The sequence below is a fragment of the Cavia porcellus genome, unplaced genomic scaffold, assembly GCF_034190915.1.
Source record: "Cavia porcellus strain 051 isolate PalLab524CR breed Dunkin Hartley unplaced genomic scaffold, mCavPor4.1 scaffold_3, whole genome shotgun sequence".
NCBI classification, from domain to species: Eukaryota; Metazoa; Chordata; class Mammalia; order Rodentia; family Caviidae; genus Cavia; species Cavia porcellus.
Genome location: NW_026947486.1, coordinates 104220020 through 105363811, shown reverse-complemented (window position 1 = coordinate 105363811; position 1143792 = coordinate 104220020). Strand labels below are relative to the sequence as shown.

The following is a 1143792-nucleotide window of genomic DNA, read 5'->3' as shown; positions in this document are numbered from 1 at the left end:
TATTTCAAGTATAGCACATATTTCCCTGAAACTTATAGTTTAGATATAATATAAATGAGTAGGAATACAGGGGATTTATTTGAATGATGTTATGGATTAAGAACTGGTGGTCAACTTAACACCAGCTGGATTATATCAGCATGGCATTGAGTGAAGATGCTCCACCTGAGGAAAGTTGCCAGGATAAATAGATGGAGAAGAAGGGCGGTGTTAGTGGTTGAGGCGTTAAGGAGGCATTGAGGCGTTGTAGCCTTGTGGGTTCTCCTACGAGTTGCTGTCTGAGCCATTGGTTCTCCTGGAGAAGCTTTGGTCCTCACATCGAGCATTGCTTCCTCGCTCCAGAAGGGAAGACATGTGCCACATGATCTCCAGGATGAACTCCCCACGCTGCTTCCTGGCATGTTCAGGACTGTGCTTGTCATCAGAGGAGCCCGGAGCCTCTGTATTGCTGAGGATGGATGTGGTACCTTTCAGGACAGCCCTGGTCTTTGTTGTGAGTGTGACTTCTCAGCTCCAGTGTAGAACCCTCATCCCACCAGCCCAGCTACTTCATCCTGCTGGCATAGACTTTCTGGCTTCCACCGCTGACCCTTGGGCCTTCCCAGCATGGATCAGTAAAAGAGCCTAGCGTGAGTCCTTTTTGTGGGCTCTGGACCTCCAGTTAGACTCGTGGGAGGCATTGTCCTGAGCTCTGGGTTTTTATCTGGACTCATGTGGGACACTGCTATGGGATTTAGGCTCTTCACTAAATAATCTATGTCTTTGGTATTGTGGATAGATTTCCTGCATTTTCCTGTGTTAACTCCCTGTGACCATTATAAAAACAATATTATAAACTCCATGTCTTGATCCTAATTGTTCTCTGTGTACAACCCCTGACTACAACAAATGACATGACTAATTTGCATTATTATTATTTCTGAGATTTTCCCGCAGTGAAGAGTTTCCACAGTTTCTTGAACATAGACAGAACCTGGCAAATATTTGTTGATTGCAAGCAATAGCATTTCCATTCTAGTAATCTTTCTGGAGCCCGGAATAGGGCAATGAAAAGCTACCCAAATTATAAGAAAATTAAATGGACGCAGAATAGCCAGATATATATTGGAAGAAAATCCCCGAAGAACACAAACAGTTGGAAGCCACATCACTTCACCCTCACTAGGATGGCTAGAAGAAGAGGTAAAGCAAATGACAAGTATTGGTAAGGATGGGGAGGAATTAAAACATTTCCTTGTTGCTGAGTCAACTTTGAAAAAAGTTACTCTAAAAGATACCTGTGATAAAAGATCACATGTTGTATGATACTATTTATATTGCATGTCTAGAATGGAAAAAAATCTGTAAAGATAGAATGCAGACAAGTGTTTCCCAGGGATTTGGGGAGCATGTTGGATATGCTATGGTTAATAAGCAATGGCGCAGCGATTGTTCTTGGATGATGAAAATATTCCATAACTGTGTTAATATTGACACAACTCTAAATACACTAAAAGCTATTCAGTTACATACACTTTAGGAGACAGGGTTTTGCTGTGTAGTTCAGGCTGGCCTTACATCCAATATGCAGCCTAGGCTTGACTCAAACTTATGGTGATCCTCCTGCCTCAGCCTCCAGAGTGCTAGGATTACAGGTGTGTTCCAGCATTCTGGCTTTGAGTTATGTATTTTAAATGTGTGGTTGGTGTACTGTGTAAACTATATGTCACTAAAGCTGTCTGAAAAAAAAAGAACTTCACTGTCAGAACTAGTAAACTGAGAAAGTTGTAAAGTAAAAATCAACATGTAAAAAACAATAGTATTTCTATATGCTTGTGAACTGTGTGTATTAGCTTTCCCATTACTGCGACAAAAATACCCTGACCCTCACAGTTAGAGGAGAGGTTGATTTTAGCTCGTGGTTTGGCGGATTCACTCCATAGATGTTTGACTCCAAAGTAGAAGAAGTTACTGAAAGGGCGTGATGAAGGAACAGCTGCTTGCTTTATGCCAGTGAGAAAGCAACAAGAGATAAGGGAAGAGCCTTGGAGAAGAACAGCCCCTTCGAGATCATGCCATGTTACCCACCTCCAATAGGTAAATCCATGAATGAATATGTGATCACAAATGCGTGATCCAAGCAACTTCCAAAAACATGAAACTTTGGGGGGGCATTTTAGATCTAAACTGTAAGATGATTTGAAAAAGAAACCATGAAAACAGTCTTAGTACAATAACTACAAGTAAAATACTTAGGAGTGAATTTAACTGGAGATATGAAAGTCTGGCACACTCAAAGCTATCAAATATTGATGAAAGAAATTTAAGAATAAGTGGAAAGATATTCTGTGTACCTGGATTGAAAGAATTAACATTGTTAAAATGTGCATGCTGCCCTAAGAAAACTACAGATTTAATAGTCTCAAGATTCCAGTGTCACTTTTCACAAAACCAGAAAGAACAATCCACGTATTACTCACCATGAATGCTACATTTCTAAATATGACTATGAAAATTAAAATGTTAATGTCAATAATTGTTAAAGTCTAAATTTTTTCATTGTATGATGACAAATGAAGAGTTTGTCCTGAGATACACCCTTCCTCTTAGGAATCACTTCCTGTGGACTATACTTTGCTCAGGGATGTAGTCAAACGTGCCATCCATAAAAATGAGTTTCTGATCTCTCCCAAGGAACCACTATGGTTCAGATAAGCCACAGTGGTTCTGAACTGAGGCAAAAGCTCTGGCCTCTCATTGTCATTTCATTTGACTTTGATTTGAAAGAGAATTTTGTTGCCACGTGAACAATTCCGCCATAACCAATTACTTGAAGGAGACATTATTCAAGTGCTGTGGGGTTGCTTCACCCCTATCCCTTCCTCCAGGCTTATTTTAAGACAACAAAGTATTTGAAGTAGAATACATGAGTGAAAATACCTGGCCTTGAAGCTTGGAAAATGATCATCTGTATAGCAATTCTCCTTGTGACTTGTTTTATGAACTTGAAACTATCAGTCTCTTTGGTAATATGTGGTATATGAATTTAGCTTCCAAATTGGTAAAATGAGAATAATGTCATTCTTTGTGTCTACCACAAAAAATTGTTATAAAAATCTCTTAAGTATTAGGGAAATGTGTGCTTTTGACCTATAGTATGCTTTGAAAACATAAGATGTTGCTGTATCAGTATGCATGTATTCACTCATTAATAGTTTGATACACTTTTTAAAAATATTGACTATATAGTAGATGCTTTTCTAGGTCCACAGATACATCGGTGTAAACTAATCTCCTTCCAAAATGGAGCTTCTATCCCACTGGGCTAGAACAAAGACCAGTGCTTATGATATTTCAGGTAGTGATAAATGATATGAAGAAAAATAAAGGAGGATGAGAAAACAAAGAAAATGGATGATAAAGCATGAAAATATTTTAGGTAGGGTGCGTAGGATTCAAGGTACTTCTGTATTACCAGCTGAGATATTGCAAAGTGATAATAAATCATATGGAAGGTCAAAGATAAGGGGAACAACAGTCTTTCACAAACTGACACCCAAAGCACAGTTTTATCTTAGTAGCAGATTAGGAAGAACTATTACGCATAGACATGCACACACATGCACACACATGCACACACACTCTTTTTGCATGAAAATTAGTTTACTGTATTGGGTAAATTTTCTACATGTATTCCCAAACACAAAGAGTAGTTTCAGAGTTAATAAATTACACAAAGAATAAATTCAGGGTTTATATACTGTGATGATCCTGTGAGGGTTCTGAGATGTCAGAAAGAATTTGGAGATGTTCATTTGGAATTTGGATAAAATAATCCAGTGAGTAAACAAACTTGCAGCAATGTATTGTAGTGCAGTGCCTGTGACATAAAATATTTTGGCACCTAATGCTCTAGAATTGCCAACTAGCAGGCTCTGCTTCCCTAATCAGGTGAAAAAGTAAGAAACCCAAATGGCAATAAATCACTTTATCTCTGGCCAAACAAAAGAAGAAAGGAGATGAATCTCTAGTAAAGGATAGCGAGACTGGTAGGATGTGTTATAACTAGAAATTTAGGCAGTTTCTCTTTGGAGAGTTATTTGTACCTTCAGAGCCAAAGTGGTATAGAGTATTACACAGAGGCTACACTCAGGAAATATTTGAAGAAAGAATGGAGTCCAGGATCTCTGCCAGCAGTTCATTCATCAAAAGTTCAGCTCTAGAAAAGCTGGATTATGGCACCAAAGCTCAGACTGTAAATATAAAAGTCAGTCTATTAATTTACAATGAAAAGGCCACCATCAGATGATCAATAATATTCACACAAATGGATGTCCAACATTACTTTCCCAAGAGAGAACACCATAGTAAGAACATTTTTATCCAGTCATTGTGGATGTGTCGTTACCTATTTAAGTTTTCATTTTGAAAATATTTAAAAATCAAGTGGCAAGAACAGTGGAGTCACACCAGGAATAACTGTGCCCTTCATGTGTGTATGTGTATCGTTTTACAATGTTAGAGACATGGTACCTTTCAAATACTTTCTGTGTGTTTGCTTGGAATAAAGACATTACCTTACGGAAATGCAGCATAATTATCAAAACTGGAAATCTTAACACAATTCTAGTATCTAATTCACGATCCACTTTCAAGTTCAGCCAGTTATCCAACCAATGACCTGTGTAGCTAATATTTTTCTTGATCCAAGATACAATTCATGACTTAATATCTTGTATTCTGAGACAGGATCTCTGTCTTCCTTTATTTTTTTGATCTTAGTATTATTAAATATCACAGACTAATTTCTAGATTGTTCTTAAATATGAATTCATCTGATGTTTCTTTATAATTAGATTCAAGATATACATTTTTGGCAGAGATACCACAAAAGTAATATTATATCTTTCTCAGTACATCACACCTTTTGATGCTAATATAAATGGAATTGTCTTTTTAAGTTTAATTTTATAATTGTTTACTCTAGATATATAAAATACAATAGATTTTTTATATATTGATGTCATATTCTGATGCTTTACTGAATTACTTATTCTAGTAATTGTTTTGGAATTCTTTATGAATTTCTACACAAACAATGATGAAACCTTCAAATAAAGATTAAGTTCTTCCTGTCTTTGTACTTTTCTTTATCATATTAGATCTTCTAGTACACTGTTGAATGAAAATGGCGAAAACAAACATCTTTGCCTAGTAACGAAAACAGGGTGGACTATCAGTATTTCAGCATTTTGTATATTATTAGCTGTAGTTTTTTTGAAACACATTTTGTAAACTTTAGAAAATTCCCTTAAGTTCCTTGTTTCCTGGAAGTTGCTCTCGTGAAAATGTGTTTAATTTTGACAAGATATATTCTACATCTATTGAAACAAGTATAGTGGTCTTATTTTTAGTCAATAAACACATATATTAACACTGATTGGAAGTTCAAAATATTAATACAACCTTTCACTCATACAATAAACCCCTCCTGGTCCTGGTGTATTAGTCTTCTGTATCTAGACTGAATTATCTTTGATAATAGGGCAAAACCTTGAATTGTGAGTAACTTGTTTTGTTAGTGGCCCACAAGATGAGCATTTATAACAACTTTAACTTAATAAAGGAGCACTGTCTTGAAACATGAGTAGTACATGATGAAAAACATCACATGACCACAACTCAGCCAATGGATTTTGTCTCTGTCTTTTGCTTTAGGATTGTGAGTGATTGTCTCCCAACAACAAGGGTTTATGGAGGAGATATGGGTAGAGGATGAGGAGAAAAAGATGGAGGGTCGCCTCACTTCAAGTGAAATCAGGGAGATTTGTCAAATTTGGGAAACAGCAGAAAATTTTGTTGAAAAGCACCACCCAAATAAGGCTGTAGCAGTGCGAGCAATTAATCCGTTTAATGACAATGCAACGTCACAGTTCCATAGAATCCTCCAAAAGAGGCAAAAGAAAGTGTCAGTGACAGACTTCTTGTTAAATTACACGGAAAGAAAAGCATTCCAATGAGCCAATAGATAGTAGTAATTCCACTAGTGATAGTGGTAATTGGGGTGGTGTGGGAAGGAGGAGACGTTGCCCAAAGGACATGAAAGTTCAGCTACATAGAATGAATAAATTCTGGAATTGTAATGAACAATTTTTTGACTGTATTTTACGGTTCTATATTATATGCTTGAAATTGGTTGATTGAGTTAATCTAAGTATCTCAACATCAGCTTAGCTATATAAGGTGATAGACATATTAATGAAGATATTTGCGGTCATCACTTTACAATGTAGACATATATCAATACATCCTGTTGCACATTTTAAATATATTCAGTTCCTATTGTTTTCAAATATACCTCAGTAAAACTGTACAAAGCTCATGGCATCTGAAAACATGGCAATTTTGCTTCTTAATTTCCATTTTGGATGCTTTTTAATGCAGTTTTTCTGCCTTAATTGCTTGGCTAGTGCTTCCAGATGTTTACTAAACAGAAGTGGAAAGAATGGGAACCTTGAACTTTTTTCTTCTCATAGAGAAAAAGCTTTCATTGTACACTGTTAAACATATTATCTGTGAGTTTTTAACGTGTGACCTTAATTATGTTGGAGATATTTTTCTTTTCCTAGCACATTGAGAAATTTTTAATCATGAGAGTATATTAATGTATCTATTCATAAAACAGTCTGTGTCTATCAAGGTGATTATGTAATTTCTATTCTTCACTCAGTTAATTTGATGTATCACATTAATTAATTGTCATATGTTGAATCATCCTTGCATCTTAACAATCAGTTCTACTTGGTCATGGTGTATTGTCCTTTTAATGTGCAGTTGAGTTTGATTTTCTAGTATTTTGTTGGGGATATTTTGCACGTATGTTGGCTCATGGTTTTCTTTTCTTGTGTTCTTGTCTGGCTTTGGTGTCAGAATAACTCTTGAATCATAAAATGCTCTGGATTGTTCACCTTTCTGCAATTTTTGGAAGATGGGGATTCATATTAATTATTCTATAAACATTTGATTGAGTTTACTGTTTAAATAATCTGGTACTGGAATTTCTTTGGTTGAGATTCTCATTCAGTCTCCTTACTAGTTATAGGTTTTAGTTTTTCTTTCTGTTTCTTCATGATGTAGGTTTGGTAGGTTGTGTTTTTTCAGAAATGTATTTATTCCAAATTATTCAGTTCATTATATATTCACAAAATTGTTTACAGTAGTCTCATCATCTTTTTTATTTCTGAGGCATCAATTTCAATGCCTATTCTTTCATTTCTGATTTTATTTATTTAACCTCCCTTTTTCCTTCATCTAGTGAATTGTTTCAATGTTTATCCTTTCAAAAATGTCTTAGTTTTTCCAATTTTGTTTCTCTTTAAAAAAAAACTTAGGTTTATTGATTGTTCTAGTCCAGTGATGGTGAACTTCTCAGAGCTTTCAGTGATGCAAACAGCCCACTGAGGCTTGCATGCCACAGGTTTGCCACCACTGTAGTAGTCTCTATTTTACTTATTTCAGTGTAACCTTTACTACTTATGTTCTCTCACTACCTTTGAACTCAAGTTGTTCTTTTTTCTACTTACTTGAGGAGCAAATTAAGGGTATCTGAGATCTTTGTTTTTCATATAAGCATAATTCGCTTTAAACTTGCTTCTTGGGACTACTTTTGCTGCATCCTATAGGTTTTGACATGTTGTGCTTTGTTTTTATTTGTCTCAAGATGCTTTCTAATTTCCTTTGGATTTCTTCCTTGATCAGTAGTTGTTTAAGAGTTTGTTTGATTTCCACGCATTTGTGAATTTTCCCATAACCTGTACTGATATTTCAACCTGCTACAGTCTGAAAAGAAACTTCAGATAACTTCAGTCTTTCTAAAATTTTTATGCATAAAAAGTATGCTTAAATTGGTTTTCATGAGGATCATCAATAAGTTCTGTCACCTTTATCCATTATTCAATTGATAATTTAATTGTTCTTTGGTAATGTCAAATTGACTTACTTCAAGTTCATCAATTGTTTTTATCCACAAGTGTGTTGTTAAACCCCTCTTTTAAATTTTCACTTCAGTTACTTCATTCTTCATGATCAAGAGTTCCATTTGGATCTATTTTGTATTTGATATCTCCATCAATAATTTCACTTTGTGCATCCATTGTTCTTTTGAGCTCACTAGTACTTGTTTTTATTTTGCCTTATTTCTCATAAAGTTTATGTAGATTATTTTGTTCAAATTTTATCTTATTACGTGTTTGGATCATGTTTCCCTATTTTTCCTTAACTCTTTGTTTATGCATTAGAAAAACTAGCCTTTTCTCCAGTCTTCATGCACTGCCATTATATAGGACAAAATACTTCACCAAACAACCTGGCTAGAGCTTCTGGGAGCCACTCAAATCTTGCTAGTTGAAATCACAATCTTTGTTTAATGTGACCCTCAGGCAATGCCTAGAAAATCTGGAATGTTTGATGCACAGTTCAACTCTTTTTATCCCTAGGTGAAGGTGTCAGCTCATTTTTTTTCTTATGCTTGCTTTACATTGATGCTAGTTCAGTAGCTGTGATCAGTGCAGACATGTTAGTTCAAACAGCTACCTTTGTTCTCGCTAACCCTAAGCATCTCATGTTCATTCGGATTTATAAATACTTTGAGATAGATGGGATAGAAGTCAGTTCCTTAGGCACCACCTGAAAAATATGAGGCACTGGATGTGTGGCCCAGCTCTCCTGGTCCTTAGGGAGAAACTGAGGGCTAGGAATTTACTCCTGATCATAGTGATTCTTTGGATGGATAGAGATTATGTAAATAGCATCTCCAATTTTCCCACAAGCTGATGTTGGTGGCTTAAAATCGTTGTGTATCAATGCCTTCCAATTAGTTTCTAGAGTTCTCATAAAAGGGATTGATTGCCATATTAATGCTGCTTTTATTTATCCTTGAGAGAAAGAAATTTCAGGGGTTACTATCACCATCATGTTGACATCACATGTTATGATGTATATTTTTGAAGTATATTTTTGGATATAGAATTTTTAAAGGAATTATTTTTTATTCATCACTTTAATTTCATTTTTTGCATTATTTGACCTTCATAGTTTCTTTTGAGAATCCAGATATCATGTGTACTGCTACTCTCCTGTGTATTACATTTCATTTTCCTCTTCCAGCCTTAAAGATCTTCTTCTTTTTGGTTTTCATCAGTTTGACTGTAGTGCATTTAGGTGTATGTTTTTATTAGTTAAGTTTTGAATAGCATTGCTGGTCACGTGTCCCAGGGGCTGAGTACCTGCCTTGCATGTGTGGAATCCTAAGTTTAGTCCTCATAAGGAAAAGGAAAATATAATATTCTATACTCTAAAATTTGTATTAAAGTAATTTTATAAATATTTCAATTTAAAATGAAGTAATGTGTTCTGTTTATCAGTATTTAACATAAGGTTGAGATTCCCCCCTTGTATTAATCACACCTTCTCTAACATATACAGTTTCTGTTTCTTTAAAATAGATAATGAATTTAATTATGACACTACAGTGCAATTTACTGATAATCTTTCTAGGGTTTTACTATTCTTCTGATTATTCCACAGATGTCTTCTCCATATCTAATTTATCAGTGATTTGCATTTATAAAGAATTTTTGGAGCATAATTTAACTTTTCTACAAAAACAACTCACCTTTTCCCCTGAACTTTTAATTGGCTTAATGAGCATTTTAATTAAATCTACATATTCTAATAACAATTAATATTTGAATAAACAGATCTGTACATGAATTGAACTTTAGACTCCATATGCACAAAATGTAACTGTGGAAATAGAGTACAGTGGACATAGCACAGCCCATGTATTATTCCTAAGCACTTAACACACCATGACTATTCCACAGGATGAAGGATTTGGCTAATTTCAAGTAATTTAAATGGAAATAATTTAAAAGATCCTATTTTGCTTTTGTATCTTTGCAAAAGCAGAAGGATGTATGATTAAAACAGAGTTATAACAAATAGATTTGAAAAACTCTAAAGTGTATTTTTAACCAGCTGTTGTAACCTGATAAATTACCCTGTTATGTTGTAGGCATATTTACACCTGCTAAGCCATATGGATACCTAAGTCAAGATATTGGAATGATTCGATCCTACTGATCAGATTAAGAAGTTTTTTGACTGAAAACGGAAGACAAGAGAGAAAATTCCATGAATAACTGTGGGGTTGCTGGAAAGGATAAAAGAGAAAGAAAACTGTGTCATGTGGAGCTCTGTGAGTTTGAGGAAATACCTCTGAGACTAACACAGATGGTGGAGATGGAGTGGGAGGGGAAGGATATAGGTGAGGATGCAGAGCTCCTGCACCTGCTAGACCAGATCAACTATGACTTTATCTATCTGTCTTTTGGGGATGCTAAAACTCATTTCAAAAAAGAAGTATCAGTTTAAAATGTTTAAAAACCTGACATGGAAGAGTAGAAATGGAAGAAGGAGCCTACTAATTCACAAGTATAGCATTCACTAAAGGAAAGGAAAGCGAGGGGCAAGCAGTGGTGCTCAAAAGACTGTGATCACTACCATAGACTGTGATCACAAGACAGCCAATAAGAAAAGCAAGTATGAATCCACGGCCCAACATACTAAAAAGGAAGGTAGCCCTAGAAAGATGGAAATCTCTCAAAAGTAAAACTGACCATTCCTGAGTGATTCCACTAAGCAAGTTAAAGGAGAAATATAAAAAATGTGGGTGCGTTCAACAAATGGTGTTGAAAACACTGGCTGTTTTCATGCAAAAGTATGAATCTGGACCTTTAACTTGTACCACATATACAGTATTGACTTAAAAAGGAACCAAAGTCTTACATGAAAGGCCTAAAAATAAAGTCTCAGAAGAAAACATAGGGCGAACTTCATGACACTGGATTTGGCAATGACTTGGTTGTAGCATTAAAAGCACAGGTAATAAGAATAGAAATAGATATGTTGTCCTACATCAAAATTAAAGCCTGTGCAGTGAGGCACACAATTGACAGAGTGAAAAGGCAACTTACAGAATAAGAGAAAATATTTGCCAATCATATATCTGGTAAGGGATTAATAGTCAGAATATATATTTTATACAACAATTCAGCTTGACAGTACTAACAAAAATAATCTGAATAAAAATGGGTAAAGGACTTAAACAGACCCTTGTCTAAAGATATATGAATGGACAATATGAAAATGTGCTAAATATTATCAGTCATTATGGAAAGGCAAATCAAAAGCATGAGGTATTATCTCACACACGTCAGAATAGCTGCTATCCAATGAGAAAAAATAAAACAAAGGCAGAAAATTATACGTGCTTATGAGGAGGCGGAGAAATTATAACCCTTATTTGGTTTTGATGAGACTGTAACATGGTATGCCATTGAAAATAGTATCAGAATTTCTTACAATTAATAATAGAAATATCATATATCCAATATTGTTACTTCTGGCTATCTAACTAAAAGAATTAAAAACAGGAACTTGAACAGATATGTACATGCTTATGTTCATATTAATATTGTTCATAATAGAATAAGGATGGAAAATATTAAAAAAAAGTTGATATATACATACAATGGAATAACATTCAGCCTTTACAAGGAAGGAAATTACCACCCATGCTACAACTGGAATGAACCTGGAGGACATTATACTAAATGAAATAAGTCAGTCACAAACAGAAATACTGCATGGTTCTATTTGTATAAGATATCTAATGTAGTCAAACTCCAGTGCATAAAACTTTGAATGGTGTTTGCCAGGTAATACAGGGGTGGGGACATGGAAAATTGTTGCTTAGTGGATCTAGAGTTCAATTTTGCCAAATAAAAACCTTCTGAATGTCTTTTTTACAACTATATGAATATACCTTTCTATACAACATGATTAAAATGATAAATTTTATTGTATGTATTATACCTCCGTTAAAAATTTCAAAGAAAAACATCTAATATGACCATAAAACAAACTTCCTGGTTACCTCTATTAAAAGAAGGTGTTATGTAAAAGATGAAATTACCTAACTGGGTGTGATAAATGTCAGTGAGGAGCTGAGGAAGTATTGTGAGTAGATTAAAGCTCAGATTGAGTCAAAAGTGTCAAAAGAAGACAGAGAATGACTAAAGTCCTTCTCTTAAGGATGTAGTGAGAAAATGTAACAGATGGCCTTAGATTCCAGGGCAAATGGCAAATGGTAAGAAGTGGCCCTAAAAGGGCAATGTACTTAGTTTCTATTTCATTCTTTTCCTTTGTCTCAAAAGAAATGGACTTCACTGATTCAACAACAATTGGTAGTGGGATCCTTATTTCAAGTCCCTGTAGATGGGAGGAAAAGCATACATATGGGCTGTGACTGCTGTCTGTTTTGCTGCATGTATTTTTGACCAACCACAAACACGATTCCACTGCTGCTGGTAAATAGCAGGGTAACAAGATTGAACGGCATTATCCCTACAACCAAGTCTGGTCCCATTAGCTGGTGATTCTTTGTTCTAAATTTACATAGCTGACACTGTTGCTTAAATTTCTTGTGCTTACACTGACACTTAATGGTTTAAAGCAGAGCTTTGAGTCAGAAAGACACAGGTCTCAGTCTTAGTTTCACTGCTGATTACTTACATGAATCTAGACAGTTTCTAAAAGAATCCAAGCCTCAGTTTCCTGGTGTGTCAACATATTTCTTATATCCCAAGATTTTTGTGAAACTTAACCAGAATGTTTTAAAACCACTAAGGCAGTGTCTCACTCACGGTAGGAATTTAGTAAGCATAGACCTTTTTGATGGAAACATCAGTGGATAGTTGGTCCTTAAGGTAAGGTACTGTCTTCACACAGATACTGTTTGTTTTAATTGCCAGTCAACATGTAATGGGAAATTATGTCTCTTGAGTCCGGCTTGGATATTCAAACCTTAAAATTTGTCTCAGAACCATTTTTTGGATCGTTTGCCACCTAAACTCGTAAGTATGCCAGTTTAAACTACAGAGCAAGAATTGCCAAATGCACAAAACTTTCTTGTGGAAATGTATTTTTGAAGACTTAATTTAAATATTACTGATGACCCTCTTCATCGTGATCTCTGTCTATATTCTTTAGCACACCAGAGGGGCTGCCTAAGTGTGAACTGCACAGATGGTCTCTACTTTAAGAAAATCTAACAAAGGAAAAAGTCTGAACTTATAAAACAATCACTGTACTTTGCATCAAGGGTTTTTGTGTGGGAAGTTGAGGGAAGGTCTAACTTTATCTTGTGGAGTTTCATAAAACTTTATAAAACTTTTAAAAAGTTTTATAAAAAATATTTAAAATATGCTTGTATATTCCTACTTCCTCCTTTCCCAGTTTACTTTCTAAAGACATATTACAGGCGCTAAAGCATGAGGGTCCTCAGAATGCACCATAAAGAGGTAAAAATTTTTTAAAACTCACAGGTGATTCTTTAACATGCCTAATATTATATTTACTTTAGTAAAATTTTAGTTTACAGAATTACTTACCAATGACACCATTCAGAACACATTTAGTTTGACTATTCGTTGGGAAGAAGCAGCTAAATTAACAGTGACTTAAATCACACTTCAGAAACGTATTTATTGCTGAATGTAAGGAGTGTATTGAAGTATGATTGTCACCCCCAGCCCTCCAAAGCATTCTCTCTTTCAATCAGTGCCTATTCCTTACTTCTGTTATAGAAGAGTTGAGCCCTAAAGAATAAGGAAGGCACAAAGAAGATTATAGGAAAAATCTATGGGTGCAAATAGTGGATCTGCCAATCGCCTACCAATTTTCCATCCATGAAGCATACAAGGACCAGAGGATTTTCTTAGGCTGGCACCTTGTCATCATGTCTGTTGTGAAAAAAATGCACCAGGATGTGAATGGTGCTTTTTTAAGCATTTTCTCAGAGACAGTCACTATTTGGCCTCTAAATGAAGCAGCACTAACATTGCCTTTGTTTTTTTTAAAAAGGAGCCCAATTATTAGCCTGCTTGAATCTTGTTAGATGCTCTCTAAAAATGACATTTTGAGCTTTAATCAACATGCATTAGAGCTCAACACATGTCCAATTGGATGTAACAAGGTCACAACAAAGGAGTTCATTTCCAAATAATGATATTGAAATAATTTGACATTACTGCATAGAAAATTAATGGAAACCTACATTTTACGCAATATATAACACAATAAGACAGAAGTTAGTGTCAAATATTTTAAAAACATAATTTCAAGATAAATATCCAAGAGAAAATAGAGCACTTATTCAATATAAAGGAGGTAATGTTTGATGAAAGGAGAAAAAAAAATAAAATTACAAAGAAAAAGATAAGTGATGTGTGATTATCCAAAAAACAACAAAAATGTGACAAAATCAATAAAAATGACAAAATAAAAAATTACATTGTGCATATATTTTTGATAGATGCATTTCTGAAATATACTAAGAAGATTTATAAGTTTACATGAAATTCCCTGTGGGTAGTGGTCAAAGAAATTGAAGAATGATTGCATAAGATGAAAAACCATTAGTATGTTAACAATAGAAACAGTGTGCATTCTGGCAGACAATCAATGACGTGAAAATTAAAGCAATGATGCCATGTCACTCTGCACCACTAAAATTAGTTACAACAAAGGAACATTACTAAAGCAGTGATGGGACCATAATGAAAATCGAAACATTTGTATATTACTAATGGCATTATAAATGATCTCAGTCAATTTGATGACTAATCTGGCAGTTTTTAACAAGAACTAACTATAAAAATGTTCATACTTTTTCCTAAGTAATCTCACTATTGGGTATATTTTTTTCAGGATAAAAGCAGTATGTGTTATTTATTGTTATGAAGAACAGGACATAACCCAAAGAGCCATTAATGGGGATATGCTTAAAAAATTATAGCATTTTAAAGTTAACAGAATTGACTATAACTAAAGGAATTTGCAAATATAAAAAGTATTGGGATACACAGAAAAGTATATATAAGCTATCATATTAAGTAACTGAATTTAAAATAAAATAAATTATAAGGAGCCACTGTTAAACAACCCATAGAGTAAAAAGACAGCCTATAGAATGGGAAAAATTATTTTGCCTGTGATTCCTCAGGGGAATCATACCTAAAATGTGTAAAGAATTCAAAAACTTTAGACACCCTTAAAATACAAGACCTGATCAAAAATGGGCAAGTGAAATGAACAGACACTTCATAGAAGAAATACAAATGCCAATAAATATAGGAAGCAATGCTCAATAGTGCAGGCCAGTAGAGAAATGCAAGTTAAAAGAACACTGAGATTCCATTTTACCCCAGAAATAATGACCACCATCAAGAAATTAAATAATATTAAGTATTGGAGAGGCTATAGGGAAAAAAAGATACTGGACAAGGTTGTTGGGGGATACAAACTAGTACAACCACTATAGAAATGAGTGTACAGATTCCTGAAAACTCTAAAATTAGGAATTCCATTTGATCAATTTTGAAAAATCATTCACTTTTATATCTAAGTATATTAACTCTGAATTCAAATATGAAGAATGTATTTTAATAATTCCTCAGCTTTTTTTTTTTTTTTAATCAGTACCGGGGATCGAACTCACGACCACCTGCTTGCAAGGCAGGTGCTTATGCCACTGAGCTAAATCCTCAGCTCAATTCCTGAGCTTTAAAAGGAAAAGAATGTTTTCAGAAACATGAGTACAAAGAATATGGTTAGTAAAGACAAGTAAAATCAGACTATCAAAATTTTCAATAACAACGCTTATACCACAAGAAAATTGACTAATAATTCTTTAAAAATATTCAGAGAAATATATTAGCCCAAAATTTTATATTTAACATATGCTTGTATATAAAGTCACATATTCTTATTAATTAAAAGAGTATTATTTCCATAATTCTTAGTAAGAAAAAAGTGGAAAATGAGTTATAGGCAAAAAAATTCTGTCATACTTCTCCAGACAGATATCAACATGTGGATTTGTGGTGAGCATTAAAGATGAAGTTATTCCTTTTACTTCTAAAATGAAAGTTATAACAGAGGCAATATGTTATAATTTTGTGGACATGCATTTTAGATACAGTACAATCAAGACAGAAATAAGCAAGTATTACCACAAGTGAAATGTTTAAACTTTTTTCAGTGATCATATTAGTAGGGGCATAATAGTTTTATCGTGTGTGTCAAGTATAAGTGTCACATAGTTTCTCTTACATGAGAAACCAAATTATAAAAAAAGCAAAATAAAACATAAATAATAGGAAACAAGGAGATAGATGTTTTGCAAATGTGAAGGGGATCAAGAAATGAAAGGACAGAGAGAAGGGAGAGGGGAGAAAGAAAAAGAATTAAAGTGTGTTAAGTACATGTACCAGCTCCCCATGATGAATATCATCATTATCTACCACAAACGTACTCATAAGAGTAAAAATTGAAAGAAAATTATGTGAATCATATGGAAAAAACAAATGAATGACCATAGGATATTCTAAATTTTGTATTGTATATGAGACTACAATCGCCAAGAGGATGATAAAATGATTCTTGGCAAGTAAATGTTTCTTGCAGCTCCTCATGTGCAAATATATATGAAACAGACACATATGTGTAGTATTAAACTTTTATGGTGGGAGCCATTAGTAAAAATATGCACAAATCCAACTGAGAGGGAGTAGCAATGATTAAAATGCTGAGAAACACTATTTAAAGTCTTATATTTCCTGTGCAAATGAGAAAACCAAAAGTCTCAGTGTGGAAGAAAGGAAAACAATAATGATATGCAAAAGACGTTAGATTCTGTTATCCTGTAGTTTGTCTTTAAATGCATTCTTCTTTGATTGGTCTATTTAAAAGGTCTAGAAACAATGACTGATCTACTACTAGTAGTGAACATCCTTTTTATCCAGATATGAGCTTTGTAATATCTTGGGAAAAAAGATAGATTTCTGGTCTAAAGCAGAAAATGAACAAGATGAATCTGAAATACTCAAGCATTCTAGATAGGAGATTTTTAACTAAAATTAGGATCATGCCAAAATGACTCAGGAATGAATTTGAAGAAATTCTTACTTGAGTTTCTAGTTACAGTTTGAAATATGATAATTTTTAAAAGTTTCGGTGCATAAACCATCATTAACTAGGATTAACAATTTCATAATGGTTTTCTAAAAATAATTGATAGCCTCCTAAATATGATAATGTATGGGCAAATACAAGGAAAAAAATCCAGCATTTCTTTATATTTTCTGTGTAGCAAGAGAGAAAGTATTTTTAAAATAAAATCATTTCTATTGTCAAACATCAGGAAGAAGGGTGGGGTAAGGGCCTCTAAAATTTTTCCCTCCAAAAAAGGCAACAAGAAAACTGGTAAAAGAAATCTAAATCAAGAATTATGACTGGAAATTAATGGCAGGCTAGCAGAGTTTTAGAAAACTTTTATTCAAGAAAATGGGTTTACCCATTAATTACAGTGAGCTTTGTGACATTTGACCATCCTTAGCCCCATTCCATATATATATAAACAACCTCTAATTCCAGTCAAAGCCAGCATTTTGGCAGCCACTAACTGGGACTGTGGGGAGCCCTGTAATTGGCTGTCACCTTAACAACTGCAGGCTGCATCACCTTAATGCCCTCTAGGAGTCAAGTTTGGTAATTAAGCAGCACCTTGCATAATTTGTTTAGCCTGTCCCATTATTCAGGGATTACACTTATTGAAATTTGAACTGACCTATAAAACGTCGGTCTTGCCACTGTTGCTAAGTTACCTGCTGATGTCTCAAGCACCCAAATCCCTCCTCCCCAATAACCTACATATTTGTTACTCCTTCCGTGAATAAACGAGACTTGATTGGAATTCCTCAACTTGTCTCCACTCTTTGTGTCTCTTGTTCCCTTCTTCATCCCCACTCCCTCTCTAGAGTCTCCATGGATTTACCCGCAGGCCAGGTCAGGGACAGAGTGCCTTTGGAGCTCCACTTAACTGTGGTCATTTGGTATTTCTGATGGTTCCCTGAATTTCAGTTTCTCTTTAGTAGGTCTGGCACAATTATCATATAATGAAAACAAATTTCTCCCTGGGAAACTTGATTGCAAATATTTGGGCACAATTGCTGATCTTTGATTTGGCCTGAGGCAGTGGGTAACAAATGGGATAAACAGTTCACCAGCTGAAAATCTTAGGAGGAAAAGTTAGTGAATGAGCTGTCTCTAGGGATTTTGAAAAAGTCCAATATATTTCTGACAATCTGACAATATGACAGACACATACATTTGTAGGGTTGTGCACAAACTCAGTAAAGACATGAGAAGGCCGAACACTCTTACTGCTGGCTGATATTCTTTATACCCGGAGGAAGTGAAGTTAAAGCACAGTTGAAAACTGGCTGGCTGAATGTTGAAAGCTTGCACCAGCACATGCACAGAAAAAGCGACTAGGTATAAAGACCAAATGTCTTAAGTACATTTTACTCATTGCTGAGACAAACTACCTGATGACCAAAGTTGGGAAAGGAAAGGTTTATTTCTTACAGGTTTTGGAGGTTTCTGTCCATAATCTGTTGGCTCCAAGTGGGTGGCATGGCAGGGCTGCAGTTCATGGCCGCTGCAAACAGCAAGGCAGAAACCCACAAGAGAGCGGGACACACCTTCTTCCTGCCATTACATTGTATGCTGGCTCCACCCCTAGGAGGGTGTAGCAATGACATCATCAATCTAAGTGCTAGACAATGAACCAATCACAAATGCACAATGCAAAGGCATGCGGCCTGGGGGCCACTGACATAATCCATGACACTAAAGATTTATTAATTCCAGATATTTAAAGACATTTTCTGTCTACATTAGGTAAGCCATGAACTAACCCAGAAGAAACATCAATGACCATTGAACCATACACAACAAAAATATATCTTTGACATTATTTGTTCAGAAAAGTCTATAAACAAAGTTATAACAAAAACAAACAGTGATAATAGCTCTATGTTTGCGTAGCTGTGCTTTGTTTTAAATTAAGAAGGCAAATAGTGATATAAATAAGCTAAATGTTGGAAGAGATTAAAAGAAAAAAAATGGTTGTGAGGATATTTCATCAAGTAAAATTAATCGTATTGCAAATAATAATGCAGTGGTAAATAGGCTAATAATTAGGAACTGGATTTCCATTTCATCCAAATATTCTAATGTAAGAATTGCAAAGGAAAATCGCACTGTGGTTAGAAAGGCTATGTGCTAATGGTGCTTTAAATGGAACCTGGTTAAGTGGGCCACAGTACACAAAGGAGCATCTATCTCATAGCTATGAATTGCCTGAGATGTTTATTTTAGTCAGCCTCCATAGTCATTTTTCAAAAACTGCAGACAATGGGCTCTTTATCTGAGGACGACGTGTTGATTCAGGACCCTTGACACATAATTTCAATTTTGTTAATACTCAAGGGATCTCCTGACCTCAGTTATTTTAGACTTCTCTCTCCAGTGACCCTCTGTCTTAGCAGATGGCCCCTATTTCTTTGCTGACACTGAGTTTCCTGTGGATCTTCTTCTTGCCTCAATTCATACTTCTGTGCATATTGACTCATGTTCTAAGAGGATGAACAGGAATCTGCCCCTTCTCTACAGAGAGCCCTTCTACATTTGTCTCAGTTTTGAAATATCTATTGAAATTTTAATTTTCAATTTATTGCTACAAAATCTTATTTTCGTTACAGACCCCTAATGTATCCAGTCTGGAAGATTCTTTTATGCCAAAGACCAATATAAGGAAGAGGGCAATGGAGTTAGTTATAGAAAATAATGAATTAATTCCATTTGAGATACAATCTTTTTGAAGGAATGGAAAACTTACATAAATGAAGGTCCATGGCCTATGAATTAACTTAACATTGTTATTATGGTTTATTTTAGAAGTATTTATTTGTGATCTAGAATGTGCAAAGTAGTATACTGGGTGCTTGAAGGAGTATAAATATAGATCATTGAGACATAATCATTGCTTTCAAGGAACTAACAATATCCAACTTTTTCAACATAAGTATTATTCAAGGCAGTGGATGTAAGAATGGGGAGAATATGTGATGAGTGGGAACAAGCAAAATGCCAATTTTGAAATATGTATGGAAATAAACTCTTCTAAATTTTTCAATGGGCAAGTTCTCAGGAGCATCAAGTATTTTTCAACCAATGAAAATGTGTTCTGAATTGCATGGTGACTATCATAAAGTTCATAATTGGTACTGATGACCTTAACAGAAAATTATTTCTATTTGCTGTCTTCATAATAAAATTGACTTGGAAGAGATAATAGTTTTTGGAAATTTCATGGTGAAAAAGAATGGAAAGGTCTTGTAGTCCATGGATTGTTGAGAGGATGTGGTAAATAAAGGGACAACTGGGAATGGATCAGTGACTGACATGAAATCCTCTGGACTCTTAACAACAGGAGAGCACTGATTTTTTTGTTCCTAGTGCAAATGACCCTCACGTGTACATTGATGCTCAAGCAAGTAGTTTCTAGCTAGTCAGGAAGGAGCCTTTCTAGAAGCATCCAGAGACAGATCTGCCTTTCTCCCACCTAGCATTGCGCCAAGCACACTGTTGCTCCTCAGTCAGTTCTGACGGTGTGAATGAAACCGAGCCAGGGTGCTCCTCCAAATTTACTGCTGAACTGAGAGTAGGATTCTTGGCTTTGAGTCTTGATCTGTCACTGTATCCTATCAGAAAAATGATTTTCAGCGTTCTTGAGTTCTCAAGCTCTGCATCTTGTGGCATGAAGCGTGGTTCTTTATAATTAGTGGACATAAAGTCTCTCTGATTCAAATGAACTCACATTTGACCAAAGAAATGGAGACAGAGAAGCAATAATTAAATCCAAAGAAATATATTCTGGTTGCACAAAAATAATATAGTGCCTCTATGTGAACACTTAACAGTCAAACAGTAGTATATATATTTATATACATCTCCCTTGGACCAAAAGGCCACTATAACTAGTGTAGTGTTATGACTACAAAAGTCTTTGTGATTAGAATGTTGAATCACGCGATCCCTTATTTGAATAGTGGCTATTTCCTTATTAAATTAAAAACATGCCCTTCTGCAAACCCTTATTACAACACAAAATCACCAACTACAAGCCATCCAATCATTTATTCATGAGGCCATGGCATCAAGACATTCCCCCAATGAAGTGCTCTCTCCTTAGCATAAAGCTTATTCAAAGTATTAATTAGAATAGAGGATCCTGAATGCTAAAACCATTCAATGTCAGCCTCAGGGGCTACTAACTCATGTTTGGAATGTTCTTGTTGCTTTTAATCAACAATTAAGTTACACAGACTTTTTTGTTTCAGTTGTTACTCAGTACAGAAACAACAATGTAAACATTGGCACTTTAATATGACCTTCAGTTTCAAAAAGCATGGTAGAAACTTAGCCCCCAAAGATCCTGAGAAGGCCCTGAAAAACAATTTATTATTGGGCTTGTATATCTTTAAATCTTATCTAATTGGTGTTCAAATTTGTAGCTGCCTCTTTTTTGTTATCCCTCAGGATTCCCAGCAGAAAGGAGAGTGCTTCCATTAATCACTTCTCCCCTGTCCCTACACACACACACACACACACACACACACACACACACACACACACACTTGTAGAGACTTACACACACACCCTTTTCTCATTCCATCCAACTCAACTTGTGCAATATTCCAGGCCTTAGGATAGAATTGCTTAAGATTTGGAATAGATCAGAAACATCGTCTGCACTTACTCATTTTATTAATAAGGAAGCTGAGACTCAAAGAGAGGTGGTCATAAAAATACTAGGACTAAAATCAGTTCTGATTTTGTCAATACTGTCACTCTTTCTCCACCAGGAGCTCAAGATTTCAAAGTGAAAAACTCCTTAATCCAACTCAGCATATGCAACCTTCACTCTCTTTGTATGTGGAACATATTGCTAAACCCCGTAAGTGCTTCGTGGGGCAATGAAATATTATCCTGCCCCAGTGGGAGCAAATTGAGATGCATATAAATATATTTAATACAATAAGATTGCTAAGTGTTCTCGTAGAGGCACCACATTATTTGTATAAAACCAGAATAGATTTGTTTGTATTGAATTATTGCTTTGAGGCGTCTCATCTAGGTTTTATGAGAAAGGTTTCTTCATGATGCTTTGAAAAATCTGAAGATTATGTTAACGCATTAACATTGGCATTGTTCTCCTTTCATTTCCTTAGAGAAGTCACAAAATATTTCTGATTTGAATACTATATTTTCGCCTCTGAAAACATGACAATATATGAAAAAAAGAATATGTAGTTTAGGCAAATGTGTGAGGAAATGGGAATAAGTATACATTACAGATGGAAGTTATGCCAGCATATCTCTTCTGAACAAATATAATATCTATGGAGAGCTCAAAATGTGCATACTTTTTAACTTAATATATTTGAAATCTAGAAATATTTCTTAAGAGAAGGAAGGAGGGATGGAGAGAGAGAGAGGTATGAATGATGAACACGAGAAATGTTTTTGTATTACTAAGTGATAGAAAACATGTATCTGAAAATGCAAGCCTGTAACCAGAAAATCATGAGATTTAGTGAAAATTGCATGAAAAAAAACAAAAGGGATGACATTATTTCATATATCAAACAATGAAACTTTCAGAAATATCCTTCAATCATTTTTCTTTACCATTTTGATACCTTTTGCAGCTGATTTTTTCCCTTATCTTTCAAGCTCCTTTCTTTTTTCTTTCCTTCCTTCCTTCCTTCTTTGCTTCCTTTCTTTCTTTCCTTTTTGCTTTTCTTTGGTACTGGGGAACAAACTCAGAACCTTGCACTTCCTAGGCCGGCACTTTGTCACTGAGCTAAATCACGCTCAAGCCCCTTTCCATGGTCATTATCTCCTTCCTTTCTTTCTTCATCACTACCGCCAACACCATCATACACTCTTCTGTGCTTTGTTTTTCTGCCATGATGATGTCATTCTTTAAACTGATTTGTTCACTGTGGCAACCACTAGCCACTGTGGGTATTGGAGCACTTAAAGTGTAGCAAGTACAATTGAAAATGTATGTTTTTCATTTTGTTTGAGTGATTAAATACTCACATGTGCCTATTGAATAGTTGAAATATGGCTAGTATAACTCAGGAAATATATCTTTTAACTTTATCTCATTTTATGGATGCTAAATTACATTTTCCACATGTGGCTTGTGGCCCCTATATTGGAAAGCGTAGCTCCGACTCATTCTTAGGCACAATGAATTAGGTCTTCCCTGGGGCATCAATTCTGCTTTGTTGCGTACAAGAGATGCGGGCAGTGACTCTGACATTTTTCAACATGCTCCTTGCTTAGAAAATACTGCAAAGAATGAGTGGAATTGTACATACCTGATAATTTCACTTATTTTCTCAGGTATACAGGGGAAAATCCAGAAAGCCATAAACAAAAATCATCAATATGGTTAATTTATGGTAGTAGGATTATGAAACCCTTGATTTTATTTTACTTTTTCAGTTTCCCAGTTGATCTGGAGCAGGTATTTATTCCTTTGCATTTAGAAAGAATACACAACAAGTATGAATAAAGTGCCTCTCATGATTGATTTTTCTAAAAAACAAAAACAGGGAGGGCATCTCTTCTAAGGTTCTCTAACCAGCTTCCAGAACAGGCTCTCACTTGGCAAATGGGGAAAAGCCCAGTGGCAGGCCCCCTTGGAATACGGCCCAGGAATGGCATGTGTATATGTTCTCCCAGCTGCTTCCTCACATCAAATAGCTAACAAACCAGAGCTCCAAAGCCAAGCCAATTCCCGCTGTCATCATTGATGAAGCCTGTACACAGATGGAGAAATAAATAAAAGAGAGAGGTGGTGAGTTTTCTATATTTGACCCAGTTACTATTTTTGCCAAATACTGAGAGAAAAGCTTAGGATTTCAAGCATGAGGAACTATATACTGATATTGTGAACAAAATCTTGCTGCTCTTTTTTTAGCCTTTATGGATGTGCCTTTCCTTCTTAGAGTTAAGGCCAAATTTGGCACACTATATTTAGACTCAAAGTTGTAACCTTACAGTCAGCCCCCAGTGGAGGGACTATTTGAAATAAGCACAGAGGAACCACAGAGAGGGTCTGACAACAAGTAGGGACGGGACCAAAATGTCAAGTTGTCATTACCCACCCTTCAAATTTGGACTGCAAGCAAACTTAGCACAAGGGTTTTGTTTTGGTTATGTTTTCTTGTTGCTGAGACAAAATACTCAACACTCAAAAGAAGAAAGGTTTGTTTTACTCACAGTTTGTAGAAGTTTCAGTCTGTAGGTGGCTAGTTCCAAGGCAAGGAGACATGATGGAGGGGCAGCGTGAAGTTCAAGGTGGGCAGAAGGCAACAAAGCAGTTAAGTAGCAAGCATCAACTGACAACAGCAGCCCTCTTTTTGTTCCTTATATTCTATCTACCTATATTCTTCCCTCGGGGTGGGTAGCACTCACACTCAGAGTGGTGCACCCTTAATCCTAGAGTCCCAACATGAACCAATTGCAGCATCACATCCTTAATCTCAGCCTCATATCCTTGATCCAGTCACCTCTGAAGAACCCCACCTATGAGCACATGAGGTTTGGAGGGCACATCTAAGCACAAGCCATAACAGCGTTCTACCTGAAAACAGTAAACTCCAGGGTGAATGATGAGGTATTGTATTCAGTGTGACATCTGGTTTAGCCACACTCAGTTAACCCTATGATCAGGTCTTTGGCAGTATCTTGCTTTTCTTATCAACTCTTCTCCACTAGGGGAGGAGATAGAAGATCTTTGTATTTACCGTCTTCCTGATATTTAACTGTCAATGTTAAAGCTTTAATGCCTTCCAGAGTTTCTCATGTTTATTTCATAGAGGGCTATGGAAGGCTAAAAAGCTTTATGAAACTCCTACCATGAAGCTACAATTGAAGACCCTAAGCCATGGTAAATGAAGGTTTAGCTAGGGGCAGAAGAAAATTGGAGTCCTTCCAAATTCTTCCTGTCTTCAAACAAAGAAGCAAATATTTCTCGTTGCATTTACTTGCTGAGTGAGTCTCCAGAAACTAATGCTTACTTCAGTAATGCAGGAGGGAGGTGAGCTGCTGCAATCTGGGCCTAGTTGTGTAGGAACAGAAGGTAAACCTTGTTTTGACTTGCAATTTTGTGTTTATTTTCATTGGGTTTTTTTTAGTTACTGAAGTCTAGCAATATTTTCAAATCATTCCTTCCTGAAATAACATTTTTCTCCGAAATTAGAAAACTAAAATGCTTTCAAATCACAAATGATTGAGTTGAATATTATAAGACTTTTTAAAAATTAAACAGTCAGTTATTAAGAGAGCAGGAAATAAAGCTTTGGAGTCCTGAGGTGTTTAGTGCTTCTACTCAACTTGACTATGTTGGTCTTGAACACTTTCTGTTAGTCTTCTTTCCATCACTAAAATAAATATCCCAAACGGCCAATTTTTAAAGAGATAAAGTTTATTTTGGTTCACAGTTTTGGAAAATTCAGTCCATGATTAACTGGTCCCATATAGCACATTATAGTTTAAGTGTGTAGCAGAGCAAGCCTGCTTACTTCATGGCCAAGGAAAGAGAAAAAAAGAAAAACCCATAGTCCAATCCATGGCATGCCCTCAATAACATAAAGACCCCCCACTAGACCCCACCTCTATAAAGCATTCACTACCTCCCTGGGTCCAATCCTCTAACATATGGCCCTAAGAGGAAACATTTAATACTTTAACTATGGCATTCTGTCACTCACCCACAGAGACTCATGTCCATCTTACTATGTAAACTGCATTCATTGAATCCCCAAAATTGTCTTAATACAGCCTCCTTTGAGACTCAAGACAAATAGAGCTGTAAGCCCCTATAAAAATAAACATCTATGCTTCTAAGGTACAATGGTAAGGCAGATACAGAATAAACATTTGTATTCCAAAAAGAATAAAAAGGAAAATAATAATGAATTAGCCCAAAGGAAGATGAGAACCCAACAGGGCAAATGTTACATCATAAATCTCCGTGTCGAGCGGCTGGGATACACTTTGGTGGGATGTAAACTCCCTTGGGCTGACCCACCACTATGTCTTTCTGGTTGCAGCCCAAATGGACACTCCTTCAAGTGGGCTCTGCTCACTGCCTGCAGCCTCCTGCAGCAGGGTTTACTCCTTGCAGGGACTCATTACCTCTTCATGGTCTCCAGCATGGCTTCAGTGTCATTCTAAGGGCTCTGTGCCTCACCCTGTCACAGAGATGCTTGCAGGGACACTGGCCCTGTAACTTACTGTTTACCCTTTCAGAATTTTCTTTGAAGTTTTGGTGAAAGCCTCTGTGATCTCAAAACTCTTGCATTCTGCATGTCAACACAGCCAGAGTGACATAAATGATGCCAAAGCCTGCTGCAATTATGAGTGGTAACAGGACTTGATTCACGGTTGCAGTGGGCTGAGTGCCTCTCCAACCTGCAAATTTTTCAAATGTTTCTGTTCTTTTCTTCTTTGTTCCTGATCCTCATAGTGTATTTGGCTAAAAGGATCCACAATACTCATTCCTGAATGATTTCCTGCCCTGAATTTTTTTGCTGCCAAGTGAAATAGTTCATTAGCTTTAAACTAAGTCCTCTGAAGTATCGGGGCATGGACAAACATATAACCAAATTCCTTCCCCTATTGTAGCAATTTGGCCCTCTAGTCCACGTCACACAGTATTCCTCTTTCCTTCTGATTACTATCCACATTTTGAATCAGCATTCAAGTCTTTTGAGCCACCATCAGAATTGCCCATTAAGCTTACAGTATTCCAGGCTTTTTCTGTCAAGTATAGAGTAATAGCAAAGGTTCCATTTCTTGGCACCAAATTTCTGTTAGTTTTCTATTACATAGCAAATGCATGAGAAAATTAAGAGAAAAGATTTATTTTTCTCACAAGCTTCCAGGTTCCTTTGCTTTTCTGCTTTTAGTGGATTTACATACTGATAGCAATTTACTTACTAAATGTCAGTGGTGAGGATTACACGGTAGAACCAAAGTGGACCTCATGGTCCAGAAGCGAAAAGCAGAATGAGAAAGATACAGAGTGATAAAGAGTCTTATAGTCCTCTTTGAGGTACATTGTTACTGACCTGAAGTCCCTTCACTGGCTCCCTCCCCTTCTTAGTGCCTTGCTGGGACTAGGGTCCAACACATGGACATTTGAGCAATATTTCAGATCTGAATTATTGTACCACTCATGAAATAGTTTCTAAAATTTTCCTTCTGACAGATTTCAAGTGGCTCTAGAGAGTCAAATCTCCTATTCCATACAGCATGGCTACCAGCAACTCTTGACATCATCCATTTTCCAAAAGATTGTCTTCTAATATACAAGTGCTTTGAGGAAATTATTTATAGCAAGCCCACACTGGGCTAATCATCTCTCATTTGGCCGTGGCCCAACATCAATGAGGCCAAGGTCATAGATAGAATCCCAAATGGGCCATTCAGCTTTAAACAGAAGATGGAAGCTTTTTCTGTCATACCTCCAGATTGCAGCTCCCCACTGCCTGCCGCGTTACAAGCACCATATGCTCCTGAAAAGGACTGTATCTTGGTGTCCAGCCTGTCTGGGGTTCTACAAGAGCTTGTTTTCCAGTAGGAAAACAAGTACATATTCTGTAATTCAGAATTTTAGGCCACAGTAAGAAAGCCAAATTAGGAAAATGGTGGAACTAGATACCAGGGGTGCACCACAGAGCATTTGAGGTGCTTGGAGGAGCAAACTCAGGTCCCAAAGTAGGAGATGCTTCACTAGATGGATTAAGGATGATATTCAGTAACTAGTGATCAGGTAATGGCAGGATTAGTGATTTTAGTTGAGGGGACCAAACTGTATATGGAAGATCTGGGAGAACTTTCTGATCCTTTGATTATTTCCTTTTGTGTTTCAGGATTATGTTGGTGTCATCTTTGTGAGGCTGGTGTCACCCAGAGCACTACTCTCCCCACATACAGCAGAGTTTGGGATGCATTTCTAACAGACTTGTTTCTAAGGTGACATTAATACTGCTGACACAAAATAGAGTTTGAAAATTTCTGCTCTTAGCTTTGGGGTTCAGATCATAAGGAAAGGAGTCAAGGCTAGTTCAGGCCTAAAAAATGTGGTATAAAGTAGGAGCTAATCACAGAAGTCTGTTCATTCATTCATATATTTAGTCAACAAATATTTAATAATCACCAACTATGTACTTGGTTGGCACAGATATCTTGGTGCTGCTGATACCAAGGCAAACAAAGAATTGATAAGAATGTGGTCAGGGTGAGTTCAGATGTAAATTTGACTTATGTCTGTGTCACCAAAGGGGAAAAGCTATGTTTTCTTAAATGTCACCTCCCTTAGGTCAGGCTTAGTTCCAGATTCTGAATCTCCCAGTTGGGGGCCACAGGCATTTAGCTATTATGAGATGCAGCAAGGAGACTTATACTCTTTGGAAGCATGTAAAACAGACTACTATGGCATGCTAGTAAAGGAAAGCAGTGATACACTGCTTTTCATAGAATTCTAGTTTTTCAAGACTATCCAGATGCAAATGATATTGATTTAGCCTCAGGGAGGCTTCCATGTCTGAGGGCCTTGGTATTGCTTTAAAGCAGTGGTTCTCACTCTGGCTGTGCATTAGACTAATTGGAGGAGACATTTCATAAAATCCCAGGTTCTGAGCCATTTCTTAGCGGAATGAATTCAGAATTCTAGGATAAGACTTAACCCAGGTATTTTGACAAGTTCCCCAAGTGATTCTGAATTGCAGCCAGGGCTAAAATCCTCTGCTATAAGATAATTTGAATTCCCCAAAGCTTTGCCTTATGTACTTGTGACCATCAGAAATCCCCAGAGGTCATCGCTGCCAGAAATGGATACCCAAGGGAAGGGGTGGCAGAAATTCTAGGTGACTTCCTTGAGACTGTGAGTCACTGGAATGTGGATGTCTTTTGATTCATGGCTGATTTTGTATGGCTACTGGTAATCTGAAAAGTTTAGAAACTTTAGGCCTTTACTAAGATATAGCTGTCATGCATATATTTCTTTATCTGTGTGTCCCACCTCCATCTGATCTCCAGAAATACAGTGTCATAGTTGAGAACCCAGAGTCAGAGTCTTATAGAGTTGGTTTTGACTCCTGGTTTTGTCACCATCAATGTCCTAATCATGTGACATTTTCTGAACCTCAGTTTCATCATCTGTAAAACAGGGTTACTAATGCCTACTCCACAAGACCGTTGAGTTTGGGCGGTCGGTCAGTCATCAAATAAAGTACAGCACAGTGCTTGAAACAGTAGGTGATCTGACGGATGTCTAGAAGTTGCAAGTGAAATAACTCTCACTGCTTCTAGGAAGTGGAATAAAATAGTTGAGGAATAGGAGATTTGATGTTGTACTTTATACTCTTATTTGTTGTTTTATAGATGTAGTTTAACTTTGTAATATTTTCAAGTGGCAAATGGCAAAATAAAAAATGAGAGACGGAGAAGAAGCTGATTGCTGTGTCGTAGCTCTGGAAATACTGCCAGTGGGCAAAAAACTCACAAGTTATTTAGCCCATGCCCCTCCTATGTGCAAGAAACTCTGCAGTTTTTAAACCGTGGTGGTTCATTCAAATTCCACTCCACATTTTCCAAAGCAGGAGGTTGTGTTTGGGCCATTTCATTTTTCATACAATTCAACTTTTTTGAAAGTTCTTTTTGATTGAGCCCATACCTGTCTGCCCGTGGTGCCCTCCCTTTAGGCGTACCAATTTTGCTTCATGGAGTGCAGAGGAAGCTTAGTGGATTTACCATATCTGATACTTCATGAAAAGCCTTGATGTATTTAAAAAGAGCTCTCACCTCATTTGAAACTAGCTCTTTTCAGAGAATCTCCAGATATATCAGTGGCTCATCACAGAACATAGTTTTCCCACACTGTCACATCTTGAGTTCTGTAGACATTAAAACAGATTTCAAGGTGCAAAACGTTTATTATTGATCAATGCTTGTAAGATGAATGGGAAGAAGTAATACTGGGGAAAGGAAGAAGTTCTAAGTTTAACTCAGTTTCAACAAAAATCTCAGCTAATTAGGTGAGCTGCTCCAAAGAATTTATTATCTGTGAAAGTTGCCCACTGGCAGGCTGAAATGGCCAGCCATGATGCCTACTTTCCCTCAATCCCCAGGGGCAGGAAAGGGGTCACCTCATTGCAGCTATCTGCAGCTGAGCATTTCCTTGGAGAGTGATTCGGGGTGGCATATTTCCATGCCTGTTAGTCTAACAGCTTCACACAAACTAGGGAACGTGCCTTCCAGGAACCAATGGAATCAGTGGGCCCCTCTTTATGAGAAGAAATTTAGAAAAGTCTGGTGAGAGGTTAGTGAGACAAATTTTAGCCCTGCTGCTGCAACAGGTTTCAGGGCCACAACTGATACCATCTCTTTCTTAGCTACTCTTCTCTTGTTGCTGAGACACCTAAAATTAAAGAAGGAAAGGTTTACTTAACTCACAGTTTGTAGAGATTTCAGACCATAATCAGCTGGCCCTGAGGAGAGGTGGCATGGTAGAGTTCAAGGCAGCAGAGGACAGAAAAAGCATTAAGAGCACAAGAAGGAGAAAAGCAAGCCTGGTTTCCTGTTTTATATTGGTAGCAGGCTACCCTCCCTGCCAGAGCCGGTGTAGCACTCACACCATCTCCCTCCCCTCCTCTTTCACAAGATAAGGATGTTTGCTAAGTGAGGACCCCAGCTCCCTGCTGAGTCCCTTAGTTAAACTTCTGAATTTCTCAATTTGACACAATGTATCAACCACTACAATGTACTTTCTCCACCATCCAGTCTACAATCTCCCTACCCTTAGTTTCCACTTCTGTAACCCATATTGATGAGGGGCTTAGCATTTCCACGGGGCAGCTTTGCCCAGCTTGCTCATTTATAGCCACGATTGGACAAGGGAGTACCAGAAAGTTCCCCAGTAGAGTATCTGGACTCTATAGCATTATTTGAAAACAATCCTTTTCTTCTTGGTGACCAGACAATCGCTTCTGTCAAGACAGTGACTCTTTGTCTCCTTGTCATTGTTAATAAGGACTATAAAATGCCCAAAGAGCAACTGTAGCTTGTAATTCAGTGCAACAGTTGTGGCCAGATAGCCTTTAACCCAGTGAGATTGGGAACCCAGACCTTCAGGGATTAAAAGGACAAAATAATGTGAGTAATGCTAAGTAGTATATTCATTTGCTAGAATTTCTGTGAGATGAAATATTGGCTTCAACAGCAGAAACCTATATTTACACAATTCTGGGGACTAGGAGATTTAGACCAAAGTGTTAGTGTTGTGGGGTCCTTCTAAGGGCAGAAAGGAAGGATCTTGCCATGGTTTGGATAAATGCTTCCCAAAGGCTCAGATGTTGAAGTCTGGATCTTCAATGTAGCAGCTCTCAAAGATGAATTCTTTGGTAAATGATTGAATGGTGAGGGCTCTACCCTTATGAATGGAGTAATCCAGTTAAGGACTAATGGTTTGGGGAGGTGGGGCTTTGTAATCAAAGTGAAGTCTCTCTTTGCTTTCTGGTTGCTGTAATGAGAGTAGTTTGCTTTACTACACTACACCACCATGATGCTCTCTGTCTTAACTACAGTCTTAGAAACCGTGGATTCTTTTAAGATCAAGAATTTGGAGGAAAAAAATAAAAGAAACTGTGGATTCAAGGGACCATGTACTAAAAAGTCCTCTGAAAATGTAAGCCAAAATAAATCTTTCCTCCTTTAAACTGCTTTCTCTCAGGTATTCTGTCACAGTAGCAGAAAGCTGGCAGGTCTTCCCATGGCTTGTAGGTGAACATCATTTCTTTGTGTCTCCCTCTGTACCTGTGTCTAAGTTTATTCTTTTTATAAGGATACTAGCTCTAATGGGTTAGGGCCTGCACTGAGAGACTCATCTCAATTATTACTTTTATGAAGAGTTTGTCTCCAAATAGAGTCACAGTTTTAGGTACTGGAGATTAGGAATGCATCCCATGAATTGTGAGAGAGACAAAATTCAGCTCCTACCAAGTGGGACATAATTGCTTTCATGCGTTGGTGTCCAGACCTCTGTTCTTTCTGTTGAAGTCACAACTGGAAATGGAAGACTTTGATATAATTCAATATATACAGCATCCTGGAGTATATTTTTCCATCCTCACCAATTGTTGCTTCTGAGATGTTGGTTTAGCTGTGCCTACAGTAGGTCATTCCAATGCTAGCAGGTGAGCAATTTCTTAAGGCAACAATCCTATTTCTTACAATCACGGTCCTGCTCTCATACATATTGTGCTGTAAATTGGGTCCTCTGATCTGAGGTAATGTGTGTGGTCCTTTGGTAATAGGTCAAATACTTCATATGATCTCAGAGAGTAGCACTAATTGTGGCTCTGTATCAGTCTTCTCATTGATAGGACAAAATACCTGTCATCCATAAGGAGGAGAAGTTTAATTGGGCTTGTGGTTTCAGAGGCTTGAGTCCGTGGTCAGTTGGCTTCAAGGAAGAAACATCATGGTAGAAGGTCACAGTAGAGCAAAGTTGCTCATGTCATAGCACAGGCAAAAGCACCAGGGAGAAATATACCCTGCAGCAGTACGCTGTTAGTGAGTCTCCTCCTCTAACTGGGCTCCATCTCCTAAGAGCACATGCAGCCATGCAGCTATGAGCCTTGATGGATTCATCCACCGTTGAATATGGCATCCCTCTAACCCAATAACCTCTCCAAAATCTCATAATCCAGTGAAATTGATAATAAGAGGAGTCGGCATAAGTCCTGCCTACCATGAACTGTTTCCCCCCTGCCATGCTTTGTGGAGACTCCGACCCTGTAATATACTGTTTATTCTCTCAGAATTTTCTTTGAACTCTTGCATTCTGCCTTGGAGCAAACCGACTCTGCACTGAAATCTCTGCAAAAAAAGCAAATCTTTCCTCCTATAACTTTAGGATATCAGATATTTTGTCCCAGCAAGGAGAAAGTAACTAAGACAGTACCATAGTGGACCTGAGTGTTAGTCTCTCTTGCTAACAAATTGGATATTCAGAGGCAACAATACTGAGATCATCATTCTTAGATAAGAGTCCATGTTGTTGGACTTAAGTGCAACCTTCCATTGTGTCTCCATGGTTGCACCATTCATGTGTTTATGACAATTTAGAGATGCTTGATGATGAAAACTAAGGTCAATTGCTGAGCCTTTTTGCCACCCCAGTTCTTCATTGTCTCCTCATGGTAGTTTTCTGTTGGATGCTGATGTGTGATACAGACATCATACTTTATCCCCACCCCACATGCCCATTGACATACTGCTATCTCCTGAACTCTTTGCCCCCTATACTTCAGTCTTTCTTTTTTTCCAAATCCCTAACTCAGCTTGCCTATCAACCACTTTCTACAGGAGGAGGCTGGCGAGTTCCATTGCTCCAAACTACCCATTAAAGGTTTTCCCTTGTCCCTGTTTTCCAAGGTCATCGCTGATTGATATCGTATTGCAGGTGCTGTCCATTTTTGTGTAGCATTCACATGCACCTACATATGGGTGTCTAAACATCCATAAACCAGCCTCGGGCTTTTTCCTCCTAGTAACATAGTCATAAATGTCAGCTGAGTGATATCCTGGAACAACAGTGGTGGATGCCATGGAGATCTGGCATACTAGCTCTATTCATGCTTAAGCTAAAATGTGCTACTTTCATTTTGTGGTGAATTGTTAACAGGTCCATTTAATCTCATGACTTTGAGCATCTGACAGAATCTATCCCATAAAAGAGATCCTAGACTCTTGTTCTCTTGGTGTCTAATATTCAGATGTGTTTTTTTCCAGGATCCAGTAGCATACCATGAGGTTTTCCTTTGTTTATTTCTGTTTATAGTTCTTTAGTGCTGTTGTGACTATCTTGTTCCAGAATCCAAGTGGCTTGTTTTGAAGTTTTCCATTGCAGCTTGCCAAAACCTGTATATACTATTGTTCTCACTATTGATAACTTCAGCAAAGACCATATGGTCTACTGTCATATGGATCAAGAGGCAGGATTGAATGCACTAAAATGTGGATCTGACACAAAACCCTTTCCTAATGAGTGCCTCCCCCTCAAAGCTAGCAGCCTTTCATATCCCGTGTTTTAAGAGCCGTAGATTCCTACATGTGGAATGTGGATCCTTAGAGACTGAAGAAGAACATTATTTGTTTTCTTCTTTGTGGAAGAAATACTAATTTTTATTTTGCTTTGGAAGGGCTATTGTGTCATAGTGTTGACAGGAATCTTACACGTTTTTATAGAGTAGCAGGTCATGCAGCCTCAAAGAGTTTGATATGCACTTTCTGGAGCACCAATTCTACTAACTTAGTACCTCTCCCTTGTCCACCTAGATTGCCATAATGTCACCAATATAGTAGATCAGCGTGATGTTCTGCAATACATCTGAGTAGTCCAGGCTTCTTTTAATTATATTATAACAAATGGTGGGAGAGTTAACTAGCTCTGTTTACATTTTTGTTATTGAACATAAAAATATGTTCAATTATTTTTGAATTATCTTAGTTTTAACTTTTCTAACTTGCCGATATTGATTATACATACTAAATGTTTCCTTTAACGTTTCTTTTATTAAACTATGTATCATTATCCTCAAAGAAGTTACTCTGAGTACAAGACATAAACCAAAAGACTCTTACAAACAAAGAACAAACAGATAATAACACAGAAGTTTTCAAAGAACTGAGATAAACTGGTAGCACAAAAGAAACAAATTAGCATATATATCAAAAAAATTTTAGAGTTGATTAGGTAATTTGCGGCAGTATTTGAATTTCTCCCTACTTCTTATTTATCTCTCTTCTATTTCTTTTTGTCTGCCTTTGTCTGTATCTCTATGTGTGTGTTTGTATATATATATATGTACATGTATATACACATATATATCTATAGTGTTTCTCATATAAGAGAAACTATGTGATGCAATATTTGTGCTTATGACTGCCTTATTTCACTTAATATTATGTTCTCAAGTTGCAATTATTTCCTTTGAGTGCCTCAAGTTTATCTTCCTAAAAGGCAGTGTAGAGCTTCATTGTATATAAATACTGCATTGTCCTTATCCATTGATTTGTTGATGAACATATACACGTTTCCAAGATGTAACTATTATAAATTGTGCTTCAATAAACATGTATCACTATAATATGATGATTTTAACTCTTAAGAGAAGATACCTAGATGGGAGAAATCTAGGTCCAATGGTATTTCTAGTTTTAGTTTTTTGAGGAGTCTACACTGATCCACGGTGATTGTAATAATTTACGTTCCCACCAACATTATAATAGAATTCTTTCTTCCCCCACAACCTTGGCAACATTTTTTATTTTATTAGACTTTTTTTGATGACAGGCATTCTTTCTGGGGTAAGGTTGTATCTTAGTGTAGTTTTAATTTTCATTTCTTTTCTCCAGTGTATGTTTTTACTCTCCTTGTTTCAAAACTATAAATATTTGTTGGTGTCTTTTCAATGTGAGTTCCACCTAATTATGTTATTTTTTATTGGGAAATAATGTATTCATCAAGTGAATGATCATAAATCAAGTGTTAAGGCCACATAAATTCAATACAGAAAAGAGCCACACTACTAACCTATCAATGAGTGATTCAGCCCTAAAGACCAATTATCTTGTCACCTGTCCCATGTGGGCCACACCTAATGCCAATTTGACACGCTGAGTTTTCTAGAAGCAGCAAAATAGAGTTTAGAGTACAGGATATATATTTAGGGATCAACCTCTGTGAAAAGAAACATGATTAATTAAAAGAAGTAGTCAAAGTGTAATGTAAGTGTGATAAAGCCTTAGCCAACCTAGCAAGGAGCTCAGAAACAAATTTTACCCTTCACAGTTGCCTCAAGGCTGGCTGAAATGGTTACATCTTTGAAACCCATCACCCCTCACAAACTTTTACTGAGCCACCAGATTATGGTAGGCTCCAACAGACATTAGCAAGCATCAGACATTAGCATGCATCTCTTCAACCTTGGTAGGTGTCATCTCCTGTGAACAGCTCATCACAGCTGAAGAATACTGCTGCATACCTAGCAACAAGAATACTACTGGCTGGCACTCAGATATTTGAATGAATAAATCCATGAATGAATCAATACATTTCCTGCTCTTTTTAATCAAAAGACATTGGATACTTTTTATGTATTAACTCATGCAATCTTTGTAACAAACCCATGATCATTTTATCTTCATCATTTCATAAATGAGGAAAAGTTAAGTTCATCTATAAGAACCAGAATTGGAGCTAAGATGTATTTGTTTGTTTATTTACTTTTTGGGTACTGACTATTAAGCCCAGAGCCTCTTGCATGCTAGACAAGTGCTCTACCACTGAACTATATTTCTATGCCTTTTTCTTTTTTATTTTGAAACAAGATCTGGGTAACTTGCCCAGTTGGGCTTGAGGAAATTCTGATCTTTTTGCCTTGAAAATATATGCCATTTTTCCTATATAACGTGCTGTTTGCTGTCATTTGTTCCATAATACTGAGTATCAACCAGGCAGTAGATTTTCTGCTAGGTCAGCAGCTTTAGAGTAAGGTATTCTCATTTTCAGTGGCATGAGGATGCTGGCAATTTGATAATTATTTAAACTCTGTTAACAATATGTATTTTTACCTTAAAGAATAAAGCCACTCTTCCATCTTTTCAAATATATATATATCCAACCAAAAACATTAATATGGTCAGCTATTTAACACCCCTAAACACACTTGCTGTTGTATCCTTTACAACACTTTTTTCCCTCTCTTTTTTTACAATAAAATTTACACATTTTGGGTTTTATTATTCCTTAGTTCTTATTAATTGTTTTGGGAGAGAATAAAGTCAAATATGACAAAATATATATATATATATATATATATATATATATATAATATATATTTGAAATTATATATATATATATATATATATATATATATATATATATATATATATAGAGAGAGAGAGAGAGAGAGAGAGAGACATTTGACAATGCAGCAAGCCTTGGAAGCCCGAGGAAGATTCATTCATTAGTGAAGACTTAATCTTAGTTATGAGGTAATGTTCAAATAAGTACGATGGTACCTCGGTTCATGAACTCAATTCTTTCCACAATTCTGGTTGCAAACCAAATTGGACAAGAATTAAATCAGATTTCCCATAAGGTCAATGTTGAAACTAATCACCATACAACATAATTTACACACTTCATAAAGCACATTTTCTGTTGCTGTAAGTTTTCCTTTCACTCTTCCTTAGCCTCCTATGAATACTTGCTGGTATTTTGATGAATGAAATGTGCTCGTGAACGTAAGCATGGCCCCTCGAAAAAGCAATTGCCCCAATTTCATCAGTACATTTTGATTACCAAGCTCAAGTCCATTAAGTACCTATTGAGAAAAATATTGATTTGAAGGTACTTAAAGACCTGGTTTGGAGCTCTTAGTTTCTTTTGTCTTCTGTGTTCTTAGAAGGATGAACTCTACCAAAAAGTTTCTTTTCCTGGACAGGTGAAATTAGGCCATAATTGGCCTTACCCATCTTCCCTGAATGTGCAGTCAGCCCTGGACCATCATCTTTAATCTTGGGACCAGGATCTTATGTGATTTTTAAGGTGGGTAAAGCGTGTTATGTAATACAATATTCATTTTTAATTTTATTTAAAAGGAAAAAGAGAAAAAACAAAACAAAACAAAGCGGTGTAAGGGTACAAGTAATACAGAACTACAAAAGAAAAGACAGTAAGAAATCACCAGTTAATAGATTACATATTATCATCTTAGAGATAGTTGCTCAAGTCACAGTATCAAAGCATACAAAGTGGACATTCAAACAGTGAGACTGCAAACAGTTGTGTTCAATGATCCAACCAAAAACATTAATATGGTCAGCTATTTAACACCCCTAAACACACTTGCTGTTGTATCCTTTACAACACTTTTTTCCCTCTCTTTTTTTACAATAAAATTTACACATTTTGGGTTTTATTATTCCTTAGTTCTTATTAATTATTTTGGGAGAGAATAAAGTCAAATATGACAAAACAAAGCTGTCAGTCAAAACCAAGGATAGACATAGCACATGATGTAAAAACAGAGTACAAGGTTATCAGCAATGGTTACCATAATGTCTCTTGTTTCCTTAAAAAGAATTGTCTATCTCATTAGGTATTATAAAGTTGAACAAAACAGTAGAGAACAAGACCAATAAAACTTAAGCATTGTAAACATTACAGGACTTCCAAAGGAGACAATAGTCAAATCAGAATGTTGGCTCATAGCAGAGATTAAACCTTGACTGATGATTGAATGACTCTTTTGAATCTAAAAGCAATGGCCAAGTATCAGAAACCTTGAATTGCAGTAGTAAGATAGGACACATAATAGAAAAGCATAAGAAGCTTTTAAAACAGGAATTTTCTGTCCATTGTAAATTTCCTACCCTGTAAAAAGGCCCATCATCTCTATGGCTCCATACTTAAGGAATAAGAAAACAGATGGAATCTTGTAAGTGTAAGTAGTTAAGGATTGCAAGTACTCACCATATTCCTTATCTTTCTCATGTTTTTATTTGAAAGCTGTGTTTTTCCATCTAGCCAGTGGTGGATATAGATCATTTCTTAAGTATATAAAAACTAAATTTGTTACTAGCACCCTCCCATCATCATCATCATCATCATCACTCACTCCTACATGAATACTTTCTAAAACCTCTTTTATTTAGGACACCTAAACCACGTGGTAGTTGTTCACTCTGACAGTTAACTGCTACCATTCATTCAACATGGACGGATAATATACTGTTTTGGTGTTGCATAAGCTTCCTTTCCTTAATTCTGACTCTGCGAAGAAATCCGCATGTGTATGGGTGTGGACCATTTTGGTCTCCAGACATTCCAGCTCTGGTCCCAACCAATCTAGCTGCCTTTCATCTTAGTCACTTCCTTGATAGCTAGCTAAGACACCATACATGAAATGTACAACTTGAATGAGGAAAGGTTTATTTTGGCTCGTGTTTCAGTCCATGATCGGTTGGCCCCAAGGAATAAAAGCATGGCAGAGAGGCATGATGGAGGAAAAGCTGCACACATTTTGGCAACAAAGAAACAGAGAGGGAAGAGAGGAGCCAGGGAAGGAGGTACACCCTTCCAGGTCACGGTCCAGGTGACCTGTCTTTTGGACTAGACCCCACTTCCTGTAGTCAACTACACTGTAAGTCATCTACACTGACCCCATAGTCAGTCACCTTCCAAAACCTCCACCTTGAGAGCACGAGGCTCTTGAGGGACATCTAGATATAAATCATAATTCCTTTATCTTGAAAATCTATCGTAAATATTATTATGTGTATAAATATATATATGTATACATTTTGTACATGTAATCCCTTACCTGGACCACAGCCTTAGTCTCCTAAATTGTCTCTGTGGTCACTCTGTGTCATCTCTCTTCCTCCATACAATTGTTTTTTCTCCAATAGCAGCCTACATGACCCTTTGTAGATTGTGTCACTATCTATCTACTATTTACTATTTACAGTCACTATCTACTATAAAGTAGATTGTGTCACTATCCTGCTGCAACCACATCTGACCACATTCAAAATAAAACCTACAATCTTTACCATGTCCCAGGAGGCTCTGCATAATCTGTGCCCTTCTGCCCTTTAAGCTTCATCTCCTTTCACTTTTCCTTTCTCACCCTGCTCCAGTCATGACGGATGAAATGAGATAAGGAGAGGGCTAGAGAATGAGTGTTAGAATTTTGTGTAGTTTTGCAACCCTGACTAGAGCTCAGAACTGGAGGCAATGGGGTATTAAGTAAATTAACGATAATGAATTGTTTCAATTGTTCAGTACCAGAGATTTTTTCTAAGTGCTTTTAACATATTTTGACTTATTTAGCTAGACCAACAAATGGGTATAATTTTAATTCTCATTTTATAGGGAAGGAAACCAAAGTACAAAAATGGTAAGTAAGTTTCTGAAGTGCAGAGACCATGAGTTGAATCCAGGTTTTCTTATTTCAGAGTTAATTCTCTTCACAGCCACATTCAGCTATCTGTTAGACTCCGAGGATCAGGAGTTACCTAATGCCCCTTTCAGTGCTTGATAAGAGGTGGATAAAATATTCTTTTACACCAGTGCTGGCGACTCTATGGCACACATACTTCAGCAGGCTATTTATTTTCAATAAGAGCTTTAAAAGTTTCACCATCACTGTTTTAGATTCTTGCTCCCAAGTTGCATCCAGCCCAGATAAACAGAAGAATGTGACTTTTCAAGGTAAGAGTGTCTTTGAAGAAAGAGAATTTGTACTAGTGAGAAATTATTGAAAGGGAAAGGGGGCATTTTCTTTCTTTTGCCATGGGGTAAAGTACTTGTCTCAAATTCAAGCCAAATGAGACTAAGATGGTAGTGTGTCCAAATACACCAGTTGTGCTGAGTTCCTGAAGGTGGAGACTCTGTGCATCTGCATCTGTGGTTCTTAGCACAACGTTGGTACAGGCTAAGAGTCCAGTGCATGAGTCAGTGAAGCACAGCTGGCTTAGAGTATTTGTATGCAGAGTGCTTCCCTCAACCGACTAGGGAACACCCAGGAAATTAAATGGAGGACTTGGGCCTTCAGTTGCTTAGGATCTAAGCAGGGTATTGAAAGCAGAGAGGAATTGCAACAATACAAGGACAAGCACAAAAAGACAGAAAAATCCAGTTGTCATGTGTGACAGCAAATATAGCTTTAAAAAGTCACAGTCATAGAGGAGATGCCAATATAAGACACACAGAGATTATGTGGTAGTATGATTTGTCCCCTAAAAGCCTCATATTCAGAGGTGTGACCTGGTCAGTAGGGGTGAGTCACTGGGGGAATGACTTGGAAGGGTGTATTCTCATCTCTGGGTTCTCCCTGTTCTCTCTGTTTCTTGGTCACCATAGGGAGAACACTTTATTTCACCATGTATTTCTCCTATGATTGTTTGTTTGTTTGTTTGTTTTGCCTTGGAGCCAGCCAACTATGGGCAAACTCTACAGAAACTGTGACTCAAAATAAACATTTTTGTCCTTCAAGTTGTTTCTGTAGGTAGGGTATTTTGTCCCAGTGATGGAAAAGTGACTAATAGAAAAAATTGGTATTAGGTGTAGGATCAGTGCTGGGACTGTAGCTGATGAAAAGACTCAGAAGTCTTGAGAACTGCTTTGCAGAAAGCATTTGGAAAGTTTTGGAGAGTGGAATAGAAAAGCCCTAGACGGTGTTTTGATCAGTGTTTGATGAGCAATGCTGATCAGAATTAATTCAGAAGACTAAAATGCAGATAGGAACACAGACAGTAAGGGCAGACTCAGTAAGATTTGACTGGGAGCAAGAACTCCATTAGCAGTTGGACTAGAGGCAGTGGGTGTTATGCTATGGCATAAAATTTGTATATATTTCTATATATTTTGCCCATGCCCTAGGACTTTCCAGGAGACTCACTTGCCATAGCCCACAAACTAATCTGGCAGAAGAAATTTTGGGACAGTCCAGCACTCAGGCTATGGTATGAGTAATCCTGGCTACTTTTAGACAGGTCTAAAGTAATCAAGAGCAAATTTCATAGTTGAATAATTTGAAATGTTTGTATAGGTAAAAGAAATGCTTGAAATTCTCTCAAAAATTACCTAAATGCCACCAATCCCAGCCTCCAAAATGTAAAAAAAAAAAAGTAATGGTTCATTTGAGAAATGTTTCAAGGACACCTGTACATTCAGTGTCACCTGGGGTGGCATGTCTCTGAATTTGGCCATCTAGACACTCAGAGGCCATTGTGGCCACAGTCCAGAGGGGCCCAACTACTGTGTTAATCTGTCAACCAACTTTGGTGTCATTAACATGTTGGTGCTTTTTCAGGCATACAGAATATAGGAATTACAGTATCTTGGAGACTTCTACTCCAATTTCAGAACAAGACTTACAGGCAGGACAAAAGTGTGTTACAGGTCACAGTTGCTGTCAAGAGTGCATAAGAGGAACGGATTAGTGAAGCTGTAAGAGTGGAGCTAAGAGCTTCTGGGAGAACATGGCAGACAGATAACAGCAGCTACGGAGGCTCTCTGAGATTGCCAGCTTAGAATCCAGGAATGGTGCAGTATGAGGAGTTCTAAGCAAGGGGAGATATACCCTGCCGACCCAAGAACAAACTAAGCTGAAAGAAACCAACTGGAAATGAAATCCCAGTATTATAACAGGAATAGATAAAATCTCAGCGCTGAAGCTGGAACCTGCGCCACTGGAAGCCGTGATTTGAATTTCCTGCCGCCTCTGCTGTGTCTGAATCGTCACAGCAGGGAGAGAGACGTGAAACCTCTGAGAGCAGGAATTGGCGAATGGAGTTGAGAGTGGGACTGGTGGGGAACCCTGCATTGACCTGCAGTAAGTGAGAGGAATGGGGACTCTTCCATAGAGTAGGAGGCTCCAACAGAGGACATTCTGGGACCAGGCAGACTAGCTGGAACAGGGCCCTGCAGTGACTTTAGTCACATATTTCCCTCTCAAGCGGGAGTAGTGGGGAGCGTTTGGCCTGGGTGACACCATGGACTAAGATCCAATAGGCTAGCCCAAACCAGGTCCCAGTGCCTGGCGGTGCACCCTAGCAGTGAAGCCTTCAGTAGGTTGACCTGGAGGGGCGGGCCCAGCAGAGGCTGCCCAGGTCTGTGTCTCCCTAGTACACTGCAGTGGGCGGGAACACCTAGCTGGTGGATTCAAACAAACTGTACCCCACAAAGAAAGAAACTGGGCCTCCTATATAAGCTTGTATGGAAGGAACAAAAAAATATGAGAAGAGGAGGCAACAAGAAAGGGTCCTCGGTCCCCAATCCTGAGAACACTGATCCAGGAAAGGTAAATGCAAAGGAGAATGAGGACAGAAAACATGCAATATCAGACATGGCACCAATAGACATAAAGTGATATCTCCGGAGCCTCATAGACGAGTTCAAAAGTGAAGTATTTAATGAAATAAAGCAAGATATAAGTAGAACAGTTAGAGAAATGCTAAGCACCACCCAAGAAAAAACAGATGGTGGAAAGGAATAGCAGAAAAAAAGAGGAGAATTGTTTGAAGGAGAAAACAGAGAAAACAGAATATGTGAAGCAGATTCAAAGACATTACCTGGAAACTAAAAACTCTATTGAAAGCTGGCATAACAGCTTGAAATAAACTAAGGTTAGATTATCTGAACTGGAGGACAGATTTTTAAGGTGGGAGCATGGAATGAAAAACTTAAAAATAACAAAGAAACAAACAGCAATAATACAAAGGCTAGAAGATGATAAGAGGATCTATAACTTAAGAATTAAGAACATAAAAGAAGAAGTAGGGACACAAACAAATGAACTACAAAGGCTATTCACAGAAATAATTCAGGAGAATTTCCCTAATTTAGCAAAAGGTAAAGATACTCAAATATATGAGGCATACAGGACCCCAACCACCTACAACCCAAACAGAGCTACACCGAGGCATATAATAATCAAAATTCCAGAAATCCAATATAAGAGCAGAATACTAAAAGTCGTCAGAGACAAGAAACAGATCACTTACAAGGGAACACCCATCAGAATTACAGCAGACTTCTCGGCACAAACCATCAAATCACGAAGAGCGTGGGGGGAAATAATTGAAGCTTTGAAAGATAATAACCTCCAGCCAAGATTGATATATCGTACACAACTGTCCCTAGAAATTGATGGAAAAAACAAGGTCTTCCAGGATAAAGAGGAACTAGGGGAATTTGCAACCACCAATTCAACTCTACAGAGAATACTGCAAGATATTCTAAGAAAGAAAAATACCAAGATTCCAGAAACTGTGGCAGAGAGGCCACAATGAATGGAGCAGAATGTGAAATGAAGAAGACAAACTGACAACTAATGACAGAAAAAGAGCTCAACAGAAATGATGCAGAGAAGGCTGGATGGTAGGAACAGCTATTTTGGAAAAACAAGACATCATAATAGCTAGTGTTGATTTAATATCATCTTGTTTTGAAGTCCCATCAAGCTTTTGTTCTTCTGTCTCCATCGGTCTTAACATGTTGTATCTTACTGGATTTATTATATATGATAATATAAACAAAAACTTTTATAGACAAGGAGATTATACAGAAACCATTGTTCATTTTCTGTTAGTTGATTCTAAATACCCTGTAATACTGTCATTCTCTTGAATGGTTTTACATTGTCTTGATATGTTTGGTGCTACAGTATACGAAGTTATACTCAAAGATTTCAAGGAAAGAGACACTATGGTAACTACTTTTATGTCAGGCTTATCTTGTGGTGAAACACTATTTTGCTTAAATGGTTATGTTTTGACTTGCACTGTTTTGTTGTTATGCCCTCTTTTATCTTAATCTCCTTTTTTATTATTTACCTTTTTATTTTTATTCTTTTAATTAAGGGAAAAATAAAAAATAGCAGGATATATAATATAGTAACCCACTTTGATTTCCTATTAACTTGATTTGAAACCCTGTATTGCTTTCACCATCTTATTTGGACTGATTTTCCTCTATTCTGTTTTGCTTGATAGTACAAGTTCTACAGTATAGGCAACAACTGTGAAGACAATAAGATTCATTATGATGCCCATTCTGGTTGAATATTATCTTCTTTTGAAGACCTGTAATGTCTCCAGTGTTTTGGTTCTATTGGTTTTGTTCTTTACTGTTTTGTTCAATTTTATTATAACTGATGATATAGGCAATTCTTTTTAAAATTACAAGAGGCATTATGGTAACCATTGTTGATCACCTTGTATTATGTTTTTACATTATGAATTGTGTCCATCCTTTTCATTTGACTGACTCTGTTCTGTTATGTCACATTTGGTTTTACTCTCTTCAAAAAAAAGTAATAAGAACTGTGGGAGTAATAAAACCCAAAATGTGTAATTGTCATTGTACAAAAGAAAGGAAAAGAAAGTGCTCTAAAGGATATAACTGCCTATATATTTAAGTGTATAAGATAGATAATCGTATTACTGAGTTTTGTTGGATCATTGAACAAAATTGCAGTCTCACTGTTTGAAAGTCCCCTCAATATGCTTTAATTTTGTAACTTGAACAACTTTTTCTAAGATAACAATATGTAGTTAACTAGTGATTTCCTACAGTTCATTTTTTCTGAAAATCTGTATAACTTGTACAGAACTTTTTTTGCCTTTTTTTCTTTTTCTCCTTAAATAAAATTTTTAAAAAAGAGTGGAACTAAGGGTGCAGTAAATATTCTAGGAAGTTAGAGATTCCAATAAAATGGGATGTCAGTGGAAGAGGGCCATAGGTGGTCAAAAGTTCTGGACCAAAGAAGAAGGCATGTAGAATGCAATGAGTAAGTCCACAGGGATGGAACTGGCCAAGCCACTGGAGGAGCTCACACCTCACCACAGTCTGCTCTGGACACTAAACATACAGCTACAGGATTTAATGTTTGCAATCTGGGTTTTGGTCTTGCTTTGGTCCAAATTCTGTCTATTTCCCTATTCTTCCCTTTTAGAGTGGGAATTGAATGTGATTAACTTTCTTTTTGATCTTTATAAGGACCCACAGATAAGAGTTTGCCTTGAGTCTTGTGGAAGCTTTGGACTTGGACTTTTCAACAATGCTGGAGCTGTTAAGACTTTAATGGCTCTTAGAAATGGACTGGATATACTTTACATTATAAAATATATATGAGCCTTTTGGGCTCCAGGAGCAGAATGTTATGGTTTAGATCTAAAATATCTCCTGAAAGATCAAAGTTCAGAGAAAAGGCCTGGTCAAAAGAGGTAGGTCACTGGGCAATGAATTTGGGAAGGTGTGTTTTTGTTCTTGGCTCCTCCCTCCGAAAGATGCCATGTGGTGAACAGCTTTCTTCCACCATGCTGTCCTCCCTTGCTCTCTTAGCCTTGGAGCCAGCCTACTATGCCAAAACTGGGCCGAAATAAACCTCTCCTTTAAGTTTTGAATGTTGTATATTTTGTCCCAGCTACAGAAAGGTAACAACCATGAATTTATGACCATAGTGCAATCAGACAGGCCAGGGCGACTCAGTCACTTTGATTTTCTGGTGTCTTTCTTCCAATTCCCATGATTGACTAGAATCCAAAGACTTGGAAACATTATTACTAGAGAAAATTGTGATAATGAAACTTTCTGGGAAATGATGGCTACATCTCACGGCTGCATCTGATTCCACTAAGTCTATGCTCATCAATTTTAGTGCCAGATTCTCTTGAGAAATTGTAGACAAATTTAGGAAGGCTGGCAGCTACTGCCCCGCCACAGAAGATGGAGGCAGCAAAATAGAATAAGGGAGAGATATATTTTAAACAACAGCCATAGCCAAGGGGGTTAGAGAAAGGCCTCTTTACAAATAAGTGGCTTTGTAGTGTAGGTTACAGACTATGAGATAACTAGGGCATTCAAGCCAGTCTGTCTGACTTTGAATTCTGGTTTTGATTAGTAACAGTGTTTCGTTTTTTGTTTTTAATACCAGGCAAGCGCTTGGGCCACTGAGCTAAATCCCCAGCCTAGTAACAGTGTTTAATTTATTAAATCTGGCCCTAGAATATGGTATGTCATTTAACCCTTTTATGACTCCATGTTGTCATCCCTAAAATGGAGCTAATAATGTGCCTAAATCATGAGATTGTTATGAATATTAAATGAAACAATTTGTGTAAAGTGCTTTGCATGAAGCTATTTGACAAATATTTGCTATGATTATCTCCTACCAATATTTTTCACACTGTGCTTACAATCCATTAATAGATAATAGAGACCATTTAGGTAGTGATGACCTGCATATTTCATTAATGAGAAAGCAATGAGTGAAAAATGAACATTGAATGTTACAAACATAAATAACGTTTCCTTATTTATGTATGTTCATGTATTATGGTTTGTGTCTGGATGCCCCCCCAAAGCCTCATACAATCATAGGGGGGTGGCTTTTCAGAGGCGGCTCTATCTAGAGTTTGTAACAAATTCGAAGAGGCAGCTGTATCTACAGTTTGTGATCGATTCATGGTTACGGGTGTGGGTGGTACCCATGCCCTAGGGTAGGTAAATTGCATACTGTATATGGGACAGAAAGAGCCTTTTCCCTTCCCTCTCTCTTGTTGCTTTTGCTAACTTTCACCACCTTGAACTGTTGCCCTATGCCATGTCACCTTGCCTTGGAGCCAGCCAGTTATGTACTGAAACATCTGCAAACTGTGAGCTATATAAACTTTTCCTCCTTTAACTTTAGGTGTGACACATTTTCTCTGAGCAATGAAAGAAAAATAACTAAGATAGCATGGATGTATATTCCAGTAAATACACATAACACATGCATGGACACGCATGCATGGCTACCCATGAAAATATGTATATGCATTCATATAAACAAGCACAAACCTATGAGAATGCACATATTCACAGCATATACACAGGTACTTATACTCTTACACACTAATCCATAGGTGCATAAGTGCTTATATAAATGAAGAAAAGAATAACACAGAAGCATAAGGATCCATATATACATGTACACATGAACATATGTATATACATACATAAACAAGCAGTGAGATGATAAAACACACACACACACACACATATATATTTATATATACACATAAATACAAAAGTGCAAACACACTTATGAAAGCATATACATCTGTAACATACATATATTCACAGATGCACAGATATCCGTTAGCATACAAGGGGTGATTGCAAACTATGGCAAATATTTAAATTTAAATAATTTTATTATAGTCAGAGACATTGCTGTTAACCTCCCTCAGGGTACCCACCCCCCCACACTTTGAACAGACTTATCCCACCATTCTTACCACTTTTAGAAGCAATACTGCAAGTCCTCATTGATGAGTGTCTTTATGAGGTATAATAAAAATATAGTAAATGCTGCTGCTGAGTGCCATCCAGTGGAAAGGCAGGCTTGTAAAAATAGTTCAGTGTGTACTCACCTACCTAATTCACTGGACCTGGAACTTTGGGATTCTGGTTCTTCCCAAAAGTTAAAATGATCATGACAGGTAAATATTGTAATCAATTCCAGACATTGAGGCAACCACAGCAGTATAGTTAAAGACACTCACAAGAGCAAATTTCCAGAAATGCTTTAGAAAGTAGCAACAATGATGGGATACATGTATTTAAATTGACAGGGAGTATTCTGAGAAAAATTAATGCTAATGTATCTTTTACTGTAAAAATAATTTTAAAAAACAAGTAACCACTGAGTTTTGATCCTGCCTCATATGTATCTGTATGTAATAACATGCACATAAAAAAATAAATTCTCACAAGATGAAAGAATTTGGGACTGTACTAGTACACTGTTCACATTGCTTCTTTATTTTCCAGAAAGAAGTAGTCCCTGTGCAGGATTCTGAGAATTTCAAGAACTAAAGCTCCTGTTTTCAGAACAGTTAGAGTAACCCCATCATCATTTTGCCAATTCCAAGCTTGTTACCTTCAAGTTTCTGGAAGAGATAGTTATCTTTCCTGCCAAACTCTAGTTTCCTTTCCACGGTATAAAGTGGGTACTGGGACAGGACTGTCCAGTCAGGGACTTTCATTTCCAGAGTTTGCAATAGTTTGAGGGAGTCATGTGACTACACCTCGCCAGTGGCTTATGAACAAAAGAGATACATGTCACTTTCAGGCCAGTCATGTACATTTTCTCCATCTTATTTTTCTTTTTGACTGGTCTGATGCAGTGACCCGGCCCGTGGGTAAATCCACGGAGACCCTATAAGGGTAGTGGGGATGAAGAAGGGAACAAGAGACACAAAGACGAGAGACAAGTTGAGGAATTCCAATCAAGTCTCCTGTATTCACGGAAAGAGTAGCAAATATACAGGATATTGGGGAGGAGGGATTTTGGGTGCTGAGACATCAGCAGGTAACTTAGCAACAGTGGCAAGACTGAGATTCATAGGACAGTTTGAATTTCCCGCGCCAGGCTCAGGCTCAATATGCATAGTCCCTGAATAATGGGACAGGCTAAACAAGTTATGCAAGATGCTGCTTAATTACCAAACCGAACTTCTAAAGGGCATTAAGGTGGTGCAGCCTGAAGATGTTAAGGTGGCAACCAATTACAGGGCTCCCCACAATGCAGAGCTGTGGAGTATCCTGGGAAGCTATCTGTGGAAGATGATGAAGATGTACGGTAGATGAAGACCAACTCCCTGTCTTGCAGTTTGGTAGAAAGCTGTCTGCCTAACAGGAACACCCAGTTAAGCTTTTAAATGAGTGAGAATTTTCTACTGTGTTATATATTTGGGTCAGTTTGTTCAAGATGTTAGTCTATTGCAATTGTCCTGTGTGAGATGCATCTTTCTGGATTTTTTAACTTGGATCAGAACATTCTCTAAGCTTGATCATAGATTTCAAAGTGATATGAAGCTATTTATGGATTATGCCCATTAATCCCCACACTTTGCATGTGTGCTGGAGATTTTTAATAAATGAAAAAAAGAAACAGCAGAATTACTATTGACCTCAAGATAATTTAGGCAGTGCCAAACATATAAAAATTATTTATTTTGCTTAATAAATGCCTATACAAGCACTTGCTCTGCTAAGTACTGTTATAACTACTTTATACATATTAACTCATTCAATTTTTTAATAATCCTATGAATTAGGCTTTATTATTACTTCCACTTTATATATGAAGAAGCTGAACAATAGAAATATTAAGCAGTTTGCCGCAGGTCACAGAGCTAATAAATAGCAAAGTCCAGAAGAAAACACACACCATTGCCACCAGAGCCTGCATTCATCCATACTAGGTTCCCTTCCATTACTAGAAGAGCTGAGACTTTTTCCTTACAGTGAATAAGGAGCAGATCTGATTCTTTCCATTGACCTCAAGGTGTGTTCAGGACCAGGGCTTTACACCCCATACAAAACAGCCTCCAGTACCCAAATTCTTCCTGAGTAAGGGAGGAGAGGACTGCTACCGGCCGCTTCCGTGATACCATTTTGAGTGTACATAAAGGTGCATGTGTGTGCACACATGATGAAGGCAGAAAGCCCTGTAGAGCTTCTTTGCCTGTGAGAATTAATAGGATCACAGCACACAGTGGTATGATTGCAAATAGAAAGACTGCTCTGTTAAAACAAATCTGTTTCTTGCTTCATGCCAAGAGCTAGAGTGGGTAAACTTGCATTCAAATTGGCCTTGGTGCATAGAGCTTTGCTTCTTACATTACAAAGCCTCAGCTTTGGCCAGATCTTGTTAGTCCATCATCACAGTCTGACAAGGGGTCCATCTATCTGTGGGTGAGAGGAGTGGGAGAGATAAATACCCCACCATCAGCAGTCATCTCTCCTCTCCTCCGGGTTACTTTGGGTTGTTGATGTTCATATCGTGCTTGTGTCTTCCTTCCTGAGAAGTTCCTATGAAAATTCTGTAGCGCTTTTCTCTCCCACTTTTTTATTCCTATGGCTTGAACTGATCACTGTCTCTACTAACTCCATTATTTAGGCATTCCCTCTCCCATTTATGTCTCCTTCATTTCTTTAAAAATATCTAGAAATGAGATTTCTACATGTTTATATTCCAGATATAAAGTCACAGGAACTTGGAATATCAGCACTTCAGGGCCCTTAGGAATGTCTTCTCTTCTAAGCTCTTCATTACACAAATGAGAGGACTGAGGCCCAGAGGAGGGTGATTCTCTAAAAATCCCCAAAACAGACAGACAGACAGACATTTGTCTTGAAATTTCATTTTATTTATTCCAGGGAGAGAGGGAGATGAAAGCAGAGGAGAGGGAGGGAGGGAGACAAGCAGGGAGGGAGACGTAGAATGAATGAGAAGATGGCTTGGGTCATTAATGGTGCAACCTGCAATGTGTATGGAGAATGGGCAGAGGCAAGGAAAAGAGAGAAGAGTAGAGCTTTTCATGCTGGGATGAAGCTCCACCTGCTTAAAGCATGTATTCCTGTCAATACTATTCAGGATTCATCCCTTTCTAAATTTCTTTAACCAAGGAGTGGAGAAGAGAGATGGGCAGTAAGTTTACGTCTCATCTGAGCATAGTTCTAAATGAAGCCATGTGTTTTGGGACTTAGAGAACCAGTCAAAATCTAGTACTAACAGCTAACGTCTATAATACACGTGATATATGTCAGGCTGTATTTTAAGTGTCCTGTATATTGATTGTTTTACTTAATCATCACAACTGCCTTCAGAGGTAGGTATACTTTTATTATCAGCAGCATATTACACATTTGGAAACAGAGGCACAGAGAGATAATGGAACCTTTTCAGAATTCTGTAGTTAGGAATTGGAGAATTGCTAAATTTTGATCAGTTTGACGTTAGGGTGTGTGTACATAACCACTGTATCATTCCATATCAGGGAGACATCAGGTGGCAAAATGTGATCCCAAGTTAAAAGACGGAAGGTTTATTTAGCTCTCAGTTTGTAGAAGTTTCAGTCCATAGTCATCTGGCTCCAAGGTAGGGTGGCACAGCAGAGGGGCATCACAGAAGAGAAACAGTTCATGGCAAAGTAGGGCAGGCAAAAGATAACCAATAGTGAAGTAGTAGGCAGCAAAGAACAAGTGATGCCTATCAGCACTTAGAATGGCACACCTTCATTCTAGCATTGCATCATTAACCCCAGCATCACACACCCGCGATCCAATCACCTCCCAAAAGCCTTACCTGTGATCACATGAGGTTTTAGGGGAACATCTAGATACAAGCCATAATACGCTGTATGTTAAGAATAAGAATGGCCAGCATCCAGGAAATAAATACTCTGCATTTATGATCTTTTTCCTGTGAAATGTAAAATTGAGCCATTTTCTTTAGTCAAATGGTTTTTTTCGTATTAATTCTGTTGTGGGCTAAATCAATCTTTTGTTCAAACTAACAAAGGCATAGCCCTGTTGTGTGATATCTCTGGGGGAAAATGAGCAGATACATTTAGCAGTAGCGTAGTCAAATTATCCCTGAATCAATTCCAAGGTAACTTTTTCTGTAGAACTATATGATTCTATAAGATTGGGAATTCAATGTATTTACACCAATTGCTATAACAAATTTATGTTTAAATATCAGAGACCCTTTCCACAGTGCCAATTATCAGGCACCCTTGCAGTGAGTCCCCAGTCTCCTGCCTGGAATTACAGTGCACAGCAAGAAAGCAAAAGAGCAAGGACAATAATTTCAAGAAAATAGGACACTGGGATGATCCGTTTTCTCTGGGAACAAAGACCAGGCATCTCCAGCTAGCCACTATTTTATTAGCCTGGGTAGTTGGAAGGGTGGGGAGCTCTTCCTAAAACAGTGTAGAAGTAGTAGTTGAATGGGCAAGTTTAACATCCTAAAGAAAACAAGTTAAATTTTATCCCCACACATGGGTACCTGCTTTCCCTGTATTGTACTCAGCAGACCTCATCCCGCCCTGTGAGAGTCACAGCCTCATTGATCATGATGGTCTCACCAGTGACCAAAAGGAAGCAGAATTTCCACATTCCAAAGCCAGCCCACAGGGCAGGGCAAGGGGAGCCTTGGACAGATTCTATGTCAATTTATAATTTGTGGTCCCCAACACGTAAGAACTTCACAGGACTGAAATCACTGCTTCACTGCAGAGAAGCAGGTGGCAAGGAAAATTTGGTATTTGTTGCCCTACATTCAGAAAAACACAAGTGGTTTTAAATGTTACAAATCTGTTATTTATAGAAGCCGCCAAACTCTCACTCATTCTTGGTTTAGAAGGCTGATCAAAATTAATTAATCAAATAAATAAATAGCAGTGGTTTCTGCTTAAATAAGGTCTTTCTCAGTTTCCATGGCATCCAATCTGTTAGCACCAATGTGCTTGCCAGGATCTGTGCTCAGCCTTGAGGATAGCGATGTTTGCTTTTAAGGTTTATAGGGCATATCACATCTCGGTGGATTTATTATTCCTGAGGAAAGACAATTGGTGGAATCTAATTCCCTGGGCTCAGTCGTTAGTTCTAGCCTTTACATGACTCTGTGAGTAACTGGAATTGGTACAGGTGATGGATTTATAGGTAGTGCTTAGTCTCTAGCTTTTCTAGCTACATTGTTCTACAACAGTCACTGTAGGTAACACTCGGGCTGAGCCTAACAAAAGATCACCCAGGAAACTATTTTAATGTAGGGCATATGGAATCAACCAGAGTTTGTGTGATATAAAAATTTTCAGTTTGTACTCCAAGAAGCTCAGCTCTAAGACTCACGAGAACCTTTTCATGTAGAAATGAATGCACGCTGAATTATCACCATGAACAGACAGATGACCAAGCAATATCTTTGTAGGCCTTCCTTAGAATGAGAAGAAATTATGATTCAATCAATACGCAGTTTTCAAAGATACTAACAAAGTGGTAGATATGGATTTGTTTAATTATATATAACTACGTGAAGTAAAGAATTATAATACATTTGACAAGCAAAACGCCCTTCATTCCTCCCTGGATATATTGCTTAATATTTTATTTACATATGCAAGTCTGACATGTTAGTAATGGCTCCAAATTCACAATGTTTATTCACAGAGGGCTTTTTAATTTTTATATCAGGTAATATCTTCACGTAAACTTTATGTCTTCAATTTCAGTTGCTCTTTAAGTGATACTTGTCATGATAAGATAGCATTTAGAGCACGAATTTTGGAGAGATCAATTTAGATAGATCCTTCATGTCTTTAAATGGCAAACACTGGATGACAGCACAACTACTTAAACTGAGCACCATAGATCAGCGTCATGAAGGAGAGCCAGTAAAAAATTCCAGGAAATTGCAAGGTGTGTGTGTGTGTGTGTGTGTGTGTGTGTGTGTGTGTATGTTTAAATATAAATGTGCATTGTTCTGAGGGTAAAATCTTTGACTGTCATTAGATTCTCAGATGTTCACGTAACCCCTGAAAATTAAGACTATCTGATGCAGCCTAAGTTCCTGTAACTCTGAAGTTCAAAGAGATTTGCTGAGCAATTTTATTATAGCTCTTTCTTAGAAGAGCGGGAGTAATAGGAACTCAACATCTACCCAGTGAAATTGTATACTAGTTGCCACTGTCAAGCATATTTGAAAATGCGATGATAGGATGAGATGAGCAAATGAATGATTTTACATCAGGGACAATGAAATGAGTGAGGACAAATTCTCTGCAAATCCCAAGAATTTTAAATCAAGTTGATAATACTGAAATCTTTCTTCAAGGCCACTTCATTTTTTCAGTAGTTTATTATTATGCTAACTGTCCACTTTCCATTATTTTTGCACATCCACAGACATCTCATGAGTTTTCAGCAGAAGCTACCCAAATAGAGAACAAACATGTGCAAGAGACTAGATACAAGTGAAGCTGACTATGATTGCAACTAGGTCAAATCTATTAATATGTGATATTTATGTCTCTACATGGTTGAAACTGCAAATCCTTTTGCTTAACATTTCCTCTTGCTTTGATAGAAAATTCATCACTCAAATACTTCAAAACCTTCCTTTTAATTTTTATCACCTCAAACATTTAAGTTTTAAACAGAGCTCATTGTTATTACGCTGAAATAGATGTTATCGAATTACATCACTATGCATGGTGTGAAACTTCTCTCTAGAGTTAATTTTATTGCTGCGTGTTAGAAGTGTGCCTGTGAACTGGGAAATAAAGGACAGAGATAATGCAGACAAGGTCAGGGGAACAGTCTGTGTAAGGGTGTTAATTCGATTATGTTCTCTGGTCATAGGCTGTACCCCAACCCTAGCCAGAAGATTCCTGGGGTAGGGGAAATTCAGGGAAGAGAGTAGATGACTCAGTGTAAATTCTTCCCCCCAACTAAAGAAAAAGCTAAAAGAATACACATTTTAAAATCTCACAATATCCATATTAGACAGAACTTCAGAGCTCAAGTTGACGTACACTGATTTTGTCAAGGGGTTATCTAGTCTTCTCTTAAATACCTCCAATATCAGAGAATTCACGGCCTCCAAGTACCACCAATGAGTCTTGAAATAGCTCTTATAAATTCTTTTTCACATAAATTAAAAGTTTCTGTCATTTTATAAGTTGGTCCTAGATCTGCCCTGTGATATCAACAAAATAAATCTCCAAGACAACTCTTAACACATCAGAAAATAGTAACAAGTTTGAAATAGGAGCCTCCAGTTTTACTTCCACATGATTATGCTTTATGGTTTTGTTGACAGAGAAAATCTTTGCTTACAGATCTGGGAAGCAAATTTTTTAAGCAGAAGCTTTAATGCCGTTATATAAAGACTCGGATTATAGTATTTGGGGAAAGGATTTAAATTCCCCTCCAGCTTGTGAGGTTTGTTTCACACATAGAACAGTGGGGGCATAAAAATAGGGCCACTGGGAATATATGTGTCAATAACTAGCTTGCAAAGAATATTGCATTTGGGTTCTGCCTTGGGCTGGAGGGCTGGAGATGTGAGTCTATTAACAGACGATCCAGACCAACTTTTTGTTGCTTTTCCAAAGGAAATAAGGGAACAAAAACTGGATGACAGGATTGACATTTAACCTCCCCAAAAGACATCCATTCACCCATTGAGAAGGTAGTTTTGGTATATGTATATGGTAGATGTATTGATTAGTTTTCTTCTTACTGGGACAAAATATCTCACTCTCACAAATTAGAGGAGAAGAGGTTTTCATTGGCTCACAGTTTCAGACAGTTCAGCCCAAGATAGGCTGGCTTCAAGCAGACACCATGGTAGAAGTGTGTGTTGAGGGAAAGTTGCTCAACTCATGGCAGCCAGAAAGTACAACAGGTTGAAAAGAACCAGAGAGAAAGGCCCAAAGACTGGATATAGTCCTTAAGGTCACAGGCCCAAGACCCACTTCCTCCAACTAGGTCCTTCCTCCTAGTAGCTTATGAAGCTATTAATCCACCTGTGGGTTAACTGTTGATCAGGTTAGTGCCCTCACAATCCAATTATCTCTCCAGGAATCCCTTAACCCAGTCAAATCGACTATTAAGATTAGCTGGCACACTAGGTATAAGAAATACAATGATGAGCAAAAGAAATGAGCTTAATTTGGATGATGCAAACAGTAAATCCTACCAATTAATGTAGTCATTGAAATAAAAAAAAAATCCAGATCACTTTCAGAGCATGTCACATGTCTGATCTCAAGGAAGACTTGTTAAAGACAAGGAGAATAGCAAACACAAGGATTCATTGGGAGAGAGATGTAGAGAGAAGTGTGAAACATTCAAGGACCCAAGAGAGCCGTTGTGGGGGAAACTTAGAGATGAGCAGCGCTGTGGTAGCAGATTGACCTGGAGAGGGCATGGGGTAAGTTTAGGAAGGATCTGGCAGTGTACAGAAAAACCTGGCAACGTAACCTGCTGCGCTTCCCCTTATAAAATCTCTTTTCAGCAAATGCCACAGCTTCAGTTTGTTACTTGTATTGTTCTTGTACTCAGGAATATTCCCCTTCTTATTATCCATATCCTACACACAGTCCTACTCATTTCTGTCTCTGAAATTTTGCATCCAGGAAGTGAAGGTGAAAAGAAAAGGCTGTAATGTATATTAAGCAACCATTTTGCAACAAAATCAATACTAAGTACTTCATATTTGTGATCTCTAATCCATCATAACACTGTGAGGTAATGCTGCCTCCTTCATCATATAGGAGACAGAATTTACACTCAAAATCTTGAACAACTGTTGTGAACATTTCTGAAACCACTTACTTGTGTACAAAATGTTTAATTGTGATGGTGTGTGATTTGAGTCTCTAATAAACGAACATTTAGAAAATAATCTTTATCTCGCTCATTTTAAGAACATAGTTGTATTCTGAAATGGTTTTTCTCAGCGATGGATTCTTTTATTAGTCTAAGATTGCTTTTTAAAGAAAATTAATTTTTCTTTATTAATATATGTTTGCCATACATAATGATCAAATTCATCATGGAGAATTTGTGCCTGTATGTAATATAATACATAATATGATTTTCCCACCTCCCTCATCTCCCTTAAACTACTTTTCCACATTTACAAAGAGAAAATAAGACAAAAAGAGAATAGATGATAGATAAAATCATTTTATTTGAATAAGTTTAATTCACACATAATTTCACAACATTCATTTGCATAATCTATGTGAATAGAAATAGAAAAGATGCATTTATTAACAATATTAAAATAGGAGTTCTTTTCAATTGTGTCAGTGAAGTTCCCTTAATTTCTACCTAATTTTAATTGATTTTTGAAAATGCAGTGACTCAGAAGGAGTTACTGGTATTGCCACTTGATTTGTGATATGTATGTAACATATAACTCTTACTTTTGAAGGCAGTATAAAATAAAGTGTGCTACAAAATACCTTCTTGATAAATTTACTTAATATATTGGAATAGTATTTCATGCATTTTTATTATAAAATATTTTAAAATTAATTTGTCATTTCTTAAATGTTGCTACCAGAAATTTCCATTTATGATGTGATGCAATGTAATTTTATTGATCATGACTGGTTAGGAGGCCATTTTCCCACACAATCATTTTCAGCACCTGAGATGCCTGAACATGATTCTTAAATGAATTTATTAAATCCATCGCTTCTCATATGTTAGACAGGCACTCTATCACTGAGCTGCACCCCAAACCTTTTAAAGTACCATGCGAAATACAGTAAAATCCCCTACATATGATCATTCTGGTTGTAAACTTTCTCAGATACTAACATTCGTACGGGCAAACAAATGACAGAGTAGCTCATGTGTCTGCCGAACGCTGTCACAGTTGTGCTGCCATGTGCTTACTGTACAGTACAATAGTGTACATGAATACAGTGCTCAATCAGAGCCCAGGATTACAGAAGCAAAAGAAAAGCGGCGGTGATGTGGAGGGGACTGCTAGGAAGCTCAAAGCAATGTACATTGTGTATTTGGGTCATAGGTGTATTAGACTCGCTTTGTCAGACTTATGAATGAATTCCACTTACAAACGTTCTCCTGGAATGGCACTCATTCATAATTCCAGGACTTACTGCATAGCAATTGAACAACATCCAGTGGGAAGTCTAGAGTCCTAGATACAGGAACTGTATTTATATTCTCAACACCCTTACATTGAAAAGGAGCTGCGTGCAGTCATTCTTTGAGAAATTTGTGCACACAGTAGCTAATTTGCTATGGTTCTTTTGAAATTGAACACTCTATGCAAGCGTTTATTAGCATTTTCTGAGAACTGTAAGCTCTATAAAGTTAATAAAGATCCAGTCTTAGCACAAGGAAATCACATTCAAAGAAATATTGTTCTGACTATGAAAAACAACAGTGATTAGCATTATAATTATTTTCTCAGAAAGCAAAAAATAAAACAAAGGATTCCAATCTCAAGGTATCCATGACGTTTTCTTTTTTCTAAAACTTCCCCTTCGTGTTCTTTCTCAGAAGCTTACCCACTGAGCACATACCTAGCACTTTTTTTATTTTTCTGTTCCAGTCTTTCCCAAATCCTTCCCAAATCTAGCAGGTGCTGCTGGCCCTTGTCATCTTTGCTTTTTCCTCTCATCTTTCTTGAGGATTTAGACATCTCTTTCCAGCCACAGCTTTGTCCATTGTAACTCCTTCAGTGGTCTCAGGAGTCTGGCCTGCCAAATAGTCTGTATAACATAAGCTGGAGCAAAGGATACTCTGATTATCTAAACTTTCTTTCATTCGCATTTATTTTTGGTGGGTGTTATTTCAAATGCTTTCATCTTAAGTAATAATGGTGTTCAAAAGGACTGGTTCTAGTATAGTATTTGAGTGGCAGTGTCATGTGTCACTTCTACATGGAGACAGTTTAGTATTTAGTTTTCCTTTTTTAAACTGTCTAAGTATGTTTGGGCTACTATAACAAAATACTATAAACTGGGTTGCTTATAAACAACAGCATTTTATTTAAGATCTGGAAGTTGAGAAATCCAAAATCAAAGTGTCATCATGTTCATTATCTGTTGAAGGCCCCTATTCTGATTCATAAGTTGTGTCTTCTTGCTGTGTCCTCCTATTTGGAAAGGGCTTGTGCTTTATCTTTCCTAAGGCCCCACCTCCTGATATTGTCACCTTGGGTATTGGAATTTCAACATACGGATTTTAGGGGGACATCAGCATTCAGATCTTAGCATTTTTTTTCCTCTGTCTGCTGCCCAGATGGTACTGGGGTGATCTTACAGCCACTAGCTGGAAGCAGCCTAAGTCCCCAGTCACTGCTTAGAAAAGAGTTAATCTAACTTTTACTATAATGTGAATGAGAAATAGACCATTCTTACATTGTTTCAGCTGCTAGAACCAACTAACTTGTATGTCTTAATCAAAACTCATTAATAAATTCAAAATTGTAGTGAAGTCTACCTTATCTTTTTACATATAGTTAGCATCTTTTATGCTCTACTGGAAAAACTTTTGCCTAATACAGTGTTGTGAATATATTTTCTTCTAGAATTGTTATTGTTTTATCTTCAACATTTAAATTTATACTCTATCTCTGAAATCAAATTTTGTGTACTGCTTGAGAGTTGTGGCTAATTTCCCATATAGATATGAAATTGACCCATTACCCTACAGTGAAATGTCCATCCATTTGTCACTAGATTGTGTGGTCTTTGCCCTTGATAGCAAATGTAGTGGACAGTTTCTAAGAGAACCTGAATTTTATTTACTCTTGCTTTATATTGTGCTTTAGTAATTTTATATCCTTATAATATGTATATGAGTTTATGCTTCTGAAGTATTGGTGATGTTGGAGAGAAAAAATGGTCATAGGTCTGTAAATTACACAGTGTGTGCTGATATTGGTCACAGTATAATGACCTTGGAAGGGCATCCACTGCCAACAGGATTATTAATGATTAATGATTATCAAAGATATCTCAAAAGAGCTCTAAGATGCAAGAGGAATTCAAATTGAACCCCTTAGTGCTGCTTAGATGCCTTTTAAACCAAAAAGGAAAGCCTCTAACATATTTAGGTTACACAGCAGGAAGCCAAATTTGTTCATATTTGGTGATCTGAATTTAACTTATCAACAATATCATTATTTAACAAATACATCTCCTTTTTCTATTTTTATAAGATTCTAGTTAAGAAAATATGAGAAATAAAATTTCATTTTCAAGTAGAATCAGCTTTCTGTAAGATACATATGGAGCTCATAAATATGCCTGTACAGGATCAGTGGGTGTTTGGTGTTACGGTTTAGATCTAAAATGTTCCCTAGATGTGTCATGTTCAGAGGTAGGACCTGTTGAGAATGGAAAGGTCACTGGGGCATGATTTGAAAGGGAGTATTCCCATCCTATATTCTTTGCTCCACTCTAATTCCTGGCTGCCATAGTGCGATCAGCTTTCCTCTACTCTTCCCTTTCATCATGCACTTTCTCCATTCCCTTTCTGCTTTGGAAGCAGATGACCATGAACTGAACTCACTGAATCTGTAAGCCAAAAGAAACCTCTCCTCCTTTAACATGATATTGTTGGATACTGAGTTCCATCAACAGAAAAGTGACTAATGCACATGGTAAGGATTGGTGGGAGAATGAGCTGAGAGAGTGATCACAGAAGACAACTTTTTAAAAATCAAATGTGAAGATGGTGCATGTGTTCCCTATCCTGATTTTGATCATCGATTTAGGAGCGCATCCCTATGTCAATATTTATAAAATTATACACTTTAAATATCTATAATATATCAGTTATATTTGAACAAGATTGTTTTTAAAAATCCCTCCCCATGTACTCACAAGATGCATATATTTGGAATAGGCTTGCAGTGGTTATTAAATCTTTCTTTTCTTCAAGTGTACGTATTTTTTTTCCTCATGGTAAGTGTTGCTTCAGAATTTTCATGATACAAAATTAAGTTTCCAAACACCAGATTTATCAGAAGTAGTGGTGGTTGGAATATGACAGACTTTATACATGGAAAAATTTTAATCAAATGAGTTTGTTTCAGTTGATTGAGCAGTTTCCTGGGGTTTCTCGAATTCCTTAATCCTCTGGTCCTGGCAAAAAGAGCAAAAGGTGTTCAGTTTCTATTTGTAACTCAATTTATGCGATTTTGAAATACTGTCTTATCCTTACTCCTATTTTCTTTGCTGGTCATATATCATTAACCAAAATTGGAATTCAGGGTTCCCAAATTTAATCAGAGTCTGTGCAAAGGGGAGGTCCTGGGGTAAAAAGAGAGAGGGTAGTTAGTTCATTAAAGCTAGTTGTGCTCTTTTGCAGAATTGTCAGGGAAGGGGAAGCACTAGGAAGCAACTATGCCACTTCAGACAAAAACAAAGCAAAACAATTTAATTTCCATTTTCTGAGACTTTGGCACAATACTGAACTCTTTATGCTACATTATTTAAAACTACAACCCTGCAAGTCAGGGACTCTCATTACAAAAAGAAGACTGAGGCAGACCTTGAATGCCCAGCAGAGGGAGCAGGTCATGCCGCCCTGAGGAGCAGGCTCTGTAAGGTGGGACACTGTTTCCCCAAGAGGCCCATGGAACCAGCATTTGGAGCCTGAGGCCTTACCGGCACCATGAGAGTCTTATGCAGTTGGAGGCAGCAGTGAGGACATGAGACAACTGTCCCGAGCAGCTCACCCTATGCTGTGAGGAACCAAAAGTGTAATTAACCAGAATGCGTAATAGATACTGTGAAATAGGAAGTAATTGTTCAAAGAGAAAGGGAAATTGGTGGCAGGGGAGAGGGAATGCGAAAATCAAAAGATAAAAAAAGGATAAAATGGCAACAAAGCTTGGTGAATAAGGAAGAGAAGGGTTGAGGGGAAGGAGATGGGAAAAAGAGGAACTAAGATATACCACGTACAGGTGCAAGTTCTCTATGACAACTATCATCATTATGAACATCTAAACTGTGCCAATAAGCTTAATTATTACAAAAAAGAACCTGAATCAGACACAGAGGGATTGAGAACTGATGTGAAACTGTATGAATTGTAAAAGATTAATTCAGGGTTTGAAGTCGAATATTTCTGATTCCAAACATCACTCCCATAATTCTCATGTAATGTTGAACCATTTTAGTAATAAGATGTTTAAGCAAATGAATGATAGTGTATCTTACAGTGAGAAAACATGTGCCTATTATAAAGAATGGCAGAAGTATGGTAAGACATCCAATCCACATTTTTTTTGGTTAATTTCTGCATGCAAAAGTGCCCAATGGTTACCTACTCCAGCGCTGTATCCGGTATGAGATCACGGAGTACAAACTGGCCTCAAAGAGCTATATCAGGAGGGCTCAACTCAGGCAGTGAACTAACATATATATTATAATTTCCAACTATAGTTAGTGTTATAAAGAAAATTAAATGGGGCAGTGGGCTGGAGGTAGTGTTTTAGCTTGGGTGGTGAAGGAACGCTTCTCTGAGAAGAGGAAAGGTAAGTTCTGATAAGAAGGTAGACATTCTATCTCTCAGGCGAAAGGAACAACAATTTGTAAGAGCACAGAGGAGGGAAGACTGGACATGTTGTCAGATCAGGAAGAAAGGTACCGAGTTGGGTGCAGAGGGGGTGGACCAGGAGGAAGCAGTGGAGGGAAGAGGAGGTACAGTGTGAGAGACCAGCTGTAGCCTGGTCATGTGGAACTCTTAGGTCATACTAGCGAGTGTGCATGCTATTTTTTAGTGCTATGGAATACCAGTGCTGCGCTCTCAGTGAGGAAGAATATGATCTGGCCTCCCTAAGGAGCAAACTGTAGCAGAGCAAGAGAGGCATCAAGGGGAACAATTGCATGCTATTACGGATTATGACCAAAAAGAAAATTAACAAACACTCTTCCCTAAAAGCAGTTATAAAACTGGCCAAAATTGACCAAAATCATCTCTGGACTCTGGAAAGCAAGGAAATGTAATAACTTGAGAACTGGTAATGTATTGAATAGCCCTTCCACACACAGTCACACAGTCACACAAAAAAGGGGTAGAGAAATTTTGAATTTTGAATGTTTTTACTCTAGTTTTGAATGTTTCCACCACAAAGAAATGATAAATGTTTGAGAGAGAGAAATACTTATCCTCATATGAGCATTTTGCATTGAATATGAATCAAAACATCATAGGGTGTCCCATAGTTATGTCAAATTTTATGTCAATTAAAAATAGCCAATGCACCTTACAAACACAGCAAGAACCTGATGTGTTTTTGTCGTAGTGGTTCATACTCCCTCTACATCCATCAGTGCAGCAGTTCTAGTGGGGTAAGGAGCTGTGAAGCCAACAACTTTGCTGTTGGAGGTGGCTGAATTGATTTGAAGTGCAGCAGACACAATGTCATACTCCTGATAATAATAGGAAACAGGTGAACTTGGTGAGTAATCAATGAGGAGGGATAACATCACCGTGTGTTTGATGTTTTGGTGCTTGTGTGCTAGTGACAGACTGGCAAACTAGCCTTGAAGTAAACAGGAAAATACAGAGAAGAAAGCTTGGTGGGATTTGAGTAACTTGCATGTCTCTGGAAGCCTAGAAGCTTGTGTACATACTCAAGTCTGCATGTGTGTGTGTGTGTGTGTGTGTGTGTGTGTGTGTGTGTGTTAGAGAGAGAAAGGGAGGGAGGGAGAGGGGGAGAGAGAGAGGGAGGGAGAGAGAAAAACAGATAGAGAGAGAGACAGAGACAGGGAGAGAGAGAGAGAGAGAGAGAGAGAGAGAGAGAGAGAGAGAGAGAGAGAGAGAGAGAGAGACCTATTCTGATCAATAGGTCCCTGGTCAGATATGAGGTCTTGCACATTATGAGACATGGTGGACCCAGGAGAAAGTAAAAGGTGGGACATATCTGTAATCGCCCGAATTTTGAATGCAGTCTTCAAGCCTCCATCATATCCTTGTCTGTTTACAAAGGCAGGGATAATTAAAAACCTGAGCAAAAGATATTAGTAGCTGCATACTTCAGTGGCAACAGACTCAAAACACTGGCTACAGAAAGTCCTCTAACTAAGTAACACACACACACACACACACACACACACACACTCACAACAAACCCCTGGTGCATTAATGCAGAGTTGCTACAATTCTGTTGAAAATGTCCAGCTTTTAAAAATAAATCAGACATTCAAAGAAACAGGGAAGTGTGACCTGTATTCAGGGGTTAAAAGACAAAATCAAAGAAAAAACCTATCCCCGAGCGGGTTAAGAATGTTGGATTTAGCACGAAAGACTTCAAAGCCAAGAATATATATTTGTTCAAACATTTAAGAGAAATGTTTAATAATGAAAATATATAAAAATAATATTTCATTGAATACAGAAATTACAACTCTCATACCTTGACGTCAAATATATAAAATGATAAAATCAATTTGCAATTGTTTCATCAATTTCTTAAGATACAACTCAACAATTTTACTCCTACAAATCTACCTAAAACCAATGAAAGCTTGTGCCTATGAAACACACGAATTAAAATATTCATAACCACTTTATACTTCATGTCCTTATACCAAAAATAATCCAAAAGATCACCAATTGATAAATTAATAAAAATGGTATACGTATACACAATTTTACTCTGAATAACTACTATTCACAAATAAAAGGAATATATTACTAATATAGGAAAAAACATAGGTGAATCTGGAAAACATTGCGATAAGTAGAAGACACAAAGCAGAAATTCCTCCTATATTTCATATGATTCCTGTTATAATGTGGCCATGAAAAGCAAATTTGTAGAGACCTGAAGCATAACAGCGGTTTTCTAGGGTTACAGGTGGAAACAAGGGTTAACTGTAAAAGGGTATCAGCAAACTGAAGTGATAGAATTCCTGGAAGGCCAGATTATAGTTCTGGTTGCACAAGTTTTGGATTTTATTAAAAGTCATTGCTTTTAATGCTTACAATGTGTGGATCTTGTATTACATAAATTATACTTCAGTAAAGGCATTAAAAATAAAATGTCAAATTTTATAAAGATTTCCAAAGCTCTGATTAGGAAGCATCTTCATACTCCTAAACCAAAGACTCTCCTCACCTCCTGAAAGATGTTAGGACGGGCAAGAAGATGTGGGAAAAGGGAGCTGGTCCATAGTAAGTGGCCAGATATGTAAATTCCTTATTTCCACAGGTAAGCCATTTTCTATCACAACCTGAAACACCACAACAATATAAGACCCCGTTACACCCCTTCTTCCCACTCTGGAGCACCTGGCACTTGCCTTTATCATATCCAGGTGACTCCTTCAGTCAGCACTAGCAAGAAGCACAAGTACAACAATGACAGCTGATAAAATAAGCAGACTAAAGTAACACTGTAATGTCTCTAAAAACAAACTGCTATTGGAACCACAGCACATAAAATTAGGTCAGAACCTGCATGGTAAATTAAAGCAGGATAGCTGCCTGCTGAATAAAGAAAAATAGCTCTCAAAATGTCCTAGCAAAGTGTCCGAGGCAAACCTCAAAACTACCCATCATTATGAGAATAAGAGAATCACAATTTGAATGAGAGAAAGATGATTAACTGATGCCAGCACCAAAATAAATCTGATGTTGTAACTACTTGACAAGAATTTCAAAGCAGTCATCATAAAGACGTTTCTGCAATCAATTATATATTCTTTCGAAAAAAATGAACAAATAGGAAAGAGCAAAAATATAAGTCACAGAAAGGAAGCAAATGTAATTATAGAATTGAAAAATACAATGACCAAAATAAATAACTTGCTGAATAGGCTTAGCAGTACAGTGGAGATGACACAGGATGTAAACATGAAGACAGAACAATCTGTAATAATAAAAGAGGCCACTCATTTTGAACAACAGAGAAAATTAGCTGAAAAGAAACAGAGGCTAGGGGGCCTATGAGATAACAAGAAAATATTTTAACATTTGTGCAAGCACAATGTTCAGAAAGGATAGGAGAAAGCGACTGAGACATAAATAGTATTTGAAGAAATAATGGCTGAAAAATTCTAGATAAGATACAAACCTATGCATCAAAGAAGTTGCATGACCCATTAACAGAATAAGTCAAAGAAAGACCATTAAAAATATATCATAATCATATTAAAAATAGAGACAGATGATCATGGTACTATACACCTGTAATTAAAGCTACTCTGTACATTAATGGCAGGAGGGCTGTAAGTTCAAGAGTAGCCTGGGGAAACTTAATGACATTCTGTCTCAATAAAATATAAGCAAATAGAAAGAGCACTCTCTGAGCTCAATAACCAGTACTACAAAAGAATAAGGAAACAGAAAAATTAGTAAAAGCACCCTAGAAGAAATGACACACTATCTATAGGAAACAGCATCTCAAGAGTGGATTTCTTGTAGAGATAAAAAAAAAGAAATGGCACAGTTTTCTAGTTCTTAAAGAGCTCTACCAACATAAAACAACATATCCAGAGAAACTATACATTAGGAATGACGGGAAAATACAAACATTTACTAACACAGAAAAATTATAAGATTTTCTCAGTAGCAGAATTACTGTTTAGTACTGACTAAGACAGTTTCTTCCAATAGAAAGGCAATGATAAAACAATGAATTTTTAAACATTAGGAAGAAAGAAAAATGGAAAGCAGAAATGTGGATACATACCTTACACTATGTATTTCCTCATGAATTGAAAAAATAACATTTGATGACTAAAATAAAATTATAACATCATCTAATAATGAGTCCAATATATTTAAAATCTGGAAAGGTAAAGTGATTTAAGTGGAAATGAGGTTTCTATATTTGAACTTTTAAGAAGTTTATAGAAGGTACTATGTTTTCTCATTCAAAATTATTTGAAGAGCTACAATAATCTAAAGAACATGGTACCAGCAACAAAACAGAAACATAGAGAAACTGAACAGAATAGAGCCCTGAAATGTATGCATAATATACAATCAACTAATTTTTGAAAAGGGCACCAAAAGCATATAATAGATAAAGAAAGTCTCTTCAGTGAATGGTGCTGGGAAAACTATTTCTGCACATCAAAGAATTAAATTGGAAGAACTGAAAATTATCTTACACCATACACAAAAATAAGCTGAATGTAGGTGGAAAACTTAAACACAAGACATAATAATATAAAACTCGCAGAAGAAAGCATAGGGGAGCAAAGACTTTTTAAGATATTGTACTATAAACTCAGATTACTAAAGTAAAAGCAAACAAATTACATTAGATTAAAAAGCTTATCCACTGCAAATGAAATGTCTAAAGTGCAAAGGCTACCTATGTACTGGGAAAAATACTTGCAAGCTATATCTCTGGTAAGGGGTTAATATCAATAATTTATTTTAAAACAGTTGCAACACTGTAGTGATAGTAAACAATCTGAATTGGACATAGAAAAATGGACAAAGGACTTAAAGAAATATTTCTCCAATGATAATACAAAAGTGATTGTTGTGGTTTGTATCTAAATTTTTCCCCAAAGCCTCCTGTGCTCATAGGTGGGACACTTGAGAGGTGACTGCGTTATGGTGGTATGATACCGGGTCATGAGTATATGACACTGTATTAGTCCAATGAGAGGTTTATCCCTGGCTGTAATGTTGGGTGGGGAGACCTGGTGAGAAGAGCTGGATCACTGTGAGTGGGACCTGGGATAACATACATCTCTTCTCATCCCTTGATTTTGGCACTGCTTTCCACTGCCATGCTACAAGAAAGCCTCCTGTCACACCTCTGTCATCCTGCTCTGCCATGCTGAATCAGCCTGCTGAAATCTCTACAAACCGTGAGCCAAAATAAACTTTTTCTCTTTTAACTTGTGGGTGTCAGGTATTTTGTTGCAGCAACAAGAAAGGAACTAAGACAATAAGCAATACATATATGAAAAAATTGTCAAAGCACTTCTGAAAGACCCAGAGCCCGGCCTCTCTCAAAGGGGCTGCCTGAATTCAGGTGGACATCTAAGGAAGGCCCAGCGACCAGTGGGGACACTAGCCACACTGCAGGGCCTCCAGTCACGGTGTACAGAATGGACAGGAAGGACTAACAGCCTGACATTATTAGAAGTAACAGCGACAATACGAGCCAACAGGTGGTAAGTAAACCAGCACTGTGCTTGGGAACAAAGACACACAGAATAGAAGCAGGAAGGTGAGGCTTCACCCTACTTTTTTTCCTTTTACTTTTTCTTATCTGTTTTTCTCTTTTCTAAATATCTGTGGAGAAATCCAGCGTCAGAAAACAAATCTCATCCTGAAAATCCAAAGACTAAATCGGATACTCTCTTGCTTACTCTTTCATTTTTTCTCTTTTGCCCTTTTCTTAACTTTCCTAAAGCTTGCATGATCATCCTTTGTCCTTCTGCTGGCTTCTAATTTCTTTGTTATCTTTCTTAAATTTTCCCATCACAAGGTAAGCTCCTAATTTATGATCGGCTCTGTAATATAATTGAAGATTCTGCTCCTACAGTAAACAGTACAAAATTAACAGTTACCACAGTTTGTTAGTTTCTGAACTGTGCTTGATGCTACTGTTATTGCTACTTATACTACTTTAGCTAGGATTTCATATCTATTTTAGTCAATTCTTCTCACGTCTATAACAATACTGGTGAATTTTGGGGGTAACAACCTCATCACACCCAACCACCAAAGGCCTAGGGACTCAGCCAAACAGATAACAACATCACACTTTTAATTAATTAGAAAGGTAAGATCTTTGGACAGACACAAAACAAGAACTTTCTACGCACAGAAGTCATCCCCAAAGAGCAACCCTTATTTAGAGAGGCCTGGACATTGGTGATAAAGTTACTACTACAAAAAAAATTAGAAGAATCAACATAGTAAAAAAATGAAGAACTAAACAAGCCTTTTGAAATAGAAAATGACAAGATGCAGTAAAAAAAAAATGCAAGCTCACAACCTCCGACTCCCAAGAACAAGTCCAGGAGATAATGAGATAGAGGAAAAGGGAAGACACACACCTGCAATTTCTGAAATGATAGTAACCAAAATAAAGAAACAAATCCATAACATATTCTAAATTTAAATGGAAAAGCATAGGCACCAGGATAGTAAAACAATCCCAAGAAAGACTATTGAAGTAGGAAAAATCAATCTACCCAGTGCTATGGCTTACTAGACAGTTTCAATACCTGAGAAAGAGTGGCATTTGTAGAAGGATACATATATTGCTCTAATTTAATAGAATGAAGGATCTAGTAACAGATTTTTCCAAATATGCTGACTATGTTTGACAAATGTGCAAAATGAATCCAGTTGAAGAGCAATAGTCTTCTCAAATCATGCTGAAACAATTGGATATTTATAGACCAAAAACTCCTAAATTTCATACTTATGCAAAAATTAGGTCAAAATCGATCACCAATTTAACGGTAAAATGTAAAATCAAAAAACGTTTAGAAAAAGTCATAGGAAACAATCTTCAAGATCTAGAGTTAAGCAAAGTTTCTTAGATTTGATGCCAAAATTATGGCCCATAAAAGGATAAATAAAATTATGAGCCACATCAAAATTTTAAAAAAATTTCTTGGAAATCTTGTGTGAAGAGGGAGATAGGTAAACTATGAGAGAAAATATTTGCAAATTATGGATTTTTTTAATGGCCAGAGATGTCGAAATTTTTTTGTGTGTATTTATTAGCCATATTTACTTCTTCTAAAATGTGTCTATTCATTTCAATTACCCACTTTTTGATTGGGTCTTTTATTTTGGCTGGTCCAATTTTTTTGAGACCTTTATATCTTAAACATTTGTTCTCTGTCCAAAGAATAGCAGGCAAATATTTTTCTCATTCTATAGATTGTCTTTTCACTCTCTTGATTGGTTCCATTGCTGTGCAGTGATTTCTTATTTGAAATAATTCCATTTATTGATTTTTAATATTATTTCTTGTGCAACTGGGATGCTGTTCAGTTCCATCATTCATAACGACCAAATCTTGGAAGAGATATATATGTCCATCAATAGATGAATGCATAAAGAAAATGTGGTATTTCATACAGTGGAGTACTACTCTGCCATAGAGCATGATTAACTTGAGGCATTTGTAGGAAAATATATGCACTTTGAGCCCATAATGTGAGTGACATAAATCATATACACAAGCTTAAAATTAAATGGATTCTCTCATATGAGAAACTCAAAATATAAATTAAGAGTAAAATAAAAGTTAGATAATAGGAAATAGGGAGCTAGAACTCTTGGAAAAGGGAAAGGAACCAAAAGAAGCAGAGATGTGACGAGAAGGGGAAGAAAAATTAATTAAGATGTGTTATGTACATGTGCTGACTCCCCACAAGGGATGTAATCATTACATATTGCAACATATACTAATAAAGATAATCATTGGAAGAAAAAGAAATAAGTTGAAAAGTACTAACATCAAGAATAAAGTGCCCTTAAGACTCAGGGCACAATTGAAAAACAATTCAAGTACAAAATCATCAAAAGACATGATGAAGATACATTTCACCAAAGTAGATATACATGTTGCAAATAAACACATGACAAAATATTAACATCTCTAGTTACCAGAGAAATGCAAATTAAGACCACAATTAATTAAATATCACTACACATTGATTAGGATGACTGAAATTAAATGACAGTGATGAATGAAATATTGATGAGGACTCAAAAAACAGGATCACTCATAAATTGTTTTGAAGAAATGAAATAATACAGGCACTTTTTTCACAAGTCTAGCAAATTTAATGTGCTATTACCATATAACCCAGGGAGAACCCACACGGTTTTGGTTACTTACCCCAGAGACATTGATATTTACGTCACACAAAGACCTATACTTAAATGTCCATACCTGCCTTATTCTTAGTAGGCAAAAACTGAAAGTAATTTAGATATTCTTCGACAAATGAATGGTTTATAAAAGACCAGATACCTCCATACCATAGAATGCTACTACTCAGCAATAACAAAGAATAAACTATTGATACACACTCTTGGCTGAATGCCCAGAAAATTATGCTGTTTTAGAAAAAAAGAAAATCACAAAAGGTTAAACACGAGTGATTTCATTTATATAACATTTATGAAATGTCAAAATTTCAGAAATGGAAGACTGGCTTAGTGATTGCCAGGGATCAGAGCCACAGGCAGGGGAAGCAGGAGGCAAGTTTGTGGTTATAAAGGGGCAGCAGGAGGGGTCTTTGTATGGTAGGAATCACTTTGTGTTTTGACCTTATGAAAACGTAAGCCTATATGGTCCAAAAACTATAATTGGTGGAAACTAAATAAGGTTGGTGGATTGAATTTATGTCTGTATCCAGGTTTTGATATTGTATTACAGTTTTATAAAATATTACCATTTGAGTAAAGTGGGCAAAATGAACAAGTGATATTTCTTATAATTGCATGCAAATCCTCAGTTATGTCAATGGCTTTGGTAATAATAATAGAGTTCTCGGCAGTCTATTATTCAATAGTAAAAGCTACGGAAGGGTCAGTGCAGTATAGCCCCATCTATGATTTGAAAGTGTGCACACATGCATACCACATACTCATGTACGTGATTGTGTATTGGCATGCGAAATTGCTGGAAACAGGCATAAAAAGGTGTTGAAGTATTAACCTTTGGGAAGTCAGTGATAGAGGAGACACATTTAAAATATGCTTTTTGTGGTATTTAAATTTTAATCATGTTCAGGTATTGCTTGTATTAACTTATATTAAAATTCATAGAAATGTATCTTAGTAAAATATAAACCCTGATGCTTTAAAATCCAACTTTATTGCAGTGTTACTATAATTTAGAACAAGAAGTCAAAGTATCTGTAAGAAGTACTTCACAGAATGCAAAAAAGTTTGCTGGAGAAAGTTTGCATAGAAAAATGTTTCCCATTGCTTTGACACTCCTGATCCCCTAGACTTCAGGCCACAGCTTATATTTGTATGCTAAAATATAGTTTCTAGGGACCTGTATTTTGATGCCAATCTTTGTGCTAGAAATTAATCCTTTTTGTCATTCATATTGTCTTACTAATCACATTTTTAATCTGTTCATGAAAATTGCATGTATAATTTAAATGCTAGATTCTTCTAAGTTTGGATTGTTAATATCAATATTATTGACCACAGTTGGTAATGTTTCCTACAGTTAGCATCAGGGAAAACAGGAATTGATGCTCCGATTAATGAAGATGACTGGAGCTAATTTGGGGTGCAACAGAACTCCTAGAAATACTTGATCCATTCTGAATAAATGACAAACATCTGGGAACAAGTCTGCTATTGATACCTTACAAATAAACTCTGTGAGACCTTTTGAGCTAAATGTAGGCCTCAACCACCTACAGAGGGAAGACCGCACAAATAAAAGAGTCTGAGTAAACTACAAGTGTGGCAGGTCACACTTAGGTTACATAAGGCAAGTGTGTTTTTGGAAATGCTTGAATTTTACACTGCTGAGAAATCTCTCATAAATTTCTATTCCACAGCAGTATTTCCCCATAAAACCTACCTGTTTATCCCTTTAGTTTTATTTTCACACCCTGTGTCATATCCCAGGAATTGACAAGCAGCTCCCTTGCTTTCAAAGCTTTACAAACAACCCAAAGGCAAGAAAATATTTAATGAATTTGAAAATGAGCAAAAGACCCAAAAAGACATTTCTCAAATGAAGACATACAAAATGTCAACTGGTATTGAAAAAAATGCTAAACACAACTCTTTATCAGAGAAATGCAAATCAAAACCTGAAAAACATATTGCCTCACACCTATTAGGATGGTCAGTATCAAAATGACAAGATGCAGCAAGTGTGCCAACCATGTGGTCAAAAAGGAATCTCTGCACACTGTTGGTAAGATTGCAAATTAGCTACAAGAAAAATGGAAAATTGTGAGTAATTCTCCCAAAATTAAAAGTACAACTGCCATGTCATCATGCTATCTCACTACTGTACTTGGTATATGTTCGAAGGAAATGAAATCAATATATTGAAGAGATATCCGCACTACCATGTTCACTGCAGCAATTTCCAAGACATGGAGACAACAGAAGTGTCTTTTATGGATAGATGGATAAAGAAAATTTGATAATTATGTACAATGGAATAGTATTGTCTTAGTTACTTTAAACTCGTCGCTGAGACAAAAATATCTGATAACCAAAGTTTGGAAAGGAAAGGTTTATTTCTTACAGTTTTTTGAGGTTTCAGTCCATACTCAGTTGGCTCCAAGGCAGGGTGGCAGGGTGGGGCTACAGTTCACACCTTCTTCCTGCCATTACATCACATCCTGGCTCCACCCCTAAGTGGGTGTAGCACTGACACCATCAATCCAAGCACTAGACAATGAACCAATCACAGATGCATAATGTAAATACATGAGGCCTGGGGGCCACAGACACAAACCATGACAAGTATTCAGCCTTAAGAAAGAAGGAAATCTTTTTGTCATTTGTGACAACATGGATAAACCTAGAGGACATTATGTTGAACGATATAAGCCAGGGACAGAAAGACAAATACCTTACTATCTTACGAAATATGGAATCTATGAAGTAGAATTTATAAAATATAATAGTGATTTCCAGGAGCTGGGGTAAGATATTAGAAGGCATTGGTCAAAAGGTACACAGTTTCAGTTAGAAGAAATAAATTTTAGAGATTTATGATGCAGCATAGTGACTATACTAAATGATAGTGTATATTTGAAAATTGCTGATCTAGTAGATTTCGATGTTCTCAATTAGCTTGATTGAAGAATATCTAAATAGATTGGAGGGATTGGAGACAACAATTACCTTAGGTCTATGATTCTCTCTTCCATAGACTTCAAGGGACAGAAAACTTAACTTTGAAGTACCTGTCCCCTGCCATGGTTTTGTTGAGTGTTAAATATACATGAAAAAAGTTTGATCTTGGTTCAATTCAGCTTTACAGTATTTGATGTGAGCAGTCCATTTCTTATGAATTGGATTCTAATTGCAAGTACTCTGTAGATATGCCCCAAGGATGTATGAAGGACACATACCCTATTCCAGTGATGGCAAACCTTTTGTAGCTATCTGTGATAATAATCAGCTGGATGCAGCACGCGTGCCTTGGGTTCATCACACCTGCAGGCCTGGACCCTCTGACGTCCAGGCTGTGGAGCAATTCCTAATCAGGCTGGTGACTGTCTGGTGAGGGACTTGGGGATACAGTTGTGTTTTGACTGAGGAAGTCTTGGAAACCACACGTTTGATGTTTTTCTCTCCTCTGCAGAGTATTGCCTTACCTATCAGGACATTTCCACTTGGAAGACTTGTAGGCATTTAAAACTCATCATTTTCCAAAATGAACTCGAGAGTTTTCTTCCATAACTTATATTTTCTGCCTCACTTCCTCTAATTTAAATTCTAAACTCTCATTATCCCCACCTTGCACAGTGAGCAAGGCCTGTGGATAGTTCTTCCAAAATCTTTCAACTCTGACCTTTTCTCTATTATCACTGCCTGTGCCTAAAGTCAGGCCCATCTTATCACTAACTCAGATGATTGCAAAAGACTTGTCTAGTCCTACTCTCACTTCTCCAAGAAGTGCTAGGGATTTTCAGAGAGCTTTATATTCATTAACTTGTTTAATTCTCACAACAACTCGATATGTTAACTGATATTATTATTACCATATTATAGGTAATTAAACTGAGGTAGAGAGAGGTGAAGAAATGTGTCCAGGTATACACACATACATTTCGTTTCCCCAAATCATCCATGCTGCAATGATTCTCCACTTTAGAGAATATAAGAATCAGTGAAGAGTGAATATGTTAAAATGAAAATTCCAAGACCCTTTGATACTGTAATGCAATAGGTCTGGAGTTTGACTGGTTACCTCATTTCATCTACACTACAGATTCTAAAGCAAGTGATCCAAGGAATATATTTTGAAGAACACTGGTCTTCAGCTCTCAGAATGAACTCACTAAAACACCAATCCGTAATTTCATTTTCTACTTCAAAATCTGTTGATCAGTTCCTATTGATTTTAGGATAAAGTCCAAATTCCTTTATAAAGCATATGAAACCCTCCGTAAAGTAACTCTTTGTAATTCCTCCAGCTCTATCTCCTCCTTTTCTTCCCTGTATTCAATTTCATGTAATTTCTTAGCTACTTATTAATTTGTTCACTTATCCAGTCACAAGTCACAGAGTTTGTATTCCTATTTGGAAGTATATTAAATTTAGAGCTACAGCCCAAATGATTGAGTATCTCCCCCTTAAGAAATTTAGTCTAGTCAAGATTAATTTTTAAACAAGGAAAGCAAGAGAACAGATGCTCTTAAATTCACCTGGGATTCAAGGAAGGCATCAGTGTGGAGCCAGCACTTAAACTGAGACTCAGAGTATGAAAAGAAGGTTTCCAGGCAGACAAATAGAAGGAAGAGCATTCCAAGCCAAGAGATACAGCATGCACAGAAATAGGGGAGTATATATTCCAGAATCTGTACATAATTTTATAATTCTAGAATGAAACTGTGAGAGAGTGTAAAAATAGTTGTCAGAGTTGAAGCTGGACAGATAAGGAAAGGCTAGGCACTCACACACTGAAGTATGCAGAAATCCACAGTGACCGCCAGCCACACAAGGGCCCCAGGGTGAACTATTTTGATTTTTCCCTGCAAATTTCCCTGTTCATTAAATACATGCAAAACCTGGGAAAATTATAGATGATTATCCTAGTGTTTCTGTTACAATTCTGTTCTCCCCCACTTCATCAAAAACAGAGATTGTAGTCTGTGGGTTCTTAAATGGGGATTAAGAACTCAAAGATACGTACTCCTGCTGGCCAGGAAGAAAGCAAATAGCCCCGCTGTGAAATGCCTATGGGGAGCACGTGGCAAGAAACAGTAGGTAGTCTCTGTATGCCAAGAATGGTTTCCAGCAAACAGCTAGCGATGAAATGAAGCCATCAGTCCTCCGAACACGAGGAAATGAGGACTGCCAACATGAATGAGCTTGGAAGAGAACTTCAAGCTCACCTTGAGAATTGTAGGTCTACTTCACACTTTGATTTTGGCCTGATAAAACCCAGAACAGAAGACTCAGACCCTGTTTGAACTCATAAATAAGTTCATGTTGTTTTAAAGTGCTACATGGGTTACATGATGATAGAAAGCTAGCACACGTACCACACAAAAAGGTTTAATTTTTTTCCCATAGGTGACAGGGAAACAGAAAATGATACACAGCAGGGCAATGACATCATGTATATGCTGGAAATAGAAATTGGACAGAAGTACATAAGTGGTAGTGTGTAAAGGAAGGACAGTGCTCCCTTTTTCACTCTACCTTGGGCAGGATGGTTTGCAGTGGTTGTGTCCCGTCCAGGATTCCTAATAGCCCTTGTCTCCCTGATCTCAGCTCCTAATAAGAAGTCCCCAGCATGGTCCTAGCTTTCACTACAATGATACAAATCTAGGACTCTGATAATGCTATGCACTTATTCCTTAGTCCCTGGTAGGCAGGTAGCAGCAAATCACTGTGTTACCGATGGTTGCTGTTTGGCTTCCCAGTAACTTTATCTCACCTGTTTAGCTAACTCACTTCTTTAATACCCTGGGTTTGAAATTTATGGAATGATGTCTGTCCCCTAATCAGATCCTCACGGACACATGTGGTGAACTGACAAGTGCAGGCGAGTGATTTTACATTAAGAAGCAGGAGACAGTGAAGGCTCAGGTGACAAGTGAGCTTCAGCAACCTATAGGATAATGATGACGTTCTTCCCCAAGAAAGGCAACAGAAAGGGAAAGAAATCCGGTGGGAGGAGGCTTGATCTGTCTTGAGCATCCTGAATTCAATGTGTCTGAGGGACATGCAAAATTGATGAGTCCAGTAAGTGAGGAGGCCAGGCGCTTCCTGAAACTAAAAACTGTAATTAGCTTATTCCTACTTGTTATCTTCACGACGCCATGCTTTCCTACTGCCCTTTTTCACACTCCGCTATAGCCGCATTGGCTTCTTGGTTATTCTTCAAACTCACCATGTCAGATCTCATCACATGGTCCTTGCACTTGTTGCTCCCTCTGCCTGGAGCACTCATCCCTTAGATATCTGCTTGGAGCACTTCGTATCTGCTTTAAGTCCTTGAGAACTATGCTCATCCATTTAGCTTCTCCATGACTCTGTTGAGCACATTATTTTAAATTAATCCTCCCTGGAGAACTATACCTAACCACAGCATAATTTTTTCTATAGAACTTACCATCTGGCCAACTGTGCTTTTATTTGTCTTCCCCATGTCTCCCCTACCTGAATGTTAACTCCAGGGGGAAGGATTATTCTGTAGACTGCTTGGTGTCTAGAAGTGTACTTGGTACATAATATGAACTCAGTATGAATTAGTTTGAATAGTCACAAATGTCCATCAGTCTCAAAGCAGATATGGACCGGAGAAAGGGACTCAGATATTATCAGTCTATAGCCATAGACATGGATAGAATTGCCTGGGTAATCTATGGGTGGATTGAAAAGAGAGGAGCACTGGAGATAGATTCCTGAGAAGTTTTAAGAGTGAATAACTGGGTAAGGAACAGAGGAAGAGTCATAGAGAGAAAAAGGACACTTGAAGAGGGTAGTGCATCAGAAACCTAAGAGGCAAATTTCTAAAAGGAGAAACTGGTCAATAATGACAAATGATGCAATCAGGTTAGTAATAGTAACTGAACAGTATTTCTGGAAACTGGAAGGTCATTGGAGACTTGGGTGAGAACAGTGTTCTCTGACTTGGGTCTTTGGTGACTTGGGTGAGAGAAGTGTTCTTTGAACACCAGGGCAGAAAGCACATTGCTGCGACTTCAGTGGGAAATTTTAAAGGAAGAAAGATCCTGTATATGGATCCTGTATATGGACAATTCTCTCAAGAAGACTGATTGTGAAGGAATCACAGTGGTTTTGTAGGGGGTTATGGGAGGAGCAGAGAGTCTTACCTCAACATCATCCAGCCATGTGATTAGTGGGGAAGAAGTTAGACTTCAGTTTGTCACAATCGACCTCAGATGTGTACTGCTTTCTGCTGTACAGTTGCTTAGGGGGCTCCTAAAATCACCTTGTGTTTTCTAAGGCCTCTTGCTTTGTTCCTGGAGCCCTCCGTGTCTCTGCTACACCGTGAGAAACTCCAAAGAGCTGCTTGTCAGTTTTATTGGCTGCATTTCTGCTCAGCTTCCGCCATTCTCAGGAAGCGGACCTGGTACTGAATACTGCTGTGGGGGAAAATGTCACTGAGTAATGAGTTCAGATTTTTCTGTCTAAGGCCTGTCTGCCTTGGCATTACTGTGCTGCCCACAGGCAGGTTTTTTTTAAAAATGTATTTATCCAACTTTCTCAGTTGTTTTTAGAAAACGTTTAACTTACTACAGTTCAATGGAAAATAGTCTGAAGTAGCTATTCTCACTTATAGGGCTTTATGAAACACCTTTGATGAAGTTAATAAACTTCCATTCTTGATTTGCTAAGAGGGTTATGACCACAAATGAATATTAAATATTACAAATTAAAATGTTTCTTGGGGCAATCGTTTTTCCTTTTGAACTCATAATATGAAGGATTATGATAGATTTTCCAGTGCATCACTATATTAGTATGTCCTGAGTGAAACTCTCTTGGCCATACTATGTTTTTCTTTTATCATAGTGGTGGATTTGTTTTCTTTCATTTGGTTTGGTATTTTTGAACCTGTTTTTACTTATAAAACCTGTTTTTACTTATGCTTGATTTTTAATTGCTGTGCTGTATTTTCCTGGTAAAATAAATGATCAGTTTTGTAACTTTCTCTATGATCACAAACAATACAAACTAGATATCACCTATGCTTTGAAGACTTGCTTGAACCCACACATAAAGCCATCTGACTCGTTGAGGAAATAGATCTTTTGTCTAAATCACAATTAATTTTGTTGCTTATTCACTATGCTGGTACTCTGTTCTAGATAATTTTACGGTATTAAATCATTAGATATATTAATTACCTATTTAGTATAGACTTCAATATTTTTGTCAGTTCTTTTTTAATCGGTACTGGGGATTGAACTCACAACCCACCTGCTTGCAAGGCAGGTGCTTATGCCGTTGAGCTAAATCCCCAGCCCAAGACTTCAATATTTTTTTGAAGGTAAACTTAGTAACGCATTTGCATGTTTAAAAAATTCCTGTATCTACAGTCCATTTTCCTTTTAAGTGTTGCGATTTTGTCTTTTACTCCTTAATTATAATTATAAATGTCTGCAAGATTTCTTTAATTTTCAAAATCTGTTCTTTTAAAAAGTGCGCCTTCAGCACTTTTTTTTTTACCAATAAGATATTTTTTGTATCTAATCACATTACATCATCTTCACTACTGAAACCTTAAACAAAATATTGTAACACCTGGCCTAATGTATTCCTGTGCCTCTGAAGTGGTCTCCTGGCTGCTAATATTCGTAGCAATGCCCAGTCTATTCTCTCTGTTGCCCCTGATTTATCATATTAAAATAGAAATCATATCCTATTAATGTTTATCATTAAACTCTTGGATGAAAATAGGGTCAGTCTAAGTGTCTGTCAACAAGAAACTGGTATAATAACTTGTGTTAGGTGCCATAGATATTATGTAGCTATTAAAATTGATGATGGGAAATTACATTAATGAGTAAGAGTTATATTGTTGAGTGAAATAATTCAGTTACATCATAGCATAACATCTATTGTGAAAGCATGCAGGCTTTTATTATCAAGATAGGTAGTGAGGATTTTATTTTCATTGCCATAGGAAACTATTAAATCACATTATTAATTTGTAATAATAATAATAATACATTTTCACTGTAAACAAGTAAAACAAAGTACAAAGAAATTAATATTGCATAGTGTTTCCACAAATCTTGACATGATATTAATTCCTTTGTATCTCTTTCTGGTTTGTTTAAATGCCCTCCTAAAGCCTCATGTGGTCATGGAACGTGGACCCTTCCAGGGCAGCTGAGTCTCGCTTTGTGATGGGTTTGTTGTCTAGCACCGGGATTGGCGGTGTGAGTGCTGCACCCTCTCAGGTGTGGGTAACCGGCATACAATATCAGGGAGGGAAGAAGACGTGCTTTCCCCTTTTTCCCCCTCTTTGCCCTTGTTGCTTGTGGCCACCATGAATGGTTGCATATAATCCACACTACTTATCTTGCTTTGCAAGCCTGCATGCTCTCACAACCCCCACTTCTGATGCCATTCCCTGCTCTCCAGTTACACTGGCTTTTGTTGATTTTCCTGAAGAGGCCTTGCTTATTCCTAATTCAAATCCTTTGCAATTGCTATTTTCAGAATGCCATTTTTCCCATTTTTCACTTGGCTGGCTACCTCTCATCATTCAGTACTGAGCAACATGGTTAACTACTTTTATTTAAATGAATTAGATATAAATAAAATACAAAATTCAGTTCCTCAATTGAACTTTAATAGACCAACAGCCACCTGTAAACAGTGTTTGCGAAACTGGATGCTGTATATTACAGTACAAATTTCCATCATCACAGAAAGTTCTGTTGAGCACTGTCACTCTAGGGCACTGCAAGAGTTTGTCTATTGAGGCTTAAAATATATATTGAAAGAATTCTGAGTTATATAGGATTGTTTATTTTTTAAAATTAGTATTTAATGATTTTGTCATTAACCTCTGACATGCTTTCTTTGGGTTTATTTATTTTAATTCGTTTCATTGTTTCCTGAGTTTAAAGAAAGACTACTTTTTATTACCAGCCTTTTGATTTTCTAGTTAAATCACTTTATTGTAGAACTTTTACTTTGGATAAGTGTTGCCTGCTTCTTACAGAAATATACAGTTTTCAATTATTTGCTTAATGGAAGTTTATACTTTCCAGGATGAATTGGTCTATAAATCAGGAATAATCTAGGAGAATTTCCAGAATGGTGTAAAGATTGCCAAAACCAAATTCATTTGTAGAAGTATTAACAATTTAGCAAAAATTGTCAAAATCAAAATTTCAGAATTCTGGAAATTAGCCAAAAATGACTGGTGATGATCTCAAAAATGTCTCTTCAAGAAAAGTGACTAAACTTTGGTAAGAACCACAAAACCACAGAATAAGAGCTCTAGAAGTAACCCCAATCTTCTTAAATCAATTGAAATTTGGCACAGGTGCCCAAGTAGTTCAGTTGGGAAAGCAAAGTCTTTTGAACAAATGGCATTGAAGTCACTGGAAAGCCACATAGGAAAAAAAAATTAATTTTCATCACGTCACACTATACTAAGGATATAATTCAAAATGGATCATACATATGTTTGTATTATCAATTTCTGTTAGAAACATCTGTGCAATATGAAAGCACCCTGCTTTTTATCTTAATCATTGTCATGGTTTACGTTGGTGGCTCCCAGTCCTCATGCATTTGCATTATGCATTTGTGATTGGTTCATTGTCTAGCACTTGGATTGGGGGTGTGAGTGCTACACCCACCTAGGGGTGGAGCCAGGATGTGATGTAATGGCAGGAAGTAGGTGTGTCTATCTCTCTTGCTGATTTCCATCTTGCTGTTTGTAGCTGCCATGAACTGCAATCCCGCCATGCCACCCTGCCTTGGAGCCAAGTGAGTATGGACTGAAACCTCCAAAAACTGTAAGAAATAAACCTTTCCTTTCCCAACTTTGGGCGTCGGGTATTTTGTCTCAGCAACGAGTAAAAAGTAACTAAAACAATCATATTTTTAAAATTGCTGTATTTTATGATATTTTGCCATCTCTATCTTATATGTTTATGCTTGCAATACAAAATAGTGATATTTGTTTTGGGAAACTGTTACATGTATGTAGCATATCTTGATTATTTTCAATCACTTTTCTCACTCCCTCTCTTATTTTATAGAATGAGCTCCCAAAAAATAAACAGAAGAAAAGAATAATCCCTGTTATCTAAAAGTACTATTTAGGAAAAATGTATATACCAGCCAAATGTTGGGAGAAAATATTCTCAGAAATATATTCTGAATAGCAAAAGGTTAGAAACGACTATGCTTTTCCCAACTCCACTATTTTGTATTATAGCGCCTCACTTTTTTCTGTTATGCTATTTATCATAAAATTTAATCATCTGTTTGTTTGATGTTACTTGAAATCCCCATTAGGGCATAGTCCATTATCAGTTTCTAGGTCAATGTAACCTGTATGTGATAAATGAATATTTATTGAAAAAAAAAACCAACAGTATTTATCTATTGATCAGTAACACATGGGAATAAGCATTTATTCACCAAGTGTGGACAGGCATCTCCCAATGAGCCAACTCAGATGGGAGACTAAATCTTTATGTTTTGCACCACATGCTCTATGTACTTTAGAATTACCTCTTTTCTGGCAACTGGAGATACTATATCTCTGACTAAGAAAGTAGAATTTGATGTTTGTTTTACCATAAAATTCAATCAGTCTTTAGGCTTATATTGTTCCTTGAGCTATTCTTATGCTTATCTAGAAACTCAACTGGAATTGTCCTAAATTTCATGGTGAAACCTTTGGTTCAGAGTATGGCAAGCCCAGCACTTTATCATGGATTCTCATGTATTGATGAGAACATGAAAGTGTTGTAAGATCAAGGTGGAAATGCTTAAGTGAACTTCCCATTATCTTTGTGTAGGAAACTTTGACTTTTGTGCTCACTGTGTGTGGGAGCTGTCCTAAAATGCCAACAATGATAGTGATCACTGAGAACAACTTGGCTATTGATTGTTTATATAGTAGCTAGTGTTAAAATTTTGTCTTCAATTTCTCAAAATACATTTCCATTTATTTGCACACAAGTAACAGAGGGCAGAGTTTTGAACCCAAATTGGCACCTAATTAAATGCACCCAATAAATGCCTGCATTTGGCCAGCTTTGCTAACCACCATCTGGAAGGGGTGAAGTGGGTAATTTGCAAAGCTGTGTTTACTCTGAATGAATTTTAGAAATTATATTTCAGTCCAATATATACTTAATAATAATAAAACATTACATTGGACAAAGTGAAGATTACTGCTAGCAATGGTTGTTACAGATTAACCAGCTTCAGCCATGGCTTCAATGGGCAAAGTTAGAAGGGATAATAGCATATTGTGGAATATAAGAAGACAGCCACTGGTTGCCTTTGAAGAAAGGATTCAGTTGTGCAATTCTGTAGCTGTTCTTGGTTTTGGCTACACATCACTGGATTACTCCCTAATTCACATGTCATTACAAATACTGGCCATGGTGGCACATAACTATAATCCCAGGACTCAGGAGGCTGAGGCAGGAGGATCATAGTGAGTTCAAGAACAGCCTCAGCTACTTTCTCTCAAAAAGCAAAAAAAAAAAAAAAACACACACACACACACACACACACACACACACAAACAAAAAAAACAACCCACACACACAGAAACAACTATGTTTTAGTACTCTATCTCCAGGCACTAGGATGCCTCTACTCCATTTTACAATCACAAAGAGTTTTTATATGGATTTCCTCATATAGCCCCCACAGCTGCTCATAAAAATAAGCATCAGTGGCCTCTATTTCATAGATTAGGACACTGATGTCCTGTTTTAGCCACTTTCTCACCACTAGGACAAATTACCCAATATCTACAACTTAAAGCAGGAGAGGTTTAATTAGGTTAAGATTTTCAGTCCATGGTGACCTGGCTCCAAGGCAGACACAGCATGGTGGAAGGGCCAGGGTGGAGGACAGCTGCTTATTCTAGGAAACAGACAGCAAAGACAGGTCCCTTCCAGGTCTTGTCCCCAGGTTGGTCATGACCAACGTTTAATGTGGACCTACCTCCTAACAGCACATTCAGTCCCTGAACTCATTAGTGAGTGGAACCTCTGATGAGCGTAACGTCCCCTTGCCAGTCACCTTTCAAAAGCCCTACCTCCAAACACATGAGCCTTCTAGGAACATTCTGTGTTTAAACCATAACATGTCCAGAGAAGGTCACGTGATACCACACTACTAATTGGCACTAAAGCAAATGCTGACTCCTCTCTGTGTCACTTCTGGTACCAAATTACATTTTTTCTTCTCCCTCACAGATGCAATAGTATTAATTAAATATGTGTCATAAGGCACTTAGAGGCTAGGGTAGCAAGAGAGGTGCCAACGTCAAGCAGGATGACTCTTCTATGGCTCGGAACGCAGATGCTTGTATTTCTGGAACCATTATTGAAGAACATTCCCTCGGAGAGCCCATTAATTTCTAAGGGAGCCATACAGGTGATCACTGAATTGTCCCTGCATATATTCCTACCTGTAGAAATATTTCTAAGCCTCTGTTTCAAGAGTCTTCAGAGATGAGAGATTAGTCAAATTGCTTCTCTGAGTACTTTCTTTCCTCGTTGGAGCCCAGGGTGTGATTTGGGCTTCTTGGCAGAGGGAAAGGAACCCATAGGAGGTTTCTGATTGAGTGAGAGCAGAAGCTGATTTTCAGAGTCCTTTCTAATCTCTAAAGGCTTAGCTCAAGACTTGGCTCCTCTAGCTTCAAATAGGACAATAGCATGCCACACTCACACACATCAGAAAGACCGGCTGCAGTTTGAATATGTGCACTGGGATTCTGAATCCAAAATTGGTGTCTAGAGATCAGAACTCCCTGAAGCTTTTTCCTAGAACACTGCTAAAAACCCAGAGGAATAAGCCTGGGAACCTGTAGCCCAGAGTTTTTAGAAATAGGAGGTCTTGCTACAAAGGCAAGTGACACTCCACAACAAGAAGGCCTTGCCAGTCACGTGGACATGGCTTACATAAAGCTCAGCTCTGCCACCTCCTATCTGTGTGACTTTGGAACATCAATCTAACTTCTCTGATTTTATTTCCTCATCTTAAAATTAGGGCAATAATTATAATCACAAGTTAGAACCCACCTGAACCTTGGGCAGAGTAAAGGACTGTTTCAGGATTAGGGGCATATAGAGTTCTTCGCCTACTACCTGACACATGGTAAGCATTTGACAAATGGTGGTCAAGTTTCTATCATTCTTGTGACATTAGAGAATTCTATAAAATGTTTGAGCTCTAAAATTCTACCATTGTAGATGTTTGGTCTTGATCCCCAGATCCGGATATGAGTACCACTTTCTGGGTTTACTTCTATCAAAGCACTTATCATGCTGTGTCACAAGCAGCAGTTTCTTTTCTTATATCCTCTTCGAATCATGAAGTCCACAGGAGCAGGAACTAAGTTTTAGCTACCATTGTATCTATTGCCTAGTAACCAGTTAGCGCTCAGTGAATGTTTGATTTTTGAGGCATTATTGGCAATTGATTCCAAAACACTGGGTTACTTCTCCAGGCTTTTTGTTTTAAGACAGTCTTTCTGGACTTTTTGGACAAGGTTCAGGTGGGTTCTAACTTGTGATCCTCTTGGCTCAGCCTCTCAATTAATTTGGGTTACAACCCTGAACCACCGTACCTGGCTAAATGTCTGAATATTTAAATTAATGTATCAATCAATGAATTATCTTGAATACTTTTTTCTTGGTGCCTACTTAGTGATACTAGCTCCTTTTTCTCAAATATCCTTAAAAGGATAACTTAATTAGGATATAGATTTTGGAAAAAGGAATACAATATTTATTCCAATTCACTCAATTATCAGTCATTAAAGAGTCTTGAGAAAGTCAGGCTCCTGTGTGCAGTCTTTTGACATCTGCTCTGTTGCACAAAAATGAGCCTTGGGGTTGTATCATTTTTCACCAAGAGATGAGAAGTTCCTTCATAGCCTGTACTAGGCTTACTGCTTTGTGTAGGAATATCTTTCCCTCTTTAGACTAAACGTACTCTCCTTTGCTCTGCGTCAGTGTGTGGCATATAACAGCTGACCAACAACACTGCTATATATGCCCTTGATCGGAAGAGACCAGGATCCTTTGCTTGCAGCATGAAAGATGTAAGTGCAGAGCATTTCCAAGGCTGACCGCCCACTCCCAATTGAAACTAATTGTTCTCTGTCTCTTCTCTATATGAATAAAAAAAATTCCACTTAGTGCCCATGTGAGTTGTATCTTTTTTGGTGATCCTAACCCATGGAGTAGAGTTGACATCCTGGGTTGACTGTTGCTCCTGGTGGCACACATCATTATTTGCTATCCCTCATGCAGTGAGATACCTCTCTTTGGGGTGGTAATGGGTGTTGCTTGCTCAACAGCCTTGTAACCATGTAATATTTTCCAAGCATCATGTAAATGAGATACTGGGTAAACATAAAAGTATTTAAAGTTGGTGTGTCCACTTCAAGAGGCTAACAGTTTATTGGGTAATACAAGTGCATGCAAATAATATGAATCCTTTGCTAAATACCTTCTCTGTACAGGAATTATCAGAGATCACAGCTGGTGGAGCTGGGCTCATCTAAATTTAAGCTTCACATTCCATTAAGCAAAGAGTCACAGGTCTTCGTTTCTCTAAAACAAAGTACAGGTTTATTACTGTTGTCCCAGTAAAATGATTAATAATACCACTTTTCATTCACAGAAGTGTCTCAATTTGAGCAATAGATTATACGGCCAGCCTAGCTAAGTCAAATGGGCTCACAAATATGCTTCAATAGAAGTATAACCAAGTTCTGTTGAAATTCTATATAAAAATCAATTAGGTTTCCCTCAGGATAGGTTAAGGAAAAGGTTCAGAAAGTAGGAAGAATTTGAAGAAAACCAAAGACAATTTTCAAATCTAGGATCCATGTGGTCTGATTAAAGCAAAGCAAAACAAAGCACGAGATCTACATTTAAGTACACAAAATATATGAGGAAAAATAATATATCATTTATTTATCACTTAATAAATATGTGCTAAGCACTTGGTAAAGAAGTCACACATATGATCTCATTGAATCTCCACAAAACCATCGGTATACCATATCTCCTTTCTACCGGGAGGAAATGAAAGCCACGAGGGATTAAATGACTTCTCCAGGATCATATAGATAGGAAGGCATGGAGTTGGGTTTCAGACAAAAGTGGATCCTCCAGAGTTCATATTCCTAAATATTTCACTTCAGTGTCCATAAATTTCTATAATCTGGAATCAGAATCCCACTGTTGCCTATGAAAATTTTAGTTTCATTTGATCATGATAATGGTGCTAGAAACTACCATTTGCTGAGCATCTGTGGTATGTGATGCACCTGGCAATTTATAGAATTTAGTTTTAATCTTTAGAACAGTCCTGCTACAAAGGTGCTTTCCATTTTATGGATAAGGAATCTAGAATGCACAGAAATTAAGCACTGTTATGGCTTATAGCTAGATGTCTCCCCTAAGCCTCATGTGCACTGGGTATGAATAATGAGAAGGCCCACTCTGAGTGTGGGTGGCACCAATCAATAGGCTTGCACCTGGGATAGAATAAAAGGGAAAGGGAGGGTCAATGTGGTGGCTTGCCACTTGCTGCCTCCTGACTGCCCTGTTAGGAACCGTTTCTGTCTGCTGTGCCTCTCTTCCACATGCCCTGCCTTGGGGCCAGCCAGTTATAGACTGAAACCTCTACAGACGGTGAAGCAAAATGACCCTTTCCTCCTTTGCCTTGTGGGTATCTGGTATTTTGTCCTAGCAATGAGAAAAGTAACTAGGCACTGTCACTTTTTAGGACATGTTTGCAGCACATAACAATCATATTAATCATGGGGAAATTGTACCTGTACTTAACATTTTATTTTTTCCCATCCTCCTCCCCTTCCTCCAGCCCTCGTTCCTTCCTCACCTGCAAAAAGTTCTATTTCCATTTATTTCTTTCAATCCTTTTCTTTCTTTAAATCCTTCCCTCATCTCTTGCTCTCATACCCATTTGAAAAAACTTCTCCCTACTTCCTAATGTCTATCCTCTGTTTTGCTCCTTCGGATGTCTCTTAGTTTTAAATACCATGTCTGAACATAAGGTATGCATGGCCCTGGATTTCATTAGACAATTGCTGAGGTGTAAGAAAGGCAAAAGCTCTTGCTCCTCTCAATCAACAGGCCTCTGAGGAACAGCACAAAAGATGAATTGTTATCTCTTGGCTTTCTCAGTTACCAGCTATGTCATCTTGGGCAAATGCATTCCTCTCTCTGAGTTTTTTTTTTTTTTTTTCTTTATTTGCCTGGTGGAGCTAACTCCTGTGTCACACATTTACCATGAAGATTAAACGAGAAAGTACATGCCAATTGTGCAATCCAACAATGCTCTACTCATCACCTATACTTTTTCTTACTTAAAAGTATAGATCTTGCCTTTCTTTGGACAGTTGGCAGGTTTCAGCTTCATCTTCACAGTTGTCATGGCCGAAAGACTGAATTTGCCACATTGTGGATATGTAATTTTTTGGTTAGAATTTGGATATACTGGGAAACTAAGGTGGAGCAGTTTTGTACTACACATTATATATTCTGTTCTCTGGGTGCTAACTTGGAAACTGAAACTTTGCAAAGAATTTATACATCACAGAGAATTCAAAAATTTGACCTTTTTTCTTACTTTATATTTTAATAATACGTACCCGTTAAGGAAAATGCAAAAGCTACTGAAGGTTATAAAATGAAGAATAAATTGTTCTTTTCTGTCACCCTTAACCCCCAAGTCACCCTTCTTAAAAGTAATCACTGCAATTATGTCTTGAGTATTTCAAAAAATGTTTTGCTCGTACACAAGAATGCTTGCATATTTTTATCTCACTGCTGCTTTTCACTTACGTGATTGCATATTCTACAAGCTGTTCTGAACCTTGATTTTATCATTTAGCAATGTGTCTTGGCAATCTTTCCATTTCATTATGAATAGCTTTTTCTCATTATTTTTAATGACTGCATGGTATTCAGATATATGAATAACCCATAATTTGTGGAAATAATCTCAAAGTTGTTTGTAGTCTTTTTACATTAAAAATAATTTCGATGGCATTATCTTCATATTCGCATCATTGCTCACATGCACAGAGAGTTAGAAGACAAATGGCTATTAGGGGAATCACTGAATCGCATCTACATACATTTATAACTTTGATAAACATTGCCAAATTATTCCCCAAAGAGGCTGTCCTGATTTAATTACTGCTAACAATAAACAAGGTTTCTCTTTATATCCTGAACTAACACATTGCAGTTGTACTATTTTCGGCCATAGTTGGAAAAAGATCATTTGCTTTAGTTTAATATTTTTTTTCTTTTTGCTTTTTATCGGTACCGGGGATCAAACTCACGAATACCTGCTTGCAAGGCAGGTGCTTATGCCGCTGAGCTAAATTCCCCAGCCCCTTTAGTTTAATTTTGTATCTCTGTCTATAAGCCAATTGATCATATTTTCATGTATTTAAAAGTAGTTTTCATTTATTTTTCCATATATATGTCATTGCCCATCTATCGTATGGATTTATTCAAACTATTTTACACGTGTGTTAAACTTCTATGTATGAGTATATAGATTCTTTCTGTATATGTTCAAAGTATTTTACCTGCCACATATTTTTTACTCCATTCATGGTATTTATGGTATTTTGGTACTTGAAAATTTTTATGTTTTTATTTAGCTACTTTTAGCTGTGTCATACTAATGAATGTGGAGATTTGTATGAATAAAAAAGCAAAAAAAATCAGTTTTCCCTATTTTCTTTCGTTACTTTTATGGTATCACTCATTTTTATCTGTCAGTATTTAGTTTGGTACAGGAAGTGAGGCAGGTATCCAAACATTTTTTTTCTGAAATATAGCTAGTTGTTGCAATACCATTAATGAAAAAATTCATTCCCCCTGTTGATTTGAAATGCCTCCTTCATAATCAACCTATTTATTAATGTAACTTGGGCTTGTTTTTAAGCTTTCTGTTCTGTTTCACTGATTTTTCTACTCATATAATAGAATCATACCATGTTAATTATACAAACTACAATATTTTAATAGATGTTACTGAAATTACCCTCTACTACTCTTCCTTTTTTAGAAATTTCCTTGGATTTGTTACTATCTATGTTTCTAATTTAAGTGGAGAATGGGTGTGGATAATTCAAAATGAAACACCATCATTTTATTTAGATTGTTGACCTTTATAAACATGCATGATACATTTATTTTAGCAAAAATAATTTCAGTTGCTCTTGTAAATTACTTTTTCTTTGATTATATTTCTAACTGGCAATTTGTTTTATTTATAGGGAAGTTAATGTTACTTTTTTCTTTTTTGAGCCAGGGTTCCACTGGGTAGTCCAGTCTGGTCTTGAACTCAGTACGTGGCCCAGGCTGGCCTTTAACTCGCAACAATTCTTCTGCCTCAGCCTCTTAAGTGTTGGGATTACAAGCATGTTTCACTATGCCTAGCCTTCTTGTTCTATTATTTTGAATGTTATTTTTATTATTTCCTGGGAAGCTATAGATAAATGAAAAGGAAACATATATATTGAATGTACATGATATGTTCTCTGGTTTCAGTTTTAAAACATCTTCATATATAAACATTCACAAAATATGTTGATAGGAATTAAATTCAAGGGTCAACTTGATTTTCTCTAAATGGTGGATGATAATTATGAATGGTTTTTATTTTATGCATTGCCCAGTATTTATCATATTTTTTGTATTAAATATATATTATTGTTACATGAAGGGGAGCAAATATTCTGAAAAGGGAATAGAATTGACAGAATATTCAAAAGAAGGAATCTTTGGGTAAAATTGTTCATAAAGAAAGGGAGGAAACAATGGGCAGCTGCAAAATCAGAGTAGACCAACTTCACTCCCCAAAGATTCAGCAGCCAAATATCGTGAGTTTATTCCCATTTTACAATCTAGGGCAATTAATTGTAACAGGTTCAGAGAGCTGTTGCATGAAGTAGGTTTTAGGGTATCACCTAGAAGAACGCAGTCATTTACACTCAGCTTCTGATGACCATTACTCGGTCACATGACCATATCGATCTGTAAAGTGGCTGGGAATCATAATCCAGCTGTGTACTGAGAAGCAATGAATACAGATACTGATGAGCATTGAATCTATAATGAGTCTCAGGAGCACTGTCCATTCCACTAGTGTCTTTACATTATTTCCCAGGGTAGTTTTGCCTTTACAAGTTTTTTCTCCCTTAGGGAGCTTTCTTGAAGTTTGTAATAATATTCAGATTGTACACAGAATGTCCGGCAGAAATGTACCATCACCACTTAATGATTTCCTCCCAAACGCATTGGTCTCTTGTTTGCTCCAGTTAGTCTTGTGAGCTGAGTCAGTCAGTGGCAATCTCAGGTTAAATCCTCACACTCTGAGTTTTCTCATTACACCTGCTCTGGTTTGTGACCTTCAGTCATTTAGCTCAGTATGATCGTAATCTATGTGTGATGCTGTTTTCTCTAGCTACAAGTTTATAATAGTAAACAGTGGTATCAGTTTGAGTATGAAGCATCCAGCTGATTGGCTCAGCCAAGTTCTGGGTGTTACTGCATAATCTGAAGAGGGAAACCCACTGTGTGTGTAGGTGGCACCAATCACCAGGCTTTTAGCTTGTGGAGAATAAAAAAGGAAAGAAGAAGAAGGATCACTTTCTCTTTCTTTGGAGGAGTGCCACTCTTTGCCCTTGCCTTGAATGTTTAATCTCCTGGTTTCCACCAAAAAGCCTTCAGCCTTGCCATACAGACTCTTCAGCATCCTAATACAGACTCGAATACAGATTACCATTTGGGCATGACAGTAGAGAAACAGAATTGTAAAGTGGCATTACAGCCCCTTTTTAGGACATCTCTAAAGGACAGTGGTGAGGTAAATCTTCACAGTGGGCCGAAATCTTTAAGTCAAGCATTGTACCCGGCTGTACATTTTGCCTGGAAGAAAAAAAATGCCATGTATCTGACTATATACTGATGCAGCCAGTGGTCTTGCCGGATGGCCGAGGATTTGGAAGGAACATGACTGGAAAATTGGTGACAAAGATATTTACAGATGAGGTATGTGGATGACCCTTTCCATATAGACAAAAGATGTAAAGGTATTTGTGTCCCCTGTGAACACTCAACAAAAAGTGGCATCAGTAGAAGAGAATTTTAACAATCAAGTGTATAGGATGACCCATTCTGTAGATGTTAGTCAGTCTTTTACTTAAGCAAGCCATGTCGTTGCCCAATGGACTCATGAACAGTGTAGCCAGGGTGGCAGGACTGGGGGTTACACACAGGTTCAGCAACTTGGACTACTGCTCACCAAGGCTGATTTGACTACAGCCACTGCTGAATGCCCAATATGCCAGCAGCAGAGACAAATGCTAAATCCCTGCTATGACACCATTGTCCAGGGTGATCACCCTGGAACCTGGTAGCAGGTTGATTACACTGGACCACTTCCACAATGCAAAGAGCAACATTTTATCCTTACTGGCATAAACACTTACTGGGTATGGATTTGCCTTCGTTTCATGCAATACTTCTGCCAAATTCAGAAGATGCAGTTAGAATGCCAGCTAGGTAGTAGTACCTTGAATGGCTACATCAAGCTTCTTATAAAGGTTGTATGTTCTTTGAAACATTATTCACTGTATACTGTGTCTCTAAAGACCAGGATTTATAGGTCTCAGAATAAAGGAGTGGAAGCAGGACTGTTAGCACTGACGATTATGCCTAGTGCTTTTTGCTTCCTGTCGCCATGAAATTATGTTCTGATGGCCAAAAAGTCTTAGTTTTAGACGATGGAAGGCTTACAACAGGAAGCAAAAGAGTGATTCCATTGAACTGATAGCTAAGACTTCCCCATGGTCATGTTGGGTCCCTGAAACCTCTGAGTAATCAACTTAAAAAGGGAGTTAGAGGTTGGCAACGATAATTGAGTCAGACTACTAAGGGGAAATTGTACTGTTACTCTACAGCAGAGAAAAAGAAAAATATACTTGGAGTGCAAGAGATCCCTTAGGGGACCTACTAGTATGGACATGCCATTATGGAAGTCAATGGGAAACTACAACAAGCTAGTCCAGGCAGGATGACAAATGGCCCATAACCTTGAGGAATAAAAGTTAGGGTCATCCCATCAGAGACAAAAAAAAAAAAAAAAAAAAGTCCTTCTGGTGTGCTTGCTGAAGGCCAAAGGAATACAGAATGAGTAGTAGATGAATGTAATTATAAATACCAGCTACAATCCTGTAACCAATTACAGAAACAAGGGCTCTAATTGTCATCATTCTTTCCTATTCAGTTATTGTGCTCCTTATGTAGCATAATGTCAATAGGTTTAATGTTGGTCCTTAAGTTTTGTTAAACCTGTGTTATAATAATTAAGTGACGAACTATTAGGAATAAGCATCACCCAAAGAAAAAACTTGCCTTCCATTTTGGGGAAAGAATCAGTGCATTTCTGTTGGTGTGCAGATAGCTTTAATTATTGAAAGGCATAATTATGAACTTGTCTGTATCTGGAAACTAAGTATGGTTTAAGAAATGATATCTGGATATCCAGTTAACAAGGGGTGGATGGTGATAGGTACTCATGTAAATTTGAGTACAAAATGCCCAGCTGATTGGTTTAACAGAGTTCTGGGTGTGACTGAATGATGGACTTACTGAAGAGAGAGGACCCACCCTGGATGTGGGTGGCATCGGCCAATAGGCTTGTAGCCAGAGAAGAATAAAAATGGGAAAGTAGGAAGAAGGGCTCACTTCTGTTTATTTGCAGGAGTTCAGGCCTTTGCCATTCTCTTGGACGTCCATCTCCCAGCTTCTAGGGCAGAGTGTGCAGCTTTCCAGCACCCTTTGGCTTCCTGATAAGCACAGTGGGATCCAGGCTTCTGACTTTTTGACTAGATCCTTGGAATCTCCAGTGTGCAGCCCTTTTGCACTCTTCCACACCTGACTCTGCAAGTGGCCATCATAAGCAAATTCACATATCTTATATTAAACCTGTTTCCCTAGACAGTGCTAACTGATACGAAGTTTTTGGTGAGTTATCTACGTTTCCTCAAATATGCAAAGTCAATCTGTTTTCTTTTTTCTGATGTGACACTGGGTTGTAAGGTTGGCTTCTTAAAAGAACTCTGAGCTATCTTACCAGGACTGATTAATTTATGCAGAAGAAGGGAAAAAATGTACCTGCCCAGATTTTTGAGGAGTAATCAGTGAACTACTTAGAGTCCTGTATGTGCTGACACTTGCCCAGTATCTTTAGTACTTTGAGTTTATATATAAAGAAAAAAGTTGATTGACTTGTACAGTGCAGCCTGCCACAGCTTGTCTGGAAAGGACCACTGATGAGAGATGGTGAGTACATCTGGCACAGTACTGAAACAACTCACATCTTCCCCACTTCATAAAATGCCAAAAAGAAAAATATAGGGAGAAATACACTGTCTATAGACTGTATTTGTGCACCTTCATAGTTATCCTTTAATAACTATCCTAATTGGCTATATGCTCAAACAGAAAGACACTCTCTTTTTTAATATGGGCATCAGAGCACAACTTCCTTTTTGTCCAGGACAAATTTTATGTCATGTGTTTTTTTTTTTTTTCAATTGGTACCAGGGATCGAACTTACAACTGCCTGCCTGCAAGACAGGGGCTTATGCCACTGAGCTAAATCCCCAGCCCCTATGTGATGTGTTTTAGATGTGCTCTTTATTTAATCATTTTCTTTCTTCTGCTGATATTTTGCTGTCCAATGAGCTTCCAGGAAAACAAAAAACCTGGGGCTTATGATCAACTTTAATTATCGAAGCCCAGAGCTGTTTTTTTTTAAAAGCATCTATTTCTGATTATAAAAGTATTGCATAATAGTTACATACTTTCAAGTTCATACTAAGAGCTAGTACTGAGCTCAGTGTTTTGCAGGTATTGACTTATCTTCACAACTTTCTGAGTTAAATATTATTTCTATTCAACCAAAGAGGAAAAAAGAGCCAAAATGTTCCATGTCATATTCAAGGACACAGAGCTAGAAAGTGATCGTACTAGAGTCAGAACCTGAATCTCCTGACTCTGGAGCCTGCACATTTTGCTGTCACCAAATTCTGCCTCTGTATGTGACCATTAGGGTAAACTTGAAATGATAAATTATAATGAGGAAAACCAGAAAAATAACTTTAAAAATACTTAATTTACAGGTATCCATTCAATTTGGTATATTTTCTCCATGTCTTTGTGCCTGGTAGATAGATAGTTTTTCTAATAAGCAGGTTTTATTCATGACATGGTTCACTGCATTTTAACATTTAATCTCTTATTGTAAGCATATTTTGAAGTAATTTAATTTTGTTGAAAACATTTTCATGACAGCAATGTCATTCACTTGTATCATAATTCATTTAACCAGTCCTTTATTACTGGATATTTTTCTTTTATTTTTTAATTCTTACAAAAACGGATTGCTAATAATCCTATGAATGTATTTGGCTATATTTTGTCCAATAATAAAACAGTAATAGGATTGCATTTTTATACACATACACATGGCTAAGGCCTTTAACACACATTTTCAAATAGAGCATGTTCTCGATAGTATATATTTCAGTCAGCCATAATTGAATTTAATATACTTCCTAGTTGATTTTGATCAATATAAATCAACCCCAGAGACAACTTTTTTAATATGGCTATTTAATATAAAATAGATTTGGGGTGGAAGCGCTGCAGCACCAGGCCATCACCCATGAAACAACCATCCACCAACTCCAAGTTGGCTCTATGTTTTGTTTTTCCTTGGCTGAGGGCAGCAGAGGCATGGATTAACTGACTGACCTGGTCCTGGATAAAGATAATGCCCAGGGAGAAAAAATTAGGATCTGGGGCCAGGAGTACAGACCTGCCCTGCAGCTTCATGGATTCCAGCATTATTCTCCCACAGTGATTGGGTGAGAGACAACCATGGGAGGCCAGCCTGGAAAAGGTGCAGGGCATCCATAGAGCCCAGGAAATGTTTAAACTCAGACTGGGAATGACACAGGCACTATACTCCAGAGAGAGAAACCAGGATTGGTGAATGTTGATATTAAATCCAATAGTCTGCTTGTACCATTTCCACATAGCCTATATCTAGAATACATGGGAGGGCTAATTGTTTTTCTTATCCACAAATTTGCGCAGGGGCATTCCTTGGCTTGAACAGTTGACACAGTCTGAGGTGAACAAAGGGGTCTCTGGTGAAGAAAGAGAACCTCAAAATGCACAGCTGAAAAACTAGACAAAAATATGAATACAGACTTTTTTACATAGTTCAGAATCATATATTATTGTTTGCTAGGATTTGTCCATACACAGTTTGTATTTGATGGTATTATTATTGCTAATTTTTTAAATTGTAATCAAAGTGACATAGTTGTTGCTATTAATTGGTTTTCCTGAGATACAAATATCTGGATTACTTTGATGTCATTAACAATAATTCAATGCAACACAGAGAACTGGATCCTGGGACAAACCTCTCCTCCCAAATAAGTGTAGGTGGAAAGGTGCTGGAACGGAGGCAAAGGCCAATAGCTAGCCATGCTCAGGGGGAGTCACTGAAAAGTAGACATTAACTAAAAAGTTCCCCACACTAGCAACAAAGCTTCCCAGTATAAACAATCTGCAAGTGTCAGCACATACACACACCAAATCCCACAAACAAATAAAAATTAGAAATATGGAAAGACCAAGCAACAAAAGCCTCCAGAACTCTCAACTCCCCCAAAGCTGGTCTGTGGGACACCAAAGGAAATGAAATCAAGAGAAAAATAACCAAATCATTTGAAATAATAACAAAAGAAAAAACAAAATAGATCAATAGGGCTCTTGAAAAGCTCTTAGAAGATATAACTAAACAGATAACAAGCCTAATAAACAAAACAATAAGCAAGTTGATCGAATATCCCAGATAAAAGCTAGCTGTTATAAAAGGAATGGAACTATACATGAGTTTCCAGCACAAAAAAATAGAGTTCATAAAATGGTACCAAATAGAAATGCAAGAGATTAAAAATTCTGTCAGAAGTATGAACAGCAGAAAGTGCCCATTGTGAAGTCAGAGTGCCAGAGACAGATTGGGCTGTTGTTGGTGCCCAACTAATAAAGATATTATAAAAACAAATGAAAAATATGAAAAGTGGATCAGATATCTGCTAGATGACACAAAGAAGACTAAACTGAGATTAATTAGAATTAGTTAAATTAAGAAAACAAAAAAATGTCATGCAAACTTCTTTATTGAAATAAGGACTGAAAACTTTTCAAATAAGGGAAAAGAACTGAGGTATGTAGAACCCCAAGCAGGCTTGGTCAGAAATGAACCTCTTTATGGCACACTGTAGTCAAAATCCTTGAAGTCCAACATAAGAACAAAATTTCTAAAGCTGATAGACAAAAACAAGCAATCACTTATAAAAGTAAATTCATTAGGATTACATGAAGATTCTTCACATAAAAAATAAAGGCCAGCATAGCTTGTAGTGATTTGTTTCTGGTCCAAAAAGAAAACAGTTTCCAACACATACTGATATATTCCTCAAAATTATCTTTCAAAATTTTTGAAAAAATAAGGTATTTCTATGATAAAGAGTACCTAAAAAATTATGGCTACCAAACCAGTACTCCAAACATTTCTCAAAGAAATCCTAGAGAGAGAAAATAAAGGTAAAAAAAGACAAAGGATCTAATAGAATGAATACACTAAGTAAGGTCAGAAGTTAAGTAGAAGGCAAAGAAAGGGAATTAGCAACAGGAAAATAGTGCAATAAGAAAAATAAGAAGTAGAATCTGAGGTGAAGCAAACAGAAAATTGTGGAGGTTTTGTTGTGCTTCCAGAGGAGGAAACAGTGTTGCCTGAGAAGATGAGTTCCTGAGAAACATTCCAAGCCCCCAAAGAGTTTAAGATCATTGCTCCCAGTGGTCAAGGATGTGCCCAGCTACCAGCCACACTAGACTAAGCTTGGGAGATTTTGAGGCCTGACTAGATTACACCAAGTGACCTTGTGCAATCAGGGAACTTGGAGAGCACATGAAGTGTGTTCCAGCACATTGGTCCTTGCCCGGGGAGAGCTCTGGACCCTCATCCACAGTGGTTAGGTGCACACCCAACTTCCTGGAACACTGGAGGTGACACAGGAGGTTCTGTGGGCCTGATTGGACCACACTAAACAACCTTCATTCAGTTCTAGGAGCTGAGGGTATAGGAGAGGATTTCCAACACATCCAGGGGAAGCTGTGGAACAACACTTGAAACATGGAAATATAGGAAAATGACAAAAGACCAAAATGTTATCTCAAACCTCCAGACCATCCCAAGAAAACCTAGGAGCCATGTACATGGAAGAAAATATATGCCTTATACCTGAAATACCTGACTAATAGCAACTGAAATAAAGAAGCAACTCCAGGAAGCTTTAAAGGAATTCAAACTAGAAATAATCTCCCAGGTAGAATAAGAAATGATAAAAATAATGAAAGAGATGCTGAACACATCTAAAGAAGGCGCAGTTAAAAATTAGAGGAACAAAATAAAAATATAGAATCCCTAGGTGAACAATATAAGAAATAAACAGAATACATGAAGCAGATTCATGTATTCAGGTATACAGGAAATCAAAAATTCCACTGAAGGTTGTCAAAACCACCTCAACAAAAGTGAAGATAGAATTTCAGACATCAAAGACAAGATTGCAGCTAGTGAACAAGAAAGGAAAGATCTTTTAAAAATGACAATGAATCATGAAATAACAATTCGACAGCTGAAGATGATGCAAAGAAAAACAACATAAGATTGATAGGGATACATTAAAAAAGGTAATAATATAAATGATATTGATAGGCTATTTACAGAAGTAATCGCTGAAAATTTCCTAAACATGAGAATGGAAACTGACATATGGATTAGTGAAGCATATAGAACTCCTAATAGCCATAACCAAGATAAAAGTACACCCAAGCATATAATAATCACCATCCCAGAAATCTGACATAAGAAGAAAATATTAAAAGCTGTTGGAGAGAAAAGACAGATCATCTATAGAGGAAAACTTATCAGAATCACAGCAGACTTCTCAACACATACAATGAAGTCAAGAAGAGCATGAAGTGAAGTATTTCAGATCCTAAAGGAAAATGATTTCCAACCTAGACTGATGTGCCCTGAAAAACTGGCCTTCAAAATCGATGGAGAAATAAGATACTTCCATGACAAAGAACAGCTGAAGAACTTCATGATCACCAAGCCAACCCGACAAAGAATACTGAAAGACAGTTTAGATACAAATAGGAAAAACCACTAAGCAAGGCAGACAAACAGAATGGAAGGATAAAGATGCAATAGCAGAAAGATGTCAACAATAAACCAATATATAACAGTTATAACCATTAATGTAAGTGGTCTCAATTCACCAATTAAAAGAACCAGACTGGCGGAATGGATCAATAAACAACATCCAACCATATGCTGTCTACAAGAAACCCATGTAACCCAAAAGGAAACACACAGACTGAAAGTTAAAGGATGGGAAACAAAACTTTATGCAACAGGAACTGAAAAAAAGTGGTGGTAGCTATTGTTTTGAGACAATGTGAACTTCAATCCAAGAATAATCCAAAGAGATAAAGAAAGTTACTTCATACTAGTTAGGGGAAAACTTCAAGAGGAAGAGATAACAATCTTAAATATGTATGTAGCAAATTCCAGAGCACTCAGTTACACAAAGCAAGTATTAATAGAAATGAAAAATAAAATTAACAGTAACACAACTATAACAGGAGACCTTAACACACCATTGATACCAAGGGACAGATAAACTAGACAGGAAATCAGCAAAGAAATAACAGAACTGAATCACACCTGTGAACAAATGGACTTGATTGACATACGCAGAGTGTTCCATCCAACAACATCAGAATACAAATTCTTCTCAGCAGTACATGGGACATTCTCTAAAATTGACCATATACTAGTCCACATAACATTTAAATAAATGCAAAAGAATTGAAATTATCCCATACTTGTTATCAGATCATAGCACCATGAAACTAGAATTAATGGTAAAAGAAACTGCAAAAGCCCCACAAACACATGGAAACTGAATAATACACTCTTGAGCAATCAGTGGGTCATAGGGGAAATTAAAGAAATTAAACACTAACTACAAGCAAATGAAAATACAAATACAATTTATCAGAATCTGTGGGATGCAATGAAAGCAGTCTTCAAAAGAAAATTTATTACACTGAGTTCCCACATCAGGAAAACAGAATGAATACAAATAAACAACCTGATCCTACACCTCAAACATCTAGAAACAGAACGGCAAGTCAAGGCCAAAACAAAAGAAGGGAGGAAATTATAAAAATCAGAGCAGAAATCAATGCAATAGAGACTAACAAAACAATCCAAAGAATCAATGAATCAAAGAGTTGGTTCTTTGAAAGAATAAATACAATTGATAAGCCCCTAGCCAAACTAATTTTAAAAAGGAAAGAAAAAGCTCAAATTCATGCAATAAGGAATGAAAAAGGTGAAATCACTATAGATTCTGGAAATACAGAAGATCATCAATACCTATTTCAAAAACCTCTACTCTCATATGCTCGATAACACAGAAGAAATGGACAGATTCCTAGAAGAAACATATGAAATACCAAAGGTGAGTCAAGAAGATGTAAAACTTCTGAATAACCCAATTTCTATTAATGAAACTGAAAATGTAATTAAGTCCTTACCTACAAAGAAGAGTCCAGGCCCAAACGGATTCACAGAAGAATTCTACAAGAAATACAAAGAACACTTAATGCCGACATTCTGCAAACTCTTCAATGAAATCAAAAGGGAAGCAATTCTTCATGCATCATTCCTGGAAGCAAATATTACTAAAAAAGAGAGCTACAGGCCAATCTCCCTAATGAACACAGATGCAAAAATCCTGAATAAAATACTGGGAAACAGGATGCAGCAAATCATCTAGAAGACCAAGTGTGATTCATCCCAGGCATGCAGGGATGGTTCAACATACGTAAATCAATAAATGGAATCCACCATATCAATAAAGCCAAAAGTAAGAATCACAGGATCATTTTTGTAGATGCAGAAAAACTTTTTATATGGTCCATTACTCATTCATAATAAACTTACAGAAAATTGGAATATATGGTCTTTACCTCAATATGATAAAGGTTATCTATGACAAACCAACAGCCAGTATCATATTAAATGGCCAAAAATGGAAGGCCTTTACCTTAAAATCAGGCACAAGAAAGGATGTCCCTTATCACCACTCCTATTCAACATAGTAGTGGAAATACTAGCCAGAGCAATTAGACATGAGAGAGAATTAAAAAGAAGAAGTTAAATTATCATTATTTTCAGATGACATGATACTCCATAGAGAAGATCCCCAAAACTCCATTGAAAGACTCCTTGTTATAATAAATAAATTCAGCAATGTATCTGGATACAAAATCAATACTCAAAAATCAATAGCATTCCTATACAATAACAACAAAATCACAGAGAGATAAGTAAGAGAAGCCACACCCTTCAAACTAGCAACCAAAAAATGAAATGCATAAGAATTAATCCCATGAAAGAAGTAAAAGATCCTTACAGGGAAAATTATAATATCCTGAAAAAAGAAATTGAAGATGATCTCAGAAAATAGAAAGACATCCCTTATTCACGGATAGAATGAATAAATATTGTGAAAATTGCCATTCTCCCAAAACTGCTATACAGATTCAATGCAATCCCAATGAAAATACCATCAATATACCTCATAGATCTCGAGAAATCACTCCTAAAATTCATTGCAATCAGAAGAGACTTAGAATAGCAAAGGCAATTCTAAGCAGCAAAGGCAAGGCAGGAGGCATCACAATTCCTGACTGGAAGTTATACTACAAAGTTATTGTAATAAAATCAACATGGTACTGGAATAAAAACAGACCTGAAAATCAATGGAATACATTAGAAGATACAACCACAACTACAAACACACTCAACTACCGTATCTTTGATAAAGGGGCTAAACATGTTCACTGGAAGAACGACGGTCTCTTTAATAAATAGTGCTAGAAAAACTGGCTCTCTATATGCTGAAAACTAAAACTAGACCCATGCTTATCACCATGTACTAAATTAAAATCTAAATGGATCAAAGATCTGAATATTAAAACAGAAACACTAAATTTTTCAGAAGACAAATTGGGCAAAAACCTTGAAAACATAGGGGTAGATAGAGAATTCATGAACAAGAATCAAACTGCACAGGAAATACTTCCCAGAATCAATAACTGAGATCACATCTTATTAAAACATTTCTGCATCTCAAAAGGATTCTCCAGCATAATGAAAAGAAAACCCACAACTGGGAAAAAAAAAATCTTAGTGAACTGCCCCTCAGACAAAGGACTTCTATATAAAACATATAAAAATTTAAAAAAATCAGATCCCCGAAATTCAAAGGCCTAATCCAAAAATGGGCATCTGACATGAATACACAGTTCTCAGATGAAGAAATACAAATGACAAATACATGAAAAAATGTTCATCACTTTTGGTCATTCCACAAATGCAAATTAAAACAACACTGAGATTCCATCTCACTTTAGAAAGAATAGCCATGATCAAGAAAACCATCAACAACAAATGCTGGAGAGGCTGTGGGGAAAAAGGAACTCTCCTGCACTGTTGGTGGGAATGTAGACTGGTGCAACCACTGTGGAGGTCAGCCTGGAGATTCCTCAAAAAGCTGGGATTGGAAGTCCCATTTGACCCAGCTATTCTGCTTCTAGGCATATTCCCAGAAGAACTAAAAGCATCATACCACAGTGATATATGTGCACCTATGTTTATAGCAGCACAATTTGTAATCGCCAGATCTTGGAAACACCCCAAGTGTCCATCAACTGAGGAATGGATAAAAATGTTGTGATATTTTTATACAATGGAGTGCTACTCAGCTATACAGAATGATTACATTGAGATATTTATAAATAAGTGGACACAACCAGAAACCATACTCATAAGCGAAATTAATCCAATTCACATGTATAAATACCATATAGGCTCCCTAGTGTAAGAAATGGTAAGAGTTTATGGTAATCATGATACCCCATTACATTGCTTTGAAGACTTATAATGTTTGCATTTATTAGGTGGAATAGTTTTATCCTGGTTTGTTTGATTTTATTATCTGTGATGATATGAACAGCTATTCTGAAGAAAACAAGACAGTATAATAGCCAGTGCTGATTTAATATCATCTTACTCTGAAGTCCTACCATGCTTTTGTTCTTTTATTTCCATTGGTTCTATCATATTGTATCTTACTGAATTTTATTATATGTGATAGTATAAACAAATTTTCTATGGAAAATGAGATAATATATTAGCCATTGTGCATTCTCTGTTATTTGGTTCTGAATGCCCTGTAATACTTTCATTCATTGAATGGTTTTATACTATTTTGCTATGTTTGATACTATTGTATATGAAGTTATGCTCAACTATTTCAAAGAAAGAGACATTATGGTAGTTACTGTTAATTATGGTTTTTTGTGGTTAAATACTGTGTTGCTTACATTGTTCTGTTCTGATCTGCTTTGTTGTGTCCTCTATTGTCTTAATCTCTTTAAAATAAAAAAATGCAAAAAAAGAAAAATAAGAAGTCAATACCTATCAATGTTAACTATCAATGTGAATGACCTCAATTCTTCAATCAAAAGACACAGACCGGGAGAATGGATGAAGAAACAAAATCCAGTGGTATACTGTATAGAGGAAATACAGTTAACATAGATAATTATTAGCAACTATTTTGCAATTCTGTATGCCAATAACTAGAGAATTCTAAAGTAATGGATAGGTTCCTAAATATATATGGATTAATAGAACTGATCCAAGAAACTGTAAGAAGCTCTGCAAATCCAGTGAAAGGCAATGAAAAAGAAGCAGTACTTGAAAATCTCTCGACTAAGAAAAGTCCACATCCAGATGAGTCTACTGCTTAATTCTGCACAAATTCAGGGGAAACCTTTGTACCAATACTCCTCAGTCTCTTTAATGAAAATGAAAGAGAAGGAGAAGCCCCAAATTCATTTCTGGAAATCTAATATTCTTATCCCAAAACCCAAAAAGGAGCCAATCAATAAAGAGAATGAGAGATCAGTCTCTAATAACTATAGATGCAGAAACCTTCAACAAGATACTGGCAAACAGAAGGGAACAAATCATTAAAAAGATCATATATTAAGACTAAGTAGGCTTCATCCCAGGGATGCAAGGATAGTTCAACATTCGCAAATCAATAAATATAATACATCACATAAATAGAAGTGAGGAGAAAAATCACACAATCATCTCAGTAGATGCAGAAAAACCATTTGACAAAATCCAGCATTCATTCAAGATAAAACCTGAAGAAAAATAGATATTAAAAATCTCTTATCTGAGTCTATTAAAAGCCATTGATGACAAACTTTCTGCCATATTAAATGAGGTACATTGAAACTTTTCCCCCTAAAACAGGAACAAGACAAGAATATATATTATCATCACAGTTGTTCAATATAGTATTTGAAATATTACCAGGAGTAATTAGGCAATAAAAAGAAATAAAAGAGATACTTGTGGGACAAAAAGAAGTAAATGAGTGGATCCTCTATAAAGATCTCCAAAATCTCCCAAAAGACTCATAGAATGAAGAAATAATAATGTAGCAGGAAATAAAATTACACAAAATTCAATAGCATTCCTGTACACCATTAATGAACTCACTAAGAATGAAATTAAGAAATTTCAAGAAATCAGTTAGAAAATGGCAAAATACTCCCAGTTCCCATATCAGCAGAACCAATATTGTCAAAATGGTCATGCCTCCAAACTTGATACACAGATTACCACAAATGTGGAGCCTAAAGAAAACCAGGAGAGCAAAAGTAATCCTGAGTAATAAGCGTAAAGTGAGCCATGCGTGGTGGTGTACTTGTGTAATCCCAGCACTCAGGAGGATGAGGGAGGAGGATCACTGTGATGTTGATGTCAGTCTGTGTTACATAATTAATTCAAGGCAGGCTGAGCTACATAGTGAGTCCCTATCTCAAAATAACAAAAAGGAAAAAAGTATAAAGCAGAAGGCATCACCATCTTGTATTTGAAGCTGTATTACGAATCTATTGTGATAAATAAACAACATGGTACTGGCACAAAAAGAGACATGAAAATCAATGCGAAAAAATAGAGGATGTAGAGACAACCCTAAACACACTCAGCTGTTTGGTCTTTGACAAAGGGACCAAAACCTGACATTAGAAGAATAATAATTTGTTTAACAAATGGTGCTGAGAAAATTGGCTATCCATATGCAGAAGATTGAATCCAGACTCATCTCTCACCATGTACTAAAGTAAAGTAAAGTAAAATAAGCTGAACTAAAGTAAACTAAACTAAACCAAACATTGATGAAAGATCTAGAGGTTGAAGCAGAAACAATCTCCTGTAAGATAAAATAGGTAAAACTATTGATGTCATAGTAGTTGGCAAAGAACTCTGAACAGAAGCCAGAAGTTGCAGAGGTAATAGTATCAATTATCAGCAAATGGGATAACATCAAATTTTAAAACTTCTGGGTAAAAAAGAAACAACCAGCAGAGTGAAGAAACAAGCAACAGACTGGGGAAAAAGATTTTGCCAGCTGTTCCTCAGATAGAGAATTAATATCTAGAATACATGAACAACCGAATGTTTGATCAGTTTTTCATGCCTAAATCTTATAATCAAAATGACTACTTTTAAGATAATAATATGAAATGTCTTAACCAGGATTAATTTCATATTATTTTTTAAAATTCTGTATCATTTTTATTCTTTTTTGCATTTAAAAATAAAAAAATAAATTAGACCCAACAAATAAAAGATCCAATTAAAAATCGGCAAGTAAAGCGAATAAATACTTCTCAGAAGAAACAATGACAAATAAATACATGAGAAATGTTCAACATTGTTTGCCATTATAGAAATGCAAAGTAAAACAACACTGAGGTTCTGTTTTAACCCAGAAAGAATGCTATTATCAGGAAATCAATTAATAACAAATGTTCACAAGGCTTTAGAAGAAAAGTAACCTTTCTACATTGTTGGTGGAATGTAAGCTAGTACATCCCCAATGGGATCAGTATGAACATTCCTCAAAAGCTGTATAAATAGAAATTTTATTCATTCCAGCTATTCCCTTGTTATATATCTTCCCCAAAGAGTTAAAGAAATCATGTTACAGTAGTACATGCATACCCATGTTTCTAGCAGCTCGCTCTAGGCAACTTACAGAGACCCTGTGTCAAAATAAAAAAATAAGAAATTCTGGGAATGTAACTAAATGTGAAGGTCATTCATTCAGTCACCTGTACAATAAAACAAAGCAAAACAAAAGTCTTCAGAAGCTCTCAGGAAGTGGCTGATATGGTTGGAAATGCTGCCCTAACTGTGCCACTCTGAGATTTGTACCAAAAGTTTAGAGGCAGTGTTTTCAATGTGCAAATCTCGCACATATTTTTAATGAGCAAGGAAATATCTACTTTTATGTACTATATTCAGATACAAACCTGCTTCAGCATGATAGGAAGCAACGTTTCCCAAATTCTTGCTATTTTAGGTATTTAATAGCAAAACCCCATGGCAGTCTAGGAAAAATATCTCTGCAGAATATGCTGATACAGTAGAATAGAATCAAATGGGACTTCATGCCTAGTATATTTTACTACAAGCGTGTTTTATTCATCCTTGCTCAGCTTTATGAATGGGCAATTTTCATTCTAGGCACTCTAGGCACTCTAGGAACAGAATTATAATTTTCCAAGGAGCAATATTGAGTCCCTGTTTTGAAGTAGGTGGTGATTTTGGCCAGAAGAAATTAATAGTTTCCTGATATGGTATTCCTTTTACAATAAAATAACTTATCTATCTATCTATCTATCTATCTATCTATCTATCTATCTATCATCTATCTATCTATATCATATATCATATATAAAATATGTGTATGCAGATTCTGGCTTGATTGTTCTATGAACAGTGAAAGCAGATAGTCACTTTCTAGCAGTCCAGCATCAAGACCATATATTCCAGTGAAGTTAGAGTCACTCATAAGTCTGCAGTGAAGTTCTGTATATAATAGCACTGTGCTAGGCATTGCATCACTACTACATACATTACTCTCACTGGGAAACAGAAAAACAGGGCAATCCATGTCTTGCAAAGAGGCATTGTAGTAGAAAGTAGGTCGGTGTTACCATCCCTCTCATTGCTAAGTATTCTTTACTAAAATATTAAGGGCTAGTCATTTTCCTTGCAAGCCAGCAAGAGAGTATGTGAGACACTATACACTCATTTCTACTACAACTACACACACACACACACACACACACACACACACACACACACTCAGCTGTATGATTTTACTGAGCATCAATTATATGAAAGGATCAAGAAACTAAAATGTGCTGGAATATCATAGTAGCTGATTTGCTAACAGTAGTATCAAACCTCAAAACCATCATGTGGAGAAAAGGGGTAATCATTCCTATCATGGCTAATGTCATGACTATTTTACAGATATGAGAACTGCAACTTAGAGAAATTAATTTTCCCTGAACAGGCCATAAGAGGCAAAGCTAAGATTTAACACAAGTAGTTTAATTCCAGAGTCTATCTTCCTTCTTAAATGAAGATGTTTTTTTCTTTGCTGGTATTTTTGTAGCATTGGAGCGTTAAAATGTTTTTTATACTTTTTAATTATTATTGAGATAATATTTACACATCATTAGGTGGTAGAGTGTGATAACCTGACACATGTATGTAATGTGTAATGATGAAATCATGGCAGTAAGATTTGCCATCTCTTCAGACATTAATCATTTCTGTGTGTTAGAAATTTTTGTACCCTGAGTTATTTTGAACTATGTCACAATTTTTAACCAATAGTTATATTTTGCTAAAGAAAACCACAGCTATTTTTGCCTATTTAATAATGTTTTGCTGTCCCTTTATCTAACTTCTGACCCCCTCTTCCGTTTGCCTTTGAAGTCCCTGGTAACCATTACTCCACTCCATCTATCTATGGGACCAGTCTCACAAATGAGCGAGAACGTGTGGTACTTGTCTTGAAGTGTCTGGCCTATTTACTTAACACCCAAGAGATGATCAAAATATACGGTGACTGTTTAAATTGAAATAAGTTTATTACAGTAAAAGACCCACTGCAATGAATCCTTTCAAAGTACTTCTTGCTTTGAACATACATATCCTATAATTCTTGCCACTTTCTGAAACAATTTTGGAAGTCCTCTTCCATGAGTATCTTTGCAAGGTGTAACCAAAAATGCAGTGAATGTTGCTGCCTGTGCCAGCCAATGGCAAGGCAGGCTTATAAAACTATTGCCTTGTATCCTCATCTACTTCGTTCACTGGATTTGGCACTCTATAACTTCTTGGTTTTCTCCAAATTCAAATGACCGAGAAAGGTAAATATTTTGAATTCAGGATATTGCGGCAGTGACTAAAGTCATTCATACAAGATGACTTTCAGCACTGCTTCAGAAAGTGTCAATATTGGTGGGGTAATTGTATTCAGAGTAAGGGAGAATATTTTGAAAGGAATGAATGGCAATATACTCCTTACTGTAATCAATTTATTTTAAATAAATGTTCACAGTATTTTTTGATCACACTTTGTAATGACTTACAGTTCCATCTGTGTTGTGGCAAATGACAGGATTTCATTCTTTTTTATGCATGGATGAATAATATTCCATTGTATATGTATATCACGATTTCCATACTCTTTATCCATTGTTGGATACCATCGTTGATTCCATATGTTGGCTGTAATAAATATGAGCGTGTATTTGTCTCTTTAATACATTGATTTCATTTCCTTTGGAACTATACCCAGTACCAGGATTACTGGATCATATGGTATTCCATTTTCAATTATTTAGGGAATCTTTATTACTGCTTTTTTCCATAATGGTCCTAATAACTTACACTTTCATCAACAATGTATCTCTGCGTCTTTACTAGAATTCATTATTTTTGAAGTTTTTATAATAGATATTCGAGCTGAGATGAGATAATGTCACACTGTGATTTTGATTTGTTTTCTCCGTTAGTTAATGATTCTGGGCATCTTTGCATACACCTGTTGGCCACTTGCACATTTTCTCTTGAGAGGTATCTATTCAGATCTTCATCTACGTTTGAAATGCACTTTTGGTTTTGTGGTGTTTTTTGAGTTCTTTATATATTCTGGGTAACATTCTCTTGTAGATAAATAGCTTAAAGTATAATCTATTTTATAGCTTTCCCTTGTCCCTTCTCTCTATTTCTGGCCCCCTTTGCTCTACAGGAGTTTTGCAGTTTGATATAATCCCATCTATTTATTTTTAAATTTTGTTGCTTATAGAGTCTTACTGCAAAAGAAAAAAGTGTTTGCTTATAGTAAAGTTTTGATTATTTCCTTATTTTTTACAGAACTTTCATTGCTTTAAGGTTTTTCATTTAGGTCTTTGATCCATTTCCAACTGATTTTTATGTACAGTAAGAACAAGGGATCTGGATTCATTCTTCTGTGTATATATATCCAGTTTTGCCAGTGTTATTTCTTTAATGGACTGCTCTTTCTCTGATATATGCTATTGACATTTTAGGCAAAAAATAAGTTGACTGCATGTACATTGATTAATTCTGAGGTTTTCTATTCCGCATCTTTTGTCTATATATTGGTTTTTAATGCAAGAATTACACTTTCAGTTACCATAGCTTTATACTAAGTCTTGGCCGGATATTATGATATCTCTAGCTTACTTCTTTTTTCTTAGGATTGCTTTGGTTATTCTGGGTCTTTTGTGTGTCCGCCTGAATTTTACCATTTTCTTCTTTTTCCATCATTGATTAGATATATGATCTTAAGGAAAGCATTTTCCTTTATCCACACTATTTTTTATTAGTGCATGTTGGCTATACAAATTAATAAGGTTCGTTTTGGCAGTTTCATACTCAAGCATAACATACATTTATCTTTTTCTCTCTCCATCACACTCTTGTCACATGCTTGTCCCTCATTTCACTTCTTGAAGAGTTTCAGAGCATATAATACAGAGTCTTCCACACTTTGAAAAGAAAAACATATAAATGTTTTAATATTCAATTTAGTGGGCATCATGAGATTAATACATGTTACTTTCGGTCTCTGAAATTACAAGAGGTGCCCAAAGGGGTGGCTATTAGCTTCTAGACATCATTCCCCTGAAGTTCATGTGTGGCAGGTAATACGGATTTGTGTAGCACGTCTAGGTATGCTTGGCCTGCAACAGTGCCTTCAAGAAAAATGGTCCTATAAAATAATCCTCTTACTGACACTCCAGACAGACACTGTCTTCCAGTAAACCGACTGCTTTGCTCGCATGCATGATAGGATATTCTGGTGCCCAGTAAATAAAATTATGTTGGTTTATTGTTCCATTTAGCTTAAATTGTGCTTCACCAGACCATACACTTCCTCACAAACTCCTCATCCTCGCCTACCATGTATTGAAACCACTCATAAAATGTATTCTTCAATCAAGATCTTATTTTTTAAATTTTAGTTTAAAGGGGAAAAAGCAATAAAAATAAATTACAGAATTTCAAAAACAGGATGATAGGAAATTGACAATGCCTAATACATCACATATTATTATCCTCAAAAAATTAGTGGCTCATATTATAAGACATAGACTTGCATAATTGATCAAACAGCATAATCACAAACCATTTTTTTCAATGAACTAAGATAAATAAGTAATATAATTTGTCAGGTCTCTGAATAAGATCTCCGCCAACTAGGAGAGAAAAATCTCCCCAAAACAGATCTGTTATTTGCACCTTATGGGGTCGTGGCATTCAACAGGAAGCAGGCAGCTGTCTCCACATGATCAACCCAAAAAGAGCTGGTTCCACTAAAAACCAGAAGAGACACACTGTGCCTGCTAGCATTCCCTGCACCCTGTCTATCACTTAGTCTTAGAGCCCTTACTCAGACCCCAAATTTTGGACCCCACTCAGCAATAACTCCCTCCTCTACCTAAACTCCCCTATAACAACATGCCCTCACCCCTTGCTCAGGGACAATGGTCTGTTTGCCTTTGGCCCAACCACACCTGGTTGACAATAAAGCCCTCGCATGTTGCTTCAACTTTGCCTGCCTCAGTGGTCTCAGTTGTGCTTTGGTTTAGCCTAACATAATTACCTTAGCTATCTTTCGTACACATAAGTATATCTTGGTTAATTTTTTTTTTTTGTCGTTGCTGGGACAAAATACCTGACACCCTAAATTAAGGAAGGAAAGGTTTATTTAGCTCACAGTTTATGGAGGTTTCAGTCCATAATCAGTTGGCAACAAGGCAGGGTGGCATGGTGACGGGCAACAATTCAAAGCAGCAGAAGACAGCAAAGCAACAAGAGCAAAAGGGGGAAGGGCAAGTCTCTTTTCCCTCCTCTTGCACAGGATGAGGAAGTTTACAATGTAAGTACCCTGATTCCTTGCTGAGTGTCTTAGTTAAACTTCTGAACTTCTCAGGTTAACATAGTGTATCAACTATAATATTGTACTTTTTTCCTTCTTTCTTTTACCTTTTCACCCATCTCAGTTATTCTTTACCTTTGAACTATTTCATTCTCCTTTACAATATCTATTGTAGGTTTTGGCTATTTTTTTATTTTTCAGTTTGTCACACTAGGGAATCAACATGATGTAGACGTGGGTCTGGTTTATTTCACTTACTAGCATGGATTCAAGTTGTATCCATTTACCTAAAAAGCCTCACGTTTATCCCTCTTTATAGCTCAGTAATACTCCTACTCTATTGCATAAAAATACCAGATATTTTTAATTCATTTCTCATTGACGGACATTTGAATTGTTTCCTAGATTTCGCTACTACAAATTGTGCCGCTATAAACATGGATGCACATATATCACTGTGGTATGACATTCTTAATTCACCTGGAAAAATACTAAGATAACAATATGTAATATATCAACTAGCATTGATTTCTTACTGGTTTTTTGAAATTTTGTATCATTTCTGCTCTTCTTTATGTTTTGCTTTAAAAAATAAAAAAAGAATGATAACATCACCAACAAAAAAAATAAAAGTATTTAGAAATGGAAGCTGGGTGGACTCTAGTGTTAGTTTTTTGAGGAATCTCCACACTGATTTCCACTATGGCTGTACCAGTCTATAGTCCCATCAACAGCAGAGAAAGGTATCTTCCTCACAGCCCTGCTAGCATTTGTTATGGGTTGATTTCTTGATGATAACCATTCTTTTAGGGGTGACATGAACTCTCAGGTGTGTTTTAATTTACATTTTACAAATGGTTAATGATATTGAATATTTTTTCATATATCTATCTTCCACTTATGTTTCTTCATCTGAGAAGTGTGTATTAGTCTTGAATACTCATTTTTTGGAATTCTTTGAATTTGAGGAGGATCTGAATTTTTTCAGTTCTTTGTATGTTCTAGATACAAGTCCTTTGTCTGAAGGATAGTTGGCTAAATTTTTTCCTAACCTGGATTTTCTTCTCAATCTACTCATGATTTCTTTGGGGTGTAAAAGCTTTTTAATAAGATGAGATTACAGTTGTTGATTCTTTGAGGTGTTTCCCGTGTTGTTTAGATTCTGCTCATGAATTCTCTTCTGACACCTACATTTTCAAGATTTCTACCTAATTTCTCTTCCATTAGATTTACTATTTCTGTTTCAATATTTAGATGCTTGATCCATTTTGACTTTTGTTTAGTGCATGGTGACAGACAAAGGTCTAGTTTTAGTCTTAGGCACATGGAAAGCCAGTTTTTTCAGCTCTATTTATTAAAGAGGTTGTCTTTCTTCCAATGAACATGTTTTGTCCTTTTGTCAAAGATAAGGTGACTGAATGTGTTTGTACTTCTGTCTACTTCTAATGTATTCATTGATCCTTATGTCTGCTTTTTGCCTATACTATGCTGATTTTGCCATAGTAGTTTTATAGTATAGTTTCAAGTCAATGATTACAATGTTTCCTGCCTTGCCTTTGTTGCCCAGGGTTGCTCTAGCTTTTCTAGGTGTCTTCCAGTTCCAGATGAACTTTAAGAATATTTACTCTAGTTCTGTGAGGTATGCTAATGGTATTTTGATCAGGATTGCATTAAATCTGTATACCAATTTGAGAGTATGTTCATTTTCACTATGTTGATTCTCTCTATCCATGAGCAATGGATATCTTTCTTTTTTCTGATATCTTTTTGGATGTCCTTTTTCTAAGTCCTGCAATTTTCAATAAATACAGCAATTACTTACTTTGTTAGATTGATGCTAAGTATTTCCTTTGTTGGATGGTACTGTGAAAGATGTGGTTTCTCTAATTTCTCTATCTGTGGGTTTGTTGTTTGTGTACAGGAATGCTATTGATTTTTAAGTGTTGACTTTGTATTTACCTATGCTAATGCATTTGGAAAGTAAATCTAGAAGTCTTTTGGTGTTTTGGGGATTTTCTACATAAAGTATCATGTCATCTGAAAATAATAACAGTTTAACTTCTTTCGTTCCTCTCAATCTTTTTCCTCTCCCTTGTCTAATTTCTCTGGCTAGAATGTTCAGAACTATATTCAATAGGGGTGGTGATATTGAATATCCTTTTCTTGTTCCTGATCTTAGAGTGAAATCTTTCAATTTTTGCCCATTTAGTATGATTTTGGCTATTGGTTTGTCACAGATGGCTTTTCTCAGGTTGAGATAAAAACAATCTATTCTGATTTTCTGTAGTGTTATTTTTATGAATGAGTTTTGGAGTTTGTCAAAAGCTTTTTTGTATCCGTTGAAATATGTCATTTTTTTCTTTGGCTCTGATGGTCTTGTGTATGGCAATTATTGATTTGTATATATTGAATTATCCCTACATTCGGGGTGTAAACCTATTTGGTCATTTGGTCATGGTGTATCATCTTGATGATTTGCTGCGTTCTGTTTGCTAGTTTCTTAGTAAGGATTTTTGCATCTGTGTTCAGTAGGAACATTGGCCTGTAGTTTTCCTTTTTGTTTCGGTCTTTGGTTTTGCTTTTAGGGTAATACTTGTCTCCAAAAATCAATTAGGGAATATTGCTTCCCTTTCAACTTATTTAAAGAGTTTGAGGAGTATGAATATTAAATCTTCCCGAAATTTCTTGTAGAATTCAGCAGTGACTCCATCAGGACCTGGGATTTTCTTTGTTGGTAAATTTTAAATTACATTTTCAGTTTCATTAACTGACGTTGGGTTATTCAGAATTTTTATATCTTCTTGATTCAGCTTTGGTAATTCCTACATATCTAGGAATCTGTCCATTTGTTCCATGTTTTCCATCCTATGAGCTTAAAGATTTTCAAAGTAGGTGCTGGTGAACTTCTGCATCTCCACAATATCTGTAGTAATTGTACCCTTTTCATTCCTCATTGCATGAATTTGAGTCTTTATTTTTAATAAGATTGACTAATGGTTTATCAACTTTATTCTTTCAAAGAACAGACTCTTTAATTCATTAATTCTTTGTATTGTTTTCTTAGTCTGAATTGTGTTAATTTCTGCTGTGATATTTACAATATATTTCCTTCTATGTGCTTCAGGCTTGATTTGTTCTTCTTTTTCCAGAAGTTTGAGATATAATATTAGGTTATTTTTATGTGTTCATTCTGTTTTCCTGATATGAGAATTCACGTCTATAAATTACCCTCAGAGGACAGCTTTCATTGTGTCCCACATGTTTTGGTATGTTATATCTACATATTTTTAATTGTTTCTTTGATTTTATCCGTGACTCATTGGATGTTCAGGAGGTTGTTATTTAAATTTGATGTGTTTATGGAATGCTTGTGGTTTCTTTGTCTTTTTTCTTTCTTTTTTTTTTTTTCCTTATTTCTTTGTGGACTGTGAATTGAACTTAGGGCCTTGCACTTGCCGAGCAGGTACTTATGCTGCTGAGCTATATTCTCAGCTATTTTTGTGTTTTCTTTTGCCATTGATTTCCAATTTTATTGCAATATGCTCAGAAACAAACATGGAATAATTTCAACTCCTTTGCATTTACTTAAGCATTTTCTGTGGGCTAGCATATTGTCTATTTTAGAGAATGTCCAATAGGCCCCTGAGAAGAATGTGGATTATGATGTTGTTGGGTGGAACACTATGTAAATATCTACTAACTCTACATGTTCACAGGTTCATTTCTGCTATTTCTTTGCAGATTTTTTTTATCTCATTGATTTATTTGTTTTTTGTTGTTGTTTGCTTCGTTAGTTTTTTGTTTTAGTTTTTGTTTTAAAGAGGATATGACCAAAGAAAATAAAACTGAATAAAGCCAATAAAAAACACTATAAGTGTTACAAGACTTCAAAACCTTACAGAATCAGCAATACTTACCATAATGCATGTTGTTGTCTTCAAGATAGTTGTAGATACCTTCAGACATAGTAAAAACTGAACACAACAAAATAGAATAGGAACAATAAATCAAAACAATGCATGCAATAAAGAACTTCAAAATAAGCTAATAGTAAATCCAAAGTGGTTACCATAATATGTTTTGCTATCTTTCAAATAGCTGCTCATGCTATCAGACTTAACATACTCAAGCAAAACAAAAAAGAATAAAACCCAATCTAAGAAAACAATGTAAATGATATAGTTTCTCGGCGGGCATCACTTCCTGGTGAGGTCTGATTCACCCTGAAGTCCATTAATGGTGCTGACTCATGGAGAGAGGCTTGAGAGTCGCTATCCCCACTCTGGCAGCAGGCCACACATGGTGCTAGTTTCCAGGGGGTATCATCTTGTGAGGCTTAGTTCTCTCCCACTGCGTGCTGACTCATGGTGGTTGATATATTTGTGACAGTAGGGTATTAATGTCTCTCATTACAATTCTGTTATTGCAAAACTTTTGATTTTTCATGTCTATTAATAATTTTCTTATAGAATTGAGTGCTCCCATATTTGGTGCATACATATTTATGATTGCTATGCTTTCTTCTTAAAGTTTTCCCCTAACAAGTATGGAGAGATCTCTTTTATCTCTTTTGATCACTCTTGGTTTGAAGTTCACGTTGTCTGTAAGCAGAATAGCTACCCCAGCTTTTTTTGGGTTCCTGTCACATGGAGGATTGTTTTTCATACTTTGACTTTCAGTCTATGAATTTCTTTTTTAGTTAAATGTGTTATACAGGATATTGTTGATTTTTTATTCATTCTGCCAGTCTGGTTCTTTTGATTGATGATCTGAGGCCATTTATACTGATGATCATAACTGATATTTATTGGCTTAAATTCTTCATATTATTTTCCTGCTGTTGGTTCCCTAATTTTCTCCTGTGTTTTATTGCTTGCCCTGGTTGGAGTTTTCTTTCTGTTGTTCTTCTGGGAGGTGTGATCATTTTTATCTCTGTCTGGAATATCTTTCCTGCCCTTTGTATTGTTTGTTTGGTAGTCATGAATTTTATCAGTTTTCTTTGTCATGGTGCATATATATTTACGATTGTTAACACTTCTTAAATTTTTACCCCAATAAGTATGTAGTGACTTTCTTTAATCTCTTATGATCATTCTTGGTTTGAAATTCACACTGTCTGCAGACAATAGCTACCCCTGCTTTTTCTGGGTTACAGTCGCATGAAGTATTGTATTTAATCCTTTGACTTTTAACTTATGAATTTATTTTTGTGTTAAAAATATTTCTTGTATGCAGAATGTTGTTTGATCTTGTTTCTTGATTCATTCTGCCAGTCTGTTTCTTTTGATTGTTGAATTAATGCTGTTTACATTTGTGATAATAACTGATATGTATTGGTTTGTCTGTGTCGTGTTATTTTTCTGCTGTTGGTTACCTACTTTTCCTCTCTGCTTAATTGCCTGCCCTTCTTAGTGGTTTCTTTCTGTTGTTGTTCTTGGAATTGTGGTTATTTTGTCTCTGTCTAGAATATCTTTCAGTACCCTTTGTAGTGTTGGTTTGGCAGTCATGAATTTCTTTATGTTTTGTTGTGAAAGTATTTTATTTCTCCATTAATTTTGAAAGATAGTTTTGCAGATTACATCAGTCTTAGTTGGAAGTTTTTTTTTTTTTTTTTTTTTCAGGACTTAAAATACTTCACTTCAAGCTCTGCTTGACTTGAGAGTTTGTCCTGAGAAATCTGCTGTGATTCTGATGGCTTTTTATTTATAGATGATCCATTTGTTTTTTCTCTAGCAGATTTTAGTGTTCTGTTGTTTTGCAGAATTTCTGGAATCTTAATTATTATACGTGTGGATGGAGATTTATTTTGGTTATGTTTAGTTGGTGTCCATATGCCTCACTTATCTGTATGTCAGGTACTTTTCTCATGCTTGGAAAATTTTCTGCTATTATTTCTGCAAATAGATTTTTTTAAAGTTTTTTTTTTTTTTTTTTTTTTTTTTTTTTTTTTAAATCAGTACCAGGGATCGAACTCACGACTGCCTGCTTGCAAGGCAGGCGCTTATGCCGCTGAGCTAAATTCCCAGGCCCTGCAAATAGATTTTTTTAATGACATTTGTGTTGGCTTCTACTTTTCTATTGACACTAACTATTCTTATGTTATTTTCCTTTGCATCATCTTATAGCTTTTGAATTGTTGCTTCCTGATATTTCATTATATTCATGTGATCTTTTCTTTGGTGATGTCTAGCCATGATCCTTTCTTCAAGTTCAGAAAATGTGTCTTTAGGTTTCATTCAAATGGTTTTGCCAGTTTTTGATGGACTTTTTGATTTCCTGGATATTTTTTAAATCTGTCTCATGCATTCTCTTTCTTTCCTATATTGATCATTTACAATTTCCATCTCTTCCTGTCATCATCTATTTTTTATCTATCTCTCCCTCCAGAGTTTCATGGATTTATTTCTTTACTTTATTTGTTAATGTTTCAGAAAATGCAGGTGCATATCTTCCATTGTCTTCTCTGTTGATGTTTCCTGGACTTGTTCTGCATGGACTGGAGGCCTGAGATTACATTTTTCTTCTTCATTGTGTCATTTTCTATTGAAAAATTGTTTTATTTTGTTTTCTGTGATAATCCTTGTGAGCTTTTGTGGTACTTACCTATATCACAATTAGCAAGGCCTCTGTATGAAAAGTCTGTTCTTCAGAGTTACCTTCTGTTGAGTTCTGGATTCTTCCTGAGCTAGTCATTATTCCTCGGAAAGACTCAGTCACCTGTTGGTTTATATTGTTGCTGTTATTTCAGAGTTTTCACATGACTACTCTCCCCTGTATATCCCATATGAGTTAGTTGGAACCATGTTGACTACTGTGTCACTGCCATTCCTTCTGCTTTCTAAGCTTTTCCATGCCATTCACCTCACTCCTGGCGGTAGCAAGGGAAGGGTCTGTTCTCCTCAGGCACTGTGTACCTGGGTTCCCTTGATGGTAGAGCAGCGATGGGTGCGGCCTTGGTGCCATTCACTTGGGTCTTATTGAATGCATGTAACAGTCTTGGGATGCAAGCTTTCCACTTAGCTCTTTAAAGAATGCTCTATGTACTTGTACTGCTTTTTGCAGTCTCATGTGCATATTGTATAGCAGTCTTCTGCAGTGAACATGTGAACTGTTCCAGTACCATCACCGAGGATGCATCACTTGCTTTATGAGATCTGCTAGATTGCCCTTTATGCATATCATGCATTATATTTTGTTTTTTCAAGTTATCAAAAGTCCATGAAATGGTCAGGAGCACTGGAGACTGTATTCCAAACTCATTTCTCCATCTTGAAAGTACTTCACCAATATTCTGACATTTGAAATACCACAGGAAAGTTGTCCAAAATTCCTAAAATAAATAACTGCACCTCTGTCATTTTGTTACTATTGGTTAGGTCACTAGTTGATACTACAACCATGAGGTTAACACTATCTGTTGAGAAAACATCGTAGCATTTCTGTTTTCCTGAATGTGCATACTTTTTTGGTGGATTCTGTATACTTTGATCACACTCATTCTTCTGTCTTTCTTGACGCACAGTTGTTTCTACTATGGAATGAACATGATAAATAGAAATCATATCTTTCTCAGGGTTTCTATGAGAAGCAAAAAAGGCATAACAATCGAAATATTCTGTCCAGTGCCAGGCTCATAATAATAACATAGTGAGTAAGAACATGCCTTAGCTTGAGCTTCTCTAATAAAATACCTTAGACTGGCTCATTTATAAACAGCAGAAATCTATTGATCATAGTTCTTAAAGCTGGTAAGTCCAAGACGTGGGTATCAGCAGTTTTGCTCTCTGTTTCTGTTTCAAATGTTGTTTCATCTTTCTGCATCTTCATATTGTGTAAAGGATAAAAAGAATGGATTGGTTCCCTCAAGCTCTTTTATGTAGGCACTGATTCCATTTGTGAGGCCAAAACCCTTACGATTCATTAGTTCTCAAAGGCCCCATCTCTTAATGTTATTACACTGATGTTTTAAACATGATTTTTGAAATGAATAAATATTTTAACTATAGTAAAGCCTCTATTTTGTCATGAAAGACAGCAAAAATAGATTGTAAGCTATTACATAATCTTGATATGAAAGAGCATGTTCCTAGCTTAACAAAAGAGAATGACAAAAGGAGAAGTAATGAAGTAAAATATGTATCAAATAGCTAGGTTTTTGAGGCAAAAAGAATCTTTAGCCAATGTATTTTGTCATTAAATACAAAACAGATTTGAAAATGTACTGCATTTACCATGTGCAGTGTAATATTCATAGGTCTTTTGTTAGACTACAAAGACATTAACTTTAATTTTGCAGTATCTATATTTGTCACTTTTAAGCATTCAGTGTGTTGATTTCATATTTTCCAAAGCCTTTCCACTCTGTAACTATTGAAAGTTTTTGAGATAAAGCAAAGGATTTCAGAATATATGAAAATGAATCATAAAGTGAGTTTAAAATATCTACAATCTTTTTTTCTGTGATTCTCAAAGATTTACTTTTTCATCATTTCCATTATATTTTCTGAACTGACATCATATACACACACACACACACATACATACATATAGTCTGATTAGGTCTCATATTTAGTTGAAGGGAGATTGTATATTCATGTAATTGCTATTTGGGGTAATTAATGACCTGTCATGAGTAACTGAAACTGCATGTTTTCTCTACAAATCCATGTCAGCTATTTGAGACATAAATCAAGCTCTGGAGATAATGAGTTTAGAAATTCAAAGTGTTGAACTTGTCTTTGATTTCAAATTCAGTCCATAATAAAAAATCCTGGCGGACTCAAATACCAATATCCAGTTTTTACTTAAAATGGTATTATTATTTCAACATTAAATTTACTATACATGTCATATAATTAATTTTATAGAAAATTTGATCACATCTTGGATAGATGAACAAATAACTTTTAATTTTAAGCCAAAGGTATTATCATAATTTTGGAAGAAAACAAAACCTATATGCATATATATGAAAAATATAAGACCTTCCTCTCCTTTACGTATTTATTATAGAATCTAAAAGCTCAGTTACAAATGTCTACCTGAACTAATTCATTTTTTTATTCTTCATTGTACAACAGCAATCAATTGCTTCCCTACCTTGTTTTCATTTAACTCTCCAGCTTCTCTTATTTGAAATATAAATCTTCTGATTAACATTGGAATATATTATTAGCTAGACTTCAAGTATCTAAATAAAATAGAGAATGTGAACTTAGCCTGGAATGTTGAAAATCATAATTAAAATAATAGATCAATCATTATTCTGTGTCTTCTATAAACTCCTTGTTTAATATCTCTGATGAAAAGAGAAGCAACACATCCTTCGAATGACAAGTACCTTGACAACTCCTCCACTACAGACAGTAGTGTTGATAGGAAAAATAAACAAAATGTCACTGCTAGTCTTGGATCTCTGCAGATCAAGCATATCTGCAGATCAGACCCAGAAGGGAAAGGCCCGAGAGAGAAGGGCCAGCATTGCTGAGCTCCTATCCAGTAATAGGTAACAATGGCAAGGATTAAGTCCTTTCTGGTAAAATGACCAAAGTGTTGCACATATGAAGGAGGACCAGGGCTAAATAAAGGCTTAATATCAAGAACTGAAAATGCGGGACAGAACATATCACCTTGATATGTGGAAGCTGCCACATGGTACTTAAGATAAGCTATGAGCATAAAGGAACATGGAAGATATAGAAATAGCCTCACTTCTTTGGAATAAGCCAAATTATTTGCTAGGGTTTGGATCTGAAATGTTCCCCAAGAGCATGTGCTGATGGCCTGGTTCTTAATGCAGTAGTGTTCGGAAGTGGGACCTCTAGAAGATGATTTTTCCATGAGGGTTGTAACCTCATCTACTCTTTCATGGATTGTTTCACTTACAGATTCATGACTTAATGTATTTGGGGCCTTGAGGGACTTTGCTATAGAAGTGATATATCTCTCTCTCTCTCTCTCTCTCTCTCTCTCTCTCTCTCTCTGGCTCTCCCTCTCCTGCTTCTCTCTTTCTCCATAACCTTCATGAAGTCAGCAGCTTCCCTTGCCATAACCTTTCACCATGATATTTGCCACAGACCTAAAATCCAGTGGAATAATTGACCTTGAACTAAAACTGTTGAACTATAATCCAAAATAAAACTTCTCTTCTATTAAATTGGTAATCTCAGGTATGTTGTCATAGTGATGGAAACCTAACACACTGTCCAGTTGTTCTGTCAATTGATATACCATATACTCAATATTATCATTACGCAGAAATTCCAAACAGACCTTTTAAAACCTGGATCTGGAGTACAGATGTTTAAGTTGAAGTGGAGACAAAAACAAGATTACTAAGTAAGGAAATCTGAGAAAAAAAATGTTCCCTAAGCATATCAGTTTGTGTACTTTTAATTTCTGTTAATATGTATTAATTGTACATACATAGAGAAATTCAGTGTGAAATTTACACACATATGTACATCACAAATTGATCAAATCCTATAATCTTTTCCCCATTCACACTCCTCCTCAATTTGTTATCTTTACTAATCAGTATTCTAATTTCAATTGACTTCTTTTTGCTTTTATATAAGAGACAACATGTAGTATCCATCTTTCTGTATATGATTTATGTAATGTGACATAATTCCCTCTAGTTCAATCTATTTTGCTGCAACTGACAGATTTTTTCAATTTTTATGGTTTAATAATATTCCATTTTGTATATGTACAATATTTCTTTATCTGTTCATCTATTGAAAGGTATCTAGGTTGACTCCTTATTTTGGTTGGTTGAATAGCATTTACATGGGCAATCAGGCATTGCTTTGTTATACTGACTTTAATTCTTTTGAATATTTACCCAGAAGAGTGATTGTTGGATCATATGATACATCCATTTTTAGATATTTGAGGAAACTAGTGTATACTTCCTAACAAAAACCTTGCACACCATGAAATTTGAAGGTTTGCTTACATTTTGTACCCTCAACTTCCTAATTCTCCCTATTAAGTCCTGCAAAGTACCTGTAAGTCCATAAAACATATGACAGATTACTGTTAAAGTAGTCATTCTACTGTGCTCTGGAACATTTAAATTTATTACACTTACCCACCTGTGCTTTTGGATCCCAGAGAGAAAGTCAAAGATTCCATTACAAGGAAATGATAAGGACATGGAAATGATAATTACTCTAATTTTATTGTATGATTGTATGCATGTATTGAAATATCACACTATATCACATAAATGTGTACAATTATTTTTGATTAATAACATTATATTTAAGGAGACTGCAAAATTTTGAATAAACATGTCCCAAATAGCATGTGTCCTAAGCTTGATCACTGGACCATGGTGCTATTGGGAAGGGGTGGAACCTTTTAGAGACAGGGCTTAGCATGCTCTAGTCACTGGGGTCATGTCGTTGAAGAGGATAATGGGACTTCATCCTCTTTTTTGGTCTCTCATATCAGGCATGAAGCAAGCAGCCTTGCTTTCCAGATATTCTCTATCATGAGAGATTGCTTATCCACAGCTCCAAAAGCAATGAGGTCAACCAATCATGGTTTGAAATCTCCAGAGCCATGAGATAAAATGAACCTGTCCTTCTTAAAATTTGATTATAAACTCTGAAGAAAATAGGTACATAAGAATCTTTCCTCAAAATAATAAAATCTGTATATGACAAACACATAGCTAACAGTATATTCAATGAAAGAAAATGAAGCATTTCCTCTAAAATCATGAACAAGTCAAGGGTATGTATACATTCGTGACCATTTCTGTTCAATATAGTACTCAAAAGTATAGCCAGGACATTAGGCAAGAAAAAGAAATAAAGAGATACAAATAGGAAAGAAAAACCGTTAAATTATCCCTTTCTACACATATGATAATCTATACACAAGACCCTCAAATACCTATCGGAAGACTTTTAGATCTGATAAACAAATTCAACAATGTAGCAGAATATAAAATCATCACAAAATATCAATAGTTTTCCTACACACTAATAATGAATCCATTGAAAAATAAATAAGTAAAATAATATCATTCACAATAGCTTCAAAACTACCTAGGAATAAATCTAACAAAGGAAGTGAAGACTTTTACAGTGAAAATTATAGATTACTAAAGAAAGAAATTAGAGAAGACTTTTAGGAACTGGAAAGATCTCTCTTGTTCATCAATCAGCAGAACTATGTTGTTAAAATGACTATATTACCAAAAGTGACCCACAGATTCAATGCAGTCCCTACCAAAATGCCAACATTTTTCACAGAAATAGGAATAAATCCGAAAACTCCTATGGTAACACCAGGAGACCCTGAAGGAACAAAACACTTTCAAGCAAAAAGAGTAGTATTGAATCCCAAATTACTTGATCCCAAAATATATTACCAAATCATACTAACAAAATAGCATGGTACTAGGAAAAAACCAGACATCTAGTCAAATAGAATAGGAAAAAAAAACATAGAAGCAGTGCCACACAACACCACCTATCTGATTTCTGACAATGGGGTCAAAAAAATTAGAGAAAAGATAGTCTCTGTAAGAAATCATGCTGAACAAACTGGGTATCCAAATGCAGAAGATGAAAACTGTATCCTTACTTCCTACTTTGTAGAAAATCAATTCAAGATAGATCAAAGACCTAAGTATAAGACCTGACTAAAACTGACATAAGAAAATACATGGGGAACACTTAAAGCCATAAACACAGACAAAGGCTTCCTGAGTTAAGACTAATAATATCAAAACCAGCAAATGGAATTACATCAAATTTAAAAACTTTTGCACAACAAATCAACATAATCAAAGATAGTCTACAAAATGGAAGGAAATCTTTGTAAGCTATGTTTCAACAAAAAATTTATATGTAAAATATATAAGGAATTCAAAAAGCATACCATAAAATCCCAAAAAAAATCACAAAGATAAGTGGGCAAAATAATAGACACACTTTTCAAAAGAAATAAATATGGCCAATAAGTATATGAAAATGTATTCAACATCTTTAGCCATTATGAGAACACACATAAGAACTATACTGGGACTTCATCTCACCTCTGTCAGAATGGCTACCATTAAGAATATTCTTGAAACATTTTTATTTATATGTAAGTTTATAACATAAAAGAAAGCATAATATCTAGTTTTAATGATCTGGCACATTTTTCTTAACATAATGGTCTCCAGTTTCATCCATTTTCCTGAAAATGCTGCAATTTCTTTTTTCTATATGGCTATATTTCACTGTGTATGCATACCACATTTTCTTTATCCTTTTATCTGTTGATAAGCATCTTGGTTATTTCATTAGCTTCCTTAGCTATTGTGAATTGTGAATACTGTGAACTATAAACATGGCTATGTATGTATCAATACATAATGTTGTGTTTGAATATAAATTAATAAAATAAAAGTAAGATGATGCGATTCTACAAGGCAGACTCTTGGAAATGTGGAAAGGAACCAGGGGGTTAGAGTTAGAAAGGAACCAGGAAGGTAACAGTTAGGAAGTAAAGGGATTGAAAATAATCACGATATGTTAGTCAAGCAGATTCCCACGATGGAAACAGTAGATGCTGGTGAGAACATAAAGAGAAAAGGATCCCTTCTTCATTGCTGGTAGGAACGTAAACTAGTACAACTACTATGGAATTCATATGGAGACTTTTCAAAAAAACTAAAAATAGAAATAGCATATGACCTAGTTATACCACTCTGTAGCACACTCCCAAATGAACTAATGATAATGTATTTTAGTGATACCTTCATGCCTGTGTTTATTGTGACATAATTCACAATAGCCATGATTTGAAAGCAGGGTGTCTATCAACAGATAAATGGATAAAGAAAAGGTGGTGTGTATTTATACACTATGGAATTTTCTTCAGTCACTAAAGAAGAACAAAATTTCATCATTTGCAGGAAAAAAAAGTGGTACTAGACACTATCATGTTAAGCAAAATAAAGACAGACTCTCGGATCTAAAATAAGGAAAGATGATAGCAAAGTAAAAGGTAGACTAGCAGTATAGACAAGGAAGGGGGTCAGGAGTAGAGGAGAAACGGGAAAGGGGAGAATGGGAGTGAATATAAACAAGGTATGTTATATGCATACCCAAGAGAAAGTCCAAAAATCATTTGAAATACAAAGCTAAAAGTCATTTTACATAATAGTAAGACTTTGCCTGTTGCCTGCTTCCCTGTTTGATTTTCTTACCTTCTAGAGTCAGACTTTGCTTCATTTCCAGGTCTGTCTTGTATCAGTTGTGTGTTCTCCCGCAGATTATTTATCACTTTGTATTTCAGTGTCATTGCATGTAACAGAGGATCACAATGATCTGTATATCAGGTGGCCACTGTGTGGATTAAATATATGAATATCTATGAACATTAGTGCTTCATAGTAAGTGTAGAGTCTGGTGTTAGCTACTCTTATCTCATTTCCACTTAATGTTCTTAAATTTTCCAATTTTTAATTCAAAAATTTTAAATAGATATGTAGAAATTGTATATGCATATGAGTACCATGTGAGATCTTGATATATGCATACATTGTATAATGTTCAAATCAGGGTAGAAATAACCATTTTCCTATTTATTATTTCTTTGTGATAAAAACATCCAAACCCTTTCTCCTAGCTTTTATTGAAACTACACATCTGTGGTCACTGCATTATGCCTTAGGACTCAACAAATATATTTCATATTTATAAAAAGCTGATTGTCTCAGATATTTTGTTAGACTAGTGGGAAGTTGACTGTGAGATGGAAGTTCTAACTACTCTGATTTGATCATCGCACATTGTATATGTGTATTGAATTATCACTATATTCACATAACTATACAATTATCATATAATTACATTCTTTTCATTAGGACACAACAGGCACAACTAGAAGGAGTTTAGTTTGGCTTATCTTTTAAGAGAATTCAGTCTACAACTGGCAGGCTCCAATGCAGGAACTTCATGGCAGAACACGGTGGAGTAAAACTGCTTCTTTCATGGGGGTGAAAGCAGAGCAGGCAAACTGTGCTGTGAAATACAGTAAAGCTTCTATTCTTTGTTCAAAGTGGTTTTAGTCTGTTTTGTATTGTTTAATTTTAACATACGTGAAGGTACGGACAGCTATTTTGAAGAGAACAAGAGACATTATGGTAGGCATCATTGATTTTCCTATCGTCTGGTTTTGAAGGCCTGTAATGCCTTCATCACTCTGTTCTGATCAGTTTTATGCTATTTTGTTTTGTATGAATTCCTTGTGTGTGAATAAATGGATAACTATTTAGAAGAAAACAAACAGACATTATGGTAGCCAGTGATGATCTCCTGCTGTGCTGCTTTGAAATCTGTGTCACTTACATTGTTTTCTTCTGCATCAGCTTTGTTCTGTTTTGCTATGTTTTGTTTTACCCTCTTTTCAACATACAATTTAAAAAATACTTTTACTGTAGGAAAATACAAAAAATAGTATCATGCCAACATGATCAAAACTAACATCACCAGCAGATGGGACAAAAGATACCATGCATCTCCTAATATTAGAAGAAAACATAATTTCTGTGATATATCTGTGAAGATTGTATAACCCTGATTGAATTTAAGCAGGATGAAACATCACACAAACTCAGATGGATGGGTTTTGTGCAAAATAAATGGCCTGCGCTAACATTTCAAGAGCATAAAAACTGAAGAAATGCCCAAAGATTGCTCCAAATTAAAGAAGAATAAAAAAACATGACAGTTAAATGTAGTAAATGATTCTGGATGGATCGTTTTCATACAAGGGATATTAGTGGGACAATTGTTGAATATAAATAAAATAGGTTATAACGTCTCACCACTAGTTTCTGATATTTGATAATTATATCATAATTATATAAAAAGGTCATGTTTCAGGAAACATTTTATAAGTAATGAGGGTTTATGTTAGCAAGTTTTCTTCAATAGAACAGTTTAAAATGTATGCAGCTGTGTGTGTTTGTGTGTATATGAAGGAGGAGAAAGAAAGGAATGCTAAAATTAAATAAGGTAAAATGTTAACATTTGTGCAATTTGACATGTGGTACACAAGAATTATTTTATTATTTTTGCAAATTTTCTGTCAGTCTTATATTATTTAAAAAGAAAACAGATCTACATGACACTAAAAGTACTATACTACAATATCCGGTGTTATCCTCCTAAGCTATGATTTAAAAAAACTTTAATTTTAACTGTATTTAATTAAAATAATTAAGGAATATTGAAAATAAGTGACATAAGTGTTGAACTCCAGAAATCAGAATAAAAACAACGCAGTAAATTAGAAAAAGAAAATTGTGAAAATAATGGATTAGGAGGAAAACAAGAAACCACAGAGAAAGTTAGTGAAATCAAAAGGCAGTTTGGAGGTGGAGGAGAATGAGTATAATGAGAAAATTTTAACAAGGCCAAGAAGAAGACAAACAATTTTAAAAAGCAAGCAAGCAAGCAAAGAAACAAACTTACTAAGCTCAAGAAGTTTTACAGAAGATTTTTCCAAAAATAAAGGATGAAACAATTCCTATCTTTAACAAACCATATCAGGGAATAGAAAAGTAGAAGATAAATAATGTAAGACACTTTGGAAGAATTAAGCAATTTACCCTGTTCAACCTAAAATCAAAATTTTCTATAAAGATACAATAATAAAAATACTGGGTCATGGTACAGGGAGGAAAAAATGCTATTAGACTGGAACAGAGAGTCCAAAAATATGTACATATGTGTATGGAGCCTGGTTATATGTAAAATGTGGCATTTCAGATCAGTGAGCTAAAGAAGTATTATTCAATATATGGTTCTAGCAGAATGGTTATGTATATAAGGAAAACTAAAATTAAATCTCCATTACATATAATACAAAGGAATGGCACAGAAGGTACTATTTATGATCATAGTAGAGTTTCCTTAAACAAGATAATACAAATTAAAAACAAACAAAACCCAAAATTTAAAGGCTACAATTGATAAATTTAATGCTGTGATTAAAAAATGATTCCATAGAGTCATCACAAAGGTCATCTTGGAAATTTTGTTGAATAAAAAATAACAAGTCTTATAATACAGAGTAAGCTTATTTGTTAAATGTTGAGCAACACAGAAATAAATATTTATGTAATATATAATTTATAGTTTTATGCATAATATAGTGAAATACTATTTAAAGTATACATGGATACTTTAATACAGATGTATTAATTAACAGGAAAATGCAAGGAACAGGAAGTGGAGTTTGGGAATGTACAATTGGGTTCTCATCTAAACAGTTCTTTAAAAACATCAAGTCTGAAACAAATATGAGCTAAATTTAAAATGTAATAACTCTGACTAGAATAAATGAATATTCATTGAATAATTATCTATGTACATCTATATGCTTGAAATATTGATGTTACCCAAGCACTAAGCTATCAGTGGCCAGACACTAGATCAGTGTTCAAGTTCAGGTTCTATTGTTAGTGAGCGAGAAAAGGTTACTTAACTTCTCAATATCTCAATTTCTTCAACTGTAAATTGGATATTATTGTGGCTCTTTCTGTAAGAATCATATGAAATAACACACGTAGTGTTTTACATATTGCCTGACACATAATAACACTGAATGCACTTTCGTCTCTGTGATCATTTTCAATTAATAGACTTACCAGATTTGATTTTTCAGTCTTTATTTTTCATAATATTTCAGTATGAAATAATTTCCATTATACAAGCAGTTGAAAAGAACTCCTTTTTACACTTCATCCATGTTTTACCACAATTGCTTTATCATTCTCATTCTATTATTTATTGTTGAATGGGATACCAAACCATCATACAGCCTATGCCACAGTAGAAATAGACTGTTAGGAAGGCGGTACATCACTGTGATTAAGAATGTAGGCAGTATATTGCCACAGTCATTGATGGCACCTCAGCTTTTCCACCTGCCAACCCATGACTTTAGGCAAGTTGCATAACTTTTCTGAACCTGTGAGAGAAGTCAGTACAGTGTAACAACAGCAGCCAGGGATCCATCCTCTGAACCAATAAGCAGCCCCCATATGTCTGAGCTATGACCATTTCAGGGCCATTTGCTAAAAAAATTTAAAGAGACCTGACTTTAAAATAGTTTTCCAGCCTGCCCTGATGAGTAGAGAGACCCAGGCCATGGCATTTTTCACTATGAACCAGACCCAGATTTAGCTGCTGGAGGCAAAACTTCTGATTTCTTAGATCATTCTTTTCGATTGAACTCATGACTACACCTTGCAAGGCAGGCGCTTATGCCGCTGAGCTAAATCTCTGGCCCCTTAAAACATGTATTCTTTTAATTTGATTTTTCCAAGTCATCAAACTCAATTTTCTTTGCCAATATTTTGTCTTTGTTTTCCTCTGCTAAAGCTTTTAGGCAACGCTGTTTTTTGTTTGTTTGTTTGTTTGTTTGTTTCTTTCAGGGTAATAAAAGGGCCAAAGGTATCTCCTTCGATGAGGATCTGAAGAGAGCAGCAGTGAGCAGACGTGGTGGAGGCTGCAATCACCCAGCGCAATTAAAGGCTTTAGAGAAGAAACATGTGGTGCTGTAGAACATGAATTCAGAAGGCAGATAGGAGGACATTTTCCAGTTTTTGACCATATTTCTGATCACTTTATCTAAATGAGAAAATGTTAAAACAAGATAGCAAGTTTTTCATAAAACTAAAAGGATCTAGCATAAAGAACTATTTTGAGATTACATGCTTTTAATTTTATTTTCATGATAAAGTGTCTTTAGTTTTACAAAATTATGGTGAAAGCTTTTAAAATTAGCTTCACTTGGCATTCAAATTTGGTAAATTCTACATATATAGTATGCATATACAGATATATATGCATACATATACTGTATATTTCTAAATCTAATATAGAGTTATACACATGATTCATATATATATATATTGTATAAGTATATATTTTATATGTATACAGTATATACATAAATATATTTTATGTGTATATATGTCTATAAGGTTTATAGATTTACATTCATATGCATTTATAAATATGTAGGTCACATAAATATATGAACATACTATACTAATATATAGGATTGATATCTGTTTATATGATATTATATATAAATATATACAAAAGTTTTAAAAGAAATATTGTTTGTTCACAAAATCCAACTTTAGATTCAGATTTCAAAGATGAAAGTATTTTTTGACACTAAGCTCTTCATCTGTATTTTACAAATGTGTAAAGGACTTTTGAAAGAAGAGTGAGAACTTGACTCACTTGGGCTGACTGAGCTTCATCTTCCCTGCCATTCCAAATGGAAAGAAGCACAGAAGAAAACCTCCCCTGACCTCACTACGTAACAAATTTTAATAATGTACTGTTTATTTCCTGTTTGGTTTTAAATTCAGGAACACAAGTATACTCAAATCCCAGTGGGAAATGTCAACTAAGCTCCCCACCTCATGAAGGTTAACCCTGCTAGAGTGGAGATGGTCAGTATAGTGTTCACTGAAATATTTTGCTGACTTGTTCCCTCTTGAGTCAGAAGAAGCTCCAGTTTAGAGCATTAACTTCTAATTAGTTGTTAATGCAACCAGTAGAAAAAGAAGCATATATGTATCCTTTTCTGATCGTTAATTTCCTAGCAATGGCTTGCAGAGGTGGGTCAGCACACTGAAAGAGGAAGGAACTGGAGCTACACTTGAATCAAGAGATAGCTTGCAGCCTGGAGCAGCTGCTGCCGGTGGAACTTGTTCCCTTGGGTGGCTTGCACCTAAGATTCTACCTGCAGTGGCAGGACTAAAGGGGCCCCAGATACAACTGGTGGCAGCACTGCTCTGAGAAAACCTCTGTGTACTTCTAGGATTAAAGGAAGTCTAGCTCTGATTAGAGATGCCTCTGAACATGATGTCTTATACTAGTGTATTAATTTCCTGTTGTTGCTGTAACAAACCACCCCAAAATAACCCAAATTTACAAGCTTGGAGTTCTTGTTGTCAGAAGTTCAAAGTGGGTCTCACTGGACTAAAATCAAGGTGTTTTTTTCTGGAGGTTCTAGAAGAGAGTCCATTCCTTGTTCAGTCTCTAGAGGCCACTCACATTCCTTGGCTAGTGATTATTTTATTCAGACTTATGCTTCTGTTTTTATGTTGCCTCCTGTCTGATTCTCCTGTCTCCCTCTCATGAGAATCGTTTGATTAAATGGTGCCATTCATAGAGCCCAGGATTATCTGAAAATTTTAAGATATCTAAGTATATCTGCCAAATCTCTATTGCTTTATAAAAGTAACATAGTAACAGATTTCCAAATAAGGTTGTGTACATCTTTGAGGAATAAGGTTATAATTTATCTTACTCAACTAGTAAAACAATATTTTCAAATAAAATCAGGTAAGGAGTCTCGATATTTGGATTGCATAGGAGCAGTGCGGCTGTACTTAACATTTTACCAATTCAACCTCCACTGTGCCCTCCTGAGACAGTCCCAGAAGCACATAAAGTAGAAACCCATGGCTCTGAAGTCAGTTTTAGTATAATTTATCATACCTGAAAGGACACCATTTGGAAATACCTCAGCCACCACATCCCTGCGGCTATATTCTTCAGTGAAACTCACGCCTCTTAATGGTTGTCAATGAACTCTAAGACATGAGTCCATCTTAATTTACCCTGCCATTCCCAGAAGCTGGAATCCTCACTATTTGTTGAGTGAAGGAAGTGACTAATCAACTGACGGTGAGCCAAACTGCTTAGCCAGTATCCATTTGGTTATGGTGCTTTAAAGGTCAACTAGCTCATGCAACTTAAAGATGAGGAAACAAAGTCATTCTAAAGATCTAATGTGCAGTGTAGGGAACGTAGTTACTAACAGTATATTGTATACTTGAAATTCGACCAGAGAGTAGACCTTGGGTCCTTACCCCACACACTACGTAAAGGGAGAGTTACGTTAATGATTATAATAATTTGTCCACTATATGTATTTTGTTAACAAATCACAGCATACACCTTAAACATGTAAAAATTCAGTTAAAATTTCAAAAGAAAGAAAGGGAACTGCTCAATACTGTAGAGCGCAATTTTAAAAGATCTAAACTAGAACCCAGACCTTTTACTCTTAAATGTAACATTGTTCTATGATTGAATAAAGTTGAATGCTTTATCCAGCACATTACTTCTATATATTAAAAAAAAACACACTTGAAGTCTTGAGAATGATACAATCATCTCTTACCTTTGTGAAGCAAGTTTTTGCAAATCGGTGACTCTTACCATAAATGAAACTCACAAAACTGCTTACTTTCTCCTGTAGTTTGTTTTAGTTGAAAGGCTAAGTCTTTAAATAGAGCAGACATGCTCCATTTCACTTACTTCCACATCACTCCATACTGTTTTTAAATTTAGCCTATTTCAATCACTTATACTATACATCTGGAATTGTAGACATTTGAAATTTTAACCTCTGCCATAAGCAATCAAATGAAAATCAAACTGTCAATGTTTGGGGTGAAATGCTATTTTTGAGTATCTTTCACACTGTAAGCAGTGTAACATTTGTTTCACCAACCATGTATCTTGCAGTCTTATGGCTCACAAAATAATCACCATTGTTAACCCATCTTTTGGTCAGTGAGAGAGAAGGGAGAGACTATATCTCCTTCACCCTCTCCAAGGATTCATTACTAATTTCTTTGAGTCTTTCACTGCCAACTTCTTTGGGATCCTTACTTCTGACTCTAATTGAGATTTGTCTTAGGTCACATAGGACTGTGACTTTGGTAGTATAACTATAGATCATGTGAAAAATATTATTGCAAAGCTCGATTTCATTTAAATTCTTGAGTATGAGATAAATGTGAATAGTGGGAGCAGGCCAGAGATCCAGTATCAATAAGGAGCTGGACTGGTGAGAAGAAATTATAACTGGGCATAGACAATAAGCATTGTAGGGAAACTGTGTTTCAATTGATATGTGAGTGCCTGAGGTCTCATTTTATATATACGAGAGAGCAAGCTAAAGGCAACAAGAATGAGATGAAGCCTACTCCTGGTGGAGATTGATTCTAGTATCTTGCTCTGCATATACAGGGCTTTTCATTTAAATTTGGCCACAGCTGGGACAAGTAAAGTTTAACAGTTACCACCTTTCTGAGCATGATGTTAGCACTTAGTCAATGCATGTTGCTTGAAATTGCTTATTAGAGGCAGTCCCAATATACTGGCAGGTTTTGTTCCAGACCAGTGCAATGAAGTACACATTGCAATAAAGTGAGTTACATTAATTTCTTGTTCCCCAGTGCACATAGAGTTTATATTTACATAGTTTATTGAGTGTGCAGTAGCATTATATCTAAAGAAACAATGTACATAACAGTTCAAAATATTTTATTGCTAAAAACGCTAACCATCATCTAAGCTATTGGAAAAATGGTGCCAGTAGACTTGCTTGATTCAGGGTTACCACATGCCTTCAGTTTACAAAACACACAATATCTGCAAAATACAATAAAGAAAGGCCCACTACAATGAAGTACTCCTGTAATTGGCTCTGAGTTGCAGTTCTGAACAGGCACACCTAAAATAATGAATGACTTCAAAACTTTAATCAGGGTGCACTGCATAGAACATTTTTGGGAACTCTGAGTTTATTTGGAAATTTATATCTGATATTTGGTCAAGTCTTAAAGTTTCCAGGACTTTGAAGTAATATTGAATCCTACAAACAGTGAACCTTCAAAACCTTTGACTCAGCCACCAGGCATCTATGTGATCTATAGACAAGAGTACAGATTTGCATGTGAGGGGATCTGTAGCTTATAGTACCATAGAAATATATTTTGGATCCAAGATACTCTTTACACAAGGTACCACATCTCAATGTTAGACCTAATATGCAGGATTCAATTTCTCCTCCAGCACCAGTGTCATCCATTAGGAACACAACTCTAAGCAAAGTCAACTTAGGGAAAGCAATGTGCAAGAAAACAGGGCAGAATACCTCGCTTTGCAACTAAGGTCACATAGCTGGTATGCCCCATGGAGATAATGTGCTGCACAAGGGGTGGTGAGAGATATGTGCTTCACACTAGAAATATATCCTGGGAGACTTAAACATGTAACGCCCATTAATACAAGAACTGTGTTTATGATACTCACTATTCTCTCCCTACAGTTTGGACTGGCAAATAGTTCATAATTTATAGGGGCCTCTTACTGGCCCCAATTAAAAGCAATCAATTTTATCATGAAGGTTCTGGACAATTTGAGAAATACATGTGACAGTAAAGTATAGATTTTTAAAATACCGATGGAGACCATGCTAGAGGACCCCCGATCGAGAAGAAATCAGAGTGTCTGTTAAGTGAATTTCAAAAGCACGTAAAACTTTTCCACTTAAATATAGAGAGCACAAGAGGAAGGCTTCTCACCTGCAGAAGTAGAGAACACACACTCTCATCAGTGTGATTGCACCCAAGAGAAACAAGGACTGAACTGAGTTGAAAAAAATGCAGGGAGTCCTCCTAAATTTGTCAGTCACAAAAAGGTGGCTCACTTGTATTCAATAAATGCTTCATGAATCCTAATGTGTGTGGAGCCTATGACAGGTGGAAGGTAAACTGCAGAAAGTCAAATATGCTACCTTTTGTAGTCAGGGGTTGTGCAGAGAACAATTTGAATCAGGACATGGAGTTTATAATATTATTTTTATAATGGTCGCCGGGAGTTAACACAAGAAACTGCAGGAAATCTATCTGCATCACCAAAGACATAGAATATTTATAGTCAAGGGCCTAAATCCCACAATAATGTCCTACATGAGTCCAGATGAAAACCCAGAGCTCATGACAATGCCCCCCCCAATTCCAACTGGAGGTCCAGAGCCCACAAGAAGGAGTCATGCCAGTCTCTTTATGGATCCATGCTGGGAAGGCCCAAAGGTCAGCGGTGGAAACCAGAAAGTTCATGCCAGCAGGGTGAAGGAGCTGTACCGGTGGGATGGGGTTCTATGCTGGAGCCGAGAAGTCACACTCACAACAAAGACCAGGGCTGTCCTGAAAGGCACCACAGCCATCCTCAGCGACACGGAAGCCCCGAGCTCCGACGATGACAAGCACAGTTGGGTATGTGCCAGTAAGCCAGCATGATGAGTTTATCCTGGAAACCAAGCAGCACATGTCTTCCCCTTCAGAGCCAGGAAGCTATGCTCCATATGAAGATCAGAGCTTCTCCAGTAGAACCAACGGCTCCAACAGCAACTCATAGGAGAACCCACAATGCCTCAATGCAACAACGCATTAATGCCTTCCTTCTTCTCCACCTCTCTATTTATCCTGGCAACTTTCCTCAGGTGGAGCATCTTCGCTCAGTGCCATGCTGATGTAATCCAGCTGGCGTTAAGTTGACCACCAGTTCCTAATCCGTAACACTACCTGTGGCGATTAGTATAGGCCAAAGACAAATGCAGCCTAATCTTCATGTTTGTTTGAAAAGGTCCAAGATAGCCAGAACGGGGTCCTTATGTAAGGCATATCATGGATCCAACAATATGTTTCTATGGCACTAAGCTATAGATCCCCTCACAAGCAAATAAGGGAAGAGAAAGGCTGCCCTGATTTCAGGGGAAGCAGTTGCAGGAAAGAAAGATGCTCACCCTGAGGTAAGGTGAATTGTATTGTGGAGCAGGGCAGAAGGCTGCTGGCGCAGCTTGAATATGAGAAATCAGCTAATCATTTTTCCAATATAAATGTATGATGAAAAAGAGATTCATTACCCAAAGCAAGTTTCATGCTCTGTTTTGCTTTGTGCAACACCTGTTAATGTCAACCTATTTCTAGCCACATTTCTCACTGAACTAATCTAAAACAACAAGAAGAACAAAGAACTTAGTGTTATAAGAAGGGGAACCTCTCAGAAGGTGGTTACTTTGAGCCTGGAACCCATGTGACTTGGGAAGGAGTCACAGTTTAAAAAGGGAGAACATTTGAGGCTTCTTCGTTCCCTTAGGGAACAAAATTCAGTAATTGACAGTGACTGGAAAGGACTGTTTTCCTGGGTAGCATGCCTTTGAGGTATAAGAAAAGCAGGTTCTTCAGGGACACTATTTTTTCTCTAGGTATCCTGTATGTAAAGAAGTCGCACTGTCACTGTTGCAAAAGCAACAGTCTTACATCAAATAATAGCAATTATCCACATTTAATCTAACTATGTTTGGGTATATAGGCTTGATTATCCCTCCTAGGTAATTTAATATAAATGCTCTCTGAGAAACCACTCCACCCTCCATCTAAGATTTGCATCAAAAGCCTGATGACATGTTTGGTGTTTACTATGTGCCAGCCATTTGTGTTTCTTGATATTGCTTAAGTTTTAGAAACAAATAAAGGGATACTCTTAGTTTGGATATTCATATGCAATCATTCATCAATTCAACATTTATTCTGCACCAAGTACTATATATGCCAGGCTCTGTGATCTTTAAACCTTTTACACAAACCAACTTATTTAAGACTTACAGCAATACTGCAAGATTAATGGTATTCTTCCAGTTACCCAGATGAGGAATTGTCTCATTAGAGGAATGAAGTTGCTTGCCTAAATTCTACAAAGAATAAATGGTAGAGCTCGGATTCACACCCAGTTCTACTAAGCTGCCAAGTTCCATGGGCTCTTTCTATTAATACGCTCAACTGTTTCCAGCTTCCCTTCTAGCTCATCTCCTGATCTGGGGAACCGGTTCATGTTTATGTGATGGTCACTTGGGATTTTTTCTTGTCTTTTCCCCTCACTTGAATGGAAAGAGATCCTATCTTGTCACAATAGGATGAGTTCCTGAATGATAAAATCTGCTAATTTTTTTTCTTTGCAGAATTGCAGAACATCCCTCCTATATTTTTTTTTTTTTGCTTCTTTCGCTGGAAACTATCCAGTGGAAAGAAATGTAGCATCATTAAAATACATCTTTCATCTTCCCTAAATACGTATTTAGGCTAACAAATCAATTTGCTTGAAGAAGTTTCCAGTCACAAATTGAGGCTTACACTGGAAAATAACTTCTTGGATGTTTTAAGGCAATCATTAAAGAATATTTTAAATGGATACTTACAGTGATGTAATCCAATCCCAAATGAGCAGGAAGCCCCAGTCCTGACTCTAAAAATAGGCATAAAAATCAAGCCCCATGGATCTGGGGGTCCCGGCCACCAAAGTCACCAATTTTGTATGGTTAATGAGCTAGAAAATAAGAGAGTAAGTGTGGTATGATTCCTTAAATTCAATGTGATATTAACGTTAGATTTTATCTTCAAACTGAAATACCACAAACAATTGTTTTCTTAGGATTCTCTTCCACACAGGTGCAATCAGATAAGAAGAGTGGACGTTTGAGAAATATGAGCTCAGATTTACTCAGTGGATTCTGGGGTCCTGGCGAAGTCAGCCAACACATGCACCAGTGTGGCCTTCCACTCCAGCTGACCTAAAATAAATCATCTAACAGAGGGTGGCTCTCATATTACCCACTGGGGAGTTCTTAAAACTATGGTGCAAATTGATGTTTTATTTTGGTAAATAGCAACCTTATACAAATACTCTTAAAGAAGCTGCTTGGTGAGGTGGTAAATCCCTAGGTAAATCGAAGAATCCTTTTTTAATGCAAAATAAACTTTCTATAATCAATCTGTACTGTTTCTGAGTTTTGTGGGTAAGATTTTCTTAAGGTACATTAGTAATGTCACAAATCTGAAGTACATCGTTGATAAGCTACTTAATTTAGTACACAACCCACCTGGAAATTCGTAACCCATTGTTTCATTTCATTGCTAGTGTTAGGAATTAATTGACTTTAGAGTTAGTTACTCAACCTTGCAGCATCAAATTTTGAAACTTTTGCAGGAGATTTTCTAAACTAACAATCAAGCAGATGTTGAAATTAAAGGAAAGCCAAGTTTCAACGTCAAGATGACACCACAGACTTTTTTTTTCCTTTACAATATAGAATATTGGCTTCATGCATGTCAAAAAATTAAGGAACAATTTTCTCTTTTTCATTTATTAAACTATAGTTAGGCCCTGAAATACTTTTTAAAAAGATTCTAGTTGCAATCAGAAGATTGTGACATTAAAAAGAATCTGAATATCTGATGGGTGGTGGAAGTTCTTTGATTCTTAGTTGGCTAATTTTTTACTGAATTTCTGTGGTTACTTTTTGATAAGTGAGACATAAATGAGGGCTGTGGACGCCTGTGGAGATTTAGGGTATAGGCTTCTGAAAAAAGCATGTGCCAAGTTTTAAGTGCAATTGGAATTCCATTTGGGCCAAAGTCATTGCCACTTTAACTGAATCAAGGCCTATTTCACTGATCAACAGCCTTAACAGAATATGGATATAATGATTAAGCTTAATTGTCAACTTGTTCAGTCTTGTAGTTGCCTAGAGGATTCCTAAAGTACATTTCTAGGTGCCTCTGGATGGGTCATGGAAGTGTGATCTTGGGTAGTAAATATTTCTGGTCTGTGGTCCCTTCTTCTCTGGCACTGTCCCCCTGCTCTTCCCAACCACCAAGAACCAAGTACTTTTGATATGCCATACCCTTTTGCCATGATAATTCTACCTTGGAGCCAGGTAAATGTGAATTGAGAGTCTTGAAACTGTGAGCTAAATTAAACCCCATTTATTATTGAGTGCCAGATAGTATGCCTCAGAAATAGGAAAACTGACTAATACTGTACAGAAAACTGATACTAGGAGTGGAGCCCATTATCTGATCATGCCTGGGCATGGGTGTCCAAAGACTTTGGAATGGGTGTATGGAAAGAATTTTGGAGAATTAAACAGATCCTAGGATACTGTAAGCAGAGCCTGTTAGATTATTCGGGTCAGAATTCATATGTCAACCTTCAGGCTGTGTCATGGATACTGCTTACTGCTTTAGCCAGATTTATACTGAGAATTGAAAGCAAAGAACAGAGCATTAAAATTTTTGAAACTTTAATTTTGGTCCAAAAGGAACCATATATAATGTTGGGGCCAAGGGGATAGTGGTTGCTGAAGAAGTTAGTGCTGTTAGAAAAGCAATAAAGTACTTTGCAAAAGAACAAGAAAGAAGATGCCTTGACAGTATCTCAGAAATTAGCAAGACCCCATCAATTGAGTGTTCAAAGGTGCAAAAGTGTCAACCTTTCTCTAGAGGAGAGATTCCCTGGGACCCCTGTTTGAGCAGGGCCTCCCAAGAAATAGCTTCTATAAGATTCATTTCACTACACTCAATCATCCAGGCACCTCAAGGCTGATTCAGGCATGGTACAAGGTGACCTGACTACTGTTTACACTGACAACAGCAGACTTTGATATTGTCCATGTGATGCTGGTCTTACCAGGATGCAGAATGCAAGAGTTATAGGGTCATAAAAGCTGCTCCCCAGACTTCAAAGGAAATCCTGAGAGATCATGCAAGGAACCCATGACAAGGCAGTGTTTGAAGCTGTGGGTATGAAGCCAAAAGTGCAATAGGGACCCCAGGAGACATCAGGATGTATCTGCTGAGGAAAGCTTCAGGACACGGATGGAGCCAGAGCAAGAGAGAAGCTCTGTGGACTGCAGCCAGCAAGCTTATAGCATTGGGGCCGTTCAAGACCTCTGGAATACAGATCTAATCATCATGTGACTTAGATGCTAGATACGGGTCTTAAGGACAACATTTATCCTGATTGGCTTTCATATTCCTTTGATCCTATTATTTTCTGTCCCCATATTCCCTCCTCTTTGATATGGGAATTTTTGCCATTATGCCTTTGGTTATGTAACATTTTTCTACATTTTATAGAGATTCACAATGCTATGGCTTGTATCTAGGTGCACCCCCAAGTTGATTGACTTGGGAGTCAGCCAGAGAACTAATAAAGCATATTTATGGTTATGTCTGGGTTGGTGTGGAGGTAGGACCTTGGTCCCTGTATATGGTCTTTGGCACCTTCCTCTAGCATGCTGTTCCACTGCTCTCCTTCTCGATCACCACAGACTAAGCATCTTTGTTCCACCATGCACTTCCACCATGATATTCCTGCATTGGAGCAGCTGATTACAGATTTTATCTCCTGATACCATGATCCAAGTGAAACCTCTCCATTGCTGAGCTGTGGGTGCCAGGTATTGTATCTCAGCAACTAGAAAGCTGACTAATACAAAAGAGAACTTTATACCAAAAGCAATTTTTCTCTTCATAAGCAGACATTACAAGTTAGGGGTTGGTTGGGCATTTATAAGTGACCAGATTTTCCATAGGACAACTAGAAGTAACAAGGATACAAACTAGTGAACCTCAGCAGAACCATGGAGGCCAGCCAAGGAGAAGGCTGACTTATAGAACAAATCTTTATCTAAATAACAGATTAGATCCCAGAAAAGGGAGTGTGCACCAGATAGATCATAGTGAGGGTACAGTGTTACACTGTAATTGTTTTTTTTTAAAGTTATTTGAAAATTGAGTTAAAGAATTATGGGTATGAAATGCCTAGCTTGCTGCAAAGGTATATTCTTCAAGTTTCTAAGTAAAGGCTGTAGCCCAGAAAAACAGGCAAAATTCCCTGAGGCTGCTCAGGATTGAAGACCGCTAGTCTCTATGCTACAAAGTACACAATGTAGAATACACACACACACACACACACACACACACACACACACACACACAAAACACAGTTGCTGTTATGTTCTATACCCATAGTTATATGGTGTTTTTTTGTTTTTGTTTTTTTATTTTTGGGGATTTGTTTGATTGTTTGTGAGTTTTTGTACCAAGGATTGAATTCATGACCTTGTGTCTTCCAGGCAGGCACTGTCCTGAGCTATATTCCTGGCCCTATATAGTGTTTTTGAGATGCCAACCTGGATAGGGTAGATAGTACTCAATTTATTCCTAATAGATCCAAACACAGCTAGAGAGTAAGAGTAAATCACCGTGTCCAAATGTTTAGTAGCCAGTAATGACATCTTTTAAACCAAATTTAGTGACAGTCCTCAAAGTAATAAACTTCTACAAAGAGATAAATCCATTCTCAATATATTTCATCTTTTTATATCAGAAAACTCACTTTGAAATTAAAACTGAATTGTCCTACATTTGACTAAATTTATCATGATTTTCTGTGGTTTTAAATAACTGTCCATTTTTAAATGATTTCCACACCATCAAATTTCCTACGTAAGATTAACCTGAATTTTCACATCTACTGCCTTGGTAATCTAGCCCTGTGTTTTAAATTTTTGTATCCATATAGAAATGGTAAAGGTTATTGGCAACTTCTTAAAAAGAAAGATACCTGGAATATTAAAGAATAAGAATTTCTCTCACATCTAACATCATTTTGCTTTAGATTTCTATTGATTTGCTTTTTTTTATAATTATGTGATCATAATAGCCTTGAAAACTACTATCATCACTGAGCGCTTCAAAAGTAAGAGTACAAATAAATTGTACCTAATGCATAACTATTAATCCTTAAAAGGACAAATACATGAGTCCACAATTATGACCTCATTAACAGTAAACACTAGTTATAAACAATGCCTGGGAAGCCAGGTGTGGTGACACATGCCTGTAATCTTAGGATTTAGGAGACTGAGGAAAGAGGACTCCTTCAAGTTCAAGGCTATGTAGCTATGTAGTGAGTTCAAGACCAACCTGAACTACATAATAAGAACCTTCTCAAAACAAAAAAGAAATGCCTGTAATGTCATTCATTTGGGAGCAACCCAGAGATCCGAAGGAACAGATCAACAGTGTTGAGGGTGGTTTTGCTTACTGGAATTTTCTTCAGTCCATGGGTGAGCTTGAGAAAAGGTCAAAGGAATACAAACAGCTTGAAGTTGGATTCTACAATTTAAGATCAGTCACCAAAAGAGGACCTCTCAATTAGAGAGAACAGCAAGAGGTGGACCAATTTTTCAGTCATTCTCATGATAACTCTCCCACTCCCACTTTTAAGGTTTAGAATAAAAATGTCCCCCAAAAGTCACATATGTTCAGAGATAGGGTTTGGAATGTTGATTGGAACATTTGTGTGTTGTCATCTTCAGTGGATTAATTTGTTGATGAGTTTATAGCTAAATTCACTGTTAGAAAATGGGGTCACAAGAGACTTAACCTGGAATGCTTGTCCCCAGGTCCTCCTCTTCCTCCTATCTTTCTGCTTTCTGGGTGTCATAGGATGAGAAGCTTTCCTCTACCAAGTTCTTTTACCATGCTCCTGCCTTGAAGCCAACCAACATGGACAGACTCCTCTAAAACCTTAAAACAAAATAAATCCTTGCTTAACTCATTTCCTGCTTAGAAAAAAAAAAAAAAAAAAAAAAAACACGGCTTGCTGCCAGCATTCATTTAATTTTACATGAAAGTGTTCTTTGTGGCTAAAAGAAATCTGACTGGTTTTCAGTGTGAAAATAAAATATAAAAACTGTTCTTTGAGTTATTTCTAAACACAACTTGTCTCTAATCCTAATATAAATATATGATGAACTTTAGGGGTAAGATTAACATTGTAATCCACAAGTAATCTTAGGGTAAGCACTATAGCTTCAAGTGCTGCTGAGGAGTTTCTTCAGATAAATAGGCAATTGGGTTGTGCGTACTGGGTATTTTGTCCCAGTAATGGAAAAGAGATCCATACACCCTCTTTAAAGTACTCCTCCAGCTCCATTTCTAGCTGCTTCTTCTCAATCTCTTAAATTTATCTTCCTCTACTTGACTTTTAATTGTTGGAGATGATCGGAGTTCTGTTTTTAGAGAGAGAGTTTTACCCTCTTTTTTGATGCCTTCATACGCTCCATAGGTGAGTTCAGTCACTCCCTGGCTTCAATGATCACGTCTGTGCTGCACTGACAGCACACATGCTTCTCTTACCAGGTGGCACTTTTCCCCTGATTTCCAGATCTGTATATGGAATTACCTACTTCCATGTCTCCATGTGAATTCGCTATTTCTCATTACACTCTAAACTTGCTCTTCCTCCTGGGTTTCCCACTCCAGTGAATGACTCTATCATCCACCCAGTGTGTAATTCTGAAAGTGAGGAGGAATCCTTGACACCGTTGTCTCCCTCACACTTGACATCCAATTTATAACCATTTCTTTGCAGTTACATTTCCAATAATCTATCTCAAGTCAACTCACTTCTCTCATTCCTCCTTACTATCTATTCCGCCAGTGTGAGCTACTGTCATTTCTCATTAGATAACAACACCACAAATGGTCTCTCCACTTCCCCTCTGGTTTCCTTTTCCACAGCTATTCTAAGCATGCTGGCCACATCTTCAGAAACCATAAATCAAATTGTGTCATTTCCTGGCTTAAAATTGACCAGCAGCTCTCCACTGCCAGTAAAAGTCTAAACTCCTTATCATGGATGCAAGAGTTTGTGTGATCTAGGTCCTCCAAATCCATCACTGCATTTCATATTTTCTCTTTGGTGGTTACTCTCAGACACATTGGCCATCGCTCAACTCCTTCAGCTTGGTGTATGCTTTCCTTTCCTGGACACTTCTCTGATCTTTCATCTCCCTCTAATATTTTCTCCCACCTTATACCCTACATCCAACTACTTTTGCCTAGCACTATAGTTTAAGTGTAGTTTGTCCTCAAAGGTTCATATGCTGAAAGCGTAGTTCTCAATGAAATGGTATGGAAGTGGTAGGGCTTTCAATAGATAATTAGGGACACAACCATCAGAAAAGAGAAGGGATAATTTAGCTCTCACAGGATCACACTGCTTCCTACTACATCAGGTAGTTATGAAACAGCAAGCCTTGCCCCCTTCTACTCTCTCATGTCTTTGTTCACACACATGGCCCCTCTGTGCTGGGTCAGTTCCCCTTCTGTTTCTCTGCAACACTGTGATGCAGCCAGAGCAATCTCATGAAATGCAATATGATGCTGCTTGGACTTTATGGCCACATGAATCATAAGCCCAAATAAACCTCTTTTCTTTTTAAAGTACTTAGCCTTAGATATTTTATAATAGCAATGCAAAATTAAGACACCTAGATAACTGCATACTTCAGAATCCAAGCTAAATATTATTTTCTTAGGGCAACTCACTTGATCCTCCAGCCTAGGTCAGGGCCTCTGTTATGTGTTCTCTCAATAACCCATATCCTTTCTCCCCATCACATAAACATCAAGCAAGTAGTTACAATGAAAAGTACACAATTATGATTATGTAGCCCCCTTTGCTAGACTGTTAAGTACCATATCACCAGAGATAGTGTCTTCTTCTGAATCATTAGCTTATTTCTAACACCTAACTGAGGACTTGATGCACAGTATGAGCTAAATCCATACTGATTAAATAAGCAAATAAATAGATCTAATGACTTTGTACTGATTTTTATTCAATTGAGTGCCATTTCAGATTCCTGATAGTCAAGACTGTGTATCTTGTTAATCACTGCATTCTCAGTACCCAGCTTCATGCCAAGAGAAGGGGTGAGTGAGTCTGGTTCAACACTAGGCACAAGTATCACATCTGGGAAAATGAACAGGTGGCTGTAGGAGCCTGTTAGAGAGTATTAAGCTTGAGGAGGGTGTACTCCACATTCTCAACACATTATCACTGTTATGGCTTATATCTAGATGTCCCCCCTAAAGCCTCATGCATTCATAGGTGGGGCTTTTTGGAAGTGGCTGGATCTAGGGCATGTGACGCTGAGATCAAGGATCTGATGCTGAGATTAATTCATGGTGAGATGCTAGGATTAAGTCTGCCCCACCCTAGGTATGACTACTATCCACCCTAATATGTAGGTAGACTGAATAGGATATGAAGTACAGAAAGAGGGCTTTTGTTTGTTGTTTGCCGCTTCTTTGCTTCTGGCCGCCTTTTGCCTGCCATGCCATAAACCATTTTCCTCTGCCCTGTGCCATGCCTCCCTGCCTTGGAACCAACTAGCTTTGGACTGAAAGCCCCACAAACTGTGAACTAAAATAAACATTTTCTTCTTTAACTTTGGGTGTTCGGTACTTTATCTCAGCAACAAGAAAAGCAATCAAGGAAGAAGTTTTAGCTGATAAGATAAGTCTGTGCTGAGAAGCCTCTTAGAGCTAATCCTTCTGGGGCTCAGTTGTTCCAGAGGTATTTCCAAAGCAGGGACACTGAGGCAGGCTCTCCATTTGGCAGAGTTTCAGAGAATGACACTTCACCAATGTGTGCACTAATAGTGAGGGTCTAACTGACAAAGTTTATAGGGCACCTAAAGCTTTGAAGGCTGACTTTTAGGAGATATCAGAGGTGGAGACAACATATAAGATGATTATGATGGGATAAATTCCATAGAATTTAGGAAAGTTAGAAACTTCTACACACTGAATACATATTGGATGTCAAGCACCACGTTAAGGGTTTTACAGACATTTTTTCATTTACGCTTTGACAAAAGCCTGTGAAGTAGGTGCTTTATTATAGATGAGGAAACTGAGGCATAAAGGGATTTGGTAATTATGTTGAGTTCATGTGGTTAGCAAGGTGGCAGAACCATCTTGAACTCCAATGTTGACATTTGTTCTCTAGACATTAAAGAAAATGGAATGTACTTAAAACATGGTGACTTACAACTGTGAGGCCTTAGTATCTCCATGTGGAAATTGAGGAGGCTGAATAAGGTTGCAACTGAGGATGTTTCTTAGTCTTTCTATGTGGCCATGCCAGCTACTTTTCCTTGGAGACATGGTTGAGGGCCCATTTAGAGCAGGCCTGGAGAAACCGTGGCCTCCTGGGTCTCATTGTTCTGTGCACCAGCCTGCACTGAGGATGCCTGCCTCCTGCTTCTAGGAAATCACTGCTCCACTTGCTTTGTGAGACAAGGCCATAATCTGTGCCATGGCCTCACCAACCGTAATGTTCTTCTGCAAGCCCCACACAAGCCCACTTAAAGTCCCATCTCTTTGCAGCGTGCCACTTGAGCCTCCCTTTTTTGTCTCTGAGATATGGTTGATAGGGGCATAGTGGGACACAGGGATGCTGCTTCTCTGGTAGCACTGGGGTGCCTAGATTTACATGTCAGTTTTATGTTAAGAATTGCTAGCTCGTCCTGTGCATGTGCCAGGCTCTGTGGCTCATGTGTGCAAAGGGACTACAAGGGGATTGCAAGGCCAATCTATCTCCTCCTACTTATTCTCTTGTTGCTTCATCACTATCTGAATTTTGGCAAAGTGACCTAGCCTCTCTGAACCTCATCTAAGATATGAGGATGACAACATGCTCACGTCTTAGGATTCCTATGAGGCTCCAAAACATAATGTGTGTACCAAACAATGTTCTACACACTGTGCTGACAACAATCACCATGGTAATAGGAATGGGTATCGTTATTGCATTGTTGATGTTTCTCAGCAGCCCCTCTGAGTTCTTCCAACCATTCCTCCTCCTGACATAGACAGGAATTGAGAGTATAAGAGCAAAAGCTCTTTCTGGTAAGGGAATACATGATGTTTTTCTCTCAATAGTCGACTACCCCTTTCTATCTCCTCTTCCTCAGGAGAGCCAGGGCCACGCTGAGTCACAACTCTGCCCAGGTAACAATGATAATGAGGTGATCTACATAATAGGCAACTGAGCTCTTCATGCCTCATAAAAAAGCAAAGTTCCTGAGGCTAGTCACTGCTTTTAAATAAAACTGAAATCCAATGAAAGAAGCCAGTGTTGCAATTGTTTAAATCATTGCACCTGTAGAAGAAAATCTGTGGCACACACACACATTGAAAACTAATATGCGGGCTCCTACTCGCTTAGAACTGATTACTTTAATGAATTTTAAAGGTAGAGCTTTAATTAAAACAGGTCTCTGTGGACAGAAAACATGCTATTTTGTGAGCTTTGTAAATATTGTCTTTTAAACTAATAAGTTTGGTTTCCAGAAATAGTACTGTGTATAAACAGTTGGCTTTTTTCTTTCTGTGCTATGAAAACATAACTAGATATTGCAGAGAGGCAGGCTACATTTCAAAGGTTGGTATTTGACCTTCAGAATAATAGTAACTTAAATTTGCAGGACATCTTTCTCTTGTGGAACACAAAGAATTTTACAGGCATGATCTCATCCTGTATTCAGCCATTCCCCTGTGAGGTTTGACGGAGGAAGACAGCATTTTTTACAGCAGCATCTCCAGGTCTCCAAGTCCCCACAGACCCTCCATTGTACCCTCCTCACCCTCTGCATGACTGACAACACAGGAGCCAGACGGAGGGACCCCACAGCTTCTTTCTCTTTCTCCTTAACCAGCCAGTTCCGCTTTTATCTCTTTGAGCGAGAGTAACAAATAATAATAGGACTCTTTATGATACTGGCTTAGTTGTATGTCAGTTACTGCACTAAGCATTGATACAGGTCTTTTTTTTTAATCTTTGAAACAAGTCTAGGAGGTGGATATAACTACTAACCTAAAAGATTCCCCTGCTTCACTCAGAACACTAGACGAGGCCCTTCAATGACATTCAGAGCTCTGTTAGCTTTCTGCCTTCTCCCTTCCCCTTTACCTGGTTGAGTATCTGAGAAATGTGGAAGCAGGCCCCTCATCTAGAAATTAGCCTCCTAGCATTTTTAAAGTAAGGTCCCCTTGTGGGAATCTTCTCTACATCAAGTTTTGTCTTGATCACTATTACACAGAGTATTAGTCCTTTTATACAGTAACTCTGTGATAAACATATCATTGCTGCATCCATCTTACTGATGAGAAAAGCAAGACTTGGACAGTCATTTTCTTAAGACCGTACTTCTGTGTCAACAAGACTGAGATTTCAAAATGAACTGTTCATTGCTAGACACTGCTGTCTTTCCTTTACACCCACTGTCTCCCAAAGCCTTGGAATCTGTCTGCAGACAAAGGGTCGAGGCTACAATCTCTCGTGTTGCACATTTCCTGAGAGATTCATTCTATTAAAATTCCCCCAAGTAGCGGGATGGTTGTATAGGCTGAGAGGCGGTGTGCATGGCTTGTACCACCTGTCATTCACCTTTAATTATGTGACTCAACTACTGAGGGTTTTCTTGTCAGAAAGCAGCTCCTTTCTGTCAGTAGTAAGTTCTGACTTCATTCAAATCTCTAATTTGAGGGCTGAATATTCATTTGGGATTATTTAGAGGAAGTATTTGTTATTCTGTTGTCAGTTTCAGGATCCCCGTTTGTTCTCCTTAGGCTTTCCTCATCTTCCAATTTATTACAATAATTCAATGGTTTGCATTCCTCATAAAAAGATCAAAGCATGAGGGAGGACTTTGGCCTTGGAGGATGTGATGGAAGTCCCTGGTCCTCACCAATGCTTGTGTTCTATCTTTTTAGGCCAGTCACTCAACTCTAGCTCTAAGGCTTCCCTTAAATAAGGTATGGCTATATAATCAAGCCATACAAAACATGCATGAAAATGATATACCCTCTGTCTAGACTTAGTCTATAACACCTTGAGATGATCCTCACTCCCTTTTCCAACATGTGAGATTAATGGAAAGAATTGAAGATTTAAAAAAAAGGTTAGGTCCTGGATGACAATGTGGGCAGTGCCCAAATGGGAATACTTGCATTGGATGAAACATGCATTAGAAATTTTTTTTCCTGTTAAGCCAATGAAACTCGAGTTATAGGGGTGAGGTTTATTGACTCTAACTAAGATGGAAGAAAACAATAATTTTCAGATGTCATAATATAGATGGAAAGGAAATAGGTAGAAAAATCTAAGAAAAGCAGAATTGCTAAGGAGGACTGAGCAGCATGGCAGGACAAATAACTTCTTTGATCCTTTTTCTTAAATCCTTCTTGTTTTTCTTATCTTCTTTCTTCTGAAAAAGAATCAACCGAACATTGAAAGAGACCATTTCCTCCCGAGGTACAGCTGATTAAACAGTAGACACCAATAGATTAATGCATTTCATGTAAGTGCAAGTGCACTGATAAATGCCCAGAGGTCACTCCAGTTGGTGAAACATAGCGGAGAGATATTTTTGAACAGAAGTCTCAGGGGCTGGGGATTTAGCTCAGCAGCACAAGCACCTGCCTGGCAAGCAAGCAGTCATGAGTTCAATCCCCGGTACCGATAAAAAAGAAAAAAAGAAAAAAGAAAAACGAAGAGAAGTCTCAAGTGTGTTGGTCCCTACTGGACAAAAAGAAAGTCTTTGTTCCCTATCACTGTACTGGCAGGTATATGGTAAGATGAACTTGACTTCCCAACCTGTCAGCAATGACTTTGACCTATGAGGGTCAATACAAGCAGCATCAACCCATTGGGAGAAATTACATATTTAATATCAGAAACCTCAGTTGAGACAAGAAACAAATACACAAGGTACTCTATATTTATAACAGATAACACATTGGCTTATTGTAGGCATTTGTGGAGTCATTTATCTTAGTTAGGAAGATTTTTGTAGAGGTAGAGGCTTCAGAGGCTAAGGTGGGCATGAAATCATTGACATCCCATAGCCGGCTGCTACCAGAGTGAGAATGAGTAGCCTGCTCAGCCACTTTCAAAGCAAACTTGGATTTTATCATTCATGAAGATGAAAAATAATTTCAATGTGATATTTTTTAAATGTACTGGGCTGGGAGGCATATTTTCTCCCAAACTCAAGGGAAGTTGTGGAAATACAGCCAACTGAGTAATCTCTTTGTGTATGTATTTATTTACAGACATCAGAACGTTGTAAATGAAGTGTTTCCTTCTGAAATATTAATTTGGAGACTTGCCTGAAATCATGCAGTTTTTGCTTCTGCTGTGTTAAATAAAAAACTGTTTCTTAATGAGTGACTAATAGCTGTATGTATATTTATCACTATGCAGTCATTAAACGTTTATAGAGCGCTCAGAGGGGGCACCTTGCTGGATGTTGCTTGGGGAACTGTATGGACGTTTGAGTGTAAGACAGCCGTGGGGCGCTAAAGCTATAAAGACCTTCCGCATATTCCTGCACAGAGATTCTCAGAAAGCCTGAGAAGCTTTCTCCATGAAGTGACATCCTATCTTCTCCTGGGCAGCGTCACTCTACTTATCCTGGATCCATTGCTACTCAGCAGCTTCCATTTTAAATGGGACATCTTGTTTTTTACTAAACATTAAATGCTTTAATTAGGAGAAATTACATAGTCTTTGTAGGAGACAAAGCAAGAAAAACCATTCATAGTTGACATTTGGTGACCATAAATATTTCATTTTCCTATTTACATAAAGATAAATATATATTCTGAATTTAAAAACATGGCATTCTAATTCACACTTTATTTTATAAACTGCTTTCTGGTCAATTGTAAAAATGTTTCCGTTATGTTTAAAGTCTGAAACGGCCTCTTAAAGCCTCATGCGATTAGAGGTGGGACTTTAGGCAAGTAATTGGATCATGATTAATGCACTGATGAATTCAGAGCTATCTGTCTTGTTAGGAGGTAGGGCCTGAAAGACTACATATCCCTTCTGTCTCCTCCCTTCCCAGGTTCCATGCTGTAATGACGTGATCAGCTGTCTTCCAGGCCAGACTCTTGCACAGCACTATTTCTGTCTTGGAGCTGGCCTATTATGGACCAAAATTTCTGAAACTGCGAGCCAAGGTAAATGATCCCTCCTTTAAATTGTGTCTCAATGATACTTAATTATTTCCTCAACTTCAATGAATTAAGAAACAACTAGAAAATTAGTGAAGGATAGTTCTTCTTGTCTGTAGATATACACGGATTGAGAAGACAACACCCACCTAAATAATGAGTGGCACCAACCAATAGGTTCGTAGCAGGCATTTAAAAAAGGGAGGAGTACCAGTCTGTGCTATTGCTTTTAGATAGCTGTCTCCAGTTCTTCAGCTTCTAGGGCAGAATTTCCCACAAGGACTCTTGGGCTTTCTGATATGGATTCCCACCAGATTCCGCAATAAACTCTGGACCTTTGACTTTCCACTGGATCCTCTTGTTCTTCAGCATGCAGAGAACATTTTTTCATTCTTCCACATCTGATTCCACAGGTGGTTGTTATAAGTCCACTTAGTAAATCCTTTATATGTCATATATATGTGTGTGTGTGTGTGTGTGTGTTTATTTTCATTAAATCTTTTCCTCTAGTGAGTCCTAACTGATGCAGTCTTAGAGATGAGTAAAGTAATTAAGATCATTCCCATCACTGTAAATTCATACTTATATTTTTAATGGCTGTATAAAGAGGAATTATTTACTTAACTGTGTTGAATATTTTCCATTTTCATTATAACAAGTATTATCTATATTCATATATGTATGTGTGTCTATTATGTTCCAAAAATAAGTTCCTATAAAGTAAAATTTTATGTAGTTTTTCCAAGGATCTTAATCCTTCTGTTCGTCATTTGATCTAGCTTGTCCATATAACATCGACTCCTGGATGGCTTCATTTTTATCTCTGGAATACCAATCCACATGTTATCCTACCAACCAAGACTTCATGTCACACAGCCATTGTTAGGGCTGAAATTATTTTTCCTTACCCAATGGTTTTCAAACATTATATTTGCCATTAAGGGTTAACAAAGACTGCTGTCCACCTGCCCCTTCCTGCCAGCAGTGGTTTGGCTGGAGATTGGAAGGAGGAGAATTTAGTCTGCCCCCAAGAGTGTTTTGGCTTATCTCGGCACTTTTACTCATTTCCAAATACGAACCACATTATTTGGGATACAAATAATATTTGATAATTTTAAAATATATTGTTGTCTCCATTTTAACTTCGCATTAAGGTGAGGATAATGCCTTTAATATTGTTTGGAAAATGACAGAAAGTTATGTGTGAAATTGTGAGGGATGGAATAAAAGAGAAGTCTAATAGAAACAGCAACAGAGCAGTCTAATTGTACTGTGCCACGAAGTCTGAATCACCTTGAGAAGTATTCTTGCCAAGCTGGGCTTCAGTGTCCAAGTGTACACAAAGAAGCTGGGCATTCGGTTCAGGATTCCTGCCAGTTTTAATAATCTAAGATTACAAGCCAACAGATTGAGGCTGTAATCAATCTATCAATCTGCACCTCTTTTCTAAGCTGTGTTTGTAGAAAAAGAGGCAATTTGGACAGTTTAATAATACTTCAGGCTGAGTCCAGGGTTTGCAAAGAAGAAATAAGATAATTAAGCTTAGCACAGTTCTTCTGGAAGCAGAGATCCTATTTCCATTTATCTTACTCTGCTTTATCTTGGCTTGAAGAAAAAAGAGAGAAACGGAATTTTTTTCTGAATTTTTCAGTCTTTCTACTCAGGCCACTTGTGTCCTGGCTGCCTCCACCATTGTTATTCTGAAGGGTTCTGGCACTCAAGTGTAGGTGTTTTGACCAGTTTCTCTACACTGTGGTTAATAGGCAAATCCGCCCAGGACACACTTAGTCCTGTTAGAGTCATTGCTCACTTTGGAAAACAGTGCCTTGGACTGCAATCAGGAGTACTGGAGGCAAATGATATAGTTCCTTTGAACTCTACCTTGAGTTAAATAAGTTAGAGTATCTCTATCGGAAGTCTGCAGAAGTGATCATAATCAAGACAGCAAGGTTGACTATTATACTTAGTTTGCACCTGAGCGCATTACTTGAAGTAGAAATAAGATATGATGATTTTAAAAATACATCATTGTCTCCATTCTAACTGCCCATTAAGGTGAGGAGAATGCCTCACCTTAGAAAATGTAGGCTACCAAAGAAACAAATGCAATGACTGACCACATGAGAGGACACTGAGGACTTTTGGAAGAAACCAAGGTCACAGTGGAGGATTTCTTGAAAGCACAAGGAACTCTGCCTATGATGGGATTCTGAGGCACAGTAGGGGCAAGAGTGAGGCAGAATTGTAAATGAGCCATCTTCAAACTATGACGTGGGTAGGAAATACTTGAGCATTGTAATAAACTGAAGATTGTGATGCAGTAGGTGTAAGTATAGGAGTGGGACACAGAAAAATATAAAGAATATAGAGAATGGTAAAACAGTCCATACACCCGCTTCCTTAAGCAGTAAGTTGTGATATTTTGCCTCAGATTTTTCATAAACTGTATCAGAAACTTTCAGTTATAAGACAATAGAGTACAATAGTGATTTTCAAATCAGGATAAACATATTCCTGTGAATACAGTACCTAGACACACTGGGTCCATGTTAACATCCTCTATTTAAGTGCTTTCTCCTAAAATTGACCACCAGAGAAGTTCAGAATGACTCCCTAGTTCCCTACTGATAAACCATTAACAAAATTTTAATTACATTTAATAATTTTAATTACATATAATTGACAAGGTTGTACTTATCATTTATAATATGTCATTTTGAAATGTGTACAAGGTGTAATTAAAACATGTCATGAATGTTTTAATATTTTTGTCTTTATGAGACAGAGTCTCACTGTGCGGTTCAGGCTGACCTTGAGCTCACTTTCTAGCTCCAGCTGGTCTTGAACTCATAGTGATCCTCCTGCCTCAGCCTCCTGAGTGCTGGATTACAGGGGTGTGCCACCACGGCCAGTGAATGTTTTAATTTTTTTTTAAATTGATTATAGTAAAAGTCATATTGCCATTATCTTCCTTAAAATAGTCTCCTCTATCATTTTGGCTATACTAACCCATCCCCCTTGCCACTTTCTGCAGCAGTTCTGGAAGTCTTTTGTGAGCGCTTCTATGAGGCGTGATAAGGAGCACAGTGAATACTGCTGCTGATGGCTCTTGATATACTGATCTCGTTTCCCTTAGGTATAAGTGACACTGTTTGATTTTACAACACTTCAATCTAGTTTTTTTTTTTTTTAGAAACCTATGTATTATCTTCCATAATTACTGTACTAATTTACATTCCCATCAATCGTGTGCAAAACAATTACTTTATGATCTAACTCAGGAGGATTTCAAGGAATTGAGTAGAGTTGTCATATACAACTCTAGTACTTATGTGAACAAAACTTCTTATCAATCGTGACACTGTTTTTGGAGATATGTATTCCTAGGATAAAGGAATTCTCTTTTATATTCATTTTGCTGAGAATTTTACATTTTCCAATTTGTACAGAGAGTTTTATTGGATTGTTTTATGCACAGAATAAAGGGTTTTGTTTCTTTGCTTTTAATTCCTGAAACTAATTCAGTTAGGTCCTAAAGCAGCTTTTAAATGACTTCATCAAATTCAGCTTGCAAATATTTAGGTCTTTTGCATTTATATCTCTAAGTTAAATTCACCTATAAATTTACTTATTATTTTTACTATGACTTCTTGGTTTATTGCAAGACTGATGTTTACCTGTGATGACAAAAGAGCTAAAGACTTGCTTCATTTTCAATTCTCTCATACTGTGTTTAGAGAACAAGAGTTACCTGTTCCTGGAGACTTTACCCTAGGAAATTTTCTAGAAAATTCTTTGGTCTACTGCTTCTATTGATATTTCTCTCTCTCTCTCTGTCTCTCTCTGTCTCTCTCTGTCTCTGTCTCTCTCTCTCTCTCTCTCTCTCTCTCTCTCTCTCTCTCTCTCTCTCTGACTGCTAAGCAAATTTATCTGTTGTTTTTGCTTCATGTTACTTTTAGTTATTTTTTGGTGGTACTGGAAGTCAAGTAGAGAACCTTGTACATGTTAGAGGCTACTTGACTACTGAGCTATGCCACTAACTCCTCTACTGCTTTTAGGTCTGTATATTTTTTAAAATCCATTTAATAAAACTCAGGAAATTAGTCATTTCATCAACATTTTTCAAACTTACTAGGATACATTGTTAATAGTATCATTTTATTATTTTTACATTTTAGTAATATATGTAGTGGTGGCTTCTTTTTTTATTTTATTTAAAAAAGGATAGAAATGATACAGAAAATCAAAACATAATAAATAAGAAATTGGGGCTGGGGATTTAGCTCAGCGGCATAAGTGCCTGCCTTGCAAGCAGGCAGTCGTGAGTTCGATCCCCGGTACCGAGAAAAAGGAAAAAGATAAATAAATAAATAAATAAATAAATAAGAAATTAATGCTAGTTAATATATTGCATATTGTTATGTTAGAAGTACTTGCTCAGGTTGTAAGATTTAGGCATGAAAAATTGTCAAATAAATAATGAAAGCACAGACTGTTCTTTTTGATAAACTGAGATTACTAGTAGTATCTATCATACACCACACACACACACACAGACACAGACACACACACACACACACACACACACATATATATTATATATATATATATTTATATATATACATATATACAGATGAACTTTTCCCTTCTGCCTTCTCTGTCCTCCACCAAGTTTCCTTCTTTTGACCATTTTCTTTCTCTTTCATTATCACAGTATCTACTTTACATTTTGAATCCTGTTATTTTTTCAGTCTTTTCCTAGGGATAGAATATAATATTTAGAAATTTAAGTTTCATTTATTTCACTTAAGAGTATGATCCCAAGTTGCCTCCATTTACCCATAAAAGCCTCAAAATTAACTTTCTTTATAGCTGAGTAATAATCCATTGTATAAAAATATCACATCTTTTGTATCCATTCAATGTTGGATGGACACTTGGATTATTTCCAAGATTTAGCTGTTACAAATTGTGCTACTATAAACATGGCTGCACATATATTACTGTGTTATGACATTTTCAATTGTTCTGGAAAAATACCCAAAAGAAAAATAGTTGGATTGAATGGGACCTCTAATCCAAGTTTTTTGAGCAATCTCCACACTGATTTCCATAATGGTTATACCAGCCTACATTCCCACCAACACTGAAGAAGGGTTCTTTTTTCCTCACAGCCCCCCTGGCATTTGTTATTGACTGATTTCTTGATGACAGCCCTTCTTTCTGGAGTGACATTGAATCTCATTGTTGTTTTAATTTGTATTTCTTGAATGACCAGTGATGTTGAACATATATATCTTCCTGTATTAATTTCCCATTTGTATTTCTTCATCTGAGAAATGCATATTCAACTCAGATGCCCATTTTGGGATGGGGTCTTTGAATTTGTTAGGCCTGATGTTTTTTAATTCTTTATATGTTCTAGATATAAGTCCTTTGAGGGACAGCTGGATAAAATTCTTTCCCATTCTATGGGTTTTCTTTTTCCTCTGTTGGTGATTTCTTTTAAAGTGCAAAAACTTTTTAATAAGATGATATCCCACTTATTGATTCTTTGAAGTATTTCCCGTGCAGTTTGTGTTTTGTTTATGAACTCTTTGCCTGCCTTTATGTCTCCAAGATTTTACCTCCTTTGTCTTTCAGTAGACTTAGTGTTTCTATTTTGATTCATGTTTTCTACAATATAGTGTATGGTGACAGATAGACATGGGTCTAGTTTCAATCTTAAGCATGTGGAAAGCCAATTTTTCCAGCAGCATTTATTTAAGAGGTTGTCTTTCTTCCAGTGAACATGTTTAGCCCCTTTTTCAAAGATAAGTAGCTGAGTTTCTTTGTAGTTTACATCTTCTAATCTGTTATGTTGATCCTCAAGCCTGTTTTTGGCCACTATAATGCTGATTTTATCACAGTAGCTTTGTAGTATAATTTCAAGTCTAGGATTGTGATGTCTCCTGCCTTGCCTTTTTTCCCCAGGATTTCCTTTAATATTCTAGGTCTCTTTTTTCCAAATGAACATTAGGAATGTTTTCTTTAGATCTGTGAAGTATGTTAATTGTATTTTGATCATAATTGCATTAAAACTGTGGAACGGTTTTGGGAGTATGGCTATTTTTACTATGTTGGTTCTTCCTATCCAAGAGAAAGGGATGTCTTTCCAGTTTCTGACATGCTTTTCAATTTCCTTTTTTAGAGTACTATAGTTTTCAATGTATAGGCGTTTTAAATCTTTTGTTAGGTTGATTCCTAAGTATTTCACTTTTTGGATTCTATTGTGAATGTTGTAATTTCCATAATTTCTCTCTCAGTGAGTTTTTTGTTTTTTTTTTTTTTTGTTTTTTTTTTTTTTTTTTTTTTTTTTTTTTTGTTTCTGGATACGAATGCTATTCATTTTTGAGTGCTGACTTTGTATCCAGCTACACTGCTGAATTTGCTTATTAACTCTAGAAGTCTTTCAATGGAGTTTTTGTGATCTTCTCTATAGAGTATCATGTCATCTGCAAATAGTGATAATTTAATAATTTAACATCTTCCTTTCCTATTCCTTTCATTTCTTTCCCTTGTCTAATTGTTCTGACTAAAGTTTCCAGAACTATATTGAATAGGATTAGTGATAGTGGACATCCTCGTCTCATTCCTGATTTTAGAGTGAAAGCTTTCAGTTTTTGTCCATTTAGTATGATGTTAGCTTTTGGTTTGTCATAGGTGAGGTTTTATCATGAATGAATGTTGGGCTTTATCAAAAGGATTCTCTTAACACTTTTTCTTAAGCTTTCTATTAACATGATCATGTGATTTTTGTCTTTGACTCTGTTGATGTAGTGTATTGCATTTATTGTTTTGTGTATATTGAACCATCCCTGCATTCCAGGGATAAAGCCCTCTTGGTCATGATGTATTATGCCTTGATGATTTGTTGCATTCTATTTGCCTGTATTTTCCTGAGAATTTTTACATTGATGTTCATTAGTGAGCTTGGCCTATAGTTTTCCTTTTTGGTTGGATCTTACCCTGGTTTTAGTAATAGGAGTTCATATTTGCCTCCAGGAATGAATCAGGGAGAACTGATTCACTTTCAATTTAATTAAATATTTTGAGCAGCATTTGCATTAAATCTTCTCTAAATTTCTTGTAGAATTCAACTGTGAATTCACCAGAACCTGGGTTTTTCTTTGTTGGTAAGTTTTTAACTACATTTTCAATTTGAGTAACTGATATTGGGTTATTCAAAATTTTTATATCTTCTTGATTCAGCTTTGATTATTCATAAATTTCTAGGAATCTGTCCATTTCCTCTGTGGTTTTCAGCCTATATGAGTAAAGGTTTTCAAAGTAAGTATTCATGATTTTCTGAATTTCCACAAGAACTGTAGTAAATTCACCCTTTCGAATCCTCCTTCATGAATTTGAGTGTTTTTTTTTTATTTTAAAAAGTGCTTTGCTTTTGTGTTGATAGCTGTGATCCTGTCTTCAAGGTCTGAAAATCTATTTTCAGTTTTATTCAAACTGTGTTACCAGCTTTTAATGGAATTTTCGATTTCCTGGATATCTCTTTGAATTTCATGTGTTCTATTTTTTTCAATATTGTTCATTCGGTAATTCCATCCTTTACTCATGCTGCTGTACTTTTTTAAATCTATGTCTTCTCTTGAACAATTCCTTTATTAAGGTTTTCATTTCTTTCTTTACCTGAGAGACTATTTCTAATCTGACTTCCTTCATACCCTTAATGTATTTCTTTCTTTATTTTACTTGCTATCTTTTCAAAATTTCAGACATGTGACTTCCAGTGTCCTCTATTTTTATATCTCCTGTACTTGTTTCTGGTGAGCTGGGGGTTTGAGATTGCATTTTGCATTTTTGTTTTGTCATTTTTTCCTCTTGGGTTAGTACTTTGGACTTTTCAAACCCATTAGTCTCAGCATTCTGTTGTGTGTGTCTTAGGGTCCTACTGTGTGGCTGATGTTCATCCAGTCAATGGTCCCTACAATGCAAGGGACAGGCCAGTCACCTAAATTTCTCCTGAAGGGCCTGTTGGGTGAGTCCTATATTCACCTTTGGTTGAGTCCTATATTCTCCCTAGGCTGACGAGCCTAGAAGTATTGATATAAACCAACCCTTAGGTTCCTATGTCACCATGGCTTCAGGTTGTTTCTGGCTGTCAGACCCATCCATCTATAGTATGTGGCCCAAGTGGTACCCTATTGTGTCACTGGGGGTCTCATAGGCCCTTTTGAGTTTCTCCAAGTAGAGGGAAGCCTCACTGGCACTCTTGCCAATCCACCTGGGTTTCTCTGTATGCCCACACTGTTTCTGGCTTGCCAAGATCCTACATATAGGTGGAGGATTCACTGAGGCTCCTGTTGACGCGCTGAGGTCCTCTATTTGAGAAAGAAGCTCACCACAGTGGTGCCAGCCCGCTGAGGTTCTCTGTGTAGGGGGAGGGTTTACTGAGGCTCCCAACAGACCACCAAGGTACTGCAGCTGGTAGAAGGGGTCACTGATGGTCTTTGGGCTTCTGATGTCTTTCAGCTGTGGGGGAAGAGCAGTGGAGGATTACCTAGACTGCTGTGGTCATTTGGATGTAGAGGGAAGCGCAGCAGACCATCGCATTGGCTGATGAGATCTTTCGGATAAAGGGGGAGGGCAGCTGAGGCTCCCATTGATGCTGAGGCCCACTGGGTGTGGGGAAGGGGTGGCCGATTCTTGTTGGCTGCTGAGGTCTTTCAGGTGCAAGGGGAAAAGGAGTGGCTTCTTTTTCATTTCCAACACTGTTTTTGCAAAGAAGCACCTTCTGATGTTACTGACCATTTCTGTTGAAATTTCATTTGACTTTTGTTATAATTCCATTCTTTCTGTTTTAAATAATTTATTGACAGTTTTTATGTCTTGATTTCAAGTTTTATATTATTAAATCTCAATCTTTTATGTTCACTAATTATATATATATATATATATATATATATATATATATAACTATGAATTTTCCCCTAGATTGTTCCCTTTAACCACATCCTACAAATTTCAACATGCAGCCCTGTTATTTATAGAAAATATATAACTACAATAGTTATGATATCTTCTTTAATCCAGTCCCCATTTCTATGTGTATTTTTGTTTGTACTATGCTTTTATTATTGACTTCTAACCCTACTGAGTATGTTTAAAGAAAAAAATCTATATGGCTTTAATTTCTTAGAACTTACTAAACTGCTGTGTGGCATTCTATATGTGTACTTGTTAAGTACACATTTTGTTAAGAATATGCCTTTAGTATTAGTTGATCCCAGAGTCCTATGTGAGTTTAGCACTGAGTACTTGTTAGGGGGGGTTGGGGATTGAGCTCAGCAACATAAGCAACTGCCTTGCAAGCACATGGTCGTGAGTTCGATCCCTTTAGGGATTTTACTTGATATCCTCTTCAAGTTTACTGTCTTGGTTTACTTAAACCATCAATTTTTTAGACATGTATGTTAAGAACTATCTACTCTAACTGTGAACACATCAAATTTGTCATTCAGAATATATATATATATATGTACATATATATATATATATATATATAGAGAGAGAGAGAGAGAGAGAGAATTTCAAATTTGTCATTCAGAATATATATATGTATGTATATATATATATATATATATATATAGAGAGAGAGAGAGAGAGAGAGAGAGAGAGAGCATGCCTATAGGTATATCATTGCAATTATTCTTGGTAGAGTTTTCTTTTAATATTGCTGTTTATTTATTTATGCTTTTCAGCTTATATTTTGCCTGATACTAATATAATGAACTTTTTTTTAATTTTCATTAAGATTTAGTTATAATACCTTTTTCAATTACCTTATTTTTCTATATCTTTGATCTCTAGATGTATCTCTTATAAATAGCTTGTGGCTGGCTGACTGTAATCCATTGTGAGGCTCTTTCTTTCAATAGGTATGCCAACATTTAGCATTTAAATACTGTGATTTATTTATTTTCTTTTAGTTTATGTTTTTTCACTAGGCTCTTTCTTTACTATTTTCCCTCTTTCTTTGTCTATCAAAGTAATAATTCTTTATTTCTTTTTCAGTATCTTGACTTGTTAGACACATTATTTCTAGTCTTTTAGTGATGATTTTTAAATTTTTCATTTATGAGATAGGATTACATCAGTAAATGTCTCATAAGTGTATTGTAAATTGCTTATGAGAGTATCTGGCCTATAGCAAGTGCTGTATAAGTATTAAATGTTAGTAGTGGAAATAATATTTAAACTTATCAGAGTGTTTAGCAATTTATTTATTTAGAGTGCTTTTTACATCTAAAACATTTCCTGCAGTTCCTATTTTCTTCTTGTGGTAACATTGTCTGTGAGTAATAAACTCAAGATTTATATATCTATAATTTTTTTTTTATTTTATACTCCCTCTAGGATGATAGTTTAGCTCTAAACAGCTTACTAGATTGTAGTTTTGCCTTACGACTATGAATATATTATTCCACTCTTTTTTAGTATATTTTACTGGTGATACAATATCTATAGTCAACCTGACTTTCTTTCTATTTTAGTGAATGTGTTTTATCTCTATAGGTGTGAATTGTTCTGCAACTTTACTGCAGTGTGTCTGGTGGTGATTTGTTGTAATTTAACTCACTAGGGACACAGGATACTGCTTCCTATTTGAATTTGGTGACACTAGCCTTTCAATTTTGAAAAAAAAATGTTGACAGTTATTGCTTTGCAGAAAGTTTCTATATTCTAGATTGTAAAACTCCTGATTGTTATATGCTGATGCTTCTCATTCAATATTTCATTTTTCTCAGCTTTTTTTCATATTTTCCATCTTTTATCTCTTTGTGTTGAATTTTATATTTCCTCAAATTAATCTTACAGTTCATTTCACTCTCTTTAGGGTATCTTTAACGTGTTGTTTAACAAATACATTAAGTTCTTAAATTTAAGAATCACATTTTTCAACTTCTGAAGTACTTATTTAGATATTCTTCAACCCGACTAATTCTTACTATGTTGTTTTTACTCTTTCCTTCAGTGTTATTGCTTTGTTTTGTATGGGGGATCCAACTCATGACCTTGTGCTTACCAGGCAGGTGCTTACACTGCTAAGATAATTCCCAGCTCCTCCTTTAATATTTTTTAAAATAATTTCAAAGAGATGTGAAACACATTTTAAGTGATGAACTATTTGTAGTCCTGGGGGGGTCTAAATTATCACTTGTGGTGTTTTACTTTCTTGTGATTCTTGAAAATTATTCAGCATTTAAGAGGCGTTATTTTCAGTAGGCATCCTAGATTCTTGATTTGTAGATACATGTCAGAAATCAATTTGTCTGTATTTTTGGCAACCTTATAAAATTCATTGACTTCAAATTTATTCTTACATTTATTTGAGCATCCTATGTTCCTGAAATATGCAAGTATTGTGGCGTGAGGTCTTATAACTTTGAGTGGGACAGATTTGTGGTCACATTCTTGTAGTTGACTGTTTTTTGCTGTTATTAATCACAGCACCCAGAAGATGATAATTCCACTTTGCTACTTCTTTGGGCTGGTAGGCAGAGATTTTCATTATCTTTTTCATATAAAAGCCATGTTTCTATGGAGTGTGGCTTTATGCAGGAACCTCAGTAATAGCTGTACACAAGGCCCAAGTCCTTATTTACTATTCCTGAGTAGATAGTAAAATCCAAACTGCCAGACCTATCTCTATTGTCTCTGTTGGCTGCTCAATTTCATTAACCATTTGTCCTTCTGACTTTGAGAACTTTCTTGGGTTTTGATACAAGAGAACTTTCTCTTCTTACTTTTAACCACGACTACACATTGGAAAAAAGCTTTGTCACATTTTATGTAATATTTTCTTATGTTTGGACCAAGAAGTTTGCTTTCTTTTTACTTTTATCTCAGCATATCTTTACTAGAAGTTCCTTTGACTTGATATTTATAGAAACCAAAATGTTGATAAGGCGGTTTTATGACACAGCTGATCTCAGATCAGTGGTGTAATGTGCTTTTTGTTTTATAGCAGTGGATATTACCTATTTGAAGTTCTATTCTTGATGTAGAATTTTCTTCAAAGAAATTTCCCCAAACACAAATATAGCCTAATTATGGTGCATCCTTTTTTAGTGTTGAAAGTTTAATATAGCCTCCTCAGAAAGTGAAGTATAGTATTGTTTGTCATGTTCAGAATAAGGTAAACATGGATTAGAGCTTCACGACCTCCGCTTGTGTTGTTTCCTGGAATGTTTCACAAAATTCAGTATTCTTGCTCAGATAGCTCTTGTGACTTTTGGGCTTCTGAATTGGAGTCTTTAAAGTTTTCAGAAAAGATCATTTATTCATATTTTTTGCATGTAACAAAAGGTAAAGTCAGTTTGTGTTGTGGTTTATATTTAGACGTCCCCCCAAAACCTCACATGCTGCTAGGTGGAGCTTTGGAGAAGTGATTGGATCATTAGCTCACTGATGAGTGTACAGCTAAATGTGACCTGTGGGGGTACAACCTGGTCTGGGGAGGTAGGTCACCGAAGCATCGCGTGGAAGATTCTAGCTTCCATCATCTTCACTTGATTGTGCTCTGTTTCATATCAGCATGCCCAGGGCACTTTCTTTGGTGTCAGTCAACTATAGACTGAAATCTCTACAAACTGTGAGCCAAAATAAACCTTTCCTTTTTAGAGTTGTATTGGGAATTGCATCTCAGAAATGAGCAAGTACGTAAGATGTTTTTGTATTATTTTCCTGCAAAAGCTGTGAAATCTAAGGATTCAAATGAACTTTATATTTAACAAAGAAAGCAAAATTGATTTTATTGTCAAAATTCGATGATATATTTTACCAGAAGAATTTAAGGGTGTCTAGAAGAGTTAATTGCCTGGAGCTTCTTAGTTGCCTACATAGAAAGATTTCAACATTAGTGTAGATTTTGGTGCTGTTTCCCCTTTAATTTTTTTTTTTTTTTTTGGTACCAGGGATCAAACTCATGACCTCACGCTTGCCAGGCAGGTACATACGACACTGAGCTAAATCTCCAGGCCTCTTGCTGCCCCTTTAAATGTAACACAGATGAAGGCCAACAACCAAGTTTATGTCACCTTTGAGTTGAACAAAATCACATTACCATGTACTAAACTTCTCAGGATATGCCAGAGCATTGGAATATGTATATTCTGTACTGACAACCATTTTAAAAAGAAAATTAAAAATCATACCACTATCTTTACTGGATATGATAGAATTATCATTCCTGGACTCTACCTATCCAACCTATGTCTGTGCTGATATGTTATGTGCTACTCAGAAAAAAAATACACTCTTATGATTTGTTCAACTTTGAATTTAGACTATTTAAATTCACCTTGGAAACACCGTCTTTTAGAAGAGCCAGAAAACCTTACAATACAACCAGAGATCATGTTTATTTTGAAGATAAGACTTTTCACTGACACTAACAAAGGAGCACTAAATTGCTAACATAAGGAGCACAGAACCATGCCAAAAAAATGAAACGGAAAACGAGGGAGCTTTGTAATGTGGGACAAGAAACTATCACCTGTTACAGTAACAATGACAGCTCAAAGTTCTCAATCACTCCTGTGTCAAGAACTATGAGGCCCTTAAGAGGCATTAGCTAATGTAATCCTCATGGTTAACCAGTGTAGTGGATCCTTTGCTGAAAGTGTTTACTTCTTTACAGTTGGAGAAACTGAAGGTTGAGTATTTAAGTGATCTGTCTCAGGTCACACCGTTAATAAGTGGGAGAGCAAGGATTCACACACTGGAAGATTGATTTAGGCATGAATTCTGAACCACTCTGTTATGCCAATTAATGCTAATACTTACGTAAGATTATTCAAGGATCTGAGTGTGATGGCACACACCTCTAACCTCAGCATTCTGGGAGGCTGAGGTATGAGGTTTGCAAATTTGAGTCCAGCCTGGCCAATTTACAAACTTAGTGAGACCACATCTCAAAACTAGGTTGTAGCTCAGTGTGGAGACCCTGGGTTCAATTCTCAGTATTAGGAAACAAGAAGATTTCTTGAATTAACTTTTCAATTGCTGTATACAGTACCTGATACCCACAACTCAACAGAGGCAAAGCTTAACTGGCTCATGTTTTTGGTCAGCTGGCTTCAATATAGAAACAGCATGGGGAAAGAAAATGAAGAGTAAGTCTGCTCAGTTCATGGTGGCAGGGAAGCAGAACAGAGAAACAGCACCAATGAAGAACAAGCAAAGGGGCCAGCCATAGACCTCAAGACTGTGCCTCCATGACACACCCAGACATGCCCAGGAGCTTGCTTTACTGCTCTGCTTGGCATTTCTTTCTTTCTTTGGTCTTTTTGAGACAGAGTCTCTCTATGCAGTTCAACGTGCTCTTGAGCTCACTTTGTAGCTCAGGCTGGTCTCGAACTCACAAAAATTCTCCTGCCTTAGCCTTCTGAGTGGTGGGATTACAGGTGTGCACCCCCATGCCTGGTAGGCATTTTTTAATTCAGTCAAGTTGACATCGTAGAATTAATAGTCACGTTTCTCCAGGATTTTATGAAAGCAGATGATGCTATGCAGTAGCACCTAGTGCAGGTATTGGAGAGTATCCAGCATAAGCAAGTAAATGTTAATATACTCTGCCAGCCGTATAACCATGATTATATTGATTAGACTCCCTTAACCAAATGTTTATTCCACTGTGTCTAGAAAATTCCACCCAAAACGCCAGTTTATCAAACAATAATAGATAATGTTTATTTAATCCTAAAGAAATGCCTAATCTGGGTGATTCTCAAATAGTGATTCAATCTTCGCAGCATCCTTCTGTGGAAAGTACTGGCATCATCCCTATTTTGCAGAGGAGAAAATGGAGGCTAAGAGAGATTAAATAAGTTTTCCAATGTTTCCTGACCAAGGAGTCTAACTCTGGAGCCTGTTTAGCTAAATGCTGCAAATGTGTCTTGATTAGCTCGAGCATTGTGTGTTTCACTTAATTCCATCATATGCTAGAGCCTTGCATCAGTTTTCTGTCAAATTCAAAGACTGAGCAGTGTGTAAGAATTCCCATAATCCCTTAAAGAGGAGGAAAGAAAGTGACTTTTAGAAAAAGTATCAGGCAAAAGATTGTCAGGATCTGATTTCTTCTCAGAAAGATTTTAGCATAGTAATTTAAGATATAAATTAATGATATTTTTTACAAAACAGACAATACAAATGGAATGGAAATTATGTTCCCGAGAAATATCTGGTTAATATATATGCTTGAGATGAATACTTAGACATAGTTTAAAATGCAACTTGAAATATGATTGTTTATACTATTGTTTGATTAAAACCACTGTTGAAATTAGTGAGGTATCATATTACCACACCAAATTAAATAGGGGTAAAGAAAACAAAACTAAATTCAAAACAGCCAAAATTGTATGTGAAGGTCAAAATATAATTGATCTTAATGTGTTTGGGGGAGATAGTAAGTGCAATAAAAATTCTAAAGTTTTGGAAATATTAATGCAGAATGGAAGCATGCAAATTTCAAAATAGTTGTATGGTAAAGCTGGGGCAAATTTATCTTAGTACTTGCTCAGATGAACATAAGAAAGATGAAGAGAAATTTGGAAAGATCATATGTAATATACATATATTCATGTATGTGTATAATCATTTCTGTCACTCTGTGACATTCCTTCTCAGCCATATGAGAAAGCCAAACAAATGTATAAAAGAATTATTTATTATATGAGATGAACTGAACATATTTATGTATAACACTGAAGAAAATCAGACTAGCAAGTAGATACAAAATTAATATACCTGTCACTTTACAGTTAGAGGTAATTGTGATTTAAACCTTGATCTGTGTCTATCACACCTCATTAGTATGTATACAGGTGTATAGGTAGTTTTAAAAAATTTAACAACACAAACTTTCTCTAAAAGTTTGTGTTTTAGTCATCAAAAACATATTTTGATAAATAATAATTAACAATGTACTTTTAAATCAGTGAATAGACTTTTGTTTTCTAAAAAGCCATATGTTACTCATCCTTTTATTCCTTTTGTCTTACTTTTTTCTTTTCCCTTCCATTCCCCAGCTCCCCTTTCTCTTTGGAAAATTACTTCCTATTCCACACTATCTATTATATATTTTGCTTCTTGTTTACAGTTTCAGTCCCTCACACCAGAGAGAAAATGTGATATTTACACATATGTGCCCAATTTATTTCATTTTAGGAGCATTATCTCAAAGTCCATCTATTTAGCTATAAAAGTCTCAAGTTTATCCTTCTTTTGGCCAACTAGTACTCCGTTATGTACAAAAAAAAACACTTCATTACATTTGTCAATTTGTCAGTTGATGGACTTTTGGGTTGTTTACAAGATTTGGGTGTTATAAACTATAGTGTTATAAACATTGGTGCATGTGATTTATACTTATTAAAGCCAATATTACAATACAAATATATTTTCAACATACAGATCACCCATCTATTTTATTAGATTTATAATTAAATAATTTATGTTTTGGTGCTCTTTAAATGACATCGCTTCTCTATGAATTTCAATTTCCAATTGTTCATTGCTGTCATATAGGAATCAAACCAATTTTTGTATATCAACCCTATACTCTGCAACTTTGCTAAACTGAATTATTCTTCAAAAGTTTGTGTGAAGAATCTTTTCAATAGATTATGAAAAATTTTTCTCAGGGGTAATCATGTTTTCTATGAACAAAGGCAGCTTGTTTCTTCTTTAAAATCTGTAGTATTTTACTTCTATTATATTTGTAGCTAACATGTCTAATACAATGTTGACTAAGAAAGGTGCGAATTGACATCCTTGTATTATTCTTATTTTTTTGTACATGTCAATCTTTAATGAGTTATAAGTGTGTACGACAATGGCACTAACAACTTGTGTAGCTGTTTAGTAAACTAAAGTTTTAACCCAAGCCATTTAATACTCCAGCTGTGTTTTCTGGCACAAGCTGTTTGGTGACAAATCCTCATTTGACTTCCCCATCAGCAGCTCCAGATGATGTGTCTTTTAAAAAATGTTTTTAAAATGTGCTAATATGTGTCCCTTTCAAATTTATTATTTACAGGTGACCACTGGTGGCAAGTAGGACTCACATTTCTTTTCATTAGATTTTGAGCTCCAAACTTTATTTCAGGAAAGAAGAACAAAGGATCCTCCAGTGATCATCAATGACTCATGATCTTCTGTCACTGATTTGGAGAGAAAAGTGAACCTTCCCTTTTAAATTAGCAGCAGGATTTCAAAGAGGTATACCCCGTTTTGATTAAGGAAGAGCAAAAAAAGTATCTCACACTGTGTTGTTAATGCAAATTTAGATAATTTTTGCTGTATTTTTTAAAAGGCCAGGGTCACGTGATATACAAGAGATTCCAAGTACTTATACAATCTTAAGAAGAGTAAAAAATGCAGGTGTCTGCTATTTAGCAATATGAGATGCTACACATGTATCCCAGTTGCCAATCTTGAGCAGTTACCTTCTCGGCCTATGAAGATTTTTTCTTCAAGGCTTTTTTATTCCTTTGACCTAATAAGCTATACAAAGCTTTAAGAGATACAGTGTTATCAAGGATATAGAATGAGCTCGTATCCAAGATAAGACCTAAAACATGATACATTGCTTTGGCAAATTCAAATAAATCCCAGCTATCCTTTTATTTTCATATCCATAGTTACAAAGTTCACCTAAAAATACATTCGTAAATCTGCCATTTTCATTTAGATATGGTTAGACTACACCAAATGAAGAAAACTTTAAAAAAAAAAACATTTTGTTTGTGTTTTGAGACGAGGTCTTATTATGCAGTTCAGGCTGGCCTTGAACTCACTATGAAGCCCAGGCTGTCTTCAAACTGATGGTGATCCTCCTGCCTCAGCCTCCAACAACTGTTAAAATTTTAAACCAAATTCCATTAACCAAGTTAAAGTGCCTTCTGATCCCTGTTGTGCGCAGAGCCTGGGGAACGTCACTGAGTGTGACTGTTGAGTGTGCTGCCTTGACATTCGGCTTTCAGTGCTTTAGCTCAGCTCCTTTCACAGGTGACTTCAGTAAACAAATTGCCTGCAAGAAAAGTCCGTTTCCTTTTTTTTTTTTTTTTTTTTTTTTTTTGGTTAAGACTATTTGTGAAGAAATTGTCCAACTTTTCATCTATTTAAAATTTGTATAGAAAACAATTACAAAAGATAAATAACAAATGTTTATAAAATGCCTCTCTGCATTTCTTCAATAGATTGTACAAATTCATGATGTGAATTAATTAAGACTTCCAGTGTAAGAAGTAAGATGAGCCTAAGCCTCAGGCAAGCAGTTTAAAACAACCAAGCAATCATAAAACACGTATTTATGTTTCATCTCTGCAAAAAAAGTTTTGTTAAATACAAAATATATAAATGTAGTGTGCACTGATTCATAAGTAAAGGAAAAAAAGCTTAAAATTTCAAGTAACTCAGTCCTTTAAACAAGTCTGTATACAAATTTCAAGAAGCAAACCGCCATCATGGGTCAGGCAAGGCTTTTGCTAGAAGGGGTGTCCATGCATTCCTTGGGATGCTGGCGGTGACCTAGGAGCTCTGATGTTGCCTCTGAGAGTCACATCTGGTGCAGAACAGGATGCAAGCCTGGGCCTATGCAGTGCACATGCTCAGCTTGGAATCGTTGCAGTGCACCCAGAATGTTCCTTCAGAATCATAGCAGGAGACAGTGTAGTGTCTCTTGCCTAACCCTTTTCCATGATGCATCATTATAGAAGACAGACCAGCCATAGAGAAAGCATTCGGGTCTGAGAAATTTTAAGCTCTCCTTGAAGTAATAGGGCTCCATTTTAAGACTTTCTTAAAGCCAAGCTGAGCACCGACCTTCTCTCTGTTATTATGTCCTGACCACCTGAACTTCTTGAGGTACAGGCTGAGAACCTGAGACGGTCAGCAGCAGTACAAGAGCTGTTGCTAGGCTTTGAGGGGAAGCTTCTATGCTTTGAGTTACACTGGTCACATGTCTATATCTTTCCTTCTAACACTTCAGTTTCTATGAATTTGGCCAACATTTCACTAACCAAACATGGCTGCGAGGTAGCATCTTTTCCACTGCACTGGTATCTTTCTGGAAATTCCAGTGACAAGTTCCGGAAAGTTTTTATGGTCTTTGATTTGTTGTCACATGCAAGACATGTAACCTGCCCAAAAATTTTCCATGAAAAATATTATTTACAACATTCAGAAATGGCTTGACCAGTTTCCTTTGAGAATTATGAAGGAGTGCAGGCAACATTCTAGTCTCTAGTTCATATTCTATTTTATCCAAAATTTCACAAAGAAATTCCTGAGTATCCCAATGGGCATAACCCTGAAAAGCAAGAATGACCCTCCATATTGAGTGGAGCATAGCAAAGGATGAGACCAGAGTCCACTTGCCAGACCTCATGACCTGGAATAAGGTATTCAATTCACAAAAGAAAAATACTGTGTGAACTTAGCTCTCTAGGTGAATAAGTTCTGTATTTCTACTTTTTGATGCTCCACTATTGAGTCCCGATGAGATATATTTGGATGTCTGGAGCAAAGAAAGCCTGGTTCTTTTTCCTGGCAATCATTCATTTGATACACCACGGTATCTGTCCCGGAAGGATGGTATTGTGAGATCTTATCACCAGCAATCACAACCAGCCATGGTTCAGATCAAACTCAAAAAATACTGCCAAAAATAAGTAAGTTACTGCACACTTTAAGAATAGAACTCATATTGCAAATATTTCCCAAATTTCTCAATCCTGTTGCACCAAGAGTCACTACCTTGTTTAACTGAGGCAGTACCAATGTTTTTCAATCATTCATCTTCTGAGGTAGACACTATTTTCTCCCTTGCTGGTGATGCTGGGTTTTGTGGGGGGATCTGAGCAGGAACCATTTCGATCATGGCAGATTGAGCTGCACCTTGCAAATGTAAACTCTTTCTGGGAGGCGTGCTTCGTTTCCAGTTCTGCTTTCACTTGATACTCTAACAATTCTCGTGTCCTCTTCCATTTTTCTTGTTGCTTCTATTTTTTCTTGAAATTGTTCTTCTTGCTTTTTTCTTCCAGTGCGTGAGTATTCAAATCAAGTCCAAAAGATTTTCCCAAGGACCATCCTTCTCCTGTGCCGAGCAGCAGTCCACATTTGATCTTCACTCTGAAGTGGGCACTGGGCATCATCATGTAAGAAGTAAGAATCATCACTTGCATCGACATGTGAAACCCTTCCTCAATGAGTTGTACAGTAATTCTGGCTTTGGATTGCAGGTAATTAACTTCATAACAATTTCCTATGTTTGACTGCACTGTCATTTGGGACATAACCATCATAAGGATAACTGAAAACGTATTTTATTCACATGCAATGCAGTGAAAATGCTTTCTTGAAAGTACTTGAGTGCATGCTTTTCAGGATAGCATCCACAGGCAACATGGGGTCATATGAGGACGGTCCAGATGAACACAGCTGTACTGAATCCACACAATGCAATTTCTGAGGGCTGAGAATGAAATGACTTTGAGCAAGCTGCAAATGCCCAATGTGTTTGCACTAATTCACCGATAAAACTTATTTAACCCATCTGAGAAAAACATAATCCAAATATGCTTGTGTTCACAACACCTGAGGCATCTGAAAACTGCCCTAGCCCGAGCGCTCATTTTAGTGCCAGCTACAGGCCCTGCTCCCCTCTTCACTGATTACTGTTGATCGTGAAGGAACATTAATTCTTTAATCATTTAATATGGTAAATATTTTTTCTAAAGTTCTGATGACTATAGGGTTTTTAATCAATGCTCTTTATCAGTTTTTACAATGTCTTGCTCTTCCTGTTTCTGAGATTTTTTTTTAAGTGAATGTATGCTCTCACTAAATATGAGTGCTGGATCTTGTCAATGATTTAGGTACATCTAGTGAGAAGATTGATTTATAAAAATAGAACTAATGTATTACTATGATGAATTATTTTATTGGTTTTTGAACTTTTTATTTTGTTTTAAAGTAACCAAATTTTAATATTAAACTATGGTGAAAAATATAAGTTCATTTCATTGAAATGTATTATGAGAACAATTACAAGATGTTCTTTTATTTATTTATTTTGTCTTTTTGAGACACGGTTTCCCTAATGCAGCTCAGGCTGTCCTTGAACTCAAAGAAATCTTCCTACCTTAGCCTCTGGAGTGCTGAGATTTCAAGCATGAGCCACCATGTGTAGTTGTAAGTGTTCTTTCATTGAAAGGTGTTTATCTGTCTTTTTAGCCTGGATCATTTTAATTAAAAAATGTATTTTCCCTTGATATAAACAATAGTTTTATTTACCAAATTACTCTATGGTTTCCAAAGATGAAGTTTCAATGTAGATTTATATTGTTATCTATACTGAATCATATACACTAAAAAGAGTTCAAAAAATTTCATTAGTCTTGAGAACAGAGTGTTCTGTCACAAGTGTTTCCTCTTTTCCCCAAAAAAGACATTTTCCAGCACACTAGATAGTTCTCTCCAGGCCATGGCACACAGCTTGTCATGATCGTGGGTGCACCGTGAACTCTGCCCTGTCTGCTAATTCACTACTTTACACTTTCCATACACTCGTCTCTTGCTTAGAAGAATAGAAGTTTTGTTCTCTTTCACCCCATTTATAAACAGTAAGACGGCAATAATAAACCTTGGGCTGGGAATTGTTAGTAAAAATGAAGAGAGCTATCCTGCCTTAGCAAGGTAGAACACTGCTACTGATTATGATTTGAGGAACCCTAATGTTTTGCACCAGTATCCTACCATCGTTGAAATGTGAACCAATCTCATATTCCTGGGTTAAACTGAGGACAAACCATTCGTTCATTTCATCTCTGGTTTTATCATTTCCTTAAAGAGCGACTCATGAAAATCAATTGCATTTCATACAAAAACAATGAAAATGAAAAAAATCAGAAATTAAAAGTACAATAACATTTATAATTACTCCAAAAAATGGAGTACTGAGGTATATATTTACTCAGACATATACCGGTCTAGTAAACTCAAAACTACAAAATGCTGATGAAAGGAATTAAATGCATTCTGAGACATTCTGTCGCTTATTGTTTAGGCTAGTCATAATAAATAGCATTACAGACATGATTGGATTTATGGATACCATTTCATCTTTAATTTCTGTTATTATTTGTTTGCTCCTCTGCTGGCTTCTTTTGGGAGTTACATGAATATTTTTAGTCTATGTTTGAGAATACATATCTCTATTATTTTAGTTAGTGCTGTAGGCATTACTATATATAGTAATTATGCCCTAATTATCTTTCCATTGTCTAACTTGAATAAATATTTAATCATGTTAGTGAAGTTTAGAGACCTTTTCATTACATAGGTCTTCACTCTATGTTATCGGTTTTACTTTACAACGTTAGAAAATTTCATCAGACAATATTATAATTTTTGTTTCACTCATCAAACATATTTTAAAGTATTCAAAGTGGTAAGAATTTATCTGTTCACCCACGTATGTACCAAATTTGTTTTTTCTTTATTCTTGATTTGCAAGTATCCTTTGGGAAACATTTCCTTTCTTTATGAAGAACTCTCTTTAGTAGTTATTTTAGAGCCAATCTTGAGAAAAGTTCTGTTAGTTGGCCATAATTTAAGAATGTCTTTATTTGACTTTTATTCTTTTTTAAAATTTTATTTTAAAGAGGGTAAAATTAAATAGAACAAAACAGATCATAAGAAAGCAATGTAAGAGACACAGATTTCAAAGCACAACTGGAGATCTTCACTGTATAACACTGTTTCTTGTTTTATGCCAAATAGTTGTCCATGTCTTCACATACAATGAATTCATACAAAAAATAGTATAAAACTGATCAGAACAGGATGATGAAGGCATTTTAGGTCTTCAAGAGCAGACAACAGGGAAGTCAACAATGGCTGCCATAATGTTTCTCGTTCTCTTCAAAATAGCTGTTTATACTTTCCTTTATGTTGAAATTAAACAACACAAAACAGACTAAAATCACTCTGAACAAAGAATAATAGTATTGCTGGATTTCACATCATGATGCTATGGGATCAGCACTGGGTACCTTAGTGTCTCTTTTTCTTCAAAGTAGCTGTTCATTTCATCACACATTATATAATCAACTCTCATAAACCTTTTAGAAGTTTGACGCATGCATGAGTCTTTAAATGTATACCTATTATTATTTCTGTATTAGAGGGAAAAACAAAGCAAAACAAGACAAAACAAAACAAATTCCTAGAAAAGGATGAAACAAAAAAGACATATAAACAACAAAGATCACAGAATACTGACAATGTAGGCTTTCGAAAGAAGATGGTTTGAGTACAATTAGGGTTGTTATTTTACATAATGATCTTCAAGGCTTCCTCAAATGCACAATTGTTCCAATCCAATGATTGTTAACTATTTTGTTCCAAGAACTTATAGAATTTGTGATACAATCATCTTAACTATCCTGTGTGTTTATATAATTTTAGACATTTTTTTCTTCCTTTTTCATTTTCCTCATTTTCCCTGAGATATTATTTTCCCCTTTAAGTAGATTCTTGTCCTTTCAATGTGTTGTTTGAGTTTTTTGTATCTTATGTACTCTTACCATTTCTTACACTAGAGAGACGGTATTTACACATGTGAGTTTGATTTATTTCACTTATGAATATGGTCTCAAGTTGCATCCATTATATATATATATATATATATATATATATATATATATATATCAATGTGATCATTATTTACAGCAGAATAATACTCTATTGTATAAAAGTACCACAACTTTTTTTAACCATTCCTCAGTTGATGGACACTTAGGTTGTTTCCAAGATCTGGCTATTACAAATTGTGCTGCTATAAACATGGGTGCACATATATCACTGTGGTGTGATGCTTTTAGTTCTTCTGGGAATATGCCCAGAAGTGGAATAGTTGGATCAAATGGGATCTCCAATCCCAGCTTTTTGAGCAATTTGCAAACTGATCTCTACAGTGCTTGCACCAGGCTACACTCCCTCCACAGAGCAGGAGATTTCCTTTTTCCCCACAGCCTTTCCAGCATTTGTTGTTGGTAGTTTTCTTGATCCTGGCCATTCTTTCTGGAGTGAGATAAAACCTCAGTGCTATTTTAATTTGCATTTCTCTGATGACCAATGATGCTGAACATTTTTAAATTTATTTATTTGTCATTTGTATTTTTCATCTGAGAACTGAGTATTCATGTCAGATGCCCATTTTTGAACACATCTTTGAATTTTGGGGGTCTGATTTTTTAATTCTTTGTATGTTTTAGACAGAAATCCTTTGTCTGAGGAATGGTTCACTAAGATTTTTCCCAATTTGTGGGTTTTCTTTTCACTGTGCAGAAGATTTCTTTTGACATGCAAAAACTCTTTAATAGGACACAATCCAGGTTATTGATACTGTGAAGTATTTTGTGTGCAGCTTGAATCTTGTTCATGAATTCTCTATCTACCCCTATGTCTTCAAGTTTTCTATCTACTTTGTCTTCGAACAAATTCAGTGTTTCTGTTTTAATATTCAGATCTTTGATCCATTTAGATTTTAGTTTAGTACATGGTGATAGGCATGGGTCTAGTTTTAGTTTTCGGCATATGGAGAGCCAGTTTTTCCAACACCATTTATTAAAGAGACTGTCGTTCTTCCAATGAACTTGTTTGGCCCCTTTATCAAAGATAAGGTGGTTAAGTGTGCTAGTATTTGTGGTTGTATCTTCTAATTTATTCCATTGATCTTCATATCTGTTTTTATTCCAGTACCATCTTGATTTTATTATAGTAGCTTTGTGGTATAACTTCAAGTCAGGGATTGTGATGCCTCCTGCCTTGCCTTTGTTGCTTAGAATTGCCTTTGCTATTGTAGGTCTCTTTTGGTTCCAGATGAATTTTAGGAGTGATTTCTCTAGATCTGTGAGGTATGCTAAGTGGTATTTTGATTGGGATTGCATTAAATCTGCATAACAATTTTGGGAGAATGGCCAATGTCTATTCTTCCTACCCATGAACAAGGATATCTTTCCATTTTCTGAGTTCCTCTTTGATTTCCTTTTCATGGTATTATAATATTCCATGTATGGGTCTTTCACTTCTTTTGTGAGATTAATTCCTAAGTATTTCATTTTGTTACTATTGTGACAGGTGTGGCTTCTCTTATTTCTCTCTCAGTGTTTTTTTTATCATGAATAAGTATTGGACCTTATCAAAAGCTTTTTCTGTATCTATAGAAATGATCATATGGCTCTTATTTTTGGCTCTATTGATATGGTGGATTACATTTATTGATTTGCATATGTTGAACCATCCCTGCATTCCTGGGATGAATCCCACTTGATCATGGTGTATAATCTTCTTGATAATTTGCTGCATTCTGTTTGCCAATATTTTATTGAGAATTTTTGCATCTATATTCATTAGGGAGATTGGCCTATAGTTCTCTTTTTTAGTTGAATCTTTCTCAGGTTTTGGTATTAGAGTAATGTTTACTTCCAGGAATGAGTTAGGGAGAACTGTTTCCCTTTCAGTTTCATTGAAGAGTTTGAGGAGTGTGGGCATTAAATCTTCTTTGAATTTCTTGTAGAATTCTTCAGTGATTTCATCTTGACTTGGGCTTTTCTTTGTTAGTAGAGATTCAATTACATTTTCAACTTCATTAATTGAAACTGGGTTATTCTGCAGTTTTACATCTTCTTGTCCCAGCTAATTCATATGTTTCTAGGAATTTGTCCATTTCTTCTGTGTCATCAAGCCTATGAGAATAGAGGTTCTCAAAATAGGTATTCATAATCTTATACATTTCCATAAGGTCTATAATGATTTCACCCTTTTCATTCCTTATTGCATGAATTAGAGTTTTTTCTTTCCTTTTTTAAAATAAGGTTAGCTAGAGGCCTGTCAATTTTATTTATTCTTTCAAAAAACCAACTTTTTGATTTATTGATTCTTTGTATTGTTTTCTTAGTCTCTATTGCATTGATTTCTGCTCTGACCTTTATAATTTCCTCCCTTCTTTTGGCTTTGGTCTTGACTTGCTCTTCTTTTCTAGATGTTTGCAGTGTAGCATCACTGTTTATTTGAGTTTGTTATGCTTTCCTGATGTCAGAGCTCACTACAATAAATTTTCCTCTGAGGACTGCTTTCATTGCATCCCACAGATTCCAGTCAAAGTATTTGTATTTTTGTTTGCATGTAAATATTGTTTAATTGCTTCTTTAATTTCCTCTGTGACCCTCTGATTACTCAGGAGTGTATTATTCAATTTCCATGTGTTTGTGGAGTTTTTGCAGTTTCTTTTGCCATTAATTTCTAGTTTCATGGCGTTATGATCCAATAACAAGCATGGGATAATTTCAATTTTTTGCATTTATTTAAGCATGTTCTGTGGGCTAGTATATGGTCTATTTTAGAGAACATTCCATGTACTGCTGAGAAGAGTGTATATTTTGATATTGTTGGGTAGAACCCTCTGTATACATTTACTAAGTCCATTTGTTCACAAGTGTAATTCAGATCTGCTATTTCTTTGCTGACTTTTTTGTCTTATTTATCTTTCCATTTGTGTCAATGGTGTATTAAGGTCTCCTGTTATAATTGTTTTATTGCTTATTTGATTTTTCATTTCTGTTAATATTTGTTTTCTATAGCTGTGTGCTCCCAAATTTGGTGCATATATATATATATATATATATATATATATATATATAAGATTTTTATCTCTTCCTCTTGAAGTTTATCCCTAACTATTGTGTAGTGGCCTTCTTTATCTCTCTGGATCATTTTTGGTTTGAAGTTAACATTGTCTGCAAACAGAATAACTACCCCTGCTCTTTAGGGGAATCCTATTGCATGGAATATTGTTTTTCATCCTTTGACTTTTAGTCTATGAGTTTGCTTTTGGGTTAGATGGGTTTCCTATATACAGCATTTTATTGGATATGGTTTTTTGATCCATTCTGCCAGTCTGTTTCTTTTAATTGGTGAATTGATGCCATTTACATTAATGGTTATAACTGATATATATTGGTTTATTTTTGACATGTTACCTTTCTGCCATTGCATCTTTACCTTTCCACTCTGTTTTATTGTCTGCCTTGCTTAGTGTTTTTTTCCTATATCTATGTAGAATGTCTTTCAGTATTATTTGTGGGGTTGGTTTGGTGGTCATGAAGTTCTTCACCTGTTCTTTGTCATGGAAGTATCTTGTTTCTCTATCCATTTTAAAGGACAGTTTTTCAGGGTACATCACTCTGGATTGGAAATCATTTTCCTTTGGGATCTGAAATAATTCACTCTATGCTCTTCTTGACTTTATTGTTTGTGTTGAGAAGTCTGCTGAGATCTGATAGGCTTTCCTTTATAGGTGATCTGTCTCATCTCTCTAGAGTTTCCATTCTCATGTTTGGGAAATTTTCAGCTATTCATTCTGTAAATAGTCTCTTGACTATTTTGTGTTGTCATCTTCCTTTTCATTTATACCTATCAATCTTACGTTGTTTTTTTTTTTTTTTGCATCATCTTGCAGTCGTTGAATTGTTATTTCCAGGCTCCTTGTTATTTTTAAAAAATCTTTTCTTTCCTGTTCACTAGCTGTAATCTTGTCTTTGAGGTCTGAAATTCTATCTTCACTTTCATTGAGTGATTATGCCAACTTTCAGTGGATTTTTTTTTTAAATCAGAACCAGTGATCAAACTCATGATAGCACACTTGCAAGGCAGGTGCTTATGCTGCTGAGCAAAATCCCCAGCTCCCATCGATGGAATTTTTTATTTTCTGTATCTTTGAATCTGCTTCATGAATTCTATTTATTTTTTATATTGTTCATTTCATAGTTTACATCTTTTTGCATTGTTCCTCTAATTTTTTAACTATGTCTTCTTTAGATGTAGTTAGCATTTCTTTCATTGTATTTATGTACTTATCATTCCTTCTTTTACCTGGGAGATTATTTCTGATTTGAGTTCTTTCATAGATTCCTGGAGTTGTTTTTTTAACTTCAATTGATATCATTTCAGGAATTTCAGGTGTATGGCTTACATTTTCTTCTGTGTCCATGTCTGCTAGTCTTGCTTGGGTTGGGCTGGAAGTTTGAGATTGCATTTTGTTTTTTTCATTTTGTCATTTTCCTATATTTTTGGGTTTTGAGCAATGTTTCAATACTTCCCCCATGCACTGGGAATCACCTAGCCCACTTTTGGCTACCAGGGCAGACTGCAGGCAATTGCTAGCCCTTTGGAGCTTGCTGGGCTTGGGCCAGTTGGGCCCACGGGGATTCCCCTGCATCCCAGGTTGATTTCAGATGTGCAGCATGGTCTTACTGGCTGGGAGCAATGTTCCAAGTTTTCCCCATGCGCTGAGATTCAACTTGCATGCATTCAGAGACTAGGACTGGATTTTGGCCCCTGCTAGCTGCTTGGAGTTTTCTGGGTGTGGCCTTGACTTGTATTGTTGAAGAATACTTATGTTAGATATAGATTCTGGCTGATAGGTTTTTTCAGCCCTTTAAAATGCTGTACCCGTTTCTTCTGAGATTCATAGTTATTTGTGAGAAATCCAGTTATTCACATCATCATTCCTTAAAGGTGATTCTGCTTAATTTAGAATGCATTTCATTGTTTCAGATTTTATTTATTTAATTATTATGGGCGTGAATTTCTTTGGGGTGATCTTTATGGGGTTACTGAGCTTGCTGAAACTGTGATTTTTGCCTTTCATAAAATTAGAGGAATTTTTAGCCAAAAGTTATTCAAATACTTTTTCAGCTTAAAGCCTTCTTGTTGACCTTCAGTGATATAACTTCTAGGTATTTTGACGGTCTCCATACAACTGAGACTCTGTTTTTGAATTAAAATTTTTCCTTTTATTTTCATTGTCAGTCATTTCTATTGGTCTTTTTTCAAGTTTATTATTTCTTTATCATCTCCATTCTGACACTGAGTCCATCAATTTGTGTTCATTGCATTTCTCGGTTCTAAGTTTTATACTGGGCACACACAGACACAAACACATACATATATACAGATAAACATATATGTATATATACTTACATACACACACATCTATTGACCAATCTATCTATATCTTTTTATTTTGCTGAGGTTTATAGCTTTCTATCCTCTATCCTTGCTTTGAGAGCCTTTTAGAGAAGCTTGCTAGACAGGTAATTTTGTATTTTATCTGTGCATATTTGTAGTTCATGTAGTTTACAATCATCTTGGGCATTGGTTGTATGTACATATTTCAGCATGTTTCTTTCTTTTTAGAAATTCTCTTCCCTGCCCCTCCCTTTCTCCTACTCTGATTTCTTTCTCCTGTTTTTCATTTCATTTTCATTCTCCTGTTGATTTTATTGGTCTTATCTCACATTAACGTGTACAATGTTCACATTATTTGGGGTTATTAGGTTCTTGTACATGGCACATCTTTACTCTTAGTTCCTCTTACCCTCATTTGCACCCCTCACCTTGTTCCCTGACACCACTTCCGTATGACAAGAGGTCTATCCCCTTGTCCCCTTCTATTCATCTTTTATCATTTTCCTTGTTTGTACTTTGCCTCACTCAAATAAGAAATACTATACTATACTTAAATATGTATGTCTGTTTTTTTCTCTCAACATTATATTTTCCAGGTGCATTCCTTTTTATGCAAATGCTTAAAATGTATCATTCTTTATAGTTGAGTAGTGCTCCATTATATACAGATACCATATTTTCTTTATTCAGTCATCTGCTGATGAGTGTACAGGCTGCCTCCAGGATTTAGCTATTATGAATTGTGCTACTGTAAACACTGGCATGCATGTGTCACTGTAGTACGATGACTTAAGCTCTCTGGGGAAGATACTTAGAAGGGAGAAAACTGGATCATACGGAATTTCTAATTTCAGTTCTTTGAAAATCTCCATAGTGATTTCCTAATTGTTGTACTAGTTTGTATACCTGCCAGCAATGAGGGGTTCCTTTTCCACCACAGCCATGCCAACATTTGTCATTGTTAAATAGATAACTTTTTAAAATTACTTTGTCAGGTGATTCCAGAATCTGTATTACCGTGGCATTCGCATCAAATGATTATTTTTCCCCCCATGGAAACCTATTTTTTCATTCTTTGTATGTTGAGTAGTGTGGGATTATACATTTGGACATTGAAAATATTATATTATGAAGCTATAAATCTTGTTTATGGAGAATGTTGATATTTTAACTTGCATAATCAGTCAAGTCTGTCAGATTCAGGCCACAAGCTCCAATCTTTTATGGTTTATGGTTTGTGGTTCCAATTTTTGTTCTATTTCCAAAGCCTTTTAAATTCAGTTGGTGTCTATCCCAAATGTGCACCACCCAGTGGCCAGTTTGTGACCTGAGTGACAAACTACTGTAACTTGGTTCTCAAGTCTGCCTTATACTTTTTAATGTCTCATTCACACACACACATTACATTATAAACAGCCTTATGGATGTGTATCCAGATATGTGTTCCCTGCCTGTGTTTCTGTGTTTCTATCTCTATCTATCTAAGTCTCTCTCTTTCTCTTTCTGATCTCACAAATACTCTCTCTGAGCCTCTAGTGTTTGGTCCTCTGGCTTAGTAGCCTTAGTACCTGAGGTTATTTACTCTATGCTGCTATGTACTTCTCAAGGCTAAGCCCACAACTAGCCCTGGGTTGTGGGAAGACCAAAGAAAAACTGCAATGCAAGTTTAAGCCATCATTTAGAAACACAGATCTTCAGGTCTGAGAGACAAGTTCCCTTCCTTGACAGTTTTTGGCTCCCTCCAGTTCTTATTGCTACCTCTGCTGCTTTGCTATGGATACAGAATTTCTTTGGAGCTGAAATGTGAGAGAATGGAGAAAAGTTTTAAATGTCAATTTCCCTCACTTGGTCTGAGCATTAGGAAGTTATTTTCCTGCTTCTTGAGCAATAAATAGGAATTTGAATGGGAATCCTTATCTATACCAATTTCTCCATCGAGGTTTCAGGCTATGAAGTCTAGGCTGAAGGATAGCAAAGGGAGTACAAAATAGTAAACTCATTAATTATTTGGGGATACTTTGAATTATGGTCCATTGCTTCAACCTGTATGCCACTATCTGCTTTTCAGAATCCTCAAGTAAGAGTTCACATATGCAATCATGGCTTTATAATTGCATTCAGTGAAGAGAGTATGGAGTGTGATTCCACAGCTACTTAGAATTTGAATTTATCAATTTCTTTTAAAGAAACCAAAAAAGTAAATATAAATATATTTCATGTTTATCTTAATTTTTGCCATTTTCATCACTCTTCATTTTATTTGCATTCATCTATATTTCCACCTAGTGTTATCCTCCTTTGCCCTAAACATATTAAGATTTATTTTAAAGTCTTTGTCTAAAAATTCCAATAAATGTACTACTTCTCAATTTTTTTCTGTTAAAGTTATCTGTTTGCAATATTTTAAACTTCCTTTTTGGTGTTTACTTTTCAGAAATATATTTTTGAGGTATACAACTACATTTATTTTGGAAAATTAGTATATACTTGTCATATCTCTATCATTTTTGATCCTCTTCTCTCCCCTGCCTTTATCTCTCCCTTTCTTTTCCAAATCTCCTTCCCAATTTTAATATTCGATCTCCCTGTTTCCTACCACCTCTTTTTTATTATACATTTTATTTATACTCATATGAGAGAAATAATGATATATTAAACCTTTTTCTGAGTTATTTCACTTAATGCTGTGTTCTTAAGGTGCATTTATTTTCTTACAAGTGAACCAAATTTATCTTTCTTAATGGCTGAGTAGTATTCCATTGTGTATGTATACCACATTTTCTTATTTATTCATCCGTTGATGGACATCTAAACTGTTTTCATAGTTTAGCTTCTGTGACTTTGGTTCTATAAGCATGGGTTTGTGTGTATCACTGTAATATGTTGATTTTAACTTTTTCATGGAAGATACCTAGGGGGGAGGTATAGGTGGGTCAAATGGAATTTCTATTTTTAGTTTTATGAAGAGTTTTCACACTTCTTTCCAGAGTAACAGTATTCGTTTACATTTTCACAAAAAATAGAGAAGAGTTCCTTTTCCTTCACACCATTGCCGGCACATTTTTTTGGAGCCTTTGATGACAGCCATTCTTACTGTAGTAAAGGAAATCTTAATATTGTTTCGACTTAAATTTTCCTAAGCCAAAGACAGAAGATTTTTTTTTCATGCACTTGTTGAGCATAAGTAAGTCTTGTTTCGAGAAGTGTGTATATTAATTTCCCATTTTTATTTGGTATTTTATTATGGGGAAGGTCTGCTTTTTGGAGTGGGGTTTCTTTATATAGTAGTCCTCTATCAGTAGAGTAGTTTGCCAAAAACTTTCCTCTTTTGTACGTTGTCTCTTCATTCTGTTGGCTGTTTCATTTCTTGTTGCAGAACCTTTTTAATTGTTGTGATTCCAATTGTTGATTCTTCCAGAAGATTCAAATTTCTGTTTTTATTTCTAAGCTTTTGGTTCATTTCTATTTGATATTACTACAGCCAGAGAGATCCACATTCTTCTGCATGTGACAACCAGTTTTCCAAGCACCTTTGTTAAAAAAAAGGCTTTGTTTTTCCCCAGCAATTGTTTTTAGTCCCATTGTCAGAGATCAGATAACCAAAACTGTGTGAGGCTGTTTCTTTGTCATCTATCCCATTAGTCTACATGGCTATTTTTGTGCCAGTCCCATGACGTTTTAATTACTGTTAGCTTTGTAGTATAATTTGAAATCTGGGATTGTAAGGTCTCCTAACTTTGCACCTTTTATTCAGAATTTCTTTGGCTCTTCTGTTTTCATATAAATCTCAGATTTGTTTTCTTGTTCTGTGAGGAATGATGCTAGTATTTTGATTGGGCCTGTGTTAACTCTACATACCAGTTTTGACCATATGGCCATCTTGACAATATTGGTTCTGCCTAATCAGAAATGGGAGGTTTTCCATTTTTCACTGTCCTCTTCAGTCTCTTTCTTCAGAGATACATAGTTTTCATTATAAAACTCTTTCACCTCCTTGGTTAGATTAATTCTTAGATATTTAATTATTTAAAAGATACCTTGAATAGAATGTTTTTCCTGATTTATTTCTCAGTAGGTTCGTTATTACAGGAACACTAGTATTTCTTGTAATACTTTATTGAATGCTAGGAACCATGGCTAGACAATATTAAAAACAGAGAAAATAGTATGTAGCCTGGCAATGACTGTCCCTCTTCTGCCAGGCCATTACTGTTAGTCATTGAGTCAGTTTAGTCAGGAGTTGAATGAAGTTTGAGTTGGATTGTTGCTTTTCACCTCAAGTATGAAGTGTTCTTCTAATTCTTGCAAATATTGGCTGCTCTTACCTTGTGCTTTGAAGGAGACCAGGGTGCCAATGATTTTTTTATATTTCCATCACCCCCTTCAGCTTGCACTGGTCCTTATGTATCTGTGCTAGTGATATTCCTTTCCACACATACTCACTAAACTACGATTGCTTATCGCGTGATACAAGGCTCACGGTGTGGGATAGAAGGGTTTTTGTGTGTGGGTGTGTGTTCCCTGATTCAGCCTGCCTCTTAGGCAAGTCCTGTGTACCTGGGAGTCAAGTGTAGAGCCTGCTCAGTGTTCAAACCTCCTCTTCCCATGACACCCAAACTCTGCCTTGTTTTGTAGTTGATGTTGTGTAGTATTTCCTTTGCCCTCTTAGGTGATGTCTGTCTTTTGCTTGATATACATTGTAGAATCCTGAACCTGAGATAGAGTCCTGCCTATCTCTCCAGAACACAGAGTTTTTGCTTCAATCTCTGTTCCCGAGCAATATTCTTTTCCTGGTGGCTAGAAACAATGATAGCAACAATAAAATAATGTTGTCCTTTCCCCATTGACATAAAGCTTTTGTTCAGAGATGGGAGAGCTGCAGGAAACCGGGTTGGACTTTGTGCCGGTCCCCAACAGCAGTTATTCACTTCCTGCCTAACAATGCCATCTGGGTGTTCTTCCCTTACCCTCTAATTTTCCTTGTGTTTCTAGTAAATACCCAGTGGAGGTCTCCGAGGTGAGTGTGTGCTCTCCTTATGTCTGTGGTTCTTAGCTATTGTGTCCTGATATGTTAACCCACACTTAGCCTTCTATTGTAGCCCACATATTCTCTTCTGTTTCCAAAGATGAAACAAGTCATGTATATCTCTCCTTTCAGGCTTTGGTCATTTCAGAACTCATTTTACTTTGTGACTTGTGTTTTTAGATTTTTGATACGCTCATGTAATGCTCTTATAGATTTTCCATTGTTTCCATTGTCTCATTGTTACAGTGGGTGTAACAGTCTTTTGCATCTTTCTACATCTTAAATAGAAGCACATGCCTCTTTAACTATAGCATACCATACATTCCTAGAAATGCTGTTAAAATGCAGAATATACATAAGCGCATTTCTATTGTTTACCAGTATAATCTAGATGAACTTAATGTTGCCATTCATCATAGGGAATTTATACTTGTACCTGATATATCTTGTTTCCCCTTTTTTTTCCCAATACCTTCCCCTCCCTTCAACTCCACTTCTCCTCCTTATTTACAATGTTTTGTTTCCATTTTATCCTCCTTTTCTCATCTTTTCTTTCCCTTCCTTTTCCTCTCCCTCCTCTCTAGTTCCCCTTTCCTTTTGAACCATTTGTTCCCATTTCACAATACATTTCTCACACGAGGGAGCCAATATGATGTTTAAACATGTGTGTTCAATTTATTTCACTTAAAAATATGATCTCAGGGTCCATCCATTTAGCTATTAAATGCCACAAGTTTATCTTTTGTGGCTGAATGGTATTCCATTGTTTTAAAAAGACTATTTCGTGCATATAGCCAAATTGCTCTCAGAATAATTTTGCCCATAAACTTTTTTCAGTTTTTGCTATAGGTGTCCAGCATTGATTCTCATATCAAATAAAACTATCTTTCTACTAAGGTATATATGTGTTTGATTTCAAAGCTTTGTTTGTTGACCTAAAATGAAATACATCATTATTTTAAATAGGTCCATAGTTCTAAACTAAGGGAAAAGATCACATTAAGTGGTCTGTTAAACTGTTAAAAGTAACTGTTAAAACATTTGGTAATGAGATTCTTTGAAGAAATCAATAATCAAGCCTCCTGAGAGAATAAAGATTACCTTACATCGACTTCTATCTTACAGGGAAACACTTTCCCTGAAATGTGAACATAACTAATCTGCATTAATGCACAAGTATTAAAGAATGGGGATAATAAAAGAGATAACTGTAACTGAGAGGGCAAAAAGAAAGCTCAGTGGGCTTCTGGATGTTACATAGAGTTGGTCAGATTCCCAAATCTGCTAACTTGCAAGCAATTTCTTTCTCCTACTATAGATTCTGGAAGGTCAAACTCTCCATAAACATCAGGTGGCTAGAAGTTCGACCCTGGATCTGTGTGTGATGACTCTGATGCTCAGCTCTTCAGGGTATGGCCCATACTCCTTTTGCTCACAGTAGAGTCAGCTACTAAAAAGGCTATGTTGTAGTCAGGGGTTGTACACAGAGAACAACTAGGATCAGGACATGGAGTTTGTAATATTTTTATAATGGTCACTGGAAGTTAACACAGGAGAATGCAGGAAATCTATCCACAACACCAAAGACATAGACTATTTAGTCAAGAGCCTAAACCCCACAGCAAGTCCCACATGAGTCCAGATAAAAACCCAGAGCTCATGACAATGCCTCCCATGAATCCAACTGGAGGTCCAGAGCCCACAGGAAGGACTCACACCAGTCTCTTTTATGGATCCGTGCCGGGAAGACCCAAGGGTCAGTGGTGGAAACCAGAAAGTCTATGCCAGCAGGGGGAAGGAGCTGTGCTGGTGGGATGAGGGTTCTACACTGGAGCCGAGAAGTCACACTCACAACAAAGAGCAGGGCTATCCTGAAAGGCACCAGAGCCGTCCTCAGGGACACAGAGGCCCCAAGCTCCTCCGACAACAAGCACAGTCGGGTACATGCCAGGAAGCAGCATGACAAGTTCATCCTGGAGACCAAGCAGCACGTGTCTTCCCCTCGGGAGCCAGGAAGCAATGCTCGATGTGAGGACCAAAGCTTCTCGAGGAGAACCAACAGCTCAGACAGCAACTCGTAGGAGAACCCTCAACACCTCCCTTCTGCTCCACCTATTTATCCTGGCAACTTTCCTCAGGTGGAGCATCTTCTTTCAGTGCATGCTGATGTAATCCAGCTGGCGTTAAGTTGACCACCAGTTCTCAACCCATAACAGGATACTCGTGTGCTCTTTTCCCACATAGATACTCTGGTTATTTTTTATTTATTTTTACTTTCTGAGTCTAGAGGTATCCCTGGATCACAAGATCTTCTGGGGCCAAGAGAGACGATTTCTACTCCACAATATCTTTCCAACACCAATGGTGGCATGGAATGAATAGAAAGACACACAAGACACAACCTCTTGGCACCAGTGCCTCTGAATGGTGCTAAGAAGCGGGCCAGTGGGCTTGGGGGAGGCTTTCCAGTCAGAGAAAAGGAAACAAAACCTTTTTCAGGGTCCAGGAGAATAAAGTGTAAAGGGGAACTAGCCCATCAGCAGTGGAGGCCGAAACATAACAAAAAACAGACAGGATGAATTACATGGGCAGAAGATGCCAGCTTAGCACTCATACTGATTAAAGGCAGGCAGTAGGTTACAGATATCCAGACCCTTTGTAAATCCCTCAGAATGAACAAGGAAAGAGGAAAGGAGTGAAGAAATATCTTGGCTTTTCTAAGCATTTACTTAAAAGACACTGAAAAACCCACAAATGGAAATTGACTTTGACTTAGTAAGGTTGAGTTTTCTTTTTTCAGTGAAACTAAGAAGCCTCAGATCCAAATTAAGTATTAGAGAAATGAAGTTTAATTTCTGACCAGTGGGGCCCTAAAAGACACATCCATGTTCTAATCCCCAGAACCTGTGAACGTGACCTTATTTAAAAATTCCCTCTTTGCAGATATAATTAAGGATCTCCAGATGAAATCATCCTGGATTATCTGGATATGCCCTAAATCCCATGATAAGGGTCCTTATTAAAAAAAATAGAGGGTGATCTGACAGGGAGGGGCATGGAGAAGGGGATGTAACGATGGCTTCAGAGATTGGAACGTCACATCAGTGAGGCAATGAATGCCAAGGGCTACCAGCAATCACCAAAAGCTGAGAGTTGCATCGCTGAGGGTACCAATTAGCTTGAGATACTTTGTTATGGCAGTTTTGGAAGCTAATATAGACCCTTGAAGTATTCTAAAAATAGGTGGGGAGAGTTAGTATTTTCCTCAAAGTCTGACGGGGCATCTCCAAGCCACTGCCATTGCTCTGTTAGAGTTAAGGATTGGCATATGGATAAGTATCTTACAAGTACAGGTGTTGAAGTTTTTCAGGGAAGAGGACTACTTCCCCAAGGGGAAGAAGTGCTTCTGGCCCTGAACAGGGACCAGATCTCTTTGGGTACCCTATGGGGCTCCAAGTAATCCAAGGGCTTAGCCACAAAAAGTCACTGGGAAATGAGGCCAGACAGACTAACCAGTGTGCTAGAGGAGGCAGAAAAAATAGACTCCATATGAAACATGAAAAGTTCAGTGTACCCTCTTGGCTACATTGCCATTTCATTGCTTTTAAAAATTAAATTTCACTTAGGAAAAAACTTTGACTTATTGATTGCCAGGTGTCTGCTGCGCTTAATATGCAATTTGCATTTGATCATCACAACTACCCTAGAAGGAAGATAAGTGGTACTGTTATTCCCATTTTGCCAATTAGGTAAAAATGTCTCACAATTAGTGAGTGATAAAGTTTGATTTTAAACTCGCTTCTAGAAAGGCAAAATGTTTACCAAAGTACATGTGCACATTTATTTAGAGAGATACAATTTTTTTTCTCAGTATTTCCAAAGGTATTATGGCTTCAGAAGTGAAGGAATTGCTTCTCGGGTCTCCTACTTCTGTTGTCCTAGTGTCCATTGAGAAACCACTATTGTGACTTGTGACTAGTCATAGCCTGACCTCCAAAGCCTCATACTGTCACAGATGGGGCTTTTCAGAGGTGGCTGAATCTAGAGTGTGGGAAGGTGAGATTAAGTACATGATGCTGAGATTAAAAATATATGATTACGAAATTAGTCCGCTGATTGGTTTAGCACAGTTCTGGGAACGGATGATGGGAAAGCCCATGCTGTATGTGAGTGCTAGCTTCCCTAAGGGTGTGCAGCCTTGGTAGAATATACGGGATAGAAAGTGGGCTGGGCTGGTTGCTTTCTGTTTGCTGCTTTTGCTGACTTCTGCCTGCCATGGACAGTTTTTCCCTTGTGGTATCCTTCTGGCAGGTCAGCCTACATTGGAACCAGTCAGTTGTGGACTAAAAGCTCTATAAACTGTGAGCTATCATAAACTTTTCCTCCTTTAACTTCTGAATGTTGGGTGTTTTGTTTTAGCAATGAGAAAAATAACCAAGACAAATTGGGAAATGAGGAAAACTGTTCTCAAGACTTTTTTTCCAAAACAATCAAGTTATTCCCTTTTCCTTGCCTCTAAGACACTAGTCAACCATCTCTTAATTTCTTATTCCTCTCCTATCAAACTTTGAACAAGTCAAGCTCAGGTACTGTGTCCTCACCATGTCTGCAACAGTAGTGTGAACCACAAGGCCTGCTGTCTGAGAGAAACATATATAAAATTTTAAAATACACTTGAAATATCACTTTAGTATAACCTTGTTTAGATGAAATGAGTTATTGTTACCTAAAAAACTCCCACTATCTTGTTTTGACTGATTAGACTCTGTTCCGTTCTGTATGACAGTATCAAGTTTGAGGGTATAGGCAACTACTTTGAAGTCAGTAAGATTCACTATGATGCCCATTCTGGTTTGACTATTATCTTCTTTGGAAGTCCTGTAGTGTTTACAAGGTTTAGGTTTTATTGGTTTGTTCTCTACTGTTTTGTTCAACTTTATAATACCTAATGAGATAGACAATTCTTTTTAAGGAAACAAGAGGCATTATGGTAACCATTGTTGATAACCTTGTACTCTGTTTTTACACCATGTGCTATGATGTATCCTTGGATTTGACTGACAGCTTTGTTTTGCCATATTTGACTTTATTCTCTTCCAAACAAAGTAATAAGAACTACGGAGTAATAAAACCCAAAATGTGTAAATTTTGTTGTAAAAAAGAAAGGAAAAAAGTGCTCTAAAGGATATAAATGCAAGTGTGTTTAGGGGTGTTAAATAGAAGACCATATTAATGTTTTTGGTTGAATCATTGAATGCAACTGTTTGCAGTCTCGTTGTTTGAAGGTCCACTTTGTATGCTTTGATATTGTGACCTGAACCACTGTCTCTAAGATGATAATGTGTAATCTATTAACTGGTGATTTCTTTTATTTTTATGTAGTTCTGTATTACTTGTAACCTTACACCACTTTGTTTTGTTTTGTTTTTTCTCTTTTTTCATTTTAAATAAAATAACAAACAAAACAAAACAAAAAAAGACCTGGTACATAGTGAGCACTGGGCATTGGCTGTCATTTTTGTCATCCATTGATGTACACCTAAAGCTTACTTTTGAGATCTGCTCTGAAGATGTGGCTCAGGCCCAGGGGCCTAGTTCCCCCTAAATTTCTATTATAGTAACCACCACTGATTGAATGAACAGAAGGACAATTATTTTCTTTGAGCTGTACTCATTTAAACCCTTTGTCTCATATCTGAAAAGCTCTTTTTGTAGAAGTATACTGAAAGAATTTGGATTCACTAATATATATATATATATATATATATATATATATATATAATATTTGGTAAAAACAACAAAAAAAAAACAACAAAAAAGATTTTCAAGCAGTTGTGAGTTGTGTAGCCATACAAAGAGCAATGTTTTCAGTCCTGATGTCTGTCTACACCTGACTCTGTTCCCAAGGTATTATGTGACATTGCACCAACTCTTCTTTCTTTAAGGCCTCAGTCTTATCTGTAAAGTAGGGAGATAAGAGGAAAACAGTGCCATAAAAGAAAGAGTAAGAGACCAGCTGCAGATCCCTAGATCAATCCTCCATAAACCACCATGACACACCCAGAATGTACTTTACTAATTGCTTGGGAAGATCTCAAGTCAGTGGAGTTGATAATCCATCTTAACTGTCACAACTGTGAATCTCTCAAATTCCTGGTAGCACAAGATGATCAGAATGAGCACAAACTATGACTGCTTTGTTGTTTACAAAGTTAGAGGAAACAATCCATCAGGCAGTTTTAAAGAACTCCAAAGAATGAGGAGAGGCAGAGGGACAGGAAGTTTTGCTTCTAGTCTCAGAATTTCAGTCTATGGTGCAGCTTTTTGGAAAAGGCATGGCTGATTTCCATGTCACTTTGGGACTTTTATGGGGGTAGGGGTGGAGCAGATGAGGAGCCACCATTTTTCTACTTTATTTTTAATTTTATTTTTCAGGCTGGCCTTTAACTCACCTCATAGCCCAGGCTGGTCTCGAACTCGTAAGTGATTCTCCTTCTTCACCTCCACCTGAGTGACTAGATTACAGGAGTGTACCACCACACCCAACTGAAGCTACCCTTTTTGAGGATCTAAAGCCAGATAGCATCTTGCCTTAACATTATTATGGTAATCTTTAATTTACAGACATTATTATTTTCTGCATTTTACAGGTTTAAAAAACAGGAGCTCAACTACAGTGAGCCAAATAAACTGATAGATAGTTTTACACTTTCTTGTTCACATTGTTTCTCTGACTCCCTTTACAATCAGGTGAGCCAGACTATGGCTGGTGTTGGTGATCGAGTCCTGTCCAGGCCAGGACCTCTGCTTTGTAGTATGAATTATATTAGCTTCATTAGTAGCTAAAAATTATGAAGGACATTTGAGCAGCATGATACAATAGTAGAACCCAAGCAAACAGCCTATGAGAACACTTGTTTAGCCCCTGCCACCTGTGGTTGCGTGTCTGCCAGATATGATTAGCTAGAGGCACTTGTATTTTTGCTAAACCTGCAAAGTAGCATTTTTCTTATCATTCCTGTGAAAATTTCTGTTGGTGCCAAAAGCACAAGGAAAAATCCTTGTCAGTCATTTCAATAGCTTCAAGATACCCCCTTTTAACCACCACCACTCCTTCCCCATTCAAGTATAGTGCTGCTTCCTTGTCTCTTGCCTTGGCTCCTACCCCTTTGTGGCTTTCAGGTGTGTTGTTTTCTAGTCTGTCCTCCAGTGTAGTGGACTTGTTTTGTCTCTGCCTACCCAGCTTTCAGGTCAATATCATCTGATGGCAGTCATTCTTCAGTGAGGAACCATGTGATCCCTATCCTCAGCCTGCTTGATTTGGGTAAAGTGACCCCCATCTAGCCCTCCAAGGTACACATGTAGCCTAGCTTGGACTACTGACAAGTTCCTGCCTTGACCACAGTGATGGTTTGTGTCCCACTTACTGCCTTGCTGCTGGAACAATAAATATATTCTGTACTCAAAAGTTAAAGGAGGAAAGGTTTAATTTGGCTCACAGTTTGTAAACATTTCAATCCATATTCAGTGGGCTCCAAGGAAAAAAAGACATCCTTCCCATTAGCTATACCCAGAATGAGGCTAACCAATCAGGTAGTTATTACACACCTTTAATACACATCCATACAGCCTAGATCCAGCCACCTCTGAGAAGTCCTACCTATGAGTGCATGAGGCTTTAGGTGGACATCAAGATGCAAGCCAGAACATTTTGGGATTTGACATGTGACTCAAACCAGTCCAATGACACTCAATTCTGGAACTTTGGCTGTAATTATTGGAAAAGAGATTTATTTACAATAGACTTGGATTTCTTAGTTTATCAAACCTAAAACCAGCCTGACAGAGCAACATACTGACAGAGGATGCCTGTTTAAGTTGATTTCTGTCATTAGCAACCAAAAGAATTAACTAATACACTCAAAGAAGCTCCTCTGTACTTTTTCCCCATTTCCCTTCAAGTTACAAATCTACTGGCCTCTTTCTGAGTTTACCTTCAGCATGAGCAGAAACTGTCCCGAAGGACAGATCAGCTCCAAAGCTGGGCTAGTCTTTTCTAGGCATTTTGCCTATGTCTCTGCCTCTAAAGATTTTTCTCACCAAAATATCTGCCTTCCTCTTTTACCATACCCACCTAACTTGGCTTCCCCACCTCCAGCCTTGCCAATTCTATTGCTGATCCCAGGCTTCTAGAGTGAAGGTCTATTGCTTCCCTTGCAAATTTCATTTTCCCAGATGACAATCTCTGTGCTATTGAAGGCACTTTCCTTGATTAAATTATTTTGAACTAAAGATTATATGGTTTCTGGAAGACCAGACCACACCATTTACTATACTTGGCACTTTGAAATGCTTTCTATATACAAAAACTAACAGCAATAAGGGAAAGTATGTAGATAGCTTTGGATAGGAACTTCAGTGTGTAGAGTGCTTTAGGAAGGAGCTGTTGTTTCCTGTGCTTAATTACAACAAAGAAGACCATTTTATCTTTCACTAACGTTTTGATGCGTCGTTTTTCTGTGCCCTGCTAGGTGCTAGGGAGACAGGAGAGACAAAGATGGACAAAAAAGACATGTTCCCCAAAGAACCCAGGTTGTCACTTGCTGAGTGACTTTCTGAATACTTCTCTGACCTCAGCCTGCCTACGTATTAACTATTTCATTTCCTGTCTTCATTTCAGCCCCTAAGAGCGAGCCCCAGCATTGTGTTTCTGTGACCAAATGCTGTAGGAATCATGCGTGTGTCTCCCTATTCCTTCCTGCCTGTTTCCAAATAGGCACCCAATTCTGTTTGTTCTGTTTCCTGAATTCATGTGAAAGCTGTCTCCTTCTCTTCATCTTCAGTCTGTCTCCCTATTCCAGGCCACTGTTGGCTTTTTCCTGATTCTCTGTCAAGTCAGCCAGTTGGGCCCCTGCTTCTATTCTTATCTCTATCAGTCAAGTTTTCACCATGTTGCCAGTGAGATATTTCAAAAATGCAAATCTGAGCATGTCAACCTCAGGCTTAGAACACTAAGTTTCCCACTGCTTTCAGGCTGAAGTCCTCACTCCTTATCCTGACTCATTCAACTATCAACTATGTGTGATCTCTTCCATGGCAGGCTGAGCCCGCTCTAGCTCCATCTGCTCCAACTACACTGAGCTGGATTTCCAAGTACTTTTCCCCAATTTGGAGCCTTTCTTTCACCTGAGAAGCATCTCTCCTAACCCCTACCCTTCCACCACCAGCTTTCTTTACTTTCAGTGTATGCGTAATTTCATTTTAGAAGCTTTGTTTCACTCACACTGAGATGATCTCCCTGCTCCTCCTCTTATTCCTCCTCCTCCTGCTCTGCTTCTTCTCAGAGTTGAATGAAATGAATATACATAACTGGCCCCATCCCCCCACCTCCCATTTCACAAGGGTGGTGACCACAGTTTAGTGCACCGCTGAGTCTGCAGGCCTGGCTAGGCCCAAGTGTTGTTGGCTTGGCACAGAGAAGGGACACTGGCTCATCTACAACTTACTAATCTACTAACCAAGTGACTTTTAAGTGTCTGTTCACTATAGCCCTGACCTTTGGGGAAAGAATCACTCGGTCCATTCTGAGCCACTTTCTCTTCCTGAAACCTTCTACCTATCTATATCCTGCTTTAAGTCACCACTGTCTTTCAACTCTAAACTGCCACAACTGCCTTTTGACCAGTGTCTTGTACACCATTGGGCTTTTTGTCCTCAGGATCCTTGTCGGCCACTTTAGACTCTGATGTAAAGCTCACTGTTCCCATGAGAAGTGCCTCATTATGTCACTGCCATGCCTGTGCTTATGCTGCTTCTCCCACTGGGGGTTTCCTTTGCTTACCGAGTATTCCAATGTTACCTGATTTTTAAGACAGGTAAACTGATGCACTTTTAGTCTTCTCAAAAGTTCTCCTTCTCCTAGCAGAAAGAGATGCTTCTCATGATGAGCACTCCACCGGCACTTTAGCAGTATTTCTGCCATTTCTCAGTAGTCCCACCCTACATTACAGTTGGGAGTGAATGTGTCATATCTGACTATCACTTATCATAGCACTGGGAACAAAAGGCCAGCTTTATAGCCTGCATGAGGCTTTGCACAATGCAGGGCAGATCAAAGGTGCACAACATATGTTTGTGGAATGAATCCTTTCTCCATCAACTCTCCTTCAACTGTTTCCTCCCACCCCTGCCTGCCTACTCAGACATGCTGGGCTAGTTTTCTGGGGTTTCCATGACAAAGTACCACAAATCAGGTGGATATATGGCAGAAAGTTAGTGTGCCACTAGACTTCAGTCTCACTGACCGAAGTCAAGTTAAGTCCAACATCAAGGTGATGGCCAGCAAGCTTGGTTCCTTACGGGGGACTGTGAGGGGAGGCTCCATTCTCAGCCTCCATCTCTGGTTTGTAGTTGGCCCTTTCTTACTTATATTTCCTTGCACTGCCTGGGTCAGGGTTCTAATTTCCCCTTTTTATAAAAATGCCATGTTAGATAAAATCTTATCTCTTCATCTTAATTGATTACATCTGCAAAGATTCTGTTTCCAAATATGGTAGCATCATGTCATCCTGTAGGTTAGAATTTCAACAGAAGAATTCTTTAGGAGGTGGGAAGAAAGGGCACAATGGGTTCCCACAACACCTTCCAAATGAAGAAAAGGAAAGATTTTCTTCAGGATCGCAACCCTAATTAAATCCAACTCAATTCGCACGCTTACTTTAAGAGCGATTGGACTAAGGGCAGTAATGTGGAAGAAAGGAGGTGAATATCTCTGTCCATGTGGAGACTGGATGGACTATGTCACTGTGCGTAGCATGGTTCCTGGCTCACAGGAAACATCCTGTAAGTGTTTGAACAATGCAATCCTGCTATGAGAGCCAAAAGTCTTGAGTTTTAGGCAGCTGGTTTTGTCACTTGTTTGCTACACAGCATTGTAAGGCCACTTCCAATCTCTCAGACTCAATTTCTCCCTGTCAAGGCCCTTCTGGCTCAAACATCACCCGGTGAACTCTGACGGTGAGAGCAGGGCCATCAGGATGCACACCAGTGAGGGCTGCTCCCGCCCTCCGCTGCGAGTGCTCCAGTCACCCTTTTTCCAAATGCACCGCCATATACTCTGGCCTCGTGTTCCTTGATCTTGACTGTTGTAGCTCAGGAGAGCTTGAGCCCATCACAAAAAGCTGTCGGTAAAGCTCTCCAGGGAAAGTGAATTCTGGTTGTCCTTGAAGACAAGTACCATGACTTCTTCTATTTTAATTGATTTCTCTATTGTAGAAACTTTTAAGCATATCCAAAACTAAAGACAAAAATACACTGAACTACCTTGCATTTCTTTTCTTTTTTTAAAGACAAAACAAAACAAAGCAGTAAAAAGGTACAAGTAATACAGAATTTCAAGAAAAAAATATACAGTTAAGAAATCACTAGTTAATAGATTACATATTGTCATCTTAGAAACAGTTGTCCATATTACAAAATTAAAGCATAGAAAGTGGACATTCATACAATAAGATTGCAGACACTTCTGTTCAATGATCCAACAAAAACTCAGTAATATGGTTTTCTATCCTACACACTTAAATATACATGCAGTTATATCCTTTAGATCACTTTCTTTTCCTCTCTTTTTTACAATAACAATTACACTTTTGGAGTTTTATTACTCCCGTAGTTCTTATTACTTTTTTTGAAGAGAAAACAACAACAAAACCAAGTGTGACAAAGCAACACAGAGTCAGAACAGAAGGAGGGACGTAGTACATGAGGCAAAAACAGAATGCCAGGTGATCAACAATGGTTACCATTATGCCTCTTGCTATCTTAAAAAGATTTGCCTAGATCATCAGGTAGAATAAAATTGAACAAAACAGTACAGAACAAGACCAATAAAACCTATATTGGAGACCTTACAGGACTTCAAAAGAAGATAATAGTCAAACCATAATGGGCATCATAGTAAATCTTATTGTCTTCACAGTAGTTGCCCATACCCTCAAACTTGATACTGTCAAACAAAACATAGTAGAGTAAAATCAGTCAGAACAAGATGGGGAGAGCAATACAGGGGTTCAAGTCAGGTTAATAGGAAAACAAAAAAGTTACTATAATATATCCCGCTATTTTTTAATCTGGTCTTCCCTTAATTAAAAAATAAAAAATAAATTATTTTTTTAAAAACAGGGAGATTGAGATAAAAGAGAACATAGCAACAGAACAACACAGATCAGAACTGAATAATTTAAGCATCATTGTGTTTCACTACCAGATAACCTGACATAATAGTAGTCACCATAGTGTCTCTTTCCTTGAAATATTTGAGTATAAGTTCATATACTATAGCATCAAACATATCAAGACAGTGTGAAGCCATTCAGGAGAATGAAAGTATTACAGGGTATTTAGAACTAGCTAACAGAAAACAAACAATGGTTTCTATATTGTCTCTTTGCCTATAAAGAATTTTGTTTAGACTATCGCATATAGTAAAGTTTAATAAGATAGAACATGTTAAAACCAATGGAAACAGACAGACAACAGTTTGATGGGACTTCAAAACAAGATAATATTAAATCAGCACTAGCTATTATGATGTCTTGTTTTCTTCAAAATAGCTATTGGTACTATCACAGACAATAAAATTGGACAACCCAGATTGAAACCATTCCAATTAATGAGTGAAAACATTATATGGCTTCAAACCAATATGATTGGGAATCATGATTACCACATACTTTTATGTATACTACTCAGCTATAAAGAATGATCACATTGAGATATTTATAAATAAAGGGACGCAGCTTGAGACCATACTCATAAGTGAAATAAATCAAACGCACATGTATAAATACTGAATAGTTTCCCTAGTGTAAGAAATGATACCTTGCATTTCTTAACGAGCCACAGCAACCATCAACTCAAGGACATTCTTGTTGCATCTAAATCTCTTACTTACTACTTCCAATCTCAGTCTCCACACCATTTCATCTCTGAATGCTTTGATGTATATTTCTAAATGCTAAGATAGTTTTAACCCAGTAATTGTATTACAGATGAAATAATAATTATAATTAATTAAGATATTAGTAATTGTTTAACAATTAAATATCCATTTTTATCAAATTGTCTCTGTTGTCTCATCTATGTGTTCTTCCATTTGGTTTGTTTGATTTGGGGTTCCAATAGGCTCCATAAATTACATCCAGTTGATAAATCTCTCAAATCTTTCAATCAGAAAGTTCTCTTTTGCTCTTTTACTTGCTTGAAACTTAGTTTTTGGAGACACAAGATATCATCTGACCATCTCAGAAGCTCTGATGCTTAATGCACTGGCTAGAAGATTCCAAAATTCCTGCTGGGAAAACAAAGATGTAAATAAAGTACCATAACCTCATCCATGGAGAGTACAAATGGACTGTGAATGTCTCAGCTGCCTTTTCTTTTAGTCCATCTTTGAAAAAGTCTTTCTTCACTGATCCCTCAATCTCCTGGGCCACAAGTGGAGCTTCTGGGACTGCCTTCTGCTCCATTTCTTCAGGAGGTTGTGGCAAAGGCTGAGATTTTAAAAATAAAGCCCCAAAAAACTTCAAGCAAATGCTGCTATAAATACCCAAGGAAGAATTCTATTATTAAATGTCCTTTGTTCCTAGAAGCTTCAGGCAGATTGGTAAGGTTGAGAAGTGGAACCCCTTTTTTTGTTCTTGCCAGTCTGCTTTCATGAGGGTGATGGCTAGAACTGGCAGGACCAGGTATGTGCTCTGGGCAGGGCAGCCCTGTGCCCCAGAGTCCTAGGTTCCCTTTAGACCTGTCAGCCCAACTCTTGCCAGAAGAGGCCTGCAATATCCTATTCCAGGCTGGCAAAAATAGAATAGCCAGAGAATGTAAGGACTGAGACAACTGTTCCTGTTTTGAAAAGTATCGGAAGGATGTGGCCACAGGTGGGAGTAAAGGTCTGTTCCTAAGAGTGAAGCCCAAGCCAGGAAGCTGCTGAATCCAATGATGGGGACCTGAGATTGGAGCTGGACCATTGACAGCTCCCACGGCCCCAGCACCACAGGACACCATGGTCAGTACGCTGCTAACAGTGTGTGCTTTGCCTGGAAATGTTGCACGTGTTTATGAGTCAGTTAATTTTCATTCCAAACAGAGATCAGAGAGGCTCTGATGAGTGGCCAGGAGTTGGTACAGGGAAGTTAGGTCAAATTTCAGTCTTCCCCAGTCTGGAGGGAATTCCATTCTGAAGCCACATGGCATTGTTCTGCCCTGTGTAAATGACCAGGAAACAAAAGGGGGCCTTTCCTTTTGAGCATCTTTTACCTAACATGTACTGCTGCTGGGCTTCTGCAGGGAGCCACATTCATCACTTCCCCTCCTCTTTAGTCCCCCAACACATGCACTATACTTTTTCCACATGGTGGCATTTGTTGAGATAAGTATCTCTTGTCTATGACATACTAGGCATTCACACAGGCTGTGTGTCATGGGAATTATAAAAATAACAGAACATGGGAGTTTACAAAAAGAGCAAATCACTAGGATTCTTAAATGTAAATTTAAAAGTAATCAGGACCTAGAAGTCCCCATATGTGAAGTGGGAAGTTTGAAAGTTTCAGCCTTTTCTGAGCTTTCTGTATACCCAAAAGAGGAGGTTATTTTGGAAGTGGAATAAGTATGATTTTTCCCTCATCAACTCAAAAGTGCTTGAACTGATTTAGCTCAAACTATAAAAAGATAAAAACCAAATGCGCCCTGGGACAAGATTTCTGTGTGGAATAGAATGGAAGCAACCAGAGGGATAAGGCCATGGAAAGATGGTCCCTTGAAGTCGCTTACCTCCGGCTGATCTTTCAGCTGTCCCTTACAGTGTCTTGAGGCTGCGTTTTGGGGCGTGAGGTTGTGAGTCAAATAGACAACCGATTCAAAGTTAAATTCTGTATTTAATAAGACATTAGTGGAAGTTTCTGGGAATCTGAAATTGTTTTCTAAACATTTTCATCTTATTTTATATAAGATGGGCCAAGATACCCGTATCCATTTTACTAATGAATTTAAGCCTACCTTGATCCGTTGAAGAGAGAAGTCGTCTTGAGTTGTTAACCATACAAATTTTGACAGAGACCTGAGTTCCTATGCCAGCCCTTCCCCTTACTAGTAGCTATTTGAGCTTGATACTGAGCCTCAGCTGCTTCTCTTGTAAAACTAAGATAAGCCTACCACAGGAGATTGTGATAAAGATGAATTAAAGTGGTGATCATGAAATACTTAGGACAGTTCCCGATGCATAAAGAACTTCCCAAAACTAGTGGTTACAGTAATTGTAGCATTTATAAAACTGAGGGTGACCCCAGGAATTATCTTTATGCTCTTCTCCACTATATCATCCAGATCAGTGTTTGCCAAAAGCATGAAATTTTGTGACCAAAATTAAGATATACATTATATCGGTGGTTGAGTCCATATATACATAGAAGAAACGAAAGTTTCATATGATTCACCTTACTGTGAGCAAAGCACTGTATTCTACCCAATTCCATTCTATTCTATCCATTTCTTTTCATTTTAAAAATGCTGATGACAACACTAAATAGATTTCATTACTATCTAGTGACGTCTAGTCTACAGTTTGTAAAACACTTACCTAGATGAATTTGGAGAAAGCAATTAGCACTCTCATGGGCCCAGAGAGCTGTCTTTTTCCGAATTAACACCTCTGGTCAAGGTCTGAAGCCAAAAAAAAAAAAAATCCTCCCTGAATTTTCCTCTCCATCAAAACCACTCCTCAGAACAATGAATGACAGCTGCAAAGTGACGAGACACAAATCCTCCCCATACTTTTATCCCTGGCTTGGCCCATGGATGATGACATTGTCCTCTATACCCTTCTAGCAAGTCTGGCTAAGATCTAGGTTTGGTCTGCAAAATGTGATATGCATGTACGTGTGTGCATGCATGTGTGTGTGTGTGTGTGTGTGTGTGTGTGTGTGTGTGTGTTTGTGTGTGTGTGTTTGTGTGTAGCAATTGGGAAAGAGAGGGGAATGATTGCCAATTTCTCAATTTTTTTCTCCTCATGTCATCAACCTATCAAGTTTCTGCCAGAATGGAGGGGAATGCCCATTACCCCAGGCAATAATACTTTCCTTTCCAAAAGGATCCTCCTGCTCTGGAGGTGCCAGAGACGGTGAGAGTGGGCCAAGGCACCAAGAGTCACAAGTTCTCTGCTTCACCTCCCTGGATTGGTCTCTTCGCCTTGACAGAGCCTTGGTCCAGTAAGATGATCTGACCACAGCTGGTCTCCTACACTTAGAACAAGTTGGAAGCAAGAGAACTTGGGGAAAGAATTTGGTTTCACTAAAAATAGCTGCAATTTAGACCCTGTGACTTACCACTCCTCGCAACAGTCTGATATGAACTGAACAGGGTCCACGGTCACTCTGGACTATTTGCTTTACTTGCCTGGAGCCCTTGGAACCAGGAGGGGCTTAGGGAATTGGGGCTGTTTGGGCTCAGATGCAGACCATTGCAAACTTCAGAATCGTACAGTGATGATATGACCAAGGAGCTTCCTACCCCCAGGAGTGAGTGACCATTGGGACTAATAACAACAGGGCCCTTTAAGTTTTTGGTCCATGGTGGGATCTTTCTTGTTCCGTACCTCCTGGCCCACTGCATCGCCACTTCTAAGGTAGGTGAAACTAAACTCACTGGGGGAAATGCTATGGGAATAGGGATCCTTTTGGGTAATCCAAGCCAAGTTTCTTTGGCCTAGGGCAGGGAGATGTGTCAGGGTAGGGCAGGGCAGAGTCTACAAATAAAAATATAACTCCACGCTCCCAGTACACTGATCAAATCACAATACTATGAGAATTGATAATCTTTCCTTGTGCCTTTCCACCCTAAAGCCAAGAAATTAGTCAAGAGAAAAAAAAAAAAAGAATTCTAATGTTAAGTTTAACTCTCTCTTAACATCTCTGCCTAAGTTTGCTTTATTCAAGCTAAGTGCCTTGTCTTTCCCGTCCCATTACTGTGTGAATGTGAATTTGGTTCAGGGCAGTAATTGTTTGTATTTGTCTTTTTTGCTGAGTAGAGGTAGAGAGTATTAGACGGCTGCCTAGAAAGGGACTTCTGTAGTTCAGTGTCTAAGAAAGAGGGACTCCAGCCCAGGGGCTCAAAAGACTTGCTTAAATTACATTGCCTTACTGCAAAACCAGTGTCCAGACTCATTTCTAATTTCTGCCTTGCTAACATCATGAACCTTAGAGGAGGCACTGGAAGTGAAGGGAAGCTGGCGAGTTCTGGGGTGAGGTTAGGAGCCTTCGGAAAGCAATGCTGCAGGTTTGGCTATTGGGAGGTTAAACGACAGGAAGTTCTTTGCTCCAAGTTGAATTTTGAGCATTGTGTTAATCAAACTACCGTGCCAACATCCAAGCCTGCCAAACCAAGGTGCTCTCATGGAAGTGAAAATAGGCTTCAGTAAAAGATACGGTTTCTTCAGATGAAAATGACAATCTTAAAATATCGTATAGCTAGAGGAAACAACCTTCTGACTCAGAATCATCCGGGTCTGGGGAATTCTTTATAAAATAGACTGATGCTTGAATATTACATCCCTTCCATGCATCTTTTCCTTTCACCTATTTCCAAGCTATACAGTCATGCAAATAACATAAGCTTAAAGATCTTAAAGCTACAAAACACTTGAAAATTCTAGTCCCCAGTCTTTACTGGAACATGAGCTATATAAAGAGTGACTATCTTGTCTCTAGCTAGATTGTTGCCTCAACTTCCACTTTAGCCTCAAAATGCACAGCTAGCAGACAGTCACTTTCGAGTCTGTAGCATTAAATTCTCTCAGCATCACATCCTACAAGGGTTTTCTCCTTTCCAGTATCACTTTAAGGTGTATTCATTTTGTTGCAAAAATCTTCCCATGTTGTATTTAATGCAACCCTATGACATCACTGATGCTATGCACTGAAATGTGTGGCTACATTTATTGAAATTTGTCAGGTTTGTATTTAACTTGGGCATCATTTTATCATAACACTCTAGAGAAACCAATTTCTTTTGAAACAAGGATATTTGCCAGAGTTTGCCTCCAAATAGCACACTTACTTACTTACCTAGTAATTTGAAAACAATGACTCCCATAATAAAAACTCTGTACAAACAACTTTTGAGGAATGCATTTATCTATGAAGCACTGGTCCCCAAACTCTTATGTCATGAACTAATGCCAGGCTTGATTCCCTGTGAATCAATCAAAATGATCATTTAAAAATGTAATTTCTGGGCTGAGTACAGTGGCACATGTCCATAATCCTAGTACTCTGGGAGGTTGAGGCAGGAGGGTTGCAATTCTAAGCTAAGTCTGGTCAACTCAGTGATTTAGTGAGATACTGTCTCAAAATAAAACAGGGGGCTGGAGATATAGCTCAGTGGAAAAGAGCAGGGTTCAGTATTCAGTACTGCCAAATTTGAGAGGGATGGGGGTGGGGAGGAGAGAGAGAGAGAGAGAGAGAGAGAGAGAGAGAGAGAGAGAGAGAGCCTGTGGCATATCCCTGGGAATTCCCTTTCAGAATGTCTGGAATGGAGCCTTAGCGGGCTGCACTTTGAACAAGCAACTGGTAATTCTGGTGTATGGCTCAGTTTGGAAAGCAGTGGGAAAGTCAAGATCAAATATCTTAAAGAGTTTCCTTTGATTTCAGAAGGAAAATGCAAACACTAACTTAACACTCTCTGGGCTCTCCAAGCTGCTCTAGTCCTAACTGGCCCTTCCATTGTTACTCCTCTCCACCACCCCCAGCTTCACTGAACTGGCCTCTGTCTTCCATTTTGCTTTCATGCCTGGACACTTCACTCATGCAGAGGCCTGTGAATTTGTGTTTTTCCTACCTCTATGCATACTCAAATCTATCTCATTTCTTATGGTCAACTTCAGAGTGTGCATAAGAATGATGCAGAGGACTCCTTTAAATTATCACTTCCTAGATTGCACTTCTGGGAACTCTGATTCAGAGGACCTGGAGTTTTTAATTATCTCAGGGATTTGACACTGACCATATGTTCAAAAACGCTGCATCTCTGTATAAGGGCGATTCTGGGAACATTCTTCCTTCCCTCATCCAACACCTTGGCAATTTGTTTGTGGTTACACAATTTAGCACTCATGCGTTCATTACTCATGTTAGAATTATGTGTATATGTTATCCTTTCCTGGACTCATCAAACACTCATTGAATACTTGATATAAAAGAAATGTCTTTCCTTCAAGAACCTGAGCTTCGTGAGAGCATACATTCATGCCTCTGTCTCTGTCAACTCCTTGGTCACCAGTGTAGAGTGTGTCATTGGGGTGATAAAGTTAGAAGGAATGGAGGATAGAGCGTGTTCCAAGCTGTGTTCTTTTCCTTACGAGATGTGAATTTGAGACAGTTCCATTCTGTGTCACTGTGTCCCAGTGGAAGATTTGTGAACAAGAGTGGGATTTTAGAAGCTTTCTGAGGCTGGGCAATCTCAGAGCATAGTGATGCCTGGATTCCAGGGAGTCTCTTGGCTTCAGTAGGATGGGAAGCACCTGGCTTTTCTAAATACAGTAGTTGTGCCATACGGGAGGGATGAGCACAGTGCCAAGGGGAGTAGAGGACGAGAAGAGATACTGGATGATGGGGATCTGGCTGGGCTATGCTTGGGGCAGGCTTTGTTTCCTTGCCACACCTGCAGCAGCAACTGTGTCTCCTCTGGAACTGTCCATTGTTCAAATGCTGTGGCTTCATAATTGTTTTTAATTTGTGTATGTAATATAAAATATAATTATAGGATATATAATTCATGTTGTTGGCTTTGTTCATATTCTGTTTCCATTGTCATTATATTAAGCATATATAATAGGTACATACGGGCACATGCACAGGTCTGTCTGTTATAGAAATCTATATCAAGTCAATTATGGTTCTCTATACCTGACTCTCCTATCACTAGCTGTACAACTTCAGGTACTCTGGGTTTTGATTTCTTCATCTAAAAAATGAGGATCACAGTGCTATCCACCTCCTATTTTAAGGATTGAATTAGTTAAAACATACAAAGGACTTAAGATTGCATATATGAATATTTGCTACTATCATTGTTAGTCTCATTCAACCAAACACAAAAATTAAGAGCAATTTTCCTCTTTATATTGGTTACATAGCATTTTGTGGTATTGATGGAGAAAATTTTATCCAACTATCCCACTTTTAATAGATGTTCATTTTTTTGTCTTTTTCTAATAGAAAGCAATATAGCAATAAACACCTTTGAATATATAGCCTTATGTACTGTTATTTTTATTACTCTGGAGCAGATTCCCAAGAACAGAATAGCTGGGTTGAAAGTTATATGTGTATTGCTTTCAATTTCATTAAACGTTGCCATATTGCTTTCTAAAAATCATGTAAGAAATTCCCAAATCTACCCACAACACATGACAGTGCAGATTTTCCTGCTATCCCACTACATTGATCTTACTGCTATTTTTAAATTTTGCCACCCCTGTGAGCAAAGCAGTTTGTCCTACTACTTCAGTGTAAATTTCTCTGCTTATTAGCAGCCTGAATATCTTTGTTAAAAAATATTGGCTATTTGAATTTGCTTTGTCGTGATGTAGTCTTTCATATGTTTTGCTTATTTTTGAATAAGTTGTTTTTCCTTGTTAATGTGAAAGAGTTTCTTATATATTATCCCTCAGTGCTTTTTGGGTTTCAATTTCTGGTTCATTTTAATTATTCTGTCTTATGTCAAAAATTTTAAACAATGTATTATAATAGGAAATTTCTTTTATAACTTCTGGGTTCTGAGAATTCATTAAGATCTCCCCACTTTGAGGTTACCGAGGTTATTAATAGCCAGTTACATCTTTACTCTTCATTAATAATCCACTTTTTCCTCACTTAAATCAAATGTCACTTGTGTTATGCATTAAACGATTATATCTGGGATTTAATTCTGCATTGTTTGTTTTATTACTTTATCTGTTATTACTGTACCGCTACCATGTTTTGATGTGATTACAGTGACTGCAGAGCACACAGTACACAGTGACTGATATCTGGACGTTTCTCTCTCTCTCTCTCTCTCTCTCTCTCTCTCTCTCTCTCTCTCTCTCTCTCTCTGTCTCTGTCTCTCTCTCTTTTTCTTTCTTCACATATAGGTATCCAAAACACAGGATATTACACAAATACCCTACTTTCCCCTGAAAAATAACATTTACATTAGTGTTCTAAAACCATAATGTGGACTTTGGGAAAATTGAAATTTTATGATGTGAAGTCTTTATTCCAGGTTCTGTTTTAAGCCCTTCACAATGGTATTGCAGTTTTCTTCAGAGTGGTCTGATGTTTTTCTTGTTAAATTCAGCTCCGTTTTTTATGTTTTTTTTTTCATTGTGGATATAAGCTTTCCCATTTTTATTTCTTCTTGTTTACTGTTTGACTAGAAAGGTACTTTGTTTTGTATAGTAACTTTATATCCCTTCATGGTACCAAATTCTCTAAATAAGATTTTACTAGAGTGTTCTGGTATTTTAGCTGTACGAATATAACATGAACCAACAAGAAAACAGATATCTTTTCTGATGTTTATAGTATTTCTTTTTTGGTCTTTTTTTATTAGCTAGAACCTCCCAGGCAATGTCGGATAATAAGGGGATAAGAGTCATTCTTGTCTAGTTCTGAATTTTATTTGAACAGGTCAGTGCTTTGCCATTTGGGATTATATCTGCCATCCGTTTTTGGTAAACAGTCTGTACTATTTTAAGAGATTTTCTTCTAATCCTATTTAACTTACAATTGTATTAAGAATGCAGCTGAAATTTATCAAATGACTTTTAAGCCTTTATTGATAGGATCATTCATACGGTTTCCCTCTTTAATTTATTGATGTCATGAATTATGTTGATAGATTTGTTAATATAGGACCTCCTTTGCATTTCCCAACTTAATTCTATATGTGGGTTAGTAGTTTCTCTGCAACAAAGCAGCCAAACTCTCAGTGGCTTAAAAAACAGTGAGCATTTGTTATTGTTCATGTCTCTTCCGGTTAGCTAGGATCTGACTGATCCGATGCAGGCTCAGTTCAACTGCTCCAGCTGTCACTGTTGGCTCTTTTGCTTCAGGTGGCAGTAGCTGGCGCCATACGGCCCCAGGTAGCTCTTACCCTCCTGCCAGGGCAAACAGGCTAGCCAGGCCAGTCTCATGGTTCAGCGGAGGGACATGAGAGAGGGAAAACCTGCAAAGTACATCTCCCCCTCTGTTACTCACCACAGTAAATCACATGACTGACCTCAAAATTAAGGGACGGGGAAATACATACCGTGAATAAAATTCCTGGACACAGGAGTGGGTGAAGACTTGGTTATAATTTTACTTTACTGAAAGACTGTTGGATTATATTTGGTAATGTTTTATTCAGAATATCAGCTTACATATCCAAAACGGAGAATGTGTATATATTTCTTTATTTGTAGCCTTCTTTGTAGGGCTGGAGATTAAATTTAGGTTGGTCACATTAGAAAGAATTAAAGAACTTTCCCTTTTGGATGGCCTACAATAGTTTAAGTGACATTGAAATAGTTGGTTTTTAAAATATTTACAATTAAATTAGGACCAATGAACCTCTCTGCTATGGTTTTTTCAATGATGAATATTTATTCATTATCTCATTCGCTTATTTAATAATGTGCCTATTTAATTTTTCTGCTTCCTGTTGGATTAATTTGAACTTTAAAAAAATTATCCTTTTCCTTTTGAGTTTCAACTGTGCTGCTATGGCATTTACAAGTTTTGTCTATTAATTCCAGCTTTTTTATTAGTCATCCATTCTCCTAGTTCTTTTTAGTTTAATTTGTGACTCATTTCCAGATATCTTAAGATGAATGCTAAGTTCATTTATTTTACCTTTGTTCATTAATGCTGAAGTCACTTAAGAATATAAATTTGTGGAGAGGGGGCTGACAGCAAAATATTTTAATGCTTCGTAAATATCTCTGTGGGTTCCTCAACCAGACTATGTTTGACCCAGTAATGTAGAAATATGTTTTTAAAGTTCCAGAGTCATTTATTGCCTTTAAATCATTTATGTAAATTATATACCTGTTATATTCAGAAAAATTCTTTTCCATTACTTAAAAAAAATACTGCACCTCCTATTTTCATTCCTCTTCTCATTCGGGGAATCATATGATTTTTCTTGAAGATCTATCCAACTCTCTTACATTCCCCTTCACGACTTTCTTTTCTGGGGGTTTTGGACTTTGTGCTTGATTATTCTATTTCTACTCATTTTGAGTCTCAGGAAGTATTCCTATCCTCTTCTCCAATCCATCAACTGAACTATGCATTTTGGGAAATCACACTTTTGCAGTTCCTAAAAGTCTATTTCTATGTTACGCTTGAGTCTCTACATGCTCTTATTTTGTCATCATTATTATTGTTGGTGATGATTTTCAAGGTGATACTTGTCTGTCCACCCACCATTTTATTTTTTAGGTATGTTTTGCTTAAACACCCTTTCTCTGGTTGCTGGTTTCTGGAGCCAAAGAGATACATAGTTATAAAGTATTTGCAGCCCACTGAGGTCAAGCTGTGGGGAAAGGAGAGCTAGGCAAGTTGCAACAACTTTGGAATGGTAGGAAACTAAGAAGCTATAGGAAGCTTCTCTCTTTCTATTTCTACACTGACCCCATCTGTTACCTTAGTTGGTTGTTTCATGGCCTCTTGAAGGCCCAGGAGAGCAGAAACACAGATGTGATATCATTGTCTCCCGTGTTCCTACTCTCCTTTGTAGTTCTGGATGTAAGATTTGCTTGGCACTCAAGGGAGAAAATTCTCAACACTTTCTGCTGAGAGTCTCAGGGCATCCAGGTCTTCACTCACCACTCTTCTTCATAGGCTTAGGAGAGAGAAGTATGTTGGTGTTGGGAATGGAAGACAACCCGTAATTAGCACAACATCTTCTAGGAGCTTTCTGTGATTGCTAAAGAAATTAAAGTTTTTTGTGTGAATGGGCTTTAGTCACATAACTTCCCAGGCAGTCACTTTATAATAACACAAGGCTGAGGTGAAGTTCAAGGCAGGTGCCTGTATTCATCCATTTTAACTTGTGAAAATAAACTCACAGAGATAATGCAATGCTAAGGTGTTGCATATATTTTAAAAATTAGGTTCATACAAAGTAGGAACTAGGGCAGTGAAGGTCCTGAAGATTTATGCTGAAGATCAGAAAAAAATATATCTAATGACTACAACTTGAAGCACTAGAAGAGGCAAGGAAATCAACATTCAGGAATTCTGAAAAGTTCCCAGGTAGAGCTGCACAAGATTAGGAAGAACTGGGAACTCTTCGACTCATGAAGCTTCACTCTCTGTCTCTGTTGAGAATGGTGGCTTCTGTTTCTTTACTTCTTTGGGCATCTTGAGAGAGTTTGTTTCAACTGCAAATTCTGATTTGAAATCACAGCAGAAAGGGCTTTGAAGCAATTTAGTTGCTAGGCTTAACCACAAATAACAGTGATAGCCAAGTTGACAGCAGTGTAATGGGTGGTCACTTTGACCATGTGCCAGTCAAACATCCATTCTGGACCAATACAGAACATCAGCGGAAAGAACAAACAAAAGCAGTGAGTAGAGGATTCTGGCTGTGAATGAGAAAGCCTCTGGAGAGGGCTTCCCTGCTTTTAATCACAGTGCCACCGCCCTCTCCGCTGGCATGCTTTGATGTGGTTCTCATAAATGTCCCTTCCACTTACACTAAAACTAGAGCATCACTCATTAGTCACAGATTCTTCTGAAATCTTCTCACCCATGCCAACCAATGCCTTCTTGAAGATTTCAGCACAAGTTTTGACAGCAGAAAGATCTGGGTTCAAACCCCTCCACTGTGAGGAGATAAATTGCCCTTCCTTTGAGCTCTTTTCATTATTTAAAATCAAGTCTAACAAGAGCCAATTTTAAAAACAGCTATGGGGATGAAATGACTGTTTATATAAAGCATAATATATTAATTACCTCCTCTGTTTTTAGTCATTAGTTTCACTGCCTGGAGTAAACTTCTGGTGCTGTCTGCAGGAAAGCAAAATGATACTGTTGCTTCTTTCTTTCCATAGCAAGTGGGCACTCTCAAAGGAACTCCTCTTTTGCTGTCCTAGCAGCAGTGAGGCAAATCCCCTACCACTGAGCTGAGTCGTTTTCTCCAAAGTACACAACAGGAATTCTTTATTTTGCAGGTGAAAGGATGGAGGGAGGGAGGCATTGTTTACATATAAAGTAGACTAAATCTAGGAAAAGTGTACTAGCAAACAGTCTTGCTAGGCCCTCTTAGTGGGAGAAAGGATGTGAACATGAAAAAGGAGATGTTATCAGAGGTTGCACGGAGGAAACTGGAATGGGGCAGATAAAGAATTCCAGAAGTGGAACACTAAAAAAAGTACAAGAGTAGAGAGGATCCTTACAAAAGACTACAATAAGCCACATATGGCAGGAATATGACAAATATGTAATGTGTAAAGGCAGTTCAATCATGTGCCAGGTACATATCCATTTTGAGCCAGGTTAAACCACACTGTAATGGTTTGGATAGGTGTCTCACGAGGCCCATGTGTAAATGCTTAGTCATTAGCCTGTGCTGCTATTGAGAGGTGGTGAAATCCTTAAGAGGTGGGGAATTAGAAGGGGAAGTTAGATCACCGGTGGCATGCCCTTTAAGGGGATACTAGGACCCTAATGCTTCCTTCACTCTCACTTCTCAATCAGCATGAGGTTAAAAGCTTTGTCCTCTATATCCTCTGTCCATGATTTACTTACTGAGGCATTGTACCCCATGATGAGCCTCAGCACCAGCTCAAAAGAAATAGGGGCCAATCTGCCATGAACTTAAACTTCCAGACTTCTGAACAAGAGTAAACCTTTCCTCATTAAAATTTGATTACTTCAGGTATTTTGTTACAGTAACAGAAAGCTGACTAACACACATATCAGTGCGGTCACAGTTTCAGATGCAGGAAAGGGTAGATACAAGACATTAGAAACCTAACTTGTTATTTCTTGATCATCTATACATAGCTCTCCTTTCCCTAAAATATAACACCTGATAGAGTCACTTGATTTTGTGCCAGGCATAAATCTAAGCCCCAATCCTCTATACTACAAAAAGCTTCAAAGAACTACTAAAGAAGGCAGAGAAATAAATCAGAAGCAAAAGGGATGGGCAACATCAGAGGTAGAGGAAGAAAATGATTTTTACACTGTCTTTAACAAAAGAAAGATGTTCATCAGAGAATAAGAATTGTGAAAGATGGATATACAATAGAATAGTATTCAGCCACAAAGAAGAATGAAATCACGTCATTTGCAGACAAATGAATGGAGCTTAAGCTTGTAATGCTAAAGTAAAGAAGTCAGAAACACAAAGTCAAATGTTGCATGGTTTCTCTTGTATGAGAAACCTAATAACTAAGTTATTAGTTTTTGTTTTTGTTTGGTACCGGGGATTGAACTCATGACTTTGCACTTGCCACGCAGTCACTTATGCTGCAGAGCTAAATCCATGGCCCCTAAATTATAAATAAATGAATGTAATAAAGGAGAGATAATGGAAAACAAAAAAGGAGATGGGAGATGTGGAAGGAGAGATGGGGCAGAGAGAAAGTAAAAGATAAAGGGGTAACGGAAATTGAAAATTATCAAGACCTGTTGCATGCATTTGCCAGCCCCTCAAAATGAACGTCATTGGTATCTGTTGCAAACAGAGTGAAGAAGAAGACAAAGAGAAATGGCAACACCAGTTCTGAAAGGAAGGGGAAGGGTGAAAAGGCAGGACTGGCACACAGAGCAGCTGAGGGTTAAGGGAGCCTGAGCCAACTGACCAGACAGCTCTGGAGTCTGGGAGAAGGCCTACGGATTCACCATGGCCGTGCCTCTCTTAGTTGCTGCATGTGGGCTACTGTAGGAAGGGAGTGACCTCAGGTGAAGCAGTCTTTCAGCTGAGGCTGACCCTGATGGAGCTGTGGCAAACGTTTCCTGGAAGGGGACTCTGGATAGCACAGCTCCAAGTCAAACCCATCAGGAAAGAGTGGGGAGAGATTTAGGCATTGTCTTAGTTAATTTTTACTCATCGCTGAGACAAAATACCTGATACACAAAGTGGGAAAGAAAGGTTTATTTCTTACAGTTTTTGGAGGTTTCAGTCCATACTCAGTTGGCTCCAAGGCAGGGTGACATGGCAGAGCCACAGTTCATGGCGGCTGCAAACAGCAAGGCAGAAACCAGCAAAAGAGCAAGACACACCTTCTTCCTGCCAATACATTACATCCTGGCTCCACCCCTAGGTGGGTGTAGCACTGACACCATCAATCCAAGCACTAGGCAATGAACCAATCACAAATGCACAATGTAAATTCATGAGGCCTAGGGGCACAGACAAACCATGACAGGCATTGATAAAATTGAAATCAAAGCCCAGTGAGCCCTGAGATCTTCACTCTTGCTCTGATGCTTGGTTTTCTCTTTGGAGAACTTTTAGAGGTATTTGTTATTCCATAATATTTGTAAAACACATTGTGTCATATGGAAGAAGGAGTAAGGACTTTCAAAGCAGAAGGACCTACTGGAGTTACCATTTTGAGTATACCGCGTTTCACTAGCTGTGTGATCTAGGCTAAGTTGTTTCACATTTCTGAAATAAGCCATAATCTAGATAAATAGTATAGACAAGGAATTCAGTAAATTAAATAAACATCATTATCATGATGCAGCTATTCATTGTGGTTTTTTTATGGCAGGCACTGTTATTTATACCTTAGGGTGGATACAGAGGTAACAAGAGTCTTTGTCACCTAGCAACATCTCATTGAGTGAAGTCAAGATATAGGCAAACACAAATATGCTAACAACTAACTACTACATCCAAGAATTTTTCAAGAAAAAAACACTGGCTTGCCAAACTGTTTCCCTTTACCACTGTGTTACTCAGCTCTCCCATTTCTGGACCCAATACCCAGCTCCCACCATTTCTAGGAGGATAATCTGGCTCATGTTCGAAGGAGATTCCTTCCAGAGCCCGCAGGTTCCAAGACAGACTCACCACAGCATAAGGTCACAGGGGAGCAAAGCAGTTTTGTCCATGGCAACTGAGAAGCAGAGCTAGAGAAAAAGGGGCCATGGACTAGATATAGTTGCCAAGATCACACCATTCCAACCCAGGCCCACTCAGAAATGGGCCCCACCAACTTCCAAGTTGGAGGCTTCCAAGTCAATGAAGCTGACACAATGAAGCTTAATCTCCACAGTTGCTGTCAGTGTGAGCACTAGAATAAAGGGATGAGAAAGATGTAAAAGTCTTCCAAAACTGACCTAAGCCAAAGTCTTTTGGCTAGCAGAGACAATAGATAATCTTCTGTTTTGAATGTAGAGAAAGGCCCACTCCTCTATGACACAGGAGACTCCACTGCAGAATGGTGGGACTTCTGGATGGACAGCCCACATTTCCTAGTGATATTCATCACTTCAAAGGGAAACTGATTCTTTCAATAAGCGTGAGCTCATTGTTCCCTCCATCACTGGACAAGAAAGTGAGAAAACACTGGACAATGCTTATTCTTAACCTGCACTCCAATGTCACATTACGATGTCCAAATGCTCAAGTGTATAGGAGGCAGAAAATCACATTTCCACTTGCTGTACACTGAGAAGGTTCTAGTGTTAAGCTGTTGTTGGAAAATCATTAACATTTCTCTGTCTTGCAACTTTTCCTCATTTTACAAACCCATTTTAATGGCTAGCATGGAAATTTAAGGAACAAAGAAGAAGAGTCCAAAAATGATTCTAGGATCCTCATTTCAATTATCTACTGCTTCAATAACAAATAAGTCCAAAATGAAGTGTATTGAGACAATAATTTTGATTCTGCAGGTCAGGAATTTGGACTGAATATAGCAGCAAGGATCCCTGCTCTCTGCCCATAAAATTTGAAGTCTTGTGGGAATTGGCCAGGGTAGTCTCTATGGAATCACCTGTCGGGAGCCTTTATTCATGCCATCATCTATGTTCCTTAGTTCCTTTACATGGCCCTTTCTTTGACTAGCTTGGGATTCCTCCCAGCATGGATCTCAGGGGTTCTGATTTCTGACACCATGGATGGCTTTTCCCAGAGAAAATGGAGAGTTGCCAAGCCTCTTCAAGCCTAGGGATGGAACTGGCACAGAATCACTTCTGCCATACAGCACTGGTAAAAAGCAAGTTAGAAGGCCAGGATGTATTCAAGTGGAAGGGAAACAGACATTAGTGTTGCAGGATGGAGAGGCACATACATATAGTATTATGAGAACTTCATTGGTTATTACTTTTACAGACCTACTTTCCTAAAACTTAGCACCCACATTAGTCAGTTTTGCATTGCTGCAATGAAATACCTGAGGCAGATAACTCCCTAAAGAGAAAATGTTTATTTTTCTCAGGTTTAGAGAATAAAAGAACAAACAGCACGATGTAAGCTTAGGTTCTGCTGAGGGGCCCGCAATGGATGGCAGATAGTAATGACAAGGCATGTGTCAGGGAAAGCAGTCACATCATCAGAAGTCAACCCTTTCGGAGGTGCAGTATATACACAATGAGGTAAGGCCCCACTAGTTCCACCACTTCCCAACAGCTGCACCCCCTGAAGTAAGGCTTTAATCTTAAGGGACATTTGGGAGAACTGAGATTACAGCCTACCTTTAACTGCAGCTACAAAAATTATTTAACTTGTATCATGGGTTAGGAGATCAGGAGTTTGAGCAGGGCTCCAATGAGTAGATCTCCACGGAGGAGCCTTTTGTGAGGCTGCAGTCTTCTAGTTATTTGATTGATTGCATATTCAAGATGGCTGCTTTATTTGGATGGCATACGGTGCTGGCCTGTTGCCTGGATGCTTGTCTAGAACTGTCAACTGATGACCCTGGAATTGAACTCTCCAATAATGGTGATTTCAGTGTGGACAAATTTTAAAATGGCAACTGTCTTTTCCCAGAGCCAGCAGGAAATTTGTCCCCAAGAAGGCCAGGCAGCTTTATCACAGCTTTTCCCAAGCTACTGTAAAAGTAACAGAGCATCCCTTCTATCTTACACTGAAGGCTTAAGGAGTTATAAGCCCGGCCAGGACCAAGGGGAGAGAACATAGTAGACCCCTCTCCATGGTCATCTTTGGAGATGATCCTCCCCAGTTTGCACATTTCTATAATCCACCAAGTCACCTGAAGTTTTGATAGAAAGCAATTCGCATCAGGAGGCTGATAAACATTGCAAGGTTTGAAGCAGAAATGAATGCCTTTCATAGCTCTAGCATTTGAATCTGAAGGTTCAAACTGTTGAAAATGGAGTTTAAGGATTCTGTGACTTCCAACTCCAAATCTTGGCCCAGTGGACTTTCTTTATCTCAAGTGCCTCAGGTGGAAGCGTGGCTGGTGCTAGTCTGCTTCATTTTGAACCAACTTTCTGTTCTGAAGTGTTTTCACAAATGAGAAACAGATTTTGTCCAGTAAGAAGCAGCTTTGTTAATAAAACATCTAATTTGTTGGTGCCTGGTAGCAGGGTCTCTACACTCAGACAGCCGAACACTGCCTGGAAAAAGGTCCAAGTGCATGTGCCCTTCATGCCAACATTCACCCCAACCTCACCTTCTGGCACAGACAATGAAACCCTGTGGCCTCTTGCCCAGAAACATTGCTCAGAGCTACTGGAGGATAAACAGACCTGGAATCCAGAGACTGGTGTCCTGAGCTATTTGGACACGCTCATGAAACACCAGGTTGATGATAGGGGCAAGAGACTTGAGATTTTCAGGACGTTTTGCATTTTAGTACCAAAGGCTCAAGCTTCTGTCAGCTCAACCCTCTTTAGAGGAGTGACCATGCCACATCTTGTTTCAGAATATTGCTTTGTTCCAGAATTAAGTTACTTCCTTTGTGTTTTATCAGGTCTATGGGTTCTCTCTCATAGGAAGGACAAAGACAGGACGGTGCACATTTTACTATAGTGACAAGGCAGAGAAGTGAAGTGACAAGATACTGTTCATCACTAGACTGAAAACTGAGAATCCTTTCTTACCAGTGGGACAGGGGAGATGATTCTGGATGGAGCAGAGGAAATGCTATAAGCTAAGCCAGGGCTTCAGTGAGATGATTCCAAAATGAGTCCAGGTGGTAGGGAAAATACCACCCCCTAAACACCTTCACCCAGACTTAGGGTCCCCTTCCAGCTGACCATTCCACTTTACCAACTAGCTTGAAGCCTGGACACTGGAGCAGGTCTTTCTTGGAACCAGTGTGAACAATACTTACTGTTCATACTAAACACTTTATGGGGCTCTGAAGAGGAAAAGATCCCCATGGCTTTCTTGGATAGGATTGTTTGTCATTGCAGTCGAATAGTCAAAATTCTTGGTCTCCGGCATAAATGCACAAATGATATCACCAATTTGATTCCACATGGGAGCAAGCCACTGTAGAGTTCTTGTAGGAGAGGTCCATTTCCTCTGTGTGTGTTTGCCTTGCATACATGTGAGCATGTATGAGCATGCATGCCCGTGTGTGTGTGTGTGTGTGTGTGTGTGTGTGTGTGTGTGTGTACTATATGCACTTTGGAAAGACTTAGGAGTTTAGGACTGGCAGGTAGTTCCAGTGAAAATGTGTGTCCTATTCCTTTTAAGAGGCTGATATGATTGCTGAAAATGGTGTGGAATAATAGAAGCACACTGGTTTTCGCGGCAGATCTACCTGGTTTCCTACCATGGCTCACCTACTTTTTATTTAGCCTCTACCAGTTGCCAGCTCTAGGATCTCTTTGAAGGCTAACCTCTCCAAGCCTTGGTTTTTCTCCTTTGAAAATTGGAAATAACAGAACCAACATTTACTAGGGCTGTTGTGAAGATGAAATAATATAATGGTTTAGAATGTTTAGCACGCTGCTTGGCACAGATTAGCTCCTAAGTGGATGCTAACCCTGACGGGATATAAATTATTTAGGACTTCTATTTCTTTCCCTCTTGCCTTTTCCTCTGAATCCGTCCAGGTCCCCACCCCTGTTGAATTCCCATCATTGGAAGAGAAATTCCTTCCTTCCCAGTCTACTAATATTAATTAATGGTCTAACCTTGGGTTGGATAATTACATTGTATCATCAAGCTCCAGCTTATTAGATATTATTTGCAAGAAAAACAGGCCTCCAGTTCCTCCCAGACTGAGGGTGGAGGCTGTAAATTGAGTTTAGAGGGTTGCTGACCTTTAGACCCTGGCTGGAGGCAGGGGCAGCCCACACTCCTGGTCCTGAAAGCCACAGCAGGCTCTTCTAATTGAGTTACTGCCTGAGACTCAGTAGGCCTAATCCATCCGAATGATTTCCTCGCCTGGTTTAGTGCCATTAATGAAACTGAGTTAAGGAGCCCCTCAGGTTGAGTAGGGCAGAAGGGAAAGGATTTTTCTGCATGGGACTCACTAGGACATCCCTGTGGCAAGGCTGATTCATAGACTGCTTTGCTGACCAAGTCCTGCTAGGAGTCACCCCAGTCCCTCAGCAGAGCACGGGACCCTTGCTGGCCACTGCCTACAGGAAGGGCCATCAGGGAATAGTTTTCCTAGGATACCTCAGGTTCGGATTCCTAACTACCAAGTCACCCACTACCTTGCCCCCTTGCACAAATTCAGAGCAGCTTTCCTTCCAGTTTTAATCTTCTGGGATGTTCCTTAGGTTTTGTCCCAAGTGACAGGCGACTTGTGGATCATACTTATTCCTCTTGGGCACTTTAATACCCTGTCCCACCTCACTCCATTTGCCTGGAGCTGAATAATCTGGGCTGTAGGGTATCTTAGCTTCCAGTTTGTCAATGACAAGAGCCAACTCTGGTGGGGGGGGGATCAGCGTGGGGGGCTGGGGTGGCAGTTAGTACCCTCAGTCAGTTTCACTCTCTGTGGAACAGAAGCTCAGATGCTTGTGCGCCCTTTCTTCCAGATTCAGCCTTGTCAAGTTGAGTGGCTGGCGTCTGGCATGGTCACCGACTTGGGGGTCGAGATTCCACTGTTCCACTGTTCGGGCACTCAGCTTGCAAACAGCGAGGTCTCCAAAGTGTAGGTGGTGATCACCGCAGTCCGGGGTAGCGAAGCCAGGAAGCAGTGATGCAAACGGAGGGCGTGTAGGAGCCGAATAAGAGCGCGGGGCTTTGATGCCCGCAGCCCTTGGAGCGATCCCGCTCCCACGTCGCCCCGGGCCAGGCCTGTCCCAAGGGATCCAGGGGAGAAGGCTGACAGGCTCACACACAGTCCAAGTACTCGCCAAGCTTTTGCCAACCGGCGACTGACGTCGGCGCGCCCCTGCCGAGCTCTCTTTTTACTACAGCCGGCAGGCGGCTTTGTGGGGCCCCGCCCTCGCCGGCCCCCGCCCCCCGCCTGCCCACACCTTGTGGTTTATATAGAAGGCGCCGCGGCGCTGATCGCGCGGCACCCCGGGACCGAGTGGAGAGTTCTTTGGACGGAGAGCGCGAGCGAGGGAGCAGGCGAGCTCCGAGGGGGTGTGGGTGTAGGGAGAGAGAGCAGGTAAGGGTCGCCGGTTCCTGCTCTCCCCCGCTACGCGAGCAACTCAGAGGGCCCTCCTGGCAAAATAATAGGAACCTGAAAATGAATTGGGCAGAGGAGAGAAAGAGGCGACCCTCCCCTCCCCTCCCCTTCCCTTTCCCACTGGCGGGCCGGGCGAGGAGCTGCGCGGCTCTGCGGTGTAACAGGCTCACACGTTGCTCATCACATGTTCAAACAGTTCCCTTTCGGGGAGGATCGTTATTTTTAAGTGAATATTTTCGTCTTTGTTTTGATTTAAAAAAAAAAAAAAACACAAAAACCTTCCTTGGGGTTTTATTTGGATTGAGTTGGCAGCCCGCAGCCGATTGGGAGAGGCGGGGAGAGCGGCCCGCCAGCGCGCGGCCAGCCCACCCAGGCAACTCCCGGCGCGGTCCGCTCAGAGCCCGGCGAGGTCGGCAGCGAAGCCGGGGAGTCCCGGCCGCGCCTCTCTGGCGCCCCGAGGGCTCTGAGCGCGGCTCTCCGCGGACAGGCAGGAGCGGCGGGCGCGGAGGCAGCGCCGCACCGCTTTGTCTCTTGCACTTCGGGAGCGCAGCGAGCGGCTCCTCCCGCGGCCGGCCGCTCGGGCTTGCGGCGGCGGCGGCGGCTCCTCCTTCACCCCTCTCCTTTCCTCCCCACTCTCCAGCAGGCAGCGGCGGCGGCGGCGGCAGCGGTGTGGAAAAGCGGATTCCGCCCCTAGCCACACCGAGGAGAGCTCGCCATCGCGACCTGCCGCCCTAAGCACTCTCCCAAGTCCAGCCCACTCGGCGAGGACTTCCGTCTCCTGGGCGAACCTTGTCAAGCAAGCTGGGATCTATGAGTGGAAAGGTGACCAAACCCAAAGAGGAGAAAGATGCTTCCAAGGGTAAGCCCGCTCGCCGAGTCCGCCCGCTTCCCCTCGCTCGGTTTCCCCGTCCCCTTGCGTGCGCGCCGCCCTCCGGTGCCTCCCTGCCTTCCCCGGGAACCTAAGCTGCCCACGACCTCTGCGACCCCAGGCAAGAGAGGGAGAGGGTCAGGGGCCGCTGGGGAACTCTGGGTTTGCAACACTTTCCTTCCTGCCTCGTGGGATTGTTGCCCCTCGTGTGCCTCCAGCCTCCTCCACTACCCCTCTGCACGCAAGGTGGTGGCGCTGCCGGCAGACGAAGCTGCTGCAGCCCGGAGCGCCAGGAACCGCTCTGCCTGCTAGCCGCCGTCCGCCTGTCAGTGCGAATACATGTGTGTGCGTGTGCTCGAGTGTGCATATGCGTGCAGCGAGAGTGCAACATGGTGACATACTCAGGAACCTGCCCCACTCTCAGAACCCGAACTCGAACCCACCTTCAACCCCTTCTCCCCACCCCCAATGCAAACAAAGAGCCTGGCCGAGACGCAGAACCCCTCCCCCCACACTCCTTTTCCTCTCACGCCCCTACTCCCCAACTCCCCACATCCCACACCCCCCCTCTGGAAAGGCTGGAGCTTGCACCCTTGCACACACTGCGTGCAAAAGTGAGCAGTTAGGGTGCCCAGGTGCTGCCTGTGCTGCGCCTCAGCAGCGCAGCCTTGCCAAGCCCCCAAGAGAACAAAGGCTGTTGTCCCCCTGTCACAAGTGCCCAGCGAGAGTGGGCCTCCGCAGAGGGGAGTCATTCACCTTCCTCAGCTTGCTGGGGTTCAACCACCTGGCCCAGGGCGACCGGCTGTGGGTCTCCCAGAGCTTGCATCTCGGCCTGGGACCTCCCACCGGCGAGTTGTGGATGCGCAGCTGAGCCGGGCTCTGGCTTTGGAGAACTCAGGCAAAGGAAGGAGCACCCCCCACACCCGTGCTAGCCACTGTCTTGCGAGGGCCAGGCTTAACTCCGGAATGTGAACCGGAGACCGCAGCCTTGCAGATGGGGTGGGGGAGAGGAACAGGAGGAGTAGGAAAGAGCAGGCAGTTGCCTTAGACGCTAGTGTCCGGAATGGGCACAGAGCAGTCGCTGGGGTGGTTTGGACTGGCCCAGAGGGCCCCATGCGCACCGAACCGCATCAACCCATGCGGAGTCAATGCTGCAGAAGTGGTTTGCAGCGGGGGTGGGTGGGGTGTTCCAAGTTTCCTTCTCGGGGAATCATCATGTCCCCTAAACCCTCAGCCTCCCTTCCTTCTTACTCCTTTCCCTATTCTTTTTTTCCCCATCCATCCTGCTTCTCGCCTCTCCTCATCTCCCAGAGCTTTCTTCCTGGGAGATTCTAGGGCAGCACCAACCCTCCCCCGCGGAAAGTTGTCAAAGTCTTCAGCTCGGGCCTTTATCCTTGTTTCTAAATGGAGCCATTTCTCTTCTAACTAGGCAAAGGGGCTGAGGAAAGGCTCAGGAACTTTGTGGAGGTATAGAGCCCTCCTCCTAAAGATCAGCTCTGTTTCCAGGCTTTGCTGCTGGCTAGAGTTTAGTGCCCTCTAACCTACCCAAAGTTGCTAGCTGTTTGAGGAGCACAAACAATTGGAGCAGTAACTTTGGAAAGTGGAAAGGCTGTTAAAAGTCTCCTGATTGTGGAGAGCTTCAAAGGCCTTCATATGACAAAAGCAAATGACTTCAGGGTATTAAGAGCTTTTTGTCTGTCTGTTGTTGTTTTGTGGTTCTGGGAATGGAACCCAAGGCCTCAAGCTATTAGGTAAGCTGTACCACTGATGCCTTGGTGAGTGGTTTTGTGTTCCACTGAGGGGCCAGAGAAAAGAATGCAGTTGAAGAGTGTAGCACCTAATTGATCTAAGCAAGTCCTTTCCTTTCTAAACCTGAGAGTGTTTCAAGTTTGTTTCTGAAACTTCCTTTCCTGATTTCTATCAAGTGATTATCTAAGATAATCTTATCTTTGAGGTGTCCTGAGGCCAGATTCATTCATGGAAAAGTGATTTACTGTTTCAGGAATACAATTTTCAGTTGTCCAGGATGGATTAACAAGTCTGGAAACGTTGGGACAGGTTTCTGTAACTCAATAATGAAAATTTTGACTAGGCTTATGTCATGGCACTTTCTTACACTGACTTGGCACATTTGAAATCAATACCTGTCTGTAGAAATTGTGTTATTAGCACTGGGAACTGTGGTTGTATTAGAATAATTTAATTTCTTGAGGCAACTTTTAAAGAGTTTACGGAAGAGTGAGATTGCCATTTCTGCCTCTGTTGTTGCATCTGGGGCGTTTTGTAAATAATGAATGGATAATAATTGTTAGTGTTTTCTATTTCCAAGTATGTGAAAAGGGGATTAGGTTTGAAGACCACTTTTTATGTAGAGTTAAGAGATACACCAGTTCTACCAGTCATTTTGTCTGGCAAATTTACTTACATTGACTATATTTATGAACAAATATGATTATTTATAAATTTCCTGGATATGGGTCATATTTAAGGGTTCTTTTCGCCTAAGGTACTTACTAGTATATTTTTTGGATATAAGATCAAGTATATACTACTGTGAAGTAGTACCCACTAAATTTTAAACAATACTGTGACAAATGAATGAATCAAATCAAATAATTTCATAACAGTTTGATTGAATTTCATAATGTTTTGGAGTCCCCTGCTCATTTGAATTCAGCCACCCACCCTGTTCATTAGGGCTGTGCCCACATCCAATCATCACTAAGTAGAAGATTTCACAGACTGTCAGGTTTCAAGTTTCTAACGCACAGGTAGTAGCAGGTAATCAGTAAGTTCATTTTCTCCCAGTAAATGATACATGAGTTTTGAACATATGAATTGTTGATTGTTGACATTTTCTTCAATTAAGCGAGGTCAAGAGTAGTAGCAGCTGATGATTTCATTGATAACCTTTGTGAATGTGTAGTTGGCATCAGTTAGACTGTTCTCTTTGGAAGGGGAGCAGGGATTCTGATTCTGTTTGAAACTATTAGAATGTACTCTAGCACAGTTTGTCAGCTTTTGTGAATTAATTTATGTTTTGTATAAACTTGAAAATTGTTAGATATATATATATATATATATATATATATATATATATATAGTTGGGGTGACATAGATCTTGAACCGGAAGTTCCATTTCTGTTTCAGGGAAGAAGAAAGGATAGCATTTGTTTGTTCAAGCATTCACTTAGCTTTGACTCACTCTTTTCTACCTTGTCACATAAGATCTTTTCAGCAGTTTTCTGTTGGAAAAGCACTCAGTTAAGGCTGTATGTGGTTTATTGCAATTGTTGGGTGAGCAAACATGCGCACGGGCCTGTGTGTGTGTGTGTGTGTGTGTGTGTGTGTGTGTGTTTGTGTGTGCGCGCGCGCATGTGCGTGCATTGCATGGGGGAGAGGAACATTAGAAATATTGTTAGCCTACTGCAAGATAAAACCATATCTTTTATAGATCTTGGAAGAGTCTAGGCAGTTCTTGGTTTCCAGTCTGTCATTTGGCTCGTATCTACATGTTTGGAGTTGGATGTGTTTCTTTGGCAATACTTTCTTTGTGCTTAACATCAGAGCCACCACATCCAGGCAGGTGTTGAGGCCATGTGGGCTGAGGGTGGCCTTGATGAGACAGTGTTAGCGTCAGAGCTGGGCTCATGCTGGCTGCTAGATGATGGAATACAATTTCACGCATAGTCCAAGAAGCCGGCTACTCTCACAGCTGTTGCTGTAATAGGTTGTGGTGCCTGCATGCACTTATGTCGACAGCTCATTTTCTCTTCATTTCCTGGCCTCCTCTAGTAGCCTCTTTGCCTTACCCAAGGACAGGGTATTATGGTCAAGTAGCTGACATATCCAGATTTGAGTCCTGAACGTCATGCCCAAAGATCATCTTGTTTTGGCGGTTTACAACAATAGACTTCATCAAGCATCTTTGTCAGCCTTGGACTAGGCAGACCAGGTATTTAGAGGTACTTTTCTGCACAGAAATCTTGATATTGGTAATCTCTCATTAAAAAGTAACAATCGTAACCTATTACTCACATAGGGACTGATTTTCTCATCTTGTCAGCATGGACCTGGGATTTTATAGTTAGCTGTCCTAAGTCACATCTTTTCTTCTGTTTGTCATAAGCCACATTTTCTGTTCTGTGTAGAGGTGGTGGTCACAGTCGTGGCCTGGGGGTGTGACTGGAAGCTTGCTAATCAGAAACATTACTGTATTCTAGGGGAAGATGAGTGCACCCTGTCCCGAGGTCTTTGTCATTATGATTTCTGGATGTGTTGAGCTTCTTTATTAATAGAGACTGAAGCTAAAAAGGGGAGCAAGTTTGAAGCATGGGATAAAGATAAAGGATCTTTTGTGCTTAGCCCTGCTTCCTTTAGGTTTCTTTGCAGTGCGGTCACTAACACGTTCATGATGGAACTTTTTAATGAATTTTAGTAGTAGAAAGACAGACAAAGTGACTAGATCCATTTGTACCACTAAGTGGTACAAGCTGCACCAAGGGACACTCATGCATGTACCTCCATGAGGGGGTCAAGCCAGTGGGAAAGTGTCAGAAGGAATTAGGCTGACAAGAGTTGGCAAGGTGGAGGAGGCTGGAATGGGAGTGGATGTTGGTTTGGGGCCTAAGTAAAAAGTGGAAAGTGAACCTTAGGAGTTAGTTGACATTCACGTCTAAGGCAGGGAGGTAGAGATATTGTGGCCTTGAAGTTAGTGGAATGACTTAGGAGAGAATTGGAATCAGAGTTTGGTGAGTGGAGAGATGAAACTATTATGATTTCGGGTCTCTCTGCAGCTGTGCTATTTCATGTCCAAATCAACTCTTCATTCTGGGAATTACACTCAACACAGAACAACTGTAATGTGTTGTAGCTCTTCAAATATATTCAATAAAAAGGCTTTCTAGTATCTGCTGCATTATAGCTTGTATTTTTGGAGGTGAGAAATTTGAAAAGAATAGAAAATAATTGCCAAGATTAAACAACACGAGCCAGAAGAACATCACATTAAAAGTATATGGTGAATGGACTCCTACATACCTATAACTAAGCTTAATATTACTTTTGAAATGTCAATACAGTTAGTATAGTTTAAACTAGTACAGAATAATATAGTTTTAACATAATGTAGTTTTAGCCTGATATAGTATTAACAACCAATATAGAATATAAACATCTGTATATCTCACTTTCTATGGTACTTTATTTAGATTTTCTAATCCAGAAGACACATCATAATCACCAGAGTTATCAATACAGGTCAAAGAGTAGATTTCAGGCACATTTTCAGTTATATCGTAGTTCATTTTGAGTTTTTGTCAACCTGAAATGTATCTATCTGTCATATACCAGTTCATCAAATTGCATTGAATTTTATTTCTGACATTTTTTCCACAGCATTGTATCACTTTGTTGAATGTCACATGGTGCTGGTGAAACATTTCTTAGGTATGTAGATTTCCATGAAGACAGTGAAATAATATATAGTAGTCATTGTTACCACCATCTCAGCCTTCTGGCTCAATTTCGCTTTCAATTGGATGGCCAAGTTTTTCTTTGACGCAGTGTTTTTCAGGGTATTAAGTTTGACCACAGGGAATTTGAGAAATTCTTGATTCTTAGGTAAAAATACCTCTGTTCTTTGAAACTACTTTCGGTATTAATTTCCAAATAAAAATGGTTTCAGTATCACTGGTTGATGACCTTGCTTACAGGCAAAGGGCAGAGGGTAATAATTGTTCTTGCTTATTCATATAAATCTAGCAGTATTCCTGGCCTTTGTTGGTATACAGTTTTGGTTGGCATTCTAGGAAGATATAAGGGTCATCTTAAGTTGGGTCACTTGTTTGGCCTGATGGCAAAGACGACAGTTTTGGTCTCTATGGAGTCACTATTTAGCCCAAAGAAATTCTCAATTGTGATTGTCCTTGATTTTAGAGCCCATCAGCAGGACTGCGAGGGGAAAAAACATCTGGTGAAAAGTAAACCTGGTCAGAGGCCAAATTAGAAAACAATTAATTAAAAATAGTGTAGCCTCCAATTACTTTTTTGTGGTTAAAATTTACTTGCAGAAAAATACACAACTCTGAAGTATGCATCTTGATGAATTCTGACAAATGTTTACACTCGTGTGATTAGCACCGATGTCAAGATGTAGAATACTGTCATCTTAGCTCCCTCATGCCCCTTTCTAGTTATTTCTATTATCATGTATTTGTTTTGCCTGCTATTGAATTCCACATAAATAAAATCACACAGTGTGCACTCTTTGGTTTACAAAAGGTAGCCACCCTTCACTTCAGCATGCTTCCCTCCCTGATTGGTACTCTTTCTCCCTGTCTTGACTTTGGTTTCTGAGTGGACACCCTCCCTGTCCCATATTATTTAACAGAGTTTTGTACCTTTTTAGACTACAAGGGATAGTTCTTGAATTACCTAAGAAAGGCAAGGGATTTCTTTAGGCATCATTATGTTTTATTCATTATTTCATAATTTAAATTGCTATTGTTATTACAGTTGCTAAATTACAGAGCACTTCCTATTTATTAGACATAAATTATTTTTACCTATATCTCATTTACTCCTCATGACAGCCAAATGAAATGGTTATTTGTACACTGTACATGGAGCCCAGGGAGATTGTGTAGTTTGTGAATTGCAAATTATTACCAGGGTGCTTGTGTTGTAAATCAATAATTGCTGAATGCATGTGCCATATTTCTATCAGAAGACATTGGTTCTTTGCTGTACTAACTTCTTGTTTGTTGTCATATAGGAAAACAGGTTGGTGGAGAAAGGCTTGCTTCTTAGTGGATGCATCAGATAGATATTTATATTGTAACAAAGGATTACCAGAAGCAGTGCTTTAGGGCAAATGAAATAATCATTAATGGTTGACTTTCTAACAACTGGAGAAATTGGTGACGTAATTCTGGATGAAGTTCTAAGGTCTTCCATGAAATCTTTATAACAATTAATGGAAGAAAGATACACTGACAGATGAAAAAAATCACTCTCTGAGGTGTTGATCATTCTAAGATCACTGAGCTAGCAAGAGAGTAGAATGAAGATTTGAGCCAGGCTTAATTGACTACAAATTCACCTCCTAACCATTCTATCATACTGTGTCCCTAGACAACACAATTGGTTCTTTTCAAAGCCAAGTTTGCTCAAGACCAAATTCTTTCTGTTTGACAATCTGGAGATAATTAGGAAGAGTGTAGCCGTATATGCATGCTTTCTCTAGGGCCATGATCTTTGCTCAGTTGATCAAATCTCTGAATATTTCTTAAGTGACTTCTCTGTGAGTCACTGTGCTAGGTCTTGGGACATTGGGAAGAAAGAAAACCAGTCCTCCCTTAAGGGTGCCCTTTCTTTACCCTTTGGCCTTGGGCATTTTAACTTAGCACTCACTAATAGGAATTTCGCCTCACTGGGCCATTCCTTTGAGCCCTAGCTAGAAGGCATTATCCATTATGCCCCTCAAGATTTCAGCTTTGCTAGCCTGAAGGCAGTGATAATTTCTTCCAGAACTCTCTCTGGAAGCTTATTTCACCTGTGTTCTCAAGATTACACTTCCTCTCAATTCATTGTTGAATACAACTTCACTTGTTTATTTTATTTTTCATTACATGGCGTATGCTTTCAGTCTGTCTTGCATCAAAATCCTGTTTCATCTCCTTTCTCATCCCTACTGGCTTCTCCTTCCCTGTCTCTCCCTCTTTTTTTCTCTTCCTCCTTGTCAACAGATGCCAGTGGTTTTTATTAAATTAATGGGGTTCCTTTGGGTGTGCTGAGCTAGTTGGAGGATTCTCATTTTTGCGTTTTCTCCCTTGATAGTTTGCTATATTAACTGCAATGAAAGAAATCTCCCCCACCTCCTTAAAGTGTGGCTCCACAGAAGGAGCTTTTCACTACTTATTATATAACTCATTTAAATGGAAAAATAAAAAAGCACAAGCTTTATTTTTTATACTATTTATGCTGCCTTCAGTTAGATAATATTTCCCAAAATATATCTTGTTAACTGAGACGCTTTGAACGAGCATATATTAATTATAGTTCTCAAAGTTGGGAATCATGTAGTGTTTCTCTGTGCTGCACGAACCTATGTTTAACAGCAGTAATTAACAATGACAGGTCTATTGCATCGTTATAGGTAAGTTTAATAACAAACACGAAACCCAGATCTCTAAAATCCCTCCAAATAATGTAACATTTCTGCTACTCTAAAACTGACGTTTAGTAAACAGCTCAAGTTCTTAAAATATTTATCTTGCTTTTAAAAGTAGAAGTAAACAACCTAAGGAAGGCAGGCTGGGTGCAGATCTTGAATATGCCCATAGATATTTTCAGAATCTTCTTTCAACCATGACTTGGAAAGTATTGAGAATTGACCTGCTCACTTTGCCTCTGATTCTGTGTGTGTGCTGTCCTCTTTCCCTGGTGGGGTTTACTGACCATTAAGGCTTCCAAAAGCCCTTGTATTTGTGTGTGGTTTTCCGCACTCTGGGAACAATGCTAGCCATTCTCCTGGGAACAGTGCGGGGCGCTCCTCAGATGCTCTAATTCCAGAGAGCATTTGTTTTCCAACTATCTGGGAACCAGATGGTGGCTGTGAACGATCTGGTCAACCAGCGACTCTTAGTCGCCATGTATCTGGCCGGCGGGTTTATTACAAACCTCAATGTGCTCATTAACCTCGTGATGTGGCAGCTGCCTAAAAAAGAAACACGGAAAAGTTGTGTCACGAAGGTGAAAGTTAGGAGGAGCTGCACAGCGCCTGGCATGACAAAGCTCCTTCCGGGTGGCGGCAGCGGCCAAGGCAGCGGTGGGCAACCGAGGACTTTGCCCACTTGCCCCGGGTGCCTGTGGCACGGCTGGGTCTTGTGGAGTCACCGCAGAAAGGCGTCTCCAGCTGGTGCTGTGGTGGCTCCTTGCGCGGGGCGGAGGGGGGCGGGGTCCAGGCATCCAGTGCCGATGCAGCCAGCACCCTCTCTGCCTAGCCTCTGGCTCTTTGCAGCTGGTGGGAGGCGATGTTAAGCCTTAAGATGGTGGCTGCCAGAGCAGTGTGGAGGTGGCTGGGGTACCCCCTCCTTGTCCTTGCTCTAAACAACCGACACCCCCCCCCCCCCGCGCATTGCATGCTCAAAGGCAGACACAAAAGACCAAAACTCCAATCAGAACCTTGAAGTCATGGCTTGGCCAACAAAAGAGCTTTGCTTTCTCTGTCTTCTGGTTAATGCTAATTTAATTTTAGCTGTGCCAAAACTACAGAGGATGGATGCATCTTGAGTAGAACACTCACGACTGTTTTGAATTTATTTGTGGGCTGTTATGTTGGTTATGTTTCATTGCACTGCTTTTTGAGATTACAGAGTAATGCATATTTACTGGGGTCAGTTTGGAACAACATAAAAGCATAGAGAGGGAAATATCACCAAATAATTCATTCCCAGATTAACTTTCTGAAATTTACCTTCCAGTCTTTTTGCTTTGCATGTGGTACACCAGTAGGTACAGATAATTGTCTTTCAGCGTGTGCGTGTATGTGTGTACTCAACTGGATTATGCTACAAATCATCTACTGTTACATACATACACACACACACACACACACACACACACACACACATATATATATATATATATATATATATATATATATATATATATTTGGTACTGGGGATCAAACTCACAACTTCACACTTGCCAGGCAGATGCTTATGCCACGGAGCTAAATCCCCAGCCTTTCTTAGGACTATATTAAGATCTTTTTGTGTGTCATTAATCTGTGCTATCATCTTTTGTGCATGTGTTGAGGGAGGACTTGTGTATGACAATATATAGAGGGTGATTTTGTGCCTGTGAATGTGCAAGGTTTTTCTGCACCTCCTTGAGATCCTTCTCACTGGCCATCACAGAAGCTATTATTAGTATTTTATAAAAAATACATATATGAAAATGTGCATATATAGGATACATACATGCATGTATATATTTGTATATTTAAAATTAAGTGCAAGTAGACAACTCTGTATATGCCTAAATAAATACAGATATGCTTAAAATAAATCCTGTAAGAATATACCAAGGTCCAAAGATGTAGCTTAGTAGTAGAGTGGTTGCCTAGAATATGCTTCAATACCTGGATTCCAGCCCAAGCACTATATATATATATTTGATATTTTATATATGTATATATATACATGCATGCATGCATACACTAAAAAGAATCTTTGGTGGTTAGCTTAGAGAAGACAGATTTTTTATTTATATTTCCTTTACAAGAGGACATATACTGTATAATTTTATTAATGATACATTGAAAATAATATAAAAATAATGCTTACTGAGTGTCTTCAAACTGAGTTTTTGCTCTAGCTCCTTGCGTTCTTCAATCTATTTTGCCCTGCTTATTATTTCTACACTTACAAGACTTCAAGTCAAATTGTAACCTACGTCCTTCAATAAGGCTTTCTCCGACCTCCCCAATGGAAACTTTGTGTTCCTTTTACTTGAACTCTGGCTCATGCATTTGGATGCTGTTTGTGTCCACGGACTACTTAGGGATATCACATGGTTAACTTTTCACTTGTGTTTTATCTTTTCTACTTGTTTAGATTGTAATCTCCTTGAGTTTTTTTTTCAGAGAACAGGTAATCAATGCATGTGTTTTTGAATCATAATGATCCACAGCTTTCCTAGGTTTTGTTATAAATACTTTGAAGTGGTATACCCAAAACTCTTAGGATGTTTGCAGCAATCAAACTGGATTAAATATTGCTAATTTACTGTGGGATATAATTGCTAATTGACAATGGAACCTCTTCCCTGTAAAGATGGTTAAAGCATAGATTTTAGGCAGCCAAATTCACATCTAATTTCCTGTATTTGTTGAGTGATTTTGGGTAAATAACCTAAGTCTCACTTACTCTAAAATGGGACTATTTCTATCATGTGAATATTTTAAGGACATAAAGGCATAATATATGAAAAATCATTGAAGAAAACTGCTACATAGAATTTGGTCATTGATGGGGGCTGAGGATTTAGCTCAGCGGCATAAGCGCCTGCATTGCAAGCAGTCATGAGTTCGATCCCTGGTACTGATAAAAAGGAAAAAGACACACACACACACACACACACACACACACACACACACACACAAAGAATTCAGTCATTGATGGCATTGATATTATCAAACAGTGGTGCTTTTCATACTGATTTTTCAAGTTAGAGAAGTCTTGCTGGAGGGCTTATTGAAAATAGTACCAGATCTGCAAATTTGTGCTTCTGTCTGACAAACTCCAATTTAGAGGATTTCAATCATACTACTTCATGTATTAACTCATCCATTGATTTTTCTCAATATGTATTAAACATCCTGTGAGCCAGCTGACACTCTAGACACTGAGAATACAGCAGTGAGCAGAGCAGACAACCCATTCCTTGTCTTCATGAAGGTCATATTCTCCAAATTTATGTCTGGAAACCACAATTCTGGCATTGGAGCAGTGAGTGACCAAGGAGGTACCTTTTGGAGTCAGATGCAGGTCATTAATCTGGGATCTAGGAAGCAACACGTGCGTGTCTGATCTCAGAGAGGTCTTAGGAAGCGCAACTGTTTTTATGAAGTTCCACAGATAGTTCTAATCTGCAACTGGTTTAGGGATCAATGCCCTTGAGCAGTGTTTCTCCAGGTTGTCTGAAGTTAAAAATCACCTGTACAGTTAATTTATAAATTAAACACCCCCACACTGACCTGTGAATCTGAACTTTAAAAGCAAAATTATCTGAATTGTAAACGAAGGCCTGGGTGATTCTTATCATTAGGCAAGTTGGGGAAATATATTGCTAGACAACCCTACGTCCTCTAGGAATTTCATAGAAAAATGCATTTTTCTCAGCAACAGCGGTCTCCAGATTTCAACAGATTCCAAGGGGAGGGGGAGGTGATTCCAAATGTGTTTCTTGGCTAGATGTTGTCAGTTGTGTGATTTGGGTCCTATGTTTCCTCATGAATTAACTGCTTAGAAGCCTCTTTTCCCCCTTACTGCTTCACTCCCCTTGTTAGCCCTCTTGCTTGTCCAAGAAAATGGGGATGCAAGAGAATTTAAAAAGCTGGAGCCTTCCAGAGAGGGCAGGGCTGGGATGCCTCACACATCCCCTCACAGTGGAGGAGGGCCATATCTAGATATCATATTCCAAGCTTCTGGTTGCTTCAACTTCAACAGATCTTAACTGAGATACAGGGGTAGGGATGAGACTTCTTCCAAGTGATCCTTCTGCCACTCTGGTGCAGGAGAAGTTGGGGTGGTCAAGAAAATTTACCCTCTTGGGTCACTTTCCTGCCTATATCTGGCAGATGGTGAGAGTTGAGAGCAGGAGAGTGAGGACCAGGCCAGGCATTTGTACCTGCCTCTTCTCTCCTCCAGACATCAGCCAGTGTCTGCTGTAATTAGTTCATGGCCAATCAAGTGCACTGACCTATTACTGCTAGTTACTTTGAGTTATAAATGGTTTTTATCTCCCTTATAGAATTGGGGGTTCGGGCTGCATAGGATGACCTGATTTGTACCACAAGAGCCTCTGGAACTTTGACAGATTTCACCATTTAAAAAACACTCGGCTTCCTCCCTCTACCTCACTGGACATAAAAGCAACCTTTGAATTTATGACATAAAGAGCATACCTTTAAAGGGCAGCACGCACAGAGAAGGGAGGAAAGGGAAGTAAGGCGGCTCATCTTCTTTGTGAGGCCATTGTCTCCAGACAAGTGACAAAACTGAATAGCTTGAAAAATCTTCTATTGATTTTAGTGCAGAGGCATCTCCCCAGGATTTGAAAAACCCAGTGAAAGATAATAAACTTGTTCCCGTGCCTTGGAGCTTGAGTGGAGTTGTTTAGTTTACATGGCTGGGAGAAAAGAAAGTTGGGGATCTGCTGAGAGTGACATTTTGTCCTGGAAACAAGTCTCCTGACTATACTGGGTGAAAGGGAAGATTAGTTTAAGGGAATCTTTTGGCCATTGTTGTTGTATTTGTATTTCTGTCCGGCTCAAGTTTATGGAAATCTTCTATGTACAAATAAATTAGACTCACATGGAGAACGGGGGCGAAGTTGTAATACTTTAAAGACTTCTTGTTTGGTGCAAAGTGTTTTCTTTTAATTACATCATCTCTAGGGTACCTGAACATATCCTTAGGGATCTAGCACTACTTGATTAAAATTAAGAAATAAAAGCCAAGCCCAGATGCTGCATGTGGAAGTATTTGAGTTTCTTGAATTTCTAATTCTAAACTGTTGTTTCAAGTATTTGTTTGTGGTTCCCAGGTCCTTTTTGAAAGTTTCAATTGCTTTTGACTTTGTATAGGGGTAAAACATACAGCATGGCATGTGTTATTTCCAGTTGACTGTTCTGCAGCGTTAAATGCATTTTCACCCTTCTGCAGCTGTCATCTGCATCTTCCAAGTTCTTCATCCTCCATTTTGGAAGGGAGCTTAGGAATCATGTGGCCCAAGCTTCCTGTTTCGGGAAAGAACATTCAGAGGTGGTGAGCTCTACAAGGTCCCATAAAGGCATGTAGTAGCAGGAACCTGGCCCTGGTTCCACACTGACACACTGACTGATTCAGGCAGGTGGCCTGTGGGACTGATCATGAATCTAGAATTGGTATAAATATTTAAGGTACTTTTCTGATTTTGTGTTCTTTTCAATCAACTGTTATGATTTATAGACAGAAATCTTTCACACATCACCTAGTCCAAATTCCTTATTGAAAACAATGGCTCTGTGTGTTCTTTCTAAATCCAAATTAAAATCTAAGAGGTTACTCAAGGAGACTTACCCCCGCCCAACCTTTCACTGACTTTGTTACAGTCCTTGGTTGAAATCAGGTCCATTGTGGGTGGCTGTTATTAATACGCTTTCCTTGGGATGTTTACAGTAACTGCTGTGACCTAAATAAGCTGCTTGTATTGTTTTCTCTCACAAAAGAACAGATTTTAAAAGTATGCTCATCCATTCTCATACCTTAGTCTTTACCTGTGACTAAAAGAACTGATGCATTGCGCTTTTCTTTTATTCGTTAGGTGAGAAAATTGTCACTAAATGTAGTACCCTGTTTCTGTGCAAGGTACACATTGTACTCCAAGGTACAATCGCGTTTTCTTGGAGTAGAGCTTCATGACAGTGTAACTGCACTGAGCACCACTGTGGCATGACATCTTTCTAAAATTGCATTTTAGCTAGACACACTGGTACATAGCTGAGATCCTGAGGCAGAGGCAGGAGGATCACAAGATGAAAGCAGCCTAGGAAATTTAGGGACTTAGCAAAATTTTATCTGAAAGTAAAAAAATAAAAAAAGTAAACATTTAGAAACATTATTTTAATTATGTTGAAGTGCATGTAACAAAATTCATCACCTTAATTTTTAAGTGTACACATTGGTAGCATTGAGTATATTCACATTATTGTATAACTTGTTTTCAGAAATTTCTAATCTTGTCAATAAGAAATGTAGACCTATTAAACAACTACTGCCCTTCCCTTAGTCTCTGGAAACCATTATACTCTTTTATTTTTATTTTTTTATTTTTTGCTGGGTATATTTTAGATACTTGATGTAAGTGGAACAATATAGTACTTGTTTTTGTGACTGGCTTTTTAAATTAATATAACATCCTTGAGGTTCATCTATGTCATATCTCATATGTCAGAATTTCCCTCTTTTTAAGGGCTGAATAATATTCCACTCTGTGTAAATGCCAGTTGTTTTTCTGTTCACTTATTGATGCACACTTGGGTAGCTTCCTCCTTTGGGCCATTGTGAACATACTGCGATACATGTTAATATAGGTCTTTTTTAATTGATGGTGAAAGCTGCTTTAACATATTCTATTTGTTTCCTTATTTTTTAGTCTTGGGTTATTGAAATAACATGAATTAAGTGAAGAAAGAGCTCAAGCTGTCTAAGACCTGGAGTATATAGTGCTGGTCTAAATGACTTAAAAGTCTGAGAATGTAAGGAGAGAGAGTAGTACTTTTACGGGTCCTCTTACGCCTATTTACTATTCATTTGTTTTTATATTATTTTTGCCATCTTTTCTGTCATTGCTGATGTCCTGCTTGGACGTCGACCATGCTTTTTGGTGCCACCGGCTGTCTGCTTGTGTTTCTCTTTTGCTCTGTGTGTTTCTTTCGCTGTATTATAAAGTCGGTAGCTTCAAGGTCCCAGCCATTCGCCTCTAGATCCCATGAAGTAAGCAAAACACATGAGTTCTTATTTGAACGGAAACTTGACCCACTCTGTTATTTGGGAAAAATTAACTTCTTGGAACAATTTACCTTTTTTGTTTTTATCTGCTTCTTTCATGTGTGACTCGTGGCTTATGTGCAGGAGCACAAATTGGGTTTAAGTAGGAGACAGATCACATTTTTTTCTTAACCCTTTTTAGTGAGTGGGGAAAATATTCATTAAATTCCTGGCATCAAATATGGGATGTGTGCAAGTCTGGAGTTTAGGTTTCATTTGGGCAGGCTCCTCTGATATATTCGCTGTGGTTCTCTCTGCCTGCAGCCACCTCGGAAGGTGACGTGTGTACATATTTTATGTGGCTGTGGTTTGGGCAGCTAGTGCTGCGTGTGCTGTCTTTGCTTTAGGGCACAGATTTCCCGCTGCATGTATTGGCGCCTAAGCCTTGTTTATCGTGCCCCCTGCTTTCTTCTCATCCTACTTCAGCATCTTTATAAGCTTCTATAAATAGAAGCCTCCTAACGTGGACTCTGGTTTCTAATAAAAGTCCTGGCAATGTTGAGTACATTCTCTTTCCCATTGGTGGACAGAAAACATGCAGATACATTTATTTTCCGGTGATAGATAAGACTTTAGAAACACGTGCCAGAGAATCTGGACCCCATTCATTCAAAGAACATCAACCAGATGGCAGAGTCTGCCGGGCACTGGGAAGCACCGGTAATGAAGAAAGTCCTTGCTCATGAGCCAGTGATGGGGGAAATAGACAAGGAAGCAGCCTCCTGACCAGAGAGGACAGAAGGTTAGTGAAACTCCAGGAAAGCTACTGAAGGAGATGACGTAGTCTGCTGGTGTTAGGAGTGGGATCATTAATCTGACAGCGGAAGAATCAGTTGATGAGGAGGAAGAAGAGTGGCCTGGACGGTGGAAATAGCACATCAAAAGGCTGGGAGATGAGCAGGAACATGGCTTACTTAAAGAACTGGAGGGAGTTCAGCCAGTACTCCTGGAGGAGTGAGTCACCTCACTTCCACAGACAGTCCCTGCATGGGCCGAATTGTGCGACTTTCGCTTAAGTGACAGTCTCATTGATTCAGATTTTTCAACTGGAATATAAAACTGTCATTTTCTGTGCATTAATAAGGAAGTCCCCCGTTAGGGAGAAAAATAGGAAGAGACAGCCATAACGATAACTTAATGCATTGGTCTGAATGATGATTTTGAATAAAACTTGGAATACTTTTTAAGATGAATAAAACTCATTAGATTTTAAGTAAAAGCTGTTTTTCTTGCTGTGAAGATCAGAGGCATGGGGGTATTGCCAGTTGTAGTGTCCATGATCAGAAGTCCATGTATGTGTCTGTATGTATGAGTTTTTGTATTGGTGACAGGAGTGAGGAATAAACTCTTTGATATTTGGAATATGGATTGTTTAACTATAAGACACAACCAGTCCCAAAAGCATAGTAATCTGTTATTCATACAAAGGCACACAGTTATATGGGTAGTATTACTGGGTCATGAATTTTTAGTAAGTCAAAAAGACTCATTGATATTTAACAGATAATACTGTTCTTGAAAGCTCAGGGTGTAATCAGGCAAAACACAGCTCATATCTGGCTTCCCGTTAATCCCTTGGTTTCTTTTTGGCCTTGACTTCAATACTTGAATGACAAGCAGTGTGCTCTTGCAGTCTTTGCCCAGATGGTGCCACACAGAATTTTCCAGATAGTTCCATTCATAGTTTATTCGGCGAACATGTATTAGGTGCAAACTGTGTCAGGCTTGATTCTAGGTGTTGGCAAATGGTGATCAAACTATAGATGATTACTGCCTTGGAAGAGTGAACAGCCCAGTGGAGAAGAGAGATAAGGACGCAGTGGGCAGGGATAAAGGATATGAGCAGGCAAGTCTGGAGCATACTAACTGGGCCCTGAAGGGTGAAGGGGGCCTCACTGAGGAAAGGGTCAGCTGGACTCTGAAGGAGGAGTTGGGGGCTGGCTTGGCATCTTTGTAAACGAAAACAGTTTGAAGCAGAGGGCACAGAACCTCTGAAGATAACGGGAGAGGAATGGAGAGAAGGAGGGGAGGGAAGAGAAGTCGGGAGTGTAAAGGTGGACGTGAATAACTGTGTGCCCAGCTTTGTGGCTGGAGAGACCTGAGGTGCACAAGGAGAGGTAGGCCCCTGGCCGCCTCGGGGCCTTTCAGGGTCAAGGCCTTTGTCTGTCATTAGCAGGACCTTTAATTTCATGTTGAAAGATTTGAGAAGCCTCTGAGGAGTTTCATGATGGGGAGTCAAGGCATTTGATGTACATTAAAAAAATGTTTTTTGGCTTGGCATGCCTGCAATCCCAGCGTGTGTTCTGAGGGAAAAAGGCAAGAGGACTTTGAATTTGAGCCCAATTTGGGCAACTTGATGATTCAGCAAGATCCTTCGTCAAAAGAAACAGGCTGGGGTTGTACCCCAGTGCCACTCCCGCAGTAAAACAGGAAACTGATAAATGAACATTGTATATATGCATTATCAAATGATAGAACCAGGCTCTAGATCAAATATATTTCAAAATATCTGACAGACACGACTGAACATGCCCTGGGTAGGTGTGCGAAGGCTCGTCTGGCTGGGGAAGCAGCGAGGAGCTGGGGCAGTAGTCTGGACTGAGGCTGAGACTCTAGGATGCCAAGGAAGAAGGATGACTTGTGAAGACTTGACAGCACTCTTCAATGGTTGAGGGAGGTTGGGCGCACTGCTGGGAATCCCAGGGATGTTACAAGGGTGTCTCCTGTAATTAATGGTGAGCGAAGAGCCAAGAATCATGACTTTTGTGTTTCTGGAATCGAGACCCATTCATAGCACTTAGCATTGTGCGATTGGGCACGTCAGTTTCTCTCTGCTTGTCTCCTCTTCTTTGTGTGTTTGCTTACCCGCTGGGATTGCAGACTGATTTTCAGAAGGGGTTCTTAATGATTCTTACTTGTAAGTTTTGTAGCAGATCTTTGCTAAATACTGGTCCAGTGAGTGGACTACTATTATGCAGGCACATTCTTATGCAACAGGTACATTTTCTAGTTAGACAGGGATTAGCAGCTCTCATCTGCAGTTTACTGCTGGGAATGTATTTTAAAATGAGGATGGAACAAATTAAAGTGGATATTAAACCCTAGAGTGAAGGAATATCGTGGTCCCCCATATTGGACTGAGCTTTAAAAAGTCCGATTTTCTCTCTTGCTTTCTGTTGAAAATGGTTGTTACTGGGGGGGGGGGGATGGGACCCCCCCCAAAGAGCTCTTCAGAGATATGTCCTGACTTTATTCCACGCTTAACTGCAAGGTGGCCTGGTCTCCATGTGTACAGTGGGTCATCTCTGTCCAGCGCCCATCTCTGCTCAACCTGGGAGAAGGACTCCACCCTGCATGTTCTCATGGAGCAGAGTTTACTCTTGTTTTCAGAATGACAGAATGTAGCAGTCATAACTGTAACTCACAAAGAAGCAAAACCTAGGAAATGGGAACCGTATGTATGGGTGGTTGGTGCTACTGTTGATGAAGGCTAGGTTTTCAGGCCAACAGTGACAAGACACCTTGATTTGGAATCATTGCACCGAGGGATGAGTTATCCGGATAGGAAAACCAAAAAGCCCGTATTATATAATGGTGTTAAAAAGAAATTTTCAGTATGTACAGAGATACAAAGGAGCAGGAACCTCTAACTAGTGAGATTTTATGGATATCACAATTGGCCATAATGAAGACATAACCAATCTTTAAAAATGTCCTTAGTGTTTTTGAAAGAAGTTATTGTGAGTGTGGCTGGCAAGTGTTGCGGTGCACACAGCACACACTGTTCCCATAATTAGCTAAAGGTTGGTTTCGTGCAGTTTATGAATTCTGAGTTATTGGGATGGATTTAAGAAGTTTTCTCTAGTGCAAAATAAAGTTAATGTACATACTGCCCAGGGCCACTTCCATCTGTGCATGTGCTAGAACTAAGTGGTTTACATTTAAGGCTATCAGAATGAGCATGCTCCCAATAAAGTGCCCTGGCATATGTTTTCTCTGAAAATGAAGACAGTCCTGTTAAGTCAGAAATGTGTAAGCAAACGGGAAGTGAAAAGGGCTGTTCATTCAGAAATAACACTTTTGTTCTGTATGAAAAAATTTCTGCCCGTTTTGAAAACAAGGATTTTTCATTCATCATTCATCATTCATTCAACAAATACAGTATTTACTGAGCATCTACTATGTGCCAGGCAATGATCTAAATGTAATGACTTATCAGGAAATAAAATACAGCCTTCTAGCTCTTGGGCTTATATCTCTGTGTGTGTTTAAAGGGACATACAATAAGCAAAATATATGAGTCTAAAGAGTGTTATATGTTGGCAAGTGCTTTAGAGAGGAAAGTCAATCCCTGAAGATGAGAGAGAGAGAGAGAGAGAGAGAGAGAGAGAGAGCGAGAGACAGAGAGAGAGACAGAGGAGACAGAGAGAGACAGAGACAGAAAGATAGAGATAGAGAGAGACCTGGTAAATGAATTTGCTTTTAGTCTGGAGTCAGGGACTGACTCACTGAAAAGATGATACTGAATAAAACTCTGAGAGACAGCCATGCAGATACCCGAGGGAATAGGATTGCCAAATTTTGCATGCTACCGGAGGAAATGTGACCCCCAGTTAAAAAAAAAAAAAAAAAAAAAGAATATCCCAGAAGTCAGGCGGTTCGATTTTTCTTTTTGATTGAACAGGAGTGAATTCCGTCCTTCTACATCTCTGTATAAATTTTGCAAGGCAGAATTTCAAAAGTAGTCCTAAGTTATTTGAATCTTAAAAAGACATGAACAGCTTTTTTTTTTTTTTTTTCATTGCTTCTTCTGAAATTTCTGAATATGAATCCTGGTAACATTTTCAAGTACTAAAATGGTATATACCCATGGATATACCTGCTTTCACACTGAAACCACTTGCCAATTTGCAAATGCAAGTGTGCAGATTTTCATTCATGCAAGAGAAAGCATGAAGTATCCGATATCTTGGAAGGGTGATCATCTCCCTAGTACAGAGGTTCAGCTTGAGCTACTTTAAACCATTGGACTCCTGAAGCCAGGAGGAAGTATCCAATTGATTGGTTGGCCTCTCCTGAGCACTTACAAGATGCAGGTGGTGACATATTGAACCGTTAAGTGTGCGAATAAAAGTTATGGAAAAAAATGAAAGTTATGGCGGAGGAATGGTTCTTCTTCAGTATTTGTTGGAGATTCATGTTGGGACTAGTCGGTGCATCTTTTTTCTATCTCCCTAAGCAGTGCTCTGCATAAACCTCACTTCTTCCAGATAGATACGGCGGAGTAAAGCTAATAGTCCTGGAAGGGCAGATCTGGTTCTTTGGTGAGAAGGTTACAAACTCTAAGCAAAGCCTTACTGCTTCAGCCTCCTTTAGACAAGGCCTGGGCATGTGACACATAGTCTTTGGCTTGTTTGCTTGCTGATTGTGTGCAAATAGAGCACAGGTGTGGATCCCTGCTGGGACAACTAGCTGTTGAAGTGGAGAAAGGTCTGCAGATTTGCCCTTGTGCCTTTTGTCTTCAGTTAAATGATTGAGTCTTGCATGAAGATTTGGATGGGCTTATGTGGGGGGAGGAGGGAACTCTATGTATTTGTGGGAAATGCACAGGAACTAGGAGCTCTTCAATGAGTTTCTAATCTCCTTGGCTCTCAGCTTCTTGGATCTTTACAACGAAAACAATATTAGAGACCCACTATGGTTGTTGGAGGATAACACACCATGATAGTGAAAGTGTTTGGTGTACTGCCTTCGAGGTGCATGTACTTGGATTAATGAACAGACTTTCCCCTGGAAAGCTTTTACTGGTGAAAAACTGTTCAGCCATCCAGAGAAAATATAGCTCTTTATCAGAAAATTTCCCCAAATTAGAATTAAACACATTACAAACAATGTTCTTGGTCTCTAAACTCCTGTAGCCCAGATGATTTTCATTTTGATACTTTCCCCGCCCCACCCTGAGGACACAGGTGGGTGGTTGATTGTTGACAAATAAAAGATAATGTACTGTGAAAGTGAAAGGCCCAGATCAGCAGGGGAGCTTGCATTTTTCCTGCCCTGCTGTCACTCAGTGATAGAAATATTACTGAATATTTAATAGTATACTATATGGTATAGAAGGGTGTGCAATTTCAAAAGAAGCAAGCTTATGACACTTCAATTTATTTAACATAAAACTGATGGTCCTACTGAAGTTCAGAGATTGAAAGTGTTTCAGGAAAGACAGTTGAAACTATTCAAGAAATGCCTTCTACTGTCCCCAATACTTAAATTTCACCCTCTATTACGTAAGGCAGAGTATCCCTGAGACTTTTCACTGAGGTTTCTTTTCCTATGAGTATCTTCAGTATCTGTAATAAAGAGGAAGCATGTGTAGTGAGGTTGTTAAGAACACCCCCATTAGAGCTGGGGATTTAGCTCAGTAGCATAAGCGCCTGCTTGGCAAGTACAAGGTCCAAGGTCGTGAGTTTGATCCCTGGTACAAAAAAAAAAAAAAAAAAATCCCAATGGGCTGGAGATTTAGCTCAGCGGCATAAGCGCCTGCCTTGCAAGCAGGCAGTCGTGAGTTTGATCCCTGGTACCGATAAAAAGGAAAAAGACAAAAATAAATAAAAATAAAATAAAATAAAGAACACCCCCATAGGTAAAATGGAAATATCAATAGTACCCACCCCATTGGGTTGCTGTATTGATTAAATCAGTTAACATATATGATACGTGGAATGACAGGTGCATAATAATCACTATATAAATGCTTACTAATTATGGTTACTAATGTCACTGTTATTATTATATTACATAATCCCTTATTGTGGAAATTATTGGCCTGGAGTATCTGTTTCTCAAGTAGTAGTCTACATAAAGTCTGGGTTCTGTTAGAAAGGAAAAAGGCTGTGTCTTCCAGAAAGATTGTTCCTTGCCCATTCCCCTGAAATTGCCCCACCAGCCCTTTTGTGGTTCAGTTCGATTATCAATACTTCCCATCTTTCTTATCCTTCCTCCCAAGCCCAGTGGACAAGTTCCATTGCTATGTTAGCACCTTATTTGTAAGTTTCTGCAATTGCTATACTGCATTCTGTTGTCCATGTGTGGGTCTGTCCTTCACTGAACTGTGGATTCCTTGAGCATGGCATGTGTGTGATTCCAGCTCAGTACCTAGGTATCCAGGAGGCTGCTGGTGTTTGTGAAATGACCAATGGTAATTGGGTAGGACATTGCTTCTTCAGGTTATCCTCCTGTGTGTTATTATCTTCTCCCCATGGCTAAACTACAATCAGTCCCCAGTGTCCTCAATTCACCCCCAAGCCAGAGGCCGAGACCCTCTACACCAAGGAGCCAGAGAGCTGAAGGAAGTGATTGTCAGACATTGCTAGGACTGAATAGAAGAGGGGAGACAACTGAAAAGACAGTATATGTCTGTCTTCCTAAGGAGGTAGGGCACACTTGAGGTAAGAGTATGGCTGGTTCCTCTGTGCCTCACATTCCCCTTTCATAAGGTCATCTCAGATGTCCCCACATAGGCCTAGCTGTGGATCCTACAACTTAAGCATCTCTGATAAAATAGTAGTAATTTGATCACATATATGGGCATAATGAGACTGTGATCCTCATGAGGACAAGGACTCGTAAGATTTTTGGATCTGTAGCGCTCCTTTTGGGTAAATGGTTGTTGAATTAGCAAATGAATCAGTTTATTTTTCTGCTATTCCTTTAGCTATCTGTCTAAAATGCTGCTAAAAAAGCATTTTATTACTTATCAGCCATCTGTTCTGCTGGTTCCAATCTTCAGTAAACTATGAAAATCATTTTCTTTCATGTGGAACCTGGCACGTAGGGATAGTTTGGTGAATAGTTGTTGAATTGTGCCTGAAAGCAGAACAGACACAAGTGCTTCTATTTGAGAGGGGCATTTAGAGGTGAGAATACAGGTCAGCAGTCTACAGCCCAGTAGTCTCTGTGTAAGGAGGTCAGTGTGCCAACTTTTGTAGTTTAGAAATGATGGTAGGTGGTGATCCTCACACACAGCTACCCAGTCACCAGCTAACCCAGACACCTCCCTTGTACCACTATTTATCTGCATTGTAAGGTGGATGTATGGCCTGTTACAATTACTGATGCACATTATGTAGGCAAATTCTCCACTTGGAAAGTTAAACATCTGGTAAATATTAGAAGATGATGACTTCTAGTATTTCAGAAGACTCAGGTTGCAAGGATTCTACATAACAGAATTCTTGTTATAGCTGCTGAGTTTAGAATAATTTGGATATGAAATACACTTATGGAATGTAAGTTCCAGAAGATTCTCATCTAGCTTAGTGCCCAGCAGGCTGACAGGCTTTGTAAAGGATCTGACAGATTGATAAGGCGTGGTATTTGCACCCAAAGAGTTTGCATGCAAGTTGGTGATCTCACACGGTTATATCTGAAATGTTGGTGGGCAATTTGAGAGGATATATAATATAAAGCTGAGCTTGTGCATTTTGTACAAATGAAAAGTGTTGCATGCTAAAGGTAAGGTAAGTCAGGGCAAACCCTCTGATGAGAGTAGTAGGTGAGAGGAAAGTAAAATCCATGTGGTGGAAAGGCTGGGACAGGAATGGAAGAAAAAAAAAACCACAAAAACATGGGAACATGGGGTCAGACAGGTCTATCTGACAAAATAACTCATTAATTTATCAGTTGACATTTATTTGACCACCTGCTTTGGGCTAGAGCCAGTGCTGGATACTATGGACATGGAGATACATAGGACATGGACTCTGCTCTTGGCATACTGTGGGGACCCGCAGGGAATGCATTTCATTCCTCATTCTCATTGGTGCCTCTATAAAATATCTTTTAAGTGTCTAGTTTGGTCTGTACTCTATGTTGGATGCTTTCCATATGGAGATAAATCAGATCAGTGCAAACCACTTTTAAAATTCAGGCAAATGTGTACATTAAAACATATAATGAGCCAGTTGCTATTTGCAAAGTGCCTTTTGTTTGAGGCTGATTTCAGTTTTCTTGAAAGTCCTTTGAGGTTGTTTATATTATTCCATCTCATGTAATTGGTGGTATTATGAACTAAGAGCTATGAATGTGAGATTATGTATTTAGGTTACAAACTAAGGCACAGAAGAGTTAAGCAATTTGTCTTTGATCACACTGCTAAGAAGTGGCTAAGCTGAGACATGAACCCAGTTATTCTGTATGTTTTTCTTTATATTCTTAAATCATATGACTGCTTGACTCAATAGTAAATGACCATTGAAAACTGATTTTATTTGGAGAGAGATGCATTTTTCTACTAAGAAATCAAAGAATGAATTCTCCGAATGAGAAAATTGCCATAAACCCAGGAAAGGTTAAGAAAACTTTGAAGACACGTAGCAGAAGGTGAACAAAGTATAAAAAGTAAGGAAGGGCCACATCTGGGTGTGTGGCCCTAGTCCACTGTCTACTAGTCCACTGTGAGCCACTCAAGTTAAATCTTTGGAACATTCCAAGTTATTTATTATCTCTGGTGCACTTGTGGAATAAATCCTTCCCCAACTGACTCTTGAGCACCGAGGCAGTTTTAATATTTGGAGAGGACTTTGATTAAAAATGAGAACTTATCTAGTGATAAGAGCCTTCCCTGTTGAAACTCTTTCTCTTCATGACATGCTTGTGGTGGTTGGAATCCATTTCCTTCTCTAATAACCCATGACAGGCAGCATCATAGAATATTGACCGTAAGTAAATGTTCTACAAAGTAAAGCTATTGTTTAAAAGTCACTGTTGTGTTTGATCACATACATGTGTCAGTTCTTGATCTTGTTGATTTGCAATATGTAAATGGCTTTTAATAAGTCTTTTAGGCAGTTTGAGAGGTTGACTTCCTTTTCTTTTTTTCTTTCTCTTGCTGAGTCAATAATTTTCAGATAATAAAAGATATACAGAGGATCTGGAATACTGTGCAGTTTAATCCCTTATTCATGTCTACAATCAGAGGCTAAAGTAGGGAGACAAATGGAATGAGTTTCTGACAAAGAATGAAAGGAAGAAATTGACTTTGATTACAGACCTCACACCAAAATTGTGATTATAGACCTGGCACCCAAATTATGCAGACTGAAACCACATGAAACACATGTTGTGATATTTTTCTGGGCATGGTTCACTTGATTTTTGTTTAAAGCTCTTAGATTTTGTCTTATTTTTCTTATTGCTGAGACAATATACTCAACACCCACAAGTTAAGGAAGAAAAGGTTTATTTTGCTTATAGTATGTAGAGATTTTAGTCCATAATTGGTAGTGCCAAGGCAGGGTGGCATGGGTAGACAGGCATAGCAGAGGAGAAATAGTTCATGGCTGGCAGAAGGGGCACAGCAACAAAGGATGAGCACAGTTCTTTCTATCCCTCATATCTTATCCAGACTGCTTAGGAAGGGTAGCATAACCCTAGTGCCCTTGATCTTAGTATTTCGCCATGAGTCAACTTTAGCATTACAAAATCTGGATCGAGCCACCTGTGAAATATTCTCACCTATGGCCACATGAGGCCTTTTTGGAGAATCTAAACACAAGCCATAAAATTCTGCCCCTGGCACCTCAAAGACTCATGCATATCGCTTTATAGAAAAGGAATTTAGTCTATCTCAAAGAGTTACAAAATTTTTAACTATTTTAACATATTTAAAAGTTTTAAGTCTAAAGTCTCTTCTGAGATTTCAGGCAAATTTTTAGTTACAAGCCCCTGTATAAATGAAAAGAAAGTTAACATTTAATGGCACAAGATAGACAAAATAGACTATTCTATCTTGTGTCTTCTAAAAGTTAAAAAACAGAAGGATAACAAGGAATGGGATTGAAGCAAGACTAAAATCTAGCAGGGCAAATGTTAAATCTCACAGTTTCACTTTTAGTATCTCTGTCAATCTGTGGAAATTTGTGAATTCCAAAGGGCTTGGGTGGCTCTGCCCTCATGGCACTTTCAGTGGTGATATCTTCCGTAACTTCTCTCTGTGGTCAGCTCTACTCTGTCTTTGCAGTTTTCCTAGATGATCTACATCCTTGGCTTCTCTAAACTTCTGGCATCTCCATAGCACTTTAGGCTTCACACTCATAACTTCATACACTGCCCTCCCAGGAACGCACTGCTGGCCTCTCAGGCCTTCTTCTGAAATCTGAGTGGAAGCCTTCTTGATCCCACGACTCTTGCATTCTGCATAAGCCTAAAACCAGAAACACCTGGATTATTCCAGGGTTCACTATCAGTTGGAGCAGGAGTCAGGGTTCTATTTTTATCTTTCTGATCTCTTATATCTTGTCCTGGCTATTTAAAGCTGATAACACATTGCAAGCAGGCAGTCATGAGTTCGATCCCTGGTACTAATAAAAAGGAAAAAGACAAATAATAATAATAATAATAATAATAATAATAATAATAGTAATAATAATAATAAAAAGCTGATAACACATCCTTAATCCTAGTGGCCTTGATCTTAATATTATACCATAAATCAATTTCAACTTTACACACAGTAGGTCCAGCCACTAAAAACCCCACCTACGACCACATGAGGCTTTGGGGAGACAGCTAAACACAAGCCATACAGATTTAGAACTTTCTGTTGAGGTTTTCCATCTCTCATAATCACATTCTTAGTGTGCTGCTGCCCTCCTTTGAATTTTTCATAGGATTTTAAACTTCTAATTGCACAAAAATTCCTTATGTGATTTGGTATTTTGGAATGCAGGCTTTGGCACTATGTTTGTGATGCAATTTTTGGGGTATTTGCATGAAAATACTTGGTATCATATTTATGATATTTTTTGACTTGAGTGGTGGTTAAAACTCCCTACAATAGTATGGAGTAAGTGATACCTCTCATCCTTTCCTTCCATTTTCTATCATTATTCTAAACTTAGTGACTTCAAAGAGTGGCTCAATATTCTGCCTACCTATTGTTCAAAGAACTGAGACCTGGAGAGGGTTAGAGGGGGTAGTACCACAGTATTGCTTCTAAACATGCTTTCCATATCAATCATATTGCTTGTTCTTTAGAACAATCTAATGAAGTAGTTGAGTCAGTCTGTTTTGTTCAAATGTGTTGAAGAGACAGTCAGCAGTCAAGGGCATTGGAATGTTGTTTCATGGCACAAAAGATAATGACATAGCTGAGATTAAAACCCAAGTCTTTTCAGTTTCTAGTTGGACATTATGATGCCTCAGAAAAACCATTTCTGTTGTGTTGGGTCTGTCACAGAAGTACCTCTTACATCATTTTTTGATACCACTATTCATTGGCACTTGCAAATTTCCTTAGACTGGTAATTGACTTTTAAAATTTGTGGGTATTTTGTTTATCTGTCTCTCTCACGATTGGGCCCAGCCAGGTTGTAAACTGCTTTTGAATCTCTCTTATTGCTTACTCTGAAATATACGCTTGGTAAATATTTGTTGATTGTCTGATAGTGGAAGTCAGTGCGGGAATGACATATATTTAATCTGGAAATTAAAATATCTTTGGTTTTTGGCTCAGGGTAAAAAAGTCACAGGTAATAAAATTTGCAAGTCTCCTAGCCTAATCGGATGTTATGTAAAATTTGTATCTTGATTTGAGAAAATCTCTATCTGCCAGCAGATTCTGACTGTTGGAACATGATATAAAGATGAATTTCAGTTTGCAGAATTCTGGCATAGGGTTTGTGGAATGCTATTTAAACTGTCTCTAGAGCACTATGGTGTCTGCCAATTGTGAAAAAGTTGGTCTTGTTTCTCCTTTGAAGATTTTTGTCCTTAGGAGTCTGTGCAAAGGTTCATTGAGTAATATTTTCTGCTTAAAACCAGAACCTTGGAAGTCAAGGATAGATCAAATTCCTTACTTATGGTAGTAGCCAAATAAATGGAAGCCATATTAGGCATGAGCGGAAAGGAAGAGAGAGCAAGAGGAAGGAAGAAATAGAAAGTGCAAGCAATGTGAGTAGGAGACTGGACACCAACCTCTTGTTTGAATCAGGACATGAGGCTCCTATTGGCCGGGCACATTGTCATTTCCTCAGATGACTTGCTGTCCAGAAAGAATTATTGTGTCCCTTTCATCACAATGGCCTTTTAACCTGCAACAGCACACTGAAGTGTCATCAAATCAGTCTCATATAACTTTGTACTCAACTTGGGTTTAGGTGTTGATATTAAAGAGTTTAAAAATAATTTCAAAGTTTTGTGAAAGTGTATGGATTTTTATGAAACAGTGGGGGGTTTAACACAAGTAAAATAGAAATACAGAGCCATATCTGAATTTTTATGTCAAAATGAGATCTTGATGGAGTACTTTTAAACAACTATATTTACTGAGGACCCACTGGGGTTGTTTTGTTTTATTTTGTTTTTTGGTAAGAAAGAAAAGAAAGCCAGTCACATTGCAGTGACTTGAATGTTTATGAAGGAAAATAATAGAACAGTATACATTATTCACTCTTGAAAAGTTCATGAATCAGCTGTATGTCGAAGCAATATCATAATCACAATGTTGAGAAGATAAGCCATTGTTTTCCTGTATAGTCATTAGCATTCTAACTTATCCATTCATTTGTAAATCACACATTGAAGAGAAAAGAGTTAGCATACTCTTTCACATGACTGTGATAAGTCCTCAGGCCTACTCAAGAAACCACTGAAGATGGGCATGCTGATTTGTTATTAGTGTCTTATGTATTTTAGGAAAAGCATCAGATTTATGTATGAAATCGATATGTTTTTTCTTACTTTCAAATGAAAATTATTACTGGAGGGATAGAGAGACAAGCTGGCATATAAAGGACAAGGGTAGAGCCTGCATTGGGGTGCAGGGTCTATTGGCAGCCCTGTTTCTGACAAAGGAGAGGGCATTTACAAAGCCCGTAGTTGAAGCCTGGGTTATAGTCTTCCATCAGAAGCCATTTAGAGGCATTCTATTGTTCTTGCTCTTGTTTCTTTCACAACCCTTTTCAATATACTTTGAATAGTCTGTTGTACAACCTAGGAGAAATTATGCATCTAATAATAGTTTTCTTAAGGAGGCAAAAGGAGCACAATCTAGAATTTGCATTTCACATGTTCCTAATAAGGATTCTTCTTTTAAAAATAGCCCTGAGAATTCATCTTTATTCTTTCAGCAAACTGTGTTGGACACCACTGTGGACTCTGGGAACACAAAGATGAATGGGACATACTCTGCTTGCCAGAAGCTCACAATCTAGTTGCCACGTGGCATAAGACAAACATAAAGACACCAGTAAAGGCCTGTGGGAACTCAGGGGAAGAGGAAATTGTGACTCCTGCCAGGGGACTCTGGGAAAGCTTCATGATGAGGGCAGTTGGAGCTGGACTGTGACAGATAGGTAGGGTCTGAGCTTGAAGAGATGAGGGAGGCTGAAGGAGTAGTCACAGGGTTGAGAAAGCATGAGGCATGTTGCCTAACAGAAGAAGATAGTTCTTTGGAGTCCAAGGCTTGGGGAGGGAAATGATGGAGGTCAAGTTAACAATGCAAACTGATACTGGATTGGCAAGGGTAGCCTTGAATGTCAGGCCAGTGCCTTTTTGACTATTTATAGGCAGTGCTAAGATATATCCAGAGAAATAACCAGGCAGCCTCACAGCAGACATTCACAGCATATTGTGAAAAGAATATGAGAGAAATAAATGCAAAATTGTTGGAATCACGGAGGATGGGAGCCACTAAACTGCCCAAATTAGAAACTGGAGGAGGGTCAAGGAAAGTCTCATGAACAGAAGGGGATTTCTCTGAGTCTTAAAGATTGCATATGAGGTCTCAGAGGGCGAGTTGGAGAGGGGTATTCCATGTTGAAGGACTAGCAAAGTCCCACAGGTCTGTAAGACCCTGTCACGTTGCAGTGGTGATGACTTAGTATAAAGAAGGCGTGTATGTGGGAACTGGATAGAAACAGATGAAACTAAAGAGAGGTGGGAATTAGGTATCAGCAGAGTTAGGAGGTTTAGCTAATGGACTTGGGAGTTCAGAGGCCACAAGCAGGGAAGAGGTTGATGCGTGCTTTGGAAACATCACTCTAGTGACCTGGGGGTAAAAATGCATGAACAAAACAATGCTTAGGACTTAGGAGTCTGGGAATGATGGTGGAGGTTGAAAAGATTTAGGGGAATGGTTTTGATACTTTTGAGTGATGCTATCTGTAAGGTTTTTTTTTTTTTTCTTTCAAGTGAAACCTTACACAGACACCAGTGGAGATAAGACACAAATTGTTGGGATACACAAATTGTGGAATTGTGACCTGGATGCATGTGTGCCTATTCAGTCAAAATTCTTTTATTTGGTGATGTTTCCTAAGATGCTGCTTGGACCACCATGATGCTCAGAAAATGCAGTTTAAAAGCCATCAATCTGAAGGGGATCCATGTGCTCCACTTAGAGCCTAGGCCACTGTCCCGCACATTGCCCACATGTGGAAACTGGTCCCATTAGCTTGGTACACCAATTCCTTGGGCACCAAGGAAGCAGGCTTGCTGGGACCAGTCAACTGGCCTCCATTATAGGCTTTCACTGATCCAGGAAAGGGTTCACTGGCAAGGGAATCTTCTTTGAAACATAGGGACACTGTAGTTCCCCCAGGCATTCGGGACCGATTATGACAGGCATTTTAGGCATTCTAGGAGGAATGTAGGACATAGAAGCAGTACTACAGGCAGAGGCAGGTAAAAATGAGGGCAGCACCACAGTATCCAGTTATGCAGGGACCCTGTACAAAGACATCTGGGCCTAGGGGTAAGCAGGCCTAAATTTTCATAGTCCATGAAGGGCTGTAACTTCCAGAAAGGGTGCCTTTGCTAATTTCCCCAAAGACAGCTCATGTTGTAGCTTTGGTTATTTAGTGAGATGGTCTGAAAAGGAGGTGAGACTCAGGAAAGAACTGGAGGATTGGAGTTGGAGTTAAGGCCCTACCCACCCTCTCCAGGGGACGTGACCTTCCACAATTTCCCTAACCTCTTAGAGTACCAACTTCATTATCTGTCAAGCATAAATCATATTAGTGCTTCCTTCAGTGGATTTCTATGAAGATTAAAGAAGATAATTTGTATAAAGTGCTTAACACAGTGCCTGTCACATAGTAAGTGTTTGATACATTTGGCTATTAATATTCTTCATTTATAACTCCAAGACTGTCTATGCAATTAGAGTGGTAGGTAGCTTCCAACTTCACATCTTGGTAAGTTTCTCTTTACTAAGAAACAACGCCTCTCCTTTCAGCAACACGAGCATCGTTTATTTTTAGTTATGTCTAATGAAAGGAATTCATGGGATTAACCTGAGTACTGGCTTTTAATAATCGCTAGGAAGTGTTTCAGATATCAAAACAGTATGAAGAATAATCCAGTGAGAGCTCATGGAATCAACAGTTAAATGTAACAAAACATTTATTGATGCGGTTGAAGCCTTTGTGCATTCCCTGCTAATCTTATTCCCTGCCTGCATATGTGGAAGTTACCAGGATTCTGAATTTGGTGTAAATAATTTCCATGAATGTTATAGTGTTGCAGTTACATTTGGAGCTAGCTAGAGAGGTTACACTTGTCCCTAAATATCTGTAGGATATTTGTCTCTGGACCTTCTTTCCCTTCCAGGAACCAAAAGCCACAGATGCTCAATTTCCTCATAAAAACAGCATAATACTTGTATAGAACTTGTACATATCCTCCCATGTCCTGTAAGTCATCTTAGATTGCTGGTAATGTCTAATGCAATGTAAACTCTCTGTGGATATTTGTTGTTTTGTGTAGGGCATGATGACAAGAAGACGCCTGTATATGTTCAGTGCAGATGCACCTTTATTTTCTCCCCAGTATTTTCCTTCTGTGCTTGGCCAACTGTGTATCATTTGTTGTTCCTTATTTCACCTTCAAGTAGAAGGAATTTCTCTCACTATATTTATGCTTTCACAGCTTCTTTTTCTACTCAACCCAATATATATTTTAATATACCTTTATTTCTGTATGTAAGGTGGACAAGTAAAAAAATCATTATTTATTATGGTGAATACCATTAGCTTTTTGGACAGTAGTAAAGTCTATATTTTAAATAGCAAGTGCATTTGAAATTGACTATTCTGAAGGTTCTAGGCAGCTTTTGGAATTTTATCTGCTATATATGTACAGGCCATTTAGAAATATAGGGTAACAAAGCCTGCACCTCAGTAAAATGTGATTGGGTGATCTTATTGATAAACTTTCAAAATTCTGTTTACATAACGCTTCCTTGGATTTAGAAACTTGGCATCTTGCCTAGTTTGAAGTGATCATAAAAATAGGATGAAAAATAGTTGAGTTCATAAAAGATCTTTGATGAAAGAAACAGCATGGGTCTGGTAAACATTAATTTATGTGTAAAATACTATCTCAGTTTGCATTTTGAACTCCAGAGCTCTATACTTATAAACTATGAAATCTTTTCTGTAAGTAAAATTATGAGTCTTGAAAGGATAAGTATTCCTAGTGTATATTTTAGTGAATTTGCATTGTTAGAGTTTGCAAATTATCACTCCACAGCGTTTATGCTTCAGTGTTTGGGAGGAGTCCTGTGCTATTCTTTTAAAAGCATGTTGTAGCATTGTCCCAGAATTTTGCTAAGTGGAATTTGTCTAACTTTGTGGGCTGATAAATGAGGCCATATTTATCTTCTGGATCAAGCTTATGGCTTATCATTGTGAATATCATTTATGGGCTTTGTGATTCCCACCTGGAATCCCAGAGACTGTGATTCAAATTATTCTCATTATTGTTATGGATCACCAATGAGAGATCAAGGTTACTTGAAGTTTTGACACCTAGGCACGTATCTGGTGTATTTGCATTGTTGGATATAATTCATTTGACACAGTGTTATTACCACGTTCCTCAGTCAGATGTGTCCTCATTGGCAAGTACTGCCAACATTCATATCTCTGATATTGGTAAGTTACCCAGGATGAATGGAAATGATTGACATTGACTGAGTCTCTGTTTTGCTATAATTAATTCAGTGTTGACATTTTAGTTTGGGATGTGTGTGCACAAGCATGTGATTGCTGACTTGACTTTTGCCTACCTTTACCTCTGTAATTAGAATATATTTTGCCTTGGTGTTTAGATTAAACTTGCCATTTTCCTATAAATGTTTATTAAATGTTCTTATATAGTAGCTGTTATATGAGAGTACAGAGTATGTTGAGATTACCTTATCCTTGAAAAGCCCAAACTCCAGTAAGGGATACAGAATACTTTGGATGCATGCTTCATTTGACTTATATGTAGTATATTAGAGGAACACAAAAGGAAGGAGATGCTAATTTATGTACTTGCCTTTTATAGGGAGGCTTCTCTGAGGAAGCAATATATAACCTGAGCCTTGAGTGGAGTGGAGGTGAATGGGAGTTTGACAAATTAAATTGCAGAAAGAATATTGTTTGCAAAGATGCTTACGTAAGAGAGAGGATGATGATTTTGGGAAGCATGTGTAATGGTAGGAGGGAGGCTGGAAATAGAGACTGGGCCAGGTCATAAAGTATCTCACATCACATGGTAAGATGCTTGGACATTTCTTTCTTAGCTAATGGAAAATTGATGAAGGTCTTGGGAAAGTGGAGTATTTGGAATGGGTTTTATAGAAAGGTTCTCTGGTGGCATCTTGGGGAAACCATAGCTGAACTTGTAGTGGAAGATGGGAACCAATTAGGATTTTGTCTAGTGAAGAATCTGGGGCTGAATCAGGAAGACCACACACTAATTGTGCGATTTTGGGAAAATGGCGTGACTTATCTGGGCTTCAGTGTGTCAATCTGTGACATGAGGATGCCAGTTCTTAAGTTGGACTAAATAATAACGGTACCAACAGATACGTGGTACGTGCTACCATAGTGTGAATTTGGTTGCACACTCAGCAGATGTTGCATTTCTTCCCATTCTCTTCTCTTATTGGCACTCCTGCCCTTTGAATACTGCTTGAAATAGTGCATTGTTCTCTTGGATTTTCCCAGCAGCCTCTGTCCAGGTCCTGTTTTCCTCAGATGGCTTTGTGGTGTTCACAGTACTCAGGTGCTTCAGTATTTGACTCTTCAATCCAATTTGACATAAAGCAGTGCCACACAGACCTGGAACTTTTTCCCTACCATATTTTATAAAGCCTGCGTTGGCTGGTGGGTTGAAGCACACCTTGTACTACTTTAGATGTTAAGTATGTTCCTTTGGATGATGCTGGGATATTTGTTTGATGTCTATATTTTTTTTTCTCTCAATGTATGGATTTGATGCCTCATTGGATCCAAACCCTATTTAGCCATTTTGCAAAAGATGCAGCCATTTAGTTGATATTTATAACCTATTTGTTTCTTTGTATTGAGCACTCCTTTCACGAGTGTCTGTAATATCAAGTCCCTTGCACCCGGTGAGGGGTTGATTTAAACATAACCTCTGCCTTCTCAGTGCTTACTCTCAGGTAGGCAGGCTTAAAAATGCTATGAGATTGAAAGTGGAATTGAGTGAATGATAAATAAATGAGCAAATGGTTCGCAGCTGAGGAAGAGTGAGCTGTTCACTGTGGCTGGAGGGTAGATGCATTTGGAATGAGGATGAATAAAGTAACTGGGACCCTGAATGGGCTTTCCTCCAGGCTTAGCAGAATTTACTTGACTCTGAGGAGTCATAGACATTTACAGGCACTTTCACTGTGATTTTCCTCACTATTTGCTCATTGTAGGAAACCTGGAAAAAATATATATGTGTTCAAAATAAGCAATTTCATTCACCCCAGGGAAAAACCGTTAACATTTTTGGCGAATTTCTTTTCAGCATTTATTCTGTTCAGTGAGGATCATGCATGTTTACAGCCATGTTTATCTCACCGGGGAAATTTTTGATGTAATTAAATTGTCCTGAAATCATGAACTGTAATGACTGCGTAGTGTTCCATTATATGAATCTATTTTTATTATCATTGACAGTTTCCTGAATGTATGTTCTTTATATGGGGTCTATGATGAATGAACTTGTCCAAAGTTTGTCTTCATTATCACTGAGAATTTTTGAGGAAAGGAAGTGATACGCTTCCAATTCGGGTTTAGGATGATGAGGCTTGGGTAATTATGAGATATGCATTAAAGAGATGAGACGTTTGAGACATGGAGAGATGGTGGGTAGGAGTATATTCCATTACTGTGGGTAAGAGTACATGAGAGATAAACTAGGGAGGCGGTAAAGAGAATGGGGAAGTGACAAATTAAAAGGACTGCAAGCAAGAAAGTGAACAGGACTTAGGGTCCATTATTTGGAAAAGTGTAGCATTAAAATCAGCATTTTGTAAAAAATATTAGACTTTCGACTGACTCCTCATGCTAGAGTCCTTTGGAGGAACTGTGCTTCCCAATAAACTCCCCTGGTTAGTCTCGTGCATAACAAAGTTTGAGAAAAGCTGTGCACTTTAGGATTGAGGGCCTCAGTTTCTTATGTTAGGGGTACTGGGAAATAAGCTTAGGATCTTTTACATTTAGGTGAGGGCTTTATCAGTGAGGCACATCCCCAGCAATTTAAAAAAAAAAAATTAGATACAGGATCTTGCTAGTTGCTCAGGCTTGCCTCAAACTTAAGATCATTTGCCTCAGATTCTTAAGTAACTGGGCTTACAGGCATGTCCTTCTGTGCTCTATAGGCTTTGGTTTCATACTGGCTGTTGACCAGAGTCCACCCTCAGTATCTTGCTGCATGGGACTCCCTATCATGACAGCTTGCTTCCTGCAAGCCAGTAAAAAACCTTTCAGCCAGACAGATGTTATATACTGATGCAGTGTGATTAAAGGCACATAATCACATGTGTTCTATCACTTTTGTAATATTCTACAGATCAGAAGCAAATCACACTCAAAAGGGACATGATTTTATGGGAGCATTAATATCAGGAAGTCAGGTTCAGGGTGTCACATAAGAGTCTGTCTATCCAGAATGTCAGGATGGATGGGAGACAGTACACTCACTTTTCCACATATGACATTCAAGGCACTTGTGCACAAAGGTTGGTTTATTATGAATCTAAAGAAGTTTCAGCTTCAGGCCCTTGAACTTGTGTGGCTTCTTCTAAGACCATATGCTTAATTGTATATTCATAGCTTCATATTGTATTCCTAAAAGGTAGTTCTTGAACTGTATACAATTCAGGTTGCAGCAAACTTTAATATGCTCTGGGTGTCGGGAAGCTAAGTGGGGGTGTCAGGAAGGCAGTTAGCATCTTAGGTCTGGAAGTCAACAGAAAGGTTAGCCATTGCCCAGTGAATAGGTAACCAATTGTAGTCAAGGAGAAAAAAAAACCATTACTAACAAGCAGAATAGCTCCTCAGAGCCCCATTTCTGGTGATTTTTTTTGTTTTTTGCCAGGGAAGGCTCTGCTGCTCAGGGTTCACCCCGAGAAATAGCTCCCAGCTGTAGCTTGCCTATTCATTGCTACTAGAAGGTGGTGTTTAGCATGGGGAATCCCCTTAAATCATGATTTTTCTCCAGTTGGTTTTGAAAAAGTGGGAAGGATGAGTTCTAGAAGACTGTTTTTGTCTTTTTTCTTTTTATCGGTACTGGGGATTGAACTCAGGACTGCCTGCTTGCAAGGCAGGCGCTTATGCTGCTGAGCTAAATTTCCAGCCCCTAGAAGACTGTTTTTGTATGTGGTCCAGCATCCTCTGGGAACTCTTGCTAAGCAAAGAGTATAAAATAGATTTCTCAGGCAGGCATTTGCATGCTCTTCTTTACCCATCTGCTGTCCACCTGGCATCTACATCTCCAGTGCAAACATGTGTCTGAAGACTGCTGTGGCCAGGCTCCTGTGTTTTGGTCAGTAAGAGCTTTTGAACATTTCTGCTTCTCTTTCTGTCTCCAGTGTATTAAAAGCTCCTCTCACATCATGGTGAGTCAGGGAGTCCACAGCTGTAGACTGCTGAAGATAACTCATCCGTACAACCTTAGGGATCAATTTTTACCTCTACACTTTCCATCATCTGAAGCTGGGATATGTCCTTCTAGGCAATTGTTGATGGGCATCACTGTCCAGGAAAGGCCTTTTGGAGAGAGAGAGAGAGAGAGAGAGAGAGAGAGAGAGAGAGAGAGAGAGAGGTGCATTAGTCTGTGAACCCTCTTTTGCATTTGGCTCCCAATCTGTGGGCCCAAGAGCCTTAGGATATGAGGGTGCCCTTAAGGCTTCACATGGTAAATATGTTTGCCCACCTTTAACTTCAGATTAAATGATTGACCTGTGCATGTGCTCCTGCTTTGTACATGTGTGTGTACTGTTCCTTTTCTCAATAAAAATAAGTTTATTCAAGTATTGAAAACATTCCACGATGGAAACATTAGATGCTGTTTGTCCTGTGCTGTGGACCACATGCATACTGCCATACCATTTTCAGAAGACTTCAAATGCCATTGATAGTTTAAAAATTGTACACCAGATAGAAAACCGAATAAGACAGTTTAATGTTTCATCCAGATTCACAGGTGCATCAAATTCAATGACAGCTCCACTTGGCAAATGGCTGTCACATGATGGTATCCAAGAAACAACCGGTGATGGACAAATTCAAAAATACTTTCTTTTTCCAAAGCAAATGGTGCATCAGAAGATTTCAGGTGACAGCCCTTGCAGAAAACACTGGCACCCAACGTTTCTAATTCTTGGTCCAGGAAACATGGGTCTTCCAAGTTCCGTGTGGCTGGGGTGCCCCAACAATGACTTTTCTGTGCTGTAATTAAGTGGGTCCTTTGGACTGGACAAGAAAGAGGTGGGAGCTGTCCATTATGAATCATAGTGGGTGGCAGTATAAAAAATGATCCAAATGACCACAAATAAACAAAAGATGTCATAAATTCTTCTTTTGTGAATTCCTGTGTGCTGCCATATTCTTCCTCATCAATCTGTAGGCAGTTGACTGAAGTAAAGGTATAGGACTTCTGCATTGAGCAAGCAGAATCCTGGAATTCCCAAGAAACCTCGCAATGGATAAACTCTCCAGATGACACTGACGACCACAGCAGTGATCTGTTGAAACCAGTAGATCACATCTAAAATTCATCCTTGTCCTCCCAGGCCACATCACTCTGCAGCACCTTGCTCCAAACTGAGATTTGAGGGCCCTGATGGCCAGCTGTGGTTGACAGGGCTCCTCCTTCTACCCACCACTGCTCATACTTCCTGTTGCCCTACCCAGGCCTGGCCTGGGATATGCAGGCCAAGCCGAAGCGAGTCGGAGTCTGGAGTGGCTGGTCACAGGGCACGTGGCAGTATGGGGGAAGGGACAGCAGCGCCAGGGATCACCACACCATAGTTCCAGTTGCTGGCCTAAGCCGCCATGCTAGGCTCACGCTCCCAGTGAGTCCACAGAGAAAGGTCAGCACCACACTGTGCATTCTCCATTCTTCCACCCATGTCCACATACATGTACTGTTATATGGAAAGGTAAGAGAATAGGTTTCCACCTGCCTGGCAAGTGGGGATCCTCAGTTCAATTCCCAGTACCCCAAAAAATCGTCTCAAAGAGTGCAAGTTCTTCAAGAGTTCAGCCTATTCTGTTTTCCAGTAGATTTAATATTTCCATCTTAATATTTCAATCTGTGATCCATTTTGACTTTAATTGAGTGCATGGTAAAAGACATGGGTCTATTTTTAGTCTTTGGCATGTGGAAAGTCAGGCTTTCCATCACCAATTATTAAGGAGCCTGTCTTTCTCCAGTGAAGGTATTTGGCCCCTTTTTCAAAGATAAAGTGGTGGCTGTATATGTTTGGAGTTGCTTCTGCAGCTTCTAATCTGTTTTTTTGATCTCCAGTCAGTGCTACATTTTTTTTTTGCCAATACCATGTTGTTTTTATCACAACACAGTAGCTTTGTACTATAATTTCAAGTCAAGGATTGTGATGCCTCTTGCTTTGTCTTTGTTGCTGAGAACTGCTTTTGGTATTTTAGGTCTCTTCTGGTTTCAAATGAATTTTAGGAATATTTTCTCTAGGTATGTGAGGTAATATTTTAGATTGTTATTGGATTAAATGTGTGTAAGGATTTTGGGGTAGTGGACATTTTTACTATGTTGGTTTTCCTATCCATGAACAAGGGATATCTTTCCATTTTCTGATATCTTTTTCGATCTCCTTTTTCAGAGTACTGTAATTTTCAATATAGAGACTTTTTACTTCCTTTGTTGGATTGACTCATTTCATTTTTCTGGATGCCATTGTAAAATGTATAGTTTACCTAATTTCTCTTCTAGTTTTTTGTTTATGTATAAGAATTCTATTGATTTTTGAGTGTGGATTTTGTATCCAGCTACACTACTGAATTTGGTTATTAAATCTGCAAGACTTTTAGTGTAGGCAATGATATGAGCAAAACTCTGATCACATGGGAAACAGTACAAAGAATAACCATCTAGAATCTTGTCTTACTAAAAAGTTTATGCACAGCAAAAGAAATCACCAGCAGAATGAAAAGACAACCTGCAGAGTGGAAAAAAATTTTAGTCAGTTGTTCCTCAAAGGACTTCTATCTAGAACATACAATGAATTAAAAATAAACACCCCCCAAATTAAAAGACTCAGTCCAAAAATGAATATCTGAAATGAATACATATTTCTCAGAAGAAGGAATAAAAATGGCAAATAAATATATGAAAAATGTTCAACATCACTGGTTACCTGGGAGATACAAATTAAAACAACACTGAGATTCCATGTCACTCCAGAAAGAATGGCTATTATTAATAAAGTAACCAATAACCAATGCTAGTGGGGCTGTGGGGAAAAAGGAAACCTCCACTGTTGTTGGTAATATAAATTACTGCAACCACTTGGTGGAAATCGATGTGGAGAGTACTCAAAGTCTAGGAGTACAGGTGCTATCTGAGTCAGCTATATCCTTTCTGGGTATCTTTCTGGAGGAATTAAAAGCCTACAGTGATATATGTGCACTCAGGTTTTTAGAAGCTGGGTTTGTAATAGCTAAGTATTAGAAACAACCCAAATGTCCATCAACTAAGAACTGGATGAAAAACTTTTTTTTTGTACAATGGAGTACTAATCTGTCACAAAGAAGGACAAACATGAGACATTTCTAGATAAATGCATCTAATTTGAGACCATACTCTTAAGTAAAATAAGTTGGGCTCATGTAAATATTGCGTCTTCCTGGTGTGAGAAAGTGAAAGAGTAAATAAGGACCAAAATGTACAACAGATAATGTGAAATGGGAAGAAATTGTTCAAGGGAAAGAGGAGCTAGGGAAGGGAAAGGGGGAAGGGAAAAGAACAAAAATATTTAAAAATGGTAAAATAACAGGAGAAGACATTGGGAATTGAAGAGGGGTTGAAGGGAAGACAGGAGATTGGGAAAAAAGGAATAATCAAATTATGTTATGTACAGGTACAAACTCCCTATGATGATATGTGATAATTTATGTCTAAAATGTACCAATAAATGTAATTAATTGGAAAAAAATACAGGTTCTGAAACTGGACTGCGTGGCTTTAGACTCCATTTAGAATACATCTGCTGTGTATTACATGATGGTGCTAGAGAAATCACTTTACTTCTCTTCCTCTTTTCCTTTATCTGGAAAATAAACATGATGATAGCATGTACCCCAGAAGGTTGTTGTTCAGCTTATGTCAATTATTCCAGAAAAATGTTTCAAGTTGTACCCTGTACAAAGTCAGTACTATATGTGTTAACTTTTATTATTACTAACATCCAAAATTAAAAGAACTAAATGCATGATAGATATTTGTGATTCAGTGTTTTCTCCATCTAAAGATACTGAAAATACAACTACAGTTATGTTCCTTGTATGAGTGCAGAGCTGTGCGGAAGGCAGAGCACAAGGCTCCTGACTACATTGTGGAATACAATTTTTGGAACTGTATTGTAGACTATACTTTGTGACTCTTGAAGCCTTTGTTTAATGAAAGACCATGGAGCCTTCACTTTTGACATTGTTGTTCTTGTTAAGCAGGCCCCTGTTGTCACATAGTAGCTACATTTTGATATTGGGGACCTTGGTAATTAAAACACAGTGGTGGTCTGGGTATCTTTCTTTCAGTTGATTTGCCCAGAGGAGCCCTTGTTCATAACTGTTTGTCTTCATGATTGTGATATATAATCATCCAGCCCTTCCTTAAAACAACTGATATATTGTCCTAGATAACTCTCCATTGCTGATTGAAGGTAGGTAAATACATTGCGTCACTGATGTCCTTAAAGTAATGAGTTGTAGCATGCTTTGTTGTCAACATAAAATTTTCTGAATAGCAAAATCTCATGGTGACTCTAAGTAGCGCTATTTTTGGGCCCACGTCCTCTCCTGCCATGCCCTTGCTTTCTGCCTTGCCAGGCCCTATCTTGCTTGTCCTCGGAAGCCCTCCCACTGCCAAGATCCAATGACCTGCCTACAATGGGCAGTCAGTGGATGCTAGATCTTAGCTAAAATGAGAAGACCTTTTGTATTTGATCTTTTCTGATGATGGTGCCTCCGTTACTTTTCTAGGGGTACTGTATGAGCACAAATTTCCTCCCTTAAAACAACCGAAGTTTATCATTTCCATTTCTGGAGACCAGAAGTGTGACATCAAGCTACGGACAGATCCATATTACCTCTGAAGATTGGGAAGAATGCTTCCTTGATTCTTCTAGCTGGTCGTAATTGCTAGCAGCCCTTGGCACCCCAATCTTTGCTTCTATCCAGCTAGGGAAGCCTTCCACATGTCTGTGTTGAAGCTCCTCTTTGTCTATGACCATATTTCTCATCACTTAAAAGGATACCCAATTATTGGGTAGCCCCAGTGCACTATGATCTCATTGTACTTTGATTACAACCATAAAGACCTTATTTAAAAACAAAGGTATGTTCGTCGGTGTTGAAGGTTAGATTTTGAGCATATTGAATTTGTCTGGAGTGCACAATCGAACCCGTTTCTCTTACGGGCTGAGGGGGGTGCTTGGCTCAGTTCTGAAGTCTCGTAACAGAGCAAGTCACCAGCCTCTTCAGGTTCCTTCACTTTCTTTTTTACATTTTCTCTTGATAAAGATGTTGGCTGCTGTTATTGGAAAGCTTCCGTGGCAACAGACATTGAGGCAAATTCCTATAAAACCAGAAATAGCTGGTTGGACCTGCCAATAACTGGGGTTGTTGGCTGTCTGGAGAGGGTGGATTGACAGCCAAAAGCTCTGCCAGGCATCATTTCTCTTTCACGCATCTCAGTTCAATATGATCGATATTTTTAATGAGCTATTAACCTGAAGTAGACCCTAGAGAGTCACTGATAAAAGGATAAGGACTCTTCTTGCCCTCACAGAGCTCACAGTCCAGTGAACACTTAGTTCTGCACTTGAGTGTCTGTTGGTCTTTCTGAGGGCTGTGGATGGAGGACACGCCAGGTGCATCCCGTGAGACCTCTGCTGGATGGTGGGAAGGGTTCTCAAAGATAGGTAGGGGTTCGTTATCCAGGAAAGGAGCAGTACGAGGGGTAGAAGGTGCAGCAGTGTTCCTTAACTGAAAGAAACACCTGTGTGAGGGCTTCCTTGTGAGCAAGCAAGAGAGGCAAGTAGAAGGAAAGAGAAATTGGTTTGGGTAGAGAGGACTTGAGAAAGTGCTCTATGAACCGTCAGAGATTTACTTCCTGCCCCCAGGGCCATGAGCAATCATTGTAAGTACCTGGACATGGACTAGGTGTTCAGGCTGGGGACTCCACCTCCCAAAGGAGAATGAGCAGAGCTCTGCAAGCAAAAAAGGCTTCTGGGTATCTCTGTTATGGATAGAGCCATCTTTCCAGCCTATACTCTGATATAGATAATTGGTTCAGACTCAGCCTCACCATAAAACTCAGGCCCTGGAGCTACAGGGTTCCCATCTGTAGAGTGTGTGGCCAGTGCCTCTGTCCTTTCATTCATTCACATTCTCTGTGTGCGCGCTCACACCGGCCCAGTACCTTGGCCTTGTGTTTTAAACTTAATCACCCTGGGAACTGCAGCAGCGCCTCCTCCATCTTTTGGTGATAGTTTACTTGGGACTTGATGCTCCTTCTGCTCTTCTTCTTTAACTATTCTGCATGTGATTTGAGGTGTAATTTTCTCTTCTCTTCATCTGACCCTGTGTCCTTCAGTTTTCAGGGAATTTCTCAAGTGCTAGCAGAGAGAAGTGCCATCTTTTTATCCAGACTCTGTTCATGGTGCAGTTAGTTCCTCTGCCAGGCAACAGGAGACTTTGTGTGTTTTCATTTTTCACTATTGCCTCCTTAAAGAGAATTTTTAGATATTTTTCCTTAATTGCCTTTCTGTGAATTTTAATACTAGAGATACATTGTACAGCTATTTTTGTACTATATATATATATATATATATATATATATATATATATAGTAAAGATCAATACGAAACTTTCCTTAGATTATGTAACAGGAAGGATGACTAACATCTTTAAGTTAAAATTGAAATTGAAATTTGATTAAAAATTGAAAAATCATTAAAGTAAACTTGTGCAACTAGTGAATTTTTGAATAATTTATTCATATAAAATTGTAATGCCTAAAATTACCTGCACAAATTATCAAATTCATAGAAATATGTAATTTGAGTAGTAACATGATCAGATTTTCTTGAAAATCACCCAAAATTGCTGTTTTTCTATAAAAGTAAATTGCTTAAAATAGCAAATTAACTTCTGGAAAATACTTTTTGCTGAATTTAACTTTCTTTTGTCTTTTTCCTTTTTATCGGTACTGGGGATCGAACTCATGACTGCCTGCAAGGCAGGTGCTTATGCTGCTGAGCTAAATCCCCAGCCCCTGAATTTAACTTTTAACAATTGATTGATAAAGGAAAAAATAACTTCTAACTTAACCTGTTGCCAGATATCTATTCAAGTTTTATTGACAGTTGTTCTTTTCACTTGACATAATTAATGATAGATTGAATAATGTTTTTAGAATTAAATAATAAATTCATAAACTGAAGATCATATATATATACAAATCTAGAAAGCAGTCATATAATTTTTGTTGGATGGAGTTGAGCTTTAGCAGGTCCCAAGCTGCAGTAACATGTAACTTTTTTTACCTCCCTAAGATCCACTTTTCTCTGCCTTAGAGAATGTTTGACTTGTATGACTGTGTCCTCTTAGAAGTCTTAATGCTGTAACACACAGGGTGCAGGGCAGCTGAGTATTAAAGAGTATGATCAAAGGATCAGGAGAGATCCAGGACACTAGTCATCGGCATGACGAAGAACCCAAGTAGAACATTGAAACCAAATGGCCTGGCCTTTTATGTGAGAGTACTGCAGCAGGGGAGTCAAAGAAGGGGTAGGGAATGCTCCTTTGAATTCTTGTATTTCTTGGCTGCTTCTGTCAAACATACATGCACAGATGTCTTCATTCACCTTATTCACCAGATCTAGCACTCTCAAAGTCAACAGGATCATGAAAGGTAAACATTTTGAATCAAGCTAAGATGTAAAGTAGCCACAACAGTGCAACTAGAGCTACTTAGAGAATTTCCAGAACTGCTTCAAAAAGTGGCATGAATGATGGGAAAATTGTGTTAAAAGCAAGGGGGGAGTATCTTGGAAGAGATTATTGATGATCTATCTTTTGTTGTAATAAAATGTTATTTAAACATTATCGTGTGTTTTGATCATGTTTCTATGCACATGATGGTGTCTTTGTCTAAATGGGCTATCCATATCTTTAGTGGAGGCTCACCCTTGAATGAGGGACTACTACATATTTCCAATTCAGAAATAAGTAATCTATGGAAGATCAGGTTTGTTTTAAACCTGTGGCCTTGTACCTGCTCAAATAATCTTATCAAGTAGCATTTATCCAACAGTGTTTTAAAGAAGTGCTAATTAGTGTTTGATTGGGGAAATGTAATTATTTAAAGGGAACTTTGACCCAGATACTGAGGTGTTATTCTTAGGACATTTTAAAGTTAATCACACACTTCTTTTATTTCACTAACTAGCCAAGTATTAGTAGCCCTTATATTTGTGTGCACTATCAACTTCCACCATCTGTGAATATTGAGTCCTATGTCCATTTAACAAACTATTCTGTATATGACGTGGCGTGTGATGTCCATTTTGATGTCACAACGTTTCTTATTTAAATTTATACTCTTAATCTAAAATATTCCAGTAGTACTCCAGTATGTATTATATAGATCTAGAAATGGAAAACCTTTGAAACGATGTAAATTAAAGATGTGCTAAGCATCACAATTTGAAAAAAAAAGTGTATTAGCTTTCTGAAAGAATAGAGGGAGAATAAAAAGGGGAGGGGAGAACAATAGTGTTTTTTAAAAAAACATATCACCAAATCACCAGGACTGACAGAAGGAAAGGTCAGGCTATTTTAACATTGCAGGTGACTAAGTCTAAGTTGCATTTGAGAAGTGATGATGTTATGAATGACTCAGGATTGGGTATTGGGGATGGAAGGGAATCACAGCTGGACTCTTTTCTGCCTCATTGTCTGCCAGAGCTTTGTGTCCTGGGCAGAGATTCAGTACCCTGCTAGACCCGACTTCCCAGGCACCCAGGCCTCTAGTGGTGCAGGACCTGTTAGGCACTGACCTTAAGGGCAGTCTCAGTACAGCTAATAGGTCAAGTGTAGCATCCCAGATGGGGGTCTGGTTGGCCTTCCCTGACCTTTCAGTGTTAAAGATGGGCTTACAATACTTACTTGTTTCTGTTTTCAAGGGCTTTTGATGATTTACCATAATATTTTTAAACCAATGACCACCAACTTTAAAAAGGCCAGTTATAACGCAGCACTGTGTCGAAGCTCTGGAAGGCATCTATTGAGTAATTTCCTTCAGAGTCATTTTCGCTTTTATTCATTGGAAAAAGCTGGTCTTTATAATTTATTGTGTAGACTGCACACACCAAACATGTTCTTTCTCTGAGAAATAGTATCCCTGGTACTGAGGAATTTTGCCATTAAATTATAGTGCCCAAGTATAAAGAGGCGATTCCTGGATAGTAAGTGAAGTTCTACACCGAACAGGAAGGGGTGCATTCTCTGTAGGACTGACCTGACCACGTGGAGGGAGGTAGAGGGAATGAGGTAAAGGGAGGGGCGTAGCAGTCATGCAACAGCAGGCCCTGTGAAGGGAAACTGTTATCATCTGGCGCTGGCTTCTGCTCCCCTTCCGGTCGCCCCCACTTGGATGGTAAGTACAAAGCCTTCTCCTGCCCAGCTCATCCCTCTGTGCAGGGGCCTCTGCTGCACATCGGTTTCTGCAGGAGGAAGGGAGGGTGTACACATGAGCTGGATCTCTGCTCTGTGCCAGATACTTTCACAGTGTACCATGGACTCCACTCAGTAGTGTCTCCCTATCTTGCCACTCTGCCCCAAATTCTTGTCCTCCAAGAACTCCATAATGTGGCCTTCTTTGGAAGAGAATTTTTGTAAATGCCATCAAGTGAAGATGAAGTCACACTAACTTAGAGTGCAAGAAAGAAATTGAGAGGCACAAATGTGCAGGCTGATGTGTGATGGAGGCAGGCCTTGGAGTTATGACACTATAAACTGAGGAAAGCCAAGCACTGCTGGTGTCCCAAAGCTACAGAACCTGCAGGGGAGGCATGGTTCTGCTGACAACTAGATTTTGATGAACTTCGGAGTTGTGAGAGTACATTTCTGTTGTTTCAAGTCACGCAATTTGTGGTTCTCTTGAGGTCACCTCTGGAAATCAATATGCTCTCTTAAGGACTTGTGTAAACACTAGTAGGCAGACATTCTTAGGTGACATTTACAATCTGAGACATTCCTGGGGAAGCTGAGTCTTACTGAGGAAGATCTGCGTTTACTGCACACAGACATTTTATGAGCACCTGCAATGGGTCTGGTAACTTGAGAATTATAGATGGCTAAATGTGACCCTTGCCCTTAGGGAAGCACTTCCAGTATGTGGCTCTGGCCACTTCCTTTGTGATACTGGTGTGTAGGGGATGGGGGATCTGGATATGGAGGCGGTGGATTTTTCTAACAGGCACCTTAATGATTCACTGTTTGTCCTAGGTGGCACCCTTTGTATCTTCATAGGGCACTTTGTTCCTTTTCTGTGTCTTTCTGTGATTCAAAGAACATTAATGGGATAAACCAACATGTGGAAATTCGGATTGAGTTGTGTCTGGCTGCTCTCTAGTGAGTCCTATCTGATTTTGTGATAGTTTCATTTATCTTGGACAGGCCATTGGGATCTATGACAGCTTCTTAGGGACAATTACGTTCAGTGTGGAGTTTGAAGAATTTTCTAAGGGAAGAAGGAAGGGAGGCAGAGAGTGGTGGCATAGGAGGACAAAGACCTCTCAGGCAGAAAGAGGGGACAGGGGAAAGGTACACAGGGGTGGGTCAGAGGCCCCAGTGTTAGTAATACAGTGCGGGGAACGTGACTTTTGGGGCCGTAGACGCAGAGGTGAAAGAGAGGTTGAGGCCATCATAGCCTGCCTGCTGGCCTTCCCTTCCCTTCCCATCCTTTCCCTTCCTTCTTGCTCTCCTCTTCCTCCTCCCCTTCCTCCCTCCTTGTCTTCCTTCCTTTCCTTTCTTGATATTCATTCCTACTTTTTAACCACTCTTTTGAAGTATAATCGATATGTAGCCAATAATTTGTATTTAAATATATAATTTGGTAAGTTTTGATGCATGTGTATGCCATGAAACTATTAACAAAGGCAAGATAATGAACATAGCCACCTCTTTCAAGGTTCTTGGTGTCCTTTTGCAGCCCTTCTTTCCCGTCTCCCCCGCATATGATTCCCATGGCTTGATTTATAAGAAGCTACTCACATCCCTTGGATGGGGTCTGTAAGTCTTTGCCTTCTGGGTTATATATTCTGTGCCATATTGAGCCACCCAGACTGAGGTTCTCTTGTGGTCACCTCAGGAAATCAATATACTCTGTTATAGGTTTATTCATGTAACTCATCTAAAACAAGAAGTACGACACGTTGACTGCTGAAGCAGGTATCAGTGAAAATCCAACTGTCTTCCATTAAGCCAGATGCCAAGATATTTTCAAAAAATGTAAAGCAGTGTAAAATGCATTATTGTTTTGAAAAGCAGTATGGTTACCTGTAGTAAAACATGTTATTTATGTTGCCATGTAATTACATTATTTATATGACATGGTAGATGTATTTTTAGTATTAAATGAAGTTATACCTGAATATCTTAAAAATTCAGTTTTAATTTCCAAAGTCATAAATATTCACAAGTAAAATCCACATCAATAAAAGTCCTTTGGTATACTCAGTTTTTTTTTTTCCCTAGAAGTACCCCTTTCTACTGGCACCTCTGTTATTTTTAAGATTCTGAGAGCAAAATGGTCGAGGATCATTGCAGATTTGATGCTATTCTAACATTTGTAGAGCTTTTCTCTTTAAAATCTGGAGGTTTGTTGAAGATCTTTTCAACAGAGGAGTGACAGGTTCTGACTTGGTGTTAAGAGGCGGCTCTGGAGGTGTGAGGATTGGGAAGACTGGGCAGGAATCCAGGTAAGGGCTAATCACCTGTCCCTTTCAGTCTGGTTGGAAGTGTTCTGAATCAAGGGGCCATCAGGACAGGAGATAACTTCTCAAGACTGTTTCTCATAGAATGGATGTGAACAGCTTCCCAGGAAGGGGGTCTTTAGGGAGTGGTTAAGAGCGAGGAAGCTTCCAGTATCCAGAGCCTCTCACTGGGCTGTTGAAGAACACCATCCCCACCACTCCCATGGAGGGGATGGATTGGACACCGCAAGGCTGGAGTGCAAGCCATAGACTTTTTCACTTAGCTGAGGTGCTTGAGGCTTACTTACCCAATGGGGAATGGGTGCATAGAGATTGGTGAAACCACAGTTGCTGGTGAGAACCAGAAGGGAGGGACCTCTACATTCTGCCAAGTTTGGGTCTGAGTGAGCTTCACTTGGGGGTTTGGCACTCAAAAGAACTGACTACTGGGAATGAAAGTATGGGGGCAGGCAGGGGCTAACAGAAATTTCATGATAGAAGGTATGTAACTGGGAAGGAAGAGAGAGGCTGCTCACTGAACCTGAGAGCATACTACAAGACATTTTAGAAGGCTGGATGGACTGATATTATCAGCTAGCATTGAAGCCACTGAGAGCTGATGTGGCACTGTACACCTATGACCCTAGTAATAACCATGTGGAGGGAGGAGGATCTCGAGTTGGAAACCATCCTAGCCATTTAGGCAGACCTTTTTTTCAAGTTGAAAAACTTTTTTAAATGGCTGGGTAATTTAGCCAAACTGGGACAATGCTTTCCTAGCATGTGCAAGGCTTTTGTTTCAGTCCCCAGTACTGCAAACAAAACAACAAAAACAAAATAAAACAAAAATCCTCTGAGACTGATACATCTCTAATCTGAGATCAGAGCGTCCACCTTGGTAGGGAAGCAGCCTCCAAGCAGCCACAAGAACAGTCCCTCTCTTAGGTTAGTTCATCTTCAAGTGCAGAGGAAGTTCGGAAACAAACCGGTCCAAACAAGAGTATATGGGGGCTATATTCCTTCACTGAGCTGTCAGTTCTTCCACAGAGAACCCTTCTTGTGGTGAGGGTTCCTTCACAGTCTGTGGAAGTCAGAAAAACATGGGATGCATGGGACTATTCTTTTGGACTACATTAATCCCCCTGCTAGTGTGAATACCTCTTGTCCAAAATTAATCTCCATTCAGATCGAGGCAGGACAATAACGCTACAGTTTAAAATTCAGCAATGATTCGGGACTATGTGCGGGTTATTGTATGGAATGCTGCCCCTCTTCACTCCTGCAGATGACCTAGGACTCCGTGGGTCACTGCAGAAGCATGGGGCCTCTTCCAAACTACCTGGCCTGTTAACGTGGACGTGAAGGAAGCAGAATCAGTTGCCCAGGTTACTAAGTACACATCCAAGTAGCAATGAATTTAGAGATTTCTGTCTTCCTTTCCAAGACTGTTCTAACATGGTTCTCAGAGGTGTGTTCCCATGGCCCTTTTAATCTTATGGATTCCTTGTACTATTTATACTGCTTATCAAATTTAGAGAGGAGGTAATGCTGATATTGCTAGACTTCATCTTTGGCATTGTGTTGATACACTATGTGCTGAATGTCCTTTCATAATTTCTCCAAGACATCCATTCTTCTTTTATTTAAGAATATCAAGACCTCTTCTTGCCAATATTTCTTAGCCTTCAGTTCATATTACAGGTGGATGATCACAGCTGTCACCATTATGAAAATAAGTCACACTTGGTGAGTGTTCATTTGGTTCTTTTCACATACTAATGCATGTGGTCTTTACATCAACCTTTGAGAGAAGCATGACTCTTTACTCTTTTACACATGAAAAAGAAACCAAGGCCCAGAGAAATAATGATGCCCGTTGCCCCACGTCACATTGCTTAAACATCACAGAACCAGGAGTTGGCCCCAGGCAGGCTAGTGCTCAAGTCGTTATTCTTATATACACATCTAAAAATCAAACTCATTTATTCTCCTAAACTTCCAAGAATTAGAGAGATATACTATTTACCGGTGGAATTTGAAGAGCCATGTACTTCAAATTTTCTTGGAGAGAATACTTTCTTATTCTCGGAATGTTTTCACCTTATTTTTATTGTCTGTGATGCCATTTCTGCTTTTATATGGTGATACTTTCATCTTTTTTTCTTCCTGTGGGCTGTCATTTTTATCTACAGAACCTGTAGCTGATTATCTGTGCTATTTTCTCACTTGACAGCTAAAATATTGACAATAAACATCTCACTCATTGTTTGCAGCTTAGAAAAAATGTGGCGAAACACATTTATCGTAACTCAGGTTTACAGGCTATCTGTCTTCATATTCAGGTGACAGATGCTCTTGCAAAGAACTGCTGTTCTCTTAGAAGGCATGGGGCGGTCTCACAGCCTATGGTCCTCAGGCAAGCCATGCACTTTGAGTGCCTGAGCCTCGACATGACTCCAGTCTACATGAGCTGCCAGACCTCTTTTTCAGGGATCTCTTTTCCAGGTCTTGAGCTTACCCGTTGTGTGAGTTTCAGGGCACATCCAACCCATGGGCTTACATATGGAGACCTTACTATAGTTTGAGTTGTATTATCAGATGATTGTTCTGAGAAATCAGTACAATATTTATTGAGTACTTAACCATGTTCCTACAAGGAAGCAGAGTACTGAATGGGATAGATATGGTCCCTAGTTTTTTGGCTTTTAGGGAAACAGAATATTGAAGGGTAAGTATGAAAAGGCTAATAAAAGTGGGAAAGGCTAAGGAAGACACAAACAAACCCCAGAGGATTTGCCTTGGTCTTGGGATTACAACAAGTCTTCCCCAGCAAAAGTGACTTTTGTTCTGGGATAGAAGGGTGTGAAGATGTTACTCTGTGATGAAAGGCAAAGAGAACCTTAGAGATAGAGGGCCCAGAATGTGAAGGCCAATGAGGGGAAGAAATGATAGTGGAGCAGAGGAGTCCAGCAGACCTGGAGCAGAGAGAGGAATCCGGGGATGGCATACAAGATGCTGCCTTTGTATTTCTATAATGGCAATGAGAATTCAGTAAATGTTTTTAGGCTGGGGTTACATGGACCAATTTACATGTGTATTTTGTAAAGGTCAATGTACTTATTGTTCATTCCACCAGGAATTGAATATTTACCACATTCTAGGTGCTGTACTGGACTCTGGGGAGAAGTCAGGGAATAAAACAGACAAAAATGACTTCCCCTGATGGAATTTAATTTCTAAACTGGATGTGAGAAATTAGAGTAGGACACATAAGATAGTGACTGTTTGGTAAAGCTGCAGACCCAGCTGAGGTCGGAGAGCTTGACTATGTGGCCGCACCAGCCCATGTGGTTGCATGACATATGAGGGCTGATTAAAAACATACCGTGTATGTTTAAAGTTTAAAACAGTATTAAAGTAAGAGACACACTGATACGAGCCTCTAACAATTCCCCTTGCTTCGAATGTGTTCATCCCACAATTCTTACCAGTTTTGGACCCAGTTATGGCGGTCATCTCTTGTGTCTTTATGAGATGTGGTGAAAAAGAAATCAAGCAAATGCTCCTGCCAAGTACTATTCAATGGAAAGGCAGGCTTGTAAAAACATAGGCTGTCCTCCCTCACCTCGTTCACAGGATCTGACACCCTGGCAATGGGCAGCTTCTAGCTCTTCCCCACAGTCAAAGTGACCTTGAAAATTAAATGTTTTGAATCAGTTCTGGACGTGGTAGCCACGATAATGCAATAAAGATACTCATGAAAGAGGACTTCCAGAACTGCTTTGGAAAGTGGAAAGAAAAATGGGATAAATGTGTATGAAAGAAGGAGAGGGTATTTTGAGAGAGGTTAATGGCAATGTGTCTTACTGTCCTAACTAAAAAAAAATGTAAAAATCAATCATGTAATTCCATCACATGTTGTATGTTCTACAGTGGTGATCTGGGAATCGGGGCTTTCCAAATGAAATATAAGAACACCATGATAGAATTCATGGGCACATCATAGCCCCCTACTCTTCTACTTTCTGTCCAAATCCTGAAAGGGTGAGAATAAAAGACTGTGGAAATTAGGAATCATAAAGTAGGTTGATTGAATTTAAGATTTTAGCATTGAACCATTTCAGATGAGTATAAATTATGACTCAGTGTCTGTATGTGAAGGTAAAAGCATTTGGAGTTGGAGAAAGCAAATAACCTAAAGGCCAGATGCTGAGTATGTTCTCCAGAAGTACACTGAAATCATGAGTGTCAGTGTGTGTGTGGGGGGGCTTGCCATGGAGAAAAATCCGAGTAGCCACATGCTTAAGCTCCCAGTGGATGTGGAAAAGTGCCCATGAGGCCTGAGGTGACAGAATAGGGAGAGAGCACTGTGGTTACAGGGTTATGAACCTCAAAGGAGTTGGGACACGTTTCATATAATATGATATTGTTTTTCCTCTGTTATTGAAGGCTATTTGATCTATGACAGTATTTGATTTGGCTTGTAGAGGGACGGATACCCTTTGAAATCTGTGCAACCGGCCCCTAGGGCATTCCTTTCACCATTTGGCCCTATCTTGTACATTTGCTCTGCCCCATCCCCCTGGGGAGAAGATTCTTTTTCTCTCAAGAGTCTTACAAAATTACCCCTAACTTGACTTTCCCAAGCCTCCTGCTATGGAAGAAATGTTCTTGTCTAGGGAATCTGCTTCCAAAGTCCAGACAGCCCTACCTTTGGAGAGCTGCTTTGGTTATTTTCAAGTAGTATTTTCTACTGTGTCTTCCAATAAAATACTTACTTTTCAATATGTTTAAAAATGAAGTGTTCCTTGGTCTCATAGTGGGACCTTATAGCCTTCTTTTAGAGATTTATAACCTGTATCAGTATATAAAGAATCCAAGAAATTTTACAGCAAGAAAATCTTTGTGTAGGCTAGTGTTTTCCAAATGTCTTTTACCACTGAACGTTTTTCAACTAAGTAGTGTATATATATTTTCATTGACAAACGGTCATTTATCTAGAAGAGGTCCATATTGCAATGCTTATACATTTTAATTCTACTAAAACAAGATCCCATTATCTTCCCCATATTAAATTATGAATTAGGACATTTTGGTTAGAGTTTGCAGATTAAAATATTTTGTTTAGACTGTCTTTTTTTATGTTAAGTGACAACATTAGGAAATTAACAGCATTTCATTTTCTGTTGAAAGAATTTCCATAATGAGGATTAGAATCTCGAAATAAAAACACACATTTTCAGAGTCCTTTTTCTCTTAATATAATTAAAAGTGACAGCATAAATTTCAAACTAAATCACATTATTTACTCTTCAGATGGTGATAAAATTTATTTGCAAATGTATGTACGTCATTCATCAGAATTAATGATATGCTCAGACGTAGGTATATCTTTTGTGACTATAAAAAGACAAAAGTAATAGGAATATATTTTATGAAGTCATAATGAAATGAGAATAAGGAAAAGTAACCACATACTCTATTAAATAGCACTTTGATTTTAAAAAATGTGCATAATCTAATAGTTTTTCCTCTAGGAAAATTTATAACCAGAAAAACAAACATAAATACAAACAGAATATTGTGGGATGTTGCTAGAGTGGTACTTTTAGAAAGATGCATTACACTATCTGTTTGCATAGATTAGAAGAAAAATGAATGGACCTTGCATCATCTATATATCTTCAAATAAGAGCAATATCAAAAACCAGCAATAGTGGGTAGAACATAATAAACCCAGAAGCAGAAATTAAACCCTGGAGAAAAAGCTGATTAAACTCTATAGCTGATTTCTCAAAAAATTTGCAACTGTTTGTCTAACTAAAAAAGAAAGAGAAACACAGACTCATTAAATTAGGAATGAGACAGGAGATCTAACAAAAAATGTAAAAGATTTAGAAATTTGATGAGAAGCAGTACTCTCCACTGAGTAATAATAAATCAGATAAATCATAGTGGGAATTAACGACTCCCTGAAAAATTACAAGACACAAAAACTCATGCAAGATTAAATAGGAAACGTGAATAGACCAATATCAGAATAAGAAATTAGAAAAGTCATTAAAGTCTTACTATGCTATCTATGCAAACCATGAGTGTTTAGCTCCCACAAATTGATAGAAAGACCACAGAATTTTAGAATACTGATTGTAATTTTTACTGCCTATTCTAGAAGTACACACATGCACACACACACACACACACACACACACACACACACACACATGCATCCACCTAAGCAAGCACACACGGCTGTATCTTTAAATTCTAAACCATCCCTCAATCATAGATTGGAACTATGAATAAAATCAGTTTACAGCTGATATAACGGACTCATAAAAGTTAGAAGATTTTCCTGAATCACAGAGCAAATAAATGATAGAGCTGGGATTTGAATGCAGATCTCTCTGGTTATAAAGTTCATAATCTTTCGCCGTGCAGTACTTTCTACCAGAGTAAAAGATTCTCTTACAAATAAATAGATTTTACACACTGAGTTGACACTACTTTACCTAAGTACTGCTGTGTATTTTGAAGAAATATATCAGTGTTCACACTGGGAAAAAGTGCAAATAAACAAAATTATAGGCCAAACTTATAGAGTCTCATTATTTACTAAACAACTATAAATAAAATAAATCCATTTAAAATTTTTATCTAACTGAATGTAATCTAGGAGCACATGAAAAAATGATAATGATTATGATAGTCAATCATGTTAATATGAAAATATTGTTGAAATAATATTTGCCTCAATAGATATTTAAAAAGGATCCAGTGAGTGGAACTTTCATTCCTGGGCATTTTTGGAAAAACTTGAAAATAAGTATGTCATATAAATATTTAAAGGACTTGGAATTTAGCTCAAAGGCACAACGCTTGCTTGGCAAGCTCGAGGTTCTGAGTTCAATTCCCGGTACATCTCACCCTACAGACACACACACACACACACACACACACACACACACAGAGAGAGAGAGAGAGAGAGAGAGAGAGAGAGAGAGAGAGAGAGAGAGAGAGAGAAACAAAACCTAGATGTTTAAATATAGTAATCAGTATTGTTTCAAGAAGAAAATCTCCATAAAAATAGGAAAAATTGCAAATAACAAAGGTGGGTCTCCAAAAGCACACACTTTACTAGAAATGCAAGTCATAGTCATTAGTAAGGAAAAAGAAATTAGGTGTTTGCCATCAACAAAGAAAGCTAAAGTTTTCCTCAACAGCCCTAGCATCTTTTGTAGTTGAGGTGCTGTGAAAGGTACTAGGAATATACCATAGAAGGATTGCATAAATCTAGGGCACATGAGATAATCATATGCTAGTTAGTATAAATGAGTTTAGCAATAGCCTGAGATCCAAGGAAAATACAGATTCCTAGTTGCTAACAATTGAAGAATATAATGAGGAAGACAATTTATTTGCAATGGAGGCAGAATATATTGAATAATTGGACATTAATTTCATTGGAGATATGAGATTATTTAAAATTATACAGACCTCATAAGAGGAGTAAAAGGAATTAAATAAATGAAGGGAAAAATATGTTGACTCAGTTGGAAAGATGCAATATGGGAAAGATTATCCTATCCCCCGGGTTAATGCATAGTGTTAGTGCATGAAAATTAAAGACCCAGTGAGATCCTTTATAAATTATGATGAATTTGCAGCAAAATTCATCAAGAAAGGTAAGCAGGGAGAAACATCAGTTTTTAAATTGGTCATTGAAAGTCATACATTCTGTCGTATGTTGGCTCCACCTTGAGTTAGTGGGTTGTTTCTAGATTAGTCCAGTTTCTAGTACTTGTGCTATCTTATATTTGGTGGGAAAGAGAAAGATATACTTATTAAAAGGTTTCAAAAATGGCCTGGAGACCAAATAGTGGCTTTCTCCAGAGTAGTGGACAATTGAAATGGAAAATTAGGTATCTATCCTTATTTTTAAACAAGCAAGGCGGCAATGAACATAAAGAGATTTCATGGGTGTAGGAATGTGATTTCTCACATTTTTAAGCAACAGAGGAATCTGTCTGGACTTTTCCTTGGTGTATGACGGATTTGGGTAGTGCCACCATGAATGGCACATAAGACTGCTCACTAATCACCATCTTGTCAAATAAGTGTGAAAAATATAAAAAAGGATACAAGTCTGCTCTCTACATGCTTCATGGTTTGTCTTTGAGTCTGGACCTTCCCACTCTTCAGAGGCAAGATACCCTCCTTCAAGTTTTTGGGTCAATTTGTGGGGCTGGTGATTTACCTCAGCCGCATAAGCACCTGCCTTACAAGCAGGTGGTTGTGAGTTTGATCCCCGGTACTGATAAAAAAGAAAAAAAAAAAAAAAAAAGAGAATATGTTAAGTTCCCTGTACAAAAATCTAAGTGCTAAAAACAAAATGCTTCTCCCTGCACTGCATTTATGCAATAATTTACATTTTCTATTCGGAATCTCAAGTAGTTTTGCTAACTCTTCTTCAGGCTTGCCTGGCCCAGCAGAATCCTTGAGGGGCTTTTCGCCCCATTTCTCACAGAATCAGTTGTCAACCTGGGCTGTTTATGCAGAGGTACCTTTAAAAAGGCAGATACTCTTGACCTTAGTCATTAGATTCAGTGGATAAGGAGGTGAATATATACATGATATTGCTTATTACATTATGTTAAATATTTCATTATATGTATTTATCTATTTCCCTATTTTGCTGAAAAACTAGATTTGGGAAGAATGGCCCCATAATGTCAGGGTGCTTGTCCAGAGGAGGCACCTGCTAAGGTCTTGTTGAACAAAGGGATAAAATGAAGTGTAATATTCAGGCTCACCGTAACTTTGCCATGCTCACACAGCTGATGGAAGTAGGAGAATAAATAGCAGAGATTCTAGTTCACACTTCAAGTAAAATAGTGTCTTGGTTATTTTTCTTTTGTTGCTGGGACAAAATACCTAACACCCAAAGTTAAAGAGGGAAAGGTTTTATTTAATTTACAGTTTGTGGAGTTTTCAGTCCATAATAAGATGACTCCAAAGAAGGGTGGCATTGCACAGGGGCAACACTTCAAGGCAGCAGAAGACAGCAAAAGAGGCAGAGTAAAAGGAGAGGAAGAGTAAAAGGAGAGGAAGAGCAAGTCTCCTTCTTCCTTCTTTATATTGTAAGCAGGCTACATCCCTTGGGTGGGTGTAGCACTCAAAACCATCGCAAGAGTCCTCTTTCACAGGCTAAGGATATTCACAAAGTAAGGACCTTGTCCCCCTGCTGAATCATTTAGTGTTTTGGGATTTGGTGGCATCATGATTACAGGTATGGTCGAGATACCCCTCCCTTACACAGAAGATGGATCTAGCTGCCTCCTTTGCTCCTGAAACTTGGTCACATGTCTTGAAACTTCCAGCTCCTTATAAGAGTACATCTTCGCAGTGATGTACTGCAAACTGAGTTAAGGGGTGGTTGGCACATTGTTGGGAAAGGTTGGGGAACATCTTGCTACCTCTTCTTAAGCACTGTACAATGTCTCCTCCTTCAGCACTGTACCATGTATCCTCCAGAGTGATAGCTTCTACTCTCTTCTTGCCCCAGAGCTTTGAGAGCAAAATATAGTGTCCTGGGAAAAAAGTGTCTCATCCAGTACTGATCCTTGGGTTTCAGATCTTCCCTGGGTAGTATAAGGTCTGAAAAAGCATTCAAGGTGACTCTGAAAGGCTTTCTTCAGGAAGAGGGCCTTACTTCTATCGCTTTGGAATTACTGCTTCTGGGTAGGGAGTGCTTTCATTCCTGTTAACTGCTTGTTTCCTCTGATAAGGTAGCAGTGACATGTTCAAATTATGAAGAAGGAGGTTGTGGTCTGAGCTGCTCAAAGTTCTCACAGTTAGCACAAGAGCTAGCAATAATACCTGGGTCTTCTGACTCCAAGTCCAGTGCTTTTTTTGTGGCACTGTGCCCCACTCCTGATCCTTAGATGAGTACCTACAAACAAAATGATCGAGTCAATAATCAGGCCCGTGGACGTGAGTGTAGTTGTGCTTACAGCACGGTGGTATGGTGGGCATGTGTGTCGTGAGCTGAAAAAAGGAGGTATGAACCTAAAAGGATGGGTTGTGACTCAGCCAGCAGACCTCTGGCTGCACTTTACTCAAAGCTGATATTTGAGTGGAGAAAGATTCAGAAATAGCTTTTAGGGCTCAAGATCTGGTGATTGAATCTGACCAGGAAGTGGCAGAGCTAGGTTGGACTACCTTCCTGATACCTCTGTTGGCTCACCTGTCTACTGGAGAACACATCCCTCCAGAGATCATTATTCTTGCTAAAGGGCCATGGCTGTAACTTCAAGCAAGTGACAAGGCAAATCTCATGTATCTTTATGTGACACTAAAAGTACAGGCCAGCCAAACCCATTTATTCAAGCCAGACTTATTTAGTATCACTTCCAGACCAAGTTTTGTATGATGGGTATTCAAGATTCATAGGAAAGTATGCCTTCTCTCAGAGAAATCACTTTCTTGGATTTCAAACAGATACTTCCAACCCAATGTGATTAAAGATTTGTTAGGGGCATGAATTGAGTGTAAATGAGGGTAGGGTGCATATTAGAGGAAATTTAAGATTCTTTGGAGTATTTCCTTGGCAGGATAGAGGGTTCTCTTGAGTGGAATCTAGAATATCAGTAGGATGTACTCAAGTAGGAAAGAAAGGTGAGGGAATTGTAGGGAAAACTTACAAACCTTTAAAATAGAGGACTGGATAGTAAATATTTTGGACTTTGTGGACCAAAATAGTCTTTGTTCCAACAACTCAACTCTATCTTTGTTATGATTGATATATTGTGTCAACTTGAGAAATTTAGAGGTTTAACTAACAGACTCAGGAAGCCAGGGTCCTTACTTTGTAAACATCTTCATCCTGTGCAAGAAGAGAGCACAGAGATTTTGTGAGTGCTACATCTGGACAGGTGGGTGGGTGGGTGGGGTGGATGTAGGAGAGGTGGCCTGCATATAATATAAGGGAGAAAAAGTGGCTTGCTTTTCCACCCTTTTGCTCTTGTTGCTTTGCTGGCTGCTCTGTTGAAGTGTTGCCCTAGTGATATGCCACCCTGCCTTGGAGCCCGCCGGTTATGGACTGAAACCTCCACAAACAGTGAGCTAAACAAACCTTTCCTTTCTTCATTTTGAGTGTTGGGTATTTTGTTCCAGCAACAGAGAAAAATAACCAAGAAAATCTTCAAGCCCAAAAGCCACCATAGACTACATATAAAAAAATGAACTTGACTTCATTCCAGTCATGACACATGGCTGAAGTGTATCCTTCCATTTGGAAGTATAGACATACTTCTCAAGCCCATTTGACTGGGAGAAAGTAGAGGATCCTAGGGGTGAAGTGACTTACTTGCTCAAAGTCAGTTAATTACCTGTGTATAAAGTGCCTCAGGTGAAGAGATGAGAAAGTCCATGCACACAGAGATCCAGACATTAGAAGTAAGGGCCAGAGATAAGTGTAGTATATGCCATATGGTTGATGTAGAAGAGTTGGGCATGATCTGCACCATGAGAACCAGGACTGGTCTTAGCATTCTGGTCCTGTGATTACCCTATCCTGTTCTTTCTTGCTAACAGCCTACACATTTCCAAGGTCTTGGCCCTGCAGCTAGGCCTGCCAGCCATGCATTTTCACTCATCCTTCTTCCTTTCATACAGAGCCTGGCACAGAACAGGTATCCAGCCAACATTTCCTTAATCAATTTACCTAGCATTCAGTGAAAGGCCATGGAGCTGCATCATAAACATAGGAACTATTCCAGCTTACATTGGCACTTCCTCAAAGAGAAAAGATAGTTTTCATCCTTTACTAATTATTTTTTAAATGAATGGTAAGCAGGATACTACAAAATCCATAATTTTGCCAGCTGTAAAAAGAGTGGAACATGTTTTTTATTGCCAAGAAAAATTGCTGTTTGTTAGGGAGAACAGTTATTTTTTTCTGGATCAGATTAAAGACATTTATGAAACAATCAGTCCTAACAATGAATATTCCCATAGGGAGACTCTTTCCAGGGAGACTTAAACATACCTCCTGAAGTCAGACGTGTAACAATTCCTTCCCTTCCTTCCTTCCTTCCTTCCTTCCTTCCTTCCTTCCTTCCTTCCTTCCTTCCTTCTTTCCTTCCTTCCTTCCTTCCTTCCTTCCTTCCTTCCTTCCTTCCTTCCTTCCTCCCTCCCTCTCTCCCTCCCTTCCTTCCTTCCTTTTTTATTTTTCTTTTAAGTACTTGGGATTTAAATCAGAGCCTTCACACTGAGCTACATTACCAACCCCTTAAACTGTTTTAAAAAAATTGACACAGGATTTTGCTAAGTTACCCAGACTAGGCTCAATGTGAGCTCCTCCTACCTCAGTCTCCAAGATTTCTGGGATTACAGGGATGCCCCATCGTGCCTGGTAGCAATTCCTAGTTTTATGACTTCTCCCATTGTTTCCACAATGGATTTTAGTTGATTGGGCCCTTGTTCCATGCCATGAACATTTTATTCTCATAATTAAAAAAAATTACAATTTTTTTGTGTGTGTCTTAGGGATGCCAGTATAAAACTTGTGCTGTGTGATCTTGGTAATTAGATACATTTTTAGAGACTGCAAACACATTTGCTGTCTATGCAGCTGGGATGGGACTTACCAGTCTCACTCTGTTCCCAGAGGAAGTATTTAAGAGAGTTACCATTTGGAAACAAACTGATTGTGCTCTGCTGCTATGTACTCTCAACTTGCCCCTGGCCCAGTTTTACTCCTGGATAGCATTTCTTTTTTTGACTTGATTGTTAGAAAAATAAATAGTAGGTGCTGCTTATTGAATACCAGTTCTTCACTGGTCTCCGTAGAGATGCGCTTTTGACTGAGTGTCAGGGAAACAGTAAGTTCTGAGGAATTTAATGTTATATTCCAGATGAGGAAGCTGATTCCAAAAGGGGAGATAATCTGGCTAGGGTGACTCAAGGGAAACTGCAGAATTCTAGCAGGATGCAAAGGTTGGCCGGCTCTGTAGCCTGTACTGTTTTCCTATGAGTAGTCAGCCCACTTACAGAAACGGGTTCCTGGGCTCACTCCTGGGCTCAGTGTTGCAAGGCAAGTAGGACCTACGCCTTGGGAGTAGTATAGTAGGATGGACAGCTGGAGGCACTGAGGCCTGTGAACGTGTCAAAGGGACTGAATGATGTTTATCCTGGAGAAGAAAAGACCAGAGGAAAATAATAGCTATTGCTGTAGCTCATGGGCTTTAACTATGAAAAGATTTCTATTTATATATGATTTTACCTGTGTCCTATTCATTTCATTGCGGAGAGAAAGAGTTGGGTCACGGGGTTATTAGGATGGCCCAGAATGGTAGCTGACACAGGACAGATGAGATTGACAGCAGTTTCTTAGTCACATATACTCCCTGGCCAGGGATCAAGGTATCACATGCCAGGCAGAGACAAGTGGGAGTGGCAGATGTGAACAGAGTGAACCAGCAGGGGCTGCAAGAGGCAGGCTTTGTTGTGGCAAGAAGGTGGGTCTCCCAGGTTCCCTAGAGGACTGTGATTGACTTGTTTGAACACTTCCGCAAGCTGGTAGGGAACTGACTTCTCTTGTGCAATTAAGAACTGTGCCTGGTCCCTTGGAGTACTGTTTGTCTAAGGATCTTTATCTGCAGGATCAGAATGTATGATTCGGGTATCAAAGACCCTCCTGATTTTGCTGCCTACTTAGCGCATAATGTTGGGAATTATTTCAGGCTTAGAGCACATATAAACCCATATTTATGGAAAACCTGCCATGTGTTGTGTATTGTTTTTGGTGCTGGCATCGCGGTGGTAAAGAAGACAATCTCTCCCCTCATGGAGTTAATGTTTTAGTGAACACAGATGGAAAACAAGTGTATAGTGAATAAGACTGTGAAAAGCACCTTGCAGGAAACACTGAATAGGAGGACCAGTGCCTCGAGTCCTGGTGTAGCTAAGAATGGCCTCTTTGAGGAGATGACACTCGAACTGAGATCTCATTGTATGGCAGTGGACCAGTGAGTAAGAGCATTCCCTGCAAAGAGTAGAGTTGTGTAGAAGGATCTGTGCTGAGGGCCTGCAATGCTTGAGGAGGCATCACGGGGACAGCCAGGGGAAAAGGGTAGCGGATAAAGTTGCAGACACAGACAGAGATTAGGTCATGTAGGGCCTTCTAAGCAATAAGAAGAATACTCGGATTTTTAAGAACTGCAATAAGGAGCCTTTAGAAGAAGGTTTTGAACAGGAAAATGACATGATTTTGACTTTTGAAAGAGCCAGTAGAGGGCTGAGAATCAACTTTAGGAAGGCAGAGGAGAGAGTAGGGTTGTTACCCTTCTCCAGGGAAAGGCTGGTGGTGGCTAAGACTTGTCTGGAGGTGGTAAGAAGTGACTAGATTATGCTAGGGGTTCTCATCCAGGAGTAATATCCCCCTCCCTGGAGCATTGGGCAATGTCTGGAGATACTTTTTATTTCTACAACTTGGGTTTGGGTAGGAGAAAATGTTACTGGCATTTAGTGTGTAGAAACCAGGGATGCTACTAAAAATCTTACAGTGTACAGAAGAACCCCCCCCCCAAGAATTATGTGGCTCAAAATTTTAACAGTAGCAAGATTTGAAAACCCTGTCCTAGAGATATATTTTTAAAGATAGAGCTTAAAAGATTTGCAGAGGGGATGGATATAGGGGGGAGAGAGACAGACAGACAGACAGACAAACAGCTAATGGTGGAATGATGCCAAGGGTTTTGAAGGATTCTGAATGCTTGAGGGAATGGCAGTCTCCATTATTAAGGTAAGAGAGTGAGGGGAAATTTTGAGATGGAAGTAATTAAGAATTCAGCTTTTAGCATGACAATTCTGAGACATGTGTGATATATCTAATGATTCTCTAGAGGAGACCAAAAAGTGACCAAAGATCAAGAATGGGAATCAAGAGAGTACCAATCGTGCACATCATGCCCAGAAAGCATTTTAAGTGTCAGATGCCACAGAATGGTTAAATGGAATGGGTTTGGAGAATTGTATGTTGGATTTGACAGTGGGGAGGTCGCTGGTAATGAAGACCTACACAGTGCCAGTAGGGTGGTAGGAATGCAAACCTGCTTGGAGATAATTCTTGAATCTAAATCTGCCTCCCTGTGATTTGTAACTAACACCTTCATTTCTGTGTGGTTATTGCATATATGGTGACTATTCCTCCAATAATTCCATACCATCACTGCTATTTCCTGTTACACACAGTAGCTCTGTATTAACCAAGATGGCTGTTTTCTGATGCCTTGGAATTTGAGGGCTTTGATGATCCTAGAGTGCTAATGTCTCCCAGTGTTAGCCACTTGCTAGAAGTAGTAAGCAAGTCATGCCATCATCTGCTTACTTCCGCAGCCACTTCCCTTATCAGACTCTGAGGCTCAAGCTACCACCCTCTTCTCTGATCACCCCTCCTTTGGTCAATCTAGGGTTAGGTATCCCACAACCAGGCATGACAGACCCTTGTACCTAAGAGCGCTGAAACTGTAGACACTAGCCAATGTAAGATGCTCACACCACTTCACTTCGTTCTCTCCACAATAAAACCCTGATGTGTTCTCCTCATTCCTTCTGCTTTCCCATGTGGCCCAGCATGGTGTGGAGTGTCTCCTGCTTCTAGGGTACTGTGAGAAGCATAAGAAGTCCATTAGTTAATGATAGTCATTCCATGATTTTATGTCTTGCCATAGCTGATTACAACAAATTCAAGATACCATTAAAATATGCTTGGAATATGGTGACTGTCATGGTTAATGTTGGTGGCCCCCAGGCCTCATGCATTTACATTGTGCATTTGTGATTGTTCATTGTCTAAAGCTTGGATTGATGGTGTCACTGCTACACCCACCTAGGGGTGGAGCCAGGATGGAATGTAAGGGCAGGAAGAAGGTGTGTCTCTCTCTTTTGCTGGTTTCTGCCTTGCTGTTTGCAGCCACCATGAACTGCGACTGAGCCATGCCAGCCTGCCTTGGAGCCAACTGAATACGGATTGAAACCTCCAAAAACTGTAAGAAATAAACCTTTCCTTTCCCAGCTTTGGGCTTTAGGTATTTTGTCTCAACAACGAGTAAAAAGTAGCTAAGACAGTGAATGTCTTGCTTGCTGCATGATCACACAGAGAGTGTCAGTCACTTCTGGGATGCAAATTTTCCAAATCTGGACAGGAGGTCTTTGTTTTACCTTGTATTCTTCCTTATTTTATAGATGGTGTAAGAACAAACAGTTAAATCCTATTCAATCTTTTCATGGAGGATGAGAGTTTGTAATTCGTTCTTTGACAGGCTCTATTGACAAGAAATGGAAGGAAATACAATAAATTATAGTGATGTCAGAATCACAACATCAGAAGCCTTTAGGGGAAATAAAAACAACAATAAATGATTATATGTTTCTTCCCATACCACTAGTTACTATAAAACGGTCCTATTGCACGCAGAGAGTCAGCCTTACTTGTCAGGAGAGTGCCACCTGAAATTATTAGTGAGTAAGGTTATAATTGCACGTTTGGGGTTTAAAAATGAGTAATACGGTTGTCATTTTCCCCTGCCTCCTCTGCCTTCATTAGTTATCTGCACTTCAGCAGTGAGTCTGGTTGTCAGTTTAGACCTGACTTTAGTCTAAGGCTGAGGTGGCAGGCGTTCAGCCCTTCTGGCTGGCCCCCAGCTCGCAGGGATGCACAGCTGCCTGTGGGTGTATCCCAAACTAACCGAGCTCAGGGCCCGGGAGACCTCCTGTAGGGAGGCCTCTTGGGGCCTCCTGGCAGTGTAGCTTGAAAATGCTTTTTCTTTAGCTAGAACGTATTGGTTCTGCTTATAGTTTAATAAAGGTAACTAGAGAGACCCAAGGGAGCTCATAGTTCTGTAGGGCCATAGTGTAGTGGTCAAAAGCTTCAGCTCTAGAGCCAGACTAGATTCCAATCCCAGAGTTACTTCTTATTGCCTTTGGGACCTTGGGCAAGTTGTTTGATGTCTTTGAATCTCAGTTTCCTCATCCATAAAAATAGAGGTGATTGTACCTGCCTCTTAGGGTTGCTGTACAGATGAAGTGAAATAGTATACAAGAGGTAGCAAAATCCAATGAATTACAAAGAAGCTGGCAAGCAACGCTGTCTAAACCTGGCTTGGCTTGACTTTAGCAAGTGCCTTTGTATCTTCGTGCTTCATTTATTTTATCTGTAATATGGGGGTGCTAATGATCGCATTGATAGACTTGTTGCCAAGATTAAATGAGTGAACTTATGTCAAATAATTTAGTAACCTGCCACAAGAGAGGGTTACTAAAATGTTGGAAATTATTCCTATTGCTAATTGATAGCAGTAGTTAAAGGCAACATGGAGAGCAGCAATGGCAGGCACTGCAGGCTTCCACGTTCAGAGGAACGAAGAACCTGTGAGAACTGGGGACTCCATAAGCATCCCAGAGCAGGTAGGCCCCTGGGACACTGTAAAAAGCAGCTCATCTGTGGGCTTCCTGGAACTAAGTCTGAATTCCCGCTCAAGCTGCTTGCTAGCTAAGTGGTTTGGGGAAACTTACCTCATTTTTCTGTGCCTCAGTTTCTCCAACTACAAAATGGGAATGATGGTATATCCTCGGGAGAATTAAGTGACATGAATGAAGTACCTGGAACAGTGCCTGGCAGTACTCAGCACCCAGTGAATGAAGATACTGTGTACCAGTTGCTGATTATCTTAGTTATGGCAGTGAATACAAGGAGTAACTCTTCTCAACACTGAGAGTGGGGTCATGGGGTGCCAGTGTGAAGGTACATAAGGCCTTGGATGTCTGAGAAGGAGGGGTTTGGATACTAGCAAAGGCAGGAAGGTGAGGAACTCCCAGGGAGCTCTGATGGTGATGGACACAGCAGTGTGGATCCCTCTACAGACTTCTGTAGAGGGGGTGTGTTTTAAATGGAGAGAGTCAAGGACACTGAATGCCGAGGTGAGGAATTTGATTTTTACTTTGCTGGTCATAAAGGCTGTAAATCATTGATTGGAGAACAGGTAAAAGTGGTCAGTGCTAAAATCTATAAAAACTAGAGTGAGTCGAGGTTGTTCCTTTGTGAATTCTCTCAATGTTCGAGTATATACATTTCTCTACAGAGATGGTCTGGTGCCTGCCTCTGGCCTGCAGGGTGCTCCTTCCCTCCTCCACAAGGCCTCCGCCTACTCCCAGCTGTCACATGTATTCTTGTCTTCCTGTGCCCCTGCAGGACCCTGTAACCCCCAAGACTTCTCCTAGCTCATCTGGTGGAAGATCATTCATTGCCCTCTACATCTACTGCCAGCCTAGGGAGAACCTAGAGGACCTAGACGGAGCTTTCTTTTCCTCTGGACCTCCTTGTCCCTTACTATGTGCTAGCTCAGCGCCTTGTACCAAGTACGTGCTTTGAAGAAGACAGATAAGTGAGGCAGGATTGAGTAAAGGAGTGGGGTATTACAAAGGGCTGCGAGCTCATTGTCTGCTGCTGAACGGCAGGGCAGTATCACCACTGACATGAGTGGGATGCGCTAGATATGGAAGAAGGTGGTCGGCCCTCCTGCTGGTCAACCTGCGCTCCTTATCTAAAAATTAATGATGATGACAGGACTTAACTGACAGGGCTGTTTGTCTTTCTTGATTGTAATAGGTTCCTTGGAAAAGGGAAGAATCACCTGCTTCAGAAGATACATGCATGAATGAGTGGGTGGAAACATAGGTATGTAGAGGATAGATAGATGGACAAGATTAACTCTGGACAATACCTGCTCCTCCTGCACCTTGATCTCCTCCTCTATGCCGCAAAGCATAGAGCTTAATTAGTACTTTTCAACCATTGACATTTTGGACTGGATAATTCTGTGCAGTTTAGGACTGTCCTATGTATGCATTTTAAGGTCATTAGCCACGTCCCTGGCCTCTGAACTATATGCTAGCCGCATCCCCTCCCAGGTTATGACAATCAAACATTTCCCCAGATGTCACTAGAGGAAGGTCAAACTTACTTCCCTTTGAGTACCATCGGGCTAAATAATCTCTGGTGCTTTCTCCTGCTGAGTCCTAAGAGGTCTTTAGCAGTGTTAGGTACATCTTAAGTTTTCATTTAATGGTAGCTGTTTTCCTTTAAAAGTCCTTATAGTTTGGCTGTTTATCATCTAGCACTGTGACTAATACTTTAATATCCGTGTTGGTAGAATAACTCATCTTGGTAAGCAAAAGTGTTTGCTCTTTCCCATCGGTAATCAGGTGGTTGCCACCGCGGACCCAGTAACATGCTCATTCCATTCTGTTATCCCTCCTGCGGTAGTTCTTCAATTTGGCCTTTCCCTTTCTCAGTAACATTCCCCCTGGTTAATGAGACACAATGCAAAACCTCTTTTCCTTTCTTCACCAACGTAAAGAAACAGGATTCGACCTCTGGAAAAACTTGCAACATTATCTTAGGTTACTTTCACAAAAATCAGCTTTTAGGTTTGCAGGGAGAAGAGACACTTGCTGTTTGCATATAAATATTCATATTCTTTTTCAAGACTCAGAAAAATGCCAAAACAATATTCATGGGAGGAATTCAACTACCAGAATAGACAAAGCTACAATACAGTTATTATAGCCTGGCATATATTAATTATCCCAAACAAGTTGGTCTTTGGGGACAATTTAGAAATACTTGTTTCTGCATTTTCTTCATCTAGGAGGAAAAATACTGGTGGAAGAAAACTATGCTAGGAACGAGCAAAATAAATTAAGGATATTAATCCTAGTGCCATAATATGAGCATCCCACTATTTTGGAACTTGTACATTTTTAATGAAAATTGGTAATGATCACTCATCCTGGGTTCCATACTGAGATTTCAAAGTAGCCCTTGATCATAGCCTGGTTGCTTTTGCTAATTTGCAAGTGATGTAAAGAGGGTTTTTACGTGAAGTGCTATGAAATGAACATTTGAGACCACTTTCATCTCCAAACACGGTGCTTCACACCTAGTAGGTGATCAATAAACTTCTGATGAATTGTTTTAACAGAACTGGTCCTGGAAAGCTGTACATTTACTCATTGAGGTAAAGTACTCTCGTGTTATTTTTTAAATATGATAGTACCTAGTGTACTCATTATATATAATGCCGTATTGAAGCATAAACATTCTTTTGAAAAATATTAAGCTCCTATTACATACTAGGCACATGCTCTATGATGGTGAACTGAGTAGATGCAGTCTCTGGAGTCATGGAGCTGCTAGTTCTAGTTGAAAAAATAAAATAGCAAAAAAAGGAATTTAATAATAATTATTAAACTCAAGGAAGGTGATAAATATTTGAGCTGAAGACTCGTATCAGAAAAGTCAGCTCAAAATAACAGAAACCTTTCAAAAATAGCATCTTAAATATATCTTTCTCACATAAAAGAAATCTAGAAGTGAGGAGGCTAGGGTAGCAGTGGTTCCATGATGTCACCAAGACACAGGTACCTTCTAGTTCTCTGCTCTTCTGGCTCTTCCAAAATTAGAATGAGATTTCCTCTTTTTCTTCTCCTCCTCCTCCTCTCCTTTCTTCTTCCAGTTGTTGTTGTTTTCCTTCTCTTCTTCCTTCTTCTTCCTCCAGTACTAGGGATTGAACCCAGTGGCTCACACACACGCAAGGCAAGTACCATATTCCTGAGATACTTCCCTTGCTTGCTTCTATCTATCTATCTGTCTGTCTGTCTGTCTATTTATCTATCCATCTAAACTATGCATTCATTCATACATCTATCTGTCATCTATCCATCAATCTTTTGTGACCTTCTGCCTCAGCCTCCCATGAAGCTGGAATTATAGGTGTATTCCCATCCTTAAATTTACTTCTTGGTCCAAGATGCTTGCCAGCCTTCCATCAGGAAGAGGGAAGAAAGGGATGGAAGAGGCAAAAGACTCACACATCTTCCAGCTAAGTCAATACAGTTGAAGAGCAGTCCTCAAAATTTTCATCCAGTGACTGTCATTTATGTGCTAGGTACAAAGGCTGGAATTTGCTGTCATTTTGCTGGACACATGACCACCCTGAGGAAAACAGGAGCTTGGTAATAATAAAGAAGTCAAGAACACATGCCGGGTAGTTCCCTAGAAGATCCGAAACAGACTGGAAGGATGTGAGGTGTAAGAATGGATGATAGTGTTTAATCAGACAAGAGGGTGTGGGACAGGTTTTGGGAAATAGCAAGAGTTCTGTTTTGGGGCGTGTGACATTTGAGACGGCTGTGAGGCTTCTAGTGGAGTTTTCTGGTTGACTTATGTCGCTACTTATTACTTTACTTCGTATACCAACAATAGGACTTCATAAAGTAGCTTGTTTGATAAGAGAAGCTCAAGAGATTTAATGTGAAGATGTATTTGTATACTACACACACTTTTAGTTTAGATTATTTTATTGTTGACCTACTGGAGATTGAACCAAGGGCCTATGGTTAACTTTTAAGGCAGGGTCTCATTAAGTTGCTAAGTTGCCTAGGCTGAGCTTGAACTTGTGGTCTTCCTGCCTTGGCCTCCAGGAATGCTGGGATTATAGACATGTATCACCACATCTGGTTTAGATTGTATCTTATGAATAAGTAAGAATAGCCAAGTATTCTAGACTAGCCTCTTCTTTCTTCCCTCCCTTCTACATTCTAGAATTGTCTACAGAACACTAAGTGTGAATAGACCACTGCTGTAGGTTATGAGGATATGTAGTTAAAGTCTCTATCTTCATGTAGGACATTTTACTGGGCATAGACAGATAAATAATAATTGAGATAGAAAAATAATTATGTCATATTTTATGTAATATTGAGGAAACATCATAGTTACTGTCAGTATGGATTTTTCAGTGTTTAGATTCTCCACTGATGACTTCATCAAACTCTCAAGTCAATCCTGTAAGGCAGATTTCATTTTCACCATTGAACAGATGAGGAAACAGAGCCACAGAGGTTGGACAAATAAATTCAAATCCTTATTCAGGTGTCACCTCCCCCAGGAAAGCTGCCTGTTTAAGTGTCTGTCCCACACGTGAGACAATGAGATCCTCATAGGTAAGGACTGATGATACTGGGGCCAGTTGCACTGTCCCCTGACTCAGGGCCTGGACTGCATCAGTGTCCAGTAAATATCCAGCTAGTTCCCATTCCTAGCATTTAATTGTCAGAGCCAGGATGTGAATCCATCCAGGTTACACACTCATCTTTTGTACTGTGAAGAGCTGCCCCCAATTCACCTATTTTTTCTTACAAGATCTCTCTGTCTCTGTCTTTGACTGTCTCTGTCTATTTCTCTCTTTCTCTGGACTTTGCTTACTTCAAGGAAAAACAACTCAGACCATCTACCACAAATCATCTATATATACAGAAGACAATTTTTTTCATGAGCAGGAATTTTCCTTCATTCCCTTCAGTAAGCCAGTTTCCAGTTACCCAGGCCCTGAGGCCTTAGAAGGAGACCTGAGCTCTGCTCTTCTCAGAGTAGCTCATGATTAAGTCACTTGATGACTTGCCACCGAAGGCTGTAAGGGCATTAATTATTTAAATTTAGTGGGTGTTAAGAGAATCTAAAGTCAGGTTTGCTTTGGCCAGAGACTCCAGAGAATCTGAAAATATTAGAACTGGAAGGGCCCTTAGTCATCCCCAGATCAGCCCTCCTAAATTACCAGAAGAGGAAATGGAGATTCAGAGCCACACAGGTATTTAGTTCAGTCAAGTAGTTAGTGGCCCTGTCACCAGTCTCCCACTCCAGTGCTCTTTCCACTTTTTTCATGAATAATCGCTTTTATTATTCATGAAAGCCACTTTTCATGAATATAAGGAATTGTGAATGGACTTTTACTGAAGAGTAATGAAGTGATTAGTTAAAAGTTAACCTTATATTTCAAATAACAGACCAAACACAGTCAACTCCCCGCCTAATTTGAGATAGAAATATCTGATATTGGATATTGCATGTATAGTTTCTCCACCTCTGCATTTCCTGGTACCATCAGAGAATGCATAAAGAGCGCAGCGGAATTTTCATTTTAATTCCTGAAAAAAAAAAACACTAATGATTCTAACAAGTTGGGAATGTGATGGAACTAAGCACATGGGCTTTGGTGTCAGTTGGTCTGTTTTTCTAAATCATGGCTTCCCAGTCTTTGGTAGCATCCTTCTCAGAGCTCCAAGAGAACCTTTCAGATGCAAGTTCACACACTGGAAGGGACAGAGAATGGTTGGTGGAGAGTGAGGTGGCAGCCTGATGTGCCACTCTGGAGCATGACTGAATTCTGCTAGATCTCTGCTGAAAAATCTGGATTGTGATTTTGATATTTTGGGCCAAAGTTAACAGACACAGCCCTTAGATAAAATTGCTTCTGGTTGGCATTACATGTGAACATTTCTCATTCTGTTTCCAAAATTTCCCACCACTCTTTAAGAAACCACTATAACTTAATTTTCTGGAATAAGATCTGATCTAAATGAAAAGAAATGCAGACCTTAGTACACGTGTCCACATAATTAATGCATAAGATGCATATTGTGCTCACTGTGTGTGAGGCACTGTTGTAGGTTGTGCGCATGAATTCTAGGGTAATAATGTGAAAAACAGGTGAAAAAAAAAACAATCAGAATGAAAAGGAAGACGATGACGATCCAGATACTGTGTATACCTTATCTTACCGCATCCTTCCTGTCTACTTATAGGTAGGTACCATTAGCACCTCCTCCTTACAGTGCACAGGTGACTGAGGCCCAGTAAGGAGAAACGTGTTGAGGGTCATGTAGGCAGTAGATAGCAGGGCTTGGATTTGAAGTCAGTCATGACTGGCTCCACAGACTAAGGATTTAGCAACTTTTTAAATGATTTTGCAGTCTGTACGAGGTCCATTTCAAGAGGAGACTATGGTGATGATTCATGCTAATTTTTAAAACATATTTTAAGTTGGTAAATTGCAAGGGAATGTGAATTATATCTCAAGCCAGTATGATACAAAAGTAGGGTAGCCTGAGGGCTTACTCTATGATGTATATTGCGCTTAACTATGTAAATATCATTTTAGTTAATCTCACCCCAGCCCTCTGACGTAAGTGTATCATAATTCCCATTTTACAGATGAAAAAATCAAGACTCAAAAATATTGAGAAACACATATAAGGCACTAGAGCCAGGACTCAAACCCATGTCTGTTTAACTCAAAGCTTGTGCTTTTTACATCTTTCTAAAATGAGGAAGTAATTGGTTTTCTCTTTGGTAAGAAAAGAAAAAAAGAAATATGGTCTTTTTTATTGGCCTTAGAATTTATGATAGTTTCTATTACCAACTAGTCACAGAATGAATCTGTGCAGTGTCTCTGCCACATCATACTCACGTGTTTTACTTTTCTATGTGAAGCTAGGGGAAGGGGTCATTCGTCTAATAGTTTAATGATTGCATTTTAATAGGTAAAAATTGGAGGTTGAATATGCTTCATGTGTAAAGAATTTAGAATGGGGAAAATGTCTGAGCTATTTGTTGTGCTCATTTTTGGCAGTACTGAAGCATTTTATTTTAAATGTACTGTTCATTTTGGGTGTTCTGTTTTGTTTCTCTTATGTAAACTTTCCCCATTTATGACAAGCGGCAGTGTGTGTTTTTTCTAGAAATAGATAGCATTCATAAACTGAAACAGTTTCACTGGGGACATTTTCTGTAGCACTGCAACAGAACTGCCTTGGCAGAAAGACTGGAATTCTATAAAATAGAGTTAATATTGATATACTTTAATCAAAATTTCTGTTTAGAAGCAATAAAGTCATTCAGTGTTAGGCAGATTCACTTCTGTCCTTATCCATCCTGCTAAAAACGTCTTTCATCTTTGGAGTCTGATGCCATAGCTTTATAACTGCAGATTTTCCTTCTCTACTTCTAAAGAGAGCTCTGGAGGCCTCTAATGGTGCCAGGATCTCCCAGTCTTGCCTCACCAGGGCGGCTTGAAATGATTTTCAAGTCTTCTCTGATGCCCAGTAACTTGATCCCGGGGTACATTGTGGTGCTTCTGTTCTCGTAGCAAACTTTTGCCAGGCTTGCTGTGATTGTCCTCTCTGGCAGGAGGACCCCTCCTTCAGGGTCTCCAGAAAGTATACTGCGTCTTACTACTGTGCTACAGCTTTGCATAGGCTGCTCCCGGCAGCTGGGGTACATTTGCACGCTCTCCACTCCATCTCTGTCTGTAGCAGTCAACGTTCCTCTGTAGGCAGCAGAACAGAAGACAGGTATTTGAATGGTGTTAATTAGGTCTTCAGAAATGCACTGTGGTGTGTGGAGGCAGAGCACTAGTCTGGGTCTTCAGGAGAGACTTCAAGGCCACCACCACAGGTCTGGCCCACCAAAGGGAGCTGCTGTGGTTTTCCCATCCAGAGAGGTGGGAATTGGGAGACCTCAGTTCCGAAGGTGGATTTCAGGACACACAGCTAATGCTGCAGTCCCTGGGGAGGAAGGTACCAAGTATCACCGCCATTGGTTCTCAGTGTCCATAAAGCTGGTGACTAGCTGTGGACAGCCAGATACTGTCTCTGTAGCTTTGCTTGCCTTGAATGAAAAGCCAACTAGCTGGAGATTTATGAAGATGACCTTTCCCTTGCTCTATTCTTCCAGATATGTAAGTATATAATACAAAGAAGTGGAGATGCATATAACACACACAGACATCAATTCCAAATACGTAAATATACCAAATATAAATATATGTCCTCAATGTATATAAAAATACAAACATGCATAGCTTTATCTGTTTCAGGTAATGTCCTAAGCTCTTTACATATATTCACTCTATGAGCTAGGAACATTTATTGTGCATACTTTTTTAGGAGCAGAAACTAAGGCACGGGGAGATTAAGGGCTTTCACAAATTATGGACCTCTTCACTTAATATGTTTTATTTCCTCCCAAGACAGTGTTTTGCCAGATGTTCAATAAACAGGTACAGACTTAACTGAAAATAGGTGTGTGTCCTTGGTAAACTGCCACCCTTCTTCGAGTCTTAGTGGCCTTCCTTGAGGAAGGAAGGCCTAGACTCAGTGATCTCTAAGCATCTTTCAGCTTAAGTACTGGAGGGCCCTTTTGGTGCAACTCACATGGGGCAGCCTCTTCTCTAACTATGCGTGAGTTCTGTGCTAATCTCTTACCACACATTGTTTCTCTGAGCCTCCCAAAATAGCTCCATGAGGAGGTTTCCATCATTACTTACTCCTGGTCACTTTGTGAGGAAATCAGTGTTCAGAAGGCAGCGTCTGGGTACTGGTCACATTGCTAGTGAGTGGCAAAGCTTAAAAGCCAAATTGTGTCTGCCTGATTTCGAAGCTCACACTCTCAGTCACTAAGAAGGCCTCTCAGTATAAGGAGTAACAGCTGGGGCATGGATCTGTTGTTTCCTTTTCATTCTCTAGTCCATGTATTCTTTTCCATCTTCCATTTTTGTCTAAATATATGCTGCATGGACCCTGGTCTACAGGTTATGATTCTCAGCCTCTGCGTTCATATTGAAGAGTTTCACATGTGGCATATGTTGACAGCTGGGAGCATGTTACATTGCTCCGTTAGCTGTGAAATCAACATTAATGAGCAGTTTCCATTTCTCAGAGCAGGGACAGACACCTCAGGACTAGGATCTAATAACTATCAAGAGAATAAAAAGTAGAAAATGTTACTGTGGTTCTCAGACCATATTGTCCAATTTCTTTCTTGCATTCATTATTTATTATTTTTCTTTTTTACAGGACTCAGTTATATTTTAAGGAATACCAAACAAAGAAATAATCTCTTTTAACAAAAAGATCCCCGTGTGTCATTGTTGTTTTAAAAACTTTTCTACATGTACATAAAATTGGATCTTCAAATGCACAGTAAAGGATGTGAGCCATGGCTGACTCTGCCAGTGAAGTTATGACACTTTCTTGTTGATTCTTGTTGTTTCTATAATGAGTTTGTGGGGCTTTTGTTAACAACAAAAGAACGATAAAGCAAAATTGTGTCCACGGCCTGAATTGGTAGTCCCCAGGAAACCTGAGTCTACCACATGTCTTTCCTTGTGCCCCTACCTTGCAGTCAATTGGATAGAACATACTTCTGTGACAGCTGCCCAGGCAGAGCAGGGGTCATGAGACATTAGAGTCTTACCAGATTCCTGACTAGAGCAGTATCCATAGCTTATATCTTTTAGTGATCATGACTGTAGGTCAGTAACCTTTGATCTCCAGAATGTATTTTTTGTATAGAGTTCTTTTGCATGCCTCATCTGATGTGCAAACAATAAGAAACGTGTGCATCGCTCAGATCCATTACTCACAAAGAACTTTAATATAGTGTATTATTTTGTGGCACAGTCAAACACTGTTCCATCATGGGAAATCAGAATATGGAAAATGATAACATTTGTACAGCACAGAGTGCATTGTACAGAGTTTACATGGTCTATTTACTTCTGTTATCTCCTTTGATGTTAACAGCCTTCTTGATGGTTAGGATAGGCATTGTTATTTCATTGCACAGATGAGAAAACCGAAATTTAATGTGGCCAGCTACGAAATAGCAAAGCCAGGAACTGAATGCAGATTCTTCAACTCTTACTACTTCACTGCAGGGTTTTTGTTAACTAAATAAGGTAGTGCTAGATATTCCACAAAATGGCTGCCACTGCCTCTTCTTCCTCACCCACTCTCCTTCTTTCTCATCACTGTTGTCAGTGTCTTCTGCTTCTCCTTCTATTCAGTATCCTTTCCATCAGTTAATAGGCTACACTTTTGTGAGCTAAATACCTGCTCATGAATGTGTTCTCATCACACTCATGTGGTAGAACACTCAAGAGATGAAGAGGGACATCAGAGGTACAGAATCATCCCTGACACACTGCCTTCTCCCTTTTGCTTTCTACCTTCTCCATTTTCTCCTCTTCCTTCCTTTCATTCTTTAGTCATTTTTATACACATTTATTTTAAACTCTCCTTCCAAAGATTCGCAGGAGATTCAGACTTAGCCCTGGCAGATGGCCTGAGAGGCCAGATTTCATAACCTGATCCTTCTCTTGTGGTAGTCAAGGATACATATTTCAGGATCAGCATATTTTACCAGTGACCTAAGCTTTTTGATTACTTTCCATCTGTGGGGCCCAATTTATTCTATTGCCTTGGCTTTTAGAGAGGCTTCTTGTGTGTAGTATTCTTGATAAACAACCACTTGTTTATGCTTCTTCCCTCCTAACTGTGATTTTACATGTTTACTTGCTCTACAATCATTACTCTAAGGGGCCAGGTGCCCCTGTGGTGGCGCCTAGCATGTGCCTCTGTTCATCACAATTTAATGTGCTTGTCAAATTTCGTGTCCACATCCCAGTCCTCATTTTACTGGGTACTTCTTATGAGTAGGACTGTGGTCTTAATTGCTTTTATGTGCTCAGAGATTGATGCATATTAAAAGTGGAATAACAATGAAGAATAGCGGGGCCTGTGCCCAAAGGCTAATTTACAAGCTTCTGAAGCCTTCTGGAAATGTCACAAGGCAGTTGTGGTGAACTGTTTGTATCATGGAATGCTCCAAAATGTTCACCATCACTGTCTTGAAGATCATTTTCTTCATATGCTCAGCAGATGTAGTAGCCTTACAAAATTGCTGGTCAGGAACTCTTGCATCCTTTCCTTTTGTTTTTTCTTAGGGAATTTTGGTCTTCTCCTTGGCCTTTGTGGCATTGATTATATCAGCAAATTTGGCCCCCTTTGCACTTGGCAGTGAAGCGTTTAAAACCCATCTGTGAAGAATTGTGGAAGCCCTGTTTGAACTTTGTCGTATCTTGTACATGTCTCATCAGTAAAATCCTAACTGGATCTTAGATGCTGCTTTCTTGTTTACATACTCCGTGTCTAAGCCCAGTGAAGTTGTTCATGAAGATTTTAAATCAGCTACCAGAAGCAATAAGGTGAATAAATATCTCAGAGGCCCAAATTGATCATTTCCTGCTTCCATCCCAGCAGGGAAGACTGGTTTTGTATGGAGCCTTGAAAGTTCCTAAGTGCAGGATCAATAAGATCATAGTCAGTAGGAAATCACAAAACTCTACACTCCTTCAATCAAACCCGATCTTCCTCCTAAAGTGTATGGCAAGGGAATTTCACAAAGCCATGACACAGGTGTAGGGAAAAGTAGCACTGGGCATAGAACCACCACCTCTGTGGCTGACCAGCTGGGTGTTCCTAGGTAAGTCACCAAGGTTCTCTGTGGCTCTGTTGAGTCATGTGACAGTTGAAGACAGTTGATCTTCACAATTCCTGGAAAGTTCCCATGAGGCTGAAGACAGCGCTGCATGTGAAATGTGTGCTGTCCACTGGAGGACACTGTCATGAAATTGGGAAGGGAGGGGTTTGTCTTGATACGGACACTCAGTCACAGGTCTTGTGTTGGAAGCATAGACCCACTTTAGCTCAGTTTTGAGGATGTGCAAAGGCTTTGTGTTCCCAGGAAAAGTTAGTTGAATTCTTTCTGCCATGCTGCTATTCCCAACAGAAGAGAGCTGAGTGCTTTTTTCCATGATGTGTACCCAGCATACCATGGGGTGTTTTTTTTTTTTTTTTTTTTTTTTTTTTTTACATAATGGACAGAATCTTAAAGAATTGAAAATCATATGATCATACAAGAAATCATACTTGAGGGAAGTTTGCTTCCATTCCCATTTGAACATTTTCTTCCTGTTTCACAATATGTATTATATATTCTGTTCTTTATTTATCCTTTTGGGATCTCACACAAAGAGAAACAACACAATATTTAAATGTATGTCGGATTTATTTCATATAAGAGTATGGTCTTAAGGTGCATCCATTTACCTACAAATGTCTCAAGTTTATCCTTCTTTAGGTAGAGTTGTATTTCATTTTAATATGCTATCTTAAATTTTTATTTTTTGGTACTGGGGATTGAACCCAGGGATGTACTTCCACTAAATGACATCCCAGACCTTTTTATATTTTTATTTTGAGACAAAATCTCAAGATACCTAAGCTGGCCTTAAGCGAGCAATCCTCCTGCATTAGCTCCCCAAGTAGCTGGGATTACAGGCATGCACCATCATGTCCAGCCTGCCTTTATTTTTAAAGTGCCCCCAAAGCCCTGCATTCTATTACTTTTTGTATGTGAGGCCTTTGCAGTACAGTGTTAGCTAGATAATGAATCATGTATGTCTTACTGAAAAGCAACGCTGATATTAATCACAGTCCTGAACTATATAGTAAAAAGAACTAAACAGTGTAAAATGGACACAAATGAAAGAACTAGGTTATAGAAGTACTTGATGTGCTGGCATGCATCCATAGCCTCAGATACTTGGGAGGGTGAGGGAGAGGATCGCTTGACTGAAGAAGTTCCGTATCAGCTGGGGCAATGCTTGGACAGCCTATCTCGAAAAAAAAGTTCTAAAAGGCATGGTACTGCTAAGAATAATTGAAATTAGGGTTTGGCAAGCTTTTTTCTCTAAATGACCAGATAGTAAATACTGGAGACTTTTCCAGTCAATGAGTCCCTGTTGTCACTATTCAACTCTGCTTTTATAGTACAAAGAAATCAAAAGCCATGTGCAAACAAGTGACTACTACAGTTGTCTTCCTGTGGTACTTTATGTACAAAAACAGGTGCAAGCAGTAGCTTCCAGCTTCTGACTTAACCCTGATCCAACAGCGGAGCATGAGTTAGTGTGCGATATGGCCTGTGCTCTCTTCAAATCCATGCTTCAATCCAGCCCCTAATTTGGTGGCATTTGGTGGTGGGGCCTTTGTAGGATGATTTGGTCATGAAAGAGGAGCCTTCATGAATGGGACCAGCGCTCTTACAAGTGTCCAGAGATCTAGCTCCCTCTCTCTCCTCCATGTGATGATACAAGGAAACGTTCGCAGTCTGCAACCAGGAAGAGGATCCTCAGCAAAACCTGATCAGGCGGTCACTTGGATTCAGTTTTCCAACCTCTAGAACTGGAAGAAAGATCTCTTGTTTATAAGCCGCCTGATCTGTGGTACTTTGTTGTAGCACCCCAGAGGGACTAAGACAGTGTGTCTATGACTACTTCGGATTGTGTGTTATCCCTTCCTCAGACAGGAAATGGCTAAGCCAAGTTAGGGCACACTGGTCCAAGGTGCCCAGTGTCCCTGCTTACTGATAGGTGTGCTAAACGCCACATTTCTCTGAGGTCACTAGTTACTGCTAGAATGGCTATTGAGTTTTCTATTTGGAAACCTAGTTTAAGTGGTACTTTAGGCAGCGCAGTCAAGTAAACTACAGACTGCTGCTCTGAATGTAACCCTGCTCCTCATTGTTCTCGCATTTTAGTCAAAAGTATTTATGAATAGTGCTAATGATGATTATGGAGACCAGTATTTCTCAAGGACATTCTGTGTACTAGGAAATTCACCCAGTATTAATACAGTTTCATCGTGAAGCCTGTACAACGATAGTTCACGACAGATCCTACTGTACTTTTCCATTTTACTGATGAGGAAATTGAGCCTCAAAGGAGTTGATGTCGAATTGCCAATAAATGGCTGAAGCAGTTCTAAAGCCAGGCCATGTGATGACCGAGCCTGTGCCCTTCAGCAATTTCCCACACTCCGTCTCTGTTCAGAGTCCAGCAGGGTACAGGGACGGCAGGGGAGATTTGGAATTGTGCTCTTCTTCTTCCTCTCCTGTCTCCTGGATTGTTGGGCTCAAACTGGGGGGATTGCACACTGCCCTTCTTCAGTATCTTCTAACTGCCCCCTTTAATACTTCTGCTGTGCACACTCCATCCAGTTCACCCAACTGAGATGAGCAATTTGGTGCGTTTTAGTATATTCCCATTTCTGCGGTCATCACTACCGTCAATTTTAGAATGGTTTCGTGGTCTTCAAAAGAATTTCTAAATGCTAGGGCACTGTCCTGTTGCTGTGTTTTTCCTCCCATTCCTAAGCAGCTGTGATCTGGTTTGAGTTTGTACGGATTTGCCTATTGTGGATTTTTACTAAGTGGACAACATAATATGTAGCTTTTGGTGTCTGACTTTTTTCACTTAGTTTCTTTTTTCCATTTCTTTTTTGGATTCTTTGCTCATGTTTTTATTTGATGAGAAAATTTCATAACAAAATAAAAAGAGAATAACAATAGTGTATATACTGTGTACCATTATCTTCAAAGTAGCTACTCAGGACAAAACATAAACCAAAAAGATTCTTTAAAAAAGAAAAACAAAAAACACACCAAATTTCTTTTTCAACAGTCTTTTCTGCCAGGGCTTTAGCTTAATGGTAAAAGCACCTGCCTGACAAGTGTGAGCTTATGAGTTTATCCCTGGTACCAAAAAAAAAAAAAAAAGTATTCAAAAAAAAGAAAAATATCATTGCATTTTTCAAAAAAAAAAAAAAAAGAGAGAAAGAAAGAAAAAGAAAAAATCAAACTCTAGGGCTAGGGATTTAGCTCAGCTGCACAAGCACCTGTCTGGCAAATCCAAGGTCATGAGTTCAATCCCCAGTACCGGAAAAAAAAAAAAAAGAAAGAAAAATCAACAATCTTTTCTGCGATGTTTAGCTTATACTACTAGGTAAGTTAGTAGCATAAATGAAAGAAATTAGCATACATATGAAACCATGAAATATGTAATTTAGGGGAATATTTGAGTTTCTACTTCCTATTTGTTTCTTTTCTATTTTGCTCTTTATTTGTATATGTATGTATATATATATATATATATATATATATATATATATATTATATAGTATTTTTCATACAAGAGAAACCATGTGATATTTTCTTTACAGTTTGAATGTGGCATGTGTCATACTTCATTCTTTGATAACATTCTTTGAATAACATTAAGTTCCTGAGGGTTTTTTTTTGTTTGTTTGTTTTTTTTTTTTTTTTTTTTTTTTTTTTTTTTGCAGGAAAGTGCAAGGCATGGAGTGGCATTTCTGCTTGGGGTGGGGTGGCTAGAGGACTGTGCTTTCTTAGACCCTTGTCCTTACCCTGCCTTGGTCTCCCCTCCATTCCCAACACCCATTCTCTCTCACTTTTATGTAGAAGCAGGCATTGTTCTGCATTTCTGTGTAACACTGTCTGGCCTTTATTCCGTCTCCCCTTTTTCCCCTACCGTCTGGCTGTCTGGCTCGCTAACTCAGACCTTTTGAAGTTTTGCTTGTACAGAGAGCAGCCCTGCTTCACTGCAGCTGTTTGCAGACTCTCTTTTCCCTCTCATCCTCTGCGCTGCCTATTTGGCCCTCAGCATGTGCCGCTGCTCATGGGTAGCAACATGCTAATCTATCTCATTTCCTTCCCTGGGCTGCTAACCCCTTGAGGTAAAAGATCAAATATGACTTATAATTAGGATCTTGATCATAATAATAACCTCTCTCTTATTTGTGTCAAGCATTGTTAGTTATGTCAGACCTCGTACCAAGTCCCTTCATTAGTAGCAAGAAATCAGAGTAGGAACTACTGTCTCAATTCCTTAGCGGGGTATATGTAACTTATAGTAAGTGTCCCAGTAAGTTAAGTGACAAAACTGAGGTCTATCTGACATCAAAGTTCACTACCATTCCCACTTTACAGATGGAGAAATTAAGGATCACTCATTTCTTTTATATAGTCACGTGCTTAGTAAGATTTAAGCATGGACTTTAAAATTAGAACGTTTGTCTCTAAGCACACTTTTATTTTCCTCTCTGTACCATGGCATTAGTGTATGTTGGGGCCTCAGTGTGCTGTTTGATTATGATAATTATCATGTTATGAAACAGGGAGAGGAGGAGGTGCACATATAGAAGCAGCTACAGCAGCTATAAGACATTATATGGTGGTAAAGATTACACATGTCAGAGAAACTTTGGGCAAAGTCGTCACAGCTTCCTACATGAGGGAAACCTGGTTCTGAAGTGAGGAGAGTTTGTCCAAGCGGGGCGGGAGGGCGGCAACAAGAGGCGATGTGATGAAGAGCTTCAAATCTTCCTGTGCCGCGATTCTCCCAGTGCCGTCCTCCACACTGACCCAGATTCTCTTGAGAGCCTTGGCATTGGTCTTACCACCGCTGGGACAACAGAAAGAAACAAACAGTTGCATAATATACAAGTGAGCATGTGGCTTTGTAATAGGCTTCTTTTTTTCAAAGGTACAGGTCAGTGCATTGTACAATTGGATGCTGTCTAGTAGAATTATTTCTCCTTATAAGTTCTATTTTAAATAAATGTTTTTGGTGACTGTGTCTCCACTGTAAGTTTGGGAGAGAATCCGGAAAGTGATCATCTCTGCATAGACTATGAATCATACACAGACGTAGCTGCAGCCCGCTCATGGCTAGAGCGAGTCAGCCCTTCTCACCGGGGCAGGAGCCCTAAGAGAGGCTGCCGCCTGTGACATTCCCTTCTCTCTCTGTTTTCAGTCTGGCTGTGAAATATGAAAGCGGGCAGCACAAGCCTGAGCTCCTGAATGAACCTGAGTTTGGTAAAGCCCAATGTGATAAGCAAGCCGAAGTCCTATAGCAGGAGTTGGCAGCTTTCTCCCAGGAAGCCCCCGAAGGCAACAGCAAACAGGCAGGCTAGACCTCCACCTTGAGCGGGGCTGGGTGGGCAGTTTGACACTGCTTCCGGCTCTCCCTGCAGTAACCTTTGTCTGTCCTCAGACCAATCTGGTTCAAAATCCTATCTTGAAATTCTAAAGAATCGGCCATGTACTCTAACCTGTCTTTCCAGAGCTTTGTCACTTCCTCACCCCTGAAAATGTTCTCTAGTGCAGTGTAATAGGGTGACGTGAAATGGCACATCTGGTGGTCTACTGTGTATGAAACTTGATTTTAAAACCTGCCCTTCATTTTCACTTACTACAAAACATTGGAACCTTAATTTATTTCTGTTTTATTTCAGACATATTTCTTATGTATTCTGAAGACTTTTTATTTCACCACATTCTATTTTTTTATTCCTCAGGCTCTCTCAGGTTTCTTGAAAGGCAGAATAATATCCAATGCATAGAACATTTTTTTGAAGTTGTAAAACTGTTTCTTACTTGACTACATGATGCCATGTCTGACTATAAACCACAGATCACAGTGTGTATTCAAAACAAATGCTAGAGTCTGGGTAGCAGAAAAATAAATTACACAGGTTTTTAGGTATTTGAAGCAGAGTATTCGATAGTTTTTGGTTTGAAGGGTGATTAAAAAGTACATTTATTGATTTCTAACCAAACCACAATATTAATAATCTCTAGCGGTAGAGTGGGTTATTGGATTTTTGTCACAATCCATTTGAGGCGAGTGTGGTCTTTCATATAGAAAGCAGCTCTTCAGGTGAGAGTCACAGCTGGGGCTCTGAGCCCAGGACATGTAAGATTTAGCAGCGCACTGTCTCCAGCCATGATGTACTTTTTCAGTTTGAACAATATGAACCATATTTGCAGACTGAAGAAACTGAGCATCTTAAATTTATAAGCAATTGCTTGTCTTGCTTGATGTTTTCCAAGTATCCAGCCTGCATGCTAAGGCATAGCAACCACCACTCAACATACTCTTGGAAAAGACAACAGATGGATGGTGGCTCGCATGTGGACCGAGGAACATAGTCCACATGTAAAGTTAGTGGGCTCTCATTTGCTGTCAGTGTATGAGAGGTCACGTTACTGAACCAAACCCCAAGGAATGCTGTGATGTCTTCTGGAGTGTAGAGCTTGGTAACTTGGCCTCTGAGCTTGTGTGTTTCAAAAAAGTGGTGCTTATTATGATGGTCTTCAAATTTCCTGCCTAATAGACGAATCTTGTTATTTTTCACTATTCACATTCTTTTCATAAAGCATAGGCTTCTCTTTCTCTTTCTTGCATTACAGCTCTAGCAAAGAATCCTGAGCTTGGACATCGGGCAGTGAGTTTTTAGGTGATAGCGTGCCTTCCCCTGAGTGGACCCTAGAGTTTGGGCTTCAAATCAATTTCCTGGTGTTGTTTATTGTTGGTGCTGCTCTGGACCTCCCGGTGTTGACTGTTCCAGCCTGATATCCTCCCTTTCCAGTTCTTCCCTGTCTTCCACCCCTCTTCTCTCTCTTTCCTTTTGTTTCTCCTTCTGCCTTCTTCCTGCTACCTCTCCATTTCTGTCTTTTCTAAGCGGTGTTAGCGCGTCCTTCCTGAGGGTGCTATTGGACAGCCTTTCCTCCTCACTTAACCACTAACTTAACCTTAATGTGTGGTCTGCTGCCCCTGGGAAAGCGGTCTACCTGCTTTGCAAGCTCCAGCTCTCAGCCAGTCTCTGTAATGCCATGCTGTGATTGGTTCCAGCCCCAAAGAAACCATTTGCCTCCGTAGTGCTCTCTGTCTGTCTGTCTGCCTGCTTGTCTGCCTGCCTGCCTGCCTCTGTATCTCTGTTGCTCCTGCTGGTAAATGAACCCAGAGACACACTCATCAGGCAGTGTACCACCACTGAACTATACCCATACTCCTTTGGACTTTTTAAAAAATCCTCTCTGAACTCTTATACAAAGTCCAGTATTTCAAACAGGTCAATTTCTAGTGTTGTGCTTGAAACATAGGAGAAATCATGTTTTTGATGCTCCCCCCAACCTCAGCCTTAGCCTCAGCTCTGCTTCCTGGGCTCATCCTCTTCTCTTTCGACTCATAGGAGAGATCCAGAGTCAGGGGAAGGGAGCAGACTGGAGCAGAAAGGCTCAAGGGCACCAAGTGGAGTACTTTATGGCCAGCAGCCCAGTGATAGGTCCTGGCGGAACTAAACGAACAACCCTAGGTTCTACATGTCTGTCGGTGTTCTAACAGCTGTCTGGCCCTTAGAGAGGCTCCTGATGTAAAATCCTTGTTGTTTCTAAGAAAGAAGAGATCCTTTCCACTACTAGCCCCTGCAGTTAAAAGCCCCAGGCAGAACCAGACTTAGAGAACAGCTTGACAGGTTATGATGCCTTTAATCGAGATTATTTAAGTGAGTAAGACCTGTTCTTATCATATAATGAGGTTATTTCCAATTTTTATTCTAAAACATGAAGCTAGGTCAGCCAGACCCAGCAAATCCATATTTGCCTCATCTGCTTGGCCACTCCAAGGCCAGAGCTAAGGTGATCCCTGCATGCAGTCCGGAAGTGGCCAGAGAAACAATCTAGGAGCTGGAATGAAATTGCCATCGTAGCCTGAAGGGTTTCCAGGAAAGGGACTGGGGCAAGGGCTGCCAAGGGAGAGGAGTAAAGACTAAAGGTGAGAAGTGGCCCTGGGGTGGCCTCCTCAGATTCTCTCCCTCTCCCCATGCCTGATGAGCCCTGGGACAGTGGGAGTGGGCTTGCTCTGAAAGCCATCAGTTGCCCTACCCTCAGTGTCACTGCCCTGTGTCAAGCCCTCGCCTCGCTAAATTTGGATTTCGGGATGATGTGGCACTGATCTTTTGGCCTCTAAACTTTCTGTTCCTCTGTTTTAAATTTTTGCGGTGAAATATGCATACAGTGAGTGCTTATAACATATGCATGGAGATTTAACAACAGATATCAATAAATAAAAAATTGAACTGCCACACAGCATGGAGTTTGAGAAATATATTGTTTACTGTATTTTGAAGACTATGTCTGGGAACCTTAAATTAAATTCCAATAGTTTCTGAGATTCTTTTATTCTATGTAGCCAATCATACTATTGTCAAATAATGACACTTGCTTCTTCTTTGTCAATACTTCTGCCATCTATTCCACAGTTTCATTTTATTGTGCTAGTTAATACCTGTAGTGCAGTGTTGAATCTCAGTGGTGTTAGTAGGCAGTCTTCTTTTAGTCTTGATTGTCAAATGGAATACTTACAATATTTTGGTGCTGAGTTATGATGGTCTCCAACTATTAAGTATGGATAGCCCTTTTTCAGGTTGGGGCAATTACTACCCACAATTAGGTAATGATTTTTACTGCAAATGTGTGTTAAATTTTATTGAATGCATTTTCTGTATTCTTTAAGGTAACCATTTGGCACAGTTTCTATATTTTTCCTTTTAAAAAAAAAAAAAAACTTTTAAACCAGTGCAGTACTTTAGCCTCAGAATTTTAATGCTAAATCAAATTTAAATTCTTGTATTGAAGCTGGGTGTAGTTGTGCATGTCCTTAATCCTAATAATCGGGAAAAAGAGGCAGGAGAATCATGGTGAGCTGGAGCCCAGCCTGAGCTACATAGTAAGACCCTGCCTCAAAACTAACAAACAAAATTCTTGCACTGAACCCAATTTGGTCATTATTTGTACTCTGTTTTATACATGGCTGGATTTTACTTGGTGATATTTTGTTAATCAGTTTTACATTTATGTTCATGAATTACATCAGTATGTCTCTGTTTGTAATACCGTTCTCATCTATTTTGGTGCCAGGGTGAGAGTATCCTCATTAATATTTAAGCTGGAAAACAGTTTTCCCTTTTTTTCTCTAGAAGTGTTTATGTAAGATTGAAATGATCTGTTTCTATGATATTGCTTAGAATTTGCCTCACGGTTGCAGAATGGAAATTTTTAAAACGAAATTGTTATGGGACTATCCTTGAACCAATTTTCAAATTTATATTTTTCCAGTAATTTGGATATTTAAACGAAATTTCTCAATTCCATACCACATACAGCATTATCCGATCATTTTTATTCTCCACTGCATCTATTAACATTGCTGTTTGAGCCTCTCTTCTTGATATTACTCCCTGTTATTTCCAAATCCACATAATTGTCAAAACAGTGCTGTTAAAACACAGAACTAATTATATAATTACCTTCCACACTTACAAATCATCAGCGGACTCTCAATAAGGCCTTTTATAATCGATTTCTACCCACCTTTACTTTTTTTTTTTCAAAATGATCTTCCTACTCATTACTTTGAGTTCCAGCCACATTAAACTAATGTACTTTAACTTTCATAACCCACTACCTTTATTGCCCTTCGTACCATTTTGACTGCCTTTCTCCGAAGGCCACTGAAATACTCACTGTTTTTTAAGACTCTTCTCAAATTCTAGCTGTTCCATGAATTTCTCTCGTTTTTTCTCACACAGAATAGAAATCTTTCTCTTTCCAGTGCATTTCCCCGAAACTTCTCTGTTGCAAGTATCGTGTTGTTTTATACTGAATGAGTTGCTGTATGCCTGCAAACTCCTACAGGCTGTAAGCTTGGGCAAGGCAAGATTCCGTCCTATCCATGCCTACATTCTAATCACGTAGCAGGGACCACTCAGAGTCCACAATTGTAAATGAAATTGAGTTTAACTGATTGGAATTTACCAGGCATTCACTCTGGAGTGCTGTGAATATGTACTTACCTCAAAAATCCTTCTTAAACAACTGGCTACCATCTAGAAGTCCATCATTTGCATTGACACACAACTCTACACAGATTTCCCTGCCCTCTAAGTAAGTGAATTTGCTAAATGTTTTTGAGAACAGATATACTGATGAAACAAAACAAGGAGCATCCTTGGGGAGATGAGGGACAAAATAACTCTGATATTGATAGCTGGCTCTAGTTATTCTTTATGTAGTATCTACTGTACCCAAAGTATGATACCAAGTTGTATGTAATCTTCATAAAATGCCAAGAGTTTGGTACTATTATTACCTTCAACGTTTTATGTAAGAAAACAGATTCAGAGGGGTTAGGCAGTGCAGCTGTCATTCATGGCATAGTTAAAACGCAAAGCAAGATCTTGTGGTGGACTGATTTTCTAGTACCTAAGCCATACCTAAGCTGTCTCTCCCTTATTGTCTCATCTCAATTTATTTCACGATCTATTTTTGAGTAGCTTTTCCCTGGCTCCACACTATGCTATGATCAGTTTTACTTTCATGGCTAAAAGTGACCTTATTTGCTGATTGATTGTGGAAGCTGTTGGAATGGGACAATAATATATGCAAGTTCTTAAGCTACTTCGGTTCCCCACAGCACTTCTGTGTACTCTCTGAGTGAAGACTTCTGGGGTTTGGAAGGTTCTTGGAAATTCTACACAAACAGAAGTCTCACTTTGCAGTAATATTTCATTCCCATTTAAAGATTGCCCCTGAGACCTGCTCGCATCAGCATCTAGCTTTTGAAAATAGTAGCTTCATTGATTAAAGAGGAGGAACATTGCAGTCTCCAAGGAAGTTGGAAATAAGGATGTCCTCAGGAAGCAACTCACAGAGCCAACCAGAGAGCTTGAGTGTTTGGAGATTGCATATATTTATGGGCATTTTGTAGTTGTTTCCTAGACAATATTCTGTTGGCCCCTAGGAAAAGGACATTTTTCTTCTCACTCCACCAATCCACAGAGCTGCTTTAGAGCCACCAGGTAGTTGGACAGGCATCTGAAGCGAACACCTCATTGTATTGACGAGGAACTGACAGTCCAGAAAGTGTCACTCAGGGTCACATGGCAGATAGTGGTCAAACCTGAATTAAGAGTTGGATGGAATGTCCCAGATTGGAAACTTTGTTTGGTCCTCAATGAAGACTATACTTTCTATCATTTAACCTTTCCTAGGGAACATGTTCTTTATTTTCAGCTAGAGTAGTTCCTTGATGACTGCAAGCACATTTTATAATTAATTTTGGGCTCTTAGTCATGCACTGCCACATAACTGACCCTCAATGAGTGTGGGTTGGCTTAGTTAGATGAGCCCTCTCTTTTGACTCTTATTCAGCAGGACTCTCAGCGACTCTGTATGGCCTTGCCCTTGGTGTAGTGTGACGATCCACAGTATGCAATTCCTTTGACCTGGAGTTGGTCCTGAAGCGTGCTGGAACTCAACTTGCACAGGCAGTCCCTCCGCTAGTTGTACTTACTTGAAATCCATTCCAAACTGTTTCTAAGTCATACAAGTTTTTAGTAATGGTAGCACATCACATGCACATGGTCTAGAGTATTTTCCAGCTTCACTTTAAAGCTATAAAGTAACTAATTCTTCGTGTAGTGCCATTAAGAAAGATCTAGGCATGGTGTTGCATACCTGTAATCCCAGCACTCTGAGAGACTGAAGTAGGAGGGTCATAAGTTGGAGCCTAGCCTGGAAAGTTCAACAGATTAGTGAGAATCTGGCTCAAAATAAAACAAAAAGGGCTGAGGACATAGTTTAGTGCAAAGGTACTGATTTCAATCCTCAACACCACAAATAATATAATTAATAACAATGATAATAATGATAATGATAATGGTAGATCTATTGCTATGTATATTATATAGGCAACATGCAGAGAATTCAGTTATGAGTCATGTGTTTCTGAGCATATATAAACTTTATGTATGGAAGTAATATTTGAGACATAAACTGTAACCAAGCAGCAGAAATGAGAGAAGACCTCTATGAAGGGCAAATGCTATCTGAACAGTATGCCAGGTTTGCTTCTCTTTTCTTCATTTAAATCTATGCTAGGCTGAGGTGCTACCCCTAGCATCTTCTATCAAAGAAAATGAGCTTGGTTAAGTCAGTCCATCTTTCTTAGTCTCATTCTCTTTCGCTGTTGATGCAAACTAAAATCCTTATCATAGTCTGCTGGAATAACCCAGGGAAGACAGACATTAGTCAATTACAGCAGTTGGATATAGAGTATGTAGTTCTGTGTGACGGTTCTGTATGTAGTTCAGTGTGATAATTCATTGTTGGAAAGCTAAGTGAATAATGCAATGCCTATGTGTGGCACTAGTGTGCTTTGCCCATGTCCCCTAAGCCCATTGCCCTGACTGCTGCCTAGCAGGTGCATCTTGGCTCCACAGAAAGTCTGCAGGCTGGGGCCACTGGCATCTCAGCAGTCTGAGGGAATTAGTTGTCCTGTCTTAGAAGAGCAATTTGTAAAGGTAACTTTAATGCCTCCAGTGTGGATTCTGCATCACATCTTCCTTTAATAGGTAAAACAGTAGCTCCGCAGGTGCTGCAGTAAATCCTGAAGCTCTTCAATCTTTCTGAAAGACCTTCAGTCTCCAGGGATAGATTGAGGACTCATCTTTTTCTTGAGTCAGTTCCAGCTGCCACTTGCATCTTTGGTGTCCCCTGGTTGCCCTAGCAATAGCAGATGTTTAATAGCGCATATGAGCAGCTCTGAAGGCAGCTTCCAAGGAGAATCTGTCTGAAAAGTTGTATGGATAGGTGGCGTAGTAAGTTACAATGACTAAGGGACAACTTTGAAGGTGAGCAATCAGACAGCCATAAGAGCTGAGGTGTAATTGTCTAATAGCCATCCCGAGTCTACTGGACCCAAACCTTTTACCTGATACTTTTCAGAGAATTGATTGGCCAATTCATTTTACATTTCCTTTCGTAGAGATGACTGCATGCAGTTGGTTCTGGTAAATAGTGCTCCACGGGTGTCACAGCCTGCCCTAGTGCTCAGCCTTGGAAGACTGATGCCTGTACTTTATTACCCTTGTCCCTACTCCATTCTTGTGGTGGTTTCATTTTTAACTTCTACAAAAACCATGCAATAGATTTTATTATAGGGAGATTTGAAATGTATTGTACTGGTTCAGATTTGGCTTTATCACACATTATCCTGAGATCAGTATTTCATCTTGGGGGACAAACCCAAATCCACTACATTAATTTTCAGCACGTATTTTCCCTAAATATTAGGAAAACTGTGCAAAGTTCTCTGAGTAGGTTAAGCATAAAGACACCATACTAAAGATTAGTTTTTCTGGTGCAGCTTTTGGGTTTCATGGGATGTTTTCAAATGTGGTGGAGAATTAACTAGTTATCACCCTCTGCTGTATGTCTCCCAACCACTTTTGATGAATTTCAATGGCTAAGTACTAGCTTCTGAATGGTGCTATGTCATTGTCATACAGTTTTTTTTTTTTTTTTTTTTAATGTTGTTGTTGTTAGCTCCAATCCTGGGAGGCTGGTGTCTTTGTTGTTTGATCATTGGTACAGTGAAAAGCTACAGCTAGGAACCAAGATCCAGAGAAACAGTGGTCATAGACAAAGAAATGCAGCTATGACCCTGTAATGATTTTGTTCAAACTACCTGGCTTCTGCCTGCACATCCCACTCTAATACTCTTTCTCCCCCAAAAACAGCCATCAGGAGAAAGATGTTAATGAGGTCCTAAAACTTAAGATTTGAGAATGTAAAGAGGCTCATGTATACCAGACTTTGACCAAGTGCAGCTCAGAGAGCTGAGTAATCACATGCAATTTAGTTAGTCATACCCTTTCAGGGAGCAGAGACTTCTAAAGAGTAAGAGAAATGTGAGTTGGAAGTATTTACCACCTGGGTACCATTCAGTGATTAAGTACAGACTTGGTGGAAGGGAAGGAAAAGTGTATCTAATAGCCATACCACCTCTTCACTTCTGGGGCTTTTCCTGTCTTTCAGGCAGGCTTTCCACACCTTTTGTCTGTGGGTTGTAACAAATAGCCTCCTGTCTGTTCTCCACCTTCCTACACTTCCCTTCTCTGGCCTCTTTTCTTTCCATCATTTACCATAAAACAATTGAAGGCGCATCTTTCTACGGACCAGTTCCAACATCTTAGTCTGGTACTTGGGCTCTCGTAGCAAAGGAGCAGTCTCCCAGTCTCAGCTTCTTGTCCATGGGCTTTTCAAAACTAAACAGCCTATTGTCCCTCTGTTCAACTTGATCTAGGCTCAATTCCAACCAAACATGCTGAATGTACCCTGAAGTTTTCTGCTTCTGCTGCAATAGTTCACAACACTTTCCAGTACTTATAACCTCAGGTTATTTTTCAATCATCTACTTTATCAAACTTTCCTTAGCACCTTACCCCTGATTGGAAAAGCTGTTCTACCTCTGAACTCATGCAGCTGCATTGAACTTTCTTCTTGGCTTCAATGCAACTGTTTTGTGACTTGTCTGTCTCCGTTAGCAGATAGTGAGCTTCATGTGGACCTGGGCCTGTTCCAGATTTATCATCATATTCTTCTTTGGAACCTTATCAGTGCCTCTTTTAGTTACTTTTCTCTTGTTGCTGAAGAAAAGTACCCGACACAACCAAAGTTAAAGGGGTAATGCTTTATTTAGCTCACAATGTGAAAAGGTTTCCGTTCATAGTTCGCTGGTTCCAAGGTAGGGTGGTGTAGCAGAGGGACAATCATTTATAGCAGTGGAAGATAGAAAAAACAACTAGAGAAGGAGTTAGTAGCGAGTCCTTTTCCTCTCTTACACTGCATGCAGACTACCTACCCTAGGGTGAGTATAGAACTCACACCCCCAACCCCAGCACTAGACAATGAACCGATCACAAATTGTGGATTCAGCTGCATCTGAAAAGCCTGTCCTCCATGACAGCATGAGGCTTTGGGGGAACATCCAGATACAAACCAAAGCAGTGCCCATGGTAAATGTTGGCATGACCCTATCTGCCAGAGTGCATAAAAAGTTGCAAAAGCTCTGAGATTCTATAGCACCAAATGAAAATGCATTGGTGTTCTTAGGATATAAGGTTGCTGCTTTAGTAATAAGGAAGGGGAGAGTTGCAGTTTGCTTGTCTAGATCCTGTTTAGCTATGGGATTCTGTGATCTGACTTTACAAGAAGGGATTGTGTGATTGGGATAGTTGCTTAGAGTCCGTTTTTTTTTTTTTTTTTTTCCCTCCACAGCATGGGATTTTACTGGTGCTATCTTTGCTGTGATTGTGAACAAGGACAGAGACCAAAATATAACCTCTAACTCTGACACCAGTACTCCCATTTTTCTAGTGCCCCTAAATTCATGATCCTGGGAAACAAAGTGTTTTATAATCATGTAGAATCTTCTTGACACAATTGTGATGCAGGTTTAACATCGGTTACAATGCCTGGTACATAATAATTTAATGAAGCTTGAGTATTTTTGATGTTATTATTAATAATCACTTTTAAGTAAGGCAAACCTGAGTTCAAATCCTAGTTTTGTCGCTTACTACTGTTGTGACTAGTGATGTCAGTTTTTCTTTAATGGAAGCCTTGGTTAGAGACTTCTCTTTTTTTTTTTTTCTGATACAGGCTATCACTATGCAGTTTAGGTTGGTCTTGGACTCACTATATAGCCCAGGCTGGTCTCAAACTCATGGTCAGTGTTTCTCCTGCTTCAGTCTTTGGAGTTCTTGAATTACACACACACACCACCACCATGTACAGCTATATTGTTAATATTATATCAGTTATTTCATGCTAAGGTGCCTACTATGATCATGGTGCTTGACATTTCGTACCTCAACAGTGTAGCTACTGTGATTATTAGTATCAGTCTTAAGTATATTATTATAATATAGGAAGTTAAGTAGTCCATTAAACACCAATTTAAAGTACTTACTGCACTTGAAAGCCATAAAAAGCATCTTAATAATAATAACAAAAGGTGATGTTTCTATTTGTTATCGCTAACATTTTTTGAGCACTTTCTCTGCTGTAGGCAACTTGAAGAGCTCTACAAGTATCATTTCCTGAAGTCATTAACAACAGGCCTAGGGGATAAACATTATTATTATCCTCAGTTTACAAATGTAGAGAGCAAACCATAGAGAATCTGAGGAATTACAGAATGGTGATTCTGGCTTTGAGTTAGTGTGAAGAAACTGAGTCATATAAAGTTAGTTAGTAGCAAAGGCAAAAATTGGAATCAAGGTTTTTTGGTTTCTATCCCACAACTATCACATGGGAATAATGATATGAAGGTTTACATGCAATGTATATGGCATCTGAGCACTGATTTCATGCCTTCTCAAGAATTCAATTAGGGGTTACATAGACTTGTCCAAGGCAGTCCTTACATTTAAATGTCTTACAGCAGTGTTACTATTTTTGACTCAATTCAGTTATTTTAAAGAACTCAAAGGATCTTGGTATTTATGTAGTCCAGGACTTTTCAATATCGCTTTACCTTTTGAAATCAATTAGAATGAATTACCACTACCCATAACCCAACTGCTGCCATACAGGGCAGGACTTCCCTTTGGCACTTCAGCTGTTTGTGTTTAGCTGTTCCACTGTTCTCCTGCTTCCTCAGCAACATACACACACACACACACACACACACACACACACGCACAATTAAAAAAAAACTAATAAAAATGGACATTTAAAATGAACACACACTTCTCAGAAAAGGTACAAATCGCTAATAAATACATGAAAAAAAGTTTGACATCTCTCACCATAAGAGAAATGCAAATTAAAACAATACTGAGGTTCCATCTTACCCTACAAAGAATGAGTATCATTGGGAGATCAAATAATAACAAAGGCTGTCAAGGCTCCTGAGAATAAGGAACCCATCTACATTTTTGGTAGGAATGTAAAGCAATAAAACCACAATGAAAATTAGGAAGACAATTTCTCAGAAAACTAAAACTAGAAATTCTCCTTGACCCAGCTTCTAGATATCTTCTTCAAAGAGTTAAAGGCATCATATCATAGTGATACATGCATGCTCATGTTTATAAAGGTCAGTTCATCATAATGAAGTGTTGAAAGTGATCTACATGTTCACAAACAAATATATAGGAAATCTGTTATGTATAAGTATGAATTCCATATAACAAATATGATCATTATATATATCTAAAATGTACTAATAAACTTAATTAAAGAAAAAAAGAAAATGTGCTATTTATATGCAATGGAATACAGCTTATCCATAAAGAAGCATGAATTTGAGTCATCTGTAGAAAAATGGAAGCACTTTGAGACCATGTTAGGTGAAATAAATTAGGCTCACAGACTTACATAGTGTATCTTACAGTTTCTCTTATATGAAAAAATCCAAAATATAAGAGCAAGAAAGCAGGCACATCGCAAAACAAGGTAGATAATAGGAAAAAGGCAGATAGATATTTTGCAAAAGGAAAGGGAACCAGAGGTTCAGGGAAAAAGTGGGGAAGAGAAAGGAGTTGAAAAAAGAATTAAAATGTGTAATATGCATGTACCATCTCCACACGAGGAATGCAATAAAAATGCAGTAATAAAAAGTCAAGCTTAAGAACAAATCAAAATGAAAAGACTTCTTTTAATATTGTAATCTAGATGTGCAGAGGTTTTCTATGCTTGGCATACAGAGTGAAATTCCCTGCACTCAGTGGTCGTGGCTTAATTTTAATTTTTTTCCCCTGGTATGAAATTCACACAATATGTCACTAACCATTTTAATGTGTCCCTCATTATATTTAGAACATTCAGAATGCTGTGCAACTCCTAGTTCCAAAATACTTTGATCTTGCCAAAAGAAAATCCCATGCCCATTTAAACAGTCCCTCCTTACCCTGCCCCAGTGATATAATTTTTAAAACACAATTCTTCCTTTATCTGTACTATGAAGTAAATTTTGGAGGCAGCAGTCGGGTGACTGTCTCTGCTTTCTGGGTGACTCAGTGCTCCCTGAACCATCATATCAGGTTCTAAAAACAATTTTTGGCTATTTTGGTACACCTAGGGACTCAGGGTAGGCCCTCTATATGTTATGGCATTGAACAAACATAAATTCATTGTTCAAAATAAGTTGCCAAAAACCAAAATCCAGAAAGTTCCAAAGAAAAAATAAAAATAATCTATATTCCCATTATTCAGAGAGAATTACCATTTAGTGTAACATGTTTTGGATTTTTTGTTTGCATATTAACATATATACAATATTGCTTCAAAAATGATATTATGTGGTACATGCTTGTAAATCATGTCTGGTAAAATTAGTATAAGACAGATTTATAAAGTATAAAATACAGTATTCCTTGCCAAGTCTTTTTTTTTTCATTTAACAGTATGTTTTGAATCTATTTTTGTGTCAATAAATATAATTTCAGAGTCTCATTTGAATTGCTGCCTATCAGTCTGTCGTACAATTATGTTTCAGTTTCCTCAACCAGGCTCCTCCTTTGGACATTTAAGTGGTTTTAACTGTCATCTGTTGAAATAGATCTACAGCATGTGCCTGAATCTGTGACCACAACTGATTCATTCCTTTGGAAAAATTTGAATATTTCCCTTGCTTACGATTATAATGATACTGTGTGGTGGAACTAAGGTAAAAATAAAACTACACTGGAGTGAGATATTTTTCAAAAACTCTTTGGCAATTTTTATTTTGCACAGCATAGTGTAAAGTTATCTGATACTATCAGTGGCTAATAGCTAGTATTTATTGTACATCTGTCTACCATGCACTGTGCTGTGTTTTAGATGAAAGTATCTTCTGCAAGTAACTTAATTATTATGGGTTCTTACTATCTTTATTTTAGTCATGAGGTAACCACGAGCCTGAGAGAGTTTATGTACATCACTTAAAGTGTAATCAGTATATGAGCCAAATTTTTCTTGTCTATCAAGTTCAAGATGCATTACACTTTCCAGTATCCCACAAATACTATTTGAATTACAAGATATTCCAAGGTTATACACGGATAAGAGATTGAGATTCCACACTAGTAATCTTGGGGAGGTTTAACAGTGGTAAAGCCACAGTAAGCTGTCCCCCCTCCTTTGCCAGGCCAGGCTGGCTTTTTGTGAAAATGTCCACCTGTGACTATCTCCCGTGGAACTGTAACAGTACTGCCTAACATGCTGGATTATTTCCCAAAGTAGGACTAGAGGGGCTGTGCCCTGTGTAGCCAGGTATGATTTATGAAAGTTCCAAGAGGTGGTGGTGGGGGAGATGGAGAGAAGTCTCATACACATTGAGTCACTGTGAATTAAGTTCTGCGGTCAAGTGCTCAAATGAATTCATCATTAAAGTGCCAAAATTTTGTATTAAAGGACAGATTGGCTGAACTTCATTGTACTGTTTCCGAGGAACAAATGATAGTGCTTTTTTTTTAAAGGAAAAGAAGCTGTTAATGAGACAGACAAGGAGTGTTCAAACACTATAGTGAATGTTTAAATTAAATAAATATTATACTAAGAGACACATTGCTGTTAAATACCTCAGAGTACTTTTCCTTATTTTAACACACTATTCTATGGTTCTTGTCACCGTTAGAAGCAATTGTGGAAGTCATCTTTTGTATCTTTACTTACACTGTCCTGGTTCCCTTGATGTCCTCGGTCCATTCAAAACATTTACCTTTATAGTCATTTGGACTTTGGGGAAGAGCCAGAAGTCACACAGTGCCGGTGAAAAATGTGGATGAGGACACACCATAATATTTGTATTTGACAGAATTGCCACACGGAAGTGATGTGTGACGTGGAGCATTGTCATGATGGAGGAGAAAACCGTGTGCCCATTTCCCAGGTGGTTTTCCATGCATGTCACTTCTTAATGGCTAACTGAAGCCCTTGTAGTGCTAAACACATTACAGCTCTACTGTTCCAGATCAGAATCAACCTGGCGACTGCAAAGATTATATTCTGTACTTACCGAAGTCAGAGTTGCAGAGGTATCAGGAGACCACGTAAGGTATCAGTAGCCTTCTTTGATAGGGAAGCCAAAACCCAGCCAGGGAAAGGAACTTGTCCAAAATGCCCAATATAGGGACTGAGAAAGTAGCAAGAGTTTAGTGATCACTTGCAATCTGCACTGTAAGTTAGTCACTTTTGCAATGTAGAACTAAATTATTTCTGCCCTTCATTTTCTCTTCTCATCCATGTCTTCTTCCTTACCCACCAGTCCTCCCATGACCTCCTGTTTCCATGGTCTTCCTCCTCCTACTCTTTCATTTTTCTCTCCTCCATTTTCATATTCATAATAACTTGCCTAATGTGGAACATATGTGCTACCTTATTAACCAGCTATTATTACATCAGTGATCTCATTTGACTGCTTATCCTGGCTGCAGTGCCCAGGAACTGACCCTTACCCTCAACAGAAAGTGCTAGCCAATGGCCCCCATTAGTGAGGTTGATCTGTTTCTAGAGGGCTGTGTGAATGGTGTATATGAGCTTTGGACTTGCTCCCTGTGATCTTTCTGTAGGTCCTTGAAGGTTGGGACTTTCTTTGGCACACACTCAGGCTTCATGGCTGGAAAGGAAGGAAGTCAAGAAGCTTTCCTGTCATTGGATCCACATCTTAATAGACTTTTGCTTCATAAGCATACTAGCCATATTTCCTGGCTGGCCCAGATCTCTGGATGAGACCTGTGTCAGTAGTATTCGTGAGCCAGGCTGAGGTTCTTTGCAAGAATCACCACTCCTAGATACCCTGGGAATGCCTCCCTGCAAAGCAAGCATCTCCTTTTAATACTGTGGTCTTCTGGCACGTATGTTAGGTTTCTGATGAAAAAGAAAGAGAGAAGCAGGGAGGTATAAGCACATAAATGAGAATTTCACATGCGATGAGTGATTTTTCTTCCCTTCGTTCTTTTTGTTTTCATGCATTCTGCTGATATTCATTGAGTACCTTATAAGTATGTAGCAGTACTTCAGGCTTCAGGATACAACATAATTCTGAAAGGGTTTATGTTCTAATGAGAGAGACAGGCAGCAACAAAACAAATAGACTTCTATTATATTATCAGATAATTGCTCTGTCATGATGCTGTGAAGACAAAGAAACTATATTAATTTTCTAGGGTTGCCATGCAAACTACCACAAACTGAGTAGCTTAAAACTATGGAAATGTGTTCTTTCACACTCCTGCAGGCTAAAAATCTGAAACCAAGGTGTCTTTAGGGGAGCTTCCTCTCAAGGCAATAGGGATGCCTTATTTGACTCTTTGATCTTCTGGTGGTGAGTGGCAGTCCTGCAGGTTCCTTTGCTTATCTGTGGATCACTCCAATCTCTGCCTCTGTGTATGTGTGTATTATCTTCTTATTAGGACACTACACACTGGATTTAGGGCTCACTCTTCTCCAGGATGACTTATTTAATTTGATCATATCTGCAAAGACTATTTTAAAAATAAAATCACATTCTGAAATTCTAGGTGGACGTATACTTTGGGTTGAGGCGTGATATTCAGCATCTAAGGGAAGAGAAAGAATCATTAAGACTGCTCTTCTAGATAGACTGGTCTGTATAGGCCTCTCGGAGGATGGAACATTTAAGGAGAGAATTAAGGGAGGGGAGGGAGACAGCTGTGAAGATATCTGAGGGAAGAACATACCACACAGAGAGGAGGCCCTGGCTATGAGGCTGAAGCATTTGTGGTGTGCTAATGGAAGAACAAAAGCCTCAGCGCCTTGGGGTGCAGTGTAAAGACTTACAGGTGAGTGGCTGGGGATTTAGCTCAGTGGCATAAGCACCTGCCTGGCAAGTATGAGGTCATCAGTTAGATCTCAGGTACAAAAAGAAAAAAAAAAAGACTTACAGGAGAGTGATAGGGCATGGTCAGAAGACCTTGAAGGACGTGAAGGATCATAGGAAAGAAGCAGATTATTTCCCAAAGACATAGGAAGCCCCAATTGAAATTTTTGTTAAGAATATGAGCGTAATCTGACTTGAATTTGAAAATGATCATTCCAATACTGTATGGAAAATAGGAAGCAAGAGAAGTGTTGTGAACAAAGTTTAAGGATGATGGCAGCTTGCAAAGAGATGACATTAGTGGAGATTATAAAAATAATTGGATTAGTGATCCTATTTGAAAATGGAGATGAAAGGATTTAATGGGAGATTTTATATATATATATATATATATATATATATATATATATATATAGAGAGAGAGAGAGAGAGAGAGAGGGAGAGAGCAAGGATTGGATCTTGGGGCAGATGGGGATAGAGAATATAAATTTGGAAGTCACCAGCAATGGGATGGGAATGAAAGAATTCTTAACAGAGTTACATGGAGCCTTGGGTTCTGGGATACTCCATCATTAAAAGTCAGGTGATACAAAGGTGCCAGCACTGAAGTGTGTAGTGACTAAAGTTGTACACAGAAAATTAAGAGTGAGATATCCCAGAATCAAAGAAATTTTCTTGTGAAAGACTAATCAACTGTATGAATGCTGGAGAATGCTGCGTCATATACTCTGCCATAGAGAGAGATAAACTTGACTCATTTGTAGGAAAATGGATGCACATCGAGACCACAATTTTAAGTGAAATAAATAAAACACACCAGCTTAAATATTGCATGGCTTCTCTTATGTGAGAAATCCAAATTATAAATAAAGATCAAAATAAAAGATAGATAATACGAAGTATGGAGATAGATCTTTCTCAGAGGGGAAGGTAGAGATGGGGGGGAAGGGAGGGAGAGAAAAGGCCTGAGAAAAAGAATTAAGATGTGTTATGTGTATGTAGCAACACTATACAATAAATGTAAGCATTGTGTAATGCAAATATGTATTAAAAATATAGAAAAAATTTCTGCTAACACAACAGTGTTAACAGTTGATTAAAACATTTCTGATGAATTAGGGATGAAAGGCTGCTTGGTGGAACATAGTGGGCACTTCAAAAGAGATGGGGTAGAGGTGAATTGGAATAGTAAATCTGATGGATAGCTATTTCGAGGAGACATCTTTGAACATGGAAAGGGAAGGTAGGGTGGCACCTGGAGGATTAGAAATGCGAGAATAGCTTTATTGTTTTGCAGATGGGAGTTATTATGCTATGATGAAGATGATATAGTGGAATAGACATAAGTAGGAGTAATTATAGGAACAAAGTCATTGAGTAGTCAGGAAAGAATAGGAGCCAGTGTATTGTTCAGATGCTGGTAGGTGGGTAGATGTGGTAGGTGGGTGGATGCGGAGCTTCTCTTCCAATGTGTTCCATGTTTTCTTTGAAATTAGAAGCTTGGGCATCATCCGAGAATGAGGCAAGGGAAAAGAAAAGCTGAGTGAGAAGTATGAGTGGAGAGAAGCTATGAACTAGTTCTCTAAGACGGTGGAGGGCACATAGCACTCAAAGCTTCCGTTTGAGTCTTGAAGCCAGCAGTTTAAATGAGCACAGAAAGGTTGACTCAGTTTTCCAACTCCAACAAACTGATTGGGAGTAGGCATGGAATGATAATTGTTATATTTAATCCAAGTTGGGGTTTTACCAAGCATATGTAAGAGGAAGAGAGGAGCGTGGAATTGGGGTTATATGCAAACCTCTGCTAGGGTTCATCTCACTGAGCCTCTTTAGTATTTCTTCCTTATTTTTTGTGCCCTCTCATTGTGTAACTTGGCATTTAACACTTCTACACATAGAGTATGTTCTTCTCAGCTACAAACATGTATGCAGGAAAGAGTGAAGGAGTGGCAAAATCCACAAGAAGCATGTGTATGCTAGCAAGAGGACTGACACTGAGCTTACAGAGTAATTTTTAGAAACAACACTTTTGGGAGACAACATTCAGTAAGATTCTGCTTTTCTATAATTTGTTTTGCACATGCACCATCTCTATTTCATTTAATGGAAGAAGCTTTTGGGTGATTTGGCATTGATGGTGATGATGATAATAGCACCAACTAACATTTATTAAGTAGTTAGCATAGTGAAGGTACTTCAGTAAGTACTTTCGCTGGTAAGTTAACCTTCATGACAATCGAATGAATTCTGTACTGTTGCCCTTATTTGTAGTGAGGTAATTTGTTCAACGTTATATAGCTAACAAACCATATAGCTAGGTCTTAAATCCAGAACCATATGTTGCATTATCCACATGCTTATCTATTTCTGCCCTGCCTTTAAGTTCTCAAGACTTTGCACATTGAAGTTGATACATTCATCCATCTCTCTATCCACTCACTGGAACTCCTCCATTGCCACTCTGAGCTAAGTCAACATGTTGGTTGCTGGTTGGCATGAAAGTGTGAGTGCATTCAGCTCCAAATGTTTCACTCCTTTTGTGCACAGACATTCTAAGAGAGGCTAGAGAGACACTGGTCTTTGTCCTTGCAAGCTGTTCTGTAAATTTGTGTTTTGGCTGCATAGTGTGTATTCTGATGACTCTGGCTGTTGGACTGTCACTCTGCCTCCTTCGTGTCTGAGACCTGGGTATATGTTATAGTTTTTCTGGATCCATAGATGCTAATCTACCATCTTGTTCTCCTCCATGTTATCCTGACCCATTTCTATTCCTTTCTGTGAGCTTTCAACTCAGTGACTCCCACTTCATCAGGCTTTGCATGACAGATTGCCTTTTTATCATATGTAATGCCTGCATATAAAATAGGGTATGTTTTCTACCCATATCCTGCCACTATCTCCTATATCCATCCTGATCCAATAAGTCTATTTTATCAGCATAAAACCCATAGAAGCAATGCATGCTGGGAATTGGCCCTCTGTATAAAAGCTGATCAGGATGGATTGGTGGATTCTGTAGATTGCATCTGTCCTAAGTAGCAAATTAGCTATGCTTGACTTCAGCTACCACATTTTGCTGTGAGTTTGCTGTACCCTTCTATGAAACTTATTTTGAAGCAGTGTGGAAGAAATACACAAAATTGATTAGAGTTGGCACAATTTCTGCATACTTCTGCAGTTATTAATGTGGTTGCTGCATTAGAAAGACCAAAAATATCTTTTAGCCAATTTTGTTCCTCTATAAAGTCTCAATTCAACTTTAGTTGGTATATTTATGGGTAAAGCTGATCAACTTCCAGTAATAATTCCTTATTATTTTCATGTTGATGTTCTGTTTGTCTGAGCAGATTGACTTGCCATTATAGAAAAATGTTTGAACTGAAAAAGTCCTATGAACTTTGTTCACTAATCTTAGCAAAGAAAATGGAAGCAGAACATGTAGACAGAAAGCTACAAATTAAATTTACTTTTCCAATTCCAGTATATTTGATCTGCACTCATTATGGAACTGGGACAGTCGTTGGTACTTGATTCTGCAACAACATTGATGCTTAGACTATTTTTTCTGAAGTCTTTATATATTCAATAGGAAAGAGAGTTGGGCATGCTAACTATGAATATCTATTCTTTAATATTAGGTTAAGATATTACATAGTGTCATTGTCCTTAAGTCTCATTTACAGTTCAGTGGTGCTATCTCTAGCTGGGCCAAAGTTACGGTTTTCAGGGAAAACCAGTGGGAGAGAATGTTGGCACACTTTCAAAGATGATTGGCAGCTGTATGACGATCCATCTATTTTTCCTGCTTGACTAACATGGATGGGTTCTTTCAAATTCAAATTTGATTTACTTTGCTAATGGCCTGAGCATTTTGCTTGTGCATTTTGTATCTCTGTCTTTCTCCCTCATTTTAATTATTCTCTAGATTATTATTAACTAGGAACATTGAATTGGCATCACCTGGAAACTATACAAACAAATAAGCAAGCAAACAAACAAATACTCCCACGGGTTTAAGTCCTGGATATTCGAGAAGCTGTTTGAGTAGCTCAGGTAGGTGAAAGACAATAGGAAAGGGAAGGTAAGATGGACATTGGTCTGAATCCTGATTCCATCACTCAGTAATCATGTGTCCAAGGACAAGTCATTTAATTTCTCCCTGTTTCCTCTCGCCTTCATTTGTGCAACAGGAAAACACTGATTTCACAGGGTTTTGCAGCAGAGTGATAGAGATAATGCATAGTGGCCTGTACATAGCTAACAAATACTTAATATTTGAGTGCTTCTTATGATTAGTTCTTAAGTGGTAATCAGGCTTCTGCATTTTAAGAATTTTTATGCTGTTTTTGGAGGTTCATTTTCACTAATATTATAAAGCTCTTATTACCCTTTATAATTTTATTTTTATTACATATAAGTGTATCCAGTGTGATATTTCAGCACATGCACACAGCATATACTGATCAATCGATATAATTAGCATTTCCCTTTCTCCATCATTATTTTATTTTATTTTTGTCTTTTTCCTTTTTATCAGTACCGGGGATCGAGTTCACGACTGCCTGCTTGCAAGGCAGGTGCTTATGCCGCTGAGCTAAATCCCCAGCCCCTTCCATCATTATTTTGTATTTGGCGTCTTAGAATTTCTCTTTTCTGGATTTGCAAAGAATATATGATAGTTTAATTTGAACTATTGTCACCTCAATCATGCTGCAGAATGTCAGAATTTATTCTTTCATCTAGCTCTGTTTGGGTACCCATTATCCAACCTCCCAATCTTCAGCCTCATTTTTACCCTCGCAAACCTCTAGTAATGAGTGTGCTGCAATCATGTCAACATTTTTGCAGCTTCTACGTATGAGAGGTAACCTGTGGCATTTGTCTTTGTGTTGAAAGATGACCACATTTGGCACCTGAAATACGTCTGTATTCAGGGACGGCTCAGATTCCATGCTCAAAGGCCATCTCATAAAAATGTACAATGGATATTGTGAAACAATATCCAAGAAATTGTTTAAAAGGGAAAGCAAAATAGGACGGGGGAAAAGGAAAAGGAATGAAGGGAAAAGGGAGAAAAATGTAAATTAGTTATACTATTAGTGTCTCTTAGTTCACAGAAAAGAAAGGTTTGTGCTAATATCAATTACAAGAATTTTATGACCAGATCTTGTACTCTGAGTAACTACTTTAAAGATAACAATATGCAAGGTATTAACTCTTGTGATTCTCCTATTATCTTGTTCTGAAATGTTGTTTTACCTTTTTTCCCATAAAATAAAAAATAATAAGTGTGCGTGCACACGCGTGTGTGTGTACTGAGTGTTCATGGTGTACCAGTACTCTATTAGAGGCCAGGGACATAGAGACAGTGAAATCTGGTCCCTAACCCTTAGAACGAAGTTGCCTAATATTCTGCTCTATGATGAAGCGACATAGTATTTCAGAACATACAATACGAAAGTTTCCATATGGCACTGAAAGGTAGGTTTAAGGTTAATAAATCTAAGCTTTTTCAAACAAATTTTTGTAAGCTGATCAGTAACAAGTTACTCCACTGGTAATCATTAGTTGCGTTCAGTGGGTTGTTAAATAGAGCTGCCTATTTTAAGACAATACCAACATTTATTGAATACTGCTAAGGTGTGTGGTGAGCATGCACTAGAGCCCACTAGAAAGCATTGACATCAGTGCTGAATCAACACAATCTAAATCTGTGTCCTTCATGCCAGTAAGCATCGTGCTTTCCTGTCATTTTCCAGAACAACGAATGAACTCCAAAGGCAGTAGTTCAGAAAAATTGCCCTTTAGTTTCACTAAGTCCACTTCTTCACATCTGAATATTTCAAGAAAAACATTTTCTCTTCTGTGTCATCAAGTATATGCATTGATGCTGGTGCTGATTTCTCTGTGGACTGTCATGGATTGAAATACCTCTGGTACTTCTGGGCAAACCTCAGAAGCGATAGCTTTCTCACATGTGCCAAGTGCTGTTACCACTGTCAAGGCTTTGAATTCCCACACTGAGTTCCTAGAAGATTAAGAATTATAAGATCAGGAACTGAGAAAAAAATAGAACTTTCACCATCCCTGGTTCCCAGGTGAGAGTTACAGTCCAAGCTAAATTAACTTACTCTTTTTCCCTTTTTAGTACTGCTTTGTACATCATCATAACTTTCTAGAACTGTTATGCCAGCGTAGAGTTGCATTTTATTCATGTTTTTATTTAATACGCTTTTTCTACTATCAGTGAATTGACAGAGGAGAAAACATCAGGCCGTTAAAATTAAAAATACTACAAATGTTGATTGCCTTGAAATAATTTCTGTACATGCAGAAGATGCTGTGGTTTCACTCTTGTAGATTTTTCTCTTTAGGATCTGGCGGACTTGAAAGCCAGAAGCTGCTAAAGTAAATAGTTCGGTTTCCAAATGAGTGCAAATTCATTTCCGTACCAGTTTATTCATTCCAGTGACTACCCTGATTGTATTTGACCATGTGATAATTAGGCCACATTCAGGTCACAAATTTCCATTTTACACCTTCTGGGTTTTCTAATCCAGAATGCAGTAATGGCCTACAGAGTGCTTCAGTGTTAGGTGGCCAGAGAAGCCATTACGTGATGCTCTGGTTAATGGGGAGCTGTAAATGTAGGGAAACTTACATGCGCGCACGGAACTCGTAAGTGGCCAGCAAAGGGCACTGACATCATGATCAGAGAGCGCTTTTTCTTATGGCAAATGTTGGGTGCTTGTTAGAGATGCAAGCTATATAGATGAAGGTACTTGGAGAAATGTACACACATATAATTTGCTACTGGTATTGTTCTGATACAGGTAATTTAATATACAGGTGTATACAGGCTTGACAAACTGCACATTACAAAGTAATGGCCAGTGTGAAAATAGGTAAGGGAAGGGAAGCAGCTTTGCCCTGTGCAGAAATTTCAGTACTTTCTCTTTTGCTTCCGTTTCTTTTGATTGCAGTTCTTTCTTCCATCCAGTTATTTGTGTGCCTTCCCACGTCAGCCAGGTAAAGAGTGCAGAATCAAAATGCTGATTCGTAGGTGTTACTAAGGCACACATTGTTACCATCTTACAGTGGGCTTGTGGAAATTCTGAAAGAGGGCTCCATGGGAATATGCATCCCTATGGGAAGGAATAATACCCTGATGGTAGCAGTTTAGATACTTGCAGCTAAGTGCTTCTTTTGCCTGTAAGAAACTCTCCCTGGACAAAAGGCCACTGCCAATGTGTGTCTAGATGGACGTGAGAATAACTCTGTATGCCACCAGTGGCATCACACGGTGTTGCTTTGAAGAGCATGTTGGACAGACAAATGGGAAACAGAGGAACAGAAAAGGAGAGAAAGGCAGAGCAGGAAAACAGTCTAGGAAAGAAGTGGGGAAAAATGAATTCTTGGATTCAAATCCTATAGCTCCTGTTTAATTATCTTTATAGAGCGTATCATGTAAAGAGCTGTTAACTGAACTACATGTTTGCCAGATAGCTATTTGACTTACTATATTACAGACATGGTAGGTGTCAGGAAGAAAGGAAAATCAAACAGGTTATGAGAGACTTGGTCTAATCTGGGTCACCAGTGAACTTCACTGATAGAACGTGACATGCTGAGGAAGGAAACTTGAATTGACATGTGAAGAAGGAATATGAATAAAGAGTGATTTAGGCAAGGGCATGTAAGAGGATCGAGGATCGTTCCTGAAACACTGAAGGGCAGGCTCAAAAATGCTAAGGCATAAGAAGAGCGTAGGATATGTCATCCTAAGGTACTGCATGAAAGCCAGCATGTCCATAGCAGAGCAGTGAGGGACCAAGGGTCAAAATCTGGGGCTGAAAAGATAGGGAGTAAGTGGGCACTCCAGGTCTGCCTGTTCAGGGGACCGCGTGTGAACACCAGTGGAAGAACATTGGGAAGCCATTGGTGGACTGCACATGAGGGGATTTTTAAAATAGGTGATTCTGAAATGAAGATGGAGACGGGAAAAAAGCAGGGTGGCCTGTTGGCAGTGATCTGCACTATGTGTGGTGACTTGGTCTAGGGTGGGAGTTACATACCATGTGGGTGTGCCATGGCCTTGGGCAAGTGACTTCAGCTCCCCAAGACTGAATAGGCCTATTTTATTTCTGATTTGGCCTAATGAAACCCCTTAATTAAGAGTCACTATGCACTTATTTAAGAGTCATTCTGCAGATTATGTGCTATGTGTAACCCTTCTTTAGATGTCAACTGTTCAGCAAACATTTGATGCCACAAGTGGTTTATGGAGAGAAGACAAAACTAAATTGAAATCTTTAGAATATCTTCTGAATGGTATTAAGTATGATAGCTTGAACCTGGTTGTCTAGATGAACTATAAATTTTTGTGATTAAAAATTGACTTTGAAATGAATAAAAAATCATTAATATGATATCACACATGCTTTCTGTCTCATCTAGAGGACTGAGCAAGGTAACTAACAGAAGTCTTACCAGCATTCAGGGGTAATTAAATATCAATGCACTCATTCAAGAAACTGATACAGTAAAGACAATCCAAGGACTAGATTTTGTTCTAAGAGTTACAATGACTTTTAAAAAGAATTTTTAAAAAATGGCTTTCAGGATTTTAGCATAGTTTCCCAAACCTTTGAACCTTGACAAATATTTCTTGCCATCTCAACATGTTGAACTCTGCACAGTGTCCGATTAGGACAGGAAAGAAATAGCTCTGTGCATGAAGATTTGGATTCTGGATGCCCTCACAACATTCTCAATGGGGAAGAGCAAAGCATTACAAGTGGGTATCCACATATTTTAAATGATTCCAACCTATGTGATTTCAGCCTGTTGTGGTATGTTCTCTGGTCAAAGTCTTGTGACTGACATCTTCAGTGAAGGTGCTGATGGGGTTACCTAAACGCTTCCTTCTTCCATTCCACTAAGCATGAATCCTTTTGTCTGACAGGTAGCTTAAAGTCAGAAACCAAGGATCTGTAACATAAGGATACCTTATGAATACTTATAAGAAAGGGAAAGAGTGAATGGGATAGAAGTGGACAGGAAGTGAGTGTTTTATTAAAATCGTCCTGGGTGTCAGCTGCCTTAAACTTATTTTCCTCTTTGGGCTTCATAATTGCTCTTGTAAGACGCTTACTTCTGAACCGATTAAAGTGAGACTGAGAAATCTTAAATGACTTGTCCCCAATTGTGCCCCAGTCTGTCTCCTCCAGGAACATGTATTTTTGTACTGTGTTGGGCTCCCTCGGCCAAATATCGCTTAGTTTTTTTGGAGAAAAAAATAGAAATTCAATTACAAACTTCACTGAGAAATGAAAGGAAAAACACGAGACACACGAAAAGGCTAGCAAGCAGTCCCAAACAAAACAAAACAGCCTCAACAGAAAACCAATAAAATAACCTTAACATAAGAATTTTGGAGCAACAGCATTGGGCCTATAACACTATTGTTGAAGGAGAGAAAAATAAAGACATTTTGAGATGGAAAAGCTGGAAGAATTTTGATTCACAAGCCATTGATAAAAGCACTGGTAAAAGCCGGGCGTGGTGGCCACTCCTGTAATCCCAGCCCTGGGGAGGCTGAGTGGTTTGTGAGAAGTTTGAGACCACCCTGGATTACAAAGTGAGCCTAACGTCAGCCTGAACTGCATAGTGAGACCCCTCTCCAAAAAAAAAAAAAAAAAAAAAAAAAAAGCATTGTTAAACATGTACTATAATGGAAAATGAAAGCATCAAAGAATTCATGAGATATAACATGAGATGGACACCAGTGATACTAATAAACCAGCATTATGCTAAATAAACAAGGCTACATAAAACCTTTCAGAAGGTTAAAGTAAGGTAGAACTGAAAAACCAGACAAAATACCATAAATGATGGAGAAGAGCAGTAAGATTTAAAACAGTCATAGCCCTAGCATTATGCAGGAAGAGGATAGAGACACTGATTAACTTTATGCTTTCTAAAGTCAAGTATTATTTAAGAAGTTTATGTATTATTAAATGAATGGCAATGAAATGTGCAATTTCCAAACCAATAGACACATAGAGAAAAAATGAAAATCCTGTCAAAAACGATAGCAGAGAAATAGAAGAAACACCATGCTAAATGCAAAACTCAGAATTGTATGTTACATTAGTTATAAAAAAATACAGAATAAATTACCTGATTACAGAGTCCCAGATAGCATTTCTTAAGGAATCTAGATATATGCTTTTTTATTAGACACTACAAAAACATGAGAGAGAAAACACAATAAATACTAAAATTAAATAAGTGGAATATTAAACACCAGACAAACACTAATTTTAAAAACCTGGTTTGACAATGACAAGATGCACATTAATGACAAAGGTATCATGAATCACAAAGGACATTAATAATAAATGAAATAGTTCCACATGTAAAATAATCATATTGAGATTGATCTAACAACATAGCTTCAAATATGTGAGACAGAAATTGACAGAATTATGAGAAATTGATAAGTATACAATTATAAGAGGAGATTTTAATGTACTTCATTATAAACTGATAGATGAAACAAGGACACTTTTTAGAATGTGGAAGTTTTCATAACAGCATGATTTAACCAGATTCAAAGGGCAATTATAGGGCTCTGAATTTAATAAGGAAAGAATATAATTTTTTGATAGAGAACATGTGCCAAGATTTAAGTGGAAAGGGGAAATCTCTAGTATCAAAAAGCCAGCATCATATAGACCAGGTTGTTTGACAATTTCACGCAGTGCAAAATCAACAACTATAAACTATATTAAAGGAGAAAACAGACGGTGAGTAAATCATTCAAAAATACTTGATTACAAACAAAGAATAATTTATCTAATAACATGAAATAGATCGTTCACTGGCAAACTACTACCAAAGCCTTACAGCAAATATTCTGTTTGGTACTGATATATTAGATGTTCAGATGATCTCCCAAAATAGGAAGACAACTGACTAAAAGACTTGTAATTACTCTTTTTAGGTTGTATTATCAAGACAGATGTCCAGGCCAGTCATAGAGGTGTATGTCTGTAGTCCCAGCTACTCAGGCGGCTAAGAGAGGAGGATCTCTTAAGCTTAGGAGTTCCAGACCAACTAGGGCAGCATAATGAAAATATTTCTCAAAAGAAAGTGTTTAAATTTTTGTAACAATTTAGTAAATGAAAGGAAACTATCACTGTAAGAGAAAAATTTAACCTCTGTGCAATTCAATGTAAGAGCAGCTTAAAACTGTTTTGTAAAACCAAAGGATGATATCACCTCAGAACACTATGAAATTTATACATGTTTTGGATGACATAGAAGAAGATTGTGGATGATTGTAATTATAAATATTTAGACATGGGTCCATTTCATGTTTTGGAGTGTTCATTACAGAGGACACAGTTATTCGGAATAAGCTGATAAATGTTGAAGAGAATTATTTGACACTGAATGCTACAGAAACAATATTAACCTATATCTAAAACAAGGAAAATGCCAGTGAAACTAACTGCCCTGTTTGTAAGAGGAGATATTCAAAGATGAAAAATTTAATGAACAAAATAATAACAACATGACTAAAATAGAAAACAGTTAAAAAGGAATGTGAATGTAAAACAAGGTAAATAGTATCAGGAGGAAGCATTTTTTAACAGAAAAAAACACAGAATTAAACCAATATTTTGTGTATGTATGTGTATGAACATGTATACAAATGGTATGTTATTTAAACATGGAAGTTTCCAAGGAGGTAGAAGCCATGACCTTGAGTAAGTATTAATATGTATTAAATGAAAATTAAGCACCAGCAGTTACTTTAAAAAGTAAGCAGAAAAACACTGCATTTCAGGCTATCAGGCTGGAGAAAATTTCCTTGTAGGGAGATAGAATTTTTATAAGAAAAATCGATTCTGAAATATACATTGAGAAAAGCTGAAAAGCAGTCTTTGCAGTAACAAGAATTGCCCTACTTTGTTTAACGACAAGACAAAATTGACTAATATTTGGTGAGCTCTGGATGTCATCTGCTTTCAAAAGCATAGATCTATCTCCTTAGGTATTCATTTAATTTGTGGAGTTATACCATAAGTAGGTTATTTGCAAGCAAAATTATCAAATTAGAATGGAAAAAAATTTCCCATTCCTAATAGCAGCAAAACCCAAATAAATCTGGAAATATTTTTCACAAGACATGTACAAGACCTTCACTTTTAAGGAACTGTTATGAAATTTTATTCATAAGATAAAATTAAATAAATAAAATGATAAGAAGGCTCATTGTCACAAAGAAGTCAACTCTCCTCAGAGTAACTTAACAGTTCAGTATAATACCAACCAAATTATTTCCATGGAACTTGACAGATTCACCCTAAAGTTCACATGAAAATTGAAAATAGAAATCTTACCCAAGGATCTTTTGGATAAAATCAATAATATGAGTAGATAAGGTTTGTGAAAAACTATTAATTATTATTAATTTACTTAATAGAAAGTTTGATTTTAGCATAGGAGTACACAAATGGAACACAAGTGAAATTCTGGAAACAAATTCATAGGTTTATGAGAATTTGGTGTACAGCAGAGACAGTTTTAAAAATTAATGGAAAAGAATAAATTAGTCAATTAGTGATCCTGAGATAATTGACTATCCTTGTGAAACAGTGAAATTCATCACTCTGCCTGCTATACACAGAAGTTAACTTCAAGTTGGATTAGAGACTTACAGATGAAAAGTGAAAATTTTCTTTTTGAAGAAAACACTTAAAATTTAACTTCATTTCAAATTGAAAACTCTTACATAAAGAAAGTTCAGGGCCAGGGATTTGGCTCAGCGACATAAGCATCTGCCTGGCAAGTGCAAGATCATGAGTTTGATCCCAGGTACAAAAAAAAAAAAAAAAAGTTCAGAATAATGAACCTCAGGCTGGCAGAATATAATTTTATCTCCTATAAATGATGAAGAGTTACTATCCAGAAGTTATGCAGTACTTGAAAAATAATTATGGAAACGAAAACAAAAGAAAGCAATTCATTAAAAACGTGTAAAAATGTGACCAGGCAATTTGCAGGAGAGAAAACCTTATTCTTTTATGAATATATCAAATAAAGGTGCCTAACCTCACTAGTAATGAGGGGAAGAAGGTGAATTAAATTCAAAGGAATTCATAATCATCAAATTATCAAACATTACTAAGTGGAATAATACCACGTTGTTGTATACTGGAAAGATGTGGGGAGCCAGAACTTTTGAAAGAGTATAAATGTATACACTTGCTTCAGAGAACGTTGTGGGGAAGTAAGGATACACATACCTTATTGTTTGCTTCAGGCCACTCTTCCAGGTATTTTTCATGGAGAAATACTTATGTGTATATACAAGTAACATAAATAAGAATGTTGACTTGACCACCATATTAAAAATTAATGTCTGTCAATATGGGAATAAGATTCATACGATAAATAGCAGTTTAATTAAAGAATAGATTATAAGACAGTTGATATGGATGGACTATATTCACATGCTCCATGAAAGATGCATGCAGAAAATAGAATTGAGTGTTAAAAAAAAGCATTTAGAAAAGAATGAGTAGAGTACATTTGTGCAAGTGGGCAGAAAATTTGGTCACGCCCAGAGGATCACTCTGGGCTGTTGTGTATTGGGCCACAAAACCAACGTAGTTCCCTGAGGAGATTGGAAAAACTTCAGTTCTTTCTCCTTAAGCCTGACATCCTTTAAGTAGGAAAGTAAAGACACCTTCTTTGAATTTTTTTTTTTTTATGTTGAAAATAATCTTGTGCTTATTCTTGAAGAAGACTAGAAAAACGCCATCTATTATTGTGCCGTGACTCAGGTACACTATGTGTAGCTTTCATCCTCGACAGCAGAGAGGTCAAAAGACTCAGAATTTTAGATTAAGAGTCTGAATTTAAAGATTGAACCAGAAATACTTAAATTCTGTGGGTTTCTCTTTATACAAAACTAAAAGCTTCGAGAGAAAAAGGCCCAGTGGTTATTTTTTAATCACTTAGCTGTTCGCTGTTTTTTATTTTTTAATTGCTTTTGGATTTTTGTTTTACGTTATTGTTAAAAATTAGAAAGTCATTTCTCAAACTTCAGCAGAAAACGTAGACTTTTGCTCATACTAAATAATGGAAGTAATACTCAAACTGTTTTCTCTCTCCTCCTACTTCTCTTTCTTTCAATCTCAGAACAAGAAAGATGAAGACATATCTGCAGAATAACTTCTTGAGTCCCCTTGAACTCAGGGTACTTTCAGAGATCAAATCAGGACCATCTCCTGCACCCATCCAGGCTTCCACCATCGCACTTCCGTGGTAGTGTTCATTGGTCCATGTGTTTGGCCTGAAGTTTTTTCTCCATTGATGAAATATTAGACCTGTACTATATACTCGTTTGGAACTATTCACTCTGAAAGTTTGTAGTTCTATAAACTAGTTGATGTCAGCTTTGCTCCATAAACAACTCTAATATAATTTATGGATTTCTGCCTTTTTTTGCTATGCTTCTCACATTATTTTGGGAATCAGCATGTATGAAAACTATTAATATCATTGAATAAATGGTCAGTTTAGCAACTAATACAGGCAATTGGATCCAGTTCACTGTCACAAAAGGTGCAATTTAGTCATCTGTATAACTAGATCTGTGGGTGTGGAGGCTTCAAAGTTATCATTTTTTAAATAAATGGATTTATGGATGGATGAAAGGAGAGAAGGAAGGAAGGAAAGGACAGACAGAAGGGAGAAATCTGCCTGAAAGATGCTTTCATGAAGAAGGTTTTCATTTTACAAGAAAATTGCCTTTTATATTTAAAATGTTTCTCCTCTTACTTTGGAAACCTAGAGTGCCAGCCACAGGATACTTGCTATTTATGATCTCAAAAATGTTTGAAGTCCTTCCAGGGAGTAAGGGAAGAAAATCACATCAAAGCCACATGGTTCCTTTCTGGTTTTGTGTTCAAACACAGCATTCAAGATGATGCAGGTATTTGATTGTGCAGAGTTAATATTCCCCCAGAAGATAGAAACAGCTGAATTATAAATAGATTTTAAAAATGTTTTTAGTAATGTTACTTGGAAGACTGACATTCATGCGGAAAAGTGCACAAATCCTAAGTGTATACCTCATTAAATGTTTACAGATTGAACAAATTAATCAACCCTCAAATTAGGAAAGATAACATTACCAGCACCCAGAAGTCCTTCTCCTTCTCTTTCAAATCTTACTTCTCACCAGCAGGGAAACTACTATCGCTTTTCATACGACAGATTGTAGTTTTTCCTATTCTGAACATTTCATTTAAATGGGATCGTACATAGTGTTTGTGAGTGTCTTCTTTCACTTATAGTATTTTCAAGGTTTTTCTATATTGTAGCATGTATGAGTACTCATTCATTCTTGTTGGCAAATAATTCATTGTCTGAATATACCAAGTATTTGTTCATCCATTCATGAATTGATGGATAGGTACTTAGGTTGTTTCTCTTTGCATTTATTATGAGTAATTGTGCTATAAACATTTTATGTAGATACATATTTTCAGTTCTCTTCGGTATATACCCACTAGTAGACTTGCTTGGCTACAGGTGCAACTGATTTCTAAAGAGGATGGAACATGTTATATTTATACTGGTAGAGTATAAGAGTTTCATTTGCTCCACATCCTTGACAATACTTGGTATGGTCAGTGTCTTTAATTTTAGCTAATCTGGTGGGAAGTTTATGTTGTTGTTCTCTATAAGTTCTTATATTTTATTGTGATATACTCAAGAAATAAATCCAAAGCTAACATCTGCCAGTGAACTAATTTTAGGAAACTTCCATTGCTAGGCCTTAATTACAGTAAGTATTTCCCTATCTTTTCTAAGACAAGGACAAAGCTTTCAAGACTCTGGTCAGATGTCCCTTTTCAGGGGAAGCCTTCTTGAAAATTTCTTTAACTGCTATACATTGGGAAGGTTTACACAGGTTTGAAAAAGAGTAGGTTCCCAAAGAACTTTGACTGATTGATGGTGTGTTACCAGTAGACTATCTTGGACATTATAGCCTTATAGGATCTTTGAATCAAAGTACTGACAGAGTCTTGGAGGTATACACCCAATTATATAACATTAGAGCTATGGAAAAGTTGAAGCTCAGCATAGGACATGGGTATAACTGATCAACCTGTGCCAAATTTTCTCTCTGATTTCAGAGTTCTCTTTTTCCTAGACAACTGCTTCACTGATGATATTTTTCAGAGATTTAAATTAACCTCTGACAGGAAGTAAAAACTGTTTTTAGGACTTAAATTGGAAGTTAAAGAAGCAACGATCCTATCATTGAAAGTTTGCATGTTCCGTCACTGAGAACTACTATCGTTTAAGCCAGAGAAAGAAAATTTAAAGTGACTTGTCAACAATTACAGTTTTTAAAGACACTCATATAATATCTTGTTCTGTTTTATACTCTGATCATGATTAAGAATTTCAAATAGCTCAGGAAGAATTAAGAAGATTTACACCCACATTATTACTCATAACCACTTAGAGCAAAGAAAGAAATCTTTTAAAAAGATGTTTATTGCTTTCATACCAAATGAGAATCGGAATTAAAATGATTCCCAGTACAGTCTTCTGAGTCGAAAGTATATTCAGCAGTTTTCAAAATCCCTTGTAATAACAACAATGCTCTGTAATTTCATGGAGTTTGTATTTTTCAGAGGAGATTAGGAAAAATGCTATAAACATGAACTTTCTAATCCTCTTCGTGTGGTGACTGTCTCAGACCAATCTTGTTATCCTTGCTTCTCACATAGAAACAATGATACTCAAAATGGCTATCTAGATTTCAAGTTTCAACCTCCTGGTTTCCTGGGAATTTACTCCAAATGGAAAACTCTTTGTTCTTCAATTATTATGTGACCCTCCTTTTCCAGATTGTAAAATAAAATGATCATACACGCATTTTACCTAGCAGGTCTTTATATGTTAGTTATTTTAAAATTTTGCTGGAGAAGGCTCTATAATGGAAATAAAAAGTGGTGGGCTTTGCTGATTCCTCACGCTCCAAATCTAAAACTTTTTTCATTCATTTGTCTGTTGAAAAAATAGACTAAGTGACTCCTAACCTTGTATTTGTGTGATTGTTCTACGTGTGTGTGTGTGTGTGTGTGTGTGTACGTGTACGTGTGTGGTACGAAAACAAAGTTTCCACACTTAAGCATGTCGCATAATTAAGAGTATTTTGCAAGTAACAGTTATTACCAATGTTAAGATCAAATATACAAAATCAAGGCTAACAGTGTTGAAAAAAACGTTTCAATAGAATAACCAGTATATCACATATCTTATGAACATATGAACAGATGAAGCAAGTCATGGTATCCATGTAAATGAGAGAAATAAAACTGCAGAATGTTTTATAAATATTTTGTCCCACTTTACAAGCTGTCTTTTCACTCTATTATTTCCTTCGCTGTGCAAAAATATCATAGTTTTGTGCAATACTGTTTGCCTGTTTTTGTGTGTTACCTGCTTTATTGGGGTATTATTAAAAAATCACTGCCTCTCTTGATATCTTGATATATGTCTCCTATATTTTCTTCTACTCATTTCAAAGTTTCAGTCTTATGTTTAGGTGTTTCATGAATTAGATTTGATCTTCATGAATGGTGAGATGCAGGGATCTGGTTTCATTCTTCTTTGTCTAATTCTCTTTCCCACTACCAGTTTTTCCAGCACAATTTATTTAAGAGATTGGCTTTTCTCCAGTCTATATTCTTGTAAACTTTGATGGAAATCGTTTAACTGTATTACATGGGTTAATTTCTAGGTTCTCTCTTCTGTTCTCCTTGTCTATGTGTCAATCTTTATACCAGTACCAATTTATTTTGATTACTATAGCTTTGTAGTATGTCATAAAGTCAGGAAGTGTGTTCCATATTGCTTTGTTCTTTTTGCTCTTGCTTGCTTTGACTATTTGAAATATTTGTTGAAAAAAAGAAGCAAACCATCAGAGACTTGTACTTTATACCATCCCCTGGATCTTAGGAAACTACTGTTGGTTTAATTTCGTAGAACAAGAAAAAGATCTACTTTTGACAGAAGAGTTTTCAGAACATGGCTGAAAGTCATATGTTTAACATAGTTGCATCTCTTGTAAAAACAGTGCTGTCTCTTACTTTCTATGGCAGCAAAAGAGCAAGAGAATCTGCAAAGCCTGAAGAATGCTACGGATTGAAGATGCCCTTTGGGAGTCAGGAGATGTGGCTTTTAGTTCTACATCAATCACTGTTTCACAGTCCAACTTGAGCAAATCACTTTGATTTGATGGGCTTAACTTTCCATGTATGAAAATTCTTAGTTTAATAAGAAGGCTTAAAGCTTTAAAAAAAAAAAAAAAGCAGTCATAGATATCCACACAAGTGTTAGAGATCCTAAAGAAAGAACTCTGAGATCTTAACAGCCAAGTCCAATTCAAGCAGTTCCATCTTCAACAGGTTTATGCACAGGGACCTTTCTCAAGGTTTTATCTGAATAATGAGTTCTAAGGCAAGTAAAGTAGAAAATCACTAGGGTAACAAATTTTCAGGATTTTTCAGATTTTAGGATTTGTGACATCTGAATAGCCAAATCAAGCATCTCTGATACATTCTCTGATGTAGCTGCCTATGTTATCACATTAGCCATCCCCAGGGCTGTACTGATCATGGTGCGAGATATGCTCAGTAATGAATGACCTACCATGTTGCCTAGGTACAACTGGTACCTAGATTGTAAGAATCAGCAATTTCTGATTCTTTGGAAAAAAGTTGAAATTTAATTTATTGTCCTTTTACTATTGCATTTTTCTATGTGTAACCTATTTGATGGGTCTTTGCACATATTTGATGGATTTCTAATGGATAGAATTTTTATTATTTCTTATATGTCATTTCCAATATAGGCTGGGATTGAAAGTTTGTTGAATTAGACAGTTCAGGATTTGGATTTGGAGTGGTGCGTCTTATACTTATTCAAAAAATATCATGAGAAAGAGCCAGAAAGAAAGTTGTGTAAAGTATTGGCCAACTTTACACAAGTATAGAATAATGAAGTATTTGAGGTATGGAGCTGTTTCTCAGGCCATCTAAATTGACTATGACTGAAAATGGTTCTTCTGAGCTATTATGATTCTAACTGGTTAAAAAACATATTCATGAAAAGAAAAATCTCGATTTTGTCAGGATATATATCCAATATGGCCAAGAAAACTGACTGGAGGCATATACACATTCTATTTTAGAAGGTAGTGGCCTCCCTCTAAGAGACAGTGGTGCTATTAATGTCATTTTACTTGAGGGAGAGAACTGTATGGCTTTGGTGGTGCTTTTATGTGCATTTTCCTACTTTTCAGCCTCTTTATCTCTTTACCTAGTCATTTACCCATTTTTGCTTTGCTCTCTAACTCTACAGGCTCTAATGCTTTGGATATTTGACTGCACTCACTCGTTGATGTAATCCAAAACACAGACAAGGCATGCACCAATCCAGAGTAAGGCTCTATTAAGTGCTGCTGGGGATACAGAGATAATGAGCTTCCCCTCTTATTATGTCATTTTATTTTAGAAGATAGTATCTTTACTGAGGTCTCTGATTAAGACTATATTGTAGAGGCGTGTCATAGTTTATGTCTGTGGCCCCCAGGCCTCATGAGTTTGCATTGCGCATTTGTGATGGTACATTGTCTAATGCTTGCATTGATGGTGTCAGTGCTTCACCCACAAAGGGGTGGAGCCAGGATGTGATGTAATGGCAGGAAGAAGGTATGTCTTGCTCTTTGCTGTTCCTGCTAGCTGTTTGCAGCCGCCATGAACTGTGGCCCAGCCCTGCCTGCCTGCCTTGGAGCAAACTGAGTGTGGACTGAAACCTCCAAAAACTGTAAGAAATAAACCTTTCCTTTCCCGACTTGGGCTTCAGGTATTTTGTCTCAGTGACAAGTAAAAAGTAACTAAGACAAGGCTGAATGGGGAAAGACTTGAAAGTCTTTGGTTTTGTGCTTCTTTCTTTTTTTACACCTTATTTCATTGTGTCACATTCATCTTTTAACACATATCTCTTCCCCTTTAAATAGAGGGCCTTCACAGCATGCTTTTGACCATGTGGAACAGCACACTGTCTACAGAGTTGACTATGGAACCTGATGGGTGAATGACACCAATGAGCTGAGCTATAGCTCGTGAGAAACTATTTCCCAAAATGAAGCATGGTGAACACATGCCACTATGCATTTTAAACTTCTATTCACATCCAGGAAGATTATTTTAATCAATTGGAGTTCTAACTATGGCAAAAAATATATTCAGATCCTGCTGGATGTCTATGCCAGTTTTATCCTCGAGGCAGCCCTGATTGTCCTCCTGACTGCCCATTATACGAATGTATTCATCCCAGAAATCAGAAGAAATGCCAGGGGATTCCGAAACCCATTGCCATCTGTGCCAGATATGGCTGAACTATGAAAAGCCATTCAGTCAGCAAGATAGAAACAACATCTGCACAGTCAGACAACTTAGCAAAATCAGACCAGCTTCTCACTGAAGCCCAGCTGCCATTGTGACTCATGGCAAGTTCTCAGCTTGCAAAAGCCAAGAATTGCAGAGCACAGGCATCCTACCGAGGATGGAGACCAGAAAAGGAGGGGCAGCATAGAAGCCAATTTTTTTTTTTTTTTTACATTACTGAGCAAGTTGATTTACATTAACTCATTCATCCCCACGAACTCAGGTTGGCAATTGGGCAGAGAAGAAAGGAGAGTTAGAGAAAAAGAATACCAGGAAAATGTAATTATAAACTTGGGTCTATTCTAGGAATGCAAGGCTAGTCCAACAATTAGTAACTTATCGGTGTTATGGCGCACTCAGTTTGATAGGTTTGAAGGAGAAAAATAATTTTGTCAGCAGATGCCAAAAAAGTGAAACATAGAGTTTGAAAATCTACAAATTAATTATTCACTAAGTAAAATATGGATCTATCCTCTTTGAGGAAATAAAACTATAGATTTAATTATGTAAAATCAATAGGGAAAAAGAATTTGCATATATTTGAAAGAAAATGGCTGAAGTTATTGATACACAACATAGTCATACAAATGCAGAAAAAATAATTCCCTAGTTGATAAATGAAAAAATAATTGGAACAGACAGTTTAAAGGAGGCAGTGCATATTTTTAGGCATTTACCTGGACTATTGAAAAAATGAAAGAAACCTAAGTAATCACTTCTAGGGAAAATACAACAATGAAAACATTTTAAGTTCCACTAATCATCAAGCAACAGCAGCAGATCAAAATGCGACATCATCACACTGGCTGAAATAGAACAGACTAACAGCATTTGTATTTGTAAAGAGTACGGAGCAAAAGTGGTCTCTAACACGAATGTTGGGTGGCCATGATTATAATGATTAATGTAATAGTACTTATTAGCTTCTATATGCCAATATGCTTTGATCAAATTGCTCTACTTCTAGAAATTTATTATTCTTAGAATTTTACTACCCCCCAGAAAAGATATATTTGCAGAAAAATGGAATGAAGTACTGTATTTATTTGGAATACTTAAAACTGGAGGGAATCAATGGGCTTTGAAAGGGAAATAGTTGAGCAACTTGTGATAATTTCACTAGAGTAACACACAGCTAGTAAAAAAATGTTGTAGCTCCATGTAACTATAACATTAAAAGTCTATCCACTATATACAGTTAAACTACACAAGCAAATTTCACAATTGCATATATGCTAGGACTTCATTTTGTGAAAAAGCAAGCCCAGATACGGATACAAATGTTTTTGTTTGTTTATATTGAAATATTAGACATACTTGTTTATGGCAGTTGCATAATGGTTTGATACTGGATAAGGGAGGGGAATACTGGCACTTCTACTTAATTCCTTCTGTATCATAAGAAAGATCACTATGAACCAAAAAGTTAAAGACTATTTTACTCTTATTGAAATGATAAAAGGCCTTGTGATACAACTGACAGTCACCCAAGAAATAAAGGGAGGAATCTCAGAACAGAGTAAGTAAATTAACACTCAGTAAACATGAATTTATGCCAGGTTCAATATAGCAACATGGGCTACATTTATGCATTCAAGCCTCTCACTAATCTTCCAGATACTTAAGGCTGGTTTCTTCATTTTGCAGGTGAGGAAGTTGAGGTTCAGTAGCTTTGATGTAATGTTTCTGGGCCCAAGCAGCTCACAAGTTGCAAAGCTGCCCTCTGCTCTGGAGATCTGTTGTACAGTGTAGTGACTGTAGTTATCATTTTGTGGTATACTTGACAATTGCTAAGAGAGTAGATTTTTAAATCTTCTCACTAAAGACTGCATGAGGTGACAGATATGTTAATTAGCTTGACTTAGTCATTCCACAGTGTATCCATGTATGAACACATGTTGTATATCAGAAAAATGTATTTTTACATTTTTTGATTAAAATTGATTTGTTACAAGTTTTAGAGGATCATATATATTGATTCTAGAGTTTTGAATTTTCTAGACAAGAAAGTTATCAGTAAAATAAATCATATAATTCATAAATATCATTATTCATAAAACAATCAGTGTTGAATGTGCACTATCAGAACCTAAGTAGGTAGGTTAGATGGCAGCGTAGTTAGATGGGTGCTGAAATCATTAAAAAAATTTATGTAGAGACACTGTCCTCATGTGCATTATAGTTCAAAGAGGACTTCAAGTAGCCAAGGAATTTAGTCTACTGATTGTCTCCTGACCACTGACTCACAGGCATACCGTGGGTATATGCATTTCTCAGATCCCATGATGTGTCATATGCAAGAGGCTTCAACATAGAAGTAGAATGGGGAATAAGGTCTTTGTTTCTACCTTGTCTCTCTCTCTTGAGGATGGGAAACTTGTTTTCTTCACTGTTACATTCTCAAAGCAGATACACAAGTCTGATTTTGTAGACCTATGGATGTTGGGCTGTAGTAGAGGGGGTTCTTCAGGTCCTGCTATATCTTTAACACTTTACTGTTCAAACCTCAAGTTTGAGAATTGAATAAATCTACAGGAAACATGCTTATCAGGCTTTTCAGTTTTGTTGATGGAAAGAGGGGATGCCAAAGAATATTGTTCCATTGTTTTTCAAGTTCATAGTTGAGAAGTAAGATTCAAGAGGTAGATGGAGACAGATGTTATCATCACTATGAATGAGACTGACAAGGGGCTTTGGGTCTGTAGTGACAGGGGTTTGCTAGTGCTGCACTTTCCTGGATTTCCCCACTGCTCTGAGTCCAGAAACTAGGACAGCTAAACCAAGGGAAAGGTTGAGCCCAGAAAACCAGGTACATTTACCCAGGATGCTGTCACTCATAGCAAGAAAGGGACAGAAAGTAAGTTTTATATACCTATGGCCTTTCACAAGCATGTTAACATATAGGTGGCATAAATTTTCTTTGTTTAACTATTAAAGCCAACAATTCAGTGTCACTTAATGTATTTGCAGTGTTGTGTAATTACCACCAGTCTCTGGCTCTAAAACATCTTCATTACCCCAAGAGGAAAATTAAATCCTTTTCCTTAAATCTCCGGCTACCATTAGTCTGTTCTTTCTCTATGGATTTGCCTATCTGAAACTTTCATATCAATAGAATCACAATGTATTGCTTTCTGTGTCTGACTTTTTTCACTAAGCATAAGGTTTTCAATGGTTCACTCATGCTATAGCATGTATTAAGATTTTCTTCCTTTTTATAACTGGATAATATTCCTGGTGTATAGATATGTCACGTTTTTTATGCATCCCACTGTTTGGTTATTATGGTTAACATGCTTGTAACTTTTATATCCAAGTATTTGCTTAAATACCTACTTGGCAGTATTTTGTGTAGATGTCTAGGAATGCAATTCATGGATTGTATAATAACTACTTTTAACTGTTCAAAAAAAACACCAGACTATTTGCCATACTTGTGGCCTTTTAATGTTCATTAGCTCTGTCTAGCTGAGAAGCACGGTCCTGTGGTTGTGTCCCAACACCTGGACTACATCCTCTTTGAAATAAGTCACAGGCTGGTAAAAAGACAGTCCTGTCGCTGGAGCTGAAGAGCCTTCACATGTGTACCTGGGGCAGGGAAATAGAGCATGCCACCCTCGACAGATGACACATGTCTTGGAGGAACAACGATGCCCATGCATGATAGAAGAAAAATTACTTAGGACATATGATGTGCATGGAGTGTGAGAACTATTATGAATACAGAAAAACAAGGAACATTTTATTTCCTTTATAGGCTCACGCTCTAAAAGCTGAGTGTCAATTTTTAAAATGCAATAATGCAGTAGTCAGAATCCATGATATATATAAAAATCCAGCTGTTTGAAACAAAAATTTGGCATTATACAGTGATTATCTTTCAATGATAAGTGACCTCACTTTTGCATTATGTCAGTTCATAAAATATTTAAAGGGCCATGTCTAAAAAATTATGCGTAACTCAGTTGAGGCGAACATTGCACGAAATTGAATAAATTACAGTGGCTCATCTGTCTTTTAAAATAATATTTAAATTAAGAAGCCAATGGAATCATTAGCTGTACTTTATTATTAAAATGATGTATTTTTATATAAATGGATGTTAATAGGTAGGCACCATATGCTGTAGTAATGACATTTTGTCAGTTTCAATTTATAGCTAAGGAAATTTGCCCTCATCATGAAATACGTAGAACTGTCCCAACTCATGAGTGTAGGCACTACTAATGAACTTATTGTAGTTCCACTTACTTCCCGTAACCATTGCCAGGGACTGCTTGGGCTAGTATGCCAGCAACGCACACCCTTCTTGAGATAATTCTAGTCCAAATGACTCATTGCTCATGGATCTGCCTCCACATATCCTGCACCCATCTTCATCATGGTTGGGTTACCCCATTAGTGTGGGCCCCAGACAACACCCATTCTTTGCTAATAATAATTGCACTATTCTACAAACAGAACATGGATTGGGCTTTGGAAATGGAAGCAGACACTTGTTAACAACACCTGTATTTCTGTGTAAATTTCGTTTCAAACCTTAGATGATTTAGACATGCCCATTCTTCTAACCAATGACTAAATGCCTTGTATGGTCAAATAGCATGATGGAGTATTCTAATGAGTTTTTCCTCTCATGATTGAATGTTCAGTCTATTTCTTCTTTAGGCAGGCTAGCACTGGAAGAAATTTTGGAGTGTTTTGCACATCAAGTTAGACATGTTTTTCTTTTGAGAAAGTATATGCTTTTGTGGCCTAATTCTGTTAGAAGAACATAGATTTCCTATGTTCTTCCACCCACAGTCATTAAGGGTTGAGATGTATTCAAATGTCCTCTTCTACATTCAATTAAAATTCAAGATGGTGTGATTAATGCAATTGAAAAATATCTGTTAAGGTTACCTGAATACAATAAGGAATTATAATTGCAATTAGGATGAAGAGTCACATTTATGCAAGTAACTGAACTCTACTGAAGTATGTGGATTTACATGGAAGTGCAAAGCTAAAATGTGACCACTCACTGTAACAAATACACACTAACTGCTCAGTACATGTCAATTAAATGGGTAAATACATCTAGTAATTAATAAGCAGGAAAACTCATCTCAAATATAATAAACTTCAGGTGTCAGCAGAAGGAATCTATTCTGCAGGAGACTTGAGACAGAAATTCTAGCTTTGCATAGCTAATTGTATATAGTTATGTACTGTGTGATGGTGTTTGTGTCAATGAGAGACTGCACGTACAATACTGACGGCATAAAATTATATCTCTGTGTGACATAGTAATTTTCTTAGTTGAAGTACACTTTATTGTATAATGTTTGTACACTAACATGAGCCTAACATGAGCAGTAAGACTACAGGAGCATCAGTGATTTTGAATGAATATTATAATCCTAGCTAATCTTCTTGAGATTTCTCATTCATGAGAATGTTTTATAATAGAAAATGAATTTGGTAATATTATTATACATGATAAGAGATTTAAGAACCCTTTCATTAGGATATATATCATATTGGTCAACTGAAGGGTGTTTGAGCTTCTGATTTCTTAGACACGTCTTGAACTTCCTTTGACTCTAAGGCTTTGGATTCTTGTCTTTTGATGTCACATTTAGTCACTACAGAGATGACATAGGCATGTAGTTTGGCAGACTTTCGAGTCAGACCAGGGCAAGTTACTGAACTTTTCTGAGAACATTAATAATGATATTCTTAATAATAATGATAATTCTTATTTTTAGAGTCTGATGAAGATTAAAAGGGACAAAATATTTCCTCAAAAATCTAGGGTTAGAGATTCCATTCAACCTAGCTATACGTCTTCTAGGAGTTTTCCCAGAAGAATTACAGAACATCATACCACAATGATATATGTGCCCCCATGTTTATAGCTGCAAAATTTGTAATAGTTAAATCTTAGAAACAACTGAAATGCCCATCACCCGAGAAATGGCAAAAAAGTGCATTTTTGTACATTGGAGTACTACTCAGCTATAAAAAAGATGGTCTTGAGACTTTTACAAGTGAATGGATGCAACTTGAGACCATACACATAAGTGAAAGAAAAGAGATTCACATGTGTAAACATCATATTGTCTTCCTGGTGTAAGAAACTGAAAGGGTAAATAAGATCCAAAATGTGCAGTAGATATTGTGAAAGGGAAAGGGGGAGAAACTATTCAAAATGGAAGAAGAACTGCAGTGGGTGAAAGGAGAAAAGCTGGAAGGGAAAAGACTACACACAAACACACACACAAACAAAATAGCTAAGATAGTTACATTGCCAGGTTCTTTTGGTTCATTGAAGAGAATAGTTTGTGCTTACATTGTTCAATTTTGCATGCCTATATCTTGTAATCTGAGCAACTATTTTTAAGAGAAGAATACGCAATATATTAGGTATTGCTAATTTCCTATTATGTTATGAAATTCTGAAAAAAGAAAGGAATACTAAAACAGTACCTCATACAGTCCCTGGATACATTAAATGCTCAATGAATGTAACAAAAGAGGGTGAAAATGTCTGCTTTTCCCTCTCTGTTGGTTACAGCATGCTATTGTTCCCAAGAACAACACTAGTACTTCCTATTCATCCTTTCTTTTCAAAAAGAATGTTTTACTTTCACTTTCTCCTTTATTAGTACATGTTTATAGTACATAATGTTTCCATTTCTTGTAGAGAACTGGTGCATGCACATAACATACCTTACTTTTTTCATCCCCTTTCCTCTTTCCAATTCATCTCTTGTTTCCATCCCTATTTTTTGTACATTCTAGGATTATATAATATTTACATTCCTTGTTGGGAGTCCGTACATGTACATAATAATTTTTTTCTTTTTTTCGTTTTTGTAGTTTTAAAGAGAATAAAACAAAACAGAACAAAGCAGATCAAAACAAAACAATGCAGGCAACACAGGTTTTCTAACCAAAACAACAGGAAATCAACAGTGGCTATCATTATGTCTCTTACGGTTGTCCATATCTTCACACACAATAAATTCAAACAAACAAAATAGTAAGCACAACATATCTTAATTCCTTTTTATCTCCTTCCTTCTCTCCGTCTCTTGATTACTTTCCCCATTGAGAAAGATCTCCTCACTTTCTATTATTCATCTTCTTTCTTGTGTTTGCACGTTATTGTATTTGGGTTTCTTTCTGAAAATATGGTACACATTCTTTTAAAGAAAGCATCTTATTCTGGACTTCAATATTTCTGATGCTGTCCTAAGGCCTCTAGCATTTCTTAATGCAAAGTAAATGGATTTGGAGTCAGACTCCACTGCACTTGAATTTCATCTTGACTACTTTTTAGCTGTGTAACCCTTAGGAAGTCATTTTACCTCTCTGAGCCTGACTTCCCTCACTGGTAAATAAGGATAATGATGGGCAATTTGTAGGATTGTTGAGAACATTACAATGCAAGAATGTCTAGGAAGCACTTAGTACAAGCCTAGCACAGATACTATTCAATAAACAAGAATCGGAGTAACAGATGCTTGCTTTTAGGTCTCTGTTCCAAGCTTGTGAAGTGAGTACCTTTCAGTAAACTGCTTATCATCACTGAATATTGGCTTCCTTTTCTGTAAAGAGAAATTGAACAACCACTCGTTCACATAATTTTTCTAAGGATGAAATAATGTTTAATAATTAATGACACTGAAGAACACAGTATTTCTACTGTTGTGTCTTACATTCCGTACCAAATATTTTTCAAGGCTTTGTGCACAGCCCTGGGGGACAATGGAGAATAAGATAGACATAATCCCTGGCCCTTGTGAAGGCAGAAAATCAAACATTAATAAAGTGATTGTAAATACAGAGAATATGTTTGGAGGGAAATAAGCAAGGTAGAGAAAATTAGCAGTCTAATTCGAATCAGAGGTTCAGTGAAGGGCTTTGTTAAGAGATGAACTCCAAAGAGAGATGGAAAGGATAAAGAGCCAGCAATGGGAAGAGCGTTTAAGCCTGAGTGAACAACATCCAAAAAGTTGTAAATGAAACAGGTACGACTTCTTCAAAGCCATGAACGAGTCCTGGTGTTCCACTTATTTTGCAAGAACATTCCTGTCCTTTATTTAGAAAATAACTAAGGACTGATGACATTTTCACATAATGTAAGGAGGTCAGTGGAGCAAGAACAGGTGACAGCTAGGTGGGCATGGTAAGCTTTTCAAAATGATTTTCAGTGATTTTATCTGTTGGGCGTCCCAGTAGGAAATTGGTACACATCAAAGGGCAATTAGGGTATAATATGTTAAAAGGGCTACTTGCAAAGTGATGGTCAAGGTTTCAAGATAAGGGAGAGAGGAAACCAACAAGGAAGGAGGAAGCATCCCCCGGCCAGCAACTGCAGGACAGATGATTACCTGGTCCTAATGAAGCTAGGGGAGGGAGTCCACAGATTTGGAGAGGGCAGAAGTTGCATAGGGGAGGCCTGTTGATGGCAGAGGCCTTTGGTAGAGGAACACAGCTATTACCAACCCGTAGCCACTATCACAGAATCTTTTGGTGGGGACACAGAGCCCAGCCTTCCTTTACTCCCTTGCCAGAGCCATCTACTGGCCAAAGCTAACTGAAGCCAGAGTAGAAAAGAGTTGGGCTGATGCAGGCTGTGAAAACCAGCCTTGTGGAGCACAGAGCTTGTGGGGAACAACGCAGAACCACAGGGAAAAGTCGAGATGAGTCAGCATCATGTTGCATGGACAACTGTGCTAGACTGGTGCCCCTCCCTGCAAGGATACCTCTTCTTATCCCTGAAACATGTGAATAAGTTAGCTTCCATAACAAAATAGATTTCACAGATGTGGTTAAGTCTTTTGAGTTAGGGAGATAATCTGAATATTGTGGCTGCCCTGATGTGATTATAAGGGCCTTTGTAAGGAACACGAGGACCCTTAGGAATCACATGTGTCTTTGTAAAGGAGAAGCAGGACAGTTAAGAGGTGACATGATCGCTGATGCAACAGTCAAAATGACCAGGAGGGTGAGCCAGGAAGGGTAAGTTCTAGTAGCTAAAAAAAGGCAAGAAATGCACTGTCTTCTAGAACTTTCAGAAGGAACACAAACCTTCTGGCAGCCCAGTGAAACCCAGTTTGCACTTTCCACATTCAGAACTGTGATGTAATAAATTCGTGTTGTTTTCAGGCACAAAATCTGTGGTAATTTTCTACAGCGGCAATAGGAGAATGACAAAATACCTTTGTGTTCCTCTACTGTTTTCCAGGCCTACAAAGCAGGCTCATGAACACTGCTCCTTTAATATCCACAGCAACTCTGTGCAGGAGAAATTCTCTTCTTCAGTGTTTAGAGAGTGAAAGTGAGGTTGGGGGGGGAATGGAAGCGTTGCTCTTCTTGCACATGGAGATGGAACCCAGCTTTACTGATTGAGTTCCGTGTTCTTCCTCAACAGCACACTTTCTGCTATTGAGAAATAGCAGAATAAAGGCAGGTTTCAGGGGGTTACAGGACAGCAGCTGGTGATGCAGCCGGTGGAAAGTCTGTCCAAAGATGCTGGAAGAGCTTCATCAGGTGAGCCCCACACATTCTGGCGTGTGATTCGAGCCTCCCTTCAGTTTCAGGGAATGAACCTTTACTGGAAACTGTGTTTCCTATGAGGTAGTGATTATCAGTCTGAGAACCCCAGAGACCTGGGGCTTTTGGGGGATGGATGTGAGAGGATGTGTTCCTTCTATTAGGGAAGCTCTGTGTGTGTGTGTGTGTGTGTGTGTGTGTGTGTGACATATTTGCCCTCTGGATCAGACACACTTTTTCAAAAAGGTCCTGAGGCTACAAAGAAGCTTAGTAGTGCTAGACATCCTGCATCATCCCCCTGTAGATGATAAGAAGAACAACATATCCAGTGATGGTACCTCAGAGAAAGTAGAAGGGGACAGACCAGACATGTTGGAGACCCAAAGAGGCCTCGATTTCAAGCTTCCAAGCAGAGAGTGGCTCTGAGAAGCAGACGATGTCACGCACACTGTATGTCTGGACTGTTACTTGATTTTTAAACTGGATTATAAAAATTGGAGCTCCATAACCTATGAGGCTTAAACACATTTGTTTCTGTTGCATTGGCAAACATCAAAATCAATAGAATTCTCAAATCATCCCCGATTTCATAGGTCAGGTGTTCTTGTATTCCATTCATCACTACTCACTGTCTCTGTGATCCTTAAGCATTTACTCGACATTAAAATGACTTTTTAAGGTTTATGTACTACCCCTGGCAAACTAAGGACATTTCAAATCTCTAATGACTTAAAAATATCAATTGCAGTTATAACGCACTGAGATGTTCTTTGCCTATATGCTGCAAAATATACCTGATTTTTTTTGTCTTTTTCCTTTTTATCGGTACCAGGGATTGAACTCACGACTGCTTGCTTGCAAGGCAGGTGCTTATGCCGCTGAGCTAAATCCCCAGCCCCTATGTACCTGATTTTTAAAGGGTTCTCTTTTGCTGGTTAGTAGATGAAAAAACTACTTTTCTCTCTTTTCCTCCAGAAAAGGCTCATTCTGAATGAAATGAATACATCAGAGAACTGTGTCCCTGAAATATATCTCATCCTTCCTAAAACCACCTTCTCTTTATTGTGTTTCATTACTGCATGCTCGATTTACAATGGAACACTTTCCAAGACCAGATTCAGAGAATTTCTGTAATATTCATGGCAGGCATGGTACCAGGGGTCTGTCCTACACATTGAGTTCTACCTAACCATTTTAGAAGAACCATGGGAGCGAGCAAATTCTCTTAAGTCTCATTGCCAGGCAAAGCTGTGTTTCTTGAGTAATTAGCGTGGATTTAAACATACAGGCATTTGGAATTTTTGTTATTAACTGGTCAGATGAACCAAATATCAGAACCATAGCTGCATATTAGAAGCATTAATGCATGACCTCGCTCTCAAAATTTTTTCTTCAGTGAGGATGATTTTTCAAAATTTGTTTTTCCTACTCTCCAGTGATTCTTAATAAGCAGTCAAAGTTGAAGATCACTGTTTGAACTGATCTGACTATAATTTGCCTACTGGAAAACTTAAAGTAAATTTTGCAGTACTTTTAACAATTTTAGAGGACTTTCACTATGCATATCTGAATGTAGTTCTGTTCTGCATTTGATTATAGTGATATAGCACGGATCACTTTTCCTTCTGTATTCTTTACCTGTTTCATTGTGTATTTATTGGAGCTATTTCAGGTGACCTTTGAAATGAGGCAAAAGATGGGTTGATAGGAAGAGAGATTATATGTCCTTGGCATAGAGTTAAAAATGAGTCTGTTAACTGCTGTGGGGTATTCCACTCATTAGATGCTGAAAATGGCACTATATTGGGCAGTTCTGCTGCAGAAATAATATATACCACATTGCCCTTTATAATGTTACCATGAAAATATCACTATTTTTTTTCATTTCTTAATCAAAAAGAATACTAGTAATATTTTAACAAAGGAAATTTTTAAATGCACTAATTCCAGCCTCCAACATGACAAAATTTTATTTTTTAACACTAATTTGTCTTCAGATGGCTTCTTTTTAAGCAAAATGAACAAGAGTAAAATCAAGAAAGAAAACATTTAACAAATACGAACCCAGCCTTCAAGATACTTGGAATTTACATTTGCCACCTATGAATCATAGAAGACAAGCAAGTGAGTCATTGGAGTGGCTCTCTACGGACTTCCAGATACCACAGACTGTGAGGCCCTCTCCGAATGAGCTCCTGTTTGCCTCTTTAGCTTTCATCCATTCACCTCTTCTCTCCCCCTGGGCCCACGCGTACAGCTCTAGTCACATTGTACTCTTTTGGTTACTGGGACATGCTTTCTCATGCCGCCAGGCTTCATAACACTGTCCCTCTAGAGCACAGACTCTCTCTGCTTCCGCCATTCCCTTAGTCTACTCCTGTTCATTCGTTCTGTTTTGTAAAATTCAGTTTAATGGTGCATTTTACCTTTACATGATGATGGCATTCATCATAAGGAATTTGTACCCATACATGACACACCTTGATTCTTTTTTCCCACATTACCCTCCTGTCCTTTCAATGCCTCTTCCCCTACTTACTTATAAGAGCTTTGTTTCCATTTTTCCTTTCCTGTCCTTTCCTTCCTTCCCTCCCTAGTACCCCTTCCCATTTAAACGTTTTCTTAGTATGTCACAATATTTATTACACATTTTGGTCCTGATTTACACGTTCCATTTATCACACCAGAGAAACAATACAGTATTTACACATGTGTGTACAACTTGTTTCACTTAAGAATATGGCCTCAAGGTGCATCCATTTACATAGAAATGCTCCAAATTGATCCTTCTTCGTAGCTGAATAGTACTCCATTATAAAAAAGACACATCTTTATCCATTCATTGATTGATTAGCATTTGGGCTGTTTCCAAAATTTGGTTGTTACAAAATGTGTTGCTGTAAACATGGGTATGCATATATCACTGCACTATGATGTCTTTAATTCTTTTAGAATTATATCAAGAAGGGGAATAGCTGGGTCAAATACAATCTCTAGTTTTAGTGTTTTTGAGAATCTCCACACTGGTTTTTGACAGTGTTGTACCAGTCTTCACTCTCCCCAAAAATGAAGCAAGATTCCATTTTCCCCACAGCACAGCTAGCATTTGTCATTGGCTGACTTCTTGATGATGGACATTCTTTATTAAGTGAGATGGAACCTCGGCATTGTTTTAATCTATATCTCTCGAAAAACCAATGATATTGAACATTTTTTCCTCTATTTATTTGCCATTCCAACTTCTTCATCTGAGAAGTGTCTGTTCAATTTCAGATGCCTATTTTTGGACTGGGTCTTTAAATTTGCACTGGGGATCTGAAATTTTTGAATTCTTTATGTATCCTCGATAGTAGTCTATTTTTCTGATGAACAGCTGCCAAAGTATTTTTCCCCACACTGTGGCTTCTTCTTTCTATGCTTTGGTTTAAATGCCATTTCTTTCTGTAGCGTCTCTCTTGTTAGACTTAATTCCTGTTCGGTAACTTGTCCCATTGATGGTGATTATTTTGTGGACACCTTTCCTCTGCTAGACTGTAGTCTGTAAGACATTGGCTTTAACGCATATTCCCTGTGCCTAGCACAGTACCTGGTGCAGACTAAGTATTCAGTAAATGGATTTTGCTTGTGCTTGCAAATCGTATTTTCTGTGTGAAAAGCACTCTGCAAATGTCTGTAATGCTGATAGAAGTCATTTTGGGAGTTGGACAGACATAGTCACTCATTTAGGGAAGAATGAATGCTTCAGCAGCATGCGGAAGGTGTTACTAAACGTTAGGATGGCTCCGTACTGTTTTTTTCCCCAGAGGGCATGTTAGAGTTCTTAATAAGATATGTAGCAGTGGAGAAAAAAATGGACAACTTCAAATAATTTTTTTTTGCTTTAAATTCTTACTCTATACAAGAAGATACTTTTTAGGTTGACAGCTTGAGTGCTTCTAATTTAATTGCTTATTTTAGAAATTGAAAGGGGCTTCTGGGGCTTTGTCTTTTGCTGTTAGGCATTTTGGACAGGAAGAGGAGTGTGTCAAAATATAACAGTTGGAGTTCAAGCACATAGAGGGGTGTTATGAAATACCACATGCATTTACATAGCTTTTTTCTTAATGAGATTTTTACTCTCCATATGAAACAGAACCTATGGTACATTGAAATAATTTTGCACTTAGAATAAAAAAAAACTTTCTTATCTTCCAAACAGTGTTACTTCTGGAAAACCAATAGATCACTGGGAGCCTTGATTTTTTAGTGTCTAAAATAGGCATGGTAGTGTCAGCCTTGTTGCCACCTGATGAATATTCTCTTAGCCACATAGCTCACAGATAAAGGTTGTTAATCCAAATGTCAAGGGAAGATAGATGTCTGACATGAATAATAAGTGTGCACTTTCTGGCTTTTCTCTTTCCTAAAGTTTGTGACTGAATTTCGTCATCTGTACTGTTACTATTAACAATGTCCCTCTGCAAATCAGATGTGGAAAGAAAAGTGTCAAATGCAACTTAACTTTTCAAATAAAATTGTTTTGTTTTAATAAAGCAATTGCTACCAGAGAAAATCCAATTTTACTCTACTTTGAAGTAATCCAAGGGCAAACTGGGAGTTTCCCCATAGAGCTGAGAAGAAAGACAAGACCCACAGATCTTTCCAATTAGACCCTGAGTCCTTCTTTTTGAGTATTATCGGATATTCTGAATCTGGACTTCTAATTATTTTACTAGGCCGGGAAAGGAGAGCTGGCAAATAAGCTCAAGTTTTTCTTGGTACCAGAAAATTCAAAGAACAGAAGGACCATTGAAGTCTTCCTTGGTGCCTTTGAAATGTTTGCAATATGCCTCCTGAGACTGCAAGGTTATTCCGTGCAGAGGGAAAGTGGCAGACAGCTGAGTAAAGAAACATCCATCCATCTCAGTTGTCATGGTTTCTCTGTCATTCAGACCCCAGCAGAACAGAAAGCTGCTGGCTCCAAAGTGCATACCTGAGCTCCCCTCAGCTTCTGCTAACTCCACAGGCTACCCAGTGCCTTGGCTCAATGTCTAAGCCAAGTCCTCCTTTGCCTGTGGCTCCGAGAGTCCTTCCATTTCCTTCCTGGAAGTGTGCTATCCTCTACGTGCATCCTCAAGCAATTTGTTAATGTAGCCTAGCTAAAAACAATTTATGTGCTCATTTGCTATGTAGGTACAATAAGAAGCATAGTTCTACAGCGAAGCAGAGAAATAAATGGGATCTCAGCCACCATTCCAACAGATGTAGTTGCTGGTTTTCAAACTACTTCAAAGAGCCCTAGAGGTATACTTTGAGGGAGTCTCAAGGGCTTCTTAAGGAGGAAGCTGATAGATGAGTGGATTGGTGCCCAAGAAAGACTGAACCTGTCTTTGTTTCCACCAAGAGTTTCATTTTAATCTGTATCTCAGATTTTTTCATTAGTATGAGATTTAGTTTAGAGCTTGTCGGGAAAGCATCTGCTCAACCCCGTTACCTGTCCATTGAGGAGTGGGGGTTTGCTCGCTGCCCATTAGATTCATGTATCCCTGTTGTGGTTGGATAGGTGCCTTTTGTCTCTGCTCAGGTGAAAGGTGAACTCATGAATGGCATGGTCCCTCTTCACTATTTTTATGAATAGATGCTTGGTTACTGTCCATTGGGCATAACTGTGCTCTCTTTGCAGTTGCCTGTCTTGAGAATCTTACCACATTTCTAGGCACACTGATGTATATTAAGCCTGCGAACATCATGATTTACACATTCTTGCAAGGATCTATAGTGCCACTAAAACTCAGCCATGCACTCTGAGGAAAAGACTATTTGATTGACCATACTAACTGCTGGAACAATCCACTAAGGAAGCATTTTTTTCATAATCACTGGAAATTTCTAATATTTACATGCACTATTTCATGAGGGAATCAACACTTTATGATTCTCATGTACAGATGTTGGCTGACCAAGGTGCAGGGTAGCATATAGAAAAAAAATCACTGGATTTGACATACATCAGCCAGAACAGGCTTTAGAACTTACTGTGGCTAAATCCTACACGAATGTCCTTGGGCCAATCACTTATCTGACCCTGGCTTGTGAAATGGGAACAATGATATTGCCTACATTATAATGAGCTTCTAGATTGGTTATGAGGAATTAATGAAACATTATGCAAATAATTTAGCATGGTATAAGGGATAGAATACTCACTAAAAATGCCAGTACCCTAAAATTTATTACAGAAAGCCTACCTACCTTGTGTAGGAAGTTCAATTAGATGTTCTCTTGAGTTTCTTACAATTCTGAAACTCCTTTTTGGTTTATCCTTTCTGCCATGTTTTGTTGAATAATGCAGAACTGTTGTCTTTGGTTTTACTTTTAAATAGATCTCCTGGATAAAATTTTACACAATTATTGTCTTTTCTTTCTCCTGATAGGTCAGCTTTAAAAATGCTGTGAAATATATTCAATTTCTTTGAAGTGATTCTGCATCGTTACTATATAAAGTGGCTCTGCATGGCTCTTTGAAAGGGGAGGGGACTTTGACCAAACCATCTGACAAGTTGTACTCTGTAACCAAGTAGTCTAGGGAAATACATATTTATAGCAGACTGGGTAATCTTAGAGTTTGACATATGATTTGGCTTTAAGCTTCTAAATAAGTTGACCAAATGCTGTTTCAGAAACTTTGAGATGAATGCCTTTTGACATGCTTTTGGTGAACCATACTTCCCTGTATTAAGGCTCTTTGTTTTATCTTGGCTGGCTTTTGGCCAACAGAGTGTGGGGGACACACAGCACCAGTGAGTCTTTGCCAGCTGCCCTCTGACTGCGGTTGCAGGAGGGAGCCAAGCACTTATTAGCTTAGCCAAGTTAACCCACAGAATTGTAAAATAACATAGCAGATTGTTGTTAGGATCACTAGTTTCAGGGTTTTTTCTTTTCATCGAGCAATGGATAGCAGAAGCAGCTGTCTAAATCACACACGAGTGTCGCCATACACAGATATAGCTCTGGTGAAATATTTGCTCGAGCTGGAAAAGTATCAGATAGGACTAAAGGACATGGGGCTTCCTTGTAACAGGGCCCACTTTTGTTGCCATTGACTGAAGGTGCTGAAGCTTAGCTGTTGAATCAAGGAAATAATTTGTTATTGGCTTAAAGCCTCTGGAACAAGAATATAGCTTATTTTCTCTCCTAGTGGACTTTTTGATATCTAACTACATACCTGCTTTCTTAGTCTTAAGCTAAGTTGTGCAGACCATTCTATATGATGATTTTCCCCAGATTACTTGGCAGACTGACCCCATGCAAAGATCAAAATCAAACAGAGTAGAGCTGCAGGCAGCCCATGTTTTTGTAAGTAAACTTCTTAATGGAATAGTGTTTTCCTAAGTATGACTAGTTCACTAGTCCTGTTTCTACACTATAATCACTGAGTTGAATAGTTGTGAAAGAGGTAGTATGATACACAAAGCCAAAAATATTTGCTATCTGACCTTTACTGAAAAAGTTTGCCATATCTCCATCTGAATCATTGAATTAACTAATGGACAGGTTTTGGAGTAGTGTGTAGTAGTATGCTTAGATTGAATCTAAAGTTCAACTCCATCATGGCATTCTAAACTCATATTCTCTGCAGACCGCTATACAGACAAATTTAATCTGACCTAACACGTATACTCTCTATGCCCTATGTAGTGTGATATGTGATTTTTTCCATAGTTTTCATTATAAGTAATCCTGGGTGAGGAATACTTTTGCATCTTCTTTATAGTAGAAAATTTGAGACTTGAAGAGATAAAAGTATATCCTTAAAATTACATAGCTCCTGAATTGATTGAGCTAGAATGGGAGCCCAATCCATGGGTTGTAAGTACTGGATTCTTTATCTTAAAGTATAGAGGTATCTACATATGCCTTTATGGAGTCCCATATGTATAAAATACATTGAAAATGAAACCTGGGTCAGAGTGTTCCTGTAATTACACCCTCTTTCTTACAACTCAACATGCACACATGCATGCACACATGCATGCACACCCGCAGGCACACCAGCCAATACGGGGTAAACCTTCTCACGACCTATAGAAAATGGTGAAATAGCATGTGATAAGTTTGTGTCATCATCATGAAGTCTTGGTTTATTCCATAACACAGATGCCTGATTGTTTATTTTGTGTATGTGTGTGTGTCAGTGCCAGAGATTGCAAGTGTTCTATGCTATGAAGAAAATAGCCAAAGATTATTATCATATAATTGTCATATAATTGTATTATCAACATGCAAACTCCAAATTTCCTTTTCAAACACAAGAAAATCTGACAAATACTTTTTCAGGGTTCTTTTGAAACTTTTTTTTTAACTTGTTAATTCCATACAAATGAAGTTTTATATTTAAAATTATGTTTATAAAGAGATTTAGTGGTGAGAGAAAATAATTGTGATACATATTAATAAAAGTAACTCTTTGTACATTGTGATCTGGGATTTGCACGCATACCTACAAACAGAGTTAGAGGGACCTGTGCTTCAATGTTGTTAGTGATCACCAGATAGATAGGTTCTTTGTGATTGATATTGTTTGCCATAGATATTTCAGTATTGTCTGTTCTTTTGAAACCATGTAGAAGGAGCTGGTTTGCCAAAATTTAAGAAGTGACTGTCCTGAGAGAATTCATGCATTTTGGTCTTGGAATCCCTCTTCTATGAGTCTAACATTGTCCTTTTATTTTTTTGTCTGCTTGCATTTTTATGCAACTTTATTTATAGTGACATTAAAGAAAGGGTAAAAAAGGCCCTTGGCTTTTTATTTTCCATATTTAAAAATATATCTCTATTTATGGCCGATTCATGTTGAATGAAAGTTTGGCTTTAAACAAATCTGTTTTAAATAAATGCAGCACAGGTGTTAATTGATGTTGCATGTTTTAAATGTCATCATCAGTGTGTACATTGAGATATAAATTGAATCCACGCTGTAATGAAAAAAATATGAATGAGACATTTAGGAAGATAAATGGCTTGAGAAATTTAAACATTTACAAGTAAGTCTTTTTAGACTGAGGCAAGGTAATGTGTGACACATTGTATTACTTTGCACTAAAATTTTCCTGCATCATAAAGTTTTATTAGACATGTAGGTAAGTCTGTAAACATTTTATAGTTTAGGGAAATGTAGGTAAGTTTCTAAATATTTAGAATTTTAGGAAAATGTAGTGGGGGAAGTTGTGTCTCATTATGGAAAAAGGTTAGGCATTAATGCCACTCCCAAATCTAAAAGATCAGTGTCACATTATGTAAACATCCCTGCATCAGATAGATTGCAAGTGACAGTACATTTTATAAGGTCTCAGGAAGCTTACATAAGAACAAATATTTTCCCAAACAATCAAATGCCACTTTGAATAAGGGGCACAGTAGAAGAGATGCAATGGATATGTGTAATGTGTGCTAAATTCGTGATTGCCTTGGGCACTACTAAAGCCACACTGGGTAATTTCACTTGACAGCCAAAAAAGAGGAGCTAAAGAAATGTGGCAGTTTCACCTCCTGTGTCTATTCACAAACTCCCATGGTGACCTCATTAATCTCGGGGAGGAGAAACACTCAAAGACTGGCTGCATAATGCCAAAATGACTGCTTGCAAAAATCAAGATCCAGTCCATCTGCCGCTGGTTTTCTTTTTGCTCTTGTTTGGAGACTTTATAAAGGAGCATGCTGGAGTGGGCTGGGTTAGGGCTGGGGGAGAAGGATGTGGAGTGCCTGCTGGTTAAAGCAGCAGCAAATTTTGCCTTCTGAACTGGGTCTCTGAGTGGTGGCAGTGCAGGCCCCAGCTCTCCCACCTCTTTAAGGCAGCTGGTTCTCACTATGGTGCTGGCGGAATAGGGAAGGGGAACAAGGCAGAGCCACAGGGTCTCCCATCAAGGACATGGACCATCCTGTTGACATTTGCATCATTTGGTGCCTACACAGGGAGAGGCACTGACCTTTGGCCTTGATCTGAGTATACCAGACCATTTTTTTGGACTGAAACACTTTACATGTCTTTGCTAATTTTGTGTTTTTCCAGTTGACTATTTAATGGCCAAGGAGACCCCATGATACTGTATTTGGATTCAAAAAACATTTATGATATGACTTATTTTCATGCTAGGCAGTGTTCTGGTAACTGTGACACTTCTAGATCTTTTGAATTCGCATACTATTTTGAATAAAGTTGATATATTCATTTTCTGAACAATAAAATCCAGACCATTTCCTGTATCTTCTTGCTGTGACTTTCTTAATTTTAAGGGGGTATATATTATTAGTTTTACAAACAAAATTATATCTTAGAATGTGACACAAAGGTGATTAAGGGTGCCATCATTTTAAAAGCTATGTGTAACTGTTAAGATCTTAGGAGGCCATGGGAAATTATAAGAAGGGCTTTTCGCTGATGAAGCCATATGAGTGCAAGGAAGGTGGGGCACTAGGAATTTGAACATGCTGAGCGACATCAGGCAGATACATGCCGAGACTTGTACTTCATCCATGATGGGCATTGCATGAATAGCTATGGGCCAGACTAGTGCAGACAGAACCAGGGGTGTGCATTGTCATGGGTGCTGAAAGGGGGGAAAGTTCTAGGAGAGAGCAGGTGCTCAGTGCCATCAGATGTAAGTGAGATGCCCCAAAATTTTAAAACCTGGAAATAGCTATAGAATTTTGGAGGCCAATGCTGACCTTACAAAGGCCTCCTTATATTAAAATTGAAAGGGCAAGAAACAGATATATAGGAGGCGTGTCAAGCAGGAAGAGAGGGAAGAAAAAAGACACTGGGTATTCTCCAAAGATTTCACTAGGGCGAAGAGTGTGATTTCTAGAGAGAAGACGTCCTTAAAGAAGGGGTATTTTTTAAAGAATTTATGACAGTGAAGAGACTCCACAGTAACTGTAGTTTGATGAGAAAAGGAGAGAATGATTTGAGGCATAAGAAGAGACTAGAGGACCTGTGTTCCAGAGGCACCAAAAAACCATTCAGGCCAGGGCACAGGGAAAAAGATTGAGCTTGAATTAGATGAGATACCCCTCATTACTCAGTTTTGGGTGCTTGCAGTGATTGGCTGTGGTTGAGTATGTTTTATTTCCTCTGCAAAGTTACCATCAGCAGTACATGGCTTACAACTGCTCATGCAAGCAAAAATTTTGGTGGAAGAAATCACAAGAACTGGGTTGGATAACGAATATCCAAAGAAAGGGCAGAGGGATTTGCTGGAGAAGAGGAGAGCAATCAGAAAAGAAGACAATGGTAGGCCAGGTGTGCTTAAAGTAGATATGTCATGTTTGTTGCATGCCTGAAAATGATACGGAAAACACAGGCTTTTAAGTCCTCTAGTAGCAATGCCTTGAGTACCAAAGGTTGCCATGCAAAGTTTGGAGTTATTGCCCTTTTGGTATAACTTGTTCTGTTATTTGCGTGCTCTTTCATTTTCTGCCGTTTTAAAAGACAGTAGGTCCTCCGTTTCTGCTAACACCAATCCATTAATTCCGTTCCCTCTTTCTGTACTTGCTTATGCCCATCACTACCTGGAAAATCTCTCCTTTTGCTCCATTAATTACTCCTTCTATTTCCCTAAATCTTCAGACATTCCAAATGGTCGTTTCTCTGGAAGTTTTATCACCAGTTTCTTCTTGGTATTTGGCAGAACACAGAGCAGAAAGTCTAATTTGGATTTTTAAAGTTACTTATGTCAATTCTCTGTCATCTAGATTGCTGGAATGCAAAGTTGACATGGTGGTTATTTGAAGCATACTCAAGATGCTTACTTTGTTCTAAATATTTGAAAATCTACTACTGCTTTTTTTCAATCTATGAATTTTTTATAGGATTTTTTTTTTTCTTTTTGAAACAGGGTCTTGCTATACAGTTCTGGCTGGCCTTGAGCTCACTTTGTAGCCCAGGCTGGTCTCGAATTTGCAAGGATTCTACTGCCTCAGCCTGCTGAGTGCTGGGATTACAGACATGCACCACCCACACTCGAATCTATGATCTTTACATTGCGTTTTTAGTTTATAAAAACTCAGGCTATTAGTTCTTTTCCCCTCTCTTTTCTCCTCTCTCTCTCTCTGCCTTGTTACCATTTGCTATTGAATGCTGGGATACTGCAAGAAGCTTGTACCTTTTATTAAAGCATTCATTATTGGAATTTAGAAGTTTCTTTATGGCTAATAATGACCGTACTTCAAAATGCCTTAGATGTACTTGAAAAGCACTCTTATTGTGTGTACTCTTCATTATTGAGTGTAGGGTTCTGTACAGCTCAGTAAGATCAAGCCTGCTGATTACATAGTTCAAAACTCCTGTGATTATGTTCATGTTTTGGTTGATTGATCTGTTACTTTCTGAGAGACACGTGTTAAAACTCCTTTGCTGTAATTTTAGCTTTAGCAAATTTTTCTTTCTGTGTGTATCATTTTGATGTCAATTATTTTTAGGCTATATAGCTACCATGCTGGTATAGTCTACACTTCATTATTATGTAACGTATCAGTCACTGTTTACTAGAGAAACAGATATAATACAAGATATACAAATATATAAAAATTTACAGGTTGGCTTATGATGGGCACCCACAGAGGGTGTGGAAGAGTGTTAGAGATCTGTCCCCACACCGGCGAAACAAAGAATCAAGTTGAAGGCTGGAGAGCTATGTAGTGTCCCGTGAGAGTGTGTGCCAGGAGGCCAGAAGACCAGAGGGTCTGTGCCAGAAGCCAGGAGGGGCTGTCTAAGGTGAAAGCACAGACTGGAGGTCCTCCGAAGAAGAAGACATAAGTAACCCATCCTTCTTGGTTTCCCTTTCATAACATTCTGGCTACAATTCTCCCTGGACTGGGTCTTCTACACCCAGAAGTAGGCTGAGCAAATTTAGTTGAGCGTTACTCAAATTGACGCAATCAATCACCTGTAACATGTAGCGAGAATTTTTATTCTTTATAAAATTAGCACAAGATAAAATTTTAGATGAGTAGTTACTTTTTAGAAGTATTATAATTGAGGATCAGGACTCTGATATTTACCTCCTGAAATTCATATTTTAAGCTTTTCAATTTGTAAAAGTATCACATGGTCATTGTGGAAATTTAAATTATTACTGGTTTGTTTAATCTCCACATGTATTTATAGTTTTTTGATATATAATTATACACATTAATGGAGAACAGGGCACAGTTTTAATACATATATATTATATAATGATGAAGTAGGGCAATTGACATATTTGTCATAATCTCAAACATTCATCATTTCTTTATAGTGATAACATTCAAAATCTTGTCATATGCTTATCTTGAAATGAATAATACATTATTTTTATCTATAGCCACCATACTATGTAATAGAACACCAAAATTTCTCTTCTAAACTATGACTACCCAATGGCGAACTTCTCCCTAAATCTTCTTTTTCTCCCCTCCCCAGTCTTTATGAAAAGACAAATACTATATGATCTCACTCATATATAGAATCTATACATATATTTTAATCACTTGTAATCATATCAGTTGGTCATAATTCCCAATATTTTATGATACAATCTTTCATTCTTCCCTTTGTACCTTATATCAAGTGCAATATTATGCTTTGCTTTGTTTACACTGTCATCGTGCCACAAACACTATGTCATTACAAACTCTCTCTAATACTCATATGTTTCTACCCCTAACAACCAAGGAAGTTACAATGAACTTTGAGATACAGTCAAATATAATTAGAGAAATATTGAAGAATCAAATTGTCAATTACAGAAAGTAAAGACTGTGACTTGAACATCAAGTACATTTTTTGTAGTGTAGTTTACAAAAATTGAAGACAGAATTTCAACAGTGTTTGCAGTACTTTAGGGTAAACTTTATAGCAATGGTGGAATCTAAACTGATCTCTTTGTAAATGTTAAGCCAACTAACTCCATTTAGCAGAAGTACTAGAGTAGGCATGGACCAGGTTCCACAGTACAAAGTGGGTGATAGAATGTGGGTCAGGCATCAGTTATATGAAGGAAGACCCATCAGCTTCATTCACGAGGACAGCAGGCATAGGACTCACAGGGTGGGACCGCATTCTGGAGGATCAAGACTGTAAACAAGTCACTGCTCTCTGTGTAAAATACAGATGCTTACAGATGTGTTGTCATCACATTGAGAGATGGTAGCTTGAGAAGAAGAAAGGAGAATTTTTATCTCCTCATGTGTTACTTTGGGGGTACCCACCTCTAATACCTATCTATGGAGAAGAGATGATAGAATAGAACTACTTTAAAAAGTGAAAAATATCGGACTCATTCCTGGGTGCATTTGTAATCCTCATTAAGTATAAATCATTACTTTTATCCATCTGACAAAGCTATAAGAACATACAAGTATCTTGATACTGAATAAGAAGGAACCAGATCTCAAGGAGGTTGAGTGATGTCATATGATCCACACCACTAGTTGGATTGTAGGGTAACTTGTTTGCTGGTTTTCCCAATATTCCACACTCACCCTTGGGCTCAACATGAGTTTTGAATGGTGGTAACAGTGGTTTTTAGTCTTTTTATTCCACACATACACTAATGTACACCTACCATATTTACCTATAGAATCACTTCACTGATTTTGCCTGTAAATTGAGCAACTCATTTTATCAGTATTTTCAGTTCTTTCTTCAGCCCAGAAAAGTTATCTTCAGTTATACTTTTCAATCACTGTTTTCCAATTAGCTTCTTTCTCAGGAAAGTCTGTAATGCCTCACTTCCGTCCTTCTAATCTGTTTTTTGTTTGTCTTTTTCTTCTATGCTTTACTTTTTGACTTTGGGCCTCTGGAGATTTTCAGACAGTGTCAATTTGGTTTTATTTTCTGTAGTATTAGTTTGACTCTTTATTGATTGTGTTTCTTTTGACCTATCTTTCCACTTCCCCATCTCAAATTAATGGCTCCTTCATCTACATAATTTCCCAAGGCACAAGCTCTCTGTGTTTCAAAACCTTATAGGCAAATATCCACTAAGACCTTTCTATCATTCACCCAAAGTATGTATGGAATCATTGCATTTCACAAGGGAAAAGATTGACTCGGGTAGGGCTGGTACTCAGGTCTGCTGGAAGCCATAGGGTGGAATGGTAAAAGTGACATTGGCTTTGGATCCAGGGACACCCGCTGTTTTCCTACTTTCCTCTTTTCTACATTTGTGTCCATAAGGAAATTATTTACTAATCTCTCTCTCTCTCTCTCTCTCTCTCTCTCTCTCTCTCTCTCTCTTACTCTACCTTTGGCTTCCCTTTCTTCCTCTGGAGGTTCTGGGGATTGAACTCATGGACTTGAACATGCTAAATGCTCTACCACTGAGCTATATTCCCAGCTTTCATTTCCTTATTGTAGAACTGAAAACAGTTACTGTTGTAGTCAGAGTTTACAAGGAGAACAAGACAATAGCAAGACACATAATTTACAGAATTATTTTATAATGGTCACCCAAAGAGTTAAATACAAGAAGTGCAGGAAATATGTCCACATATTAAGACCCAAGGAATCCAGCTGAATGGCCAGACCCCATAGCAATGTCCCGCATGAGTCCATCTGAAGATCTAGAGCCCATGACAGTGACTCCTGCAAGTCTGTTTCATGGAGCTGCGTTGGGAAGAAGGCCCAAAGTCTGTGGTTGAAGCTAGTAAGTCTATGCCAGCACGATGGGGGATAAGTACCTGTAGGTTGAGGGTTCTGCACTGCATTGCAATGCTCAAAGTAAGGACCAGGACTCCCCTGAAAAGTATGACAGCCATCCTCAGCAACAAGTGCCTGAGCTCCTCCAAAGATGAGAACAGGTGAGATCATATCAGGATGCCAGCATGACAAACTTCTCCAAGAGACTGAAAAGCACACATCTTCCCCTCTGGAGTCAGGAAGCGATGCTCAGAATAAGGACCAGGGCTCCCCCAAAGTGAATCGCAGCCATTCTCAGTGACAACAAGGTCCTGAGCTCTGACAAAATGAACAGCCATGTTCATATCAGGAAAGAAGCTTGAAAAGCTCCTCCAGGAGAGTCAACAGCACCACGGAGAACCAACAACCTCACCTTTTCCTCACAGTTCTCCTTTATCCCTCAGCAACAATCCTCAGTGAGCCATGCATGCTCGGCACCATACCGATTCAGTTCAGCTGGTGTTACAAGTTGACCACCAGTTATCAATCCACCATAGTCACATTTAAGAGTTACCATCTAGAAAATTAAGATTCTATTTACATGACAATTCTAGAGTGGGCAAATCCATAGAGAGAGAAAAAAAATCAGTGGTTGTGCAATGATACATGGAGAATATGTGTAGGGCAGATAGGATGTTGACTGCTACAGAGTATTCTGCAATGATTTTGGCAATGATTAGATAGATAACTTTTTGCTTTAAAAGTGTGTGTTATATGGTACATGAATTATACCATATTTCAAAGCTATTAAAGACTTACAATAAACAAAGAAGGTGAAATGCTTGATATGACAGACAATGAAATCTCTTTGGCCTCAGAAAGCACAATATTTTTGCTGCCTGACAGACGCTGACTATTGAGGTCCATAATCCAGTCAAACTCCCACTAGTACATGGTTTTAAGCCTGGACAAAGTCTCCTCAGGAGTGGAAACTCTAGCAAGGCTGCCTCCTTTTGGGAACCACAACAGGAGAATTTCTAGTCCTTTATGGATTTTAGGAATTACTTTTTGCAGTTGCCAAAGCTAAATACAATGCAAAAATAAAAATTTACCACTTGAGCTCTGTGGCAGCTGAGAGCAGGTGGCCTTCTATGGTCCCCAGCTGAAGAGTTGAGACATAGCTCAGATTTTTTTCCTGAAGGGTTTGATGTACTTCTTTTAAAAGGAAACTGTCCTAGCCTGTTAATCATGGTGTTTCCAATGCCAAAGTAAGAAACTGAATAGAACTGAGGCTATAACTTTTAAAGAGTTTGATTACCATCTCCAGTAAGAAAGATCCTCCAAGGTCAATGGCAGGCTTATTAGACACATTGAATACAACCTGGAAGATCTAACAGTTCAGTCAAGCCTTTGACATTTCTTACACTCCATTGTTTAAGGAGGTTGACCCTCATTACATCACCGCTAGCCATCTCCACAGTTGGCTATTCTGGCCTGTTACCCTCCACTGAGCCATGATACATGATCTAGTAGGATGAAAAGGAATGGCATACCCCAGGCCTTGATTTTGTAAGGAGCCAGATCTACCCATCTTCATTGGTACCAGTCAGAATTACTCCCATGGAGAGTAATTCCAACATTTGATGGAGTCAGTGCAACAGTTTTTCCAGTCCAATTTTATAAGAAGTTTGATTCTTTAATCTCTATATGAACCCCCTTGCCCTATCTCTTCCTCATGTTGAATCATTCCTGTTGTTTAGAATCAATTGGAGAATATGGAAGCTGATGAAACACATTGGCTTGCAAATTTTAAGTGTTACATCTATTCATCTCTATTGTGAGCCATCCTCACTAACACTGCCCAATGTGGAGTCATCTGATATGTATTTACTGGAGATATTCTATATGATAAGGGAAACCAAAGTGTTAATATGACCAGTAAGTCTAAGAGACCAGACCAGCACCAGCTTGTCTCATTATAAGGATTATTTTGAAGATCAAGTGAGACAATAGAGTGTAGTGCTTGGCACATAGTAACCTTTTAATGAATGCTAGTTCTTATTCCCTACTCTGGACCCATAGCTAGTGTTTTCATTCACTCAAACAAATGGATACTTATATTTATACCTGCTTATATATATGTATACGTATGCATTTTAGGGGGAAAATTAGTTAAGGTTAAATTGAAAGAATGCTGCTTTCTATCACAAAGGTTTGTTTTGAGTATTTGGTGTGAGTGAAGCACGTGGATATTTTGGAAAGGCAAACAGTTAAATGTGACTTTGACTGGAAGGAACTAGTGTATTTGCATCTTTCTTTCACAACGCTGAAACTAAAATTGGGAAATGAACATATTTGTATGTTGATGGGGAAAGCAACTGTCCTTTGAGTGGCCCATTTCTTCTTGGATCTCCATGAAAAAGGCAAACTAGAGACACACTGGGATCAGGGGTCAGCGCAACCTAGATAGGACATCGGTAGGGAGGCCATGTGATTGCCCCTGAGGCACCTCGCAGACTGTCATCTCCAGCACTGTTCTGGAGCCAAATGCTGAAGCAAATAAAATATGTTCTGGTTATGCTTGGGAGACCTCCCGAGCCCAGCTGCCTCACTTTCCTTCTTCTTTTACTTTCTTTTGCCAAAATAAAACTAGAATGGGAAGGAGAGAGGAGAGGAGAGGAGAGGGCTGAGCCGACTCAGCTCCATCGCTGACTTCTATATGTCACATTTCTATTTGCACATGGAAAACCTTAGATTGCCTTCCAGCTCTGTGTTTACTTAGCAACTTCAGGTGGGGAAGGAACTAGGAGGAGTCTAGAAGGTCTGATCTTTCACTGACTTCTGAAAATCGCTTTGACTTTCTGAGCATCAACTTCCTTATTTGCAAAAGTAGGGATAGAGATGATACTTTCCCTGCCCTTTGCACATATTGCCCGCCATCATAATATAAAACTTGAAGCATGATTTTGTAAACACTGTCACAGACTCCAGTTACTCATTTTAAATTCAACCAAATGTTGAGCTCAAATAAAAGGAGAAAAATGACACATGTGAAATATTTTCTACATAGATCTACATGCCAATGATGTAAAAATGCACAGTGACACATATTGATAAGAGCATAGAGAAATGGACACTTCGATAACCTTCTAGAGAGTATTAAAATTATATACTGTTTTATGTGTAGAACTCAGCAGGAAACAGCAAAGTCTTGAAAAGTTGTGAACCTACTTATGGCAGCAATTCTATTTTGAGGAATTCATTTGAAACAAAGAAGTGCATAGAGCAGGGTTTTATTTTTTAAACAAGGAAATTTGTTGTAGTTTATTTCTTATAGTAAAACATTAGAAAGAGCCTCAGGAATAATAGGAAGTTAAGCAAATGAGACATACGGTGATGAACAACTCAATAGTCAAAAAAGCATGTTGTAAAAGCATATTTACTAAAGTAGAATAATACTCCCAAAAGTGAAGATTCCTGTTATTCAGCATATCATATTATTATTTGTAAGAATAGTACTGACTGAAACAAATTGTAAGATATTGAATAATAGGGAATTAATTAATTCCCTATAACTAATTAGTATCAAACTATAATTAGTATCAAAACTATGACTAATTAGTATCAAAATTTATGCTCTGATTTCCTGTCTTTACTAATCAGTGCACACGCTAAGTGGGAAACCACACTATGTATCCAGTATAACTCATAATAACTATAATATGTGCTGTATGTATAGGAAACTATGAAAAGGTAACATGAAATATAGTAAGCCAAATTTTATCGGAGGAGAATTATATACTTAAATTGTTGTTATTCCTTAATTTGAAATCAAAATTGGCAAGTAAAATGGCATTTGAAATTTTAAAACATACCAACAATACTGCTATGGATTTAAAGTTCACGTTCCCCAGTATTTTTATGTTGAAGTCCTAACCTGTAACATCAGGGTATTTGGCTTTGGGATCTTTAGGGGTTGATTAACTCTAGCTGAGGTAATGAGAATAGGGTTACTGTCATAATTAGAAGGGGAAGAGCAGAGTGTCCCTTTTCTAACATGTGAGGACTCAATAAGAAAATAACCATGTGAAACTAAGAAAGCAAGCTGTCATCAGAGCCTTCACTTTGGGCTGTGAGAAATAAAGGTCTATTGTTCAAATTCTCCTGACTTTGATATTTTGTTATAGCAGCCTGACCAGATTACAACACATGGCAATCATAAATTTGGAGGGGCTCATTCCTTCTTCAGATACTCCGTAGTCTCTAGTCTGACAGAAAAGGCAAATGACAGTATCTTTAGTCACCGGAAATAGTATCAAGAATTTTAAATGCTTTGATCCCAAGAGAAAAGTCTGGGTCCATTGTTATGATAAAAATTTAAAAGTATTGATCCTAAAAGGAAAATGTGGGTCAATGGTCATGGTGTTAAAAAGCCTAATGGCATAGTTATGACATCTTAGCTTCTGTTGAGTAACTGACACTGTGAAAGCCACTTGGCATCTTACTTTATTGTTATAGCAATACAATATATCATTTAATCTTTATTACAGTTTATGACAGAGTGAAGAGTACCTGAATTTGACAGGTGTAGAAAATATGGCTCTGAGAAACTAAGAGACTTAAAGTCATATAGTTGTAACATTGAAAAAAGGGAGAATTTGGTTTATTTGTCTCTGTTCTTTGCTTATAAATTATCATGCCAACAGGGAATAGTGACAGCATCTTTTCTGGAAGGGGTAGTATTCTGTATTTGTGAATTTCTCTAAAATTTTGTTTAGGGAAGAACTTTCCAACCAGTATTCACATTCCAAGGTGCAAGAAAATATGTACAAGAATAATACATTTTGCTGCATGAAACTAGAAATATTTGCACTATGAAACACTGTAAACAAAAGTTAAAAACAACTAAAAAATTGGAAGAAGTTATTTGCACTATGTCACCAAAGACTAGTATCTGTACTGTATGAAGAAAGCTTAATACATATGTCACAAACATAGGCTAGAGAGTAACTACATTTAAATTCAGACATAATTAGGGAAATATAAATTAGACCAATAACAAATGGCATTTAACTGGCGAAAATTTTAAATGATGACAACATATTATTTTTGGAAAGTCTGTGGGGGAAATAGGTGCTCTCATTATAGAAGGAAATGCAAAGTAATACATGAGGGAACTTTTAAAACTATGTGACATAGAGGTTGCACAATAGTTGAAGCAGAAATGTTTTTTTTAATGGTGGCATTTGGGAGAAGGCTGCTTTCCAGCGTTCCTGAAGGTCACTGACAATATAAGTTGTGTTATATAAGATTATGCACCTGCCATTTCTAGGTACTTGAAATGCTTTACCAAATCTTCCCTCCTTTCATGTTTTATCTTTGAAAAATATTGCTGATTGAAATGCCTCAAACTATGAGCCATTTCATCGTTACCGATGGTGCCATCTCTGTTCCCCTCCTACTCCAAAATGAATATGACCTCACTGCAAAAGGAAAGTAAGTTATAGATGTATCAAGGTCAAAGCCAGAAAGAATTTGAAGAAGATTAATCACACTGCTGATTAACTTAGAGCATAAAGGATGTCCCATAAGGGTTCAGTAGTGTGGGAAGTGCTGTAAAGTCAGGCAGGACTAGAAGAATGTTGACCAGACTGCTCCAAGTCCTTTGCAAGGTTCATACATCAGACACACGGTGGTTACACAATGCATGCCTGAGAGCAGTAATCCACTTCTGAAGAATATAATTCTCAGTTTCATTCCACAATATAACCTCTAAGTACCAAAGTAGATGGAAAGCTTATTTCCCCAGCATCCTTATGTAACCCTTTTATCTGTCGCATGTAAGTGTGTGTCCTAAGTTCTGGGCCAGCCCCACTATCCCTTACTTCTGTTTCTTTGTTAATATACCCATGGGCTGCACTGGGACTGTAGGCTTGGTTTTAAAAGCGACTTGGGGTTTTTACAGTGCACAGACACCGAGATTAGGAGCTGATGGCTAGAGTCCAGCTTACACCTTCATAACACCTTCATTGCTTGGGGCTGTTTACTTCTAAGGAAGGAGACACTGTGTTCTCACAAAGGCTCAGTCTTTGGATGGCTGCAGGATTGTGTCTACTTTGATGTGACAGCTTCACTGATTCAGGAAAAGATGGTTTATAGACTACCAGAGGACCTTGGTGAGGGTTTGGAACCAAGTGTATCTGATGTAAAACTTGTTTCTGTATCATTACTAAAAAAGCTTTTGAAGGTTTCTTGATAAAGCTAGAAGAGACTACAGAGAATGTATATTCCAAATAACATCCTTTATGAGCATAATTTGGGCTCCTGAGGGCTAAGTGCCCTGCGCATAGTTACAAAAAGGCTCACTGAACAGATAACATGGAGTACCTTTCTAGAAAAACATGAAATATGTAATTTCTCAAATATTACGGTACCTGCAAACCCAAAATGTACTATCTGGGCAAATTATTACAGTATGCCAAAATTTACTCAATATTACTCTACTTTTGAAAAATTTTAAAACATCTACTCTGAAATCTATGAGAAGGCTTTAGTGATTCAAGGCTGGTAGTTATTGTGGTTTATTTGGGGTCTCTAACCTTATATAGGGGTTTAAATGTAACAGAGAGGCATGTTTTGGAGTTGGATGATCTTGTTTCTTCCTCCCATTTGTTATGCAACTGGATATGTCCTTTAGCCCTAGTGAGATGAATAACCTGCTTTTTTCCACTTAGCAGTAAATCATGAATATTTTCCCATGTCATTATCCTTTTACATCATTATTTTATGTCTGCATAGCATTCATTGTGTGGCTCGGCTCTCAAATTTAATCAGTCTCCTATTATGCTTAGATGTCTGTGCTATTTCCCATAACTATGATGATTTCCCTTGTAGCTCTATCTCTGCCAGACCTCTAATTATAAATGTTATTTTCAGATGGGATTTGTCTACCCCAGCTATTGGTGATAATTCCGGGAAGTTTCTTTAGCTCGGGAATTTCTCAATATGAAAAATGAATAGCAACAGTTACTGTTTATTGAATATCTACTATGTGTCAAGTCCTTTTTAAAGAAATAGTCTGGGTTATAAAATTTTGAAGGTCGTTGTCACCAGCTATCTACACAACTGTGAGAGCCCAGTGAAACTGTTTTGGCCAACTCGTTTCTAGGGAAGGCAACTTTTATTTTGATATAGCTAATAAGGTATATTTACTTCTGGTAGTTTAACATAACTACCATATACCTCTTAATTTCCTGTAATCCTTATTCTTGGTTGAAGATATTAAAAACACATCATCAGCATAAAGGAAAAACCTTATTTTCCAACATTCTGTGGCACCCAAGAAAAGATTTGTTCACCTCCATGTGAGAGCAGATGGCCAAGGCTATATGTTAAGGAAAGAGTGTAAAAACCTTAGTTCTCATCTCTAAAACTTTTACTTAGTCATTATTAACTTCTAGGCCCCTAACCCGTCAATGGGATGTTAGCATACATTTCTAAGTGTGCGTCTTCAGTTGGGCTGTTGTGGATGCCTCAGTGTCCTGAATCAATTCAAAACATTTATCCATCATGGTCATTCTGACTTCAGGAAAGAGCCAGAAGTCACACAGTACCTGATCCAATGAATGAGGTAGGTGAGGAGACACTAAGGTTTTAGGCGTCTGCCTTTTTGTTGGCCTGGAACTTGGCAGTGACATTCACCAATATTTTTTTTTATTAAGCCTTGTAAAGACATGAAAGAGACTTCCAGATCCACTTCGGAAAGCCCCAAGAATAATAGGACAAGTGTGCTCAAAGTAAGGGGCATATATGAGGGGATTATTAGCAATGTGTCCTTTGTGTAATACATTTTTTTTAAATTTAAAAGCACACTATATTTTTGATTATCTCTTGCATACTTATGTTTACAAACTCCTTCAGGCATACTTCTGTGTGCTCAGAGCAGAGGAGAGTTATTTGGAATGATAATATTTGCATTCAAAGCCTGGAGCATTTTAGAAAAATAAGAACACATTTTGATAGAGTTTTTATCTGCGTGCTTTCCAATTTTTTTTTTAATATTTGGAGATCCAAGCTGAGGAGCCTATGATAATAGCTTATCCTTATCTAGTGTAGGTCTATTCGATTATTTATTCTGTGATTCAGTAAATATTTATCAGTACTTCTTTTTCACCTATAATGACAATCAGAAACTTGATTTTCTTGATTTCATTACCAAGTTGGTCTACTACAAAAAATAAGGCCATTTGAGAGGTGTTGGCATATGGATGGTCAAAACCAAAATAGTATTTCACAGGTGATATTCACAGCAGGAGAGAGTCTAAGGTAGAATCAAAGGAGTTAATAAACAAACAGAAAACCAAGATTTAAGCTAGACTGTATGGGTAAAAGAGCTCACAAAGAGACTACAAAGGAACACATTGTGAGTTAGATAAAAATTGATTCTGCTTGTTGTTGGTAACTAGGGAACAAAGGAAAATCAGAGATAGCACTGATCGAGCTTTAGAAATTAAACTATCATATTATGTATAATATTAAACAACAGATAATTTGCATTATTATGAGAGAAGTATTTTCTATTTTCCAAGGTATTATAGGTTATAAATAACATCTCACAGATTGTGTTTTGGTACCCTCATCCACATTGAATGAACCAATAAATCAATAGCATCTTTATAAGTATTTAGATTATCACCAAGATGTTGAGCATGTATTTTATACCCAGAGACTGAAAAGTAGCTGTTAAGAAAACAAATGCTAACTATACTAGGACCCCTGTGAAAAGGTCAATGCAATTTCAACAATTCAGTAATTTTTCTCAATATTTCCAACTATTATTGTGAACTAATTTGCTGATGTCCCATTCTTTAGAAATCATTTGGGCCTGCATTTTATTTATTCTCCAAGCCAATAGGAAGTATTTTGGTCAAATATTAAGATTAGCCTAGGAATTGAACATCTATCAAATCTTTAACTGAAAATTACCCAATTTGCAATTAAAAATAGTTAATCAATTGCTTAATTAATTAATTAGACTTTCAACATTCAGTTGAACAACTTTAAGCCATGTATTTTCTCTGTGGAGTTACACATCTGGAGATAATTGCACGATATGTACCTTCCATTTCGCTGCTGATTCTGGTTCCAGTAAAAGAGGGAGTATATTCAGCATAAGCCAGATGATTCTGAGTGGATTAGGAGCTGAGTATGGAAGCTAGCACTCTAACTGGAGGGGAAGGGCTGGAGGTATAGCTCAGTGTTAGAGTGCTTACATAATTGGAAAATGCATTAGCCAAATTTCTGCTGCTGGGATAGAATACCTGATGTGCACAATTTAGGGAGGAAATGGTTTATTTTAGCTCTCAGTTTCAGTCCATGGTAATTTGGCTCCTCAGCAGAAACTTCATGGTAGCTAGATAGCACAGTGCAGGGGAAGAGGCAGAGAAAGGGCCAGGGAGGAGGTGGAGTCTCCAGTATTACGCCCCTTTAGCCGCCCGGACATGCTCACAAGTGTGCTTCATTAATGTCTGAGGGTTTTTTGCAGCCAAGCAATTTCACAATCAAGATTATCTCTGACAGAGGGGAAAGATGGGGCTGAGAAAGCAGTAACTGAGAAAAATCTGAGTATTTCAACTGATTAGATCCCTAGATAACCCAAAAATGCTTGGCTTATGTTCACTCTTTTCAAAAGAGTTGCTGCCTTTCATAGTATTATGCCATATTGCATAGAAATCTCAGCTTTCCCTTTTCTGTCTCCTGCTTGTATTTCTAGTTCCTCAGTGTGTTGGGGTCAAATTATCTCGGATATTAAATACTTGGACCCTTTAATTCAGTATGTGCTTCTGAACATTTAAAGAACTCACTGATTTCTTTCTCACAGACTTTTGAAGTTTTGCTTGTTTAAAATGCTTGTTTCATAAACAACATTTTCGCAGTATTGAATATTTGGTTGGCAGGATAATGAGTGAGTTTTTAAAAATGTTCTATTTCTGTTAATTTTTCCGCTTCTTTGCTTAAACTATTTACTTTGGTATACTTTCATAACACAATGTGACAAGAAAATGGGAAATATCACATTTTCATTTAAAAATGGATCAAATAACAAAATTGTGTACTTCATAGAAATTTACTCTAGAGCCGATATACTTGTTATTTCAGCCTTCACTTTAGTGATGACTCCGTTATGTGAGGGAGTGACCCTTCTCTCATCTCAGTGGGGCAGTACACGCTTCTGATATTGAAGTGTTAGGTATATATGCTAAGTCAGTGGAGGATGTGCTCAGATTTGAGGATATAGTACCAGCTGGGGACTGGGGAGGGTTATGGTATATAGTTTCAATTTCTAGTTATTCTGTGCATTCTTTGTGCGGTCTTGAACCCAGCATGCACCTCAATCATGAGTAAAGTGATAGAAATTGAGCTTGATGAGCTCAATTACTAATTTGCTTGTAATTACCATGACTAGTTAGGGAGGTAGTCACCTTTGCTTTTATAGAGCAGATGAAAATGAAAAGCAAAAGAACAACAGCAAAGAAACAACCCCACCATTGGTAAGTTTCCAGGAAGAGAGGCAGGGACACTTAGCATTTAAAGGTATGAGTGCTGGGCTAGTCTGTTTGGCTTTAAATCTTCTCTTTCATGTGTAAACTAAATGATCTTAGGCGATTTTCTCACCTTCCTGGTGCTTCAGTCTTCTCTATCAAATGGGTATAATAACCATGCCTAGTTATCTGATCATTATAAGGATAAAAATGAGTTAATATATATAAAGCCTTCATATTGTAGATTTTCTTATAAACAGGGAAATTTAATTGGTAGAAACCTGAATGGTTGGCTGGGGGTTTAGCTCAGTGGCTCAAGCACTTGCCTGGTAAGTGCAAGGTCATGAGTTCAATTCCTGGTGCAAAAATAATCTGAATTGTTTTCAAGTAGTCAAGCTATACAGTATCTATACAGATTTCATAACTCCAGCAGTCTTTTTTAGATCTCTCAGGGCTTCTTATAGAAAGAAAAAGACATATTTAATTTTACGACCAGAAGGCTATAACCAGTAAGATTATCTTAAAGTTAAAAATGAGTGATATTTTAGTTTATGGTTTTACTTTCTCATAGTTTGTGCAGTAATTAAACCGTTTCATTAAGGTTAGCATTTGGCGAGTTGTGGTCCCATTCAGTAATAACCATCTTCCTGGACTCTGATCATAACATATCCCTTTTCCCCAAGATCTTTGGATTGCCCTTATTCAGAATCCAGTCTGCTTCTCCTTCACTGGAATTTCAGCTGGAGTGAAACACATACGGGGTGTCAGTAGCTCCACACATGTCTTGCTTGATACTCCCCACTTGTCCAGAGTAAAATTGGGCAGACCTTAGAAACATTTGTAAGGCTTATTTTAGCCAGTTTGGCTACATTTCTCAACTTCTGAATTGTACTCACGAAGGCCTGGTAGAGATTCTGGGTTAAGGATCACTTTTCTTTTTAATGTCTGTAATACCCAAGAATGATAGGGAAGGAGTGGCAGAAGACTGTTCTGTTTACCAGAACTGTTCAGCAGGAGAAGGCCGGTCGAACGCCATTGAGGAAGAGGCAGCCCAACTCAATCCCATCCTACTCCCGCCACTATCCTCTGTCCTTTTCTCTCTGCATTTTTCTAAAACCCCGTGATTCTCTGAATTTTGTCAACTTGGTTAGTTACAGACCAAAAACAAACAACAAACAAAAAACCAGGATGTTAGTTCCAATCTGCAAATCTATGACACATTTAGTTTCTTATCATACCATGGTGCCCCAAACTAGACAAAGCCTGCCCTATCTCTTCCACAGAAGTCTAATGAAGGGCACTATTTCCATTTTTCCTGTACAAAGGTGTCATGAAACCAAAGTGCTAAAAGCAGGAGTACAGCACTTCAGCTGTTTGGGAGGAAACATCTATCTAACTAATAGGCATTAGTACAATTAGACATGATGCTTTTAATGTTTCCCCAAACTGTGTTTATTCTATTCATGCTGTAAGTGATTTTTTGTGGCTGGAAAACATCTCCAATTGTGCTTTCCTTTTTAATGATAACTGATGAAATTACTGCTTCATTGCTCATAAACAAAAACGAAAATAATTTTTAAAGGCCACATGGTGAATTGAGAGCCCCAGTATAGTGTTACCTTGCTTCTGTACAACCAAACCAGAAAAGAAGCTCATGGTCTTTATCACTCAGCAGTTAAAAGTCTTCATTTAATTTTATCCTATGAAGAATTCTTAACATAAGATAAATCTTCCTAGGAACCTTGTCAGTGGGTAATATCGTATCGGTAACACTGAGTATAATATTGTACTGCTTTCATAACTGAAACTTCATGACAAATGAATGGAACAGCAACTTCTCATTGCTCTGTAACCACAGATCTTGGCAGCCACCATTCTAGCCTCTTCTTTTATGTCACTATTATATGTGTATGTGTGTGTGCACACATATGCATCCAGTTATCATGGAGTGCATGTCTTTGACTGGTTTATTTCACTTAGCACAATGCCCCAAAGTTCAGTAACATGCATAGGATTTCCATCTTTTTAAACACTGAATACTATTGTACTATATAAACAGACTACATTTTCTTTATCCTTCCAACCAGTGATTGACATTTGTCCTGACTCTTTACCTTGGCTATTGTGAATAATGCTGCAATGAATGTGACAGTGCAAAAATCTCTTCAAGGTGTTTCTTTAAATTCCATTATGTCAATCCGCAGAAGTGGTATTCCTTGGTCATATGGTGGTTTTATTCAGAATTTTAAGAAGGATCTCCATGTGTGGGAATTCTTACTCCTTCTCATACCTCACCAGCACTGTTTATCTTTTGTCTTTTTGATAGTAGCCATATTTCATTGTGTCTATCATTTTAATTTCCCTAGAAATAAACCCAAGTATCAAAAGAGCAAGCAAAAAAGCAGTGAAGGTTTGGATGGTTAAAACCTTTAATACAGTAAAGACACATTGCTACTAATGATGAGGTAAGTGTGTTTCAAATGAGGAGAATTCTTCTGAGTGCTTAGAAGAGGATCAAATGTAATATGTGACCAACTGATCTGATAAGGTACTGAGAATACACAATAGGGAAACAACAGTTTCTTTAATGGGTGATACTGGGGAACACCAGACATTTGTATACAAAATAATGAACTTGAACCCTTATTTAGCACAATTCACAAAAATCAACTTAAACTGAATTGAAGATTTAAACATGAGAAATTGTGAAAGTTCTAGGAAAAAAAAAAACTAGGGAAAAAAACCTCTTGACGCAATGACTTCTTAGATATGACACCAAACATATAGGGAACAGAAGCAAAAATGAACTAGGAGGCTATATCCAACTGAAAAGCTTCTAAACTGCAAAGGATTCAGTCAATAGAATGAAAAGGCAATCCATGGAATGGGAGAAAATACTTGCAAACTGTATATCTGATAAGGGATTTATAACCAAACTATGTAAGTATCTCCTACACTTAATGACAACAGATCAAATATTCCAATTCAGAAATGATCTGAATACTTAAGTACACTTTTTTGCAAAAAAGATACAGAAAATAGCCAAATGATATATGGAAAGATGCTCAGAATCACCAATCAGGGACATATAAATTAAAACCCCTTTTTTTATAGGTGGATAATTTGAAGGCAGAGAGGAATGCAGATTTTCCAGAGACTCTTAACTACCTTAGCTAATGGCAGAGCTGAGATGAAAACCTCAGGTGGTTGATTCCTGGGCCATGATTTTCCCACTCCAGCTTGTGCTGTTTTGTGCTGGAATACTGGATCTTACTTATTAGAGTTTCTCTTCCATCTGTCTATGAAAGCATGGATTCAGTCAGGTTCAGTCTGCCTCCCTTTTGTATCTCCTTCAATGATGTTTTGTGTTTCCACAGAAGTCTGCTACATGTTGAGAATCCCTAAATCAAAACCTCCTAAATCTGAAATCTCCCCAAATCTGAAACCTTTTGTGTGTCAACATGTTCCAACAGGTGTAAGATTCCATAAAACAAAACTGTTTCATGCACAAAACTATTGACAATATGCTTTTGTATTTTAAAGAAAAAATAAATATAACAATAAATCAGTGTTTCAAAATAGGTTATTAGAGTTACAATTATTAATACATTGCATAGTAGTTATTCAGAGTACAAAGTATAGGCATGGTGTCTTGTCCAAATTATATTGGCACAAACCTTTCTCTTCAATAAACTAAGACAAAACAGTTGTTTGTCTTAAATACCATGTTTATAAAGATTATTTCTTTTCCCCTTCCTTCCTTTCCTCTTTTCTCACCACAGTTTATCTTTTCTTTTGAAGAGTTTCTACCCAATTCACAATATCTATTGTATAGTTTGGGTTTTATACATATTCAATTTCTCACACTAGTGAGACAATATGTTATTTACACACATATGGGTCTGATTTATTTCATTTATGAGTATGGTCTGTAGTGGTATCCATTTACCTATAAAAGTCTCCATTTTATTATTCTTTATGGCTGAGTAGTACTCCATTATAAAATAAAACATATCCTTTTTATCCATTTGCTGTTAATGGGCATTTGGGTTGTTTCTAAGATCTAGATATTACAAATTGTGCTGCATAAACATAGGTACACACACACACACACACACACACACACACACACACACATACACACAGAGGTCCACATGTATCACTGTGGTATGCTGTTTTTAAGACTTCGGGGAAGGTACCCAGAAGAGGAATAGCTGGATCAAATGAGACCTCTAATTTTAATTTTGTAAGGAATCACCACACTGATTTTCACAGAGTGGTTGCACCAGTCTATACTCGCACCAACAGTGAAGAATGGTTCCTTTTCCCCCACAGCCCCACCAGCATTTGTTATCAGTTGATTTTTTATAGTAACCATTGTTTCTGGGATAAGATGGAATGTCAGTGTTGTTTTAATTGATATCTCTCAAATGCACCAGTGATGTTGAACATTTTTTCATATATTTCAACAAACTCACAGAAAGAATACTCTTCACAATAGCATCTAAAAAAATGAAGTACTTAGGAATCAATATAACAAAGGTTGTAAAAGATCTGTCTAGTGAAAGTTAAAATACCCTAAAAAAGATCAAAGAGGATATCAGAAAATGGAAAGACACCCCTTGCTCTGGGATAGGAAGAACCAACATAGTGAAAATAGCCATATTCCCCAAACTGCCATGCAGATTTAATGCAATCACAATCAAAGTACCATTAGCATGCCTCATAGATCTAAAGAAAATATTCCTAAAATTCATTTGTAAGTAGAAGAGATCTAGAATAGCAAAAACATCTCTGGGCAACAAAGACAAAGCAGTGGACATCAGGACCCCAGACCTGAAATTATACTGTTAAGCTACTGTGATAAAATCAGTGTGGTATTGGCAAAAAGCTGGCCTGAGCATGAGTGGAACAAGATAGATGGTGTAGACACAACCCTAAACGCACTGTTACATTATCTTTGATAAAGGAGCCACACATGTTCCCTAGAAGAAATATAGTCTCTATAATAAATGATGCTGGGGGCTGGGGATTTAGCTCAGTGGCATAAGTGCCTGCTTGGCAAGCACAAGGTCCTGAGTTCAATCCCGGTACCGGAAAAATCAATCATTCAATCAATGATGCTGGAAAAACTGGCCTTCTACACACTGAAGACTAAATCTAGACCCATATCTATCACCATGCACTAAACTAAAGTCAAAATGGATTAAATATCTAACTATTAAAATGGAAGCATTAGATTTACCTAAGAGAAAATAGGTAGAAATCTCAGACATGGTTTGTAGGCAGAGACTTAATGAGCAAAACCCAGATCTCAAGGAAAATATTACAACAAATGGGATCTCACCTTAATGAAAAAAAATTTTGAGTAACAAAAGGAATCACCAAAAGAGTGAAAAGACAACCTTTAGAATGGGAAAAAAGTGTAGGCCTTCAGGCAAAGCACTTCCATCTGGAAATTATAAAGAATTGATAAAAAAAAATCAGACCCCCAAATTCAAAGACCCAATCCAGAAATGGATATCTGGGTTGAATACACAGTTCTCAGATGAAGAAACACAAATGACAAATTAAAAATATTCTACAACAGTACCGTCATTCTATATGCATAATGTGTATATGAAACATTAATACATTTTGTGTTTAGGCTTGGGTTCCATCTCTAATATAACTCATTACATGTAGACAATATTCCAAAATCCCAAGAATTCTAAAATCCAAAATGCATTTGGTCCCAAGCACTTGGGATGACGGATGTTTTTTTTCTACTGAAATGCAGAAGCCACTTTGCCCCAATGCCAATAACTTGAGCATCATTTGTAAGCATAAAAAACGGGCTCAGATTTTGTCCACTTTGGTTTACATTAACATAGATGCTTCCAGACCATGTGGAGGGGCTGGACAGATAATAAGGCATTCCTTAGGTAAAGGGATATGGATATTGGTAAGTAAAGAAATGGTGGGGCTTGAAGTCAAAGAACCAGCAAATATAATGTCTCTTTGTCTTTTACAGCATTACATTTCCCAGCCCTCACTATATTCCAAGCATAACTATATCCCTTAACTCAAGCTATGTCCCTGAATTCTGACAATGTCCTACTAGTCAGATGATTTTGCAAGACCTATCTCCACCCTTTCTCTACTCATACTTGTATTCCTAATCTTAAAGACTGTCATTCAACCCTGATTAAATTAATCAGCCCCAAAGGGCCCCTTCAGTTGAGAACATTCTACCACATTAGTCAAGTACTCCTGAACACACTCCTGCCTGTGGCCAAACCCTGCTAATACTGAACACACTCTTGTTGGCTCTTCTTCTAAGCCTTACCAATCTTTTGAGCTTGGAAGGGATGCTCAGTCTGATTCGTGATCCTGAACATGTATTGTCAATTGTTTATGGAAGGCAGATCTAAGACAGGGATGGGATCAGAGGAATTAAATATAACAGGAGATATTTGGGAAGAAAGGGAAAAATAAAAGGTGAGAAGAAAAATAAAGGCACTGATTAATGAGAGTAGATTCATAGCATGGCTCCTGAGCATAGAACTAATGCCATGGGCTTGTGAATGAATATGGGCATGAGCCGAACAAAGTAGGAAGTGCCTAGATTTTCACCACTCTGTGGACTGTGGTCTAAATGGACTATGGAACTGTATTGCATGAACATGAAGTGAAGGACTGGTTGAATATTCTCTGGAACCCTGTGTGGGTGAATAATAAAGTATTGGCTTGTGGTCCTTCAAAGGAATATATCTTCCCCTTCACTGTTTGGATATTGACGTACAGGTGATATTTACCAGTTACTCAATGACATGAAAACAAAAAGGGGATCATTATAGAAGAAGGTGAGACAAAGAGGGAAGGCAGCCGGGTGGGCAAGTGGGATAATGAGGGGTGAAAGAAAATATTCAAGTTATGTTGTGTGCATGTGCAATATCCATACTGAAATCCATTAATCTGGAAATTGATGTATTGCAATAACAAAGCAAATAAAAAACAGGGTCATTTAGTCAGGATAATTCTTGCATTCCTTAGCATGCCTGGTGTATAAAATGCTATTATCTGCTGCCTTGTTTCTTCCCACAATGCTACACCCCTCCCTAATATTTATGTGTGTATAAGTGTTCACACACACACACACACACACACACACACACACACTCAACATGTGCTGATACATGCACACACGCCTCTGTTCAAACTGTGATTTTCTGAGTACACCCTTTCACATCATCTGGCCATTGTACCTGGTAATTGTATGTCATTTCCCTCTAAATCTTGCTCAATTTTTCAGTTTCAGCACAAGTATTATCTTGTCCAAAGAGATTTTCTTGGTGACCCTAGGCATCACTTTTTTGTATTCACAAAACATTCTACGTGAAGGCGTCACTGTCATAAAAATGCAACCTATGTCATCTCCTAGTGCACTGTGAGCTTGTGCAAGGCAGAGGCTGTAACTTTTTCATCTTTTTCTGTCTTTGGTGCTTATTCCAAAGCCTAGTGCTTACTAGGCTTTCAATGTCTTTTTCCTGGATATATGAAAGAAGTGTTTTTTACTTGGCTTCTGTGCTCCATTTGACCCTTATTTGACTCTTTTGTTTATCTGTATCCAAAGATCAAAAAATCCCCCAAAGAACAGCACTGACAAGTAAACCCTACTTGCTCTTATCTAGGAAACAACCTGGATCTTTTACAATATGAATTTATTTTATTCTTTCCCCAACATTAATGCTAAGAAATGCTTCTGGAAGCATCCATGATGCTATCATTATTCTCTAGAGATTATCAGCATTTATCAACCAGCTGCTTCATGGGAAGAGTTTTAGCAATTGTTTCACATTTTGTAGCTAATTGCAAGAACAAAGTGGTAACTAATGCAAGATGTGTTTTATTTTTCAAAGGAAACACTCTATGTCTCATCAAGTCCACATGGTAAAGACAACATGAAATTATTTTGATCAGCATTCATGATCCAGGAGAGAGATGAAGTGGCAGATTCCATTTGATAGCTAGTTAAGAATTTGAAGGGCATGATATTATATGTTTCAAAAGTAATTGCAGCACACAATGGTGTAAATGATGTATGGTTAGGTAACCTTTGGTTCAGTTCATAAAAGGAATAAGTAAGTGCTTTGGAACATAAGAGAAGCCCAGATTGCTGGAAAAAGTTTTTAGAGTTATATACCTCAGTGTTGTTGTTGGTGTTTTTTTTTTTTTGTTGTATTTCTCTTTTTAAGATAAGGTATTTCAACACACACTAGTTATAAGCCTTCCCAATGACACATGTGTGCCATGACCCATGTGGCTCCTGAGGTTCTTGGGGCTAAGGATCTTGAAAGGATGAAAAACTACAAAGGAGACAAACCTGGGGTCAGGTGGAGCCCGTATCCTCCTGATGGGAAGAAAGGTACTGGTCCCTCACTGCAGAGGCGTTTTTATAAAATATCTTTTAGCAACTTAATGTCACATGACATCCTGTTGTCCCAGCAACCCACTGTTCAGATTATCTTGGGGGTAGGTGTTCTCTGGTCTGAGACAGCTTCTTCAGGTGGCCTGCCCCAGGCACTCTTTGTTCTTGGGATGGTCATGCTCTAGCCTTGCACATGTGGTCAATTTCCAACTTCAATGGCTCCTAACACGTGTATGTATATATTCTAATTATGAGTTTAAATGGTTACAGAGGGTATAATTTTCATACTAGTATACTTATTATACCTTTTAAGTATATTTTCAGTAAGATCTTGGCATTGGTCAGTGAGCTCATTCAGGTTATGGGCTCTATGTTTACCATGGCAGCCTCGTAGTGAAGTCAATTCAGTTGGTCAAACCCATTTCACTAATTCAGTGTGGCTTTCTGTGTAAAAGAGTCCGATTTTGTTGTGTCCCCGTTTGCCTCAAGCATGCCGGCCCTGAATTCCAAACATGAAGATAGGTAGATAAGGCCTGAGGTTGGCTAATGGTGACACCTGGATTAATGAAGTTATACTTCTTAACTAAATCCTACGCACTCTCCCTTGGGAGGCCTTATGTTCTTGACTCTTTTCTTTGTTGTTTGGTACTGAAGAGGGAGGATTTAGTCCCTGGGACAGTGTTTCATGCTCAAATTTAGGACGGTCAAGAGGTATTATCCCCCTTTTGTCAAATGGAGAAAAGGACATTAGAAAAAGCAGTGGCAAAGATGGGCTGGTATTCCAAGCTACTCACTCTCTGGAAATTCTAATACCTAGATTTGAATATCTCTGGTCTTGTACACCACACCCCACCCCTAAACAGATGGATCAATTGAAATCTAAAAAAGAAAAAGGTACTCCCTTAGGTGGGAATGCTTGCTAATTAGTGGCAGTTGATTTCGTGTTTTCCTGCCCCATGATAGTTTATGAATCTGTCTTATATTTAAGTGACTGTAATCACTCTAGCCTGTCACAGTGGGGTTTTTTACTGGAGGATAAGAGTTCTGACCTTGGCATTTCTTTACATGGAAGCAAATGTATGCAAGACGATTGAATGGTAGGTATTTGTTTCACCTTCTGTGGCGTTACTTGCAAGTCTTCATTGAAAACCAGTAATTTAAGAACCCTGTCCCATCCTAGCAAAATAAAGTTTACTGTGGAGCCAAGATCTCTTAGATACTAATCCATTTTGGAGAGTTTTTAATTTACCTCTTTTCACTACTTTCTTGGATTTAGTTATAAGGTTTCAAAGTACATAAACTCTATCTTTTACTTCTTGAGTTCAGAATCATCTAAAACACTAAATAATCTAATAGATTATAGCTCTGGAGTCAAAATGCTTTGGTTTGTCTCCTACTTGTAGTATGACTTTGATCACAGCACTATCTTCTCAATAGCTTAATTTCTACTTCTGTAAAGTGTGTTGTGAGAGTTGAATATAAAATATAAGTCAAGTGCTTAGAAGTACCTGGTATTACCATAAATCTTCAATAAAGGCCAGCTAGTTCATTATCATTGTTAACTGAATCAATGTGTAACATACCCTTGTAATGGGCAGACACCAGGGTAACCAGCCAATAAGCAGATCCAAAAGTATATCAAATTCACACGGAGGTGTTCTTCAAAAGAGAGCACAGAAGAAAGGGCCTGCCAAGTGCTATGGAAGGTTCACCAAGCCATATATAAGATACTGGTTTAATACAATGCCATCCAGGGGCACTTTCTATGGTAACTGAAATGTTCTATATCTGTTTTGTCTTGCATGGTAGCCACTCATTACATGTGTCTCTTTTGCATTTGAAATGGGGCTAATCGAAAGAAAACACTGAATTCTTCTTTGTAATTAATATTAATTCACTGATAGGTTAATTTACAAAGCTGCATGTCACTAATGACTAACTTTTTGACTGGTACAGGTTCAAGCCTTCAGTTTTGTTTTTGTCAGTTTCCTGACATCGTTTAGCCAATTTAAACAGATCACAGGGACAGTGATGACAAGACTGACTCAAGGGCAGTAAGTGCCGTATGGTTGGTAGCAGTGTTTTGAAATTAGAGGCCAGTTCCTAGCCTCTGTGTCTCTCCTCCAACTCTACCTCTCTTTTTGTGACTTCTGTTATCTCTGTCTCTCTAGCTATGGTCTTTCTCATCTTTCATCTCTATTCTCCAGCTTCATTATTCATATTTTCTTATACCCGGCTATTTAGTTAAGTGTATTTTGAGATATGCACTCATATAATAGGTAAATTCCTACCAATTGAGATCTCCTTGAAGATGCCTACATGAAAATAACCACAGTGCACAGGTCAGTTGCTTAGGAATGAAAGGATATTGTGAGAAATTCAAGAGTGTTGCACAAAGGAAGCTTTTGCAGTACTATTTTCGTAGGAAGACTTTCCATCTTTCAATTTACCGTTGATATTGTTCATGTATTAAACCTTTGGCAAGATCATTTAAGATTCTGGGCACTGTTACAAAAGCTACTGCTGTTTGTCAGAGCTACGTGCAATAACCTCTTCATCTTATACTATTTTTGAGATCTTCACTACTAGTTTTTAAAATATTTAGTTTTTTAGTACATATTTTCAATACAGGCATTTCATAGTCACCTTGGAGAACTGGTGCATTGTACATGCCACATTTATTTCTTTTTTTTTTTTTTTTTTTAATATCTTCCCCTCTTCTTCCCTCCCTTTTCCTCCGGTTCCATTTTCCCTCTTTCCATTCTTGTTGATATTATTAATCTTAGTTCTGTTTATGGCGTATAATATCTCAGTTCATAGAGGATATTAGGACCCTCGTCCCTGGGATACTTCATTCTACCAACTTTTTTATTCCCTCCATCTAATCCCTCACCCTTAGTCCCCTGGATTGAGATATGTCAGACACACAAGCTTATATCAGGTGGTCTCTCTCAATTGAGTAAGGCAAAGTGCAAACTAAGAGAAAACTTAGCTATTTCTCTAAGGGAAGGAGAAACCCTGAATGTAAATCAAGAATATGGATTGCAATAAGTATGTTTGGCAGGTAAAGAGGTAGTGGCTGGTCCATGTGAACTGGACAGCACTGACATCACAGTCCAGGCATTATTTGTCACATGAACAAAGGTACAGACCTTGTAAAACAAACCTTTCCTGCATTTGCAACATCCAGGTTAACAGTAGTCATTATAAGTATTTTGAATATTTTAAATGTGCACTGACTCATGGTTAATATCTCAAATGACTGCACTTTTGCTATTGTAAAAGAAACTGTTTTGTAAAGCACTGTAAAACCTCTTTTTATTTGTGGAATCCGTCCATATTAAAATTATAACTTCAGCAGCTTTCAGTAGATAAAATGGTGATGCTGACCTTTAATTCCACTTGGCCATGGAGAAGAGGACTATAATTTTAACAATCAAATCTCAAATGTGTTATTTTGCCTATTTTTAATATAGAATGTCATTTTGTCTATCTGCTAATAATCTACCTTAATCCATTTGCAGTGGCCTTTTCTTCTTTCCTGGAAATTCTCACAAATACTTTCGTCTTATGTAAAATAAAAGATTTTTTAAAAAACTGTGGAATATCTTTCACATGTTCACAGAGTAAATATACTTTTAAAACAAATTCACTCAGGAAGTCACAAGAATACAGACCTCACTTTGGGGTGATTTCTAGATCCAGTGTATTTTTTTTTCCCTGAGCACATAAAACGGACACCATAGTGTCCAAAGACCAGACTGGAACCAACCGTTTCCAGTGAGTGGCAAGGAATGCAAGCAAGACTTTAAAACTTTTTTTTTGAGAGTTAGAAGTATTCCATGTGAAAAATGGCACGAAATCTGACAACGCGTTCCCAGACAGCCCTCCCAAAACCTAGTTCCTCTGCTCTTCATGCTGCTTCAAGCTTAAGCTCCCTGGAACACAGCACAGTGACCTTAACTTCTATTCTCAAACTTCCTGGAGCTGCTTTCCCCTGAGCAAATGCAGTGTTTGCTGGCCTAACTGTCAAAGTTCTTCCTGAATTTGCTATCCTGTCATTCTCAACCTTTATTGTCATTATCGTGGTCCTCTTGCTCACACCCTTCTTCCCCAGGTTGTTTTCTCTCCTTTGGGTCTACTGGCCAAGAGCTGTCTGTTCTTCTAATGGCAGTTAAACTCCTATCCCTACCAAGGAACTTTCCTGGAGCCCCAGTCATGGTGTAGGCTTTTATCAAGCTGTAGGCTTTTAGCGTTTTATCACTAGATAAATATTGTAGGGTAGTAAGGGTGTTTTGAAGCAGAAACCTTAGCACTGAATCCCAGTTCTCCTATTTTCATTTTTTTAAATTTATTTTTATCTTATCAGTCCATGTATACAGTGCATACTGATTACATTCCTTGTGGAGAGTTGGTACATGGACTTAACACATTTCACTTCTTTTTATTCATCTTCTTCCCTTCCCTTCTTTCCCTCTCTCCAGCCCTTGATCCCCTTTTCATTCATCATTTTCCCCTGCAGTACCCTCTTTTTAAAATTCCCTTTCTTTCCCCTCTGTCTTCTCCTATCCATCTCTTAACCTCCTTCCCTATTGCAAATGATCTCTCCCTATTTTGTTTTATCTACCTTTGATTTTGTTCTTTGTAGTTTTGGTAGATGTCTGATCTTGGACAAGACCTTTAGCCTCATTCTGAGACTGTCCTTTCATCTGGAAAATGGACATACCAATGCCTTCTCTGCACTTGTCACAGTCTCTGTGAACTTCAAAGGAGCTAATGCCCATAAAAGCTCTCTGTGTAGAGTGCAATGCCATCCATATAGCCAGAATTCCTCTTTTCAATATTACTTTTCCATTGTAAAAGCAGACACTACAGCTTTGAAGCAGTCAGTCTGAAAGTGCTGAAGTGTCAACCAATCCTTGAGCATAATCATCAAAATTTCTCAGAAACTATGGCACTTCTGCCTTCAAATTCTACTTTCCAGATTGCCACTGGCCCCAGAAAAAGCATAGAAATCTTCAGTCACACTGCATCTTCTGATTTATGGGTTAGAAACCAGGGCACCTGTAGCTACACCTCTTGCATGCATGATGCTTAGCACCACGACAGTGCAGATCCACAAAATGTGATAATTTTATTCTTGCTCTCTGAACTGGGATGACTGTAAGGGCACACTGCTGTAATACATGCAGCTGTTAGGTACCAAAATACATATTGCAGCAGTGTGCTATGCTGCTAGACTTCTTCCTTAGTTTTCCTATGGAGTTGAGGAGTTCTGCTAATCCTTACTAAACCTTCAAGAGTAGAAGAGGTAGAAGAACAGAGAGGAGGCAGTAGCCCAGCAAAGAGGTTGTTGAGAGGTAGGAATGAAGGTGCACAATGGCAAGATGGCAAAACTGTAGAAAAGGGGCTTCTGAGAGTGGCTGACTGGCCCGAGCCCTTGTTCCCAGGGTCAGGAGTTTTTCACAGGCTGCATTATACCACGAATAAAACAGCACCATCCAGAAAGCTCCGCTGTATATCTCACTCACTTTTTTTTTTAAACAAACCATCACGTGGTCAGTATCCAATAGTAAAGTGTTATAGGCAGCTCAGTTCTGTTAATTTTAAATTTTCTATTAGTATGTGTTTGCATTACTCAGCTATAAAGGCAAATTTGAGGTATTTGTAGGAAGACGGATGCAACTGGAAAATATAGTATTGAGTGAAGCAAACCAGACACACAAGCTTAAATATCTTACGGTATCGCTCATTGGAGTGAGACAAAGTACAATGAGCATAATAAAGGATGGGTAGGAGACAAGAGGATGGATCTCTAGCATCATAGTCTTACAGCTCCTATTCTTCCCAGTTTCGCTCTGTCTCATCTTCTTTCATTTTTCATTCACCCTGACCTTTAGCCTCTGACCCCATTCCTCTTTATAACCCTGAGCTCCCCTGTTGACCTGGTTTTCCTATAGAGAAAGGTTTAGGTTGAGCCTTCATATTTTCTTCAGGCTCAATGCAATTTATATTGGTCTAGCACTGACCTCTAGCAGTGACCTTCATTCCATGCCCTTCGGGTCACGGAGGCTGGGCTAGCCCTGAAAGGAAATTAGTGTCCACTGTATCTGGTTACCATTTTGGTTTGGAGGTGGTAAACAGTTCTGATCCTTGGGCTTGTAGTAAGACCTGATTTGGAATCCCTCTGGCCTACTGTGCTAGTGTGAGGCAGGAATTGTTTTCTTAGTGAGTTCTACTGGTCATATTCTACAAGATTTAATGCTTGTGTTGTTTTTTACTTCTTATACGGAAGCTTCGTTTATTTATTCGCAGAAGAAACATTTACTGAACATGTATTCTTCAAGTAGCAACTCAGGTATTTGTGTTATCTGCATGGTCAAAACATAAACTCCTTGAGGGAAGAAGTTTTGAAGTAACAACATGACACCCTTTGATTCATACGATCAAGTATTATGTACATATGATCATATGATTCATAGGATCAACTAGTAATGTGCTGAAGATAATATAAAACATGTCTAGCATTTATTCATTGAACATTTACTATGTCTTTGCACTAGCTTAACTGCTTTAATGTAATATTACATTTAATTATGACAGTAATCCTACAAGTTAAGTATTGCTGTTCCCACAGAGGAAACAGGTCTTGAAAGAATAAGTAACTTACCTACCTACCAAAATCCACACAGCTATTACGTACTACAGGCAGGAATTAAATGTATCTCTGTTTTATATGAGGCCCTTCATGATACTCTGTTCAATTTTTCACCTGAGAATACCCTGTCTAGGGGGTAAAACAAGATCCGTGGTGTCCAAATTTGTTTGTTTCTTCCCTCTTTCAGAAACACGCGGCTTCCTAGAGTCTAGAAAAATAGACTTCATCATGAATTCCATTAATATTTGTTAACTCTGAGGTCAAGACTTTTGAGTTCTACTCTTGAACAAATTATCAATAAGTTTGCTGAAAGATTAAAGGACTTAGTGCTACTGGTTAGCTGAATTACTTAAGCATCTAAATGTAGCATTTATCTATAATTTCTCAACTGTAATGTCTAAAAGCATTTTATTTCTCATCATGTTTAAAATAGGATCTGATTGCTTCAAAAAATATGGATGATGGGTGGAATCTTTAGGGAACCTAAAAAGCTTGATGAAAATTCAAGTTGACAAAGGCCAGCTTAGAAGCCATCTATTAACCTCCAAGTGCACTTTTCTTAGTCATTAGCCAATTATTGTCTGTCCCCTTGGTGCTCTGTGAGAACAGAAATGTCTTCTGAAGATATGTCAGGAAGAACCGGAAACACTTCTGAGCTGGAAAGATCATGGTGTGCTCTGGTTCACAGGCTTTTGGAAGAAGGTCACTTTTGGGAGCATCTAAATAATGCTATTTCCGTAGCCCACCAATCTGCAGACAAAGGAACATATTGTTCCTCTTTTCCTCCTCTGGTGTCTTTGTGGAGAACAGTGTGGCAGAGTAGACATGGCATGTTTTATGGGAGCAGAGAGCATATAAATCCCTGCTGTGCTATGTCCCTTACTAACTCCATGACTCACTGTAAAATTCAGCTTGATGTCTGCCCTCTTTCCCTCCCTCTGCTAAATTATTTTTAAAAATACTTACTAAGTGCCAACCATATGCCAGACCCTGGGCTAGGTACTAGAAATACAATGGTGAATAAAGCACACTCTGTCTTGTTCTCAGGAAATTTAAAATTTAACAGTTTATACGTACCCTTTAGTCAGTCAGCCTGCTGTGGGGATTAAATTGGAATGGTAGGGTTAAAGTGACCCAAACTTATTTAATTCTCACAAAGTGTGCATTTTTTTTCTCTACTTTGGCATCACAGTGTAAAGCATACTTGATGTACATGCAGTATGGCTTCAACTGTGTGCATGTACACAGGCATACACACACACACACACACACACACACACACACACACACACACACAGACATATCTGTGATTATCAATTGTTTTACCCCAAGATTCTTTTCATTTTCATGCACAGCCTTTATGGTGGCTAAATTACTCAGTCAAAAGCAGGCTTGTTATTTGGAATGATTTGCCTGCCACCAAAGCAGGATGGATGTATAGATTTAGTCACTGAGCCAGGTGCATTCAGAGGTCTCCATTGAGTTAGAATATCAAACTTAGTTTTCTAGTACTGGTTGTTCATGAGAGCTAATAACATGCTATCAGTTCTCTAATTTGATGCTAATTAAAAGACATCTCTAATATGTTGCATTTTGGGTTCAGATGTGAGGGCTCTCATAAGAAAACACTGCTAGTATTAAAAAAATGCTGTCTTGGTTACTTTTCTCATATTTCTCAGGCAAAATACTTGATGTCCAAAATGCAGGAAGGAAAAGTTTACTTAGCTCATATTTTGTACAGGTTTCATTCAGTTATCAGCTGGCTCCAAGGCAGAGTGGCACATGGCAACAGTTCATGGCAGTGGAAAGGAGCACAAGCTACAAGTGCAAAAAGGAAGGAGCACAGAGTGAAAAAAGTCTCTGTCTATCCCCTGTATTGTATGTGGGCCACACCCACTTGGGTGTAGCACTCAAACCAGTAATCCTAGCGTTGGACCAAGAGTCATTTACAAACTCTAGAAGCCTGCCTCCATGACTGCATGAAGTTTTGGGGAGACATCCAGACTCAAACCATAACAAATGCATCATGCTATCTTGTGGCAAGTTTCATATATAATATATGGCATCCTAGAAACCTGTTTTATTTTTCTGGCATTATACAGGCTATATTGCAACCGTGTGTTCTATATAGTGCTCCTCCTCCACAAACAGTACTGTGTAATCTGTATGACTTTGGATTATTTTACTTCTAGATTGTTGACATTTTCATGCACACTCCTTATGGCAGGCATTTCAGATCTTTCTGTGTGATACCAACGACACCAGAAACCTGGAAGTCAGTCTGTAGGATTCATTTACTGTCACCCAGTTCTCAAATCAGTCCTATCACAAAGTTTTTTTAAGTTTCCAACTTCCATGTGCCTCTACTCAATGGCTACCACCTGTTGTGGCTACCACAGCAGTTTATGCTGTTGTAATCTCAGTCACACTTTCTACCAGTGGCCTAGCTGTCTTTGCTGTTTCCTGTCAGTCCTTTGGTTCAACATTCTCCACCACCTTTATGGCAGCATCAATTTTCTGGCACACATTTGGCTTTGCCACTTTCCTCTTCAGGTTTTCATCAGTTCCTTATTGTCTGTAGAAAATAAAGTACAAACTCCTTAGCATGACAAAGTTCTGCCTGACTTATTCTATCAAGCCTTAATTCTCATCATCCTTGTTCATTGTCTTGCACTTAAATACTTACAGCTTCAAAGTACATAACACTTATCTGTTGAGTGCATAGCTGTGTGCCAGGTACTTGTCCCTGAGTATATTGCAGCAAACAATACAGACAAATGATCCTTGCTTCATGGAATTGCATTCTAGTGGCAAAAACAAACAAGAAGCATATACATGCTTTCATTATTAGACCTTTCACGTTTTTCCATATGCCATTTCCTCTGCCTGAAGTAATTTCTTCACTCTGTTTGTCTAGAAATTGCCTACTCTTCTTTCAAGAATCAGCTTCATCTAAGGTCCATTTGCATCTGAGCTAGATTGCAGCCTGGTTTTTTCTTTTCTCTTTGCCTTTTCCCAGTTTCAGGGGATTGTATCTCATTTTTTGCATGTCAAAGTCGGATAAACCCTCATTACTTTCTTGAATGGGACAATATCTTCTTCAGCTCTGTCTTCATAGTACTCAGCACTATGCCAACACTTGGTCAGGACTCAGAAATATGTGTTAGAGCTTGTGGAAGAAGGAAAGGGGGAGGGGAAAACAGAAGGAAGTGAAGGCGGGAAAGAGGAAAGGAAAAGACAGAAAAGAAGGTGATTAAGAAAAAGAATGAAGAGAAGAAGGAAAGGGAAGAAGAGACTAAAGGAAAGTAGGAATAAGGGAAAGCAAGGAGGGCGGAAGAAAATTTAATTCCACTTCTCTTTGGTCTGAAAAAGTTTTAACTAGTTTTGTGCTAAGACCCAGGAGGATTGCATAGTTAAAAATGTCACTGAATTTTGCAGCTTATATTTCACCAAAATATGGAAAGAATGAATATTTCCTCCTGTGATTTGGTTTATACATTATTATCTCCACAGCTTAATATTAAACTAAGAAATTAAATGAAATCTCCCTCACACACAGGTGAATCAATCTTTGCCTTCATATCCTCTTGCTAGGTAATTATTGCCAGAGTACAGATTTATTTTATTTTAATCATTTCCCTAAGGGGCATCAAGAAGCAATAGAACAGAGACAAGAGAGATAAAATGTAGTTTCGGTTATGGATCTTAGTAGCTAGCTGTACTGGGACGAGCCCCTTTGATGAGTGGCAGCAGGAGCTTAGTTTTCTCAGCTGAAAAAGTAGGAGCTGGGCTGACTGCTCATAGTTCTGCTTCTAGTTTGCTAATTCTCAGCCTGCTTTCCAGCTTCTAGGCAATCTTCTGGGTATAGTAATTGAATGGTGATCAGTTGTTGACTGCCGTCGTTTCCATTTCATCTCTAAAACATACAAACTTGTGTTTCACTGTGTGAGTCGGAGTGAATCCCATGATAGCGCTATATTCTATTTCCCATGTTTAATCCTGGATTTTATCAAAGGGTAGATCCTGAAGGTATCATGCAGTTGGATAGAATGATTTGTATCCACAATTGTGTTTGGAGTCTGTCTACCTGGACATCACTGATATGCATTGCTTATGCATCTTGACATCATCCCCAGGATTTTCCATCTCCCTTAGACCTCTTTCTTTTTTTATTTTAAAGAGAAAAAATATAAAACAATTTCAAAGTAAAATAATAGGAGAGTAACAATAATTAATACATTGCATATTATCTTCAAAGTAGTTACTCAGAGTACAAGATTATAGGCATGAAATGATGTTGAAATAGTATTGGCAAAAACCTTTCTTTTTTAATGAATTAAGAGAAACTAGTCTTTTCTTGTCAACCTCTGTGTTTCTTTCTGTTAGGGCTCCCTGCCTAGTTATGCTTCACTCTCTCAGGGTTTCAGTAAAGATGGAAGGCCTAAAACTGAGAGTCTAGCATCACTGAAGTTTCTTTTTTTCTCAAAAGTTCTCCGTTGTAGAGAATTTAAAATTTCTCTCCAGGTTGTACACATTAAGCTGAGTATATGATAATTCTTTAAGCCACAAAAATACGGAAGAACCAACAGAGTATAAGGGATGCAATGTTCAACAAATGATATTGGGTAGTTTTTTGGCTATGGAGAAACAAAGCCAAAATGGGTTCTTATCCCTCAAAAACAGACAGTATGAATTCCAGCTATGTCGAAGGGTTCAAAGTAAAGAAAATGAAACAATAAAGTTAGAATAGCCTGGTATGCTGACATATTCCTAAAATCCCAGGTACTTAGAAGCTGAGGCAGGAGGATCACAATTTCAAGGCCAACCTATAAAATAAAAGGGGGTGGGTATGCAGTTTGGTGCAGAAGCTCTGGATTCATTCCCCCAGCATCCTACATGAATGAACAAATACATGAATAAAAAAATTAATTATTTTAATGTGTGTAACAATTTGGGAGAGTGTAGGGCTACTTTTAGGATGAAGGTAAAAAGCAGAAATCACGAAGGAAAACTTGACTAACTTGACCCATCAAATTTACAAACAAAATGAAATCAAAAGCTTTCATCCATCAAAATGGCAAAAAGCAGAAAGAATTTTTCTTTCTGCTCCCTCCCACTGGCTATGGTAAGAGGACTTCTAGATTTCACATGTCACATCAGAGTTAAGAGTCTTGGTTGTTCACTGAGTGTTCACACAGGTCTTCAGATTGATTAAAAGCCCCGGGCCTCTTAAAATGCTCTGCTGCTACCATTTTGAAATTCTTTATTTTTGACCAAGGCATCCCATATGTTGTCAGTTTGTGCTGAGCGCATAACTTATGTGGCTAACCCTTAGTCTCTTGAATCATGTAGAACCTCCCGCCTGCCAGTGAGTGTTTTTCGCACTCAGCCTGCTTATATGATACTTGGCAAAAGAATTTAGGAAACCACCAGGTCAGTGAAATCAGACTGCAAGAGGATTTAGAGGGGCCACTGTGCCCTCCATATCCCGGCAGCATGCCGTATACTCTGGCGCTCCTCCACTAATTTCACTAGTATATTTTAATCATCCTTTGTTCTGAACACAGTGCTCAGTCTGCAAATACAGTGACGAGCAAGATAGATGATAGTGATGCCCGAGGGGAGTTGGTACAGCTAAATAGATTACAGTACTGTGTGGTGGAAGCACAGAGGGCAGCACAGGCACAGAGCAAAAGCCCCTCATTGGGCCAGAGAGAGGGTGTACGGAGTGCTTCACAGGGAGCGGCCATCCAAACTAAGACCTGAAGAAAGAAAGGAAGTCGAGGTTAGAGGCACAGGCTGAGCAGGGCATTCAGCAAAGAAAATGGAGTGTACTCTTTCTGTTCTTTCATGAGTAGGACAAAGAACTTGACCTGCCATGGGAGTTCATCAGGTTTTAGGGCTCAGGGACAGCTGGTGGACCTGTGCTTGGGACGCCCACACCCACTTCAAGCAGTGCATGGTTGTATTTTCTTTCTTGGATTCCTGGAATTACATCTTATTTGGTTCTCAAAATAGCTTATAGCCAGAAAAGAGAAATGTTCAGTGCATCTCTTTCCTCTAAGACACCTGGTGTCTCTTTAGTGTAGTTAGAAGTTAACAAATTTCAAGTAGACTCTGATTCCACTGAAATTGATGTGGGCCCTTGAAAGTATCATTCTTAGCTTGCCAGCCGTAGGAAAACAGCAGTGGGCCAGACTTGCCCAAAGGCCATAGATTGATGATGCCCGATCTAGAGTTAAGCTCCTCAGACCCCCAGATCCTTTGCTTGTATTGGTTTTATCTGCCTAGAAAACTCTTCCTCAATACCTTTCTGTCATAGGTCCTTGCTCACCCTTAGGAAAACATTCTTGTTCATAAAAGTTAGAGCCATCTGCAAAGCACTCGGGCTCTTCATCAGCAAGTCGTTCATCACACTTTACAGGCATTATTTGCTTAACATTAAGCATCCTTCTATACTGCAGACAGTGCAGGTAGAATCCACAGCTACCATTTAAAAACCTGTTCAGGCCAAACTCTCAGGCCACTTCCTGGTTGAGAGATGATGAAAGTGAGATGTGGTGAGTTGACCCTGCCCACAAAGAGCTGTTAGGTGGTAAAATAGAAATAACTTTCCGGTTAATTATGCTACTTTATATACATTCAAAGGTGGTGTTTAGAAGCGAGACAAATAAATTTCATAAGACTTTTTTTTTTTTTTTTTTTTTTTGTCTTTTTCCTTTTTATCGGTACCGGGGATCAAACTCAGGACTACCTGCTTTACAAGGCAGGCACTTATGCCGCTGAGCTAAATCCCCAGCCCCTCATAAGACCTTTTATAACCAAGTCACAAACAATAAAGCATATATATGGTTTGTTTTTACTTTGTTCTCATGGCTACTGATGTAATAGAGAAGGTCAGCTAACTGCGTAGGAAAGAAATGCAATAATCCAGGGGAGGACGCTAGAGATCCTGAGAGGGTTTGGGAGGACTCACAGGCTTCTATGGATGCATGAGGCAGAGAGGATAGAGGGATATGCTAAGCCAAACTAGGGAGTCAACTTGGCTTTGTGACTCAAGGTGTGCTACCTAGAGATTGGTCAGCCAATGGGAGGACAGGCAAACACTCGCCTCTAAGGCAGGTGTACTGGGACTCTCAGGAATGCTTCTCCAGTTTTCTCACCTGTCACACGCCAAGTCTGTGCCTTCAGAAAGGCTGCCCAGCTATGGAGTGGTCATGAAGCCCTGCAAGGAGGAAGATTCTAGAAGATGCCCAGAAAGTTAGAAAGGAAATTTCATGATTTACCGAAAAGGATTGCAGGGGCCGAAAGAGTTCAATTTTCCGACCGTGGCGTGAGTTGGGACAGGCTCTTAAGCCCATCAGTAAGCATTTATTGAGTTCCTACTATGTGCCAAGAAAATCAGATGGGAATTCTATTTCGGGCAGCTAAACTTTGAACTCTTGTCTGTTTTCTTTGTCTTGAATTGAACATAAATCTGATTTGGAGGTGAAAAGTATATTTATTACTGTGCCAGTTCATTTTTTATCCACCTTCTAAATAGCACCCAGCAGCTGTGCCAAGCCTTTCTGAATGCCATGAAATCATTTAAACTTTTTGATACTGTGTTATGGATGTATTAATTGTTTCTCATCACTACAATGCATCCTAATTAGCTTGGACAATGCCCATAGAGTCTTCTTTGAATAAGCTCTGTGTGGCTTGTGGTGATTTCTCTATTTCTGATGTGATAGATTAGATGGGAGCTGATTTGCTTCTCTCTGTGTCTGTCTCTTTCTCTCTGTTTCTGTCTCTGTCTCTGTCTGTTTTTCTCTCTGTGCCTATCTCTCCATCTCTATCTCTCTGTGTCTGTCTCTCCTTTCCTTTTTATTTCTTTTCTTCTAGTAGACATAAATCAATATCCCAGTTTATACCTAAACTTGCTTTATAGTTTAATGGCTTTATACGATACAGGGTATTTTTTAACATTCTACTTTCCTTTTTAGCAGGGGTTATGGACTCCACGAAAACTATTAAATCCTCCCCCCAAGAAAAACAATTTCCCTGCTATACATATAATTGAGCATACAGTAACACGAGTCTCAAGGATTTAGCCCACCCATGAATTCTTGCCTGCAGTACTTGCGGACTAGAGAATTTCAGTAGTGGGACAGTCTTCCAGTTCATCAGGTTCACTGAGTTTCAAAATTATTTTAGTCACAAAACTTCTTGGTTGAAGGAGGTTAAAAGAAAAGAGAGGCTGAATCATGCCCATGCCTACTGTTATGGTTAGGTCTAAAACGCTTTCCCCAAATCTCACCTGTTCAGAGGTAAGGCTTCTGGAAGGAGACTGGATCTTTGGGATGTTGTATTCATCAGTGGATTAACCTACTGATGAATCCTTGCCGAAATGCCCTTTTAAGAAGTGGCGCCTGAATGGAGTAACAGATTCCTGGAGGCATGGCCCACAGAGATGTTTTCTTCTCCCCAGCAGCTTCCTGTGTCACTGGCTGTCTTGGTTTCTGTTTGCTTCTTGCTGCCCTGATGGGGGTACAGTTTTCCTTTGCCATGCTTCCCACCATTATGGTTTTCTTTGGATCCAGCCAACCATTTACTGAATTTCCTAATAGCGAGACCTGAAATTAGGCTCTTTTCCATTAACTGTGTGTAATAATTCTTTTTAAGTACTGGGGATCAAACTCAAAACCTTGCACTTGTCAGGTAGGTGCTTTGCACTGAGCTACATCCCTGGCCCTATGTGAAAAATTTTGTCCCAGCAATAGAAAAGCCAACTAACACTTTTCTCCTCCTCCAGAGTGGTTCCTGAGGAGGTTCTGAGGAGCCTATTTTGAAAGCTGGTGATATAGACCAATCCATTTACTCCTTCATATGAAAAAAAACTGATTAAAAGAGAGCAGAGTTGACCAGTTCAAAGTCATGGATTCAGTCACTTCCAGAACTGAGACTACGACTCATGTCCTTGACCCCAAATGCCAGCGCCTCAGCCATCTTGTCATTTCCGTTCAAATTGCAAATATGCTATACCTGTATATCACATCAGCCTCACAAAGACCCTGGGATCAGTGTATTTTAAACCCACAGTTTTATATTATTTCCATCTGCACAGAAGAAAATAGAAATCCATCTGCGTTGTATGTAGTGGTTCAAGCAAGGCCTTTCTTCTCTCTCATTGCTGCCATTTCCCTGTCTTCGGGGCCTGCTCTCATTTTGCTCCATGAATTTTATTTGAATATCACAGTCAAAAGCAACCTCTTTCTTGTCAACAACGTCTCATCCTGTTGGCTATCCACAAACACTCTCTGGCAATAATGCTTAAAGAAACGGCAGCCATCCATGACCCTGGCAAGGTGCCTGCTTGGACTAAAGTCCACTGGCTGACAACCCAGACTATTACTGAGCTGGTGTCCACCCCAGTCTTCTAACCTACTTTGTCTCTGTCAAGAAACCCAACTGATCACCAGCTGCAGTGGCTTCCTGTTACAGACCTGACCATTGGCAAGCCAAGCCGAGACTGCTTTGGCCTCACTTTATGTGTATTGGTGCAAAATGAGGACACTAACTCAGGGTGAACGAGTGAAGAGACAGAAACAAACAAAATCAAGAAATCAAAACGAAACTTCACAGGTATCTTTGGAGAGGTTCAAGGCAAAAGTCTCTCTAGTCTTCTTGAGTTGATGATTTCCATTGGGTGGAATTTGTGCCTTATCAGAAGCAAGGTTGGCTAATCTAGGCCAGAGATCTACTTATACATAGTTTCATTCTATACATGAGACAGACATTTAATGAAAGATTTCCAAATTGAAAGCCCAAACTATATGAGAAACACAGAAGTTTAGAACAAATACTTTGGACCCAGTCATATAGGAATTTGAAGCATTGCTTTGCCACTTTCTATTTACAAATGGTCTTGTAAGTTACAGATTTCTGTGTATTGGGTTTTTTTTCATCCAGAGTGGTGACTTTATGCTCTGTCTATTGTTTTGTGTGTTTCAGTATTTTGATTTTATTGATAAGTGATAAGTAGCATTCCAGTATATAAATATGCCACAATTTGTTTGTTATTCAAATGTTGATGGATCTTTGAATTATATTTTGTTGTGAAAAGAGTATGCTTAATATTTTCAATCCACTATGGAGCATATTCCCTAACAGACTGTACCTTTTTATTTTTGGCAGTACTAGAGATAAAACCTAGAGGTTTCTCTTCCACTGAGCTACATTCCCAGGCCCTTTAAAATTTCATTTTAAAGCAAGGTCTCATAATGGCCTAAGGGCAGTCTCCAACATGTAATCCTCCAGCTTCCTGAGTTCCTGTGATTACAGGCATGTGTACTTGTGCCTGGCTAAGGTGTACCATTTTTCATTGCTACCAGCAGTTACAAATACTTCACATCATTGCAAGGACTTGATATTTGCAGACTTTTAAAATTTAGCTACTGTAGTGATTGTGTTGCTGTATTATTTTTTGTTTCAATGTTTTTCTTTGATGGACACTGCTATATGTCTTATTAATATTCATTTATCTTTATGAAGCATGTCTTCCATATTTTATTTTTTATTGTGTTATTATTCAGTAGTACAATCCATCCATCCATCTATCTATCTGTTCATTTATCCATCTGTCCATCACCTGGATATAAACTTTGTGTCATGTATGTTTGGTGAAACTTCTTTACAGGCTGTGGCTTGCTTGATCTATTTTGGTCTTCTTATGTATATCAGATTGTTCGCCTAGTTATACTTTCTGTGGCCTATGAAATATTTGAGAACTCCAACATTATGAAGCTGTTTTCCTTTGGTGTCTTCAAAAGTACCTTCATGTGACTGCAGTATGTGCCCTATCTTTTCTTTTTTATTTTCCTAAGGATGAGCTGATGGGAAGCTGTATATTCTAGAATGCCAGAACACAGCTTTGAAGTCAGGAAGAGCTGAATGCAATCCTTGCTTCAGTACTACTGTGACGTTGGACAAGTCATTGATCTTTAAGTGTGAGCAGTTTTCTCCTTTGTGTCTCACAGATTAATCATGAGAGTTAAAGGAAGTGATAATAATTTCCTGTTCTAAGGCATGTGATACAGAGTGAGCCCTAAATAAATGGTATTTGCTGTAAGTATAATAATTTTCATTCATATAGTAATCTCACTAAGAACTTTAATGTCAGAGGCAAATACAAATAGAGTTACCTGGTTTTCCTCCTCCTAGCAGCTTTCAGACAGTACCACTGCACATAGAGATGACGCAGCAAGAACAGATAGCCTATAGTTAAAGGGCATATACAAGTCTAAAATCTCCCATTTGTTTAATAATTACAGAATCCCCCAAACAAATGTGACAGATATGATTATACAATTCCCTGACAGAACAATTTATTGAAAACTGAAATTGCATGAAAGAACACAGGTAATACTTTTCTAAAGCTGTTGTGTGTTAGGTTATGTGGGTAAATGCAGATGTGTCATTTTTTTTAAATTCAGAGATCAGCAATGAAAAGGGTAGGGGCAGTGACACAAAACAATCGTGGAACTGGAATATGCGGGCATGTGGAGTTTGGTAAGTCTGACTTTAACATCCATAACATGGGGTTTAAATAAGAACTAAAGAATATTTTGTGAGCTAAAGAATATTGTGTGAGAATATAAATACTCTGTAGCACATAGTAGGGACTCAAGGCTGATATTTATTACTCTCATATTCGTAGTGACATATTATTACTTTTGTATACAATAAGAAAACAAATACTGAGTTTCAAATGAGTTATATCCTAAAAGAGGTTAAGGATAAATTTTAAATGGATTTGTCCCTCTGTGTTTGAAAATTATATTCATGGAGTAGATCTGTTTGCTATGTCAGGTCATTTTGCAGATCATACATTGATTCAATGTATTTTTGAATCACATAAGAGTTTACTTGCTATTTGTCAAGTCTGAATGACGGAAAAGCACATTTGGATGATTCTACATAATGGATAAAAATTTGCAGTATGCTCTATACATTTCATTTTTTTGTTGTAAGGAGGCAAGTGAAAATATAGTTCACGTGAATTGTTTTTTTGTTGTTGTTGTTGTTTTCATGGCGATTATAAGGAGTACAACACGTAATACTATCAGCTGAGCATTCCTTTTGCCTTTTGAAGGGATTGAAGACTTTATCCAAGTCATAGAAAGCCACATCTCCTCTTCTCCTCATGGGAACTATTAAGAGGCCCTTCATGCTCTGGTCTGAATTCATCTATATAACCTTATCACTTTTATTGCCTCCAAAACAAATTTTTAATTCTCCTAATAATTCTTACATCTTTATTAATCTGTTCCAACTGATATCTATCTGATAAAAGTGTATTCATTTGTGCTGAGTTCAATAGGGTTCTCCCAACATTAATGGCCACTTAGATCCTTGGAATGTGAGAAGTAGGGTCTTTGTAGTTGTAAACAGTTAAATGAGATTATTATGGATCCCAGTGGTCCCTAATTCAATGACTGGCCATGTGAAGAAGCCATGTGGAATCATAAAATCACAAACATATGGTTGAGAAAGCCATATGATGACGGAGGTAGAAAATGATTGTTGCATCAACAAGCCAAGCGCCAGGAGGGATAGTTGGCAGCCCCCGAAAGCTAAGAAGAGACCAGGAAGAAGTCTTTCTAGGGCCTTCACATGGAGAATGGTCCAACCTTTACATCGGACTTCCACCTTCTAGAACATTAAAAGAATAAATTTGTGTTGTTTTCATGAAATTGATTTATGTGATTTGTTATTAAAGTCCTTGGGAACTATTACACTGCTTTCAAAGGCAGGGTCAAACAGAATCTTCCAAGAGCTCTTCCATTCATTTTCTGTAGTAGAAAGATCACAAATTTTGGGGCAAGGGAAATCTTACCTGTAATCCTGGCCCAGTGACTGACTGGATTTCTTTATCTGTATAATGAAAATACTAATGTCTAACAAATAGGGTTGTGTTAACTTTTAACTCTGCTTCTCTAAATTGATTTACTCACACCCTTTGTCATACTGCAGTAATTTTTTAGGAAGACTGCTAGTTCTGTTTTTACTACTTCAGGATCTGGGGAGAGCATAAATAGGTATGTCATCAACTTTGTACATTATAAAAGAGAATGTGGTAGCTGTTGATGGTAGAGACAACAGAGGCCAAATTGAGGCTATTGGGAGCCCATCGTTCTACACCAGAAGTTCCAGGCACAGTGTAGAAAACTAATATATAAAAAATGAAGAAGGTTTCTATTAGTTCCTTACCTCCAGAGTTCTCAGATCTGGATTGGATTTTTGACTTAATAGCTAGATGTGGAAGCAGACATTTGGAAATGTTCGATTCTTCCTCTGATTAAGCAGCTTCTGTGTGGCAGCAGAGCATCTGGAGACCTAGCTGTGTGTTATGATCAAACCAAAGGCCTACCACCTGGTGTTCTGGTCTTTCTTCTTTCAGGAAACCCTCCTAAAAACCTCAGCTCTAGACGATTTCTCTGTTTTTTCCCCACTCCTGGAGACTACACTACCAGCCCAAAAGTCGCAGCTCAGTTATGTGCTTCTGGTCCCAAGTTCTCTTTCTTTGTAGCCTCATTCCCCACCCCTAGAAAATCTCATTATTAAAAAGATCAAGAGTAATATCATCCCATCACTTTTGATTCATCATCTCCTTTCCATGCATGTGTCAGGATTGTTTGAGAGTAAGCCTTTACATCAAAGCACGCTGAAGAGTTTGTAGGTGTTGACTTCTACTCTAGTTAATAGAGGAAGGTAGATAAACATTTATGCCTGCCTTCCTCCTCTTTCTGGGAAAACCTCATTTCCTCACAAATCTGGGTGCTAGAAATCTGAGATACAAGATGTTATCAGAGTTATGGTCATTTTGGGACTTCTTTCTTTGGCTTGTTAATGGCTGGCTTCTCTCTGCATATAATTATCTGGGTCCAAATTTCTTCTTTTTATAATGACACCTGTGAGATTGGGTTGGAGATCCACCAATATCGACTTCATTTTCCTTTAGTTACCTCTTTAAAGACACTATCTCCACAGATAGCCACCTTCTGAAGTACTGTGGACCTTCTGAAGTACTGAAGTACTATAGGACTTCAATGTATGAATTGAGACAGTTATAGTTTGCTTCATAACAGTCCTATAGTAGATTTATTAGTAACAAATTGCTGTGCAATTGCTTTATGATAAGTTTATTGTTTCATCTTAGTTATCCACATATTGATAACATTCTCCAAGGCTGGGACTTTGAAATCATGGCATATTCACAGAGATTTCTCACTTGCAATCCACAGTAATTTCTTATCAGAGGAGAGGCAAATGAATCAATGAATCAAAGAAATTAACACTTGATGAATATAGACCATGAGTCAGGCACTGTAGCAAAGTTTTATATGCTTCTTACCATCACCGGATGCTATGTATATATATTTTTAGATAAGGCAAATAACATTCAGAGAGGCCAAAGTGATTTGCTCAAGGACACAAAACTAGTGTATTTAATATGCGCTTTTGCATTTAACTTGAGATTTAAATATGAATCTGACTGTAAATACATATTCTCCCACATGTTTCTTCTATTTGGAATTTAAAAAAGTCTCACGTCAAGCCATTTTATTAAAATGATTCTGTGTTTCTAGATGTTCACAGTTTATTCATATGTCCGTTTACCACAGTGATAGCAATCTTTTAACGTTTTCAGTGTGCCAACAGCTGGCTGTGGCTTGCATGATACAGGTTTGCAGCCACTGATTCATCATATACTCGTTCTTGACAGTGCGTTCTTTCAAGTATTGTCTCACTTTCTGCCTCTGTTGCTGAGCTTATCATGTAGACTCGCGCAACTGAAAAATCAGAAACTGGTGACAGCAAATTAGTTAATTATAGTTGAAAAAAAATTGGGAGGTGATGGTGCAGAAAGCCTTTCTGTCACATTGGTGTAATGAAATGATTCACATTTGTCCTATGGCCTCTGTAATCAAGCTCTAGTACACTTTGTCACAACATATTGCTTTGCAGTAGCAAAAATGATTTGTTTATGTGCGTTATTTCTTATGCAACTTTGTTCTCAAACTCTAGAATCAATCAGAGATGATAAATCAGTACCATCCCAGTTCTCTGAATATTTTCTGTTTGTGACACATTCAGTGTCACACTTTTACCTGGCGAGGGGTACACTTCCTAAGGATCGATTCTTTACAAAGGAAGGGGGTGTTAGCAGTTCCAATAATAAACAAAATCTGTTAGAAAATTGGAGAGCCATTTGAAACTGATGATGGTGGCAATAATCATAATTCTTATTGTTGAATTCTTTAGTTTACACAGACCTTTTATATCTCGGTTGGTTTTTCACGAAAACATATCAAAATGATTAGATGGAAGTTGTTAGATCTACTTTCCAGATGCAGAAATTGATGTTCAAAGAGGTTAAATACAATCAGACCACATGTTCAAGTCTTTTGATCACCCCTAACCTGCTTGCTAAGTTATTCTTTGTAAGTCTAACATTCTTTGTTCAGTTTCAACTGCCACAAGTTTTATCCTTCTGGAAAATTTTGTAAGTGGATTGTAGCCATTAATAATTGCTTATTAATTTCAAGTATCTAACAAATGCCAATCAAGACACAGGGGCTTTTTTCTCCCTGGGCACTATGAAGCAGAACACTTAGTAAATCCAGTCCATAGTTCAGTTTTGCATCGCAATGTTTTTCTCTTGCTTTTGGTTCGTAGTGAATAGCCACTGTGAATTAAATACCACTCCTGTTGGCTGCTGGATGGACACCATTGTAATTCCCACAGTAGCTCTACCACAGTGATTATCATCTGCACCTTATTGAGGGAAACCGAGGCTTAAAGCTTTTGGGGAAAATTTCCCAAAGTCACAAAATTATTAAGAGATACAACCACTTCAACTTGTCCAGTCTGGTTCCAAACAGTTGTTTTTGACCAGATATGCTTCTTTAAATTCAGTGGACTCAATTTTTGCACCTGAGTTATTTGAAAGTTATGGCTTGCTGGAAACCATTCCTTATGAAATAGGTTGACGAAAAGAAACTTAAAACTTGGGAAAATGCAATGGAATATGTACCTGGAAAAATTAAATGGTCCACTTGTCTACATCACCGAATTAGGTAATACTTTAAACTTTATTGGAAAGCTTATGGTAGAAGCTGTGGAGTACCCAACCCAAAGACAGTATCAGTGTATAGATAATACCTTCTTTGATCATTCACTATGTCTGGCCTCCTACCTTTCTAACTCATTGAATTGTTTTCCGTGTACCTATTATAATTTGTGTATGCATAAGCATTTCATAAAAAAAACATGCTCACTAAGCTAAGATATAGTTCCTGGATGCTTTCCTGACAATAGGTAATCAGGCTTGTTGACTGGAAAAATGATGTTAAGAAGTACTGTAAAATACAGCCATGGAGTAGGTACAGCCCTTCTAGGATCCAGCAGTACATTCGTACTGGAAGGAGCGGTAAACTAAAGTGACTTCCTGCAGACACACTGCACGTGTGATTTGTGGACACTGAAGTGCCATTACTACTTGCATTTTACTGTCATCATGCAGTGTGGTAGAGGTTAGCATCTGTACTGGAGGAGAAAAGAGTTGTCCTTAGGCAAATCACTTTGATGACTCCACATGCTTTTATCACTTAGAACTTGGCATCATGTTGGAAGAGGCTCACCACCTGTCCTACAGCCTCCCATTGTGAAGCAATTACAAACACCATTTTAGATATAAAGATGTAGAGAAATGAAACCCCAGTGCCATTGGGTATCCTTACAGGTCCGACCTGGAGCTCTGCAGAGTCTGGCTTCAGGCATCTACCTTTTGCTAGGCTGCTCCTTGCCATTCATTCTGGATTCTCCCAGGAAAGCACCCCTTTGTGTACTCAGTACCTCAACTCAGCCCATCCACCACAGAGATGATCAGAGAACGGATTGCATTGGTGACCACCATCTTTCATGGGAGGTCAAATGAGAAGAAGAATACTGCACATGGGACAGAAGGTAGACATTCAACTCATGAGAAGGATAAAAGGAAGCATGGGTAGACTCAAAATTAAATGACAGTATTAATCCCGTGATGGGGGTCATATGATAGAAAATGTATGTTCATCAACTTTTAGACCACCCACTTCCACACTAGAAAAATGCTAGTGGGAAAATTATGACTGCATTTCAGCCACTAAGAGAATTTAATATTGAAAGATAGTTGAACAACAGCAATACTAATGCTGCTTTTTTATATTTCACCCTGAAATCAGCTTGCGTGGCTCTAAGGTGCAGTCTATGATCTGTTGACCACTCGGGAGTGTATTAGAGGATTGCTGAGCTGGAAAGGCTCTTAGAGATGACCTAGCCTAGTGGTTCCGGAAGTTTTCTTCACCAAGAGCACATTTAATTAATTTTTTCCTATATGTTATATTTTGAAACCCAGGTCTACCAAGCAAATTAACTTTATTACATCATAATTCCTTTCCCATTATTTCTTGCTCAGAACCACCAGTGACTGTACATTAGAGCATTTAGTCAGCTTGAAATCACAGGGGTGAACACTGTAAGTGAATATAATTCCTTCCCAAAGCAAAGACATTAGTTGGTCAAGTTCTCCTGGGGTCAGTCTGATGTTAGAAATCTTTATAATTAATTTTCCGAAGGCATACTGAAATGTAAAAAAAATATTGTGACATTCTTACGATCTTTGTGGAAACTGATTTATCTTATTCTCCTGTAAAGAAGAATGAGGAGTCTAAGACTTAAAAGGCAAAATAATTGGTCCAAGGTCATACAGCACCTAATGGAAAAGGGGATCAAATACCAGTACCCATCTCCTGCCTCTCAGACTTCTTATTCCACATCCCTGGTTTCCACAAGCCTTAAGTCTGAGAGCTTCACATAGTGTTGGAGTCTTCGATGACATGGGATTTTTAATGAAGAAGTTGGAAGGAGGGAAGAACAAATATTTGTGTCCTTGAAGGTGGCAGTTGTTGGGCACAGACCTTTTGGATGAGAGATGTCATAGTAGAAGCCATGGTGAGAGTGCAGCCCTGTGAAAAGAGCACAGGTTTAGGAGTCACATATACACAGGTCATTGTCTGGCTCAGTCATCTAATAGTTGTATAACTGAGTTATTTTCTTCTCACGTTGAATTTATTGGTGTGCACATGAAAGCATTCCATGAACATTTGCCTGATATATCAGTACAGTATGAACCATAATACCTCCTGAGATGCTATAGGAATGCAAACAAAATACACGGTAGAGTTATTAAATAATCTTGGCCAATTCTTGGTCCTAAATTTGAACTCAGCCTCCTCTCCTTTCTATAAATGATTTCTGATATCTCCTTATAGAATGCCTCAGGTCACAATGCTCTTGGAAAGGTTTATGGAGGCAGTCCGGAAATGTTCATGTTATCCTGTTACACTTTGTCCCAGAGGGATGAGAAAGGCACGGGATTACTCACAACTGTGAAGTTTGTTCTTTGTCTCTCCTTATCCCCTTTACTGTGATGATCTTTGTGAAAATGATGGCTCACTCCTGGTCCTACTGGAGGGAATCATAATGAAGATCCACTTAGATTTTGAATTGTCCTTCTTTCAACCTGATTGATGGCTCTGAGCTACTGTTCACAGGCCTTGCAGTTAACCATGGGGGGCACACCCATTAATGGCATTTTTTTCACAGACAGATGTATACACTACCCAGTAAGTCAGATAATAAAGCTCCAGTGGCGTGTAGATTATGTGATTTTTCATAGAAATTCACATTTAGCATCTCCAGAAATACTGAGATTCAGACTGCATTACAGGTCTTAGTTGCAATGTAGTGTTGTACACGCAGGTTGCCAGTAATATTGTGCTGGTTGAGCCTATATAAACTAGAGGAGGAGGTTACGCATTCCATGCTGGACTTCAACAGAGACCTGTGAGACCCTCACTGCAAACTAAGAGCTGTGGGAATGTGTCAGGAATACCCTCATGCATAGCTCTAGAACCCTTTGATTCCTGGGATGGGAACGGATTGCTCAGTTACTGAATAAGTCTCCTCCCATATTTATCATGGGCCAAAAATCATATCCAGAGTATCACTGTGACTCTTGTGGAAGGTTTAGCTTCAGTGTGAGAGAACAAGTGAATTGGGGGGAATTATCATAAGTAAAGTAGAATCGTGGATATTCTAATGTTTGCAGAAACTGTGTTTTTTTTTTTTTTCCAGGCTTGGATAAAAAAAAATTCAATTTTCCAAATGGCCTAGAGTGAGATCTAAGATGAAAAGTTATACATTGAGTGGAAAAACAAACACAATATTTGAAGAGCAAGTATACAAGAGTCAAAATAATGAGCATTTTCCAGTTTTATTTTTCTTGCAATCTTGAGGGCTTTACCCCTTGTGAACTAAGGATATTTTTTTTTAAATACCTTAGAGTCTAGTTAAAGATGGATTTTCAATTAAGTGTTCAGAGTGTATGTGGTTTGAGGTAAAATTCTGGGAAGCATTCTTCCTATGAACAGGAAGAATTATCTCTGTAGCATGCAAGTAAAGGTTGCACTTTTTCTCTTAATGGCTTTTTCAAGAAAGCTAAGAGGGGTGAGGAGAACCATAGAGAACATTATCTCATTGCTCAAATGATTGGGTCTTTTGGACCCAGGCATGTGGTTGATTCACAGTTGACCTAGGGTCAAGATTTGTAGGCTGCCTCTAAGATGTCCCTTTTTGGCCAAATTGTTATGTAGTTGTGTGTGTATTAAAAACATACTCAGCCCTTTGATGTTTAGGGGGCACACTTTCTTTCAAATGGAAATGTTACTCTGTGCCTATTTACTCTATAATCACCTGCTCAAGAGAAGATGTAGTGTACGGAATAGGAACCTAGGCTCTGAGGTCTTAAGCCTTCTCTTATACTATAGCTTCTGTGACAAAGTACTCACCTTCTCTTAGCCTCCCGTTGCCTTCACAGGAAATAGGGAGGATGATAGTACCGATGTCCAAGACTTGTTGCACTGATCAAAAGGATAATCCATGTGAAAACCCTTCTTACCATGAAGGACATACTGTAAATAGCTTCTGAAGGAAAGATAAATGGTAATGATGGCCTTTGCAAGGAAGGCCTGAGTTTGTCACCGCTGTTTCTTTAAACTTGGTGCTAATGCGGGGCCTTCCTTTTTGGGCTGGTAAGTCTCACTTAGGAAATAATTCTGACATAAGTTTGCACTTTTAGGTTTAAACTATTTCTGATCCTCTCTCAGACAGTGGCTTGGTGTGGTGGGACCCCAGGTGGATGATGGCTTAAACACAGACAAAGTGCTGGAACAGAGCTGTAGAACAATAGAAGTGCCACATTTTCACAGAACCAGGAGGTGGTGGGTGCATCCCAACTGGGTATTGAATTTCAGGAACAGGGACCTTCTACTTGAATTCCACACTGGAAAGTTTGAGAATGTTTCTCTGTACAAAACTAAAGATTTGCACTTGGTAAAATATGAAGCAACATCTGCTGTTTCTTGCTTTTTAGCACATGAAAAAAAGGAGAATCATTTAACTTTGGTCTTGTTCTGGTCAGTTGACCTACGCCCTGGTTTCCATAAATACATTCTTACTAACAGCTTTGGCAATGTCATCAGGAAGCCAGCCTAGGCTCAGCTTCATTATGTCCTGGCAATATCTCAATCAGTTGTGAAAAACTTAGGATAAATCTGATTTCAGAACTTTTTTTGTTGTTGTTTTGGGAAATGGCTTTAAATATCAGCCTCTGTTCCCCAAGCACTTTACAGAAAAGTAAAATTGACATTTCATTTAAAGCTGACCACCCCAACACAGGGAAACCTTAGTTAATGCTTCTCCGAGACCAATGGACAAGCGGCACCTCTTCTGAGCTTGTCTCTGTTCTTGCTCTGTACCCCATCCTAGAGGAGAAGCTGGGGAGAATAGATGGCATTGTGTTCTGCATGAGAAACCTACCCAAGCCTCGAGGTTTAGGGCCCAATTTCTAATTAGACAGTTTCTTGGAAGTACATCAAGCTCAGCCTCAAATCAGAACATCTTTTGGGGAGAAATCCATATTTAGATATTCATTTAAAAATTCATCATTGAACAACAAAGTACTTTGTTGCATCTCCTACTTGATGCATTCCAAATTCTCCCTAACTCTGTTTTGATTACAGTGATGTCATTAATAATGGATGGAATGGGTGGCAGTGGAAATGGGAGAAAGTGCCAGGGGCTCAGCCTCATAGAGGGCAGGCAGTGGAGGCAGACACGTTGTAGTTCTGTTGGGCCACAGAATCCAGTGAAAACCATGCCAAAAGCTTGCTACCCTCGCTTCCTTTTTCTGGATGCCTGAGATTTGCATCCTAAAATTGTTCTGCTTTGGCCAGGAGAAATGTCTTTTCAACTATTGGGGAGGAAATGAGGTACTAAAGGTCTTTGGCAAGTAGACTGAGTTCCCTGAAGACAAGAAGAAAGCTTACTCTTTGTGTCTGTGCTGGAAGCCTCTATTCCTCCTCTTCTCTCCTCATCCTATGCCAATCATCTGTCCCTCTGTTGGCAGATCATCATGATCATCAGTGTGTTTGTGGCCCAACAGAGTGGTCTCCTCTTTCCACATCGCACTTGCTCTCTCTACCAGTTCATTGGTCTTTTCACTTGCTTTACTTGACCTCATGTTCTGCTGAGTCTCCTTCACTGGCCTCCTCTTCTTAGTCCCCTCTACCGGCTTCTCCTATGTAGTCATTTTCCAAATGGGAAACTTCCTTACAGTTTGTGTCTGGGCTTTCTTCTATCTATACCCTGCCCCTGTGAAGTTATCTATCCACTTTGCTTTAATGCTCAAGCAGTTGCCATCCATATTTCCATCTCCAACATTAATCCTTTTTTTCAAATGTGCTGTGCTAAATATTTTGTCTGAAGCAGATCACGGATGGGAGGTTAACTGTGGAAAGTATTCCTTTTACTCTATGGCCTCTGATTTCCTTTTTGCTGTCATTCATCTAGAGTAACTCTTTCAACAAATACAGACAGGATAATGCATTCTATGTCACACACAGTGATACCTGTGATAGGAATTAGGGATTGGGAAATGCAACATTCTAGTGCTCTTGGCTATGTAATATTTTTGATGGATGGCAGAAAAGTACACATTCATTCATACAGTCCTTCAAATGGTAAATGGTTTGCACTAGGCACTGTACCTCACATCTAGTTCCAATGATAAAGGGCAGAAGGACCAGTCCTATCTGACAAACTGGTGCCCTGCCCTTCTCCCCTCTCCTTGTTTCTCCTCTTCCAGTATAGAATGAGATGTATTCCAGGGCAGGAGAACAGGAGAAAATAATTAGTCACAAATTATATTCTAATTGTGCTGGCTTCTGCAATATGCATAGTATTCCCCCCCAACTCCTCTTCTTACTGGATAAGATCTTTGGCAAGGCACATGCAACTTCAGTGTTTTCCTCATGTGACATAGTTCAGTAATGATTAGAGCCTTGCTTCACTCCCAGAAAGACTGTTTGGGGGCAATGTCAAAGTATACCTAACAGGTATATTTTTATGATATAGAAGATGAAGCGGGTAGGGTTTATAATCAACGGACATGGACACTACCATTTCTTCCCATGGAAGTGTTATGTTTTTGGTTCAAAGCTACTGAGCAACCAAATCACAGACACAGTTTTGCAACCTCCAGCACATTTCATCCAGTTTATTTTAAAAGTTGTAAGCAAAAAGCCTTGTTCCACAAGGAGCATGTTTGACATAAAGTTCAAGTTTACATTGAGGTAGTCTGACGTGTGAGATAAGATACCAAGCTGAGACTATACCTTGAAATGATCAGGCAGAATTGAGCAGGAATCCTTACTGTGGTAACACTTCATTTGTGCTCATCCACGGCCAAAACAAGATTTTTCATGTGTGATCTTACAGTGGAAGGATGTTTCCTCTCTTCCTTCTCATCAGCTTTTTAAGGAGAAGGCATCCTCTCCTGTTTTTTGACTCTGAGTCCATTCTGTTCTCTGAACTGCCACAGCATTTTCCTGGAGCCATTCTTACAACTTTTACCAAATTTTTCTTCATGGAATAATTATTCCACTATTATCACATCTTCGAGAGGACTACAGAACCCTCCAGGGCAACCCGGTCTTGCTAGAGGAAATATGCAGGGTGCTTTGCTGATTATCTGGGATTTAGCTCTGGAAAGTTAAGAAAATTCTTGAGATCACAACGCTAAGTGTAATAAATCAGACAGAAGGTATATCTTATATGAGAAACCCAAAATATAATTTGAAGAGTAAAGTAAAAGAGAAATGGTAGGAAACAGGGAAGCAGATTTTTTTTGGAAATAGGAAGGAGATCTGGGGAGGGGAGTAAGTAAAAGTGATCAAGATGTAACATATCTATATACTGACCCCCAAGATGAATGTAATTATTATGTATCACAAATGCATACTAATGATAAAGAAGAAAAAAGCAAATAACTTTTTTCATTTAGAAAAGTTTTCATTTAGAAAATCGTATCTGTTGATTACAGAACATTTTCAAACACTGATTGACAAGACAGAAAATTAAAATAATCTGTAATCTACCACTTAGATGAATAGGCTCATCACAAAGTTCTCTTTAATGTGTACAATTACTATGGCTGTTTCCGTGAACCTAATGATGACTGTGACATAGCCAATGCCCTTGGTGACCTCACAGCCTGATGAGGAAGAATCACGTCGTCCTACAGGAAGTTGGGAGCCAGTGCATCCTTTGAGGAGGACACTGGTATTGTGGACATATTTAAGGGATATTGACGTGAAAGCAGTATGAAGGGTGGGGGAAGGACTGTGAGGTCTGGAGCAGAGAGACTACTTATATGACCATCACTAAAAGGCCACACCTTTTATTATTGAGCCTTAAAAGTAAAGATGATGTCATGTGACCCATGTGACTTGCCTCCCAAATTACTTAGCTTTGGGACTCCCAGAAAGAAACTGGGTGGTTATGTTTCTCATCTGCTTATTTGCTGTGCTGTGTGAGCTCTAAGAGTCCATCTATGTGGTAGTGGTGGTGGAGGTGGATACAGTGCTTAATCTCATTTCTCTGTCTCTGTTTCTCTGTCTCTGTCTCTCTATCTTTGTCTCTATCTCTCTGTCTCTCTCTGTCTCTCTGTCTCTCTCTCTGTCTCTCTCTCTGTCTCTCTCTCTGTCTCTCTCTCTCTCTCTCTCTCTCTCTCTCTCTCTCTCTCCATTTCTTTGTCTCCAACTAGACAGGTTCACAGGCCATACTACAGAATCTGTGTGTGAAGGAAAGTATATGAATTCTCCAGTCAGTCACTGATTATCCTTATTAATGAATTCCCTCAAAGATGTTTTGATTTTGTTAAGTATTCCACTGATCAGAAAGGTCTAGAAGCCAAGGTGTTTAATGCTAGAAAAGATGTGGAGATCCCTTATTTCATAGATGAGGTAACGGAAAACTTGAAAACTCAGCCCTGCTGTGCTCTAGGTTTCACACAGCAAACAACAGAGGTGGTGCTCCAATTTATGCCTGGATTATCAACACTCTGACCTAACCTTTGGCCCTCAGTTGCTTACAGGCTGGAGAGGATGTCGGGGTCTTCTACAAGGCAGAACTTACAGAACAGTGAACCTAACAATGAAGCCCAGTATACGAGGTTGGCTGTTGATTCCAGCACACATAGTGTAGCAGTGGAAAAACAACCAACCAACAAACAAAACTGAACAAACCCATATACTCTTGGTGTGGTTTTTCCTCTTTTGCTTGACAGCTGGAGTTATATTTCATTTTAGTTCTGGGAAGGGATCGGGGTTGAATAACTTGGTAAATTGTGACCCGATGTGGAAGGTGACATTAGGGCTGTTTGGCTGCAAAAGACACTGACTGAGCGCTTCTGCCTTTACATTTTCTGACCATGTTTAGGTTTAAAAGGACACTGTTGGGAATGCCAGATACCCCATTGCAATCAGTGTCAGGAACAGTAAATGCTGTCTACTCATTTAGAGAAGGGAAATAGTGTTGGAAAATCCCAACTTGGGGAGGTGAGAGCTAGCTATATCAAAGTTGACAGAGGGGTGACCTTTAAAATGGGGAGGCATAGTTTACTGCTGCCTTATCATTCTGTATGACCCTGGAAGCTGTTGGGGAATAGGAACAAGAGAAACTTAAGTTACAGTATCAGAGCCCATTTCCTAAAAACTTAACTTACGCCATTGTTTCCTATTTATACTGTGTACTTTTATTTGTAGTGGCAGGGATTGGAGCCAGGGTTTCATGCATACTAACCACGTGGTGTACCTCTAGGTTACACCTTTAGCCATTATGTGCTTGTTTTAAACTGAGAACATAAACTCATATTTGAATACTGCAAATAGCCTTTTGCCAGGCTGTTACTACTAGACTCATACATGTGGGGTACAGCTGAATAGAGAATCTCTGGGTTTTTGCTAAAAGTAAGTTCCACCTTCTCACTAACCTTGGATAAAACTAGAAATACGGAGTGTTTTGCACAATACCTGTGGTAGGCAAGGACTTTATTCACATATAGCTTTGTTGATTGGGTATGTTGGAGGCCTGGAGCAATTTGCACACAGAGCGGTTTTTATTTTTTATTTATATTTTTAAGGATTGGAAGAAAACTCAGCCTCTAAACTAGATAATGTGACACGTTCTATTTTTTATAATTTCATTTTCCTGTTTCTTCTTAGAGATAATGGCTCATCATTTTGATTCTTGACTAAAGGATTCTGCTTAGACTTTCAGCTCCCCAGTGGGTGAGGAGTTTTAGAAGAACATCTGCATGAAAGCAAATGCGATTCATGCTGTCTGAGACAGTGTTCTCTTGAAGATGTCCCGCAAGAATCTGTAGCTGATAGTGTCCCTGTCAGTCTCAGTGGTGGCTAGTAAAGTTAACAATTATACAGAAGAAGATCTTTTTCTGTCATATTCCTTAATAAAGACCAACATCTGATATTACACATGGGTTGTGTCCAGTGCTCAGGCAAGCCACTAGCTTCTACAGCACATGGTCGCTAAGCATTTTGGGTAGTTCAAGAGCAAATAACCCCAAAGATTGGGCAGCAGGGAAAAAATGACTAGAATCCTGATTGTGCTAGAAAATCCTTTTCAATTTATGATTCATAAGAAATTTACTTCAGAGGAGAATTGATTTTGGAGCTCTCCCTCATTTTCTACTCTTCTTTCTTTTCGTTGTATTATTTCCTGCAGACAACCAATTATTAAATACAGGATATTGTGTGTACCTCAGTGACCCAGATTGCTAAGGACACATCCAGTGCTTCAACCCAGAACAGCCAATGGAGATTTGGGGTGTCTGAATAGCCCTTGACTTTTCAACTTCAATTATAAATCCTTCTGGTCAAGCAGGGATCTGGGCAATATGTGTGCCTGTGCCAGGCTTTTGGAAAACAGCTGCAATCCAGAAGAGGCTCAGGTTCACTTGTTATCATCTCCACTAAGCTGCTGAGATCACTCCCCGGGCAGGGTGCTAGAGCACGTGCAGTCTACTGGAGTTGTATGAGCAGGCTCTGAGATTCAGTGCTGAAAAATGATGCTTGGCAAATGACTACTTCTGCCTTTAAAGAGAAAAGATTAAAAGACTTATAGATCTGTCCTCCTGAGTAGCAGCGAAATAGCTTATTCCTGTATTTTCATTTTTGTCTTTTCTCTGGTTTTGGAAATGTCATTTTATCAGGGAGAAAATTGCTCCATGCCTCAAACAGCAGATCATATTTCCCATTTTATACGCATTTTCCTATGCATTTACCTTATATTTGTGAACATTAAAACAATAAAACTCCTACAGTCTATATTTTGTTTCTGCTAAGTAAATGAACAAAATAGTTACTAGTTGAATTCTAGCAGCTTTTAGATAAAACATTTTATTATGACATAAACAGAGCAGAAAGAATGTGACACCTTATGTTTCCCTTGCAGTCTGACAAACGTGTTGGCTTCAGTGTAAACAAGGAGTATTCTCTGCGACTTGATGAAGCTCATAAACTGTTTCAGTCCACTTGGTGCTAGACACCAATACCCTGCTGGATTGAGTCCATGGCTTTGAAAATTATCAGTTTCTTGCCAGATACTGGCTTGGAGACTGGAAAAGGCAGATTTCGAATATATGCTGCATTTGTTAGCTAAGTATATCTGTACTTTTTAATTTACTAACTTCTTTGTTTTTGAGATGCTGGGGAGGGAAGCTAGGACATCACGCATGCCAGGCAAATGCTCTGCCACTGAGCTACCCGTATCCTTAAGTAAGTGCAAAACCCCTGCTCTGGGCCACAGTAATACTGGATATTGAAGTATTCCAGAAAGTGGGAAGGGTAGTGACCTCTGGAAATGCCTTGAGGAGATCAGACATGCAAACACACACACACACACACACACACACACACACACACACACACGCTGACAAGGTAAAAATGGTTCATGCCAATGGGCCAGAATAAATGGTGTGCATGGCGTACGCTCTAGAGTAGTATCTAGAAAGCAGGTCATCACTGGGGACTCATCCAGCCAGAAAGGGCTCTGGCAAGATGGAGCTTGCACGGGACTAAGCAGCACTGGGAGAGTACTGTAAACACAGGGCATGGGGACTTATGATAATGCCCAACAAGGGCAAAGTGCTGTGAGGAGCCTCTCACTTGCTAAGTACTAGAGACAGATTGAACAATGAGCTTATCTTTCAGTATGGAAATAGCTATGCTCATTATTAGTGTTATTAATAATTTATTAATTTAAAGTTACTATTTATTGTTTTTAAAAATTATTTTAGATTGCAACTCAACCCAGTCATGAATATTGTTTAAATAAATTGAGAGTCCATACGAACTGCTTAAATGCAAAGGAAGATTATATTGGTGGAGTCGGGGAGTAGGGAGTGTTCCTGAATTCTGTGGCAGAATCCAACAACTGGAGCGTCAGGAACTCGAAGATTTCTTGCTTATCATTTTGGATTATGCAGAAGTCTTTGCTGCTTCAATGATTGCTTTACATTTACCTCCTTTGTTCTTCCCACTTCACAGACATACACATGTATAGCGTATTAAAGAGAGTTTTTTTGCTTTCATGCTCCTGCGTGTACATCAACCTCAACTTTAAATCCACTTCCTAGTTTGACGATCCAATAGAGATTGACCACAATTCCAATGTCCTGATGCCACAGTGGCCTGACTTAGGTCCATGGTCCTTTCTGATCCAGCCATTTCTGCCTTGCAGAGCAAGTCATACAACTTTGAGAAGAGTTTCAAAGTTAAGTAATTTGTCCTACTAAAGACCAAGAGAAATGATTAGATTTTGATTAGAGAGAGACACTGCTGATAAAAGAGTTGAGGTCCAAACAGAGACTTTCTCTCTGACCTGAACACAGTTTGTAATTTTGGTAAACATTAGGGAGACTGGTATCAAGGAAAGTCCAGCTGTCCATTGCAAAAAAACTGGTGAGAATGGAGATGGGATCTATAATATATAAAGAACTAAAAAACATTATACCCTCCTCCTAAAAATAAAGCAAATCAAAAATGCACAAGTGAAATGAATATACATTTCTCAGAAATATAAATGGCCAATAAACATATGGAAGCATGTTCAATGTGTCTGTCCATTGGAGGAATGTAAATTAAAACAACAGTAAGATTTCATCTTCCACTAGAAACACAGTTATCAAGAAATCAAATAATAACAAATGATGACGAGGCTTTGGGGAAAAAGGAACCCTTCTGCATTGTTCTTGTGAGTGTAAACTGGTATGACCACTATGGAAATCAGTATAGTGATTTCTCAGAAAAGAACTGAAACTAGAAATTCTATTTGACACAGTTATTCCCCGTCTTGATATTGTCCCAAAAGAGCTACATACATCATGTTCAGCAATACATGTGTATCAATGTCTACAGCAGCACAACTCATAATAGTGGGTGAGTGCATAAAGAAAATATGGTATCTATATATAATAGAATACTACCTGGTTGTAAAAATGGTTAAAAATTTGAGACAGTTGTGGGGCAATGAATATACTTGGAAAATTTAATGTCAAGCGAAATAAATCAGATGCCCAAGCTTAAATACTGTATCGTGTCACTCCTTTGAGTAAAGCAGAGAACAGATAAAGAACAACACCAAGGAGCCATAGAAGGAAATAGGGCAATAGACCTTTTCCAAGTGGAAGTGTTTCAGGGGACCAGGGTGAGTGCACAGAGAGGAGGGAAAGTACAATTGATTCAAGATGTGCCAGGTGCTTGTACCAAATAACCACTGGGAATGTAAATATTAACGTTGTAAACATGAACTAAAATAGTAACACTAATAATGAAAATGGGGACCGGGGATGTAGACATGGAGGGAGGGTGGTGGATCGGGAAAGAAAGGGGAATGAAAGACAGTCAAAATGTGTGACGAATGTGTACCTATTCCCTATGAGGAGTGTGAGCTTCAGGTACAGTAAGCATGTACTACAAAAAGGTCGAGTGAGTCTGTATTTCAGGAGAGCATATTAAGCATGGAAAACGGGAGCCTTCAGAGATCATTGGTGTTGAGGCACTACAGAAAATCCATACTGGTCAACTCACAGAAAAAGCATAGAAACATTTTTGTAGGGATTTTCTAAGAGTGATGCCTAGCACGTAGTTCGTTGATTAAACACTCCTATATTTTCCTCTGAGAGTGACTTTGGTGATTTCTGTTCCCCCATGGGGAACAGGAGACTCCTGTGAGGTCAGGGCAGTCTTGCCTATAGCATTCGACCTTCTGAGAGCACTGTGATAACACCATCCTGTAACAAAATAGTGTCCTTCAAAGATAAAAGTGGAAAAAATGGAAAAGCCTATCCCTCACTAGGTATAATCCATATGGAATGCACATGCTGTTTGCCTTGGAGAAAACTCTAAAACATGTATTATATCCTTTGTATAGTGCCTATTACTTATTTTAGAATATTTACATTATTTAACATTTTGTAAGTCATTATGTGCATAAATTATATAAATTAAAGCATTTGCTTATTATAGGGGTTGCAGAAATGTTTCTAATATTTTATGCATATATATTACATAAAATCAGAACAATTTTGTAGATAAGGTTTTGGAACAATTTTTTCTTAGCAATATACAGTGAACATGTCTCCTCCATGTCATTAAATACCCTGGCAGCAATACAGTTGTACAAAAATATATTTACCTGTATCTTTTATTTGGGGAAATTTAATTCTCAGGCTTCTACTCCTGGCATGATTAAAATAAATAACTTTATTATAAACATTTGACCACATCTGTGTTTCTTTAGAACAGCTTTCAAGAATTGAAATTGCTAAGAAAAATGATGGAAAATGTAAGGTCTGGTTACATGGTTCCAAATTGCTTGTTAGAGAAAACACACTAATTGATTGTTCCACAGGTAGTTTATGGAAATGACTGACCACTGCTTGTCCTTGCTGGTGCTCAGAGTTATTTCAGTTTGAGTGATGTGAAGCTTCACCGTGGCAGGGGCCATGGAATTGTCTTCTTTATTGATCTTGACCCACGCCAGGCCTGCTTTGCATGTTTTTTGAATAAACCATAATCAAAAGGAAAGGTGATGAGATCTATTGCGCTGACATGTGGTTTGTTCCCAGCTGTGGGGAACTGAAGAGGAAATTGATTGAAAGCGTGTGTGGGAGGAATCAGCGGAGAGACTGAATTGAAGTGAATGGCTAACGTGCAATAGTGTTGTTAAATGCACTAGAGCCTAATGTAAGCAATAGGACCAGAGATAGAAACTTGTTAAAGACACACTGTGATCTGTGCCATCGAGCACAGCCACAGCGCAGGTGGATGAAGAGTACAGGGCAGCTTGTTTCAGTGTAAAAAACACTGGACTAAACCCTAGAACCCAATTGAATAAGTGCAAGAATCCTTCAGCCTAAAACTAATAGTAGGTTGTAGGGAGGTAAGATTGTATTAATAAAATCCAGAATTTTACATCCATCTATCCATTCTTTCCTTCCTTCATTCTCCAATTTAAAACCATTTTGAGTCAGAACTGGTTTTGTAGTGGTGAAAATAATTATACACATAGCATGAGTGCTGCCTTTTGAGTAATTTGTTCCCGTGCATTGGATAATGAAGCTAGTATAGACTTTGCAATACAGGCCTAAATGTATCATCTTAGCTTTTTAAGAAAGTGACTAAACAAGGACTACTCAATCTGCTCTGGCCTCACAGGCATTATTGTTGATATTGAATACACTAGACATATATCTACCTCAGGGCCTTTGCACTCACTGGTCCCTGAGTGTGGAATGGGATTTTTCTCAGTTGGAACTAAATTTTTCATGTCTTTCAGGTCTTTGCTCATCTCTTACAATGTCAGTGTGGCCAAAACTGAGAAGGCAAATTAATACCACAATCCACTACCTCCAAACTCTGATGTTCCCAGTCCCTATTCTTCTGCCTGTATTTCCTGTTTTTCATCCAATTATAGTCTACATTTTGTCTTCTTTGTAATTTACATATTTGTTGTGCTCATTACTCATTATCATTTATTTACACTTCTTCATGAAAGCAAAAATCCTTATATCTTTGGGTCATGCAGAGTCACTGTGGTCTTAACGCAGTATTAGATTGTTGTGTATCTGTGGAGTGAAACACTGATCATAGTGATTAGCAGGTGACATTAAAGAGGATCTTCATAATATCAGAAGAGCAAGGGGAAATCTCACTCCTTCCCTCATGGCTCATGGCTGTGGATTCTAGATCCAAAGCTGAAGAACCACCTCATTGTAGTTTTGGGTATTGAGGGGTGCTATCAAGACAGGCAAAAAATCATGGAGAGAATCTGGGCTTAGAGTATCCTGCCCACTTTGTTGTAATAATAAAATAACAACAAGAATACTGCAGGCCAGGTTTTCAGAACGAAAGACCTCATCCAAAAGTTGAGACTAGAATTCTGTGGCTGTTACTACCACTCCTGTTACTGCAAGCTGAGCCTTCCTTAACCATTTCACCCTTTGAGTACAGGCCTCAGGAAACAGATGCTCATGTCCACCTACACATGTAGCGTGTCTCCCATGGACCACGCCTACCCTGCCTTCAACACCACGACAGGAGAGGGACTCAGGAAGAAGACTCACTGGGGTAGACTTTATTGAAAGTGGTGAAAAAGTATTATTCTGGATTCTGGGGGTAGGTAGGGGATGGGAAATATGGCAGGCTTCCTGAGCACGTTTTGGAGTCTTTGGTAAACCTGAGAGTTGTTACTCATCCCTTTTGGGGTGTGGGTAATGGGGTGGAGGGACAGTCACAGCTGGCTTGTGCTGAGTCACACACTTGTGCTTGTGCTTTGCCTTGCATGGAGGAATCCAAGGTTGATTCACAATGACTTGGTTAAAATTAGCACTGTCAGAGAGCTCCTTAAAGCATCTTGTGAAAAATCTTCTGGAATAAATCAGCTTTCCTTATGGAATTTAGTCATCCCTTTGCTTCTTTCTTCAACTGGAAATGATTTTAATGGAAAGGTAAGCTGGTAAGGTCTTAGTGGTTGTCACAGATAAATAAATAGGTTGTTACGGGGGGTAAGGATGAAAGGTTCAGATAATGATACAGGATCGAAGTAGTATCTGTACCACTAATCTCTGTGATCTATGCTCTGTGATTTTCCATGAGTTCCATACCTTGCCAAGAGCCACTACATGTACAACTGAATGGAAGAAATATATATATATACATATCATTATCATACTGATAGGCACACATAGAATGCTTGTGGCCCTTGGTTAGCATGTGCTCTATGGTTTCCATCTTCCTCTGCTCTAGGGTGGTTAGCTATGTGAGTGTAATATAGTATGTGCCTTCTTCAAGGAGAGGGACTTGGACTTGATTACTTAATTCTGTACCCTAGTCTGTTGGCACAGGCAAGCACAGAGTGGAACCTCTGTAAAAGAGCAGCTAGAATTGAAATATATGGGAAGATGCAACTAAGGTGGCCTAAGAGTACATCAAATGGTAATTGTGACTATCCACAATTGTCCTATGTCTTCATCTGCACGTGCATATGCCCTTGCTGCCTGCTCTGTTGTCCATTTTACTCCTGTATGGTATCAGACAAGTGTAGATGCCTATATAGCTTATTATTCTCCAAGTCACCTCCAAGAGAAGAGAGAATATGTCTTTCTCATTTATGGTTATGTCTCTAGCACAGAACTTAATGCTTATGATGACCGTCTTTTCTGCATGTTGCACTAGCCTGTCTGAAAATGAAGCCAACACAGAAAAGAAAGCAAAGCTAAGAAACAGAAGAGGCAGCACACTGCAGGTACTGTTCAGACCCTCAGATCTTGTTCTGCCTAAAGTCATGGTACTGCCTTGGACATGTCACTTGTGGCAATTAAGCCCCATTGCTGCTGAAGCTAATTTGAATGACGTTTCTGCCATTTGCAATCAAAATGGGACTAACACATCCTCTTTCTGTTACCTTATAATGCTCCAAGAAGTCGTACAGAACTTTTAATCACCAAAATGTTATGAATTGTAGTATCAAAGTTTCCATCTGGTTATCTTTTGCTGCCTTGATCCATTCCAGAGTGCAGAGATAATGATGCCACCAGAGACTGAAATGCCTTGGTAATGGACTAAAGAGCACCTGAGGTGGTAGTGAGGGGTGTTCTTTTAAATAAAGAAGTGACATTCGAGCTGACACCTCAATGATGAGAGGCAGGCAGACGTGTTCTTATCCAGAGGCAAGGCATTCCAGGTAGAGGAGAGCACCAGTACAAAGGCCCAAATACGTGCAAAGGTTAATGTTGGTTAGAGAATTCTACAGAAGGTCATGTGGCTAGAGCTGTGTGCCAGAGGAAGAGGTGGGTAGGAGTGGAGATAGGCAAGGGTCATGTGCAGTTTCCAAGAGAAAGCACAAGTTGGGGAATGACCTGCAGTCTGGGCGGCTAGCCTGGTCTGCTGTGGAAGGAGAGATAAAGGGGGCAACGATAAAGGCAGCAAATGAGGTTTGCATTCACCTGAGGACTGTGTGGGATAGCTTGCCTCGTTGGCACTGCGTCGCTCTGTGTAGCTGTAAAGATGATGTCTGCAAGGTTGCATCAGCAAATCAATTGCTGTACTACCAACCTAGAAAAGTCAGTGAATCATCCTTCTGTTTTGATCATATAGTTAAATATATTCTGTTTGATCCTTTAGTTAGCAGAGCTGAAAATAAATGGCTCAGGTTTGGGAAATAAATTAACGTGTCGTATTCACTAGAGCTTATTTTTAAGATTGCCACTTCCTTGTCCCAGATGGGACAGCAGGGTGCTCTTTCTCAGGAGACTGCTTTACTCCCAGGATTGGGCTTCATTTCCAAAGAGAGGCTCCATAAGCATGAACTTACAATGTTAGTAAATTGGTGTTATGAAGCTGGGCATGCTGCAAAATGCTGAGGATTTAGTAAAATGTAAAAGATAGTGGTGTAGCTCCATTTTCAAATTATGGTACACATTTTCAAAATGCCTTCAAACTATGTTTATTCTTCCACATTCAAAGCACCACTAAATCTTTAATATGTGTATGTAACAAGTAAGAAAGCAGTCATTTAGAGAGATTTGGCAAGACAATTTTGTTCCTCTCAATTCAACAGATGTGTTTTGTAATCTGAAAAAGAAAACTACTCATGTATAGATAATGGATATAGAAGGACAAGAAACAAAGCCAGGCATATTGATAAGAAATAGTGATAGTACTGTGGATAAGTGAAAATATTAGCATGAGCTATGACAGTGATATTGGAAATGAGAAATAGATAGATATTTAGGAGGTTACATGCAAGGACTAAGATTAGTTGTGGGGTAGATACTAGAATCAGGTGATGGTCAATAGAATCAAAAGTATGTGGGTTGACAAATGAGGCTCCCCTTAACAAAACTGAGAACCCTCAAGGAAATCTAGATGATGCCTGATGAACATCTGGTAAAAGGGTTTGAGCTGAATATTAAGTTCAGTTCTGAAGAAAAAGATGCAGGTTTAGAGATATTTTTCTAAAGCTTATTACTGAAATTTTGAAGATTTCCCAACTTGCCCAGCGAGGGGGAAGAGAGCTGCCATGCTAGCATTCCAGAGCTCTTTGCAGGCCACCCTGAAGTAACATACAGTGCCTTTCTCTGCAAGTGTGATCAGAACGTTTGGGTTCGTCTTGATTGAGGATACAGGCTTTATGGTGTGGAAGAGGAAAACTTGGGAGAATACTCAAACTCTACCACTTGAAGCCTGTTTGATGTCCTCATGGTGGACTTAATATGTTGATAATAAACTTTTTTCCATCAGGGTATAAGTAGAAATCCCTAACATGGCTTTTCTGTGGGCTACTGTGATAATGGAATATTTTTAGAAACAAGAAGTGATGCCTTGAGGAGATTTATCAGCGTAGGTAACAGAAATATCAGCTGTTGCACCCTGAACCAAAAACTTAAGATGACTGAGAATGGTACAGAGGTCTTCTATGTATTTTGAAATCTATGGGTGGTCATGATTGCCAATGCCTCTGATTATGTCCTGAGTGTATGTTTTAATTCCCCAGTGAACATTCAGCTTTTTTGAAGTGTCACTTCATAATTTTTGAGTCTTCTTGAATTGCCTATCACAGGGCAGAACACGTAGAACATACCCTCAGATACCTGAGCATACACTTCGAGGGAAAAATGTACATCGCAGCAAGTAGGATTGTGAAGCTGGATGGAAGGACCCTTGGAACATTGTCCAGTCTATTCACATGCATCTGGGCAAGATTGCAATCAAGACATGCCATCAATATTGACTCTTAAAGGTCTCAGATATGTTTAAATCTTCAAGCATTATTTACACTGTGAAGTCAGATTTATCAAGGGAATTGATAGCAATAGGAATGGGAAGGGATCCATGTAGGACTCACTGGAAGGAACTTGATAAAATCATTTCTGGTAATATGTATCATAGCCCATTGAATAGTGGGGTGACATTGGGGTTAGAATTAATACTAAAACTGAAATAATAAATACACAAAGTGAAATATTCCCCTCCTTAGAAGTCCACATTATGCAGCTTCTGAATGGTAGCAGTCATGAGTAGACACATTCTCTAACATAATTCATTTATATGGTCTGCTTATTTCCTTAAAGATCCTTTGAAACAAAATGTAATCATCAGTAGCGTTTACTTTTCATTTAAGCATTATTTTTTTTTTTGTTTGGTATAACAGCATTAGCTAATTCTTAAGTGCTTACTATGGACTTAACACCGTATTGAGATTTTTATTAGTGCATTTTAGTTATAACAGCTAACATATTGACATATACCTAGTGCATAACATACTTTGATCATTTCTGCCTCATTCCTCCCCCACCCACTTCCTCCTCTTTGCTTCTGTCTTACATTCCTGTCATCTTCCTTTTCAAAAAAATTAATTTTTTCCTAGATTATTTATATGAGACACAACATGTGACATTTGACTTTCTGAGTCAAGCTTATACCACTTAACATGATGGTCTGAAGTTTCATCCATTTCACTGAAAATGACATGATTTAGCTTCTTATGATTGAATAATACATAGATATGAACACGCACACACAGACACACATATATATGCATTTTATTATCCTTTCATTGACAGGAATGTAGATTGTTTGTGCAGTTTAATTTTTATGAATTTTGTTGAAATAAACATAAGTATGCAGGTATTTTATAGTATGTTGATTTTAGTTCTCCCAAAAATATACACCAAATAGTGGTACAATTGGATTAAATGGTAGTTTTAGAGGAATCCCCATGCTGATTTCCATAGTAATATACTAATTTATATTTTTACTAACAATTTTTGAGTTCATTTTTCCCACACATCTACACCAATTTTTTTTTGTATTCTTTGTTCTGTTTTACCTAGATTATTTCAATTAAGGATTAACCCTATGAAACAGATTTCGCCATTTGTACATTTACGGATAAAATAGTGAGACTTGGAGGGAGAAGCTTGATAATTTGCCTTAGTACACACAGGAATTCAGTGGCAGAGCTAGGTCCTTTCCTGTGCTGAATCTAAGATCTATGCCTTTAAGAACTATCCTATACTGCTTACACAATAAATTGACTACATGAAAATTAGTTGTTTTGTACATACGACTACGAGGTCAGGAAAATCTCAAAGAAAGGTTGAAATATTTATCTCCAGATATGAGATAGAAAATAGAGAAGAACAAGAGAACTTGATGTGTAGTTCTCTGCAGTTCCTCTCTCTACTCCTGTTCTACCTTTCTGTTGTTAAAACTGAACAATAAACATACAGCTCAGTGGCAGAGGTGACAGAACATCACTTACTCCCCTTTATCTTTATATTGTGCCATTTCATGAATGTTATGAAAATATATAAAAGGCGACATTATTTCATATAGCTAAAGTAAATAAAAACAGTAGAACACATATCCTTGTATAAGAAAAAGCCCTGCATATATTAACGTGAATAATCTTTGGCATGTGAAATTGTTATTATCTGAAGCCACATAATCATTTCATATCAGTCATCAATCACATTCTTAATACATACCACGAATGACATATCTATTATTCAAATTAATCTGATAAAAAGTCATTTATCTAAGATAGGGATTATTGTGTTAGTTTTCATAAAGGAAAAATGATACTCTGAGAGATGAAGTGATTTTTTTTCCATGAGCATTTAGCTAGTAAGTAACAGATCTACGATTTAAACTAGGTATGCTTTATTTTAAGCCTCTGGTTGTCTATTCCTATTCATTTTTATTATGATAACAAAGCAATTTGACTGTAAATTATTGGTGTAGATAATAATTTTAACTACTCAAAGATGGCCAGCAACAAGGTAAAGCAAGGGTATTTTATCTGTATTGCCCAAAGTCTACCTTTTCCCTTTTCAGTTTAAAAAAAATTGCTTTGAAATAGTGTCGATGTCCGCTCCCGGCCGGCAGGAAGGACACACGACAAAGTCTGGCAGTGGACAACCTTTTCTTTTATTTTTCTTCTCCGTACAGCCTGCCCTGGGATCGCTCCCAGCCGAAGCCTCCTCTGGTCCGCTCCCCGCGGCTCCTTCTGGGCTTCTACTTCCGGGCTTCTCCTTCCCCCCCAGGGGTGGCACCAGTATATATATGGATACAGTGTCCAATCATGTTAAAGTGAGCAAGGCAAGCTGATTGGCTAACATCATCAGTTGCCAGGCAGACTATATTGTTGAGCGGGTTGCTTACGCGGTAAGCAGGAAACTAACGTGCTCGATGGGAGGGGTAATCTACCTCAGGCTTTACTCTTTACTACAGGCCTCACGTCCGCCAAGTGAGGCGACCGGGCTCGGGGCTGCGGCTCCCAACATCTCCCCCTTTTTTATTTTTTATGAATGTGCGCATCGTAGCCCTTTCTGGACTGGGTGCAGAGGCTTATGCCCTATGCGTAGGCCCACCGTAGGTCCTTGGCTTAGACCCTGGTCGGCCGTCCCATGGTCTGCCAAGGCCCTGAGGCCCTCGTCCTTTTTCTAGGGCCAGGCACAAACTGGACGGAACCTGGATGCACACAAGCTTGCACTCATTTCCTCTCCGTAAAGAAATCCCCTCGGAGAGAAATTTAGACCTGGGCAGCATCTAACAGTCCAGCGGCTTACGTGCAGGATGGGGTAGGGCCTGGCTTAGGTTGAGTCGCACCGGGGGAGTACGCTCTTACCCGTCATTGACTCTCCTACCCAGCTATGTCATAATTTTTTAGAGGAGGAGTGTGGGAAGCTCACCACCCCTAGACTCGGTCGTAGGCTAGGCGAGCGAGCCATGCATATGCCTGAGGATCTTCTTGTCCATTTTGGGCTACCGCTATTTCTATTCATCTTGTTGGTTGGTCTGTGATGGATCTCCGGTAGGGCAGGTCTGATCTTCAGTCGAGGGCTTTGTCGCCCGTGTCAGTCTCTCCGGTACCCACAGTGGTTCTCGTCCCGATTCCTGTGGGAAAACACAAACCGCGCCTCGGTTCCAACTGACCACTGGATCCGGGCCCATCCATTGTCCTGTCAGGACATCTTTCCACTTCACCCACCCTTTATGGTTGGGGGAAGGGTTGCAGTGCTCCACGGCTGGGGAGCAATTATCATTATTTAAATTTAAAAAATTGTGTGTGAATAGTGCCATGGATAATCGTGCCTTTGGGGCCAGGCCTTGGCCTACTCCCCCTTTTTGTTTTTGTAAAATTTCTTTGAGGCTTCTATGAGCCCTCTCAATGATTCCTTGACCTTGGGGATTGTATGGGATACCATGTTTTAATTGAACCTCCATCATTTTGCAGAACTCATTGAAGGCTTTGCCTATATAGGCTGGTCCATTATCAGTTTTTAATATTTTTGGTTTGCCCCATGCGGCCCAAGCCGCCAGGCAATGATTGATCACATTAGACACTTTTTCACCTGTTTCTGCTGTTGCAAATATGACGTGAGAACAGGTGTCTGTGGAAACATGAACATATTTAAGAGTCCCAAACTCCTGTATATGTGTGATGTCCATCTGCCAAACATCACCAGGGATCAAACCTCGAGGGTTTACTCCCATCGGTATGGCAGGTTTGTATGTGGCACAGGAGTCACATAGTCGCACGATATCTCGTGCATCTGCTCTGGAAACATGGAAATGGTTTGCTAGTGTCCTGGCATTGACATGAAACTTATCATGGAAGGCACGGGCTCGCTCGATTGGTGTTAGTAAGGTAAAAATCCATAACGGGCGAGTGGCAGTATCAGCAGCCGCATTCCCCTGTGCCATAGGCCCTGGCAGGGATGTATGTGTTCTTATGTGGGTGGTGAAGACCTTATGGTGTCTGTTCTGAAGCAATGTCTGGATAGACAGGAACAGCCCAGCCACTGTGGAAGTGGATCTAATTAAACCGGCAGTCTCAAGCACTTGCATAGCATTGACCACATACCTAGAATCGGAGACAATATTAATGGCTTCTGAGAACCGTTCAAGAATCATTTTAACGATCTGCAGTTTTACCACCTGAGGCTGATCAGGTTCAAATTGTATGGTAACCGGGGGCTTGCCTAGGATCACATAGGCGCCTATCCCCGTCTTGGAGCCATCTGTGTATATTGTAGTTGCTGGGACTAATGGCTCAGAGGCAGTAACCTTTGGAAAAATTATAGGGTGCTGAGTGACAAATGACAAGATAGGGTCTTTAGGGTATTGATTGTTTATATCCCCATGGAAAACACATCTCAGAATGGCCCATGTATCTATGCAGGCAGCCAGGGTCTTGATCTGGCTGGCGGTATAGGGTACTCGGATGGCTTGTGGTCCTGAGCCAAAATGTTGGACAGCTCTATCATGCGCTTCAAGGGCCAATGAAGCGACTGCCTCCGGGTAATGCTCTATGACTTTTGCAGGTGAGACCTTAGGGTGTATCCACAGTAATGGTCCTTTCTGCCAAATCACCGCTGTGGGCTGTAGACTAGTCTGTAGCAAACAGACATCAAAGGGTCGCCCTGGTTCAATTCTGTGTAAGGTAGCCCCACCTAAGGCTTTTTCCACTCTCTGTAAGGCAGCTCTTGCCTCAGGAGTGAGCCTCCTGTGGGAGGCTATATCTGGGTCTCCCTTCAGAAGGTCGAACAGGGGTTTGAGATCTGAATTTGGTATATGTAAATATGGCCTAATCCAATTAATGTCTCCCAATAGCTTTTGCATGTCATTTAGGGTCCTAATGCCATCCGTCCTAATGGTGACCTTCTGTGGAGAGACTAGCATAGGGGAGATTTTTGCGCCTAAGTAGGTCACCATTTCTCCTCCCTGAATCTTGTCGGGGGCAACATGTAGATTAGCTTGTCTCAGGGCCTCGACCAACTGGCCGAGCATATTATTTAGCATGTCTGGGTCCCTGCCGCTGAGCAAAAGGTCGTCCATGTAATGCACACATCTTATCTTGGGAAAGGATTTCCGTAGGGGGGCCAGTAGGGAATCAAGGTAAATCTGACACATAGTGGGACTGTTGGCCATACCTTGGGGCAGCGTTATCCACTCGTATCTGAGATCAGGGCTTTCTTGGTTAATGGTGGGTAAAGTAAAGGCGAACCTATGAGTGTCCTCTGGATGCAGGGGGATTGAGAAGAAACAGTCTCTAAGATCTATAACATAAACTGGCCAGGACTGAGGGATGGCTGAGAGAGCTGGCAGCCCCCTCTGGACCGCCCCCAGGGACTGCATCTGCGCGTTGACCACCCTTAGATCATGGAGCAGCCTCCACTTGCCAGACTTTTTCTTAATTATAAAAATGGGGGTGTTCCATGGGGAGGTTGACGGCTTAATGTGTCCTAATCTAAGTTGTGTACTGACTATTTCTGACAAGGCTAATAGCTTCTCCTTAGGCAGGGGCCACTGAGGTACCCAAACCGGATCATTTGACCTCCAGGTGATTTTGATCGAAGTGGGTAGGAGAGCTTCTTCAGCGGCCCCTAAGAAAAACCCAGCCCTTGCCTACCTTTTTTGTTCTCTACTGGTATTGGGGATGTCCGACCCTGTAGGGCATTGCCCAAGCCTTTGCCGGGGGTATATCCCTGGTTCCTGAGTATATCCTTAGCCTGGGGGGAGCAGTTTGACGTAAGCGTGACATCCATCTGAGTGAGGATGTCCCTTCCCCATAGAGACACTGGCAACTGCAACACAAATGGTTGGAAATGGCCCTGATGACCCTCCTCATCGCACCAGAGCAGGGTTGAAGCACTAACCTGAGGAGCTGACACCATCCCCAGGCCCTGCAGCGTGTTATCTGCAGTGTTGGTGGGCCAGTTGGAGGGCCAATCCTTTCTAGAGATAATGGAACGGTCAGCTCCTGTGTCTAGGAGCCCTGTTATACTCTTGCCGTTGACCTTAAGTGAGAGCATGGGCCTTTTATCAAGTATTATATGGAGTCCCTCGAAGACTTCCCCTGAGGAACCGAAACCTTGACTTTCTCTAATTTTCTGCTTTGAGGGAAATCTCCTGTGGAGACTGGGGAGCAGCAAGAGCTGCGCTATCTTGTCTCCTTTATTGATTACCATAGTACCCACAAGAGATTGAACCATAATTTTAATATGTCCTGTGTAGTCTGAGTCTATGACCCCCGGGACTACTGTGAGACCCCGAAGGGCCGTGGAGGATCTCCCGATCACCAGACCCACGGAATTTTCGGGTAACGGTCCCTTAAAGGTGGTTTCAACCACTTGAACACCCATATCAGGCACTAATATAAGTCTGGAGGCGACACTGAGGTCCACACCTGCTGACCCAGGGGTGGCCCTTGTTGAAGGCTGCCATCCTGAGCTGTCCTGTCTCTGGGGCAGGGGCCCGCCTGTGAAGGGGGCCCCCTCTGGCCGTTTTTTGGCCCTCTAGCATCTCGTCCACAAATACGGTTGCCCTGAGCATCAAAGACCGACCTACACTCCTCAGCTTTGTGTGATCCCCTCTTGCATCGCCCACAAACATATGGTTCTTCATTCCTAGGGCGAGGCCTAGCATCTGCATTGTTTGGGCAATGACGTTTAATGTGTCCTGGCTCCCCGCAGGCAAAACACCCTTTAGCCTTACATTCCCCTTCTAACCCGCGAGGTCCCCTCTGCTGTACAGCCGCGGCCAGGAGAGCAGCCACTCCCGAGTTGGAGAGCGGCCCCCCTATCTCTCTGCATATCCTAATCCAGGCGTTGAGGTCCTTGTTCTTATGAGGAGCTATCGCTGCCTTGCACTCCTTTGTACATTGCTCGAAAATCAGCTGCCTTACCAGCGGTCGAGCCACTCCCGGATCAGAAAATATCTTATCGGCAGCATCTTGCATTCGGGCCACAAAGTCAACAAATGGCTCTGTGGTACCCTGAATTACTGGGAAAGAACCCTGCGACTCCTTATCGAGCGACTTAGGCTCCTGACAGCTGGTCTCTTTGGCCTCCTTGCCATTCAACTTTCCCTCGTCCTCGGAGTCAGACGACTCCGAGGCTAGAGCCCCGTCCTTCTCCTTAGCATCTTTGTTCCCCTTGACGGGCCCCTCTCGGGAGCTCCCTGACTGGGCCTGCTCAAATACCCTGCGTACTTTTGTAAGCTCTTGAGAGCTTTCTCCACAACCACCCTCGCTCTTAGTGTTGCTACCTAGCATGTTTCCCATCTTTTAATATGTTACTCACCGCGTGAGGCCCAAGGAATCCGCCACTTACGCGTGAGCCTGAGGGGAGTCTAAAAGCCCTGTAGGTGCGCGCCACCCAGAGCCCAGGCTTATCCCCAACTCACCTGTCTCGCAGCTCTGTACTGGAGCGTTGTCCGCTGTCACGTCTCGGGGGTGATCAGTCCCCGTGCGGGCCTCCAAATGTCGATGTCCGCTCCCGGCCGGCAGGAAGGACACACGACAAAGTCTGGCAGTGGACAACCTTTTCTTTTATTTTTCTTCTCCGTACAGCCTGCCCTGGGATCGCTCCCAGCCGAAGCCTCCTCTGGTCCGCTCCCCGCGGCTCCTTCTGGGCTTCTACTTCCGGGCTTCTCCTTCCCCCCCAGGGGTGGCACCAGTATATATATGGATACAGTGTCCAATCATGTTAAAGTGAGCAAGGCAAGCTGATTGGCTAACATCATCAGTTGCCAGGCAGACTATATTGTTGAGCGGGTTGCTTACGCGGTAAGCAGGAAACTAACGTGCTTGATGGGAGGGGTAATCTACCTCAGGCTTTACTCTTTACTACAGGCCTCACGTCCGCCAAGTGAGGCGACCGGGCTCGGGGCTGCGGCTCCCAACAAAATAGCTGTAGATTAATGGAAAGTTACAAAGAAATATACAGGGACGCTCTGCACACGCTTGGCCAGCTTTCTTCAGTGTTAGCGTCTTATCAACAGGGATGCAGTATACAAACCATTGGTAAACTCCTTTCTACTTTTGCAAAATTCATCAACTACACAGGGATTCACTTAAGTGTGTATCTGTGTGTGGGGGTAATTCCCTATAATTTCACCTTTTGTAATTACTACCATAGTTTACATGCCCATTATACACAAGTTTGTTTTCCAGCTCTGTGACTGTGTTATTTTACAAATATATTGAGATTGACTTCTTTCAGAGCACATAACTTCTTTAGAGGTGCATTCAGGGCGTTGTGTGCTATGTTGTACCACAATGTAATCACCCCCCCCCATTGAAGGATATTTTAGAATTTCAACCTTTTTTATTTCTAGGGTATAAAAGTTCAAAAATTGAATTGCTTTATTGTATAGTAAATCTATTTTTAAATTTGTAAGTTACTGCCAAGCTAATTTTTTGAATGATTGTGCCTTTATCTGACTGATTTATCTTTTCACAATTTAATATGAAGATCTCTCTTCCTGTGAATTCCTATTTATATCATTTCCCCATATTTTCCTGGAACGTTTTGATGCCTTTGTTGCTGATTTAGTAGAGTTCTTTATTTGTTGATAGTATTAATATTTTTCCTTCTCCTCTTCTCTTATTGCCCTTCCCTACTCTCCACTCTTCTTTTTTCTAGTCTCCTCTCTTCTGTTAATCCAGTCAGTGCACAGTTGAGTTCATTTTTTCAGGGTCATTTATTTATGAACATGTGCTAAATCTTAAGATTAGTCATATTTTCCTATATGGTTTGCTGTGTTTGTAGTCTTATATAAGAAATCCTTTTGCACTTTCCCTCCCACAAGTAAGCCCCTAGAGTCTTACCCAATCTCGTTGGTCTTCATTTATACACAATACAAATGCTCCCAATGATGTGATTTTGAAGCAGCTCACACACAAAAATCAGTACATTGGAAAGAGTAAAGGAATGTTTACAGTTATACACTGTAGTGACAACAAATGAAGATGATTATTTACCCCCATCTCAATTAAGTATATTATTTTACAATGAGATGACCATTTCTAGTCATCCTTCAGAGTAAATATCAATATCTAGTCCAGTAGGGAGCATTTCTTGACATTTCTCAGGATTTTTACTTAGGTTTTCCTTTATTATTAAAGATCAGTCTGTGTGTGGTCCTCATTAGAGTGCTTCTCACTCTGTAGTGAACTGAATGCTTATCCACCTGCGTCTCCTACTGGGCTGTAGGTTCTATGAGAGAAGAGACTTGAGCCTGTTTATTTGATAGCTTTGTCCTTCACTGTAGTCCCTGATCCATACTAGATGACCAATGACCCTTCATTGAAAGTGGGTATGAGGAACATGCTGTCCAAATACACATCCATAAAACCTCACAAAGCAGAACCATTTTAATGTTCATAGTTCAAAAGAACACTCTCTTAGGATGCATGATCCTTTCCTCATAGGAGAAAAGATGAAGGGAGCTTTGTTGGCTGGGATGCTTAGAGAACACAGCTTGTTTGCCACAGGCTATAGAGTGGGGCTTCGTGCTCAAGGCAGTGGGGTGTTATAGTATAAAGGGTTGGATAGTATAAAGGGTTGGATAAGCATAAGAGAGTAAAAGAAAGACAAAATTCAGTAGCCAGAGAAAGCATTTATAAACAAAAAGATTAAGCATCAAGGCCTATGTAAAAATAATGCTGAAGCACAAGTAGACAGGGCATCATTTCTCTACTTGGAGTGGCAGAGAAATGTGTCAGTTGGTTTGGAAAGGTTCTGGTCCATAATGCGTAAACTATTTATTGTATGTTTCCCCATCACTGACCCAGCCACATACTCAGTACAAGCGTGATGGATCAGGCTTTTTATAAAACTCCTTGAAGTCATCACTTGCATTCCTTTCAGATTCATTGTAACTAAGGAAAATTGTTCAGTGATAGGAGAGGAGAAAACAGTGCTTACTTTTTTGGTTGGTTCCTGTTGCTCCTGGACTTTGATTGCCATCATGAAGAAAGCATTTTTAGTTAGCAAGCTGAAAGCTGAGTCCTATGTCATGGTAACCTCTGGGGTCCAAAACGCACAGTCCCAGATACTGCCAGTAGCAAATTATGCTCATCCCAAGGTAATTTAGAATAAGAAAGAAAAACAAAGAGCAAACTCCAAGAAAAGCAAGAGACCTGGTGAATTTACTCTGATAATATTTTGTAAACTTGAAGCAACTGTCGAGCAGTGAACTATATTTAGAATTTATCATAAGTGATAGGAAAGATAATTATCTTGAGTGAGACTTGCTGCTTGAAAATGTAGAGTGAAATGTGAGTGGTTCAGTTACTTGGGGCTGCTGTAACAAAATACCGAAAATTCCACAGAGATGATGATTTAAGTAATAGGCATTTATTTCTTACACTCTAGAGGCTGATAACCCATGGTTAGGGGACCAATATGGTTGGGTTCTGGAGAGGGCTCCCTTCCTGGTTGCAGATAACTACCTTCTTGACGTACCTATACATGGTACAGAAAGGGGAAGTTCTTGCATCCCCCCCCCCTTTTGATCTGGGTGTTACTAGGACCATTGGTTCTCCACTGTCTCAAACTCACTACGTTCTGAAGTTTTCACTTTTTAGTACCATCACATTGAAGGTTAAGCCTTCAACATGCGAAATTTGAAGTGACATAAATATTCAGTCCCTGGTAATGAAAGAAGCTCAAGCCAAATGTGCATTTACCTAAATCTTAGGCTGCTGAGTTCTCACTACTGCACTGCTCTTTTATTTTATTTTTCATTATTATTGCATAATTTATCTTTTAAGTCACTATACAGTTAGTAACTAGGTTTAGCTTGAAAAAGCATTATACGGTATTATGCTACCAATCTATTCCTCCCCTTTTCCCCTCTCTCTTCTTTACAGTTAATCCATCTTTTTTTTTATTAATTTAGTGATACTCTAGTAAAAAGAAGATGTTCAAGACTCAGTTATCGATCTGCTATGTGAACTTGGGCATTTCCTTCGCCTTTGTAGAAATCAGTCTTCCTAGTCATTCAAGGAAAGGCCTGGAAAAGCTGATGTCTTAAAGTTCCTTCTGCTCGTTATATTGTTTTCACTGAGATATGATTATTACTCAATTGGATACTGACGTGATGACGAAACAGCAACCAAAATGTGATTGTTTTCCTAACTGAAGCAGCTTTTTAAGCAGCGTTCCATTTGTCAGAAAATAGCTTCACTTTTGTGTTTCTACTTAATGATATCTTTGTCAACATTAGAAATAGGAATTTATAATCAGTATGATGCACAAAAAGCTAGCCTTTCAATGCCTCATTGCTGCCTGCTTTTTACGGTGGCTTATTCAAACAGTCCCTTTGTTTGCATTGTTGTCCAGACATTTAGCAAGCATCCTCCTATTGTGAAGCCTATTCTGTGATCTAGTTTCACTAGATCAGAGATTGCAAATGGGTTCATTTTACTTGTCAGATCCAATCAACTGGTGAGAGATACCAAGAATCTGTGTTTAAAGCATTTTCAAAACTGCTTGGCCACTATGGATTTATAACTGTCAGAGTGGCCCATATGTCAGGGATTTACTATCCTATACCTGGGCAGTGAGGGTTTCAAATCATCTCCTGCTCTCTTTACAATGAACTCATTGGGGATCAGGGAACAGATGTTGCCCTACAATCAGCAGTCCTCCCTAAGCTTTGGAGGCGGCCTTTGCACAATGCCAGCAGGACCAGATGAGGAAAATTACCCAAACATCTCCGAGCTGCTTGCTTTTCACACCTTGAAACTTCTGATTCAGGACAAAGGTGTATCTCCAAAAGCATTTGCTATGAAATGGGGAAGATGTCAGTGTGTCATTAGTGAAAGTAGTCGGACAGAAGACGAACTTGAAGAAACCAAGTCAGGTCACCACTTAAAATGGTTTTATTTTATTTGCACTACATTCCAGACATTGTAAAAATTTGTTTGATACCTAACCCTTGTGAGGTACCCTAACGCCATAATAGAGGTACATACATGTTCAAGTACTTTTCTAATGTTCACATGACATGAACAGAGCATCCTTTTCTCCCTGAAGAATATGTGCAGAGATGGATGACAGTGGTACAGAAGACCATGTTCAGCCTGAACGCTTGAGGATTTGGAATTCCTCACCTGTACGTTCCTTCTGACAACGACAGTGACAAGACGCAGGCTGCTGTTGAGGCTTTAGTAGGTCAATAAATTACACCCTGTTGCTCTCACATTTGATTTCTGAACAAAATAAGAGGCAATATTGAGGTCCACAGAGATGAAAATATCACATCAATTTCTGATTTCTAATAAAGCTACTTAGGGACCACGGCTGAGGTCTGCAGTCAATCAGAAACAACACGTTCTTTCAAGGAAGCTGATTCCAAGAGTGATTACAGAGCTCACCTGAACATACCCTGTTCCTTTTTCTAAATTTATTGCATTCGATGAAGGTGCTCGGGGTCTTAGGTTGGTTTCGCATTGAAATAGACCCTGAGATAGAATTTGATTTCAAGTGGTTTATTTGGGCGGTGATTTTATGATGCATCATTAAAGGGCAAGGAAAGTGAACCAGAGAAGAATCAAAAGCAAATCAATTCAGAGTACATTAACCATAGGCAATTTGGGGCTCAATCATCCTGGAGAACCGAGTATTTGTGCAGAACATGCCTCAGAGTTCAGAATACTGGAGTAACTATTCATTACCTCCTGTCAATCATTTATTAAGTGATACACCTGGAGTTATCACCCTAAAAATTACTTAATATACAACTTGCCTCATGCCCAGGCTGAACAGGATCTTAGAGCCAGAGAATGCACTACTCTGGGCAGAAATTCTAGATCCTTGAGGTAGAAACCTTTCCCTGTGTACAAGAATGAATAAATGACAAGAGGTTATAGTTTGAGGTATAGAGAGCACAAAATTTGCAGTGGGGACCAGAAACTTCCCAGTGACTCTTCTTTTTAACTAAGCCCATCCGTCTAGAAATTTTATTTTTCTACTTCCTTTTTCCCACAAGAAATTTTCACCAGAACTCTCTCAACAATACTCATCAACGTTTCTTGCCAAACAGCACATGATTCTCTGTTCTTTCCTCTATTTTTCTGTTTGTAAGAAAGGGGGAGCCGTTTAAGAGGAGCTCAGAAACAGCCATGAGGTCTTGGCTTTACAAAAGCTTTGTAAAACGTTAGTGACTTTGGGACCTGTCAAGAAGCTGTCAGGGTGATTGGTTCTAAAGGAAAAGGCAGATATAAGTGTCCCCTGTACTGTGAATACCCACCTTGCTGTATTGATTGGGAAAATTAGAAGGGCAGTAGTTTGAGAGGAAGGCTTTCATCTCTGGAAAGTGGGAGGTGGAGCAGGCTGCGAGCAGGGAGTTGCCCTAGTATAAAGCATAGGGTAGCTGTTAAATAATGGTGGGGGGGATTCATAGAAATGGGACGATGCCAGAAGAACTGAAAGGGTATCGGTGAGAAAAAAAACAGTGGCTACTCCGAGGAGGGCAGAAGTTGGTGGACTCATCTGGCTAAATGCCCTTTTGTTCTGGACCTTAATACTTGGCTTTTAGCTGCTTGGTATCCCTGGTAGCACTAGGAAGTGAGAATGGGGAGCTCTCTCAGCAGGAACCCCGAGAATAGGCTCTCTAAGAGGCCTTGTGATTGATTTATAATCAGTGACTGAAGCTTGTCATGGGCACATGGAAATTTTCCATGGCTTTTTGTATTTTCTTCACTTTTAAGGTCCGGAAGAGGAGGAATTATCTCAGTGGTAGCCTTGCTGTCGTTAATGAGGCATGGGCTCACCTGGCTCAGGCACAGTCCAAATAATACTGACAGGAGAGCAGTGAAAGCCTTCCCTCGGGGCTGGTCTGGATTTAATCCTGGGGCAGAGGCATGTTGTTTCCATTAAGCTGTTTCTTTCTGGAGTCCTGTCTTTGCATCAGAAACCAAAAACAACCTGCCGAATTATTTCAATCATGATGGATTGGTAACACTGGTCAGATCATATTATTTTTTAGGTATGATTGTAAAATGCTCCTTTTTCAACCCAGTAATTTTGTTTACCCCTTTCCTGTTTTCTGTCTTGTTTATTGTTGTAATTATGGGGAATTTAATTCATCAGATTTTCACAAGTCTAATAGTAACTCAACCATAATTGGGACTTCTATGTAGTAGAGGTTTTTCCTTTGCTGGTGCAAGAGTAGAAAATCATAACAAAGTCTTGCTTCTAAAAGGGAAATGATGCTGCCTGGTTTCATATGAGTTTGAGATGTAATGAAACTGTTTTCAGTGCATCACTGTGGAACCATATCCTGGATTTCAATGAGCTGTCTTTTGCTAGCAGGTTGTATTCTCTTCATACCAGGATAACACAAGAGCAAAAAGCTGTGTTGGAAGAAATGTCAGGGCTAAACACTTGGTACAACCAAAGGTAGAGTGAAGTCTGTCATCTAGATTCCTGTTTAGGGCTCTTTAAGGTTCATTTTACACAAATGAACCCTAAGAACTATCTATTGGCTTCCACAAACCTAATGTCAGTCATTTGGAATGGGAACTGAACCTGAGAGTCAGAAGTCAATCTGATATTTTTTGCATTACATAAATTCATGGCTTTAAACAAGTGCACAACAGAATATCTTTGGAACCTAATAAAATGGAGATTCCTGGTCACTGATGCCAAGATACTGAGTTGGTGTTGGTTTGGGCTTGGGAATCTATGTTCTTTAACCTGCTCCTTGAGCTGCCCAATTTTGGTCAACTTGCATGAATTTTTTGATATAAGTGAATTAAATAACACTGTTTATAATTGTGAGTCAGTTATATTTTCCTTTATTTCTCTTGTATGGATAGCTGCCTTTTTAATAATTACTGTGTCTTCAGAGCCTGTCTCTGAAGGCAGTGTTCTTTTCTCAAATCTGCCTCTGATTTGAAGAATGACCTTTATCATGCCTGTGGTCAGTGTTTCACTGTCTCCTGTGTGGATCTAACTATTCTTGTTTAGCATGCTGAATGCAAAAGGAAAATAATTTTTGAAAAGTTCAAAACGTAAATTGCCATGGAAACATTATGACATCAGTAAAACATGTATACTCAGCAGATAAAGAGCAAAGACAGATTGGGGGGATGAAACTATCCATTCATCAACTTTGGATTAATCCATTCTGCTTGTCATCTTAAACAAAATGATTTAAAGAAAATTATAGATTTGTGGTCTCTATGTGTCTGGGTTAGTGTTTTTTTATGTTAACCTCAAACATTTTAACTAAATGCTACTTCTCTTGGGATGTAGGCAAAGACCAGTACTCAGGAAGGTAGGAAGCTGTTTGCTCAGGGAACTAGGATATCAGCCACTTTTATTCCTTTTTCTAGGAAGTTGGAAAGAGCTGTCCCATCAGGATGCAGGTTGGACATGTACATATCCATTTAATTATAGTGTTATTCCGGAATATCTTCTAGGACAAGGTGTTATTTTGAGTATTTGAAAACATACCAATGAGAGGACTATTGTAGTTTCTGATTTGGCAATTTTATTGTAATGGTTTCAAAGTGTAGGATACAAGTAAAATGTTAGCTGCCTGTGATAGTGAATAAAATATTTGCCAAGGTGATTCATGTAGTTCTCTGTATGTTGTGAGGATAAATAAGTAATTCATAGGCTCCAAATAGACTTTGAGAAACACACGTGACTTGACCAGACATAGGCGTTCTCAATTACAGAAGACACCTAGAACAAGGAACTGGCACTGGGCACAGCCAAGGTATATTTGAAATTGTTTTCCAAATCTCCTGAAAGGCTTTCAGACTGTATTTGAAAAGGGATAATTTTTCCTTTCCTGGCATACATAGGGAGATCATTTTGATAGTCACCCAGGAATTCATTAGTTACCTTGGCATTCTTATAACTGTTGCATGAAAGAAACCTGGGCTGCTAGAGTTTATGAGCTGTGGGAATGGATAGATGGGAGAGGCTCTGTAGGCATGAGGAGCCAGAAATATAGAGGCCAAAAAGTTCAGGAAAGCTAAACAATCTGCTTACCTGACAGCAAAAATGAAAATACAACAAAATAAAACAAAAACACCCTGTGGTTGGAATCAGAGAAATCTGGATTTCAGTCCAGATTTCCTACCACCCATGTTGTTTTTAGGCATAAGATTTAAACATTAAATATAATGTGTGTCATGTAGCTGGTATATTGTAAATGCTCAATAAGTTAACTGACAGACTGTAGAGAGGCTAAGCTTCCAACTGAGACTGTAAATGCTCACGTGGGTTTCCCTAGATGCAAAGTGTATTTCTCTAGGTTTTAAGCATAGTATATCTCTTTCAAATTTGAGTTCTTTGCTTGACTTGAGCCAGAATCAGAATGTCAGTTTTAGTCCTGATCTAGAAGAAAGAAAGATTAGCCTTTCAGAGTTTGTAGTAGCTTCCATGAAAGTTAGATTTATTTGGGGCTTCCCATTTTGGTCCCATTTGCTATGTTCTGGCCCCTACTTGAACTGCAATATTGCTGATTTTACCCTGTCTATCAGAGAGCTTAATTGCAACTCTACCAAGATACCAATGCTACCTGAAGGCTAAGCTACCTTAATCTCTTCTCAAATGTACTCGGGTCTTTGCATATGACAAATCCTGCTAGCCAATCTTATGGGCTGCTGGTGATGGTTAAAAGTGATCAACATGTTTATTAAAGAACCTTGGGCAGCAAGGTGTGTCCAGTCTGAATATTTGTTGACCTTGAGCTAGGCTCTAAACCCTGAGGATTCCTGAGAGATGGTGTCCTTAGGTAAATGCAGGAAGACATGTGGTTCAGTTTGGTTTTTGTCTTTACACACTCTGAATATGCAGAATACCTTTTAGCTATTAGGCTTCTAAATCCAGTTTCTTGAAAACACCATGATAAGTTAGGAATCTTGCTGTATGAAAGTTATATAATATAACACCCCAACTTTGCTTAACCCAGTATTTCTTGGACTCACTAGATCACACTATCTTCTCTGCTTATGGGCATGGTAATTCATATACTAGCCTACCAAAAGTCTATTAATATAGTCATAATATTTCTCTGTTGCTCCTGCAAAATATCTTAATTTAATGTTCATGATAATACTTTGAGATGAACTTATCATCTCCATTCGATCCGTGCAGAAAATGAAGTTCAAACAATGTACAGAATTTTTCCAACAGCACCAATTAGCAAGTTGCAGAGCCGCGTGTACCAACTGAATCTCTGCTGCTCTTCTAGTGCACCTGCTGTCCCTGAAATGAGTGATAAAAAAGTCATGTAAGCATCAGGCTGGGAAACAGTACCTTTACATAAGGTACACATGGCTATCAGAAGCCTGTGTTCACTCCCTGAATCTTACATTCAGGCTTTAATGAACTGAAATTATAAACCAGTGCATGGAAGGCTCCATCAGCATTTTAGTCATTCAGTCTCATACTCAGGAGCTTGCCGTGGGTTTGCTAATATCTTTACCTCTCTGTGGGTTTGGAGGGTTTCTCAAACGGAAGGAGCACAGACTCCAGCATAATTACCACCTGCTCCACTCGCGGACTATATCAGCTTCTTCCAAGCCCACTTGCAAGCTCCCACTCTGGGTAGGAGCTGGCATAGAGGCTTTTGAATTACTCATTGTTATCTCCAGGCTTCAGGGACTAGGAAAGCAGCATGACAACAAAATCCTTCTCGCTCAAAGATTTCACATCCACGAATCATAGAGGAAAGCAGTAAAGTGAAAGCCACATAATGACAATTAGAAAAGTTCAGCAACCCCAGCAAATCTCGCTACCCACTTTTATGTAGTCAGATTTGTAGAGTGACCTTTAACATGGTTGAGCAGACACTGGTTCAGATTCTGGTGTCTAGATGTGTGCTTCTCTCAGCCTGTTTCATCATTTATAAAACGAGGCTAATAAATACTTGTTCATCATTCATACTGCACTTGTACACATTAAATGAGATAAATTATGTACTGTGTTACATGTGTGTCTGATGAACACTCCAAGGAAGAATTTGAAACAAGGAAATTGTTTCAGCTGAAAGCAGATGTTGTGAATTGTTTGTTATTAATCCTACACTTCAGTAGCAATTGCACTTGAAGATCCAGTATCAGGCTAACTGTGACTCACAAGCGAATGCAGAATAATAGCAATACCTATGAGCTTTTAGCCTGACAATCAGAACCCTGCAGAAAGGATTAGCTTCTGCAGCGAATGGTAACTCTGGTCATGGTGACTTGAAGTAGTGGTAATGTCCTAGCTCTTTAAATTGTCAGTTTAAAAAATAAAACAAAAATGTATTTGTAGTGGAGTGCCAGAATGGAAGGCATTTCAGGCAGTCTCTCCTCTTCTTATAGACAGGAAAACTAGAAGGTACTGTGCCTAGCTCCAAAGTAAATGCAACTAATGAAAGCAAAACTGATATTTTAACTGGACCTTTATATCATTGGAATGTTCTGATTCGACATGCTCATTAGATACCTTTTTTTTGAAAATATGGAAAAGGATAAAAAAAGAACAAGAAGCACCCATAATCCTACTCCACGGACAAAGCCACCATTATCATTTTGGCAAATACTTATTTTTCTGTCTTCTCGCTATGCATTTTATGTTACATACTGAGAAAAAATTTATGTCAGCCCATCTGATCACATGCTCAGTGTTTTCCCTAAAACACTGGCTGCCTTTCTAGTTGGTATGCATATTTGATATTTGATAAGAGCATTTGGCTTTTAAATTCTCACAACTGAGTAAAGCTGCCTTTGAGCCCCTAAACATTTATGGCTCATTAAGAAGACTCGAATAATAGTGGAATCATGAATAAATCAGATCACCAGGATGTGCTACTTCAGAGAGTCACCCACAACCTTAGCCCTGCCCTCAAGGAGCATGCTCTGTGGTACAGTCTGCGTCAGAAACAAAGCCTTTCTGCGTGAGCTCATCCCAGCCCAGAGACAGACGAGAAAATGGAAAGGCCACATGGCATACTTCCTACAGTCTTATTAATATCAGGAATGCAATGCCTAGGCCCTAGGCATTTTGACTAAGCTTCTGTCCTGTCAAGGCCAAATTACTAGAACTCCAGCTGCAGTCTGCTCTTTTAAATCCCTGTTCTCTTCTCGACCTGCAATCTTGTTGTGAGTTTGATTTGGGTCTGTTGGTGAGAAAGGTGGAGGTGCCCTGCTGAGATGTGACGGAAGGCAACTGAGATCAGATAGAATGTCCTTCTAGTAGATTCTGTCTTAATGAAGGTGCTGCTGTGCCATCTTGCGCACTAGGGAGGCAGTAGGGGAACTCCTCCTGCTCCTCCTCCTTTAGTTAGGTGAGCGAAGAAGTCCCCCAAGGCTTCCCCTAACAGTGTGCCCAGGTTGCCTGTCCTTCACTGGCTGGCCATAATTCCTTGGGGAGGCAGCAACTCACTCTCCTGTCTTACGAACTTGAGTAATAGGAAGTAAGTGGGATGGAGAGCCAGGCAGCCTCTTTGTTACCCAGCACTCAGTGAGGCAGCCATCTATTTTTAGAAAGGAGAAAGAAAAAAAAATATAACAGCTTACTCTTTGAGAATCAGCAAGTGCAATAACGATCTGCCAGACTTGAACATTCAAGATTTTTTTAGGTAGGCTGCAAGTGAGACTTTTTGCCTTCCTCAATGTAATGCTGTCAGTGGAATCGCTCATCCCTGGGCAGCCAAAACAGAACGGCAGGGAAAGGAGACATAGGACTTGCTGACAGGACTGAAGGCTAAGGCAGCGTGCTGTCCTGATGGCCTGAGCCATTGCACTAGCAAAAACAAGATGGCCTAATCACTAGGAGAATTGAAAACCTCATAGTTCTGCTTGCTCATGGATCACCCTCAGTGAAAATTTCTTCGGCATTCTGTGTAAACAGTTTTCATCATTATGTCTCAGGCAGTGTTCTTTTCTGTACATATCACTTCCAAACATTATGCTTCTTATCTGTATATTAATTTTTCTATTGTTAGTCTTATCCACTAGAATAGAACACTTAAGAAGATAGGGACTTGGATTTATTCAGTATTGTCTCCGAGGAGGCTAGGACAGTGCCTAACAAGTGACTGATGCTCAGAAAAGATCTGTCCAATAAATTAATGAATTGCATGAAAGAGTAAACCTAGTATTCACAAAACAATGAATATATCAATAAACTGACTGTAGTAAGAATGGTTAATATTTATGGAGTGTTCCTTATTAATCATTTAATCTTCACAGCAGCTCTATATGTCATACATTGTCCCTGTCTCCATTTTGGACTAAGCAAAATTAGACTCACAGGTTAAGTCACTTTTCCCTGTGAACTTGAGGTCAACAACATGAAAACAGTGGCACAAACTGAAGAGTTACTGGATAGTATTTTCAATTGAGGTTTTCTGTTTGTTTGTTTTTATTGTTGGTTTTTTTGAAACAGGGTCTTGCTATGTAGTCCAGGTTGGCCCCAAACTCCTGGTGAGCCTCCTGCCTCAGCTTTCCAAATACTAGTGTTACAGGCATGTGCCGCCATGCCTGGCTTGAATTGAGTTTTGGCGAGTTTATTTCTGTGTGTTTTACTCTGTGTGACATTTTAATGACCATCTGAAGTGGATGTTTCTTTGGTACCTACTTAACCTGTAACAGTCACAAACTTGTCATCATAAACTCAGGCTGGATGAGCAGAATCTACCTCATTATTGTGTTGCAAAAAGCCCAGTGCACATTCTCTGGCTCAACTGTAGCTTAGTGGTGAAGCCAGCATGGGTAGAGAATGGTCATTCCTTTTCTTGAAAGTTTTGCGGTAAGAATTAAAGACCATTCTGACATGCTGTCATGTGAACTTTCCCATTGGTGACATGGCCTAAATAACTCTACTTACTGCTCTAAAATGTTACAAAGCCAGAGTCTGCTAGGGCTTTGTGGTCACTTTTATAGTCACTTTCATTCATAAAAGTGCAATTTGTGTGTACTCTCCCTCCCCAAAGAAAATACAACAAAAATAGACCACAAGTGCACCCTAAGCAAAAGCAGGGCCCTGAGCCCCTCGAGGCAGTATTTGTCTCTGCATCCTGAACTTGTCAGGGTCCCATACAAGTTCTTTCCTTTCCTGTAGGAGTATTCCAGGTACTGTTGGTGTCAAGGCTGGGGAAATGCATGGAGACTTATTTTTATCCTGAGCAGAGTTTATCCATGTGACAGCACCTAGCACCGTCCACTGTCAGTGTAGTCACGTCATTATCTTATATTTATGAAAATTAAAGTCTCTAGCATGTGTTTGTGTTATAATTAGCCAATTAAAATGTTTTATTCTTCCTTTTAGAGGAGGCCTATATTTGAATGAGACACTCTGTGTCCATGAAAGTTTCGCAAGCTGACTGTTTTGTTCTCAAAGAGCTGGCAAACGTTATCTACTCCATGCTTAGTCGGATTTCTATTCTAAGATCCCAAATTTTAGAAGAATGCTGTGCTATTAATCCCAGTCTGGATCTCGGTCTTTTCTCAGTGTTCAAAACATCAGCAGACTTCCTGGGCCATTCTTTCCTGTTGTCTTCATGGGCCTGCCTGTACTTACAACTATCATGAATTCGCAGAGGTTCCGAAGTCCTTTTTAATATTTTGTATTGATTTTTAGATAATGAGTAAATCTCTAATAGAAGGAATATAAGCCCCTGACACTTGAATTCCTTTTTGTTTGAGTAAAAATTATATATATATTTTTAAAACCAAGTCTTTATTTTTCAACATATTCTAGCTAGCAGTTCAAGTTTAAAACTGGAAGGGAGAAAAGTCGCTCATGTGACTTGGTCTCTTGGAGCACACACATCTCTTCTACCAGCTACCTCAGGGATTCTCACGCTGTTGCATATTAAAATCACTTGGGAGGGCTTTTGCAAATGCAATGTTCAGACTCCACCATAGGCCAGGTAAATTAGTAGTCTGGGGGTTAAGATAAAGAGGCCTTGAGGATCACTAAATTGTAGAATTTTCCATTCCTTCCATGCCCAGTTTTACCGTGCAGCCTTCGCTGATTGAGAAGCACTCATCTAGAAAAGAAGCATTGGGATGCCTCTGCTTTATTCTAGTGCCTAGCAAAGAGCCGGGAATCTAGTAGGCGCTCACCACATCATGCATAAAATTAGAGATGTTCCAAAAAATTCCATTTCCACCAATCACTTCTGTCTGTGCCAGAAGTACTGAAGCATTTTCAACCATGTTTCATCTAGGGACAGCCCCCCAAATGCACACACAAATACTAAACCTCAGATTTCTCTTTTGAAATCTTTTTTGAGCTGCTTCTGTGTAACCATACTTAAAATGTACCAACACAAGCTAGTGTTCTTTTGATCTCCTTAGTCTGGGTTTGACAGCTTACTTAGAAGGAATCAATAGTCATAATACAGCTTAGGTCCACCTGAACAACCCCTTTTCCATTACAAGAAATAAAGATCCAAAGCCCATGGAAAAATAAGGTGGTTTAAGTTTGGGAAAAACTCCCGATTCTCAACCCAACCTGAAATTCAGCTGAGATACATTGCCAGACTTCTCTAACACTCTAGGGTGCTAGGTAATGCCCTGTTAACCAGCTATGGACTTCACTGCACCAGCACAAGTCATTTCCCGGGATCAGATTGATTGCTTGTTGGCTGATATAGTTTTACTGGTCTCAACTTGTTTTGCTAGTTTAACTTTTTAACTACAATAACATTTTCCAGCAATATACCAATCTTAAAATTTGACCGTTGGCGTATTCATAATAGGAATTTGGAGAGCTACTTTTATTGCTATCATAGAAGCTTGTATGCAAAGGACAATCATTAAGCTTATTTCTTGATGACTGACAATATCTGGTAATTAGTATTTTTCTTTTAAATTATCAGCTGCTTTTAAGCTGTTAGGGACTGGAACCTCTGTCACTGGAAATTGGAACTTTTTCTCTGTTTATTCTTTCAACTGTGCCCAGAAGCAATAGTTGGTTTTGGGTTTTATGAAATTGAACTTCATTTAAGCCTTTTCCCTAAAATAGTAGGTAATAAAAACTTGACTCCATTCTAATCCAATTCTCTATATTTAAATATTAGTCATCAGGATCTTCCCTTTTTCATACAGTGCACAGCATTTGTGCGTGTAGAATCTTTTTAGATATTTAATTAAAATGTAGTTTTTAAACTAAAATGTTTAGCCAATAATAAGTCTATTAGTTCATGTAAAGGAGCAGTTAGTGCTTATACTGTTTGATCAATTTTGCATGCCTGCATAAGGTAATCTGAACAACTGTTAAAGGCTAACATCATGCAAAATAATAACTATTGTTCATTTGCATTCATCTTATTTTAAAATCCTATATTGTTTTTTATTGATTTTCTTTGTTTTATTCTATTTAAAAAATAAAAAAAATATTTAAGCAAATCGGCGTTGGACCCCTTTGAGTCAGTTATAGAGGACTTTATGGTTTTATTTGGCATGTAGGTAATGTTGCATGTAATTTGTGTTTTGCTTTAAATATTGAGGCTATTGGAAAATATATCCAGAATCTCCTTACAAATTTTAAAGCACCATTGAATAAACATATTTTTAGTCTTTAATGTTCCTACCAAGTTGCTTCCTTTGTGGGGTTTTAATCATGGATTTTCTATTCTTCTGTTTTATTCTTTCATCTTCCTGCTGTCACATGATAGAAAATTGAAGAAGAAATAAAACTTCAAAGTAGATATTTTTCTTATCCACAAACAGGTAAAATTTGACAGAAGACTGAAGTTATTAATTGAACTGGAATTGTGAGAGGGCCCATGGGAAAGAAGATACAGGAGCAATTGGAACTTACTAGAAAAAGTGGAAAGCTTCCTTCTGAGAAGGAGCAGATTAGATAAAATAAGGGCAACATTCTCTCAGTTGGTTTTGCTGCTGATAGACCACATTAAGAATGTTTATGTATAATACAAAACAAGTGTCATATTTATACCTTGATATAGCCAACAACTTCTGCTGCGTGCTCTGCTGTAGCCATGTAACTGAAATATTTGACACCACTAAATTTACAACTCAGCAAGCCATGAGGCTGGAAAGTAGATTTGCATGTCACTAATCAAACACTTACAGCTGACAACAACCCTCCCCTCCTGTTTTGCTGGTTCGTTTTAAACATTATATAGTATCCTTAGCTTCATCAATCTAAAATTATTCAGACTTTGGACTCTGTTCCCAAAAGTTGTGAGGAACTTAGGATGTGTTAACTTTGATCCCTCGGTTATTATGTACCAAGTTATTGTCTGCCAGTATTTAATACCACTTTGTTTTCTACACTCCTTCCACTAGCTATTATGTCCTCTTAGTGTTTAACTTAGACTAACAACTTCTTTGCCTATTGTTTTTTTCCCTTTATAGCTCACTCTTTTCATTTTCATTTGGTTGTCTTCTGTTCAAACGAGAGTGTATTCCTTCAGTGAAGATTTTCATATAGTAAACTCAATTATGCTTTGTCTGTAGAGGTCAAGTCATCCCTTTTACTATTTCAATGATGGTCAGGCCAACAGAGATGCCTCAGTCCCCACCAATAACCAGCACTTTGAAGACGCCACTCCACTTATTGCTGAAGATAAGCCAAATAATCATTTTGTCTTCCTTTTGTAGATAATGCCTTGTTTTCCTTTGAGTACTAGAATTTCTTTTTTATTCCTTAAGGTCCTACCGTTTTACTGTCCAGTAACTGAGTATGGGTTTATTTCTATCAATCTTTCACCATGCTTCATGTGTTTCTTAAATACCAATTTTATGTTGTTTTCTTCAAGTCTGAAAATTATTGCTGATATATCTTGAAATATTAAACAGATTCACTCTGTTATCTCCATTAGAATATACTGTTAGATTTTGGTCGGCATTCTTCATTTATCGTTCCATGTCTATTACCTGAAGTCTCAGGACATGAGCACAATGTAGACAAGTTTCCTTCCAGAACATAGCACATATGACCTTTAGTTCAATTGCCAACAGAATCCTTGTTCTCAACTGAAACCTTCCGAGCCTGGCCTTTACTGTCAGCATTTGTATCAGCATTTTTGCCTTGTGAGCTCTAACCAGAATCACCCATCAGGCTCTGTTTACAGCATTTGAGGCCTCTAGTCCACAGTTTCAAGCCTTTCCTAGCTCCTCCTGCAAACCAGTTCCAAAGACTTCTAAATCACACAATCAGGTATAATCACAGTAATGACCGTCACTCCTTTGGTACCAGTTTTCTGTGTTAGCTTTCTTGCTGCTGAGACACAGTACTCAACACCAACAATTTAAAGGTGGAGCCTTTAATTTAGCTTGTGCTTTCAGGAGATACAGTATACTTGATCGAAAGGCTTCAAGGCAGAAACATCTTGGCAGAAGGATTTGGCAGAGCAAAGCAGCATAGTTCATGGCAACCGAAAAGCAGAGCAGGAAAACAGTGCTAGAGAAGGAGAGGCCAGGATCCAGACACAGATCTCAAGCCCATGAATACATGGCCCATCTAGATACACTCAGAAGTGTGCTCCACCAATTCTCTAGGAAAATCTCAAAGCTGTCATTTAGAGCTCCAAAGGCACCAACATCCTGCTGCAGTATGCATGCCATAGGTTCACTGTCATTGCTCTGTGTGATTATTTAATCTGTGCATCTCAGTACATGTTCAGATTACTGAAAAACTGGAGGAAGAAAGAATCATGATCTTAAAAACTACAAACCATTCTCGCTTGTCTTTCAGTGCATACTTATTGTTTATGTGCTAGAAAATATGCTGAGGGTTCAGTAGTACACAAGTGAGACTGTGTACGTGGCTATGACAAGTAAAGCCTTGTAGGCTAAGATAAGAGGGTTGGATGTTCCTGTAAGTGACAGAGGAAGCCATAGGGCAGTTTTAAACAGAAAGACAACGCATTCAGGTGTTAGTTTAGAGGCTTAATCTGTATATTATCTGAATGATTGAGTAGAAGGGACCAAAATGTAATTGTGGAGATAAGTTGGATACTACCTGAAGGGGTCTAGAAGAGGAGTAGTGGTAGCTTGTCCTGAGGTAGTGGCACTCAGAATGGTAACAGTGACAGAACTGAAACCTGCTTTGGAGGTAGAGTCTATAACACCTGCTGGTGCACTGGAATGAAAGATTTGGGGAAGAGAGAAACCTGAATCTCTATTGCATTCCGTGGCAGTGCCTTTGACTGAGATGGGGATGCCTCAGAGAAGACACGAAAATAACAATGAGGATCTGGATGGTGGTTTTGATCTGCAAAAGTATAGAGGATGAGACAGGAGCTATAGCACAAGGAACAGCTAGTTAAAGAGTTTGGACAAGATCCTGTGTGAAACTCTAATAGTGGAGGTCTGGCCCATAGTAAGTAATACGGTAAGCTTGTGGTATTTAGAATGAAGTTGCTCAACTTCATTCTCATCAAGAAGAAATCTCAAAATGTTAATTGATGTATAGTAAATATAGTTTGACTCACTTTTTCTTCCCAATGAGTAGAAGAACCTGAATGACCTCTCAGGCCTGATAGAACAAATGCTATTTACAATTTAAATATGTATTCTTTTTTTTCTTCTTACACTAGAAAAAATCCTCTAAAAATATATCCTTTCATGATTCTAGACCTAGGTCCCATGCACATAAAGTCACATGCAAACAATCACCAAATCATACACAAACAAAATTGTACTATTTTTAATTTCCTGACCAAAAGTAATCATACTTAGGGAACTAGCCTAATTCTCTGCTTCATGCTTCTAAATTATAGATGATTTTCCTGGGGAGGTAAGTTAATTACTTATTTATTAGTTACTTTTGGAAAAGCTAAAAATAGTGTTTTGAGGGATAAACACAACGCATGAAAATTTATTTGGCAAAATCCAAGGTGTCAGATGAGCAATTCATTCTTGCCTTGGCTTATCTATCTATCTCTATCTATCTAATCATCTATGTGTCTTATCTCTATCTTTCTGAAATGTTCTTGTAACTCTAGCTGCTTTGTAGTGGGAGATTAAGAAGGTGTATATGGGCATGTATCACTTGGGTCATGTAACGCTGGTTTCTCATGAAATCTTACCAAGCCTTTCTGGTGTGCCAAACTTGACAGCTATTCCCTCCACAAACTGAAAGAGCAGTGCCAATGTGATGCATCTTTTCTGTGCAAGAAAGAAGTGAAAACATGACTTCCTCAGCCTGAAGGACTTCTCTGTGGGATGCAAGTGCAGAGCAGGGCTGCAGAGTGATCTGCTGAATGTGGCAGAGGGATTGTCATTGGCTTAACTAACAATCCTGACACTGAAAATTGTATTTAAATATAGGTTCCCATTTTCCCACGTTGCTCCTACTCACACATATCAACTTCAGCCTACAGCCAGTAAGGATTATGTCTCTCCAAATTCTGATAACCCCTGTTCCACCTCCACAGATTTTCCCCCTCATCTGTGCCCTTCTAATATGCAGCTACAGCAACCAACAACTTAGCCGTCAGTAAAGAACAAGATAAAGCCTATAGGATCTTAAAGAAAAAAGAAAGAGCCTTGAGCTTGAGTTCAAATTCAGTGGCCCTGACAGAACTGTAGTGGAGCAGGAAGAGGATGCCAGTTTACGTTTCAGCATCGAGAAAGTAAGTATCAGAAAGACCTCTCCTCAAGAAGAACTCTTGCAACAATTTTAAAGTGACAGTGCCCATCTAGACCATTGTAAGAAGCCTAAGGGGTAGAACAAGAGAGAAGATACAGGAGGTGACAATAAATCACCAACTCCTTTGCTCAGTTATTCCTTTCTCAAAGTACCAGTTGACTAGGAGATAGATGATACACAATCTCTCCTTTCCATCTACAAAATTTCTCTGACATTTCATGAAGATATTAAATCTCTTTTTGTTTTTCTTCTTTTCACTTCTCCCCTCTCCTTAACATACTTGGGCCATTCAATTATGCCTTAATATTTTTTGAAATTTATGTTTTTAAAGCAACTTTAAAATAATCACAAGACACACAAAGGTAAAAGGCGTGTAGACCTGTTGACTGGAGGTCAAAAATATGTCTGTGTTTCTTCCACAAAGAACCGAAACATAAGTAAATGGGGACCCTCCAGAATCTTTGCATTGAAAGTTATACAGATAATATTCCTAAGTAGTTATACAGATAAAGTTATACAGATAATATTCCTAAGTCACTAAGCAGACTTAGTAGAAGGAAACATAACAAAGGCATGATTTGCATTCACTACACACTTATCAAGCACCTAATTAGTGCCTAGTAAAATGCCTGGCCTAGTAGATGTTCAGGAAATATTTCCAAACCACCTACTCTGAGACTTTGTGCTAGTTGCTAATGGCACAGCATTGAACAATAAATGTAGGGCTTACCCTCCCACAACTCCCAGATTTTCGATAGGCATGTAATGAAACGGCGCTCATACTCCCTCGTTTATACTTTCCTTGTCTCCACCTCTACTAGGAAATTTTGATTTTTGCTGCTACTGTTAATATCAGAGGAAGTACTTCTTAATTATTTATTTTTCATCAGTCTGCACTTGCAGTACATAATGTTTACACTCCTTGTGTGGAGTTGGCACATGTACACGATACATCTTAATTCCTTTTTTCATTCCCCTCCCCTTTCCTCTCTTCCTCAGAGGAAGTACTTTTAAACAGAAGAGTGAATACGCTTCTTGTAGCTGCAGAGAGTTACCATGGCATTTGTTTAGGCGAGTGGGATTTAACTTCAGAGGCAGCTGATGCTCTAAGCTTTCTACCTGTGAAGTGATTTATCATTGCTGTTACTAAAAGCCCCGGAGTGGGTGTTGCCTGATCTGTCAGGTGTTTTTGAGAGTCCTATTAACATCTGACCTTATCAAGGAAAAACAAATGCATGCACTTGGGGTTTATTTGCCACAAGGGGGATAATCCTGGATTAGATCTGAATCTGGACCAGTGCCCTAGTCCTGAAAGGTTTTCTCATGATGATTGCTATGGCTGACCATGCAGGCCCCAGATGCAGTGTGAGAGTGATCCATCAGTAGTACTTTGGTAGAGCAAGTTCTTTCAACTGATGTCTGGTGGCCAGCTTCATCAGCAAGTGTGCTCAGGATTAGGTGACCTCCTGAAAGGCTTCTGGCCCCAGAACAATGGAGAGAGATAGTGCTGGCCCAGCAGACTGAAGTGTAGTGTTTGTGCAACATCTGCTCTAGCTGGTTCTGCTGCTCTTATGCTTCACTGATGAGTTTCCTTTTTAGATTTCCAACAATTGTGTCTGATAACATGTGGCCAGAGGGCCCACTCACATAATGGCTTGCTGCAGTTAGCAATCAATAGAGTATGAACTGTTCCCTTAGTCAAGCAAGGCTGAATGGAGCTTCCTCCTGGAACTTCTGATTGGATCATGGATTTGAACACTCACCAGTATCTGCCCACTGGCAACTGCTAATGCAGCAGTGTCCTACAGGATGTGTAGGAGCCCTTCAGACAGTGATGGCAGTGCAAGGCTTGGGGAAGCCAACAAAAATGTACACTGAGGTTTAATGAAGTTAATCATTCTGCTTACGTTCAAATAGCTAGTAAGTAGCAGAGCCCAGATTTAATCACATGGCTAACTCTAAAGCCTGTGCATTTGTAGGGATGTAGTCTTATGAATGCTAGGCTAGGAATTTGGATATGTCTTGTTCAGAAGTGGGGATTGATTGGAAAGCTGAGAAGTTAGAGACTTAGGTGATGACGTCCTAAAAATAGACAACTGTTGGAAGGAATTGTAAAAGTAGACACACAAATGATGCAAACTCATTACTATGCACTGAGCTATTGATAGTTAATTCTCATAATATTTATGACATGTAAAATTACTATTTTAACTGCCAAGAGATTATATATTTTCCTGGGCTATAATGTGATATTTTGATATATATGCACATTGTGGAATTATTCATTAAGCTAATTAATGCACCCATCATCCTACATACTATTTTCCAGTGAGTAACTTTGAAATTTACTCTTCGGAGTTTTGCAATACAGAATACTGTCCTATTAACGATAGTTAACCATGTTAGCGATAGATCCCACAATCTGCTCATGTCTACTGAATCTTTGTACACTGTGATCAACCTCTTCCCATTCCTCAACTTATACTCCAGCTTCTGGTACGCTTCATTCTACTGTATGACTTTTTTCACTCTAAATATGAGTGAGCAAAATGCCCTTCAGGTTCATCTATCTTGTGGCAAATGACAGGATTTCTTTCTTTTATAAAGCTGAACAATAGCCTGCTGCTCCTATGCATATATGCTCTTTATCCATTCATGTATTGGTGGATACTTAGTTCTTTCTGTGTCTTTTCTCATGTGAGTAATGCTGCAGTGGACATAGGAGTGTAGACAGCTTGTCAACATACTGACTCAATTCCCTTTGGATCTGTACCCACTCGGGGGTATCTGGGTCTTATAGCATCTATTTTTAATTTTTCGAGAGAACTCTACTCTCTTCCATAATGGCATTACCAGTTTACAGTCTTGCCAGTAGAATATAGGATTTTCCCTTTTTTCACATCCTCACTAGCACTTGTTACCTCTTGTCTTTTTGATAGCACCCACACTAACAGACGTGAGATACAAACTCATTGTAGTTTTGATTTTTATTTCTCTGGCAAGCGATGTTGGGAGTCTTTTCCTATACAAATGATCACATTTGTATTTCTTGTCTAGAAAATGTCTCCTCAGATGTCTCCCCAGTTGAATTGAGGTAATTTGGTTTTATGGTATTGAATTGCATATATTTTTTGAAATTATACAAATATATTTTAGATATTAATCTGTTATCACAACATAGTAGCTGGATAGTAATGGATCCATTAATTAACTTGATGGTGGTAATAACTGTATAATATATGCATATATCAAGTCATCCTTGAATACATATACATAAAAATAATTTTGTCAATGATACCTCAATAAAGCTGGAAAGGGGGTTATCAAGTAAGGGAGCTCAAGAGAAATATCAAGCATACATATGTTTTGTCTTCCTTGCCTAAATGTGTAAACAGGGCCATGTGACCATTTAAGGGCCAAGAGGGAAAAATAGCCTTGGGAGCTGAAGGTGTAGGGGGGATTGAAGAACTTGTGTGACAAGTGATTATTAATCTGTTTTTGTTACTGTTCTTGCTTTGTGCCAAGTGGTTGTAGGGTAGTCAAGTGTACTTAGAAATGTAGAGGAGAGAGGGACTCTTTAACTGTCCTTGCCATAGACAGGTATGAATGAATGCTCTCATAGTACTGCTGGTGCTCTGAGAATTTTACTGAATCCCTGTGGCTGTGGGGTCTTATCTCTGGAAATCTCAAAAATGATCTTGGCAATTCCTGGAGGCTGTGCTTTTGACTTTGGCTGTCCAACAGAGAGCAGTAGCATCACCGCCACACTGGTTGCCTAGGTGGTGGGATCAACAGAGCCGCCTGCCCCTGCCCTGCTGCCTGTGCTGCATGGCTCTGCAGGACCACTCCCAGCTCTGCAGCAGGATCCGTGTTTTGTGTTCTGTTTGGTTCTTGAACTTAGATCTTCATGTCTGGAAGATATAGTTAGTTAGCTTTCTATGATCATAACGAACAACTGCGATAATAAATTTATAGAAAGAAAAGGAGCAGTTTGGCTCACATTTTTGGAGCTCATAGTGTATTGTTATTTGCTCCCTTTGCCACTAGGCCAGTGGTAAGGCAGCACAGCATGACTGGATCACATGGGGCGAGCAGAGCTGCTCACTTCATGTGTGGGAAGCATACAAGAGCCAGGAAAAAGCTGGAGCTCCTAATCGCCTTTGAAGTCCCCAAAGACCTAAAGCCTTTTTCAGTAGGCCTCACCTTTCAGAGTCTCTGCCACTGCACATTAGCATCACGCTGGGGACCAAGCCTTCAATACTTGGTATTTTGAGGACCATTCCAGATCCTAACTCCCACAATCTCTCTAGCAGCACAGCTTCTTTGGCCTGTCTCCTCCAACCCTCTTAGGACAAATAAGAAATGTAAGAAGCCAACAGCCATGTCGTCTAGACGGTTCCATTCCATGGACTGTGTCTTTCTTCTTAGTCTTAGATCAACTATTAATGCAGCTGTTTTTAGAACAGTTCCACCTCATTGCTGTTTCATTGCCATGCAGGAAGAAAAAGGAGGCCCAGGGGACACGAAAACTTACAGTGACCAAAATACTAGTGTATTTCCACACAAACTTCCATCTGGCTGCCATGAGCTGCCCAGTGTACACATGCTGTCCTTTATGCCCATCTCTACTTGTACAGTACTAGATTTCCAAGGGAGAATCCTCCATATACCTTGCCCTCCAAGATAGCAGCCACCTGGCTACCTCACAACCAAGCCTTGAGAAGGGGTGACAGCTTTATCACAGAGTATAGCAAAGCTTTTATCGGAAAGGCATATCAGTAATCACCGTTTAGCTTCCTGACTCCTCACTGTTTTTCTTTGTACTCAAGTAGTTTGCAGACAGAAAGAGGCAAAGCCTAACAGGCACGTGCCCTTCACTCCCTAGATCCTTCACTGTCCAGCTTTTGCCATCTTCTGTATGCACCAAATGTCTTCATGTTCTCTGAGGGGAAACAAGTAAATGTGGGGTTGTCAAAAAGAAATAAACATGATCTATTAAACATAGACAGATACGCCTACACAGACCTAGACACATTCAGAGCAGTCAGGACTGGTCTTATGTCCCATAACAATGAGAGTTATACTGGCCCTAGCAGTATTTCTCACCCAGGGGAAGTATTCCTGTTCTATAGTACATTTGGCAAAGACTTGAGCGTCCTGGTAGTTGTCACCCTGATTGATGGGAACTATTGGCATTTTATGGGGAAATGCCAGAATTTTGAAATGCTCTGCCTCGAATGAGATGTCCTGTATAACAAGGAATTATCTAGGACCATATACTAAATGCCACTGAAGGGAAATAACCAGGGTGGGGTGGGGGAGAACAAAATTCCTATGAGATTTCTAGGGTTACTAAAGTTCTATGATTAAAGCAGTGCTTCTCAGTGTGCTGTGAATGTTTAAATTTGTAAAAGTACTATAATAAAAGATACGTTGTCATTGGTCCCCCTCAAAATATTCTCCTTTGCTTCAAACATTTAACCCATCACTCTTTGCCACTTTCTGGAGCAGTTCTGGAGGCCTTCTTTTGTGTCTTTCTGAGAAGTGTTTAAGATAAAAATATGGTGGGTGCCACTGCCCAGGGCCATCCAGTGGAAGTCAGGCTTGTGAAAACATTTCAGTGTGTCTTCATTCACCTTGTCCACTCGATCTGACACTGTGTGCCTTACGACTCTTCTGCAAAGTGAAAGGGACCCTGAATGAAGCAAACATTCTGGACTGACTCAGGAGACTCCTCCAAATAAAGACAAGAAAGAGGACTTGCAGAAATGCTTCAGAAAGCGGCACAGGTGTTGGGATAAGGCAGAGGGAATATTCTAAGGGAACATAATGGCAATGTGTTTTCTTTTTTACTGTAATACATTATTTTAAAACATGTAAATATTCATATTTTAACCATACCTCATACATCAACTACTTTGGAATCATCTGAGTGCTGATAAAATTGACTTTCTGAGTCGCTCCCAAGTCTTAACTGACTCAGTCTATGGGAGAACAGACGGGATCTACATCTCACAAACATATCAAGTGGTCATTGTGTGCACTAATGTTTGAAAACCATTGGAGTAAAGGATCATTCTAAGAAATGGGAGGCTGAGGGCTAAACAAATGAAGATGTATATGTAGCAAAAGATATGGAGGAAGCCAGCCATATCCGTCGAGATCAGTAGGAAGGGAGGGCAATGAAAAGAGATATTTAGGATATTCTCAGGGAAATAAAGGAATGCTTATTTCTTCTTAGAATATATTTAAAAGCTCATTGTTTTTAAAATGGCCCCAGTCTTAAATTTCTTAGAGTTCTTTTACAAAATAGAATCTATAGCTAGCTAATAAAGCTTTGAGAAAGCATTTAACTTCTTTCTCTAGTAGTTAAGGAAATCCAAATTAGTAAAACATCTGTTTTATGTTTATTAAATTGGCAATAGTTGGTTTCATTTATTTTGCATTTTACAAACAGCCGTTGTTGAAGACAATCAAGTTGACGCTGACATTTGAGTTTGCTGCTGTTGGAAAAGTACATTTGAATAGTCATTCTGGAAATCTTGGTGACAAGGTTTATCTAAATCTTTAAAATGTGCGTATGCTTCAGTTTACATTTACAGTGCAAACTAAAAACATTCGTTATTCCCTTTTGTCTGCAAATTTGATTTTGATGTTTATTGCTGCCTTATGAATTAATGTTTCATACTACAGAAAGTTTGGTAGCATATTATGTGGCTATTTAAAATTTCAACTGACAATGAATTTCAGTAACATGGATGGTATCTGTTATATGGGGTTAAGATGCAAAGATTGGAGGAAAAAGTTTGACTCCAACTGTATGGGAGAAAAAATTAACAGTATATTGAAAAATAGAAGTGGGATAAAAATATTGCCAAGATGTCAATGGAAGACTCTCCCTAGTTGGCAGACTTGTGCATAATTTTTAGCTTCTTTGTTACTTTCTCACTTTCCAAATTACCCACAATGATGAACCTTAGTTAGAAACAAGTTAATTTAAACATACTTATGGCATGAAAGTCTTTCAGTTACATTTCAGTTATTTGAGTGGGATGGTGATCACAGATTCCATTCATTTTAGTATAATCATCCTATGCCCACTAGCTCATACCAATGCAGCATTATCCAAAGGAAACTATATTAGTGCTTGTTTTCCCCTCTTGGATACTTCCTGTTACTGGTCTCATATTCATTTCATGTGTGTCATTTCCAGTGCTTGGAATGAACTAGCTACCTGGGAAGTAGAACTAGGTTGGAGTTTGTTTATTTTAATTTTACATTTCATGAATATCAAATAAATTGGGTTGACCAAATTTTCAGTAAACCATCAATAAGCTTTGCAAACACATGTTGCTTTTGGTTTCATGTTTTTCTGAACGCTCCATTTGCATACTTCTCCCTTGGGTTACTTTCTGTTTGTAGCCCTCCAAGAATTACTAATTGAATTGTTCCAGTGGTAATTATGAATACAGTACAAATACAGTAATATACTTATTGAGTCATTTTGGCAGGAAGAAGTTTGTCTCCCAGTGAGTAAGATGCAATAAAAACAGTTTTTAAAATTGAAAACCACCAATACCATACTAATTCTGTTTTGAGATTGAACTTAGGAATGAGTACATTTAAAACATATTGATTATACCCATGTTCTGTACAGCATTACAGTTTCCAAAGAAAAATAGAGTGAGTTATCCCAAATAACTAGATTTGGTACAGTAGACAGCTAACAAAGCCAACAAGCTGCAGACAGTGTGTCACACCTTGCATGTGCCTCACTTCTTTTGATAAGAGGAGTTAGGTTCTAATTATTTGTGAAATTGTCACTATATCCTTGGAAATAATAACATGGAGTTCATAATCAGATAGCTCTCTGACTCTATGCTATGAACACAGAGCACGGCCTTCTTAATCAGATTCCTCTCTGACTATGCTATGAACACAGAGCAGATAAATAGTTTGTATTAGCATAGATGCTGTTTTTCTTCTTGTTATTGTTTTTCTAAAAAGAAGCACCGAGTCTGGGGATTAGTCAGAAGACCTGGGAAGAAAATTCTTCCAAATCAAATATGTGTAAACATGCAGGAGCATCTCTGCTGCAGGAAATTGAATTTACAGGCTAAGGGGCCCACATGGAAAGAAAGCTCAGACATACATCTGTGCTCTGACTCTAGTAGGGGATTGATAACAGCGAGCTACAGGAAATCTTATAAGGGGAGGAGACCCAGAATTCAGGTTAAACCTCCTGGATCAGTGTGCATCAGTGCCTTCTCAGCTTTCCTGATGAGTTGAAATTCTGCTCGTATATTTCAGAGATCCGACACTCCTTGTAATCACTTAGATTGACGGTTATAATACAAGCTTGTCCATATTGCTATAATTTAAACATTGTATAATAGGACCAAGGATATATAATAATCATTTTGATTGTCACATAACATTTTTTCTATGACCTTCTGGGATAGTCCCACTGATTGAACTATTCTACTCAGAAGAATTGTGTCTGGTCAGCAAGGAAGGTGCTATCAGATCTTCAGTCTTGCCTCACAAACCTTTGTGATCCAATGTGTTTTAGAACATGGAACATTTCTATACATTAGAATGGCAATAAAGCGGGAAAAATAAAGAAAATAAGTAGCCTCAAGACAGTTTAGGTCAAATTGTCCTGCCAAATAAGTTCAGTTCAGGTCAACTAATACTACAAAAAGATTTATTTTGGCCTTCAAAGGTCTCTGGAATTTGGAATTGCTGATATGGTAATAAAGTATGATGGACTTGTATTAGCCCATTGATAATGAATATAAGCATTAGGAGAAGAGATATGCCATGTTGGGTCCTCTGCCCAGGTCATTTGAATTATGCTTCTGCTATGAGTCTATCTAAGGAATTTTTGTGGAAAGACTGGATTCAGAGTTAACCTAATGGATCTGTTCTCCATCATAACTTCTAATGCCCAAGCAGTATCTGGGTGCCTAGGCTGGGCACTGTGACAGATGGCTCAACGACAGCCAGATAACTTACTCAGACTTACTTAAAATTATACACCTAGCAAGGGGTTGAACAAGGTGAGTCTTAGATGAACCTTTGTGCAAAAGCTTTTTTTTTTTTTTTTTTTTTTTGTCCTAGGCTCCCAGTGACTCTAAAAATCATTGTCCTGAAGTGTGACACTCAGCTTCTTGCTGGGAATGCAACTTAGCTAGTTTGATGGATAATAATGGAGAGAGGGAGTAGAGATGGAGTCCAAGCCCTCATGCACACTAGGCAAGTATTCTACCACTGAGCTACATCCCCTGCACTTTTTATTCACATATTTTTATTTTGAGTCAAGATCTTTCTAAGTTGCCCAGAGTGGCCTTGAACTTGTGTTCCTCATTCTCCTGAGTTGCTGGGATCACTGGCATTTACCACTGTACCCTGCCTAATAAATACATATGAGGGTGTTTTGTTACCTCCGCAGTACTATTCTGTATATTAGTGGAAATTTGTAAACACATGGACAAGCATTATATATCTACTTTCTTTAAGTCTCATTTGGGAGGTAAATTACCAAAGTGAATCAGAACTTTTAGCTCAAGCGACAGAAAGTCCTTTGAGGAGTAGAGGGTGGTTGTCACCAAGGGAAAGCCTGTTACCCTCCCCAGCCTTCTCAATTACCCATGAAGTCATTCTTACATTCCTTTGAGTTTCCTGCTTAATCTCTTTCTGTGCTATTTCCTGTGTTTCAAGCATTGCAGAGTGCTCAACTGTCATGGTAATTCCTGCTTGTAATTTCTGTTTGTAGTTTCCGACCACACACTCATTTGTCTCTTCTCCATTCTATTCTATCTCCCTCCCTTTTTCACTCCCCGCCATAGTTTTCTATGTATTTCTGAGTCTTCAGTTAATATTTGCTAAATGAGTACTAAGAGATTAAAAAAAAAAACAGAAAGAAGTATAGAAACAACGTAGAATTTTAAGAAAATAGTAAGAAATTAACACTAGTTAATACATTGCATATTGTTATCTTAGAAGTAGTTGTTCAGGTTGAAAGATTTAGGCATGAAAAAAAGATCAAACAATCGAACAACGAAAGCACAGACTGTTCTTTTAAATGAATTAACAGAGACCAGTAGTACAGTTATCTACTGTAAACTTCAGAAGAGAGATACCCCACTGGGGTATCTAAGGGAAGTTACCTTCCATATATGTTCCTTGAGTTCTCAACCAGGGTCTCTAGAATCCTCTCCTACCTGAGCTCCATCTCCCCTTCCTGGTACTCAGGAGATCATCCTGAGTACCAAGCTTATAACTGGAGACTCCCACTCAGCTCAGGCTCGTCCAGGCAGCCTGATTCCCAGATCGGCCTTCTGTGGGCCTCAGCCCATTGCCAGCCCTTGGTGTCTCTATTCATCCAGGCTGTTGGCCCATCTTAAATGCCCTCCCTCTTTGGCTTCGCTTATTCTTAAGCATCCTCCAGCTATGCTACCTGCAGTTTGAACTGATCTTGTCTTTGTGTGTCTCCCACAGTGCTGATTTCAATACCACTGCATCCCTTCTTAATTGTTCTGTTCCCTGTGATATGTGTGTAAGTGTCTCTAGAATGCACTATTTGCTTCATGTTAGGTTTAGATGAGGCCAGCAGTGAGGAGCACATATCACACCATTAACCTCCTTACGAGCCATGTTGGCATCCTGACCTTAGATTTTCAGCATTCAGAACCATGAAAACTAAACATCTGTTTTTTGAGTTATTCAGTATGTGGTGTTTTGCTCTAGCGGCCCCCAGCTAACATATTCCCTCTAGCACTTCAGAACAGACCCGGTAACCTCCTCAGTGTTCAATATGTGAAAATTACTTAAATTCCCCCTGCCTTAATTTACTCATGGTTAAAATGGAAATAATAATAGGATTCCTCACATGGTTATTGCAAAGAATAAATGAAGTAATGTATGCCAAGTGTTTAGAACAGTACCAGGCATCGAGTTTGGATGACATCTTCTCCTGTTAAAATGAGTGAGTTTCCAGCATACACTAACATCTTGCCTCTGGCTGCAATCTGGGGCCTGTGAAACCCACCTTTTAGTTCACAGCTCTTCTGTCATGACAGACTATTCTCTATTCTAGTCTTGATATACAGTTAGAAGCAAGGGTGCCTCAGTAATAACTCTGTTCTCTGTCATATGAATAAAAACGATTTTTCTTGGAACTCTTTTTATGCCTGCTGCTTCAAGTTATTTGTCATTTCCTTTAGGGACCTGTCCAAGAGAGTCAGGCTATGAGATATGTTGCAAAAACCACCTGTGTTGCCTTCTATATGAAACCAGGGGATTTGATGGTTTTTCTCTTTGTAAGATTCTAAGGAGATGTCCTCATCTTGGATAGACTATCTGTTACCCTTGGGGTTTGTCACAGTGGCATCAAATCAAAAGACTTCAGTTTTGTTTTGAGAAAATGCCATCAGGCATTGTCGCTGGGGAGGGGGGAGACACTGAGTCCATCTGGTCCAAAATCCATCCAAGGGCAGGGACTGTGCTTGCCTTATTCCCGTTGCATTGCCAGTGCCCATCACTATGCTTGGCACAGGGTAGGTATGCAAGTGACATCTGTTGAATAAACATCTTGCAGGGGAAGTACTGGAAATGCTTCATGTTATTATCCAATTTGGATTTTTTTAATTTGGCCAGTCTCATCTGTACTGCATCAAAGAAAGCCTTTTCTATATATCTGCACCTGCCGTCTGGATTAGTCTTTTCTATACCTCCACAATACACTATTTCTCCCACGATTGTACTTACTGTATTGCAGTGTCCATTTCCCTCTATCCTGTCCCCATTCCTATTCCTAAAGCTCTGTGTCTATCTTGTCTCATGCCGAGCCATGGTTTCTGCTCAAAAAATAGTATTTGGATGCATGACTCTAATGCCTATGGTGGACAGCGAACACAACAATTACAGAGCCATGTATAATATTTATATCTCACAAAAGGCTTATTGTAGACAAAGATATTTGAAGCATGGTGACAGTCTTGGGAGTGTCAGCAATAGAGTTTCTTCATTCAAACCCTGGCAATAGCAATCACATGATAGATACTATAAAAGAGCTAGCTCATGGCTTTTCTAGTAGGAGATGGAATTTTGTTTTTTCCTTTTTCCTGGATCCTATGAGCATGCCGGGACATAGGGAAGAAAAACATGGTAGTATATTGTAAGCAAACAGAGATCATCTCTCTTTTTCCTATCTCCTCCCCTGTTTTCATGTTGGATGTTACCTGCACGGAGTCTGGGAAGCATCACCCCCAGTGAAGACCTGCTGAGCATGGGTTTCAGAGTGAGAGCAGTGGGGTGCTGAGCCAAGTCGCAGGGTAAGCTGCAAAGATGAGAGTCTGGCGGCTCAAATCCTAGAAGCAGATCGATGAGGGTCCAAGAAGAGGAAATGTCTCTCATTATCATGTTGAACTAGATAGGAGCTCACAAAGACTGAGGCAGAGTTGTGGCCTTCTCCCTTTCGGTGTCTGGTAATTTTTATGGTACTAATTTTCTGTTAAGAAATAGAGCTTCCAGTGTTGTATTCTTTAAGAGCATTGAAACCGAATGGTACCACACAGTGGTGATACACTTAACTAACAACCAGAAGGTTCTACAGAAGGCTGAGGAAACAGGAGCCTCACTTCCTGGTTTTCTTCGGCTTCTCATTCACTCATTCACTTGCCAATTTATTTATTAATCCAGCAAACGTGTAGTAGACTGTTGGTGATGCTTAGTAACTTGTTAAGGCTTACAGTGACCCAGTCTCTCACTCTGGGGCTCTTCGCACTGTCGCATTGTTGTTGAATGTGGAAGAGGCCTGATCAGTCACATCTGTGATAACTTGGTCAGGTGAAGCAGTTTAGCTTTTGCTGTATTAGCTGCTCTAGATTTCTTCAGTTGCCCATCGAATGTAGCAGGAATCTGGGATTGCAGATGTAAAGTTGAAAGAAAAGCAGAACTGGAACACAGCTCCCCTGTGTGACATAGTTGGGCTTTTTTAAGTTTCCCGCAGGCTAGAAGCTTTCCATACTTTATATATTTAACCCTAACAGTAGTCCTATAACAAGTTGGTTGGATACTTCTACTCATTTACCCATTTCCAGAATGCAGGGAAGTTATACAGCATTATTACAGCTTGTTCAGCTTGTAATTCAGGAATGTAAGACGCAAGTTGTATGGTCTGACCCCACAGTCCGTGCCCATGCTTACCATGCTATACTGCCTCTATTTACAAGACTAGAATGAAGTAGATGATACTAATCCAGAGACAAAGGGCTAGCCTGGGATAAAAGCCAAAGATTGCTCTGCCTGACAAGACTCGCAGTCATCATTGTTTAAGAGGTACAAAAGCACAAGACTTAAAAAGATTGACCACATCTACAAATTTCAGATGTTAAGTGAATATTAAATCCCATTTTCCCATTATCATGTCCATAGCCCTTTGGGGTCATAATTTACAAGACTCTATGTTTTCCTAGTATGCACCCTCAATAGGTAAAGCTAGCAAATAAAACCCTTCTTCATGCTCAATTTTAAAGGCCTGTTGGGCTGCCGCTTTACCTTTGATATCCCGGATCTCGCAGGGTGTCCCCAACAATATCAATGAAGGTTCTTCCCATTTTATTGCTGAGGAAAAGTGAGGGTGAGAGAGTTCAGGTTCATGAAGCTACTCAGGGTTTGGAGCCCTTACTGAGAAACTTTGTTTTGGGCATGGGGGGACGCCTATCAGGGCATGCAATTTTCTTTGTGTGCTCCCCAGTTAAATGAACCAGTCACTGAAACATTTGACTTTTCAAAATATGTACACTGTTTGCAGGAGCACAATAATGTACTAGAATGGCTTTTTTATTCAAGATCCAAAAAAACACTTAATGAGTATTGGCTGTGTTCATAAGCACTATTATATATTATGGGAGGAATACAAAAAGTAGCATGTATTAGTTTCTAAGTGTCTTAAAATAAGATGTGTATAAATAGATATCTTCAATTGACAGATGCTATGTGGATTTATGTACAGATAAAACTTACTGGGGGTTAGGGTGGTAGGCCTGGTTCCCTTTTAGAATGTACAACATACCTTTATTCCATTGGAGTTTCGCTTCCTTACTTGGTAAATGGCAGTGGATTTTTTTTTCTTATAGTGTCTGGTCCCTCATGACTGACAGAACTAGTAGCTTTAAGCATTTTCTTTTTCAAAACAAACATGACTCATAACCTGGGTGGATGCAGCGACTGTAGTTGATTTGGTGAACATTTGAGAACACAAAATGGGAATAAACAAGACCATTACTGTAAATGATTTTTAAAATGAACCTAATGCACTGGAAATAGTATAGATGAAATAAAGGAGAAATGTGAACATTGGAAATATATTCCAGTTAGCTCAAGCATACAGGAGAGCATTAAAATTAAGGAGATAGGCATTGATTTATTCAAAAATATCTAATGGACCATTGTAAGTACTAGACACGCATCAGTGAATTAAAACAAAAAGACAAAAATGTCTGCCTTCCTGGAGCTGATGTTCAAAGGGGGAAAAGGGAAGAAGAAACACAAGTAAAACATATTTTATGTTGGATGGTTATCAAGTAGAATATTGCCAGCATTGAAGATGATCAGCAAAGGCTACATTGAGAAGATGACATCTGAATAAAGATCTGAAGAGGAGAACAGAGGGAGAAATGCATACACCTGAGGGAGGAGCCTTTCAAGTCAAAGGAGCAGCAGGTGCAGACTTTCTAACGTTGGTGCACTCTGAGGTGGCCCGAGGGGAGGGAATACGGAAGGAATAAATAGTGGCTGTCATTAGAGAAGTAACCCAGAAGCTGGCCCATATTGTGGAGTGTGCTTCACCACCAGGTATCTGGTGAAGTCCAACTAGCGTAGCGGGTCCTACACACTAGTTTGTGCTCTGCTCATATTCCCTTTACCAAGCAGGTAAGCCTGACCCGGTGCTGCCAAGTGTTGGGTGGTAAGGCACACAGGTAGCTGCTTCCTCTGTAGCAGGAGCCTTCTTGCCTAGAAGGTATTTTCTTCCAGCCAAAGGTGCATCCCACAACCAATAACTGACACAACACCTTCACTTCAAGGTGGGACCCATCTTGTGGTACAGTTTGCTTCCAGTGGGATCAGCTTAAAGTTGAACTCCGGGTGGGACCACAGCCTTGTTTAGCTCCTGATCGTGCTAATTTCTCCCCGTGAAATGCCTGACACAGGACCTGCTTCTAGCAAACCTATTCCCAGACAATAAACTTTCAACAACACAATTTTTTTATTTAGAGAAAAAAGCAAAATATAAAAAAGTGTAGAAATAGTAAAGAATTTCAAAAAACAGTAAGAAATCACTAGTTGATAAATTACATGTTGCTATCTTAGAAGTACTTGCTTGTCATAAAATAAAAGCATAAAAAGTGGACAATCAAACAATGACAGTACAAACCATTCTGTTTAATGAACTAACAAAAATTTAGTAGCATGGTTATCTCTCTTGCACACTTAAACATACATACAGTTATGTCCTTTAGAGCACTTGCCTTCCCTTTCATTATCACAATGTATATTATACATTTTGGATCTTATTACTCTTCCTGTTTTTATTATTATTTTTATACTAGAGAGATGATGATATTTACAAAAGTGAGTTTGATTTATTTCACTTATGAGGATAGTCTCAAGTTACCTCCATTTACCTATAAAAGCATCAAGATCACCCTTGTTATAGCCGAGTAATAGTCCATTGTATAAAAATACCACATCTTTTTCATCCATTCTGCAGTTGATGGGCATTTTGGTTGTTTCCAACATTTAGCTATTACAAATTTCGCTATAAACATGGGTGCATATATAACACTGAAACATGACCTTTTAATTTTTTCTTGGAAAATACCTAGGAGGGGAATAGCTGGATTGAATGGAACTTTCAATCCTAGTTTTTTTTTCCTCTATTGAGGAATCTCTATACAGATTTCCACAGTGGCTGCACCAGTCTACACTCCCACCAATAGTGGAGAAGGGTTCCTTTTTTCTCCACATCCCTGCCAACATTTGTTATCAGTTGATTTCTTGATGGCAGCCATTCTTTCCAGGGTGAGATGAAATCTCATCTCTGTTTTAATTTGCCTTTCTCAAATGACCAGTTATGGTGAGCATTTCTTCATGTATTTATTTTCCATTTGTATATGTTTATCTGAGAAATGCATATTCATCTCAGATGCCCAGTTTTGGAGAGGGTCTTTGAATTTGGAGAGCTTAATGTTTTGTAATTCTTTTCATGTTCTGGAAATAAGTCCTTTGCCTGAGGGACTGCTGGCCAAAATTCTTTCCCCTTCCGTGCTTTTTCTTTGCAGTTTGTTGGTGATGTCTCTTGAGGTTCAAAAAAATTTTAATATGATGAGATTCCACTTGTTGATTCTTAGAAATACTTCCCGCGTGATTTGATTCTTGTTCATGAACTCTTTGCCTACCCCTATGTATCCAAGATTTCTACCTACCTTGTCTTCCAGTAGATTTAGTGTTTCTGTTTTAATATTTAGATCTTTGATCTATTTTGACTTTAGTTTAGTGCATGGTGATAGGCGTGGCTTTATTTTCAATCTTAAGCATGTGGAAAGCCAGTTTTTTCCAACACCATTTATTAAAGATGTGACCCTTTTCCCAGTGAGCCTGTTTAGCCCCTTTGTCAAATATAAGGTGGCTGAGTGCAAGACAATAAACTTTCAACAGTCCAACTTTAGAAAGCTACTCTTCTCCGTTTTTCTCTTCAGTGGTGGACTCTGGGTTACAGTGTGTTTAACCAGGTGCCCCGCGAGATTCATCATCCATGATGGTGTTCACTACCACCTTCCATTGTCTTAAGGAGGCAAGGGAGATGCTTTATGAGCTAGATAGTACTAAATGTGCTGTTGTAGACACCTTTGAATGTCTTGCTGATTCGGATGCTTAGTGAAGGGACACATTTTAAATAGACTCTTGATGGCAGTGTGTTTTAGTAATTGATTTGTTTTTATCCTGGTAGGTAGAACCACATGAGGGTCACTTTAGATGCCTCATTTTAGTTATTTGGAATCTTAGTCAATACAATATTGACCTCCTAACTGCAGTCTTGCAGTCATGTGGGAGCGAATATAGTATCTGACCTTTCCTGAGGAACCCCAAAGACTCACATACCTTTTGTCTGACGATAGCTTTTTATTCCTGGCCCTGGCTTCAGAACAGAAAACAAGCTGTGGCTGGAAAATCTGAACCATCTCAGTAATACCATGTAACAAATACGACTTTTTCCCAATTCTCATGAATGTGGGATATTTTTCTGGGTACAGATCCAAACTTTAACAAGTACTGTGGCACCCTTTTCCCTTAATGTGCCAGAATATACAAATTCAGGGCCCCGAGTCTGAGCTCTCTGAGCTTCTCTACGACCTCTACTCTGCTGTGACATAGGGGCTGGCCACAGTCTTTTGAACACTTGTTTCCCCTTTCTCAGTGCCACTCCTAACGTGTAAGACCAGGTAACTGACATTGTGTAAGGTATTCTCTTTTCCCTGTCCTGTCTTCCTCTAACATATTCATCTAGCGCAGTCCAGATGGTCTGAATTGTCCTGTCTCCCAGTTTAATTAATATTACCTGGGAGGTATGCAGTGAAGCATAATTGTCCCCACTTTGTAGATAAAGAAATACAGATTTGAAAATGTAAGTGACTTGCTCAAGAAGAGGAAACTAGTGAGTGAGTGGCCGAGACCAAGTAGATCACAGGCCTTCTGAAAGCTATACAGAAACAGTGTTAGGGAAAGGTGATGACTTGCTCGTGGGTGTGATGTTCACTCATGTGGCCATTTCACTTATTCGTGGTATCAGGATGCCAGTGCATTCTGGTAGCTCAAGCCACATTTTTGTTTCTCCGAGGAATGTGCCCAGGTAGTCCCTCCTCATGAAAGCCTCCTGGTGACTGGCTGTGCTTTCTTCCCGTGGAGTGGCTGTGAGCCCTCATCTTCTGGAATTTTCCTTAGTCTTTGGTCTCATTTTGCTTGCACAGCAGCCTGTTTCCTTGCCCATCTCTGTCATCTGGCAGCGTATTTACCACCTCCTATTTATTGTCTTGGCTCCTGGTTAGTTATTAATCCATCAGTGCCATTCTGTGTTGTACAGAATGCTAATCCAGACTCCAAAGAACTGGTCTCAGTGCTGTGTTTGCCAGTATCCTCAAGTTCCCATTACTCCCCCATGGTTTGTAACAGCAATCAAGCAGTGACAAACAAACCTACCAATAAACCTCAGTATGCTGGGAGCAGCTTGCCTGCTGCTCAACTGAGTAGCCCACGTTTTAAAGAGCAGGCAGTGTAGTGGGGGGTGGTAATAGGTGACTTGTCCATGGCACCTTATGGGAAAGCTGGTGATTGTGCCTTTTGTTGAGGAAAGTAAAAGTTCTCTCCATGATACAGAGCATCAAAGATGGAAGGGACAGTTATTTTAAAGTTAGCCAAAGAATTTAATTACAACTGGTGACGGAACTCCTATTCATGGTCATGTGGGAAACTTTCTGTGGACCTAGTTCTTGCAGGACTTTGAGGAGCTCTCTTGTGGTTAGTTATACCTAGGAAGAGATGGGGCGTCTCCCTGGAATTTGATACTTTGGATAATTGTTAGGCTTTTGCCTATTCCTGGTGGCCCAATATTTTCAGTAGTAAGGGTGGCTTTCATGAGCCATCTCCACTCATGTAACTCATCCTGGCCAGGGGTCGATTGGTCAGGATGCAGCGCACAGGACACAGGCTTGAAACTGTCATTGCAAATTCATCCATGCAGGACTGAAGTGGCCAAGCTCACTCAGCCGAGGTTCCATGATGAATCTAGCCTAACATACCAGTGTGTTAGTACCAGGGTACCTGTGAAGGTGGCACTGGGCCCTGCCCAGTAGGAGAGAGTAAACCTGGCTAGAAAGGAAGACACTGTGCAAAGCAACTTCTTGAGCAGCTGGCTAAGGAAGACCCTTACCTTCCCTTACCCCAGATGCTGATGGCGAATGTGCCTCTGACTGACAGCATTCATATATCGGGCTTACACATACCAATCGTATTTAAATTCATGCCAAACCCAGGGGGCACAGCTACTTATAATCTTCTTGCCAAACATGGAAAAATTAGAGGTTTGTTGCCTTTTAATTCACTGAGAAAAAGCACTACCATCTCTTCCAGCAGGGAATTATATGGAGGTGCTGATTAAATCTTTGTGTTTTGCTATAGAAGTACAGTTCCTCAGCCTATTTTTTGGGACCCCCTTCAACTCTTTTTGTTGTTATTGTTGCTGTATTTAAATTCAAAATAGGAAAATACAAAGAGGTGTCTGGAGTAATTTGCTCTCCAGAGGCAGTGCTGGCAGACTTTAATTGAATAATCCTTATCTCATGGTGTTTTTCTTCCCAAGGTGGCTTCCAATTTTGCCAGTGGCCCCCCAATTTGCCTAACTCGAAAGGTTTTCATGTTGGACACTTTTCCACATTGTCTACTGTGATGCTTCACAAAAGGAAGAGTCTTTATTATTATGAGTATCAACATACCTGTCATATATGTCTTCTGTCTCTGGTGGACTGTAAAAGACAAGAAAACTATCAATATTGGCCAGATCCAGTCTTGTCCCCAGGGCCCACAATAGCAGCTACAGTACACTGGGAGCTGACAAAAAGGACATGTTCATCAGAGCTAAGAAATCTGGGATCAGAAGTTCGATTCTATGTCTCTGTTGTGTATTTTCTGGGTAATACAAGCAAACAACTCTCTGAGCCTTAGTTCCCCTCACTGCTACGAGTAAGATAATGCCTGCCTTCTATTTCAGAGCTTCTAAGCTCAATCAGAAACCAAATTGAGGGATCTTATGAGAAAGCATTTCTGAAACTGAAATGATAAACACTTCAAATTGGTTACCAGTCTACTGTACCATGTTTGGGTTGTCAGTATATTGTCATTAATAACAGCATTCAGTGTTTCTCACTCACTTCATCAAAATTTTTTGGAATCATCCCATGGAAATGATGCTCGTTATTGACAAATTTCACTTAGGATAATCAGCCCAGAGGGAGGCAAGCACAGAATTATGTTAAAGTGTTGATTAGAACCTTCACCAGTATGTATAGACACATGAATATAAAACATGAATTGAAATATGAAATACTTCCCATGAAATAAAATTTCACTTTCATAGTACTAAAAGAATTCGAAGAAAGATTGTAACTCTGAATGCACAGTGTAGCAACTACAATATATGGGGCCCAAGCAGAGAGATGAGTAAATCACTGAAGTCTACAGTTCTTAATCTTATGATTAGGCTCAGTGAGTTTCAAATCTGGAAATATAGGAAGTAAAATAGTGCACTGTTAGGAGAAGTGTGAAGGCTTGGAGGTGAACAAGAGAAACTCATGCTCTGTAATGTTCGAATGGTCAGCTTTTAAATTTTCTGTTTGTTAAAATAGCTCTGGACTTTTTGAAACCTAGCATTCTGGCAGGATCCTTGAGAAAATTTATGAAAATTATCACATAAATTGTTCAATAAACACAAGCTGCTAATGCATTATTATTATTACTGGTAATAATCACCACTGTCTTCTAAACGTAAGACAAGTTGATGCTTATAATCTACTCTGTAGGACAGGCACCCCGGGTTAGTTTTTGCTTTTCAGGCTCTCCTGCTATTGATTGTGAGAGGAGAGGACCTTAGTCTCTCCCAACTGTCTCAGAGAGAAGGAAATCCGAACCTAGACAGGAGCTAACTTGCCTTAGGTCCAACAGTAAAGAATGGGAGAACCTGGGATTTGCTACCTCTGATACTGCTCACTTGTAGGTTGTTCCTTGTATCTATTCCAGCCCTACTCGACACAGGGTTAGGGCTGGTGGCCAGTGTCCCTCATCACTGGGAAATTCTGTGAATGCTGAGCTTCTTGACCTACAAACTCCTTTGATTACTTTGAACTGTTCCACATTGGAGCAGTGTCTGGTTCATAGAGGCTGCTGAAAAAATGGTGGAATAAGTGGATAGTTTCTGATTGTCCATTCTCCACTGACAGAGAGACTGAGCTCACTGACTGTTACTTATCCATCCTTATATGAGCACAACTCTATCCCTCAGGTTCCTGCTTGAGGCATGCCTTCTGTCCACTTGAAGAGATTGATCCTCTATTAGCTCACACTTGCTCTCTTGCATACAAGTCTTAGCTTTCTAGTTTGAAGATGAGCTCTCCTTTTGGGTTTGAGTGAAAATTTTCTTTTATAAGGTATTATCACATAAACTGGTTACTGGTCTTGCATTCCCTCTATACGTCCTATTTTCTGAATCCCACAATGTGGATTAAGATTCACAACCTCTGGCTGATGAAAATGAACATGAACTTTATCTCCAAATCCAAAGAGATTAATTTTAGAGACATTTTGGTATCTAGGAATTGTACATTACAGAAGAAATGCTTGCACTAGCTGATTTTATTTGCTTGGAACATGGGAGAATGGAAGTGAGATGAGTGTTGACATCACAGGGAGAACTTTGTTAAAGCTAATGCAAGCCTTGGACAGCTGATGCTAAAGATAACACTGCACTGTGCCTGAGCCATGCATCTAGGTTTCCTCTCCACATTGAATCAACTTATGTGCCTGACTTGGTACCCTAGAGGCAAGTGGTGCCTATAACTAAATAGGCCGAGAATAGAAAGATTTTCTTGGGCAGACTTCCCCATTGTTTCTTCCAGCCTAAAAACCTCTGAACAAGGGCAATGCTTTTCAAACTTCTTGACATATGAGGAGGGGAATTTGAGGAAAAGTGGAGCAGGGAGAAAATCCAGCAAGGTTCTCTGTGTATCCTCTCTGAAAACCAGTTTTTGAATTGGATTTCAGGTCAGAATTTGTTTGAATAAAGGGTGGTGCTAGCAAAAGAAGTCGGAAAGTCACTAGTGTGGCTACTTTTGGGCCCTGAGCACTGTGTGCCCTCTATTCCCATGGCCTGCAGAGTGAGAGCCGCAGCTAACCACCAGGTGACCTTCATGATGTGAGTTTGCTGGGGTATAAAGTGCCACCATGCATTCCTCAACACAGTACTTACTTAGCAGAGAGCTAATATTTTGGCTGTCTTTAGATCATTTAAGGAAGGTCAGAAATAAGATTCAGTTTTTCAGAAAGCTATTGGATACCAATATGGTAATGATAACCTTTTCCTCCTATAAAGCTCATTTTATAGGATAAAACTATACACCAAATATATCTAACAAGCACATCTAGAACAGTCTACCCAACCGCAGCTAAATAAACATTTTGCTCAAATGTACCCAGAACATTCTACAAGATAAGTCATGTCAAACTGTGAGAGAAGTCCCAAATATGTAAAAGGTTTGAAATTGTCAGAATATCTTTTCTAATTAGAATGAAACTAGAAATTTATTAGTGAATTAAGGAATGTATAGAAGTTATGCAACACACACTTAAATGACCAACAGTCAATGATGAAATCACAAGAGAAATTACAATTCTTAGAGATTAATGAAAATGAAAATACAGTGCACCAAATTTTATAGCACACAATGAATGCATTTCTCAGGGAGAAGTATATAACTTCAAACGTCTATATATTAAAAAAAAAGAAAGACCCAAACCAGAAGCCTAAATTTATATATTGAAAAAACTTAGAACAAACTGAACCCCAAGCTAGCAGAGGAATAAAATAACAATGATTAGAATGGAGGTTTTTATAAATATGTAGAGAATAAAAAACAATAGAGAAAATGAAACCAGAATTTGATTATTTGAAAACATCAGCAAATTTCACAAAACTTTAACTACATTGATCTAAAGTTTCAAATGGTTATAAATTAAAATTCCAAGTTTAGTTTTGCTGACATGGAAAAGTGAATCCTCAAATCCATATGGAATTACAAGGGACTCCTGTATAGGTCTGTGTCACAAAGAACAGCAACACTGTTCAATTCATGATTCTGGATTTCAAAACTTAATAAAAAGAGATAGTAATCAAAACTGTGATACTAGGGGGCTCGGGATTTAGCTCAGCGGCATAAGCACCTGCCTTGTAAGCAGGCGGTTGTGAGTTCGATCCCTGGTACCAGTAAAAATGAAAACAAAACAAAACAAAACAAACAAACAAACAAAAAACCTGTGATACTGGAGTAAAATTAGACATAGAGACCAATGGAACAGCATTGAGAGTGCTGAAGCAACTTATATCTAAGGCCAGTTGGTTTGTCTAAGGCCAAGTGTGTCTAATCTGTTCAGTGGGGATCAGTAGTGATTAGGATAATGCAAATCAAAGCCACAGTATGATTCCACTTCGCATAGATTAGCATGGATTGTTTTAAAGGGGGAAGTAAAAACTGTTGAGAATATGAAGAAATTGGAACCCTTGCATAATGCCAGTGGAAATGAAAAATAGTCTAGCCACTGTGGATAACAGCTTGGCAACTTTTCAAAATGCTTAGCACAGACCTATTATCTGATCCAGCAATTATACTCTTAGGTACAGTATATGCCTAAAAGAATAGAAAACAGGAACTGAAACAGATACTTGAATAACAAAGCTCATTATAGCATCATTTACAATAGCCTAGATTTGGAAATATCCTAAGTGTTTACCGAGGCATAAATGGATAAATAACAATGTGTTTTATACATACAGTGGGATAGTACTTGGCCATGAGAACGGGATTTCTGATATATGCTACAACATGGAGAAACTTTGAAAGCATTATCCTAAATTTAATACTCTAGACTCTAGAAGACAAATACATATCACTTATGCAAATTCCTACAGAGAGAAATTAGTTTACATCTGCAGAGGCAGAGGGAGAAGAGAATGGCAAGTTATTGTTTAATGGTTATACAATATCAGTGGAGATACAAAATCTTTGGAAATACTGATTGTTTCACAAGGTGAGGACTATCTACTAAAGTTTTGTGTTATTTAGCTTCTGCCACAATAAAAATACTGTGGAGAAAGAGAAATCTTTTGGAATTAGAAACAAACTTATTTTAAAATAACCATTTTTATAAATTAAAGAAGAAGTGAAGGCATTTTTAATTTTTTTCTTTGAAAGTAAAAATAAAGATGGCCCTCAAGTGAGTCTCTTGTACAAAAAGAACTGAATGCTCAGAGAAAGGTTTTATATTTGTTATGACTTTATATTAGATTGCAGAGATGTTACTGAGTGGTAACTCAGACTTGCTTAAAATACTTTTTTCAGTTTGTAAATTTTCTGACATGACCAATGTTAAATATTTATTTATTTTTATTTAAAGAGAAAGAAACAAAAAAAAACAGAGAAAAAGGGTAGAAATGATACAGAACTACAGGAAAATAAAGAGTAATAAATCACTGGTTGATAAGTTACATATTGTAATCTTAGAAATAGTTGTTCAGGTTACAAAATTCAAGCGTACAAAGTGACATTCAAATAATGACACTGCCAACAGTTCTGCTCAGTGATCCAACAAAAAGAGTAATATGGTTATCAGACCTAAACACATGTTTTTTTTATCTTAAAGAGGGTAAGATTAAACATATCAAAACAGAACAAAACAGTTCATAAAGAACCAATTTAAAGAAATACAGATTTCAAAGCAAGTCCACTGGAGATCTTCACTGTCTATCTTATTGTCTCTAGTTTTCTTCCAAACAGTTGTCCCCATCTTCACACAGATTGAGTACATACTGCATATTATAGAACTAATCAAATCACTATAGTATGATGAAGGCTTTTTAGGTCTTTAAGACCTGACATTGCACAAGTCAATGATGGCTACCATGGTGTCTCTCATTCTCTTCATAGTAGCTGTCCTTATCTTTACCTATGCTGAAACTGAACTTAAGAGAATAGATTTGTATCACTCTGAACAGTGAATAACAGTATTGTTAGATTTTTATATCATAATGCTACAGAATTATCATTGAGTTTCTTAGTCTCTTCTTCAGAGTTTCTGTTCATTACATCTTGCATTATATAATCTGTTCCCATAAATAGTTTAAAAATTAAAGAATTAGCATTGGGTTTTTTAGTGTCTCTTCTTCTTCAGAGTATCTGTTCATTACATCTTGCATTATATAATCTGTTCCCATATATAGTTTAAAAAATACTTCCGATGTGTGAATTTCTACATGTATATCTATCCTCTCTCTATTATAGGGGAAAACAGATCAAAACAAGACAACAAAACAAATTCCTAGAAAAACATATAGTGAAAAAGACAAATAAGACCACAATATCTACCATAGTTACTATGCTTCCTCTTCTTATTTTCAATAGACTTGAAAATAACATCATCAGGCTTAATACAGTTAAGCATAGTATTACATAGCTATTTTTATAAAAACACAACTTTGAAGACATTGTAGGACTTGAGAGCAGTTAATAATCAAAATTGGTATGTATATCTTTTACATCTTATCATCTTCAGAGTAGTTGCCTCTACTTTTAGGCTCGATACTATCAATCATACCAAATTTGAATAAAGTCTGCCAAGGCAAAACCGCGGTCTAACAAACCAGATTCAAATAAGATCAGTTGTTAAGACAATGTAAGTAATACAGGGTTTTAGTTTAAATTAATAGGAAATTAAGGATAGTTACCATGGTATAATCTGCTATTTTTGGGTTAGATGGCTGTGCCCTCAAATCTGATATGAGTGGATAGACAATAACAAAATAAAATCAAACTAAACAGAGTGATAAGACTACTGTGACATTTAAATCCTGATACACTATTAAAAATGTCCTCTGCCTTTCTTTTTTAGGCCTTTTTTTCACCTTTCCCCTTCTCAGGATGCTTTGTATGTTTTGGGTCCCACTAGTCCCTTTAGTTTTTAGATTAAGGGGCCAGCCCATTGTCTGAGTGTTGCTGAACCTTTTTACCCCTGAGCTTTATCTTGAGCTATACTCCTTTACCTACTAAAGTCGTAGGGTTTTCCTTCCTTCCAGTTATGTAGTTCCACACTGTCCAAAAGTGTCATACCTTTCCAATCGTGTCTGCTGCTGCTGGATGAGCTGTCCCTATTACTGTCTGGTTTCCTGTCACATATAGCATCGTTTTCTCATCTTTGACTTTCAGTTTATTAACCCTCTTTCAGGTTGAATATATTTCCTATTCAGAGCATCTCAATGGAGCCTGCCTCCTAATCTAATCTGCCTGTTTCTTTTTTTAATTTTAGTGTATCAAGGCTATCTATATTAAAGATTATAGCTTACCATCTCTGCCTCATGTCTGCTATTCTATTTTACTGCCATAATTTGTCCACTTTACTCCTTCATTCCACTGTCTGCCCCATTCATTGAGGCCTCTGTCACTTCTGCTGGAATCCTGGTATTTTTTCCTCTCTCTCTCTCTGGAATGTCTTTCAGTATTTTTTGCAGGGTTGGGTTGGTGGCCATGAACTCCCACAGTTCCTCCTTGTCTTGGAAACATCTTGTTTCGCCATTAATGTTGAGAGAGAGTTTTTCGGGGTACATCAGTCTTGGTTGCAGATAATTTTCTTTCAGGGCTTGGACTATTTCCCCCTAGGCTCTTCTCAATTTGAGAGTTTGTGTTGATAACTCTGTTGTTACTTTGATAATTTTTCCATTGTAGGTAATCTGCTTCTTTTCCCTGGCTGCTTTTAGTATTCTGTTCTTTTGGTGGATTTCTGGAATATTGATTATTATATGTCTGGGTGTAGATCTGTTTTGGTTGTAGGTGGCTGGAGTTCTGTATGCCTCATTTATCTGGATATCATTTCTTTTTCCTATACTTGGCAAGTTTTCCTTTAAGATATCTTTGAATATTCTCTGTAGTTCATTTTAGGTTACTCCTGCTTCCTTACTCACATGCCTTATTCTTAAGTTATGTATTCTTTTGTCATCTTCTAGCCTTTGAATTGTTTCTTTCTGATTCCTCAGTATTTTTAAGAGGTCTTTTCTTTGGTGATCATATATCATAAATCTCTCTTCAACTTTCAAAAGGCTAACTTTAGTTTCTGTCAAGGCATTTTTCCAGTTTTCAATACAGTTTTTAGTTTCCTGGTAATCTCTTTGGATCTGTTTCATGTATTCTAGGTTATGTTTAAATTCTTTATCAGAGGTTTCTCTTTCTTTTCTGATTTCTTCTGTTTTTCCATCAGTGTTCTCTTGGGAGGGGCTTATCATTTCTTTAATTAATCTTTTTATATCTTGCCTCACTTGGGTCAGAAGTATAGTTTTAAATTCGTCTATGAGGTCATGAAGGTATTTCTTTATGTCCACTGATGCTGTGTCTAGTATTGGATAGTTATTGTACTTGTTTTCTTCTGTATTTACTTATCCTGGGCTTATTTTCCCAGGTTCGGCAGCTGGAGATTTTTTTTTTTTAAATCTCTTGTCATGTTTCTGGTTTCTTTCAGACTGGTGTGTCCTGGGGGTCTCTGGCCCTCTCAGTATTGCTTAGGGTCTTTCTGAAGTGTGTTGACTAGGCTTTTGCTTCCCTCCCCAATTTGCTGTTATCTGAGGTACATGCAGGAATGCAGGGATGGTGCAGGCTAGCCTCAAGCCTCTGAGCTAGTCAGTCCACAAGTTAGGCTGTACTTTGTGGATGTCACAGAGAATTGACACTCGATAATTTGGTGCCTGCTTATTGGGTCCCAACCAGAGGTCCTAGCAGACTCCGCCAGTTCTCTCTGTGCCAGGGGCCTCTGACTGAAGTCACCACAGCGCCACACTCTGCCCAACTACAAGATGTCCTCCACCAGTCCTCTCTGCACTAGGGGCAACTATCTGACATCACCACTATGCCGGGCTCTGCCCAACTCCAAGATGTCCTCCATCAGTTCTCTCTGTGTCAGGGGCAGCCGACTGATGACACTGGGGCACCGGGCTCTGCCCAATTCCAAGATGTCCTCCAGCCAGGTACAGCAGCCGTGGGACCCAATCCCTAGCACTCACCGAGAATCAATGCATTTCTTCCTCTTGGGTCCACTATACACTGGGCTGTGTCTTCACTGTGCTCCCAGCACAGCACAGATCAGTCAGAAAACTGTGCAGTGCCTGGTTTTGGAGCCCAGGTGTATGGTCCTCATACAGTCTCTTCCGGCGCAGCCAGGTGGCTTTGGCTGCTTCATGGGGCCCCAGGTCCCGATTTCCAGCACTCACTGAGAGTCAATATAGCTCTTCCCCTTGGATTCACTGTTCACTGTGCCGCGCCTTCCCGTTAAGTGTCTGGGATACGCCGACTCCCTTATCGGTGGCTGTGGTCTCAGCGTGACTTTGGATCTTCCAAGGGCGCCTAGTACAGCATGGAACGGGTCTCAGTGAGCATGTCGGGCTTCAGCTCTCCAACTGCACTTTTCCTTCCTCTACCTAGTTTTATTTTTCCCTTCCTTTACTGCCTTGGAGAATAAGAATCATTATCCATTTGTCTGGCCATCTCCATGTTGTTATATTCTAACTTCTTATCTGATTTCTCCGCAGAGACTCTGCATCCAGCCCCCTAGCAAGCCACCATTTTTCAGTGTTAAATATTTATACAGATCAACTTTACTATTGTAGTCTTAGGGAAGACATAGGGAGACCCGTGTTTACTCTGTGATCACCACAGCTTGCTTCCTCAGCCTAATCCAGGAATTGGATTTGCTGTGCTCTCTCCTGGAGGTCAGAGATCAGTTGTGGCCCTACTATCAATACTCCCATTTATTGCTCACTGTCATCTTGGAGCCACTCTCAGCTCCTAGAGATCACCCAGGCTTTCCTGCCTCCTGGCCCTTTCCAGGCCTGCTCATAAGGCCACACGCATCTTCAGGCTCAGCAAGTAAATCTCTTTGTAATGAATTCACCTCTCATACATCAGACTTGTCCAGGTTAATGTTCCTTTTGATGAACTCACAGTCAGCAGGTCTCAGATATGAATTACTTCTTAACAGTCACTTTACCTTTGCATTATTCTCTTAGCTAAATGTGCAGTGTAGGTTCTGCTCACATTTTAAGAGAGGGGACTATTTGAATGTGTACCCCACTGTGCATCACCCAGCAATGTCTCCAGCACAGTATGGAACTCTTCTCCAGTATTGGTAGATTTTAGGATTGAGTTTGACAATGAGAAATCAATATAGTTATGTAAAACATTCATCTCAAGAGTGGAAAAATAGCCCCTTTCTTGCTTGTTTCCCCCAGCTTTCCAAGAGAGTGTTTACATTAGTTAAGGGAGACTGAGGCGCAGAGAGAGAGAGAGAGAGAGAGAGAGAGAGAGAGGAATTGGCTCTCATGTAATTACAGAGATCTGTGGAGTTATCCAGTAAGCTGAAAACCTAGAAAAAGCTGATGTTTCAATTCAAGTTACAAAGAAACATCAAAGCTGATTAATTAATTCAAAATTCACCAGGCAGGAAGCAGTCTTTCTCACTCAGGAAATGGTCACTCAGATTATTCTATTCAGACTTTCAGTTGATCGACTGAGGCCCACCCACAGTAAGGAGGACAAATCTTCATTGCATCTTCTAAGTTAAAGACAAACACACCCAGAATATTATCTAGGCCCCTTAACAAGTAGAATCAACCACTACATTGTTGGTTAGTCACTAAGTGCCATTTCTTTGGACAAATGGAACTAATGGAATGCTATCTGATGTCATCTTGTTCCAACTGTGCTTGCAAACCTGAGTCAGAGCTAAGGTGCCTTTTTCAAGCTGATTCCCATATCCATTGCTTGAACAGTTTACAGGAGTGTTTAGCTTGGTTCCTCCCGTAAACTGCTGGGCAAAGAGAAAGAAACTGCATTTGTTCACCCACAAAGAAACAAAGATAAAGCCAGGAGCAAAAGCAAGAGTCCTTCCCTTCCTGGAGTTCGCTAAGCATATCTGCCACCTCCTCTGTCTGTTTGCCTTTGACACATCCTCTCCTCTCAGTGACTACGTTAAATATGGGTATCACAAAAGAGACGCATGTTCCAGTTCTGCTTACTAGAGATTTGGTAAGAGAGTCTCAGAGATCCAGTGGGACAAAGGAAACTGTAGAGAAATGGTCTACTGAAAATGTTGGCAATCCAAAATTAATTCTTACTGCTTGGTAAGTTTGATTGTAACCAGTCCTGCTCTGAGATCAAAACAGTTTTTCAAAGTCATCACACTGTCACCTGAAAATGTCTTTGCAAGATGGGGTTTTGATTCAAAGGATGTCTCTGTCAGGTGAGAATATCTTGCATACCTTATGCTTGTCTTAGGGTGGGTGGCAGTTAAACGGATATTACTCAAACATGTGGGTAGAGAAAAGAGAAAAGAGGAAAGAGCACTGTAGAGCTTCCTACAGAGATTGCAATTCTTTTAAATTTCATAGGAGCTCATTAAAGAGTATCTCTTCAACTACTCAGCAACTAAACATCTAATTGGCTGGAGAGAATATATGAAGAAGGCATGCCTTAGCTTTCTTGTAGGTAATCTTGCACTCACCTCACCATCCTTTAGGGAAAAGGCAGTGTTGCCTTAAGTATGAGAACTGTGAAACAGTTTCACCCCAATGACTTACCAATGACATTTTCAAACTTGTGAAGACTGGCATATTTCAATTTCTGGATGACACCAGTAGACACTCCTCATGTGACCAGGTTTATCAATATGTACCTCATTAATGCAAAAATTGGAGACATATCAATGGAGACAGACTTGAAGGGGCATTCAGAAAAGACAGCTAGGTAAGATTTTCCTCTAATGCTTTCCTCTAATGCAGTTCAGTAATGAATTCACAGTTAAACCGGTCCCTTGCATTAGTCCCTCTGTTTCCAAGTATGCTCCATATTATAATTCTCTGGCCCCTCATTGCTACTTTGAAATATGGATTTTTTTTTACAGAGTTTCCTTTGGGATTGCAGAACCTCAGCCAACAACTAGTGAGTTCCATGACAGCAGAAGGTTTTTAAATTAAGGTGGCAGCCTATTCAATCCATCTGTGGAGGAACAAGCTGGCTCTCACTCATCATTCCAGTCCTTCTACCTCATTTTCCTCATTTTTTCCTTTTGTTCATTCTGCCCTAGTACTGAAGTGTCCTGGTGCTGATCTTGCCCATGGAACAGGCAAGCCAGAGCCAGACTGGCCAGTGGACTTGGGCCTTCTGTAGAGAGATTGGAGGCTTCTCCAGTACTCAGAAAAAGACCAGGACTCTAAGTATTCACAAATATTGATGGGAGGTGTAGGAGAACACAAAACATCCAACAGCATTTTATCCCTCTGCCCTATGTTATGGGCAAATAAGAAAGTAACTCAAAAGATAAAGCTGTTTGGAAAGCTTTATTCACAATACCTTCTTTACAGTTACCTTTATTCACAATAAAGTAGTAGTGAGGGAAGAGGTGGACATTCTAAGGAGAATCCTGAGAATTAGACAGACATGGCACTTGGTTATATGTAGCTCTAGGACACAGAAGACGCCTGTCTTTCTCTTCCAAACCTCACCTGTCACAGGTCCTCCACCTATAAACTTAGAGACATAAAGCAGAAAAGCAGAATGCATGCTTACTGTGGTGAATGGAATCCTAAGCCGAAAGAAAAAAAAAAAAAAAAAAAGGAAGCTGAGCTAGTAATGCTAGTTTCTCTTTTGAAACCTTATCAGACAGTCTATCACTTTCAGAAAAAAAGTAAGTAACGCCAGTGTGTGCCAAAGATACAGAAGCATCAATGAGAGAGAGGCAACCTCCTCCCCCATGTAAACTCTTGAAGTCACATGTGGTTCCACTGCACTTGAAGACATCTGAAGTCACATGTGGTTCCTCTGCAATGAAAAGCAGTCCCTAGACTGAGCTCAGGCACCTGGGTTCTAGAGTCGTTTATCTACCATTCCTTTCCCCCAGCCGCATTTACTGTGTTACAGTTGTTTGGTGGGATCTTTGACATAAAGACAGAGGAAACAGGCTTAGTGTTCCACACCCATGGTTCATACTTGCTGGCTCCTTATCTGCAGGTTGAATTAACTACAGATCAAAAATATTTGAAAAAAAGTTGGATCTGTACTGCACATGTACAGACTCCTTCTTGTTACTATTCACTGAATGGTGTAGTATAAAAAATTACTTATGTTGCATTTGCATTGGATTAGAAATGACAATCTAGTGATGTTCTACATGAGTAAACAGGCTTCTCGTTGCCTTTGTGACCTCACCACATACCACTGGCCACCTTACTCTCTCAATTCCAGTTACAATGACCTCCTTCACCTTCTGCAAAACCAAAACAATTCACATTCCTGCCTCAGGACTTTGTGGTTTCGATCCTTCTTCTGGGAACACAATTCCCTTGATATATGCAGAGTTCACACTTTCCTGCACTTTTTCCAGGCTGCTTCTCTGATGTCTGCTTCACGAGCCTTCTCTATCATTTAGGTTATTCTAGATTCCAGTGCTGCGACAGAAAACTAGCTTACATATTAGGAATTTAACACATAAAGTTTTATTTCTCCAGTGTGTATGTAGCTCAGACGTAGAGCAGTTACCCAGCATGTTCAAGCTCCTGGGTTCAATCCCTAGTACTGAAAAAAATGCATCTCTCACTTACATGTGTCTAGCAGCAATTCACAGCAGATTCTTTCCAATCAGTGACTCAGATCCTAGGAGGTCTCCTCTTACTGTTTTGTTTTCTGTCTATTTACTCTTCTGTTAGTCACTTTCCTGTCACTGAGTGAAAATACTCAGTATCTGAAGTATAAAGGCAGGGAGGTTTATGTAGATGCACAGTATTCAGTTTCCATCTTCAGCTAGCTCCAAGGCAGAAACAGCATGGGAGGGGCATGACAGAGAAAAGCTTCTTAACCCATGGCAACCAGGAAGCATAGGGAGAAAGGAGGAGCTTGCGACAAGTGCACACTCTTCCAGGTCATGTCCCCAGTGACCCACTCTGGCCCACTGTCTCTGACCAAGCCTCAACTCCAAAGGTGAGACTTTTTGGGCACATTTTAAATCTAAATAGTAACATTCTACCCCTGACCTCCAAATGGCTTAAATCCATCTCATTATGCAAAATGCCTTCAGGCCATCTCTAAGAGTCACCAAACTCTTAAAATTTCCAACATTACTGAAAAGTCCAGGTCCCAAAGAGTGAGACTCAAGGCAATCTCTTAACTGTGAGCCCCTTTAAAAGTCAAAAAGAAAGTTAAATATAAAATGGCACATAAAATGGCCATAAAATGGCACAAGAGAAAGAATTAGGAGACAGGCAGGAACTGGACAAAAACAAGCCCAAAACCCAACAAACATTAAATCTTGTCCCATTATGTTCATCACTTGGGCCAGGTTTTAGTGAAATGTGAGCTCCAGAGGGCTTAGGAAGTCCCATCAGAATAGCCTTGTTGCTTGCAATTCTCTCTGCCTCTCTTTTAAGATGGTTCTGCTCACTGCTTAAAGTTTTCTTCAGCAGAAAATACAAGTTCCTGTTATCTCAATCAATTTTCAGTCTCCACTGATCTTTTGGCTTCACCTTCATAGGTTCACATAATGACCTTTTGGGACCAACCGCCTGGCCTTTCAAGACTTCATTTAAAATATGGTGGAAGCTTCCATGATCCTACAACTCTTGCATTCTACTCGCCCAAAAAGCCAGCACTACATGGATGACAGAAAGGCCTACTTGGAGCTCAAGAAATATCTAGGTCCTCTTCCATCTTGGCTTCAGTGGCCATTGGGTTTCTTATTGACTAAGCATAGTAAAATGACTCCTGGGATACCAATTTCGTAGGTTGCCCTTCTCACACAGCTTTCTTAGGTCACTCTCTTCTCCAATGAAAGTTTCATGATTTTGCATCCTTGCACCTGCAAAGGGTGCTGTCTTGCTTATTCCTGAAATGCTTTCAAGTCCTCTTTTTCACTATCCTGATGCAAAGTACTCGGCTTCTTTTAATACTAACATTTTCATCAACCATGCATTCCTTTGTTTTAACTTTGCAGGTGCTTCTCATGCAATAAAACTGCAAGTTTTTCACATCTATTTTCTCTTGGTTTTCACTAAAACTGGCAAGTAGTACCCATGCCATATCCTGAACATTGGACTTCTTGGAAATTTCCTCCACCAGATTAATTAGCCCTCTGTTCCTTTTAAATTTCATTTTGTATTAGTACATATTTGTCATGCATACTGATCACATTCATCATAGGAAATTTGTATCTGTACATAGTATATCTTAATAATTTTTCCTTATTCCTCTCCTTATACTTTACCCCCTCCCCTAAACAAGAGCTTTGTTCCCATTTTCCCCATTCTTTTTTGTTCCTTTTCTCTTCCCCTCACCACTTCATCATTCCCCTTTCCATTTGAACATGTTTTTTTTCCTATTTACAATATCTATTACATATTTTGTTCTTTATTTTGCATTTTGTTTCTCACATAGAAACAATGCAATATATATGTTGCATGCGATATATATATATATGATTTACTTCACTTAAGCATATGATCTCAAGGTGTATCCCCTTACCCAAAAATGTCTCAAGGTTATCCTTTTAATGGCAGAGTAGTACTCTTTTGTTTATTTAGAAAAACACATTTTCTTTATCCATTCATCAACATCTGTTGATGGGTAGCTAAGCTGTTTACAAAATTTTGGCTGTTATATATACCATTGTGAATACGGGTGTGCATGTATCACTGTGGTTTGAAATTTTACATTTTTGGGAAGATACCTGGACGGAGAATATCTGGATCAAATGGAACTTACAGTTTTAGTATTTTTTGAGGAATCTCCATAATGACTTCCATAGTGGTTGTGCCAGTTTATACTCCCAATAAAGTTGGAGAAGTTTTCTTTGTCATTCACAGCCTTGCTGGCATTTGTTATTGGTTTGTTTCTTGATGGTAGCCATTGTTTCTGGAGTGAGATGGAATCTCAGTGTTGTTTTAATTTACATTTCTCAAATGACCAGTGAGGTTAAATATTTTCTTCATATATTTATTTGCTATTTGTACTTCTTCATCTGATAAGTGTCTATTCGTTTCATTTGCCCATTTTTGGACTGTTTATTTAACTTTGGGGGTATCTTTTTTTACAATTCTCCGTGCTTTAGGTATTAGTCCTTTGTCTAAGACAGGATAACCCTTGTTCTTGGATAGGTAGAGCCAAGATAGTAAAAATAGTTGTGCTTCCAAACACTATTATACAGATTTAATGCAATCTCAAATAAAATACCAATAGCATACCACACAAAACTAGATAAAACAGTTCTAAAATTCATATGGAACCAGAAAAGACCTGGAATAGCAAAGATAATTCTAGGCAACAAAAACAAAGCAGGGGGCATCACATTCCCCAATTTGAAGTCATATTACAAAGCCACTGTGATTTAAGAAAAGACCTGAAGAAGAGTGGAACACAATAGATGATGCAGAAATAACTCCAAGCTCACTCAGCCCTCTGCTGTTAATCTCAGTCTACTATAGTCTCAGAACATAGGCAAGATGCAGAGAGATTCCTTTCCAGAGTATAATAACCATGGCTAGTTTCTAGTACATTTTCCAATAGTCCTTGATACCAAGTAAAAATCCTAACACTGGGTCTTGTTGTTCATATTTCTAGCAACATTATTATCTTCTCTGCTCCAGCTGAAATCATCCATCAGAATATGCTTGTAGCATTCAAGGTTTTCTATAGCCAGCTTCTCCAAATCTTTCAAAATGCCACAAAGCAATTCTGAAAGCCTTTAAATGACACGATCAGATACCTGCAAAGTATCTACTCTATTCTTGGTACGAAAATCCGTATTAGTACCTCTGTCACTTCTGGGGCCCAATTCCCAATACCCATAATATAGAGGGGAAAAGGTTAGGGATAGAGTGGCTCAGTTTCTGAGGGGTTCATTCCAGACTCTACCGGCTCCAAGACAGAAACATATGTTTGAAGCTGCTCATAGACAAAGGAAAAGTGCAGATCTTATGGCAGCCAGGAAGCAGAGCAGGGAGGATCTGGGAACAAGAATACGCCCTTCTAGGACATGCCCCCAGTGACCCACCCTATCCAGCCAGGCTCCAACTCTGAACATGAAACCTTCAAGGAGCATTTTAGATCTAGTCCAGAGCACTCTTCACAACTTTTCAAAGTGTGTTCATGAGAACTGGGGTTCTGACCACTTTTTTTGTAGCTGCTGTACACTATATACACCTGGAATACAAAGCACCATACAGTAGATACCGAGCAAATGTTCATGGAAATAGTGTTGAAAGGTAGTGTTATGAGGGGGAATGGATAACATAAATTTCAAAAGAAGAAGCATTTGGTCTCTTTTCAGATTAAAGCCAATGAAATTGTGTTAATTATATATATATATATATATATATATATATATATATATATATATGTATTAACTACAGAAGGTTAAACTTTTAGTATTAAGGCTTGAATCTTGTATTAGTTTTACATTATTTCCTTGACATGTTATCACAAATCTAGTACCCTACACAACACAAATTTATAAGCTTACATTTTTTTAAGTCAAAAGTCAGACAGACACATGTCTACCCAGGCCAAAATTAATGTCTCAGTAGAGCTGTTTTCTTTTTCATAGCTTCTCTTCTCTTCCTCACTTTAGTCCTTAGCAGAATTTACTTCCTTGTAGGGTGGAGATCCCTGTTTCCTTGCTGGCTGTCATCTGAGGGCCACTATGAGCTTCGAGAAGCATTATGTTCTCCTTCACTTGAGGCCCCTTTGCGTAACCTGAAGAGCTGGGAATGACAAAGTAAATCCTTTTGCGCTGCTCATCTCTTCCACCTTTTCTTCATTTTCATTGCACTGATCCACCCTTTTACCTCCATCTTTTCATTTTAAGACTTCCTATGATTAAATTGGGCCTGGATAATCTATAGTTATCCTCAGGTAAGGCCAGCTATTGCAATTAGCAGCTTTAATTCCATCTGCAGCCTTAAAGTGACATTATCATAGGTTCCGAGGATTAGAGTAAGAATAGTTTTGAGGGACCATTATTCAGTCAGCCACAGATCCACAAATAAGCATCAGATAGGGTTTAGTGGGTGTGGTATAGGCTGTGGAGCAATGCAGAGCTCACTGTGAATCCCAGCTCTGCATATTGATAAGTGAAGGTATTCCTTGAACTCTTAAACATTGTGATTTCACTGTGTTGAATGGGAGCAATACTGTTCCCTGCCTTCTGGTTTGCTGTGAGTGCTAGAAATATGGGAAAATGGGTAGTGCATATCAGGAGCTGTGGTTTACTACTTACTAATGTGGGTCTTCCTAATGTTCTAAATATGAACAGCAAACCAAGTTTAGAGTTCACCGTGGACAACGTGACTTTTAGTAGGATTCTTGCTCTTTTGTTAAAACTCATTTAAGCTGTGGAGTTTACAGGGAATGAGGGGGAAGTTAAGTCTGAGTGTTTATGATTCATTTACACCTAAATCATTAAATGCTATTTTAAGGACATTCGATGGCTTAAAGCTTTAAAATAATCATAATGCTTTATTCTTAAACAGAAATGCTGCCAAGAGTACACAAATTCAAATACCATTTGCTTTAAAATTCTTCTCAAACAAAGTTGGAGTCAGTTTTAACCTGGCACAAGATATTCTTCTCTATCTGAATTCCCTGAAGGAATTCCTATAAAGAACCACTTCTTCTATTTGCTGAATGGGGAGTTAGACACTGCCAGACATGAGTGAAATGAAAAGTACCCATTTAATTAGATTTTTTTCTTTATTATATTTATTTCTGAATTTTACTTATTTTAATTGGCAGTTACATTCTTATGGTTTGCATTAGCCAACAATGTGCTCCTTTTATCCAGAGGGGATAAATCCCTCCACAGCATAAAGGTGGAAAACTACATTTCCTGGGGGTGTTGAGGACTGTTTGAGCTTGCAAACTGATGGATACTATGATGTGGTCAAAATGAACTAATTGCCTTTCGGTGAGTATTGAAGGAGAGAAAGATTCAACCGGTGCATATTTTAAATGAGATGAGAGGGGCTGGGACTCACGTCTTGATCAGTTAGAAGCGCCTCCTCTTACCCTTCTTCCCTCTCTTACTCCAATCAGTAGTCCAGCCACATTCCATGGGAGGCTAAAGGGCACAAAGACGCATTAATATACACATAGCTCCTAATTTCCACAAGATGGTTTTTATAGATTAGCCCATATATTGGTATTAGCTTTATGGCTCCTGTCAAAGGGTCAGTCAAGATGGGTTGCTAATGTACTCTAGTGATTTTTCATCAGTGTCACTAGCTTTGGAGGGAGATCCAAATATGCAACAGAAGGCTCTATGAGCATGGGAAATTGATCTGAAGGAGAACGAAGAAAACTCCATCTAGTTGAAAATGAGGGTGTTTTTTCACAAATATAAAGTAAAATGACTTTGCTACTTAGATACCTTTGGGCAGAAAGCAGTGGCAAAGTGGAGGTGAGCTTGATGGCACTGGTCACTCTGTCAATCATATTAATTGTTAAGCAATGCTGCAACGCTGTTTTCCAGCCACTAGCTCTAAGACCAAGGCATTGCTGGCAGTCAACAGAGCTCACAAGCTGAGGTTTCCTGAGCTTTCGAGACATCCTAGTGTCTTCAAGCAATTATCAAGTTCAAACTACTCCTCTGACCCACTGTATGTGGATCAGAGATCAGCTCTCCAAAACTGGAATGCAGATCAGAAAGAATGTGTGTTTATGAGCAGTGTTTGGAGTTGGGGTGTTCAGCAGTATGTGCCCTAAGAAGGCAAAGCTGTAAGGGTTGAGAGTGTGTGTTTCAGTCTGTTGGCATGGAAGGCTCAGTCCTCTGAGCTGTAGTGCTCTAAAAATGGAAAGGACTAAGGGGAAAAATAGGTTTTCTCTAGCAATTTAGCTTCTGAGTTGCCCAAGAAAGGTCTAAGATCAAAGGCTGAAGAGATTTCAAGCAAAAAAGTTTCTGTGAAGAGCTATGACATCATTCAGTGGGCCTAAGTGGAGCCGCTGCATTAAGAGTTTTTAAAAACACGGACATATGTTTAGTCTGTAACACACACACGCTGTGCAGAGCTGGCTGGAACAACAGGTGCTGGGGAGTGAGTTACCTGAAAACCTTCTTGTTTAACTGTGCCAGTGACCTTCATAATTAAGCATGGAACAAGACACAAAATTTAGTGCAAAAGCAGGGCCCAGCAGCAGTCGGCAAGTACTCTTTCAAGGCTACTTAGATACTTCAGTCCCTAGGAAACTGTGACCAGAAGCACCTTGTATTAATAGCAAAGCAAATGGACCAGAAAACTTTTTCAGTGAAGCCAGGCACAATTAAATTTTTCCAGGAAATTCCAGATGACATTGTGAAACAAATACCATTTATCAGTCCATCTGATAATCCATAAGCAATATAGCCTTCCTTAATTTTCTTTGAATTGTTCTTCCTGCTATGGTTCAAGCACTACAGTGAGAGCCATGAGAACACTTCTCTGGATAAGCCAAAGTATAGGTAGTTGGTATTTTTCCTTAGGAAAAACATCCTCAATATTGTTCAGCCTCAGTTAACATTTAGAGTACTTAGTATATGATAGAGTACCTATCGCATGCCAAGCACCATGATGATCATCATTCTTTTAAAAAAATCTTTAACACTATTGTAGTTGAGTTATGTCATCTGCAAAAAATAGGTAGATGGCTTACCCAGGGTCATGCAGGAGGGCAGAGGTGCTCCTTCTTCCACCTATGACTGTTTCCACCAACAGACATTTGACTGCTGCCCAAATCAATGTTTAGTCGGAGAAGAGAAGGAAATAACCCTATGACCTGTACCAAACTATGTGTCTGTGTGCCAGCCACTCTGCTAGATGCATCTCAAATCTCAATGTGCACAGCAATCATTCTGAAACCTGTGTGAGGGAACTAAAGAGGATGCACGATGTCCTAAGTGGTGGGATGGCTATGATGGAAACCAGACTGGGTGCTGAGAGGGCCTTTGGCAGCAGATGCAATTACTAGCTAAGGTTTTTGTAATTTTTGCCTTAAGAAATCCATTTGTAGTTCATACTCATTCAAAACCTTACACTTTTAAAGTCCTAGTTTCTTCTAGAGCTCTTCCTTTGCTCAGGAAAACATCTTTTCTTTTTGCAGTTTACTATACTTTCATTTGTGGGGTTTTCTACCTTTCCTGAAATTAACCACATTGCTGTGCCACCTTCTATGCCCCGGAACCACCCGGGGAACTTGTTAGACTTCCTAGGCCCAAACTCCTCTCATAGACCAATTAGACCAGAGTATCTGGAGGCAAGTGCCTGGCATGCACATGTTCTAAAAGCTCCTCAGGTGATTCTCATGTGCAGTTATCAGAATAGTGAACTATTGGATTTAAGGAAGCAATGTCTGGAAAATGTGGCTCTTACCCCTTTCCCCTGATGCTTTAAAAGAAGGCCTGAAGTATTTAACCACTCAGCCTCCAACATGGTACCCAGTGGGGTTACTTTTTTATTATTTTTGTACCAATTTCTAACCATGAGCTTGGAGTGCCTTGAGGTTTCAACTGACAGAAAGTTTGACAAGTTTGTATATAAAGCTTAAGGGCTTCTTAATGGGCATCTAAGAGAAGGAGCCCACGTGGGGAACTGAGAAGGAAAGGATCAATGTAGGGGGATACAGCCTTATACGCCAGCTCCAGGGAAAAACACAGATTCAAAGTCTTGACCCACTCACCAGCTCAGGATTGTGAAGGGCAGTAAGGAGACACAAGCTTGGTCTGATTCTGCGAAATAGAGTGGGCTAGGAAGAAGACAGGTGTTTTTAGAAAAATCAGTTGGACCAGGATGGGTTAAGAGCATAGTAGAGATCAGGGTAATCTTCCACAGTTGTTCATGCTGGAACAGGGATGCTGGGTAGACATGTGTGCTGTTGTTAGCATCTTCATCACTGAATAGAGCTACTGGAGAAGGGTAAACAGCAACCCTATACCCAGGTGTGAAAGAAATGGAATTAATAAGGTAATCAGGGGCTAGAGCCTGCCCTCAGGATACAAAGAGCGAGATTTTCAGTGTGGGGAGCCAGGAAAAGCTTTACTTAAATGGTAATTCTCTGCCTTGGTAATGCAATTGAATCACCTGAGGAACCTTAAAACCTACACAGGCCCTAGCTGGGAGATTCTGGTTTAATTAGTCTGCCTTGCCACCATGGGTATTTTAGTTTCTAAAAGTCCTCCAGGTGATGCTAATGCACAGCCCCAGCTGAAAATCACTGTTTTAAGTTGTGTTTTCGTTGGACAATATGCAGACAGGCAGAAGTAGCTGGGAGAGACAAAACAAACATCTCTGAGCACTTGTTTGTCCGGTATGATTCCTGCACAGCAGCATCACTCCCCCAGAAATGCCAGTTGTCAGGATCTACCCCAAACTGCCTCAGTCAGAAACTCTGGGGATGGAGCCCAGCCATCTGTGTCTTAGCAAGCCCTCTAAGTGAGTGTGTTGTGAGCTTAAGTATGTCTTGGGCAGCATCCATGAGAGGACAATAGGATGAGACATGGCTAGAAAACTTTGCAGCTAAGGGCTAGTGTCAGCTCTTCTGATTGCACCTTTGAGAAGTGCAGCGATACTCAGTGTGCTAAGGTAAAATGTACCTCTCTTACATCTTGCCATATTTTCTCACATGCTCAAATTACTTTTATTCAATTTTAAAAGGAATAAGACAGAACAGTAAAACAAATTGAAACAATGATGCAACAGTAGGAAATCTACAGTAGTCACTATATTGCATACTGATCTTGGTCTAGAGCTTAAATAAATAACAGGGAAAATATATGTATTTCAGGGTGGGGCTGAGAACTACAGAAAGGACACTCTGCTCTGCTGGTGGGAAAGGGCTCTTTTCTTATGGACTTATTTCTAGCGCCAGCAGGCAGATGCACCCATCTGCCATGGCCACATGGGCCTTCAGACATTAGGAAGGCTGGGCTTCCAGGAAGCCGCTGACACAAGGCCAGAGACAGATTCCCAGTCTCCCCTCCTTGCCTGCTAGTGCCAACCCCAGCCAAGACTTCGGTTGGCTGATCCCCACCTGTTAGTCGTAGGAGGACCTTAAGATTACTCACTGAGTGTCAACCAATGACACTTCATTGTGAATGCCTGGGCTCTAGTCTGAGCGAAGACACCATGGATGTGCAGGTGTAAAGCTTTACACTTGGCCATGGAGAGGGATTCTGTTTCAGGACTGATTGGCAGCCTCATTAGTACATTCTCTTTTTCCTAGTCAGGAGCGTGTGGACCAAGCTCTCAGGAATGGAAATGCTGAGTCTCACAGGAGACTGAGCATCTCTGAGGGTCAGATGGGGTTCCTGGGAGTGGAGGAAGTTTTTCACAAAGAAGCTTGTGGGCACAGAGGTTTTACCTAGCATCATGCCGCATAATGCTTGAGGAAAGAAATTTGGATTTCAGAGTGTTTGTGTCTGGCAAGGGGAATTTAGTAATTTATTGGGAAGGTTTTGTTGTCACAACTTGCCAGGGTGCTACTGGCATCTAAGGGGAAGAGGTCAGATCTGGTGCTCAACCGTATAGAACAGCCCCAGCACAGCATTAGGCCCCAAATGTCAGAAATGCCAATGCTGAGAAACACCAGACTAGTCCACACATCTTATCTTTCCAGTAAAGGAGTTGAGGCTCACAGAGGTGAAATGGCATTCCACTGTCACACAGAAAATCACAAACATCGTTCATAAGCTTTACCTTCCTTGTGGGAGGTTGGTTCATGTGCATAACACACCACAATTCCTTTTATCTTCCCCTTTCCCTTCCCTTCCTCGCCTCTCCAACCCATTTCTTGATCACTTGCCTTTTTTAAAAATGTCATGTTTACATTTCTTTGTGGAATTGGTACATGTACATAATACATCAGAATTTCTTTTTTCTCATCCTTTATCTGTTCCCTCCCTCTCCTTCTCTCCATTTAGACCAAATGATTTTAAAGTTGTTTCTACCTTCAAATCAAATCACTGTTAGCATCGATCTTTTTCATCTGGTGAATTACTCATATAGGTGATTCATGTACATTTAACCTTTCCGTCTCGGAAGTGTCCACTGTGGCAGTGAGACTTAAGTACATGTGCAGATGTAGACAGTTACCTGGGAGGCACATTGGAAGATGGACTAACATTTCCTGTGGTTGTATATAAATTACAGCATGATAGGAGGTAAGCGATACAGAAAATTAGTCATGGTAATTACATTTTCCCCTTCAGTGTTTGATACAGACAATCAGTAATCTCTATATTTTGCCAAAATGTATGTTTCATACTAGTTTTAAAGTATTTTCTTGTGGGAGTCACTAATCTATGTCTAATGACTTTGATTGGTTATTGTTCTGTTCATTTCTGTTGCCCCGGTGATCACAGTTGCTTTGATTTAAAATCATGTATCATTAATAACCTTGAGTCATTTTTTTGTGAAGAGTTAATTTAAAAACAAAAAAAGAGACACATTGTCATCGAGTAATTGAGGTCTTGTTAACTGCTTCTAGCTAGCTTTGTGCATTACAGTTGTCTGGTGGCGGGAGATGCTTTATGTGGCATTGTCTGAATAACTTTCTAGATGATCTCTTTTCTATCTTGAATAAACAAAGAATCATTGGAGCAGTACAAGCTAAAATTACTGAAGGACTTTATCACTGTTAATATATTGATGCTTTTGCACAGAAGTCTTACTTTACACTTATTGGCAAACCCTCCGGGACACTGGAATCCAGTTTGGGCTTTTCCAATCTCTTCTGTGTGACTTTTGCAAAAGTTACTTCCCCTTTGTAGGCTTTGTTTTCCTTATGTTTTGAGAAGAAAAAGGGGTATATTAAATTATCTCTGCATAACTTTGTTTGCAGTGACACAGAATATTACCTCATAGTGTTTTTATTTATTTGTGATGCCAATGTTAACTATTGATACAACTTTTATAAACCACGAATGGACTTATTAAACATAGAAAATACAACACTAAACTTCATTTATTACAAAGACATTTAAAAGATACAGTAAAATGGAGTGTTAAAGCTTATCAAAAGTTAAATTTTGCTATAGATTGGCGGTTTATCTTCGGTTTGATATGGGAGTATTTACATGCATATGAATATTTTACACCATGGCAGCAGGCATAGACTCTAAAAAATTCTTACCTGTGCCTGCTCCATGATCCCGCCCCTTATCTTTCTAATTGTTCAAAACCTAGAGAACTGTGGGATGATTTGCAGCCCCATGCTATTGCTAAGAAAGAAAATATACAAGTAGGTTCCCTCTCCTAAGTTAGTATATAGAACACTGTTTTGTTATGGGAACTAGGTCCTCCATAAATTGTGCTAATAAGTATCCCACCACTAAGGTCACTTGACTCTTGTCACCTTTGTGTCTGAGTATGCCACCCGTCAGTGTCTGTGTGTCTGTGGATGGATGGATTGTATGCACTTGTGTCTTCCAATTCTGTAGTGCTGTGGGACTTCCAAATGCTGAGTGGAAAAACTGTGTGTCAAGGCTGGGGGCACTGGTGGTAGTGTATGAATTTTCACCGCACAGTCCTGTTACTTGGAAGCTGTTCTTATGGGACTTAGCAGCCTTTTGATAAAGATGGGGCTTCTGGGTTCAGTAAGCAACCATGAACTATACTTGTACCACCTTCTTGGTTTTGAAGAGTTAAGCAGAACATCTGAAATAGGAGGATGCTTTGTGGAAGTCCGTTGTCCACCTAATCATGGGAACTTTCTGCCCGATTTCAAGACTGGATAAATCTATTATCAGAAAGAGCAGTAGGAGTCACTGAAATGTGGATAAAGGTTCCAATGAGCAGGAGAATGTGGTGGTTAGCAGTTTTCTGCTAGAAAGGAATATACTAGAGAGGGAAAATGACTGAAAACTTCGGTAGACTAACCCACAGAAAGAAGACTCCAATTTCCCCCTTGTTTTGATGAGCTAACTTCTTTGTGAGTCTTCTAACGAAGACTTTCCAGAGCTGCTGCCCCTTGGAAACACTGCATTCTCACCCCTTCTTCCGGGAAATGGAGCCTCACTTGTCTTTGTGCTGGAGTCTTAGAAGAAGTAATTCTTCTCTCCTGTGGCTGTCACTTGTGCATATAGTGACTCTTCTACCTGGGAGAGCCTTGGGAACAAGTGGATTTCATATAATAGTTTCAGTTGTTCATCCAAAGTATCCTTAAGTTCAGAAAGCCTATAGACTCAAGGGACATGTTTCTTATAAAATGCTCTTCTCATTAGAAAATTCAAAATGTTCCTAGTTCGTGTGCCAGTGGCAAGTACTAGTAGATTGACTATTCATTGTTTTGTTTTTTTCTGTTTTGCATGAGTTGACTGATGTTTGAACCATTGAGTAGAGACAGCCTGAAACCCAAAGTGGAGCTATTAACTCCCAGATGTTCACAATTTTCAAGGAACTGTTCTGTGCCTGTGGTTATTACTCAGATGGCTCCTTAAATGCTCTCATCTTGGCACCTTTTGCACTTGCTAAATTCAATTTAAAGAAAGAACAGGCGAGCGAGGGAATTTTGTGGAAAGCAATTATGCAGCATTTTTGCGACCTTCATGCTTTCCCCACTGTGATGAATTTTGGGGTCAGCTCTTGTATCAGTCAGCATGTTGCTTTCACTAGAATTTTGTTGTATGTTACAGATAACCAGTTGTATGTAATTAAGCAATAATGATGGCGGTGCAAGGCATTTTCTTTGAATTAATGACCAGCTGGGAAAAGCTGATGGCTGGAGTATCAGGCAAAGGCTGCTAGCTTCAGTCCTCCATTAATCTCCAGAAATGCCTGTTTGTGACATCATTGTGGTATTGAACAATGAAAATGGAATACAATTTACTGATGTTTATCACATACTCCTGAATAAAAAGTTCCCTATGTGAGGACTAAAAGTCATTTTTTTCTCTTTTATCCTCCAGGTGATTTATAATTTTAAAATATGTTTTCTATATAACCCTGCATGAAGATGAAATTTCACAGTTTTCAAATAATCGCGGGTGGTTATTTTTTAAGAGTTCCAAATTATAGGTTTTATTTAAATATTTTGGATGGTAAAACCAGAATTTGTTTTTCAGCTGCGGTACTAAAATCTGATAAGTGTCTATATTATCATAGCTATCTGCTCATGGCAGGAAATGGTTGCAAATATTTCAAATAGCAGCTGTCGCTAGCAAAGTTGTACATTCAACAAGAAGATCCTAAGAAGTTATAGTAACATTCCTAGTTGATGAAGGGGAATTCGCTGCCAGGAAAAGCTGTGGTGGTGTGCCTATTTAATATTTTTGATTACTGCTGCAAAATGCTAGATGAAAACAGAGAAATGACTAAAATATTCATCACTTTCTTGCATAATTTAATGACTTTTAAAAGAAGACAATAATTCCACATATAGCCAATTTATCAAGAACTTGTTCCAAACTCATAGTACAAATTTAAAAGTTATGTGAGTTGTTAGACCTTTTTCCATCAACATGAAGAAAGTTCTTAAAGACCATTAAGATCTTAGCCAGTGAGCTAGGAATGTTTGCCAACTGCAGAAGCTGCAGATCTTAATTCAGTCATAAGCTGTTCATTTGTTACAAGCACCATAGCATGCTTCTCTCTAGAAGAAGTCTGCTGGTGGTGTTAGTCCTTCTAAATGCATGTTAAGTGTATACATTTGGGGGAGGAAAATGAGTCAGAATATCATTAATCACAGCTTTGGAAGCACTGACTCACTTCTGGTGAAATGAAATGGCCTCATTGGGAAGGGTGTGAAAGAAAAAAGTCATTCTGGGGTCAATTCTGTTTCTGCAAATGCAGATCAAATTTGCACACAGATTTTGGAGCAGTTTTCAAACTAAAGAATGCAGCAGTAAACCCTGTAAGGGCAGACACCTGGTTTTGCAGAACAATGGATGCACAATCCTGCTTAGATGCACCACAAGGGCCCTAAAATGAAGCAGACTTAGAGGAACCTCATTTATATCTAAGGCTAAGATTATTAAGCTATGGTCTGCTCTTCTATAATCCAACAAAATAAACCTTTGTTCCACTGTTGTCTATGATTCAGGAGTTTTGAACATCTGAAAAATATTTACCACAACCTCAGATCAAAGAGTAAAACCAACATGTATGTGAGTTTAATTCCATTTTTGTAAAATTATACAGCATTTGCATTGATCTTCTACTCATTTTTCTGGTATTCAAGCTATCTACTTTGGTTATGAGTTCTGATGATGACACTCTTACCCATCTGTCAGACTCAGTATGTGTTGTAAGTCAGGATTTTCTTTACCATGAGCAGACAGAGAAAAGAACTATCAGAGTCAACTCACTGATAATTGGTCCAGAGCAGCCACTTTTCACCTGTGGATATTTATATTGCATCTCAAATTGCATCATGTGAGCACTGCCTGGTGTTGATATACAACCTATCTATCAGTAGTAAAATAGTTTTGTACCAACAGTACAATTTCACAATTTTGCATTTTCTTTGTATTAGCTCTTGAGGGGCTGTTCCCAGGGCATTAGTATATTAAACTCAGCCCCTGGAAAGAAAATCACCAATTTATTAGATGTGCTTCTTGGAAACTTTGTGTGGAAATGTTGTTTCATTAGTCTTCTTCCCTGGGAATAAATTTGATGTAAGATGTTTTCTGCTTTCATGAAGCTCTAACTTGAGTTCATTTTGTTATGTGGTGACCACAGTTCTGGATGACGCCCCCCCTGGCACACAGGAATACATTATGTTACGGCAAGATTCCATCCAATCCGCGGAATTAAAGAAAAAAGAGTCCCCCTTTCGTGCTAAGTGTCACGAAATCTTCTGCTGCCCGCTGAAGCAAGTACACCACAAAGAAAACACAGAGCCCGAAGGTTTGTGCACGACAGACGCGTGTTTTTGCTTGTTTTTCTTTTATTCTTCTTTCTTTGTTTCTTTCTTTTTCTTTTTCTTTTTGGATTGTGCATTGCCCTCTGGTGTTGCTACATGTTGTTTGGCCCCTGCTCTAGCTAGGAGGCCCCCCCCCCCAGCTCATGGGTGAATGTGTTATGCAGTCTCAGATAGAGCACTGTATAATACAATCATCTCTGGCACAGTGCGCAGCATCCTCCTGCTTTTTGCAGCTGAAACCTTTTTCAGTTGATGTCATGACACAGCCCTGTTTTGGCTGCTAAAGTTGCTTGCTCCTGTAGCCAACATCTGGCCAAGTCTGTTTCCATCGCCTGCATTCCCTGAAGCAACAGTCAGCTGAGGAATGGCACTTCCAAAATGAACTAATGACCAGAGTGCTTCAGATTTTCTAGCTCTCCTCCACTCCATAAAGCTTCTGCCTTGCGCTGGAAGAATGTCCATGATCTACTTGGTTTGCCGGTGTAGGCGCAGACCACCCATGTAATGCACGTCCAGTTGCCCTTTGCCATGGTGAAATGCATGCCTCAAGGTGATCATGAGTAGTTTGTTTTTCTTTTCAGTTCAAGTACAGGTTTGGACAACTCTACTTGCTGTTACTTAAATCAGATTAATAAAGTATTCCTTCTCCTTCCTGCCACAAATCTCTATCCGGAGTACCTCGTCTGGCCAGCAAGGGTATTTACTCACTTTTCCCCAACAATTTTGCATATGTTGAACGGGACTATTTTTTAACATTATCAAAAACTGCCATCTGTGTATATTTCAACTTCCAAAACAACATCTGAGTCCATAATGTTTAGGCTAATTAAATGCTTACTGTAAAGCCACCCATTTTCTCTTAAAATCAAATATTATTGATGCAATTTTCAATGAATAATGTCAGAAGTGAGAAAATTTACTTACTCTTTGGCAATTGGAGTATGCTTTTCTATACATGATTCTTCAGTATTTCCTAAAAGTGACTTTGTGCCTATATCAAATTGCTCTTTTTCACCTTTATGAGAGTGCTCATTACAACTGGTTTTCTGATTTAGAAAACATTGCCACCTGTCTTTGTTTGTAGTTTGGCACATACAGAAATTACTCCAAGTGTACTCCAGTCCACAGTTGGGGAAGTGAAGTTTTATGTCTCTAACTTTCCCCTTCTCTTTTTATCCAAATACTGTTAAGTATTTATTGGCAGAAAATTAGAAATGTATATGTGTGTATGTGTCTTATTCTATTTCAGCAATATAGTAGAATATTTGTATTTATTTTCTACTCGTACTTATGGTAATAAAGCTATCCACCTTGGGTGTGAGTTCTGATGACGACATTTATTTATCTGCAGGTAGAAATGGTGACCCATTACAGTGAGTAAAATGAATCTTTTGGCCATTTAGTAGAGAAGATACTAACATGATTTTGATGGTACTGAAACAAAAATTTTAACCAGTAACAATTACTTCAGTATATGTAAGACATTTCCCTATTTTCTACCTGTCTGTCTCAAATTATATACATATGTATTCATACATGCAGACATTTCTGTGTTTGAAAATTAGTCTGAAGAAATGAAAATTGGTTTGGGTAACACAAAATTTAAGATGCTGCTGCTTAAATTTAGTCAAGCGATTGGTCAGAAACTTAAAATCATTTTAGCAATATTTTGGATTAAGAAATAACAGTTGAACAAATTTAAGACCCTTATCTTTTTATTATAAATACTTCTGAGAGGATCTGTAAGTTTTTGTTTACCATCTGGAGTATATTGTAAATACTTTTATGAAAGTTTTCAGATATATAAACCTCTGTGTAGAAAATGGGTAGTAGTTAAATTCTCTTTTATAAGATTTGGACAGTTTTTAATCTGTCATTTCACCCATATGTTGAGTGGCTGCCATCTTGGTAAATATGGTTGTCATGTTTTCACGTGTATACTCTGATGACAGGCATTGTCTTCTTTCAGACTGAAGATTTCCCTTGGTTTTACCCTCCTGCCAGATTTGCTGCAATAATGGAGCTAATATTTTCCTTCTTAATTCTATGAATTATTTGTAAATAGTATTAAATTCATTACAGGTATTTTGGGGATGACATTTTTAACATTATTATCATACTGTACCCTTTCAAACAAGAGTCCAGAAGCTAGTTGGGAATCCAGGCAGTAAATGAAAACATTTGATCCCTGCACAGATCAACAGGCTCCAGAAGACCTTAGATGGGTGTGAAAGAAAAATAATGTGGAACAAACTTTGGATAAATAAGAAAACAATGGCAAGATATTAACCTGCTTGCTTCATGTAGGATACTGAAGCTTGTTGTGTCCAGGAGGTGAAGTAACTATGGCTTTGGAAGGGTTCACGAACTATTCTGGTAACCTGAGAAATATGTTGCAAGACTAGTTTCTAAATGCCATAGGGTAAACCTGAACTGAAGTCTTTAGTTTTCTCTTGCAGTTGCTGTAACATTTTGTTATACTATGAAGAAATTACAGATTTCCTTATTAGAAGTGGACAGTATCTTAGATCTAAACTCTGTGTCTATGGAAACATTGTATTTTAGCAGGAAGCTTCCTGAAAAGCTACTCCCTCTCAGGATCTCTGTTGCCAAAGCATGGGACCTTAACTGACATTGTCTGTGTCTGTTTACCAATGTCACTGCGGGAGAAGGCAGTGGCTAGGCTGTCCATTGTTTAGCCTTTGTGAGACTGACCTACCTGGATGACCTCTTCTAACAAGCTGCTGTTTATACAGTATCAGAAACCCTCAAGTAAAACAATGAAAAGTCATTTAAGTTTGGGAAAAACAAAATTTTAATTATAGAAGTTGTGGACATGATTATATTAGGTCAAAAAGGTCTAAGATGGCTGCTGATAAAGCTGGAATTGATTTACTTTTCTCTTACCAATTGACAAAATGAAACTTTTTTGCCTTAATATAGAAAAAAAAAAAAAAAGGTTTGGTTTTTCCTTTTGTTGGCAATGCTTTAGAAAAGCCTGGTTATTTCCATAGTTTGTAGCTACCTGAGGTTTGATACAGATAACTTTGTTAACAATGTTCACAGTCATTTATCTATTCAAGACATTCTTGTATTATGTCCAGGAGCCTCGAAATTCATGTAAAAACATGCAAAAATGGAATGAAATATCTCATTAGCTTTTCAGGACACACTAATGCCAGATTATACTTTGTCAAAAGCAGGTTTCTATTTTTGAACAGCCAATTCCAAAGGAAAAAAAATAATCTGTCCCAAATACTTGTGATTTTCAGCCATGTGATTATTTCCATAAAAACCACTTATGATGTAAGTGAGTACTTATGTGAGTACTGGCATTTGGCTGAAGGAGCACATACAAATATCTGAGAGTCTAATTTGGCCCAGCACCAGCAGCGTTCTTTGTTATAAGAAAGCTGCATAGAAAGTGGAGATCATTACCAAAATCTTTTTCTCAGTGTTCCAGGAGCCTTTTGGCAAGATAAAGTATAATCTTCATAGCTTTGTTCCTTTGTTCACTTGCTCTTTCTGTGCCATGTGTGGTGAAATGAAATCACTGATTTAGGGTAACTCGAGGAGGCCAATCTATCATCACCACAGCTCTCTAGCTCTCTGAATGCCACCCATCCACTGTACTGATGTTTGAAAGCTGTTCAAAAAAATCCCACCAGAAGACACAAGTTTATGATTAGGTGATGCTAAAAATCTACAGAGACAAATAAATCATGGATTTTTAGTGTTTTCTTTTAGGATTGAAAATTCTGACTGAAATAATAACCTGGGATAGAAAAACGTTTTCCTGAGCTCAAAAATTTGTCACCATCTTTTACTCAGACATGTGACCTATTTCATATATGTCTGTTTTCACGTGAGCTATATTCCGTCTCCCTCAGGACATCCGTAACCTTTTTATCCAGAGAAGTTTCCAACTATGGTAGGATTGGTTGGCGTGGAAGAGAATCTGTGCTGGAGAGTAGTAATGAAGTACCACAGCTTTCACCAACCGTGAGGAAGCGTATCTCTGTGCTGCTTGTTAGGTATACTGGTAACTACAAAAATGCTGTTACTCTGATAATGCCTGGCTCTTTGCCCCAGAAATAGTATATGTCAACACGAATATCAGTCTGACATAAATAGAAGAGGAAAAAGAAGAATATTAAGGGGGATGCTGAGGGAAATGTTTTCTCTTCGTCTGCATTTACAGTATTTCCAACTCTGTTGTATCCTACAGTTGTGTTTTTCTCACTTTAATACTCATTTTCCTTTGAGAAAATTGAGTCAGTTTTCTTTCATTAAAACTGAACTACTGCTATTAAATCTCCCCACTAGTGTAGAATTGGGCAAGAAATTCTGATGGTTGGCATCTGAGATTGTCTTTTGTGAAAGATGTAGCTGGGTTCTTGATGTGTCCCCTTTATGATGCGAATTGAGGATGTATTACTTTTCTATTAGGAAAATATGGGGTCATATGTTTGCATTACTATGAATAGATAAAAAAGGCTTTATATTGAATCTTTCTGTTATACAGTATAACTTAGGATCACCCCTTCTTTGTTTTATGATCTGAAAGATGATAAAATGTTACCAGAGATTTTCCTTTACTCACTGAAATAAGTGGCAGCTTATGTGCAAAGGCCCAAGAAGGATAGAGATAATCAGTCCAAATAAAGCCACAATTCTAAAGGCCGTGGTGATTAGCAATGAATGAACCCAGTCCTCTCTCCACTGAGTGTTCCAGTGTGTTTCTCTTGGTTACATATCAGTTGCTTTTCAGAAGACAACTTGTTATGCCATAATAATATTAGGCAACCAGCAACGGCATTACAACATATTCTCTGTTCCCTCCTATTTCTTCACCTTATGGCAGCAGACATGAAATTATGTCATATTTTGAGGATCACTTCTACTCTCTGGAAAACTCATAATCTAATCAAGGAAGTATACTTAGCAGTCAGTAATCTAATTTCATGACAGGATGAGCATTTATTATTCTCTTATTGAATATATGCATCTCAGTTCAGTCTCCAGGCTGACTTTTACAGGGCAAACTAATAACCATTCATTCTTTGAGAATATGGTTCACTTTTTAAAGCAGCAGGCCCTCTGATCTCCTTTGAGCTGAGGTACGCCCATTGTGGTGGTGGTATTTTCTCAACATCAAATATTCTTTTGGTTAATATCGTGAGTAAATATTTGCACTGTGTGAATCCAGCACTGACAACCAATTTCAGGTGCGTGTTTATTATGGCAGCTGCTCTGGGGAGGGGCTCTGAAAGCGTACCAGATGAATGATAGTGTATGATTATGATTTTCATACTTCTTAAAATCAAGGTCAGAAACTAAACTATGATACTTGAGAAACATCTGGAAATGTTCTATCCATGTAGGAGCTGCCTGCTGCCTCCCAGAGATACTACTTCAGGGATCATGTTGCTGACATGCTTCTGAGTATGATGGCTTGGCTCCTCCTCTTGCTTTTTGTTTTCTTTTCATAGCCAGTTGACCAACCAGTTAAGGAAATGTGCCCTTCTAAACTAGCACAGCGTGAGCCAGCTTAACTTGGCTCTGAATCCTATAAAGGCATAGCCTGAATGACTTCTCACTGATTTCCCAAATCAACACCACCCTAATATATAGACATTTTTTCTTCACTAAGGAGGTGAACAAGGATGTGCTGGTGCCTCTGCTTAAAGTGTCCATACTATCTTTGTTTTAAAATAATTGTTTGCCTGGTAGAGGAGAATGCAGGAAGGAGCTGTGCTATTTTTCTCAGACACTTAGATAACCATTGCATCAATTATTTCCAATTACATTTTATGAAACACTGTTTATGTAAGATGTATTTGCAAAAAGAAAGATCCTATAGTCAAATATATGCTTCCCAGACTACATGACACTCCCAGAGAGTCACAGTGCATATGAATGTATTTAAGATTTGGAGGAGCCTTGCAGAGTACTCAGGCAGTGCTATAGTAAACCGTATTCCCTATCTCTTGGAAAGTTCTTATTCCTGACCCCTCTTAACATTTCACACCTTGGGAATGTCTGTGCTAGCCTTCCAGAGCAGTGTGATCTCATCAAAGTTGGGCTTTGAAAAATAGTGCACTTTTGAAGATGTTTAGCGTCCCCTCTTTTTTTTCCTGAATGTCACTATAGTGCATGTCTCATTGTGGCCCATGGAGTGGTGCAGGGTCTGAAATTGTTTGTTACTAGTCCAGGCTATATAAAGAGCTTGTGTCAGATTGTAAATAATGCACCATTTCCTTCATCAAAAAAGTATTGCTGTCTTGCTGGGAAAACTCAGCTGAGCTGAATGAAAAATGAGCTCAGTGACATAGTTCATAGTCCAACTCTAAAGCTACAGACTATATTTGAGCAATAACTGCTTTAGCTTAGTGGTCCTCAACCTTGTTTCCATGTCAAAAACATCTGAGAACCTTTGAAACCATACATATTGATACCGAAGCCTAACATGAGATTAAAACCTTCCAAAAGAAGCAAAATTACAAAATCTGCTATGGTAGAGACTGGACATAGGTGCTTTGTAAAAAAAAAAAAAAATCTCAAGGTGATTCTAATGAGCGTACAGAATTGGAATCAGTGCCTTAGAAAACAGACATATTGGCATAGGGCTTGAGATCAGTTGTCAATTCAGAAATCTTATCATGTTGATTTCCCAGGCATTTTGGGAGATGCCCTGTGATTTGAAGGCACAGCTGGACAGGAAACAGTTATGTGGCCTTTAGAACTTGTGGCTCTGTAAGATGTCCCGCTTTCCCCACCACATACACCCCTTTCTGAAGTTATCTTGCCTCTTTGTTATTCTGCATTTTTAGAAAAATAACCAGGCTTCTCCGTAGGAGGATGATAATCTGCCACCTTGTGACCAACATTCTTTCTTATAAACGCTCATCACACTTGTTCAATCTTAGACTCTGGTGCAGCCTGCAGATGTGGGTGGAAGTTTCTCAGGACCAATGTGTGTGAGTGCACTTTAAAAAAAAAGATGGAGAAGGAGAAATGGGTGTTTTGCTATGTCACAAAAGTACTGCTAGTTGTTACTGGTCTAGAGTAAGATCCCAAAGCTTGACTCCAGCTGCTCCAAGTTTGAGTATCACTCCTCGAATTACAACAGATGGTGGCGTCACTGAGGTCCTGCCTGCTTATCCCATACACATACCAGCTAATGCAGCATAAAATCGTAACAGCAGCATGCATGTGAGAACAAACTTTGACATGATTGGGTGCTTTTAATTGCTATCCACATTTATAAATCACTCCTAGCATTCTCAACTATGTTGATTCAGGTTTTCATTTGTTATAAGCCGCAGCATTTCTTAGTAAGCAGCTGGAATAGTCCCACAGAAGTGTTGAACAAGAAGAACATCCTGCGTTTTATCAGCACATACTCTTGTCTTACCTCACAGCCAATATCCACACTCACTCCAACACATAAAAGTCACATGTCCACTTCCACGCAGGTGCTAGCAGATGTCTACTTATGAGACCTGGCTATTTTAAGATATATATTCTCAGAACAGTCCCAAGGCAATCTTCAGTGTCCTGCTTTGGAAGCAGCAAACAACAGGAGTTGAAAATCAGCCCCCTCACCTGGGGGGAGGAAAGGCAGCAGCCCTTCCCTGGGCTATTTCTCCATACAAGGAGAGCACAGTTATGAAGCCCCTAAAAGGGAGAGAACCAAAACGCTGACAGATAGAGACTGCTACCCCCATTTTACACGTGCACTAAAATATAGGAGGCTCATGTCACTTCCCCAATAAAAGGCAAGACTTGTTTTGAATCAGGTTTTCCTGGCTTCCAAAGCACACACTCTTGTCCCTCCATGGTCCCTCCTTTCCACATGTTCAGGCTTCCCCCTTATAATTCATACATGCTTTTATTGTCTAAAACTCCAAGCACTTTCTCAGTCTCACAGGGATAGATATTACTTGGCGATTTGGATAATAGCAACAGATTCTTTTTCATCAATTGTGAGAACCTTATTCTGTAGTGTAAGATAATAGATAATGAAAACTTATAATTCATAATTTTCCAAAACTTGATATGTGCTGCCAACTTGACCTAACATTGTATTTAATTCTCACAAGCCTTGGATATATAGGTAGGTGTGTTCTTTACTGTGGAAACTGAGTTCTTGAAAAGTGAAATAATTTATCCAGGGTCAACTGGCTGCAACATCGTAGAGCCAATACTCAAGTATAACTTGTGTCACCCCCAAAATCCATGGCCTTCCCAATAATATTAACAGGAACTCCTCCCCTGAGTAGCCCTAGAAGATGCTCTTAGTTTATTCTCTAGCGATGCCAGTATCATCAAAGGGAGAGACTTTGCCTGATCGCAATTGCTAGAAGGTGGAGGAGCCTTGTATATGCTGTCATCAAAGCAATGAATAGCTGCCTGCCCTTGGAAGAAAAACAAAACAAAACAAAACAAAAACTAGCCAGGCATCATTTTAAACTATGTTCAGGGCATGTTCTCATCAAATTTGAATTGGTCAAAATGCTTCACAGTCTTCACTGTTCAGTGGTGGGGTTTATTCACTGTGCTGATTTAGTTCTCAACAGTGGGCCAGTTCTTGATCACCTCAAGCCAACTGAACTTCTGCATCTAAACTTTTTCTCACACAACGTCATCTGATGCCCCATGTCTCTGCGTGACAAAGCCTTCATTATAGAGTGTGATGTGATGAAAAGCACATGAAGAGAAAGTGCTGCCAAACTGGGTTGGATCGCTGTTAAGATACTGTTCTCCATGACTTTCCCAGGGAGTGGGTTTGTATTCATTGGTACATTTTCCTGCAGAAAGCATGAAGCGAGAGGTCCCAGGAAATGATGCTTTCTATGTGAGCCATTCTAGACTAGATGTTCAATTAGCAGTTTTTTACTTCTGTTGTGTGCCAGGCATCTTAGGTATACTGTGGCTAATCTTCCAAGTGCTCCATGAAGTAGATGTCATCTGGCTTGAAGGGCGTGATAGGGAAGTTCAAGTGTAGAGATGTAAAATGACTTGTTCAGAGTCACATAGCTAATCCAGTGTCTTAATTGGAATTCAAAGCCAAGTCCATTTAGCCCCCAAACCTAGTGTTTTCTACCACACTGTGCTGCCTCAACTCTTTCTCTATACGGACTCCTCTTTTCAGGCACAAAATATGAGAAAAGCTCAGCACCATCTTATCCACTGCTTGTAAGCACCAGCTCCACACCATCTTATCCAGCTACTCTTTAGAAGAAGACTATCTTTAGTGTCTAACGGAGTGTACATCTCAGTGCACCTAGTGGAGAATCCCCTTTGAGCACTTCTTATGTCTTGGTTCGAATGGTGGCATAAGCAGGAGGCAAGGGGTTCAATAAAACAGCAGTCATGACATCACACACTCTTCTCCTTTGTGCTGTCGAAGCACATTTACTTGCTGCAGAACATTTTTCTGCATTTCTTACTTAAGTGGAGGAATGCCTCAAAGTCCTGGCTTACTTCATGCAACCTCTAGACCTTAAAGCAGGTCTAGATGATTCTGCTGTGTATCTCATCACATGCACGCGCGCACACACACACACACACACACACACACACACACACACACGCAAAGAGATGTGAGGTCAAGTTCTGGAGCTGATGTGTATCTGAGCAATTGTCCATAGAAGTGGTAAAAGCTTGTGTTTGGGTCCTACAAATTTGGGAATTCCAGAGCGAACTCACAGGCTGAATCATTGCTCTGGGTTTGTATACCCACCTTACACTATAGGAATCTTGTGCACTGAGAGGAGCAGCCCCCTTTTGAAGATAGTCTGTCCACAAATACAGGGAGATTATGGGGCCCAACACATTGATAGTGGGATCATGAACTCCTCACTGTATAAGCTGTGTTTATAGACTTCCCACGGTCTAAATGCAGACCCTTCATTGAGGATCTCAGAGGGGCCACTGTCCCTGTGATGACATAGTAATTGCTTATCCTTTCAGGAACACAAAGGAAATGACCTCTTTGTGATGGCAAGCCGCCATTCAAAGCGGGCATGGACACACAACACCATTTAAAATAGTTTATTGGGGAACATGCATGCAGAGAAATGGTCACATGGCTTCTCTATTGCGGTCTTTTCTAGGATCCATCCACCCCAGCAAAAACCCAGACTAATCACAGCCCTCAGAGGGATAATGTGGGCTGGGAAACCATTCAGACAGGGAGCACATTTGTCTAGCGGGCTGCCTCAGGCTGTGAACAAGATCTGATTCTTTTCATGCAACAAGGAAGGAATAAAGGGCAGTTCAAAAAGGGGCTTACAGAAGCTGGCAGCCAGTAACTTCTCCCTTTTGTTCTTTCTTCAGCTATTCTTTCGGTGTACTCAAACTTGATTTTTCTTTGAGAACATAGCATTTTAGACCCAGGTTAGAAGATTCCTCAATTGATTCAGCAAATCTGTGATTGTCATGCATAGTTAGCTGCTCACTTAATGGATAATTGATTAATTCTCCCCAGAATATTACTGAGGAAGGAAGAGAATCTCCAATAAGAATAAGAATCATTGGGAACCTTTACCTGTAGTGCAGCTTTTCCTTTGAGAACAGATATTAATTTCTTTGAAAAGCTTTCTTTTGCTTCCCAATGAGGACTCTATTTAAGCATGCAGCCTTTATTTATTCTCTACTAAATGGAGCATTACTAAGTAGATCCAAGAAACACGGCTCAATGTCTGCCAATAGTAAGAGCTCAATGAATATTTATCATTACGAGTAACCTACTCAGTCTAATGAATCTTAATATTCTGAGTTCAGGGAGCCATTTGCCTTAATGTCAGGCAGAAAGTGACTGTGTGTTTCTGTTCACCACAAACAGAATGGATATATGTGGCAGTAGATGTTTACTCGGGGTCCTGCCTAATGAGCAAGGCCCTATGCTGGATTCGAGATGCAGCCTGGCAAAAGAAAGATTATCTTTATCCACAAGGAGAAATTAAAGACTCGCAAGAAAAGCAGACTTTGGACTGATATTAATCACATTGGGTTGCACTTAAAAACCCCCAGACATAGTGGTTAAACCAGCAACATTGTTTTCTGCTTCTCTTGGACTATAAGGTTGGCAATTTGGTTCTGCTGATCTTGCCTGGATCCATTATACATTGCCAGTGACCCACTGGCAAGTCAGGGTGGCACCAACTGGTCTAGATGTGTTTGTGTAGGACAGTTTGACTCACTTTCATCGTCTCTCACAAAAGTCCCATGAGTTCCTTTTTAATATTTTGTAGATTCATTCATTCAACATTTATTGACTGACTTTTCTGTGTGTCAGGCATTACTGTATATAGTATTGCCTTCAAATGGCTAGAATGATTTCTAGGCTGCTAATAGTTAAGTTTTATCAACCTGTGATAAGTATTAAAACCATGGCAGCAAATATCTCTTTCATATACTAATTTTGAATCTCTCAGGCAATTACCCAGAAGCAGGAACACTAGACCATATGGAAGTGATACTTTTGTAGTTTTTGGAGGAATCTTCATAGAGTTTTCCATGCTGCTTTTACTAATTTGAATTTCCATCATCAGTGGACCAGTGATTCCCCTCCACATCCTGTCTAGAACTTAGTATCAAAGGGGTACGAGATTATATCTCATTGAAGCTTTACTTTACACCTCCCTAAAATTAGTGATACTTATGTATCGTGTAAAATTTTTATTTCTTCTTTCCAGAAGTATCTATGCAGTTCCCATGCTCATTTCTTAATAGTATAGTTCATTTTCTTCATAGGGATTTGTGTTCCTTATATATTTTGGATATTAACCTTTTCTCAGATGTACAGCTTACAAATATTTCCTCTCATTCTGTGGATTGTCTCTTTACTGTTTCCTTTGTTGTACAGAAACTTTATTTTTGTAATCACATTTGCCTACTTCTTTTTTTTTCTGGTGCTTTTTGATATTTACTCAAAAGCTTTGAAATCAGTTGAAGAAACATCTGCACACTCATGTTTATTACAACACTATTCACAATAGCCACACATGGAATCAACCTAGATGTCCATCACTGGATTAATGGATACTGAAAAGCTAATATAAATGCCATGGAATACTATTTAGCTTCGTAAAGGAAGAAATTCTGACATTTGTAGGAGAAATAAAAAACATTATACCAAGTGAAAAAGCCAATATAAAATACTAAAATTTTGTGTTCTCACTTATTTATGGAATCTAAAGCAACTGAACTTATAGAAACAGAGAACAGAATGATGGGTAACAGTGACTGGAGCAGGAGGACAGGACAACACTAATCAAAGCCTTTATACTCTGTTTGGTAAGAGGAATAAATTTAATTATTCTCTTTCTTTTTCTGAGATCTGTTGCTCAGTTTCGTGAATATAGCTAATTGGTTGAGTATGTTAACATTCAGTCTCTGGGAGAGCGAACCTTGAGTGTTTTTATCACAACAGATTTCAAAGTTCAAAGTGGTAGACAGGTTGGTTAGGTTAATTTGGTCTTCCATCTCGTGTCAAAAGGCATAACATTAGCATGCACTTGATTATATGCATGGCTTTAGTTTGTCAATATATGAATATAAACAGAATAAATTTAAAAAAAAAAAAAAAACATGAGCAGAGGAGTCACCTAAGGGGGAGAGGGTGCATACAGAGGTGAGCGTTTCGAAGTGAACAAAGAGTATCCAGGAGATTGAGGTGCTGAGGAAGCTAAGGGAATATTTGAGCTTCAGGAAGGAAGGGTCTCCATAGGGCAGGATGCAGTAAGGATGTGTAATGTAATGCAAGCCTCTAGCATGGCCCTTTATTATCTAGGCTTTTAGTCTAATTCATTTCCACATAGACCGGAAGTCTCTCCACCTCTTATACTTAGACATAAATCATCAGAATGCATTGGCTTAAAATGACCCTTTATGGAGTTAAGAAGAATCACATATTATCCAAATGCTGAAGAAAGTAGGTCTTCATAAAAATGTCATTGATTTTTCTTCCCTCTAATGCCTCTAAAGTTTACATCTTTGCCAGGTCCAATTTATTATTTTGTTGTTTGTCCTTTATAATGTAGATAAAATTGCTCAATATATATTTCCAGTGACCTAAATTTATTGGATCACTGGGAATTAAAATCATAAAACTGACATAGGTCCTTTGGAGCTGTATTAATAGGCTAAAATCAAAGATAGCAGTATGCAGATTTCCAGCAAAGCAAGTTTTCTGCAAACTTTACAAATGTGCACTCTTGCTTCATTGTGAAAATTGATTCCTTATCTAACAATGAAGGTGAAGGTTTCTTAATCAAAAAGATAATGTTTTTAAAAAGGACTACAAAACTGTACTACAAAACTGTGAATTTACAGTATGATACAGAGTCCAAACAAGTGAGCTCAATTTTCATCTGGGATTTGCAAATTTGGATACCATGGCATAATAATATCCCATGGATAATTTGATGAAGGTTTTCTATATAGGGAGTCTACTTATCTAAGGTCAAACAGTTCCTCCTTAGTGGCCTCAAGGGGTGAAAGAGGTATGTGTCTTCTTTATGAGAAAATAAGAAATTAATTCACTTTTTACAGAGTCATATACAGTATTGAGCAATAATTTTCCCTTCTGCAAGCAGCCCTGCCTTATTTCAGACTACATTAGGTTGTTGTCTTTTCTACACTAATACTAGAGGCTAGAGCCGTTATGTCCTTTTACTCAACTTAGAGAATGCCATAGTAGTAAATACTGCATTCATGCACTTAGCCCTAATGACATTCAGGGTTTTATTTTTCTCCCAGTGTATCCAAAGCGACTTTCTTTCTTGAGTGTATTTCAATTAAATCTGTACTGATCTTGTACTTTAAATATCAATTGGGGTCTCAATAGTGGAATGCATGAATTAACCACGGCTACTATCTATTCCTACAACTTACAAAACCATTGAATGTCTTGCCATTCTTTTTTCACCTGCCTGCAAACCCTGAGAAAGGACTTTGACGAAGGAGAAATATCTCATCAGGTAGAAAGGGAAAGGGTAGATTTAGCACCAAACATGAACTTTGCCTTCTCTACTGCTGAGATGAGGGAGCGAGAGCTGATCTGTGCCCCTGGGGCTCGCCAAGGCTTTGATATTTGTTATCTTTTGCAGTGGTGTCTAATTTTCTACATAGATTTGGACAAATCAACCAATACATTCTCTTTTTGTTGTATTTTTTAATTAAAAGAGAGAAAAAATAGAGAAGAAAAACAAAAAGCAAAAGAGACAACCAAACAACAACAGCAACAACCCCAAAACAATAGCAATATAGGCTTTCAAACCAAGGTGTTAGGAATTTAACAGTAGTTGTTATATTGCATATTGTATCTTCAAAAGAGTTGCTTAGGTTATCAGATACAGACATTTAAAATTGATCTGATCTTATTAACAATACTTTTCAGTTCTGTAATTTCTTTGCTGATTTTTTGTTTGGTTGATCCGAACCAACACATTCCTATATCTGATAAATAACATTAGATTTAAAAATTGCAGCAATTTAACTTGGGATACACAAGAGAGATCTAAGACCCATCAGCTGAATTAACCCAGTGCTTCAATTTTCTTACATCAAATCACCAAGAGATCTGCTGGAAGTACTTACAGATAGCTTAGATAAAGATTTTAGAGGGGCAAGGTAAGCAAAGATTTAGTTGATATATTTTTCTTTCCTTCAAGGAGTAGTTCCCTGGTCCTGTTTTGGACAAGGGTAGCTAATGCTAATCTCAGTACTGTTGACTTTTAGGACCACATAATTGTCTGTGGTCATGTTCTGTCCTGTTTGTACCATGTAGGACACTGAGTGGCACCGCTGGACTCAACTCACTATGTATCAGTGGCATTTCTTCGCCGTGACAACCCTAAGTGTCTCTGTATAGTGCCAGCTATACCACAAGGAGAAAAATTCCCTTATTTAGAACTGTAGACTATATTATAGTTATGGAGACAGTACAGATGTGGTCCAAAATTATTTAAGATCCAGTCAAATTCTTTTTAATCACACCCAATGTTTTTCTTTCTTGAATTGCAACAATAGGCTCAACTTAATCCAAATTCATTTTACTCCAAATACTTCCCCCTACTCCACTGAAACCTTTAAGTCATTGAAACTATTGATGAGACTTTCCAGTGTAGCTCTTGGTAATGATTTGATGTAAGAAAATTAAAACTGCTGGTTAATTCAGTCGTCGACAGTTATGAAAGGAGTACCAACTTGGGTCTGCTCTGTGTCTACTAGAGGAGACCTAGAAAAATGTGACAGAGTCCTTATCTTTTAGGACTTTAGAGTTAAAACTCACATTTGAGAAGTACTATAAATTAGTGTGTGTCACAGCTCTGGCTCAAGTGTAACCTCATTCCAGTTCTTTTTGTTCCAATCCTTTTAGAAGATTTTGGCTCAGTCCCGTCTTTCTTCTGGAGTGTTGATCAGCAGGAGTAAAGGCATGTTTTCATATCCAGTTCCAAATTGATAAGCTTAGCACATTCAATCTAAGAATTCAGTTTCAACACGTATTAGGTGCCTGTATTGCTGCCAGGGACTCGACCAATTACTTCAGAGTATTTAGTCTTAAAATAACCTTAAAAAATAAACTGTTGCCCTTTTTTCTGTATCTTGTTTCCATTCTACTGTCAATAAGCACAAAATATCAGAGAATAAAAAAGGAATTTTTGAAGCTTTCCATAATAATTAGAGGTAGGTATAGGAATTAAATTAATCAAAGTTCTGAGAAAATACTCCAAAGGACCGTCATAGAGAATTAAATTTACCTCTCAGCTAATTTAATAAGTTTTACTTTGTGTTTTCAAAAGGAATTGTAGTTTAGCTAGTTCTTTTTTAGTTTGATTTTTATTCCTTTATCACAGTAAAGTGCCTGTAGTGATGTAAGTAACTTTGAAAAAGCTCTGTTCCTTCCTTGGGTCTCCATATCCTTATCTGTCAAACAAATAAAAAAATAAATAAATAAACCCAAGGGCTGAATTCTTTTCTTGTTTTACATCTCAGAAGATTCAAAAATAACACTCAATGTGTTACTACGTTTCATAGTGATTTCATGCAAGCCAGAATGGAAGTTGAACTAGTAGATACGACTGATGTGTCACTTCATAAAAGTTTCGAGTTGTAGTTGCCTTAATTGGGCAGAGGATTTCATGAGTTTGTGGCTATTGCCACTTGAACTTCTCCTTTAGACTTTTGCCAAAAACTGTGATCTGGATTCTGGAATAGCTTTGAGAGGAGTAAAGCCTAGACATGTACTAGTGTGGTAAATGGGGAAAAAGAAAAGTAACACTTTCTGAGTACTTGATTGTCTTCATTTAAAAAAATCAGTTAATATGATTAAGTTATCTGAGGAATTTACCCTATATCATACCTCTAGGAAATGGACAAATTGAGGTCCATAGCCAAATTGCCTCTCCTAATCTGTGCTTTGCTTTCTACAAAAGGGAGACTCTCTTCATTTGCCTTGCAGAGGATTTAGGAAAGCACACGTTACCTTTTGGGGACCCTTTAACTCTTCCTTTTAGTGCTTTGAGCCTTGATGCCAGAGTGCTAATATTGTCATGACCCTGGCGTGTAGAACTTACTGTTGTGTATCCTTTTGTAGAGAAATACCTTGCAGTGAGGATTCCCTCCGCAACTAGAGTGAGAGAGAACACTTGGAGGTATACCAACACCCCACCCTCTGGACTGCACACGCCTGTTTCCTGTTGTAGAACTACCTCATGCCTCAACCCACTAGGGCCCCATTCTGAGACTGTCCTCCCATTCATGGTTTCCCATCTACAGTGTCTTCCTTCCCTTCCAGACACATGGGTGGACTCAGGTATGGAAAGCTGTTGGTAACAGCAGTCAGGTAGATAGAGACTTATCATTCTCCTTTTCATTAAAAAACAACCCTGTTGTTTCATTACAGTTTCTCCTGTGCACAAATGCATACAGGTGGGGGACTTACGCATACTGAATTTTAGCACTCACCTGCTCTCAAGTTTGTCTACTTCTACTGGGTGTTGAATAACAGTCTATAGCCTCTGCGTGTGTGAACTGTTCCTAAATGAAAATTAGTTACAAACTAAGGTCTAGAGCTTCCAGGTAATCCAGAGTAGTGGCCTTTTGTCTGCTCATACAATCAGCACTACTGTTCTTTGAGTACCACAATCACTCTCAACTCTAATAGTTCTGCAAATATTCTGGATTCTGACTGCTAAGGGATGGAGATGTGTAATGAATAGTTAGGCAAACATAATGATATTTCAGCTAGAAAGAACACTGAAATCTCTGGTAGAATATTGCATAAAGGCAGGGTCATGTCTCATCTCCTTCCACATCTGGTCCCACCATATGGCTTTGGATTTCTTTGATCACATACTTCTTCAAGTTTCTTTAATCTCTGTAAACATCCTATAAGGTAAGGATTTATCTTGATTCAATACATGAGGAAACTGAGGTTTTAAAATTTAGGTGAGGCAAAACTAAGGCACACAGTTTTGAAAATACGGTGAGATTTCAACTGGAAACTAAGTGATCTAAACTAGATGGCACTGTTATATAGGCTATCACCCAAGTAGGTGGCTTCAATTGTTTCAAATGTGATTAAATTTGAATTTATATTCTCCCTTTACAAAATATTTGATTCTAGAGTGATAGCTATTCTAGACACACAAGACTCTGAAGTGTGGTAAGTTGCACCTGCATTTATATGCAGTCAACTCAGTTGACCCATAAACTGAATACTTGACTTATTAAATAGCTGCATATCTGGACTTTTTTCTACTTGAAATTTTTCACTTTGCTTTTACTGTAGACAACATAGTACAAACCTGCCACATTCAAAACTCTTCAAAGCCTTGTTCAAATGCAACCTCCACTTTTGCCTTTACAGATCTATTGTAAGACTCCTGTCCTGAGGTACTCCTGGAAACAGTCCCTGGGTTTCCATTTCCCAGCCCTTTTTTGAACACTTCGGCTTAGTTTTGACCACTGTCTGCCTGAAAATAAGTGGCTTTGTTTGCTCATGGAGGGCAGGTCCCATGTGTTCTTCTTGACCCATAGTAGCTTCCCAATACAAACCTCCCAATTGATGACTTTGTGCTTCTGCCTTAGAAAAAAGAGGGACATACCAAGTAAATAGAACCTTTTGTTAACTCGTAAGGCCCCAAAGACTACTTTTCAGAATTAGAAAGTGCCGTGTGTTCTACATGGCTGTTAATGGCATGTTTGGCTTCCTAGTAAGTGACTTTTATAAAATGTGCTGCACAATAATATCTGTCTCTTGAGTGCTGTTTTGCTTTAATGGAAATTTTAAAATGCAGAAGGAACAACAGATTCATTACTTTATCAAGGCAATTAGCCTCCTTATAACATTTCCTTACAGGTTACTTCAGCTTAAAAAGCATTTTGGTTGCTGATGATATTTTCTATATTTTTAATTCTTAATGGTAATAATCTATTCATACATATTTTTTCACAGGGCCTTCTGCGGATTGCAGTTAACTATAGTATAAACCACCATACATGAGATCCTGAAGGTTTTTTTAGAATTTGTCTTTGACAGTGTGTTCATGAGAGACACTTCTAATGGCATGGAAAGAACACAGACCTAGCTGCTGAAAATCTACCTCTGGCACATGGTAGGGTGATTGGGAACAAGAGGAGATAAAATAGAGACAATAGTATTGAATTTACATGGTTATCTTGAAGATTGATTAAGCATAGTGACCAGAACATAGCTAATGATCAATAGGGAAGAATTTCTGTAGCTCTGAGTGAGCCTTTTATGGCATCATGATATTCCTAAGCTTACACACAGTTCTCATTAGTGTTTAGTCACTTTCCGTGCTATTCACTGGAACCAGTCCCGCAGTTTGCTTCCAGACTGGTTCCTGAGTTTCACATATTCAGTCCCTGCCAGTTAATAAATGCTACTTATTCTAACCATTGTTGTTTAACAATGAGTTTAGAGCAGCATTTCTCAATATGTTACCCAAATAAAATACTCCCCTAGAAAAGGTCTCCGGAGTAAAAACTGTTTGGGAAACAGTTGTTTCCCATAATACCATCCCAGGAGATTTACACCGCACTTTAGAATATTACAGAGTTTTTTGTGCAAATGAAGTTGTTTTATTTTGAAGCAACAAAGCATTGCCCTCTCATAAAAATTCTTCTGTTCTTGCTGTCTTGATGTCCATGTTTAGGACTCTCAAGTTCTGCCACTCTTTACTTTTGGGGGAAATTCCTTCAATTAGAATGCTCTGTGCAGTTGCAGTAACTGGGATCAGACCATCAGGACCACAGAGTATGCCAATCTGTTCATCAGGTGTTTCCAGGGTGTTGGTTGTCATTGCCACTTTCTGCCTTGCCTACAAATTTTTGCAGCATTAAAACATATTTTGACAGCTGATAGATTTTTCATGTGACACCAGCTGAATTTTAAAGTGTAGCCAATGGATCGGAGAGTGTAATCTCATATATGAGGGGCTGTGTGCCATATGTATATCTCTGTGTACTGTGGGTCATGATGTCGCAGATTTGTGACTTATCTTTCCATTTACTAAGCATTAATATCCCCTTGTGCCTGTTTAGTGCCATGAGGTTCATCTTGGCATAAGGTTTGTAGCTACTGAACAAGGATCTCTTGAGTCATAAGTAAATATCACTTTAGCATTACTGTTTGAGCATTTGAATTCTAAAGAGATAAATGGGAATGATCATTCATTTAACTAATAGGTCCGCTACAAGATTGCTTTGTAAATCCTCTCCAAAGTATATTTAAGTAAGTATTGATATATGTGCAAGTTTCTAAGATGAAATCACTTTATTAGCTAAAGTAGGGGATAGCTGCCTTGGGCAATGTGGTTTGTTTCCACCCCTTAGCAGAGTTCCTTCAGCTTGAGTTTGTGCTTCAACAGTTGGCAGATTTTGAAGACTCTTTCGTGATTGCAATATTTTTATAAAACATCCTGTGATATTTGAGCCTTTTGAGAAATGTGTACATTAGGCTTGTGTTTTATGTTTTACATTTCCATGGAAAGTTATCATTCCTAGGTTTCATTTCTTTGCTCATTTTTTGAACACTATAAATGACTTGTAGGAAATGAGGCATTTTAAGGAGCATGCCAATTCTTAGGCTACTTGGATTCCATTACTGCATCATAAATAGATGTTGTCTAATGGTATTCATTTAAAAAGAGTTCAAGGATTTCTAGGCATAGTAACTCATTCTCAAGAGTATGTAATGCAAAAGATAAAGAATTCTGGTACTAAAGAGTTATAATAGTAAAGTCCTATGAGAATTAGCACAGCCAGATATTTAAGAAAATAGACACATAATAAACTTATAGAAAATATCTGTGCAAGTCCAAAAACTGAGCTGACCACAACTCAATGGATGGATCACTTTTTAATTAGATGCTCTTGTAAGATGTTATTTACCTGTGCAGTGAGAATCACAATTGAGGATATGGAATTCCTCATCAGCTGTCCCAGTGTAGCCAAACATTTCTTCATTGCCTAAAGAGTTAGGAACTCCTTGTTTAAGAAACTAAATAAACAAACACCACCTGGATGTGACTATGGCTGCCACTTTGGGGTGAAGTGTGTGTGAGTACATTACTGGGGAAACTCTAGAATTCAATGTTTGTCAGACTGCCTCTAGAAATTGTCAGCTGATCATCATGAGCTATAGGAGAGCTGATGCAATACTAATGTTGATTGCTTGCATTTTTGGCCTACATTACATACTAATCACTGTGCCTTACATATACTATCTCACTTAACTCCCTCTTTAAAGATGAGAAAACTGGGGATTAGACACATATCTTTCCTGTGTTCACATAGCTTAGAAGTAGCAGAACAAGGACTCAAACCTGGGCAATCAAAATCCATAGATCAAGTTCTTTATTATTGTATTCCATTTTGAGAGGGTTTGTGAGCTTAAAATGGGGGCTAGAAATGTAAAGATCAAAAGGCGATGTTTCACTTTTAATCCAAGGCAAGAAAAGGCACCGAGTTATTTTTATTTAGCTGTACATTAACAAGAACTCTTTTGTGTCTGGTACCCTGCTAAGGCTTTGCACCCACTGTATTTTGAAATCCTTGTGACAGTGTTGTGAGTTTATTCTTATTATTTGTCCCCAATTTCAAGATGGAAGAATACATACTCAGAACATGAATTTGAACTGACTTGTCCAAGGTCATCTAGTTCGTAAATTGTGAAGCTGAGGTTTGAACCCCGATCTGCTGGATCCCAAAGGTTATACTTTGTAACTGTTATGTGTATATTAATCCAATGACTAACTCCAAAGAACACTGGAAACAGTCACAGTCTGCTTGTGAATTCTTCATGATCAAGATGTTACGATGAAAGGTAGGGAAAGGGAAAATGAGTGAAATGATGATCCTGCCTTCCTGTGATCTCACTCATTGGGTCTCAAGACACCCTATTCAAAGGAATGCTTTATTCAGTTCCTTGGGCTGTTGGTTCTATATGCATGAGAAATGCATTATGAGCTACCCGCATGGTGGAGAAAATGCACAAATGAGAAAATATTCAAGTATGAATATCATTCTTAATCACAAATGGAGCAGGGCACATAATTCCCTTGCAGCAAGATGCAACAGTGTGCTTACTGAAGCAGGAAGACATTGTTCCCTATTCTTAGGGGCCATGAACCTATGGCTAAGTGAAGGAAAGGATGTGTATTAAAGACTTTTTACATATAAACACTAACCACTCCCAGCCCCTTTTATTAAAGGCCAAGTGTTAACATAATACAGATTCTATGAATCTTCTTAGAAGGTAGACAGGCAGAATTTTGCTATTATTCCACAATTTCAATGATCACTTTTGATGTCCCCTAGGTCAATTCTGAACACACACAAAAAAAAAAGATAGTTGGTCAATGTTTGAGTTTTTAGGTTATTTGTCCTCTAAGACATAGTGAAGGCAGAATTCTCTGTCAGTCCTTCACACTGGCAGATGGGTGAGTCAAGTGCATGTAGCACAGAGCCCGTCTATCTAATTTGTCCCATCAGCCATACATTCTCTTGCCTTCCTTTTCATCTTCATAGCAAATGTATCAAATCTGCTCTTGAGCCCAACATCCTGCTCCACCGAGAGCCTATATAGCACACAGATTTCCGACTTAAATGGAAGAGGTCAGAGTAACCTCCTTAAGCTTTCTTCTTCTACATCTTCAAATTTCTGCATGCCTTCCATTTCATTCTTTGGGTCCAGGGAATGAATCTTTCTTGCAAAGTTAGCTGGATTTTCCTTTCTGCATTTCCTATGGATTTCATTCTTCCTGCCCCTTCAGTGAACTTGATCATAATCAGCCCTCCTTCTGTTACATTTCTGGTTTCCTCCTTCTCACTTCACTGACCGTGCTGTCTTTCAAAATAAAAATATGTCCCGATAACGTAGCTCTGGGGACTGGATGCCTTTTGGTGCTAATTGGCAAGGATTGGAATTACAGGAAAATGAGTCCAGTCCCATGATTCAGCTACCTGTGTACAAAAAGAATCCCTCAGTGAAATGTTTAAGTGGTTATAATGAAATGGACATTGTATGTTTCTTCTGAGAATCAAATGAAACAGTGCACATCAACCCGTGGAGCAAAGTGTGTTTACAATGATAGCAGTCATAGCTATGGTGCTATTTGTAGTATCTATATTGTTAGTAACAGGAGTAATTGTTTTGGCTACTGAACAGAAATACCTTTAAGATGCCCTTTCCATCTACAAATACAGGTTTGAACCCAGAATACACTACCCTACCCCTTGGCACAGTGTTTTTTATTCACTGTCACTGCATCAAGATTTTCTCCTGATCTGATTTCCACTCAAATTGTCCTGTGTTTCACAGGCATCAGGCCACTTGCCATTCCTCAGTCATGGGATTTCATGTCTTATGACTATTCATGCTATTATATGTATTTTCTATGCTTTCTCCTCCTCCTTCACAAGAACAAGAATGATCATCCCTACTCAGTGATGTTTGCCTCACTCCCACATTACTCTGAGGAGAGTTTATGATCTCACAGTCTCAAAGTGTACTGTACAACATTGTAGATTTAAAATTACTATATTGTCCTGTTCCTTGTGCTACAGTTCAGCTTCACATCCCTAATTCCTGCATACTTAGTAAATGCCAGTGACTGTGGCAATGGGAAACTACTGTGACCTCATAGCACAACCCACTGGGTAAAAGAACTCCAGGGCTATGTATCATGGTTTATGTCTGTGGTCCCCAGGACTCATGCATTTGCATTGTGCATTTGTGATGGTTCATTGTTTTGTGCTTGGATAGATGGTGTCAGTGCTACACCCACAAAGTGGTGGAGCCAAGATGTGATGTAATGGCAGGAAGAAGGTGTGTCTTGCTCTCTGCAGATTCCTGCTTGCTATTTGCAGCCGCCATGAACTGGGGCCCAGCCATGCTCACCTGCCTTGGAGCCAACTGAGTATGGACTGAAACCTCCAAAAAACTGTAAGAAATAAACCTTTCCTTTCCCAACTTTGGGCTTCAGGTATTTTGTCTCAGCAACCAGTAAAAAGTAACTAAGACACTATGTTAGCTAACATTTTGATGACGTCTTGGGTTCTTTAGGTTTCAAAGACAGTTAAATAGGAACATCCCTTTCTTAAACATTCTATAGTTGGAAAATTAATACAATCTTTAGTTCCATTATGTTCCAAATGATGCTGAGAAATCAAACCTTTTAGGTTCTTGAGCAATATGGGCATGTAGCCTCTTAAAAACAAATTGCCTTCAATTAGCAGAATCCCTTCTCAGCCTCTCGTCATTCATTTCTCTTTGAGTACCTGCATGATTTTAGTGATTCCTCGCCACACCTGGAAAACAATTTGGCCATCTTCCCTGTTCAATGTGTATGAAACTACATAGTGAATTTGTAGGCAGTAATTATCATCAGCTGACTCGCATTCAAGATGCAAAGCACAGCTTCAGCATTCAGCAAAGAATTGCAGACAAGAACATCAGATTGGCTCTAGCTCAGTCTTATTGGCAGGGTCAGGAGAATGATGCTGGTAGACAAGAAACTAATTGAAGAAAGATGCAGGATTCTCTTAGAGAAGGGCCTGGGATTGCCGCTTTTTGAGGTTGGAACCTTGGGACAGTCAATGGTTTAGTGGCATCTCAGTCATTAGCTACATGTCTTAAAGGCTTTGCTGACTTTTCAGATCCTTTCTTCTAAAAGTGAACTTTCTATTTACATCTCAATTTTTTAACAGCTTCTGTTTTAAAAGTGACCTAAAAGGTCATTTTATTCAAGCATTTCCTTTTATTTTATTTTTTGCTTGAATTATTGCAATACTTTGACAATTCTATCTTGAACGTAGTAGGTAAGTTCTCAGCTCAGCTGCTGCAAAAATATCTGACCATGGACACAATATCCAACTGCATTCTTCCACTGTTTATGTAAAGTAGTTATCAGATTAGTACTTACCAATTGGGACCCTTGTGAATATTCCAGAGGACAGAGTAGAACAGAAGTTGACTTTAATAATAATTTATTTACTTTCTGTTTCCTTATAGTCCTTCTCTCTGCCAGGGAACATGCTGAACAATCTCAGTTGCCTTCAGTTAGGTTAAAAGATTCATTAATGTCCTCAAGAGTTATGAAAAGTTTCATTCTATGATCACTATCCCTGGCTGGTCATTTTTTTTTTTTTCTTTTAAGAATGTGACCTGGCCATAGTGGTACATGCTCATAACCCCAGAAATCTGGAGGCTGAGACAAAATTTTTGCAGCAAATTCGAGGCCAGCCTAAGCAGAGAGTTCAAGGCCACCCTGACTACATTGCAAGACTCATTCTTAAGGAAAACAAAATGAAACAAAACATGCATGCCAGCGTTCAATAAAGAGCAAGTAGGGCGAAAGAATGCACATCGGTGTCAATTGTCTGAAAATTCTCATGTTTAAGTAATATTACACATTCAATAAGGAATCTGACAGACTAAAGCCTGGCTTAAAAATAGTCATCTGAATATTTTAGGAAAGTCACCTTAATTTCAGGTCCTACTTTAATTTTTGTGTAGCAGAGAAAAACACTTGATCTTGGGGAAAATATTTTTCTGTTAGAGGTCTTCACTATGAATTTTTTAAAAGGGCTTTAGTTTGATATAACAAATTCTGAATTTCTTAACCTTTTTTCACATTCTTAAATCCACTAGAATGTTTGCCTTTTCTCATTCTCATACTTATTGGTATTTGTAGCCAGATACCTTTGCTGTAAGGAGTATCCTGTGCATTGTGCGTTGTTTTTCAGCATTTCTGCTCTCTTACCTTTGACACTTGCTGCCACCCTCCCAGTGTGACAACCGTGTCTCCAGAATTGCCACATGTGCCCGAGAGGACAAAAATATTGTGTTTGAGAACAATTGATTTTAAAAATTTTCTCCATTTTATACTTTTGGTTCCAGAACATGGAGGAAATACTCTGTTTTGGAAAGAGGGAAAAATTATTAAAAAGGCTAGATTTCTCCTGAGTGATTTTTGAGTGAATCCCATTTGTACTGAAGATAATTTCATAATGTTTATCTGAGCGCAATGGCATGGATGTACTTTTCTCCTGCTAACCGATGTCCATTTTCATTAGCTTCCTCATCATCCAGACACTGATTATGCCAATGTTTTAATTTCTACTGTAGGTTCTCAGATTACATATCTGGACTGGAGAATTAAGGCAGTATTCCATATTTGCCACTCTAGATCCATGCTTGACTCCTTTGAGACTCTACTCTGCTATAAAACCTACACCAAATGAATGATTGCACTGGCTTACCCTCTGGCTTCATGTTGGTTCAGTTAGCACAGGCCAATAGAGTTAGAGGACAGAGAAGAGAGACAGGTTAGTGTTGCTCGCATTTCAACTGTCTTTCTTGCATGGATACAGCTCTTGTTGGGTTCCAGTGGTGACTATCTCCCCTTAAGCTTCTAATTTATGTGTAATGGCAATTTACTATCCTTCCTTGTCCCCTGTATCAAATAGTCTTCAGTCCGTTCCTTGAATGTGTTTTCTGTCTCCTTCCAGCCCTTCTCTTTTAGTGAATCAAAATAACCTTTGAGAACAGGTTTTACTGTAAAATTCATTCTCTGCTGTGTATAACTCTGATTCCGGAAGTCTGTGGTCAAATGTTAGCGTTATGGTATGTAATAAAAGCTAAAGAATTGCTCTGTCCCCTCCAATATGAAAAACATTGTGTTTCTACCATCCTCATTTTTCTAAGAAGAGATAAAAGATGGCTATATTTCCTTTAGAATGCTTTTACCAAGCTATAAAAATCCTGGGTAGAGGAACCATCATTTCTTCACTTGATGTGACCAACAGGTTCAGTACATAATCATGATCAGTCAGCTTCCTCAAGCATCATGTGCCTGCAACATCTGACAGCCCAGTGCAGGTGTTGGGGTATGGAGAGGCAGGATGTAGTAGTATCTTTGGTTCTCCTTTCATGTTAAAGAAAGTAGGCTCAACGTGGAGTGACCCACTTTTGTAAATTGATACATTCTAATAACCACATTAAAAAAAAAAAAAACTAAAGAAAAAAACAGATAAATTTCACTTTGCAATGTATTTTACCTAATCCAGTATGTCCAAAAGGTCTTTTAACCATTTAGACACTATAAAGTTGTTTTAGTGAAATAGTGGATGTTACAGATGCTAAGAGATCTGGACTATATTTTACATTTTTGGTATACCTCGGTGCAGATAACAAATATTCAATGGAAATACTTAGTATATATCTCAGCTTCATCAAATCTGTAGTTTACAAAGTACCTCTGATTTATTCAAGGTGTTCAAAATATACTTACAAAGTTTCTCAATAGCTGAATTGATTTTTGATTTTATATTTAATTTTAAATTAATTAAAATTTTAATTCATTTGCTGAGTCACATTAGCTATAATCCAGACAAGATCAGGCAAGTTCAGGGTAATATGGCCACTGATATTAGCTCCATTTCAAGTGTTCAAGAGCTGTAAATTGCTAGTGGACACTTATCTTAGTTATTTGTTACACATTGCTGAGACAAAATACCTGAAGCCCAAAGTCGGGAAAGGAAAGGTTTATTTCTTACAGTTTTTGGAGGTTTCAATCCACACTCAGTTGGCTCTAACACAGGCTGGCATGGCGGGACCACAGTTCATGGTGGCTGCAAACAGCAAGCTGAAACCTGCAAGAGAGTGACACACCTTCTTCCTGCCATTACATTGTATGCTGGCTCCACCCCTAGGCCAGTGTAGCACTCACACCCCTAATCCAAGCAATAGACAATGAACCAATCACAAATACATAATTCAAATGCATGAGGCCTGGGGGCCACAAACATAAACCATGACAACACTGTCTTGGACTATGTAAGTACAAATTATCTCTAGAATTCATCTCCTACTTCGCTAATAAAGCCTAGGGTAATGGTTTTCCATTAGTTTTAAGATTATTAACACATTCTCTTACCTAGCTTCTTTCTGTGTCTTTAATATTATGCTCCCTCACCTGAGCCTGCCATCTTCATTGATCCCTGAAGAATTTTAGTAAAATACTTATATGATCATCCTATTATTCCACTTGTGCATTCTTTCATGCCCACTGTAGGCCGAAAGGTGAAGCCTAAGTTTGTGAATATGGTCTACTAGACCCTTTCTGACCTGGTCTCTTTAATCTCCCCTTCCTCTTGTTCTGCCACTACTGTCCTGTCCTGTGCTTTACCTGCTCAAGACTGGTCCCTACTCCCTAGGAGTTCCATGCACAAGCAGCCTGCCATTATTTCTTCTTCATTGAGTTCTACCAATTCCTGCTCCTTCTTCAAAAGCATAGCTCAAATATCATCTTCTGTAAGAAGGCTTCTCATAGCACTTCAACCAGGCAGCATGTGTATCCCCTTGTATAACTCAAATAAAACATATTTCCCACTGAATTGTCTTCAGTTTTATTCATTTGTCTCATAAAGTTATCTCAAAGCTCAAAGCATGGGTCAGCAAACTGCAACCCATGAACCAATTTGAGTGATTTAGGAAATAAAGTCTCATTGGAGTACAGCCATGATCTTTCCTTTACATATTGCCTTTTGCTCTATTTGTGTTCCATCGCATATTTGCATAGTGGCCACAGAGGATGAATGACACGCATGGTTTAAAATACTGATTCTTGGGCCAATCATAGAAAAGTTTACCTACCTCTGTTTTAGAGGATGGGAGCTCATTCAGTGCCTGGCATGTGGCAAGTACTCAGAAAAAGTTTGTGCAAATGAAGGACTCATACACTGAATGGAACTAAACTGAGGAGTTGATATTTTTGTCTGTAACCAATAAAATTTTCGAACAGAAGAATCCTATTTACTATGCTTAGAATTCTTGAAGATAATGACCCTATGGGCTTTATTTTATTACCATCATTCTTTTTAATACTCTGTACCACCTACCATTTAAGTGAAATTTCTATTTGACTTTACTTGTTTCTCTAGAACATAAGTTGATTAAATCCCTAGTAGTTGAGTGCCTCTAGCAGAAGCTGTGAATTCAAGTCTTGGCTTGATCTTTGTCCTAATTGGTTACTCCGGATAAGACACTTGACCTAACTTGCTGGTGCTATTTTCTGATTCTTTAGTGAAAATTACAGTATCCCACCTTCAAATTATTGCTTGAAATGTGTGTGAATGTAATATGAAAGTTTGCAATGGCTATTATGAACATAACATAGATTCTCCTAAAATAAAAAAAAAACCTATTTTTCCTCCACAGAGACTAGATAAATAAGCATCATATGTAATGATTTTAAATTTTGCTTAGGGTTGGCCCCCATGAATGAAAGTTTCCTGTATGGGGTAGGTTATTGGTGACGTGAATACTTTTTGTTGTTCTTGTTTTTGTTTTTTTTTTTTTTGTTTGTTTGTTTTAAATTTTATTTAAACAGAAAAAACAAAACAAAACAAAGTGGTGTAAGGGTGCAAGTAATACAGAACTACCAAAAAAAAAAAAAAAAACAGAAATCACCAGTTAATAGATTACATATTATCATCGTAGAGATAGTTGCTCAAGTCACAGTATCAAAGCATACAAAGTGGACATTCAAACAGTGAGACTGCAAACAGTTGTGTTCAATGATCCAACCAAAAACATTAATATGGTCAGCTATTTAATACCCCTAAACACACTTGCTGTTGTATCTTTTAGAGCACTTTTTTTCCTTCTCTTTTTTACAACAAAATTTACACATTTTGGGTTTTATTACTCCTTAGTTCTTATTACTTTTGGCGGGGGGGGAGAGAATAAAGTCAAATATGGCAAAACAAAGCTGTCAGTCAAAACCAAGGATAGACATAGCACATGATGTAAAACAGAGTACAAGGTTATCAACAATGGTTATCAACAATGTCTCTTGTTTCCTTAAAAAGAATTGTCTATCTCATTAGATATTATAAAGTTGAACAAAACTGTAGAGAACAAGACCAATAAAACTTAAGCATTGTAAACATTACAGGACTTCCAAAGGAGACAATAGTCAAACCAGAATGGGCATCTTAGTGAATCTTATTGCCTACAAAGTAGTTGCCTATACCCTCAAACCTGATACTATCATACAGAATGGAACAGAGTCTAATCTCTGTTGTTCTTGTTTTGACTTGAACTCCAGACCTTGTATTTGCCCGACAGGTGCTGTGCAACTGAGCTATATCCCCGGCCGCCATCAATACTTTCATGCTAATTGAGTATTAACACTAAAAGGACACCGGGTCATCATTTTAATGTCACTTTAAAGCTAGTCTTCAGAAATAAAACTGTGGAAATGGCTTCTAACTAGGGTTTTCTGAGTGAAGAACTTGAAACGGCTAGAAGCTAGGGATTGTATAGAAAGAGCCGGAGGACTTTCAATATGAGGTAAAGATCAAAGAGCTATAGTGGGAAATTCTATAGCTAGTAGGCCATTCAATCCCCATAGTCTGGAGGCTAGAGGCACTCACCATCTACTCCACCCCCAATGTTACAGTTTAGATTTTGAGAACATATATTTTTCTTTCTTTTTGGGGGTTATGGGGTAATGGGAATCAAACTAAGACCTCACTCTTGCCAGAAAGATGCTGTGCTAAATCCCTGGCAGGAGAGTATGTGTTTTTCTCAGAATTTTTAGGTCGATGACACATCCTACTTACTTAGCGTGACTATACCTTTTATATAGTTTGTTTACATTGGGTATCAAACACACTAATTTAATGAGGTAGGTACTAAAACCTTCAATTTATAGATAAGGACAGTAAATCTGCCCCAGATTATATAACAAGCAAGCGCAGATCTGAGTTTTGAAAATACCTTAGGAGTTCATCTTGCTAACTACTAGAAAATATGATATTTTCTGAGATGAAAACAATGGGACTTTGGGGGTAAAAAATAGTACCTGTACTGTGCTTTGAAATATTTTACCTTTCTGATTTGCAAGATTATGATTTGGTATAGAAAAGTAAATACTTTGCGCAAGCAAGTTAGCTAAGTTAGTGGTGCTGACAGTGCTCAGGCCTCCTGTCTCCAGGTCAGTGGTTCCCTACATTATGCTCCAAACCACATTTCTGTTTGAGTATAACCAAGCGTGCATTCATTTTATTTGATTTTAATATTCATTTTGAGTATTAAAGGTAAAAGGCAGTGTTCCAAATATAAGCAAGGGATCGTTTATGTTTACCAAACCTGTAGGGACCTTGGCACAGACCTTAAGGGTTCTATTGCAGGTAGTCTGGGCTACTGGGAGGATATCTTAAACCTCTCTGAGCCTTAATGTCATATCTATGAAATGAAAAACCTGGGTTAGATAAAGTCTGAGGTGCTTTCAAGTCTTACCATTTATTATATTATTAATATTATTTTAAGAGTATGATTCAGAGATGGTCGGACCAATTGAAGAAGATGGATTTGGGTTCCAAAAAGGAATTCCTTTTTAAAACTTTTAAAACTTTTCATATAGTATTATATATATTTATCATGTACAACGTGATGCTTTGAAAATATGCACATTGTGGAATGGTCAAATGTAGCTTATTAAGAAAGTCATTACACAGTTATTATGTTTGTGGTGAAAACATTTAACATTTCATCTCTGCGTTTTTCAGGAATTAATTTTCACACTGGTACAACCTTGCCAAAATGGGTTTGGACATTTTAAGTGGTAGTAAGTTTCTTGTCATGGATGATAATCAATTAGAAATGGACAGAACTTAGTGAGAATGTCATAGATTTTATTCAGATATTAAATTAATGACTGGATTACAATTATGATTCAAGCTTTTTTTCTATACTTTACACTCTGGGGAACCCAGAATAGAAATTTCTCAGCATAATTATGTGTAATTGGCGCTGCAGTACACTTCAAGTTCCAGTGAATATTCTGTGTACTATGTTAAAACTGGACATGTTAACACTTAGTACATAGCCTCTATCTTGCATGTCAAAGATCAGAGGTAGTAAACGGTGGCTCAAAGGTCAAATTACAACCGCTATCTATTTTTTAGAAAAACATTTACTGGAACACAAACACACAGTTGGTAACTACGGTTTCATTACAATAGCAGAATTGAGAAGTTGGGGCAGACATCATTTGCCAAGAAGTGCCCAACTATTTTATACCTAATTTTTGTAATGAAAGTTTGTCTGTCTTTGTTGTAGACAACATGTACATCAATAACTTCATTCCAGAGGCCGAAGGCTAAAAGTGGAGGCAACACACATAATTACTTTTTGAAGAAGGACCAGAATTTTTAGAGGAATTAGTTCTTTGAATAGGAAGAGATCTTGAAGGTTAAAACATTCCTGTCATCTATTCTCTTTATAATTTCTCTAGAGCATCTCTGAAACACCACTGACATTTTTTAATGAAGAAAAACATGCTTGATCCCTTTGGAGATCTACTTTGGAGAAGTAGCCAGATCATGAAAATGTAGCTGAAAACTTAAGCAGCCATGATAGCCCCACATGTAGCCTGTGCATTCTAAGGGGATTAGGAATCACAGATCTTCCTGCTACTCTTGGAATTTCAAATAAAACAAGTCTGGGTTGTAGCTGGCCCTTGCTGAGGCTATCAATCCATAGGGCAGTCTCCAGTGAGGAAGGGTTTGGGACCTGTCTCCTTTCCATACTTAAGGAAGAAAGCCTAGAGTCTCTGTCCATATATTTTACCACCCTCTTGCATGGAACTCAAAGGTACTCAATTACCAGTTTAAGTAGGGATACAGAGGGATAATCAGAGCCTCCTGCATCACTTGTAAGTGACTATCAGAAGAGCTTTCTGAAGTGCTCACCATGCAGTTGAAATTTCCAAGATAAATATTACTGACCGATTGACTTTTTTGTACAATTTATTGTCAGTCTGGAGAGGACTTCAAGAGTGTGATTAATGATTTGCAAAATACTATTTTCACTTGCATCTTCAAAGCCTGGATTCTCTATTTTTAAAATGCAATGTGAGATAGAGATTATGAAAGTAGTTCAGAGTTTTCTTCTGATAAACGTTTCAAAATCAGAGGGGAGAAATTACATTTATTTTCTGTATTTTGATGGGATTGCCGATTTCCAAAAAAGTCACAAGAACACTAGAGTACATTCTTTCTTGTATTTTTATACCTGCAACCTGTACTAGAATAAATAATATGACATTTATGTATTTTCATATTTTCGAAAGTAAGTACATGTCTTTTCAAGTATAACTTTAATAAATATTGTCAGATTCTCTTCAGAAGTGGTGGAGCAATTTGTATTCTCACCAAAAATCTATTAGATTGCTTACTTCTTCACAGACATATGTACAGGGTGTATCATACTTTATAATTTTTACCCATCTGATATTTAAGAAATGATGCACAGTGTAGTTTTATTCTGTATGTCTTACTATGAATCAAGGTAAGTATTTTCCATATGCCTAGAGACATTTTAGTACTTTTTTGTGATTTGTCATATTTTTGATGGCAGTTTGTTTTCCATTGATCTTAAATAATTCTTAAATATTTAAGGAGACAAGTGCTCATCTTGATTTAAACATTACAATGTAAACACACATTGAAACATCATATGGCACCCTATAAATATATATATTTTATTCATTATTTGCAATATATTTTAAAATAAGAATTTGTGATATATTAGGAATAGTAGCCATGCGTTTATCACATATTTCAGCTATTTCTCCTGATCTGTTGGTTAATTTTTGATGAGTAATGCAATTTTTTGCTATGCTTTAGTTTTCTTTATTATATCGTCAGATTTAAAAATCATTTGTTTTACTGTACTGGACTTGGAGTTTTATTTAAGAGAACTCTTTCCATATTTAGCTTTAAGAGAAATTCCTCCATTTGCTTTCAGAGCTTGATTAGTTGCATTGTGCATTCAATTTTTTTATCTATTTAGAATTTATTATTACAGTATGAATTGTGGACCTAATTTATCTTTTTTTTCAAATGATTAATTTTCCTCTCAGCATCAAAAAGGTTCTTTGCTCATTATTTGTGATATCACTTTTATTATATATTAAATTTCCAAATGTACTATGGATCCATTTCTGAACTTTGTCTTCTGCTTTATTCATCTATATGGCTGTATCAGTTCACCACCTTCTTCGCAAAAATATTTCTCATCTCCCCTCAGATTTGTTATGATATAATTGTCAAAATTCTATGTGTCTTCTGGGACACATGATGTTTTGATACATGAAATTCCCTGTGAAAGGACTCGCTCCATCTTGGTAGGTAGGGGGCATTCTCTTCTTCTGTGCATTACAGATTAAGGGAAATTCACAACATGGAGAGGATCTGGGGAGTACAACCAGAAATGTCAGGAAGTCAGGAAAGCTTCCTCTCTGAGGAATAGGTGAAATATCCAGGGATATTGGAAGTAGAAACAACTTGAGATTCCAACTTTCTTTGCATGAATCAGTGTAAGGATCTTACCATGTCTGTATAAATCAGAATGAAAATCACTGGGAAAGTAGAACAAGGGGCCAGCTTCTGGTTCAACTTGCATTTCTTAGTAATTTCATTTGACTTGAGAGTTTGGTGGGAGGACGGGGAGACAGACGGTGAGTGAAGAGAAAGAGCGTATTGCAGTAAAGCCAAGAGCCCAATGAGCAGGCTGTTGTTGGTACAGTGGTAGGGGGATGATGTTGAGTTGACCTAGACTCTCGAGGTGGTGGCGAACCCCTGGCAAGGATACTGCAGCAGGCTGTTTGCATCACTCAGAGGTTCCCCATCACTGCACTAAAGTGATACTGAAGATGATGAAAAGTGGCTAAATTTATGGAATATTTTATAAGAATAGTTAGTGAGATGTAATGATGGATTGGACTGCACTGGGTGGGGCTGGATTGGGAAATAAAGACAAGAATGAAGAATAAAATTTAGGTGTGGGGGGGTCAACAGCTGGGGGTATTATGGAGTATTGTGACTTGAGTACTCACTGCTCACTGAACTAGAGCATTTGGGTAAAGGACAAGGATAGGGGTGGGACAGGGAACCTAGAATCTTCTTACTGTCATATTTTGAAAGGTCTGCCAGACACTGAAGTGGGGATGAGATACACTGTGCAGCTGACAGTTGACTTTATGAATGTGAAAATAAAGCAAAAGGTCGATACTGGCACTATTTTTCCTATATATATTGTCCGAAGTTTCCCTGAGAACTAAGTATTTAATTACTACATACTACACAGTTTCTATACCAAAGGAGCCTCTAATCTGGTTTGGGAAGCAGAAAGCCATTTTAGAACAATAACGCAAAATGAAGTAATTAAAAAGTGGTGTAGTAGAAATAATAAGTACAAATAAAAAGCCCCAAAAGTTAGTGATCATTTCACTGCAGTGAAAGATGGGTTCCTGCAGGAGAGAGCATTTGTTCTGAGCCTTGAAAACTATGCCCAGGGAGAAGAAGGGTGCGTGCAGTTAAAAACCCTGCTAAAATGTAGTACAGCGTTAGTTTTTTGTGAGAATGTGCCCTAATGACTTTGACATTTGCTAAGAGTGTCCAGGGTGCTGTGCTCCACTTTGCTTTGGGACAGAAATGCCCCAGTTTTACTGTAGTTGCTCGTGGTTGAGGGAGGTGGTGACCAAAGTGACTTTCAAGGAATCTCCAGCATTTGTGACCTGTATGACCTATCTCTACACATAGGTAAATTCTGCCTCCCAGGATTACCCCACTCCACGTGGAAAAGACTTCTGGGTGGTTTCTTCAGAGTCACATCAACTCAGATTCTCAGGTGAAGAAGGTGTGGGAGCAAATACAGATAGCAGGGGAGAGTGTGTGGGGGAAAAGCACGCCCTGCACTCGCAAGTGTTGACAGGGGCTGTTGTGAATGCACCCGGGATGTCGACAGCAGCTCGTGTGTTTTCGCTCAGGCAAATGCCAGCAGCAAGAGCACGAGCTGTGCTATTTCAGGAAGCCGCCATAATCTGGCTGCAGGTCTTGCTCTTTTTACCTTGTGATACATTCTTTCAGGTCAGTGGGTGTTGGCCAGCTCCTAATTTGTGTCCTCACAGCTCTACCACAAGGCACAGCTCGACTTTCCTTCTCTGCCATGTCCTTCTCCTCTCTCCCTGCTAAAGGCTGCTCTACAGCAGCACTTTACAAACTTTGCCTTTGGGAACCCCAAAGGTCCTGGATTGCAGGGTGCTAGCAAGGGACGGTGAGGTCAGAAGGACACAGGTACCTGAGTGGGATGAAATGTCATTTAATCGTGTATACCAGCTCGGCATCAACTGTTTTATGTTTCAGTTTCCACACATGGTTGCAGTTACATAAAGATTGAAGTTTGCCACTCAAACTCCTAATATTTTCAGTTTAGCATTAAATTGGGAAATTTTATTTCAGAATTATTTTTGACTGTTAGTGAAACATTAAAACATGTTTATTTGTTATTATTAGAAAGGTCATACAGCAGGAAAATATGAGTTTTACAGGACAAATAAGCTATCAAAATAAATTTAAAATAGAAGACAAATTAATTGAATTAAATAATTAAAGAACATTTTAGTAAAACAGTGTTATTTATGGACCATGTTTTCCTTAATCCACTTCTTCATTCACAGTCATTTGTTTTATAGCCACTGCGGGCCAATTATCATAGCCTGCCCTGAGTCACAGAGTTGCACTAGACACAGAAATTGTAAGAATTTGGGTGTCAGTAGTCAGCCATCCAAGATCTTTAGTAGTCACTCGACATTCCTGCATTTCCTCTAGGATTAAAAATGGAAGAGGAAAACGGAGTGTTGTTAATCACGGAGCATAAACTTTGAGTTAAGCAAGATGAATAAGCTCTAGAGACCTATTTTACAACAGTGTAGTTGTGGCCAACAGAGACCTGCCGTACACCTAAAGCTTGTCAAGAAGGCAAGTCTCATGGTACGTTCTTACCACTGTAACATTTGTAAACACTCAAGTGTTTCAGTCCTGACATTTGAAGAATTCAACTGGCCTAACACATTTTCCAATCATTCAGGTTTTTTTTTTTTTTTCTAGTTCCAACCATGTAGCACAGGATTCATTAAATTTTAGAGCACACCACAATCTCCATTTTTCAATCCCCGTTGTAGATTGCCAGGCCAGAGGTCCAATCTAATATTGCATTTAAAAACTAGAGTCTACTCAGTTTAATGAAATCCACCATCCACTTTTATTCCTAGATTTCTCCTTCAATGTACGTGCGTGTTTGTTTATCACATTTTTCTTGCTCAGGCCAGTAAGTGAAGCACTGTCTTCACAGTCGTGGACTCAGGTGCTATGCCATAAGCTGTGCCTCTAATGTGAATTCTGTGTGTTTCAACCAGTAGGCTATGGGAGTGGGAATCTTGACAGTTTTGTCTAAATTGCACAATTTTCTAAAGCTATCTCAATTCACTTTATTTCAAGTAGAGTGTTGCAACTATCCGAAAATAAAGCAAAGTGTTTTACAATGGTTTAAAATAGGAAGCCAGACTTTTTCAGACATTATTTTGAAAAAAATTACTTGGCATCTGTTTATATATATATATATATATATATATCCTCAAATTCACCAAATATAAAATTTTAATCTGATTGAGAACATTTGTGTAAATTTGAATGTACAGATTATACACATATAACTTTGCATTTATATAACAAACATCATTAATTTTGCACTTAATTGAAAAGTTTACCTTTTTAATTTGATTGGAATCAATACATAATTGTTACAGACTCTTCATGATACCATTGCATTAATGTTATCAGCATTTGTCCCACGCATAATCTGGTATTTCAATATTTATTCAAAAGTAATGTGGAACTTTTTAGATTTACAGTCTGAAGTAAAATTGTGAGACTATAAAGAAACTATTTCCAAGGCTAAAATTATTTGAATGTAGTTCAATGAGAAATTCTCAAAAATAGAACATTCATCTGTTTCTGAAATTTCTACAGTATACCTCAGAGCAAGATGAAATGTGAGCTTTTTCTTCTGATACGCTTCTAGAACATAGATTCAAATTACTTTTATAAATAGGATGTGTGTATTTCTACAAAAAGAATCCAAGTCAAATTGACAAAGCAGAAAAGCACATGAAGTGTATAGAGAGGGGAATCCTGTTAATGATTCTCTTGTTATGAATGAGGAAAATGTAAATAAGGAACCTGGTTCCAAGTAGGTGTATACACCCACCCCACAGACATACACACATGTACACTCAGTTGATAAAGGTTTGGAGAATAATCACTGATGAAGAATTATGTTAGAAAATGTCATTGATCAGGGAATTATGGACTCTAAGCAGTGATTACATGCATATACAAGGGGAAATTACACAAGTCAGGTGCTGGGGACATAACAGGTAATAGTCATGGCAAGAGGTACTGTGACAGTGAAATAGCCTTTTGTGTGAACATATAGAACTGTGTTTGGAGAATTTAGCTGTCCATGAGAGGGACATGAATGGCATTAATAAATTCAGGAAAAGGGATTTGAGCAGATAAATTAGAAACAGAGTTCTGTTTAACTTCAGTATCTTTTCCTTGTTAGGGAGATAAGGATATTTTAAGGAAATGAAGACATTTGAGTTCTAGAAAAGTATGTCATGTTTTAGACTGTGTGTTAGGTCTAAATGTGGTAATGTGTCCCTCTCTTTGGAGGGGTCACCTAGAGGACTGGCTCCTTCCTGGAACTCATGCAGAAAATATGGTACACACTGCACCAAAGTGGGTGTAAGGGTTCAGAGTATGGATTTCCTTTGTTTTTTAAAATGTGCTTCTTAGTTCCAGTCCAGACTCAGTGCTACCCCCTCACCTGGCATTGAATTCAAAGAGCAGCTCCGATGCACGGGAAGCCACTATATCTGCATAGTTGCCCTCGTGCAAAAGTGATGCAGGGTCTCTTTTCTGAAACACTGTGGAATATTGTACAAGAGAGAAGGCTTCACGAGGACTCTAGCCCCAACATTGTCAACTGATAAAGAAGGGTATACGCATAGATGGCTTTAGTAACCAGGAGATTCCCAACAGTGACATCCTCAGATAACTAACTCTTCACAGCCTTGGGCTCAGGTGCTGTGCCATAAGCTAGGCTTCTAATGTGTATTTTGTGTGCTCCAACCAGTAGGCTATGGGAGTGGAAATCTTCAAGGTTGTATCTAAATTTCCAAAACCCCAACTGGAAAATAAGTACGTGTTACCAGAGTAGAGCCAAGCGACCTAGCACGGACCCAGTAAACATGAGGCAAAATACTCCCCTGCCACTAGCAGACTAGATGCTTACCAGATCCCTATCACTTCTTATTACAGACCGTGTTGCCAATTCCTGGAGCGTGGACAACTGCCTTGGCTAAATCAAAGTTTCCCTAGTATAAAAGAGAGGCTCCTGGTATTTTTTTCCAGGCCATTAAAGAGTGAAGTGTGTTAGCTGGAGACACTTGGAAATCCAGGCTGTGTTTACTTCTCAGGTTTATAAATAACTTCAACTTATGTAGGAGGTAATTAATTTGACTCAACTCCACCTACAGTTTAGCTTCGTATGAGAATAATTTGGCCTTTTGCACATTTCATGTTTGTAGTTGTAAAGAGAAATCCCAGCAGAATGAAGACAACCTCACTCAGGTTGCCTGAGTTTGACTTACTGACCAAAATTACCAGAATATCCCTTCCATTGGGGAAAAATACACGCATTGCACTATTTCTGGGTAGAGATTTTTATGATTATTTTCTTTTTCTCTCCTAAATGACCGTCATGCTGAAGAGGAAGTTAACCTGTGACTTGGTGAGACTAAGTGAGGCTGCTAAAAACACACAGAAATTTGTTTGCTTCATCCTGACCTCTCCTTTCCCTAAAGAATGTTCCAAACCAAATTATTGCCATTGGGACAATAGGTCAGTTTTCTTACCTCTGAGTTTTCTTATAACCAAATAAGAAGTTGCAGGAGCTTTCTAGATTGTCAGAATCCCAAAGCTGAGGAACATTGAACAGCAGGAATAAAACAAGACCACTCATCATCCTGACAGATCTTCCTGTAACTCCACTAAGAAGAACTGACAGATACTAAAATGCGGGTAAGCCTTGTGAAGTAAGCGTAACAGACAAAAATGAATTGAGTCATTTGATGTCACCATGCAAGTGGAGTGTGACTTCATATAAAGTAGTCACTCCAAGTGTTCTGTCCCTTGCATCATCTAATCTCTGCAGCCACTCTGGTGCATGCTACCAATGAGTGCCATGACAGTGTCTAGCCCATTAGCTCTGAAGGAAACCTGTATGTGTTTGTTAACTTCCTTTTTAAAATGTATTTTAAGAATCTTGCTGTGCTGATCAAGCTGGCCATGAACTGGTCACAAGCTGTCTTCCTGCCTCAGCCTCCTGAATACTTGTGCATATCAATGTTAGTTTTATTTTAAAAATGTAATTCCTAATTGGGTGTGGTAATGCATAGCTATAATCCTCACACTGAAGAGGCTGAGTCAGGAAAATCACCATGAGTTCTAGGCCAGGCTGGGCTACATAGTGAGGTTAAGGTCTGCCTGGAATACACAGAGAGGCCTTATCTCAAAAAATATATATATTTCCTATGAACCACTCATTTCATATATATGACTAATTGTTACCCTAAGTAGCATAAAATACTGGTTGGGGACTATCACTAATAATTGCCCAAGCAACTTTTCTGTAAGACCTGAGAATTAACTAGCATCTTTTCAGTTATGAAATGCACTGGATTTTACCACTTAACTTTGAGAACTGAGTCTAGGATGGAGAGGAAATTGTTCTGAACTATCCTCTACTTAGCTTCCAGCATCGGGTATGAGAGTGAAGCCCTTGGCTGAACCAACTCTTTTTTTTATTTTTTATTTTTAAAGATGGTAAAATTAAACATAACAAAACAACAAAGCAGATAATAAGATAAAATGTAAGAGACATAGATTTCAAAGCGAGACAACCAGAGATCTTCACTGTCTATCATAATGTCTCTTGTTTTCTTCCAAATAGCTGTCCATAGCTTTACATATAATGAATTCATACAAAATAACATAATATAAAATTGATCTGAACAGGATGATGAAGGCATTTTAGGTCTTGAAGATCAGACTATAAGGGAGTCAACAATGGCTGCCATAATGTCTGTCATTCTCTTCAAAATAGCTGTCCACACCTTCATGTATGTTGAAATTAAAGAAAACAAAACAGACTAAAATCACTCTGAACAAAGAATAATGGTATTGCTGGATTTCACATCATGATGCTACAGAATCAGCACTAGGTACCTTAGTGTCTCTTTTTCTTCAAAATAGCTATTCATTTCATTGCACATTACATAATCAATTCTCATAAACCTTTTAGAAGTTCTATGCATGCATGAGTCTACATGTATACCTATCCTTTCTGTATTAGAGAGGAAAACAAACCAAAACAAGACAAAATAAAACAAATTCCTAGAAAAACACAAAATGAAAAAGACATAAACAACAATAGCTAAAATCCCAGAACACTGACAATATAGGCCTTCAAAACAAGGTAGCAAGAGCGTAACTAGGGTTGTTATATTACATAATGATCTTCAGTAGTTCCTCAGATCACTATACAGTAATATAAACAATTGTTCCAATCCTATGAATGTTAAACTATTTTGTTCTAAGAATTTAGTGCATGTAGCGCAATCATCTTAGCTATCCTGTGTGTTTATATAATTTTAGACATTTTTTCTTTTCCCTTTTTCCTTTTCCACATTTTCCTTGAGATATTATTTTCCCCTTTAAGCAGATTGTTATCCTTTCACTGTATTTATTGAGGTTTATTTGTATCTTATGTACTCTAACCATTTCTTATCCTAGGGAGATTATATGGTGTTTACACGTGTGAGTTTTATTTATTTCACTTATGAGTATGGACTCGAGTTGCATCTATTTACTTATAAATACCTCAATGTCATCATTCTTTATAGCTGAGTAGTACTCCATTGTATGAAAATACCACATCTTTTTTATCCATTCCTCAGTTGACATATGCCTAAACCAACTCAAGCCAAGGTCAGAGTTTCATTCTGAGTTCTCATGACTGACCAGAAAGACAATTATGATTTAATGAGCTCATATTTTCTGTCAGTGATTTTATATATACCAGTATGACACTTAATTTAATCCTCACAATACATCAGCAGGACAGCTGCTGTCTTTATCCCAAGTTTACATATAAGGAAATTTCTTGTCCTTCAGTTCAATAACTATGTGATCTTGGTCAGGGCCACAGTGCAAACCTAGGCTTTTAGGCTGAAGCCCATGAGCCTTTTACCACATCATGAAGCTTCAGGTGAAGTTTAAGGGCAAGGAAAATTGATATAATTGAAATCTGGCTGAAACCTCCATCGTTTCGGGTTAATACCTTTACACTCTGTGTGGTATCCCTCCTTTGTTAGAACCCTTAATTGCATACCCATCATGAATTCCCTGCCACACATTTTAGAACAGGATGCAGTTCCAATCACAAGGATTTCATTAGGCTCTGACTGCCACCGATAAACTACCTGTCCCTTCTGGTCTGTTAAATTTGCTATGCAAGTATCTTGGAATCCCTGGCTGTGACTGGTTGGAATCAAAGTACTCAGTCCTGTAAGTAAGCAGAACGACCCTCTTGTGTATCTAGAAATGGAGACACCTCTAACCATGCCTCTATTAATTTCCTGTGCTTGCTGTAAGGAATTCACACAAACAGAGATTAAAACAACATTTTATTGTCTTTATTGCTCAGAGCCAGTAATTCCCAAATCCTGTTCTCAGCGAGGCTACACTCCCTCTAGAAGCTCTGGGGGAGGGAAAGTTTCTTCCCTGCCTCTTCTGGCTTTGAGTGGCTCCAAACTTTCGCTGGCATTTATTGTCTTGTGTATACACCACTCCAATATCAGCTTCTGTCTTCCTGTCCTCTCTTCTTCAGTATCTTTTCAATTGTCTGTCCCAAGTATCCTTTCTTTTATAAGGGAACTTGCACATTCTCCCATAATTCATATTGATCATCTTTCAGAGTCCTAATTATATCAGCAAAGGCCTCCTTTCTCAATAGGGCACTATCCACTGGTTCTTGGGATTAGGCCAGGAAGGTATGCTTGGGGGAGTCCACTGTTCAACCCACTCTTGAGAGCTCAACATTCCCCAGCTGTGCTCCAGATGACAGGTAACCAGGCTGTTCCGTGCCAGATATGCCGCAGAAATAGGAAGATAAGATTATGTCCTCCTTTCCTACCTTTTCCAGTATTACTCCTCCACCAACATGTCCCAGGCCCCAGGCTCTCTTGACACCTGATGTTGTCAGCCTTACACTATCCTAGGTTCCTCTGCTCACTAGTGGAAGAGAGAATGTGAATTTAAGAATCTGGCTTAGAAATTACTCCAGTCTTTCTTGGTGATGTGACCATGAACACGTTTCTTTATCCTCCCTATGGCTCACAGGAGTCATTTGCAAAATAGAAAGGAGATGCAATCTACTTTGGTTAGCGGTTCTCAGATGACAAAAAAAGTACTTAGGTTTTGGAGACAAAAAGCATTTGTTTATTTCCTGACTCTGTTACTCATTAACCATATAATTTGGGGCAAGATACTGAACCTCTCTGAATCTCAGTTGCCTCATCTGAAGAATAGGGGTAAGTTTTTGGAGAAGTAAGAATGTGATGATAGAATGTTCAGAAAATATAGTCAGTGTGAATGCACAGTCATTAGATTGGTCAGTTAGCTGCAACTTCCGGAGCACTTAGCTTATGTCACACATTCTTGCATGCACAGTGCAGCAATGCAGAAACACTTCCCAGTCCAAAAAGCTATTTAAAAAGCTGAACTTAGAAGGTAAAGGGAAAATTACAATGAGAGCGTGAACATGTAACATCAGTCATCTTACAGTCACTTGCAACACCACAGACATTACTTTCATGGGATACAGTAAAGTCATTTTCAGTCAGGTGAAATTGTCTACATATGAGAGATTTAGAAACAATTAAAGAAGTGAGGAGTGAATTAAGTTTTAACTTTATTTTTTTAAGTTTTAACTTTAAAGCAAACATTTTAACTGTGGTGAACATTTTGATATCAAGACCACAGATCAAAGCTAATATCTTTCCTTGTCAAATTTCACAGATTTTAAATATGTCCTGGGGAAAAGCTAAGAAATATAGAGGACTGAAAAATGAACCCTTTTTAATTGCATTTCACTTTTCTGCCTGAATGCTCATGGAGTTCTGTTCTTAGTTTACTCACGAATTCCAATTAGGATCATTAGAGTGACAAAACCAGTATGACCGTTCATAAATACATCACTTTCTGAAGAAATTAAAGTGTTGGTAGAGACAGCAATGTAGTACAGTTCAGACAACTGAGGAATCTTGTGGGACAAAAGTGTAGGACGCCACATTAATCTTATTATGTCTTTCTTTGATTGCAGTTCAATACAACACAGCGATATTTTAACCAGTGATAGAAGAAAAATACTTTCTAAATAAACCAGTGAAGTAAGAGTTTGTTGTAAAAAGTGGGCTTCACAATCATTCTAGGCACTAGGTATAGGAACTAAAACTTTTTTATATCTTGAATGGGCAAATCAAATTTTGAGGATGCATTCTTGTGCTCCTTCATTCAGCAGATAGTAACTAATTACAATTGGCCCCCTATATCCATGGGTTCTGTATCTGCAGATTCAGCCAACTGTGGATCAAGAAATTGCTCCTGTACTGAACATACACAGACTTTGTCTTGTCATCATCCCCTGAGCAATGTTTATGAAAGCTATTTACATATCATTTGCATTTTATTAGATACATAAGTAATTTAGAGATGATTTAAATCACATGGGAATATTGCATACGCTGTATATAAGTACCCTGCTGCATACAAAGGATTTGAGCACTGGAGATTTTGGAATCCACGAGAAGGTCCCTTGCAGATTCTGAGGTGCAGCTATACTTTGGCTATACCAGTCTCATCCCATTATGCTACTAACAGGGAGACAAAGAAGACCCAGTATTAGTAGAAAAACTTGAAAAGCTGTCACAGTACCTTACAGTGCATTTATGAGAAGACAGAGAGGAAGGAAAGAGTGCCTTTGTGTGGCAGAGTTGGAGGAGGCTGCCCAGAGAAAGGGGCACATTTGAGAAGCTGCATTTTAGAAAAAATGAATGAGAACTAAACACGGCATTAGAGGCAAAAATTTTAGCAAAGTCACAGAGCAAAGGATAGAAATGAGAAAATATCACAGAAGCAAAAAGTGGGTTAGAGGTGAAGAGAAAAGCGTTGGCTCTCGGTGTTTATGTGGAAAATGTTTCTGAGGCAGATTCTGGGTTCTGCTGATGGGTAAGAGGGAAGGGGAAAGCCTGGAGGGGCAGGAAGCTGTAAGGTCTCAGGATACTGAGTAAGCAGTTGAGGTTTGCCTTGGAGCCAGGGATGGGATGATTTGGGTCTCCAAAGTTCATACTATAGAACCCTGACCCCAGTGTGAGACAAGGGATGATGTCTTGGGGAAGTAATTCAGTCACGATGTGGGGGCCCAACTGGTACAACTAGTGACTTGTAAGAAGAGGCCAGAGAGTTAGCTAGATCTCTGTCTACTATGTGAGGAAATGAAAGTCAGTTTTCCGCAGCCTGGCAAAGAGCCCTCACCACAAGCTGACTGTACTGACACCCTGATCTTGGACCTCCAGCCTTCGAGTCTGTGAGTCATAAATCTTTCTTGCTTTAGCCACCCGGTCTATGGTACTGTGCTGTAGCAGCCCTGAGTGACTATGACATTCAGGGTCTGTTTTGAGGAGCCCACTTCCTCTGTGTGGCAAAATCTGGGCCACCAGAGCCAGTACTTCCCTGCAGTTTCCACAGCCCCATCTGGCTGATTGAGGACTAATTCAAATATCAATTAATCGTTCCTCATTGAATCCCTTTTCAAACATTTTCCCAGTACAGATAATGAGGAAAAATCTTTTCCTTTGGAAAGTCAAGCGAGAGCCACCGTGTTAAAGAAATTAGTCTAAAACTGTTGCAATTGGAGGCTATTAAGTGGGCAGATGTTGGCAGTTTCGTGCAGGCGCTTAAGATTTGTGTTTCACAAAGGAAAGATCAAAGCATTGGTTAACTGCATAGGCTTTCCAAGAAAGTGAGGAGGGGGGTTAACCATTGCATTTCCTCTCTTGAGTTGGCACTGTTAGGATTGGTTATGTTTTGTGCCTGGAAAAATAGAAGTCGTTTATAAAATTTTAATGTTAAAGGGACCATTTCAACTTTATTAAGGTGCAAAGAGGTTATATGCTGTGCCGGCCGGGTTCTCATAACTAATTAGTAATAGATCTGTCTAGACCAAGGTCCTGAAAGGGTTTTGATGCAATTCTTTGGTTACTGCTATCCTCTGGCCTTGGGTTAGGGTAGTAGGAAGTGAGAAAGAGGTGAAATATAGAAACAAGTGGAGATATTTAAACAAAATCTTAGAGGCAGGGAGTCCTCTGACTCACTGGGACACCTTGAAGAAATATGCCTTCTTAAAACAGTGGCAATAAAGTAGAAAATTCTAGAAAGCAGTCCCGAGAGAAGGACTTGGAGGTGGCAGACTGAGTAGCTCAGGCTTGCCAACGAGCTGTCATGGTCTTTTGATGATCTGCAAATAGAGCAGCTTACCCCTCTGGTGTAGGCAAAAAGTGAATGTTTTATGTTTTAGTCCCATTTCCCTCACCTCAAAGGTTATTTTTTCCCACTAGGGGAGGAGACTGAAACTCTACCCTAGGTTTTCCCATAGGACTGGTAGGAAAAACAGATCAGAAAATGAACTTGGATTTTATTATCAGTCTGTTGAAATTGCCAAAAGGTTTTGAGAAAGGAGTGAACAGTTTTATTTATTTGGTAAAAACGATTACTGTGGTGCTAAGTGGAGACTGCATGCTTTAGAATTCTTGTCAGGTAACACTAGCATCGAAGTCATTTCAGTGTTAGCATGAGTTAATTATCTTTCTTTTCCTGTTCATGTTGTGTTTTTCCTGCTTCTTGCTGTGACAGGTGATTTTTTTTTTTAAATTGCGCCCTGTACATTTTAGCTAATATGTTAGGAAGTTAAGGGTCCTATTTAAATCATTTCGTTTAGCAGGCAGTCACTCTGTGTAGATTTGGTATGAAGGCCCTGGCCTACTTTGTAGGTTTCCGTACCAGTGGAAGTGCAGTTTGTAGACTTGGCAGAGCTATTTTGGTCAGTTTGGTTCATCAGGTGCTTCAGGGACCCTCTGCGGTCCTGCTGGTGCTGCCTACGGGGCAAAAGAGATTTCGTGGGCCCATAAGAAGGAAGACCTGTCTTGGGCAGACCACCTATCAGGGATGAATCCCTCCTACCTTTTCCAGCCACCTCCTGCAGCATCCGGGCAGAGGAAGGGAATCTCAGACACCTTAGTCTTCTGCACTGGGGACAAAAAGTGCTCATGATGGGTTATTTCCTGTGTAGGACCCTCCTGATTGGTGTTGCCTGGAGACCTGCTGTCTCTCAGTCTAGGAGAGTGTGTCAGATCCGTGAAGGCAGAGGAACTTGATGGACCACACCTGCTTCACCCTTTGCCAGTGCTGCCCTTCACAGGATGTCTTAGTCACCTTCATGTTATTGGAACACAATACACAACAGCTGGAACTTAAGGGATGAGAGGTTTATTCCGTTCATGGTTTTTAGAAGTTTCAGTCCGTCGTCTGCTGGCTCCAAAGCAGAAACAGTAATGGCGCAAGGGTCTAGTCAAAGCTGCTCGCCTTATGGCAGCCAGGAAGCAGAGAGAAAAGGGAGGAGCTGAGGAGAGAGATACACCCTTCAAGGCGCCTAATGACCCTCCTCTACCAATGAGACCTCACATACTAACAGCACGCTCAACCACTGACACAATCACCTTCAAAACACGTGAGACATTGGCGGGGCATTTCACATCCAAACCATAACACAGGACCTCGCATTGTGACTGTTCCCTCTCTAACTTGCTTCACCTTTTTGGCCAGACCAGTCAGTAAAGGAAAAAAATACCTCAAGCTTAGATGACAATCGAAGCCTTAGTGAAGGGCAGGGAGGGGAAAAGATGGAGATTTAAATCAATTTGTGGGTTTGATAGCAAAAAGTTGAGAATGTTGTTGACTGGTGGGTGAACTCTTTTCCCATAAAATAGGCAGTATTTAAGTCTCCAGACCGTGGAGTTTTACATTCTTACCTATGAACCTAGTTTCACTTCTCACTTGCTGTGGGATCTTTGGCAAATCACTGAATCCCTTTGTGTCTTAGTTTCTCAGAAAATGGGAATAGTAATAGTGTGTATCCCCTTAGGAATATTGTGATGGTTGATACAAATTAGCTACCATTTGAGCAGTGCAGAAAATATTATGCTAATGACTGTTGATTGTTTACATAAATTATTGTATTAGGTTCTTGCATTTAAAAATTCGACAAAATATCTGGCAAGCTGCCTGATATACAACACTCAATAAGTGGCAGTATCATACTCATTGTTATTCTTTGCAGCCTTAGAGGGAAAGAAAAATCATTGGTTGAATTTGCCAAGTTTAGCTATTGGTAAGTGCTCAAGACGTCCTGAGCTACACCAGGTCAGGTAGACATTCTTCTGGAGAACTGTGTTTCTGCAGGGTCATGTGACAGCCTCTGTCCTTTTCCTTAAGACTGAGTGCTCCTAGAGAGTGAGGATCATCAGTAGGAAAAGGTTACACCTCACTGGTAACACATATCCACTCTATAACATGTACCATCACCCAAAGGAACACTCAGAAGCCTCTGAGAAAACTCTGGTTTCAAGTGTCTGCACTATGTTAATATGAGCAGCCTGCAACATGAATGGTGAGAGAGAAGTCATGGTTTTATTTGTTCTGCAACACAGAAAAGTCAATCCTCAGTCCTACTGCTTTATCATGATGGAAAAGGGACACACAAAAAAAGAGTTATTAGTGCCATCTTGTGGAGTAGTGAGCTATCATTATTACTTAGGAATCATAATGGAAATTGGAGATTTTGTCCTTTTTATCACTGAAACTCAATTTGTAAGCAATGATGGGTAACTATTTGCTGAATAACTTAGTAAGAGAATGGGTAGTGGGCAGGACACAGCGGAGAGTCGGTTAAGATGTTAGCACCTTGAAAAACTGCCAGATGCACTGTTCACTGTTGGTCTGGAGGCCTTTAAAAATAATGCCACATATAGACTCTCAGGTGATGGGAGCATTGTTAGTTTTACCAAGCACAGAGGAAAATGAATAAAATATATGAACGAAGAAGTCAGGGACTTGCAGCTCTTTCTTGTCTTGCCCTTGTCAGCAGTGGTGAGTAGACTATCAGAAGGCATTTTTCTCTTCCTGTCATTTTCAGTGTGCTGCAAATTAATAAATCATTTAAAGAGTATGAAGAGGATGGCAACTTCAGAGCTGTGGAGTGCTGTCCATATTCCATTAGATTGGACGAAGTAAAGTTTCTGACAGTTTTGAAATATAGCCATATCAATTGCATGCATTTTTCACTGCAAAATGACTGGGCATACTGTAAATCTGGATCCTGTGCTAGGCCATGGTAATAGAGAGACAGATGTGACAAGGACCCTGCCTCCCCAAATCTCATGATTCAGTTTGGATCACTTAGACAGCTTACCTTGTGTTCTAGCATTTCTGTTCATTGCCTGGCTTAGCCAAATTCTGTGGAGGGTGCTGTGGAGACTAGGGAAATGTGATGGGTGACATGGTGGGTAGGGACAAGAACTCCGTCTCATTTGTTTTATTTTTGTAGTACATAAGGACTGTGTTCCATGTGGGGAATTGGTACTTGTGCATAAAATTTCAATTGTTTTTTCCCCTTCCCGCCCACCTTCTTTTGATTTTTTTTCAGCATGAGATTCATTCATTCATTTTATGTCTTTATCAAGTTAACGATCATAAATACAGATTAACAGCCACACTAATAGGCCAAAAATACTTCAAACGCATAAAACAGTAGTACTAACTCAAAGAACAATTTTGAATAGTTGTCCATGCTGTGGATCACAAGAAGAATTTCTCTCTCTCTCATCTCCATTCTTCCCCTCTCTATCTTTCTCTCCTCCCTCTACATTCTTCCTCCCTTTTTCTCTCTTTCTTTCCTTCTCTCCCTCTCTCTGTTATTTTCTGTCTTTTATTCTGCATTTTATTTATATATGGGATTTCTTATATAAGAGAAACCATACTAAAGATTGTACCTCTAATTTATTTAGCATTATAGCTTCAGGGTGCATCCATTTTCAGGCAGAAGACTCTAGTTCATCCTTCTTTATGCACAATAATACTCCATTGTGAATAAATACGTTAATAACTATTGATGGCTATAGGGGTTGCTTCCAATATTCAGCTATTATGAATTGCACTGCTATGACCATGGGTATACATACATCACTGTGATATGCTATCTTTAGCTCTTCCCTCTAGAGAGGGATAGCTGAGTAAAATGGAATTTTCAGTTTTAGTTTCGAGTTTTTCATATTGATTTCTATAGTGGTTGTATCAGTTCACATTCCCACCAACAATAAAGAAGGCTCCTTTTCGGCCTCTAGCATTTGAATTCTTGATGGTAACCATTCTTTATGGAGTGAGATGAAATCCTAGTGCTGTTTATGGCCAGTGATGTGGAACACTTGAACATTTTCTCATGTATTTATTGCCTGTTTGTACTTCATGTGAGGAGAGTTCATTATTTTCAGATGAGTATTTTTTGATAGGGTCATTAAATTGGAGTGTCCAATTTTTTAAAATTCTTTATATATTCTATATGTTAGTCCTCTGTCTGAGAAATAGCTGATGAAATTTTTCCACTGTTTAGTTTGTCATTTTGTGGTATCCTTTGCTGTGTAGAAACTTGTAATTTGATATGATCTCATTGGTTGATTCTTGATACCATTTCTTGTGTTCTGTTCAGAAAGTCTTTGCCTACAAGTATGACTTCAGGAGTTTTACTTACTTTGTATTGTAGCAGATTGTTTCTGTTTTAGTAATTAGATCTTTGATCCATTTTCATTTTTGTTTAATGCATGAAGAGAAATATGGGTCTAGATGCAACATTACCATATGGGTAACCAATTTTCCTAACAACATTTGTTAAAGAATCTGTCTTTCCATTAGTGAAGGTTTTTGTTCCTTTGTGAAAGATAAGGTAATTGAATGAATGTGACTGGAGATGTTTCTGTGTCCTCTGTTATGTTTCACTGATCCATAAGTCTTTTTGTCCCCATTACCATGTTTGATCACTGTAACTTTGTAGTATAATTTGAAGTCCGACATTGTGACATGTCCTGCCTTGTCCTTATTGCCTAGAATTACTTTCATTATTCTGGGTCTCTTCTGGTTCCATATGAGTTTTACGATTGTTTTTTTTCCACTTCTGTGAAGAAGGCTATTGGTATTTTTGATTGTTACTACATTAAATCTGTGTAACAGTTTGGGAAGCATGGCCATTTTGACTATTTTAGTTCTTCTTATCCAAGAACTAGGTATATTTTCCCATTTCTTTTTTTGTACACTTTCACCTCCTTTTTTAGAGTACTGTACTTTTCATTGTAAAGCTCTTTTCACTTCCTTGATTAGGTTAATTCCTAATTATTTCATTTTTCTTGATAATATTGTGAAAGGCATCGCTGTCCTGCTTTCTTTCAGTGAGTTTATTATTAGTGTACAGGAATGATATTCAGTTTTGAGTGTTGGATTTGTATCCTACTATGCTATTAAATTTGGTTTAGCAGTCTCTTGGTAGAGTTTTGAAATCTTCTGTATATAGGATCCTATCATCTGCAAATAACGCTAATTTAAATTCTCTCTCCTATTTATATCATTTTATTTCTTTCATTTGTTGAATTGCTCTGGTTAATGTGTCAATAACTATACTAAACAGTAGTGGTGATAGTGGACATCTTTGTCTTGTTCCTAATTTTAGAGGGTCAGCTTTCAGTTTCTCTCCATTTTGTATGATGATGACACTGGTTTGTCATAAATGACCTTCGTAGATATAGAATAAAAGATAAATATATACAAATGACCTCAGTAGATATGTAATAGAAGATAAAGATACAGAAAGAAAATAAAGACCTTCTATTCTTATTTTATTCAGGGTTTTTATCATAAATGAATTTTGGCTTTTGTCAAGTGCTTTTGCTGTGTCTGTTGAGATGATCATGTGATTGATTTTTTTACCTTGTTTTTGTTTATATGGTGCATTACATTTATAAATTTGCATATGTTGAACCATCCCTGCATCCCTGAGATGAAGGCTCTTTGGTTATGATATATTTTTGGTAATTTTCTGCATTATATTTGCCAGTATCTTTTTGAGCATTTTTGCATCCATATTTATTAAACAGATTGTCTGTAGTTCTCGTTTTTGTTTGGCTCCTTTTCTGATTTTGGAATCGGGGTAATACTTGCTTCCAGCAATGACTTTGGGAGCACTGCTTCCCTTTTGCTTTCATTAAAGAGTTTGAGGAGACTAACATTAGATCTTCTCTAAAGCCCTTGTAGAATTCAGCAATGCATCCGTCAGGACATGGGTTTTTGTTAGTTGGTAGTCATCTATATTTCTTCTTAATTTCATTGGATTTTCTAGGATTTTTTAAATCTTTTTTGTTGAGTTTTGTTAGTTCTCAGGTATCTAGGAATCCATCCATTTCTTCCAATTTTAAATTTTATTATAGTACATTTTATTAAATTTTATTATAGTTCTCAAAGTAGTTACACATGATCTTCTGGATTTCCATAGAATCCATTGTGATGTCAACTTTTTAATTTCTAATTACATGGATTGAGGTCTTTACTTTCCCTATTCTGTTAAGATTGGCCAAGAGTTTGTCTGTTTTGTTTATTTTTTCAAATAACTTTTTCAATTCATTGTATTTTTAAATCTAAATTTCTTTAGCTTGTCTTCTGATCTTTATTTCTTTCATTAGTTATGGTTTTGCTTTTTTTTTTTTGTAGGACCTTGAGTATATCGTTGGATATTTTATTTGGGCTCATTCTGTTTTTCTGATATGATGTGGGAATTCACCACTATAAACTTCCCTCTGTAGTTTTTATTGTATCCTAGAGGTTCTGGTGTGGTGTACTATCATTATCGTTTGATTGTAGGAACTGTCTAACATTTTAAATTTCATGTGTGACTCACTGATTATTCGAGAAGGTATTGTTTAATTTCCATTTGTTTTTACAGTGTATGTACTTTCTTTTGATACTCATTTATAGTTTAATTGTACTGTAGTCTGAAAGTATACATGGGATAATTTATGTTATTTTACATTTACTTTAGCAGGCTTTATGGGCCAGTATGTGTTCTATTTTGGAGAAAGTCCCATGTACTGCTGAGAAGAATGTGTATTCTGTTGTTGTCAGATGGAACACTCTGTAGATATCTGTTGAGTTCATTTGTTTGAAGGTGTAATTCAACTTTGATGGTTTTTTGTGTTAATCTGTTCATTTGTGACAGTGAGGTACTGAGGTCCCCCATTACAACTGCATTGGTGTGAATCAGAGACAGTAGTAAAATCCAAGACAAATTGGGTATTAAGATACCATAAGGACCAATTATGTACTATCCTTAACTCTAGAGTAGGAATACACAATTATAGTGTTAAACATTAAGACAACTGAGGTATTGATTTATAGATTATATATACTAAATGCAACAGCTATATCTCTGCTAATGATAGAAAAGGATTCAAACATAAATTTACAGTATTAATCACCCCAAAGGTTAAAAAACCTTTATGGTTATACTATTAAAAAGATAAGAGTTTGGTAATCAGGGAATACAAGAGGAAAATTTTGAAACTTTAAACTATGTGAGGAAAAGAGAGAGAAGAGGTAAAAAGGATTTATTTGGGGGGTAAATGGATATTGATAGAGTCAGGTGAGTGTAAGAGAAAAACTAATGAGAAATATAAGATAAAAGAAAAAGGGAGAAAAAGGGGGAAATAAGAGAAAAATTAAAAGGGGGAAGAGGAAAAAATAAAGAAAAAAGATATAAGAAAAAGAGATACAAGGAAGAAAGAATGTGGGGAAAAAAACTCCACAAGCCCCAATAAGCTGGTAAAGAAGAAAGGAAAGAAGAAAAAATAATAAAACAAAGTCAAAAGAAAAAGAACATTAAAAACAATTGCATTCTCTCCCTCCTCAAAAAAAAAAAAAAAAGGAAAGGAAAAAGAAAAAGAAAAAGAAAAAAAGTTCTCTGTGATTTACCTCCAAGATCTATCATTTTGGGCAGTGTCAAATTCAAGATGTGTCCCTGCTCGTACTGGCAAATAAAGAAGGCAATCATGTACCAGCAGGCAACAGGATTAGAGTGAGAATGTTAATGCCATGACTTTTTTTTTTTTTGTCTTTTTCCTTTTTATCGGTACCAGGGATCAAACTCAAGACTGCCTGCTTGCAAGGCAGGCACTTATACCACTGAGCTAAATCCCGAGCCCCAACGCCATGACTTTTAAACCCAGAGCAATTCAGGCTGAGCCTGGCATCAGGACATGGGGTATGGTCTGTGTCCTTTAGCTTACACCACTCAAGGGGATTCTTTCCATGCTGACCACAACTGTCTTCTGTGGCTGTCTCTCAGTCAGTGACTGTGGGGATATAACATGAGGAGCCCTGAATTAAGGCTGTTCCCCAGCTGTTCTGAGTCTTCATTGTTCAAACAATCAGCCCTTCTGCAGAAGGGTGTCAGACCAAGCATTCTCTCCAGGGGAAATGGAAGCCATTTGGACTAGAGTCATTCACCAGCTGTTGTCAGTCAAAGGACTCACATCGGTGCAGAATGCCACATTCTCCATGGAGCTCACAGCACCCTCTGGTCCATCCCATCACTGCATTTCTCCCTGAAGCCCCTCTGAGGTCCCAGGATTTCACTTTGTCTCTGTGCATTCAGTCTCCCTTTCCTGTGAGCCACCAGCCAAGGCCTGGGGTCAAAGTGCAGACTTCATCTCATTGGCATTCTGTCTATTCAATTTTTCTTTAGATTTTAATTTTACTGTCGTATCCTTCCTAGTTCCTGAGTCTCTCTCTCTCTCTCTTTCCCTCTCCCTCTCCCTCCCTCTCTCTTTCTCTCCTCCATCTTTTCTTCCCCAAGCTATAATTTCCCAGTGTCTGGATTATGAATCTCAGAGAGGCTGAGTCTGTCATTTTCCTAGAAACCTCCTTTCTGTTTCACTTGGACAGCTTCATTCTGCTACTTACCAGCTGGGAGACTTTGATTAGGTGCTATGCTTGTCTCTTCCTCAGATCCCTGATCTTTATATTAGGATTATTAGTGCCTTCCTCATTTGAAAACTGAATGAAATAAAATATACCAAAGCACTTAGAATAGTTCCATGTGCGTAGTAAATTTTAGCTATCTTCCTTACCACCATCATCACCACCACCACCACCACTGGCATCGCCTTCTGTTGCTACAGAGGAAGCATCAGAGTTGTGTGCCAAGTTAAACTTCATGACACATTCTTTAATTTCATTTGTTTCTACCAGTAATTTACTTATTCAGTTTTTGCTTTTCCCATTCCTGTGAAGAATGAGGAGGAACACACTTACTATTTTCTGATAATTATCCCGTCTGTAAAGTTAAGGCTTGGCACAGGGTCTTCAGTAAGATCTTGGGAAAATGAAAAGCAACAAGACATTAAGATCAGGGTCACTGGACTGGATGGTAAGAGGCATAACTCAAGAATGAGAAAGACTAAGGTAAGATCTGTGTTACCCAAAACTGTTCACACTTGTGATAATAAAGCCCATTGTGAGTTAGAAGTAGCTACACAAAGTGACAGTAAGGACATTCTCCATTGCTGGCACATAGTCCCTTAAACCTGTTCTGTCAGTGCTAAACGTCCTTTGTTCTCAAGATGTGAAATCACCATTCCATGACCTATTTTCTAATAAAGTGCTTAATCGTAAATTAATTTTGTGCTATAGAAAAGGTATTTAGAGCTAAGAAGGGAGACTATAAAACTTAACTGCTATGGAATTAGAGCAGTTAAAATTCATTTTGGCTTTCATGCCTTAACCACCTATGAAGATACTATAGCACAGCTTTATGAAAAATGGATAATGTACATTACTTGAATCTTGAGATCCAAGTTCAGTACCTCATAGATCTTAGGCTGCTGGGCTGTCTTTGGTGTCTTATGCTTTATAAAATGTTCCAATGGGTACACAGACATACTACATTCTCTTTGACCTGGTCACTGAAATGTAGGACATTCATCAACTTCATCAGTGGTCAGGGCTGATCTGTGCTTCTTTATCCATTATGGGCCTTGTCGGATCTGGACTTCTCTGGAACCCTCCTTGTGACTTCAATGAAAGCAGCACCAACGTGCACCAGAACAGATGGGTTGTGCTTTAACACACTTCTGGGCATAATCGATTTTATGGTTTGGTTTAATAGATTGAGTTCCTAGAGTCCTAAACCTCCTTTTAATTTTTTTAAATAATGGCAGCTATCATTTGTTTTTACTGTACCTTAACTGATCATATCTATTGGTTTTTAATGAGGTTTTTTGCTAAATGTAGAGCAGCCATCAGCTTGAAAGTAAAAACAGGCCTAGCAATTAGTACAGTCAGTGATGCAGAATATTCTAATGTGTTGCTGTGATTTGGACCCCTTCATAGATACTTTCATAGGGAGTTCTGCCTGTAAGCCTCAAAGAATAACATTTTATCCAGATCCCTGCTAGGAACTAATCATACAGGAGGTCACACTAGCTTAAAACAGGATCTATTTGTAGTTAGGATGCTTCATGGATTTAAAGGGCTCCAAAGCTTGGCCACAATAATACTAGACCTATTTGTCATAGAATTCCAGTTTCTAATTCACAATCTGGTTATCAGAATGTGCTTTTGAATACAAAGTAAGACCCAAACTCAACCCATATCTGTGACTCAATTACAAAACTTGGAAAAGCTTTCTCAATGTCAGTGTTATAAAACCTGATTAAAAACAACATGAAATGGAAGGACAGACACACAAACTAAATAATGAAAATAAACACCACCAAATTCTGTCTACGTAAAGCTTTTGCTTTTGTTGTGCGTGCTGAAATTTGAGAGCATAAATGCAACTTGGAAAGCGAATTTAAGGTGCAGAACTCTCTTTTCTAAGAAGTACACCTTCCTGTTTTGCACCTGGACAAGGGGAGCCATATTAGATATATCGATCAACATATAGAACTAATAACAGCAATAGAAATGAGAATATTAGCAGTTCTGGCTTAATCTGTTTAGGTGCTTAAAACATGTTGCCATATGTATTTCTGGTTTTTGTAAAACTCTTAGACATCTGTATTTTCATTCTCCTCCAGTAATGGTCTAACATTTAATTTTAATGAAAACAAATGTATAAGGTATCTCAAGAGAGAAAACAAAACCTAGCAAATCAACAGCAAAAATGAAACTACTCTCTAGTTTTCACTGTATTTTTAGAATTATTTATTTATTTATTTATTTATTTATTTATTTATTTATTTGATACTGGAGATCGAACTCATGACCTCATGCTTGCCAGGCAGGTGCTTAGGCTGCTGAGCTAAATCCCGGCGCTAGTTTTCACTTTAAATTCATCTGGTATCACAGCTTCCACTGAATTCAGCAGCCCAACCTTGGTGTATTAAATTATCACAAATTGAGTCTCCTTTCCTTTTTGAGAGAAAAGCTGCTTTGTCTTCCAGAATCATGACTGTGACCCTCCTCCTTACCAAATCTGTTCACAGTCGAGGGAGGAACAGAGAGTGATCTCATGTGCCTTTAGTAGTACTGCCCCAAATGTACCTTTTTCTGGAGGGGCAGTGCCAGGGAAATCTTTCCTATTTGTACATTCATATAAAAATGCAGCATGTCATCATATACGTAGGGTTTCCAGATTTACCCGACAAAGACAGAGGATGTCCAATTAAATTTGAATTTCAGATAAACAAGCACAGTGATTTGAATTATAGTTCTGTTCCAAGTATTGCATGGGTCACACAGTTTCAAAATTGATTGCTTAAACCAAGCATGGTGCCCACATGCTTATAATCTCAGCACTTGAAAGACCAAGACAAGAGAACTGCTGCAAATTCGAGGCTAACCTGAGCTACAGGTTCAAACCCAGCCTAAATTACATATCAAGAGCCTGTCTCTGGAAAAAAAAAATAAACAATAACAGCAACAAAAAATTCATTGTGCACCTCAGAAAATCATTGTTCATCATCAAAAATTCAGGTTTTACTGGACATCCCTCTTGTTTACTGGGCAACCCTAAATGCTGTTTATGATTTTCAGATTACATAAAGTAGAGACAGCAGTAAGACCAACTTTAATTTGTTTTATTGTAGTGGAGATCCTGCCTGCTAAATAATGGCACATCCTTAGAGACAGGTGAGGGTAGGTGTCTGATTTCAGCAGGAGAAAGGTAACATTATGTGAATATATATATATATATATATATATATATATATATATGCATAGAAATACTACTTTCTTTTCAGATTTATATATTTCAAAGTTGGAGAGGGCTGCAGAGATCAATTAGTATAATGAAATCTTTACTCCAGTGTGTGGCCCCATTCTTTCATTCCAGGATGCTGGGAGAAAGGTGCCAGGCATCGAGACAGGGGATTGACCCATATTCTGCTTCTCAAGATCTGCATGCAGAAGGGTTTTTTTCTCCCCACTTCCCCATCCTACTCACCCCCGCGTACACACACATATGTGTGTTGCACTTGCCAATTTATGCTTGGAGCAGGTGCCTATTTATGACTTGCATAAAGGCACTAGACTATTGGCCCTGATTCACACACACATTAACACTCATTTGCAAAGTCAATACTGTGCCAAGTACCATGTAAATTCTGGGAATTCAGAGGTGGATGAGGCATGGTCCTTTCTTTCTAGGAAATCTGAATCTGGCAATGGAGAGACAAGGAAAAAGGTCATAATTCAATGTGGCATGGTAGGGGGCTGGCACAGGATGGGTGTGAGTGAGCAACTAGGAGAAATAGCTCTCTCAGCCTATGACGTGCAACTGGGAGAGATTCTCAGAGTTCAGATCTTAAGCAGAATCTAAAGGGAAGGATGAGACTGGTAAAGCAGGAAATTTGAGGAGAGAAAAATGTTGTAAGCAGGGGGAAATTTGGCACAAGCAGGTTCATAGGGGTGTGAAACTCAATGCCATACTTTGGAAACCTCAAGATGGTCATTTCAGCTGTACTGAAATTGTGAGGGTCTTTACAGAGATGTGATTGGGGGAAGATGAGTTACACAATGGCCTTTAGCATGGTTTTGTTCCAACTGTATGTCTCCTAGTGTCATGAATAGTAATTGGCACCATTCATTTCAGCCTATGTGCCTGTCTATGTTCACCCAAATGTGTCTTCAAGAAAATCTTAGTCTCAGTGGAACTGTGAAATAAGATCATGTATGTGTACTATCCAACAGGTCATGTGTTGATCATATATCATTGCTGTATTGTGTTAGATGGAGCATGTTGACAGCCTCATTCAAATAGTCAGCTAGATCACTTTCAGCTCTGATTCATACGATAGTTTGTGTGGGATGTTAACTACTCACCACAAAAGATACCGCAGTGCGATACTACTGGGATGGAAGCAGGCCAGTCAGGAATATGCTGGGCTGGCCCAAACTTCTTCTCTCCCACTCTTCCCTCAAAGTTCTACGGTTTTGTGACTCTGCAGCTTACATTTTTTCCACACATGGCCCAAAAATAGAAGGATGTGGGCTGGTTGTGAGGATTAATGAGATGCCACCGTCTTGGCTGTTGGCAGAGAGACTGGCCACTTGAGATATTTTACTACAATTCTTACTCTTGTTTTTCTCATGCAGAAATCTTTATTCAGATTATTGCATAGTGTTTGTAGATGACTTAAGAGAAATGGCATATGTTAAGTGTCGTGGCGAGGTGTAACATACACAAGGGGGCACATATTCTACTTAATGATTGATATTTACGCACTGAGCAAACCTAAATAGTTAACGTTAACTCAGATGTAGTGGCAGAACGTTACTCGCATCCAGACAAAAGCCATTCTGCCCCCTTAACCACGAAGGGTAATCTCTATCCTGAATTTGAACAGCACAAAAGACAGGAGAGAGAAAAATGGGGTACAGCTGCTCAAATCTCAGACATGAATCCTGAACCACTTAACTCCAGAGCTTACCCCTGGGTATCACGTGCCTATGAGTACACATCTTCCTGGACTCGATGGAGGGAAGAATCTTTCTGATTTTTCAAAGGCTGTTTCATGGCATTTGAAGATAAAATGGCACTGGCCTGAACAGCCAAACTTGGAAGAGTATCCAAGTGACAAAGGCAGCCTGGGGTGATGGTGGGCATCTGGAATGCCACCCCTTTAGAGACTCATTACAGTACTGATCTCAAAGATCTAAGGGCCAAGGCCTATAAAACTCTACAGATTCAAGGTCCTTCCAGAGAGCTATCGGAGCAAGTAAAGGTACTTCCACACGTGCAAATTACTACTGAGGAAGCTTAGTTGGCCAGCCAGTGGGAGTCTTAATTGCAGCCAGGCTTTGCAGGACTGAGCTCTGCTTATACAATCACTGCCAGACTGCAGGCTATATCTCTAGCTTCTAAGTGTCCTGAATCCCCACTGGAATTGTTATTCCCCTTTTACAGAGGATAAACAGATGCTCAGAAAGGCTAAATACCTTGGCTCAGATAACATAAGTGGTAAATGACTGGGCCAAGCTACAAGGCTATGTTGGTACTAACTGGAGCCCCTGCTTACAGACATTGTGTATCGAACTTGTGAAATCTGGTAGCTTTAGAAGGTTGCTTCATTAAATCACTCTAGACTGTGGGCTCCAGGATTTCAGATCAATATTCTGAATTTTTTCTCTTTCAGAATGAATTTGCAGGGCTCGTAGTGCTTCTTACTGATGATACCAAGAAAAGACTGAAGTATCCCACAGGGCTTTGCTTCTAGAGTATGGTCCATGGAATGAAGGATCTTAGGCCCTATCCCACACTGCCTGAGTGAGAATTTAAACAAGTTCTCAATGGAATTTGTGTACACTTTAAAGCTGGAGAAACATTACTGGATTCCTGGAAACAAGAGTTCAGTATGTTCTACTCCAGTGGTCCTATGCAGAGCTTTTACCACAGGTAAAAGATATTCCAGAAGTGGTAAAAATTATGGTTTTCCTCATTTCAAGAAGAAAACCCTCTGCCACTGCCTTGCTGAGGCAATGGAACATTGTGAGATGATTATAATAGGAACAACCTCCTTTATTCACTTTGCTCTCTGTGCAGGTATGTGCTGCTACATTAGCATTAATTGGACTTAGAGTATTTGCACACCTGCTGGGGAAAATAGACCCCTCCATTTGCTGCAATGTAAGGAAACATCAGCCATCTCGGCTACAGGTATTAGAAATCGTGTGCAACCTGGAAAGATACTTAAGCTCTCTAAAGTCTGCACAACATTGCGTGGCTCCTAAAGACATTCCAACAAGCAATAGTAAAGAGAGTTGGGTTTGCACTAAAACTGTATCAGCAGAGAAGCAGGAATGGCTACTCGGAGAAGAGTTCTCTCTGCTCTCCAAGGGGTTTTGTCAGTAGTCAGCTGACCACAGTGCAGCTGGTGGCCTCTGAGCTTGTGAGCTCTGGGAGATAGTAAAGTCGCTTTCCTCTAGTCACAGTAATAAGAGCCCATCCCAGAGTCACTCATTCCTACCTCAGCATAGTGTTAACTAGCTACTATACAGCAGACACAAATATAGGTGCTACAGACAATGATAAACCAGACCCAGTCCATGGCCTCCTGGTCCAGACAGACATTTAACAAGTAATGGCCAATTTACACTTTTAAAAATGGGAGGATGTGTCAAGTGCAAATACACAGAAGCTGGGGTGGGATGCAGAGGAAGAATGCAGTTATAGCATTGGTGTTGGGGGAGCTGCCATTGGACCTGAGCTGAGGTCTGATAGAAGAGTGGATGTTAATGAGGTGAAGTGGCTGATAGAGGAGAGAGAGAGAGGTAGCTACATTTCCATCAGGGGAAACAGCACATGCACTGTCCCTTTGGTGGGAAAAGCATGGAATATTCAAGGGCCCCAAAGGCTCAGTACGGGCTAAGAGTAGAGCTACAAGAGAAGTTGCCCATACCATACGTGAGGCCACCATGATTGGTCACATGGTGGGGTGCTGACACACTAGGGCAATGAAGAGCCCTCTAAATGTTTTAATAGGTCCACAGATTTCTTTCAGGCCTCCCAGCTATAAGACACAGATTCAAATCCAAGCCTATCTGACTTCTAGACCTGCTCTCTTAACCATGACTATATCACACACTATTATAGCATCTTATGGTGGTTATGCTTTCATCTGAAATCCCCTTCAGCCCTGAAGCTGCAGATCACCCCTAATCTAATCTATACATTGGCTTGTTCTGAAATATGTCCTAGGTGCTTTCTACTATGTGGCAAGTGGGCACTAGGGGATAGAGTGTCTGGTGCAGTATCAGTGAGATAAGTGTGTGTACTTGTCCATATCAAATAAGCTGACAGTTTTAAAATCCATAGAGGATGTAACCACAGAGTCTTATGTACAGAAAGGCAATGTGTATAGTTAATTTCTGTAAGGGAAAGTCATAACAAAGAGATCTGGTATTTTGGGGAGACATCACCAAACAAGTGACAGAGGGGAAAAGATAAAATATATAATAATAATCACACTGGCATGCAAGGAACTTTTTGCATTTTAAAAACCATAAGCAAGTACTCCTTTCTGGACTGCTGTGAACATTAAATGGGGTGATATGCTATCACCCCCATTTTACAGGAGAGGAAAGAAGCTCATGATGGCACAAGGCTGCCAAGTTACCTATTAAGTAAGTGGTAGGACTTATATCTAAAGCATAACGTCTCTGATTCCTGAGTTTCTAGTATTTTTTTCTCCCCCTCCCCTCCTGCCCTCCCTCTCCTCTCCTCCTCTTCCCACATTCCTCCTCCTACCTCCATTCATGATCTTAGGAAAATTTTGTTGTATCCAGTAGACCCTCAGCATCACTGCAGGCTAGCTGATTGAGAAGGTTGAGAAGACTACGTATCACCCATCTCTCTGATGAGTCCATATTTCTTTCTTGCCTCAAAGTTGCCTCTCAGATCACCCCAAAGGTACAGCTATATACATCATCTTATTGGATTGTAGAAATCGTAAAAATAGAGTTAACAACTGCATTCAAAAAAAAAAAAACGACATTGACTTGCTAAAAGAGGGATTATCAAACTTTGTATGTGACAAACTAATAGTATCTGTATCTGGAGATAGTTAAGGCTTTGCAGTCCCTGTGCTAACTACTCCGCTTGGTCACTGTAGTTGAAAAGCAGCCACGAACTATACAGAAACAAATGGGAATGACTGCTTTGCACATATCCCAAATTACTATTCTTCTTTTTATTTTAACCACTGAAAAGTACAAAAAATATTCTTGCGGCTGTACAGAAGCAGATGATATTGGATTTGAGTTCTGGGCCACAGTTTGCCTGGTCCAGTAGAAAAAGGTTCAGTAGCACATTCAGGAGCTCTTGCTGAGTAACTGTTATGCTATTTGTAAATGTTTGGATGTTTACATCAGTAAGGATTAGAGGCTTGTCCCGCCCTCAAATTTTATTTCAAGTGTAAATAGAAATTGTTTGTATTTACCTATGGTATATCAGAGGGTTAACGCTTTCATCTGGAAGGGGGTCAAGAGTCCACTAGGCCAAGTTCAGAACTCATGTTCTGCCTAATCATAGTCTGCCTCTGAACAGCTGGAGTATTTTCATAGGGCCCTGCATCAGGGGCTCCCTGGGAGTTAAAGGGGCTTCTTATCTCAAGGTGTCAGCTCGAGAGCTCACCATAGCTGGTCTCACTGTGCAGGGGAAGGAGGAGGGATGGCTTGGAGCTTTGCATCTGCAGAACTGACAGTCTGGCTTCTTCCAGTGTCTGAAGCACAGGGTGGATAATCAGCTGTCTAGAGAGGAGCCCTTACTTCTTTCTAAAGAGTGACCTGCTACCAGTGTGAATGGTTGCTGTCTTCATGGTGCCCAGTACAGCCTTCCCCCAGATTTGCTTTCTCACTAACACATAAATGCAAAAGTGGCAATGTTGTCCCATCATTAAAGATGTATTCTTAGCACAGAGTGTGGTACAAAACTGCAATTCACCATGTGGAAAAAGAACTGAAGGCTTCATTTTACAACTGGTGATTTTGAAGAGGGGATGGTGTGGCCCATAACTCTTTGGCATTCACTGAAGCAGCCCTTCATGTGAAGGCTCATGATTTGGGATAAAGGATAATATCGTGTGGGAGGATGCTAATTGACTCTTAACCAGTATGCTCAAATCAAAATCAAATGTTGATTTTTCTGTCTTAGCATCCAGTTATCTTGTTTGCCTTGTAAGACACACAGTGTCTTTCTAGATACAATAGCCACGCTTTTGTATATAAGCACAGGTGTTCGATATGATTCAGAATGACTGCACATACTTGTGGAGTGAGCCATTTGTTCGTCCCCAAACCGGAAAGGACACCCATGATTTCCCTGCTAGAGCTGTAGTTAATAGGATCTATTCAGATAGGGGAAGCCCTTTGTTTATCAACCATGTGTGCATGGGTATATATATTTAACAATATGCATTACATATGTAATAGCTGGTGACAATGATGCTCCCTCTTTAACCACAGAAAGTTTGGAAAAAATATGCATATGTATACATAATATATGCAAATTACATAACACATATGCATATACACATACCTGAAAATGTTATTGAGGTCTGCTATGAGCTAAACTGGGGATTCATTGTCCCTTGTTTTAAGTCAATTATAATAAAAATCAGAACTCTCCATAGCAAGTCTAGAGTATATTCCAGGAGTTTGTAGTTGGCTACCAGAAACAATACATTAACTTTTAGCAGTTACTACAAGGCTTGTAGCCCTGGAGGCTGAGAGTACTACAGAAATTAATCTACAGGACTGTGCCCACTCAGATGTTCTGCTACTTAGAGTTTCTGTGGCTGGGGACATATTTGAGGATTCTTCATCTGAGATCAGAGATCCAGAGTCTCTGGGCCTCCTAATCAATGACATGTTCAAGCCAAATGTAGTGCATGTGGGAAGATGGTGACCCTCGTCAATATTAGCTATTATTATTATCACTATACTATGCCACATATAGTATTTGGTGCAATTTGATGCATTATATCATAAGCCCATCAGGTAGGTATTATTATCACCCCCAGTTTACAGATGAGGAGGCCGAGGCACAAGGAGGGTACCCTTGCCTATTGTTGCATAAGCATGTAAGTGATAGAGACAAAATTCTTGCCCAGGCAATATGCCTGCAGATAGTGACTCCCTAGAGGACAGAATCTAAGCTATTCAGTTAATATATTTGGTAGAAGGATACAACCAATTGGGAGAAGAAAATAATTCTTTTTCTTATAGGCAGCTGATTAATTTGCTTTTTTTATCAGCATCTTGCTATTTCTCCCAAAATCTAGTTATCCACAAAAATGAATGAAGCTAAAGTTACTGTCCTTTGTTCATCTTCCATTCAGGAGTATTTCATCATATGTGAAAGACTTGTGAGTAAAGATTTGTTGGCTACAGCATCTATGAAACCATTTCACATGCAAAAGAATTATTGGAATCTTGGTATCAAGTCCAAGAACATGGAGAAATCCTATATACTGAGGTGGTACCTGAAGCCATGGGCTGAGATGAGACTGCCACGTGCAAATGTCCAGGAATGCACCATCCAATAAGAAGGCACCATCCCCTAATTGAATTAATTACAGTTAAATACAATTTAAGCTTCAGTGTTTCATTCATGTCAACTAGAGTTCATTACTCAATGGCCACATATAGCAAGTGGTTAACATATTGGTAACAGTGTTAGGGAACGTGTATCATCACAGAACACTCCTGAAGATTTGCAGAAAAAGGAAGATGACAACCAAGAGATAGTTGTTGGCCGAATTTGAGTAGCACCTACCATTGGGACTCTGGAAATGGAGGCTGGGGCAGGAAAGGGCACAAAGGAGCAGAGGTAGAATATAACCAGGATATTACAAGGTTAAGAAAACCAAGGATGGAGGGAAAATAACAGAGAAGTCAGTGTGGTTCTCTGTATCAAAATGCTGTTGAAAAGTCTTGGGAGTTTGAGTTGAAAAGTATTCTTAGGATTTGACAGGTGGAGAGATGGTGCCACTTTGGTGGGCACTGCTGATAGGGCTGCTATATAACTACTACTGTGTTGGGTAGTGGAGGTACAAAGTCCCAGCTGCTGCTCTCAAGGCCAGCGGGCAGGCAGCAAGCCGAAGTATACTATCGATTTGTTTTTTAAATCTAACTTGCTTTAACCCTGTGGATAACAGCATGTCTCCTTACCTACCTGCTGCCTTGGTAGCTGTTTCAAGGCCTTTGTTTTGAACATTTCCAAAGCAATCCCATAAGTAGCCAAGGCTTCAGAGCTTTGGGAGTAGAGTACTGTTCCATTCAAAGATGGTGCCTGAGTTTGATATTAAGAGTAAGAAATCACATCTGTGACCTTTGTAAAATTCATAAGTAATCATTAATAAGGTCTGAATGGCAAGTGAGAGAGACCTGGCAGCATGATAGAGAGTATTAAATCTTTAGAGCTATAAAAAAAAAGTGTTGGCAAAGACTCTTTCAGTTGACTTAAATTTACCCTCGGGGTTCTTTTAAGGCATGCTTAACATGATGATTCTGCTGAGATCAGGGCCAGAGAGGAACGTAAATCTGCATTCCAGGATATAGATTTAATGCCTGAGATAATGCAATGCATGGCTGTAAGCATGTTTCTAGAGCTGGGAGAAAGTTAAGCTTTCACTTTCATATGTCCTTACTTGGTTATTCCAGGTTTTCGCTTACTTATGACTTTCCAAGTGCTGCTTAGGGTGAAGTGTTAGAGGACCCAGGTTATCACATTTAGATGCACGTTCTAAGCCAGCTCTGCAGTTGACTGAGTAACCTGTGGAGAAAAGCCCTGTGGTATATTATGGTGCAGGAGGCTATCTGGAGGTCTTGGTAGTGAGATCACTTTGAAGTGCAGTCCTGGCTATGCCTCTTACTAGCACTGTGACCTGGAATAAAGTAATTAGCCTTTCTGAGCTTCACAGAGCTTTTGAGGGCTGGATGAGGAGAGGTAGGGACAGTGGAGAGCCTCCTAACCAAGTCTTCTAACCTGTAAAGAATTCTATGTGAATGTTTCTTCCTTTCTTTTGGCCACATCCCACAGACCTGCCATCCGCCATATTGGGGGAGGTCCGGTTCCAGAATCTCAATTCTCTGTAGAAAGGGCAGGCTTATAACAACCGCCTGGGCTTTCTCCTAGCAATCAGTGCTGCCACTGAAAAGGAAGAGGAGGGACCTGGTGAGAAGTCACTTTGCAAACACTTGCAAAGGACTTTCTACTCTCTGCCTTTTACTTCAACACCAGCATGCATCCACTTGCACCTATACACTCAGACATCCAAACCTTACAGTGCCACCTTCCTACCAATTCCATTTCAGATGAATGCAAGGAATTAATGGAAGAGAGAGTAGATGTGTTAGGTAAACTCCAAAGACGTAAAAAGCTTGGATGTGAATTAACTATGCATCATCTAAGGAGTCTGACATGAGCATTGTTAAAGATTAACAATGACAGCTGAGAATGACAAAAGTTTAGGAACCAGGTAATTCTTTTCATTATAACTGTCATCTCTTTGCTTACCTGCCCTCCACCCTTATATACCCCAACAAGGCAACCGAAGCATCCAGTGCCTGGCATAGAGCTTTCATTCATGAAATCGCTGTGCAGATCATTGTTAGAGTTGGAAAAGAGGTGAAACACAGGCTTTGGGCCTTCAGGATTAGCAATGACAATTGCCATTTACAGAAGGTCTCAGCCACTTTATACTTCTTAGCTTCACAACAACCCCACGTAGCCCTAAGTTACAGATGAGGAACTAAAGCTCAAATAGGTGACATAATTGGCCAAAGTCAGTGTCCCTCTAAGTGGCAGAGTCAGTGTAGCTCTCTTTGACCCTGTATTCTTCCCAGTTTTCAACACGTTATTTAAGCTGTAGTGGAATGGCAGCCACACTGCTCTGGATTAGGCACTGGAGTAAGGCAGGCAAGACTCAGACACCTCGGGGGACACATCCCCATATGTTCCTGCAGCCTGCAGAGCCACCAGTGCTTTGGAGCTGCCCTGCAGTGAGACATATGAATTATGACCCTGTGATGAACTGTCAAGGATCACCCCATTTCTCTTGTGACTCAGGACCTGTGAACAGTGCGCTGGACCCTGGTTGTTGCGCCCCCATGCCCTTCCCCCTCAGAATATACTAGAGCATCATTCTTCCCTCTTTTGCTTGTCCAGAGAAACAGGTGATGAAAAAACACACTTCAGGTGTCTGTGGGAGAGGTGCCCTGCTTTGCTTGCTATTAATAGCTCGCTCTCAGCCTGCTGCCATAAATGGCATTTTACAGGGAAGGTGACCAGTTTGCAATAAGCCCTGAGGAGATGTCAGGCCACCAATATCTGTTCAGTGTCTGCAGTCAGTGTTCCTAATCTATCGCAGAAGGTTAGGAATGCTGAGATCCTGAAGCAAAAGTGATCTCATCAGATTCATGATGGCGTCCCAAGCCCTTGGCCAGATGATCCACTATTAACCAAGAACTTGCTGCTTTACTTATGAACAAAAGCTTGTAACTATTAGACCTGCGGTGAGCACTGAGTGTGGGTCATGTGCAGAAAACATTTTTACCCTTTCAGCAGCCGCCTGTTACAAAACAGCTGCAACTTGCCCTTTGCTACCCTGTTCTAAGTGTTACTGTGCCAGGAAGAGACCCTCCTGCCATTTCAGACATTTATGTTAAAGTGTGCAGAGACCATCCTAGAATGATGAAAAGAAGAGGGGTCACCAACCTAGTCCCATGAGTCCCTTTCAGTACTTTGAATTACTAACTAGACAAATAATGGATTGCGGATCTGTTATTTAATTAGCATAAATGAAATGACTGTTACATGGGATAGAATGCATATATTGATTTTGGCCGTGTCTTTTAACAGAGATAAATGATTTAACTTCTGAGAGTTTTTGAAATCAAAATTCTTCTAGCTGAGAAGCAAAAAAGAGCTGAGTACCTGCGGGCTGCAGGAGCTTAGCAGGTGGGGAAGGGAGCGAATGGTTTGCCAAGGTATTGGCTGATGCTTCCTGCATGGAAAGACAACTGGGCTGACCTCCACTATTACTTAGTGGGCGCTGAGGACAGGTCTAAGGGCCAGCATAGAAGAGAGCAGAGGGCTTAGATGTTGGGCACTAGAAACTAGGAGTTGTCTTTGTCCCTTCTCAGGAGAGTGGCCCAGTTCTGAGCTTTTGGTGCTGGTTCATCTAGGTGGGTTGTATCTGGAAGACCTTGCAGGGAAAAGGATGTCCTTTGCTGGGTGGAAGCACAGCACCCCACAAGTCAAATCTGCATGGGAGGAAAGTGCACTGAGTTACAGCCATGCTCTGTGATAAGCAGCCCGAAGGTGCACCTTCCTGGCCTCCCCGGGGGTGAGGGTCCTCCAGTTTTGCACATCCAGGAGAAGTTCTGGTGGAGAAGAAGAGCTTGTAATGATGCTGACATTTAGAGGTTGCTCTGGATTCCTCCCCGCTGCATTTGTTGCTCCCCTTCCAACATGACTAGAGGCGAGCCCTCTGCTTCCTTATTCCTGCCAAGAAAGAGTTGAGTGAGCACATAATCAGAGCTGTGGCCCAACATGAAGACTGTGTTCAGAGGAGCACCTGGAAGCTCTGCACATGGTCAGCACTGCAGCCCGGGGAGTCCACCAGACCTCAGTTCAAATCTTACCCCTGTGACTTTTTCGGTGTGCGATCCTGAACAGGTTAATTAACCATGGTTTTTCTCATGCCAGAAATGGGTACAATAACACTCCCTTGTGTGAGAAGCTTGCTAAGTGAGTGGGCATGCATAGTCTGTGTAAAGAAGCGGGCCCAGCCCCCGTATACGGTAGGATCTCAGTAAATGGTCCTGGTTCCCTGTTCCCTTTCTGCCTCCCCTCCGTTCCTGCATCCCCTTGCCTGTTTCTCACTGTGGCCTCCAGCGCATGGCCTTTCTTACTAATCTAAATATTTCAAGGTCAGCAGTGCCTAGCTAATATGCTTTTGTGTGTCCTCCTCCTGCCTGCTCCTTCGTCTTGTCAGGGATGCTGCCAACTCTCTGTTGCCTCACGCACATTTATAGACACAGTAAGCACAGCTCAGAGAGTAGCTGGAACTGCTTTCAATCGCTTGACTGACATTTCAGTGATGACAGAAAACAATAGTGAAATACTTATTTTTAGGTTTGCTCAGAAACTTAGTGAGGTTCCACGCTGGATTTAAATTCACTGATAAATACCTACAAATTTAAGAGCATGTCAAGCAGTTTAGGAGAATGCTGATGGGCAAACAGTACAGGTAAAGCTGGAATGATGGGTGGGGACGGGGACGGGGATGGAAGTAGGGTGGAGTAAGGAAAAAGGTAAATTGGTGGCTGATCAAGGTACATAAAATGTAATAAGACCAGAGTCAACCAGTGATGCCATGCATGTTCCTCGGGAAGCATGAGATTGGGTACCAGGTCAGGAAGTGCCCCAGTAGGTGTACAGATAGGAGTGTTTCTCATATCCTCCCCTCCTGCTCCAATCGACCTCTGCCTCCATCAAGCTCCCAAGGCTCTTTATAGGCACCTCCATTAAAGATCTCTCGTCACTTTGCATCACTGAGACTCTGGGAGGGACCACCTTACTCAGGGAACCTTACTGCAGGTTGTGAGTCCTGAGGAAGGCCATAAGATGGCCTGGAAGTAGGGAAAAGATGGGAGTGAGATAAAAGGAAGAGGGTATTCCAAACGGAGCATGTGGAGTACACAGTAGGAACGCCAGCCCAGAGCCGGAAATGTGCATGGCATGTTGTGGAAATGCAGGAGGGGGACAGCAAGACAGTTCCAGAGGACTACTGCAGGGAAGATTTGCGGCCCAAATGGAGCCATGCAAGGGTACAGTTGCTCCTCAGGCCCTTTGGCATTCACCAAGGCTATGTTCTTGTCAAAGCGATTGGGCAGAGGGATTGCAATTGGCCAAGAGAAAGAGGTTCTGTCTCAGTGCTTTTCTGTCTTGCCTCATCCTGTTTAGAAGCATATGGCCCTGGCAAAGATCCTTACTTTATTTGGACCCATTGCTTAGCTTATCTTCTCTTTGCCACAAATTGCTGGGGAAAAAAGCAAAAAGGCAGCTGTACTGCCTCAAGGAGTAATCATTAGCTAATGCTGCCATCTCCAGGAAGCTGCTTGCTAATAATCAGCACACAGCAGGCCTGCTTCAAACTGGCTGCCCAGGCAGGCTCCACCCTGCCCCCACACCAGCTCCACTGCTGGCTTGGCTTCTTCAGCCTGAAATGTGGCTGGGCAGCTGGAGAGAGGCAGAAACCTTGCAGGGATTCTGAAATCTGCGACTGCCAGCTGCCTTCTCCTTTGTCTAGTCCAGCAGGCTCTTCCAGCAAAAGTTATCATCCAAAGGGTAAGAAACCCATTGTATTCCTTTGGAAGGGCTACCATTAAAAAAAGGTAACCTCACGGAAATTTATCTTTCCACAGTTTTGGAAATTAAATATTTAAGTGAAGAGGTAGGCAGGTTTGGTTACTCTGGAGGACTCCTTGGCTTGCAGATAGTCTGTTTCTCGCTATGTCCTTGGATGGACTTTGCTTGTGCACACACATCCCTGGAGTCTCTGTGTGACCCTGATCTCTTCTTAAACACCAGTCACACTGGATGAAGGCTCACTCCAATGGCCTCATTTTAACTCAGTCACATCTATAATGCCACAATCTGCAAACACAGTAACATTCTGAGGTACTAGGGCTTGGGACCTCAACCTCTGAATGAGGGAGGTGCATGATTGAATTCCTAACACCATACTTACAGTTTTGAGCGTGCTCCTTTCTTTTCTTTTCTAGAACATTTCTTTTCTTTTCTAGAACTTTGCTTCCCCATCATTGCCATACATGGAATGGAGCTAGGTGCGTAGAAACATTGTCAAAAAATAAGCAATTCTTTGAAGACCAGATGAGTTTTCAGAAAAGAAATGCAAATTCTCAATGAATTGCTAACAAATAGATTTTTACCATGCAGGTTTTTTTTTTATCAAACTAATACATCAATTTTATTAGAGTTTGAATTTGCTATATGTTTTAATTTGTTTATTAGTCATTTCAGTGTCATTCATACGCCAGGTGGTAAGCTAAATGCAAGGGGAAAAAGCTGAATACATTAGAACATATTAGACCATATTTTCTAATTAGCTTTACAGTTTTAGACACGTATTCAACAAGAAAGTACTGAATCCTGAGGCATAAAGATCAGACCTAATCGAGTTTAACTGTGATTCTACTTTTACTAATGGTTTTTAAGCATAGAGTCAGAAGGTTTAATTCCCTGCCCAGAGTTCTCTGGTTTATTTATTTATTCTTTTATTGATTCCTGTATTGCAGGACATTTAAAATAGCCATGGTAGACCAGGCACTGAGCAGGGTACTGGGGATACTAAGGGAAAGCAGCATGGTTGCTGCCCCACAGTCTGCATGGATCTGAGGCGCTTTCATATCATTAAATATGGTAAGCAAACATTAGAAGATACGTTGAGGTTTCTAAGACCACAAGAGGTTCAGTGATTCTCTAGAAGGACTCACAGAACACAGCATATGCTAATGGTTATGTTTTTTTTTTCACATATAGTGAACAAAAGCAAACTCCACAAAGGGAAAAGTTACAAGCTTGCAAGAGTCGTGTCCCAGTGCTGTCACATGGGGCATGCTTATTTTCGCCAGGAACACAGTTGCCAACATATGTAAAATGTGACCTACCAGGGAGACTCATCAGAGACTCAGTGACCTGGGACTGCACTGGGGCCTGGCCACAGACGCACTCTCTTCCTGTCATACATCAAAATTCTAGATGCCCAGAAGGAAAACAAGTAGGTATTTGGCACAAACCTTACTGCATGTGTAGAAATGTGAGCCACTTTTATCAGGTAGAGAAAACTTCGTATCAGCGTAGAAAATGTTTACCAGCGGAGCTCCCCGACATTAGCCATGGGCCAGCTATGCAAGCAGACCTGGAAATGAGCATAACACCCAGAAGCAACAGAAGATGCAAAATCCAGTGGAAGATGAAGCATGGCTTCCTCAGGAAACTAAGAAATTCCATATGCCTGGGAGGAGGGGGCCAAAGTGTCAAATTAATCAAGTGGACAGTCTTTGTGATGCTTTTATTGGTTCATTCATTCAAGGAATGTGTCTTGAGTACCTGCTCTGTGCTGGGTATTATGTGAGTCACTGAGTACACAACAGAGAACCAAGCACATGTGTGTGTCTTCAGGGAGCCTGCATTTTAGTATGTTACCTGCAGATGTTAAATTATAAGACATTCATTTTATTTGAAGTTGTCTATACATTTTCAAGCAGAACATGTATACTGGATTATATTTATCATGTTCTCTGACTGGAAGAAATATTAAAAGATATCTTCTATCCAAAATTTGAGCTAGGTTTGCACGTTAGTAACTTACTATACCTACACACTAATTGTTGATAAGGTAGATTTAAGAGTTTTCTTTTCTTTCTTGCTTGCTTGCTTGCTTTCATACTGGGAACTGAACTCAGGGCCTCTATATGGACAATATTGTATTTTTAGATAGCATCTCACTAAGTTGCCCAAGCTGGGCTTGAACTTGTGGTCCTCCTGCCTACACTTCCCAGAGTGCTTGGATTATAGGCACGTGTCCCAATATCCAGCTAAGAGGAAGCCATTTGATGATGATGATCAGAGGTCTTGATGTTTTGTCAGTTTTGGGTCCCAAGATCTGAAATCCATTTATATACTGACAGCACGATTTTCTTCTTGTTAACAAGAGTGAGGAATGACCGATCTGTTAGGTCCTCAGAGAGCAGTGAGACACAACCAGCCCAGGAAACAGATTTATCAGCTTTGCCCAAACAAAAGGAGTGTCCTAGCACCTGAGCAATCCTGATCAAGTCCATGAGCATGCCGCTGTCTCGCTCACATCTCACCCCTCTCTCTGTAGTGTGCCCCTCACAGTGGCCTTCAGCTTAACTTGAGACAATTCTTGAAAGATGACTTTTACTTTCACACAATTAAGTTTTAGATTCAAACACTGCTGAGATTTGACCACAGAACTAGAGAAACCTGCATGGTTATAGGATTCAAACACTCATCTCAGTGGCTCGAGGAACCTTACGGTTTGGCATTGTCTATTTTCAACTTTATTTTCTTTTAGAACACAGGCGTACAGACAGGGTAGAAACTCGGTAAATCAGATGCATCCTCATGTCTCCATTCTACAATCCAAAGTATATCACAAAGCCATCAGAGTGGAAAGGCGCATCTGGAACTGTGACTTCATTTCTACCCATGCAATAAGTACTGTGTATCCTTATACGTTTACTACATATTACAAATAAAGTAGTCTCTCACACTGCCTCCCTTTCTGCTGGGGCTGACTCAGAATCAGCAAAGAGAAAGAAACCCTCCAGAGAAGTAAAAGTTTCCCTAGCATTTACCTCTGGAAAATGACAGAAATCCAAGCCACCCTGACCGAGAAAGTGAAAGACTGCTTAAATTCCTTAGTGCCTAGGACAGTGCCAGGGAATCTGTATGCCTGTAATAAATATCCACTGAGGAAATGGCCAGAGTAAACACATAAACTCCAAATAGCGCGTAGGGAGTGTGTGACAAATGAAGCCAACCTGCCATACGGTCAGTTACCAGGGTATGTATTTCAGATTTACGATTCTTTTCATGTTTCAGCTATAAAAAAATCATCAATAAAAATGAGTTATGGAAGGTGCTGATTCAAACATAGATACCTCTGATATTTTCTGACAATGAAAAATAGCCTCAGAGGAGAAATATCTGGAAAATAAATTGTTCACAAAAACGTATTTTAGATTAAACCCACGGTTTGTGCTTGAGTCAAAACAGTATGAAGGAGTTGTGTACTTCAAGGTGTTTAAACCTGAAAGGCTTACAATCAGGGACTCAGGGGCCAGAGAGGCCTGTGTGTGAACCCCAAGAAATCAGCGTAAGTGAGGTCTTGAGACCAATGTCTCTTGACTCACCACCTATAAACATTTGATAATATACCTCTACCTGAATATGCTTAGTTATGTATGTTTAAGTTACATGTGTGTATGTATCTAGTAATGCATTTTAATCATTTATATTATGGATATACACATACACAGTTTGAAAAGATGGTAAAATAAAAATAATTGGTGTTTCAATATGCTCCTTTTATATCCAATTTTCTTGTCCATGCCTGAAATTCATGTATCCCACCTTGGAGCTCTCTTCTCTAGAACATGGTTCATTATAGGTACTAATTACAGATCTTGATTTATTAAATGGTTTCAGATCTGGATTCTGCTGTTATATTCTGGGTCTTTGTTTAATCACCTATGCAACTTACTAAAAATAATATTGTGTATTGGGGGCAGGTGCCGTGAAAACATAACCAGTAAATATCAACGTTAATTGCTGTGATGCTAAAGATAAAGATAACATTGGCCAGTAAGGTTAATTCTTTAGTGTTCAGATGAAATTGTTGAGGCCTGCCATTGTCATGTGACTGTTTATGACTATGGGCCTTGTGTTCTACTTGAGATGGTTGCATTCCATACACAAGACTTTGAAGCAGGATCATTATCTGATGGATATTATGTTCCAGTTTGTGTGTGTATGCATCGGTCTCTTCCTTGGGAGCTAAGAACCCACTAAGGGCCGAGACTTTGTGTGGTTTCCCAGGGTGATGCCACCTTCTAGAGCAGCTACTGTTTTCACTAATGTTGCTACCTCATGTTCTTCCTTTAAGTGTCAGCAATTATCACCTCTCCTGGGATGCCTTCCCTGACCTCAACTTCCCATCCTCTTGCCAACAAGCCAAATCCCTGTCTGTAACACATAGCTCAGTGCATTCTAAGTGCCTCATTACTTTTCTGTATCCTACACTAAACACTGCAAAAAGGGTGTAGACTGTGCAAATGTTCCCGAGGCTAGCCTCCTTTACCCAACAGAGAGCGGGGACAGATTAGGCAGCAATAAGCATGTGTTGATTTGTTTTTTCTTTGGAGATTCCAAGCTTACTTCATTAAAATGCTATGTCCATTTTACAATTCATTTTAGTTATGGTAAGAACACATGCCATGAGACCTGCCCTCCTACAGTACAGTATTGTTAACCATAACATAGCGTTGTAGTTTGCATTTTCATTGTTCAAACCTTCGCTGTTGTATCAACTTTTCCAAGCATTGTACAATTGTAGATTACTTCTTGTCCTCTAGGTGGGGTTGTTTAGAAAAAGAAATGGCCTATACACTTTCAAAACAGTAAGTGCTACATTAGGGCTGCCATAACAAAATAACACATATTAGGTGGCACAGATTTCCTTACAGTTCTGGGACCTAGAAGTTCAAAGGCAATGTATCCTAATGATCAGGTTCTGCTGAGGCCTCTGTTGCTGGCTAATAGGTGGTTTGTCTTCTGTGTTTTCTTGATAAGACCAGAGAAATCTCTCCTGTGTCTTTCTTGAATTATAAGGATGCAGGTCCCTCATATTAGAGTTCCACCCTCGTCTCATTGAATTTTGGTTATCTCCCTAAAATCCCTGTTTCCAAATGAAATCATACTATGGGCAAGGGCCTTAACATATACATGAGGGGACCCAACTAAGTTCACACCAGCTACATTCCCCATGGTTAGCAATACTCTGTGCAAGTAAATGAAATGTTCTATTGAAATCGCTTTATAAGAAAGAAGAATTGGTTGTAACAAATTCGCACACTCCCTCAGTGTCAGTTACCTTATGTGTCAACAGAGAGCTTGTGCAGTTGTACAGGGCAGGAATGCGGAGAAGCCCAGAGAACCCTTGGCCTTAACAATATTTGACTTCTCTCCCTTTTTTCATTCCTGTGTCTTACTCCTAAAGCCTGGAATCACTACAGTAAGCTCAGAAGCTCTATTTTCTCTAGGTCAAGTGGACTGCATTCTTCAAGGACTCCCGTTTCTAGGTATTGGCATCAAAAACCTCCCCTAGAGAGCCTTAGCCTGGAACTCAGGAACATCAGACAAAGTGGAATTGCTTAGAAATGTTCTCACTCCGATAGGCTGTGTTCCTCTGACTGGCAGCAGATTACAGTGGCAGTCTGAGATGAAGACCCTGCAGGTCCTACTAAGGGGGCCTCCCCAAGCGACTCTGTCAGTCCTGGTAAGGAAGCCTAAACCCAGGAGATGTGAGCCTGGCATGCTTTTCAGTTGCTCATGTGGAGTACTAGTATTAGGGACATTTGTTGGAAAGAAAGGATTCTGAGGGCAAACATGTTTAACCTCGCGTCTCCCCCACATTAAATAAGTTTGTTTTCTGTAAGCTTTATCTGAAACTTTGGCACGTCAAATGTTAATATGAATCATCAAGATAGGGCTATGGAAGGCAGCCTTTACCAAAGTTACTGACCACAGGAACTTTTGGAGGGGGGGGGATAATTAGTATCTCCAAGGACTAGCTCTCAGGAATCCTAACTCTGAAAGATTTATGGAAAAATCATTGTTTCCAGGTATAACTTAACGAATACATTTGTGTTGTCCCCTTCTGTGCCATCAATGTTCTTTTCCCAGGAGCACCAAGATCATCAGACTTTCAGTCTGGCAGGGCCACTTTCTGCTGTTTGCCTGCCTGTTCTTGACTGACTTACAAACCCCACAGGATTCTGCTGCCCGCTTTTCCCCCAGGCTCCGTGCCTTCTGGTTAGTACTGGGAGGTGTGTAGACCATGCCCTTGGGATTGTGAGAACCTGGCTTATTTCCAGTGACATCTGAGGAGATGAGACTATATCCTGGTTAGGAAAGGAAAACAAACTGATAAACTCACCAGACACCTTTCCAAAGGGAGCTTTCTCTTCAGTCTGGAATAGAGTACCCTGGGCAGCTACGAAGGGACTTGTGTACCAGCTGTCTGACAAGAATCTAATTTTCCTGGGCCTACTGACCAAACAAGAGGAAGACAAAGAATCTAGTCCTTGTCAACTGCTTACTATTTGCCAGATCCTGCTAGGCACATGGTATAAATTATGTAATTGAGTCATACAGTTGCTCAATGAGCTAGATATACTTCCTATACCCATTACATAAGGAAGGAAAGAGACGTGCAAAAACATGAGGCAGGCCAAGGGAGCATCGCTTATAGTGAGCAGCAGAACCAGGGTTCAAGTATATGTCTGCATAGCCCTGGAGGCCTTGCTCTTCACTGCTTTGCTCTGTGGATCTACAGAAAAAGTAGCTTCCCACTGCACTGTGCTGGCCACGCCAAAGTGTACCTTAGATAATCACAGAGAGTCCTCCTTTAATGACCTTCACCTCTGGACTTTCTGAGTCACCACTTGGACTTAACGACCTTTTGTTTTATGTGTATAAGTCCATACATCTCATTTATAGAGCCTTTTTTGTACAGTGTATCCTGTTTATACACTGCTGTAATGTTCGGTGATTGGAATGTACCATACAGTACTGTAGTTTTACGTTCTGTTATACATTACAGTACTGCACGGAAGAGTCATGCAGATAAAGGCAACAAGTTGAAATTTCCTTTGACTGTTTCTTTGTAATGTCCATATTATATATAGTTCCTCATTGAAGGACCTGGTATTGTAACTCGATCATTAATCAAGGAATGTCTGTGTTTAAAATAATCACTCTGCACCCCTCCCCCAAACCAAGAGTGAATCATTTTCAGGAAATTGTGTTGCAAGCAAGAGAACTAAGTTCTTTGGAGATCGATCTAGGCTTTGGTAGGATCCTTGGAGAAAATCTACCATTCTAATCTCAGCTCTTACAGTAAGGCATTGATTCAGATGCCTGTCACTCTTGCCTGTATCTCTCCACTGAGCTCCCTGTCTTAGATCCTACCTGTACCTTGTCACATTCGCCACACTGCAAGCCCTGGTCACCTTTCTGAAAGCAGATTGATCTTTTGTATGTAAAACCTAATTGTGCTTGAATAAACTCCTATCTCCTACAGTGGCTTCCTAAATATTCCCCTGGGCACTTCAGTGTGTGCCAGCCACACCCTCTCCTCCACACCCATTTCTGCTATTACTGCTCGCTGGCTCAAGGTACCTTCTCCATAATGGAAATCAACTGGTCCAGAGGCAAAGTGGTGATAGAGAACAATCTTTCAAACTCATGGCCCATTAGAAGATGGAGGACTAGTCTTCAATGGGCCATTTTGCCAACAGGTTAATTTGGGGATAATCTGTATAGATCACAGGTGATTGCAGACTGATGGGCACATTCCCACAAGTGCCAGCCTGTGACCATATGACACACGTCTCATTCTAATCATCCATTTATGAGAATTGTTTTCAATCCTCCTTTGTCAAGAACAGAGATCATTATTTCCTTGGGCTGTTCTTGTCACTAGTTAGTTTGCCCCAGTGTAGTTCCTGACACACAGCATTACACTGTGGACAGGTTACAGGTGCTAAGTGCCCCGGGGCCCTCCTACAGAAAGCATAAAACTCATTGTCACAAAGCAAAGCAAACTTCACCTGATTATCAAGGATTAAACACATAGGCATACGTTGTACAGCTTTACCGCCGCTTAGCCTGTGGCCATGCCAAATGACCTCTAGTTTCCAGTGTGTTTTGCCTGAATTTGCATTGTTTTGTACTTCTGATTATTTGCTCCTTTTACTTCGGCCTGAAATGGCTGCTCTTCCTCACCAACCAGCCCATCTGCTTTTGGGATAACTGTTTGACTCAGTGCACAGTTCAGCTATCACCTGCTCTCTGAAAGCTTTCTGACTGACTTCCTCCTTCTTCGAGCTTAGCACTCTGAACTTGGCACTTTTAAGATGGTTCTGGTTGTCCACTGGACACGCTCCTTTTCTGTCTATTCCGGTGTCCCAAGCAACCAGAAGACTCCTAGCACATATTAGGCACCGACAAAATATTTGCTGAATCAAAATATAAAAGGGAAAGTTCCTTAAAAAAGGGCAAGTCTTTAATGTTAATTTTTAAATTGGCCAAGACAATCTTGAAAAGAAATGAACAGAGCCCCATGATTTGACCTTCTTCTGGCTTTATATTTATGATGTGAAACTGTAAAAGAAATCTCAATATTTGATCTTTTTCTCCATAATATTATTGAGAGGAAAATATAAGAGATTATTGAAGGGCAAAATTGATGTGTTGGCATGGATTAGCATGCAACTGAAATATGCTGTTTCTCCACCAGGGGGCGCTGAAAACACAAAATAAACTCTTCTCCATCAATTTGTTCAGGGATAAAGAAACTGCAGAAACCAAGAAACTTTTGTTTTCCCTGCATTGCGTACAGTTGTACTAGGAATTAATAATTCTCCCACCAAGCTTGAAAAGTTTGCATGCACTGGAACAAAATTGACAGCTAGTAAGCTGCAAACATAAGCATGTATAAATACATGCATGTGTGTACCGTTAAAAGCTCTACACATCAAATTTAAAGACATATATATGATTAGTGAGATGTAAAGAATTTGACCATTGGCAAATTTAGGTGCTATGCACTACAATGTCAGAAGCAGAGTTAAATAAAAATGCATGTTATGTTGCTTTTAACGCTGGCATAGTATAGTGTATTTGAGAAGCCTCATCCAAATATCAGAGATGGGACATGAATTAATTCTTGTGGTTAGTAGTGCACCGACGCATTGGTGCAAGATATGTACACTAATTCAGATTTGTTGCTTACAAGACTGTAATGGGCAACACACACAAAACACAGTGTTGGGAGCAGTTACAGTTTGTGAAATCAAATTTCATCTTCAAATTCTTATCTCCAGTTTGAGTCCTCAAGAAATATCCCATAAGGCCTTAGACTCTTGAGTTTTTGAACTACAATCCTATTTATTTCCCTTTTTAGACTCTTCCTTAGCCAGTGGGCTCTGTGTGTATGTGTGTGTTTTCTGTATTTGTAACTCTTGTACATGGCAAAGGTCCTAGTGCATTGTAAGGACTAAGTTAATGTTTTTGAATTGCTTGCTTATCGATCTGTTTTCACCAAAATGCTGCCAAAAATGTCGGGAAGGATGAGGATGTGATTACAGAGGAGACAAGTGAATGGGCAGGAATTGACTAAGGGTAAGAGAAGAGGACTAACTTTCATTGTCTGCTTGTAAGGTGCCCGGCACTGAACTGTACATGAATATCTGGTTTAATCACAATGCTAGCTCAATCCTACCACCCATTACCCATTAGTTTTTAAACATGATTTTGGTTGTCAGATTGAAAAACCCAAATAGATGGCATCCTGAGGGCCCTAGAAGGCTAGGGCCTTCTCTACCTCAGGACCTCAGTGGTACTGACTGGGATTTAGTATGTGGGCAGAGTATCTGGTAGTTCCTGTTACTGAAGCAGGCTCTTGTGTTCTTGTAGAAGAAAGGGATCTTCTCAAATACCTCGCTGCCTCTGTAGCCCTCAGAGTAAATAAGAGGGAGATGTAAGCCTGGTGTGGAGGTGCATACAATGATCTCAGCACTCTGGGAAATTGAGGCAGGAGGGTTGATAAGTTTGAGCTCAGCCCAGGAACTGGTGACTTATTAATACCATATCTCAAAATTAAAAAAAAAAAAAAAAACAGAATTTAAAAAGAAGCTGGAGCCAGGCATGGTGGCACATGCCTGTAATCTCAGGATTTGAGAGGCTGAGGCAGGAGGATTGCTATATGTTCAAAACCTGCCTGGGCTACAAAGTGAGTTCAAGGCCAGCCTGCACTACATAGTGAGATCCTGTCACAAAACGACAAAAGAAAAACATAAATTAAAAAGAAAGAAAGAAAAGAATAAAATCAGGGCCGGGGATTCAGCTCAGCCCCATAAGTGCTTGCCTGGCAAGCGCAAGATCTTGACTTTAATCCTGGGTATAACATTTTTAAAAAGTAGCAAAGAAGTGGAAGCAGAGCTCAGTGCAGAGGCCCTGGGTTTAACCCTTAGTGCCACAAAATGGTAAGTGTGGCCAGGAGTGTTGGTGGCTGCAGTGAAGAATTGCAGTGGAAGGCAATTAGAAGTCCCAGTCTTCTGACTGGTGGAGGGGACTCTGGGTGACACTTCTTTTCCTCACTGGAACCCTTTAATGTTGTAGGATTTGAGTGACTTGGGCAGTGCTGGCAGCTTTAGTAGTAGAATTTACTGGATAATGCTTTATGGAGAAGGAGAGACGCAGAATCTATGAAGGCTCTGTGCTGGGATATGAAACATATCTAGTTCAACCACCAGGCAAGATGTTGAGAGCCCTGACAGCTTTCCAGCCACTTGCCAATTGTGTGACATGGGGCCAGGAAGTTCTCTCCTAGCTAGACTTTCTTCATTTGCCAACGGGAGAAAACTAAAAAGAGAGAGAGAGAGAGAGAAAGAGAGAGAGAGAGAGAGAGAGAGAGAGAGAGAGAGAGAGAGAGAGAGAGAGAGAAAGAACCTTCAGGGTTGCTTAAATGAGAAAAGCAGGTACTCCTGGAACATACCAGATTTTCTTTGTTTCTGTTGTTCTCAGAATAGACTTTATACTTTGTTAAACTTTAAAAAACAATTTTTAAAATAGACTTTCTTTTCTAAAGCAGTTTTAGGTTCACAGCAAAGGTAGCATATGTATACCCCCATTAAAATTGCTAACATGATATTTATTTGGCTTTATTTTTTATGAGACAAGGTCTCATTATATAGTCAGGCTAGCCTTGAACACAATTTATAGCCCGGGCTGGCCTCAAACTCCTAATGCTCAAACTCCTCCTGCCTCAGCCTCCAGAATGCTAGGGTTACAGGAGTATGCTGCCAAGCTCAGAATTACATTTGTCACAATAGTCAGCCTATGCGCATGAATCATTTTCACCCAAAGTTTACAGTTTCCATAGGGTCCACTTGGGGCACTGTGTCTTCTGTGGGTCTTGATGTACATATCCACCACACAAATGTCCCACAGAATCATTGTACTGCCCTAAAAATCCTCTGTGCTCTGCCCATTCATCCTGCCTCCACCCAACCCCCAGCAACCACTGACTTTTTGTTGGCTCTGTAGCTGTACCAATTCTGGAATGTCTTCTACTTAAAGTCACACATTACATAGACCAATCACATTGGCTTCTTTCACTTAGAAATATGCATTTAGGCCCCCTCCATGACTTGCCATGACTTGATAGCTCATTTCTGTTGGGTGCTGAATAACTTTCCATTGTCTGGATGGGACACAATTTGTTTACCCATTTGCCTATCAAAGGGCGCCTTGGTTGCTTCCAGGTTCCGGCAATTATGAGACTGCTGTAAACATTCGCGGGAGGGAGGTGATGTGTGGATATTGGATTTCAACTCATTACCTTTTCTAAAAACTCGATATATCTTTGCTCTCATAAATTCCTCTCTCCCATAACCTTTCCCCAAAGTGAGGGCCCAGTGCAGGCAACATCCCCAAGTTGGAGCAAAACGCTGTTATTAATTAACCAAGAAACTGTGGTGGCAGAGCAAGTAAACACTGTACTACAAATCTGTTTACATCAGTTTCTGAGGACATTTTAAAACAATTAAACTATCAGGGGGAGCTGGAGACAGAGCTTTGCATTTTAATGGGAAATGATTAAATCTCAGGCATTATTGCCTTTGATGTGTCTGGGCTCTAAGAAGAGGGCAGAGTATTGATTAAGGCCTCCAGGAAGGCAGGAAGCTTGCTTGGGCTGCTTGACCACAAAGCAATGAAAGCTTGGAGACCTGCAACCTCTTGAGCTGGGATTAAAGGCCACCTGCCCAAAAGTTAACTAGATTTGTCAATTTGTCTTTAGTTAGACTCTGCCTGTAGGGACAGATGATAGATTGTGAACTTGAGAGGAGCACTATTGGCTGATTTGTAGAGAGGGAAAAAGGTAGGGAAAAGAGAGAGAGAGAGAGAGAGAGAGAGAGAGAGAGAGAGAGAGAGAGAGAGAAGCCACCCATTGGAATAAACCAACTGCATACAGTCATTTTTCATGTCAACTAACGCAAAATTGCATTCTGTCACGTGTGATTATGTATGTGCCACAGTTATAGCAGCCAGTCTCCCACTTGGAGTGCGTTCACCTTTTAGGATGTACCTTTTGCTGTTGATTTAGTTACCAGTGTTTGTTGGATCACACTTGGTCCTGGTCCTATAGCCACTCACAGCCCAGTAAGTTAGGGATCATGTAAATACTCAAATGCAATCACACTTAATGGTATGACAATGTAAGTTTTTGTTGGTTACAATGAGGGGACCAAAGAAGCCACTGTCAACTTGAGAGGTATAAATAGGCTGGCACAAAAGTCCTCCTAGAGAAGACTGAAGGGTAACAGGTAGAAGACCTTGGGTAAACCAGTGAAGGTATGGAAGAATCTTGGTATATTCAGACAACTTATCTTGGCACTATGAAGTTGCAGGTTGTACTTTGAGCCAAGGGTCTCCTTCTGTACATACTTAATGCGTTCATATTTTTTGAAAGGTGCAGGACCTTAGTCCTAAGGTATACAAATTGTAATCAATCAGGCAATGATGAAGTCATCAAAATATATCGCCACCTAAGACTAAATGTAGCAGGTCAGTGCTACCATCCCTATGCCATTTTTGCTGCGTAGACTCCTCCCATTTGTCACACTGCCCAAGACTGTGCTGATCAGAGCACAAGTGACTTGCTTCCAAAATGCAAATACTTTTGTGAAAAATGACAAAGTGTGCATTGTAAAATCAGATTGCTCTTTCATACTACCTAACCAAGTCCAGCCACATAGATGACCAGGAGAACAGAGCAACCAGGAATGCAAGAGCAGGTAGAAGCACTGGGTACCAATGGGGCAGTGTTTACTCATACATTGGTATTACAGGGGGCTAGAGAGTAGCACAAAGGCCCCGAGTAGCTGGGATTGGTTTAGAAGAAGGGAGGGAATGGGTAGCAGAAATACATTTCATCTGCCTTACAGTTTGGCTTTGTGTCAGCCCTCGGTTTGTTTGTTTCTGTGTCCAGACATCCAAAGAGAGCTGCTCCCATCTCCAGGAGCCCCGTTTCTTCACTGCACTGATCAGTGCAGACCCTGCAGGGCCATTATAAGAATCACAGCTGAAAAACTGAATCTCTTGATCAGACCTGATGAGACCACGCATATGGAGATGACTTAATTTTGTCCCTCGGGAAATGCCTATTTTAAAGAGCTCTTACATTGGCCAAGAGAAGCTGCCTCCATATTAGGGTTTTCTATTTTTGTTTGAAGGAAGTTGGCATCTCTCTGTGTAAGGAGTTCACTGAAGCCTAAATTCTTCCATTAGCCATTTTGGTTTGCAAACAGGGATCTGAGCATATGCAACTGTCTGTCTGGTAGCCTGAGTGCTGGCTTGGCTTCCCAGTCAGAGAACAAGGGGGGAAAGACTCCAGGGTCATCTACTGAAGCTGATCATCTTGTCCTCTTAAGCATGCTTTGCTATTGAGCAAATAGTTTTCCGAAGGGACAGAACTGGCTATATAATTTGCAGGGGTTTGTGTGAAAATGAAGGCACAAGGCATCTTATTCAAAAAGTGCTGAAGGATTTCAAAATGGTGACAGAACAGCAACAAACCAAATGCAAGACACTTCTGAGAGCAGTGCCCTGTGTCACCTCATAGGTCAGTCCTCCAGGATATCAGCCCTGCTAAGAAACAGCTCTCCTGGACTTTTTGCGTCTAAGTGTTCCTGATGTTCAGATCACCAGGCTGTAGATAGCTGGTGGGCAATAGGAGCGGGTGTTTGATGTCAGGGCAGAACAAATTTTCTCCATCTCCTGACTCCTGCTGAAATCCCATCCTTAGAGCTAAACCAATTCTGCTAGAGGCTGAATCTCTTTGGGAGGGGCTAAGGTTCGCAGCTGTTGTCTGCTACAGTCTTAGTGTTGGGTGGAAGAGTGGAGGGAGAGGAGTACACAGCAATTGTGATTATGCCGAAAAGCTGAAGGAAAAATCTGTAAGTTCATAGAATGCTTTTGAATATACATTATCTTTCTTCCCATATCGCACTGAATATGGGTGACAGAACTCCATAAATAGAACTCCTTGTGGGTGTCAGTAATTCTTCAATATTCACTGATAGTGACAATATTCAGAACTTGAGACAGATTTCTTTTCTCACTGACTCAAGGGAAGTTTTCCCAGAACCACACAGGAGAATCCAATCTGTTCAAAAGGAAAGACTCGTTTGCTCCCAGAATAACTTAAATTTCCATTTCTATTTGCATTTTTAACCAAAATAGTGGATCTTCCATAAAGCAAAAATAAAAGGAATGACAATTTTGTTTGACGTTTTGCTTTTCCTTAAAATTTTTATTCCTATGTTAACACTATTGGATGCTTCAGTAATGGAGACAGTATAATACTAGAATAGGCTATTTCTTGCTTTTTGTTATAATTAGCTGAAACCCTATTCAGAGGTGGCTAATACAGTCGCTGCATTTCTAACAAAGCTTTGATAAGAATGTATGTTTTTTAGGCAAAGATCTAAAATTTTAGAGAGAATTTCAACATTTTACAAGTAATTGTTTCAGAGGATTGAATAACTATAATTTTTGCAAATATCTGTTTTGCTTGTAGTATTTTTCTATTCGTCAATAACTCAATTTCAAAATAAAAGACACATTTCCACATCCCCAAAGCTACTGGGGAGCCTTTCAGACTACAAAATTCCTGACTGTGGTAGAAATATCTACCAAATAAGTCAGCTCACAACAACATCTCTTGCTGAAGGATCCTGTTACAGATCATTTTTTTGTAATTCTAGAAGGCGAAATAAAATTTTCTGCTTGGAAATAATAAGTTTAGGCAAATAGTATGAGCAAAGCTTACATCTGCATCCAAGCAATGGTCTGATTACTGCCAGAACAATACTGCTACATGATGAATCATTAATGATCCGTGAGAGTCATAATGGTCTGTCACTAATGCCCATTAATGATCTCTCTATACCGCGAGTATGGGCTTGATGTTTCTGGCCAGTACCTTGGAGAATACTTTAGATATGCCTTAAACTTTCTCTGATCTCTCTCTGTGTCTGCTCCAAATGTAGACAGCAATAGTCTGGGTAGGACCAGCTTATAAAGAAGCATGGCTTTGTTAAGGAAATCGTATTCAGGTAAGATTTATTTAAGTAATATTTTTGAAGGACATAGATTTGACAGCTTGTCCTAGACTTTGATGGCTTTGTAGAAATTAACAAATTTATGCCGGGGATCTTTCTACTGAGATCTTTGTTCTTTGCATCTGGGATCCTGTAATCTATAATGTTTGCCTACTAAACTTAGGCTCTTTGAAAGAATGCATTCTTTGTTTTGCTTTGTTTCCTTTTGTTTTAAGATATTGTTATGGAAAAGCAAATGTGTATATGTCTTTAAAATTCTATTTGTATTTAGAAAATGCTGTACTAGCTTATTCAAAAGACATTCCCTGCCTTTAGGCTTGCATTAACTTTATGCATACAACTCTAATTTTAATTTATGAGGGACTAGATAAGTAACTGCAACTGGCTTTAAATAATTTTAGTTTATAATTTTAGTTTACTGAGAAGAAGGAAAGTGAATGTAACAGTGTAACAGACTGGAGAACTCAATCACACTTAACCCTGAGATCCGTATTAGGGAGATTGTGGAAAATAGGCACTCCATGTCTTCGGGGAAGCAGGAGAGGATGTGCTCCTCCATGGCGGCTAGGGAGATGCCGCAGATAGATAGCTAAGGGAACCAACGCCCCACAGCCTCCAGCTCTTGGAGAAAAACAAATGGAGAGAAGCTTTCTAGAGACAGTAGCCACTTTCAAGCATATTTGAAAATCAGCAGGACAGGGGTTCTTTTAGAATGTTAAAATGACTCTGCTGGCTACTATTTGATGGGAAATTTTAACACATAAATGAAAAAAAATGACATCATTTCTTGGAAAAGTTTTTGCCAATCCTCACATTATCTGAACAAAATAACCTCATCAAGCAAATACTTTGAAACCCATTGCACTTTCTTTGTCATTGAAGGTGAAGAGAATCCAGGCAATGATAACCTCTTCAAATGCTTCATTTTGTGAGAACATTTTGTTCAGATGAGTGATTATTCATTGCCATTTTTTATTTCTTCAGAATCCTCCATACCGCCCTGAAACTGCTGAGTAGCATATGTGGATGCATATGATTAGCTGGAATTAATAAGCTTTCTCAGAGTACTTTACAGGACCTTCTGAGCTACTTGCAAGGGTCCTAGAACAACCCCAAAAGGCAGGGATTGATCTGTATTGTCACCTTGGCATCTTTTATTTGGTTTATTTGAATTAATCTTCTCAAGAAAAGGCGAACACAGCTCACTTGAAAGGTTAGAGTGGCAAAGGTGATATAGATGATGAAAGGTGTTAATGATGATGTTCATCAAGAATTTAACTTTATTCCAATTCATGGCTCTTAAAAAACTGTTAGAGTTTTCACCTCCCTGTCTTTATTAAAGGAAAGAAAACCAGACTCTGTGCCCTAAGCTCTGGATACAGTATATGCAGCTGAAACAATTATTTCCGCCACTGTACAAAGTAATTGAGTACAATGCATACATTAATTCTTTGCTGAATAAGGTCTGTGATACAGACCTTATGTTGTCACCAAACAATTATTATATTGACATGTGCATCTCTTAATTTGAAATGGCCACATTGCCTTCTAAGCTGTTGGGTTAGATTCAAGCACAAATCAACTTTATGCTTACAGAAGACTTCTGGATTGACTGACGGAATGTTATAAATAGACATGTCCATTTTAGTAGATGTATGCTCATGGGAAACTTAGCCCCTTTGTGGCAATGAATGCAAAATATGGGGCAGAGCAGCCGTGACTGAGGATGCTGCAGGTGTTCCTCTTTGAAAGGAATATTAAAAGAATCTGATGCTATGTAGGGTAGGCTCTCGATTCATGGTAGCACAATGCAAATGAGACCAAGAGAAGCTGATGCGGTCAGAGAATTGTAAGTCCCAAGAAAGGTGAGAAAGTTTATCTCATTGCTTTCAGACAGAAAACACTTCATGTACAAATAAAACTAGCCCAGCCACTGCATCAGTGAACTCTCAAAAGAACTTGTTTCAACAGCTATCAAAGCAAGAACATTCGCCCTGTCTGTTGCCTCTCCTCTGGTCTTCAGGGAAGCTGAGAAACAGACAATAATTGTCTTCGTGTAATCCTTTGCAATCTGGAAGCTCTCATGGTCTTGTTAAAAAACTGAAGTTTTATTACTCTATCTTTTAGGTCTCATTTCTAACATACCAAGTTTTGGCTCACCCACTTACTACTCAAAGTCCTTGCCTTGGTGGCTTCTGCTTGTCTGTCACTCCTTCATCTTGTCAAGGACCTCTTGGGTTCCTTTCTTTCCTGGATAATTGTCTAAATATCATATTGACTCAGAGTATCCAAAATCAAGAGCACAAGAAGGCAGATTTCCCTCTCTTAGGGGCCAGTAGCAAACAGTATGTTTAAAATCATTGTCTTACTATTGCCACGTAGGAAATGACAAATTTATTCTTTTTAATCAACAATTTTGTAGTTCATTTTCAAAGGACACAGGTGTGTACTTTCAGGAGTCCATAGAACACTTATTCCAGACATCGAGACTGTTGTCACCTAGACAGTGCCTTTCTGTAATACGCAGTTCCATTTGCGTGGCCCTGAGCTTATGCTCATGAAAACATTTAGTGTTTTTGAGTGATTGCATGTTTTCCAAATGATGGCATAGAACACTGAAAAATATTTCCATATATTGTATTTGGGAAATTATTAAACAATCTATGTCAATCTTATAAAACAAACCAAAAAGGCCTTTATAACATATAATGAAAACCCATATTTACTTCTTAGCCATTTGCTTTGAAAACTGAAGGCTTTGGAGTTGGCACTAACATTGGCAATGGTAAGACAGTTCATCCAAGCAGCTAGCTTTGGTAAAACACGCAGTTTCCATAGGAAGCGAGTGCCTCCTGGGTAGAATGAGTTCTCTAAGAGCCTCTTGGAATACCCGTCTCATAAAAGAAAGACGAACGTGCCATAAATTTCCTTTTTAATTTTAGCAGTACCAGCGAGCATAACCTACAAGTTAAGGCATGTCTCAATTGGCAGTACAAGTGTGTCTTGCTTTATACAATAAGACTGTTTCCAGAAAATTATATATAAATAGGTACGCATTTGAAATCCACATGGGGTATGCAGTCAGAATAGGAGCCTTTTGTGAGTGTTTCTGTAAAGTGAGGCTTGCGTGTATTATAGACATATTGAAAATATCACTCTTTAATCTCTCAGTTTAAAAGTGTAAATTTTTATACCAGAATGAAAATGAGATACCTACATTCTTTTCAGCAGGAATTATTTGACCAGGGCTTGCTAAGCCTATGTACATTGTAATGCAATAATGCTTCATTTGTGAGCTTGCTAAAAATAATTACATTTAAATCTGCCTACTTTGTTCTGCAGGTTTGGCAAGCATTCTTTACTATTTAGCAGCTATTATCTGATTTGATATAGTTTTAAAGATTCACAAAAAAGGAGTCATAAATGGCAGCTATGGCCAGTTACACATTTAAATAGGACATGTAAATATTTTCTGGACCCCAAGACTCTAATATGTAGACAATACAAATTCCCAATGTTTAGTTCAAGAGGCAGCTGTGGTGTTTAAATATTAGCTCTTTCCAATATACTCCAGTTTTCACTTGTTCTCAGAGGACTGAGTTAGAGTTCAGGAGCCACTCTTTGCTGGGCAGGTTGAATGTTATTTGGTCATACACCAGGTCTCCGGAGGAGTCAGAGTCGAAGATGTTTGCTGAGACATTTTTTCTTTCTTCTTTTGTTTTTCTTTGTGATGTGCATGCATCTCTCGGTAAATACCAAATATAACAAAGTATTCTTTGCAATATCTACTGTTTCATTTGGGTTTAACTGCCCAAGAAAAATATATTTTTCCAGTTCTAATACTAAGTCATATAATGGAACCTGAATAAGGCCTCCAAAAGTCATTTCAAACCTTAATCCCATTAAGTGTGGATTAAGAAACACCTAGAACATTAGTAAAGCATGCTCCTGGGTGTGTCTGAGTGGGCCATGGCCACGTGAATTTGAGGCCCGTGGTGGCTGGTCTCTCTTCCCTTTCCCTCTGGCACTGTTCCCCTTCTCTGATTCCCTGTCACTATGAACTAAGCAGCACTGTTGCACCACACCCTTCCACCTTGATGTTTACTGCCTCAGAGCCTGCTGACCATAGGCTGCATCCCCCGAAAGTGGAAGCCAAATTAAACTTCTCCTCACTCACCTTGTAGGTGTTTGGTATTGGGTCTAGTGACAGGAAAGTGGTCTCATGCAGCCACATTCATTATGTTCTTTCTTATATACAAACCTTTTCTGGCTTTACTTTAAATGCTAACTGAATGAAGGCAGAGGATGGTTGATTTCATTCTGTAAGCAAAGCTTGTAAACATGTGGTTCATCATATTTCTCTAGTCATATCTCCTTCCTTCTTTCACTAGAAGCACTCCTTTATCCAATCCTGACTCTTCACTGCTCCTAGAGGATTTGTCCAATTTACTAATGTACCCTCTATGCAGTTACTTTCCTGTGATGAGCTGGGTACTGTGGAAAGTGCCCGGATGAAAGAGCCTGCCTTCAAGGATGATACAGTCTGGTTGCCTAGTTAGCTTATACCAGATACATTGTGCAGTACAGTAATTAAATGTACAGTAATTAAAATGCAAAAAGCCACAGGGGAACAGGATTAGGATTATGATATTAGATGCTCTCTGTTGACTGGATTTGAGATGGCCTCATTGAGGAGGTATAATTTTACCAGGGAATTGAATGTATGCGGACTTTTGACATGTCCTTGATAGGCCATTCTCATACCTCCAATCAAGTAAGACTGCTCCCCCACCTTAGAAATCTCATATGGCTAAACCAATCATGGCATTGCTGCTAAATATTTCCTCATGTTGTAGTTAGGGTTTTCAAGGGAAAAGATGTAATACACGACATATAATTTACAGGATTATTTTATAATATTCACCCAAAAAGTCAAATGTGGAGGAATGCCAGAGATCTGTCCATGCACTAGAGACCCAAAGAATCCAGGGGAGGGCCTGGATTCCACAGCAGTGTCCTACAGAATCCAGCCGAAGGCCTAGGCCCCGCAGCAGTGTCTCACATAAGTCCTTATCAAGGATCTGCACACTGGGAAGGCCCGAAAGGTCAGTAGTAGAAGCTAGAAAGTCTGTGCCAGTGGGGTGACACAGGCCAGCAGCCAGAGGAGCCAGGAAGCCACACTCAAGGCCAAAATCAGAGCTCCCCTAAAGAGAACAGCAACCACTCCCAGCAACAGCCAGGATCCAGGCTCCTCTGCCGAGAACAGAAAAGTTCATATCAGGAAAACCAGCAATGGCAAGCTTCTCCAGACAAGTCAACAGCATGCAGTCGTGCCCTGCTGTTCTCCTTTTGTGCAGCTGGCAACAAACCTCAGGTGAATCCTCCATGGCTAGAATCAGGCTGACTCAATTCAGCTGGGTGTTCTCACTTAAATTGACCATTAGTTAATCCACCGGCCCTCACATTGTTTATCCCACCATGATACTTTTTTGTCTCACTAGGTTATAAATTTCTAGGAGACTATTCTCATATTCAAAACTTTTATTTCCTTACACACACACACACACACACACACACACACACACACACACACACACACACACACACACACACACGGTGAGTCCTGAGAGTTGTTTGACTTCTTAGCTGACCACTTCTATACAAAAGTACACCAGGATAGTAGTCAGGGTCAAACGTCATCTTTACAACTACGAGGTGGGAGCTTAATCAAAGCCTTAATAAAAATCTCCTGGCAATATAGCTCGTGCTGCATATAAGGTGTGTGTGGAGATCCTGTGCCCTCTTTTTCACTCAACAGTTATAAAAAAACTCACTATGTTCCAGGCACTGTACTGGCTTCGGAGTTTTAGTACTGAATAGAACATGAGTTATATGTTAGAGAAGCAACTCAAGCAGCTTTTTGGTGCCTTTCCTGAAGATGATAACCTCAGGATACAACAGATAACCCCATCCTATCTACTGTAATACTCCAAACACCAGAGAAAATGGCTCCAAGAATAAGAAATCTGGTTCTTTTTTTTTTTTAACCTCTCCACACTATTTCGTTCTCTAGGTATGTGATCCACTTGATCCTGTTCTTAGTCAAAAGCTTCTTTGCGCTTCTTCTTTAAGAACAGGCTTAAATAATTGCCCTAATGATTAGACTGTGTAAACAGGAAATAATATCTACTGGTTTTTAGGCATCAACTATGACTAGTCCCCAGCTTTAGGACTACACAAAGAGAAAGAACTCTGATTCTTATGATAACCCTGCAAGGTAGCTTAGTGGTTTTCTTCATTTTTGTATGGGAGCACTGAAGCTCAGAGAGGTTAAAAAACTTGGTCAAGTCCCAGGTTAATGGACAACGGAGCCGGTCTTTAAAGCACATGTAATGCTATAGTGTCTCAAATACAGGTCTTTGGCAAGTATTGCTTTATTGATTGTCTGATTGTTACCACTATGACTGATTTTTGTTTATTAAAATTCCAGTGAAACTACTTGCTAGTCTTTGGTTACTATCAATCCTGAACAAACATGTTTATGTTCCTATTGGCAGTTGTGTGTTTTATGCTTAATAGAAGCAAAGCTGTTATTTTGATGCAATATATCTTCCCTCAAACATCATTACATGAATACTTGTTGGCAATTCATGTAAATATCATAGCAAGATTTAGAATTTCAGTTAAACTATGGTTTCTATAAGATGCTTGAAGTTTGAAAAATTAATGTCAACTCATTTCAATAAAATAAAATAATCTGATTTTATAGACCTGTGAAAGCTGACTCATAACTCATGAAAATATCCAAAATCACATTTCAAGCATTAGATTCAATGTTGTCTAACTACAGTACATCTATATAGTAAAATTCTGCATTCTGGGCTAAAAATTCTGCAACCCAGCTGTTCCAAAACTTTAGCATGTGCCATCAGTATTTTCTGTGAAACTGGTTAAAATTGGAGATTCCAAGATGAGTTGGTGGGAACCCAAGATTCTACATTTAATAGGCATGGCATGTGATTCTGATATAGGAAGACCATATGTGCCATCCCTAGAAATCTCCTGTAAGGATTAATCTCCATGGATGTCTCTCTTACCAGCATTTGCTGTTCTTCCCTCACCAGCCTCACCCATCCACACACACAAGAAGTTGAGCGTCCATTGCTTTTAAATGTTGTTTTGCTATTTATGTATAATTTGTACACAACAAAGTGCTCAGATGTTAAGAAGACAGTGGAATCAGCTTGAAAAATGCACACACTTATGTGATCCATTCCTGTATCAAGATGCAGAATATTTTCATAACCCCACAGGGTTTTCTTATGCCCTTCCTCCTAGCCAAAGTCCCTCTGACAGCTGAAATAGCCACAAAGCTTATTCCTATCACCACAAGTTAGTTCATATAAATGGAAATACTCATATAAATAGAAAGCAAATGTGCTTATTTTGTTTGTGTTTTCCTTCATTCACTCAGAATGTTTTGCAATTCACCCATAGTTAATTGTGTATCAGGAAGTCTTTACAATGTATTGAGGAGGAGTAGTCCATTGCACAAATGTGCTGTTTTGTTAATCTGTTCACGAATAATTTAGGAACATCTAGATTATTTCCAGCTTTTGACTTTAATGACTAAAGCTGCTCTAAACATTTTTACAAATCTTCCTTAAAGTGGGGTTTCAAAGGATTGATGCATATTTAACCTAAGCTACTATCAACAAATTATCTGAAATGATTGTATCACTTTATACTTCTACCAGTGACTTATAAGAAGTTTGACTGTTCCACATAATCTGCAACATGCATGGCTATCAATTCTTTTCCTTCTATATGAATATGTGTATGGATAATGATGGTCCTGCATCTTGGTTTGAGTTTGTTTCTGCCCAATAACTAATAGTATTGAATGTCTTTTCATGGGCTTGGTTCATTAAAGTATATCTTTTATCCTCACGTATCCAGTAAAGTCTTTTGTCTGTTTTTGTCTCGCCATTCTGTTGTTTACAATAGCTCCTTAATAGCCTTTTAGTTTCTATAGTATCTTCTGTGACATCCTCTCTTCTATTTGTTATATTAACCATTTGTACATTAAGAACTCATATCAATAGTTCCTGTTTTCCTTGATCTGTTTTGCTGGTGACTGGGAATTTTATTAATCTTCTCAAAGCATCAACTTTGGGCTTTGGTGATTATTTTGGTCTGCTTCCTGTGTCATTGATTTCCGTTCTCACCTTTATTACCTTTTCCTACTTGTTTGGAGTTTAATTACTTCTTGGTTTCCTAGTTTATCAAGATACAAAAAGAAATCATTTCTTTTATAATTTTCTTCTTTTTAAATAAAGCCATTGAAAATTATTAATTTCCCTTTCCCTGTAAGGACTACTTTAGATAAATTTCATTTTTCGAAATACTGTCATTTATTTTTCTACTCTAATCAGAGTATTTTTCAACTTCCTTGCTGAATTTCTCCTTTTCTTATGACTTCATTATTTATGTGATGTTTTATTTACAGTTTCCATTCTTGATATTGATTTAAATCTCCAGAATTGTTTTTTTAGGTCAAGTCTCACTGTGTAGTTCAGGCCGGCCTTGAACTCACAGCAGTCCTTCCGCCTCAGCTTTCTGAATGTTGAGATTACAGGACACACCACAACTCCTGCTATATTTGTGTAGTCATCCGTTTGGTGTATTCAAACTTATGGTTTAGTTTATGGCCACTTTGGTAAATACTCCATGTATGCTTGGAAAAATGTAGTTTTTTTTTTTTTTCCCAGTTGGTCAGTTCTGCAAACTTATATCAAGTGAATTTTCTTGAGAGCATAATTCAATTCTTTCCTATTCTGATAATTTGTTTATATATTCAGTTAATTCTTAAAGGGGTATTGAAATTCTTCAAAATGAGCATTGAAGCTTTCAACCTTGATTATGGATTCAAACATGTTTCCTTTAGTGCTATCAAGTTTTTTGCTTTTTGTATGTAATAATTTTGTTACCAATTGCAAACATATATATTGCATTTGTATATTATTGATGAATGAAGCTTTTTATGACTAAGAAATCTGTCTTATCGTGTCTGGTAATGTTCTCCATCCTGAAGTCCACCTATGTGACAGTAGTGTAACACCACCATCTTTGTTAGGTTTACATTTGCAGCACACATGTTCTATCATTTGACGTTCACCATTTGTGTCTTTGTGTTTAAAGTGTGTGTCTTTGACACACTGTATAATCGAGTCTCTCTTTGCCTCATAGCCCCCAGATTCTTTTATTTATTTTAGTGTACTTTTATATTTAATATAATTGTTGCTATACTTGGATATAAAGATTTCATTTTGGTGTTTGAGTTCTACGTGTACCATCTTCTTTGTGACCTTCTGCTTCTCTTTTCTAGAATTTTGCAAGGGAACCAAACATTTTTGAAATTGTTTTCTTTATATTCCCTTTTATAGTCTCTCAAGATCAAAATATGTACCATTATCTTTTTTCCTTTTGCTTCTTTCCAAACACATTCTATTGCTTCACAAATGAGGTAAGGTCAGATGTGGTAGCACATGCCTGTAACCCCAGAAGTCAGAAGACTGAGATAGGAGGGGTGCTCCCAGTCAGAGACCAGCCTGGCCTACATATTGAATCCAAGGGCAGCCCAAACTACATGGTGAGACCCTGAGTCAAGAAAAGTAAAAGTAAAACAAAACAAAACAAAAAGAAAGCAACAAAAAACCAAATAAGGTAAACATTCACAGCACTACTCTTCTAATTGCCCAATTTAGAACCTTTGTGATTTTCTCATGTACTTTATTCAACATGTGGTAGAAACGCCTTTGTTAGGTTTTTATTACTTTTTACTATGAGAGTCCATAGTCTTTGTGCTGCATCCATTCATGAATGATTTTTTGAGGAAAATCCTTTATATTACCATTATTTTCCTTTTGGTGTTTTTCATTTCTGCATGTGAAATTGGATTTCTTTGTGGTAGAATTCTTTTTCAATTAAAATAACTTATTGTATATTTCTTGTGCTTTATATCTACTGGAAAAAATATTTTTCAGTTCTTTATTCCCAAAAATCTATTTAATTTACCTTCATTTTTGAAAAGTATATTTTTGATATACACATAATTACCATTTGACAATTTTATGTTAATTTCAGCAGTTTTACTTTTGATTTATTTATTTGCTTTTTCTCTTTTTGAGACAGGATCTCACTATGCGGTTCAGCTTGGCCTTGGGCTTACTTTGTAGTCCATGCTGGTCTTGAACTCACAATAATCAGCTGCCTCAACCCGAGTGTGGGAATGACAGGTGTAGTCAAGACACCTGGGTATTTTCAGCACTTAAGGAAGAGGTGTGCCCTTTGTCTTTTGTGTTTCTTGATTTCAATGAGGACTTCTGTATTTCTCTTACTGTTATTCCCTTGCACGTAGTTCTTTTTTTTTCCCTCTGGGTGCCTTGAATTTTCTTCTGTTTGTTATTTAGCAGTTTGATTGTAGCATGGCTATCTGTATTTTGTCTGTTTCATGAACCCTTCTTGGTACTCTTTGAGATTGTTGGATATATAGAATGCTGACTTTCATATACTTAGAAGAAAATCTCAATCATTATTCCTCCCATATTTCCGCTCTCCAACTCTCTCTTCCCCTTCTGAAACTCTATGCATATGCTACATTTACTATTTACTGTTGTGCCAGTGGCGTCAGACACTCTGTACCAGATTTTTACTATTTTATTTCACTTTGTTGTTGTTTGATTACTTTTTTTGAATGTATCCAATTCACAAATGCCTATCTGTTCTATATCCAGTCAACAGAAAGAATTCATCATCTGATAGTCTACATTTCATTCTAGCCTTTCTCTAGCTTTTTCTCTCTAGCTTTCAGCACAGTGCTGAAATTATACATCCATTTGTTTATGTGATTTAGTTTTTCTACCACACCTTTTAAAATACTTATCATGGTTATTGTTAAAGTCCTTGCTTGATAATCTCTTGATTTAGGCCATGTGTGGAATTGATTCTACTGACTTTATGTCTATGGAGAGTATTTCAAAATTTCTCCCCATTTTGTAATTCTTTTTCCTTGTTTATTGAATTTGGGTACACATCACTGTATAGAACAGAAAATAAAGTAATTCATGGCAATGTCCTTAAATGACAGTAACTTTTATCATCTTAGACCATTCGTATTTGGAGATATCAACCTACTCTTAGGGTCAAATGGATTTGCACTTTGCTGTTGTGTTGGTTATATTCAAGTCACCACAGGTTTCAGATTTTTAAGGACAGGATCACAACTTTATCTTTAGCATGGCTTTAGATCTGAGTTACCTGGATGGTTTGTCTGTTATCATACTTCTATATGCTCTGTGTACTAGTACCCTAGCAAGAGACAATTCTCTTTCTTATATCTCTTGCCTTACACAGCAGTAAAGAATCAGAGTGATCATATTAGCATGCTTTCTCATTGCTGGAACAAAATGCCTGACATACACAAATTAAAGGAGGAAAGGCTTGGTGATTCATGGTCATAGAGACTTCCATCCATTGTTGGCTGATTCCACAGTAGAAACATTATGGTAAAAGAAATGTAATGAAGCAAAACTGCTCACTTCATAGTGGCCAGGAAGTAGAGATCAGAGGAAGAACCCTAGGGAGAGATATAACCCCCAAAGGTACACCACCAGTGACTCATCTCCTCTAGCCAGGCCCCACCTTCTGCCAGCACATTCAGCTGTGACTGTCAGTAGATTAATCCAATGTTACATTTTAAAGTGTCCCTTAAAGTCTCAGGTATTCAGAAGTGAGGCTTCGGGACAGTGGCTGGATTATTGAGGTTCTTTACTGCTCAGTGAACTCACTCACTGGAAAACCTAGACTGTGGGAGTATTCTGAACCATACTTTCTTAGTTTTGTTTACCACTACATTTTATACTTATGCTTCGGTACTACTATTACAGAAGTATGGGAGCTCTATATAATGTTAATAAAATGTCCATCTACCAAATGCTACCCCTTTATCTCATGCATGCTTGACTAAGCAATAATTACACATATAACTTGGTTAAACTCGGTGTCCACTTTGGATATCAGAGTTTGTTTAGAGTAAAATTTAAAAGAAAATTCTGCAAAGATGTAAGAGGCTGTGGCTCAAGGGATAGAGTTTTCAGGAATTGGAGAAGGAAAAATTGATCTCCGCCTACTCATGTTTAGATGCTGAATGGTAGATATACTCTACAGATTCAGAGAATCTGGAGTTATAACCCATAGAGTCAAAACAGTAAAGCTAAAAATAATGCATCAGTTTAGAGTACAATGTAAGCAAATAAGCCATTCTATGATGGATTATGGATTGTAAAAGGCTTTGATTGAGTATAAATATGTTCATATGTTGACTGTGTATAAGGATCCTCAGAGAGTAGGAATTCACACATTTTTCTTCAGTTTTTGCTAACTGTGGCTTTGGAAAAGTTACTATAATATTAAAATACTCAGTGAGTGAAAGTCAATGTTAAAATATAAGTTTTCCCATCTGTTTTTTTATATTTAGCTTTATAACCTCATTGAACTTGGGAAATATTTTTATACAAAATCGAAATAAGGAGTTATATGAAGTTAATATCCAATAGGAAAAGCATAAAAATCACTAAATTTATATGTTTTCCCAGGGTTTTATTGTGTGCCGTAATTTCTTTTGCATCACAATGTTTAATATTAGTATTTTGTGGACAGTACTTTCAAGCATATGATTTTAAAAAGAGAACATATAAATCATTACTTTAATTCTCCATTTGAACTGAATACTTTCTTTAGCAGATCATAAAAATGTATTAGCAGATCATAAAAATGATATCCTATAAACACTTAGGATAATTCTAGAAGAACCGTTTTCTCATATATTTAAATAGGATAACTTTGTTTCCTCTATGCATCTCATTATATTTTATCAGATAAAAAGTGATGTGATCATGGGCTTTGGTCAGAATGTTATTTTGTTAAGTTAAAAATCATACTCAGTAAGTTTGAACAAATTTGAATTTCATATGATAGCTTTTTATGTGCTTCACTAATTTCTCCTTTCATATATGAAAAAAAATCTTCTTGTTAGAGAGATCTGCATATCCCCCCAGGGGATGGGGTCCTGAACTAGCAGCTGGGGCTTTCAGTGAAGGCTATTGCTTTCTGTGCCTCATTAGTAGGAGGTGCTAATCATACTTCACAGAGAGAATGCTGCAGTAATCTAGTGCTTCTAGAAATTAGACACCAACTAAAAGCTGACTTCCTGTCCCCCCACAAAGCCTCTGAGTTAAAAAAAAAAAAAAAAAAAAAGAATTTCACTGCTACTAAAAGACAGTGTGGAAGAGTGGAGCGAACTCAGGTTGTAGACGCAGGTTTAAGTATTCCCCAGCTCTATGATGCTTGGCAATTTAGTCATTCTTTCTTAACATGAAATTTCTTTGTAATTGTCATATAATATCTGTACCTATTTATGAAGCACAGGATTATAATTTGCCACATATATTCCATGTGTAATGTTCAAATCAAAGCAATTAGCATTTCTGTCTTCTGAAATATTTTCATTGTATGTGTTCAGAATCTTTTTTTTTTTTTTTTTTTTTTTTTGGTGCTGGGATCAAACTCACCACCTTACGCTTGCCAGGCAGGCAATTATGCCACTGAGGTAAATCCCCAACCCCTGGGATCTTTAAACTGGTATCATCTAATTAGGTATCCTACTGTACCAGAGAAAATTAGAAATACTTTCTTCTATTTGTATTTTGGTATACATTATCTACCCTCTCTTCAGTCCCCTCTACCTTCATTCTTTCCTCTCCTCTAGCGACCTCTATTCTACTCCCTATTATCTATTATCAACTATTTTAGCTTCCAAAAATAAGTGAAAATAAAGTGTTAGTGTTTCTATATGTGGCTTGTTTCACTTATCATGATGTCATACATTTCCATCTATGTTGCCACAAATGGCAGGAATGATTCCTTTTGTGGGTGAATAGTATTCCAAAAGTGTATGTATAACACATTTTAAAATTCATTATTTTTCTTAGTTACTTTTTTGTTGCTAGGAGAAAATACTCAACACCCACAATTTAAAGGAAGAGAGATTTAATTTGACTCACAGTTAAAGTCTGTGGTCACTGGCTCCAAGGCAGAAATGGCACAGTAGAGAAAAGCACAGTAGAGGAAAGATGCTTGCCTTGTATTAGTTAGGAAGTAAAGTAAGCAAGGAGGAGCTGGGTAAGGAAATGTACTCTTCTGGGGCACTCCTCTACAGATGCATGTCTTCTGTCCAAGTGCTATCTCTTGAAAGCAGATTTAGCCATAAACTCATCAGTGGATTAATCCATTGATGATTAGATTGCCTCCACAATCCAGTCACCTTCCAAAACCCCACCTCTGAATATTTGAGATGTTTGGGGAATATCCTAATTCTAAACCATAACATTCTGCCCCTACATCCAAAAGACTTTCGTGTCCATCTTATCATGTGAAATGTATTTAGTCTGTCTCTAAAAATCACCATTATCATTAGAGTTCCAGTATTGCAGAAAAGTCAAAGTGCAATGTTTTCTCTAAGACTTGAGGCAGTCTCTTGGCTGTGAGCTCTTACAAAAGTCTAAAAGAAAGGTTGACACCCCTTGCCCACAGTTGCACAAGTCACGCATTGCCATTTTAGAAGGGAAAAGCAAGATAGAAAGAAATTGGCCCAAAGCAAACATGAAACCCAGCAGGGCAAACAATAAATCCTATGTTTGAATTTCCAGCATCCAAAGCAAGTTGTAGAGAAAATGAACTCCAAAAAATTTAGTCGAACTTACCTCTAAAAGCATTTGTCATTGCAGATCTCATGGTTTTTGTCTTGGACTAGCTTTGCTTCCTACCAGTGGTTTTCTTCAGCAGATATTCTAGGTTTCTGGCCTCTGTACTTTCCTATCATCTCCACTACACTTTCTGCTTCACTCTCACCACTACACATTTTGTCCTTTCAGAATTTCACTGCCTGGAAAGCTTCCCAGACCCTGGAATTTTGGTGGAAGCCTCTCTAAATCCATAACTCTGTATGTCCTTTAAACTAGCACCATGTGACTGATGCCAAGGTCTGCTGCCAGCTCTAGCAGTAGCCAGGCCTCATTGTATCATGGCTGCAGAAGACAATGAGTGTCTGAATAGCTGAGCATTGTGAAACAAGTCCTGGAGAACCAACTCCCTATGCTGCCCTTCTAGAGCAAGGAGTCATGGAGTGCTCTTTGCAAATCAAAGTTTTAGAGTTTTGCAACCTTGAGCCTTATAAGAGTGGGATCTTGCTGATTTCTGAGATGCATTTAAGCTGTGTTTTCTATTATCCTGATGTGAAGTACTTGTCTTTTTTTGAAAGCTAATCTTAACAGCAACCAAGCTCTCTTTCTCTCCAACTTTGCAGGCTTCCTTTCAGACAAAACTGAAAACTTTTTAAAGATTCCTTTTAATACTTATTTTCACTTCAAACCTGGCTGAAAGCATCCATAAGAATCCATGTCACATCCTGAATGTTGGGCTACCTTGAAATTTCCTCCACTAGATTCATCAGTCGGTCACATTTAATCTTAGCCTCCTTCAAAATGTCAGCACATGACCAAATATAGGAAATTTTTTGGCCAGAGCATAATACACATGGTCTTGTGCCAAACTGCCAATGTATTGTTTATTCCCTGTTGAAAGCTTCTGATTCTGGCCTTTACTCTTTGCATTCCTGTCAGCATTGTGGTCTTCTAAGCTCTTCCCAGGATCTTCTATCAAGCTTGACTAAGCATTCTGGATTTTTTTGGACACAGTCTGACTAAGTAACCCAGGTTGGCCTTGAATTCATGGCTATCCTCTTGCCTCAGATTCCCAAGTGCTGATATTGCAAGTATGTACCACCATGCTCAGTTCTCTAGCCCCTTTATGGGCAGTATCTCCAAACCTTCCCAAATGGCTCCTACAAGTCAATTCCAAAGACTTCTGAACCACGTGGTTAGGTATCGCCATTGCAGTGATCCCAAAACTAATGTTTTGTGCTCCATATATGTTTTCAAGGATGAGAAGGGAAAAGCTTACACACTATTAATAAGAATGCAAATTAGTATGGTACCAAAATCTACTATAATAATTTTCTCATCTCTGTGGCAAAACAACCAATTCCTGAGATTTAAAAGAAGACAGTTTTTTTTTTCTTTTCATTTAACAAGTACAGTCATCTGGCTCCAAAACAGAAATGGAATTGTAGAGGGCATAACAGGAAGGAGTCAGATAGGTAACTAAATCATTCTAGGTCATGCTTCTAGTGATCCTCTTCTTCCAACAGAGTTCTACCTCCTAAGAGTATATTTAATTATAAACAAATCACTGGACTAACCCACTGATCCCGATAGTACCCTTAGGTCTTAGTTGCTTTTCTAGTTGTTAAGACAAAATACCCAACAGTCAACATTAGAGGCGGAAAGGTTTACTTGACTCAGGTTTATAGAGGCTTCAGTTCATAGTTGGCTGCCTCCACGGAAGAGTAGTATAGTAGAGGGAAATGTCACAGAAGAAACAGTTTATGGTAAGCATAAAGTAACTAGAAAGCAATGCAACAAGTGACCACAGCCACTCTATTTCTGTCCTTTCAATTCTATTCTTTTTTTTTTTTTTTTTTTTTTTGTCTTTTTCGTTTTTATCGGTACCAGGGATCGAACTCATGACTGCCTGCTTACAAGGCAGGCGCTTATGCCGCTGAGCTAAATCCCCAGCCCCATATTCTATTCTTTAGGGCAACTGACACAAACACCCAGTGTGAGCACTCTTCATTAATCCTACACAGAATTATTCCAAGCCAATTAGTGGATTAGTTTAGTGACCAAATACCCTTGATCCTAGAATCATACACTTAATCCTAGATTCACACAATTTTGATACAACCACCCCTGTAAAGCCCTCCCCATGACCATGAGGCTTTGGGGGTGACATCTAGAGGAAACCATAAAATTCCATCCATGCATCCCCCCAGTCATGCACATGCCTTTATGAAAAAACCATTTAGTCCATCTCCAAGAGTAGCCAATGTCCTAATAAGTGCAGCATTGCTGAAAAATACAAGTCCATATTCTCCTCTGAGCCTTTAATGCAAACTTAGCTGTAATACCCCTGCATAAATGAGCGAAAGTTAAACATTTCCAATATACAATGGTGCATGATAGATGATTCCATTCCAAAAGGTACAAAAAGAGGAATAGGAAGGAATGGGACCAAAGCAAGACCAAAACCCAGCAAGGCAAACATTAAATCCCGTGGTTCCATGTTCAGCATGCCCAGAAATCTGTGGCAAGTTGTGAACTCTGAAGACTTTTAATAGTTCCACACTTATGGCATTTCTGGTGGTTGTTCCCATGGCTTTTCTCTTTGACTGGCATTGCTTACTCCTTGCAGCTTCCTTCAGATTCCTCACAGTCTGATTTCTATAGCTTTCTGGGGTCTCCACTGCAACTTCGGAATTACACTTACAGTTTCACACACTGCCTTATCAGGAACACACTCCCTGGCCTCCCAGGCCTTCTTCTGAAATTTAGATGGCAGCCTTCCTAACTCCATGATGCTTGCATTTCACATGCACCTAAAAGCACCAAAGAGATTATGCCAGAATTTGCTGCCAGCTGGAGCAATAACTAGGTTTCCTTCTTAGTTGGCCACAGGGGTCAAATACCTATGAATCAAATCCCAAGGAACAACTTCTCTATGCTGCTGTCATTGTGGTCATGCTCTGGGGATCTCTTCTCAAAGCATAGTCTTTCACCTTTGAAATTTTGAGGCTGCAAAGACTGGGCATCCTGCTGGTTCTTCTGATGTCTGCAGGTCATCTTTTGTATTGTTTCCTTCTGAAATACTTAGCTTTGTATTGCTAGTCTTTTCAGGGGCCAGTTTCTCCTCTGTTTCATCTTTCCGTTAGCAAATTTACTGAGTCTTCATTTCTGGCAAAACTCAAAAAATTTTAAATTTTCCTTCTGGATTTTTTTCTCTTGATTCTCAACTCAAATCTGACTAAAAGCTCCAAAACATAGCTCTGCCACTGCCTCAACATTAGACTGCCTTGAAATTTCTTCTGCCAGATTAATTAGTCCACTGCTCTTAACCTCAGTCTCAGGCAAAGCCTCTGGACACAATCCAAATGTAGACAAACTGTCTTCCAGGGAATAACACATCTCATCTGGAGTCCAGCAACCAATACAGACCTTCCTCCAAGAAGAAAACTCCTAAGCCTTGGCTTTACTTTTTCCATTTCTATCAGTGTTCTGGTCTTCTGAGCTCTAACCAGAATCTCCCATCAGGTAGTTTAAGGCATTGTAGGGCTTCTTCTTCAACTGGCACCTCCAAAATTTCCCACAATCTATCCATAATCCAATTACAAAGGCTCTTAAACCATATGGTCAGATACAGTTACAGTAAAACCCTGCTTCTCTGGTACCAAATTCTGTCTTAGTTAATTTTCTCATTGATGAGACAAAATACCCAACAGTCAAGGCTAAAAGAAGAAGGAATTAGTTGGCTCACAGTTCATAGAGATTTCATTTTGTAGTTGGCTTGCTCCAATGCAGGGTGACATGGCAGAGGGTCATTACAGAGGAGAAACAGTTCATGGCAGGCATAATGCAGCAAACCATCAAGCAGTTTGACAAGTGACCACAGCAACTCTCTCTTTCCTTTATATTCTATTCAGGTTGGTCTTTAGGGTGAGTAGCACTCATGCATAGGTTAGGATATACTTAATTCTACCCAAAACTATGCCAAACCAAACAGTAGACTAATTTAGTTATCATATATAATTCTACCCAGAACTATGCCAAACCAAACAGTAGACTAATTTAGTTATCATATATCCTTGATCCCAGCATAACATACTCTGCATTCATTAACCTCTAAAAATCCTCATCTAGCCTCATGAGGCTTTGAGGGGACATTTAGACAAAAGCTCTAACACCCTACAATCCAGTCATCTTCCCAAAGCCATACCTGTGAACACATGTTGCCAAAAATCCTAGATCTAAACTAAAACACCACCTATCAATGGACATCTTGATAGTTATATATCTTATATATTATATATAATGCTGCAATAAACACGGGAGTCCAGGTACCTATTTTGGTATGCTGATTTCATTGCCTTGCATATATATCAAGCAGTGGTATAGCGCAACCATATGGTATTTCTATTTTCAGTTTTTTTGAAGAATATCCATACTGTTTTCCGTAAGGGCTGTATTAATTTATATTCTCACTAACAGTTTGTAAGGGTTTCCCTTTATTCACATCCTTGAAAACATATGGGAAGCACTTCAATTTATTTAGTTTTTATGACCATAACTTTTATATCTGTAAAAATTGTAATAAACATAATACTTACCTAGCAGGGTTATTATAAACACTAAACATATGGTTTGTAATGAAGTAGGCATTTGGTAAACATTTAGGAAATACAAGCTATTATTATGGCAGCAAAACAAAATATTAAAAGTGGGTACTCCACGATTAATCTATTTAGGTTCAAATCCTTGCTCTGGTAGCTCCTGCTTGTTTCAGGAGCAAGCTACTTTACACCCCATGTCTCAATATTATCTTCTAAAAATCAGGGGCAATAAAAATTTCTGTATCACCTGTAGGATTAGATTAATTGGTATAGCATAAGACCAATGTTTGCCACATAGAGAAAGTGCACTACATGTATTTGTTGTTATTCTTTTCCATTCCAGAGACCACAGACCATGGCAAGCTGAGGAGATGGAGACCATTAATGGTCTTAACTAGGCATCATTCAATTTAATTGGTCTATAGCACCGTATAGTATGGTCTATAGTATAGATGTTCTGGCAGGTTTTGCCAAGATATGTGCTAGATAATTGTAGCTGTCTGTCAGTAAGAAAAACAATGAAAAAAACCCTATAATTTCTTGAAAAAAATACATATGCATGCCAACATATGCTGTGCTCCTTACACATGTTAACCTGTTAGTCCTCATTGTTACCACTAGGAGATAATAGATATGATAGTCATTTTCAATTACCATAGAGTAAACTGAGGAATAGAAAGTTTACATAGCATTTGAAAACCACATATCTAACATGCTAATAAATAAAGATTCTCACCTAAGTTTCCTGGTTACAAAGCCTGTCCTCCTAACCACTCTGTCATATAGTCTATTAATTTCTGCACTAAGGCTAGTATATGTACCAGTGCTTTGGTATTTCTAGTTGATGATTTTCAATTTAATTAAACAGTTAAATATGATTGAGAGATTGTAAAAAGTTGTCTTTCCGATTAGTGGTAGACTGATTAAATTCAAAGAATTTTCATATTAATAGGCCTTGAAGTCATACAATGTATAAGTATCAAATCATATATGTGGAAGAAAAGCCAAGAGTATATATAGAACTTTCTGGAAATCCTAATACCAGGTAAAAGGTTAACTGAGACTGAAACACAGAAAACTTGTCTCCCTCATTCTCCCAAGCCTCCATTTTGAAAAGTGGAATTAACAATCTACTTTGAATAAAACTAAGTATTTTTTCTATCATGTGAAAAACTGTAACAAATTTTTCCTTATTATAATACTTAGTGCTCACTCTTGCAAATGCAAAGTCATACTTTTTTGCATTACCAAAAATAACAATATTTTTGTAGGCAGTTTGGGGGAAGAAGCATCAAGCTTTATAAGCACATAAAAGTATCAGTGCAAACACATGCCAAATATCCTCAGTTAAGAAAGAAGCCATTATATCATCAATACTCTGTGTCCCTAAATTGCATTCCTCTAACCAAATCATGAACAACATCTGCAGACGGCTCCTCTAAAGAGATAGAGACTTGAAATTCATATTGTTGGTGCTGGCAGTTCTAATGCTAAGAAATCTCATGGTACAGCTTAGGAAAAATAAGGGTGCAGATTCTTATTTAGTGGGATATACAGAAGCTGTTCTTGTTTTGACTGCTTGTACATTGGTTGGTAGATTACCAAAGTTGCATGCTCTGGTAAATAATCATATCTTGGCTTGTTGCTTTTCTATTAGCAGTGATAAAGGGTGTGTATACTCTCCCTAAAGACCGGTTCATGAAGTATTTGTAAAATCAAGATGGTTCCCTTACGTTAGGAAATTAGAAAAATTTTAAAAATGAATGAGTGAAAATTAGATCTTATTTTAAAACTCTTCTGCTCCAATTTCATGAAATCCCACTACTTATTTCCCCACAGGTGAAACTAAAAATTCTGTTTGAGGGGCTGGGGGTTTAGTTCAGGGGCATAAGCGCCTGCCTTGCAAGCAGGCAGTCGTGAGTTCGATCCCCAGTAAAAGTTCAATACCGATAAAAAGAAAAAAGACCAAAAAAAAAAAAAATCTGTTTGGAGTAGATGGCCACTGAAATGGCTTTCCATTTAAGAAAATAAACCAACTGCAATTATATAGCACATTGAGCTATTACTCACAGAACAGAGCAATCGAAGTAAACCATGATGTGCTGGACAAATGAATCTTAAAAAGTTCTTTAGTAAACTTTTTTGAATAAATTTCGCTTTAGAGAAAAGTTGTAAATATAGTAAAGCATGCCCATGTACCCTTTACATAGCATCCTCTAAAATTAACGTGTCGCATACTATGCGACATCTGGGACAACTAGGAAATCAACATTAGTACATTACTATTAACTAAACCACAGAGCTATCCTCAGATTTTACCAGTTTTTCCACTGATGCACTTGCTTTGGCAGGAGTCAGTCCAAGATAGCACATAGCATTTAGTTTTATGCCTCCTTATTCTCCTCTGATCTGTGATGATTCCTCATATTTTAATGTTTTTTAGCTCAGAGTACATTTTCATGGTAACTCCAAAAGGCTCATGTATTCCAAAGATAAGACCACTAGCTGTTTCAGCAAATCACCTAGTTTGCAAATTCTATGTGAATTTGTAAGAGCCATGCTTATACACTGCCCTAAAATTATCCTGTGATGAACTCCAGCCTCTAAAATTTTACAAGTACTCTAATAACTCATGTTAGATTGCTGGTACTTTTTCTTGCTTAGAATGTTTCACATGCCCAGGTTTTTTTTTTTTTTTTTTTTTTTTTTTTTTTCTGTGACTAAAAGGTTTATCTGGTAGTCTTTGGACAGTGACTTTGACAAAGGAGTCTATGATCATGTGACTCAATCCTGCTAAATTCAAGTATCTCTTCCACATCTGACAAGAACTGACAAAGAACTGTGGCCTCCCCCCAGCCACTGTCAGTAAGAGCACATAGATCACCTTCCAAGACAAATCCATGCTATCCGCTTTTGGAGATAGTCCCTAATGTTAGAAATGACCTCATCAAAATGAACCCTAATTGGAACCTATTTCTGTGCTCTGGAGATTCATTAATATTACATACAAGTAGCATCTAGATAGATACAGCCCCACTGCGTGGCTGTGGAAGAAGTCCAGGCTTGGTGATTCCAAATTTTGCTCACATAGTGTTGCTTGTTAGATGTTTCAACTTAGGTATATGACTCAGTCTCCTAAAAGTTTTAATTTCCTTAACTTGTTAAAAAAAAGAACTTGCCTTATAGTATTGCTATGAAAATGAAATAACTCATATGGAAGCACCCAGCACATTAACAGGCAAAGAGAAGCCTTTTAATAAATGACAGTTAACTTTTGGTCTGGGTTTTCCACTCCTCAATACCCAGGATGAGATATGCCATTTATGTTGTGTTATATTATTGTTTGGTCTTCCTGGCAGCAGTGAATTTTTAATGTTCTGTTCTTATTAACTCACTTCTTAAAAGATTAAATTTTATTTTCCTATTGATCTTTTTTCCTTGGAGGTTTAATTAAGCTGTTACCGCATGGAACTGAAGTGTTAAATAACCTGAGAGAATCAGTTCCTAACATTCATGAATCCTGTATATCACCAACTGGTGAGATTAGTCATGGAAGTGGATGAGAGAGTTTGGCAGGAATTAGCAAATACCCCTGCTAATCAGCAGAATGTGTAAATTAGGCCCTGGCTTGTGACACTGATTTAAATCTCCATAGCAACAGCAGGGTTAGCTATACACATGTGAAGGAATGATTGCAAAGCTTTAAACGGTATCAGAAACTGCTGCAGTGGTCATAAACGGGAAAACAACACCTGAGGAGAGAAGTACTTTCACTTCTTGAAGTAATGTATTGAACTTTCTAAAAATGTAATGGTATCTTAACTTCCCTGACCTCTACTACTGGAATTTCAATTAACCATCAAAACACAAGGAGTAGGAAACCCATAAAATACATAATCTATCCATCTAACCAAGTAACTACAAATTAGGATTATTTGTATATCTGTATAAAGTAAGATTGTCGTGTTATATATAAAATAAGACAATCTTGATTTATAAAGATACACAAATATCTCCACTATTTATTAATTGTGTGACCTTTGGAAAGTGCCTCGTTTTCTTCATCTATGACATGGGGACTATATAGTTTCTACTTCCTTGGGTACTGTGAAACCTGGATACATTGTTAACTTACGTAACTTACATAACAGTTCCTGACCCAATGTTAATGCCTAGAAAATGTTAGTTACTATATTATTATCACTCTTATCATCATTTTAATTTTAACCTTGATATTTGATCATGATTCTGGAAAATAGACTAAGTTTCATTTTTTTATACCCTGTGAAGAAACTACAGGGCAAGAAAGGTTATACATTCCATTTTTTAATTTTGTTTGTGCTAGAAAAAAGACATGGAAATGTCAGCACTGGAGAGGTTTTATAGGTATTATCATTTTCAATTCCAGTGGAACACTTAGGAAAATGGTAACTGTAATTCTCATTGAAGTACAGGATCTAAGTAAAACCACATTATTGTTTAAACTCTTATAAAATGTAGGAGCAGGGAGATATCTGTAAAATGTTATGTAATCAAAAGTGAATTAGTTTACCTCAGAAAGAGTTGCCTGTTTTAGAATATATATTTAGTTTTGAAAAGCAAACTGAGACTCCTGTGATCTCCTAGACCAATTTTATTTCTTTCAGCTCAGTTCACCCTGCCTTATCTATCGGGTTGTTTAGGCTTCTAGTGCAAGAAAGGTAGTTGTGGCAATGCAAGTTTGGACCTGATTTTCAGTACTTACATGTGACAGGAGATTATTCAACTAGATCCTGGGCTGCTTGCTTTGTGAAGTCAAAACTGATGCTGCTTTTTCTGTTTTCTTGAATGCCAACAGAACTGCTGCCAATCATTCAGTGGCTCACAAGCTTTTGGAGGCTGCCTAATGGGGTGAAAGGGAATAAGATAAGTCAGACAGCTTGGGACTGAAACCCCATTGGCCCCCTCTATTGACTCTGACTCCTTCATTCCAATGTCCTTTGTGTTTAGTTTTATTTTTTGTGCACAATTTTGTAAACCACTGTAACTCCTTTTTGGAATGAGGTAGGGACTACAATGATCAATAATTAAGTAAACTGTGTGATATTAGGCTAATTATGTCCCCTTTGAGACACAGTTTTCTGGTTTGTAAGATGGTGCTAACCAGGACAACCTACTCTGGCTACTTTACCAGCTCTCAAAAGGATAAAATAAAACAATGGTTATAAAAGGAGTTTGTCTAAACTTAAAGTGTTGTATACTCTCTAAGGGTTATTTTAATACCAGAATATGATGAAAAGTATGGACCAATAACCATTTTGATTCCACTTTCCCTTTCACAAGTAGGCAGCAGACCCATGGTTATAGTTCAAAACTCAACATTGCCTCTGTCTGTTTAACTGGAATATGGCCTCAATCCTACAGACTCTGATATGTATTGTTCATTGACTGTCTGTTCTTTTACAAAATCATAACATGATAGAAAAAGCATTACTATTAGTTTTCAGTAGCACAAAAAAGAATTCAAAAGCAAAAATATAAAATGTCCAAGTGATAGAAAAAAAAAACCCATTGGAAGCTAAATGATCATCAAGAGTTGCAGCAATTATTATTATATATTAGCATATATAATGTGCATACATATTACATATATGTATGCACAAAGCCTGGGGCTTAAGTCAAAAATCATTGATACAGAGCTCTGAGTTTTCGGTATACAACTAGAAACCAAGGTATCTTTCTAGTAAATGATAAATCAGGGCCAAAGACCCAGAAACATACCTTTTAAGTGTAATGACAGTGTAGAAAATTGGAGCTCAATTCTGAATTTGTGATACCATGCTGAGAAATTGAAAGAAAACCTGATCTGAAACTAGTGAAATGCATAGAGTGCTGGCAAACAAGGAAAACAAAACTACAAAGATAGACTACTCTGCTATCCAGTGTTGCTATGAGACTTCTACAGAAACAGCTCTCCTGCTGAAGACCCTACTCAAAATTGCAGGGGAAGCAGAGAATCAAACCACAGTAGGACAAGTCAGAAGTGAGAGTAGATGGGACAGTATCCCAGAAATAAAGAAATAGGAAAGAGACTTTAACACATTCACAATGGGGCCCTAATTCACATGCCTCGCTGGAAGGCAGCTTATACCACTGGCGGTACATGCATGACCTTCCTATCCGATGGGATTGTCCTATGCTGCCTGGTAGGACAGTCGTGGATGTGTATCATCAGTGATTCAAGCTTGTGAGACTGTGTTAAGCTAGATATCTTCAAAATGTTCATAGGATAAAGGAAGAAATAGGACCCACAAGGTATGAACAGGACCTTGTGGGGGAAAAAAGAGACATTAGCAAAATTCAGTCATTATAAAATATATACAGTATATGTGTATATATGTAATTTTATGTCATGCAGCGTACTACCATGTGACATACAGTATGGTATGTCTGTATTCCAAAGAAATTATACAAATCAAACAATAGATCATGTTCAGCTAGAGGGGAATCAGTGAAGCATTAGGGTCTGCAAAGATGAAGAGTTGGAACCAGGAGAGGGATGTGAGGAATCCCAATAGACAGAATGAAGTCTAACATACACTTAATAAAAGTTACAGAAGAAGAATAGAGAGAAATTGAAAAAGGAATAATAGCTCAATGGATCAAATTTCCAGAACGGGAAAAACCCAGCTGAACATTTGAAACAGCACAATCAAAGCCAAACATAGTAAGAGACATGTAGTAAGAAGGAAGATTTTCTGTATGTTTCAAAACCATATTTAAATACTAATCAAGTCCTAGTTGTTTCACTGTAGTCAGTATATGGAAATATACATAAAGGAATTGCTGGGCATGCATAATAAAATCAGAGTGCATGGTGAATTAAACCATAGGGATTGTTGGTCAAGACAAATTTTATTCAAGAATCTTGGCCACTAAGGAAAAGATTGAATGATCTGGGACTATATAAACTTTTCTGATATTTATTTATTCTATATTAGTAGCATAAATATTATAGCACTTTTATGTGTATGCTCACAAAAAAAAACCACATTGATATAGTCAGTAGAATGGACTGGCAGAGGACTTTTGAATTAAGGAACCCTTTGAAGCTATTGTTTCCTTTAAACCCACTCCAGCGGTCCATTCTGTCAGTTCAAATATTAACATTTTAGGAGCTTTTTTGTGGTATAATGTTAACTGTATAAAATCCCTGTTATTACAAGCCTGTCAGGCAGTTTATAATTAAGACATATTCGTAATCATTCATTTGGCACAGATAAGAGTAGCTGATTAGCAACCTGTCTTATTGGAAGGCCAGGAACCAGAGATATGGGACACAGGAAAGGACTACTTTAAGAAACCTAAAGCTCTGGAAGACTATATACTTATATAGCTTTATAAACACAGTGGTTACCTGAGATAAGGAGCAGGCTTTATAGAAACACCTGAGGCGTGCATATTCTTTCTTTCTTTCTTTCTTTCTTTCTTTCTTTCTTTCTTTCTTTCTCTCTCCCCCTGCCTGTCTCTCTCTGTCTCTTTCTGTCTTTCTGTCTCTCTGCCTCTGTCTCTGTTTCTGTCTCTCTCTCTCTCCCTCTCTGTCTCTCTGTCTCTCTCTCTCTCTCTCTCTCTCTCTCTCTCTCTCTCTCTCTTTCTTCTTTGTGTACTGAAATGGTCCATTGTTCTTTCCCCTAACAATTCTTTATGTAATTTTTTTCTTCACAACAAATAACACTAGTATTCCAGCAGAAAAAGCAGCTACTACATTGTAGGACGAGGAAGAGGAATGTAGTGAACAGCAAGATTTTTAATGTCTTCAATATATTCAAATACTAGTCGAATCTTTATTTTCCCAACAAGAGTATTTTCCAATAGAAATAGTTAAATATACATGGAGGGATTGCTAGGATTACCTGACTTTGGAGTTATTTCTTTATAACCTTTAATTCACTTCCTAACTTCAATTTTTATCACCATTTAAAAAATTATTTAATGATGCCCATATGCAAATCTCTGGTCTCAAAGCTCACCCCAGTTATTTCAGGAGAATGGCCGACTCACTCTTGGATACAGGCCAATGTAAATTTAATTTTGATTGGCATCTTTGTAAAGGGATTACTTCTACTAAACCCTCTGTGGATGGCAGTCATAAAGTGATAACAACTACACACTTGAACATCAGCGTTGATAATACTGGCTGAATGCAGTCAGTGAGAAAGGAAAGACAGTCACAAGCACGGAAAATAAACTCAGAAATGTTCATCAGAATAGCCACACAGCACAGTTGTTTTCCCCAAATTTTCATAGTGCTTCCTGATCATACCTGTAATCAACATTTAACAGAGATGTACACTATTAGAGGGGCTTACAACATTAGAGTAACTTATTATCAGGCCATCCAATGTGTAAGGCCATTACAAAGCCCAAAATTTTCTAAGTTCGTTCAACTGAGAGGGGAAAAAAAGCATGACCTAGTGAGAATCCAGTATCAGGAGTCAAAAATATACTTACTGAAAGAGAGAAAGATTCTGCCTGAGAGAGATACAAGGAGTCTTGAGTGGTTTGCCAAAGATGCTGACTTTTCTAGGGACTTTTATACAGTAAAACTACAAAGTGAGGCGGGTCTAATGTGGGAAAACACAGGAACTCACAAGGTGAGCATGAGGTGAGAAAGAACTATGAGCAACCAATAAGATCAATTGCTCAGGTAAAATTGATTAAATCAGGGACAAATGGGGGAAGCGAGCCATGTAGCATGAGGGCCTACATAAACAGCAATGACTTCTTGTAGGGGATTGTGATAGTGACTCCTGGCTCCCTCAGGGTGATAGAGACTTATTTAGAATAACAATCCCTTATGCATATCCTTAGGAATTATGTGAGTGCATTTGATTTGACTGTTTTATTTTATTTTTAGTCTTTTTTAGACAGAGTCTCACTATGCGGTTTAGGCTGGCCTTGGGCTCACTTTGTAGCCCAGGGTGGTCTCCAATTTGCAATGATCTGCCTGCCTCAGTCTCCTGAGTGCTGGGATTACAGCAGCACACCACCAGGCCAGGCTTGATTTATCTTCTGCTTGAGGTCTGGCCCACAGTGGAAGTGTCTGTCTCCCCCACAGTTTGCATCTCATCTTCTGCACTGGCTCTTTCAAGGGCCCAGCCTTGTCTGACTGCCTATAATATTTCTGTCTAACTCAGCTACCTGTAACAATCGCTTCTGAAAAAGTAACCCAAACTGCCATGAGGAAGTAATGGGAGATGACCTATCTGGCTTCTTCAGTCCAAAGGGGTCATAGTTGTTAATCCGCAGTCAGGGATACTCTGCAGAGAGTCTATCTAAAAGCCCTTGATAGACACCAAACATTTTTTATCTTGGAGAAGGCATGTACTTTAAGTCTGGAGGAGACAAAGATGAAGAATGAAGTATGCATGGGCCAAATAATAGAATCAGTAGGATAATTATGAATACAATTAACAAACATTTCCACCCAGAAGAGCTAGAAATGGCCTTCATTAAGGAGGGTAAGGATAAGGGAATTTTAGAGTCTGGCATGTCATTGATTTGTCATCCAATATTTTGAAGAGCTATTGAGATATTAGCAAGAGGATCAGGAATGTACACAACTTTCAGTTTTTACAGTTGCACAAGTACCAAACTGTGCTGCTGTTAGAATATCTAATGCCATCTAATTTTGGAGGATGGCCTGTCTCATTAATTTTACTTCTTCAATTAAGAGAGCTTGAGACCAGCTGCATTGTCATTTAAGGTCTACTAAATACAGTTAGTTAAGGTTTTGGTATGTGTGATATAACCTTTTCTCCAGAAAAGATCTGGTAGATCTCAGGAATCTAAAAAGAAACTAGCATACTTATTGTTGGTTTTATATGCATGATGCCTTGGGTTTTGGCATCTTCTAGGCAAGAACAAATTTTAATCAAAGCATGTATAATCAAAGTATGCACACAAAGGCATGTATAATCAAATCTTAAACATTAGAGCTGACAGGTAAGTTTAGAAACTTTCTGAGGGATAGCAGTTGTAACTTACTGGCTCTTAGGTCTCTTTACTGATAGAGTCTGACATTTTGTCATAAATCCCTCTAGCTTTAGTTATAATTATCTCTAAATTGTTGATAATGTGCAAGAACCAGATTAATACATTATTTTGACCAGTGAAAAACTCTCTTAAATTTTTGTGCATGAACAATAATATGTACTGTATTTGTAAAAACCAGCCTCAGCATCATTTTGATCAGTTGGAAACCTGGATTGGAGTTGATTTTTTTAGCTATAACTAAAAGGAATGAGTGAAAAGAAAGTCATCCCAGTTACAGTTTAAGCAACATATATTTTGGTGACTGTTATTTAGGTGTGATGCCTGGAAGGAAGACCTGAGTTCAGAAGAACAAAGAGACATGTGCCACTGTCCAGGAGTAGGCTGATTTTTACCTCTCATCATGATTACTCATGGCTGCTCTGAGGAGATGACAGGTAGCGATGACAGTCTGGCCAGAGAGAGAAGACAAGTGTCTCAAGGCCCTTTAGTCTTGCTAGATAACCAGGGAGACAAATCTGAGCCCTGTGGTCTCTGTCTCAGAGTGCAGTTTCACTTCTGGTGGCAGCCTTTAGAGTCAGGGAATGGCTTGAGAGGCATCTTCTGGTAATCCCTCTTAAGGTGACCTGGATTTCCAAAATAATAGCAGTTGGGTTTAGTCCTTGAGTTCTTAGAGCCCCAAGAAACAGACATAAAGTCTGTCTCTTTTATGGCCATAAAAAGGACAGCTATCTTTTTGGTCTCTTTGTTTTCTTTCTTTTGCTTTTTTTCAGCCCTGATTATAGAATACTAAAGAGGAAAGATTTTACTAAAGTACCAAGTGAACTATCTGCAGTAAAGGTTATCTTTTGTAACTTTTTTCTAATATCTGGGGTTAACTTGGTAACAAACATGTCTTTAGGCAAAATCTGTCCTTCTATTGAATCTATGGATCTATGGACATATGTTTTATTAGTGCCTCTGATTAACAATCTAAGAAGTCAGAGGGATTTTCATCTTTCTCCTGAAAAGTATCTGACAATTTAAAATAACTAGAAGGCTTGGTTTTTGTCTTTCTTAGACCTTGAAAATGTCTGGTGGTTCAATCTCCTGTCTTGCTGTCAGGCCAGAAGGGGTCTTGGGTGGGAACTTATTGTGCTTTGATGGGAATGGATGGTCCTCCTGGCTCTTGATCTTCTGACTGTATAAAATTAACAATATCATATTCACCTCCAAATGCAATATCAGCTTGTAATGATGATTGTCTCTCACTAGAAGTCAATGTTTAAGATTAAAATTTAAGATATTTCCAGCCTAGCTTATAGCTCTGAGTAAATCCTCTGAAGACATCAGTGTACTTATCAGGGTCATCTGAAAATTTTCCTTGTTCTAGCTTAATTTGCTTTAAGTCACTGATTGAAAGAGACCTATGAATTGAGCTAGTTTAATAAGGATTATAATTATACCTTGAGCATAAATAAGAATTATCTCTTAATTTAAAGAAAGTTTGAACAGAAAGAAATTCTGACCTTTTTTTTTTCCTTTTTTAAAGTATGATTTTAGTTGTAAAAGAACATCATAATTAATAGTTCCCTCTGCATTCCCTTTTGGTTCCTGGGGGTAGGTAGGCCACACACACATGCAGAGAAATAATTCCAAAAGCATAAGGTGGTTTGGCAGTTACCCAGATCTGAAGGTAAAAGGCAACTTGTAAGCACTGAACATCTTTCAGACTTTGACAATGAGCCTCCTATGTATGCAAAAAAGAAATATTTGGGCATCCCTTTCTTATTTGTATTTGATAATGTCCTCAAGGTGGTATCCTTCAAGTTGATTATACTCCACAGAAGGTGGATGCATATGGCGAAAGTAGACAACAATATTTGGCCACCCTCAAACTGCCACTCAGTCTCATCTTCCCAGCTACTTGTGAACTTTGTTTTTATAAGCCTAATTGTGACAGTAATGTTTAAAGAAGGAAGCATAACTTTATAATAAACTATTGCTTTTTGCTTATTGTAAAAAGGTGAGTTAGCAAACTTCTCTGACTGTGCTATGAAGGAGATTCTCATTGGAGATAGATAATGACAACAAATAAACTCGAGGAACTCTACTCTGGGACTCCAGACAAATTCTCCAAGGCATTTGTGTCTTTTATCTAATTACCTAGGGAGTGTTTTCTAACAATGGGACATGGCTACGGTTTATTTAAACCTCAAAAGTTTAACATGTTTATCATCTACCAATTACATTTTACATGCTAGTAAAGGCACATCAGTCTTTATGCACATAGAAAAGGGTGACTAAAATCTTTTTCTTTTTTTTCTTCTTAGTTAATATATATGGCACAAATGCAAATCATTTCCTACTAGTTTCTTTGAAATGTAAGCAGTTGTTGCAGGATGCCTTATCCTAATTTCTGAAAGGAGATGTAGTTTAATTGCCTGAAAATTTTATGGAACATTTTTACTTTACTAGCAGTGAGACACGAATAGACAGGTAAGTGGAGATTTTCTGTGGCTGTGAGCCTGTTTCTACTGAAGAACTTTTGGGCATTTGCCAGAAGGTAGACCTGGCCACGATCTCTTAGTTGTTCTTAGTTTCTGTTGGCCCAGACAACCAGAGATCAGTCTCCAGAAAGGAATCCAGCTGTATGTCTGGTCAACATTCCTTTGGCCATTGGAATTCAACAGAGATGCCAGGGAAACTTGTCCTCTAATTTAAGAGTGGCAGCTGCTGAAGGAGTAATTAGTTACTGGCAGAGGAACTACTGTTTGCCAAAGTTCTATAAGGGATGGTTAAAAGCCTGAGAAAGATCGTTACCTAGTACTTTAGAAGTTTACACTAAAGGTTTTAAAGTCTACAACTTCTTATCAAAGGTTGGAGAGCATCCCTTAATCTAAATATGTTTGGGCCCTCTAAGTGTACTGCTTTTGGAAATAGCTCCTTCTGGTTTCACCCAGAAGTCAGTTCTTTCCACTGTCTCAGATTTAGTCAACTGAGGGAGACTTGCCCAGAACACTAATCTGATTCATGGCTTGTTACGTGTGTTCTCCTGGATGGGCAAAATTCCAGGGTCCCACCTGACCCAGAGATGGCATATATGTCCCTCATCTAAGATGACTTCTCTCTCTTCGGTGTTAAGAAATACTCATTCTCTATAGACTTAACTTAGTAGGAGGAAAGGTTGGAACAGTCTAGAGGTTTTTTTTTTTTTTCTTTCTTTCTAATTTTATATGCCTCTGAAAAGAAAAGTACAAAGTGAGGCAAAGATTAGAGGTAAAGCCAAAGAAAGAAAACTGAAGCAGAACAGGCTTGATATTTCCTCCAGAGTGCAGAGAAGGATCAGAGTCAGTCTGTTCCAGTGAAACCTGTCCTCCATTTCTTAAGGTAGCCACCAGCCTAGTGATGTTTAAAGGTGGAAAGCATCCTGTGTTTCATAGGCATATATATTTTCCAAGTCTGAGTTAGATTTTATTAAAGAAGACCCATTTTACAGAACTTTATATTAAAGTTTACTAGGGACATTCCAATGTTACTCTCTCTAGCACTATTGTCTAAATAGAGACAAGTAAGTAACACCAGTAAGTTTAATAGCTAGTTTAAGTGCAGCATGTACAAGAACAAACCCTTATAAACTTCCCATGTTTTAATGTACATGTTTTAACATATATATATATATAATTATTTTAACAAAACTATAACAGACAAAGTGTAATCAATTGTAAGCAAAGGCAAAGGCATAACAAAATTTGAAGCATAAAAATGTGATGCGTAAACGAGTCCCAATCAAGTCAATGAAACAAATGCAAACTCTCACCTCCATTCAATGATCTCAGTAGAAGACCTCCAAGTGACTTAGGGGAATGAAACTCCCAACCTACTAGATGTCCAGTATGAGTTTGAGTTCTCTAAAAGTGAACAATAAATTTTAGGAACAACAGAGGTTAAAAGCAAAATACATTTACTAAGAGAAAGAAAGCTGCTTTCTGAGAAAGAGACAGAAAAGGTCCCAAGGGCTGTGGCCCAGGAGTCAGTTTAGATCCAAATTTGAAGTTACCTACATTTCTAGCTCCTTTTCAATCTCTAACAGTCATCATTAATGAGATTTTTTTTCCCCTGAGGCTGAACACAGAGCTAGCTAGCTTTACCTTCTTTAGGACTCCTTCAACACTTTGTAGATTTGGTACCATACTTACAGTGCTTATCATGGTTTATGCTTTAGTTATTCATTTACATACATTTTCATCCACTTGAGGCCACGAACAATCACTGAAGAGGAAATATAATAGTGCTAAGCACATGAGAACTGAAATCAGAATGCATGAATTTGAATACTGATTCTACCACTTTCTACCTGACCAAACTCATTACCTTCTCTTTGCCTCAACATCTGCGTCTATAGTAAAGGAATGGGTTTATAAATCTGTTATGAGTATTGAATGTGTAAATGAGGATAATGTATTTCATATATTGTCTGGGACAGAGTTAATGCTCAGTAGTTTATAGCATTAACATCTTGACATCCTACAGGTCTTAGCTCTCTGCTTGGAAAATCATTCTTAGTAAACATTGAATGAATAAACAAATGAATGAACTAGTGAAAAAATGGCCCAGATCAAGTTTATTTAGCTTCTCTTTCCCCAGATCTCTTTTCTAAACTGGACCTTTAGGTGAGTATCCAATTCACCATTATGAAATCAGGTTCTGAAAATGTTCAGGGCTTTCACTGGTTTCAAGAGAAGTCCCTAAACAAGTTCAACCATTTGATGATACTTTCTACTGTTGATCAAAAGAAAAAAAGTGAGAGCACAGTAGTTAGAATAGAAACTAGGGAAACCTCTGATTGCAAAATGTGTAGTCCTGGGCTTCAGATGATAGAAATAAACACACTGTGTGTAATGTTTTTCTGTCTTTTGGCTGAACTCAGTCTTCCTATAGCTAAGCACAGATGGCACAAAAAAGCTTACAGTGTAGATTGCCAGTTTTCCCTATATGAAAAAAACTCAGAGAATTGAGAATGTCATACTTTAATTTCTTATCTCTGCTAAATAGTGATAGAGATAAAAGCTGGGGATTATCCTTGTGGTGTCCTTGCATTTCAAAACCCTGGATTACCTGAGACAAACAACATCCTCATATCAAACTGTTTTTTTTTTTTTGGGGGGGGTGTAGAGGTCCCAGAATGTATTAAGTAGTGATATATAGTCATTTAATTTTAGTGAGAAAGTTAGCTTGTTTGTAATCTACTGTCAGAAGTTACAGTGTTATGAACTATGCATAATTAATATCCATTCTTATTACACAACTCCCTTGGTAAGGAGAGAAAAACAGTTAAATTGAGTTGGGCATAATGGTGCATGCCTGTAATTCCAGCACTCGGGAGGCTGAGACAGGAGGATTCTCATAAATTGAAGGCCAGCCTGGATTACATAGTGAGTTCAAACACAGTATGAACTGCACAGTGAAAACCTATCTCAAAACAAACAAAAATCTAAACTGAAATCACACCATATTCCATCTTTTTCAGTTACTTAAGCCAAGAAATAGCCATATCCAGGACCACTGGTCAACAGTTCACATTCTAGACCCAGTGCTAAGGAGGAGAGAAGTAGTAGTTAATCTCCTGGCCTTGTAAACATGAATGGCATTGGCTAAGAATGCTTAGTTTAAATACTGACATTGTCACCTCTGCAACTGCAAGGAAACTATAGAAATATTACTTATTGTCCTCAGACCTGCTTTTCTCACCTCTAAAATGGCAAGGATGATAATACTTACTTTATGAGTTGTTATATTAAAGCAAATATTTTAAAAGTTACTTGCCCAATTATCATCTTGGTATTTGTTATAGTCAGGATCACTACTGGAAACCCCAGTTTTGGTGAAATAAAAAGGTAAAGCAAAGTGGAGAGTTTTAAAACCATATTGCAGGGATGGTAAGCGTTCTAGATCTTTCAATGGTAACAAACACCCCACTGTGTCATGCATGCCAGAGGTGTGCCATCGCAGAACTAGGGTATCTGCACAGCTCTCAAGTAGGCAGTGGATCTGCCCTCATCCCATCTTTAGAGTCTAAAGAATATGTTCTCCAAATTCAGCAGGTTCATCCTGCCCAAATCGTGGCCAGGTCTCCGAAAAGAGAAGTGTTTAGATTCTTAATCCTGAAGAAACATTGAAGTATTCTCCCATTACTTTTCTGCCCCCTTAACAAATCAAAATTCTTAATAGGAAATTAGTAGCAATAATGCCACTGGCAAGTAGAAAATCAATCCAGTGTTCCTCCTGCTGCTTTTGAGTCCTGCCCTGTATGTTCATTTGCAAAACACTGCGTTCCTCTCTTCAAATTCTGATTTAAGGTCACCTTCTTCCAGTAACCTTATTTCCTGTAACAATTTAGATCTAGAAAAATGAGATTGTCTGTTTTTTGCCTCTAATCCTCCATGATTTTTTCCCTAGCTTTTCATTTAGATTACTTAGTTTGCTGGGCAAGAAATGAACCCAGTGTTACAGATGTTTTGCCTCTGAGTCTCACAGTTTTAGTCTTCAAAAACTGTTTCATAATAGAGACAACTCATTTATATTTGTTAGCCACCAGTCAGAACATAAAATAACAACTGTTCCTTCAAGACCTTCAAAAATTATTGAATAAAATTGAATTGAACTAATTTAGAGAACCTGATGCTCTTGTTATGGATATTCTGTCACCAGTGAACTAACCTATTTTGTTAGCAACATATCTATTGTATCTACAAAGTGTTTTGCACCGGTTGGATAGAAGAAAAAGAGTGTGATTTCCTTGACCCACCATGATCCAAGTTCATGCAGTATTATCTTCCAAGAGCAAAGGCACTCAGTATCTCCATGCTCCATTAAGCTTTGTCATAATGGTACTGCTTTACATTTCCCAATGTTCTGTGACCCCTTCTAGGTAGCAGGTCATCCAAATGTTATAGTTTTACGATAGAATCGGTCTTGAGGCAAATCAACCCACATACCCACCTAGATGGATAAAGTTTCTGTTATATTCAGAGAAGCTTCTACAGAGGCAAACCAGCAATAAATTATGCTACCCAACTATCTTTACTGAAAAGGATGTTTTCCTCCTACAAAATGTAAATCTCCCATATATTGAAGCTTAAGATCACTTCCTTGTGTTCTCTCCTTATGATTAAGAAAGAAATCTCCATCCTAGCAACTTGCTGTTTCTCTTTTGGTTTTCTTGATTAAATGATCAGGGAGGTAATCAGAACACTTGGTGTTGCAGTTGACATGACTAATTAAAGGTTGAAGTTCATATATGTGATTAATACTACCAGGGTGTTTTATGGCTTTAATGTTCATAAATTATGAGTTTAATGTTCATAAATTTAATTTTCATACATTATAAAAGTTGTATGTGGGTTACAGGATTTTTCTTCTTAAGGATCAGGATTAATCAATGTTTTTGCAATGGATTTTAAATATTAATCAGAGGTGGCTTTGATGCATTCTGTAGCTTAACTATTCACAATAATCTCAGGAAAGGAACATAATAAAGACCAAACTACTATCCTAGGACAATGCAAGCCAAGGGTTACACGGTTTTGCGTGCTGACTGAAAGTGAAAAGACCCAATGAATTTCCAAAAAATTGACTCTTTAAGCCTTTATTTCTAAAGATCTCCCCCAAACTCTGACTAGCAGAGACTCTTTACCAGCTAATAAGCATGCCAGGTTATATTACAAAATACAATAGTCAATCTTTCTGTCCCTGAAATTCCCCTGTGACATTGACAGGATTGCCTTAAGTTGCATTTTTCCTCTTCCTGCTTGGGGTTAAGTGGCAAGAGCCTATTTTAATAGTTTTTCCCTAATCTCCTCACTTGTATTTCTATCCAGTTGTTTCTCTGGGCATTTGGACATAATTAGACCACAGAGGTGCTACTTGGTGCTTCATCTGGGAAAAATACTCCCCCTGCTGCCTTACTCATGAATGGGGAGGTCTCAGTGTTGCTTGACCCTGATGCACTTGAAGGTGCCCCCCTTGCTTCCCTTTGAGCTCATCATCAGTCCTTGACCTGGTAAAGGGCCACTCAGAGGCTTTGATGAACTGTTAGTAGAGATGGAGCACAAACTGGCAAGTGGCTCTAATTATGTTTATCTTCTCGAAGGAAGAGTGTTTGAAATCTCTCATTTTCAGAGTTTCAGAAAGACAGCCAATTCCTTCCCGCTCAAAAGGTACTGAGACTGCTCCTGATTAGGCTGTCTGAATGCTCTCGCTTTTCCTCATCACAGTCACATCTGTTTGGGTTTCTGTCTCTCTCCCGGAGATGCCTCTTGAGAGCAGGTCCTCTCAGCTTCTTACAGCTCATCTGAGGCCTGCCAAAAGAGATCCGCAGAGAAAGATCAGCATTCTATGCTCTGATAACTCACATAACCCTTTGAAAAGAATGCGAAAACTTGGTTCTCAAGTGAACCCTCCAGAAATGGAGGCAAAGGGACTTCTGTAGTTTTCTTTGGAATTTATTTTATACTTTATATTCTGGTGGGGTGGGAAAGGAATAGTGACATGAGAAGTATAAGGAGAGGAAGACAAGGAGGTAGAAGGAACAGGATTGTATACAAAATAATCAGAGACTCCCAGATTCAAAAGGTCTCCAAGGAATAGCTCATCTAGATGTTTTCAAACATTTTTAGTAGTGCAACCTTTTTTATTTGTATTAGAAATCATACAATGAGCCGCAGTACATAGATGTAAGTAAAAGTGTTATAGTTGAAACATTTGTGATTGAACTTATATCATGCCAAGTGCTTTCAGGGTGCTGCAGAATACAATTTGAAAGCCTTCAGTACTTTCTAAGCATTACATTAAAAGTGGAAAAACAGACCACTACAGAAGGAATAACATACCCAAGGTGACACAGTCCCTTAGTGGCTTAGATATGATTAAAACATACACTTTCTGCCAGCTAGAACTCTTTGGGCATGTGTGGAATGGGAAAAATAACTAAGAATGCATTCTTTCATAACATAGTCAAGGAGTGATTTTGGTAGGCATTGTAAAGGGGAAAAGAGGTCTAGGAGGAACATAGGAGAGTAGACCTACTAAGCCTAGAGGAATAGAAATCACAGAGGTTAAGCAAAGCATTGAAATTCTAGGAACCTGGAGGAAATTAAGAAATTCCATAGCAGTATTGCTATGAATAGCACAAGACAGGAGAGAAAGGGTTTTGGAAATAGGTGTCAAAAGAGCTTTCTTTATTCTTCCTTTCACTAAAATACGATTCTATTCTATTGTTTTTCTGAGAAGGCAATAGGATAGAAACAAAAGTATATGCTTCTCCAGGATAGAGTGCAATTCTGTCCTTCATTATGCCTTCATGTGACGGACAGAAACTGGCACAATTCCCCTTCAAGGATCTGAGAGTGATACTCACAATCTTGTTTGGAGTTGCTAAGTTATCTGGGAAGTAGACATGAGAGTTCGGAAAGCGTGAAAATATGTGCCTTTCTAATGGTTAAACTTGGTTGGATAATATGATTTGGATAGACTCATGTTCAAATCTCTTACTTCATATTCTGCCCTGGACTGAATTTACCCTGTAGTCACAGGCCTCTGTGGAGCTCTTTTAGTAGAAGACAGAGGGCAGTGCATATGGTTCATAGGCAAAGAGATCAAGAAAGTTAGAGGGTCTTTCTTTAGTTTCATCAACAGTATGCCATATATTTTCCTGTCCATGGAAATAGAAGAACAGGAGGGGGATAAAAAAAAGCACAAATACCTTTTGAGGGCTGACAAGGGACATGTCTGGTAACCCCTATATTCTTCTTTTTTTCAACATCATAAAAATTCATTGGGGAAAAGCTGATCAGTGGTTATGAAGTTGCTGTTAGTTGGAGGCAAGCAGCCCTGATGTACTGTGGCATAGTGGGGTCACTACGGGTAATGATAGTAACTAAGTAACTTAATAGTAACTTTAAGAAAGCTAAGAGTTCACATGTGCACAATAAAGAAATGCTAAACGTTTGAGGAGTTATATTTAACCTGACTCAAACATTATATAATGTACCCATGCACTGAAACATCATGTGATACCCTGTTGATGTGTATTATTTGCATGCTTTTTTGTATAAGTTAAAAATAAAACATAACCAGGGAGAGGTTTGCAGTAACAAAGGCATCTACAAACACATGTGGAATCAAAATGCCAGCTTGGCCCACTGGTTGGTTACAGGAGCTTGTGTCATGGACTACTTTCTGTAGGTAGGGGTTGGGACTTGATATGATGTATTAACATACTGGTTTGCAACTTTGTAATGATAAGTATCCCTGTCCTGATTATTCCCCACATATTGTCTTGGGCTGTTTACCTATAATATCTAGCTTCAAATGGCCATACCAGTAATTCTCTATGGTATCTGAAAATACCATATGGCTGGTGTTTGAAAGAGCATGTGGTGAGAGTTCTCCCAGAAGGGAAGCAGAGAAAAAAGGAATATGAGAGAGCCCTCTTCATTTTCTCAATACCATCTTCTTGTTTCCAAATTCTTTCCCTTGCCTTGATAAGAACTTCATCCTTTGGCTTGTTGGAGGAAGTAGGAGGACTTCTCTGTTTCAGGAGCCTGAGAGAGAAACAAGGGTAAGAAAACCAGAGCCTTTGGTGCTCAGCAGACAGTGAAAATAGGCAGAGTGAGCAAGGATCTCTTAACTCTCCATCCACACCCCAAACATCTGACACTGGTCAAAGCTTCTGATTCCTCTTTTGGTGGGATTATTCTCCTACCTGGTTCCTGGAATTTAACCAATTAGGGCTTACATTCTGAGCCAGGAAACCTCTGCTACCCTTCAGAATCAATATAAATCAGCCATTCATCAATTGTCTTGAGCACGTTTTTACTAAGCATAAACTATGTGACAAGATCTGTGCCAGGACGGAAATATAGTGGTGAATAAGACACAGTCCCGACTGTCTAGGCATTCAAGTTCCAATGGGAAGAGACCAGGGGATTTACAGTCTGATGCATTATTTTCTTTTGGGAAGGCCAAAAGCATGAAATTTCACAGCCCACTCCTGCAGCTTGCACTCCAGCCCCCCTTGTAGTAGATGCACAGTGCGGTGCAGGAGACATTGCAAGACTGGTGGGGAGGGAGTGGAAGGAAGGAGTAGCAGCATAAATGAACCCTGAAGCCAGAAAAATCTACAGGAGGCTCAGGTGATTCAGTTCTGATGGCTAAGGAGCCTGATACTTTCCCTGTTGATAGATTTTCCAGGTTTCTGAATCTGAGCTTGTTGAGAGGTCAGGCAAGAAAAGAGAGTTTCTGTCTAAGGCTAAGCTGTGTATTTGGTTTTCTATCTACATCACTTATGGAAAAAAATCTGCAAAGGAGGAGGAGGAGAAGGAGGAGGAGCCCAGTAAAGAGATTGTAGGACTGTAGTGGAAACTCTGAGATAGAGCAGCCCTACTATTTGCACATCCTTGTTTGGCCTCAGAGAATGAAGTAACTCAGGGCTTGTGGAGTTTGTGTTAGTAGTCCTGGTTTCAGTCCTAGGGTGGGGACATCAAAACAGTGGCATGTCTGAAGTAGAATGTGGATGTCAATGGGTCAGTCCCCCTTTACTGCATTCTTGGCCCCCAAACCCATTCTTTCTTCTTCCCTTGTTTACAGTATAAAACAGGAAGTAAGAGAACTTGGGAATTGAGTGAAGCCTGCAAGAAGCCAGACTCAATTCCTGAATTGCTAGGAGAGAGGCTGCCTGAGTTTTGAGGAGCAGGGAAAAAAACAAAAAGACTTTGGGAGAGTTGGAGGCATGCCCCAGGTTAAATAGATTTCACTGTGTCTTCCCAAGTACTGCCAGTGGCTCATGGCCTAAGTTCTTTGAACCCCAAACTCAAATGGACTGGTTAAGGGGAACAGAAGAAAAACGGGGTTCTGACCGCACGACTTGGCACGGAATGAAAAGTCAGCAGAAACCACTGGGTGGCAGCGTGGTGTGCGGGCGCAGCTCTGCAGTGCCTTCTGCTGCCTCTGTCGCGGGGGTTGAGCCCGTCTGGGAGTCCTGGCCTCCACTCCTGAAAGGCTACAAGTGTCGCCAAGCAAAATACCTCTGCGCAGGTGGGGGCGGGGTGTTCAAAAGCCTGAGCCTGGGGCCCCGGTCAGCGAACTTTCCGGGGGATCTCCAGCCTAGGCTCCACCCAGGCAGCTAAGAGTCAAACACTAAGGGAACACCCCTCCCTGCTCCGCCCTCTTCCCCCCTCCCCAGCGCTTCCGCTGAGCAAAGCCCCGCTCCTTCAATCCAACTAGTTCATCCCGCTGCCGCCTCCATTGCCTTCTCCTCCCTAAGCTGCTTTCTGGCAAAGAAAGAGAGAAGGGTTTGGGCGATGGGGCAATGCCTAAACCCCTACAGGTGTTAGCTCCTTTCCGGCCGGGGACTCGGGGGTGGGGCTGCGGGGGGCGGCCCGCGGCAGGGAGCCAGCACGCTCGGCTCCAGGAGAGGAGGAGGGGCCGCCGAGGGAGGGGGCCGCGGGGAGGCCGTCGCGCTCTTCCGGAGGGTGCCTGCAGCGACCGGATTCCAGTGCTGCGACTGTGCCGCACCCAGAGCAGCAGCAGCGGCGACGATGAGAGGCCATTACCTGTTTGATCCCTGCCGGAAGGCCGGCACGGGCCAACTTTTCCTGATCGTCAAGCCAAGAAGTTGCAAGGACTAGTGGAAGACTCGGAGGGGCCAGGGCGAGGGCGCGCTCCCCCGCGCGCTTCCCCCTCCCTCCTCCCTCCTGCCGCCCGCGCTCCCGGCCTCTCTCCCGCCCGCGCACTCTCCCTCCGCCCGCCTCCCTGCTCTGGCCCCCTCCACGCGGCACAGGGTGGGGGGTGCGGCGAAACTCCGACCCAAGCCACTTGGACTTGCACAGTGTCCTCGGGGCTCTGGGGCCGAGAGCACGCAGTCGTGCAGCTCTGCCTTCGCCTGCCTGTCTCGCCCGCGATCCGGCCCGGGGCTGTGGCGTCGGCTCAGACCCAGGCAGCCAGCAGCCCGCGCAGGAGCCGGACCACCGTCAGAGGAGCTCGGAAGGCATGCAAAGCCCCCTCCTCTGCTGAAGCCCGAGTGCGAAGACGCCCGGGCTAACGCAGGCTAAAGAGACCAAGGCGACCAAGGCGCGAGACAGCGAGAGAGCAGCGGAGAAGCAGAAGGAGGAGGAGGAGGAGGCGAACCCAGAGAGGGGCAGCAGAAGAAGTGGTGGTGGTGGGCGTCGTGGCCATGGCGGCGGCAATCGCCAGCTCGCTGATCCGTCAGAAGAGACAAGCCCGCGAGCGCGAGAAATCCAACGCCTGCAAGTGTGTCAGCAGCCCCAGCAAAGGCAAGACCAGCTGCGACAAAAACAAGTTAAACGTCTTTTCCCGGGTCAAACTCTTTGGTTCCAAGAAAAGGCGCAGAAGGAGACCAGGTCGGAAGGGGCTTTAGCTTTTTTTCTATTTTTTTGGTTGTACTTTGTGACTCTGGAGGGGGTTGGGGGCGGGAATGCAAGCCTAGGTAAGTTTGTAGCCCATCCTGTGCGGATGAGGCCACCTAGGCAGTGTGCGTGTGTGGGAATGCGATTGCTTTCTAGCCTCCTTCATAGCAGTAACAGGCTTGCTGCATTGGCACTGCCCTGGGACAGGCGCAGAGCCTGGGGGCATACCCTCCCCAGGAGGCGCGCCCGCAGCTTCAGATATGTTACCGCGTGTATCAGTGTGTGTGTTCCGGGTGGGCTCTGGGAAGGCGTGACCGAGGCATGATAGCTTGTGTAGCGTGTGGCATGGGAACTGCAGGAGCAAGCAGACACCACTCCCCCCTCCCCCAGGAAAACCCCGGGAATCCCTCTCTTTCCTTTATCGCTGCCTATCAGACCCTTCCTCTGCGGTTTTCACCCCAGAGATGTGGGCTTCTGCTCTCTAGGCATTCCGTTTCTTTGAATACCTTACTTTTAAGCTTTTGGGGACAGACTTGACTTGTGATGCAGCTTTGAAATGTTAGCTGCGGGGACGTGGATTTCTAGAACCTTGCAGCAGAAGAGCTCAGTGAACTGGTTAGATTAGTAAAATTGTAGTCACCTGGTATGGAAATGCAAGGTTGAAAAGGGAACTTAAACTCAAAGCTAGATTGTGGGTTCTTTTGAACCATTTCAGTGATTAGAGTAGCAGGATATTCCGGTGATGGCAAATTCAGACAGCTATAGCCGTCAGGTTGCGTCAAGGCAGACCTTGGGGGTAAATAGGCAGCTTATTTACCATCCTTAACCAAATGAATCTTTTGCGCTATTTGTTACCTTTTACCAGATAGATACTACAACAAATCTGATTTTCTCATCAGTCTATTCACTACGTATGTGTTCTGCACATCCTGGAATGGAAAAGCAGGCATAGGTTTACTGTTGGTACAAAGTTTGTAATGCATTAGCTGTATATAGGCTTGTTTTTAAAAAAGGCTTCAGCAGTTGCCAAGCATGATTATGTGGCTGGAATAATCACATAAGTATTATTTCAGTGCAGGTGTCTGTATTTAATAAAAGCAATTTTGGATAGCATGGCTGTTATGAGTAAATTAGATGCTTGATTAATCTACGGTGATTCATAATTGAAGATAATTTTAATTAAGAACCTATGTTTTAGGTAATCATATTTTAATACTAAATTTGAAAATAAGTATGAACTAATTTTCTTTCCTCCCCATCAACAAAAACCCTGCCTTTTTTCAAATCTGTTTTCCATAAGAATAATTAATACTAGGATAGACTGTGGTGATGGTTGTTTACCTTTTATCTCCCCCCACCTTTTTTTGTATAAGAGCCTCAGTTTTCTAAGTACAGATACTTCGATGAGGTCTCAGGTTATTTATGCCTTTTCACCTTCTTGGAATGGGGGATTTACTCCTTCCAGGTGTGGTAAGTGTGAAGGAAATAGTTGCTAGTGGGTTTTTGACCCTTTAATGGCAAATAGCACTAAATGATCCTTGTATTTTTCCTTTTCCTACCTCATGAAAAGTGGCACATTGTTAAAAAGGCAGACCATGCGGTTTGCCAACCCATTTGGAATGTTCAATGAGATAGAGTCCCACTCTAAGCTAAAGGACAAGCTGTCAGAATCTGGCTGAGACAGAAGCCTTGGGGCTTTTACCAATGTTATGAGGTGGAAATGAAATGTTTCTTCCCTTGTTTGGAGATTTCTTCTGAAACTTGGAGTTTGTCTACTGGTTTTCTCTCAGAGGAATTTTTAAAATGGTTGTTTGTAACTTTTTCCACTAAAATTTGTAAACGAAATTCGAATTCAAAATTCTGAGTCTTGTCAGCTTCATATGTGCAATGTGTCAACTGATCCAACCCATTTTCTCTTTGCAGAGCCTCAGCTTAAGGGGATAGTTACCAAACTATACAGCCGACAAGGCTTCCACCTGCAGCTGCAGGCAGATGGAACCATTGATGGTACCAAAGATGAGGACAGCACCTATAGTAAGTGACTGCTGAATAAATAGTATATACCAGCATGTTGTTGACTTTGTGTTCTTCTTATTTACCTTTAAGTAAACAACTTCCAATACACCCTGAAGGCAAAATATGGTCACACCACATAACACTGTTTGCACAGGTTCATGGACAGGAAGTTGAACACGAAATATCTATAATAGTGAACTAGAGCAAATAATGTTGACACCATCTGAGGAATGATCCAAATGTCATCTCCATGGCAATCTAGATAGATTTATGACTGTCCTTTGGATTTTATTACTTTTTTCCCACAGAAAATTTACTCACCCACACACTGATCTCAAAATAGCGTATTATCTGTACCCTTAAGGACCAGTCTCATCCCGAGAGACATGAGTGCTTTTTACTAGATTTCATCATTACAAGCTTCTGCTAGCCCCCCACACACTGATAAGTCTGCATCTAATTGGAAATTTAATGTTGAGATATGTTTCACAGATGGGTAAAAGGGTTTCCTTTAGTACTTTATTTTTAACCATAGTTTAAGTCAAGTCTAAATCAGAGACCCTACTGGTAAGGCCAAAAAAAAAAAAAAAAAAACAAGTAGAATGTTATACCAGTTTTCATTCTACTTGTTGAAGACAGGTAATTTCAAGGTGTTACATAACCTTTGATTATATGTGCTTTATATGAAATAATAAAAACAAACTGAAATAGTGCAGCCTTCTCCTCAATGATAATTGGATTTTTTTGCAACTTACAGATTTTTGAAGACCTATGAAATATTCCGTAGGCTATATGTTTTAGTTCTCACAATACATTCCCTGATTGCTCTCGTTTCTGTTGAATTTCCCTAAGACTGATGATTCTCAGACCAATTCCCCCTGTCAACTGAGAAAACAGCCAAGGAAAATAGATCTGACTGCTAAGAAGTATGCTACAGCCTTTTTAGCCCTACAAGGCATAGATAGTAGCCATAGAACAAGAGCCCCAGTGTTAAGAATTAAAACGTTTCATACCTTTAATGGAAGCTCCCTGGGCTGATAGCCAACTTATGACCTCAAGAAGTCTTTAACTACCTATGGAAAAAGATGTCTTTGGTTCCTAGGAAAAGAATCTCCATACTAAATGGTGCATCCCTGTTTCTTAAAATGTGATTTTACTGTTGTGACATGAAGGTTTTAAGATTTGCATCGTAGTTGTTCTTTTATGCATCATTTTTATTTAAATAATTAGCCAAGGAAAGTGTAATTAAATAGTATGCATTGGTGCATAATGATTGATAATAAAATATTTTCAAAAATTATATGTATAAATGCTGTTTGGAGAAATCATAAAGGAATTTAAACTGCTCTTAACTTTCCAAAGTGCCTCAGGAAAATGGGGTCTGTTGACATTTTAAAGGAAGCTCATGATTAGCTACCAATAACCTCATCTAGTCAGTACCCCCCACCCCAATCTATTTGTAATGTTTTTTCCAAATCTAGTCAGAGAGAAAACATTTTGGATCTAGTATTCACATGTGTTTCTTCAAAAGTAAAAATGACTAAAAAGTATATGCTGTGTTTCATGAATAAGTATATACCAAACTTATCACAATCATACTTATCATTTTGGGAGATATTTCCTTCTCTGTTACACATACATACACACACTTCATGGCTATATTTCTTATTAAGAATCTTTAAATCATGCAGTAGGTTTTACCCTTGCATTCCTGCATATGCATACCTTCTGCCTTTTGTTGCCTTGTAACTCTGACTGATACGCATGGCATTTCTATATATTAATGATATTGAAGTCCCTTAAAGAATGTAGTCTGATAACAAGAATCCATGTTTAGACAGATGAAAGCAGCAAAGTAAGTTAACGAAAGGTAAGTATTACCATACGATGATGCACAAACATGCAAAGAATCTCAAAAGGGATAGCAAGTCAGTGGCACTTGACTCTAGCTTTGGTATCAAGAGTGCCCAGAAACTATGAGATTAGGATAGTTTTCCCATTGAGGATGTCATGGGATGTACACAATCATGAAACAAATTTTTAATGACTAAGCTGACCCATTACAATTGAAGTCTAGCTATCCAAATTTGTTCTCTATTCATCTAAAGTCAAGTAAATTTCTTGGCATTAACTTTTTATTAGGATGTTTGCAGTACATAATGATTACAGACGTGGGAAGTTGGTACATTCACATAATGCATCTGAATTGTATATTTCCTCTCTTTTTTTGGTTTTCATCCCTTACCCCTTCCTTTCCTTTGCTCCTTCCAGTGAGTGGAACAGGAACATACATTTATTTCTAACCATAATCACATGTGTTATAGTTTCTCAGCATATATTCCTGCTGATACACTTAGTAATTTGTATCTTTTTCATGATTTTCTCATTGAGTTCAATTGGTACTACGTTATTTTCATTCCAAGATAATGCGAAAACAAATCATTTACCTAGACATTTCTGAAAAGTATGTTTAATAGTAAAGCATTTAAGCCTATTTTATGTAGATTATTACATGGTAAATGTCAGCTTAATGAAATTTCCTTGTGATCAAATCAGTCATTGTAAATTCTGAAGTCACCCGAAAAGACAAAGAATAGACATTTCATGGCTAAAGTTTTATTATATTTGCCTTGGGTGCAAATCAAGCACCAAAAATAATATCTTAAATCTATGAAGAAGTTTTGGATAAAGCAAGGCATCTAAGAAGAGGGTGACTTTGCCCCAGCTTATTCCTAATGTAATTCCTTTGTATTTTGTCTGGAAAGACTGTTTCTCTAAATAGATTTAAAGCCATTCTAGTTTATGAGCTATTATAAATGTCTAAAAACAATGGGATGGTATAAGCTGCTACTCTGGTTTTTACTCTAAATTTCCAGTGTTTTATTATAGTGTTATTTTTTTTTTGTTTCTATCATTTTCATTTTTGAATAAACCTTTTTTAGAAATGTGTATTACATAGTGAAAAAATACATGTTGAATTATGTGCTTAATACCACTATTCTGGAATAGGTAATTCAAAGCATGGGTTGTTGATGTTCTTTTCTTTTTCCTACCATTGCTTGATATTTGAAATTTAAGCATTTTAAAGCTCCTTTAAATCCTAATCAGGGAGTGGTTGGGGAATAAGACAAAAATGAACCTGTATCTTCCACCCATCTGCTGTTACAAGCTACATTAAAAGAACTAAAACAAAGTATAGAATGTTGTAAAATTGAGGTAGTAGAAATAATTCTGAATTTTATTTCTTTTTCTCCATCACCCTTTACAATGGCCATAATAGATTTCACACATATCTTTTCATTATCAGTGTCAAGAATATGTAGTGATACGGCATTTCAACCAGAGTCGTGGGCAGTTTGATTTGCTGTTTTTTTACCTCAAAAATTTTTAATGATGGGCTTTTCCGTAATGGACTTGTGATCTATAACTTCCCAAAAATATATTGCCATATATTTCCATTGCAGTTCACTATCAGCCTACAAATAACTGTTAAGTACTATCTGTGAGTAAGGGGTCAGCAGAAAGATGTGACATATACATGACATGCTCAAAAGATACCAGACTCCTTGCCTGTGCATTGCATTGTCAATTATAGCATGAAATCTCAGCTTGCGATCTGTGCAATTACTTTCCTTTACCTCATATAACAGAAAAGGACTGCTTTTAATATGATGGATATTGAATGAAGTGCCATTGGTGGCATGTGCTAAGAACACTTGTATTTTAAACTGTACAATATGTTCCAGCTCCTGTTTGGTAACACCCTGGTTTTAAGGGAAAGATACATTTCAGGCTCAGCAAGAAATGCTTAGTTCCGCATTAATATTTTTCATCTGTATTACTGCATCTACCACTGCATATTCTATATGCAGAGATAAGTGATCCCAGAAGAAATAAACTATTCTTATACACGGGATGACTCCTTTAAATTTCACTGAAATACCACACCAATACATGATCTTCGAAAAACTTACAAAACAAGGAAAAAATCATCAACACTGGTCGATGACTCTTGAGAGAAAGGTGCCCAGGCTATTTTCAAAAAATGTGTGTGGCAAGCACTATGGTTTAAAAATGTACTGTTTTATTTTTATTCACTGTGTGGGAGGGAGTAGACAGCTGGTAGTAGGAGGGCACCCACTGGTTGTCTCCAGTGAGTGGTGTGTGGTTGTCAGCCGAGCTTGGGTGTAAGTTTCAGAGTCAGACCTTCAAATGCAGAAATGAAGGCCTGATTGAAACAAGTCGGCTGCCTACTTGCAACCAGTTTGCAGGAAAGATGCATTAAATTGCATCACTTTTATTTATTACTTTTCATTCCACTTTTGCTCTTGGAGACTAAAAATTAGGGAAAATATTAGAAACATAGGACTATAAAATGTGACTTTTTGCAAGGCCTGGATTTATTGTTGAGGTTTTGCGTTAGAAATGATTCAGAGAAATCAGATAGGGGCATTAGATTATTGTCTGTCCTAAGAATCTCTCCCCTGCTGGTCTTAACTGTGCCTGTGAGAATTTGAGCAACTATTTAGGGGCACAGTTCAAACTTTAGTTTGTAGAAGTTGACATTGTTTAATGTACAAACCAATTCCTGCAAGTTGACCTCCCAAGAAGCATGAAGATTTCTCACCTCTAATGCTAAAAAGCGATCGAATTGGGACCCCAAGTCTTCCATTTCCCCCATTGTTCGTGAATATGTAGTCACAGGCTTGCTAAAGAAACAGCAAGCATGAATCAAGTAGAAAGAGGCTTTCTCTGAAGGTGTCTAAATATATACCTGTTTGTTCTTACCAAGTGCTTACTACTTTTGGAGAACCAGTAGACCTGCTGAAAACATTGAAAAGTGTAAGATTTAGAATTGTAACATTGTTTTCACATTCTTTTAACTTTCAGCTCTGTTTAACCTCATCCCGGTGGGTCTTCGAGTGGTGGCTATTCAAGGAGTTCAAACCAAGCTGTATTTGGCCATGAACAGTGAGGGATATTTGTACACCTCGGTAAGTCTTTTATGTGCATGTTTTGACTTTTCTGGTTTTTATTCGATATGAAAGCAAATATGCTATATATGTGTTATCAGTGCAAATTTCTGTGGTGAGAGGAAGACTGTTCTTGATAGAAACGTATCAATGGGAAAGACAAGTTAGGTTCTTGTGAAAACTTAATAAGTTGCTGTCATTTGAAGCTAGCCTGTTTAGTACAAAAATCAAAATTCACTGCAAAGTTTATATATAGCATTATTTGGGTTATTTTATTGAATAAAATGGTCTGGCTTGCTAAAGCCATTTATTAACCCAGACATGTCTTCATCTATGCTTATGTTAAAGAAATCAATGAGACTTTTCCTTCAGATCAATGCTATGACACAAAGGCTAGTGCTATAAGCCTTTCTACACTTTCCTTTACCTTTTCAGCTAGCAGCAAGGATGTCTGCCTTATGTATTTTAAATTATTAGAGGAATTAACATTTGTCTTTGTCAATATTTGTGCATGGAGTCTTCAAAGTCCTAACTTACAGGTATTGTAAAATCAATTCTTTAAAACTTTTCGGGCAATTATGGTTCAACTTCTTATATACAGATTGCCTTTTTCTTACAAGTTTGCAGTGAAGAGAAAAATGAAACTTCTTTCAAGTGAATTTGTAAACGATGTTGCCTATAATTCAGTAAATAACATGGGCCCAAAGTAAACTTGTAAAAACGTTTGGCATTAAAATATAAGCAAATATGATATAGTACCAGAATCAGGATTTCATTACTATGAGATCTAATTTTGGATTGCAGGAAGCCATTTAATACATGGATACTTTTTAGACTTTAGTATGAATTGTTGCATTTGAGGAGGATAGGGCATTTAAATGGAGAGAATTGTTTATCAAACTTTCTACTAGCTAGCCTTAAAGGATTTTATTATTATGTCTATAAAAATATATGCCACAAACTGCAAGTTAAATACTTACCTATAATAACTCTTGCTTTCTCTTACTCCCTGAATTTACTTCAAAGCCAGATGTACAGACTGACTCTTGGCAGATGTAGAAACCATGTTAATCCTGTTTACTAGAATCCAGAGGAGAAAGGAGCAAGAGAATAGTAAGACCACACCAGGTCCATTCATTTGTTAAATCATGTAGTCTATTTTATGTTATGGAAAAAGTTTATGATCAAAAGATAAGCATTAGCATGCACATCAAACCCTGGAAATGATCATTTAAATCATCTCATTGCTTAATAGTTGTTTTTTTTTTAACTGAATGAAAGTTTTGAGTTTATTACAAACGTCATGAAATTTATCACTGTATTAATATAGTGCTGTTATAAATGATAAAGGAATACGTTTTTCAGATTTGCATGTTAGATTAAGGTAACCTGATAATTTAAAATAATTTTATTTAGATCAACAGGATCAGACACAAAGGTAGGTTTTCAATAAAAGAAGTATCTTCTGAAATTAATATGCACTCATGGGAAGAAAATGGGCATATTCTTGAGAAAGAAATGCCAGATGACAAGAATAATTAAGAATTTTTCTCAGTTGTGGTAACTATTATGTTGCTACGATGAGCAAAGTTGGTGAAAAATTTTGCAACAATGCATTTTGTTTAAAAACTCAGATTTTTGGAAATACATAATATTTAGGTCAAACTGGAAAAACTATTTAAATAGGAGATATGTCAGATGCTCCTACTCTACAAAATTAGAGCATTCAATATTAAATTTAGGGAAATGATTTTGAAAATGTAAAATCTACCATTCAGATTGATCATTATTCAAAAATCAGTATAAATGTCAATGTGGTCTCATTTGTAAGAAAGGCTTCCCAGTGGAATCAACCCCCAAGATGGGTAGTTTTCCTTTTTATGATGTGTAGGCCAGTAGACAGCAAAATTGGGAGCATTCTGTATTTAAGGAAAAGGAATCTTAGATAAGCGTTTCTTATTATGGAAAAGATACTATGTTTTTTATTAAGGAGGAAAGATGATTGATTGATGATCCGGACATTCATGTAAGCGGGCAGTATCCAAATTACTGTACTCCAGGAAAGAACTCTGAATCTTCTCTAGGATAAATATCCCATTTCTTCCAAGTACATCTTATTGATTATAGCTTGGAGTCTCTTCACCCTGTTTATCAATGTCCTTGTGGATACTCCATTTTATTGTCATTTTAATGTGGAGCCCAAACTTTCTTAAGATAGAGTTCTTTCCTAATTACTATGTTGCTAAGACCAAAACAAAACAACCCAAAACACACACACACACATACACACATACAAAACAAACAAAAACCCCAAAAGACTCAACGAAATATCGTGCGTGTTCAGTAAGAGAAGAGAAAAATTGGGATCCTTTTTACCTTGTAAAACGAGATAGAACAGAGCAGTGATCAAATGAGAAAGAGTAAGTGAAGGAAGTAAGTATATTCAAGTAAAAAATGAGGTGTATTCAAGTAAAAAATGGACTCAGAATTTACATTAATTCTTAAAGCAAATAATCTTGTTGAGGGATGATTAGTGTCTACCATAAAACAGATGCAGTGGAAATATCTCAAAATATGGATTGCTCAGATATTTTAGAGTTAAAATTATCAGGATATGATGGCTGATTGCATTTGGAAAGAAAGGAACACATGTACACTTGAGCATTCAATGCTTGCTATGCACTGGATGGTTGGAATTAGTGCCTTCAGGTAGGGACCTTTAACAGGTTTGTATAATAGTGTTTAGAAAATAATCAGAGGTTGTGAGGGAGCAGAATAATTTAACCTTTAACATTTGGATTGCTGGTAAAGCTATTGACCAAATAGGAATAAAGGAAAAAAGGCAGATGTGGGGCAAAAGATACCCAGATTCAGCTTGCAGTAGGTAAATGAAAATATGGACCTGACGCTTGAGAAAAGGATGTGAGCTAGGGATAAAACTTGGGAGTTACCACAAGCTGGTAGTGCTTCATACCATGGGAATAATGGAGAAAATGTGTGACATAAGAAACTACTTTTAGATAATATTAGGGGCAACCGAGATGGAAGTAGCCAGCAGTGGCAGATACAATGATATTGCAAAAACGAAATGTAGAGATTTCTAAAAGGAGTCAACAGTGTCAAATGCTTCAGAGACAATAAATAACGAATTGTGAATTTGCCATATGATCTTTGGTGATTGTGGCAAAAACACATTTAGTAGAGTAGTGGCTACAGAAGCCAGCCTGTAGAGGATGGAATAGTAAAGGGGAAAGAGGAGAAAGAGGCAGCAGATACAGAATTCTTAAGGGAAAGGGACATAGATGGGAATATGTAGGGGAAGACACAGGGTTGATGAAGGCTTTGAGGGTTCTTTGTTCAAGGCCACTTGGATATGTTTAAGTAAACGGAAAGGAGCCTGTAGAGAGGGAGTGATTAAAGACATGGGATCCTTTATGGGGTAGAGCCTAAAAGAAGATGTGAGAGTGAAGGATTTAAGACTAAGTGAGTTGATTAGATTCATCTTAAAAAGAAGGACATTCCTATAATAGGAGGCAAAGAAATAATGGCAGATGCCCATGTTGGTATCTGGAGGTATTTACCGCATCTACAGGTCTGGACAGATGTTTAAAGGATTTGCTGCTGAATGACCTGTATTTTCCCACTAACGTACAATGAGAGGTCATCTGTGGAAATCAGAGGCATAGGGATGACAAAAGTAAAAAGCAGCAATTGTGGGAAAAGTGTGAAGATGCAGCCTAAGAGCCATGGAAAGAAACTGCTGTAGCCATTGACTAAATCGAGCCGACTCTCTTTTGTATATAAAAAATCTTATTGGAACAAAAATTACACTCATTCATTTCGTTTTAGTCTTTGGCTCCTTTTTTTGCTGTAATAGCAAAATTGCATAATTGTAACAGTACACAAAGCCTAAATTATTTACCAAATAACTTGTTTCTTTATCCAAAAATGTTTGCTGGCCCCTAGACTCAAATCAGAGGGTAGGTTCTCGGTCTTAGCTATCCATCAGAGTCACCGGGAGTCCTGCTCTATAAAATGGTCCATCTTTTGTGTGCTGCACTCAGGCCAATTATGTTTGAGGGTGGGATCTATTTGATGTTATGTGAGCCTGTGTTAAAACCACTGATCTGTGGCTAAGAAAAGTGAGTCCAAATAGCATTGGGAACCCTCCTCAAAATGGATTCAGAAACCATGAATTTACGTACACTTTCTTTATGCCAAAATTCTGATGACTGTCTCTTTTCTGCTCCTGTCAGCAAATTGCCTTTACTTTTCTGAAGGACTGCTAGAATATGTTTGGAAGAACTTTCTTACATTATCTCTTTCTTTTTTCTGTCTTATTTTGCATTTCTGCTGCTATATCCCTCAAATTCCTTTGAGTTTAGTTTTATGTATATTTCCTCCCTGTCCCTGGTGCATTAAACAAATAGAACCTTCCCATTGCTATTAATTTAGAGGTAGAAGTTTACTTTCCATGATTAATCTCAGCATTTTTGCAATTTCCCCTTCCCTTCCCCTCTTTTCTTGTTGCCATGGGGGACAGACTTGATGTAGGCTCAAGTGGCAGTGAGAAACCATCTGTGACACAGAGAATCATAATTAGACATTATTTCATAACATATTTACTTTTGACCATGATAAAACTTAAGTCTTTCCGGAGCAGTGAGAAAATTATTACTCATTATGCAAAGAAAACTTTGTTCTTACTTTTGGTTTTTGTTTACCATTGATAAGGAGTTCCCCATAAACCTCTGAGAGTTCTTGAAAACTTTATAGTATAAATGTTCAATAACAGGAAGCTATTTGTATTAAAAATTTCAAAACTGCTTCAAAGATGCATTAAACATGTAAAAAATAAGTCTTAAATATGATAAAATTAAAAATATCCTATTTATTTTAATGTAGAATTAAAAACAAATTTTGTGTACCAGATAGTAAAGACACAAAGTTAAACCAAAAGCTTTTCCTCTCGATTTTGGAGTGTTGTAGCATGTACAGCAGCATCTTTATGTAATTCCTAACCATTCATCAAGATAAGTTTTACAGTCTTAGAGTACACTGTTTTCCTTCCTTGGTGTTGGGGCAGCAAAAATATATAGACAGGTAGAAATTCTGTGACAAATAAGCCTTTTCATCAATTTCCAAAGACTTGTATGAATGATTCAATCTCCATGTTCTAAGGTCCTAGAGCTATGATAGCAAACTAGATATAAGACCAGAAAGCAGAGCTTTGACAGTTAACTTGATTCTGTTGGAATAAGGGAGTGTGTGTTACTGGCCCCTGGGCCCCAGTCAGACTTGTAATCTGAACATATTTGCCTTCTCTACTGGTGAATTTCCACGTATATTAAAGTTGTCAAGTTTCTCCTCCTGACACCTGGACTCAGACTTACATATCACTCCCAACATTTATAATACAATCTCCTTTAGAAGATTCACTGTCAAATAATGACAAATGAAATAACAAAGCCCCCTGCTAGCTACGACACCATAACACCACTTGCTTTTCTTTTGGCTAATTTCTATTTGCTTCCCTTTTCGAATGTCCAGTGACTCAAGTTTTACATTAGGCTTAAGTACTTTTGGCTTAGAGTTTTATAATATTATTACTTTTTCACCACCCATTACAAAATTTTAGATATGGGATAATTAGAATCACTATTTTAAGCAAGCTCCATATTAGAAAATATTTAAAAGAGAGAGCACACTTTATATGTCTATCAGGTTGTTACACTTTACCCCATGTTTCTTACAAAAAGTAAAAATAAATGTAAATACTAAATAGAGAACATTCCCAAGTGGCAATGCCTCTAATGTATTCCTTTTAGACATATAACTGACCCCTGAGATACATATATGTATGAATATATGTATCATATACTGAAGATACTTTTTCTATTGGGAAGGGATATGGAAGTCCGAGATGCAGCATCTGCTACAGATAATCCAGCTAACAGGTATCTTGTTATTGTCATTCTCAAAGAGATTGGCGTTGAGGCTGTCATTCATACATTGACATTATGATATCCTTAGATATCTGGTAGATGGTCTGTTCAACAGTTTGTCCTCTGAGCTCTGAAACTTTTTAGGTCTCATGAATTGATTTGTTCTTCAACCTTATAAATCTCATAGCCATACTTTTGGACCTTGTCATACTGCAAGCCAGAATCATTTTCTGCTACAAATTGGAGGATTTTCCCCCCTTTTTAAAACATAGTTTCACTTTCTTTGTTTGTTTTTTGAGACAGGGTCTTACTATGTAGTTCAGGCTGGCCTTAAGCTCACTAGCTAGCCCAGTCAGGCCTTGAACTCACACTGATCTCCTGCCCCATCCTCTTGAGTGCTGAGATTCCAAGCAGGGGAGGCCACTATGCCTTGCGTAAGCAAAGTTTTATTGAGATAGAGTTCATAGGCTACAAATTAATCAATTTACAGATACAGTTCACTAGTTTTTACTGTATTGACAGAGTTGTATAACCATCTACACTGTTTAATTTTTGAATATTTTTATCACCAAAATGATGAAGTTATGCCAATTACCAGACATCCCAACCGCTCCCCCAGTGGTAGGCAGTCACCAATTCTGTTGTGTCTCTCTTTGCAATTACTTTAGACATTTCATACAAATTGAATCGTGTAACATTTGACCTTTTGTGACTTAACATAGAGTTTGCACGGTTCTTTCACTTAGTGTATTTTCCAATCTTGACTTAGGTTGTAGCTTGTATCAAGGTTTTTTTCTTTTTGGGTCTGAATACTGTTTTATTGTATGGCTTTATCACATTCTATTTATCCATTACCAGTTGATGGTCATTTGGAATATTTTGCATAGCTAATTCCTTCTCGTCCTAGATGTCTTAACTAAAATGACATTCTTTAGAAAGGCCACCTTTGAGTATCTTAATGCTAAATATTTATTTTCTGTATTCTCACTTTTCTTCTTCTCATTCATCATCTTCACTACTTAGCACTACTTTAAATTAAATTATTTGCTCATTCCTAACTTCCTTTACCCTTCTAAGCATTTTAGAGCACAAAGTCAGTTGCTTTTATTTACTCCAGCCACCACAGTGTCTCAATGAGTACATGCTATTGGTTTTTCAATAAATACTTATTAAAAGATTTGGTTGAACACAGAAGAGAAAGATAGGTGTGCTCTTATGAACCCAATTTTAGTTCACTTGAAGAAAACCTTTATTTTGAAAAAAAAATTAAACCTACAAAAAATCTGCAAGAATTCTAGTACAAAGAATACTGCATATCCTTTACTCATATTCAATTTATCCTATTTGCTTTATTACTTGTTCTGTCTGTCTCTATCTATCTATGTATCTATTGTACTGTGTATCTCCGATTCTGCATATCTACATACCAATCCATCCTTGTCCTTTTTTTCTGAGCCATTTTAGCATGTTGAATCTAGGTATTCTGCCCCTAAATACTTCAGTGTGTTTTTCCTGAGATGAGATTATTCTATTATATAACCATAGTAGAGTACATTTGTCAACAGTAAGTAATTGAATATTAAGGCCATACTTGATTTAATCACTATCCATATTCCAATTGTATAAGTGGACAGACATATTCTTCACTGTACATTTTTTACCATAGCATTCATTATATTCAGTATAATACTTTAAGTTTCCCCTTAAGTCTCCTTTAATGTTCCACAGCTTTTCTTTGTCTTTTATCATGTGGGCTTTATTTTTTCCTGGAACTGGGAATCGAACTAAGGACTTTGCACTTGGCAAGCAGGGGCATATGCCACTGAGCTACATCCCCAGCCTGATATTGGTATTTTTGAAGAAAATCCATTCTTCAGTTTATATATTAAATGTTTCCAACTTGAAGTTTGTTTGATAATTTTTTAAAAACAATTAGAAATTTGTTTGTCTAAGAGAAATAAGATGAAGACATTTATTATACACTTTTGTGAATATATATACTAAGAACAATGCAATTTTTATTAGTACATGTTCACAGTTCCTGCAGTTTACGATCGTCTTGGGGAATAGGTGCAGGTACATAACAGCTGAATTCTTTTTTTAATCCTCTTCCCCTCCCCAGCCACCTCCCTACCTCTGTCTCTTGATTACCTTTCTTCATTTATATTCTTATTGTGGGTATATGGTAACTGTATGTGACACATCACATCTCTTTTAACTACCCTTTTCCTTGTCCCCTTCCCTTGCCTTTGGTCTCCTGGACCTCTTCCCATTTGTAAAAGAGCCATCTTCTAGCTTTCTTCTATTCATCCTTTATTTCACGCTTCATTTGTACTGTGTCTAACTCAGATGGTAGATACCATATGATATTTAAATTTGTATACTTGGCTTATTTCACTCAGTGTTACATTTTCCAGGTGCATACATTTCCCTACTAATGTCTTGAATTCATCTTTCTTTATAGCCAAATGGTATTCTATTATGTATAAGTACCACATTTTCTTTATCTGTTGGTCAACGTCCATACAGGCTGCTTCCAGGCTTTAAACATTATGAATTCTGCTGCTATAAGCATTGGTATGCATGTATTACTGTAATGTGATGTCTTTAGCCCTTTGGGGAAGATTCTTAGAGGGAGAATAGCTATAATTAGATTGAAGTTAAGTATTTCTAACCAGAGTACTGCATAAGTGATACTCTATCCTTCTAGGGGTATCACCTTTTGAGGCATAAATGTTCATTTTCTCACTGGTCACACTAGCTTTGATGATCTAATCAAGGTGTTGCTGATTTTCTCCTATATAGCTCTTGGCTTTTTGGTTTGTTATTTAACTAGTAAATAGTCCATTGCGGAGACACTTTGACACCACGTGAGTGTCTTGCTTCTAATACTTCATTGCTTAACATTATGTTTTTAGGAATCCTTAACTTCTTTAGAAAAATAATACAATTTGTCAATAAATTAAGAAATAACCAGTGCTTCCCAGTACATCTTATAAGCTGACTGACAGCTAAATTGTGGTAGAAAAATATCAATATTTTCTCTACCAAAGTCAACAAGTCATGAAAAATGGGGTACAGTAGGAAATGTTTTCCTAATGTTAGCATTCTCATTAAGATTAAATACAATTATTTAATGGAAGGATTGTTTATGTTATCCAGCTGTATTAAAATCAGCTCTGATAAAGCTTTTAATTTCATATTCCACATGGAGGTTGAGTCATGTTCAGATGCTTGAAATATTTAGTATATTTACTTATCAACTCTGAATTTACTCTTTTGCTGATTTATTTATTTCCTAAGTGTAAGACCTTATTTTAAGTGTGTCGCTTCACATCTCTTGCCCATATTCTAATATGCAAGAGGTACTGAAATTTAGATGAACTCATTGATCAGTTTAGAGTAATGAATGTACTCCTAGAAAACCTTTGTAGCATGTAAAGTGTTTGCATTATGTGAAATTTGTGTATCAGCAAGTACATATGATGTCTAGAGATACTATCACAGAGGACTACAAATTTAATTAAATGGAGAGCAGTAATTTAATAATTAGAGCTCTTTAGGGAAATAAGAATGATTCAGTTATAAAAGGAAAGAGTCTTAAACACAATACTATATCTAATGTAAAAGAAAATGATCATTTTCAAATTAAAATAGCAATCCAAAAAGGAGCAAAAGAACTCTAACTTTGGGCTAAGAGTTTTGTTTTCTTCAGTTAATTAAAAATCGTTAAAATTTAATTGTTATAAAATTGGAAAACTATTGACTATCAAAACTCAAATTCTCAGGTTTTCTGAACCTATATAAGAAGCTCTTTGATGAAAAGTCATTGTGTATGAAAAGTCATTTTTGAGGGCGATTCTTAGGTCAGATAGTGGTTTGAAAAATTATGAAGGTAATGAACATATGCAATTCAGAGTAATATTTCTAGAAATGGAAAAGTTAAAATGCTAAATTATTTTGTGGGAACAAAAACAGAAAACAAGTACATGTTATTTGTTCCTGGGTGGCTGTTCACTCAAGGGGCTAGATTTTCCTTTAAAGAGGTGTTCACGTTATTATGGTGATCCTATTGAGCTAGGCAGTCATTAAAACTATTATAGTGAATAATATACCAACGTAGTGGTATTCATCTTAGATTTTTCCTTCAGAATACTGGTTAATCAGCATAATTTGTTTCCACAATATATTTCCCAAGTTTTGGGTTATTTCACATGTTTAATATTCTTTGCAGTTAATGGAAGTTTCATTAGAATGCAAAAGAAAATCTAACTTGGCATTATTTGAATATGGAATTAGATAAACCTGATTATACCTTCAAATCAAGTATCTTCTTTTTATCTTCTTTGAAAAAAATAAAACTGGTAAATTATTCAGGGTGAAGTCCTACTTTCTTAGGTGTAAGAATGAGTGAGGATGGGACTTTCTCCGAAATCAGAGGCATAATAGAGTTTGTAGCTAAATACAGTGAGGTTGGCTCTGCATTCTGTTATTGAGGCCAACTTAAAAAATGTAATCTAAATTAGAGGGCGTGGGGCACATACTTAACCGAGTGTCTCATGGGTTTAACTGTGAGGCTAAATTCATATTTGTTCGAAAAGCCAGTGTCTTGGAATTAGAGAGTAAAATAATTGGCAGGAATAACTAAAGAGGAATTTTAACAAGTAAAGCCAGCTGTAAGGAGATTTTATACACACACACTCACACGCGCCTGCAAAAGACAAATGGAGAAACCAATCTTATATTTATCACTAAGTTGCTATAATAATACTAGTTTATTTTGGGATCCCCAAAATAATTCTAAATTTTAAATATATAACCTACACTGAACATTTGGATATTGCTTTAGCAACATACTTGATAATGCTTAATAGCATTAAAAAGGAGTAGAAATTTTTAGATGTATTTTACATGATTATTCAGTGAGTGGTATAACTTAATAAAGTCCAGGCTTTTAGTGCCTGCCTTCATATTTGTGCCATTTTAATCCACAGTGGGATAGAAAAAAAAAAATCCAACTCACCAAGATACTTTTTATGTTACCTTTTCTGTGAAACTTGTTCTTTGAAATAATTTGCCTAAAAAATTCTATACTCATTAAGTAATAACTGGTTTTTTCTCTGTACTTATTTTTTTTTTAATCGGTACCAGGGATCAAACTCACGACCACGCAGTTGCAAGGCAGGCGCTTACGCCGCTGAGCTAAATCCCCAACCCTACTCTGTACTCTTTTCTTAGAACCATGTCTACCAAAAGTTAGTTTTTGTTGCATACTTACTGAAATATTTAATAGATATATAATAAAATATAAAGATACATCATGTTATTTCTGTTAAGTCTTTTGAATATTTAAAACACATTGAAAGACCTAGTTATAACCATCGTGTATCTGCTTAACTGTCAACATTTCGATATGTAAGTAAGTAAATTCCTAAGACATAAGAAAAAAATTGAATTCTACATTACTGGTTTCGATTATTACAAGGCTTAAAGGGAATTGTGACTTTTGTATAGAGAAACTTTAAATGAAAACATTTCTCTGATCATTATAATAGCTGCAACCCAAGGTTAATAACTGGCAAGACCCTGACTAAAACATTTAATATTTTGCCCAGAATGGATATGCGAATAGGTGACACTATCTGTGTAAAATTATGATTAAGTTATTCATCAGATACTCTGATACTAACTACTTTTGACAACCCTGGAAGTTGAACACAGGGAAAACTTCAATTAATTTCTTGGGTGGATTTTGTATATAACTAGTACTATTAATACATAACACCCCATTCCAAAAAGGATTGAACAAATGTTTTAACGGATGAATGGTATGAGTTGTTCCATATTACTTTCAAAATTCATAGTGAGACACTGGGTAAATGATAGTGATCACTTTCAGAAATGAAAATCAAACAGGTAAAGTTCCATAGTATACATAGCAAATACTGTTGAAAAAGTAAAGCCTGTCTGTAACAAATCCATTGTTATACCCTGATCACAAAATCAGCAAGGTATAAAAACGTCTCTTGTAGTATATTTGTGCTGGTCTGATTAAAGAATTCTTAAAACTACTGCATGAAGTATTCCATGGTGCCTTCCCTTGACATAAAAATAAATCACTGTAATAAACGTGTTAGTGACAAAGCCTCTTTGCAGGTGATTTTTCTGAGGTACCAGAAACTAAAAACTTCTATATGGTATCATAAACTTTGAAGTAGAGATTTCTTGAAAACCGAAAACTCCCTTCATTTCCCCAGTCTCTGAAAACCCGGTCACACATTGAAACTCGCAGAGAATACAAAGTATGAAATACCCTAGGAATTTTTCAGCCAATCAATTAGCAGATACCTATTGAATCTCCACAGAGTGATCGGCAACTGGAGAAGTGATCTCCATGATTCACACTGACAGTGTCTGGAGTTGGCAGTGTGTAGTTTGTGTAGATTTACACTACATTTAAAGTCCTACTTATTAGTTGTTAATCATTGCATCTACTACAGGAATATTGGGATAAACTATTTCATCCCTGACTTACGCAGCTTGGCCATGCTATTTTTAGCCCAGAACTCAAAGTAAGAAAGTTCTTTGTAAGGAAACAATTTGAATGCACTTGGGACTGGGGGTGAGTAAGGGTGCATCATTATGGAAATTTACCTGCTTTAAAATTTTTATAAATGTGGGATTCAAAAGAAAAAAAAAATTCCCACTTGTACAGCTTTGGTGGATTATGTTGGAATCAACCCACCAAAGCTTTCAAAGTGCACCTGACATGTTTAGACAAATTGCATGCTGCAGTAATTGGTATAACAAAGAGAAAAAAATGTTTGACCCATATACAAGTTCCAAGACAACTTCTTGGAACTATAATATGCAGGATACATTAGTAGCTTGTATCTTGAATAATAAAAGCTGGTTTTTTTTTCCCCTCCAGAAGTGAGTAATTTTCTACCACTGATTTTGATAAGGGGCAATGAAATAAAGCAATTATGACCCAAATATTTTCTGTTGTTCCAAGATCCCTGTTACTCAGCTACCACTTCTTGGGAGTAGAGGTTTGGTTAACACCAGAGGCAGTGAGTGGATGCAAATCCCACTTAGTAAAGCTGTTTATCATGTTTATATTTCTCATTCTTCCCAACGTGGGAAACCACCTGGCCATCTTGTGTCTCTTTGTGCCCTTATGTCCAAGTTGAGTTATTTGCTCAGATAGAAAAGGTCTATTTCCAATCAGGATATCAGTGATTTAAAGCATTTCTATGTCACAAGAATATTTTTATGTATCAGTTTTTAAATTTCAAATAAGAAAACAAGTTCCACACATGTATTAACTGCTAGTGTCTGATCTGATCTAGAAACTTTTTAAACCAATATTAACCTTGCAAATAGGAATCAACACAACTGTGGTGGGTAGTTTTACAAAGTGCTTTGCTTTGCACTGTGGTCTTCCGCCTGTTTTCGGTCCACATGGAACAGCATTCCATTTGACCTGGTTCAAATATGTCTTCTCTTCATCAGTGTCCTCCTTATTACAGATCTGCCAACTCTTTATGTTTCTGAGATGAGGCTTTTTAAAATCTCTCTCTCCGTAACTCAGTCTTTTATTTAGCACTGCTGCCAATAGGAGGTGCAGAGGTCTTGAAACTCTAAAGCCTTGGTTGAGTTTTAACCTCAGCGGAAGTGGTTTTTTCATTTAGTGTTTTGTTTTTGATTTCTAAAATCTATAACTCATCCTAGTCATTTTCATCTATTTGTGTGAAGCCCTTATGGTCTTATTATCAGAGAGGCGAGGGCTCTGCCTTTAGAGCTTGAATCTGGCTGTAGATCCAGAAAAACAGTTGTTTTGCCATAAGCTGCCTGGATAGTGATGTTGTTTTTCTAATTGTATAGAATCAACATGGATAAAGTGTAGGCAAATAGGTTAGAAGTAAAAGAGGAAGAAATGAGTTAAAGACAGCAGTGTCCAGTGATACATGCTTACCCATGTTTGTATCAGGACAAGGCATAGTATGTTCATCAGAAGGCTAAAGGATAAAGAAAATTGATTAAAAATGGATAAAAGAAATGCATTTATGCAGTGTGGAGTGAGTACCACTCTGCCACAAAATAATTAACTTGTCTGATTTTGAAGAAAAATGGCTGCACCTTGAGATCATAATGTTAAATAAGACACACAAGCTTGAATGTCATGTGGTTTCTCTTATTTGAGACACCCAAAATATAAATCAACAGCAAACTAAATGACAGATAATAAGAAGGAGGGAGATAGATTTTCTGCAGAAGGGAAAGGGACTAAAAGTTGGAGGGAAGGAGGAGGGAAGCAATAAGAAAAAGTTGAAAAAAAGAAAAAAAAAGAGTTATGTACGTGGACCAACTCCCATGAGGAATGTAATCCTTATGTTTTGCAAACACGTTCTCATAAAAATAAAAATCAATAAAATTATAAGACTTCCAGACGGGTCTGAAACAATTGTGAATTTCATTTGTTTCGGACCCAGCTACTTTTCTTTGCAGCATTTGGGACACTTTAGCCTTGGTAGTTTCAGAGAGCCAAAACAAAAGTGAAATGTAGCTTTTTCCACAATGTTTTTGGTGCTCTCTGAAATGCCCACTGGACTCTTAAAGTGCTGGGCTCGACCCTCAAGGTCTGCCATTGTAGCATCCTTAGGCCCAAATACCCCATAATTCCTGCTGCCACGTTCCTTCTCAGATGACGCCATAGGGTGGAGGAAGTTCAGTGAGTCAGTAGAAGAGAGTCTTAAGCTTATCATTGCTTTACCCCATTTTGATACTATTCAAATAAATAATATGCAAGTAGATTTAAGTGCAACAGTCATATTTTCCCATTTAGCATTTTCTCTCAGCGTATTTGATGGAGTGCGATTGTATGAACCATGGTTGTTCTTAGAATTTTTCTATGATCAGTCTTCTCTTTAGGAGAGAAAGCACTCAGCATTTTTGTTCAAGTTATTGTAAACTTCCTTAGTTTGAAAATTAAATACATAAGGAGATTTGATTGTGGCTATGGCACGTTATTATACTGGCCTGCTGAAGGTAGCCTGCCTTTCCTTAATCAGTCATGTTTACCGGTGGGTTTTTACTATTACCTGGAGTATTACTATACATCATTGAATAGTGATTAAATCAGCATTTGAAAAGCATCACAGATGCACATTCTAGCCATTTTTAAGTATAACATTCTCAAGTAAAAGAGTCGCTTACACAATTTCAGTCATTCGTTGATATATTTTTCTTAGATAAACTGTACATCTTATCAGACCCAAAATTCTACAAGATTATCAATGTCATTTGTATAGAGGAAATATATTAAGGTTTCCCTTTATGAAGTATATCAAAAGAATATGAGATGTTAACCATTGATTTATTGAATAAATCGCATGTGGTAGTTAAATCTGGTTTTTAAAATATGTCTCAGCACTCCTCAGCCTGATGTATTTCAAACTTCATAGGATGTTTTCAAGTCAGGGCCCACTGTGAAAAAAGCCTGGAAAATATTACAAGCAAGTTGCTCATTTCTGGCACATTAGTTAATTACTTCACAAATTTGTTCACCGTGTTCCCATTTCCCTTTTATAAACACAGTAACACTTTCTTTCACTGAAAGTTACCAACATTTGTGTCTTAATGAATCAATGACTATTGCATAGGTTATAAAGTAGCATATGGGTTTAACCAACTAAGTGTCTACACTGCTTTCTCAAACATTTTGGGGAACATTGGGGAAAAACGGAAGCCAACTAGTTTGATTTTTCTATAAATCATGTTTTTTTCTCCTAAAAGCAAACAGTTCATATGTGTAGCAAGATATTTATAAACAATATTCTTCATGGACAGTTTCTCTAAGTACCCACATAGTAGACACTTTATCTTTTGATGAGATTTTATTGAACCTTCATTTATTAGTATTGTGGTCACCCAACCTATTAACATCTCCTCATGATGACCTAATAAGTGATTGTACTTGAGTTGTAGCTTTTTTTTTAACTTTAAATTGCAGTTGTGTGTTTTGCTTTAAATGAAAAGTCCAAATAGGGTCCAAATTTTCAACAGCAACAAAAAAATTAAAAGCAGTAGCTTGAAATTCATCGTTATGTTCATGACACTTTTATTATTGCACAGAGTCACAATGAAAGAGTTCTTTCATTCAAGAAATTGTAGGTGAACTACTTTTATCTGTTAGGCTGTACTGGCCAGAAAACCACTAAGCAGCTTTCTTGAAAGATCCACACACTTTTCTTTAGTGACTTGAGGAGTCTAGATCTTGTGTAGAATTCTAGAATCACTGCTTCTGATATGATCCTGTGGCAGAGTCATACGGTTTCTAGAAGTCTTTGAAAGTATTGTTTGCTATTTTGATATTGACAGCTGTCCTCAAGCAGTTGTTTCCCTTTAGTGGTCATTCCATCTTATTCAGGAAGTGTTTCACTAGACACTGCTGTTGTATCTATTCATGGTGACTAAATGAGCTTCCATACAAGCTCAGTTGCAATTACTGTTTTTAACTGGAATTCTCTTTTATAAGAATATCAAGTAATTGACTTTTCCTCCAGGTGTGACATTCTATATTCAAATGAGTTAGGAGTTCTTGTTGGATTTTTTTCCACTCCAGTCTTACTACAGTCATTCTCTTCTCTCCCCAAACGTTCAAGGGCAGCAGAGATCACAGATATGTGTCAGGTAATACTCAGTTGATTTCTTTTGATGGTGTAACTGATACAAGGCTGCGGAAGTATTGTACTGTAATGCTTTACCTTGTGTTTTCAGAGTACAATGTATGTAATATTTTCACATACCTCTTTTGTTCCCAAATGTTTCTTAGAGTACCTTCTGTTGTATTTCTCATTACACCAAATTTATCACTAAATATCCAGTAAATTCCATAAATATGCAGTAAATGCATGCTAGAAGAAACTGTTACTATTCAAGAGGCTAAAGATGGAGAGAAAACGAGTGATTTTCTCTTTTTCATAAACAGGGATGACCGTATAAGAATGAGACTGTTTAGTAAGGAACATTCAAAGGATAATTTTTTTTTTCCTTTTTTGTTTTTATCGGTACCAGAGATCAAACTCACGACTGCACACTTGCAAGGCAGGCACGAATTTTGTGTATTTTCCAAATACACGTAATTTCTTTTGTCTTTTTTTCTTTTCCTCATGGAAGCTATGTTTATAACAAATCTTTGTTATCATTCCAAAATAGTGTTGAAGAAAATGGTGTGTTTAGGGATGTTAAATAGCTGACTATATTAATGTTTTTGGATCATTGAACACAGCTGTTTGCAGTCTCTCCGTTTGAATGTCTACTTTGTATTCTTTGATACTGTGATTTGAGCAACTATTTCCAAGATGATATTATGTAATCTATTAACAGGTGATTTCTTACTGTTATGTTTTTTTTTGTAGTTATGTATTATGTGTAACCTTACACTGCTTTGTTTTGTTTTGTGTTTTTCTCTTTTTCCTCTTAAATAATAAAAAAAAAAAAAAAAAGAAAATGTTCTTCAATTAATCATGTCTTGTTTTATCCATAAAAATCACTGGTTGAACTCAGTTCCACTGGGAGTTGTGAAATAGACATACTGATCTAGAAATCCACAAATGGAGCTCCAGAGCCCTGTTCAAATGAATTATGAACTTGAACAGCTCCCTTCCTTTGTTGAGTTCTCAATTACCTCAAATTTGTAATGATAGTGTTCATTTCATTCCTGTGACTCCTTGGATCTGTTTTGTAAGTAAAAGCAATATCTCAATTTTGTATCCACTATTAAATTTTTAATAAATCCAAAGCAATGATCTTGAGGAAAATATAGATCTAATGAGTTCTCCTCAGTACTATGCATCCAGGGGAATCATTTTTGAACTAGATGGGATAGATAGTTGGGAAAATGAAAAGTTGTTACCTACTTTGGCTCAGAACAGTGGACGTAGGTTTCTGTTGAATCTTTCCTGATAGCAGTATTTTATTTTTCTCTGCCTTTAATTACCTAGTTTAGTTTTATGAAAGTAACATTAGGATTCTCCTGGGAATATAATTGCTTTTAACCAATAAAGGATGATTGTTTGTGCTTTCTAAGTGTCTCGCCTCTATGGTACTGCTCCTCATCCAATTGCACTATGTAAAATGTCAAATTTCTGTGGTTTTTGACACACATAAGAAATGGATATGTAAATAGTGTCAAAATGCAGTGATTTACTATATGTAAAGGGAGGTAGACAGCTTTTGAAAATGATAAGATACTTAAGTAGATACTTCTAAACAATAAAATATCTTTTGGGGGCTTTCAAATATGCTTTTATGGCATGCTTAGTTATTAATCCATGTAACAAGGGCTTATTTGCCCAGTCTGTTTCTTTAGCCAATGATAACAACCCAGAAAACAAATCAAATGGACTTAAAAGTGAAATATCATTACCCAATATAATAAGAGAAAAATACATAGTTCACTTTCTGTTAAAAATATCTGAATTTTCTTTGTTGTTGGTTTGTTTAGTTTCCCATGTAGTGCAAGCTTCCAAACATTTGCTATTTTCTTTTCATGCAATTTGAATTAATGTGGGTAATTGTGGTAGTTAGAGGCCTTACTCTCTCAGATGGTAATTATCCAATCTGTAGTTTCATTCCAAACGCAGTGAAACAGTATTAGAAGAGTTGATATTTATCAGGAAGGATGTCTGAGTATTCCTGAATATATATGGTATGTAATCATAGAGTAATTAAAACAATTTACTCCCAAAGTTGTCTGAATTCTGTCCGATGATAGCAGGTCTTATTAGTGTTACTGCAGACTGTCGGCAAGTCTATGACATGTTCATGTGAATCGGTTTAAGCCATCATTGCTCAGAATTCATATTTTGAGCACGGAAACATGCTTAAAAGTTCTTTTTAGTAGATAAAGTATCTAAACATTCATAACTGAAGCAAAAGGAGCTGCTAAAGGAATAGGTTTGATTTAGTTTGATTTCCTTATATTTAATTTTATTAGGTATTAAAAATGCCCACATTTGGAATTTCTAAAAATTAAGCTAAAAGAGTTCTGTGTTAGTTTTTCACAAAGGAGCTAAAAGAAGCCACTTCATAGATTACAGAATCCTTTCATTGATCTCTAAATGGCAGATAAATTAAAGATAACTTTTAGAGGACATGGTCTTTCATAAAATTCTTATTTATGCACAGATTCTTTCATTTTAGACAAACGCAGTAAGATTAATATTCCCATCTCTCTAAAAATATACTTTGGAGATGGAGATTTGTGTAACTCTTGTCAGGAGCTATGAAGATTCAGTCCATTTAATTAGCAGGACAATACTGAGAAGTTCTGTGAGGTGCCTTTGCACTGTTAGCATCCTTTCTTTTCTTTGTCATTCATCTCTCACTCTCTTTCTTCCTTTTCTTCTATTTTTTTTTTTTTTTTTTTTAGAGAGATAGCCCAGCTCAATAGTCCAGCTTTGGGGGATACTGCAGAAATACTGTAAATATAGTAATACATGGAATTCTCCATTTATATATATATATATATATATATATATATATATATATATATATATATGAAAGAACTACAGTAGTAGCTGCAGTCAGGTTTTCTATATATAAGTGTAGGGTCACAGAAAGTAGAGGGAGAGGGCAGCCCTGTTGAAACCCGCATGGGCACCATAGGCATGGATCTCCTGCGTACCCATTCTGTGGCTTCCAGCAAGTTATCTCACACTTGTGAATTACAGAATACAAAAATAAAAATATAGTGTTATCTTTTCCTACAGTAAAATGAAATTACTTATTTGACTTATCTGTCTTATATAGATGCTTAATAAATATTTACATCATCATCATTTGTTTGAATAAAGACTTTGGGTCTATGTAACAAAAATTCCAAAAACATTATTTGGGGCTCATGTAATTGCAGAATCTAAAATTTAATGTTAGTTTAGAAATGGCTTAGGGAAAAGCAATGGCTTTTTTTCTTAGACATTTTATGAAACATTTTGTGAACAAAAACATCTCTCATGGGTGCTTTGTTACCTTGTTTTATTTGGTTCAGATTTCTTTGGAGACTGAAAGATCTTCTGAGTTAAATGAATTGAGAGTATCAGTGGAAAAAATTCTACACTTACCCAAGTTCACATTTTATACTATATAAGTCTATGATTATTTCAGAACAAAGACTTTCCCTGGCTCATCTGTCCAGCATTAAGATCATATGGTGCAGTTATAAATGCACAGAAAGGGTATTTTGAGAGGCTCACATTTGAGTCCTCTTCTTTCTAACTGTGTTGGCCTGAGAGAAGTGTTTATGGAATTTGTCATGTATCAGAAAGGAGCAAAGAGGGCATTGTAGCTTCTAAAAGAGAATCAAATATGACAATCTAACAACTTAGTTACCCATATCAAGGAATAATTTCTTTGGAAAATACTTTATTTCCTAAGATATCATTGCATAGTTTATTATTATTACTGGTGTTCCATTTTGGGACACGTTGTATCCGTACATGACCAGAAAGAGCAGTACATAATAGAGTGAACTGTGAAAAGCTGTCTGTAAAAGGATCAAATAAAATTGAAGAAACAGTTAGCTTTAAGGATTGATCATATTCCAAAATATTTAAATTTCTGATTAGCTGATTTGTGGGAAAGAACTTACGGTCTTGTGAATTCCTTATAATGAAAACATGAGGGGCTCCACAAACATGATCTGCTTTTGCATTTAGCAAGTATAACCATGTACCTTTACAGGCTCCGTGTTGTACACCTTCTCTGATTGGGAACACACTGAAGGCTGTCTTAAGTCAATGAAGCATAGTGGTGAAGAAAACATGTATTCATAGAAGAAGGTCTTTAACTGGACATTTGATGGGTTTTCCAACTATATTAATCTCATTCTTTATTTTTGTTTGAAGTACTGGGGAGTGAATAAAAGTCTTTCATCTGCTGCCCTTTTAAAATTTATTTTATTTTCAGATGTCACTGAGTTGCCCACGATTGCCTCAAACTTGCAGTCCTCTGCCTCAGCTTTCATAGGCTTTGGCATTACAGATGTGCACCACCGTGATGAGCTCAATTACTTTTTGAAACATAACTTTGAACTCCCCTGTATCTTAGTTTAAACTCACTCTGTTTTCTTAAATTGCTGGGCTAACAGATCATGTCGTCTTGGTAGGCCAGGAACTAGATAGCTGCAGATTTCCTGAGCCACAAAGGTTTCAAGTATGGAACTGGTTTTCAGCTTTTTGTCCCTTGTGTCTTATTCTCTGGTCTCCAATCTTAAGTCACTTCCCCACCTCAGATACTGCGCTATTTTACTGCATGCTAAAATGTTTCTGTTCACTCAAAAAAGCTATTTCTTTTCTGGAACAAACTACTTAGTTAATAGTAACGGTGCTTTAGCAACTATCATCTATTTTCTCCATGATTTGGCAGAAGTTTGAATTATTAACAGTTGCAAAGATGGAGAGGGTACAGCAGCAGCAACAGCAAAAAAAAAATCTCTTGTAGGGAGGACTCAAGACTTGTCTTATGGCTGCCATTCCCTAGTGAAGATGAATATACCCCAAGATACTCAAAAAAGTTATTATGACAAGGGAGACTCATATGGTACTCTTTATTTTTATGCCACTATCTAATTTCTAAAGTTAATTTTATTGTATTACCTTTTTAAGAGGTAAAATGCAGAACAATGTAGCCTTGAAACAGTGTCTTACCTCAATTTTCCATATGCCTATATTGTACAGCCACTGATCTAATCTCTGGCAATGCCATTAAAAAGCATATGAGATGACAAAAATTGGTTCTAAAAAGGAGGAAAAGATTAATATGCATACAAACCATGAGAATTTTCCTTTTACAGAATTATTGGTATATGTACTACATGGTATAGAATTAAAATATATCACAGAACCATTGTGATTTCTCCAGCTTTCCATTAAAAAAAGATAATGAGAAGTTCAAGTACCAGAAAGATTTAGATTGAGTTTATCTGTTGCCTTGCAGTTGAGTAAATCCTGTTTTTTGGACTAAGTGACCAGGACTTAAAGCAAATCTGTTTCTAGAAAACATTTATTTTTGGAACTAGGTGCAACAAATAGCTTTGCTTTTGCATCATGTAAAGTCTAACTTATTTCATTGAGAAAAGGGAGCATAAGCGAGAATATTCATAGAATACACAAGCTCATGGCCTCACATGCTGAGCAAACAGCACACTGAAAGGAATGATTAAAGCAAAAACTTTCCTTAACCACTGGTTCCATTTTCTAGCTCCTTCACCAATATGAATTAAAAGGCACCAACCCAGCCTTGATTTAAATGCGCAGCTGTAGGACTCCGTGTCTATAATCACTGCTGCTGGAGAAAAATACAAGCACGAGCACAAACACTACTTAAATTAATCACCTGCAGAGGCCATTACTCTTCCCCATAAGCCTTTTAGTCAAATTACTGCACTTGTTTTCTCATCTAAAATATAGAAATAATAATGCAGCCTCTCATAGGGTGAGAGATCTGAGTTCTCATACATGCAGAAACTTAGAATGGTGTCTGATACCTAGAAAGTGTTTAATTTCTTCTTTCTCTCCCTCCTACCCTCTTTGTCTTCTTCCTTCTCCCTTTAATGTTAACATTATTAGAATTTCACCATTTGAATTACTTTGATGCCCAACTTGGTGACATTTTGTACTTTCTCCTGATATTCTTAATATTTCCTTCCCTTTTTCATGGTAAAGTTTTTTAATTCACAGAGGAAACAGTAATTCAGAACAAAATTTCCACCACCATATCTGGTCCCCCACTTGTATCTGTGCCTCTATACTCTGCCTTGTTTCTACTATTTTGAATTATTTTCCTTTTCTAAGGTCAGCCTTTATAATTTTGCACTAGGTTCAAGCCTATACCTCATATTCCAGTTTATCAGCCCAGAAGCTATTAAGTCTTCTTTCTTTATTTCTCTCTCCTTCAACTCCACCCTCTCCATCCTCTCTGTCAGCACATTTTTCTCTCTACCATGCCATCCATTCAGATTGGACATACATTAACATACATTCACATTTATTCTATTTAAATAAGGAATACTTTACCTTTATTATGCATCGCTCACCAGTTAATGCTCCTTTAATCAGTTTCCCTCTACTCAGTAAAACCCCACACAGAATTGCATAATGTCTGTATTAACTCCACTTCCTCCCCTTCTTTCTTACACAGATTCCATTCAGGCTTTTATTCTATATGATTACACCTCTCAATGTTACCAGTGACCACCGTGTTTCCCAATCTACTGTGTGATCCTGGGTCCTCCTCTTACTTGATACAGTTTCCCACACTTCCTCTCAAAAGCAATTTTTCGCTTGGCTACCAGGAAGCTTCATTTTGCTTCTGTCTCACTACAGATCCCTATAAGTCTTTTTTACTGGTCTTTGTCATGTTCCTCAACTTTAGCCTTTTATCGGCACAAGGACTCAGTTCTTGAATCTGCTCTTTTCTCTCTATACCTTCACCCTCTTGATTACCACTCATGGTTTCACATCGTGGTGACTTCCTAAATTTTCTAGCCTAGACTTTTTTCCTCAAGTCCAAAGTCATATTTCCAATTGCTTCTCTAGTATCTCCATTTGGAAACTCAATTAGCATGGTTCAGTTAACAACTCCAAAACACAAGTGTTCATACCCCTTGCCTATATATTGTCCATCCATAGCCTTCTCCATCTCTGTAAATTGTACCCTATTCTCTCAGCTGCTCAGATCAACATCTTTGGATGTATCCTTGCCTCTTCTCTTTCTCTAATATATCAAACCTAGAGCATCAGCAAACTCTGACTCTCTTTTAAGCATATGTTACAAAACCAAATAAACTCTCATCAGGCCCACTTTTACCTTCTGGGTCTTCCCTCTCTCACATGGGTGACTGTCAGAGCCTCCTAAGTAGTCTCCCTGCTTCCATTTTTCTACCTCCCCACCCTGTGTTCCACATAGTTATTTACGTTACTTTTCTCATTGCTGAGGGAAAATACCCAACACTGATTAAAGAAGGAAAGTTTTATTTCAGCTCACAGTTTGTAGAGGTTTTAGTTCATAGTTATGAGGCTTCATGGCAGTGTGACATGGCAGAAAGGCATCAAAAAGGAGAAACAGTTCATGGTAGGCAGAAGACAGCAAAATCAGCAAACAGCAATTAAATAGCAATAACCTACTTTCTGTCTCTTACATCTTTTCCAGGCTACCACCCTTAGGAAGGGTAGCACTCACACCCGGGATAGGGCAGCCTTAATCCTAGCATCCCACCATGAATCAATCAGTGTGATCACACCTTCCTCCTACTCAAGCTCCCTACTTGCACAAACTATGCTCTGTTCTCTTTGGCCTTCCTCATATTCCATCATCACTCAGGAGCCTTTGCACTAGCTGCTGCTACTATCAGGGCTTTCTCTTTCCTACTGCTCATTTTCTCACTGTCCTCAGGTCTCTGTTCGGATATCACTTTATCAAAGAGGTTTCCTTTACTACTTAGTGTTTTTTAAAGCACTTTGTCACTATCATTTTTCATTTTTTATGTATCTATATGTCCATAATTAATACAGCATACATCAATGAGTCAAGTCACGTTGAATCCACATTGGTTGAATAGAATGTTGATTTTGTATATAGATCCTGCTCTGTATCTGTGAATTCTGTGGCCATGGATGAAACCACCTGCAAATGGAAACTATTAAACAAAAGTTGCATCTGTTCAACACATGTACAGAGATTTTTTTTCTTGTGATTGTTCCTTAAATAATACGGACTAGCAACTATTTACATAGCATTTACATTGCATTAGGTATTATAAGTAACCCAAAGATAATTTAAAGTACTTGGAATGGTGTGCATAGGTTATATGCAAATTCTGTGTCATTTTAGATAAGAGACTTGAGCATCCTTGAATTTTGATGTCTAAAGAGGGTTCTGGAACTAATCCCCCTTAGGTCCTGAGGGGCAATATCACTGTTTGTATCTGTACACTAGAATAAATTATTTGGAGGCGAGTTTTGGATTTTATTTCATTTTTTTGAGTGAATATGTATGTATTTGCATATTATCTCCCTCTACTAGATGTCAGCTCCTCAAGGACCGAGTCTTTATTTTGTTCATTGTTTTATCCCCAGTGCCCCAGGAAGTGTGTGGCATATACGAGGGTGCTTAATAAACGTGCACTGAAATAATTAATTAGTTTCTGGCTTTGAAGCACCTTCCAAGGGTGTTTAAACTCAATGTGATGGATAAGTATCCAAGAACTGTATAATAAAAATGTATTGGTAAGTTGCCTGTGCTTAGAACATTTTACTCTTCCTGTTGATTTGAGAACACTGATTTGTCCAAAGACACTTAAATATGAAAACTGAAGATTTCACTGCTATGGATATTGCTCTGTGTGAAACAGCGACCTCATTTAGCCTATTTTGTATTAAGCCACTATGCTGCAGCCATGAATTCTTTGCTTGTGTGTTTAGGTTTGTTGCTAGAGAACCATTTGAATGTTTTAGGAATACACTGATTTCCACTAAGCATTACATAACCAACTGTTTTTTTAATGACATGTTGGTGGTGGCTGTGATGGGTGTGTACACCATAGCTAAAGAAGTGTTGAGATTTGCTATTCTCTTCACTCACACATACACACCACACTACCCACTTATGACTAATAAGGAATTGTGAAGTGGGTCATTCTTGCAGAGTATGTTTAAAGAAATGTAATTACATCTGTTCCCTAGTTTAATACAAAGTATGCTAACTCTTTTCTGTGGGTTTTAGTGACATGATTTTAATTATTGTCTCAATTGCTTACAGATAAATTTAAGTTATTGGGGGAGTCCAGAAAAGTTTTTCACAGGTGCTTTTTATATGTAGATTTAATTTTATAGTAAAATAAAAAGAAACTCATGCTCTAGAAATTTTAGTGTCTTATTACCTAAATCTCTCCCTCTGTCTTTCTCGCTCTCTCTCCATATATATAATATATAGGTACTTAATTGTACATTAATAGTGATAATTTTATGCAACAGGTCCCCATTCTCTGAAGATTTACTTTCTGTTGTTTCAAGTTGCTTTCAGTCAAATGGAATCTAAAAATATTAAATAGAACTGTCAGAAATACACTGTTTTAAATCTCTTAAATATATGATTACATTGTCCTATTTTATTATTTTTAAATCTTGTATTATGCCTAATGTATAAATAAAAACTGATTATTGTTATGTATGTATTGGGAAAGAACAAAAAAGTAGTTAACAGAGTTCAGTAGTGTCTGTGGTTTCAGTTATCCACAGAACATTCTGGAATATATCCCCCTTGGGTGTGGGCGACCACTCTATGTGTGCTATTCTGTAACTTGTTTTTTAAACTTGTACTGTGTGAACATATTTCTGGGTCAAAAATGTATGTTTTTATTTTTAAAAGTTGCATACTATTCTGTTATGTGTATGTAAAGTAATTTGCTTACCAGTCCTCTGTTGATGAATTGTTTCCCTTATTATTCTTAGAAAAAAATATTTGTATTTATGTATCATTTTCAAGTTTTAAAAGTTTTGTTTTTCAATATCATTATTTTATAATTATTTGTATAAAGAAACTATTACAAATGTTTTATCCCTATTGTGTTTTTAAATGTTTCCAGATTTCAATGTAATGAAATTGAATAGATGGCATTTTACTCTGTACTTTGCCCAGAAGCCAAAAGGATATTGGGAGGGAGTGAAAGGGGCTCATTAATAGATATAGAGCTATTTAAGTTAAAGATAAACTCTGTTTTCAAATTTCACCTATATTTGATCTTCTGGGCGTTTTTGTTGTATTTGATGCTGACAATAAAAACTTTAGAATAAGCTATACTTTCTGCATCTATGCATATTCAGGTCTCAAAGAAGAGTATGACAAGTTTTCATGTAGATCTTCCCACCCACACACTTCTTTCTTTTCTGATTCTGACACTTCAGCCTTTGAAACAGTTCAGTTGAGCAATACTGAGATTCAGACTATTTAGATTTAAAAGGAAAAAACACAAGATCTTCTACTGCTTATTTCTAGCACCTGGAAACCTCTTTTTAAAAGACTGCTGAAATGTAAATCATGCTGTTCTTTGTTATGCACACAGCAGACATCCTGATGAAATTTGGGAGCTCAGGAAATTTAGAGATAGGAAGGACAGGGTGAAGGAAGAGAATCCCATCGCCATTAGTACAGTGACCTATTTCCAATATATTCTTATCAAATTACAGGCTGATTGTATGTCGTTTTCATGCAGAAGTGTCACATTTTATTCTCAGCATTTAGAAGATGCCAGAAAGATAGGAGAAGAAATTTCTGCGTTGAAAAAGTCTATGATTGGCATCTGGTGAAGGGCTTATTAGTAGTTGTTAAAACAGATTGGATCCGTGTTACATTCCCTTGTTTTGTGCACTGTATAGGGCCAGTCTAAGCCCACGGATATTCATTTCCTACTTTTCCAAAACTCACTAGAATAGTTGTAAGATTTTCCATCAAATGAATCAAAGCATCAGTATCATGAAAGGCCTTATAGGTCAACAGCTGTCCCCCAAAACAGGGTTGCACTTCCCTTTCACAGCTAAGTTCTCTCTCTCTCTCTCTCTCTCTCTCTCTCTCTCTCTCTCTCTCTCTCTCTGTGTGTGTGTGTGTGTGTGTGTGTGTGTGTGTGTGTGTCTGTCTGTCTGTCAGAATTCCGTCCCTTCACAAAGGCCTGTGGATCTACATACATCCTTACTGTTTTTCCTGCATTTTTACAACTTCCCAAAATATTAATTGTTTCCTATTGGTGTACACATAGTTTAGAACTATGCTAAAAAATCCTTTCTGAAAGTCCAATTCATACTCAGACTTTCAAGTTGTTTCATTCCTTTGATGCCTAACAGCCAGCTTTACCATTGCTTTCTTCATTTTTCATTTGCTTACGAATTTCTCAGCTCTTTTCCATCTATTCTCTGCCCTTATCATCATCTCTCAACTCCTCTTGCTGAAGTCATCAGTGGCCTTTAAGTAAAATCCATTGTTCCCTTCAGTCCTTTCTTTATTTTTTGTTACCTTATTTTTTCTTCCTGGATCAAGTCAGTTACTTCCTCTTCATTCAAACCAGCTCTTCTTTTAGCTTTCATAACACCGCTTTCTCTCTGCTGCTTTTCTTTTGATTTTTCCTCTTCATCTCTTCCCTAGTTTCTGACCTCCCTGCTGTCTTTTATTCTACACATACCCTCCAGATGGTTAAACGTATCCTTGTGGTTCTGTTCCCTCCCAAGAGCCAGACATATAGACCCACCCAACTGGCCACCACACATTTACCTATCACTAATGGCAATTCATCCTCCAAACAGGTAACATGGAATCATTGTCCCTATCTCTGCAACAGAAAAGAATAACCTTCCTGCTCACCTTGTGGCAATAACCTTTTGATATCCTGGGGTGAAGCAAGGTCCGGCGGCATTAATAACAGAGGCATACAATTTGCTTGCAGTTAGTTAAGATGCAGGGTTTTGCCAGCTTATGTGGGTTTGAAACCCAGATCATTATTTGTAAGGGTTACAATTTGTGGCAAAAGATTTATTTCTTATGTTACTTTTTTCATTTATAAAACGGTAGGGATATAGTACAGGTCAGTAGGATTCTTCAGAGGATTCAAAAAGATGTTATCTGTGCAGCATGTACAGTGTTAAGTGTACTGAAATAATGTTTCATATTATTTGCTCTCACAGTCTGTATAATGACATGTTGACTTCAGGGAAATATATAGCAGCCTATAATTCTTAGAAGGCTACAGGGCACCTATCGTGTATTAAACTGTCATATTTTGGTTTTATGAAGTTGCATTTATAATATACATATGAAGTTCTAAAGCACAGTCATTGACCAGGACCTTGTGATCCACAAAGCCACAGTCTGCCCTCAATAGCCGGTGTCCAGCACTGAAGCACAACAGTTCCCAAGGAAAAGGTCGTCAAGCCATCCATTTCAAACATAGCCCTACAGCTGATGAGAGCCAGGCTGGAGTGAAACGCTGACCCAGCTGCTGTTGGGAGACCCTGGTCTGCACTCTATCTGTGTGCTTACTGAAGGGAGCGCAGGGCAGGGTTTCCCATACAGAGGGCACAGGCTACCACGGCATGGCAAAGGCTGACCGAGACCCATTTCAAACTGCTTCACGTGGAATCTGCCTTACTAAACCAGTGCCATGTTCAGAAGAAACTCAAGTTTGATGTCTTTTTACTCAGCAATAAAAATGTTCTTGTAACCCTTGCAGTTTGAGGTTGAACAAAATTATTGGTTTCAAATTGAATCTGGCAACTTCCCTTCCCCCTTGATGTTCCCCTCAGAAAGAGACTGACTCTCTCAGTGCAGCTTTTGTGTATTTTTATGTTTATCAATGTAATGTTACTTGTAGAAAATTTGAAAAAATATAAAGTGTATTTGTAGAAAAATTTTCCTTAACCAAAGAAAATCAGTGTTAATATATTGCTGATCCTATGAGTAGCTGGTTTGTGTTTTCTCTCTCTCTCTCTCTCTCTTTCTCTCTCTCTCTCTCTCTCTCTCTCTCTCTCTGGATCTCTATCTGTCTCTGTCTCCTACTCTCTTATACTTATATAAAGATATATAGATACTTAGAAGCACTGTCTTCAAAGGCTCCTTTTTCATTGTGGATATTAGCTCATATAATAAATTGTTCTTACTTATCATTTGAATGACTAAATGTAATAGTATTGTTTTCTGTTTATTTTATTTTGTTTTTAGGAACCAGAAATTGTTCAACTCCAGCTGTGTGTAACATCCATATCTAAATAAGGCATTTGAATCACTGAAAAAGTGTTGGGAGACTGAATAGTTAATAATGATCTTTTGTGTGCAAGTTATGCATAGTCATATATAATAGTAATGATTCACATATTCCCACATATTGTAGATATATTGGGAAGGAATTACTATTGTTTCCTTATGGATAATTGGATGCTCACAGAAATTACATGATTTTCCAAAGGATACATACTTAATAAATATGAGGAAATATTGAGATTTGAAATCAAGTCTTCTGAATCCAAATCAGTACCCTTTCTAGTACATTTTTCCATGTCCAAGTTTTGTTTTACTGTAATACCTCTTATTCAGATATCCCCTCACTGCACAAATTTTAAGATCATACCGCAAGAGGCTATAGCATTCTGATTAGCTTATTCATTAGCAGAAAACTGGGTATGGTTAGATCCTAACAATAACACTGTTTTCCTTTCAGGAATGTAAATGTGCTATTTATTATACCTACAAAAATATTGTTAGTTATTAGATCCTTTTTGAGAATGTTTATATAGTGATTTAGCAACTCAGTCTTTTATTGAAATGAAAGAAATGCACTGCTTTCCTTGAGTAGTTTAGGGAGGGGAGACCAGGGATGGTGAAACTTTCATAGCTTTCAATGATAGAAACAGCCCACTGGGAGCGTCTGTGCCATAGGTTCACCACCACTGGTATAGACTGTTGTCATTCAGAGTTGGAACATCTTGATATCAGGATGTGGATAAGCGGGTTACCCAGGATCATAGGACAAAACCTCCCTATCAAAACATCTTAAAAGTAGACTTCATATTAAGATAACAAACAATGGAAAGAGTACCTTTGCACCTAATTACCTGGGAAACAACTGATCATGTGTGTTCCTCTTTTGTATCAGCTCATATTTAGTTAATATTATGATTGTCATTGTATCTCTTCACAGTAGATTTTCGTTCTTGTTTATCTTAAGACAGCACCATTTCCTGCTTTGTTTTATCCTGGTGCCTATTTAAAAAGTAGTCAGGCACATACTTTAGCCACTTGTTTTACATTAAAGGGTAGAGACTTTTTCTTTCAAGAATTAAATATAATTATGTCTCAGCTAAACTGCCTTCCTCGAATGAGCACTTATGGAATACTGTACTAAAACATCAACTGCAAAATAATCTATTTATGTTATTCATAAATGGGAATGAAATATATTTATATTATCCCTTTGCTTAGGATTAATGCTTGGGGATTAATTACAGTGTGCTCAATTCTTAGGGTACATTTCGAAAGGCCCAGCCAGAAGAGTATGTTGTAGATACATTGCATTGCAAATGTTCTTGAAGGCTTCCAAAATTAGTTTCCCTGCGTCTGCTTAAGAGGCACAGGTATCAGCTCTTCTACAATCCCCTCAACCCAATCAGGAATTCTACTAATAACTGTAAGTAGCGGTAATGGTTGTTCAGTGCACAGGGATGCAACAGACTTAATTACATAGTCAGATCAAGAATAACTTGAGTTCATAAGAGCCCTGACTTGAACCAATTGGCAGATGGGAGTAGAATCACTGGGATAATTGAAGGAACATTGACACAGGTTTCCATGCCTCATCGGACCAGGGAAGTATTAGCCTGGCTTTGCTCCTTATCATTAGTTAGGAATGAGGCAAGTTTAGGCAAATACCTTGTGTTGGAGTGATGTCTAGAAACTTTAAGATGGAATGTATTCTCCAGAGCTACCAGGCTATGAAGGGACTAACGGAGGAAACTGTAACAGTGCATCAAGAGCCCCTTTCCTGCAAGCAAGACAGCTTGACTGTTTTTCCACTTCCAGGGAGCTCCTTGGAACTAGCATGTCCTTGAGTGTCAAGGTCAGCGTACATTGAGTTTAAAAACAAGATAGCAGTAAGAGACTGGAACAGTGGGGAAGAAGGTGGGAAAAGATATAGGGAATTTCTTGCTTATTCTTTTATTGCTTTGGACTTCTCTGAGCCAAATGAGATATTATATACTGAATTGTCTGAATTATTTGATCCAGACCATTGTTGGCTAGTAGTAGAGAAAGACAGAGATCCAAATCGCTCTCTGTCTCTCTGTCTCTATCTGTCTCTGTCTCTGTCTCTCTCTCTCTCTTTCTCTCTCTCTATCCTTTCTTACTCTTCCCTCTCCCTTCTTCCCCCTCCCCCTCAACTTCTCCCTATTCCTTGGTCCTTCTGCCACTATTTCTTTTAAAAGAGGTAAACTCGTTTTTCTTGGCCCTATGTAGGAAATCCTCCTGGCATTTTCTAACTGCCAAGTTGTTCCATAACCAGCCATCTGTGGAAAGCTTATTTTCTTAAGTTAATTCTTTAATTTATTTGTTCTCTCTCTCTTTTGCTCCTTCCCTCCCTAGTCCTCCCCCCTCTGTCTCTGTCTCTATCTCTCTCGTTAGTTTTTAAAGATTAATGGTATTTGATCTCTCTTCTAACAACTTCATTTTATTCAGTTGAAATTTACAGTTTGCTTTTATGAATATTTTCTCCTAAATTCCCTGAAATGAAATCAATTTAACTGAAACAAATGAATGATGTATCTTTTGGAGACTTATAGATACTTAATACAACATTGCAGACCTGACTAATAATTTGGAATAACTTTGAGCTTTTTAGGGATCCGTAGGCAGAAAGAGAAATGTAAGGTGGGCTTTCACATTACTTCCTCAATGGTTCCTAGCCAGACTTTCCTCGCAATCTGGATAGCGAGTTTCATGGCATAGCAATGTTCAGACTTCACTGCATCAATCAAACAGATTGTTCTTGTAGTGGTTACTTCCTGGGGAATTCGCCAGCTGGGATATTGTACCACTGAGCCAAAATAGGCCACTGGAACAGCCATACTCTTTACTTATTCATTTATGGAGTCATTTAAGAAGATGCTCTAGCAGCAGCTGCCTGTTTGTAAGAGCAGCCTTGGGGGTGTGCTAAATGAGATCTAAATTAGCTTACTGGATGATCAGATGACAAAGAATACTGAAGAGACAGGTGAATCACAGAAGATGCTGCAGAACGTTCCATAGGGCTTCCCCACTGTGACTCTGGAGTGATTGAGGTTTCAGCTGAAATGATCCCGAGTGAAGCATAGAACATTGAAAATGTAGACTGGAGTGCCTGCCCTACTCTCATACCAACCTTATCATATTTCCAAATTACTGCTCTCTTCAGAGCAAGCTCAGAAAATACACAGTCTTAATATAATTCACCTAAGTGAAATACAATGAGGAAGATAAGTTCTTGCCGTGAATATCATGTTGTACTATATAGAACTCAAAAGAGAACTACATGTGAGGTACTTTGTACATTAATATGGAATCTAGCCTTTGGGGATAGAGGAGAAATAATCTTATCTAAGCTGGAACTCTTTATAAAGCACAAGTAGTTTATAAATCATGAATAAGACTTTGGGTTGGACAATTAAAAAAGAAATATGAAGGCCAAAAGCCTTCAACAGTAAAGGGACACCCTGACTTCTCTGTTGTCAACTGCCTGGTTGATAGCAGCTAGCAGCTATGGTAGGCAGCAGAGCCTTAGAATCACAGCTGATTCATTCTTTGGACCTGGAAAGAGCTACCTACAAGCCATTCCTCCTTCTTAATGCTTATACCATTAGCATACTGCATTTTTTAAAATTGCAAAATAGTTTAGAAACAATTAACAAATGCAAAATTGAAGCAGCTCTTGCTGCTTTTAGTATTTAGGAACAACTTTTAAGTAGAATCAAAACACACTTTTCTGAGTCAGATGTACCCTTTTACCTGGAACACATTTTCTTCCTCTGCCATGGCATATGTTTCATTCCACTTAAAAATGGAGTTTCTGGACATGGATTCAGCATGTGTTACTGCTAGCGACGTTTAATATCGGATGCTTTTTAGGAAGCATTATTTAGTAAGCTGATTTTCTCATGCTGAACAGTGTGTATTCAAGCGATAGCTGAAGCATAGTCCAAAGTCATCTTCTTTTTCACACAGCAAGAATATGGAACCATATTGACTGCTACCGAGACACTTTAATCATTCACTGTTAACTGGGAACATTTTTGTTTTTATTGTGCTGCCATTACTTCCCAGTGCACTCTTGCCTGAAAAGGAGCTATTTTATAGGAAAAAATAATGAAATTGAAAGAACAATGGATTTGATTTTGTCAGTGCTCAGGAAGTGTTTCATTCCATACCAGACCTATACAGTTCAGGGACACATCACTAGGACTTCATGAATTTCAACTTTCCTAATGTGCGTTTTTTTATATTGCTCACATAGCCTCGGATGAGGCTTTATGTAAATGCAAATTCCCTCATTTCTTATATTGTTCATCTGCAGTTGTTTTTCTACCTTCTCCAGAGAGAAGCAAACCTCAGTTAATATACAGATTAGACTTTTTACTGAGGAGTGAGCTTTATGGTCCCTGGAGACTAAGGTGATAAAGGTTAGAGCTCACTGATTAATTTGCATCGAATTTAAAGAAAGTATCTCAGTGAGAGTTTGTCATGAACATTTTCACAGCTTGATTCAGTTTCTCATTATATCCCAATTATCAAATAAAATCAAACAAAACTATTGTTGGAGAATGAAACACATGGAAATGACAAACTACCTGAGGGGGGAAAAAAAAACAGGAGCTGTTGATGTTCAACTATTTCCAACCTTTCTTTCTTACCTACTATGCCAATTCTCCCTGTCATTTTTAGCCAAAATAATGTAATGCAGAAAAATTTCATTACTGTCTGAAATTACTGGTGAAAACAGAAAAACATATGAGAAATGAGGACAACCTCCAAACAGAAGCATGATGCCTTCTGGACCTCCTAGTATGGGGAGCATATAATAGGATGAAGTAATCTCCTTGCAGTGAAATACTTCATCTCCAGAGAATCGGAAAACACCCAGATTCAATGTCGCAGCTTAGAAAATTAGATCCTTCCTCAATTTGAGGTCTCTGTGTAAAGAAATAGAATCACAGTTTCATATTTATGTAAGAAGTACAGAGAAGACCATCACTGCATTCACAAATGCCAATTGTAAAAGAGCACCAGGCATCTGTGAGGATGACATTTGAGGGTCACACTGTTCCTAATCAACTTTCCCAAGCTCTTATTTATTTAGTGTGCAACAAAAGGAGGAAGTTTGGTAAGATAGCTGTGATAGGGAGCCGGGCAAGGAAAATAACACCTAGGCAAATAACTGATGCTACCTATTAACTAATCCAAACTCCTCCGATACACTCATTACTGTGTAGTGATAGATTTCGTGACTGTATCACTATATACAACCCAGTGTATTGTATGCAAGGGGGGCAGACCACCTCAAATATGTTTCTGTTACACCTTTGCCTCATGTAAGGTGATATTTGGAGTAGACATGATTTTTCCTGCTTCTATTCTTAAAGTAAATACTAAAGTGATTATTTATTCATCATGTAATTTCCCAAATATGATGTATTTCAAACCACTTGATTCTAAAAATGAAGTATATCTTACATAGAGAATTCAACAGTCAAGTAAAATGTGTGTCATAGAGAACTTTTAGGAAGGCCACTTCAAATCATTGGCTTCATTTGCCAGACCAGTGTTGAAGAGCCTGTTGAGAGACCCTCTCTTTCAGCACCTGAGCATCGGATAAGAGGATGCCGGATGCAAACTTTTACCATTCAATAAAAAAGCTATTTGTATCATTGACAACTTAGTGTGTTTTTCTTTTAGATGTCAATGTGTGAGTTGCTTTTGCTAAACTAAAACCTCAGTCTTCAAGTTTCACCACGGTGTTGGCACTTGGCAATAAATCAGTGGGTTTTGGGTTGCAGTTTGGGCACTCAGTCTCTAAATGATTCGCCATCACTGTGCTGGACTATGTGTGACTATCAACTTTTAAAATATTTTAAAAGTAGGTAAGCGGGCTTAAAAGGTCTGTGAGGCCACTCACATGTGTTTGCAGCCCACAGGGTTGTCAGAGAAAGCTATAGCATTTCACTTCTGAAATAATGAGTTACTTTTATGAGTTAGGATAGAAATTCAGTTAAATTTTATCTCTTCTCACCAGCATTGGGTTAATAACCTATGTGACAGCTTCCTTCGAGAGAAACACTACAGTTATGCATCAAATTAGTAAAAGTATATGGCTTATGAAAATAAGAACGGTCAGTTTATGATAGCCATTTTGCACTCAATATTTTTTGAGTCTCTGTGGAACATTTTTGGCTCATTGCTTTAGAAGGTATTAATGTGATGGTGAATGTGTGCCATTCATTTTTCTAAGCCATTGCTCATATCCTTCAAATAACAGAAGGATTAGAGAGATAAGAAGACCAACTTTCAAGATAGAAGTTTGATAGAAAAAGCAAGCCAGTATTTCCCCATCAGTTCGAGTTAAGATCCTCTATTTTGACATATCAGTGAAGTGTGATGTGGGGGTTTCTTTCAACTTTAGGTATTTGTCAGAATATGCAGGAGATGAAGATTTACTCACATTTAAAAAAGTAACTTCTTTATTGAATAATTTTTAGAAATAAACAGCAGTTATATAGTCGTTGAGTAATAATATTCATCATCTATTCCCTTGTAAGGGGAGAAATCAATAGTATCTCCCCACTGTATAAATTCTGAAACCTGAGGGCTTAAAACATTTTTCAAAACTTCAGTGAGGGAACCTGCTGGATCCTTCAAAGATCCAAGTTTCCTTCTTAGAACTCCTCAGTCTAAGAGACTGTAAACTGGACTTGAATATGAACTACTCCAGACACCTGAATGTTTAAACATTTTCCAGACAAACTGAACATTTATTTCCTGCACTACCATATAAGAATGATTATTCTTCCATATTCATAAACTGGATTCAAATTTGTCCTACATGTGATTTTTGAATTATCTACCTAGCCTCAATAAATCATAAACTTTAATTTAAAAAGTACAATTAGAATAATTGGATTAGTGAGTTGCTTTCATTTAAGCATCCATATGAAAGGAAATTAGGTTTTAAGGATTAGTGGCTTGTATGTGCTATGTGACCTAGCTGATAGTTGTTGAAATGAAGGCAATTTCCGTTAGTAATTGCTGGTCGAACTTGCTTACACTTTTCTTTAAAGGAAACTTGTCTGTTTTAAGAGGGTCACATTTTTTTGACCATTTGGAAGGTTACTAAGGATAATTACTTGAACGTAAAAAATTTATTTACTTCTATCTTATAAATAGCACCCCTCCCTCCTGAACACAAGTATTATATTCCTGGTGAAGTCTAAATGCTCAACTTCATTAGCTGGTTTTGTTTCGGTAAGGCTTTACAATTGCAAGTGGGAGCTTATTTCAGTCTCAGGCTTTTCATTACCAATCTTCAGGAAAGGAAAATGACCAATTAGGCATAATAAACACATACTAAATATTTGAATTGTGAACTTGCCATTTAAAAAATCAGAAGCCAGAAAAAAATCAGAAGCAAATCCATAAAGTAAAATTTTCATTAGAATTCTCTTGTATAATAACTGAGGAAGAAACAGAGTCATCAAAGACCTACAGTAGTATTTCAGGTTTGTAGCATATTGGAGGATTGTTTTGTAGTACAACCAGCAAAATGCTGAGAAATAAACTGAATTTCTGGTATGGCTGTCAGAGTAAGCCAGCATAAAGCCTAGTTTTCAGTGCAAGATTTGGTTACCTTTAGCCATAACCTTGAAGTGGAAAATTAGGGTAATAAAATGTAGGCAGTGTCGCATAATAGGCAATATTATTGTATAACCAGGTCAGATTGTAAAACTTTTCCAATAGTTTATGCAGACCCATATAGCTTGAGGCATAAGCTAATATTAGTTATTTAGGGATAAGGGCAAATGCCCATCTTTTGCTGCTCTTCTGGTGAGAAAACTGTGGATGCTAGAGCAATATCTGTTAGTGGTTCTGATAAGATCACTGAAGAACATGGAATGACTTAATTCTACTTAAATAGTGGATGCAGGCACATACTGATTTTTAAGTTAGTCGATTGAGTTTTTCCATTACAAATGTGACCTTAGAAGATCAAAACTAAAAATAATGCTTCAACTAAATCTTTCATTTGTTCCCAGGAATCTAGTAATATAATGCCCTGTCTGTAAACAGTCAATAAATATATAATTAGCTTTCTTTTTGCTGAAATTGAGTTCCTATAATTTCTAAAGATTAAGACTTCCTTGAATAACAACAATGTGTAGAAATCATTTTACCTGTAGTTGGGAGTTGAGCTCCTTTTTCTATAGGGTGAGCTGTGAAATACTACCAAATCTGATAAGCTTAAGTAGGGGCCATTAAATACAAAACATCATTTCATTCAGTTCTATCTGTCCAGTTGAGATCATTAGGCCTTAGATATTAATAACATCTATAGCTTGCACTTTCTTCCTTTCTGTGTCTAGCATTTGTGCGATGATGATACTTCATAATGTTCCCAAATTAGGATCGCCCAGGCTTCTCTTTTTCTGGACACTGTGCCTATTTTCTGAGGATCAGAGGACTCTGTCATTTATTTCACCCTTTAGTAGTTACTGAATAGGAACTTGAAGGGATGCTCTGCCCTCCACCTTCCATATTTTTTCCAGTAGCATCCAGTTAGTGACCTCCAGCCATCTGCCAGATTTGCAACCCCACATGCATCTGGTATCTTCAGATGTAGAGTGGCTGTCGCAAGTGTTGCCATTCCCTGGTTGTCATATGAACCCGAAAGTGCTGTGCTCTGTTCCTTTAGAAAGCTCAGTTGAACTCTTTGCCATCCAAGAGGTAGTACTGCAGAGTGGTTCTTGTTCTATGTTGCTGTCTGCTTTGAGGAACTACTGTAGCCCAAAGACAGCCTTCCTAGGAAACTTCCCACAAAGTCACTGTTGTTTCCACTGCAACACCTGTAGTATTTACATATAGGAGTTCTTCCTATTCTGCACATTGGTGTATGTTAAGACCCATAAACATTACTGGGAACCTGCATTACTGGGAATTCAGCAAATGTGCACCATTTCTGTTACGAATAGCCTATTATTCATAGCTCAGTTTTTCTAGTGCCCCTCAGGATAAAATGGTTTTTACATTCAAGCCCAGGGTACTCTTACTAAACAAAAGTTTCTCCAGTGACTAGCTAGCTCTACGTTCCATAGTCCTTTGTGATACCTCCACCCAGCACTCATCTTGCCAGCTACTATTTTTACATTTATCTCTTCTGTTCTTTATTGAGGTCATAAGTTCTGAAAGAGCAAGAAATAGACATGGCTTGTTCAGTGTTCTATTGCTAGTGCTTAGCATAGTGTCAGAATTTTTTATGCTTATAGTAGGTGTTTAGTAAGATTTTGGTAAATACATGAAGAACTGTACTGTCACAGGCACTAGTACTGTCCTACAAAATGAGAGTGGTCTCCAAAGAAGATGTACTTCCCCAGTTACATCCCCCTAAGCGAGAAGATTAGCATAATCCACATACTTGGTATGAATAGATGTAAAGAATTAATATTAGTAATTATGTACCAAATATTAGTTTTACTTCTATGCACCATAAAAACTTTGCTTAATCATGAGTCTTATGATTGATTAATAAAAATTATATTTTCCCCATCATTCTGCAATATTGCTACTAATTGTTTAAATCTGCTTAGGTAGCAGGGTCAAAGGGCACTTCCTCGCTCCAGTAAGCTACTCATAGATATCAAACCTGGTAGGCCTGCCTTTGCACATCTTAAGCCCTCTTTGCTTTACACTTTTTCCAGCTGCTATTAATATCAAATACACCTGACCTCAGCTCCTTGTTTTCCTTTAACTCCTTAGTAAGACTATGAGTAAAGGCTTCTTGATTCCTTATCAGTATTCCTTTTACCTCTTTCAAGATAGCTTTCTATATTTTGTATGTATCCATCCATCCATCCAAACATTCACTAATTCACAACAATCCACTGCTTGCACAATACTTACCAAACATGGCCTTTACCTCGTCTGAGTTTCTTAAATGAAAGAAATATTGAGCAGCTGATTAGAAGTGTCTGTTTCTGGTCTTCGTCTTACTTATATGTGACCACTCCTAAATGATCAATGTCAGGACACAGATCACTGGTACAGAGCTTTGTTGTAACAATATTCAAAATGGGAGTGTGACCGAAAAACAAAGTTTGAGAACTAGGATGCTGAGAAGCTGGAGGTCCACTTCAATTAAAACTCCTTTTCTTTTCTTTTCTTTTCTTTCTTTTCCTTTTTTTAGGCCACTGTAAGACTTTAAGCTCTTGTAATTCATTGCCTGGCAACAGGAGCAGGCTCACTCCTCAAAAACTGAGAAAGAGCAGAGTAAAGGAGCACTTCCAGAGAAATCCCCTGGGGATTTCTTAGCCAGATGTTTAGAAAATACTGCTGAAATTCTTAAAGGTAGAGAACACTAACATATTGTCTGGGAATAGCTGGTAAAGGATAGGAAACAAAACCCACACTTCGCCACTTCATCAAAAACAGGGTTCACAGAAATTCAGTACCTGACTCTACCCCATTGTGAAAACCAAAAGCCTAAATCATGTACCTGGAAGCAGAGTTGATGCCATCTATAGATGCTAATTTTCAGCCTTGCTCTAGTTATACATGGTGGTGATAGGGTTCTGTTAGCAGCCATCACTCTGTTGATATTTTTTATTCACTTAAATTATACATATTGATGAAGTGTGGCATAGTTTACTATGTGCATACATCATGCATTGTCAAACCCAGCTTCCCTTTACCGATTCCCTTTTCCCATGTTATAGTAAACACTAGCTGTCACACACCATTGGTGGGGACATAAATTGGGACGTCCACCATCGAGGCTAAAGGATAAACAGTATAAAAGTTCCTTAAAAATAAAAACCAACCTAAAAATAGATCTACCATATGATCCAGCTATCCCACTCCTGGTATATAGCCAAAGGAAATGTGCCAGTATTTTATTCAGGCAAAAGTTATTGTGTTTTATGTGAATGCAAACATCCTAAAATATTGCCATTTATTCCTGGATTTATAAACAGGTTTTAAAAATTCAGTTTTTTGATAATGGGCCAGGAAGTCCTTTACAAACCATAACTTTTTTGTTCTCCTAAGCATTCTATGAAAAAAATGCTAGTGTATCCCCCAATTTAAAGATGAGACTGATGAACAAAGGTGACATTATTTGTACAAAGTTATTCATGTAGGCAAATCTTGATTCTAATTTTTGCTGTGTTACTTTGAACTTTTCCTGTTCTGCTGACTGGTATACAAACTTGCCTTACTATAGAAAAAAAATAATTTATATATATATATATATATATATATATATATATATATATATATATATAGTGTACATTACAACAGTTTGGGAAGCTGTATGCTATTAGCCTTTTATTTAAGATTGTTGAAAAGACCTGCAGGTTCCCTTACCCACTTTTCCAGTATGCCAACTTCAGCAAGGTAAGACAGTGGTATATCTGAAAAACCAGTTTCCATGGAAAAAGAATAGCTACTCAAATTCATGGGCTAGTTTCCTCACTCTCAATTATAAGCCCCATGTCAATTCCATCAGTTTATGTCTAAAAGAGACTACACTGCTAGTAACGTGGGCAGACTTTTGCATTGCATTTAGATCAGGGACCTGAACCTCTGCTCCTGCTGAATTGTATCAGGCATTTGGTTACAGCCATTTGTTTACCTCTTGAGTCCATGGGTTGTAAGGCATACCGTCCTGGAATCCTGATGTACACGCTTATCAGATACAGCTATGAGCAGTCCCTGGGACATTTTGTATTGAATGTTGTTGACAGTGTTTATTTGTGTAAAGTACAATTCACAGTTTAAAGCATGTACTGGTACTGCAGATAAAACCAACAGCCTCACAGATACTAGGCAAGCACTCTATCTCTGAACTACATCCCTAGCTCAAAACCGAGCTCAAAATCAAAGACAAAATGTAGTCCATAGCAAAGAAATAAGCTATTACTCTTTGTCGACAGTGTATGTTTGGCCTAAGATATTGATGTTCTATAAAGAGCATTTTAAGCCCAAAAGATAGCAAATTTTAAACACTTTCTTGTGCAGAACACAACAGAGTTAAAGACTAAGCCCATGAATAATTTCCTCTTGATATTTGAACACTTTAATATATCTCAAGTAAACCTTCAAACTTTTGTATTTATTTTGCAAATAAGTGTTTTTCATATACTTTGTCCAATGCAAAAATGGACATTTCAGTGTGGAAAAGAGATTTTCATGTTCACACATTACTGGGGGCAAGCCCCTGAAACATACTAGGCATCAGAATTTTCTACTTTCAATGATTAATTAACCGTTGACACACTTTTCAAAGATATCCTCTTTAGCTATTTCTTTTCATCTTGTGGTACCTTTATTATGAATAGTCTTTCATGTTTAGCTCAAAAGAATATCAGTAAAGGTTTATTTTGTTTAGAGAGAGATGCTGGTTTATAATCATAATACAGTACAAAACTACAGTGAAAGCTAAAGCCCCAATAGCTGCACCTCCATAGGAGTGTAAATGTACTATGATAAATCTAATTATTTAATGATTATACAGATATATTGATAATCTGGAATAATTAATCTTCTCAATCTACCAGGACACTGGGATTTACCAGTCCTTTCATTCAGTAAAATTTTTTGGCATGAAAATGAGCACCAGGCACTATTCCAAGAGCCAGAATACAGCAATGAGCCAAACACGATCCCTGTGCTAATGGAGCTTGTATTCTAGAGGGATAGACAGACATCAGACACACAGATAAATGTATAGTTGACTGCAGAGCAGAAACCAGCAGGGTTAGGATAATAGTGCGGATAGACAAGGCTTCCTTTTTCATATCATGTGGTCAGGGAAAACTACTTTAAGTGGCATCTTCCAGGTGAGAGAGAAGTGTTCAAGTGAGCATCTGGAAAAGCAAAGTTCTAGGCATAGATATGACCAAGTACAAAGGCCCTGAGATAGGACTATGTTTTGCTGGTCCAAAGGTTAAGCTAAGAAGCCAGTGTAACTGATGTTAAACAAAAAAGAGAGCAAGTGAAACATGAAAGCAGAGATTTAGCAGGTTACACGTGATCACGTATCTAGGCCAAGGCAAGAACTTGGCTTTGACGTTCAGTGAGATGGGAATCTGCTGGAGGCTGTTGAGTAGAGGAGCCATGTGATCTGCCTCATATTGTAAATTAATATTTCATCATGGTTACAGCTTATATAATACTGGGCTAACTGACACAGGCAATTAAGGAATGTTCTCAAGGAATCTGTAAACCTCTGCTCAGTAGTGTCATCGAATTTGCTTTGTTCCATAGCCACGTGCTAAACCTCGGACTTTAACCAAAAATGATAGGCATTGCTGTGTGGGTCACAGTGGAACTGGTAAGAAAGTAATTAGCTCAGATCATCACGTTCGTACTGTGAGGAGAAATAAATAAGCGTGTTCGTTCAACTCAACCGTCAGCAGTGCAGCAAAACAGTTCCCACTGAAGTAAGAGCATCTTCATATAAACCAAGGCAAGCATATTATGCCTTATATTATGCCTTAAATGATGGCACCATGGCCTCAAGGAAGTAAAGCACTTTCCTAACTGCTTAATTTAGTACCAGACTGTGATTCAGGCTTCGGGAAAAATGCAACCTATTATTGCTTATTTGAAATACAGGAAGCAAGTGTGGCTAGATACTGAATCGATTTGGAAGAAAATAGAGTTAAAGTTACTAAGAAAAACAAATATATAATCTGTAGCCATTCTCACACCATCTCTGTGTGGATGTCTGTCCTCCAGTGCCTGCTGTTTGCACACCATCTCATTGCTTTTTCATTGGCATTGCACAAGTAGTTTGATGTTTGCACAGAGTTAAACATCACAATTTTAATGGCTTCACAGCTGTTTAATTTGTCTATTTCTGTTTCTTCATAATTTTAGAAAATTAGCAAAATCTCTAACAAGTGAACAGAGCCTATGGAGATTTGAAATCTCCAGTGTTAGGATATTTGAAATTCAGTTAGTGTTTGCTAGAGGTTGTTGTGCTGTCCTTTATCCTGGTAACTCAGCTCATATTCCCCTGTTTCTTTCCATTTCCTGTAATTTTCACCAATATCCAGGTTCTGTAAACATTGCCTCAATAGGTTTGAATTTCAGAAAGAACAAATTCAGTAGTGTCAAAGTGACTGTGTCGTATGGCCTGAGACATGGTCTTTGTGTAACTAGAAGAGCATATCCTTGTTCTGAAAGTGATAGGCACCATGATTGTGCAAATCCAGCTTAGGAAAATGGGTGCATGTGTTTATCACTCAATAGATCTTTATGATACAAGTAGCCACATATAAAATGGTGTGTAGAGTAATTGGTCTTCATAAGGCAGCCAGAGATGGTATTGTACATTCTATAAACAACAAGCATTATATAAACATGTTTAGAAAAAGAAATTCAGCCTCTAAACAAATCATGCATTGTGATTGTTCACACAAACCAATGCCTTTCTGGGGCCAAAACCTTTACCTGATTTATGTAGAAAACAATAGAGAATATCTGGGCACAGTGAAATTGTTTATCTGATTTGAACTAAGCATGATTGCCCTCCGTCCTTTTAGTGAACCACTAGTATGTGAGAGTCAATCAAAGAACATATCCTTGTTATCCTTCCCCAGGTGTAGGCTTCCCATCAAAGAAAATGAATCTATGATGGAATGGGGGAAGGAAGATTTATATGTTAAACCTACACAGCCCTCCCCCTGGATGCATAACTTGGGTATGAAAAGGGAAGTATACATACCTGATAAACCCTGTTTCTTTTGTAATGGACACCTTTTCTTCAACTTACTGCTTATTTTAGTTAGAAGGCGATGTTTAACTGCTTCTGCCTGAAGCTGAGTAGGGCAGTTCAATTCTGAGGACTGTTCTTCCTGAAAAGATATATTTTTCTTCCTCGTGGGGAAGAACCATTGTGTACAACTCCCTGGTGTTAACGGATATAGTAGGCACCATCATATAGCAACCCCCCCCCCATTTATTAGGTCTGAGAGGTCAAAAGGAGAGAAGCAATCCAACCTGCTGATCGAGTTCATGAATACATGGTGGTGTGTCTGATGACGTGATGATAGCAGTTTGTGGATGACCAGTGATATACACTTAAAAGAACCATTGCATGGAATCAATATGAGCCGTACAACAAAGCACAAATGAATTGTGAACATTTAAAGTATTTGTTCCCCTGATTATCTTTAAAGTTATATATATATATATATATATATATATATATATATATATATATATGGCATATTTGCCAGTATGGATTTTTCATCCCCATCTGGTAAAAATTAGTATGAGATAAATAATTTAGCTTCCTTCTGTTCAGATACAACTTCATTACCCTCTTCCTTGATGCTGTGAAAAGTCTTCAGAAATAATCAATTGTTAAGGGATTTATATTCCAGCCAAAGCTGAGCCTGGAGCTTTCTGACATGCTGACTTTCCAGTCTTTTCCTCTGTGTGCTGTAAAAAGAGGTGGCCGATTATTAGCAAGTGGCCCCCGAAGAATTGCATGCCTGGTGGCAGCGCCTGCACAAGCATACTGTCTGCTAAATCACAGTGTGAGGAACCGTGACATGAGACCAGCTGGACTGTTCAAGAAGTGCAAGTCATTTTTCAGGATTAAGAAGATAATAATGCAAAGCACAAGAAAGAAATTTAGGAGCGATTAGTTACGTGTTCCTTGTGACTCAGTGAATCTCTCCTTAATCACAGTGAACATTAAAGCCTCTGGAAGTACGTTAATTGCTTTGTAACAGATATTTTTTTCCATTCATAAGGAAAAAAAAATCTCTTTTACTTTTTATCCTGGCCTTATTTCTCTGTTCTGGCTCGACTCGAGGAATCCTGTGCTAGAGTTGTAGGAGACTGGTTGCCAGATTGTGGAGGGCATTGAACACCAGGCCAAGGAGCTTGGATTTTATCCTGTAGGCAGCAGGGAACCATTAAAAGATTTAAAGCAAGAGGAATGTAAAAATAGGACTTGATTTGGATGCATGTTTAGTATAAAAGTGCAATGATAAGATATATTAAGGGAGTGTTACGGTTCTGTTCGCAGCGTGAATATAACTGGAGGATTCAGCTCACTAGCTGTCTAGTTCAGCTTTTATAGCATGCAAATTTTCAGAGCCAGCTGTAAGAGCTTGATGGCAAAAGAACAAAGTAAGAATTGATCATGCAAATGTAATTTTAAAGAGGAATTTTTAGTGATCATGATCACTGGTAATACAGAAAAACAAGCATTTTAAAGTGTGACTATAGAATTATTTGTTACTTTTTCAAGTTCTTTGAGACCACTTCTATGCTATATGATTACCTTAGGTTGGAAGTACTCCCTGCAGGGATAATTTATGCATTTTTCATTCTCATGCAAATACCTCAACAGTCTACACTGTTGAAAATAAAAGCCGAAAATTATTCTGAATAGTAATGGTTGTACAAAGCTTATGAAGTATTAATCATTTTTATGTATTCTCATAGTGCACATTATATTACTTTCTGGTTGTGTGCTCATCTATGGTAATGCTTAGGTAACAAATATTTGACAATTTAAATTGTCTATTTTGATAAAGAGCTGTAATTTGCTTATTTCAAAATATAATGTCACCTCACATAAAATCAATAAAATATTAACATAACATGTTGAGTTTTTTCAGGAAACACAAAACAAATCAAATTAAATTATAGCAGTGGGAGCTCAGTTATAAACTGTAGCTATGCACTTGGTCTAAACTCTCCTGTAAAACATTGCATTCATAGAACTCAGATTTCACTGCAGTGGTTTCTGTATAACTGTAGCATAAGGTGTTAATGCTAATAGATTCTACCACAAGAGATGGCAGTTTTGACATAAATAGAAAATTGTTTTCTTGCTTACTTCAGCTTATCTGCTCATCTCAGCATTACATGTCCCTTGTGAAAATGGGTTTTACTTTATGCTAGTGACAGTCATATTTCAAAGTGTCCTGTTTTAATTAACTTTTACAGATCTTCTGTGTACCAATCCTTACTTTCTCAAGAGACCTAGATTTCCTTTTTTTCCAGAGACAAGTGTGCATTGTGTATTGGAGCATTTCTGCTTACTTCTCTATACAGTTCCTCTTGGAAACTAACTTTACAGAAGAATATAACCTGGCTAGAGAAGCCTGTCAGCTTTTTTCTTGCGCTCTGAGTTTCGTCAGAAACAGACACCTTCCCCCAACGAGACAGACAACTTATTTTCCCACATCTCCTGTTAAATGTGGGAAGGGGAGGAGATTTCGCATAGTCACAAGATTATAGAATTGGGAAGAATAAATTATCATAATTATTACTATCTCTCTTTTTCATTCTGTTTTTTTCTCTGCTTTCTGTTTCTATCTCAGTTTTCCGCTTGGTCTCTTGCATGTGTATACAAATGCACACATGTAAGTCTGATTAATTAATTTTGATTTCTCCTTTTATCTGTTCCCCACATCTGCACCTAACGAGTCAATAGCCTAGTTTCAGTCAAAGTGTTCTGTAGTCATTCCTTAAAAATTTTCTAGGGTAAGTCAGTGGGAAGAAAGTACCCAAAATGTGCTGAAATACTGTTATGAATATTTTACAATAGAAGAATGAACTATTAATGGCATGATCTAGGAGAATGTTACATGGACAGCTTTATGTAAGATAAATGGAAAGCTACAGCTTTGTGTAGTGCAGAAAAAAGTAGCTGGGGGACAGGCTGGCCAGCTTGGTTTTTGCTCTGTTAAAATCGTTCCTTCCCTCCAGAACCAAGGGCAATTTAAGGCTACTGGATCCTCAATGTCTTGCCTCCTGGAATCATAGAAATCAGAATGCCTTAGAATAAGGACCTTTCACAGGTCAGCACCAGCCACCTTAAAGCTTCCTCTAGAAGGAGCTTCTTTCCTGCTCTGAATTTATTTTCCAGAGGAAAATGTTAAATAGGTTCTAGTGTGTTTGCATCTGTGCTTCCATGTCTTTGATGCTAAAAGAAGCACTTTAGAAAATATTTTTTAGAAAGATCTACTAAAATCTATTATAACCATTGCCTTTGTTATCATCATCATTATGAAGCTGTCCCTTTCCTGTCATTTGAATGCCATAACTATTCAAGCAATTGTAGGAAACTTGAAAAGAAGGAACTGTTTAAACATAAGGTGCTATTAGCTTTTTCATTATTGTTTTTATTAGTAGCTTACATTATGAAAGTAGAGCTGCTGAATTCGTGGTTTTTAGAACAAAAGAAATCCGGCAATGATGTACTTTGTGGTATAGTAATTAAAATCAAACATGTAAATGTCATTTGGGCTATTAATACTGGGTTATTTCAGAAATTCCTTTAGTGTCATGGGAGCTCACTGACACACATTATTGTAGTTCTCGTTTTAGAGTCTTAGGATATTTTAAGGTCTAAATCAAAAGCTTACGTATTGTAACCCGTGAAAAAGAATTCCTACGGAAAGCGGAGCTTGCACACACAATCCATGTATAATGTTAACCCCTCACAGAAATGGAGAGGTGTTTCCTCTACTCCATTTCTCTTCAGTGACGGTCACTAATTTTTATAGCAGTTTTGAGTGGAGGGCTGATACATTTTCTTATATGTCACATAAACTGAAAGTTAGGGCAGGAAAAGAGGTCCAGTGGTCACTGAGCATTGAGAGATGTCCTAAGCCCTTCTGTGCATGGCCTCTCCAATCCTCCCTAGAAAGCACTTACTGCTCTCTCTGTAGCAGATGCAGGATCAGAGCACACATCAATTGCCCAAATTTAGAAAGCTGTAAAGTGGAACAGGGTAGTTTTGAACAGAGCTTTTTGGCGTTCACAGGGGCAGGGCACACCAGAAGGGCAAGGACTGAAGCTTCAATGCGTGTTGGAATCATTGACTTAGAAGGCAGTTAACATTGCGATCATGTAGTAGCTATTATCTGGATGAAAAGCAGCACTTGCAATTGTATTATGGTCTTCTTCCTGTGTTTTTCTTCACCTGTGTGATAAGGAACTTCACTCTCAAACCAGTGGGATTCAGATCCATAATGGAATCATTACAGAGTTGTACTGTCAAGATTAAATCAGATTATTATATGCACATAGGCTGCCACAGTGCCTGGCACACAGTAGCCTCAGTAAATATTAGTTCAGAATGAGTTCTTCCATCAAGGTTCAAATGAATGAACTGACATTCCTTCAGACTGACGGCCAGTAATGTCTATTTACATGCTCTTACTTAGCTCCTGGCAAGGAGCAGGTAATAAGAAATGAACTCTTTACAGAAAGCTTCCTCTCTACTATTTCCTGTCCTCGGATTTGCAGATTTAATGCGACTCAGTAGCCCAATAACACTCCTTGATACTGCTCCCATCCTTCATATGTAGATGAGGCCTTTGCACCATGTCCTGTAATACCAGGCTGTACACTCTGAAGTGGAAAGCATGAGTTAAGCTGGTCTCTGTGCATTAGCATTGCTTTGCGATCTGTGCAAGACAAAAGATAGACCCCACTTGAAAGTCTTTGAAGAAGCAGACTCCTGGTTATCATGAGTGAAATTTCTATACAGAGACAGAGCCTATCAGTTTTAATACCACTCCTACTGCACAAGTCAAAATTATGACCCTCAACATTGGTATGTTCTGAAGTACTTGAACATCCTACAGACCCACCTTGGTATAATGTTATTTTTAATGGTTTGCATACCTTACCAGATCTTGCAGTGGGTCTAAGAGGAAACAATCTTTCTCCTTTGTCCTACAGTTGGTTGGTTGGATCTCTAGGAAAACTCTTCAGAGCTGCTAAACTTTCAAGTTTTCAGAGCTTGCAGCATCTCTTTAAAATACACAACCTCCTAAGCATAGTCTCCTGCTGCCTGCAAGTATTTTAGAGCTCATTCTCCTGGAGATAGTTTTTGTTCACACTTTGAAACAATAACAGACAGGAATACTGCCACAAATGTGAAAGCTTCATAGAAATGATATTTAGTTGGTGGGTAAAATCAACCCTAGTAACCTGGTAAAGGACAGGAAGTTTTGTTTTGAGAAACCATTTCTGATATTTGATTAACCTTTCAAAGCAAATATGTCAACCTTGGCCTGCAAAACCGAAATATAGTTCAGACACATTATAGACAAGAAAAAATGTTTAGGATTAAATCCCACTTATAAGAAGTATTTTTCAATTAGAAAATAAAAGTAATTTTGTGAAGATGTCTGTTTAACAGTGTGAGCACCTCTAAATATAACTTGATGTTCACAAGCCTCCCTGGAAAGTAATTTTTCATATATATATATATATATATATATATATATATATATATATATGAGAAAAGTAATTTCTCATATATATATGGAGATGGAGAACCAGGTGGAGAACCATACATGTACACTGTAATTTTTAAACCAAGTTAAATGTCTCTATGTCATCAAACATGATTTCTTTTTGGTTAAAACATTAAGACTCCTTTCATCATCTGGTTTTTTAAAATCCACAGTACATGTTTTCATCTATAACTGTTTTACTGTGCAAAGCACACCAAGTTTCTTGTTCCAGTCTCACTGCAGCTTAGTCCCCATTGATCAACCTCTTCTCATACTTTTCTCCCGCCATACTCTCCAGCCCTAGTAACCGCCCCTCTTACACTAAACTTCTGTGAGATCAAATATTTTATATTCCGCATGTGAGAGAGATCATATGATGTTTGTCCTTCTGGACCTGACACATTTCACTTAACACACTGGCCTTTATTTTACCCATGTGGTTGTAAATGGCAGATTTCATACATTTGGTGGCTTAGTCATATTTCATTATTTATATTTAGCACTGCTCTGTATCCATTCATTAACTGAGGGATACTCACGTAGAATCCATGTCTTTTCTATTGTGAATGATGCCTCAAGCGACCAGAGGCATGCAGATGTCTCTGACATACTGATTTCATTTCCTTTCCCTGTAGTAGTGGCATTGCTGGATCATATAACAGTTCTATTTCTTGTCACTTGAGGAACTTCTTTACTGATTCTCATAACAGCTAAAGTAAGTTATACTTCTATGAACAGTGTGCAAGGGTTCCCATTTCTCCAGCTCCACACCAGTATTTGTTTTGTCTTTTGATAATGGTCATTTTTACTGGAGTGAGGTGATCTTTCTTTGCAGTTTTGATGTGTATTTTCTTGATAGTGACTGTGAGCTTTTTTTTTTTTCTTATACCTCTTGATCATTTGTATGTGGTCTTATATGAATTGGCTGTTTCAATCTATTGCCCCTTTTTTCATCAGATTATTTGTGGTGTTTTCTTCTGTCTTTGCTACTCTGAATATCAGCCCTTGTTAGATACAGAGTTTTCAAGTGTATTCTCTCATTTGGTAGGTTTTCTCTTCACTGTAATAATGTTTTATTTTTGCACTGAAGGTTTTTAGTTTGACAGAATTCCATTCATGTATATTTGTTCTGATTTTCTGTGCTTTTGGAGTCTTGTCCCAAAAAGCCCTTGGGCTTTCTTGTGTCATGATAAGTTTTAATAGTTTCAGGTGTTACATTTAAATCTCTAATAATCAATTTTGGGTTGGCTTTTATAAGAGGCAAGGGAAATGGCCAGCTGGTTTCATTCTATTTCATATAGATGGCCAAATTTCTATTTTCTGAATTTACTGAAAAGGCTGTCCATTCTTTAATGTCTGTTTATAACACCTTTGTTGAAAGTCAACTAGCTGTGCATACATGGGTTTACTTCTAGACTTTCTACTGTGTTACATGCGTCCATATATTGATTTTTATGCTGATGCCATGCTGTTTTGGTTATTATAGCTTTGCAGTTTATTTTGAAGACAGGCCATATAATTTCCTGTGTTGTCCATTTTTGCTCAGGATGGCTTTGGCTACTCAAGGCTGTTTTGTGATTCTACACCAATTTTGAATTTTTTCCTAGTTCTGAAAAGAATATCATCAATGTATTGACAGGGATCATATTGAGTCTGTGGATCATTTTGACTCATATGGAAATTATAGCTATATTGATTCTTCCAACAAAGTAACATATATATTATGTGTTCCCATTGTATGTGTGTCCCCATTAATTTATTTCATTAATGTGTTTTAAAATTTTCATTGCAGATATATTTTATTACTTTGGTTCAGTTTATACTAAGTAATTTTTTGGAGCTATTGTAAATGAGGTGGTTTTCTTGATTCCTTTTTAAATTAAAATTCACTATTAGTGAATAGTAATGTGACTGATTTCTGGGTGTTGATTTTGTATGCTACAACTTTGCTAGAATTTTAATCATTTTTGGTGGAATCAGTAGGGCTTTCTATGTGTAAGTTTATGTCATCTGAAAATGGTGGAATTTGACTTCTTTCCAATTTGGATGATTTTTATTTCTTTCTCTTGTCTCAGTACAGTGTTCACTGTTGGCTTAATATATATGGCCTTTATTGTGTTACGTACATTCCTTCTATATTTAATTTGTCCAGTGTTTATTATATTGAAGGGATCCTGAGATTTATCAAGTATCTTTTCTGCTTCTATTGAGATTATCACATGCTTTTTGTCCTCCATTCTTTCAATGTTGTGTATCACATTTATTGATTTGCATATGTTGAACTATCATTGCATCTGTGGCATAAATTTCATTTCATCATGTTCAGTAATCTTTGTAATGTAATACTGAGTTTAGTTTGCTAGTATTTTGTTGAGGCTTATTCACATTTGTGTTCATCAAGGACTTTGCTCCCTCTCTCCCTTTTTTCCTCCCTCCCTCCCTTCCTTGCTGCGTTTCAGTTCTGGTTATAGCCTTGCCTGGTTTGGATAGCAGAGTGATGCTGGCCTTATAGAATGTGTTTGGAAGACTTCCTCCCCCTTCAATTTTTTTTGGAATGACTTAAGGACAGTTGGTATTATTTCTTGTACCAGTATTTGGTAGAACTTTGCACTGAAGCCATCTGGCCTGGGATTTTCATTGATGGAAGACTTTCTGTTACTGATTCAATGCCAATATTTATTATTGGTCTGTTCAGGTTTTCTGTTTCCTTGTGAGTCACTCTTGTTAAAGTCTGTATTCCAGGAATTTGTCCATTTCTTATAGCTTATTGAATTTGTTGACATATAGTTATTCATAATAATCTCTAAAAATATATTATATTTCTGTGGTATCAATTATAGTATTTCCCTTATCATCTCTTGATTGTATTGATTTTATCCTTCTGTGTAGCTAAATACTTGTCCATTTAGTTTATCTTTTATTTCTTTGATGAATGTGCATGCCTTTTAGTGTCTATTTTATTAATTTTTGTCTCTAATCTTATCATATCTTCTGTTAATTTCAGATTTGGTTTGTTCTTGTTTCTGGAACATATTTTATGTAGAATGAAATATATCTTTGCCATTGCCTACATGGTCTATATTCTGGAAAGGTTGGATTGGCATAACATGCTTTTGGGCTAGTCACATAGTCTTGAAAACATGTGGGCCATCCTTCTTTGTCACAAATCTTAAGTAACTTCCATTTCACACTGTATTTGCTCACAGGGCTTGGAGCTAAAATAGATTTTTAAATCATACAATTTCTGTATGACAAAAATAACCTTTTTAATTTCTGTATTTCCATAAGGAGTATGTTGTTTTTGTTTAGTCTCCTTTTTTCCTGCTTATTTCAAAATTTTAATAAATTGCTTTGTAAAACTTTATTGCCTGTTATCCCAATGTGTGATGCTGCTTCATAGAAATGTATGAAAACACACAACAATCCAGTGCTCTGGAATTAAAATATCATCCTAATTCTATTTTCAATACACTATTATTTGACAGGCTCCTTAATATTGCCATACTCTGTATTTGTGAAGGACTAAAGACAAAAAGCAATACTATGATGGCATATTTTGTGGGCTCACCATAAGGTAAATTAAAATATCTCAGAAATATCTTGGATCATAAAAATGCTACCAAGAAATTTCATTGTAACCATATGAGGAAAAATAGCCCCATGTGCATAGTGTTCATTATAATTTGCATTTCTTTTCAAATGCTTGCTAATTACCATGTGTACTTTTAAGTCATTTTTTAACATAGAATTTCATAAAGTGCATTTTTAAGCACCCCATTTCTTTAGTGCTGTGACTTGAAGCACTGCAGCCATTGCAGCCTATTGCAGACAGAAATGAAAAATTAGAGGAGCCAAAACAGTTTTCAGGGAACCAAGCTTGGAGGAGAAAATTAAATATAAAGCCTAATTCCTCTGCCGCCCTAATTTCTGGCAGAACATACACACTAATGCATTAATAAAACCCATTTAGAGAAACCTTTTCTTTGTAAATCGATTCCATAATTTAAAAACAACTTGAAAACAAATAGAATTTGTTTGCCCTGGTATTCTGGGCATGCATTTTCAGAAGCAATCCCACATTTCATGTTTTTGGAGATTTATAATTTTCAGAGCTTCTTTCACATATATCATTGCCTGGAATCCTTGTATACAGAACAAGTAAGGTCAGCAGAACTGGGAGAGGTTTTTTTTTCACCCCTTTACAAAAGCAAGCCAACAGAATTTAATTGAAATGTTTAAATATTTTGAGACCAAAGACCAAGAGTGTAAGCTTTGTAGCCATGTAAGATGGTGCACACCTCCAAACTTGCCCTGTGGGAAGTGCAGGCAGGAGAGATGCAAGTCTAAGCCCAGATTTGGCAATTTAGCAAGATGGCCTCACAGAATAAAAACTTTAAACCAAATGGCTGAAGATGTAGCTCAGTGCGGAGGCCTGGGTTCATTCCCCAGTCCTGGAGAAGAATATAGGTTTTGTGCCAATGTTTTGGTTACCAGAAAATATTATTGTTTCTTGCAACTCAAACATTTTTTGTTATTATTTTTGCTTTTCTTCCTTCTTTCCCTCATTCTGCCCTCATCCCTCCCTCTCTATCTTCCTTTTCAGTATTTTAAACTGATCTGTAGTCCACTTCCCTCCTTTTACATCTATCATGTCTCTCTTGCAGCAAGCACTGACTTGCCTATCCTTTAAAACAACTTTTAAAATGTAGGGTCACAGCCTGTTAAACAGCCTTTAAAATGTAGCATCACAATCCTTTAAAGTGTAGTGTCACAGTCAACCTGTTTTGGATTTGTATAAGAGAGCTTCTAAGGTCTGTTCATGCTGTACTTCATTTTGCATTCACTTATTTCATCAGGTGTATACTGCTCATGCAGTGTAAGCCAGGCCTGATATTAGAATCTACCCTCAAGTATCTCATAGTCCATTGGATATTTGAATGAACAAACTATACACTATTATGAATTAATCATTTTGCTTAGCAAGAGTATACTGGGTGAGTATTGATTCCTTCTTCCTCATCCTTTCCCTTCTCAAGCTTTGAACTCAGTAATAATGAAGTTCATTCACATCAAATGTACCCTGGGAGAGAACATCAAAGCCCTGAATATAATAATTAATCCTGGATTTTGAAATCACTCATGGAGTTGAAGCCTTTCTAGAGAATATAGGTAGTTACATTTTTACCCCATGGGTGTCATTTATACTTAAAAATTCCATTTATTTTTTTAACAGAGTTGAAAATCTGATTTTAATCTGCATATGATTTTCACTGGACTGGGGAGTAAAATACACAAGTGAGACCTGCCTAAGACACCTGATAAATTTAAATCTGGAAAACTAATTATTACCAGAACATGGCTCAGAATTAAGATTGACCCTTGGTATTAGCAGTAATTGACAAACTAATGGGTTGAACAGACCATTAGAATGTGAATGGAAATGGGAAGAGGAAAAGAGGGAAGTGGGAGCATTCTGGGAAAAGATAGGTTATTTCAAATGCTTTTATAGAGTGTCCTGAAAAGAGTATCTGTACCCTTGTTATCAAAACTCTAAATGCTCACTGCTATATCTGTAAACTGCCTTTGTTTAGTGTTTCATGGTGACTGCTTTTAAAATGTTACATGTGCATAAAACAAACATATTGAGAAACATTAATCTACCCCAGGATTTACGTACTTCACATTGCATGCACATATGTAAAAGTTGATGTTACCAGAGATTTGTTTGATAGTCTAGGGGATCAGTGTTGCCATTTTGGGTGTGGACAACTTCAGTAAACTCTCTCTCTCTAGATCCAAAGTAATCCATATAACCCATTTAAAAGATATTTCCTGTGGGAGAAATGTGTTAAAGGAAACATTTACAGGCTACATGGCAATTCTCAAAGCTTCTCATCCTGCTGAGACAGGGACTAAAATGAAACACTGCCACTGTAGCTGATGATACAGGAGCAGGGAAGAAAAGGGTGAAACCCCATTATTAAGGACGATGTTTACCAAATTATTTATTTCAGTCAGTCTTGGTGTGTATATTTTGTTACTAGAGATGGATTTGAGGCACTGAGATGTTGTAAGTGATACAGCAGTATTTTAGTCACCATCAAAGCCTATGCTTCTTTTGACCAAGGTCCAGTTCCAACAGGCCAGACATACTACAGTCTTTCCACACTTTGCAGTCAGTGCCTGTGGCAACCCAGGACACTGTTGCTTCTTCTGACTGTAAAAGCGAAGAGCAGTTTACACTAGTCTCAAGGCTTTTGTTGTAGGCAAAGATATTTCTGGCATGCCAATGGGTCTTGGGGTTATTTGCATGTATCTAATTGACTTGCCTCTCACAGTCTGTATGGAGTTCTAATGCTCCCTATGGAGACTGGGACAGCTGACTGATAACATCTGTGAGTCTGATAGTTCTCTAATGTGTCCTATTGATGCACTCCATTGACATATTAGGGATTCAAATGCTTTCTTCTTGTCAGTGATATTTCAAAATTCAAAGACATATTTACCCCCTTAATAGTGTGAATAAGCTGTCAAAAAAGAAGTGTTAGATTTTACTTTTGGATCCACATATTCTCTAAATGTGGATTCCCCATTCCTTACCTAAAATAGGATCAGTATAACGAGCTGCTATAAATTCCTTAAACTTTCAATATTTACTGGAAAGTAAATAACCTTGAATTTAAATGAGAATAGAATAGAGACAATTGTGTACATGAAAGATATGAGACACTGATTATTTCATGATATAATTTCTCTATTAAAATATAGCATACAAGAGAGATAAACAGCTTTTAATAGAAATCAGTGCATAAACATTTACAGCACAGAAAACACTTTTTTTTTACTGACACCACATAATTTCTTAGTAACTGTGCATTAAATATGCTGTATCTTTTTAAAACCATTTTTTCACTGTAAACCTGATACTTACCTAGTGTTTAGTAAAGCCAGAACTCAGTTACTGCTAACTTCATTAAGTACCTGCTATGTGTCAAGACCACTATGGTAATTTCTTTTAGGGCACTAGTGAGCATCTCCAAATCAATCAAAATAGGTGGTTTCCTTGATGTATGTCTACCTTATGTCCTGTGAATAGGGCTTCCCAGGCTTGGGACAAACCCAAAGTCTATTATGTATATGAATACTGCAAAGACACAGAGGCAGCTACACCCCCTGTCCCCACCCGTGGACCTTCCTTTGTTGGGAGGGATGTTCACATTTTTCCCACATTTGATAAAAAATCATCTCTTCTGCCTACTCATTCTGACACTGGGTAAAATGACAATGTCATACACAGAGAACAGAACACTCCTTTGGTTGCTTCAACATTCTTTTTTTGGCCTCATTTTCTCCTCTCTACTGAGATTTTGAGTCCAAATTTAGTGGAGATGACTAAGAATTTACCAGGATATGACAGAGCGTTCAGTTCATTGAGTCCTTCCTTGCTATTTTCCAATAGTTGTACCAATTGCCAAGTTTCTAACATTGTAGGTGCCATGTCATTCATAACAGATACTAAATCACCCGTGCAGGATCTGTCTGTTCAGTGACAGCCTCCTTCTATATTCTGCTGATTTTATTCTATGGTATAAAGGAAATTCCCTGCAGACTTTCTACTGGTTGGTACTGCTGAGTTTTAGAATTTCAGATTTTTAAGTATGAATCTCTTAAATGTGAATTCTATCAACAACAATCAAGTAATCCAATAATCAAGTATTCTGCCATGAGCTAGGCAATATGACTTTTAATTATCGAGGGGAGAAAAGAGAGACTTGGAAATAAATGAGATTCCATCTGGAGCTAATCATGCATGCGCATCACAGGATCATGCTAGTGATATGGATGGAATTTATAGGAGCACAGATTCGGATTTAACATATTCTGATTAGGAGGAATCATATATGAGTCCAGAAATAAGAATAATTGAGATAGACCTAAAAAGATGAGAGAAAAACCTGTAAAATGACATTGTAAACAGAGGAAATGAATGGAAGCTAGAAAGGCTGCATGGTGGCACTTGACACTGGGAGGCATGGTAGTGACTGACGAGTGGAAGATTTTAAATGTCACATCAGGTTATTCGTCATTTTTATACAGGCAAGGTGAACTTATCAGAAGTTCTTGAGGAAAGGAGCTTTGCTTTCAGGAGGTAAATCTGCCAGCAGAGGAGAAAAGATAACTGTATTGGTCAGCCTTCTGTTTGTGGAAAAAATACCGACACTCACAATTTAAAGGGGGAAAGGTTTATTTTTGGCTTACGATTATAAAGGTTTCCATCCATGTTCTGTCACTGGCTCTGAGGCAGAAACAGCACAGTGGAGGAAAACCATTGAGTTCATGGTAGTCATGAAGGAAAGATAGGGGAGAAGCCATAGAGGATGGGTCCCACCTCCTAATAGCCCACTCAACTATGAAATGATCATTGGATTCACCCAATGACAAGGTTAGAGCCTTCTCAATCCACCCACCTATTCAGGAGTCTCTTAATCCAGTCAAGTTGACAATAAAGATGAACCAGCACAACCAGTAGGAGATTCTTGCAGGGGACCAGCAAAGAGGGAATAAAGGCACAAACTAGTGCAGTGGTGCTAAGAATGAAAGGTGAAGTCAAGGATCGTGGGCTATGGAGCATGTGAATGAATGAATGCAATAATCCTCTCAAAGTGGGCTGCGATTTCTAAAAGAGGGAAGGCAAAGAAGCAGAGTGCAACAAGATTGGATCTGTGCCTCTTTCCTTTTGTCTGTTGTGAACTCCTGTTCTCTGAGTCACAGCTGAAATGACATACTGTCTGGGAAGACATTCCTAGGCCCCCACTCAGAATTGAGTCTGACTTCCTTTGTGTCACATGGTACTCCTTTTATGCCTCCCTTTCTGTGATGGTGGTAGCACATTATGTGTCCAGGCTATCTGGGTACTTGCCCCACTCCTGAAAATATTTAGTAAGCTGTCTGAGTGTGCCTACTATAAACCTATTAATTTTTAGCACCATCTAAGCATATGATGAACTGAAAGAACATGTGTCTGAAATGAATGAGTGCTGTTACCACACCAGATGATAAATTCAGTCCTCTTTGAGACCTGACTCAGCAAATACTATGATCCCATCTCTTCCATCTGCAGATCCCATCTCTTCCATCAGCCATACATTTTTGTGTGTGTGGCTAAATGGTATCACCAGCTTTGGTCATATGTATTATTCACCAGATTTATTTTGCAATGCTTTCTGACACTTTATGCATGTAAAATCTACTGTGTAAAAATTATTCTTTTCCCAAATGATGATTTGATTCCCAAACAACTTCAGCAAAATTCTGTGCAGTTGTCCTCATCACTAGAGGAACTGTGGAAAATCTTAGTCATATTTCTTTATAAGCATACCTTGGCTTTTCGTATGTCAAGAAATCCTACAAAGAAGTGATTTCATAGTCCATAAATAGAACTCTTTAGTTCCAACCATGTGACAGTTGCCCTAGAAGTACATTTCTTCTTGAGTAGGTTGAATTTGTGGAATCCTTTGAGAATCTGTAAAGTGTGAACCTAGTCTGAAATAACCCCCAAAGAAACTCCAACCCATGCACCCTTGAGGCTAAATTGGGGGAATCAGTCCTATTGCTGAGTAAAACATAGTTTTTAGATTCTAAGAAAAGAAGAAAATTGATTTAACTTCTAGAGAAATGCAGAGGAACATATCCATCTTTGCACAAATGACTTAGAGTACTTCATATGTTGCTTAGCTAGTATGCCCTAGTTAGCAAGATGTCCACTGTGAAAAGGAAGGAAGATGAGACCATGGAGACACTGTTTATATAAGACGCATGTCTTGCAATAGGCTTTAAAAACTCAGATAATATTATCAAGTCATTCTTGATAACATCTAAGCAAATTATCAAATCTTTAGAGCTTCATCAGTGTTTTTGTCATGTGTAGATCAGTGAGCATTTTCCTCATTCTCTGCCACTCCAAGTGAACTCTCTGCTACTCTGTGGATTACTTATAGATTGATATCTGCTCATTTCATTTGACTTAAAATTGTTACTGCCTACGTGCATTCACACACACATGCATGCGTGTGCACACACACACACACAAAATTCAAATTTCCCTGAAACAGTCAATGTTGGGTTAAGAAGTAAACATGCCTAAGTACATGGCAGAAAATCATATTGGAGGATTTAAGATTCCCAGGGGTTGTTATCTCATGTCTAGTTGTAGAATTACTGTAAATTCATTGCTTTATATTGATTTGTCTGTAAATGTTACTGTAAGACAAGGAGAGGGTAAGGGGACTTTTCTTTCTTTCTTTCTTTCTTTCTTTTTTTCTTTTCTTTTCTTTTCTTTTCTTTTCTTTTCTTTTCTTTTCTTTTCTTTTCTTTTCTTTCTTTTCTTTCTCAAGATCCAGTGATCTAAAAAAATCAATTTGGTTTACCTTAAAGTAGTCCAGCCAACACTATAACACAGAACTTAACCTCAGACAGCTGGCATCCATGCTGTATAATATCTTGAGATATTATTACAAAAAATTATTACAAAGACAATGTTTTTTTCTTACTTATTCTTGAAGGGAACAGAATTCCGTAAGAGAGCTTTATGCATGCCTCTTTAGGCCTTGGCTCTGGTATTTGTCCAGCGTATTATACTTGGGTGCTAGTTCTTATTTTCCCATTACATACTCCAAAGAATGTTAATCATTGATCACTAGTACTTAGGACTTTTCCTAAAGCATATGAAACGTTTTATACACTTTTGTGATTTAGCCTTTTAGTTAAGTTTCTAAATGTCTCAAGTTGACACAATCAACCACTACAACAGTGATAACAGTTTATGCTATTAGAATAGAGTACCAGTCATATAAGCTTTAACAAAGTATGTCCTAAACTCCTGAAAGGCATTTCCAGTTGTTCTACATGAACTTCGTAGTTATCAACATTGAACTTTTGTTTATTTACTTCTGTTGCAGGAACATTTCACACCTGAGTGCAAATTCAAAGAATCAGTGTTTGAAAATTATTATGTGACATATTCATCAATGATATATCGTCAGCAGCAGTCAGGCCGAGGGTGGTATCTGGGTCTGAACAAAGAAGGAGAGATCATGAAAGGCAACCATGTGAAGAAAAACAAGCCTGCAGCCCATTTTCTGCCCAAGCCACTGAAAGGTAAATTTGATATTATGGAAATTATGGGTGATTGTACCAAAAATTTATTTATATGAATCCTTTATCACAGTTTTGAATGTAAAGAATAATTATCCCACAGATAAGCCATTTATACAAAAATTTACAAACATTTCCAATATTCAAAACAATAGATTATAGTCAGGTAATAAAAATCGTAAAAATATGAAGCATTGACAAGGGAATTTGTTCTCGTGATTTGAATTTTTGCATTGTTCATCTATATAACAGCTACACTTAGGTGGAAGGAGCTGAAACACTCAGATAGCTAAAAACCCCAAATTATGCAGAAATAGTGTGTGGAAGGAAACACAGATGTTACAATATGTCCACACTTGACTCTGTTTTGGAAAGTCTCTTGGGCCCACTCTAAGATCCCGACAATAGGGTCCCAAGAATTTTGACTACTAATTACTACTACTAGATGAAAAGAAAATCAGAAAGGCAAAAGACAGGAATAAACTATGGAAGATAGAGATATGTGAAGTGCTGAGAAGGGAAAGAAAATCCAGCAAAGTACAGGAGGCCTTCACAAAGGTTACCCAGCCTGTAGTTAGTAGAGAAGTTTAAAATAAGAGCAGAATGTCTCCCCTCTATCAAAATCAGCAGAGCACTGTGTTCTACACCTCAGTTTCTGGAGACAGACCACCTGAGTTTGAGTCCTAGCTTTCTTAGCTGAATAGTAGCTTTTATTAAATGAATAGTCTTGAAAACATTATTCACTTGTGTGTGCCTGAAGTTCATCTATAAAGTATGAATAAGATTGTCTTCTTATTCTTACCTAGATTAAATAAGGCAACACAAATGGAGAATCCATAACAGTGTCTACCTTCTTATTAGCGCTTCCTGAGTAAGCCAGTACTGTTATTTACAGTCTAACAATAATTGTTACTATTTACTAAGGAATATGGTAACATGGAGACTCTTGGAGAGTTTTAAAGTATTACAGAAATCACCGTTTTAAATATTTTAACTTTAAAGCTCACACAGTATGCTGAAGATCATGTTTAAATTTCTAAGAGCTTTATTAAATACATTTTTCATTAATCCTGTCATATATAACTATAAGGGATTAATGCCATTAAAATTCTTCATATATTAGCCTGTACCAAGACTAGATTTTAATTAATTTGATCTCAGCCACTCTGAGTACTTGAAAGCAGTACTTTTCATGATTGACCAGAGGCAGAGAAGCCTAGGAACCAGAAAAGTTGAGGACCAGTGTGATATATTCTTATTTTTTTCTTTCTTAGTTAATCTTTTATTGACAAAATTTGTTTGCATTTTTCGTGCACAATGTATTATATAATGTGTATATAATGATGAATGACAAACTTGAAGTAATTAGCATATGCATTGCCTTGCCTTCTTACTGTTTGGGGTCACTGCACTTGAAATGTATTCTTTTAGCAGTTTGTAACCCACTGGGAGGCCTTCATACTGTCTGTATGTGCTTTTCAGTGGCCATGTACAAGGAGCCGTCACTGCACGATCTCACGGAGTTCTCCCGATCCGGAAGTGGGACCCCGACCAAGAGCAGAAGTGTCTCCGGCGTGCTGAACGGGGGCAAATCCATGAGCCACAATGAATCAACGTAGCCAGTGAGGGCAAAACAAGGGCTCTGTAACAGAACCTTACCTCCAGGTGCTGTTGAATTCTTCTAGCAGTCCTTCAGCCAAAAGTTCAAATTTGTCAGTGAGGAGTATCAAACAAATCAGGCAGAGTTCATTCTTCAGTCTGCCAACAGAACCTGTTCTTGTCCATACTAAAGCCCCATAATTTCGATCAAGCTTGTGCAAAAGAATGCCAAGCATTATCATTGAACTCAATCTGGGAGAAGGACTGCCAAATTTTCTCATGATCTCACCTATATTTTGGGGATGATTAACCAAAAATAGTTCACAGCACTCACGCTGATCAAAATTTGCTCTCTAACCAAGAAAATTTAAAAGACCATAATTGTTATTTAAAAACAAGAAAAAAAGAAACTAAACTAAATTAACTGCTTAAATGTTTTGTAGGGGCAAACACAATTATGTGAACTGTGTTGTTTTCTTGGCTTAATGTTTTCTATCTAGGCTTGATTCAGATGTACTCTTTCCTTTCATATAGTGCAACTTTATCATTTCTGAAATTCAATGGTTCTATTGACTCTGTGTCACTTAATCCAAATCAACCAAATTCAGGGTTGAATCTGAATTGGCATCTCAGGCTCAAGGTAACAGTGTTCTTGTGATTTTTCCTTTTTGTTTTTTTTTTAGATCTGTAGTATTCTGGTCGAGTTTTTGTGCTGTACTTTGTGCATAGAAATTGAGTTATATTGTCAACCCCCATCAGTAAAGATAATTTAACAAAAGATTATCTGCCAGTGTAGATTTCTCTTAATTCCATTTGTGTATCATGTTAAACTATTGTTGTGGCTTCTTGTATAAAAAGACAGGAACTGTGGAACTGTGATGTTGTCTTTTGTGTTGTTAAAATAAGAAATGTGTTATCTGTACATGTATGAGTCCTCCTGTCATTGTACTTGGCACGTGAATATTGTGTACAAGGAAATGTAAAGACTGGTTACCCCTAAACATCATATATTATACTTGCTACTGGAAAAGTGTTTAAGACTTAGCTAGGTTTCCATTTAGATCTTCATATCTGTTGCATGGAAGAAAGTTGGAATCTTGGCATAGAGTTGCATGATATGTAAGATTTTGTGCATTAATAATTGTTAAAATCTGTGTTCCAAAAGTGAACATAGCATGTACAGGCAGTTTTCTGTCCTGTGCACAAAAATTTAAAAAAAAAGTTGTTTAATATTTGTTGTTGTATACCCAAATACGCACCGAATAAACTCTTTATATTCATTCAAAGAAAACATAATTTTCACTGTGCATTTCATTGAGTATCCATTATATGCCACTAACTTTGTTAGAAGCTAGGTTAAACACTGAATTATGTATATAAGGCACTGCCCTCAGATAATCTTCAGTCTAGACATTCATATTAATATGAACACTTCTTAAAATATTTATTTGACCAAAGCTTCAGATTGGTAGTGAGGGATTCTCATTCCCATTCAGTGACAAAGTTGTACAAAAGGTATCTATGCCCTAGTATTCTCTCTACTGCTTGCAATGTCATTTATCCTCTTTGTTACTTATTCCTTTCCTTTGTAGATGGGACATACAGGATCAAATATCTAAAGTCCTTTCTACCTCTCAGAGCTGAAGGAAAATATATACATTCAGTACTATAAATGTCTTCTCTCTAGCTCCCCAAAGCTGTCTCTGCCTGATAGTAAATGCATTAGTAGTAATCAGTAACCGAAGGGAAGTGTGGTGGAATGATAAATCATAACTGGTGCTGTTCAGGGTATATGCAAAATAGTTACCATAGGCAGAGCAATCTGCTTTTTTGCAAGGATAGGAAACTGCGTGTCCTGAAGATGTTTGGGTCAAATGCAGCACAGGCTGTAAACCCAGCCCAGCTTAGCTTGGTCACTCTGTGATTCCTTCTTCAGTGCCATCGTCATTCTGCCTTAGATCTAAAGCTTTAGATGAGATGTACGCCTTATGCCTTAGATCTGGGAACATTTTAAGAGTGGTTTGTTTTGTTTCTTTTTGAGATGAGGTCTAGCTGTGTAGTTCAGGATAGCCTTCAACATACAATGTAGCCCAGGGTGGCCTCAAACTCACAAGCTTTTTGCCTCAGGCTCCTGAGTGCTGGGATTACAGGTGTGTGTTGCTGTGCCTGGCATACTTTTAATAGTTTTAACTTACTTTACATAATGATAAATCTCACTAAACCTCCTTCCCTATTAAATCATACTAATTTTCAATCAGTGAAGAGAAGTAGTATGTTGTCTTCCTCTTTCTCCTAGAACTTTGGAGTTTGGTTATTGACTAATTTGTTACTGATCTTTGTTTTTTTCATTGTTCAGGAATACTGTAGGTTGGATCATAATTTATAAAATAAGCACTTTGGTGTACTTAGGTGTCATGTTTTGTGTCTGGATATCCCCCCAAAGTCTCACACAGTCATAGGTGGGGTTTTTTCAGAGGTGGATGAATCTAGAATGTGTGACTGATTCATGGTGCAATGCTAGGATTAGGGGTACTGGGATTAAGGGTAGAGTATAAAAGGGACAGAAAAAAGCTGCTGAGTTTCCTTTATTTGCTACCATCTGTCCATCATAAACTGTTTCTCCGCAGTGCTTGTCTGCCATACCATCTAAGTTGGAGCCAGCTGATTATGAACTGAAACCTCTACAAACTGTTAGCCAAGTAAACCTTTTCTCCCTTAACTTTAGCCATCAGATATTTTGTCTCAGCGACAAGAAAAGTAACTAAGACATTAGGGAACCTGATATAAATAGGAAAGAATCAGAATTTCCAGTTAGAATAGTTTACTCCTAGCATTCTTCTTAGCTGCCTCAAGTTGTTTTTTAACAGAAGGTCGTGTTGAAGTAAATCAATATGGAAATAGAGTTCCAAAAGAAACCTCTGCAAGTACTGATACTTCTTTCACACACTGTAATCACACATATACATGCACACTTCAGTTACATGCCTCGTAGCAATAAATATGTCTTACCACATCCTTGATAAAAGAAAACAAGATTTTGTAGTCAAATATTTTTGGAAAAGACTCCAAAGGCACTGTTGATTCTTAGCTGTTTGCACACATAAGGATCACCTGGAAGATTTACAAGACACAGACTGAATAGATCTGGGGCCTACCAAAGACTGCGTTTCTAACAAGTTTCCAGGTCATACTGGAGAGCCATGCTTTGGGAAACATTGGCACATGTGGTCCCTCCCTCAGACTTAGCATTATTACATGACATTCTAAGAAGCCCATCATAAGGTGCTCTGCTTAGTGAGAAATGCTGAGATCCTAAATTTGCGTTACAAATTCATGTTTTCAGGAAGTACTAACACTGCAGCAGAGGGGTGACCCTCAATGATTTTATAGGACCTGAATGACCCACGGTGTTTTGTGTATTCTTGTGGTTTTATGCCATGGGAAGCTCCTGAATCAGATTCCTACCACAGGTTGAAAATCTCTCTTTTGTAGCCCAGCACTTGATCTCATGTCACCACTATCTGAATGTATGTTGTGTGGCCAAATTACAAGGTAAAAGTTAATTTAAGAATTAACACAGTAAAAGACATACTACCATTTATCTCCACTCAAAATGCTCCCCCTTTTGAACACAATTTATGACCTGTCCCCTTTCTGACCTGGGCTGGTTCATCCCTTCTTAGGGAACTTGGTGGTCCCTTGCTCCTAGGAGATCACCGTGTTGATGCCCAGCTTAATGCAGACACCCAATCAGCATAGCAGACTGCAGCCCAGTGCTCCAGGACTCAAGTGATCCTCCCACCTCAGCCTCCCAAGTGTCTGGGACTACAGGTGCCCGCCACCACATCCAGCTGAACATGCTTTATGAAGCAGTGTTGGAAGACCTCTTTCATGAGCATCTTCATGAGGTATAATTAAAAGTATGGTGACTGCTGCTGCTGAGTGTCATCCATTGGAAAGGCAAGTTCCTAAAAACATTAAGGTTGCTCACTACATTATTCACCAGATCTGGCTGCAAGCTACATCTGGATATCCCTCAAAGTCAAAATTACCATGAAAGTAAACATACCAGTTCAATGAAAATAAACATATCAGATCAATGCGAAACATCAAAGCATCTGTGATAACACAACAAACGACAATGACAGGACGATTTCCAGAACTGCTTCAGAAAGAGGTAAGAATGATGAGATAAATGGTTCAAAGTGAGGAAGATTTTGAGGATTAATGACAATGTGTTCTTTACTGCAACATATATATATATTTTTTTTTTTAGTTAAACATCAACCTTAGTTTTTCTCATATGTCAATCCTTAATTGTATTTAGTCTAGGGTAAAGTATGGAAAAAGAAACCACTTTCCTCAAGCTATTTGCAGTTATTTGAATGTAAAACAGTCTGTATCTCCCCATGTTGTACCTGGTGAGGAACCATGCTGATTGTTATAGATTCCTTAAAGGATTGAGAAGAAAAGTGATCTCTGGCACTCCCAACTCCCTCACCAACACACAGACGCAGTCTTAAGCCAGTCAAGCAAATTGAAGAGTTTTTCAGAGATGAACTACAAATTTGCAACTTTTCCAAATGTTCTTGTTCTAAGTGAATGCAGGGAATGATGAATACCTGATAGCATTATCTCTTCCATCTACGCTAGCTGATATGACCGTTGTGTGGATAAGGGGTGGTGGATCTGAAATGATAATAATTTTGGTAAATTTCTCCTAAATGTACCTTACAAGCCTCATTAGCTGAAATACATCATTCGTACATCAAATTGAAGTGTGTCCTCTTCGGAAGGATCTTAGTCATTTCCTCATTGCTGAGACAAAATATCAAACACAAGCAATTTAAAGGAGAAGTTTACTTTGTTTCATAGTTTAGTTCATGGTTTGCTTGCTCCAGGACAGTAAGGGGATGGTGCAAGAGTTGGGAAAGGGAAGGCTGCTCTGGTATTGCAGCAAGCAAGCAGAGAGAGAAGAGAAAAAAGCCTCTTCTAGGTCATCCCCAGGTGACCTGCTCCTAACCAGGACACAAGACCTAACAACAAGCCAGCTATAGCAATCCAGTAATCTAATCGTCTTCTACAAAAGCCCCTAAGCATAGAAGGCTTGGGAGACATTCCAGGTCCAAACCATAACAGAAATCATCTTAGATATCCACAGTCTCATCAACACAACCTACACATTTGCTATGATGATTTCAAAATTCTTTTATACTTTAGTTAAAGCAACTTACATATTTTAGGTATTATTTATAGCAGTATCGCTTTCCAGTACTAAAATCTATACAGAGATACGGGATTGTCATTATATATGATTATCTCCAATTACAAAAATGGTAAACTGTAACTAAAGTAGACCACTGATGCCTAAATTCCTGGTCATACTTACAATGAGAACTTGTCATACCTTTCATTGCTCTATATCCAAAATGTGGGAACATTGTTTATCTTGATGCATTCATTTACATCTCCTGGAATAAAAACACCTTGATACATACTAGCTTTTTCTGTTACCACAGTCATGCCCTTTCTCCTATAATGATCAATGAGGCTAAACGCTATAGTACAATTAAAGTCATCATATTACAGTGATGCATACATACCCATGTTTTAACTGCAGAACTTACAATAGCTGTATTTAGGAAGTAGCCTAATGTCCATCAAGGCGTGATGAATGGATAAAGAAAATGTTCTTATACACAATGGAGTACTATTCTACCATAAAGAAGGATAAATTTAAGTCATCTCTAGGAAATAAATGCACCATGAAACCTTAATTTTAAGTAAAATAAATCAGACATGTAAGCTTAAATAGCACATGGTTTCTATTATATGAGAAACCCAAAATATAAATAAAAGAGCAAGATAAAAGACAGATAATAAAAAACAGGGAGATAAAACATTTGCAAAATGGAAGGAGATCAAGAGATGAGGGTTGGAAAAAGACAAAGGATGGGAGTGGAGGGAAGGGAAATTAAAAATTAAGTTGTGTTATGAACATTTATAGCTCCCCACAATGAATGTAATCATTCTGACCCGCAAATATATATTTATTTATATTTATTTTTAGTTCACTCAAAAAGATATCTTCTAATCCTGGGAGGCTTTTTAACAAGGATGGGGTGGTAAGAGATGGAAGAAAAGGGAAAGAGAAAGGAGAAGGAGGAAAGAAAAGTTCTCAACTCAAGTGAAACAGCATTTGGGAATGATTCTTTTATGAACTATCACATCCTCGGTATTTTTAATCTCTGAACATTGTGTCATTATTGCGAAGGTTGGTTTCAATTTGTTATACAGAGAACAACCTGTAAGTGTGCCAAATCAATCAGCCCTTTTGCTAATAGGCATGAGTACAGTGTGCCATATTTCTCATCACATTTACCCGTAATGAAGAATGAAGACAAGTATATGGCTTCATTTGGGGAATGTTACAATTACTATGGGGATATTTTATTTTTATTAAGAGACAAGCCATCATGTATCTTACTACACTGCACAAGCTGTCCTCCGACTCCTGAGCTCAAACCATCCTCCTGTCTCAACCGTGTAAGTGCAGAGATAGCATGAATGTGCTATTGTGCTTGGTTTTCTATGTTGGCATTCTTAACGAGGTTTTTAAACAGCTGTTATTGTTTCATCAGGTACAAAGTCTTTCTAAGACATACAACAGGATGACTTCCAATTTTAAAATTTTAACTAATTAACAAATATCTATCCAAGTTATCCTTTTTATTAGTTTTTGTTTCAAACCCTTCCTCCTATCTGTCACAGGAACACTTTGCACAACACAACACGAGACACATACGCACACACACAAGTAATGGGCACACAAACCAATGTGCTTCCCAAAGGAATGAGGCATGCTCTGCTCCTGTGGGAGGATGACTACTCCTCTATTCGGTAGAGTGACTACAACAACCAGTTTAGCAATCCAGGGTTCTCTGGATTTGAATGTTGTTCTGACAGCTATGACAATCCTACCCACTATGAAGCACTGTCCAGGTTTGCCCCCAACATGGTAGCATGGAGGCACGCATTTTGTGCTCTAAATAATTGCTTTCACTCTTAAAATTTTGTTTTCAAAGCTGTTTACAGTTAACAATTAGAGTAAAAGAAATGTATGGGGCGATGATTGAGAAAACACTCAGCTTTGATTCAATCACTCAGCTTGCTGGTGCTGTGGATATTTATTACCTTATAAACAATCGATGCGCCACAGCATGTTACTGAGGCCTGGATAAAGCACTCACACCAAGATAAATTGGCTCAGACTGAGTCAGTGTTCTACACAATTAGAGCAGGGACATTTTGTTTCCTTACGAGATTAGCAAGAAGTGGAGCCCCAATTGAAAGTAACCATGTGGTTTTCTATTCTTCATATTTGTATAGTTCTCTGTCACTAATACCCTTCTACAAACTGGATCTTTGCAAACCAAGCATTATTTACTTATTCAAAAATTTCAAAACCAGAGTGAACTAGTTCTCAAAGTTTGGTTACTCTAGTTCTCCCTTTAACGTAAAACTGTTGAACAAAACACCTTTTGCAATGTTTAACAGAGCTTAAGAACATATCAAAATGCATGATTATCGTCTTCACCAGCATATTATTTTCAAGATACAAAACTTCATTTTCTCTGTGAGAGAGAGGTGGGAGGAGTGTGTTATGGAGCAGGGAACTAAATAAATTTTATTTCCTGTTAACTAATGAGGTCTTTGCTAAAGAGAGCATTACAGTTCCCTAAAGATACATTAATTATAATATCATGCGGTTAAACAGAAACCAAATACACACAGATTTTATTTTTTGTAAACTTTTAGTCTACGGTAGTCAGCTTCAGAAGCATAAGATGATAAATGCTGTAAAAATCATGATAGTTGGCATTTACAATGCACAAAGATCAAATATGTGGGTTGGATATGGTCGAACAGAGATATGTAGGAGCCAATTTTTGGTTAAGATGTTAATGGGGTTTCTGAAGGTGAGAATTAATTTTTTAAGCATAGCACAAAATGGTGAGGAAATTAAAGTAGACCAGCAGAAAAATCAATTTAATAACCAAAAAGTCAGTAATAAAGAAGAGGGACAAAAAGATTTGAGACACACAAAAAACAAATAGCAGAATGTCTATTTGTCTGTTGCACCATACTAGTAACAATGTCAAAAAAGTAATTTGGCTATCCTAGTACTGAACATATATCCAATAAAAATGTGATTAGTGTCTCTAAAAGATACCTGTACAGTCTTGATTATTACAACACTCTTATAATAGCTGTGATACAGATTCACCAAAATGTCTATCATTGGGTGAATGGATAAAGAAAAAAGTGTACATATATACAACAGAATATCATTCGGTCATAGACATAGAAAAGAATGAATTTCTGACACTTGTGACAATACATAAGTAATGGGAATATTATGTTAACAAGCAATTCAGATATAGAAAGTCTACTACATATTCACAATTGTATGTGGAAGAAAATAAATTTTGAGTTCACAGAACTAGAGATTGGGATAATTATTGTTAGATGCTAGAAAGTGGAAGAAAAGGGATAAAAAGGAGGGTTAGAAACCAGGTCAAAACACAGATAGGAAGAACAAGTTCTGCTCTAGGGTACTGTGACCATAGTTAACAAAATTTATTACATATTTGATAAGCAACAAAATTAGTTTCAAGTTTCCAATATAAATAAATGATCAACATTTAAAGAGATGGAAATCATAATTATATTCTTATCATTATATATAATCAATTATGACCTTGTACCTCACAAACATGTAAAATTAGGTGTCAAGTATTCCAAAAGTGAATGGTGATACTAAATGATACTAAATTGACAGGCAGCAAAATAAAATATAGGTAAGTTGCAGTCATAAGACTCAGAGAGATTTTCATCCAACTGCCAGAGTTCATCATTGAAACAGCAACAGAAAACAGGAGTTTTGCTCATCATCTGCTTTTGAGATTAAGAAGGATGAACTGTCCAGGTGGAGAAATGAGACTGAGTAGAAGTGCCTGTGTCTCTCATTTGCCCCTGTGCTAGCTATGGGAGTGGGGGATGGGGTGGTGGCCAGCACATCCCTCACCCTTGCTCCCCTTTACTCTACTCACACACCGTTGGACTGGGAAAGTGGTTTCAGTGTCCTGCCTTCCAATCTAGCGGTCTCCTCTTTGGCTCTGAGGTTCCCTTTTTTGTTCCAACATGAGTGCATCCAGACAGGCAGTGTAGGACCCCTCCACCACTCCTGGCACTTGAGTTGATACTGTTACCTTTTTTTTTTTTTTTTTTTTTTAGTACAGAGAGGGCACCCAGGTAGCTAAATCAGAAAAGGAGGACACTAGGCCACTTATTTGCATAACCTGCCTCCACAGAAAACCTTCCAGAAGATTCTTGATTTCAGTACTCACCTCACTGAAACAAGCCTGTGAGGGGCTACATAAGAAGCACATTCCAGGTACCCCCAGGATTTAGTCAAGGAGGGCTCCCTCTCGGGTACTATCCCCATCGCCATATTTCAACACATCACTGTTAAAATGAAGTTACATTAGTGTTCCTTAAAAAATTCAAAAAAAAATCATGGAAATAAATGAGAGTTTCAGTTTGGGACATTAGAAAAGTTCTGAGACAGAAAAAAAGTTTCAGGGACAGGAAAGTACTGTGGTGACTATTGTGCCACCATAGAAATATATTACACATTTTAATGACACTAACCTGTACAATTCAAAATGGGTTAAGGTGATAATTTCAGATTTTTTTTTTCTGCAATAAAAAATAAAATAATTAAAATTTCTAATTCAAAACAGAGGTAAGCAGAATGGAGAAAACTCAAATTATAACCCATCTATAAAAGAACATGCTTCAGAACATGTGATAGAGATGAAGCAATAATAAAATACAGTACCATGCAAAAAGTAGTCATAATGGAGGAGGAACTATACGAATGTTGGAAAAAGTTGTTTTAAGACAAACACTGAGAGTACAACAAAGGCAAATTCTTTAGTGATAAATGAGTAAATCCATCCCGAAGACATAAAACTTATCAATAGAATCCCCAAATCTATGACACAAAATCAGACCGTATCATTTAATAGTGTCATGTCATTATACTGTCACTGGCAAAAATATACAGCACCCACAACATAAAGGAAGAGAGCTTTATTTTGGACAGTTTGGACTATGGACAGTTTCTAGTCCATAGTCTGCTGGCCTCAAAGGAGGAACAGGATGGCTGATAGGCAAGGCAGAGGAAAGATTGTCCATCCCATGTGTTATTGTTTATGTCTACGTGTCCTCCAAAAGTCTAATGAAGTCATAGAGTTTTTACAGAAGTGGCTTAATCTAGTGTGTGTGGTTGATTCATAGTACAATGCTGGGATTAATAATACTGGGATTAAAGTTCAGTGGTTGCTGGATCAGTCTGCTGATTGAATTAGCTCTGCCCTTATCTGAGTAGACTGGATACAATATAAGGGACAAAAAAGAGACTTGTCTCCTACTCTCTTGTTCATTTTGCTGTCTTCTTCCACCAAGAACTATTGTCCCTCTGCCATGTGGCAACCTGCCTCAGAGCCAACTGTGAGCTAAATAAACCTTTTCCCATTTTCTTTGGGTATCAGGTATTCTGTGTCAGCAATGAGAGAAAAGTAACTAAAACTAAAACTAAAAGCTTTTATTTTTAAAACTAAAACTAAAACCAAACAGAATTTGGTACCAGGAATGGTTTTTTGGTGTGACATTACATGACCACGTGGCTCAAGAGCCTTTGAAACTGAATTGTGGGAAAGGGAAGAGTTGAAATGTTCTGAGATGCCAGCTGAAAAAGCAGAACTGGACCTGAAAGTGTACTGTATGGGAGATTCTGGTCAGAAATCCAAAGACCAGAAAGCCAGTAAGGACCAGGCTCGGTTTTCTCCTGGGAAGAAGAATTGCATTAGCTGCTGGACTCCATATGATGTGTGTTATAACTTGGAAGAGAGTTTATCGGCACTGCTTATCTCCAGAGACTGAAATTAAGGATGGCGACTAATTAATTTTGTAGAAGAAATTTCAAGGCGTTTGAATGTTGAGGCAATGGTATGACTACTGTTGGAGGCTTTTAGACAGATTTATGTTAAGAATCAAGAACAAAAAGCCCAAAGGAATGGCTTAAAATATTGTGAGTTTGACAAGAAAGGACTCAACCCTGTTCAGCCTCAAAATTGCAAAAATGTAAGAATTTGCTTTGAGAAGAACACTACAGAGCACCAATGTTCCAGAATAGTGCCAACATAGAGAATAATTGGACTCAGAGTGCTCAGTGATCCAGGGAATTGATCCCTACAGCCAAGACAGAAGGAAGCATTGCTACTACTGCTTCTAGTAACAGATCTTGGCATTTTCCATTATGCATGTTTTAGGTGCATGCATTATGGAAGAGCTGTGGAATCAGACCGTCTTCCACCTAGATTTCAGAAGGCCTTGGAAGCCAGGCAGTGTGCTCCTGAGAAGACAGTATGGGAAACAGAGAGTTTGAAACATGTGGCACAGTGGAGACCCCAGAAGTTTGGAGAAGTCAGAAATGAGGATTGTTTGAAGAAATATCTAAGGAGGGAGAGGAGTAGGCCCAAGAAAGAGGCCATGGGGGCTATAACCCCTGGAAATGCCTTAGGCGGCAGAGCCACCCAAATCCTTTGGAGTTCATATTTTGCCAGATTGCCTTGGATGCTGCACATGAAACTACAGGACTTAATATTTATCCTGAATTTTGGGCTTGCTTTGATCCTATTTCTTTGTATCACTTGTTTATAAATTTTGGAATAGAAATGTCTGTCTTGTGACATTGAATGTTAGAAGTATTTAACTTTGTTTTCATTTGTATAGGGGATCACAGCCAAGAGTTTGCCTTAAAACTCAGAATTTTGACTTGAGCTTTTCAACAATGCCTAAACTGATAGAACTTTGGCAATTCTTGGAGATGGACTAAATACCTTTTGCATAAAGGCATGAACATAAGTCTTTCAGGGGGCCAGGTGCAGAATGTTATGGTTTGTGTCTGCATGTCTCCCCAAAGCCTATGTGATCATTCAGTATTTTTAGAGGGGGCTGAATCTAGCATGTGTGATTGATTCATAGTGTAATGCTGGGATTAAGGATGCTGAGTTTAAGGTTGGATGATGGCTGGATTAATCCACTGTCTATATTGACACTGCCCTAAATCACGTAGACTGAATACAATATAAGGGACAAAAAGTGACTTGTCTGCCACTCTTTTGTTGCTTTCATTGTCTTCTTCCACTATGAACTTTTTTTCCTCTGCCATGTGAGAGTCTGCCTCAGAGACAACTTATTATGGACTGTAACCTCTACAAACTATGAGCTAAGTGTTGTAACCCACCCAAAAAAACAAGGCCCCATGATGAAAAATGGGGCAAGATCCCTGAGATGATAAACGGGGCGAGATATCTTTTTTAAAAGAAGCACTTTTATTTTAGCTGGCCCAGCGACACAGTGCTGATGGAATTTGCAAAGATGTGCAATTGAGTCAGAAATTTGACTGATTTTTATAGTTCATTTATGATTAGTTCATTGATCATTAAGTACATAGCGATGAGAAACAGAAACAAGGTGGGCCTTTGTTTCTCTTTTCTTGAGGTCAGATCCACTTCACAGTGGGTGGTTAGCCAATTCATAGTCCTTGGTATGTTAATTCCAAGAACATCTGTCTTTCATAAAGGGAACAATGGTTGACACAGCATCATTTGTCTCTTACAAGGGGAACAAAGGTTGACATAGCACATAGGTTACTGGGGGGGGGCAACGCATACAGAACAGCATAACAATGTGGTCAGTTAGTCTATAACTATGTGGTTGGTGCTTGGTTACTAGGGTAATGAGCTCAGTACAGAATGACAATACAGCTAATAACTATCCTTTTAACTAACTTTTTGCTAAATATCTTTTAATCAATTATTTTAGTTTTTCAGCACCTTAGTATAACATTCCCCACTAAATTTTGTCAATTAACCAAATCATTGGCTCATGGAATTTTCAAGCAGTGTTATTTGTTCATAAACTTGTGTCCTTAAACTGTGAGTTTTATTGTTTGAACCCAATCTTTGACATAATTTACCAATTTGTTTATAATTCAAGGTTCAATTGTTAAACAAGTAAGATTAACAGAGTTCTAGAGGCTGCTGTGATTAGTGTTGCCAACCAGGGAGATAGAGAAAACCGTCATTTATATCAATTCTGTTCAGCTTGTCTGGTTGTTCTCATTCCTGTTTAAAGCTGGCCATACTTTGTCAGATAACCCCAGAATAATTGGCATACAAGCAACAATTTTTTTAAAAAATATTAGATAGTGGCCTTTTTTTAGGAATAGGAGATCTAGACCCCACCAGTCTTGGAAAACCATCTCAACCAGTGAACTTAAAGAATCATCTAATTTGGAGATAGAGTCACTAAGGGCTGCTAAATCTTGGTCAATGAGTGTACTTAAGTGTCTATAATTTTGGTCTCTAACTATTAGGTTGGACACTCTTAAACCTATTGACCTTGTTATCTCAATTTTCAGTAATACAGGTAAAAGTACAGGATTTCTCTTCATTGGACTGGACTCTTTAAGTCAAAGCTAGGAAACAAGTGACTCCTACCATTATCTCCAGAGTACCAATACACTTGGGGAATGATATGGACTAATATGCAAAGCTCAGAGTGCTGGGTGAACAGGTGATGCATGGAACAAGGAGTTATACCAGAAGTACAGGCAAACCAGGCTCCATTGGGAGCAACAATGTGCTGAGTAGCAGGATAAGAAAAATTATAAATCAAGGCTGAAGTGGGAAGATTACAGAGCACAGCCTAAAGGGAAGTGTGCAAGGAGTAGGAGGCAGATTAAACACAGGTTTCTGGGGTATCCTGTATATTGTCCAGTGTGAGCAGGGGCCTCGCATCCCACCAACAAGAGGTGTCATCTGCACAGGAATTTAAAAGTTGTTTTGCCTTAAGCAATGTCCAGAGGCAAGAAGGGGTCTAGAGATGGCGCAGAAATCACAGAGGGCAAAAGGTCTCAGGAGCAGGAAGTCTAGTGGAGGAGAACGGAAGATGGGGTCTCCTGAGTGAGGAAAAGATAATGACCCCCTTTATTTCCTTGTCAAGAAGATATAGATTCATAACCCCAATGTCTACAAAACGTCTCTACGGACAGTGAACACCTATGATCAGAGGCTGGCTGTTGCTTTTGGGGGCAAGATACTAGCCAGTGGACTATAATTTCTTTTGACTATATAGGTCCCTACAAGTCTCTATTAGCAACCAATCAGGCAGCATGGCATGCAGACCCAACAACATTTTTTCTGTCTAATTTTTGCTGGGATGTTATCTAATAGGGCACATAAATCTATCTTAATTTTCCCATAGACAGTAGCATTGGCTACCAATAATTCACCAGTGAAACAGTAATTTTTTTTAAGTTCTAAACAGTGAATTACAAGATATCTCCTTGGGGTCTCCATAAGGAAGAACATCTAAAAACAAGATTATCAGATACATTTGGCAATCTTAAGCTTTAAAGAATCCTTGGAGGGAACAACAGTCCACTTATCTGTAGGTTGATTGCTGTCGGAGGCCGGAACTGGCTTGAAGTGGCAATGATGAATCCAGGCAGGCTTTTTAGTGACTTTGATGGCAGCCGGAGTGCTGTGGACCATGTTGTAGAGGTCTTCTCACCATGGTTTGAGAGACTCATGGTGATGTCTCTTGATGACTAGTGTCTTAGGTTTCACTGCAGGACATTCATCCTCAGGATGGGCAGCAGGCAGAGATTGTTGTTCCCAGAATAACTGGTGGATGGAAGTCAGAGCTAGCTGAAGGGCCTGGAGGAACTTAAAAAGATCTTGATTAGCCAAATCAGCTAGTTTTTTTTTTCCTCAGAAATCTTAGGAATAAGAGGAGGAGGTCTCCCATATTGAACTTCAAAGGGGAAACACCTGCAACATAGGGGGTACATCGCACACGCAAGAGGGCAAAAGGAAGGAGACTCACTCAGTTCTTGCCAGTTTCCAATGCCATCTTAGTTATTAGCATTTTTAAAGTCTGGTTTATCCTTTGTACTTGTCCTGAACTTTAAGGCCAGTAAGCACAATGGAGTTTCCAATCAATCTGCAAAGCTTGGGTTACTTTTTTGAGTTATATGGGCTATAAAACTGGGCCATTTTTGGACCCCATGGATAAAGGGAGGCCAAATTGGGGAAATTGCTATCAGGGCTGACTCAAGACTTAGTAGGAAAAGCTATCTACCCATTACTAATAAACACTCATTCCCTTAAATTCCAGGCTTTCCCATTTTTGTGAACTCCATTTCCCAATGTTTTCCAGGCATAGTCCCACAATAATGAGTGGTTTCCATTTGTTGCAGTTGCTTTGGGTTTACCAACTGGCACTGAGGGCATCTAAGGCTCACAGACTGAGCTTCAATAACAGAGGGATAAAGAAATGATCTCTAAAAAGAGTAGTGAGTTTTGATCCTCCCATGTGAGTGGACTGATGAGCTTGTTGGATGAGTTTTTATCCCAAGGCCTTGGGGAGGTGGACTCAATTATCAGGCAGTTAGTACCAGCCCCCGGAGATATCAGGCTTTGCTTGGAGTTGAGCTGCCAAATGTAAGTCTTTTTGAGTGCAAAAGGGCTCTGGCAGAGTAGGTGGAATCAGTAGCAATGCCAGGGATGTCTCAATCCCCACTGATTTTGTGGCTGCTTTTTGGGCAGTGGCATCTGCTAGATTATTTAATAGGCACCTTTTTGGCATCCAAATGGCAGCTAACAAATCCAAAATTTGGGGAGCATTTTTGATCTTTTGGCCCACTTAAGTCAATAAACCTTATTCCTGAAAAATGTCCCCATGAACATGGGCAGTAGCAAATGCATGTCTTCTATCAGTCTGACAACTTGAGGGCCTTATTGGGGGCAATGAATTCAGCCCATTGGACCTATGTTCCTGGCTCCAAAGTTTATTCCCATAGAATCTGAGAGTCTGTGACAGCAGCTCCGATGACCTGCTTACCTTGATAGATGTGACTGCTTCCATTGGAGAAATATGATGGAACTCAGGTCAGTGGCTCATCTGTCAAGTCTGGTCGAAGCCCCATGAGATGATCAGAGGAGCAAGGAGGGGTCATCATCAGGCAGTAGAGTTGCTGGGTTCACTGTCCCCTTGAAACTATTGGTAGTTGGATCCAGAAGTAATGCCTGATAGTGCATGACTGGGGAGGTAGGCAGCCATTGGTCCAGGGGAGCTTTAATAAGAGTCTCCAGTGAATGAGAGGAGATAATTAAAAGTTTTTGTCCAAATGTCACCTTTTGGGCCACTTTCACCAGGAGGGCCATTAAGGCAATCATTTGCAGGCAAGGCAGCCATCGGGCTGCCACATTATCCCTTGGAAAGATAGGCAACAGGCCTTTGTCATGGTCCTAAACTCTGGGTCAGTATTCCTTTTGCTATCCCTCACTTTTTATCAACATAGAGGGAAAAAGGGTTTTGCAACTTTGACAGAGCCAGAACAGGAGCTTCTGTTAAGGCTAATTTCATTTGCTTAAAAGCCTGGTCTCATGAGTCTGTAAGCTAAAGCAGGCAATATCCTATGGCTCCTAGAACTTTTCATATTTGCTTCTAGTCATAGGGACTGGAATCTGTTGAATGGCTTGCACCAGCTGGGTGGAAAGTCAGTTCTAAGCAAACTCTAATAACTAACTGAGAGGCATTTCCTCAAATCTCTCAAGCCTTTGCAATTTTTGCTTAAAATCAGTGGCCGACAGTTAAAAAGGCATTATTAATGGCCCTTGCATTTTCAGGTGCCACCAGATCTACAGATATACAAATATAATAGGCCTGTAGCAGTCTTTCCAGAAACTAGAACTCATCATCCAATTGTCTCACCTCTGCTACCTTAGACAAATTGGTGAGTTTTCTGGCAGCCCTTAAAGGACTCTGAGAACAACTGGTGATACTGAACAATAGCCTTCTTACCTCTGGTTGTCCAATCGGGGCGGGACAAAGGGAAAAAATGGTTCTGACATTTGGGATCAGAGGACAGGTTTTTATCTGGAATGCATATTGCTTTTTATCCCTCAGCATGAATTTATTTTTTTCTCTTCTACTGTAAACAAAACCTGCAAAATCTGCTGGCAGTTGTCCCAAGTGGGGTGATGAATGGAGAAGACATATTCCAAAAGAGAAATAAGGCCCTGAGTGTTCTTAGAAAAAGGGAGATGCGGAAGAGGAGTCCAGCGATTCTGAACGCTGATGGCTCCTAGTCCGGATGGGACTGAGAATTACAGTCCTTTTTAATTTTTATTTTCATAGGCAAATATATTTTATATATGGTCAACACTAACTTTTTCTCATTATATAAACTTGAGATGATAAAGGGCTCCAGTTTGTCCTCCCCTTTTTGGAATATAATCTCATTTTAATGGAAGCATTTTGCAGTAAATGTTTATTGATCCAATTCTGTCAAATTTTGAACACATTTGTTTTTCTCTGTTTTTTACTTATTACCAGTCAATTACATTTTTTCTAGCTTTTTAGCATTAAAACTTTTAACAAAATCCTTGAAGTGACTTTCTTAGAGGTCTAAAATATATTAAATCATTTTATGATTATTACCACCTTAAAATGTTACACTTTAAATACTGTAACTTTTCAAACTGGCTCAATAACAGTATGACCTGGCTTTATTTGGTAAAGTCAATATGATTTTAAAAACCATAAACACACACACACACACACACACACACACACATATATACATTTTAACCAGAAAGAAAACACTTTTAAAGGCATGCCAAGGGATGTACATAATCAGTTGAGGACTAAAACATTGAGCAAGGTGTGACAAAAGACAAGACCAACATTAAAAACACAAACAAAGGTTTTTCTGTCCACAGTTTGGCAATCTAAAGGGAAATAAATTTTCATTATGACCCTTAAGTCCAATAAGCTGCATGGAACCTGCAAGAGTATTTTAAGAGAAATAAAAGAAACCTGAATATTAGGACTGAGGTAACAGATTTAAACAAACAAATGGCTCCACAATGAAAATATACCAAGCACAAAACCAAATATATAAAAAATCCCAAATCACAAATGGGCTAGAAGCCCTTTCCTGGAGGGCATCCCGCTCTGGTGCAGAAGGAGTCAGCCAAGCTCATCTGCAACTTCAAATATGAGCACTCAAATTACAAAGAACAAAAAGACCCAAATACTTAACAGATGGTTCAAGCCAATCGATCCGTGAAAAAATGTGACGAGGGGTCCCCATGTAATCCTGGATGAGCCCCCAAATGTTGTAACAAGGCCCCATGATGAAAAATGGGGCAAAGCCCCAAGATGATAAACAGGGGAAGATGTCTTTTTTAAAAGAAGTGCTTTTATTTTAGTTGGCCCAGCAACACAGTGCTGATGGAATTTGCAAAGCTGTGCAACTGAGTTAGAATTTTGACTGATTTTTATAGTTCATTTATGATTAGCTCATTGATCATTAAGTACATAGCGATGAGAAATAGAAACAAGGTGGGCCTTTGTTTCTCTTTTCTTGAGGTCAGATCCACTTCACAGTGGGTGGTTAGCCAATTCATAGCCCTTGGTATGTTAATTCCAAGAACATCTGTCTCTCATAAAGGGAACAATGGTTGACACAGCATCATTTGTCTCTTACAAGGGGAACAAAGGTTGACATAGCACACAGGTTACTTGGGGGGGGGCAACGCATACAGAACAGCATAACAATGTGGTCAGTTAGTCTATAACTATGTGGTTGGTGCTTGGTTACTAGGGTAATGAGCTCAGTACAGAATGACAATACTGCTAATAACTATCCTTTTAACTAACTATTTTTGCTAATTATCTTTTAATCAATTATTTTAATTTTTAGCATTTTAGTATAACACTAAGGAAACTCTTTCCTCTTTTCTTTGTCTATCAGGTGTTTGTCTCAGGTATGAGTGCAAAGAAACTTAGACCCAATGTAAGGAAGCTAACCATAAACCTATCCTTAAGCTAAGAGATCACAGAGGAATTTGGTACAAGAATAAGCCTTCCAGCTCACACTGCCAGTGATCACTTCCAACCAGGCCCAATCTGCCAACACCAGTTTCTGCTACTGAACTAATCAGTGGATGAATACATGGATGACTACGAGATCCTCATGATCCAATCACCTTCCACACACATAAGAATGTTGGGAAATCTTTTTGATCTACTGTAACAATTGGTAAAAATGTAAAAATCCTAAAAAAAGTTCTAGCACACTAAATCCCAGAACAAAGAATTAGATCCACCATGAAAAAATAGGATTATTCCATGAATTTAAAATCATTCAATATGTAAAATTTTAAGACATACTATATTAATTAATTCAATAACAAAAAAAATCATCTTCACACATGCAGAAAATCATTTAGCAATAGCAACACCAAGACAGTGCTAGTGGTGCACATTATGATCTCAGGTACTCAGGAGGCTGAGACAAGAATATCACAATTTTAAGGCCACTTTTGGCAACTAGGGAGAATCTGTCTCAAAATAGAAATTCCTAGCACTCAGTGCTGTGGTGTCCCTGGGTTCAATCCCTAGTTATGAAAAAACAAACAAAAAACCCAACCAAGCAAATAACCATAAAATGGCACTGCCTCAACTTGATAAAGAACATCATGAAACCCTACAATTCCTATTGCAATTACCAGTTAAAAAATGAAAATTAACAGCTAAGATTAGGAACAAGAAGATATTGTATATCCTATTTCTTTTTAAATTATTGCTAGAGTTTCTAAATACTGCAGTTAGACAGGAAAAAATAGTGGAAATAATCTCATTGGAACAGAAGGAGAAAGAGTACCCTTATTTCCGAGTGACATGATCTAATACAGAGAAAATTATAAGGAATTTACGGGGGAAAGCCTATTTAATAACTGAGTTCAGTAATTCTACATGTTATAAAATTGATATACAAAATTAATTGCATTTCTATACCCTATAAATGAACATATCAAAATGAAATTAAGAAATCAATTCCATTAGCAACATCAACAAAAAGAGTAGAATATAAACAGATCAAAGAAATCCAAGTATTGTACACTGGAAAATATAAATCACTGTTGAAAGAAAGGTAAAACACAAATAAAAAAGAGATTGCATGAGTATAGAATACCTTGTGTTATTAAAATTGCTATATTATCGGTATTAGTTGGAGCTTTTAAGACAAAAAGAACCAATAGAGTAAGTGGTCAGAGAAATAGTATAGGGAGAAAAAAAGGGTTTATTTATGAAGTCATTCCTTTATTTCACAGAGTTAGCTTATATGATTGTGGGGGACAACAAATCCAAAATCTTTAGTGCAGGTGGACAGTATGGCAGATTAAAATCTCAACCAGAATTTAGTGCTTAGTATTAAGACAGGAATTATTTTTTCCCAGGAAATCTGTTTTTACTTTTAAGTCCTATCTACATATTCCAGAAGGATGAGTCACAACTGTCATAGGTAGTCTCCTTTAAAATCAACTCCTGGATATTAGCCATATCTTTAAAATACCTTTGTAGAAACACTGATATTAGCGCTCAATTAAATGTCAGTATTAATATTTTACCCCACAAAGCTAATAATCACATTGTCCAAAATGGATCAACAGATTCATTACAATTCTTATAAAAATCTCACAGTTTTTGTTTTGAAATTTAAAAGCTTACCCTGAAATTCATTGAGAAAAGCAAAACACTATAATAGTGAAAACAATAAAAAATGATTAACAAATCTGGGATAATCAAGATGGCATGATATTGTTATAATAATAGAGATCAATACAATGAAATTGAGAATGTAAAAATAAACACATTTATTTTCTATTGACTTTTGTGAAGAGTAGCAATGTAGTTCAAAGAGAGAAAAAATTTTTCACAAAATATTCTGGGGAACTGGATATTGAGACAGACACACAAAATAAAATTGAATGAGGTGCTCACACCACAGAAATTAAATTATATATGAGACCATTTATGTTTACATCTAAACAAAAAGTTTTTAAAAAGTGTTAGAAGAAAACAGTTGCACATCTTTATGCGTCTAAATTTGGAAGAACCTTCTTAAACAGGACACCAAACACATGAACAACAGAAGTAATACTAGACAAAATTGACCTTATTAAAAATTTAATAGTTTGTTTAGTGAAATAAATCAGGCATATAAGATGAAATATAACATGGCTTTTCTTATATGAGAAGCCCAAAGTGTAAACAAAGAGCAAATTAAAAGCTAGAAAGTAGGAAGTAGGAGGTTAGCCCTTTCTAAGATAGAAAGAGGCTCTATAGATTGGGGGAGGGGAAGGGATATAGGTGAAAAAGGAATTGAGATATGTTATATACATGCACCAACCTCCCACATGAATTTAATCATTAGGTATTCCAAACACGTACTAATAAAAATTAAAGTTTATATAAATGAAATGAAAAGAAAATCTACAGAATGAGAGGAAATGTTTGTAAATCATACATACATATGCTAAGGAATTTGTATCCAGAATGTATAAATAACACAATACAACAATAAAAAGCCAATAACCCATGAAAATGTACTCAAAAGTTTGCAACAAATATTGTTCCAAAGACTATAGAAAATTAACCAATAAACATATCAGAAGAATTTTTAAAAACATTAATCATTTGGTAAAGCAAATTATAATCATGGGATTACAATAAATAGTTGATAAAAATCACTAGAAATAAGAGAATAGAATGTATTGGTGAGCACAGTGTGAAGAAATTTGAATCCTAATACACTAAGACAAAAATGCAAAATGTTGTATTCACTTTGAAAAATATTCTGGCAATTCATCAGAAAAGTAAAACACAGTTATGATATGACACAGCAATGCCACTACTAGATATATACTGAAAAGAAATTAACATATATGTTCTTCTAAAAAGTTGTACATTAATATACATGGCAGCATTATTCACAATACTATAAAGTAGGAACAACTCAAAATGTTCAACAACTGAAGAACTGATAAACAATAGGTTGTGTATCCATAAAATAGAATACCATTCAGTTGTAAAAATTAAATAAATCTTGATGGTAGACATTCTTTCTGGAGTGAGAAAGAATGGAGAAAGAAAGAATTTCTCAATGTTTTAATTTGCATCTCTCAAAAAAACCAATGATTTTGAGTATTTTTTGTGTTTTTATTGCCATTTGTATTTCTTCATCTGCAAAGTGTGTATTCATCTCAGATGCTCATTTTTGGATTAGGTTTTTAAATTTGGGTGTTTGACTTCTTTCATTTCTTCGTATGTTGTAGATATGAGTGTTCATCTTAAGGACAACTGGCTAAATTTTTTCCAATTGTATGGAATTTCTTTTTCACTCCTGGTGATTTATTTTGCTGTGTACAAGCTTTTTAATACATGGAATTAGTGATTCTTTATTTCTTGTGCAATTGTAGTATTCATGAAGTGTTTGCCTGTATCTGTCTAGAAGAGTTATGCTTATTCTTTCTTCCAGCAGATCTAGAGTTTCTGTTTTACTATTTAGAGGTTACATCAATTTTGATTTTAGTTTAGTGGTTGGCACGAAGCATGGGTCTAGTTTTTTTTTATTTAAAAAAAGATTAAGATAAAAGAGAACATAACAACACAAGTCAGAACAGAACAATTTAAGCAACATAGTGTTTCACCACAAGACAATCCAACATAACAGTAGCTACCATAGTGTCTCTTTCCTTGAAATATTTGAGTATACCTTGATATACTATTGTATCAAACATAAAAAGACAGTGTAAAACCATTAAAGAGAATGAAAGTATTACAGGCTATTCAGAACCAACTAACAGAGGATAAACAATGGTTACTATATTATCTCCTCATCTATAATAATTTTGTTTATACTATCATATATAATAAAGTCCAATAAGATACAACATGATAAAACTGATGGAGACAGAACAAAAGCTTGGTGAGATTTCAAAACAAGATATTATGTCTTCTTTTCTTCAAAATAGCTGTTTATTCCATCACAAACAATAAACTCAAACAACCCAGAATGAATGAAAACATTGTAAGGCCTCAAAGCAATATAATGGGGAATAATGACTATCACATACTTTTATGTATTCTTATCATTTCTTACACTAGAGAAGCTATTCGATATTTATACTTGTGAGTTTGATTTATTTTGCTTGTGAGTATGGTCTCAAGTTGTGCCCATTTATTTATAAATATCCCAATGTGATCATTCTTTATAGCTGAGTAGTATTCCACTGTATAAAAATACTACAACTTTTTTATCCATTCCTCAGTTCATGGACACTTAGGTTGTTTCCAAGATCTGGTTATTAAAAATTGTGCTGCTGTAAATACGGGTGCACATGTATCACTGTGGTATGATGTTTTCAGTTCTTCTGGGAATATGCCTAGAAGTGGAATAGCTGGAACATATGGGACTTCCAATCCCAGCTTTCTGATAAATCTCCAGTCTGACCTCCACAATGGTTGCACCAGTCTATACTCCCACTAACAGTACAGGAGAGTTCCTTTTACCCTACAGCCTCTCCAGCATTTGTTGTTGGTAGTTTTCTTTATCCTGGCCAATCTTTCTGGACTGAGATGGAATTTCAGTGTGGTTTTAATTTGCATTTCTCTAGTGAGTTGTGATGATGAACATTTTTTTATGTATTTATTTGTCATTTGTATTTCTTCATCTGAGAATTATGTATTCATTTCAGATGTGTTTTGGATTGGATCCTTGAATTTGGGGATCTGATTTTTTAAAAATTATTTATATGTTTTAGACAGAAGTCCTTTGTCTGAGGGAGAGTTCACTGTTTCCCAGTTTGTAGGTTTTCTTTCCACTATGCAAGAGACTTCTTTTGATGTGCAGAAATTTTTAATAAGATATGTTCCCAGTTGTTGATTCTGGGAAGTATTTATCATGCAGTTTGATTCCTGTTCATGAATTCTCTACCTACCTCTATGTCTTCATCCTAGATATAATAAGTAAATTCAGCAATGTAACTGGATACAAAATCAATACTAAAAAATTAATAGCATTTCTATACACTAACAACAAAGTCACAGAGAGAGAAATAAGAGAAGCCGCACCCTTCACACTAGCAACCAAAAAAAAATTAAACATTTAGGAATTACTCTTACGAAAGAAGTGAAAGACCTATACAGGGAAAATTATAATATACTGAAAAATGAAATTGAAGATGGTCTCAGAAAATGGAAAGTCATCCCTTGCTCATGGATAGGAAGAATAAATATTGTGAAAATGGCCATTCTACCAAAACTTTTATACAGATTCAATGCAATCCTGATAAAAAATGCCATCAACATACCTCTTAGGACTCAAGAAATCACTCCTAAAATTAATCTGGAGCGAGAAGAGACCTAGAATAGCAACGACAGTTCTAAGCAGCAAAGGCAAGGCAGGAGGCATCACAATCCCTGACTTGAAGTTATACTACAAAGCAACTGTAGTAAAATCAACATGGTACTGGAACCAAAACAGAGCCACAGATCAGTGGAATAGATTAGAAGATACAACCACAACTACAAACACACTCAACCACCTTATCTTGGATAAAGGGGCCAAACATGTTCACTGGAAGAACGACAGTCTCTTTAATAAATGGTGTTGGAAAACCTGGCTCTCCATATGCCATAAACTAAGACTAGACCCATGCCTATCACCATGTACTAAATTAAAACCTAAATGGATCAAAGATCTAAGTATTAAAACAGAAAAACTAAGTATATTAGAAGACAAATTGGGTGAAAACCTTGAAGACATAGGGGTAGGTAGAGAATTCATGAACAAGACTCAAACCGCAAGGGAAATACTTCCCAGAGTCAGTAATTGGGACCACCTCTTATTAAAAAGTTTCTGCATGTGAAAAGAAATCTCCAGCATAGTGAAAAGAAAACCCACAAACTGGGAAAAATTTTAGTGAACTGCCCCTCAGACAAAGGACTTCTGTCTAAAACATATAAAGAATTAAAAAAATCAGACCCCAAAAATTCAAAGACCCCCATCCAAAAATGGGCATCTAAAAATGAATAAACAATTCTCAGATGAAGAAATACAAACGGCAAATAAATACATGAAAAAATGTTCAATATCATTAATCATTAGAGAAATGCAAATTAAAACCACACTGAGATACCATCTCACTCCTGAATGAATGGCCAAGATCAAGAAAACTATCAACAACAAATGCTGGAGAGGCTGTGGGGAAAAAGGAACTCTCCTGCACTGTTGGTGGGAGTGCAAACCAGTGCAACCATTGTGGAGGTCAGTCTGGAGATTTCTCAGAAATCTGGGACTGAAGCCCCATTTGACCCAGCTATTCCACTTCTAGGCATATTCCCAGAAGAACTGAAAGCATCATACCACAGTGATATATGTGCACCCATGTTTATAGCAGCACAATTTGTAATTGTCAGATCTTGGAAACAACCTAAGTTCCCATGAACTGAGGAATGGATAAAAAAGTTGTGGTATTTTTATACAATGGAGTACTACTCAGCTATAAAGAATGATCACATTGAGACATTCATAAATAAATGGAGGCAGCTTGAGACCATACTCATAAGTGAAATAAATCAAACTCAGATGTATAAATACCGAATATTTTCCCTAGTTTAAGAAATGATAAGAATATATAAAAGTACATGGTAATCATGATTTCCAGTCACACTGGTTTGAAGCCATATAATGGTTTCACTCATTAATTGGAATGGTTTTAATCTGGGTCGTTTTATTTTATTGTCTGTGATACTACGAATAGCTATTTTGAAGAAAATAAGACAGTGTAATAGCTAGTGCTGATTTAATATCACCCTGTTTTGAAGCCCCATCAAGTTGTTGTTCATCTGTTTCCATTGGTTTTAACATGTTGTATCTTATTAGATTTTAATGTATGCAATAGTATAAGAAAAAAATTTTACAGGCAAAGAGATAATATAGAAACTTATGTTCGGTTTCTTTAAGCTGGTTCTAAATACCCTGCAATACTTTCATTCTCTTGAATGGTTTCACACTGTCTTGATAAGTTTGATGCTATAATATATGAAGTTAGACTCAAATATTTCAAGGAAAGAGACACTATGGTAACTACTATTAATGTCAGGCTATGTGATGGTGAAACACAATGATGCTTAAATTGTTTGGTTCTGACCGGTGTTGTTCTATTTATATGTCCTTTTTTATCTCAATCTTCCCCCTTTTTTTCTTTTTTTTAAAAATTAATTTATTTCTGAGTATCTTTTAATTAAGGGAAAACCAAATTAAAAATAGCGGGATATATTATTTTTCCTATTGTCCTGATTTGAACCCCTGTATTGTTCTCCACATCTTGTTCTGACTGATTTTATTATATTCTGTTTTGTTTAATAGTATCAAATTTGAGGGTATAGGCAACCACTTGGAAGGCAACCAGATATTCTATGATGCCCATTATGCTTTGACTATTATCTTCTTTGGAAGTCTTGTAAGGCCTCCAATGTGGGTTTTATTGGTCTTGTTCTGTACTGTTTTGTTCAATTCTTTTATACCAGCTGATATAGGCAACTCTTTTTAGGATAACAAGAGGCATAATGGTAACCATTGTTGATCACCTAGTAATCTCTTTTTGCATTATATATTATGTCCATCCTCCTGTTCTAACTACCCTGTCTTGCTTTGTCATATTGAGTTTTTCTTTGTTCTGTTTTGTTTTTCTTTTCTTCTTCAAAGAAAAAGTTGTAAGTACTATAATGTTCTATGCAGAATTTTTTGCTTCCTTTGTTAGACTGATTCTTAAGTAACTTCATTTTTTGCACTGCTATTGTGAAGCATGTGGTTTCTCTAATTTTTCTCTCAATGAGTTTGTTGTGTACAGAAGTGTTATTATGTCTTATTTTCTTTTCTCTACACTGAGACAAAATCCCCAACACCACAAATAATAGGTGGAAAGATTTATTTCAGCTCATTCATTGCTCCATAGTTGGCTGGCTCCAAGGCAAGTTGGCACAAGACGGAACATGGCAAAGGAAATCTGTTCACCTCGTGGCAGCCAGGAAGCACAGACAGTCAAAGAAGGAGCCAGGAAGGGAGCAATACCTTCCAGGTCATGCTTCCAGAGACTGAACTCTTCTGAACCAATCCCACCTTCTAACAGTAAAATCATATATCATGCCCCAAAATCCAATCACCTTACAAAAGTCCTGGCTATGATTGCCAGGGGCTTTGGAGGGAGAACTAAATATAAACCCTAATACAGAGACCTCTGGGTCTAGGGAACAAAGTAGCAGAGAAACAGACTTCAGTTTTGCAAAGATCTTTGAATTGGTGTAGTTTCTCTCCTCTGTTTTGTATAATGGTATATCATTTTGATGATACAGGATTCCATACTGCCTGATTTCTTCAAATGTTAAACATGGATTAATAACAAAAGCTTCCTTATGTTTCTTATACAGATTATATTAAGGAGGTTAGAGCGTATCAAATAAGAATTACTAAGCCTAAATTACAAAAATAAGGACTGGGGATACAGCTCAGTGGCACAGCACTTGCTTGACAAGCACGAGGTTCTGAGTTCAATTTCCAGTACCTAAATAAATAAATGCATGAAACAAAGTACGGCTCAAATATTGTCTGTAATTATCATTATTGCTGCTGCTGTTACTATATAATCCTTTTTCAAAACTGACAGAAGCATATTATATAGGCCTTAAGGGGTCTTTGTTAGAAAGTCCTCTACCAAAATTGATATTTCATTATGAGAAAAGAAGCATCTTTTCCTTTTTGGACAATTTAGTATGTAATTCATGGCTTTATAGAAAATTCTTAACTTGCCCATTCTTAACATGCCTGACAATTCATTAAAAATGTATAAATCACAAAATTAAAAAATCACTACTGTGTATATGCATATATGACTCTTTGCCTGCCACCTATAGCTAAAAATCTATCTTTCCTATCTCTTTATATCTATTTATCTTCTATCTCTATATTTGATTCAAAAAATTAGGATATGCGCTTTTTGATGAGAATGTATTATTTGTAAAAACATATCATGCCATATACTGAAACAAATGATGTAGGAGAATATTAAAACTAGAAGGAATCTTACTATATGTCCTGCAATTTCGTGCTTTGAATTTATTCCCTCTTCTGTCCTTCTCTTCATTTATTTCTGTATTCTGAAATACAGACATTAGATAGCTTAGTATTTCTCAGTATAATTTTGATTGAGAAGTACATTCTAATATAGGAAGAATTTTTTTTTTACAGAAGAGGAAATAAAAATATTGAAATTGCCCATTTCTAGTCACGTATTAGGTAATGAGCTTCCAAGTCCCAGAATGGTAGTTGGAGTGAAATGCATTAGAACCAGTATCAAGTGTCAGATATTGAGGCATTTGCACTTGAAAAAGATAATTAATTTTCTAGATGTTTGCGTGTTTTCATAAATTTAAAATAAAATTTATGGACTCTGCAAAGGGGCGCTTGAATTAAAATATCTTCCTCCTCATATATGCCAGCCATTTTTCAGGCAAATGAATTAAAAGAACAACAGGAAATTTGTTCCATTTCTGGAAATCAGGTAAAGGATCAAGGAACTCTAGTCACACACTAGACGTTTCAAAGATTTTTTTTTTAAATATTAGGAACATGTCAGCATATTAACGAGAGAGGAAAGAGTAGTGCCAGCTCTCTTCTGAAAAGGCATCACGAATTCAAGACCATATGTAGAGGCAGTCCCAGGAATGGCTAATCATCACCACCTCATTTGGAAGGGCAAGCACTGTAGAGAAGAATGGACTGTAGGGCCAATATAAAACAAGCCACCTTGGGTTTCCTTTATCAATGAAGAACCACAATATCAACAAACAATTATCCTAAAAGATTCCAGGATGCATATTGCTTTTACTAAAGCAGATAGCCAGCTGTACAGATGGCTACATTTCTGAAAGCAGCTCCAGGAAGAAGGCCAGGCAGATCCATCACATAACCGAAATGGAGACTAAGCTAAAAAGACAGCTGAATACAAAATGCTGCCCCACAGCTCAACGATTTTACTAAACAGAGAGAACAAATCACAGGAATCAGATATATTTTTCTCCAGCTTTTTAAAATACTGACTTTTCAGTATTGTTCAATATCCCCATCACTAGTGTTTATTTTTAAAAGCTATCTGGTAGCTATTAGAAAAACTACTCGTATTGGTCTGTAGAACTAATAGTGACAAATAAATGACTCTTTTTCAGTGGTGAACAGGCCAGAAACAGGCAACCTAGGGCTGATCCAACTACTCAAGAGTATCTACAGAGATCCAAAGCTTTTGTCTCTTCTTGCTCTGCTAAACTTAGCATAGTTTTTCCTTTATGATTTTAGAGTGTTTACTGTATCACCAAGCTTCACATCTGCATTTCAGGCAGAAAGAGACAAAGTGTTAAAAGGCTGTGCTACTTCCTATTATCCCCACAAGGAATGCAAACATTACCTATGGCAAATAAGTACAAAATGAAAAAGGAAAGGGATCAAGAGATGGGGAAGAAGAGGCAAAAGGGAAAAAATAAGAAATTGAGATGTGTTATGTATATGTAACAACCTTCCATATGGAATATAAACATTGTGTGTTACTCACACGTACTAATAAATCAAAAAATAAAAGCAAATACTTAATCTCATATGCTCACATATATGTTAAGTATGTCTATATTAAAGTTTTCTAGCTACTCTTACCCAGAAAACATTTGCAGTATTTCATATGACAAAGTATGTCGTGGAGCCACACTCAGTGCAAGAAAGTCAGAAAATATATTTTATATGTATTTTTTTCACAATGAAGGTTGATTTAGGGCATCAAGCTAACTCGTCAACCATATGTTACAAATGAAGAAACAACAGTTTGTATATCTCTGCCCCTTCAAGAAAATGGCATACTTTAAAATATTATTTATAAGGAAAAAGTAAATTTAAAAAAAATTGTAGTTTTGGGGCTGGGGGTTTAGCTCAGTTGCATAAGCGCCTGCCTTGAAAGCAGGCAGTCGTGAGTTCGATCCCCAGTACCGATGAAAAAGACAAAAAAAAATTGTAATTTTGCTGATTATTCTTTAAAATTGAGAGTGTATAATAGACATTAAAATGAGCATAAGGAAAATATAGAAAATTATAGAAAAAGCCTTTGGTTATGCATGTAATGTGTGTGTATATGTGTGTGTATGTATGTGTGTGTGTCTGTGTGTGTGCATGAGTTTGTGTGTACATCCAGTTACATATATCAGATCAAAATAATATGCATCAAAATAACCGCAAAAGGGTAAAACTATGTTATAAAATTTGATGACTTCTTAAATGATTTAAATGCCAATTTAACTTTAAGGAACTGGAATTACATGCAGTTGTGTGTTCAATGAGATACTTTCTGCCACATCAAACAGTCTGCAATAGCCTCAAAATCTAGAGAAATAAATGCTATCAAAACTCTCATTATAAAGTGAGGTGCTAAGTTTCCTATGCAGGACTTGCAAAGTGTACAAGCCCAAGCTGGATATACTGCCATGCATTCACTATCTATCTCTATGTAATGTATGTAAAATATAAGAATTATTTGAGAAGTTAAAAGGACTGACAAATATAGGCATTTGTTGGAACAAATCTCTCAAAACCACTCATCACAGTGAAAAGTCAACACTAAAGAGTGAATTATTTTCTTACCCCTCAAGTCAAGTGAGGGCCACTTCCAAAAATCCTTTAATGAACTTGATATATGTTCCCTGAGATTTGTGTGATACAAGGATAGGTATTTAAGTTCTTCCTGAAAAGTTTAAATCTAAGAGGATATGACAGCTGAGCTGCTCTATTGTTAGCATGAGGAGAAATATCTGCATATTAGGAGTTCAATTTGGAAGAAGATTAATGAACCTCCCATTAGTCAGGTGCAGTCTCTGGAAGGGAACTTGATGGGGAAATCATGTTACGTATATTGTTATTATGACCATCTGGAGATGCAAGGTGATTGATTTAATCAGCATTCTCTTCACTGAAATATAACACTCACTACCAAAGCTGAAAGGAAGAAAAGTTCATTTGGCTCATAGTTTCCCATGGGTTCAGTGCATGGTCAGAAAGCAGAAAAAACATGGAAGAGAATGGCAGATAACTGCTCACCTCTTTTCATCCAGAAAATAAAGAGCGGGAGAAGAATATAGCCTTCCTGGTCACACCCCTATTTACTGGCCTCCTGGTAAGCTCTCCCTTCTAACAGCATTCAGCTATAAACTCACCAGTGGATTAATCCTCTATGAGTATAGAACCCTCATGATCCAATCTCCTTTTAAAAGCCCTGCCTCTAAACTTTTGAAGTACATTGTAGATTAAAATGTAATATTTTGCCTCTGGCTCCGAAAATATTCATGTCCATGTCATCCAAAATGCATTTATACTCTCTCTGAAAGTTGTAAAGTTTCATCAGTTCCAGCACTGCTGTAAAGTTCATATCCAAAGTCTCCTCTGAGACTCAAGGCAAACTTAGCTGTACATACCTGTGAAAATGAAAAAGTTAAATATTTCCAATTTAAATGGCCACTGGATAAACATATCTATATATGAAAAAAAAATTAATAGGAAGATACAAAAGAAATGGACTTAAGCAATAATGAAATCTAGCAAGGTCAATATTAAATTTCTTAACTCTATATCCAGCCCCCAGGGAAAGCTGTGGTAAAATGGGAACTACAAAGAGCTTCAGCCAACATGATCACTAACTTGGGCTGACTTTGCTCACCTTCAGTGGCTATTCTCAGCAGACATTCTATGTTCCTGGGAACCTCCAACTTCCTGCTATCTCCACTGAACCTTTTACCTTCACTCTCACACAGCATCTCATATTGGCTTCTCACAGGCACATTGCTTGGCCTCCTAGGTCTTCCTCTGAAACCTTGGTGGAAGTCTCTATGATTCCACAATTTATGCAGTTAGCATTTCTTAAAAAGATAATGCCCAGGGATGTCACCAATTCTGCCACCAACTACAGCATTAGCCTGTCTGCTTAGAGCATGGTTGCATAAACGTCTTAGTGTGTGACTGATGAAACGATAAATCAATGACCCTAAATCAATAGGGTGCCCCAGGACCCGTTTCCAAGAGCAAAGTCCTTCAGTGGAATTTACTCTTTCATACATTGGAGCCTATGAATTGTGGAGTCAGGCAAATTCCTGAGATACATACCAGCTATATTACTTTGCTTTGATGCAAACCATTTCTTTTCCTTTTAAAGTTGGTCTTTTAAGTAATAATGCTTTCCATGGCCCCAAATTTGTATGTACATCTGTTCTGTTAACATTGCTAATTTTCAAATCATTTAGCTCTGTTATTTCCTCCTGATTCTCAGTGTAGCCCTGGCTGAAGTCTGCTAGCAGTATTCATGTCAGAGCCTGAATATTTCACTGCCTGGAAATTTCTTCCGCCATGTCAATCAGTCCACTAGACTAAATCTCAGACTTTCATAGTTTCAGGACATGAATCAAATTTTCTGTCAGAATATAACACACAGGGTCTCAAGTCCAATGGAGTTCTTATTTCAAATGCAAACTTCTAAGCCCGATTCTCACTATTTGCATTCCTATTTGCGTTCTGGCCTTTTGAACTTCAACTAGAATCACTCATCTGGCTCTATTCACAACATTTTAGGGTTTATTTAGACTGCAACTCCAACATTTTCCAATATTCTCCCATGAACCTATTCTAAAAGCTTCTGAACTACAAAGTCAGATATAGTCAGAGCAACAACTCAACTTCTCTGATAGCTATTTTTTGTAATAGGTTCTTTTTTGTTCACTCAAAATACCCAATATCCAGATCTTAAAGGAAGAGAACTTTGTTTATTTCACAGTTTTCAGTGAGTTCAAGTCAACAATCAGCTGGCTCCAAGGAAAAAATACCATGGTCAAAGGGCATAATGTAGGAAAGCTGCTGATCCCATGATATGCAGAAGCCAGAGAAAGAAAGAGTAACCAGGTATGAAAATAGACACTTCTAGGGCATTCTTACAGTAACCCCCCTCCAACCAGACCCCACCTCATAACAGCACATTCTGCTGTGAACTTGCCAATGAATTAATACTGATGGATGTTGTGCCCCCTGATCTATTCATCTTTTAATGCCCCTGTTTCTGAACACATAAGACTTCTGTGGGACATTCTAGATCTAAACCATAACAATGACTTTAAAATGTGTGAATGAAAACACCAGGGACTGTTAAATTATGAATGAGCAGCTCAAGGAGACACCATCATGTGAAAAGAACTACAGAAGAGGTATTCCTAACAGGTAAGTTCTTAGAGATTATAGAACTATGTTATGAGTGAAAATGTTGATGTTGGTAGTCTGTGATAGAGGACTCCTCTGCTTGACATATTGGTTGAACAACATCTTCTCTTTGTTCTTTACCTCTTTTCTTTCACATTTGTAATTTATTATCGAACTTCCACATGAAGTAAGTTGGAAATAACAGAAAGCAGAAAGTGCTGGCTTTCTCTTTTCCTGAGGCAATTTTACAGGCTGTGGTACTCAGCGGTTAGCACAGTGGGGGCATATTAAGTTGAATAAAGTTTGAGACACTTATATTACATTGATCTGGACTGTCCATTAACTGAAAGCCACTGGAGGACATTTTTGTTACCTGAAAATGATTTGAAGAGCAATGTGACACTCTAATATGTTCTCTTGGTAGAGAGGATGAGTAATCTGATGAAGAAAATTTAAAAGTAAGTGGTGAGAAATAAACAAAGAGCTTTCTCTAAACATTACTGAACCTAAGTCACTTAATAAACAGGTTACGTGAAGTTAAAAGACATGATTTAAATGCCATGGATATTTCTTCGAAAAGGTACACAAGAAAAACCTGTCTTAAGAATGACCAATTTAAGTACCAGATTATAAAATAACATTGGGGGCTAAAAAGGTAAGAGATGTAAAAAGTACAAGTGTATTTGTAAGAGTGTGCAACTACAGTGTTTGAATGCCTGACATATTTCCTATTATTTTTTTTTCTCTGATAGTAGGACCACAGCTTGTTACTTTTAGAAACCCATTACTTCCAATGGGATGAAACAACTTTGTGCCTCCATGTGAGTAAGCACTTAGCTCGAGCCTGGCCACAGTATATTATTTCCTTATTTAATATGGTTCATTAAAAACAGACATATGTCCCAGCTGATCCAATTGCAGTCCCTTCTGGGACTTTTGCAAAAATTGTGTGAAAATAAATGTTCTTATTCACTGGAATCAAAGTCTAAGAAACTGATGTAAGTATATAAGTTTTGCTCAACAAATAAATAGAATCAGCCTGCAGTAAAGTAGAACTAAAATAGCAGAACTAAGAGAGAACAATAAATATTTGATGATATAATTTTATTTATGACTATAGCATTGCCTAAAACTAGAATTCTTGGGCTTTTCAATCATGTAAACTATAAATCAATGTCTGTAACATATTCTGTATTTAAGAAGTATTTTTGTAATTGGTACATACATTCCCTTTTTAGTGGTTCAGCTAGTTTGAAGTAGATATTTGTCACTTTCACCTACAAATAATCTTGACTGATGTTTCAATTTAAACATAATCAACTTAGTAAACAATATGTTAGTTTAATCATATAGAACCAGGAATATATGCCCACTCTTCTAATTATTTATTTCCTATTTTATTCCTTTATCTGCAAAGGATTTCACCTTTTTTATTTCCAGAAGATCTGCATAAGAATGTGACTATGATATGTCCATTTAGAACACTGCTGCTCCTAGCAAGGGTAACTTCTTCAGCAATGAACATATAGTTTTTCACCCTCAAAGTTACATGAGGAAATAAATATCATTATGCTTTGCTTTAATGAATTATTATTGTTAATGCTGATATTTTGTGACTCAAAAGTAATGTGGCTAAAAAACAAACATACACACACAGGCAAAACACTTCTAGGAGAATAAATCAGAATCTAGAGGATAAGTGAACTGGGAGGAGAAATGTGCTGTTCGGCAGCTAATTAGTGCTTTATTTAGATACCTGGTTTTTATGTTTGTAATGATAGTTAATTTATGTTTCATGTCTTAGAAAATGAAGATTAAAAAGATCAAAATCTAGCTTCCGAATATAAGCAATATCAAAACAGAAGTCAAGTCAAATACGAAAAATATAACTCTAAGTGAAAATTGCACTTACACATAATAGAAACAAATAAATGCATCATTTGCATTTTAAAACAATAATTATAAATTTATAAAATTATAAAATCGCAATTTTATTAAATTTATTGGGCATAGAAGGATTTATAAGTGAGTTGTTTAAAAGAATAAAGAAAAAAACTATAATGTTATTGCTACTCCTATAAAGTTAAGTACAAATGTCACTGACTTTATTTATAGTACTATGATAACGGTAGGTTTAAGATATAATAAAGATAATAAGACCTATGTAGATGACCTGGAGGGTGGGGACCAGTGAAAGCAACTTTGCTTCTCACTAGAGGACTGAAACTTGACCTGGGTTGGGAGAGGCTTGTGCAGTTGGAGGCAACAGTGAGAACATAAGACACTTTCTTGAGCAGCCCACCTCAAAGGTATTGGTTGGTGACTGAACCAGAGTAGCACCTCACCACAGTGGCACCGAGTAACAACTGGTTGGTATAATCACCATTTTGTTTCAGTGTGCTCAAATAACTCAGGTAAGAGGAGTCAGTGTTGTCACCAAGATTGGACTGCTGTTCAGAAGTAATCCTATTGCAGATTGGCAGAGTTATTAAGTAAAGATTTCAACTCTCATTAGGGAACTAATGCAGAAATGGAGACATGATAGGAATTTTTTAAATAATGATTTTCTATTTTTATTTTTAATTTTTTGGGGGGAGGTGTTACAGAGGTTTTGATTTTTATTATTTGGATTATTTTCTCTGTCCTGCCTCTCTCTCTTCTCAGGGGCCTTTCTGTATTCTCTGATATTTATAGATGAATGAACACTGTCTCTAGTCTTTCTTTGCCTTGAAATTCTTTTGCTATCACCTTCATTCCTTGTCTTCTATCCTCTCCTCTAACTTCTCAGAGTTGGGGTGATCATCCTTAGTGCTTTTGCCTAACTTGGTGTTGTGTTTCCCTTCTGATATCCTTCTATTTTGTCCACTGTCCCTCTTAAGTTCCCTTTCCACACAAGATAAAGACACCCTGTGAAGGGAAAACATACTGCATATAAATGCCTGGTCTTTATTGGATGTTGTTACATAACTATAGATCTTTCTTCTAGTGTTAGAGATACTAAATTAGCTATTAACACAAAATATCAGTTTCTAGGCTGTTCTTGATGGTATTGTTATTCTAGTGGTACTAATGTAGCAAACTCATACTTGTCATACTTGTTATAATCTCTTGTTCACACTTGTATGAAAAAAAATGTGAAAATCCAGGATCACAAGGATCCCCATAGCTCAGTACCAAAAGACTAGGTGCTGAACTTAATAGCTGGTAACACGTCATCCCTAATAAATTAAGAAGAGAGACCTTGGGACAGTTAGAAAACACCAACAGACAGCTACACCTAGAAGACATGTTGGAGGAATAAACATTTCTTAGAAAATCCTCAATACCAGTGAAAAACATACCTAACATATGAAAAACACAGAAAACTAGTTAAAATTAAAATATAGAAAATGACAAGATGCAGAAGCAAAAATGAAATCCCAGAATCCAGCATGACAAGGACAAATTCAGGCAACAAAGAGATAGAGGAAATCCGAAGCTATCCATCTGAAATTACTGAAATGACAGTAGAAGACACACACACACACACACACTCCTATATGGCTATAGAGGATATCAAAACAAAAATAATTTTACAGGTTAAAAACAGAGGTGTTGACCATAGTGAAGGATTTGCTTAGCAGATCTAGAGTAGACATAGATAAAAATAATAGAGGAACATAAAAAATGATGGAAAACATGAATGCCCAACATAGGAATGAAATGGAAACCATAAAACAAATTCAAATAGCCATCCAGGAAATTAAAAATTCCATTGAAAGTTTTCAAAACCATATGAAAGAAAGTGAAGACACAATACCTGACCTAGAAGACAGGATCATGGCTAGCAATCATGAAAAGAAAGACCTCTTAAGAATAACAAGGGGAAGTGGGTCTGAAGCATCTACACCTGCCTCCCCATTCTGACTGCGCTTGGAGAACTGTGGAGCTTCCAGCAAGCAGGCGGGCACACACTATCCCTGGAGCCAAGCCTATTTGTGACTCCTGCACCATCTGGGGGCAGAGGAAGGACTGGGCGGATCTGGGGCGCCTGCATCCGCCTCCCTGTGTGTCTGGACGACTGTGGATATCTCAGCAAGCAGGAGAGCATCACCAGTTCCAGGGGCCCTGTGGCCTGCAGTAAGTGCCTAGTGCAATCTGTCCCAAGCCCAGACTGTTCAGGACCCTCCAGGCTTCCAGTTTCAGTGAAGTGGCTAAGTGGGTCTGAGGCATCTACACCCGCCTCCCCATTCCGGCTGCACTTGGAGAACTGTGGAGCTTCCAGCAAGCAGGCGGGTGAACAGTGGCCCTGGAGCCCAGCTTATCTGGAACTACGGAGTTCTAAACAGTCAGAAGAGGGCCATTGGTTCTAGAGGCCCAGTGGTTTGGGGGAACTGGGTGCCAGAGTCCCAGGAGCTGTGAACATAGAAGTGGATTTCCAACAGACACTGAGGAAGCTTTTAAATAACATTGAAACACAGAAACATAGGAAAATGACAAAACGAAAGACCAAATTACAACCTCAAACCTGCAGTCCATCTCAAGAAACCCTAGGAGTGATGTATATATAAGAAAATATATGCCACTCACCTCAAATATCAGACATAATAGCTACTGAAATTAACAAGCAAATCCAGGAAGCTTTAAAGGAATTCAAATTCGAAATAATCTCTCCGGTAAAAGAAGAAATGATAAAAGAAATGAAAGTGATTCTGAATATATCTTGAGAAAACACAGTTTAAAAATTAGAGGAACTAAACAAAAAGATAGAATCCCTAGATGAGCAATATAAGAAACAAACAGAATACATAATGTAGATGCACAGAGATATACAGGAAAAAAAAAAAAAAAAAAAAAAAAAAGAAACTCCACTGAAACCTGTAAAAACCGCCTCAATGAAAGTGAAGATAGAATTTCAGACCGTGAACACAGGATTGCAGCTAGTGAACAGGAAAGGAAAGATCTTTTAAAAATAACAAAGAATCAGGAAATAACAATTCAACAACTGCAAGATGATGCAAAGAAAAATAACATAAGATTGATAGGGATTAATGAAAAAGAAGGGGGCAACATAAAGGATGTCAAGAGGATATTTAGAGAAGTAATAGCTGGAAATTTCCCAAGCATGAGATCAGAAACCGACATCAGGTTCAGTGAAGCCTATAGAACTCCAAATAGTCATAACCGAAATAAAACTACACCCAGACATATAATAATCACCATCCCAGAAATCCAATACAAGAATAGATTATTAAAAGCCGTCAGAGAGAAAAAACAGATCACTTATGAAGGAAAACCTATCAGAATCACAGCAGACTTCTCAGCACAAACAATAAAATCAAGAAGAGCATGGAGTGAAGTATTCCAGATCCTAAAGCAAAATGATTTCCAACCTAGACTGATGTACCCTGCAAAACTATCATTCAAAACTGATGGTGAAATACAATACCTCCATGACAAAGAACAGCTGAAGAACTTCATGAACACCAAGCCAACCCTGCTAAAAATATTGAGAGACAGTTTAGATACACAAAGGAAAAAAATCACTAAGCAAAGCAGATAATTAAACATAACAGAAAGATAAAGAGGCAACAGCAGAGAGATAACATGTCAACAATAAACCAGCATATAATACATACAAACATTAATGTAAATGGTCTCAATGCACCAATCAAAAGAAACAGACTAGCAGAATAGATCAAGAAACAAAATCCAACCATATGCTGTTTACAGGAAACCCATCTAACCCAGAAGGATACTCACAGACTGAAAGTCAAAGGATGGAAAACAATACTTCATGCAGCAGGAATCCAAAAAAAAGCAGTAGCCATTCTGTTTGCAGACAACGTGAACTTTAAACCAACAATGACCATAAAGGGCAAAGAAGGTCACTACATACTCATTAGGGGAAAACTCCAAGAGGAAGAAATAACTATCTTAAATATGTATGCAGCAAACTCCAGAGCATCCAGTTATATAAAACAACTATTAACAGAAATGAAAACTCAAATTATCAGTAACACAATTGTAACAGGAGACCTTAATACGCCATTGACACCAAGGGACAGATCAAGCAGACAGAAAATGAGCAAAGAAATAACAGAACTGTATCACACCTGTGAACAAATGGACTTGATAGACATATACAGAATATTCCACCCAACAACATCAGAATACACATTCTTCTCAGCAGTTCATGGGTCACTCTCTAAAATAGATCATATATTAGCTCACAGAACATATTTAAACAAATTCAAAAGAGTTGAAATCATCCCTTACAAGTTATCGGATCATAGTGCTCTGAAGTTAGAAATTAATGATAAAAGATACTGCAAAAATCCCACAAACACATGGAAACTGAATAACACACTCTTGAGTAATCAGTGGGTCACAGAAGAAATTAAAGAAGAAATTAAACAATACCTACAAGAAAATGAAAATGCAGATATAACTTACTGGAACCTGTGGGATGCAATGAAAGCCGTCCTCAGAGGAAAATTTATAGCACTGAGTGCCCACATCAGGAAAACAGAACGAATACAAATAAATAACCTGATGCTACACCCCAAACAGCTAGAAAAAGAAGAGCAAGTCAAGGCCAAAGCCAAAAGAAGAGAGGAAATTATAGAAATCAGAGCAGAAATCAATGCAATAGAGACTAAGAAAACAATCCAAAGAATCAATGAATCAAAGAGTTGGTTATTTGAAAGAATAAATAAAATCAATAAGTCCCTACCCAACCTTATTTAAAAATAGGGAAAAAAAGCTCAAATTCATGCAATAAGAAATGAAAAAGGTGAAATCACTACAGACTCTACAGAAATACAGAAGATCATCAACCCCTATTTCGAAAACCTCTACTCTCAAAGGTTTGATAACACAGAAGAAATAGACAGATTCTTAGAAACATATGAAGTACCAAAGCTAGATCAAGAGGATGTAAAACTGCTGAATAACCCAATCTCTATTAATGAAATTGAAAATGTAATTAAGTCCTTGCCTACAAAGAAGAGCCCAGGCCCAGATGGATTCACTGCAGAATTCTACAAGAAATACAAAGAAGACCTAATGCCGACACTCCTCAAACTATTCAATGAAATTGAAAGGGAAGCAATCCTTCCTAAGTCATTCCTGGAAGCAAATATTACTCTAGTACCAAAACCTGAGAAGGACCCAACTAAAAAAGAGAACTACAGGCCAATCTCCCTAATGAACACAGATGCAAAAATCCTCAATAAAATATTGGCAAATAGGATGCAGCAAATCATCAGGAAGATTATACACCATGACCAAGTGGGATTCATCCCAGGAATGCAGGGATGGTTCAACATACGTAAATCAATAAATGTAATCCACCATATCAATAAAGCCAAAAGTAAGAATCACACGATCATTTCTATAGATGCAGAAAAAGCCTTCAATAAGGTCCAACATTCATTCATGATAGACCGTCTTTACCTCAATATAATAAAGGCCATTTATGACAAACCAACAGCCAGCATCATACTAAATGGCCAAAAATTGAAAGCCTTTACTTTAAAATCAGGCACAAGACAAGGATGTCCTTTATCACCACTCCTATTTAATATAGTACTGGAAGTACTAGCCAGAGCAATTAGGCAAGAGAGAGAAATAAAAGGGGTAAAGATAGGAAAGGAAGAAGTTAAATTAACACTGTTTGCAGATGACTTGATACTCTACATAGAAGACCCCCTAAACTCCATTGGAAGACTCTTAGATATAATAAATAAATTCAGTAATGTAGCTGGATACAAAATCAATACCCAGAAATCAATAGCATTCCTATACACTAACAACAAAATCATGGAGAGGGAAATAAGAGAAACCACACTCTTCACATTAGCAAGCAAAAAATGAAATATTTAGGAATTACTCTTACAAAAATAGTGAAAGACCTATACAGGGAAAATTATAATACACTGAAAAAAGAAATTGAAGATGATCTCAGAAAATGGAAAGACATCCCTTGCTCATGGATAGGAAGAACAAACATTGTGAAAATGGCCATTCTCCCAAAACTGTTATACAGATTCAATGCAATGCCAATAAAAACACCATCAACATACCTTATAAATCTAGAGAAATCACTCCTAAAATTCATCTGGAATCAGAAGAGAACTAGAATAGCAAAGGCAATTCTAAGCAGCAAAGGCAAGGCAGGAGGCATCACAATCCCTGACTTGAAGTTATACTACAAAGCAACAGTAGTAAAATCAACATGGTATTGGAATCAAAACAGAACTGAAGATCAATGGAATAGATTAGAAGATACAACCACAACTACAAACACACTCAACCACCTTATCTTTGATAAAGGAGCCAAGCAGGTTCACTGGAACAATGACAGTCTCTTTAATAAATGGTGCTGGAAAAAAACTGGCTCTCCATTTGCCAAAAACTAAAGCTAGACCCATGCCTATCACCATGTACTAAATTAAAAATCTAAATGGATCAAAGATCTGAATATTAAAACAGAAACACTAAACCTATTGGAAGACAAATTGGGTAGTAACCTTGAAGACTTAGGGGTAGGTAGAGATTCCATGAACAGGACTCAAACCTACATGGGAAATACTTCCCAGAATCAATAACTGGGACCACCTCTTATTAAAAAGTTTCTGCATGTCAAAAGAAATCCCCAGCATAGTGAAAAGAAAACCCACAAACTGGGAAAAGATCTAAGGAACTCCCCCTCAGACAAGGGAATTTTGTCTAAAACATATAAAGAATTAAAAAAAAAAAAACTCACACCCCCAAAATTCAAAGATCCAATCCAAAAATGGGCATCTGAGATGAATACGCACTTCTCAGATGAAGAAATACAAATGACAAATAAATACATGAAAAAATGCTCATCATCATTGGTCATTAGAGAAATGCAAATTAAAACCACACTGAGATTCCATCTCACTCCTGAAAGAATGGCCAGGATCTATTTATATATCCTAATTTTTTAAATTTTTTCTTTAATTAAGACAAACATAAGAAATGACTAAATAATTTTTTTAAAACAATAAGGGGGAGATTAAGATAAAACAGGACAAAGCAATATAACAATAGAGGTCAAAGCATGACTGTTTCAGCAACCTAGTACTTCACCACCATATAACCCGACTTAGTAGTTACCATAGTGTCTGTCTTTTTCCTTGAAATGTATGGATAAAACTTCATATACTGTAGCTTCAAATATTTTCATATCAAGAAGCCCAGAATAAAGCCTTTCTAATTAATGAGTGAAAACTTTATAAGGCTTCAAGGCCACCTAATGGGGAATCATGATTACCACTTATTTTTATATATTTGAATCATTACTTACATTAGGGAAACTATTCGGTATTCACACATGCGAGATTGATTTATTTCACTTATGAGTATGGTCTCAAGCTGCGCCCATTTATTGATAACTCTTTTTGATTTCCTATTAACTTGTTTTGAAGTCCTGTAGTACTCCCACGATCTTGTTTTGACCGATTAGACTCTGTTCCATTCTATATGATAGTATCAAGTTTGAAGACATAGGCAACTACTTTGAAGACAATAAGATTCACTAAGTTACCCATTCTGGTTTGACTATTGTCTTCTTTGGAAGTCCTGTAATGTTTACAATGCCTAAGTTTTATTGGTCTTGTTCTCTACTGTTTTGTCCAACTTTATAATATCTAATGAGATAGACAATTCTTTTTAAGGAAACAAGGGACAACGTTGATAACCATTGTTGATAACCTTGTACTCTGTTCTACACCATGTGCTATGTCTATCCTTGGTTTTGACTGACAACTTTGTTTTGCCATATTTGACTGTATTCTCTCCCCCCCAAAAAAGTAATAAGAACTAAGGAGTAATAAAATCCAAAATGTGTAAATTTTGTTGTAAAAAAGAGAGGGGGAAAAAAAGAGCTCTAATGGGTATAATAGCAAGTATGTTTAGGGGTGTTAAATACCTGACTATATTAATGTTTTTGGATCATTGAACACAGCTGTTTGCAGTCTCCCTGTTTGAATGTCCACCTTGTATTCTTTGATACTGTGATTTGAGCAACTATTTTCAAGATGATAATATGTAATCTACTAACAGGTGATTTCTTACTGTTATGTTTTTTTTTTTTGTTGTTTGTTTGTTTTTGTAGTTCTGTATTATGTGTACCCTTACACCGCTTTGGTTTGTTTTGTGTTTTTCTCTTTTTCCTCTTAAATAATAATAAAAAAAAAAAAAAAAAGAATGGCCAGGATCAAGAAAACCAACAACAACAAATGCTGGAGAGGCTGTGGGGAAAAAGGAACTCTCCTGCAGTCTGGAGTTTTCTCACAAAGCTGGGATTGGAAGTCCCATTTGTTCCAGCTATTCCACTTCTAGGCATCTTCCCAGAAGAACTGAAAGCATCACACCACAGAGATATACGTGCACCTATGTTTATAGCAGCACAATTTGTAATCGCCAGATCTTGGAAACAACCCAAGTGTCCATCAACTGAGGAATGGATAAAAAAGTTGTGGTATTTCTATACAATGGAGTATTACTCAGCTATAAAGAAGGATCACATTGAGATATTTATCAGTAAATGGGCGCAGCTTGAGACCATACTCATAAGTGAAATAAATCAATCTCGCATGTCTGAATACCAAATAGTTTCCCTAATGTAAGTAATGATTCAAATATATAAAAGTATGTGGTAATCATGATTCCCCATTATATGGCCTTGAAGCCTTGTAAAGTTTTCACTTATTAATTGGAATAGCTTTATTCTGGGCTGCTTGGTATGGAAATATTCGAAGCTATAGTATATGAAGTTATATTCAAATATTTCAAGGAAAAAGACAGACACTATGGTAACTACTATTAAGTCAGGTTATTTGGTGGTGAAGCACTAGGTTGCTGAAACTGTCATGCTTTGACCTGTATTGCTATGTTGTTATGTCCTCCCTTATTCATTAAAAATTATTTTGTTATTTTTATGATTTTTTAATTAAGGGGAAAATTTTAAAAAAATTAGCAGTATATATTATAGTAATTTTTTGATTTCCTATTAACTTGATTTTAAGTCCTGTAATATTCCCACTATCTTGTTTTTAACTGACTAGACTCTGTTCCACTCTGTATGATAGTATCAAGTTTCAGGGTGTAGGCAACTACTTTGAAGGCAATAAGTTTCACTAAGATGCCCATTTTGGTTTGACTATTGTCTCCTTTGGAAGTCCTGTAATGTTTACAATGTTTAGGTTTTATTTATCTTATTCTCTACTGTTTAGTTCAACGTTATAATACCTAATGAGATAGACAATTCTTTTTTTTTTTTTTTTTTTTTGCCTTTTTCCTTTTTATGGGTACCGGGGATCAAACTCACAACTGCCTGTTTGCCATGCAGGTGCTTATGCCGCTGAGCTAAATCCCCAACCCCTGACAATTCTTTTTAAGGAAGCAAGAGGCATTATGGTAACCATTGTTGATAACGTTGTACTCTGTTTTTACATCATGTGCTATGTCTATCCTTGGTTTTGACTGACAGCTTTGTTTTACCATATTTGACTTTATTCTCTTCCAAAAAAAAAAGTAATAAGAACTAAGGAGTAATAAAACCCAAAATGTGTAAATTTTGTTGTAAAAAAGAGAGTAAAAAAAGTGTTCTAAAGGATACAACAGCAAGTGTGTTTAGGGGTGTTAAATAGCTGACCATAGTAATGTTTTTGGTCGGATCATTGAACACAACTGTTTGAAGTCTCACTGTTTGACTGTCCACTTTGTACACTTTGATACTGTGACTTGAGCAACTATCTCTAAGATGATAATTGTAATCTATTAACTGGTGATTTCTTAGTGTTTTTTTTTTTTTTTTGTAGTCTGTATTACTTGTACCCTTACACCACTTTGTTTTGTTTTGTTTTTTCTATTTTTTGTTTTAAATAAAAAAAATAACGAGGGACCATGAAAAAAAAAATAGTTCAACACCTGCAAGATGATGCAAGGAAGAACAACACAAGATTTATTGGAGTCTTTGAAAATAGTGTGAGAAACTGAATGCGTACTGAAAAACCAACATGTATAATAGCTATTGTGAAATAGGATGTAATAAGTCAAAGGGAAATGGATTTCAGGGGGCGATGGAAGGGAAAAGAAAAAATGAGGGAAAAAGGATAAAATTAATAAGAACTCTGTAAATAATTAGAGGAAGGGGTATTGAAAGAGCAGGTGAGAATGGGGAATAAAAGAGGACTAAGGAATGCCATGTCCAGGCACAAATTCACTGAATGGTATCAATATGTATATATAAATTGTACCACTAAATTTAACCAAAAATATATTTAGATATTAAAAAAGGATAATAGAAAAATAATGTCATTGGCCAGTTTCACCAGTTGTGTGGTACTTCAGAAATGCAGAAGTTAAATGTTTGGAAATTTATTTGTATCTTTCTTACATCAACAATTAGTAGGAAATGTTGTGCTATCTCACCTCCTTGGTTTCACTTGGTTAAACAAGTGAAGTTTATTGAAGCCTTATTTATTACATTGAAATAGTACTTTGCACATTTATTGATTTTTGATGATGTATACATTGATGTACTTACTACAACAAATGAAATGTAGAACTTCCCTTTTGTTATCCTCTAAAGTATCTGTGGCAATGAGCTTGCACCATGGCCACATCACTTCCATTTTTCTCCCGACAGCTTTCAGTGCTAGAGTTAGGCACCTACTCTTCTTTATGTGTAGATTAAATTCATTTTTGTCTAGTTTTGTATAAATGAATTAAATATTGTGCAATCTTTCTGTCAGACTTGATTTAATCAGGGTGATATTTTTGAGGTTCTTTCATATTGTAGCATGCATCAGTAGTTTATTCTTTTTAGTGATCAATAATACTCTATAGTACTGATATGCAGATGTTTACTTATATTGTTTATAGTTTGATTATTCCTAACAAAACTTTTCTAATCATCATTTACAAGTCTTTGCAAGGCATATGACTTTATTTTTCCTAGATAAAACTTTAGTGTAGAATTACTGATTTATATTGTGTATATTTTTAGTAATACATTTTAAATTTTTTTCAAAGTGATCATATTATTTTATATCCAATAACTAGTGTGTGACAGTTCTTTTTGTCGTCTTCCATTTTTTAAGTAAACTTTAGCCATTGAATGATCTATAGTAGTATTTCCTCATAGTTTTAGTTGCCTTTGTGATAGTGAATAATGGTGCTGAACTTCTTTTTATGTGCTTACTAGTCATTTGCATTTATTTTTTTGTGAAGTATGCCATCACATTTTTTTGCCAATTTTAGTTTTTAAACATTCTTATTAGTTTATTTTTATGGTGCATATTAAATATATCTGTCATGAAGAACTGAAACATATACCTTTTGCATCTAGATCCTCTTTCAACTCCCTTTCCTATGTCTTATATTTTCCCATCCTCAGGCACCTTTCACGTCTCAATACAGTCCATATTTTCTTGTAGAATTGTGAGAGCTCTTTGTTCTAGAAAGAAGTGTTTTATTAGCATATTTTGCAAGTATTTCTCTAAAGCTGAGGCTTACTTCTTTATTTCCTTAGCCATGTATTTTAAAGAGCAATATTTTACATTTTGATGAAGTTCAATTTATAAATTTTCTTATGTGGCTTCTTGTATTTTGTGTTCTATATAAGAAATATTTGTCTAGCCAAAGGTCATGGTGATTTTCTTTTCTGTCTTTTTTCTGAAAATTTTATATTCAATTTTGGTTCAATTCAAGTCAATTTTTTCAATATAATCTGAGAAAAGTGTCAGGAAAATTGTTTCTATTTCAAATTGTCTCAGCACAATTTATTTAAAAGATTGTCTTTTCTCCTTTCAATTGCCTTTGCACCTTTGTCAAAAATCAATTGACTATGTATTTATGAGTCTATTTTTAAACTATTTTTCCATTGAAAAAAGGATATGTCTCTCCTTCTGTCAATGCTACAATGTCTTGAATACTCTAGAAGTATTTTGAGTTTTGAGATATAGAATTTACATTCTCTAACTTTGTGCTTATTGGAAACTGTTCAAGCTATCCTAGGCCATTTGAATATCTATATATTCATTTATAAGTAATCTTATCAGAAATTATCCCCCCAAAGACTTCAGTAGCTTCCTAAATCCGTTTCAATATTCATTACTGAAAAAATTTATTTAAATTAGAAATAGGTCATTTTCTTACATTTTTGTAGTATGACTGTGTCTACCTCTATATATCTATCTACCTATCATATAACCTATTTTTATTTTCATGCCACAGCCAGTATCTTACTGCCTGAATTGCAAGAGATATTTTAAAATCCAATGATGATCACTGCTAATATCACTAGTAATTAACATCATTTTGGCAAAGTAATATAGTACTTAAGAACATTAGTTTTGACTTCTAAGTTTGTGGGTTGAAATCCAGACTCAGTGCTTACCATCAGTGAAATTTAAAGCAAACATTAGAATTCACTTGGATCTTAGATTTGCATCTGAAATAATGGGATGAAAATTTTTATTTAATCCTAAAGTTACTGTAAGAACTATATTATACAATGTGTGTAAGGCACTTAACGTTCTAAATACAAAATATTTAATAAATATACATTAGTACTGTCACTGTTGGAATTTCTAGAAAATGTGACGGCAAATTAATACAAGTTATAAAATTTAGAAAATAAAAACTAATCCTTTTTTGAAATATTCTATTGTATTGGCTCCTGTGACATCATATACTCTTGGTTGTCTTTTTGCCTCAGGGACAATTCTTTTCTATTTCCAAACTAATTCTTCCTGATTTTCATGACATATAAGTGTTGGAGCACCTAGGGATCAGGCTTTGAAATTTCCATACAATCAGTTGTTTGATAATCTCATCCACCCCCATGCCTTTAATTTCCATGTATAAATGAAGAATTCTGAATTAAAATCTCTAGCTCAGAGCTCCCCGAAATCTTATTTATATATTCATCTGGTTCTATAACATTTCCACTTGGATACCCAATTGGAAACTTAACATGTACAGGTAGAATTATTGGCTCATTTCCTGTATTAATCCCATTGCTTTTGTAGATTTCCATTTCTGCATAAATGGCTAGGCCATCAATTAAGTTTACCAGGCCCTTACAGAAATTATACTTCATTATTCTATTAATCCATTCTATGAGAAGCTATCATAATTTATAAATGATTAAGATGCAATACATATATGTAAATTTACTAAGGTAAATGTAATTACTATGTGATGTAAACATACACTAATATTGTATATATAACATTATATATAAATGACTAGTCCTTAAACTTCCCACCATTTCTCTTGCTACCACCCTAGCTAATGTTATAATCTTTGCCTACTCTACATCCTTTTAATACTAATTTTCACTCTTCTGACCTTCCCATAAATTTGTTTCTCTGCTCATGTGCAAATCATTAAAAATTTACGTTGGGCAATGTCACTTTTTTCATTAAAATTATTTACTAGTTTTGCATTTCACTCAGAGTAAAAACCAAAATTCTACAAGGGTATACACCTTTACTCCTACCACTAATTCTCTAACTGGGTCTCCTCCTACAGTAAGTCCTCATTTACTAATGAATGCCCTTCCAGAACAATGGTCAGAAATTAAATTGCTTCCTAAATCTGCTAAAGTGAGTCATACATCTTTGACACAAATATACAATGTAAAGCATAAAAAAACTCATAGATAAAAATACTGTAAATTAACTATTTTCACTTTTATAGTTACTTTAAAGTAGTGGTACAGTACAACTGTAAATAAACTACTTCAACTTTTACAGTTACCTTAAACCCATGAGCTACTTCTATGATTTGTTCACAACTTCAATTTTCATTAAGTTGAGACTTACTGTACTTTCTATCTTTCTCATTTCAGCACAATGCATAATGACCACATTACTATGTCTTAAAAATGTCTAATTTAAGTCAGTTTCAAATCAGCACTTTCCTTTCTACTTGGAACACTGTTAACCCAGAACTTGATGTTTTTACACTTTACTCCCTAATTTCCTGCAAAACTTTTCTCGAATATCATCTTATCAGACAATTCTTTCTGAGTTTCCCACACTAGTTAAAATGACGATCTTTTTCTGTCATGATCATTTTATACTCTTTTCATGTTTTATTTTTTAGTAATAGTTATCAACATCTTATGTATCATAGGTTTTATTTGATCAATATCTTCTGTTTTGGGGGTAGCATTATCATTGGTCATGTTCTGTAGTTGAGCATGCATCATCATTGTGAAGAATGGTACCTAGATAAGATAAGATGCTGAAAATAGTTATTGAAAATGAAAGAATAGCATTCATTTCAACTGACAACATGAAAATTAAAATAACAAAGAATTAAGCACAGTAAAATGAATCTATTAAAAGTAAATCTATTAAAAGTAAATAATAATAATATAAATCTATTAAAAGTAAGTAAATACTGAAAACTGCTAAATTAACTTATATAACAATTTACAAATAGTTATCACAAAGTCCAATTGAAAATAGCAAGAAAATATAATATAGCAATAATTATTTTCAATAAGAAATATTGTGTTTATATCAATACAATTTTGATATATTTTAAAAAGAATACAATTTATACAAAAATAAAAATGAAAAAAAGAAAGAGTATATATGTTTAATAAACTATTATTTCCTTAAGAGGAATACTAAAGAATATACTAGCCACAGTGTAGATAATCACAAAATTGAGATAAATTTTCAGTACACATGAAAAGCCCAACCTCACTAAGAATTGCACACCATTGCTAGTGCTATAGCTCAATGCAAGAATATGTACTCAGGATATGAAAATATTTGCGTTCCATCCTCAGCACCAAAAATAAATAAAAGGAAGCAGGAGGAGTAGGAAAAGAACAGAAGAAAAAGAAAGTGGAGGAAGAGAAAAGAAAGGAGGGGGAGAAGAGGAAGGAGGAGGAGAAAAGGAAGGAAAACTAGAAGATGAAGAAATAACAGACAAAAACAAAAGCTACTATAGCCAATTTGCCCCACTTGTGAGAAGCAGTTGGCCTTGAAGGTCTGGGAAGAGAAACAAGAAGCCAATTCGCCTTTCCTGTAAGTCAGCAGTGACCATGTGGAGTGGGGAAGAGAAACAAGAAACCAACTCTCCCCTCCCATGAGCCAGCAGCAGCCTTGTGGGGTGGGAAGAGAAAGGAGAAGCAGATTTGCCCTTAAATCAGCCAGTGTGCAGGCTTGGAGACCAGAAGAGCACCCCCCCACACACACACACACTTTGTAAGCAACTGGCTGAGTCAGAGGATCACAGGTTGAGTTAACAGCAATTGAGGTTCCAAAACAACTTAATTCCTGTATTATTTGTTTGATTTTGCAGGCCTAAAGCTGGTAATCTGAGCATCTATTTAGAGGATAACAAATACAACATAACAACTATGTTTCCTTTTGTCTTATTTTTGAAATCCAATATTTTTCATACTGTTTTGTTTCATTTTATTGGTTTGTTTTCTTCAATGTTCTGTTTTGATTGGTTTTATTACATCTGATGGCATGGGCAGCAATTTTGAAGATTACAAGAGGTACTATGGTAGCTATTGTCGGTTTCCTAATATTGTACTTTCAAATCCTGTATGACTTTCAATGTTACGTTTTATTTGCTTTATTGTGTTTTATTTTGTTTGACTGTCTTTAAAATAACATTTTAAAAAATAAAAGCACTATTTTTATTGATTTATGGACTGACAAATTCCATACAAAAGTATTCAAATTTGGAAGGTCTTGCAGGGATAAGAAATTTATGTGATAAAATAATTTCTGGAGGTAAATTTCGTAATATGTATAAAAATAACTCAGATTTTTTGTATATGACTCAGAAAGCTTAAACCATAAATTTTAATCTTATGAAATAAGCATGAAAATTCTTAAAAGTGTTCATCACACATTATCAAAAATTTAAAGATTATACATGCATATTTATGTAAATGCTACAAGTATTACTCATCCATGTATAGAAATGTACTAAGGTGAAATAATTCCAATTCCATTAAACAAATTGATAAGATACATATAATATATACCTAAATACAAGAATATATGGAAAATTATTATTTTCTTTCTATAAATGTCCAAAATTTCCATATTTTAATTACTATAGACTATGTTAATATTTATAGAAAATAATAATTTTTTTCTTTCCTTGAATTCCTAGCCTACAGAAACATGTTCCAAGTAATTTTCTGTTTATTATAAGTTACTGAGTTGTGTTATTTTATTCAAGCAAAACAAAATGGACTAAGCCAGTTTGTAATTGTAATTATATATGGCACTGTAAGTTATCAAATTAATAAAAGCACAAAGTATAATGAAGGGTAGCTGACTGGGTGAAGGAGGAAAAGGGAGATTGTTGTGTATTTGGTACAGAGTTTCATATTTGAAAGATAAAACAGGCTTAGAAATCTGTTTCACAATGAGGTATTTATATAGTTTATACTCTTAAAACTATATATTTTAAAGGGAGAATTATGGTAAATATTGGATTTCTTAACACATAAAAACAAATCCACATAGTTTAAAGAATAGAAGCAAAAACTCATTTATAATGTGATAGTAGTAGTCTAAATTAAATATCTCCCAAGTTTTTAAATCAAATTCTTCTAGTAGTAAATGACTTTAAAGCACATATTCTATTACTCTAATATATGTGCATGTAATTGTTTATAGATTATGTATTTTTATTCTTTTAGCAGATCATGCAACTTTATACACATACACAAAAATGAATAGTGAAAAATATTGAAGCTGTAATGTTTTCTTCATACATTCCAATGGATCACTTTGTATAGATTTTAAAATTCACAATTCCACTCTGGAATCAGCAGTTTAAGAAGAGTGTGATGGCAGCACAGGTAAAAACGCGAAAAATGCAAGAGATGAGTAGTGTGTTGAGGCTGTATTAAAGATGCAATACATTGAATTCATTGAAAAAAATACTGAAGCAATTGAATCCGGGGTGGGGGTTTCAATGAGATGGGAAATAAAATGCCCCAACTTGTAGCTTGGGCATATTAAACGTTATAGGCTTATGAGGTGTCAGTTGGATAATATATAAGGTAGGAGAGAGAAGACAACTTCAGAGTAAACCATAGACTCCAAAATTTGTGGATTTCCTAGAAGTGGTGGAAAAACCAACAAAAGTGGATAATAAGGAAAAGTACTAGGGTATCAGGCAAACCAAGTGACTAGAGTCTTAAAAGGCATGCGAGGAAAGTATTTCAAGTAACAGGACATAATTTCCCACTTCAAATGCTGTTGATTAATCCTCAACGGAGAACTGAGAATAGATCGTTGGATTTAGCAAGGTAAAAGTCATTTCAGTGAAGTGGAAAAGAAAACATATGTGAGGTGAAAAAGCGACAACAATTATAGTCCATATGTGTCAGGATTTTAGTGCAAATCATAGGACAAATGTTAAATCAGACTCACAACTCAGGGACAAATCATACTTGGTCATGATGTATAACGTTTTTAACTTGTTGAATTCAGTTTTCTAATATTTGCAATGCTTTGAAACTATTTTCGTCAGAGTTAGTGGCCTGTCATTTTCTTCTGTTAGCTTTTCTACAAACTGCCATACCGTTTTCCAGAGTGACTACACCAGGTTACAATCCCCTCCCAAAATGGATATTGGCTCCAGTTTCTCTGCATCTGCAGCACTTATTTTCTTTCTTTTTAATTCTAAACATTTGCTAAGGCTTGAGTGTCCCTCCAAAATTCATGCTGAAACTTAATTCTCAGCACACAGTGTTAGTGGTGTTTCTAAGAGATGATTAGATCATGAGAACAGAGCCGTTATGCATAGGATTAGTGATGCAATAAATTGCAATCCAGTGATTCCAAAACTCCAGGTTGCCCTTCCATTCCTTTTGGCATATGACTACACAGCACTTATTTCCATGTGGAGGAATCTTTGGTACAGTCTTGGAAGCTGAGTATGAGACCCCACATGACCCTGAATCTAGGGGTTCCTTGAACTTGGATTTCTCAGCCATCAGGATTTTGAGAAACAAATTCCTATTAGCCTAAGTTAAAATTACTCCCTCTATGATATTTCATTATGGCAACTTAAATAAACTGAGACACTGTCTAGGTATTAAAAGTTAGCTAGAAAGGGAAGCAGAAGACTAACATTAGCTAGGGGATATGATTTGCAGCCTGAAAACTACTCTCTAGTGACTACACATTCTGGTATACACACTCTTGTGTAATCATCTCCCTTGGGTGGATTTACTGACTCCTAAGTTAAAATGAAGCAGAAAGAATAACGTATCATTTCTGAATGGAGTTTACAGAAGTATGTAGCTCAGTACTTGATCCCTGTCTCTGTGTCTCTGCCTGTGTCTCACACACACACACACTCACACACACACACACACACACACACACACACAGGCACTGTAAGTGCTGTAATTTGCAAGGTAGTGAGAAATTATTTGAGGAAGCTCAAATAGTGTGGTGAAAAGGTAAAGCAGTTTATCCAAAATCCTAAAATGGAACTAAGCTTGCCACAGACTATGTGGCATAACAGTGAATCCAGCACCAGTAGAAATGGGATTCAAGCTCCTGATGTTAGGTTGGTTATAACTTCATAACAAAATGAAAGTTTAATCCAACATCTGAGCTGTTTCAAGCTTATATAATCCAAGGAAACTGTAAGATAATACATACTATTTTCAGCTATATTCTGGGGACTTTTAAAATAAGCAATAGATAACTATCATGAGGATGAGCAAACAGGGACTGTGGTTATAGAGTTTAGTAAGGGCTTCTTTTTTTGAAAGGAAGTGATATCATGTTTGTTTTTTCTGTTTATCATAAACATAAAATATTACAGTGGAAAAAGGTGACAGAATCCTTGTATATGTATCAAATACAAAAGTGGAAGTGTTGGTGTTGTATAGATTGAAATTGATTTTGCTGCACAAGAGTGTGGAGGCTTTCAATTGTTTTCTTTTTTCAGGAAAAGTAAGTATCTTGTTTTTTAATTGATGACACACAATACCTGACACCCACAACTCTAAGGAGGAAAGGTTCATTTTGGCTCACAATTTGTAGAGGATTCGCTCAATAGTCAGCTGTTTACAAGGCAGTCTGTCATGCTGCAGGGGCATGGTGGAGGAGAAACAACTTGTGTCAGGGGAGTGAGAAGCACAGAGAAAACAAGGAGGAGGAAGAGAGCTCTGTGTAACCCACCAGGCTTCTTCCCCTGTGATCCACCTCTCCCAACCAGGATTCGCTTCCCAGCATCACATTTAGCACACTCATCAGTGGGATAATCTATTTATAACTATCACATCCATATGTTCCTATCATCTGCCAAAAGCTCCATCTATAAGTGCATGTGACATTGGGGGGACATCCAGATATAAATCATAAAATTCTTCCCCAGGCCCCCAAAATAATCATGCACATCCCCTTATGCAAAATGGATTTGATAAAAGAATGATAAAGAACCTCCAAATAATATAAGGGAAATGTTGTAACTTCCAACTTGCTGTACGTCCAGTACTCCAAGATGTGTTCCCTTAAATTGAAGATGAGGAAAATATAGCTTCTGTCTAAGAGAGATAGAAGAGGACCTGGAAAGTGGGTTGCCCATGAGCCTACTTCTCAGAGGAAGATTTATAGTTCAAAACCACAATGTAGGTACTAAATCATGAGGAGAGAATAAGGTGGGACAGAAGTATGATGAACCAATAAGATTACAAGTATAGTCACTTAGGTAATATTGCTCCAATGGAGAAGCAAATCATGTAGTAAGTGTGCATGGAAAGAGCACGGATCTTGGGTCAAGCTCTTGGTCAAGTGATTGATTGGTCAGGTGATCTACTCAGGTGACTGATTCCTGTTTAACATCAATCAGTATCATGTATCCCTAGGAAAGTAAGTGTAGGCACTTCATCTTTGTCTTGAGGCCTGACCTTCAACAAATGCACCTCCACCTACAGTTATGATGTGTTGTCATCTTCAGTACCATCCCTTTGAAGGGCTACCCCTATTCAAGTGCCTATAATATTTAGCTGTCCATAATAATTTAATTCATCGCTAAGAGTTATCAACTTTCTAATAGTTCTATCACTGGTGATAAGTTCATGTCTAGAGTCTTCTCTGAGATTTAAAGCAAACTTTTATCTTCGAGCCTCTGTAAATACGAAAAGAAAGTCAAGCACTTCCAACATATGCACAAAACAAGCATTTCCACTTGAAAAGGTATTAATGGGGGATAGAAAGAATGGAACCAATAAAAGACTGAAATCCAACAGAGCAAACATTAAATATCATATTTCCATGTCCAGCAATGGGCAATATATGGGGAAATGTGAATAACTCCAAAGGGCTTCTGTTGTCCTGCCCCTTATGGCACTGCTAGTACTTGTAGCTCTCATGATTTGTCTCTTGCGCTGGATTTGCTCATCCTTGTAACTTTCTTCACACTGAGGTAAGACATTAGGATCAATTAGGTCAAACTGGTTGGGGGACTGTGTATAACCTGTCAATCACAGAGGTAGAGGGCACGTTAGAACTGTTCCCAAATCTGTGCATTTGAAACCAATGCTAGTCTTTTGAGCAACCAAGCTCTCCTCTGCTCTACCTTTGCAGAACTTGAGCTTCCTTTCTGGCCAAACTCAGTCTTTAAAAAAATCATTCTGCTTGGCTGTTTGTTCTTGATTCATAATCTATCACTTTCTAAAAATCCCCAACTGGATATAAACCCTAACAGAAACAACAGCAGTACATATAGATGAAGACAAACAATAAACCACATTAATAATATACAATTAAAATTAATTAACATCATATCTGTACATATATATGGCACAAAATAACTTTACACATACTTACAATTTGTAATGATCAAACCAAGGTAATTTGTACTTCTATCTCATCAAATATTTATCATTTCTCTGTGTTAGAGATCTTCAGGATCTTCTATTCATAGTAATATGCAATTTTTGATAACAGTTAATTGGCAGTTCAGATAATCAGAGAACAATTAAACTTGGTAACACAAATAATTATAATTTTAATCAGCTGTAGTAAAAATTGTTAGTTTAAACTTTTAGATTTCCTTATCCCTAAATTGCTCAAAGTTCTGATAAATTTTATCATAGCCAAATAGAATTGCTACGTAATTTCTTGGGAAGTTTTCTATGCAGAATGTATCTATGAGGACAGTATACACAGATAAATAGTATTACGAAGATTATGCATTGGAAGGTGTCATGGAAGAACTTTAGCATTTAGGAGACAAATGAGACAAAACTGAGATGGAAATTAAAATTCTATTAACTAGAGAAATCTGGGTTCTGTCACATTTGACCAGGGTAACTTGAGCTAAGTCAGCATCAGCTGAAGTAAAACAGAACTGGATAACAGAAACTGGCTGAATTGTCAGCTAAGCATTATCAAAGATTACAAACTAATGAGCGATTTAGAAATCCACAAATAAAACCAAAATAGTCTAAGAAATTCCACATATAATGAAGTTGGAATTGACATTGTAATAGCTCCATCATTGGTAAATGAATAAATAAAAGATGTCTTAATTCGAATCCACTGAGAATTTCTCAGAGCACCATTAAAAGAAATTGAGCAGAAATTCGGTGAATATCGTATTGCAAATGGAAAGTTTCAATATATATTCACTTTTAAGGTCTAACTACCATTCTTGAAAAGTTTGCTATGAGATTCACTCTAACTTTTCCTAGGTTTGTGGGAACCATTTCAGATATGGTACTACATATTTGGAAGAAATTTTGAAATACATTTAAAATCCAGAATAATTATAATAACTGCAGTTAGACTGAACTATATACATGAAAATAAAACTTATCTTCACTCTCAAGTTAAATCAAGAGGTCTAGCCAAAATGAATGGATGTTCCAACGTGAGCTCACATTTATATTTATGTTTTCAATACATTTTTCCTGGAAATCCCTGTGCTAATACATTGTGTGAAGCATCTGATGTTTTAATGTTTACATAATAGATTCCATCTCCATAAAGATTGGTTTGGTCCCTGTCTTAGTTACTTTTCACATCACTGAGACACAATACCTGACAGTCACAATTTGGAGGAGTAAATTCTTGTTTTTGGCTCAGTTTGTTGAGTAGTCAGATGGCTCCAAGGCAGGCATGACATATTGGCATGGCAGAGGGGAAGTAGCCCATGATGTCATGATACAAAGCAGAGAATAACTGAAGGGGGAAAAGGGAAGAGATAAACCCTTCTGGGCTATACCCCCAGTGACCCACCTCTTCTGATCAGATCTCACCTCTTAATAGCATATCAGCTATAATCTCAATAGCAGACTAATCCACTGATGATTATCATGACCCTACAATCCAATCACTTTCCAAAAGTCCCACCTACAAGTCCAAGAAACTTTGTGAGGGTGGTATATTTAGATGCAAACTGTAACAACTGGACAAACCTAAAGCAATAGTCATAACTTCTTTAAAGGGATAGTGTATTTTCAGACCACCATGGTCAAAGAATTTTATTTTGCCTGCAAAGACACATAGTAATTTGTTTCATCTCTCTTTTGGCGTTTGTCTCATTCTGCCCTCTTTATACTTCTTTGCTGGAATGAGTTTTAAGTGAAATCTCTTTTATTGTATTCTTTTATATTTATGAACAAATATTAGGTATTATAGCTGTATTTTTGGTTCTCCTTCCATCTATATTAGGATGAAAGTGATGCTTCTCTGGCACCATGAAGTTACATCCAGCTGTGTCACTTGGTGATTAACATTTCCATGTGAAAGATCTATTCATCAGGCTATGACCCATCCCATATCCTCTTTCTCTGTCTTAGCAATTATGAAAACACAGAGTTGGACTTTGCTCAGGGTGAATCTCTTGAATAAGCATGACTACAGTAGATTCATCCCTGCCAACACAAAATGGACATGTGGTATGAATAAAAAATCATCGTTGGCCACTTGAAACTTCTCACATATTGGAAAAGTTAGAATGAAGCTCATAGCAAACTTTTCAAGAACTATTACCTATGCAACAATTCTATGTATTCCCAGTAATCATAAACCTTCCATCTCTAGAATTGGGGAATCCAGATCTTAAAACTTCCCCTTATCACTCTGTGCTGCTATATGAAGATAATGCTATATGATCTCAAATCAATAAAAATAATTGTTAAACTACCAGTGGGAAAATTACATGAATGATCCATTGGATACATACTAGGAGAAACATTTTTTAAAAAAAAATTTAAATCACTTTCCTGTGTCTGGGAAACATACCCAACACCGATAATTTAAAATATGAGAGTTTATTTCCCTTATAATTTCAATAGGTTTAGTCCATAGTCAGCTGCTCCAAGGCAGATACTGCATAGTGAAGGACATGACAGAAGAAAGCTGTTCACCACCTAGTGGCCAGGAGGCAGAGACAGGGTGGAGGAGCCCAGGACAAGAATACCTGCCTTTGATCAGAGTCTAGTGACCTGCCTCTTCCAACCAGGTCCCACCTCTAAACACATGAGATACTAAGAGACATGTCAGATCCAAACCATAAAATAATACAAATTCAAAGTCTACACAAATCAAATCAATCTAGAAAATATAAAATGCTAAATCTGACACAATTTTTGAAAACTTGAAAAGTTAATTATATTAATGAAATAAAATGCTAATCAAATAAGTTCCATTTAAATGAACAACATCAGGATCAAATGGATTTACAATTGAGTTTCACCAAATTTTGAAGAATAATTAACCTTATTTTATATAAAGTTTTGCAGAAAAACTCATATTCTAGAACTCCCAAAGATTTGACAAAACCAGTTCAATATTTTGCAAAAATAAACAGGGAAAATTCAAAAATTATTGATATAAAAATTGAGAACATAGGTTTAGCTATCCGAGCTCAAGTGAATTGAAGCTCAAAAGAAAAATAGCACAGCAATACCAAAGCCTAACCCAGGTAGTAGTAACAGTTTAGTGCCAGAAAAAAATAGTTTAAGGGAAATTTCACTTACATAGACCAAAAGGATTATTTAAAAATCTGAGAATAGAATCAAATTCCTTTAACTTCATAGTAGTTACCTACCAAAAAATTTACGGTAAGTCCTTTTATGTTTATTTATTTGTGTTTGATTCTGGACATTAAACTCAAAGCCTTATGTGCTCGGCAGGCATCCTAGTATTGATCTATGCCCCAGACCCAAGCAATTCTTAACAGAGAAATCATACACACATTTCCTATAAATTTGGAAACTAGACAACAATACTGACTGACATCATTACATTTTTCTATAGAACATTAGTTTTGACATAATGTTCCTTTTGAAAATTCACTTTTGTTCTAACATGATTAATATATGAGAATAATTTCTTATTATTTAATTTTATTTTTGATTGATGTATGTTTGTATATAATTATCAAGTTGTACATGTCAGTGTTTTACTAGCAAAACAAATGAATCACAAGATATACAATTGTGTAGGAATTTACAAAATTGACTTGCAATGGCCATGCAACAGAGTTGGACGAGGAAGAGTGCAGAGGGTGTCTGCACTGGAGACAGAAAGGTTTCAGTCCAATGTCTGGAGCTCAATGGTGCAAGTCTGTAGTAGGAGGCCAGTCGGTCTGCAACGGAAGGCTGAAAAAGCTATGCCAGAATACTAATAGAGCTGAGGCAGAAGTCAGAGTCTGCTCTAGAAGCCAGAAGATGACCTCTAAGCTGACAGTGAAGACTGGAGCTCCTCTGGAGAACAGAAGCAAGCAAGTCTGCCCTTCCTCATTCCCTCCAGTGGAGAAATGCTGAGCTGATTTAGTTAAACTTCTAAACTCAGGTTGACACAATCAGTCAACCATTACCAAAGTACAATGTGATGTTTTGATTTATGTATAAATTGGGTAATGATCACCTCAGGACAATCAGTAAACCTGTTGTCCTTTACTTTCATCATTTGGTAATGGTGGTTTTACTCTGCATCCTTTCTTCGAACTATTATGCATTATTTTGAGCACAATGTGCATTTTGTGCCTCTTTTTATTTGTGAGTTCTTCCACAAGGCACATTAGGAGAACACAGGCCATCACATCTGGCTGAACTGAGCCACATAGGAGTAGTGGAAACATATGTGAGTGTTCACACACATACACACGTCGTACACACGTCAAACACACATACACACGTCATACACACCATTTGCCTCAGTTTACTATGTGTGTTGTGAACTATGCTCCTTCACCTCTTTCATAGCTCTCCACCTGACTTTATTTAATCTTTCTCTTGCCACCTCACAGAACTCACAAAGCTGGAACCCTTTTGCTGCCCATATCAACAAATTTGCTTAGTCATTTCCAAGGTAAAAATGCCACATTTATTGAACTATGTGTATTTCTTAACCACTTACTGTGTGCAAAGCTGCATAGTTTTATTAAGTTCCTATCTTTTTAATGTGTCACTGATGACGTGTTTGATTGTTGTACCCATAACCTTATTTTACCATAAGCTGTGTGGTTCTGTTTGCCTGGTTTTGCATAATATGGTACATTTAAAAATGTATGCGTCCTTTTAGCAAACTGTGCTAGAGGATCTGCTCAATGCAGAAAGAAAAATAAAGAAGTAAGAGGTTCTAATACCACGGGTGAAGAGATAAGATTACTGTTATTTACAAGAGAATGTGACAGCTTACATAGAACGCAGAGGAGAATCCTCAACTGACTAAAGAATTTGAAAAGACTGCCTAATACAAATCAATATGAAAATTGCATTTCTCTAGATCAATAATAACTAAGTAGAAAATAAAAAAGAAATAAGATAATTTACAGTAATAGACAACAATACAAATTATCTAAAACCTATCTAAAACCTAAAAAAATCTAAAACTACAAAAGCATTGAAATTAAATGAAGAAAATGTAAATGTTTACAAAAGACTTTAAGCAACATCAGAATAAGTGGAAAAATATACCATGTTGTATGTGTTTCTACCCAAGATAATCTATAAATTTATTCGCACTGCAATAAAAGAAACCAGTGCTAGCTTAGGAATAATTAGGCAGACAACACTCAAAAATTTATGGGAAAAGTAAATATTTACAAAAAAGTAATTTTAAAAAATTAAACCAAATAAAAAGTCTTGCTGTAGCAGGTTTTAAAATGTATTACAGCATTTTATTAAAACAAGCCCAAGGATATTATTTAATGAATGAAATTAGAAAAGTTGGTTTACTGTATTGAGTAAATGAAACAAGATCTGTACCTCTCACATGTGTGTTCATAATGGAAATGGTATGGTGAAATACTACACAATAAGAGAGTAAAGAGATGGCTGCATTTACACTTAGAATCACTAGAAATGAGACAACTGCAGATATAAACAAATGTTGGCCAGGCATGGTGGCTCGCGCCTGTAATACCAGCACTCGGGAGGCTGAGGCAGGAGGATCTTTGTGAGTTAGAGACCAGCCTAGGCTACAAAGTGAGCTCAAGGCCAGCCTGAACTGCACAGCGAGACCCTGTCTCAAAAAGAGAGAGAGAGAGAGAGAGAGAGAGAGAGAGAGAGAGAGAGAGAGAGAGAGAGAGAGAGATAAACTAATGTCAGTATGTTTTCTGGACTCAAAAATTCTTGAGCCTTTGTTGCCTTTGGTGATCTGAATTTCCTAAAGAAAACTAGGTTAAAAAAAGTTATAGCCAAAAGTGAGGTGGATTCTTGTAAAAGACAAAAGCACTTTCTGCTTCAAATATGTGAAACTGGAACTTAACATACTTTATTGTAGAAGTATTCACTACCTGCATTAATATATGACAAAATATTTGCATGTGAGGAGTGATAAAATTATATTATTTTATTATTTAGAGTACCTAACGTTCCTAGTACCCATGACAGCCCTATAATACTCTCTAATCACTGAGACAACTAGACTTTCAGAATGTCCCTTTGGGAAGAGTGGTCCCCTCTTTGAGAATAATTAGGATAGATGTATAAGAAATTCATGCAAATGAACAAGATAAAAACAGTACCTGCATAACAGAAAAATGGATAATAACATGAAAAAGTTCAGAGAAGAACAACATGAATAAAAAAAGTGTCAAAAATGATTAAACTTATTAACAGTTTAAAATATGTAGGGTGAAATAATAGTATTATACTACCTTATGAGATAACCCAAATTTTAAAACCTCAATACTTAAGGTACAGCACAGAGAGGTTGTGTGTTTCGGAATCCTTAGCTATGTTTGGAAGAAGTGTAAATTGCTATGGCTATTATGAAAATAAATTTGGAACATCTCACTGAAAACATAAATATACATTTCCCAAGTCCCAGAAATTCCGCTTCTGAGTATAGGACACAGAGAAATTCAAGCATGATCACCCAAAGATATGCAGAAGTGCACTTATTGCAGCAGTACTAGCAACAGCAAAGTAGTGGAGTCATCTAAATATATGACTAAAGTGAAGAAAATGCAAAGAATAGAACATTACATAGTAGCAAAATCTAATGCAATTGACTGGGAAAGATCTCAACAACATAAGGTCAAGTGAAAAGAGGAAAAGAATAAAATGTGTAGCATTATATTATTTTTCTAAATATCGAGCACACATTATCCAATTGTGAGTACCAATGTCTGGAATGTAGATTGAAAAGATTCATATAAGCTATACAAGAAGACCTTCTTACACTTTATATGATTTCCAGGATTTCGAGGGGCTATTTTTGGCAGTACTGGGGCTCAAACTCAGAACCATCATGATGCATAGGAGGCAAGAACTCTCTCACTGAGCAATGATTCTAGCTCTTCAGGTAAACTTTTCTGGGTAGTACAGTAAAACCTGAGTGTAAAACTGACCACGTCATATTTCTTTTAATATTGAACGTATTTCAAAATAAGTGAATGAAAGGTAATTTCTTATTTCCCTTTATCTCCTTCTTCTTTGTATCTCACACCGCAGGGTAACCAGGGCTTCTGAATGTCTCATTTTGATTGGCCTCTGTAAGTTCAGGGACCAGTGTTGATTTTTGCCTTGAGGATATAAATATGAAGTCTCAAATGAGATAATTTGCTTAAGAATCATCAAATCATACCACATTTTCAATGGACCATTCATAGCCATTATAAAATATTAATCATAGTGATAGTATTTCCCTCAATCATATCCTTTTTACTCCAAATAAGTACATAAATAAAAACTTGGAAAAATACTTGCAAATACCCATATGTTTAACCCTGCTGATAACCTAAGAAATGGATTTTTTAAAAAAATCATGTAAGGTCATTTCGTACACTAAGCGGGAAAAAAATGTAAGTGGTATGTCCTAATTCTGACATCAGTGTACCAGAGGTAGGATTTCTACATGTGGAAAAATTGTTTCAAGTTTTATATGTCTCTTGGAAAGTAATTTAAAATGTGCAATAAAATATTCATACTATTTCACTAATTAATTCCACTTCTGGGAATTGTGCTTAGAAAATTATTCAAACTGTAGTAAATATTACATGGATGAAAGTGTTCAATGTGGCAGAGTTTAAAAACAACCATCATAAATACCTAATGAAGGGGAAATTGGTAAGGAATGTCTGCTGCATTTCTTCATTGAAAAATTATACATTTATGAAATTCATAACTATGAGGAATAGAAAACATCACCTCAAATAGTTTGGCTTAATATCAACATGATTAAAAATGTAAGAGAGAGAGAGAGAGACAGAGAGAGAGCGAGAGCGAGAGGGAGAGGGAGAGCGAGAGGGAGAGGGAGAGCGAATGCGTGGCACATTGTAAAAAAACACACAAAATAATACTTTCACTATTTCATTAATACTACTTTCATTAGAACGTAAGGGGATTACATTGTTGCATGAATAAATGTTATGTACTTTCTAATTTATCTCTAAAATATACAAAAAATTATAAAACCCAAGAGAACTATACTGTTTCTATGGTATTAATCTATAGTTTTAAAGTTAGAGACCCATTTTCTGTGCTATTCAGAAGTCCCAGCCTCATGTTAGTATAAAGTAGTTATTTATAATCCTGAACACTTGTAAGAACATGAGGAGTTTAAAAATCATGCTAGGCACACCTCCAGAGATTCCGATGAAATCAATTTAGGATTGGGGTTTGAACATCAAGATTTTGTTTGTGATTTTTGGTTTGTTTTTAGCCTCCTGAGTGATCCCACTCTAAACAAATTTTGAACTCCTCTTTTCTTAATAAATTTCATCGGTTACCACACTAAACAGCATAAAAGAGCGTAAGATTTCAACAAAAGAGATGCCTTAATCTAATATGATGAAATTCAAGAGAAATAATGTAATATTTTAAATTCAAATTCTACTCCTATAAACATCACACAACAATGAAAATAATTCCTTTAATAGGATCTAAGTGATCAGGATCAATATTAGCACATGGAAAACAAAGGCCATTAAGGATACTGAAAACGTGCTCAGTACAGGTCTGCAGTCTCAATACCTTCATAACATTGGAATGCCTTAGTAGACATTCAGTATCTTGAATGAGGGAGAAGAGTTCCCTCTGCTTTGAACTGGTCAACCCACTCCAGAGAACTTCACCGTTTTCTAGGTTCCACTTAAAAAGTACACTGAGGCTATAAGAAAGGGACAAGGATGGTGATAGGAGTTGAAATCATGAAGGAGCTGGAGCAGATAACATCAAGAAGGGTGCAAGATAACTTTCTTCAAATGTTTGCAAGGCTGTCACATGGAAAATAAACTGCCTCGAATTATGAAAAGATGTTAAAAAAGTTCCTGGTAGCTATAAACTTAAACACGAGAATGAATGGTTGAAGAAGGAAGACTTGAAGTTAGAAAATTGAAATTTCTAATATATAGAACTCTTCAAACAAAGGACTCAACTAACAAGATGTGATGGCATGTCCTTTTAAGCTATTTGGGAGGCTGAAGCATGAGGATTGTGAGTCCAGCACCAGCCTGGGCAACTGGCAGAATCCTGTCTTAAATTTAGAAGAGAAAGCACTGGACTCCCTAATGAGATACTGACACATCTATCACTGAAAGCTTTCAGGAAGAAGGAAACAATTATTTCACATAATTGCTCTATTGCAAATTTGAATATTAGATGGAGGATTCTGAAATGTAAACATAGATGTTTTCTAATGCTTCTTCCAATCTTAAAAAGTTCTACAAATTGTTACTATTCCAAATTACTATTCTTAACTTCTGTTTCAGCCTAAATGGTTTATTTTATTTTAATAAGCAAAACAAAAAAATGGACATAAACAATACAGGATTTCAAAAAAAAATTGTAGGGAATTAACGCTAGTTAATATACTGCATATTGTTATCTTAGAAGTAGTTGCTTAGGTTACAAGATCTAGGCATGAGAAAAATGATCAAACAATGAAAGCACAAATTGTTCTTTTTGATGAATTAATAGATATATGTAATATAGTTATCTAACATATATATATATGTGTGTGTATATGTATACACATATATGTATACCTATTTGCATATAGTCTATTTTGCTTCTAAATTACCTCAAGCAATCTGTAACTTTCATTTAGATCACTTGTACAATCTCTGACTAGGTTACTATTTCTTATGCAATGAGGAATTCAGAATTCCCCTTTAGCGACTGTCTCTTTTTGGCTGCCTTCTCGTGGTCTTCTATGGGTCAAATTGTACCCCCAATACTCTTTAAATTCATATGTTAAGGCCCTAATCCCCAAAATGATTGGATTTAATGATAAATGGATTTGACGAGAGAGATAAGTAAGCCTAAACAGGGTCATAAAGATAGAGTCTTGCTCACTGTCTCTGTCTCTGGACACACATAAAGAAGAGGTCGTAGGATACTTAGTGAGAGGGCAGTTACCTATATAGCACATGGAGGGAGATTTCCCCCAAATTTACATACTGGCACAGTGAGCTCAGACTTTCACCCTCTATGAAACTGTTACAAAATAGAACTGTGAGAAAGATATTGATTGTTTAAAAAACCAAAATTTCATTTTTGTATTAAAAAGAACAGAAGACACAAAGTAGTTTCCTTTCACTATTAGCAATTTTTAGTAGGTTACTTTGGCTGTTTTTCTCAGTTTGAGATGAAGAAGACCATTGTTCTCTGTGTCAGTTTACATCAGCTATAAACCTGTCATCTGAGTGTTTCCCATGTGCCCTGCTTTCTTCCTTAGAGAATCCTGCTGCTCTGCAGGGTAAGTACTGCTATGCTTTGAGAAGATGGGTACCTCTCCAGCCTAAAGCAAACATGGTAATAATCTCACTATCCTCTTGACAGTGTTCTGTTTAGGGGTGAGCGTGTGACTCAGTTTTGTTTAAATCACATAAGGGAAATTTTTCCAAGGGAGCAAGGAACAGAGTTTCTGGAAGAGTTCCTTCTTGTTGACTAGCAGAAAATATCGTAGGAGAAAGCTCTTCCTCCCACTCCATCATGTTTGCAAACAATGTGATATATTGAGTTGTGGCAGCTATCTTGCAATCATGAGGGGAAAGCCAAAATAATTGTAAGGATACTAACCTTAAGCCTTACCATTACAGGAAAGCCTAGCTGTAGCATTCTTATCAAGCCAGGTAATAAGTTCCTATTTATGCAAATCACTTATAGTTGGTAATTCTATACTTAGTATCTGGATATTCTACCAAATAAGAATCCTGGAAGAACTCAAGTTGAATTTACTGCAGAAACTATGTGAAAATATAACATATAGGAGCTGTTTCTGTATTTGAGTGGTAGTATAATTAATTAACCATGGAGGGATCTACATTCTATTAACCTCTCTATCTACCTAGCTAGCTAATTCACTTAACAACCAAGTTAAATGACACAAGGGTTCCACTAACCAATTTGATTCTACAATCATTTAAGCCATGATTAGTGTTAACCTCTACAAGGCGTCAACCACAAATTTGATATGTTCAATCATTAGCCAACAGTACTTGCATTGGTGTTAATAGATGAACATTTTTTTGCAGATAAGGATTCAGAGATCCTAAGGGAGGACTCTGAGGGAACTTGACTAGGATGTGGCTAGGGCATCAAGTATTTTAATCAAACTTCACTCAATATGACATTTAAATCCATATTTGTAACAAGTCCACTATAGTGCCTGCCCCCTGTATGGATAGCCTAATAAATTGGAGTGACATGCCTAATCCATAAGAAGAGAAAATAACACAAATTCAGTGTCATTAGCAGTGAACAAGATGTATTTTTTGAAGTTAAAAGTGGATGAATAAAAACTGCATGATGGAGCTAATTTGCCAGGCAAAAGACTTACAATTAAGTGGAGTGGAGGTAAGCAGGAGACATGATGGCTTGTCAAATTAAATTTTTCATCAAAATTTATGGTCTTAGTGCTCATAACTACAAATACCACCTAGACTATGTAAATGGCAATGCTAACCGTGTGTCCTAGTCTGTTTTGTGTTGCTGTAACAAAATATCTGAGGCTGAGTGCTTTTTGAAGAAAAGGGGGTTTTCATGTTTATGGAGATTTGAGGGCATAGCACCAGCATTGGCTTCTGGTGAGGATTCATGATGTATGGCATCACATGGTGAGAGAAGAGAACATGTGTAAGAAGTTTATGCTGCAAGAGAGGAAGTAAGTTAGCAATCCAAGAAGGTCAGATTCATTTTATAACACCCTCCTCTTAGTATACAGTGTAGTCTCACAAGATGTGCTCTACTTCTATGAGATTGATATTAATCTTTTCTGAGTGGGTGCCTCCAATGAAATAATCACCCCCATCCACTAGATCTCCACCATCTCTCATCCTCACCACATGGGGCTCAAGCTTTAAGCACATGAATATGGGGACGGGTCACATTCAAACTGTAACTCCCTGCTAATCTCACCAAATCCATCTTATTTTATTTTTGTTAATTAGGGTTATTAGTACAATTTATATAAATTCAACATAGGGAACATGTACATGGTATGTCTTAATTTCTATTTTTTTCTCATTTCCTTCTCCACTCCTTTCAACCATTCTTCCTCTTATTTATAAAGCTTTGTTTCCATTTTGTCCTTTTTCCTCGTTTTTTTCTTTTCTCTTCCTCCCTCCTCCCATTCCCCTTTCAATTTGAATAATTTCTTCCTATTTCACAATATCTATTATATGTATTTGCTTCTTATTTATACGTTCAGTTTCTCACTCCAGACAAACATTATGATATTTGTTAACGAATGTCTGATTTAGTTCACCTAAGATTATTGTTCCAAGGTCCATGAATTTAGCTATACATATCTCCAGGTTATCCTTCTTTATGCCTGAGTAGTAAAAAACCCACATCTCTTTTTTTTTTTTTTTTTATTCAATCATCGGTTGGTGGATATTCGGGATGGTTAAAAAATTTGGCTGTTACAAACTGTGCTGCTATAAACAAGGGTTTGCATATATCATGTCATTGAGCTATGATGTTCAATTCCTTTGGGAGGATAGCCAGAAGGGCAATAGCTGGGTTGAATGTAACCTCTGGACCTAGTTTTTTTTTTTTTTTTTTTTTTTTTCAGGAATCTCCATATTGATTTCCACAGTGGTCACACCAATTCACACTCCCAGAAACAGTGGAGAAGGGTTCCTTTTTCCCCCACCTCACTGTCGCATTTGTTATTGTTAATTTCTTGATAGTAGCCTTTCTTTCTGGAGTGAGATGGAATTTCAGTATTGTTTAATTTGCATCTCTTGGATGATCATCATGTTGAACACTTTTTCATGTATTGATTTAACATTTGTACTTCTTCTGAGAGTGTCTATTCATTTAAGATGCTCACTTTTGGGTCAGATCTTTATATTTGGGGAATCTGATTTTTAAAAATTCTTTATATGTTCTAGATATTAATCTTTTGTCTAAGGAACCACTTGCTAAGAATTTTTTACACTGTGGATTGTCTTTCACTCTGTTGGTATTTCTTTTGCTATGCAAAAGGTTTTAATAACATATGATCTCAGTTGTTGATTCTTTTAATATTTCCCCTACGGTCAGGGCTTTGTTCATGAAGATTTTGTCTACCCCTATATCTTTTTTTTTTTTTTTTTAATTTAAGGAGAAAAGAAAAGAAAGAAAAAAAAAGCAGTGAAAGGGTACAGTACAGTTTCAGGTCAAGGACTGTGGTGCTCCCTGCCTTGCTTTTGTGTCCCAAAATTGTTTTTGCTATTCAGGGCTCTTTTGGTTCCAAATGAATTGTAGGATTGTTTAATCAAGTTCCATGAGGTAACTCATGGTGTTTTTTGTTGGGATTGCACTAAATCTTAAATACAATTTTGGAAGCATGGAAGTTTTCACTATGTTGGTTCTCCCCACCCAAGAGCAAGGGATATTTTTCCTTTCCCAGTGGCATGTTCAATCTCCATTTTCAGAGTAGTATAGTTTTCAAAATACAGATCTTTTATTTCTTTCTAAGATTTATTCCTAAATATTTCTCTGTTTTTTGGTGTTTTTATGAAAAACGTAGTTTCCTTAATTTCTCTCTCAGTGAGTTTGCTGATTTTGTTTGGGAATACTGTTGATTTCTGAGTGTTCACTTTGTATCCAGCAGTGTGACTGAATCTAGTTATTAAATCTAGTAATCTTTTGGTAGATTTTTTGGGGTCTTCTAAGTAAAGTACCATGTCAGGTACAAAATGAAATAATTTAACTTCTTCCTTTTTCATCTTTATTCCTTTTATTGTTTCTTTTGTCTAATTGCTCTAGCTAATGTTTCCAGAACTATATTGAATAGGATTGATGATAATGGACATCTTTTTCTTGTGCCTGATTAAAAGTTTTCTGTTTTTCACAGTGCAGTAAGATGTTGTCTGTTGGTTTATGAATGGATGTTGGTCTTTATCAAACCCTTTTACTGCATCCATTGAGATGATCATATTCCTCCCCTTGGCTCTGTTAATATGGTATATTACATTTATTGATTTGCGTATGTTGAAGCATTCTTGCATCCCTTGGATGTATCCTACTTGCTCAAGGTGTATGATGTTCTGATGATTTGCTGCATTCTTTTTGCCAGTATTTTATTGAGAATATTTGCGTCGATGTTCATTAGGAGTCTGGCCTGTAGTTTTCTCTATAGTTTGGGTCTTGCTGTGATTTTGGTCTAAGGGTAACACTTGCTTCTAGGAATGACGTTGGCAGTATTGGTTCCCTTTCAGTTTCTTTAAAGCATTTGATAAGTATTGACACTAGATCTTCTCTAAGTTTTTGTAGAATTCAATAGTGAATCCATAAGAACCTGAAGTTTTCTGTATTGATAAGGATTTTTTTTTAAAATTAAATTTTGAATTTCACAGACTGATATTGAGTTATTTAGAATTTTTATAACTTCTTGATTCAGTTTTGATATTTCACATATATCTAGGAACTTGTCTATTTCTTCTGTGTTTTCTATCTTTGCTCTTCTGATATTCCAGGGTGTTCATTGTGTTTTCACCCTTTTTATTCCTAATTGCATGCATTTGAGGTTTTTTTTTTACTTTTTTTTTATAAGGTTGGCTAATGTTTTCCCAATTTTATTTACTCTTTCAATGAAACAACTCCTTGATTCATTTATTGTCATATTGTTTTCTTAGTCTCAACTGCATTAATTTGTGCCCTGATCTTTATAATTTTCTCCCTCATACTATCTTTGGGCTTCACTTGCCCTTCTTTTTCCAGAAATTTCAAGTTCTATATTAGATTATTCATTTGAGATCGTTCTGTTTTCCTGATGTGGGAATTCACTGATAGTGATTTCCCTCTTGTGACTGTTTTCATTGCATCTCATAAATTTCAGTGAGTTGTGTCAGCAATATCATTTACTTGTAGTCACTGTTGAATTTCTTCTTTTGAATTTCATCTGTGACTGCTTGGTTGTTCAGTAGGGCGTTATTTGATTTCTATGTGTTTATGGAGTTTTTGTGGTTTCTTTTGCCATTGATTTCCAATTTCCTTGCACTATGGTCCAATAATATGAGTGGGATAATTTCATTTTTTGCATTTACTTTTCCGTGTTCTACGGGCTATTATGCAGTCTATTTTGCATAACATTACACGCACCAGTGAGCAGAATTCGTATTATGATGATGTAGCATGGTACATTGTAGACATCTGCTAAGTACATTTGTTAGCAGGTTTGGTTTAGCTCTAATATTTCTTTGTTGACTTTTTTGCTTCTGATAGTGGGATATTTAGCTTCCCAATTAGAATTGTGTTAACAATTATCTGATTTTTCATGTCTGTTCATATTTGTTTTATGTCGTTGGGTGATCTTGTATTTATTGCATATATATTTATGCTTGTTGTCTCTTCTTCTTGTAGTTTTCCCTTAACAATTAGTTAGTGACCTTCTTTAGCTCTTTTGATCGGTCTTGGCTTGAAGTTCACACTGTCTGAAAGTAGAATCGATACCCCTGGTTTTTCCTTGGTTTTTGCCATATGGAACATTGCTTTCCATCCTTTGATTTTCCATCTATGAATTTCTTTTTAAGTTAAATGTATTTTTTGAATGAAACATATTGTTGGGTCTTGTTTCTTGATCCATTCTGCCAGTTTACTTCTTTTAATTGGTGAATGGATACCACATACATTGATGGTTACAACCCATATGTATATTGGCTTGTCCTTGTCGTATTATGTTCCTGCTAATGGTTCCTTCTCTTCTCCTTGTTTAATTGCTTCGCCTGAATAATCACTTCTTTCTATTGGTCCTCTTGTAATTGTGGTCTTTATTCTATTTCTACAGTATCTTTCAAAACTCTTTGTAGAACTGATTTTTTTGTCATTAATTTCATTTGTTCTTTGTCATGTAAAAAAATTTATTTTTCCATTAATTTGAAAAGAAAAAAATTTCAGGACACATCCATCTTGGTTGGAAGTCATTCTCTTTTGGTGCTTGCAATACTTCATTCTGACATCTCCTTGATTTATGGGATTGTGTTGAGACGTTTGTTGTGATTCTGATGGCCTTTACAGGTGATTTGTTTTTCTCTAACAGCATTTAATATTCTCTTACTGGTGAATTTCTGGAATATTGATTAAACTATGCTTGGGCTTAGTTTTATTTTTGTTATGCCTAATTGGAGCTCTGGAGGCCTCACTTATTTGTACATCAAATTTTTTTGCATACTTGGGAAATTTTCTGCTATTACTTCTATGAACATGTTTTTATGTTATTTGTGCTTACTCCTAGTTTTTCATAGACTCCAGCCAATCATACATTATTCTTCTTTGCATCATCTTTCAGTTGTTTGATTATTTCATCATCATCACTTACTATTTTTAATAGCTGTTTCTTTTCATGATCAGTTACTGTGTTCCTGTCTTCTAGGTCTGATATTCTATCTTCACTTTGTTTCTTATGGTTTTGTGATTTTTCAGTGTTATCTTTTATTTCCTTGTTATTTGTTTGAATATACTTCATGAATTCCATTTCTTTACTATTGGAAATTCATGGTTTCCATCATTTTTCTATACTCCTACATTTTTAAAATATATAACTACTCTAGATTTGCTGACTAAGATATTCATTATGATTATGATCATTTTATTAACTGATATTTTTCTCTTCTGTTTCTTGTGTAGCATATGCATATGTAAGTTCTGTTGACATTATTCCAGGGTATTTAGATGAATGACTTCTGATTTCACCAATCTTGTCCCCTGGATTTTCCTGGGGTAGGGTGGAAGCTTGGGATTTCACTTTGCTTCTGTGACTTCTTATTTTCTATTTTATTTTAATTTTTTCTGTGCTGTTGTTTGTATTTTTCTTATGTTATGTACCTTTATCACTGGTATTGAGGATTTGCTAGGAATATGTATTCCTCTTAGATATCTTCTAGGTGTAGCTTGTTATTGTTCTGTCTGTCCCAAGGTCCTATCTTCCCACTTTATTAGGGATAGGGAGTTGCTATCTATTTGGCTCAGCATCCAGTCCTTTTGTACTCCACTGTTGGGATGATTATGACCCCAGATTATCATAGTGTTGTTAGACAAAGGTAAACAGAAATGATAACAATCATGACCTCCTGGCTAAAGTAGTACAGTTAGTAATAGCAATATCATCAAGCATAGACTGAAAGCTGACAATCTGTGCTAACTGCTTATTTGATATCTTTACCGCTTGGAGCAAAACCTACAGTTATATAACAACATGCAATCTAAAACAGGAACTTGTATGCATTGAGTTTCCCCTTTGCAGAGCGATTTTATCCTGTGAGGAGGGGAAACTTAGGAGTGATAGGGGTCAAAACAGAGCAATACCTGAAGAGAAATACAGTGGAAGCAAGGCTGAAGGACAAAGGATGATCACCCAAACATTGGGAAGCTGGAGAATAAAACAGAAGAGAAAGAAGGAAGGAGAAAGCAAAAAACTATTAAGGTGAATCACAAAATGAGACAGTTTTCATTCACAGGAAAATATCAGAATATCCAGAAAGATCATTAAGGAAAGAGAGCGACAGAATAGAGGAAACAAACCAGAAAATAAGAATCAAGACGTAAACAACTACCTCTCAAAAAAAAAAAAAAAAAAAAAATCCCTCTGGTGCCTCCAGTTCTGTGTTTCCCATTCAGAGCCAGAATCTGTACTAAGTGCCCTAACCAAGTCTGCAATATGATCATTGCTAGGTGTAGCGCTGATCTTGGCTACATCATTGACTCCTCTAAAGCATTGCCCCAGCGGTGAGATTAATGTCCTTGTCCTGCTATCAGACAGGGCTGCTTGCCCGTTTGTGTTATTGGTCACAGAATAGGTCAGTGTGCACTCGCCCTGCCACCATCCAAGACCACTTCTCTTCTGGATTCTGTGATCGCACTGTGGCGGGTAGGGTTCCCTTGTTGCACCTCAGGCCAAGTCTGCTTGGCTGCTTGCACTGCTGGTTGCAGAGCAGGGGGCTGTTTCCATTTCACTGTCACTAGGGCTAAGACTGGCCTTTGGTTTCTGGTGGAATGGAGTCTGGGTGGTCCTCGTTCCTACTTCTTAACAGAATTCCTCCAGTGTGTTTTCCAACTGTTGGCTATCTACTGTGAGTAGACAATCTCTCACTCTTTCCAGTGAGGAACATTGGCAGTGAAGCAACTCTGGAGCTATTCTCCCTCTAGAGTTCAAGTCCTGAATCCTGTAAAGTAAAATGGCAGTCTTGCTGGTCCACTGCTGTTCCTCCACGCATCTGTGTACTATGTGCCTTTTTAGATCACTCACCAACAGCTGGTTGGGGGTGACTGGTTGTGTAAGGGTGTCTCATGTTCTTACTGCTGCCTTGAACTGCACAAGCCTCTCTTGGTTCAGGTTAGGCCTCAGAGTCCCAGTGAGTAGCAAAGTGGCTTTTGCTGCCCACCAGGACAACCAAGAGCTGCTCTAGTCATAATGTGTGGTCTTGGATCTGCCATCATATCCATTTTAAAAGATTAGTTTTTGATCAGAAAATGATGGGCTAATTTCTAGAACTGTATACTACCTAGTTTTCTATGCCCTCTTGTTTTTTATTCTAAATAGCTCAGCAATAATTTTGTAATAATGTATTTTCCCTTTGTCATATCACAGAAATACAAGCACATCCATGCTTATAGTAGCACAATTCACAGTGCTTAAGTTATTGAAGTGGTCTATAGGCTCATCAACAGATGAATAGATAAAAAAATGTGGTATAAACACCAAAGAAGTGTACACAAGTGTACACACACACACATATATATATATATATATATATATATATATATATACTACTCAGCCATGAAGAAGAAGATATTTTAGTCACTCATAGGAAAAAGAATGAATTTTGAGATCATAATGTTAAATGAAACAAATCAGATATTGGTTAAATATCACAATTTTTCTCATACAAGACTCAAAATATAAATAATTTAAAGAGGAAAATACAAGACAGATATAGGCAACAGAGAGGTAGAGACTGGAAATGGGAAGGGGATCTGGGGAAGAAAGGAAGGGGGAGGCAAGTGAGCGTGGAAAGAACAGTAGATGTGATATGTGTAATTACTAATTTCACAAGATGAATGTTAATATTATGTAGCACAAACATATACTAATAAAAATGCTTAAAATGCTCATTTAGTTACAAGTCACGAAAAAAAGTCCATTTAAATACTGCTGTTCCATCCATTAATGGAGATAGCCCTGTAATAATATGATGACACCTTAAAGTCTACACATCTTAGTTGTGTGTAAAGTCATTGAGAGAAGTCAAGGTATGGAGGTACTAGTCTTGACAAAGCTTCCCAATTTGGTAAGTGGGGGGAAATCATTCAGTCCCTCAGACTCTCAATTTCTTCAGATGTAAAACGAGGGTGTTAGCACTGATGCTATGAACTCCAGCATGAAACAGTGGGTTAGAAATCCTGTTAGAAATATAAAGGCAGTCAACATGATTTCTTACTGTTTGTCTAAAACATTCAGAAATACCCATTTCAATTAATCCAAACAAGACACGTAGGCATCTCAAGTAATATATATATATATATATATATATATATATATATATATAATCAGACAGAAATATACATTGGTTTGAAGTTACTTTTGTATTTGCAGGCTGAGAACACTTCCCATGGGAGAGATGGGGGTGGCAGTACTCACAGAATTTAGGGGCATGAAACACATTCTGAAAAGCAGAGATTATGTGAGAAACCGAGTCATCATTAAACAACCATCACATTCCTTGGGAAAACTATTAGTAAGTGTATTCCAAAAAACTCACAAAGAAACAGCTTGAGGAATCTATACCTGAATGCCAATAATAGATTCATATAATTTTGGAAGAACTCATAATGATGTCAAAAATCTGCAGTCTTTTTATTTCATAGTTTCATCTCCATTAGAGACAGAGTCAAACAGTCAAATTTCATGAGGCTGAGATTTATCTGCTGCTTAGGTGCTAACAAGGCACTAAATGCCAGAAGGATTTTTGTGAAAGAATTATGAATTCGTTCTTAGTTTCTGCTGGCTATCATCAAAGCCTGAAAGCACAGGCCTTAGGGAGTTTGAAGGATTGGCAGGTCTATAGCTGTAGCTCATAGGTAGAAGGGGTCTGTTTTTATTACAAATTGGCTTATTCTGCGGAGCACCATAAGTCTTATAACTTGCTCAAGTATTTACTTTAGCTGATGTATTGCTCATGGTCAGCCCATTATCCTTGATTAGCATAAATTAATCTTAACAAAAATATGCTTGTGTGTAACAAAAATATGCTTGGGTGTACAGTGACTCATCCTTAATGGTTTTGATTTTATGCAATTGCTAAACAGGCTTATAAAAATCTGAACTAAATTTAAGTAGCTAAAGAGACAGCAGATGCAAAATATGTTCTGATTCATTTTTCTCCAGAGAAAGGAAACAATCGCTCAACAAATAAGTTCAGGATTATGTTATTATTGGGCCTCTTAATCAGTGTCTTCTGCAGGGTGTGTATTGTGCAGCTGACTGCCTCATAAAAGCACAGGGACAGTGGTTTTCAGGCTTGTGCACGTACTCTTTTTTAAACATATTATTTGTTTTTATCTCGGGGGTACAGTATCATTTTCTATAAAATGAAGAGTTGGGTTTGGATTACCTCCAAGATTTCTTCAAGCTGAACAAAATATTGTTCTAATGTTTAGGATTGCTAATTTTCATAAGAATAATTCAAAGATTATTACTAGCAAACTTGCTTAAGGATAGCAGCGACCTTGATTATAACCCCTCTCTACAGCCCCATCTTTATTCTTGAATGATAACCTTCACATTTTGAGATTACTTTGTTTTAAACATACAATCAAAATAATGAGGCATTAGCAGGGTAACACAGATAGTATGTTAAAATATGCACTTAATTCAATAGAAGTTTGATTTTGAGGTGTCAAAAATGTATTAGAAGAAAATGGTAGTGCTATTGTAAGAGAGCCTCACTTCCCAATTCGCATGAAACTACCTGTAACTTTATGTGTTTATCCATACACTTTAGTAGGGAAATTTAAAGAGTGGTTTGACCACTGTGTATATTAAAGCGGGATCTATCATAGTTATTTTTCTTGTGATGGCTTTGATTTAAATGTAAGTATAAACACAGTTTAATGGGTACTGACAACTTTGAGATATCTGAGTTTCCTGCAGATTAAAAAAGGACAGCACTGATTCTGGGACCTTCCACTAAGTTTCTTAATAGATTTCTGTGCTTAAACAACCCCTCAGAAATATGATTCAGGAAACCAAAGCCAAAGCAGCCACTGATTCAAGGGTGGTCTTTGGCAACAAGAAATATTATTGCTCATTGAGCCCTGTCACTACCTGTCACAAGCATTCCTTTGGCATCAGGGCAGGTTATATTAGCTCTGGTTCACAGCGCTTGCTTATGCACAAACATAGCAAAGCAAACACACACACACACACACACACACACACACACACACACACAAAAAAAAAAAAAAAAACAAAAAACCCACAACTTTCCTAAGTAAGTCTGGAGTTTATTAGAGAGGCCACAAACTAGGTGAAATTGGGAGTGTCTACAAAGCAATAACATGAAAATAATACACACTTAAGATATCATCACTCATAGTATTGACAACTGAATTATAGAGAAAAAGTACTTTTGTCGCCATGGTCAGTTTTAAAAGGATGTCAATTTAAAATATCTAAAAACATCGCATACCTTCAGCCTAAATCACCAAAGAAGTCACATAAAAAGATGAAAATTTAAATAAGGAAAATGTGATATTTATATACAATGGAGTGCTATGCTCATAAACAGATAAACTTGAGATATTCATAGGTAAATGGATGCAAATTGAGAACATAATTTTAGGTGAAATAAGCCACACACAAGCTCAAAATTATGTGGGTTTTCTTACATGAGAATATATACATAGAAGCACACACACACACACACACACGCCCCCCCCACACACACACAAAGAACAAAATGGAAGAGAGATCCATAGGAAAGAGAGAGAAGTTCAAATACATCCTCAAATTACAGTCTGTTGCTATAAAATTATTTCAACATCTATGCTAACTTGTTTCATTTTTGCTATGGTTTATTTTAGTTTATTGAAAAGAAAGTTGTATTATTGTTTGTTCCTTTTTTGTAAGAATCTTTTTGGTTTATGTCTTGTACTGAGTCACGACTTTGAAGATAATGATACATAGTGTAATAACTATTGCTAGTCTTATTATTCGGTTATGAAATTTTTTTCATAAAATGGAAAAAGATACTGTAAATTATTCAAAGTGCAGTACATTTCACCACTTCTTTCCATGGGTAAAATAACTTTCTTGGGTCAGTAGTGAAGTTTTTCAAAAGCAATACTGAGATTTTAGAAAAGTATTATTCAAGAAAATCAAACAACAATGAGGAAATTTAATTGTTCCCAAAAACTAAATATGGAAACATTTAGACCTCAAATTTTCCGCATTTAGGTTTTTAAGTAATTTTGCATTAACATTAGTGCTATTATGATTAGGAAATAGCATAGAAATTAAATATTTCCTCTATAATTTCCCTGGGTTAGGAGATGAAAACTGAAAGTTTAGATGGATTTGTGATTTATAGTCACATGATCAACTTGGCCCAAACAATGCTGAAAATTAGGAAACTCCTTTATAAATAAAATAACTCATGTGGGACTCCTATCATTTAATCATAGTCTTTTCCATCCTATTTTATATTGACATGTAAATAGAATTACCTTGGAAATACTATATTGTTAAGGCGATCTCTATTTGGCTTTTCACCTCTGATTTTCCATACTCTTAGGGAACATTTTCTTGCACGTTTCCCTTCCTAAAATACTTAAAAGGCTTTCTGCAATGTACTGATGTACTTATGTTGTAGACTAGAATCCTTATTCTCTTGGTTGTCTACATGATGTATAATTTGGTAATTTCACTTTTAAGCTATGAGATAAGCATATGTTTACTTGTCTTAATTAATTTTTCTCTTGGAAATTGTTCTTTTAATTATGCTTTGCATATTTGAATGATTCTCATTTTCCACCTGTGTTCAAAGATATCTGATTTTAATGGATGATTTTCTAGGTGACAGAAAGCATTCCATTCTATTTGGTCTGCTTTGATAATGAGCCACACATTCTACGTGGCATTCTGTACTCTATTTTATGTCGTCATTAATGCTATTAAGGTATTCTGACTATATCTAATATTTCACAGCTTTGTAACTAATATATACATTTACATTGTAACTAAAATTATAGAAGCAAAACCTGATGAAAATTCAAGGAAACAATTAAAATTAAGACTGGAGACAAGCTACTGACAGATTCTTCAAATAATTTGTACGAATTGAGCCTTGAAAGACATGCTAAGTTCCCCATCAAAGTTCTTCTTCATGCAACAGCAGAGCAGAAGACATAGTAATTCTCACTTTCTATCTGCCACTTATACAGAAATCTCAGAATCTGTACAGATTTAAAATTAGGCAAGCATTTGTGTATTTCATACTTTGAAACAACCAATATACTGTTCCAAAATAGACCTTTTTATTTAGAAAGAAAAATATTATTTATTTGCTTTTTACAAAAGTTATGTATGTTTACTGTAGAATGTTTTGAAATTTAGGAAAAAACCCCACAAAAGTAGTATAGTTATTCCCAGAGCTCACCGTTACTGACATGGGAACATACAGCCCTTCTTTTTATGCAGTACTTTATTTTTTATAAAAATAAGCATGTGTTACATATAAATCTTATTTTAAATATGAAATGCCATAATCAAATAATTAAAATATGTATAGAATATGGATGTTTATATGTACATATTCACATATATAAATATATGAATACAAGGATCTTCTATTATCCCACTGTATGCATGTGCCATACGTATTGTAAGCAGTCTTTTATTATTGAGCACTTGGGTTATTTTCTGTATTTGTCTATTTATAATACCATTCTATGAACATATATATATATATATATATATCTTTTAATGTTCCTTAGCATAAAGCTTTTTAGAGGTAGAATTGCTGGGTCAAAAGAATTATTTTCCATTTTAATTTCTAAGATGACAATATGTAATCTATTAACTAGTGGTTTCCTACTGTTTATTTTTTTGAAATTCTGTATTACTTGTATCCTTTTTCTGTTTTTTTTTTCTTTCTCCTTAAATAAAATAAAAAATATTCAAACATATGAAACAAAATTTAAAAGTATTATAAAATGTTTAATTCTCATCACCTTCAAGATATATATTGATTTTAATTTTTCTATATAACTAAATTTAATTTGCTAACATCTGCTGAATTGGCTCCACTACGTATTCTAAGGTGGTGTCATTTTCTTGCAAATTTTTCATTCTTTTAACATTTATTGTGCTTCTTGAGAATGGCTAATGAAAATATCACCAATTTGGTAAGAATTGATTAAATAGTCATCTCTAGCACAATTCATCATCCTTCCCAATCCTAATTTTGGAATAAAATATTTTTTTGCTTCCATGCCTTCCTCTTATTCTGTTATTCTACTCATATAAATGCAAATGAATTCATCCTTTGTTGATTTTTTAAAAGTATTTTTAATTTTTTTTTTTTTTTTTTTTTTTTTTTTTGTAGCGGGGATTGAATTCACAACTGCATGCTTGCAAAGGCAGGTGCTTATGCAGCTGAGCTGAACCCTCAGCCTTAAAAAGTATGAGTGTTATGTGCTGCAGCCTTAGAGTTGGGAGTCTCCAATTATTCCTTGCCTTTAGCTCTGTGTGGCTACCTCTATCTGCTGCCCAAGTACCCAGCATCCTGAATGCCTTATTCACCTTGGAATGCTTACTATTGTTGTTTGGAAACTTAGTATAAAAAGCCTTAACATAATGTACACATTAAAATCTTATCAGAGTTGTTGGATTAATTTGTTTCTTTTCCTTGAGATTTGAATTTTAAACTTTGAGACACTGGATTTCTTCTGCAATTGGAGAAAGCATTTGAAATAAAATATACTAGAGCATGCTGCCTTGAAGTTGACAACACAATATGTTATATAGCCTCATGCATGTCAAGGATATGGGAGAAAATCCAAGACACATCAGAGGAAGATACTCCAGAGCTGCAAGCATGAAACAGACATTTAGAGGAAACAACAGGCAAAACAGTGAAATGACAGAGGGATTTGGGTACTAAATGCAGCTGAGGTTGGAGTAAGTTTCTTTATTGGAAACAAAAGAATTTGTAAAACTTTTTCACGCTCAACCTTGAGAATCCAAAGCCTCTACTCCCTCTGTTGTCTCCATAATAATGGCCCAAAATATTAAAGGTGTGAAAAATCTCTGTGTAAATTATTCCAAAACAAAGCAAAATGCTACACACACGCACACACACACACACACACACACACACACACACACACACACAAATTTAAGTGACTCCAGATGAGCCAAGTCCCTGAAACATTGTGTACTTTATACACATCGAGCCCGATCCTTCAAATATAGAAATTCTAATTAGCTTTTATTGGTTCCCTATGAAATACAAATGGATAGCCAACAATAGCTACACAGTTAAGAAAATATTTTATTATTAAAGAGAGTTAAAAATAAAGGTAAAGAAATTGAATACAATAGAAATAATGTAAGGAATGGAAGAAAACTTTCAGGAACACAGCAATTTACATTTCTTGATAATTACAAGATAATCACATCAATGAAATTAATCTGGATATTTTAAAGGAGTATTCCAAAAACATGAAAGAGTTTCAAGAAATTGTATATTTGAATTTTCTAGCCCTAGTTTGTTGAGGAATCTCCATGTTGATTTCCACAGTGGTTGCACCAGTCTATACTCCAACCAACAGTGGAGAAAGCTACTTTTTTCTCACAGCTCCACCAGCATTTGTTGATTTTTTGATGATAACCATTCTTTATGGAATGAAATGGAATCTCAGCATTGTTTTAATTTGCATCTCTCAAATGAGCAGTAATGTTGAACGTTTTTCATATATTTATTTGCCATTTTTACTTCTTATGAAAAGTGTATACTCACTTTAGATGTTCTCTTTTGGATTGGGTCTTTATATTTGCAGGGATCTATTTTCTTCAATTCTTTTTATGTTCTACACATCAGTCTTCTCTCTAAAGAAAACTGGTTAAAATTTTTCCGTGTTGTGTTCACTCTGTTTCCATGTGTTTTCACTCTGTTGGTATTTTTCTTTCCAAAAGTATTTTTTTTAAAAAAATGAGACCTCAGTTGTTGATTCATTGTAGTATTTCCAGTAGTAGGGGTTTCGTTCATGAAGACTTTGCCTACACCTATGTCTTCAAAGGTTCTACCTATTCTCTCTGCCACCACATTTAGTGTTTATGTTTTAGTATTTAGATCTTTGATTCATTTGTTTTAGTGCATAGTGATAGACAAAGCTCTAGCTTTAGTCTTCGGCATGTATAAAGCCAGTTTTTCCAGCATTATTTATTAAAGTGGCTACCTTTTTTAGTGAACATGATTGGCAATTTTGTCAGAGATAAGATGGTTTGAATGTGTTTGAAGATGTTTCTGCCTCTTGTAATCTGTCCCATTCTCCTCAGTTCTATTATTTTAGCAGCACAGTTCATAACACCTAATGTTGGAGATGACCCAAATGCCCTAACTGATGAATTAATAAAAACAGATGCATTTTTAAATAAAATGAAGTACTGTCCAGCCATAAAAAGGAAAAAACTTGAGACATTTATGGATAAATGAATGAACCTTGGGACCATAATCGTAAGTGAAATGAATTGGGCATACATATGTAAATATTGTCTGTCTCTCTAGTGTGAGGAATAAAGTGTTAACAGAACAAAAACATATAATAGATGTTGTGAAATTGGAAGTAATTGTGCGAAAGGAAAGGGGAGTGGGGGGATGTCAGAAAAACTGATGAAAGAAGGACACAATGGAAACAAAGCTTTGTAAATAAGAGTGGAAGAGGGATCAGAGAGGGGAGAGTAACAGGAACAAAAGAAGAACTAAGATAAATCATTACAGATATAAATTCCCTATGGTGATTGTGATTATTATGTCTAAGTTGTACCAAAAGACTTGAATTTTAAAATCTGAAAAAAGAAAATAGGTATTTGCTTATATGAGAATTACTGAAGCACTGGAAGTTAAACCTGAGTACAGTTCTGTGTAATAGAAAAAAAGGTACAAAGGTAATAAAGACAACAAATACAATTATAGTGTCTAATTAGTTAAACATTCTACAGAAAGAATAGTGAAATCACAGAAAGATATTAGAAAGTATATGAGCCACCTTTGAACCTGTGTTATTGGCAATATCCTGGTGTGGTAGGGTCAATGGTAAAATCCCAAGGTTATCCTAGGGTAGAAAAGATGAATAAATCATCACCCAGTATTTATTCTCAAAATAAACCTCACCAGACTACACAAAGCATCAAGGTGCTTCTAGGACAGTAATGCCACAGGCACCTAATATGAACAAACTACTCTCTAGGGGAAGAAACTATCATTATGAGTATCATATAATTCCTGTTAGTCAAATTTTTGATGCAATATTGAGAAAATAGCAGGGTATGTTTAATCCCAGAACTCTAGGAGGCTGAGGCAGTACAATTACAAGTTTAAATTCTCTGCAATTTAGAAATTTAGTGAGATCCTGCCTCAAAATAAAATAAATAAATAGGCTGATCATACAGCTTAGTATGAAAGACCTGGGTTCAATACCCAGTATTCAACTAAAATTTTAAAAATGCAATTCTAACTATAGGCATAAGTAGATAAGATACCACGGGCAGGAATCAACAGAAATCGCAGTGAACAGAAATGTACCAAGTGTAGGAGACAAAATTCTAAATGAATTCCCTTTCAGCCTGTGCCACAATCCTCTCTCCAGTTATTTCATCAAAAATTAATGAATTGTAATGCTGTGGAATGATTTCAAAGAAGTAGTTAAGCTTCTAAATCAGTTGAGTTAAGAGAGGGAGATATCTGCAGTGAGCCCTACTTAATCAAGTAAACTTTTAAATATTTATTGGGCTCTTTCTGCTGAAGCAATCAGAAGCCTGAGAGATATTCCATACAAAGGAGTCTGCTGTTGACTTCAGAGATGGAAAGATCATGTGAAAAAGACTGCAGACATCCAGGAACTGAGAGAACCCTTCTCCCCAAACTGAGAGTCATCAGGGATATCTGGCACTCACTCCTACAACTGCAAGAAATGTAAGTCTGAGAAAGACTTAAACAGAAGCAAACAGAAGGATATTGGAAGAACACTCTGGGCACTAGAACAAACCACATTCTCGCAAAAACTTTAATTTCAGCCTTAGAAAACAACAAGCAAGGAAATTCGCCTGAACTTCCAATAGGATCAACCATGAAGTAATAACTAGTTGCTGCTTTTAATGACTAAATTTGTCTTATTTTTTTGCAAGAATAGAAAACTAATAAAAACTAAAGAAATTGGAACTATCTGTAATCAACTGTAAAACATCTTACTGTGTTGAAAGAAACAAAAAACACTAAGATGCCAGCAGAAAACAAATTATGAAATTTATCCCAGACTTTTACATACATTCATCCTAGAGAAATAGAGATTTTATTATAGATATATCTCAAAACATTGTGCACGCTAAATATATCAATTTATTTGTCAGTCATACTTCACTAAAACTGGAAAAATATTTTAAAAGACTAATAATGATTATGTTTACTCTCCTTGGTTGAGCCATCAGAAAGCGGAATAAAAATGTATGATTCGATTGTTTTCAGAAGGGACAACAGTACTATCATCACGCAGAACAGGGAGGTGATCCCTCCCACTGCCCCAACTTGTTGTCTGAAAGTTTCTCCAGCTGCCTTATGGAATGAGAAGCAACTATATATAACCTGGTGGTTTTGATGAGCAGAGGAGTTAATCATCCATCAAAAGTTAGCTGGTAAATTGTGGGGCAGATTATCAATGTGGAAAATACTCCAAACAGCTACTCTGCATAGGTAGCTGTTTTTGGGGGTCTTGAAATTATTACTGCTGTGCCACATGAGATGATACTGCCAAGCACAGGAAACCGAATTACTGTAGAGCACTAGACAGAACCATTTCCAAAGTTCCTACAGGGATGACTATATATTGTGCTTTCACCAGCCAGAGTAGAACTTCAGACATAGGACAGGGTAGAATTGTCAGAAAGGTAGCACCACAGTGCAGGAGAGGTGTTAGCTCACGTGTTGAGAATGCTAAGGAAACTTTAAAGCAAGGTTAAGAGGGTCAAACTTATCCCAACAAATTTAATCAGGGAAAGTAAAAAAGTCCAAGTTTCCTTAAAAAGATAAAACAAATAAAACCCTAACAACATAAAAGCACGATGTCTAGTGTCCAGCCAAAAATTCTACACGTGCAAAAAAGAAGGAAAATATTTTTAAAATATATGTATTATGGAGATCTCAGTCATTCTCCCCTTCAAGGGAGAAACTAAGCAAAGTGACAGGACCTTACGGACACAGCACAGGGTTTGTATCAGTCACCTGACTACACAATGAAGCCAATACTAACTTCGAGAGTGAAAAGCATTTTCCTTCAAAATTTCGGAAGCGTTTTATGTTATCCAGTTTTATAATTAAGAAGTATGAGGCTGCTGGAATATTTATTTGTAGATGAACTATCTCCTTTCTCCACTGGAGATTTTAGACTCTTGTTTTCATTTTTGGTTTTCTAAAACTTTTTGAGGATATAACGACATGAGAATTTGGGGGGTAGAATTAAATTTTATTTGAATGATAACCATGATGTTAATTTTCTGATCTGAGTGGTTCAGTGTGTTTTTGTGTGAAATAGCCTTATTAGTAGGAGATACACACTAAAATATTTGGAAATGATAAGGCACCCTGTCATCAAAATTATTTCCATTATTTTAGAAAAAACATTTCAAATGTACTTAAAACCTCAGTTTGATGTTCTTTCAAACTTAACTGCACAGTAAACATTTCAAACAATGATTTACATCGCATGCTAGATTTTTTAAATTTAAGGTGAGACAGGCAAGAGGAAAACAGGCACACGCTCAGGTGCACACACATACACACACATAGATGAGTTGACTAGGAAATAAGTAACACGTTGGTTGTCCTGAATGCAGTTATGCCAATGACTGTATATTTGTACTAAATCTCAAACAAATGACATGACAAGATGCACATATAGTGTCATAAAAGATCAATTTGAACTGAGCATTCACATACAGGTTGAAAGAAATAATATGGAAGAACATATTCTATAAACAAAAAGCCTTAAAATCAAAAGTGACTATAAATAATAGAAAACCACAACTCAAGACAGTGTTACTGTAGCAAAAGAAAGATATTTCTTAAGGATAATAGACATCAATATATCAGGAGGACATAAGAATTCTAACTATGCTTATGCCAAAGCACAGCCAAAAATCAAAGAAGCAAATTTGACAATATTAAAGGGTGAAAAAGACAAATGAAGTGACATAGTTTGAGGGTCTTTTTTTTTTTTAATATTGCTGCTCTTAGTAACTCATAGAACCACTGGAAAGAAAATCAGCAAGCATGTAGGTGACCTTAAGAGCAGTCTGGACCACTTTGACCTAACTGGCATTTATAAAACACAACACGGAATAATTGCAAAACATACATTATTTTAACCTTACATAAGTCAAGTTTCAATAAATTTCCAAAGTTTGAAATCTTATGGATATTCTATCAACTCTATAGTATTACGGGTTAAAAAATATCAATTATTCGGAAATAAATACTTATTTCTAAAAATGACTTTAAAATAAGCCACAGAGGAAGATAGAAAATATTTCAAATGAAATAAAATGAGGGTACAACATAGCAAACTGTGATATTCTCTCTAGCGTCTGGAAGCCTGTTATTAGATGGAGGCATTTCATCACCCTCAGAGTCAATGTCATCCTCAAAGCCATGGGCCGGGGCCCACTGCTCTGTCCACGTTCTTGGAGCAATGCTCATTCTACAGCTGTGGGCCTTGTTGCCCACCGGCTCCAGGAAGTTGGCCACCAAATATTCAAGAATGGCAGCAAGGAAAGCCAGGTTCTAAGCACAGGTGCTTGGGAGAGTTTCTCCTGCAGGAGTCAGTGACACAGCCCCCTGGTACTGCTGCACAGTTCTTATGAAGCATACAGTCCTCTTCTTATGCATACAGATGCTTCTACGGCTTCTTCTCCCAAACACATCAAGAGTGAGACAAACAGATTTGGTTTTGATTTGCTCAGATTGATTGTTCAATTGGTCTGAACCTGTTAGGACTGCTTATCCCTGTACACAGTATACTGCCCCCACAGTGCCATATTGGTTAGCCTTTGTGTTGCCTTAGACGCTATGATGGCACTGGTGTTCACTGAACCTTTTTCGGGACTTAGTCTGGAAATGTGCATGTAAGGAAGCTGGTCATTTGAATGACTTATCAAAACATGATGACAGTGCATCCCTGGAATGGCCAACACTGGTTAATATGGACGAGATATAGACAAAGGGCTCTTATAAGCTGGTGGAGTGGGAAATGGTGCAACCACTTTGAAAAATTTTGACTTCTTATAAAAATAGTACCAGCCATTGCTCTTCTAAGTGTTTCTGACAAAAATCAGAATATAACTGTACACATGTGAAAAATGTGCACCTGGATTTTTATAGCACTTTGGTTTATAATAGTCAAAAGTGAAAATACTCCAGGTGTTCATCAACAGAAAAGTGGATAAACAAACCACAGTGTGTTCATACAGTGACATACTGCTAAGCAATACAGTAGAAACACACACACCAGCGTGAATCAGCTCTGCAGGCACTGTGCAGAAGGAAAAGTCTATATGAAAGAATATAGGCTATATATGGAGATGTACTTGACATTCTAGGAGAGGCAGTTCTGGTGGCCTCCAAGGTGCAGAAGGCAGGATTGGCTGTGAAGGGACACCAGGAAACATTGTGAATATGACTGATTTTCTTCAGATTTGTGCATTTGAAATGTGTAAATTTAAAATTTATTCAAATTTTACCTAAGAAAAGAAGGATGCAAGAGTAGTAAGTAGCTTAGAGAATGGGGGAGACATAGATAGACAACAATGATAATTGATAGTGGTTTAAATTGAGTGAATAAGTACCTGGATTTCATTAAATTGCGTTAGCTATGTTTGAAAATTTCTCTAACACAACGTAAACTATTGTTAATCTATAGTATCCTAGTGTAAGAATTTTTTTTTCCAGTATACTAACAGTCTCCATTAACCAACCAGAAACATATGTAGTATAATGCTTACTTGGCTTCCAGAATGTACTTGAGAATTTGTTAAACTCTCTCTCTCTCTCTCTCTTTCTCTCTCTCTCTCTCTCTCTCTCTCTCTCTCAGAAAAAAAAATGATGTACCCCAACATATTAAAGTGCTTAGCTACAGGTAGCAGAATTATGAGCAATTTTTACCCTTTCTATATTTTTATGCCTCTTACAGATATGTAATTAGATATATAATTAAGAATATGCACTTCTTTTACAGTCACAAAAATAAGATATAAAAATGTTAATTATGATTTTCATTGAATATCTTCTGTATTGTTACTATGGTTTCAGAAATTCAACAGACTACCACATCTCACTCTTAGGAAAAGCAATGCTGCTAATTGTATTCTTTGTTAGAAAAAATAAAACTTTTGCCAAGGTATGAGCCTCCGGGGTACTTTTTTTTGTAATGATAAAAATGCAATGCCGCACAGGAGATCTGCTTATTAGACACTGGGCACACTCTCCATAGAACCAAAATAACTCTTCAGAAATTTCCTGCCAAATTCACAGCTAAACTGTTATGCAAATGTAACTACATCTAAATTAAAAGTGCTGAGATGCTACAGCCAACAGACTTTGAGGTATGATTGCTTTCGGTGGTGTAGGCACAAAGGTTGAGACATTTTAAGTAAACAAGATATATCACACTTTATTTTGTCTCTTGTTTGGTTGGGGGTTTGTAGTGTACAAGAAAGAAAAAAATGTTAAGTGAAAATAAAATAGTTGAAGGAAGAACAAAAGAATAAGACTAGTATGTGAGGTACGGATAGTAAAACCCTCCACAAAACAACAATAACAACAAACCTGGTCATGAACATCCTTGCAGGAAGAGGGAGTATGCATTACAGATGATACATAACAAAAAGGATAACAGCTTTTATACTGTGTACATTAAAATCATTTAACAGTTTTGTGTTTATATCTTGCCTCCCAACTTGATTTTATAATAGCTAATTCTTAAGAGAGTCTAGTTTCAGTTCTGTGTATTAAACTATAAGAGGGCCACTCTACCTTCTGTATAGCTACACACTAAACCTCTTGTTCAATGTCTGAGACAGGAGAAACTCAGTGTTTGTTGAATGAACGATCAGTCTTTCTCAACAGCGTCTGATGCCTTTCCTATAGTCGAAATACTTTAGATATGTATTGAAATAGTTATCCATTAATTTACATATCTCATAACTCTGTATTAAGTATGTGCTTTGTGTCAGGCATCCATCTTAGTACTGGGAGTAAGGAACTGGACAAATTCACATGCCTATCCTCATGAAATTTACATTCTAATGAAAATATTGATATCCAGACCACATAGTCGATGTAACTGAATTTCCATTGATTTAGGGTCATTTTCCATGTTACTAAATTGAAGAAGTCCTTGGCATATCGGGGAATATTTCACTCTTTTGACAGTGTGCATTGGTAGGTGGATGTGATCACGAGTTTTAAGTAAACATGATATATCACACTTTATTTTGTCTCTTCTTTGGTTGGGGGTTTGTAGTATACAGGAAAGAAAAGAAACACTAAGTGAAAATGAAATAGTTTGAAAGAAGACAAAAGAGTAAGAGTATTATGTGAGGTAAGGATAGTAAAACCCTCCACAAAACAAGAATAGCAACAAACCTGGTCATGAACATATTTGCAGGTGGAGGGACATGTATAAGCACACATGATTACTGCATTTGAATCATTTGCTGAGACAACACATGAGAGTTACTGGAGAATCTACAGTTCTTAAAGAGTGGAGCCTACGAACCAGGAGAGAGCTGGTTACCAATAGAAACAGATCCCTTTCATTGACAAAGATGAATTGCTGCGCTATGACTCTCTTCTTTCTAATTTCCTGGCTAGTCCAGATCCATCAGTGCTCCTTAGACAGCACCCATTTGAGCCTCTGACAAGTGTTCTTTTTTGGAGGCTATGCTTTAAGCTCATTAATGAAAAGCAGTACTGTAGCATCTATAGACACGTCCCACTCTGTTTCCTGGCCTTGCTCCGTCTGGTGCTGATATTACAAACAGCTGAAATCAGTACATTATGATATTATGCAAATTTTGTTTGACAGATTGAGCTAAGAATAGTGTGCATTGGGCTATTTCACTTTGTCATATAGATGAAATTGGCATTTTTAAATTACAGAAACTTAACAGTAATTGCAAGCTAAATCTTCATTAGAAATGCTTTCCCTTATGAGTTTTAAATAAACACCAGTTTGAGGAACAACTTTAAGCTTCCTGAGCTTAAAATTAGGAGTTGTGAGAGGAAAATAAAAGAGGACACTGCAAAAGCAGGCATTAGTGTTTCTCATGATGTCCTTTTGGATGAGTTAGAGAGGAATGGGCTAGATGCCCAGTAGAGCTCGGCAGACTCAGCCCCAGTTGATTTACTATCTCCACAAAGGTGCTGAGAGTGGTTTCATGAAATCCTAGAGGGAGTTTTATAGTATTATACTGCAAAGCTGAAAATTTGGGTTTTTTCTTTTCAACATTTTTTAAATGATTTGGATGAGGGTACTTATAGCATGCATAAAAATCTGCTCATGAGAAGAACTTACTGGCGACAGTGAATGTGTTATTAAGACGTAGTGAAAGATCTCAGATTTCTTGGTCTCCATCTGAAAGATCAAGCTTAATTGATATGAATAGATATATTTGATATTGAAAAGAGATAATTGTGCAAGTACAGTTTAGGGAAATTCTGGCTTAGATGAAATCTTAGCCCAAGACTAAGGAACATATTTCATTTTAAGCCCTAAATTGCATATTTTATGACTCCTAAGTAAATATTTTGAACTCAAAAAGAAAGTAAGAAAGATTTTTTCAACAAAACCCTTTTTATGCTAAAAGTATAATTATTTTTTACTTCTAATATTATGCCGGTAACATTTCTTTCATTTTAAACATTTTAAAAGTAAAATTTTCATCCCTCTTCTTCTAGAGAGTTGAAATTCATCGCATTATTGTTTCTTAGACAAGATTATAGTCCAGTATCATTATATTAAGATGAAAGTCTTACTACCTAATTGCAAGTTTTCTCATTTGGAACTACAAATAAGTAAGATTTTTCCATACTTAAAAAAAAATTACAAAGTAACAAAGGTACCTGGTGTCCCAGGACCAAAACAAAATACAACATTTTTTGCAGCACATCTCATTTTTGTTCCCTTGCCTTGTAAAGTATGCAATGTATAAACTGTAATTTGGAGATACGATGGGTAGTCCTTGTGATGCTATCCTCTAGGAAGGTGAGCAGTAACTTATTAAGTCAGTTTTTAGTAGATGAAGGATTTCCATGTGAAAATGACCAAAATATCTTAATTAGAAGCTCAGGAGTTTCCAAGACTCCCTGTCACAGTGATAAAATGAGGATATCTAAAAATTTCATTTTTCATTTATTATTCTTATGTTTTGGTGTTTCATTTATTGAAAATATAAGTAGGTAAATATCAAAAGGTAACTTCTGAAAAAAGTTAGTGTAACCTTGCATTGCATTAATCAGAATCAAATGACAAGGAAAGTAGCTAATGGTTCTGCTTTGTCATGTACTGGTCAGATCATTTTTGTTTACCACTTTGTATTCTGAGCACTTTATTTGTGTGAGAGAGAAAAAAAAATGGTGAACAGGAGCATTTTCACATAGAGCTACCCACAGAGATGATAAATACACTGAAAGGGATATGAAACAGACAACAGATGAAGGATCTGTGGATGTTTAATCTGGAAAAAAATAAGAAATAATCCGGTAATAGGCTTCAGCTATTAAATTCCTTATGGTAAAGGAAAAATTGAGCCATTCTCTAGAATCTACCGATTGGGAGTAGGATTCAGAGTTAAAGTTTCAAGAAGGCGAAGTTTAGCTTGATTGAAGAAAGGCTCCTCTTGATAGGCTTTCCAAAATGGTGTGGACCATGTCTTAGTCACTTTTATAGGACTGAAAACCAATGTCTGACATTCACAGTACAAAGAAGGACAGATTCATTTTAGCTCCTGATTTCAGTCCCTGGTTCACTGGCTCCAGAGCAAAATGGCAGGGAAGAGGGCGATAGAACAGGAAAAGCTGTTCATTTCATGCAAGCCAAGAAGCAGAGAGAGAAATGAACCAGAGAAGGAGAGACAGAGATGCACCCCTCCAGGTCCTATCCCTGTGACTCCCCTGTTCTAATCAGACTCCGCCTCCTAACAGCAAGTCAGTGGCGCCATTCATGCTTCCATCACAACTGGAAAGCCTTACCTGTGAGCTCATGAGGCCTTTAGAAGACGTTCTCAGTCTAACCCATAATGTACCATGATGTGGAAAAGAGATGTTTGTATTAATGGATGTGCTTAGGAACTATAGAACTGAATTTGTAGAGAGAATCTGAGCATTAGAAGGGGATAGAGCACAATAGTTACTTCTAGTTAAAAATTTAAAACGAGCAATGAGGCCTTGCTTTGACCATTGACTTTTTAAAAATTCTTGCCTATCACCTCATAGGTCACCAGTTAGCAAGTTATTTTGACTCTTCCTATATAATTTTTCTTGTATCAGTCTTATATTATTCTCCTCTTATAATATTCTACTGAATATTATAGTATTTGCAGAATTGGGAAAATGTATCAAAATAAAAATGCACATATATATGTTGAGGGTTGTTTACAAAGATATTCTCAAAATATTTTTTCACCTATGTGAATACATCTTTTTTTTTTTATTTTATTTTAAAGAGAATAAAACCAAGTAAAACAAAGCCAATCAAAATAAACCAGTGTTAAGTGGGACAGGCCTTCAAAACAATACAAAATCAGCAATGGTTATCATAATGCCTTGTCTTCAAAATAGCTGCAGATAATTTCAGACATAGTAAAAGTCAAACAAAACAGAAAAAAATTGAATGAATAAAAACAAAGCAATGATAGCAATAAAGGCCTTCAAAACAAAACAATAGAAAATCCGAAATGCTTACCATAATATATCTTGTTATCTTTGAAATAGCTGCCCATACCATCAGATAAAACAAAATCAAACAAAACAAAATGAAATAAAACCCAACCCAACAGAACAATGAGAATGATACAGGACTTCAAAATAAGATAATAGGGAATTAACAATGGCTGCCACTTTCAGAAGGAGATCCCCCATAGAGGCCACACTGTATATCGTGATCCTCTCAATAAATGATCACACTACTGGCCCTAGACCTGCAAAGTCAGTGAACACCAAACATCACAAGCATCAAATTGCATTTCACCTGAATAGCTCACTGCCAGTGTTTCTTGCTTACAGGGGTGGTGGATGGGGTTGGCTTTTCTTGTTTCCCAGCCCACACGCTAGAGGAGGCTGGGGTCTGGCTGTCTACCTGGCACAGGGAGGGCTTGCTTCTTGGTGAATTGTTTTTCTCTTCCCCTACAATCTGCAAGTGCCACTGACTCACGGGAAAAGGCTAGGGTCTGGCTCCATACATCTTTACAATGTAGTACCAACTTCCAGCAAGAGATGGCCTCTTTTCCTACTCCTCTAATTCTGGATATGATAAGTTTTCTTAATCCACAGGGCATGATAGAAATGACATTGTTTCACTTCAGAATTTTGCAGCTTCTCTTCTTGTTTCAGTCACAACCGCCTTGTGAACAGACCTGGTCTAACCTCCTTGTGGATGAGATACTGAATGGAGAGAGACAGACACACTGCACAGAGAAAAAGAAGTCTAGCTGTCCTATCTGTAGCAATCCTCACAGCTGGGGCTTCTGACAGGTGAAGGAGGCCATCTGAGAACACCCAGGCCCCAGTCAACCCACCAACATATTGAAAGCACATAAATGGTCCAACTGGAATCATGTGGTACAAAGATAAATCCTGCCACTTGAGCTCTGTCCAAGTTGCTAACCCACAAAATTATGAACAAATGGCTGCTGTTTCACAGGGCAGTTTGTTATGCAATGATAGAAACTGATACATGCTTTTATCCAGTGAATTTTGATTCTAAAACTCATCTGATGCACAACATATGTGCATATATGTTTACTACAGCCTTTCCAAAAATGATCTTTTTTTTTTTTTTTTTTTTTTTTTTACAAATAAGCCTGGTTAAAAAGTATGGCATATCCATTTAATGGAGGATTCAGCATGGTTCTCTAGCTACATGTGTGGAAAGATGTCAAAGGTGTATTGGTAAATGAAAAAGTAATGTTTCGGACAGCAAAAGCAGCTAACTACTTTAAAGTAAGTAGACAAGGGAAGGCGTATATGTATACATATATGTGTATGTTTGTATGCACAAAGGCACCATCCAGAAGGATACATAATAAATGAGCAACAATATTTAGCTCTTAGGAGAACTGGGCTGAAAGATGAGGAAGGGGGATGGACCTTATGTTCCTTATTCCTTTAAATATTTTGCTTTGAATGCATAGGAATTTAAAACTACTAAGAGCTAAATGAAAACAAAAGAAAACACAATGTCTAACTGCTCCCAGTGCTTGCAGTGTGCTTTCTGCAATACATTCTGCACGAGATCACTGGGTTAAAATAATTAAAACATCATTTTTATCAGGACACATTTCTGTTCATTGACACTCATTAACTCCCCACTCCCTAGTAGTGGTCTCTAAACTGAGCTGTGTTATGTTTATATATTTGAGTTTAAAAAGCAATCAAGGAAAGAAGATTCTATTAATAGTGAATGTGCAGGCACTCACTGGCTCCTCTGGTTTTATAGGATCATATGTGTCACACGGGAAAGAGGTGTCGTGAAGAAAGGTAGGGGTGTACCATGTAGAGGGGGTCTATGCTCAACCTTGCACTTTCTGCACTTTCACAACTAGTTCTGGTTTTGATGAGCCTGAGTTCGCTGATTTGTGGATTTTTAAAAACTACAACTTGAAATAAACAAACCTTTACAAAACTGACAAGTAATTTAAAAATATTCATTCAGTGACATTCAGCTTTGAGACTAATACAAATAAAAGAAGCACAAATTAATGACAAGAAAATGACAGATCTGACAGGTTTCCTTTTATCCTGGGTACAAACTCTTAGCTATATTTTAAGCCAAAAACAATAACTATCTAATAGATCTGAAAAGGATTTAGACAAAAGGCAAAGGAAGAAAGCTACCTCCCGAGTTCTAAATGACTAACACCATGTGTTACTCAGAACATGTTATCCAAGCTCCTTTAACAATGATGCCAGTTTTGCCCAAAATTTTTAGCAAACATCACATGCCATTTGGAACACAGTTGTTCATTTTTCATAGCAAAGTAAATGAAATAATACATGGGAAAATATGATAATAAATTGGAAATGCCTTACTTATCAGAGGATACTGTCAGAGGATGTAGAAAAATTATTGAGGGAACAGAGTAAAATGAATGTACTTCAGAAGCATTAGGCTGAACAAAAGAAGATACACAGGGATTCATGCTGTGAAGTTCTAGGTGTATGATATTCTAGCTGCCTGGGGCAGGATTAAGAATATAGGAATCGATTGTAAACAGGCTCTTGCGGTGATGGAAATCCTAATCCTGGTAGTTACTTCTTGGTTGTATGTGCCTATCAAAACATGAACATTTTAAATGAATGTATTTCATTGCATGCAAATAATTAAAAATATGCGATAATGTGAACAACTACACTGAAGAAAATGAGACACCATGGTAGCCATTGATGATTTCCTGTCGCTTTGATTTGAAAGCCAATAATGCTTTTATTCTTTGTTTTGATTGATTTTACACTGTTTTCAATAATTTGATTCCAATATGTATGAAGATATGGGCAGCTATTTTGAAGAAAACAAGAGACATATGCTAGCCACTATTGATTTCCTAGTGTCTGGTCTTGAAAGCTCTTAAGGTGCTCATTCTTGTGTTTTGATTGCTTTTATATTATTTTGATGTGTATTAACTTATTGTGTGTGAAGGTATGGACAACTATTTTGAAGAAAACAAGAGAAATATGGTACCCACTGTAGATTTCCTGTAGTCTTTTTCTGAAATCCTGTGTTATTTGCCTTGTTTTACTCTGTTTGCTTTGTTCTGTTTTGTTTTGGTTTGCCTTATTTTGTTTTCCTCTCTTTAACATAAAAAAATTAACTAAAGATCAATATTCGAAAACATATTAAATTTAGAACATGAGAGGAAACTTAAGCAATGGGTGAAGTCTTACAGATATAGTCATGAACAGGAAAGTGACCTTGATCCATGTTGATTGCTAGTTATTTGGAGAGGAGGTTAGAAATAAAATAATCACAGAGTTAGAGACCCTCTAAAAAGGAATAGGAAGAAACATGGAGGTTGTAGGCAAGCCTATAATGAAGGAATATTCCCCGGGTTATGAAGTCAGAGGAGGAAAGTAGAAATTGGTTCAAAGAGATGACAAAATATTAGTTATTAATTCTCATAATCTTTATATAAACTATGCCCCTCGTTTGGCAATGAAACAAACTTTTTGTGTGGGTTTTATATGAATAGATACATTTGGTCCCTAAAGAGATAATACACAATTAGAATCTGAAACCATACACATATTTCATCAATTTGTGTCCCCCCCTCTTACAGTATCTGGAAAAGAAGGTGCACACAGGAAGTTACTATTTACCAATTGATGGATTTGTTTACAAGTCAAAGAAAATAGATGCACTGCGTGTTTCCTCTGAAAGGAACTGGAGGCTGTGGGAGGAAACAGACAGGATACCTGGACTTCTGCCTTCGCTTTCCTAGTCCCGTTCTGGAGCCTTGTGCACCATGGCTTATGTTTCCTCTTGCTCTGTTTGTCCTCTAGCTTGCTCTTTGAGTACCATATCCCAGGAATTTTTAGGATGTCTCAGCCCAGGCCCTGGTATAGGGATTTTCTTTTCAGTTTTTCACTTTATAAATTTGATCTCTGCCTTTAAGTTCTGCTTTTACCTTCTAACTCAATAAAATATTTCAAGTCCCTTTGATAGTCTTGGACACATGGCAAGGACTTAAGATATATGTATCAATCAGGTGAAATGTTAAACTCAGCCCGTAAAAGCCTTGCTCCATTGTCCCTGAGTATGAATTCACTGTCCCTCCCTGTGAAACTGATCTGAAAATATCTCTCCTAAAGTTGTGCTGTGGGTGCCATCTTTACACAGCCCCGGATTTAACTGTTACCACATATAGCTTTTCACAACTAGCATTCTGAATTGTAGCGGCAGGATTACATGGCAGCTGCCTTAGCATGCTGTTTCAGGGCAGTGTTTGGTCAGGTTGCTGTATTGTGTGAAAATTGGCCATTAGCACAGCTAAAAATAGAGAATTGACTCTTCTATGGATACGTGACTTTACAGGTACAGGATATGAAAGGAGTTGATATCCAAGAAAAAGAGAATATCGTATAGTTTTATAGAAAAAAATCTTACAGAAAGTGCTTGCGGATTTTTTTTAATACAAGTGAGCAGACAATCCAGATGAGATTCCCCTCAGCATGACCATTGATTATTTTATTCGTTCAATTAAAAGGCATTTGTGCTAGGTCTAGGAACAGCCCAGATCTTTACAAAAATGGAATGTAGGAAAAGCAGTGGAATACTTTGTGAAACTGATCACTATGTAAATTGTGTTGTGGCAGTTACTTCTGTTGTAAACAAGGGCATGAGAACTAAAAAAGTGATTGAATCTGTCTGCAAACCATAACTCGCAGCATTCTTCAGTCTGCAGAGCCACTGTGCTTTGGAATACTGACAGACCACATCTAGAGTTAATATAGAAGGAAATCATAGACCTCCAAAACTTCAAATCAAGGAACATTGCACCAACTGCATCAATGAATCATGGTATGAGGTGTACCGTATGCTATGGCAGATTGGCTATTATTCACGTCACTGCACTGTATTAGTCTTGATATTGGAAAGAAGACATGAAATATAAAGGTGGCTATTTCTGCATGTAAAAAATCTGAATGATGATGTAGTGGATAAAAATGAGCAAGAAACGCTGCTAAGATGCCTCAGGAGTTGCAGGAAAAGAGCTTTATTTTAGATAATTTGTTAATCACTGCACAAAGTGGCAAAGGTTTTGTTCCTTTTAAAATGTTTTTTTTTTTTTTTAAATTTTTTATTGTTTCAGTAAGGACGATGTTCCTTTGCTTGAAAAGTATTTTTTCTGTTATGTTTTGTTCTTGCAGCAGCCCTAGTAAATTGTGTGAAACAGTGTTATGCTATTTTATAAATGGACAGTAAAAATCCATAGAAGTTAAACTCTTTATCCAGTGTCATCACCTAGTATGTGGCTGATCAGGGACTCAACCTTTATATCTCTTGACTCTCAATCACTTTGTTGGACCATTCCTCTCCCTGTGTCCCTTGGCCTCTTTCTGTAATACCATCAATCTACTTAGCCAAGTGCATTTGCGCTTTTTCATTGCATTTTAAAACTTTCAGAAGTATTTTGCATGTGGATTTGGTTTTGATGCTACATTAAATTAGGCAGAATGTCTGTTTTCAAACAAGAAGGAGGTGTCATATCTGGCCTATAATCTCAAGAATACATAGATCTTGGGCCAGGAATTTAGCTCAGTGGTGCAGTGCCTGCCAGGCAAATGTGAGGTCCTGAGTTTGATTTCCAGTATCCTTCACCTCCCCAAAAGAGTGTATAGGGAGCTTCCCCCTTTTTCCTAGTGCTTAATAGCAGTATAGGGGGCAGAAACCATGTAAACATGCAATCCAACCAAGAATTCCAAACAATAGTTAAGTCAATAAATGAGCAGGATCTACAAATGAGGAAGTCAAATAAGTATAAGCACCATAGGGCCATAGGGGTGGTGAAGAGTGAGCGGTGGAACCAGGCAAATTCAGGAGTCTCTTTTTAGGCACCTTCATCTTTGACAATGATTGCTGAAAGAGTCTTTTAAGACTTTCATGCTGGTTCAAATACACACATTAATTCTAGAAACAATCCAGAATGTCAGCTCCATAGGCACATGTTTCTTTCCTTTCACGTTCTAAAGGGGGAATGAATAGACACTGGATTTTACCAAAGGATATATTATTTAAAGGAAAACTTGTTAATGTGTGTCCAAATTATTGACTGAACATTAATATAAAATTAATTATGTATTAGCCATTCCAGGTTAGGGAATCATTCTGCCCTTCTTAAATATGCTAATAAATAAAATTACCAAAAGGCATACATGATACAGTTGAGAAAAGGATTATAAACCGTAATAAGATTAACTTTGATAAGTAAAAAGAAAAATTTAAATATGGGACAATATTTCTGATTCCAAAAGTGTCTCGTTTGCAGTTGGGAAAACCCAAGGTATAATTGAAATGTGCTAACTGGTAGCCACCCATATCCAGGAGATCAGTTCCCTCTGTGGACTCAGTGGAGTAAAATTACAAGTGCTTGTCATTTTCATGTGTAAAAATCTTTAGTAATTCCTACGGACAGGCCAGCATGAATTTAAAGAGGAAAATCAGAATTTTGTTCATTTTCAAGGCACACCGAGGATGTGGTGTATTCTCTTAGGCTAAGCCAATATTAAATACCATCATTCAATCAGGAAGTTTGGCCATACTGCTTTGGGCTTGAATGACTATTTTCCATACAGTATGTGCGCCAATATTTCTTCGGTAATACAATGTGCTTAGCTGTTGATTTGTTCAAACATAAACCGAGTGCTCTGATTTAGATGAAATGATCTGAGCATACATTGTGACTTTTAAAAAGGTGAGGCTACAAATAAGAATGTTTACTTGACCTTTTTTTTTTTTTTTAGTCTAACTAGAACTATGGCACTCAATTTAGCTAGCTCATGACGGTAGTGTGACGATTGACAAGGCAAAAAGCAATGGAAACAGGTGACTTACAAGGCCTTTGATGTAACATTAGGAGAAGAAAGAATGAGGACACAAACTACCCCTAAAACAAAGAAGAGATGTCAATACTAAGGCAGCCTTATAATTGATGTAACGGTAACTATCAAGATATGGACGTAATAGTTCAAAGCCTGGGTCAAGAGCACACAGAGCAACTGAGTAGCAAAACAGGAAAATTAAGAGAGCTGGCATTTTTTGCATCACCATCTGTTTTTATTTTTCATAGAATATAGAAGATTTAAAAGTGATCAGATTTACCAGCTTTAGTTCGTTGTCTTTGCTGAGAAGATCATTGTACATGTGGGTATTTGTGGTTTTGAAGTCATAGACTTGTCAGGTCATAAGAAGTCATAGGCTTGTCAGGTGCTGGTCTTGGAAACTTCACATGACTTCCTCCTGTTGCAAGGACTGGACACGGAATCCTCTCTTGGTGAGAAAGTTGTGCCGCCTCCATGCTTAGGCTCTGGGCACAACTCACCACCACCATGGAGGCTCACTCAGAGGCTACAACCCAGCCACCAGCTTACGCATGAATCAGATGGCTGAGTGCAGCATTTTAGATAATAGTTTACAAAACAAGAGGATGAATTTCATTGAAAACATTGAATTTAAGGAGCCTAAGGTACATTTACCTGTAAATATTCATTCAGATGTTGGCAATGCCTGATTTGGAGTCTGGATGAAAGGTGAGTGGCAGAGATAAAAGTACACAACATGAGTAAAGAAAAGTTGAGATGAGCATGCTCTAGAGAATGACCAGGGGAGAGTCGTAGGATCAAAGAGGTGGTAATGATGAATTGGATTTAAAATCATGGACACTTCTTTCTCTGAAACACGAAAAGCAAATGAAGAAATGAGTGAACAGAAATGGAATGAAAGAACCTCGAGGGAACACAACTAAGATAGTTTCAATTTTATTGGATCTTCTAGGTAAAATTAGAGTGGAAAGTGAAAGTAGCTAAAGAGGGATTAGGGACTTAGTACGACTAGGAGAGGCCCTAAATGTGTCATACTAGGGAGCTAATCAGAAATATTGAATCCTGTCTCTATCTTGGAACAATTCAACATGTTAACAGATACTATCTATATATCTCCTAGTGAAAAACTAAGTTGCTATAACATGATCATAATTTAAGATAAAACAAAGAAACAGCTCAAGGGGTTGCATTTCATGTATACCTTAAATAATTTCTGAGAGTAATACTTTTACATTATTCTACCCCTTATCAATTCTTTCTCTTGTACTGGTTACTTTAAAATTTTCTCCTTGCATTATGGTGCCCTTCCAATCATAATTTCTTATAACATTACTGACAATTTAAAATTATTTCTTGATTTTAATCACTTATAATTCTGATCAAATTTACCAGCTCATATGATAAAACTTATAATATGAATCCCTTCTTTATTATCTCATTTCTCAAGAACTCAAACTATGGATTTTAAATTGCATAGACAGAATAGGGCATTATAAACTGTAATCTTATTTTGTTGGTGGCAGTTAGATTCCTCTTCAACCTTAAATGATCTGTCATAGGATTTTGAGAAGTCCATTTAAATTACTCATCCTAGTACATTTATTTCAACTAACTGAGCTTTAGAAATGAGTGACGGGTTTTCTGCTTTGCTATCACCGTTATGGAGGAGGAATTTTTAAGATTTTGACACTTTACTATAGGGCAATAGTCAATTTAACCTACGTTGCCATGGCTACTCTTGGTTGACTTGAAAAAATACCCAGACATCACAATGTGTGCCGATGAATAATATTATCTATCACTAACAGAATCAACACTTTCTTTCTGCTCCTTTTTTATCTTTCTGAGTGAAATTTTCACACCTAGTAAAGATTTAACAAATACTTATTGAATGGTGAAGACATTTAAGAAAACTGCCTTGGTGAGTTAAAGTGATGATTTTATGGATATAATAATAGATCATCAACCTTCAAATCTGAAAGCAAATTTGAGGATCATTTTGTCCTGAGTCTTTGCATTTTACAGCTCTGAAAAATGGCACACTGAATTAGGAAGGGATTGCTTAAGGTAACACAGGCAATGATCAGAATGTATAAACATGACTCTCATGCAGTAAACTGAGGTGGTGATTTTATTTTATTTTTCAGAAAAGTTTTGGAAATTTATCAAATTTTGCAATTTATCCTCCTAATCAGTGATTTTACTGACCATTTTTAAAACATATGACAGTGAATTCTAGCAGCTGTATGATAAAAATGTACAGTTTATATGTTTGTCTTTTGAATGAGAACAGGAAAGAATATTAGCATCCTCCCTCCTACCCCTGCTCTCGTTAAGGACAGAATGATCTTTTCAATACAATAGTTTCAAGACATCAGTCTCACTAGAGTGTTTTTAAGGTAATGGCTTCAGAAATTGAATTCATGAGATAAAGCAATGCATCTCTCGGAGTTCAAGTATCACCATGTTGTCCTACAATCAGAACATTAATTTTCCAGTTTTGTGTAACAAAAAGAACAGAATACTTTCTTTTTTCAAATAAAACTCAACAGTTACATTAAACAAATCAGAACAGAAATGCCCTAGACAAATAAGGAGAGAGGTACTTGGGATATCAGAAGAACACTTACTTCCTCTCCATTTCCCCAATGAAGAAATAGAATTCCAGAGAAACAAAATGCATTTCTAATAAAATTCATTGCAAATAAGCAAAAGAACCTGGATTGAGTGTTAGAACTTTTTCTAGTCTGTGATATTACCCTGAGTGTATTGAATTCGTTAAGGTGCTGTAGATTAATTGAAAGGTATAAAAGAAGTTAAAAATACAAAGTCTTCTTTGATGGAGTATAAATTAATAACATAGAAATGATTCATCTAAATCAAACAGTTGCTGACCATTTGTTACTTGTGATGCACTAGGGATTCACTGGACAATGAGACTCACAGGTCCTCAAGGAGCTCACACATCTACTAGAGTGTGTAGTAGACTGAACAGTGTCCCCCAAATATATCTGAGCTGTAAGTATTGACACTGACGGATGCTACCATATATCATATGAGAGGCTTTAGGGTGTAATTTAATTTGCAATCTTGTGGTTATTCAAGTGGACCCTTAAATGTAATTACAAGTATCCTTAAAAGATGGAGGAAGAGGGAGATTCTACTAAGAAAAGGAGATGTGGCCAGGGATAGAGCTCAAAGACACAAGTGCCTGCTTGGCAAGCACAGGGTTCTGAGTTCGATTCCTGATACAAAAAAAGGACTGAAAAAAAGAGATGTTGCAACCTCAAGGAGACAGGCAGAGAGAGGGAAAGGAGGAAGAGGGACTGGGAGAGAAAGGAGCAGGAAAGAGAGGAAAGAGAGAGCAAGACTGACAAGTAAATTCAAAAAATTGATGGATTTGTATTTCCTAGTATATATAGAAATCAAGTCTAGGTGGATTAAAAAGTCTAATGTGCAAAAGAAAAGTTTCATTAATCTACAAGAAGAAAATTTATGAAAAACCTTTAGGACTTTAGAGAAACATTCCTTTTTAAGAAAACCAAAGTAACTATAGCCAGGTGTGGTGGTGCATGTTCATAATCCAGGCCCTCAGAAGACTGAGGCAGGAGTATGGTGAATCTAAGCTTGGACTGTTTCACTTAATGAAACGCTGTCAGTAAATACAAAGATAAATAGATAAACAAATAAATAGCTGGGGATGTAGCTCAGAGAGACGGCACTGAGTTCAACTCCCAGTACTGAAAAAAAAAATAAATAAAAATATATGCTATAAAAGGAATGACTTGATTATTGAACATCTATAAAGTTTAAAAATGTTGATTGAAAGATGATTTTTAAAAGGCAGAATGTACTACACATAGGGAGAAGATGTTCATTGTGCATATAACCCCCTCAAAAAAGTTTGAGAAACGGAAAAAAGAATTTCAAAAAATCAGTAAAGGTATTCACTCCAATTGAAATGATGAAAGGACTCCAGCCTGTGGTGTGGTTACTTCATAAAGCAGGCACTGAAGGAATGAAAAGTGATCTTCCTTATCTTCAGTCTTCTTCTTTTATTCCACACATGAGCCTAAATAGAAGCCATGGACAGGGGAGTCCTTTGCCATCCTCCATATAGTTTGATATTCTAGGTCACACAGCAGAGTAGAAATGAACAAAGAGTGACTCTGGAGTGGCATATGACCTAGCAGATTTAAAAATCTAACCATGTTAGGTGTTTGAGGGTACAGAGGGTATTGGAAAATGTCATGTGATACTGATGGGGAAACACATTTTTATAATCACATCAGAGAGCTCTTTGGCTGGTTTTACTAAAGCATAACATATACATAACTTATCACTTAATCTCACTTCTATGTGTATGCTTCACAGAAAAATGTACACATGCAGAGCAAAAGTACAGTATAAGAAATGTCCATAGCATACTAATCTTAAAATATTTTTGACAAATCATCAGTTAAAAGAATCAATAAATGCATTGTACAGGCTTGAATGCTCTTATCCAAAATATGAGACACTGGAAATGTTTCAGATCTCAGATTTTGGAATACTTGCATGAATTTTGCCAGTAAAGCGTATCTAATATAGAAATATGAAATCCAAAATGTTCCGGAATCAACAGTTCTGTGCACATCACATGGCACACATGGTTAACTAGTCAGGTCGACTGGATGAAAAGAACCCTGTAAAGGTGGTTGGACAGTGAAGGTCCTGACCTCATCGATGGCTTAACCTATTGATGAGTTCATTACTCAGTGGGCTATCATAAGGAGGGATCTATTTGGAGAAAGTGGATCTTATGGCTGTGACCGTGGGGACTATATCTGGTTCCTGACCCCTCTCTCTTGTTGTCTTCTCCTGCTCTCTTGGCTTCTGGCCACCTTGAGGTGAAGCAACTTTCGTCTTTCAGACCCTCTCACCATGTTTCTGCCTTGAATTCAGATGTTCATGGACTGAAATCTCTGAAACTGTAAGCTGAAATAAACCTTTCCTTGTTCAAGGATTATGTGTCAGGTATTTTTTTTTTCACTGATGAAATGCTAACTAATATATGTGGTTATCTGAATGACTGCAGATTACAAAGCATTATATCTTTCAGATTTTTGGATTGGGTTTAATCAGCTTACCATATTAAAGGCTGAGAATTTTTTTAGAATACTGAGGAACATACACAAAAAAATCATTGAGTGAAAGCATATACTACAAGAGAATATTTCCAGCACATTTCCAGGTACATTTTTTAACAATACCAAATAATGTTAAATGTTTTACAGTGCTACATTTTCCTCTATGTTCATTTGGAATTGCATGAAATAATGTACATCAATACAGAATAGTAGTGACTTGAGAGCAAAGGAGCGAAATGGGGCTCAGGAGGTATGCCTAGAGGGCTTCAGTATACTGATGATGTTATTATTTCTTAAGCTGCATGGTGATTAATCAAAAATCATGTCATTCAACTTGATGTAAAATTGCTCTTTAACTATGCCCTTTAAAACAGGAAATGGGAATGGTGCTTTAAGTATACACTGCCTAGGGGCCTCTGACACAACAGGTGAAGGGTCCCTATGCCGGCTATGGTGGGAGTGTCAGGGAGGGATTAGTGGGGGAGTTGGCATTGAATAAATGGAACCGTCACAAAAATCGCTGAGAACTCAGGAAAGGAAGAAGTCAGAGTGGTGTGGAAACACTATCAAGGAACTAGACTTTGACCAGCCTGAAATAACAAGGAAGCATTGTGTAGAGCGCAGCCCAAATGATGGTGCAGACATTCATTTCTAAAGAGAACTGGGTAGTGTTTGCAAGCAAGAAGCAGATTGAAGCAGTAGGATTTTAAATTTTATCCACTTAGATGCTAGAATTTCCCTACAGGAAAATTTATGTGTAGCCTGTAACAGTACAGCTCAAGGTAGGAATTTGTTTGGTTAACATGATTATCAGCCTTTAAAATCTGCACCATGTTGGAACGTTTGCAACACTGAGAACACACTCTCTTCCACAAGCACAAATCCACTGAAGAGCTTTTAAGCAAATTTGCATGGAGCAAGAGTGCTCCTAGACATATTGCTGGTAATTTCTTTGTATGAAGCAATAATTTATGACAGCAGACTGAACTGTCTATCCAATCTCTTGAGAAGGGTCGGTTAATAAGTAATTGAGATAGTCCAATAGGTGTAACTTTTCCCAAAGAACACAGTTCATTTAAGTGATGTGGGTTTTTTGTAGTAAATGTTTCAGATGTTATATTTTTTCTGTTAAATCAGAAACTCTATAAATGAAATCAGTAAAATTAAGCAGATGAATTTTGCTAATAGGGTGGTCACGAAAATTGTACTTTACTCTACAGGCTATGGGATTTGCTAAGAAAGAAAGATAAAACTCTTAGAAAAGTGTCTATTCTACTCTTATCCCTGCCATCAGCAGATCAGCTAGTCTGTATGACAGCCCACAGAGAGATAAAAGTATTTCAGTGAAGTGCATTTCATCTACATGCACAACTGAGTGAGGAAGATTAATTTTTTTAGAATTTCGTACTCAGGGATGCTCACATAACATACACGTAGCCACTGAACTGAGGGACAAATAGCACTAGAATATACCTGCCTGATTTTTCTGGAATGTTACTCGGACTCTGGCTTTTTGCTTGATATTATGGGGGCATACAAAGGCATGGGATAAGTTTTCTACCATCAAGAAGTTGATAGTTACATTTGGGAAGTATACATTAGTGCAGTACAGTAAGTTATGAGGTACAGACTACAACTCTGGTTTGGAAGACACTATTACAAGAACTACCAGGTGGTTATTACGTAATAAAAATTGATACAGTGACATGTTGGGCATTTTTATGACAGTGATTGTTTTTTTTTCTAAGACATTTCATAAATATAGCAAAACCACTGCTTCACTGATGTTCTGAGCCCTGCATTATTTAAAAGGTAAGGAAATACAGAATGGCCCTGGACTGATTATTCAGTCAACAAAATGGATTGTTTCTGAAATCCCTGGTTTGCAAAGAAAATGCAACGTAGTTTAAATTACAGGTACCTTGCTTCAATATCAGTATAAAGATATAAAAATGATTTTTTAAAAAATCAAAATTATTTTTTGTAACTTCCAATATTCCCCTCAAAACAAACAGATGATACTCCATCCATTCGTTTAATGTATTTCAAAATACAAAGCAGTTCACCATGATTTTAAAAACAACTTGAAATTCTTTATAACTAGGACAAGATCTAAGAAAAATCTCATGAGAAAAAAAAAATAAAACTAGAGTTTAGGGCTAAGGAAACAAAAGCAGTATGCAGTAATTGGATGAGCTCAAAAAAAGAACAAAGGATAAGCAATAACATATTAAATTATTGTTAATTGGAAAAGCCAAGATGTTCCTCCAGGCAGAAATCAGTAATTAGAATGTGGTGAATCTCATTATTGTCATCCCGGTTGGAAATAAAACGTGGAGAGTATCTCTTCCCTATCTATTTCTTTCAGTCAGCAGCATTTAGATGATTCTACTGGTGAGATGAAGCAATAGGAGAGGTAGATTTTAGCATCTTCACCCCTTTTTCATGTAGAGTCTGGGCATGTCTGCAGGCTTCTGAAGCCCTCTTTTTTCCATTCAGCACTTATGAGCTCAGGTCCACCCACACACAGCAAGAAATATAAAGCAAGGTAGAGAGCACCTTGATTTTGTAACAGCCATAACCTCTCACAAGTCTCACTGATTTCTGCAAATTGGGAAGTTGTCTGCTTAGACACGTGGCTGACAGCGCCTTCCCTTAGCTGCTGTCTCTTGCTCCATCCCCTCTCTATCCCTGATTGATGAGCTCACAGGATTCCAGTTGGCCTGCCTAGTCCATTGCCAGCCATGCCTCTCAGACTGCAAAATGTTAGGGTTCCGGTTCCTTTCTCTAGGCCCAAATCTCTGAATTCTGCAACCAACCTTGGACCATCCTTATGGAGAAAAAGAAGGACATAAATTCATGCTTTTCAAAATGTGCTTCATAGATCATCAGAATCAGTAGTCCCTTGGGGTGGACATGAAACTTGTACAAATACAGATGTGGGTGCTCAATTCAGACTTACTAAACATAAGTGCTTTGATTTGGAGCCCAGAAAGTGTCATTTAAATGTGTACAGTAATTTTAAGCATCAAATTTCTTTTTCTTTTTTTTTTTTTTTAACTGGGAATCAAACTCAGGACCTTGTGCTTGCAAGGCAGGTGCTTGTGCCCCTGAGCTATACCCATGGAAAGAATCAGTCTTTGTTATGTGTCTTTTTTTCTCCTGTACTTTGTGTCTTGTTTCCAGGTTCACATTTAGCTTACTCTTTCTCGTTACTAAAGTCTCAGCTCATTTGTAACTGCTTTGGAGAGAGTTCTCCAAGCCACACTAGAGAAGGATACCTCATTCCCAATTTAGGACACTGGTCACACCACCCTCTTTTATTTTCTTCACAGTTAACATTAAATTATATTATCATGAATATGTTTACTTGTTTATTGCTTGTTTTCCACAATGAGCATTCAAATACCAAAATTCAAGAGCCTGAGATTTATTTCATAGCATCACCTTTACTGTGGCTATGATAGAGCTTTGCATACAGTAGGAAGGTTCCCAATAAGTATTTGCTGAGTTAATCAAACTATTATCAAATACTCAGATTTCAAAGACTGCTTCTGTATATTAATTAGGTCAGTGGGAACATAGAGAAGTAGTTTGACTTTTTCCTACTTTCTAATAACCTTTTTTGTACAAAGCCAACTATAAAAATATGAACAATTAAATCAGACATAGTGTGCTACATATACTAATATCGGTATAACTAAATATACATAGACTTAGGTGTACATTTTGAATTCATGACTATGTCTGTACCATAATCCTATGATTTCTAACTGCAGAATAAATTTTGTAAAATATCTTTAGAAAAGTGATGGTTTGAATACAGTTTTCCTAGGTAAAAGTTAACACTTTATGTTACAGAACATACTGACACTTCAATGGGATTGTTTTAATAATGTATCATGTACTTCTAAGTATCAATAAGTGTATTAAAGGCAAGGAACTCAGTGTATGACTTGCATTCACCAGAGCAAAGATTCTGAGACATGAGGGATACACTAAGGGTTAACTGAAGGCCCCTTTTCAGCATGTGAATGATACAGAAGTACTTCAGATACGTACACTCATGCTAGGATCTTATCAATGGTCTTCTGAGCATTGGGTTCTGTGGTGGCTCTTTTGAAGAGGGGTATCTTGTTTCATAAAAACCTAGTAAATCAGATGATCTTCAATCATTTTTTTTGCTACTCTGTTTTGGGGTTATCATCATGGAGTGCTATGACTTTGTTCCTGCCATGTAACTACATGTTGAATTGCTATATTATTATCTCTATCTTTGACAAGAGCAAAAGAGCCAAAGAGGCTTTAAAGAACTTGTCTATAATTCACACATATGTAAAAGTATTTGTACACTGACTCTCTTGAATCTGATTAATTGCTTGCCTAGATAATTAGCACAACCAAGTCTCTGTTGGATTCCAAATCCCAGTTTTTGCCATTAAGCTTTATCTAATGTCAGCTCATTAAATAGAAAAGAGAAGGAGATATCTGGATTAATTTATGTTTTTCCTGCTCTAAGATTTTTACACAGCATATTTTGAGTAAGTAGTAAATTAATAGGATAAAATGCCATGTAGCATATAATAGGATACAACGCCTATAACGTATTCTAATCCTAATCTTCACCTTTGAGGCAGCTACAAAGAAACTGCCATTAACAATCTTTTTCTATGCTTCCTAAAACAGTGTATGCATAGAATAAAAGAAGCTATTTTTAAAACATGTACACATATTGTATCCTATGTGTTCGTGTATAAATGGAGATATAACATGAGTACTAATTTGTGGCTTAATTTACTTCACTTAATAAGTCTTGTAGACAATTCTATCATAAACATATAAACACTTTTTTTTCTTTCCTTAATTTTGTGCCAATAAATTGTATTGAAATCTTTGAAAAAGTTAGATGAATAGTACATCAAGCACTGATATACACATACTATTTTAATTTTGGAATGAACTTATGAATATGCCTCATTGCATATTTATATTTCTATCCATTAATTTATCATATTTTAAATGCATTTCAAACTAAATAATAGATATTAGTTCACTTCTTCAGGTAACACTTCAGCAAATATATCATTAGCCAAAGCAAAATGTTTGTTTGCAATTCTCATGGTGAGATTTGCAAGTAGAAAACATATAAATTTTATATGTAACATTCAGTGAATGTTGACTGATGAATTCATCATGTAAATCAAATCTACAAAGATATAGAACATTACCATGGTCCCAGAAACTTATCTAATGCCACATTCCCAGCCATATCCTATCTACATTCTCACCAGAGACAATGATCTGATTTATTTTCACAGATTAGTTTTGCCTGCTACAGAATTTCATGCAAATGAAACCATGCAAATGTACTCTGTGGTATAAGTTTTCTTTCAATCGCTATAAGGTTTTTGAGGTTTTCTGTATAATTTTTGTATCAGTACTATATGTCTGTTTACTACTAAATTTATTGTGTAAACATAAAATATGCATTATTTATGTCTATATCAATGATCCATTTCTAATTTTTTCATGGTGTAAGGTACAGGTTTAGTTTCATTATTTTTCTACTGCAATTTGTTGAAAAGACAGTCCTTGTTCCATTGGATTGTTTTAGTGCCTTTCCCAAAAACCATGAAACTCTTGTAAGCGTGTGGGTCTTTCTCTAGGCTGTTTTATCAATCTCTCTGGCAGCTATACACTGTTTTAATAATGTAACTTCACAGTAACCCTTGAAATATAGCAGTGCTATATTTCTCCAAATGTGTTGTTACCTTTCTAGCTACTTACACTACTCCAGGTTCTTTGAATTAATTCCACATGCATTTAGAGAAACATGCATGATGAGATTGCATTTAAGGTTACATTCCATCTATAGACAAATTTGAGTAGAACTGATATCTTAAAAATATTAACTTTTTCAACTCATGAACGTGGTATGCTTTCATTTATTTAGATCTTAATTTCTCTCAGAAATGGTTTTTAATTTTTAGGGTGTAAGTCTTGCCTATCTGGTGTTAGATTTATTTCTGGGAATGTGGTATTTTCATTGCTATTGTAAATTGTATTGCTTTGTTTTTGGTTTTGTTTTTGCTTTACAGTTGAAGTTGTTTTGTTTGAAACAAAAAGTGGTTTTATATTTTAAATCTGTATTTTGCTGTATCTTGCTACATTTTTAACTGGCATAAATCAGTTTTAGTAATTTTGCTTGTAGATTCCTTCTGATTTTCTCCACAAATCTTAATGAGATCTAAAAATAAAGATTGTTGCTTCTTTCTGACTGATCTCTATGCCTTTTATTTCTATTTCTTTCCTTATTTATCACAAGTAAAGCACACAATAGATATGGTAAAAGGGACCATTGTTCTCTTGCTTGAATGAGAGAAACATCCAATTTCACCATTAAATGTCATGATGGGACTAGTTTTTATAAATACTTTCAGCTGACCAAAAAAGTTTTCTTTTACATCCAGTTACCTAAAAGTTCTTATCATGAATGAGTCTTAAATTTTGTAAAGATCTAATTCTCTCTTATTCAATAAGTGTGGAATTGCATTATTTTTGAATTAAACTAATCCTATGTTCCTAAGATAAATGATATGTAATTATGGAATTTTTCTGTGGCTCTGAATTTTATTTACAGAAATTGTGTTAAGGATTTTGTGCTTTAGTTTGTGAGGAATATCAGTCTCTTGATTTCTTTATGTAATGAGCTCTTCACATTTTGTAGTTAGGTTTGTGCTTGGCACTATAAAATGACTTGTGAAATGATCACTCCTCTATTTCCTAAAAAAAGTTTCTTTAAAATTGATTTTATGTCTTTCTTAAAGTTTGGAAGCTTTGACCACTGAAACTATAAGGGGGACTGAGTTTTTCCTTTAAGACAATTTCTTTACCAACAAATTTAATTTCCTTCAGATTCACTGTGTAAGTAACATTTAGGGAGTTTACTTTGGTTAAGTTTTTGAGACAGAATCTCACCAAGTTGCTCAGGCTGGCTTCAAACTTGTGACCTCCAGCTCCAGCCTCATGTACTTGAAATTATTGCAGCTTTTGGTCAGTTTTGAATAAATTATATTTATTTAATATTTATTTAACTATCTATTTAACTTATGTTTCTCAATGAATTATTCCATTTTGCCTAAATTGTTTACTGTGTTATGTGGTTATTAATACTATTCCTTTATAATAATTTTAATATTTATAAATTTTCTTTGATATCTCCTCATTAATTACTGGTTTTGATAACTTTTATTCTCCTTATTTCCTTTTTCAGTCTAGATAAAGGTTTATCATTCTTGTTCGACTCTTCAAAGAAACAAATTATATTCTTGTAACATGTTCTTTAACATTTGTGTCTTTTTATTCATGGTCATCTGTTTTTATCTTTTTCATTTGTGTAATGCTCGAGGTATATCAAAGGCTTCTTGCTAGGCAAGTACTCTACAATTGAGTTACAGGCCCAATCTTTGTTTTTGTCTTATTTCTCTTATTTAAAATTAAAAGTTATTGCTGCTGCCTCCTGAAATAAATTATCACAAATTTTTATTATATTTACTTTTAACTAACACTCAAAGAAACTTATCGTTGTGATTCTTTTTCTCTCATTTTGAAGTAGAGCCATCTTTTATAAGCACTGAAAGTTGTAAATTTTCCTATAATTGTTGCTTGATCTACATTCTGATATTTATACATGTCATAGAGTTTCATTATCACTATTATTATTATTATTCAGTTCAAATGTGTTCTAATTTTCCTTGTATTTTATTTTTTCATGCTGGAACTTTAAGCCCAAATATTTTTTCCTAGATGTTATTGCTATTGATTTATAATTCAACTGCCTTGTGATCAGAGAACATACTCTGTATGATTTTGGTTCTATTAAATATAATGAACTTATTTTTCTATTCATTCAAACATTGATCTAGATACACTTCAAAAGAATGTGCACTTTGTACTTGCAAGGTGCAGAAATCTATAAATATTGACTAACTCAAAGTGCTAAGAATGCTCAGGTCTACTGTAACTTTACTTTTTGTCTTGTTCTTCAATTACTGAAAGAGGGTTCTTCAAATGGCTGGCTAGGATTGTAGAAATACCTATTTTCCTGCTTTACACTGTAATATTTATTTCATATTTCAAAGCTCTTTACAGAACACAAAAGTGTTTATATTTATTATGTTTTTCTGATGAATTTAGCCTCCTTTCATTATGAAATACCCTACTTTGTTTCTGCTTATACTTCGTGGTGATATCTATTTTATTTGTTACTAATATATTGACCCTTGCCTTCCTATGTATACTGCCTGCATTATCCAAGTTTTTGGCCCATCATGTCTTTCCCAACCATTTCTGTCCTTAAATTTAGAGTGTATATCTAGTAACACAAATCTTGGTCTTGGTTTTTATCTATTTTAACAAGTTTTGGATGGAGTGCTTATTTAATATCAGCACTTACTGTAATAGTTCATATAGTTAGACTTAAGCCTAGGAAACTTTAAAATTTATTTTAAAATGTGCCCTTGTGAAAGCTGGCAGAGATCTTAAAACTCATCCAATCCAGTGTTTCCCTAGAGAGAGAGACACTACTGGCATTGTGAGGAAGGCAATGCTTCATTGTTCTGGCATATACATTGCAAGACATCTAATATATGAGTGTGACCAGCACTGTCACCATAGATTTCCCAGATCCCTCCTCCTCAGGGTACTGTGTTGCACTTAGAGAGCAGCCATTTCTTCCCAGTGCTCTCATTGTCCATATGAAGGAACTAAGATTCAGAAAGGAGAGGTGGTTTGCTTAAAGTCGAACAATAAATCCTATTTTACAGAACTGTGGTTTAACCCTAGTTCTCAGTTCAGTAATCTTTTAAATGCATCACGTTCTATCTGAGATTGGCGGTAAATATATTTGAACTATAAGTAAACTAGAAAATAAGTTACAAGACATTTTATTTTCTCCTAAGTTAACATCATCCTAACCCTGAAGAATTTAAATGTTTTTTTTTTTTTTTGTCTTTTTTCCAGGAATTGAACTCATGACTGCCTGCTTGCAAGGCAGGCACTTATGCCACTGAGCTAAATCCCCAGCCCCAAGAATTTAAGTTTTGATTTTGATTACACTGTAAGTTTCTCAGATCTTCCATAGCCCCTTAACTGTCATATGAGAGTTGCATTTCTATTCTTTCTGCTAAACTGATTCAGTTGTGTGTATGAAATGCTCCATAGGAAACAGGAAAAAAAAGACCACTCTAATCTTGGTAGAATAATTAATGGCTTATTTTAGTTCTATATAAATCAGTATACGTCGATATTTTTAAACTCTAAAAAACCTCAGTTCTTAGCATTTTTCTACTTTCGTGAGCGTGAGCACAATCTTCTGAGGCTTACTGTCATAGCAGAACTCAAGCGGCTCCTAAAATCAGCTTTAAAACTAGTTTCCGCAGTTGTACTGCCCACACACAACTTAGTCAGCTTTGTCCCTACGCTCTCAGTGTGAGGCAGGTACTCTAACTCAGTCTGCAGAAAATCTGATTCTGTTCCAAATCAGCATTGCGGAGAGCAGGGTGGGTACCCTGGCTGGGGGATAACCACTGAGGAGATGGGATTCTGCTTTGGAATTCTCAGGGAAATAAACAGCACCAAGTCTCAAACAGGAAAAGGCTAAATATGTACTAAACACTGAGATTATGCTTCTTCCTTTGGGCAAGAAAAAGTTTAGATGGGACTGAAAACAAAGCCGCGAGGCAAATACATGAATAGAAACACTTAGCAGATGGATGGGGCAAAGGGGGTTCTGAGTGGGTGTTGGCAGAGATTGTCATGGTTCCTGGATTCTATCCAGCCAGATTGCCTCTGTTGGAATAAAGGACGTTCTTCCTTAGCACTTATTAGTAATTAATAGGAAGGCTTTTTCACTAGGGTATCTCATCACTTGGTTGCATTTGAGTTCTTGTTCTTTTTTTTTATATATATATAACCAATATTTGTCTTTGCACTTAATGTAAGTCTAGTATTGTTCTAAAATCACATAGATATCATTGAGAAGCAACAGAAGAAATTCTGGTAAAGCTAACATTTATACATAAAAAGGGGGTTGAGATGGGCGGATGGAAGATGTCAAGGAAGACTGATGCTAAAATATAAAATGAGATGGGACCCAAAGGAAGTGAGGGAGAAGGCAGCAAGGATATCTGGGAGAAGATGGTTGCTGGAAGGACAACAGGAAGTATAAATCCCTAAGGCTAAAGCAAGGCTGGTGGGTTCCAGTAATAGCAAAAGAAAGCATACCTAGAAGAGAATACTAGAGGAGAGAGTGGTAAACGATGAGGCATACTATTCCATGAGCTTGTGTCTGATTAGAAATATTTATAAATGGGGAGAGGACCAAGAGATGGAGGGGAGGAGAGTGAGGAAGGCGGAGTGAAAGAAGTAAGATGTGTTATGGGCATGTACCAATTCTCCATGATGAATGGAATCATTATGTACTGCAAATATGTACCTTGTGCAAATGTGCACTATGTAAATGTGCAAATATGTAATAAAAATTAACAAAATTAAAAGATCTTTATGGAGACTTGGATAGTAGCAAAAAAGAAAATAAATGTATGATGAAATTGATTTTGTGACTTTGCAAGAGAATAGAATTAGTTATAAATAAAACATCTCATTGTATAAGACTATCTTATTTGTCGATTTCGTTTTGAGTTCAAAACCCCTGCTCCTTCTCATCTCTCTCTTCATTCACATATTCCTATTCATTTTTCCTTGATCTTTCCACAGAACTGGTCTTAGCAGTCAGAGCTGAATCAATCCATGAACTAGAAGAAATCTTTGTAGAAAACCAGTTATATACTTGATGCCATCTTGATGTACTGAATTGCTACTATGGCCAAGTCTTGGCCTCAATGACAGGTTCATGATCATCATAAGAGTCATGAGCAAAACTTACCTTTCCCTCTAAAATTAATTCAGGCTTTCTAGCTCCTAGATTCTAACCTTTAAAAGCTCTATGAATATCTTGTTATCAATTGTGAACTTGGATTATGTTGCAGAGAAATGTGTGGGTCATGTTATTCTGCTTACAATTGTGCATTTCTTCATCTCCAATTCTAGTGGACTGACTTTTGATCATAATCTGCTGATTTTACTTCTCACCAGTGGCATAAAAATTTCCCAAGTTGAGGGAAATCCTAACTCCCAGAGCACCACCTACCTTACTGTCTATGTCTGCTATGTGTAAAATAAATGCAGTAGTCCAGGTAAAGCAGAGTAATACCATAACCAAGGGAGGCATTTGTAGTAAGGCAGAAATACAGGCAGAATAGAGACCTACCTTGGGAAATGTATAATACTTGAAGATAGATTAGCTATTGACTTGAGGGAAAACAATATTTTATAGCTGATTCCTAAGTTTCTTGCTTACAAACGAATGGTGACTCTCTACAGCAGCGTACTATAAGATGACTGGGGAAAGAATATGCAGAAAATTTGAATTTAAAATGTCCATAAAATGTTGGAGAGGAAATATCTAGTACGCAGTGGAACAGAAATGTTTCTAGAGATCAGAAGAGAGATTTTATTGGAAATATAAATTTCTAGAGTCATTAATATATAGATATTAAATCAATCTTTAGATAGCTAGGGTAGTCACTAATGAAAGAATATACATGTAGAATGAGACATCCCCAGGGTCGAATTTTAGTCAGGCTGTGAAATTAGGGCCAATTAAGGGCATTTAATATGACAAAAGGAAAACCAGGAGAAACTCAGTTTTTTACATTCTGATTTGCTTCCTTTTGTTTCCTTATTCATCTGCTGGTATTGGATATACCAATACCAGGGCTTCTGCACTTAGGTACATCCCTAGCCTTGTAATCTTTTTTTGAGACAGTGTCTGGCTAAGTTGCTAAATTGCCCAAAATGGTCTTGAACTTGCAATCTTCCTAGCTCACCCCCTCAGAGTGCTGGGATTACTAGAATGTACACGGATGCCTGGCTCTTAACTGCTTTGCTGAATGAGAGGGGGAAAGGTACAGTTGCATTCGTGCACTTGGAATTTCTCATTAGAGTGGCAAAAGCATATTCATATTTTCCATTCCATGAAACATGGGAAAATCAATTGTATAAAAACTTCCTCGGGTCATGCTATCTTCCAAGTTATAATAGTCAGCTAAATAGTCTTATAAATATATTTTAACATAATCAACTAATGTTTAGAATATTAAGGTAAAAATTGATTCCAAATTAAAACAGAAGTCATTTTGGGGAGTTGTTGTAAAGAAGGTATCATGGGGCTTAAAGAGCTGCACTATCCTGTATTAAAATAATATTGGTGAAAAACATGGAAAATAATAAGGTTTAAAACAACTCATTCAGAAGAGCCTTAATTCCTGGAAGTATTTTAGCTTGCAGAGCAAAACTATTCTGCAGCGTGATATCAACCATAAATGGCCAACATATGTCAAAATAGAGCCTGTAGGTAACAGCTTGTAGGAAGGATGGTCTTGACTGACCAAATGCAGTGGTGAGGATAGAGGCAGTGAGGATATTTTTATAGTTCATACTTAGTGGACTCTAATGTGCTACTAGCATCACAGAGACTGAGACCGCGTTTCTTTTGTGTGTTTTGGTGGCCAATCAGCTGCCAGTGCTTTTCGATGTATAAGCCAAGCAGATGCTGTAATACCTGAGACTAGAGATACTTTGAAATGAAACTATCGGTTCCTGTTCCTCAGAATCAAGAAGTTCCAAAACTGGAAATTTTGTTCTTCATCCAAGAAAAGAGGGAAGAATTTGGAGTGAGCAGAGAGAGAAAAGAGATTTGTTTCCTGGCACATGGCCAAGAAATAGTTCACTCCTGACATGAATGTCACATTCCGAAGGTGCCTAGGATAATGTCTGACCCCGCTGAATGCTAAGTAAGTGTTTTTGGAGTTCATCTTTTCTTTCACCATTGCTCTCACTATGGAAACTTGTAATTAGCTCATTCTGATGCAACATGGGTCACACTGACAATAGATAATTAAAAGAAACAAGTAAGGACAGAAAAGTGATTAAATATTAACATTGAATTCTAGCATTCTGCATTACATTGTGTATTTGTGGCTTACCTTAAACCAATAAACTAGCTCTTCACAACTCTTCTGACAATTCTTCACTACTTCTTAGTAGACAACTGAACAAGAATGTTCTTCAGGTATAAAAGTATGGACCTGTTTGTGTTGAGCTGCGGTTTATCTTTATTGAGACAAGGACAAGAAAAATTGGAATTCAACTGCATAAATTAAAACACCTCCTGTGACGTCAGATAGAATTTATCTTTATAGATTATTTTAAACTGACACAGAACAGTAACATTAATCTTCCCAAAGCATACTGCTGATCTTCTAATTGCATGCGCTAAAGGTTTGGAAGGCTCCCCATTGAGTGGAGAATAAAATTAATCTCTTAATTTGGCTTTCTACTTTTGAAAGGTCATAACCTGGTCCTCCCATTCACAGACTAAACGATAAATTATTCTTCACATGTTTCCTTGTGTCTGCTTCTAGGTGTTTTCCTCTTCCTATTCCTTCTAGCGTGTATGGCCTTTCTCACACTCAGATGACTACTGAAAATCTAGTCATCTCTTAAGGTAGATTGTACTCAAATATTACATTTTCTAGTAAATTATCTTTATCTCTTAAGAGTAACCATGTCTTTCTTTACCTAAGAAAGCTTTAATTCTTTTATGGTGCCTAGCAGAAATAGGTTGATTATGTCTTATATTTCTCAAATAATGAAAACTATGAAAATATTTCATAATTATTGAAGAATCTGAACTGACCTGAATTTATCAGGAGTGACATGAGACTCTCTTTAATTTCTATTTGTCCCAGTTAATACTTACATATTCCAGCCAAGAAATGTAAATGTGTATGATTACACTGCTCTAATTCCAATCAGTGAAATATTTAACATACAATATAGGGACCTTGCTCCTTTCTAAGCCTGGAAATCTATGAATTCAGAAATATAGCTCTTTCCTAGGTTTTGGAATAAGGGATTGCAAACTTGACTATATTTATAAACAGCTTTCATTTTGCAAGTTGCTTGATATCTAAATAACTATTCTATACTAAGAGAATCTGCCATTGCTGAGGCTTGGTGGGGATCTATCATAGATTTTGAAATAGGTATTCTCACCTCTTCCTTCCTGGCACCACGTTAGTCAGGAATGCATAACCTAGACTTGGTCAACTGAATGGTCTATTCTGTGATTTGAGTTTTGTTGGGGGGGAGGGAGATACTGGGAATGAAACTCAGGTCCTCCCAAATGCTAGGTCATATGTCATTGAAACATATGACCAGCCTACTGGGATTTGAATTTTGCAAAAAAGATGCAAGGAAACATGACCAGTTAGATTATTCATCGACCTGATAATCAAGGGGCTCACATCTGTTGTTCCCGTGGAGTGACTTTGGCTGTACCTTTTGCTACCTAGTTATTTTTGGCTCTTGACTGCCTTCTGAACATATTCTTCCAGAATTTATATTGGTACTGTGAGCTATTCACTGCTGTTTTAATGTATTTTGAAATTTTGCTTAAGTTATTCAGCTTCTGTTGTTTGTAGCAAAAATCTTGAACTGATTACCTGGTACTTTTTCATTCCATATTCACCCCATCTATGTTTCAAGCTCATTAAAATATGAATTACGTGTTTTTCCTCTATGTACTCAAAACAGTAATGACAGATTGTTGATTATTTTTAATACGATAGTTGCAAGCTCATATTGGTAGTTTGGACAGATCTCTAAACTATGAAAAATGGATTGGAAAAGAAATCATACAAACGTTTCAATTATGAGGTGTAGTGCCATGATTGGTTCAGTGGGAGTGGAGATGAGGATAGATTTTTACGGATTTGAGAGAATTTTAATAAAGTATATAAAGAGGAGGATTTGACCACTGATTGGTTATGATAGGTGACAATGAGGGGGAGAAATGACTTACAAATATCTGGCTTGAAATATTAGGTGGATGGAGGTGTCATTCAAAAAACTATAGAACACAGGAGCAGTAATAGTTTGGGTGTGGGGAGGTAAACAATTGAGTCAGCTGGAAGTGGGTTGAATTTCAGGAGTAGTGTAAAGGCCTTGTAGACAATGAGTGATCAGTCTAAAGCTCAAGCAAAGAAATCAGAGATCCCCATGATATTTATTTTTAAATCCTTGAGAGATGACAAAATTTCCCAGGAGGAGAGTGTAACTGAGAAGTTGACCTCAGATGGCATATTGATGAACATGCAAGAATAAATGATTAATGGAAGTCATGCAACCTTCAAAAGAAGGAACAAGTGAGAAGAGAGGTAGGAACACTTCACTATGTGTTGTGGCTATATCAATTGGTAAGATATGGTCCTTGTCCTTGAAGCTAGTGGAGTAGAGAGATACCAGCATCAATGAGCATGCTGCGGACTCTCTAAGTGTGGTAGAAAAAGCTTAAGGAAAAGCGTAGTAAAGGGGGTAATATCTATTATTTTGACAAATTGTCTGTCTGGGATAGTATATTCATGAGTGAATGTGTGTTTAATATATGAAATATTAAACATATGCTGACTGGATTTCTTTTCATCAACCCTTTTGTGTATTAAGATTTTCTTGCTGTATTATTTCTTTTAAATTGCTGCTTGCATTTGGTGCTAACTGCTGTTGGGGAAACAAAGACTTTCTTTCACCACTAAAAGACATTTGAAAATATAGATAAAAAGAGTTAAGCGTCTGATATTTTTCTTTTTTTTTTTTTTCTGGATACTGGTGATCAAACTCACAACCTTGCACTTGCCAGGCAGGCGTTTGTGCCACTGAGCTACATCCCCAGTCCCATGATCATTTCTTTTTTTTAAATTTTATTTAAAGAAAAAAAAAATAGTAAAAGGGTACAAGTAATACAGAATTTAAAAAAATAAACGTAAAGAAATCACTAGTTAATAGATTACATATTGTTATCTTAGAAATAGTTGTTCAAGTTACAGGATTAAAGCATACAAAGTGGACATTCAAACAGTGAGACTGCAAACAGTTGTGTTCAATGATCCAACAAAAACTTAGTAATATGGTCATCCATCTTATACACCTAAACACACTTGCAGTTGTGTCCTTTAGAACACTTTCTTTTCTTCTCTTTTTTACAATAACATTTACACATTGTGGGTTTTATTACTCCCATAGTTATTACATTTTTTGGAAGAGAATAAAACAAAATATAACAAAACAAAGCAGTCACTCAAAACAAAGGATGGACATAGCACATGATGTAAAAACAGAATACAAGGTAATCAGCAATGGTTACCATAATGCGTCTTGCTACCTTAAAAAGAATTGCCTATATCATTAGGTATAATAAAATTGAACAAAACAGTAAAGAACAAGACCAATAAAACCTAAACATTGGAGACATTACAGGACTTCAAAAGAAGATAATAGTCAAGCCAGAATGGGCATCATAGTGAATCTTATTGCTTTCAAAGTAGTTGCCTATACCTTCAAACTTGATACTATCAAACAGAACATAATAGAGTAAAATCAGTCAAAACAAGATGGTGAGAGCAATACAGGGCTTCAAATCGATCATTTCTTTTCAAAAGGATCTGAAAAATATTTTTAAGTTTAAAAAAATTTTTACAGAGTTATAATTTATTAATTCATTTTTAGTTTATGTGGTTTTACTGATACAATTTAGGTATACATAATCACTTCATTCATTAAGGAATTTATAACTCTACATGATATATCTTGATTGCTCTTTATTCCCAATCTCATTAGCATCTTCTACAATGGAATAATATTTTCTCATTCTTTATTTTTGATTAGCACACGTTTCTGTCACACAATGATTATGTTTCTTGTGAAGAGTTGGTGAGTGTACGTAACACATATTCTCTTTTCATCTCCATTCCTTCACCTCCTTTCCTTCTCCCTCCATCGCTTCATCTTCTTCCTATTAGAAAAAGTCTACCTCCCACTATCTGTCTTTTATTTTGCTCTTTATTTATATTTTGGGTTTCTCAAATAAGAGAAACCATGTGCTGTTTGAGCTTGTGTGTCCTATTATTTCACTTAATATTGGGGTATCAAGGTGCATCCATTTTCCTACAAATGACTTGGGTTTATACTTCTTTATGGCAGAGTATTACTCCATAGTGTACTATCATTTTCTCTATCCATTCATCTGTTGCTGGACATATGGGTTTTATGAATTCTGTTATTATAAACGTGTATATGCATTTATCCATGTAATATATGATGTCTTTAATTCTTTGGGGAAGATACCTAGAAAAGAAATAGCTAAATACAAAGGAATTTTCTATTTTAAATTTTTTAGTAATCTCTATACTGATTTCCATGATGGTTGCAACAGTTAACATTTCTACAAACAATATAGTTGTGCTGCTTTTTGCCCTGCCACTTCACCAGCACTTGTTATTATCTGATTTCTTGATGATAGCCATTCTGGAATAAGATGAAACATCTATGTTGTTTTATTTTTCATCTCTCTAATGGCCAGTGATGCCGAACATTTTTCATGTATTTATGGGCTATTTGCATATCTTCTTCTGGAAAAGTATTCATTTCAGTTGTCCATTTTTGTTTGGGTCTTATATTTTAGAGGGTCTAAGTTTTTTGAGTTCTTTACGTATTTTAGATATGAGTTTTCCAAGGAATAGCTAGAAAAGCCTTTCTCTCAATCTCTAGGCTGTCTCTTTATACTGTGGTTCACTTTGGGTGTTGTGCAGTAGATTTTTAGTTTGATATGATTTTTGTTGATCCTTGCTGCTATTTCTTGTCTCACTGGAATTAAATATGAATAATTGAATTTTAAATCCAGAAATAAGGTGTCTGAGGATGAAATGAGTCTACCATCTTTATCTTCTGGAGTGTTCCTAGCTCTTGTTTTTATTATTATTTTAAAAAGAAAATTTTGAAACACAAAGTACTCTAGAATAAGATGAGCGATCCTGGATTTCGTGGGTTCTAATTTCAATTTTATTAAGTTTAGAAAAGTCCCTATACCAGCTGAACTTAGTTAAAATATTTCAACAAAGGAGCTGTTACATGCTCCACAGACCTCAGAGGATTTTTATGTGAATCAGGTTGGAAGTAGTTGTAAAATTGCTTGGATTGCAAAGGTGCTTATGTAGGACAATAATTATTTCCCTATTTTCCATGTGTTTCTCCATATGTAACCTGAAGCACTTTAGGTGTATTGGGACTATGTAAATACGCTTTGTGAATACTCTTTACACATGATTTTGCTATACTAAGTCCAAGAACTAAGAGTTGGGATGCCATCTCCTGTTGTCGTGTCCTCTTTTTAGTAACCATGCAGATGATCTACTGAAGTTGTAACACTGTAAATCCAAAAAGGCATCAATTATAGAGTCACTAAATGGAGAAAATCTCCACCCTCAAATGATTCCCAATTGAATTTGTGAGAACAAAAAATGCATTTTCATGTCTTATGTCTCTGAGATTTTTTTTGTAGTACTGGAGATTGAAGCCAGGATCCTCAAACTTAGCTACTTTCTCAGGATTTTATAAAGTTTGAGACAGAATCTTACTAAATCATTCATTTCCACAGGCTGAGTTCGAACTTGTGGTCCTCCTTTCTCAGCTTTCATGTGTACTGGGATTATACTGTCTAGATTTTAGAGATTTTGAGATATTTGTTACTAAAATATGTCAAAACTTGTTCTTACTAAGATACTGTTATAAGCTGACTTTGTCTGTTTAGGCTGTTATGATGAAATACCTTAGGTAGGTAATTCATAAATAAGAGAATTGTGTTATTCTCAGGTATAGATGCTGGCAAATATCAAATTAATGTTTTATGAGATTTGGTGTCTGGTGAGACCCTGTTCCACATAGACGGAACGTTTTATGTGTCCTTACATGGCACAAGGACCAACAATGTTCTCTCAATTCTCTCTCTCTTTTTTTTTAAACGTTAGATGGATAATGTGCCGATGTCGTAACAAGGTTCAGAGGAGGCACATGTCATGTATGGAGCATGAACACCCAATCATCAAGCTTATGAACCTGAGGATCTCAATTCTCTTTTATAAGGGCAGTAATTCCATTCATTAGTGCTCTGCCCTTGTGACCTAATGACCTCCCCCAAAATTCCTGGATTAGAGTTTCAATGTATAAGTTTGAACACATAGACATTCAGACCATAGCAAGTGGCACAACCACACAATGTGGGATTTCCTATCAACATGTGAATTGATGGAGAACACAAATATTAAGAAAAGAGCACAAGCATGAAGAAGCATTGCTAGCGCTTGAAATTTTTGTGAAGCCTTTTGGTGATGATTCCTGCAAAAGAAATTAGAGGTTTTATTGTTTCTTTAGCAAAGTTCTTTATTACCCAAAATGTCTCCAAATCATCTGGAAATTCAGTACTGTAGCCCAGATATCAGCTCTTTGTGAATTCTGTTTTAATGCTAAGTTTAACAGCTCATCCCTCACATGTTCAGACTGACAAAAAGAATGCTGACCAAGGTAAATAACAAAGGCTACTCCCGCCTAACTAAAGGTGAGTGAGACAGGAACAGAGTGCACAGACTAGATATCACCACTTTTGGAATATGTTTGCATTGAAAAAAATCTGTCTTTTATTTCTTCTTTGATTTTTTTAACCCTCCTCTGTTTGCTTTAACCTTACCCTCTCTTTACTTTTATCCACAGATTTCCTATTTTTTTCCATTGGACACTCTGTACTTAGGAATAGAAGTACAGAGCAGTTTAATAGATTAGCACACCTTTGAGCAATTTAAAATTGATTAGAGGGACGTGTCACAACAACATTAAGACCAAGTGTAAAGTTATGGAAAGCGGTGCTAACCTGAGAGATCTTAATTTTAAATGATGTAGGAGACATTATCAAGTGACAGAAATGGAGGTAATTTGAGGTTACAGAGAACTTGGAACCTGAGTGTCAGGCAAGGAGACTTGCAGTAAGCTAAGGATAAAAGGATACTGGGAATGGACATGGAAAAAAGGAAAATAATATAGATAGAAATGCCAGTTGTTTCAAAAGCAAATGAACAGAGCTTAATTTATTAGAATGAAAGACAGGTGAGTAGAAATTGCCATTCAAAGTTTTAAACTTGAATAGTTCAGGAGAACAAAAGCTGTTATTGACAGGAACAGAGTTATTTGAATAGAACAAAATTTGATTGGAGGTGGCAGTTGTGGGAAAGGGAGGCTGCTTATGGCTATAATTGGTTTGGGAGGAAGAATTAATTCAAAAAAATGTGTCTAAGAGCTAGACAGCGCTACTATTACTGTGACTCAAATCAAAGTATCAAACTGGAAATGCATGTGATATTTGGAACAATAATATAACATACTCGTAGTATTCAGAAATTGAAGGAATTGAAAGAAGGTTAAGAGGTCCACGAAAAAATGGCTGAAAGCAATTGGGGCATGGATTCATTCTTTCATTGCCCTTTTTATTCAACAGCATTTACTAAGTACACTTGTTAAGACATATTAATTATTCAGTAGACAGGTAATTGGCTTTGGGGCTAATTTTACTACCTCACTAATACTAATAAGGAAATCAGGCAAAAGAATGAGGTTGGTACATTTATTTGAAAAAAGATTTTACAGGCATCCGTTGTGTTTAGAGCATAAAGACAAAAACAGAAACGTCATTGTAGCTATAAGACAGTATTAGTCCTTAGTGAATTAGCCTGCTGAGGCTTTAGCTCTGCGTTATTTACATTAATGCAGAAAGAAGAATTATCATGTCACTTGCACAGTGTTTGTGATAGTTTCACCATAGTATTGATGAAACATGCAGTTTCAACCTTGTCCTCTTTGTCATAAACAAAGAGGGATGTCCATTGAGTTGTCTGAGAAAAGTTATATAAATTGTGTACAGATTATATTTTATTTTCAATTCTAATAAATACTACATTTTACAGATTGTCTTAGGCTTTTGTCTTTGTCTTTTGGGGCCATTATGATTAAATTGTTTAGGTTGTGTAATTTATAAACAACAGAAATATACTATACACAGTTCTGGATGATATGAAATGTCTCTTTCATCAGACATGCATTTCACGAGGACACTGTCATCCTGCCCTGCAAAATCTTTAAGAAAAATATGTTAATGCAATGTAACTTGACTTTAAAATATATTAGCAGGAAATCAAATATGTGTTTCAAATTAAAAGCATCTCCAAATGTGCCTGTGTTAAATTGAAGGAGAAAAACCTCTGTCAATAAATGACCTAGTTTCAGCATCATAAATGAGGTGACTGAACAATTCTTGTTCTGGTATTCTGTACAAATAGAGCTGAGTGTAGAATCACATAGCACTAATAATAGTTCCTTTACACCTCTAGTCTTCTGTAGTTGTCATTTTAAAATTTCCATATAATATTTTTTCAATGACCTAAAGTTTGAGGCAGATTTTGTTATTAATTACTTTAGATATTACTAGAGGGTTTTTGTAGGGGAGATTGAGCTTGCTGTGGGTTTTCATCAGAACAGGAACAAGAATGTAGTGGTGGTTAAGTGTAGAAGATGATGGCAGAAACAAAGAGAAATCAAAGGTTCTTAAAAGACCAGGTCCACACCATAGACTGAAGATTATGGAAGGGTAATCTTAACCTTATAAATTAGCATGTTTGGCTTTAAGTTGATCTATAGTATTATAGAATTTTTCATGTTGCTAGATTTGTTTAAGATTACCTGTATGGTCCAATTGCAATTTACTTTATCACATGGATTTCTGGTTTCTGTTTTCAAAACTTCAGAGAATGTGTGGCCTCTGTATTACAGAAGAATGAACTTCCCAGAATGACCTCGAAGTTGCTTTTTTAGTAACAGATGTGGAAACAAAGTTATGCTTTTACTTCTACCCAGTACACACCTCACAGTACAACCTAGGATTCAGAGCACAAAATCAGACCTAAAGCTTTGGTTTACTTATGGAAAATTTTAACCATGAAATCAACCAACCACAGATCAAGTAAAGACTGTCTGAAAGTTGGATTCTCTTCTTGAAATTTTACCAGGTGTCAGATAGTTACTTTAGTTAGGACTCCTTTAGAGGTAAGGCTGGAACCAAGCCATTTCCAGACTATTCACTGTTACCGTGAATATGTTTGTGTTGTGATCCACAAAATATCTTTCCTGTACTATGTCACTGACCAGAGTTTGACTCCTTTGGTTAACAATGATTTATGAGTTTCAGGGTTATTTCTGAAAATGTATATGCTTAACATCAACACTTATTTTTTTCCACATAATGGAAAGTTTTCCTAGAGAATAAATTTTACCATGTTTGTTAACTAAAACTAACACAAACTAAATATCCTGCTACTTAGAGAATAACTCTAGGACCAAGGGAAAGCTTTGTGTCTTATCCAGTAAATCCTGCTTCATAAGACATGGTGTACATAAGGCTTTCCCACACATCTCCCGTTGCTAGGGAAACCTCTTTCAATGTCTGGGCTCTACACAGCTGACTCATTAAAAAGTCTGGTTCTCAACTCTCTTGGCTCACAGCTTAGAAAAACAAATGGAAACAAAGAAAATCAAGGAAAACAATGAAATATCAATGTATACAATTTGATTGAAAAATACATGTGACTCAGTGTAGAGGGACAAGTTAATATTAGAAAAGGCAATTCCCAATCATATGGGTAGAGATTAGAGAAACATTAACTAAGTCCACTGTCTGTGAAAAGGAATTTCTGTTCTTTGGATTTAGTAACAGAATAAAACCAAAGCTTAAGAGGAAATCCTCAGTAACTCCCTTATGTCAAAACAGCCCAGGCAGATCTATGTGTAAATTTAAGCAAAGTGCATGCATGTTGAAGCAGGTTTTATGGACTTGGAGGGGAGGGAGAGAGGGAGAGGCTGCCAGGTAACTTTAAAAAAAAACTTAAAAGAAGTCTTACAAAGGGGCCTTATTGCTTCAATCTCTGTCTTTGACTCTTCTAATAAACATTCTTGATGATTTCCCCAGAAGACATATTTATCAAATGAATAGATGTCACAAAAGCAATAGATAGTATTGAAGCTGGAAAACTCTTACAATCTCATTGGATTCTCAGGCTGAAGGAATCAATGTGTCAGTACTCTCATTGTCACGAGTGGTCCCAGGCAAGAGTGAGACTATGTATGTCTTTTATGCTTTTGGCTAGTAATTGCCATGAGTGTTACTGGAATTTTGAGTTTGAGCTCCTGAAAAAGGGATTTCCTTTCATACATACTGAGAATCCATTTTAGTTTGGTAATATGAAACTTCTTTTAAGGATCCAGTATGGTAAGCATTAGAAGAAATGCTCCTATTTGGATATGTTTTCACATATACATGTGTGCATATTTGTACTTTTATTTTACACTTATTAGATATACATTATATACACTAAACATCTTTTGTAGTTTACATATGCTTAGAAAAACTTTAGATTTTTGGAGGTTATACTGTCTCTATTTCATTGTACTTCTTGAAAAAATGTTACAATTTAGGTTAAATGAACATTTAAGTGCCATTTTTCCATTTATCAATACAAATCATTGTACTTCTACTGTAAGAAGATTCAAATCAGTTATACAAACCACCAAAATAATATCTCAGTGAAGAGATGTAGCAAAGAATAATCAATTTGTACTGAATCTGCAAAATATGCCTAGCATTGCCCCCAAATTAGCAAATGTGAATAGCCACAAATAAAGGTTATGGTTTAATAAAAGCCATAACTCTAAAGAATTCAATTTATTTTATATTTAGCTTTATCTTGCAGCATAACTTACATAGCCTATTTACTATGGTTCTTTCCACTTACATCTTTCAACGTGTTGCACTTAAATCAATGGATTCGACTGATGATCCTTGAAAGGTTAAGCAGGCTGGTAAATCAAGGAAATGCAGTTGAACCACTATCTGAGTTTCAGCAAAAAAAGAACACTGTGATAAGTTAAGCTAAATAATGACCATCAAATGTCTTCTTCTTGGTGGTTTTTTTTTTTTTTTTTTTTTTTTTTTTTGTAAAAAAAGAGAAGGTCTTGCTGGGCATGGTGGTACACACCTGTAATCACAGCATTCAGGAGGCTGATGCAGGAGGATCATTGCAAGTTTGAAGCGAGCCTGGGTTACAAAGTGAGTTCAAGACCAACCTAAATTGCATAGGGAGACCCTGTTTCACAAAGACAAAAACAAAAACAAGAAAAAAAAGACAGTCTTACCATGTGGTTCAGGCTTCACTTGAAGTCACTAGGTAGCCCAGAACTCACAGTGACTCTCATGTCTCAGTCTCCTGAGTGCTGGGATTATAGGTAAATGCTACCATATTTGGCCATGTTCACATACTAAGCCATAGAATTTTTGCATGTTAATTTATATGGCTAAAGGGACTTTGGAGATGTGATTAAAGAACTTGAGACATAGATAATATACACAGTTAGGTACAATGCACCCAGTTTTACAAAAGAAAGAAGAAAAATGAGTAGCAAAAAAGAGAGAAAGAAAGAAAGGTTGTCATAATGGAAGGGAAGCTTGGACTGATAGGTTTTGAAGTTGGAGGGGCTCCCGGACAAGGAATGCTGGTAGTCTTTAAAAGATGGAAAAGGCAATAAAATGTGTTCTCTCCTGGAGGTTTCAAGAGGCACACAGCCCTGCTGACACCTCGGTTTTAGCCAGATGAAGCCTATTTTACATTTCTAACCTCTACAGCTGCGAGATAATAAAATCCTTTTGTTTCAGCTGCAATAGCAGCTAATGAAGATAATCATTCAATTCAGCACAGGATTTCACTGTAGCCTTAGGAACAAGAGGGAGACAAGTAGACTATGACAGGTAAGTGATATTATGTCTGGTAGAAATGTACACAAATATTAGCAGAGTAATTTCACATGAGTAGGCAATGCTACTGACATTCTAGCTTGGCCTCAACCTTTCATCAGTGTATCTGAAGACACAGAAAGTACAGAGCTTATATGGATCTCAAGGAAATAATGGTTTTGTCGGTTTTGTTCTTTAATGTTTTGTTCAATTGTATTATAACTAATGGTATAGGCAATTCTATTAGAGATAGCGGGAGGCATTATGGTAACCATTGTTGATCACCTTGTATTATGTTTTCACATTATCTATTATGTCCACCCTTTTGACTTGACCGATTCTGTTCTGTTATGTCACATTTGGTTTTACTCTCTTCCAAAAAATTAATAAGAACCGTGAGAGCAATGAAACCCAAAATGTGTAATAGTCATTGTACAAAACAGAGGAAAAGAAAGTGCTCTAAACTATATAACTGCATGTATATTTAAGTGTATAAGATAGAATATGATATCACAGAGTTTTATTGGATCATTGAACAGAACTGTTTGCAGTATCATTGATGGAATGTCCACTTTACAAGCTTTAATTTTGTGACTTGAACAATTATTTCTAAGATGACAATATGTAATCCATTAACTAGTGATTTCCTACTGTTCATTTTTTTTCTGCAAATCTGTATAACCTGTACCCTTTCACTGCTTTTTTTTCTTTTCTCCTTAAATAAAATTAAAAAAAAAAAAGAAATAATGCTGGGTGATACCATTCATTTTGGGTACAAAATTTTCACATGGTGTATATTTCAGTGACATTTAGGCCACTGACAATGCTTCACAAATACCACTTATGTCAAATTGCAAACAAATTTCTTCAACACTAAAGAAAACCTGCATGCAATAAGGAGTCCCTCCCCATTAAGCCCTTCCCCCCAGATCTGTTAACCACCAGTCTGTTTTCTGTCACTATGGATTTATCAACTCTGGTTATGTTATGTAAATCAAACCACCTAACCTGTGTCCCTTTGTGTTTAATTTCTTTTACTTAACATACTATTTGCAGATTCAGCCTCAGTGTTGCGTGTATCAGTATTTCCCTACTTCGTGGCTGCATAATGTCCCATTGTGTGCTCCTCCACATTGTGTTTACTTCCTTACCCACTGATCGATATATGGATGTTCCTTCGCTGTTTGGCTCCTGTGATAGCACTGCGATGAGCATTTGTGTACTAATTTCTGTTTGGATATCTGTTTTAAAATTTCTTGGGTATATACCCAGAAGTGAAATTTTTGTAGTTATTGCATGTCTAACCTGGAGTGCCACTCACCAATTGTTTTCCAGGGAAGTTGCATTTTATAGTCTCATCAATTTCTCAACATTAATGCTAATAGGTAATTATCAGGTCCTGACCTAGATCCCAGATCTCCCAAAGGAGTGTACGGTGGAGGTTTAAATAAAATGAGACAGGTGGTAGGATTTTAGGGCTCCAAGAAGGTCAAAACCCTTTAGGTGAGCTGGAGACTCCAAGAGCTAAGACAAACACTTCTCTGGACCACCCACTTGATTTATTAGGTCCAACAACAAGGGGCAGGGAAACTGAGGAAAGTGCAGGCAATGAGCAGGACCTTGGGAGTCACTTCAGAGACGTCTCCAAGTCATGAATCAAGTCAATTTAGCAGCACGGTCTTATCATGAAGACACAGTAGAAGTGAGACTGTAGGAGTAATCTTTGCAGCTGCAGGCTCTACCTTGTTAATTGGGGTTGGAGCCAGAGTGTCCGCAGCTGTGGCCTTATCTTGCCCTTTGAGGTGTCTCTGGCCTCACATGGCACTACAGGCCTCTGCCAGGATGAATGATTCACAGTGGTTCACTTACTTTGAATCATCTCCAGTCACCAGGCAAGGGGCCAGGCTTAGGACAGACTCACAGGTAAACATAGAAAGCCAATTAGTTAATTTTAAATCCTGCTCAGAGCCACTTTGTAGTGCTCTCCAACAGGTAATGTTTTGCATTTTGTCCTTTTGCTGGAAAAATATTTCTCTTAGTGGGCGTGTAATGATATTTCTTTGTGCCTTGATTTATCTTTCCCTAATGAGTGAAGGTGACCATCAGATGACCATCTTTTCATATGCTTGTCATTTAGACATCTTCTTGGCTAAATGACAACTAAAGTATCTTACGGATTTTTAATTTTTTAAAATTTGTAATGGGTTTTAATATATTCCAAGCACTAGGACCTTATCATATACAGTTTTCAAATATTTTATCCATTTATGGAGGTTTTTTTCCCCCTGTCTTGGGTTTTGTTTTGTAGTACTGGAGATTGAGTCCAGGCCTTTCCATTTGAGCCACATTCTTGGCCCTTTTTGTTTCATTCTTTTTTTTTAATTTTGAGACTCCCAGAGTGCTGTGAATACTGGACTTTTGATGAAAAATTTTTTAAATATTTTGATAAAGTTGAATATACTTATTTTTTGTTTTGGGTTTGAGACAGGGTTTCATTTAAGCAGTTTAGGTGGGCCATGAACTCACTGTGTAGCCCAGGCTGACTTCAACTCACAGTGATCCTGCTCATCGCTGAGATTACAGTTGTGTTCTACCATGCCTGGCTGATCTGCGTGTGTGCGTGTGCGTGTGCATGTGCGTGTGCGTGCGTGTGTGTGTGTGTGTGTGTGTGTGTGCGTGTGTGTGTTGCTTGTGCTTCTAGTGTGATATTTAAGAACTGATTGCTAAACCTGAGGTCACACCTGTGTTTTCTTCTAATACTTTTTAGCACCTTCTTTGGATCATTGATCCCTTTTGATTTAAAATGTATAGACTTAAACAGTAAAGTCTTGGACTTTTGGAGGGGATTGAGACTTTCAAGACAGGGTCTTACTTTGTAGTTCAGGCTTGCTTTGAACTCATTAGGTAGCTCAGGCTGACCTCAAACTCAGAGATCCTCGTGCCTCCTGCCTCAGTTTCCTAACTACTGAGATTACAGGCATGAACCACCAGGTGCAGATAATTTTGACTTTTTATGGATGAGAGTTTTTGGATTGTTGATCTAAAATATCCCCCAGAAGTCTCACATATTTGGAGGTGGAGCCTGGTCAGAAGAGGCAGGTCATTAGTGACATTACCTGGAAGGGTGTGTTCTTATTCCTTAATCTTCCATTTTTTCCTCTGCTTCCTGGCTGCCCTTGGTGGAACAGCTTTAATCTGCTATGCACTTCCACTATGTTGTTTCTGCCCTTCAGCCAACCATGGACTGAACTCAATTGTTAGCCGCAAACCTCTCCTCGCTTAAAATTCAGGCACTGGTTATTTTGTTCCAGTAACAGGAAAGTGATTAATACATAGATTCCATGTCTTTATTTAATATAAATCTATTCAGATTTCTTATTACTTTTTGGGTCAATTTTCATTGTTTGAATCTTTGTTCATTTTAACCCAATCCTCTAATTTGTTATTTGCCATTGTTAATAGTATTTTCCTAAAATAAATTTTAATTGTAGCTCAATAATAATATCTTCACTTTCATTTCTAATTTTAGCAATTGGGTACTTCCTTTTCCTTAATCTTTTAAAAGTTTGTCAATTTTGTTTGTAATTTTTTTCAAGTACTATGGTTTTGGTGATTTTCCCTATAGTCTTTTCTATTTTTTATTTTATGTATCTACCTCTTGGATTTTGGTATTAGTTTAATCCTCTTTTTCTAGTCCCTTAAGGTGTAAAATTAGGCTATTGATTTAAAAAGGGTTTTCTTTTTAAATATAAGGATTTGTAAGTATAGATTTCCTTCTACACACCACTTTTACTGCAATCTCCTTGTCTTGGTATACTGTACTTTGATTTTCCATTTGTTTAAAAGTATCTTCCAATGTTAATTGTAATTTTTTATTCCCTGAGTGACTGTTTAATAATATGTTGCCCATTGTTTGATTTCTTCTTATTTCTAAACTTTCCAGTTTTCCTCATGTTTTTGTTCTCTAGTTTATTAAATTCATTATTGTTGGAGAAGATGCTTAGAATGTTTTAAATCTCTTTAAATATGTTAAAGCTAACTTTGTGGCCTAATATACTTTCTATTCTTGAGAATGGTTTGTGTGCATTTAAAAGTAGTATATTGTGTACTGTTTCTGTATGTGATGTGTAGGTATGTTAATTGGTTTTTCTAGTTGATTTTGTATGCTTTTTCAGTATTCTATTTTCTTACTGATCTTTTTCTTGCTCTGCCTATTACTGAAACAGAGAGAGAAAGAGAGAGAGAAAGCTGAATATTTAACTCTCAAATATTATTGTCATTTAAAAACTTTAAAAATATTTTAGGCTCTGTTTTTAGGTAAGCATGTTTGTAATTTTTAATAGTCTTAATAAATTGAGATTTTAATTAATAGGGACAGTTCCTTTTTATTCTTGTAGAATTTCCTTAGTGTGTTTTGCTGATATTAATTTAGCTACTTCCATTCTTTTTCAGTTACTATTTACATGTAGTATATTTTTTCCATTATTTTGCATTCCACCTATTTTTGTCTGGATTTAAAATGAATCACTTGCAGATAGAATGTAGTTAAATCATTTTTCTATGATCACAATAACCAGGAAGTGTACATATACAGAAAATTGTAAGAAAAGACTCATATTCTGCTTCACAATTACTACTGTACTCCAAATAAATCATCCTCAGCTGCCACATCTTCTCTGTTACTACAAAGTGCTGTTTCAAAATTCTAAAGAAAAAATAACTCTAAAGAAATAGGATGGTAACTCAGATTAAAAGGTTTTGAATTGAGATTTTCTTACTCCAAAATAAAAGTAATGCAATCTTCATCAAATTATAATGAAACTAGCAAAATGCTGACCAGGTGTAGAAGCCAGGCCGCCATTTACCTTCACTACCGGGGATTAAGGTACACCATCTACTGTCACTGCTTGGGAGTAGAGTACATATGTCACCTACATGGACAGACAGATCTAGATCCAGTGCCAGGTCTCTTCTGGCTTGCAGCATGGTGTAACCTAAAGTCCTCTGGGTTAACCTAGGGTTGTGTCTCTTGATACACGGAATCAAGGGAGCTGGGTGTCTGTGTGGCTTTCAAGAGATCTTCTGACTAAAAGGAAGATCTTTGAGTCAGCCTGAGATCCCGTGTTTGAGACCAGTAATACAGCAAAAGAAATGAGTTTGAAAAAATAAGGGGAGATTACAAGATGCATACACTTAGTTTTCTTAACTCATTTCTTTTGCTGTACTACAAGTCTCAAAGATAATCTGAACAACTACTTTAGAGATAACAATATGCAATATATTAACCAGTATTGATCTCCTATCAGTTGGTTATGAAATTCTGATTCGTCGTTTTTATTCTTTTTTCTGTTTTTCAAATTAACAAAATAGGGAGAGATTCTTCATCTTTTGGTAGCAAAACTCAAAATTACTCTGTGGTACATTTCAAGGAAGTCTTTACTTGGTACTGTTAAAAGAGTACACAAATTAGGCATCTGACAATGAAATTTTGAAATAAAAAGATATAAAAATATTATTCCAAGCCAGGTATAGTGGTACACACTTGTAATGTCAATGACTCCAGATGCTTAGGCAGAAGTTCAAAGCCAGCCTGAGCAACTCAGGAAAAATCTGTACCAAAAAAGAAGAAAAAAAGTCATAGGTAGGAAACAAAACAAAACAAAACAAACAAACAAACAAAAAAAAACAATAAGCTAACAGCATTCAGGACTTCTGTTTCTGATTTTTTTCCTCTGAGATTTTGAAGCCACCAATCTGGCTGGCAAAATGCTGAAGGGGACACCATCCAACATTAATCTTAGGAGTGGACACCAATTTATTTATTTTCTGAACTCTTCCCAGAGGGCCAGTTTTCATGAATCTGGTTCTAATAAAGTATGCAAAAGTTAAGCGCAGGGCAGATTTCTTTTCTTCCTTATAAAATAATGATCAGAGAGGGCAATGGCTTCTAATTTGCAGCACTTTATGGGAAATACAGATATCATTTATTCTGGAATCTAATACACCAGCTTCATTTCAAAATGTATCGCTTCATTTTCCCCCCCTGGTGGCATGTATTATAAATTTTAGGCACGTGATGATCAGATGATTTTTTTTCCAGCAAACTGCAAGGCTCTCTTGAGCTTTCCTGAACTTCACAGCCAGAGGTGTTCCCAAGTTTTAAATATTATATCTTTTTTCACAGGCACAAGTTCCTTTGCTATTTCGGTTATTGAAACAAACTCAGTGACTAACTGGACTTTAACATAGTCCATTTTTGTTTTGAAAAGTGTCAGTAGTGTTTTTTTTTTTTTCTGGGTACATTCTGATTTCATCTCATACAACCTCATCAGAATCTCCTTTGTTTTTCTTATATCCTAGAATGTGGGAAAGGACCTTACAGCCTCTGGTTTGGACATCAACTATGAAACCTATCAGTTCAAGTTTATGTTTAAGAAGTTGTTTTATCCTGTTTATTGCAGGAAGTGTGAGGCTGAGGGTGGCTCCCACGGACTGTGGTTTCCTCTTGCTTGGAACCTAGAGGGTGACCCAGACTAAGGAAGTCAACATGTTTGTGGGCCTGATTCCTGGGTCCCGCAGATACCACAGTCTTTCCCACAAGGATGACAGACAGTGATGCCACAAACACAGGCACAGGGCACTCCAGACCCCACCAGCACTGCCTGCCTGATGGCTGCCACTGGACGTAGATCAGGTTTTTAGATATTCCATTCTGCATATCTCTACTTTCTTATTTAAAAAATCTAATTGATGAATAAGAATTATTTGTATACATTTGAGATATATGATGTGACTTGATATTATACTGATTGCCACAAATTTATAAACATGTCTATTACCACCTAAAATAGCCAATTTTGTATTTATGTGGTTAGGACACTTAAAATCTATTTGCTCTCTTATCAAGTTTCAAATGAAAAATACAAAATGATTAACTATAATCACTTATCTTAGCAGAAAGTTTATACATTTGACTATCATCTTCCTCCCCTTCCCCCCTCAAATCCCAGGCAGCCATCATTATATTTTATGCTTTATGAATTCATTTCTCAGATTTCATATAAAATGAGATCACACAGTTTGCCTTTCTGTTTCTGGATTATTTCACCTAATATAATGTCCTCCACGTTGATCTCTGTTGTTGCAGATGGAAGAATTTCCTTATTTTAGGGCTCATTCTATCTATAGGTATTATATGCACAACACATTTTAATTTTCCATTCATCCATTAATGAACACTTATTTCTATATGGTAACTAACGTGGCTAATACTTCAATGAACATAGAGGACACATATATCTTTGACCCAGTCGCAACCACCTGGAGGAAGAACAAAGATTGACAAACGCAGGGCAAGAGACAAAGAGAGACAGAAACAAGTTGAGGACTTCCAATCAAGTCTCATTTATTGAGGAAGTGGTCACAGCTTTTATAGGGCAAGGACAGGCCGGTGGCACAGGAAGAGGCTAGGGGTGATCTCTGATGGATCATCGTCACATCTGTGTACATGACATGAGCAGAAGAGGATCAGGATTGGTGTAGATGCACTATGTGCCCATACAAGGGAGAGGAAGGGAGACAGCAGCAGGGCAGTTGCGCTGCCCCCTATATCTCCTGCTTTTTTATATTTTTAATCAGGAGTATGGCAGGCCCTGTGAGGACAGCGCCTGTCTTGGGTCAAGGACCTCTTTACATGAACTCAACCGAGCCTTACCCGTCATGAGCATGCAGAACAGCAACTGGTCCTGTGCCTGTCTTAGGCGGCCGGTGGTGTGGCATATATGTTCTACTTGCCCATCTCTGGCTGCCTGTCCATAGCTCCAGGGCAATTAGGCCATGTCGTCATATGGGCCACTCATGGGAATTCTTTTCTGGTAGGTTTGTTGATCTGCCATCTCCAGCTGGTGGTAGTGTACCTGAATAGGCTTTGCTATAAACATGTCTATCCGGTTATTAACGAGTGTCATAATCCTCTGAGAAATACAAGGACCCACAGAGAGGAGAAGCAACAGGGCAGCCAGGGGCCCCAGGAGGGGCGCTAAGTAGGGGAAGAGCCCTCCCCAGAGTGAGGAGAAAGGGTGAGAGGCCATCTGTTGTTTTCTCAATTTGAGCTGCTCTTCAATTTCTTGAAGTTTTCCACGTACAATGCCAGATTGGTTAACATAGAAGCAACATTTTTCCTGTAAGGCAAGACAAATTCCCCCCTGTTCTGCTGTTAGGAGGTCTAGCCCTCATCTGTTTTGGAGGACCAACTCTGCCAATGAATCTAATTGATCTTGGAGGGTCTGTATGGTGGCAGACAAGGCCTGGACATCTTCTGACAACTGGTTGGAGACCTCAGTGTATTTGTCTAGGGAGACACCCCATCCAGCTGTACCAGTGGCCAGTGCCCCGGTGACACCCATTTCTATCAGAAGTGGGATGAGAGCCACTGCTTGTTTTTGGCAACCAGAGATGTAGGTAAATTCTGGTATGGGTATAGGTTCTTGTCTGGGAATTATATCAATATCAGGCAAAATGGTAGCGAGCATACATATTCCCAACCAATTGGATGGGAAAAAAGGGTAAGCCAGATTGTCGCCACATACAAACACTTGTCTGGGGGGGGGGCATAAGGGATCAGTGTAATTGGCAATTTGGGAGCAGCTGGGGGACGTGAGGGGCTCACATCAATGACGAATGAGTCATTTGCAAAAGAGCCCTGAATACACGGGACAGATAAATTGGCCATTATCACGGTTTGGACAGGAAATTGCTGGCCAGGCTTACAGGTGGGGGAGTCCCCTAGGGAGATAGGTGTTGAATTGGAGGGGATAGCTATTGGCATAGGGGTACCTAGGGCTATGCATAGCCAACAGTCCCTTGCCAGGTTAGGGTTGGTGACATTAAGTGCCTTTTGTGTGGCTAAGAGAATATCATAAGTCTGTGGATCTAGGTCCACTCCCCGAGTTTTGGGGAGTGCCAATGGGTGGTAATTGATCTTTGGGTATAAGCTATCATCTCTTCTAGTCGTTGGTGAACATATTCTTGTCTGATCTTGTCTTGAGGGGCTCCCCCATCAGAAACATTGACAGGTGCCTCTCTGAACCAACATGTGGGTGCCCCTATATTGCCTTTACATCCTTCTTGAGAATATGAGGAGATACTGATGGCCTTGGGGTTAGTGCTCCAATCTGAGGCATATTGGGGCAGAGTAGTTTTGGTAAGGATGGCTGTGAAATAAATTTTGTTATTTGGTCCGACACATTAGGAAACTGTTATATAACATGTAGAATGTACAGCTTCCTCATAGGAGTGGCAGGAGCAGTTTGGTCTAACCTGTGGGTCTACAGGATTTATCTGTGGCTTTGGGACACATTGCCAGACTCCTTTTTTTCCAGAATCACTGATCCCCGGGAGGAATACTAGGTAGGCCATATTTCTGCCACAATCAATCATGCCAAAGGTTTGGGGTATAGAACAGCATGGTTGATCTTTTGAGCATTTAGGCTGTAAATTTCCTCCTTGGCAATCGCAGGGGTTACTGTAGAGTGTTTTAAGCAGGTCCTGTTTAGTGACGGGAGGTCCAAATCTACCATTGGTCAAGGGTGGTCCAAGGAGGATCTTGAGAAGGCACCACATAATCCATCGGTTTGGCATTTTCTGTAAGGAAGCACAAGAAGTTGCCTCAGGGTATGTGTTTACTGCTGGGACTTTTTGGGGTTATTATTATTCGGCTCATTAATTTGCCTAACGAGGCATTTGGGGAGCCATCTAGCCTCTTTGTCTTGGCGGGAGTATATACACACTGAACCACATCCCCATATATGAATGGGGTCAGGGCCATGCCAGGTGTTGGTCAGAGGGCCTTTCCAGAGAACTGAGGCAAATTGTTTTTGTGTTTCAGAATGTCAGAAACGCATGGCTTCTGACAGTCCAGCAGTATCCAAATTTAAAAAATTAAGGATGAATAAGGCATGAGATAGTATATTTCTGGGGGAATCCCTGGACAGGGTACCATGATCTCCCTCTGATTTTATCAATAGTAAGCTTAAGAGAATGATGTGCACATTCAACAATGTCTTGGCCTTGTGGATTGTAAGGTATTCGTGTTGTATGGAGGATGTTGAGGCACTTGCAGAAGTGGTAAAAGGAGGTGCTAGTATATCCAGGACCATTGTCAGTCTTGAGCTGATGGGAGTTTCCAAGCACTGATAAAGCTGACAACATGTGAACAATAATATGTTTGGTAGTCTCTCCGGTTTGGACAGTGGCAAAGATAAAGCCACTGTATGTATCCATGCTTACATGGACATATTTTAGGTTGCCAAACTCTGGAATATGAGTGACATCCATTTGCCATAGGGCATTGGGAACTAGGCCCCTCGGATTAACCTCTAAGTGTTGTACTGGTAGGTGGATAGCACAGGATGGGCAGTCTTTTACAATCTGTCTGGTTTAGTCACAGGTGATCTGATGGAAGAGGCGAAGGGACTGGGCATTGAGGTGGTGTAGCCAGTAAGTGTGTTGGGCATCTAATATGTTTTGGTCAATTTTATTACTTGAGGGGTCAGAATTTTGAAAAAAGATCTGTGCTAGTGTAGCTAGATCTGCAAGGTGGTTACCCCTTGTTAGAGGACCAGGAAGGCCTGAGTGAGCTCTTAGATGCCCAATGAAAAATTTATGACAGCAGAGCTGTATGTGGTTTTGTAATCTTGTAAACTGGCCTGCCACTGGGGAGGCCTGGCAGATAGCACCGACTGTCTCCAGTAGGGGGACAGAGTGAGCCAAATAGGAACTATCCATATAGAAGTTAAAAGGCTGGTGGGGGAAGGCAGTGAAAACGGGCAAATGGCCTGGAGTTCTGTTAGTTGGGCCGAGGTGAAACTGGTTTGGAAAGAAATTACCTTATCTTGGAAGGCATAAGCAGCTCTGCCAGAGGAGGAGCCATTGGTGAATAGCACCAGGGCATTGGGAAGGGGCTGAGAGGCTGTAGCCTTTGGGAATATGAAAGCGTGGTGGTTGGCAAAATGTAGAAGCTTATCAGGTGGGAAATGATTATCAATTTGTCCTTTGAATGAAGCCAGGGCAATGAGTCAGGACTCAGTTGTTTGGAATAGCCAGTCTATCTGACTTTTTGTGTAGGGTTGGATGATGATATCAGGGTCTTTTCCAAAATAGCATTTAGCTTGATTTCGTCCTTGAATAATTGGGTCTGAGACAGCATGATAGTAAGGGTTGAACATTCACTTTGGATTGACTGGCAGGTGAACCCACATTAGGGGTATCCATAGCCAAAACACAGCGGTAGGAGAATGCTTGATATTAAAGATGAGGAATTGTAGCGGTTGACCATAGTCCATAAAGGAAATGGTCTGATTAGAAATGGCCTCTTCCACAACAGTGATAGCCTGTCTGGCCATAAGGGTAAGCTCTCTAGGAGAGGTTGGATCGGGATCTCCTCACAGCAGGTCACAGAGAGGTGTAAGGTCATGTTTACTAATCTTTAAGTATGGAATGAGCCAATTGATGTCCCCCAAAAGTTTTTAGAAATCATTTAGGGTTTTAAGGCTATCAAGTCTTAACTGGGGTTTTGGGGAAAAGAGGCGAGTGCCTCTTAGTTGGAAGCCCAAATATGTATATGGGTCTGTCAGCTGAACCTTGTCTAGGGGCAATAATAAGGCCCTTAGCATAAAGGGCTTTTTGGAGGTCTGAATAACACAGGGAGACCTGTTGTTGATCTTGTTCAGTGACCAAGATATTGTCCATATAATGGAGGATATAAAGTTGTAGCCAATTATCTCTCACCTATTGTAGGGCAGAAGCCACAAAAGATTGGCATAGGGTGGGGCTATTTGCCATCCCTTGGGGGAGGACACACCATTGAAACCTTTGCATGGGGGCTTGGAAATTTGGGGCTGGGACACTAAAAGCAAACCTCTTTTGGTTTTCTGGGTGTAAGGGAGTAGAGAAGAAGCAATCTTTGAGATCAGTAATGATCTTATAGTGGCCTAGTGCAATAGCAGAAGGGGAAGGGAGGCCTGGCTATAGGGCCCCCATGAGAACCATGGTTTTGTTGATGGCCTAAGGTCTGGTAATAGGCACCATCTTCCTGACTTTTTCTTAATGGCAAAGATAGGTGTATTCCATGGGGAGTTACTTGGGATGATATGTCCTAGGGCAAGCTGTTCCTGCACCAGCTGTTGGACAGCAGAGAGTTTTAGTTGAGCAAGAGGCCACTGATCAACCCATACAGGATCATCTGAAAGCCAGGTGATCTTGTCTGCATGAATCGCAGGAAGACCAATGGCCCCTATTGAAAATGACTTAATCCCGTTTTTGTTAGATTTGGAGCGGGGGAGATAGGGATTTTAATGCCTGTGCCCTGTTTTCCTAGGCCTTGATTTGGGAGAAATCCACTTTTGAGCATTTGTGCTGTGACTACATTATTAGGGCTGCCCATAATCATTCCCATTTGGGTTAGTAAATCTCTGCTCCATAGATTAAGGGGTAGTCCTGCAATAACATAGGGCTGTATGTGTCCCTGGTTGCCTTCTTGGTCTTTCCAGGTAAGAAGGTTGGCACTACATTGTGGGTTTTTTGATTGTCCAATTCCCTGTAGATGTGTCATAGTTGTCTCTAAAGGCCACCTGAGGGGCCAGTCTTCCTTTCTAATAATAGTCACATTAGCGCCCATATCTATGAGACCTGAAAAATTTTTGCCATCCAGTTGTAGGACCATAAGGGGCTTGTCTTTAGATATATGTTGGGCTCAGTATACATCAGAGGACCCAGGGAGGGAAGCGCTCCTATGAGATGACATGGATGGATTGGGGGTTGAGACTAAGGGTAACAGGAGCAATTGGGCAAGGCGTTAGTTAGCCTTAACAGACACACAATGCCAGAAGGTGGGGAGATAGTGACCATAACTTTAATTTGACCTGTATAATCTGAGTCTATGACACCAGGCAACACCTCAGTCCCTGTAATGTGGAGCTGCAGTGCCCTATAATGAGTCCAAAGAATCCAGGGGAAGGGAGACCAAAAGCTGTTGTAGAGATGGCCTGGGAGCGCATATCAGGAGTTAATACTGTGTTGGAGGCAGAACAGAGGTCCAGTCCTGCACTCCCTGGGATTGCCCTGATGAGGTCTGGAATGCATTGTTTTGGGCTGGAATAAACCTTGGTGCCCCAGACTTTTGTTGGTGGCTGGGTCCCTGGGGCTGGCCCTGAATCCCATTTCCCTGTGGGGGTAAAGGGTTGCCATGAATGTCTCTTTTGGATCGGCATTCATTGGCCCAATGATCTCCTCTTTTACATCTAGGGCAGAGGCCAGGTTTCTTTTGTGGTGTTTGGCCTTTTTTAAAAAATCTTGTTTACATTCTCAGGCCAAGTGCCCAGGCTGGCTACATTTAAAATGATTACCGTCCCTTTTTGGGTGGGAAAGGAGTTGTTTTACTGTACACTCTGTTGTGCAGCGGCCATAGCTAGACCTTGGTGATAAGCAGGCCCTATGTCTGCACACAGGCGTATATAGCTGGATAAATCCTCTTTCTTTTTATGAGGCTGGATTGTGGCTTGGCAAGCTGATGTTGCATTTTCATAAGGTAATTGTTTTATCAAGGCGGCACTTGTTTCTGCGTTGCTGAAAAGGAGTTCAGCCACCTGTAGGAGGCAGTTAACAAAGTCTGAAAGTGATTCTTCAGGAATTTGTTTAATTTGGGTAAGGGAGGAAGTCAGTTCACCACCAGAAGGGAGCTGCTTCCAAGCTCTAGTAGCCGCCACAATGACTTGTGCGAAGCGGCTGGGATCATATCTCATTTGGGCCTCTTCTGTATTGAAGTCTCTGGTCCCCACAAGCATAGGGAGAGTCCAAGGGTTTTGTCGAGCAGCATTATCTCTGGCAATATATTCACATTGGTCAAAAAACTCAGATTTCCATAATAGATAATTACCTCCTGAGAGCGTGGCCTTAGCTAAATCCCTCCATTCATTGGGAATAATCCAACACTGGGCCATAGAGTCTAATACTGTGATGGTGAACACAGCAGTGGGACCATATTGGGCAGCCGCAGTTTTTAGTTCCTTTAGGGCGGCCGCTGTAAATGGTGTGTGTGTTCTAACTGCCTGTGGTTTGGCACCATCTTGGGCTGGCACATTTGTCTCCATCACCAGAAACTCCATCTTAGGTAGAGGCCCGCCCTGGTGTGGTGCATGTGGGGCAGGCGCCATCTTAGGGACGGGCACCATTTTAGGAGCAGCATCTAATTGGCCTGTCTGTAGGATCTGTAATTGTAACACGTGCCTTTAACATTCTTGTTCTAGTTGTACCTGTTTTTGTAACTCTAAGACTCAGGCCTCTAACTCTAGGAGTGTGTTGGAGGGGCCAGGGGAAGCTTTGGGTGTCTTGTTAGCACTGTGTAAGTAGCTCTGAGATTAGGTTCCAGTAGGCAAAGGCTGTAACTGGGACCTTTTCAGGGCCAAAGACCTGATAGTAGTCTTTTAATGCATCTCCTACAATCTCCCATCTTTTTGTATCAATTAGAGCCCTCTAAAGGGAACCAGGGGCAAACCTTATGAATAAATTGAAAATATTGTAATAAATCTTTTTATTTAGCCTTAATCCCTCTTGTCTTTAACACCTTACTTAGACCTCCCACAAAAAGTTCGTGGTCACTCAATGCTTGACTCATGCCGGGAAGGGGGGAAGGGATCGCTGTTCACTTACCATGGCTCTAGCAGCACGGCAGGCTCCTGCATACTGTAGGCCTCGGACCTTTAGTTTCACTTTTGGCCGGCATCTCCAAACGGCTCCCTCATTGAATCCTCTGTGCCAGGAGCCCCACGTCGGGCGCCACTTGACCCAGCCCGTGGGTCAGTCTGTGGGGCAACCACCTGGAGGAGGAACGGGAATTGACAAAGGCAGGGCAAGAAACAAAGAGAGATGGAGACAAGTTGAGGAATTCCAATCAAGTCTCATTTATTGAGGAAGTGGTTGCAGCTTTTATAGGTCAAGAGCAGGCAGGTGACACAGGAAGAGGCTACAGGGTGATTTCTGATGGGTCATTGTCACATCCATGTACATGATGTGAGTAGGAGAGGGTCATGATTGGTGTAGACGCACTGTGTGCCCATACAAGGGAGAGGTGGAGAGACAGCAGCAGGGCAGTTGTGCCGCCCCCTATATATCTCCATACCACTAGTATCATTTCCTTTTAATATTCATTCAGTAGCCGGACTGTTGGATTGAATCATTATGGTAGTTCAATATTTCATCTTCTGAGAAATTTCCATATTATTTTCTATAATTACTGAACCAATTTATATTCCCCACAAACATTGTATGAAGGTTCCTTTTCTCCACATTTTTGCTATACTGTGTTTTCTTTTAGAATACCCATGCTGACAGATGTGTGGTGATAGCTCACTGTGATTTTGACTTGCATTTTCCCTGGCGATTAGTAATGTTGAGCCCCTTTACATATGACTGTTGGCTATCTGTATGTGTCTATTGAAAAAATTCTATTCAAGCTCTTTGCCCTTTGTGAATTCAGGTAATTTTATCTATCTATCTATCTATCTATCTATCTATCTATCTATCTATCTGTTTATTTTTGCTAGTGAGTTGTGTGAGTTTCTTATAAGATTTGGATACTGGTCCTTTGATGTATGGTTCAAAATTATCTTTCATCTATTCCACCTCGTTGATTATTTCCCTTGTTATGCAGACACTTTGTAGTTTAGTCTACTTTTTAATTTTTCTTTTGTTTTCAGTGCTTTTGGTGTCACTTCCAAAAATTCACTGTCATGTTCATTGTTCAGGAAGTGTTTCCTTTTGACTCCTCTAAGAGTTTTAAGGTTTCAGACCTCACATTTAAGCCTTTAATCCATTTGCAGTTTGTCTTTGTGTGTCATATAAGAGCCCAATTTCATTTTTATATGAATATCCATTTTTACCAGCACTATTTATTGAAGATATTTCCCTTTCTCCATTGTGTCATTGTCAGAGATTAGTTGGCACTATATATGTGGATTTATTTCTCAGTTTAGTATTACTGTCTTCAGTTGCTCTGTGTCTCTGTTTAAAGAGCTCCATTTTTACATATTGACAAGAAATCAGCCAAAAAAAGAAAATGAGAATGAAATTCCATATATAGTAGGATCAAAAATAATAAAATTCAAGGGGTGAAATTTACCTGAAGGGTTGAAAGATCTGTACACTCTCTGGTGCCAATTGTCTCAGTGTTGGGCTTAGCCCGCCCACCTACCATGTCACCTTACTCTCATTTCCTGTTGTCTCTGAGCCTAGAGATTAGCAAGAGGTGAAACCACAGAGTGTTTTCTGATATTTATGGAGCATGTTTTGGCCATTTGCATGACTGTTTGAATTTCTCTATATATGCCTGTCATTTGCAATACCCTATTTTCCCATGAGATTCACTTCCAAGATTGTCCCCAAGGTTTGCAATATATCTGTTGTTTGCCTCACCTAGGATTTCTTACCTCCTGTGTTGACAACACATTCATTTTTCTTAGTGTTTCAAGGAATGTGCTCTGCATAACTACCTTTTCTCCCTAAGAATTCTGAATTAGGCACAACAAAGACAAGCACCTTGCTTCTGTCCTACAGATTATTTACAAGTAGAAATAGACAAAAATAATGCTTTGAGAATAAGATTTGTTCTGCTCCCAGGTTAACATCAGCTACCATCTTCAAGATAGTGAAGGTAAGGCTAAGTAAAAATACCAAAAACTAAATTTGTTATGATTTATATCTAGATGTCCCCCTCAACAAACGTCATATGCTCATAGTTAGGGCTTTGTTTAAGTGATTAGATAATGGGAGTGGATATTCTACACTGATAATCAACAATGATGCATTTATGTTAAATGTGATTTGGGAAGTGAAATCTGGTTGGAGGAGGTGGGTCACTGGGGGGGCGTGGTGGCCTGGCAGGGATATATCCCTCCACCCTTGATCTTTGTCTGTTTCCTGCTGCCCTGTTATGAGTAAGCCACGTTTGCCATATTTCTCTACTCTTGTCAGTCTTCCTTGGAGCCATTAGGGACCATGGACTGAAATCTCTACAAAGTATGAAACATAATATACATTTCCTCCTTTAAAGTTGTGGGTCTGTTAAGCTGTGGTTTCCCAACCGTAAGAAAGTAACTAAGACATACATACTCACACCAACAGTTCAGTAGATAAAAGGTTTTTTGCCCATTGCTTACATTTTATTTTATAGAGGATAAGTTTTTATCCAGCACTTGAAAAAGAGTATATTTGAATATCCATTAAATTGTGATTCAGCTGCAAATTTATTATTCGATGCTATGCTTGTGGAGAAGACAGGGAAACACATTAATCAGTGAGCAAAGGTTAGTCAAATGGAGAATGAAAATTCTGGAATAAAATTTTGCTGCTAGCTTGTCCAATTTTCAATACACACTCTTCTGTACTTCATTAAATTATGCAAACACCTTAAAAGATATAATATTATCATGTTTTAGTCATAGAAGTTGGAGCAAAGTATGCATTCCAATGCTGGCGAACCTATAGCACACATATTATTGTGTGTTTTTTTTTTATTTTAAGACAAAAGATGTTAATGTATGAGTCATTTTTTCTAAACTAAAACCTTCACTATTCAGCTTTAATTGCAGTATTGGCGCTTTGTGATAAATGAATGGGCTGCAATTTCACGTTTGGTCACTAAAACATTCACCGTGCTTGCATTATACTGTATTCAAGGCATCTACAGATCTGGTTCACTAGTAAATGCTTCCCACTGGAAAGGCCCTAAGTTTCATTGATTGCTAAATATTATGAATGAGACTTGAGGGTGAATTTATTAGTTTTCCAGGGATACTGAAATAAAGTACCACAAACTTGGTGCCATAAAACAATAAAAAATGCTTGTCTAAATTATGAATGCAAGAAGTTCAAAATCAGGGCCAGTGGCACAGACCAGCAGTGCAGCACCTGCAATGCTCAAGGTCCTGAGTTTGATTCCAGGTACCCCATCCCAAACACATAAAGTTCAAAATCATAATATTAGTAATATTGGTTCATATAGAGTTTCTGGAGGAGAATTTATTCCATGTCTCTCTTTTGTAGTTGAACAGCAATCACTGGCTTTCCTGGGTTTATAAGTTCTCACCTCCAACTCTACGTGCACATGATATTTTCCCTGTGTATTACATCATATATATATATATATATATATATATATATATATATATGATCCCCTTTAGCAGGATGAAGATTTTAAGACTTTAGCATATTTTTGGGAGGAGACAAAATTCAGCCAAGAAAAATCTGCCTTTTACTCTTCTTTGTACAAAGTACTTTATCCATTCTGTTATACTCTAAAGTTCTAGCCTATTCTCAGTCAACTTCTAAGTTAAAAAAAGGAGCTAATATAATTAATCCCAAAATTCCCAAACTTCAATATCCTAATCATTTAACTGAATTACGAGTGAGAAATTAAGTCGCCTCCTGATGGAACTGTGAAAGCTAGTAAGTAAAGTATCTGTTTCCAAGTGAGCTAGAGGAAGACGTAAGTAATATAGATACCCTATTCCCAAAGGAACAAATTGGCTGGGGGAAAAAGATTGCTGTTCTAGAGCAAGTTCACAAAAATAGGGAATATACCATCAGCTCCCAAGACCTACTAATAGCAAAACTGTTGTTCTTGGAGCCCACATAGCCTCTCCCTCCCACCCCAGGCTCTGTGCTCATCCTCTGCAAACCAACAAATGGTAGCCTCACCCTCCTGACTTGAGTTCTCTTTGGCCTTTGCATTCCTGACTCTGACCTGAAAAATCCTTTGATTCTTTCTTCATTTTGTTCCATTTCTATCACTTTCTAGTCAAAGTCGGTAAAATTCTTAAAAAATCTTTTGTTCTTTTGTAGATATAAAGGGATACCATGCTATTAGTGATCTTTGATGCTCCATGATTTATAGATAACTTACTTCAATCTCTGCCTCTGTCTTCATGTGGCATTCATGTGTCTGTGCCTCACATTGTTTTCCCTCTTTTTGTAACAGATTTTATTGGATTTGTGGTCACTGTAATGTCTTATTAGGTCTGTGAATATTACATTCATAAGTACTGTCTTAGTTTATGTTGGTGGCGCCCAGGCCTACTGCATTTGCATTGTGCATTTTTGATTGCTTCATTGTCTAGCTCTTGGATCAATCAATGGTGTCAGTGCTTCACCATCTAGGGGGCAGAGCCAGCATACAATGGAATGACAGGAAGAATATCTCTCTCTCTCTCTCTCTCTCTCTCTCTCTCTCTCTCTCTCTCTCTCTCTCTCTCATTTCTGCCTTGCTTTTTGCAGCCACCATCAACTGTGGCCCTACCATGCCAGCCTGCCTTGGAGCCAACTGAGTGTGGACTGAAACCTCCAAAAACTGTAAGAAACAAACCTTTCCTTTCCCAAATTTGGGCATCAGGTATTTTGTCTCAGCAACCAGTGAAAAGTAACTAAGACAAGTACTAAGAGTTAGGACTTCAAAATGTCTTTTAGAGGAACCCAGTTCACCTCATCATAGGAAGAAATGTATCAACTCCTTAAAATAATGGGCAAAATTATGAGTTTTACTAGATATGAAGAGGATTTTGCTCATAAAAGTTGCCATTTTCTAAACTTTCATCAGATTTTGAAAGGGACTCACATGGAAAAGTATTTGTAGAAGTGCTATTGGTAAAGTTCTCAAGTGTTCTTTATAAAAACTTTGTTATTAGGATGTGTGATGCATAATAATTACATTCATCTGGAAAAGTTACAAATATATATATATATATATATATATATATATATAATTATACATCATATTTTGGATCAGTTTTACTTGTTTCCCCTCCCCCTCTTCTGTTTCCCATTCCCCCTTTCATCACCCTATCCCTTTCTCATCTCCACAAAGTCTAATGCTCTGATTTTGCTTTTAAATTACTTACATTTCAGATTTCTCACATGAAAATAACCACGTGATATTTAACCTCTTGGGTCTGATTCATTTCATTTAGTGTTATAGTCTCAAGTTTCATCCATTGTTTTCTACAAATTACTCAAATTTATCTTTCTTTATGGTACTATTCCATTTTGTATGTATACACCACAATTTCTTTAATCTTTCATCTGTTGGTGGGCATATGATTTATTTCCATAGCTTAGCTACTGTGAGTTGTACTTCTATACACATGCTATTACTGTAAAATGATGATTTGAGAAAGATACCTAGAAGAGGGCTGAGTAGAATGGAATTTCTATTTAGTTTTTTGAGTCATATCTGTTCTGATTTACACAGTGGTTTTACTAGTTTACATTTCTATCAATAATGTATAATGATTTCTTACCCTCGCTTTGTTTTTGAGTCCTTGATGATAGCTATTTTGCTGGAATAAAACAATCGTTTACTGTGGTTGTTTCGAATTGCATATCTCTAATTGCCAACAGTGCTGAACACATTTTATTCATTAGTCATTTGTAGTTCCTTTTAAGGAAGTGTCTATTTTTTAAGTCACCTCATGATTTCAAAATGACCATGTTGTATACCAATAGCCATGATGCAGATTTCCATCCAGTGCAAAGAACCAAGTAGAGAAAATGAATACCTTACCAGATTGCTATAATAACTGCAAGTCTATTAACTGTCTCTTCTACTGTTCATAGCAGTATATTATTTCTATGTGCTTATGTACCTAATCAAGAGAATATTCTAAATCACTATTAATACAGCTTTTTAATACTTGGCTCTATTAGAAAAATAACAAAACTCATTAAAATCACAAGATTCTTGCAGAATTACATGAAATGTTGTTTTCTGAGCCCAGATCAACTTTATCTTTCTTGCCTTATAAGTCATACATGTTAGAAGACAGTTGAGTCACCACCATAATGTTTATAAATTCCATGAGATTTGTTGAAATAAATGTTTTAGTTTATAAGATCATGAAAGCTTTTAAGTATTTTAAAACATAAAAAGTAACTAAGTTTTAGATGTATGAGTCAAAATAATTAGGCATAGATTTATAAGAATCTAATTTCATACTAATTATGTCTCATGGCAATAAAATCTTAGCTTATGTATAGCTAAGTAGCAATTACTTATATTTTAAAAAATATGTATCAAATGCAAATGCATGGGTTGGCAATTTAGCTCAGCAGCACAAGCACTTGATTGACAAGCTTGAGGTTGTGAGTTTGAAACTCAATACCAAAATAAATAAATAAATAAAAACTTTAAAGCAAACATTTCCACTTACAACAGTTTAAGTTCAATTTAAGTAATTTAACTGACTTGGCCAACATAATGGTTAAACTAGTCACTCATGTAGATACATAGTTAACGTATTTGTTAATTAGGATTGTAGCAGACACTATAGTGAATTTGTTAGTACATTTAAATTGAGTTTTAAATTTAAAGTGATTGGAAAACTTAGAAAAATGATCCTTCTTTCTTAGAAATTTAAAACACGTGACTTCCAGATATGGTATCGCTGGCTAGAATGAGTATCCTACCAACCTGTCCACTTCCTGCCTCCAATATATTTCTGCCCTTCAAAATTGATTTTTTTCAAACATAGCTCTGGTTATGTCAATAAACAGTATTTCTCAGAAATCACCAGTGATTTCAACCATCTTTCAACATATTAGTTGTGATTACTCACTCTGACATTTTGAAGTCATCTAATTATATTATGTTATGTGTTTAAGGTCCAAAATATTTAAAAGTTACATGATACAGTTTTACTCCCACAGTCAAAAATTTTTTGAGAGAAATTATAAAATATCTTTAAATGAATGAAATTTTAACTTCCACATATCAGAATTTTTGAGAGTCAGAAAACATGGAATTCATGGAAATTTATGTTACTAGGGTTTATATTAAAAAGAAATGTTTTGTTTCAAATTATATCTGCTTCTGTGTAACAAATAATAAAAAGAAGAAAATTATACCCAGTGCAAAGCATTAAATATAATAATAATAATAACAGTAATAGAGTAAGAGCAGAGATTAATGTAATTCAAATAATAAATACAATAATAAATATCAACAGAAGAAAAACTCTTTGAAGAAAATAAAAGAATCTGAGTTATCTAGAAAAAATTTTAAAGGGCTAATTCTGGTTATTCAATGATTTGGGTTAAAAGTGGTATTGACAAAGATTTGATGCATATTAATTGTTTTACATATTTTCTTGGAAAACATGATCCTATAATGAAAAATGGAAAAAAATAAATGTCATAAACCCTTTGTAAATAATGTGTACATAGCTTACAACTGAAAAACTATAGAAACAACTTTGGGTCAGTACCATTTGATAAAACTCAGGGGCTGATGATTTTTAGAAAGTGTGGTATGTTCCAAAAAATAAAGGATACTCAAGTAAAGAAGAAGATGGTGCATTTATTCTAAAAAGACAAAAAAAAGATAGAGTACTGTAAGTAAATCTTAAAACACATAAATGATATGAAATCATATCAGTGGCCATTAATTGTTTCATTAGAAAGATGTGTGCATGAAAATATTAAAATAGGGGATTGCTGAATTCAGAAAATTGCTATGTAACTTGTAGCTAAAAACAGACTATATATATATATATATATATATATATATATATATATGATAGTGAAACAGTAAATTCACAAATTATAGCACTTTTAATAAGATATTTCCTTTGTGAAAGATACTCATGTGTTAGGTTACAGAACCTGCATTGAATAATAATTTATGAAAAAAGCTAACTACTCTTATGAAAATGTTGCTTCTATCCTTCATAGGAAAATTCAGGAATATTTAAGTAAAAGTACATTTTCAAACATAAGTTGAAATTAATGGTAATAGTGACTAAGGAACTTATTTTTAAAATATTGATATATTTTTGCTATGAGCTTTCACCAAATTACATAAAAGCATCCCTTATAATAACGAATGTGATTATTATAATCCTCCTGACATTGCCTATATCATGTCACTAACAGTGCAGTTTAGTTATAATTCACTTTCAAAGTATAATAATGCATTTTATGAAGTGAGGTCATTAAAAAGAATATACTTTCTTATTTGTGCAGCGTAGTATTTGAAACATTGGGGGACACTAGATTAGTACGCATAGCCTACTTATTGGACTGCATTTCTTTCTTCCTAGTTATACAAGCAATAAGCATGCCAGAGGCCACATAGAATCCAACAAGACATTGATCAATATTGCAAACAAATAATGCATAGAACATGTTTTATTTTGGTTTGGTTCCAGAAATTGAACTCAGGACTTCGTGCTTGCCAGGCATATGCCACTGAGCTATGTCCCCAATCCCTATAGAACATGTTTTTATTTTAGTAGTCTAAGTCATGTTTTAAATATTTATGTTATCTTATAATTGTAAAGGTGTTTATTTTTTATTTATAAATGTTGGGAGAAAGTTAAAATCAGAAATATGGAATTTAAAAATCATTCATATTTCAATCAACAAAAAAAAGTATTGTTGCACTTTGGTTTTACATTCTTTGAGTTTTATGTAGATATGAACATAAATATGTGCCCCATAGTCCTTCATCCTATTTTTTATTTGAATAAGACTAAAATTTGGGGGCATTTGCCATGATTAAGTAATTTAGGTTTTACATTAGGGTTATAGGATTTCTTCTTTTGGACACAATGTAGCAGAAAAAAATGGAAAATTTCACTATATATATATATATATATATATATATATATATACATACATGTATATGTATATGTTTATATAATTCTAGATGGAATCTGAAATAACAATTTTCAACTTTTGGACATCAGGCAAAGAGGAGCAATACTTTTGGAGAAATGCAAACAAATGAGATGTACTCTGCAATTGTCTCAGATCACTGCCTAGTGAGATAATGCAAGTCACAGTCTATAGAGATCCTCGAGGTAAAAATACGAGATGGGAGCCAGGGAGGTCAGTGTAGGTAGATGCGTACTCCTGAGAGGAGAGAATTGCACAGGTAGAAATTCTGGCGCTCACTCAAGGCTGAAATTAATTGTTCCTATCAATCAGAATGGATATCTGCATAATTCATGGAGTATTAGATAGAGTATTCTGAAGAATTTTGCCTTATAATTAGCCATAGTGTAAACACTTCCATAATCCTATCCAACTTAATTTAAAAGCAAGACCTGAAAAAGACTGTCTCCAAATAATATAACTATATCCCTGAAGAGACCTTGAGGATGCTTATTTATAGTATTAAAAATATTCATCACTCAAGAAGATAATATTAACAATGTCTGACATGCAATCAAAATTACAAGGCTTGCAGAGAAGCATGAAATTAGGATTGCTACTATAGAGGAAAATCAGTTGATCAAAATTGACATAGATGATAGAGTTAGTAGGTAAGGATATTAAAACAATTATTATAACTATTTCATATGTTCAAGAAGTAAAGGGTAAGTGAAATGTATTAAATACAGGCATTGTAGATATAATAAAATTTCTAAATGAACTTCAAGATAAGAAAATTGCAATATCTAAGTGAAAAATTATACTGGTTTGGTTTAATGGCTGATTAAACATTGCAAAGTTTCATGGACTTAAAATTGTAACAATAGATATTTTACAAACTGAAATAGAGACTAAAATACTAAAAAGGAGAGCAAATTAATCTCAGAGTCTACCTCAGGTGATCCAATATGCATACAATTTGAAACCTTACGGAAGACTCAAAAGAGGGGTTGAAAAAAACATTTGTGCCATTCCTAATCTCAATAGTTTACCTACTACCTAGGTGCCGTGTTCCAATCCCTCCCGACTAAATCTAGGTGACCACTGAGCTACTCAAGAAAAATGTTTTAAAATAAAAATAAAGCAAAGAGCTTTTTCCCTCTGAAATATGAAGCCTAAAATAGTTTGTCAATAGTGGAAATTGATTGCAAGTAGGTGTCTGGGTGCTACAGAAATGAATAGAGAGCACTGGAAACTGGAACTGCATGGATGAATGTAAAGTTTATTTTATTCCTTCATAATTGCTTTAAGATATAACTGACAATATATCATAAAAAGATTAGTAATCTATACAGTGATTTATAACAAGTGGAGAAGTAAAATATGTGCTAAAAATGTATCAAAGGCCAAGAAGGCAGAAATGAATGTACAGTATTTTGCTGCTTTTTGTGATTCTATCTGTTCTGAGTCCCACGGTTGAGATCAGCTGTTGTTCTCTTTATATCCAAAACTCTAGCATAGTGACCAAGTGATTCAATACTAACGGTTTTAAAAACTTTTATTATTTAAAATGTGGATATATGGGCTGGAGATTTAGCTCAGCGGCATAAGTGCCTGCCTGGCAAGCACACAGTCATGAGTTTGATCCCCAGTACCAAAAAATGAAAATAAGTATAATAAAATAAAATGCGGAAGCATAGTTATTACAGTAGGTGTGATAAACATCAATATCCTCTTTAGTCCTAATAAGAATAATTTCACCTTCTGTTATTGAAAGGAAGTAAGCTATAACGTCTTTAATTGATCTAGGTTGCAGTTAGGCAACCTGAACATCAGTCAACAGGATTTAGAGCCACACTGAGGAAGCAGACATAGCTGATAAATGTAACATGATCTATGTTCCCTCCTCTTGTTGAGGGAGCAGGATTATTATCCAAGAATAGGTTCAAAAAGAGGAAGCAAAGGAAAAAGTCAACGATGTTTCCTATGATAATTGATGCTGAGAGACCACCAAGTAAAGTCTGTAGCAGAGGTCTGGAGATAAATTCAAAGTAGATCTATGAAGGAAAGTGGAGACAAGGATTAGAGTCGGCAGGAAAGAACTCCAGCAAAATCTGGAGGAAGACATGGTGTTTGAGGGAATTAGAGGATTCTTAACAAGTCTCCTACCAGCTTCCTGCTGAGAACAGAACTAGGTGAGTAGCCTGTGTCTAACCTGAGGGCCAGGAGACATTGGAGAAGTGAGAAGTGGGATGGTAAGATATGCTAGAGGTGCAGGCATTGGTGAGCCACGAGGTGTTAAAAGGGCCAGAAATTCTGGCAGCCAAATTGGAATTCAGTGCATTGGACTGAATGGAGTGCACACAGACATCTGTGCTAGTGGAAGTCTGCATCTGAGGAAGGGCCTTTGGCACAAAGCTTTGTTAGTCTTGCTCAGGGCAAATTCAGAGTTCTAAAATTGTCAGAACCCACTGCCCTCAAGGGAGAAGAAGTGTACTGAATAGGCAGGATGCAGGTCTTTTAGCCCTAATAGTAATCAGATGCCTTGAACTTCGTCCTACATTGGATTTTTGTAGAGGAGTTCAGTTTAAATGATAGATCGCTTATGTTAAAAAAAAAAATTGAGTCACCTTCCATCAGTTAGATAGGATGCATAATGGAGTCTTGGCCTCCAAGTGAGTCTGAGATTGCCTCCAGCTCTGTTTACCACAGGAAACTTCAGTGATTGCAGAGCTGCTAGTAGAGAGCTGCCTAAAACAGCCACAGCAATTGTGAGGAGTGCCTGGGTATTACTACGCGTAAGACTAGTCTCAAAAGTGATCTGAGACTTATATTGTGATTAAACACACACACACGTGTGCACATGCATACACAAGCAAACAAATACCCATCATGGCCTGTGTGGAATATATATATATATATATATATATATATATATATATATATTTCCCTGATTCTTCAATTTTTCTAGTTGAGTCCCTTTTCCTTTTGAATTATTCCCTGGGGCTGGGGATATTGCTCAGCTGCATAGCACCTGCCTGGCAATCACAAGGTCCTGAGTTCAAATCCTGGTACAAAAACATTTGGCCCCCAGACTGATAAAATTTTGTGAGATTTTGGTTATCGATTGTGCTTTTAAGAGGAAAGATAGCTGCTCTGCATACAAAACTCATTTTTTTCTCAACCTGTGTCCTAAGGTGAACTCTATCAGTGGGGCCGAATGTCATCTCTCAGCTAAATTAAGTATTTTGTTATTTTCTTCTTGTTTCTCTCAACATGTACTCCATAAGTACTTGTTGGATGAATGTTTACATGAATAATAGTGTCAAAGATTTCACAAATTCAAAACGTAGAGTTTGCCCTATGTTTGGGCCTTCTGCTTCTATGGAAAAGTTACAGCTGTGCATGTAACTTCAGAATTCCCACCAGAAACTACTTCTGATGGTGTCAAAATGCACACTTCATCCCCAGACCCAAACACTTTGTCAACAGTATGACAATTGATGCTTTTTGATTTGGGCCACCTCAAGTCTCAATTTAGCAAGTAATTGTCACAACTTTATAGGTGTTCGATTCACCCTTCCAGTGTCTGTGCTCTGAGCAGTCTCCTTGCTCTGAGAATGTCTAGTGGCGCCATACGCCAGCAGTCAGCACAGTTGCCCTTTGAGGAACCAATAGCTCAGAATCCAAGGATGATGGGAGTAGAATACATTATCTGGGTCATTTTTCAGCCCTTTACCTGAATAGTCACTGAGTTAATAAGTCCGAGGCCATTTCCGCTCCATTTGCCGCTTCTTGAGCTGTAAACTATCTTTCATTGCTCATTGATTTTCCTGCCCATGTCAACTGCTAACCAGAAGTCACCCACCACATTTAATCACACAGTCCCAGTCCCCACGTAGGAGGTCAGCTGTGAAGGAGAACATAGCCATCTCCAACAGACATCAAGACAACAAGAGTGCCGGGACCAGTAGAGGGATCAGAAGTGGCTCACTCAGAATTATCCAGGGAACCCAGCCATGCTTCTCCTGCCCACTCAGACCACACTGAAGCTTCCAGCCCGTAATGATTCAGGGATTGTCCAAGAGTCTTCACATGAGTTGTCCTATGTCACCACACTCTCTACCGAGATTCCTCACCTCTCCTGAACCCTAATCTCTTGTACACTGATCCGTGGATTCAGAGCTCTGGGTGACAGCCAGCCTTGAGCCCTCTGGACTGGATTTGCATGTGGTTTTGCTCAGGAACTCTGGCAGTTGAATCCTTTGAAAGCCTGTCATTAGATGAGAGTGACCTGTCTGATCCCTTGATCTGGTTCCTGAACATTCTGACAAAATCTTACTTTTCCTTTTGGCAAAGTGAAAATGTTCTGTTGACATTTCCGAATTTTAAATCATGCTTAGAGAAATCCCATTACTCTAGATATAGCTGTATAAACATAGTTTATATGGGCATGGGATTAAGCTAATGCTTTTCTTTGACTTAACCCAATTAGATTAATGAGGAAGTACAAATTAAAAAATAGTGATATTTTTGATTCATAATTTTTCCACATTTAAAAGATAATATAAAATTTTTCTGTGAGGGTATTAATTTTTGAGAAAATGAATGCTGCAGAATAAAATTCACTAATAGTTGTAACAATTTAAAATATTTATGCCATTTCTAATGAGAAAAGAATTTGCCTAATAACTTATATTCAAAGATACTGATTTTTAGTGATTTGGATTTAAAATTACGTGTTTTACGTATCAGATTATTAACTGTACATACTGCAAAGGAGGGGACTGAACTTAGGAGAATCTTTTGCAAAGATAAGAATTATGATTAATCTGTATTTTCAGGAATGTTTCTGCAATAAGCACATTTGTAGACTGCAAAGCCTAGGACCTCTCTGACTCATTTAAATATTTAAATTAGTGTAATATGAATCAGCATAAATATAAAATGTTTAATACTTACTAAAATACAGCATTGTATAAATGTAGATACAATAGGGACTTTGCATTAATCACCTAAGTAACTGCTACCATATACTCCACACAAATCCTGAAATTTGAATGACTTAATGCAATCATTTACTTTTTGGGGACATAAACTCTGATTTGGGTCGCAGAGCCATCCAAGCTGTGCCACACAGGGATTCAGGTTGCCGCTATGTTTAGCCCTGTCATTTTGACACAGGGCTTCCACGTCTGCTTCTAAATGGAAAAGGAAGCATGGAAATGGCACATTAGCTCCTGCCTACCTACAAGAGATTAGCCCATGAAGGAGAGGAGACAGGATGTGGATGCGAGCTTTTAATCTTTCCCATAAGCATCATATAGTAGGTGTTCAATTAAAAGAAGCCATTATAATTTGTTATGACAATAATCACCTGGTTTCTTGAAGGGGTTTGTCAGGGAACAAAATTTGCCTCAAAATTTCCTATCGTTTTCACATGCTTTCAAGTACAAGATTACATCTGGTTTTCAATGGATCTGTAAATGTTAGCAGGGAAGTTTACACTGCTCTTCGCGATAGACTGTGTGATCTTGCTAGGCTAAGAATTGTTCTCTTTCTTTTTGATACATGATCAAAATTTTAACTTGTGAGCCCGTTACTCTTTTCAGGATGGAACATTCCTGAATACCTGTGTGGGTGCCATTAGATGAATTGCAACACAAGGTTTTCCTGTAGGACGAGAAATATAGGAATCAACAGAGGGGTATTGCAGACCATTGTTTTCTTTTCTCACCAGAGCTGCGGTGTCCATAGGAACTAAGAGTTTTAGTGTTTTGAAAATTTAGCCTCTGGTTGATCATCGCTCATCTACTGCTTGTGCAAGGCTTGGCTTTCACCTAAGTATACATATACATTTGTGTATGGGCTCAGTGGCCTATTTCAAGTAATATATCTTATTCAAATCCTACTGCACAGATCACTGTGATTTCAGAATCTCTAATTTTACGCTTGTATTCAAGAATCAGTAGATTACGTGCTAATCAGACTCTTATCATGCCTCCTTGGAAAATTAATTTGAGAGTGCATAGAATAGGGTATGACTAAGCATGCAAACTTTCTCCAAAGTGCATTGTTACATGGAATGGGTTACTGTTATTACCAAGGTTCCAGAATGAAGCATGGGACACCCAGGGTACTTCTGCAGGGAATGGCCTGTCAGGAAAAAGGCAGTTCCACTGGGAAAAGGGAGCAGCCTCCAGAGAAATCTGTAGTGCTAAGTTGTCAGGTTGGGTTTCAGAGTTGGAGAACAGAGCACATGGAGTCACCAGGGGAAGGTGCTCTAATCATGGGGAAATGCTGAGAGAGCACAAAAATGTAGCACCTGTGCAGAAGTACCTTCCAGAATCCAGGTGCTTCCAGAATCCTTCCAGGTGCTCAGGCTGGCGGACCCTAGAGGAGTCTACAGCTAATCTTCAAATCCTGTTTCTCATGTCTCCTCTTTCTTTGAGTCTGCTTCTAGTACCTTGGCCTAAAGATTCTTTTTTGGACTGAGAAACTACCAAGAAGAGAAATGAACTGAGAGATGGAAGGTCTGCCTCACACTGATAGGAGTGGGGATAGAATGGGCTCAATTAATTCTGATTGTAGTGAGTCCCAGCCAGAGAGGAGGCAGGGGTTATGGAGGGAGAGGAAGAAGGAGAGGAAGGAGAGGCAAGGGAGAGAAAGGAGGAAGGAGAGGGTGAGGGAGAGGAAGAGGGAGAGACAGAGAGAGAGATCAAGGACATCTCAGAGAACAAGCATTCTAGGACATCAGTCACTAAACGGGCCAGAAGTGCATTCTGTAATTAAAATTCAGTAAACTTCCCCCATCAATAAACACATTATTTAATTTCTACGTGAGTTTTCTCCAACAACACATAGCTCAAAATTTCTAGAATTGTAGTTAAGAATTAATATTCCATTGCTCAGCTTCTCTTCCATCCAAACCATTTGTTTCAAAATCTAACCCTTGGGGGCTGGGGATTTAGCTCAGCGGCATAAGCACCTGCCTTGCAAGCAGGCAGTCGTGAGTTCGGTCCCTGGTACCGATAAAAAAAAAGAAAAAGACCAAAAAAAAAAAAAAAAAAAAAAAAAAAAAAAAAAAAAAAACCCCCAAAAAAACCAAAATCTAACCCTTGTTTAGGGTTGGCCATTCTATAATTAAGACATCTATTTTAAATGTCCTTTAAATGGAGTGGGCTCTGGCTGCCAAAGCCAGGGCAAAGACTCCCAACCACAGGGCTTAAGACTACGCCAAAGGGGAGAGTATCATCCTATTTCCCAGTTATGCCTTGTGCTGATGTACATGCCATAGAGCACTTAGTTTGTGCACTGATTTAAACTACACTGGGAGCACATATAGACTCTTTTTTTGGCTTAGCAATGATCCAAAGAAATCTGCTCTGAGCAGTTTTCCACTGGAATCTTTTCTCCCACTATCAAAAACACCCTGAGAGCCTAGTCTCTGCCACCACCCAGCTTAACATGAAGTTAATTCCCGTAGAAAGAACTGGAGGTTCCCAAGTCCCCAAAAAGCTTTGTCTCAGGGCATTTACACTTGATTCCTGGCGTCTGGATTCCCACCTCCTCACTCTGTTTTAACTTCTTGTCCTTTAGGTTTCATGGGACATCTTCTCATCTCCCTTTCACATGTTAGACTCTCCACTGCTAACACAGTGCCTTCTGATAAGCAGATGCACAATTAATATTTGGAGGATAAATTAGCCAGGAAGTTGGCACTCCTAAAATTTAGTAAGATTTAACTTCTCACACATTCTTGAATAAACAAAAGAAATTAGTTATATATCTTTAATTTTACAAAATGAAAGACCAAAAAGGATACAAAAATTCTAAGATTAACCATTTTTTTTACATTTCACCCTATATTTATTGATCTTACCTATTATTGGGTTCTTTAACATTTCGAAGGAAATTTCTGTTACAGGGCCATGTTATCTTGCTCTAGATCACACACACACACACACACACACACACACACACACACACACACACACACACAAAGATAAGGAGTTTCTCCACTTATTTTTCAAAACAGCAATCTTCTCATTCTTAAACCTGATAAACAATAATAATGTATATCCTACCTAATTAACGACTCTAAATTCTGAAACTAATAAACCTTATGAAAAGAATTTTAAAAATACCTAACAGAAAAAAATAATAACCTGAAATTTTCTCATTGCTTACAACCTTGACTGCCCTTTGCCAGGAATGTGCCTCAGAGTTTACTGAGAGCTGGAGGAGCTGCTGGGCTTGGTGCTGGCCTGTGTACTGACCGTGGCAGCAGTATCATCCCCAGTAGCAACTGCAGGCTTGGCTCTCCCTTCTTCATCTCTCAGAGCTTCCTTATACAAGAACGGGAGTCTGAGGGAGTACTCCCAATGACTGCAGAGAAGAACTCCAGGATTTTCAACTTGTTGGTTTCAGCATAGGCTCTTAGTCCCCACAGGAACTCCTAGCGAGCAGGATCACTCTTGGGCACCTGCCGGAACTCTAGGTCCCTGCACCAGATCTTTGGTGAGGAGCTTCCTGGGATACCCATAGATGAAATCCTTGTCAGGATACACCACAATTTGCTGCAGCATCTCCCAGATCGTCTCCTCAGAGGCACAGTTGTTTTCCATGAAGATCATGCCCAGGATAAGTATCAGCAGGCCAGTCTTGGGTATGCCCTCGTCATCACTCAGCCTCCCATCGTAGGTGAGATCTAGTGCTTTGACCAGTACATAAGTGTGGCTAATGGGATCCACTTCCTTCACATCAATGCCAAAGACCACCTTCATCCATTTACAGGCATTCTTGAAGATCACGGGCGTATTGTCCTTCTGATCCTTGATGACACTCTTCAGCATTGTCGGCTTCAGTAACAGGCTCTTCAATTGTATACTTGACACCCAGGAACTTCACCAGCTCTATCACCTTCTTCTCCAGCATATTAGTGGGCAAGAACTCAGGGTATGGACAGGCCTGTGAGGTGCTCTGACTCTTCCCTTTTGGGCTGCTGGAATTTTTCTTTGAAATGCTTGATGGAGTACCTTTGTTGTCAGTGGAAGAGTAAGCTTTCTGAAGACTCTTCAGGGGAGGACCTGATGCTCCAGCAGTTGGTATGTTGTCTGGCATGCCTGGCATTGGAGTGGAGGAGGAGGCAGCTGTGGCATTTGCCTCCACAGTTGCAGGAATGTGGCAAGGTACCAGGTCCTGTGCCTCTCTTCCATCCTGAAGCTCGTAATGCTGATGCTTCTGGCTGTGAGGCATCATAGCTTGTGTTGGGAATAGCTGGCAAAAGTGTGGGTAGGAGAAGGACAATGGACCAAACTGGCCTGAAAAATAGAGAAAGAGCATGAGAAACTTAACCCTGTTGGCTGGAGGAGGATGACAGAAAGCTCTTCAGGTTACAGCTAGTCAGCAGAGTCTGAAGCTTCAAGGGCTAGCAGTGGGGCAGTTGTATTCAGGAGCTATGGAGATCTTTCTGTCTTTGGGTGGCACAGTCCTTCATACATATTCAGGTTGTGTACCTCACCTGGATCATAGCCTGAGGACATGAGACTCATTTCAAGGCCTTCATCCTCAGTTCCTAAAAATGAAGAACTGAGGTGCTCTCAGATTACAGACTGCAAGCACTCCCAGGGCCTGACATATAGGGGTGAATGAACTCTGCTAGGTCTCTACAGTTATAAAGAGGATGGAACTTCCTAAAAGCAGGAGCAAGGAGGTGTTGATCTCCATCTGTTCTTGTGCAGAAGCACCCTCCAGTCTCAAAGTGACTACTAGAAAGACCTGAGTCCAGCATCCTGAGACCAACTAATGGAAGGAAAGATACATTATATCTGATAGCTGGTACCAGGGCCTCTCTGGACAGGGGCCTCAGTTCTCCAAGGGCATGGAAGCCTCATAACTTCTTATTCAGGATCCTTACCTTGACTCCTAGCAGATCCTCTCTTCCTTGGGATGACCAGATGTGGCTACTTCTGTGATGCGAAGTTACATGCTTTAGCCAAGGCCGTCACTTCACTAGGACTGATGAGACAAAAGTGAGGACATGCCACATATAGCAGACTTTGCCCAAGATCATCTATAGCTGACAGCAAGGGTTCAAACCAGTATTTCTTAAGTGGTAAGTATTTAGTCCATCCTCAGGCCCTATAACTCCATGCCCTGCAAGGCCTGGGACTCTTCTCCCTGATGATATCAATCTGGTCCTCTCAGTTGCACACACACACACATGCACACACATGCATGCATTCATGCATACATGCAAACACATGCAGGCACACATTCTTGCATACATGCACACACATGAATGCATGCATACATGTACATGCACACATGTAAGCATAAATTCATGCATACACATAGGCATGGCTTCATGCATGCACACATGCATTCATGGATACACAGATGCATGCATGAATGGACACACACAAACATGCATTCATGCATACACACAAGCATGCATCCATGCATAAATGTGCACATACATGCAGGTATGCATTCATGCATGCACACACAGGCATGCATACACATATACACACATGCAAGCATGCATTAACACATTCATGCATGCATGCATACATGCACACACAGGCATACATACATGCAGGCATGCATACACACATACATGCAAGTGTGCATTCATGCATATATGCACAGATGCATACAGGCATGCATGCACCCACAAAGGTATGCATGCAGGCATCCATTCATACATACATGAACACACAGGCTTGCATACATGCACACATGCACAGGCATATATGCACACACAGACATGCATTCATGTACACACAGAGGCATCCATGCAGACATACATACACGCACACACACACTTACAAACCTTTCATCACTACCAGGCCAGCTGGAAATGAAGGGAGACTCACAGAGAATTGCTTGGGGTCTCCCAGTGCTGACATTAAGGATGCAGTAAGTTTCTTATGGGGACTCCGACCCTGCTCTGTCTAGTATAAGAATTACCTGCAATCCTCCTGAAGGTACTCATATTTACTCCAGATGGGGCCTGCATTCTTTCCCTTCCGCTATTCTGATCATGCACTTCTCAGGTCAAGACCACCATCTTCTAGTTAGCAGACAAGAAATGGGGTAAGGGGGTTGGGGGCGGAGGGCAGGAGAGCAAGGAAGGGACGGTTTTAATGAGGCGCTTGTGTTAAATAGTCCCACTTATGATTCCCCAGAGCTGACAACAGGGGCAGGACAGGGATGGAACCCCTCTATTTCCTACTGGAGGACCTCTCAGTCCTTTCCTAGGTCCTCATTTTGACTCCTGGCAGACATAAGGTTCTTCCTTCTGTTACCCAGGAGCTGGATCCCTTGAACAGAAGCCCTTATTTACTAAAACCATCAAGAAAGGAAGTGAAGTGGAGCCTCAAACTGACAGGTATACCAGGGCATTGATCTGAATAAAGTGTACCAGGGTTCACACACAGGTTACGATTTGTCTGAGGCCTGAATTGGGGATATGCAACCTTTCCTTTTTTGCTTGAGAGTAGTTCCCTTAGACCTAGGTCCCTATCTCCCAGAAAGCAGTGCGTGGGATGGAGAGGGTACCTCTGCCATGTAACTGTGCCTGGGACTCGACACAAAAAGGGTCATTTTCTATGGTTCACTATCTGAGCCCAATCTAAGAGTCTTTATGCCTAGCAGGGCCTGGGAGTTCTCCTTTAATTAGCATAGGCCTTGCCCTTCAAAATATGACACAAGGGAAGGAGTCCTCTCAGGCTGAAAGCATTCCCTAGGGTTTCTAGGGCCGAATGTGGGGATGGCCATGAATTTCTAGAGATTCCTTTGGGTTCTTGGGCTGTGTATCCTGTCCTGCTCAAGTTCTTTATATTTTCTGCTGACAAGCCTTGAACTGCACCCTTCGTGCTGAACTGTGAATGCAGCTCTCAAGCCAAGATTCCCACCTTTCTAGGCACCAGCAAGGAAGTGTGGAGGATTAGGGAAGGTGTCTCCGCTTGACTGCCCTATGTGGTGCTTACCCGGGGCTGACAGTAGAAGTATGTTTTTATGAGCTACTTTCTATCTGGTAGAGGACCGTTTGGCGTTCTCACCCTGAAGCCTGCCACTGCCTAGGTCTTTCACTTTTGCTGATTTCACAGGAGCCCCACAGAGAAAAAAAAAAAACTATCTAATTCCAATTTGGAAGTTGCAACATACTACATCCGATAAGCCTGGCGCGTCACTTCCGGAAACTCGGAAATCCCGGCTGTTTTGTGGCCTCTGGCTCTTCCCTCGCCCACAGGTCTTCCCTGCCTCTGTCTCTTTCCTGACCTGTGGGCCATGGCTCTTCCCTGGCCTCTGGCTCCTCACCGCAGGAAGCTCTGGCTCTTCCCTCAGCCCCGCTTCTCCCCCCAGGAGCCTCCCATAGGCAACCCACAAGGTCTGGTGGGACGAGTACCCCTATTATCTTTTTCTTAATGTTTGACACTGCCCGGGACACCCCCTCTGCAGACCCGAGCGGTGCCCTCTCAGAAAAAAAGGCCATGCTGACTCCGAAAGAAACCGTCCAGTACACTACATCTGGGAATGCTGCCTAGCGTCAGCCATTCAGGGTAAAGGCAGGGGCTGCATGGCCATGAATAGGGCCCCTTATTCCTTTTTCTGAGTCCTCACCTTGAATCCTCACAGAGCCAGGAACTCCTCGGATTTGCCGACAGGGTCGAACCCCTTCATAGGCGGTGCCACCTTCTTCCTGTGGAAATCGGTATACACGCGCTACAGCCGGGGACTCAGCCTGGGGTTGCTCAGAGCTACAGCAGGGACAGAGCGAACGTCACAAGACGTAGTCGCCTAGCTGAAGGAAAATATTTCCGTCAGAGATCTGTGTCCTCAACTTGAACTGCATCATCATTGGGGCCTCTCCCTCAGATGATCTGAGAGCACACCACTAAGATCAATCCCCCCACTGCACTAAGACCACCTCACCGCACTGTCAATGGGAGTGAGGTGTGGCCTCAACCTGAGGGGCGCCTAGCAGGGTGTACCAGCGTTGATGGAAATGCCAGCACCGATTTCTATGGATATTAATCTGTATTCTGGATTTTCAAAATATGTGTGTGTGTGTGTGTGTGTGTGTGTGTGTGTGTGTGTGTGTGTGACGCATGCGTGTGTGTGAGTTTCCTAACTGAGCTTGCATTTCTGCCTAGACAAGGACACTGTCTTCTCTGATACACCCGCCACAGGACATTGGAGGATGCTGGTAGCAGCTGTTCCCCACAAGGCTTCCCCAGCTTCCTGGGACTAACAGTAGAATTGCCTGCCTGTCTTCTTTCTTTCCTCCCTTTCTCCCTTCCTCCCTTCTGTCCTTCCATCCTTTTGTCTTTGTTACTGAGGATCTGCCCAGGGCTTTTCACTGAGCTGTGTTCCCAGCCCTATTTATTATTTACTTTGAGCCAGGATCTCAGAAATTCGCTGAATTGCCCAGGCTGGGCTCACTCTTGTGATCCTACTGCCTCAGCCTCCCAACTACTGAAACTATGATACTATGCTAAACCGCCTGCTAGGATTGCATTTCTGTGGCGCCTTCTCTGGTATAAAGGATTTTGGGATGGCTCCTTTGGTAATCTAAATCCTACACTTTCTACTTTCACTCATTGAAAAAATACACCCTTTATCCCCCCACCTTCGTTTTGGGAGGAAGTCGGGGAATGTGATTTCTGATTTATTTTTTAGACATCTAGTGTTTTTGTTACTAAATGATGTTATTTTTATATTTTATTTACCATTTATAGTGTATAGAAATCAAATTGATTCTTGTATATTGATATTATTTGCAGTAATGTGGCCAAACTCTCATTAGTTCTTACAAATTTTCCACATTCTTATAAATTTTACATTCTCTAAGTTTTCTATGTGGGTAAACTTTTTTGCAATTAATATTAGTCCTGTATGAAAAAATATTAGTCCTGTCTATGTTGTTTTTCCAGATCTAACACAATATTTTTTCTTGTCTTACAGGTTAGTTATGTAAACATTCTATTATACTATGGAATAGATAGGATGCTAATCCATAGTTTCTTTTAGTCAGTGTCTCCCTATATAGTTCAAACTGACATTACACTCACTCTGTGGCCTAGTATAACCTCAAAATCACAGAGCTCCTCCTGCCTCAGCCTCTTGTACCGATATTGCAAGTGTGCCCCACCACACCCAGCTGCTAATCCATTTTTAACACCTGGCTTTTTTTTGTAGATTTACAAATATAAATGTGTTAAAAGTTTTTAGTAGTCCTAAAGTTAATAAATCTGCTACCAATTAAACATCACTATGATGCTTCAAGTACTAGTCTAAGAACTTTTTATGCATTAGGTCATTAAATTCACCTGAATTTTTGTGAAGTCAGGATTAATATTACCTTGACAGTAGGGGAAACTAAGGCACAGAAGACTGTATGTTGTTTATTCTATGCCACTTGTTTAATAAGAACCAGAGTCTATATTGTGTCTTGCTAAAGTCTTTACGTCTACTCTGTCCATTTTTATTATACTTTTAGCTACTCTGTTACATAGAATTAAAATTTTATTCTAATGTGTTTATTTACCAGGCAGAATTGTAATATCACTTATGTATAATAGTGGAATAGGTTATATTTTGAAGTTGTTAAGGAGAGGCAATCCATTTGAAATATGTACATGGAAAAATACAGAGATGCTTCCCCTAGCTAGGTAGTATCTCTATCTTCATTTACCTAGTTACGTGTAGATGCTATAGGCTGGGCTCTCTACCAAGATAAATAATTAAAAACCAATGACCACCTAAAAGAGAGCAATAATTAAAGAATAGCAGTAGACTGTCCTTCCTGTATGTAGTAGTGAATAGTGTGTTTTTCCCTAAAGAGTTTGTGATCAGCACTTTTACATAGTTTAGTTTAAAAAGATCTATGCTGATGTTTCCTAGAATGGCATAAGATCAATAGCAAATAATATTCATCTGTAATTGTACCTGCATAGAGAGGGGAGTATTTCCTATCCAGGGCCATCGGAAGTGAAATGTCACTGTGGAATAAGTCCCCTTTGATATGTACCTTCTTAATGGAATGACAGGTTGGCAACTACCAGTGGGAACTAGCTCATAGGGTACTGAGCCATATGTTCTATATATTTATGACTTATGAGTGAGTTTGTGAAAATTATGCAAGTTTTAATTTGGTTACATTTCCATTGTACAAAGAAAATCAAGATATTTCCATATGTGACATTTGCTGTCATGGTGGAGTGTAGCATTTCATAGCATTGGACTTAATGCTAGTGTTATGAGAAATGACATGAGTGGCCTATGAACAACAGAATACTATAACCAAACCAATTTGGTGAATTTTATGCCTCGTGTTGATTGATTGTAAACATTAGCATAGCAAGATATCTGAAGAATTACATGTTTAAAGGACCTGATGAATTTGTCCATATCAGTCTTTTCAAAACCCTCTTTTGTGGTACACTAATGTAATATCTTCTGGCCAGTTATGCATATGTCAGTGTTACATTAAACAGTCTGGGAAAGACTGGTATACTGGAAAAAGCATTTAAAGCTAGAGAAGTCTTGGCTAGTATTCCATATTTTCCTTTTTTATCAGCTTTGCAATTTTGATTCTATTACCTAGTATCTCTAAGCTTCATGACAACTTGCAATGATGTTTCGAACGTTAAATGAAATGATATATACAAAATGCCTGCTATAAAGGCTCAGTATAGCCATTACCTATCATTACTTTTCTCATTGTCATGTGTCCCGCTCTTCATTGTGATCTGTGCGTCATCTCCACAACCACATATTTTGCTTCCTGATGTTTCTTATAGCTCATTGGCCGTGTAGCAACCTTCCTTCTTCTCTCCACCCTAACCCGCAGCTCCAACATACCTTTAAGCTGCAAAAGATTGTTCTAAAATACAGACACTTACAGTTGTCGTATAATCACCCCTTTCAGAAAATCTTGTTTCCTTTCCATCAATCATAATCACCTCAGTATACATGTGAAAATTTACTTCATTGCTTCTTAGTGTTTATGTTTGTAGAAAAAAAATCCTTTACATTCCTTTCACCTTAATCATCCTGTTGTCACATAACAAATTGTATTGTTATTTCATATATGAGACTTTAACCTGCAAATACTGAAGAAAATCTGATTTCAAAAGTCAACTCAGTTTTACTATACTGGGATGAGAGAGGTTCAGATTGCTGAAAGTTTGAAAAGTTTCCTCTTACATCTTGTAAGAACTTTGAGCGCACAGACCTCACACTGAGCATGCCAGTGGATACTCTGATTATAATTCCTTTCTTATAATATGTGTAGTCAAGTCAGTAAACACGGGTAGGTGATAAATATGTAAGTGCAGACTCCAAAATCCCAGTACATAGATGAAATATATGAACTCTCTTCATTTAGAGCTGACTTAATGAGTCAAATATGAAAGGCCACATGAATTCTGGTTTTCAAGGGAAAGAAATGGATTATGAAGGCCAGGGTATAGATCACCCTGTAAGGGACTACTTGGCAAGGTCATGAGTTTGATCACCAGTACTAAAAAAGAAAAAAAAAAAAAAAGAAATGTATCATGAGGGTATGATACATTCGAAAAATAAAATGGAATCTTAAGCAAAAATATATAATTAATCACAGTAATGACATCATTGGGCATGTAAAGATGAAATGAATCTTTTAAACAAAATATCAGGTACCTTTTCTAGGAATCTTGAATTCTTAATTCCCCCAAGATGAAAAAATTTTATCTGATTTATCATATAATAAGACATGTTATGAAAGAAAAATATATGCACATTCAGAGTGCTACACTGAATATATGCTTTGTATAATAATATAGGTCTGTAAGCCAAGGATGAAATGAATCAGTTTGTGGATATTTGTATATGGAGTTCAGGAAAACAACTTGAAGCTAACTTTATTCCTGTGAAAACTATGGAAAGGGAAAGAACCTGCATCTACAGTATTTGAATCCAACCAGAGAAATAGCTGGGTATGACTTGTAATTATGAGATGCTGATAATAGAACATTATTTGGATATAAACATGAAACCAGTAGCTCAAATACTTATTGTTGTAGTTCGCATCTAAATATCCCCCCAAAACTTCATGTCCTCATAGACAGGGCTTTGGGAAGGTAATTGGATTGTGAGGATTAGGCCACTGATGAATTTAGAGCTAAAGGTGATATTGGGAGGTGGGTCACTGAGGGTTTAACCTGAAAATGTGTGTATCCTTCCTTCTCTCTTGATCTCTTGCCCTGTTTCCTACTGCCAAGCCATGAGCAACCTCTCTTTGTCATGTTCCTCTGCCATGCCACCCTGCCTTGGAGACAGCCAACCAGGAACTGAAACCTCTGAAAAATGTGAGCCAAAATAAACCTTTCCTCTTTTAACTTGTAGGTATTGGATATTTCGTTCTAGCAATAAGAAAAATAACTCAGAAACTCAATTTTGTATTCTAATTGCAGAAAAAACTCATTCCAAATTATAGTCCTAAGCTCATTTCTCTCCCTTTCACAGGACAGGTGCATCAGCCTTTTCAAACTCCTTGCTATTGCTTGAACATGCTCTGTAGACTTTAAGCTTTGCTCATGTGTCCCTCTGACTGACATATCCTTCTTCACTGCATCCTGCTCATCCTTAATATCTAATAATTCCTTCTCTTTGAACATATTGTAATTTTTCTCTAATAGGAACTCTAATTACCTACTGAACGGTGATTAATGTTGAGTCCAAGAGAACTGTCTTCAAGTTCAATCCCTGCTTTTTATGTGATGCACTAGTTATATTATCTCTTGTGAGGCTCCCCTCTCTCATTTGCAAAATGAGAATAATAGTAATATCTATGTTTTAAAGTTGTTATGAGGACTAAATGGCATAGTAACTGTAGCACACTAAACACAGTACCTGTTATATAGTAAGCTCCCCCCAAATGCCAGAATTTCATCAGTAATACTACTGTAAAAGTTTCTCTCCTTTTTCAGACTTGAATCTTCCAGAAACATGTTGGGTACATATAGAACTTGTTTTGTATCTCATAAATAATGAAAACTCAACAAGCAGTTGGTAAAATAAAGTAATTCAAACGGAAATGTAGATTAGTAGATCAGGAGATTTGTGAGTGGATGCAAACTTGGGTAGAATGAATGACTTGATCCAAACTTGTATCTATTAACAAACTTATTATTTACAGTATTTAGGTTTCATATCACTGTGCATAGTATTATCTAGCTCCCATACAACTTTTATGTGTTTAGACTATAATAAGTTAAGAGTTTTTATTAACAAAAGAAATTTTGTAGAAAATTTAGAGTTTAAATGAATTGGTTCTTGTTTTTATGTTTTCCCCTTTATTTAAAATTTGATAAGTAAAATGATTCCCTACTTGGAGTTGAATGAAAACCTGTTGTCAAACTACAAAATGAGATAAAATCTTAGCTTCTTCATGTATTTGTTCAAAAGCAATTTCCCTCTGCTATCAATATAATTTAATAAATAATCACAGTCTAATTACATATCAAACATCTCTTTTTGGAAGTCACTGAGGTATTTTTACCATTTAGTGATTATATGGAATCTGGCCAACCAGGACTTGCAGCAGAACATCCCACTAAAAGTCTCCTCAACACAAGAGACTGAGGGAGTATTGAAGCATACAGTTATTAAAAAAAGAAACATACAGTTATTAGAACAAGATAATCAGAGAAAGCAATGTACAAGTGGCTGGTAAGTGCTTACTGCATGGTTTTAATAGCAAAAAGCCATTTTTGTGCCTCCCAAATTAAATTTATTAGTTGAGATATTCCAAAACATTATTTAGATAAATATATCTAGTTTAGGGAATACTCTGTGGGTCAACACACCAGTATAACCTTGTATTATAAATGTACTTATTGACTTATATCACACAAAGGCCCAAAGAAGACCGTTTTAGTTCTGTTTGAATTGGCATTATGCGTTTTGTTTTTTGGTCTGTTTTTTAACTTATATTTTCCTTATTTATTCTTTCATTGTATTTAGATTGTGGTCTTGTCTGTACAACAAAATTCAGCATTTTTTTGTATTACTGGGAATTGAACACAGATTGTTTGCAGTAAACTACACCTGGCCCCTTTTTGAGATATGTTTTTGTTAAGTGGCTAAGTTGTTCAAGCTGGGCTCCAACATGTGACCCTCCTGCCTCAGCTACCCAGGATAGTGGGATTACAGGCATGACCCACCATACACAGTCCATCTTTCTGAGAAAAAATATTGGTCTGTATTAACTATAGAATAATGGGTTCCACTATGACATTTTCATTCATGAGTATAAAATATACAAGATCATATTCTCTTTTTAAAAGAATATAAGGATCAGACTCAATTGTGGACTTGAATAATGGTAACTAAACTTTCATTAATTTCAAAAATTTAATAACCACTTATTTTTAAGGTTTTGTTTTAGATTGTGTTGTTTCAAGTTCCGCATCCCTCTCCAAGGTCATGTTGCAGCAAATTTGGTCAACACTGTATGATTTGCCTTGGAGAGTAGAGTGAGGTGGTAGTTAACAGTGAACCAATTTCAAGTTTAGGCCCTAAGAGTCTTGCATGTTATCATTTGCACTTGGACCTTTGCCATTCCCAGAAAAAGAACATGACTCAGGATAGCGCACTGGAAGCCCAAAGATGAATGAGAGAAAAACACAGTACACTCGGTATTACAGAGGCCTCACCCTGGATCAGCCAACTCCTAGATATGTGAGCAAATAAATTTGAGATTAGCAGAAATGCCTAGTAGAACCCATGCTACATTAGTTCACTCATATATTTGTGTACTAAACAAAGGCTCCCTAATTGTGCCACTGAAATTTTGTAGTTTTCATATACAGTAAGTTCCTGAATTATGAACATTCAAGTTGTGAACTTTCACACAGATAGGAACAGATCTCAAATTAGGAATATTCTTAGATGGGAACAAATCATGGAAGTAGCTCATGTGTCTGCCGGACATTGTCACAGTTGTGCTGCTGTGTGCTCACTGTACAGTACAATAGTGTACACCAATATAGTTCTCAGTCAGAGCCCAGGATTACACAAGCAAAAGGAAAATCAGTGGAGATGTGGAGGTGGCTGCTAGGAAGCATAAAGCAATGTACATTGTATATGTGTCTCAGAGGTGTATAGGACTCACTTTTTTGGCATTTGGATCAAATCTAACTTACTTTCTCCTGCAATGGATGGAACTTGTTTATAAGTTGGGGACTTACTGTAGTGTTATTGTGAAGGTAGTTTAGATAAATTGTGCACATGACATGAGAAAAGCTTTGTAATACTATGGTAACCAAGACCTATATTTTTTATCAGAGATGATCCAGCAGAACAGAATACTACACAGGTGCATTCTTTCAGTATGATATTCTTTCTATCACTCAACCTGTCTACTTAGCATAACTCTTAAAACCTAAGTATATTTTTCCTATTTTCCTATTGCTGTGACAAAATATCTGACCCCCACGATTTAAAAGAGAAAAGGTTTAATTTCATTCAGTTACAGAAACTTCAGCCAGTGATTGATTGGCAACAAGAAAGAGAACAGATACTTAGTTTATGGAGGCCAGGAAGCAGAATAGGATAACAGTACCAGAGAGGAAGGTACCATGGACCATACATGGTACTTAAGGTTGCACCTCCGTGACCTACCCAAAAACACTCAGAAATGTCTTTACTAATACCTAAAGTGAGTCCCAAGCCAAGCAAGTTGACACAATTAAGGTTAACCATAACAATAATAATAGTCTTATAAAACAACAACAACACTAAAAAACCAAAAGAAACAAATGTGGTGTATATTTATAATTTCTAAGAAATTGCAGGGATTTCCATTAACAATTACAATTACGTTTCTAAGGAAAAATTCACCAATGACTGAGGCCAGGAACTCTGAACCATGACTTTGAGAGGTAATACTTATACACACACACACACACACACACACACACACACACACACACACATATATATATATATATATATATATATATATATATATATGTTACCCAAAATAAACATAATTGTTATGTATCACCAACATATAGTAGTAAAAAAGAAACTGTATTAAGTAAAATTCCCTCTAAATTTACATGCACATTTTACTTTTAAAATCCTCTTTTAGGTACCTAGCTATTTCTTTGTATACAGAAGTAATTCTTAACCACTGCATTTTAAATTGCAGAGGAAGAGGTTTTGGGAACTTATAGAAAATGGTGCTGCAAAACATAGTTAAGTACACTTTCAAACACTATCATAAAATTAGTAGTCTACATGAAAATGCTATGGTGGCTAGCAAAGCATATTTCTTTTATGGTAATGAATAAACAAAATAAAATTAAAAGAAGAATTTCAGTCATGATAACAATAAAAATAAGTAAATGTCTGTGAGAAAATCTGACAAAAGTGGGACAAATTTTACACCTTGAAAATGATAAAACAGGGCAAAGAGAAATTTTAAAATTTAAATAGAAGTAAAGATTTTTAATGTTCATGGATTATAAATCTTAAGATGGTAGATTGATCTGTACATTCAGTACAGATTTTCAGGTAGCTTTTTGTAGAAATTGACAAAATCATTCTAAATTCCACACAGAAATACAGCAGGCCTATAATAGTCCTAAACTGTTTGAAAAGAGCAAAGTTGGAGAATTCACAATTCCTAATTTCAAATTTTTTTAAAATAAAACTCCATTAGTAAAGACATTGTGATGGTGGTATAGAGACTGGAACTGAAATTCTAAAACACGCACCCTTGTACTTATGGTCAGTAAAGTTGCTAAGTCAGCTTGATAGAGAAAGAATAATCTTCAATAAAAGATAAATGAGACTAGGATATTTTGATACTATATACATGTGAAATGAATTTATACTATTTCCTCATACAATACACAAAAATTGATTCAAATTCTATCATACCAAGATGTAAAGTTATAAAAATTTTTAGAGAGAAATTCTTCATCAATTTTATTAGTCAAGTTCTTCAGTTATGATACTGTGGCAGGTAGGGTGGAGTTCCAACTTGATTGGCTTCAGGCTTTGTCCTATGAATTGGAGGAGCACACTTCAGGTGTGTCTAAGTGGGTCATGGAGGTATGTCTTTTTTACCGTTTTAATATTTAGGTCTTTGATCCATTTAGACTTCAGTTTTGTGCATGGTGATAGGCATGGATCTAGTTTCAGTCTTCAGCATGTGGAGAGCCAATTTTTCCAACACCATTTATGAAAGAGGCTATCCTTCTTCCAATGAACATGTTTAGCCCCTTTGTCAAATATCAGGTGGCTGAGTGTCTTTATAGTTCTGCTTGCATCTTCTAATCTGTTCCATTGATCCTCAGGTCTATTTCTTTGCCAGTACAATCCTGATTTTATCACTGGTGCTTTGTGGTATGCTTTCAAGTCAGGAATTGCCTTTTGTTGCCCAGAACTGACTTTGCTATTCTTGGTCTCTTCTGTTTCCAAATGGATTTTAGGGGTGTTTTCTCTAGATCTGTGAGATATGTTAATGGTATTTTGATTGGGATTGTGTTAAATCTGTATAACAGTTTTGGGAGTATGGTCATTTTCACAATGTTGCTTCTTTCTAGCCTAAATCAAGGAATATCCTTGCATTTTCTAATATCTTCTTCAATTTCCTTCTTTAGTGTAGCGTAATTTTCAGCATATAGGTCTTTTACATTCTTAGTTAGGTTGATTCCTAAGTATTTCATTTTTAGATGCTAATGTAAAGGGTGTTATTTCCATAATTTCTATCTAGGTGCCTTTTTGTTTGTGTACAGGAATGCTATTGATTTTTGAGCACTGACTTTGTATACAGCTACACTGCTGAATTTATTTATTACCTCTAGTAGTCTTTGAATGGAATATTTTAGGTCTTCTATATAGAGTATCATATCATCTGCAAATAGTGATAACTTAACTTCTTCCTTTCCTATCTTAATTCCTTTTATTTCTCTCTCTGGTATAATTGCCCTGGCTAGTATTTCCAGAAGTATGATGAATAGACATGGTGATAGTGAACATCCTTGTCTTATTCCTGATTTTAAAGTGAAAGTTTTCAGTTTTTGACCATTTAGTATAATATTGGCTGTTGGTTTGTCATAGATGGCTTTTATAAGATTGAGGTAGACATCATATATTCCGAGTTCCTGAAGGGTTTTTATCATGAACATGTTTTGCACTTTATTGGAAGCTTTTTCTGCATCTATTGAGATGACCATGTGATTTTTGGTTTTGGCTCTGTTGATGTGGTGTATTACATTTATTGATCTGCATATGTTAAACCATCCTGCATTCCTGGAATGAATCCCATTTGTTGGTGATGTATAATCTTCTTGATGATTTGCTGCATTCTATTTGCCAGTATTTTATTAAGAATCTTTGCATCAATGTTCACTAGTGAGATTGGCCTATAGTTCTCCTTTTGGATGGGACTTTCTCTGGTTTTGGTATCAGAGTAATACTTGGCTCCAGGAATGATTTAGGAAGGATTGCTTCCTTTTCAATTTCATTGAAGAGTTTAAGGAGTATTGGCCTCAAATCGTGTCTAAATTTCTTATAGAATTCAGCCATGAATTCATCAGGACATGGGCTTTTCTTTGTTGGTAAGTTTTTAATTATGTTTTCAATTTCAATAGCTGATATTGGGTTATTCTAAATTGCTATGTCTTCTTGGTTGAGATTTGGTAGTTCATATATTTCTATGACCATTTCCTCTGTATTTTCACTCTATGTGAGTAGAGATTTTCAAAGTAAGTATTCATAATCTTTTGAATTTCTATGGGATCTGTAGTAATGCCCCTCTTTTCAGTCCTTATTGAGTGAATTTGGGTTTTTTCTTTCTTTTTCTTGATAAGGTTAGCTAGAGGTTTGTCAATTTTGCTTATTCTCTCAAAAAATCAGGTTTTTGATTCATTTATTCTTTGTATTGTTTTTTAACTTTCAATTACATTGATTTCTGCTCTAATCTCTACAGTTTCCTCTCTTCTATGAGCTTTGGGTTTAATCTGCTCTTCTTTTTCTATAAGCTTGAGATGAAGCATTCGGTTATTTGTGCTCATTCTGTTATCTTGATATGACAATTTATTGCTATGTATTTCCCTCTTAGGACCACTTTCATTGCATCCCACACATTGCAATATGTTGTTTCTGTATTTTCATTGAATTGTAGGTATTGCTTTATTTCTTCTTTTATTTCATCCATAGCCCACTGGTAGTGCAAAAGATTGTTAGTCTCCATGTATTTATGCAGGTTTTGCAATTTCTTTTACCATTAATTTCCAATTTCAATGTGCTATGGTCAGATATTATGCATGGGATAATTTAAATACCTTTGCATTTAATTAAGAATATTTTATGAGATAATATATGGTCTATTTTGAAGAATATCCCATGAGAAGCTGAGAAGAATGTGTATTCTGATGTGGTTGGGTGGAACACTCTGTAAACCTCCACTAACCTCCAGTTGTTCACAGGTGTGATTCAGTCCTATTATTTCTTTGCTGACTTTTTGTCTAGCTGTTCTATGTCTTTGTGACAATGGGGTATTAAGGTACCCTTTTATAATTGTGTTCTTGTATATTTGATTTTTCATGTCCATTAGTATTTGTCTTATATAGTTGGGTGCTTCTGTATTCGGTGCATACATATTTATAAATTTGAGTTGTTCTTCTTGAATTTTTCCATTAATGAGTATGTAGTGACCTTCTTTATCACTTTTAATCATTTTAGCTTTGAAGTTAACATTGTCTGCAAATAGGACAGTTACGCCTGCTTTTTTCTGGGTTTCTGTTTCATGAAATACTGTTTTCCATCCTTCGACTTTTAATCAATGAGTTTCCCTTGCAGTCAGATGTGTCTTTTGTATACAGCATATTGTGGGATCATGTTTCTTGATCCATTCTGTCAACCTACTTCTTTTGATAGTTGTATTGAGGCCATTTACATTTATGGATATAACTGATATATACAGGCTCAACTTTGCCATGTTATATTCCAGTTGTTTGCTTTCTTCTTTTTCCATTTATTTAATTGCATGTCTTACCTGGTGGTTTCTTTCTGTTGTTGTTCTGAAGATTGTGGTCATTTTTATCTCTATCTAGTATGTCTTTCAATACTGTTTCTAGTGTTGGCTTGGTGGACATGAATTTTATCAGTTGTTCTTTCTCATGAAAGTATCTTGTTTCTCCATTAAATTTGAAAGATAGTTTTACTGGGTGCATCAGTCTGGGTTGAAAGTTGTTTTCTTTCAGGGCTTGAAATACCTCACTTCAAGCTCATCTTGACTTGAGGGTTTGTGCTAAAAAGTCTGCTGTGAATCTAATGGGCTTTCCTTGATAGTTGAGTCGTGTCTTTTCTCTAACAGCTTTTAGTAATTTATTTTTATGCTCTGTGTATGGGATCTCAATTGTCATATATCTGGGTGTAGATTTATGTTGGTGTGACTGCTTGGTGTTTTATATGCCTCACTTATCTGCATATCAGATTTTATCCCCACATTTGGGAAATTTTCTGCTATTCGGTGAATATTTTAGTTATGTCATTTGCATTGACTACTGCATCTTCACTGATGCCTATTTATCTTATGTTGTTGCTGTTGGCATCATCTTGAAGCTGCTGGATTGTCATTTCTTGCTGCTTTGTTATTTTTAAAAGGTCCATCCTTCATGATCACTAATTGCAATCCTGTCTTTAAGGTCCAAAATCCTATCCTTAGCTTCATTTAAACAGTTTTTCTAGCTATAAATAGAGTTTTTTGTTTCTTGGATGTCTCTTTGAGTTTTTTCATGAATTCAGCTTGTTTTCTATATAGTTCATTCAAGGTTTCAGTCAGTTTCCCATGCTCCTATACTTTTTTTTCCCCTCTATTTCTTCTTTAGCTGCACTGAGCAACTCCTTTACTAAGGTTATTATTTCTGTCTTTACATGAGAGATTACTTCTAATTTGATTTTCTCTATAGCCTCATGGAGTTGGTTTTTTTTTTTAATTTCACTCGCTATCTTTTCAGAGATTTCTGGTGTGTTACTTTTGAAGTCCTCTATTTTAATGTCTCCTTTGTTGACTCCTGGTGGACTGGATGTTTGAGATTGCATTTTGCTTTTTCATTTTGCCATTTTCCACTTTCAAGTTAATATTTGGTCCTTCTATCCCACTAGTGTCAATGTTGGTAGTGTGTATCTTGAGGTCCTACTGTACGGTTGATGTTTGTCCAATTGCTGGGTCCCACAATGAATAGGTGGGCCACTCGCCTGACTTTCCCCTGCTGGGCCTTTTGAGTGAATTATATTCTTCCTTGGATGACAAGCCTAGGAGTATTGTTGGAAATCAACCCTAGTTCCTGCTGCTATTATGTCTCCAGGTTGTTCCAGGTCACCAAATCTCCCTGTCTATAGTGTTTTTGTTGGCTGAGGCCCTACTGTGCCCCTATTGTGTTCCTGTGTGTCTCATGGGCCCTTTTGATTTTCTCCAAGTTGGGGAAGCCCTTATTGGCACACTCCTCACCCTGCCTGATGTTTTCTGTGTGCAGGAAGGAGTCACTTACATTCTTGCCAGACTCACCAAGGTCTTACAGTTAGTCATAGGGAGCTTTACTACTGGCTCTATTTACCCACTGTACACCTCTATTTTAGAGGCATACTTACCACATTGACTAGAACCTCCTGAGATCCTCTGTTTGGGTGAGGCAGTTATTGAATCTTTCCTCAAGCTAGCACAGTTAACTTTCTGTAGTCCAAGTTCTGGGGAAAAGGGTGGGAGCTGAAGATCTACAGCAGTATTAGGTCCAGGAGGTAGGGAGTGGCCCCAAAGGGCCATCAGGTGTCCTTGGTCCTAGCATCCACTAGGCATGCAAGAAGCATGGCACAGAAGCATAGGTGGTCCTGGGCCAAGGGATGGGCCAGTGGCATCAGTCTAGGCATCTCCAGGATGTGCAGGAAGCATGGCACAGGAGCGTACACGGTCCTGGTCCAAGGGGCTGGCTGGTGTTGTCAGTCTGTGCATCCACAGGGCATGTGGAAAACATGTGCAGTGGCATATTGGTCCTGGGCCGAGTGGCAGGCTGGTGGCATCAGTCCGGGCATCCATGGGGCACTATCTTGTTTCTAAGTCCTATATCACTTTCATGGTTTTGTTCTGAGTGGGTTCATTGTGTTTTATCCTATTCTACTTAGTGAAGCTGTGTCTTTAACTGGTTGTTGAAGTTGTATGAAGAATGCCAGGAGAAGCACAGGAACATAGTGATTGGAGCCTGCTGAGGTCTTCTGTTTTGGTGAGAGGTCACTGAGTGTCACTTCAACTCAGCACAGTTAATCCACTGCAGTACCACGTTCTGGGAGGTGCAGTGGGAGCCGAAGATCAAGTACTTAGTCTAGGAGATGGGGAGGGTCACTGGGGACAGCAGCAGTTGGCCCAGCATTCCTCCAGGCCAGCGGGGATCGCACAGGAAGTATGTGGTGGCACCAGCCAATGTCCGAGGGCAGTGCTCATTCCTCAGGGCAGGCAGGGTTCTGCACAAAGCGCTGCGGTGCAGGCCAAAGTCCAAGGCAGGCCAGCGTCCCTCAGGACTGGCCGGGCTCACTCAGGAAGTGTAGCTGCACAGACCAAGGTCTGAGGATGGCATGGCATTCCTCAGGGCTGGAGGGAGTCTCTCAGGAAGCAAGCACCAGTGCAGGCCAAAGTTTGAGGGTGGTGTTGTATTCCTCAGGGCCAGCAGGGGGCATGCAGGATGCACACAGCAGCATGGGCCAAGCGTGGCGCCTGTTCCACAGGGTCAGCGGGTGTCGCACAGAAGCATGTGGTAGTGTGGGTCAAGGTCCAAGGGCAGCAGGCGTTCCTCAGAGGGTCCAGTGCGGGTCGCTCAGGAAGGCTCCTCTAAAATTCTTGTAGAAGTCAGCAATGAGACCTTCAAAACCAGGGCATTTCTTTTTTGGCAAGTTTTTAATTGCATTTTCAATTTCATTGGCAGATATTGGCATATTTAAAATTTTTATATTCTTTCAATTTAATTTTGGTAATTCATATATATCTAGGAATATGTCTATTTCTTCCATGTTTCCTATCATTCATCTTCTGGATTTCCACAGTATCCACTGTGATTTCAACATTTTATTCTAATCGCCTGAACTTTAGTCTTTTCTTTCCTTTTTCGATGAGTTTTGCTAAGAGTTTTCTATTTTATTTAATCTCTCAAAGAACCAACTCTTGTATTCACTTTTTTATTGTTGTGTTGGTCAAAATTGCATTGATTACTGCTATGATCTTTATAATTTCTTCCCTTGTATGATTTTTGAGCTTGACTTGTTTTTCAAAATTAAGTTTATTATTTTAGGTTCTTCTAATTTCCTTATGAGAGATATTAATGCTATTAATTTTCTATTAGGGCTGCTTTTGTTGATCCCATAAGTTCTGGTATTTTCATTAGCATTATCATTTGATTGTAGGTACTGTTTAATTTCATCTGTGAGTCACAGATTGTTCAGCAGGGTGTTATTTAATTTGCATGTGCTCAAGAAGTTTTGTTGGTTCCTTTTACCATTGATTTCCAATTTCACTGCACTTTGGTCTGAAAATAGACATTGGATAATTTCAATTCCTTTGCATTTACTGAAGCATGTTCTACGGGTGATCATGTAGTCTATTTTGGGTTATGCCCTATGTGCTACTGAGAAGAATTTGTATTCTGCTATTGTGCACTGGATCTTTCTGCAGATATCTGCTAAGTAAATTTATTCACAGATTTTCTTCAGTTATAATATTTATTTGTTGATTTTTTGTCTGTTTTATCTATCTATTTGTTAACTATAAGGTATAAAGGTCCCTGTTTATAATTGTGTTACTGTTTATTACATTTTTATGTCTGTTAATACTTTTTTATGTATAAAAAAGCTTCTGGGAAAATGGCAGGACAGTAAGCAGCAGAGTAAACAGCCTCTCTGAGAGAACTAGTTCAGATACTGGAATATAACATCATGCAGAGGACAAAAAAGTAGGAAGTAGGTCTCCTGGACCCAGAAAGAATCTAAAGTGAGAATTAAAGCTCACTGAGAAAGTAAAAACTACAACTAAAATGAAGAAGAAGGCAGTAGCTAGTGGCACCTTCATCCATAGCCAGACTCCCTGTGCAAAAGGAGCTTTTGGAACCTGAAAATGCACAGTCACAGTGACGGTGGTGGCTGGAGACCCCAGTGCTCTCTGCAAAGAGATGCTGACATGAAGGAGAGCAATGGATGTGGAGGACAGAACCGGCTGGTGGTGAGTGCAGAGGGCTCATTCCTCCTGTGGGAAAGAGCAATTGGCCAGGAGCTATTTTGGAGTCCGTATAAATAAACTGCTGGCTTCCTCTAGCAGCTCCTACCACTAATATAGATAGCCTCAATTCACCAATAAAAAGAAACAGAGGCAGTGTTGATCAGGAGACAGCATCCAGCACTATACTTTTTGCAAGAATCGCATTTAACTTGAAAAAAAAATTCATAGTCTGAAAGTCTAAGGAGAGGGAACAATGCTCTATGTGACAAGGAACCAGAAAATAGTAGGGGTAGCTTGCCCATCAACTGTGGAGTGGACAAGAAAGATGTGGAATTTCTGTACAATGGAAAGCTACTCAGCTATTAAGATAACCTCTAGGCTCTTGTAAGTAAATGGATACACCTTGAGATCATGCTCAAGGGTCAAATTGTTCAGAGTCACATTGGTAAATATCATGTTGCGTCCCTTGTATAAAAACCTAAAGGAGTTAGTGGAATCCAAAGTGCACAAAACGCATTTGTGGAAGTGAAAGTAGAGGAAGTGTGTAAAAAGGTAAGGCAGTGGCCATTGTTAATCTACTATCATGATTTGCAACCTGTATTGTTTTCATTGTTCTGTTTAGTTTGGCTTTATTTGGTTTTGATTTGTCTAATTTTATTATATTTGATGGCATGATTAGCTATTTCAAGGATAACAATATATATTATGATAGCCATTATTGATTTCCTATTATCTTATTTTGAAGCCCTTTACTGCTTTCATTGTTTTATTTTGATTGATTTTGTTCTGTTTTGCTTTATTTGAATGTATCATGTCTGATGGTATAAGTAAATACTTTGAAGATAACAGGCCATATAGTAGCCACTTTTGTTTTACTCTTATCTTGATTTGAAGTCCTGTAACACATTCATTGTTTTCATTGACTCTATTCTGTTTTATTTCATTTAGTTTTATTCTCTTCAAAATAAAAATAAATAAATAAATAAAGAGTTGGGTCCTGTATTTGGCATATATATTCATGATTGCTGTTTCCTTTTCGTGTAGTTTTCCCTTAACAAGCATTTGATGTCTTTGTTTATCTCTTTTGGTCAGCCTTGGCTTTAAGTTTGTTACCTGAAAATAGGACAGCTATCCCTGTTTTTTTTCTGGATTCCAGTCACATTGAGGATTGTTTTCTATCTTTTAACTTTCAGTCTACGAATTCCCTTTTGAGTTAAATGTGTTCGTTGAATGCAATATACTTGTGAATCTTGTTTCTTGATTCATTCACAGTTCATTTCTTTTGATTGGTGAGTTGAGACCATTTTCATTAATGAGTATAACTGATATGCATTGGCTTGTCACTGTAATTTTATTTTCCTGTTGATGGTTCCCTGTGTTTCTACTTTGGTTAATTGTTTCCCCTGTCTGGTAGTTTCTTTCTGTTGGTAAAGAACTCTTTGTAGGGATGGTTTGGTGTTTATGAATTTCTTTGGTTTTTCTTTTTCATGGAAGGATTTTATTCCTCCATTAATTCTGAAAAATAATTTTTCAGGATACATCAATCTGGGTTGCAAGATGTTTTCTTCCGGGATTTGAAATACTTTATTTACCTAAACTCTCCTTGATATAAGGGACTGTGTTTAGAAGTGTACTGTGATTCTGATGGGCTTTCTTTTTAGGTGATTTATTTCTTTTCTCTTACAGATTTAATATTCTGTTCTTGTGTTGAATTTCTTTAAGCTTGATTTCTTTATGTCTTGGTGTAGATTTATTTTGGTCATGAATAATTGGATTTCTATATGCCTCATTTATCTGTATGTCAAATTCTTTTTCTATGCTTGGAAGATTTTCTGCTATTACTTCTCTGAACAGGTTTATGTTGTTTGAGATGACTCCCACAATTTCATTTACTGCAATCGGTCTTATGTTGTTCTTTGCATGGTCTTGCAGTTGTTGGATTGTTTTTCATAGTCCCTTGATATTTTTAAGATATCTTTATTTTTGTGATTGATAGCCACAATCCTGTCTTCTAGGTCTGATGTTCTATCTTCATTTTAATTTATACAGTTTTGCAAACTTTCAATGGATTTTTTAAGTTCCTCCATATCTATTTGAATCTGTTTCACAGATTCCATTTCTTTCCCATATTGGGCACTCAGGGTTTCCATTCTTTTTCAGTACTACACTTTTTAAAAATCTATGTCTCCTCTAAATTTTCAAAGCAAGACATACACTATGGTCATCATCTGTTTTTTTAGACTGTGAGAATACTTCCGTTTTGATATCCTTTATAGCTTTATGTATATTCTTTATTCCCTCTATCATCATTTAAATGATGCAAGTAGACAGCTTCCATTTTCTTCTATTTCATTTTCATCTGGATTTGTCCCTGATGTGCTAGAATTCTGGGGTTCCACTTTGCTTTTTTGTCTTGTCATTTCCTATTTTTTTTTAAATTTTAATTTGTTTTATAGGGGTTTTTTTTGCATTTTTCTTATGTTAGGTAACTTTATCACTTATATCAAAGCTTCCCTAGAAAAATGCTTATTCTTATGAGACATCTTCTGGGTGTAGCTGGCTATTTATCTTTGGGTCTGTCCCAGGATCATGTGTTTCTACTTTATTATTGATCAAGATATTATTATCTGTCCACTTTGTATGCTTTGATACTGTGACTTGAGCAACTATCTCTAAGATGATAATGTGTAATCTATTAACTGGTGATTTCTTACTGTTTTTTTTTTTTTTTTTTGTAGTCTGTATTACTTGTACCCTTACACCACTTTGTTTTTTTTTTCTCTTTTTCTTTTTAAATAAAATTAAAAAAAGATATTAACACTGTTATCATACAAGGATGAACAACAGATTACAACAAGTATGGCATCTTGGCTAAAGTAGTACAATTAGTATTAACAACACTATCAACATAACCTTGAAACTGAAAATCTACAGTATCTGCTACTTTGGTGCTAACCAAAGGAGCAAGATCTATATCTATAGTTGTATAACAACCTCAAACATAGATGAGGAATTTCTATACCCTGAGTTTACCCTTGATAGCATGAGTTATCCTGTGTGGAAGGAGAATTTAAGAAGGATAAGGGACAAAACAGAGTGATGTCTAAAGACAGATATAGTAGAAGCAAGGCTAAAGGACTAAGGATTATCACACAAATTTTGTGAAGCTAGAAAGAGGTCAGGAGAGAAAAATTGGAGGAGAAAGCAAAAGAATTTCAAAGCAAAACAGAAAGACTAGAGACAGTATTCATTTACCTGTAAATATCAGAGAATCTGGAAAGACTGGTGAGGAAAGAGAGAGGCAGGGCACAGAAAAAAAAAAAAACAATAAAGGTCAAATCCTATACATCTTCCATCCAAAATTGTTTTTTAGAAATTCAAAAGTAATAATAGAAAAAAATTATTAAAAACAAAAATTTTTTGGTGCTACCAGTTCATTGTTAATTCCCTCGTCAAAAATGGAACCTGTACTGAATAATTCTACCAGTTCTTTAGTGTAATTACCTCTTGGTGCAAGGATGATCTTTCCCACTTCTGACTCCTCTTGCAGTGGTAGGGCAAGGAGAGTGCCCTTGTCCTCAGCTAGCCAAGGGCATTTGCCTGTTGTTTACCAGGAAAATGGTGAAGTCCTTCACCATGGGTCCAAGGCTGCTTGTTTACTTGTGCCATGGGTCATCAGGTAGAGAGCAGGGGCTGCCTGTATCCCATCATCAACCAAGGGCTCTTACCTGCTTGTGCCTTTAGTCCAAGAATGGGGGTGAAGGCAGTGCCCTTGACCTGCTTCAGGCCAAGCATTTGCTTCTATTTATTTTCAGCTAGGGCTAAGGACTGTTCTGTTGGCATTTGTTGGATTGCAGTCTGGGTTCAAGCTCCTATTTTCTACCTGAGTTTTCCTCCAGCTGATGTTCAGGAATTCTATTATGACTGGACTGCGTTTCCTTCATTCCACTCCCAGATGTTGGCACTAAAGTAATCCAGGGGGTTTTGTGTTGTTGGAATTTGAGCCCTGGATCACTTTGAGATTAAAATGACATTCCCTCACTCCATCTGCTACTTTGTGCTGGAAGCGGAGTGCTACCACTTTGGATCACTCACTATTGGATGACTGTGGGGTGCCTCATTCAGGAAAATGTCTCATGTTCTCAATGCTGCCTATGACTGCACACAGCACACAACTCTACCTGTCCAGAGCAGGGCTCAGTGTCCAACGGCTGGTTCTGTGACACCTCTTGGGAAACATTTTCCCACTGTATTGGGTCTTGTTATACTGGGGTGTGTGGCTAACTTCATAGTAGTTTTTAGATTGTATCAAGTTTTGAGGCTTTCTGAGTTTTGTTACTTCGTTCATGACATCTGTCCCTTTTCTAGTAAATTTAAATGACATTTAAGTCATATATTTATAATTGATATATGTGATAAGTATCCAGAATTTCTGTTCTGTTTACTGTGTTGACTGTGATAATATTACACTTTGAAAATTATTTTGTAATAAATATAATTTTTCTTTCACACAATTTATTTGTGGTAGCTCATATACATTTATCCTTCCTGCTGCATATTTTTCCTAAGTTTCAGAATAAATTCAATTGGTGTGTGTATGTGTTCATTGTACAGGGTAATTTGGAAAGAATGACCATTTTTGTATCGTGAAGTCTTCATATTCAGTAACATTACATGGATCTTCGTTTGTTAACATGTAGATTTTTTTCTTTAAGGTTTTGTGATGCTCAGCTGCTTTTAAATGTTTAAAAAATACTTCCTTCTAAAAAATACTTTCTTCTTAGGATAAGATATAAATCAGTATTTTTTCTTCCTTTTTTTCATACTCATTATCTTCATTATAATTTTAATGGTATTATACTAACACCTACTTTTCTGGCCTACAACATATACTGTGCATATTCTGGCAAAATATAAAATGGCTGGATGTATAGAAGAATTGAAAAGAAGGGAAAACATTGAGATAAACGATATGTAAGGAAGGGATGGTTTTGCTTCAGGGCCTTAGAGAGAATGCTTGATGAAAGTTTGACTCATTGATTCAATAAAGTAATTTAATTGATTCTCAGAGTTTGGTGTAATAGATTGTTAGCTCCTGTCTCCAGGCACTGGTTATTATAAGCTTGGCATTTCACTGTGATGATGAGGAAAAACTCCCTATAGCAACTTGAAAAGCCATTTGGACTGAGAAGGAGAGAGACGGTGCCAATCAGTGTGAAAGTGTTAATGGAAAGCAATCGTGGTTTCCCTGAGAGGTATCCTTCTTATTAATGAGCTTTAAATCTTAATGGAATTGTATGGCATTGCGTGTGTTTGAATATATGCATGCATTTTAAGAACTAGAAGAAAAACAAGAATGTAAAGGTGTATTCATGATTTAATTTGGAAAGAAGATTTTTTTTTCAAATTATTTTCTAAAATCAAGATAATAAAACCTATGGCTTCATTCACCATGGATTCTGCCTTTTAAACATGGGAAGTTTAGCACTTTATTATAAACTTCTTTTCTTTGAAGGATTGAAATTGAGAATATTAGTCCTATTTTCCCAATAAAGTTATAAAGCCAATGAACATATATATGCTATGAAAAACTAAATGACATGGTATGGTTTACATTTTCCATAACAATGTGTTATGTGACTAACACATTGGGACTAAACTATAGCTGATTTTTAAATTTTTTTCTCCATTTTCTTTTGTAACAACATTTTAAAGAAAGTCTATAATAGAGATGAGAAAAGTTGAGATGCTGTTGTGGCAGTGCAGGAGAGATACAACAAATACCTGGATTAGGCAAATGGTAGCAGGGATGGAGGAGAGGGAACAGACATGAGGCTTGTGTAGAAGACAAAATATGCAGGCTTTGATGGGTAAGACATAGCAACATAGAATACACAGTCAAGGGTAATTCCTTGTGTTGACTTGCTCATGAAATTCATATTGTAATTTTTATTCACTTTTTAGTTTTATGATTTGGGACATTAAACAGTCTTTGGTTTTGTTTCACCTTTTGAGATAATAATATGTATCACCTGAAGGTATTGTGTGGAACAAATTGAATATATAGCAATGTGCTTTCAACTCTAAAATGTTTCATAGAAGATTTTCTTCCTTGGAAACGCTGTATCATAAGATGATGCCTCTAGATCCATGTTAAAAAAAAAAGCTCAGCTAATAATTTCTGTGCCTCTGTTTTAAAGGAAAACACTATTTTCAGTGCTATATCATCTGTATTCCTCATTGCCAAGGAAGATACTGCAATATAACAGAAAAAGCTAGAATACACATTATTCCTTAAGACCTAGCTCAAATACTACATCTTTCATATGTTAGTGTAAATACAACATATTTCTTAGCTTTGTTTTTTTCATGTGTAAAACTAGGGTACTGCACAAAGTTCCACTTCTTTCTACCATTGAATAGTAAGTAATTCTAAACTCTCAATATTCCTATGAATCCAGTTCAATAAAGGCCATTGGTCTAGTTGCAAACCTTCTTAACCTAATGGAAATCATAAATTTCCTCATGGAGAATGTAAGTTATTTTCCTGCAACTTCATCAGGAAAAATACTGAGTAATATATTTTTCTTTTTTATTTACCAAAGGTTGGCATGGACCTTTTATCTTGGAGGTTGATATTTTTTCTTAAATCTTAAGTTAGCTATTTTTTTCCTCTAGTCTCAGTTCCCTGTTTTCCTTTATGGTAAAGGTTTTCCTCTTTACCATCTATTCTATTATTGAAGATAAGAATCCCCATTACTTAAATGCAGGAACAAAAACTAGCTACTTTCTGAGATTCTCAACCTTCCCCTGAATTTTCTGGGCTTTTTTCATTGTTGAAGGCTACAGTGTACCATTTTGTTTGGTCACTAACCCAAATGATTTTATTCAAGTAATGTATTTTTTTTTGGTATGTGTAGTAACTAAACTCTCAGAAGTAGATAATGTTCAGTTACTGTTTTTACAGATAAGTCTGAGATCTCCAGTAGCACAAACAAAAAAACTCTCTTTCAGTCTTTGCTGATCTCTATTGCAGAGCATAGCTTTAACACCTAGGTTTGCACTGAGCGCCAGCATTTAGCCCATGAAAGGTAGGTAAATTTCCATGCATTGATGCTTTTGAGTGTAATAATTTCAGAAAGAAACTCTCTGCAGGTTTCCCCCCATGCCTAAGGTCTTGTCCTAGTCCATTTTCTCTTGCTACTGACAAGCACAGACAGGGAAATTTATAAAGAAGTGTATTTTGAGCTCAAGGTTCTGGAAGATAAGCATGGCAATGTATTTGTGCAGCTCTCAGTGAAGGCCTCATTCTGCTTCATAAAATGGCAGAAGGGCAGCCAACAATCACATTGTGAGACAGCAAGCAAGAAAACACTGCCAAGCTTAATTTCCATCAACCTATTGTCATAGTAACTAACCAAGTCCTACAAGCTCCACATTAATCTCTTAGTGAAGGTGGATACCCTATGATCCAGACATCTTTTAATGTCCCACCCCTGTCAACACTGTTACATTCAGAACCAAATTTCAACATGAGCCCTGGAGAGAAAAATCATATATAACACATGGCAATACTATAAGTTGATTCAAAGTTTCAAATAAGGTTTTGGCTCCTATCATCTGAGAGTTTTTAGCTCAGTTTTCAGTGATTTCAGCAAAATCTACCGTGTCTGTACTCTGAGTCCCAAGTTAGGCAAATTGGTTTGAGGGTTTTTGTGGTAACTTTTCGGTTAGGCTCCAGCCAGGTTAAGAACAGACAACAGCATGAATGAACCTGAACGATATTACGCTAGGTAATATAAGCCAGTCACAGAAAGACAAATACTGTATGACCTTACTTATATAGAGCATCTAAAAAAGTCAAACTCATAAAGTAGAGTGTAGAATAGTGGTCACCATAGGCTGGTAGAGAGATGTGGGCTGGAACATGAAGGGGAGATGTTGGTCTAAGTGTACAAAGTTTTAGCCAAGAGAAATAGTTTTTAACTATATTTCACAATACATTGAATATGGTTGTAATAAAGTATTTCATATCTGTAAGTTGTTGAGATAGTAAATTTCAGATCTCTCACCAAAAAAATAATAGCTAAATAAAGTGTAAATACATTAACTGGCTTGATTTCATCAGTCAACATAGTACACTTATAGGAAAGCATTATGCATTACTACATAAACATATACACTTACTATGTCAATTAAAGTAGTGATTTAAACCAGCTGTGATGACCTATACCTGTAGTCCCGGTACTTGGGAGGTTGAGGCAGGAGGATGGCTGAGAGTCCAAAGAAATCCTGGGCTACATAATTAGTTCAAGGCCAGCCTTAACTACACAGTGACACCCTGTCTCAAAAACCAATAAAGTTTAAAACCTATGGATTTAAAAACACTTTTAGAGCTGAAATGTACAATAACAAATGAAAATTTCAATGGAGACACTCAAGAATATATTCAGGCTGACGATTTAGCTCAGCAGCATAAGTGCCTGCCTGGCAAGAGTAAGGTCATGAGTTCCCTGCTTGTATGTGGCAGATGATAAACTTTACAAAATGCAGACCTAGGGCTCTATTGCTTTAACTTTGGGAGATTATTTTAAAATGTAAAACTCCTTTACAGAATAGCCTAACTCCTAGAGAAAGAAGGTAAGACGTTTGCAGAAACCATGGTGGCATTCAATTTTGGAGGACATAAAACAGAAAGACTTGATGATGAATGAGTATGGTCATCTCTGGCAGAATGACAGTTGAGTGGTGGTATTAGCTGTGATGGTGCTGGTGGCAGTAAAAGCATAGTAACATTAGAATTTCAGACAATAAAGAGATAAAAATGATTACACCAAGTGAATTCATCTAATGTTGCCCTCTTCCTGCTTGTTATGAATAATTTAGTCTTAGAAGGCACTGGTCTTTTTCTGGGAAGACTGTTCTGCTTTATCAAACTCACTCTTGAAGTTTTATGACATATGATGATCAAGAGTAAAGACAGAACGGGAGCATAATATGCTAACAAGAAGTACACAGAGGGGAGAGTTACAGTGGATACTAATAAATTATGATAATAACTGTGATTCATAAAGCAAGTGGATAAAAGGCAAGTGGAACACTTTAAGGAAGTGCTGGAATCATTTTCAAGTCCTTATTCATAGCTGCACTGGTTATATTGTATATTTCTTCCTGTAGATACATCTTCCACCACTCTCTGTCCTGTTTTTGATCCTTTCGGGATGTAGACCCTTTTTCTGCTGGGTTTCTAGCTGTCACTTCTAGACAGATTCAGTGCATGGGATGCACTAGCATTAGATCAAAGAATAGGAAAAGAGATATTGGGTATTGATTGCGCTCCTCATAATCAATCTGGCTATGCTTCACACTGTGACTGTTGTCTTGTAACAAGGGTAACACCCCCTCCAGGTGAAGACCCATTCTCCCATAGCTACAGCTTCCACTAAGTTTTATACACTCTTTCCTCTGGTTCCTCAGTCCTAAACAGGAGAGCAGCATCCTTCTATTGTTAGTGCTGTGCCATTTTGCCATTTTGTTGCTTTTCCACTATTCTCTCTTGTGTTTGTAAAACTGGCCTCTATTTTAAGCTATCCTCAATTATACCCCTGGAAAAAGCCATCATTGTCCTATCGGGACTCTGATGCAGCAATGTTTAAGAAATATAAATAAATACACAGCTTCTTTTTAAATTTCTCTTGAGAGCATAAGCTGTTTATGACCAGGCTTCAATTCTAGGACTAAAAACATGAATAAAAACCTCATATAATATAGGGTAATTTTAGCCTTTTATGTAAAGTTCTATGACTCTAGGAATGGGAAATGAGAGAATGAATTATGTTTCTGGCCGGATTTTGAAGTAACACTGGATAAATTTAGAAGGAGAAATAGTTTCCATACTTATTGCTCTATCTGTGCATTTCATGATTTTGGATATGCAATTTCATTTCCCTAATGGGTCTGACTTGTCCTAATGAAGTCAGCTAATGCTTTCCTTTAATTTTAATAGAAACTAATTTTATTTCCTTTTTGCCTTTCTCCATTATTATATCTCCTCTATCACCAAAAAAGCTATAGCTGACACAGTTGGATGGCCTGCGTGCCAAGAATCAGTATTCACTAGGTTTAGCAATAATGTATAACTACAGAATATTGTACTTACTGAACAAGATGCAAGCGCACAGAACTTTGTGGAGAATGTTTTATTCCAAAGGGACAATCTAGAAGCCACACTTATAATTTCACTCCTTTTTTATTTTTAACTTTTCAACTGTGTTTGATTGCTTGCTAGCATTGTAAAGCCAGGGAAAAGCAATTGTGCAAATGGCATGAGTTAAGTCCAGTTCACACTAGTTTTCCTTGGCTCTAAATCGTCACCTTTTTCTTCTTTATATACAACACCCTTTTCCTTAGTAGGCACATTCAGAAACAGTTGCATGAAAAAACTCATTCTCAAATATTGCACTGAAAGAAAATCCTGGTGTGAATCTTTTGATAAAGTAATGTCTTCTTATCTATCACATTTAACATAGAGAATTCTACTATGACATACAATGTGTAGTGTATTTATAACATTTGATTTTCTCAGTGGTTCTTAATTCTTAAGGCACCTGAAGTGTCTAACTAGGAAAACAATGTGACTCTAATAAGCATTTGTGTTTTTCTGAATTAGACTCTTTGTACTCTCTGGGCTTTTGGCCACTATTCCATAGGTTTGTGAAGGAAACATTTATGGCTGATCCTAGAAAATATAAGTATGGAAACGTGCTTGTCAGCAAGGCTATTTGCATCCATGGTATGATAACAATATTTCTTGGTCTTTCTTGCCTACATACTCAGAAAAAAACCCTGCCCATGAGGATTTTTTTTTTTAAATTCCAACTCCTCATTTCAAGATTTCTCTGATGAGTCAAGGTGAGATCTTCTCCAGTGGGGACTATTATCAGCCATTTGGGGTGAAGACAGAAGATTCATGAGCCCCCCTACCCCCCCAGCTAGATCCACCCTGACAATCATCCTGTCAAGGTTATCTTTTTGAGGCCTTCAGAGCAAAGACATACAAAAGAATATTTAGAAGTCACCATTTTCCCCCTTCTTCTGGTAGTGCCATATGAAATGTTCCAATTTAATGAATCATTAATTTTAACCACCTTTTTTCATGCCTCAAATTGTTATAGAAAAGCCACTCAGATCTCAGGAGGTAGAAATTGTTTGTCTTTAGGTAATAAAGAAAATCAGTGTCATGCTGTCACTTTTTATTTTTGGCTTTTCTAGGCCAACACCTATGTCTGTTTAAGACTTTCTACACCCAAGATGCCAAGAAAAAAGGAAGGTAATGTGGAGTGAAAAACAATAACCATTTACTGATTGCTTATTAGATGCCAGATCCTTGTGCTTTGGGCTTTCTATATTTTAGTTAATCCTATTCAAACTTAGCAAATAGGTGTTGTTACTGGTTTCATCTGACAAGATGATTGAGGCAAAGTTTGTTAAATTCATAAAATATACATGTAATGGCAGATCTTGGACCTGAACCTTAGTTTATCTGGTTGCGAAATCTGTGAACTTCTTATCATACCATGAGACCTCCCACTTTGTAAGTCACCCATTTTCTGAGTTTCTATTCATTTTGTCCTAGGTTTTCATGGCTGGTAATGTCCCTGTAAGAAATGCATTAAATTGTAAAAGATCTTTGGCTATTAGAGCCCATTTCTCTGCCTCTTGGTAGGACTTATCTAAGGTACAACACGATGTGCATGTGTCACAAACTTTACTTCCACAGTTTTCATCCACTTGCTTGTAAGAATGGATTTGGTATCTTAATTTATAATAAGAATGTTTTCATTCTAATGCTATATTTTTCCTATTCACAGTCTCTCCCACACTCAGAATTCAGACTGAAGTAGCATTGGGATCATTCAGTGGTGCTTCTCCTACTCACCCAGTAGTCACAATCTGTACTTAAGAGGCAGCAGGAAGCTAACTATAGCCACATAACAAGAGATAGTAAATGCTACTGAATCTCAAGGAACCAGATAGGGCTTGGGTCTTACCTTGGAATTTGTAAACTTTAGTGATACCCTTTTAATCAATTTGTGCTGCTGCTTCAGCTGCTCCATCTATTTTAGGTTCTGTTTTGGGGAACTCCACTAAGAGCAACCCTCCTTTTGACTGAAAGTCTTTTAAAGTAGATATGTCACCTGTGGTATCCTGGTTTGGGTGAAGACAAGAAGCCTGGAGAACACTGTGTAAACAGTAATAGGAGAAGACAGAGTAGATAACAGGACAGTTAATAGGCTTCTCCTGAGACGTCTAAATCATCTGCTACATAATGGTTCTTAACAAACTCCCCCCTGGCTCTTTGATTTTATCAACCCTTAAAGAACTGGTAGAAATATGTTGACAAATACGAAATTCAGGAAATTTGCTGTATGTGAAAGCCCAAACTTTCCTAATGACTGGAAGAGGACTTCATAACCACAAAGTTTATCAGGTACAATCAAGGCAGATAATTCTATTTTTTCCAAAATACTCGTAAGAAGTACAGTAGTCTAGCTACTGGCTGATTAGTATGGCTTCCAGTAACAGGTAAGGTATTATAAGAGCATGTTAGCTGAATGTCAGCCACGTTGGGAGATCCTAAGTATTATTATTCTACTAATAAGAATGTGTGACCAAAAAACATTGGAGATGTGATTTAGCAGTCACATAGCTAACCCTTTGTTTTCCATATTAGGCAAAATTTGAATTTCCATTTCTCTCAAGGCACTGTCAAGCCTTCATCACTATGAGCAGAATTCCTCACGAAGGATGCTGGAGCTTTTGGCTGCTTCTCCAAGTGCCTTTCTGCTTTGTTTTTCTCTAGAGATGTTGAACACTGCCTGCTGATGGTATGCAAAGTTCTTGGTGCACTGTTGTTTTCTCTAAAGCCCTCAGTTGGTACTTATGGTGTGGTTATGGCTGTGCTGCTGGGAAATAGTGGCATGATGATCTAAGTGTCAAAAAGGTAGATTCATATATCATTCAATTTGTTCTCTTGCTTTCAAACTTCAATTTTCATGTGACTGGATTTTGTCACTTCTCCCTATATTTTCTTATGTCATTCAGAGAGGTAATCCATAGATCTCTGAGAACAACACACACACAAACGCGCGCGCGCGCGCGCGCGCGATGTGTCTCAGTCTGCATGCCTCCCTTCCTCTGAAATGCAGTCTCTCTTCCCAGCTTCCCATGATTGGTGACAGAATGACAGGGCAGTGCACTTGATAGGGAAAATTTTCTTGTTGCCCCCAGAATTTCCTTGCCTTCATCCACCTTCAAAGATTTCCTGACTGTCCTCTCAATGGTTGACAAGAAACAAGAAACAATTTGAATAGAGACAAATCACCAGATCTGATTAAGGCCAATATAGGAAGAATGCAGGAGAAAGAAATAAGTGGTAGGAAATTAGAGCTTCTTTCCCTTATTCCAGAAATGTGGCTGTGGTCAGTATTGAAAAGAGATTTCATGGCAGATTTGAGAGCTGTAGATTTTCACCTGCCTTTGGACATGGCACTTTATCACTGTGAGATCTTGTCAGAGTGCTGCTCTTTTCCATCATTCATAATCTAACTTGTAAGGTCTTGAAGAGTCACAATGTTAATGTGATTTTTCAAACTTGAGCCACTAAAACTGAGCCAGAAATACAAAAAAAAAGCTGTCTCATAAGTGAAATTTACTAATACATGTATACAAATGTTCTGATACATATTCTATTTAAAAAAAATAATAGGAAATGCAATTTAGGAAAGGTTGACCCTGACTACTTTATGAAGAGTGTGAACCGGGTGCCTGAGAATGCATTTCTACAGCATAGTATAATGAACTGCCTGGTGTGGTACTTTCCTTAGCATTTACCTTGCCCCTATAATCATTCCACTGCTATAACAATGTAATTAATTTTTTAAAATGGTAAAAGAGAAATATTATGATGGAAAGGACACAATAGAGAATAAAGACTTCTCCATCATGAAATTAGGGTTTTCACATTACTTAATGGTATTTTCAATGATCTGTAGTTGCAAAATATATCATTTTATTGTGCATTTTTTCCATTGAAGAGCATTTTAGAAGGGTTGACAAAACATTCTTTCCTTTAATCTTTCCCACATCCCTAGTTAACTAAATGCTGTGGTTATAACTGCTTAAGATTTCTGAACTGGAGAAACTTCAATCCTTCTATACCCAATGTGCCACACATTGGTCACTGGTATCTTTTGTTTAGACCAGCATAGGTTCCTTGTGAATATTTAGATCATTTAAAATATTTTCCCTTTCCTAACCACCTACCTCTATCCATATATAGGCAAGAAAATAATGTTAATGGTAATTTAGTAGCAGAGACTGAATGAGAATTCAAATCCGATTGCCAGATGGTCTTCACAGTGGCTCGTGTTGTCTAACACAGAGGTTCCCAAAAAGTAAGTCTCAGTTTTCTCTGTAAGGGTTCTATTTGACACTGGTTGACATCAGCAAAAGTGCTTCACATTTCATTAGAGGTTATCATGCTTTCAATGAAGACCTCAAGAAAGCAGTTTCACAAACAGCTAGCAAAATTGCTGAAATAAGCATCCAGCAGGCAGGGATCTTGACAACGCATATATTCATGACTTTCTCTAGTAGGGCACTGAAAAAAATCAACAAAATATCAAAGTTAATAAGAGTCAATACATGGATGTTAATAAGGCAGCAGCATCAATGCTGTTAAAAGTGAAGAAAACTAATGAAATGGTAACATGAGTAAGCTATAGCTGAGTGATAGGATCCCAGGTGAATTTAATTTTCCTTTTTATTCACCAAATGCTCTAAATGGCAATGAATTATTTTAGTGACAGGCAAAACATTTTAATCTCTTTGAGACTTGAGATAATCATGTTTCATATGCAGGATTGGGAATCAATGAACCGTGCTCCCATCGGTAAATTGTTCTCTCATAGAGTGCCTATTCCCATGTCATACAAATAAGGCATGTTTACGCACTATGACTTCAAAGTTTGTAATTTTTTCACTACATTAGCCTATATATGGTATGGTATTAAGTCATCTTTTTCTTGTCACTTGTGTTTAGGTCACATGGTTCAACGAAGTTAGGTCTACTGTATACATCTTGATAGTTTTTTAGGAACTGCCTGGTTAGATGTATCTCCTTACAAGAATCTACTTAATCATTTTATTTTCTATACATCAAGTCAGTACCATGGTCCAAAAGGAAACAATTTTGCTATGCTTCAGCATTACCTGGTTTTAATGAGTCTCTGGAGAGGTCTCTAGATGGATTTTCCTGCCAAATCTGATTCAGTCTAACACTGCAAATGAAGCAGTGAACTTGGGCATTTTGCCTGTCAATAGATTTCTATGTGGAGTAGCAGCCTACGACTCTGGAAGAGTCTTAAATGACACATTCTTAACATTTCACCACAGGAACACGGAGATGAATTCAATGTGGTTTGCTGTTCTTGGTTCACAAAAAGTATATATTCATCTTCACATAAGTTCTACAAAAATATTCTATCTTTAATAATTTAATTGATTTGATGCAGACAAGATCTAGTTAGCTCCAACTAAAAACTATTTGTGCAATATCTGTGTGGAAAATGATTATGGAGGTTGATACTATAGTTTTGCTTTCCAATTATTTATAAACACATTGGAAAAGACAAGAAATGGCCTTCAAAAATGTCTAATAAATATGTACAGAGGAAAGAGTGAATTCATTTTTGATGGGAGTGACAGGCATAAAAGGAAACTATTCTTCATACTGTTATTATATAAATTTTTTGCAGTGGTCCATATCTGAAGTGACAAGAGCATGTATTAGGGTACATGACAAGAGTACCAGGACATTATAATGAAGAGTACACAACGTAATTAGTGCTTATGTGATCATGAGGAGAGGGATTTGAATGTATACAATTTGTGTATCCTAGATGACCTGAAGGAGAAAGGACTTTTTTCAAATATAAGGAGATTTAGTCATGTTCTCACTGGAACAAAATACCTGACACTCATGAATTAAGGAAGGAGAGGTTTATTTTGGTTGCTGCTTCAGTCCATAGTTGGCTAGCTCCAAAACAAGAAGACATGGCAGAAGGACAGAGGAGCATGAGGAGAGCTACTAAGGGCATGGTGGACAAGAAGCAGAGACATAGTGTGAAAGGAGGAGCTTGGAGATGAGACATACCCTTCCTGGTCACTTCCACCATGACTTGCCTCTTCTGGTCAGATCCCACCTCCTAACAGCAAGTCAGGTATGTATCACAATCTAATCACTCTCCATAACCTAGACACTTTCCAAAAGCCCTGCCTTGAGTGCATGAGGATCTTGGGACCATTTAGATGTAAACCATAAAATAGCAAACTTAGGAAACAGACTTGTTATGGGGGAGACCTCTAAAATTAATTATGTTGGTGTATCATCTTGGTAGGAAAAGAGCATTTGTTGAAAACATTGAAACTTGATTTCTATGTGGCACTTTACAAAACCTTCCCTATTACCCTACACATAATATGAATAGATTGGAACCAGACAATTGTGCTGATCTATGTTTGGCTAAATAATCTTTGTCCTGATCATTAGATCAATGTTAATGCAACTCTTCTGAGTCTCTATCATCTTCCTTGATATATTAATTATTTATATAAATGAATTAAGAAAGACCATAATTGACACGCTTATCCAACCACTAGTACAGGCACACCTTCTTTTGTTGCACTTCAGAGCTATGGCAATTTTTACAAACTGAGGCTTTATGGTAACCTTACATTGCACAAGTTTGTTAGTGCCATTTATTCAACAACACGTGCTCATATCATGTTTTTGTGTCAAATTTTTGCAGTGCTCATGACACTTTAAGCACATTCAAGGTCTTGTTAAGTTGCTAGATTGTCCAGGCTGAGGTCAAACTTGGAATCTTCTAGCTTCACCCCTCCAGATGAGGAAGCAGCTCAAAATCTGAGACAAGCCAGCTATTAGGCTTCTGGAACTAAATTATGAGTAAATAGTTGGAGTATTCTTGGAAAACTACGGCAGAGCTTATATTCTTTGTAGTATAAAATCATAGATGTTGAGTAGTAGACAGGGATGGTAGAGTGGACCCATGATTTAGTTGAGAATTTCATTTCACTGGCTGTGTAATACCAATGCTGAAGCCTCCTTTCCTCTGAGGCATTCTCTAAGTTATCTAGCAACCCAGGATATATCCATTTGTGTTTATCTAGTATCTATGACTAAGGACTCTGAGTTATATGGTTATAGCTCTCTTGCTGGGGACAAAAGCATCAGGGAGAAAGTATTAGGAACTGCTTAAATGAGACAGATTTTAATTTTCTTCCTGATTACCTTTGGTTGCATGGGTACACGAATAAAATATTCAGTTATATGCTCAAAATTATTTTCACTTTTATGTGAATGACATATTGACGTAACATTCTTGTGAGGCATAGAAAATAGCTATTTAATTTCCACACCTCTCACTGTGAAATTACAGGAAAATCTTCTTGGAAAGTGTATTTTCCACTGCCTTATGGCTGTTTTGAAGCACCCCCTGCCCACTTCCTTCCTCTTATTCCAGTTTCAAATAGATGAAGCTAAAATACAGGCAGATGTTTCATAATGTCTTAAATTGCTCATTGTACAAACTAAAGAAATAAAACACAAATGTCATGTATATTTGGACTCATTTGAATCAAATTAATATTATAAGACCATATAAATGCATTGAAAGCGGCTTCTTAAGTTTCACTAGATTTATGTCCTGAAAGGCCCATCATAAATTAAAACTACCTTAAGTCCAAAACACATTTAACTCACACATGCATCTCAACATCTTCGCCTAGTAATACAGTTCATTGTGGAGCACTGGTTGCTTCCCTCAACATGATTTACTGGGGTGTTTGGCTCATTACCTCTGCTACCCAGCATTATGAGGGATGGTTTTGTTACACATTGTTGGCCAAGGAAAAAAATCAAAATTCAAAATATTTTTTTTCAATTTAATCTGTAGTACTTCCACACCATTGTAAAATTGTAAGTCAAACCACAGAAAGTCAGGAACATCTGTAACTAATACTCTCCACAGAAAAATTTATGTTTCTAAAATAGTCTTTCTCTTTCTCTGTTGTTCTCTGTCTCTCAGTCTCTCTCTCTCGTCTTTTTTTTAAAGGAGAAAAAACAGTATAATGGTACAAGTAATACAAAATTTCAAAAAAAAAAACAGTAAGAAGTCACTAGTTAATAGATTACGTATTGTCATCTTAGAAATAGTTGTTCAAATTACAGGATTAAAGCATACAAAGTGGACATTCAAACAGTGAGACTGCAAAAACTTTTGCTTTAATGATCCAACAAAAACTTCGTAATATGATCATCTATCTTAACACACCTAAACACACTTGCAGTTGTATTCTTTAGAGCACTTTTTCCTCTCTTTTTTACAACAACATTTACACATTTTGGGTTTTATTACTCCCATAGTTTCTATTACTTTTTTGGAAGAGAATAAAACCAAATATGACAAAACAAAGGAGTCAGTCAAAACAAATGATGGACATAGTCCATGATGTAAAAACAGAATACAAGGTAATCAACAATGGTTACCATAATGCCTCTTGCTACCTTAAAAAGAATTGCCTATAACATTAGGTATAATAAAATTGAACAAAACAATACAGAACAAGATCAATGAAACCTAAACATTGGAAACATTACAGGACTTCAAAAGAAGATAATAGTCAAACCAGAATGGGCATCGTAGTGAATCTTATTGCCTTCGAAGTAGTTCCGTATACCCTCAAACCTGATACTATCAAATAGAACAGAATAGAGTAAAATCAGTCAAAACAAGATGGTGGGAACAATACAGGGCTTCAAATCAATTTAGTAGGAAATCAAAATGTTACTATAATATATCCTGCTAACTTTTTTTGATTTTTCCCTTAATTAAAAAAATAATAATAAATAAATAAAATTTTTGTTTAAAAACAGGTAGAGATTAAGATAAAAGAGGACATAACAACATAACAGTACAGGTCAAAGCATAACAATTTCAGCAACCTAGTGCTTCACCACAAGATAACCCGACTTAATAATAGTTACCATAGTGTCTCTTTCCTACAAATATTTGAGTATAATTTCGTACACTTCTATAAATTCTTTTGCAAATATCACCCCTCAAGACAATTTTTCTCGACCCCCCTAACCCATTTCACATTCAGCAGCCTTATTTGTTACTCTTGATGACTAGAATAAACTTCCCTTAAACGTATTCCTAAACAGGGATAATTTCCTCCTTTCATTCAGGTGTCAGTTTAGATGCTACTTCTTAGGAAAGTCTGGCTTTCTCCCCATCATCCAAAGCTCCGTTTATTTGTTTTAATATTTAGTGTGTATTTCTCCCACTAGAAAAAAGAATTCCATGATTACAGGGACTTTTATTGCTGTTTTATCTCCAGAATCTATAAGAGACCTTGATCTATTGTAGAAATTAATAATTATTTGTTAAAAGTAAAATAAGCACATAAATTATCTCAATGATATGATAAATTTCCTATTCTAAGTCCTCAAATAGTGTGACTATTTCTTTTATGATAGTATCATCATTCTGTATTGTTTTATGGTCTTTTTTTGGTACTTAGAATTGAAATCTTTAATCCAGTTTTTATTTTTATTCTGAGACATTGTCTTGCTAATTGCTGACTTGCCTAGGATGGGCCAAAGTTTACAATTCTCCTGCCTCAGATTCCTAGAGAGCTGGAATCACAGGTATGAGCTACTATGCTTGGGTCTTTATGGTCATTTTAAAGTTTGTACTATTCCACACTTGAATATAAATAAGCTCTCTGCCTCAGTCATTTTCTATTTTGTCTGCAACTCATACCACACAACGAGGATTCACTATCTACATTTATTGACTTGGAAATGGTCAATCATCCTAACAAATTATTTATCATATCTACACATGGATAGATGAAAACAACCTTTCAATTATGGGGATATATATGTGACTCTCTTTAGTTTGTATAACTGCAAACAAAAGATAATCAAATATTATCACCAAAACTGTTCACATAAAGCATAATCAAAACTATTGTCTTAACTACAGTTATTCAAGGTGGTAAGAATGGAAATTTTTTTGTGTGTCAAAAATGTTGTAGGATAAGATTGACATTGACGTTGTGTAATTCGGTGGAAAGTGGATTGCCTCCATAAGGTTGACCATCTTTATTTCATCAGCTGAGGGCCTGAACAGAACAAAAATACTGACTTACCTGAGCAAGAGGAAATACTCCAACAGTCCTCTTCTGGACTGGAATTCTACCATGGGCCCCACTGGTTCTCCAGTCTGCTGTAAATTTGGAATTGTCTGCCTCTGTAATTTCATGATCAAATTTCTTGTAATGCCATTGTAGCTTTAAATCTTTTTTTTTTTTTTTTTTTGCTTACAAAGACTATTTTCCTGTTAAAATAAGAATCTCCCTAAAGAGAAAATAAGTACCTGAAGTCTTCCTAGACATTTACATTTCCACAAATGACTTCCTAATCTTTCTCTCAAAATGGGGAAACAAGAGAAAGGAAGGAGAAAGAACCTATATGTCTTAGAAAGTTCTGTTAAATTGACTTTGATAAAATATTTGCTGGAACTTGCTTTAATCTATGAAAGAAGTTTAGAAACCTTATGCTTTATACCCAAAAGACTTAAAACAATGTCATTGTTTGTAGCTAGTCACTGCTAATACTTAAACTAATGGGCCAAACCACTATGGTTATTATTCCTCAGAATAATGGAAATATTACTCCACTGAGAACGTCTAAGGCCATCTGAGGAGATGCCTTACATCACTAGTAATTGAACATTTTTCAAGTTTTAATAGCACACTAGAGTGGCTAGGATGCAGTGGAGACTGGTGTGATGCTTATACATGGCCCTGTTTGAAAGGAAAATGATATCCCAAAGTATAATTGGAGTTTTCAAAATATGGAATGCTGTGCATGTTTTACTTATTACTATTTAGTTTATCATTGATTAATGTGTTGAACCTGAGGCTGTTCATTCTGTCTCCATCGTTTTTTACGTGTTGTATCTTATTGGATTTTATTATATGTGATAATATAAACAAAAACTTTTATAGACAAGGAGATTATACAGAAACCATTGTTCATTTTCTGTTAGTTGATTCTAAATACCCTGTAATACTGTCATTCTCTTGAATGGTTTTACATTGTCTTGATATTTTTGATGCTACAGTATACGAAGTTATACCCAAAGATTTTAAGGGAAGAGACACTATGGTAACTACTATTATGTCAGGATTATCTTGTGGTGACACACTATTTTGCTTAAATGGCTATGTTTTGACCTGCACTGTTTTGTTTTTATGCCCTCTTTTTTATCTCAATCTCCTTTTTATTATCTACTTTTTCATTTTTATCCTTTTAATTAAGGAAAAATGAATAAAAAATAGCAGGATATATTATAGTAACCCACTTTGATTTCCTATTAACTTGATTTGAAACTCTGTATTGCTCTCACTATCTTGTTTTGACTGATTTTCCTCTATTCTGTTATGCTAGATAGTACCAAGTTTGAAAATCTAGGCAACAACTATGAAGACAGTAAGATCCATTGTGATGCCCATTCTGGTTGACTATTATCTTCTTTTGAAGTCCTCTAATGTTTCCAATGTTTTGGTTTTATTGGTCTTATTCTTTACTGTTTTGTTCAATTTTACTATACCTAATGATATAGGCAATTCTTTTTAAGATAACAAGAGGCATTATGGTAACCATTGTTGATCACCTTGTATTTTGGTCTTACATTATGTATTATGTCCATCCTTTTGATTTGACTGACTCTGTCCTGGTATGTCACATTTGGTTTTACTTTCTTCAAAAAAAAAAAAGTAGTAAGAACTATGGGAGTAATAAAACCCAAAAAGTGTAATTGTCATTGTACAAAAGAAAGGAAAAGAAAGTTCTCTAAAATATATAACTGCATATATATTTAAGTGTATAAGATAGGTAACCATATTACTGAGTTTTGTTGGATTATTGAACAAAACTGTTTGCAGTCTCACTGTTTGAAAGTCCCCTCTATATGCTTTAATTTTGTAACTTCAACAACTATTTCTAAGATGACAATATGTAATTAACTAGTGATTTCCTACTGTTTTTTTTCTGAAATTCTGTATAACTTGTACCCTTTTTCTGTTTTTTTTTCTTTTTTCTCCTTAAATAAAATTTTAAAAAAAGACATAGCTAATCCAAGTCAATAAAAGACTGTGAGGAGTATTTGGAAAAGATATTTTTGGGCAGAAGACTATACTTGGGGTTCCTTACCTTATACTATCAGTGGTATCTGTGATATACAAAGTTATTTATTCATATTAGATTAATTACTTTATTTGGCAATACAATTTCAAAACATTATAAAAATGTCATATATGAAAACATTTTAGCTGATGGCTTTTGTGCAGTTAATGGCTCTTGGACATGAACAAGTTTAAGGCACTTGAGTAATGTTTTAAAGCCTGATTCACGACAGAAACTTATATTCAGAGCTTTCTTATTTACATGTAGGTTAATATGGAATAGAGAAGCAATTTTGTGACAATTACATGATAAAGGATTATTGAATTGTGAATTATAAAAATGTGTCTTTTGCCAGGAAGAAATTCTGATTGGATACAGGTAGCTTAACTTTCTTAAAGTAACTAAAATCTGTATCATTTGCCTCTAGTACTTTTCAACATGGGAATATTTTCATGAGTATGTTTGTAAATGATATAATCATAGAGAAAGAGTTATAATTTTTGAGTCATTTCTTCACCATATTTCAATATTTTTATGAGAGCTAAGACCATTTGTTGTATTTGATAGGAATATAATACATTATTTTGATTGTTAGTACTTATCTAATTACATTTGGAAGTCAGTAACACAATTTAGGTTTGATTGTTTTGTAATGTAAATTTTCCTTTAAAAATTTATGTAATTCGTTGTAATATGACTGAGTCTGAAAAGGGATCTAAAATTTTTCAGATTCAGTCAGTATCACTTTTTCTTCTGAGCTTGAACATTTGATAAAAATGTGGACTGTCAAATGCTAAAGTGAGCAGCACTAGGTTCACATATATAATGTGAATTTTAAGAGTTCAAAGGTTAGGATTACAAATAACTGTACAGTAAAAGTGGCCACAAGAGATTTTCCATCTCCTTTTAAGTATTCCACTAGCAGAAAACAGACAAAAGATGCTAAATTTGTATTAGCTGACCTATATTTTAATGTTATATTTGTGAGGTACTTGCTGAGTGACAGTGGGTACCTTAGTACATTTTCTGTTGCTATAATAGAATACTTGAGGGCAGACAATTTATGAAGAAAGAAGTTTTCTGACTGATGCATCTGAAAGTTGAAGAGTACATATCTAGCTTCTGTCCAACTTCGAGTGAGAGTCTCAGTGCAATGCAGAAAAACAAGAAAGTGCATGGTGAGATCACATGGCAAGAGAGCAAATAAAAGGTGTCCCTATCTTGGTAACAACTCACTCTCAAGATAAGTAACTCACTCTCACAAGAGTCTCATTCATCCCTGCATGGCAGTTAAGTCCCTGTGGCCCAGTTACCTCTCCACATTACTGCACTGGGGAATTAGGCCTCGGTAGGAGTTTTGGTGAGGAAAAAACTATAAATAACTTGAACAATGAAACTCAATTTTCTTATTCATAAGATAGAGAGACACCTATTTTCCAAGAAAAATAAGGCCATGGTTTGTTCATTCTACATTGTGCACATGTATTGACATATTGCATTACTTCTTAAACATTTGGAATCAATTAAAAATACAAATACAATTTTAAAAGGAATTAGTATGCTTGATATATACAAATTAATAAATGGAAGCTGCTTAGTTGCTTTAACATTTGATAATCAAACAATGCAATTTGTGACATTAACAATAAAAGGAACGAAACTATATGATTATCTCAATAAACGTAATAAAAGTTTGATAAAACTCAATATTTCCACATGCCAAAATTTCTCAGTAGACTAGCAATCTAAGAGAATTTCCTAATCAGATAAATGTTATCTACTATAAACCTATACTGAATGTAGTGAATTTTCTGCAAAATAATAGTTCCTCACACCCACTTAAGTATATATAAGTACTTAAGTAAGTAAAATAATGGGGTAAACTTTCCATTCTCTTAAATTTAAGTTGGTACTGTGGTTATTGTTGACCAACACACTGGAAGAGTGTCCTAATGGGACTTCTGGTACTATGCCTTAAAACTCATATTATCCATTTTGTCTCATGCAGTGAGGTAAATAAAAAACACTATCGACAATAATAATAGTATTAATAAATTGCTTTATTTGCAGACCAAATAACATGATTTTTATACAACAATATGAAGAATCTATAAAAATCACTGTAGATAATAAGAAAATGTAGTAACTAACCCAAGTTTCAGTCTATGGAAAAAATCAACTAATTCCTATATACTACCAGAAAACACTTGGAAATGAAAATGTAAATATAATACAACTAGTAATAGTACGAAAAACTTAGGCTTGAATTTTTTTAAAGATAAGATATTTATATTGGAAAATATAAAATATTGTTCAACTAAGAAATCTTAAATAAATAGATTCAAAATAAAAAAATTAAAGATATTAATTTTCTCCAAATTAACCTTTGATTCAATATAATTCCAGTGAAACTCTCACTTAAAGAAAATTTGAAGAATTAATGATAAAATTGTTATGGAAACAGAATATCTGGAACAGTTTTGGGAAAAAAATAACAAAGCTTTAGAACTTAAAGTGTCTAATTTCAAACCTTATTATATAGCTATATTGTAAAAGAGAATAAGATAATGTAAGGACATACAGAGAGACAAATGGAATTTAATACAGAGGACAGAATTAAATGTAAACATATGCAACAAATCTTAGGCAAACATAGCAAGTAATTGGATGGAAAACTTACATGCTTCCAATTTACAATGGTAGTATAACTTGGTAAATGTAAAAAGAAAAACTGAAAGTTGATCCCTATTGCATAATTTACAAAATCATATGATCATAAACTAAAATGAAAACTGAAAACTGCACATTTTCTAGAAAGACACAGACAACAATATCTTTAGTTTTTGGTACTGAGAATCCAACTCAGGACCTTGTGCTTGCCAGGCCAATGTTGTATCACTGAGCTAAATCCTTGGCTCTTGTAACTTTACGGTAAGTGAAAATTCACTAGACCATACACTTAAAGCACTTGTCATATGTGATGATAAATCAAATGTGTCAAATTGACTAGGCAACATGATATCTAAGTCATTGGTTAACATATGTGTCTATGCTATGAGGTCCCAAAACCTCATGAATTGGGAATTTTCAGAGGTGGCTGAATCTAGACTATGTGATGCTGGAATTAATTGTATGATACTAGGATCAAGGCTGTGTGATTACTAAATTAGTCCACTTTGGCATAGCTCTTGGTATGAATAATGGAAAAGCTCACCTTGTATATGAGTGGTACCTGCCCTAAAGATGAATAACCTGGATAGAAGGGAGAGAAATAGAGGTGTTATTGTCACTCCCTGTTTGTCATTTGCTGCTTGCTGTTTTCTGCCTCCTTCCTCCTGCCTCCTGCCTTTTGACTACCATTAACTGTTTCTCCTCTGAAATGCCCCTCTGTCATGAACCTCTGCCCTGTCCCCCTGCTTTGAATATAGTCAACTATGAAATGAAACTTCTCCAAACTATGATCTACAATAAACTTTTCTTCCTTTAACTTTGGGTGTTGGGTGTTTCCTTTCAGAAATGAGCGAAGTAACAAAGACTGTGTGTTGGTTACTTTTCTTTCATTGCTGAGACAAATACTTGATGTACAAAATGATGGAAGGGAAAGTTTTTTGGCTTACAGTTTGTGGAGGTTTCAGTCCATATTCAGCTGGCTCCTATTTAGGTTGGCATGGCTGAAGGGCAACCATTCATGGCAACTGCAGCAGACACCAAAAGTGAAAAGAGCAATAGGGCAAAAGGGAGGAGCAAGCCTCTTTCCTTCCTTATGTTGTGTGCAGGCTACCTGCCCCAGGGTGGGTGCAGCACTCACATCACCAAATCCAGCACGAGACAATGAATGAATCAAAAACTCTAGATTCAGTTGCCTTCAAAGTGCCCACCTCACATGTCCTCATGAGGCTTTGAAGGGACATTCAGACATAAACCATAATAGACTATCTACAAGTATATTTCTGGAAGAAATCAGTAATGAATTGGTGTGCTATGTAAAAGTGATTGACTTTCATACTGTAGATCATCATTCAAACAATTGAGTACAGATAAAGATTACATTTTTTCTTTCTCTGCCAGACTAGCTAAGGTGAGACACTGGACTTTTTTCAAGGGACTACATGAGCAGAAATCTTAACACTCAGGCCTTCAGAATTCAGAATGGAATTCACACCAGTTTTTGTTTGTCTCTAACTTGGAGACTAGGTTGCGGAACTTCTCAGCCTCAATAAGCATGTGAGACATCCCCTATGAGTGCAAATTACAAAAAAAAAAAAAAAAAAAAAAGGAAGGAAATTTCACTATTAACAATATAATAGTAATTATTATCTCCCAGTACTGAAATTATAAGTACCTTTGTCTTTATGATACTTAATACGTAATTCTGTACATGCTTGTAACATTAAAAAGTGAAAAAAAATTATCCACTTCATATAGAGTTTACCTCCATCCTCTATCATACATAAAATTATTTTATCACAGCCCCATTATAAATGGGACTTATGGGGGAATATCAAGCAAGGTTCCCTTTTGTCCATAAAGTGTACAGAACATGGGAGTGCTCTATAATTGAGCTACATCTCCAGCTGCTTTGTTGTTTTTCATTTTTAAAACATGATTAAAAATATGGCGAATGTTTAAAATTTAAGCATTATTGAGTGTCTTTAGTTTTTCTGCCATCGTCTGAATCAAATTAAAATATTTGCCTTTCACGGTCATTTTAACTTTAGTGAAGAACTAAAAGTCACACTGCCCCAAATGCAGTGAATGAAGTGGGTGAGGACACACTGCAGTGTTCGTATGAGCCTGCCTTTCCATTGGATTGCACTCAGCAGCAGCATTCACCGTTTTTGATTGTACTTTGAAAAGCCATGAAAGAGGACTTGCAGAACTTGCTTCAGAAAGTCGCAAGGCTAATGGGACAAGTGTGTTTGAAGTGCATTATTCTGAGAATGATTAATGACAATATGGCTTTTGCTTTAACCAGTTTTTAAAATTTAAACATTTACCCTGTTTTTTGATCACCCCTTGTAAATTGCTTATGCCGGTCTTAAATTAAGATGTTCCTGCCTCTGACAATATAAGCATGCACTATAATACCCAGTGCAATCAGTAGTTTTACAAGTAAGGTATCACAGTTATTTTAGGCCCTGAATTACAGTGCAATTGTGTTTTCATTTAGTGTAATCAACAAGCTAGCTAATGTTGGGTAAATCACTTTATCCTTTTGTGTCTTGGCTTCCTTATTTGCACAATGAAAACTTTTATTGCTAATATTCTAGTTTATTTCTCCAAAGTGGATTAAACATTTCCTGAATTATTTAGCCAAAAGTTACACAAGAGGATGTGTCCTGGAGATACAAGGCTGTGGTAAGACACAAAAGGAAGTTCATGTAATTCTCATCTGAAGGTGACTTGTAGTGAAGGAGACAACAAGGACACTGCACTGTCATTTGATACCACCTTCTTCACATGCATTGCTGAGAAAATTCAAGTTAACTTGCATAAACTAGCTCCTTGATTTACATCATCCCTATTTGGATTTACAGGGAATTTTATTGGTATACTAACTACGCTCACCCCTTTTCTGTAGTCATTTGGAGGTCTCAGTTCTGCACAGAAAGTGAGTTGGTTTTTAAACTATGAGTTCAATCTTGTTATTGCTATTAATAATACATACACATACATATTGTTACAAGAAAGAAGCAAAATACAGGTTCACAAGAGTAAGAACATTATGTGAAGCATAGTGATAAGTACAATATCATTTCCTATGTGGCCTTGCCTCTTTAAATGAATTCTTTTAATTTTTCTGAAGAACAAGAAAGTAATAATACTCCCATGCTAAGTATGAGGAGTCTAATCTTTTTATTGACTACAATTTGAGTCATGTTTCCTCTAGATAATTTGCATTCATATTTATATCCAATTATGTTTTCTATACATAGTTGTACTGTATATCATTTAAATATAATTCATAAAGCTTACTTGTACATTATTAATCAACTTGATAATTATAATTGATAGTATATATTTACAGACTTTGTCTTCAGAAACTCTGTCTATACTTCATCAAGAGTATGCTAAGAACTCAGAACATTAGACTAGATCTTGAGAGTCCATAGTTAAGGTTATTACGGTTCCAATCTTTGAGAAACTCGTGGCTTAAATTAAGGGTAGCTCTTTTTCTGAAGATATTTGGGTAGAAATTTCATTAGCTAGAGATCACACAGGATTTTTTAAATGTTGGCATATGAACAGAGGAATACTGTTTACAAACTCAAGCACTACTATTTGAAAAAATATTTTGTATTTGTTGTGTTTGCATATGACTACGAGTAGAGACTATTATCACTCAGGTATAAAGTGGCATAGAAAATTGGAAAGCTAGGGAAAGTGGCTTAAAATTTGATCTTAAAACACATCCATCTGACAAATCTAGACAGAACCACTTGACTGTGAAAATCAAATCAGTTTCAACTTATTCCAGGAAAATATTTCATATCCACATGGCTAGGAATAACCATACATTTTAAATTAATATTAACAAAAACCCTCCAAAGAATTCTGAAAATGAAAAATATTTAGTGAAGTTTATGGTGTAAAATTATATTTGCATTTCAAGTTTTTTTAAAAATCCTCAGTCAAATTAATGCAGAAAGCTAGCTCCCAGCTACACAAAGGGAAAGACTAGCTGAGGGAAAATATGATAAACGCAGAAACATCTGTGACAATTTGATGACAATTTCCAGCTTTTACCTAAAACACTATTAATAAGAAATTAGGAGCTAAAGGGAAGATAATTCCAAGAGATCTAAATAGTAAAAGAAAGACTGTATATAGGTGAAATTATATGATGATGTGATTTTAATTCTCTTGGAACAGGAAGTCATCTTTTGAAATGGAGGATTTAAGAAGAGAAAACCAACTGCCTTACAGCCTTTATTTGATCTTATTTTGGGAATTAAAAAGTAATATAATTTTTATCTCTACTTGACATTTTAGTTGCATAAGGCTAGACACAAATAGAGACACAGATGAAAAAACCAATTTCTCCGTACAATTCTGAACAATTTATCTAATCTATATCAAATAATTTGCTGAAAGCATTTTTAGCATATTGCTTCGTCAGAGAAAATGATGGAGTTCTCTAAGTTTGGGAAGTTTGGCACTCCTTTGTGAGGTACATCTTTCCTTAACTTAGCCAGACACAGTATTCAGAAATCTGTGAAGAGAGGTAGCCAGAAATCCTAGAAAGTCAGCAAAATTATGGCCCCTCTTATTTGTGGAACTAGACAAATTCAAATATAACATGAAAGGCCTAGCAATTTCAGTGAGTTATCTTTTTTACTGCCAGTTGAGAAGAATCAAGGAGCAATTGTAGGAATGGGAAATGTAATAGAATCCTTCTTAATTCACTAAGAAATTAACAAAAATGATTTCCTTGAGTGAAAATCTCACTTCATGTGTAATATCAATAGTAATACTGAGGTCAGCATGCTTAACACGAACTCTGTTAATTTAATCACTTAGTAAGTGATAAATACAGTAAAATACAAATTTATATTCTGATTGGCTAGCATTATTCCTTGGGAAACCTTTTGAACCTTATTGCTGTTCAATCACCTCTTGTTAATGATTTTGCTAACAATTCCAGAAGCATAATTACAATTATTTTTAAATCAATGACAATACTTCAGAGAACTAGCTAGACTAAATCTTCCCTGCTGAGTCTAAATTTTTTATAATGCTTTGTAGGACAGTTTTTAAAGAATCTAACTGAATAATGCCTGGCTTCCAGAGATGATTTTTGTTTGTTTTTACAAAGGAGAAAATGGTACATGTTTTTATCATGAAAATCACATTTTTAGTGTTCAACCTTAAGTACAAGAGGCAGAAATGGTTAGCTCTTCAGGCTGAGAATCCAAAGATACTTATAATGTCATAATGGCAAAAATGGCATGTGTTATAGTTGTAGAGTATTTAAAATGTCTGCTAAATCGTCTAGAAGTTTGTTTGAAAGTTCTAGAATGAAAGGACAACATCTTGTATCCCTAGAGCCTAATAGTAATCTTCTCTATATAAGAAGATTTTCCTCTGTCAAGTACATGTTAGAATAGTGAGGAAGAAAAGGAATTCGTCCACAAGGCCAACCAATCATACATCTCTCACTTCTTGGGGTAAAATTGTTACATTACGATTCTTGCATTCTCTTAAATACGATTTCTTCATTTCTATGCTACAGGAATGAGTGGATGGTTAGTTCTCAGGTGTATAAAGTTATTTGATAAATCCTTGGTCCCTTTGTAACATTTAAATAGCCATAAAAATAGTTTCTGATTCTTAAGAGAGATTGGGGTTAAAACAATCATCAAAATAAAAGTGGAGAGGAAAAAATGCATAGGATAAGTAAGTAAATGCACCTCTGTTCAAATATGTGTTGGATTTATACTTAAAATATCTACTCTGATACACAATAGGAGGTTTGACTCACCAGAATGACTAATCTCAACTGAAATTCTTTCAACATGGGAATCCCTCAATGACTAAAAATCATAAATGCCCATGAGCAAATTACACTGAAAGCCTCACCATTGATAGATTCCAATTAAAGACCATAATAAGTGAAGCTTTTTATTGCTATTGTTTGACCTAAGTCTCTGTCACCTAATAAGATTCTCCAATTAATGAAATTTCTCAGTAGAATCACCACTCTTTAGTAATGTATATCCTAAAAATTAAATTAGCTAATTGAAGAATTTCTCTGTACATAATGGAACTTGGCCACTCAATTAGGTATTTGAACCAGAGAAATTTTATAGATTTTTTGTCATAGATTTATCTGAGTAAATATATGATTAAAATCTACTGTTTCTTTATTAGTAATAAAGATTATGATAGTACCCACCTCACACATCTATGGTATTAAATATAGTATCATACATACAAGGCTTAGAACAATATCTGGCACAAAGTGATCATTGTAAAAGCATACTCACCATTACAATTAAAATTATTTAACCAATTCAGGTTTCTTTTAAGAATTGATATGTTTGAACGAGGTTATTTGGCAGAAAAGAAATTGAGCAAGTGAGAAGATGTGATTCGTTTTTATGTGCTTGGGAATCTTGTAAGTGCCCTCAGATAGGCAAGCTGAAGAAAGCCTGTTGAAGGATGAGCAAACATATGGAGGAGGTCTTAGATCACATTCCTCAATTAACAGATTCTGGGATGGAAATTTCCAACCAGAAAGTTTTAGGGGAAGTATTCTTGACAATTACGATTTAGCAATAAATGTAAGATTGGTCATAGAGTAAAATTGGGGTATAATACAGTTTAAACAGGTCTATGCTTATCCCTTGGATGACTCTGGAACTCAAATGGTTCTTCAAAGTTGCTCTAAACTGAAGCAGAAAGGTCAGGAATTTTATTTCCTCACTAACTAGTTAGTGATGGAATTGTGGCTGTGCACAGTGAGGGATTATGATCTTGAGGGAAGCAGTTACTTTTGACACTTTCTGGGCTAGAGATTCATTAGTAATTTGTCAGTATCAAAGAGTTCCAGATGTTGTAAGGAAAAGCATTTTGGCTGTGAAAAGGAAGATCTGAATCGCATGTCATGGCATCTACCATAGGAAAGAACCATGTGCATCAGTCAATAGTCTGACAAGTATCAGACATGAGTGAAGCCATCTTGGAACACTCAAATGCTAGTCAGCCCTCAACCCTAATGGACAGAGAGCAGAAAGACAATCATTCAAACCAGTGTATATTAGAAATATGTCCTACGAGACTCAGGATCTTGAGAAATAAGTTATAGTTGCTTGTTTAAACCATTAAGTTTTGAAGTAGTTTGTCATGTAGTGATAAATGCCTGATAAAGAATATTACTTTATGACAGTTATCAGAGACCATTAGTGTAAGATTAAGGTTATTCTAGTTACATGGTTTTTGTCCAAATAAACATTGTCAAGGGCATTAAAATCAACATATATCTAGGATTAAACCAGAAACACGTATGATACTAATGGAATTTGGGCTGAGCTTGTGTTGTGTAGCTCCTATGCCAAGAGGCCACCAATTTTCAGCACATGAGACAGCACATCGTCCTCTGGGGAAGGAACCAGTTTATAATTCTGGCAATCAGTGTTCAACACATTTGTGTCATCCAGACAACATAATTACAAAGAGTTGTCAAGATCTTTCCCTAAGGTATTCTTTGATAAATTGGAATCTTACAAAGGGGAAAAAAGTCATTGTATTTAGATTTTGGAATTATATGAGTTTACTTGAAAGCAAGCAGTAACTTCTAGTCTAAGGAAGAGAGAGATGAATATGTTTTAATAAGATCTTTAAAGGTTTTTATTTTTTGAACAAACAACTAGAGCTTACTGTACTTCCTGGGCGCCTACAGAGAAACAGTTTTGTTCCATCCTACCTTCTCTGTCACAAGACTCTGCATCACTATAAGCCCAGAAACAATGAAGCAAGGTAACTATGAATCAAAACCTCTTAGTCTGTGATCCAAAATAAATATTTCCTCCTTTATGTTTAATTTCTCTGATGTTGTGCCACAAAAGTGGAAAGTTAATATAGAAAAATTGATGCCAAAAAGTATGATCTTTTTCATGTTTGGAAAAGTACTGTACATTATTTTTATTAATTATCTTATCTATTTTCTCTGATCCATTTAAAATTATATTATTCAGACATCACACTTGCTATTCCTCTGATTTCTGTAGAAATCTTCTCTATGCTTCATCTCTTTGTCATTTTTTATTTATTTAAAGAGAAAAAAGAGAAAAAAAAAAAAAACCAAAGCAGTAAAAGGGTACAAGTAGTACAGAATTTCAAGAAAAAAATACAGTAAGAAATCACTAGTTAATAGATTACATATTGTCATCTTAGAAACAGTTGTCCAAATTACAAAATTAAAGCATACAAACTGGACATTCATACAGTGAGATTGCAGACAGTTCTGTTCAATGATCCAACAAAACTCAGTAATATGGTTTTTTATCCTACACATTTAAATATACATGCAGTTATATCCTTTAGGCCACTTTCTTTTCCTCTCTTTTTTACAATAACAATTACACTTTTTGGGTTTTATTACTCCCATAGTAAAAGTATGGTCTTTTAAAGAAGGAACCCAACAATTCAGAAACTTTGGGAATTTGTTTGTGGAAAGAATTTGAAAAAGTTTGAAAAGCCAAATTATAGAAAGTTTATTATAATGTTGTAAGCAGAGCCTAATGGGAGATTCTTGTGAGAGCTCAAAAGACTACAGTATTCATAAGGAATGTGAACAGTAAAGGCCAGGCTTGTGCAGGTAAAAATTGGGTAAAAATAAGGGCTCAATTGATAATTGGACCAGAGGCCTTTTGTGTTACATTCTCAGAAGGAACTCATCTATATTTTGTTCTTACCCTGAACCTATGGAAAACTGACTTTAAAAGTGATTAATTGATCTGCCAGTGGAAATTTCAAAGCAGAACAGCATTCAGGCACTGTTATTCGAGTTGGGATCAAAAAGGTAAACCGATACTTTGAAAAATTTTCAGTGTGGTCAGAAAAGAGACACTTGTAAACTTAAGGCCAAGGAGGTTGTTAACTGCTAAAGAGACTGGCTCCATTGAAAAGAATCCAAATATTTTACACCAGCATTTTAAGAAAGAAGCATTTTAGGCATCTCAGGAATTAGCCAGACCTCAACTATTTAAGACTCAAAAGTATGAAAATCTATATCTTACATTTCAGAAGACAGCCCCTGGGGGCCCACTGGGAGACTTGATTCCAAAGGCCTGCCAAGTAATTTGCTTCTGCAGGAATATTTTATTGATGCTTAGGCATCCAAGCACACAGAGTCCTCTAAAGCCATGGTCAATGAGGGACTGATTACTTGTCACACTGATGGCAGACCCTGGCATTATCCATATGATGTTGGTTTTATGACCGGCAGAATACAAAAGTTGTGTGATCATGGAGGCTTCCACTGAAATTTCAAAGGAGGCCTGGAATGCCAAACAGCTTTTTGGTGCTTTTTTTTAGGGGGGGGGGCAGATTTAGGGTCCCTGAATTCAGTCCTTGAGAGGGCAATATATTAAGCTGTGAGAGGGAAATTGGAGCTGCAGTGGATACTCCAAGAAGCTGCAAATGCTAGGAACATCCAGAGTCTGATGAATAAAGCTATGGGCAGCAAGAAGAGCCAGTTTAGAAGACAGGCCATGGGATTGTGTCCCCCGGAAGACTTTTGAGCTCACATCTCAGTGACGTGTACCCCAGATGCTAGAAATGGAGCAATAGGATTTAATGTTTGCCCTTCTAGGTTTTAGTCTTTCATATCTGATCCTTCCTTGGTTTTCTTCTATTATTGCCTTGGAAATGTTTATTCTGTGACAGTTTAACTTGGAAATATGTACCTTTTTTAAAAAACAGGGCTCACTGTTTGTTTGCCTTGAGTCTAAGAGGAAACATTGTACTTGAACTTCTGAGTAATGCTAGAACTGTTGAGATTATGGGAATTCTTGGAGCTAGATTGAACACATGTGGCATTGTGAGATAGACATGAGCCTTTAGAAGCCAGAAAAGGAATGTGACAAGTGGATGGGAAATGTCCCTCAAATTCCATGTGTTGGTTTGGTTATGAACTCAGCAGTGTTCAGAGTTGGAAAAATTAGAAGCTGGTTGAATCACAAGGGCTCTAAATTCATCAATGAAAGAATTTATTGATGAATTACTAGTCTAAGGGACTCTTGGAAGATGGTGGAAACTCTAGGAGATGGGTCATAGTTGGAAGAAGTAAGTCACTGGTACAAATTGTTGGGTTGCTTCCACATCTCTCTTTCTGCTTACTGGCATGGAGGTGGCTTTGCACCAGTACATGCTCCTTGTGTAGTGTTCTACTTCATCTCAGGCCTAGAAACAATGAAAACAAGTCACCATGGATGAAAAACCTGTGAAACCATGAGCCAAAGTAAATCTTTAAGTTTTAGGGAACATCTTTGAAAGTATCATAAGAAAGTGCAGAAGAAGATGCAGTTCAGGAAGGACATTGACCTTACGAGAGAGAAATGTGTAAATTTGAAAAAAGCAGGGAGGATTTTAAAAGTCAACCTGAATAAAGATCTCACTATAGAAAACAAGAGTTAGAAAACTATACCCTGAAAATGAAATGTGACCTAAACTTGTTTTTGCAAATGTAGTTTTACTGAGTAACACTTCTTTATTTACCTATTGTCTACTATCACTTTCACTTTCACATGTGTCAGTTAATCACCATCTTGATTGGATAAAGAGACTCCTGGAAAGGGAATGGGATTGTGGAGGTATTGCAGTCCTCAGTGGATTCATTCACTGATGTTCAGATTGAATATCCTGTTAGGGGTCTGGGCCTAGTTGGGGGCGGTGGGTCACTGGTGGTATGCCTTGGTATCATGTGTCACTGCCTAGTGTTCCTTGCCTGTGCTCTGCTTCCTAATCACCATGAGGTATGCAGCTTTGCTTTAAGGTTTTCCACTGTGATATCCTGCTTTGAAACCAGTCAAACATGGACTGAACCAGGAGTCAAATTAAACCTGTCTTCCCTTAAAGTGTGGGTTTCAGGTGTTTATACCTAGTGATGGGAAAACTGACTAATATACTACGTTGGCAGAATTTAGTTATGACAAAAGTCATATGGTTTTCCCAGCCAAAAATAGTTACTATTACATCTTTGCAAACAAGTTTTCTAATCCCTGGCATAAAAATCACATTAATAACTGCTTTGTGGTGACGTGATAAAACACAAGATATTACTATAAGACAAGACAAAATAACAAAGAAGATAGGATTGGTGAGTAGAGCTATTTTGAAGGTCCTTACATTGCTTGACAGGGTGCTAGAGACACTGCCAGGTATGTGCATTGAAAACATTATAGGGGTATGATTACTTTTGTAGTAGAGAACAGGAGTCTTGGACATCATATTGAAGGCTTAAATTACTTTCAAATGATACTTAGGGAGATAATGCCATGACTTGTTCCTTTCTCACACCCCTGGCATCCTTCAGTGCTCACTTAAATGAAGCCAGTACGTGAAGCCAGTGGACTAGAATCCATTTTTGTCTGCAAATGGCATGACTGTGTTTCAGTCAATCTCACATTATTCTAAAAGATAAAACTTATGTGGGGGAAGAGTTGCCCTTACAAATAAAATCAGTTGCTGCTGGTGCACGTAAAAAATTCCAGAGTGATGATTCTTTTCTATAGTGCAAAACTTTTAGGTAAAAAATCATATACACTCTTCATATTTGTAAATTTTTTCACTTGAAAAGAATATATCTTTTGTTTAAATGTAAATAAGCTTCCATATATAACTAAGAGAAACTCTGTGCCTGCATTGGTCAACTCTCTTGTAGCTGAGGAAAAAAAAAAAACAACAGCTGGCGCTTAAAGGAAGAGATGTTTATATTTAGTTCACAGTTTGAAGGGTCTCTGTGACCAGGTCAACTGGCTCCACGGCAGAAACATCATATTCAAAACTTTTGGTAGAGCAAAATTGTACTTTATGCATGTTGTGAAGCAGAACGGGGGAAGAACACAAAGAGAAAGGAGTCAGAGACCAGTTGTAGCCTCCAAGATGATGCTTCTATGATTTACTTTCTACTAGACCCCACCTCCTACTAGCTCATTCAGCCATAAACTCATCAGGGGGATAATCACTGATGAAGTTAGTGCTCTCAAAATCCAGTCAACTCACAAGTCTTTTAGTCCAACTAAACTGGCAATCACTATTAATCATCAGAGTGCCTAAGTAATTCAATAGCTCTGTGATGCACAGAAATTTCCTAAGGCAACAATTTTGTGAACCACGATTTGAATTTTGTTAATTCAATAACTTTGTTAAAGTTATTGAAAATTATTACTGTTGCGTTTAAATCATTTTGCATAAACTAGACAAATACTAGTCAAGGAATTCTTCTACTTCTCTACCAGTGATTTTGATATTGTAGAAACGGTCTAATGTCATAGATTAGAATTTAATACAAGGAAAATATTTGAGCAACTTAACATAATTTGGTTTACAGGAATCATAATTTCACTGAGTCATTTTTGAACTTCAGCTCTTGAATTATTTTTAAAACACTATATGCCTCCATAAAATAGTTTATTAACTTTCATACCGCTGGCAATTGAGTCTTTAATTATACAAGATTCACTATTTCTCTCCTCAGAATATTCTATATGGTTTTTATTTTAAGCCAGAGAAATAGCTTTCAGATGCTTATGAGCTTTAAGCATATTTTATTGTTATACTAACCTCTTAGGTTCACCCTTTATAGCACTTTGCAATACACATCTCCCCTGATATGTGAGACTTCTAGAGATAGGATCATGTCTTAATCAACATTTTACCCTGATGACTTGGTAAACAGTGGACACTTACTAAATATTTATTGAATGTATTAGTTGGCAGAATTTTACCAACTCTAACTCTAGAATAAGTTGTGTTTGTCTTTGTGGTCTACACATAGCTCACTATTTCCATGGCTTACAAAAGTAAGCCAGTATCGGTTTCCAGTGCATAGTAGTAGGTGCTCAATAAAATATTTCTGAATCAAATGTACCTTGAGACGTTAGATCCAGTTTAGGTTGTACTTCATACCGACCAAAGGCAGGCTGACGTATCACTTGTGATATTGTCTTCCCTTCCATCACTCTCAGAAGAATAAGGAATCCTTAGGAGTCGAGTATGACCCTAATTCCATTATCAAGCATCTATTTATAAGTCATACAAATATGCAAGTGCTGCACTGAATTCCTACATTTAGTTTCAGGTTATATTTCATTATAGATTAGCCTAGGCCAAACATTAGATAGAACAAAAGAAATCTAATTCAAATCCTGAATGTCTGAATTAATATTGGAGTTTAAAGCACCAGTTTAGACTTTTTTGCCTCAGGTAGTTTAGTTTTCTTTGATTTGAATATGGCCCATTAATTTAAATTAAATAAGCAATTCAAAGCTTTTGAAAAATAAATTAGGTAAATGTAAACATCAAGGACTGTAATCCTCTGGCTATATTTTAAAGATAGTAAATATGTAAGACATCAGAACCAAATATTCCTTTTGATGATGATAATGAGATGTTCCAGATTGAGAGTAAAACTGGGACTTATTTTAAAACCCACAGATACTAAAAACATCCTAGAAATAAATTCTTCTCCTTGTTGCTGTTTGTAGAAGTTGTCCCAGTTCTAGTATAATTTTAGAAGTTACCACCATTGTTGTGCAAGTTTTAAAGAACCAGGTTGTGAGGCTGACTTAGGAATCTTCTTGGAATCCCATACCTGAGCCTTCTTTTCTGCTGATCATTTGTGGCTGCTCCTGACGAAGTTAACTATATTGCTTTCGTCAATCCTCTAGAGTTTATTAGAATTTATATTTTGCTACATAAAACTACTTCAGTGAGTAATTTGGTTCTAATATATAGGGTCTAGTAGACAATAAGAGAAAAATGCACAAGTTTTTCAAGTGGCTGACACTTTGTCTCACGGAACCTATCAGTAATACATCAAAGAGTACTGAACGCAATGTTCTAACACCAACAAGTGTGTTTGTTGTTTATGTCTTTACTCATGGTTTCTTTGTGGTATATGATTCTGTTGCAGGACTTCAGAAATTCTTCTTAGGGTTAAGCTGGCTCTGGAAAATTTACTCTTCAAATAATGCATATTTGAGCTACTTGATGACAATGTACTTTTAAAGGCTTTGCCCTCTGATTCTTTGTGTGGGTATTCGTGCGGTACTGGGAATTGAGTCCACATCCTCCACACTGAGCTGCATGCCCAGTCCTGTTTTCTATTTACTTTGAGACAAGTTCTCACTAAGTTGCTAGGTTGACCAGGCGGGGCTCAACCTTGTAATTCTGCAGCTTCAAATTCCCAGACTACTGGTAGTACATTCATGCACCACCGTGCCTGCTTTAGCTAGTTCTGATTTTTGTAAATCTGTGTTTTTTTCTTCCTGAGCTACAGGAGCTAAAATTTAACACAATAACATGTTCTCAAAGGATTCCCACTTTAAATGCAAAAAATATATATAGGCATGGAAGAGTCTATTTGTATTGTAAACCCCTGGCAATGCTATTATGTAAAATAACAACTATTGCGATATAAAAATATTCTTTGCATAAGATTTTTTTTTTACTTTTTCTTTTGCTTTCAGCAAAATAAACTGTTGAGAAAGGCACTGTATCAAAACGACAAAAAACTATTTCTAAAATTCATGGCCATCATAAATTAAGAGTATAGCTTGGATTTACTAGTACACTATTGACTATAGAGACCTGAAAATTTTAAATAAATCCAGACTAGTGATTGATATGTGCCATATATGTGTATATATATTTGTGAAACATGTGATAAGCTTTGCCACTAAATTAATACACTTGCATTTTAAATACCAACAACATCATAGCACTTCATTGTATTAGTTTCATTGTTAACCAGCAAACACTTGTAAGAAAACCAGGTATATACATCACTCCATCACAAGAACTTCGGACTTGTGGGACAGTGAGAATGAGAGTATTCTAGTGAGTACATGATGGTCATTGGAAAATAAGGAGTTTACATGATAAAATGATAGGGAAATGGATGCAGGGAAACAAAGATGAAGTTTCAGTGCTCTATCAGTTAGAGTCCAAGCAGGAAACAGATGTCATAATCATCTTAAATAATTTGTGAAAGATTTAACACAGAGAAAATTATGGGCAAGATTCAGCAAAACCAGCAGAGAATGGTGGTATATCCAAAGGTTAGTAGTGGGTTATCATTCCTACCCCTTGGCTTGAAGGGAGAAAGAGCAAACGATTATTTGATCCCAAATAGGTAGGTTATATGGGAAGGGGCATGTAAGAAGGATTGTATTCTATAATAGAGAGACATTGGGATCTCACTGTAGGTCAGCAAGGGAATACGTACTCTAATATCAATTTATTTTCCTCTCAACTGACAATGCCTTTCCTTAGCCTGCCTGTGGAGAGAAATGCAGAGTTTTCTACTCTAAGAGTTTCTGAAAAAAAAAATCACTGCATGCCTATATGTCTCTCCACGTGGGTATGATTACATAAGTAGGTTTATTTTTTAAGTAGGCTTATTTTGAAGAAGTAAAATAATTCAGTTCAATTGCAGTAAAGATTATCATAGAGCAATTTAAGGAAAATTATAACTGCATAGCATAATTTGCTTTGTAAATGTGTTGCAGATTTTGTATTTGTAAATAAGGTGTGTTGCACAGTAGAGAATAAAAGATTTAATGTTTGGTGATTTGCTTATTGGTCCTGGCTCTACAACTGACATGCTTTGCTCCGTTCAACAAATTACTTTACTTCTCTGAGCTCATTTATATATGTGAAAATAGACCATAATCCATATCTTGCTTGTTTATAACAAAGGGTGATTTAAGGATCAAATGAAATTGTTCATGAAAAACACTTTATAAGCCAAAATATGTGTTTTAATGTAAGTATCTATTTGCCCAGCACTGCAAAGTGGAGTTTAAAGATAAATGCTAGGCTAGTGGAGAAATAAGCTGACTTCTTGGTATTTTTTTTCGTGATGGATCTATCTCCTTCCACCTAGACAGGACTCTGCCAGCTTCCTACCAGACCTAATTAGGTTTTAAATGAGATTCAGGAAGACATAATAGCTTATTCTGATTGTTCTTTTTATATCATACAGTCTCTAAATATTCATTGTGCTCATATGATTAAGCTGTAAATCGGTAGAAAAATCAGTGGGCTTTTTTGAATTTTATTTTACTTTGTTCCATGTATTTGGATAAAGCATTCGTCTTAACTTTATATCAGTTGTTACTCTCCTCATATTGGCCTTACTCATCTTTCTTTGTCTAAAGAACTCCTAACCATATTTTAAGACCCAAAGTAAATATTCTCACTTTAGGAAAGCGTCTCATTACTCTCATTTCCTTCCAGTAGGCATTTGTGGAGCTTGGAACATATTTCTTCAAAGCAGGTGTCACATCACAGTGTGCTACAATCCTTTGCTTCTATTATCTGCCTTCCACTAGACCTGTAGTGCTAGAAAGACCAGCTGTTCTATCCAGGTATGTATACTGCATCAACCAGCAAGGTACTTGCCCATTTTTGTGGGCTTAGCTAACTGTAATTCAACTTCTGGGCATTATATATAAAAAGAAATGCTAAATCCTAATTTTACACAATTGTCTGTTCTACTTCTTGAATTGGCCAATCAGATTCGAATCACTAATATTTGGAATTGATGCCTGCTATTGACTCAGGGTAGATTTCAGCAGAAGACACACGTGATTTAGAGGAAAAAGTCCTCAAAAGCACACTAAGCTGAAAGCAGATTTTAATTTTAAAAAGTTGCCTGTAAAAAAACTGGAAAAAATTCTCTAAATATTATAAAACTACACTGTGTTGATGGGGGTAGATAAAAATTTTACTAATTTTTCTCCTTTCAGTATGTTTTCTACATGTTAAGTTTTTTTTTTTTTGTTATCTATGAGCATTCACTAGTAGATACACTGCAGTGAGTGTCATTTGTTAACAAAAACACATTTATGGGCAGAGCGATGCAAAGAGAAACATTTTATAATGTAAATGGCAAATGCAGGTATAATGGACATCTCATGAAAACAACTTTGCTATAGTAGAATTTGTTTTTTTTTTTTTTTTTTTAATTTTTATTTAAGGAGAAAAGAAAAGAAAAAAAAACAGTGAAGGGTACAAGTTATACAGATTTACAGAAGAAAAAAAATGCGCAGTAGGAAATCACTTAGAATTTGTGAAATTTGAAGATGAAAGCTGTGTTTTTAAAGACTGATATCTCTCCTTTGCCTCAGTCTGACAGATGTGTGGGCTGCTGGACAGTAGAATGTGTTTCTGAGAATGTTATTTGTAATTATCTGATCTTATGAATTGGGCTAAAGGATGATGAAGCAGATTTTAGACTCTGAAGATGAGTTTTCCTTTTTTGTAACAAATAAAGCCCAAGGCTAAATTGATGTTCAGACTTTAACTAGTGTCTTTTTTTAAACTTCTTTTTAAAATACACCCAGGATCAAAGGAGAACATTATATCAGTTCGCAAGTCCAAATCAGAGGACTGTTGTGCATTTTAAATAGCTTCTTCTTAAAGAAGATAATGTAACTGAGCCAATATTGTAAAAATTTCCTCTCTTTTGTCTCAATTTTAGGAAGTAATAAATCAATGACTCTTAAGTCCCTCTCCTCACTTCCGGTGTTCCAGGCTTGGGAGAGAGGGATCAATAGGAAGCTGGTTCTTCTCTGATGAATGGATGATGCCTACAGATCCAACATTTCCCTGAATTTCTCCCTGGGATGTGGAAAAAAGTACACCATGGGCACAATCCCCTGAAGCAGAATCTAGCATCTCACAAGACGCATTGTCCACCATAAGCAACATATGTGTCCAACCCATGAAAATGTTCCATGCTACAGCCAAGGAGTAGGAATAAAATATGAAAAAAGTGTCTCATTTTAATCTTTCTGTTTTTTATTTGTTAGTTTTGAACACAAGATTTTTGTCTGAACTACATACCCAACTCTTTTGTCATGTTTTAAAAACTTGGTGAGATGGTTTTGCTAAGTCACTCAGTTGCCCAGACTCAGTCCAAAAATTGAAGTCCTTCTGCCTCAGCCTCAAAGATTGCTGAGATTTGAGGTATTAACCACAACTCCTGGCTGATCTATTTTAAAATCAATTATTTCAACCATTATTCTTCTTTGAAAATGCTCAGTTTTGAGTGACATATCAAAAATAAATGAAACAGAAAGGAAATTGTGAAAACTTACTTCAAGACATCATTCTACCTTGTGCATATCTCATTCTGCTTAATTCATAGTCTGGTTTTATTGAAAAAAATCTAATAATGTGGTATTCAATGACACAAATTCATATAATACAGGTACCTGCTATGGCACTCTTTACTTAGGTCACATATATGCAATCTGTTTATTTATTTATTTAGGTGCCAGGGATCAAACTCACGACCTCACGCTTGCCAGGCAGGGGCTTATGCCAATGAGCTAAGTACCCAGCTCTGTATGTGCAATTTGAATTTCTTCAAAGTCCATAACTCATTTTCATAGTCTAATGACAGTCACCATGGCTCAGGACTAGGAATCAGAACAACTAGTCCTCACTTCACCATTTATCTATGTGGCCTTGAGCAAGTTCCTTCAGGCCCCAATTTCCTCATTAATAAAATGTGTATTTCACTGCTTGGCTCACAGGATGAAATGCATAGAAATTATGGTTTTAAAGACCACACTACATATAAAAACTTTGCTAATGTAAAGAAATAGATGTCTATTTATGTGGAATGGTATGGAATAGCACCAGCCACCTAACCAAGAAAAGTGTAAAGACACAAAAAACAAAATCATAAATCTAGAGTGATACTGTTGTACACAACACATAATTGGATCTCATGTTATTAAGTATTCAGCTACTGTATGTCTTTTGATTAAGGCCTTACTAACTCATTTATGCTTAATTATTGATAAGAAAAGGTTTGCTATTGCCATTTTATTAATTTTTTAGTCCAATTTGTCGTTATGTTTTCTCTTTTCCTCTTTGGCAGTCTTAATTTGTGTTTTGTTGGGTTTTTTTGCAGTAAGTGTGATTTTATTCCTTTGTCTCTTTCTGTTTTGTCTCTTCTAAAGATATTTCCTTACAGTTAGAATGAGGCTTACATAAAATATGTTAACAGTTACTACAGTCTATTTTAAGGTGGTAACAATCAACTTCAATCACACATGAAAATACACTTTTACTTCTCTCCTTTTTATACTTCATGTTATTGATATCACAATTTACATCATTTACATTGGATATCCATTAGCAAACTTTTGATTAGTACATGTTTATGGTTCATAATATATACATTCATGACAGGTAACTGGTATATGTATGTGAAATCTATTTATTCTTTTTATATCCACTTTTCTTCCCCCTTCCCATACACCCTTGATGTCTTGGTCTCTTTCCCATTTGCAAAAGACTTATGTGCCTGCTCTTTAGCAAAGTTTTATAGATAAGACTTAACTGGGTATAGTATTATTGGTTGGAAATTTTTCTCTTTCAGCCCTTTAACTATATTATGATACCAAGATGACTGCCATCCATTGGAAAAATAGACGAGTGGGATAACACATGACTAAATAGCATCTACAACAGCAAAGGAAAGAATCGAGTAGCCAATAATTTTACCAAAACGTGCTACCATTAATTATCAGGGAAATTCAAAGCAAAACCACCATGACATGTCACCTTACACTTAATAGAACAGTTATCATTAAAGTAGCAAACGTTGGCAAGGATATGAAAAAATTGGAATCCACATTTGTTACTAGTGGAGATGTAAAATAACAGAACAACTATTTAGAACATGGAGATTTCTCAAAAAATAAAAAAAAATATTGCATGACCCAGCAATTCTACTTCTAAGCATGAGTTGAATGAAACTTATATCAAGGTCTTGAATAGATATTTTATATTTATTATGTAATATAAATATCCATTGAACTATACATTCAAAAATATGATGTATACTCACAATGGAATATTAATCTTAAAAAAATAAGGAAATTTCTCTACATGTGGTAACATAAATAAACCTTGAGGACATTGTGCTAAGTGAAATTATCCAGTCACAGGAGGACAAGTATTTTATGATTCCACATCCATGAGGCACCTAAAATAGTCAGATTCATTAAAGCAGAGAGCACAAGTGATTGGCAAGGCATGGAGAAAGGCAGAAATTGGGAGGCTTGCTCCAGAAGTATAAAGTTGCAGCATGCAAGATGAGTCAGTTATGTGATATGTTGTACAAAAGTATCTATAGCTAACAATACTGTGTTGTGCATAAAATAACTTAAGTAGATTATAGATCTTATGGGCACTTTTCTCACCTTAAATTAAATTAAAACAAAATATAATTGAAATTAATGAAAATGTGAGGAAAATTTTAGAGATGATATAGGAGAGATGTGATCAAGAAATATAATGGGTGTTTAAATTTAAAAATGCGTTACATTGCCATCATTCTCAAAATACTCCTCACTTTCAACACACTTATCCCATCATTCTAGTTACTTTCTGAACCAGTTCTGGAAGTACTCTTTTGTGAGTGTCTTTACAAGTTCTGCTAAAAATACATGAATACTGCTGCCAAGTGCCATCCAAAGAAAAAGCAGGCTCATGAGAACATTACAGTGTGTACTCACACACCTTATTCATCAGATCTGTCACCAGTTGACTTCATCAAAATGATCATGAAAGTAAATATTTTAAATGAATTCAGGTCATCAAGGCAGCCATGATAATGCAACTAAAGACACTCATAAAAAAGACTTCCAGGACTCTTTCAGAAAGTGGCAAGAACAACATGCTCAGAGAAGGCATGAGGAAATATTTTGAGGCAGCTTAAGGGTAATATGTCATTTATTGCAACAAATTTCTAAAATTTTCAAAACTCAAGGTATGCTTTAATTGCATGTTGTACAGGTTCATTATGCATTATAGATTTATTGCATAGGTGGATGTATGAATAAGTTCAAACTCATTGAATTTTATTTGACAAATACATGATTTTCATGTGTCTCAGTTATTCCTAATAAAGCTGTATGCTAATTACATTGAGCTGATCACTACTCAATGTATGCATGAATGAAAACATCACATTGTACCTCATAAATATATGCATGTATTATGTGTCAATTAAAAACAAAAGACATTGGAAATAGAGCTGCAAAAAAACTTCTCATATCATCAGAAAAATTGAAAACTGGAAGACACCTCAGAGATCTAATCTAGCCTTTATTTTACAGATCAAGAAATTGAATTCCTCTTCTTTACAAAAGCAAAATATTCCTCACTTTCAAATCTGTCTCTTGATCAAGATTCATCTTTGAGTCTCCTACTTTAAATCTCACCATTTAGCTACCAGTATCTGTTTTTACAATGTCTAGAAATTTCTCTGCACTCACTCTCTTCCAGGCAGGTAATATTTGATGCTTATTTTTTTACAGTATTCTCTGAGTTTGCTTTCTCTTTCTTCTCAGTTCATCCTTATATTACCAAGGCAATATTCCTAATACCAAACTTCCATCACATTTAATCATGTTTCTTCACTGACAAAATATCTTAATGGCTTCTTGTGTCTAGCAGAGGTGGCCACCTATGGCATATGTTCTGTAGCATCATGTTTATACCATTGAAAGCTCTAAAAGTTTTGCTATAGGATAAAGAACAAATTCCTTAGTCTGATTGTCAGATGTTCCTGATATCTTTCTTCTACTTCCTGCTAGTCCTCTACCTGGCCCCTGTCATCCTGAAATGCTAGAGTCTATACTATTTGTAGAACACAATTCATGCTTCCCTATAATGCATTTGTCTTTCTTTCCATATCAATATCCATTCATCGTTTCTGGCAGCAAATTTTGTTTGGGAGAAGTATTCAACTTCCATTGCATGCAGTCTTGGTGGACCATCAAACAAAATACACAAATTGAAAAACAATTCACAAATTGAGCATGTGACTCTACTAAAGCTAAACTCCTTTTGTCAGGAATGCTTATTCAGAATAAAGGGACATAAGTACTAAAAACACAGTAGTTAGAGCTGATTCATCTAGAAAAGCGATCCCTGAAATCATATGCCCTAGAGTTCTCTGCCCTGTGATCTTTCCAAAGTTTGGTCCTTTGGATTTTCTTTCAATTTTTTATTCAGTCTCATATTTTCCAAGAATTTTTCTCTTTTGTATATTTATCCAGAGAAAGTTGCTTTTACCTACTCTCAGGAGCTCAGCTGAGCTTGGAGACACTGCTGAGCTGTCAGATGATTAAAAGCATCAAGCCCAAAGTGAGACTTAGGCCTTTAATCACCTACTGCAATAGTATACATAAGAGGATAAAACCCAAGACAGCATTGAGTCACCCCATACCTCTTTCCTCCATGAAAGTTTGCACCAGTTAAAGGTCGAATGATTGGTACAGAAGTGAAAGTCATTCTAGCTGCAAGAAAGCCTCTTACAGTTTTATGGACCTTGAGGTAGGGGGATGGTGCTAAGGTAAGTGAATTCAGAATAGGAAAGTAATAGTTACTGATTCAGGGTGGGAAAATTTAGTCTTCAAATTTCACTCTTCCTCTCTCCATAAGAAGGCTTGGCAGAGGCATCTGACAAACACATGGATCCAAGGCCTCAGATAAAGAAAATGAGGGCCTGGGGCTAGGAAAGCAAAAATGAGAAAGACATGACTGGCCAGGGGTTGTTAGTTCCTCATCCCATACCAAAGGCTTTAGTTCAATACCTGTATACAACTCTGGTGTGGGAAGGGCAGCTTGTCTGTAAAATGGCTTTGCAGGTAAAGTTTTTGTGATTGCCTATGCTCAGGTTGGAAAAATCATAAAAGGTCATAATCTGGAGGAAGATTCTTCACTCATAAACATGTAATATAGTTTCACACCTTGCTTTTACTCATATTATTCTCTCATCTTCACTCGTTTTCCTATGAAAGTTTACTCTGATCTAGAATAATTTTCATTAAACCTTGTACGTCAGTCCAGTCAATATTTAATTGTTTCTACCTCTGAAACCTTATCCTATTTATTTTGAATATTTGCCTTGAGAAAATACAGAGAGGCACTATCTGAATGACAGTTGTTCATTATTAGCTATTTTTGGACTCTTACTTCCAATGCCAATAACTTTAGGGAAAAAATCAATTACAATTTAAACACATCTGCAATTTCTCACAAAATTACGCATGTAGTAAGGGGTAACACAGGTCTGGGAGAGCAACCTGTAGGATATGAGTTGAGAGGCACATGTCCTAAAATCTCCCTTGAATCATTCTTGAAATGACTATCATTTTAAGAATGCTTAAAAAAATACACTGCACCAATGACTGATTTTCCCATGATCCATTGGCACTGTTAAGGACAGCCTTATTTTAATGTGAACAAAGGTATGAAGTAGAATAACAATTATTGAATGACCACTATGTACCAGAAACCATGCAGACATTTTCCAATACTTATTGATTCCTTATAGTAATCTTGAAGGAGTCATCTTCATTTTAAAGAAGAGGGCACTGGGGCAAAGAAAATGAATTGATTTTCAAGTGATCCCACAGACTTTAACCAACACAGCTGGTATTAAACCAAAGTCTGTTTGAAGACTGAGTCTAATATGTCATCCAATAAAAGTTTCAAGTATGAGACAGTAAGAATACCAGGAGGAGATGCCAAGGTGTGATAGAAATGGATGACTGCCCAAGGGCATCTTGTAAAAAAATTTCTTTTACAAGATTATTTGTTGAAAGAAATTAAATAAAGCTAAACAAGTGGAAAACATCTTGGGTTCATTGACTGGAAACCTTAATTTTATTAATATGAGGATAGCCCCCAAATTCATCTTCATATTCACTACAGTTCCACATGAGTTTTTCTCTTTATTTTGCAGAGTTTGACAAGTAATACTAAAATTAGTATGGAAAGTCAAGACACCGAGAATAGGAATAATAATCTTGAAAAACTTACTGAAAATATATAATAGTCTAGAAAAGATAATACTGATGTAAAGGCAGACACGTACATTGATAGAATAGAAATGATAATCTAGAGATAAACCCATAAGTTTGGTTGAGTTTTGATAAAGGTTTCAAGACCATTGAATGGGAAATACAGTCTTCAGGGAGTAGTTCTGGGTGGATATTCACATGCAGAAAAATCAAGTTGGATACCTATGCTATACCATGTGAAATTATTAATTCAAAATGGATCAATAACCTAAACATAACAACTAAACATCCACAGTTATTAGAAAAAAATCACAGGAGCAAATCATATGACCTTGGTTCGAGCAATAGTCTTGGATATGACACAAAAGCACAAGCAACAAAGGAAAAATTAGGTATACTGGATTTCATCAAAATGTTTAAACATTTTTGTGTCAAAAGTTATTAATAAGAAAGTAAAAAAACAACACATCCAATGGGACAAATATTTGCAAATCATATGATTCTTAAGAGACATGTTCAGAAATATAGAGAAATCATGTAACTCAAAAATCACTATGTGACTCAGGAATTACACTGATTTTATATCTATCTATCTACCTATCTATCTATCTATTTATCTATCTCCAAGGGAAATGAAAACATACAGCCAGGAAAAAAGTTGTACGTGAATCTTCATAGCAGCATTATTTATAATAATCTAAAATTGGAAACAAGCCAAATGTCTGTAAAATACAAATGGATAAATAGAACTTGGTAAATGTGCATAACTGAATATTATTTAGCAGAAAAATAAGATGATGCATTGATACATGCTTCAACAATGATGTTATGGCTTATATGGAGAGGTTCCCCAAAGCTTCAAGTCCTCATAGGCAGGGCTTTAGAAGGTGATTGGATTATAGGTACAGTGCACTTGACCTCCTATTAGGAAGCAGGGTTTGGTTGGAAAGGACAGCTGGTTCTCTGGCAGTGGGACCTGGAAAAGGCCATCTCCCTGCCAAGCTCCTTCCTTGTCTCTCTGCTTACTGGGTACCATGACATGAGCAGTTTTTCTCTACAAACCCTTTTCTATATGCTTTCTAGCTTAGAATTGATTGAAAATTCACAGAAACCAGTACAAGCTATGACCCAAAATAAACTTCTCCTTTAAGTTGTAGTTGTCAGGTATTGTATCTCAGAAGAAGAAAGTGATTGAGAGAATAGATGAATCCTGAAAACTGTACTAAGCCCCAGAAGCCTAATGCAAAAGATTACATATTATACAATTCCATCTATATAAAAAGTCTGGAACATGTACATGCATGGAGCCAGAATACAGGTTAGTCATTGCCAGCGACTAGGGAAGTGGAAATGGGCTTTGATTGCTTAACGAGTATAGGATTTCTCTTTTGAGTGACAAAAAAGTTCTAAGGTTGAATAATGGTGATGATTGCATGACACTGAATATTCTAAACCTATTTTAAACCTTTCAGTATATTGATAAACTTTGGGGATGAGAATTATGCTTCAATAAAACCATTAAAATTAAGTTGTTTGCATTAGCCATGCGTCTACAAGGGGAGAGTGATTTTTCTAGCTTTTAAAAAAACTTTTCATTTTTTGCCTTTTCCCTCCTAATTTAGCCTCAACACATTTGTACATTTAATAGGTTCCTATTTGCTTCTGATCCCTAAGGCAACCTAAAGTGAAAGAGGTCAGTTTGTTTCAATTGTACTGGTTCTGAGGGAAGGTTTGGGTCACTGATGGCCAGTTATCTCTGTGCCTATCTAAATGAGCTTAGTCATTTCCATCCCCCTACAATAGACTGCAAAGCTTTGAAAGGCAGGAAAATGTCCTAGGTACCACACTTCTAATCTCAAATAAGATAAATACAGTTCTTTAAACAGTGTGGCACCGCTCCATTTTCCTCTCACGGAAAGCTACTTGAGCATATTACTTATATTTCACTGAAAAAGAACACTCCATTATTTTAGCAACTGTCTTTTATAGTATGAGTCTTGCTCTTTTCCTAAGATGCAGTGACAATGCTCAGTATTTTTTCTGCTTTTTTTTACACAAGTCTCAAGTATGTAGTAAAATGTGATTAATTCTATTGACTAGCAACTAACAAAAGAATCTAAAATCTACATATCTAATGTTTACAGTAGCTCAATACTTCATCTCTGTCTCTTGCTTTATGTAATAGAATAAAAGTGAATAAGAAGGAGGATTTAACACTTAAGAGTTTAAAGCTGTATTATCTAGGGATTATCCATTTCTAGTTTTCAGATGAAAAAAGCAAAACACAAAAAGACAAAAGGATTTGTCAAAAGTGAGATGTAATCAATGTGGATTCTATCTGGGTCTACCTCACTCTAAAACCTGTCTTTTTATGCAATGCAATATTTAGCTTCTCAATTAAGTGAAACTAATTTCATGATTAGAAAATTAACCACATTGTTGATAAAAAGTTACAGATAAGCCAATGTAGTAGAAAGACTAAAATATTTATTTTGTTCTAGTGCTTGAAAGCATAGTATAAAAGGAAATCCTTTCATAACTCTGGTTAGAAAGCCATTAATTTCAGGTAAAATCCACTTTTTATTACGACAGAATCCTCAAGGACTCAGAGGTGACTGGTTCTCATTCTGTAGCCAAGAGTTCACTTGCTCATACCATGTGTATACGCTGAAAGCTTGCTAATTATTTCTGCTCCCTTTTAGATGGAGTCTTTGTTATAAATTTGTACAATTATGATTTATTACTATCTTATACTTAATCTTTCATTTTATTTTGTTATATTTTTGAGTGCTGATAAGTTGTCAACCTTGCATTATATTTGTATGCTTTCACGAATGCAACTCATCTAAGACAGAGATTGAAAACAAATGAAAGGAACTAGACCAGTAAAAAGCACTTTAGGTATCTTTTAGTAAAATTAATGAGGATCAAATGTACGCGCTAATGCTTTAACAAAAGAAAAAATTAATACCTTCAGTGAATACTTTTGCTGTATCAAATAGTCTTGAACAATCATAGATTAAATAGAGATATCCTGAAAGAATGTTCCTAGAGACACATCTACATTGTTATGTATTGCCAAAATGATGAAGTAATTTAAAGAAACGTCAAAAGATTAAAACCAAAACCATATGCCTTTCATTTACTCAAACTGCTATGTTGTCAGAGCCAGATTGCTGTCTTTCTGCCCTCTAGCGGCCAGGCATTGTAATCAAGTATTTGCGTGATAGGCAGAGCCTCAAGCAGCTTTCCTACAAGGGGTTTTTGTTGTTTGACTCTACTGGTTACTTTCACTTACAATTCAACAGTGGTCTTTAATATCCTTGGTATAATTTATTTCCATATTAATTTCAAAATGAGAGAAATTGGGGCTCACAAATTCAACTTTATTTATTTATCAATTGTTTATTATACACCTGATAGAAATGATACAACATACAATTAAAAATAATGTACAGTTTGTGCCAGAGAGGGGTTCCATTTTGGTGGATGACATAATTTTTCAAAGGTATTTATGGAACATTAAAGATGTAATTTCATTAACTCCTACAGCAGGGAAGAGGAGACCTTATTCCCTGCCCATTTAAAACTCAACAGATTATGCTACAGATTCTATAAGTACTTGGAAAAAAACAGTTAACATTCATAGGATTGGAACAATTGTGCATATTATTGTATGGTGTACTGAGGAACTCTTAAAGATCATTATGTAAAATAACAATCCTAGTTATGCTCCCACTACCTTGTTTTGAAGGCCTATATTGTCAGTGTTGGGCTCTTTGTGCCTGTTATTTATCTATTTGTCTTGTGTTTTTCCAGTAATTTGTTTTGTTTTGTTTTTCCCTGTAATACATAAAGGATAGGTATACATGTATAGAGTTATACATGTGTAGAACTTCTAAAAACTTTATGAGAATAGATTATATAATGCATGATGAACACCTACTTTGAAGAAAAATAGACATTATGGTATCCATTGCTGATACTGTATCGTCATGCTGTGAAATCCAGTAATGCTATTATTCTTTGTTCAGAGTGATTTTAGTCCATTTTGTATTGTTTAATTGCAGCATATCTAAAGGTATGGACAGCTAATTTGAACAAGAACAAGAGACATTATGACAGCCATTGTTGATTTTCCTATTGACTGGTTTTGAAGGCCTGTAATGTCTTCATCACTCTGTTCTGATCAGTTTAATACTATTTTGTTTTGTATGAATTCGTTGTGTGTGAAGATATGGACAACTAAATCAAGAGACATTATGGTAGCCACTGATGATGTCCTGTTGTCTTCCTTTGAAATCTGTCATTTACATTGTTTTCTTGTGATCGGCTTTTTTTCTGTTTTATTATGTTCAATTTTACCTTCTTTAAAATAAAATTAACAAGAAATAAAACTCAACAGAAGCCCATAAGAGAGATTAAATCAATGAATATGAAAGGTATGACATGAACTCAAGAAGCTTAGCTCCACAGATAACAAGTTTTTAATGTAGAATTCATCTTGAAACACCATACAGATTGATATCTAAGAAGGAATTGATCTTTTTATTAAACAGTCACTCATAGTATTTCTAAAAATGTCTGTAGCTCTGCCCTTAAGCCTGCTTAATAATGCTGTTTACATTAAAGTTTACCAATTGAAGTAGATGGGGTACCCTTTTCTTCCCTCTTCTATTAGCCCATGCCACAGAGATCAAGGAACTGTCACTTTTTCCTTTCACTGAGGCTTAATGTTTGTTCTCAATCTAATGCAATTTGAGAACCCTGATATTTTCAGCTTCAAAATCAGAGAAAAAATAGATGATGATTCAGATTTTAGTTCTATCATCTTTCGAGGCATTTGAATATGCTATATACTGTTCTTTTCCATATTCTAAAACTTACTTTTTACTCATCTAAAGTTCAAGGTTTCCATTTCCTTTAAAATGAAGTTTTTCCTGGATGAAAGTCAATTGAGCTAGAGTGCCATGAAAGGCTCACCATTTGCACTGTTGTTTAATACGTCATCAATTAGTGGTTATTTTTAATATTGGTTGCTGATAAATGAGCTCTGCACAAGTGCCTGCATGGCAAGTGCGAGGTAGCCAGTTCGATCCTCTGTATAAATAAAAGGAAAAAGATAATATTGGTTACTTAATTATCATTCAGTATGCCTCCCATTTCCCTTTGTAATGAACTGAGACATTACCATGTAGGTTCCTAATTTATTGGTTGGTTTTGAACAGTGTGCAAGAAAGAGGGAAAAGAAAGAAACAAGTCAAAGCAAGAGTTTTAACAAGCTCTTCTTCTTTCTCTTCATAAAACTGGTTAAACTGCTGATGTTGGAATAAAAGGACTGAAAATGTCTTCAGGAAACCCAGTTAGAAGTTAAGTAAGATCACTGCTTATTTTTTATGAGAATGTTCTGAAACTTCCTTTTCCAGCACATTAAAGAGCCCCTTTGGCCTTCTTCGCTTTGATCAGGTTGAAGCATTTTATAACTCTAAAGCAACCACACTTCAGCTCCTTTCTACCAAGCTTACCGCTCTTCACTGGCCTATTTTCTCTACTTTTATAGGTCAATTCTTAGCCTATCAAATAGAATGATTCCAATTCTTAGCCTTTAAATGAAGAGAGGGTGAAGTGTTTAATGTGCTCTCATCAATCGTATCTGTTTGACCAAACATTTAGAGAAGCCAACTGTAGTATACTCAGTTTTACATTAATCATAAAGCACTGTCTACTGAATAACTTTATCATTTTCTCATACAAGTAAAAGAACAATAAAATTATATTTTATTTTTCCTACTAATGTGATTGCATAGATAGATAGATAGATAGATAGATAGATAGATAGATGATAGATATTATGGTCAAATCACCCACTTAAAACTCACTTAATTTATACTTGTCACTAAAATGCAATCTCAGCAAATGTTTTTATTTTATTGTTCAGTGTAGCAAAAATTAAAGGGACGGAAATTGCAGATGGCAAATACCAAAGAATGTTTTTTCGAATGAGGCGACAGTTTGTGCATAGGCTAATGGATAAACAAACTATCAAGGAATAATCAGTGAAAAGCCGTTTATATCAGATCAATGAAAAAGGTAACACTTCCCTATTTGTGAGCTTTCCTATCCTACACTACATTTTCCAACAATTTGGATATTCCACTAATAATTTGCTTTCTTGTTTGCTTCCCTTGATAGGACTATATTGGATTGCTGTATCCATAATGCACAAGATAGTGTGTTTCTCTGTATATATAATTGGAAAAGTTTAATAAACATCAATTGTGTGACGATCTAGAAAGATCATTAATATAAAAAGTAATGGGAGGCATACTGAATAAAAACTAGTGTTAAAAATAACAGCTAACTCTTGAAGTAAAATTAAACAGCAATGTAAAGGATGAACATTTCATGGTGCCATATTTAGTACAACTAATATTTTCCTTTTTTCTATCAACTTACCAATTCTGGCCCTATAAACATAATTTTTAAAAATGGTAATGATATCTTAAAAGACAATAATTGAACAGCCAGAGTTACAACTGATGTCTTTAATCAGATACATCATGATTATAAGCAATCACCTATAAGAGCTGACTTGAATTAAAAAAAAAAGGTTTTGATCATTATAAATAAGCTAGGCCCAGATTTGCCTTCCCTTCATAAGCAACCACAGAAGTAGACAAAATATTTTTGTTGGTGAGCTTTACATTGCTGTGACAAAATACCTCAGAAAAACAATTTAAAAGAAAGAAGGTTTTATTTTTCCACAGAGCTTCAGTGGTTGCAGTCAGGGGTTACTTGACCTTGTTGTTTCTGGGTCTGTGGTGCAGTAGTTCATCTGGTTTGGAACACACAGAAAGGGCAAGGGACAACATATACACTCATAGGCATATCCCTAGTGACCTCCCACTAGATCACCTTCCTAAAGTTTCTAAAATCTCTTAATAATGACAGAAGCTGGGGACTAAGCCTTCAATATGTGAGTCTTCTGAGATATTCCAAACGTATATACCTATATATGTCAAACAAAAGTCTTCAGACTTTAGACAGTAGGGAGCTCTCTGTGGGATGACAATGTCCCAAACACAATGCAGAGGACTGGAATCCAAGCAGAGCATAGAAATCTCACTGAATTGTGGAGCTGGAAATCATAGTCAGGGAATCTGAAATGGCTGGAATCTGGTGCAGAAGAGGAAGGAGCTGCACAGAAGGCAGATACTCAGGACTCAGAGGAAGACAGCTGCATGATTTCTTGACTGACTTCTGGTGAAAATGCATAATACTGCTATGAACCTCACAGGGGAAAAAGATACTAGAGGTAAGCCAGCCCAGGTAGACATTGGAAGTCTGGTTTAGCTAGTGTGTAAAATCCTTGTTAACTCTTTAGTAGCATCCTGATCATCCAGCTGAGAGTCCGAAAAGCCTGTGCCTTAAAATTAAGAGCTATACCATGATTGACACTATATCTACATTAATATAGAAAACAAAACCTTGACATAATGTTGAGGAGATATAAAGTGGAAAGCTGAGTTCTATCTACCAGTGAAAGTTTTGGAGATACTGTAGTATTTCCATAGTTTTATAGATATTTTTATTGACCAAAGTGTAAACCTAAGCTAACACAAAACAGTTGGTCATTTAATTAAAAATCAGTCTGCCTCAATTATTTTCTCTTTGCTAAGACACAATACCTGATACCCACAATTTAAAGGAAGGGAGGTTTGTTTTGTCTGTCAGTGGAGGTTTCAGTCTATAGTTGACTGACTCCAAGGCAGAGGATCGTGGCAGAAAGGCATGGTGGTGTTAAAAAGCAGAGAGCTATCAAAGAGAAGGAAGGAAGATAGACCCTGCCAGGCCACACCTCCAGTGGCCAACCTCCTCCAACCAGTTTCAACTCCCAACATCACTGAAGGTCTGAACTGATAACTGTAAGCCCATCAGTGGCTTAATCCACTGATGAGTATCACACAGCAATTATCCAGTCCCCCAAATACCGCATCCATGAGCACATGATGCTTTGAGGGGACATCTAGGATACAAACCATAGGGCAACCCTTTTCAGATACAACAAAATGTGAAGTGTTTAAAAGCTCTTAATGGAGATGGGAAGAGAATCAGAGGATGGAGGGAGATGGAAAAAAGGAGAAAGGAGTAAAAAGGCTCAAGATGCAGGATGTATATGTACTCATTACCCCACAATGAGTATATTTATTACATATTAAAAACATACACTAATAAAAGGGAAAAATAAAACAGTATTCATGATAAAAAATTAATAAAACACATCATCAACTTTCACTGTGTGCAACCATGGCTGCATGAAAGATGAAAATGATTACTTTCAGATCAGATTTTAATTCCATTACCACGAGGACCTAGAGGAGCTGCTATTTCTGCAAAAGACAGCTTCAGGGAAACAGCAATGAGCTGAGACCTCTGTGGTTATTTATTTGTAACTCAAGGACTTAAAAACAAAGACATAGAAGAAAAGCATTTACAACATGCTGTATAGGAGTTTTGGTCAAGTGCCAGGGCTGGATTGGGATGGTTAACTACTTGACACATGTCCAGCTAGTTTAAACAATCTTATCAGGTCAGAGTAGACACAATGGCCAAAGCAAACAGCTCTCAGAACAAAGTGATTTTAATTCTGGTGATGGTTATCCTGCAGATTCTGCTGTAAACTCTAAATATACAATCCAGGAGTCCCTTTTTCATTTGCATTCATTTCAAACACTCATTTGAACAGGCACTCACTACAATCAAAATTATCAAGTACAAGATTTTTAAATGATAGACACAAGAAATAGGAAAATGTGACACATACTGAAAAGTTTAAAAAAATGTTGATACAAATCAACGCATTGATGATCCAGATTTCAGATTAGGAGATAAATAATTTAAGGCAGCTATTTCAAAAATGTGCAAAGAAGTAAAATAAAATGCGTTAACAGAAAGGAAAACATCATTTTAGTAATATAAGAGAAAAAATCTTGCAGGGACTGGGGCTGGGAATTTAGCTCAGCGGCATAAGCACTTGCCTTGCAAGCAGGCAGTCGTGAGTTCGATCCCTGGTACCGATAAAAATGAAAAAGACCAAACCCCCCCCCCCCAAAAAAAAAAAAAAAAAACAAAAAACAAAACTTGCAGGGACAGTGACAACATAAAAAAATAAAATTTCTCCAAGTGAAAGTTTAATACCTAAAACGTAATTCACTATATAAGTTTAAATGTAAGTCTGCAACCCCATTGTGATAGACTATCTAGACAGTGATCTTAAAAACAGAGCAATAAATGTCCTTAAAGGTCAAGATGAAAGTTTAGCAAAAGTCGGCTGAGCTTGCAACACCTGTAGGATAGCCTGAAAAGACACACGGTATTTGTAATTGGAGTCCTAGAAATAGAAAAGGCCAGTAAGAATATTAGAAAAGCGTTGAAAAATCCTGATCAAAAATGTCCCCAAATGATAGAAAATATTGGCTAATAGATTTAATTTTCTTCAAAACCCTATGAAACCAACTAGAAGTTAGTAAATTGAGTCACCTCATAATCACATATCTGAACCAAAATGAAGAGAAAAATCACAAAGGAAGCCATAGTTTAAAACCCCATTACAACATTATGTACTGCAAATATATAGTAATAACATTTTGAAAAAATTATACGCAAGGAACAATTGTAAGAAAAAAACCTGCTTTTCACATCAGAAATAGTGTAAACTGGAAGATTGTGAGGCAGCACTTTGAAAGTGTTTTAAGGAAGACAAAACCAAAATGAAAACCAAAACCAAACAAAATGAAATCTACTAATCTGCCTATATCCAGCAAAACTTGTTTTTCAAGAATGAAATAAAGTACATTTTCAGAAAAATAGAAATAACAGAATTTGTCGCCAGCCGACTTCAAGTTAAGTTTACTCCAGGATAGAGGAAAACGATACTAGATAGGAAGCAGGATACACAAAATGAAAGTAAGAATTTCAGATCCAATAGGTGGGTAAATACAAAATTCTAGGTTTTATTTTTTTGTCACAATGTAATGCAAAGTAAACTGGTTGTTTAAAGTAAAAATAGTTTCATAAAATGGGGCTCACAATGTATGCAGAAGCAATAAATGTACCAAAAAGCAGCACAAATGTCAAGAGGCCAGCAAATGGATTTGAAGCATTGTGAACATATTGTATTTGTGAGTGTGAAGTGTGAGAAGTCAGGCGTTACAGAGAAATGTGAGGTAAAAATAGAGGTCAAGTATAGAGAAGCACAATACTGACTATACATGAATTTTGATAAACTAAAGATTTTTTCTTGTTCCAAGAAAAGTGCAAAAGTAAAAATAATAAATTGATCTTTGTTTAAATTTAAAATCCTGCTTCTCAAAAGACAGCTAAGGAAATAAACAGGAAAATTACGTATTAGGAGAAAATATTCACTATGCATATATCTGATGATCAATTATTTATCTGGAGTATGTAAAGAACTTTTGTCATTAAATATAAAATAAAGAATCAAATTAGCATGGCACAAAATATTTGAGAAGACATGTTATTAATGGCCAATGAACACATGAAAAATTCTCAAAGTCTATAGGAAGCAAATTTTTTTAAAGAAAAACTTTCTACAATATCACTTCTAGCTCTTTAAATTGCTTAAAATATAATATGTGGAAAACATCAAATGCTTTTGAAGATATGTAACAATTACAACATTTGTGCATACTAATTAGAATGCAGAATGCTGGATAACCTTAGAAAAGTTTTACATTTTCATATGGATTTATGTATACTCAAATAAATCTAAAACACTTCAGTGAAATAAGCCAGACACAATAGGACATTCTGTGTGATTCTGTTTTTATGAAATTTAAAACAACACAAAAAGATTTGGATCAAATCAGTGATTTCATAAAAAGGAGGGAGGTTGACAGGAAAGTGTATGAGGAAACTTTTTACGTAGTGGAAATGTCCTATTTCTACATTTTTGTGATGTTACATGCTATATGCATTAGACTAAACTTATCAAAATATAAAGTATAATTATGTGCATACATCAACAAGGTTAACAAAAAGTGTTTCTGAGTGGCTGTGATTTAGAGGAGGAAAGGGAATGGAGAAAAAGAACCTTGGTCAATTCTGCTTTAGTTTCACTTTATGCTACATTTAGGGTGACAGAATGGGAATAGAAAACAGGACTTTTGGTGACACAGGAAAACGAGGCAAAGACTGAAAGCCTTTTTTCTAAAATAAGTCCTTGAGAAGGTTCACTATATAGATCGTGACGTATGCAAATAGTCCAAGGATGATGTAAAAGTTTAGGCAGGTAAATGAACCATCTTCCCTAGCTTAGCACAAAAGGGCATCCCAGGTCAATGAGGCCCCTAAAAACCAGTGGTAACATGCACACAGCAACTGGCACTTTAGTGACAGAGAGAAAAAGACATATAGAAGAAGTGAGGAGGTGAGCAATGAACTCCACTTGGAAAGATTGCCTCCATGCCTCTGTTTTGCTATGATTTTCACTCCATTTTTGCTTTCGACATTACAGTACTGGACTCTGCCCAAGTGGTATCCTGAACAAGTTCTCAAGTCACACTTCCTGATCCAAGAAAATACTATCTTTGTAATTCTTAACTCACCACGTTTGCAATTTATTTCCCCTCACCCCACATACTTACTGGCACAAACAGTTCTCATCTTTGTGTTTTATGCATAAAATTACTTTTATGCATAGTCCACCAATGACTCTTTCCCTTTCTGTCTCCACCAGCACTGTAGGAGTGCCGGCACTCTCACCCAGGCTATCACAATAGATTCACAAGGGGATCTGTTTCGTAATCCTATTCACCTTATGCATCTACTTCTTTTAGTCCCGCCATGAGAACATACTTTGGAGAAATGCTATCAGTACAGTTGCAGACCATTCCTCAGAAAGACTCTGTTTTTGTGCTTTGATCCCCTGAAGTTGCTGTCCTAAATAGTACTTTTATCTCTTAAAGTGTGCTTTTTAAGTCTGATGGAACCATGATACGTGCACTGAATGTTGGAGTCTTGGCTCACAGGAAGTGCCTCCTGCCACTTTCCCAGGAAAGGCTGTTATTTACCCTTTCTCCTAACTTATGACACTCTGCGTCCCACTTATCTGCCTAAGCCCTCGTGCTCTCTGCACTCAGCAAAAGCCTGGGTTGAATATGTGAGGAAAGTCAAGGTTGAGTGCACATGGTCATCACATCTCAGGGTAAGGCATGGTGTTGGCCAAACACAGGCCACACTACCAGCACCACAGAAGGTCTACTGGAGGTCTGCCTAGTCCATGTGTTGATGGAGTAAATCTCTTGTGTGCGCACTCACAAGTACCAAGCTCATACCAAATCAGAAGTTTATATAACTTGGGGAGTCCCTGTCTACCCTAGGTCTGTAAGATGTCTCCATGAGCATCCTCTTCCCCATCCTTTGGGGTTAAGTGGCCGGTGGGGGGGGTGACATGACAGTAGACCTGAAAAGCAAGGTCTTTGAGTAAAAACCTACTTTGCTAGGATGCCAGTGGATAGCATCACTCCTCAGGCACTTGTAGGCTATGGCTATTTTCTTTCTCTTTCCTATCTCCTGTTTTTAACTTATGATCATCTCTAGGCACCACCTGCAGATAATCCATAAAGCATTAATTGTGTAATTTTAACAATTTTGCATGTAAGTCTGATATTCTTTATTCAAAACTGGCTTTGCAATAGTACAATGATGAATGGTAAAACTCATGAAGAATTTAATTTTTTAAATTGTTCTTTACTTGGAAGATATGAAACACTGTGTGCCTTGGTCAGTGCTTAAAAGAGCTTGCAGGGTTGGTGCAAGGCTTTTCCAAAGACTGTACATGCTCTGAATTGCATTTAATGCAGGACACAGAAATGTATAAGATTGGTCTACAGTTGTCACCCACAGAGTCATAGAAGAGTGCAATGATGTAGAACCCATGATGTCCAAGGTGAATGCAAGACCGCGGCTCCTTTGAAGAGAACAGCCAAAGCTCCTTTGTGAAAAATCAGCTTCAATGTCACTATTCCAAGGAAAATGAACCCGTCCTTTTCTCCCATTCTCATTCTGTACCATATTGAAAACTATCCTCCTTACAGTGGGTCTTCCATATCCAGAACCATGCTAACTCACTCCTGCTGGGAATTCCCCAATCAAATTGGCAATAAATTAACAACCACTCTATGACAAGTGGAAATCAAGACTACAGGAGAAGGCCTTGTATGAGCTTCTACATGTTCTGTTTGATTTTCAACAAGGGGGCCCGTAGATTATGTGTGTGGTTCTGTCATACATGTCTTTTCTGGCTAGGCACCTTCTAGAGTTCCTTACTGGATAAAGTACAAACTCTTCAGACTGTACTTCAACTCATTTTTCTAAATATCATTACATAATTCAAGAAAAATACAATTTATATACTATGTTGCATATGCTTGCATGTTTGTCTTCGGATACCCGTTTTCTTCTTATGTCTAGCTGTTAAGAGTTTACTTATTCATAAGATTTACAAAAATTTAGGTCTCCTTACCATTTCTAGATGAAAGCAACCTTTTCATCTTCTAGAGATACAGAAAAGTTCATAAAAAGTTCTATTTAACTTTTTATGTCTGACTTAATTTACTTAACATTATGGTCTTGATAGCTATGATGACTGTGCTTGATTGCACTATTCAAGCAGAAAGGACCTCAAAGATTATCTAGTCTAACTGTTCTTAATGTTAGAGTAATTTAGGCATTTCAAAACACCAAAGCACAGGATATACTTTTTTCTAAAATATGAAATGTAATTTTGTGATTTTATTGGTATATGTTTACAATATATATCATTTACAATAATTTGAGGTTATATATATATATATATATATATATATATATATATATATGACATTTTCAACATTTTGATCCCTTTACGATCCACCAACCTTTCTCTTCCCACTGGTCCTTCCCTGATTGCATGCTCCAACTCCAAAAAGTATGCCTTTATTTTATTCTTTATTTTAGTTGGGGTTCTCCTGTAAGAGAACCCATGCAAAATTTAATTTTTTATGTCTGACTTATTTCACTTAGCATTATGGTCTTGATAGCTAAGATGATTATGCTACAAATTCTTATTAGTTCTCGGAACAAAACAGTTAACATTCATAAGATTGGAACAGTTTTGCATGTTTGGTGATCTGAGGAACTCTTGAAGATCACGATGCAAAATAACAATCTTAGTTCTGTTCCTACCACCTTGTTTTGAAGGTCTGTGTTATCATTGTTTTGTGATCTTTGCTGTTGTTATTTGTCTCTTTTGCTTTTTTTTTAGTAACTTGTTTTGTTTTGTTTATTTTCCATCTAATGCAGAAAGGATAGGTATACGTGTAAAACTTATACATGCCTAAAACTTCTCTTAAACAGTTTATGAGAATTGATTGTATTATGGGTAATGCAATGAACAGCTACTATGAAGAAAAAGAGTCATTATGATATCCATTGATGATTTCCAATTTTCATGCCATAAAATCTAGGAATGTTCTTATTCTTTGTTCAGAGTGGTTTTAGTCTGTTTTATATTATTTAATTTCAACTTACATGAAGGTATGGACAGTTGTTTTGAAGAGAACAAGAGACTCTATGACAGCCATTGTTGATTTTCCTATTGTCTGGTATTGAAGGCATGTAATGCCTTCATCACTTTGTTCTGATCAATTTAATACTATTTTGTTTTGTATGAATTCTTTGTGTGTGAAGATATGCACAATTATTTAGAAGAAAACAAGAGATATTATTGATCTCCTATTGTCTTGCTTTGAAATCTGTGTCACTTACATTGTTTTATTCTGATCTGCTTTGTTATGTTTTGTTTTACACTATTTGAAATGAAAAAAAATCACAAAAAATCATTATGGTCTCAAGATCCATTCATTTTCCAATACATTTTTCTTTACGGCTCACTAATGCTCCATTGTGTATATATACCATCTTTCCTTTATCTATTCATCTGTTGATAGGCATCTAGGCTGTTTGCACAACTTAGCCATCATGAATTGTGCTTCTAAAAACAGAGAAGTGGGGTTAATATAATATCTTTAGCCCTTTCATGAACAAGGAACCACTTATTAATATTTAACAGAGCCTCTGGACGTGCAAAATGTTTCTAATGAGCAAGCAGCCTTAATGCAACTCTTTCTACAGATGAGTGCATTGCCAACCCAAGAACTGAAGTGACTAACTTAGTATCAAGTAGGTATTTAGGGAACTGGGCTTAGATCCCAGGGCTCTAACTTCTTCCATTTCTCTATATATTGTCCATTCTACATGTTCACATTCATGTTGTTCTTTGTTGATTTCTCTCACATAACACTAGGCACTCAAATGTTTATTGACTGATCTAATTGCTTTAGGATTCCATTTTTTAAAGTGAAACAAGTAACTTTTAGTTGGTAGAATTATTCCACTTGGGGCTGGGGATTTAGCTCAGCGGCATAAGCACCTGCCTTGCAAGCAGGCAGTCGTGAGTTCGATCCCTAGTACCAATAAAAAAGAAAAAGACAAAAAAAATTATTCCACTCGTATAGTCTGGTAGAGTTAGCTCCACATGTCTGCCTATTAAAACTATGAGAACTCAATTGGCAAAAGTCCCTATGTGATAAATAGTCACCTGGTCCATCAGGCCTGGTTTCATCAGAAAATTGTCAGTGTAATCATACCTGATCCTGTATTTAAAAGGGCCTCATGCTTGGGAGTCAAGATCCTGTAGTCCCAATGCTGAGATTCTTAGTAATTTATTCTTCAAATTATGCCTTTTAGATGGAGGCAGATAGAACAATGGGGCATGTGGCAGGGGCTTGGGACATCAACTTGTGCATTGGTTTACCGTACCATTGGGCTGGAATGCATTCCCAGACATAGGTTAGAGGCCAGAGTAATGATTCTATCAGCTGTAAATAAATTCTATTAGGAAAATCTGTAAGGATAAAGATATACACCATTTCACTGCAAATAGAAAAATCATGGAATTGTTGTAAATAATAGTGTTGTTGGCATTTTTGTGGGGGGGGAGACAAATGCAATTAGTTCAAGATGGTACATTTGATGATAAAGAATATAATTAAATGGTCCTTGACCATTAACATTTCGTCTTTATAGCTGTCTGTTTTCTTCTCCCAATAATCAGTTTTTGTCTTTGTTAATATTCTGGACTTTGAGCCATTTTACTAATTTTTGTTCTTCTGTTAATTGTTTCTCTGGTTGTATTCTGTTCTTGTTACTAGTTGGATCAACTATTTGATATATATGCATCTGGATGCTTATTAATAAAAGCATTTCTAAAAGCAGCCTAACACAACACAGTATATTAGCCATTTCTGGAAAAAGTGGGAATATTTCAACAACTTTAGTTGAATTTCAAGTTTTAAAAAATTTATGTAAAAATAAAGTGATTCTTTTCACTTAATCAGATGCCATTAGTATACATTCTACTGTCTCTTGGTCTGGTCTTGTTACCCCTTCCTTTATTGGGGCCACACCTTGTCCTCTGCTCAGTGCCAGAAGGTAAAGCAGAGCAAGTTTGTTAGGCGGGCACAGAAAGTGCTGTTGTGCAGAACACAGATAAACATGAAGCAGCAGTTTAGGGAAACTCACAGACAGCTGTTCCTCAATCCCACTGTCCTCAGTGTACGGCAGTAATTAAAATTGCCACACAGTATCAGGGAGGTATAACTTGAGTCCACATTTTCCGTTGCTAGTTGATTTAGCTGCTGGCATGTCATTACTTGAAATCTCCCCTTTCTTGCTTGAGAAATAGGAATGATAATACTGGCAATCTCACTTATTTTTTTGTGTGCTTGGGATCAAACCTAGGGCCTCCAACATGTTAGGTAATTATTCTACCACTGAACTACACCCCTAGCCAATGTGTGATAGTTAATTGTGATGTCAACTTGAATAAGAAATGGCTGATGGATTGGATTATCACAGTTCTGGGTGTGTCTTTACTGAAGAGGGGAGATCCACCCTGAATGTGGGTAGCACAAACCAATAGATCTGCAACCTCCATGGAATAAAAAGGGAAAGAAGGAAGTCTTACTTCAGAGGAGCCTCAGTCTTTGCCAAGACATTTGGATGCCTGTCCCTAGGCTTCCAGCTTAGATTCTCTAGCTGCCTGATACAGATTCACAAGAGACTGCAGTGAGTTCTAGATTTTTCGTTTTTGACTGGATTTTTTGGGTCTCTACTGTGCCAACAGCCTTTTTGAACTCATCCACATCTGACTCTGAAGGTGGCCATTGTAAGCCTACCTTGCAAATTCTTTTGTTATACACACACACACACACACACACACACATACACACACACACGCATCTGTGTGTATTTCATTCCCCCAATGAACCCTGACTCACACACTCAGTTATTTTTAGTTTTAAATAAAATAAGCTACTTCTTCTGAGAAATTTTCCCTAAGCCACAATCAACTGTAAGTTGTAAGTAGCCCTGCTATATTGACTTATTGCACATTATTATTTTTAGAGCACTTATCTCAGTTCATATGCATAAACTTAAATTAATGAGTATCAGGACCATATCAATTTTGTTTATCACCTTATACCTGCACAGAGCAAAATATCTATCCCACTAGATTTGATTAAAAAATATTTGTAGAATCAAAAGGTAAAAAATGCACAAGATAGAGTGTTGCAAGTTTCAAATAGTAATCCAAATAGAAACCCTTCTGTTTCTTTTCTAGATTGTTGGGCCATTTTCCATGAAATGATGTTACTTGATTCACTTTTGAATAAATTATTCTTTTTTGAGAAATAAAAGCAATTCATATTAAAACATGTTTGAACCATTTTATCCCTCAAATTAGACACAGAATGCTCAGTTTTTATTTGCACTTTTTTAGTTTATATTTTTATCACTACATCTTTGTTATATACATGGATCGCATTCATCATATGGAACTTATAATTGCGCACAATGTATCTTGATTCTTCTTTTGGTTCCCATCCCCCTCCCTTCTTTTACCCCCTCTTCCATCCCTAATACAAACCTCTATGTAACAAAGATTGCCAAGCTCAGATTCCAGTTCATGTATTCTAAACAGTATTAGGAAGTAAATTTTTCTTTTTTTATTTTATTTTTTTAATTTTTTTTTATCTTTTTATTGGTACTGGGGATCGAATTCACAACCGCCTGCTTGCAAGGCAAGTGCTTATGCCACTGAGCTAAATACCCAGCCCCAGTAAAATTTTCTTTATGAAAAGTATATGGCCAGTATCTTAGAGGGCCTTATAACACCATTGACCATGAGCAACTTTAACTTTTATAACTTAACTTTCACATTTTAATTAGAATGTGTTTGCAGTTACATTGTGATTACATAATGATTACATTCATAGTGGGGAGTTTGTACATGTACACAATAGCTTGTTTTTAAACAATAGCCTAGAGACAAAAGCTTGCTTTATGTCACTAGCAATTTCTGTGGAATGAATCCATGTCTCATTTGTGTTTGTTTTCCCCAAAACCTCAGTGTCAAATTGACATTAGTATCATTTCCATAGCTTCTCAATCCAGTATTTGATTTTAGGTATGCAGAAAATAAATCAATGAAAGTGACTCTTTTAATTTCCCTCTACATACCTGACATTTCCCATGTGTCACTTCTTTGCCTCTTATTTATCTGAAATAGACTAGACTTTGAAAATGGTAATTCACTATGCTGTCCGTGTCTAATGATCTAGTTGATAAAACTTTCTAAGGGAAAATAAATAGGAAATGGAGTTGACTGGTACATCTATTATGTACAGAAGAGTATATACTTCCTAATACAAGTTATTACATGTCTTGAACTCACATTTTAATTTCTTTCAAGATTTTCTTATATAAAATTTCACCTATTTATATCTTTCAAAATATAAGTCAGTAAGGAATTCTACATAGGTGTCTCAATATCTGCCTGTGGACTCACTCCAGTAATGAGTCTGTGAAAATGACATGACACAATGACTGAAATACGAAGCGGACAACCACACCATTATTTTTGCACTTATTTTTCAACTTCTCTACAAGGACATCTTTGTTTGGTGCATACATCTCAGGTGCATTCTTTTTTTAGCTTCTCAGCTATGGAGTGAATTTCCAGGATCTGAGTAATGAATAGCTGTGTGGTTTGTCATATAACATCATTTCAAAAACTATGATTCCACATGGCAATATGTACTCCTACCTAGATTTCTGACAATCATTTTTTTTTTCAATTATTTCAAGATGAAAGAAAAAAGCTTTATAGGAAAGGGGCTATAAAACCTGATGTACATATGAAAACAGCCTCAGAGGGAAAATGCACTAAATTCTCCCTAAATCATTTCTCATAGGGTCCGGAGCTCAGCACTAGCTCCCAGGTGGTCTATAATATAATAGCTGCCAACCTGATACACCTGACTTTAGCCACCACATCAATTTGTCTTTCTTGAATATTTTATTATTCCTCTTATATTCTCATTATCTTTAAAAAGTTTGAAAAATAAGGACAGTTATCAATTTGGGGTTCTAGAAATTATCTAATGCTATATGTCCAAATCTTCATGATGACACTTCAAAGGAACAACTATGACAGACATTTTAATTTTTACTCAAGTGAAGTGACACTAATTAACAGTGATCTTGCTAGGATATTAGGTCATAGCCATTCCTATGCTCAGCACTCTCCAATGGTTTCCCATCCCACCTAGATCCAATCTCATTACTTGTCAAAGTTCATTCTCTACTCTCTTCCATTTTGGAAAAGGATTCGGGGCCACCCTATGTCCTGTGCAATTTATAACTACTGTGATTTTATCTGCAACACTTTATAAAGATGCTTTATAGATTATTCATTTTTATTTTCCCTTCTTTCACTAGAATTCAAGCACCGTGAGAATGTGGATTTTTCTCTTTGTGTCCATTGTCATATCTCTGGCACCTGACCTGTACTTTTTTAGCGTAGCATAATTTTCAGCATATAGGTCTTTTATATTCTTGGTTAGGTTGATTCCTAAGTATCTCATTTTTAAAATGCTATTCTTAAAGGCTATATTTCCAAAATTTATCTTACCATATTGTTGCTATTAATAAATAAACAAATAATTTATGTTTTAAAATTATGAAACATTATCTATACATAAGTTTACATAATTATTCAATTTATTGATCATTCTACAATATATACACATATTACAACACCACATTTAAATTGAGCATGGTAGCACACACCTGTAATTCCAGCACTCAGGAGTCTGAGGCAGGAAGATCCTTGTAAGTTCAAGACCAGCCTGGAATACAAAGTGAGCTTAAGGCCAGCAGGAACTGCATGGAGAGATCTTGTCTCAGAAAAAAATCACATTTAGCCCATTAAATATATAAAATTATTGTTCGTTAATTATAAACAAAAGTAGTATCACACCTGGTGTTGAACACCGGTAATCCAGCTAGTCTGAGTCCAGCCTGGGCAATTTAGTAAGACTGTCTCAAAAAAAAAAATGTTTGGAGATGTAGCTAGCGCAAAAACCTACTGCCAGACATACAGACACACCCACACACACACACACAATGAGAACAAAGGAGAGAGGAAGGGAGAAGAGAGGGGAGGGAAGGGGAGAGGACAGGAGAAGAGAAGAGAGGAGGGAGAGAAGGAAGAAAAAGAAAGAAAGAAAGAAAAGAAGAAAAGAAAAAGAAAGAAAGAGCAAAGAAAGAAAGAAAGAAAGAAGCTTAGCACAGCAGAAGAAATTTCCAGCACCTTTGATGTTAAGGCTTCCCACTGTACTGCTTCATGACATCCACCTTTGTCACTGTAGGAATGTGTTTTCCTAACTTCTGCCTTTCTTACAGTTGATGATATAGGTATGTATTGCTCACCAATATAGTATATACCTTTGTGTGTTTTTGACACTATACATGGACTAGTACCTATATACTTTTTGGTAACTTATTTTTTCATCAAGTTCCAGAGATCTAATTCTGATGTAGAGCATAGGTGAAAAGCATTTATTTTCTCAGATATGTACTACTCTTTCATCATATAAAGAAACCATGTTTCTATCCATTGTAATATACATAGGAGCTTAGTTTGTTTTCATTTTTTAATTTTAAAATGAAAAGAATAAAATTATGATACAGAATTTTAAAATAAAGTAATAGGAGATTAATGATGGTTAATATATTACTTATTATTATCTTCAAAGCAGTTGCTTAGATTACAAGATATATGCATAAAATATAACCAAACAGTGAAAGCACAAGCTATTCTTTTTGATGAACTAATAGATATTTGTAGTTTAATTATGTATCACGTGTGTGTGTTTGTGTATAAAATCTTTTCCTTCTTTTTTTGCTCCTTTCCCCTATCCTAGTTCTCTCCTAGGGAGCAGTTTCTCCCCCTTTCACTTTCATAATATCTATTGTACATTTTGGATCTTATTTACTTTTTCAGTTTTTTACACTAGGGACACAATATGACATTTACACATATGAGTCTGATTTATTTCACTTATGAATATGGTCTTAAGTAAAAAGTCTTTTGAGTTTATCATTTTTTATAGCTGAGTAGTACTCCATTCTTAAAAATACCACAACTTTTTTATCCATTCCTCAGTTGATGGACACTTAGGTTATTTCCAAATCTGGCTATTACAGATTGTGCTGCTATAAAACATGGGTGCACATATATTACTGTGTTATGATGTTTTTAATTCTTCTGGAAAGTTACCCAGAAGGGGAACAGTTGGGGCAAATGAATATTCTTTCTCCTTAGTGCACTCCTGATGCACTCCGAAAAAGTTTCTCTAAGGCTGCATTTTTGAAGCGGAGAGGTTTGAACAATCATGAGTCAAGTCATAAGTAGGATAAAAATTAAAAAAAAATCAGAATGTGTCAAGTGGAGTAATGGTGAATATTGTTTTAAAACATGCATGATATGTTTCAACATTAATTGAAATATATGTAAGCATATGTTGGGTTGTGGTGTAAATTTTACTTTTACTTTGTGTCACGAGATTTTGAAAGTCAGTGATCTGTTGGCTCTACCAAGAGTAAAATCACCAGGCTGTAGGATGTGCATGTGTCTAAGTTGAAGAGGTTATGCCAAATGGTTTTCGCAAGTGGTTGTATTATTTTATGTTCCATCAGCAGTCTATAGAAATTTCTCACGTTTATATGACTTTTTAATATTTGTTATTTGCAGACTTATAAGCATTTATGAATATGATAGGTATAATGGTGTTGCATTTTAGTATTGTTCCAAAATACTAGTGAGTATGGGCATCTTTTCATAAAGTATTAGTCATTTTTTTCCTCAAATATAGAATGGCTATGTACTTATTTATCTATTTTATAGTTATTTGCTTTATTCATTAGTTTCACATGCATATTTTATAAATATATATTTTCAGTTTATAGTTTGTCTTTTTAATATTTAAATGTCTTTTGAGGAACTGAAGTTTATAATTTTAAACACATGACATGTCTCTTTCTTTGTGGCGTGAGATTTTTGTGTGCTGATGAAATCCTTAGTATCTCCAGATTAAGATGTTTTCTTCTATTTGGCTTCTGAAGCCTTTTATGTCTGTCTTTCATGTTTACCTCCTTATTTACTTTTCAAATTTACATGCATAATCCAACTGGAATTCGTTTTATGGATGATATAAACTTAATTCTCAACTTTATGTCTTCACATGGAAAAACCAATTGTAAGACATTGTTTATGAAATATTTTGTTCTTTGGATCTTACATGCTGTGCCTTTTTTGTCAAATATCAAACTTCCATAGGCAGATCAGATTTTAGTCTCTGTTCTATTTCATTGTCCTGATTGTGTAGTCCTGTCCAAGATGCCTCACTGTAGGGCTATAGCTTACAAATGTGTCAGGTATGTAGCATCTATTTTTCCTGCTCTAAATTTCCCTTCGGTGATGTCTTTGTTAGCCTTGGCCCTTTGTTCTTTCATGTATAGAGATTTCAGAATAGACTTTAAAATGTCCCAATTAATTTTTTGTGGATTTTGATTGACTTAGTAATGAATCTATATATGAGTTTGAAAGGATTCATAGTTTTGTGATACTGAGTCTTTCATGCATAAATAAAGCACAGCTTTCTACTTCTGTAGGCATTGTTTAATATTCTCTAAGAAAAGACACGTAACAGGTAACAATAAGATAGATGGTTTGCAAATGGCAAGTGAACCAAGAGATAGAGGGAGCAGGGGGCATAAAAAGCTTTAAAGTGAGTTGTGATACATGACCAAGCACCCACATTGAATGTATTTATTATGTACTGCAACTATGTACTAATACAAATCAATAAATATAAAAATTATCATGCACATTCTTTTTAGACACTTTTAGACACATTCTTTTTGTTGTATAGCAACTAATTTGCAATGTGTTGATTTTGTTTTCTTTTTTATCTTTAGTAAAATATCAAATATTTTTATTACTATGTGCTTGTAATACACAATGTTTACTTTTTTATTTATTAGTGCAAGTTTGTGACACACAGTGACTATTCTCATTGTGTATACTTAAGATGTGCCATATACAACCAACAGTATTGAACATAAACCAATATATTTACCTTGTAAAAATAAAACTGATTGATTTGTTACCTTTCTTTCTTTTTTATTTGTTTTTCTGTACCTATGCTGAATTTCTTGATTAGTCTTATTTGATCATTCCACACTGTAAACTTATATCAAAACATCACATTATACCCCAAAAATTATAGTTATTATTTTCAATTGGAATGTTAAAAATTTTAAACAAACCACAGAAGAAAAAAGAACACTAACAAAAACTCAAGTGCTTAACTTCATTATAAATAACTGCAAATAAAAAATAAAATATTAGATTCTACCTAACCAAATGACCAGCGATGAAAAGAACAATAATATGCATTTCTTTCAAGGACACAAGGTAATAGGCACTGTCTTAAGTTGCTAATGGCCATATTATTTATATAATCATTGGGAGAATAAACTAGCATTGTCCAATCTTGAAACACTCACAAAAGTTTCTAGTCAGCATGACAGAATACACATTATTTATATGCTTTTTTTTCTTAAGGCCTCTTTAAATCTACAATCATAAAAACAATTGGAGGTGGCCACAAATGGCAAATAAGCATCAACACCTTTCTGTAAAGTGTTTCAGAGGGGATGGAAGAGTTAGTGATGGATGGGACAGAGACAGCTAGGGAAAAGGTTAATTTGATATGCAGAGTATTGAGAAGTTCTCTCAGTACAAAGAAGTCAGTAAGAGAAATATGACCTCAGAAAGCTGAAACTCACTGTTATGGTTTATGTCCATATCCCTCCAAAGCCACGTGTGGTCATGGAGGGCAGGGCTTTTTGGAGGGGCTAAATATAGAGTTTGTGATTGGTTCATTGTCCAGTGCTAAGATTGAAGGTGTGAATGCTACACTCTCCCTAGGGCAAGTAGCCTGCTCACAACATGAGGGAGTCAAAGATGCCCATTTGCTGTTGTTGCTTTTGCTGTCTTCCACCACCATGAACTGTTCCCACTCTGCCATGTGCCACCCTGCCTCAGAACCAGTGGATGATGGACTGAAATCTCCACATACTGTGAGATAAACATTTCCCTCTTTAACTTTGTGTGTTGGGTATTTTGTTCCAGCAATGAAAAAAGTAAGTAAGACGCTTAAGTTTTCGCAATCAACCACCATAACACTGTCATTTCTCTTTGGATAAACCATCACTACAGGATAATTCTAATCACAGAACTCTAACCAAGTTGCCACTACTCATTTAATGAATGGTAGCTTACCCAGATTGTTAAACAATTCTTCATAGGATACTGAACTTTGCATGATGAAGTTATGCACACTTACATATACCATAGAAAATGCAAAATAATACATTTAACAATTTGGCAGAAATACAAGGAACTAAATTGATAGTCATGGTGTTGCAAGTGCCTTAAGGAACATTCACAGTTAAAATAATTAATGCTATATTAGGTAAAATATAAATTGACCCAAAAATATCTGAATGAAAAAAATATATCTAACTTTCAAATTTTGAAAAAATAATAAAACAGTTTTTTTTTTCTTTTTTAAAATAATTTTTCAGATGAATTTAGAATGAAAGTCTTCCAGTACAAAAACATTGGGAAAAGACAAAACAATGTGGAACTCACAATATGTATTCTGCAGTTTTAAGTATATGATGGGTTTGAGTTGTCTGATGAAAACTGAATGTCTTCTGTGACATATCAAATTATTTTTGTCTTCTTGCATTTATATATATATATATATATATATATATATATATATATTAAATATAATTGTGTCCTGCTAAAAATTTCAATTATTACATGGATTAAGTTAATAGATAGGTTCAGTCATTTTTTCCAAATAAAAGTTTTAAGATACAATAGGACACAGGGCGGGAAAAGCCCTAAAGTAGAAGCCGGAACACTTGAGTTTCATTTCTGAATCAGAAGCCACAAACTTTGATGAATGGATAAAACTGATGATCATTTTACTTTGCCCATTCTCTCTCAGACAATATGCCTTGCTTATAACACAAAGTAGATAGCCTACTTCCCATGTGACCCTGTACCTTTGATCACAGCTGATTGACACCTGATCCAGGAATGAGCAATTAACTTTTATTTTCTAGAAATTTAATCATGTAGACTTGGGGCACAAGGCTGCCATTTGATGGTAGAAGTCATATTGGAGCCATATGCAAATGTAAACTTAAGTAAGAATAAATGAAACAGAAGTTTTTGAAAGAATATATTCTATGAGAGAAAAAAGTGACACAGAGGGAGGAAGAGAGAGTGAGTTAGGGGATGAGAGATGGATAGAGAGAAAGGATAGAGGAGAATAAAGTATCTAGTATGTGTCTCCCTCCAGAAGGCTTGGCTATGTCTCCAATACCTGGCTTTTGTATCACACTTACGTAGCCACCCTTGTCAGACTAGCTTATATGGGTTTTCTAATCTCTTAGATTCAGGCAACATCAATCTCACCATGCTTCATTATGTTAGTTATCATAAGCTAGATTATGTGGTTGTAGTAAACAACTTCAAACTCTTAGTGAATACAAAAACAAAGGTCTCTTCTTAATTCACAGTAAATGTTTATTGTACTTATTTTTGGGAATTCACACAGAGTTTTTATTTTCACTTTGGTTCTCAGGCTTGAACATTATTGGCTGCTCTGACATAGGAAAGAGAGAATGTAGAAAAGCATGCAGTGGCTCTCATAATTCCATCGGGGACTGATGTATCTTTTCACATTGTACTGGCCAATGCGAGTCATATGGCAATACTGACCTTCAAGTAGACAGGGAAATACAATCTTCCTATGTGCCAAGAAGGAGAGTTTAAACTTCTATGATCAGAACTAGTGAATATACTCATCAAGTTCCTTCATAGAAGTCCAAGGAAAATCAAATGTGGGAACGCATAATAGCAGTTCTTTAGTAACTTGAAAGTTGCATTAGATGTAAGACATAATTTTAACTACATGGAGAGGTTGACTAGAAACTAGGTCGTCACACAGATGTATTATATATCTGAATTCCACAGTATCAATCAAATTTCAACAATCAACTTGAGGGAGAGAATTATTCAAATGCAATAGAATGTATAATATTTATTCCTGCTTTTTTTCTTGGAGTAAAAACACATTCCTAGGTGAGAACAATTAAAGTTATTGTGGTCCCATAACTCCATTCCAAGGAAGAACTAGAGATTCTTTTAGCTGAATAACACAGAGAGAAATTGTGAAGAACAGTTTGATCTCAGAATTGTAAAATTTCTGATTTTCTTTTAGATACACTACCCTGAAGGCCGACAAAGTTAATAGGTTTTTCATACCTCCCCTCTTTATCCTTCAAAATCTAAACTGTCCTCTTTCTAATATAGAAAACAATTCATCAAGTGTTCAAGGATATAATGCTTGATAGCCCTTTTCATAGAGCAAGAAAAAATGTGTGGATCTAAATGGCCACATGAGAGGAAAATGAAATAGAGTGGTTTTTAAAGGAAGATGTTTTTCTGCAATTGAAACGCGTGGGCTAAATTGGTTAAGCTGAAAGAATCAAATGAAGATCTCATGTCCATTAGGAAACTTGGCATGAGTTGAATGATACAGAACAGATAGTTTCTACTCTGTGTACTTGAAGTTATTTGAAGCACATAGTTAAATTGAAAGTAAAGAGTATTTTATATTGTAGACTTTGGAATCTGGGTATCATCTGATAGTAAGATAATTTGGTTAAGATCTGTATCTATCTCCTTTAATTCTTAAAGGTTAAGTTCTTCTATTACATATGTCTGGAAAACATATTATCCAGATAAAGATAATAAAAAATTAATTATTGGGTGGGAAAGAGCTTAGTTCAGTGGCACAGTGACCCAATTGGATGAAAATGTGTTCTGAGAATAAATAGATAAAAGCATGCGTGGTCCTATGTACTATTTTTTTCCTATCATTTGTGTTGGTTATTTTTCCATCATTGCTGAAACAAAAATACTTGACACCCAAAATTAAAGAAAGGAACTTTTTAGCTCCATCATGGAGGTTTCAGTCCATACTCAGCTTACTCCAAAGCAGTATGGCATAGCACAGGATTACCAGATCAAGGCAGCAGAAGACAGCAAAAGCAATGAGAGAAAAAGAGTGGGAGAGAGCAAGTCTCTTTTCCTACCTTTTCTTCCTTACATTGTATGTGGGCTTCCGTATATTGTATGCACGCACACCATCACTCTGCCCTCCTCTTGTATAGGCTCAGGCTGTGTATGAACTGGGGACTCTGGCTTCCTGCAGAATCACTTAGTTAAGCTTCTAAACTTCTCAATTCTCAAGTTGACACAATGTATCAATCATTATATCATCTAATAGGTATTTCATGCCTCCTCTCACTGGAATTCTAGGTTCAACAGAGTTAGAATAATAGTCCTTGTGGCAACACATGTTTTGGTCAGGTGATACAATAAGGATAACATTGAATTACATGCTACAAATGCCACTAGAGCATTTTTGGCTGTTAATATTCTTAGAGAAAAATTATAGTTTTCTTAGAGAGAAAAAGAACCAGTATGTTGGCAGAAAGAGGTAGGAATGTTGTTGCACAAATACTTATGGAATCCAGATGATCAACTTGGCATGTCTTGGTACCTCTGTTGCACCATGGCAACTCTTAATAGTGAAGTTTAGCCATTTAAACTGAAAAAAGAGTGGACTATGGACTCTTATCACTCATGAATTAGGATCAGGACACCAGGGAGGGCACCAAGACTACCAGAGACATTAGCTATAGATAAATTATATTGGGTAGCCATAAAGAGACAGTATCTATTGCAACTCCAATACTAACTGCACTACCAAGTGCTATGGTTGATTCCACTAGCAATCTTTACATCAGTTTGTACTCAAAGGACACTTACTGAAAGACTGAGGGGCTAGTCTTGATTCATAAAGTGGAACACAGTGGCAAGAGGATTTGACTGTGTTAGACACAGAGCATGAATGTCCCCTCAGTGAAAGACTTTCTGCCCAGCCATGGGGAATGAAGTGGTCAGGAAACCTTCAACTGAAAGCTGCTTCTGTGTATGCTTCACTTGAACCACTTCATCCATTATTACTGATATTTTTGTTGGCTATAATGCAAGATGAATTTTATAGTTATTATTTGCAAAAGAAACATTAAATGCAGAATATTAAAATTTACAAGATTAGCTGACAATATCTACCCACAGAGTCAAAAGTAGAAGAGTACAAAAAATCTGTCCACAGATGAGAGATCCAAATAATCCAGCTAAAGGCCTGGAGCCCACAGCAGGTCTCATACCAGTCTGTATCAAGAACCCAAGTGATCTGTGATGGAAAACTAAAGGACCTGGGTCTGAAAATCAAAGACCAGTGCTGGGGGGCAGAGGGTCTCTTGAAAGGCGGGTGCTGGAAGCTGAAGAATCTATGCAGAGCTCCAGGAAACAATGCTCAAGGCAAAGGTGAAAAGCAGAGCTCCTTCCAAAAGAATAGTAGCCATCTTGGTGAAGGTGGACACCAGAGGTCAGTTGAAGAAAACTACTAAACTTCTCTGAAGAAAAGCAGCCAGAAGGAAAATCATCAGCAGTGAAGCTCTGGTAATGGAAATCAGCATGAAATCCTTCCCTCTCATTTTCTTTTTATACAACTCCAACAACAATAAGCCTGGGTCTTCCATGCCCAGAGCCATGCCAACCCAATTCAGCTGGGTATTCTCCACCCAAGTTGACAATTAGTTAATTAATCACCACAATGGGTGTACATAGATTCCTGTGGTTTGCCATCCACTAGGTGTGCAATGCTAGGTAGACTGCTCAAGTTTTGAGTCTGTTTCCTCATCTGCAAAATGAGTATTCTAATAATATTTGCTTACAAAGCTGGACTTCATACCTTGATTTATTTTATTTATTCTACACTAGTTGAGTTTCTTCTGTGTGTAGGCAGTGAGATAAAATAAAGACATTAATAAAATGCAATACAAGATCCTATCCTGCAATGTACTCATGTTCCAGAAAAGAATATAAAAATGCAAATAATACTGATAATTGTACATGGTAAATACAATAATGAGTATTAATACAGGATGCTTTAACAACCAAGAAAAATGGCATCTCTTCTAGATTAGTGTTCATAATGAGAATCTGTATTTGTTACACATATGTTTAATTTTTGAAGAGAAATAGGACTTTATTTCATGCAGAAAGAGTTCTGTTGAGAGTACCAGAGAGATGAAAAAAAGTATGACCTCATGAAGGCATTAAGCACAAAGCAAGAGTAGAAAGCATCAAGGAGTTCCATAAGTAGAAGGGTAACGTCTGAAGCAAAAGATGAGAGAACTATCCAGGTAATGTAGAATCGTGCTATCCAGTTCAAAGACTTTATCTTGAAGCATTAGGGAAATGTTGAGGAATTTTTAGCAGGATAATGATTTGATTTGTGTTTCTTTCAGTGCTCCTCAAAGGATGGCCCAACAACCAGCTGCAAAACTATCATCTCAGAGCTGATAGAAGTGTAACATTTCAAGGTCTGCCCCAGAGTTATTAACTCAGAATGTCTAGGAGAGGGGTCCAGCAATACATTTGAACAATTACTTCCTACAATTATAATATACTCTAAATTTTTAGAATCTCTACAAGAAATTTAGAGACGATTTCACATAAATATTCCTCAGTCTCTTTAATTAAATTGAAAGGGAAGCAATTCTCCCTGACTCATGCCAGAAGGCATATATTAACCTGATACCAAAACCAGGGAAAGATGCAACCAAAAAACAGAACTGCAGGCCAATCTCCCTAATGAACACAGACACAAAAATCGTCAATAAAAAACTAGCAAACAATTCAGGAAATCATCAAGAAGACTGTAAAGTATGAACAAGTGGGTTTCATAACAGAAATGCAGGGATGTTTCAAGATATGTAAATCAATAAATGTAATACACCATATTAAAAGAACCAAAGACAGAAATCACATGTCCATGTCAATAGATACAGAAAAAGCTTTTGATAAGGTGTAACATTCACTCATGGTAAAAACCCTAAAGAAAATTGGAATAAATAGTATTAACCTCAATATAATAAAAGCCATTTATGAAAAACCAACAGCCAACACCATACTAAATGGGCAAAAAGGGAAAGCTTTCACTGTAAAATAAGGAACAAGACAAAGATGTCCACTGTCACCACACCTCTTCAATATAGTTCTTGAAATTTTAGCCAGAGTTATCAGACAAGAGAGAAAAATAAGAAGAACAAGAATAGGAAACAAAAAGTTTTAATTATCATTATTGCATATAATATGGTATTATACATAGAAGATCCCAAAAATTCCACCAAATGACTTCTAGATTTAATAAGCAAATTCAGGAATATAGATGGGTATAAAATCAATACTCAGAAGTCAATGACTTCCCTGTACACAAACAAAAACTCACTGAGAAAGAAATTAAGGAAGCCACACCTTTCACAATAACATTCAAAAAATGAAATATTAAGGAATCAATGTAACAAAAAAGTAAGAGATTTATACATTGAAATTATATCACACTGCAAAAAGAAATTGAAGAGAAATTCAGAAAAGGGAAAGATACTCTTATGCAAAATGAGAACCAACATCATGAAAATGGCCATACTACCAAAGGTGTTATACGGATTTAATGCAATTCTGATCAAAATTCCATTAGCACAGATTACAGATCTAGAAAAAACTTTCCTAAAATTCATCTGGAACAAGAAGGGACCTAGAATAATAAGGCAATCTTGTGCAACAAAGGCAAGGCAGGAGGCAACTCAATCTATGACATGAAAATATACTGCAAACTGCTATAATAAAATCACCATGATAGTGGCAAATAAATAGATCTGAGGATTAATGGAACCAAGTAGAAATACAGACATAACTACAAACACACTCAGCTACTTTATAGTTGACAAAAAGGATCAAATATGTTCACTGGAAGAATGATATCCACTTTAAAAAGGGGTACTGGAGAAACTGGCTTTCTACATATCAAAGACTTAAACTAGACCCATGTCTATCATCATGCACTAACTAAAGTCAAAATGGATCAAAGATGTAAATATTAAGACAAAAACACTAAATCTATGGGAAGACAAACTGAGTATAAACTTGAGGATATAGGGGTACACAGAGAGTTCAAGAACCAAAAAATAGTCCTCATGGGAAGTACTTTAATGAATAGACAACTAGGATCTCATTGAATTAAGTGTTTTTTCACATCCAAAGAAATCACCAACAGAGCAAAAAGAAAACCTATAGATTGGGAAAATAATTTTGCCAACTGTCACTCAGGCAAAGGACTTCTATTTAGAATGTATAGATAACAACAACAACAAAAAATCAGGTCCCCCCAATTCAAAGACTCAATCCAAAAATGAGCATCTGAGATGAACACACAGTTCTCAAATACAGAAATACAACTGGAAAATAAATATATGGAAAGATGTTCAACAACGTTGATCGTTCAAGAAATGCAAGTTAAAACAACACTGAGATATCATCTCACTCCAGAAAGAATGGCTAACATCAAGAAATTCACTAATAACAAATGCAGGCATGGCTGTGGGGAAAAAGGAACCCTTCTCTACGGTTGGTGGGAGTGTAGACTGATATGACCACTGTGGAAATCAGTGTGGAGATGCAAAAAAATTGAAAGCAAAAACAAAAACAACTAGGATTAGACTTCCTGCAGCATGGGCAGGAACACTCAATCAGATCCACCCCTGTGCACTTGTTACCATCATTGGAAAACTTGCATATTGCAGGCAGCCAGCACAGGCAGGTACAAACAGCCAAATACACCCTGTGTGCCCACAGACCACCACTGGAGACACTGGCTTCCTTCGAGCAGCTAGCAACCACTGGGGGAATCAGACAAACACACTCCCATGTGCCTGCAAACACCAGGGGAGTACCAAGGTAGACATACAGGCTGAGAGAATAAGCAGCTCTGTTACCATAAACCCCTGACCATCGGGGAAGCCTCAGTGTGGCTGCACAGATCTGGAGAGGCCCACCATATGACCTGCTACCACCCTGGGAACCTGTATTCAGAGAAACCCAGGTGCCTGAGCATTCCCCCACACAGTGGAGGGGCAGGCAAAGTGGGAAGTGCCTGGGACCCCAAAACTGGCTTGTTGTGAAGAAGCCAAGACAATGTCAAAGGGAAAGGAGCAAAAGGCAGTCTCAGACCTCCAGCCCACACAGAACAAGCCAGGGAAAATTAGGCATGGAAGAAAACGGAAGTCACACACCTGAAATTTCCAAGAGGATAGCAACAAAAGTAAAGAAAAAATTTAATGAGAGTACAAAAGTACTCAGATATGAAATAATGTCTCAGGTAAAAGAAGAAATCACACATATAATGAAAGAGTTGCTAAGCATATCTAAAGAAGATATAGATAAAAACAGTAGCATAGGAAAATGGTGGAAACCTTAAATGAATAATATAGGAAGAAATTACAAGGCATGAAATAGATTCAAAGAGATTTTCAGAAAATTAAAATGTCAAACAAAAGCTGGCAAAACAAACTGAAAGAGATCAGATAGACTTTCAGACCTTGAAGGCAGTATAACAGTATTAGCAATTATGAAAGGAAATATCCCTAAAAATAACAAGGAACAAGGAATTAACAATTCAATGGCTGCAAGATGATGCAAGGAAAAATAATTTAAGGGTGATAAGTATTAGTAAAGAAGCAGGGGTTAACACAAATGAAATAAATAGACTATTTATAGAAGTAATAGCAGAAAATTTCCCAAAGAGGGCAAAATAATCTGAAATACACATAAGTGAAGCAAAGAAAACTCCAACTAGCCATAACCAAAGAAATCTACACCCAGACATATAATAATCAAGGACCCAGAAATTCACCACAAGGACAGAACATTAAAAGGTGTTAGAGGAAAGAAACAGATAATCTATAAAGGAAAGCCAATCAGAATCATGGCAGACTTACCTACACAAAACATCAAGTCAAAAGGGTTTGGAGTGAAGTGTTTTAAATCCTGAAAGACAGTAATTTCCAATCCAGATTGATTTACTCTGCAAGACTATGTTTCAAAATTGATAGAAAAATAACACACTTGCAAGATAGAAAACAACTGAAGGAATCCATGACCACCAAAAGAACCTTACAGAGAGTGCTAAAGGATATTCTAGAGAGAAATAAGGACAACCATGGTTCCAGAAACAGCAGCAGAGGAGGATCACCAAACAGAGCAGCAACTGAATGAAGAGGAAAAGTGGAGGGCCAACATCACAGATGAATCAATGCATGCCAGTTGTAACCATTAACGTAGATGGCCTCTATTCACCAATAAAAAACAGGGAGAGTAGATCAATAAACAAGATACATCAATACACTGTATACAAGAAACACATTTAAATTGAAAGTAAATTCATAGACTGAAAATTAAAGGAGAGAAAACAGTTGTTCCATGCAACAGGAGACAAGAAAAAAAGGAAGAGTAACTAGCCCATCAACCACAGAATGGATAAGAAAGATATGGTATTTTCATACAATGGAAAGCTACCAACTATAAAATAGGATAATTTCTAGGCACTTGTAGGTAAATGGATGCAACTAGAGATCATGCTCATGGATAAAATAGTTTGGACTCATACAAGTGAACATGGAATTATCTGCCTAGCATAAAAAGCTGAGTGAGTTAGTAGGCTCCAAAAAGAAAATAGATATAATGAAAGTGATCGAGAAGAAAATGCCTTAAAAGGGGAAGTAGCAACCACTGTTATTTCCTATTATTTTGTTTTGAATTCTTGTGTTATTTTCATAATTTTGTTAGGTTTGCTTTTATTGTCTTGTTTGGTTAGATTTTACTGTGTCTGATGGTAGGGGGAGCTATTTTGAAGATAACAGGATGTATTATGGTAACCATTGTTGATTTTGTCTCATCTTGTTTGAGGTCCTATAAAGCTTTCATTCTTTTGTTTTCATTGGTTATATCCTGATTTGTTTTATTTTATTATGTGAGATGGTATGGGCAGTTATTTTGAAGAAAACAAGTCATAGTAGCTATTGTTGATTTCCTATTATCTTGTTTTGAAGTTCTATAATACTTTTTGTTTTGTTTTGTTTCGTTGGCTTTATTCTGTTTTGTTTTGTTTGATTTTATTATATGTGATAGAATGGACGGCTATTTTGAAGAAAACAAGCAACATTATGGTAGCCATTGTTCATTTCTTATTATCTTATTTTAATGTCCCATAAAGCTTTCACTCTTTTGATTGGTTTTAGTCTGTTTTGTTTTGTTTAATTTTATTATGTGTGAAAGTATGAACAGCTATTTGGAAGAAGACAAGAGAGATTATAGTAGCCATTATTGATTTCCTGTTATCCTGTTTTGAAGTCATGAAATGCTTTCATTCTTTTGTTTTGATTGGTTTTGTTCTGTTTTGTTTTGTTTGAGTTTATTGTGTGTGATGGTATAAACAGCTATTTTGAAGAAAATGAGAGACATGGTAGGCATTGTTGATTTTCTGTTGTCTTGTTTTGAAGTCATGTATTGCTTGCATTTTTCTGATGTTATTTGCCTTTTTCTGTTTTGTTTTGTTCTCTTTAAAATAGCTTTTAAAAATTTAGTATTAAAGGCTCCATTTGACCCCGAAATTCCCCATGTGGGTATTTTCCTAGAGAAATTGAAAACGTCATACCACAGTGATGTATGTGCACCTATGTATATAACAGCACAATTTGTATTAGCCAGATCTTGGAAACAACCCATCACCTGATGAATGGATAAAAATGGTGTGGTATTTTATACAATGGAGTACGACTCAGCTACAAAGAAGGATAAACTACAGTCTTTTATAGGTAAACTGATCCAAATTGAAACCATACTTATAGGTGAAACAAATCAGAGTCACATTTGTAAACACTGTATTGTCTCATTATGTATGAAACTAAAAGTTAATAAGATCCAAAATTTGCAATAGATTTGGTGAAAGGGAAAAAAAACTGATCAACCTGAGCAACTATTTTGAAGATAACAATATACAATATAAAAACCATCACTAAATTCCTGTAATCTTGTTTTGAAATCCCATATTATTATTTTTTGTTGTCATTTAAGTCACGTAACTTTTTTCTTGATTGACTTTTGATTTTTCTGTATTTTTTCTTTTTAAATGAAAAAAATTAGAATCCTTTGTTTGGTAGTCTGGCTGCAACAGAAAAAAAAATGGGCTGGTGTGGTCAGAAGGGGACAAAACTAGACTTGGGGAAACCAGTTAAAATTTATTTAATAATGCAAATAAGAGATAATGTGGACACAACATGTTTATGCTTGAAAATGAGGCAATCTTTTATCAACCTTAAAATTCACTTAATAGTTTCTAGAACTTCTAGAACTTTCATTCACTATGGCCTTATTTTCTGACTAGCTTTTCTTTTCTTATAATTTTTTTTTCATAAAACACCATAACTACTACTGAAATAAATTCCCTATGGACTTATCCTATCAGTCTACTGTTTTTAAATCCATTAAGATGACATAAAGGCAATTACAATCTGACTTCATCATTTACTGCTCTTTGCAAACCCTTTTCTTATGACTCTTTGCCTTTGGGTAGACTATAGCCTCTTCTTACATGCTACATTATTCAGTTCAGGCTGCCTTAACAAAATAGGCACAAACTGTATGTCTTAATAAGAGATATTAATTCTCTAACACTTTGAGGCAGATCAGGGTATCCTTATGGTTGGTTTCCTGGCTTGTAGATACCAGTATTTCACTATGTTCTCACAAATGGACAGAATACTCTGAAGTTTTTTTTTTTCCTTCTCTTAAAATGTCGCCTGTTCTATTAAGGCAGAGCTCCATCCTTATGACTTCACTTAACCTTAATCATTTCCTTAAAAGCCCTTTTTGGAGATACAGTCACATGAAAATTAGGATTTTAGTATATTAGTGGGAGAGAAACAATTCAGTCCATGGAAGTTACTATTCTTCTCCCTTTAATTTGGCAAACTTCTGTCCTCCATCCAAAACTCAGTACAATTTTGTCCCTTTTTTCTCTTGTGTACTGTAACTTGGTATTGTAACCTTGATGGTAGGAAAGAATTATCCTTCAGTGACCTGGGAAATGTTGCTAATGAGAACACCTAATTCCTAAAGTGTTGAAGAGTATACAAGTTCATAGTATGACAAAGTTCATTATCAGGATCTACATTGAGAAGCTAATCCTTAAAAACAAATTGCTTGGTGTCCCTATCTTTAAACAAAATATAATATTAGTAGAAGTTAGAAATAAGTCAGATTCTTTATTCCTTAATGAAAAATTTAATTTTTTCCCAAGAGTGAATCCAAATATAAACTATAGGTATTAAATGATGATGGTGTGTCAATATAGATTCATCGATTATAGCAAACACAGCACTGTGGCAAGAGCTGCAGACCAGGGGGAGTTTATAGGTGTACAGCCTGTGGTGACAAAATGACATGGAAACTGTACTTTCCACTTAACTTTACTGTGCACCTAGAAAGTCACTATAATATAACATTTGTCAATTAAAAATGTTCAGGCCAATGAGGTCAAAACAAAAGAAAAACCTTTAAGGTTTTCTAGTCAATTTATAACTAAAACAGAACATAGATCTAAGATATGATTCACCCAATCATTTATTCTAGAAAGTGGAACATAGCATGGACATTGCAGAGCTATAAAGTGCTGTACAGCAGTGGCTTGGACATGTTGTTACAAGTGATAGGAAAATGGGTTCTGTGGTCCAATAAACACGAAAGCACTGGGCTTCAACTAACTCAATAGATCTCAATGGCTCTCTTCTCAGAGCTCTCAAAACACTAATATGCAGAATGAATGCCAAGGAGTAGGAATATTTAAAGAAGCCCTTCTCAAACTGATTTGACAGTAGAACCCCAGAATACATTTTTTAAAATACAGCTGAAATTATGGGGAACCATTGGAAGGGGCTTTGATAGGATACTGACATGATGCAACGTTCAAATATTGGAAACCTACTGGGAACAGTGTAAAAGAAGAATTATAGGTGATCCTGAGCAGGAAGACCACCTTAGAGATTATTGAAATATACTAGATGCGAAACAGTGCCTAGAAGGCAGCAGTATAATGGTGGAGCAGAAAGGATTATCTATTGTGCCATGGAATTTAGCCCAACACAGGGATTTCATGAAGCCATCTAAAATTGGTTATTTAATATACTTGCTAAAACATAGTCCTAAAAAAGATGATAGGAAACTCCGGGAAGATTTCAGGGATTTTGCTCAGTGTATTAAAAGTGATATTAGTGTGTGGCATGGGTTGGCATAATTATGCTCTAAACCATCTTCGTGTAGAAATGCGTGGGGTCCTGTCGTCCACTTCCGTAAGCTACGCTCATTGTGTTTCTATGGTAACAACGCCTCTGCAGCTGCTGCTATTTCAAAGTAATTGATTGAGACGCCGCATTGCATTTGCAGAGCTCCTGAAATCTGTCCTATACTTGTTTCATAAAGGTGATTATTGCTCCTTTAGCATTCATTCTAGCTGCAAAGAATCCTAAGATAACTGTTTCTTAATAAAATGAAGGCAAGTTACTTGGTTTGCTGAGAAGAAAGTGGCTTAGAGTGCTTTAAAGGAGGCTGGCTTCCTGTCAATTGTCTGATTATCTGAAAATTGTAGTCACTTCTGCAAATTTTTTTTTTCTACTTCTGTTCTTTGGTACCAATTACTTGCTGAGCTGGATGTTGCTCAAAAATTGTCTTTTTATGCTGACTTTACTAGTCTAACAGTCAACTTTAGAACCAAACTGATTTTTTAAAAGTCTAAAAAGTGGCATTTATGCACTGAAACCACTTTTTATACTCTACTGTTTCTGAAAATCCCAGTTTCAGGTCCAAGTGAGCATTACCAGAACCTGATCTTACATGGTCCAGGGAAGGATATCTAAAATCTCCAACCAATGAGATTATCGACACTGATAGCAAAACAAGACACAGTGGAAAATGAACTACAATAGGGCACAGCACTGAGAGTACCTCTTTTCTCCATCATCAACACATTGTGCCACTTTTCATAACATATTTTACCCCTGTGGTTCTCTTACTCCATCTGTAAAATAGATATATGGATACACACCACGCACTTTCAGTCATTTCCTTATTCATTGATGAGTGCATTATTTCAAAAGCTTACTAAATGCCTGGATTTCTGCTAGGTTCTGGGGTGGGCACAGAGCGCCCTGCTGTCAGGAATTTTCTATGTTTATGAAAGAGGCAGATAAGAAAGCAAACAAGTTATGGGGAATGCCTATATTCCCAGTATATTAGCAAGTGGAAGCAGAAAGATTGCAAGTTCAGTTCCAGGTCAGGTAACTTAGAGAGCCCTGGTCTCGACAAAACAAAACAAAACAAAACAAACAAATGAAAAAACAAAAACAAACAAACAAACAGTTTAAAACGCTAAGATTGTACCCTGAATCAAAGGCTCTGGGTTCATACCTAATACCACACACACACACACACACACACACACACACACACAAAACAAATAAGTAAGAAAGTAAAAAGAAAACAATTAGAGCACAACATTATACAAGCTTTGAGAACCTTAAGTGGAATATGCTGTGAAATATTTGCAGAGCATGTAGGAGAAAGGCAGAAAAGCAGTGATCATTCCAGTGTCAGATAAGGAAATCGAGGTTCAACAAATAAAATGATTTTTCCAAGATCCCATTGCCTAAAAAATTGAACCTAGTTCCTGTAAATCTTCGGTGTAATGTTCTTTCCAAAATAGAACTATACCGCTAATGTTTTCTAAACAATAATAAAAAAAAAATCTATGTGTCTTGACTATACATTACCTTTGCATAACACAATTTTGCCTACTCAATATTTCCAGAGCAGGATTTCCAAAAGAGCTGGTGAGAACTATGAGGAGAATCTGTGAATATACTTGAAATCAATTGTAGAATTACACACAAAAAAGCATCACATTGTATAGAGTTTTGGTTGTGTCTTAAGCCTGTAGCACAATTAGCCCTAGCATATTTAAGAAGGTTCACTGAGACTTGGAAGAGAGCTAAAAAGAACCCCACAAAAACCAATGAACCAATGTGGCCCCTTCCTCAGGGGGGATTAGACCAAAGGCTGAAGATATCAACCTAGCCAAAGGCACATACTTATGACATGACATATTTTACATATGTATGCATTTTGAGAAGCAATAAACAAAAGAAAAATGGTAGGAAGAAAGAAAAAGATATCACAGAAGGATTGTACATAATGATTCTCTAAATCATTTACAAAGACCTGGTTACAGAAGAAGTGGGAGGTGCTTTCGAGTAGGAAAGGGGAATTCTTGGCAAAGGAAAGGGTGATACTTCTCTACAGGTGGAAGGAATGATTCTGAGATTAGTGGAGACTACATGGTAAATCACTAGTAAGAGTTAAAGGAAGTAGGCAGAGTTTAAAGTGGGGAGGCAGATGATAGGATATGCACTATAATATACCTAAACTAAGCAGAAAAATTTAGCCATAATCATGGTTACAACTCTCCATTCTCTATCATATATATATATATATATATATATATATATAGTCATAATCATGGTCACAATCCTCCATTCTCTATCATACACACACACACACACACACACCTTTGTCACTATCATCATCACACACACACACACACACACACACATCTTTGTCACTATCATCATCATCATCTAATATTTTAGGGTTCTCATCATTTACAAATCACTCTCTAAGAAATATTTTCCTCTAATACTGCAATTCTATCTGTCATATCTGTGGCAGATGGAAAGCCTGAGTCTCGCCGAGGTCAGCTTCCCCAAGGTCACTCGGCAAGGAAGTGTAGGATTCCCACTCTTACAGCTCCCACTGTAATCAATAATTTTGAGATTACAGCAAATACTAAGCACATGAAAGTTTGATTGGCATCTTTTTGAGGAAATTTTAGGGACTGGCTTTTATTTCATTAGCAACACATTTTCAAGTCATCTCTTAGGGTTGGTTGCTTCTGAAAAGATTTCCACAGATGGCTAACCCCATCTATTTCATCTTCAATTCTCATTATCTCAATCAAAGTGACACTGGCTGACCTTGTCCTCCTGTTCTGGAAACTCATCCTGTAAGATAGCTTGTTATCTTATGTCTGGGACTAACATCCATACGGATATAAAGTAGTAAAATTATTTTGACGATGACTCTTGAGGGTACCCTTAGATTCACCTTTCATTACATGCTGTTTCCCCTAACAATGCGGCTCCTCTGATGCCTAGAAAAACACAATTTAAACTTTATAATCTCTTCCTTGCCCCACTGACCACACCGAATAATTTCCAGCTTTCCTTTAATGGCTTCTCCTCAGATATTTAGAAACAAATACCCTGCTACTTACCAACTTTCTTCTCAGCTGCACAGATCAACTGCAGTCCTGGAGGCAGGGGTCTTATGGCAGCACATTGGTGTCCTGAAAGTGGCCAATTAAGTCCTGATTATAGAACTTACATCCTGCCCTGCATGAGTCAGGCTATATCATTTTATAGGTGATTACTGTATGCTTTTATTGTTTATTGCCAGCTTATGGGGTGTTCAGTGCCATGCTAGCTGGAGTTCAATGTAAAGGTCTTTATTCTAAAACTCATCTCTATTAGCCTGACCAGGCAGATGACTGGATACCGAGGAAGCTTAAATGTGTGCCAAAGCTCTGTTTTTAGATTAATGCTGCTCAGAAGTCAAAGAACAATCTGCACAAATCACTGCATTCTATTCAGGGCATTCAGGTGATGATAAATTCACATGTGTGGGGATTTTTTTTTCTTCTTGGGATTCTGGATGATGAGGAGAAAATTTTCCTTTGCTTTTTATTGGGAAAGAAAAGCTTGCAACAGTCAAGAAGCCACATGACTACCTAGAGACAAACACAAGAGACTTCATTCCATTTAACTACAACATGCTGTGGGAACACAATGTATTATCAGGGTAGCCCCAGGATGGTTCAAAGAGAGGGAAATAAATATAAGAAGAATGTTGATTTTGGAAGCTTTGGTGCTGGTAATACTTGGAAAGTTTTTGGATCCATTTTGAGCAGGCCTATAACCATAATGAAAAGAAAAAAAAAAAAAAAAAGAAGAAAACTAGAAGTGAAAGAAGAAAAAAGTGCAGGCCAGGACATGTGGGGGATGGTACTATGCAAGAAGGTTAGTGCTTAGTTTTCACACCTGAGATTTAGTTGGGCAGCACCAGGTATTTCCTGTAGAATACATAAGAACTCTTAATTACAAGAGAAAAACTTCAAATGGGGTGAGGGTTCGAAGCCTTCATAACAAGTGTCATTCTTGAACACCTACTGTGTGCCAAGTTCTCCATTGGGGGTTTTACAGCTAGAATTTCATTTAAAACATCTATGGGCTTTGACCTTTTATCATCACTTTACAGGTGCAGAAACTAGGCTTGGAGAAATACATCAAGGCCATGAAGCAATAAAACGTAGAGAGGATTCCATCGCAAGTCTGATGGACTCCATAGCCTACTCGGTTACACAGGAAAGTTTCCCAGTACCTGAAAGATGACTAGTTATTGTCCTCTCCTGGACACTGTGAAACTAGAAGAGGGGGGACTACAGTTTAGGCTAAGTGCAGATTTTAGTGGTTATTTAATACGTAGGCAGATACCAAATATAACTCTGCCAGGTTTCAGACAGTTTTGCTTTCAGGGGCATTGGCTTTCTATCAAGAAATTGAAATCAATGATCCTCACCAATATCAAAATTGGATAAGAATTGGAGATATTCTAAAATTCTGCTGTGTGCTAGCCTTTTGTCTCTGCACAATGCAAATCAGAAATGAAAAATCAGTGTCAGAAGCACAAAAATGTGGAAGATACTACTTTAAGGCAGTTAGTAAATTTAGCATAACCTTGTAACTGGCCGAGTGGCCTTACTCTAAAGTTTCTATCTCTTCTGATCCCAAACAGGGTGTAGCTGTCTGGGATCTGAGTGGAAACTTGGCATTGAGGGTTCAGGGAATGTATACTGACTGTTTCCAAGTCTTCTTCACAAAGCGCATTGCCAACCTTCAGGGCCATGATTCCGGCGACACTTGTTATTTAAGACACCCTCTCTTCTCACTGATTCAGCAAAACTACTTTTTCTTGGGCTGTAGAAATTATGCTCACAAATGTGTCTACAGCCCTATTAGATGACATCCTACTGAAAATAATGAACCCCTCATGCACAACTCTGGATGCAAGGTTCCTGTGAGCTCGTATGAACTTGTGTGGGCCTGAAGGAATAGATTATTTTATTAGTGAGATCAATTTCACTTTTTCATTCTCTAATGCAGTAGACATTTATTAAAAACCTACTATGCGTTTGGCACTGTGCTCAGCACCGAGAACTCAAATCTAAGTAAATAAGACAACACTTCTGTATTCGTGGAATCAAAGTCTAACTGAACAAATGGGACACATACACAGGAAGGGTAATAAGGTGATGTCAGAAGCCAAATTAAAATAGCTCCCTATGTCTAATGCTTGAAAATATGAGCAAAAAACTAATTTGCTGCAGTAGTGCATTATCATTCAAAGTGTAAAATAAATACCTGTAAGCCCATATTGGTATAAATAAATGGTTGAATTAATACATGAGAAATGACAATTTTTCCACACAGCAGAATGCTCATGGAAAATATGAAAGCAATGAGAGTAACAGAAAATCACTATAGTGACAAAGGTTGCAGGCAAGACTTTCAGGCGGAATAGGATATTTGCATAGTCTCACAGTTGTCATCAAAATATTTATTAGTTACTCTAGTGGTTTTAACAAACATCTGCAATTTTTTGGGTACTCTTCTATCTAAGATAAGGAATTTAATTCTCTTCAGTGTGGGCAGAATTTAGTGACTCACTTACAAGTACAGTATATAAAGAGAAAAAGAATAACTTCACACTGAAGAAATATGACATTCTGAAAAGGACTTGACCAGTAATCTTCAAATGTGTCAAGGTTCTGAAAAACAAAGAAAGACCCAAAAAGATGTTCCAGATTTGAAGACACTAAGATGACATGACAGCTAGATACATTGTAGAATCTTAGATCCTGGAACAGAAAAAAAGTTTTTGATGGAAAAACAAGTGATATCCAAGTGAAGTCTGAATTTTAGTTAGTAGTGTTGAAGAAATGTTAATTTCTTAGTTATAATAAATGTATGGTGATTTCACAGAACTTTAACATTTGAGGAATTTGAGTGAAAGATTTATTAAAACTTTGCTATTCTTCTGTAAATGTGAAAATTTCTCACAATGAAAAGTTTAATAATGTTACAAATGTATAAAAATGAAGCCAGCTTTTCATTATTATCCTTGGAGGAGTTTTCAAAGGACATGAGGCTTGAATTAAACCTTGAAAGAGAAGCAGATGTTGGTAAGGTGGGCAGGAAGATGGATACTTCTATGAAACAGCGAGCCTCTTGCAAAAGCCACAGAGATATAAAATAAACAGTTTGTTGTGACAAATTACTGTATTTACAGGATTGGAAACTTCTATCTGTGGCACATATCCTCAATTTCCAGCCCTAAGAGGGATTCTTTTTTTTTTTTCAAAGTGAGATTCAGCACACCAAGATGTATGTGGAATTTCCTAGTTCATTTAAATTTCTCTGCTGAGTATTTTTCTTCCTCTACAAGTGTTCTTTCATTGATACCAAGCTGTCACTCTGGTGAGCAGAGATACTGTACTTGTGTGAGATATTAAAATGAACAGACCTAATAATGAGGCTTTATTTATAATTTGAATGGTCTCTGTTGCATTTAATAGTCATGTTATTAAGCTAACCCCTAATGTCTTAAAAAAAAAAAAACAATAAAAAGCTACCAATTATAATGGCCTGTTTGTTAGACAGATGTCGCAAAGACAATCTTAGGTTTGGGGAATAGAGTGAATAAGGAGACGAAAACAAGAATGAAGCCCAACAAATGGCACGTTACAGACTATCTTGTCCGTTTGGGCTACTCCTCTCAGCCTTCCAACCGGACCTAGATCCTTTTCCTTTCCCACGCACATCTAGTGAGATATTGATAGAGAGCATAAATGCCAGGTAAGGAACAGAACCACTGTCTTTGGGAATTGAGAGTAGAGCATTCTATTCTAGAGGGTTAAGTGGGAAATGACCCAAACAAAGATAGACAGAGCTAGACGAAGGAGGGCGCTCTCTCCTGTAACAACTCCCTAATAGAGTCTGAGAAAGCACAACCATTTATTACTCCAGAGCACTTTTAGGCTCCTCTTCTTCAATAGGGGTGCATAACCCATTTCCCCTTCTCTTAAAAAAAAAAAAGGCTAGAAGTAGACAAAACATGATTAGTGCAGTGAGAGAAGCAATGATAAAATTAGGTTTTAGGGAGTTAGAAAATGGAATGAAGGTGCCAGTCTGGGAACCATCTCTGTGACACTGCCTTGCACCTCACGGAGCCAGGCCAAGGCTCCTTTCTTCTGAGAGTAGATAATTGGAACAGAGCACTTAGAACTAAGGGCAGAATTGGAGATGTGCCATTGCAGCAGGAGAAAGCATTGGCACTCAAGAATCAGTACAGGGAAATATTAGAAAAAGAAAAGGCAGTCAGAGAAGGCAGAGAGCCTTATTGGACCGGACCCCCTCCATCCCTGAAGAAGGTTGATTCCCACCTCCGTGTACTGCTTGCTCCCAATTCCAACCACACTACTGTCTTAGTCCAAATTTTTTATAAAAGAAATTTTGCTTTGCTCTGTATTCTTTCCCAGAGAAATGACTAAATCTGCACTCATGCGTATGTGGTGTAGGAAAGGGTCCGGCACTGAATTTGGTAATATCTGCAAGGATAATTTAGAGGCATCAGGGAAGGCCTCTTCGCACACTGTGTTGGCTGAAAGATGTTTATGTTGGTATTCAGAAAAAGAGTATTCCAGGAACAAACAGAAAGCAAGCATAAAGAGCTCAAAAAGCAGGTTTACCTGGTGCATTTATAAAACAGTAAAAAGCCACTGTGTGAAGAGGCCTTCTGGATGTCTCCAAATTATCCTTGCAGATATGTACCAAATTCAATTTGGCCTGACCCTTTCCTATACCACATATGCGTAAGTGCAGATTTAGTCATTTCTCTCCGAATGAATACAGAGCAAAGCAAATGTTCTTTTATAAAAGATTTGGACTAAGGCAGTAGTGTAATTGGAATTGGGAGTAAGCAGTACACGGAGGTGGGAATCAACCTTCTTCAGGGATGGATGGAATGAAACCAAAGAAATAGCCAGGGAACAGATCCTATAGAATGTAAGTCTTTGCTAGGGATTTGGCATATTCTCACAATCAAATGAGAAGGGATGAGAAATTTTTGACCAGAGAGGTAACATGCATTTATTTATTAAAAGATCTCGCTGACTTCTGTGTGGGTGAAATGCAAAAAGACAATTTAGGACGCTACTGTAGGAGGTCATCTGACATTACCTAAGTTTGCTATGATTTTGGAAACAGTTTAGAATCTGCTTCTATCTTTTAATCTAAAAATTGCAAGAGTTTAGGAGTCTCTGGTTACTACTGTTTGTAGCTCCATTATGCCATTCTAAATTGCATGTTCAGTCCATCCAGTAAGGAGAGATGACAAACATTAGATAGTAAAATGTTATGAGGACTTTAAATGTATTTCTTTGATAAAGAGACAAAGGTAGATGTGTCATAATGGGGGAAAGCATTTTTCACTGCTTTACACAGGAGCAGGTTATATATTTTCTGAATGCCACCAGTACTCTAGCTAGAATTTTGGTGTCTCGAGCTCAGTATCAAAAACAAACTCAATAAGTTCCTCAACACTCCTCTTTCTCCTCTTTTTCCTGTTCCTTGTAAATGAAACCTCTATGCAGTAATGAGGGTAACACATGCTACGTGCTACTTCTCCCTGCCTAACACATTGACTCCACAATCAGTTCTGGTGCTGGATATCACTGGAAGGTGTCTGAATTTTAGTCATTCGTCTCTGTCTCAACCACACGTCTCTCTCATCCAGTCTGGCATCATTTCTTCTTTGAACCATAGCAATTCTCCCTTCTCTGGTCGTCCTGTTGCTAGTTCCTCATGCTCAATTATATTTTTGTCCTGCATTCAGAATAGTTATTCTAAAATGAATAGCTGGGTCACATGCAGCTCTTCCCTGTCCTCAGTTCCTTGTTGATGTAGAAGATTCTTAGGGACTGGGGCTGTATTTGTCTCTATAGTTTCATGCCTTGCAACACCACTCTCTCTAAATGAGTTCTCTCTAGGCATACCCTGTCATGGTAAGCAAACATGACAGCTTCATATGTCAACTTGACTAGGTCACAATGGCCAGACACTTAGTCAAACATTATTCTAGATGTTTCTGAGAAGGTAATTTTAGATGTGATTAACATATAATTCAGTGAATTCTGAGTGAAGCAGAATAGCCTTTATAATGTGAACCACTCTCATCTAAGTAGTTGAAGACTTTAATAGAAAAGATTGAGCCTTCAATCTCTCTCTTCAAGAGAGAGAAGACATTTTGCCAGCAGATTGCTTTCAGCTCAAATTGCAACACCAATTTCTCTCTTGGTCCCTGCTCTCTGGCCCATTAGATTTCAAAAATTTAGAATTGGCAGTCTCAGAAATTGTCTGAACAAGTTTCTTAAAATCTCTCTCTCTCTCTCTCTCTCTCTCTCTCTCTCTCTCTCTCTCTCTCTCTCTCTCTCTCTCTCTCTCTCTTTCTCTCTCCCCACAAGACACATCACCTATATATTCCTTCCTTGGTATCCATTGGTAACTCTGCACAGACACTAAAATCTAAGAAAGCTCAAGTCCCTTATAGAAAATGGTGTAGTGTTTGCTTGAAACCCATCACATCTCTCCTCTCCTTGAAATTACCCCCTGCTTACTTTGTAAAGCCTAATACAATGGAAGTGCTATGTAAATAATTCGTGCACTGTATTAGTTATGGAACAATGACAAGAAAATATCTGCACCTTCCAGTACAGGTGTGGTCACTGAAGGCCTCACTCTCTAGTAGGTGGAGAAGATGCAAAGCTAATGGTACTCACACAAGTGCTGGACAGAGTCAGGATCTGGGAAAAGTGGGAGGGCAGTGCAGCATGATTTAGCTGCATGTAACACTGTCTGCCTCGACCCACCATAGTGCATGGTGCACAAACAGGTCAAATTTTCCTTCATAGAATTCCCTGGAATTAAATAAAAATCAATAAATAATATGTTGAATGCTTAAATCCAGAGTTTGCAAATAAGGACAGCTGATTGTATATACACATTCATGTTGCTACTTTATTGGATCTGTTTCTCTGGGAAATCCTAACTCAAATAGCAACCCAAACAGACTTTCTTGCTAGGCTTTGTGCTTTCTTTCCTAAATACTAAATACTAGGAGTGTTATTTTATCTCCCTTCTCCTGTTCCATTCGACAAATGGATGTTTATTTTAGGATTCTAATAATGTATTTGTTTGGTTTTGGTTTTGTATGTTTTAGGTTTGGTTTGATTGTGTGTTTGATTTTTGACAGTAGTGATAAATGAACTTGTAGATTTTTCACTGAAAAACAATTCCACCTTCTTTTTCATATGTTTTTTATTTTTGACACAAACTCTCAGTAAGTCATTAAATTGCCTCTGCTGGGCTAGAACTTGTGCGATCCTTCTGCCTCAACTACTCAGACTACTAGAATTACAAGCTCCCACCATCCCCAGCATAACTTTTCACCTTTCGTTTCGATTTCCTTCATTCTGCTCTTGTCCCAGAATTCAAGTTGACAGTCTTTGCTCTTGCAAGGCACCCTGGCACCAACACCAAAGCTCTCCTCACAATCCACCGCTCCTACCCATTTGCCTGTCTCACTAAACCGTGAGAATGGTGAGGGCAAGAACCACGTCTTAGAACATCCCTAGAATTTAGTATAGAGCTTGGCACACAGTAGACATTAGGGTCTGCATAGGATCCAATCACCTCTTTCACTGAATTTTCAATTGATTTGTTAAGCAGCACTTGAAAACTAATACAGGAACCACTGCACAGAGGCTGAAATAAATGCCAGAGAAATGGAACCTATCCTGACTCAGCTTCTGCAGTCGACTGAGGCTGACACTGAGTACTTTTGTTTTCTAGTTGAATCCGCTGTTTTGAACTGACGAATTCTAAGTATCGGTCTGATTTGTGCATGACAGTGACCATAAATTAACACAGGAGTTTTAGCTGTGGTACCTCTGAGATGAGATGAGCACTGAAATTATGACAGACAAGGTGGTCACAGAGGAAAGCTAGAGTACAGAATCGAGGACCAGCCTGGAAGCCTGAGGACCTGGGCTTTCATCTATGTCTATGCTTATGACCATGCCAGTCCCTTATGTTTTCTGATTCCGAGTTTCTTCATTTACAGAAGGTGAAGAAGGTTTCAAGCACAGGACTATCATGGCCAAATCTGTATTGTGACAGAAGAACACTCAGGGAATTGGGGGAGATTGGAAGTAGAAGTTGCATTAGGTAACATGCTGAAAGGCTAAGGGTGATTCCTAAGGTGTAAATGAGGAGAATGAGGATGGCTGTGTATGGTAGTTCACTGCGCAGAGGTATATGGCTGAAGGGGCAAAGGGCATCTGCAGTCCAGGGCATGCTCTGATTCCCAAGTCTGTGCCTTGGCAGTAGCCTTTGTCTCTTGAAGAAAGAGACAGTGAGACTTCTTTACACTTAAATTAGGAAAACTTTCTCTTTCTGCAGAAGAGCAAAGAACTTTTCTTTCCCTACTAAACATTAGTAAAAACTAAACTTTCTTATTTAACATTATATTCCCAGCAAGTAGCAAAATATGGGCCACATATTATGAACTCGAGACATAGTTTTGAATGACTGAATAAGTGAATTAATGAGTGAATAAAAATTAGAATACAAGTGTCAAAAGGGATTTAAGTTATCCTAATTCAGTTATTAAAATTATAAGAAAAATGGACCTATAGATAGTAAGTTAACTGATGCAAATCACATAGATTTTAAAATTTGAGCCAGGCTTAGGAAAAAAATTCCCTTTCTCTCTATCTCTGTTCTATTTTCCTACATTGGCCCTAGACTTATTATCTCTTAACTATATAACCAAACAGGTACTTCTCTTGAAGGAATTTTCAATTTATAAATCTTTGTTCAAACGCTTTCTTTCCTTATTTTCTGGCAAGTACCATCTGTCGACTGATATTTTATGTGAATGGAATAACAGAAGGTTTGTGCTCTTTGGAAAGTGTTAGAAGTTAATACTTCCCGCTGCGATCCATATTCGCTTGTTTAAAGAGAAAAACTCTTTTTCAGCATGAATAAGGAAAAAAGCAACTCAAAACTTAACTAATTCATTTACAAACTGTGGTTTAGTTCAAGCTTTCTTTGATTCTCCTGAGACTTTTGTGGATGCATGACCTGAATGTTTTTTAAATAACTCCATCCCTTAAAAAAACATCAGATCAAGGGGTTGATAACATTCTCGGCTTTGAAGTTGTCCAAGAATATCCAAAAGAAGAATGAATGCTATAGACTCCATAAAAATTAAGCATCTATGTACAAACAAAATGATTGAAATTATAAGGCAAAAATCAGCAAATAAGTAGCAGTTAATATAACAAAGGTTAATACCAATATAATCTGAAAGACTCGTGCAAATTGTTGAGAACAGTATCAAGACATTCAATAAATAAATGGGTAATGAAGACAAACAGCTTATGAAAGGAAAGCTGTTAGTAAACAGACACACAGGAAAACTTTCAAACCCTCCAGCAATCAAAGAAATAAAAGAGGACATTAATCTGTGCCTTTTATTGTTATTAATTTAGCCAAAACTAAAATGCTATTGATCAATCATGATACTCATGAAATTGCCAAATTGCCACATGTCTCTGTCTCTGGTTGCAGCTAGACTGGAACAAACATTTTGGATTTGGGCATGTGTAGCCTTTTATCGAACAAGCCTACTTCTGAGAACCTAGCTACAGGAAACATTCCAAAAAAGAGGGGAAAGAAGTTATAGTCATTAAAATGTCTATTTGCATATAAATAGATGTTTCTGTGGAGAAAAATAAACCAACTAAATATTTATTAAAAGTGAATTTTCTAGCAAACCAGTCATATTATTCAATCATTGTCATTATGATTTACAAGACAATGTAAATGACACAGAAAATGTTCGTGACACAAAATGTGAAAAAAAATCAAGATCATAGGCATGGTAAAATCACAGCTATGAAAAAATAGTATTTTGTAGGGGAGTGGATCTTATCCTTCTGCCCTTGTTTCCCTTGAGATTTTGCTTTAATCCCAGGAGAAATTAGTGTCAGAGAAACATTTTAAGACCCCTTTACTATTTTAACCTGTTTTTCTCTAAAGGAAACTGATTTATATGATTATAAGAAAGGAGTAAATGTTATTAGATACATAAACACAAAGATGGGTTTCTTGCTTGCTTTACTTTTGAGGTCTCTTGTTCATCTCTCTTTTTGTCCTTCCATAAATGTCGGGGACATGCGCATCAGGTCCACCTGCTGTGGACAAAACTGGAAGTCTCTCTCCTTTTTGTCCCTCTGCCTCTCGCCACTCAAGGTGTGCCATGCGGCTAGCTGAAGCAAAGTCTGTCTACAGAACCCACTCGGCCTGTATGTATGTTCCTGGATGTAGACTTGAAAGGCGGTAACATGGACAAATTTCTTCTTATAACCATATTTCATTTGGTTTCTCTATTTCTCAGCTGCTTTCAGAACAAAAGACAAAGAAAAGGAATATATGTTTGCTTTCTTTCATTTGGCCTTCTAATAATCTTGTTTGAGATATGAACAACTCCAAATCCAAGATAGGGACTGAAACTTGGCTAATAAGCTCTTTTCCCTAATATTTGAAAGCAAGATTGAGACTGAGGTATGTTGAGAAACAGACCATAATTATAAAGAAAAAAAATGAGTATATTCAAAAGGTAGTAAAGATTCCTGTTCCAATCAATACTGACCATCAGACATACCGCTCCTCTACTAAGTAGCCTAAACCAAAAATTTCCACTTTTACATATGCTGGCTTTGATTGGAGTCAACTTATACTTTTGATTATTGAGGGTCACATACAGATATGTTAAAATGAATCCTACTAAGACTTCCATATGGGGTTGGGATGGGATTACTATGTTGTAATCTATGTGGGTTGCTGTTGCTGAAACAGAATACTATACACAGACTGGTTCAAATATTAGAAATGTACTTCTGATAGCTCTGATGTGTGGTAAGGGCTAATGTCTTGGTTTGTAGATATCATCTACTCTCTGGTTCTGCATATGGAAAGAGAGAGGGAGAGGGAAAAGGCAGGGGGAAAGGGAAGGAGAGAGGGAGAGGGAGAGGGAGAGAGGGAGGGAAAGAGGGAAGGAGAGAGAGAGAGAATCATATTTCTCATGATTTTCCTCAATAGGTACAAATTCCATTTTTGAGGGCTCCATCATCATGATATAACCAACTATCAGAGAACCTATTTGGAAACAGTATTATACTGGGAATTTTTCACTTTGACACATGAATTTGTTTGTTTGTCATTATTGTTGTTTGAGGGATAGGATTCATTTTGTAGTACACTGATTTTGTGGCTATAATGAACTTTCCTTAATTCTGATTCTAAGCTTACCTAGGAAGATTACGATGAAGCACATTATTGAACTTAATATCTCTCAAAGAGAGCCTGCTCTGCATACCTAACATGATAAGTCATATTTTAAATAATCTTGACATAAAATATTTTTTACAAAAGATTAAATTACAGTTGTTCAAAATTGTTCGCTGTTGTACCTCATCAACTCTGTTAGAATCACAGCAGGTATGAATGAGTAGAAAATCCATGAATTGTGCATTGCTTTATATTTTTCTCCAAGGCTAATTGTTTGCTTTATTTTTTTTTTCTCAGAGCACAGTGATATATGGTGAGTCTTGCATCTTGATGAGAACCAAAAAGAAAATCTTAAACATGAGCATAATTATATAAAGCCATAGAATTTGTTTCCTTTTTTTCCCTATTTGTTTCTATTTCTCCCTCATCAAAACAATAGTTTGGGAAAATTAGCACAAACAATGAGCTCTGGGAATAAATGTCATCAGAGTTTATGCATTTCTTGACTGTGTTTCCCAGGGAGAACTTCATTTAGACTTGAGCTTTAGCTATTATACAGCACAAAGTGTGTGTGTGAACTATAATCTTTCTACCTGAAGACAGCATTCTTTCTCTTTTTGGAGTTGAGTTGGGTTTTATCAAGCATTCCAGGTGCACCCTTGAGATGACAATCAATATTTATTTTGCATTAAATCAAATTCCATATACTGTAACTATTAGTTGAGAATAAATAGAATATTGGTGATGGTCAGAATCTCTAGAATAATTAATGTTGTCAGACATATGATGACATAAATCCTTCCTGCACTCTCATTTTTTAAACCAATGGGCTTAGGTACCAAAGAATTCCTTAGCTGTCTTGCAATGGGTAAAAAAGACAATTGCATATCCAGCCCTCATGTCTCCTTGAAAGCCGCCTTCCAGTCCAAGTTGTATTTCCTTTTCCTTTCCATAACTGCCTCATTAAAAAAGAAAACAATCAGGATATACTTTGTTTTCTAATCCACTATGCCTCCTTCCGGAATTATAAAACTGACTTTAAGCCACTCTGCAGAACTTTGACTATCCTATTTTATATTCTTCATAGAACTTGTGCTTCTATGAAAGATTGGAGAGAAGGTATTATTCTTCTTGATAGTATGTGTGTGAGGGAACATAGGCTAATCGAAAAGCCCAGACACTGTCATTGACTCTGTTTACCATTGAACAGAGGCATGCTGTTGGGAGCCGCGGCCGAGCCCGGTCGCCTTACTTGGCGGACGTGAGGCCTGTAGGAAAGAGCAAAGCCTGAGCTAGATTACCCCTCCCATCGAGTGTGCTAAGATGGCGCTTATCTCCTGCTTCCTGCTTGGTAAACAACCCGCCCTGTAAGATCTCCTGCTTCCTGCTTGGTAAACAACCCGCCCTGTAAGATCTCCTGCTTCCTGCTTGGTAAACAACCCGCCCTGTAAGATCTCCTGCTTCCTGCTTGGTAAACAACCCGCCCTGTAAGATCTCCTGCTTCCTGCTTGGTAAACAACCCGCCCTGTAAGATCTCCTGCTTCCTGCTTGGTAAACAACCCGCCCTGTAAGATCTCCTGCTTCACAACCCGCCCTGTAAGATAGTCTGCCTAGCAACAACTGATGTTAGCCAATCAGCCCGCATCGCGCGCTTTGAACTGGTTGGCCACTGTAATAAAAGTGAGTGCCTCTCCCGCCAAGAAAAGAAGAAGAAGCAAAAGAAGCAGAAGAAGCACGCAAGGAGCCGCGGAGAGCGGACCGGTAGAGGCTTCGGGACAGACTGTAGGGAGAAGCACGCAAGGAGCCGCGGAGAGCGGACCGGTAGAGGCTTCGGGACAGACTGTAGGGAGAAGCACGCAAGGAGCCGCGGGGAGCGGACCAACAGAGGCTTCGGCCGGGAGGATTCCCGGGGCAGGCTGTACGGAGAAGGAAAATAAAAGAAAAGGTTGTCCACTGCCAGACTTTGTTGTGTGTCCTTCCTGCCGGCCGGGAGTGACACCGACAGCATGCCAAGAAGCATGAGGTAAATTGTTAGTGTTTCAGATAAAAGTTCCCTAATTTGGTAAAAGCTGTCATTTTTTGAAAATGTAATTTGGTAAAAGCTGTCATTTGCTGGAAATGTAGACAAATGTGGTCAAGAAAATGAATAAGCCTTTATACTGTATAAATATGCAGAAACACATAAAATGAATTTGCCAGTTATGGACATTAGAAACTGATTTGTTATCATCATAGCGTAATTATTTGTCTATAAATTTAAGAGTTTATAAACCACTTACATTATCATTCAGCCAAATCAGCAGTTAGTCCAAAAATTGTCTGCTACTATTCATAGTAAAACTTTTTACAATGGTTATATATACTTATTGTGTCTGCCTTGCCTTCCATTGTCTTCTCAAACAACAGACTTGACATGAGTGTGGTAGTGCAGGAGGCTGAGGCAGGAGGATTAGCAGAAGTGTGAGGTTAGCCTGGGTTACAAAGTGAGTCCAAGGTCAACCTGAACTATATAGTGAAATCCTTCCTCAAAACAAAACAGCAACTAAAACCAATAGGCTTCACCAAGCATTTCCCAGTAACTTCCATTATTGTATTTCCCAGGAAGTTTTGTGTGACGAGGGCTATAACCCAGTTCTCAGGTTTGATACGGTCCATTGCTCCACCCACCTCACTCTATCATACTTCCTTCTGGAATGCCATGATTTTTGTTGTTGTTCTTGTTTTTGCCTCTTCAGTTAAGGAGCTGGCCCCTCTCAAGCTTTGTTTGTGGGGGAAGGGCCCTCTGATAATGTATTTAGCTTCTTAATGTAGTTGTGATCCATGTTAAATCTTTGCACTCCTTTTCTCTATCTATCCTTTCACTTTAGAGGGTTGACTTTTTTATTCAGGTGAGAAACAGGATCTTGCTAAGTTGCCTCAGCACCCTGAATCTGCAATTCTCCTGCTTCAGACTTTTAAGTATCTGGGATTACACAGATGTTCCCCACCATGTCTGGCTCAGTAAATGATCTTTTCCAGCTCCATGTCTTCAAACACCACTGACACACTAAAACTTCCAAATCTATCTCTTCACATCTGAACATTCTTTTAAAAATACCTGGTGCATATATTCAACTGCTGCTGCTTCTCTTCCTCTTAAATATTTAATGAGAACGTAAACTTCCATCTGTCTACAAGTACTCGTGATTCTTCCCCTGAACTATGCTCTCATGGTTTTCCCTATCTGAGTTAATGTTAATTCAAACTTTTGACTTGCTGAGCCTAAGACCTCAGAATCATCCTTGACAAATTTCTCTTTCACAACACCTCTAATCTAAGAAACTGCATTGGCTCTACCTCTCAGATGTGTTCCCACCCTGTTTGCATTTCACAGCCTATATGTTGAAGATCTGGGTCTAAGCCAAAGAGATTTCTTCCCCGGGTTACTGTAATAACTGTCTGACTGCTCTCTGTTTCTACCCTCTTCCCCTACAGTCTTTTCTCGGAGTACCTCTTCAAAACGCAAATAAGTCATTATTTTCCTTAAACACTCAATAGCTTCATATCACATTTAGAATAAAACGCAAACTTCCTACTAGGAACCAGGAGACCTTCCATGATCAACCCATATCACCTACTACTCTCGGCTTTCCTTGCTCTGCTCCAGCCTTTTCTCTGTACTACCATTGTATTAAGTGCTTTCAGTTTAGAATCTTTGTACTTTCTGTCTCCTGCATAGGATAGTCTTCCCCAAATCTCAATATGGCTGCATTTCTTCTTTCATTCCTATACACACTTTTAAGTCTCTTTATCAAAAAAAAATCTTCCTGGAACATTATTTTAAATTTACGTCATCCATCCTCTTTTTCTTCCTCTATTTCCTTTTCTATTTTTCACAAACATTCAACTCTGAAATTATACATTCTAATATTTATTTACACAGATACTGGCTGTCTCTCTAGCTAGAAAATATACCCCTTGAAGGCAAGGGCTTGTTCTTGTTCACTTTGACACCTCTTGTGCTTAGAGTACAATAGGTACCCTTTAAATACCTGTAGGGTAAATGATTCCAAATGAATTAAATATGCAAATAAAAGTTAATCAAAAATCTTATTTTATAATAGTGAAGACTGAGGCATGAGTAGCTATATATAACTTGTCCAGTTCACAGAGACTGTTAAGATTTGAAGTCATATCTCCATTGCATTTACTGTGTCTGAAATTACTCTTGCTCATGTGCAGTGCTTGAACAGAAAACCACTGAGAGAAACTTTTTATATGTACCAGCAATGTAGTGTATAGTGCTAGGCACAGTGCAGAAAACTGGCTTGCAATAAATTTCTAACTCATATGTTGATAGATGAGATTTAATACTTAGTTTTAAAAAGATAGGCAGGCAACTGAACCTAAATTTCAACTGATAATGGTTAGATTTCGCCTTAAACAACACGCTTCTTTTTTTTTTTTTTTTTTTTTTTTTTTTTTTCTTAACAGATGGGTCGATAACAAATAACTCGTCTCCTTGGATTGCTCATTACTCAACAAAGAGTTGGAGAAATGAAACTCGCATCCCTGTTATTGCCTTCTGTAAACGGAAATGAGGCCCAGATATCCAGGATTGCATGTTAAATTGACTTTTTAAAAATAGGGACAGACAACTTTAATAATCCAAGGCTTAAATGTCTTTATCTTCCCATGTGCCTTTTTTAATCTTTGGAGATTAGGATATAAATCATATCTTGGTACAAAGTAAACTTGCTTTAATTGTGATCTCTTGTAGATAGTGCTGCCTCACAACGTATTAGTACCAACACTTTTTATTGCTTAGAAAAAGATGTTGTGTAGTCCCAAATCTGTACTGTAATCTAAAAAATGGAAGATTTTTGCGAATAATTTCTTTTTCTCTCCACCTGTATAAGAGTATACCATTTGTAATTTATTCTAGTTTATTTATTTAGATTTTAGAACTTTGTCTTTAATGATTTTTTTTTATTTTAAAGGGAATAAAACAAAGCAAAAACAAAACAGAACAAAGCAGAGCAGAGTAAAACAATGCAAATAACACAGGATTTCAGAAAAAGAAAGCAGGAAATCAACAGTGGCTACCATCATGTCTCTTATTTTCTTTGACATAGTTGTGCATACATTAACACACAATAAGTTAATACAAATAAAAATAGTATAAAATTGATCAAAACAAAAGAATGAGAGCCTTAAGGCCAGACACTAGGAAAACAATAATGGCTACTACAGTGTCTCTTGTTTTCTTCAAAATAGTTGTCCATATCTTTATATGTATTGAAATCAAATAACTGACAATAGACTAAAACTAATTAAAAGCAAGAATAAAATCATTATTGGATTTTGAATCAAAATGATAGGAAATCATCAGTAGTTACCATGATGTCTTGTTTTCTTCAGTGTAGCTGTTCATACCGTCTCACATAACAAAATCAATTCTTGTAAACCATTTAGTGAAGTTCTAGGTCCATATAAGCCTATTCATGTACATCTATACTTTCTGTATTAGAGGAAAGAACAAAACAACAAATAAATAACTATAAGAGCCGAAAACAATAACAATGTAGGCTTTAAAAATAAGATGATAGGAACATATCAAATTTTGTTGCTTTGCATAGTTATCTTTCAAAGTCTTACTCCACCAGACGATTTTTCCCTCTAAATACAAATATATACGGCCAGGTTTTTCTGCATCCTCTCAACCAAAACAACTCATTCGCTGAAAGCGCTGTATAACCCAAAGGGATAAGTTCTATCTACGGTGCTTGGATACTATGAATACTTAAAAAGAATCACTTGTATCTTATTTGGTTATTTCCAACTCACCAGACACTTTGCTAAGTGCTTCACATTGATTAGCATGTGAATCCTCTCAACAATAATTTCAGGTAGGAACTGTTACTATGCCATTTTGACAAATGAAGACTTTTGTGAGCTAACAGCTTGATAGTAGCATGTTTCCTCCTGGATTAACCCCTTTCACAGGACAAAGCTAGCCACCTTTATTGAAGAAAGGAGGAACGTATTAGTTTGTGTAAGAAAGAACCCCAGGGCCTTTTAAATGGACTACCCACTGGAGGCAAATTTCACATCTTTGGAGAGATCCAGGATTATTTGAATTTACTTTCACAAATTGTGCTGTCCTTGGAACCCCTAGTCAATTGTATCTTTTAATTTAAAGCAGGGCACTTAAGAGTTCAAGAGAAAGGACAGATCTAGCATCTCTTAGTTTTCCATTTCTATTACAAATGACCTGAGATAATCAACTTTTTACAAAAGAAAGTTTGTTTTGAGTCACAGGTTGGAGATTTCATTCCAAGGCCAGTTGGCCTCCTTGCTTTTGGGCCTATGGTAAGGAAGTCCACCACACTGGAAGCATATCATTGAACAAGCTGCTCACCTCATGGTGGCCAAAAAGCAAAAATGGAGAGGGGAAGAAGTGCTGGAGTCCAGAGATGCTCTTCGAAAATATGCTCCTATCTCCTCCCACTAGATGCTACCTCTTAAAAATTCCACCACTTCCCAACAATGCAAAGGTGAGAACTATGCCTTTCACACACAACTATCCAGCTGTGGTGCCTCCACACCCAAACTATCGTAGGCCCATGTTGGAGCCCCAGATTGCCAGCTATATGCCCTTAAGCTGGTTACATAACTTCTGTCTCTATTTGTTGGTCTGCAACATGGAAAGACAATGAGTGCTTGCTTCACAGAATGGCTGTGAGAAGTAAATGAAATGATGGTTGTGCTTCACATGTAATGCAAGTTATGGTGTTGCCTCCTATATGTAGAATTCCATCATAGCTTCGTCACTTGCCAGCCATGTGGTTGGAAAAGTTAGTTCAGCTTTCTGAATCTTGATTCCCTCACTTGTCAAATAAGCATCATACCAGTTCCTACCTGGAATTATTGTTGTGAGGATTCACAGGCAGATGGGTATAATTCACTAAGCAAAGTGTCTGGTGTGTTGTAAGTAGCCAGACGAGTGCTGGGGTCCTTCTTGCTATGTTCTCCTCTTCCTGACTAATGCTCCTACCTCACTACCAAGAATAAATCTCTTATTGAGGAGAGACAATGGAGGCATGAGGAAGAACCTGAATATATACTAGGAATGACTGTACACAGAGGAAGGTGAGGGTTTGATGAGGTACAAAGAATCCAAACACAACCACATAGTTCCTTTATAAGAAGAGATTGCAATCTCAATTGAAATATGAAAGTATGGTTTTATTTCACATTGCAGAAGATGACAACATACACTCTTGAATGCTGATCACAAACAGTGTCAGATTTCCCCAAATGGAGTACTCAGTCTCAACACACTGAGAAAGAGTTTGCGATTTATGCCACATATAGAAGAAATGCTCAGTACTGTCTATAATAATCACAACTTTGAATTTAAAACGGAATACCGAAGAACAAATAAAACGGTTAGGTTTGAAACAGTCCAATGCCCACAGTCAGAACTGCTAATATTACATATAATCTATTTAACAGTTGGAAATTAAGAGATGAAAATATTTGGGTTTTGTCAGATATTGATCATCTAATTGCCTATTCAAGTTTTTCAATAATTTTGCCAATGCATACAATACTCTATAGAGTTAAAATTGTGCAGTGATCGAATCAATAACAGTTCTGGGGATGCTCAGTTTTTAGAAATCTTGAATAATAGAGTTTATTAAGACAACCTATTTTCCTATGAGTGACAGAGAATTTGATCTACCTAACTTCCATAAGGCCAAGTGCAGAGTACTCAAATTCTATTTCAACTATTTTTTTTAAAAGAATTTGTATTACAAATAGCCATCCTCGGCTACTCAGATGCATTTATGGTATTGATTTTTACTGAGAGTAATTTTATAGGAAGCAGGTGATCCAACAGATTCCACTTTTTAAGTGGTTTTTGCTATTACTGTTTCTTGAACTTCAAGACTGGTTAGAAATAGAAAATCAAAAATAGAACAGATTCAGTTAGATTAGGTAAAACTTAATTGGACCACAGCCCAAGTCACAAATCACATGGCATAGCTTAGCAAATGCTCAAAATAATCTTGAGAGGTAACAAGGGCTAATTTCAAACAGCTATTTAAATAGTAGTAATCATGTGATGATATTCTGCTTACCTATATTTAATTCTTTGGGCTTTTTGCTGAATTGTTTTTATATGATAACAGTGGGTCTTATTTGGGGCATCTGGTGACCATTTTTTTCTAAAATTATTTTTCCTATGTATTTGTGAAGGATGCGAATATTTTATCAGAAAACAAATGATTGCTGAAGTAGATATGTGTGGATTCTCAGAATTAACAATAAATTCACTAGTGGTGATAAATTATGGTTCCCAGTTTTTATTTTTAAAAGGGTTGTGATTGCGGTTTACAAGGAAATATCACATATTTATGGGTGCTTTTTAGAGGATATCACTGATGTAGCCATTTAGAAAAGGCAGAAATATTTGTTATATATTTTATTTACACATTTCTCTTTTTTACTGTTGGATGATGCATGGTGTAGTGAATGCATAATGGATGTAATACTGCCATCTCTTGGTTATGTAAATGAGGAACTCTATGGACATAGTTCTCAGTATTCAAACTGGAAAATGCAAGTGCTTAAAAGTCAACAAAACCCTTTGGGCTTAGCAAAGACAACTGTAAATAAATATCTATGCAAGTGTCTATGATTTAAAAGCCTCTAAAAAGTACATTATCTGTGCATTAAAAGAAATCGGTTCTTATAAAACAAAAGTAACAGTGACATTTTGTTCTAAACCATTCCAGAAAATAATGTTTAGACTTGGAATAACTTTAGAATTTTTCAGTGCCCTTTATTGAATCAAGATTAAGCAATTCAATCTTTAAGTACAACCTGAGGCATAGAAATCCAATCATTTTCCTCTTTGTTCATTTTGTTAAAGACCATTCGTTCCTCGTCTTCATCAATTTTAATCACTTTAGCAAGGTATTAGATAACCAGATTACAGATTAGGGAAACCAGCATTTTCTTATTAAGGAAGATCTAAAACTTTGACTGAAACGAAATTAATGCCCCAGGACAAAAAAGCAGATAACTAATTTGTTTTTCTCTCTCAGTCAGGCAGGGAGAGGTTATAAATATAGAATGTGGTGGGTAATCTTCCTGAAGTTATATGGACTCTATAATCAATTACCTATTTCAATAAAGGTGACAAGAACCAACCAAAGTGTTTCCTACATCGTTTTGTATTTTAATAACAGTTCTCATGTCTATCATACTTTATACTTTACAGATTAAGTCACACGATCAAATGTTGGTTCAGTCGACAGTGGGAGCATGACCCCTTCATGCATGACCCCTAATGGGGTCATGAAGGGCAAATGTCCTTTTCTGTCTATCAGATATTCAGTGGTGCTCTTATGGAGGAGAGCAATAATAATAACATTCTGATGTCCCAGACACAAAGGTGACCCTGGGAACCCTGTAAGCAGGATAGACCTGCACTTGGTGATTGGTGAATGAGCAGGGCTTGTCACATATGTCTGTCCACCTGTTTCCCATGGGGCCCAAATACTACTCAAGGACCAAAGATGATCTGCGACTTTAGAAAAATGTATGTTATGATGAAACATTAGAACAATGAACTGCTGAAACTAGAAGGCTTCAGGAACCCCCTACTTACTTTTCTTTTTGTAAACATGTCAAAGCAAAGGTCTTGAGAAGAGATGTGATTGGGTCCCATAACAAGTGGCTCGCACAGCAGGACCACAAACTGGGTCTTCCAGCTGCAAAGCCAGTGTTTCCCCGGTCCCTGCTCATCCTCTTTCCAGGAACTCTGGTCAGCTCCAAGAATTCAGCCTTTAGGTGTCTTCATTTAGAAAAGAAGTTGAGATAAGTTGTATCGGGAGTTGCTTTTCCTTTCTCAGTGTCCTGGTGCATGCAACCCTGCTAGTTTTAGAAATAGGAACAGCTATTTTGTCAGAGCACCAGTCATACAGGACGTCAATTTAGGAGTTAGATGTACCTCAGAAACATGGCCCAGAACTCTATTGCTAATGGTGAAATTGACACTCCAAGGAGGAGGCACAGTCCCTCACATGAGGTTTTACAACAAGACTGTAGCACCTGATGCTAACCCTACAGCACCCTCACATCTGTATTACCATGCCATACATCAGCTGAAAGGACACTGCAGAGAAAGACATTTTTAAAATTTTTATTTTAAAAAGCAAAACAGGAAAAAAAGCATAGCAATGATACAGAATTTCAAAAAAAGAAAAAGAAAAACAGTAAAAGGCTGAAAGAATAATTTACAATAAATCAAAATGTACAATAGATATTGTAATAATGGAATAATGTACAGTGAAAAAATGTACAATAATATACAATGATGTACAATAAATCAAAATGTACAATAGATATTGTAATAATGGAAGAGAAAGAATGTGATAAAAAGGAAAGAACAACTGGGATGGAAGAAAGGAGAAAAGGAAGAAAGGAAAAGATTATATGTATGTTGAGAAAGACATTTTTGAAAGTGAAAGAAAATTTGAAACTAGAGGGTGCTTGGTACTACATGCTCAATAACCCTTTGGGATACTCACTGTCTACACTGGAGGCTGGAAAGGGAGAGAAGCATTCGCTTTCTTAAGTGAAATTTCCAACAAGTAACATCCTTTCTTTCCTTCCATTGTTCACAGCCACTACCCTGAGACCTGAACCTGTATCACAGAGGATTCAGGATATGCAAATAAGCTCGCATTCAGCTGTGATATGCTCTTCTGGCCCAATAATTAGGGCTTGAATTCAAACTGTGCGGAAAAAAGTGGTATGTTTGCTAGACCAACTCCCAGTTTGCACACGTCACAGAGAAGTATGGGCAGGAGAGTACAGATCACTCTTGTGAGGCAACAATTATTGCAAGGATTGTGATGCAGGAAGGGATCTTCCTGTAATTTGGCACCCACACAGAGCTGGAAAGTGAAGTGCTCTGAAATTCAGGTAATGAAGGTCTCACTCAGTTAGTTAATGCCAAGCATTCTCCTCTGCTTGGCAGTCAGCTGGAAAGAGGCCATGGGAGGCCAGCCAGAGTGCATTGCTTGCAATATAGGGGACAGTGCACACAAGGAGGTGCAGCAAAGGTGGCCAGAGAGGTTGCAGTGTGGACTCCACCCATTTCCTAAATGTATGTGTTGTCAACATCAGTATTGCATTTAATGGTCCAGAGCAAGCAAGAGAAGGAGGGAAATCACATGTTGGGGCAGTGAAGGGAATGCTTTGAACAATGTATCACAGGGTTGTATGCGGACCTCCTGCTGTTGTGTGCCGGTGGACATGTGTTATAGCGTCCATGCAGCACTGCGAAGAAGACAGGGCTACGGAGTTGTGCAGTGTATATGATGAGAGTAAGGAGAAGAAAACCTATCCAGCTGCAAGCAAAGGACAGTGATTCAGTGTTTGGTATTGGAATGGTTGAAGAGCCCCAAGGAGGCCTCATATTTGGGATTTCTGAGACCCCAAGATCAGAGGGTATCCTAATTAGCAATTCTGGACCTTTCCTAGCTTATAAGCCACTCATAATATTGAGTGCTACAATTTATTATTTACCATATGCCAGATATGGTGCTGAAGTTATTCTCTGAGTTTGTTTTACTCTGATAATGCTATAAATTTGGTACTGGTTAGTCCCATTTCTGTGAATGAAGAAACTGACATAGAATATCTGAGTAACTTCCCCAAAGCCACCCAACTAGTAAATGACACAGACAGAATTAGAACCAAGGCTACCTGTCTACATAAATCATGTTTTTCTTCTTTTTTTGCCTCTGTTCTATATAAAATTGATCATTTCTCTATCAAAAATCACTTTTTCTGTGATAAGACCAGAGGATAAGCCTTAGAAATATGGACTTGAATTTAGGTGTGGTTTCTGGTATTATGACAAAATGAAATGAAGTATAAGGAACTGTTAACCTGCTTTTTAACATTTCATTTTACACTGTGCAGCCATGTGCATATGATAAAGAAAAATATAGCCACACATGTCTGATCAATGTTTTTGACCATGTACAATGGTCAAATGGTATGGACTGCTTGGGTGTGGTGTGATTTAGCTGCAGAGCAGGCAAGGGTGCCCACCTCCAGAATGAACTCCATGGCAATAAAGTAGCTTTGGCAGATATCCACAGTTCCCCATAAATTTTTGAACCAGCATATGGCTCCTCTAGTTATCTAATAACTTGGAAATATAATGTTTTAAGCAAAAGGCAAATTCTGGAATTGAATGAAAGTGATATAAATACAAGCTTCTAAATCAGATATGCACATTTTACTCTAGAAAATGGAACAAATGATTCTACAGTTGAACTCACTGTATTCACCAGTGAATGAGCCAGCTTTCCTGAAAACTGTCAGAACAGCCATGGAGGATAGTCAGGAAGATATTTAAGAGTACAATCTTCACATAATGGCTAAGTTCTTCACTTCATACTGGTCAACCAGACAGGAGACTGGCAGTTCTAGTAGGTACAGGTTCCTCTGGCTTAAAAGTTACAGTGACAATAACTTTCCATAACCAACTAGAAGGGGAGGGGAATGGCAGTTTGACTGTCTTCTGATATTCAAGAGAAATACCCTTTTATATTCTTCTTTTGTCCTTAAAAATGACAGCAAGGGTTTCATATCAGCTGTTAACAAATAGGTCAGGCAAAATATCAAATGTAAAGAATTCAGCAGTTGAACAGGCAAGCCCAAATTTCTCCCAAATATCTCCAGTTTCACTCTGGTTAATCTACTGAGCAGAAGGGCAATAGATTTGTAGCTAAAAACTGAAGCTCCAGAGACCCTAAGCTTACTTAAAATAGTGCGAAATGCAACAAGGCCTTGAAGATATCGTGGTGGTCAGGTGATTGTCTTGATAATAGATAATAGATAATAGATATCTAATCCATTTTCTGTAAGATTTAATGTTTCTTTTTGCTCTACTTCTTTGTGTACCTAGTGAAACTTATGGTTATTTGCTTTTACAATCTAAACCATTCTGTTAATTAGGAAAATTTTAATCTAATCTACATAGAAGTTGGAAATAAGAAAATCAAATACTCTTACCCCAAAACTAGATGCTTTCAAACAACATTATTTCATTTGAATCTCTGAAACATGCTTTCAGTTACATGAGGAAGACACTACTATTTCCACCATACAGATAAAGAACTGAAGTCCAAATAGACTCATTGTCTTATTAAGACAATGTCTTCTATGCTTGTGCATAGAAGAGCTAAATGAAACTCATGGCTGCTAATTTTCTCATTTTATACCTAAAATATGTGTAATGGCAAAAATGTTTGCAAAACAGAAGATAACTCTAGGTGATTTAATGATAGTCATTGGAGAGAAGACTTTCACTAAACAAGGAAAACTGCCCATTCGTCTTCCATGTCTTTCAACTCACTATGGGGTCAATCTAGTAGACGCTAGCAATTATTCATGTGAACAGAGCTCCCCCTGGCTGCAGAGGGCCATGGCCTTATCTAGGTATAGCTTAATAACAAATATGAAAACATGGATCATTTTTTTTCAAATAACATTAAGAATCCAAGATAATGACAGCAGAGTGCTCAACTAAGTACCGAGTTCTTCCCCAGCTCAAGCCTTGTATGACCACACAGACTATGAGTTAGAAGGATCACCCTTACCCACCAAGGACACAAGGGGAGGTTTCCATTTCATTAAGTATGCAATAGAAAGAAATAAGCAGCATTAAATAAAAAAGAAATGAACCTTCAATAAAAGAAACAGAGGTCATCAGTGCAAACACAATTGAGACTGACAAAATTGAGTGAATATGATGCTGGATATATAAAAACATATATCAATAAATTTTTGTCAAAACATTGGTGGGATGAAAGCTGTGTTTACCCACATACTCGACCCAGCTGTTATAATAGAGAAAGAAGAGAAGACATAGCTTATGCAAGTAATTCCCAGCCATGGGAAACAGGCAATATCACTGAAGGAAGCAATAACTGTATTAGGTAAAATTTGCCAAAGTTTTGACCAGGCAAATGTCCCAATGTGCCTATTTCCCTCAAGAGTCATACAATTAGGATCAACCAGAGAGTTGTTCACACCCCACTGATTGCTCCAACCAAGGATTCTGCAGCATTGCTGCTGCTAATATGATATTAATGGGAGTTAAGGGTGAGGTGCTAAATAAGGTGAACAAAAATAGCTCATTTCCCTTTTAAAATTGAAATAGGTTAGTGTCTGTTAACAGTTCACACACAAGAATAAGGCTGATCTAAATTTCAAATCTTACTCTGCTAACTAAATTTATGGTCTCTGACAAGCTACTAATATTTCTAGCACTTTCTTGTATTTTAAATGAAGATAATTGCTATTCTATTCAGATGCTGTGAGGAGTATATGAGAAATTTTGTACATATAAGTTGATTAACATTGTGCCTGGAATTCAGTAAGTATATAATAAAGGCAAGCGCCATTTTGGATGAATTAAGTAAATATCACAACTATTTGGAAACAAACATTAAAGCCCATTTTTTAATCTACATATGAGAAGTGTTTCTATGCACAAACTGATCTTACTAAGACAATGAGTCTATAATGATCCCAAAACTATCAACAGTTTATGTTCTTACAATGCCAAATCTTAGGCTTATAACATATAACTTAACAAATTACAGAACTTTTAAAGTATAGTTTAAGGAAAGTTTGAGGAGTCAGTAAAATTGAGGCAAATGGCATTTTTATTTTTAACTGCATTTTACAACAAGTTTGTTTTATGTGATTCAGTTTTCTATTAAAACACATTCATTTAATACATGAATTTTAATGACAGTTACATAAATGGCTGTAATGACAGTTATGTAAAGTAAGTCATATGTGAGAATTACATCTGTAAAGGAACATAGAAAATAAAAAAAGAGTTGTTTCATCAAGGACAAGAGCTTGCTTTTTCAAATTAACTTCAATGTTGTAGAATTATTAATTTGGCAATAAATTGTATTTTAGGTATATTTAGGTTTAAAAAAAGGGAAGATATTCACTGGCTTATAAGATATTTTCTCATGCATAATTAAATGGAGAAATCAATATTCACCTTGTTCCTGTATTTCCTTTAAAACATGAAACTGGAATAAGAGCTCAAATACTCCAAATCATTAAAGTCTGGTCTATTGATTTTAAGTAAACAATATCCTTTGATTTTCACTTTTAAATGTAATGTATCACTTTCCATAAATACTGCACCACGTGCAAGGGTGTGTGTTGTACTCATTTCTTCTTTCAGAAATCCATATCTCCAGGCTTTGACTCCATACGTATATCTGACAGGATCATTCCCCTGTCATCACTGATGCCAAGAATCCACACTTGAAGGCAAGTGAACATTGCTGAAAAACACTTGGGAAAATTTGTCCCTCTTCTCTTTCACTCACAATCCTCAGCAGTATGAAAAGGGTATAGGATACAGCACAGATTCCTTATTTAACGTGTCATCTGTGACCTTCTCCAGTTGTGCTTCTTATTCTTCAAAATTATCCCCAACATTTCCCAGAAAACTAGACATTCTTTCTCTATTATTTCCATCAACTGACATCCTTTGACTTCTCTTGTCCTTAGCAATTCTTTAGGGAACATCTGGAAACCATCATCCTGAAGCAAAGCCTTCCTTTTCATTCAAGGCCTCAGGACCTCTATCTTCTCCACGCCTCAGCACACCTATATTTCTGCACATTTCTCAGCTCCAAGGACTTGTTCTTGACGCATGCCTAGATCTCTACTTTGATATAGATGCCTCCTCTTCTTCCCAGTCAGTAGCAAAGATGCTCAGCAATGTTTGTTGTTGGTGACAATGATGGCAGGGCAAAAATTAATAAAAAATGGATAAATAGTTCTAATCTTGTTCCTTGCAGTGCTCCAGGTCCTTGCATGAAATTTCAGTTTAAATCATGTTACTTGTAATTGCTCTCAAGTCAGTTTCTCATATGTGTGCTTTCTAACAACAGTCTAAGCTCTCCAGAAGAAAGAATCTGAATGCTTTTCTTTCTTCATTTTGTAAAATATTGTACTTGGCAGAGTCAATCCAGAATTTCAGCCAAGTCTCCTTACCTAAATAATGATGAGTAATCAAGAAGGGAGGCATGGGCAGCACCTGAAAGGCTGAGGGCAATACTCTAAAGTTTTAGACAGTTCTAATTTTGATTGTTTTCATTGGCAATGATATGTCCAGCAGTTTGGCACAAAAACATTTCTTCCTAAAATTGCAACGCCCCTCCTTGTGGGCATGTGAGTGACAGTCATCATAGCAATGGAATTTCTTTGGAATTCTAGGTATTATACTCCAAGGTATTGCATTTGAAATAAAATGTAGTCTAGCCAGAAATCCACTTAAGCAATGATAGTTTTCCAGGAGTGAGGTTGGAAGTGCGTTTGGAGAGGCAGTGTGTAGTGATGAGAAGAGCCCCAGCATAGGAGCCAATCAGCCTTCTTAAGGACTGTATTCCCTTAAATACCTTGCCTTAGTTTTCTAATCTGTAAAATGAGAAGATTGGTCTTGCTAAAATTGTAGAACCTCAGAATTGTTAAGTGATTCTTATCTGACATGGTAATTCTCTCTCCAACATGTTCAATAATGGAGCTTTAAGCTTCTGCATTCACAGCTGCGGTGAAAGGGTCCTCACAAATTATCTAAGAAATTAATTCTTTAGTTCATGGAAATCTTCACCTGCTCAAATGAAGTCCTTTCTAACTACAAACCCTTACAGGTGGATGAGATGACTGGGGTAGTCTGGCAGAGTAGAGCAAGACCACATCAGGCATTAGGCACAAGAGAACGGATCATGCAATGGAAAAGGGGAAAATAGCTCTAAAAGAAGAAAGTTCATGAATGGGAAAGGGAAAACACAAGTAAAACCAAAGAAATAAATATCAGAAATAACACAGTGACTGTCAAAAAGCCTAGAACAATGTGGAAGAGATTTTTATTGTTTTTTTTTCCTTGAGAATCTGACCAAATCAGGAGCCACACACAGTGTGAGCCATAAGGGTCCTTAATTAGAACAACAGATGCTTCCACATCTCTTGCTTTCATAGTATATCAGTGATCGTATATCTGCTCTCAAGGAAATCTGAAACCTAGTTCAGAACTCCTTGTACTGTGTGTAAGTTATCAGACTTGTTTCCTGCTAGGATTTCTCTAATTTGGCAAAATATATAGATGAGTAAGAACCTTTAAAGAGTATAACAACTTCAATTTGTGCAAAACTGCCATCACCCAAAGTGCACCTTCTCAGCTTGATCAGTGGGCACTTGAACTCACAATAGTCATTTTATTCAGTCCTCATGCTATTTTTTCCCTTGTCATGATTTCCATCACCCTGTTGACACTGTGCCTGAGTCACTTGCCATCTGAAAATGCACACACCAGCTGTGAGGGGAGCAGTCTCTTGAGTTTCTGAGGGAGGACACCCAGAAATAAAATATATGCTACAGCGTTTTGAATAAGGCTGCCTGGGAGGTGGTGGGGCTATGTAAATGCCAGGGAGAGTGAGCTCTAAAGAGGAAGGGAGTTCATATATATATATTGAATCTCTTCCTGGTATGTGCCAGGCACCGAGCTAAATGATGAATTTTCTCATTTGTTTTCCAAAAATTGCTTTAAGATGAATGGGGTTATCATCTCTTTTACATTCATTTCTTTAACACATATCATTGGTGACCTTCTGTGAGGTTTCATATGTGGATATCGTCCCAGAGCCTCATGTGATAATAGGTGGGGCTTTGGGGAGGTGGCTGGATCATGGGCCATGAGTTTTGGGAATAGATTAGTCTACTGATGAATTTATAGCTAAATGAAATTTGGTGAAGTCTGATTGAAGGAAGTGGGTAACTGTGGTCATAGCTTGCAAGGGTCTATCTCCCCCTTTCTACCCTGATCTCTCTATCTCTGCTTTCTATTGTCTTTCCATGATCATGCCTTTTCTGCCATGCCCCGCTACCATGCTGCCCTATTTTTGAGTCAGCCAAACATGGACTGAAACTTCTACAAACCCAAATAATCCTTTCCTCCTTTAACTTGTGGGTGTTCCCCAGCAATGAAAAAACTAAGACAGATTTGGGTACCAGAGAAATAGGGTTGTTGCTATGACTACCTGACCATGTGGTTCACAAGCCATTGGAACTGACTCATGGGAGGAGTTTGGAAAGTTTTGGAGACATGACTTAAAAAGCAGCCTAGTATGCTGTATGCTGAATTTAATGGGAGGTTCTGGTCAAAGCTCAGAGGAACACATCAGATTTAAAAAGCAGACAGAAAAGACCAGACTCAGGAGGTTTCAGTTGAGAGAATAGATTCCATTGGCAATTGGACTTTAGGCTATGTGTTTTATGCTCTAGTAGAAAAAATTGTCTACGTTTTGTTTGTGTTCTGAGACTTTGAGGGCGACTGAGATTAAATGCAGCAGAATAATCTGGAGGAAAATTCAAGGCAACCAAATATTTAGGCTGTGACTTGGATACTGTTGGGAGCTTTTCACCAGCTATACACTGAGAAACAAGAAAAAAGAAGCCCAGATTTACGACTTAAAATTTTTGAGTTTGGTCATTAATGGAGGTCTGGTAAAGTCAGAGCCTACAAACATGCAGCTTACTTAGAGCTTGCCCTGTGTGCTGGACATGGAACTATAGGATGTCATGTTTCCCCTACTAGATTGGTTTTGCTTTTTTTACATTCCTTTCTATCCTCTTATTTCAACATTTTGAAATGAAAATGTTTATCCTGTGCCTTTGTATGTTGGAAGTGTTTGGTTATCATGTTTATTTTTACAGGGGCCTATGGCTGCGAGTTTGTCTTAAATCTCAGAGGAAGCCCTGGACTTGGAATTTGCAGCAATGCTAAAACCATTGGACTTTGGCAACTCTTACAGATAGATTAATTTCAATTTGCATAGGAGAATGGGCATGAGTCTTTTGGGGGCCAGTGACAAAATACTATGGTATAGACCTACATGCCCCTCCAAAGGCTTGTATGCTTATAGGTGGGGCTTTGAGGAGGTGACTGGATCATGGGGTCCTGATACTCATTGGTGTGCTTGCACACTGATGAGGTTATACCTAAATGTGATTTGGGGATGATGGCTGGTTGGAGGAGGTGAGTCATTGGGGGACCTGGCTTAGAAGGTGTACCTCCCTCCCTCCTCCTTGATTTATATTTTCTCCGCTTTCCATCACACATGTCACAAGTAAGCCTGTTCTGTGATGCTCCTCTACCATACTGACCTGCCTTGGAATCAGTAGACTATGGACTGAAATGCTACAAACTGGGCTCAAATAATTCTTCTCTCCTTTAAGTTGTGAATGGGTATTGGACACTGTGTCTCAGAGACAAATAAAATAATAAGACACCTTCTCTGATGTAGAAAGCTGAAGGACATAAGTAGAAATACTGCTGAGGTGTCATAAAGTAAGTACCTTTGTTATTTGTCCCATTCTTTGCTAAAATAAAAACATAAAAATAGTGTCAGGGATAAGTGGGCTAAAAACAGCTTTTGTTTCTTATCTCCTGAAATTGATAACACACACCATAGTTTAAAAAAAAAGCAAAATAAACTGAATAAAATTACAGGGAAGGGAGTCTGAAAAAATACTAAATAAAGGACAAGTAACTCAAAGTTTGGGGAACTCATCCACCTATTGAATGGTCTGGCAATTTGTTCCATCAATCACAGGCAAGACCCATATGTCTTTGGACGCAATACTCTGATTTGTGAGAGTATTTGGTAGTTGAACCTACTGTTTCATCTATTTTTTATTTTTATTCTCTATTTTAAAGAGAATAAAACCATGCAAAGCTAAATAGAATAAAGCCAATCAAAACAGTGTAAGTAATGCAGGGGCCCAAAACATAATACAAATCAACAATGGTTACCATAATTCCACTTGCCAGCCTCAAAACAGCTGCCCATACCATCAGACCCAGTAAAATCAAACAGAACAGAGCAGAATTGAACCAGTAAAAACAAAATAATGAATGCAATATAGGACTTCAAAACAAAACAATAGTAAATCCAAAATGTACCATAATGTATCTTGTTATTTCAACAAATCTGTCTCTGAGAAAGTTCCTATTGTCCCTGCCTAAGTTCATAAACCATCTGGATTGACTTTTAAAGAGAGGTGTTGACTGGGTTGTTTTTTCTTTATATTACTTGCTTTTAGTTTTTATAGATGCAAGCAAGAAATTCAGTAGCACAAAATGATTGCCTTTGTCCCCTCCCAGCTCCTGGAAGAGAATACATAGAAGTTCCAGGTTGTTTAGGACAGCAGAACTCCTACTACATTTAAAATGAGAACTATATGTATTTAAACAGTGGAAACCTGGCAACTGCTGATTAGAATTCTGCTCCTTCTCTTATGAGGCATCATAAAGTTGACATTGATCCTAGGCTGACCATAGTGCCTTAGCCAAGTTCAGACTCATAAAGCTGTGGAGTCAAACAAAGCCCTGTATTTTCATTTGCCTTGTAATTGGGTCTTGCTGATGACAAATCAGTGCAGTATTTGCTCAGGATATTAGTAGCAGCTATAAGTTACATTGCACCTCATGCTTCCTTTCCAGTTTAAACAAAATTGAGAATCTGGTAGTATGAGCTTAATCCATTTGGCAAGATACCAAAGTGAGCAGTACCATTAAAAAGGGCTCCAGTGGTGATACACACCTGTAACCCTAGCACTTGGGAGGTTGAGGCAGGAGGATTGCTGTGGGTTTAAGGCCAGCCTGGACTACATAGTGAGTTCAAGGCCAGGCTCAAATATATAGTGTGATCCTGTCTCAAAAAAAGAGAAATTAATCTCAGACTCCATGGGGTGAGGCTATTTAATAATTATGAGAATACAAGCTGTTTTTAATTCCTCTAAACATGTGGGATCCTGGTAAAGGGAGATTAAAGGGTTCGTGACTAAGAAGGACAGTATTAACTAGAGGGCCCCAAGCAGAATCATGGAAGAAGAACAGATGGTGTGTACAGACTGACTGGGTCAGCGGAACAGAAATGATCTGAAGTTCTAGAACAAAGGACCCTATAGTTGGATAAGAACTACTTCAAATTTAGCAAAACAAGATTAGTGTTTGCAAAGTAACTACTAGGTGCCAGGCACTGTGTCAAGTGTTAGGCATATTTCTTTTTCTTTTCACTCTTGTGTCAACTCTGAGTGAGTTCTCACTCTTAATTTTGCAAACCAGAAAACCTAATCCAGAGACATGGAGCCACAAGCCCAAGAGAACATAGCTAGTGATTGGCTGTTATTGACTACTTATGTCTTCCTGTCCAAAATCATATGTTTATATCATAATCCCCAAATTGGTGGTGTTGCAGTGGAATTATGAGGTGATTTGGTCATTATGAAGGGCCCCTCATGAATGGAACTAGTGCCCTTGTAATGAGACCCGAAGAGCCACTTCACCACTTCTGTCATGTGAGGATAGAGCCCTGAAAGCATCAAGTATGGAATTTTGTTATAGCAGCCTAAAAAGAATAAGATACTAGCAGAATTCAAGTGAAACCCATTTAACTTTACAGGTTTTTTTTTCTTTTTTACAATATCAACTTCCTTTACGGAAAGGAAACCCAAAGCACTGAAGCACTCACATCTCTTCCACAGTCTGAAGCACCACAGCAAAATAAAAGGCAACTAGCCATAATAGGAAAGATGTGGGTTAAAGAAGGCAAGATGGCTCCAGAAGGTCTGGAGCATCCAGACTCCTGAGCCTCCTTCCATTTTCTAATGATTTCAGAATTCCACGGAACAACTCAGGCAGAAACCACAAGAGTTTGCACTCAGTAACGGAGAATCAAGAGCAGGCGTGTGGTGGCACTAAAACCATATTTTCCTGGCTGTTTTTATGCAGTTCTTGTTGTAGGAAGAGAGTCCTTCACATTTCAGATGCTGGCCTAATGAGACTGTGTACCAAAGTGCAGCAAAGGACTCTCAGATCGATCGTGCTTTCTGGCACATACCTCCTTGGTAAGCACTTCAGTGAGGCAGACATAAAAATAAATGTGCAATGTAATATTTAAGGATAACCTTTACCTGGTAATGCTGCAATAGAAACTCACTAATTTACACTCACACTTCATCCCAAAAAACAGGTACATCATGCAACATACCTTTCACAGGTTGCTAGGGAAAAGGTATAGATAGGGAGGATTTGGATCTTCTTGACTCAGGAGACATGAAGAATGCAACTCTCTGACTTTTCATCATCCTAATAACAGTAAAAAGCTTGGTTTCCTCTCCATCTTTCTGTATGTATGTGCTTGCACATGAGTCCAAATGAAACAGACCTTTTGGTCTCTCCCAGGAACCTGAGGAACTTTGCAAATAAGTCCAGTTTACTGAGCTAGTAGCAGAAAGTGAAAACTCTTTCTCTGCCTTTATCTATAAGTTCATCATGTGGAATGCTATCTGACCCAACAGCCACTCTCATTTTTTCAACCTTTCCTTAGCAAGGAAAAAATTATTTATATGCTTAATTAGCCCCTTCTACTCTCATGTCCAGAGCTCCTTTAGAATGTCTGATAAAGCATGTTCATAAGATGTGACCTGTTCTTTTAGTAGGCAGAGATAGCAAATCCTAAATCCACCCTTATTTTTTCAGCTGGATTAATAACCAAGGGCACTTTGAAACAACTGTCTCATCACTGAGCGTTTTTGCCAACAGTGCCCAACTATTTAAAACAGAAATTGAATGTCCAATGGCTAAGAAGCATCTCTTTGACTTTTTTAATACTCACTAATCATTAGTGGTTTTTCTAATCCCTCTGATTCCAAATTCTGAATATTACCCATGCATATATATATATATATATATATATATATATATTGCACACATAAAAGGCAACTTTCACTTCCAAAATGGAAAACTGTATGAATTTTAAGTATCAGACCAAGCTAGAGTGCTCTACGAATTAATTGCAGATCTTAGAATGTATTTATTGAGCACATACTGTAAGACAAGCAAACTGATGAAAAGATTTGCTGACATTATTGAATTTGATCCTGCCATGTCATTGGTTACCATTTCATACATGAGAGAAAATGAGACTCTAAGAGGCTTCATGGTTTATCCAAGTTCAAATAAGTGATATGCAGAAGAACTTGGCTCAATGTTTCTGATTGTGAACCAAATTATTTCTAAACAGTAGTCTGGCTTACCCAGACTTTCTTGTGCCCCTGGGCACATTACTTAGTCAATGAGAGATTTCACTGCTTACAGAAAATATGGCAACTCTATTCACTATTTGGAATCTTATTCAAGCCTCTACCAGCCCTCATTTTGGTAGCACAGGGGAGGAACTGAAAATGCAGCTATAATGCAGTGCTCAACACTGTAGCAGAACAGCTGCATCACGTGGCCTACTATGTGGATGTCATCAAGTGCAGAAGTTGCTGTAGTTTCACGTGATATACTTTGAATCCTTTTCAATGCAGGCCATGCTGTTGCATAAATTACTTGTTCATCTATACTGACATAGCTTAAAGAGACTGGAGCAAAGTAATCATCAACAAGAACAATAAAATGTGTATCTTCCAGTAAGTCCCTCTGACAATAACCAAGAACCTAGAGGGAAAGAAAGAAATTGCCCAACCAGATTATGAGTTTTAAATGGAGCTTTATCAGAGTATGGACACAGTGAATTTGCATAGGAGCTAAGCAGATGGTGAGAAATAGGTATTGTTTTGCTCAATGATCTCTCACGAGAGGACAGAAAAGAGATTTTCTTAACTACATTAACAATTCAGTTGTTTTCTTGAGGCTTCCTGGATACAGCCGAGTATTTGGAGTTGAACTAAATATCGGTGACTATGAACAAGTGAATATGAGAAGGCAACCAATCCGTATGCTAATGTAGATTCTTTTGCCCTAATGTTTAAAAAGTTGGAGGTGGTAGGAAGGGTTGGCATGCCTTTATAGGACTAAGCTAGCTGTGCTGCTAGTTGGATGAGGGAACTTCCTATGTTGGGGGATGCTACTATATATTAGTTCTGAGTACAAGTATGGACACTTGTACAAAAGAAAATGTAACATGGTGGTTCTTGATTCACAAATGCATTTGTTTACAAATAATTTGGTTCAGAATCAGAAACATTTGAGAATTATTTTTTGTTTGTGAATTCTACATTGGGTGACAAACACAACTGTGGCCATCTTGCCCAAAACACAAACACAAACATGAATTTCTTCTCAAAAATTGAAGAATGAATCTCCATACTGATTTTCACAGTGGATGCACCAGGCTGCACTCCTACCAGCAGTGGAGAAGTGTTCTTTTTCCCCACATCCCCGTCAACATTTGTTATCAGTTGTTTACTTGATGGCAGCCATTTTATCCAGGGTGAGATGAAATCTCAGTGATGTTTTGATTTGCATTTCACAAATGACCCGTGATGGTGAACATTTCTTTATGTATTTATTTGCCATTTGTATAGCTTCATCTGAGAACTGTGTGTTCATCTCAGATGCCCATTTTTGGAGAGGGTCTTTGAATTTGAGGGTTCTTTATATGTTCTGGATATAAGTCCTTTGTCTGAGGGGTTGCTGGCTAAAATTCTTTCCCATTCTTTGGGTTTTCTTTTCACTTTGTAGGTGATTTCTTTTGAAGTGCAAAAACTTTTTAGTAATATGAGATCCCACTTGTTCATTCTTTGAAGTATTTCCCATGCGGTTTGCATTTTATTCATGAATTCTCTCTCTACCCCTATGTCTCCAAGGTTTTTACCTACCTTGTCTTCCAGTAGATTTAGTGTTTCTGTTTTAATATTTAGATCTTCAATCCATTTTGACTTTAGTTTAGTGTATGGTGATAGGCATTATGTGTTGGTCATAGTTCGGAATCTTACCAGTGGTGCTTTGTCCGTGGATTTATTAGATATCGCCACAGTGGGAGCTACCTGTGACTGCTTTGTCCCTGATGCAAGCCTGTACCTGGCCTCACAGCTTGCCTCTGCAAGCCCAATGAAGGTCTCTATGCTTTTGTGGCTTTTTTTTACTGTGCAGCCTGCAGAAATAGCACCAGAAGAAGATCACCAAGGTTTATGATTTGTGTCCTGTAGAGCATCAGACAAAACTGCACTTGGGCCTACTTAAGCCACATCTAGAACAGCTGAGAAACGATAGACCAGAATGAATGGAGAAGCATCCCTCGGTGACTCTGGATTGGGAGCTCTTGGAAAGTTTCATGAGCTTGACTGCTCAAACTTTTTTGCTTGGATCCTAATTGAAACCTTTTTAGCAACATCAGTGACTGGATCTCAAATATGCAGAATGTCAAAAGGCAAATGACCTGATGGAGAGCTGATGTTTTTTTGCTTAGCACTCTGAGGACAAGAATCTTATCAAAGAGTTTTCATGAAGTCCGATCACTTCTCATTGGAACAGATCGCCAGATTTGTCCCTTTGGTCACTCAGTTCTTGCACTGACTAAAAAGGGGATCATTAAAAGGGGATCATTATTATTATTATGCTGAATAAATTTTTTGGAGGGACTAAATGCTACCTGGCACAATAATGACCTTGGAAGTCATTAGAAATACAGCCAGTTAATTTTCACGTGAGTTTTGACAATTCCCTAAATATTATACCCCTGTGGGCAGTCTGCAATTTTATCCCTCATGTAGCAGAAACTTTTGATGAACATTACCTAGCCCATGTTCCACTTTCCCCAATTTTGATGAACTCTGAGGAATTGCAAAACCCAAGCTTACTATCTGTACTTACAAATCACCTCCCTAGTCTCTACCCATTTTGTACTCATGGGTCTGAGTTTAATTTCCAACCAGCATTTGGTGTACTGCATAGAACATATTAAGAATTTAACAAAGATGGGCCAGCCAAATGAGTGAAGGAAATGATTAACAATACAAATATCAAGTTGTAATGAAACCTTGAAATGGAAAGCAATAATAAGTACTTCAAAAATATGATAAAATATAACTTATAAATGAAAGTATAATACTCAGCCTGTGTATTCTTACTACATGATCACCCAGGCCTTGTTAAACGCAAATGTGATTGACTGTTGGTTACAAGGTAAATAAGAAAAGGGAGCCATCTTATCCTGCTTCATAAGTCTATTCTTCTTGCTACTCAAAATGTGGCCTAAGGCCTAATATTCAATTACTTCCTGGTACTCATGGGAGTTCATTCTCTGTAAAGTATGGAAGCTGCTAAAATACTCTACACTGTCAAGAAGAATCATATACCTTTGCTGGATTTGATTAGTTTTCATGCCTCCCTCTTATCCACTGGAGTCAATACTGCCCACTGGCAAAACATAATATTTAAACTTTTGGCAAGTTCCTATTCGCTCAGAATTTTAGTACGTATAATAGTTTGGTATCATATACAAATCTGGAAATATACTGTACATTTATTTCCAAATTAACATTTTTAATAAAATTTATGGTGCCATTTTTTACCCTTAGAGAAACTCCATAGTCACTGATTCATTCCATAAATATCCAGTGAAAATTACCACCAAGAGATAGAATGAAAGCCACAGAACTCACAGTCAAATAAGTAATCTGTGTCAAGTACATAGGTCCATAAAATACAGTGTAGGTAAGTGGTGTGAAGAGCAAAGTGTTAAGTTTGACACACTATATTGCCATTGTTTGATCATTTATATAAACCACAATTTCCTATGGGTTGACCTAATATCTATGTAGAGGACTTAAGGACATCCAGGAAGATATTTCCTAAAAGGTGGTAGTCAAATTGAGAACTGAAAAGGAAGGGAAAACTGACCATATGTAAAAGATGAGAATCTCTACCATTTCTGCAGACAAAGCAGTCCCCACTCACCTCTCCCCTTCATTTTCTAAATGTAAGCTGATTTCTGACCACAGACGAAGCTATATGTTTAACTAGTTTATTCTTTTAATGAGCAGCCTGAGGTTTTAAATGGCAAACTCACTGTTGCTTTTAGATCACTTCTTTCCTGTCCATAAAAGATGTATAGCAAATTATTTAGGCTGATTCCAAGCATTAAATATTTGTAAATAATTAGAATCCTTACATTTATTACCCAAGTGGCTTGATATTTTAAAAACTTGAGACAAACTCGGGATTGAGTGATTTGCTTTTTGATGAACATTTTTTATGGAGAACAGTTTGTGTCTTGTCTGCATTTCTTGAAACACTCTTGTAAGAAGAAACTCCCCTGAACTCAGAGGAAATACAAGGGGTTAATTTCCAGAAAAGTTTGGACATTAGAAAGAAACAGAAGCTGGGCATAATGTGACATGAATTTAACCTTAGCTACTTGGGAGATTGAGGCAAGAAGGTTGCAAATTGCAAATTGCCCTGGACAATTTAAGGACTCAATGAAATCCTGTCTCAAAGAGAGAGGGTAGTGATAGAGCTCGTATAAAGGCCCTATGTTCAATCCCCAGGCCTTGATGGGGAAGTGGTAACCAAGCACAAAGAAAAAGGAGAGAAACAGATGATCACAAATGAAGGAGACAGGGAGTAGAAGGAGATGCTGGTTTAGAGGTGAGATCAATTTTGTTGAAATTTTGAGGTACATAGTGAATGAATTAAATTAAATTCAAATTTGCTACTAAAATTGACTCAAAGATTTCAATCTTTAAATTATTTCATAGTGAAAATTTTAATATATACCAACGTCTAATTGTAATGGGCAACTGAAGGAAATCATATTATTAGTATGGTCAGTGACAAATGCATATACTCCAAAATATATTTTAGCAGCTGATTATGACAGATATATCTAGTTAATTACCAGAAGTTGTTTGGCTAGTTCTCAGCAGTGAGCATGGAACCAAGTTTTACCAGCTTATGAACTAACTGTTGACTGTTTAAAGTTTTTTGAGTAGCTCTTAAGTACATTATAAACAAGCCAGTACTTGGTAAATGACTACCGGTGAGTGAAATGTGCCTCTCTATCTGTATAAATAAAGTTTTATTGGAACATGCACAGATTCGTTCATTTAAATCTCACCCATGGCTACTTTCACTCTGTAGTGACAGAGTTCAGATTGTAACGGAGGTCATATGGGCATAAAAGCCTGAAATAGGATCTTTGCATAAAAGTTTGCTAGTCTCTGGCTGTAAGTATTAATTTATACCGAATTGTAAACAGGGTCCTGTGTGGGTGAAAATAAATGAGATATGTACTGTTGTGAATTTAGTTCATAATAAGGAAGTCTGATAAGGGCATAAATAATTATACAATTCTCAAGATCACTTCTTTTGAAAGATTGAGCTACTTTCTCTGTACATTTGTTTGTTTGAAATAAGAGAGAAAATACAAAACATGAACATCATAAATTTGAACTTTTATAAGGTTAGTTATGCCCTATCTTATGACATACGTTAGCACACTTTAAACCAGTATCCCATATTACCACTGATTAAGAGAAGGAATAGTGATATTTCTAGAAGGCAGATATTTGTCTGTAGCCCTATTTTGGTATTGCCTTCATTAGATTTTGTTATCATCACTGCTGTTCTCATAAAAACATTCGATAACTGTTAACCTGTTCTGTGTTTTCTGACAAATTTTGGGTAATTGATATTGTTTCTTCCTTAAATGTTCAATATAGTCTGGTAAATTTAAGTGGGCTATCTTTTCTTTGTTGGAAGACAATAATATTTTTATTTTAAAAAGCAAAACAGAAAAAAAAGGATAGAAACGTTGCAGAATTTCAAAAAATAGTAGGAAATTAAAACTAGATAATATATTACATATTACTAACTTAGAAGTAGTTATTCAGGTTACAAGGGTTAGTCATGAAAAAAAAAAAGATCAAACAACCAAGCAATGAAAGCGCAAACTGCTCTTTTGATGAACTAACAGAGATTATCTATCTTGTATGTACACACATACACACATATATGTGTATACCTATGTGCATATACTCTTTTCCCTTCTTTCTCGTCTGCTTTCCGCTATCCTAGTTGTTCTTTCCTTTTGAACACTTTCTTTTCCTTTCATTATCACAGTATCTATTGTACATTTTGGAATTTATTAATCTTTCAGCTTTTTAAACCAAGGAAGCAATACAATATTTATGAATATGAGTTTGTTTTATTTCCCTTATGAGCATGGTCTCAAGAAGCCTTTAAGTCACAAACTTAACTCTTCTAATGCATATAGTTATATTTGAATCTTCTCTTTCTCCCTGTGTCAGATTTGGTGATTTGTATCTTTTAGGGATTTCACTTGTTTTAAATGATTTCTTAAATTTCTTAGTGTATATTCATTTATAATATACCATTATTTTCCTTTTAATATCTATGATATAGCAAAAGTCTTTGCAGTCTTTCTTTATATTGGCAAATTTTGCTCTCATTAATTTTATCTAATATTAATTTCTTTCTATTCCAATGTCTTCTTCCTTAACTTTTTCATTTATTTATCATTTTCAATGTACATGAACAAATAAAGCACCTTGTATATGTTAGACAAGTGTTCTACCTTTAAGCTTCGTCCCCAGGCCTTGTTTCTTTTTTAAAAATTACTTTGAGCCTAATATGTTCTTTTTTTATATTAAGGAAAAAAAGGTAAAATAAAATTTTGTAACAATATGATATAAGAATTACAATAGTTAATACATCGCATATTATTGTCTTTAAAGTAGTTACTCAAAGTACAAGATATGGGCATAAAAAATTCTCCAATGGATATTATCACAAACCATCCTTCTACATGAACTAAGAGACACCAAGAGTACAACTAATTTGCGTTTTTTATCCTTTTCTCTTTCCCTCATCTTCATTCCTTTTTCCTTATCTATTGTGCATTTTAGACCTCATATCCCTTTTCAACTTCTCACACTAGGGAGACAATATGATGTTTACACATGTGGGACTGATTTATTTCAGTGAATACGGTCTGAAGTTGCATCCATCTACCTATAAAAGCCTCAAGTTTACCCTTCTTTATGTCTGAGTAGTACTCCATTGTATAAAAAATACTATATCTTTTTTTATCCATTCCTCAGTTCATGGGCATTTGGGCTGTTTCTACAGTTTAGCTGTTAAAACTGTGCTGCTATAATCATTGGTGCACATATATCGTTGTGGTGTAATGTTTTTAATTCTTCTGGGAAGATATTCTGAAGGGAAATAGCTATATCCACTGGGACTGCTAATCCTAGGTTTTTAAGGAATTGCTATACTGATTTCCATAGTGGTTGCACCAGTCTGCACTCCTACCAAGAGTGGAGAAGAGTTCCTTTTATTTCACAGTTCCTCCAAAATTTGTTATTGCTTGATTTCTTGATCATGGACGTTCTTTCTAGAGTGAAATGGAATCTCAATATTATTGTATTGCACCTGTCAAATTACCAATGATGTCGAATATGTTTTTGTTGTTGTTGTTCTTTTTCGGTTTTTTTTTTTTTTCTCAGTACCAGGGATCGAACTCATGACTGCCTGCTTGCAAGGAAGGCACTTATGCCACTGAGCTAAATCCCCAGCCCCGAATATGTTTTTGGTTTCTTATTGTAGAACTCTAGATTGTTGATTTTGAAACTTTATTTTCTAATATATCAATTAATCCTTTTTGTATGTCCTGCTTCAAATGAATCCAACAAATTGTGATATGTTGTTTGCCTCTGTATGTTTTTATTTTAAGTTGACATGTAGTAAATATATATTTGAGAGGTGTAAATATTTAATATGTAACCATCAAATCAAAATAATTAGTGTTTACATCTCTGTATCATTTCTTTGCAATTGGAGATTTTACCTCCTCGTTTCTAGTTCTTCACAAGGTATGTAATAGTTACTGTAAACCAGAGTTGTCCTGCTGTGATGTAGAACACTGGAACATATTGCTCGTAACAACTCTGTTTTGGCACTCATTATCTAACTTCTGTCTCCCTGCCCTTCCCCTGCCTGTCTTCTGGTAAATCACCATTGTACTGTGTTATTCTTTGAGGTAATTTTTGAATGATATAAATATCTGACATCTAAGCATGTGTCCAAGGAAGTTATATCAACACATTAAATAGATAGAAACACTCATATGATTAATGCAGCACTATACAGAAAGTATCCATCAGTAGACAATAAAAGATGTACTATATAAAAACAATGGAATATTATTCAACCATAAATAAAAATGAAATCCTATCATTTGTTGCAAAATGGGTGGAAATGGATAATATTATGTTAAGTAGAATACTCAGGAACAGAATGAAATATACTACATGTTGTCACTCATATGTGAAAGCTAAAAATGTGTTTTTATTTTTATTCAGCACAAATATTTATTCTTGTGATTGCTTCTTTGTTCCATGAATGCTTACAGAAATTTTATATCTTTAAAAATATTTGAAGATATCTCAAATAACTTTCAAAGATCTGGGCTGGTGATGCAGCTCAGTGGCTCAGTGCCTGCCTGGCAAGAATGAAGTTGAGTTCAATTCCTAGTACCAAAAAAGAAAAAAAATCAAAGATTTCTAGACTGCTTCATGCTTCAGAATATGTATGGTCTTCCTACAGTTGTGTCTGTACTTGAAAATTATATATATAAATTATACATTATATATATATATATATATATATATATATGTATATTGGATGATTTACAATATACATTACCATATACATACCAAATTATTTGATGGTGTCCAACTTTTTATATCCTCACTGATTTATTTGTATAAGCAGTCACTGAGAGGACAGGGTCTTAATCTCCAACTAATATTGTACCTTTGTTATATTCTTATTTCAGTTTTGTGAAGTTTGATACTTAATTTTGTTATACCTTAATTCTTTCATCCTAGTGCATTATCTCTCTTCATTATTGGCTATATTCTTTGCTCTGAAGTTCACTTTGTGTAATATTAAAACAGCTCTGAAATTTCCTTATGATTAATGTTCTAATGATGTACCTGTTAAAGTTAATTGCCAACTATATTAAGACATTCCCAACGAGTGATTGGATCGTGAAAGTGCTGTACTCATCAGTGGATTATTCCACTCATCATAGCTGACCATGGCTTTAGCAGGTGGACCTTGTTTTTAGGTAGTGGGATTGTGGGGCTTTGCATTTGGAAGGTATATATGTCTTGCTGGTGCTCTTCCCGTTTGCTTTTCTTCTCTTTTGTGCTTCCTAGCTGCCATGAAATGAACAGTTGTTTGGCTCCACTGTACCCTTCTACTATGTCATTCTCTGCCCTTGCAGCCAGCCCATCATGGACTGACTGAATCCTCTGAAATCATAAGACAAAATAAATGTCTCCTTCTCTAAATTGTGAGTGACAGATATTTTGTCCCAGTGAATAAAATGCATGTATACATTTAATCTTTTTTTAATTTTTATTCAATGTTGGAAATTTTAAAATGTATATCTTAGAATGATCATATGCTTTAGCCTTTTTTTATTTGACTATTTTTGTTATTTAAGCGATGTGTTTAAACTTTGTAATACTTATTTTAAATAGAAAAATCAAGAAGCAAAAAAAAAAACAAATTAAAAACAACAACAAAAGCAAAATGACAAGACTAACAGCAACAATAACAACAAAAAATCAATGGCAGCACAAAATTTCAAAACAAGATGATAGGTATTTAACAATGGTTACTGTATTGCATATTGTTATCCTCAAAATAATTGTTCAGGCTACCCGACACAGGCATGCAATCTTGATCAAATAATAAATTTTCCCTTTGAGCAGTCTCTTTCCTTTTTCCCAGTTATCTTTTGTAAGTTTTAGATCATACTCTTTCATAAACTATGTCCATTTACTGCAATTATCCTTAGGCTTGGGTTTCAATTAACCATATCAGTATCTTTTGTATTTGCCCCAATTTTTTCTTTCCTTTTATTACTTCTGTTTTCTTTGGGATTAGGAGTTTTGTTTTTGTTTTATGTATATCTTTCTGTCCTTACTGGCTTATTAGTTTTGTTTATAACTTTTGCTCTCAGGTTTATGGAATATTTTAACATTTCTTCATACTATTCCCCAATAGTTGATGTTATTGTTTCATACACATATACACATGTGAATTTTACCATACTGTGTTGTTATTTTAATTCTTCAAACATTTAAGTACTTTCAAAGGAAATGAGAAATACTTTTATGATTTCCAATGTTATTCATTCTTTTGTACAGATTTGAGTTCACACATTTACTATTGTTCTTCACTCTAAAGAATACTCCTCACAGTGAAAATCTTTTGGTGAATTTTCACATATGTTTGTCTAAAAAACACTATCTAGACTGATAGGTAAGTCTTTATCCATCAGCATTGTTAGTGATTCAGAATCAGTGCTTACATTTATCTTTCCTTCTTTTTCATTTTTCATTCTTTTAATATAATTCCTTCATTACTGGTTTTCAACAATTTGATTATCAAGTACTTTAGTATGATTTATTTTAATGTGTGTTTTCTACGATGACCTAGGTTCACCTCAAATTCTTATGTTTATCATCTTCATCAAATTTGCAAAATATTAGTCAAGTTAAAGCTGTAGGATGATTTGGTTGATGACATATGCAGAGATTCTTTCTGGAGATCAGAAGGACTATTGTTTTTAATCTGAGTTGGCTAAAGGAGGTCTTGCTGGCATGGGACATTTAATCTTGCTGTGGAGGGTGGACCGAAACTCAAATAAGCAGAGAATATAGTAAAGTTTCTATTCAGGTAATATTCCAAGTGCACAGTTATAGAAGTGATTATGTTTAAGGAAGGACAGTTCCTGTAATCTAGAATTTTCCAGTAGGGCTAGGTAGAGTTGAAATAAAACAGCAAAGTAGCAATCAGGGCCAATTCTGTTACTCTCCAGTTTAGAAAATTGAGGCTAAATCACTGTGTAGAAATTTTATGTCATTTTAATATCCACTTGGATCTACATAGTGACTTTGTGAGGTTTCACTGGGAAAATCTGAACAATTCAGAGGCGTCTATCCTAATACCTGAACTGGAATCACATTCAAAAGCTATTGGGAAATATAAGTGTACCATTTCTAGTCCAGTATTTTGTAGTGCAATACATCGCTTTAAAAATACAGTACTTATGCAAATGTGGTATTACTCTCAGACATCACATTTACATAACCATCTGGTAGGTTTTCAGGATATTTCCACTCCAGAAATCTACATAAAGCCTTGCTATAGCTATCGGGTTATAATTTACCATTAGGCTCTCCTCAAATCTTATAAATCCAATTGTGTGACCCATTTTATGAATCACCCTATGACCATTCTATGACCAGTTAACCAAAAAAATCTGCATGTAATGATTATTAATATGATTCAATTAATTACTGTAACCCTCAGCTTGGACTTTACACACCAGTTTGACTCAGCCATCTGCTGACTATGTACCATAATAGCCTGATAATTCCCTCTGGCACACCCCTACACTCAGCCTGGCAATGTGGAAACACAGATTCATGTATTCATTTGCTAAGTCAGTCAACCAGCAATAAACATTTATTATCTATTATGTGCCAGACATAGCTCTAGACATTGAGGCTGTAGTTATGAACACAACAGACAAAAATGCCTGTTTCACATGTCTTATATTGGGGGAAAATAAAAACCAATTGATATAAAATATAATGTCATATAACATAGTGTATGAAAATAATAAAGTATCGCAGGAGAACAGACAGAGATAGTGTGTTACTCCGAATAGGCCAAATCTGGAAGGTCTCTCTAATGAATTATCTAAGCAAAGACCTGAAGGAATTTACAGAGTTAACATTGCAAGAGACAGAGAGAGAGTGCTCCAGGGAACAGGAACATTAGTGCGAGGTATTCAAAGTAGAAGCTTTCCTGAGATGTCCAAAAAAGAACAGATAGTGTGTCTGGAACATACTGAAGAAGGAAGAAGGTGGTACGAGATTAAGTCAGAATAACAGGCAACCTGATAACCATACAGATCCTGGTAAGAAACTGTTTACTCCACGAGGGAGATGAAAATACCAAGGGATTGAAAGAGTGGAGTAAAATGTTACACCCAAGATTCTGATTCAACTTTTTGGAAGAAAGCATTTTTAAAAGTTCCTAAAAACAGTCTAATGTGTGGTATGCACTGACAGCCATTGCTTAGTAGAACACTCATTCTGCATTTTGAGGACAGATTTTGGACAGAGAGCGCAAATCTGAAAGCCAGAACAGCATAGGAAGCTACTGCAATAATCCAGGCAAAAGCTGATCATGACTTGGATTGGAAACATTTCAGAATATAAAGCATGAGCGGGTCTTAATGGCCCTGCCAATATCTTAGCTGCCGCTGCAAAGATAGCAAAGTGTCTAGTATTCTGTCCCGTTGGCATTCCTCTCTAAATACATGTAGCAGCTGACAAACTCCCACCCCAATCCACAGGTCCAGAAAATCTTTCCTTCAGAATAGTGTTTTGATAGCCCTGGTTAAACACACCAAATACATCAACATTAATCTAAAGCTGTAATCTAAAAAAAAAAATCTCTAAACTGAACAAGATCTCTGAGATTAAGCATTAGTCTGCCTGGTTTCTATGGTTGCCTGCTTTCTGTAGCTCTGGATCCATCCTTGCCTAATCTTTCCCCAAAATCGATTTTTTTCAGTGACTGATATTTAATGAGTGCTCATTCTGCCTATGCACTTTCCAAGTGCCTTATATTGAATCATATAATCCTTACCCCAACTCTAAGAGGTACCTTCAGTTATTATGCTGGTTCTAAGATCAGAGAATTCTACCTTATAGATTTCACATAACCTGTCAAAGCCCTACTGCACATGGGTAGGCCAGGATTTAAAACTAAATCTGTATAACTTCAAAATTAGTCTATAAACATTTAGTCGTAGTTGCTAGTTCTAAAACTCAGACCTCAGGCAGGATGTGGACCTGCTGCTGACTTTGACCTGATGATCTTTCAGGATTGCTTCCTCCCACCCTTCTTCTGCATCAACGACTTTCAGCTCCAAAGCTTTTTAATGTACTTGAGAAAATTTCTTTGCTCCAGCTTCAAAGAAGTGGCCCTGCTTACTTTCTAGATACCAGCCATTAAGAATAAGGGTGTATTTGACTTCTTCCCTAGGCAGTTTGCCTTTTTCTAGAACAGTGAATACTGCGTGTGTCTACAAGGGTATCATGTTCCTCTGGAAAGTGAAGTTTGTATTTACCTCTGAAAACCCAGGCAACCCACTTGGAAAAAGTGGGTCTTTTTCTAGGTCTCCATTTTCACTCTGGGAGAATATGAATACCTAAAGGCCTTGATAAAGCCAAAGCCCTTTCACATGTATAGTTTCCCAGCATCCAATGGAAGTGTGATTTTTCCAGGGCTTGTCTTTTTCCTTTCACAGTTTGATTATGAATACATACACACAGGTTTGCATAGGTCTGTACACATACATCTTTACATATTAATAATACAACAATATAGGTAGTTCATCTTTTTGCAGTTGATAAAATATACGTGAAGAGGGGCCTTCTGAAGTATTCTGAGTACTTAGAAATGAACAATAACTTTTGGTGAATCGAGAACTGGCTCAGTGTGTGAGTTCATAGTATGCTAAGGGTGCGAGCTGAGTACCACCAAATGAATTATTAAGAACCATCCAAAAGACAAATTAAAAAAGTTAATATATAACATGAGTGGCAAAATGATTGGAATGCAAACTATTAAGAAACCCGAGAGAAGATGTAATTTGTATCTGATGTGCAGCACTAAAAATGTGATTTATAAATGAATTTTATAATGCTCCAGTTTACCACTGTAGTTTGTAAATATAGAGAGATGTAATTTACTTCATGAACTAAACGGGAAGGAAAGGAGTGCGCAGATGTAAGGCTCATTGCACTGTGTGCTCAAAAATCTCTTCTGCTTTTTGTTAAGAAGTAATGGTGCTTTTACTGTGTGCTATTTTGTCATTTTTATTGAACAAAATCTTGTATGTATGACACGAATAATTAGTCTATGTGTCACCGGACACTGAGGTGCCCCCGTCCCTAGAGAAGCCAGTGCAAGTCTTTGCTGGCCCGTACTGCACCTAACAGGAGTATGTCTGGTTGGGTGTATGTCAGGGAACTGGGGATCTTTGTCTTTCCCTTTGTAGTCAAGGAAACCAAGTGTATCGCGGAAGGGTCTTGTGCTACAGTATTTCATGAAAATAGTGTCCCAAGGTAGCACTTGGCAAGCATAGTCATGTGGCTGGGCCAAATGGCATCATTTTTTCTCCAGTTTTCTATTTCTTACTTCAAAATTCCTTTTCAACATTTCTCAGTGAAACAGAGCACGTTGCAGTATCATTTACTCTATTTGTTACTGTCCCAGCACCCTCCAGGGCTGCTCTTATCCGCCTTTTGTCTACTCCTCCTCTTTCAAACCCAAACCAGTAGCTTATGCAAGTTTAAAGAATACAAATTCAATTCAATATTGTCCTGAACTAAACAAACCTGGAAAGCAAAGGCTTTTAATTAAAAGCTAATTAATAGGAGTCATAGAAGGATGACCGAACATTACCGAATACTCTGGGAGGCAGATTAGCATGGGGATTTAACAAGTGTGAGAATTAAACAGACCTGGGTTCTTGCAGGAATTACATCATTTTAATGACCCAATTTAGTCGGGAGAATTAGTATGAAGATTGAATCAGATAATGTACATAGAATTTCAGCACAGGATCTAGAATAGTAATGATAGCGATTATTATTCGAAATCAGGCCACTAAGGGCAGCCTGAAGAAGACTTTGCAGCACTGAGCATCTGCTATGTAAGACAGAAAACATATTGTGTTCTCACACTTCTCACAGACTACCAGAGAATGTCACACTTAGGCATACTACAACCACAGTAGAGGACAGGTAGTGGCGAGTATTATAGAAGTGGGTCACGGAAATTGTAAAGAGAAAGGAAGGGAGGGAATGGGCAAAGAAGATAAGGGAAGACAGAGAAGGGGAAATACAGGAAGCACCATTTACCAGAGAAAGTTTCATGAATGATGCAAACATGGACCTCAGCCTTAAAGGATGAATAACTGCCTCAGTTACTTTGGGGAAGTCAAGGGATAGATATTATGAACAAAGAGAGAGAAGAATGGATCTCAACTATATCATCTTCAACATGTTATCTCCTAATAGTGTCTGGTGGTTGAGCTTTGTGGGTAGACAGAAGGGAACCATGTCATACAAGGTTACTTTAGATAGGGAGAGTGAAGGAGAGCTATTTCTGCCTGTTTAACTTTATACACCAGGGCACAAAACTCTCTGTCATCTCCCAGGCATTCAAGGCTGTGGTCTTCCATATTTAGAACACTCCGGGTTACATTTATTGCTTACAAGGCTTCCTTCATTTTCCCCAACATTGCTCAGTATGCTGCTTTTTAGAAATGCGATGATTCAAACAATGATCTTCAGTGGCTTAAATATCACCTTCGTTTTCCAAAGGTCCTGAGCTTTTCCCTTGCAATTTGTGCAGAGTTCTATAACATATTTTTACGTCAAGAACTGTGCCCTTATATTTAAGCATTTTCTGTTTAAAAACAGGAATTGTCATAGAGTTGAAATAGCTGGATATTTTTTGGATCAAATGTCAGGTTATGACATTTACCTGCATTGTTCGTTGCTTTTCTTGTTAGAATTATAGGCTTCTGAAAATAGCCTATAGACCATCTAGCACGCACACATAATTTCTTCATTGTACCAAGAAAGAAACTGAGGCTCAAAGACAAATAAAAAAGCTATTTGTCCAAAGTCATTTATCAAGTTATGTCAAAACTTTAATTAGTATCCATATATCTTGCCCTCTCTTTTTTCTCTTCTTGCATCATGTAATTGGATTTACTAACACTTGTTTCATTAATTCATACTGTTGCTGTGACTTTTTCCTCTCTTCTACCACTTGAACGTATCTAGAAAAATTCATCCATTTTAAGATATCATTGATTATATTTGGCATATAACTATCCAATGCAAAATCTTAATTGTCCAAAGCTTGGCTGCTAGGAATATATATGATCTTTTGAGACCCTCTACTTGCCAACAGAGATTCAGTACATGGTTCTACAAAGAGAATGAGTGTAGTTAACAAACTTCCACATACCTAGATTCAGATTTTAATAATGAAGCTTAACCTCTCATGGATCATAGGTGAGTAACTTCTCAATGTCTTGGTTTCCTTATTTATAAAATGAAGATGAGAAAAAACCACTCAATGTATTATCTTGAGAATTAAATATAATGCATGTGAAGAGCTAGACACATCAGAAGAGTCTTCATCTGTAACCAACATAGGTAACCTACCTGATGATCTTTTTGTCTTTTACCTGATGAGATTTATGTGACATTTTTGGATTTTGCCCTGATAAGATGAGGAAATTCACATTTAGATGATAAGATTTTGAGCTGAAACTATGAAAGGATAAGGCACTTGGAAACTTCATAAATTGCACTTAGAAAGGAAGCAAGTCACTGGAGACTAGAGGGTATAATGTAGTAAGCAAACTACCAAATTGGCCTCCAATATTCCTGCCTCCTGGGATATAATCCCTTCTCTCGAATGTGGACAGAATATGAAAATATGGTGGCTATCACATCTGTGATTAGATTGTGTTAAGTGGTAAAAGTAGAGAGACTTTACAGATATAATTTGAGTATCTAATTAGTTTGAATTTGAGTTAATCAAAAGGAAGATTAGGTTGAGTGAGTCTAATCTAATCTGATGAGTCTTTAGAAAAGAGTATACAGATCAGAGATGAATGACATCTCTGTCCTTTTGGACATGAAGAAGCACTTTGTGAAGAAATGAATTCTGACAATTGCCACAGAATCTTGGAAGAAGACAGTAAGTCTCACATGAGATCTCAAGTTTAGTGATATCTGATTATAGCTTATGAGACTTTTAGGAAAGGAACTAGCTATGCAATTCCCAGATTCCCAACCCATAGATTTATGATATAGAGAACGAGTATGGTTCATTTCACATAGTTCATGCTCAACAAATGGTCCCCAGCATTCATTTGAATATTAAACCTGTGAATTTGTTTTTACATATTGATTTTGGACTCCATGATATTTATTTTCTTATCTGCCACACTTACCATCAAATGTGATTTCCCAGTGGCTATTCTTAAGGGCCTCTAAATTCCAAGTAACAAGCCTTACTCTCTCTAAAATACACAAGGAGTTCATAATTTCCCTTAGTTGTGCTGACCCTAGAGCCATAGCTACTCAAAGGATTGGTGCCAATCACCAAGGAAGACTGCACCTATATTTCTCAGTTCATTCTTTGGTTGTTAATCTTTAGTAAGATCTCAGAATTCTCTTAGCTCTCCTAGCATTTAGTAGCTCCAGTTGAATACCTTGAGGATACAATGTTCTCTACTCAGTGATTTTCAATTTTTGTTGTTGGCATTTTCCTAATGGGGTGCGTGTGGTGAAGTGACAAAACCTGTTACCTCAGTACCTGTTCTGTGAGGCCACACCATATGTGATTAGTTAATCTACCATGTGGACTTCATACTCTGCTTGATCTCAGGTCTATAGGCAAAATCTAGGACACTTATGTGTGTGTGTGTGTGTGTGTGTGTGTGTGTGTGTGTGTGTGTGTGTGCTGGGCCATGGCTTTTTCTAAATGGTATTTGTGGGCCTTGGGTCTAGGGATCTCCATTCAATTCAGGATTTACAGATTAGTGTCATGATAGAGGCAGCATCACAACCAATAGTGTATACTGTCTCCTCAGGTGGTCTCAGGGCTCCCAGAGCACACTTATTGTTGAAATCACAAAATTGTGATTCACTAAGGTTAGCTAGCTTGCCCAAGTGGTAGAACCAGATTAGTTTACTCCAAAGTCCATGCGTTTAACTGTTTAACCACTGTATTGATGTCCTGGGCTATGGAAATCTTTGACTGAGTTTCTATTTACCATTATATCATTCATTTATTACATGCATTTCAGCAAATTTTGTCACACTTGTCAAGAGGGAGTCAAAATTTGACTTCCTGAAGAAATCAAGTATACTTAACAAATTTCTGTATACTTGCATTCAAGCTTTCCATTAATAAAAACAGAAGAAAGGAAGGAATGGTTTATTTAATGCAAACTCCAAGGGCAGTTACAGCACTTCAATTCAAAGATTTTGTGAAATATACTTTAACGCCATAGGTTTACGTGCCAGTATTAAAATATTGTGCTTTGTCATTGTAATTGCCCAGGAATCCAAGGCTACTACTAATTTTCATTGATAAAATATGCTAATGAAATAGTGAAATTTAATGGTTTATGTCAGATTGTGATGTATTATTTTTTGTTCAATCGATCCGTATTTGCTTAGTGCCTTTGCTGTCCAAAGAAATGGATTATGTGTCATGTAGAATTTAGGGAAGTATGAGAAATAGCACCTGCCCTCTTAGATCTCAATACTAATTAACGATGTGGGAACCAAGTACTTGTATATATTGTAAGGCCACAGTGTATAAAAAAATCAGGCCTATAGGGAAATCTAAGACGTGTGTGTGTGTGTGTGTGTGTGTGTGTGTGTGTGTGTGTGTGTGTTGGGCTATGGCTTCTTATAAGTGTTTTTAGGTATTTGTGGGACTTGGGCATACATGGTAATCAACTTTGGCAATTGAGTAATTCCTTTGCTTGAAATTCTGAAACTTTAGCTTCTAGATATACTTCTGAGTCATCAACTCATTGTGTCATCATAGCAGGACAATTCTTACTGGGCTTCCTTTCCTAAATAGTTGCGTTAGAAAATATTTGAGGAAATTTTCAATGATGGCATTATGCGCTACTTATAAGATGAGATCAATTACTGTTTTATGCAGTTTGGGCTGCCACAACAAAGTAAAGAGAGTGGGCAGCTGTAAATGACCGAAATTTAGCTGTGCATCGTGCCACACACGTATAACTTCAGTACCCTGGAAGCCTGAGGCAAGATGATTACAAGTTTGCCCCCAGCCTGAGTAACTTAGTAGCTTAGTAAAACCCTGCCTCAAAATTTAAAAAAAAAAAAATTAAAAAAGGACTGGAAATGCAACTCAGTGTGAAGGTCCAGTCATTGTTCAATGTCTAGTATCATAAAAAGCAAACAAAACAAAAGCAGAAATTTATTTTGCACAGTTCTGCAGGGTGAATGTCAAGGTGCTAGCATGATGAGGTTTTGAACTCATGATCCCGCATTTGCAAGGCAGGCGCTTATGCCACTGAGCTAAATTCCTGCTCCTAACAGAGCCATTCTATTCTCATGACATAATTGCATCAGAAAAGCCCTATCTATGAATATCATATTGTGATTAATGTTTCTATATAGGACTTTTCCAGGGTCACATACATTTAGCCATTGCACTTATTTTTGGTGAGAATGAATGGAAAAAGTGTATTGAATTTAGCATTCCATTCTGAGCAACATTCTTGGGCAGATGGATTGCTAGAGAATGTGGGAGTCATATTAGGCATTAATAAGTATGAAGGATGATCAAAATAATTACATTTCAGTTTAGATTAAAAATAAGTATGACATGCTAAGGAGACAATTTGCCTATTTCAGACGGATTAGAATTAAGGGTTTAAAAAAAAAAAAAAACCACAGGTAACTGGAAGAAAAGGAGGAAGATACATCCTGATGCCAAAACCAATCTGAAATAAGAGACTTGTGAATTGAGCAAAACATAAAAATAAGACTATAAATCATTAAACCAGCCCACAGAGCTTATAGGATTGTCACCTGTGCACAGAGCAGAAACTGTTATTCTTGGGAGTTTCCCCCACCCAAAACAATGACAGACTGCAATAATGTGGCAAAAAAGAAGCCACAAAAGATAGATTTGGGATAAAGCCCCATTTCCCCTTTTTCCTTCCTCCACACAGATAACACCGCACCCTGGAAGTAAATTTTTCTGACACACATAGAAACAAATGACAAGGAAACTGCTCCCTAGCTAACAGGCCATCAGGTGTGTGTGTGTGTGTGTGTGTGTGTGTGTGTGTGTGTGTGTGTGTGTGTGTACGCGCGCGCGCGTGTGCCCTAGTAACTATTTGGAACCCCTAGTGATAACAAGGTTAGGGACCACAGTGGAGATAGTGAAAGTAGTGAGTTAAAACCAGCACTATCTTTCCTGCCTTGCAACCAGTGGCTTAAGAGCGGGATGTGGTAGCGTGGGATTTAAGCAGTCTTGGCCTGCTATGGAGCAACAAGTGAATAGGAGATTGAAGAGAAATTACAGCAGGCCAAAATTGCTTAAATCCCAGCTTAGGAAAATAATGGGAAACATGAATATCCAACATAGGAAACAAATTGAATCCAAAAAACAGATACAAATAGATATCCAGGAAGTTAAAATTTTTATTCAAATTATATGTAATCGATTGAACCAAGGTGAGGACAAAATATCAGACCTAGAAGACAGGATTTCAGTTAGTGATCACACAAAGAAAGCTATCTTAAAACTAGCAAGGAACCATGAAAAATTAATCCAACATCTGCAAGATGATGCAAAGAACAATTCATGCATGGTAGGAGTCAAGGAGAAAGTCAGAGACAGCAGAAATGCCATTAAAAACCTGTTCACAAAAGTAATGGCAGAAAATGTCCCAAATATGAACAATTTGACATACAAATAAGTGAGGCATATACAATTCTAATTAGCCATGATCAAAATTAATCTACACCGAGATGTAATAACCAAGATTCCAGAAATTCAGCACAAGACCAAATTATTAAAAAAGCACAGAGAATTTTTTTTAAAAAAACACCTATAAGGGAAAGGTATTAGAATCACTGCAGACTTCACAGCACAAACCCATAGCAAGAAACCTCAAATGCAGATTCATGTACCCTGTAAAACTATATTTTGAAATCAATAGAGTAATAACACACTCCTGTGACAAAGAACAACTGAAGAAATTCAGGACTACTAAACCTGCTCTGCAAAATACTCTGAGGAAATAGAAAATATTTTGATGACTACAAAAGATAACAAAGGTCACAATTTGTGTCTTTCCACACAAATGGAAAGAAGCCACTACGGCATGGAAGCAATTAAACTGAGAGAAAGTACAGGGAACTAACAGTAGAAAAATAATCTGACTACAATAAGTTGTAATCATCAATGTAAAAGGTTTCAATTAACTAATTGAAAGAAAAAGACTGAAAAATGGGTCAAGAAACAAGATTCAACAATATTTTTGCATTCAAGAAATACATTTAAGCTGACTGGTGGCTCATGCCTGTAATTCCAGCCCTTGGAAAGCTGCGGCAGGAGGATCGTTGCAAGTTTGAGACCAGACTAGGCTACAAAGTGAGCCTAAGATCAGCCTGAACTGCATAGCGAGACCCTGTCTTAAAAAGACAAAAAAAAAAAAAAATCCAAGAAACACATTTAACTAAAAATAATTGATAGACTAAAGTTAAAGGCTAGAAAAACAATACTCCATGTGACAGGAACCTGGAAAACACCAGGGACAACTATTAGCAGAAAATGTGAACTTCAAGCTAAGACTGATTAAAAGAGGCAAAGAAGGTCACTACATACTTTTCAAGGGAGAATTCCAAGAGGAAAAGATAACAATCTTAAATATATATGCACCAAATACCTGTGTAACCAACTACATAAAACAAATATTAATGGACATGGAAAATCAAATATAAGCACTAAAAATTATAACAGAATACCTCAATTCCTCATTGTCACAAATAGATCATCTAGAGAAAAATCAATACAGAAATATTAGAATTGAACCAAACCTGTGAACAAATGAACTTAGTAGATGTCTACAGGGTATTTCCCCCCACAACATCATAATACACATTATTCTCAGCTGCACATGGGATGCTCTCCAAAATAGGTCACATACTAGCCAATAGAACATGATTAACTAAATGCAAAGGAACTGAAATTATCTCATGCGTATTATCAGACCATAGTAAATGAAATCTGAAATCAATAGCAAAAGAAACCATAAAAACTCCACAAACACATGGAAAAAATTACATGATCCTTAACAATAAATGACTCACAGATGAAATTAAAGAAAAATTAAACAGTATACACAAGTGATAATGCTGATACAACATACTGGAACTTGCAGGGTGCAATGAAATCAGCCTTAATAAGAAGATTTATAATGGTTAATTCTCACATCAGGAAAATAAAATGATCTAAAATAAATAATGTAACATTGAAATTCAAACCTCTACAAAAAAAGAAGTTAAGCCCAAAGCTCATACAAGGAAGGAAATTACAAAGATCAGAGCAGATAATAATGCAACTGAGACCAAGAAAACAATACAAAGAATAAATTAATTTAAAAGTTGGTTCTTCGAAAGTCTAAATAAATTATATGATCCCTTAGCCAACCTTATTTTAAAAAGGGAATAAAAGACTCAAATTCATTCAATTAGTAATGAAAGAGTGAAATCACAATGAGGTCTACAGAAATCAGGATCATCAATACCTGCTTCATGAAATTTTATTCTAAATCGAAGCAAATTTTATTCTAAATATCGAAGAAAAGAGCAGATTCCTCTCTATATATGAATCACTGAAGGTGAATGAAGATGATACAAATTCTAAATAACCCAATATCAGTCAATGAATTTGAAAATATAATTAAAAACTTACCAACAAAGCCAAGTCCAGGTCCTGATGGATTTGCTGCTGAATACTACAAGAAATTTAGGTAAGTAATGCCATTACTTGTCAAACTCTTTAATGGAGTTGAAAGGGAATCAATACTTCTAACATATTTCCTGAAGGTAAATATTACCCTGATACCAAAGTCAGAGAAGGAGCCAACCAGAAAAAGAATTAAGGGTTAATCTCCATAATGAACATACATGCAGAAATTCTCAGTAAGATATTGGCAAACAGAATGCGAGAAATCATCAAGAAAATCATGCATCATGACCAAGTGGGATTCATCCAGTGTTGCCAGATATTTCAACACATACAAATCAAAAATATAATCAGCAGATCCAATCACAAAGATCACATGATCTTCTCAGCAGATGTGGAAAAATCATCTGACAAAGTGCAACACAAATTCATGATAAAGCCCTGCAGAAAATAGTCTTTATCTCAAACTGATAAAAGCCTTCCATTATAAACAAACTTTCAACATCACACTAAATGTTTAAGTACTGAAAACTTTCTCTCTAAAAACAGGACCAAGACAAGGACATCCCCTATCACCACTCCTATTTAATACAGTCTTGGAAATATTTGTCAGAGCAACTAAGCAAGGGAAAGAAATAAAGGGAATACACATAGGAAAGAAAGTAATTAAATTAACTTTCTTTGCAGATGAAATGTTATTCTACATATAAGACACCAGAAATTTAACCAAAAGACTTCTACATTTAATGAACAGATTCAGTTGTATAGCTGAATACAAAGTTAACATTTAAAAATGAGTAGCATTCCTGTACACAAACAAATTCACTGAGAGATAATTTAGGGAAATCACACCCTTCACAATAACACTGAAAAAATCAAACACTTAGGAATCAGTCTAACAAAGGAAATAAACAGGTATTTACATTAAAAACTGCAGTACTCCAGAAAAGGAGTACTGCCCATACTTTGAAAATTGTATTTAATAGAATCCCAATAAAATACCAGTATCACACCACAAAGAACTAGACAACACATTCTTAAAATTCATTTGGAACCAGAAGAAACCTAGAATAGCAAAAAGAATTCAGCACAACAAATACTAGGCAGAGGGCATCACAATCCCTGATGTGAAATTATGCTACACAGCTACTGTGATAAACACAGCATGGGACTTCAACAAAAGAAAATAGACCGAAGAATCGGTGGAACAGATTAGAAGATGCAGAAACAACTCCAAACACATTCAGCTACCTTATTTTTGACAGAGGATCAGCAAGTTCACTGGAAGAACACAGAATCTTTAATAAATAGTGCTGGAAAAATTGGCTCTCCACAAGCCGAAGATTATAACTACGTCCATGTCGCTCACTATGCACTAAACTAAACTCAAAATGGATCAGAGATCTAAGAATTAAATTATAAACACTAAATCTGCTATAAGAGAGAATAAGGAGAACTGTTGAACAAATAGGTGTAGGCAAAGATTCCACAAATAAAATCTAATTGCATTGTAAACATTACAAAGAATCAACAAATGGAATGTCATCTTATTAAAAAGTAATTGCACAGTAAATGAAATCACCTAGAGAATGGAAAGACAACCCAGAGTATTAAAACTTTTTGCCATCCCTTCCTCAAAAGATTAATGGCTGAAATATATGAAGAACTCAAAAATTCAGACCTCCCAAATTTAAAGATGCAAATCAAAAATGGAGATCTGAAAATGAGCACACACTTCTCAGATTAAGTACGAAGAGCAAATAAACATAAACTCTTAGGTGAAAAAAAAATGAGACACACATGTAAATATCACATTGCCTCGCTTGTGTCGGAAACTGAAAGAGTAAATAAGAACCAAAATGTATAATAGGTACTGTGAAATATGAGCAAATTGTTCAACAGATAAAGAGATCTGGGAAAGCAGAGAGGGGAAAAGGAAGGAAGGAAGGAAGGAAGGAAGGAAGGAAGGAAGGAAGGAAGGAAGGAAGGAGAAGGAAGGAAGGAAGGAAGGAAGGAAGGAAGGAAGGAAGGGAGGGAGGAAGGCAAAAAATGAAAAGAAGGATAAAGAGCAAAGAAACTTTGTAAATCAGGAGGGGAGGAGAGGCTGAAGGGGGAAAGGGAATAAAGAGGAATCTAGATAGATCACGTACAGATACAAATTCCATGTGATGAATGGGATCATTGTGTACATCTAAATGGTATCAATAAACTTATGTTGAAAACCAGGAATATGGTGGACTACCAAATATGAGGGTCAAAAGAAAATGTTTTTCTTCTTCCCAACCTTTCCATTTTTCTTCCATATCCACTGAGTCCCTCTCTCCACTGATTTTTATCCTATTCCTCAAAACATATTTCAGTCATTGTCATTTTGGAGATAAACCTCTTTGATTGGCCACTCCTTTCATTTCTTTCCTCTTTCACCTAAGTATCTCTTCTCAATGCTTACACATGTCATCTACTCATAGATCTCCAGCATTGTGACCTTTTACATCTAAACAGGGAGATAAACCATTTACAGATGGGAATGGGACCACAGGAAGGAGGGGGAGGGGATCAGAGGAAAGCAAAGTAAAAGAATGAAAATGTGTTATGCGTATTTACCAACTCCTCACATTGAATGTACTGCAAAGACATACCAATAAAAGTTTTTAAAAATGTGAACATTTTTGCTGAGATTCTAATGACTTCATGCTAACAAATTTAATAGTGTTTTGTCTCAATTTCATCTTTGTCAGCCTTTGAATATTTTAGTGGGGTTAACCCTTCAATCTTTCTTGAGAAAGCTTGCCCCCTTGCATCTTGACTTTTTCTATTCTTCTTGAGATTGATTCAAACTATCTACTAATATGGAGGAATAAAAAAGATAATGAGATTTGCAAAGTGTAATGACATGAGGAAATTGCAGAAATAAGATAAAAAACAAAAACTAGAAAATAATCCTTACTTTTGATATATTTTAATTATAGATTTGAAATGTGGCAATGAACTATGTGCATGACGGTATACAGAAGTATGTGAGCGCATTATTCATGGACACAATGAGTTCCTTTCTGTGTTTTAGCCCTAATAAATCGTAATCCCCTGTCCTTTTTTCTTCTGTTATTTAACCTGGCAAATAAAAAAGTTGAAATCACTAATAACAGACTGGAACAGTCTCTGAGAGGAGCACAGGAGCCTTTAAGAGTGCTTGAGCTGGTCTGTTGCAAACTGTGTCACGTACTGAGTGTGCAATTCTCTTATAAGGCTTACTTTTTATGCTATCTGAGAAGATATGGTAAAGAAAAGCACCATCAAGTACCAGTTTTCTGATGACCAAAATAACAAAGCAGCGGATTATCTCAGACAAATAAGAAACATCTTCTCTAAGAAAAAGGAGTGAGTAAGCATGAGAACATGAACTTAGAAGAATAAAGTAATAATCTGGAAACATTATGACAGAGTTTATTTTATCAGGGTAAAAAAGGGAGGTCAGCTGTTAAGGTGGACTGGGCCAGACAGGAAGCTGTTGATTCATTATGGTAGGGTGATCTGGAAATCCCATGAAAATGATAGTAAAACTTTAAGTAGCTATGTATACTAAATAATAAGAAGGCTAACAAACTGACTACCAATGGATAAAAATTAAAAACAAATTGCTGGAAGATAGCAGATTAATAAATTGTAGGTATTGAAGAGGGAATGAAAGTATGGGTTAGAAACTTTGTAGAGGCAACTGAATCTTAATAAGCAACAGATCTGTCTGCCAGTCCCATAAAAGGCTTTAGACTGGGAGATAGTAAGAGACCCTTGCCTAATGGCAGCAGTCTGCTCACTTAACAAACCAAAATCAGTCAAGTTATAGGCTCTGCATCCTACATGTGGTGTTTACAGAAAGTTTTCCCTTTACTGATTTTCCATATGAATGGAAAACCAAAGATCACTGCTGTTGGAAAAAGTACACCATATAAATGAAAAAGACTCAATATGCAATTTTTAAAAAATCCCCAGAGTAGTTAATACAAGAATGAAAAGACTTGCAGTATGCTATAAAAAAAGAACATCAAAAAATACTCTAAAATTAAAATGATTGCCAAAATATTACAGCTAGTAAAATTTAATTTAATACAAATTCTCAGAAAGTTTAACATAAAAGAAAAATAATAGCCATACTTAACATATGATATAATCTTCCCTCTGCAGCAGGCATTTCTCCAAGCATTCCATATGACTCATCTGAAACAACCTCCTAACTTTAAGAGGGTACTGGTTTCCAACTTTATAAATAAGGAGATCAGTACATGGACAGACCTCCTAGGTCACTTTGCTGTAAAGCTATGGCTAGGCTCGCTCTCTATTAAAATTCTATTGCTGTTGTCACAAACCACTAGTGGCTTAAAACAGCACATAGATAATGCATCACATTTCTGTAAGTGAGAGAAGCCTAGGGCAGAGGAACTGGGTCAAATAATTAAGGTCTCATACAGCCAAAATCATATTTTTGGACAGTTGTTCTGAAATAACAAGCTTTAGGACTAATCTGCTTCCAAACGTTTTCAGAGTATTGTCAGAATTTATTTGTTAAGTTTGCAAGACTGAAGCCCCCGTTTTCACATTAGTTGTCAGGATGTCATCTTCTAGAAAATTAACCACATTCTTTTGGCCTATGTTCCTCTTCATCTTCAAAGCCAGCAAAGGCACGCATAGTTCTCATTCCTCAAGTCTCTCTGACTCCCTCTTTTACTTTTAAGGGTTTATTGTGATTCCATCGAAACCACCAGAAGAGAATTCTAGTGACATCTTTAAATATTACTTTTGCCAAGTTAAAGTGATAACAAGTGTGCTATGAGAAGGCAAAGATCATGGGTTCCAAAGCATATATGCTGACGTGCTAAATTTAGAGAGTAAAGCAAAAAAAGAAAAAGAAAAAAAAAAATAAAAACTGGAGGTATAAGAGAAGGGGAAAAAAGGATTGAGATGTGTTATGTGCATGTAATAATTCCCCATAATGAATGTAATCATTATGTACTCCAAACATTTACAAATACAATTTTTAAAAAATTTACAAAACCAATCTGGATAAACAAATTGTGTTATACCAATAAAATATATTACTAAACTATCACAAATGACTGGCAATAAGGCATGACAACACAGATGAATCTCGAAAAGCTTTAGGCTAAGCAAAGGAATTCAGATTCATAAATTATATCATTTCATCAATAACATTTTCCCAAATTGAAGCCAATGTAGAGTGACAGAAAGGACATTAGTTGCTAACTGGACCCAGAGTCGGAGATAAGGGAATAAAATGAAAGAAGTAAACAAAATATATGTCATAGCTTGATTTTTGGTGGTTGCTAAATGGATATGTGTGTACGTGAAATCTTTAAATATTTAAATAACATACACGCATATTTAATAACTGTACAATACTGTACAGTGTTTCAACAAAGTTGATTTTAAAAAGTCTTCCACAGCAGTAATTCCAACAACTGAATAAGTATTCAAGGAAAAGAAAGAAAATAAAACAAAGAAAAATAAACAATGTTTCCAGAGTTGAGAAACAAATTTTCATATAAAAAGATTGTTTTGTCAGTGTTCAAAAAAGGATAAAGTATTACACACACACACACACACACACAATTGAGAGATTTAGAGTTCCACTAATATAAAATTAGTCCCCTAAAAAGTGCCATCAGAATTGCCATTAGCAACATTGGAATCTAGAATATAGCGAAGGTGTACATGAAATTCTAAGGAAAACTAGAAATTTATCTCAGTGACAATATTAGTCTAATCTCAAAATAAAATAAAAATGATTAAAACTCACCTTCTTAAATGCCTTTTTAGGACATTCCCTGCAGATAATGTATCAAAATAAGAGAACACATTATTAAAGAGGAAAATGTTATAGTCATCCTGTAGGAGTCTTGAATGAATGTTAATAATTTGGAACATAAATGGCCCTCAAAGCTAATGACTTGGTTTTCCATTCATGGCCATGTTGATGTAACACTTCGCAGCATTGTGCTTAGAGAATCCAAATGAACTGAAAAACAGATATATTAAGTTCTGACAACATCACAGCTCAATCTCTGATTGCACTTCCCTCCTTCTGCATCTCTCCTTATGCATCCCTCCTTCTGCCTCAAGTATTCTCTCAAACATTCCCAACAATAATTCTTTACTCCAGCTGTCAAATATTTCCAACAATCCAACCTCTTATTTTTCACCTAAAGATGTTTGTCTCATCTGCTTCTTTCCGTAATTATTTACCCATTTCGTTATTCACTTCCACTTTCCTTCTATTCTCTTTCTACATTCCAGAATACCTGCTGATAGCATTATGGTATAGTCTGTAAAGGACACTGATCAAAGGAAAAAGTGTCAAAGGAGATTTCAGTGTTGATAATAGATGTACAGCTGGATATATGGATGCTGTTTTAAGCAGCAAAAATTATTTCTTTAAAACACAGTAAGTAGTTCTAATCTAATAGTTCAATTCAGTTTAGAATACAATAGAATGGTAGATAAGATTTCTTGACAAATAAAGCCAAGTTCACATCACCAAAAACAGAATCTAATCAAGAGATCTTCATATCAGCAACAAAAACTCTTCAATCTGACTTCAAAACTACCACAAAAAATAAATGTGTTAATTCATAAAATAGGAACATGAAAAAATCAAGCAACAAAATACTTCCAAAGACTCCCAGCTCTCCCAGAACAGGTACAGGGTGCAGCAATGGAAAGAAAATCAAACACCAAAAAGCTGAGTTATATGAAATAATTAATAGCACTAAACAGGAAAACTCTTGTACATAAATTCCCAACTTAAATTCTCTTTGTTGGGGTGGTTGGTCCAAAACAGAGTAAAAATAGAAGTGTTGCTAGACAGTGGAAAGAGCTAGATATTGCTTCTTTCACTGAATCCTTTCAGCCTTGCAGTTGCTAAGTGTTTACCAGTACACTGTGAATTTCTTATCTTTTCCTATTTTGCCACATCTAATATGACTCCATTGGAATGAATGAATTAGCATCTGATTTTTCAACTGAACTGACTAATCAGTTAAGATGGTAGAAGCACTCAACTGTGGTGAAAAGTCAAAGAAAATTGAATAAAACTGGACTAGAGGAATTTAAGAATAGTGACTAAGAACATATGCAACACATTAATTCTGAAACTCTTTCCCTCAATAGCATACGACGTTAAATAAAAGGATTGATGTACAGAGAAAAAGAATGTGTTAGTGGAGATATTAAGACAGCGTTATTATTTAATAAATCAGCTACATGAGCAACCTGAGATGAATAATCAAGGAAAAGAATGTTTTGTGCCTCAGTTTGATCATTTTTAAAACAAGAAATTTTGACAAGTTCAATGAGTTCTGAGCACCACGGAGCCAAATATTTTTTTTAAAAAAATATCGCTGTAAACAAGCACAGTGGTACACAGCAACTTGAGAAGCTGAAGCAGGAGGATGGCTTGAGTCCAGAGGATTGCTTGAGCCCAGGGGTTGGAGGTGAACCCTTGCAGCGTAATGAGATGATATCCCTCTTAAAAATCACACAATACATGTCTCAAATCACCATGTATCAAGTGATCATGTATCCTATTAATTTGTACAATTAGCATAATAATTAATACAAAATATTTATGTCTACCCCAACAAAGCTATGGAATTCATGATTTAAAGTATTAAAATCAAGAGTCAAACAATTTTATTAAGTAGTAATTTGTTACCTTACACTTAACTGATGAAATATAGAAGATTGCATCAATAAGAGCTCATGATAAACTGGAGAAAATTGAAAAAAAGCACTTAAGCATATGAAACTGCAGCCTAAAATAAGATACCTGACATTCTACTCATCCTTGGAGCTTTATTTTGAGAATCTGGGTCTTCCAGTGGAAAATAATTCCAGATAACTTAGAGTTTTTAAGGATCAATAGAATTTTCAGTTTGGAAACCACTAATATATTTTACCTTGAAAGCTCCCTCTGGTCTAATGTTTCATGTTGGAGAAGATTTCTTACTTCTCTCTCAGTTTAGCAATTTAGATTTATTCAATTTCATTGAATTATACAAGTCACATTTGATTCTGAATATTTGTAACCCTAAGAAATGGTTTCTCTGACACTTAAGTACAAATCTTTAAAAATATTCTAATGGAAGCTGAAAAAAGAGAGATTAATTATGGAAATCTGCAAGATAGCTAGTATCAACTCATAGAGAATCCACAGTACTCCAGAAACCTGGGACCCATTATAACATAACACATTCCTCTCCACATATGAATCCTGCCAACAATGCCAACTTTTTACATGTACAATGAAATTAATCATCTGAATTCTGTCTGCAAGTTCACTTGCTTTCATGAGTTTCTATTTATAAATAAAAAAGAATGTCATCTATCATCCATCAGGTCAATATTTAGTTCGGTTTGACATGAAAAACGTTTGACCCTGGCCTAACTAAAAAGTGATGAGATAGATCATCTGTGCTTATTGGCAGGATCCTTGGAATTTACTGACATGCCTGAAGAGTTCCTAACCAATATGCAAAATGTTTCCATTTACAGACAAGATGGCTTTATCGGACAGTAACAGGAAGTCCTGGCAAAGAGGAAAGCGAAAACTTCCTTTTAAGCTGCCTGGCTCCACACTATAAATCTCAGCCAAAATGTGAAAATGAGTGTTTTTATTCTAAAAATCACTCCATTTTGGCATGGGGGGGCACGAGTTGAAATAACAAGAAGATATATCCATTATTCTCTTTTGAAATATGACTGGTGGTAGTCAAGGACTGGGAAAGAGCTTCTTGATTGCTTTGAGCACACTTCGAAAGTGATAAAACATGCATCACACTAAAATAGGGTACACTCTGGGTTCCCCTGATTCTCTTTTTCCTTTCTTCATCATATGTTAACAGGCAAGGATTATGCAACTTAGAAATGCATCCAAATCCTTGTTGTGAGATCCCATACGCAAGGCTCTGTCATTTTGGAAGTCTCTCCACATTAATGGTCTATTGATTAATGGTCTCTCTCCCATGAAGATGTGCTGCAGAATTGTACTGGTCACGTAGTAGGCATTATCCTGTTAAACTGTTTCATATTTAGTTGCTTACTTGTCTTGGAGACTATCACAGTTCTCACATTTCCACGAACTTAGTAATCTATGGATTTAGGATGAGTTCTAGTGATGAGAACTGTGATTCTCTGTGCTTAAATATACTCATATTTCTTCTTTGCTTATTTATATGAATGTTGGAGGGCAACATTGTTTTCTGCTGTTCTAGGATTTCAATAAATATCTTCAAATATTGGAGGCCAGGCACCTATTTCAGTAACTGTGCATACTGTAAGGACACTGTAGTGAGAGTGGAGAAAGCTGCTTTAGCTGTACTACTAAGGTACTCTCTGATGGAAAGCAGCCATGGTCTCTCTCTAGGACAGGCTGAACAACTCTAGTCCTAATATCTGAAATCTGAAATGCTCCAAAATCTACAACTTTTAGAATACCAACATGTGCAAAATTCCACACCTGACCTCCTGTGATAGGTCAGTATCAAAACTCAGGTACAATTTTAGTCTTCACAGCTACCCTAAAAGGTAAATACTAGAGGGTTTTTTTTTTTAATTTCACAGAGGAACAAATTGAGTTTTAGAGAAGCCAGGAGTTTGAAGTACTACTAAGTTACTTGACGTCCGAAGGTAACTCTGGAAGCCTAGAGAAAGTGGGCGGAGTGCTGCCACATTGACCACCAACTTCCACATCGCTCAACCTTTTTGTGCTGTATATATTGGGCTTCCATGCATGTTTTCCTTTGTATTCTAGAGCTTGATGCTAGAAAGCAATTTTAAAATTTTAGTGGTTTCAGTAACCCTGCCTGTCCATAACATACCATAAGAATCTTTTGGACCTTTTCATGAATTTAAAAGTATCCATGGGTATTTTGTCTCAGTTTTTTGTTTGTTTGCTTTTTGTTTTTGTTTGTTTGCTTGCTTTTACTGCAGAAAGATACTCTGAGCTTTCATATCTCCTGGTGTTTTGACTTCTATGCAGAAAGCCAAGTTGATCTGGAAAGGGCCTGTGTCAAATACCCATGTACAATGGCTGGATAAGCTTTGCTCTTTCACTGTATCCTAGATCAAGCAAACAACAGATTCAGGGTGAAATTAGGACTGTCCTAACTGTCAGGGTCATCTGAGGCAGAAGTGAGCTTAATAGCTTGCCCCATTTAGAGGCAGCCTGGACAATTTCCAATTCCTAAATACATTAGGTAGTCCCTACTGCTCTGTGGTGGTTTCCAATGCTGCCTATTGACATAACTATGAGTTGAGTACCCTATCTATCTTGGCTATGAAATGACTCAAAATTAAAGTTCAGTTCCATTTTAGTACTGTTTGCCATCCATCTCTGCCCAAATTCATTCTTAAAGACAATGTCATAAGAAAAATCTCATAAATAAGTGGGATTTGAAATCACCCAATCTGTATCATATTGCTTTCCTGATCAATAAGGCTTCTCTTGGAAGAGTTAGGGAAACAGAACTTCACAAGTTTAAGGGTTAGAAGTGGCACCAAAACTGGCAACATATTCAAATATTAATTCCTACAAGGAGGCAGAACCCTAGCGATCATGGAGTCCATTGTCTTTGTGACTTCTAGGCCCATCGCAGCTCATGCTCCTTTATTTCTCCCTCTCCCCGACCTCTAAACCATGGATAAAGAGGTAAGGAAAAGAGCTTCCCTATTGGGATTCAAGCAATAATCTTTTATTCTTGTTGTTTTCTTGTCTCCAGAGTCCTATGCTAGCCATTATTTTCCCTTATTTATGACAAATACTTATTGATGAGGAAAATTTGGGAGCTATTGATACATTTACTTTATCTCAATTAAGATGATGGCTTCATGGTTCTATACACATTTCAAAATTTATCAGATTATACAATTTAAACATGAGCAGTTTGCTTTATGTGTAGCAATTATATCTCAGCAAAGCCGTTAAATGTTTATTGGCCAATTCTCTTGTGTCAGACATTGTATTTGATGCTGGGAGTGCAGAAATCAGTAAGTTTTCATGGTCACAAGTTGACAATTATGTGTGCTTGTACTGTAACTATAAGATGAGAAGAGTGGGTATAAATACCATCTTATACATTAGAAAATCAAAATATACACAGGTAAGGTGACTTTCCAGGTGATTGTTCCTCTGGCATTCTCAAAGGCTTTCCAATCATACTCTGGGTTGTCTGGAAGTAATAAATTTTGAGAAGGTCAACTGAACATGTGGCCCACTGATCGCTGTGGTTTCTGTGTTGCTACTGGCCAACAGGACTGTTACTGAGGCAAACTTAAGGAGCCACTGGTCCCCCAGGACCTGTCCTGTTTTCTTTGCTGACTTAGGGTTCTTTACTGAGCGAGTCTCATGTGTTCTCAATTTGTCTTTGAGTTACAATTGCTTGGCTCCATTTGTTTGCAATTGTGACTATCTTTTTAGGTTTCAGTTTTTCCTCATCATCTTGAGTTTCTTTCTCTATTTATAAGTAAACGATCTTGGTCTCTTCTTCCATCTTCTGATGGTTTGGCTGCCCAAAAGTGAATCAACTTTCATATTAGAAACAGTGCCAGCAAGATTGGGAGCTACATGGCCTTGAGAATATCAAAGAATGATACATTTAAAAATATTTTCTGGCTTCACACAATGATTTCATCAGTGAAACTTATTTATCACCTTTTGCTGTTGAAATACTTTCCACAAACTGGGGATAAGAAAAGGACCTAATTCATGGGTCTGTTCAAAGATTAAGTGAGGTAAGCAATGCATACAACATAGAACACTGCTCGATCCATAATTTGCAGTCAGTACTACTATTATTAATGCGGTGACGTTGTCCTAAATGGTCTGTTAATGAAAGGAGTTTGTGAAGCACAGTATTAGGGGAAAATCAGAGATAATTAATGTGAATCTGCTCCCTGAATGCTTACAATCTGTCATCAAATTTTTATAAAAGGCACGATATGATTATTAAAAAGTAAAAGTATGCTAGGGAAGATGCAAAAGTCCAAGAGAGGGAGAATATGAAGAATATGGAGAATATTCATGGAGGATGTGGCATTTGAAATGTCATCTAAAGAGTAAGTCAGGTCTTCATATGAGAGACAGGCAAGAATGGAGTGAGTACGAAGGGCTAAATCACATGGCAAAGCACAGAGGTGACAAAGTGGTCCTGGGACTCTGTGGAAAAGCCATGTTGGCATGGTGTCCTTACAGGCATCCTAAGAGGTGGAGCCATCAAGGCAGGCTAAGACCAGACTCCTGGTAACATTTAGTGTGAGGTGCCAAGGGTATTTTCAGAGATCACTTTGTATGTACTGAGCCCAGTATAAGATATAATTATGTGGCCTTTGGTACAACAAGTAATGAAACTGATTTGGAAACTTTGCTGGGTGACACTAAAATTTACTTGTTTAAGAACCAACTTATAGGATACAATAAGAAGCTATGGTAGCTTCTGTGATATTCCTGCTGAAGATACACAATTGCATCTAATAATCAGGAAGTGTCAGAGAAATCCAAGTCGAAGGACATTCTAGAAATGAACTAGCCAAGACAGAAATGTTCAAAAGTGTCATGATATTAAAAGTTAGGATGAGGCTGAGGAATTACAGAGAAGACTGGATAGACCATATTTCTGACCTCGATCCTTTTATGATAAGAGGCAACGTTTGGACAACTGGTGAAGCTTGTATGGGACCTATGGATCAGATTATAGTTATGTACCAATTCGAATTTCAATAATACAATGGCTACATTGCAATAATATAAGAGAATTCCCTTTGTGTAGCAAATATTCCCTGAAGAAATTGGGGGCTTTGAAGAATCTCAGTGATTCAGGAGGACAAACAAAAGTTCTTTGTACTGTTTTGGAAATCTTTCTGTGCTTTGGAGACTATATATCTAAAAACATTTTGTTTAGTATGTGTAATACATGCATTTTAGATAACACATATATAGTACACCCATATATATTATACAATCATAAAAAAATCACTAAAATGGACTTCCTAAGGGGAACATTTAAAGTAAAGGTAACAAGTTATATTTTTTAAAGAAAATTTTCATGTCTGGCTCTCAGTGTTTACCATGGGAGGCCCTTGAGTTTGTCGGCCATCTGTGTACAGCATGTGACTCCACTCAATCAGTCCAGGGAGGCTTGCACGGAAGATGCTGGTATGCTTTTCTGAAGGATCCCAGCAAAAGAAGCAGCATGAGGAATACTCCTCTGCTGCAGACACTTTAGTCATACACTGTGAGCTTTGGTTCCCTCCACTCCCTTCTGTAAGAGTTAGGCAGCAAAGGGAATTAAAAAATATGAACCAATAACAATACGCTAACTGACACATGGCCTGCTCTTCCTCCACTTATTCCAAACACTAGCAAGTTTGTTTATGCCCTATCTTCTAGTTTTTATAGGTCCTGTAGGAACCAAAACAATAGTTTATCTTGCCTCTCCTCTGTATTGTAACAATCAGAAACAAGCTCTAGATCAATAGTTGAGATGAAGAAAGCCCACCCATTTTAAATCAGGTTTCAGTCAGCTAATTACTCCTTTAGCATTCATAGGAATTATTTTGAAAGCCCATCACAATGGAAATAAAGTTTAGAACACTGACAATCCTTACCCCACATCCCAATCACAGCAAGGTTGCCACAAATACTACCACCACAACAACAATTATAACCAGCTCCCCAAAGTGGGAGAGAATTTTTGTGGAGAGCCCAATTGCTGAACCAGCTCTTGAGATCCAGCGTATGTTGTTTCTAGTGCCAAATATTAAAGTATTTGGTAACTTTTCTAGTAAGCATATTTTGTTAACACAAAAAGGCTAAACTTTTGGGTTTGTTTGCTGTATTTCAGGCACCATGCTATGTACTTTATTTATTCATTTGATTACCATAAAATCCTATTAAGTGACTGGTACTTTTATTCTTTATTTTATATGTGAAGATCTTGAGATTTGGAGACAAAAGTTATTTCTTCAAGGTTACACATCTTTTAAGTTGGAGAGCGGAGATATGCACTCGGATCAATTTGGTCTTAATATCAAGTTCTTCAACATTTTACTATACATTTCCCAGGCCACTTCACCTTATCAACTGAATTACATACAGCTTCTACCACCTCAGTCCAGGTCAGATTTTAGAGCCCGACTGTTATCTATTAGTGAGACTTTGGCCAACTTACTTAATTCTCTGAGACTCAGAGTTCTTACCTGGCAAGTGCGGATGATAACATGGCCTCATTCAGAGGAAAGGATGAAGCTTAAATAATTTTATGTATATAAAGCATATAGAATAATATCTAGCACATGACAAGTGCTGAAAACATGATGGTGACTATTATTATATAAATTTGAATGTACCACAGGAAATACTGCATGTTCTGAAAGTGTCCTGCTAATGATTGCTTAGCAGATTATGATTCCAGAGCCCATTAAACAGAGAAAAATTCACTCTCAGCACCAGCATAATAAATTTAGGAGTTCTTATGTAGTTTTGGATGGTCCCTTATGAATTAGTGAAAAATGTTCTTTCCATTTTTTAATAAATCATTCAGCCTCCAAATATTACAGATAAATTACTGTTTTGGCATTGTATTAAGAGGGAAGGCATGAAGAGAAACCTCGGATATTTCTCGTGTCTTCAAGAAGTTGACAGCCTAGTCAAAGAGACTAGCATAGAAGAAATCACAATGAAAACTACTGCACAGCACACAGTTACCATGCTTAGTGGTACGGTACTGATTTAAAGAAACAGAGTTAAGCAGACAAAAAAATAAGTTAATTGAAATCAATATTGCCATCTGAGTCAACTGACGGAAATATTCACTCCCAAAGCATGCAGCTGAATTGACAGCTTGAATGTTCACCAAAATTAAGAGTCAACCTAGACTGGTGGGTACTGGAACAAATTTGAACACAGACATGCCCAGAAAGAATACTTTTGCTGATCAAGGCAGAGTTTAGGATGATTTACACCAAACTGTCAAATTCTAGGAGAGGAGCACGACACTTATACATGCATAGAACATCTCCTAAACAGTTTACCATAATCAATTATATTACGCGTGAAGAAATGAACAGGTACTTTGAAAAAAAAGACATTATGGTATCCATTGCTGATTCCATATTGTCATGCTGCGAAATCCAGTAATGCTTTTACTCTTTTTTCAGAGTGGTTTTAGTCTGTTTTGTATTGTTTAATTTCAACATACATGAAGGTATGAACAGCTATTTTGAAGAAAACAAGACACTATGGTAGCCATTGTTGATTTTCCAATTGTCTGGTTTTGAAGGCCTGTGATGCCTTCATTACTCTGCTTTGATCAGTCTTATGCTATTTTTCTTTGTATGAATTCAATGTGTGTGAAGATATAGATAGCTAATTAGAAGAAAACAAGAGACATTATGGTAGCCACTGTAGATCTCCTGTTGTCTTGCTTTGAAATCTGTGTCACTTATATTGATTTCTTCTGATAAGCTTTGTTCTGTTTTGTTATATTTTGTTCTACCCTCTTAAAAAAAAAGAATATACCTGTCCAAGTCCTCATGAGATACCAACCCTACTGATACTCTGATCTCAGACATCTAGTGGCTGGACCTGAAGACAATGCCTGTTGTTTAAGACACCAGGTTTGTGGTATTTGTCACTGGAGCCTTGGAAAACTAATGCAGTAGGAATGAGCAGGAGGGCAGAGGCAGAGAAAGGATCTTACAACTTTGGCGTCAAGGGGATTCTTGCTCAGATGCCATCCCAACCTCCTTTCCCACCAGTCACAACCCAACCCAGCAATCTGAAGACACCGCTTCCTTCTGGTAAGACGGGGCTGTGATGGTTAGTGTTAAACGTCCACCCAAGTGGGCTAAGATATGCTCAGGAAGCTGGTTCGACATTATTTCTGGATGCATTTATGAAGGTGTTTCTAGAAGAGCTCAGTATTTGAACTGGGGAACTGAGTACAAGATGACTTTCTCCAGTGTGGGTGGGCATTCTCTAATCCACTGGGGACTCAGATAAAACAAAAAGTGGAGGAAGGGAGAAACTACTGTGCTTGAGCTGAGACACCCATCTCCTCCTGCCCTCAGTTATCAGAGCTCCTGCTTCTCATGGACTTTTACCTCATAATGCTCCCAAGCCCACCCATAAGTCGTCAGGCCTTGGCAATCAGACTGAATTATACAACAGCATGTTTAGTTTTCCAACTTGCAGAAGGTAGACTGGGATTTTCAGCTTTCATAACAATGTTAACTAATATTCATAAGCCAATCTCCCTCCTGATGATATAAATACACATATAGATATAGATACAGATATAGATATAGATATAGATATAGATATAGATATAGATATAGATATAGATATAGATGGAGAGAGCTCCTGAGAGACAGACTCATTAAGTATTTCTGAAGGCAGTCATGATGTTCCAGAAGACTGTGATCTTGTCAATTCTAATATCCAGGGCCACTGTATAGAACATAATACAAGGAATGGCCACTTAGACACCATTGCTTTTTGTTGTTGACGTTGTTTTTTTTTTTTTTTTTCCAAAGAAAACTTCAGAAATTTCATGTGCTTTGTGATATTGCCAAGGTCAGTTTTGCCCCATACTATTGCACATTCTTTGTGTGTAAACATCATAAAATTCCGCAAAGCTAAATCCTTCATATGTCATCTGTTGATGGCCCTGCTTGAAGAACAAGTTGGAAACAAGATGCTTGAAGGAAAAATTCAGCCCTAATCTCTGCAGTGTCTGCTGCAGGGTATTGATTTCATTGTCCTTTAACCGTCCAGCACTGGGGCTGATATTATATTACTGGTAATGAAGAGAGAAGTCTGCCAGGAATTGTAAAGAGCTGGAAGTCACTATAATAAGTCTTTTCACTGTAAAGATGATGGCTCAAGAACGATTTTAGAAAAAAAATGGCAAGAAAAAGATTTATGCCAACTCTGGGTCCCATTCCCATCCGCATCTAACAAACCTAATCAGGGTCTTTGAGCAATGCCGTCTCCTTCCAAGCTCCAGCAATTTCTTTCCTTCATAAGTGAAATTCCTATTTGCTTTCTCTAACACAGAGTTTGGCAAATTTTCTGTAAATGACCAGAAAAAAAATATTTATGTTTGGGGGCAATGCAAGCTCTCTTATAAGCTCCTTTTTTGTACCATTGTTGTGGAAAAACTAGCTATAGACCACACATAAAAAGCTAGGCCTGGTTATGTGTTCCTGAATCATTTACCAAAATAGGCAGAGTCCAGATGTGGTCAATACGTTGTAACTGTGGAAGTATGTAGTGTAGCGGGAAAGGCCTGAGACTTGGATGCCTGTGGAAATAATGTTCTTGTTTCCAAAGCTTTGGTGTCCAGACCTTTCTTGGGAAATGTCATCAAAGAGTCCATGTCGTTCTGCACTGCATCATAAGACAAAAGGGAGAAATTAGTAACTCTGTCTCATGATGCCTTTTTGGGGGCCCATATTGCCCACACTGGACTCAAGTGATGCCAAACTGTGACATTTTGATTTCTTCTCCTACAGTATTTAGCTCATAAAATTTTGTAAAAAAGCACAAAGAAAAATTGCCTTACAGAGCATCTCTTTCAGTGATGAAGTGCATTGATAGAAAAGAACTAGACTCTGTGTCTGTAGAGCTGGCTTCCTGTCCCTGTCTCTGACTCTGATGGACCCAGTGACCTGCTCACAGTGATTTTATCTCTAAGGTACAACAACTGCTTCCTTACCTACTTTATGTGACTTCCATGAGAATAGACCAAAAAGACTAAGGTACGAAACGTGAGAACATCTTACAAGAAATTAACTGGTAGCTAAATTCAGCTTTATTGGAGAGAGATCACTGTCATTGCAGATCTATTTAGGCAAGGAAGTCAGGAAGAGAAGAAGGATGCTTTTCTGCATAGATGGAAATGTTACAGCTGATACCTCCTAGTGCAGTGGGACCAAGACAGGAGAGGGGAAAGAGTTTCAGATGTAGCTGGGCAGTTCCCAGCATTTCCACTTGACTTGCCGGCTGTTGTTCATTTATATATAAATTGATTCCCTTCACTCTTAGTTGTTTACTGGCAAGTTTATTGGAAAGAACAGGTGCTCATTATTGAATTCCCTTGTTTATTTTCTTCCAGATCTATTAAGGCAGTACCAAGCAGTCAGAATTCTCTGAAAATAAAGCGAGTGATTCATTTATCTACAGTTATCTATTGCATCTAGTTTGACATGCTTCATTTCTCTGTGTTAAAAATACAGAGCATTTTAGAAGTTTCATTTTACTGACAAAAGAAAAAAATAGCTACACGGGGACACAGGTTAGATGGAAGTGGAGGGGCAGTTTCCTGACATGTCTGGATGTTAGCGCTTTTAAAAAATACATGAAAATATCTGGAGTCTGGATGTGGAGTGAAGGTCAGACTTTTATAAGTGTTCACTGGGGCCTCTTGTTGGGATTGAGTCTGGTGCTTGCAAAGAGCCCCAGAGTTGGGCAACATGATTTGAATTTAAGCTTTGCCACTAACTTGCTATATAATAAGTTCCTCACTCACTCTTGCCCTTTGTGTTCTCAGTTCTTAAATGAAAAGATTCAATCTGTTGTGTTCTATGGCTTCTTCCTCCACTCATTTTCTTAAGAGTTCAAGCCAGATATGGTGCTACATATCTATAATCATGTCACTTTGAGAGGCTGATGAAGGAGCACCAAAATTTGAAGTTCAGACTGGCAAGTTAGCAACTCAGTGAGATCCTGTCTCAAAAATAAAATTAAGAAGGGCCGGGGACGTCGATCAGTGTGAAGTCCCTGTGTTCAACACCTAGCACCAACAAACAACCAAAAACAAGACAAAACAAAACTTCCCCCAAACCCCCACAAAACAGGAACCAAAACCAGAATTCCATGATGTGAACCATAAACCAGTGGAGTCTACTGTAGATCAAGCATTCATTTGCCCAGGAAATGTAGCTTGAGATGCTACTGTTACAGGAAGCTGAGTTAGTTAGAAATATTACAGGCATTGAGCCAGGGCTAGGTCTTCAATGGAGCCAGTGCAGAAGCCCAGATACCTTTCAACTGTGGGGAAGACAGACAGCTTCTGCTGTGGGCCAGGCCTCAAGACGAAGGATCAAATAAATGCATCCACATCCTAAGGACTGATATTCTAAATAGTTCCCTATGGCCCTGAGGAAGCCAGGAGTCACCATTCCAACCCCCAAGGGAAGAGTCACTGCTCTCTAAGAATGCTTGCTTTCTATGTGACTTGTTTTCCTATTTGTCCCTAATGTAATCGATTTTACCTGAACTACTAATCTCATAGGCTAAACTACTAATCTCATAGGCTAAACATAATTCTGTCCCATCTTATGCCCATCTGCCTTATGAGTTCCCAGTTTTACCCACCTTGAACCCATCTCACCCCATAATTTTACTCTATAAAAGTCCCTGGAAAACACAGAGTCCTTGGCAACCTGCTCAGGACCCCTTCTGTCTCTCTCTTGAACAGAAGCTTTCTTTCTCTCAATAAATATATTCAACTCTTAACCTTCGTTGTTCCTAAAGTTCATTCTTTGATTTTAGAGAACACAAACTCATGGACATAGTAGGTCAAGAGTTTCATTCTCCTGTATCCCTTATGAGCTAAATATTGGGCTTACAATCCCAAGTCAAAGACAGAATCAGGTCCTTGATATCTTATATCTCACAGAGTACAGACAACCTCTGGCCTCTTGCCCTTGAGTCAGAGAAGCAGAAGGGCACTGATACTACTGGTATTCAACTGCTACTTCACCCCGTTCTTTTGAACAGTCCAAATTGCACCTAAAACTTAAGACAATATTGACATGTCCTAAAAACAAAATTTGTGTACTGATGACCATAAAATTTGAGCATGCCTATGAAAAAATGTTTTAAACTGAAAGATTACTGATTGGTATTTCCAGTTTAGGGGAATGTGCTGTCAAGCTCTTAGACTTGATCAGTCTGATGTAGAAAACCTCATAGCCTCACCAGAGACCTTGGGTCCAACTGACTTTACCGCTTCTTCCGCTTACAGTGGAGCTCCACCGGAAGTTGTCCCTTGCTAGGCTTCCTTTTCCTTACTCAGAAGCTTCTGCATCACCATTTAATTCATTTTCCAGTCCGAAGCCTGAAGGTAATCCCTTAGTCTTCACTCTGTTTTCATCCAATCCACTGAAGTGTGTTCTGCCATCCTCCTCCTCTATCTCCTTTATGAAAATTTATACGTTTTATTAGTATGTGTTAATATTTACTGTGCAGTTGTACACATACATAAGGCACTTTACTTCCTTTATTCATCCCTTCCCTCTCTCTCCTATCATCTTTTGATCTCCTTCACATTTGAAAAAAAAACTATCTCCCTATTTTCTATTATGTATTTTTTATTTTGCTCTTTATTTATATTTAGGGTTCTTATATGACAGAAATCATGCAATATTTAGGCTTGTGCATGCGACTTATTTCACCTCACATTATGGTCTCAAGGTGCACCCATTTTCTTACAAATGAGTCGTTTATCATTTTTATGACAGAGTAATCCTCCATTGTGTGTAAATATCACATTTCCTTTATCCATTCATCTGTTGATAGACACATAGGCTTCCAGGATTTAGCTATCATGAGTTGTGCTGCTATGAACATGGTATGCATGGATGACTGTAATATGATATCTTTAATTCTTTGGAGAAGATACCTAGAAAAGGAGTAGCAGAGACAAATTGAATGTCTTTTAATTTTTTTGGAGGACTGACCACACAGATTTCCATAGTGGTTGTATTATTTCACATTCCCAGCAATTATGTAGAAGCCTTCCTTTATCCCTGAACACTCTCCAGCATTTGTTACTAGATTTTTTTTATGATAGTCATTCTTTTTGGAGTAAGATGGAATTACAGGGTTATAATTTGCATTTCTCTAATGTCTGCTCTTCAGGTATATTTTGGCCATTTGTACTTCTTTCTTGTGAAATGTCTATTCATTTCACTTGTACATTTTTCATTGGGGTCTTTTATTTATCTTTTTGATTCCTGTTTCCTTTTGTCTCTCCCTGAGCCACCACAACCCTTGTCTACAACAACTACATCAGATCTTGTACTAACCTAGAGAAATAGCAATGGACCACACAAGCTGGAACACACGTTCTAATTAGCCATTTAACTTACCTGCCCTTTTACTTGACCATAAGCTTGTACAGAGTTCAGGCCAAATCTGATTCACTGTTTCACCTCTGGACTCCAGGATCACACCTGGGGCAAATTAGGCACTCAGCAAGTGTCAAGGAATGAATTCAGCTGCTGTATAAGAGATGGGAGCTAAGGCAGGCAGAAATTCCTACAGAGCTCCAGAGGTGGCCAAGGAAGACAACTTTGGCACTGATCTTTCTGTTTCCAGCTTTGTTTCCATCCCCAGGATACCTGTTTGTGTGTCATATCCTGAAGAAAAACAAAACCAAACCAAAAAAGGCCTTGATTCTTTTAAGGAGTGAACAGAAACTGAGAAAAGTCTGTAGTTTTACATGGTAGAGTTAAACCAGATGTGTGTGCAGTCAGCAGAGTTAGTCTCTCCATCTTTAGGAATTTCAATGTGTAAGTGATGCCCGGAGGTTTCTAAAAGGATAAAAGAGAAAATCTATGTGGGGATATTTCACCTGCTGTCAGTTCTTTATCTCTGCTCACAGATATGGGTATGGGGTTTATCTTTCATCTAAAAAGCCCTACTTCATCTGTGACTCCTTGGAATTTTAAGACTGTCACTTTTAAAGGAATCTTTTTAGCACCATTATGCCAATTAAGTTCAGACAGAATGAGGTCACACCCCCAAACATCACATCAGGCTGAGATGAACAATAAGCACACTGTAAGTGAAAAGTGCTTCTATCCAGAATTTCTCCATGGTACTTTCATAGGGGCATAAGTTTGGGGTTTTGTTGGTTGAAATTGTTTGGCTATAACCTAAATCTTGGTATGTATATGGGAGATACAGCATCATTATAGGCATATTTTAGCCTCAAAGTTTTAGCAATAGAATTTAAATTGAGAATTTTTTCCAAAGGCAGCCATTATGAGGGAGCCAACTGTAAAAGGAGCACTGGAAAGGGAATCATGAAACTTTTATTTCAATTTTATTTTTGTTGTTAGCTAGCAAGGTGATCCTAAACAAGTCTGCTCCTTTCTACAGAATTAAGTTTCCCCAGTTTTAAAACAAGAAAATTGGACTAAATGGATTCTATCCCTGTTAGCTCTGAGGTTTTAAAAAATTGAACTGAGAACAAAAGTCCTCTGACCTAACTATGACGAACCACTGTGAAATGAATTGAGTAAATAACTACTCTGGTCAACATTGTCATCGTCAGTGCAGAGCTCTACGAAAAGGATCCAACTGGTGGATGAGAGAATAATTAAAACAGCTTATTATTTTCATCAATCACGTTCTGGTCCTAGAAAATTAATCCTATGCCTTTTGTCTCTAAGGAGCTGGCCTGAGAAGCCAAGTTGCAGTTCCGAGAAGAAAAGTTTTATGTTCTCTTAAGAGAATGTCAATTGACCTCAGGTTAGCTCGAGAGTGCTGGTTTAGGGGGCCTCTGTTGAACTGAAGGGGAAAGATAATCAAAGGTTCCCACCCAGAGAGTTAGGTGAAGGCTGCAATGACCCCCATGGCCATTTTTAAGTCCTGTTCACCTCTTCCCCATAAAATAAGCGCTCCCATGATGCCCCAAGAGAACTGGGGCTGCTTCTCAAACAGCCAGCATTGCCTTTCCAACCTTATGAAGAATGAAGCTGACGTAGCTGACAGCTCTGCAGTTTGGCAAAGGATTGTAAGAACTAATCACCTTCGCTAGAATAGTGATCGGAGTCTGCATCACTTTCGGACACTGAGTGGCCTTGCCATTGCCAAAACAGAGCTAACTGAAACAACACAGCCAAGTTATGTTGGCTAAAAGCAAGAAGTGCAAAGCAAAGCACATCTTATGGAGTGGGTGGTTGATAGTGATCCAGATGTTGGTCTTAAGCCCCTTTGTCTGTCTCCCTTCCAAAATGGACCTATTTCATGACTATATGGTTCATGGCCACCTGCTGCCTACAGTGGTGTGAATGACAGAACATGGATGTTCACACCCTATCTGTAGACTCCACCAGAAGCCCAAGAAGCACAGACAATTTCTTTACTCATACTTGGGAAGTTTCCTGAAACAGTCATAAAAGATCTGTCTGAGGTCTCCCCTTGGAAGCAGAAGTGCAGACTCTTGGGGCTTGGGCTGGGATATGCCTCAGGTCACAGTGTGGCAAAGTTAAAATTAAATCTCACAGTCAGCCTTTCTTTCCTGAATAATCAACTATGGGTATTTTGCCTACCAATTGTTCTTAACTAGAAAGAACAATCTGTCTCTCTCTCTTTCTCCTCTCTTTCTCTTTCTCTCTCTCCTCTCTCCTCTCTCTCTCTCCTCTTTCTCTCTCTCTCTCTCTCTCTCTCTCTCTCTCTCTCTCTCTCTCTCTCTCTCCTCTCTCCCTCTCTCTCTCTCTCCTCTCTCTCTCTCTCTGCTTCTTTACCTCCACCCACATAAAGGACACTTGGAAGTATGCACAGGCATTTGATGTCACAATGACTCAGGATAAGGGTGTTTTGGGGAGTAATATCCAGAGATCTCGATGTCTCAGATAATCCTGTATTACAAAACACTAAGTGTCCCACTAAGGCTTACTAATGGTCCACAACAGGCTGTGTCCACTTAGAAAAATACAGGATTATAACTTTGTCTTACCTCCTTCTCTGAAGAAACCAGGAGAGGAGAGGAGAGTGGAGACCTTTGTCCCAGTCCTATCTCTGACATTACATCACTGTGGGACCTTAGAGAAAGCTTTCTTACGGGGCATCAGATACCTCGTCTATAAAATAATGGTTTAGCTGGGATGGTTGCCAAGAACTCTTCCAATTAAATATTTTAGAGCAGCTTCTTTCAGAGTATTGCACCACCTGGACAGCTCTTGTTAAGGGCTCAGCTTCCTGAGCCTCCCACAGCTCTGTAAAGTAAGAGTTTGGGAACAGGAGGCAGTGGCGTCTGTATCTAGTGTCCGCCCTCATCTCCCAATGATTCTAAATCACAAAATGTTTGAGAAGCAGGCTTCTAATATTCTAACTCGTTGAACTATAGTTGATCAACAACACTGACAGATTATAAAAGGGTAGTTCTCATTTTCCATTCAAAACTGCAGCACAGTTGTGTGATGTCAGGTTTGTCCACAGTGCAGTCTCACCATGCCCTTCAAGGCCTTGTGCAGGCTTCAGGCCCGATTGTTCAGGCATGCGGTCCAGGAGTGAATCAACTCAGGATCTGATGATGGTGGAGGCAGAGGGTCTCAGAGGGGGCAGTACAATTTTTTAAAGTTGTGAGGTGTTATGGCTTGTCTCTGGATACCACCTTTCAAATCTCACGTGGTCATAGATGGGGCTTTTTGCAGGTGGTTCGATCTAGGGTATGTGATTCTGAGATTGAGGATGTGATGCTGGGGTTGGTTCACTGTGCAATGCTAGGATTGAGGGCAAGACTGCTACCTCCCTAAGGGTAGGTAGCCTGGAGGAAATATAAGACACAAAAAGAGAGCTGCTGGTAGTGGGCGCTTGTCACTTGGAGTTTTTTGCTTATTGCCTTCTGCCCGCCCTGCCATGGACTGTTTCTAATTTGAGATGCACCTCTGCCATGCCCTTTGCTTGAAGCCATCTAACAATGGGCTGAAACTCTATAAACTGTGATCTCAACAAACTTTTACTCCTTTAACTTTGGCGTGAGGTATTTTGTCTTAGTAATGAGAAAACTAAGACACAACACTTCCTTCTCCAACAACTGAGAGGAGACAGCCTGCTCCTGTTGCAGGTGCCCACCCAGCACCTGCCTTCCAAAGCAGCTACCTATGCAAGAGCTGCAATCTCAGGCTGTATGCGCCAATTGCTGCCAACCAAAGAACTGCTTTCCTCAGTCTAAGTACTACCTTTAAAACCTCTCTCCATTTGCAACTCTAACAACTCTCTGATCTCTCTCATTACAGTACATAGGACTGGCAGCAAACGTGTGCAACACTCCCACTGAGAATGAATGGTTTGTCACTGTTGATCCTCAGAGATCCTGCTCTCCCATCCTCCAAGTCAAAGTTGAAGGCCCTCAACAGTATTTTAAAGCCAAAAGGCAAAGATACAGAGTTCACCTCTAGTTAGTTTGCTGGAGGGTGGTACTTTGAGATTGGAAATAAATGAGCAAATAAAGTATCAGGTAGATTGGTTTTATTCATTGAGGAACTGATTGTGTTCTAAGAAACCTTAAGAGATTTATTAGCTGACATTTTAGATGACCTTCAGGCCGACAGACCAGTAGTAATCACTATTTTAAATAATGCAAATCTTCTCAAGAGAATACAAGAAAGGAATAAGTTAGTTGCAGAGCATAAACTAAGGTCCCAGTTGAGGAAGTACCCTTTTCCAATGGACAGCAACCTTTCTGAGCTTAATTTGTCCAGAGTTTTATGCTACTCTACGAGGTTGGGGGAAAGGTTGTCAATAATATTTAAAAGATCAACATGTCTTTCCTGCTGCATTTCTTAGAAATTAATGGTGTGTATCCCTTTCCTTTACTTATTTCCAACAGGAAAAATCAGTCTTAGCATTTATAGTTTTGGGCTGAAAATGCTGGTTTCCACTCCGAGTAAATGTCAAAGAATATATACAGCCATCATTCAACAGTTTGATGTAAACATTTAATTACAAAAAATTAATTTACTCAGGGCAAAAAATAGTTGAAACAAAGGCCAAAAGACAATCTGTTGTCAGTGAGGTAGGGCCCGTTTTACACCTGTTGGAAAGCTTGCTGGTTATTAATCTGCCCTGACAGGAAGAAAATAGTTTCGTACCTGACAGAATTGATAAATGTGGCAAGTACTGGTCCTACATTTTAAAATCAATATGGAATGTTTTCAGAGCAAACGTGGATCAAGGCGGCATACCAAACACAAAGGCTACCAACTGGCGTGGAGACATAATTGTTTAAATGAGTTCAAAGGGGCAAATAAAAAGTAGGAGAGGGAAGATGAAGGGAGGAAACACTGATAAAAGGAAAGTGGCCTTGCCTGGCTTCAAATAACTTTTCTCTAATAAAATGTATCTTTGGAATGTGAAAGGGACTTGTTATAGTAGCAGCAGTAAAATGCAGGCTAGAAATTGGTTTTCAATGAGAGCTCTTTATGGTTAGTATGCAATTTGGAGCTAAACGTGTGAACTGTGTATCAGAACTGCACACAGCTAATGGATCCATTTAGTAACTCAATAAACATTTATTCAAGAATTCTGGAGAGTCATCGGTGAATAGAACAGTTTCCCTGCTTCAAAGAACTCTCAGTTGCATAAGTGACATATAGATTGAAACTTGCAATTCCATACGGCAAACACTGTGATTGAAGGAAGTATAGGTGTGGTGGGACAGATATTGGGGCACCAAAGCTGACCTGGCATATACAAAATCCAGTGAACCTTCCTCAAGGGAGGCAGAATCATGTACTGAATTGGAGCTGGACTCTGAAGTTGGATACATTTGTGCTCATATTCAGGTTTTGCCATTATTAGTTATGTGTGATTTTGAGCAAGTCACTAATTTCTATGAACCTTGGCTTCCTCATTTGCAAAATGAGAACAATAATAACCCCTACCCCAGAAGAGTGTGCAGATTAAATGAAGCGCCTGTCACCCAAGAAGTGTTCAAAAGAGAGATGAGTGCATGTTTATTCATTTCCTTCTTTGCTAAGCGAGGAATGCTGTAAATAGCAAGGAGGTGCTTTAAGGAATACACTCTAAGGGTTCAGCCATCATATTCTCACAAGGAGATACAAAAGAGGGTTTTTTTTTTATAGTCTTGCAATTAAGTTGCTCAACCAGTTCTAGAAAATGACACACAACCTGTGCTCACATCTATTGCTTTGTTTTACTAAAGGTGGCTATTACACTGGGGCCCATGGAAATGCTGCTTATTAAACACACATGCATGTGCACACATATGCACATACCACACAGACAAAAACATAAACACATGTGGCCCTAGGCATCACATGAGTTTCTTTCACATGTTCTATCCCATTAAAGTCTTACGTCAAACCTTGGAGAAAATTGTCACCCTCCATTTACAGATGATGATTAGGAAGCTCAGAGCAACGACCTAATTTCTTTCTGTGATGGCTAATTTTGTGTGTTAACTTGACTGGGACATGTCCAGATATTTTGTCAAAGATCGTTCTGTGTATTTCTGTGAGAATGTTTCTGGATGACATTTAAATTAGGGAATAAAACAGATTGTCCTCCATACTGTGGGTAGGCCTCATCTAATCATGTCAAGGCTTCAATAAAACAAATAAGCCAATCTTCCCTGTAAGAGGGAATTCTCCAGTAGACTGTGTTCAGAATTCACCTATACCACTGATAATCTTCAATTTCTATCCTGGCATACTACTATCCTGTAGTTTTAGGCTTGCCAGCTTCCACAGCTACATGAGCCAGTTCTTTAATGTGTGTGTGTGTGTGTGTGTGTGTGTGTGTATGTGTGTGCGCGCGCGCGCGCGCATGTGTGTGTGCGTGTGCCTATGCATGTGTGTTTCTAAAGAGCCCTCAGTAATTTATTTTATTGAATTTTAAAAAATCTACAGGGACTTAAATATTATGATCCATATTTAACACTCAAAACAATGAATAGAATAGAAATTGCGTAGCTTGCCTACAAGTACCAGTCAACTTGTACATTTCCCCTTTTTCAAACACTTTCAGGATAGCAGTTTAATCTTCCAGTTTATGTAGAATGAAATGTTACCAGTGGCTTAGAAATGTTATTGTTGGTACCAGTGCCACTACTAGTTTTAGATTGTAGCAGTATCTTTTTTTTTTTTTCCTTTTTATCGGTACCAGTGATCAAACTCACGACTGCCTGCTTACAAGGCAGGCACTTATGCCGCTGAGCTAAATCCCCAGCCCCATGATTGTAGCAGTATCTTACCAAAACCCTAATACCCTTTCAAGAACACGACATAGCACACAAAGATTTACAAAACAGACTATGGAATATAAATAAGAGTTATGGAGTAAGGACTATATAACAGTTCACAAAAGCTACACTTCATCCAATATTCATTTCTCCAATCTGAAAGCCTACTGTACATAGCCAAAACCAAATTCCAGCAATTAAACTTTTCCCCAGTGATGAAACTCTGTGTTCAGAGAGACATTTCTTGTCATAGGTTGGCAGTCTGGATTAAATTTAGCTCCCCGTGAAGTTACAAGACAAAAAGGGCACAACAGATCTCAACACAGTGAAGTAGCACCCTGGTACAGAGCGAAAAAGGGTCAAGTGAAACACGGGTCTGGATTTGGTTGATGATTAACTGGCAAAAAAGGTTTTTTAATCCAACATTTGTTAGGAACCTACACTTTTCCTGTCACAGAGAAGCCAAAGGCAAATAAGCAAATACAGAGCTCCTGATCCAGTATACATCACATGATGCCAAGGAACTCTTTCATAGGGGGAACAATATGTTAATCAATGACTGGGTGCCATGCCTGTGCACTAAGCACTGTCCACGGACAGTATATTGTGCTCTCCACCACAATACCTGCCCTTAAAATTACCAAGGTAGGGAGAGAGCACTGCCAGCAGGCCCCCACCACACCCCCAATTCTCCTTGAGTGGAGCTCTTTTACAATGACATGCTGTGTTTCTCTTTTAGAATCTGAATTCACTCCCTATCTCTGGAATAGCACACTGTCACTGGGGAGAGATTACTGTATTTTCAGTTCTACAAAGCAGAATGCTTAGGGGGAAAATAAGACAGACAGACACTATACTCAGACAAGCAATCTCTTTGGCCAGGATGCAAGGCAGCCAGAGGGTGCAATGACAGCCATCCATCTTCCCTAGCCCAACCCAAGAATAAACAGTCTTCTCTGAATATTAAAGGCCTGGAAACAATTTAGAGGGAAAGTGTGTACTTGCTTTCTCTCTCCTTTCCTATTCAATGAAATGCAATTCTGATGTTCAGAAAGGTTCTGACCAAGTAGATAATACAGCCACGTTGTTTCAAAGGGCCTGCCATGGCTTTTTATCCTCCAGAGCATCTAATACCTGTCAAACATTTTAGATTAAAATGAGAATGAAAAACACAGCCTCACTCAGCACTTCTTCAGCTCTGCAGGCAAGAAACTAAGATGGAAATCAGCCTTGGAGTTTAAAATCCACACTGCAACACCCTTTCCAGATGTGCCGTGCTGTCCCATTGTGTTAATCATCTACTACATTCATAAACGCGAAGGGCATTGGCTTTGGATTTGAGCATACCACAGACATGCTGCTAATATTGGGGCATCACTTCCCCTCTCCCAGTCTTAATTTCCTCTTGACACTTGGAATAATATATCTTTGCCCTTCCCCATAGGATTATAAGAATCTAATGAGCTCACATACCCCAGGGGTCTGGTGTAGGATAGACAGTTAACTAATAAATGTCTGTACATTTTACATCATCCATTTTACTTTAAAGATAGCCAGAGAGCAGAATCTTTCTTAGAGTTTATACTCCTGTTTTTGCCTTCTTCAGTCCAATAATTTAACCAGGAAATTCCAAAATTGCTGTAAGCCTTCCTTTGGCTATTTACTTCTTCATTAATGTCTCTTTTCTCTGCCAATTAGGCAGTGAGGCATCCATACAGCGTTAGTACAAACTGATCAAAGTGAACACATTGTGTCATCATTGAGAATTGGTATAATTTAGCTGATGCAAATCCTCCAATAATGAGAAAGTTTCATGTTCCACAAGAAAGCAAATCTCCAGTAATTAGCATCCTTTGTCATCAGCATTTTCTGGCAGGTTGGCTGAATGGCTTGGGTCAGAGATTGGCAGAGCTCCAAAGAGTCTACTGGGAGTTTAGGCCACTTAGCAGGCTGAAAGGAAATACTGTAGGAAAGAGGAAGAATTAGGTTTTCCCACATCAGGCCTAGAGTGGCCTAAGAGCCTATATACACTAAGACCCTAAATCTCTTCCTGACACTACCTCTCCTCACTCAACCTTCTTTGGTTCCTCTGTTAGCCTGCATATCTGATGCTAATTTATTGTGAGATTTGGAGAGGTCTCCTTTTTTACTCTTTACCTCAGTTTTCTCTTTAATTGAGTAATCTAGAAATAAAGCCAGGAGGAACTCTGAAATTTATTGGAATTGGGTTCTGTGATTGTTGTCATCCTACTCACCTCTAACATCACAATGCTCTCGATGAAACAGAGCCAACAGCAACAACTGGCTTCACATAGAGGTTGTCAGTGAGGCAGACTCAATGGCATACTGGACACCAGGGCTAGGAATCAGACAGGAAGCAGAGCAATGTTACGGACTCAGGCTGCTGCCATTTTTCATGTATAAACTCCAATCATCCACTGTCTCCCTGCATGGCTCTGCTTAAAATTGAAAGTGCTAGAATTTAGATCCCAGTGGTGTGCATTTAGGTTACCTAGACAGACGAGATTTGGAACAAAGTATAGGACAGAAGCAGCCTCCAGGAACGCTTTGTTTCAAGAGTGAGAAGACAGGTTTCAAAAACCTGATTAAGCTATGCATTTATTGATTGATTAACAAAACACAAATCTCCTAGCTTCCTACCTTGTATTCTGAGAAGATGAAGACTCCTAACCTCATTACAGCTCTCTGCCCTCTTTCTCCAGCTATGTCTACTTCTTCTTGTATTTAATACTGCGAAGGTTGACAGTTTATGACAGTTTCATAGTTGTTTATATTATCTATGCTTTTTTTATAGAATGGTTTTTCTATTTGATTTGAAATTGTTTACAACAAATTTGAATTGTTTCTATTTGATTTGAAAATATTTGACCTTTTAATTACTTTGTTTCCATGCCAGCCCAATTGATATCACCCTAATTCAATCTTCAGAAAATGCCTATGATCCCCCTGATTAGTGATATTATGCTGATAATAATTTGTACCCTTCAATCTTGTAAGTCACTTTTACTGAAAATAGAATCCTTGACTCCAATTTTTTTCTTTCCTAGATATCTTTTTTAATTAGTACATGCAGGTTTGCAGTATATAATTTTCACATTCATCTTATGGGATAAGTATATGTACTTAATATGTCTTAATTCTTTTTACTTCCTTTCCCCCACTTACTTTTCTCTTTGCATTTTTATATCCCTTTCTCATTTTCAGAGGATCTGTTTCTCTTTCATTCATTGTATATTTTATTTTTTAAATTATTTATATTTTGGACTTTTCAAGCCAGAGAAGATACGTGATATTGAAGCTTGGGCATCTGATTTATTTTAACATTATGGTCTCGAGTGCATCCATTTTCCTACAAATGTCTCAGATTTTTCCTTCTTTATAAACACATAGTATTCCATTATGTATAAGTACCATTTTTATTGCACTGTCTTTTGATGCATATATGAAGTACCTTCAGGACTTAGCTATTATGAGCTGTGCTGCCATAAACACTGGTGCACATATATCACTGCAGTATGACGTTTTGAGCATTTTGGTGGAAGATAGCTAGAAGGAGGATAACTGGGTCACATGGGATTTCTAGTTCTACTTTTTGAGAAACCCCTATACTGATTTCCATAATGGCTGTACTAGATTATATTTCCACCAACAATGTAGGAGGATTGCTTTTTTCATCACTTCCTTTCCAGCAACTTTTTGATTTCTTGATGATTAACATTCTCTTTGGAGTGAGACAGAATCTTAGTTTTGTTTTAATTTGCATTTATCTAATGACAAATATTTTTTCCTATATTTGCTGGTCATTTGTTCTTCTTCTATGAAGTGTCCTTTCACTTCACTTGCCCATTTGTTGTTCATTTCTTTTGTTTTAGGTGGTCTAATTTTTTTAGTTATTTAAATATTTTAGGTATTAGTCATGTCTGAGTAATAACTATAAAAGTTTTCTCATTCTGTAAGTTGTCTCTCCACACTACTGATTATTTTGTTATAAAGCTTTTAATTTGTTGTAATCCCATTTGTTGATTCTTGGTATCATTTCTTGGGCAATTGCAGTTTTGTTTAGAAAATTCTTTCCTACACCTATGGTTTCATGTATTTTACCTATTTTGTTTTCCAGTAGGCTCAATGTTTCCATTTTAATGTTTAGCTACTTGACCCACATTTATTTTAATTTAATACATGGTAAGAGATATGAGTCTAGTTTCAATATTCTGCAAACAGTTGTCCAGTTTTTCCAGTCTATCTTTCTTCAACATATGCTTTTGGCCCCTCTGTCAAACATCAACCAACTAAATACGTCTGGAGTCATTTCTGTATCCTCAGTTCTGTTTCATTCATTAATATATCTGTTTTCTTCCAGGAATATGCTGTTTTATCGCTATTGCTTTGTAATATTGCTTGCAGTTAGGTGTTCTGACACTCCCTGTTTTGCTCTTATTACTCAAGATTGCTTTTGCTATTCTGTATCTATTCTGACTCCATATGAATTTTAGGATGGATTTCATAGGATCTGTGACATGGTTACTTTTCTTGTTGGTGAGACAAAATACCCAATGACCAAAGTTAAAGGAGGAAAGGTTTATTTGCAAAAGTTTCAGGCTCCAAGACAGGATGGCATGGCAGAAGGGCAAAAAAAAAAAAAAAAAAAAAAAAAAACACGTTAGTTCTCTTCTGGTCCTTATATTTTATACAGGCTACCTTCCCTAAAGTGAGTGTAACACACATTCTTAATTATAGCTAGAACTATGCCAAGCCAATCAGTGGCCTGATTTAGTAGTCACACACCCTTGATCATAGCACCATACACTCTAGATCCAGCCACTTTTGGAAAGTACCTCACTCATGGCTGCATGAGGCTTTGGGGGACATATAGACACAAGCCATAACAATCTGCAAAATACAGTTTGATGTATGTATTTTCACTAAACTTAGCTGGATTGATTCTGAGTAACAACTTTGACAGTATAGCTATTTTGTTAGTATTGATTCTGGCTATGCAGGAGCCAGGGATATCTTCCCATTTCCTGATGTCCTCTTCAGTATCTCCTTTCTGAATACTGTAGTTTTCTTTATAGAGTTTTTTCACTTACTTGCTGTGTTTTTCCCAGGGATTTCATTTTTCTTGAAGCTACTGTGAATGGTATTGTTTTTACAATTTTCTTTTCACCAAGTTCATTGTTAAGATACACAAATGTTGATAAATTTTGTGTGTGGTCTTATATATTGCTACATTGCTTAAGTTGGTTATTAATTCTAGAAGTATTTTGATGGAATAATTTGGTCTTATATGTAAACTATCATGTCATCTGCAAGTGATTATTTGAGTTCTTCCTTTCTATATACATCCCTTTTATTTCTTTCTCATGCCTGATTGCTTTTGCTAATATTTTGAGTACTATGTGGAGTAGACCTGGTGATAGTGAGATTGTCTTGTTCCTGATTAAGAGGCAATGGTTTAAGTTTTTCCCCATTTAATATGATCTCAGCTGTGTTTGTTTTAAGCAGCATTAATAAAATGATATCCTTCTGTACTTACCTTTTTAAGGATTGTCATGAAGGGGTGTTAGATTTTGTCAAAAGTCTTTTGTGTACCTTTTTACCTTACTTCTGTTTATGTGATATTTTAAATACATTGTTTTAAATATGTTGAAACATTCTTGCATCTATGGGATGAAACCCACTTGGCCATGATGCATGATCTTTTTGATGATGTACTGCATTCTATTCACTAATATTATTTTTTTGGTACCAGGGATGAAACTCACGACCTCATGCTCGCAAGACAGCTGCTTACGCCACTGGGTTAAATCCCCAGCCCTTCACTAACACATTGTTGAGGATTTTTGAATCAAAGCACATTAAGGAGATTGGTCTATAATTTTCCTATTTACTTGAGTCTTTGTCTAATTTTTGAATCAGGGTGATGTTGGTTCCATAAATGAATTTGGAAGTACTCTATTCTTTCCAATTTCCTTCAAGAGCTTCAGTATTGGTGATATAATATACTTAAAGATTTTGTAGAAATCAAAAGTGAATCCCTCAGGTCTTGGGTATTTATTTGATAGATACTTTATTATTGTGTCAGTTTCATTGTTTGGTATTTGTGGTTCATATTTGTGTCTTGGGTTAGCCTTGGTATTTGTATGAGCCTAGGAATCTGTACATTTCTTCAAAATCTGCCAAGTTTTGAAATACAATTTTTCAAAGTAGTTATTATCTTCTGGATTCCAGAAGTGTCTGTTGTGATTAAATTTTTAATTTCTAATTGCATTAAGGGAATTCTTTTCTTTTTTGCTCTTGGTAAATCTGGCTAAAGGTTTGTCTATTTTGCTTATTTGTTGAAAGAACTATTTCTTTGATTCATTGATTTTTTGTCCTTTTTTAGTCTCAATTTCGTTGATTTTCACTCTAATATTTATAATTTTCATACCTGATTTCTGTTTGAGCCTGGATTGTGGCTGTTTCTCAAGTATCTTAAGATTTTTCATAAGGTCATGTATTCCAGTGCACTCTGCTTTCCTAATATGAGCACTGAGTGTGATGAACCTTCCTCCTAGGACTGTTTTAATAGTTTCTTAAATGTTTCAGTAAATTGTATAGGGGTTGTCATTCACTTCCAGAAATTTTTAAAATTTCCTTCTTTATTTCATTCTGTGATTCACTTTTTGTTTAGGAGTATGTTATTAATTTTCCAAGTGCTTCTAACATTTCTTTTATTCATTCTGTCATTGAGTTTTATTTTCAATGCCCAGTGGTCTGGTAGAAGACCTGGGGTAACTGAGATTCTTTTAGATGTAGTTAAGCAGGCTTTGAGGATTAGTATGTGATCTATTTTGGAAAAAAAATACAGCATGTTGCAAAACAGAATGTATGCACTATTGCAGTGGGGTAGAATTTTCTAGAGATATGTATTAAACCTATATGTTTAAAGGTGTGTTTCAGCTCTGATAGTTCATTTTTGAATTTTTGTTGATCTGTTTCTTGGCAAATGCAGAGTGTTAAAAATCTCCCACTGTGATTGGATTAGTATTTGTCTGATTTTTTTTATGTTCAGCAGTATTTGTTTTATGAAGATAGATGGGTCATTATCTGATGCACAAATATTTATAAATGCTATGTCATCTTGTTGGATTGTTCCCTTATATAGAATGCAGTGATGCTCTTTTGTCTCTTAAATAAGTTTTAGTTTGAGATTAAATTTGCTGAGATTAAATTTGCTACCTGTACTTGTATTGGGGGTACTGGTGCATGAAATAATATTTTCCATCCTTTAAACATAAATCTTTGAATATCTTTTTTGGATTTGACAAGTTTTTATTTTTTCTATGTAACAGGATGTTGGATTCTGTCTTGTGATTCAGTCTCCCAATTTGTGTCTTTTAATTAGAGAGTTTAGGCCATTAATGTGGTGTGATATTACTGAGATGTGTTGATTATTTACTATCATTGCATTGTTTCTGTTGGTAACTTCTTTGTTTTTGTTTTGTAGTCACTTTTCGTTGTTGTTGTCATTTAGTCACTGACCTTGTTTGGTGTTTACATTTCCTCTGGATTTTGAACTGTATTAGTTTCATTATTTCTGTGTAATATATTCTTGAGTATTTTCTGGAGTGTTAGTCTAGCATTCATACATCTTTTGAGCTCGTCTTTTTCATGAAATTGGTTTATTTCTCCATCTATTTTGAAGGGCAGCATTTCTGGATGTGGTAATCTTAGTTGGAAGTTGTTTGCTGTTAGGACTTGAAATACTTCACTCTGAGTTCTTCTGACCTTCAAAGTTTGTGTTGAGAAGTGTGCTGTGATTCTACTTTGTTCAACTTTATATGTGATTGTTTTCCTTTGACTGCTTTTAAAATTCTATTTTTGAATATCTTTCAATATGATAATAATATGCTTTGATGAGCTTCATTCATCATAGATGTTAAGTGTTCTGGTAGCCTTGCTCACTTGTATGTTGCCTTCTTTTCTCATGTTTGTAACTATTTCTGCTATGATTCCTATAAAATATTTGTAATTCCATCTATATTATCTTCTATATTTATCAAAATTAGGCTTAGATGATCTCCTTAGTGTCATCTAGTGGCTGTTGGGTCATCTTTTCTTGTTCTCTTTTTTTGAGTACTTTGTCATAATTTGTCATCTTGTCTTCAATTTCAGACATTTTATCTCCACATTTGTCATTTCTGAAATGTAGGAATTCTATGGTGGTACTTCATTTTGTGAAAACTTTCATTTATGAACAGTTTGGTTTGCAAATAGAAGCATTTAAATATTTGTTTGTTTGAAAACTCTACAGAAGATGATAAACACAACTGCAGCCATTTGTCCCACACAAACACGAATGTGGCCATCTTTCAGGGAATCAGGGAAGAAATTACATTCATGAGCGAAATTACTATTGTAAACAGATTTTATTTCAGGTAATTCTGCCTTACATCTTTTCAAGGATTCTATATCTTTGCTGAATCAGTCATTCATGTTTTGAACCCATATAGTTAGCTCATCTAATTTTTTACTTATTTCTCCCAAATTCACCTTAGGCATAATGAGTAATAATGCTGTGATCTTTCTTCTTTGAATTCTCCTAGTTTCTTTGCCACATCTATCAAATTTTCAGAGTTCTGTTATGTGGCATTTTGTTTCCTTTCAATTTGTGATCCCTTGCTCTGCCTTAGGAGACTTGGAAGACTTTGGGAATCTTCTATGGCCTTGCTTCCCCCATGATCCTATATGTGTATGTGGGGGTGACACAGGTTTGCAGTCTAAAAGAGAGAGAACTTGTGGTTTTATATGGAAATTTTTGGTATGTTGCTGCCTGCCTGTGAAGTATTTTTGGCTTTATATGTCCAATGGTAGTGTTTATCATTCTGTTATTTGATTTACATGATTTGGACCATGTTTTTATGTCTTGAAAAAGGAATGAATTCTGATTAGAACAGCATCAAAAATGCAATCGTGTATTACTTATATATGATAGTCCTTGGATTTGCACTTTCACTCTTTATCTATCACCTGTGCATGCTATGATCATTATTGTTAGCAGTCGTTCTTCAATGAGGTAGGAGAAATGGAGAGAGGAGAATAGATAGGAAAATGAGGAGAGTAAAACACCGAGGAGGAGGTTGATGGGATAGCAATAGATAAGAAGAAAAAGAAAATTTGGTGTTGGGTTTAGTGATAAGTGTTTTAACAAAGTATTTCTAGGGGCAAGAGTACTATATGGGAGAAGGAGATTTACTTTGTGATTGAGGAAAGCTTTGTGTTTGTTGGAACCTATTGGTCGGCAGGGCACCGACCTGTGCTAGGTGAGATACAGAAGATCCAAAGGGTTAGCATGTGGAGAATTGAGATTTCATACTAGAGAAGATAGGAATGACTACAGGTGAGCTAAATATGGGAAATTAAAAACTTGAGAGGGTTTGTATGTCTAGATAAAGAAATTAAGAAATATGGTAATAGTATTTCTGTGGCGGCTTGAGGTAAAGAAGCTAGTCTAGGAGCTGAAAAAAGGTAGAGAACCCAGATACCAATTAAATCACAGCAAAAGTGCACAATAACAAAAATCTAATGAGCACAAAAATGATAAAAGAGCATAACATAATCACATATAATAAAGCATAAAATGAACCAAGAAAAAAAATCCCAAACTTAGAAAATGTCCAACAAGAACACAATCTAAATAATCCAATGAGACAATGCATATGTGATTCATACTTAGCAGCTTTGCCAGAGAGGATGAATGTTCACACCCCAGTATCATATCTGATCTTTGCCCTGCAATACTGAAGCTAACTCAGCCTCAGCAATTCATTCCACCAGGTTGCAGGTAGGCAGGCAGTCTGATGCTGAAACACTTGGATTAGGAGCCCTTGCTGTATTTCTCCCTGGTTATTTTGGTGGAATAGACACGCAGATTCACTAGCACATAAGTGTTTACTGAGTCAGGATCACATCTATGCAGTCAAATCAGCTACAGAACTATCACTCAAGGCAGATTGAGTATTACGAGACCCAATTTTGTATTATCCTTAAACCTAGAGAAGAAACGTAGTTATAGTGTAAACATCAAGGCAACCCAGGTATTAACACATCACTATTATGCACCGACTGTAAATACTATGTCTCCTTTACTGGTTAAAAAAAAAGCATTCAAGGGTAATTTTATGGAGTCAGGTATCTAAAGACCAGTAAATCTTACAGTTTATATTATTAACCATGCAGGGGATTAAGGATACTGTAATGCCTTAGGGGGTGAAGGAGAAAAAGCGACTAAAATTGGGGTCTTCAACTATATAGCATGGGAAGAAGGAGGAAAGAGAAGGGGGTCACAAGATCCTAGTGGTGGTAGAGGTATGTTGTATATTTAGGTAGAAATAACATGAAAAACTGGTATGGAATTAGTGGTGAAAAGAGGAGAGGGGAGATTATAGGACAAATACAACTAAGGGGGGAAAAATTAAAGAGAAACCAATTAAAAGGAAGGAGAGGAAAGAAAAAAAGAAAGGATACAAAACAGGAAAAATAAGAAGAAAAGGTATGGGAAAAATAGAAAAGAAAAGGAAAATTCCCTTACCATCTATAAGCTAGTATGGAAGAAAAAGGAAAAAGGAAGCAAAATACACACATGCATGCATGCACACTTGCCCACACATGCACACACAGCTTGTGTGCTCATGATAGAAAAAAGGGGAAAAGAAAGGTAACAAATGGAAAGAAAATAATGAATAGAAAGACAATAATAGCAAAAAAAAGCTATCTGTTGGATGTATTTTTCTGAGTCTGCACTTACATGGCAGTGCTCAAGCACAGATGTGACTCTATTCATGTTAGTATATGAAGGAGGCAGCCTGACTCCAGACCACACTGAATGTGGACCTCTCCACACAGTGGGAACAAGGTGTCCATGCCAACCATGAAATCCTGTGTAACTCAGAAATATCCCAGCCTCTGACCATGGGAGCTGGGTCCGTGTTCACCAGCTCTAGCCTGCCAGTGAGATTCCCTCCAGCCTGCTCTGATTGCTGGCCATCTCTTATGGCTTCCCTTCACCCATCCATTCTGGGAACTTTGGGTGGAAAGCTCGGCATGGAGCCAGCTGGATGCACTGAATCTTTGGCTTCACCCTTACATCTTTACAAATTGCCCTCTCAGAGGCACACTGTTTGGCCTCGGAGGCTCTTTTCAATCAAGGTGGAAGCTGTCTTACCCTTAGAATTTGTGCATTTTCCTTGCACCTAAAATCAGCACCATGTGGATGCCACCAAGGTTTGCTGCCAGCTGGAGCGGTAGCCAGGCTTTTCTCTCTTGGCTGTAAGGATCCATTGCTTGGATCGCTGGGCTCTGTGAACCTGATTGTGAAGAAAGGCATCCTTACATTGCCGCTATTCTGGAACCTCATGTGGTCTCTGTCACCATTCTGGAGCATGGTGCTCTGGAGCTTTCTCCTCTGAGCAATTTCTTTCACTTTTGCAGTTTTGAAGTTGCAAAGGATGGAGACCTGCTGCTTCCTGGGATGCCTTGCGGCCATGTTCCTTATCTCTCTGTTTCTCCTCAGCAATCAAAGTCTCAACTCTGTCTTTACAATCCACAGCTTTCCTGGAATTTTCCTTCTGGCCAAACTCATAGTATTGTAAATTACCATGCTGAGCTCTTGGCTTTTGATTTGCAACACAAAGCTGGCTAAAAGCCCCAACAATAGCCATGCCACAGCCTCAACATTCGACTGCCTTGAAATTTCCTTTTCCAGATTAATCGATATATTGCCCCTTGCCTCAGTGTCAGGCAAAGTCTCTAGGAATGAGTAAAATGCAAACTTTCTGCCAAGCCATAACACACATCATGGGGAGTCCAGAAACTGATGTTCCAAACAGAAACCTCCCAAGCCTGGTCTTTACCATCAGACTTTCTATCAGTGTTTTGGTCTCCTGAGCTCTGACCAGAATCTCCTCTACAGCACAGCCTAGGCTGCTCCTGCTCTATGCATCCAGAGGAAATGTCCAAACCTTTCCAAACTCTGCCCACAAGCCATTTCCAAAGCCTCTCAAAAAACATGGTCAGGTATAGTCACAGCAAAGGACCCCACTCCTCGGTAACCAAATTCTTTCTGTTACTTTTTACTCGTTGCTGAGACAAAATACCTGATGGCCAAAATTGGGAAAGGAAAGGTCTATTTATAACAGTTTTTGAAGGTTTCAGGCCATACTCAGTTGGCTCCAAGGCAAGGTGGCATGGCAAGGCCACAGTTCATGGTGGCTGCAAACAGCAAGGCAAAAACCAGCAAAAGGGAGCCAGACATGCCTCCCTCCTGTCATTACATCACACCCTGGCTCTACCCCTATGTGAGTGTAGCACTGACACCATCAATCCAAGCACGAAACAATGAACCAGTCACAGATGCATAATGTAAACACATGAGGCCTGGGGGCCACTAACATAAACTATAACACCATGGTTATGACAGTGGTGGCTTTGAACAGTCACTCACCAGTTGTCTATGTAAGGACATTTTGAGAACAGTATCCTTTGGGTTTTTTGTGGCTCCCTCAGTCACAATGTGGCTCTGTGGGGGAAAAAAAACCTTCCCTTCCAATTTGTCTTCCCACAAACCAAAGCTGATGAGCTGCTTGCAGCCATGTGGCCTGTTGAGGGTCCCTTCTCTTGTCCATGATATGTTCTACTTCTATACCTTTTAGTTCTTTCTTTTCTTTCTTATTTTACTTTTTGGGGGAGAAGTTTTTTTGTTTCCTTTTTTTATGTTTTTGTTTTAATTTCCCTCTTGGTTCTTGAGGAATCTCCTTCCTCTGATTCTATTCCAAGCCACCACCTCCCAGACTCCAGGCATTGAATCCTGGAGAAGTTGAGGTGCTGGTACTCATGACTCCATTATTTTTTTCTCCATTCCTCATTTGTTGATTCTTGATGCTATTTCTTGTGCAACTGGGGCTTTGTTCAGAAAGTACTTTGCTGGGTCAAGAAGAGTTTTATCTAATTTATCTTCCAGAGGATTAAATATTTCTGTTATCATATTTATGTTTTTTAACTATTTTGAATTTATTTTTGTGTGTGGTGGAAAATATAGGTCTAGATTGAATTTTCTGCAAGTATGTAAGCAGTTTTCCCAGAACCATATTTAAAGAGGCTATCTTTCCTCCAACATATGTTTTTGGCTTTTTTCCCCAAAAATCAGATGACTTAGTGTGCCTGGGGATTTTTCTCCATGGTCTGTTCTATTCCAATGATTTACATGTCTGTTTTGTGCTAGTAGTATGGTGTTTTTGTCACTGTAGTTTGAAAGTGGGACTGTGATGATGTTCGCTTTACCCTTGTTGCCCAGGGATGTTTTTACTACTCTGAGTAACTTCTGATTTTGTACAAATTCTACAATTGCTTTTTCTAGTTCTATGAGGAATGCTGTCGGTATTTTTATTATGATTTCATTGAGTATATATATGAGCTTTGGTAGTATGTTTATTTTGACAATATTTACTCTTCCCATCCAGAAATGGGCTATCTTTCTATATTCCAATGCCTTCTTCAATCTCTCTCTCTCTCTCTCTCTCTCTCTCTCTCTCTCTCTCTCTCTCTCTCTTTGTTAGAATACTGTAGTTTTCATTATAGGCCTTTCACGGACTTGGAAAAGTTAAATCTTAAGTATATATTTTTCTAATACTATTGTGAATTATGTTGTTTTCCTAATATTTTTCTTGGTGAGCTCATTTTTGCTGTATAGGAATACTATTGATATATGTGTGCTGACTTTATATTCTTGAACATTGTTGATTTTGGTTTTTAATTCTAGTAGTCTTTTGATGTCATCCGCAAATATTGATAACTTAACTTTTTCCTATCCTATACACATTATTTTCATTTCCTTATTTGTCTGATTGTTCTAACTAATGTTTTAAGTACTACATTAAACCAGGAGTAGTATAAGAGGACATCACTGTTTTGATCCAGTTTTAGATTAAAAAGTCCTTGGCTTTTTCCCATTTAATATGGAGTTGGTCTTAGGTCATAAATGGCTTTTAACAGATTGAGATAATATCCATCTGCACCTATTTTCTTCAGGTTTTTAAAAATAATAAATTACTGGATTTTGTCAAAGATTTTTTTTTCTGCATCTACTGAGATGATCATGTGTTCTATTCATGCTTTTCTTTACACAATATATTGCATTTATTGATTTGCATATGCTGAACCATCCTCTCATCACTGGTATGAAGCCAATATGCTCAGAGGTTATTTTGGTGAGTCTAGTTGAGTCTTTTTCTGTTACCAGCTTCCAGGAATGAGTTTGGAAGAAATTCTTTCCTTTCAATTTTATTAAAGACTTTGAAGACCATTTGTTTTGTATCTTTTCTGCAGGATTTGTGGAAATCAGTGGTGACTCCATTGGATACTGGACTTTTCTGAGTTTTTTTTTTTTTATTACTGCCTAAATTTTCTTGCCCATCATTTTATTTACTTGGATTACTATTGGTAATTCATGTTTGTTTTGGATTGTGTTTATTTCTCCAAAATTCTCTATTTTGTGAAAGTACTCTTTTTCATAGTAGTTACTAAAGATATTTCTGGACTTTGACATTGTGTCTTGTGAATTCACATTTTTCATTTGTAATTGCATTGATATGGATATTTACTTTCCTTTTTTGGTAAGGTTGGTTGCAGGTTTGTTTATTCTGTTTATTCTTTTGAAAACCACCCCTTTGTTTCATTGATTCTTAGTATTGCTTTTTTTTAGTCTCAGTTTCATTCATTCTACTCTCTTCTTTTATGATTTTCTTCCTTGCACTACATTCTGTTTGAACTGCTCTTGTTCTTTTAGGACTCTGAGCTGCATCATCAGTTTTTTTTTTTTTTTTTTTTTATCTGATTGTGTTGTTTTTCTAATGTAAGCATTCACAGCAATAAATTTTCCTCTTAGGACAACTTTGGCTGTGATCCCTAAGTTCTTTTCCATTGTACTGGCAATTTGAATTTAGGAAATGTTTAAATTTTTTTCTGTGACTCGCTGAGTACTTATAAGTGTGCTATTTAATGTCCAGGTTTTTACAAAATTTTTGAGGCTTCTTTTGCAATTGATTTCTAGTGTCAATGTGATATGATTTAATGGCATACACTGGGCAATTTCATTCTTTTATATCTTTTAAAGGAGGCTTTATGGGCTAGTATGTAGTCTATTTTGCGGAAAGTTCCTTGTGCTGCTGAGTAGCAGAGCAGAATCCTCTATAGATAACTATAAAGTCCAATTGTTTGAATTTTTCATTTAGCTGTGATATTTGTTTGCTGTATTATTGTTTAATCTATTTGTGAAATCAGGTGTTGAGGTCTGATACTATGATTTTGTTGGTGTCAGTTTGATCTTTTATGTCCAATAGTGTCTGTGTTATGGAGTTGGTATTTGATACATATACACTTACAATTGTTGTCTCTTTCTGTTGACTTGTTCCCATAACTAAGAGAATCAGATTATTATTTGTGCGTGCTTTCTGGGTCCTGGTGCATGGAATATTGTTTTCTATCTTTTGAATTTTAATATGAATTTATTTTGGATTAGATGTGTCTCTTGAATGCTGTAAGCTATCTTGCTTTATTTTTTGATCCAGTTTGCCAATATGAGCCTTTTCTCTGGGGATTGAGGCTATTTACATTATTACTGAAAAGTATTAATTTATTATTGTCTTTTTTTGCTTTTCTGTTGTTGATTTCTTTATGTTTTCCTTGTTTAACTGCTCACCCAGTTTGATGTGTGCATTCCTTCAAACTACTCAATCTTGTTGGCTTCCCTGTGTCTGTCTATAATCTTCTTGAAATTTCTTGGGGTTTCTGGTTTTGTAGTTATGCATTTCTGACAATGTTCTGTATCACAAAATGCCTTTACTTCTGCATCAGTTTTGGATGAGTTTTGCAGGATATATTAGTATGGATTGAAAAGTGTTTTCTTTTTAGGGCTTGAAACACTCCACTCCAATCTCTTTTGACCTTTACAGTTTGTGTTGAAAAGTCTACTGAAATCCTACTGAGTTAATCTTTATAAGTGATTTTTTTTTTTGCATTTCTTGGACAGATTTAAAAGTTTTTCCTGTTAGACTTCCAGAATTTTGAGTATAATATGTTTTGGGAGCTTTTCCTGTCACTGTAATTATTTGATTTCTATGACACTTTCTTACCTGTATATTGAGTTATTTCTCCAACTGAAAATTTCTCTATGATTTCTGTAAAAATTTATTCCAAGGATGCTGCCTTCTAATTTTTTCTAACTCTAATTACTCTTAAAATGATCTTCTTTGTATCATATATAGTACAGTGATGCAGAAACTTTTGAAGTCATAGGTCGACCACCACTGACCTAGTTGCTGTTGGATCATTCTTTCTCACTCTTTTATTTTTAAAATATCTTTGGATGCATAATCTTTTGCTTCTTATCTGTCTTCTGTGTCTGACACTTTCTCCTCATGTTGTTCATTTCTAATTTTCATATAGTCTGTAGTATTCTTTATCTCTGGAATTTCTGTTTGGCACCTTTTCAAGAGCTCTGTTTCATTGATAATTTTGTGACTTGTACTTTGAATGGTTTGGGTCAAGTCTTCTAGTTTTTTTGACATCTTTAACCATTTTGATCATTTTGTTTTGTTAATCCCAATGTCTCTTTGGATTTTTCATCTTTGAATTCACTGTTTCTTTACCTGCTCTTTAAGAATAGCAGTACAAGGGAATGAAAAAAGCTGTATTTGACAGATATTCTATTAAGGTACAATTGGAATAGTGACTTCTTCTGGCTCTAAATGGAGAAGTTCTACAGCCAGGATGACCCAATATAGAGTCTAGGCTATGTTTACTCATATTTCTAAACATTAGACATGGATTGCCCTTAGCCCAAAAGTTCCTTTTGGTTGATGGTGATTCCCAGATAGGCATTCAGCTTGCAGTCTTTAGGAATCCACACTCTAGTTAGCAGAATGAATGTCACTGCCTCACTCTGGTGGTGAGATTTGGAGACCACACCAAACTTCTCAACCATTCTCCCCTTAAGCCTCCATCTGTTGCCTGCAAACAGTGTTCTCTTTGCATCTTTCCTATCAGAAGAGGACCTTGAAAGTAAATCTAGACTTTTCTTCCCTTCCATACAAACCTTTCTTATATTTGGTAGAGCATTTTTATGGGGTAAGTAGGTTTAATCTTAGTTTACAGCTAATGGACAGAGAAAAAGGAATAGTTCCTGTGTATTTTTGAAGCTTATTTCATTATTTAAGGAGAATTCTTCTGTTATTCAGTTATATGAAGATTAAAAGATGAAGTGGAGTCAACAAAAGAAATGAATCATTTGAGTGGCACGATTGCCATTCTGCAGTGATTTGAAAAAATTCAATATTGCCATTTAAATCAAATTCACTTTCATCTAGAGAAAGATGCTTGACCTTTTCCAGTGGCCACCTAAGTAGAAGGTCAGACACACTAAGAAAATGTCTCAACTATCTCTGTTTCCATTTAGTCTTTTAGTATTTTTTTTGTTTCTGTCTTTTCTGTATCTGACTTTTCTTGCACAGAAAATCTGTTTATCATTCTGCATCTATGTAAAAGCAAAGTAAGTATGTGAAAATAAAAATTCTGTTGATGTAATTTGTTGAAATAATGTATATTGTTTCTGTTCTTGTAAAATTATTGAGTGGACTAAGGTAAACTGTTGTATAGTGGTGCAGACATTAAATCACAACGATAATTTGACATACTACGTTTTATAAATATCGTTAAGTAAGGTAGCACTTCTCAAGCTGCCAGTTATAACTTATGAACTAAAAAAGCAAACTTGGAATGTGATATCCATATTTTGACCTTCTGTGTTCTAGGCATGTAGTATCAAAAGTCATTTCCCTAAACAGCCTGATTCATGGTAAATTAGGAATTGAAATTTCCTGGCCACTCCAAAATTCAAATGATTTGTCAACAATTTGGAAAAAAGAATGAAAGCAAGACAGTGTGAAGGTTAATTCTTTCTTCATTTGGTTTATGTTAAGAAACTCTCTAGAAAAAGTACACAATTACAACTTATAGAAACCTTAGTTCTAATTCTAGCTGAAGCATCTAACAAATTATGCATTTGTCTTTAATTAAAGCATTTCATGAATCCTAACTTTACACTGTTGGGCTGGAATTTTCTGCACTACGCTAAAGAAAAATGGTTCTTGTTCCAGGGAAAAGAGGAGATTGTTAGAGCACAAGACTCTTTTTTCTTCTTGTGAAATAAACTGATATTTTTACTTTCAAAACATCAAGTACTTTGCGAAGAAATGATCTGGTGATGTGCCCAGCACTCTCCTGGCTGTGAAAATGTTGACACATCTCTGAGACTTGACTACATCAAAAAGTTGTCTTCAATACCTGTCAACACATTATGTTTCTGCATCTCAGTTTTTATATAATGCAGCAAAACTATCCATGTTTGCTTTGTTACTCAGTACATTTAAGGAAAGAATGAATACAAAAAGTAAAATTGCATTGTTGAAATTTAAAAAAAATGCATTGTTGGTGATCACAGTAACTTCCTCCCTTGGTTTGAGCTAACACAGCCACTTCCGGCTTCCTTGAATCTCCTCCCTCTTAGGTTTCAGAGGCTCAACAAAGCATTTCTTTTTCCCAGGTGTGGGGAAAGACCCATATGAAATCAAGATATCCATGGGAGAAATCACCTTTCTGAAATTTAAGCTTCTTTGTGGGATTGGTGTTCTAATGTCTACAACCTGCCCTTGAGAAAAAGGAATATTGTTTGCTATGACTCACTTCAGACAGAAGAGGGACATCTTCTTGGTCTCATTTGACAGTTTCTCTTTTTCACCCTGCAAAGCTATAAACATCTTTTAAGTTGTGATCATCAACCTCTGTCCTACAGCCTCACTCATTTATTCTATTAAATCCAACACAGACCTCACCTTCGCTGTCCTGTCTTGTATCTTCATCCTACGATCTCCTGTTTTCTTTACAAATTTCATACCTGTGACACTTTCTTATGAATGTTCATGTTACTTCCTGCCTTATATTTCTCATATTTTTGAGCTCATTGAAGAATAGGATAATAGTAGTAACTCTTTCACAGTTAAATGTTTAATAAAGATTAACTTTAATCATTGTTGAAAGCTCAAACTCTCAAGATGCCCAGTGCAAAGCTGTATATCTGATGCATGCTTTCAAGTCATGTGTCATTTAAATTTACCCACCCACATGATGATTTTAAAGTCCTACTTAGCCTTTTGGAACAATAGAAACCCGCAGAGCCTGTGGCTCTTTATTTACCTGTCATACTCCATCTATACATTATTTGTTTCAGTCTCTTCATTAAGGGACTCTTTTTCCCATGTTTTCTCTTAATTTGTTTTGCACATGGCACTCCCACTCCTGAGCATAAACTCTATCCTGTCTCATATGTCATCTTCTTTAGTTCTGAGCTTCAATATCATTTTTTCTATGAAGTTTGTCATTGCCCACCAGGTACCAGTTAGATTTCCTTTCTTGGCACTCTTCTAGGACTCACCATTGTACAGTGTCTAATTGCCTGTTTATCTGTGTTGGTTTTCCACTACATGACAGTCTCTGAAGTCAGCAACATTTTCTGTTTCATTTAGTATTTAATTCTATTGTTTGGCTCAGTGTTTGACACATAACATGTGCATGATAAATAAATGAAAGTTGTTTCAGTAACACCATACTACCTACAACAAACAAAAAAATACAGCCCTTTTTGTGAGCTACCCTAGAAATTCATTTAAGTCTGCTATCAGAAAATTTGATATGGGAGTATATGCCAGCCTATACTTTCCCAGGAAGGACATTTATTCATCCAAGGTATGTATAAAAATAGTCTTTAGAGCCTCTTATAGCTCTGGTAGGCTGTAGCCATTACCAATCTCTACCTCTCTTATTCTGCCAAATTGCTTGATTCCCACCAGTTGAAAGCAGTGTCAATACTGAACCACAGGATCCTCCTCAGAGAAACAATAAAAAAGGAGAGACAGGAGAGAACACAAAAGAGTCAAGCTAAATCCTTTCATTTGTCATAGGATTTTCTGTAGCCAGAATTGGTCAATAGCTTGGCACTTCACACAGCAGAGCCTTGTATTCCCTGATACCTTGTTGGAACATGAGTTAAATAATGACTAAGGGAAAAGTGCCAGCCACTGAGTTGCCAAAAGATAAAATTATCGTTAAACCTGGTGTGCTAGAAAAAGCAGATCTAATTGTGCCTGATTCTATTTCCCCTGCCATTATTTTCTATAAAGGAGACTTAATAAATTGCGTCTTTCCAGGAGTTGACCTATCCTGCCAGAGAATTGACATCTTAGAGCTAGAAAGCCTGACTATGAACCACTTTGGAAAATTGAAGGTGAATAACTAATATGTCCTATATATTCCACTGCTAGAATTTAGAGTTTCATTAAAATTGGAAAGAACTAGCAAAAGAAGTCACCACCACATTTTGTGTTGAGAATTGTTATGGAATTTCAGTATCAAGAAATGTGTGTGTTATACAGCACAACTTGTGTTGAGAATTCTTAGGGAGTTTCAATACCAAGGAATCCATGTGTCACATAGCAGATGAGCCTCAGGATGCATTTGATTGATTCTCCACAGCAACGAACTTGCATAATCAGGTGGTGTTGCTGGAGATCTTCTATTGCTTTGGAGTTGGAGAATCTAAAAGTCTGCAGTTTGAATTTACCCTAATCTAGTGGGTTTGCACTCTGTCGTATACCAAGGATCATCTCAACAGATAGAAAAGATTTTTGTTTGGCATTATAGTTGAGCTTAGTGGGAAAGGTAAAGAACTGTGGATGAATATGCATTATTGACTTAGTTTCCTGATAATAGAAATATTCTAGAATCAGTGACAGGTCAAATATGGGAACAACAAAAGATAGGTAGAGGCACTATCAAATCCCTAAGACTTTGGTTCCAATTCTGGCTCATGTGCTCAGTTTTTGTGTGTGATCATGGGTCGTCCTTTACTCTCTTTGAACCACAGTTTCTTCTTTTGTACAATGGAGGATGGTAGACATTTCAGATAGATCTACCTCTATCTTCTTTCTAACTCTCAATAACCAATAAGTCAATTAGTTAAACGTCTTAAGGCTTAAATCAACACAATGGAATTTAAGGCCCAATTAATAGAATGGGCAATTCAATTCTGCATTTAACTTTGGATTTGGCTACATTTCACCAAATATCTATAGATTTGTATCTGTGTATGTGTGCATGTGCACTCTTTTTGTAGATGCTCGGACACTAGATGTTGAATGTGTAACTCTGATTTGCACTGGCTGTGATGAGTTAAATGAAGGACTATTTGCATATGTATCTCTTCTAGAGAAATTTGCATAATTTAGTTATATTAGAATCAAGTCTCTGATGTTTATATTTATATTCAGTTACCTTTCAAACTACAGAATAACTAATCTGAACTTTAGTATCTTTCAGTGTCATCTGAACTAAGACTATTCCAAACTCAAAAGAGAAGAAAGCTTTCAACCATACTGGCTTTTCCTGGAAATCCTAATATTTCCTTTTTAACCAAACGTGGAAATATAGTTTAAATGTGTCTCAATTGGGCTCTATCTAGGAAGCAAACACTAAAAGAGAGTTAGCAGTGGAAAGGGTAATTTCAAGCCCAGCTTGGGTAATTTAGTGACTTAAGGAGACCTTATCTCAAAATAAAAAATAAAAACGTGCTGGGGTGTAGCTTTATGGTAGAGTATCTCTAGGTTCAAATCCCGTAATTTCATCAATCTCTCAAAATGAAGATCACTATTCTGTAATATAAATGTGCACTAATAAATGTGTGTAAGATGACATGAGCACATGGAGAATTTCCTATAGTGATGATAGGGAGACCTCATACAATAATAATGTCACTTTTCAGTGTATGTTATCAGCACAACTGTTTTAACAATACCAGTGAATTATGTGTAACTGTAATTAAAATGTTGCCAAGAACTCTGAAAACTAACATATCTTGGATCAACCCACAGAACATTTATTGCAAAAAAATCACTGAATCATAATAAAAAATGTAAGATTGGTGGCATTTTAATTCCATGTAGCTTGCTCCCTTGTTAAGAAGTGGCACTAATGCTTGGCATTCCCAGAAAAGGGAGGGGCTTGATCTTCACATACTTGAATCATACTTTCAAATCAGAAGTATGATGCCCTCAGCTCCATTATCCCTCAGACTGCTTTGGCTATCAACAGTGTGTTATGCTTCTATATGAATTAAAGAATTTTGGGTTCTTTTTCTGTTTAAAATGCAATTGGGATTTATTAAGGATTGCATGAAATCCATAGATTATTTGGGGGAGATATGGACATTTTAAACAATATGAAATCTTCCAATCCATGTGAGATACCTTTTTATTTACATTTGTCTTCCTTATTTTATCAGTGTTTTGTAGTTTACATTGTACAAGTCTTACAACATCAGTAGTTGTCAGGAAAGAATGTATCAAAACCAAAAAATACAAAGTTTCTTTGTATAGTCCTTCAGGCAGGTGCTTCTCCTCTTACTCTTTTATACTCATTAAGTTGGCAGATAACTAATATTGAGGAGGTTGTGGAGAAACTGGAGCCCTCATACAATGATAGTTATAACACCAAATGGTACAGCAGCCACTGTGGGAGATAGTTTGGCAGTTCCTCAGAAAGTTCAGCATGAAGTTATATGACCCAGTAATTCCACTCCTACCATTATATGCAAGAAAACCATAAACCCATGTTTACCCTAGAAAATGTACATGGATGTCTATAGCAGTCTCATATGAAAAGTCCAAAAGACTCATTGTTAGATTTCTTTTCCCTCAAGTACATTTGCAGACATCATCTGTTTGTTTGTTTTCCTTAGTTTATTATTTTCTTTGAACACTAGACAGCTTCATTTTTCTCAGACAGAGTGACTCCATTTAGTACAGAGGCAAAGGCGAATGTGAATTATCAGAATCTCATCTCAGCAGTTAACACACTGAGCCTGGAATTCTCAGAGACAACCACAGCTCTTGATATTTGCCATGAGTGTCTCTCCTGATGCCAAGAAAAGAACGGGTCTGTGTTAGTTTTTGTGTCTCTTCATGTACATAGAATAATGTCCCTTTCCTCCAGGGATCTCACTGATGCCTACTGTCCCTTCTTCATATTTATTCAGATTTAAGCATTAAATAGTCCGGCCTTGTGGTTTTCAAAGGAGAGTTTGTGTCATTTCAAGTTAAAGATGGTAATGAAAAATTGAGAAGTGAGCTGTATAAAAGGGGGCCAGGACAGAAATAAACAGCACTGTATGGACTGTAATTCCCGAACATGACTTAGTCATTGTGGTAAGAATGTGAAAACATTAGCATGCTTAAAATAGAGCATTGCGGATTGGACATACGCAGCAGCCTCCAAAGTGTTAAAACTGACAATATTCTTTAAAAATTGAGTGAGACTTTGTAATATAAGATACCCTTTACATTTTCTTCCACTTCAGATTAACAACAGGTCTTGTCCTCTGGTTCCAGGCTCCCTTCTGCTGTGTCATCTTGGGACAACTTTCTATTTAACTTTCAGGAAGCATCCACTTTCTTGATTCTCTACATGGCCAGTGGGAAAACCAGATTCCATGGCTGCTCTTCTTCTGTGCTCACCCTTAAATACTGAGGACATCAGGGCTTGATATCGGCCCTGACATCTCTTCTCTTTCTGACACACTCTCCGTAGGCCGAGTCATCGAAACAAGTGGTTTGAATATTAAGCATTAACTAATGACTTCTGGAGCTATACTGTTAGCCTTTATCCTATTAATCAGTGACTCCCAAAACATCTTGTCTCACTTCTCCATGCCCTCTTTGTGTACCTCACTGGTAGTCAAAACTGCCTTTGGCCAAAAATAAAACTTGAGTTTCAATGTTACCCCAAATCCTGCTTCTGTCCTAAGCTTTCCCAAATCAGTGAAGGATATAACTATCTCCACAGAAGCTAATTAAAATCCCCTGGTTTGTCCTATTTCTTCTTTCTGTCCAATAGCAGCTTTGATTGACTGGACCTCCGAAACACTTCCACTGCTGTCCTTTTCTAGTCTTATTTCCCTACCCAAAGCTGCCATCAGCTCTCACTTGAATTGCTTAGTAGTTAGTCTTCCTTCCATGCCTCCTTTTTAGCCTAGAATCCCCTCTCCACATGGCAGATCACATTTTTTCAAATGCACATAATTTATGCTACTCCCCTGCTTAAAATCCCCCAGTATTATCACCTCAAAGTCCTTTCTGCTTGCTACAACGTGATCTGATCACCACGTGCCTGCCATATGCTGTTATCACTCTTTCCTTGTTCATTATTCTCTGGCAACCCTGGCGTTTTTGCTCCTATAAAATGCCAGGATTACACCTGGTTTAAGGCATTTGACTTTGTTATTCCTTTTGGTTAGAATAGTCATCTGCTCTCATGAATGTGTTTCTATAAACAAAGTTCTATTCTAATGCAACTATATCCATTTGTTTGCTACTGACCAGTTGCTTGTGTTACAATGGCAGAGTGGGCACAGATCATCATATGACTCCCAAGTCTTTTAAGAAAGAAGTATGTTGATTCAGGGTGGATATTTACGTTGTCCACATCTTATTTAGATCTCTGGTCTGATAACACTGCCTCAAAGAAATAAGTTCCCTATTCCACACAGGTACTCTTTCACATTATTCTCCTAATTTCTCCAAATTTCTATGAAATTATCTTATTTATTTTATCAGTTGCTACTTGTTAATCCCACTATATTATTTTTCTGCTATGTCCTGCATTGGTCTCTACTCTGAGCATTGCATCTGGTGCATCAAGTCCTCAGCAAATACGTGTTGGATAAATTGATAGTTGGATGTATTTGAGACGCTGTTTTGATCACGTCAGGCTGCTACAATTAAAATCCCCAGACTGGATAATTGATAAACATAAATATATTACTCAGGGCTCTTTTTTTTACCTCAATTAACTTGAGCACTCACCGTGGGGCCACATATACCTTAGTGAACTTGATTTTATTTATGTTAGTTTATTAGTACACATCTGTAGTACACATTATTTACATTCTTTGTGGGAAATTGGTACATACACAAAAAAGCTTCTTAATTTCCTTTTTATCCCTTTCTCCTCCTTCTTTCCCCTTTCCACTTATCTCTTGATCATCTTCCTTGTCTTGTGCATGTTAGAGACACACATTTATATTCATTGTGTGGATTTGGTAGATGCACATAACACATTTCAATTCCTTTTGTATTCCTTATCCCTTTCTTCTCTACTCCTTCTTCCATTTCTCAAACCCTTTCCCCACTGAGAATGATGACACACACGGCTCATATCTAGCATATATAAAGAACTCAAAAAATGACTTCCCCCCAAACAAAGACCCATTAAAAATGGGCAAGCAAAAATGAATAGACACTTCACAAAAGAAGTCCAACTGACAAAAAAATACATGAAGAAATGTTCACCATTGTTCAGAGTTCTGAAGCCTGAGAAACCCAAAAATCAAGGCACCAGCAGATCTGAAACCTGGAGAGGGCTGGCTACTTGTAGATCTCACCATTTATGTGTCCTCACATGGCAAAGGGCAAACAAGTTTCCTCAGGGCTCTTTTACCATGGTACTAATCCAATTCATGAAGGTGGAGCCCTTATGACATAATCACCTTCTAAAGACCTAATATTTTAACAGCATTACATTAGGTATTTGGTATCACGATGTGTGATTTGGAGTGACACAAAAGTTCAGACTGTAGCTAACACCAACCAGTTTCCAAAGGGATAGCTCAAGTTAGGTTTCAATGTATATATAATCATAGTTTCCTTAGATCAAACTCATGTATAAATGTGTTCTCAAGAAGAGGAAAACCTCTTTAAAAAGATAAATGAGCATAAAAAGATAGCTGACAAATCACTGTGTGGTAAAAAGCATCTCCAAATTAATTTATAATTAATCGAATCCTGCAGGATCAATTTTTTAAAAGTCTTTTTTGAGAAATGACTAGGAAAATCAATTAGAAAGTTCCCAAAATTGCTCAGCTACTTCTTCCATTTGTGTGGAAAAAAATATTAAGATAAAGTTGTTGAATTCATGTCAATCAGCTGATGAAAAGAAGTTGTGGGGGGGGTTGTGGGTGTTGAAAAATGACCCTTTTAATAGATGACCCCAAATTGGCTGCACTATGTCATCAATTCACTTGTTTGGCATTATGTTTGCTGCTATCTTTGTGGTGACGTACTTTCTTGAACCAATCTCCCTCCCATCCTGAAGTTACTTTCCTGCCAGATGCTGCAGTTTGGCGACTTGTCTTTGAGCTCCCTCTGCTGGTGCGAAGGAGGCTGCAGAGTTGGCCTGTAACATAAACAAGATAAAAACAATTACATTAAACAGGAAGCTTTTTCTCTGTTTCTGTGCAAGAAAATTCAAATGATTAATATATTGCAGCGAAATTAGCAACATGGCATTTATCAGGCACATCCTTAATGAATGATTCTATCAAATTCATTTTAAGATTTTTTTTAGACAACCTGGATCAATGTGGTTATCTTTACTTTCCACCTAAATATTGAATTTGTACAAAAGCCTGTGCCCTTGCCCTTAGGGTCTGGTTTGAAAATAATCAGATGTGTGCAAATGTGTTTCCAAAGCAGCAGAAGGCTATTGCTGTGTATGTTAATGCGTCTGCCTTGTTCACCTGCTTTCTTTTAGACTCCTTTAAAAGAGTTTGACATTTTAAGAATTGCCATATTTAGTATACCTGTCAGCATGATTTTTTTCCTAATGACTGTATGTTTAATAGAAAACATGCATTAAAATCCCTAATAAACTTAGACAACCCTGATTTAAGGGTGTTTAAGAGTTGTAAGTTCCCTCACACGCAACTGTTTTGTCCTGACTATTATTTTATTTAACCTGTTCTTCAACTGAACACTGTTGGTGACCTTGGGAAAGGGGTTAACTTCTATGGATTTGCTTCATCATGTACAGAATTAAGGGATCATCTCTAATGATGTGATGATTTTATGTTAATTGATACATGATTCATAAAAAGGTGGCCCAGTAAAATTTGTCTAGTAAAGACTCATGTGAACACTGGAACTTCTTTATGTTACATTTCACAACTGGGTGTTTTATTGTGTTGACATTTGAAAGAAATATGCAAACAATGATCTTTATGGAAAATTGGACATTTTGAGCAGTACGACTCAGTTGTGTATGTGTGATTTTTGAACACTTTCTAGGGCAGCAGAAACAGGCAACATAATGTGAAAGGGTGAACATGAAAGAATAAAAGAAAGTGAACAAGAAAGGATCTGAAATTGTTGTTTTCTGCTTGAAACTTGCCTATGAGTAGAAGGAACTTGGTACTGGAAACCTTCTTTGAAGTTGCTGATTCAACAGAGTAACATTATCAATAAGATTAAAGTGTCTTCCTAGGAAGCAGCCACCCCTAAATGCAATCTGTACAAAGTAAGTTATCAGCTGGGAAGTTATAACTGGTTCTATAAATCTATTAAAATAGGAAGGATAATGTAATGGTAAAGGGAGTCATTCAACTGCAGAACAAAAGAGTTGGAGTTGGTTTTTGTCAGCATCTCTGGCTATTTCAAGGGAACTAGCATCTTGATCAGTTAACACCTGGTTTGGAAAGAGGCAGAAAGATGGGGTATTCATTTGCCGTCAGATATTATGACATTTTTGCATCCTCCCTCAACCAACACATTATACTCACAAAGCAAACTTTAGATCTTGTGCTCTCATTTCTTGGAAAATGTTAAGTTTACTAAACAACAGGGACATTTCAAGTTTTTTTGTAATTTATATTTGTAATTTTTATTAATAGATTCACTGTCTGATTAACCAATAATTCCAACAATTTAGTTAGTGAGAGGAGAATCATTCCTTTAAGAGGTGATCTTTACCATTGCATAAAAATAATACTCAGAAGTCATAGATCAGACCTTGGTGACGTTCCTCAGAAGGGGTTATGTCGCCTACAGTTCAGGTTAAACTACCTATCAAATTCCAACATCAGGAATAAATAAGGGAAGTTGTTCAACTTGGTTCTAGGAGAAGGAGGTTGAACTGAGATACTAGCTGCAACCTTAGCCTCTCTTTTCCCCTCCTCTCCATTGACTTTCAACTTTGCTTATCTCTGACCATTGCATTCTCATAGGCTGTCTTGGAAACAATGTGAAAACATTTTTCAGTACCCTTAAATAGAATAATTGGACCTATTGGACCCAAGTATCAATTAACATTGCCATCTTGGTACATAATACAGTTTTGGTTCATGACCTCTTGTAACTAGGCAATTTAATATTACCAATATCTTTCTTCATATTGTCTTCAGTAATAGCAGTTACCTTGCTAAATTACAGTTCTTGCATAATCAAAATAGAGATTTTTTTCATTCTTAAGCTCTACTAACTGTAGCATGTGTCGTTAGGAGCTAGCAGGTAATATACAATAAGACATTTAGCTGTGAATATTTGAATTGTTAAGTAACTACCTGCAGTGAGTCAAATGGTGCCCCATCCTAAACATGTCCATGTCTTCACCTCAAAATGCACTCGGAAAAACAGAATGAAGATGTAATTAAATAACTCTATGTGGAACCATCCTGGATTACGCAGGCAGGTTCTAAATCTCCAGCAGTACTTATAAATGATATGCTAAGCAGAGACACAGGGAGAAGAGAGAAAGTTCGTGTGAAGAAGGAGGCAGAGATAGGAATTACAAACCAATAAGCAAAGGATGCACTAGCAAAGAATCAGCAGAAACTTGAAGAAACAACAAAGAATTTTTCCCTGCAGCTTTCATAAGGAATGCAGCTCTGGTGGAATCTTGATTTTAAACTTGTGACCTCATGAATTGAGAGGCAATAAATTTTTGTTGCATTAAAGTACTGCACTCATGACAATTTGTTATAATAGTCACTGAAAACTAATAAGGAAGCCCACATCTGCTAAGGTGTTTGGCATTTGTCTACCTTCATTGTGCCGTCTTTCTTGGAAAATATCAGTGACATGTGAATATCCCATCTAACATCAGCATCTAAATTTGGTGGGATCTCCAGCTCCAGTCTCTTTCAGTTTCTTTTCCCTTAACCAAACACCTGTAATAATAATCAGTGGATTAGCCCATGATGAATTTATACTTGACTTACTGTCTTATTGTTAGGTGGTAGGACCTGGTCTGCAAACCCTGTGGCTGTTGGCCTGGAAGGGTTTATCACTTTCTAGCTTCAGCTCCTCCCTTCTCTCTCTCTCTCTCTCTCTCTCTCTCTCTCTCTCTCTCTCTCTCTCTCTCTCCCCCTCCCTCCCTCCCTCTGATTACCACTGACACCTGCTTCTCTACTGCCATATACCTCTGCCTCAGAGCTACCTGATTATGGGCTGAAACTTCTACAAACTGTAAGCCAAAACAAACCTTTCCTTCTTTGAGTCACGAGGGTTGGGTAGTTAGGTATTATATAGATACTATATATCAAGGATAAGAAAGTAATGACGCTAACCTGTATTCTGTATCTCTGTCTCTGTCTCTGTCTCTCTCTGTCTCTCTGTCTCTCTGTCTCTGTCTCTCTCTCTCTCTCTCTCTCTCTCTCTCTCTCTCTCTCTCTCTCTGTCTCTCTCTCTCTCACTCCCTTGTTATGTAGCCCAAACTGTCCTCAAACTCACAGCCATCTTCCTGCCTCATTTTGGGTTTATGGGATTGCAGGCACATATCACCATGCCTGGCTTAAGTACCATCTCTTAAATCTCAAATGTCAACACCAATCTCAAGTTATATTCATACAGTTCTCTTACTTTCTTTAAAAATGTTCTTCAGCCTCACTGAAAGACAGGTCTGTTTCAGTTTTCTCTCAATATTTGATTTTTAATTGCTTTCCTTTAATTTCTTTTTACTCTCAGCATATAAGCATGTTCCCATGTCTTCTAATCCTAAGGAAAATCTTCCAGTTATCACTGTAGTCAGCTCTGCTGTCTGAGCTACTGTATCTCTTTTTCCCTTCTAAGCAAAACTTTAAAGACTAACCAATATTCAATATTTACTTCTGTATCTCTCATTCCTTCCTGAAATTAACTCTGCAACACTTCACTTAACCTTCTTTTACATATGGAATCCACATGTCTTTAATTTTCATGGCCAATATGAGGACATTTGATTTTTGATGTCCTTTTTAATACTCTTTTCCCTTGGTGTATGTGAAACCTGCATTCTTGTGGTAGCCTTATCTCTGATCATATCTTTTTGGTCTTTTTTTCATTTCCTCTCCTTGGCCTGTGTGCTCTTCAAATATTGCCATTCCCAGGAATATCATCTTGGCTTTCTCTCCATCGCTTTTCTTCACTTAGGAAAGCACACAGAATTGATGAACGTGAACTTCCAGGATTTTAACTTTCATCCATATGCTGTTTTTAGTTGATGACATTACCTCCTTGTTCAATGAGAACATAGACACTACCAGATGCAACGCTATTTATCTTCTCACCACAAAGTCTAAAACCACAAGTTCTCTAAGCTACATTGCAGACAATATGTGTCCACTTAAATACATGTCTTCAAACTCACCCTCAACTGAAGTTAGTCTTGGCACTGACCAGCTTTTCCTATTTATCTTTTCATTAAAAAAAATTAATCCTATCACTGCATACACAGTGAGGACAATAAAAAGCAGGAAAATTCTTGTTCGTGCTGGACTTACACTCTAGAGTGTACTGGTATAGGGTGGGAAGAACCAGTGAATAAAAAGACATATCCAAAGTGATGGTACATACTAATAGGAAAAATAAAGCGAGACATATAGGCACAGAAAGTGTTTGTGGAAGGTATAGTTCAAATATACTTTATTTATCGAAGTTACTAAGGTATAAACATGGCATTCTACCCATAAGTACCTTGGCGTATATTTCTTTAAAATAAAATATTTTCTTGCATAGTAACTGCTTGCATTCTCAAAACCACCAAAAACTAACAATTGTTATCATCAGTAAATATTCACAGTTCCCTAATTACTTCCATAATTTCCTTTAATGTGGTTTTTTGTAAACCAGGATAAACTCAAATGCTATGCATTGTGTTTGATTGCTGTGATTCTCTCAGGCCTTGTAGTGTAGGGTATCTCCAATCCTTCATCTTTTATTTATATATAGTATTAACTTATTGAAGCATCTGAGCTAGTTATCCTGAAGAGCTTTGTCTGAATATTTCTTGTGCCATTTAGCTTGTTCCTTCATGCATTTTGGTAAGCTGTAAATTGGAAGTAATAGCCTGACTAAATTGAATTATATTTAAAGGAACCACTAGAGAAGACTTGCTGGAGAATATGTTCTGAGGTGAGAGTGAGGACAAAGAAACCAGTTAGGAGTCCATTGCACTAGTCCAGATGGGAGATCATGATGGTTCAGAACAGAATTGCAGAATTGTACTTGGTGAAAAGTATTCATGTCCTCTATGTGTTTTGAAATAACTGACATTGGGTCCAACATTGCTACACACGTTTTCAAGAATAAGAGGAGAGAGGTCAAAAGCAATTTCATGGCTTGAGGATAAGTGATTAGTAAGATGGACTCCTTGTTTGTGGCTACAGAGAAGACTGAGGTAGGAGCAGATTTGGATATAAAACAAAGGAATGATAATTTGGAAATGATAGCATTCAAAGTTCACTTGATACCTTAACACCTCTCTCTATCTTCTAAATTAATGTTAGCCTCCTTAGCTCCATTGTTACTCACATAGCTATAAATCCTGTCATTTTGACTAGATTATTCCCACAAACATTAATCTTGGGTATGTTATGATTTAAATATGAAATATCCCCTAAAACTCATCTATTCAGTTCTTGATATTCATTGCTGCAATGTTCAAAGGTGGAGCCTAGAGAGGTAATTGGATCATGAGGGGCCAGCCTCACCAACAGATTAACCCACTTGTGCATTCATGGTTGAATGGGCCATCAGGAGGTGGAGCGAACACAATGAGTGTTATTCCTGACAGCTAAATCCTGCCCCAGAGCCCTTCCTCTATGATGCTTTCACTCTTTTTCTCCAGTTGCTAAGAGGTGAGGAGATTTTCTGTACCATGTCCTTCTACCATGATGTTTCTGTCTCGCCACAAAACTGAAAGCAATCCAGGTGACCAACCATGAACTAAGACCTATGAAACCATAAGCCTTTCCTCCTTTAAGCTGTTTTATTTCCAGGTTATTTCGTCACAGTAATGAAAAGTTGATTAACTTGTGGTCTTTCCTATTCATCATTTACAGGTCACTTGAATGATAATCCTGCAAAGAAACCATCTCATATCATTCTCCCTTTAAAACTCTCATTAGTGATGCTCATTTACCTTCAGACTTGAGGTCTCAGGCTTGATGTCTCTATGCCTTACCATGTCTCTAAACCAAGCATCTTGTTACCTAATTTTCTGTTACTGCTTTGCTTTATCTCTTTTACCATATGATCCACCTATAACAGATTCTATTTTCTTCAGACAAACCATATTTCTTGTTATCTCTGGGCAAATGCATCTGTTATTTCTTCTATTTGCACTGCTGTTTCTCTTTCATAAGTGTGGGCAATATCTTACACAAATTTGAATCATTAGAGGTTAGCACATGTGACAACTGACCAAGAGATAGTCAGATTCCTGACAAGTGTTACGTTGAGCCCCTTATACCACAATACCATCATCTTTCCTCAGCAGTCATCGCTCCAAATTACTCATAAAAATTCTGAATTTAAACATGTCACCCATACTCGTTTAAACATAAGCATTCTATTTTATGCACTATAGCACTGAGATTTTCGTTGTTCTGAGTTTCTTCCTATCAATTTTCAGTAGTTACAAAAAGCCATGCTTTTCACTCTGACCCCAGAACAATTATAATTATAAAAAGTAGACAGAAAGCCACCCTGCAAAGTGAAATTATAAGGTGTCACTGTTGTTAGTGTGATAGCAATTGCTTTTAAATGAAAATGTCTATCAAAATCAGAGTGTGAAAATTAATGTCCGATTTTTTATTTGGTATCAGGGCCAATTTACCACCAGTAGAACAGGTTTTGTGGTTCATGTGTCTGATTCATGGGGACTCTGAGCTTGTGGATCCTGTCTTTAATTTAGCACCAAATGTGTTATATTTCATTTTCCCCTGGACGGTGCCCCCTTGGTCTTGGATTGCTAAGAGCACAAGTTCACCTTCCAGGAAGCTAATTACCCAGAGAAGGAGCACTTAGTTGATGTCCAGCAGAGCGAGTTAGTTTAGTTCTCTTTAAGTGCTGGACAACTTTAGTTGAAAGTTGAAGACTTGTTCTCTTGCCATCTGGAGGAGCATGAAGACCGCTGCTGCCTCTTGAATAATCCTGAGGATTGTCTAGAATTAGATTTTTCTTGAGAGCAATGCTGGAAGAAGAGACAGAGAGTGCAGATTTTCTCAAGTGTTTATTTTTCCCTTTTGATAAATCCCCAATGCTATACCCCAAAATAATAGAAGAGTATCATTTTTCAAAAACTGAAACTCGTTTCACTATTCTTGAGCATTTTTTCATTTCCTGATTTGGCATGCAATGAGCCATTCTAAATGGAAAAACTTGACCTCTTTTTTAAGTTGATAAGTAAACATTGTATTTATTTATGGTGTACAACATAATGTTTTAATATATATAAGTAATTAAACCAATTAACATATGAGAAGTTCTAAAAGAATAAATTATCTACCAACATGATACATAACACGTATAGATTCTTCTTATTCATTCAACAAACCCAAATAGATCAGTACACTGGTTATATTTATCTGAATTCTGCCACCAGGAGAACTATAAATTGGCTGAAAGTGTCCTAGACTGAAGATCAGAGATCTATCCCTAATCTTGTACTAACTGCTGGATTATCTCATGCATTTTTTTCCCCTCCTTGAATTTCAACTTTTGTTACTGTGGAATTAGGAAGATCAGTTGGAATTTCCCTTTCTTTACCTAAGGTTCACTACTTTATTCTGACATGGACTGATTCCAAACTCAACTCTAGAGTCCCTGATGATATTGCAGACATCAGTCATCGTAAGTGCATATGGGCTCTTAATCCTTCTTTCTCCAAAGGGAATTAAGAGTTGTTAAAAAGAAAAAAATACTTTCAAGTTCAGTTACATGTCTTTCCCCTATTAAAATGATTTTTCCATCATATTAAAACATAATGAAACACCAGTAAAGAAAAAATTAAACTCTCTACTGTGCAGCACAGTGTTTAGCAGAGCACTAAGCTCAAAAATAAGTCCCAAATCAGTTTTTCTTAAATTACATAAGAAAACATCTTATTTGTATATGTAGACTGCAGTGTTTTAATAGGAAAATAATATGCTCACAATAAGCAAAATCAAGTGTAATGATGCATTTCAGCCCTGAAGAAACTTCTCATCAAGACAGAATATTTAAGTATTCAGAGTTTTCCAAAATTCACCCGAAAATTGAAGATCGTGATTTCATACCATGTACTCTGGTCAAAATAGTTTTCCTATTTGGACTAGAAGGGAACAGTTTAAAGAACCAAGAAAAGATGTGGAGAAAATGGAATCCCTATATACGGTTGATGGAAGTGAAAATTAGTACAACCATTTTGGAAAACAGAATGGAAATTCCTCCAAATCTAAAAGTACTGCTATCATACGATTCAGCAATACCACTTCTGGGTATGTTCCTAGAGGAGACGAAATCAGTACACTGAAGGAATGTTTGTACTCCCACATTCATAAAGTATTATTCACTCCAGCCAAGGTATGTGTATTCATTAGCTTTCACAATTTGAGACTCGATATTAGACACCCACAATTAAAAGAAATGTAATCTAACTTATGGTTTCAGAGGACTCAGACCGTGGTTTGCTCCTATAAGGCAGAGGCATCACGGTGGAAGTGACAGAGCAAAAGTACTTTAGTTCTTAGTGGCCAGGAATCAACCTGGGGGAACAGTGCCTGAGAAGAAGGGGCCAGGAACCACATATAGTACTCAGGGTCAAATCTTCATGACCCACTCAAAGACACAGAGAAGGGGATTTTATGAGTCCCTTGCATAGATATCAGGCCAATTAAAGTGACACAATTGAATCTGACCATTATAACATGAAAATAACTGAACTTACCATTAACTGATTATTTTAAATTATTTATTGAATTAAATTTTTATTAATGTTTGTGATACATAATAAATACACTCATTGTAAGAAAATAGTATATTTACACCTTCCATCTTTTTCCTTTTTCCTTCCCTTTCCTGTAGTATACATATGTAATACCATGGGATGCCATGGTGTACATGCCATGGAGTAGCCTCAAGAAGGAAATTCTAGTGTCTTCAGGACTTTTTTTAAGTGAAATGAGCAGACACATATAGACAAATACTGCAAAGTCTCATTGTTATATGGAATATAAAAAAGTAAATCACATAGAATTAGAGTGCAAAGTGATGACAGGCGGAGGTTAGGGAGGGGTGGTGGCAGAGGTGACATGGGAAGAAGCTGGTCAATGAGTACAAAAGCACAATTACATAGGAGGCCAGCATTGTATTGTACAGCATGGTGATTACAGTTAATAATAATGTATTATATATTTCAAAAGAGCTAAAAGAGAAGACCTAACATGTTTTGACCTCCAAGAAATGATGAACATTTTAGGTGATGAAAAAAATAGAATCAGGTGGAAAATTGTACACATCTATTCTAATCAGTTGACTTTCAATCGGGGTGTTAGTGTTTTTAATTGTGTGAGTTCCATCATTTTGAAAATAGCCAGGAAAATGACTGTCTGAATGCACTGCTGAGTAGCAAATCACCTTGCTTTTTTTGGGAAAATTCAATTGTCTTGCTCTTCTTTCACCGAATTTAACTGAATTCAATTATTACATATGATTCTTCTCATTACTAAACTGAGAGGTAGAGACAGATCAGTGTTTGACACATGGTAGGTACTCAATGCATACTTAAAATATAAAGCAGAGTTATCAGGTAACCTAGTCATTAAAGTTAAGTGAGTATCTGTACTTAGTTATGATGTTTGTATATTCTAGTCTGGATTTCAAAGTTATTCACTACTGCCAATAAGCTAAGACAACTTTGGCTTCAAATTCTCAACTGCAAGAGGATCGATGATTCATAGAATTCAAAGGTGACATACAGGATAATTGGTTTTTACAGCAAAACTTACCCCATTGCTTCCCCAATTAACACAGAAGGAGATACAATGAAGACTAAGTGTTTTTGTGAAACTAAGTCATTAACAATGGATTAAGAATAGAATACATTTCCTCCTCTATCCATGATATATTAGGCATGGCCATCATCCTTTGAGTAATGAAGAAAAGACTTTTACACTTGTTTCCTTACTTGGTAACATTCTGTTGACAAAATGGATATATCAATATAGGACTAAGGCCAAATTTTGGCCTTGGAACTCATTTAAAAAAATATTCCTTTCCTAAGAAATGAGGCTTGTCTATCCAACTACTGGACTCAATCAAGGCTCATATTGATTACTCAGCTAAGACACGGATTTATTTTTTCAGTTTTTTGTTAGTAATTTTGCAGTATATATACTAATTACATTCCTCGTGGGAAGTTGCTGTTTGTCCGTAATCTCAATTCTTATTTTCCTCAGCTTACCTTCCTCTCTTTTTCTCCCTCCATCTCTTGATCCCTCCCCATTTAATAATGCCTTTTCTGTGTCTACCCATCATATAAAACCTGGCCAATGGTTACAGCATTCAGTTAGATCAGAGGAATAAATATAAGAGAGATAATCAATAGCATGGTGAATATACTTAACAACATATAACTGTACTCTTGATAATGTCCATTTTGAAAAATGCCAAGAGGTGGATTTTAAATGATCTTACCACGAATTGACTCAAGGGGGTAATGTATATATTAATTAGCATTATTTAGCCATTCCACACTCTATATTTTAAAACACCATATTGTGCACGGGAAATATATACCATTTAATTTTAATTGATCAATTTTAAAAATATGAAAGAAAACATTTATAATTTGAGTTACAGTAGTTAGTCCTATATTCAACACAAAAGATTCATATTCCACAGTATTCTTCTGCTACATTACACTGATCCCAATTGCCTTAGTTACTTTATTGCTGCTGGGACAAAGCACATGATGCCCACAAATTAAAGGAAACAAGGTTTATTTTGGCTCACAGTTTATAGAAATTTCAGTATGTAGTCAAATGGCTCCAGATATAAAACCATCAATGGACTAGTCCAATGGTGAATATCATACTCACCATTCAGTCACCTCCCAAAATCCCCACCAATGAGCACCCTAGTCTTTGGAGGGGATGTGTAGATAAAAGCTGTAACACCAATGAACTATCATTTATGTAAATCAATTCAATGTGAGTACTTTCCTATCCCAGACAATTGGGAATTGAATAACAATTGAAATTTGTCTTTTCTATCTGGTGAGTTTACTTTAAGTCAAAGGATAAAGCCTGTAAGAGGTCTAATCCTAGGTTCATGTGCCGGCATTTAAGAAACTGTCTTCCCTGGCAGTGACATGATATTCTGAAAAGCTGCAAACCATACTCAGTGCTATGAGCTGGAATCCTCATTTACTCACTTTTAATTCTCTAGTGGGAATTTATATTGAAATGCAAATATAAAAAGAATTTTAATGGCAAAGAGAACTTCTTTTAAAAGGTTCCATCGTTTCTTCAAGAGAACTTTATTTTTTTTTCCTTAAAGCCCTGTCACCCAAACAACAAAAAAAAAATTGCTCTAGAAAAACATCCATTCCTTTGGTGAAGATATCTTTGATGCTTTCGAAGGATTCACTATAAGTTACATTAAAATATGAAAAACAGGTGCATCCTTTAGATAATTTATTCAATTTCTGCATCATTCCTGCTTCCAATTATTCTGAAGATAACAGGGTCAGAAAAAATGAACTTTTCACTTTTAATGGAAACCAGCAATTGAATTAATATTTTGTAATACAACAAAGATCTGAAAAATACATTTCAAAGAGGATTAACAAAGAGTCCAGCAAATACTTTGCCTCTGATGTATTTCACTTTTATGATTTCTTTAGAAACAACTCTAACTGAGGAAAAGTATCTTTTAAAAAATTAAGCCACCATTAACTATTACATAAATTATCAAATGAAACTGCACGTCAAAATATGTATATTAAGTGTGATTTTTTTTTGCCTTACTGAGTAACTCAAGTCACCAAAATGTGGAAAAAACAACAAGAAAGTCAACAACTGCATCCTGGTCTGTATTCTAACACTCACTAGCTGTGTAATTAGAAGTGGTTTACTCCTTAATCTCTGCACCTGTGTTATGCTTGCCCCACTGAAATATTGTGGAAACCGATTGAGATATTGAATGGCACATGAAAAATCTTTATGAATTGCAGAGTACTGCACATATGAAGACTTATGTCTAAGAGTTTTTCAAACTATAATGTATTATACACACAAGGAAACAGAAATCACATATACTCTTTTCTCATTATTAATGAGGAAGCATTTAAGGACATCCCAAGACATTTTTCCTGCTTCCATTATCTGAGGTTTCATGTGTGTTAAAAATTAGGAAGTGCCTAGAAAGATCTACAAAACTTGATATGCTTTTAAATTTTACAACATACATGCAACATTCATATATATATATATATATATATATATATATATGGTCTCTTTTATATCAACAACTTATGTTTGAGATCTAATCCTATATCAACAGCCTATGTTTGAAGCTATTTGTGAATTTCAGGACTTGGTCAAATAACTCCTGTAGCTGTATCTTGTAATAGGTTTTGTCACTGAGTTACTATATAAGTGCTCTATCTGGTGATCTTGTACTATTTGCTTTCTCTGCGCAAGGTTCAGAGCAAAAGAAATGAAAATCCGATTGAAATTTTGTCACTAAATAAAGAGACCATGAACATACTTCAAGACTGTGGTAGACACTAGAAATTTGGAATGAGATGATGTAAATAAGAGTATTTGGAGTGTGTACTACGTTTACTTTTATACTATGATTCTACAAAGAAAAGAAGGTCAGCCCATTAACCACTCTGAGGTAGCTGCCTGTTTGAAGAACTGAAAAGAATTGCATTCAGAATTTTTAATATGTTTTAGAGGCATATTATACTCAGAGAAACACAGTTCAGCAACTTAGTTCATTTCAAAAGATAATTCTGCATTTTACTTGAATATTTCAAAAAGCTTTAAAAGGCTCTAATTCATCACCCTCAAAGCACTTCGATAAGCTCCTGTAATTTTTTTCTTCATTTTCCAGTACCTCTTAGCTTTTACAGACCTCTCAAATCTTCGATAAACCATGACCTCATGAGCTCTTCTAATTCTTCCTCTGCCTATGCCAAATTTATTGTGTCACTTGTCCAAGGGATGTAAGATAAAATAAGTGGATGTGCGGTTAAACTGAAGCTTAAAATAAACAATGATTTTAGGGAGTATGTCCTATGAAATATTTAAAATGAATGAATACTAAAATATTATTTGCTGTTTATATAACATTCCAATATAACTGTCCTGTACTTTTCTTTTCTATGTCTGGAAATCCTATTCTATGCATTAGAAAAAACACTACTACAATGTTACCACCCATTAGCTTTTTACAGCAATATAGTTACTCAGGAAGATACACAGTCTTCTTCCATAACCTCTACCCCATCTCACACATAGTCCCACTCATTATCAAAACCCACACCAGAGCAGTAAATTGGTTGCTGTAGATGAACGTACACTACCACATCATTGTCACTCAAAGTCCTGACTTAAATGAAGGTCCATGCTTGGTGTTTTATGCGTTTGGACAAACACTTCATAACATGCACCCACTACTATGTTACCATAGATGAGCTTCACTGCCCTAAGTACCGTCTGTGCTCCATTATTTCTGTTGATGTTAGTGTTAGATGTTGTTGCTATTTTTCTTCCTTTGTTTTTTAATTATAAAGAATCTGTTATAGAATTTCTAGTAAGCAAAATTCTCCAGGTTAGTATATATCATTAGAGTTGAAATCATAAAAATTAGAGAAAATTTCCAAAGGGATCTATGGCACAACTGAGGAGAACAAAAATGTGAAAAAATTTCTTAATATGATAAGAAAAACCTTGATCACGTAGCCAGATATGATCAGTACCTGGATATTTCATCATATGAAAGAATTATTATTACATTGTAGATGTGTTAATAAGCTCATGTTTACACTTTACGAAAATATATCCTTATCTTTTAGAGATACACAATAAATTGAATATGAATAAAATGATTTGCTTCAAAATAGTATAATAGAGTATTAGCTTCAAATAATATAATGGAGGCACAAAATAAGCATATTGCAAGTTATATTATTTTGTCTAACTTATTGCAAATGAAAATATGCCATAATAAAAAGAATGGAAATTAAGCCAATTTATAACTTACAGAGAGTCTTCGTTAGAAAATGTTGCAAATAGAACAATGACCCTCTGCCAAGCCCCCTTGCCCTTGCCTGGGAGCCAGACAATTAAGAACTGAAATCTCTGCAGATGGTCATTGCAGAGAACAGTTCATGGTGCCCACAAGATAACAAAAACAATGAACTTAACAGCATATTTCTGCTTTTATATTGTGTCTAGCCTTCCTGGATTGGGGCGATGTAAAACCAATCAGTGGATTGATTTAGTAATCACTCACCCGTATTACAAGCATCACACGTTCTAGATGGAGCTATCCCTGAAAAAGCTCCACCTATGACCACTGAGGCTTTGGGGGAGCATCTAGACACAAACCATAGCGCCAGTTGAAGGGGACTGTAACTTTTTGATATGTGCCTCTTCCAGTGGGCTTTGCAGTAGCCCATGAAAGCTGTGAATATAGAAACCTGCTCTTAGTGCTCACTTTAACAAAAGCAAGGTTTAGATGAAATGCTCAATGGCTAGAAGCCATTAGCATGCATGCCCCTGAACCCCACTGCATTTCTCCTGAAGTGTCTGTGGAGTGCTACTTTACTGGAATCCTAAATTGAATTGCTGCCACGTTAGTCCTTTAAGGAATAATCTTTTCTCCATGATGAATATCCAGGAAAAAATCCAAATCCTGACAGTTGCACAGATGGTTGTTGTCCTGAATAAAATCTACCTAGAGAGCTTACACAAAGCTACACATAAAAACTTCTCTCTTCAACTGTGTAGCCAAACTGTATTTTTTTGTGGTCCCCTTTCCTCCATGTCAGCCATCACCACTCCTCATCCCAATTTGGCAAGTTTCACAAAATAGAAAGCATCAACTAAAGGAGAAAAATTTATTAAGTTAAAGTCCAATGCACTAGAGTTTTGAAAAATTAAATGAGGAATTTTGTAAATGTGCAAATATATTCAAAGTATTGTGCTTAAGACATAGTACTAAGTAGGGAGATTTTTTTCACTGAACTCAATGTTAATATTTATCAATTTACACCTACATGCCAGACACTCAGCTCTAGAGCATATTTGAATCAGAGTCTCTATACATAAGAAGATAGTTAATGATGACATGAAATTATTGTATATTTACTACAGACCATATGAAATGTGAGGATCATTGGACATTGTTTCTATTAACTGACAAAGAATATTTGGAAGCTTTGTTAGTAGCTTTAATAGTATGTCAGATTTTTGACAAGCTTGGTTTTGCTTGTGGCTACATACTGCTGAAATTGCTGGATGAGAGATGAAATACTGGGCTGTTTGATTAGGGGGTCCATACACCAGATACGGTATTTGCAAGACACACATTGGGCTATGAAGCACAGTTCTAGGACTTCAATATATCTGAGTTAGCATTCATGTTCTGATGTCTGATCTCTCACTGTTACTTGACCTGGATAAATCTTGGTTTCCACAGAAGCTCAAAAGGGTCGTTATTGCAGACATCATGGCATTGTTGGGAAGATCAAATGATTTTACAGATATCTTCCTAATTATAGCAATTCTGCTTAGAATCCCTTTATCATTTCTTTTATCGCTTAGCAAAGAAGTGTGTACTATTTCACCAGTGTAGAGTCAAACAGTTTTTATGTTAAAAACAAAACAAACAAGGATAAAAATGATACAAATTTCAAAAGCTACTGAATCAACACTAGTTAACATATTGTATATTGTTATCTTGAAAGTAGTTGTTCAGATGACAAGATTTAGGCATGAAAATAATCAAAAAATCAGACAATGAAAATACAAACTTTGTTTTTAGATGACATAACAAATTAATAGTATAGTTACTTATCATGTGTACACACACACACACACACACACACACACACACTCTTTTCCCTTCTTTCTTTTCTCCTTTCCCATCCCAGTTGTTGTTTCCTTTTGAGCAATTTCTTTCCTCTTCATTTTCACAATATCAATTTTACATTTTGGGTCTTATTACTCTTTTTATTATTTACACTTCAGAGACAATACAATATATATGCATAGTACAAATCTTGAAGACATAGGAGTAGGCAAAGTGTTTATGAACAAAATGCAAACTGCTCAGAAATACTTTAAAGAATCAACAACTAGGATCTCATTAAAATGCTTTTGCACATCAGAAGAAATCATCAACAGTGTGAAAAGAAAACCCACTGAATGAGAAAAAAATTTAGTCAAATGTTCCTCAGAAAAAGGACATATCTAGAACATACACAGAACTCTAAACCATCATGCTCCCAAATTCAAAAACCCAATCCAAAAATGAGCATCTGAGATGAACATCCACTTCTCAGATGAAGAAATGCAAATGGCAAATAAATATATGAATTAATGTTCAGCATCACTGGTCATCTGATAAATGCAAGTTAAAACAACACTGAGATTCCATATCACTCTAGAAAGAATGGCCAATATCAAGAAATCAACCAGTAACATGTTGGCAGGGCTGTGGGGAAAAAATGAATGCTTCTCCACCGTTGGCGGGAGTGTAGACTGGTACAACTACTATGGAAGTCAGTGTGGGGATTCCTTAAAAAACTAGGAGAGGAGGTCCCATTCATTCAGGATCAAATGCCTTTAAATTTTAAAGTCAAAATGACTCCAAATATCAATTTTGTTACCACAAGAAATCTCTTCTCTCAATGATTCAGGGTCGTTTCTACTTGAATAATCCCACATTTTTTTTTGGTAGTGCCCATATGTCCTCTTCATCCGCAATCTGGTATGTCCTCTTGACAATGGAGAAGCCCTGCCACCAAAGGTTTCTTAATTTGGAGGTGCTACAGGACTGTTCCATCATGCCATGAACTACAATTCAAGAATCAGGAAGTCCAAGTAGTCTTATTACCATTATGGCAACTGGAATACTGATGTTGCTATCATTGAGGTTTGTTATTCCAGGTCAGTTTCAATTCTTCTAAGTACACATAGAACAGGTAAATGTGCTTTAATGGGCATATTTTCCTGTTCTATAGGTGCTTTAATGGGACTCATAGTTGAAAACAAACCATTCTATGTATTAAGTTTTTCCTACTCATCCCTGCAATGGTTTTTAGTGCTACACTTTCAGTAATGTCCTCTCTTTTGGGAAAGAAAAGTAGAAGGATAATTTCCCCTTAAATTATGATCAGAGATGGTTTTTAACATCTGCAACTATAGTCTGGACTATTTGTTTTATATAAATATACTATCAAATATCCATTGATCCAAAAATATAGCTATAGTGCATGAGAAGCAGGGTTAGGGGAAGTTTTCAGCTTCTGAAGTGGAAATGTGACTCCAGTGTTACACCTTAATTACTAGTCCACCTTCCACATGCTTCCACGGTGAGCATTCCCTTAAGGGAACTTTGGTTTTTGTTCTTGCTTGCTACTCTTAGTTGAGACTATCTTATGCCAAATATCTGAGAATTCACAGCAAAATTGTATCTTCTAAAGTAAGGGCATTTGGATCTCCATCTATTCCTCTTTTGTTGTGGTGAAATATACATAATATGAAATTTACCATTGTAAATAATTTTAATAATTCAGTAGCTTTACATATACTCATGTCATTGTGCAATCATTACCCCTACATATCTCCAGAAGTCTTTCATCTATGCAAACAGATATTTTGCACCCATTAAAGAATAATTCTCTATTTTCCCCACCACAAGATCATGGTAACCAGTATTCCTCTTCCTGTCTCAGTGAATTTGACTAATTTAAATATTTCCCATGAGTGAAACTAGAGGTATGCCCTTTTATAAGTGAACTCTTTAGCGTAACTTTGGTTTGTGTTCTCAAAGTCTTTATATGTATTGCAGTGTTCAATAGAATTTCACATCTTTAAGGCTGAATAGCATTCCATTGTGGGCGTATGAGACCTTCAGTTCTAGTTTTATTTATCCTTTAATCCATCAACGAATATTTGGTTTGCCTCCATTTTTTAATTTCCCTTGTCATACATCAGCCTCATTAGACTGCATTCTTCTTTTGAGCTGTTCTCTAGAACCCTGGGCAGTCTCCAGTGTATTACTTACTAGATTGAGTTGTACAATTACTTACTTGCCTGTCATTTACATTTAACTGTGCAATAATCTGGGCATGGCTGTTAGCTGTTTCCCGACAAAAATTTTGTCTATTTAGCTACGCATTCTCAGTTTCCAGTCTCTAAGAAACTGTAGGATCCTTTACAAATGGTAGGTTATTTTCTAGAAATGTAAACATTCATTAGGTTTAGTTTTATGCTCACCTCTTCACAACGAATTATCTGGTGGCTTTATCCAAGTGTTTCTTGAAGATATACTATTTTTTAATTTTATTTTATTTAAGGAGAAAAAGAAAAAACAGAAAAAGGGTACAATAATACAGAATTTCAAAAAATAAACAGTAGGAAATCACTAGCTAATAGATTACATATTGTCATCTTAGAAATAGTTGTTCAATTTACAAAATTAAAGCATACAAAGTGGATATTCAAACAGTGAGGCTGCAAAGAGTTCTGTTCAATGATTCAACAAAAATTCAGTAATATGGTTATCTATCTTATACACTTAAATATATATGCAGTTATATTGAAGGTATTCTCTTTAAGAGATTTCTGTGAATTCTTTCCAGAATATCAAGAAATATTTTGAAGACAGTTTGTCCTAATCTTTTAAAATATGTTTTAAAGAGAAAAAACAATAAAAACAATGATACAGAATTAAAAACAAGATAATTGGAGACTAACCATGGTTAGTTAATCTTCAAAGTAGTTGCTCAGATCATAAGATATAAGCATGAAAAAATGATTAAACAATATAAGCACAAATCTTTCTTTTCAGTGAAGTAATAGAAATTACTATTACAATTATCTTAACTCTATTGTATACATATATTTTTCTGTTCCTTTCCTCCTTTTTTCCTTTCCCTCATCCCAGTTATTCTTTCCATTTGGGCAGTTTCTTCCCATTTCACACCTACTATACATATGGATTTATTTATTCTTTAAGATTCTTACACTAGGGAAACAATACAATGTTTACACATAAGAGTCTCACTTATGAATACGGCTTCATATTGCACATATTCACCTGTAGAAGCTTCAAGTTTTCCTTTCCCCTATTCTAGTAGTTCTGTCCTTTTGAGCACTTTCTTCCCATTAATTACAATTTCTACTCTTTTTTTCTGTTTTACTTTTTTTTAAATAAAAAATTAAAATTCTAAAAAAAATGCTCAAGTTTATCCTTATCACTAAGTAGTACTCCATTGCATAAAACCACAACAACTTTTTAATCCATTCCTTGATTGATGGGCGTTTGTGTTGTTTCTAGGACTTAACTATTGCAAATTATGCTGCTATAAACATGGTTGCATATATATTGCTATAGTATGATGTCTTTAATTCATTTAGGAAGACACCTAGAAGGAGAATAGCTGACTCAAATGGTACCTTGAATTCTAGTTTTTATGAGGGGTCACATTGATTTCCACACTCTACACTTTCACCGACGGTAGAAAAGATTCCTTTTGCCCCACATTCTCTCCAGCATTTGTTGTAGGTTAATTTCTTAATGACACCCATTGTTTCTGGAATGCGACTGAATCTCAGTGTTGTTTATATTTGCATCTTACCAGTGACCAATAATGCTGAACATTTTGCATATGTATATTTGCCATTTATATTTCTTAACATGAGAAGAGTGTATTCATCTCAGATGCCTACTTTTGGATTGGGTCTTTGAATTGGGTGGATCTGTTTTTTTTTTTCAATTTTTTGTATGTCTTAAACAGAAGTCTCTTGTCTGAAGGACAGTTGGCTAAAATTTTTACCCAATCTGTGAGTTGGGTTTTCACTCTTTTGGTGATTTATTTTGATGTACAAAAATTTTTCAATACAATGAAATACTTATTGTTGATTCTTTGAAGTCCTGCCGTGCAGTTTCATTTTTGATCATGAACTGTCAGCCTATCCCTATGTCTTCAAGATTTCTCCCTACTTTTTTCTTCCAGTAGATTTAGTGTTTTTGTTTTACTATGCAGGTCTTTGATCCTTTTTGACTTTTGTATAATGCATGGTGATAGAGACAGTGTAGTCTCAATCTCCAGCATGTGGAAAGCCAGTTTTTCTAGTGTCATTTTTAAAGATACTATCTTTTTCAAGTGAACATGTTATATCCTGTGTCAAAAACAAGGTGGCTGAGTGTATTTGTAGTAGTGTCTGCATCTTTTAATCTGTTTCACTGATCCTTCAGTCTTTTTATGCTGATTTGTTCATAGTAACTTTATAGTACAATCTCAACCCAAGGATTCTGACGCGTCCTACCTCGCCTTTGTTGCCTAAGTTTGCCTTTGTTATTCTAGGTGTCTTCTGCATCCAAATGAAATTTAGGAGTATTTTCTATAGATCTGTGAGATATGCTATTAGTATTTTAATCAGGGTTGCATAAAATCTGTATAACGATTTTGGGAGTGTGGCTATTTTTGCTATGTTGTTTCTTCCTTTCCATGAGCAAGGGTTATCTTTCTATTTTTCTGTATCCTCTTCAATCTCCATTGTCAGAATACTGCAATTTTCAATATACAGATCTTTTACATCCTTTGTTAGATTCATTCCTAAGTATTTTGTTTGTTTGAATGCTATTTTGCAGGGTGTTATTTCCCTAATCTCTCACTGAGTTTGTTATTTCAGTATAGGAATGCTATTGATTTTTGAGTGTTGACTTTGCATCCAGCTATGTGAGTGAATTTCCTTATTAAATCTAGAAACACTTTTGTGGAGTATTTAGTCTTGTATGTAGAGTAGCATGTCATCTGGGAGTAGTGGAAATTTAAAATCTTTTTCCTGTCCTTATTCCTTTTTTCTCTCTCTCTTCTCTAGATGCTCTGGCTAGTGCTGCCATAACTACATTGTATAGGAACAGTGCTCATGGACATCATTGTCTTGTTTGTTATTTTAGAATGAGATGTTTCAGTTTTTGTCCATTTGGAATGATGTTTGCTGCTGGTCTGTTATATACGGCTTGTATCAGATAGAGGTAAACATCACGTTTTCTGATTTCCTTTAGGATTTTTGTCATGGATGAGTGTTGGATGTTATCAAAAGCTTTTACTGCATCTCTTGAAATGATCATGTGATTTTTTTCTTTGACTCTGTTGTTATGGTCTATTATGTTTATTGGCTTATATAAATTGAACCATCCTTGAATACCTTAGTTGAATCCCACTTGGTCATGTTGTACAATCTTATTGGTGATTTGTCAAGTTTTGTTTGCTAGTATACTACTAAGGATTTTAGCATCTATTTTCATAGGGAGATTTGCCTGTAGTTCTTTTTTTGACTGGGACTTTTTCTGGTCTTAGTAACTGGGTAGGACTTGCCTCTATGAGAGACAGGGCAAATTGATTCACTTTCATTTTCATTAAAATGTTTGAGGCATATTGGCATTAAATCTTCTTTAAATTTATTTTAAAATTCAGCCATGAATCAATCATGATCTGGGCTTTTCTTGTTAAGTTTTAAATTATTTTTCAATTTCATTATCTGATATTGAGCTATTCAGAATTTTTACATCTTCTTGCTTGAGCTTTGCTAATTTGTGTGTTTTTAAGAATTTGTCCATTTCTTCTGTGTTTTCCATATTATGCAAATACAGATTTTTGAAGTAGTTATTGATAATTTCAGAATTTCCATGGGAACAGTAATGGTTTCACCCTTTTCATTCCTCAAGCATGAATTTGAGATTTTTTTTTCTTTCCTTCTTTGATAAGGTTGGCTAGGACTTATTGATGGTGTTTATTCTTTCAGTGAACTAACTCTTGATTCATTAATTCTTTGCACTATTTTTGTTAGTTTCAATTGTATTAATTTCTGCTCTGAGATTTATGTTTTCCTCCCTTGCATGGTCTTTGGGTTTAACTTGCTCGGTCTAACTGCTTGAGATGAAGCATTAGGTTATTTATTTGTGTTCATTCTGTTTTCCTGATGTGAAAATTCACCACTACAAATTTCCTTCCTAGTACTGCTTTCTTTGCATGTCATGAGTTCTGGTAAGTTGTGTTTGCATTTTCATTTGACTGTAGATATTGTGTAATTTCTTTAGTTTCATCTGTGACCTACTGGTTGTTCAGGAGGGTACTATTTAATTTCTATGTGTTTAGGTAGTTTTTGAGGTTTGCTTTGCCATTATCTTTCAATTTCAGTATACATGGAATAATTTGAATCCCTTTGCATTTACATAAGCATGTTCTATGGTCTAATATATGGTCTATTTCAGAGAACATCCTATGTGCAGCTGAAAACAATGTGTATTCTGATGTTGTTGGGTGGAAAACTTTGTAATCATCTAATCTTTTTTGTTCACAGGTTTGATTCAATTCTGGATTTTCTTTGCTAATTTTTTCTCTAGTTTTTCTATTTCTTTGTGATAATAGGTTATTCAGGTCCCCTTTACAATTGTGTCATTGGTTATTTTATTTTTCATGTCTATTACTATTTGTCTTATGTGATTAGCTGATACCATATTTGGTGCATATATATTTATGATTGTTTTCTGTTCCTGTTTAATTTTTTCCCCTAACGAATATGCAATGATCTTCTGTATTTAATTTGATCATTCTTGGTTGAAGTTCATACTGCTTTGCAAATAGAATATCTACACCTACTTTTTTCTGTGTTCTTGTTCAATGGAATACTGCTTCCCATCTTTTGATGTTCAGTTTATGAGTTTTTTTAGTTAAATATATTTGTTGTATACAGCATGTTATGTACAGCATGTCTTAATCCATTCTGCCAGTCAGTTTCTTTTGATTGGTGAATTGAGGCTACTTTTATTAATTGTTATAACAGATATGCATTGGCTTATCTGTGTTATGTCATTTTTTCCCATCGATTCCCTTCTTCTCCTTTCTGTTTAATTGCTTTCCCTACTTGGTGGTTTCTTTCTGATGTGGTTTCTGGAATTGTAGTCATTTTTTGTCTCCATTTAGAATATCTTTCAGAATCTTCCAAATTATCTAGGATTTGTTTAGTGAACATGAATTTTTTCAGTTGTTCTTTCTCATGGAAGTATTTTATATCTCTAATAATTTTGAAAGATAACTTTGCAGGTTATATAAATCTAGGTTGGAAGTTGCTCTCTTTCAGAACTTGAAATAGGTCACTCCAAACTCTACTTGACTTGAGGGTTTGTGTTGAGAAATTGATCATGATTTTAATGGGCTTTATTTTATAAGTGATATTTTTTCTCTAACAGCTTTTAATATTTTGTTTTTGTTTTGCATTTCTGAAATCTTGATTTATTTTGGGTTTAGATTTATTTTGGTCATGGCTGGAGTTCTATGTGTCTCACATATCTGTATGTCAAATTCTGTTCCCATGTTTGTGAAATTTTTTATTACTTCTATATACTATCTTTTCATGACATTTCTGTTGCATCCTACTTTTTATTGACACCTATCAATCTTACATTGTTTTTTCTGACATCTTGTAGCTGTTGAATTGTTATTTCCTGGTTCCTTGTTATGTTTAAGAGACCTTAACTTTCATGATCACTAGTTACAATCCAGTTTTCAAGGTTTGAAAGTCTATCTTCAGTTTTTTTTTTCTAGCAGTCTTGATAGCTTGCAGTGGAATTTTTGATTCCCTAGATAACTCTTTGAATCTGTTTGATGCATTCTATTTCTTTCCTGTATTTTTCACTCAAAGTTTCTATCATTTTTCTATATTCCTCTATTTTATTTTGTATGTCTTTTCTAGACATGCAGAGCAATTACTTCATGATGGTTGTCATTTTTTTTACCTGAGAGATTATTTCTGATCTGCTTTCCTTTATAGCCTCATGGATTTATTTCTTCTGTTATTATCATTTTAGAAACTTCAGGTGTCTATTGCAATTTCTTCTATGTCAATGTCTCCTTGACTTGTTCTTGGTTTACTGGAAGTCTGAGATTGCATCTTGCTTCTGCATCCTATCGTTTTTTATTTCAAAAAATTTTTCTGTTTTGTATTTTGTGCTAATTCATGTGAGTTTTGGTAGTAAGTAGCTATATCATTATTATCAAGGCCTGTCAAAAAATCTGTTCTTTATAATTGTCTTTAGTGTGTAGGAAGTTCTGGGTTTGTGTCCGTCTCAAGATCCTACCTTTGCAATTAATAAAGAGTGGGATGTTGATATATGTTTAACTCAGTCCCCAGTCCATAGGTGTTGGACTGTGATGAGGTGATTATCCTAGAGCTTCCTAGTGTAGTTACAGAAGGGAAAACAACTAATTACAACAGAATTGACAATCTACATAAAGTAGTATAATTAGCAATAACAATATGATAAAGCACAGTTTATAAATTAAGAAACTGTGGTAACTATTGATTTTGTACTTTAGACCATAGGTACAAAGTATATATAGAGAGAACAGACCTGATCATTGTATTAGGAGTTTGTATGGAAAGCTTTTATCCTTGGTAGAGTGATTTTACCCTCTGGTGGGCAAATTTAGTGAGGATAGTGTGTAAAACAAAGATAACTTTAAAGGAAGTAAAAGCAAGGCTGGAGGACAAATGGGTTCATGCAACGTTTAGGAAACTAGACAAGGATAAGAAAGAATGAAGAAGCAACCAAGGAATTATCTGAACTTGGTCTCTGGATTTGGAGTATGGGATTAGTTTTCCTTGGCTGGAGTTCACCCAAGCCATTTAGAAAGCCAAATTAAAGGGGGGGGGGGAAGAAAGAAAAAGGAAAAGAAAGTAAGATAAAAACAAAAATCACACAAGATAAAATTAAAATTAAAGAAAGAGGCTGGTCTCACTCACTTGCTTCTATTCCATGTGTCTTTGTTCCTAAGCACAATGCTGCTTCACCTAATTTACCTGGTCTTTCTATCTTCCTATTCCCACTGTCCATTGTGTGTAACCTAATCACCTAATGATACTGGCGTTCTCCCAGTCACCTGGTCCCATTGACGTATGGGAAGGGTTCAGTCACTTGAATTTTTCCACTGGGGCTGTTTTCTGAGTCCTGGATTCTTCCAGTGGAGCTGGTTGTTGAGTCCTGGATTCTTTCTGGGCAAATTGCTGGTTCCATGGTGTCTGTCCTAATGTTTTAAGACTATCTTGATATTTCTAAAAATGAATAAACTCTCAACCAATTGTAAAATTAGTCATGTTAATATAATATATTTTGAGCTGCTAATTTCAAAAAACATATCCAAGTTTAATGAGGTCCAAAATTTCATCTCATCTGTCTCTCAAATGTTAGACTCATAGTTACAAGGTTAGGCTTGTCTTGTTATTTAGTTAAAATGAAAATTGACAACTCTATACATAATCATGACAATAATGAGAAGTTTTGGAAGAAGCAGTACAGGCAATTCTCTCTGCACATTGTGTTGTTATGAGAGCCCCAAGAGGGTCTTAACTATTCACTCTATATCCCCCTAGCAGCAGATAATTGAGAAATGAGCATCAGAAGAAAATGATGGTTCTGCATCATTTACAAGTTGAACTAAAAACTTCTCCATGAGATTTTATATTAGGTAAATTATTTCTTATGGGAAACAGCAGTCACAATTTTCTCATGGGAAACAGCAGTCATTTTAAGTCATCTGTCTTTAATGGACACAAAGAGTATCTCCTTAAGCAGCTACAAAGGGAAATGGAGATGTATTAGAGCCACAACGCCCCTCTATATAAAGCAGAGGTAGTTTCACCATCACACAGAACCTGGAGTTAGAGGACTTATGAATCAACAAGAAGGAGTCACAGCAGAATAATGCAGAGTGGAGCATATTGAACAAAGCAGAGAACTTCAACTTTCTCCATCCCTTCTCAAATTGAACAGACTTCCACAGATCACTTTGAGATCTCATAGGTTATATTATAAATCCTTGCAGATTTTATACTCTTGTCAATAATATATGAATATTTACTTTAAAATTATAAACATTTTTCATCCAAATCTTCATTTAAAATTAGGAATGAGAATGATGATAACATTCACTGGGACTACCAGTGACACGAACTAATTTTTAATGTGTTCACTATGTTCCTGCCACTGTTTTAAGTGTTTTGCCTGAATTAACTCATATTTGCACAAACTTCTTGTATAGATAATGAAGCAAGACACAGAGAGTTTAACCTAGGGTACTGTGACATTGAAGTAGTGCATTATATTTGTCTCACTGCTTTACATATCTTCAGGGAACAGATCCTCTAACTTGACATGAAATGTGCTAGGTGAAAGGCATCAAGCTAAATATCACTACTCCCCTTCTGTGAGATTTTTCTGTAAATTCCTTCCGAGCATTAATTTCTACTTCTGATAATCAGTGCATGAGAATAATTACCTCATGGTAATGCATGAGAATAAATACTTCAAGGTATTTCTATAACTAATCTATCATTTTGGAGATTTCAAATTATTTATTAATTATGAAAACTATGTGATCTCATCATTATTGCTTTCAATTTTCAAGGAATAAAATTGGTAGCTTTCAATGTTCCTAAAACACTAAAAAGTATTTTCTCAAATAAGACTAAACCAAGAATCAGCAAATTTTACCATAATGAGCTCAATAGTAAATATTTTAGACTCTGTGACTCTAACACAATTTAGCTCTGTCATTTAAGCACAAAACAGTCATATATAACGTGTAAAGGAATGGGCTTAATTGTGAGCCAGTAAAATTTTTGAAACACGTGTTTATGTGGATTTAGTCAAAGGCTACAATTTGTTGGTCTTTGTTATAAACAAATTGTGCTGAACTGAACCATGTTTTAGTTTATATAAATTAATTGTGATAGCCTATATGGTTTGAGGAATACTTTTGAACAGCAAGCCTGTAATTTATTTTAAAATCTGTTAGTATAAATATATAGATACACATGTATACAAATATATATATATATGTATATATATATATATATATATGTATATATATATATATATATATATAACATATATACATATATATGGCAGCACTAACTGTAAAGTTAAAGGCAGCTACCAAACAAAGTTTTATGATCAGGAACCCATACTTTACAGCTTCTTAATAAACATTTATTATTTGAAGGTTTCTAATTAGGAAGTTGCACTCCCACAGTAGCATAGAATAAATATAACAAGTTATGTCATCTAAATGTATATTGGAGACTATTAATTGTCAGAAAAGGTATTAGAAAAACATCATGGATAAATGATTACTCTTCAAAATTGTGTGATCAAATAGAAAGCTGCAATAAATTTATTCTCCCTTAAATGAACAATGATATCTAATAATCCACTAAAAGTATCATGCTAAGTTTTGAGCCAAACCCAGCTGGGTCAAAGACTTACTACTAAAGGAGGACTCTGGTGCATGATCTGTTTTGACTCTGTTTGTTCTTTTCATTGGAAAGCAATTGTGTTGGCCTTGTGAAAAGCCTTTTATACATGGAACTTGACAAAGTGCCTAACATTGTGCTCAGGATGGAGAATTCACATCAATTACTTGAATATGCAAAATTTAACGTGTAGAATAATCAAAAGACAGGGCATTTTTAAAATCTTCATTACACAGGTATGAACATTGAGTCATAGAGTGCTTATCAGTGCTTATCTTGCAACTTATCATTGGTTGATGCAAACTGACTTAAGACAATTTATTTTGAAAACTGTCAGGTCATTTCCAAAATGCTCAGATTTTAAAACTGCCACTATAAATCAAATTTAATATGAAAATTGAATTATTCCTTATCTTGGTATTTAGTAAACACTTAATGAATTTTAGCTGTCATTATTGAATAAGAGTTAAAGGGCTAAATAAGTTGAAAAAATAATCAAGTTGGAGGAAAAGTTTTACTACCCTATTTTAAGACTTGCTATGAAGTTACATTAATCAGGATAGTGTGGTATCAGTGAAGGGAAAGACACACAAATAAAGGGAAAAGAAGGGATAATTCCAGTTAGAAGCTCACACAGTTACATTTCTCTAATATTTTAACAAAGTCGCAAAACCAACACAGTGGAGAAAAAACTCCTTTATGGACAAAAGATACTGGAACAAATGGATGTTCATAAGCACACACACAAAAGGATATTAAAGCATAAGACCATTTATCTCACACTAAAGTTGACTGAAATGGATTATAGAATTGAATGTAAAATATAAAACTATAAAGTCCTAAATGAAAATAAGAGAGGCTATGTATGGCCTTTGGCAACGAGTTTACAAATAAGACACCAAAAGCACAATCCATGAAAAAAAATATTACTTTTTTTTTTCTTTTTCTTTCAAAATCCAAAATTAAAAGTTAAATTGTGAAATTAAATTGAAGAAACAAAATGAGCCAGGGATTTAGCTCAGTGATGTAAGCACCTGCCTGGCGAGCATGAATTTGTGAGTTCAATCCCTGATACCAAAAACAAAACAAAACAAAAAAAGTAAAAGCTTATAGTTTTGGTGACTAAAAAATTGGATCAGTAATGAAACATGTTTGATGTAATCTATCATATTAGCTAGCTAAAGATTAAAATTACATAATTTTATCAATCAATGTAGAAAACCACTTGATAAAAATTCAAAATCAACTTAGCAAAAAAAAATTTAGAGGAATAGAAATAAAAGTCTACTTTGAATGATTAAAGAGCATCTGGAAAAAGATGGAGTTAACTTTAAACCTAATGTTGAGAGACTTAATGTTTATTCTATTCCTTCCCCGAGGTATAAAATACCAAGGGTTTGTGCTCTTTAGGGCAAACATAACTAACCAGTGCAAAATACAGGTAAGGAGGAAAAAGGCATACAAATATTAATGAAATAAATAAAAATGTTTCTATTTTCAGATGACACAATTTTCTCCATAGAAAATCCTGAGTCTGCAAAAACTATTCCTAGAACAAATGAATCATTTCAGCAAGATTTCACCATACAAGATAAATGCACAAAGTCAATTATGTATCCTTATTCTAGTATTGAAAATATGAACAATAGCATTTAAAATGCAGTACCATGCATAGTTGATCAAAAGAACATATGCACAGATAGTAGAAAACATGCTAGAAATTTAAAGATTGATAAAAATAATCAAAGATCATTTAAATATCTGGGCAAACACATTATGCTTTTGAATTGAAGGATTTAGCATATTTGTGGCAACATAGATTATTCTAAAATGTATGTGAAAAGACAAGACAGTTATGCGAAATGATTTTGAAAAAGAAACAAACAATATAATTTGAAGACATAGTCTATCCAATGTCAAGACTTACATGATTAGAGAAATCAACATTGTGCTGTTCCAGAAAAAGAGAAGCATTTAGAACCAATAACTAGAGCTAACTAAATATGTTCAAGTTATTTTTGAAAATAGCAATAGCACTTTAATGAAAGAAGACATGTTCTCTGACAAATTAAGCAGGACCAATTAGACATTCATATATTAATAAAAAGAATCAACTTATGACCCATACTTTACAGAAAAAATTAACATGCATTATAATAGGGAATTAAATGTGAGACATAAAAATGTTAAACTGTTAGAAAAAGACACAAAACTTTTAGAATATGAGGGTACAGAAGTATTTCTTAGACTTGAAACCAAAAGTTTAATCCATTAAAAGAAAAATCAATAAATTGTACCTCATCAAAATTAAAACTTTTTTCAATGAAAAATCTTATTACAGAGATGAAAAGACAAGATACATATTAGGAGAAAAACATACATAGCACTTTTCCCTCAAAAGAATAATATTTAGAACATATAAAAAATCTCAAATTCAAGAGTTAAATACAAAATCAAATAATCCAGCAAGGAAAAGGAATATATGAATAGATATTTTACTAAAAAGGGATATACTAAAATCAAATAAGCATATGAAATGGTGCTTAACATCATTAGATATTAGGAAATTTCAAATCTGGTATTACTATGCCCCTACTAGAATGGCTAAAGAAATGTGTATGTAAATACTGCTAAAGGTGTGGAGAAACTGCATGAAACATTTATTTCTATTGGGGTGGTACAGTCAATGGGGAAAAATTTCGAAAATTTCTTTAAAGAAACAAACACAGCTACTTTATGACCTGGCAACTCTACTCTGAGATATTTATCCCAGAGGAAAAAAAAAACCCTTATTTTCCCACATAAGCTTATATATAAATGTTTATAACAGCTTTCTTTGGAATAGCTACAAACTGAAACATAGATATCCTTCAGTGGCCAATTTTTTTAAAACAATATTGACACATGTGTTGTAGTCAGGGTTGTGCAGAGAACAATTAGAATCAGAACATGGAGTTTATAATGTTGTTTATGATGGTCACCCAGAGTTAACACAAGAAACTGCAGGAAATCTATCCACAACACCAAAGATATAAAATATTTAGTCAAGGGCCTAAATCCCACAGCAATGTCCCACATGAGTCCAGATGAAAACCCAGAGCTCATGACAGTGCCTACCAAGAGACCAACTGGAGGTCCAGAGCCCACAAGAGGGACTCACACCAGTCTCTTTTACGGATCCGTGTTGGGAAGACCCAAAAGTCAGCGGTGGAAGCCAGAAAGTCTATGCCAGCGGGGTGAAGGAGCTATACTGGTGGGATGAGGGTTCTATGCTGTAGTCAAGAAGTCACACTCACAACAAAGACCAGAGCTGTCCTGAAAGTCACCACAGCTGTCCTCAGTGACACGGAGGCCCCAAGCTCCTCCGACAACAAGCACAGTCGGGTACATGCCAGGAAGCCAGCGTGACGAGTTCACCCTGGAGACCATGCAATGCTCGATGTGAGGACCAAAGCTTCTCCAGGATAACCAACGGCTCAAACAGCAACTCGTAGTAGAACCTACAATGCCTCAACACAATAACGCATTAATGCCTCCCTTCTTCTCCACCTCTCTACTTATGCTGGCAACTTTCCTCAGGTGAAGCATCTATGCTCAGTGCCATGCTGATGTAATCCAGCTGGCATTAAGTTGACCACCAGTTCTTAATCCGTAATAATCCACCCCGGATCAACTTAATAACCATATGCATTTTTTTCAACTATAGTCCTTGGTGACGGATTTTTGAAAGTTAACATATTTTAGTCTATTCAGATTTACATTAATACAACAATTACATATATGCAATTCTTTTTACACTTAATACCTGCACCAAAAGCAAAACATTTAAAGGGTGACCAAGGTTCAACATTAAAACACAGTACTTTGATAAATTAACCTGGTTACAGACATATAGAAACATTAAAATCACACTAAAAGAACAATTACAATCACAATCCTTGCTTCCCATTAAATTTAATGTGGCATGGCAAGACTAACATATAAGGAACTCCTGCAATTCAAATGTACTCTTGATTTTTCCATTGTCCTATTCTTAACAACCGTGTTCTCTGTTTCATCTTTGCAACCCACATTTCAAATGGAGCCTTCTTGTTGGCCAAGTATTTTAAATTACTCTACTGACATTTTGCTCTAAATTTCCAACATATAACTGGTGAAAAGTAAGTATGCTACCATCCCAACAGTAGACTGCACTGAAATGTTTCTGCCACCTAGGTAGTATCTCTAAATACAAGCAAAATGAATACCAACTTTCAACTGAAGCACAGTATACTACCTGGACTCCAGCAGACGTAGTAGTCCTTCTCAACAGAAGCCTCCAAAGCTTCATCTTAATTGGCAGCATTTCCATCAGCACTCTGATTTTCCAGGTTCCAACCACAGTCTCCAAAATAGTACACCATATAGGGGCTGTCTCCTTGGCCAGTCTCTCAAATATTTTCCAAATTAATTTCTAAGTCTCTTAAGGCAAATGGCCAGGCAGCATAAGGGCAATACCCCCACTCTCCTGGAACCAATTTCTGTATTAGCCATGGTTTTACTAGAGAGAACAGATATAACATGAGATATACAAATGTAAAAGAAGCAACAAGATTGGCTTATGATGGTCAGCCAGAGTCCGATGAGGAAGCCTGCAGAGGGTATCTATGCATTGGAGGCCAAAGGATTCAATCTAAGGTCTGGAGTTCACCCTAGTGTCTTGTGCAAGTCCACACCAGCAGGCTGATGGGTCTGCAACAGAAGGCTGAAGGCTCTACAATGAAAGAATGAAGAGTGTATGCTGGAAAGCTGAAGAGTCTACACTGGAAGCCAGGAGAGGACTCCAAATCAAAGGTAAGACTGGAGCTTCTCCCAACAATGGAATGCATTATCCTTCCTCCTTCCTTTTATACCTCCAGGTGAGGAGCCACCCTAGGGTGGGTCTTCCTCTACATCCTTGGGTATAGAATTGCTAAACCCATTTAGTTAAGCTTCTGAATGTCTCAGGTTGACACAATCAATCAACCAATACAACATGCATACAATAGAATATTACACAGCAATAAAATATGAGCAATGATACACATAACACCTTCAATGACTTTCCAGAAAATTATGCTTCAGGAATAGAGCCAAAATTCAAAACTTCATAATGTATGATTCCATCTGTATAATATTCTTGAAATTATAAAATTATAGAAATTGGAAAAGATTAGTGGTTACCAGTGCTGGATTCTGGAAAGAAGTGGATGTGTCTAGAAGAGAACTAAAAGGGTTATACTGTTATGGTTAAATATATCTTGATTACATTAATGTCAATATCCTGCTTGGAGAATGTCATTGGAGAAAACTGGATAAGAGGTACAAAAACATGGAAACATATTTTTTATATAAGCATGTAAATATCTAATTATTTCAATAGAGAAACAGTCTAAAAAAACCACATTGTTTTTGGTGAAAGATAATGGTAAAAGAAAAAAAAATAAATCACAGAGTGGATGAAAATCATGTCAAAAAATGAAATCACATTTTTTTTATTTTAAGGAAAAAATGAAACAAAATTTCAAAACAAGATAATAAGGCAGCAGTGATTAACACAAGGTATATTGCTGTATTTAAATTAGTTACTCAGAGGGAAAGATATTTGCATTTAATTGTACAAACAGTATTAGTACAAATTATTCTTTTTGATGAACTAGGAGAAGTTAGTAGCATATCTTAAATATATATATATATATATATATATATATATATATATATATATATAGAGAGAGAGAGAGAGAGAGAGAGACATATAGATATAGAGATACATATAGATAGACAGCTTTCGCCTTCTTTAATTTCTCCATTCTCCCGTCCCAGTTTGTCTTTCCGTTTGAAGTTTCTTTACATTTTACACACTGTACATTTGTGATCTTACTCATTCAGTTTTTCACACTCCTGAGAGAATATATGTTTACATATATGCATCTGGTTCATTTCATTTATCAGTATGATCTCATGTTACACACATTTACCAATAAAACTTTCCAAATTATCCTTCTTTGTGGCTGACTAATACTGCATTTTATAAAAAGACCATATGTACTTTTTCCATTGCTTGGCTGATGGGCACTTGAGTCGTTTTCAAAATCTATCTACTGCAAATTGTACTGCTATAAAAATGGGTGAACATATAGCACTATGGTATGATGTTTTTAATTCTTCTGGAAAATCATCCAGAGTGGGAATAGCTGGATCGAATGGGACCTTCAATCCTAGTTTTCTGAGGAGTCTACATTGATTTCCATAGTGGTTATACCAGTGTACACTCCCACCAACAGTGGTAAAGGTGCCCTTTTCACCCTAAGTCCTTTGAGCATCTGTTATTAACTTCTTGATAATTGCCATTGTTTCTGGAGTGAGATGAAATCTCAGTGTTGTTTTAATTTTAACTCTCAAATGACCAGTGATGATGATCATTTTTTCATATATTTATTTGGTTGCATTTCTTCATTTGAGAAATGTGTATTCATTTTAGATGTCACATTACCTGCAAACAGAATAGCTACCGTGACATTTCTTTAGATTCTTGTCTCAGGGAATATTTTTTCCACCCTTTGACTTTTAATCTATGAGTTTCCTTTTAAGTTAAAAGTGTTTTGTGTACAAAGCATATTGTTAGATTTTGTTTCTTAATCAAGTCTGCCAATCTGTTTCTTTTTATTGGTGAGTTGAGACCATTTGCAATTATAGGTATTCCTGATATGTACTGAAATTACTTTGTCCTGTTATCTTTCTGTGTTGGTTCTCTACTTTTTCTCTCTGTTTCACCTGCTTAATGGTTTCCTTCTGCTGTGTTCTTGGAATTGTATTCATCTTTATCTCTTTCTAAAGTATCTTCCAGTAGTCTTTGTAATTTTGGTTTGGTGGTCATGAATTTCTTCAGTTGTTCTTTTTCATGGAAATATCTTATTTATCAATCAATTTTCAGTGTTTTGCAGGGTAAACCAATCTGGGTTGGAAATTTTTTTCTTTTAGGACTTGAAATACTACACTGCCAATTATTCTTGATTTGAAGATTTGTGTTGAGAAGTCTGCTGTGATTCTGATAGGTTTTCCTTCATAAGTGATCTATTTCTTTTCTCTGTCAGCTTTTAGAATTCTGTTCTTAGGCTGAATTTCAGAAATTATAATTATTTTATGTCCGGGTGAAAATTTCCTTTGCTTATGGCTAATAGGGCTTCTGTCTGCCTCAGTTATCTGCATATCAGTTTCTTTACCCATGATTGAAAATTTTTCTGTTATTATTTCTGTAAATAGTGCTACTTCATTTGTGTTGACTCCTGCTTTTTCACGGATAACTATCAGCCTTATATTCTTTCTCTTTGCATCATCTTGCAGCTATTGAATTGTTTCCTGATTCCTTTTTATTTTTAAGAAATATTTTCTTTCATGATCATAAGATTCCATCCTGTCTTCAAGGTCTGAGAGTCTATCTTCAACTTCATTCATGTGATTGTGCCATATTTGAATGGAATTTTTATTTTCCTGTATATCCCTTTCAATCTGTTTCATGCATTCTAATTTTGTCTTATATTGTTTATTCAAGGTTCACACTATTGTCATTTGTTTCTCTATTTTTTATCTAGATTTTCTTTAGATACACTCACCATTTCTTTCATAATGTTTGTCATTCTTTTCTGGGAGATTATTTCTGATTTGATTTCCTCTATAGCTTCACGAGTTGTTTATTTACTTCAGTTGTTATTATTTCAGTAAGTTTATTTATGTGATTTCTAATGTCTTCCATTTCCATGTCTCCTAAGTTTTTTTTTTCCTTGGTGGGCTGGATTACTAAGACTGTATCTTATGTTTTTGATTTTTCATTTTCCTCTGGGACTTTGTTGCTGCCCTGACACTCTCTCAATGTGTTGCACTGGAATCCTGGACTGGGTACCCACATGGCAGGCTTGGGCACACACATGAACTGTGGTGCCTAAGCCTTGCACTGTTTTGGAAAGAGTACAAAATCTTCAGGACCTGTCAGTTAGGCTAGTCATTCTCTGATTGACAGCTCTTGGGCTCTGAGATTTGCAGGGTTCCATACCTCTGTGACCTGTGAGGCTGGCTGGGCATTCCTCTGATGGATTGTACTGGGATGTATGCTGGGCAGAGTCTGGATCCTCTGTGCAATTAGTCAAGCTACACCTTGAGAGTATGGCTCCAGGGCCTAGTGCCTGGATGGGAAGAGTTCAAAACCTCTTGGATTGCAAGGAATTTAGCTCAGTGGCATAAGTGCCTGCCTTGCAAGTGCAGGGTCATGAGTTTGATCCCTGGTACAAAAAATCCAACAAAACAAAACAAAACTCTGGGACCCTTGCAACCAGCCAGCCAAGCACACTCCCACAGTGTGGTGCCATGGACTTGCACCTGTCTGAGTAGAGTTCAGAATCTCCAGGGACCCACACAGTTAGCTGAGGTACATCCCTGAATCTTATCTTTTCATTTTGTGGTATGCTATTCAATCTCCTTTTTAAGAGTACTGTATATTTCAATGTAGAGGTCTTTTACTTCCTTTGTTAGAATAATTCCTAAATATTTCTTTTCTTTTTTTCCCTTTGGATGCTATTCTGAAAGGTGTTGTTTCCCTAATTTCTCTCTCACTGAGTTTGTGACTCATATACAAGATTATTGATTTTTCAGTGTTTGTTTTCTATCAAGCTATACTACTGAATTTCCTTATTAAATACAGCAGTTTTTAGTGGAGTTTTGGGGGTGCTCTTTGTAAAATATTATGTCATCCACCAATAATGACAATTTAGCTTCTTCCTTTCCTATCCTTACTCATTTTCTTTTACTCTCTTTTCTAATTTATCTGGCTAAAGTTTCCAGGACTAAGTTAAATAGGAGCACAGATGGTGAACATCCTAGTCTTGTTCCTGAATTTACAGAGAAAGCTTTCAGTTTTTGTCCATTTATTATGTTGTTGACTGTTGGTTTGTCATAGATGGCCTTTCTCAGATTGAGATAAAGACACTATTTCAATTTTCTGTAGGATTTTTATCATGTATGGTTGCTAAAAATTTTCAAAAGCTTTTTCTGTATCTATTGAGATGATCATAAAATTTTTGTCCTTGGCTCTGTTTTTATTTTGTATTACATTGACTGATTTACATTGAAACATTCCTGCATCCCTGGGATAAATCCCTCATGGTCATGTAGCATAATCTTCTTGATAATTTGCTGTATTTTGTTTGCCAGTATCTTACTGACAATTTTTCATCTATATTTATTAGGAAGATTGATCTTTAATTCTCTTTCTTATTTCATTTCTTCTTAGGTTTTGTTATCAGGGTAATGCTTGCTTCCAGTAATGAGTTTGAGAGTATAATCTCCTTTTCATTTTTATTAAAGAGTTATAGACGTATTGATTTTAGGTCTTTAAATTTCTTGTAGAATTCAATAGTGAAATCTGTCTAGGGTTGGGATTTTCTTTGTTAGTCGGTTTAATTACATCTTCAATGTTACTGGTTTATTTAGGATTTTAATGTCTTCTTGATTCACCTTTGGTAATTCACATGCATCTATGAATCCATCCAGTTCTCCTACATTTTCCATCTTATTAGAATACAAGTTTTCAAAGTAAGTGTAGAGAGTCTTCTGAATTTCTGCAGGGCCTGTAGTGACTTCAGGCTTTTCATTCCTAATAGCATGGATTTGAGTCTTTTCTTTCATTTTTTGGTAAGACTGTAAAAGGTTTTGTCAATTTTATTTAACTATTCAAAGAACCAACTCATTGATTCACTAACTGTATCTTTTTTTAGTCTCCAATACCTTAGTTTTTGCTCTGATCTTTATGATTTACACCCTCATACAATATTTTGGCTTAGTCCATTCTTCTTTTCCTAGAAGTTTGAGGTTCACTATTAAATTGTTTATTTGTGCTTGCTCTGTTTTCCTGATATGTGTATACACTGATATAAATTTCTCTCCGAAGACTGTCTTCATTGTGCTCCATATGTTTTGGCATTTAGCATTTTTATTATCATTTAGCTGTAGAAACTCTCTATTTTCTACTTTATTTTTGTCTGTATCCCATTGGTTGTTCAGTAGGGCACTATTTAATTTCCATGTGTTAATGAAGTTCTTGTGGTTTCTTTTACCATTGATTTCCAATTTTATTGCAATTCCAATTTTATTGTCTTATAATATGCATGGCAGAATTTCAATTCCTTTGAATTTAATTAAGCACATTCTATGAGGTAGTATGTCTTCTATTTTAGAGAATATCCTGCAAATGAGAAGGATGTGTATTCTGTGTTGTGGGTTGGAACACTCGAGACATCTACTAAGTCCATTTATTCAAAAATGTTTAGTTCTAATATTTCATTGTTGACTTTTTGTCTAGTTGATCTTTTTTTTGTGACAGTGGAGGACCAAGATCCCCCAATACAATTGTATTAGTGCTTATCTGATTTTTCATACCTGTTAATATTTGTATCATATAGTTGGATACACTCTATTTGTTGCATATATATTTATGATTGTTATCTCATCCTCTTAGATTCTTCCCTTTACAAAAATGTAATGACCTTCTTTATCTTTCTTAATCAGTCTTGGCTTGAAATTTATTTTGTCTGCAAATAAAATAGCTAACCCTTTTTTCTGGATTTCTGTCACATAGGATATTTTTTTTTTTCGATCCTTTGATTTTTAGCATATGAAATGTTTTCTGAATTTTGTGTTTATTGCATGCAGCATATTGCTGGATCTTGCTTCTTGATCTATTCTTCCAGTCTGTGTCTTTTGATTGGTTAATTAAGATCATTAATTACGTTGACGGTTATAACTGATATGTATTGACTTATCTTTGTAATGTTATTTTCCTGCTGTTTACTTTGCCTGCTTTTTATCCCTTCTCTCTGTTTATTTTTTTTTACTTTTCTGGTGGATTCCTTCTATTGGGGTTGAGGAAGTTGTAGTATTTCTTATCGTTTTTTAGAATGTCCTTCAAAACATTTTAGAGTGTTATTTTGGTGGTGGTCATAAATTTCCTCAAATGTTCTTTGGCATGGAAGTAGCTTAATTCTTCACCTATTTTGAAAGATAGTTTTGTGAGTTATATCACTCTGAGTTGAAGGTTGTTTTCCTTTAGAATTTGAAATACTTCACTCCAGGCTTTCATAAACTTGAGGGTCTGTGCTGAGAAGTCATCGGTGATTCCGATGGGCTTCCTTTTATAGGTTAATTTTTCCCCTAACAGCTTTAACATTGTATTCTTGTGTTGAATTTCTAAAATCTTGACTATGGTATGCTTTGCTATTTTTGATCATGGCTAATTATAGTCTATGTGTCTCACTTATGTGTATATCATATTCTTTTTCTTTGCCAGGATAGTTTTCTATGATGACATTTGTGAACAGTTTTCAAATATCATTTGTGCTATCTCATGCTTTTTCATTGATGTCAGTCTATCTTAAATTACTATTCTTTGGCTCACCTAGCAGTTGCTGGATTGATTTCTCATAGTCCCTTGTTATTTTTACTATATCTTTCACTGAATAATTGCCTACTAGAAGCATGTATTCCATATCTGAGATCCACTCCTCACATTAAGTTAATCTGCTGCAGACATATTCAAAGGAATTTTTATTTTCCTGGATATCTACTTGAATCTGCCTTATAGATTCCATTTTTTCCTGTGCTGAGCATTTGTGGCTTCCATAGTATTTTTAAGCTTCTATAATTTTTTGTCTCTATCTGTTCTAACATTATTAAGAATTGTTTTCATTGGAGGCATCATCCCTGCAATTATTTTAGAAATTATTTCTGATTTGAGTTTTTCTAGAGCCTCATCCAATTCCTTTGTTGTTACCACTTCATAGGGGTCAGGTGGCATGCCTTTGAAATGTCCCACCTCATTGTCCCCTGGATTTGCTTTAGGTGAACTTAGTGTCTAAGGCAGCATCTTGTTTAAATCTCATCTCATTTTCTTTCTTTTTTTGTGCATCTTGTTTAAGTGTCTTCTCATTGCATCTTGCTTAAATGTCTTTATTTTTTTAGTTTGATTCCTGGAGTGGTGCTTTTAAGTTGTCTGTGGTGAGTTGCTTTATTGGTAATCTTTAGAACCCTTAGGAATTGACTACTTCACTAAAGTATCTATTAGGTGTAACTTGCTTTTGTGGGTTTTGAGTCTTTTGTAAGCTCCTAACTCTTCAATTTGTTGGGTCTGAGTGGGGACTCTCAGAAAGGTTCTTTCTGCTGCTTACCACTCCACCATCTTGGTGGTCCCTGCATCCAGAATATAAAAACAATACTTAAAACTGAAAAATAATAAAAAGTAGTAAAAAGAGGACAAAAGATGTGAACAGACAACTCACTACAGAAGACATGTAAATTACAAGTAAGTATATTAAAATATATTTAAATCTGTCAGTAGAGAAACAAAACTTAAACCCCTCACAGTGAAAGTTCAAAAATTAAACCTATAGTAAGAGTTTACACACACCATTTAAAATAGCTAACAGAAATAAATTGATAATACCAAATGTTTTTTAAATGTAAAATAATGTGATATTTATTCCTTGATGGTGGGAATAGGAAATGGCATATGCATTCCAGAAAATAATGGGATGGTTGCTCATAAAGTTAAATATGCACATTACCATATGACTGAGCAGTCTTAATCCTTGTGAATTAAAAATACATGTTCATTCAAAACATGTGTACACATATGTATAGAAGATTCATTCACTACTGCTAAGAACCGAAAACAACCAGCATATCTTTCAAATCACAACAAATTCACACACTGTGGGACATACTATACAGAGAGTAGGATATTGTTCAGTCATTTTAGAAGAATCAATTGATGATTTGTAAAATACAGAAGAACTTTAAATGCATTCGGGTAAGTGAAAATAGCTAGACTCAAGAGTTCTTTTCATTAGTATAGGTTGAACTATAGGAAGGAAAAAATATATCAATGTTTCCATCAGTTTTGAGAGGGTAGAAGGGTTTACTATACAAAGACCAAAAAAGTATTATACAAGATGAACCAGATGTTATTTGTGACAGTGTGGTGATGTACACAGAAGTCTATGCATTTTTAAAAATAGAATAAAAAGAATGAACTTAACTGTTCGAAATTTTAAAGTGAAAAAAAAAACCAAGATAAGGGTTAAATGAAAAATGCAACAGATATGTAATGTAACTTCACTAAAAGGAATTAGGAAAATATGCAGCTGATTCAATATTGTAAAGATAAAGGCAAAAGAACCTTTCGTCATATCTGAGACTGGTATTTTTTAACAAAATGTATGAGTTAAAGCAATTCAACTTTGCTGTAAACTATTGTATATAACTGTAGCTAATTTCTTACCATCAAAGAGACAGGTTACACGTCAGCAAGGAGGATGGATAGAATGAACCTTATAATTATGAATGATAGTAGAAAATATCAATATGAATTCATATTTATCTCATTATGTCACTGTGTATATTTAATAAATATACTGTTTTGATATACATAGAGTGAAAAAGATTACTACAATCAAGTAAATTAGAATATGCACCCTCTCATATAGCTACCTTTTTATAGTAAAATTAAAATCTGTTCTCTTAGCAAATTACCAGTGTACAAAACAATGTTAATAAGTATAATTGTCCTGCTGTTAGTCATGTTAGTAAACTTATCCAACATATGTAATTAAAACTCTGCATCGTTTGACCTCCATCTTCTTATTTCCCTCACTTGTAACAATTACATTCTCATTGTGTCTCTCTTATTCAAGTTTTCATGGTTTGTATTTGTACATTTTATTTTTTAGATTCCACATTGAATGAGGTCATGACATAGTTTTCTTTCTATGTCTGGCTTATTTTAGATAAAATTCTGTATGTTTATCCATGTTTTTGTGTCAGGACCTCCTTTTCAAAGACTGGATAATAAATCATTGCGTATGTAAAAACCACACTATCTTTATCCATTCATCCACTCGGCCACTTGTATGTATCTTAGCTAATGATCAATGAATGTGAGAGAGCAGATATCTTTAATATTTCAGATGAATAAATGGAAGTGTGTAAGCGTCTTCCAGTCCAAATGTTCTTCTGAGTTCTTAGACTCAGCCCAGCTTCACCAATCTAGCCTAGTTACCCTTTTATTTAATACTCTGAGGAACAGAAGAAAGCACAATATTATGGCATTACATATAGTAGACAAAAGAGAACATTAAACCGTGCTTGCCTAGCCTGAATTCCCAATACATGACATTTTTCTCTCTTCCTTGAATTTGTTAACCTTATGTGTAAAAATCCCACCACTTCTGTTAGCTTAGGAAATTAATCATCCTCACTTTGCTTGCTAAATCTTTCCAATACTGTATTCTGAAAAGGATCTAGCAACCCTTGCTTGCTCATCCTTTTCCTTCCTCCACTATGTAATTGATTCTCATGCTTATAAAAGTGTAAGAACTATTTTTTCTCAAATCAATGTTCCAGGTACCTGCTACTTCCTCCACCTGTCACTTTCTAAAATGCAAATATAGTGTGAATCTCTTAAGCCTTGCGCAGCACTGTGGACTTGATGGCACTTAAAATTCAACTCTATGGCATAGTCATCTGCATTAGAACCTGCTGTCTCAATCCTGTGGAACAGTATGACTACAGTTGGTGAGGAATGCAAATTAGAGTCAGAAATCACATTATCACGTTTTTCTGATCCAACTAGAAAATTAAACTTTTCACCAGTCAGAGCAACTACAGGAGCACTGTTTCTTTGATGAATATCTTGAAAGAATTGAGAACTACCAAGGTCATATGTGCTATTGGGCTCTTTCGTTAAGTGAGACAGAGTCAATGAAAGTGTGGAATGAGTAAAGTGAAGCAGATGGTGCAAAAGGGGAAAGGGGATCAATTTCTAATTCCAAGTCTTAAAGTCTGTGCTCTTCTCTTAGAAAAAAATCAGTTGATCATTTCTGATTTCTCATCTAAATTGACAACATATAGTTTTAGTTGAGGGAGAAGCTAGTCTCGGAATAGTTTGCAAGCCTGATCAATATCATCCACATTTATTTAAATATTGTTAGTTTAACAAATATGTTTCAGTAGACATAGTAGGCAATTCTTGAATAACAAAAAGTAAATTCCTATGTTTTTTTAGAATCTATGTGCTTCCTATGTAGCATTTGTAATTAAATTTTACCTTTCAAATGGGAAGTATTATTTGTCTCTGAGGCAAACACATAATGCTTTGAAGATAATCCAGCTAAAGACAAAAATAAAGTTATCTATAAAATAGCTACTTCAATATTATGGAAGGACAACAGAAGTCATCGAGGAGAAACCTTGGAAATAAATAGTGCACTTTCCATAGGCTTAGGTAAAATTTAAAACCATCCTGTCTAAAAAACAAAAAAAAATGTGTGGGCCAGGAAATTCACTCAAGCATAAGTGCTTGCTTGGCAAACAGAAAGTCATGAGGTTGATCCCTGGTACCAAAAAAAAGTATGTTTCAGGATGAGATGTGGTAAAGGTCTTATTAACCATTGATTTTAGCTGTTTGCAAACATTGTCTTAATAAAAATACCCTACTGATAAGCACAGAGATATCTTGGTGTATCCAATACATGCCATCATAAAAATGTGTGATAATAAAATACTGTATCTTTTGTATACAATAAGAACTTTATTGTTTTAAAAGAGGTTGCAGAGGTGATTATGGTGCCACATACCTGTACTTCCAGCCTTCGGGATGCTGAAATAGTAGAGTTTTTACAAGTTTGAGGCCAGCCTGGAAAACATAGTGAGTTGAAGTCCAGCCTGAACTATAAACATCAAGATTCTAACAAAAAAGGGGAAGAAAGAAGAAGAAGAAGAAGAAGAAGGAGGAGGAGGAGGAGGAGGAGGAGGAGGAGGAGGAGGGGGAGGGGGAGGGGAGGGGGAGGAGAAGAAGGGAAGGAGGAGGAGTAATTTTGTGAGGAAGCTCTCAGGAAAGCAAAACAACACAACACATTTAAATGATAATCATCTGCTTTGATATATACAGTCATCTATGTCTTACACCTTCTTTGAAAATAATTTTTGTCTTACCTATAGGCCACTACCTCTCTTAACTGAACCCTTTTACCATGCTTTGAAGGTTTCCTTTCTTGTTCTCCATCATAGATTTCTTCTTTGTTCAGCATTTGTGCTTCTTTAAGACTTCTTGAAATGTTCCTGGTGGAGGAGTAATCACATCCTCATCAGTGGAGAACAGGAAAAGGAGTTTTTGGACCAGTGAACTTGGTATAATTGGCGCTCTGTTGCTGATATCTTTCTTCCTATAGATATCATTCCATCTGTCAAGCATCAGGGCTATCACAGTTGTATCCAGTGTATTCCAGGATAGAACCAGAATACTTAACGCATTTTTTGTTTTGTTTTTTTTTTTTTTAATCTGAGATTTTTGGGGTACAAAGTTTTAGAAAATCAGCCATATATTTATATGTTCTTTCAAAGGGAATTCAACACATTCTGCTGGTTTATATGCATACACACCTCTTGCTAATTCATTTTTGACTTAGCTATTATGATTTTTACCTTTTAAGCCCATGCACTGAAAAGTGTTAAAGTTATGTTCCACTTTATTCTATTAGATTTTCTCTCTTTCTCATGGGCTTCAGTCCAGTGTCAGTCTTTCATTCTCTTTCTATCACCTGTGCTCTTAAGTAAATGAAAACTGAACTTTTCCATTTTAAGAGTGTGAGCCTTATGTGCCCTTCTAGTTCATTTAGGCCTAATGGGTGAAGCATAGTGGTGCATGCCTATAGTGTCAGCACTAGGGAGGCTGAAGCAGAAGGACTGCCATGAGTTCAAGGCCAGCCTGAACTGCAGAGCAAAACCCTGCTCTATTTAAAAAAAATACTGAAACAAACAAAAATAAACATTTAGTGCTAATGAACCAGGCAGGGGATGAATCATGGGCATAATTTCCATATTGAGGATATATCAAACCTGTGAAATATCACAAATGTATATAATTACCATCACCAAATATAACAATGACACCATATCACTAAATTCACAGGAAATGTTTTAGTCCTCTATGAAGAATTTTTGAAAGAATTGACTATTCTTTCTTTCTTGATTTCTTTTCCTGTCACATGTGGACTACTAGTTTTCCTTTATCTTTCTGACCACTCCTTTGCAGTCTTTGTCAGTTCCTTTCTGCTGTGATTGAGATCTGAACTGTCTCTCCAAAGCCTCACGTGTTTGCAAGGTGATTGGGTCACGGGAGCATTTGCTTCTTGCTAAAAATGGGGCCTGATTAGAGGAAGGTCAAGAGAATGTGACTTGGCGGTGTATATCCTCCTCCCTGGCCCTTCCCTCCTCTCTTTGTCTCCTGATAGCCATGAAGTGAGGAGTTTTCCTCCACCAGGACCTTCCACCATGCCATTTCTGCCTTGGAGACATTCAACCATGGCCTTAAACTGTGAGCCAAAATAAATATCTCCCTCTTTAATCTGTGGGTTCAGCTGTTTGATTCAGTAATGAGGTAAGTAACTAAGATACTTCCCTTCCTCTGTTTCTTAAGTATTTTTTCCAGGGGCCTACCTTTAGCCTTCTTGTGTTCATCTAGGGATTTGCACTGAGTAATATGCCATTTATTCCTGTGGTTTTAATTCTCACCAACATGCTAATCATTCTAAACCTGGTACTCTCCAGGCTTCCAGCTCCACATTCACAGCTGTGCAACATGCACCAGCAGGAGAATCAAAGGAGTCGCTCACTTCACAGGCTCATCAGCTCCCCCATCAGAGCTTTGGGTCTGTTTCTTTTTGTGTTGCTTTCATTGTGAATTCTACCTCTTCAATAATTATCCATTATGTCACTTCTTTTAATTCTCATACATTATATCAGAATCTCATTATTACTTGAATAGATCATACATTGCCTCCTTTTTTGTCAATTGCATGCGTATCACACAGGAGAAATCTGAAGTGACTCTTTTAAAGTAGTGGTTAGAAATTAGATTTAGAAAGCATTTTAGCAAATAATAAATTTGAAGGGGAATGACAGACAAATGAAAAAGGCTTTAAGCTTCCAGTGCCTAAAGTCATCATTCCATTGTGAGAATGTAAATATATAGATGAAACTAATAGAATAAGGTTTGTTTGTGCAGACACATTTTGATGCCAATTTTCAACATGTTCATAATAACAAAATTTCCCTGGGAAAGATTTATGATAGTCTTCATTTCTTAGAAATTTCTTCCTTTACTCTGTAAGGGAAATTCCATAAAAAGCTATTTTCTATGTCTGTTGATTTTAAATTTCCTCCATCTCAAAATAATCCTTAGCCAAAATGACATATTTTAGAGTGTCATATTTTGATCCTCTGAAATCTGACAATAATGTTTAATTACTATAATGAGTCTTTTATATTTTATCTTCTGTAGTAGTTTGATTCTCTGCTAAAAGGTTATTAGATACAGATTTTTTAAATCATAAACAGAGTCAGGGAAACCACAGAGGATTAAAATTAGATTATTGATTCTAGGTTATCAGTAACTGATCATCTGAAATGACAATATCTGAAAGCACTAATTTTCCCTTTTCTAGTGATATCATGAATGCTCTTCTTCATGTCATATTGTATCAAAATAGTTACTCAAATTGTTATCTGTAGATGGCTCTAATAAAAAAGATTTTGGGGGACCAAGCATTTTATGTCATAGAACATTGTAGATATGAAACAGAGAAGCCTAATTAGTTGATTGGCTGCTTCTAAGTGCAAAAGAGAAGGTGAGTAGAGAGATCTGTTGCCTTACCAGGATGACGGTGCACTGAAGAAAACAGAATAGCCAAATGTAGGCAGAATTGCTGGGCATTAGCTAGGAACTGAAAACAATTACTGGGCCCACAAATGTCATTGTGGTCAATCATCAGTGGATTATACATGCAAGTTAATCAGTGGAAGTCTGACATAGGTCTATGTGTCAGTAATTTTATTGTAACTGGAGCAAAATACCCAACACTCACAATTTAGAAGAGGAGAGGTTTACTATGCTTCATAATTTCAATACATTCAGTCCATGGGAACCTGGCTCTACAGAGAAACTACCTGGTAGAAAGACCAAGTGAAGGGAAGCAGCTCAGTCCATGGCAGCCAGGAAGCAAAGAGAGAAAGGAGGACTCAGGTACCATAATATAACCTTCCAGGTCATGACCCCCATGACCCACCCCGTCTATTCTGACCCCACCTCCAACATGAGACACTTGGAGAACACTTATATCTGGATCATAACACTCAAAATTCTCATAACCGTCCTGTAGCTGTTTTTCCAGTTCCTAAAACATAGTAGTGATAGACATACTTAGAGACTGGCAGAATCTCCACCTCGGTTTCCTGATCTGTGGAATGGAGATCATTTAGGGTAATAATAAAGAAATAACATTAGAATTGACTCTACTTAGCAGACCTCATCCAGGTTTACTCTCTAATATGCAAAATGCAAAGAACAAGCATAAAGGGTGAATAATAGCACATTAGCATAAACTAGTCATATCTCCATTTGCAGCTGCTCTTATGTACTTGGTTTTATTAATAAAGAAATCCAACACATTACCTAATAAGAGAATAAATACATAGCAGACTTCTTTGGATTTTGAAGTTTTCTGGGTGAGATCAGCTTACTGAGTAACCCCAACAGCTGCTAGATTTAAGTAGGCTCAGAATAATACAAGGGTGTGGGTAGGGTCCAGACTTATCAGATCTAAACGATAAAAAGTAGGCTCAGAAAAATGCAAGGCTAGGTATAAGGTCTAGACTCCTATGCAAGCTGATCAACCACTTAGACATTATGGTGCAGCGTATCTGACATTTCTTGAAGTGTCAGAAGCAGATAAAGATGATATATGGGCTTTTCTCAGGCCCCTACTGGTGAAGCACAGCACAGACATTTGGATTTGGGAGCAAAAATATGTCATCCTCTGCAGGCAGTCTCCTTTTGATAAACAGCCTCTGACTTGCTATTGATCCCTAGTGGAGATCTCCAAGTTATCATATGACCTAAGCTGCTGCTTATAAATTGAATGTCGTTCAACTCAGTGAGATATAAATTTGGGCTTGCACAGTAACACTCAGTCATTTTAAAGTGAAGATATATATTAGCTCGAATACAATCAGATCCTAGAAGCACAATTAAATTGCATGGTCTCATGGGAAATTCTCTAAAATCTGATCTAAAGTAGAAACAGTTAAGCTCCAGTACAGTATTGCAGGCACCAGCCAAAAGCTGACACTCTGGTCTTACTTTGAGTGGTCTTAAAAGAAAGTTATGAAAACCTCACAGTAGGGAAAACTTAATAGAGTGCACTTGGTTGTTCATTGTGCCTACAAGAAGGGAGGGCTGGAAACACAGATGTTGATTCCTATGCTTGGCTAATAGTTTATTTGACTTTTTAGGGACTTCGAAAATAATGTAAGCCTATGCAAGTGGTGACCAGGAGATCTGGAGAAAACGGTGTGTGGACAGAACTTTGTGAGTGGGCACAAAATTTGACAATATTTGTCTTCTAGATAGTAAACTTATTGCATTGGATTACCTGTATTAATGGAAAGGACACTGTGTAGTCACACTGTAATAGAACTTCACTCTGGATATGGAGACAGCATTGCTTTCTGCCACACTTCTACCAGAAGCACTTTCTGTATTTTTTAACCCATGATGACCTACAACTGATTACATAGTGCTGAAGTGTGGCAATGGGCTAAGGTCAGCAAGAACTTGCGGGTTGTCCACGTCACTGCCGTTATTGATGATGTGACAGTTACAGTTTTCAGTTTTGCTTTATGGTTTGCAGTTTGCTGTTACAGGTTTGTTTGCTCTTGAAATTTCTAATTGGATCTTTGAGAGCTCCACATTGTTCCCATATGTTCCAGTTTATCTTCACAGGTTCTAGTTCATGCTTGCTCTTGCCCCTTCATGCCCATCCTTGACGGCCGGTCCCAATGAATTCGTGCTAAATACTAAATACAGAAGTAGCAACCTAACCTTAACAGCATCAGTAAATCCACAATAGCATAACAGCAAAACTCCACGATAAAACACTTTCTTTTGTATCTGTTTCTCTATCTAAAACCTGTCTGATACTGTCAAGCTATATGTTTCCTATACACCTTCAAGTGTTTTGGATTGTGATGGCTAATTTGAATGACAGAGTTTGTCCTTTTTGGCTTATTCTCTTTACCTTTTAAAGGCAAAATGTGTCATTTCTGCTTTTAGCAATCTTTCACCTTTCCTTCTGTAATATGCTATCTCTGAGCATAATTTCGCATTCCAGATTCTAATGAAAATAACAATGAAGTGAAATTAAACGTGAAACTAGTAAGTTGGGTGTCCATTTGGTCAAGTCAATTTAACTCATGGTTTGATCTTCATAGAACCTGCCATCATTCTGTCTACAGATTTTTAAAAATACTATTTTATTGTGAGGAATATTAAAATGACTATCAGATGCAACACACAGATTCTGTTTAATTATAAGTGGTCAAATAATATATGCAATCCAAAATAAATCTGTAAATATTTTCTGCGTAGGCAGTCTTCCTTCTGAGCTCAGCTCAACTATCCCTTGGAGATTGTAGTCAGCAGGAGCAGCCATAGCAATTCCACAGGTCATGTGGTCAGATGTTTTCTCTAACAGCATTTATTTTTTCATTTAAAGAGTAGAAAAATAAAAGCTTAGTGTCTCAAGGGATGGAAAAGGTATTAAAAGGTATTATTCTCCCTCTCTTGCCAGGATGTGGAAAGGTCTCAGGGGATCCATTAGATTCCTGGCTCAGGAAGGTTAAAGCAGCAAGGCTAACAGAACTTTGTGTCCAAACATCTGTTCTTCTCAAACAAGTGTATGGGCTACCAGACTCATTATTCAGTCAAGTGATTTCTGCAACTAGTGCTTAACCCATGATTCAGGGCCAGGTACAACAAGATTAGGAGTGTCTACTCATCCTTTTTTCTGGAGCAGAATATATTTATTGAGAAAAGAAACCTTTTGTCTGAGAGAAAAAGAGACAGAAGGGGTCCCGAGTGGGTTTCCAAAGAGTGTGTCTTTTATAGAGACTTTTATAGAACAAAATCATAAGGTATGGTGGGCTCAAAATGGGAACTCACAAGGTGGGCATAAGGTGGGACAGAACTATGGTCAACCAATAAGATTAACTTCTCAGATAAAGTCCATTAAATAGGGGATAAATGAGGAAGCGAGTCAGGTAGAAACCAGGCATGAATAAAGGACAGTGACTCCTCTTGTAGGGGCTTGGGATGGTGACTTCTGGCTTCCTCAGAGTGATAGAGAACTATTTAGAATATCAACCCTTAGGTTGCGGGCATAATTGCTTGATGCTTTGTCTTAAGGTCCAGCCCACAATGGGAGGTGTATGTCTCTTCCAAGATTACCAGGTATTTGGTCTTCTGTTCTGGCTCCTTCAAGGGCCTAACCTGTCTGACTACTTATAATATTTCTATCTAACTCAGCTGCCTATAGCATTTCCCGAACTTCAGTGAGGGAGTAATGGGGGTGATGACCAATCTGACTTCTTCAGGCTGAAGGGAGTTGTAGTTGTGGGTCAGAAGTCAGGGATAGTATGCAGAGGTTGTATCTAAATGCTTTCAGTAGATACCAGGCGTTTTTGTCTTGGATAGGTACACACCTTTAAGTCTGAAGGAGACAAAGACAAAGAAAGAATGAAGCATGCATGGGCCAAATAATAGAATCAACAGGCTAATTATGAGTATAGTTAACAAATATTGCCACCAAAAGGAGCTGGTAATGGTTTCCTATAAGGAGGATACGGATAAGGTCCAGGGAAACTTAACAGTCTAATGTGTCATTGATTTGTAGTCAAATATCTAAAACAACTATTGAGATATTAGTAGAGAGATCAGGAATGTACACATAATATTCTCATAGCTCATCCTCATGTTCACAGGACATACTGAGGAGGCAAGATGTGACAGGTCATATAATGGGTCTCTTTCTCCAAGGTGCTCATACTCTAACCCCAAGAACTTCTAAATATTTTAGGTTACATTGCACATAAGAATGAAGATTGCAGATGGATTTGAGATTAATAATTAACAAGTGGGATTACAGAGGGCTTTGCAGATGGACGGGATGTAATCACATGGTTCTCATACACAGAAGAATGCGATGGAAAATCGAGAACCAGTGACATGAAAGCATGAGAAGAACTTGACTTAGGGTTGGTGGCCTTAAAAATAAGAGAAGGTAGCCACAACCTATGAAATGCATCCAGCCTCTAAAAGTTGGAAAAGACAACAAATAAATTCTTACTTAGAGCCTTCAGAAAGAATGTAGCCCAGAGGCCATTTTAGCCCATTCAGACCCATTTTGAATGTCTGACATCACAAACTTTAAGAATAACAGATTTCTGATATTTCAAGAACCACTAAATTTGTGGTAATGCTTTTCAGTAGCAGTACAAAACTAATACACAAGGCAATGAACTGTCTTCCACATTCAACTCTTTCTGTCCTGACTACCTAAACAGTCCTGTGAGGGGGCATTTCTTTTCTTTTTTTTTTTTTTTTTTTTTTTTTTTTTGTCTTTCTTCTCATTGTCTCCTCTGTTTAATGCAATTCTGATTTTTGGAAGCACTTGCATTTTTGCCATGAAATATGTTTTGTCCAAAACATTTTCAACTGAACTTCATAAGTCTGCTGCTGATGTTTTTTTTTTTTTTTCTGCACCCTAATCTGACCTGTTAGCCTCCTTTCCCTTCCTCTAATTCATTATGTGCTTTTAGGTACCTTCTGGCACCTATAAAGAGTACTGAGATTTGGCTATGCCCTAGTGGCTGTGCCAGGATGTAACAAAAAACTGGTTCTACTCTGCTATTAAATTAAAAATCACATTTCCCCAGTGCATCTTGATGAATAAAACTTAGAAAAAGCAAATTGCTTAATCTAAGTCATACTGACTCCCTCTCATCATGTGAGAAGTACTTACCACAGAGGAACAAGGGAAAGAAGTGTGCGTTTGATGAGGTCAGGAAGTGTATGACATTGGAATATACAAATCATTTTATTTTAATCTACTAGTATGTCATGACTGCTAAAATAGAGCATTTGTCTGATTGCAGGATTAACACTCCACCTCTGTATCCTCTTCAAATCCTGTGAAACCAGAGGCTTCTTCCTGTTTCATAGATCTCAGTTCCCACATTCACTATCTCCTAAAATCATTTTTTTTCTGTTGTCTTCTATGGTACCTGTTAGGTAATCAGTGGTGACCCAGAAAAGAACGTAACTGTCCTGAATTTGAGAGTTCTGGATAGAACTTCCTGGAGTAACTCCAAAGGATAGTGAGAGTTCAGTTTATTGAACTAAGTCTTTTATGGATAGGGTATGGGACTTTCTGGGTCATTGTTAGGTGGCGTGATGAGAAGGAGGTGGAGCGTGAGACCAAGGGAGGGAGAGTGACTGAGTACGTGGCTAACAGAAATGGGTGCTGTGGCTTAGAAGTTGAGGTGTGTGTGCAGCGTCTTAGCCCATTAGGCATTTTTCTATTGCTCTGGTAGCTGAGAGTTATGCATTCCAGAAACTCAGGTGGCAGCGAGAGCAGAGCAAATGGGGGTCAAATCTATCAGTACCTAAAAAGGAGTATCAACCTTGTATATCCATACATCTTTCACTCAGCAGCATTCAGTAAGCACTGCTTCAGACCAGGCCCCATCTTGGATGCTGGAGGTGCAATAGTTATACAGCTTTGTAGAGTAAACATTACTTTCTGGGGGAAGAAGCAGAAGGAACTTCATTGGTAAAGTCACAGTGAGACCAAATTGATTAGTATGATTTGGGAATTTTTAAAAAATTGGTATATCTAAGGTTAAATGTTAAGTGGACAAGACATAAAATAGAGAGTTAAGAAAAAAAAAACTTCATTACAAGCAAGACTGGGGTGTTTGTTCATTGTGTTGTGTGCAATGAGATAATATCAAACAGTATAACACAGAGACATGGTTATCTTTGTAAGAGCAATACTCTGGCTACAACGTGGAAGATAAATAGGAGAGAAGACCCATTCATAAATTATGACAATCATACAACCAAAATTGAAGATCAGACGTAAGTAAATAATGGTAATGATGGAGATAAGAAGATGAGATAGAGAGGTATTTTTAAAATTAATGATTAAATGTAGAAGGAAAATAAATGGAAATTGTCTAAGTAGAACTCATGAGGTCTGTATGAAATGGTTAATGTAATAAAAGATTTTACATATATTTATTAAGTGACTGATATACACCAAACACAAAACTATAAAACAAGTACAATACAGACATTTTGGAATGTATTGCTCACTAGATAACATAGAAACATACAAATACATATTCAGTAATATATGGCATAAGTTGTGCAAGAAGTCTACACAGATGCCCATTTTACATATGGTAAATATTTATGCATTTGTGAGTAAACAGTGGATCACACAGAATAGCTTGAAGTCTCTTAAAGGAACTTATTGTAGAGGGTATTCTGGGATTTTCTTGATAAAGAAAGATAGGGAGGGAAAATCACAATGAATTTAAGTCAGCATGGTATTCACAGAGAATGATGAATTGTCAAGTCACAGTAGACTATAAGAGGGATGAGAAATGGCAAGAAATGTTATTTTAGAGTTACATGGGAAACAAATCATAAAGTACCTTGAAAATCATAGTAAGGTAATCGACCTTGTTCTTCCTCTGGAAGATGGGAATCCATGAACAATTTACAATGTGGATTGCAATGGTGAGACTTCTAGAGGCAAAAAGAGCTGCTGAAAAGAAAATTTATATACATATATATCAGCCATAAAGAAGGGTAAATGGGAGTGCATGAGCCATTTGTAGGAAAAAGGCTAGGTTTTGAGACTAGGTGAAATAAATTAGATACAGAAGGTTAAATATCCCATGGATAATATAATGTGAGTGATGCTAATATGAGTGACAGTAGTCATAACTAAAGATTAAAATGCAAGGTAGAAGATAGGAAATAGGGAGACAGACTCTCTAGAAATGATGAGGGCATTTCAGGAAGAAGGGAGAGGAAAAGGTGGAGTCAGGGAAATGAAAATGATAAAGACATGATTATATACATGCATAAGTAACTGAATATATTCACTATGTAACATAAGCACGCAACAATAAAGTTTTATGTAAAGAGAGAATATCGTAATAGCTCAGTAGAGATGATGGAGGAATAAGAAAAATATACCTGTTCTCTGAACAGAGAGAAATAAATTTTGAAAAGAAAATTAATAGGTAAAATTAGGAGTATTGATTGACAAAAACAAAGTAGGGAAAGGGAGATAGCAGTGACAAGGGAGGAGCTGGGGGATGCTCTCAGCTTACAATACCAAGTGCCTAGGAAGGCAGTGATGCAACCTGCTCTTCAGAGCAATGGATGACAAGTCCATCTAGAGTCAAGTGTAGACTGAGACACTGAAAAGATGCAACAGGTAGCTATAGATTCAGATTCAAAAATCAGAGGGGTCTAAAATAAATATCCTATTTTATGTCATTGCACACACAAATTAGAGTTGAAACCAGGAGATATAATGACACGGCTCATAAAAATCAAGAGAAAGAGAAAGAGAGAGAGAGAGAGAGACAGAGAGACAGAGACAGAGACGACAGACAGAGAGAGAGAGAATTGTGCTAAGAGGTGGCACTTTTGGCAAATCAATGGTTGGATGACAAGAAGAGTTAAAGTCATGGGATGTTCATTTCCTCAGTCCCACCAGAAGGAACTCGTGAAGAAGATAGAAAGAGTGGCCAGAGAGAAAGAGGAAAAACAAACAAACAAACAAACAAAAGACAACTACTATTATTCAAGCCCAGGAGGTAGAATGTTTTAAAACAGAGAGGAAATGGAAATGAATTTCAAACATATAGGAGAAGTTTCAAATGTGGGATGTAGAAAATTATCTGTTGGATTTGTCAGCATTTCTTTCCTCTTGGAGATCATGAGGGAGCTTAAAAGAGTAAAGAGTAATTAATTCATCCTAGAAGAGAAGTTGATTCTAGGTGAGACAGAGAAGCAAGATAAGGAAATAAATTTGATTGGAAGAAAGTGCACATCTTCCACTGAAAATGAGATGAAGCAGAAAGATTGTGTACAACGGAAATATAGGGTTGGAGGAGGGAAATAGGCTTAGCAAACTCACATCCGATGTCTGCAATTGAGTCTATTGTGCAGCAAGACCTGTTGATATTTGCATAAGATAATTAACACAATTCGAAAAAATAGTATAATTATTGAAAGACATGACAAGAAAAAATGATGCTCAAGAAATGTCAAGAGGCTGAGGCTATGAACTTGTAGCATGACTTTCCTTTGCAGTGTAAAGACACCTCGGAGAAAAAGATTGTGTAATTAAGGTCAGATAGGACTAGGCCAGCAATATTTAACAAAAGAATCAAAATATAGTGAGTGTCAGTGTCACTCACTGAGAAAGGAGACACGTTTTCTCTACTGGTTTCATTTTCCAAAGACATACTTTGGATGCAGTAGAAAGGAAAACATACTGAAATGTCAGAGACATGAGTTCTAGTCCTAGCACGTATTGTCTTGGCAGAACTTAGAAATATTCTTTCCCTTCTTTAGGCTTTATTTATCTACTGAAACATGAAGAGTTTAGAAAACTTTGAATGTACTTTTCAGCTCGGCTAAATTGGTTCTGTGAATTACATGGTGAATCCCAGAGTGAGGATCAATAAAGTCTAACAAATATGCAAGAATAGATAAATATATTGAACAGCTAGCCTCAATTTTTCCAAGTCTCTTCATTTTGGCCTCTTCACTGGCTCAGGTCGTTTTAGTCCATTCCATCTCCGGGCAAGTGTGCAGGTACAGGTCACAACAAAACCACATAAAAAGCACCAAAGGACTTTCTGACTTGTGGCAATTACATAGTTCAGCCCTTCCCTCGTCTGACATATTCAGAAAGGTCCCAAAGCACGTACCCTTTACTCAGCAGCAAAGCCAAATTTTCCTTTCTGCTTGTGAATGCAATGTGCTTGTGTTGCCCTAGGCCTCTTAATCCTATCATCTCATAGACACTAAATTCATCCCAAAAGTTAACATTAGGAGGATAATGCTGTATTCTCAACATTTAGGTTATGAGAAACGAAATGTTTTTCAGAGTTTCTGGCCTCCATGGGATTTATGAAGGCATTTTAAATTTAACATGACTTGAAATTCTAAGCCAAGAGGATAAGGATTAGCTCTGGGTTCACATATCTCTTAAATCACATAAACCCTCTGACAGATTTGAAATATGAAATTTATCATCCTCAAATGTTTGAAAGACTCGACATTTTTGTTTCCCTCTGAAGTGCTGAGGCGAATTTCCTGATGCATGTCTAGTACTAAAGCAAGTCTTATGATCTGGGTTGGATTTGAGAATTTATTTATCTTAGATACATTATTTCCTGATCAGACTTGTTCAGTGTTCTCCCACTGAGGCACGTCCTCTATAGTTGGCTGCAGTCAGCACCCACATATGTGCCTAGATAAGCCTCTATCTGGTCCACACATTCATTTATTTAGTAACTCATTGTATAGAATGATAGCCTACTATGTCCTAGGTTTACGACTAGGTGCTGAAAAAGTACCAATAACTAAAAAAAATACCTTCAAGGTGTGCACTGTCTAGTGGTAAGAAATGGCACAGACATGTTATTACTTTATAGAGGAGATTAATAACATGCATATAGTTAAGAATCAGACCACCTGGATTTGTTCTCTAGCTAATCTATTTTTAGTTGTGTGACCTCGAGCAGTTACTGAGGATCTTCATTTATTACTAAAGTGAAGGTATTAAGAGTGGTAGTTGTCATCTAATAAGTGCCTAATAAGTGATAGCTACTGCTATTCATATTAGTAATAATGATAACAATACTGTGGATTTGATAAGAAGGGGAAGCTATTTCTAGGGGACGCTTGTGCAGAGATAGATATATAGAGAAGTTTAGCACATGTGGGGAAGAGTGAGTTAATAACTAAGTTGTAAAAGGGATAAAGAGAAATAGAAGAATGTTAATCTGAAAAACTTGCCTTACAAATGTGGAATCATTTTAAACCAGATATTTAAAAATAAAGAAAGATAAATTGGAATCTTTTGTAGAAAAATGGATGCACCCTGAGACCGTAATGCTGAGTGAAATAAATCAGGCACACAAGATTAAATATCAAATAGTTTTTCTTACATGAGAATATCAAAGTAAAAATAATTTAAAGAGCACAATAAAAGATGATAGGAAACAAGAAGATAGGCTTTGTGGAGATTGGAAGGGGATCTGGGGTTGGAGAGAGATGGTAGGAAGAGGAGAGGGAGCAAAATGGATCAACATATGTATATGTACCCATTGCCAACAATAAATGTATTTTCTATGTATCATAAACATTTCAGAATGAAAATAGCACTTAAAAAATTAAAAACAGTAAATGTTGACAAGGATATAGAGAAAAAGGAACTCTTATACACTGTTCTTGGGTATGTAAATTAATACCTCCATTAGGGAAAATAAGATGGAAATTCAGATTCCTCAAAATTGAAAATATAATTGTCATATAATCCAGCAACCCCACGCCTGGGTGTTTATCCAGAATAAATGAAATCAGCATTCTAAAGAGTTATCTCTATGGCTTTATTCTGCAATCTCAAAATGTGTCTTATCACCTTATTTTCCTTTTTACTTTATGCAGAATTATATTTTGTTAGATTTTGTATATAATGTTATGAAACATGTGCACCATTGTCTTCCACAAAAGCTACTCACAAAAGTTAAAATATGGAGTAATTCTAGGTCCTTCCAGCAGATAAATTGATACAGATTATATACATGAACATTATCCTTCATAGCAATGAATGATATTATGACTTTTGAAGAAAAATGAACTGAAGGTCATTGTGTTGGAGGAAATAAGCCAGACACAAAAGACAATGGGTTGCATGTTCAGTATTGTATATGGAAACTAAGAAAAACTTACTTGAAAGCGGAAGAGTGATCACTACAGACCGTGAACCGTGCATGAGAGTAGAGTGAAGGGTTATTAGATACAATCAACACAAGCTGTAGGTATGTACAAAAATGTTATACTAAACCCTATTAATATGTACAATTAATTCATTTTTGTCCTTTTTGAGATAAGTTTTCGCTATGTGTTTCAGGCTGGGCTTGGGCTAATTTTGTAGACTAGGCTGGTCTTGAACTTGCAAGGATCCACCTGCCTCAGCCTTCCGAGTGCTGGGATTACAGGAATGTACAATT

The 1143792-nt window shown here is 37.4% G+C and overlaps 2 protein-coding genes, 1 non-coding gene and 2 pseudogenes across 6 annotated transcripts; 1 reads left to right on the top strand and 4 right to left on the bottom strand.

The window, feature by feature from the left end:
* Positions 1 to 169639: 169639 nt before the first annotated feature.
* LOC100715666 (ubiquitin carboxyl-terminal hydrolase 44-like) lies at positions 169640 to 201895 on the bottom strand (annotated as a pseudogene).
* On the top strand, positions 201654 to 702951 carry Fgf13 (fibroblast growth factor 13). Of its 4 annotated transcripts, none has more exons than XM_013146953.3 (7): positions 201654 to 201908; positions 219481 to 219699; positions 502071 to 502238; positions 633778 to 633888; positions 638761 to 638864; positions 699861 to 700059; positions 701539 to 702951. In XM_013146953.3, exons 2-7 carry the CDS (start codon positions 219651 to 219653, stop codon positions 701673 to 701675), a joined length of 768 nt encoding a protein of 255 aa, XP_013002407.1. In that variant the 5' UTR covers positions 201654 to 201908; positions 219481 to 219650; the 3' UTR covers positions 701676 to 702951. The 4 variants fall into 4 exon arrangements, with proteins under 4 accessions (XP_013002407.1, XP_013002408.1, XP_063102535.1 ...); XM_013146954.3 differs by lacking the exon at positions 201654 to 201908 and adding an exon at positions 218688 to 218819; XM_063246465.1 differs by lacking the exons at positions 201654 to 201908; positions 502071 to 502238 and adding an exon at positions 218689 to 218819.
* On the bottom strand, positions 257818 to 258208 carry LOC100715953 (GEL complex subunit OPTI-like; annotated as a pseudogene).
* A 123149-nt stretch (positions 702952 to 826100) lies between the features above and the next one.
* On the bottom strand, positions 826101 to 826202 carry LOC134475539 (small nucleolar RNA U13). Its single transcript, XR_010046714.1, has one exon. It is a non-coding gene; the product is annotated as a small nucleolar RNA U13 (small nucleolar RNA).
* Positions 826203 to 863886: 37684 nt separating this feature from the next.
* On the bottom strand, positions 863887 to 871413 carry LOC100716798 (putative MAGE domain-containing protein MAGEA13P). The gene is given in 7 exon segments (XM_005001374.1): positions 863887 to 864026; positions 864029 to 864159; positions 864161 to 864513; positions 864515 to 864981; positions 865182 to 865235; positions 868289 to 868425; positions 871373 to 871413. Coding segments are annotated over 7 exon segments (1323 nt in total).
* Between the last annotated feature and the right edge of the window lie 272379 nt (positions 871414 to 1143792).

Excerpts from the sequence above, each read along its gene's own strand:
- Fgf13 (XM_013146953.3), top strand. The coding sequence starts at position 219,651 with ATGAGTGGAAAGGTGACCAAACCCAAAGAGGAGAAAGATGCTTCCAAG. Across the intron at positions 219,700-502,070 it reads GGAGAAAGATGCTTCCAAGG|TTCTGGATGACGCCCCCCCT; the intron begins GTAAGCCCGCTC and ends TGGTGACCACAG. Across the intron at positions 638,865-699,860 it reads AGGGATATTTGTACACCTCG|GAACATTTCACACCTGAGTG; the intron begins GTAAGTCTTTTA and ends CTTCTGTTGCAG.